The sequence below is a fragment of the Nomia melanderi genome, chromosome 3 (assembly GCF_051020985.1).
Source record: "Nomia melanderi isolate GNS246 chromosome 3, iyNomMela1, whole genome shotgun sequence".
NCBI classification, from domain to species: Eukaryota; Metazoa; Arthropoda; class Insecta; order Hymenoptera; family Halictidae; genus Nomia; species Nomia melanderi.
The window spans coordinates 15,134,320-16,096,878 of NC_135001.1; the positions used below are offsets into that span (position 1 = coordinate 15,134,320).

The following is a 962,559-nucleotide window of genomic DNA, read 5'->3' on the forward strand; positions in this document are numbered from 1 at the left end:
CTTGTACAATAACTATGTAGTGACTATCTTCCTCACCAAATTTCAATTTCTAAACATTCTTTACTTTCTCCTCTTTAGATATTCATTTTCTGCTCATCTTTATTATACATACCGTTTTATTTAAGAATTCTTGGTAAAGAAAAACAGTAAAACAATTTTTTCTATTATATTTCTATTATATAAATATTTTTTCCGATATATAAACGATTCTTTCTAAAAAAAAAACTGTATTTAAAACATTTAAATTTTATATCAATTCAATTAAAAGTTAGAGCACAATGTAACCGCGTCGAAAACTAGACCGCGTCCCTTTTGCAATACGCAATCGGTGGTGAAGTTCAGATAACCGTTTAAATTTGTATAAACGCATTATTCATCACAGAACCGTAGATGTTTATCCAAATTCAAATTTTTAAGAACATAATTGGAAAAACAGTATTATCATGAAAAATGGTTTTCCCTCGTTAACATTGTTAACAACACTACGTTTTGCACGACGTGTGCATTCTGTGCACTTTTGCACTTCCAGATTTCTTATAAATCCATAAAAATATGCTGTTTTATTACAAAGTTCGTCTATTCATCGTACATAACTTATGTAGTTTCTTTAATATACTTTCCACATTGATCAAGGGTCCATTGTATTACGTCTGAATACAATTTTTCAATTCGTTTACAGTGTTTTATAGTTTTTCTCCGTCATCTTACTATTCTATGAAATGATACGAATGTTTTCGGGTTGGAAGTCAGGAGTTGGAAACTAATTATAATGTCAGTTCCAGATAATAAAACTGGAATATAAGAAATTAATTACATGAAACAGTTATGGAGAACCGAAATAGAGTCGCATTTGTTATCAACGCCAGAACTACCAAGAATTCATTATGGTTGATATGTAATCGTTATAAAGATTATTAATTAGTGTTCAAGTGAAACTATTTATTTTCAAAATCATTTCGAATGTTCAATGCTTTTAAAATATCAGTAATTGCAAGATAAGAAGAGTATAACTCGTCATTTTAACAGATACGGTGGTTCTAGTGTTAATTATATCGGTTTCGGTCACGAAATTTGAATTGATCATTGAAATATTTTTCGAATGTGAAGAAAGTAGAACCAAAATGCAGAGCTGAAACCGATATATATCTCAGAACCGATACACTTAAGAAGAGTTACGACTTTATTTCCGTTCTCCAGAACTGTTTCAAGGACCGGAACGAATACATAACAGTTCCAAACAGTTATTTTCGGAATCTTTTCGATCGAATTTGAAAGATTTTAGTTGCCAATACTGCCGCAGAGCGGAGTAAGAGAAACGCTAAGCAAACACAGCACTGAAGCGAAGAATGCAAACAGGCCGCTAAAGAGAGGACACTTGCACCGTTGCATTCACGGATGCATCCTAGTGGCATGCTAGGGGAGACTCATCCGCGAATCTCTGTTCAGTCTAAAATGCAGGTGGGGGTGCAACGCTCATGATTTTCCGGCTATATAAAGGCAAATGCGCCGAGGATCCTTGGTATCGCGTATCGATCGCTATTTAAGGACGACAGGGTTCAAGAATCGTTCGCACGAAGAGTCCTCGCAATGAAGACGGTGGGTCTTTAGTTACGGTAGAAGAAAAAGCTCCGAGACAGGGAACCGAGCCGCTAATGCTCTATCGTAAAAATCGTCGGCCGATCGTTCGCGTGAATCCGTGCCGGGATGGGACCCGGTCGAAGATCGTTTTCGGCTACGCAACACGCAGACAACCGAAATTATTTATATAACAGTGAAAGTGAAGAGTACTGTGACATTTGTGCGTGCGCGATGTTACACGCATCCGATGATTAATCAGAAAAATTCGTCGGGCGATCATCGGCCCTCGGTTCCGCGTATTAACGGGGATCAGGCATAATTCTCGAAATTATCCCGTCGTGATCACGACGAGGGAGAAAATTCTAATAGATACGTTGTTAACTGCGATTAACAACTGGCGATAGGATAATAAATTAAAAATCATTTGATCTCCGGTATTTTGTAATGTTTTCGCTTTCCGTGAAGATATAATATAATGGGAATACAAATTTTTAGTTATTTTCATATTTGTATAAATTATTGTATTGAGTGACACTTTATAGTGATTAATATCACGCACGTTTATTTTTTTAAATTGTTTAATGAATGTTGACTGCTTCTATTGATGAAAAAGTCTTTATGCTTGCTTTAAAAAGAGACGACAAATTGAGAAATCAACACAAGAGATAATATTAAAATATAATCCATTTATCAATTTTCAAAAAGTAATATTTAAGATTCTGAATTGGTCGTATACTCTGTAATATCTATACTACTATTTAACTGCAAGTCTTCAAACGTTATTTTCATAACTATTTAAATTAATAGTATCTGTCCCGGTTTTCTACCGTATATTAAACATAAACTTTCAGTCATCTTAAAATTACGTATGTACTAACAAAATATTACATATCTTCGAGTTGTTTATTTTTAAATAAAATAAAAATTCAATAGTAAAACTATAAATAATATTTAACACGTCTTGTAGTTTGTAATATCGCTGAATAAAATGTATATCTGCATTATTCCTTTTAAAACCGATATTAGCAAGTCATAAAAAGTAATTTAAAGTCAATTAGACAAATGAGTATAATGACAATTGTTTATAATGTAATGTAACATACAAACACATATATATCCATTAAAAGGGAGAAATCTCAGTTGGACTATAATTTAACATTATTATATTCAGACATTTAAAAATTTGAGGAAAATTTTACAATTTTTGCTCGTAAATTTGAAGTAGGTAAATGTTTTCTATCTACCATGTTTCTTCCATGAACTCTAAAATCCATTGTAAATGCTTACTGTTATGTATATGTAATTACTATTTTTCACAGATCGTTATCTTCGTGGCAGCGATAATGGGGGCTCTTGCAGCACCTCAAGGTAATCCGAATGATATTACTATTGTAAAGCAGGAAGAATCGAACAACATCGGAGTGGGTGGATATCACTTTAGTTATGAACAAAGCGACGGACAAAAGAGGGAAGAAACCGCAGAATTGAAGAACGAGGGTACCGACGATGAAGCCCTCGACGTTACTGGCAGTTTCAGTTTCACGTCGCCAGATGGCCACACTTACAGGTAGAATACAGCCACATATTTTGTTGTATTTATTAGCTATATAATATAATATTTATTAACTGTTCTACTGTGAAATAATTAACCGTCAGTTCGCTTTGAGATATTTTAGTCAAGTGAATAATTATCGTTAACAACTATACATTCAATTTATAAAACTGATTTATAGAGTCGATAAGTATGTTTTTCATGAAAACCTCGGTAAAAAAGATTCTTCGGGCTCCGTTTGAATAAAGAAGGTTTCTTCTTTATAATGACTAGTCCGCCACAAGAATAATTTTATTCCATTTATTTTATTTATCTAAATATTTAACCTTTTGTACTCGACAATATTTTTCATTGCAAATATTCATTATTTCCTAATGAAATACCGATAATGTTACTTGCAATCAACGTACAGAAAAATCTAGCATAAATTAAAGAACTATTTTATTTCTATGTCGCATATGTCTATAACATATACAAATTTGAATACTGAATTTTGAATTTCATAATTCTGTTGTGTTGAAACAAATGGTGACTGAGAGGCACCTCTAGAGTATAAAGAGTTAAAATACAAATTTCAATCTGTTCAATAATATTCAATTCCATTTCTTTCAAAGAAATGTTTATTATTCAGAAATGTATTATTCTGGGTATTCTGTGAATGATTTTTAAAAATAATAATAATACATAATTACAACGATATTAAAATAAAATTGACTTTTTATAGGGTTGATTACACCGCTGACAAAGACGGATTTCACCCCACTATCAATCTCGTTTCGAAATAAACGAGCTTGAGAACTGAAGTCCTGCGCTACCAACGTTACCTAGGATTTTTCGACCATTGACACACGCCAATATTATAAGTAAATTAGTATACTCTATATAAGTATTTACATAAACTCACCTGGCACGTAAATCACCAATTGATAAATTAAATCGTTGAAAAATATATTGATCATCGGTTCAGGTTTCCTTCTATCTATGCAAGTAATAAACCCATTGTTTAAAATGAAATAACGGTGATCACTACCACATACATAAGTATCTATGTGTATCGCATTAAAAAAAAGCCCGCGAAGTGTATGTTTACTCGATATTAAGTATATAGAAAAAATATACGAAATATGGAAAAACAACACACTAAACAATAAACAGTAATTAATTATCAATAAAAGATGTGGATTACTATAATAATTTACATTGAATGTTATTTGTGAAACGCGTGCCAGTGTGCAGACATGATTTATGTAACACAATGCAGCGAAACTATTGATAAACATTTTGAACAAGAGGCGTTAGAAATTCCACTCATAATCTATATTTAGAGAAGCGACGACGAAGTATTTGCCAACATGTTTCACAATTAACGTGGAGACGAGTTATTTTTTTATACGTTTTCGTATGTATGTATGTATAACGAATCAATCGTGCAAATAAGAAGAAATATGTATGTATGAATACAAATAAAGTATATCTTTCAGATGTTAGACCTTTTTACTAAAATTCTATGTACGAAAGAGAAATATTTTCAAATTTTTATTTTTCACCTGATGTCATGGCCTGAATTTATAATTATTAATCGTCTCATTTTAATTTATTATTGTTTATATTTGTAAATAGATTTGGCAATGTGTACTGCAGAACTCGAATAACAAAGCCGATTTTCAAAAATTGACGTATACTGTGGAAATGTATATTTTAAACAATTTTTTTCGTGTTTCCAAGGTATTTGCGGAAAACTGTTGGTAACACTACATTGAATACATTGAATACGGGTTTCTCGTGAATACTGTCCTCTGTAAGAATAAGTCACGCCGCCATCGCTCGCCAGCATGGCTAATCAGGGCCGTGACTACGCGCTGTATAGATCTAGACCCCGGTTACTTCTTATACGTATTTATAATGTTCAATTGTTTTATAACTTTTCATAATAACTATGAAAAAGCTTTTCACGGTCATTCTGCTTTGAACAATATTCACATATTAAACACCAAATTATTTGAAACAGAACGATCGTGAAAAGCTTTTGGCGGTGTGGCGCCAAAGCTCTGTGCACGCGCTCTTGACGGAGATTTTCTTAACCTGCCTGAAAGGAAAACTGTTCTCACGCTTTCTGTGGGGGGTTCCTATTCAGAAATTTCCGCAGAATCCAATGCTGCATAGCAAATTCATGCTAACCAACGCACTTTTCGTAGAAATGTAACAGAAGTGCGTACAAATTACGCGCATTTAACCTTTTCAAACTTTGATCATCATTTACAAGCATTTAATGATAGACAATATTCAAAATTTTTATAGCTACATATTCGGGCAACTCCCCTCTATTTTTTACGATAAATTCGAACTAACTATCATTTTTAATTTTCACGTAACACTTGGTTCTCTGAAAAATTCGACCGTTTTTACAGAAACCCAGTTTTTTCGAAAACTGGACGTGACCCAGCAATTTGGTTTTCGGATTCGTATTCAAGGTAAGGAACTCTATAAGGATCACCTAGTGACTATTACAAAACCAAAATTCTATTGAACAATGTAATTAGTGTGTTGTTTGATTATTTTATTCGTGAAGGAAAACAAATCAATTGATGTATTTAATTTGCTGATATTTTATTATTAAGATTTTACACTTCAAGTGTAAAACAATATGTTAATATACAAAAGTAGAAAATATAAACATTTTGTGAGCACAAAATTTCGAAATTATACTATAATACTACCTCTAATAACAAATATATATAAAACAGATATTTATGTATGTGTATGTATGTTTATATATGCAAGGTGTCCTATTTTAATCTGTAAATATGATTATTTCCAAAGCTATTCGTTATTTAAAAAATGTCTCAAATGTATTTTGTTTATGTTTTGATGGGTTTTTAATAGTTAACTTAACACTTTTTTAAGGGAATAACTTATTATATCGATTGATACGAAAAAATTACATAATTATACTTGAAAAAAGTAGTAGTGATCTTTGCAACTCCTACACATGCCCACTTGGAGACAAACTAAGTGTATCAAATTAGTACCCTAACAAAATAGAAAAAGTTGCATCTGAAACATTTTTCAAGTAACGAATAGTTTTGAAGATAATTGTATTTATAAATTAAAATGAGATATCCTGTATATTAATCAATGTATTTGTTAGTAATTGATTTACTATTTACAATATAGCCTTTTATAATACACACTAAAAGGCACAAATTATATCTTATAAAAACCTTATAAAGGATACCTTGTAAAAAGGACCACAGATAAGCATAGTTAAGTTAATGTCGTAATTATAAAAATTCATTATAGTGCATTGACATAATGCATACATTTTTTTAATCATATAGTTTTAGTAATTCATTTTTCTCAACAATTGAGATTTTTTGCATTTAGAATTAATCATTTTTGTCTAAAGAGTACAATTCTATTCATTGCAATGTTAATGTTTACATAAGGAATTAAACATGACAGACATAACAAAATAGATGTTTTTTGAAATGCTTTTAGTATTTTTGTTATTAACTGTTTATAAGAGAAAGTCATAGAAAAGTAAAATTTCTGAATTTCTATTGAATTATTTTTTCGTACTAGAAATAAATGTATCTCTCTAAAAATTATTAAATGTGGTGAAAACTAAAATTAGAAGTCAAATTATACTTGTTATTTTTCCATTTTCAAGAGAAGAAGTGACTTATCCTTTTATACTTTTTAATCATTAATGATATTCTATTTTGCAATAAAATCTATCTTCCACAATTTATGGCATTTCATATTTACATTTTCATATTAGATGAGTCATAACGAATTAAATTTCTGTAGCATTATTTAGTATACACAACTTTACATTGCGTATAACAAATCTGTAAGTACATATATTAATACGTAAGCGTATCTAAGTACGCTATATTTGACGTTTCTACATACAAATTAAATTACGATAATGCTGACACTCCACCCCAAGCGTGTATTAAACTTAACGTTTTGTTAAGCTTTGAACACCATTCTAATCTATCTTCTTTTGTATCTGCTGATAGCAAATGCCTAAAAAATAATTTTCTTAGTTTTAATATTTATATTTACCAAGTAATTTTTTAATTTTCTATTCTTCACATATAAAATATAACAATTACCTTATTATTGTTGTATGTCCATTTCTAATCATGATCAAGCTCTCAGTGTCACTAGGTTCTGCACTTCTAGTTGTTTCGAGTAAGAAAGTATTAGGACGTGCACATATATCTCGAGAAACTAATCCGACATTAGTCGTGGAAATACCTATAAATGCAAAAAAAAATTAAAGTTTAATGGTAAGAAATATCCCAATAAATTAAACAGAGTTCTGATATTACCACCGAAAAGTTGAATTGTGTTTATTGTATCACTCGCGTGTGTCAAATATAGTATTTATGATCAACATTGTAATGCCACTCACGACAATATCACGAGTAAATATTACAAAAGTTCTTTCGAAGTTCAATATTCAACTAAAATGCAGTTTACTAAAGAGTATGACAGTAAAGCTTCTAAGTACAAATCGAAAAGAAATTAGCCACTGTTTCATATACGGACAATCAACCCATATTTAACACATCATTAGATAACAACATAGAAAAAGAACAAACCTGCTCTACAAATCTATTAACAATTTCTTCAACCTCGGAACTATCTTCAAATTCAACGGAAAACAGTAAGTGGCAATAACACAAATCAGAACTGAACACACTAAACTCTCACACTCATACAGCCTGAACAACGGCTGTCCAACTGTATGCGAAATATACAATATTCAATAACCGTAAATCACAACATCTTCAAACATTTAAAATATATCCGAACAAGAAAAAAATTAAACACTAAGAATAATATCATCGAAGCAACTACGTCGACTGCATAGCCTTGATAACTTACTGAAAACTCAATAGAATTCTTAACAAATTCTGAAGACATCGGTTTGACTACCCAGATAATATTTAAATCTACCATTAGTATACAGTAATCATCACTTAATGAAGAATTATACTAATCAGTTGAATAATTTATTATTAGTCGCTAATAACCTTATGCGACTATTCTTATTAAAAAAAATAAATAAATAATTTAACGTTCCGTATAGTTACCTTGCAAATCTATGCTACCAATGGGAGTCTTCTTTCTTTCATCGTCAGGATATTTCCAATACGATAGTGTTGATCCTTTAAGTAAACACCATCTGCGATGCCAAGCTCCAAATCCAGAAATATCTTCAAACATTGTAAGAAATCCTCTATGTTCCACTGACACTGACAGCTCGCACGAAACATGCATTTGTAATCGTCCTTCTAATGGAGACTGTGATGGTACCTGTAAATTATCGTGAAATCAGTAATGACTTTCACAATAATAAAAAAAATTACTATTTTATACAATTCTTTTACGGATATAAATGGTAACCTTATTTAATGTAAATTGTTGTCGGTGTATTTCCTTTAAACTAAAGATGACGTAGCCAGACAATTGGAATGCAGGAGATCTAACAGCAGATGGACCAGCCGGACTTTGAACCGTTGGCATTATTAATCGGCTTTCTTGTTTTAAGAACTTTTTAGGAGTTTTATTTACCAACTGTGAAGCATTTAAACATTTAGAGAAACATTATATAATTGTTTATCAACAAATAGCTTTTTAAACATATAAAAATGTAGTTACCTTTTTACTGCAGTTGTTATTACTATTATTTCCATTACCATGATTAATATGGTATTTAATTTCATGTGGTAAAATTTCAGGCTGTGTCTGAAGTGAATATATTTCGACGGTAATTTTAAAATCATTGTACAAATCATGTAATTTAAGTGTTGATGGAAATCGAAGGCACGAGTCGCCAGGCTCTGCAATGATCACTGGAGTAGCAACTATTTCCTCCAAATGTCGCATCAAGCAAACAAAATGGAGGCACGTATCTGCAATACAATTATCGAATTAACAAGTTTTTAAATATTTATAATATTACATAATATGTGTTATAATATTTACTTGTGCCGTTATTTCGAAAATACTCTCGCTTAAGAGGTAAAGTAATTGCAGAAACGGTTAAAGAACCACTTTCTTGCACTTCTGGAGATCCAGGGGTTACAGGTTTTAATGTGCCCTCTACTTTTAAACGTTGAACTTCGTTTAAAGCAGCTTGTCGTCTGTGAGCTATAACACAAAATTCATATATTTCATTTAAATAGTATGCAGTTAATAAGTAAGGCTTCAAATTATATTAACATATGAAATTTACTTGCAACTAATAATAATCTTTCTCCTTCAACTTGTTCCCTAGAATCATTGAATTCAACGGTAGAAGTACACAAGTTCAATGCTTGACTTGCTTGACCAATAATTGTCTGTTGTTTGCAGACTTCGTCTAACAATCGTTTCACTTTTTCTTGTACTAAAATAGCTTCGTTCTTACTATCTATTTGTCCTATATTGGACACAATTTCTGGAGATTCTTGTGTTCTCGATATTATACGCACTGGCGTTTTAGGTGTCTAAAATTAAATCATACAATGAAATTAAATACCATTCATAAGAACATAATTGAAATCTTTATTTAACATACTTGTGATTGTTGTCGCCGATAAAAACTAACACTATGCATTAATGGCATACAATTGTCACCATCTATGACATAAGTTTCACTCTTTTTAGGAGACATCGATGTAACCTTTTTTACAGGTGACCGATAATACGGTGATCTTTTAAATATAAAGGAATTATTTTTAATTCACATATTGAAATTTTATCTTATTTGTACGTATTTTATACCTTACCCTTGGGAATATTTAAAACTCGTTGATACATTTGGGGAATTTTTACCACCTCTGTTTACCTTGGGTGGAGTTGGTCCCTCTTCTGTATTGCCATTTATACCATGCACTTCTTGTAGCGCAAGACATTCGTCTAAATATTCATCCATTTCATCCAGTACTGAAATATCAGAAGTTGTACTATCTGGATCTGGATCAATTGATCTCTGTGAACCGTATTACCAAAATACTTTAATTAAAAAGTAACAAATATAGAGTACATGGGTATTCAATATATGTAAAATTTAAATGTGCACCTTTTTGTTTAAAAATGCTTGTTCATTCACTGCTCGTAATATACTTCTACCAAGACTAGTATTTACTTCTTCACATTCCTCTTGACTGTCGACCTCAGTTTCATCATCCTATTTAAAATTAAGTATATAGAATTAAAGACTATAAATCATATAAAATACAATATTATTTTCTTCAATTGAAATCTTATTCAATTATCTAACTTGTACATAATATTCGGCTTCTGTTGCAGTCTCAGTATCTGTTTTTTCATCTAGAGTAGCAGTTTCTGCTTCTGTGCTATTAACGGTATATTCTGTATCTGTTTCTGTTTCAGTTGTATTTTCAATATCAGAGAGATTAGGATAAAGATGTCCAGGTTTAGGCGGAGCAACACGAATACGTTTAATTTCAGACACTACTTTTACTTGTTGCGTTTTTGGTGGACTGCCTACAACTTTAAAATAAACAATTAAAAATGTAATCATTATATGAAAAAATACAAAATTTGTAATAAATACCTTGTCTTTTAACTGGTGAATTTTTGTTTTGATTTTGAATAAATTTTGAGTCAGAACCACGTAGTTGTGGAGGAGGAGGTGGTGGTGGAGGAATACCAGAATCCTATTATAAAAACAATATGTACATTTACATTTATTGCCTTTACTAAAACAAAAACCTGCAAATAAAATTAAAAATAACTCCTTACACTTACAGGTGCAGGTGTTGGCTTAACTGGACAAACTGGAGAATTTTTAGGAGAATTCGATTTTCCTTCACTACTTTCACTGGTTCTAATACAAGAGCCAGCAGCAGCTTGAGCCATTTCTTTATTTCTATTAAAACGTGTACGTAACATATCCAATTCACGCTGTCTCTCTAAATGAGCGTTACGTAAAATATTATTTTCCAATTCTTGAGTGCTTAAACCTTGTTCAAATTTTTCTCGTTGAGCATTAACAGCGTTACTAGGAATATCAGTTTTTGCCTTTGTTGCACCGAAATCTACGAATATATGATTCTATTATATACTTATTCTTAACACTAATTGTATTCTTTTATAATTAATTTACAACATTAAAGTACCTTCATTAGTCGAATGTCCTGATGTTGAATTAGCTTTCTCTTTCTCTTGCAATTTCTTCGGTGGCACGGACATAGTAAGAGGTGCTTTTGGTAATAAAGGTGCTTCTCCTTTGTTTTTCTCAAAAAGAGCCATTCTCTCGGAAAGTGACATTTGAGCTGGATCCTTTGCTTTCCCTTCTACATTTTTAGATTCAAACAGAGAAGCTTTACTCAATACAGAGCCTGAGCTTGACTGAGCTGGACTTTTTGGAGAGTTATTGAAACCAAATCTTGGTGAAGGTCGAGAACTACTTGTGCTGGGTATTACATTCTTCTCTGGGGTATTGGAATTTTTAAATAAATTTTCTTTAGTTTTTCGTTCATTTTTTTCTTCCTGGTGTGTAGTATCTTCTCGAATCTGCCGAAGTTGTTTAGATGCTGAACTCGTAGAACCTGCATCCTTTCCCTGAGAACAAGCCTTATAGTCATATACAAGGCGACTATTGCTTTTTGTACGACTAAAGCCTTGAGCCTCCTGTAAATAGTATTTTCATCCAACAAACATAATGGCATGTGATACATCCCTTCATCTATTACAGTGTACACTTTCTTCACAGAAAAAACTATTAAAGCTTTAGTCATATAAAAATAAAAACAAAAATGAGATTTATGTTTCAATAGAAGTAGTTACCAGTGATTCTAATACAGTTTTATCCCATTTCAATTGCTTTATCGAATATGGTTCATCTTTCTTAATGCTAGCGCCTTTGCTATTTCTAGTTCCAGTTTTATATCCACTTGTACTTGGCTGTGGTTCAGGCGCATGTTTAACTTGTTCATTAAATTTTGCTTGTATTCTATCTGCTTTGCTGTCTACTGGTTTCACCTTCAAAGAAATCACATCTCTTCAGTTTATTAAAATTATAATAAAATCTTCCAAAAATTGATAGTCAACTTACCAAAGTTGGATGAGAAAGATCATCTTCCCAATTGTTAATTGTAGAAGCAAGAGCTGCTAATCTATCAAGTCTAGCACCTCTTTTTGATGGCTTTTGTTCAGTAGCCTCTTCTTCCGCATTAAACCTTTCCTCTGTCCTGTGAATGGGCGAACTTAATTCCCGACTACTGTCATCTATAAAAGAAAAATTATTTAACATAGTAATTATTTGTATAACAAAATATGTTTTTTATATAATATTTTTAATATAACACACCCTAGGATAAAAAGACAGCATACTATATTTTCTTATATTGTGTATCATAAAGTAAACAGAATGCGTAGATTATTACATCAGTATTCTTGGGTATAGATGTACATGTAGTATGTTAAACGCTATTACTGATACATAATTTCCCAAAGAGATACAAACGAAAATATAAATATTGTGCTATTGTGAAGAGGACAGAATCATAGCACAAGTCGAATATTTACACTCCATTGTACAGAGGCTGTCAGAAGCGTAATATTCTTGTGAAATATAGTTAGTTAATTATGTATTAACACAATAAACAAATAAATTTGTAAAAATGAGTCGCGACAAATAATTAAACATCAATACACTTCTGCCAATGTGTTTCTTATGAATATATTCCTATTTTGAAAAAATCTGAATGTTTAGAATTAATAAATTCTAAAAACATCACTATAAACTATTGTTTCGGGTTTACCACGCAACTCTTCTTGCAAAGAAATATCATCAAAACGAAATTTTGCAAATCAACGTTGCACTGTTTTTTCATTCACAGTATTGTCTCTAAATGCTTTGTTTATAATTTGTGCAGTTTTTACAGCATTATTTTTAATTTGAATTCTTATAAACAATTATACGAATATTAGTGGTATGCATATTTTCAAAAAGTGATGCAAAAAATAGCTATTATTCACAATTTGGAAAAAACTCTTTTGCAAAAAGGTAACTCTGATAATTGACAATGAAACTGTTTAAGAAGTTGTATGAAAAACAAAGAAATAACAACAACAGGAGTACAAACATTTATCAGTAAACAAAATCCGACATTCCATATTACACAACCTAATACAAATTTTAAGTGTTGATCAGATAAAAATATAATATTGCTTTAGCTGTATTAATAAACATCAGTTAATGTGACTGAAATTGTTGATTAAGACTTCTTAATTCACTTTACATAATAATTTACTGAGTATATATTTATAGGATTAATACAATATTAATAATGGAAAATATATTGGAATAATATCTTTAGCAGGAAATTGTGTTCAGAAACCACACATGACTTACAATATAGAGAACATATATAGATATCACAGTGGGGTAGAGTAAAGAACCAGTTTGAAGCAATCTGTGTGGGTGTACTACAGTAGATAATGTGCACAATGTAACTTACCAGAATATAGTTTGCCAAGCCTTTGTAACTTCGATTTTACATTACATAATCCAATCTCTCCATTTTCTTTATTTACTTGCTTTTCTGGATCATTAATTGTATTTTTAGATACAGATTTCCTGGGAGATTTTATTGGAGATGAACTATCCGTTAATACTTTGGCAGGAGACTTTGTTGGGGTTCTACTTTTTGTAACTTAAAGTGAAAAAAAAATATATAAACACAAAAATATATTCTGTTTAATTGAAATTCTAAAAACAATATTTATTCATAAAACATTATTTTATTACAAATTCAATAATCAAAATTATTTTTTAAATGTAACATGAAAAATTATAAACATATATTATTACCTGTTGCCTGTGCTAATATAGCGTTTGCATCCTTTAACGGACTACGCCTTTTTTTAACATCATGTCCAGCATTTGATAGTTGAGTATCTAATTTTTCTCTTCTTGCCCTAGCACGTTCTAACATCCGCTATATATATAAACCAATTTATTATTCATTTGAAACATTAATTAATAGAGATTAGTAACACTTCAATTGATTAAATCATTCATATAACTCCATTATTATAATTTAATAAATAAGCTCAAAAATTACAGAAATTGTTTAAAAACAAAAATATTTGATATAACAAGAAAACAATTATAAAAATTTAATGATTTATGAATAGAAGAAAAATGAAATTTTTAAGCACCAAAACGTTCACTTTGGGTTACAATAATTCAAATGTTAATAAAATGTACATTGGAAAAATAATAAATGATTTGACGAAAAATTTTTGTCAAAACTATGACCATTAATCGCCGAACAGTTACAGTTATGTATTATAAATTAATAGAAGGTTGTTACCTGAGTGAAAGGGTCCATTGTACAATGTAAACGGTATTACCCTAATCCGAACTGACGCTCCTACCGACTATAAAATATCAACGACCACGTCCGTTCAAATTTAAACACTTTTCTGAAAAATATCGTTGCACGCAAATGATTAAATGAATTCAGATGATCCTCCAAATTTGATGTATAGAAAGTTATTCGCGACCGTTGAATTTAAACGCAACCGCCAGAGTAATCAAACGCGTGCCGTATATTGAAAGTGACAGTTTCTATTTATCGACCATTCCCCTAAATATTAATCATTAAAAAAGCATAGTAAATTTGCATGTAACACTGAACATTTACTGTTTAAACCACAATATTTTCACTAAAGAAATATGACGCAGTTTAAGAAAAAGCTTTTACATGATTCAAATATAATAGGAAGCGTCGAGAAAAGACCTACCGAAGCTCTTCGCAGGATTGGAGCAACTGCACAGCGAAAACGTCATTAAACCACTGCTGTGGGAGGGTAACGTACATTTGTATAGGGTCATTTGAAATAAAGCGATTTGATTGGTCGATGGAAGTAAAAATAAACATGAATGAGGTTGATTCAACAGTTCAGATAAAATTTGAAATTATTAATTTAAAATATATTTTATATGGCAAATAGCAATGTGAATATAAATAAAAAACATAGTTAATAATTTTATATTTTTATATAAGATGTAAAATTATACTTATTTTTTTGGAGTCCGCTATTTATGATAAAATTAAAAATTTTTTTTTAATTAATATCCTAGTATGACATTTAATTTATATTTTCAGTTTTGGAAGCAAACAAAATAAAAATTTCCATATTTTGATAATATGTTAATGTTACTAGCAGTTTCATTAGATGTTAATGAATATTAAAATCACGGAATATTTTTAACTTAATGTTGTAATAAATACATATAACAATTTATTAAAAAAATAATTTTATTATAAAATCAGTATTACATATTTCTTCGTCAATATGTTTGACATTCTTCATGTAGAATCATAAAAATTTAACTAGTATTTTCGCTCATAAATATTCTAATAATTGTTGTGTAGATAAAAGTTATCAAAACAGTTACAGAAATGCATCACATTTCCTGACTGTTTGTCTTTCAAACGTGGGATGACTCATCACCAGTATCAGCTGCCATAGCTTCACGATTTTCATAAGCCCAAAAGCCATGGAATTCTATTAAAATACTGACCATTGTATCGCCTTGCCCACTGTAAAGTATGAATCATTCAAAGTCAAAATTTTTTTCACAAAATATGATTTTCAAGTCTATATAGGAGTGTAATTGCATTTACCAAGATAGCAAGTCTTGCAATGTTATTTTGCAAGGATCTGCTGGTTTTACCATATCAAATATTTCATCTTTAACATCTTCAAAACTTACTGGTTCTTGACCATGCATTGTCATTTGTTCTTGTATAGCCTATAAAGCAAATTAAATTTACAATAAAATTATATAGTACACCTAATAATAGTATAACTATTATTCATATACATACACGAAAAAAATAATTAAGGCAAAATGTATCAAGATAACCACGATTATTAATATCTAGAATTCGAAATAAATAGTGTAAGCTTTGTGGTTCATGTCGATTTTCCAATGCTAAAACAAAATCTAAGTATGTCTTGTAATCCATTTCGCCCTCATATGTTAAACATTCTTGAAATACTCTTTCAAGAAACACACCAGTTAATGTTCCTGTACCATATCTATCAAATAATAATTTTGTAGAATTATTACATCAATATAATGTACAATATTTTTGTAAATTACTTTTACATTTTTATTGTATTCCAATTACCCAGCAAGTTCTTCTTTATTGAGCATTCCATTATGATCTCTATCAAGATTTAAATACTGCCCATAAACTTTAAGTGCAGATGGGGCCGAAAACCAATTAGCTTCTTGTAAATCTTTAGGTAAATCCTCGTCCCTTAATTCTAGGAGGTCATCAAGAAAACTACACGCCAAAATATCTTGTATTCTAACTCTACCAGTTCTGAGGGGATCAAGAAAAAATAAAAATTTTCTCACTGCTGTACAAACATAAAATGAATGAAAAGATTTCTCTAATCCTTCCAGCTGAGGTAGAGTTGGTATCAATTCTAATATATAGTTTTCTAAATCCTAAAAAGAATTATGATATGTTACAGTAATTATAATAATTTTATATTAGTGTGTAATAAAATAGGCAAACTTACAGATTCTCTTAGATATCCTTGACCAGTAACATCATATAAGGAAAGACCAATTCTTGTTTGATGTAACCATACTTTTCTCATAACATAATTAAATAATGCCATTATACTAATTCTACCATGAGGATCACCTTGTTGCAATTTAGCAAATACAACTGCAGTAAAATAAGGACTGCATTTCGCACCTGCTAATTTACCAACTTTCTTAAAATCTTCATAATTTATTAGTTGTTCATCACCTGATAACGGTGGACTATGATGTTTATCTAATAATACCCATAATGCCTTCAATTCATTATTATCTAATAATTGGCGGGAACGTCTTTGCAAAAATAGTGCTCTTGTTTCTTCTCGTAATTTTTGAGGTAAAATTTCATCTTCCTTTGGTAACTATAGTATAAAGAATAATACATTAATAGATAATAATTTTAAATGATTTCTAATATAGGTATACATTACCTTAAAATAAAATTTGGGAATCACTTTGTAAGTCAATTCTTTATCTTTAGCTTTGGCGCCTTTCCACTGTTCATATATTTTTTGAAAATACTTATCTTCTTCTTGCTCATTTTCTGTCAATTTTTCTACTGCTATGAAAATATCATGTTTTCCATAAAATAAAATTATTTAAGTATAATACTAAACATAAATATTAATTTACGTGATTTATTATTTAATGGTAATACTTACATTTATCTACAATACATTTCCGAAGTATTGTTTCTAACTCCATTTGTTTTTGTTTTGAGTGATTCTTAACTAAGGTTAGATATACTTATATGTTACTATGTACTTAAATATGTACTTATTTCTTATCAAGTTCCAGCTGATTTCTACTACTGGACATGCTATACTGTAATATGTATAGTATACATATAATACGTACATATAAAGCGAATGCATATAAGATCCGTTCATTCGCAAAACTTCGTAAAAAATTGATATGTTCAATCATGCATATGCATGGAAATTAATTATCAAAATAACTTCTTGAAGGTTACAATATCATAAAAGGTATCAATATAAAATAAATTAATTAAAAATTAGTTTTACTTAAATTTCTGCAGTTTCAAGATTCGTTAATTCAAAGTATTGAGCCATCATTTTATTTTTGTTCTCTTCGGTATATAAACGATTTCCTTCAAATGTTAATTCTACTAAATTTTCTAATGATAACAAATGTTGCATTTCAGTGTCATTCTAAGGAACAATATTATTACAATGTATACATTACAATACAATTATATATATATTTTTTTTTTACCAAATACTTACTGTTAAACAATTGTTTGCAATATAAAGTTTTTCCAATTGTGGTAGTTGTTTTATGAATTTCAATGATTTTATTTTATTATTCTCAAGAGACAGAAATTTTAAATTATTATTCTCAAGAAAATTTTCTAAAGTTACTGTATTAATATCATTATAGTCCAAAATTAAAGATTCTAAACTTGAGCAATGACTTACACCTATAAAGTGTATATATATATATTTATAATAACAGTAAATAATATGCAAAAATTTCAATATTATCTCAGTATGTAAAATATTACCATTAATGCTTTGAAGGTGATTATTATTTAGAAATAAGTGTTTAATTACTGGTAATTTTTCATTAATATTCATTAATGATTTGATACAATTGTGATCCAACAACAATGTACACAATTTTGGAAATATGCATTGTTTCTTTTCATAGCCATTACTGTCAAATGTATCAAGACAATTATAACTTAAGCATAATGTATGTAAATATTGAAAGGAATGAAGACCCCATAAATAAGTTATTTGATTGTTACTCAAATCCAAACTTTCTAATTGTGGTAATAAATTGCCAGATAAATTAATCTGAAATTATTTGATAGTTAATATGATTGAAGTTAATATTAGAAAATAGAAAATGGCATACCTTTGATAAAGAGCAATTAGTTATACTCAACTGTATAATAGTTGTTAATTGATCTGTTTTATAAATTGTATTTAAGATATATTTATCTAATCTATTGTCGAAAATGTATCTTGCTTCAGCTACATCAGAATATTGGATGCGTTCTCCAGAAATATACTGCCAAGAAATTATTTTTATAAAATATATAAATAATAAATCAAAAAGAAAGACATTGAATATGCGATACATGATTTTACTTACTTTAATGTTGTTTAAATGACATATAATAAATTTTTTATATAATGCTCTTTTGTGTATTGGATTATTGGAAAGATCTATAACATGCAACATTTGCCATGTTTTAATATTATCTATTTGTAGTAGATCTCCTATCTTGTTATTGCTACAATAAAATTCTTGTAAAGTACAAAACGAACCCATTGGTTCTAAAGTTGTTATTAAATTATTTGTTAAATCTAAATACTTTAACAATGGAAAATTTGTTTGCGTAAGTTCATTCAAAGTTGAAATGAGATTATTTCCGAGATTTAATTTAATTAGATGTTTTAAAGGCATTTTGATACATAATGTAGTCAATAAACAACAAGTAACACATAATTCCTGAATTTTCAAAGCCTTCTTTAAAATATGCATTAGTACAAATGATTCTTGCGATATGTGAATAGATTTTGCACATTTTATATTCTTTTCTGTCAGTAATAAATCTGCTTCTTCTTCACTTTTTATTATATTTTCTTCCAAATAAATTGAATTATTATGTTGTCTCAAATTATACATATTAAATGAACATGGAAAATAATTTTCAGGTAAATGAAGATTTGTACATAGGTTATCATTAATAAATTGCAGGCTCAGTATGTTCATGTGTAAAATATATTCTGTAAGTTCTGGATCAATATCTTCAAAGGGATTGTTACATATTTTTAATTTAAGCAGATTGGGTACATAAGTTTTAAGAATTTTAATATTTGTAAGGCAACTTGATATGCAATTCCATGATATGTCCAATTCTTCCAATTTAGATAAAGTTTCTTGAATATGTATCAATTGTATATTATTAGAACTAATATTTAATATTTTTATATTTTTCATGAACTTTGAATTTGGAAATTTTTCAAGACAATTGAATGAAATGTCACATTCTTTTAAGTTGGGTAAATCCAAATCTGTACTTATTGAATTTATATGTTGTCCTGAGAGACATATTTTTACAAGATCATGTACTCTTAAATTTTCATTAATGTCAATATATCTTGTTATATTTAAATTTGATAAATAAACCCACATAGTGTTGTTTAATGTACATGGAACAACATATTTTTTAGATTTGTTTTCCTACAAACAGATTTAAGAAACTTTTGTTATAAGTAATTCTTTCAATAACAAAAAACAGTTTTATTATATAATAAAAAATTATTACATTTTTTAATTCGTGTAATTTATACTCGTACTCAATTACAAACATGGGATTTCTAATATTTGTATTTCTCAGCACAAATTTTTGGCAAATTTTGTTCATATTATTCACATAACTTCCATGTTGTACGTGTAAGTAATCATTAGCATTATATGTCCTGAGTAAAAACAAGTTTTTAGATGGAAACTATTGAAACTGATAAAAATTATTACTATTACTTTTCAATGTAGCTGAAGACAGGTGTCTGTGTAAGTATACAAATACGTCGTTTTTCAAAATTATTAAGCAGATTCAACATATCACCATTTTTCTTGATTAATAACATTTTATTTAACCATTCAGAGTCTGCTACTGCCAAACAGTTTGTAACTATTAACTCTTTCTATAAATTAAAAGAAATTCCTAAATAAATATTAAATATACTAATATATTTTTCAGAAAGGCATATTGGTACATTAGAAAATAAACCAGTTTTAAAGAAATCAAAAGGCCATGCTTGAATATCTGTTACTCCAGGAGACGTTACAATTTTTAATATCATGTTGTATTCATTTAATTTTATGGTATCATTCCAGAGATTTAATTGATCCATTTCTTTATTGTTCACTTCTGTTACTTTATATAATGTCAAACCTGTGATGCCTATATCACTGTCAATCAAAAGTAATTATCAATTTTCCATTATTTGAATGTATTTTCTATAACATAACAATGTTTGCCTACTTTTTTATAATTGAACACAACGATTCCTCTAAAAATTGTTTACACAGTTGTGTAACTGCATTTTTAGGATTAGTATTATATTCAACAAAATTTATATTTCCCCAATAGTTTATATTATATATTAACTGCTGTTGTAAAATCTAGCAAGAAAATAATAATTTTTAATATTCAATTAATAATAGACTGCAATGTACAACATGAAATATCATATTAATAGTTTCTGTGTGTAAAAATGATTATGCTGTTGTTTTACTTTAGATTGTATCATTGCCATTTTTTTCTTTTCCATAAACTGTTGTTTATTTAATTCCATTTTCAGTGATATATTTAGTGATTCATCATGTGTTTTTTCTTTCAGATAGGTTTGTTTATGCTATGTAAAAAGTACATTTAAAAAATCGTTTTGCATATTATTTAAATAGTATACTTTTATTACCTTAGTTACATAAAGCTTATTTTTAAAATAAAGCATTATGTTCTTGTATTCTTTATAATTGTCTTTCACAGACTTCAGGTATTCACTTAATTGTTTATGAAACAATACATTATGCTGAAGTATTTGTTTTCTAAAAGCAAAATATTCTTTAATAAGAATACAAGGAAAATAATCAATATATAGTATATATTAGTATATTAATAAATAATAATATAATGACCTGAAAAATTGATTAATCCAATGTCTTTCTTTTTCATATATAGTATAATGATCTAATTTCTTAATGTTTGGAAGGTAATTTATAACATATGCACGATAATTGCAAAGAGCTACTATTGGGCAGTTTCCATATAATGGATCAGCAAATATTAAGGTTCTTAATTTTTGTAGATGTGATAAATTTCTTATATCCTTGTAATTAAAGGGGAGGATATTATTATTTTATAATTAGAGTAGAAGTGTAGTTTAATTATATTATTCTATACCTGTATAAAACACAATGGATTTCCTGCCAAGTTTAAGTAACATAACTCTGATTTATTTATAAAATATTTATCAATTTTTTTTAATTTATTATTAGCTAAGTTGAGGTCTTCTAACCGTGGTAATTTAGTTAGAGGCTATATAAGTAAAATGTAACAATATTATGAGGAGGTGCATTAGAATTTTTCAAATCTTTTTTGAAATGAAATTATATAATAAAACCATATATACCTGGAGATTGTCTATATTGTTTCCTGACAAATATAAAATTGCTAAACATGTGCAGAAATCCAAATTTGATATACAAGATATTTGATTGGAATATAAATAGAGCTTTCTCAATGGACAATTTTTTTTGAAGGGTGGTATATTCTAAATAAAATTAAATAATACACTAAAGAACTTACAGACTAAATAAGAACAACTGTATTACTTTGAGTCCACAGTCGACAATCCATAGTTCCTGTATTTGAGTCAATTCTGAAATAGCATAAAATGAGCTAATATTGCGTTGACAAATTATGACTAATGTTTGAATATTTCGTTTTGTAAAAATGATATTTTCAAAGGAAGTAATTGAAGAATTAAACAAATACAATTCACGCTTTCTATTATTTTTCACCCCTGCAAAGAAAATTATTTAGTGAAAATAGTTCAATCTTTTTTATTATATTCTTCTTGTTACCTCTATTATCTAAGAAAATATCCATTATCAAATTTATGGTTAACTTTCTTAATGGCAATTGTGTGAAATTTCCTTTTCAGTTGTTTTTTATTTTCATCTACTGACAAATTGCATATGAAATTGTAAAGAAAAATATCCAACTAGGATTGGTATGTCAAGTTCAATTTTCTAAGTATTGTAAGTTCTCATTTCATTTTTTATTCAATAGTCATATAATATAGTTATTACACAATTTTTGTAAATGTTAATATAGACAAAAATGATCATATGAATATTTACACAGAATATTTCCGAATGTTATGCGCTACGTAAATATTACAAAATGGGTTATTCTCTATTAATTACAATTCAACGATCATTTATTGAATAATATTCAATTACATAATGTAGGAACTAAAATTTAAATATAATACAAAAAACAATGCCAGTCCTCCTATTATTATGCAACGTACAGTTGTAAATGCAATGGAATTGTGATTATGGTGTAAAACTTGGGCATTCGAATGTAACAAGTTTTAAAAATATCAAAATTAAAGGGAAGGAATAAATAATGCAGTCGAAATGCCTAAGAATTACAATTCTCATACATATATGAGTATCTTATGTTTGATAAATAATCAACAATAGTACTTATGTACATTATTCTTGTAGTACTATAACATAACCCCTGAAAGCTATTGAGTCATAAACAATGTTTTCCTTAATATATGTAGAATAATGATAATTGATGATACGAATTTATAATTAAAATAAATTTGTACTATATTATGAATTTCTTAAACTCTGAAATTATTACAAAGTAAATGTTATATTTGTAATAGATATAGGTAATACAGGACAAAAACAAAATGGAAAGTTATTGTATGAATCAATAGTTCTGAGGTCTTCATTCTTAAAAAGAAAAGCATTTATTGAACAAAAGTTCCTATAATATATTTATATATCTCATATTATTGAATGTTGTATCTAAGCAGTATGAATGTATAAAAGAACGTGAGCTTCTGTAACTAAGCCTCCATTAATAGTCCTTTTATTAAGTATTTAAAAAAGTCCATTAATTACATTTACTTACCTCCTTATACAAAGTTTGGTCAAACGTTTGACTTGTGCAAAATTTTTTCTATATTATTACCTACACGTAGACTAAAAATTCATTACTGAGCACCTAGGTTTAAGTTAATGTCTCTCCATATTTGTGTGTAAAAATTACACAAATCATTAATGAATATATAAGCAAAGAAAACTTTTTTTTTTAAGTCTAATGTAATTAAGAAGTCAGTTTTCATATCTTTAGGCCCATAGGTGATCTATTCAATGTTTCATCAATTCAATCTAATCATTTTTATCATTATGCTAAATATGTTTAAATATGGTTTTGGAAATAATTAAAAAGTTTTATAAACAAAAGTCTAACTTATATAATGATACTTAAACTGTGTAGGTGCTTAACAATATTGCAATAATTTTAGAAGCCAAATCAATTTCTGCATTTCATAAATATTGCAAATATTAGATGAAAGGCTTGTTCATATACAAATAATGTTATTAATTTCGTGTTTTTGATAAAATTTATATGATGATACTATATAAGAATTTCAATTGCTGAACTGACAATTCTTTTGATTAAAAGTACTGCTTTGAAAATGCAAGTTTTAAATACTGTCCAAAGTCTAATATGATGTTGATTACATTTCACGCTAACACCCAGATATATGCCCATTGTAAATAACTCATGGTACTACAGTAATTTATTTGCGTTTCAATTGATAGCAGTTTCTAAGCCATTGTAAATTATGTATAAATGCTTTTTAATAAACTTATCGATTGACCCATCTCTTCACTGGTTCTGTCCAGTTAGATTCATTATCCTCTTCTTTTTCTCCATCTGCTTCTTCTCTTTCTCCTCTTTCTTGCTCTTGTTCACTGGATGGAGTAGCCGATGGTGTTTGTGTAGTATTAACGTTACGTGCACGCAATTCAGCCAAGAAATCATTTTCTTGCTGATAGCGACGTTGAAGTTCTTCTCTCCAAGAATTTCCACCACCACTACTATCATCTCCATCTTCACCAGCCTCAAAGTCTAACAGATGAACATAATGTACAAATTATATCTTTTAAAATACAAATGTGTTCATTATATATTAGTTTGTTTTATTTTAATATCTTATCTTCTGTGCTTTTCTGCATAAAGATATTCTAATTTTATGAAATTTTCACACAACTTATTTACACTTTAGGTCAACATAAATGTGTCTAAAAATTGATAATTAACTAGATAAGTAACTAGTTTAGAGAGAAACCATAAAAAATCTTACTATATGATTTAAATTATTATGGGGATATATCCAACAGTAACATTAAAGATTCAATATTAATTTTCTACATTTTGAAATAACAGACCACTTAATGCTCATTCATTGTAATAATTATACTAATGCAAAAAAAGCAAGTGATGTCATATTTTGCAAATGCTCGTGAAAATATGAAAAGTACAGTAATGTTCAGAATTTTAACAAACTCTTACCTAATGGCTTTCTGATGTTAAGACGGCCAGAGTTGTGAGAATGATCCTCCTGGTCTGAGTCTGCAAGCCACCAGGACACATTCACAGGGGGTGCATATCACACACATTCCACAACACGTCTAAAGTGTTATTTGTATAAGAACACCTATTTGTTATCCGAATTTCAATACAGAACAAATTCACAAGAACTTCGGATAACATTCCTGATTCTTGATAAATGATATGTTTAGTAATATACTTTTTATTATTAATATTAATGTTTAATAACGTGTTTAACGAGTATTTTGAATTTAACGAGTATTACGTGGTAATTACCAAAAATATAAAATTACTATCATTGCATGAGAAATTTTAAATAAATCTTCTTATATTTGTTTTGAAATTCATTTTATGTAAATCAGAAATTAGCTAATAATTACCAATTTAGCAATACAATATCCTAAAAAGAGAACTTGTTTTGCGTGTAGTGTAGTCTGTGCTATTGCTAGACTAAACTTCGCTAACTCTATTCTAAATGAAAGAAAATAATTACAACAGGCAAATGTGTAAATGAGGGTGTAAACTAAGTATTTACATCTGCGTAAGTTTCTTTTTAATAGCACACAAATCATAAATAGAATTAAAAAATTAATTTAAATTGTGACGAGATGCCTATTATAGTGGAACAGGAAATGATTCTACATGCAAAAATGAATTGAAAATGTAGAATAAAATTTTTTCGTATAAAACATTGTTGTTGAAAAAATTAAACATGAAAATTCATTGCACACACGTGCTTTCAAATATGCTTAATTAATATGTCTATCCATTACTTATTTAAACTTACAATGAATACAGACGAGATACGTTATTACATATTTTCAACTGATTTCATCGTTTCATAGTTAAAACTAATTATATGTTGCATACGAAAAATATTCTATAATTTTTATTTCTAATTGCATGTAGAAACATTTCCTATCTGTTTGTACCACTAATCTTGTGACAACTTTACAGCATATAATATTACCTGATGGGTAATACAATATGAAAGGTCGAAGTTTTGTGCGAAAAAATAAGTTGAAAATGTAAAATATTTTTTAATGTTATATTTTGTTTAAAAAATATTAATTTGGAAAATTTATCGGATACGTCTGTATACAACTTGCACTAGAATCCGTTAGTTATTCATTATTTATGAGACAATCCTTGTTTTATCGATTTCAGTATCTTTAGTTATCGCTTTATACGAAATTGTTATGGAATACTATTATGCTATTGATAATGTTTATAAACATTAACATGAATGAAAACAACCTGTAATGGACAGACGCGTGAATAGTGATATATTTGCAATATTAATTTAATTACAAATAAAGCAAATGTGATACAACTTTTACTGTATATTCTTGATTCATTTCTTTTATGCAGAATTATTTAATTTGAAGTTGCATTATTAGTTCAGTGATACCCTAAAATATCATTATTTTACAGTATTTTTGTTTAATAGCGTAATTTCTCAAGAATGATGACTGATACATTTAAACGAATTTATAAGTTTATTTTTTACCTTTTTTATGAGAATCTTATAATTTACATAAAAATAGTGTTAATATTATAATTTTAAGTTTTATGTTTTGTAAATTTGTTAAAACAAATACGAATAGTATTTTATTATTTGCAAATATACAACTATTTAATGATAGTTGATTCTTGATTAAGTAGAAATATTTTGAAAAGTTACGTTAAAAAAATAACTTTAATCTTGTTTATAAATTATTGAGTAAATAGAAATATGTATATAATTTACCTTGTATGAATGTCTTAGTTCCATAACAAACTAATAAGATCTTTTTTATTATGAATAGGAAGGGTGATGCTAATATTATTACATGCCATAAAAATCTAATGACATGATAGAATAAAAATACTCTGAAACATGCCTGTTTACACTAATATGGCTATATTATTAAAGACAGTAAATATAAAAAAGATAAATATTTCAGACTACTGTTACATTGATTTTACTGTTACTTTGATGAATTAGTTATTGAAAATATTATTAATATGAAATATGGACATATTTACATGATATTTATAGTGAGTTTTTAATATGTTTTAAACTACTTATAAATATTTTTATATTAAGCAATTAATATTATATTGTCTATTTTATCAAATATATAAATTTATGAAATGTCAATTGTTACCTCTTAAAGTTGTTTATAACAGTCTTAATTATAAGGAGAAAAATGTGAATCTTTTATATCTAATCCGAATATATAATTATTGGTGGCCTGTATTAAAGAAAATACCTAAGTACAAATTCTGGTGCCGTTTTAAACTACATAAATACTTTGCATTCATTTCTGATGCAAATTGTATATTAAAATTTATCATTGAACATACCTGAATTTAATTCCCTCACAAGAGTTGACATGGCATTAGTAACACTGTCGGCAGCTACCAATAAGTCATTGCGCAAAGACCGGCCCAAGCTATTATTCGCACTGCTGGAACCACTTCCTGGTAAGCTGTTTGTCCTGAACGCAGACCTGATATCGAAAATCTCTGTTTTCTTTGCACAAAGCCATTTTCAAATAAAATAAATTAGGAGTGTATCATGCCACACTTATTGTGTAAGCATCTATGATTAAACATTTGCCTCACCTATAAATATGTATTGTAATTAAGTAACAAATATGTAAACAAAAATTTCAAACTAGCAATATACTATCACACACATGCAGAATGGCATAAGATTGGTATAAGAAATTAAAAATATAATACCTCTTTTTATTACAGTAACTTATATATAACTACAATATTTTTAATATTTTTTCATGAAAATAGTACCAGAAACTCATATTTATGACAATCACTAAAACTCAAAATTTATTCTTTATAAACTTAAAAAGGTATTAAATATTAGTATATTTTATAGCATTTTAAATGTAATAAATGTATTACATAAATTTTTAAAAAGGTTACCGACTTTTACCATTGATTAAAGATAGAGTTTCTGCATTTAATGTACATATTTATTATACATATATATATACGCATATAGCGTCTATTAATTATATTTACCAAGAGAATAGCAGTCTTTATTATATCAGTGTATTATATACAAATGATGCTAATTCAATAGTTTTTTTTAGTTTTTTATATAAATGTTTTTAAAATATAGAAACATTAAATTATATAAGAGTAGATCATAATTAATACATACAAACTTAATTTAATAAAACTAAAAGAACGTGTGTGCAAGAACTATATAATTTTATGTAAAAGGAAACGAGTCAACATTTCTAAAGTGTACAATAAAATTTGTTAACATATTATGTAAAGTACATTAATATCATTTGCTTCATTTTATACAATATACATGCCTGTAGCAAATATTTACTCAATAACATAAAACTATAAAAATATAATAAAGCGTCATAAAATAGCAGAAAGCAACATTGTTTAAATAAAGTGCCTCTTTGTAACGAAAATTAAAAGTAAAATTCACAGCGTCATCAATGTAGGAATGTTTAAAATGAAAATTGTCTTATATTTACGTAATATAAAAATTATTTCTGTTACTAGTTAAAAAAAGTACATACTTTTTAACATTTGCATGCAACAATCAAATATATCATTACTATGCTAATCTTTCAACAGTGTGCAGCTACAGATTCATTATTACCAGCACTGTGAATATAGAAGAAATCAATTTTTCTATATTTTTGCATTTTAAATAAATGCAATTAGTAAGTGCGTTTTGTTATGTAATAAATATGGTCAGATAACTGCTTGTATTTTGTATTTGATTTCTTCTTAAAATTTAAATATAACTTCTTACAATTGAAATGATTCGACGATTAAATTACTTAAAAATTAAGTAATAGTGACTATAGCAAATATGGCATACAGTGCATAGTGTATGTAAAGTATACAAGAGGAAGATATCTTTTATTTTGGATTGTGTAAAAGCTGATAATGTTAACATTTGCGACATTATCACTTACTCAATTAAATACATTATAAATCTTTGTACAAATTATTTGTATATAATAAAATCATTTATACCCATGTATGTATATATATCGAAGATTGGTGTATTGGTATATATTCAAAGCTTATCGATATATTTTAGAACATGAGTTCTAATCGCAAGTATAATTTTTTATAAAACTGAAGTATCAATATATAAATATTTTCAATGACATCTTAATAACTGAGATAATTCATTTAACAACAATAAAACAATATTTTATACAAAGATTGTCATTTGTAATATGATTTGTTTTATATTTGTCTGTTTTGGACATTTTTAAAATTTATTTGTAGCATAGACTTTCTACATGCCTGCCTACCTTACATCACCTCCAACGCATGATAAGTTATCTGGAATAGGATTTTGTATCGTTCCAAGCATAGCGTTACTGGGTATGTTTGCCACTGATGTCGTTGGGACAGGATTTTGATAACTTTGAGACATCTGTTGTTGACTTTGTGATTGTTGCTGTTGTTGTTGTGGAGTTGTAGACAATGGACCACCTGGAGTCGGAGGTGCTGATCTACTACTTGGAACAGCACCTGGTGGTAAAGGTGGTGACTTTGTACTGCGTGGTGAACTATTTGGTGTTGATCTTGGAGATGCTTGATGATTCTATAATCATTGATTTCTTTAAGTGTTGTATTTTAATTACAAAATAGAAGTACCATGTGAAAATTTATAAATTATATTGTATATAATACCTTCAACATTTTCATTAAACCTTCTAATTGTACCATTAATTGTCTTCTAGAATCCTGTAAGGTGGCTAAATGAGTTTCTAACTCATCTTTCCTTTGTCTCAAAGCCCTCAATTCTGACATTAGTGCAGGATTTTCTAAACCAGCAGCTTCTATTTCTTGTTGCCTCCTATAGTTGGATTTGATATTCGTATGAGAAACATTAGATTATTTGAAAATAAGAAATAGAATATTCATTGAATCAAATATTCTATTTCATCGACTTTAAGCTGAAGCGAGAATGTATTATAAATGTAGTGTTTGTGTGTGAATCTAATGAATATATTAGTGGGAATCAATTTAAGTTTTAAAAATAATTTAACAATTAATACTTTAATAATTATGAAGATATGTTTTATTATAGGTATTGTTTAATGGTTCCATTTATTTCTTCCTCTAAAAACATTTTCTCCTATTCAACATACTTTGCACAATATTTATATAAATAGGTTAAAATTCGGTAATATGTATGTTATCTTTCAGAAGATAGAAGTTGTATCTGTTAGTTTTATTGTGATGTCTTCAGCTCTAATATGCACACTATGCAACCAAGGTAATAAAGCGAAACAGAATGTTTATAACATGCATGATCCTAGGATGGTTCGACAGGATGATCTTGAGGTTTAGGCTTGATATAAAGGAAATAAACGACACAGGTATACCTTAACCTTGCAATCTCGCGCATTATTTCCTTGTTCTTTGCTTCTAATTGCGATATAAGTTCGCGTTGTGCTCTCGAGGCATCTAACGACACCAAATTTGCGTCAGATGGTGCCCTACCCTGAAACAACAAATTTCGGGATCAAATTATATTTGTCTAAATAATGCTGGTATTTCATTTAAAATTTTGTATACTTACTGCTTGGTCAGCTTGTGACATTCTAGACGCGGCTCGAGGCTGTTAATATAATTATAATATTAAAGTTAATAGGATAACGTTTCAATTCATTAGGATGTATAATTTTATTGTTCTAACTTACTACCCACGTAGAGTTTCGCTTCATGTTTTATACATTACACTATTCAACACATGGCTTGTCACTATAACCAAAAGGTGATTTTTGTACATTTTCATGTACTGAATACGAATCTGAAAGCCGTTTCTCTTTATCCTATCTACAGAAATATAAAAAACTACATACCTCAATGCAATAACCAAGGTGGATGTTTGTTCACTAGTATGTATTTCTTACTATATTAATATAATTCAAAATTATGTTCGCGTAAGGCGATATCTTATCTATTCAAATGTTCTGACTCAAATTTCCTCTGGATTCGTTTTTAGGACGTTAATAACATTAACAAAGGGCACTGCATTTGGACATTTCTTGTAGTTCGTCTATCTTAGCTTTCATCGGTTTTTGAAGTATTATTGTCTATATTATAAAAGGTCCCATCATAGAATGAAGTTTAACAAAGAAATCATCACGACACCATTAATAAATTTCTACATACTGATTTTTAATAAGTTTAATGAAATATTCTGTTCATCATTTTATTTAGGATACTTTATAGAATTATTTTTTACAATAAATGCTTGCATAGTTTCTCTAAGTGAAATATAAACAATGTTCAAAATTAAAAATTTGATTCCTTTTTAAAATCAAATTTTTCATTGTAATACACTAAATGAGAGTGAGAGAAGAAAATAAGTTTTTAAATTAGCATTTAGCACACGAAAATTACAAAAATCACCTAATGTAAAATATATAATAAAAAAGTTAAAACATGTTAGATTGTGTTATCAAGAGGCTTTATGTAAATTCTGTGTATTTTGAATTTTTAGTACCATGAAATTAAAAAATATTTAGTTTAACACGATATTTCTACAATAAATATTTATTAAGCGTACAAAATTGAAAAAAAAAGAAGTTAGAATATTATATTGAAAAAGGTAAGTTGACATCTTACCATGGTTCTAGCTTCCTGAGCCAACTTTTGTGCGTATCGTGCTATTAATTTATGTTCGTCATCCAGTCTTGAACTATCCATACTGTGTAATACCCAAATAAAAAAAGAAAACATAAAATATGACTTCTTATATATGTTTTTAGCAAAATATACGAGTATGCAAATAAAATTAATATATGTTTGTGTAATATAATTAATGTTTACCTCCTCAATGTGGAACGACTATCCATTGATCCAGAATCAAAGGGAGCCATGAAGCCTGGGTCTGGGAAACCATTGTGAGATGGTAGAGGCGATGGTGGCCTGTAAGATAGTAAATTTATTTGAATGGAAAAATTAAATTGCTGAGGTAAGATGGGTTAATAATTAATTATTACAGTTCTAATACATACACTATATGAGACAAGTCTAACGTTTTCTCAGGTTGTTCAGGAAATCGTGGTAAACTACTTTTCCCCTTTTCAGGAACGCATCTAAAGCTTTTTCGTAGAGAATGTCCAATTTGTTTGCTTGGCGATTTCTGTGTAAAAAGATATAACGAATATTGCAATGTGAACGATTTAATGTTCATGAAAAGGTTTAAAACTGTAGTTTTTGAGAACGTACAAAACTACTATACTCCCTTGTTTCGTGATCGTTGTTATGTGTCCCAGAAACTTTGCCACGCCAAAAACAGTCTTGGCAAAGCTGATATGAGTGGCATTTCTGACACCTATACCGGAAGCCAGTAAAGTTTTCTTTGTGACAGACGTCGCACATAACGGGATGAGCCACTATAAAATATAAGAATTTTACAAATAAAAAATTTGATTTTATTCTTTTATTTTGAAATTATTACTATTATCAGTTGATTCATTAACAAAATACTGTTGGAACTAATTAAATAACTACGTTAAAATTATTGTTGAATTAGACATTTACGTGAAACAAGTTAATAATCAATTGAAATATTTGTGACATTGGACACAAAGGACTATTTATTAACTATTTTAATTAATTTTGAATTTGATGTCGAGTCTCTTGTTTACGCGATAAATTATAACACTATTTACGCGGTATTGTTTATACGCGATTTGGAAAGAATACTCTGCTAAAATGGAGTAACGGGTGTATTACTTGGTCCCTTAACAATTGGATTGGCTACCGCAGGTATAAGTATGCCGCAGTACTAATTACCGCTATAAGGGTCTTCAATTTTTACTGTTCGTATTGCCTTCGATCATCTTTACTCAAAATACGATTACAACCTTCAAAACTCATAGAATATTTAATTCCCAGAGAAGGTAATGAATATTTTGAGGAATTTGGTTAGCCGTTATACACATTATATATTATCGCAAGTGATGTAATTAGAGTAAGTACTAATAACGTTCTTTGTTCTTTTATTTCGTTAGAACTAAAAAACGACAGTTAATGTTATTATTTATGGCTTTCTTTATTTGATAAATATAGAATGTATGTTTATAAACTAAAAAATAAGAAACGAGAAATAAAATGGTAAAGGTAATTAATAAATAAAAAATTGCGAAAGTAAATATTCTATAAGAAGAAATATTGTTTTCTAAGATATATTTTCTGAAGTAAACATTCTCTTATATTCGTGTAAAAAGATTAAAACTTCTACAAACTCACCAGTTTCAACAGCAGCCATTCTATGATACAGTGGAAGCCAGATTAAACAATGTGGCCCTGGGTCGGACATGAGTGTATCCAGAAAATCGTTGACTGTTACTTTTAAGTTCTGAAATATAATGTAACAATGTTAATCATTTTCATAAAAAATACATCACATTACTATGAATGTTTACGTAAATACCGATTTTTAATAATTTACAGAAATTGAGAACAAGGAGAAATTTATATAACTTCATAAAACATGCTATACCAATTTCTGAATAAAATAAAGCAATGAAACATTTTACTGTATTAAAGTTTGGAAACTCATATATATTATAAATGTATGAAATCTGCTATTCACACGTTATATTACATTATAAATCATTCACAAGGGAACGTACTACACTTGTACACACCGATTTTTATAACACGTTTCAGAAACAAAAAATTGTGTTATCCAAATTTGTTAAATGTCCAGGGGGACAAATTGCGAAGTACAATTTGAAATAAAAAAAAAACTATATTTGGGAAACCAGATGGCGCAGAAAATATTTGTTTTATAATGGTGTACTTTTCAATTAAGAAAGCGAGCGACGATTCAATTGAATTCATTCTGACAAAAATCCAACGTATATAATAAAAAATGAATCATTAAATCGAACTTACTTGAGGAAATATTGAATTGGCGAGACCCTCGGTATAACCAAAAGATGGCGTCTCATAAACCGCAGCCGTTAGCGCTAAAACTTCTTTCAAATATTCGGCAAACCTCCAGTGAATCATGTGACCGTTACTGTCCGATATTTGTGAATATATATCTGCGCGACAGATTATTTAAATTAATGATCAAAACTTAAGAACAGGAAAAATGACTGAATACCGATTACCTGAATACTGTTAACTTACATCGGAACTTATCCATCAGTTTCCCAGCGCATAGTGTAGCTAAGGCAACTTTCACTGAGAACACGGATATTTTATTGTTTTCCCTGCGAAGCATTAGTATTTACTTTATTTACTTTTTCGAGAAACAAGCAACGGATACATCGTAGTCAGTAAGTTTCAGAACAATTTGGAAGTTCAATGAACATTGAATATTTGCAGATAGTAATTTTATAGACCAATTTGCTCTTTCATAGTCTGACGTTTTTATCAATTGGTTCTTTCAATTATACAATTTTATTTTAATGTATTAAATTAGTTCTATCATTCGGCATTTAAAACTTATTGATTTCTTTCTGTTTATAATTATATCAAGAATACACTGCTGTGAAGTTTTCTGATATATGCTGATTATATGCTGATTAGAAAAGCAAACGTAGTCGTCTTTTTAAATTAAATTTGCAATATCTTGATTAACTGTTAATTTAAACAAACAGCTATATTTAAACCAAAATTTGTATCAATATGTTGCTTAATTGTTAATTTGAAATCTCGAGTAGCACTGTTTTATTAATTACAAATTAAAATTATATGAATTGTCCGAAACGATTTTATGAAAATGTAATTGATTGTTAGCCGAGATTCAAAGATTTCTGAAATTAAATTCTACAATTAACAGGATAATATCGGTTCTGAAAAACCGGAACTGAAACCGATATACCGAATAACAGTTATGACTTATCTCGGTTCTTTGTAACTGTTTTAATCGGAACCGACATGTAACAGTTTGGAAACGTTATTTTCAGAATCTATTCAATCCCTGCTTGTATCTAATGGAGACTACTTTGAAGGAGATAACAAAATAATTGATGAATAAACAAATACTTTTTGATCACACCTCGTATAAACGGTGTAACTCGTATAACCCGGTTTCCCGTAACGCGGAACACGTTTTCTGCACCGCACGGGGGTCCACTGTACTTTATTCAGGCAACGAATCGAAACCAAGCATTTACAATGTGTTAAATACACGTAGAAATTACCGCATCGATGTTTCCTCTGACACTCGACAAAGCTAACTGAAACGCTGGCGAACGTCGGCTATCTGTGCTAAAAGGATACAGCTTGCACCCGGAAGCCTCAAACAGTATTAAGCGCAAAGAAGTCGGTTCGCGAAAGCCTCAAGGAAAATAGTATTATACGCGAAAGAATGTTTGACCTTCTTCCATTAGTTGACACCTATTCTTACACGAAAATTTAGCTGACCGTCAACGGCCCTTGGCGTGACAAACTATGAACTCGTAATATTTGTAAATTTTCTTTTCTACACAAAACTCTCTTAATTATTAATAAAGTCAGTGTACAAAGCATACGTAAATGTTTATTACATTTATGGCCTCTTGCATAATCAAATATATCAAATGAAACACTGTAAAATACAATTTATAATAATAGTTAATTTTCTAATATTAATTTATTAAAATTAGTATCGTGAATTTCTATTTTATTATGTAAGGGGTCCCAGGTGTGATGAATGTTTGCCAATGCTTTATCGAAAGTGATTTTGTTAGTAATAACCCTTTGTACTCGAGAGGCGACTCATTCACCATTTAGTTTGACATAGAGAAATTATAAAATTTGATATTCTATATCAAAGATGTAACTTGCCTTATAACAATGTGTCAGACTCGCGATGAAGGTTTTCAATAAAGTTTAACAAACATAATTTAGTTATCAATAAATATACTTTAGATCAGACACAGGCATAGATTATACCTAGAATTTTTCTCTTTTCCTCAATAAAATATTAATGGCAAAGTAAGCAAGTTGTATCGATCATAGTTGAAAAGTGAATCATAGAGCAAGAAGTTAATACAGTCAAAAATTTAATCAACGTTTCATTAGAAAATTATGAATATATATAGAGGAATAATTGTCGAGTGCAAAGGGTTAAAAATTAACGACACGTAACAAACTAGACATGAAAATCTTTATTGAGCAACGCTGCGAAGAGAATACTTAAAAGCACACCCGAACTAAGGGTCGTGGAAAGATAAAGACTGCTCTATTTATTCGGTGAATTATCGGCCATTTCAGCCTGTTTTTACAACTTAATTATATCTTAAAATATATTAGTAATAATAATAACTACGATTCAATGTTTTTCGTTCGTACCCCGTGGTGTAAGCAGCTAGAAGCCAATTCATCAGCAGGGCTGTGGTGGCGTCGACTTTGGCTTGTTGCGAAACAGGCACTCGTTTATTAAGGGCATGGAATAAGGAAGACAATAAAGTTTCGAGCCTCGATACGCCCAACGTGCTCGACGGTTCCAACGTGTTCAAACCATTTTCCCGGAACGCCTCGATCACATTCCATATGTCGACGTTGTGCACTGCGCAAAAAAGCGTGGAACATTCTTCGTGGTGGAAAGTGAAATGCTAATAAATTTATATTACGTACCCGGGTAGATGGCTGTGATTTTTCTATCAAAAAAATTCAACGATATTGAACTACCGTCGATAGGGTGGACCGAGGCAAATCGGATCATTTTCTGCTTGACAATGCAGAAGTAAAAATACTTGACCATTAAAAAGTTGAAATGAGAAAGAAATTTGAAGTCTTCCTTTCTCAAAGAAGGAAGGAAACGTGAGGAGGATCATTTCTGATACAACAAATGTAAATTGAATTCTTAACACTGAAACTACCGAGCGTTTAATACTAAACGTACCAGCACTTTGTATATACCTAGTCTTACGACGCTGACGTTAGCTTGAAAAATCGGTCAGCAGGGACTCGAAACCAAAAAAGAATTACTGAACAAGAACAAGCTGAATCGGATCAGCTACAGAAATATTGTGTTACAATTTCGAAAGTTTTTAAATAGGTAATTCGATGTAATTAGTTTTGTTATCAAAAAATCCGAATATCGCATCATACTTTAACAATTTAGATAGAAGGACTCTTTAATAAGTTTCTCAATAATTACGTTGCATTCAACAGGAACTTAATAATTTACCTTTAAAAAATACTTGTAAAAAATATTATTAATAGTGTATTTAGTAAACTATGAAAGGATATATAAAATAATCTGTTAATTATCAATTTTTAAAAAATAAGAAAATGCCAGTCGATAGGTGAAATGTTAAAATGAACGAATTGTAATACGATAAAATTATTATAAATGTGTGTAAGTACACATGTAAACATTTACATACTTTTTATCCTTGAATGAACAATGTCTATCATCTTATACTTACAGTGAACCTTCTTTTGAATGAATCTCAACTTGCATGCTGTTCGATACGATGCAAATCGAATGCTGTCAAAATTCTGCTGTCGCATTTCTTGCAGGAGCTGTAACCTGCTCGCTTCCCCCGTGCTTCCATTTCCTGATCCTCCTGCACCATCCTCCGCCATTTTATCTGCGCAAGACAACGAGACGCACGTGTTCACTATAAATTCTTAATCGCAACTGTGCAACCATCTAGTCGCTGAAATATGTTTTTCAACGAAATGATTCACAGTTTAGTTAGCTGTACACGGCGAGCATGAGGATCTAGCTAAGCTAGATCCTCAAGATCTCTGCGTCTGCATCATGAGCGTAAATCGTGCGCTAGCGACGAGTCACACGCGAAACGAAGGACGTATGGTGATTAACCACCGGCAGACTGCGGATTTTTATGCAAATTTACAGTTTTATGAGATAATCGTGAAAAACTGCAATTGAAAAACGATTCGTTAATTCTATTGGTGGTTTTATAAGGCTTCAAATAGAACTATCTGATTCAATTTGTTTAATTAAACTATTTGATGTGATACAGATTGGATGATTAATGTAGTATTATATAAAACTATAAAAACTTTGGATAAATGTAAGAATGTTACTGTTTTGTTTTCCATTTATGACAATTGTTATAGGACGCGATAAGTTTGTTTTCAACTCATTTATTTTTAACATGTTGAATGCCATGGATGTCACTGATGATCCAAATCAAATTATTATAATCCACTTAATTATATGATGATTATTTGAAAACATTTCTATATTATAAATAACGCTACCTAATACGGTAGCATTCAGCTATATCAACGTGCAATAATAATAATAATAATGCAATTCAATCAAAAAGTTAGTAAAATAAGAGAGGTATACTTTGAACATAACGTAAAAATTTATACTAATAAGTATAATATCGTAAAAAAGTAAAACAGTCATTACAGCTGACCTCTTTTCATATTTTTTACAGCACATAGTCTGCTTTGTAGCAAACTCGCGACTTTCTCCTTCAAGAGTTTTTAGGTTCTCTTTCAGTTCTCCTTCAAGAAAATTAGTGATTTTACCACTACTCGTCCAATAAATTAATTACATTTATTAAGATTAAGAACTTAAACCTTTAATTGAATCATTAATTTGAGTATGATAAACATTCAAATTTTCGAATTTCTGTTCAGCTTTACTAATTTCAAAAACATTCGGCCAAACACACAACACATTTCATTCTTTCAATTCAAATAATGGTCGATAAAAGAACACCTTTTTTCATCAAAATCGGTGAACGTCGTCTCATTATGTTCTTAGCAGTGTAAACGTAACTTCGATCGCTACAAAGCACAATAAACTATTACTCTTTAATTGAAATATCCTGTTTACTTCCTTGAAAGCAGTATTACGATTTTCTTACAATTAGTCGATTAAAACTTTCAGCGAACAAACTTTGCTCCGTACAATACCTGAATTATAGGAGCGTTCCGTGTTGTCGTGTTATAACGGGAAATGTCTGTCAACAGTCGATTCCAATTCATCAGTTCTGCGTTGAATAACAAAGAAGTCGTATGGACGAAGGCATCAACGAAAAGACAATTACATTTATCGGCGGCCACCGACGAAACGACAGGATCCCTCGTTGTTAAGTTAATGGAACGTGAAAACCACTTAGCGAAGAAGCAGCCCCTTCATAATTCATAGAACGCTTGAGAAAGATCGAGTCACAGAGACAGTCGTGAGAGGCTCGTGAATCGAAGCAATTAACGTTTCGGTGGCCTCAAGGGTGGATCGCGATCGAGCGACAAATAGAGAGTTACGATTTATTCAAACGGAGGGCAAACAAGGCGGAACGTAGAGGAACGTTTCGTTGACGCTTTGATATTCAAATGAAACGTGAATAATTCCTCAATTAAACATTTTTTCCGCATATTTCTATATGAAATTGGTTCTAACAGCAAACTATATTTATATTATATTTATATGTTTATATTTATTTATGTTTCTTTATTTATACGTACATTATAGTAAATAAAATTATTTTACAAAAACGTTCTTTGCGTTTCAATTTTGATTTCAAAACCCACACAAACTTTTTTCAGCATATACCTAATATACAGCCTGTGGCCCGCGATTATCAACGAGTTTCACCGCACGATACCTTCGAAAACGCGTTCTTAGCGCGGCGAAATGGGGAAATCGATAACAACCGTGCCTCATGTCGGCTGCTGTCTGACAAAATGGAACGGAGACAGGTGAATTTAGAATGAAAAATGCTGCGAGAAAGGGAAATCGGGCAAAGAAAGGGGGAGAAAAGGTTTTAGCATAGCTCGCGCTGTTGTGTCGAAGACTAATGCGCCCACTATGAAATACAAGTGCGTTTTCCAGGAATATTCCCCGGTGACGGCGATTGCATCGAAACGTACGCTTTCGAATGTACTGTAATAAATGTATGAGGTACACGAAGCATATCTGATGGTTTCCTTTTTAAAAAGCTTGAGCATGTTATTTCTTCCAGGTCTTATTTACCTGTACATTGTTCTCGGTTACTGTTTTCTTTTTTTACGAATTTGAAATTAAGGCTTCGATCGAAACTGCATTGCAGATTTTTGTTCCGACATTTAATATAATTCTACAATCGAATAAAATTTCTTGCGTTATAATAATTTATAAATGAAAAAAAAACATTATTAAACGAGACCTCGTTTCCATTTTGAAAATTCGATTATACAATGAACAATTTTAGTGGGACTACAAATAGTTTTTATAAATTTTTATTATATTTTGATTGTGCATTCATTCGTCAGAATATATATGTATATGCATAAGTATTTATATAGTAATGTATGTCTATATATTCTTCATAGAAAATCTCTAAAATAAAAACATACCAGCACATATTATAAATTTGATTTATAATTCTAGGTTTTAGACATCCAGGAAAACTTGCATTTTATTAGAAATCGGTGAAATATCACTATCTATTTATCAACGTTAAGAATAGCATGATGATAGCTTTCACAAGAAGTAATATAAATGAAAAATGACGTATGTCGTATAATAATTTTAACAAATGTTTAAATACAATTTTGCAAAAGACATTATAGGAAAAAATGTATATAATAATACATATTTAATGTACTCAATTCACACGTATTACTTTATAAACATTTTTATTTAACACTTTACGATTAGATTACTCAGAATGACAAACTCCAAATGTCTTGAATCACAATTATTAAAATTACGAAACTGCTTCCATGGCAAGTTATTAGATGAATTAATTAATTTATGAAGATACAGGACGATTAAGATTGAGGGAAATCTTAATAAACTCGTTCTTATAATATTTATAAAATATTGAAGTCTAATAATTTTAACTTGCAGAAATTTTCTGTGTCAAGACGTCATCCAAAATCTGTTGTACACCTTGCAACAATGTATTTACGCTTTACGTTAATACTTTATGAATTAAACTGGATTGAAATTATGATTCGATGTCCATATAGATGCGAATAAAGAAAAATTATAAGTATACGAAATAATTTATTTCATAATTAGCGCAATTCTGATTTAATCTACATTCTTGAGAATATTATGATATATTACAATATGATAATCTCTATAACACAAAATGAATATTAAATATAAATATAATATAGGTACTATATACTCTAACAGTATATAAGGGTTAACCGAAACGCAATCGGCAACTGTTTCTAAACCATCATAACTAGTAAAATTATGTCATCATGATGACCTGCTTCCTATTATTGCGAAACTCAGTTTCCCGTGTATTGTTCTTAGTTAACTGAAGACGTCGCGGTAAAGATCATCAACTGTGGCGATGAAAAATTACCTTGTACAGAGTGGAACGAAATGTTTGGATTTTGCTGTTATAGCGTGATTCTACACCTTCGGTTTAATGAGAATTCGGGTAAAGAAGCTAGTGCAACATTCCCACATCCCTTGAGAAAAAGTGTTAACATTTTTTATTGCATCATCGCATTATACTTATTGCGGAGGCAAATAGTCTCAAAGGAACTATGGGTAAAAATGAATAGTTTTTTTTTTGTAAATCGCTGTAAAGGAACGCGATATCGATTGTCCTTTTCTGGTACGCTACGTACTTTGAAAAAATACGATCGATATCGTTCATCGATTGGACCACTGTAGGGAATGTTATTAAAACCTCCATTTTACAATTATTTAAAAATTTGAATGTTACTGTAAATATATAAAGTTCAGGTTGGTATTTGTATTTTTTTTAGTAGTTATCGCAGTCATTAACGACATATTTATCCTGTCAATATTTTTATAGACCACATTCTTAAATTCGCGTTTTATAGACAATACTTTATCAAGATTGATAAAATTTCCTTCGGAATCTGGAAATTGTCAATTTGTTAAACCTAACCCGAATAAAAGCTTTCTTAACCTGTTAAGTGCGGAATTTAGTTTCAATAAAATGCGCGCGCAATAAGATCAAATAATGAAGTGCATACTCGTGAAATGCAGGCGAAATGCACTTATAATATATTCTAACAAGAAATTAAAGCGAAACGAAGAAACATTACATGATTGTTTACAAAAATGAATAGCCCATCGTTGAAAAAGTTAGCACCATTTAGAATTTTAAGATGACATGTATACATGGAATGAGCTACTCAGGAGTACATAATAGTTTCCAAGATAAAAGACACTAAGGATGCTTTTAAATACTAAAGCGATTTTGCACCTTATAAACGAAGAAATCTGCTTCATCGAGCCGCTAAGAGAGTCGTAATTGCTCTAAAGGGGGAAAAGAGGCATAAACCCATGTCTTACGACGCGATAACGCCGTAAGAAATACGCGACGAGCGTTGGGCCACCCCCGTGTTACAGGTTTCCCGGCCGTCGCTTTTAACACTAAGTTTACGGGACGCGTCAATTTGATGCGTATTGAATTTTATAAATATCAATTAGTAAATGTTTATGTGAATTTTGATTGATACAGTTGCACGAATGTAAACCTTAACCGCCTATTTTTAAATTTCTAATTTTTAAGATCCAAATGAATGAACATCAATTTTTCTAGGAATAACAGAATAAATTCTACAATAAATGTTCGTAAATCTAGTATTTGATAAAGCTACACGTTGTAATATGAATTATAAAACATTTAACAAACGTAAAATTAGAACAGAAGAATTACATATTCATCTGAAAAAATAAATAACTCATCGTTGAAGATAGCAGAAGATAGAAGAAGTACCATTTTACATTTTAAGATGTCATATGTACTCGTCGAACACAATTAACTGGTTACTGGACACATGCATTTTTTGTACAGATTAAATTCTTTGTTATACTGCGTAGAAAAGTGTACATCATCAATTAAATAACGTCACTCGTCAGGGAAGATAAGACTCTGTGTATGAAAAACGTTTACAAAGGCATTTTTTATGGCACGGGTCGTTACAACGGTCGTTCCAGCTATCGTTTGTAGAGCAGTGACGCAAAACGAAAACGAGCACTTCGAGAGGTCGTACTCGGAATTTTTTGATAGTTTCAGCTAAGCATTTTTTCTTTGTTCTTTTCACGTCGAACGATATCGAGGCCATCGATCACTTTAACCCTTTATGTCCAAAATCGCGGCGTTTAATATATTACTGGCACTTTTACTTTAAATCCTTTGATTCTTCAAACTACAATAGCGTTCAGACAATACCCATGCTGCGCATAATAATTACCAAAAAGTTAGAGCATAAATACATATAATGGATATTAAAACAAACTGCGTAAGCATATTTGGTTCACAGCAGTACTTTAATGAAAATGGCTCTTTAAAGTACTTAGAGAATGTAAACGTTTAAAGAAAGGATTGTAGTATTATACAAATTAATATAAAATGGATGTTGAAAGAAATTATTGCCAGAGTTACAAGAAAAGTAAGAAAAAATTTATGAATAAAATAAGAGTATTATAATATCTGTTGCTCTTGTATAATGGTAGAGAATGGAGTGGTAATGTGACCCCTAGTTTCATATTTTTTTCTAAAATTCAATTCATAACTTAAATTGCTTAAAATTTGTATCTTTTATCTGTGCTTTACTTTGACCTGGAAGATAATGGTAGGAGAAAAATAATTGAATTGAATTTAGTATGTATTACAAAAAAAAATACATAATACATTATTATATGTTATTAAGGTTTCATTTTTGAAGCACTTAAATAGCACTAAATTTTGGAACAGTCGCAGTATTCCTTTTCACACGATATGCTTGCACTATGTACTCATAATTAGGTTAAGTACTAAATGAATTTAATATTGAAAATTGTGAATAAAGTACATATGAGGCGATAAATGTATATTTTGCTATAGAGGTATATTATTTTTACTTAATTACTAAAAGTATGTTGATCTATCCATTTGATCTTTGATAAGATGAAGTGGATTTTTATGAAAAAACGCCTTTTAACAGACGAGTATGTTTATGATTTAAATTATCTTTGTTGTATTTAAACTTTCATAAAACATAAAAAAACTAATTATGAAATTATTATTAAACCTTTATATATTGCCTTTATTTTAATCCAATGACCATATTACAACTTTTTAGTTTTTGATATTAATATATGTAGTCCCTGTATTAAAATAAAGGCAATATATAGATATAAAAATAGCTTTAACATAATAATGGACTTTCCGGGGACCATATTACCCTATTTTATGGAGAACCATTAGCTTCACATCTAAAAATATCAATAATTAGATAATTGCACTTATATATATCGATTCTGTAAACCTTTTATGAAATATGTTCCAACACACAATTCTTTAACTTACACAATATAAAAATGAAACTATAATTATTTTAAGCTTAAAATGTTGGGTAATTTCAGCTTCTGAATTTTGTCAAGGCAGCAATAGATTAAAATATACACCAAGCCAAACAGATTTAATTTTCAGTTAATTATTGTATAATTTAATTATAAAATAGTTTTGATTCAGTTGTTTCTACATTACGCCAATCTGAAATTTTTGATCTACTACTAAATTGTAATTTCCGCCATGTTCACATTACGATTATTACGGACGTAACAGTTGCGTTGCTTTAGAGGTTCAGTGATCACATGCAAAATAGTGGTAGTACAATCGTAGTGCGGACAATCGCGGTTCAATCAAAGTACCTCCTCTATTGTGTTCCAAGCACACTACAGTCATGACCTGATCAAACATTGCACCTGCAGGATAAACATGTACAACAGTAGGTCATTCCGTATTCGAATTAATAAGAAGACCAAAGTGATGAGATAAAGAAATTTTTCAACGATGACAGAATCACCTTTTCCAACACTAAATTTCATTTATTCAAATAGAGATCTCGAACACTGGCACCTTGTACAAATGTTTACGGATTCCGGATATCTAAGAGAACACTGGATATCACGATACTTTACTCTCCCATGTGAACTTCAAAAGCAATTTCCAAGCAAACGAATCATTTTTAGTTAATGGTTTCTTTCAGACTAGTAAAGGATTATCAAAATGTTTAACCTCTTTTTTCCCAGGTTCAGAGCGACTTTTTCGGTCACTTCTCTTACATCCTTTTCCATCAAAACGAACCGATATCGCATAACTTTGGTTTGATACGTTTTCTTATGTGATAAATGGTTTACAAGTGAATTCAAATAACACGGTTGAATGATTCACTCTTTATAGGGTTTCATAGTTACTATGAATCATTATGTTCGAATTAGTTGTTGGTACAAAACAGTGATTGTGTTTAGAATTGTGTTCTTTTCATATATACCTCTTACTACTTCTCAGTTGTATATTTCTAATTGTTTGGGATTCTTATCGCGTGATTGTCCATACGAAGGAGTCTTGACCGCTATCGAAATCGTTGCGCCAGCTGTTAGTCATCCGTTTGCCTCGACTCAACAACAAAAACAAATGCCAACGATGAACTCTTTCGTTTGAATTGAACATTGAGGACACAGGTTTGAGTCAAAGGAACAATTAACCATTCAATCCCAACCAACCTAAAAGAATCAGTTAACACTAAAACTACCAGGCGGATCAAAGTGACCCGTTTCTGATTTCTTCTTTCTGTAATTATTAAATAGATAATAGATGGTTCTCTGAAAAATTATTATAAAAATTGATGTAGCAAACCGCAAATTGAATTGTAAATCAATTAAAGTCTCAATAGGTGCATTCTTGGTGTTTTTATACAAAAATATCAAAAAGTCAATTTAACGGCTCGGTAGTTTTAGTGTTAATATCCGCGATATATTGGTTTAGTAATTTGATTTACATACAGTCTTGAGAATTCATCCACATATTTTTCACTTAAAGAGAAACCAATTTAATAGTTCATCAAACTGACCAAGACGAACAAATCAAATATTATTGAGTTATGGTGTATTCGTTTAAAGCTACGTAAATATTGAATTCAATAATAGTTAAAAAATAAGAAAATAATAGGAACTATCCAAATAGTTGAATATCTTGCATTGAAAAAATGAGTGATCATTTTTTAATATTCCGAGGTTCAAAACTGCACTATATGTTTTTTCAGAAGTTCTCTTTTACATTAAAAGTAACTCGTGTAACTCGAAGACGTTTAACGATAGCATGACAGCATGATGCAAACTAGGTAGATACATCTAAGTGCTTAGTCATTTAACATAATTATCTCATACGAAAACTTCGCGTTCAGTTGTTAGGTTTCAATTTACAAGTTTTTATTACATTATCAGGATGGATGAAATTAGTTGACGTATAAATAAAATAAGTGTAAATTTTAAGAAGAAAATAAAAAAATCATATGCTACCATTTAAAAAATAAATAAACATTCAACCTTCGTCTGAGAAAATTCCATTTGATAGCCTCGTATTTACAGAAATTTTAATGAATTATTCCCCGCGGGTAACAACATACACTTAAATTAGGGTGATAAATAATATCACGAGACTCACCTCATAAACTCTATAAAAATTTTAATCGAGTATCCGTCCTCGAAATCTCTATATACGGATATCTACTGTAATATTTGGAAAATTTAGTCGTACACATATCTCGAGATATAAATCTAAAAATCCAAAGCGCTCAGTTTGTGGAAAACCAAGATTTCGATCAATCTAGATCGCAAAAAGTTATGATTCACATAACTGAAGTCTTACTATATTGCGAAAAGTACCAGTCCGAAATGTGAAAAGTTCTGGGAACCGCTGCCCTAGGAGGATAAACTAAACTGCGAAATGGTTAAAAGGTTGTTAGCGAAACGGCGCGAAGAGAAGATGTTCTGCTCGAAGAGCATCAATGGTTCGCATTGTTCGCCACTTCGCGCTTTAATTACACGACGCAATGAACTTCGCAACAGTTTCCCGAGGCCAGAGATCCGACACGATTACAGACCTCGATCTTCCGGAACACGGCCAGGCCTCTTTCCAATTTTCCGATTTTCAGTTAGTTACAATGAGGCCCCGAGTTACGATGTCTCTACGTAATGCGGTAGTCAATTGTTCTCAACCAATATTTCTCGCTCTACGTGGTCAGCTTTAACCGAATCAGTCTAAAATTTACTTGAGTAAAGAATTCGAGTGCGAAGGATTAATTTTATAACGTTTTTATGAATAACTGATTTGAGATTATACAGTTTATACACAGTTTAAGAACTTATAGAAATGTACTTGATCCACAGTGAAATCCGTCGAGCTGATACTAAGCATGTAAATCAAGTCCATGCGTATTTGACCAATTTTCAAACTTGTTTTCCACAAAAACAAAGCTTCATATAAAAACATTTTATTCTACATTTTCAATTCAGTTTTTCACGTAAAATTGTAAAACCAACAAATTTATTGTACAGCATGAATGTATTAAAACATACAAAATTGATGATAATGATGATACTATTATTAGTATTATTATTATTATTATTATTATTGTAAAAAATTTGATTCACTTTAATATATTCTAATTAATATTTTTATAATTAAACAATTAATGACAAAATTAAATAATTACATTACATTAATGTGTTTAACATGAAGTAAGTAATTGTTTCTAGATTATCAAAGTCATTTTATTACTTCACTGTTTTCTTGCAACCAAATTAACAATATAAACAAAACATTATTTTAAAGAATTTTCCGATTCAAATGATTGCAATTTCACGAGTGGAGACTGATTTTAGATTGTCTGTACACACAAATACTGATATGGATCTATATAAAAAAATACGTCCAAAATATATACGCATTAACATTTTTTCCACGCGGTAGTCATTCCAATATTTCAAAGATAATCGTGTTTGAAAATTTATCAAGCGTACATGATATTCATTGAGAATTGATTAACGTGTTTATTCATGTCAATGTGCGCGTGTCACAATAAATTCAATGATCTCGGGAATAAGGACTCTTAGAGAAAAATGTTATTTTATATTTTCGGTTCGTTCTTTGTTTCTGGTTGTACCACGATTTCGGAAACACCCTGTATACGTATGCTTCAATTCCCCGTTCCGCCCGATTGCGTATTGGATCGAGCCATAGCAACATTGCGATAATAATACCTCTGCGAGCTCTAAAAACCCGAAGGACATCGGTTTTCCAGCGCGGGAATTAAATGCAGAATGCAGGCGCGCGTAGGAAAAAAAAACGGGAGATCAGAAAACGAGAGTTGATATAGTTTGTAATTTCCTAGTGTTTGTAATTTTTGTTCACGTTAATTACTTATTTCAATATCCGATGAGATATATTTTAATTAATTTCTATTATAAAAGCGGAAATTTAATTAACCCTCCGCCGGAAATGTGGATCATTTATGGTCCTGTCGAAGATTTCATTGTTTAGTTTCTAAAAATAGGTGCTAAAAAATCTTGTACCTCTGGAGATTAGATACCTTAAGTGCCATTCTTCCTATTATTGCGGTTCGAATGCAGAACAAATGCACATAATATATATTAAAATAAAAAAACCAAGGCAAAATAAAACAGAATTACATGTTTACTTGAAAAAATGAACGCAATTAACTGTATTAAATTAAAATCATGTAAAAACAGTATTTACTACACACCGTAGACATCTTTATATCAATATTTGACATTGAAATTAAAAATTGAACAAAGTACAAGAATTCGTGAAAATTTTTCCGCGTGCTACATTAGTCGCCAATGGACGTCAAGGGACTGTCGCATGCGCTTTGCATTCAACTCTTCTGCGACGAAAGGGTTGAAAAGAGTAGTTATCAGTGCCATCTTCGACAGTAACATAAAAGAATAATTCATTTTGTTATAGAAACACAAGAATGTTTAATGCGTGCAAAAAATGATTCTTGAACCTTCCATCATCCAAGTTAATACTTTAAAAATTTCGTTCAATTTTGCACTAGTTAATTATATACCACTTAATTCAGTACATTTAAAGCATTATATTAAAAAAAAAAAGACTAAGCCAATAATTCGGTACAGTGTCAGCAGTTCAAGGGTTAATACTAGAAAATATAAAATATGTAAACATGAAAAAAACTGAAGATAAATACAAGAAAATAAGAAGCTTATATAGGTAGAATGTAATTAATGGGTTTGGCTTCTGAAAGGGGTATATGTACTTACATATGTAATTCAATTCGATTTAATCCGCACCCATTACGGATTAATGGGATTGAGTGCCTTAAGTACATTAAAGCGGGATATTGTTCGATGAACGAGGCAGAAGAAACGGAGCAAAACCTAATGCTAGAAATGGTCCTTTTGAAACCAAGGTACAATTGAGAGTAGAGAGAGTTGTTTGATATGATAAAATAAATCGAAATTGCAGAATTTTTAATTACAGTTTTTTTCATAGAATATTTCATCTCCTAAATAATCAGTTTTGAAAATTATGAATACTTTCCTTATAAATAAAATAATAATTCAGGTTTGTTAAGACATTGGATGTAGTAATTTTCGTATGTTTTGCTGAAGATATCGAACTTTCAGGAGGCGAAATATGCTTACACACATACAATCAGCAACCAAAATATTTAAACAGCGTAGTAAGAAATAAATTATCATTAATCTTTTGCCCTATGATTCATTTCGTAACTATGATCGATACAACTACTTTTTTATTAATAATTTATTAAGAAAAGGACAAATTTTAATTTCAGTTTAAAATTTTCGTGATGAGCCTGACACGATATATAGGTCAAAAAGTTAAAAAAAATTGTACACCGTGTATTACTATTTATTGAAACAAGTTACATTCATGATGTTGTATACATTCAATAAAATTTTTAAAATATCTTACAATATGCAAACAAAGTATGGAACATTTATTTATTGCGTTTAAATGTGCACGTCTGTCTAAACATAACGTTCGAACACTTTTGTTGTTGATTGTAATTCAAAAAATATAATATTAAATTGCTGAATTGAGTTGCATTATCGTCCTTCGCGTGTTTGCCTTATTGCATGTCACCGCTGTATATGACATTCATTATATACTTTAAAAAGTTTACGAACAATTATCGTTTAATTAAACGAATTGCAGCAATTTGATTGGTTGGGGGGTTATCAGTGACCCACACGGTATCGCCGAAAGTAAACATGTTCACACCTTCGCGACTGGCGTCACATATTTTTGACACTCAACATTCTTTTTTCGCGTAGAGAAAATTAAATTACTTTCACGTATATTTCTATATACAATCGTAACGCCTGGTATAACGCGGTACAAGTTAACAAGATCTTTTTCTTGACTTACGTTAATTGAAAATCCCATTGTTGCACCTATTGAGACCTTAATTGATTTACGATTCAGTTTGTGCATTACTACACCAATTTCTCTATTAATTTGTCACAGAAGCATCTGTTATCTTTTGTATGACTGTGTCCTTCATTTTGAAAATGGACGAAATCACTTCAAGCGTAAAAATTCATATTTCCTTATTAATAGAGAATAAAATTTAAGTTACACACAACATTAGACAGTTATAATAAATTCTTATTTTTCAACACTAAATACTTTCCGAAATATTTTGTTATATACTATAAAAATATTTTTTAATTTATTCAAATATTGAATTTTTAAATTATCTCGAAACTAAAAATACATGACTTAGTTCACTTTCAAAGTTAATGGCACAATTGTAAAAGAAGAAATAAGGAATAGGTCATTTTGATTCATCTGCTAGTGTTAACCCAATCCCATCATATTGTGATCTGTACTTGCATCAAGTTTTTTCAGTATATGTATCATGCTATAATACATAAATCAATATAGTCATGTATAAATCATATAATCGGACAAAAACGTTCACGGTTGATCTTACGTGACTGTTTAAAAATTTTATGAAGCTGCTAACTACACTACCCCACTAATAGGTTATTTAACACTAAAACTACCGTACCAGTCATGATGCCTGGTTTCGGTTTTCTTGTTTCGCAATTATTGATACCTTAAGAGCATTGAATATTCGAAATGATTTAAATTTATTATACTTGAATACTATAATAAATATCTGAGGAAACTGAAAATAATCTATTGTTACAATTTTTACAGGGATTAAATATCAATCACATTAAATGCTCAGTAGTTTTAGTGTTAAATCAGATTACACTGACACTTGCAAGGATATTTAAATATGATGCAAATGAGTTAAATCGGATAATCGACGTTCTACTGTATTTCTCCATGTGAATTCATTGCTTCAGTTTTACTAAGATTTTGAAAACACCCTGTATGTCGGATAGGAAACAAGCAAATTGCGTTATGACAACTCGTGTAGCCTCATAAACACTCGTTTCGCAAAACTTTGAACAAAAGCTGGTTTGTGTTGAGAATAAAACTTTCTCGCGTATCTGGTTAATATCACTGCGGTACCAGATCGCAATGAGGAATGCTCGGTAAATATAGAAGGGGCTGGCGATAAATGGAGGAAAAACTATATAGGTTTCTGTACTGGTGACTAATCGATATTTTACGATACCTGCGGTGGTGTACGAGCACACATTCGCGCCCGCGACGGACAAATTTTGTTTATCGGAAGATCTGTCAATTCTGATGAAGTAAATATCCTCTCTCGGGACTACGTTCCCGATACCAATCAATTGCTTCTTTTGCGTTATTAAAAACCATTAATAAACAATTGAGTTTAAAATACGCTTGTTGTTAACGGTTTATTCATTGGAATTTATTAACGAAATTCTCAATACCTGTACTTTATTGAAAAGAAATTTGATAATCCTGTAACTAATGATTAGATAGCGGATTTTAGGTGTTTGCATTATTTCCATTTAATTATCTGAAACAGAAGTCCAGAATTCCAAATAAAATTTTATCTACTAAAATTCTGAACTTATTGCAAGTGAACATTTTTAAAATATTTAAAACCAAAAATATTTCAAGTATTTAAAACTTTCATCGAAGAAAGCTGAATTGTGTATGACATTTATAAATACTAGAGAATAAGAAAATTGGATACTAATTGTTTGATGTTTGGGTAATTTATAAATAAATCCTTCAATCTTCTCTTGCAGATATAAAAGTTTTAAGCGGTAAATATAGCGACATATGTCCTTAAAGGGTTGTATCTAGTTTCTATGATATGGTTCATAAAAATCTATATGTGCATACACTGTGCATATTATAAGAGAGTCGCATTGTAATAGGGTTGGTGAAAGGGTCATTTACCTTACTTTCGCAAGAGAATTAGTGTCATAAGAGTCGCGGCAAATTTAAATTGAAATACTTTGATCTTCTGTTTAATGGTAAACTCTTCTATCGTATTATATTTTTTAATAGTTTCCTAACTAAGAGAATACATGATAATTTAATATCGATTGTCATCGAATTTAATATTAAAATTTTTCTTCAAACAATGAATTACATTTATTCAGAAAAAAATTTATTTCGGTACTTAAGTAATAACATTAATTATTTTGTTTACATTCATATTGGACATGTAATAATTTAATATAACAACGTTTACAGGGTTATTTACGTGGATTTATATTAATTTACATAAACTAATCATCAATAGAAATTTCTGCAGTTAATATTCTTTCCAATTAATGTTCTTCCATTAAGAATTAATAATTTCGCTTGTTTACTTATAATAAGAATTTAATTATTATTTATACTCATCCCATTGAAAAATTTCGATATTTTAATCGCCTATTTTATTCGATTAATTATTTAAATGTTTTAATAATGTGATTACAATTTATACGTTTTAAAACGTAATTACAATAAAGTAGTTACAGCTTGAAGAATAAACATAGTCGAGTCGTTTAATGAAATGGGAAGAGGGAACCGAAAGAATTCCAGGATGGAGATTCTCTCAGGTTTCGAGTCCTCGAGTTTATCGTCCTGCCATTTTCTTCAGTACATTTCGCCGACGAAATTGTCCTCTTTGTATCGCACGAATTGTCGAAAGGATCATTCAGGAAGGAATAAGAACAAAGATATCCTAGCGAGCGGAGAGTCGCAAGGGAATAAGGAACGTGTGGATGCCTAAGTTTGAATCAATACAATAAGTGGGCCAGGTGGGGGGTGTATAAGATCGCCCGAGGAGACAGAGGAACGGCCGGGAATGTGGGACAGTTTCGGTGCATACAGAGGAACGCGCGAAAAGGAGCGCCCGAAAGGCGCGGTCAATTTTGGATTCATCGTAATTCAACGTAAAAATTCTTTATTGCCTGAATCTCATACAAAAATCCGTAAAACGCGATGAAATTCCTTCGACAAAAGCTAATTAACTGTTCAAATTAATATCAATTTAATCAAACTTTTTCGTCGACAAAACAAATTTTTCTTTGAATATAACCTCCGTAAACCGATTTATCGAAATTGGTATTTGCGTAAACATCTAGTTTAGTCACAATCGAAATTCTCAATTGGTGTCGATTTAGAAAGCTGACTGCACATTGTGCGAGGCAGAATCCGACACATACAGATTGACAGTGATCTCGAGTAATCTATTGTTGAGCATAGTGCTGTTATAAATACATGAGAATATCAAATGATTGGGAAATGTTGTTTTTCAAGTGACTTTTAACTCAACCTTTCGGTCATGCGTCAACGTCAGGGATAAATGTCAATCACTGAAGACGTCAAGAGAACATGAATAATATTTAATCGGTTTATAGACTTTATCGACTTTAATGATTACGTTGCCATAAAAAGTATGCGGAGAATTCGGATGGCTTATACCGATGTCACTAGACCGCCGCGAATCAATCGAGAATAATGTTTTGGACCGGTGCCGAGTAGAGGAAGTAACGCGTGTCAGTGGAGCACCGTTTAACGGAGGGGAATAAACACTTCCTTTGCCAGGTAGGACGTATGTATACTCGTTCGGGCGGTATCCGTTATATTACATTAGACGCATATGAAGTTAATCTCATTTGCCGGGGCTTATCGTTGCCGTTATAATACACCATAACGGTAAATAAATAAGGGAACGACTGGCGAGCAATGAAAAGTTCAGCCACTAAAGTCCATGAAAGAGGTTAGCGTACCTACATTACCGATACACGAAACCGAAATAACAAAATTCAGATACGATCAAAATTTATGCTCTTTCTTTTTTATATTTTGAAATAATTCAGTATTCGTCCCTGATAGTTAAATAAAAATAATTTTACCATTCGTTTCAATCGTTCCAATACTTACACCTTAAAATGAAATTCCGGCGGCGGTAAACTGACTGAGCAGGTTTTATCAGCCACCGCCGGACCAACACGAGTACTCAGATTCCCCGTGGTTGAGACACTGATTGTGTATGACTATCTACCGATTTTCATCGTACTTAAAAGAAAAATATTTCAAAGTACAATTCGAATCGAAATCATCCGTAACGCCGTCACGAGACACGGCTATGCACCTAACCTGGTCTGCCGGTGTACATACCTCTCACTCGCTTTTGATGCGCGTGTCTTCAGGAAGGGTGAGAGAGAGAAAGAGAAAAAAGTGGCGACGGGTGTGGGGTTGCCGTCCCCGTGTCGACAAAGGCTCCTTTCGTATCGTTCTATCACATACGCGACGACATTAGGACCACCGACGCTCCGCGAAAGTCAGCCAAGTGGCGATAGCAACTACACTTCTCGCGGCACTCGACTAGCTACTGCTGCCTCCAAACACGGGACAGAACTGTCAAGAGGACCGACCGCGTCGTTTCTATGGCCTGTTCAAGCGAACGCGATTCATTCGAGCGAACTTTGTCACGTGAAAAGGTGTCCACGCTCGATCCTCTTTGGCCAGAAGCCGCAAAACACTCTCCGCCACGATATCGTTACGATAAACAAACTAAGCACAATCTCAATATAACGTGCATCGCGAACCTCGCGGCCATCACTGATTTCGACTGGTGCTAGACTGTCGGTGGCGCCACCACTTCTTTGGACGGGAGAACAAGGAATCGGACCAGTGCGCGCGCGATAGATGCCTGGTTTGCGGTTATGACATTTCGGGGTTATGAATGGTTCATCAGGTTAATACGTATTAAATATTGTCTTGTGTGTTAATGTAATGGATCTAATTTTAATCCCTTTTACAATTAACAAATAATTTCTTATTTGTGTATGTAGACATATATATTATTTAATAATAATACATTTTAAAAATATGATTTAGTTTTTTATGTATTGAAGTGCAACAGCGGTAAATGTAGTATTTTTAAAACTCTCTACTTCTATAATATATGGTAATAATATACAAATGTAGTAGCAGGTTATAAATTATGAATATGAATATGAGAAATGTTTTAAAAAATATTATTTTTATTGCGTCTGTATTTTCAAGCGTTTTATATCGTTTTTTAAATTTATTTATTAATTTGAAATGTTATGACATTGATACATTTAAGTTGTACTTCGGAAGATTATGCAATGTATTTGCCCTATTTGCATAAACACTATTATTTCCTTCAGAATTAAAAATTCAAAAAAATGTTCGATATAAAATTTATATAATTTCATTCGGGAAAATTTAATAAGATATTCAATTTTTCTTTGCATCTTTAATTAAAAAAATATTCAGAGAAGAATCATTGAATAACGCTACATCGATACACATGATATATTAAAAATTGTTGAAAATATCTTTTTAAAAAAAATAAAAACAAATTTAACAATAAATATGTAAAAAAGTAAAGCACACGTGGTAACAGCGATTTCTCGTAAATTTGCTTACAAACGTTTCACTGAAGTTGACGCGTGCTATTAAAATAGTCGATACATTATTGATTAAAAAACTGAATTTATCTTGGAAAAAATATAATAAATTAGCAATAATAAAACTGTATATCTTTATTTCTTTCAATCATATTGGCATTAAAATCTTTTTAAATAAAAATGTAAATACATCGAATACCTTATTTAGTTCCTCCCATGAAATTAAACAATATTTATGTGAAACATATGTTTTGTATTTTCAGTAGTTAAGGAAATAATAGTGTGTACAGGGATAAATTGAATATAACATTCCTTCCTTAAAAAATATTTATTCGAGACTGCATATACAAAGGTTTCGTACACTTTTAGTACATTAGTTAGGAGCGTTTTAAATAATAACTTGCATTGATTTATTCTTAAGGAAAAATATAATTACCGTACTTAAATACACGTTATTGGCAGACTATTGTCTTGATATGGCAGTGCCTTGAAAGGTTTTTAAAAATACGAGTATAAAAGTTCACCTTCACGATCTTGTCAATTGGCAATTGTACTTTGAATGTTTATAAAAATGCTGTTCCAGCTCAAGGTCCTTTTTCGTTGGTGCGAGTATACTGTAAGTAATTGGCGCCCGGATAATTACATAATTCGCAAAAGCCAGGTAATCCTTGTGGCCCAGGCGGACCTCTTATTCCAGGAAGACCTGTTGACAGAAGAAGTAAAGTAATTATTAATATCACGTTCCTATGCTTCACTTATTGGAAACCTATTAACGTATTCCGTAGCGACTGATTTTCGGTGCGGGAAGTCCTTTTTCTTTTGTTTTTTTTTATGCGCTTCTTATACATATTACATTATAACGTACCAAAGCTAGATAAAAAATGGTTTAAAATAATAACTTTCTTAATTATTTGTTTCGTTTTAAAGTATTTATTTAAAAACGAAATTTCCCTTTTCAGTACTACTAGGTAAATTATACCTACTTATATAAAAACGAAATTTCTTTTTAACGACACACAATCCGTTAATACACTATTCAATAACCATTCCATATTGAAAGCACATCCTTTTTAATTCTCTTAATTGTCTATTAATGCCTTTTTCGAATCTTTATAACTATTTCTGCTATTAAAAAATCTATGAAAATATTTGTACTTGTTAATCATTGATTTTTAAATAATTGCATGTCATGGATTTTTATGTTAATTATTTAAGATATTTTTTTAATTTTTATTAAATTACTAGTAGATAAAGTATTAATCCTTTGAGGATGAATGTCGTCATACCAATGACATCAGGTTTCCATATATAGAATCAAAAGTTGTAAACAAGTCATTTGAATATGTAAATAACGAAAGGTCAGCACATAGTTTTCTTCTTTCCTATTATTTAAGATTTCGACACATAATATAGCTTTCAACGAAAGCAATCTAGAAAATCTTCGTCCGCGAAGAGTTAAAATAATATTTATAAAATGTTTTTTTTTACCCGGTCTGCCTGGTTCCCCTCGTTCCCCTTGTCTTCCCGGCAATCCGATACCATCGTTGCCAGGTGGCCCTGTAAACAAATTCAAGATAATTGTAAATATAAGCAATTGACTACATAAAACAAGTCTTGGTACTACCAGGCAATCCTCTTGGCCCAATAGGCCCATCCATGCCAATGCCTTCCGGTCCTCTGTCACCTTTCTCACCGAGTTCACCAGCTGGGCCTTGAGGACCTATGGGACCTTGTGGTCCGGGTAAACCTACGAAGCCGCGTTCCCCTGGTAGACCTGGCGTACCGGGATCACCTAAATTCATTGCAAGGTACATAACACATTTGTAGAAATAATTTATCGATAATCTACTTTTATCGTTATTATTACAATCCACAATCTGACATCTATCGCATGCATTGTTAAAATATGTATTACCTCATTTTAACAAGAAAACTTTTCGACACCTCTCACTTATTACGAAAAATGTAACGTGAGTTCTACATGGCGTACCCAGTGTTAAGTAGAAAAAAGTTTGCAGGCTTAAAAATGAAATAATTTTCTCATTGAAAAATTAAAAAGATTCTACAGTCATTTATGTAATTGGACCTTTATGATACATATTGTGCAACATGAATGCTGTGGAATGAAAACATCATGCTCGCAAATCGAAGATTCTAATACAGAGTAATCTTACACAGGCAAAACTTTTGTCAGAACATTGAATAATCGTGTCCCTAAGTTGAATGAGCTTGAAATATAGAAGTTGTTATTACTTCTTTGCAGATAATATCTCCATTTATTATTTACACACCATTGAATAAGGGAAAAAAGAAATATTATACTGTAGCTATTCAAACAATCCAAAACATTCGTAAGCGTGGCAATATTTTCAAACGTATCAATTGTAGGAAACTGCAGTTTAAAAGAATACATAATTTTACGAACTCAATTTTATTTGAAAAAATACTTTGATCCGATTGATTACGTTACTAAACCCTTGCCTTAGAACAACGTGTCAGACTCGTGGTGAAGATTTTAAACAGAATTTATATATTATCTAATAATTTAATAATTTACATATTATTTTCTATTATCAATTATTGTTACGGCAAGGGGTTAAATGTTTTGAAACTATTTCGAATACAATTTCTGAACGCACGCGTGCTTAATACCGCAAAGCTCTGCGTAGGTGCAACTTTCGTACGCATACCCAATGGAAACTGTTTTCCAAAAAAAAAGAAAAAACGAAAACGCTTGAGTTTCACCTCTGTAAGAGTCCTCTATGATCTTGGCATGTGTTGCGCGTATAGGTACCTGGGATGCCTCGGGTTCCGGCTCGACCAGGACGGCCCTGTCGGGCCAGTCCAGGCAACCCGGGTGGCCCTTGAAGACCCTCTGTTAGTTCTTTCAGCCTCTCTGTGACACATGCAGGATTCCATCGTCTTTAAGGGCGCACGGCAACGTAACATGTTAAACTTCGATCGTTCGATCGATTGTTAATCGAGTGGACGCGCTTATCAGCGGGTATGTGAATCACGCTGACGATTGCCGGCTCTAACTAAGGATGAATATGGAATTTCAAGCGACTTGTGGTGGAACAATGATGACGATGACTGTTGAGATGTTTGCTATGAATACATTGGTAGCATTCATGATGGTTTTTGTAGGAAAGTCCATCGTTTGCTATGGATTTCCAAGGAATAGTAGAGTATTCCATATTACATAATAATAGTAAAACAATACCAGAAATCCATAGCACCACCATCTTTACCATTGTTTACGATTATTGTATTACTGTCTCGAACTAAATGCAGGAAAACGGAGTTGGTAACCCCTTTTTGTTGGTGGTGTACCTGGACGACCCTGTGGACCAGGTGATCCAGGACGACCTGGACGGCCTCGGACTGCTGGACCAGGTGGACCCTGCATCAGTGCTGCCATCTCAGTCATCTGCTCTGTATTTTTACGTGCCAATAAAACCACGAATTATCTTTGTATTCTTGATACAGAGAGACATCGCGACAGTCACCTTTTACAAGAGTGCTGTTCTACAGCTGACACCAAAACTGAAATTTTTGTCTAATTTACGCAATATTTGTGTATGCGTGACCGGACTCGTGGGTATAAAATTGTTCAATTACAAATAACGGGAGACGATATTATGTTGAAGTAAATATCCACCTCTTAGTACGCTTGCACATATATCCCGAATTTCCGTATCGGTGATACTGCGGCCTGCTGGTCCTTGAACACCTGGCATTCCCGTTTGACCTCTGATTCCTGGTGGTCCCTGGAGTCCTGGTGCTCCATCCTTCCCAGGCATTCCCACTGGTCCGATTGGACCCTCTGGGCCTCGTTCTCCAGGAGGTCCTCTTTCACCTGGCTGATTTATATGTAATAATAATGCATGCATATCTATATTTTAAGATACTACGAATAAAAAGACATTACGGTTTTTTAGTTTTACAAGTGAGAATACAGATCTACATCTTTCTGAATTAAGATATTAATATTACCATGTCATTTACACCTAAGTAATAGTTCAATCTTGCATTGCTTATTACCTTTTATTTTGTATTAGTAAGTATATACATGAGACATAATACTCACCAATCCTGGAGAACCTGGTACACCTCTAGGTCCACTAACTCCTGGACTACCAATGGTTCCCAAGATATTCTTTGAGCTTAGAATGTCTGCAGATGAACCAGAAGGTCCGGGTGGTCCTGCGGGACCAGGAGGACCTGGCTGACCAGGTCGTCCTTCTAATCCTGGGAATCCAGCAACTCCTGGTAAGCCTGGAGAACCCTGGAACGAAACACTTTGTTCCTTCTGTATATGAACTTATTGGGTTTAATAATTGACGCGAGTATACTCACAGTGCTTCCAGGTAAACCCCTTAATCCAATAGGTCCTTGATCTCCTGGCGGACCTCTTTCACCTTTCTCTCCGGGCTTTCCATTAAATCCTGGTGGTCCAGGTATTCCAACTAAACCGTCAGCTCCACGTTGTCCTGAGGGACCTGGATTTCCCGGTATACCAGGTGGTCCCTTAATATAGTAATAAAGTAAAAAAATGATATTCAAAATAAATAAAAATAAAATAAATAGATATACCAAATAAACAGATGATAGTACAACGAAGAGATTCAGAATCATTTAAATTTCCAAAAATTTAGTTTTCTACAAATCATATTTTACTATGTCATTAAAGTGAACGTACCGGCGCTCCTGGGAAACCTGCAGGTCCAATTTTCCCTTCCAGTCCTGGAAGACCCTGTGGACCTACAGGACCTTGTTCGCCTATTGTTCCTGGAAGACCGTCTTCACCAGGTGCGCCTGGAGGACCTTCTGGGCCTGGTGGTCCCGGTACTATAGTACCAATTACTGAACCAGGTGCACCTTAATAAAATCATTAAAGTGTAGTTAGGTTTTGAAACAATCTTTGGCTACACATCTGCTGCCTGTTATGATTCATGAAGACGGTGACGAGGATGATGATGATTACGATAATCACAGTACAGTTTGAGGTTTTCGCAGCCAGAAATATTGTGAGTGTTCAATATTTCCAAGTATAAGCCGTGTCCATTAGGAAATATTTCGTTAATATTGCAGCTGGTATTATCAGAAATCTGTGGACTCATTCAGTATCAGCGAGTCCATAGACCCCTGATGATGCCAGCTGCAAGTTTAGCGAAACGTTGGGAAATCTTTCCTAATGAACACGGTTCACACTCTGAAACTTTCGACGCTCATCACAATTACAGTAGTTATGCAAAATCGCGTAGTAGGAAGAAAAATTAACAAAAGTATATAGGGTGTTAACTTTAACTCGAGCACCTAAATTATCTTCGTTATTATTAAAATAAGAAAAAGTGGACTAAATAGGATGTATATGGTTTTAAGGTGTGCATCTGATGGCGATAAAAAAATCTTGTGAAGGTCATTGTAACGGTTTTTTCAAAGTCATTGTATTTTTTTGCACATTAATATGTATTTTTTATAATACGACATGGTAATCGGTGTCAAGATGAGTTCAAAATCAGTTTCAGTTTAAAGAATGTGAAAGTATTAACATGAAAAGGGTAGGTAATATCACCTTGTTTTATCAGATGTTCAAAATACTGGCTACCGAAGCAAGAGACGTCTGTACACAATAAGTGAGTGACTGAATGCTATTTCTTATGGAATTTCCGCGGTATCCCAAGAATTCGTAGCTATTTATAACATGTACCATGTCCCTAAACTTATATCACACAAGCTCTTTGTTTACTAGCTAGAAGGTTTCCAGTCTAGTACAATTCAAACAGTGTAATAACAGTTCTTTTTATTTTCATATAGTTTATTTCTATAGTTTTAAATAAAAATTTTATTTAGTTTTCTTTAGTGTTCCGGTAAGTCAAAAATCATATTATCATAATTATTTTTTATATTTCTATTCTACGTAAATATTACTCGTGGTCTAAATTAAGATATCGGTTTTCTAAATTTGACCATTCACGTTATTTTTTATGACAAAGATATTTTTTATAACTAATGACATAATGTTTCAATCAATATTTTTACATGTACTATCGACCATAATGGTAAGATTGTTACCCAATTTTTTCTACTCAAAAATAACAACGCGTTTTTGATTTATGAAAGCGTAAGTTTAAGTCGTCTACTATAGGAAATTCCCCTATCTGTGTAAAGGCGTCACCATAGAATATGATCATTTCAAAATATTAGCAAGAATGGAATGCTTTGACAAATACATTGCAACAAAAAAGATCATATGCCAAGAGATAAGCTAATAATATTAAATTATCATACGCAGAAAACATGCCATACTTCAAATATATTACACAGGTGTACTGCAAAATGAAGGATATAAAATCTACCGAAATATAATTATAACACGATAAGAACAAATAACGTACTTAATAGGCACTACTAGTATATAAACGAAACACAGAAGAAAGATCGGTAGAAAAATACCTACAGCTACAAACAAAATTAAAAAGAATATAAAATCACTCGAAGATCTATGCACAATAATAATGGTAATACATATAATACTACATAATAATTACAAATAAGTTAACTAATATATAAAACTGTAAAATATAATTGTATAAATATGCCAAGTCAATAATAAATATAAATGTAGCAGATAAATAATAAGGCAGTATAAACAAAAGATAATAGTTTGTACATATTATACAAAGTGAAATAGTTTTTTTTCAATTTACACACCATCACGTCCAGATTCTCCAGGTTCTCCTTTTTGACCTTGAATTCCAGGTGGTCCTGGCGTTCCGATTTCACCTTGAGGACCTTGTAGTCCTTGCAATCCGGGTAATCCTGATAACCCCGCCTCTCCTTTTAAACCGGGATATCCACGAATACCTGGATTCCCATCAACTCCAGGAGATCCGATTTGGCCTGTAGCACCTTTTTCCCCTTGTTCACCTTGCGCAGGTAATTACAATTTGGCTTGATACATCAATTGTTTATGATAAAGTTGTGTACATAGTTATTATTATTACAAAAAAGTTAGTAAGTAGATATATATTATAGAATAGTTAATAGACATTAATCAAAATTTTTTAAACCACAATCTAAATTATTTTCAAATATTTTGTATGGATAAAGTATTAAAGTTTCTTATCATATGATGTCGTATAAGTTTTACATAAATACACATTCAAATAAACATTTGATCCTAGAAAAATTAAGGATAGAATTTTCAAGACCAGCAGTTATAAAATATTAATAAAATACTATTCATTTCGACATTTTATTGTCATTTATGTTTTTGAAATTAATATTCACGAATTATTTATAATTTGTTAATGGTATAATCTAAATGATTATATGAGTATATGTATAATAATAAACGGTGCGTTAGTCTTTAAAACTGATTAGCTTTTCTATAATAGAATGTAATTATATAACATAGATATAAAATACTTGCATATATAATAAATATTGTAGAAAATATTATCCTAATAAATTGGTAACTGGAAAGGGATAATTCACAGTATTTTACGAATTGAATCACACTATACGTGTATTGGTTGTTCGTCCCTTATCGATCGTTTGAAATCGGCGCACATAATAACACAATATCTAGTGTCAACAATTAGATCCATGTTAAGAGTTGCTATTTGGTTCTATCACGAGAACGACATGCATTCAGTGATTAATAAAAGGAATGGGTTTACGGACATTACATCAGATTGCAATAAATTGATTTACAATCACTTTGAATGACTGTATTTAGGTCAACCTCGATTTATCTAACTGTGTATCATATTCGTGTCATCTAACAGTGAATATTAGAATTTAACTACTTTTTAAATATATTTGGAATATAAGAAACGAAAATTCAATGTGTATTTAATAGAAAATAATTATTAAAACATCTCTAAGTGCAACTGTCGAAATTTTAATATAAAAGAATAACACAATATTGTATACAAATTAAATAATAACAAATAATTTTTTATTAAAATTGTACATTCTTATTTTGATTTTTAAATTTAAAAGATAAAGTACCTATATAATTAAATAACAAAATGATTCAGGTACAAGTGTAGATATTTTAGTACGTATCCTCACTTGAAATACGTGTATTTAAGAGTAAGGCCCGATTACACGAGAAAAATATGTTACTTGACACAGCTTCCGAATGTATAAAGAATGCATGAACTAATTAATGATAATGTCTTATTATTTTGAGAGCTTCAGAAGTAGATATATCATGCTGTATAATTTTAAAATACTGCTGTTTAAAGGAACCTGATAAACATGAAATCTATTCATAAATTTCATACTATTTGAAGTACGAATCTGGATAAAGGAGCGTTAGGTCAAGTGGAAATACTTGGGCAGTTAAAGCCATTAAAACGATTGCGCTCGACCTTTAAATACATGAATGTTGACACACTTTATTAAAGAGAATTATTTCCTCTTACGTGTCAGTGACCTTTTCCAACATTGCAATTAGCGCATTAACGGGCTCGAAGGATAAGAGAATGATTTATCAGTTATTCGCAGACAGACTAGCAATGAAGACGTTTCATTCACACATACTACTCAATTTTCAATACGAAGATAAAGTGTCAATGATATAATGTTACGTTCAAAATTTGTCTATGTATAAAGAAAAATATCTTTCATAAAGAAATCAATATATTAGGGATTTTTGTGTAAATATAAATTTGTTTGAACTAATTTAAACAAATTTAGATTGAATAGAAATCTTTTTTTTTCATTATAAAACTAAAAACTAAAAGATAAGAGTAAATGATGACATTGTTGTACTCAGAAGTGAGGTATTGTTTATTGTAAAAATAGCTTTCATGATCATAATAATAACACGTAAGTGCTTTAAACTCTTTTAAATTATCTGTTATTTTAAAGAACCCGATAAGCACGCAAAATCCGCAGCTCAAAAAATCAATCCCAAACCCACAGAATTAAAAGATTTACACAGTTTTGCGGCAGGGAGCAAAGATTAAGCGCCTTACATTCACTGTTCGAACTATAATGCGTTTAACGATGAATCACCACGTGCACGTGGACATGTACCATTCCGCACGATTTCTAACAAGATTGAATTAGTTTGCGCAGCACTTCAAGGATTACTTATCGGATAAATCAACGTAATCGTATTTAATGGTAACATTTAGCATTTGTCACAGACGTACGAACCTGTCACTGAAAAAGTAAATACGGAACGAGTACTTACCTTTTTCACCTCGTTCTCCCTTGTCACCATGCTCGCCCTGCTCGCCCTTTGAACCTCTTTCGCCTGGGTAACCTTGAGGACCCGTTGATACAGGGAATCTCGATAAAATGTCACTAATATTCCCAGGTGGGCCTGGTAAGCCAGGATGGCCGGGAGGTCCCAGCAAACCCTGATCTCCTTTCAAGCCGGGAAATCCCATGTCCCCCTATTCGAAAATAATTGAACGTAAATGTATTTATTGATTGATTGTGCCGTTAATTTCGAAAATGGACTGTCATATATTTTTAGTTTCGAGATAATTTAAAGGTTTATGTTTGAACAGATAAAACAATATTTTTATACTAAACATGTAACAACATGTTTCAGAAAATATTTAGTTTTGAAAAATAAGAATTTTGTTATGACCGTGTAACGTTGTGTGTAACTTATAAGGAAATATGATTTTTAATGTTTGAAACGACTTAGATCATTTTCAAAAGTAACGGCATGATTTTTGATGAAGGGACTTATGAACAATGCAGTATTACACGTTCGCCACCATCGTCACATATTTGTAGCAGTCGCATCTCTATTTTTTCTACAAAGAAAATAGAATTAATTCTACAGATATTGTTATTTCGAGTTATAATATACGGCATTATATTTTCATGTTTTCCATACTTTGTTTAGAACACTCGTTCGATTGAATAAAATATTACAGTTGGGAAGATTGTCACCGTAACAAACGCTGGTAGCGAAGGTGTTAATTTTAATAATAGTAATGAACCACAGTGTAAATTCAGAAATATTATAAATTTGTATTTTATTGTACTGTACAAAGCTTCAAGTTATTATAATTAATTACTTATATTACCAACAGTTCTTTGTAAAAAGTGATTCTGTGAGTCTTCGAATAAAGTGATATACATTTTTGCAATAGTACCATCACGTAAACATGCTTAAAAAATTACTAATTGCATTCAAACATGTGTGGGGGTGATGATGATTATCCATTCCAACTACGTGTTCAATGAACAGAGCTTTATTTTCAACAGAAACTATATGTACAAATCATTAGCCGCTAATATAGCGGCACTGTTGGCCACTACATTACCCTTTGCCAGCGTAACGATAATTATCTCATGAGTTTGTAGTTACTCTGAGGCTAACGTAATCCTATTTAAACCTACTATTTGCATTCTTAAATTACTTACTAGCTAGAATTACTATCACCTGTAGGTATCAACCTGCGGGTAGTCCGGCAACCTTTTGTTTCTATCTGAATGCGTCCGCACAGGTACTATCCACAGACGATATCTTTCACGTCTCCGTCGAACTGAAGGGGCAAGTGCGGCAAGGGAACGCGGAGTACAGTTTGATAAAATTGTAGAATGAGTATAATGAGAAGAAGTGAAACAGACACAGTCCTCTTGAGCATCGAGGATCAAGGCGCGAAACTTCAAAGCGATGCCGCACGAGTCAAATATAAACATGTAATAAAGAAAATATCAATTTTATTAATTTCAATCTTACCTTCTCAAACGTAGTGCTAGTGGATCATTGAGACCGTTGTGATTAAAATGAGTCTAAACACGACGTAAATCGGACTAGTTTCACCGACTTAATGAATTAACAAAATTAACGGTTCATTTCCTTAAAATCGTTAAAACTAGTCCGATTTACATCGCGTTTGGGCTTATTTTAATCAGAACGATCTCAACAACTCACTGATACTACGTTTCAGAAAGTAAGATTGAAATTAATGAAATTGATATTCCCTTTATTGCATGTTTATATTTGACGCGTGCGGCATCACTTTGAAGTCTCGCGCCTCGACCCTCGATGCTCGGAACACTGTCTGTCTCACTTCTTCTCATCACACTCATTCTTCGACTTTATCCAACCGTGCTCGAAGAGTCCGATGCCTCCTTGCCGTTCTGGCCCCTTCAGTTCATTGGGGACGTGAAAAGATAACGTCTGTGAACGGTAGTCGTACCGTCTCCAGGCTTACCGCAATCTTTTTTCAGAATAGCGTACGCTCGGTTACTGAACGTCGTTTATGGCGTTTTCCTTAAATGTATAAGCTGGCTTAAGTCTATCTATTGCTACAGTTGTGTCTTTATTTCGAAATTCAACTATAAATTTCTTATTTATTCGCCACACAACAGGGAACGGATCTTCGTACGAATTTTGTAACGCGGTTTTTGCCGAATCGGTGCGCACGAAGACGTTGAAAGCGGACGCTAAATCTTTGAAAAGGATTACGTGTTTATTGCCATCTCGCGATCCGGGTACAGGGCGTATGTCGCGAAAATGTTTTTGGCGTTGCCTCATCAGACTCGCGGGATCTTCGTCAGAACTCTGGCCTGTGAAAAATTCGGCACGTAGAGGAACGTCTCACCATAGACCAGCTTAGCCGTCGATGCTTTCAGGTCCTCACGATACGCTGCCTTAACCTCTTAGGCACGGCTGAATTTTGCGCGAGGCTGTTTCTCTGTACGGCAGAGTTCTGTACGGACAATACTGTTTTCTACGCGAGTACATTGGAATGAAGTTTTTGATGATTAAATTATAATTTTTCTGAAAGATATGATACACATAATTTAACTTTAACAGTTTACTTTAATAATTAGTAATACAATTGGGTATGATCTATGATATATTGGTAGCGACGGAGCCACTGTAGTGGCGCGTCGTTCAGAAAGATGACATCCGCGAAAGCCACGATAGTGGCGCGTCGTGCCTAAGAGGTTAATACGTAGGAGTATTATTGGTAACGCATCGGTCCAATTCTGTCTACTGTGGCATTTTATCGCTGCTTTGAGCTGTCTGTGGGTACGCTCGACCATTCCGTTCCCTTTGGAGTGAACGTCGTAAAGAGTCGTGACTCGAACTGGCGACCTTGGTTTGTTGTGATTCTAACCGATGTACAAAACCTGGTCACCCAGCCCGAAACAAACGTTTTAGCTACTGTTCCGGCTTCGATGTTCGCGATGAGAAATACCTGAGGTCAACGCGTGTACCGGTTAACGCAGATCAGACAGCACTTGCAGTTGTCAAATACTGAAAGCGGGACCACGAGATCGATTTGTATATGTTCGTACTTGCAAATTGACAACTTAAACTCCAACGTTTCGCTATGTAGGTACATGTCAATTGATTTTCACGCGTTGACATTCGGCACAGCTATGAGCCCATTCACGACAATCATACTCGATGGATGGCCATACAAATCGTTTGACTTGCTTGACCGTACTGTCTATGCTGAAGATAGACGTAAGTACTTACTTAGATGCCCCAACGTCAAATATTCACTCACACTAACCGTTCAAGCGAAAACCTAACCGTGCATGCTATTTCGAGTACAGGTCTACGCAGAAAAATATCCATCTGAGAGATTAGGAGAAAGAGTAGAATCAATTTTATGTGGCTTACTTTGAAAATGTGTGTCTTTGAAGAAAATATACGTAAGTACCTCTGCGTCAAATATTCACTCACACTAAGGGTTCAGGCCTATTGACTCTCCGAAGGGCGGATGTGACTCTGTCTAATTAACTCTTCGAACTCCGTTCGTGCGATTTGAAATAGTTGTGAAGATGGATATCGCGTGTTATAAAACACAGGCGCTCCGGTGGCTATAACGATGTGGTCGACGGCGTCATGCTGTACATTACCAAGATCTGCTGTCCGTTGCGTGGTTTCGAGGAATCGTACAAGGAATCGGTGACTTGGGGAGCTTCTCACGATGGTCCTTGCAGATCCCATGTCATTGACAGCGATTCCCCCGTATGAAAACGGTGACGTCTCTGCTCCACCAGTCTCCTGTGTTTTAGATCCACCAGGATCCTGTAATGACTTAGGAAGTCCGCTCTGATGATAAGTTTTTCTACGTCGACGATCACGAACTTCCAGGGGAAGGCATGTTGTAAGCCGAAATTCAGGTTGAAGGCCCCTATATCATAAGTATTTATTATCGTACCATTCGCTGCTTACATTTCATATTTCGACTTCTCCGATCATCCTTTGATTCGTGTTCTGGAGTAAACATAGCTTCGAGCGAGTGTCGATAAGGTATTCCTCTTTCGTGAGTGTCTGTTATGAATCAGACTTGAGATCGTCACTACTTGCCACACTCAGTGTCAGGCTGGTTCGTTTCCTGACCCGGGATACGTGCATAGTGGCCGGCACTTCGTAGACCGTTCTTTAACCCCTTAACCCACATTTTTTTTTTTTAAAAACCGGCCAAAAAAAATCAATTTTGATATACTGCGCTTTTGTTCCATGGAAAAAGGCTATATTTTATTCTTGAATAAATAAGTATTATAGCTTACAATCCCATGTAAATGATAAATATCAATAAAACGATTTTTTTCCTTTGATTTCACATTGTTATTTTCACAGTTCGGTCTATTTAGTGCACTCGAATTAATTCGAGCGTGCAAGTTAAGGGGTTAAACACCCTGTGGTATCAGCAGTGTCCCTGGGTTGCGGAGAATGTTTCCTTCGGACGCTTATATGAACGATTACTTGAACGCGAGCTGGAACGCGAGCTGGAACGCGAGCTGGACCGGTAACTGGATCGTGAGTTGCTTCTACTCCAGCGATACGACTGGTTCAACTCTGCTATTTTCAATTCCAAATTCTCCAGTCTTCGGCCTAGTAGATCCGTCACTCGATCCGATGTAACGGCGGTTACTTGCGGTTGTCCGATTCCCTCTGCATGGATCTGATCAGCGTTTTCTGCTAGCGTATTAAGCGGCAGATCTGCTTGTGAAGAAACAATCGCCCGCGTCACATGCGACAGTCGTTCTACCCACAAGGTCCGCAGGAATTCATTCGAGACTGTGGTTCCCACCAAGCTTCGTATCTGCCTAAACAACTGCGGATCGCAATCTTCGGATCAGCTCCGCTTTTAATGCCTCGTACTTGTTGTGTTCCGGCGAGCTTTCCAAAAGGTCCTGCGCCTCTAGCGTATATCTTGGTTCGAGTTGGGACACTATACAATAAAATTTCGTATTGTCCGTCGCAATATCGCTTAATATAAATTGCGCTTCTATTTGGCTGAACCTAATCTGACTAAAATGGCGGAACGCGGATTGCGGCGCGGCTTACTTCTGCACCTCTGTCTGGGGCACTAGCACTCGCACCATTACTGATTTCTCCCACCGTTTTGGGTCTTTTTTCGCAGCACCCGCGAACCGAAAAGAAAAAAATTTTTGTTGGTTTAGAACTCTGTACGTTGAGTGTCTGTATGTTGTTTAATGCGCTTTCTAAAATATTGCTAATGCTGTGGAGTGACTTCCAGGTCCAGTCACTTTCTCAGAAATAACGTATTACACTGTGAATACCATAAACCTCGCTGAACATATGCTGAAAATTTCTTTTACCGCGCATTGTTAGCCGTTTCACATGCATTGTGCGCCAATTTTCTCTCATATTTTTTTATGTATTAAAGGACGGAATTCTATTTTTAATAGGATGCTAAATATCAAACATTTGATCGCAAATAAATCTAAAACTATGATTTAAACATTGAGAATGCGTTAATAAAGAGGTTAGTAAAATTTAGGACAGAAAATGGTATTATTTGTAGAATGATTTAATGTTAAACAATAAATTCATAAACACACTCGTTCACCACGTTCTCCCTTCAGTCCAGGGGGTCCAGTTAATCCAATTGGTCCTTTAGGACCAGGGAAACCTCGAGCACCAGTTAATCCTTGTGGGCCCTGGTTAAATCATAGTTATATAGTATTACAATTAGTAAAATACCGCAAATAATAAATAATAGATAGCTTATTTTATTTTGAATTGTGGATATCAAAAATAAAATATCTTATTTGTTTCAAATTGTTAAAGTAATATTTAACAATATTATTTTATTTCAAGGATATTGAAAATGACAGAATTTTATTTTGAAGTACTCCTATTTAATAATTAAACTCTAATTCGGCTGAATTAATTTTACATTCACGAAGCAGTAGTTCAATTAATGAAAGCTTTACCGTTGTATTCTTTACATGCGGTTATATAATCGAATTTAAAATAACAATAAAGGTACATTACCAAATATTATAGTTTCTCATGTAATAAAACCATTTATTGCGTATGCGCGTTGAATTATGAGCGAATGTGCGCGAAATAATAGTAGAGAGTGCATATGCATACATGTGTGAGTATAAAAATGGTATAATTTAAGAAGATAGCGAGGAAGAAAATCGCAGGCACGTATAATTGCCATGAACCAGGAAAGATGCATAATGTATACGAACTGTGGTTTTTAATTACTATTCCTTAATTACTTCATTTTTATTTTACTTATTTTTTAATTACTATTTCCTCGCCGAACTTTAATAAATATCCATTACACCTTCTTTTCCTCCTCAATTTTATTGTCAAAAAAATATTTCGGATACACAAATAAAATACGGGGTTAAAATATTTACTTTTGATTCTAGATTATTAAAATAAAAATATTTTATTTTGCTTGATATTTAAAATATTGCTTTACGTGAAGTATAGTGTCTAATACTTAAAAGTACTTTAATACATTTTTTTCTAAATTTTACTCGTTTCAGTGTGAAAATAATAATAAATATATTGTAGTATGTCATTCAATTAAAAATACGTACAATACTGCCTTTGTCCCCTGGTATTCCTTGTGGCCCCGGTCGTCCGGTTAAGCCAGATTGTCCAGGTGGTCCGGGTGGTCCAATTTGTCCTGGTAAACCAGCTAAACCCTGTTCGAGCAAAGACTTTCATCGTAAGGTGAGGTTTTGGGTTTAAAAGTGGAGAAACACTAAGTGTTAAACCTGTGCACTCCTACGTTGAATACGACTCGACATCAAATTTATTCAAAAGTGTACTTCTCTGCCAAGTAAATTGTATTATGTTATTACACTATTTTAATGAGCTACAAATGTATTTAATTGCTCACTCATCAAATTATATAATTATATATGCGTATTTTAAAATTTATTTTTATTTGTATTGTCTTGATTATCTACTCTCCTCATAAGAGCTCTATGCTGTATTTACATTCTTTCGAAACAAGGTGCTTTGACATGTTATTATACTATTTTCATATTAGTGAAAAGTGTTTTTCACACTGTCCCCTATCAACCAATTGTCTTCCGCAATACATTTTAAATAAAACATTTAAAATAATACAAAATTCTCGAGAAGAAAATGTAAAAGGAACTCGAAGTGGAAAGATTTAATAAATACTTATCAACGAGTCAGATCTACGGGAATGGAAAGGGAGACAATGTTTTTAGGATGTAAATGATTGTTTAACTGGATAGAAGTGTTTACCAATAACGGGAACTTGTGACTCACATCTGTGCCATTAATTCCTGGCGGCCCCTGTGGACAGATAATTTCGCAGGCGGGTCGCCTCTGAGGTAATAAAGGACTGCTAAGGCTCTTCTGCAATTACGTTAATTACAACCGCGGAGTCTTAATGGATTGCCAAGTTGTGGAAAATATATAGACGTACCGGCAGTTCCTCGCAGGTTTCTCGCGTCGGTCTCGTAGGGTCACAATTTAAGACCATCCACTGTATATCGATCTGAAGGAACATACAGAGGGTCGTAGTAATTGCGATGAAGTATCAAAGTTATAAACAGATACAATGTGTTGACGCATTTTTTGATTAGACGTATTTTCTACAAGTTATAATGGTTAAATTCAGAGTTACACAAGTTCATGGAATTATTAAACTCTATTTTATAATTGTTTTAATGTTAATGTAAATAATTTTATGCGATTTCTAATACATTATACATGTTATATGTATTGCATGTACAAAGTATCTGCAAGTATCACAAATATTAATGTAAATTTTTATATAGAGTGTTTTGAATTACAAAACAAAAGTATGAAAATATTTATTGAAGACGTTTTTGGCTATTTTGTAATCCTACTTCTCAGACCAATTGGCGAAAGCCTACGCAAATTAACTCAAATGTTTCAGACCGAAATTAAAGTGGCAGCTTCTCTAATCAGTTACTTAAAATGATGTTTTGTTAACGAGATAAAGTGTTCATAATAATTACACTAGTTTTAGTACTGTTCTGTTACTCTAGTAAGACCTTCAAATTCTTTATTACTCAAATCTTTTGAATACTAAAAACAGTACTTAACTTCCTTCCATTTCTTAATTCGAAAAAATTAATTCGAAGAATTTTAGTCAAAGCAATATGGTAATCACGTTCTTTAACACTTTTTGAGACATCAAACATACCAATGAATCATACATCCATAATTATTAAAAAGAAAATATTAGAAATAACTCAAAAGACAAATAAGGAATCATTGTCTTTAAAAAAAAAGTTAAATGAGAAACTACTGCTTTAATTTATGTTCGAAGATTCTTGAGACAAATCTCATGAAAATAACTGTAACTTAAAAAAGAAGTTAGTTAAAGAAATCCTAGTTTCAGAGATTAATTCCTATTGCAATACAATAGTTACAATAGAATAGGTCTTCGCGTCGTTATTCAAGAAAATGGGCTAATAATACCATCACTAACTTCTTGTATGTTTGTTACGGTTCTAGTCTACAAGTGTAGCACTAAATCTAGCTTGTCCCAGTTATGTCTTAGCCTTGTTCATTACATAAAGTGTTTATTAATTAAGTGCTTCTTAATTGCGGCATGCTATATATTTGTATCCCGGAGAATAGCAAGCATCCCCCGTCGATGCGTCACAGTCTTCACAAGTGCGTACGACTACTGCGTGTAAATACATGCTGCGATCATGCGAACCACGAGTTTCACAAAGTTTCATGAAATGGGATTCCCTGTACTCTCGAAAGTATCGTAAAACTTTACTGTGAAATTCATTGCAGTTGCATAACGAAAATTATGTGTTCTTTCATATCTACCTGTTTCTACTTGCAAGGTCACCTTGACGTTTTCGCTAACTCTGAGTATTTTTATATTCGATAGTTAAATGTTATTCTCTATAACAATTGGAATTTAGGAACCACTGAAGATATTTTGTTATCACAATTCAAAAGGAGCGTTCCATTTTAACCTACCCTCTCTACTTCAAAACCGACATACCTAATAACAGTTATGACTCTATTTCGGTTCTCTATAATTATTTCAAGAGCCGAAACCGATATCATAACTGTTCTCCACCTCTGCTAAGAAGAACTCTGTACTCTATTGAGTACTGAAAACATTATCGATCTTATCGCCCACCTCAGTAAATACTTGCATACTGTCTGTTAGAGGTAAGTTGGCAAACGGGACGATGTAGAAGCAAGACGGGTTGCTCGATATGTGCTTTGTTTATAGTTTTGATTAGTTACTTGTAATCGTATTGACGAATAGCAAATTAATATTCAGATGAGATGAGAAAATATGAAAATTGACCAGCGAAACGCGTATTTTAGGTTTTTGCCAACTTTCGTGCAACGGACGCTATATAATGCGCGAATTTTCGAGGTGCACGATCGAACTTACCGGTACAGTGAGTATGCTGTTGGACATCTTCGATATAGAGATTTTCCCATCCACTTTCATTGGCCCCTGAGGTTTCATCGGTAATACGCCAGTGTACTCGCAGTCGATGTGGACCACTAGTCTATCCTTGAACGCCCCGATACTAACTTTGTGCCAATTCTTGTTGAACAGCTGTTTCGATTAAATAGGAGTCACATTTGTTTTGCCAAACGTTGTCCAATGGGCAGTTTACAATGAAAAATAAGTAGGTATTTCATTTTGATAATAGAATTATGAAACGGATCAAAATGATTCATTTTAGATTGTTTCTTCCATAATTGAAGACTACAGTAGAAAATGTAAGTGGCAACATCCAATTTCTCAGGAGGAGGAAGAATGTTACTTAACATTACGTTGAACGTTGAATCGTGATGATGTCATTTTTCAATATAATCAGCATCATAGACGACTGCTGTTATTGATAACTACTTAGGAAAGGAATGTTGTATTTCAGTTGTATATTGCAGGATAAATTTAGAAAAAGAAAATTTTTTAGTTTTGTTGCTTATAGTGTTTTCTACAAGACAGCTCTTCAATTATCGAAAACATTAGGTGGTTTGCTGCAATATTAATTTCTTTGAACTTTTTTTATTATTTTGATGTGCTGAAGCTACCCCCAAAATATTGAGGTGATTAAAAAATTTCGACGTTTTTTATACGTCGTTAACAAAGTAATTTGTTTCCTCGAAATATATAACACCTGTGTTCAAACTATTATAACGTGTATAAAGGACACTTCTTTCTTCGTTTGAGTTGAGCTAGTAAACTAAATCTATGAAACGTCTACAATATACAATATACGTCTACAATACATTTATTCTGGAACACCCTAACTAATACAAGGAACTTGACTTTTCAACAAGTTATAATGGTTAAATTCAGAGTTACACAAGTTCATGGAATTATTAAACCCTATTTTATAATTGTTTTAACATTAATGTAAATAATTTTATGCGATTTCTAATAAATTATACATGTTATGTGTATTACATGTACAAAGTATCTGCAAGTATCACAAATATTAATGTAAATTTGATGACTGATACAAGGAACTTTTAAACAAAAATTTCTCGAATATTTATATGTACGATTTCAAGTGAGGTTCGCTATCTTTTATTGGTTGTTCGAATAAAATTCAGCCCAGTACTACCTCCGAAGTATTTCACGGATTATTTGCGCAATAGCTTGACATGATTTCCTCGTATCCTGATGCAGTTTATACTACACCCACGCTGTTCGCGATCAATGTTTGACAAAGGATCGGCTTGACAGAACAGGACTTCGTTTCGAAGCATAACAGAGATTCGCGGTTTCTCTCGGACCGTTTTAATCATCACGCGATCGTCGATGACGCTTTTAAAAGCTGCTCTCGCTTCGAATTGGGTCTCCGTTGACAGTGCACTCGAGATTAAGAGAGTTGCGCCTCGCTTCCGGACATTTAATCGTGTTATGCTGATATGCGTAGCTCGTTTACTTTGAAAATGGTTCGCGAATCAACGACACTCGAGTGCGTCACAAAATTCGAATACTTTATTATCAATTCTCGTTTAACGAAGTTCCTTCATCACTTCTATGAAAGAATAATTCTATTCGATTTTTTTATGTAGTTTATATTGCCACCGGTTTTGTATAATTGAAGCAAAAATTATTATTACGACACTTGTTCATACGAGCATTGTTAATAGGATAGATCGAGGCGAATCGGATCACAAAATCAATCAGATCGGAATCAAATTATATTTCGCATGTCCTGTTTCTCTTTTGCCAAAGATAGATTTAAAAATTCTTTTTCACGTTTAATTACTAACGATTAAGTAGTTCTATTCGTTTATTATCAAAGAGAAAAAGATCCGATTCGCCTCAGTCTGTCCTATTAAACAGATTTTCACAAAATGTAGTGGCTTATACATTGGCACATTTGATGAAGCAGAACTTATCTTTATTTTTGTTGAAAGAATAGTATTTCTTGTATTAACTTCGAATGGAATTATACAGAAAACATTTTTATTTTTTCTACATACACAACGATTAATATCCAGTATTAATATTTATAACGAGCATATTTATAAATACATATACCATTCCTGTTTTTATTATGTATTGAAAATAAATATTAATTATTAACATTAGAACTACCGCACCCGTATCGCTCGGTAATTCCAGTATCGACCGTATCAATTTAGTGCAACTTAATTTATTATAACCTTTCTTTGTTTTAAGCACTGCTGTTAAATAGCGAAAACATAGAAATGAAATAAACTTTCTCGTGATATTCTTTCTTAAATAATCGAAATCTGGTTCGAAGTTACGATTAATAGAAAACAGTAAAAACATTCTTTTATACTCATATGTCAGAGAAAATTATATGAAATAGATGAAACATAGAATATTACTTACACTTTCCCCCGAAAACGATAATGTCTGCAATTCTCTTTCCGTGTTTTTCATCGAAATGTCCAGGGTCAATGTTTCTGGGTTCATTGCTACTAAAAACTGGGGCTCGTTTTCCATGTCGATGATTCTGATAATATGCCAAGCATACTTTGGTAGTTTCCTGGCTCTGAACGTGCAGACTATGCTAAATTCGTCTGGCAAACCATTTGGAAGTATGCTCCTGGCGTGAACCGAGGAAAAAAATTTGTTGTTACGAATCGAACCTTGGTATCTATTGAATTGGTACATTAACTCTAAAAATTCTAAATGTATAACTTATTTATATAAATAACTATATATACTCAATGGTATATTTTTGAGAAGCAATATTTTTAATAAACTAAAAACCAAGAAAGTAAAATAAACAATTTATTTTTAATTTTTTAAAGGATAGAAGTAATCTCTTACATCTTTTATAATTAAACTGGCTCGAAGGTAATAATTATAGGAAGAAAAATATTTTTATAATTCGATTATGCTATATATAAAATAATGATATAAAGCTAATTTATACATTTTTATTACAAGAAACTGGAATTAAAAACAAAGGTTTCTTTTGAATGAAATTGAGCCGAACAGTGCACGGAAGGTACTACGTCATTATCTTAGTATAAAATATTGAAACGTACTTTATTGGTAAAGTAACATCAACATCTTTCCCCAATCTGTAGGCAGTTTGCATTCGATTGCTACCTCTAACTCGCGTTACACCAACGTAATGCATTTCTAGGCGATCCAGTTTCAATTTGCTGATAAAGTCGAACGTTTGAAGATCGTCCTCGGTACGATTGTGACCTTCGCATGGTCCTCGCGGTGAATCTAGCATCATTTCGTCTCCGATAGCATACTCTGAGACAGTTAACGATAATTCAGCTTATATAAAAAATAATGTGATATCGTTTACCAATAAGTGAGAAACAGATTTATAGAAAAATGTTGGTTTTTGTAATTAAGGATAGCAAAATGAAGATAGAACAGAATTTTGTTTCTCATATTTATAGTTACATCAGATTAAAAAAAACTATAAAAAGGAATGAAGTTTCATTAACACCTGTAACTTCCATATATACCATCCTTGTGTCTAAGGCAAGGATCTACCAGGAACTCTTACTGATGAGTCCGTTGGTAGATTGCGGACGAAACACTCTTCCCTATCGCTTTCCTTTTTATTATCATCAATCATTCAATGGCGGTACTGTTCCCGGAGTCAGCGACAGATACTAGCTATGACGAAGACCCGGCTCTACCTGGCATACTGACTGCCGAAGAATTTAAAAATACCGTTTCTACAGAATTCGCGTATCAAGTAAGAATTCTAACAATACAGATACATATATCGATCGATTGAATTTGACTGTCAACGCGAACGTTCTAAATATGGTCTCATTATTCCGCGTCAGAACACATTCGGAAAATGAAACTCGTTTGGATACCGACTCGTTCAAGAGGCCATCTGTTATTTTTACTTTGCGATGTGTACCTCACAGACGAACATTTTTTACTATAAGATAGAGAAATGCAGGTCGGACGGTCGATCCCAAGGTCAAAGTGCTCTGACGAATTCGGAAAAATGTAACGCATGCGGTATAACTACTCCCATGCGAATTAATGTATTGTATTTCATTGTTCTGGCGTATTTACCTCCACTATAACCGTAGCTTTAGCCTTAGCCTAAAGCTTGTCTAGAATAAAAAATGCTTTGCAAGCGGGGTAGGAAAATAATGTAGGAGTGCTAAATGCCAGAGAAGTGGCAAGCCTTGGTGACATCATTTGAAAGAAATGTCCTATTGTTGCACAACCCAATAAATTTTCGTTCGAGTCACTCTGATCAAACGGAGCTGATAGTTCCACTCTCACGATTGTATAAATTGAATGACAAAGTTCAAACACAACACAATAATTGTACGTTTTATTTTACGATAGTAAATCCTTTGTCACTAACCGTTATTATTACGTTCACTTTCGTGAGGGTCATACATGTCTACTACTTGGTATAAATTTAAAATTCATTAAACTTAAGTAGAAATGATGGGAAACTATTAAAAACAATCAGAAATAAACTGAAGGTAGTTAAAAATAAACGGAAATCATTGAAATCAGTAATTAATAGTAAGTTAAATAAAAATTCATTAAAATTCAAATGTTAAAAATTTCATAATATAATACTTTAATGAGAATTACAAATCTTAAATCAGACGATTGCGTAAAATACAAGGGCATTCGATGTAATTACTTTTCAGTTTATTATTTTCAGGAGAATAGGCTACAGCTTCTCGTAAAAACATTTAACACATGCTGGGAAATTCCGAACGCCGAACAAAGACCTTTTTACCTGCGGTCCTTTGTCACCAGGAACAGTGGAAAAATTCCGTTTCCAAAACCCACCAAGGACAAAATTACCCGACTTAAATCGACTGGCCCATTTCTCACACATCGAGTATTTCTGAAAGTCGCCCGAGACGCACAGGGGTTGAAAATAATTATGATATCAGTTTCGATTCTTAAAACGGTTGTGAATCGAAGCAGTCATAACTGTTATTGGATACATATACCGGTTCCAAGCTACAGTCGAGGGACAAAATTATATGAGTAAGAGGTAATACTATATGTCGATAAATTTTAAACAATTCGGAACTAATTTTATATGCGTAACTTTTATTTATTACATACTCTCATAATACACAAGTTATTTGTTGAAATAGTGAAATTCATATTTACATTTTTGTTTAAATGAACGATATGGAGCGTGAAATTCATCTATCTGTCAAGGGACAAAGATAAGTGGACACTTATATGCAACTGTAAAAAACAATATAAAAGGTGAAAAACTATATCAAAACTAAATAAAGCTGTAAGAGACAATATAAAAAGATAAAATACTATAAAAAACTGTATAAAACAATATAAAAAGGTGAAATACTTGCAGTTTCATTGTGAGCCGAAAAAAATGAACAAACACAGTGCACTCCTAACACTTGCAAAAATGAATCTCGCACAACCTTCTTAGCGTCGATTCTGTTTTCACAAAGTTAACATCGTTTGTTAAACAGTAGCAAAATGTCGAAAACTGGAGAAATTTCAAATCAAATTAGCGGGTTAGTTGTTTCGGATTATTGTAATAACATGAGCTATCGTACTGTTATTAGGAAGTACCGTATATCTAAACGCGTAGTAAAGAAAATTTATAAAAAATATTTAGTTCATAATACTGTCGAAAATTTCAAAGATCGTGGACAAAAGAGCTGCACTACTATATATAAGAAGACGGTCGTATTCTTGAAAAATATCCGAAAGATACAACAACTTCTGCTGGAAACATTGTAGAATCATTAGAAGGTCTATGAGGTAAATGATTGATAATAAAAGAAGATATTTGATAGATCGCTCGCACTTGATTCTCACTTATACTCTCTTCGCTTCGCTTTAAATCAACGGTGCTTGACCATTTCCTCGAATTAAATTATTTTCCATCGTAATTGGCTTTACCCAGACCACGAATGACCTTTACAGTAGGTCATTGCATTCGTCTTGAAATACTCTATCAGAATGTAAGTAAAAAAATATACCGTTCTATTTAAAAAAAACAGAGATGACCTTCGTATCTCCTTGACGCCTCCACCTATTAAAAAACTGGTAACATCGGATGATCAGCACCAAATAATTTTGGCCTGATGCATTTTTTCCTCTTACCAATAGCAGCCAAGTTATTCAGGTGGCCGGTTTTAAGTGCCTCACCCTGTATACTACTCTACCGCTCAACTCCCACGCACTTCTAATGTTCAGCCCTCCCCCCATCACTCTTTCTTTCTTTCTTCCACATGTATCGCTTCTCACTTGCACCCTGTCCCTTGCATCCATAGCTAGCATTCTCGAAATCACGTATATAGACGTTTATTTAAACGATGACAATTTCTATATATTTTTCGTTGTCAACACAAACTTCGTTTTTTTTCAATATCTTTTCTTTTTTTCGCGTTTATTCAAAACAACGCATACACGCACGCTACACCCATACATATGCACGCATATCCATGAAGTTTACATCAATATTAACCTACACGTCTACACGCATATACTTTCCAAATCACATGATTCTCACGGTCCAGTCGGTCGGTTCTAAAAATTCTTTCCTTGCACATCTTCGTCCACTCAAGAACCACCCTGTCTACAGTCACACTTTCCCCAAACACACCGTGCGTCACCCCGTCGCAACATGACACCAGCCACACGCCTAAACAGTTGTCCATTCATACCTTAAAAACTAAATAATAACCTTCCGTTTCGATCGATCGACAGACTCATGAATTGCGAGTGGTCGTTGCCTACGTCGCAGCGCGTTTTCCATTCTTACATACATCATTGTCATTTTGGAAGAATATAATATGGAACAACGAGAGTAAATTTGAACAGCGGCAGTTAAAAGAGAAGCATCAAGTATGAAACAAACGAAATGAAACGTACAAACAGCAATTTATTACATCACTGTGAAATTTTTCAGAGGAACATTGAAGGTGTGGGGGTGTTTTTCATGATACGATATACAGACATCAATTCAAATCGATGATATAATAACTGTAGACAAATACATTGATATATTAAATGAAAATTCGCAGCGAACCATTTTAAAAATGGAGATCCAGGAAGATTTTTATTTCAACGCGAAAATAATTCGAAACATACTGCGAAAAAAATCTAATTGATTTTTGAAGGATTCAAATATTTAATGGCTGGCACAGAGTCCCAACTTGAACCCCATTGAAAATTTATGGGTTTTATTAGATACTCTTTATTTGTAAAAAGTTTGAATAATTGGTATTTCAGTGTTATTATTATCAATAGCTACAAGAGTTTCAATGGATAAATGAAATAATAAAACAAATTTTTTCAGATGCTTACATTCAAAATTTGAAAATATCGGTAAAAAGTAAATCGAAAATTTAATAAATAGTATTCTACGACGTTTAGAAGCCATAATTCAAACAAAAGGGGATAATATAAAGTAGCAATTTTAGTACTTACTTAATTTATAAGAAATTTTATTATGTGTCCACGTATTTTGTCCATCGAAAAATAACTGACTTTTCTTCTTAATATTGTTTACTTGTACAAAAATGTAAATATCATTTTCAATTTTTCTAAATTGAATTTGTTTAAATTGTCGGTTATTGTCAATATATTATAGTGGATATTGGTCGGTTCTGTATCGGTTCTATAATTGTTATTTTTTGGTGCTGAGAGGTTCATGAAATTATTTATTAATCTCGTTGTCACCGTTTAAAAGCTCTTTTTACTTTTTTCGTCTCATCGACATACACACATGCATGCACTTACAAAAAGATACACATAAACAATTGTCCTACAGAATTTTTTCAAAAGCTTGGGGTAAGAAAAAGGAACAAGTTATAGACATTTGAATCTAGCATTAAAAATATTGTTAAGATCACTCATTAAACTTTTTGTAACAATATTTGTATTGGCTAATACAATTAACACTTTATCTACCTATATGTAGCAGTAAAACATCAGTGATTAAATAATAAACATTTAATAATTTATCAATAATTTAGTTGAGTTTGAATTATCCTGATAAAATTATTATTTGAAAAAATATTATTAAGCTCCTTTGTAATATAATATAGTCATTAAAAATCTATTAACATGCTTATGACAAGTAAAGTGTTAAAATTGATATATTATAAGATGGAGCCTTTCAACAGTAAATTTAGAATATATAATTAGGAAAAGGTAGCAAATGTGAATTAATTATATTACTTACGAGTCTTGAATGAAAGAGCACTTACGGATATGTTTGAATTGCGCGAGCACAAATATCCATATTGAGAAGAACATTCGCAGATGTGGAATATTCCTGTAGAAACGATTTTGAATTAATTTTATGTACAACAAAAGTATGTATAATGTATATTAGTGATCATGATATTGTAGTTATATATATATATCAAGTGTGTATATGGTAAGTAATGTGTATAAGAAGGTACGATGAAACAAATACATAAACGTATAATTCAAATTAAACATCCGCTATATTGTTATTATTATAGGTACTATAATAAAGACAGTACAATTCTGCTTAATAAATCCATTACTATAACACTAGCTATGATTAGCAGAACTACATAAAAAACTTTTTCGAAATGGTAATTCTTACGACTTTCTAAAGTTTAACAAATTCCTTATTTTATATTACCCTAAATGGATACTGCTAGAAACAGTGATAATATAAAGTAAATGGTTCTACTTGCTTAATGAAAAGACAATTTTCTATGCAAAAAAAATATATCGATCCTGCCAGGATTCGAACCTGGAATCTTCTGATCCGTAGTCAGACGCGTTATCCGTTGCGCCACAGGACCATCTTGTTAAAACGTTTTATTTTTATTTTCATATGCGGTAACATTTTATTTACATTCCACTTAATATATTATTTTTTTCCTTTTCAATAGAATGGAAACAAATGATCTTCCAGAAACACATTGTGTCAATTTCTTTATTTCATTGTTTTATACATAGACATAAATGTACAATATCGATCGATAATACTGTTGCCTCCACAGAAACTTGAGTTATCGCTGTAATTAATACATCTGCGTAATTATGTTATATACATATTGCGATATAACTATTTTTTAATATGCTACATATAAACAGATCTCTACATTTATGATAACTTTCAACCAGTTACTATATTACGCATCTGTATACGTAGTAACCGTTTATGGCGACATGTGTTTAGTCTCGTAGAAGCTACATATGTATTTCCATGATGAGTAAGGGCTGGTACGCAGTATCAGTCAGATTTCGATTCGCTCTCTGTCCACTCTCGTTCGATGAAATATTCTTTAGTTTTTCATGACAGAGATGTTTAACCCTTAGCACTCCAGGTGTTTTGTAATCTATCAGCAACTGCGACTAATTTTTATAGTATTCCTAGCGAAAATGAGAAATGCTATAACATTTCTTCGATCTTTTATTTTCCTTTTCAGTTCAAAATTTGGATGTGCGGAAGATCTAATAATTTTAGGGTAGTTTCTTCAAGATTCATTAAAATATTTAATATTATAACTGGTGCAATATTGGAGCCTACAGAGTTCAAAGGGTTAAGTTACTGCCCTCGTGCTAGTAACTCGGAAACAGCATTCCTCCAATACTTTTACTCAGGAAGTTAGCCGAGACTGTGTGTGTTAGTAGTTCTATGTAGTGTTTAGTACAAACAGATAAAAGTAAATATAGGGAGGGTAACTTTTCACGAGGGGAGTATCATCAGATTGCCCGCCGGCACTCAGTTAGACACCCTTAGTTTATTGCGCATGTATGTAACACTACGAATTTCGGTTTGACCTAACTCTATCTTTCTTCGTCGAAAATAATAGACAAGGAAATATTTTCAAGCTGGTGTGAACAGAGCGGAGCGGACCGATAGTATGCATCGGGCCTTATGTTCAGTATAGTCGTAAGTTGCGCAATCAGGCCTGGGAAACACGAACGTTTCAATGAAAAACGTTACAATGTATGGTAGGCCTACCAATTACATACCTAAGTACAAGCTAAAAGTGCAACAAGACTACGTGTGTCGTAGTATTATATTGTTCTATACAAGATCGGGCATACTAACCTACTAACATACTAACACATACATAAAATTTTACGTGGAATGCAACGTTCGTTAACGTTGTTTGACGTATTTGTGCTAGAACATACGTTGCTTGGAACAGTAACGCTAAAACTATAAAATTTGTCTAATTTTCTTCTATTGTTACTATTATTTATATCCTGATAATATTGAAAGATGGCATCATTGCGACATAACATTAATTCGTTCGTTGTTCGTTATTTCTGAAAATTTTAAATGTCAAATATGGTTACCCTAATATGGGATACACGTTCAGTATCTCTGCATTTTCTGTGCTAACTAATGTAAGGAAAACAACCGTGTGTTGTGATTATTTACGTCCTTGACCTTACACGCAATTTCTAACGAAGACTTTGTAAACTTTCCTAAATGTTATAATTAAAATTATAATAAGTTTCTGACTTAATTTTATCAATTGAATATACAGGAAAGTTAAAGTTTATTACACTGGATACAAAATGTGTGTAAGTATATAAATATGTATATAATACTAATAATAACGCTTGACAAAACAAACACATTGGTACACAAATTGCTACACAGTGACGAAAAAGCAAAATTTAAGAAATTTCAAACACCTGAACGTTCACTGTATTCTAGCAATTAAATAATACTTTATTACGCAATGTAACATGAGTGTAATATACATAAATCATATTAAATAATACTTCTACTGAATAAAACTATACGATTTTTTATTTCCACACGTACTAAACCATATATACATACATGTAACCGTCACAAATTTAAAAAAAAGAAAATGAATACTTATCTGTTGCTTTCGGTAGTTGTTGGCACATTGCACTAGAAGAAACTTTGTATTTACACGTTTTCACTAGAGGATAATTTGCAGAACATTATTACAACAATGTAATTAGCTAAGTGCTTACATTTCATATAAGAATCAATACCGATAACAACTCTACGTTGTATGGGTGTTACACGATAATACTAAGTCCAGGACTACTTACCTACCATGAGTGTTCAACACGTGGCGTATCCGGTTTTTTCCGCTGAAGAACTGCGCATTTTGAATACAACTAACCATAAGTTCACAAGTGTGGGGAACACGGAGTGACGCGCTCTCGGGCGCTCATATAGTTACATTGATACATACATATATACTTCACTGGAGAAAACGCAGTGCATAATACGCCACACGTAAAACACGCGTGTAGCCCTGGCCTAAGGATTAAAATATAGTTTAAAATACGCATGATATGCCGGCGAAACAACCATGTCACGTTTCAGTCTACTCTGCTAAGGAATAAGATAAGGCAGACTCCAGGGAAGTCGTTTTATATACGACTGAGAGAAAGGGGGCAGAGCGGTCGCGCGGATTGGCCAAGCTGTACACGGTCTCGCTGCTCATTGGCGGAAACTGTTGGGTCTTATCGGATCCGACGGTGCGTTGTGTTGCCATTGTGCGTTGTTGGGTCTACTATTCTACGTTTCAGTGCTACGTCGGAATTGGTTTAAAGGAGTTGGCTTGCCGCTCGTGGTCCTCGAATATCGGTAGTTATTACGAACTGGTTAGATCTTAAATCTCATCCGACACTACACAGTGTTGTATTCGCTATAGTGGGCATCAAATTCGTGCTTGGCAACACTGGACTTACGTCATTTGATGCAACATTGAGTTCTCACATTATCAACTCTGTTTTTGGCGCCATTTGCAGGCCCAAAGTTATGCTTTCAATCATTCTTCTCTCACATGAAGCTAAAGGATTATCAACTTCCGATGATTATAACAGATAAGGTATGTGGTACTTTATATTCTACTTGAATATTTTAGTTTAAAGTTAATCTCAAGTATTTTAGTGTAATAGCTTAGAATATAATTCCAATTATTCATTTAGTAAATGAAAATATAAGTTCTAAAGGTGAATTAATTAAAGGATTTAATTTTATTTACCATAACTGGACAAATAAATAAATTAACTTTTTTCGATAACTTCTTTCGGTCAAAGTGCAAAATAACTACTTCCTTTCCGATTTCAATAATTTTTTAAGAAGCTGTAAAAATTTATATTGTGGACAACTTTTTTTTCTACGTAAAAACAGGCCGCTCCCGCTGTAAAAGTGCCCTCGACTGTCAAATAACTGATGATAACGGATCAATATTTATAGGGTGTTCTACTTAAAATCAGTACCATTGTTGAGATACATTTTTAATTTTGCTTTCGAAAAAATATTGAATTTCATTTTACCTTATAATCGCCAAAAATCATTCCAATCTGATTTCATTAACACATTGACGTAAATGACGTCTATAGACGTCCATTGCGTGTGCTTGTAAATGAAAACGACGTTTATAGCAGTCCTATATTTTTAGTATTATAAAACAATTTAAAAAATGTATATTACTGTTGAATTTATTACCCTCTAAATCCTTTAGCCTTCTTTTAATAATTGTTGGAAAAAACCAGCTTTATGTTCAGAATGCTTTGAGCCTTATCATTTGCTTTATGCTACAAATGTTTCTTAAAATTAAATTTTATATCTCTAAACGAATTTTTGAATTTTTCATAGGGTAGTAGAAACTGTTGTTTTTGTATCTTTCAATTTTGTGTTACATTAAAAAAGAATGTAAATGAAAATCATGTGCAAAATAAAATTGTTTATAAAAATATACCTCTTTTATTTTTTCCTGAATTCTTTTTAAAAAATATCGTTAGATACCAAAACGTCGATAGCCGTCTTTTGCGTATCAGAGAAATCGAAGCTGTGAAAAACAAATGACGACTGTAGACGTTTATCTTTTTTTAGGAAAATTTATTAAAAAATACAATAATTTTAATCTGTGAGTATGAAATCTTGATCGAACTCCCCAAGAACCAATTAATTGACAAAAAGAAAAAGAAGTGTGTTTTTGGAAACACTCACCGATTTCAAAATGAGCGTCAACGTGTTAAATACGGGAATGGAATACAAAACATCCCTTAGAACTTAAAACTTAAGTTACAAGCAACCAAAGTTATAGTAATTGATTTTACGTACATACTCTACAAACAGTAAGACCGAAATCGTCGCCCTTCACGCATCGACTCACCGACAACAATTACTACAATGAGGATCTTCGTTTCGTCACATCTGTATAGTTGTTGAAAAAAAATTGTTCAAAATATTGATTTCTACAACATATTAAAAAAAGCTTGAAAACCAAAAAATAGTTTTTTTGTAACTTCACCCTTTTGTTATGTGTGAGTTATTATTAATATACATCATGTCATAGTTAATAATATGGATAATAAGATTAATTTTGCAAAAAATATTCAACATCAATATCAGAACAGTTACTTATAACTATCCATTTAACTATTTCAACTGAAACATTGTATGTTTATTATACAAATATTCTTGAGATAAAATATATAACTTTTTGAAATACATAGTATTTATAAAATTTTTCTTTAATATAATAATACTTTCACATTTTCAAAATATTTACATTTGTTTCCTTACGAAATAAATTATAAAGATTACAGAAGGAAATAGTAATTTAATAACAGTACTCTATTTTGTTGAAACTTCTATTGCTAACATTGTTTAACTATGTAATACAGATACAATTTTTCGTATAAGTTATTTCGCTATTTATACATAAAAAATCTTTAATGTAAATATTCTTTCTATAGAAAACAATAGATTCATAGAATCTAAATGTATTATCTATTTTCTGTTTGGCATCTCAATCTTAACATACATTCGTACCTCACAAATTACCATTGACATCATTACTCAGTCCGAAGTTGTTAAGAAGTTGACGCAAGAAATAGAATAAAAAGTTGAACGTGTTTCTTCCGACATACCAACGAAGAAGAAAAAAGAACATCAGTATTTACGATCGGCGTCTGATATTTGTTTGCAGGGGTTAATGACCGTTAAGAGATGGCGCCACTTATGCAGACAGGCTACCATAGCGCAGAAGAACCGAGCAGATACTCGCTGAGGGTTCTGAAACGCAGCGAGAAATCTGTTTCTCAAGCGGACCATGTGGACGCTTCGAAGATAAACAGAAAAGAAGATTTCCTTCGCTGTTTGGGGCTTCAAATGAAAACATTTCAGTGCGTGTACATCGCGTCAGACGGCGTGCATGACATTAAAGCCCGAAACAACACCAATGGGTTAAAGTTACGTAACTGTAGTGTTGTCATCCTGGGGGTAACGTGTCAAATATGTGGCAAGTGTTTTAAGTGCAAAACGGACGTGAACGTGCACATGGCACTGAAACACGGTAAATGTTCCGAAAAGAAGGAAACGCGATTCATACAAGGTAACAGTGAAGTGTGTCAAAAGTTTTCCGAGGTTTCACAATTTCAATCTGTCACTAAAAAAAATCCCAGGACAAGGCTTCGACTAATTCTAAGGATAGGCGATGAAGTCGTCACTGATATCAGCCTAAAACGTAAGCATTTGAAATCGAAAAAATCAATAAATACTGCTACGCAAACCGAACCGGATAATGTTACAAAATTAATCACGGAAAATAGTGTCGGCGAAAGTATCGATCACTCTGTATTCGATAATAGTCCTTGCCAGTGTTGCACAGCGACTATCCGTACAACCAGTACCAATCAATATGTAGCTGCTAACATTGTTGCAAGCGAGGAAAGCGCAGGACGAAATGACAGTTGCTGTATGGAAAGGTTAACGTCCATATCTGAAAAGGATAACGATACTACGCTAAATTCGGATTCGTTCACATCGGATTTAACAAATACGAAAGGAAGTAATCTCGTTCCACAATATGATAGGGAAGCAATGTGTTCTCGACAGGAAAATAACTGTAACGAGTCTTGTAAAAGAAAATCTGATTCTTTTAAATCAGTCACAGACGTTACGAAAACATTTGTTGATACTGTAACAGTAACATTCCAGTCACCGTCGACAGACATAAACGGAAACGAAAAAGTGAGGGATCGCAACGAAAAATTATCGAATTCATCGGACGTAATTAACACAGTAAAATTAATAATGCCGGTAATACTCCCTATAATCATGCCGAGTCAGGTATCCCCTAAGAGCCCCGAAGACCGTCCACTGGCATCTTCGCAAGCCCGCCTACCGAAGACCGGTTTCATCGACGAGCAAAATTCTGACGACGAAGTGCAGGAGGTTCTTCGAATCGTTCGTGGCCACGACAACATCGCCAGGGAAATTAATCATGAGTCACCGAATCGTTTGGAACAGGAGATTCTTGCACGAGACGCCATCAGAAACATGCTCAGACTAGAACAACAAGGTTGGCATCTATTAGAGAAGAGTGGGAATGAACTGACGAAAAAAAGAAAACGGACTGGCGGGAAATTTGACACCAAGAACGTCGTCGGGGACGAGACTGGGAAAAAGAAAACAAAAATCGTCGGTTCCGAGAATAATGTTGTTAAAACCATGAACGAGAGGAGCAGTTCGAAAGAGTCCTTCGCGAAGGCTCAAAAGCCGGGTCACGATAAAATGTCTATAGCAGAGAATGCGAAGGAGAATGTACTTATGTGTAATGGAAGCATTAATATTCCGACGGAAACGCTGCTGCATCATTATGGTATAAACTACTACAGCGACGTGTGCGAGATAAACAATAACAGGGAGACAACGGTTCAGGAACCTGTTAGCGGTCTTTTAGCTAATAGACCGACTGTAATAGATCTAGTCAATGACACTGAGGAATAGAAAACGATCGAAACAATAGACTAGGTGAACGGTACATGTAATGTTACAGGAACGTCGCTATCTTGTAAAGAGATTAGGTTTTTCAAGTTCAATTAACAAACTATAAATAGTTTTAAATAACAGGGAAGATCAGTGATCCAAATGTAGCTTTCGCGGCTAAAACTGATGCAATATGTAGGGGACAAGGGATATGCACAAATTCTAGGGTATGGCTGCAAGCGTTTAGCCATAGTTATGGAATGACTGAACATTATCTCTAGAAGAGTAAGGAGAATTATTCATTTATTCTGTAACTCTGACGGTTGGTCAATTATTCGTAAACTGAAAAGTCACAGGGGCAAGGGGACTCTTTGCTTACAATGTTTGGATTTGCCTAGGTGCCAATACCTGTTCGTTATTTGCCGCGTGGTAGTAGCAAAGGACGGAAACAAAACTGAATACTATATATCATCACTATGATACGAAGCGAATATTGACGTTGGATTTCGTTTCGAATTTTGTTCCCTACTATATTTTATGGAAGGACCGGATGTCGTGTATGGTCAATTTCCCTTGCTCTCATGTGACTTTTTTCACATCCGATATTAAAAAAAATTATATGTTTACTAAATTAAAAGCGATTCTTCAATAACTAATTTTGAAGATATAAACGACAATAAATAGTATGTTCTAGTAACATACAGGAGAAAAATAATATTCAATATTTTAAAAGCAGTAGATTCGAGAAGCCGTTTGCCTTCGCCCCTCTTAGTTTTGTTAAGAATAAATAAAGTAAAGTATCATTAGTTTAACCCTTTATATCCTGAAGGTACTTTAAACCACCATTTTCATTGTAGCGTTGTTAAAAACGAATGTTTCGAAGTACAATGAAGAAGTATAGTTTTGAAGTATAATCAACTGGTATAAACTGATTTGGTTTAAAGTATCTATCGTTATATGTATTTACGCGCAAATGATACTACAAATATTTATAAGATTCAGGACATAAAGGGTTAATTTCAGTACAAATTAAAATTAAAAAGTGGTTATTAACCGTTGTAATAGTTGAAGCGTTCAAGTGCCATTTTTTCCTTTTCTCTGTTTTCTAGTTATTTGCTGTTATGCTATATCAATTTTAAATGTGTCCAATTTTGAAAATTCTGATTTTCAATACTGAGTATTATATGAATGTTAAAATTAAAATATTCGTATTGAAAAATAATATTTTGCGGTTTGTACAACGTGAAAGTGAATAATTGCGCCCTGACATTTGTAGTGAGGGTAAAAAATTGTATTCAGTTTCGAAATATAATAATTATTTTGTTCAAACTGCATTGAGTGCACGTCTACGAAGACGCGTAACGGTAAAAGCTGCATGATATCAAAAAGGGTAACTACTTTTATACGAGGCTATCATAAATGCCAACTATTGTCTCTCTGAATTTGTTTCGGTGTTAAACAGCTGCTAAGATGTTACATTTGGTAACTTATTAGTTTTCATTATCGTCGTTACTATCAGCAATCTTATGTAATTTTATATTACACTATTTTAGTTACATTAATATAAAATTAATTTAATTTAAATTTACGAAAGTAGCTTCGTACGATTTAGCTATTGTGATTACACTGTATTATCATGTTATGTTATGTTACAATACTGTATTATATAGTTCGGTGATACATGTATTATTATTACTTACCAAATTTGTAGAATATTATTTATTTAATGTTAATTAATGAAATTCCGCCTTTGCAGATACTGCTTAGTGAAAACGATGTTAATATTGATTGATGTGTTGTGTTGTATGTGACGAATATGCGAGTATGTGTGGAACGTAATGTATAGTTTTCCACTTTTATACCCTTTTGTAATAAATGCTTATAAAATGAAAATATAACTGCGTTTCATTTTGGAAAGTGGAAACTTTTATAACCTCGATTCCGCTTTTCGAAACAATTTTATAAAATCGATATTTATTGCAATTAAACTATGAATTTCCGTTGTAAATGAAATTTCTTTGGTATAATTTATAAAAAATCAAGTTAAGTGAGAATTTAACACATTCACATTAAGGTAACACTAATATCAATTGTGTTTGATTGTATTTAATTGTATTTGATACAAATGCATAAATATTTATAAATATGTGTTATATTATATTTATAAATATAATGGTTATAAAAAAATCAAAGTTAATATTTAAATACATAAGTAAAAGGATCAAAATATAAATATATTTCCATCAAATAAGCAAGAAATCACAAAGTTTTATATGGAAAACGTGTTATTAAAAGACAAATTATGAAAATATACAATATTGCTTTCGTGTAATAGTAAAACGGAAATATTGAAAAATGATAATTCAACTCAGTTACAACAATCGAACTGAGGAACGAAAACTAGAACGCATATTTTATAAGATGCTTGCTCCCTTCTCGAAGGTGCTCTATTCCTTGTGCTTTCCGAAGAATTACGAAAACAAACTACGGGCATTACAACTTGAAGGTTTTATGAATATTTGCTAAAACATATGACACATGAGTGCTAAATACTATTGCTTGTATTTAATAGTTAACTTCATCATAATTAAATGTAAATTATAATAAAGTATCACGAGATGTATAGTGAAAATTTGAATGAAGAAAAATCAATTATAATTCAGAGTCGTATGTTAAAACAGATTACATAGTACATTATCATTTCAAAGTTCTAATTTTATTTTTGCAAATTTGTCTAAAACTATGAATTTACATTAACATCCATAATGTACATACGATATTACTGAAAAATTAAAAGTTAAATTATTAAAATTAACTCTCGAATGACGATTTTAAAGATTTACCTATTATAATTTAGCTTCTTACCTATCTACGCCTAATTTGCGTTCCAGTTGACTGTACATATCAGACTATGAACATAAGAAGATCAACTCATCTCGTTGGACTACGTTTGAGAAAATATCTCGAAAAATTAGTAAATAACGTTTCGAATAGTCCGAAACTTCGCTATTTACGAAATCATTGAAAACACCCGCCATTGAAGGGTTAATATGTATTAAATTTAAAATAGCATTTAGAAATACCTATATATACCGAAGTACCATTTACAAACATATACTAATAATACTGGAAGTTTAATTTGAAATTAACGCTGAATCTACTGTATGTTCATCTTTTACTATAATGAATATTTCAAAAAACCGAAAGAAATATATTGCTACAATTTTCATAACGATTCATAACGCTAATTAATCATATTAAACGCTCGATAGTTCTAGTATTAAATATTAATCGGGACTGTTCATTTGTCACCATATTCTTCTCCCGCAGCTTTCACCCTACACGACTTACCGGTTTTCGAAGGGGATGTAAGTGCTGCACCGGTTCCGGTAGTTCCTGCTGGATCAGCGGAAGTTTAACGGCCGACTCATATAGCCCGTGAAGGGGCGTATGTATGTCACGCGTGAAATTCAAGGCACAATTGAACTGCAAGACGAAGCAACGCATTGCACGGCTGCCCGGCACGAACTGATAAGACTGGAGAACCGCGTGGCTCTCCACCTCTCTTCAAGGAGATTCGATCTTCCTTTCCATCTTCCGTCATCGGAGAGAAGAGACAATTGCGCGCGGCCGCGGGGTTGGCCCTTCGTGCACGCGGAGAAAGGAGTTCGATCTGCATTTTATGCGGACGTTGTTCGAATCTAAGTGACTTCAAATCAAGTTTTCGCCGGAGAAAAATGTTTTTATGGAAGAAAATACGTGAAATATACCTGTTCTGTCTATGCGGTGGGTACGTTCTGCGTGGATCCGTTTTACGCGACTGACGATCGCGTAAATAGTCTGTCAGTGCAAAAGAAAACGAAATATTGGGGAGAGAAGGCGACGTAAGTTTTAGAAATATATATCCATTTTACGTAGCTTAATAAAAAGGTAATAACAATTGACATTCCAGAAAATAAAAGCTTATTTTATTAGGTGTCACTAAATAATTACCGCGTAAAATAGAGACTCGCGTAAAAAACTTCGCGATCATCGTCGCACGTTTGTGACGTTCAACATTTTGACAGGCAACTACAAACACGATTCGTTGTGTTTAACGATATATTGTAACTACATACGAAAATTGTCATTGAAACTATTTTTAAAAGCTATTGTTAAAAGTTACTGTGTTCGGTGTAACAAATGCCGTTAGGATGTGCGTTAACACGTTGATTGCCACGAGAGCGTTGCCTTTCGAGCGTTTCGTATCGTAATACTTATCGTTTCATGACAAAAGCAAATAGTATTAGAAATATTCTTAATAATTTAATTCTTAAAATTAAATTCTCAAAATTTAATTCTTAAAAATTCTTAATAATTTAGTATCACAATACATACTGCGCTATTATCAAGCTACTTATGTTACCAAGTACTTTTACTCACCATCAATATTCTTATTATAATTAATAAGATAAAATATAAGCAATTTAGGAGCTTCGGTTATCGGTGACCACCATGGCAGTTACCGTTTTAATGAAAATATTCGGACACTAAGGCCGCCCGTATTTGTCATCTTTTTATCACGTACTATACAGAAAATAAATGCGTGCTTCAATGTTTGCGTGACTCGCTGTACGTGTCACTTTTAGAGCTTATGCTCATGAGCGATGCGATCTCACTGCAGTGCCACAGCGATTATTTTGAAGCAACGGAGAAACAAAGTTCTTCTATCTGACAGAAAAAGGATAAGAGAACTTTGCGTCTCTGTTCTTCTAAAATCGCACAGCGTTAATGCTGCGGCACCGCGACGGGATCACGTCGCTCGTGTGTCTAGACTTTTATCGATGAATTTAAACGCTGTGGTTTCAATACCTCTTACAACAGACTGTGAAGGGTTAATTTCCCTGTCCACAAATGGCTGCATGTCTGCACCTGGAATTGGAAATCAACATACTGTAGAAACTATAGCCGACAACATGAATTTCTGGTTGCATTTAAATGTATTAAAGCATCATTTGCGTGCATCGAGTGGTGGTAAGACAGACGGTCATGGGGGCTGAGCAGGATGTACGCCCTTCAAAGTTTGCAATACTTCAAAGTTGTATAAAAAAATGCAGATACCCTCCGGCCTCGTTTTACACGAGAAATCATAGTCCTATATACCCGTAATTATTATTACACGATAATTATAACTGAGCCGTTTGTTTTGAAAGTGGTTTAAGTTTCCATTTTTCAAAAAACTCAAGTTAATCGTTATAATGGTAACAATTCTACATAATCTTTTTATTCTTTAATATATTTTTCATCTTTTTTAAGTGGATTTAAGTTACTTTCAAAATAAACGGTTTAATTATTGGACACACCGTCTTCTCCAAGCTCTTGCGGAGAAAAGTGTTACAATGATTTTGGTAAACAACGTTTCTTGTGAAAAATATCGAATTTCATGTTACATTAATAAATTTTACAATTTATGACACTATTTCCGCGGTATTGTTTATACGCCGTTTGAATTTAGTGAAATTAAAACATGAAAATGTATTTTTGTTTTTTGAAATGTCATTGTTAGATCGTGAGTGGAGTATATGTTTCGTTCAAGCTTTTTATTTTTTACAAGTATCTTTATTTATTAAACGTGTAAATATTTTAACCAGAATATAATAAATTTTTACGTTAAAGCGGAAATGAAAAAAATAAATAATAATAATATAAAAAAAATTTTAATGGAATGTTCATAGAGAAAATATTCTAGTTTCGATACTCTTCTTTCAAAATTCTATATGCTGCGTTTAAAATATTTCTCATACCATTCAAAATAAAAGACGTATTTAGTCTTAGATTGGACACCCTGTACAATTACCGATAGATGAATTAGATTTTTTTTGTAACATGAGTTATTCCAGTGGAGAAAGTAAATCTGCACTAAACCGCATAAACTTGAACACTTTCTTTGTTGCACAACCGTTCGCCGCATTCAAGTGCAATGGCGGTCGTTGTATCATTGCTCTTACAAAAAGCCGAATAATTAAACGTACCTAGTTCGTGTTTAAGGAGCTTCAATGCTTCAAACTGATATCGAGTTGCCCCCCGACATTTTTTTTTATTCAATTCACGATTTAATTAATTCTTTTAGTTTAAACGTTACACATTTAATTTAAAATCTTTACAGTAGAACGGTGATTATTCGAACCGATTGGGTGACAAATCCATCCGGATAAATGATGTTTCGGGTAATCGCCTTGAAAGAAACAAATTTGTGAACATAAATTAATTAGAAATTAAACAGTTTATAAATATAGTTTCACTATATTCGTATACACTCAATAATATTTTATTTATCCTCAAATTTTATCACTACTATATATTTTCCATTTAGCATTTATAATAAAAATGAAATCTAATCGTACACATTAATCTTTTAGCTGCGCTAATAGATACTTTTAATCTAAATGTATGATAAATCCATAAAAAATTAAAGGTTGATATTTTTAGTATTTTATGTTATTTATACTAATACATATGGCTATGTGTTATATAAATGGCATTATTTTTCTTCGAAATTTTGTTATATGATAAGAAATTTACTTTTAAATTTAAATTTAATACAAAAATATTGATTCAAATATATTCTAACGTCGTAGTAAAAACAAAAAAAAATCTCAGACAGAACACTAAAATGGGACACTCGAAGCGGGAAGAATACGTGTTTTAAAATCTGAACATTGGCGGGCACGTACTTTCATTCGCATAATCGAACATTTGCATAATTAGTGCTTGGATAAATGACGTTCCACTGTATATCAAATTAACTTCGTAGACTCGTGTGTAGTAGACATTCTACTTTTAGAATTTCGTGTTTGTAATCGAAACTGCGATCTTCCATACAAACTGACATCCCAAAGCCCAATTAATTATTTTATGGACAAAATATAATTATTGTTTATATAATAATTTTATATAAAATTACTAAACAAATTTTTCTATCGAGGAAAGTAATTACATAATGTAGTGGAAACTCTATAGAAGTAAAATATCCCAGATAATGATTAAATAATACAAATATCAATGGAAGTTTACCAGTATTCATCGATTTATTTCCTCGATTTTTAAAAATAAACTTGGTACAATAGTATGCCTTCATAATCAATTCAAAATGTAACAAACGATATTATTATTAATTTCACGTGTAACGTTTTTAGTATAGTATCTCACGAAACAATATGACAATAATTAGTATTATTATTTTATAATACTTGTCTGCGCTTTCCAAGCACAATTTCATCATTTCAATAAATCACCTATTAAAAGGAATAATAATAATAGAGACCTAAGCACGCATTACACAAATAAAATCATGTAGTATATTCATGTATGATCAAGAGCAATTGCGCGAAACGGTTAAAAAATGAAGCGACACTATTTATTTACAGAACACAGAGTGTATACTTGCGTGCTTCTATCGTATTTGTTTAAGCATGACCAGATATTAGCAGGTATGTATTCGTTAGCAGCCTGGTTCACAGTGACGAACGATTGGAAATTACAGATCAGTGAGTGAAGGGGTGCATTGCTCGTGGCGATGGTGTGTTCACGTGCAACGATATTTCCGCCTATTTGAAAAGTTATCATTAGATCTAATTGTAAGACATGCAAATGAGCAAAAGAGAAACAGATAAAAATATTTGTAAAACTAGGTTCCTTGAATGTACAGGCTAAAAGAATCCCTGATGGAGATATTAATTCTTTGTTTTCAACATAGTTGTCACCTTTTAATCTATAATATCGTTTCAGGCTCGTGAAAAAAGTTTCAACTGAATTCGATACATCTGAATGCCATAAAAATCTTTGTTTTAATATAAATTGAATATGAATTTTCTATCATCTGTAACATTATTAATTACGTTTCAACATAATCGTTAATCTTTGCAGTAAACGTTGACACAGGATAAGTATCAAATTCTTTTCTACTTTTAATGAAGTATTAACGATAAAGTAGTTTCATCAAGCACAGCTGTGAAAGAAATCATAGAACAAGGGGTCAGGCACCATTTTCGTGAAAGCAATACTATTTTTTCTATAAGTTCAATTTTATTTCTATTTTATTTCAAGTTTAACTTAATTTGAAATACCACTATACCAAGTTGTGCCTTAACCACTTACGGTGGCAACGAATTCAGTGACATAACAAAATCTCGCGCGAAAAATTTTGTCTTCACCTATCATATAGATACAGATATACACTAATTTTGTTTATTAATATTTTTGTACAAATTGGTAGATTTCAAAACAATTTGGAATATGTAATCCAATAAGACTATTGACGTGTGTAATATGTAAAATATGTAATATGTAAATATCTAACACAAGGTACAGTTCGGTTCTTTTGAGCTGAGCCTCGATCTTTGACTAAGTGGAAAACGCCCATTTTCTGGACAAAACTCAATAACTTAAAAAGTGTAAGCGATAGAAAAAAATGCTTCAGATAAAAGTTGTAAGGTACAGAGCTAAGCATATGGCAGTTTAATTGGTCGTTTATGTGATCGACTCGCCATACAGTACCTCCATAAAACTCTAATTACTTTGGGACATTTTCAATCCTCGGTGCGGTACAATTGATGATTAGTCATTATCCCCAATTACATTTCATCACTCGCTTTGCCCTGAAAGAAAGATTTCCCCAATATTACAAGTTAAGGAGGAGGTCTTAAAGATTTTTCTCTTTCAGGGTAACAAAGTAACAAATAACAAATAGTTCATGATTAACATTTTAATTTTGTCATTTAAGAGGCTTCATAATATCTCTGTAATGTAAAAATAATGTGTATAAATAACATTTATACACATTTTTTAAATATATTTATTAAACATTAATAATGAATACAAGGTAAAAATATAAATACGTGGGAATCCCGGAATGTCTATAGAGCGAACTTTGACCTCCTAAACAGTGGTTATTATTTATTGACTTCTAAAATAAAATCATTTTGTACAAGACGGACCATTTGGAAATTGGTAATCTTCAATTTTCATTATGCCAATGGTCGGATTTTTAGATTTTGTCCACAGACGACCGTACTATGTGCGCGTCAAAACGAAATCAGACGCTAATGTTCGTACACCCCACTTCGTCGCATTCCGTTTCGCTTGCGTTCTTTGTCGTGCGATTCGGCTAATAACAAAGCGTGCCGAAATGAAGTCGCCATAATAACCGGTCCGAGCACGACCAGTGAACATCTCCCGTTGACCTTCTACCCTTACCTACTTATGGCCGTAAGATCGAGAATCAACTCAAAACAGGTGAACTGTAACTATGTAATTATAGAATGTTATAATTTAGGGCATGAAGAGTTATTACGACTCTAAACTATTCTCCATTTTTGTAAACAGATAATTGACAATGTAAATTTCCATAAATAGCTACCATCTAGTCAGCATTCAGCTCTCCTCCTTCTTCACGTGCACTTTTGTTCTCTTTAATTCCTGAAATTGTTTGAGACATTCTTCCACTGCTGAATGTAGGCCATCCTCGGTTTTCTCGAAAACTAATTCCAGAGATGCGTAAAGAGTTTCCAAATCAAGACAGGACCAGGCTTCCGTTGCTGTGGTAATTTTCTGAAGCAACTCTTCCGATTGGGAATCGTTTAATTTCTCGTTACTCGATGCCGACAAACTTCCAGCGGAAGTGTTTCTTGAGCGTTTCGGTAACGGTCCTTCTCCAGAAGCGCTTGTCTTCCTCTTGATATTAATTTCTAACGATCGACATATTGTTATTAGGCTGTGACTTTTATACACACATATCAATTTTAATTAACTAATTCATAGAAGTTATAGTGAGAATAAAGAAATGATTTGATTGTATTGGAAGGTTTATCATACAGTAATAGTAACAAAAATAATTTATTTAACTTAAATTTTTCAAATAAATTATATATATATATAATATAAATAAAGGAAAATAAAAAATAAATAAATCCGATAAACATTAAAAGTTTAGTGGCATTAAGGGAGCATAATCGTTTGAAATCTCGAAAGAACGTTTCTCGAATCTTTTTTGTCCCAAGCACTTGATAAGTTTTCTAAGTTTCAAAAATTATTTGGCATATCGATTTACCAAATTCGATCTATAAAGCATATCTATATTTGTGTGCATTCAATTCTTTTTCGGCTGTCTTCTATTGCAAACACTACATGTGAATTCGTTTTAAAAGGACATTGTTAACATTGTTTCTTATCACTAGTTAAAATTTCATAAGAGAAGGTTGTCAAATTTCTTTATCAATAAAATAAAACACAATTTCTTATAGTTAATTTTCCATGATTAATGGAAATTATGTATTCATCAATTATTTTTTCTGTTAACTTTCCATGTGCTTTTTTCTGTTACGAAGGGGTTACAGAAGTATCCAATAATTTTACGAAGATATCCAGATTCTAAAAGAAAGCGGTGAAAATTTCTATATATTTGAATATGTCGAAAAAACAAGCACGTAAATTAATTTTTTCAACTAACTGATTCTAAAAAAATGGATATCTCATTAACGTTTTTTACGTACTGTACTGAGTATAAAACAAATAGAAAATGATAAAGAGTAAAATCCGGAAGTTAAGTAGAACATAAGATAAAGAATTGTCGTAACTTGTGAGTCTATGTTTCAATTTGTATATTTCAATTACTTGATTTCCTACTTGTTAATTGAGTGGACCGTACGGTGCAGAGTTTATTACGAGTTTTCATTCCAAGTTTCGGCCTCCGTGATAATGACGCATCTTCTATTGTTGTTGTGAAATAATAATATTACATATCGCCATTGCCTTCTAAATAAATTGAATAGGAAATCGCTGGATCGCTTACGTGTTGTTGAATTCTCCGAACAATTAGCTTGCAAGATCGATTTCCGCTTCTTTCCTCCCTCCTTGGCCTTCTTTGGATGCGTTTCAATTTGCCTATAATCTACTGTTCATATGGCAAGTTAATTAACCAAATTAGTCTAGGTACTGTCAACATTAATTTTTGGTAACCTTTCCGTTTATCAAAAAAGACTTTTCTTTGAAGCAACTTCATGTGTTTGTGAGTATTCAGAATATTAATAAATAATTCCTACATTAAACAGTTGTCCTAATTAAATTAATTTATCACACACAATAATTCAACATAAAATAGTTACAGATACCTATTTAGTAACAGACTGCAAATTTTCCTGCAAAATTTCGTCTGAGTAAATTATAATTTATAAAGAGGTAAATTCTATCAAACAATTGAAACATTAAAATTGTTTTCGTTTCCAATTTTCTATAGGTTTAGTATTCATAAAACGCGCTAAAAAGAATCTTAATACCATTGTATAAGTATATAGATTATGAAAATTGTTGTGAAAGAATCTGCAGTATAGTTATTCAGTTCTCTGCGATTGATCGCTGCCATACCTTGCGAAGATTGATTTGATTCAATATCGTCTGCCGAATGGATGAATAATTGTTTGAAGAATGATTCACGTTCCTGCTCTGCCGGTGGCACAATTTCGAACATTTCGCCTCGATGCTTGTCGAATAGAGAAGCGACCTAACAATGGAGTTCAAAAGATATCGTGCTGTAAGGAATCAATAACAGTTGTAATTACGTCAAATGGTACTCGATATAATGATCTTTTAAAAATTTCTACAAATTTTTTATTTCATTTTAGCGTTTTAATTTTTCCTGTATAATCTAATCCGACAATAGTTTCTTTTAGCATTTTCTTTTTTAGAATTATTGTATTTGAAAAGACATTATTAATTAATGACAAGAAAATACACATCAAAATAAGAAGCAAAAATATTAATATCCTTAAAATAAAAAGAGTTATAATTTCAGTAGTACTATTGCGTATTTCTATATATTATAAGCAAATATATAGTGTATATTTCGTATATCATATATTATAGATAAATATTCACGGAACATTATTCAGAAATAAAATATGTGTAATCCTCCATTTTGTATTTAAAATTAAATACGTTTTTAATCTTTGATAGTAACATCTCTTACGTCTTCTGGCAGTTCTTTCACTGAACAATTCGCTGTGGTCAAAATTAACATATACACCGATCGATCTAAACCCTGCATTAGAGATGTAAACACGACTCGAGCTGCTTCATCTACTAGCTCCCACCATGCTAAGATATCGGGAACGTAGAGCAAGGATGGTAAACTCCGTCGAGCCATCTTCATCTTCTAATTATTCAATCGATAACAGAATCTCATTTAATATAACAATTAGTCTTGAGAAAAGAAGGTTATAGATAAAAGTATACAAGTTATAGATAGTTATAGAAAACGGCATTAATAAATGAATGTTACTAGAATCTGTGTTGCGGACGAAAAGATTGAAAATTAAAATAAAATTAACATTCGAAATTTCGTATTTCGTCATATGGCAACGTGAACATAAATTAATATTCTTTTAATCGTAAAACATTGGAAGCTAATAGTATTAAGTTTATATCATGAATAACAAATAAAAATGATTAGGTACTTAAGTTCAAAATACAACTACATAGTGCAGATCGATTTATGTTTAACTATACGATCAAATGGATGCTAACTTGCTAGCAAAATTAAGAACTGCATGATTTTCAATTTCAGAAATATTTAGTTCATCGGGTCAAAAATCCATTGTATCTAGTTACTTGAATGATGGCTTCTTCTGCAGCTTTGCCAGTTTCCTCGAATAATGTCGTAACGTCTAACACATGACAAGGGAGGTGTTCCAAAGTATGAAGCAATGCTGGTCCCAGATGACGAGTGTGGGAGTCATCGTTGCCGCATAATAAAATTCTCGGGCAGCTGGTCGATCTGGATGGAGCTCTGCCAGTGCTGTTAAAAAATGCCTTGAAAACTTTTTAACTCTTTATAGTCACTGATTGTTCAAATGTCTATACAACCCTGTAAAGATCGAAACAAACTACATTTCTCGTGGATTCTCTTAAACAAATGTATAACAAGTCAAAGTAACTTCGTTACCGCGAGTAAACAGTTTCTTACATTTTAGAAATCTATTTCTTACGTGTATACAGGTTTTCCTATTGTAATCTATAAATGCAATTATTTCCAGAACTGTATAGTATATAATATATAATAATAATTTGTCTAATAAAAACATTATACTAAATATATATATATATTATATTTAATAAATATGTTATATATTACATTATAAAAAACTTTATAGTCCAAATAAATGTTTTTATAAAACAAAGAGGTATACTAAATCTGTACCGATTTTCATAAAAATTTCTAGTTTGCTCAACTTCATTCTGTAGCATTTGCTATAAATGATAAAGATTCGCAGTCCGTACAGAATCAATCTGTGAAAAGACATCTCTAAATCTTAGCATTGTTATCGTCGTCGTTACTTTTCATTATTCATTATTGACCACATCCCCAACCTACATTTTCAGAATTCATCAGAAATTGATTAGCAACGCGCAACTGGGAAACGTCAGCTTAGCGTTTGACATGATTTATCTAAGAGTAGTTCAAGTGGATTGTGACCTAATACTCACATGACGTCGCAGATTAACATTCCTGTTGGGCAAAGGATCTCGAGCTGTGACAGAATGCGTGACAAATTATCTTGTAGCAGAGGCTGTATCTTAAACGACAAAGATTTCACAGGCGCGACCGAAACGCGGTGGGACGCTGGTACGATGTTTTGTCTAGCCTTCAGAAAATCTTGTTTCTCGACCTATTATGAAAACGTTTGTGACAGAAATTCTGACGATTCAAGTGTAAATATTTATACAAAAATATAGATTCTTAAAAAGAACGAATTCTATATAGATTCTTTTACAAAGACAGAAACAACCAATAAAAATAAAAATATCATTACTCATTAACCACGCGTTTTATAATGCGCTTCACAAGACTACTTACACGAGAGTTATTTTATTAATCTCATACCCTATAATATTTCATATTATAAGAGTCACAATTCTTTCAAATCCAAATTAACACTAGATTTACGGAACCCGTCAATTTGACGGATATTGATTTTTTTAAACATTATTTAGTAACAGTTTCAGTTGATCTTGATTCGTGCAATTATGCGAATACGCATTGCAATACTCTAGTTCTGAAGTTACAATTTCCGCGATTTGTATATATGAACAAGTAATTTTCTAGAAACAATAGAATAAAATATAGAACAAATGTCCGTAAATCTAGTGTTAAATATTACTTTTCTATTATCAATGGTGATGCTTCAAAGTAAACGTAGACATAGAATGAGCGAGGAATTCTTTTCTTCTTCTAGTGAATTATTATGAAGGATAAAATAGTTCTGCCGAGCGCAATTGTAAAAGAAATCATAGTGCAAGGGGTTAAAAATAATTATTAAAAATAATTTTTTAGTAGGAAAAGAAGTTACTTATTGTTACGTCTATGATTACTTTAGAAGTTCAATATTCATAAGAGCAGAATAGCATTCGCATTCAATTGACGCGGACATACAAATATACATGTTTATTAAGTTCAATTTAGAGTCTGCGGACGTGTTGCATCGAATACTGTAAGACACGAAACAATTTTTCTACGTTGAGTTATCAACAATTTTTACTATAAATGCATAAAATATATTGTTCTATAAGAATAAAAAAACTGCATACTTGTCTGTCTAAGGGAAACAATTTCAGTGCATACGAAAGTTCGTATTATAAGATTTTTAATTAAAAAATAATTATTTGCAATCTTTAACCCAAAATAATAATATTCAATTTTTTAATTTTATCCTGGTAATTAAGGATTAGCTATAATTCTTGATTTTGAGATGTCGTAAATGTAAAATTTTCATTAAATCATTCCATTGGTAGTAAAAGGGTTAAGGTAAATTAACTTTAAATAATTCTTGTCATTCTTTTAATTACTTTAAGGTGCCGTTCGCTAATCTGGTATTTCGCTTTCGAAGTGTATATTTCCGGGTAATTCCTTCGAACACAGCACATGACAGCTTCAGCGCATAGTGCTTGCAAATCGCTGCCGCAAAAACCAACCGTCTTTGACGCTAGATAAGCCAGAAACTTCTGTGGTGGTTTGTGCTTCCAAGTTTTAATGTGCACCTAGTACCATGTATAATATCAATATTTCAGAAGACTGTTATCCTAAAAAAATAGTCGTAAATTTTAGTTATGTATAATACACTTCTTTAAAATGAATCTTCGTGTTATATATTTTGATGGGCATTATCGGTTTTTAACGTTATCTTTCCTTATGATCCATTGAAATTTATCTAGCAGTGACAGTATTTAAAGAAGCTCATTCCTATAGTTTGAAGATACTCAAAACAATTCAAATAGTACTTGAATCGATTGCAATAGATGAACGCAACACCGGCAGAATAAAGAATGCTGAAAGAATTGTTCAAAGAAAAGCTAATAACGTTTTTTAAATCATTTCTACGAGAAAAAAAACGTATTCGATATGACTCTAAAATACACTATTAACTGTGAATATCATATTTTGCTTTTACATGTGAAATCTATATAGTAAATGCCCGATGCAACATGTTAAAACTCAATCGTCCGATTTACTTGAAACTTTGCAAATATATTCATTGAGTGTCCCTTTACCGTTCAAACCAAAACTAAATCAATTTTCCCAAAATATGAATGTAATAATTTAAAGAATAAGTAGTAGCAATCTTTTCACAAAACTCGAAAATTTGTTTCCATTTTATTTCTTTTTTCATCGTGATCATAACGGCTATCATATCTGTCAGGAACAATTCTTTTCTCGAAGTCTTCTCACAGAAATGATATAAACATATTGTATACCTTTTATACAGTAGATATTAAGCAGAATTTTTTAAAAATGCTAATCTTCGTTTATGTATCTATGGCATTATATTTTAAAGTGTATCATATCCAAGAACACTTTTAATAAAGAACATATTTTCTTTATTTTTAATCATTTTTACTATCTTTTTTATTATTTTAGAAATTATTTTGCTAATGATACAGAATTTATTATAAGTATTAAATAGAAGCTATTTTGCCCACGTTTCTGGAGAGAAACAGCAGAAAATTGCTCGCGACTGGAAAGTTAATAACATACAATCTTCTTTAAAAACTATTACCAAAAATCAATTTACTTATTTACTGTCACAGTAGAAACTGTTTAAAGAACTATTTCCATTAAAAAATGTTCATTACTGTCAACCAAATAATGGCATGTTTAAATTTTGAGTAAATAAAATGAGATGAACTAAACTGAATCAAAATAAAATAAGTGTATAATGTACTCGTAGCATAGATTACGAATAGAGTGAAAACAGTATCAGACACCGTGCAGTTTACCACAATGATAACTACATGAATCTAAATTCGTCGGTTCTCTTTTAACCCCTTAACTTGTACGCTCGAGTTAATTCGAGCGCGCTAAACAGGCGAAACTGTGAAAATAACAATGTGAAAGCAAAGAAAAAAAATCGTTTTATTGATATTTATCATTTACATGGGATTGTAAGCTGTAACACTTATTTATTCGAGAATAAAATATAGCCTTTTTCCATGGAACAAAAGCGCAGTATATCAATATTGAGTTTTTTTGGCCGGTTTTTTAAAAAAAAAAACTGTGCGTTAAGGGGTTAAACCACCCAGTGTAGGTGTGTCGATAATAAAAAGTAATAATTCTATGGAACTAACGATACCAAAAGTATTTCCTTTCTCGCATTGTAGCATGGCAACGGAAAGTATAACTCTCTGTCAAACCGACCGGGCCTCCTTAACGCTGGATCTATAGCATCGATTCTGTTCGTTGCTCCAATTACTATGATCTCTGAATTGTTCTCCAAGCCGTCCATCAAGGCCAAGAGAGTGGAAACGATACTGGCATGCACAAAGTCTTGTCGGCTAGATCTTACGGGTGCCAACCCGTCGACTTCATCGAAAAAGATGATGCAAGGTTTTGATTGTTGAGCCTGGAAGATTTATTTCCAGGAAAAGTATTCCGTTATTAATTCATCGACTAATTCATGAGCTTTGAGACTAACATCAATTTGTGCAGCACCGCGGGAAACACTAAACGTATTGTATGTTTTCGCTATCGAACTGTTTCTACGATGTAACACTGTTTCCGTAGAGATTAACATATTTACTATAATTGTCACATAAATGTGTACATATTTGTGACAGTCGAGATTTCGTATTTTCTATGAAAAGGACTGTATCTTTAAAAAACATTAGAACATAGCATGTTTTACAGAAATTTTTCGTATTTCTATTCATTTGTTGTAGTTTCAATGCAATTAGATCCCATTGTACCATAATTGAAAAATTCGTATTAAAGATTTCATCATTTTCACATTGTCGTAGACCCCATTGATGAATTTGCGTCAGTCTCTCTTATGTAAGCCTTCGTGATTTCCCAAATAGGGGTAAAAGGACATAAAGAAGAAAAACAATTTAATATAACATTGAATATTCAAAAGACCCCAGCAGTTACTTTCCCGCCATTCTCTGATAAAATTTGAGTATCCAAGATGTTTCCAAATTGTGTGTATTTATTATCATAAGCCCCTTCGTAAAAAAAACTATTTCGAGTAATCGACAGTAAATAAAGTATTTTTAAGAGACATATCTATTTTAATTCGAGTTTGAAACATTTTCTGGCTAACATCATCAAGTTGATTATTTATTTCAGTTTATCTTATTTAAATAATAATTATTGAAATATATTTACCAATGAGAAAATTTTCTGAAGTTTCTTTTCGCTTTCACCAACCCATTTACTGAGACAGTCGGAACCCTTACGGGATATGAACGAAACTTTACGTTCCGAGTTGCTGCACTCTACAGCCAAGGCGCTGGCTACGAGAGTCTTCCCTGTGCCTGCGAGACAGAGATCGTCACTCGAAAATCACATTTTCTATTATACTGCGTGTATTTAACACGTTTGTGGACAACTATTGCATATGTAGCACTTTAGCTTTGTTCTGGTGGATCACCACTGTATATTCAGTACATTATCTTTTACTAATTTCTATAATCAGATAGAAAAACTTATGGTATTTGGATATTATATGGACCATCTTTATTTCCTAATTGAAGGTCACGCTGGTCAGTCATTCGGATTAGGTCTGGGTTATTTATTACTCTTATTTATTACACTTCGTGAGTTGTAGCTGATGCAAAATGTCAAATGAAAGCTTGCTAAAAAACTGAAACAAAACAGGCCAATTCCTCAGTGGATTAGAATGCGTACTGGCAACACAATCCGGTACAATGCTAAGAGGCGTCATTGGAGAAGAACTAAATTGAAGCTGTAAATTTCTTCTAATTTATGTTTGCTTCAATTTCCTTACTATATTTTAATTACTGATTCTTAAATAAATTTAAATTAAATAAAATTTGTTAATTAGTAATAATTTATATTAATAGTTTATTCATTATATATAACATATATATTTATTTCTTATAATTCTTAAATAGAACCCTCTGCTTTCTATTCCATATTTTTGAAACCCACATACAGAAGCTTTCAAATCATAGAAATGAAATTTTTCGAGTAACTCGTTATCAATATGTCAGCATCCAAATTTGCCGGTTTGCCGGTAGTGATTAAGAATTGTGACGCAACAGGACGTGTCAAGGTCACGTCACGGTCTAATATTTCCCGCCGTGATATATAGTATTTTATACCCTGTAATTTTTGTTTATCACCATATATATATGGTGCAGTAAAATCCATTTTAAAAAAGCATTCACCAAAGTGCATGAAAATCATTTTACAAAAATATTAACACTTAGACAACCGCTTAAAATAAACTATAACCTTTTTAATTAGCTTTAATTGAACTCACTTAACCGACTGTGTTAAAAACTTTGTTTTATAAAAGCAAGAAAGTTATTCGATGAACTGCAAATAACTCCAGTTCAAGACTTGTGAATCAACAAAAGGAAATAATCTCTTTCTCTGCTAATTCGTGCAATACTCAGGCGTATCTAAGCCAGAACATTTTCTGGTTCATTTTCCCCACTCTTTCCACAGTCACAATTTTTTCGCTAAGCTTCAGGTATGTTAGCGAATCCTAGTGTCCGGCGTTAGTAGAATTCCTCCAACTAGTAAATAACTGTTGTATACTGCGAGAATTAGGTGTCGGTCAATAGTAGAGGTACTTGGGTATGCATAATTTAGGGACAACTTCCAGAATATTCCTCGATATTCTCTTGTACACAATTCCTAAAATAAGCGAAGAAATAGGGACACGATTCGAAGAGTTTCAGCCTACCTAGAATTTTCAAAATTTCTATACATCCCAGTAGCTGCAGGGATGTCTCGATTGTTTCCAGGTAGAAATTTTTCATTTATGATTTCCAGGAGAATAGGCTAGGGCTTCTCGTAAAATCATTTAACACGTGTCAGAGGGTTTCATTACTGCACGAGAATCTGTTTACTGTCCAACTTTACTGTTCAATAGAAACATTTCTTTTCGAAAGTATAATACAACCCCGCAAATGTGCAAGTTGGGAATATTTCGGAAAGTCGCCGAAAACCCTCTCACCTTCTCTGGATGCGACTAACAATAAGTTAGAAAGTAAAAAAATTGTCAACAACTTGTTACGAAAGTAAGTTTCACTCATGATTAGAGCTTAACGGGTTAAAAAATACACAAAAAATGTAATTTTAATGGATGCGTAATTTCTTCCGTATTTACACAGTCGCTCAACATTTTGCTCATTGTTCCGGAGGCTGCAAGAATAGGAGGATGATTTGTTCTAACAGAAACGATCGAGAGATCTTGAATGCTCGAAAACATGTATTCAAAGGAGAATGCTAAAAATAGGCGATTTTTGGACGACCTCCGGAGTAAAAAAAATGTTGCTAACTAGGAAACTAAACTAACTGAACTAACTAACTGACTGAGGAACAAAAAATATAAGTTCCATTATTCCGGGAAACGTCGGGGAAGTCATAAAAAAAATACGAGTTACTAAGTGATTAACATACAAGTAAACTATTACAAATAGGAAACAAAAGAGTAAAGTTGTAATCAAATGAAACATAAACATAGTTATGTTGTTATTACCTCCAAATGGTTTTTTCATAACTTTCTCGACGTTTCCCGGAATAATGGAACTGACATGTTTCGTTCCTTAGAATGCGAAGAATCATGCTGTAACAAAATTTTTTGTTCCGGAGATCGCCCAAAAATCGTCTACTTTTCACACCCTCCTTCTCGAGCACTCCACCTTCATTGTACTTCTTTCAATTCAAGAGGAATTGAGCAGTCGAGTGCTCTAAAAGAATTCGAGCATTTCAATCCAGCCGTAGTTTCGAACGCTGCTCGACCTATCTTAACCCTTTGCACTCGAAAATTTTTCACTTGAAGTATTCTATACTTTCTAATTATATGTAGACAACATTCTTTAAAATGAATTTAACAAGAAATCATACATAAATTAGGTACCAACGTTATTTTCTTTCAATATTTCACGTATCGATGCAGTATACGAAGGTTAATGGTAAATGCCAAAGTTTATAATTTTTCTGTATCAAATCATCTGGCGACTGGAAGTCGCCTCTCGAGTGCAAAGGGTTAATCTTGAGTACCTAAAACTTTCGAGGTTTCGAGCATTCGTATGTAAGAAAATACCAGAAGAAACGCCGCACGACTTTGTCAGTCCATAACGAGGCACAGCTTTTCGACAGGTAGTGCTTAGTAAATCATCGATCGGTAGGGATTAATAAATAATCGAGTCGTTCGAGCTCGTTCAAATTGGCGGTTAGCTGTAAATGCTTCAGCTTCTCAGTGACCGTTCGAGCCTACTCGACTCAAGTTTCGGCTCGAGTAGGCTCGAATAGTTGAATACTATCTCTAACCGTTCACTTCCCGCAGTCCCCAAAACCGTAAAGCCGCTTTCAGACGATGGTACACGTACTGCCAATACGGTAGAATCTCATTTATCCGAAATAATAAATGCCGAACTTCTAATATACAAACTCCTAACTGTATTGAAAATATGTACGCGTTCGTATAACTGAAAGAAGGATTATATTTATGATGTAACAGTTCTTTGAAAAATGGCGGACCATATCTTCCCAACTTACCCTGGACGAGGTTTTATATATTAAAAACAAAACATGAATCCTTGGTGGAAAATATGAATCCTGGTTGACTTTGATTTGCAGAAGGCCGAATTTGGAATACCAAACTTGTAATACATTGTACGCAACTTGTGTCGCGAAAGCGTGAAGCGAGACTTTATGGAAAACAAATATCGCGTTTCGTCAAGCTTAACTCGCTAATAAAGTATATGTAAAAAAAGAACGTACACAGGAACTATGAACGATAGGATGAGATATGCTACGCATCGCTGTTAATTAGCGTCACGAGATAATGAAACAAATTTGGAACATAAAAATGAGACGATAACGAGTCGTTAAAAAACGGAGCCATGTGAAGAATACTGTACTTCGTCGTTACAAACCGCAAAATATTTTTACTTACCAGGAGGCCCATAAAAAAGCAAGCCTCTCGGTGGTTTCAGGTTGAACTTCGCATACACGTCGCCATACATCAGTGGGAACAGAACCGTTTCTTTAACCACTCTGATATGTTTCTCGAGACCTCCGATGCAAGAGAAATCCTTCGCCGAGGACATGTTTCGTGATAAAAAAGATCCGAGCTTTTCTTTCGCATACCCGACCAACGAATTCTCATTTAGATCATTCGATGTTGTACTTGTTGCTCTTCAAATTTCTAGTCAAACCGTAATTCGTTTCAGACACCAGCGACGACGTACACTTACATCGTGAAAGTTCTGTGGATTTTACTGGAATTTTTATTGCACAATGTTAAGAGTGATTCAAATCGATTCACAATATAATTTCATAATTTTTGACGTTCCGTCCATTCGAAACACGCGAAACAGACGAATCGTCGTTGAGGTACGATTAAAAGCAACGTTCGTATGACACTACAAAATTTGTTTATAGCCCATTATGTAAACTAACAGTTCTTAGGAACATTTATTTGTACAAAGATATGTTATATAAATACATATAATTTGCTACTTAAATTTTCCTTCCTTAAATATACAAAGTATATACTAAAATACAAAGTACAAATAGATTGGAATTTTAATGTTTTGTGTTGTGTAAACAAAATAAAAGTTACAGTTTACTCATATTTTATGGCAGATAAAATTCTCGGGGAAATATTAAAGAATCTTATATTTTGAATATCTCTGAATTTTTCAGCTTTGTCAATTCTTTGAGTTTTAGTTTAACATTTAGACAAAATGTGTTTAAAGTTTAGATCATTAAGAAAGAGAGAAGGAACCAGATAATTCAAATAAATATATAATTTGTGTATATAAAATTGAATACGAAGTAAGCAATATAATAGGATTTATTAAAATATAAGACAAATTATTACATTATGAAACTTCAATTTATTATGCTACAATGAATGACAATAAAATGTATTACCTATATGGTAAAATAAATAAGGCAGTGTATGCTCTTTTGCTTTGTTTTCTGAATCTTTTACACATCAGTTCCCTGTCCTTAAAACTGCTGTCTCACAAAAATAACATGAAACTACCACATACCTGTGCTTCATTAAACTGTTCAGTGTATTCTTTGTTGACAGCAGTATTAAAATTCTTCATTATTTGAATACTTTAGCGAAGTAATTATAGTAGTTAGTTAAAACGGCAGTGGTTATGAAAACCTTTCAATAATACAATTTACATATAATTACACTATGTAGTTGCAATATCCTTAGTAATACAGAGATGATAGCACTTCGGAAAATAGCACCAGAAATTATTCTTGGAGTACTTACATGATTTAGATTTTCATTATAAAGTGGAATGTAAAAAATATTAATGAAGGCAGGAAAGTCACAATAGTTCAATCAATATTTACATATTAATTGTAAATGTGATTTTTCTGTATCATTTACTATTTATTCAGATCAATATTTAAATTTTTATTACTGATACCTGTTACATAATTTCTTTGGCAAATATCAGCGATATTCATATTGAAATAGTTTCAAATTAAATAAAAATGATTTTTAGTTAATTGATATTGTGTTCTTGAATTAAGTAGAATTTATGAAACACCTGCAAATATGAGTCATAACATGAGTACACAAGTTCAATACAGTTTTTTGTATCGCTGAAATTTTTACTAATGTTTTAAAAACTAGAAGCAATAATACAGCCTGTTTTTAAACGTTAAACTTTCTTGCATAATACCAATAATAATAATGCAAGATAGCTATAACAAGTAATATGTATCATGCATACTGATACTTATATGTGGCACTAATTTGCACAATGTTGACTGTAATAATAAAAGACATATTCCTGAGTAGTGACAATGTAATATTCACCTGACAATTTCCTTGAATTTCATTAAACAAATTTTAACATTTTATTATATTAATGTGTTAAATATAAATATGAAATATGAATTAATGACTTTCACTTCTTCTCATTTTAATCTTTACCAAATTAATTTACATAATTTTCAAATAATTTCAATAAAATTAGCAATTCATACACTTCATTCACATATAAGAAATTTTTAAATACCGATTTTCAGGAAGTCTATATGTTTCATTAAATTAATATAATATATAACTAAACATAGAGTGTACAATATTAAATTGTGTACATATTACCAAATTTTTAAGATTACTATAATTAATTCATAAAGAAAAAGGTAATTATTCTTGTGCAACATATTAGTAGTACTAATTATCTTTCAAATTAATTATAACAATTTTGGTACAGCACTGTAAGCCATTGGGCATATACATAGATATCATAAGAAAAAGTTATGGGTATTATATTCATAAAATTACAAATATAAAATTACTTTATCTCAAATTTTGCTATTTACATTATCAAAAATTACACGAGAGAATAATCAAATTACTTTGCTAGTTCAATTCTAAACAGAAAATATAATGTACAAGAGAAATAAATACTACATAGTGAGCATTTCTAAAGTTCAGTCTTCTTCTTTTCTATCTTCTAATAAATTTTAAGTAATGATAAAAAAAGTAGCAACCATGTTTTTAATGTTTCATCAATTTAATTTACACATTTAAAATTTTTAATCAACTTGAAATGAATAAAATGCAAATCTAGTCAACATTACTCTTTGACTGCGTCCTATTATAGTTTTATACTATCAATGGCATATCATATTCCTAAGACAGGTATTTCTTATTAATCACACAGTATTCGTTTAAGAATTTCATAATCTTGTTTAAAACGACTTTGACTGTAAGAATGATTAATATATAATTACTTACAGCCCACGCAACCACTATATTCAAATTCACATAATGCTATTTGCATAGTTATGTAAATAATTGAAACTGAATGAAGAAATTGATTAACCTATACAATTTACGCATAAATGAACACTATGTACACAATCCATTATAATAGGAAGAACCACATTGTTTGCATTCTAGAATTGATCAGTTTTTCATCACGCATACATTATCTGGTAACTATATTTTCACAGTTACAGTATGAATCACAACCAGTATACGAATGTAGAATGTACGTTTTACATTAAATATATACTAATATTTATACAGATAAAGTTTCTTTTGCATATGTTTAAAATGTTTACCGAGGTATTTCACATTTATCATAAAGTTTTCAATTCTGTCCACTTTTCTTAATGATGGTACAATGAAAACTTATTTGTAATTATTTCGTTTATGGCTTACAACTTTGGTCAAAATAAATTGAAAAGCTTGTATTTTCGATCGTATCTTAATTACAAGTAAACTCAATTTATCACTTAAGTTAAATTTAATTGTTTGCTTTAATTATAATCAATTAAATGTATTAATGTAAACAACAATACTAATAGTAAATAACATTACAATGATTCATTCTATCAATGTATATAAAAATAGTACATTAGTATTATTTCTGAATAATTTTTATATACATTCACATAGAATCACTATATTAAATGTTATTTTAATCTGTAGGTACACTATATAAATCTAATACACTAAATAGTTCATTTTTTTTTATTTGTGAATATTTTTAGTACCTGCTATTTCATTTACGCATTTTAATTCCTAAAACTCTTCAAAATAATTAACAAATGATTCCTAATATTCAAACCTACAATAAATTATTTCTAACCATAAATTATGTACAAAGCCAAAATTCTTAATATGCAACATATATAACACTGTTTATAAGATTTGGAATGTATTTACATATCTTTTAGAGCCAATGTTTACGATTTTTATTTATTTAACGGAACATAAAGTAATGTTATTACTGAGAAACGAAAGTGTAATTTGCAATATGTGATATTCGAAAAGGAGTTACAGAATTATGTAAAATTGTTTTGCAAAAATTATATAGTAAGATTTTCTGAAACAGCAAAATTTCAAAAACCAGACATGTGTAATTTTATGTATGTGTATTTGAACCTATGCATCAGGATATGTCTATGTTTAACATATATGTCTATCTATGTTTATCTAAACAATTGTAATAATCCAAAGTAATAACTGGTGCATGCAATGAGACTTTAAAGCATTTCATGTATAGAGTGATTCATTGAATGCTACCATACGAATATACAACAAAATAATTTGATATAATGTACTGTAAAGTATGATATATAAAAACTATAATTAAGTACATATTGTATTAAATTACTATCATCTTTGTATAACCAGTGTTCGCAGCAATATTTTCTTGTTGTGAAATAGTATACCCCTTTAATGTGTAGTTCTTCATATTAACACAAATCGTTCACAAGTACTCTACTAAACCTCACTCCCATTAAAGTGAAAGTGTTTAATGTTTTACAGTACAAGAAACTCATTCGACTGCAATTTATATCAATTTCTACAGATAATTCAATTAAATAAACATACAAAAATTATCATTAGAACATGTCCACTTGATATGAACATCTTTGACTAAACAAAGTTTGAAATCAGCTATATATAGTGAAAGCCAATGAGGTTATAATAATTTATAATTTCATATTTAGAAGCTTAGACAAATGGTTCAATTTTTTAGCTTCACGTATAATGATCCTTTTTTTGTAAATTCAATGCACTGATACATTTTATCGTGTGCTTAAATATTGAAGTTTGAATATATCATAACATTGTTTCTTTTTACTTATAAATACGTATGTAGTAATGACAATTACTTTTTTCTATTAGCCATTAATAGCTATTAAAATCAAAAGAAAACTGAAATATACTATTTCAAGTTACCTTGTGTTTGAACAAGAATGATTGATATCCTTTGTTCGGTGTAAATATACAAAAAAGTTTCATTATAATGGTACTAAAGGTAGCAAAATGACTTATAGCATTTCTGTCTGATTAGCGACATGATGCCCTGTCTCGTATGTTGTCTTGAATTCTTCAAACCGTTTCACCTCCTTGAGCAAGTCCTATATATATTACAAATTACAAAATATTTTATACTGTTATATTATGCCCTCTATATTCTATAACAAATTGGATGAACTAGTAAAACAATATTAAAGTGAAAAAATTAATAAATTTCTAAAAAATGACATTATTCAAACTATACAATTAACAAACGATACAAAGTAAAACTGTAAAAAGTGAATTCAGTATAACATTAGTAAACAATAGTAACAACATATAATTTCTTCAATAATAAAATATAAAAAAATAACAATAAAAACTGGCTTAGAACAAAGTTATATAATTCATGAAACATTATATATAAATATTTCAATTATTCATTTATATAAAGTAAAATTAAAAAAAAACCAGTTATGTTAGACTTGCCAACTAAATGATTTGTTCAACAGAAAACATACAAACATTACAAAAAATATATATTTAAAAAAAGCCACTAATATATGTATAAACAATTAAATTGATATACGAAATTGAATTTAGTGAATTAAGTATATTTACCTTTGGCAGTGATTTTCTATCATAGTTCTGAGCATATTTTCCTACACACCGACTTAATTGCACATAGATGTCGCATAAAACTTCGACGGGAAAATCTTTTGTAACATCAACAGTGTGTTGCCATGCACTTTCCAACTCATTTTTATCTATAATAAGTTTTTCATTTTCTTCAAATTGGGCTGGACTAGAATCACTTTCAATAGCGAACGATAATTCGTCCATACTCTCTCGTCTAGACGAGGAATTAGATCCAACATTTTCCACATGTTTGTCATTTTTGTCATCTTCTACAAAACATATATCTATGCTTTCAAACTCATTCATAGGTTGTTCAGCGATGCAACTGTGTTGCGTTCCTTGGATATCTTTTGAATTTTCATTTTGTGAATCATTCTCTGTATCGGAATTGTCAAATAAAGGTACATGACCATTCAAAACACTATTTGCTTCAGTTTCAAATTCTTGAAATTTTTCTAAATCGATACTAGTGGTTTCATTAGTCAAACAGACCTTGCTATCGAAAGTAGTAACGCTTTCATCAAACGCAATTTTTTTCTTTTTGTGAACTTTTTTCACATAACCTCTAGCCCAGGCAGGTATTCTACGCTTTCTAGAATTACTATATCTCTTTCCGTTCACGACGAGAGTATGACTAGGACTTCCAGTATCTTTTTTATCTGTCCTTTCAATTGTAGACTCAGGTTGATCCGACTTTGACTGGTTTTTGTTTTCTGCACCTTTATTACTAACATTTTCAGTAATTCTGCGATTTTTCGAAATCTCACGACACTTATCTTCAAAATCAGAATCCAATTCTGCTTTTATTAACGCATATGCATTGTCACGAAGAGAACATGCACGATGTCTTATAAGTTTGTCAGCTGGATCTCTGTGAAAAACAAGATACATACATACACAAATAATAATGAAAATATCACTAGTGAAAAGCTGTATCAACTAGCAACAGTGGTCTTCAATGTTAAATATGTATACAGACTAAAACTGAACCCACAAATATTTTAAGAAAAGTTCATATAAATATATGTTCTAATACGTAAGTGAATATCAATTCTTAATAAATTCAAATAGAATACATGTTACATGAACTTTCCTCATTACTAAAATTTACCCTCAGTGTGTTCTGTATACAAAAAATTGAAGACTACTTAAACTACTGAGCAATGACAGTAACAGATAAACAGGAAAGTCTGAACTACCTCTTCAATATTCCAAGCGAAGGTCTATCACGTAAGCTGATAAGAAAACACAATATGAATGTCAGTATGAACTTTAACTCCATTATTTATATTTATATAGGTTATGAGGGTGATAATGAAGAAATAAATGCCAACATTAATAAATATAAATAATAGTATATAAAGTACTTACAAAACTATAGAAAGTTAATCGATTCTTAACTCCAAAATGAAAATAATTAGTGTAATAATACATAAAACAAACAAAATTTATATAAAGTCTATCTAAATAATCCTGTTCTCAATTACCCTTAAATAAATTTAAATAACAAATTTAATAACATAATTTCAGTGTATTAAATGTACAAACCTATCAGGGTTATATTCTAATGCATTTTTACAAATCAGATCGATATCATCAAGAAAATCCCTCGCGCAAAGATAGCAATGCATATCTATCTTTGTCATCATTGTTTCCAAGTCCATTGGCTGTTTTATAATCATATTATAATCTGGTACTTCTTCTGTGTCCACGGGTTTCGTGAACATAAAAAATCTATAAAAAAATGTTCATATTAATATAATTTGATAAAACATTAAAAAAAGCAACATATAATATAAATATAGTTACTGTCTATTCCTTGCAAGTTTCGCACATATTTCCCTTAAAAAGATTCTTAATTCTCTTAGTGAAACTTCTTCCTTTTCGTATAATACCTTTTTCTCTTCTTCTGTTAATTTCTTTGGTATGGGATCTGGTGCTAATGGAAGTTCTTCCAAAACTTCTACTTTGTCATCTTTTATTTTTGGCAACTTTAAGCTTTGAACCATGAAAATAGGTCGGAAAAATTTCGACCTTTGTTCTGCCGTTGGCGTTTTCATTGAATAAACTTCTCTACGAAGCTCACTAAAGAGACTTCGTAATTGGTTTGGGAGATCTTGGTATGTTGTATCGCTTGTAGCTAAAATTAAAATAGGCAATGAGGGATCGAGTGCTGCAATACGACACAAAAAAACCGCTTTCACAGTTTCAGGTACGAGTGGCCACCATTGATCAATTGACCGAATATAAATTATGGACGGTACATTTCTGGCAGCTTCATTAAATACCTACATTAGGAAAATATAAGTATATTTTAATTTTTATTACATTCAATTAATATCCAATCATTTCCAAAATTACTAATAACGAACCTGCACACAGGTTTCTTCTGGAGATCGTCCACTTTCTGCAAAAAGAGTGCTAACGTCTAATGTTTGAACGGGTAAATGTTCCATATGATACAATAATGCTTGCGCTAAATGTGGCCCTTGACCCTCAGACAAGTTTCCTCCAGAAATTAGTAACCTTGGGCGATGTATACCTTTAGTAATTTTTACTCTGAAAAAATATTTTTACTTGCATTAAATTCTAAATTATTCCATCGATAATTGAAGATTTAAAGAATGAAGGTATTGTGTAACATTTTTATGAAAACTGAATTATTGCAATAATAGAAAGTGATTCAAAGTATTTTTCATAAAAACGAAATAATAATTTTATTGTTTAATCACAGAATAAAGTAATGTAGAAAGAACAAAAGGCATATATTATAAAACAGCTTTCTCAATTTACTTAACACTCGATTTTTTTAACGTAACATCCTCATTCTTTGAACCACTCAATTATAAAATTTTATTACTTTGCCATAGCAGGGTTGATTCCTTGAGGAAATATTCCTTTGATGGAACTTATTAACTCTTCCAATGGAGCTCCTAGTAAAGATTCCATGAAAGGTTGTAATTTTCTTCGAGCACAAGGTGATACTCTTTGTGATGATGGAACAAGCATAGAGCTAGCTTGTAAGAAATCTCGCTTTTTTACCTATGAAAGTATACATAATCTAGTATCATATTAATTGATGATTCATTTATTATTCATAACAAAAAAAAAAACATACTTCAACGCGTTCAGGATCTAGAAGTAGTCGATTGCTTGTCATGTATATTTGAGGATATGTCCTTCTTAATGCCTGTAAAACAGCTTCAGTACATAAAGCCCTCAGATCTGAGCCACAATAACCCGTTGATTTTTCAGCTAATACTTCTAACAATTGATCTGTTGGAGAATTTTTCCATTTATTGACATGGATTTTTAATATCTCCTGTCTCTCTTTCATTGCAGGCAAAGGAAAAAATAATTCTCGATCAAAACGACCAGGTCTTCGTAAAGCTGGGTCAATAGCATCTATCCTATTTGTTGCTCCAATCACTATAACCTACCATTAAATAAATATCGAATGAACTATCGTTTCATATTTTGTATATTACAGTTAAAAATATTTTACCTCTCCTCTATCACTGAGGCCATCCATAAGAGCTAGAAGGGTAGACACAATACTGGCATGAATCTGATCCTGCTTCGTACTTCTAACAGGTGCAAGGCCATCGATTTCATCGAAAAATATTATGGACGGTTTCATTTGTTGAGCCTGCTCAAACAACAAACGTAATTGGCGTTCTGATTCTCCAACCCATTTGGACAAACAATCTGCGCCTTTCCTCATAAAGAATGCCATTTTCCTACTGCCTTGACTACATTCATTTGCCAGTGCTCTAGCTATTAAAGTCTTACCAGTTCCTAAGTATTTGATAGTAAATATTAACTTTAAAAATAAATGCTTTTATATGTTATGATAAATATTATAATTTACGTTAAATATATTTACTCGTATACTTATATAAACATCGAAAATAATACCTGGTGGACCATGAAATAGTACTCCTTTTGGCGGAGTAATGTGATAACGTTCAAATACGTCTGGATACATCATAGGAAAAACAACCATTTCTTTAAGGCAGTGAATATGTGATTCTAAACCTCCAACATCATTGAATCTAATATTAGTATCTAAGGTAATTGGGTTTATATCCGCTTTACGATGAGGTGGTCCACCTTGAGGTATTGCCGATTGCCTGTTATAAAATTAACAAAATCAAGAATCTATTGTGTAATAATGTTATTGAGTCATGTAATTGCATATTAAATTCAATGAATTTTTTACCGACATTTGAAAAACTATGTCTATATTACAGCTCACCTTGCTTTCTTGCTTTTTTTCTTATCATAACGCTGAGGTTCTGAATCACTGGAATCACTAGAGCTTGTACTTTTGCTTCTATGTTTACGTCTTCTCATGGAATTACTAAGAACACTTCTAAGTGCTTTTATAGATCGCCGAACTGGTTCTACATTAGCTTGAAATCTATCTACAGTTGGTTTCTTTTGACGTAAACTATATTTCCTAGGACCAGGTGAATCAGAAGATTCACTTAAATCACTATCTACCACTGTAAAATAATATATTATAACATTTATCAAAGGAAGCAGTTGCTCACATGTATGAAATAATTGAATTTGTAAGTTTCTTACCTCTTGGTAATTGTTGTTGAGCTGTTCTCCTAGTTCGTTTAATACGTGTGTACATATCTTCGTAACCCTACAAGCATTAAACATATAAATATGTTAATACAATTAGAACCAATAATTTTTATTCGCAAAAAATCATGTATAAAAACTAATAAACATGCATAAAATTACAATAAATACTTACATCTTCATTTTCAGAATTATCATTATTTTCTGCCTTTTCACTTTCTTGTGAACTATCTTCGTCAGCTTCATCTTGTTCTACTTTAGGCTTCTCATCTTTTTCAACTAAATTCCCTCCAAGTCTTGTCACAGGTCCTTCTCTAAGTCTACATGGACTATCAGATTTTCTTGTTCTACAAAGGAATTTTTACATAATGTAATTATGTTAAAATACATAAATGTGAATGTTTAAAATTTTTGTATTATACTAACAGATATTTACCTTCCATCTTTTTCCTCATTTGCTTTACTTCTGGTTCCCATTTTATCTTTATGTTCTCTATCTGTTCTTTCTCTTTCTTGTCTATCTTTCAGATCTCTAATATCTTTTTCTTGTTCTGTTTTTTCTCTGAGATCACGATCACTTCTATTTCTACGTTCCCTGCTATTTTGTCGATCATGTTCCGCTCTTTCTCTAATGTGCCTTGATGAATTCTTGTTAGGCGGATGATTCTCACGTGATCTGAGAGGCATACGCTCTTTAAGATCACGTTTTCGTTCAGGAACTTCATCCACCATCTCTTTATCAGATGAAGAACCATGTTGTTGAAACATAGGATAGCCTTTTAATGTTTGTGTTCCTAAAGTATATTACAAACAATTAAACAATGACCTTTATTTATTTAAAATTTCTTTAAAACTTTTTTCACCTAAAATCCAACTAGTATTAAGATTATCATAAGTTTGCATTCTGTTACGTGTACTACGACGTACACTTAAATTATTCATAGATATATGAGAATTAGAGTTCGAATGCGATCGCAGAGTACGCAAACTTTTAACCCTTCTGGCATTAGAGCCAAGGCTGCGGCTTCTGGGAATAAAAATATCTTCTTCTGTATCCATTGAGTCCAATGCAGCATCATCATCTGACATTATCTAAAATATATTTTGTATGTTAATAATTCATAAAACATATATAACAATATAAGTTCTATTTATAATTCTAACTGTAATTCTAATTGAATTATTACCAATAACATCAATGTTTATTATCACATAGATTTAACTTATAAGTAATACAATGGTATATTAAAAACTGGAAAAATATTAATTTTCTTAATTTTCATAGTACACAGTATTTATTATACTATGTTCTTATTCATTTAAAAATAAGCAATAACTATATTATTAATTATAAAACATTAAACATTAGATAAATTAGGATTGATATTAGCATAATTATATAATGATCAAGTTCAGCATCATTCTGTTTTTTTAAGTTAATATGTTCTTTCAATGTGAATCATATACCTTTAGTCTCCATATCAGCAAATAATATATTATATGCATTGAATTATTATGAAATAGTTAAATGATCATAAATTTGAATAATTTGACAGAAAAAATTTTTATTAATAAATTAATATTTGATATAATAATACGAATAATCAACTAATTAGTATTTATTTCATTACAAATACAATGTAATTCATTTATCACATATATTCTTGAAAAAATATTGCATATTTATTGTATATATACGATATTGCATGAATAAAATTCTATATAATTTAATATTTATAGTATGAAATTTTATTTTATAAAAATAACTTATAGCATTTGCTTTTATTGTTTGCAAATGCTATTTGATATTTATTATAAAAATCCATATTATTATTCCAAAAAATTAAAAAAGAACATTTTTCTAAAATAATAAATTTATAACAAAGAATGTTGATTTGAATATTTGTTAACCTAATGAGTCACTTCGTAAGTTCTTCGTATTTGATATTTTAAGGTTACTTCTATATCATATTACAGAATAACCATAAAAGTATTGAGAATAATTTTTTTTATTTAAATTGAAACATCTTTTCAAGTAATGAATTTGTTATAACAAAATCAGAAAATTCTTTTTTACTTAAATACACGTTATTATTAAAATATATACTGATTTATTAAAATACTTGACAAAATATGCATTTAAATTATACGAAATATTAAGAATTATTCAACAGATATTTTTATTCAATTGAGATAAAAAGTAATATTCAAGCATAAAATGTTTTGATAGTTAACAGGTGTCTTTTCTTAGCTTTTTTATTTTATAAATGGAAGCACCGCCCATTTAAATATTCTTTATAAAGTCAGAAGTTTTAAAAATGTGGGAAACATTTTTCAATAAACTGCAATAAAAAAACTAGTTACTTGTTACATAAAATATAAAATATTAAAAATTAATAAAACATTACTCATAATAATAATAAACAAAGCACCATGAAAGCAATTAGTGTCTTCTTAAAACAGACGAGTTTTAACCTCTACAATCGTTCGATTCTCAAGATCTTCCAAACGTCAAATGATTGATACATAACTACACAAATTACCTTCATCTGGCCAGTTCTTGCTGCCAAATTTTGTCTAAACTAAAAACGAAACTTGTAACGTCCGTCATATGCCTCAGGTAAAGTAACACCACTTTCTCGATTGAGTGCACGTAGCGCATGCACACTGAGCCTTCACAAAGGTCGTTTTACAATCGACTATCGCTTAAAATTATTATATACTAAAAAAACGTAACAAATTAAAGCTTGCATAATGAACATTATAATTAACAAGTCTGTCAAAGCGATACGAAGGTTTCCTTCGTGCCGGTATTAGAAAATTTGTATTGCAAACAATTTCTGCATAGGCAAACTCGTACTGAAATTAGCTCTAAATGTATTCGCACGTCTAACCTAACCTGTTTGCCACTTCTGATCTCTGATCACCTATAACTATACAAAAATGATTATTACAACTTTAATAACTTTTCAATTTTATTTAATGAATTATGAAGAAAATTGTAAATGATAGTTTTAGATTTCAATACGAAACAAATAATGCCGTCAAAGTGCAGAATTGATTCTGCAAATTTTATTCTAAAATAAAAACAATACTTTTTATTTTCCTAATGTTACAAAACAAGTCTATTTCTAATACAATTAGCCTCTATTAATATCTATCTTACAGGTAATAAATATCAATCGAATAAAATAATAATCTCATGATACATAATCTATTTCATTTAAGTAATAGACACATAGCGTTACATAAACGGTAATATAACGAAGTACTAAGAATTATTTAAAATGGATGTTTCATTTTATTTTAAATAGTACGAAATTTTATTTGTTGTCATATTTACATAATTATATTTAAAGTAAGTATAAATAATAAATTTTTTGGAAAAGAAACTAATTTCTGATATAACAATTTATTGTTTAGCAAAATTAACAATCATTTGTATGGGTGTGAAATTTATTATAAAATTCGGATGTAATAACAGAAACACAGAACATTTTATAGCGGCAAGCTTAGCCCATTTTCGAAAACCAATTTTTTTACTGTTCAACTTAAACTTAATGTAAATATGGTACAATAAAATAACGTGGTTTTTGAGAAACGTAGTGCAAAATTAGAGCATATATTAAAAAATGAAACTCTTCCAAATTTTTCATTGTAAACCCTTTTTAGTGTTTTTGCATAATAACTCGTTTATAAAAGAGGACTAGATTATACGTACTTTCAGCTGTGTAATTAGAACTTTAAATATTGAACGTGTAGTTCCTCTTATAAAAATGGAAAAATCATTAAAAGCTTTAATTTAGGCCCATTACAAGTATATACGAGTTTGCTGAATATAGAATGGACCAATAAGATTGTCCATCACGTGATGCAATGTCCGCCATTGTTGTATGGTATATTCTAATTTTAAGCTAATGTAATAATTTTATCATTATAAGTGAGAACATGAAGAAACTCACAATATTGATAATTAAATAGAAACAAAATTTAAAAACAAATTAACATCGCCGAAAATTTTCATGGAGGCAAACTTTGGTGTTTTCCCGAGAACTAATTTTCACTGCGTATGCGTACGTAAGTTGTGCTCCATGAACGTAGCTACACAACTCAAAAATATTAAATGCGCATGCACATACGTGATTTTTTCATAAACATACTAAGCTATAGAACTTAAAATTAAGAATGAAATTGACATACTTGTAAAATATTTTATAACATTTAAAAAATTTTATAAATGCATATATAATATACATTTGTCACGAAGTTTTCGAAAAGTTCCGGAGTTTCAACTCTACAATTATCCTCTGTGTCTATGGCGTAACTTTACACTAAATTTGTTTTATTTACGAACACAATGATATAAGTGACTTATTTTTGAACACAAACCGGTGATCTCTTGGGTCAAATTGCTGACGTTGTGAAGTACAGCGACGTGACGATGATTTTGGTTGGAATCTTTCAATGTGAAAATTGAACGACTGATTTACCAAATAAGAATTTCGTATATTCTAATTAATAGTAGTAAAACGTAATAATGCATACCTTTTTCACGCGCGGTAATGCTATTTTAGCGTATACATTGAGTGTTTTGGCGTGTGTAACATTTTGTTGTTTTCTTTCTACTGTATTTATCGATTATAGGGCAAATGCAACGTTAGAAACTGTAACAGTAGCTGTGTAAGTATAATCAATTAATTTTTATAAATATAAATTTGTATCTCTAAAAAAGTAAACTTTTAATTTAACATCTTTATTTACTGTTTATTATCATCCGCATTTCATTATTAACTATACGAATTTTCTACCAGATTTTTCTATTAATAATATTTTTCACTTAAATTATTAAGTATGTATATTATAATGTTTGCAGAATGTTTTATTTTATGTTTTATTTTGCAGAAAAAACGTGCCAGATTATAGTGCATCAAGGGAAAAGAATGATTTGGGTTATTTAACCTTTAACTTACAAACTGATATCCTTTTCTATTTTATAAATTTAAAGATTTTCAATACTTAAATGTTTATTTACGAAGTTTTTTATTTGCAGTGAGAACCAGTAAAAATTGTACATCAAGCGTTTCGTGTGATCGTTCTTAATAAAATATGAAACTTGTGATAAATAACTAAAACATATGGATAGATATGTAGTTTAATGCTTCTTTATTTGACATATAAAAAAATGACAAAACATTTACTAATATTTAATAGGTTACAGAAAATTTGTTGTAGCACACAAAACTCGAGTGTCAGCAAGAAATGTATATTGTTGGCAATGCTGTAAAACTAATGAATCTTCTATCTTTTTTTCTTTGAAAATGGTTAGACACGAAATATTGTTAAAACGGTTTAGTTTTATATGTTTAATAAATAGCTTTAGTAAAATAAAGGAAATAATTATTTAATAAACTACATTAAATTATAATTGTGGAACATGAATTAGAAATTCAACATTATAACAATAAAAAAATTATTGTAAAATAAGTAAAGTTGTTAATCAAAGCAAAAGTATGGTTACATCATCAAAAGATACCAAGAAGAAGACTGCATGTTAAGTTACATGAAAGAATCATCCAATAAAAAGCTGAACACCAGAGATGAAAGATGGATTATTTGAAAAGTTAAGGAAGATCTGAAAAATAGTGCACTTAAATTAGGAGAGTTGGGGATTGTACAAGTATCTATAAGTTCTGTAGACCCGTCCTCAATCTCCTGATACCAATGTAATAGAACATATATAAAATGAGTTGGATAATAAAAAAAAATTATACAATACTACGAGTAAGAAAAGTTTAAGAAAAGCTGTACAAAAGGAAGAACAAAAATAACACCAAAATTTTGTGAAAATTTAGTAATACCAATATTCTGATGGCTAAGATACATTGAAAGTGCATGTGGGTATCTGATAAAATCTTAATAAAAATAATCTATTGAGTATTATATTTGTATACATAAGAATATGTGTTATTTCTTTCGTATGATCTTCATTGATACCAAAGTTCTGTATGTACTAATAAATTTTCTTTAATTTGCTAAATGTTTTTAAAAGTTTGTTATTTTTTTATGTGCCAAATAAAGAAGCATTAAACTACATATTTATCCATGGATTTTAGTCATTTAACACAATTTTCATACTTTAGTAAAAGAAAAAAAAACACTTGAAATGTTTGATATATGATTTTCACTGACATTCATTTATAAATTTAAAATTATTAGTTTCCTTGTATATATGTATAAAATTTCTTTTGTATGTATACGATATACATTTTAATTTCAAGACTTTTATTAGTCTTTCATTCTTGGTTTTCAAGAACTGTTTAGTGAATGTAAAATATAATTTCTTTACATAGATATAAATCTCACTCCGTTGTTTAATTGGAATGTTAAACAATTATTTTTATACCTCACAGCTGAATATCAAACAGAAAACAATGATTTTAATCAGGTACAATTAGAAAATTAGAATGCTCATACTTTTTGTATTCATTAATTTATTGATAAATACAATAATACTACATTATTCAATTTAGGTAATATTATGGGATAAAATAGTACTTAGAGGAGATAAAGCTGCACTAGAGTTTAAAACTATGAATACAAAATATTACTTTTGGGATGACGGTAATGGTTTGAGGTAATGTTCATCATTAATAATAAAGATCCAATAAAGTAAAAATAAATGATACTAAACCTGAGTGAATGAATCAATTTGTTTTTTTATTTTTTCAGGGGAAATAAAAATGTAACGTTAACATTATCATGGAATATTATACCAAATGCAGGACTTCTACCAGGTGTTAATGCCTATGGTTCTCATACTTTTGCATTCCCATCTGCATATACCTCATTACGTGTGTAAGACACATTGATACATGTAATATTTCAATATTTATGTAAAGTAAATGTATAATGAATGTAATATTATTTTCATGTATCATTATTAAAAACTTGGTCATACATAATTTGATACATATTTTTATTACGTTTATTTCACACATATTTTTTTATAATATCAAAGTGTTTGTAACTTAATTTACAATGAATTTGTTAAGAACACACTTAAAAAGTATTTATACGTCACTGTGAATATCAATATTGAAAAAATACCATTACATAGCTTTCAGTATTTTGATAATAATAATTATATTCTTTAAGACAAAATATATTATTATTTTTATAAAGATAACAATTTAATATATTTATTTTTAACTTTACATTTAATGTGCTTTAAATTCTTGCTAAATTATTTTCATTGAAGTGTTAAGTCTGTAGTACTTTATTAGTGACATTTTCTTCAGTTTCACTTAATGACTCATCTTGTTCCTCTTCTTCGTCATCGTCGTCGTCGTCGTCATCGTCATCATCATCATCACCGTTATCTTCCTCATCTTCACCTTCGTCATCATCATCAATATTATAATTTTCAGAACTATAAGCCTGAGATTGATTTCCTACAACAGAAAAGAATATGTATGTACATAATGAATTGTCCGAACATAAAATGAATATTGAAATATAAACAATTTTTGTACCATAATAATTATATTCATTTTCTTCATCAGATTCGTAAATGTCACTTTGATTTTGTCTACCAAACTTATGACTTCTCGCTGAAATGAAATTAAAAATGTGATTATACAAATTATGACTTATAATTTATGCAGAATTTGTAATACTCTGGGTATACAAATATACCATTGATGAATTATTAAATGTTATCATAACATGCAGAAATGATATTTTTGAATTTTTTTCATGTGCAATAATGTAACTGTTACTTACTTGACATGCTAAGATCTTTTGTTTGAGATGTTTCAAAACTACACTTAGGACATGGTATAGGCTTATTTTTTTCATACTTAAATCCTTTTCTTCTAACGTGATCTTCGCAATAACATGTTTTACATCTTAAACATGAATACTGTCCCAAACGATTGCAAGATTGACCTGGAAGTATTAATCTTTTTATACTAAATTCAAAAATTTTTAAGAAAGTACCAATATAAATAAATCAACAAAGTTTGATAAGATACTTTTCAAGTATTCTTACATTTAAAACTTTCTGCTTCTAAAACTTGACACGATGCTTGATGCTCAAACTGATCGTCTTCGCAAAGAAAGCAATTGCAAAACGAGCACCGAAATATTCTACCACCATGATCCCATACTCCTCTTTCACATTCTTGACAAACTGCATCTGCCAATGGACACATGCATGCGTGGGTGGTAAGGCAGCGTCTTCCATGACAAACCCATGCCTCGCAATGATCACATATTGCACCCTATTTAATTTTTAATAAGTTTTATACATATAATTTACTTATAACTATATTTCATACTATAATATACTTATAACAATTATAATATTTCATTTATTAGATAAACTTACCACCATACCTAATCCAGTAGTAAATATACCAGGATGACGAACAACGCAATCTCCGGTTTTCAGCATACATTTCATCTTTCCACAATGAGCGCACAGAGGTAATCGTTGCAAGCTTTGACAAAAATAGCAAAATGCCCTACTCTTCTGTTTCTTGTTGCACTTATCACACTCCTTTGTATAAATGACAAAGAATTAGTTCAAATAAATTATAAAGCAAAGCTTCATGCATAGAAATAAATATTCTTTTGTAATGTTCTATAAAACTTTGTAACCCTGTTATTTATAATTTTTTATTTAATATGATAAATGATAAGATAATAATTCAGTTTTCCATTATAATGCTGAAGTTATTGCATATAAAGTTGCATATTAGCATTAGTTATAGAATTACTTACCATTACTGCATTGCAAGGAAATTTAGCTAAATCTACTTGATCTTTTGCAGTTCGAATTTCTTTTTGCCTCAACTTTTGCTTTTCTGCTTTTCTTCTCTGACCTGTCTTTTTTTTCGGCATATTGTTACCTTTTTTGTAGTTTATAGAACAAAATTAATGCAAACACATGTATTATTCCTAAAGTACAAGTAAACTCTTCACTAGTTATTCTACACGTATAGCATTTTATTTCGATTAATCGAATCGAAAAGACAAACAATCTCGATTAATCGAAAAATACTCGGAAAATTTAAAATTATTCTTACGAACATTTGTAGTAAGTACTGTATATTAATAATATATTAAAAAATTTAGGAATGACATTTATTTGAAATATTTTATAAATTACAATTTACAGCTCAAACTTAACAATTAGATAATTCTTTAATTCTGAAATTCAGTTTTACCTTTTGTAATTACCAGATCGATTTTTATAAGATACTACATATTTTCAATGTACTTATTATATTAGATGTAGTAAAAAGTTCTTTCCAATTTTTCTTGCTCTTGTGACTTTTTAGGTTGTGAATAGTCGATATAGACGGCGTGCAGACTTCAGTAAAAGACAACTTGTAGAATATTATGATAACAATGTAATTTCTTATATTTCATATAAGAATCAACTAATGGTGTTACTAACTCTATCTAATTACGTTACACGAATGTTACGCGATGATACTAAGGGCTAAAGAGTAACGAATATATATAAGTTTATATAGGTGTAATAGGTATTATTCTAACAATTATATTTTCTTAATAAATAACACATTCGGCAGATCAAAAATTTGTATTTATACAACACCATTTTGTTAAAAAAGTATAATTTTTTTTAACAAAAATACAATTTTCGTACACTTTTTAATATTCTTCATGTGTTAATCCGTACGTGTAAACATAGATATATTTTCCTTACATTTAAGATTGAATTTTTTCCTCAAGTAATTTTTCCAATTTACGAACATCTACTGCAAACTTGCGAATACCTTCGCTTAATTTATCGGTTGCCATTTGATCTTCATTAAGAAGCCACCTAAATTTAGCTTCATCTAAACTGATTTTTTGAAGATCAGATTTTTTAGCTGATTCCACTGAAAGTACTTTGCGAATCGGTTCATTACTTTTCTCTAATTCCTCTAACAATTTTGGGCTAATGGTTAAGAAGTCGCAGCCAGCCAGTTCTTTAATTTGACCTGAATATAAAAATTGTGTAACATTTATTATAGCTGTAATTAACGTTTTTGAGTTTTTGTATCGACAGATGCTTACCAACATTCCTAAATGATGCTCCCATAACAACAGTTTTATAATCAAATTTCTTGTAATAATTAAATATTTTTGTTACAGATATAACACCTGGATCTGCTTCAGCTTCATATGATTTTTTATCTGTGTTTGATACATACCTGAAAATGTATTTCACTGTGCATATTTATGGTTTTCAAAATTTATAATTTAATAATTTTATAACAAGAGTAATTCGCTAGCATTTAACGGTTTAATTTTTATAACATCTTACCAATCCAAGATTCTACCAACAAATGGTGATATAAGAGTTACACCTGCTTCTGCGCATGCAACAGCTTGTGCAAAGGAAAACAGAAGTGTTAAATTACAATGTATTCCATAGTTTTCTTCCAATTCTCTACAAAAATTGAAACATTTTATAAATTTATTATGAGAAATATTTAAAGTTACCTTTTCATATTCTATTAATTATAAAGTTTTTACTTACTTTGCTGCCTGAATACCTTCCCAAGTGGAAGCAAGCTTAATTAGTACACGATCTTTATCTATACCATATTCTTCGTATAAATTAATTAATACTTTTGCTTTTTCGACGCTGTATTCTTTATCAAAAGAATATCTAGCATCTACTTCTGTAGAAACTCTTCCAGGTATAATGTTTAAAATCTCTTTTCCAAAAAGAACGCATATGACATCTAAGGCTGCTGAAACTTGTTCTTCCAAGGTACTGAAATAAACAAATAAATCTGTAAGCTTACAATTTACCTATACATTTAAGGGCATAAAATTATTATAAAGGCTCTCTGTTACTACTATACAGTGTGACCACTTCAGTTTTTATAATTTAATTAATATTATCCAGTTCGTAATTTATTTAACTAAAGTACAATCTGTTTTACTTCGTAAATGTACTAATATTTAATATCAAAATAATTACTCTCTTTAATTTACAAGTATTTTTGTACATAAATAAATAATTGGGGAAAAACATGTGATAATACTGTAGAATTTGAGCGATAAAACTAATTTTTATAAAATTTACATATGTTGTAGAAATCGACGTTTTAAACTTTTTCCCTTGAGAAAAATGTTGCTTCTATTTAGTTTTCAAAATAATTGCGATAAACTGTCGATACCAAAACATTGAATTTGCTTATACAGACATGAGTAATTAACAATGATCTTTGTATAGGAATCGTTGTTACCGACTATGAGGTAGTTGCTGATACAACAGCGACATCAGTTTTAGTATTTATAGGGTTATTCCGTCTAAAATTAGTTTCTTGCAATATATAGAAATAGTATTGATGGGGTTGGTTTTTCCAGGATGGGAGTGTAAAGCACTTCCCTTTTCCATGCCTTTACTTTATAATTGCCAAAAAAACTGCCAATGTGAATTTGCGACATTAGGTGATTAAAAGCAAAATGTCAGATTTTTCTTGGGACATCCTATAGATAGTGATTCCAATATCGTTATTCAACACCTCGTCAACGATGTCTACCACAATAAGAATTGTTAATTATGCCTATGTAGGAAAAATTCAATGTATTATACCAAAAATTTTTCATTAATATCTCAGAAATTAAAAATACTCGAAACTAAAGTTTAATACTTAGGGTCCTCCTCCCTCCCACAACTCCTTAAAATTTTACGTCGATTACCGAGAGGTGCTTTTGAGAAGAATACCCATTTGCTTTAATAGAGAAAGGAAGTCAAATATTAAAAAAATAATTTATTGCCAATATTAAATTGGAACTTTCTTAATAGTAAGCTTATTCTATATTATTGACTTATCCTTGAAAGGTCAAATTGCATTGTAGGTATAGCATTGCAATATATATTATACTGAATAAAAACAATGAATATTTTACAATAAAATCTATTCGTCAGATATATTTTTCTAATATGTACAATATTATTTTACTAATATGTACAATATTATTTTTCTAATAGCTACAATATCTTACATCAATTTTTAATGTGTAATCAATTATATAAAAAATCTATCGACTACATAACGAAAATCATCTTGTTTTTCTATTTAAACATAATATTAATTAATAATAAATAAACATACTAATGTTTTCTTTTAATAATTTTTTAATCCCAGTACAGAATATTATTTCTGTTTTCAAGTACTTATCATATTAAAAGAAAATATTATAGTACCGTATTAACTGAAATTTAATAAAACATTTTAAATTCAACTATAAAACAATAGTATTTCTTCTGGAAATATAATGTGACTAACGTACAAAATATATAGACTTTCATGAAAATAATTATATATTATATCTGTTAAAATATTGAAATATACATTTAACAATTAAATACTATAATATGAAAAATACTTACGTTCCGTATTTTTTTCCAAAACTCACTGCTTTATCTATTAAATGAGCATATTTCTTTTGATTGGCAGCAGCAAGAATCAAAGATGGATTTGTAGTAGCATCTATTGGTTTAAATTGTTCCATTGCTGAAAAAAATTTACAATTTGAATTCATTATAAAATTTATGTTAATATACATCTATATAGAAATCCATTATGTTTAAATAAACTTTTATATAATGCAATATTTCCTGTTTATACCTTCAAGGTCATTTGAAACATTTATGAATAATACAAAATGATTATTTAATTATAGGTAATATCATTAAAATTGCAAATAAAATAAAATGAATTTTTGTATGGAGTCATTGTAGACATATAATTTAATAAAACATGAAACATTTTGAAAATACAAATAAAAGTTTTTAAATATTTTTAAATAAATAACAATAATATATAATTAATTTTCATCAATTTTGTGCATATTAAAATCAAAATAAAAAAGGTATATAGTAAAAGTATGTAATTCAGTCGTAATATCGGACGATTTTGTAATATTCCCCACCACTGGCTTTATAACGTAATCTGAAGTTAAACAAGTACTTTTCCATCGCTAGAATACGGATATTCTATAGCAATAAATATGTGTTTATAAAATAAACATAATATTTAAGCAGGAAACGTAAAATAAATATGTTCTTAACTTAATATATTTGTAATATTTTAGAACTAAATTAAAAACGTGACACAGTAGTGTTTCTACTATATTTTCTGATAATCATCTTCACCTTTGTCCACGCTAACATGTTAAATTTGAATTTATACTTTTATTCATTTACTCACCTTGAAAATCACCAGTATCGGCGACAATTGTTGTAAATTCCTTTAATTGTGACAAAGAGCTTGACATCTTGATTATTTTCGGTTGAGATTCGCTCATTATCGTCAATACTTTCAAATGCGACTGAAGAAATTTCTGCGTCTTAACTGGAGTGACTATCAAGCATGATTCTTTGCAGGCTTACCAACATTGTATCACTCGATTTCTTTTGATATTATTCGTTGAACTCATTATTTTAAATATATAAATACGTAATGTGTACGTATATTATATTTACTTACGCTTATAATATATATGTACACGCACATACACACATAAACAAAATCAATGAAACTAAAATATGATATATAAATTTTATAAACTTCAAACAACTTCAAGTATAAAAAAGAAAAAAATCGTATTCTCAGATGTACGTGTAGGTATACACGTATGAAACCCATTATTGGTTCAAAAAGTAAAATAAAATATATGAGAAATTGAAGTAAAATATATTTGTACATATTTGCAGAATTATATAATTATTGCTATATTGCTAATATAGCAGAATATGTAAACAAATTTGTAAAGAATATGCATATATGAAGAGACTTATATTTCGTTATGTGACCATTTGGCAATTTTGAGTGGAACTTTTGATTGTGACATGAAAGCGTTTTATTCTTTGAAATTACTAAAATTTTTCCAATAAATTTATTGTGAACTAACAAATTCATTACGTAATTTTTAGAATTTTACAATTAAGTGTAATTGAGTTTTATAAACCATTAATGTTTTTGTAGAGATTATTTGTAACAGTAATTTGAATCTCCAATACAAATCAGTATTTGTTACTTGATGTAAATATGTTTTATGTAAATTCAAAATAAGTTCTACATAAAATAACATAAATATGAATTCAATTGATACTATGTACTGTTCTCTTTTTATGAATTTTTTTAATGTGATGATTTTTTTAGCAATTTTTTGCTATATTACAACAAGAATAAATATTTATTTTAGCGAGCAATTGTAAATAATGATCGGTTATAATTAATATAATTTATTATCAAGATTGATTCCTTTATTTGCCGAGCTTTATAGTTTATATTTGGCGCGTTTAAAATATACAACGATTTATTATAAAAATAATGCATATTTCGCAGAGTCATTATTAGATATGCATAATACAAGCGTGGTATATGGATATTTTATTTGTGCTAATAATAATTAAAATTCGTAATTGATTGGTAAAGTCAAAGATGAAATTAAAATAATAATGTGTTATTTTCTCGAGGACTTTATAAAATGAAGCAAAGGAAATATATACTATATTATTTCCTTAACAAATTATAATATTTTTTTATAATTCAATACGTGTATAATAATTAAATATTAAATTAAAGATTATAAATTTTAAAAAAATTCTAACTTGTAATTATATTAAATATATTTCATTAATTGCTGTCTTATGATTGTATAATTATGGAATTATAATTATGAAACGTCATAATTATGGAATTTGCACATTATTCATTCATGCGGTACATATAATAACTGCTTGTCATTACAATATAAATAAATATATACCTAGTACTTACTTATTCTATTATCGTTTTGGCATTGGAATGTTTGATATGTATGGTTGCTACTGGCAACGCAAATGTATACAATCGTACAGTTCGAATCATACTCTTTATTGATACGGAAAACAAGAATGAAAGCTAGTTATTTAGAACAGTTTTGGAATTTATGTAATTTTAATATTTATTGAATGTGCACAGTACTAAAGTGATTTAAATATGAGCTCAATTTTCGGTGCTGGTGACGGTAATGATAATACGAATGTCATAATTTTTGACACTTCTAAATGTAAAAGAAAATTGAATGAAGAATTTAAAGTGTTGCAAAGAAAGTTAAAATCTAAATGGAAATTTGTTGAGTATGTTAAAGTATTTTAACTGTTTTTTTCAGATCATTTGTCATGGAACATTTTTATATATCACATTTATTTCAGAAATAATGAAGCATTAACAGAAGAAACATTATCAACAGGTAAAGTGTTAGTGTTACCAGAACCCCAAAATAAATTCACGGAATTAGAAATGAATTCCATTAGAACATTTTTAAATTCTAGTAGACATATTTTAGTTATGCTTGGAGAAGGCGGTGAAAATAAGTCAAATACAAATGTAAATTTCTTATTGGAAGAATTTGGTATAATGGTGAACAATGGTATAATATTTCAAAATATGATGATGTAAATAAAATTAACATTTAAGGGTAATTCTGATTATTATTTAATTTTCAGATAGTGTAATACGTATGAGCTATAGTCAAACAATGCATCCAAAAGAATGCGTAATTTCACAAGGAATATCAAATAAGTCAATATTTTCAAAAAATCATGATGAATACACGTAAATTAATAAAATATAAAATATGAATTGTTTATTGAAACAAAAATGATGTAAGTTATACATGGGTTCTTTAATATTCTATTTATCTCTTTTCAGAGATATAAATTTTTTGTATCCATATGGTGCAACTTTAAATGTAGCTCAACCGTCAGTAGTTGCACTATCTTCTGGATCAATTGCAGTTCCAATAAATAGACCTATCTGTGCATATCACTACAGTGAAGCCAGTGGTGGTAAATTGGTTGTTTTAGGTTCATCAAAAATGTTAACAGACATGTATATCGATAAAGAAAAAAATGATTTATTAAGGGAAATGATATTTGATTTTTTTGAATCAAAAGAAATTGTGGCTAAAGAATATCAAATGGATTATGTAGATGTAAGCTTCAAAATTGCAATGAACTTTTACATCAGAAGTAATATTATTCACGGTTACTAATAGTATTATTATTCACTCAGTTTTGGGAATATAATTTTGTGCCTGATATATCACAGCAATCAGACAGTCCAAAAGTATGCACGCAAGATATGGACATAATGGATAATTCTTATGATTATACTAAATTATTTAAACATCACTTATATTCAATAAACTTAAATATAGTACCAGCTTGCATAAAGGCTTATGAAATTTTAGGAGTGAAACATGAACGTCTTAGTTTAATTCCACCACATTTTGAAGCTCCATTACCACCCACACAGGCAGCAGTAAAAATTTTATTATTTGTATATTGAATATATTATTATTAAACTATTCTATTGATTAAATCTAAAGTAAAGATTTTGATCTTAGGTGTTTCCACCAAGTTTCCAAGAGTTACCGCCACCAGCTTTAGAATTATTTGATTTGGATGAAGCTTTTAGTTCCGATTTATTGAAACTTTCTCAATTAACAAATAAATATATGGCTACAAAAGATCTGACAAAAGATATTGAATTGGATCATTATATCAGAGAATTTGGAAGTTTAATAAGAATAAACAATTCCAGTATTCACACAGCAAAAGAAGTATTAAATTCTGTCTTTCAAAGTATTTGCAGTTATAAAGCCATGCATGAATAAGAAAGCAAGAAAAAAATAAAATTGTAAATATTGTATATCATATTTAAAATAAAATGAACATATAAACACGTAACATAAAAAGTTTGTTGTTATTATGTAACATATTTTTCATTGATTTACCTGTACTGTAATATATAACCTTTTTCAGAAGTAATTTAGCATTTTCAAATAGGATATTGTGCTTCTAAGACTTATACAGATTAGATATGACTGTCACAAATTAAAATATTTAAAATCTTCAAAATACATTCTAACCTTTTCCGTAGTAACAGTATATATAAATTTAAATAAGTCCATAAGAATTTTAAATAAATATGTGTGTATATAGTTATGAAACACATTTGTTATTGTAAAATGTGGATAAATTTATAGTTTCAAAATATAGTATCATCTGTATCCAGTAGTAAATTTCGATCCGTTGATATCCTCTTATTTGTATATTAACATATCTATACGCAGTAAATTATGCGTCTTTTTTAAAAGTTTTAAGATTCCGTAACATACATTTAGTGCTTTTAAAGATATTGCAGAGATTTTTGAAATTTTAGAGTTCTATATCTTACAATTATTACAGTACACGATTCGAAAGAAAAATGATTCTCATTAATTTATAGATTAATAGTATCTACTCTCGTAAGTTCAATGTCTTCTCGCGTTAGGTCATTAGTCCAACCACATTTACGCAACTACATATAATACGAAATCTTACAATTCGTATAAATACGAAAAGATTTATTTCCTGATATAACACGAATTCTAAGCATAGATGCTTGAAGTAATAAACAGATTGGTACAGTCTGGCTAGTTGAAATTAGGTGAATGTACTGAAATAGTTTTAAGTAAAAGAATTTTTAGTTTATTTCTTTATGAACTATATAATCGTAAATTCACAATGTTTTATAAATTACTTACTTACTTACTTCCTTACTTTTCCGAGCGTAATCTATACAGGGCGATACTTTTTTTATCGCAAAATAAAGAGAAGATTCTACTCATACAAAGACAGAAGTAGATTACAATTAAAAAAAAATAGTGTAACTGTTAAATGCTTGTGCATTATTGCTCGTATTAAACAGTGACCATGAATATATGCAGAGTGTTATATCAATCATTTTTGTTCTGTAACATTTTTTTGCACGAATCACCTTGTATATACACTGCCTCATAAAATTAAAGAACCACTATGTACTATTGTAATTAAAAAATTATCAATATTTAAATTCCTGCAACTTCATAATAAAAAGTCATGTTACATTATGTGTGGACTCATTTTAAAGCGTGACGCTTCTGCTTTCGCATTCCGTACATATTTAGTTATACAAGTTTTTCCTATGTTGTATTAGCTCGCGTAGCAGGTGGGAAAGTAAACATACTTTTTGGTTTCTAAAATTGTGCGAATTCAAACATGAAATATGCAATCATCAGCAGGTAAACAATATTTACGTTTTTCGTAGATGATGGAGAGAGTTATTTAACTTGTATACTCTTTAGTACTTTCACTATTCCCGTGTATAATTAAAATAAACACAAAATTGTTAGATGATATTTATTTACATTACGAAGTATGCACTTTGCAGATTAGCGACTAAAAATTTCATGAAAAATAATTTTCAAAATTTCTATGGGACAACAGTTCTGCCTTTCACAGATATAAAAATAAATTATTCGAAAAACAATAAGACTTCGTTGATTATATTATGCAAGTAAATCATGTACATTTTCAATAAAAATTCAGTATTCATATTGTATTGTACTTTGAAATTGTGAATTATGTTTAATATTCTGATAAATGTCTATAAAATATTATGAGTGTATAAAAAAATTTAATATTGAAGCAAAAAGATAAAAAAGAACATGTTTTTTATTTATATGTGATTCGAATCTTCTATTGCAAGGTATTTATTAGACAAATACACAAATTACAATTAATGGATAAAATCATGCTTCGAAAATATTCTGTATCACTTTGTAAGATCTCGTATTATTTGCCTAAGCTATCACTCTCGAACTGAACTCGCATCGTTTTTTCGCGCGTTCGTCGTTCTCACTTATTTATAATGCGACTCCCACGTTTATAGCAGCGACCATAGGTTTAAAAGTGCACAGGAGTAAGAATTGACCGCAGACTTCAGCTCAGCTCGCGGCTCGGCCAATAACAAGCACTTGCCGAAACCGAACTCCTATAACTAACAGGCCCAACGCCGTGACTGAACGTCTCCTTTTACCCCTGTGCACTTTCAAATCTTTGATCGCTGCTATAAATATGGGAGTTGCACTGTACTATTTAAAGCATAAATAATGTTCAGTAGAAATGGAACGGAGCAAGAGGAGTCTTTCCCTGTTGAGCGTCGCATCGGTAACGAAGGAACCCCGTCCGTTGTTTCATGCATTCTCGACTCTAACGTGCGATTGGTCGAAACGGTCACATACCCTAAGTTCATCGCGTTACACAAAACTGAAAAACTCCTCTTGCCCCGTTCTCTTGCCGCTGGACAATACTTACATGTTTCGTTTTATGTTCAAAAAACGCCTAACCACCGAATTTCGTATCGCGGCGCGACTTGCGAAGGTGAGGCGCCTGCTGTTCGTTACGCGGCATATTAGGGACCTCTCACACCGGCGTATGTCGATACTACATTTATTTATTTATTTGTTTAGTTATTTGTTTATTTGTATTTACTTATATTCTCTTAGTAACGTTGTAAATAACACAGAAATGGTAATGGAGTCATGTAACTTGTTGATCGTGGGACAAAAACTGACATTACATGTACAGTCTATCCTATATCTTGTTGGTGATTAGAACAATCACGAGTAAGTTGCTCCGTCGGATTTATACCTTCATAGTGTAGTGTAAATGGTTAGTGTGTGAACACAGTATATCATGGCACTTGATGATATTGCCACGGAAAGTGCATATTATTGCCATCTTTTCCGAACACGTTGAACTACAAAGCAAAATGAAATTAAGTATAGTGGTGGCAGCACATTTGCTGGTGCAAACAATAAATCTGTTGTGAATTCCAGTGATTGTGAATAAACTAAAACATTTGTAAGTTAATTGGTGTTAATTAAATGCTGCAAGATGGTATTTAGAGTTTAACAAATTTTGTTTTATATCGTTTCAAAATTAACTCATAAAAAATGTCGGTATTTTTTGTGAATGCGTAAGTAAGAATGTTTACTTTCCCACTGTTAGGTTATGTACGTTTTTTGAATTATTTATGGAGTTAATATATTAAAGGGATACATTATATATTAATTAAGAAAAATATAAGACAAGATAAACAAGTATTGTTTGACATTATTATAACAATGGTATTGCTTATTGTTATTATTTTGAACTATTCAGTAATCAAGATAGTGAAGTCGAGGGAGATTCCAATGGAGATCTACAAATTGCATCACCTGGTAGTTCAGAAGCTCAGCAAGCTCTGGCTCAGTTTTGGCCAAAGGTTACAGAAGAAATTAAAAAAATTACTACTGTAAGTATTATAAAAATATTTTGAATGTTTTATGATAAATATCATTGAAGTAATATGTTTATAGATGGACCTGAAAACACAGTCATTACCATTAGCAAGGATAAAGAAAATAATGAAATTGGATGGTGATGTGAAAATGATAAGTGCAGAGGCTCCTATGTTGTTTTCTAAAGCAGCAGAAATTTTTATACATGAATTGACATTGAGGGCATGGGTTCATACAGAAGATAATAAGAGACGTACACTTCAACGAAATGATATAGCAATGGCAATAACTAAGTACGATCAGTTTGATTTTCTTATTGATATAGTTCCTAGGGATGAATTGAAACAAAGTAAAGCACAAAGTGAAAGTACTGTACGTACATCTATGAATTCAGATCAAGTACATTACTACTTTCAATTAGCACAGCAACAAGTGTCTGCTAACCAAAATGTACAAAGTAGTAATACAACGACACAGCCTATACAAATTGTACAGCCTTCTACTGGACAAATTCAGACAATCAATATAGGTAGTCCAGTAGAACAGGTATGTTGTTTATTATTGTAATAAAAGCGTATTAATGATATATTAGATTATGTAATTATTTATATGATTTGTAGGAAAGCAATAGCTCAAGTACAACACAAACGGTAACAGTACAAAGTCCACAACAATCATCAGGTCAACAAGTTATACAATTACAAGCTCAACAAACACCTACCACACAAACTGGTGGTATACAAATAGTTCAACAAATTGTAACACCTAGTGGAGAAATACAACAAATACCTGTATGTACATTTATTATAACAATTAATGAAATAATTTCTTGTTGCTCACATTTATTTTCCTTCTTAGATACAATTGACACCTCAACAACTTCAAATGATTCGTATGCAAGTGCAGGGTGGAAGCAATCAACCTATCATAATCCAAGCTGCTCCTATACCAGCTCAACCTCAATTAATACAAGTCGCGCAAGGCGCTCAAGCACCTGTCTTTCTACAAACTAGCGGAACTGACAATGAGTAAATGTTAATTAATTTTAAGAAATATTTAATGTTTAGTAATATAATCTTAAACGCAAACACAGGATTAAAAAAACAGTACATGTAAGATTATACAGAAAGGAATACAATTTTTTAAAATTATTCCTACAAACAAAGCGTTTTCTGTACCTTTTACCCCTGTTATCTCAAAATATAGCGATAAAAGATGTACTATTGATGTAACAAACTATTTATTTTTTAAGATGAATAAATAAACTGAAAATTATTAGGGAAAATACGGTTTCTGATCGTTCAGAATTTTTTAGAACTCTCAAAGAACGGGTATGTATCGCGAGTCGGTTATAAGATGCCAATCGAAGGGTTGTCACTGAAGCGAAATGAAGTGAATTGAAGCGAGGTAAAGCGAAGAATAAAGATAAGCAGCAACGCAAGATGTAATCTGATTCGTACGTCGCGTTCCTTAGCCGCTAGCTGCTTCGCATGGCTGAGCTTAGGACTGGCTGGTGCAACTTGTATTATGTTTCACGTTGCTGCGGTTCTTGTCTGGCAAGTCTCGAGCGCAAAGCCTTCAACAGTCCCGAAATGTCACGTAATAATAAATATATTAATAATTATTGATTTTTTATAGCGTGATTAATTAGTATAATAAAACCCGAAGAATTATCCTACAAATTATATTCATAAATATTACAAAAGAAACCGTTGTCTTCCGATCACATTCAAACTTTCTAAAATAATTTTATAACGATTATTTTCCACAATTATTAAGCAACGTTATTCATGAATGTTTCTAGGCTACTCGTTGTCTTTGACAGTTCTTATAAATATAATCAATATTTTTAAAATATTTAAAAATGTTCAATATACATATAATATCGAGTATACAATTTTCATGCTGTATACAAGTTTCAAGCGGCAAAACAATAATGAAAAGAAGCATATATAAAGTTAATTAAATTACTGTAAAACATCACAAATATTTTCATAACAGAAAAAAGTAATGAAACGATGATCGCCCGAAGTAGGAAGGCTAAGAGATAAGGAAGAGGGTGTAGAAAGATGGTGGCACCTTTTGGAGTCCTTTTATTAGTACGGAACAAAGGTATGCTCCATTTAGTGACGTTACCACTATGGTCCTCATTGCCAAAGAAACCATGTGCACGCAATGTTGCAGTCTCGAACGTACTCGTAGAGAATTTTAATTCCTCCTTCGAAGAGGCTCCGACGGGTCCTTCCACCTCTCGATCTACGCCACTGCTTGAATACTCGGATTTCACGACATGTTTACAAAGATCCTAGAGATAAGTTGAGAATGGCCGCCGCAGCCCATGCCTCCTCCATGGGTGTAAGGTGACAGCTGCCTGCGCCTGCGTTACATACATACACGGTGTCCAAAAATTAGCTTGCCATTTAACTAATGATTTATGAATATCACGAAATAATCAAGATCAATCTACATAAAGTCGGGTGAAATTCATTTTTTAATTTTTTTTTCGCGGTGAACATCGTGAATAAAGTTAATCCTGTAAAATAAATTTATCTTTACATATAACCTCAGATGTTGTGGGAAGCGAAGAAAATTTTGTAAAACGAATTTTTATCGAAATATAAATGAAATAATGTAATTACTCAAGTTAGAAAGTGATTAATGGTTAAACGTTAAACTGTTTGGTTTTTTTGGAATTGGCAATAGCTTTATTGCTTGCTCTACGCTAGGAATTCTAAGTTGTATAATAATAAAAGTTTTGCCTTCATAACGGTGAGACTTCAAGGGTAATAAATTCAACCTACAGTAGGAATGACACTTTCAACTCGACACACCCCATATAAGGCAGCATGCGTTTACATATACCTACCCAGTGAATCTCTCTCGCTGTGTTGGTGTGTGATCCCTACCCCCACGACCACATATACAGAAAAGGGAGAGGGAGAGAGAAAGAACCATCTCGCTTACTTAGCTGGGGCTGAACTCACCCGCAGGATTTCTACACATATGTCCACTTACTTTAACAGGATCTTACCGTGAAAATGTACGGTTCGACAGGAAACAAAGGAACACCTTTTCCACGCTAAAAGAAAGTACGTACTTTCACTTTTTGCCAAAATTATTAAATATGGCTTGATCTGTCAATTTCGTTGTTTAACGATAAATTAAGAAATTTGTTTACGAATATAATCTACATATTTATAATTATATAATTATAGGTATTTATTTATATTTGTATACTTGTATTTCTCGACATATAAAAACTGTATTATATAACTATTTACTGAATTGCACAGAATAATTATATAATATTGTATACCACCCGACATCAGTAGACTAAAGTAATTCGATTTTGCATAATAATTATCGAAAGATTTTACTGAATAGATGTAATATATATAAATGCGTACTTTTTTACGAAACACAAAAGTAATGAGTGAAGCGGTTCGTACACTAGTAAAGTAATAAACCGTTATATACTTATTATATACTTGTCATGTATACTTATTATATAATGATTTATTATTAGATAAAATATAGATAAAACATGCGTTGTTGCTTAAGTATTTAATTGAAATGAAAAACTTTTGTATTCTGTATATCATTGTGTTATTAATATTATATCATGTATATAATTATACATTTTGCAACTTATAAATATGCAAATAACTTATCTAGTGATCGTCATTTTTATGACAGGTATCTAACTTAATTTCCATTTAAAGTTTCAAAAGTTGACTTTCGCATATCAATGCTATTATACTCAAAAGCGATTAATTTAAGATTAACATGTTGCCAACTTGTCACATTGTATTGCGAGTTAATATAATAAGAGGACGCTAATTTATATATTATTATATGTTACCTTAGTACTTTGCTATGAATTATATTTTTAAAATTATAAATTACTGTTCAGGTATTGAATGTTTCTTTACTTTATTTCGTAACAGTGATCACTGATCACTTTAGCAGTTAATGTACTATTTAAGAGATTCCAATGACCTGTGCTCTGTATTTTTAATATGAAAAATTCGTCGTTAAATTAAATGAATAAGGAAGGAATAAAAATGTAAATACGTATAGATAACTATTGTTCAACGAATGGAAAGCTTTAAAAAAAGGATTTTAAAGTATTTTAAATAGAAAGTATTTTACTTTCTTTTTATAAAAAACTTTGTGCTTGATTTTGTTACTATATAAACTAACTTTTTTTGAATGATCTTCCGCTCTTCGAGGGAAAAGTTAGTCGTTTAGACATTAAAAGCTGTATCTACATACCTGGGATACCACAAAGCAAATACAGTAGAGTTCCCCGTATCCCGAATACCTTAATAGCAGGATGTTCTATTGTACAATCCAGACGTTCTATTATCCAAAACTGTTTTAAATTATAAACATAATAATTTAATATCGTAATCAAATCATACTTATTTAAACAAACTATTGTCCATAATCGCTGTTAAATCCATTTTCGTCAAATATAAAAGAGTAAAAAATAAAATATTTTATATTCCAATATTTAATAATAGAAATTCCAATAGAAATAGTTACGTTACACCACATTATGTAGACGATGCTAACAAACATTTTGTCGTTTATTTTATCAAAAAATATAAGTAAACTATTCATGTTTACTTGTAATTAATATGTTTACTTATAACAATTACAGAACAAAACAATGTATACCTATAACACATTCTCTTATTAGAACATTTTTGTTCCCCCGATTCACATATCGGAGATTTTGCTATATACCCATCCCTCCATTCATACGGAGTATCCGTTCACGTGGATTCGTTTTATACGAATAAAAATCGCGTAAATAGAGTCTGCCATTACGAAAGAAAACAAAATATGAGGAAGAAAAGCTGGTACAAGTTTCAGAAATACATATCTATTTATCATAGCATATAAAAAAAAAGAAATAATAATGATGACACTTCAGAAGACAAAAGTAAAGTTTATTCGGTGTGACTAAATTCGGATCGCGTATAAATAATACCATGTATTGGGTTGATGCGAAAGTTTCGACATCACGAAGTGTCCTTCGTGCACGTTACAATAGTTTGGAAACAGATGTTATTTGTTTCGAAGAAAAAAAATTTGTCTGTCAACCACGTAAAAAAGAAAACGTCAAAATTTTTGCATCGATCCAATAAACATTGTCATAATTTACAGCGTAAAAAAATACCATGTAAATGGAGGAACGGGTGTACTTATATACAATACTCTGTCTCGTACCAATGCTCTTTTCCTAGAGTGCTCCGTACCGTTCTGTTTCGTGTATGTACCCTTGGGTGGTCTGCGCGTACGTAGCTAGGGAGGAACGCACCATTTGTACGTTAGAAAGATAGACCACAAGCCTCCCGCATACTTCCAGCTCGGGTACTAGCTCGCACGCGGTCGTATTTATCTGTATACAAGGGTTGTGTCTTAGTGAACGTATATAACTTCATGGCAAGCCTCCATGCCATTACATCATAAAGGTAGCAACCCCCTATTCCGCCTCCTCTTTCTCTCGATCAACGGCGAGAGTACGCTCCGCGACCAACCCATAGAATGTCGACGCCATTTCTGCTTCGTGCGCCTCTCTTTATTACCTTCGATATCTCCGTCGAACGACGGACTCTTGGGGAAACTCGACGACATTCATTTCACGTAACAGTTCGTGAAGTGCATTGTATTTTGTACCTAGGTACATACCTGTATGCCGTCGCTTAGAACTCTGAGAGTTCTCTGTTTCTTTTCGGGAAAAACGCTTTTCAAATATCAGAAGCTACTTATGCGATAATAATATTAACAAGTTAAGATATAAACTTATTAATGTTACGAATCTGTAAATACATCGTGTAATGGACCCTAGATGATCCAATGAGAAATACCTCTTCTTTCTTTCGACGTTAAGTTGCAGCAAAAAATATTATTCATATTTACTTTTAATCGTCGATGTATTGACCACTGATTTTTTTATGAATGTCATTCTTTGAATAATTCTTAAATAGTTTCTTGACGAAATGTTCGATGTTTGGAATTGCAAAACTCATTCGATGTCCATTTCAAGCGTTCGTTTGTATTGATCAGAAAAGATTGCTGTTTGCTTAAAGCTGTTCACTTTTGTTGTATAATGAACCAATGAACCGTGTTAACGAAAAATTTAATACAATATAGTTTTTTAATTAAATCTAGGAATTTTTATTTTCACTAACATAAAGGGAGTGTAATAACAAACAACTATTGGATGTTTTCTAACATTGTATACAAGTACAAGACTAACGTGAATAGCGAATAGCGAATAGTCATGGGGTTCGTGTTCAGGGGTTGTTTGAAACGAAACCAGTATCCCGAATTTTCGAGGTCTCGATAGGGAGCATGTCTCTATTTTGCTTCGAATTTCGAAAAAATTCCTGCTATCCCTTCTACCGTGAAACTACGGCCACGAACAGATTAGGCATACTTATCTGACCCTTGTGCTCTTATCCGTCATTATGTAAAAATGCTAATCCTCTTTGTCATACCTGGCGAGCTTTCGGTCTAATCGTGATCTCTTTGTATTCCAGTCGCTCCTGTTTATCGTTTGCAGGTACCGCGACGGCCGAAATACGTGGAAAATGTTTTCTTTCAGTGATCAATACCGCGCTCAGTACTGTGTATGCATTAACATTAGAAATTTTGTACAAGATATAGAAAAATATGTGAAAATATTTAACTCTTTGCACTCGAATATATTTTTCACTATAAATATTCAGCATTTTATATTGAAATATCGATTAGATGTAAATTCTTTACATCTAATATATAGAGAAATCGTACGTGAATTATACGACAGGAACGTTTTATGTATTATTATATTAAATAAAATTTAGCATTGAACGTTAAAATTTATAATTTTGCTAGATCGAACTAGACGTCGATTGAGAGTGGTCTCTCGAGTACCAAGGATTAATATTGAAATATTGAAAAAACGTTTAATTTATTCGATCGTAAGTTCACTTAACTCTCAAATACTTAACTGTTTTTTCATTTGGTAGTAATTCCTCAATTGTGTCAAGAGACCTTTAATAAGTATAATTACAAGCTGCGTTGAACTATGTAAAAAAGAGATTCAAATTATTTGAAAATGAAATTTGTTGTAATGCACGTAACATTTTGAAACATATGCGTGGAATACCCATTGAAGATTTATTTTTCGCATGAAAATTCTATAAAAGAATCGATTATGTAGTTAACAGATTCAAAGTTTTATAATTATTACTTGTAGATTGTAACTGTTTTTCACTTTTTTATTTACAACAATTTTTTGCGTGCATTACTGTGATTGAGAAGATTCTGATTTTTCGTTCTAAGTGGATTATGGAAATTTATGCAGGTACAAATTTTTACGGTTTAATATACAGAAATTGAAGTTAAATTCTATTTATATAGAAAATTTTTAAACTATTATTCCGAGTTTCAGAAAATTGTAACCGCTGTAAATACGTAAAATCCGCAGTCTAATTTTAAGTCTGGGATAAAAACAATTTACTAATTATTCTGCTGTTTCCGTGTCTTGTATTCACGCTTACACGAGACAAACAATTATTGTAATGTTATGCAAAGTTGGGGAGAAATTTGAGAATCCATCTAGGTGATATAAAATGCGCATCGGATGTAAGGGCGGATGGTGCGAAATTGGGTTGCTACCCTTGTCTAGTACGGCCTGATTATCATAGTGAGAAACATTAGCTTTCCTTCGCGGGTACACTTTCATTAGTCGGAACCTTACACTTTCTAAAAATATTCATAGCTTTGAAAGAAGTTGACAGGTACAGTATAAATGTAATAACATTAATTGCTAATGGTGATGGTAATATTTTAGGGTGGTAATACTAAGGAACAAATGTACTATTAAAATAAATAGTATTTAGTATCACTTTAATTGAATTATTAAATTTATAGAAGCAGAGTTTAATTTGAGTGGATTCAATTTAAATTTATAGATGAGGTATTTGATTAAAATTAATTTAAATACAATTTAATTTACTTGAAGAGGATTGATTGCCAATAATTTAATTGACTTTATTAATTTGAATAAGGTTGTACAGTATTTTAGGAAAAGGTTTATATGTGTGAACCAATAATTACATAATTTATTTCTAATAATATTTAAGGAGGAATTGTACTAGTAGAATAAATTATCTTTCGAGGCTGAGTAATTAATTTGAGCTTAAAGTAATGTATTTTTTATGCATTTTTGAAAAATAATACCTCTGTTAATAACTAATCTGTTTTTCAAACATTTCAAACGGCTAAAGTAACATATTTGTAATATTCTGTAAGCGATAGTGGTACCCTCTTTTAGCTTCCCTATGTTTAATTAACAAAAAGAAAAATATGATGGCTGAAATACCATTTCAATTAATAGGGTGGGCCGAGGTGAATCGTATCACAGGGTAAATCGGATCAAAGTAAGAATCGTGTCCACTATTTATCGTATTTTATAAACAAATTAGATTTTCCATTTTGTGTTTCTTATTTGCAAAAAAAAGCGATTCAACATTTGTTTTCAGGTTTTATTAGTAATGTTTCAGTATTTTTATCCTTTTATTGTCAAAGAGAAGACGGTCCGATTCTTATAATATGGAGTCAGACTCGTGACTCGTGATAAAGTAGTTTTATCGAGCAGAGTTGTGAAAGCAATCATAGGATAAGGGGTTAATGAAACATTATTTCTCATGAATAACATTTCAAACTTGAGTAAAGAATTTAACACTTGAACTACCAGACAGATCAATATCACCCATTCTTGATTTCTTCTTTTTGGGATTATTGAAAAGATAACAGGATTCTCCAAGATATCGTCAAGGAAATAGATTCTGCGATACGCAAACACAATTGTAAGGTAGTTTCGGTAGTTTTGGTGTTAAATACGATTCGCGAGTAATTATTAATTAGTATTGAAGCGAGCATTAGGGTAGTAGCTTTATATGCCAAATACCGTCGCTGTGATATTGGTAATTATTGTTCACGTTCATTCGCGTGCTCATTATTTCCTTGGGATCCCGCGTACACAATTATTTTGATTTAACACCTTTCTTTTAGGCTGGGACAGGTTTTCGAATATATGCGTCAGGAGATGTGACGCGACAACGATCGCGACCGTGATGCTCCTTTTACATCGCGATTCTGCATGGCACGTGTCTTGTTTTTCCCCTTTTTTTTCTGTCCTTTGTTTTATAATCGGAGATAGAGAATTCTTGACGGGAGGTCCAACGGTCCCACGTCATATTCGCCGGCTTCTCGGAAGGAGTCTGTATTCCTCCTCCTTCCTTTTTTGTCTGTTTATTGATTACGGCGTGATAAAAGTGGCGCAAAATATTTGTTCTGCCTGCTGCATCGCATTCAAAGAAAATTCTGTTCTTGAAGGGATCGATAACCCTTATATAAAACCCCAATAAAGAAGTCTGCCAATGGCACCTGTTAGTTGTGTAATTGCGAGTCTTTATGTGACTTGCTTTGTCCTAGCATTTCTTTGTTCAGTTCTAATTAAATTGTACGTGGTGCTGGGTAGCATTTATGGAAATATTATGTGAACGATTGGATATTGTACTTTTAGAGTACTTTTATTGTAATGTATAGTTTTAATAAATAAGATGTTTCCATTGTAATGATCTGAAGCCTAAAGTGTATTATTTTAATTTTATATACATTGAAATATGTATTTAACATATATTTCTGGACAAAAGAGACTAATGAAAAAGTGAAGGTTAGAAGGAGAATATTAAATTGAAAAAGGAAGAATATTTATAATCAAGCAATTTAAAAATTTGAAAGTTTGGTGCGTATTAGACACTAATGAATTTGTATTATACTTTTTAATCATCGTTTTAAGTACATTGTAAAATGAATATGTACGTAATAAAATTTTCCAATGATAATATTTCTTAACAATAAATGCAAATTGAGAATATAATAAAAAAAATTGTAAAAAAAGTAATAATTTATGCAATGAAACTAAACAAATATAATTCAAAATGAAGTTCATACGTCTTCAGACTTTTCTAAATAAAATACTACTTTTAACTACAATGTTCACTCTTTATGTTCTGAATATTCTTTATATCATTTTCAGTAATATGTTGCCACAAACTGCATATGGTTGGATACTTATTTTTAATTTAATCTAATCTAAAGTCCGACTACATGTATTTATCCTCTAATGACTGCAAAATATATTTATTGCCTAGTGTGTATTATATAAGGAATTCTAAAGTCAATTAACGTAAGTTATATTTTCTATTCGCCAAATTTAAAAGAGTTTTTAACGTTGAATCTTTGAGTTGATAAAGCAATCGGGACGCTATCGTAGAATTAAGTGTTCAGTACAAAGGCAGTACCGCGATCGTATTATCAACCGAAGGCTCTAATAACGGAAACACTGCATGTGTTTCACAATCTCGAAACCTGTCGAACAGAAATCTAGGATACCAGACATCTTGGACAAGAAGCGAGAAAACGTTTTGTAGCAACGAAGATACCTCATTCCCAAAGTGACACGCACGATTCCAAATAAAACTGGCCATTCATTAAACACCAACCGTCCCAAAGAACATTTTCCCCGAGACTGCACCATCGCGTGCAATTATTCCGGCGAGTGTTTCTTCCTGGTAGTACGAGGAAAAAGAAGAAACAACAATAAAACCATTCTATCCTGTCAGTTCCGTACGACTGCCAAAAAAAGACGAAGAGAAAAGGAAAAAGAAACGAATGGCGACAGGAGGTGACAATTATTCGAATAAGGGGGTAACACGGCTGTCTCGTTCCTCCTTCGGCATAACACACACCGTCCTTCGTGTTCCGTCGGTCTCTGTCAGGTACAGCTGAGTGGCCGAGCGAGTCGCTGTTGCCTCCTCTCGTTCTAATTAACGAGCGACCTGTGTGCGTCCGACGGACGAAGCGAGAGACGACCAGGGGGAGTTCCGCGAGCTGAACGAAGAGGGTCGGAAGAGCAGTGACGGGGAATCACGAGGGAAAGAGACACGCTGCGAGCCGGCCAACCACGTGACCACCGGACGGGGGTGGCAGGCGACATTTCGCATGCTCAGAACTCCACAGGCTGCTGTAGCGTATCGCACACCGAGCCGATACCCTTCGCAGGGAAACAATAGTGCTGCTGCTGCTGCTGCTGCTGGCTGCGTCCGTGAGAGAGAGAATCCGTCAGAAAGCCCTGAACGAACGCGAACCGCGCACCGAACTGAACGGATCGACCGAAAAGCTGTTTCTCGGTTCCCGAGACGGGTACATACGCGTTGTTCCTTAACCGGCTCCCACGGTTTCACCCTTTACGCGTCCCTCTACGGGCCAACACGCGCACCGAGGAAAATAGAGAAAATAAGGGACACGTTTTCCCGGAATTTTCGCCCATTCATCCATCCGCTTCCGTCGTCCCGCGGCCTTTCGCCTAGGCCTGACAAGTAGTTCCTCGGGCTTTCGTTGATCGATTTTCGTCCCCATTCATTTTGTCTTCTCGTTCGTCGGGTGTCGTTAGGGGCCAGGCTAGGTGACGGAGCGGTTAGTGTGTCCGTCGGTGGTCACGATGTTCTCGTGGTCGTGGAAAGTGCGAGAAAAGTGAGAGGCAGTGTGCTTTTAAACAGTTGACGTCAAGTGCCTACCGTGCACGCAGTCAATCACGGCCGAACGACGCGAGGAGGGATGACGATGGTACTATCAGGAGGGAACCAGCTGCAGCTTCCTTGATCCACGAATATTGTCATCGAAACATCCTCGTTTGGCCTAACACCGGATATCAGGTTCGAAGCGACATTTCTGTTTAACGTCGAGCCCGCTCGCGAACGAATCGGACGTGTTCTCGATGATCGGAAACTGTCTTGTACCTTTGCACTGATGTGTTACGTTCTGTACTAGCTTGTTTTTCCTTTGAAAGCATGTGAAAAATGAAAGTGCGATCGTTTTTAAATACATTTACCGTTTTAATAGATTTGTTTATTTATTTATCATTTTATGCGATTTTTATGGGGTACGTTATACCGTTATTGAAAATCAGATTTATTTAACCATTTATGCATGTGTATCTCTGAGTTGAAACATGCAATACGGGTCAAATTGGAGAAGGGTCAATAGTAACTCTCGCAACGTGGTCCTTTAACGAATTGTATTTCCCTTTGAAACGATCACTTGATTGTATTAAATGTTTGTTCTTGTATAATAAACCTGGGAATAACTGTAATAATAAAGAGTTCGGTATTATATTCTTTTTAATTCGAATTTGGATCTGTTGTTTGCTGTGTTTACTCGTTTTAGTAGTGCAATGCACAATTTTTTCATCTCCTGTGTAATTTCAACGTTTTCAATATAAATGGGAAATTGTTATTTATTATTTAGTTATTTAGCTATCAAAAGTGAAGAACTAAATAAACGAAGTCCACTAATCATTGGTTTTTCACTGATTTAAAGAATTTATCATCTTATAAATTTAAACTTCGTAATTTCTTTGTCTAGAACACAGAAGAAAACAACGCTATTTACAATCATATAAAAGTGCGCAAAACAATTCCTTGATCACTGAAGAATTAATTTATTCTCACAATGTTCTTCGACATTAATTATATTAACACTGAACCGCCTAAAACAAATAATAATCTGTTGCAACCGTTCGGTTAACTCTAGGTTTACGGGCATTTATTGTATAGTTTATTCTATTGTTCCTAGAAAAATCTATATTCGCTTATTTAGGTCTTGGAAATTAGATGTTTGATTGCATCAATCAAAGTTGATGTAAATATTTACCAAAATATGTTTATAAAATCCAATGTGCGTCAAATCGACGCGTTCTGCAAACCTAGTAGCAATAAAGAGAATCTTCCACCTCGAAGTGTCATATTTTCTTAAAAATATTAAAACATTAAGAAATAGTCAAAGTACCGGTAGGCAGCAGAAAAATAAAATTCAGATCGCGGAAACAAATGTTCCTTACTCGAAAAATTCGAAAACCGTTGTTGCCGAATAGCCACGGCATGGATAGAACGTGTAAACAAACCGTTTCGCGAGCAAACTGTTGCAGACATTTCCGCAGTTATTTTTATTCGTAATAAAAATAACCTGCCGGCAACAACACAATAAACAATTCGTATGTTGTCGTATGACAACCCCGTGAACTTGTGTGTTAAATTCGCGGTGTTCGTAAAACCGTCGGGGATGCGCGAAAAGAAACGGTCCCTGACAATTAAATCAAATTTGTCGACAGCCACCACGTGGGAAGCGTGATGTATCCTATGGTTTCGTTCGTGTGTCTGCGTGTTCCTTAAATTATTAGATAGTGCAGGAGTCACGCATACTATGAGGATGCTGTTCGGCGCGCGCACACACGTGTAAAAGTCATTATCACTTGAGCATGCGTAACTTATGCATCTCATTCGGCTCGTTGCCAGTAATGTATTTTAATTGGTCAACCGCTGTACAGCGCTAAGTAACATGTATATATGCTCCCGGTACGAACAAGTGACCGCGACGTAATAAGTAGACTGCGGATCTTCGCGCATTTATAGCGCTCTCAAGACCTTCGAAAAAGAATAAAATGGAAATTCGAATAGAATTAAACTTAGGCGGTTAACCGTAGGAAAACCAATGAGGAATTCCTCACCAGTTGTGGGTCTGATTTTGAAATAATCATGGTTGGAAATTAGTAGATTGATGAGTTTTACTAACTGAAAAGCTTGCATTGCAAAGTTTACGCTTATTTTCCATAACTTTCCCATCATCTTCTAGGTTTATTGTTATCCATCAATTATCCATTTCGGATTTCTTGAAGCATGTAGGATCATGTCTATGCTTTCCTCCGTAACTGCACTTGTTAGGACTAATTTATGATTCATAATAGTTTATTAGAAAAAGAAAGGAATTTTATTTTCATCCTGTGCTACTTATACTTTAACACTACAGGGACCGAGTGTTTAACACGATTAATATGTAATCCTTATAAAAAGTGTTACAATGGATTTTTTTCGGTTTCTTCGTATATTTATTATAGTATTGAAGTGATACTATTTATATATCAGTAATTCCGAAATAAGAGGATTGACACCCGTCATTTTGACGGATGCGATAGATAAGTGTTAAAAAAGAAAATGCTTGTTATTCGATTGGATAAAATTCAGTTCGGCCACAAAAATCGCATCAAAGTTTCTTACAAACATTTCTGTAAATGGAAATAAATAACTATTCTTTTACTATTCTTTTTTAGGCTCTAAATTAATTACCGTGGTAGTTACCGTAATTCTAGATGCCTATCTGTATCCTATCTTGAAGAATATATTTTCTCTCCATTCAGAGAGAAATCTCGAATCCGAATCGTCAAGTTCTTCTTGATCGTCATGGGAAAGGACTGTTTCTTTTTCTATAAATAGTTTTGGCAAAGAATATTTTTTTATTATTCAAATACGAGTCTGCTGATAATCGTTTGATCTATTAGTAGGACCGAAGACATTTTGTAGAGGTAAAAATATAAGTAACTTGTGAGAAATAAAAAATGAATTTGTCGATATCCTTGTCAATATTTTCAACCTCAGAGACAGTTACTGAAAAAAACATCAGCTAATTTTCACAATAATAAACTTGTTAATTCTGCCCCTTATTTGAATTGCTAACAATAAATTGCTGCACATAAAAATAGACCAGGATACATATTCAAGGCGAAACTTAGAAAAACGAACATGACATTACAAGTAGCGTTAGTAAAAGTAATTATATGTTATTATTTTACAAATTTATGAAGCTGGCGTATTGAATAAGAGTGAATAAGACTTTCATCGTCACACCCCTAGCCTTTCGAATTCTATTTCACTTTTCGTAACCATTGACACTAAATATAATTTATTATACTAACATTCGTTTCAGGCTGTTGTTGTTATTCCGATTAGATCCGTTTATCGTCATAGTGAACGGCACAAAGTCATTAACAAAAGAAATAAAGTACTGTAAAAATCCAGTCCTTGTAAATTACACGTAAAGAATTTTGTATTTTAAAAAGATCCCCAGTATAAAAATGCTAATATAAACATTTGTCTAAAAATGAATAGTCTAATGGTGAGAAGACTCTGCCACGGGAGCAGCAGAGGAATAAGACAAGGGACGATCGGTTGGGACAAAAATGATTGGGAAAGTCCCCGGGATGTGGCAAACAAAACGTTTTAAGGATAGAGCTCGCGATTTCCATGGCCGCGACGGATGGGAACGGTTAGGAAAGCCGGCAGAGCGTTCCGGGCGAGAACCTTTTGTCTTGACCCGCAGTGTAACCATCCCTCTTCTTATTTTTCTTTTTCCTCCTTTCAAATGTAAGCTGACCGACCGTGCTCCGTGAGACACGGAGTGTCGTGCCATGGGGACCACGTTATATACTAGCAACGCATTCCTCTCGTTTCGTTGCATTTCTTTGACGGCTGATGGATGGCCGGATAGCAGCAACCTAAGCAACTTGCCTGCGATAAACACTTCGCTGCACGTTTTGTTTAGATAAGCTGAGTGCCTTTCGTCTTCCTTCTTTACCGAGACCTCTATATTCTTTCGAGGAAAATAAATAATAACGTGCCCAGTATAATCACGGAATCGAGTTTAATGTGTACTCATTAACACTTTGAATGTCCCTCGAATTTGGGCGACCCAATTTATTCTAGGTGTAGATTTCAAAATTCATTTCCTGGGGTGACACATCGAACGAATTAAATTTTATTAGATGCACTTAGTGTAAGAGGATTAAAGAAATTTTGAATTTTCAGTTTTTATTTTATTGAAGTAATTTTTTCGACCGTATGGGAATTTGATGACTGCAGATTTGGCAATCGACGTGTTGATGTAAATTAATTGAAAAAGCCAACTTTCAATCTCGAAGATTTGGAACTTGCTTAGGCAAATTCTTGCTAACCTTACGACGTTTTTGCAATATACTAAATGCAAATGAGATTGTTTTAAAATTTAACCCCTTGTCCTATGATTTTTTTCATGATTGTGCTTGATAAAACTACGTTATGGTTTACTCTAAAGGTTAAAAATTGATAATAGACCAATAATATTTCATTTATATTAATCCTTTGCGCCCGAGAGGTAACTCAGTCTCCATTTAATTTGATATACCAAAATTATAAAGTCTTACACACAATATTAAGCTTCGTGTAACCCATAAATATGTGAAATATTAAAATAATAACAGTTTCTTAATTTACGTAAGGTTCTCTCATTAAGTACGTATCGAAGAACGTCGTCTATAATTCAATGAAAAATGTTGAATATTTCTAATGAATGATTTTCGAGTGCAAAGGTTAAAAATAAAGGGGTTAAAATGAATAATTGCAAAATTCAAAAATGTACTTGTAAGTAATCTGATGACTGCTCCAGCTCTGAGAGCTATTTTGTTGGAATCGAATGATATTAAACAGCGAATTCTTTTGGTCGAATTATCAAAAGTTTGGTGCGATTAAATTAAATATATTGGATCTACAAATACATAGAAATTTAGAATGATTAGGTTTGTATTACGTATGTGCTCTAATGTGTTTGTTTTTCAAAAATAATCGAAGTGTAAATATTTCTTTAGCAACGTAGTGATTACTTTCACATAATGTAGGAACAATGTCAGGTTGGAATTTTCAACTTCCTCAGTTCATGCTTATAATTACAATTATTTAGAGTATTAATGAGCTGTCATAGAACTTGTACAGTGTACTTACTCAGAGCTTTTCATGTTACGGATCACGCGTCTATGAAGAAATCAAAATATAGGAAGTGTGGAACAAATTTAAGTGAACATCTGAAAGAAATTTGAAAATTATGCATTTCATTAAAGGATTACTGCATTTAATAGTATATTTTTGTATTAAAAGAAAAACGGGAAAGGTTGTTTCTAAGGCAGATGTAGGTTAAAGCAAAAAATTGTATGTTCACTGCAATATATTAATTTATACATTTATTTTCAATCGTCGATGTATGGACCATTGTCTTTAATTCTTTGCACTCTACAGGGTTCATTATGGCAATAAAACTAGATACGACAAAGAGAACTTTAGAGACTACTAAAACTTACAATTGGGAAGTTGTAATATTTTTTAATCAACAAAAGAGTTGATAACAGTAAACACTTAAAACTATATAGCATTGATTGAATTATTTAATCGTCCAAGCAGTTTGTCGACAGAAAGAACTTGAAAAACTATCCACAGATCAAATGACTATAAACGCAATGGTCAATATCTAAACGAACGTTATATAAATTTAATGTTAAGAAGATTAAAGAGAAGTATAAATATTAGTGTATTGCTCTAGAAGTTAATGTCAGAAAACATTACTTATGAAATGACTTAAATGTTACATATATACTTTATCCCACTTCTAGAATCCAACAGCACGAAAGCAACGCGTACGCGTAATTTTCAGCAGAGGTGGACAAATTTATTATCTAGGTAGCGAGTTTCAAATAACGAATAAAAGATAACAACCTGGTTATTCAGTTTTCATTCATGAGAACCTCTATCAAGAAATGAAACAATGTTTGTTTGTCACTCTAGAATTATACCGTACGCACACCGATGATGTCGCGAAATTTTAATCATGACTATAGAAGTGTAAATCAACATTCAGGCACTGAGCTTTTGTTTACTTTTCTAATATGCGCTGTTTGTTATAAAATACCATAGAAAGAAAGGATTTGCAGCATACATTTATAAACACTAGAATAACCAAGCGTTTAACACGATCAACCCTTGCCTTATAATCAGGCTGGAGACTCGTGATGACGATTTTAAACAAAATTTAAACAAGATGAATATTACTAAATGCTTGTGAATTCGAATTAAATAATATTTTTCTGTTATCAGTTATTATACTTTAGAGCAAACATAGACATAGAATATACATAGAATTTCTTTCTTTTTCTTAATAAAGTATCGATCATAGTTAAGAAATAAATCGTAGGGTAGGGGGTTAATATGTAATCTTTATAAAAATTGTAACGATACATTTTTTTCGGTTCGTAAAAGAAAATCTTCGTAGAAGAATAGTAGTAGAAATTGGCCAATTTTAGATCCAACGATCAACGAAAGTTTTCTGCAGGACACTATCCTACATGGTTTAAGACATCCGAAATGAATAATTAATGGATAATTATTTACCTGAGTGATGATGGGAAAATGATAAAAAATAAGCGTAAATTTTGCAATGTTATCCTTACAATTAGTAAAACTCATCGATCGAAGTTATTTTCTTCGAACGATGATATATCGGTGAAAGAATGATTCTGGGCGTTGAGATGAATGAAACTGAAAGAGCCTTAATTGAATCAGAAGTTGATTCAATTAAACAAAATCAATAATTTGATTTTTACTTCGTGAATATACGACTGGAATTTAAAATAATAATTTAAGTTTTTCAATTTCTCGGAAGTAGAAGGAATGACGTAGCGTGTATATTTATTTCGGCCTCGTCAGCCTAGAAATAGAACATTGGCTTACAATTTTCCATAATTCCATACTTCGTTTTCTGCATTCACACCTCCTACCCGCTAATAGCTAACTAGCTTATCCTAATTATCCTACTATGACAACATCCTTAACACTACATAAGACACTCGAAAATATGGAACACTTAACTTAGATTTCTAAGCCTTCCTTTCATTTTATTCTGTAGTTTCTTTAACCATTTCATTGTCTCCTAGGGGAAATAACGTGCATTGAAAATCCGAAAAAACTGATATCCCTTTGTAAAGAATAAAAATGAAGCAACGATTAGTTTCGTTTAGCATAACGTACTATCATTGTTGCAATAAACAATTCACCGATGTATCTTTGCCAGACAAGTGTATCGATATCGAAAATAAAATGCCATCGGCTGCCTCTGTCGTTCCAACGTATTGCAGTGCTAATTGATTTCCCATCGTTGTATTCCAATAAACGACATAACTTTTTGTTAACGCGTCGCATTCGTCGTACGAAAAACAATCGGTTTCATGTTTACGTAGAACCGACGTGTATAACTGACAGAAAGGGTTATAAAGACTTTCTCGAAACGATTGTTCCTTGACAATGATTTATTCGAATCCAAACAACGCACGGGAAATATTTACCCCGCGCCAGTAAAATACACCGTTCCGATATAATTGACGAAAGAATGAACCCTTTTCAGTTGGGAAGCGAGCTTCAGTCGCCATTTGTTTCAATGCAAGAAAATTATAAAATTAGATATTCGATGTCAAGTATTATATAATGCATTAACATACGAAACGTTGAAATGGAACGATTCTGGTCTTTAATTTATATACGATTTTTCTGTATATTAGTTTTGGAAAACATCAGTGATGTTTCATTAGAAATGAAATATTTATGCAATATATATAATTTAAGTTGTCTACCATGCCATTTTGAAATTTTCATGATAATGTATAAAATAATGTATAAAATTCTCATGTATGAAGTCTCTTGTAACCATAATTAGTCAAATTCTTGAAATAATGATTAAAAAAACAACTTAAAGTTGTTGTTGTCACGATATACTGAAATTCAGTTTCTAATAATCAGACAAATAATAGTAAGTAATACAATTGAGTAATCAAATTTTGAAAGGTGTAAATACAGTATTATAAAATGTAAAATACGGATAAAATTCCGTATGAAGTTCACAATTGGCATTGCAATTAACCGACGACCTTGATAGGTGACGTGTCGCACGGTTACTGCAACGAGGAAAAATTTGAATTTAAGACAAGTTGCATGTATAGGCGTGTTAGTTTGTTAAAGCAAAAATTAAATGAATTTAGATTTTATTTAAAATTACAGTCGATTTACAGCGATAAGTATAGGTAATCTTCGTGTAACAAGACAAAATGGCCGTATTATAAGAATTTGTGTTACTATATAAAACTAACAACTACTGCAAACAACATCGTTAAGTTCGCGCTATCTTTTGCCCTCTTCATAATTACTGAACACAATTAAACCTTAAATGAATGATTTTTTAAAAAATATTAAAATACTTAAAAATAATCTGTTTACTTATCGTACAGCTATAAATCAGTAGCTCTATAATCGATTTCATTACATAGAATTCTTCTATTTGTAAAAGGATTTTTTTGACAAGTCACTACAATATGAATATAAGGTGTGCACAAATAATAAACGAAGTATAGTAAACACTTCTAAAGCAGTTATTATTATTATTTAAACATAACAAAGTTTCGATAATAATAGAAGAAATAATATGATATGCTATCAAATGACATTACATTTAGAGAACACGAGATTTTCTCGTCAACCCGGTAATATGACAACTTATTCATTCTACATGTAATCTGTCACAGCATCGTGCACAGCTGAATTATTCTGCTGGAACATATGTTTTCTGCCAGTAACTTTGCAAGCATAAGTTTCTATCTGTTCTTTAATTAAATTTAATATGATCTTCAGATAATTTTATTTTAGTTTTGCCTTTGAATAGAATGCTTAAAACTCTTTCTTACTTTTGTAAGTCGTGATAGTGCTACAATGGATTTTCATAGAATGCCGGGAGTATGCTCGCGGTATAGGATACCGCATTGTAAAAATTGTTTTTAATACATAAACAATAACTCAACTCATTTATGTAATATAAATACATTAATGGGTTCAACTTAACTTTTACGAATCAAGTTTTAAGTTTCAGATTTAGGAATTCATTGGTTTATAAGTTATATTACCTATTACCTTGAAATATGTAAATATATAAAATATATCCTATATTACCTTGAAATATATTGTCAAGGTTATCATTTTAAAGAATTTTTTAAAAACCTCCGAGAAAACCCGTGTTTCTTTTTTAATCTTCGACATACATAATCGCAATAAATTTCTACTTACTATGAAAATAATATGCATTTAATCTGACATAATTACAGACAGTAAACAGAAATTTAATTGGCATTTTCAGATTTTACAGAATAATCGTGATTATTTTCGCAAGAACATTCTACGGAGATATTGTCCTATTTAACTCTTGTTTATTTATAATACCATATAGGTTCGCATTTTTTTTAAGTCTCTTTCATTTGTGTTCAGTTATTATCTATACATTAATTCAATTATCTCAATAGCTAATATATTTCGAGTGAAAACTTAAAATTGCTACAAAATTCGTAATTCTTAGAAATTCCGTTATCCCTGTGTTAAGTTTGACATTATTCTTTAATCCTTCAAAGATGACGTTCATATAGTGTACCGAGCTACTAATCATTGTGTATAGCCAAGTTGAATTTTTAAATTAAGGTACAGTGCATATTTTGAATAAAAATGGTATCATAATAATATTTCAGTATGCTACATAATAATGTTCTTATCTTATATTGTTTCTAATATGAAACTATAAGCGAAATTTTATTTCGACATGTCGATTGCGTGTAAAGACGTACGAGATACTTCTGTACATAGTACGTCCTTCGGGTCGGAGAGGTTAATGCGTTTAAGTAACTCCATTCATGCGTATTTTCATCCATAAATGGTGTTTATTTACAAATCATGTTCCCTCGGCCTTACAATGAGTAACCAGGGGTGAATACAATATAACGCTTCTGTGGTGAGGGTGAATGAAATACACATAAATCGGAGTAACAAAAGAGAAATATAAAAGAAACAAATAGATTAGGAATAAATACATAAAATAACATAAGAAGAAATACAGTATAAGATATGAGAAAGATTAATATAGAGAAAAACAAAGATAAAAATGAAACGCAAGTACAGTGATTATGTTACACATAATAAGTGGATAAATAAACAGACGTAGGAAAAAAAAGAAATGAAACATAAGAAATAATTATAAAGAGAAAGGTAGAAAGAAAAGAAAATAAAATAATTTAGAGAAAAATAAAATGAACATATGTACAACGATAATTAAATTATAAATGCTAAATCAGATGCAAATAGCTAGATTTCGTTGGTCAATAAAAGAAACGCGTATCAAGAAATAAAAATCCATATTTAAATATTTTGTCGAAAATCTAATTCACATTTTTCGATTTACTTTTTTAATACTCAGTTGTACTGGGTTCTACTCAGCCATAATAATTGTTTCTTTTTAATAACCTTCTAATACTTCATTATTCAACGCTTACATCTTGCATTTAATGCTTCAGCTGGTCTTGATTTTATTTGACTCGATACATAATAACGATAATCGTTCAACAATGTATTGCATTCCACTTTTACATTCTTCGATAAAGTACCAAATTCTGTTCTCCAATACTATTAAACATAAGAAATCAAATATTTCATAAATTATTGTAAATATAATTCCTATTACGCAACTGTTATATATTAATCCATTTCGCCCCAAGGTTCCCATTTGGAACACTGTACTTTTCCACAAATAAATGACAAATTTTGTACAATAATAAAATCTTGCTTGGTAATACTATTTTTACATACTGCACACTACTTATTATTCCTGTTATCACGAACATCCCGATATCAATGTTTATTTCGCAATAAAAGGAAGTGGCTGTGTCACGTTTTAATCAATACGTTAAATTTTGGTTTATGTAAAAATTTGGTCCTTAATGAGTTAAAATATCTATATACGTAATACAAACCTAATCCATTATTCTCTGTATTTGTTACGCTTAACATTCGGTTGTCCTACTAAAATCGTTTCCATGTGTTTCTGTTTCCATCTGTTGGTTTAAATTTTGTTAATCTTCAATCATTAAATTCCTGTCCAATAGGTTTGATCGCAGATTATCGGGCACGCGAGTCTTTTCTTATAGCTGGTGTTATAGGGCTCGATTTTTTTTTATTATCGGTAAGTTTATTCTAAGTTTGAATGGCTTATGTAAGTAGACACAAAAAGATTCTTAGTACCAGCAGTATGTAATCGCCTATTGATAAAGAATATCAGAATATAGTTTTTTATAAATAGTTGTTACTCTGATGCAGATTTAAAATATAGTTTTATTGGGTACAGTTAATCAGTTATTATTGATTAGTATTATTATTAATTAAACAGTTGTATAATTCTCATATTACAAAATTACTCAGTCTCATATTACAAGAATTATATTTGTCTTTTGTATTTTTAATATAACGATATGAACGAGAATATGAAAATGATACAAAAATGTACCTCTAGAAGGGAAGACTAAAATTTGTTGTAATGTAAGACGAAATCTGGTGCAAAAGTATTACGTGACCACTGTTAAAGAGTTTTAAATACGAGAGTCAACAATTTGAATGACAAAACAGGATATTTTTATTAAACAAGCCACACGATGATCTTTATCACGTTTTATTATTAACGTTATAATTTTTCCATTGTGTCTAGTAGGTGTCTATTGTATTTATATATGTGTACATATATGTGTACATACAAACGTTAATACATAATAGAGGTTCTCAACCGTGTTACGATCCATTGGTATATTACGAGATCATTTTTGAAAAATGATAAATATTCAGTTCATTATAACTGTTTCACTTATCAAGTATAAATATATACATATACGTCACATTACCATTACTAATGCAATTAAATTAACTTAACTATAGTTAATCCTTTCTCCTATATGACTCGACATCAGATTTACTCAAACGTGTACTTCTCTGTCGAGACATTTTAAAATTGTATTATATTGTTATAATATTTTCAACAGTATTAGTAAGGAAAATTGTTTAGACCGTTTCAAACTAACTACCTATCGAAATACGTTTTAAGTAAAACGCTTAAAATAATACAAAATTATCGAGAAGTAAATATAAAAGAAACTTGGCGTGCGAGGGATTAATTGTTGCGAATTTTACGAGAATTGTTTAATTAACCTCTTGCGCTGGACATTAATTCAAAGATTTAACAAAGTCTTACGCGAAGAATTTTGTTTTCAAAATAAATTTCAAAACAATCCAGTATGTACAATTCATCAAGACGATCGATGTGTATAAGACATCATTGGCAATTTTGGAACGAAAACATCTCGACGCGCCTGGTACGTATTTTCAGCGTAAGAAGTTAAATGGTTCTATTTAAATAAGTAGTTCTCATAAAAATTTAAGAACCATTGTTGTATAGGGTACTTCCGGGTGAGATGGTCCGATCTCGTATAGATTGTCAAATATCTATATTTTCCATTGTTTTTAGTGATATACTGAATCCTGCACGGTAACTTACTTAACTATTCTTCTTATATGTTTGTGCCTTCATACATATACGTATTTCTGTTAGGTATTAATGATATTTCTTATGTAACTGTTCCTTCAAAAAAAGTGGGACATCTCTCCCCGACTCACCCTAATATCCGTAGAAAAACTTGACCAGACTCTTTTGCATCTCATCGTAATGCCCAGCAATATATGTACCGTAAGACCGTTCCAATTTCTTGTGTTTCTGATGAACAAATCGGAATCCGATCTGGCGAACGACACAGCGGTGTATCGTTACGCAGAACCGGTGTGAAAGCGCCCTTATGCAACAACTTCCTTTTTCGTTGCACTGGTGTAGTGGCGGAGGAGGCAAGCGAGTGTAGGAGTATGCGTGGATAAGGGCGGAGCACGGACAGATAGTGACTTGGCAACATAAAGAATACATAATGTAAAACATCGTGAAAGGAGGTTTCATTGGCTGTTCTCGAAGGTTCGTGGTGTACGCCTACCCATCCGGTCACTCCACCTCTTCGACGCGCAATTGGCAGACAATAATGAACCTGGCGCGAATGCGAACCCTTTTCTTCAACCGGAACCGGTCGACGCCGCTTTTTCTACTCCTTAGTTTTATTGGCGGTCAAACATGGAAATTATTAGTTATTATGATCTTTACTAGGACATTTAGTAGTAACATACTGCACTTTATCTATTTTTAATGTTATCTTTATCATTTTTGTCCTAGATGTTTTTCAAGATTGTTCTTATCCTTAAGTTTTCATGTTGCTAATATTCGGAATTTTTGCAAAACTCTTTCAATAGAATGCTCTGAAATCTCCATGCTAATAGAAAGCGAGAATCTAATAATCTAATGACAATAATAATCTATTTAATGTAATAATTAAAATAATATTAATTCATTTATAATCGATAATCGATAATGTATAATGTATAATTTATAATTTATAATTTATAATTTATAATTTGTAATTTATAATTTGTAATTTGTAATTTGTAATTTGTAATTTATAATTTATAATTTATAATTTATAATTTATAATCTAATATTGATTTAATAAAAAAAAGCAATAATTTTGAACACTTCATTCGAATACCTTAAAAATATTTATTGAATTTGACATAAATCTCAAGCAATTTTATTCCAGTAATTTTTAATAATAAATAAAGTAAACACTTTTACACGTTCGCGGGCAGCGTCACATATTTGTAAAGCTCAACATTTTGTATCCTGTGTAAAAAGAATATTAAATTATTTTCACTTGTGTTTGTATCTAAAATTATAACGCATGGTGTACAATGTAGGAAGGTGTTCTCTGAATTTTATTTGCATTTTACAAAGACAATTTGCAAGAAAATATTGTAACTGTGGAGCTTGCTACTTAAGCAAACGCTGGTCGCGAACGTGTTAACACTAGATTTACGGAATCCGTCAATTTGACGTATATTGAAATTTTTAAAGATTATTTAGTAAGAGTTTAAGTCGATTTTGATTCGTGCTATTATGTGAATACGCATTGCAATACTCTGGTTTTATCTGGAATAATAGAATAAAGTATAGAATAAACGGTCGTGAATCTAAAAATTTGTCATCGATTCAACGTAATTAAAGCTTTTATAGATATATATCTAAAATACATTTTTCGTTTCCTAAAATAGAATAGTATCTAGCTGTTCAATAAATTTTCATGATCCGCTTAAAGCTTAATGCATTAAGAAATGAACCAGACACTTCGATCGATCGATAAGTCTCAGGTTGACGCTCGTTTGTTTCAGGTAGAGTGATATGTTAACCGAAGACAATGACCCAACGAAACCAGCAGGGGTTTTAGACAATGCTGGCAACGTGTCTTCGTCGACAGAGGCCTCGGTACAACACCCTCGAATTGCAAACAATGGTAAATAAAGCTCTTACCTGTTATAAATAGAGCATATCGTAATAAAAATTATATACATGTTGAAGTTTGAATAATTGTTCGAATTTAACTGCAATTAATGACCTATAATTATCGAATGATACGTGAACAATATTACAATAATGCCAATTCAAAATATGCCAATCATCTAAAAATGAAATCTAATCTCATTTTGTACGGTATTTTTGTAGTAAATAAGTAAATTTGCAGAAATAATAATATGCACGATAAATTGGAATATGAATTGTGGAAAGAGAAGCCGGGATAAGTTTCAAAAATACATATTTTTCACATAGCTTAATAAAACAAAAAATAATAATGATGCTTCGGAAAACAAGGGTAAATTTTATTCGCTGTTATTAAATTCGGATCGCGTAAATTGATATCGCGAGTAAACAATACCGCGTGAATAGTGTTATAATTTACTGCGCGTACATAATACCACTTAAATATTGTTATAATTTACCGCATAAATAGAGGGACGATGTATAATTACAAATTAAACATTTCAGAAATTTCATGTGTAATTAGCACTAGCAAAACACTGAAGACTTTGTTGAATTATTTGAGGTTGCCCACCGAAATTCGAAGATATAATTCAATATTTTCATTGTAACCCGCTGTATATGTGGATACAGTTGAAGCCGAAGAACACTTTTATTTGTCCACTAGAACAGCAGACAAAAACCATCCTGTTGCAGAATCTTTCACCAAACATTGCACAACTCTCATTTTTGTAAGATAGCTCCGTTGTAATGGGAATAATAACTGAAACCAGAGCTCCCCAATAAAACAGTTTAAATTCAGTGCTTTGAAAGGTTTCCACCTATATTTTCCGCTTCTCTCCATGAGTCTACTAAATTAAACGAGAATCTGCCGGCCGTTGTTTATCTCTTCCAGAAAACGCTCGATAGAATAACCCACCCCTGGTAAGAGTAAGCTTATACAATAAACAGACTTATTGTTTTAAATATTAATTGCGTTTCGACATTTTGGATGAAATTAGACACTTTCGTACTTTTCAAAAAATTCACTGAAATGATGCACTTATGGAGACGCTAATCACCTTCTGAATTATAATAACAAATTTATCTTTTATATGTTGGCTGCTATGGTGCTCACTGATGACCGAACCTTCCAAATTGCTTGAGAACAATTACAATAAATCGAATAAAAATATTTAGTAACATAAGCACGTAGGTGGATAACAGTGTAATATGAGTACTGTGATACCAAATCATTGATAATTATTTCTATTAATATATCATTATTGTTACTATTAGATTGTAACAATTTTGATTTACATTTTTATTGACTAATTTAAACGAATATGCATCATCTGCGTATGCATACCAACTAAAACTTGAGTAGCTTACTTCAACGATTGTCGATAAGTGTGAAATTATTTTTAAAAAATGTTTATTCTTTTGAAATAGCAAGAATAAGTAATTAAAAATAAATATTCTTTTTCTTCTAAATATTCTTATATTATATATTATATTTACACAAATTTGGAGAAACCAAACGTTATAATTGGTAACTTGTACTGTGTCCATTATATTTACTCAACCTCGTAGTAGTTTCAATCAGTATTTTAAAAATTCGAAATTTTAAAAAGAAACAAACGAATTCGACAGTAGTGAATGTTTGAAATCACACTGGGATTTTCGAAATATCAAGCATTTTCTGAAGAGAAAACTTTAAAACTACCTGTCACATAACAGACGATGACAACTATTAAGCTTTTGCACTGGAGGAGCGACTCTTAATCGCCACTTGATTTGATATAGTTGAATTATAAAATTGAATACTGAATATTATATTTTAATAACGCAATATTATATAAAATATTGAAATCGAATAATCTTGTTCCATAATTTATGTACAATTTCTTGTTATGTTGATTTGAAAAAATATCATCTGCACCTCGTAAGAAAATATTGAATACTCGTAGTGAAAAACTTTCGAATACAAAGGATTAATATCCTGATAACGCAAAGAACGGCATTACTCGTGGAATGACAGTTTTGTTAGGACTGTTGAAAAATGGTACTTAGAAACGTATAAATGTGAAACGTTTTGATCATACTGGCAGAGACAGAGGTCAAGAACGAGGTACAGGACTGCCCTGAGAATGACAGCATCCCCCCCAGTGGAGAATTGTATATCGATGAGAATGCGGAGGAAAAGGAGCAAGAGTATCCGGATTCCATGGAGAAGGCGGACTACAGTTCATTGTACGGAGCCAATCAATATTATAACAGGTACTTATATGTATGTGGTCCCTCATCCCTCGAGACAGATTCCATTCTTCTTTTAAAACATTTTTTTCCACACTTAAAATATTAGATTTACCAAAAAGTCTTGTTTTACTTTTCAATATGGCGTATATATTATAATGCACCAGTAAATATTGAAAATAGGCAAACTGGCAATAGAAAGTTTTCGAATAAAATACAAAATGCATTGTTCAATAAAGTTTAAGTTAACGTATTGAAATATTTGTTTAAATTTTATTTGAAAATACGACGAGACCTTTCGGCCATCTTAATACATACGGGACGAGACAAATGACCAATTTATGATTTTATACAATTATTCAAATTATAACAGTGCTTTTATGATTAGTTATTAAATAAATCAATTAGTAGTAAGCAACTTATTCACAATTACGCCAACAGGAAAGGGAGACATTTCAATAAAGGTACCTTTGTAATAGTAACAAGAAATTTTTGAACAAGTTACTTTGACTTTTCAACAGCGTTAGTGTTTTAGCGTTAAAGAATTATTTTATTGTTATTCGAAACCACAATCTAATGTACTAATTCATAAAATTCGGAAAACTATCTTTATTCATTTCATTTTATACTCTGTCTATTAAACCCAGAAATATCCGGATTTAAAAGATATTGAAACCTCATAGATCCTAGATCAATTTTAATTCGTGACCTCTACATTTCAAGTAGTTGTTTCATCAAACAGCAAGAAAAGAAGTGGCAAGTTATTTTATTTGTTAGATATAAGTTTTCCCACGTCAAGCTTTTTTCGAAAAACAGAGTATAGTTATATAAACATAACCTTTTGTTTCTGTATTACTTAAGTGTTTTGTTTCTGTTGATAGCTTGTATAATTCGCCTCCCTATGGATCAGCGACGACCGGAAAGAACACCGCGGCTTTACAAAGCTCTTATTTGACCTCCTATACCACGCCAAGCTCTATGACTCAATACTCTTCTTACGCCACGTACAACAGTGGCACGGCGAATTTTTCAAACGTAGCCCAAAATATATCGTCGTCTTCTCAGGTATTTATAAATCGTTACATTTGTTGTTATTATTATTATCATAGCTTAACCGCAATTTCTGGCAATGGATAATCTCAGACAAATATTGGGTCAAAATGACCCATGGATAGAATTCCTATTCTACGTAGTTCATCGTTATTAAATATCGTACAGGAATCTTTAAGTATACTTTTAACAGCATATGTTACTTTTCTATAGAATTTCTTATACCTTATTGCTAAAAAATATTTCATCGGATGTAATATTGAAACTCCGAAGAGAAAATGAAGGTAAAAGGTAATGCAAATTACTGATTTATAATTTATGTTATTTTAAAGTTTAAGCATTTCGTTTGTAGTTTTTTCCAATAAAATGGTGAACATTGCTCGGCAAACAAATGATTAAATGCTTTTTAACGGTAGTGTCCTTACGTTAATTTGAAGATAATTGCTTAACATTTGTTTGAATAATCAATATTTATACTATTATATTAATTAATGTGTTTTGATTTTTATAGAAAAATTAAAGAATTAAATTAATGGAATATAATTTACCATCGCCATCATAGTTACCATTTTACATAATCTTCCTTTTTCAGAAGTTGGATTACAGCGCCTATAGCAGCAGTTTGTATGGCAATGACAGGGTACCACTACAGTATTCCGGATATTACCCCATGCACGGTTATCACACGACACCCGCTTCATTTAACATCGGAAATCTGAATTTTGCAGGTAATGCTTTTATTAGTCTATTTGTGTTTTTCATCTATTTGTGAATTTTTATCATATTTTTATAATAAAATCCATATGAATACATATGATTATACATTCGAAACTATAGCAAAATATTATAAATAATGAAGTATTCGGTTTTTCTAACTCACCCTATTTTTATAATTTTTTTGTTTAATTACACTTTTTAATGTAAATTTTGATCGCAATATTCACTAACAATAAGTGATTCTTATTGAGCTTTGCATCTTAAATATGAAGCCAAAAACGAAATTCATCCGTTATCTTAAGTTTTTGAGAATATAACGTTTAATTTGATAAAAAAAGGCAAATTTTCAACTCTAAAAATTATTTATGCGTCAACTATAAAAACTATATCAGATATGCTTGCGAAAAGTGGTTTTATACATTTTTACGAATAAAATGATGAAGATTCATAATACTCGCCGAGAGGAATAAAAAATGTTCAATTAACGTAGATTTTAACGATCCTTTCGAAAAATTAATTTTTATTATTCAAAGAAAGAAAACGTTATATTCATTTGAGAAAATAATATATTTCAACAAGAATGATGTTATCGCCTGCGACGCTTAATGCTAACGTTACTCTCAATAAATATTTATAATAAACTGTAAAGTATTCACGAGAAATGCTGCTCGCTTTAAAAATTATTCAAACCTGTCTAAATGTTTACAATGCCATGGTAATATATATTATTTTACTCGGAAAATAGTACCAACTTCTAAAAACAGTGATTCCACAGACTTCTTAGCTGACACATGTGCAATTTATAACGTTAAACATTGATTCTTTCAAAATTAAAGTGATTAACAAGTGAGAGTGACGAAAGAAAAAATTAAACTAATTTTCGTATTTGTACTAGACGCATGAAAATTTACAACAAACAAAAGTTAAATATTAGAAAACATAAAAGAATGTTTAATTATCATGATTTTAAAAATGTTGTACGAATTATCTTCTCGATAACTGCGATTTAATTACGATTTTAGTTTGTCTGATTATGATTTCCTTCTCTGCAAAAAGATTCGACCAAGTCTGCACTCACGTTAGACGCAACCACTCACGATGCCAGCGATCTTACCGCACGAGAAACCACAAACATCGAAGGTAACACGATTCGTACGTGTGACTTTACATCTCCACAATTTTTTCGTTGAATTGTTATTTATCTTAAACATACGACCATTCGCGGTGTTTCATAATGAAATTTTGATAAATAAAATACCGATCCACATCTTAGCAATCTAAATAAAGTAAAAATAAAATTAAATATTTCAATTTTGAATATACAATTGAGATATTTTTGGCAAAGAATCGTGATATTTGGCAAAGTAAATAAACTTTTAGTTTAACTACCTACGACTACTCACATGTAACAAAGTATATCAGAATACACCGAAGCAAAATAGAAGTTTTTAAAAATAATACTTAAATATTCTCAATATTCTTAAAATAAACTACTATTCTAAGTAGTTTCTGCAACAAATAACGTTTTACTTTCAATGTTATACGATGTAAAATACAATAGCTTATTTACCATTTACTAGTTAAAATAGTATTTTACTCAGGCCATCCCTAGAAAGTTTTATTAAGATGAATCTACACAAATGGAAAACAGTATATTCATGCAAATAGAACAGAAGAAAGTTCAAATCAAAATAGAAACTATTCAATTAAAAAATTAATGAAAACTTATATAAAACTACCCGAAAATGATTGAAAACCGTAACACGGTTGAAAGAAAATCTAACAAAATATTACTGATATATTTTATCATGCGTTTCTGTAAACTGAACGTAGAATACACTTCTATAAAATACAATTTTTAAAATTTAAATTTCAAAGCCTATTTATCATTTACCAGTTAAAACGGTATTTTACCCGGCACTAGCTTCGAACGAACAAATTTCAGGGGCGACGGCGAAACCTTGCAGGCGCGGAAGACGGCAAAGCGGAAGTGGAAACAGTATAGGTTCTGCGGACACGACGGAAGCCGGTCCTCATCGGATATTCATCTGGGACCTTGACGAAACCATAGTTGTGTTTCACTCGTTGCTCAATGGACAATTTGCACGAAAGCACCGTAAGGATCCCACCCTTTTGGCCCAAGTGGCGTACAGGATGGAGGAAATGATATTTAACTTGGCCGATACTCATTTCTTTTTCAATGACGTGGAGGTAAATGGTCGAATATTTTAAATATGTTTAACCCTCCGCCGACAATATGGTTTCTCAACAGCGCGGCTGGCAACATGAACCTTTTATGATCAGTCTTGGTTTTTCATTGTTGCGAGTTCTGTGAAAGTTTGAACAAATTTTCAAGGTATTAATTATAATCTCTAATTTTAGTTAAATTTTAATTTAGTTAAATTTTCACATGATTTCGCAATCAAAATTGAAAATCGTGATGAAATTATGAAGAGATGAGATTTTTGATAGTACTTCAATGGTTCGTATTGCCGACGGAGGGATAAGAATTGTTTTAAAGCTGTGTAGTTCACACGCCAATTATCCATTCAATTTCAATTATCATAACACGCACGCTTTCTACGGTTCCGTAAATTTACTAGCCTAGAATATCTTACTAGTCAGTACTGTGATGTCTAATGTTTAAATTAAGTCTAATTTTTTCTCATATCTGTAAAGTGTAAATGATAACCGTATGGTACTTTATTTAATAGATATACGAACATTCACGAAGATTAAGTAAAATAAATACATATTATAAATATAAATTTTTCTCTTAATTCTGACTAGACGAATACATTAACGCAATATACATTTAAAAAATTACAAAATCTAAAACAAAAATATTTAATTCAAATAAAATTTATAATATACTGTACTGTCATACTAAATCTGAACTGTTTGAGTGCCAAGCGGCGAGATAATGCTTTCCCGTTACACCGCTGAAAAGTGCAAGCCTAACGGTTCGTAGAATCAAATTGAGTTTACTTATTTTTTCCTTTTAATCATTTATTTTTATTTCTTTTATTACCTCCTTAGAAATAGAAAAATTGAGCGATCACACAGTTTAGATTTTTTTATATGTAAAAATAAAAAAATATAATTCAGTTTCTGAGCTTAAACGAAAGAAGCGCGATCACGCCGTCTAGCACTTTTCTACTAAATTATTGCAAAGATCTTTGGCACTCAAACGTTTAAGTACCCGAGCCGCAAATAATTGCAGAAATTACTGCTATAGCTTGTCCTTGCGTATCCCTGAAAATTTAGTTCGAAACAGAAATAAAGAAAAATGTATTTTACAGGATTGTGACCAAGTTCATATTGATGATGTATCGTCGGACGATAACGGGCAGGACCTGTCTTCTTATAACTTCGCTACTGATGGTTTTCGATGCGCATCCGCTAACAATGGTATATGTTTGGCTTCCGGCGTTAGAGGTGGTGTCGATTGGATGCGAAAACTAGCTTTCCGATATCGTAAAATAAAAGAAATCTACAGCAATTACCGGAATAACGTCGGTGGCCTATTAGGCGCAGCGAAACAGGAGCAGTGGTTGCAATTACGATCGGAGATAGAAGTGCTTACTGACAACTGGCTGACATCGGCCGTAAAATGTTTAAGTCTCATCAATAAGAGAAGTCACTGCATTAACGTCTTAGTCACCACCACGCAACTAGTTCCAGCCCTATCGAAAGTTCTACTTTTTGGAATCGGTGGAATATTTCCGATTGAAAATATTTATTCTGCCTCGAAAATCGGTAAGTTCCATGGAAACTAATGTTATATAGATAGTGTCATATGCAGTCAGCAACGAAAGTATTTGAACAGCATGGTAAGAAATAAGTTATCATTAAATAAATTGCACACCGTATATTCCTATTCATTGAAACAAGTTGCATTCATAGTATACAGGGTGTGTCACGCAACGTGACGATTCTAATTAACTCATAAAATATGTACTGTATGAAAAAATATTTCAGACAAAAATTGCACAGTTACGAAGAGGGTATTCAATAGTAATATGGGTTTTATGCTGTTTTACTGTTTTATCGAGATATGCAGGTCACGTTCATTTTTTTTAAATGGAATGCCTATATTTTTATACTATGTAGGATCTAAAACAAATAATTACCGAGGTATTCACAAAATAAGTATCCTGCATTACAAGGTATGCTCATTCAATGGGACTGTTATATTTGGAGGACAACTTTGTTTACGACGACAGGTAATATTGTTAAGTACGACACGAGGCATTGGACGTCGTCGATATGAAATATCAGCTAAGTTTAGTAATGATAAAAGTCATACAGAGAAGAGTACCACATTAAAGTTATTTAGAAACGTCACGTTGCGTGACATAACCTGTATACACGCAACAAAATTGAACAAATTATGGAACATTTATTGTGTCTAAGCATGCATAACGTTCAAATACTTTTGTTGCTGACTGTAGGTAAATATTACGCGTTCATAGAAAGAAGGCATCTCAAAGGCATACGGATCGAAGTGGTCAGAATAGAAGGAGACATGCCTCTTTTCACGTGTATTTTCGACACTAGTACGCTATTCGTCAATACAATTACACACCCAATACATTCGAGTACTCGCACACCCTTAATGTTTACCGTAAGGCCCTTATATGTAAGTTAGAGTAGGGGTGTAGAACTGGAAGCTCACGGGCTTTGTAGGGCGGGGGTGTCAACTGACTCCTCTCAAGCTAGTGACTCTGATCAGTGGTTCCCCTTTCACCTCTACTCTAGGAGCTGCCCGAGCATATGTATGCGAGCAGATCTATGCAGTGTTCAAATAGAAACAAGAGAAAGTTTTATGTCGAGAGTAACTATTTGTGAAAGACAGGACCTTAAAGAGCTCACAAGCTCCCAGTTCAGCATCTCTGATCTAGAGTCTAGAGTTCCAACGAATGTAATATTTGAATAGAAACTCACGCAACATTCGGTGCACCACATTGAACCCTTTAATATGCATTTTTAGGGAAAGAAAGCTGCTTTGGAAGAGTGATTGCAAGATTCGGCCGAAGTTGCACGTATGTGGTAATAGGGGATGAATCTGACGAAGAAACGGCAGCGCGTGCGCACAACTTTCCATTCTGGAGAATAAACAGCCACTCAGACACACAATCTCTTTATATCGCCTTAGAAATGGGATTCCTATAACCAGAATAATTCAGAAAAAAATATCCAATCGAAAGACACTTTAGTTATACAGAGTACATCTATTAGAATATTCTTTATGTTGTTGATGAAAGAGTGTAAGTAGGATGCTTTTATCGAACATTTTAATATTTCTACTATTTATCGATTATAATACTTGAATCGAGGATCAGTCATTCCTCTAAAATTACCGTATATGGTTACCAGGTAAGGCTATTGGTCGATCATTAAATTTGACCGATCAGAGCAGGGTCCACAAGTGTTATATAATCCAAAAAAAGAAAATCGAAAGAACGTGTTTGAGAATTAAAGATTTATACATAGTACGAATATCCCTTATCGATTCATGCACGTTTTCGATTATATGTTCGACCTAAACATTGATTCGTTCAAAACTATACGTATCTTTTATGTACTTAAACGCATTTTCTGCTTCCCAAAAATATAGAGAAATACAGAATTGGTCAGGAAAAATTATTTACAATTTACAAGCGAAATAATATTACACACATTTGCATTAGCTGTAATATTTGAACAGACCTATATATTTCTGAATTTTTTAAAAGAATTTGATATAAATATTGTGTACAGTTTGGTCCAATTATTTCATTACAATGTAATCCCAGTAAACATAATGAAATATAGTAAAAAAGGTACTTTCTGATCGGTAATTGGTAAAAGTAGTAGTTACATTTTTTCATTAGTTCTAATACACAAAGTTTTGACTGAAATATTGTGAATTTTTAACATTTATTTGTTTGTATCGTATATTAATAAGAATATTTAGCTACATATATTTTTTGAATCATTCATATCATAGTGGTTGGAAAATATCTCTGAAATTTCAACTGCTTTGAATTATATTAACAGAAGTAGTGAGTTAAAATAGGATGTGAGTGTCATTCAAATTTAAAATTCTATAAGAGCACTAGGGGTGCATAAATAATATTTTCAAAGTGTATGAGAGGAGGTTGTGTAATTAAAATTTTAATTGATAAAATGAAGAGATAAGAATAGTAAATGATAACCAAAGTTAACGTTGAATAACTGTAAAATCAATTTTATATAAGTTTTTTTAAATGTATCGTATATTCAGTTAGAAAATATTTGTGGAAAACAATCAAGTAAAATATATTCAAACTTTGTACATGTTATATATTAGAACAAAAGAATTCGTTCTCTTTTTCTTAGAATATGAAACTGTCTTTTGGTAGTTTACAGTGTTTTACATTTCTATATTTATTTATGTATTCATTTTATATTCACATTTCTTACTTTTTTATGCTTTCAAAATTATAGCACTGTAGCGCAGGTATATAATATCTGAGAATTATTGGTTAAATAAATTATAAGAACTACTGGAAAATCTTAAAAGCACAAAATCTGCACAAGTCTTTATATAATTATTATTAAAGATTACATACTGACTGTATAAATACAATTTTAACTATACAACAATACATTTTTAAACTATTTTGACTATTATTCAGAGATTTAGGCGAGTGAAATTACAGAAAAGGTCAAATTATGTTGTATAATAGAATTAAAATATTCAAATTAATTTTGAAAATATATATATTGATAATTAACATTTAATTTTCATATATATTTCACTTTTTCTTATATTTCATTCTTGTAGAAAATTTACTTTTCAAATATAAATATATATATCTTAAATTAATATTAAATCACAAAGGTCAGATGTGATATAATAAGTATTAAACTAGATAAAAACATTTTAAACAAAAGTTTGAATCATTATTGCAAGAACTGTAATTTTTTGTTTCAATTTAAGCACTTTTACTTGGGTTTATAAGCATTCCGTTGTTTATATATTAAATTTTACATTAAACGCACAGCAATGTGACTTTTATTTCAATGTGTGTATAATTTTAGTACAATCTAAGGAATTGTATTACGTAAACTGTGCCTATTGAAATTATATATTTTTATATATAACTGTTATTTTAATTCCATCATCAGGCTTTTAAGTACAATGACCAATATGGTATTGTACAACAATATAACAATGCAATTCTATAATAATATTATGTGCATATATGTTTATATCTGTTTATGCTTTCCAAATCGAGTAAATGACAATACTTTGCGGTGTGTAATTCATTTCCGTAGTTTATCGAAATTCTGTTAAAAAAAGTTCGTTATACATGTACATCCTTTGTTATACAAATGTTTTTACTAAATAGTGTCAAAAATAACTTATAATATGCTTTCAAATGCTACAAATTTTCAATAAAAATCATTTTGTTTGTTTACATGATACTGATTTTTTTATATTTTTTAAATTAAGTCTTATTTGATCAGCTTTACTCTAATTATACTTTAATTATACTTTAGTCTTCATATTATTTAAACAATTATTTTATTTGTAACTTTTCTTTGTTTACATTTTATTTTTGTATACAACCGTAAGTACTATATAAAACATAATTCTTTTTTACATATATCACTTCAACCTGTCAAAAGCCTCTTCTTGTTCATGTAGATATTATACAACATCAAATTAGAAAATTTCATTTATTTTTTTTACATAGTAACATATGTTGCAGCTGTCATTACTCCGCAATTATTATTTTCCTGAGACATAAGAATGTAGCCATCATTTCCCCAATAATTAGACCACGAATTCTTAATTAACCAATAATCTTTTCCATTTAGTTTGCCATAACCGACAGCCAAGACAGCATGGTCTAATGACTCCAGTGTATTGCCTATATAAAATACATGTATTGTTTGTACAATCGAAACCTATTTTTAATTTTTTTTAACATTAGAAGAAAATTGTAGTCACATATACATACCACAAGTTGAATCATAGTATACACCATGAGAATAGAATGCAAAAGTTTTATGAGAAGCGTCGATTGCTACTGAGATAGGACCATGTTTTGCAATAGCAAGTTTCAATGCACGAGGATCGTTTTGTGTAACATTTACAAAACCATTGATTTTGGCTGTCATTGTAACATTATTTATGTGACAATAACCATCCTAAGAAAGAAAATATTAAATTGTACTAATTTCTTATCTGTATCTTTTATTTATCTCGCAAGAGAGATCATAAAATTGATATGCATAAATTTTAATTGAATTTTACACAGAGAAAAAAATACAAAATAAAATTAACATATAGCTTCTTATGGTTATATATTAATTTTATCCAGTTGCATTGAATTATTTAGTATGAAAAAAAATACTGATTAAAATCTGTGCATATCAATTGTGTAAGATCCCTTGTTAATCATACTTTAAAAGTGTGATAATGTTCTAATTATCAGTTTTAATTTGTATAACTATACTTGTAACATGTCATTTATTTACCTGTCCAAGATAACCACCATAATCCTCTTCAGTTGGCAAACCCCCATGTTTCATAATCCATTGATACGATCTAAAATCTTCACCACCGTCACAACCATTGTTTCCAAAACCCCATGAACAATCAATAAGAGCCTATAATTTTACAATAATAGAATAAAATACAAAAAATAAAATTAAAGCATGATTAAAAAATAATTTTATTTTACAAGTGGATTTCACATGTTAAAACTAAGAACAATATTCTAATAAACATAAAGCAAGAAGAGCACAAAATCATGCATCTAACTTTATTCACTCATCTACTGTCTTAAATTAGTAATTAACTTTTATGAATAAAAATCATATATAACGGTGATGTATAATAAATAATTAATTTTTTGTATCGTTTTTTTTTAATTAAGATACAAAGATTGCTTTTAATTTCTTTAATTTTTTGGTGACTCATGATAAGCGACATAAATTTTAAATAACCCTATCCAAAATTACTAATTAGTGTTATTTACTTTGTAATTTAAAATAGTAGAATTTGAAAAACAAAAAGTTTGTAGACTCATATTTATTACAATATAATAATTATCCATAGGCTGAGTTTTCCTACCTGTTGAGACAGACGTACTAATTTACCGTACTTCATATAATATGCACCTTCAACGGCACCAGTTGTACCAAAACTCCAGCAGGAACCGCAAACAGATTGATCTACACAATGCAAAGAATTTCTCGCTTACTGGACATCACAATATCATTTTTACTTCATTAAAAAAATAAATTACAAACCCTTAACTGGAGTAACAGCACCATACAGTCTCCAATCTATAGAATCTGGAATATCTTCTTGTTCTCTTTCAACATTGTATGGGAAAGGCTGCCCTCCGTTATAGCCTTTAGTATACTGTTTACCGCGTAAAGCCTTCAATTCTAAATCAGTACGGTCTACCAAATAATTAATATCTAATTGGTAACCTTTATTTGCACGGTTCAATGAATGAATATATCTGTAAATTTTCGTGCATAACATTAATTTTAACACATTCGTGACCACAGGTCACATATGTGTGAAACAGCAATTTGTTTAGGGAGCCCAGCACCACATATGCGTGACAATGTTGATTATCATTGCAACAATCATATTTGTATTTGGCATATGGTATACACTACTGTCACTTTGGCTATATTAAAATATCACACATACATGACATTTATGTAAAATGCTTTGTTTGGTTTATTTACTACGTTTTAAATGTGTAAAAATTATATGAATAACATATTATATGAAACAATTGCAAAAAAGGCACAGTCCACAGTAAAGGTAAATATTTAAAATTCAATTAAACATGTACCTTAAATTTTGTCTGAATACTTCTTTACGCGTAGTATGTTCAACCTGATTTGCATATTCCTTCTTATGGACTTTTTTAAAATCTTCAAAAGCTTCATTTACATGAGCATCATGATTGTGAACAAATTCGCGCATAGGATTGAATGTATATATATGCTTATCTCCAGGTCCAGGAAAACTAACACATGTTAAATCTATACAAATATATTTTCTATAATTAATATATGAATAGAGAAAATTTATATTGATATTAAAAAGATTCTACTTACTTCCTGTAATTTCAAATACTTCAGAACTAGGCTTCTCAGAAGTATACCAATCATAATCCAGATAATAATGATCATAATGAGACCCCAAGAGACTATTAAATCCTCTCATTTCATATTTTACAGGAATTGGTTCTTTTAGCCCTGGTATACGTGGTGATTTCTATAATTAATTATAACATAAAAATATACATCGTTTATAAAGTAATAATATATATCTGTTTAAGTATTCTACATAAGAAGTTGCATGTTACAGTGATTACCTTATATCGTATCCAAAGTGTGTACTTGTTCTTTTTCTCTCCAATTTCTTGCACCAGCCTCCACTTTTCACATTCTACTCCATTCACCATCTCTGACCCAATACACTAAACAAAAATCAAAAAGAATTTATAAAAGGATTCAATTATGTGTACATAAACACAAAAGGAAAACATTTCTTCACCTCCATTCCGGTTGTATCAGGAATAATAGTTTGAGGTTGAATTTTAACTTCCATAGTGCCATTTATTTCAAGACACGTTTCCTCATTCATAGCTGTTTCTGTAGTAATCGGTGCAATTTTGATACTTTGTCCATATGATCCTTTACGTGATAATTGAAAAGTCTTGACCATTCCTAATTAATTCATTTATAAATATTAACACTTTCGTAATGAGAAACATACTTCTGCATCATTTCGAATTCTTTAATTGAATTTTATTAAAATTTTATTTAAAAAAAGGAATTTTTTCTACACATATTTATAATATTTAATTCTTTAAAACTTTGAACAACAAATAACTATAAGTATCATACTGAGATATAATATTTCTTATATTCGCATATCCTTGTTATACTCAACTACAGACTTTTGGAAATTATATGCTGCATTCAGCTAAACATTTTATCCAGCTATCATCTGTTCAAAAGTATTAATAAACATTTAAAGAAAGATATGAAATAATTTATAATACCTCCATAATAATCAATTCTACTAGATCCACTTGGGCCATCATACCATGCATAAAATGGTTCATTAATTTCAGCGTATGGAATATACAAAGTTCCTTTCACTGTATAAGTATTACTAAATGTTGGAGATTTTTCAGCTCCAATAAAAGAAATACCTAAAATATCATATTTTTATTTGAGTATCGTTTAGTCACTATGATCATCAAAAATAAATCTTACCTAAAATGAATACAATGAAGGTACTTGAACAAAGATACATCTTCATACTGCTGTAACAGAAACAATGAAATCATTATCCATTAGCACAGATATTTATAGTTAGTATGTTTGATAACATTACGACCTAAGTCAGGTTCCTTATTATCAATTAATAAATAATGGATAGTAAGTATAGCAGTACAATTTTGATAAGGCACATTCTATACAAATAATTTATGACATATTAAAAATTAGATTAGAATTCCTGTATAGAAATGTAAAGGAAATTCAACAAAAGAAAAATTTATTAATGAAGGAAAAGCAAAAATATTTATCCACTTTAAAATTTAATATATGTCTGAACATACAGGAACTATTTAAAGTTTGGAGAATTAAATTCTTCTAAAGAATATTTAGTCATAAGAATTCGATTAACAAAATGAAACTTAAATAAAGAGAAAATTTAATTACATTGTACTTATCCTAAGAAAACTGTACACAATTCTGTTAAATGTTCAAAACCACCGAAATACTCAGCAGTACAAGGATATTTCTAACTATGAAACGTTTTGTTTTTAAACAACTTTTTCATAATATTATGGTCACCCTAAAGGCGTCCGTTATATATACAAAAACACGAAACAAGGAGATCACAGCGAATGTAAATGCGATCCAACTAACGTATATATACAATCATGAACTGATAAGAATGTTTCACCAAGTGAGCTATACAGACTTAGATCTAATGTTTTCCATCTTGTCCAGGTTGTATATATTTCTATGAAAACGTAGTAATTACTAAATTCCCAAGGAATGTAATTTAATTTTTAGCGCTTTATTTAAACTGCACTTTCTTAAATCTATTACAATCATTTTATTCAATATACCTTCATATGATCATTTCTATAGTCATTTACATTTAGTTATTATTACTTAAAATTAACATTATTATTTGTAAAATTTTATGGCGCTAGTAACAATTGCTGTTGATCTTGTTAGTTACAATAAGTAATTATCGTATATGTCTAGAATTTGTTAAACTTGACATTAAAAGTCATTTTATAATGACGAAATAAAAATGTAAAAAAATAATATATCTTTTGTAACATTTACTTTCATTAATACAACAAAAAGATAAAATATTTTGAAACAAAAACAGAGTCCAATATTTTAAATTTCAAATTATGTATTTATAAAGTGAGTCATTCTATACACGATTAAATCAGTTCGTACGTTATCTATCGTAAATTGCAAATTTCCCATCTCGAGTTGATAAAAAAAATTAAAATTGATTTTGAAATTATGATAGCTGTAAGAGATAAAAAGAATTCCGAAAAAATCGGTTACTTCAAAATTATATAACTTTTAAATTCCTTTCAGAAAAAAATAAAATTTATATTTTCATGCAATTTTGTTTTACATTACAAATGTTTGGTATTGCATTATTGTAAAAAAGAGCTTAATACATAAAAGTAATCTTACATTTTTTACTGTGTCTAAATTATCTGCAACCAGTGAATCAAACCGGTTGTTAGAAGATTACTTCGCTATTTGAGATACTATAATACTACAATATAAGGTACACTGCAATAAACTTCAGGCATATTTTCCCACAAAGAAGTCCCGTAAAAAATAATGAGTCTCCCCTCAAATTTAAAACAATTTACCATGCAAAAGAGATTCTTTTTCCCATTTAAAAGTTTAAAAATATTGAATATACGCAATAAATCATTCTTTTTTACCACTAATGAATTTCTTTATTAATTTCAATAAACATTATATTTATTAATAAGCGGCCATCTAAAGAAATGTTTATAATAAAAAAGACTATAATATTCTACAAGAATGGAGGAATCCAATATCCATATTATTTATTAAAAGATAGTAGAAAATCTTATCAATCGTCGATGATATTTAATGTCTGTGATTAATTTTTAAAAGTATAAAGATCACACTTTCCTGTTCAAGATTAAACGATACATACTAAGATGGTAATCTTTTATTTTATGGGGCAGTATAAAGTGATTTCTGAGTTCTTAGTTTTTTATTTTTATCTCATCTGATTTTATATTTTTCCTTGATTAAGTTTAATGTGCTTAAAGCAAAATTTTGATACTGTTATTCAACGTATAATAAAATCTCTATTAAATGACTATTATTGAAATGAAAAAAATTGTTTTCCTAAAAATTTATTATTTATTCTTAAGGATATCAAATAGATATACTCATATTACATTATACTTAGGGGTATCGAATTGGTGGTTCGCAAGCCACCGAGGTCCTTTTCCCTCTCGATTTGCTCGGCAAAGATTACCGTCTCTATGGTACCTACTTACTTTTAGCATACATGAACACCACTTTGAACAAGCTAATCACCAACAAATACACAAATGTAGGTATAAGTCACCTACTCGTGTTGAACACTACATGAACTACTTTTATTGCACTAACATAAAAATAATAATGAAAATGGTTTTGTTATTTCATCATTTCAAATGATTTTTATACATTTTTAAAAGGTATTAAAACATAAATGACACATACAGTCATCAGACTGTAAAAGTTGATACATTTTTTTAGAATGAGACAGTTTTTGCTAAAATTAAACCTATTTTTGAAATGAAAGTATAAAAATTTGGAAAAGCTTTAATATTTAGAAGATTTTCTTCTTCTGCAGATAAAATGGTTTTTGTTACTTGCAAGAATATTATAACTTTAAAAAAAAATGAAAATTTTAAATATGAATATAAAAAATTATAAATGAATATCCAATTTTTATTTAAATTTTCGAGAAACTTGTCATTGAACAAAGAATTTTGAACATCTATTTACAAATAATGACACGGATTTACTTTAAATTATCTATATTCAGATTTTTGTATTTACCTAAAGTTATCCATCAGATTAAAAAAAGTTTATTCTTTGAAATGTATAAATGAAAACTATAAAATAAAAATAATTTTAAGAAAAATCTAATGAGATTTACGTTACGTTTATATTATGCAATTTGACATGGAATGGCTTGTATATGCTTATGTACAAAAAGTGTCAGTCAATTTCATTTGCTACATTTATTGGTCCTCAATACGGCAGCATTCCCACTATTCGCGTCTTCTCACCCGATATCATACTCAATATATTGAATATTGTAGTATGTGGTTCTTTTATTCACGTGTAGAAATTAGTATCCATATTGTCAAAGTAGTTGAATAGTGCTACTTGAAACATTTCTGCTTATTTACAATACTAACATTAAAATCTAAAAAATCTTGTTTTATTCGTTTTCGAATGTATTTCCAAAACAAGACTTATTTGTCAGCTGTTCAGCTTCTTTATATATCCTTTTTAACGTGCCTGGATCAACCAAAAATCGTTGCCACAGTAGATTTCTCTCTCGTTCGAAACCCATACTAGTTTTCTACAAGAACATAACGATATCATTACTTATTGTATCAGATATAATATTTTATATACAAATATCTGTATATTTACCATTTGCTCTTTCATTTGATTCCTTATTTTGGTTAAATCCGTTTGTATCCTTTGCAAATGATCAAAGACTTCTTTATAAGAAGTTTCAATTTCGTATGAAATTGGTTTAAAACTGTATGTTGGTCCTCTTTGAATTTCACTTGTATATATCACATTTATTTCTTTTTCCCTAAGCAATAAAAAAATGTATAATATTTACAATACCAAACGTATTATATTCCTATTTTTAAACTTATAATACTCACAACATTTCTAACTTATCAATTTTAGAATTTATATCTGTTTCCAATATGAATTGCTTTTTGTTCTTATTTTCGTTTATAAGTTCATTGTACTTATCTAAGGCAGAATTTAATTGATGTACATTGTCACTATTACACAACATAGAAACTAAAAGTTTGTTGAATAAGTTAAATGTATCTGGAGCAGATGATATAAGCATAGAATACTCTTCTTGTTGTTGTTCCATACTTTCCTATATTAAAAAAAAAAGAAATAGAATAACAAGTCACTTTTAAAAAATACTAGCTTTTAGGTGTAATTACTAACACATCTTGCATAATTCAACAAATACTCTGTAGTTAAATAGTGGTTAGTATCAGTCACAAATTCCAGGACATCTGTAAGACTGTGAAGCTGTATTTGCATTAATATATATAGCAAATTAATATCTGTATGTCCGCATTTCTGTGTAAGGAACTGCAAATTTTTTATCTTTTTTAATTTATCATTTCTATGTTCAAGCTTTAAACAAGCATCTTGTTCCAAGATTTTAGTTATTTGTAATTCTGCAAACTGTTGTATAATTTCTGACAATTGACCTTCTTGTAAAGATACACTTTCTTCTAAGAAATCTCTCTTTGTAGATAACATTAAAATTTCTGTCCTAATTTCAATGTAAAAACATTAAAAGATAAAAAGATATTATTTATGCATATTCAATATATTAAAACATTTTGTAGTATTTAAATGATAATTATAAATTAAATAGTAATTAAATTACCTCAATTCATTAAGTTTAGGTATTTTTAAATTTCCATTATTATACATACTTTGTACATACTCTAACATGGCAATGTTAGATTCTGCTTGTATTTTAGCTAAAATTTCTTCTATTTTTACATTAATTAAACTATAAAATAAAATATAATTTATATGCAGAGCAATATATATAATAAATATTTAATTTAATAATTATTATAAAAAAAATTACTTTGCTTTGCATAATGTTAATTCCTGTAATTTTTCATTGTCAATTTGTACCTCTTGACTATTACTAATCAAAGAAGCATAATTTGAATCTTTTTCCTGTTCTTGCTCAGAAACATTGTCAAACTGTTTCTTTACATAAACACCTAAATAATTATTATATAGTTTTACATTATTACAAAAAAGTTCCAAAGGCATTTGGGTCCATACCGATGGTATTCCTTTCTGTAAATAAAATACATTACATTATGATAAACCAAAAAGAAAAATTAATAATAGTAACATACATTTTCAGCTGCATCTGCATATAAATTTAAAAGGCATTCAACTTCATGAAAAAATTCATGATTATTCTCATCAAAATCGCCCAATATTGCAACACAATCTTCATATGCTTTGTCTGTTGCAATACGTTCTACGTTTAACCATTCAGATTCTTTTTTTATTTCCTCATCTACCTCCGCCACTAATTTTCTATAGAAATATTATAATTAAACATAATAATGACAATTAGGTTTAAATAAAAATATACATAGACATTAAATACATTACTTTAAGTTACCAATGCCACTTTGTAACACTAAAATATAATCATCGTCTACGATGTATGCATTTTTAACTATTTCAAATTCAGCAAATAGATCACTTATATCTGTATCATCAAAAGAAGCAATTTTTAATAAATCAGGACAACTTTTAGTTACTTTTTCCAATGCACAATCCAATTCTAAATTATCTAACCATTCGTTTGATTCTTGTAACTTGTTCTTTCTAAAATATTAGATAAGTGAAAAAGGTGTAATTAAAGATTTCCAATACACTAAGGGAGTAATAAACGAAATAAATAATAAATTTATTACATTTGAAGTTCTTCATTTGACAGAATATTTATGAAATTCACATTTTCGTTGAACCATTTTAAAAACGGCTGTGCCAGTGGATGCTGGCAATATTTATCCAATATCTCTGGTAAAACGCTACTTGAAAGTTCTGGATGTAAATCTTTGATTTTTTTATAAAATACTTTACTCGAAACACTCATATTTCAGTGATAATTTTCAAATACAAACGTTTATTACGCCATGTAAATTCAACCAATTGTAAGGAACATTCATCTATCAAAGGACAGAGAATTTACAGATGCGAAACTTTGGCATTTTTTGAAAACTAATTTCTAGTGTCCAGGTTATACCCCAGAAGTGCTGAGCTACTTTCTTCAAACTAGTGACTGTCGATCAACAGTTTCCCTAAGTTAAGGATGCTAAATCGGTGCGCGCGGTCACTCTAGTAACACTCCCCACGCGAGAAGTTACCCTCTCCATACCTATTTTTACCTGTACGACACTCTACATAGAACTGGCTATATACAGAGAGTCTCGGCGCAGACGAGGTATAAGATAGCATCGTAAGCTTATGGGACTAAGTGTCACATGTTCTGAATTACCAACTGTGTAAAAAATCAAAGGTTTTGTTCTGCCCTACGTTCACCAAAAGTCACTAATTTGAAAGGGGACAGTTTAACACCCTTGATATTTACGTTATACTCAAGTTTTGAAATAGAATACATCATGTTATATTCAGACTATTTCGTTTAAATCCTTATATATCATTTTCTCGAAACTATTTGTTATTTTAAAACATGTTTCAAAGTAGGATTTGTTTTATTTCAGTTAGTGTAAATTTTGTCTACTTATAGGTACTTAGATATGCTTCTGAAATTTTTAAGTGGACTGTTATCCTCTTTAAAAAATTAATTAACACTGTATGAAAAATTATTGTATATCACCGAAAAGTAATTAAATAACCTAACAAACAAACTGGAAGAGCTAATCAAACTGTTATTAATGAAAAAATTCATGAAAATTGGTAATTTTTACGACGTTCACAGAGAAGTAGCGTCTTAAGAGTAGTAAGTATGTATTTCTGATAAACTTCATTTTTCATAAAGCTCCTCCTAAAAAAGTCTAAATGTGTTAAATCTGGAAACCTTTATGGGGAAAACAGAAAAGTAAAGCAAGACACTCTTCCCCTATCAATAGAGATAATTACGTACGAAGATTCAAATGAATTACAGCATATACAAATTCTGGTTGTAAGATATAAACCATGCTTTATGAACTACAAGTAGTTAGTAATATAATTTGTACGAAAATATAATTACAATATTAATTAAGTAGTTCATAAAGTAAATAAAAATAATTTTGTTGATAAAATTAAATTTTTTAAATTGTATATTTTTTAAATATAGTTGCCTGTAACAATACATTTCAAATGTCGTTGCACTTTCAACTATTTTTGTTTCTTCATACGCAATCTTTACTTCTTTTACACAGTGGCTTAGAGAAAGAGTGTTGGAATCGACTATATACCAGCTATAACACGAACATCAAAGATACCAACAGAAGTTTTCGTCTATATATAAATATTTAGTGGTAAGAATGTCGGTATTTTAACCATTAAATACGTAAGTAGTCGAGGTACCTGATACATACTTATTCTGACAACACATTGGTGTTATAAAGGTCATGTAATTTTTTTCATAAGACCCACTATTAAAATGAATAAGCAATATAGTACATATCCCAAAAACAAAAGTATGCTTCATTTTGAGCATGTACACTGATGAGAATTGTTTAAATATGTATTTGACTAAATAATTTCAATTTTGTAGTTTTCACTGTTAGATGGCAGACGTTGATGTCAGCCATGTTGTCATTCTGAAATACACTTCTAGCAGAAAGCTCGCGCCTTGTGATTCGAGGTCTTCTGAGTATACTATTTACAGTATATTGGCTGGTATCGTCCAATAGATATTCTGTAATTCGAATTTTCGGACTTCTTTTTTAAAAAAGAATTTAATCTTCGGGTTTTTTTAGAGCTCCTGGTTACCGCAAAAGTTATAACATTTCTGACAAAACGCAAACTCCGTTAACCTACACTAGATTTTTCTCGAATCAGGAGTAGGAATGGTTGTTTGTTGATGTTTACTGGTGGTGATACAGATTTAGCTTATTTAAAATATCGATGTCCACAGTACATAAATTTCATCAAATACATGCAAACATTGGTCACACAATTATTCACTTTATTAATTAAACAAGAACCGGTGTATTCTAACGTAATATAGTCACCGGCTAAACGCAGTAATGGTAACCATACTTTTGTTTTGATTATTTTCGAAGCATGTTAGCTATTTACCTATTATTAATTGACGATTTTTTATTAAATTTGAGCTTCCTGGACTATTTATATACAACTTTATGCTATATTAATTTTGTTACACAATTTGTAACATACATTTGCATCAAGTAAATGTAAATATTTATTTTTAGAATATTAATTAGTATTCATTCAACATTATAATAATTACTATAATTAATAACTTTTTTTGCTTATACGAAAACAAAATTAAATGTGAAATTAAAATATTATTTTTCTATTTCAGTCTCATACAATATTGCTTATTCAACCAGGCAATAGACCTGAAACAAGAACATATTCTGACTACGAAAGTGTTAACGAATGTATGGAAGGTAATGATTTTTTATTATTTGTCTTTTTTTTTCAATTAATCTGTTTACATCAATCAGAACAATATTTTTTGAATTGCTTTATTTGTAGTATTAAATTTCAAATAATCTAGAACATATAATCTAAAAGTATAAATCTTCATAATAGATTTATTACAGTTTACATGAAATCATGGACATTAATTAGAATTATGTAATTGTCACATGCATTATACATGTATTTAAATTATTATTGAAAATTGATTATACGTTACAATAATAATGTCCATTTGAATGTATAAAATGACCATTTTTTAAAATTCTTATATTAATGTAAAAATAATTTATGGAATGATATTAATATAATCTAACTACAAAAATAATGTAACTATAATAATTTTATTTTTTTCAATGACAGGAGTATGTAAAATCTATGAGGAGCATTTAAAGAGGCGAAACCCAAATACTCCAACTATAACTTATGACATTAGTCAACTATTTGATTTTATTGATCAACTCACAGATTTGTCATGTCTTGTTTATCAAAAATCCTCAAATACATATGCTCCATATAACAAAGATTGGATTAAAGAAAAAATATATGTTTTATTACGCCGAGCTGCAGGACATAGCGAGTAATTAATAGACAAAGATAGACATATGTTTTATGTATAAGACAAACTAATTTTAAGTAAAGGTCTATATTGCCATTTGTAATAATAAATATATAATCGAAAGACATATTAAAATGTTATATTCTCATTAAAATTAAATGATTTCCTAACTATATTTCCTTTTCAATTAAATTTATAATTAATTTTACCCTGTTACCACATAGTCCCATTGTCGTATCCAAAAATACTCATTACACTACTTTTATGTCTTTAGTATTAACAGGAGTCACTTTAATGCTATTCTCATGCTATAAATCAATATCTCAAAAATAAATGATTTATATATCATTCAAAATTTTGATATATGAAAATAGATATGTAACTTATTACATAGAGTGTCTTTAAACAAAAATGTATTTTAATATTTGAATGTAGTAAGTATACATTTAAGAAATGTGTTGAAGCATATTACTATTTATAGTACTATAACAAATAACAAAGCACTTTTAATTGTTGTTTAATTTAATTTAATTTTAGCTTAAATCTGTTTTAAAACTTACAATAGGTACATTATAAAATATATTATCTTTTTCTTTGCAATTTATATCCAAATATAATTTTTAGGTACAAGAAATTAGATTCCATCTTTTTTTGTATTACTAATATAAAGAATTATAGGATTTAAGTATTTATATTATTATCTGAAAGAAATTATATTGTGTATTGTATGTATTTATGTGTACTAATTTTATGTTAAATGTTAATACAAATACATAAATGTACTCTAATATATAGATGTCAAATTATGTTATTTATAATAAAATTTAAATTCATGTTTGAAGGTATCAGTAAACTAATAGTTAGAAAAAATGTATCTTATAAGATATTTGGTGTTATACATTGTCAAAATGTGTAATTAATTAACAAAATGTCAGATTTGGTTCTACACTCAAAAAATTAATAAGAGTTCTACAACAAAACAAATGCTACACAAAAAATTTATAATTCATAAACTGTTAAGTCTAATAAATGGAATTGAACACTTTTCATTTACTGACAAATCACTGATACCTATTTGACAAAGATAGAGTAATAAGGCGATAAATAAATGAAAGGACGTGAAAACCCCATAATGTAATAGAAACAGTGATATGATTATAATAAATTCAATGAAGTGTAATTATAAGAAGAAATAATATATCATAAATTTGTGAGGGCTTGTTAAAAAGAAAAAAATATCAATTGAATGATTATAATTATGAAAATAGAAATTAATTGACCAAAATTTTTAAAATTTCATAACAATTGAAAGTTGTTGAACTGGTGATCAAATATCAATCTATTTCTATTGGTGAAACAAATTCTGCTCTGTACAAACTATTCAATGAGTATAGGAAATAAGAATCATAAAAAATAAATCAAACAATATTAATAATGAACCCATCAAATTAAAAAAATCACAAGACGGTGTCGATAACATATTTAACTACTATTGCAATATAAAAATTTCTTTATTTTTTATTATACTTTTATAAAGTTTTTGCTAACGAATTAGTAAAATATTTATAATATAATTAAGATTAAACATAATATTATTTGGATAACTTTCAATTATACTTATTTTAGTTACACATGTATTAAACAAATGTTCATAACCGACCCTTTTAGTAATCGATTAATACGTTGCGATTCAAAATATTTCGCCAAACGTGAACATTACAATTTTATACCTACACAATTTCCAGGAATGGAAACTTTATACATGGTTCATTCATTAAGTCATTCAATCTAACAGTACTTGATTATAGCATATAAAGGTATGGATTGCAAGAATTTCAAATACACTTGTTATGTAAAAGATGCCAAAAGTTTTTATTATAATTGAAAATTGTATACTACTTTGTAACGTGTAGCACCTAAATTAATACAAGAATTATTAATTATTAATTTTAGTGTTAGAGTGAAATTGGTGTGTAAAAATAAACTTGTAACGAGAGCACACAGCAATTAGATCATCAATTTCAACTAAATTTTTTGTGATGAATTTAAAAACAAGTAAATTAACATATGTTTATTTTAAAAATTTATTATTTTACATAATAATAATAATATTTTTGTCCTTTAAATAGCATTTTTTTCATTACCATTGGCTATAACAATTTATATAAATTCTTAATTTATTTTTTATTCATAGATGGATAATTTCACCTACAAAACCTATTTATATTTTCTCAATAAAACACATCTACTAAATTTACTGTTTATAAATTTGTAGAAAGATAGTTTTTACATTATATTTTATAAGAAACCAAACCCTGTAACATTATTATATAATAATTATGCTGTATTATTATTCTAGAAAATGCTATTTAAATGAAAAAGATTATTGCAGAAATGTACATTAACTTTAAAGATGAGTCATTGATATATCAAAATTTTAACAGTACATATTTTCTAAACAATACGTATGCACAAAAATGCTTATATATTTTCACTTATTTTTGTTTTAAATTCACTATAAAAAGCTTGGTCGAAGTAGATAATTATACTGCTATATTCTCTTTTTATCAGCATAACAGCACACAACAAGTTCATTCAATCTATCATTGCACTCCTTCAGATCAATAGCACACATTATTACAAGTGTAACTTAAAAGTATTCAAATGTAAATGTTAAAACAGTTGTCATTCAATGTTTATTTATCTTAATAGAAGCAGTTGAAAAGATTTAACGAAACTAAGATCAACATTACTTTGTTTTACAAAATAATATTTGTAAGACTCCCATACTGTGCGCTCCTTGTGTTTCAAACACTAAGAGTTCAGACACCATTTCAAATTCTTCTAATGTCAGAAAATTGTTTGAACTCAACGTATCAAAAGTGAAATTATCTTTAAGAAAATATTTCGAATACACCTATCTCCCGATTTAAGTACACGGTTTTCAAAATAATAAATTAAAAAAAAATGTTAGAAATAAACGTTTTACTGCACATATGTTTCTATAGTAAATTTCTAATTTCATTCGATTGGTAACACTGCCATTAAATCGAAAAAAAAGAATTTCCCTTTTTGTATACACACAAGAACCATTCATGTAAATTAGAGTAGTAAAGTTCAGTAAATCTTTAGTAGCAGAAAGGTGTGCATCGTTGTGCTTTTTCTAATCAAAATTTTTTAAAACGTCATATTTACTGGTTAGTAATAAACAATTATAGACTTTGTAGCATTTTTATAATTTATTTAAAATTGTGTGGGCTTGGTTTCTTGATTCAACTTTTGATTTCATTTTTATAGATTTTATATTTCTCGTTTTTATAAAAAGAATTATGTACTATTCGCTTTTTACGTAAGTGCTGTCGGCCTGAGGCTTAACCGTACACAGAGGCAAGGGGACGCTTCCACTCACAATGCTCAGTCGTCGACGCACGGCCATTATTAACGCGCGTCAAGGCCCAAGCGTCGTAAGTGGAAGTCCCCTTGCTCCTGTGTACTTTTAAACCACAGGCCAATGGCACTAACGTGAGAGGCGAATGGTACTTACAACTTTATATATTTGTCATTTCATAAATTAACTGATATTTTTGTTTTTCATGGTATTTTATTTTTATTTTATGTTGAAATAAATGAATTTAATTAAATATGTAACTGATTAAATTATCCACATTTTGGTTTGTTTTCAATTTACACGATATTTTGAGAAACTGATATTTCGTGTAAATCGAGAGCTAGGTGTATATTAATGCGATTTTTCTGATTATGTTAAGTTTCATTTCACATTAGATACTTAAAAAAGACATTGACATGATCTTAATTTTTCGTTATTAGTTCAAGATCAAAATAATAAAATTACTATTTTAAATTTTTAACTGAAAGTAGTTGTCCCACTCTTATACTTTATAATCATATGTAGTGTGGGTATTAATACTTATATAAATATATCTGATTTCTTTTAGAATTTAAAAGATATCAGTATATATGTAACAAAATGTTTAAAGTCATCCTGAAATATTCCCCCGGTCTTACAAAGACTGGTGGGGAATTACATTTCTATACTGTTTATGCAAGTAAAATATTTTGATAGTATCTGTACTGTTGAATATATAATAATAATATAATAAATTTGTGTTGTAATGTGAATTTTTAATTACTAAGTGATCATTACTAGAATATTTGTAGCATTTTTTATAGAACAATTGTAGCGAAAAGTTAATTCTTACATTTTAACACATAACAGAGACAAGAAATAACAAGTTTCCAATAATATAAAACATATTGTACAGAACAGCTCTTATGTTATAAATACATAACATGTTAATATATTAATTTTTTGTACATTAAAATAAACATTTTGCATAAAACATGTGTACCACATTTAACAAAAAATGTAAAGTACTAAATTAAGTCATGAATTAAGTAATTATTTTAATGTAACGAATGTGGATATCTTATTAAGTGTATGAAAGAACATATACGTTTTTATCGTAAATTTCGATTATATTAATTTTAAATTATATGAGCAATATAGCATGCTTAATTTAGATTAAATTTATAATATTATTGTATCGATTTTTCATTATCACAGATTGTTTTAGTAGGCCTACTGTCAAAGTTAGACCCTGAGGCCTACAATGGACTAGTAAATTTTAGTAAAATCTATTTGAATACCATACTAGATGTGCAGATAAACATCACGTTTCTAATGTTGGAAAAAGTCTTGTTAACACAAAATAGGCTACATCATAGTTACTCCAATATGTTGTATGTGCTGCTACCGTGTATAGATAATTTCGTCCCAAACTTGCTCGAAGTACATAATCTAACCGTTGTGATAATTCTAATAAGTATAAAAATATATTTCATTAATTTACTCTTTATGTAGTCATTAATATCATTTGAAAATATTTAATGTTATTAAATAGTATTAATTATCCATGTACCTTGACCTGGTTGAAGCGGAGTAGATGCATCTTCTTTAGCATTCCAACCAGCACGCACTAAACCCCATAGACTCCAACCTTTATCTGAAGTACGATTAGACATATCCGGACTTTCCTCTCTTTCGTCAGTTTCTATAACAGATTTTAAAATAATTTACTTGAGATTTTAATAAATATTATAAGTATATTTCATATTTTGAAGTATATTTCATATACCTGCAGGGGAAAAAGTTTGATCAGCACCACTTATTGATGGAGGAGATTGTTCCATCTGTTGACCATCAACTCCTCCGTAAGGTGGTATAAGAACTGGTTCTATTTTGCTATAACCTCTCTCCAAAAGTGGTTCCATTCTGTAAGCTACAGGATCAGACCAGTGAAATATATTGTAAAATCTTTTGCATAAACCTTGAGGCATCACATCAGTTTTATTTGAAGGAGAACGGGTACGTAATGCAAGGAATACAGATAATGGAGAACCCAAACAAAATAAATTTTCAATCTGCAATTATGAAAATAATTATAAACTACAATGTTTAAAATCCTACATTATAATTCTTTGTAAAAATGTTGTATCAAAACATATGAATGCAGTTATATTTACTGGAAATTGTAATCGTTGCAATAGAACTTCTTGCGTTTCTGGGGATGGGGGTCTTGTGTCTGGACCCATCCAACCTGTGACAATATCATAAACAATTACACATCCTAAAGAATGTGCTAAGATTGAAACTTTTCCTTTCCAACCTGGATGTCGACTTGCAAACATAAAATATAGTCTATTTAATTCTTTTTGTAATCCTGCTCTTACTTCTCCACCGTAAAGAGGACTTGTATAATAAAGTATATCCATCGCTGATGTATTTAATAAATGTCGTATACTTAGTACACTGTAAGGTGTAATGGCTTCTACAATATCTGAAAATTTATACAATAGAAAATCAAACTAAAATATAACAAATATAGTAAAAAATAGACAATAATTTTTTTACCTCCATCAAGTTTTAATGAAGATCGCCATTCAACAGGGAAAAATTCAACTCTATAATTGGAATTGGGAAAATATTTTTGTTTTAACCAATCCACACAATCTCTAAATCTGTTTAAATGTTTAGTATATTATATTAAGCACATAAAAATTTGTAAATAAGAATTATAATTATAAACATTTTACATACGATGTTGTATTACGAATAATTTTTCCTGTATCTCTTTTTTGACCAATTCCATGAACTACAAATACTATATGATCAATATCATGAGGCTTATCTTCCATTACTGCAGCAAATTTATAGCCTCTTCTTAACTGATAGCCTGTAGCTGAAATATTCAGTATAAATATGTAATTTAATTTCAATTATTTCATTTTATTTTTTTAATGCCAAGAAAGAAATAAAATACATACTTTTTGCAAATCCCAATTTTGATGTAACACTGCGCATTAGTTTACTGTGTCTATATTCACTGTGTAATACCACATCATTTATGCTATGCCAATCAACATGAAATTCAGGAAAGTGTTCTGTATGCAATACTGAAATTGGAAAAATTTTATTCACCAGTGTTCGATATAATTATTACATATTTAGAGTAAACAATAATATATAACATCTTTTAAGAATCTATACTTTTGTAAGGATGAGGCACGTCAGACACTGAAGTAGATTGACTTGGAAGTTGTTTTTGAAAAAGATTAAGATGAACTTCTTCTATGACTTTAGATTGTTCCAATTCTAAGGGTATCCAACTACCATCATAATACCAAGTGCCTCTCATTATTTCCCATTCTTCTCCTTTAGAAAATTAAAATTAAAAATTATACATAATAATTCTAACATACTGAGAAGGTAATACTTTAAACAACATTTTAAACAACATTTTTTACAACTTCGTATTTAAAACATGCAAAGTATGAATAAAAACAATATAATCTTTCTGTTAAACAATTCACTAAAAAAATATAATTGATGATATTAAATTAATACTTAAAAATAAATTACACTGAATTGTATAATATTTTAGTTCATGTGTTATGTAGGTGATAATATTAATCAATAAATATTTGATTAAGCTGATCATTGATAAACATATACAATTGTATAGAAATACAAAATATTTACCTGGACAATATATAGAAATACATTTCATTTTATCAATTTCAACATCGTACATTCCTCCTTTTACTACAATTTTTTCTATAGGAGGCAAATTATTCAAAGGGTCATTATTTTTACTAAGTAAATTTTGATAAGTTTGCCAAGCATTTTCAATTCTCAAACTGTCATATCCACAAAATTCTATCCATCTTTTGTCAACACCGTCTCTATAAAACCAGCGTACTTGCATTGGCGTTAAGGGTTCTGCATATGTTAAATTATTTGCTATATCATCTGTTTCTACCATTGAGGTTTGTTCTGTGATAACTTCCGTAGTTTCTTGAAACATTAAGAATTAATATTAACATTACATAAATTTCATGTGAAATTAAATGTATTATAACATTAGAAAATATGTATTTTAAAACCAATTATTCAACTATTGAACATTATGTAATATCATATTACAAGCTCACAACTCTTATCTTAAACTATTAGATTAGACAACTCTTATCTTAAACTACTAGACATTTTAAAAAGTATTTTAATTTTAAAATTACAAGAAGTAATCATAATTTTAAATATTCTCTACAATGTTTGGAAATCATTTTGAAATTCGCGCGCATTTAATTAAATATTATGACACACCAATTATAGATCACGAACATTATACTTATAGCAACTTTGCGTAATTTTTACGAGTTAATCGCAATTTACATGCCTATTGACTGAAATGTATATACATATGTATATGTACATATATATTATGAATATTTTAAACATATGGTATACTTCTTATTTAAAAAAGGAATTGTATAAAAGATGTCTGAGTTCATACGTAAATAACGCTTTGACGGATACTATAAAAATTTTTTATTGTCTTATAATTTTACCTTCAAACTGCTGAAGTTCTAAAGGTGTCTCGCTGAAAGGATCAACTTCGCTTCTGCTATTAGACATCCTGTCAACGTCTAATTTGTCAATAACTACCTTTTAATATATGTGATTACAAAATTACAATATCACGAACTACACAAACGTTAGACAATACACGGCAAAGATTTCGAATTATAATTTTTATAAAAATTAGTCTCAACCACTAAACATGCTTGTCATGAATAAAAATTTATAATTATTATGTAGCATCCATTTGTCAGTGTAAAATGTCACTTCTTATTTATAAATGGTGTTTTCAGCAATGTTGTTTTTGATTAAAATAATAAAAAGTCTGTGTATAATTCGATATAACCACGAGAGTGACTAATGAACAGAATCGTTTTCCTTCGTAGTTGGAACGTTATCTAAAAACTGATATAGAACTCTTCCTTCACAACGTACCGTTCACCTCGCACTATCTTAGGCAACTGATTCCTGTTTCTGTAAACAGCGAATTGCTGCATTCATCAATAAACAACAAATGTACAAATACAATGCGTAAAATAGTATGCGATATGGATAGTTTATGTATTATGCTTTCATATCACTATATGTAATTGCACGTATCTATATGTACATGCAATGCATACGTAGCGTATATATCGATAAGTAATTTGTACAATTACAAATGTGTACGCTTGCATCATGTAAGAGCAACTCGCAGATCATTTAATTTAGATGATGAATATTCATACCATTATATAAGTATATGTTGATCGCATAAGTATTTTTTTAGAGAATGTAAATAATTTTTAGAAAATTTACGTTAGTATAAATGTAACATTACATCAGTAGCATTTAATGCGTCTTATATATGTACAATTTTTACGAATTGATAGTGCTTATGATATTTGATTAATTTAAATATAAATTTCGCGTGAATTCGTAAAGTATTTCTGTTTAATTAATATTTAGAACGATGATTGTGAGGGAACAACATTTTTTTACAAATTAATTTAAATTCAATCCGAATACATTATTTTATTCGTGTTTTCAAAATAATAATATATTTCATATATTTTCTTTAATCAACAACATAATATTTAACAAATAATGAACATTCTGTACAGTTCAGTTGATTAATAAAATTTACATAAGTTGTTATTAATAGTATCTTTAATCTTTTCCAGAATAAATACTATTTATTATTCTGTATTTGTTGATAGAATAATAATATTATTGATATATTGTTCACATATTAGGTAACAAGAAAGTTCAATTCTATTATGAACAATTTTTTAATTTTATACTTTAAAATAATTTTAATTCCACACATTCTCAGATGAATATTACTTGGTTACAAAAGGAATATGACATTTTTACAATTACTTTTACATAACTTACAATTTTAGTAATAAAAAATATAAACAAAAAACTGAAAGAATAAAATATTTCTGACTAAAAAGTTTAATAACACTCAACAGTGTTTAATTTGGTACTTAAGATTCTTAATTGAGTAAACTTTTCGACTCCAATTTATTTATTCTAAAACGTTTTAAATTAAACAACATTTGCGTAGATATTTTTCATTTAAATTTTAAAATACATTTTACTATATGTATATATTTTAATTGGCGATATACATTATTCTGTAATAACAATACAGTAAGGTCGTAAATTCAGTAAAGTCATAAACAAGAATATTCTTCGTCCAGCAGAGGTCCTCAGCCTCAAAACCACAGAATACCATGGCACAGATGGGAATGCACTATCTCTCATAGTGTTTTTCTTGAGAAGAGAGTGGGGTGGAGAAATATTTTCTTCGGTAGTGTACCTAAGTATGTAATGTGCGGTGTGTTGTTCATAAAAGGATACATCATTTTGTTTAAAACACAAGGTTGAATGTCTTTTGGATATGTCGCATTTGGTGTGTACACAATTATTAATATAGTAGTTTTACAAATTTTCTTTCTTTACTGTAGTTGTTTCGTTTGATCATATTTACCAAAACTACCATCAAGTTTCCTTTAATGAATTCTTCAGAATTGTTTGTTTCTAATATGTGTTTACTATCGTATATATCTATTAATACTTAATAAGCCTTATATATGTATGAATGAATTAAAATCATTATCAAATAAATTCAAACAATTAATGACAAGTATGATCAATGTTATATATTTAAAAAAAATATTTATTTAAGCAAAAATATATAAAGAATTCCATTAGATCTTTTGTTTTCTTTCTGTATTGTTTATACTTAAAAAGAAATGATACCAATCTTATAAAATTTACTGATTATTATTGAAAATTAGTATTAACATTACTTTTAATAATAATATACATTATTGCTAATAAATTATGATAAATTTAAATAATAATATGAATTAATCTAATGAACATATTTCCATTAACGTTGATTATTTATTTTCTTCATTTTAGAGTAAAAAAGAATGGGTTGTGTCAATAGCCGGACAGATATTAATGATTTACACCCAAATATTTTTCAAGTGATGAATGTAGATGAATTAGGTAATTTAATTACCCCTGGACGCTTAGAAGTTACTGAAGCTGATATAGTGCTTTATCAACGCGGTAAACAGCCTATTAAATGGCCTTTGCGTTGTTTACGTCGGTACGGTTATGATGCTGAAATATTTAGTTTCGAATCTGGTAGACGATGTCCCACAGGACCAGGCATTTATGCCTTTAAATGTCATAGAGCTGCGCATTTATTTAATTTGGTACAAACAAATATTCAGGTTTGTACTTTTAGACATACAGAATTTGAAGTAATTTTATTTATTTTATTTTCTTTGAAACATATATTTATGATTGGTAATATTTATAATAATGTATAAATATATAATAATCTTCATTTAACTACATTAATGTTTATAAATAATTATTTTTTAAATAATAACATTTTAAAGTAAGTTAATGCTTAATATATATTATTATTTAGGTTTGTAATAACAGTGGGGATGATACAATGTCCAGAGAACTTCCAATCGCTTCTCATCCTGGTCCAACAGTAGCAAGAGTGACAATACCAGTTGAGCCTAATTATTTGGATCCAATATTAAATAGAACTAATAATCGTATAGGTCAGAGAATCGCTCACTGTCAACAAAATGGAATCGGAAGATTAGGTAGCGTGGGAAGTAGCACTGGTCTTATATCACCACAAGGAACCATAGGTTCTCCTTCTCCATCTCCTGTGCTGCCACCACCTCCACCACCGTTCCCTCAACCGCATCCGTCCTCGCTTTATGTCAATGAAGACGTCTTGTCACCGTTACCATTAGAAATGGAACATAATAATAACAAAAGCCCTAGAAGAGCAATACAGAGGTAAAGAAAATTCGTATTCTTTCTGTCATTAATATTATATGGAATTAGATAAATTTCTATTTTATTACAGATCCTGTACAGTAGGTAATTCAGTGTCCGATAACACCTCGGTAGCATTGGAATGTACATCTGCTCGTAAAACCTTAAAGGTCACTTCTCAAACTAAATCACCGCTTTCACCAGCAGCGGCTTATATGAATGTAGATATCAGTAATGATATTAGTTCACTGTCTCCAACTCATAGTGTTCCTGAAACAATACAATTTAAGGAAGATAAAAATGAAAATAATGAATCTGGGCATGCTTATATGAATATTAGTCCAGGCGAAGAATGTACAGAATTGTTTGTTGCTAGAGTACGACCTTCGCCTTTACCATCTATTCAATCTGATGTGGAAGAAGTACCAAGACATTGTTACGCTAATTTAGAAGCAAGTGAAATTGAAAGTTTAAGAAAAAGATTTTCTGGTGTGTCTGCAGCAGAGAAATCACCTTTGACTCCATCAACACCTACAGGTGGTCCAATTAGAGAAGTAAATTATGCTGTATTAGATCTGGATACAAAGGATGTATCGATCAATTCACCATTCGAAGGACCTTCAAATTCATCTGCATCTCCTCCAGAGTCACCAAATAAACCACAAAAAGGGTATGCTACAATAGATTTCAATAAGACAGTTGCTCTTTCACATTCAGTTAATCCAAATCTTGTAAATGATAACGAGGGTTCGAGAAAAACGCGTCACAATTCCACTATTAGTGACTTAACAGCACCTAGACGTAGTTCATCTGTAAGTGAATGATCCATTTTTTTACTTTATAACTGTGTCTACATAATGAATATTTATAGCATTTTATAGAATGATAATACGCTTTACAATTTTATTAAATTTAAATGCGTACTAATGCAGTACCAAAGACATTAAACTAGTTTTCAGATCTTTTGTATAATGTTGATTATCAAGCAAAAATGTGAAACAATGTATCTTTACTCAAAAATTTCATTTCTTGACTTATTTATCAAGAATTATTTTACAATTTATTTATCAAATTAGCAGTTAGCTTTTAAGTTTTGTAAGATATACAAATGTATATGGTGCATCACAGTATTTTTAAAGAGTAAGTTTTTTTTCTATGTGCTGTTGAAATGTGATACAGAGATAATTAAAATGAAAAGTCTTTTTTATAGAAAATTTAAAAATGAAAAGCTTCAAACTCTATCTTTAGAGAGGAAGTATATATAATATCCTTCAACTCTAATGTTAAATATTCTAATATTCGGAAATTACAGTGTATGTTTTATAGAAGAACCTTTTGAGCCACTAATTATTTTGTTTCAATTAGTTTTCAGATCAAATTTATTTATACATCTGTATCAAATTCTCTACTTGTAATAGAATTATAATTAGCACTAACCAATTATGTCACGATTTGATCACACTATGTAAAATTTGTATAAAAGCATTACAGTATATTTGCTACAGTTTGTATCCCACTATTAAGTCATTAAATCATTCCTACAACTGTATATTAGGAGAAATATTTCAAAATGAATCTGAAATTTATTTTTCATATAAGATATAATAGTTACTAAGTAAATAATGTGACCTCTAAGAGGCGACAGAACGATTATAAAACACACTATTAATAATTGTTTTCATATTCAAGCAATTACACATTACTTGATTTAAAGACGATACAGTAATGTTTTCTGTTTGTAAATGTTTGGTAGAAAAATTTATTCCTATTATTATAGAAAAAAAGCTCACAATCATAATTAGTGGGTCAGGAAGGATTAGATCATATGTATATATATCACATTTGCTACCTTTAAGATTGCTGTGGGTTCCTAACATGCATATTTTATTTGTAGCCTATTAGAATTTGAAAACAAATTCTATTCTATGCTCTATTTACATTCAGATTTAGATTTTACATGAAAATTTCCAATTCTCAAAACAATCAACTGTGATTGTAATATTACTTATGTTAATTTATTATTCTTTGTTTTTCTGGATCTATCGTTTACCTATTCAGAGTTAAATTTATGTGAAACCATCATCTTCTGCAATATTATGTAATAATATATGTTGTTAAAAATTGTAAAATACTGTTATATCAGTTGAAATTCTGCATAAAATACTAATGATTGTATACCAATAGCTCTTAAACTTGTCTCATTAGAATCATTTTATTCATTTGTATTTGGAAGTAAATGTGATTATTTTATTTGCTTGAAAAAAATTACTATCTGACAGGCAATACATGGTATTAAAATACTATCAGTGAAAAAGGACCACACAAAAATGATTCATTAGGCCATTTTAAATATCTGACTTAATCAAAAGTTAAATTATGCTTCTAGCAGAAGTATATGAATTTTAACTGCTTGTTGCAGTTCAGATTGTTCCAAAGAAAGTGTTATTTTATAGGTTTTATTATATGTAGATCTTAGATCCCTAGATATGTAAATAAATAGTTTGAGGGTAATAGTAACAGAGAATACTCACATTTGGTTAATATCTATAAAACAAATACCAAAATCATATTTCGTTTTTTCTCAAAGATTACATTTTTGTTTTGTTGTTTTACCTGAATTCTATCAAAATGATAATTAAATTTAAAATGAAATTATATTAAATCATTTATGTCATTTTCAGTATACTTCTTCATTTGCGCTAAATACATTAAATTATAGCCAATTTGAAAATCTTGTATCTTTCGATTTGATCAACTTTTTTTATACAGAGTTTCACTTCGTTATGTGATTTTTTCTTTTCTTTAATACCAAAGGAAACATAAAAAATAGTTGAACTTGAATTTAGTCTTCTTTAAAATTTCACTTCCTAATTATATTTTGAATTTTTTTCAAATTATATGTTGGAAGGAAGATTTGATAATACACAGATTACCAATTTAGCTTAAATTTATAAGTATATTGTTTAAAATTTTATGAGAAAAGAAAATTAAAAATTTTCTGTTATCTTATTTACCAGTATATACTCCAATATAAAAGAAATTTTTTAAATGTAAAAGAAGTACAGGATGGTAAAATATATTTATATGCTATCATCAGGATTTCAATCCCAACTTTTTCTCTCAATCTCTACTTCTTTTAAAAATCTATTTCTATATCACTGTGTAAGTAGAATTGGTACATAAAATTGTAAAGCATCTGAATATATAATTTTGCTTTTGACAGTGGCTTTAACATAAATATCTTTATTTAGTACTAATATTTAACATAAGTAACTTTTTCGCATAAAGAACCCTTATGCAATTTCATCTGATTTATGTCTTTATTTGTTCATGAATAATTACTAATATTTTGAAGAACAAATCAGCTTCTGATATGAAAATTAATGAGTTGTTACTCCCTTTGTTTTTAGAATTGTTTTTTTTAATATCATTCCATGTATTGCTTTTTCGTTATTCTCATATTGCTTCTTTCTAGACGTTTAGGGTCCTTTTTTTCTTTATTTAGTCTTACTTTATAAATTATTTTATATAAATGTGTTTATAAAATACAAAGTATCCTAACTTCTTTCCATATACTGGAAATTCACAAGACTCAAATATTCTAATTAAAATAAGGATATAAAAATTTATTGCATATTTCAAACTATAGAACATTTTAAAAGAACTTAAGTAAACCATAATGAAATTTTTATTATTATTTCTAACCCAATGCAATCTTAAATATGGGAAATAATTTTTTGTTCATTCTTCCTTATAATAAATTAGTATATAAATGTATAAATTTGCATAAAATTCTTCATCATATGTATGACACTATATACATAAAACAAGAAGTGATGACATTGTATACAATTTCAAATGATTACTTTTAAAGTAGTCACCTCAAAACTTATTACAATTACAATATTATACATTAATTTAGTGTGATATTGATATATAATAGCATAATACATAAAATTATGTAACTTTGTTGCTCTTTAAAAGAAATTTTATAATGCACAATTCTAAAACACTGTCGTATAATACAATAGATTTGGTATAATTTATAATTATTTAAAAAATAAGAACCTCTTGATAGTGATAAATGAAAACTGTAAGTAGCAACAGTAAAAATTTTGTCTTTTTCTTTTTTTATATATTTTAGTCGCTCTTTTGTTCATTCTTTTTACCAATGTGTTTTAAATAAAATGATTTTTTGCATGTTTTCTATTGTTCATTTTTTTTTAATCTTGCCCGTTACTTAAAATAAAATTGTTGGGTTCTGGGCCCAGATGCCCATTAAATTTAGGACAATATATAAACTGGGTAATAAAATTATCTTGGATATAACAAATTAAAGATATAACCTATCTATCAGGCATATTCCCTGAGGTGATTTCTATCTGTCTTGAATTATGGTATCAATAAATGGTATGACTACAATTGAAAAATTGACTCTCCGTGAAAAGTACAATACATAGAAATTTCTAATAAAAATTTATCTGCAACATGAAGAATTGTGGAAATATATCTAACTATATAATTAAAAGAACACAAGTTGATATGAGACAGTACATTAAAATGAATTCAAAAATAAATACTGCTGGTAGATCTGTTGAATGATGTATATCTTCAAGAGGCAGCCACTGCCAAAGATGTATGAATCAATTTAGAAAAAACTTTTGATAACTGTGGACTGATGAGAAAGGTAGAGTTGCTATCAGATTTTATTATAGTGAGTCTAGACAGTTGTAGTAGTCTTGAAAAACATGTAAATAAAGTTATAATAACTGCACATAAACTTAAAAATAATAAGTCACAACCAAAATTATACATTACATATAAAAATATGTTTCATATTCTAAAACAGTTCAGTGATGATATCATAAAAAAGAAAATTAAACTAAACCAGATATAAACATTATAAATACATCTATATTTACTATGTAGAAATATAAAAAACATGAATTTTTCTAAATATAAAATGAATATAAAAGATCACTATAATCCAGTCTGAAAAATGTCATAATTAAAATCATACAATTAAACAAACTTATTTTATTATTTGTTTAAATTAAAAATTAATACGTTGCAGGACACAGGTTCTAATGCCTGTAATCTTCTTGGCATTGATTTAACTAGCCTTTCGATAATCATTTTGATTTTTGTTTTCATTTATTATCATATATGTGTGTCTTCTAATATCTAATTTGTTTTGAACATATTTAATAATTTTTAAATCCAATGATTATGGAAGTGTGTCAATTATCTTTAATAATATTTAAAATTAATTTTATATAATATAAAAATTTTAAATTGTCTACACTGGTAGCTAACATACATTTCCAGATCATGACCGATCCACTTCATGTTTTATTGTGTTTATGTGTTAAATTTTGCACAATGAATTCTTTATTTGGTCATTGCTTTATTGTAACTTATCAATTCAAATAAAAAATATGAAATTTAATTTCATCAGTAAACATCATATATGTTAAAAAATTAGAAACTTTGTCTAAATATTGATGAGAGATCTATTTCGAATAATTTAGCCACAAAAACCATGTTTTCATCTTAATTCTTTCTATACATCATCTCTAAAATGTTTTATTATGTGAAATGTATTTTTGTATGATACTGTGGCTTACTGTAAACCTTGTAGTAGATGATGAATGGTTTAAAGTATTATTAAATACTTGCTGGATTTTGCAACACATACAAGATGTCTCACTTAATATGAACACCTTAAATGTTGTACTTTGATTTTTGATAACAGGAATATATGTTGAAGTAAAACATGATCGGGTTTGAAGAAAAATATACTAAATAATAAAAAGTTTTTCTCAAGGTCACATTTTTTAAGACTTTAAAATCATACATTTTTTATTTGTATTCATTTTTAATACTCACTGCTAAATAAAATTGATCATGGATATTACTGAATAGTATTAAAATTTTATAGTTTCATTTAAAAAATATTAATTACCAAGAAATATTGAAAAATGTTACCTTGAGAACAATTTTTTGCTATTTGCTGTATTTTTACCTTTAAACTTAATTATATTTTGCTCTGACATTTTTTCTTGTTATAAGAGATATATAAAATGGTTGAAATGCATTATGACGATTGAAAGTTTAGATGCGCAGATTTAGTTAAAACCAAAATACCACAAGATGTCAACATTTTTAATTCATCTGCTTCTGTACAAATTATCATAAAAATTATTGTAGATTGCATGAAGATACATATCAGAAACCATAAAGCAAAAACTCTCATTGTTTTAAGTAGCGATAAATACGGGCACATAAGTACAAAAAATTGCTCAAAAAAGGCAATGATCACAAGAATACCAAAAGAAAATAATTCTGATTTTCTAATTACATTCTCTGCTTCTCTCGTCACGTACATATAAGAACTGTTGATATATTGACTCTGGTACCACGATTCATATGATAGACTATTTAATATGGATGTATGATACCAGAACATCATTAGTATCAACTATTAAAGTTTCAGATAATAAATAACTATGTAAAAGGATCTAGTAATGTAAATATAGAAATAAGAGATATTAACAAGAGAAGGACCCCAATTGTCTGACTTCGATTTTGATAGGTTTTTCTAAGATGATGACATGTTCCTAACGATATGTGTAAAATATTAGGCGTATAACTACACCTAACATTTCACACATGTTATTAGGAACATGTGTGTTATCATCTCACAGAACTATCAAAATTGGAGTCCTTCCCTTGTAAGGGCACGACAGAAATAACACAGGTCAATGTATTATATGTACCTGAGTTGGTAACCAACTTATCGTCTATAAGTCAAATGATTCAAAACAAACAGCTGAAATTCGAAAAAGGTAGAGTGATTTTGACTGCAGTCACAGCAATATATACATGTACAAGAAAAACAAACCAGGGAGCCTGTCATACATAATAGAAGGAAAACCTTTAAATTCTTGAAACAAATCCACTCCCATGAATGTGGACTCATAAAGAATAAATTTCTTAGTGATTCCAAATATTTTGTTACTTTTATTAATGGCCTTTTTCATAAGATATTTTCACATTTTTTACAATTAAAAGTTAATGCTTAAAATAATTGAAAAACTTTTAAAATTTTATTGAAAATCAATTAAATGCAAAAGTATAAATAACAATAGACAAGTATAACAAGAACTGACAATAGTAAACAATATGTCAATGAATCGTTTAATATTTTTTTTTAATATGAAGAATTGAATGTAAAAAGCTCTAATATATTGCACCAAATTACGCATACATATCTGTATACCTAGATAGGATCATCTGGTAAAAAATACATTGGAAATATGTACTAAATGTATACATATTAATTCCAGCTTACTTAGACACTTGTGAGCAGAGACTGTGTCTGTTTTTTTCGTACATAATTAACAGGCATTGAAAAAATCACTGGGTTGCAAAATCCCTCAACAAAAATGACTTATGTGAAAGCAGATGCAAATAATATGAGAATATTTGATTATAAAACTATGGTGCATATACCTAAAGGAAGAAGATAAAAATATGACTGTGAAGAAATTTATATTTGTTGGTTACTATAATAGGACAAAGAGGTATAGACTGTACAATGAATCCAAAAGGTAAATTTTGAGAAGCAGAGATGTATTTTTAAAAAAACAGTGTAAAAAACAGGAATGATTTACAGAGGGAGAAGTCTTAGAATGACTGTAATAGTAATACAACCACTTCAAATACTGAAATAACAGAAATTAGCATATACATGGATACAGATAGTAAATCCTAGCCCTAATAATAATGAAGACTATGTACCAAACGAAGCCCACAGAACTCCTTATATTTAAAAAAATAACTTTAAGGCTTATAAAAAACAAAAAAAAACACAACTACCTACCTACAGTAGCATGGCTAAAAGTTTACCTTTTACACGAAATTATTAACAGAATTGACCGCAAGTTGTTTATTAAACAGATTGTCTTAAACTTAAATTAATATCTACTGCACATAGGAGACTATACAAAGAAATACAGTATTATCATGTTTTGTTTACATTTGGGAACTGAGGCTATGAAATTAAGAAGGCCAAACATATAATTATATTATATTAAAATAAGAAACTGAATGGAAAGATAATACTCATATTACATGTGTAGAATCAAGATAAAATAATTTATTGTCTTAAATTTATGACTACTACTGAATATCAAAATAAGCACAGAAACATAGTATTCGAAATAAATCCTGAAGGTGTGTAGTAAACTCTGACTAATAAGAATTCTCATATGTGGAATTTTAAAAATAAACAATACATTGATTCCATTTGATCTACCAGCAGACAAAAGTTTACAGTTGGCTATTTAAGGCAAAAGCAAATATTAACAACAGCATAACTAGATGCAAAGCTAGATCTGTAATCACGGATTATGAACATCAGTAATAAGTCATATTAAGATTATATAAATTAAAGTACTATAAAATAAAAAAGAATTAAACGAAATAAGATCAGACAGAATAGTATGAAGAAAAATCAGTTGGCCTGAATATCAAGGATTGAGCAATACAAACAGTATCAATTTTTAAAAATTTATTAGATTAATGCAAAAGATTTGACGTTTTTTTTTATAAGAAATAAAAAGAAGAGCTCTTACCTGTTCGCTAATTAAACGAAAACTAAGTAAAAACGAAGAAAGAAGTGTCCTTTATACACGTTATAATAGTTTGAAAACAGATGTTATTCGTTTTGAAGAACAACATTTTTTTTGTTAATCATGTACAAAAAACGTCGAAATTTTTGCATCAGCCTAATACTTTGTGTAATGGAATGGAATTACAATAGGTATAGGTGAACTTAGCTGAGGAGCAGTTACTTGAATAAGGAAATCTGCTATGAGCCCCTTAGAGGTTGATTGTTATTACAAGTCACCAACTGTTTAAAAAAAAGATGCTACTATCACGGGGAATGAAATAAATTATTTTGTTAATAATTAATAACATTTTAACAATTTTTTCTTGATAATCAATGAGGACAAGAGTTTTAAAATTTAAAGTGTGAGGATTAAAAAACACAGTGTTGGTTTACATATTTAGAAGCTCTTAAATTGCATATTGACTGGATTTGACTTCCTCCTTCAACTGTCAGATATTGGTTGACTCATATATTCAAAGAGAGTGCTTTGATAATTGCTTAGCTATTGATCTGCATTGTTGACTCGATTTTACTGTAATAGACTTTTTATTTTATAGTTTATTTATTAATTCTACGAGTTTTATAGTACATAATGGTTTTGTAAGTATGTCTGCTATTTATTGATTTATTGGACAATATTTTATTTTCACTAAACCTTCATTATAGCTTACTCAACTTTAACATAATTCTCTTCTCATAACACAAAGAATAGACGCATAGTGTTGAATAATTTGATTGCACATATGTAAATATGCTCAATTTACTCAGTTCATCACTCTATCCAATAGATAAGCCATCTAAGATGGATTTCAACCATTTTTAAAGAACTGGTTAATTTTCCTATTTTATTTTTTTTTCTTTGCTTCAGCATATTTTTTACCTCAGATATCTTCATTTCTTTTGTTTAAACTTAAAAGATCTCGAGGCAGATAGCTTAAATCTTTAACTGTTCTGTGTAGATTAATATCTGATACAATTTAATTATTTTTTTATTCATCATTCGTTGCTCTTTCTTTTTTTTTTGTTTCTTCAACAATACTTTTCCCTTCTTAGCATCATTCTCGATTTTATGTGAGTTTTCAGTTTTTAAATCACTGAATTGCTTTACTATCTCTTCCATATAATAAACACGCTAACAGTTGTGTGAGAACATTTAATTTTTTCTTGTTTGGCGAATTGATATATTCGCTATCTATGGTCTATGACCTTGTAAAATTTTTTCTTATTAGAAGCAATTTCTTTTATGATTTTCTCAAGATTCTACAAAATGCAGATCAGAACAAACTTATCTCAAGTACAAAATCACAGTTCTACCATATCTGGAGCGGAACTATTGAGAAATATTAACCTAAGCTTTCATAATCCGTTTTCCCTTATGAAATGAAATCTAATATCTATATATTGACTTCTATGATATAAAATTCCTTGGAAATAATATCAAGTGTCTTCTTTTGAAGTTTATTTGCAATCGGAATGACTGTTGTTTGTAATATATTTTTGATACTCAATAAGGGTAGAAGCTATAGAATTCAAAGCACCAAACATTGTAAAACGTGTTGTTTTATACAAAATACTAAATGAAGAATTACAACTTCTTTATCTTTATGTCTCCAGATATTTTTTAATAGTTGTTTTTACTATTAATTCTACGACATAGTGTACCTTCTAGGGGTCTCCATAAAGCATATTGACAATTGGTTTCTTTTCTTCAATTGAACTTATCATATGTATCGGGCGAGATGTATTAGTAATGAATCCAGTAAGATTATTGTAAAGACTATTTCCTTCTAAACAGTAACTTGTCTCCTCCAATTCACAATCAGATTTCTGAATGATGGGAAAATGATTTTGAATTTCATGGACATCTTTATTGACTTGATCCTTGAATAGAGAAAACGTATTTTGGCAGTATCACAAAATTTAAAATACGAAGGAAGTTATTGGGCCCTGCTTTTTTTATTTTATGAGGATAATTTCTTTTATATATTTTTTTTGCGTTTTTTTTTCATTTTTTTATCAATGTGTTCTATATAAAACTTCTTTTGCATATTCTTCACTGTTTGTTCTTTTAATCTTACCTGTTAGATAAAGTAAAGTCATTATCTATGCATGTTTATTATAGCAAAATATTCTAAAATCTTTTTGTTCACTCATTATTTGATATACATTTATATGTTTATATTTTATACAATCTATTCGATTGTTTGAAAAAATCTGTTGTTTACCAAATCTTATTGATTTAGGAAATTTCTTCTTCCAATAACTCCTGATATGTTTATAAAAATTTAAATCTACTTATGAGAGATAAAAATATAAAAATTTTCATTAGTGAAAAATATTCTTTATGAACAAAATCAGTTACAGAACTCACTTGTGCAATATTTTACATGATTAAATAATTTAATGATTAACAAACTTTTGAAATTGGAACTTTAGTACTTTTTTAAAGATTTTTCTATTATATTCATGTTATAGCATTTAATTAATGTATGATTTGATATACAATGATTATTACTATAATACTATATTTTACTATTTAAATTTTAATATTAAATTAATAAATAAATTCTATGAAATGTATTAACCCTTTGCACTCGAGAAGTGATTTTAAAAATTTTAAATTCAATATTAAATTTTATATATTGTATCAATAACATGGAGCATCAAAATAAAATAGTTCCGCCTCTCAATTATCCCGCAAGATATAACTGTATGTTAGTTGTAAAAATGATCATTGATACTTTATTGGAAAGTAATGAATATTTGTCGAGAAAAATATTCTTAGGTGCAAAAGGTTAATATCTACAGCTACATATGTAACTAGTTTAATTTTCAACCTTGCATTGCACCATATTTACTACACAATTTTGTTAGCCTTTTTCTACTAAACTAATTAATATCTAGAAGGGGCCAATCAAAATAGAGTAACAAATATGGTACATTGCCAAGTTTAAAATATTAAGAACATTTTCTTTTATATTATATATTATTAAAAGTATGATTATTAACATTTATTTTTTATAAGATTATGATAATGTTTAATACGGAGAAACACTTCTAATGTTCTTAGATGATAATATGTAAAAATTAACAGATTATTGAATATATAGTTATGTTTATTTTTAGAAGAAAAATATACGTATGAGTACAATTTGAAATACGTATTGTTGTAATTTGATGCTAGAGAAGTTATAGATAAAAATTGTGTGTTTTATATTTATATGTTACATATTCACTACCATAATTTGACATCTGCACAAAATGAAATAATCATTATAAGATATTGACAATATATATATATATACTATATTTATAATTATTAGTAATATTTTTCATTGCATCTTATAATATTTTATTATAAGTGAAAAACATCATTATAGTTGTACATTATTAATTTTTATTACTATTAATATATAATTTATAAGTTTAAAACCGTTTAACAATTGTTCAATGACAGACTCCAGTTGAATACATGATGGTGTTCATTCGCTAGGGTGAAGTTTATGTATTGCATCCTCCTATCAATGACCTCTATCTCACCAAAGCAGCTATTTATCATTATAAATATTTTGTGCTAAAGACAAATGGTAGTGAATAAATTAATATAATACATACTTTATTCTATTCTTAATATAATAAGTACTTTTATTGTTAATATAGGTACTTTATTTTATTCGATTATAGTTTTCATATGAAAATATTTGGCCTTATACATAGATCCTATATCATTGTTTAATATACATATATTTCAAATGCAGAATGTACTTGCAACTGTTTCGCAAGTTTATTTATATTTAGTATTTTGTATTGGAATTCTAATAATAATAAGTGCAAATTATTAGGCCTACATAAAAAAATTGAAGTTTTCATAGTACATAGTATCACATAGATATTAGAACCAATGTTAGTTATTAGTTGCACATTATACATATTCAACATGGATTTTAAGCATCCATATCTATAGAACCAAAGATTTTACTTTCAAATGCTAAATCTAAAATTTCAGTTATATATTTTTTGTATATGTAAAGGAGAAATAAATATTGTTCCTAAAAAGTATGAGAATGTTACTGCAAATAAGTATTAAAATTATGAATTACATGTAAATCAATCGAATAGTAAATATTGGTTCTAATGTTTAAGAAATTAAGAACGACAACATATTTTGAAAACTGTACTCTCTTAGAGTCAGCGCACATAAGCAAGTAATTACAAAATCATGTCACTGAACGAAATATGCAACTTTAAAGGCCTATTATGTTTTCTTACTTATTTTTTCAAATTGTAACAAATAAACAACAGCTATTTTTGTTGCATGCTGGCATTTTCTAACTAACTTCATAAAAGAAATTTAAAAATTGTATATTTATGTAATTAAAGCAATGATATTACATTATAAAAACAAAAATAAAATGACCATTGATGATTTATTCTCACATTGGTTTCATACTAATGATTATTTCATCGTGCAAAAACAGGCAAAAAACACGCTATATTAAGGGAAACAAAAATTTGTTCAAGGAATGGAAAAAGGTACAATTGTTGTGCTACAGAAATGTCATCTAAAAATCACTAAAGTGAAACCAATTTTAAAGGATAAAAAATTAAAAACAGACACATAACGGAAAGCAAAAAGTAAATTCAGCTTACATCTTTTAGATGTTTAGTAAGAAGTTTTATGTTCAGAATATTATGGAAAGAAATATAAGTTGTATAAAATGAAGATAAATTCAATCTAAGTATATGTAAATACAGTATATTCTACATAATAGTATTAAAAATTAATGCTGACATGAATATATTCAGTATAGATATATTTAAGTTTGAATTTATTCTTCGTCATACTTATGTAAAATTGTATGTTTAGAATAGCATATAGCATAGTGGCTTCAAAAGCTTAGAGATCATACGTTTGAATCTCTCTCATACTTATGTATTGACAACAGTCAATAGACAATGACAGTGTGATATTCATAAAAAGTAGAATTACCATACATTTTGTATTTCATTGCATAATTTATATTAAAGTTCTATAAAAATCTGAATTTCTAATATTTTTTCAATGCACATAAATATTATAAATTGTTAAAAAGAAGGTAATGTTGTTAACAGGAATATACGAATAGAATGTTTTTATATGTATGATAAATACAAAACATATTAGTTCTGAAAGAAAGAAGGAGTGCCAAAAGAAACTATTTGTTTAATTAATGAAAATTCTAAAATACATATAAATTCTAGTACGAAATATTAAAGGACTTTTGTATTTATAAAACTACATTACTTGAATCTTTAGGTATGAAAATACAAATATTATCATAATGTTATACATCGAATTGAACATAAGAGTAACATCGAAACGAATGTAAAAGTAATCTAATAAGCAAATGTTTTATTATGTATTACATAGATACTAATTTTGTATTATTACGAAGATATAAAAATTTATTCCATTTTTAAATATGGATACATTACACTGAACCAACATTTGTATTGTGTTAATTTTTAAGAAATTGCAGATATTATTAATGAGTGTAAAATTATAACCTTCAATTAATTTTTTCTGTTTTAATTTTACTTTAATAGATCTAAATATATGTTACAAAATATTATATCTTATAAGTGTTTTATAATTTGTGTATTATTGACATGTAAGTATACAGTACAAGACAAATTTTCTTAATTTCATGAAGATAAATTTGTTATAGATTTCAAGCAACGTTTCTCTCGTAAAAAAATTATTCTGCCGTGTACCGAAAGAAATTTATTTTTAAAGATAACAAATGATTAAATTAGAGGGTTGAAGTACGCAATACAAAGAAAAGAAAGGAAAGTTTTTATACGGTAACTTATGTAAACACGTAATACGTCAGTGGAAAAGAATATATAAATTTTTATTTATAAATAAGCGTTACATTCAATGACAGATTAGATGCAACAATATGTAATTTTAAATATGCTAGCTGTAAAGTGCCTAATTCTTCTATTATCATTGGTAGTAGTGTTATAAATTAAAAGAAATACGAAAATTATAACATTGAATTTAAAAAAGAACGCTGAGTAAATATATTTATCGAAATCAGCAGCATCAAACTAATTGTTATGGCAGATTTAAGAAATTGAGAATGTAAAATATTTTTCAAAAATATTATTCTATACCATTTTGTACGTAAATTGAGATAAAACAAGAAGCAATTTTTTTAGAAATAATTTTATTTAAATATACATCTGAAATAAAAAATCTGAAATTGAATTATTGTTGACTACTTGCTATATAACTTAAATTTGTAATAATAACGATTATGACAAATAATTAAATTATATAACTTAAAATAGGGGTGTCGAACTTGTGGTTGCAAACCACCGAGGCTCTTTGCTCTTTCGGTCTAATCGACAAGAATTACCCTCTCCACCCTACTTACGTTCAGTTATGTGTGAACACCACTACGAGCAGGTTAGTCACCACCACAAATACACATAGGTAATAGTGAGCCATTTAAAGAATAGATAGAGTTGCTTACGTACTTACCTATACATAATACTACATAGTCCTGAACTAAAGGCAGTTCGATACCGCTGACTTAAAAGAATAGAAAAAAATGAATCCTTAAAAATAGTCTCATCAATGCAGATGGACCTACTTATATAAAATACAATACTGACTTGTATTGTTACAATGTTGCGTATTTAATTATATAAAGAACTACGGTATTGCTATTGTAATTTCGCAGAACTAGAGAGGTTTAAGAAATATTAAAAAATTGTAAATGTTTTGTTTTGTTTTTGCCCTCATAACTTACTGGATGACACTATGAAAGAGTGGGAAGTTGACACTTAGAAAAAACGCGGGTTTAATTGGTCCGAGTTGGAAGAAGGCTCGTTTCTTTTTACATGTTATTTGTCACTATAATTACATAGTAATTAGCACATAATAAAAGACTTCTCTTACCCCTGTACCATCCGGAGTGATAAATTTCCAGCAACACAGAATATTAAATTTTCAACTCGAACCAAGATCTTGATTTCTCTACTTTTTTTAAATAACCTTTCTATATGTTACATTATTATTTATTATATTTTCATAAATTTTGTAAGTTAATTTACACCTGTTAATTATATATAATTAACAAAAATACACTATTATTTCATATTCTTTTTTACAGAGACTTATATATATATATTCTGCAAAATGTATAACAATGTTATTTCAATTGATATATGTATTTATTTGTCTTACAAAAATAATATAAAAGAATGAATTAAGCATAACATATATAAGCATATATAATAATGTAATACCTAAATCAATAGTATTCATTTATTCAAAATGTATATTTCAGTATTATACAGTCTTTAAAGTGCACTTTTATCCACAGCCAGAAATTATAGCAACATTTATGCAGTTTTAAACGATTTCTGTCAAGTTTCAAATGACTGAATACTAGACAGCATTGATCAACCATCAAATACTAGCATTTGTTAATGTAACAACAATAGAGTATAGCTCAATTAAATGGCAACATATTTATAGTAAAAACTTACACGTGAAAACTCAAATTTTTCAGATTTTGTAACATTTCAAAATTATTTAAGCATTTCAACAATTTTAATTAGTTTTAAAAATTGTATGTGAAAGTAAGTATGTTGATCACAATAACTTTCATTATCTAAAAAGAATTATACTATTTTGCTATACAACATACTTTAACATCTAAACTTAACGATGAAAGAAAACATTAAAAAATTAACAAATTCTGAGCTAATTTTTTCTAAATTACAGTGTTGTAACTATATAAATTTGTGAAATGCTCTTTACATAATTGAAAAGTATAGAGATTCAACACAATGAATTACATTAATTATTAATTAATTACGGCATAAACATTAACGTTTTTATACGTTAATTATTGTATTGATATCTGTAAAATTATTATCGGAATATAATATGATTTTTGAGAACTTGAAATTATATATGCTAATATTTAAAACAATATTTGTATTTTAATCTCTTTGAATTTGATTAATTCTAGCTAAAGGGATTTTATTTAGAGTATTTGATATAATGATTAATTATGCAGTTTTAAATCAAAGTTATGATACCAATATACAGTTAAAACATTAAATTCACATATATTTCTAAGATTTGTCTAATTTCCTTAATGAAGTTAACTGAATAACAAAATAAATTTCTTATCAGAGTTTTACTATGGAGAAAGATAGATGGTGATCAGTTTCACTAAACTCAAACGTTTCTCTTAATGAAACGATAAATAGAAATGATCAGGCAGCAAGTTGACGACGTCTACTTAACTCATGATCTATTAAGACAGAAATATCAGGATGACGATGAAGAGTAGTTGTGCAATAGTGTACTGTCTGACTTGGATCAGCACCTGCTTTTAGCAACAGTTTTACTGCATTGACGAAACCACTTTCTGCAGCTACTTGGAGAGCAGTCAAACCATCACTATTGAGTTTCTCTAACTGTGCGAGTGGAGATGTAACTAATAAAGAAACTATCTGATGAAAACCTCTTGCAGAAGCTAAATGTAATGGCGTGTTGCCACCAGCATCTTGTACACTAGGATCTTCTCCTTGTTCTAATAATTTTGCCACCATATCAGGATAGTTTTTTCTAGAGGCAATGTGCAATGGTGTTTCGCCATAACGTGACATGATTCCAGTCAATGTGTGTGGAACAAGTAAAAACGCTGTGTTTAATGCACCACACTCAAGGCATTCGTGTAAAGGTGTTTCTCCACGATCGTTCTTCAATGATGGATCAGCACCAGCAGCCAACAAAGTTTCAATTAATGACTCAATTTCAGTTCTGTGACTGTTATCTGTAAAAAAAACCATTATCTGTTATCTTCTACTTTATAACATAATTTATTAAAACAAAGAAGATGTGAACCATTTTATAGTTTTAATTGATGCAGTATATATAATACTAATGTACTCTGTTGATAACAAAAAATTACAATTTAACTAAAGTTTCTTTGATTTCAGTATAAAATGTCTTACTTAAATTTAATGCCTCTATAATTCGATGTTACAAAAATATAATTTTATGTTACAAAAATTATTTAATCCGTTTTTTAGATGTTAAGAAAAATAAAAATGTAACATTTAAAATGTTAAACGCGATGACGATCTTACCAAAGATTGTTGAAGAGGCTAATATGTGAAGTGCGCTTCGACCTTGATGATCTTTTGCGTTAATAGGACCAGCACGTGCTAATAAATCCAAAGTTTTTAGAGCGGCTTCAAAATTATGATGAAGATTTTTCGACCCTTGTGCGTGCGCTAATTGTCGCGTTAATATGTGTAACGCGGTTAATCCACCGCCAGCTTCTTTGACGCCTGATGGACAACCATATTTTAGGAGTTCTCCAACAAATTGTAATACATTTCCTGGACCTCCATTTAAAATCACTCTGTGAAGAGCAGTCTCACCACGAGGGGAACGAACAGCTGGATCGCATCCGTTCGCAAGTAGTAAACTACAAACCAATGATTATTCACAATAAACTATTGTTCGACTTTTTTTTCATTAAATTCAATATTTTTGTGAATAGAATTTTCTGTACGAAATTCATATTAAAATTTAGATTTAATTTAGAACTAAGTAAATAGCTAAATAAATAATGATTTTCCATTGCAACGATTTATCAGAGAAAGCAACAGTCATTATTTATAATCCGTTGCAAATTAACATATAAAATATTTTGTTATTCATATTTTATTCACGTGCTAATTTTTCTCCACGTGTAAACTTATAAACTCGAGATCCTGAGATTCTTTCGAGAATAGTATTTACGCCTTTGAACATCTGGTTACAATATGTTAAGAAAAGTATACTAAAGTGTACAAGCAAGGATAGTTTTCACAAATATTCATTTCAATGTAATATTTACTGCAAAAGATTTACGAATATTTTTTACATTCGACAATACTAACATTCGATTATTTCTCGCGTAAACATTAAAATAAAAATTGCAAATCTCTTATTGAAATTAAGCAATGAAAATTAAAATTCGGTAATTAAGCAAATTAAAATCCTATAATTTACCATACAATATCTCACTTTTTTAATTAGAAATAAATGATATTTTATAATTTTCAACAGAAAATAATGTGATATTTACACAATATTACATTCTATAGCTTTTCTGAGTTTAAGATAAATCTCATTTTTAAAATAACGCGTAACGATTTTCTAGAAAAATGTGCAATTGAAAATTATTTGCCTATTACTCTCTAGTTTCTTGACAGTATGTAATAGAAAATTATATATAAGACTAAAATGCTTGCGATTGTTTAAAAATCTGCTCGATTTAAAAAGACTCGTGAAACGCGCATGGTACGTTACATTTCAGAATACCTTCTACAATACGAAACAATATTAAGTCGTTATATATATAATTTAGAATAAAAAATTACATGTTGTAGTTGAAATTTCTTACCTGAGAACAGGCAAACAATGATTTGTTGCGGCTACTAATAAGGGCGGATCACCTGAAACATTCCAATCCGGTTCGTCCAGGTTTTGCACAGAATCTCTTGCAAGAAGCGCCGCAATACACTTAGCGTCCCCAGCACGAACAGCCTCATGGAAATTCAGTTCACTTTCTGGATCGTATACGTCTTCAGAAATATTTTGAAAATCTGCCCGTTCCGACGATCCATTCGAAATTTCATGACTACTCGAAACGTTCGTATCTTTTGTGACATTCTTAAGAGAATTTTGTAATTCTTGCATACTAAAATTATTCTTTGTGAGAGATTCATTTCCACGTGTTTCCGAGATTATATTTTCCGCGTCACTTTCGTTGAAATGTACGTCAAGCCTCGGTGATACATTCGCGTCGAAACTTGCCGATTTGCTGATGATCGGATCACCATCTACAGACACTTCAACATTTTGAATTTTAGTTGAGATTATAGTCACGTCTTCTTTGTTGGATATAGTTACAATATTTTCATTTTTCTCCAGGAACTCGACAATCTCGGAAGACCTCTTGCATTCCAAAATAGCTTCATCTCTTTGCTCGACAAAAATTAATGTATTAAGCGGCGGCCTTTCTTGATTAACGGGGATTTCCTTTTGATCCTGGCCACCTGTTACAAGCTTCATCTTTTCCACAGAATCGATTTCGGTATTTTCTTCACGTGTTATTTCCTCTTTCTTGTTGTACAATGTTTTATTAATTATCGTGCTCATTTTCTTCTCTGCCTGTTGTTCTTGGGTTATGGGATCGTTCGCGTAAGCGGCAGTCATTGTACAATTGTTGCTCGCCTTTTAATTGAACCTGATTCCCTGGTAATTGGCTCGATGTCTTTTAACAACCTCACACTAGTGATCTATCGTTTTTCTTTTTTTTTTTTAATACACCTGCTTGTTCATTCCTTTTTCGATGTCATGTCAATTGTCAGTTATATGAACGAGATATTAAGTTGATACGTATTGTAAATGTTGTGCGTGATTACGAACGTAGAAGCGACCCATAAACGAACTGTCGAATCAAGAATACGTGACTGAAAACCAAATGAGTCTGCTTACGAAGCGTCGCTGCAGATTTCTATGCTTCCCCTCTCCTTAACTTGTTCTTAAGTTCCCCACCCTTGCTCCTTACCCCACTTCTTTAAACCCTCCTGTAGTGCATCCAAGGAATTCATTGTATTTAGATCTGATAGTGTAGAAATGAAATTTGGCGTTTCTTATTTTAAGTAATCAATGAATGTAATTTAATCAAGTATAATAATTACTTTGAGTAATTCGCGCAACAGAACTTAATGTTATTAACATTTTGATTCTATAAATTTCTATAATAATCATTATTTGATGAAGCAAGTTATTTATAAATATTTTATTAATAAATACATTTATGTAAATCGCTAATTTTGTCTAAAAATAAAATGAGGCTTTTCACTAATAATATAAAAGAAACGAGCTTCCCTGGATGTTGCGATTAACCTGGTTTTCACAACATAATTTTATTTAACCAATTTATTTTTCATCATTTCTATGATTTTACATAAAAATTGATAATACTTTTTTTTAATAAATAACTGAAACGTTTTATTTTGTTATAAAGTAACAATACTTTTATTTAATATTTAAGTTACAACTATTTTTGTATTGTATTAGGAAATTGTACAAGGAAACGAAAAATTACGCTGGAATGGTAAATGGATATCAAGTTTTATATTTATTAACGTAATAATATATTCCACATCTGTTAATAAAAAGGAAAAAGAAAGTTTGTAGAAAAAAAAATCTAAAGATTATTTCTATTTATATGTATATCTTACACGTATTCATCGTAACACGTAATAAATATCAATCAACAATATATATAAAAAATAAATAACAAGAGAGTATTAACTACCGAAAGCAAATTTTCAAGCAACACAGGAAATGTATTTTCAGCCATTTACGAAATTCAAACTAATGCAAAAAATTATGCTTACAGGAAATTGCATATATCGCTATATATCTCTCCCTTCCAATACTAATTCTTTGGTCGTAACTCCTTACCCCACTTCTTAAACTTTTCTCCTTACCTCCCTCCAATCCACTCAAAGAGACATAGGTGACGGTTCTTAGGAATGTAAGCATTTCTTGCATACGTTGCATATGTTTAAACACGTAGTACGCATAAGTCGTATTAATTCCGGTATGCAATGTCGAAAACCATAATTAAAATACAACACAAGATTTTGAAGAAAACATGTAAATATTGTTTATCCTGTTTCAATTTCTTGTTCAATTAAAATTATCATTTTCTTTGTCCCGAATATTATTATAAAAAATTTTTAATGCGAGAAAAAGAATGTTCAAATAATACAATTTATAATATAATTTAATGTATAAACACTTGTGCTTACATTCTGGAAATCAAATATATACATGATTATCTGTAATTATCCACATCCCATTAAAGTTCACATTTCAACATTATTACATTATTTATTATATTAGGTCGTTAAGGTTTATAAAAGTTTTTCTAAGAATGAAATAAACTTATATGATTTATTTAGATGTCAATAAATTGTTTTTTGGTTCGACAAATGTTTATTTTTTAACAGCATTTATTATTTTCTAAGAAGAATATTAAGTTTGTCAGTAAATTTTATTTTTTCCATTCATTTTTTAATGACAAAATTGGGGTTTTTATATTAAAAGTGTTAATAAATTGTCAGAAAGATAAAGTATGTATAAAACAATACGCATTATGTACGAAATTATTGGAAAAATAAACAGGTCTTACAAAAAATCAAATTCAAAATTATAAATGAATCTTGATTCAAATATTGTATTCTTATTTTTTCCTAATAATTTCTAAATACAATTTCAAATAAACTGATTCTTAAAAATCGTTTGCCTATATTTGTATTATTGAACGTATTAGATTTTTCTTCTTACAAATTAATGTAATAAAAAAAGTACATGAGATTCTTTACAAGCTTATATATAAAATGATAAATTAATATGTAAATATGTAAAAAAATCCCTTATCTGTCATTTGAACTTGGAAACCGAAGTTGAGAAATTTCAAATAATCGTAAAATAGCGGTAAACAAATTTTAATAGATTAAAAAATAAAAATATTAATAAATCGATTATTGATAAAATGGCTACGTCAAGTCACTTGAAGCGATGCTGAGATTCGCGTTATAAGATTTTTCACAGATGCAATTGCCATTTATCGTAACACCCAGATCGAGCATAGAGTATTCATATAGAGGTGAAACTTCTGTTACAATCTTTCAAGTTTGTATCATCAAATTGGCTGATCTTCAGTATAACTGGTTAATAGATATTTAAATACTTAATACTTAATTACTTTTACTTATTACTTTTCACTGCATCCAAGATGATCTCTGTATATATGCGCTTTGTTTATAGGTTTGATTAGTTAATGAGTAATGTAATAATACAATTAAGTACTTGATGTTGAAAGTATATAACATTAGAGAAAGCTTTTGGTCTGTACTATAGGACATCAGAAAAATACATATCATTATTATCAATTTTATTTTTTATCAGTTTACTCGGATTACACCAAACCAACAGAAATAAAAATACAGGAACAAAAAAGGGATATAAGTAATATAATTTTGAAAATATAAACGACCATAGTATAAAATGGCTGCAATATCACGAATTTCGTTTTTAAGGTACATTTAAATAACATGGATATTTTTTATAGCAAGGTTAATCGATTGCAAGAGAAGTACATAGATATGTATATATTTGTTGCCAAAAATACACGCTAATAAATAATAACTTGATAAATTCAATTTGTATATTTAAATATTTACTCCAACATTTAAATTTTGGCATTCCATTTTCATTCTTAATTTCAAAATTGTGTAACTACCTTCTTAGGAAACCACTTGCAAACTAAACTTATATTCATAGAACACGACTTACATACGCATGCGCGCTAGAAATTGGTCTCGCAAAATACTGATTTCGCCTTTATAAGAATTCTCCGTGCTTGGATTATAAGAGTGGAATGGACAAGTAGTAAATATTGTGTTCAATAGTATACAAATCGCATTTAAAAGTGTAATGTAGATAATGTATATGTATTATATTAAATTTTACCAATACCTCTAATATTTTTAATTTTCTCGATTTCGATGACTTCTCACTACCCTTTACATTTTCATTAATATTCCATGTAAGTGTATTTCATCTTATTATATTTCATATTAATTTTATTTCTTTCGTGTTTTTTTTTAATGTTCTCGCAAGAGGCGCTGTAAAATGTCTGACTAAACCAAGGAGGATACCTATCTATAGTTGTTATGACTGTACATAAAAATATATATTTAAATATGTGCGCTTGAAAAGGCTTTTTTAGTAAAACATATGTATAATTTGTGGTGCAGATTTTATACAATTTTGTACTTTGAACCTTTAAAAAAATTGTTGAATCATTGAGGAAGTTAAATAATAAGATCGGGTCATACTTAACGATTCAAAGTGTATCACTTACAATGTGCCGGATGATATTTCTTTCTTGGTTGCCGGTACACGATGTGACTTATATCTCGAAGATTTAACCTTTTATTTTTCAATGAGAAGAGGAAACGTTATTTCTTATTCCTAAGTACAAAGAGAACACTTTTTAAGTGACATTAAACTCTGTTCTTATCTCATGAATTTTGTTAATATGTTTTTAATGCATAATAAATGTGAAAAATTAATACAATCTGTGACACAGCTTATAGAAAAATAAAGTAAACTACGGTATATTGATGAATTTGGTTTAATCATAGCTCTACAGTATTCCATTATTAATATGTATGTATCTTGCTTCTGTAATATAATGATAATTTTGTATTAAACATATTCTTATGTATAAATATTGCAGTATAAAAATTTTGTTTGTAGCACCATGAACCATCTACACAGTAATTTAATTGCTGCTGCTATTGGTGTAACTGTTGGTGTTTTGAGCGCTGCTAGTATATTTATTTATCATAAAATTTTAGAAAATCAGCAGCATACGACTGTAACCTCTAATTTAGATGCTGCGAATAAAAGAATTGCTGAATTGCAAGAAGAATTAGAAACATTAAGGTAATAGTACAGTTTTATTAAAAGCATATAATTACTTTAATTTTATTTATAAAATTATAAGAGTTATATAAAATTTTTTATTAAATATTTATATTATTTATTTCATTTAAGGTTACAACGCAGTCAGCAGAAGAAGAAACGAAAAGTGACACAAAGATTTGCTTCTAATGATACTACGTACACTGCAACGGATAATGAAACCGATATTGATGCTTTTTCCACAGCGGATACAGATATTGGAGATGATGAATTTTACGACTGTTCTGATAGTGAAAGTATTATTGCTGAAAATGACATAAGGTTAGTTGACAATGTAAAAACAATAATATAAATGTGTTATACTTTTATGAATAACACATATGAGAATTTGCAATTTATTTTAGTAAACATATGAGTCCATTTTCTCAAGAAACATCTTAAGAACATTCCACTTATGTCATTTCTTTTATGACTTAAGCAAAATTGTCTGTAGTTTATTTGGGAAATTAGAATTTAATCATTTGGGCAAGTAAAATTATTTTAAAAATGTAGAAGGAAGAGATTATATATTCAGTAATACAGGCTCTCAAAGGAACTGAACCAATTGGATTTAATACTTAAGGAGATTGACAAGGATGAAAATGGAGATTTTGATAGCCAAACATATTATAAATTACAAACTTTGGTAAAATCTCATCATGATAATGTAAATGTAGTATGGAGGTTTGCAAGAGCATCTTATTATTATGCAGAGGCTACAATTACTTCTGATAAAAGGAAAATGATAATTCTTGAAGGTATGCATAAAATAATAAATTATTATTAAACACAATAAATATAAATAATATTTTATTATTAAAGGAATTGCACATTGCGAGAAAATTATTGACATTCAAAACGCAGATTTGTATAAGTGGTATGCTATACTCATAGGGTTAAATGGTGATTATTTATCGACAGCAGACAAAATAAAGAATGGTGTCCATTTTAAAAATTATGTATTAATGGCATTAGAAATGCAGCCTGATGATAAACAATTACATTACCTCCTTGGCAGATTTAAGTTCGAGATAGCAAATTTAACTTGGATTGAAAAAAAGGTTTATTCGTGATTTAATATATTAAATAATTCCAATATAATAGTCAAACTTTTGTTTTTAAATTAAGAAATTTTCTTTAAACTTGTTTAGGTAGCAGCAACATTATTTTCTGAAATTCCAAGTGCTACACATGAAGAAGCTCTCGATTGTTTTGAAACAGCGGCAAGACTTGGCAATAATACTCTCGATATACAGTTATTTATCAGCAAGTGTAATATTGCTCTAAAGCAATACTCACGTGCGATTAATTATCTTGATGAAATATTAACGCAACCCGCATTGACAACCGCAGATGAAAAAATACTTGCAGAAGCAAGAACACTTCTCAATAAATATTCAGGATATCGTTCATAGCAAAAAATAATATATTTGTACATCTGATTCATATTTAATACATTTGCAAACATTAGGATATTTATATGTATAAATACGAATACATTATATATTTATACATATAATGCAAATAAAATATAAACATACATATAAATAAAAAGCTTAGGCTATAGATAATACAAACAGCTATGTTAAACGGTTTATAACGAATAATTATATAATATGAAATACAGGTACTAAAGAAACATTTTATGTAATGTAACAGGTATTGTGACTTTTTATCTTTAATTAATTAAGGTTTTATAGAAGAATGTATCTAGAAAAGATCTGTTTAGAAAGGTACTCCATAGTAGTAACATTCTGTGAATAAATAAGATTATATACTTTTTTTAATACATTTTGATATATATATGTACGTATGTATGTATATTAATCAAAGCTATTGTGTTTGAGTACTATGAAAAACGTATAGAATTAATTTTTTTCATCATCACCATTGATATTAATATTTTACAATTATTAAGTAACATGAATTATAGAATACCATTTTGTGCAATTAATTCCCAATGAATTTTAAAGTATAAATAACTTGGACTATAAATGTTTAACTTTTGTTAACATCCCCTTCATTTAATACATTTATTGAAGTTATATATGATTGGTATTTGTATAATATAAATGTATATTGAATGATGGTATATACAATACTTGTTAAAAAATAATCTACCAATTATTCAAGATCTGTAAACACAATTATACTTATAAAACTGCCAGTAATTATAATTTAAAGAATCTTTCCACTTATATTACTATGTACATTCCTTAAAGATATTATAATTATTGTATTTTTTCTACGTTTAAATGCTGCATTAAAAAAAAATAATACTTAATTATTATTTTGTTTTTTGACAACCTACTGCATCAACAATATCACACTAAACCTTTTTAAATAATAAAAGTTAATCGATGTTTTTATATAATAATTTATATTTTTCACGCAATATTTTACAAATGAATTATAGATTGATTGAAATTTTTTAAATAAAGTTGTAAAGAAAAACAAGTCTTGCAATTTTATAGATAATTATAAATTTCCTCCCTATTTTAACAGATCAATAATGGTCCAGACAGCATCCCAGAGCTCAGTATCTACTGGGTGGAAAATGGGGTAGAAGGGGTGAAGCACATAGAAGCCCTTCTAGTAAGACAGAAGGGAAGCCAGAGAAAACATTTCAGAAGAGGTAGTTAATACTGAGAGCTTGTAAAAAGTGGTTCAATCAGAACATATACATGATAAGGTAAACTCTATTATTTAAAATGTTATAAAATCTAGATTCTGATTTTTACTTCAATTTATATTATTACTACAGAAAATACATTTTTCTCTTCCTTGTTACTATAATGAATATAAATTGTTTAGAAAATTATTTATAACAAATAAAATACAAATTTCTGTTTGTAAATGTTGATATTGGAATGAAAAATATTGTATTATAAAATTTTACTATTATATTTATTTTTTGCATATATGTAATATAAGATGCATTCTGTTTTGTTATTGTATTACTAATTATCTTTTTAACAATTTGATAATCAAGAAGTTAAAGAGACACATTGCAGTAATTAAAAAATATATAATAAGATATGGATTTACAATCCCTATACATGTATATAATAAATATATATTTAACTGTTTCTTTTTTAGATATCTTAAACATACTTTGTAATGCGTGGACTTTTACGTGGTACTTTATATTGTGCACTGTGGTATGGCAGTGTAGTGGCTGGCTTTTTATTTATTGCCTGTCCTATGTTACCACTGTTATTGTTTAGCCCACTAAAATTTCGAAAATGTAATGATTTTTTATTTTCCTGTTGGGAACTTTATTCCACGGTAAGTTAAATTAATTTGATTTCTTTCCTCTTTCCTATGGCTTGTAGAAATATATATTTTTCATAAAACTAATTGTTTGTTTGAAACTATGATTAGTCTATTCTCTGAATATTTTAGGCTCTTTTAAAAGTATTTGGTGTGAAAATTTTTGTGTCTGGGGATCACATATCTCCAGAAGAATCTGCTATACTTGTAATGAATCACAGAACACGAGTAGATTGGAATTTTTTATGGGCAGCAATGTATCAAGCGTGCTTACCCAGTGTAGCAACTCATAGATTAAAGTTTGTTTTAAAGGATCCTATAAGACATATTCCAGGTCCAGGTAATATAACAGTATTATTAAAAAATATGAAAAATGAAAGCTCACTACCGAAAATATTAAAAATATTTTAATTTCAAATTATATTATAACAATAAGTAATGGCTTTGTGTAATATTTTTTATACAGAATTTTAAAAAAACAAGTTTTTTCAAATATATTTGACATTTTGCTAGGCAATACCATTACTAATTATTGAAGTTATTTTAAAATTTAATTTTGAAATAGAAACATTGAAATGTTTATTTTATATTCTGTAATAAAAAAACATTGAATCTACAAAATAATATTTTTAAGGAACTAGAGAATTTTAAAGAAGTATTGTATGACAGGATGGATAATGCAAATGAATGGCTTCCTTTATATAACACGACGGTGGGAAGAAGATCAAAGTCGATTGTCGCACACCCTTGATTATTTAGTATCATTGGATAGGCGTTCTCAATTATTAATATTTCCGGAAGGTACAGACTTAACAAAAAGTAGCAAAGAAAAGTCAGACAGATACGCTTCAAAATACAAGTTGCCACAGTATTCCTTTACTCTTCATCCACGGACAACAGGATTCACTTATTTAGTTCATCATCTTCAACAAGCTAACTATCTTGATGCTGTTTATGACTTAACAATTGCATATCCAGACTATGTTCCACAGTCAGAATTAGATTTAATCAAAGGCAAATTACCATATGAAGTACATTTTCATATTAAAAGGATACCATCAGCTGATATGCCAACAGATGATATAGCATTAAGACAATGGTTAGAAGAAAGGTGGTATAACAAAGAAGAAGTTTTAAAACAATTTTACAAAAGAAAAACTTTTTCTACTGAAATTTGGCCTTTGACAAATATATACCCTTTACAAGTTGCATTAGGTTTTTGGAGTATCTTAACAGGTGAGTTATTAATTTTTATTAATTTTTTATAAGATTTATATTAAAAAATCTTGTTAATTTCAGGTGCTGCAATACTGTTGCTTATTATTTCTCCGTTATTTCAATTGTGGACACTGATCCTTTCGCTTTTCTTTGTTGCTCTATCATTTTTTACTACTGGTTTTAATCAACTTGAAATGGCATGGTACTGGCGTTGGAGAGCTTACTTGTTACATCAAAAGCATAGTTAGTAAAGTTTAAAATTATACTCATCAAAGTAAGTAAATTTAAATATTAACTTTCAATATTTATTTATTTATTCGATACTATGAATGTATCATAAAATTGAAAAATATTGATGTAATTATGACATTGAACCATATATAATTTGTTTAGTTTAAAAACTATGAGCAAAGGTCCTCAATTTCAAAAACTTGATATATTTTGAAATATAGTCTGATTTTGTATTAAAAATTTTACGAGATTAATATAATTTAAATTAGATTAAAACACATTGGAACATTTATTCAATAAACTGTGTTAGTAAATGCAAGACATGATTTAATAGTAACATAAACTATAAAGTATCATTGTAAAATGAATTAACACAAAGAATTGTTTTTTAATATTGACTGAACTAAACTGTGAAACATTATAATGATAATATTATAAAACCTTTATTACTATACATGAAATGAAAGAAAAACAATGAGGTTATGAGGTTAGTAGAAATTAATTTTAATATTTTAATAAGAATTAACCTTGTACAGTTTACCTTTTTAAATACTGCAGTGATACAGATATTTGACACTTTTAAATGCGAGTTGTAATAAAAAATTACAAATATTTCTTTATCTCAATTATTTTATAATGTTTACACTTTACTACTACGATTTTCCTGACAATATAAATTCATAACATTATCTATTTTATATTTTTATTTAAAATTCATTAATTCTTTAAAATAAAATATTATTGTTAATTAAAATTCTATAAACTAGTATCATTTCAACACATTTGATATTATCATTTATACCCAATATTTTCACTCTATACGTACGCATAAACGTACATATTTAGATTTCATTCACAAAATTAAGCAAGAGCATCTTTATATAAAACTAGGTTGTACTGAATTATGAGATGTGATTTATAACTAAACCAATACAAATGACCTATAATCATAAAAAAAATATTTTAAAATTATGTATAGAATATAATTTTAATTTATAATACAACAAAGCAAAAAATTTACAAAAATCATTCACACCACATTAACGTACGGATATGTTGTATGAGTGTAACAAACTGTTTAATAGAAATATTAATTCCGAAAATATTCTATAACTTGGAAACATTTCGTATACAAAACTGTTATTTACAAAATTATATGTTATATTTTGAACAAAATATATAGTTTTATTAACAATTTAATTTTTTTACATTATGATAATACTTCTATTTGATTGTACTGCAATATTTTTTAGGGAAATAGTTCTTTTTTTTTATCTTGTTGATATTATGAAACGAAACTAAAAAAATTTTGATAACATAACTTCCAAATGCGGATGTTTATTATAACTAATTGTAACAAATAATATATTTTGAACAATATTCATTTATTGGACAATATAATATTATTACGTTACATAATTTCATAAGTGTACATAAATTGATTGTAACAATGTTTTCGTATGAAACATACACACACACTTTTTAATAAAATAATATTGTGAGTAGAAATATTTTTGAATAGTATAATAACTGTCTATCTTTTCACTTACAAATGTAATTGAAATTATATTGAATTGACTTTTTTAGATTTACATGAAAATCGTCATAGCTTGACACAGTGCCTCATTGTCCTATATTTCAAAGTACAAATGTATTTACATATATGTTACAATAAAATTATGAAGCTTTGAAAAAAGTGAAAATTTAAACAATCTGAAACATTACTTAATTACGTACTTAATGTTTTCTGAAAAATTATTATCAATTAATATATTCGTAATTAAACCAGAATGCAATTATCAGTCTTATCATGTCAATCAGCGATTAACGACAAATTTTACAATATTTTCCATGTAATAAATTATTATTCTAATGATAAAAATATAAAAATAAAAAAATAAAATGTGTAGTACAGAATACAAATTTTAGATATTTGGATTTTAACATGGTAGCAAAAATGCTATTTTTCTATAGCTATAGAGATGTTATAAATATAAGTAAAAGTGAATTCATGTGCCAAAGAAACATATGTGTGTTAGTGTATGATTATAAACTTCATTTTGAAGTATGTACTTATATAGTTCTAAGAAATTGTTTATCTAAAATGTTTCTATTTCTCAAGTAATATAATTACAGCATTATAATAAAACTATTAATTAACTGGTAGATTAACAAATATAAATACAAATATTATCATTAGATTTGGAAAATATAATTTTCAGTTATAATTCGAATTATTATATTATCATATTTTTACAAAACGATTTCACACATAGTAGTTTGTATTATTTAGGTAATTTGTGGATTTATAATTCAATTTTGTTATTTTACATAATGGATTACTTTTTGTTATAAATTGTGGGTGACTCCAATGTAGGTTCGAAAAAAATGTTACATTACATTTTATATGTGAGAAATTTGCTGATATAAATTTAATGAATATAGACATCTTTTCATTCTTATAGGATCATGTATTTTTACATTTGAATCTCAAATTATAATATTTTAAAAATAAAACCATATAAATACATCTATTATGTAAAATAAAGAATTGTATTGAATTTAATGATGAACAGATTAAATGAATATATACTTCATGATGTCTTTATGTAATGTAATAAACAGAAGTATTGGTGCAGCATATGATTTATTTCATGAACTTTTATAACTATTGTAAAAATTATACTTTTTTCTATTATTTTCATCGTGAAGTATTATTTCTTTGAGTTAATGGTTTTCTCATTTTTAAATATGAATGAATTATATAAATAAAATTAATTAGGTTTTTTTTATACTGGCTAAAATAAAATAGTTTTTTTTAAGTGATTGCAATTTTTTTAATCAACTCATGTGTTTATGATAATTTATTTTTATTGTCTGTTTATAATTTAACTGTTTATTTATTATGGATAATTTTATTTATATACATGAAAAACGTTTTGTGTTTTAAGATTTCAACTTTTTTTATAAAATATAAAGATTATGCGAATAAATGTGCGATGTAAACATTTATTTCACTTAAAACTTTTTTTCTATGTGTTCAACTGTACCAATAATTTTGTGACTTATTCTATAAATGTTACATGGTTATGTGTATAATTATGTAGGATAGAGTTATATGTGTTACATACAAAATGTAAATTGTCATGTGATGGTTAATTATATATATTATTGTGTACAAACTTCTTATCGAATTGTACATGAATATACTATGAATTGTGAAGTTAATTGGTCACTAATATTTCTATATTCTCCTAATTTTTCACAGAATTATAATTAATTATTTATAGTAAATGTAACTTTATCTGAATCATGTGAAAAAGCTAATATAAATTATAAATATTTTGAATTTGTTTCATATTTTTTGTTGTTAAAATTCTTAGAGTAGTAAATTCGATTAAAAAATTATCGTGTTAATATAAATTTAATTTTTTTACCCTCTACACCAGGATCCCCTCTTAACAGAAGAAATTATAATTATAAATTACATAAATGTAAATACAAAAATAGATTTTTTTATAAAGTAAAAAATAACATTTATTCGCAAACATGTGTTATTTATTTATTTCATTAACAAATAATTACATATTTCCGTCATTAAATTAAGGATTATTTCAACTAACACTTTTGCCTGTAAAATGGATTTATTGGACTTGGTATAGGACTTGCTTTCAATACTCCTACTAATGGCTTTTTGTTTGCATCAAATGGAATTGATGGACTTTTTTGAACTTGAAGTATGTATTCTGATGTATGTTGAGCCGTATTACGTTGAAGAGCTATTTTCACTCGCTTTTTCGAATTCGAAAAGTTATTTACTTTATTTTGCTCTGGTAATTTATGTACTATCTCCTGTAACAAAAATATAATAACTATTAAAAAAGAGAAAATAAATTTAAGGATGAAGAAAATAGAAATATGTGTTACAAGTGTACATTTTTTTCACTTTCCACCTTTTTCACTACGGGTAACATCCATGCGGATAATCCACTACGAGAGTTCCTTCTTTGAAGACTTACACCCGATTTTTTATTAGTCTTCAAACATGATTCTTTACTACTATTAATTAAGGTCGCAGGTGCAGATAAAATTATATTATCTGAAACATCCCATCTGTTACAAATTTTAAGTTTTCCTTTCTTTTTAATTGGAGAAACATTCGCAGTTACGATTTTATTTTTTTTGAGTTTTACATTTTCAAATTCACTATTATTCTTAGCTACGACAAATGATTTTTTCTTTACTTTATAATTATTATCTTTTATATCTACTTTACAATTATTGGAAAGTTTTTCCTTTGTTTCATTTTCTTTTTTTTGTGGCACATGAATAATCATATCCGATACTTGTAAATTAGTGTGTACTTCATTGCAAGTATCGGTTATTTCATGTTTCTTTCTCTTCTTTATATTTTCGATAGCATCTGCTTTCACTGTCCTATTTTCATCATTAATATCTTCTGATTTTTCTTCGCTAAATGTATCCCTTTCATTTTCTATAACTTGCTTATTTCTTTTTCTCTTACGGTTCTTTTGCGTTGAATCAGAATATAATACTTTTTCGAAATTTAAAAGACGTATTGCAGCCGATTTTGCATCTGTATCTTTTTTTCGCGTATTTGGAATATTTATTTCCTTAATACCAAGAGGCATTCTGCCTTCTGACAGTTCTGTAAACCTGTAAATGTAATTTATTAAGAAATACAATTCTTTTATGTGTCTCTAAAAGTTACCCAGTTTTAAACTGATTATTACTTACTCTTTAATTAAACGATGTAATTGTCTACGTGACTTTGTTGTTGACGAAGGATGATATTTATATTGAGTTAACAGTGCTACAATCTTCTTAGCATTGAAAGGTATTTGTGACAATTCAACGTCTACTTTTCCAGCTCTTGGATCTAATAATTTTTCTGTATTATGGTTTAATTGATTTTGAGAAATCTTATCAGTTTCAATAGTATCACTGTGTTCTTGTTCTTCATCGGATACTTCAATTTTTTCTATATCATCAATGGAACCACTGGGGAAGCCAGCCTACATGTAACACATCTTAAATTATTTAAGTACAGTACAAACCAGTCTGTATGTCATGTACAGTGTGCTATATAAGTGCCACAAAATTCTTGTTATTAATATTTCTGTGACTTACTTCAATTTAGGAAATTAGGGACGTATAGTGAAAGTTGAGGGAAGTGTAAATATTACACCTACAATAACAAATTATCGACGTATTATCGCATAAAAACAAAAGAACAATAATTATCTGAAATGTTTTACAGATTGTATAATGTCAGTATAATATTTCAACTCTAGCAAAAAATGAACATTCTATTATTATCAAATAATACATTAACAAATAATCATTTTAAAAATACAGAAATGTTTAAAAATATTATTAATAGTGTTTAAAGAAAGTATTTTAAAAATGTCTCTGTTAATCTGGACAGTACAGCATTTTGTTTTTATGTAATTGAATATGGAGTAAAATTCTTTTTTCACAGCTGTAAAATAATTTAAGTTTTAATACTTACAACTTTCCAAGCTTGAAATTTTTCCTGGTAATCCATTCCCACATCTGATTGGAAGATTAAATATCTAAAAATGTGTCTCATAACATGCCTGATTTGCCGTTCATCATCCATTATTATAAAGTATGTAATAAATGGTTTAACAAGTTCTGTGACTACATCTTCTGGTACATTTCCACTACTTATCTATGAAATGAAATATTTTATATTTAGTATTAACGTATACTACTGAAATAAAATTTAACTATACATGAATGTTAGGCACATTACATTATCATCAAATAACGCAAATTTAATTTGTCTTTAAATATTAATTTTAAACATTAATAGTACCTTGGATAATTCTTCTAAAAATACTTCTGTTATATGCATTTTAAAACCAATACATATTTTTGGATTTAGGAAAAGCTTCTCTAGTATTTCTGTGAAACCTTTAATCCATTTCATGTCCCATGATCTTTCTTTACATTTTACAAATGCTTGACGAATCATTCTTCTTAGAAGCTATAAATAAGTATATAGAAATTAACAATTTTAATATACGCGCACACAAATTAAATAATAAAAATAAATTTTCTAGCTTACCATAGAAAATTTGTCTAATCTATATTGATCTATACCAAACCATTCTGTACCTAATGTTTGTAAAGCACACATAGTATAGCATAACACTACATCTTTAATATCAAAACAATGTACGATTTTACTAAGAGATTCTGCTAATTCCTCTTGGACTAAAGGTTTATCTGACATCCACATGCAATAAAATAATCCTTTCCATAATCGTGTGAAATCTGCCTCTGTAAATGCTAATAACAAAATATATTTTATTATTTCTATACTTTTTATTTTCATGTTCTTCTTCTCCTTCTTTTTATTTTTATTATTATTATTATTGCATTGCAAATTTTATGATTTTATGTTATATACGAATATGTGTAACATATTCATATGAATTCATATAAAAAAAAAATCTTATTATATATCATTTTAATAATATTTTACTTCAATTATGTAAAAATAACGTAATTAACATCAATCCTTCTTACCAAATGAACTTCTTGCACGAACTGTCAACCATTTCCTTAAATTTTTTAGTATTTTATCACGAATTCTTTTATCGTTACTTGATAATAACCGAGCAAATTTTATTTCTTGAGCAATAATAATTGTTCTTTTATTTTTATTATTTTCTGCATTTTCCTCCTTTTGTTTTTTATTTTCTAGTATTTGTTGCGTATACTTTTTACGAGGTGCACGTGTGCACCGTTGTGTTTTTTTAACCGCCATTCGCAATAATAATAGACTTTCTTAAATATTTGATGCTCTTTTTCCTATTTTAACAATGAACTGTTCATTTCTAACTCAGATTTCTTTTGTTTATATATATGTTTGAATAATGCAAATATTTAAATTTCATTTCACTTTTTCAATAAAAATCAACAAAACAAATTTAAGTAATAACTTCAGTTCTTTTAATGTGTCTAATATGGAATGGAACCGGTATTACATCCATAGAATATTCTTATACAGAAACGAAACTCTTGCGTTTTTTAGAAAGCAATGTGGGTCTAAATGTTCGGCTTTCATCTCAAATGCTCATCTCATTTCAGATACTAATTTGCTATTTGTCAATACAGTTACACGTAACCAATCAAAACCATAAACAAAATCCCTAGCAACAGATTTCTCCTACTCTTGTCCCGTACATATCTCCTGACCAATCCATAGTAAGTACTATCTGTTACTCAGGAGATGGCGAGCGAAAGGAATGCGGGTCTGATTAGTCAATTTTCATCTATCCTCATCTCAGTTTTTATGCTAATTTGTTATCGCCGATACAAGTTATATGTAAACTAGGGACGTCAAACTGGAAGCTTGCGAGTTCCATAGTGACTTTCTCCTCACGGAGAATCACCCTCTCCATACCTACTTTTACCTGTATTTGAACACTACATAGAGCTAAGTACAGTGCGTTACTGATGTGAACCGAGCCAGCCACTGGCTCAAAAGTGAAGAGGGGCAAGGGGATTCGGCCACACGCTCCACCTCAGCCCACGGCTCGGCTAGTAACAAAGGCATGCCGAAATGAATTCCGACATTTCACTTTTAACACGTTGAGTGCGGTGCCGATTTTGCTATATTTTCCGCTCAGGCGGCAGCGCGTGAGCATTTGATGCCGAACGCTAAACTACACGGCGCGACAAACGCAACAGACGATTCCTTTTTTTCACTGTTTCTTTTGTCGTTTGCACTGTGACAATGGCGCAGGCAATGCACATGTATACAATGTATAAACATAAGATAATGGGGTGGGGAATGCCAGAGAGACAAAAGTGCGAACACCAAGAAACGATCAGTCTGAAAAAGCCACGGGAGTACACTAAATTTTAACATAAATTTTTTAATTGTCATTAATAATTTAACCCTTTAAAATGCTGGTCTCATGCACCGATGTCGACCAAACGAGAAGTTCGCTGTCAGTCCCTAGAATCCACGCCGCCCAGACGAAAAGTCTACTGTCAGTCCCCAGGGACTGACGCCGCTTGAGCGGAAAGTTCACTGTCAGTCCCTAGGGACTGACGCAGCACTCAACGTGTTAACCCCTTGCGGTACTTTAACGAGTTTGACTCATGATAACAATTTTGGATCGAATATAAGTATCACGAGTCTGACTTGAGGTGACGAGTCAGATATCGTTCGCCATGATCATGGCCCGGATGTTGCCCGGTTAACACGTTCGCTACCGGCGCTTATTTCGCATCCCATTCAGAAAGCGCCATTGCGCTGTTCGGCTTCCTTTCGACCGTGTTTGTTTAAAAACCTCTGGTACTCAAACGGTTAATTTCATTTTCATTATGTAAAATATAGGGTTACAGCCGTCGCAAATATGTGACGCTGGTAGCGAACGTGTTAAATGGTATTGTAAAGGGTTAAGCTATAAGCCGGCAGGGTTCACGTCAATGAATATCTATATACACATACCGAATAGGGAGACCGAATGCGATGAATGGAGACGTAACGACAGAAAACAATATTCTCTATAGTTCCATCTTACTTCGTTCATTCGGTTTCGCTCCCGTCCTTTGTTATTGCTTTGTTATTACTGCACAGTATACAATCTCGAGCTCTATATACTAGAGTAGAGGTATACTTAGGAGAACGCTGATCGAGACCATTGACATAAGGGAAGGTAGACCGATATCATGTGGATTTTATTTTTCTCCATTTACACGGTTTCCCATGTAAAACACCATGATTTTATTCCAAGATTCCGATCTTACGTACAAATCGGAGGAGTGTAAATAAGGCGGACCAACGCGAATCAGATCAATTCAGATTTAACAGCGAAAAACCAATAGTTAAAATTCGTAATGAGCATTTTTTATTATAAATTTGTGATCAATATCATTAAGCTTCAATATCAGTAAATAAAGATTTTAAAAACATGAAAGATCCTCACAAAAAATCGTCATGAAAAATTGTACACAAAATCAACTTACACGTTATCTACACTGTTACGTCAATTTTGTTCAATGTATTACTGAAGAATAAACAAATAAATGCATTAGTACAATCCGTAAAATGTACGACTATAGCCGCCATTTTCGGCAATGAATTAATAGAGTCGGTTTTGTTTTGTTTACATACATTGTTTCATTTTGAAAATGATTTCCATGCGGAATAAGTAATTTTGTGTTTATCTGCAAGCAAATGCAGTTAAGTTGGGTATACAAGATGATTATTATTTCCAACATAACGACCCGAAGCATATTGCTCAGATAGTTCATGAGTGGATACTTTATCATGTTTCTCATTTTTTATGTACACCAGCTCAGAGTCCGAATATAAATCTTATAAAAAATTTGTGGGCAGAAATAGATAAAAGACTACGCAAACATGAAATTTCCAATAAACACTAAAAGAAAAAATTCTGGAAGTTTGGAATAGTGTTAAACCAAGCACCACTGTAAAATTAATAGAAATACTAAAAAAATTACTTCAAAATAATAAAGTTATGGTAATATGCAGACTTTTTTTATAAGACGTACTCCGGTATGAATATTTTTGTGGGCTATTATTACGTACTAAGACGGATTTTATCTGAGATGGAACGGTTTTTGGATCGCAGGTAGGATAAGGAAGAATGCAGTCACGTTCTTGGAATTCGACCCTTCTGACCATCGTGCACAATAGGGGTTCGCACTTTTCCGTTAAGAGCTGCACGTGTCCTTCCATGGCGCAGATGCTTACGCAAGTAAATGATTTCTTTGCTCCCTCGTGAGATCGATTTTCTAGGGTTGTAATATGCAGGATGAAACTTTTTTGGAGCAGTTTATAAAGCTTATTTTTTGTGCCATTGATAATGACAAATCAACGTTCTTCTGAACGATAAAAAATCAATGAAATGATCGTCAAATGTATCGCCCGGCGACGTTTGTTCGGTGTGCATGAAATCTCGTCCAATAGGAAAGCGAAGGATACGTGTGACTAAATATGTATATATCGGTTGCAGGAAAGACGGCAGATGGAAGGAATGTGGGTCTGAATGGTCGGAGTGGAAAGTGGCCCGTCCGTTGTCTCACGCATTTGGGGTTCGAGCGTCTGATTTGCTGAAGCAGTCACACACACCAATTCCACCGCGTCACGCATAGCACATAGTGAAAGCCCCCTCTTGCTCTTGTGCCGTCTCACATGACGACTTCTCTACAGACGTAGTACCCCCCAATTGTAATGGGCGTTGAATTCATGCTATAAAAGCGAGAGAATCGTATCGTCTTAGACAGTATCGTGTTGAATTTCTATCTCTTGCGATCGTCGAACTTGTTGTCAGTTGATTCATCGTACATTGGTTTTCCCGCGATAGAGCTGTACTTTGCTGTAAGATTCCTCATCTGCCATGCCGCCGAAAACCGCGGGAAAAGCCATGAAGAAAGCCGGGAAGGCGCAGAAGAACATCAGTATGAACAAATCCGATTCGAGTAAGAAGAAGAAGAAGAGGAGGGAGAGTTACGCGATTTACATTTACAAGGTTCTGAAGCAAGTACACCCGGACACCGGCGTCTCGAGCCGTGCTATGAGCATCATGAACAGCTTCGTCAACGATATATTCGAACGTATCGCTGCCGAAGCGTCCCGATTATCGCACTATAATAAACGCAGCACTATTACCTCGAGGGAGGTACAAACCGCGGTAAGACTGCTGTTACCTGGCGAGCTAGCGAAACATGCGGTCAGTGAGGGCACCAAAGCGGTTACTAAATATACAAGTTCAAAATGAAACGTAATTCGACTCTGATGGATGCAGCTTGTTATTCGAGCCACTAGACAAACGGCCCTTTTTAGGGCCACCAAGTGTTTTTCTCGTAGGAACTTCTCGTTTCTGTTCATGTTTTTTTATGTTTGGTAAAGTTACTTTATTACCATTATCTCTTTGTTTAAAGTACTGCAATTTTACTCCATTATAGTACTAGAGTTATATTCGATTGGGATAGTATTAATGTTAACTTCTTGCTCTTATAACTTCTCTTACAACTATACTTACCAGAATCACTTTATTATTATTATCTATATTTGACGAGCAAGAAACTACTGTCACACTGTAAGTTTAATTTACTCGGAAACTATTTATTCTCAAGATCGTTTCCAATATTCAATGTTTTTAAGGTATCAATAATCGCGAAACAAAAAAATCGAAACCAGCCATGTTGACTGGTATAGTAGATCTAGTGTTAAAAGAGATTTTTTCGAAATTTTTTAATGCAATTATTAGGAAACTAAAAGTTTACATAGAATACGCTGTATATTCTATGATACAGATGGCCCAAGGACCACTTTTCTTTTGCTACGTTACTGAATGGCTTCTGTATACCCAATTAGGCTCTAACGATTGCAGTCGAATTCCTCCTCTTTTAATCAGCACGCATTCACATAGATAAGTTGTACTTGCATTTTGTCGTGAGTACGGCTACAGTACGACTACATTAAGTATGCAGGTATAGACGGTTGAGAAGTTGCCGCGGGACTCCAGTTCCCTATCTATGTTCTATAACCTCACTGACTTTGATAAAACCAAATTTAATATTTTTTAAACAATATATATATATATATTTTTTTTTTTAAATGTTACCGCCGAGAAAATGCTATTTTACTCAAAATGGTTCCAATTTAACTTATGAACATTATCAGAATAAATAAAATTGTACTTAATCTCATTTTTGCTTTCTATTTATGAATTTGGTTAAACATTGATTATAATGTGAAATACAACAGTAACGTATTTTGTATATAGGAGACTCTGAAAGTCGTTGTACGTTTAAATTATTTGATGGCCCTAAAAAGGGCTGATTGTGAAGATCTTTCTCCTTTCTGCTCACGTGTTCTAACCTCCAAAACCGTACAGGGTCCTGCCTTGTCGTTTCAAAGCATATACGACATCCATAGCTGTGACGGTTTTCCTCTTCGCATGTTCAGTGTAAGTAACAGCATCGCGAATAACATTCTCCAAGAATACTTTCAACACGCCACGCGTTTCTTCATAGATCAAGCCGCTGATTCGCTTGACACCACCTCTTCTTGCTAGTCTTCGAATAGCAGGCTTGGTGATGCCTTGGATGTTATCACGCAAGACTTTCCTATGTCTCTTCGCACCTCCCTTTCCCAAACCTTTCCCACCTTTTCCACGACCAGACATCTTCGATCAGAAACGTCTTACAGATTCGAAGCCGGAGCGAGTTGTGGTTTAAACATTTTCCGAGAGGGCACTTTTATGTAATCACGAGCCAACTACCCCCTCCATGTTCCAACGGTCGTTTTGAAGCATCTGTCGCAACATATGTCCGGGCACTGCCCCCCTTTGCCGAGCGCGGACCAATCAGACGTTCGCAGCTGGCGCCACGCAGGGCATAAAAGTAGCGTTTCTTGGGCCCGTATGCACATTATTGCTCGAAGTTTCGTCGGAAATACTTTGGTTCTTTGTCGATCCTTCCACAACCAAGATGGCTCGTACCAAGCAAACTGCCAGGAAGTCTACCGGTGGGAAAGCTCCTCGCAAGCAATTGGCGACAAAAGCAGCTCGTAAAAGTGCGCCTGCAACCGGAGGAGTAAAGAAGCCTCATCGTTATCGCCCAGGAACCGTCGCTCTCCGTGAAATCCGTAGATACCAGAAGAGCACCGAGCTTCTCATCAGAAAATTACCATTCCAACGACTTGTTCGTGAGATCGCTCAAGATTTCAAGACCGACCTTCGTTTCCAAAGTTCTGCTGTCATGGCTCTTCAAGAAGCCAGCGAGGCCTACCTTGTTGGTCTCTTCGAAGACACCAATCTGTGCGCCATACACGCTAAGAGAGTAACCATCATGCCTAAAGATATTCAACTGGCCCGCAGAATCCGTGGAGAGAGAGCTTAAGTTACTCTGTTCTTTTAACTCGTAAAAAAACCGGCCCTTTTCAGGGCCACCAATTTTTTTTATCGGAGAAACAAACCACAATTCGCTATTCTACTATTAAACTTCCCGACGTACCAAACTCGATTAACGATGGTTTATCAGAAAATGTTAAAATTCTCTAGTTTTTGTCATAAATTTGATTATTATATTTGATACATAGTTTTATGTACCGTAATAATGACAAAAATTAAGTTTTTAAAATTATATTCCACTCTTTAATTGAGGGAAACGTTTTTATTCTACAGTCGTGATCCATTTTATTTTTAATATTTTCCTGTTTATTAAACAATTTTTGAAATTTATTCCGTTGCGTTAGTATAGACCAGCGGTTTTCAACTATTCTGTTTGCGTATCATCGAACCAATATGTGTGACAAAGATACTCACCACTTGGTAGACATATTTTCAATTAAAAAATGTTCCGCAAATACAAAGTGTTATTCTCTTAACTTTGGAATGTGGGTAAAGAACAAGTACAATTAAAAAGGATTCGAATTTAATCCACTGCATTTATGAGAAAAACAGATTATCGAAAAAATTAAGTTACAAAGTACAATCAGAAAGTTATATCGACATTTTCGAAATAAATATATTGAGAGCCAATTAATTTTTTTTTAATTTCAACCGAAAATTAGACTCAAGATTTAATTTCGAAAATTTTACATATGCTCTTAATAATTTGAGAATATTCAACGTTACACATACGGTGCACGTTTTATGGACTGAGAACCGCTGTCACTCTGCACATTGTAGGCTGTATTCTATTATATTCTTGCGGCAAACTTTTTAACATATCAATTCTAATTATATTGTTATCTTATATGTTCGTAAATTTTCAACTAAAAAATTATCGTCTGTAACATTTACGTGTGTTTTTTGCCAACAAATGGTTAACATATAAAAAACATTGAAATGTGAGTAAAAATCAAAATATTTCTGCGTATGTAATGTTCCGGCATGTCAGAGATCTGAAAATGCGCAAAGTATTAGTAAAGAGCACTTCGATTTGTTATATCGCGCAACAATGCTGTTGTTTTACAATGTCCAATCAACGACGCTAAAACAACATGTCTACCACAACGTATGAGAGCAACGGTCTCGCGTGATTCATTCACTCGTGTCGGTATTTTTCAACAGTTTGTTCACATTCATTCGCTATTTGGAATATCTATTTACACCGTTATGTGTCACAATAATGGTAGAAAAATGATGTAGGAACAATATCAGCATCGACGAACCCCGACATTTTCGTGACCTGATATGGTCATCCATCTTTATGAATCTAGAATCAGACACCGCGATCGTCAGCGATGCAGACTCGACCAATATTTTACAATATCGCCAATTGGAAACCAGTTTCTTTAAATAATGCATATCTTGTACTTTAACATGATACGATCGCGAAGATTAATGCAACTTCTTAAACTAGAAATCGTACGACAGCAAATACATGTCGTAATCGGCTTGTCGATGTTCCTCCGCATTTCGCAAATTTAGATTTAATTCGAGAATTTTCATGCTGCCATCGAGACCATCACTTTAATCAGAACATATTATTATTTTTAAATATCACAGAGACATATTAATCGCCATACAAACAATATTAAATACCGCGGTTCGACGACAGGAGTGAGGTTATGACTTCCGTGGCTCCGGATTGATTCCATTTCGAATTATCAATCGCCCCTCTCTTTACAATATTAATTATTACCATACGCATGTGGTTATACTATGTTCCAACCAAAAACACAATGATATTTTTATTGTATAGAACCCCATTACAAAATATCGAAGCGTCATTGGTGTCCATTCCGTGGGTAGATAGAAATTCCGGCAGCACCAATTTTAATTTTCTCCTATTGTAGAAACCAGGAAACGATTATCAAAAAACTGTGTACAATATGAAGCAACGGTCCTATTGGAATCGTTTATGTTAGATAAACAGGAGCAAGTTGCGAATAAAACGACAATTTTTGTTATTTTTCCACAACGTGTCCCGATCCCGCCAAAAGACATTTGCCGGCATATCGTCGCGTCCACGCAACCCAATGGGTTTCATCGGTCGGCGAACCACTCGAAATAATACTAGATACACGTGGCCGTTCGACAACGGTAACATTTCGTCCTCATGTACGCCCAGCGAGAAGAAATTCTAGCTAAAATCGAATGATCATTTACCACTTCACCGTTTTTCAAGAAACTTGCCGCTCAACATATTCGTGAAGACTCTCTCCATGGTCCGCGCTTGCGACCATGTACCGTGGTTTCAGTCAGCGTGCTTATACTTCAAACTTACCACTGCAGAGGATCGGCGCAACGGTTATCCATTCGTTTGAAGTTATTTGCAAAACAACGCAAAAGAGTTGTGTTGCGCGTACGATTCGATTCGTAAAAGAAAAACCATTTTCACCAGGAGTTACTAGCAGTAGAGGGAAAATGGAGGATAAAGGAAATGCTGGAAACACTTCTGTGGAGTCTGGGAGCGGGAACACCAGCCCAGCAAAGAAGACGCCGAAATCGAAAACAGCGAAAGCATCGAAGAGCAAGTCCTCTCATCCACCAACGTCCGAGATGGTGATCGCTGCCATTAAGGAGTTGAAAGATCGCAAAGGATCCTCTCTTCAAGCGATCAAAAAGTATATCGCATCGACGTACCCAGTGAACGGAGAGAAGTTGGCGCCTTTCATCAAGCGATATTTGAAGTCCGCTGTCACATCTGGCGCTGTGGTGCAGACCAAGGGTAAAGGTGCCTCCGGTTCGTTTAAACTGTCCATGACGAAGGGTACCGAGTCGAAGAGCAAGGTACAGCGGACAGTGAAAGTGGCTGAAACTAAGAAGCCGAAGAAATCGGTTGAAAAGAAGACAACTGCAGTCCGAAAACCCGCAGCAGCAAAAAAGGCTACCACGAGTACAGCGAAGAAGGTCGAAACTGTGAAGAAATCAGCGGCCGCGAGAAAACCCTCGCTTACCAGAACCGTAAGGCCCGCCAAAACCGAGAAACCAAAGGCTTCGCCCGATGCTAAGACTGTGTCGAAGAGCAAGAAGATAGCGAAACCACCAGCTACCAAGACCAAAGCTCCGAAACCCAAGAAGGCTACTCCTTCGAAGTCTGTCAAGTCTTCGCCTAGAAAGTAATCGCGCTACACAAAATCTGCTAACAATATTGAAAAACAAATGGTCCTTTTCAGGGCCACCAATCGATTTACGACAAGGAACAATTTTCAGACGATCTATTAACAGTATTAACTGGAGATATTCTTAATTATAGGAAATATACTGTGATACATACGTAATATATAAGTCATACGTAATTTATGGAGCGTTTTTATATGGGTCAGATATATGGATAAAGATGTAAGTATATATAGGGTATGCCTAAATTATAGTTCGCAACTATCTGGGTGTAAAAATAGATATTCGATTTTATGAAAATTGATGTAAGAAAATTGACAAACACATGGTTCTGTTGTGATCCAACTACTTACCCGTTTGTAACGTTCAAGATGATATTGACTGTTAAACTACAAAACGTTTGAAAAGTAATGGCGTTTTCAGGTTTTAATGTAAGAGTCTTCGACTAAGTCACGAACGGCCCAAGTTCTGCCGTTAATTTCCATCGACTCGAAGATTTAGAGTTACGCCCTGATGACCACAATATATAATTTAAATGCACACTGTACATATGAATTGATCAAAACAGGTTTTATAGATAAAATAAATATTGCTTTTTTAAGAGTTTTCGTCCTTTATTTACAACCAAGCCTTTAGTCTGTAATATGGAAAGAACAAATGTCCTGAAAATAGATGATATTTTTGAAATATTGGAGATTTATCTAACCTTCACATGAAAATTGTCATCAGATGCTAAAGTAATTATGTATTTGATTTCTATAATTAAATTTTCAACACCATTCTTTTTCAATCATCAATTCTAGGAAAATGTTCCTTGTAATTAAGTAAAATTTTTCCACTACAATTTATTTTGTTACTTCCTTTTCAGATGAAAAAGATAATAGATTCAATTTATTTTTAAAGATCCCTCTCACCATTCACTGTCTCTACCTTAGTGCAACCTAATTTTCAGTCGTCGACAAAATAGAATGAACACAATGAGGTAAAGGAAACTTCAAAAGGGTGCCGCAAGCGTAAAAAGTAATTCCTCAATTTTTTTGACTCGACGTACAGTGTTTATCCCGTTTCTTTAATGAATGATTATTCTCTCACTTTTTAAAGTTGGGTTCGAATCAGTTCTTGGAAGAAAATCACGACTCTTTTCGCAAGAATTTAAATGCTTTTTATTTTAACTACTACCAAATGAATGTTAGGTAACTTCACACCATTTGGAGATAAGCGCGCGGAAGTCATTTAAAACCACTCGAAAGTATCAAATTCTACTGACGTATTTTAAATTCTTTCTCGTTTACTTTTTTTTAACATTTTGGAATAAAATTTTATCCAAAATAGTTAACATTTTATTAATTAAAATTTTCGATTATTGCAGACATTAGCTTAAATTACGTATTTTTATCATAACTCAAATTATGGTCATAAAAAAAGTATAAACCGAATAAAATTTAGTATGTAGGCGGTTCGCCCTTTTGCGTGTCAATACTTGGGGGCCCTGAGAGATAGTCTAGGCCCACTGACTAATTTATGACCAAGGAGATCATCAGGACAGCAGTTTTCCTTTTTAGAAAAGCAACTGAGGAAAAGCAGTTAGTCGCCGTTCCTCGTTAGAGCCACATCGTGTAATAAATGTATTTAACCTGACTACAGACTTAGTTTTTATTTTAGTAGCCCTACAAGAAAATATTTTCTAATTTGATATAATAATGCATATCACACTTTCTCGTTATGTAGTTTTATCTAAAGATGTGCCAAAATTTTTACGCCGGTACTTTCATAAACTATTTTCATCAAACTTGAGCATATTATGCAAATACTTCAAACATCAAATTGTGCAGAATTTATGGTAATACAGAGAAAGGGGATTTTATAGTGTAAATGAGGAATTTCCTACGTTTGAAATATTTGTGGCCCTTAAAAGGGCCGGTTTATAATAGTGATTGCATGTTCACTTGGAGCTGGTATACTTGGTGACAGCCTTAGTGCCTTCACTGACAGCGTGCTTGGCAAGTTCACCAGGTAACAGTAGACGAACAGCAGTCTGAATTTCCCGAGACGTGATAGTGGAACGTTTGTTGTAATGAGCCAGACGAGATGCTTCGGCCGCAATGCGTTCAAAGACGTCGTTGACGAAACTGTTCATGATGCTCATGGCTTTGCTGGAGATTCCAGTGTCAGGATGCACTTGCTTCAAGACTTTGTAAATGTAGATTGCGTAGCTCTCCTTCCTCCTGCGCTTCTTTTTCTTATCAGCCTTGCTGATATTTTTCTGAGCCTTCCCAGCTTTCTTCACCGCCTTTCCACTGGTTTTGGGCGGCATTGTTAAACAATAGTTTTTTCACACGATTCGTACAGGAACGAAAACGTTGCGTCGAGTGATGTGACATCGTTTTGATACACCTCTTTATGTAGAGATGGAGCAGCTTGCACGGACCAATCGCAGCGCGCAGCAACCCCTCTCCAGACCGCGAATGCTCCCATTGGTTGGCCAGTTCTTACCGGCCGGCAGTATATAAGGCTCTACAAGCGGACCACATTTAAAATTTCGAGAGGCTCTTCGTCGTTAACTCTTCTCGTATATCAAGTAAACACAATCAACATGTCTGGACGCGGAAAAGGCGGCAAAGTTAAGGGAAAGGCGAAGTCCCGTTCGAACAGAGCTGGACTTCAATTTCCGGTTGGTCGTATCCATCGACTTTTGAGGAAAGGGAATTATGCCGAACGCGTCGGCGCTGGTGCTCCAGTTTATTTGGCTGCAGTTATGGAGTATCTGGCTGCTGAAGTTTTAGAGTTGGCCGGTAACGCGGCTCGTGACAACAAGAAGACGAGAATTATTCCCCGTCATTTACAACTGGCAATCCGTAATGACGAAGAATTGAATAAGTTACTTTCCGGAGTAACGATTGCTCAAGGTGGCGTTTTGCCGAACATTCAGGCAGTTCTTTTGCCGAAAAAGACAGAAAAGAAAGCTTAATCGCAATTTGAAGAACCAAACGGCCCTTTTCAGGGCCACCAATTATCTTCGACATAGAAATGATGTTCTCAACTTAACACATCTTTATTTTTTATTTGTTGATTTTTAACCCATTGAACACTTCATCTCAGGCTACACGCAACCATATCATAAAATTAAATATTCTTAAAGTCTATTTGATGTAACTTTTACTGTACGCTATATACATATCATTATAGTACTATTGTTGAATATGGGTGATTCGAAGTATGTGCTTAAACGAAAAGGAAAAATGTTCTCTGAATTTAAAGGGTGAGGTCGTAGTGTACTTTTTACAGCATTCTGCTTTGCTCATGGTTTAACAGAGTAACATAAATGTTATGTCTACATATGATTAGGTTTAGGTTCTGTAACCACAATGCATGTTTTTCGTTTATACTTCCTACGGAAAAACAGATCTTAAAAGAAAATTCAATTTCTTGTTTTACTGCAAAGACTGAATAGAAGGAAAATGAAAGTTCTCATTCGTATTTTCTTTATTGATTCATGTGATGTCGGGTTTAAAGATCGGAGTAAACTTACAGACCCTTCTGTTGACAGAGTCAACTGTGGCAACGGTGTTCAGCATAAGAATTTACGACAGGGAGTGTTTGGAGTACAGACAAACGAGACATGGCAACGCTGCCTACTGCCATCGTGTATGATTTCTCGCCGATATGCGGAATTTTTATGAAATAGAGATATAAAAATCTGCAGTCTAAAAAGATTTATTGAAGAATTTTAGAATGATACCCATTTAATATTTACATTCATATATCTTGATTCAATGTCGCAACGTATTTCTTTCTATGAAACACATTTACTCCAAAAATACCAGAAAGTATATATGATGTTTTTTGGAACTATAACACAATAATAAACTAATAATATAATATCCTATGTACATAAGTATAAATCACAATATATTTAAATTTGTTTCTTCAAAATGAGTCGATTGGATTTTACGTATATGCACTATGTACAGCGTATCTCCCATTGAGCATTATTATATTAATCTAAATATATCGTCATCAATTCTGCACATTATTAAATATTAATGTAATTAAAAGATTATTAATCCACCAATCTCTGGAATTTGTCGTGATGGAAATGTCGCCGGGTTAAGGTTAGAAATGGTTTTCACGCTTTTGAAACAAGAATAGCTTTTGTTCGAAGGTTTGCACTTAAATTGAACAACAGTGTTTCCATGTTATATAATTGTGGCCCTGAAAAGGGCCGTTTTGATTGACGATCGCTGGGAATCGTACGTCGTTGATGATGATGATGATGATGCCTCGCTTAACCTCCAAAACCGTATAGAGTACGTCCTTGTCTCTTCAGAGCGTAGACAACGTCCATGGCCGTTACAGTCTTTCTTTTGGCGTGCTCGGTATACGTGACTGCGTCACGAATGACGTTTTCCAAAAAGACTTTTAGTACACCACGAGTTTCTTCGTAAATTAAACCCGATATACGTTTCACACCACCACGACGAGCCAGACGACGGATCGCAGGTTTCGTGATACCCTGGATGTTATCACGCAACACCTTCCTATGACGCTTCGCTCCTCCCTTTCCCAAACCCTTTCCTCCCTTTCCGCGACCGGTCATTTTCCAAGTTTTCTAAATACAACGTGAACGCTTCGAAGAACGAAACACTTCTGATAATGGCCGCCGCTTTTTGGAGCCTTATATACGGAACGGAACAATTCAATCCCCACCATTCGGCCAGCCAATGAGCAGCTGGAACGTGTAAATACCGAAGGCATAAATACAGGTGGCAGTGCAACATCTGCTGCAAACCGCATTGATCGTTTACGAGAAGTAATTGTGTAGTTGCTTCTTAAAATGTTGCGCATTAATTAGTATTTTGTAGTTAAAGAAAAGAATAAACAATCGGCAAAGATGAAAGCTCTCGAATTTTTCAGGTGATCATTACACGGGGAAACATTGTGGTGGCGTTATCCTGTGAAATTCATTATATCTGGCAGGCGTTTTGTTTAACCCCTTGGCATACTATTTACTTTCATATAATATGATAATAATATTGTATCAATATAATATATGGTAATAAATTGATGGTATATGGTACAACATCGATTGCCATTAAATTGTCTAGAAATCTTCATCACGAGTCTTCCTCGTCAATGTATGGCAAGTTTATTTATCGTGCACAAGTTCCGTTCATCTATGCGCCAGGTCCGAACGCATTCGTCGAATACAGACAGCATAACTTGTATAATTTTAGGGTCTTTGGGTATATACCTGCGTTTGCCCTGGGGTCTTTACCCCACTCTACCGCGTATCCGGTCATGCTTACGAACGCTTTCTTTGCCTCACTGAAACCGGGCAGCTGTATGGGTTGAATTTTTTCTGGAAGCAGGAGCGTCTGTTGAAGCCTCAGCAGAAAATCTAACGTTTCTTCGAACACATTGCGTGTTCTGTAAGCGGAGTATCGATGTTTATTCGTATAGTATGCATCTTGTTAATGTTACAACTACCGAACAGTCAGATTACCTATTTTACAGAAACTGTAAAAATTCTTGTACTGCTAGTTTGATTCACTTATACTTTAGTTTAACTGTCAAATTAATGTATTTAGTAATTTTCCTGGAAATCATCCGTACCTCTTCAGCAATGGTGCAAGAATGTAGTATTTCTATTTCGAAATCCTAGTATTAACGTACCACTGTTTATTCATTGTGTACACTTTATCAACGAATATAAATGCAACTCTAATCGTTACACGTCTTTGTTCGAAAAACAAGCTTTTGACTTTCGAGTACCATTGAAGGAAAATATTTCAGAGTCTGTTGCTTTTTGTATTCAACAGATTTTTTCGTACGATTATATGGTAGGTCATCTTTCACGGCATGATAATATTTCGGGTAGACAATAGCGTGCGTCGTGAGCATGGAAACGCAAGGACCGTTGTAACCATTGTATGCCATTCTCAACTTGACGGTAAAGCTGAGCAGAAACAGAAATTGTTCCTTGAAGGCGTAGTAACCACCGATTATCTTCTTATCTTCTCGGCTAATTCGAAAAGGATTTCAAGTGTAGGATTATGAATTATGTGTAAATAATACCGTAAAAGTAAGGCTACTGGAGAGAATGTGTATGGACAAGAGCCGCGGACTTAGAATTACTCTTAAAAACTACGTCGGGAACGTCTGTTCTACAAGGTGTGGAGCGTGCGTCTGCTTGATTCGGAATCACGGCTCATAATGACGTGACCCTTGACTCGTCTTCGGCTCAGGGCGGCGGCATCTTTGTCGCCTTCGAGAGCTGCGACGCACTTTTCGGATGACCGAAGTCGACCTCGTCCTTCGGCGTCAAATTTACATGCGGGTCGTTCAGCTCGGCTCGAGCGTCTCATTTCGTAACATTGTTACACAGGCCAAATTTTCTTACATTTGTGGGGTTATAGGAGATTAACAATGAGTTAATAACGAAAGTATATTAATTTTAACTTGTTCAGGTCATGAAAAATTGTACACAAAATCAACTTACACGTTATCTAGGCTGTTACGTCATTTTTGTTCAATGTATTACTGGAGAATAAATAAATAAATGCATTAGTACAATCCGTAAAATGGACGACTATAGCCGTCGTTTGCGGCAATGGATTAATAGAGTCGGTTTTGTTTTGTTTACATACATTGAATCATTTTGAAAATGATTTCCATGCGGAATCAGTGCGGAAGTAATTTTGTGTTTATCTGCAAGCAAGTGCAGTTAAGTTGGGTATACAAGATGATTATTATTTCCAACATAACGACCCGAAGCATATTGCTCAGATAGTTCGTGAGTGGATACTTTATCACGTTTCTCATTTTTTACGTACACCAGCTCAGAGTCCGAATATAAATCCTATAAAAAATTTGTGGGCAGAAATAGATAAAAGACTACGCAAACATGAAATTTCCAATAAACACTAAAAGAAAAAATTCTGGAAATTTGGAATAGTGTTAAACCAAGCACCACTGTAAAATTAACAGAAAGTATGCAAAATCGATTGAATGAAATTAATAGGCATCAGGGTGGATTGACGAAATACTAAAAAAATTACTTCAAAATAATAAAGTTATTGTAATATGCAGACTTTTTTTATAAGACGTACTCCGGTATGAATATTTTTGTGGGCTATTATTACGTACTAAGACGGATTTTATCTGAGATGGAACGGTTTTTGGATCGCAGGTAGGATAAGGAAGAATGCAGTCACGTTCTTGGAATTCGACCCTTCTGACCATCGTGCACAATAGGGGTTCGCACTTTTCCGTTAAGAGCTGCACGTGTCCTTCCATGGCGCAGATGCTTACGCAAGTAAATGATTTCTTTGCTCCCTCGTGAGATCGATTTTCTAGGGTTGTAATATGCAGGATGAAACTTTTTTGGAGCAGTTTATAAAGCTTATTTTTTGTGCCATTGATAATGACAAATCAACGTTCTTCTGAACGATAAAAAATCAATGAAATGATCGTCAAATGTATCGCCCGGCGACGTTTGTTCGGTGTGCATGAAATCTCGTCCAATAGGAAAGCGAAGGATACGTGTGACTAAATATGTATATATCGGTTGCAGGAAAGACGGCAGATGGAAGGAATGTGGGTCTGAATGGTCGGAGTGGAAAGTGGCCCGTCCGTTGTCTCACGCATTTGGGGTTCGAGCGTCTGATTTGCTGAAGCAGTCACACACACCAATTCCACCGCGTCACGCATAGCACATAGTGAAAGCCCCCTCTTGCTCTTGTGCCGTCTCACATGACGACTTCTCTACAGACGTAGTACCCCCCAATTGTAATGGGCGTTGAATTCATGCTATAAAAGCGAGAGAATCGTATCGTCTTAGACAGTATCGTGTTGAATTTCTATCTCTTGCGATCGTCGAACTTGTTGTCAGTTGATTCATCGTACATTGGTTTTCCCGCGATAGAGCTGTACTTTGCTGTAAGATTCCTCATCTGCCATGCCGCCGAAAACCGCGGGAAAAGCCATGAAGAAAGCCGGGAAGGCGCAGAAGAACATCAGTATGAACAAATCCGATTCGAGTAAGAAGAAGAAGAAGAGGAGGGAGAGTTACGCGATTTACATTTACAAGGTTCTGAAGCAAGTACACCCGGACACCGGCGTCTCGAGCCGTGCTATGAGCATCATGAACAGCTTCGTCAACGATATATTCGAACGTATCGCTGCCGAAGCGTCCCGATTATCGCACTATAATAAACGCAGCACTATTACCTCGAGGGAGGTACAAACCGCGGTAAGACTGCTGTTACCTGGCGAGCTAGCGAAACATGCGGTCAGTGAGGGCACCAAAGCGGTTACTAAATATACAAGTTCAAAATGAAACGTAATTCGACTCTGATGGATGCAGCTTGTTATTCGAGCCACTAGACAAACGGCCCTTTTTAGGGCCACCAAGTGTTTTTCTCGTAGGAACTTCTCGTTTCTGTTCATGTTTTTTTATGTTTGGTAAAGTTACTTTATTACCATTATCTCTTTGTTTAAAGTACTGCAATTTTACTCTATTATAGTACTAGAGTTATATTCGATTGGGATAGTATTAATGTTAACTTCTTGCTCTTATAACTTCTCTTACAACTATACTTACCAGAATCACTTTATTATTATTATCTATATTTGACGAGCAAGAAACTACTGTCATACTGTAAGTTTAATTTACTCCGAGTATTGAATTTTACTCGAACGATATCCGTGATAATTTAATTGAGTTATGTTGATTTTTCATTACACTTCCGTTCGGCGACGCATCGAACAATCAACTACCTTCCGGTTTTTGGTCCATGAGGCGGACGCGTGTTTTGTTTCAGTAGTCAATCCGAATAAAACAGTGACATGATGATTATTTCCTCACACCCTCTTTATCATCATGTTCGCTGTTCACACAAGTCTTATTTAAACTACGGAGACCTAATGACGCTATACATCTGTCGTGTTTATCCTTATATGCTTTCGTTAGTACATCCGCCAACATATTTTCGGTACTAATATACGTTACTCTAATTTGAGCATTTTCGTAGGCTTCTCTGCAAAAATGATGCCTTATGTCTATGTGCTTACTTCTATTATGAAACACGGGATCTTTACGTAATTGTATTGCACTTTGACTATCGCATAGGATTTGTGACGGATTTTTCGCTAAGTTCCCGAGATTAATGTAATTCAGAAGTCTTCTTAAATATATAATCTCTTTTGATACTTCGGTAAGCGCCATATATTCCGCTTTCATTGTGGAAAGCGCTACAGTTGGTTGCTTTTTAGCTTCCCAACTTATTGGTCCTCCTGTTAAAATTAATACATTACCAGAACATGATCTTCTGTCGTCAATGTCTCCTGCCCAATCAGAGTCTACGTAGGCCTTTAATTGTTCTCCCGTAGGTTCATAGTGTATACTATAGTTCTGAGTACCTTTTAGGTATCTTAATACTCTTTTTGCACATTTCCAGTGTTCCATAGTGTAATTTGAACAAAACCTACTTAGTGTACTTACAACAAATGATATGTCAGGGCGAGTGGCATTGGCTAAATATATTAATGCACTTTTTGTAATTTTAATTCAGGTTCCATGGGAGTTGCTATTGGTTTACAATTTTGTATTTCAAACTTTTCTAAGAAGTATAAAACATACCTTCTTTGGTTTAGTTTTATGTCTGCGGTATCACCACTACGGATAACATTGATTCCTAAGATACTGGTAACGGGACTTAAATCTATCATACCGAATTTTTGTTTTAATACATTTTTAATTTTAATTAACGCGTTTAAATCGTTTGATGTAATTAACAAATCGTGTACATAAGTAACAATAATTACTAGCTTATTATCTTTGGCTTTGACAAATACGCAAGGATCTAGATTAGATTTTACTATACTTAAATTAGATAAACAATTATTCAATTTTTCATACCACGCCCTTCCGAATTGCTTCAATCCATACAATGATTTTTGGAGAAGGCATATCCGGTTTTCATTGTTTGTTGAAAATAATTCTGGTTCCTCTATATAAATTGTTTCTTTTAAATCACCTTGTGCGTAAGCCGATACGACATCCATTTGATGAACGTACATTCTCTTCTCTACTGAAGCAACTAAAATAGCTCGCACTGTCTCGTACCTTGCTATGGGCGCAAATACTTCGTAATCTAAGCCGTATTTTTGTTGATGGCCTTTAGCTACTAATCTTGCCTTGTATTTACTGATAGATCCATCATGGTTCCTTTTTATTTTAAATAGCCATTTATTCGGTAAAACTTTTTCATTTTTATGCCTTGGAACCAATTTCCATGTTTTGTTCTGCATTAACGTTTTGTATTCTACATCCATAGCCTCGAGTCAGTATCGTCTATCAGTTCAATTTTTAATTTCACTTGAATTCATGGGCTTCATAACTTCAGCTTCTTGATATTGCTTCTTTGGCCTTCCAGGTTTACCTGTCCTAATTATTTGAGGTCTGTCAGGGCGTCTCTTGACTGATTCTTGATTACTTATTTGAGTATTTTCTTTTTCTTCTAAAAGTACATCTATTTCTTCTTCTTTTTCAGTAACAGTTTCGTTTCTATTTTCATTTGTCAATAAATCCATATATGGGAGCATACATTCACTTCTTAATGATTCAGAATTTTTACTATATTCTATGAAATGTACATCGCGTCTCTTTACAACTGTATTTGTACCACTTAACCATAATCTGTACACCTTGGATTCATTTGAATATCCAACCATTATGTTTGCTTTACCTTTTTGGTGAAATTTTCCAATTCCAGGCCCCTTTTCCACTGCTATTGCTTTACATTCAAACGTTTTCATAAATCCGATGTATCGTTTTCTCTAGCTGTATGCTTCGAGCGGAGTCATATTATTTAACGTGGATATTGGACATCTGTTCTTCATAAAACAAGCAGTATTTATAGCTTCTGCCCATAATGTCTCAGGTACTCCCAATTGTAATATCATGCATCTTGCCATTTCGGTAAGTGTCCTATTAGCTCTTTCGGCCATACCATTTTGTTCTGGTGTATACTCAACGCTTAATTGTCTACTGATTCCATGCTTCTCTAAAAATTGTGTGAATTCTCTCAAAACATACTCTTTAGCATTGTCAGATTTGATACTTTTTATTTGTTTTCCAATTTCCTTTTTAGCACGGCTTTTGTAATTTTTAAATGCATTCAATGCTTCGGACCTATTATTTAACATCATTACTTCTGTGTATCGTGTTGCATTGTCAATAAAAGTGTTGAAGTATTCTGCACCACCTAGTGAATTAACCTTCATGGGTCCACAAGTATCTGTGTGTATAAAACTCAAAACTTCAGTTCTTCTTTCTGTGGAAGGCTTGAATGGCAACTTGTGTATTTTTCCAACATAACATATCTCACATTCAAAGTTCTTGATTGAACCAAAAAATTTCAAACCTGTTACCATGTTTTCACTTTCCAGTTTTCTTAGGTCATTTTGGTTGAGGTGACCCATCCTTTCATGCCATCATTTAAAGTGGTTTTGACTTTTGTCTTCGGTATTCATAGCTTGATGATACCCTAATACTTTTACAACACATAATTCTCCTTTGCGAATTGCTTTAAATACTATATTATCATTTTTTTCTTTCACTACTGCAAACTGTATATTAAAGTTTATGGTATATCTATGTTTTTCAATTTGTGGAACTGAGAGCAAATTATGTCTTAAACTTGGTACATACATGACATCGCATAGTCTAATATTATCAATTATTTGTGGGATTTGTAATTTTTAATCTAACGTCACCAATGCCCTTGCATTGTACATACTGTTTAGCAGCTGTATATACATTTGTGTTTATGTTTTGGTTCATATTAATAAAATTATTGCTGTGCTTACACCTGTGCCATGTGGCACTATTGTTCAAACACCATTCATTAAAATCTCGAATTGTTGGGTTAGTACTCAATGTAATTGCATTCATTGCTTTTTGTTTAGTATGTTTACTATGCTGCATGTTTTGGAACCAGCATAAATCTGCTCTGTGACCATTCTTGCCACGTACAATGCACTTTATATCAATTTTGTGGAATTTATTATTTTTATTGTACTTGCTGTGTTTTCAGTCTTCATTCTCGATTTAGCTCTTATTAGGAGTGCGTCATTATTTTCTTCACTTTGATTGAGTGTACCTTTCTCTTAAAATCTTGCTTCCAATTCAATTAATTTTAGTTTTAGGATATTTATTGTTGGTAAATCATCCCTAGATTCTATCGCTGTACAGAAATTTTCATATTCTGCTGGAAGAGAATTTAACAATATTATTGTAAGTAGCTCACCAGGAATCCGTATACCTTCTTCCTCGAGTTTTTCTGCCACATTTACAAATTCGTTTACATATTCTCCCATTGGAACATTTGATTCTTTCTTCGTCTTGTATAAAGTTTTATATAGGATGGCTTTCCTCGATAGGCCTTTCGACTCGTATATATTTCTTAACGTATTCCACGCTATTTTAGAGGTTTGACATCTCTTAATATTATTTATTTGACTTATATTCTTCTATTCTTCTTTGTAATATTTCCGTTGATGTACGACCATAGTTCATTGCACAATAATATACATTTGGAACTTCCAGCTTTTATAATTATCTTCATTTAATTTTTCTATCTTGTGCGTTCCAAAATTTCCCGCCATATTTTGAGATTATATTAGCACGTGGTATCAAACAATGCACCTGGGCACATAACCTGTTGATTTTCTTATTACACTCACGTTCGCCGTTGCATCGAACAATCGAATACGTTACGGTTTTTGGTCGGCGAAGCGGTCGGATCTTTGGATCAGGAGTGCCAATCCGAATAAAACAGTGACATGATGATTATTTTCTCACAAGTTAGCAAGCTGTATCAAGTTATAATTACGAGTAACGGGGCGCAAATATAATCGAAATGAATAAAACAGTAATAATACATTAATTGTTAATCACTTATTAAACTTTTAATTATGACGAAATGCTAATGTTGAATATTGAGAAAAAAATCGAAACCAGTCATGTTGACTGACATGCTAGAACTAGTGTTAAAAGAAATTTTTTCGAAATTTTGTAATGCAATTATTAGTCAACTAAAAGCTTACATAGAATACTCTGTATATTTTATTACACAGATAGCCCACGAACCACTTTCCTTTTGCTACGTAACTGAATGGCTTCAGTATACCCACTTAGGCTCTAACGATTGCAGTCGAATTCCTCCTCTTTTAATCAGCACGCATTCACATAGATAAGTTGTACTTGCATTTTGTCGTGAGTATGGCTACAGTACGACTACATTAAGTATGCAGGTACAGACGGTTGAAAAGTTGACGCGGGACCCCAGTTCCCTATCTATGTCCTATACCCTCACTGACTTTGATAAAACCAAATTTAATATTATTTTTCAAATTTAATATTATTTTTTAAATAATATATATTTTTTTTATATTATTTTTAAAATAATATATATATATATATATATATATATATATATATATATATCTTTTTTTAGGTAGTGGTATGAATATTATTTAATTTATGTTAATTTTCTCTTCAGTATTCCATGTTTTGGTATTATATTGTAGAAATCAGAGGCATTCATGCATTTGTACGCATGGGCAACGGATTCGGAACCTACGTGCAGAACCACGCTCTCAACAGTGTTTGGCAACGAAAGCTGCTCTTTCCCGCCAGAAAGTTTGTTCAACATCTTTGCTACAGATCTTTACACGTTATACCTCTAAAAAATGTTACCATCGAGTAAAGGCTATTTTACTCAAAATGGTTCCAATTTAACTTATGATCATTATCAGAATAAATGAAATTGTACTTAATCTCATTTTTGCTTTCTATTTATGAATTTGATTAAACATTGACTATAATGTGAAATATAACAGTGTCGTATTTTGTATATAGGAGACTCTGAAAGTCGTTGTACGTTTAAATCATTTGATGGCCCTAAAAAGGGCCGATTATGTAGAATTTTTTCCTTATTATTCAGGTGTTTTAACCTCCAAAACCGTATAGGGTTCTGCCTTGTCGTTTCAAGGCATATACGACGTCCATAGCTGTGACGGTTTTCCTCTTCGCATGTTCAGTGTAAGTAACAGCATCGCGAATAACATTCTCCAAGAATACTTTCAACACGCCACGCGTTTCTTCATAGATCAAGCCGCTGATTCGCTTGACACCACCTCTTCTTGCTAGTCTTCGAATAGCAGGCTTGGTGATGCCTTGGATGTTATCACGCAAGACTTTCCTATGTCTCTTCGCACCTCCCTTTCCCAAACCTTTCCCACCTTTTCCACGACCAGACATCTTCGATCAGAAACGTCTTACAGATTCGAAGCCAGAGCGAGTTGTGGTTTAAACATTTTCCGAGGGGGCACTTTTATGTAATCACAAGCCAACTACCCCCTCCATGTTCCAACGGTCGTTTTGAAGCATCTGTCGTATCATCTGTCGGGTACTGCCCCCCTTTGCCGAGCGCGGACCAATCAGACGTTCGCAGCTGGCGCCACGCAGGGCATAAAAGTAGCGTTTCTTGGGCCCGTATGCACATTATTGCTCGAAGTTTCGTCGGAAATACTTTGGTTCTTTGTCGATCCTTCCACGACCAAGATGGCTCGTACCAAGCAAACTGCCAGGAAGTCTACCGGTGGGAAAGCTCCTCGCAAGCAATTGGCGACAAAAGCAGCTCGTAAAAGTGCGCCTGCAACCGGAGGAGTGAAGAAGCCTCATCGTTATCGCCCAGGAACCGTCGCTCTCCGTGAAATCCGTAGATACCAGAAGAGCACCGAGCTTCTCATCAGAAAATTACCATTCCAACGACTTGTTCGTGAGATCGCTCAAGATTTCAAGACCGACCTTCGTTTCCAAAGTTCTGCTGTCATGGCTCTTCAAGAAGCCAGCGAGGCCTACCTTGTTGGTCTCTTCGAAGACACCAATCTGTGCGCCATACACGCTAAGAGAGTAACCATCATGCCTAAAGATATTCAACTGGCCCGCAGAATCCGTGGAGAGAGAGCTTAAGTTACTCTGTTCTTTTAACTCGTAAAAAAACCGGCCCTTTTCAGGGCCACTAATTGTTTTTATCGGAGAAACAAACCACAATTCGCTATTCTACTATTAAACTTCCCGACGTACCAAACTCGATTAACGATGGTTTATCAGAAAATGTTAAAATTCTCTAGTTTTTGTCATAAATTTGATTATTATATTTGATACATAGTTTTATGTACCGTAATAATGACAAAAATTATGTTTTTAAAATTATATTCCACTCTTTAACTGAGGGAAACGTTTTTATTCTACAGTCGTGATCAATTTTATTTTTAATATTTTCTTGTTTATTAAACAATTTTTGAAATTTATTCCGTTACAGTGTATACGTTGGTATAGACCAGCGATTCTCAACTATTCTGTTTGCGTATCATCGAACCAATATGTGACAAAGATACTCACTACTTCGTAGACACATTTTCAGTTAAAAAATGTTTCACAAATACAACGTGTTATTCTCTTAACTTTGGAATGTGGGTAAAGAACAAGTACAAATAAAAAGGATTCTACATTTTCGAAATAAATATATTGAGAGCCGATTCATTTCTCTTTTTAATGTCAACCGAAAATTAGACTCAAGGTTTAGTTTCGAAAATTTTACATATACTCTTAATAATTTGAGAATATTCAACGTTCCACATACGGTGCACGTTCTATGGACTGAGAACCGCTGTCATTCTGCACATTGTAGGCTGTATTCCATTATATTCTTGCAGCAAAATTTTTAACATATCAATTCTAATCATATTGTTATATTATATGTTCGTAAATTTTCAACTAAAAAATTATCGTTTGTAATATTCACATGTATTTTTTCCAAAAAATCGTTAACATATTAAAGACACTGAATTGTAAGTAAAAATCAAAATATTTCTGCGTGTGTAATGTTCCGGCATGTCAGAGATCTGAAAATGCGCAAAGTATTAGTAAAGAGCACTTCGATTTGTTATATCGCGCAACAATGCTGTTTTACAATGTCCAATCAACGACGCTAAAACAACATGTCTACCACATCGTATGAGAGCAACGGTCTCGCGTGATTCATTCACTCGTTTCGATATCTTTCAACAGTTTGTTCACATTCATTCGCTATTTGGAATATCTATTTACACCGTTATGTGTCAAAATAATGGTAGGAAAATGATGTAGGAACAATATCAACATTGACGAACCCAGACATTTTCGTGACCTGATATGGTCATCCATCTTTATGAATCTAGAATCGAACACCGCGATCGTCAGCGATGCAGACTCGACCAATATTTTAAAATATCGCCAATTGGAAACCAGTTTCTTTAAATAATGCATATCTTGTACTTTAACATGATACGATCGCGAAGATTAATGCAACTTCTTAAACCAGAAATCGTACGACGACAAATACATGTCGTAATCGGCTTGTCGATGTTCTTCCGCATTTCGCAAATTTAGATTTATTTCGAGAATTTTCATGCTGCCATCGAGACCATCACTTTAATCAGAACATATTATTATTTTTAAATATCACAGAGACATATTAATCGCCATACAAACAATATTAAATACCGCGGTTCGACGACAGGAGTGAGGTTATGACTTCCGTGGCTCGGGATTGATTCCATTTCGAATTATCAATCACCCCTCTCTTTACAATATTAATTATTACCATACGCGTGTAGTTATACTATGTCCCAATCAAAAACACAACGTTATTTTTATTGTATAGAATCGCATTACAAAATATCGAAGAGTCATTGGTGTCCATTCCGTGGGTAGATAGAAATTCCGGCAGCACCAATTTTAATCTTCTCCTATTGTAGAAACCAAGAAACGATTATCAAAAAACTGTGTACAATATGAAGCGACGGTCCTATTGGAATCGTTTTTGTTAGATAAACAGGAGCAAGTTACGAATAAATCGACAATTTTTGTTATTTTTCCACAACGTGTCCCGATCCCGCCAAAAGACACTTGCCGGCATATCGTCGCGTCCACGCAACCCAATGGGTTTCATCGGTCGGCGAACCACTCGAAATAATACTAGATACACGTGGCCGTTCGACCACGGTGACGTTTCGTCCTCATGTACGCCCAGGGAGCAGAAATTCTAGCTAAAATCGAATGATCATTTACCACTTCACCGTTTTTCAAGAAACTTGCCGCTCAACATATTCGTGAAGACTCTCTCCATGGTCCGCGCTTGCGACCATGTACCGTGGTTTCAGTCAGCGTGCTTATATTTCAAACTTACCCCTGCAGAGGATCGGCGCAACGGTTATCCATTCGTTTGAAGTTATTTGCAAAACAACGCAAAAAAGTTGTGTTGTGCGTACGATTCGATTCGGAAGAGAAAAACCATTTTCACCAGGAGTTACTAGCAGTAGAGGGAAAATGGAGGATAAAGGAAATGCTGGAAACACCTCTGTGGAGTCTGGGAGCGGGAACGCCAGCCCAGCAAAGACGCGGAAATCGAAATCAGCGAAAGCATCGAGGAGCAAGTCCTCTCATCCACCAACGTCCGAGATGGTGATGGCTGCCATTAAGGAGTTGAAAGATCGCAAAGGATCCTCTCTTCAAGCGATCAAAAAGTATATCGCGTCGACGTACCCAGTGAACGGAGAGAAGTTGGCGCCTTTCATCAAGCGATATTTGAAGTCCGCTGTCACATCTGGCGCTGTGGTGCAGACCAAGGGTAAAGGTGCCTCCGGTTCGTTTAAACTGTCCATGACGAAGGGTACCGAGTCGAAGAGCAAGGTACAGCGGTCAGTGAAAGTGGCTGAAACTAAGAAGCCGAAGAAATCGGTTGAAAAGAAGACAACTGCAGTCCGAAAACCCGTAGCAGCAAAAAAGGCTACCACGAGTACAGCGAAGAAGGTCGAAACTGCGAAGAAATCAGCGGCTGCGAGAAAACCCTCGCTTGCCAGAACAGTAAAGCCCGCCAAAACCGAGAAACCAAAGGCTTCGCCCGATGCTAAGACTGTGTCGAAGAGCAAGAAGATAGCGAAACCACCAGCTACCAAGACCAAAGCTCCGAAACCCAAGAAGGCTACTCCTTCGAAGTCTGTCAAGTCTTCGCCTAGAAAGTAATCGCGCTACACAAAATCTGCTAACAATATTGAAAAACAAATGGCCCTTTTCAGGGCCACCAATCGATTTACGACAAGGAACAATTTTCAGACGACCTATTAACAGTATTAACTGGAGATATTCTTAATTATAGGAAATATACTGTGATACATACGTAATATATAAGTCATACGTAATTTATGGAGTGTTTTTATATGGGTCAGATATATGGATAAAGATGTAAGTATATATAGGGTATGCCTAAATTATAGTTCGCAACTATCTGGGTGTAAAAATAGATATTCGATTTTATGAAAATTGATGTAAGAAAATTGACAAACACATGGTTCTGTTGTGATCCAACTACTTACCCGTTTGTAACGTTCAAGATGATATTGACTGTTAAACTACAAAACGTTTGAAAAGTAATGGCGTTTTCAGGTTTTAATGTAAGAGTCTTCGACTAAGTCACGAACGGCCCAAGTTCTGCCGTTAATTTCCATCGACTCGAAGATTTAGAGTTACGCCCTGATGACCACAATATATAATTTAAATGCACACTGTACATATGAATTGATCAAAACAGGTTTTATAGATAAAATAAATATTGCTTTTTTAAGAGTTTTCGTCCTTTATTTACAACCAAGCCTTTAGTCTGTAATATGGAAAGAACAAATGTCCTGAAAATAGATGATATTTTTGAAATATTGGGGATTTATCTAACCTTCACATGAAAATTGTCATCAGATGCTAAAGTAATTATGTATTTGATTTCTATAATTAAATTTTCAACACCATTCTTTTTCAATCACCAATTCTAGGAAAATGTTCCTTGTAATTAAGTAAAATTTTTCCACTACAATTTATTTTGTTACTTCCTTTTCAGATGAAAAAGATAATAGATTCAATTTATTTTTAAAGATCCCTCTCACCATTCACTGTCTCTACCTTAGTGCAACCTAATTTTCAGTCGCCGACAAAATAGAATGAACACAATGAGGTAAAGGAAACTTCAAAAGGGTGCCGCAAGCGTAAAAAGTAATTCCTCAATTTTTTTGACTCGACGTACAGTGTTTATCCCGTTTCTTTAATGAATGATTATTCTCTCACTTTTTAAAGTTGGGTTCGAATCAGTTCTTGGAAGAAAATCACGACTCTTTTCGCAAGAATTTAAATGCTTTTTATTTTAAAAACTACCAAATGAATGTTAGGTAACTTCACACCATTTGGAGATAAGCGCGCGGAAGTCATTTAAATCCACTCGAAAGTATCAAATTCTACTTACGTATTATAAATTCTTTCTCGTTTACTTCTTTTTAACATTTTGGAATAAAATTTTATCCAAAATAGTTAACATTTTATTAATTAAAATTTTCGATTATTGCAGACATTAGCTTAAATTACGTATTTTTATCATAACTCAAATTATGGTCATAAAAAAAGTATAAACCGAATAAAATTTAGTATGTAGGCGGTTCGCCCTTTTGCGTGTCAATACTTGGGGGCCCTGAGAGATAGTCTAGGCCCACTGACTAATTTATGACCAAGGGGATCATCAGGACAGCAGTTTTCCTTTTTAGAAAAGCAACTGAGGAAAAGCAGTTAGTTGCCGTTCCTCGTTAGAGCCACATCGTGTAATAAATGTATTTAACCTGACTACAGACTTAGTTTTTATTTTAGTAGCCCTACAAGAAAATATTTTCTAATTTGATATAATAATGCATATCACACTTTCTCGTTATGTAGTTTTATCTAAAGATGTGCCAAAATTTTTACGCCGGTACTTTCATAAACTATTTTCATCAAACTTGAGCATATTATGCAAATACTTCAAACATCAAATTGTGCAGAATTTATGGTAATACAGAGAAAGGGGATTTTATAGTGTAAATGAGGAATTTCCTACGTTTGAAATATTTGTGGCCCTTAAAAGGGCCGGTTTATAATAGTGATTGCATGTTCACTTGGAGCTGGTATACTTGGTGACAGCCTTAGTGCCTTCACTGACAGCGTGCTTGGCAAGTTCACCAGGTAACAGTAGACGAACAGCAGTCTGAATTTCCCGAGACGTGATAGTGGAACGTTTGTTGTAATGAGCCAGACGAGATGCTTCGGCCGCAATGCGTTCAAAGACGTCGTTGACGAAACTGTTCATGATGCTCATGGCTTTGCTGGAGATTCCAGTGTCAGGATGCACTTGCTTCAAGACTTTGTAAATGTAGATTGCGTAGCTCTCCTTCCTCCTGCGCTTCTTTTTCTTATCAGCCTTGCTGATATTTTTCTGAGCCTTCCCAGCTTTCTTCACCGCCTTTCCACTGGTTTTGGGCGGCATTGTTAAACAATAGTTTTTTCACACGATTCGTACAGGAACGAAAACGTTGCGTCGAGTGATGTGACATCGTTTTGATACACCTCTTTATGTAGAGATGGAGCAGCTTGCACGGACCAATCGCAGCGCGCAGCAACCCCTCTCCAGACCGCGAATGCTCCCATTGGTTGGCCAGTTCTTACCGGCCGGCAGTATATAAGGCTCTACAAGCGGACCACATTTAAAATTTCGAGAGGCTCTTCGTCGTTAACTCTTCTCGTATATCAAGTAAACACAATCAACATGTCTGGACGCGGAAAAGGCGGCAAAGTTAAGGGAAAGGCGAAGTCCCGTTCGAACAGAGCTGGACTTCAATTTCCGGTTGGTCGTATCCATCGACTTTTGAGGAAAGGGAATTATGCCGAACGCGTCGGCGCTGGTGCTCCAGTTTATTTGGCTGCAGTTATGGAGTATCTGGCTGCTGAAGTTTTAGAGTTGGCCGGTAACGCGGCTCGTGACAACAAGAAGACGAGAATTATTCCCCGTCATTTACAACTGGCAATCCGTAATGACGAAGAATTGAATAAGTTACTTTCCGGAGTAACGATTGCTCAAGGTGGCGTTTTGCCGAACATTCAGGCAGTTCTTTTGCCGAAAAAGACAGAAAAGAAAGCTTAATCGCAATTTGAAGAACCAAACGGCCCTTTTCAGGGCCACCAATTATCTTCGACATAGAAATGATGTTCTCAACTTAACACATCTTTATTTTTTATTTGTTGATTTTTAACCCATTGAACACTTCATCTCAGGCTACACGCAACCATATCATAAAATTAAATATTCTTAAAGTCTATTTGATGTAACTTTTACTGTACGCTATATACATATCATTATAGTACTATTGTTGAATATGGGTGATTCGAAGTATGTGCTTAAACGAAAAGGAAAAATGTTCTCTGAATTTAAAGGGTGAGGTCGTAGTGTACTTTTTACAGCATTCTGCTTTGCTCATGGTTTAACAGAGTAACATAAATGTTATGTCTACATATGATTAGGTTTAGGTTCTGTAACCACAATGCATGTTTTTCGTTTATACTTCCTACGGAAAAACAGATCTTAAAAGAAAATTCAATTTCTTGTTTTACTGCAAAGACTGAATAGAAGGAAAATGAAAGTTCTCATTCGTATTTTCTTTATTGATTCATGTGATGTCGGGTTTAAAGATCGGAGTAAACTTACAGACCCTTCTGTTGACAGAGTCAACTGTGGCAACGGTGTTCAGCATAAGAATTTACGACAGGGAGTGTTTGGAGTACAGACAAACGAGACATGGCAACGCTGCCTACTGCCATCGTGTATGATTTCTCGCCGATATGCGGAATTTTTATGAAATACAGATATCAAAATCTTCAGCCTAAAAAGATTTATTGAAGAATTTTAGAATGATACCCATTTAATATTTACATTCATATATCTTGATTCAACGTCGCAACGTATTTCTTTCTATGAAACACATTTACTCCAAAAATACCAGAAAGTATTTATGATGTTTTTTGGAACTATAACACAATAATAAACTAATAATATAATAGCCTATCTACATAAGTATAAATCACAATATATTTGAACTTGTTTCTTCAAAATGAGTCGATTGGATCTTACGTATATGCACTATGTACAGCGTATCTCCCACTGAGCATTATTATATTAATCTAAATATATCGTCATCAATTCTGCACATTATTAAATATTAATGTAATTAAAAGATTATTAATCCACCAATCTCTGGAATTTGTCGTGATGGAAATGTCGCCGGGTTAAGGTTAGAAATGGTTTTCACGCTTTTAAAACAAGAATAGCTTTTGTTCGAAGGTTTGCACTTAAATTGAACAACAGTGTTTCCATGTTATATAATTGTGGCCCTGAAAAGGGCCGTTTTGATTGACGATCGCTGGGAATCGTACGTCGTTGATGATGATGATGATGCCTCGCTTAACCTCCAAAACCGTATAGAGTACGTCCTTGTCTCTTCAGAGCGTAGACAACGTCCATGGCCGTTACAGTCTTTCTTTTGGCGTGCTCGGTATACGTGACTGCGTCACGAATGACGTTTTCCAAAAAGACTTTTAGTACACCACGAGTTTCTTCGTAAATTAAACCCGATATACGTTTCACACCACCACGACGAGCCAGACGACGGATCGCAGGTTTCGTGATACCCTGGATGTTATCACGCAACACCTTCCTATGACGCTTCGCTCCTCCCTTTCCCAAACCCTTTCCTCCCTTTCCGCGACCGGTCATTTTCCAAGTTTTCTAAATACAACGTGGACGCTTCGAAGAACGAAACACTTCTGATAATGGCCGCCGCTTTTTGGAGCCTTATATACGGAACGGAACAATTCAATCCCCACCATTCGGCCAGCCAATGAGCAGCTGGAACGTGTAAATACCGAAGGCATAAATACAGGTGGCAGTGCAACATCTGCTGCAAACCGCATTGATCGTTTACGAGAAGTGATTGTGTAGTTGCTTCTTAAAACGTTGCGCATTAATTAGTATTTTGTAGTTAAAGAAAAGAATAAACAATCGGCAAAGATGAAAGCTCTCGAATTTTTCAGGTGATCATTACACGGGGAAACATTGTGGTGGCGTTATCCTGTGAAATTCATTATATCTGGCAGGCGTTTTGTTTAACCCCTTGGCATACTATTTACTTTCATATAATATGATAATAATATTGTATCAATATAATATATGGTAATAAATTGATGGTATATGGTACAACATCGATTGTCATTAAATTGTCTAGAAATCTTCATCACGAGTCTTCCTCGTCAATATATGGCAAGTTTATTTATCGTGCACAAGTTCCGTTCATCTATGCGCCAGGTCCGAACGCATTCGTCGAATACAGACAGCATAACTTGTATAATTTTAGGGTCTTTGGGTATATACTTGCGTTTGCCCTGGGGTCTTTACCCCACTCTACCGCGTATCCGGTCATGCTTACGAACGCTTTCTTTGCCTCACTGAAACCGGGCAGCTGTATGGGCTGAATTTTTTCTGGAAGCAGGAGCGTCTGTTGAAGCCTCAGCAGAAAATCTAACGTTTCTTCGAACACATTGCGTGTTCTGTAAGCGGAGTATCGATGTTTATTCGTATAGTATGCATCTTGTTAATGTTACAACTACCGAACAGTCAGATTACCTATTTTACAGAAACTGTAAAAATTCTTGTACTGCTAGTTTGATTCACTTATACTTTAGTTTAACTGTCAAATTAATGTATTTAGTAATTTTCCTGGAAATCATCCGTACCTCTTCAGCAATGGTGCAAGAATGTAGTATTTCTATTTCGAAATCCTAGTATTAACGTACCACTGTTTATTCATTGTGTACACTTTATCAACGAATATAAATGCAACTCTAATCGTTACACGTCTTTGTTCGAAAAACAAGCTTTTGACTTTCGAGTACCATTGAAGGAAAGTATTTCAGAGTCTGTTGCTTTTTGTATTCAACAGATTTTTTCGTACGATTATATGGTATGTCATCGTTCACGGCATGATAATATTTCGGGTAGACAATAGCGTGCGTCGTGAGCATGGAAACGCAAGGACCGTTGTAACCATTGTATTTCATTCTCAACTTGACGGTAACGCCGAGCACAAACAGAAATTGTTCCTTCAAGGCGTAGTAACCACCGGTTATCTTTTTATCCTCTCGGCTAATTCGGAAAGGAATTCAAGAGTGGCGTTATAGGACATTCGAGAGGGACTCTAAGTGTCAGATTTTATTTTTAGGTATTTAGTAGTTTTCCAGATATTGTAAAATTAATGTGAGATTAAACATTCGTTATATTCAGAAACTTTATTTGTCACTTCGCAAATAAATTACTGAAAAGACATTGTGCATAAATTGATGTAAGCCATATGAAATGTACTGTGTGTTACTATCTTGCTGTCGTCCCGACGGCTACAGAGCGAGTGTCTTATGAACAGCACTGTTTGGACTTAGGACCCATCTGCCTCCTTGCAGCGTGGCTGTTTCGTCGTGTGTTATGAGCACGCCATTCTGCTTCAGCATCTTGAGAATACGCTATACTCATAACATACAATGGAAGTTTGTTGTGTCTTGGTGGTCACTTGGTAAGGGGAATGGAGGGATATTGTTGTGGATGGATGTGAAGTATTCAGCAAGGGCATGTGCTTTTTCTTCGTCCGAGGTGTAAATTTGTCCTTTGTCATTTTGAAGGCTGGGGACTATTGGATTGCAGGGTTTGAACATTTTGTATGTTTTCCATAGTGAATTGTCTTGAGATTTCAGGTTTTTTTAGTCTTCTTTCCCACTCTCTGCTTCTGAGGAGCAGGAGTCTATTTCTAATTTGATGGGTTAAGATGTTTCCTAGGAGTTTATAGTAGGGGATGGTAGTTTTTTGGTATTTCTTTCTAGCCTTTTTTCTTTGTTTGATTAGTCTGTGGAGTTCTTGATCCGGGCAGAGACGGTGAGGATTGCTGGTTGTATCGGTGGCTTTGGCGTAGGCTCCGTTAATTTTGTTCCCTAGATTCTCAATTTCTATGTCTATATCCTGTTTGGAATTGAGTCTGGGAGTTAGTGAGTGTTTATTGCAGATTAGTCTGAATTTATCCCAGTCAGTAGCTGAGATGGCATATAGGATTTTGGGTTTTTTGGTGTCTATGGTTAGATGACGGGCTGGTGGCTGGAGGAGAGGTCGTTTATAGTGGTACATGTTAATTAGTACGGGAGGTTTGTTATAAAGAGGTCAATGAAGGAAGGGTGCTTTCTTGGGGGTTTGCGAGTAGGGGTTTGGAGTGCAACTAGATTTAGGTTGGAGGTGTCGAGGAACTTCTTGAGTTCCCTACCGCTTTGATTAAGGTTGTAATTTCTCCACCAGGTGTGTTTGGCGTTGAGATCGCCTCCTAGGAGGAGTAGATCATTTCTGTTAGTTAGATGAGTTACGACTGTGATGTCGGATTATGTCAGTTTTTGTTTTGGTGGACAGTAAGCAGCTATTCTTATTTTGGGGTAAGATTTGGTACGGTAAAAATGGTTTCTACATTGTTGGGTACTGGTTGGTCCGCGTCTTCATGGGGTATATATTTATGTATGAGTAACGCCACTCCACCTCCTGGGGAATTTATATCTTTTCTGTAAGTTGAATAGTTTTTAATGTTGAGGGATTCCCCTGGTTTGAGTCAGGTTTCTGAGATTAGGGCGATATCTATTGAGTTTTGGTGGAGGAAGTGTTGAAGTTCAGGGGCTTTATTGTTAACGCTGGTTGCGTTCCAGAGGAGTATGTTTTAAATTTTTCTAGGTCGTTAAATCGGATTTTTGTTTTGTTTCCGGAGACTTTCGCATGAAAGCTGTCTCCGAATTCTGTGTTTAATTCCGTTAGGAATTTCTGGTGATCTAGGGTATTATAGTGGATGTATAGTGGAGTTTAATGGGTTATAAATCTATGAATAGGCTATATTGATTATGGGTTGAGACGTTGAAGTTGGGGATAATGTTGGATTTCATTATGAGTATATTACCTGCGTCCCTGTTGCTCAGGGACAGCGACTTGAGTCGCTCCTTTTTCGTGGGGTAGGGCCTTCTCTCATCTCTGATTGATTGTCTTATTCTTAACTTGGATTTGTCATTCGCGGCGTAGGCGGTGGTTGGGCGCTTCAGGCTGGGGCTTGGAGGGCCCTGTATACAGTCTGGGGAGACTTGCGCGGTCCTTTGTGAGGCGCTCCTGAGGTGGTGGGTCCTGTGGGGCCCGATGATTCCTGTTGGCGTTTCTTTCAGCACTTATGGTGATTTCACTGAGTGTTGCGTGAATTTGTGCTCGGAGTAACTCCGGGAGCTCCTACGCGCGCGACGGTCGAGAGTCGAGTCTAATATGAGTGAATATCTAATATGATGAATTTCTCAAATGTGAGTGGTGATTTTGAGTGATGATTTTTGACATCCGAGAATGGTTTTGAGTAGGAGATCATGTGGTTTATGATTTTGATAATGTGGTCGATGATTTTCCATCCATGATGTGACATCGTTTTGATACAATTCTGTATGTAGAGATGGAGTAGCTTGCAAGGACCAATCGCAGCGCGGCTCATCCCTTCTCCTAACCGCGCGCGCTCCCATTGGTTGGCTAGTTCTTTCCAGCTGGCAGTATATAAGGCTCTACATGCGGACCACATTTTAAAATTTCGAGAGGTTCTTCGTCGTTAACTCTTCTCGTATATCAAATAAACACAATCAACATGTCTGGACGTGGCAAAGGCGGCAAAGTTAAGGGAAAGGCGAAGTCCCGTTCGAACAGAGCTGGTCTTCAATTTCCGGTCGGTCGTATCCATCGACTTTTGAGGAAAGGGAATTATGCTGAACGCGTCGGCGCTGGTGCTCCAGTTTATTTGGCTGCAGTAATGGAGTATTTGGGTGCTGAAGTTTTGGAGTTGGCCGGTAACGCAGCACGTGACAACAAGAAGACGAGAATTATTCCTCGTCATTTACAACTGGCCATCCGTAATGACGAAGAATTGAATAAGTTACTTTCCGGAGTAACGATTGCTCAAGGTGGCGTTTTGCCGAACATTCAGGCAGTTCTTTTGCCGAAAAAGACAGAAAAGAAAGCTTAATCGCAATTTGAAGAACCAAACGGCCCTTTTCAGGGCCACCAATTATCTTCGACATAGAAATGATGTTCTCAACTTAACACATCTTTATTTTTTATTTGTTGATTTTTAACCCATTGAACACTTCATCTCAGGTTATACGCAACCATATCATGAAATTAAACATTACTAAAGTCTAGTTGATATAATAACTTTTAACGGACATGATTATATATCATTATAGTACTTTTGTTGAGTAGGGATGATTCGAAGTTTGAGCTTAAACGAGAAGGAAAAGTGCTCTGTGAATTTAAAGGGCAGGATAGTTGTGTATCAGTTCTAATAGATCATATTCATATACTTTTTACAGCATCCTGCTTTGCTCATATTTTAACAGAGAACACAGAGTTTAACACAATAAATGTTATGTTTACATACCATTAGGTTTTTAGGTTCTGGGACCACAATGCATGTTTTTCGTTTATACTTCCTACCGTAAAACAGATCTTACAAGAAAATTCAATTTAATATTTTACTGCAAAGACTAAATCGAAAGAAAATGAAAGTTCTCATCCGTATTTTCTTTATTGATTCATGTGATGTTGGATTTAAAGATCGGAGCAGACTTACAGAGCCTTCTGTTGACAGGGTTAACTGTGACAACGGTGTTCAGCATAAGAATTTACGACAGGGAGTGTTTGGAGTACAGACAAACGAGACATGGCAACGCTGCCTACTGCCATCGTGTATGATTTCTCGCCGATATGCGGAATTTTTATGAAATAGAGATATAAAAATCTGCAGTCTAAAAAGATTTATTGAAGAATTTTAGAATGATACCCATTTAATATTTACATTCATATACCTTGATTCAACGTCGCAAAGTATTTCTTTCTATGAAACACATTTACTCCAAAAATACTACAAAGTATTTATAATGATTTTTGGAACTATAACACAATAATGAACTAAGAATATAATATCCTATGTACATAAGTATAAATCACAATATATTTAAATTTGTTTCTTCAAAATGAGTCGATTGGATCTTACGTATATGCACTATGTACAGCGTATCTCCCACTGAGCATTATTATATTAATCTAAATACATGGTCATCAATTCTGCACATTATTAAATATTAATGTAATTAAAAGATTATTAATCCACCAATCTCTGTAATTTGTCGTGATGGAAATGTCGCCGGGTTGAGGTTAGAAATGGTTTTCACGCTTTTGAAACAAGAATAGCTTTTCTTGGAAGGTTTGCACTTAAATTGAACAACAGTGTTTCCATGTTATATAATTGTGGCCCTGAAAAGGGCCGTTTTGATTGACGATCGCTGGGAATCGTACGTCGTTGATGATGATGATGATGCCTCGCTTAACCTCCAAAACCGTATAGAGTACGTCCTTGTCTCTTCAGAGCGTAGACAACGTCCATGGCCGTTACAGTCTTTCTTTTGGCGTGCTCGGTATACGTGACTGCGTCACGAATGACGTTTTCCAAAAAGACTTTTAGTACACCACGAGTTTCTTCGTAAATTAAACCCGATATACGTTTCACACCACCACGACGAGCCAGACGACGGATCGCAGGTTTCGTGATACCCTGGATGTTATCACGCAACACCTTCCTATGACGCTTCGCTCCTCCCTTTCCCAAACCCTTTCCTCCCTTTCCGCGACCAGTCATTTTCCAAGTTTTCTAAATACAACGTGAACGCTTCGAAGAACGAAACACTTCTGATAATGGCCGCCCGTTTTTGGAGCCTTATATATGGAATGGACAATTCTATCCCCACCATTCGGCCAGCCAATGAGCAGCTGGAACGTGTAAATACCGACGGCATAAATAAAGGCGGCAGTGTAACATCTGCTGCAAACCACATTGATCGTTGACGAGAATTGGTTGCTGTAGTTGGTTATTAAAATGACGCGCATTAATTATATATTGTAATTAAAGAAAATAAACAATCGGTAAAGATGAAAGCTCTCGAGGACATACGCCATTATCAAAAGAGTGCCAAGTTACTTATTTCTGGCAAATCTTTCGAATGGTTTGTAGGAGAACGGCGCAAAATATACGGAAGAATAAAAAATAAGACTCTCACTTTTCAAATTTCTTCCTTTTAAAGCATATAGTTTTCGTGTTTTTCTACCAATACTAGTCAACAAAGAAACTTAAAAAAAGGAAAGGGACACAAATGCTCTTATATTTATTATTATATTACATAATTATTACATTATGCACGAACTATTTAGAAATATAAATAAGGATCCCACTTCTACAACTTGAAAGAACTAGCCCCTTTAACTTTAGAACTACCGAGGATTTAATACGATTAATATGTATTCCCTATAAAAATTGTAGCAACAGAATATTTTCGGTTTTTTCTGATATTCTTTACAGTATTCAACGGAAACTATTTATTTTCAAGATCATTTCAAATATTCAATGCTTTTAAGATATCAATAATTGCGAAAGAAAACAATCGAAACCAGCCATTTTGACTGTTACGACGGTAGTTCTTGGGTTAATACCAATCTCTAGTATCGCTGTATATGAAACACATTTCTATATATTGTAAGAAACTAATTTTAGATTGAACACTTCGTAGAAAGTAAAGTGGGTGGCGCTACGTGTCATTGTCTACCTGATACTCGGCAAAAATGATTCCTACAGTAAAGATTGTTGCATTCTCATATCTGTATAAATAGGTACAGTTCAATATATTTAATGAAAGTTCCTCATTAATATCTCGAAAATTACCAAATACCCAAAGTTAAATTTTTATATTTGGTGTTTTCTCTTCTTCTTCTCTGTTTCTTTAAAATTTTACGTCAGTCGGCCAAATAGCACTAAATTCTTTATGATGGTTGTGAAATTAAAATATGTAGTCAAAACGTTAGGATTATAATATACAATATTACTTATTCTTTCATAAGAAAGGCAAATAGTATCAGAATGAGTTATTAACAATTTTATGTCATAGTTCTTAGGTTACACTATTAACTTATATTACTAAATATTTTGATTCGATATCAGCTTCATTTTTGTACTCCTTTTCAAGTAATTTGGAAGTTCCGGTCATCGGTGACTACCGTGGCAGTTAACATGTTAACTGAACATATGTAAAATATAAACAAAGCAAATATCAGAGACGTAGGAATTGCTAGTTTCTATACACACGACGGTTCGCAACAGCGACAGTATTCCGACTATCTGAGTCAAGGAAAATCGACTCAAGCTAAAACTCAAATAAGGACCGTTCCTTCCAAATTTTCTTTATGACCTGTAACGCCTTTACACTCCGTACAGCTCTCTAACTTATGGCCTGCCCTATATTGCACTGAACTGTCAACCTAGGTTGGCGAGCGATGATCGCTACACGTTCTCCTCAATTTATACAAAACTTCTACAGTGTTTAAATTAAATATTATTTTTCAACTTCTATGATTTAAAGTGAAGTAAACATGCATATGTGGGATGGCGGAGGTTTTGGCGAAAACAAGCCTACGTGTATTTGTATGTTTATTGCAATGGACTATAAGCAACTAGAATTAAATTAAACTATGTGTCTTAATCTATTCTACGCAATACTACGCTGATTTACTACTCTAGGCTGTCAAACTACACGTCTACGCTATCAACTTTGACCTGCTCCTCTCACACACGCCACTACACTGTGTCAACCATGCAACTACACTCTCCACGCTAGTCCACACTGACCCGCTCCTCTCAACTCGCAAAATTACTCTCTGTCGAAAAAGGTCTTATAATCATCTTAAATACTAGTTCCGTCAACACGGGGCATGATCCTGCTGGCCATCGTCGGCCACCTGCCAACCATTTGCGTCCAAGCGACCTGGTCGTAACGGTCCGAGTATACCTGCGGTATCCGGCCTTACGCGTCGGACCCCACACATATGTAGGGTTATTTTTATTTAAATCCCACGTGTTGCTGTGGTGAAGAATAAAAAGAAACGAAAGACTCACTAGATAATAATAACAAATACTTTATTATATTATAACTCGCTGTCTCGCTAAATGTTACTCGCTAAAAAGATCACGCTCCACAATGTCTCTCTATCCGTTATCACGCACAAGAATGTTCCCCTCCGCTGTCTCGCACAAAATGTCCCTCGTGCACGCATTCCCACTCGTTTTTAACACACACCCCCATTCGCTCTGTCTTTCTCACCCTCGCACCCTTCTCACTCGCATCTTTCGACCATAGTCAAAACTCACGCAGTCACGTACATGCTTTTCTCACGGTCCAATCGCTCAGTTCCAGACACTCTTCCTCGCATTCTTTCAGCCTCTCAAGATTTTCTAAACGCAGTCACACTATTTTCCAAACATCCCGGCGCCGGGCCGTCGCAATACGACCTGGTCGCCCTTACGCACGCACAACAAACCATTCATCCTACCCATATATAGGGAGTTTCACTGGATTTTGTCATCTGGTACTACACATTGAATTGCGTTTATACATGTGATATGTGTAACGCGAAAAATTACGATCATTTAATTCAATTTATGTCATTACTGTACTACAATGAGTTAGATAATTAAGTTGTGCAAATTGATAAAGTACAATAAATACTTTATTGAAAGAAATACGTTTGAGTTAATTTCTTTCATAATTAGCAAAGTTATGGGCGGTTAAAGTTAAGCATACCCCGTTAAGTGTCCGAATATTTTTATAATTCACTGTATATGTAATAAGACAGTAAATCGAGTAAATATAATTAGCTATCTAGTTAGATTGTAAACATTATATGCGCTACGATGTACTTTCACCGGTATAAACTTAAGAGGACCTTGAAATGTCCTGCGAAGGTTATGTTAATATTTTTAAATGCAACCTTGTTTGAAGTTTACATTTCCATTTTTTAACATCCTCCTCTGTTATATCACAGTTCAATTACATTTCACTGATATTCAATCTTACAATTTTTCTGTTTAATAACAGTCTCATAATTTCTGGTTAATACCCTTAAGCAGGCGGCTGAAATTTTGTAACGTTAGGGCTCGGATGGGTGTTCACGACACAAATAACATTGTGGAACCAATTTTGAACTTTTTTCGTGTCTTACAATAATCACTGGGTGATTTTTATAGAGTTCCTTACCCTAAATACGATTCCGTAAACCAAATTGCTGGGTCAGGTTCAGTTTTTGAAAAAACTGAATTTTTGTAAAATCGATCGAATTTTTCAGAGAACTAAGTGTTACGTAAGAACTAACACCGATAGGCAGTTAAAGTTTGTCATAAAAAACAGAGGACAATTGCCCGAATATGTAGCTATAAAATTTTTAAATATTGCGTATTATTAAAAGCTTGTAAACGATGATCAATATTTAAAAAAGGATAGATGCGCATACTTCGTACGCACTTCTGTCACATTTCTACGAAAAGTGGGTTGGCTAGCATGAATTTGCTATGCATCATTGGATTCTGCAGACATTTCTGAAGAGGAACCCCTCAGCAGAAAACGTGGGAACGGTTTTTCTTTCGGACAGGTTAAGAAAATCTCCGCGAAGAGTGCGTGCACACAGCTTTGGCGCCACACGGCCATCGCTAGTCGGCCATGACTAGTCAGGACCGTGACTACGCGTTGTATAGACTTGGACCTCGGTCACTTCTTACATATATATGTAATATTTAATTGTTTTATAAATTTTTATATAAACGTATAAATTTTAGCGGTAAAACTGTGTAAAACGAAGGATGCATTTTAAAGTGGTTGTGGCTTTTATAGGGATATTGGACAAAGCAGTATGAAGCGTGAGTGGAAATTAGTATAATGAATTACACTTGGAATTTACTGGAAGGTGAAGAATAAGCTTGGAGTCGACAAGTCATTAGGGACAGTAGCTTGGATTAACGGATTAGGTTAATGGCCGATGGCAAGAAGTAAACACATTAGATAAAGAAATGGCGAAATAACCACAAAAACAAAGATGGCGGCACAACAACAAACAGTTGGGTTTGGGAATTGGCTAATAGAAGCGAAGGAAAGAAATTTAACACTAGAACTACCCGATGGGTCAAAATGACTGGTTTCGGCTCCAGTTTGCAATTATTGATACTTTAAAAGCATTGATTATTCAAAATGATCTTGAAAATAAATAGCTTTACTTAAATGCTATAACGAATTTCTGATGAACCTGGAAATAATCTATTGGTACGATTTTTATAAGGATTATATATCAATCATATTAACTGCTTGGTAGTTCTAGTGTTAAGGCAGTATAAAAAGATAAGAAAAATGGGGACGCCTATAATAGGATTATCGCTTTTTTATCCTGAATACTTTGCAATACTCAGTAATTGATAATGTGTGACCTGGTGTTAACCCTTTGCTGTTCAACGTCGAGTCTGACACGACATAGCATTCCCTTACAGCCGGTTCAACGTTCATAGCTTTTAAAAATAATTATAATTAGTTTAATTATATCTGCACGCAACTTAATGAATTTATATGAAAAGCAATCAGTAAAGGTGTTTAATTGTTTTTCAGCTTATTTTATACTTCACCTTGCTTATAACTTTATCAAAGGTTAAAGTGTTAAGAAAATGAAAAGGGGATGCAGATGTGTCGACAGGAGGAAATTTGTAAATAGATATGCGGGCGTTACAGGTACGGAAACTCGAATGTTCCTCGACGACACACACTCCACTATTAAAGCATATTCGCGAGAGCGAATTTATAACTGGGTAGTTTAACACTAGACGTACCGGCACTTTGTATATACCTAGTCATACCGTAACCAGTGAAATAACTGGTTAGAAAAACAATGTCAACAAGTTAGGCAATACGTATTTCTTAATGAAAACAAAAACAAAAGGAAAACAGAAAAATTGAAAAACTGATTAATCACAGAATATAGGAATCGAGAGAAAATTGAATGAACGAAGGAAAACAGAATTTTAAATCGAATTTTAAAACTGGTCGCGATACGTTTAGTACTATTATTATTTAGGAAGGTACTGTGAGACATGTGGTCATTAATTCTACAATTCGTTTACTTACATACAATTTCTGTTTGGGCGGTAGTGACATCAACTCGGAGATATTAATTTTCAACGTTGTCAGCGGGTACGCGTTGGACCGCGTTTGGTGGCTGCGTACAGAAGCAAGAGTGAAAGACAGAGTAAGACCGAGATTCAAATTCCAAATGTAACGAGGGGACTCTCAGAGTCACGCGAGTAGCCGTACGATACGTGTCTAATACGCTTAAGGACTATTATACTTAAAACAGTATGCGTGGGGCGTTAGAAATATTACACTACTAAAGCGTTAAGACCTTTCATTGTTGCACTAAGAAACTCGGAATACGTGAGATTGCAAGCCACCTATGACAAAAATCATTAATCGAATAAAAAATTTCCTACCTTGTCAGAGAACTCACCTTTACAGACAGTGAAGTGTTCGTCATACATGAATAATGGAAAATGCAGAAATCGATCACCCTTATTATCCTTTCTCCGGGATATTCGCAGTCGTTCGTGCAACGAATTGATTATTTCTTTTCTTATGTGGAATCTGCATAATAACAGGCTTCGTTGAAGTATCACTTCGAAACATCGACAGATGAGCTCGAATACCTGTAACTAGAATACCTGTTATGCATCAAAGAATCAAGTCATTTGACTGAACGTTCGCAATGCAGATAACGGAGCAAACAGATATTTCAGTCCGACTATGTGCTTTGTTCATGAAGTTAGCTGGCATGTGGACGGCAGAAAATGATAGGGAACAGCGGATCAGAGACTACACGCTAATTTATTCTCAACTACTAAATGTGATTGCTCTGTGTATAAGTGTAAGGGACATGTATTTCCGCTGGAAGCTCCATGATGTGAGTACAACAAATATTAAAATTCGTGTTTTCACATTGTCCCAAAATTATTCCTTGACACTTTCCATATTTTCTATTTCACATTTCATTTGGCAAGAAATAACTTCGGCTCATTTCCCATTCGTCCCTTAAAGGAATAGATACATCTAGGAATCACATGAAAGATAGAGTTGTACTTTACAATTATTTTCATGTATTATATTATATTTCAGTGAGTAATTATTACTAGCATTTGAAATTGCATAGATTTAACAATAAATTCTGGGAATTTCAATGAGGAATTTGTAAAAGTGTTGAAGATATGGCGGAACACGCGAAACACTTTTCTCGACAGTGAGTAATAAAATAAAATGAAAATGTAATCAAATTAGATATTCAAAATTTTGCATGCTTGTTTCTGTATACTTTAAGAGCATGTAGGGAAACTTTTATATTTTTTTAAACACGATGAATAAAATTACCAGTTTCTGAAACCGATTTTAAATTATTTGAAATTGTTCAATGAGTTGAACTCGAAATCTTTAAGAAGATACCATGAATGAGTTGCTTGTGTAAAAGACATTTGTTTTCACTACATCTATATCTAAATTGCTAATGTTCATGCGAATTTGAAATTTTAATAGTTAGACTAGGGAAACTGTAGTTAGAATTTCGTTTTCTTGCTTAATGATATCACCCGAGTAAGAAAATTACGTTGCATGGAACTTTATGACAGTTTTTACTTCTTCTTTTTATTTTATAGACTTTTGCACTACACAAAAATGCATTTGTAAATTAAATTAAGGTTTTGCAGACTATTTACGAAGTATCTGATTAAGGTATTTAAACATTTCTTGTAGATGCTGATGTATTCATTTTGTAATTTCCTGAGTATCATAACGGTTACGATCAAAATATTTATTTTACCAATGTACAAAGTGCAACTTTTGGACTTGTTGGCATACACGCGGAAACATTTTTGGAACGGTAATTATGATGAGCGCGAGAAACAGATTATGGCTGATACCAGCAAATATAGTATTCTTTTTGTCTCATTCGTTATCCTCACAGCACATGGTACTATGGTTTGTTACGTTGTAGCACCGCTTATAGGTAAGTAATACAACTTCATAGTGCAGTATGCTATTTTGGTTTTATGGCTCTGAATATTGATTGTTCAGGTACAGAAGTTCAATCCCTGATCAAAAAATTAGTGCCACCATAGTTTTTAAGATTTTTCGCAATAATCATAGCGTGGGAACTCTCAAACGCAATTTAATAATAATTTCTTCGTTGTAATGTTGACCCTATGCATTCCAGAAGTTTTTCACTGGAAATACTCAACATTTTCTAATGAGATACAAACGACATTATCTGAAATTGATTTGATCAGAAATCGCACATAAACTGAGGAGCAAAATTATTTTTACTTCAATATTTTACATACTGATGCATTATACAAAGTTTAATATTAAATACAAGACTTTACACTCTTGCCGTGTCAAATCTGCTGGCGACTGAGAGAAGCCTCTGGAGAGCAAAGGTGTAAAAACAAAACTTAAGTAAAGAAATTCAGCCTGAATTATAGAAAATTAATATGAAAAAAAGAATCACTTTTCCTACAAGTCAATAACTTTTGTAAATTATTAAGTTGATTTGTTCGCTACTTGTTAAAAACTGGGAACATGACATCCACCTATGAAGTGTTAACGTTGAACGAACATATTTATATACCTACGTACTTGTCTGAAAGTATTGTATTTTCCTTATCTAAGCATTTACCTTGTCTTACAAAAATTGTATTGTAATAGTATTATAATTATAATCATCTCTATCATATATATTATTAAAGTTACGAACATATGAACGAGATATCGGGAGATTACTGATGAATTTTCCTGATTACACCTTTCACAAAAGCAATAAGCCTTTAAAGCCGAAAATTATTAAGTTATATGCGTCTGCATTTCAGAAAACATAGGAAAGAACGAAACTGAAAGAATGCTTCCATTCCATTTCTGGATACCGTATTTTCAAAAGTCCCCTATCTTCGAAATAACATTTGTCTTACAGGTACTATATTTTAAATAACTTCACATTTCTTTATAGGGAAATGATAAATCTCGTCACGTACAACACTGGTTCGTTTTCTTATTGAAATAATCGGGTTTGAATAATTAATTACCAATAATGTTTGCGTAAAAGAATGATATTCGTAACAAAAATTACAGGTAGCCCTCCTACAGCATGGCATCCTACAACGCGATTTCGCTCTAACACTTGCGGAAACCGTCGTATAATACTGTACACAGTTTCAAATAACACAGCATTTTTCAGAAGCCTGCTTATCTACTGTTTTATAGGGGGGTTACCTGTTAGGTACCTATACAGTTTAATTGGTTAACTATACAGGTAGTTATACAGTTTAATTGATTTGCATTTAATATTTACATATAGTATAAGAATTCACAAAAGAAACAAATAACTTCAATAACAAATACCCGAATAATGATTAATTTTTTATTTGTTATTATTATTCAAGTAAAGTTTTATTTGAATCCTATTCAAGATTGTTTTCACTCTACTACCATAATTGCGTTAATTTTATTTAGTTCTTCAAATTATCCAGTTCTCTCGGATCTTTACGGTGCTCTATTGTTAGTTAGAATTGCAAAAGCTGATACAATCAACTTATAGAAAGAAATCTATGACTTATTTTAGTACATTATTGTACATTTAATACAAATTTACTATATTATTATCATGCAATTACTATGAGTAAAAAATTTTAAATAAATATTATTGGTAATATATTTCGTTGGCGAATAAAAGTCAAAATGGGCTTAAGTACGGTAGGGATTTCACATTAGCGAAGCCTGTCTATGGCTGAAAAGTGAAGAGGGGCAATGGGAGATCACTACACATCTCTTTCGTATAGATTTAAAGGTTAACACGTTCAGTGCGGCGCCGATTTTGCTATACTTTCCGCTCAGGCGGCAGCGCGTGAGCATTTGATGCCGAACGCTAAACTAGATCGCGCGACACAGCGCAACAGACGATTCCTTTTTTTCACTGTTTCTTTTGTCGTTTACACTGTGACAAGGGTGCAATGTATACAAGTATACACGTATACAATGTATAAACATAAGATAATGGGGTGGGGAATGCCACAGAGACAAAAGTGCGAACACCAAGAAACGATCAGCCTGAAAAAGCCACGGGAGTACACTAAATTTTAACATAAATTTTTTAATTGTCATTAATAATTTAACCCTTTAAAATGCTGGTCTCATGCACCGACGTCGACCAAACGAGAAGTTCGCTGTCAGTCCCTAGAATTTACGCCGCCCAAACGAAAAATCTACTGTCAGTCCCCAGGGACTGACGCCGCTTGAACGGAAAGTTCACTGTCAGTCCCTAGGGACTGATGCAGCACTCAACGTGTTAAGGTAATTTCAAGGGATATTCCAACTGTATCTGTGTAGTATAGAAGGAATTCACTCGTTCCTAATTCTGTTATTTGCGGGAGGGTCGATATTATACGACAAACGAAATAATTCGCTTATCCCTATTAGAAGAATGAAAGTACATAAGACGGAAGGTTAGACTTTTAAGTGACAATTGCTTGATTCATTCTCTGGTGGGTCTTTTTATACATGAATTTTGGGTAGAAAGTGGGGATCGTGTCTTCTACTGTAAAATGGAGCATTGCGTCACTACTGAGAAAAGGGCATTGTATCTTATCTTGACGTCAAAGGGCATCACAATAGTAATGGCGGCTCGGTTTCGGCACGTCCTTGTTATTGGCCGAACCGCATGCCGTGGTGGAGCGTGCGGATGAATCCCTTTGCCCTACAACACTTTTGAACAAATGATCGGCTTAACTAACGCGCGATCCCGACAGAGCTGTGGCAAGATTGACTTTTTTTTATCTGATAGAAATACAACTTCCCTATATTAGCATAACATCGAAAGTACAATAATTTCTTTTATATGTGATTACATTAAATACGATAGTAAGGAAATTTTTATTTTATTAGGTATTTAACTTGTATCACACTGGTGTATGTTATTTTTGCTTCGACAACTTCTTGTGCATTATGAATATGCATGCGGCTGGTCAGTTTCGTATACTACAGTACAGACTTACAAAGCTATCCGACACAGGAAAGGAGACACCGAATCAACCTGCAAGTACAAATCTAACGGATTACGCCAAAAAATCTTACGCTCAATTAAAAAAGTGCGTGCAACATCATCAAGCGCTTATAAATTATTGCAACCAGTTGGAAAATTCTTTTACAATTGTACTACTCGGCCAAGTATTAATCTTCAGTGTACTAATATGCCTTTTTGGATACGAAGTATTCCTGGTTCGTATTCACCGTATGTTGATAAGTTGACAGTTTTTAGAATAATAATTTCATGATAATTTCATTTGCGATATTATAATTATTGACGAAGCATACATCTATAGTTTCGGTGATTCTTTATAAATAACAAAGTTTGCACTATAGAATGTAGGCTCATGTAGGGGTGTAATTTAATATGCAATTCAGGTTTGAGTTTTTCTCACTTTTATTCGGGATATTTACTTATGTAGTGGAAACATTATAATTAAAAATTTGAAAGAATAACATGCATATTCTCATGTGCTTCAGTGAAGAAGGTTTTAATTAAATTATTTAATCAATTCTAATTTGAAAATTTATTAATTTATTCTACTGGGAGAAAGTAATATTATTATGAGTTATCTGTGAATGTGTTAATAATAATTATTATTTCCTAATAATAATTATGGTTTACCACCAATAGTAATTTTTTCGAAAGTGGATAGTAATAGTAATAAGATAAACTGAAGTCGGACATAACAAATTACAATAAACCTTTAAATCGAAATATTACGCGTTCATTGTTTTTGAGTTTGCGTATTTCCAGTTTACATTAAATTGGATTCTTTCAAATATTTAATGTTCTATAATACAGTGTTCGATTGTCCTATAAATATTTTTACAGGCAAAAGATTTAAGTGTCACAAGACGTTATGTCTTTATATTTCTTATGGTGGGCAGTTCCTACCTGCTATTCATGTTTACGTACAGCTGTAACGGATTACTAGAACAAAGCCAAGGCATTCATTACGCAGCGTTTTCAGCACCTTGGAATCTCATACCCATGACCCAAACTGGAAAAACGCTTCGACGCACTTTGTTATTTGTTATATTACGATCTGAGAAAGTTTGTGCTTTAACGGCATGTGGATTTTTTCCTATATCGTTGGATACTTATAGGACGGTAATGAATGTGAATTCTGTAATTTCTTTCTTTCGGACAATTTTTATATTCACTATTCAAAATCCCTGTTTTTGGAAATAGTACACAGATAGATCTCAACTATTCTGAAATGTAAGAATTCATTTTAATATGGAAAAAATGTACAACGAATATTTTTAAACGTATCTTTTCAAACGTATTTTATTAATTTATTATAAAATAAAGATGTCTTTCGTTTTACAACGTATTTTAATTGTGGATTCCACTTTCTTCTGCTTCTTCGTATTTTCATACGTGTGATGACCACCCGGCAGTGCTGTGTTAAAGTCTTTGTTAATTTGCATGTTTACAAAAGACTGTATCGATGAAAGAAATTCTACGAATTTTGCATTAACTGAATTTTTCTTCGCATTAAATGCGTATATCCCATTGTTCGAGAATTACCTGTATAGGGTAATACTTTTTTGGACCAGTGAATATACGTTCAACATGTTTTTTTTTATTATATAAACATGTATGTAGACAATAAATTGATGCTCTCTTTCAATAAAATCAAATTATATTTTATCAAGAAGTTTTAATTACATATTCACTTGTTACAGATCATGAGTACCGCAGTATCATATTTCACTTTGCTCAAACAGAGTCTAGATGATTCAGATGATATCTGATTGGAGGTTTAGTTCATTTTATTTTTTTGTTACTGATTCAGTGATATATCTGGAATTTTATTAAAGGTAACTGGTAAGTATCAAATAATTATTGACTTTTGAACGTATCATCGTTTCTTTTTCAGGGAGCTGTTATACATCTTAACAAATGGTAGAACATCTTTAAATTCTGAATTATGAATCGCTATCTTTGTCATAAGCTGCATTCGAAAAAAAAAATAAGTTTGCACAATTCTCTTTTTGTATAACTGAAATGTTTGTTCATTAAGTTAACATACGATACGCATGTTGCACACATCGAGTAAATGTGTATGTGTAAAGATAAAAGGTTTTTTATTTTCTTATGAAAATTCTATAAGTCTTTCTTAACTGCCAAATAGACACTCATCAAAACCCCTATGCAGTGGAAACAGTTTGTTTGGTAAAACAGAAATTGAAACCTCAAAATTCTTCATAATCAGTGCTCTGTTATTCTTATATCTCATGTATCCGACAAAATTCGATTCATTCGATATGGCACCAAGAATATTTTTGCTTAAGTTTATGTAAAAAGTGGTGTCAGCTGAATTCGAGTGACGTAGCAGTTAAAGTGTTAAAGGTAAAACATGATAATTATTTACATTAAACGTTACCGCGGTGATAATCTTGACATTCACGTATGTAATCAAGGATATCATACTGAGTAACATTTCTCAATAACTTAATTGCTGATAAGCGTAGAAAAGTGAAGCTATGCAAAATTTCAACCCAATCAATTTATATTTGACGTACGATATGATGATTGAAATTGACGTATATTTGACGAAATTCCGGAAGTTTAGCTATTATATATGTCTATTCAGCACATTATTCAAAAAAGATATCCAGTAATTTACAATTGTGTTCTATGTTCCATCGGTAATGATGGGAGATACCTTAAAATGGTAAAAAGCGTTTTACTAAATTTTAGTGATTGATGTTTGAATCGTCAAAAATGTTGTTGGTAGATGCTGTTTTTTTACTTAATTCAAATCTATTTTCAAAATTATAACTAAATTGGAATGTCGACGTTTTCGAGAGTGTAACGTACTGTTTTATCAACATCGGGTACTTCACGTTCTGTAATTAGAGCAAAGAAAACTGTTTTACTAATACTAAATTAGCGTTTCAAATGAGTTTCTTAAATATCGAGAAGAATACACAAGGATATCTGCTTTCAAAATTCTGATGTGATAATATTTAATGTGTAATTGAAACCTACATTTTGTCATTTATTCTACAATTCGTTTACCTACATTCACTTTTCATTTGGGAGGTGGTGACATCTACTCTGAGATATTAATTTTCGATGTTGTCAGCGGGCAGGCGCTGGACCGCGTTTGGTGGCTGCGTACAGGAGCAAGAGTGAAAGACAGAGTAAGACCGAGATTCAAACTCCAAATCTAACGAGGGGACTCTCAGAGCCACGCGAGTGGCCGTACGATACGGCACGGGTGTTTGATAACTGTCGACAATAGTGCACCGTGCGCCATGTGTACTTCGACAAGTGTAACCTTTTCGTGTCTTTGTGTTATATTACTTTTCTCCGGATTTAATCTACCGTTCGGTAAGTACATACTTCGAATTTCTCAAATTTTCATTGTTTCGAAGGGCTGTCAATAATAAATATTCGCTGAACGATTGCCTCGTTAAAGCGTTTTTTATTGGAGCATCATCCATCACTGTTTCCAATCGTGTTTATTTATTTAGGTAAATGTAATGATTAAATCTTATATATAGAATTACGTAAAATTATTTTTTGTGAATGAAAATATAAATGGATGTACGGGAAGTTCGTTCCATGTGAGAAACATTCGGACAATTTAATTCTTGGGAAGTAATAGCCTAATGAAAAGAGTACTTGTGCAAATGAAATGAGAATTTCTTATAAAAAAATTCTTGTAAAATCAATTTATTTTTAGGCGTTGATTTCCGTTTTGAAATTTCCGTATAATTTCTTATGTTACTTTCTGTGTTTGGGATATTGGAGGCATTTTATTATTCTTTCATAACACGCACAGTTTACTTTACAACTAATTATTACATAGCTTTGTCTAACTTCCACATTTCGTTGATTAGTATTCTACCGTTCGTAATGACACATCAACATTTATTACGTTTTAAATATTTTCCTGAAATATAGTTAAGTGCTTTATTTTATTACCTCAATGTATTCACAAATGACACTATTTTTCTTTGTTAATATCTATGCAATTGATTCCTCCATTTCTGACGTTAAGCGGTTTGATTAAAGACTTTCTACAAGAGGTAGCCTCATTTAAAAACGTGTAGGATGCAACGAGGGTAGGATAAACAGAAACAAGCAACTCTTAAGCCTGTTGCTCTTAAAGACTAGAGTTTTGCTCTTATAATATAGTTTCGTGCATATCTGTATTTTATGCAGAAGATTCATTTTCACTTTGCTCTCATTTATTTATCATAAATTGTACCTGTGTTAATATTTTTAACAAACATACATTGTATACTTTATATTTATAATATCGTTCATAAAAATAGTGAAGGTGAATAAACTGATACTGTAAAATGATTATGCTGCTACCTTTGAGATACCTTTCAAAACGTAACAATAACAAAATTTAAAACGTTATAATAATGTAAAATCAGATTCGTAAATTAATAATAAAATATTCAGTTGAAATAAGAAGAATACTTACTACTCTTCGTATTCCTGATTTATCCAGAAACATTTTTGAAGGTATGGTTAGGCTACAACTGTAGATACTATTCCTTTCTAAGGATTCTGCAATTCTCCCTTTGAGACTGACGAGGTCCTCGAATTCCGTTATTCTTCAAATGTCCTTCGAATAATGGAATGACATCTTGTACAATTGTTGGAAATTTCGCAAATATTTCACTTATGATTTTCTTATTGCGTTTTACAACGATTATGTTTTAATAAAATTCGATACAGATTCCCGAGAATTTTCTCCTTAATACGGTATTCTCGTTCGAAGAGTTCGTTTTCCAGCGACTTTTAAATAACGATTAGATTAAAAAATAATAAAATTAGATATTCGGAACTTTGCGTTTAAATATCTTCGCAAGTGTCAGTGGAATCTGATTTAAATACCCTAGTAGTGGGGTAGTGTAATCAGCAGCAGCATATAATTTTTAAATAATCATGAAAATCAATTAGTAAACATTTTTATCCGATTATATGATTTATATATGACCATATATGTTATATATAGTGAAAAATCTTGATGTGAGTACAGCTCGTCATATGATACGATTGGGTTTAGAGGCTACCGGTAATAAATTATGGCAATTTTAAGATGCAGCTACATCGAAGTAAAACTATGACGCGCTCAGTGACCTACTAGCATTGGCTAAAAGTGATCGATATCTAAAAATTGCAATAATTTCTCGAAAAACATCATATAACATAGTTACAGATGTCTGAATTAAAATCATTTTTGGAGAAAAATATTTTTATTTTTTCGAGTGGTACATGATGTGTGTATAATACTTTTTTAAGAGCAGGCACTCGACAATGTTCTTTGTGCTTTAAATATAATATTTTAAAAAATCGATACCTTTTCATTGATTCTTCAAATACATGTGCTTTGGATTAGCAGTGTATTTACTTACACAGTGCACGCTGCGATAGTTCTAAAAAGATTATGCTTAATATATTATATGCGAGTAATTTGTTATATAAATATAGATTTCTATAAAACAAGTAAAAAAATTATATTAAGTACTTATTTTCCACGTTCTCAATGTTATTACAGCATTTATTTTATTTTTAGTTATTTTTAGTTTCCATAACTATTTTATTTCCAGTTATTTCTCCTTGGACTGTTATTGTTATTATTACGTACATATGTGTAATTAACATTACCGTCAATGTGTAATTATCACTGCTAACTAATGTTCTCAATTCGCAAGTGTAAATATGTAATCCCCGTACAGTAATTAGGTCAATTTGGCCGAAATTAAGCTCTACCACTTAATAATCTTTTGTATACTATACTACCTCATAATTACATAAATGTAACGAATACAGAGTGTTTTGTAATTCATTTAGTTGTGTTTGAAATTTGAGGATGTATTTGCTTCAAAAAATTTTTTTATGTAGTGTAGAGCAATGAAAAATGGTCATTAATTTTCACATTGTTATTTTGTAATCAAAAACGCAGTATTCGTTTCAACAAAGCACTGCCTTACTATTAAATTGCAAATGAAATAGCCATCAAAAAGTTCTTCGATGAGAATACGAAATTAAACTAAAAAGAAAGTGTGTATCATACGTAATCTATATTAACAAGAGAACCTTTTCAACCAGCACACGCCGATTTTGATGAAACTCATGTGAGACATGGTTCTCAAGAAAATATTTGACATGTATCCTTTCTTATCGGCCAACATTCACTTTAAAGGTACGAAAACATCCCCAAAATTGAGGGTTGGAAGTATATTTTTTACAATATCTCTGAAACTAAGGGGTGTAGAAAAGAAATGTTCTTTTTAAATTGTTCGTCTCAAAATGGACAATTTAGATTTCTTTTCTGCGCCCTCTAGTTTCAGGGATACTGTATAAAATATACTTCAAACCCTCAATTTTGAGGGTGTTTTTTGAGTACTATGTCTCACATAAATTTCATCAAAATCAACGTGTGCTGGTCGAAGGAGTTCCCTTGTAAGAAAAGAATCATATCTCCTGAAAGGTGCATATCAAATATTCAAAATATGTAGTAATATAAATTACGAGTATGTTGCAATTCGAATATTTCTCGGTACCTCCTGTGAACGTGCAGGGCATAGAAAAGCGATTGATGCAAAGAAACAAGACTTAAAGGTAAATTTGACTGTTGAAATGTCGCAAATTGTGTAGCAATCATCTTGTCAAGACGGTTCTATTCTTCGCGCTGGTCTAATATGAATGCCTTGGAGGTTCATATATACTTGGTTCTTGCCTGGGAGTGGCATAATATCAGATACAACAATGACTCTCTTTGGTATATTACGCACGTAATACGTACACGCTCTCGGATGAATGAAATTCCATGCAAAGTGTACCCTGGAGAATATTTTATCACCCTCTGGACGCCATGAAATACGGAAAACAGCTATTTCATGTAGTTTCAGCATACATCACTATTTCTCGCACCTAACCTTTTTTTCTTTGAGGAAAATATCGACTGAACTGGAATTTTCATGACACATAATCGAATGATCCTAGTATTAACTCTAAAATCTGAACGTACGATACGTAAACCCGATGTTCTGTGAACTGACTGAATGAATTTTTACTGTAAAAAATTAATTTTAGACTTGAACTTTATTCAATTACAAAATGTTTTGATACTGTTCTAATATTACTTTTTAAAAGTTAAAAACGGATGTAGGAAGCAAATTTTTACATTTCCTTCAACACTAGACATACCGGCACTTTGCAATACACACTTCTACTTATTTATTCCTATTGTAATTGCACAGTCGAATGGTCGGTTAAGAAACAAAGTTAAACAAGTTAAAAATAAATATTCCTCAGTTAAAAATTAACAAAACAAAATATTATTCTGCTGAAGTGTTAATATTATAGACTGCAGCGTAATTTTTATTAATTACATACTTGTTTTATAGGTGAACAATGATCTTAATTTTTTTAGTGGAAGAGACGCGAATTGACGATTGAATGTTTACATAATTAACCTAAATTGCAAGTAGGCAAATGTAATTGAATAATAATGGTAATAAATAATAAAAATTCTAGAAGAACATAAAATAAGTAAATGATCAAATTAATCAAACTTTAAATTTATAGATACATAAGTGAGATTAGTTTTTAGTGGTAAAATGGAAAGAATTTCTACCTATTATTTAAATAATAAGCAAATACTAAAGGATGACGTCAAAACGTTTGGTCGTTAATAAAGGAATATCAATTTGATATCCCTGGAACGTCTACGTTCGTTATCCCTTGTCTTATCAGTTCTCCGTGAGTCAGAAAAGAAATTACTCTTCAGAGGAGTAGGTACCTACGGAGGTCAAGATCAGATCGAACAGTTAGGCAACCCATCTAGGACTGCTGAACTGAAGTCGGTAGCTGATCGCAAATAAGATAATAAAATAGATCAAATCGAAGAAGCGGTGAATGGTAGGATTGGTTTCAGCGTTGTCTTTGATAATGGACATTAAAATCTTGAATAGTTTTCGTTGACATTCAAATGACAGACTCATTAGTTCTCTGATGCACGTGAAAATTTTATCTTATTAAATGAACATACATAACTTTATTTTACCAAATCATTATATATCATATATTTTTACGAAAAGAATATTACAGGTGTTAATATCGGGGTTGTCTTTGGAAACAATTTTTCCTTTTCTATGATTGATCAAAGGAATAATGTTAACGGTAATAATGGACAGTAATATTGTTTCTTGTCATAATGGATGTTGTTTAACGGACGATTTCCCTCCATGTAGGTGACACGTCTATACGTTTCGGTTCTCTGACAGTACCATTCGTCGAGTATACTTGACATATGTAGTTATACCTACAGAATCGTACAAACCAATTACTTACTTTATACGAACTACGAATTTGTTTGAAATCTGTTGCAACTGGTATCCTCAGGTGGTGACAGTTTGAAATTGTATTATGGTATACAAATTCTGGAGCAATCATCTGCACAATCCGCATAAGGATTGCAAGGAGATGGAACGAAATTAACAATTAACGAATACTTCGGTCGTACTAATTTTATGTGCAAATGAGATTTATAACTTGCTTTCCAATTTCAAACAGATTTATTACAATAACAAATCTTTATGTTACATAAATTATTTTAATAACAAGTATTTTTAGTCTTTCATTTCTATTATCACTCTACGACCGCTAAGGGTTAAAATAGTAAAATATGTATTTGTAAAATTGGACAGGTTATTATGAAGTTTTTTGCAATAACTGCATAAACTCTTGCAGAACCACGTGATACAAATGAAATACATATTTTGCATAGTTTTTTTAACAAAAATTTTACAGTTTCAAAAAAAGTATGTACAATTTAGCTATTGTCATTGCAGACATTTATTATAAGAGAAATGCAATATTATTTTGGTTTAATTGTAGTAAGAAATATTCTATTGTATCGCAAATTATAAGTGACTATGTTCGTATTATATCGATGTTCGTGTTATCTGAGATAATATTTCCAAAAGCAGTGGATGTTGTAGATATGCGGAGAGACAAATTAATAGGAAAAATTGTAAATTAGAAAGTATTTCATAATTTTATCAAAATGCTGCTTCGTCTACAAAAGGAAGTCTTGTTTTAGGCACAGTATTGACCGACTTTTGGTCTCCAGCCTCATATTACGGACCACTTCACACAAACTCTGTTAACTTTTGCAGTGCACTGTAAACCGACAAAATACAATTGTTTGTTTCGTGGTCTTCCTACACTATATGTAATTACTTTTACCGTTGCATACACCGGGTGATTCATGAATTAACATTCACTAACGTTTCATGTTATGACACTTTGATTAAAAACCCATAGAATTTACTGGTTACACTAAATGAATTTACTTTTACACTTAGTGTTACGTGACAGATAAGATTTCTGATTGGTAATATAAATATAAAATATAAATTTTGTACACGTAGAAACGGTGAAAATACCTAAGTAAAGAAACAGAATTTGTTCTTAGGAAATTTCATTAAAAAAATGAACATTAAAATTTGAAGTAACTTCACAAGGGACACTGTTGAGTGTGATAGGTTGATTTTTATGAAACTTACACGTGGAGAAATTATTGGAAGATATTTTACACGCACTTTTTGTAGCTGCTGATGAAAAAAATTATCCTTAAACATGAGAATAGAAAACATATTTTTCGAATATTTCACTAACTTCTTTTGTTACTCGATGAAAGAAGTTTTGTAATAATAATTGTTTTTTATGCGGTAACAACTAACGATTATGTACAAATGGTTTGTAACATCAAATTCAAACAGTTAAATAACTTATTAATTATTAATTTGACCGATTCTCAGTACGGTTAGTGTTAATCAATTATTGATATTCCAAAAGCATTGAATACTCGAATTGATCTTGAGAATAAATAGTTTCGCTTAAATACTATAATGTATGTCTAAAGAAACTGGAAATAATCTATTGTTACAATTTTTATAGGAATCACACATTAATCGTATTAAATGCTCGGCAGTTCTAGTGTTAAGTATGGATGTGCGGTCTTACAAACCTCTAAGTATATAAGCTATCGTGGATTTCGAAACCAGTGAAATTTTCGTTCTACAGTTTATAACATTGCTATGTAGAGATATTTAAATAAGTAAAAACAATCTCGATTTTTCCCGGTTAAATGATAGTACAAAGGGTTAAAATGTTGAAGAAACAATAATGACCAGCAGCTTTGGTCTTTACACATCTTATTGCGTACGAATCGATAAAGTGACAAGCTAACTTTTCCTCCCTATGGTTTCACCATCGATCGTTGACTCTCGTGAGTATTCCGGGGTACATCGACAATACCTTGCCGGTCATTCGATTATTCCGACTCTGTCGCCAATGAGAAATTCTTTTTTTTTCCCGTTTGCTGGAAATGAAATTTCTTCCCTTGTGACGCGCGACGATGCAATACCGTTGAAAATCGTAGCTCTTAACCATCACGATACGAAAGGCAAGACTTAATATGGTGTATGAAGGAGACTTTAGACCATCATGTCAGTGGAAAGCCTTGCTGATGAAAAAATTCCAGGAACATTATCTGGCTTCGGATCTTTACAGGAAAAAGATTAAATACAGTCTATGCAGTAAGAACGTGTGCAGTAAAATTTTTAGCTGGATCTAGTTATCGTAAACATTCTTGAGAAATTAGAAATTCTTAATGTTCTCCTGCAATAAATAAATATACATTGAATTTTGTTTTTACACGATAGATATGTAAATTCGTGTAAAAAATATACTTCACCTATAGAAAAATGTAGATTGGTTACAGACTTACGAAACCAGCAAAATAATACAATAAATGAAAATTAAATTAAAATTCTAACGTATGAAAATTGATGTTAGAATATGGGTAATTGCACGAAATAAAAACAAATTAAGTAAAAAGAAAATGAATTTTTGTTTTTAATTCGTGTTAAATTGAAGAAATTGTGTAAAAAGACAAATGATTCCTGTCAAAACAGGAATATTTGTAAAACATATTTTTCTCATGTATAATTGCTTGGTATCTTTTGGGAATACTGTCCATTAATTTGGCACCGAATTTTTTCTATAAATCACCACGTTGATCGAATTTGTTGAATTGTATTTAATTCTGCCGATTCCGTATATATAATAACGTATCAGACTCATGGTGAAAATTTCTGACAGAGTTTAACAAACGTAAATATTACTGAATTCTTTTGAATTCAAATGAAACATTATTCTTCTGTTATCAATTATTAATAACAATTTATTACACTATAGAGCAAACATATACATAGAATATGAATTTTTCTCTTTTTTTTCTATGTCTATATCTATGCTATGTCTGTTTCCTCTAAGGTATAATAATTGATAACAAATAAATAATATTTAATTTAAATTTTAAAAATAGAGTAATAAATTCGTAATGACAGAGTAGTTCTACCGATTATAGTTGAGAAATAAATCATGGGGCAAGGGGTAACTCAATATTATCATTGTAGAGTGTATCATTGTAAAGATCAGTTCACTATTACTGTATTATTCGCTATTTTTTACTTTATATAGAGCAATGAAAATAATGGTTACCGCACTCGGTAAATCATAGATAAATCTACACACCTCTGGAATGGTAAATGTTTGTATAGAAATTTCAAAAGTAAAACTGTCCATAACATTGAAAATTGTTGTTAAATGTCTTTTATATCAATTTATTTTACACGACAAGATGAAACATTTGGAAAGGTTGTTATAACACAAATAAATATGTAGATTGCGAGTTCTAACTTCCTAAAGTTTATAGTTCGTTCGTAGCGGGACGAGTTAGTGCGAATAAACAAAACTTCCGCGTGCTTCGCATGTTAACTATCCGAAGAACGTGAATTTGATTCTGTCGCGACGTAAGTGGTAGGTAGTCACGTGTCTTTGTTTACAGTTACTGATTCGACTCGTTGAATAGATTACAGCAACGATTTGATTGTGCAGAGTTGTATGAGCTGCTCATTGACCAAATCAATTACTTTCACTTTTTTCATTTTAGTCTTTATTATTAAAGATATTATTAGCTCATAACTTTTCATACTTAAAATAAATTTCCTTGTTATCGAGTATTGTACCATGAAACAACAAATATTCTGTTGACCATGCGAAACTCGCCGTAAATAAAATTACTTAGAAGTTATGTTCTTTTATACCTTTTACATATTCTTTAGACTAAAGCTATATCTGTAATAATGAAGTGAAATACGTTCTACAATGCATCACTTTTTTCTAGTTTTTGTTTTGTGGAGTTCTGGCTAATGAGTGACTCATATACAAGTAGAAGAGGGGGTACGAATAGGAAACAGGGTAAAAATATGAGACATCAAAGTTTTGACTTGTAGATGGTATTAACTTACTTCTCACCATGAATATATGTGAAATATATGGAAAATATGTATAATATGTATGGTATATAAAGATATGCACTATGCACAATTTATAAAACAAAAATTACACTTTTCGAATTGACTGTTCACAACATAAATTTCCGTCCAGGAGCTATTCTTCTAACTATTTTCTGAAAAAGTATACATTTGCATAAACATATGCAGTCTACTAATTACTCTGGCTTATCTCCGCATAATTTGTACAACGTATAGAGTAATATATAGGTATACCTTTTCTTCTTGAAACCTATTTGAAATTTTATTCTCCATCTAAAAATCATTTAACTCATATTATCTTCAGTTAGTGTCCAACTCTTGCGGCGGATGATTTGTAGCGGTAAAACTAATTAGAGTTTACAGTTTGTAAATATTTATCATTTACACTCGAGAGGCGACTCACAGTCGCCATTTGGTTTGGGCAAGATTATAAAGTTCGATATTCAATATCAAAGTTTATATAATATAATTATAAATGAAACATTCTATTCATTCATTCGTATTTTATTTATATAAATAATACATAAATATTTGTGTCATTTGTAAAAATTATCATTAATATCTCATTAGGAACTGACGAATATATCTAGCGAACAAATTTTCGAGTGCAAAGGGTTAAAGTTTAGACTGAACAAATTTTACTTAATACTTGTAACTTGGAAAGTAGAATTATTTTATTAGTTTACACTTGTATACAATTTGTATACAAAAGACATTCCCAAAAGTATAAACTAGTTAATTATTCAGAAGTTTATCGGAAATAAGTAGTTGTAGGTAACCATTTATATAAGTATTAACTTAAATACAATTTCATAATCTATTTCTTTGAAAAGTAACGCCACCTTATATTACCAGTCAAAATTATGCTATCCCACATTTTTCGCACATTTGGGAGAAGCAAAAAATCCAAATTTTTTTAAGGTTCACAAAATTTGTTTGTATAATACATTTTATATCGAATTGTTCACATTTTTTCATTCGATTTTTTACTTATAACTACATTAATATCCTCTGATACTAAAAAATCAGTAAAAGATATAATAAGTGCCCTATATTCATACCTTTTCCTTTACGTATATTGTACAATACAGTAACTTTATATTTTTTTGCGCGAAAGAAATTTTCTTCTCTACGTGTTATTTTTCAAATTCATGTTTATTTTAGCGTTACAATTGTCATCATAACGTAAAACTACAAGGAAATTAAAGCCTGCATCTCAATTCGTAGATCATTGGCACGTTTGGCAGTGCAACTATATATAGGAAGAGCGATACTGAGAAGCGAATAATTAAATCGATCGTGTGCTATTTGCGAAGTATTTTTAAATGCTTAAATGTAAGAAAAAATGATTATTTACTTGACGAAGTAATTAATGTTTTGAACGACGGAATTTACGTTGGATTTAATATCATTATTGCTCACATTCATTATTATTTACAGCGTCTTCCAGCTGGATATTTCACGATTAAAATTAAAAACAATATTAAATTATCAATGCATTAAATCGAAAAGTAAAATGCAATTAAAGCCAAAATTTTCTTATGAATCTAATTTAAGAACTAACAACATGGATTCCAGCTATAAATATTTTATTTAATCATCTTGTTATACTTTACACGTACATATCTACATAGATATACAAGATTTTACAAATATTTAGAATTTGAGGAGTAATGTATCGTATTAAACAAAAGTTTCATACGTAAAATTTCGAATTTTCAGCAAAATGTTTTCCACTTGTTAGTATAATAATAAAAATGATAACTTAACAACATAAAAAGAAATTATGTTTTCTAGGTTGACCGTTAGTTCTTTTATTTTATAATGCGAAATATTTACTGCATTGCAAACTAATTTCTCGCTGAAATTCAAATCGCTGTAAAACAGAATGAATTGAAATTTCTGAGTAATAATTTAAAATAATATGTTATAGAGCGCTTCGTCTTTAAAATTTGTGAAATATCTGAATACCCCACACATCGGCATCTAAAAAAAGCTGAAAGGGTAAATCACAAGGGAACACGTTAGCAAATCTCTATGCGGTTGCACGCTCGCTCGACAAATTTTCGAATGCAAACGTCTATAAAATTATGAGAAGATTCTATTCTATATTTTCGATCTATTTCTCTGTATAAAATCACTGTGCACAGCGGAAACTGATGTACCATTCATGGAAGGATATTTGAAAATGATTTCTCGACTTTAAAAGAAGACCTCGTCGATCTATGTTAAATTGCGATGCGAAAATAACGCAGATTGAAAAACTTTCCTCGTGCAGAAGGTATAACTTCCACTCTGTTTCATCTCCTGTCTCCTAGTGTTCTATTTCTAGTCGGAAATGTTATCTGCGATAGAAACAGCTAAAAGAGAAGCATGCAATTTCTCGACACGATTATTATACAGACTTTTTTTGTTAGCAATAAGAGAAAAATGATTAAATTGATTCCGTAATTTCTTTTTCTTCTTACACTTTGGTAATGGATTAGTTACACGTCCAGTAGGTTTATACATTTTACTCCTACCACATTGTTTGGTACACTCGAAATTTCTTTTTCTATAATCCATTTCCCATTTTGTTACAAAATGTTTATGTGGTTGGGAAAGTAAACATACTTTTTCATGTGGAAAATTCACCAAATTCAAACATCTCTATGGACGTTTAACATTGTTTTCATAGGTGATTCTATAAGTTCTTAAACTGTGTGGAAACTATACAATTTGAAATTATTTACCCATGAAAACGTTATAAACTTAATCTATTGCACGACGGATTCTTTGCTTAAGTAAGTTTCAGACTAATTCGGTTAAAACTAAACACGCAGAGCGAGAAATATTGATTAAAAACAATTAGCTACCGCGTTACGTGGAGACGACGTAATTACGAAAGGACCACGATTAAATACAACACGCAGCGCACAGTTTCTTGCCTCGGTGGCTAACGTACGACCTTATACAATTGATTGTCATGAAGGTCAACGCAGGACTCAACAACAAAACTCTTTTCGGCACTCACCACTTAAAAATCTTTCTATCCCCCGCAAGCATTCCTCTCACGTGCACTCTCAATAAACTCTCAAACACACTCCTTCAAAGCTGAACTGACAACCTTGGGTTGCGACATTCCGCAGGTCACTTTCCTTCGACCGTTGCAACTGTTCTTTTTTATTGCTCTTCCAATGTACCTTGGTCATAATCATCTTCCTATTTTTACTTCTTAAAAATAATGTTAATCGATTAAAACTGTAAATGAAAAACAGCCAGCGAAAAACCCCTTTTGTTCCTGTACTGCCCTAGTAGCATTCTCGTCAAAGACGCATAGCATCTATCTCTCGTCATAATTCCGTCAGCTGCAAACCATCCGCTGGTATGTCCGCCGGTGACGAAGGACACTCCATCCTAACAGTATCACTATTTGCGTAACTCGACCGACCACGCGTTCACTGGTCCTTGAGATACTGTCTTTGTGTGGGAACCTTTTGTGCATGTCTCTGTTGTTTTTTATATTTTATTAGTTCCAACAATTATTTTCGTTTTTATACACACCAAGCCGAAGTAAAAAAAATTCGTGGATATTTAAGAATTAATTAGCTACAGGTATCAGATATACATGGTGTTCCATGAAACTGAGCCTAGTTATATCTTCGTAAGGATTGGTGATAGAGAAAAATGGTGTAGGATAAAATTAAATTGTACTAAAACGCTGTATATTCATATGGAAGTTTTATGCTTTTAAAGTAAAACTCTAATTTCGAATGCATTAACCGATTCAGTCTTTCATCCTCTATAAAACATGTTAATAATGTTATGTTTGAAAATTGTTCGTTTCGGTGCTATTTCAATTTTAAGCATGTTGAATTATTTCAATGTATCGATTTGATGTTTGACTTTTAAATCAAGTTTAAATTACTTATAATTACTTACAACATAAATATAATAACAAAAATTACGTGACATCAACAACATTCGACTTGTGAAGAAATGTAGCTACTTTTCAAACAGTTTTAAAAGTAAGACGATTTACAGGCAAAAGAACTGTTACCAAAAACAAAAGAAAGTTTCTTCGAGTTGGTGCTTCATATCGCATACAGAGTGAAACTTGAAACATGGTAAATGAAACAGGGAAAATGAAAAAAGGACTTCCTTCTTGGAAAAGTGTAATATCAAAATTAATTTGGAAACGTGTAAATGAGCTCAACAGCTGAAACACAAAGAAACATTAATTGAAATTATAAATGTAGACATTGGCTTATTGAATAATTTGAAAATGATTTTACTAACTATCTTGTGTCAGTTTGCTATCATCATACCACCGATGATTATCAGCTAATTTATAACATTAAAATAAATCAACATTAATAAGTAAATTGTTTATTAACATTTACCCCCAATTAGCAACTGAAGTTAGAAAACTAGACTTGTAACAAAATGATGCAGTCCAACGTCATTTTTGTAAATATTATTCGACTTACGATCTATAGCTGAGCATGTAGAAATATGCCTCAACATGAATGTGTTAAACCTACAATACACTACATAAATTTTGGATACCACAGTAACATTTTTTGAAAAGTTTCATCATTATGTTCTCCCACGTAAGTACCAAATCTTATTTTCATCAGTTTCCAAGAAAATTTTGAATTTCGATCATTTTATCGAGATTGCTGGCCCACTGTGCACTGTGTGCGACATTTCTCTGTTAAATAGAGTATGTAACAGAAATATGTCACGCTACGATAATGGTGAAGCTTACACTGCAGTTATTGCAAAAAACTTCATAATAACCTGTCCAATTTTACAAATACATATTTTACTATTTTAACCCTTAGCGGTCGTAGAGTGATAATAGAAATGAAAGACTAACTACTATTGTTATTGTCCGAAGAGTTCATCGTGAATTCCAAGGGTATCGCGAACACGAGCCATCGGGAATCTAACCCAGACCTAATTCTATTTGGTAACATGACGGCATGGTAAAGCTTGTTGGGCATGGTGTACAGTTTTTTGCAATTATTGAAAAGAGAACGGATGCTTTTCTGAGAATTTAGTAAAGAAATTGATTTAGCAATACCCGAACTGAATTGTACATCGTTGAATTCTCAATAGATGCACTGTTGGAGTTTTTATAGAGAAACTTCAAAAAGTCAATTTGCCTGCTCGGTAGCTTTAGTGTTAACATAAAGCAATACGATCTGTGGATGAGAACGAGCAGATGAAATGGAGCAGATGAAAACAGTAATACACCTCTTTTATTGGACCGTTACAATCTCTTCAAGATGTTGGTGGCGATGATAAACACGTTTATAGAGCGTTGTGCAGGAATTAATCCCTAAAAGGAATACGAAAATTGGTTAGTTTTCATCTTTTCTTATCTCATTCTCGATACTAATTTGCTTTTCTTCAATATGGTTACACGTAATCTATTAAAATTATAAACTGTAATGAGAAATGCTATTTTTGCTCCTGCGTTGTTTCTGAAATCACCTCTTGTGCAACAAGGGTACACCCGTTTCTCCATTTATGTACTTGAAGTATCCGTTCCACATGGATTCGTTTTACGCGAATGAATATCACGTGAATATAGTCTGTCAGTACAACAGGAAACAACTTGAAATTACTTGAAGTGAATGAATGATGACGGAAGAATGTTCCAAAAAGTGAGCTAATCAGATAATGTATAATGAGTTTAATAAATATATGAAAATGGTGAAAATGATGTAAATTGAATACGAAAATAGTGAAGATGATATAAACTGATTCTCATATATTCTCAGAGTTCTGCAAATAATTTGTAAAAATCGTGTAGTTGAAAATATTATTTATACCCATAAATTCTCTTTCTCCTACACGCATAAACAATACTACGTAAATAGCGTTACAATTTACCGCATAAAATGGATACTCGCGTAAAATGAGTGTCGCGTAAATGGAGGGATGGGTATATTATCATTGAAGTGGTAAATACTTCTTTAGGAAAGCTCCAACAGTCACGAATCACCGTCTGCCATATGGTACAAAACCTCTCGAATTCTCAGCACGTCTATTTCCAGTTGGCGACAGAAAGATTGATTCTTGTCACGGCGGTTGAACGTTTTCATAAGTTCATCTCCGACTAAGAGATTCGCCAAATCAATCATAAGCCCTTTGTCGTGCTTCTTCTGACGAGAAATACTTGAGGTTTCTACATTATCATGGCAATTTGTCTATAGATCTAGGTTCTGAGACTTTCCGGAACCAACTTTCATACAGAACGTATCCATTAGAAAGAAATTTTAAGATGTTTGCAGACTGTTATACAGATGAACGATTAGGTTATTTAAATATTACTACTATCTAAATAAATAAAGAAATACGTAGTACTACATCGCGAGATAACTTTCTAATTGTACCCAAAATTCGTATAAAATTATTATGTGAAGACAAGAATGTACGGTCTAGATAAATTATTCGGTACTGATATCAATCGTTAAGGAAACACGGTTGCTTCGAAAAGAATGTTTTAGATAAGCATGGGTAATCTTGAGAAATCGTCCTTTTAAAGAGAAATGTGAACCCTTTAATTTACCACAAGCTGGTAAAGGAATAATAATCTTAGAAGGAAAATAAGTTATTGGAGGTGAATTTATTCTTTATTGGAATCATTCACCGACTTAAAAAAGCAAATTGATGACTAATATTTAAAAAAATATAATTATGTTACACATGTGACACATAATTAGTTATGATCTATCTGTAATAAATTGTTATAAATCATTTATCTTTAACCTTCTTATATACTAATAATATTTAATTATTATTAATATAAACCGATTAATTACGTGAATCCTAACAGTTATTTAAGTATTCATGTGTATTAGTTGTTTTTGTGATGGCTCACGTGTTTCTGTAACATATTCCTTCGTTAGAACCAACGTGGTCTCACATTTTTGTTATTTAAATTTGTATAACGAAATTTTCCCATTATTTCCTAATTTACAGAAATAATTTATAATTGTTAATATTTCGGTAATAGTTTAATCATTTTGCATTGAACTGTAACATAGATTTGTCGCGTAGTTTTTTTTAGTATTTTGTTGAAATTATCATCTTGGTTATTGTAGTGAAGATTTTATTCGGAGGTCATTGTTTATTAAAAGGTTGCTACATCAAAAGTAAGCCAAAGCTATTTTTGATGAAAAAAAGTTTTGTTTGTTTTAACTTTCAAAAATAAAAGAAATATAAAATACGTATTATTTACGGTATGACTCAATAATTATAAAGAAGAAATGATGTTCATGCGTGTACAACTATACCGGGTAAAGCTGTACAATCTAATTATACTTGATTAGACCCTGGACGTATATTTGAATTAGTTAAATTTCATTTCTCTCTAAAGGTGCTTGCGAGATGTCACGTAACTGTAAACGTAATTATAAATACGACGAGAGTCGCCTGCAGAAAAGTTTGATGCAATGTACAGAATATAAATGGATGGCACACGGAGACTACCTAGTGGGTGAAAACCACAAGTATTTGATTATTTTACATGTTATGAATATCTATGTATTGTTTTACATAGATTTACATAAAATGTAGCCAAGATACACTTTCTTAGGATTTATTTTACAATTTTTCGGTTCGTACAAGGTCAAAAGAATGGCTAAACATTTATAACCTTCGAAGATCTTCGAAAAAGACCAAAAACAGATCTGAATGGAATTTCATTTTTTCTTATAGGATTTCTACCTTATTCAAACTACGGTATCAAAGTGTACGGGAAAGAGTTCTGTTCTACTGACTCTTCGATGCTTGACTATAAAAATGTAAATTTGCTTCCAAATATCCGCATCTACTGACGGCGATCGCAAGAAAGGATATTGTAAACTGTTTCAAAAAATGAAACAAACACTGAAATATACGTGGAATTTTCGAAATAACGATAAATTCGAAATTGAGTGGAGTTGCATATGAAAAAATGGATAAAAAACATAAAATACGTTCTTTCGTATTGAACTTCATTTTCAAGATGACCGATTTCGAACATTTGCTTAACACTGGAACTAACAGACGGATCAAAATGAGGCATTTGGAAATTCCTGTTTCTCGATTATTAAAATTATGAAAACGATCTCGTGAGAAATTGAAAATAAACTTGTGTGTTTGTAAGGATGCAATAATAAGAAGTGTTTAAAATCTTAAGAAATATAATACTCTTTTAGTTTCTGGAAGAAATTCTACATAAGCCATTTTAATTGGTCGGTTGTTATAGTATTAATACGATATGTTTACAAAAATATGTTCTTCTAAGTTTTAGAAGAATATGTTTAACACGAAATGTTACAAGAATGCGTTTGACACGAAGTTTCTACAAGGATGTGTTTAATACGAAATGTTAGAAGAATGTGTTTTATATGAAATGTTACAAGAATGCGTTTAACACGAAGTGTTCACAAGAATGTATTTAACACGAAATGCCACTAGAATACGTTTGATGTAAAATGCGTACAAAAAGTATTAAGTGAAAGGACTGTTATTATATCCGTTGTGTTTTTTCAAGTAGAATCTGCTTCCCAGTTGCACCGTGCTTTCGGAAGTATTGTGTGCACGTAGAATCTCAAGATGGATGTCTTAACCAAGGGCTCATTGTTATGTGTTTACACGTTTCTTTCTTTTACGTGAGATAACAGGATTCTTTCCGTACAGTTTCAAATTTCATACATCTCACAGCGTCCGAGTCTTTCGCGTTAAAAGGAGCAGAAGAACTTTCGTTATTCGCACATTCACACAACTCCGCGCTGGCGCAACGTCTTAATTACCCGGTCAGGTAAGCCGTTGAAAAGAAGAAAAAGGAGAGAAGATGCGATAGAGGAACGAAAAGCCTTACCTCGGCATTTTCAGAAGCTTTAAGCGTCCTGAACCCGCTTCTAAGTAAAGTATGGAACTATACGTTTCTTTACGTAGTTCGCGGCCCTGGAAGTTAATCTACAATTTTAAGAGCAAATGAGAGAAAGGGAAAAGAGGATAGCACGGAAGAGCTGAAAAATATTCTCGGGGTTGCTCGCTGGCTCCGCGCAAATATTACGTCTTACTGAGTTCAGAAGGACCGTCGAAGGAACGAGTTGTAATTTTACCACTGTTCGACTGCCTTTGCATCGGAACTTTCTTCGGTAACTTCTTTCTTCCCGATGAGTTTGTAATTTACACTTAAATGTATGATTTCACCTGAAATACGAGGTAGTAGCAAAAATACGTTCGAGTCCAAGTATGAAAATGTTCTACTTTTAAGGATTTAATTATGACTTATCGCAAATCTGCGTAACTATGACGAACAAGAAGTAATTTCTGGTCAATTTAAATTTAGCATTATTACTCCATTGCTTCATGAAACTAATAATAAGAGAAAACAATGAATATATTTGAATATATTTATGACCCAATAATAAAATCTCCAGAATACGGTTCATCGTCAAATGTCTGCTGCATAAAGAGCATAAGTCAATTGCCGATAGCTATCGTAAACATTTCTGAAACAGTATTTATTCTTGTTGATGCATAACGGAATTTTAAAAACAACAATACAAACAATGGATATATTGCACAATGTTGACGTTATGCATTTATGTATTCGTGTACTGCCCACGAGCTGACCTCGTTGTGTATCACCTATCCTAATGCAGTAGAAAATTTATACAACAGAAAGTTTATTTTATATTTATGGATAAAAACTCACAATTAGTGTAATTTACATTCGAATTATTAATGCTTACAATTATCTTTATCTAAATAATGTAGGAACAAGAGAGTAGAAACGGTGGATATTTCCCTTGTTCGGAAAGGAATTTAATAATATTAATATTTAAACTGATTCATATTTCGAGAAATTTGAAATATACCCAATTCAGTAACGTTAATTTAAAAAAAACTTTACAATTAAACTATGGTACTCCTACATATATTTAATCTAACGCATAATAATCATACGTACGATTCATAGATCCAATTGCAAAGGATTCGAAAGCATCGGAATAATATCAGCGTACAAACAAATACGCCTGGTTTATTACATACGATGAGCATCACAATCGTTCTCTTTCACAAAATTGAAGAACATTCGTTTGGCTTTACACCAGTATTGTTCGCTTCCACGTTTTCCGATTTATCGTTTAAATATTTCAAAGCTTGGAAGTAAAAGCTTTGTACTGATCTCTTCAACCGATATTAATTTTGAAAAAAGGAAGTTTCATTTAATAAAAACTGTCGCAGTTGCAAATACTGAGTGATTTTAAAGTTATGTTATAATTAAGAAGAGGGTGAATACACAAACGTAGGATATACATACAAACATAGAGTAACATTTTTTCATAAAGTACTTCGTTTCTGATACCTCCATGTTAGTATTTACGATATAAATGATTTTCTTGTATATATCCTTTACAGTTCATACACAGAATGTCTTAATATCAATTGTAATTGAAAATGTTCAACGACAATTTAGGATTATGAATATACATATACAAGAAAATATAAAAATTTCATAAAAATTACATACATGTAAAAACATATATTAGTAATGGCGAAGCTCTTAACCTAATGCTTTCAATGAACTTTTGTTAGCCTTATAATTCACAGTAAATCGAATATCGTATTATTTGAATTCGTATTAATCAAGTAATACGCAAATAACATTAACAGAAGACTGGAAAGATAATATGCACAAGATCTATAAATTAATTAAGCTTATGCTTTTTATTTTCTGAAATACTTTTGGAGGGTTCAAAACTAATAATTAGAGGTTCATATCTACTTATGAGTTACGTCTATGACGGCAGTTTAAGCCTTTCCAGCTCCTGCTCAATGCTGATGATCTCTTAACACTTAATCTACCTCAAGCCTATTAATCGGCTTTTCGATTTCGAATGCCCAGTAATCGGTAACCTATTAAAGATACGTTGGTTTAAAACGAAAACAATCAGAACAACATTACGAGATTCCCTTACACTTTTGTTTTAATATTAGAAAGCTTTGCTATTGAAAACATACATTCCTATACGATCATGAAAACCATATTAGTACATATAGTTGTCTAGATAAGATGTATACAGCAACAGTGAGTTTATAAATTTATTGGGTTGATAGGTAAATAAGTATCGTTTTATTTAACAAATCAAAAGTTTTTATTAAATAAGTGACGTAAGACTTTTAAACAAGAATTCATTTACTATTATCAAGTATGACCTGCTCAATGTCAAACAATTGGTCATACTTACGTCACAAATTACTTACTATAGTTTCTCAGAAGCAATTACTGATTTGCTCATGACAAAATCTTTTCATATTTTAACCCATGCTATCATCTGTCTTTGACATAATATAATTCACACTATTCTTAAAGAGACCACCAAACTCTCAGTATTTTTTAATCGACATTTGAGCCACTTATTGGACAAATCGATTAACTCTACAAAACAAATACTAGAGAAAAGTGATGCGGTAGTTTCATATTGATTTTGAAAATTTTCTTGATTAACACAGGTACTTCAATCTAACAAATATGTGAAATACATAAAATAGTTTATTCTTAAAGTAACTTTTATTATTATTGCAATTTTTCCATGACCAAAAGACTTTTTATTATTTCGTAGTACCAAACCTAGTCATAATGAAATTTATATTAAATATAACACGATAAGAGCCAATGAATCATTTTAAAGATAAAATCTTGAAAAAATCAGAGAATGAATTTGTCGTTTGTCAGCGAAGCCTTAATACAGGATATTGCTATCCTCCCCCCCCCCCGGGTTCGTGGCTTGTAAATTATTTCTTCTGCGCAATAGAAAAGTAATTACATGTGAATTAAACGCGTAAGCGTTTCGTCCCGTGGTGGATTTACTGAACACAACGATTCAGGTCAGCGGTAGTAAAATATAAAACCGCGGTCTCGTTACGCGCATTGACCCAGAATCGTTTTAAACGTCGCTTTGTCAATGAAGGTTTTGTAGAAACCAGTGACCCCGTGGACGAATTTCTTGATGGGCTAAGACTCCAGATATGTTTTGTTTCTTTTCAGATACACACACATCGCGAACCACGGTTTCCGTTTAATATTTCAGAAGTACTGAAAGCGTACGTTCTTCGAGGAAGAAAATAACTCATTTTTGATAATACAGAATGGTTTCCGTGGTTGATTATTACGCTGTACGTTTTTTAATTAAAAGAAAATAATACGTTTTCAATAGATTTATTAATGTCTATTGAACAATATAATTTCCATCGTTACTAATGACCTTTTCCCAGCGTGATGGTAATTTGTGGATACCATTTCTGTATCCGACTCATCTTTGGAAACTTGAGATGATATTATCGGATAGAACTTTTCGGTTGACCTATGTTTCTTGAATCGCACAGTCAGCTTCATAACACTCACAATCGTCAATAACAAGTACAATCGTCTCGACGAAAAATCAGTCTGATGGACATTTGATCCATCAAGTCTATTTAAGCTGTACCTAGAAGAAGGCGGACAGGAACATTTATTGAATTACTGCAGAAAAATATGTACTTATTGTTAAACAAACCATTTATTATACAGTTATTTTTAAATATAATAATATATCTGGTAATTTATTATAATTATTAATGGTTGCTGCTACAGCATCCAGAAGGGTTTTACTTATATAATAAAATTTGGTATATGTGGGGCTGGTTTTTCTACTGGGAGAGGGTGCAGCCGTGCCTTTGCTTTATAGTTCTACACGGTGGAATTTTCGGTTTGATGGGAAAAAAAGGATTAAAATGTTGTATCGTATCATGGTATTCTACTAATGGCGGATCCAAATAGTCTGAAAGGAATCGTGAGTCAAAAATGAATAGTTTCCGTGTGAATCGCCGTTGAATTTCGCGTCGGAGATTATAGGAACGCGATATCGATTGTCCTCTTCCGGTATACGAATATCGATTCACCAAGGTAGGCAGTAGAATGATCGTTCTCAACTGGGCAACGGTGCTGCGGTGACACAATCAATAAACAATATCGATCTCGTTTTCCCAAAGAACGGACTGTTGTTGATCTCTATGTGTGTTTCTTTTCACATGCGCTTTTCGCTATGCGCGCTTTGTTCTTTTGTGGGTTCGTACATGTGTATATTTTTCGTGTGTGCTTTATCCTTTTTTCATGTAATCGGTTTAGACAATACTCGGAGCATTACGTACGAGGTCCGTTCAAACACTAACCGAACACTTGGAATTGCTAAAATAAAAAAAAAAAATCCAAAAGAAAATATACGTATAGTTAAATAAACATTTGGGTCATAATGTGGTATGATTTGCTGTCATATTTGTTAATTGTTAACGCCGCTACACAGCTTTAAAGAAGACAACCTCTATAAGATTAAAAACTAAAATGGCCAATTGGAATCTTACTGCTTTTACAATTTAAATAATTCAAAGTAGGATTACCGATTTCATGTAATTAACAGAATTAAAGGTTCATTTCCTTAAAAGCGATGAAACTGCTCCGATTTACATTGTGTTTGGATTTATTTTAATCGCAACGATATCAACAATTCACTGACACTACGTTTGAGAAAGTAAGATTGAAATGAATGAAATTGATATTTCCATTATTGCATCGCGGCATCGCTTTGAAGTCCCGAGTCTCGATCGTCGATGTCTCATCCTTATTTGTAGCTCACTTCGTCAAATCAGTCAATAACAAAAGCAGATAAAAACGAAGCGTCAACGTTCAGCGCGAGTGGACGTGTCCCCTTACCGCACTTGCCTCTTCAGTTTGACGGACAAGTTACTAAACGTCGTTGGAGAACAGTACTTCGAAGAAGACAAGGACCAACAAGTTGTATGTTGATTAATAAAACTAAAAAAAGGATAATTCGGTTACTTTTTTAACAGACCTCCTATATACGTAAAGTTTGTTCAAGAGAATCGCACGAACTACATGCTCTCGTTTCGATAAGTTTATTTTAGATACTCGTTACGATAAGACAAGTCTGCAGCGATCCGGCTGTAACGATCTACGAAAACTACGAAGTTCCTTCTTCCAGTATTCATGTGATACGCCCCACTCGCTTTATCATCCAAATCCAGTTGCCCAATATCAATTTGACGGGAAACATAGTCGCGGGACAATCGTGCTCCACGCCGAGTTTAAAACTTGGGATTTACAACCCCAAGAGGGTTAGAAAGATAACCATACGGTTATTCGTCACTCTGCGGACGCGTACAACGTCGATCGAACGCGCGTCTCGATACAATATTGATTTAACGTTAGAACTTTCGTATCAGTCAAAATGACTAGTTTTAGATTTATTACTTCGCAATTATTAATATTGTAAAAGTATTAAATATCTGCCGAAACTTTAAAAGTGAATCGTTTCACTTCAATACTATTATGAATACCCGAAGGAACTGAGAAAACGTATTTTTCCAAGTTCTATGAAGATTGCACAGAATGAGCATAATATATACAAATATATAAAATATCCAAAATGTTGTATTTTTTATACCATTCATTAGAAAAAAACTATTTTCCATCGTAATGCTATTTTCCTAATTATATCATTAAAATTTTGAGTTTGCATAAAAGTCCGCCGTCTAGTCATTATCCTTAAATGTTCGTTCTGTAACTTTCCTCTTAAAAATATTTGCATAATCTCCGTGTAATTACTTAACCGTTTTATGCAACAGGTGAATTCAAACTGATGAAAAAACAATTATTCGTAAGTACAATCATGGAAGGAGGTAGTTTATATAATTATGGCGACCAACACGTTTCGCAAAAGTAGATGGGTATTATAATGAATCCTTATATGTAATATATTGTGTAATATAATATGTAATATAATATGTAATATAATATATAATATAATATACAATATAATATATGTATAATATATAATATAAACAAATTTTCGAATTATATGATCAATACTATAACACTGTCTAACACGATTTTTGTCCTGCAATGTCCATTAGCTGATCCTTATAAAATTCCTTGCCGTAAACACGAATTCGGAAATCAAATTGCTAAATTACCCTCAGCTTTCGAAAAACATGGGTTTTTGTAAAAACGATTGATTTTTCGAAAGAAAGAAGTATTACGTGAAAACTAAAAACCATAGGCAGTTCAAATTTGTCGTAAAAAATAGAAGAGAGGTGCTCGAATATGTAGTTATAAAAATGTTAAACATTTCGTGTTATTAAATACTTGTAAATGATGATCAATTCATGAAACAACCTAATATAAACCCAATTCTATTTTTATAGGATTTTAATTTAACATAAATCAGTTTATTTTATTTACACGATGCCTTTGACTTAACACGAATTAGAAAACACTGATTTCCTATCTCCACGATTTGGTTACATCTAATCACCTAAATTCTAACATGAATTTTCACAATCTATTGCATCATTTTACTGATTTCTTGGGTCTAGAACCAATCTCTACTTTTCTATATACAATACTTAATATATTTTTTATACGGCACGTGTGAATTTTCTCACGGAATTTACTGTAATTTCAATTCCCCTAAATTAGTCTAAAGCAATGTACTTATAACATTGCGTTCGAAAAGGTGATATCGCGTAGAAGTCGAAAGCATGTTCCATCGAAGCACAGGACGCAAGTGTCGGTAGGTAAAACGACTATAGCGAGCGGTCTCTTTGTTTCCGGCGGTGCCTTTCACTTTAAAACCGTTCGCTCCCCTCCCGCCGCGATAAAAAGTTCAATATCGAGCTGAAAAGCTAGCTAGCGACCAGTAGCATTGCAAAAGAGGGCGGCATGCAAGTACTTTTCCCAGCAATGCAAAGTGGCGCGGGTGCTCCACTGACTTCCGGTCGAAGTCTGAGCAGAACCAAAGTGAACTTTCAAGATCCGGAATTGCGAGAACTTTCCTCTGGGTGCGGGCAAGTTTCCCTGAGCCCGGAAATGGGAACTGCCACGCTTCTGTTTCGCTATAGATAGACTTCGTTTCCACTTTTCGTGTTTTCTATTTCGTTCATTCGTTCCTTTTGTTGTGCTTCAGGCCTGCGGATGCTAACGATTTTTCGATTTTCTATTTTCAGGAAGCTGCCAAAACGCGGAACCGTTTGGCACTAAAAACGTCGCCAGAAAAATTAGTGCTCTGAGGGACGAACTGCAGGCTGACGATGCAGATCAGTCGTACGCGTGAGTACAGGGTTCAACTTTTTACTATGGAAACGTTTTTCGAAAGATCGGACTGCTGATGTTTGTGAATATTTGTATTAGTTTGATTAACACTAGGTTTATGGAACTCGTTAATTTGACGCATATTAAATTCGATTTTGGTTGATGCGGTTATGCGAATATGTACCCTAATTGTACAGTTTTGAACCTGTAATTCTTAACATCTAAATTAACAAACATCAATTTTTCTAGAAACTATAGAATAAACTGTACATTAAATTCCGTAAATCTGGTGTTAATTATAAAAATCAAAATTTTAGAGATACTTTGAAGCACTAGTTTTAGTGAAGTGTTATTATGAGTTATATAATGTATGTTTCGAAAGCGTGAAAGCATTGTCTCAGCCTCCTTCAGATGTATGAAACTCGTGTCTTAAAAGGGTATAATATGTAAGTTAATTCGTTAATAATTAAGATCGATATTCATGGACTTTGATATTAAAATGACATTGGTATATGAATCATATTAAACGTTTGAAGGTACAATTGTTATTACTTCCTCAATACTCTGTGTTATTGTATTAGTATAAAACGTTAATAAATATTTTATTTAAGATTGCACAAAATTACAGATTTATAAGAAAAACAGGTCGAGTTGTCGATCTGCTTAGTCCTCTTCGATTTTGATGACTTTCAAATATGTTATTAGGGACATGATTTTGAACAACTTTTTCCTTTATGGAAATCGCGATCGATACGTTCGCATTTAATCAAATTAACATTTTTCCAATTTACCATGTATTATATTTTATCAAATTCTCACTTTTAACATATATAGGAAAAGAACAGTAGGGTCGTTTAACAAAAAGAATAAATAGAGGTCAAAGGACACGTCGTTCACGCTCCTCGTTCCCCGTAACAACCTGTTCAGGCGACTTCACTGAACTTCGATCAGGCCGACGCTACATCGTCATTAAGCATAACTTGGACTTTGGATCGCCCACGGTTACCGAGGATCAAACGAACGAAGCCCAGAGTACTGGGAACCGATAATTACTCCTGGCATACGAAATAAGGGTTGGTCGTGTTGCATGTACAAACTTTTTAATTGACGTTGGTTCGCACAGCCTCGGGAGGATAAGTCAGGCGTTTAATGATTTGCATGTACTGCTCATATAAGTTTTTAAATTGCGGTAAAGTACAAAATTTCATTAGAATTTCATGCAGGGTGATTCAAGAGGTGAATTTACACGCGAAAATATTCGGCATATTCATCTCGTGCCTTAAGACATGCTGCCACGTACATGCTTTAGCATTAAGTTCCGTACTCACTTGAAAATACCAGGTATTCTTGGAATAGTTTCAAATTCATTTTGCACCCTTTCTCGTAGATCGAGAATTCGAGTTTTGACTCTCAGTTTAATGCTACGATTAGATTTCATTTATATGTTAAGTGCTAAAAAAGAGATAATAACGGTGAAATTTACAGATAAATTAAATATTATTAAACGAATATGAAATGGGTGAAAGCACATACATGTAGAGATGGAAAACGGGCTGCGATACAGGCAACGACCATCCATAGTTGAAAGAGTCTGTTGATGCGTCGCGACCTTGTACCTACATTGTAGTGTTTAGTTCTTAATCCCTTGCCATAGAATGACGAGTCAGACTCGTGATGAAGATTTCGGAATTAGTTTAATAAACATCAATGTTGTTCAATGCGCGAGGATCAAAGCACAATTATTCACAATGTGTGATTCTTTGCCAAGATATTTTTAAAATAGATTATATTATTACGTTATTTTCAATATTATTAGTAAGAAGAACCGTTTACATTGCTCCCTAAAATGCATTTCAAATAAAATATCGTAACAATAGAGTTATAGAGGAAAAAATGCAAACGGAATTCGGAGTGCAAAGAGTTGAAATGCGTGTGAGTTGAACGAAATGACAGCTTCTGATAGTCTCCTAATAGTCCAAGAGACTGTTACGCAAGAGTCTATTGCAAGCAATCTACCAGATTACATTCTCTTTACTAATCATTTAATTTTAATAAAGTATTTCCTATATTTGTTGAAACACGCGTGTTCGTGCACGCTGTCCAGGCAGTATTAGTGGACGTGGCGTAACACTTTCACACGCCGAATTAACATTGTGTGAAATAGATGTGATGAAAAAAGGCTTCTCCTTTTCTCGTTCGAAAGTGGACTCTATTTGTTTAATATTGAGTGAATGGAATGTGTGTGTGTGTGTATACAAAAGTTAAAGTGTGTGTGTTGTCCAATGAGCACAGCGTGATTAGTAATGAACTTGTGATTATGTCTGTCTGTCTGTCTGTCTCAATGCCTCTCTCTATATATATAAAAATACAGAGATAGGGCGGTGTCCTTAGTGACAAATTAGAAGGCTAAACTATCGGGGTGTTGCTAGTTACAGTTTTTTAACCTACAACCACATTACTTGTAGTGGGGGTAGGCGGTACGTCGTCCCTTCTGACCTGCAAAGGTACCGGTGGCTGTGCGCTCAGGGTTTAGGTGGTTGAGCTGCCGTTTTTTTATGATATGTGTCTTAACCAAATAAACCATGCCGGAACAACGCGAGTTGTTACAATTCCCCACACAGTCACATTCTACATATATTTGAAAACTGTTTAATTTCCGTTGAGCCGTTCATACGAACCGCGGCATTAAGCATGCGTTGAATAAACGAACATGATCTTAGACGCGTTCACTCCCGCGTCTTTTTCTTTTGTTTATACTTCACTTGTTCTCCACGCATTTCCTCTTGCTGTTGTGTACGTAGTCGCATGGTCGATCTAACGTGCATCGAGGTTTACCTCCTCATCAATTTCTGACATGTTTACGAATTTGTTCCTTTCAAATTGTCTTATCTATTATCTAAACGAATCTAATTCAGATTTTTTAAACCGAAGATATAGAATTACGCTATAACAGCAAAGTCCAAACATTTCGTTCCACCCTGTACAGACCGTAGTTCCAAAAGTGCAATAATGATTTTATTGAAAATTTGTATGGTTCACTTGCATCACTTGCAGTCTGTTTATTTCGATTACGTTACGGCACGAACCATAATTATCGTAGTGACGCGCCAAATATTTCGCGTGGAGAAAATACATTGGCCTCGGGCGATCGTTTCACGTCGGAACGTCGCCGCTACTAAAGGAACCTTTACGGTATTAGGCATTTGCGGTATTTTCGTTTACAACCGTCAAACTCTTGAACAATGGATGTAACATGCTGCCTGACCCGTCGCTCACTGTTGATATTGTGGGAATATCGGGACTCTCGGAATATGCTAATTTCAACGGAATTATCTCCTATAATTTAACTCAGAGACTTTCACTGTTAAACGATTGAAGATTTCATTTTAGATGCGTCTTGACTACGAAGCATTTCACAACAACAGATTAAAAAAAGTACACAGTTCCTGTAAAATAAGCAATGTGGTATTTAAATCATATTCTCTTGTGCATAGTCATAAGTGTAGAAATAGTGCAGTGTCCGCATATTAATATGAGTAATTGTATATAAATATATTACCCTGAGAAGGGCACCGTTTAGTCGGAGGAACCCCTTTGTCAACGTGGATCTCGCCCTGTTTATTGAACCCCAAGACTCGAGAACGATTTTCCTTAAGAAAGCTCGCATGGACGGAACGCAGACGACCAGCGTTAGACTTTCTCCTCATTTACATTTTCTTACAGATATATAATAACGTGAATTTTAACGGAATAGTTAAAGTCTTAATAAATACAATCTTATCATTTTTATAATGTACATCCTATCTAATCTGATCGTTCGGTAATTCTTATGTTAACGGTATCTTTCTGTATTCGGTTGTTCTGCCGAAAGAAATTTGAAGGAGACTTCCCTCAGGAGAGAATATTTAATACGGGAAAAAGGAATGAGCGAGTCGAGGGTAACTTAAAGAGGTACACGATGTTATACATGCTGAAGGGAGGTTGGGACTGCGGGCTGAAAGTATAGTCATCCCATTTTACGAAGAGAAAAAATGGTTGGCTATGTTGTCCATTAGCTGGGATGCGTCTCTCGGGGGTAAAAAAACGCTCGATGAGAACGTTGGCTCTTTCTCGTCCCGGAACGCGGCGGAGGTGCCAGAGACGGAAGCGGAAACAGCGCCTCGAGCTGACGAAAATAGGGACAAAGTTCTAGTCCCGCCGGAAGATACTTCGACCAACTCATCCCTTCGGTCAGGTTTGAATGTCAGTGAGTAAAAACGTTTTTACCTCAAATTGCATTAAAGAAAAGTTAAATCGTTCCGATAAAGTGTAAAATCATTCTTTCCCCTTATTTTTTTGTCTAGTTCTAAGGACAAACGTACACGTACTATTTTCAATTGGTGATGTATTTGTTAAATGGTGTCTCGGTAGATTTTTGTTCGGATTGTGAATACTGGCACTATGGCTTTATAAAGTTAAGTTTTTATGATTTCCTATGAAAGTCACCCTTTAGCCGCGGGCTAGATATATACATTTGGGGTTTCACATGAAAAGTCAAGAGGAAGGGTGAATAGGTTTCACATTCATATCTGTAAACTCTACGGATGAAATTTGAAATCTGTTAAATTGATCAACTTTGTGCAATACTTACAGAGCTAGAGAACACTTAGTGCACCCATACACTTGTATAAACTATGATTTTGTCATAATCCACGTTTCATTTTTTATAACTATCTGTTTTAATATCATTTTATTAGAAACATTAATTTTCAGCTTTAAAGCAAATACAGTATCATTCCTACTTTCGTGACATAGTCAATTAACACTAGAACTATCGGTACGGTCAAATCGATATGTTTCAGTTTTCTTATTTCCCAATTCTCGACATATTAGAAGTGTTAAATATTCGAAATGGTTTAAAAAATAAATAGTTTCAGTTAAATACTGTATTATAATAAATATATGAAAAAATCGAAGACAATCTATTGTTACAATTTTTATAAGGTTTACATATTGATCATACTTAATGCTAAGTAGTTCTAGCGTTAAAGTGTTAACGTGTTCAGTTTTAATGTAGTTTTTTTTTGCAAGAATACAAATATATAATCTGTCTAGTAAAAGTTTACAGTAAAATTGTTACTTGCATTTTTATTTTATAATCATTTTCGGAATATCACGCAGCTCGAATCCGTTTTAATGATGCATTTATGTCGGTTTGTCGTACTAACGTTAAATTTTTCTTAGCTTTTCATGTATTTACAGCGACTATGATCTGTATTTCTTCTCCTCTCGGGTCCGTGGACATGAACTCTGATCTGAAACGTGACATGTTTACAGCATTTGCATGTATTATGCAGCTTGAACAATTTATTAAAAATTTACTACGTAGACATTCCTGGAAAAATGAGACTATTTGATTTTTCTAGAAATTCTATGATATCGACAACTGGGTGAACTTTTTTCCGTAAAAGATTAAATTATCCTTTACAATTTATTCTTGCCTTTATACTGTAAAATTCTTTTATTCTTAATTTCATATGATCCTAACGGATCATTTTTTATGCTATATCATTATACTCGTCTTAATACACGCTCCTTTATGACATAAAGATACGTATCATTGTATTAAAATAGTTAAATAATACTTTCGTTTTCTGAAAAATATGGTACATACATACATGTGTAGACACATTTTTTCTTTTGTGTTCTTCAAATATTTTTCGAAATTATGAAATTTTTGTTGAATGTTTCATTTATTTTATAATATTTGTACAATCTTTTACGACACTCAGTGTAACACTTTTTAAGAAATTTCTTAATTTCGAGACTTCCTGTTTTTGTCCCAATGGATTAATAAGCGGGTTTGTACTGTATCGGGAAAAGTATGCAAATTATCTGTTTCAACTAAATAAATTCGTTCAAAGCGGAATTATAGAACTTTATATGTTCTGAATAAGGACTGTAACGTATTAGGTTGGTGAAAAAGTCTTATCCACATGGCGTTTATGTTATAATATACTAATAAATATTGCAAATAGCCAAACTAGAAGTCAACAGAAAGTTTTCAAATAATGTATACAGTGCATAATTTAGTTCAATGAAGTTCAATGTAACGTAGTAAAATAATTCTTTAAATTTGGTTTAAAAATGTGACGAGACATTTTGATTAACCTAATATCAGGTTGTCCCATAAGTTTATATATATATTTTCGGTCAAGAGTTTGAGACTAGTACATTGGTAAAAAGAAAAACTTCCATTTTTTGTAAACAACTTTTATTGGAGAATTTTTGTGTATGAAGGAACATGGACATATGTGTATTAGTTAAATAGAATAATATATAATTTTTATTATTTTATTTTATATATTTATAAGATATATAATTTCAAGGTTCATTTATCAAAAATTTGTAAGTAACACGTTTTACTGTTTGTATTATTTTTTTCTATCGAGGAGTGAATATTTTTCTTGAAATTGTCTTTTAATAAAAAAAGTTGCCTTTATTTTTAATGACAACTTGACGTATTCTGCGCATCCTGAATATTAGTTTTTCGAGTGTTTCTAATTTTTCTCTTTCCTATACGTAATGCTCAACAGTTATTACAGAACAAATGAATCACGGGTTCTGTATAAGTCGACAACGGAACATCTTTCCCGGTAGCAGGAAAGTCCATTCAGAATATTGCTTTAAACTGGGCGTATTACCTACATAAGAGCGTTATGGGTATAATAACTAGCTGAAATCTCTAAAACCATAATGCAGCGTGTTAATATCTTACGTAACAAAGTTAATCGGTATATTCGATTGTGACAGAAATCAGCAAGTGATTCCAATCTTTTGACCGGAAGTGTACGTCAGCACGAACTTATGGGACGATCTAATAGTTCTAGATAACTTAATATTCTATATAATCATGGTTCGCGACAAATTCTACGTTTTCAGCGACCACACCGATCGCCAGACGAAGGAGCAATGGCGGTGACAGGGCACGGAAGAAACGTCGTCGCGGTAAAGAGTCGAAATATTCGGACGTAGGTCGGCAGCGTAACGCCACAAGCGAGATCCGTGAGAACGAAGTCAGAGGGAAAAGGGAGGGTCAATTGAAAAAATCGAAAGATTCCCGGGCAAGATGGTACCGCGCCGAACGACGACGACGGAGGAAGAATCGAGAGCGGAAACGAGGACGGAAGAGAACTAGACAGAACACGGAAAAGGCTGACGGCCGAAGGAACTCGAAGTTTAAAAGACGAATGAACGATGCGCCGGCCGCATTGGTTCTTCGGAAGTTGTTTGACAGCCACGTGGTCGAAGATTCTGTTCCCAGTTCGTCCAATGTTACTTGGAAGGGTGACCAAGTGCTTCCAAGTAATTCTACTTCGAATACTTCGTACATCACGTCGCCATTCAATCTTCAAGATCAGTTAACTACTGAAATCAATAGACGATCGTCGCAGACCACTAAACGTTACAGGTAAAGTTGGAGTCAATCTCAGAATGAACGAATTGGATTCTTTAGACCTGATGGACATTATAATGTACGATACTCGATATAAAGATACATAAAATAGTGTACAGCCACCATTTTATTTGAAATGAATGCTATTACTGGTGGTGCATCCAGTGAGGTTCCTTTGTAATCAGGAAAATGAACATAATTTTGTAGAAAAATTAAGACTAAAGAGGTGGAAACAAAATCAATAAGTACGCCAATTCCAAACTTTATGATTATATTGACTATTGATTAAAAAATAATTACTTTGTCCGAAGTCCTAATGTCTTACTGTCTGTTTGAAACTTAGTAATTTGCGTGTGTAACGTGCTGAGCGTTCTTTATTAGTTCTAGTTTAAACAATTAAAAAACTACGAATGTAATAAAAAAATAGATGATTAGTTTATGAGGTATATTGCATTGCTAATACGAAGAATATCGCTTTAATGAAAGCACAATGAGGCTAAAATAGAGTTGCAATTGTAACAACTCAAAAATCAAATTATTTTATACATCTAACATTTCCTCCCGGTTCTGACTACAGAAATTATGAAGACACGGTTGAAAGGGAATTTTCAAAGCAGCTCGAGAAGGAGATCTTACGGACGCAAATGGAAGATCCAGCAAGCTTGGAGAACCGTATTCTAGGTAGTTCGTTGTCAAGACCGTCTCATAAAAACACTGAACAGAGAAGAGAGAAATGGAAAAGCAGAATAGACAACAAGTTCGGTAGTTCAAGATATGACGCAGAGAAGATGCTAGGTTATTCAAGGACGAAGGAGGACCTACCGATCTTGGATATGGAGAACGAAGTTCTGGCGAGGACACTGAAGGATTACAACGCTTACATGACGTCGAGTCTGAAACTGTCGATGTTACCGTGTTGTGATAACGTCGAACGACATAAAACTCAGCAGGAATCTCATTATCATGGCAAACCCATAATTGACGGTACCGAATTCGAAAGGTTAGCAGGAAAGAAGACCGAAGGAACGTCAACCACCACTATATCCTACGACGAAAATACCAAGGGGGATTTATCATGCATAAACGGGACCTTCGTGCCTGCTCCACTGGCACGGCATGCGCTGATCAAATATGTAAAGTAAGTAGTTTTTGGTATGAATTATTCAACTCATCCTGAACACGGCGTTGAATGAAATCAGTTGGACCACAATTTGCTTTATAAAACAGTGGAGATACTGCGAGGCTGCCTTTGCGAAACGTTCTTCGTACAGTGTGCACTCGCCTTGCATCTGAAGCTGCATCGCGACGAGCCAACAGCTGTCGGTTTTTTTTATGAGATCAAACGAATTTCGTAGTTCGTTATACTCTTTGTTTTGACGGTGAATCTTTTAAATTTGCTGCATCACGATAAAGCAAATGCTGCGGCAGCACTGATGTTACGTGGATATAGATGCTTTAATTCTCTTGTTGTTACTACTGGCTCATGTTGCTTTGCTTGTTTGCTTTGGGTATGTTACTTAAGATATGAAGCAATTCGCGAGGCTGCATCGCAGTGTCCGTATATATACAAGGCGTTGGAAAAATACGGTGCAATATTTAAAGGAAAATTCCCTATATTGCGCAGCTTAAGCAAATATTTCTATAAATCGGAAAAATTGATATTTTCAAGCAGAAACAATTCATACAAAGAAATACAAAGAATAGTAGTTACATTTAATTTTTTAGAGGAACAACATCTTCTGACTATTTCTAAACAAAATTATATTCGTTCTTTTCTGTTTGTTAAAGTTAACAACATGTTTTAGTTAGATAAAAATTTCTAAGTCGATTAATACGTATTACGATCCATCATTTTCTATATATCAGCTCTTTTGTATTTCACTCGTTAATGGGAAGATTTTATTATAAATTTGTTTAACTCTAGTTTTATTCACTTTAATGGATCGCTTTACGCTAGATATTAAAGTATCCAAACTTTTAAGGAGCCAGCCATCTGATACCGACGTAGAAAGATGATACTAAGGTTGATTGTGACCTGTACGAGAAGTTGTTCCAAGTTAATTAATCATTTAATATTTTGCAGTACTTAACATTCATTTTGAAAATTCGCTAAATATGATCATATAATAGTACACTTTAACATATAAAAACACGTAATGTGTGGTAATACAAATTTATTGGTTCTGCATTGAAAATGCAGAAACTGATAAAAGTTAACACGGTATTGGTTAACGAAGGATTAAATAACGAAGGTTATATTTTGTGATTTTAAATGAACGTTTTTAGGTAAGCAATGCTTAAAGACGCATTTGGAACGTGTATAACTATTATTCTCTTTGTACGTTTTGTTCAGAGCTTCGCCGGGTATATACCCGTGAGAGATTTCTTTGAAAGCTTCCCCGTTCATTTATTCTTTAATCGAACAGATTATTGCCCCTTGAAAATTCCTCTTTTGTTAGAAAACTGAATTATGGAGACAAGTTCATAGTAGAATTGTACGAGATCCAGAAAACTTTCACATCGGAAAGCTTAAAGTTTTCAGTGTTCTGACTTGCTGAAATTATCTCGATGTATTGTGAAATACAAAAAAAAGTAATGACGAGAGAACATTATATTTATGACCAATAAATCCACGGAACAAGTTATGCAGAACGTGAGAAAATTTTCAGTATAAAAGAAAGTGACTATACGTGTAGAAGTTAATATAAAAACGTAGAACAAAGGTTTTCTTTTAATCAGAAATTTAATGCTTTTTTTATAATAGTTGGGCGAGATATGCTTTGAAATCGTTAGGTACATACGTTCTAGGAGATAATTATTCGAATAAAGTAGATTGCGATAAATTAATTTACTGTCGTCGAATCGTTAAACGAGTAAGATATTATAGATATTATATGTATTGTATATTCTTTATTAATTGTGTTTCATTGCTTCATTGTTGTTTCCATCAGAAAAATTGGAATTTTACGTTCTGCAAGTTTTAAAAGTTGTATAACTTATCCATTAAGCTTCATAAATAAGAGTAACAAAATTATTTGTTATTTCGAATTTGAGAAATAACAAATAATTCTTTATTGATATTTAAAATTTCAATTGCTACTAGTACAAATAGCTACTACAATAGAGTCTCAGATGTCGTTTCTTTTTTATTTTCATCTTGTTCATTTCAAATGATATTTTATTTTCTTATACCACTTAGTACTACTTACTTTTAGTAAGTAAAGTTTAATGTTTGTTTTTACGTTATTATAATATATGATAGGTAAATGGCTTTTACAAAGAAAATTAAATAAGATTAAATTCCATTAAGTTGAATTAACTCAAATTAAATTAATTTAAATTTTATACATTATCGGTAAAAGGGTGTTTCCGAAAAGTTATTAGTATGTGCGTAAGAGTTTTAAAGGATTTTATGTTAAGAATAAACTCTGGAAATTGTATTTTTATTATTTAGTATTAGAGTTGGTAACTACATTTCATTGTCTTGTACGACTAATCTTTTCTTCAAGATCATCAGTACCTGGCCACGAATACCTAGAAGCTGATTACGAGTGTGCGCCAGGTTACATCATTGTGGGCAATTCAAGTAGGTTGCTTTGCAAAAATCGTCAATGGATAGGGCAATCGCCGAGGTGCAAGATCAAGCAGATTCCAGAAGGAGTGTGTATCGATGCTTCGTGTGATCAAATTTGCAAGCAAATCGATGGCAAACCAGTTTGCTCCTGTTACAAAGGTTTTCGTCTGGAAGACAACAAATGTGTTGGTAAGCTATTGTCATGAACTATACTGTTATTTCTTGTGCCTGCTTGTGGATAAACTGCGAATTTTTATGCAAGTACAAATTGTTATGGTGTAGTTCAATAAAATAGGAGTTGTATAAAGATCTTTCTTATTACAATATTTGTATGACAATTTTTTTTAATTTCTATGAAATCGTATATTTTATTGTATTTTATACACTTACGAAAACTATAAATCCATAAACTTCATAGTTTATTCATGGATATAACACTTGTTTAGTTGAAGACTGAAAATTGACAATCATTTTCGAAAACTTCCAATAGTACAATAATTACATTGGGTTTAACTATATCGAATCACATTGAAAATATCCATTTCTTTTTTAGTTGTCGATGTTAATGAAATATGACATTTTAAGTGATTGGTAATTTGTAAGTGGAAAAAACATATTCGAAGTTCTTTAATATAAAAAAACAAATTATCTACAATTATTTTAGTAACTTAATACTTATAGAAATTACAGTAATTGTCTAATTAGTGGAATACGGATGATTATTCAGATTTGTCTTTTTATATAATACGTAGAGTAAATGTTAGATAATTGTCCAAAAACCAAGACTCAAATAGGACACTTATTAAGTAAAAGTAGAATTGATTCTAATTACAGAATTAACTTCAGCTGAGCTTTCGAGTTCGTGAATATAGAAAAGAACAACGCTAGTAAAAGAAAAACAGGTCTGAGGGTCAAAATTATAAAAAGAAATATGTGGATGAAAGAATATAAACATTACGATAAACAATTTTAGAGTATTTTTCGTTTAAAATTAATATTTACTTGTTGAAGTAATAATATTTAAATAAATACATAAATATAATTCAAATTACAGTAATGCTCGCTTAAATTCCACAATTTCGAGTCCCAGTAGTGGAATTCAACCGAACAGGAAAACAGAATGAAGCTATTTGTTTCCACGAATTGACTCGAGCACAGTCTGACAAAGGCAGAAAATCAACATAGTGAGCGGAAGCGGGATAGACACCATCGTTCTGGCATCGGAGGTCGAGACGCAGAACTTCAAAGCGATGCCGCAGGCGCAGATATAAAAATACCATAAAGAGAATTTCAATTGCAGTCATTTTAACCTTACCTTTTCGAATGTAATGTCAGTGAATTTTTGAGATAGTGATTAAATTCAGTCCAAATATGGCGGAAATCGGACTAATTTTACGGACTTAATGTGTTGAACGAAATTAAAGATTCATTTCTTTCAAATTGGTAAAACTAGACCAATTTACGACGTGTTTGGACCCATTATAATCAGATGAATCTTAATATTCCACCGATTTTAGGATTGAGAAAGTAAGGTTAAAATTATTGCAATTGAAATTTTCTTCACTGTATATTTATACTTGACGTATGCGTCACTTCTTTGACCCTTACCTGTCTCTCTTCCCCTCATTGTATTCATTTTCTGTCCCTGTCTACCGGGATAACGTTACACTGAGCTCGAGACAGTGAGTAGTGGAGAAAGAGTTGTCATGTGCAGTGGAATTAAGCCGAGCAGATTTCTGTGGAATTTAAGCGAGCATTACTGTATATCGTGTTTGGTATTATTTAATCAGAAAAATTACAGAACTACACGAGTAAAAGTATAATTAATAAAGGGATAAAAATAAAAAAATTAAAATGTTTGATCATTGAATTAGTATTTGCATCATAAAATTGAATAGAATTGTCTCCATTCAAGTAGAAACTTTAGGTTACCTCGCTCTTGTTCTGTGTCAAAGGCTCCCTACCCTAAGTGGCGGTGATGACTAACGAATGCTTGTTCAGTGATCTTGTACCGGAAAGGTATTCGATGTTTACTGTATAACGGTACCGAACAGAAATGAAGTGTTGCTTTCTGTATGAACAGTATTATATAGTTCATTAAGAATAGTCTAAAACTGTATCAAATTTTAGAAATCTTGCTCTTTTTGAGATTTGTATATACTGTAAATTTATAAACATCCGTAATCTAACTATAATGTATCAATTTTAAATTTTGCACGATTTGGATGTTATTGATTACCGTATTATAATTATATAAGTATATGTTCTATACATAATTTGAATTGAAATTAAACATTGTAATTAAACAGGATTATAGATTGTTAAAAATGGTCAAATTTCAATAAAACATTGCCCAGTTTTGAACAAATCTCTTTCTATTTTAGATTTATTTCATATTGCTTCGAAAAACAGCGAATGTTTAATTACATTATTACGAATTATGTTCGTTATTCTGGATATTAATACATAATAGTACTAATATATAATATTCATTCGTAAATTTAATTACTCTGTTATACATTAATACTTGCAAAATTGTTTTATTTGAATTCCTTTATAGATGTATTAGAATTTTATTTAAGTGTAGACATTACATATAAAAAAAGAATATGCAATACAATTGTATGAATATTTGTTCATAGTGTGTCAGTATAAATATGCAGCCAGAGTTAATGAGAGTTAAATTACTTCGCACGTTCAACTTCTTCAAGATGTTGCCCAAGTCTTGCAATTAAGTATTTGCACTTAAAATTTTTGAAGCCTGCTATTTTCAAATCTATATGCTTTATTTGTTGTACACTTTGCAACTGCTGCATAAAATGTAACTTCAATCATGCTTAATAATATAGTCTAATTTTCAGTCATTAAAAATGTTAAACATTTTCTGTTAACATCGAATCGTAATGTAATTTCATGATTTTTAATAATTGAAAAGTTTTTCTAGAAAACACTATGAATGTCAAAATTGGAAATTTTATATTTTTATTATCCAGTATCATACAATATAAGCGCAATTTTCCTTCTTGTAAATCATCAATAATACTATCAATACTAAAAGATATCATTTTGACATAACGATACAATAAGCTCACCGTAACGTTAGATAATCCTTCTGTTCTTCCTGAAAGATTCGAATTATGCCACTTACTATATTTTCTGTAAATACTCCTGAATTTATTAACGCATTTGCTGTTCAACCATCCGAAATTTTGTATTCATCTTCTTTTTATCTCATGGCAAATTGTATAGTAGTAAAACACATGAACGAGACCATTTTTCCATGGAAAGTTACCTGTCATGTCGGTAGAAAAGAAGTTTCTTGAGATGAAATATTGACAGGATACTCATTGAAATATCGACGGCTTTCGGCGTCTGTGATCGACAAGTTCTTCCGGTTGATATTAAAGTATCATCCATTACGTGCGAAAAATCCTCTACTTCGCTTATATGCATATACAGGGTAAAAAAGGGTGATAAATATAGAATAAAATTTGTTGATATGAGGTTTTGCTTTCGAGAAAATCGTCTCTGAATATTGACCTGGTACGCGTGCATTTCACCATGTCTCATTATTGGATCTCGCTGTAGATCATTGTCTCGATTGAGGTTTATGTTGATGAAAACTTGCAACGTCACAAAATAATAATGTACAATAATGTGCAATATATAATATATACTTCATATAGTTATATAAAAAATTATATATTTATATATCATATATTACATGATGTAATATACAATAATGTAATATGACTGTTTAATTTATTAACTTTCTGTAAATTTTCTATACTAATGAGCAAAAAGGATCACAAAATTTCTCTTGGAAAATTACTGAAGTTCAAAGTGATACATTAGAAAAATTATTCTACATCTTTTATTCAACTTTTTCAAACTGTATATGCGTTGTTGTATAAATCGTATTTTCTTCCCTTTACGGTCTTTCAGTGCTTCTTCCACTTCTCTACGTTTCCATTTCACCACTGGCTCTATTTAGTTGCCTGTCGCCTCTTCTTTCTTTCATTAAGTACTTTGGTAACCAGACTCTTCTTTTATATTTACAATGTTCGTTTTATACTTGCACTGTTCTATTTCTCTGTACCGCACCTGCTGTTGAATCCCAATATCTTTTCTTCTCGATTTCTCTGTTATTTGCTTACTTTTCTTTCAACTTGTTTCACTCCTTTTTAATAATCTTGCTTTTCATTCGTACTTTTGACAAACTTTTTGTTTATTCCTTTTTTTGTATTATCCAACAATTTTCCATTTTATTCCCAAATTCATGCTCGAACTTTAAAACTTGTTGTCTTGATTTTACTTTTATTTTCGTTCCCTTCACCTCTTGCAGAGATACACTGATCCACGAAGATATTTAAAATCGATACATTTATAATGGAAGTGTTGCATATACCGGATAATAAATATTTTAAAATTTCCGTATGAACGATGCTCGGAGTATGTGTGAGAATAATGTATACAGCGAGTGAGATGCCTATTTCTATTATGAATGTATCGATGTTAAGTATTTCTGTGGACCAATGTATCTAATCTGGAGTACTTATGTCTATTTCAATGTTCCAATTAATTTATTTTAGCTATATATTGTTTTAACTATATAATTTTATTATCATTATGTTAAACCACTAGGTCCCGAATAAAAACTTTTAAGGAAGATACATTTATTTCCATAATATAGCAGTCATTTCAATTAAAAGACATTCAACTAACAAATATCAACGAAATAGTATGACAAGTATTAATTAATTATATGCAGAATAAATATACAGTGAAATTGGAATTCTTCTAACCCATCTAGATATATGTAACCCCTTAAATTGACCGTGTATTCAGTCAGAAGGTGTCGGGAACATTTTGCCGGGGGAAGTTGTCCGAATTCCATAAATCACACATATTCGTTGAAATTCAGATGTGAACGAATGCCACCATGACAATGGAGGTTGCGAGCATAAGTGCGTGAACACGCTGGGATCCTTTCATTGTGAGTGTCCGAAAGGAATGAAACTAGACGAAGACAGATTCTTGTGCAGGGGTGAGTGATTTACGAATACACATGCCCGGCCACGAAATCCCTCTGTTTTCCTTTCGAAAACTAATTAAAACTAACAAGTCCAAAAGTATGTAACTATGAATATTTATTATAATTAATATCTCATGTCTAGTGATAAAATATAACTAACAATGAAAATAATAAAAAAGACAAGTTCGAAGGCTAACGTTGTTAAACCAAAAGTAAATTAAATTTTATTCAAATGAATATGATTAATCTCCAACTATAAAGATTGACGAGTGTGGGGAGAACTTAGTTTTTATTTGTAATTAAAATTTGGGAAAGAAGTGAAATAGTTTCATTGCAACGTCAAATATATTTGGCAAACATTTAGCTTTTTATACATGCATGTATAAATATGTGAATGGAACGTTCTGCTTATGTCACGAGTATGTGTTTTGAACTTATATATGTATTTTGGTATATTCTTATTATATATTTCTTATATACAGCATCTTTCTTATGTTTGCACTTTTGTATATCTTTTATGTATTTATGTATTACAGATATTTCGTTCGTCTCATGTAATAATAGAAAATTCTGTTAAGTACTGATATTTCTCTGTTTGATAAAATTGAAGAGATAAACAATTGTAATAGAAATAATATGCATAAACGTATAAAAGGGAAATAATAAAAAAATGATTTCTGTCTGCTCCAGAAGTTTTTCCGTTTTCGTTCTATAGCTTCTGCCATATAGCTATAATAACAAAATTGATCCAATTCCTGATTTTGATGCCCTCAACATGTTTCGAGGTCATCAAAATTGAAGAGGTGCTCATGATTCCGCATAATTATCATAGTCCTGAGTAATTTCTTTATTATTATCTTCTTCATTATAATCTCGTATTTTGTAAAAGATAACGACTAATTTTAAGTAACAGTTTATTAACCATTTTACTACGACGTTCATTCGAATCGATATTTTTTACTTCGAAGATTAAAAGTAAATCTGTTAAAATATAATAAAGTGTAGAGAAAAAATAATGTCATTTATATAATATTCTGCCATATGTATTAATATAAAAGATATAAAATATGAAAAATATAAACTTTTAATTTTTCCTTGATTTATGACACCCCTAGAATAAAAACTTATAATCTATTAGCACAGTGAAAGTGTCGAAACATGTATTGCCTTTGTAATACTCCAAATCACTGTTATCTTTCATAATGTTCATTTATTTATAATATCTATTCATTCATCATACCGCGAACTATAGAAACTTTCCAGCCAATCTTATATTTTGTTACACTCCAAATTACTCCAAATTAAAATTATCTTTCATTATATTCATTTATTTAATAGTTACTCCAAATTATTCCACGATAACTGTAGTTTTTCATTGTACTCATTCATTTAACTTATTTATTCCTTTATCGCAATATAAACGTCAGACTAAAGAAACTTTCTAGCCAATCCTATAATATAAACACAAGACGAATACAATCGTATCTGATTATTGCTGTATTTATTATCTAGACATTAACGAGTGTCTGTTGAACAATGGACATGGGCCTTGCCAGGATACGTGCCGGAATACCATAGGGAGCTATCAATGTTCCTGCGATGGTTTACAAGACTCGGTCCTGTCGGCCGATAACCACACGTGTCAGGATGCAGGTCCGTGCAGCGTGAACAACGCCGGATGCTCACACACCTGTCTCTCCACGATGGGCCGGGTGTTTTGTCTCTGTCCTGACGGTTTTATCCTGGAGGACGATTGGAAGACTTGCCAAGGTAATCAAATTCTTTCCTCCCCTCCTTCTTTTTCTTCCCTTTGTTTTTTACCGTGAAATCACGAGGGAATTTCAATAACCCACTTCAAATGGGACGTGAAGAATATTGAATTTCTGGGTGACCATGCGAACGATGCGACATAAGTAACTCGATCGTGTGAACCTGCACTTCGAATAATGCAGAGTGCGCAAGATGTTCCGGAACTCGTAAGCCGAGAAGAGGGTGAATCTACATGAATAAATAAATCGAAAACATAGAATAAGATTGTTCCCCGGAAGGCTTTGCTTCCGGATAATCGACTTCGAATGTTTGTTTGATACGCGCGCATTAAGTGTTCGAGGGAAGTTGGAAGTGTAAGTCGCGAATAGACGCGTCGGTCTATTCTTTGTCTTTGAAACTCGCGCAGTCGACACTTCGGAAAGGAAGTGTTGAATGAAGAAATTTTGGTCGATATAGTATTTTAATTTATTATTATTCTCTCTTCTGTTATATTATAAATTCGACAATACTGTATGTATTTGGTCGTCACATAAATAATGCGGTTTTTCTATATTTCTATCGTCTTTAAAAATTAAGATAAACAAAACTTGTTTAAATCCAAAATATAAAAAAAACCGCATTATTTATGGGATGACTTAATACTATTGCAGTTTTGTACAAGTAAACATTAGATGTGTAATATCTGTTCCAGATGTGGACGAGTGTGTTCAACCAGATTTGCAAACGGAAATGTGTCGTTATGGTTGCATCAACACGCCGGGATCTTATCGATGCGCCGAGCCAATGGAGCTGAAAGATCAACCGATACTGGACAGTTTGTCGATCACCTGTCTGCCGGGTTACGAGGCGACCCCTGATGGAACTTGTATCGGTAAGTAGTTTAATCCTTCTAACCGATTTAGTAGGAAATCGGATTTCCGTAAAGCCCTTAGACGGATATTTTTCGTTACAGTAAATCAGTTTGCGGATTATATTCTGTGCATTTATAACTGAACTGCGGGTATCATATATTTTATGTATTTTACGTATTTATGGTAAACCCTATTAACTGCAATTCAACAATGAAATAATTTACTGAAGTTTCACGAGATTTTTAATTCATCTGGATCGAGATAAATTCCGTTATACATGGAATAAATAAATTTCTGTTTGATGCGACAATTAGTCCGTGGAAGTCTGCATTTACATAAGCATTTGTAGTTTATAATGAATATTGAAATAAATCGAGAATTCATTTAATGAATCTGCAATTGGCGACATTGTGAAAACAGCGTTATAAAACAGCGTAATATTTTGTTTATAACAGTACTATCTAATATTCCCTATTGTCTTACATTTCTATTTCCACTGAAAGAATTACGAGAAATGAAGCGCAGAAATAGATTATGGATTCTGATAGAAAATTCAATTTTAGTTGCCAGGATCTACGAATTTGAGGTTAAATAGAATTTTATTCCTTGCATAACACTTTATAAGCAATGAATGCAAAACAATTTTCAACAGTAATGGTTATATGAATATATAGTTATATGAATATTTACTGATGGTACTAATTATTTGATTATAATTAGTATTATTTATTGGTAAGTTGGAAACTTCTATAGAATCATAAACGGAGAATCAATGTGTTGACTAATGTCAGAAAGGTGATATCATGTTTATCTACAGTAATGGGAATGTTATTGATAAACCTATTTTTACGATTTTATTAAAACATTATGACATACTATTATCTCAAATTTGAAGAGATTTAAAATTTGAGAATTTTTCGAAAAGTTATATTTTCAAAAATTTTATTGGTCAAAGTAGGTGTTCATTTTTCATAACGAATGAAATCAAAGTGTTCGCGAATATACCCTGATCTACTAAAGTATTTAAAATATGGAGGAAATTATTAACCTAATAAAACCATTCTACCTCAGACATATATTGTTCAACTTCATTGAAATTTATGCGCATAATCCACACACTTATGGATTATACGTGCAAAAGTTTAAAAATATCTATCATCCTGGAGATTCTATTTTTATTATATATGATATTTTAATAATTTCGTGAATCAGACTATGTAGTGATTAGCAAGAGTTTAATTTTCAAACAGTTGTACTGCGGAAAATACAACAATAAATTATAATTTTATTTAGTTTAGAAAGGTTCATCAATTATAATTACGAGCGGAGTCTATCAAATGGAAGGTAATGTCTTATTTTCGTTTATATTGGTAACATGCAAAATACTTTTAAAGATAAATAGTGTAAAAAGTATTTAAAAAAATAATAGCTTGATGCAGTGTTTACAGTTCTGCACGTCTCGTTAGAAGTATAAAGAACAGATGATAATACGGGGAAAGAATAATGAACGCTTTTTATGCTGCGTGTAGAAAAAACGGTGCACGTTAAAACTCATTTCTAGAAAATAATTGTTGGTATTACTATTACACGTTTTATGAAAATGTTAGCAGGACTTTTATGTCGTGGTTGTAATTTCAAAGCATAAAAAGGGGAAAAAATAATTTTTTGCGTATTCAACTAACATTTGTTGTTTTTATGTATTCGTCAAATTCTAGAATGTGTGTAGCTTTTTATACACACAGTGTGAAAATGACAACTCCTTAATGATAGTTTGGCAAGAATCGTAATTTTGTTATAAAAAGTCACCATAATTTCTCTGTCTTCTATTTTTTGTTCAGTCTTTCTCAATCAATTGTTTAAGTTATAAAATCTGAAATGATGTCATTCAACGCAAGCAAGAACAAAATAATATTTTTGAATGCTGATGGATTGTTAATTAATTAAATTACATGTAAATGTAAAATGTGCCACAAAATAATAGCAAAGACAAAGAAAACATTTAATTATGCGCCAATTAAAAGAATAACCAAAGAATGAAATACTATGACATATTCGTTTGAAATGTTTAAATATGCAAACAATAGAACTAGTGAACAAACCAATCACGAGTTTTTTTAGAAGAATTGGCTTAAAGAAAAAATAAACAAAAAAGATTAAGATAAAGAGAAAAAGAAAAAGAAAAATATTAAACGGCGAGAAGAATTTGTTAATTCTTATATTGTTAGTAGGCACCTATAAGTGATTGTGAAAAGATGATATGATCGGATGAGATCAAAGTAGCTTGAATTGGATGGAAGGTTTCAGTATTGAACATCATCAAAACAAAACAACTATGACAGGGAGCTAGGATAGCTTCTTGCGCTGAAATTGTTTTTCACGCAAACATGTTGATTTTAGTGGAGCTTCAAAGATTCACACGTATGGAACAATATTCAAATATCTTGCAAAGTAATTTATATAAGTATCAGTAATAATGCAGCAGTGAAAATAAAGCATTAATATTAAACTAATAGAACATTTGTAATCAATCATTAACAGAAGGCTAAGTTAATATGAAAACCCTCCATCGAGTACACACTCGTGGATACGAACACAATAGGAATAGTATAACGTCGAGCTAAAAATTATATAAGGAAAAATCAAGAAAATATTAACCCTTTGTCATACGATTTTCATGATGACTATTCCTGTCAAATTCATTTGACCATTAATAGTCTGCGAAGACTCAAAGGAATATTTTATTCGCAGTAAATTCACATTTAGTTTGACGGTAAAACACTGATATTAATAAAATAAATTTATTCTTCGATTTATTAAATTGAGGTAAAAATTTTCATCACGTTCCCCACTCGCCATTATTCTGCAAAGGATTAATATAACATCTCTTCACGAATAGAATATTAAAATACAACATTTTAAAAACGATATCGGAATTTTATTTTTTAAAGTACTCTGAACATTGTTAGTGTAAACGAATATAAATCTCCATATTTTATTTACTAAAGTAACTTGTAAACGCAAGTATCAATTGTTATAAATTAATTTAAATGATTAATTCATATCGTGTTCTTCAAAAGATGTTTTTACACTTTTGCTCATCATTGTAAATTTCGGACCTTTGTATGTTGGTGTGTGAGGAAGTGATAAAAGAGAACGTTCTGTTTGCATCATGGTGCCTTTTGTGCTTCATTAATTGTTGTTGTAGCAATTAATTTCAGGAAATCCCATGCGGTGCCGAGATGAAGGGGATATTAAAAGTTTTTAATAACAGTCTATTAGGAAGGGGAAACACTTATAATGAATGTACAATTATATTGCTCACATATTCTCCGATGATATCACTCTCTCTTGCTTCCTCTCTCCCTATCCTCACTCTTCTCTCTTACACGTATGCACTTGCACTCCTATGCACGATGCATTCGAATAACTTTACAAATGAGTGGAAGGTGATTTTATATGAAAAAAATAAGAAACAAATATACGATAACGTCTTTTTGTCTGATAAAAATATGCAACCCCGAGAATTTTCATATTAACCCTTTGGCGACGGGTGCTGTGTATATACGGCAGTCACTTGGTGCCTCACAGCGGCTGACGCCGTGTATATACGGCAGCCACTTTTTGGTCCACAGAGGCTGACGCCGCTTATATACGGCAGTCATTTATTACTTTACAGCGGCTGACGCCGTCTAGATACGGCAGTCACTTATTGGTTTTTTTATATTATTATTTTATTTCAACAGCGAACTCAAAATAAAGCTATAAATACATTGGTGGCGAAGTATGGTTCACTTGCGCTTTCGCGAACGACGACAAAGTATGGTCAGTCGCGCCGTCGCGAAAAGTGGCAAAGTATGGTCAGTCGCACTGTTGCGAAAAGCAGCGAAGAATGGTACAGGTGCGCCGTCGCGAAAGGGTTAAATCGAGTACAGAGAAGTTTGTACAGCTCGCCTCTTCCGAATTAGAACCCGCTCCATCGGCTACGCAGGTTGCGGGATTAAGAGGGGATGCCCAAACCCGCCGCGCTCGGCCCGGTAGTTATAGCAACAGTGACGCTTCAACCACCGTACGTTCTCGGTATAGGCCGTCTGGATCCTTCGTTCCGCGGCTCAGCACATATACGGCTACAGTGCGTTACCGATGTGAAACCAGCCGGCCCCTGACATAAAGGTGAAGAGGGGCAAGAGGAGATGTCCAACTCGCGGTACTAGGCCCGGTAGTAATGGCGAAATTAGTTTCGGCACGTCTTGGTTACTGGCCGAGCCGCGAGCTGAGCTGGAGCTTGCGGCCGAATCTCTTCGCCCCTCTTCACTTTTGAGCCGCAGGCCAGGGATCATGTCAGTAACGCACTGTATACGGCTAGGCACATAACGGTTCAATTTTCCGAGTAATTGTATGTACTTTGATTTAACATTGAATTCCAAGAAGCATGCGAAAACTATTATGATTGATTTAACCTCTTTTGAAATGTTAATGTAATGTAAACTGAATTTAACATTCACTGAAATTGATAGTTTCTATTGCAAATTTTAATTTAACATGTCTGGTTTATGGTTTTGAAATAGATTTAAAGATTGAAATTTTCTCGTGACAATGATGCTTTAGAACTTAGAGTAAGTACGATTTTCCTTGTTTTACGAAACACTATTAATAGTGTGCTGCTGACAACAGAATAAATGTGAATACACTGAACACAAATGGAATGTACGAACTAAAGGCACACTAAATGTACACAATAGACACAGATCATTAATACATACGTGTTGTCTTGGGGTATTTTAATACCGGAAGCATACTATTCATTCATAGTCCAATGAAATGGTAAGAAATCTATAAAAATGGGAATTTGCGTAAACGTTCGCGATCCACGTAAAGTCTTCAAGAAAACGTATTACTTTCTTATATACGTATATTTTGAAAGTACAATAAAAATGTCCACCGAGGTCATAACAATTCTGTTCTTCTATCGGCGTGGTAATTGCATTTGTCGTTCATTTAGCAGCGCGAAATTTCAGAACAGCCAACTGATGGGTAGCACGATAACAATTCCCCATAGGGAGATGAGCGTCCTAACGAGATTCTGGCACCCAGTCCTAGTCGTGCCCCATAATACTGTTCTAGACGATCCGGGTAACGTAATCGAATTACCTTGCACATGGATCCACTCCGTAGGTCGGTAGCTTACGCTATTGCAATATTGGATCAAGATTTCGCATCAGCTATTGCCAGAGAACTACTTGATTTGATAGGGTCGTTGATGCTTTCTTCATTTCAATGTTCACACTATTTGAATCGTATCATGTGTTTGTTAGGTCCACAGGCTGTATCGCCTGTTTATTTTAAAGATAGGATATTATTGGTCTTGAACGACAGTCGAATTGAAAGAATTTCATATACGTTCAATTTTGTTTTTGCAGGATAGATAATTCGCGTGAAGAATATGTCGTACCTATGGAAAATATAGATTAGTTCCAGACCTAAAAAATCAGCAAGATAATATAATGAAACATATGTATAAAAATTCATGTTAGAATTCGGGTGATTATGTGAAGTCAAAACAAATCATGTAAAAGGGAAATAACATCTTTTTCTGATTTGTGTTAAATCAGACAAATCGTGTAAAAGGGGAAAATAATTAATGTATATATAATTAATAAATAATTCTGAACTATGTGATAATAATTAATAAACTGTGTGTGAAGAAGAAGCATTTTAAATCACAATGAATTACAATTTGAACAGGATTCATGGGGCGAAGATAGTCGATATAAACAAATATTATCAATGTAAAGGAATGCTTTGCACTTTGGCGCGCGTTTTGAATATTTTTGACAGTTTCCTTGTATACTCTTGAAATAAAATATTATTTATCTTTCTCTGAAACTAACATTTCAGTCTGACCATTTTCAAGCTTGTTCACTGGCAAATGGAAAATTTCATAAGAACAATATTAAACAACATTAAACATCGATTTATTTCGTGATGCTCGAACAACTTTATCTCCTCGCTTTCTGCCACTGTACAAACCGACTGCCACGGAACTATTAGTGTAATCGAATGAAGTTCACAACTTAACAAATGTTTGCCTTCCGCTAAATTTCACTAAGTCACGACTCTAGCTAATGGCGTTCACTCCACCGAAAGAACGTCGCTTCCACGGTAAATAATTCACTGCAAATTGTTCAACTCTGAGCTTTGTATCTTCTGAATGGATTTTCCGAATTTTGCGATTAAATCTTGGCAAGCAGTACTCAGTAATCTAGATGCTAATAACGTACTTAAAACTTGTTTAAAGCACACTTGGAAGTTACATTTCAACGATAATTGTATTAAAGCGATTCTAATCCTTAGAAACATTCTATTTGTTTTTGCAGTCTGGTTATATCTCCAACAAAATTAATAACTGTTTGTAAAATGTTCATAATATTTCTTGTAACAATTTGGTAACGAGCCTCTTCTTTAAAATAAAAGATTTAAAAGACGGTATGAATTTTTTTTATCATTTCTTTGTTACTCTTTGATATGTACAATTATTGAAAAGTTTTTGTTGTTTTCGCGAAAAATCATGCGTTACATATTTAATAACGAGAAATTAATCGATGCAACGTCATTGTGACTGTCAAAATACGGATAATTAATTTCTTGAAGAGCGTTTCTCGTCGGAAAACGTGTATTGTGAAAATAAATGTATTTTTTCTGAAAAATTTTGATTTGGGACTTAAGGGATTAATATACGTGTATTTTAGAATACGTACAAAATCGTAACTTCTATTGTTAAATTGACTGTCGGGCAAGATGTGCCGCGTGCGGAGCTCAGTGAAACAGGTTGATGTAGAAACCGACATACACGGATTTTGGATCTGCTTCGACTCCATGCACTAACTGCGATATTCCAATAGCGTTAACCCTTTACACTCGGTAGTTGAATCTCAGTCACCGTTCGATTTTATGCAGCAGAATTATAAGGTCTGAGATCCGATCTCGAATTTCGAATAATGTATTAATACACGAAATGAAATAGAATACTGCTGTTCCTTGATTTATAATTTTTCTTTACGTCAATTGCAAAGAAGTACCATCGGTATTTCATGAGAAAATCATGAATATTTATAGTAAAATATTTAAAACATTTTTTAATAAAGATTTTGTAAAACAGATTTTTGTCCGTTACTATTGTAGTATTTGTCATCTGATTATTTGCTTTAATACAGTTGTACCTCATAACTAGACTACGGATTTAAATGCAAATTCACGTTCTTAAGAATAATATGACAACAACTGGAACAAGTTCGAAACTATTAATCAAAAGAAACGCTCTCCAACTCTGTGAGGGGTTTTATTAAAATTTTGATTTCGCTGGATCTCATTTAGTTGCATTTGCTATTAGCGCATGAAGATCCGTAGTCTATTCATAACGGGCGAAGTGTGTCAATACTTGAAACTGCTCTAATGCTTATTCCGAATCCAAGGTCAACAGGAAACGTCGGAACTCGAGTAACTTGCTTCCCTTGTTTGCCGTATTCTCGATTTGCCGGTGTTACTTTGCATTCAAAGCGGATTCGCCCACAGGAACCGAGAGACCAGCCACCGAGAGAAAAGAGAATGATTTAAGGGGTTTCGTTTAAAGGCTCGCCCACATTCAGAATTCCGATAACAAGTTGACAATTTGTTTCAACCCCGTTGAGACAAGGCTCAGTTTCTACAGTACAGAAAAAGACGTAACTTCGTCCAGCTGCTCGCTATAATGCGCGAATGAATTTATAAACAGTTACTCGCCCTATACGGGGTGTTCTAGGCCCGATTTTTAATTTTCAGTGAAACTAAAAAATTGACTGTACATAAGAAATCATTTTTCGTCTACAGAATTTTAGTATATACGAAGTGATATAATTACTACCGATTATACATTACTGATTGATAATACTTTATCAGTCTGAATAAATCGTATGTTATTCTACTGATTTCGACATTCTGAATACGAATATCGTAGTCACTTTTGGCAGAAGTAGATTTTTTTTTAAACTCGTTTTCTTTATCAGTCAGTCCGTATAGAAATCATATAATCCAAAAAGCCATCTTCTGAACAAAGTTATGAAGACTAGGAGCTACATGACGTTCAACGACTTCGGCAACAATTTAGAAAAGAGATCCTTTCACCAATTTCCATGATTTTTGGATATGTTGTCGAGTATATGAATCTAAACAATTTTTCCCTAAATAAATGAATTTAAAAACCCCGTTCGGTCTTAGTTTTCAAAATAATTGCAAAAAACTTGCGTCCATGTAGACACAACTAAAACAATTCCCTGCGCAGACTGCATTATCTATTGGATGTACATTAAAAAATATGTAATATTAAAAATGGGCGTTAGTTGTAATAGCCAATATTTTGAACAACTTTCTCCCCTGAAAAAAATAATATAGATTGGTATTGGCGGAGTCAGTTTCTCTCAGGCGGGAATGCAGTTAGGGCACGCTAACACTTCGATTTTATAATTGCCAGAAATTCCTCCAGTCAGAACTCGACGTAAAACTCAGGCTTACTCATATCACTCTATCATTTGTGTCAGAATTTTGTTCAAAACATTTTTAGAAGATTCGATTCAACACAGAACTGTTTTAAGACATAATCAAATGCATTTAACGTGGGTTTCAATTATAGAGGTTCTTCCATTCCTGCGTTTTCCAGTTTTTTTCCATCTCACCAAAAACAACTATCATATTCGTCTTTAACACTAGGACTACTGTACAAATCAAAATGACTGGTTCCGGTTTTCTTGTTTCGCAATTATTGATATCTTCGAAACATTGAGTATTCGAAAGATTTTGAAAATAAATAGTTTCACTTGAATACTGTAAGGAATGTCTAACGAAACCAAGAATAATCTGTTTCTACAATTTTTATAGAGATTACATATTAATCGTATTAAATGCTCGGTAGTTCTAGTATTAATACATACAAATAAGTAAAACTATATACGACTTGTGTAAAAAGCTTGGGAGGAGGGCTGAATGTTATTCCTCCTACCGATTATATCTGGCATGAAGAATAATTGCTTTAACAAATTCCATCACGATAGAGATACAAACTTTATTGACTTTAAATGGTGTGCCATTATACTTGCCTTATCACTGGTTGTTATATTATGAACAGATATGGTAATGCAGGGATGACTGGGCAAAGGAATGTGGGTCTGCTTTGTGTCTCATAGCTTCACCACTCCTTAAACTTTAATAGTCCTACTTTCTATCGCGCTAATTTTTATTATTGGCTGAAATAGTGGTATCTGCTAATCAGATCACACGCGGAGAGTTACGAAAGACTATGAAAGTGTCAACTGTGCTGTCAGGCGGAGCGGACAGAGTACTTACTCATCTTGCCCTTGTGCTGTCCTTCTAGCTAACTTGTTACCTCTGTACTAAATAACAGCGTAGTTTTATTAGAAAAAGTTACAATCAAGTATACAGTGTCTCATTCTACTTAAAAAATTACTAGTTATTTAAAGAACGTTTCAAACAAAATTTCTTCCGTTTTAATGGCTTGTTGATACAGATAGATTAATACTTTTTTGTAGAGAATGACCTGCTACATGGATTGATATAAAAGTGTTACATGATTATTAGGTTACAAATTAAGCCTGCTAAATTACTGTCCTCTCAAAACAGAGAAAACTGCATTTGCGACATTTTTAAAATAACGAGTAATCAGTTTGAAATATTTTTCATCTAAACTGTCCCCAGTTCTGATCGTTTTATGTAGATCAACTGAACAGATATAAAATGAAAAAATCGTGACGAGTAATTTACCGTGGTACCTCTGAAAATTAAATCTGAATGAAATTAAATTCGTTCTCTATAAATCTTGGATGTCAGGCACATTAATTCTGTCTACCGAGAACATTATCATATTTCATTTTACAGTTGTTCATAATAAGCTGGAGGAAACTTTTTTGGCTTACATCCGGGAATTTGGCATGAAAAGTATTATCGAAATGTTTTAGTTTTATACAGGTGTAATCGATTTCAGTACAAACGAAACTACTCTAACGTAAAATTGCTTTTTGATTACTTTCATCTGTGCACTCGTTATATTGCGCAGCGTATCCATTTATTGTTACTATGTACATACTCTTTTCTATATACAGTACATTTGTCAGCAAGTTTTGAAAGTATCGTTATATTTCAAAACATCGTCACAACGGTAACATTGTGCGAAGTATTCTTTCCTCGTTTACGAAGAACAGTCATCATTTTTGCAACCTTATCATTATTGGTTATTTACCGCTTCACTAAAACTTGGAAAATGTTAAAATATAAAAAAGTATTTGTTATCGATAAACTCTATTCAGAAAACTAAAACTGATGATTTTCATATAATGATAACTTACATATTAAATCAACGAAGATATAATATAATCAAAGATTGATTTTTTCGGAATAATAGTTACTGGAATTGTGTTATTTTAGAATTTATGGCTTCAATTTCATTTAATGATAACGTTAACACGTTAGTTTATTTTAATGTTGTAAAGTAACTGTGTACCACCGGTGGTACATGCCGGCGTGAACGTGTTAAAAGTGTTAACGGTTATACGATTTTTTCTTCTATTGAAGTGGTATATGTATCGTTGTTGGCAAACGTGGCATACTATTTCCAAACATGATGCCCCGCATTGTATTTATAATCAGTGAAGCGAATGAATTGGGTGGTTAAACTGATCAAACATATCAATGTGCACGGACGACTAATTTCGGTATATGTACTTTGACATTTGGAAGCGTAATACATTATGCATACAGACACTATCGCTTACTCTGTTAGAGGGGTGGAATTTAAATTCATTTAGCTAGGAAGCCGCAAATAATTGGGGTAATATAATTGCCATTTCATAACTAATTGAAGGGTCTAACATATGATATCTATAATAAACAGACATGAGATCAATATTCTATGTGACATACGAATGATACGAAAAAAACAAAATGATATTTGTATTTATTTGAATTTAAATTATTTCACTGAGCAAAATTCAATAAACTAATAAATTATACTGAAATGTTCTTCGTATCATTTACAAAGACTGGAATCAAACGGGAAGATATTATCTCTGTTAATGATTTTGACATATTCGTTGAGTCCTGACAATAAACATCGATTTTAACGAGCAGCTGTGGAATACATCTCACAAACAGCAATTTGCATTATATACGTAAATAAAATACTGCGAGCTGATGATTAGTAAAGGTTGCTTATGTGTAACTACTTACTTCTAAGTTCCACTGTGTGATTCGACTCTTTATTGCGTGTTGTGCTAATATCTATCACCAATTTTGTAAATGAGAAAATAATATAACTATTAAAGGAGAATTTATGTTTTCAAATGTGAATTGTATTTTTGTGTTGTACAAGTAATAATGAAAAAGTGTACATTAACCCTTTGAGTGTCAGTGGAAATTTTCATACATATTCGAAAAATGTTAGACAATTTTAAATAAAGATGCATGATTATAAACAAAAATTTATATTTCGGTCAATTTTGATCTAAAGTTCATAAAATTTTTACACAATGCTAAAAACACGTTAGACTTCCTTTATTACTAATAAACTGGAAAAGAAATTTTTCGCAAGTGCATAAAGGAGCGATATATTGCTCTTTGACACTCAAAGGGTTAAATAATAATGAAGTTTATATTTCTGGTGCAAATCAATACTAAATATAGATAGGTATCACAGAAACTTATCGGATCTTGTAGAAATGGAAATTGACCTGCAGGATTATTGGGCCAAAATTGAACACACAGTCCACGAATCCATTTATCAGTGTGTCTCGTATGCAGGATTATGACCAGATTGCGGATCTCCATACAAATTAAAATTTTTAAGAATATAATTAGCAGAATGGAATTACGGCGGAAAATGGTTTTCTCTAACAAACCGTATAAAACGCACTACACTTTGGATATTTTATATATTTTTTCGTATCACGAGAGTTCTGTATCATTTTGCACTTTCAAACTTTGATGGATATTGAACTTTTTAAACATTATTCAATAACAGTTTAAGTCAATAATATTATTCAGAACAGTAGAATAAGGTGTACAATAAACGTCCGTAAATGTAGCGTTAATTATTTGATATCACAATTCTTACGTTACCGAACATTTGTATTCGACATCACTTATCTTACGAGCTATAATCATTTTCTCGTAATTCTGAAGCTCTGGTCACCGATGGCCACCGTGGCGCTATAGAACAAAGAACGTGCGGTCACAAACGACCACCGTGGCACTCAACGTGTTAATGCGGTGCAAACAAGATTCAAGAATAAAACCTTGCCAACTTTCTACATGATAAATAATTCGTTACTATTTTAAATAAAAATACACGTAAAAACAATTTATTTTTCTTCACACAGTGCGCAAAATGTTCATCGCAAACATATGATGCCGGTAGCTGACGTGTTAAAACATTTTGTGGTACAACCAATGAAGAGATGCTTTACATGTTCGTCGCGATTAACTCACTCTGTATAATTATGGAACTGATTTCGGGAACGGGCAGTGTCAACCATCAATAGCGTCTCGCAGAGGCCGTGGGGGTGACTAATGGCATTGAACCGATGTATGCGTTAATTAAGGTCCGGTGTAGACGAGCGGCTTGCAACAAATCGCCGCGGCGACGACTTGTCACCGTAGTTAGGTTCATTGTAGATCAACATTTTATTTTTGGTGCAATACGATGAGTTTTTCGAAACGTTAACCCGTACAGTCCACCTGCAATTAACGCCTGTTAAGCTATACAATACACCTAATTTCGTTTTTGTGCGATTCGTTCTAATTTCACGCAATCAACGGAATTCCAACATGAATGTTTATATGGTTCATTGTATTATTTTGCTGATTTCTTAAGTCTGGAACCCGACTTTATTCTTCTATAGGCAAAGTATATTTCTGTATACGAATTTCTTTGGTCTAGTAAAAAAGTTTGTGTTACATTATTTTTTAATAGTAAATTTCTAACAATTCTGAATGAGCGTATTGTTCACACGTACAATGAGGCCCTAGAAAATATATATTATACAAATATCCTACCTTTTTACCGGATGTTATCACCGGAGAACTAAGTTCTGTATTTTTTTAAAAACTATTTCCACCCACTGCAGATAAAAGAGTGAATCTTTGTGTCCTCGTTCTTTTGTGAATTAAAGTTAGTAAAATTTTCAACGTTGAAATTTTTTTCTTGCCCCGTAACGCTTTCAATGAAAATGTATTCAGCAGGAATATAAAAGTGAATAGGAGGGGGCGATAATCAAGTGACGTTTTATCCGTCGCAAAGGGAACTAGAGATCCGAAAGCTACACGAAAATGAACGTCCCTTCATTCTCTATTGTAGCCGAGTATTATACCGCGGTACTTACACGGCGTTGCGTAGCATGCCCAACTGTGTAGTACGTGTATACACAATCGTATCTGTCAGTTGTGAAAGCGACGGAAGTCGAGCCCCTTCGCGGTCATTGAAAGTACTCGAGGCAATCGCAATCTGGTCGACCCTTGTACCTCCATTTCGGTCAATTTAACGTCATCGCGTGGACAATTGATCTGTCGACCGGTGGCACTGCGCCAAAGAATGCGAGAATCGTTTAGGAAAAGTCGTTATTCGACCTATGAAAAAGACATAATCGATCCCTTTCAGCAAACACACAGTATACTGCCCGTGTGACTAGATTTTTTTCCATTCCGAAATGTTCCTGCAATTTCGTCCTGACGAACGTTCACAGGTTTTTATATTTTGGTTGAAGGTAACTTGTGCATGTGACTCCTATGAGAGCAGCATTATGAAAATATATCACTAACATGTATTTATATTTATATTTATATTATGCCATAAGTTTCTGTTAACTGTCCAATCATATAGCTGCATTAACTTGGTTTTTCAATTGTTCAATTATCGTTGTTGTATAAACTTGAATTTTTTAATTCCCCAATCATACCGTTGTTGTATAAACTTAGCTTCTTTAATTGGATAATTACACTGTTATATAAATTTGGATTTTTCAGTGAAAAGATTGATAAACTATATTGGACATTCGTTGTCACTAAACGGATATTACTTCCACTCATTACTAATTTTTTTACTCCACATGGGATACGTTAGCTGTTAAACCCTTGCGTTAAATAAAATTTTTATAAAAAACTTAGTCTATTTGGTTCATAACAGCATTTCGGAAATGGTACTTCACTAATAACAATGAGGATACAAAGAAAAGACAATTAATGTTAGCTTTTGTTTTATTAAAATTCTTTATACACTATTTCTCAAACTTACCAATTACATAATATACATTATTTTCTGTTCTTCATGGCCCCAATAAAAGAATTTTCATAGAATAAAGATATTTCTCAAAGAAGCATTGAAAATAAATGACCGTTTTCCAACTTAATTTTAAATAATTTTGTTTCACTTCCATACAACTTCGGTCGATATATCATATTAGATGTGGCGCGTTTCCAAAGAAAATAAATTTTAAACTTCGTTCTTTGCTGCCTGTAGGTCATCGTTAACTTTCCATTGAACAAACTCAGAATCCTTTCGATTATATTATTTCATACGTTTCTCCGAGTTTGATTATCAAACTTTAATCCTCATGAAAAATGACTGTTTTTCATTACATTTTTATTGTAAAAAATAAATGTTCGTAGGGATCCGTAAAGGATGTTACAATTAGAATGCATGTTATTAAATAGAAATTTAATATTGACTTGTATACAAAGTATACAAGTGTAAATGTGAATTTTGAATGTGAATGTGAATGTGAATGTGAATAGAAAACAGATATGATATTCATTAAAATTATGTGATTTTTAAATTTTTATCAATGAACATATTTGAAATTTTTAAAAAGCGCTTATCCAAATTTTTAAAAGTCTGACGGGACGTCATTAAATTTATTTAGCAAAATATTCTCATTCATAGCATGGATGCGAACGGCGCAATAATAAACGCATAATATTTCCCGCAATTCACATTGTGTCTGGTAGAATTATCGTCCATTAAGGTTTCTGCGATATTGGGAAAAGGATTTCCAGTGATATTAGGTACCGTCGCATTTCCATTATTCGCTCGTAACGAGCATTTTCTTCCATGACAGTACCGATCAAAGCCTTGCGCAGTTCAAGTTTCTTGTCAAGTTAACGGACAGAGGATCTGATCATTAGAGATGAAATCATAACAAATATAGGCAAATTAGATTTGTCATTAAAATAAATTTGATCATTTCCGATAAAATTATAGAAAATTATGGAAAATTCTTTTAAACTAATATATAAAATAAACGATCATTATATCTTTATTTTAAAGTCTGCAGAAAAGTAATCAGCAAGACGACATACAATCGAAATTTTAAGACATGTTTTGAACCATTAGCTTTGAGTGAAACTCTTTTTCGAAAACATTCATCGATAATATATATCTATTTAGAATCATATAATTTAACGAGACAATGAAAAATGGCAAGAAAACGCTACACTTTAGAAAAACGTTTCATATTTTCAGATAATTACTTAACACATCAGTTAAATCTATTTGTATTTAATTATCTGTTCATTATTTCAAAAATTCACTACAACAAACAACTCACATCATATCCAAGATTACACGTACCCACGATTCAAAATACCCTGTTCCATTCGCTGTTCAAAATGATATTTCACCGCGGGCCGACCTGTAATTTCATTACGGGACATTAGTAAATCGAGCACGAAGTTCGTGCGGTTCTGAAAATTTTATAAATCGCTGGGGAGGCCAAGACGTAGCAAGATAAATCGTGATTCCGTACGAGTGTTCAGCGAGCATATTTAAATTGTGGCGATGCGTTTCTCATGCATAAACGGAACTCGGTTTTCTGCTTGCAGATATCAACGAGTGCACGGTAGACAACGGGGGTTGCACGGAGGTCTGCGAGAACACGGACGGTAGCTTCTTTTGCGCCTGCGACGGTGACGAAAAAGCCTTGTCATCCGATGGGAAGTCCTGCGTGGGTAAGTTTTCCTTGCCATGAGACGGTTCTTCTTCTACCGTGTCTTGTCTCCGCCTCCATTTGACACCCGGAGGACCATACATCATTCGCGTGTCTGGGAAACGCAATATGCCTCGGTGCCGTGACGACGCGAGGGAAATTGCACGAGCACGTCGTTATAACGGTATCGGAGGATAAACCCTTGCACGAGCCGTTCTCGGGATAAACGACCACCTGTTCTCTCTTTTCTTTAACCTCGATTAATATGTAAACGCTTGAGTAATACGCTCCCTTTATTATGCTGTATCCCCTTCAAGGCTACAATAAATTCGTCCAGGTTTCTTGCGGCTAGATTAATACACCGCCGGGTTCACGCTCGGGTAACTTCACGGAGACGGATCTCTCGGTTTCTTGCTTCGTTCGTTTGTCGTTCCGTTCCTATATAACACGGCTACCTGTGTTATAGATTGGAGATTTATGTGGACGGTGGAACAATTGTCGAATGAAACGAGACATTTTCTGCGATACTGTTCGTATCAATTTGCATATAATTTGTGTATACGCTGAGTGGTGAAATGAATAATTTACTTTGAGCTTTGTTGGTTGTAATGGGAATAATTTGTTGGTTACTCGTGAGATTATAGAAAGGAGTAGGTGGAATAATGCGATCGCGTTTTGCAATTGCGCAGGTGCTCGCTCGTTGCTGCATCAATGCGACTCGTAATGGCTTGCGAGTATCCAAGCATTTATTATTGCCATTGTTAACGGTGGATTTTTATTAAAATCGCTTTTATACGGTATTTTGAACCTTCTATTTGAAAAGCGAATATTCGAATAAAATTTCATGTGTCTGGTGGAAGATTAGATTTTGAATTTTATAGAAGTAAAGTATGATTATGAATATAACTAACGAGTTCGAGAAATTTACGTGTTCTCTATTAAATGTAACTGGTGTCCGAAAAATTGTGCATCTTTGTGTAAATACTTCTTGAGAACATTTTCATTAATTCTTCATCTAAATTTGATTAAATCCCTCGCTTAAAATATCCACTGTACTGCTCAGAGTAACGACTTTAGCAACATATTAACACTTTCGCGATTGGCACATTTTCTGCCTTTGTAATACTCGTTGCCGGTGAAAATGAAGAAAATTTTAAGCTGATTGCCGCATATGTCTGACGCTAAAACAAGGACGAGAAGTAGAATATTTGTTTTGAAATATTGGTTTTATAAGCATCTGTTTAAAATGAAAAACTTTCCGTTAAAGAAGTCGCAGATGGAAAAGAACAGAAGAATAAAATGTTTTATAGGGATAGAATTTGAAAAGACGTAAACCCACGTCAGCGGTCGCAAATGTGTTAAAAGCTCATCGAAACCGAAAGTGACTCTCTCTTCGTAAACATTTACCGACTGTGGCACTACAAAATAAGTGAAACTTTGTAACATGTAACTTTGAAAACACACGTTGCATAATAAACATATTCGGTGTTCTAAAACACAATAACAACGGAACTGCGGTAACCCGAAAAATTCGGTTTGTTTTTGCAACTTTCGAAGTGTGCAGAGATCTCCAATAAAAATACGAAGTAATCGTTTTTGGTCTTTTTTGATTCTTCAGGGTGAAAATATCCTTTAAACGGAGACAAGTGTCACTTCATTTCTTTGTTTTCTTTTGAAAGTCCTGAAAAGGAGGAAGTTGGAAACATTAGGGAAGAACAGGTAAAAGGGAACATATTTCTTTTTTACTTGATTTTTACAGTTACATCAACCCGTCAGGGTTTTTAGCGACTAATAGGCGAAAAAGGCTGGAAAAGTAAATGTGAAAAGAATAGGATAGAACGTCGAGATTAGATAAAAATATAGGAAAAGTATAGAACCGTTCGAGTGTGTTATCCGGATGTGCGGATCGGCATTGACCAGTCTCGTACAGAACCTCGAGAGAAATTTATTGAGAGGAAGTAGAAAGTTGTGAAAGAAGGAACAAAGCCTATGTGCACTGTAGCAACGAAGCCGATACAGGATTATTTTCTGTTAGTTGTTTGTTGTTATAAACTGTGCATAAATATTTATTGTGGCGTATACGTGTCACTCCATTTACGCAGTACTTCTGCACGCCAGTCTTTTTTGTACGTGGAAAATTATATTATTTCCGTGATATTGTTTTGTCGGTTGATTAATTTATTAATGCGTTAATTACAGTGAAAATAAAGAGTTTCGCCATAACACTGGAAACGCTATATCCTAACGAACATTGTCCTTATAGTTAGCGCGAATTTCAACATTTTTATCCGCGATGTTAATTTACGTGACTCGGATTTAGTGACATAGAATAAAATTTACTTTTGTTTCCTGAAATGTTACTGTTATTATTTTTTTTTGTTAACACGTTGATTGTCACGGTGGTCAACGATGACCGCAGCTTCCAAATTGTTTAAACACAATTGCAATAAGAAAATTGATGTCGAATAAAAATATTTAGTAACATAAGTGTGTAGCTAGACAACACTGTAACATGAATACTGTGATATTAAATTATTAATAATTATTTTTGTAGGAGAAAGAGAATTTTATTAATGCAAACAATATTTTGATCACTTATTCATACGACGTATAATAACACAATGATCAAATATCTGTTCACACACGCAATAAATACGTTCGGATACATTCATCTCATTATCACATCTTCTAGAACATTCTTTCGTCACATGCGTTAACTTCAAGTGTATTTGGAAAATCAATAACTCAAAATATTCCAACGTATTGAACATTTATTCATATTACATACACACGCACGCTGACCCGTTGATATAAATATAGGGATCGAATTGACAGATTACCAGAAAAATAACATACGACATTCAAAATACAAAAACACACGCAAATCATTATATCGATTACATTAATTATTATTCGTCCTACACTCGTCAATACACCCATACCTACATTTCTAATATCATTTGGCTTTGTTATGAAAGAATAAGTATTATTATGCGAAACGTTTAAAATTCCCATGGCAGTCAACGTGTTAACCCTCCATAGGCTCGTGTGACTTTAAAGTCACTCATCCATATACTGGATTAAACTAATTTACTTAATTTTCCACCGCGATATGACGAATGAAATTAAATAATGAATCAACTTAACTTTTATACGCACAGTCGTAAACGTTCGACATCATCGTAACTTCACAGTTATAAAATATGTTCGTTTCAATAAAATGATCAAGACTATTGAATACATTGTTAATTTGTATTCATAGGGTGACATTTATTAATTTGATGCACATGTAATTCTTCTTCGTTTGGATGTAGTTTTTCGTTATAATATATTATAGGTACATTCTCACCGAGTTTGACGACTGTATACTTCATTGCTTGACTTTATTGCGCGCACGATGAGAGATTTTTCAAACTAAATTCCATAGTTCACAAGTTGAATGTGTAAGCTTTTCTTTCATGAAATGTTTCTACATTCCTCTTGTTTTTAGAAGAGGAAAAGTTGAGTAATACAAATTTTCCAAGCGGTATTGACTGATTCGAAATTCGTCTGTAGCATTGCGCCCCAAATACCTTCGGAGCGCAACTGTTCGCCGTATTATTTCCACTTTGTTTTCCTGTCCACTCGGAATTTTTGTCACGCGAGTTTACTTCCGTTTGCATAAACCTATTGGTCAATAAGAAAGAAGTTCCACCGTGAAATTTGCATGGTTCTGGAATAGCTGAGTAAAGCTAACGATTTACAAGTTTCTCGAAGGAATATGAAATTAAGCGACCCAGATTGCGATTGTTTGCACAGTTACTGCTGGATACAAAGAGGAACTGTACGTCTCCGCGACTCTCCAATAATTGCTGAATTCTATTCAATTATCAATCAGAGTAGTTCCCTGTATGAGTTTAAACGAACGAAGTGAAACACTTTGACGTTACTCTGTCTCATTGATCCTGTTGACGAAACCATAAAACATATTCTTCTCTTATGAATACTTTTATTTCTTGGTATGGGGAATGGAACGCGTTTAAGAAAAAGGCGAATAAGAACGTAGCATTTTAGGAATTGTTCTTTGACAGAATCTTTAATAAATTTAATTATGTTGTTGAAAAGTGTCTTTATATATTTTTCTTATCTCGTATATTATTTCTTTCTTACATATACTATACATATTTTTTACATTTTATATTTTTATTCATTTTAATACTATATATATTTTTATTCATTTTACATGTATTCGTCGTGATGGAAGTAATTGTCAAGTTACTTTGATAATTTTAATGTTTAAAATATTTTAATGTATTACGATGAAATTTTGACAGATTATACCTTGCAATGGAATGTTTATAATCAACTACTTGCATTTATATGTAACAAAGAAAATTTAGTTTATTATGTAAACAATTACATTTATTGGTATGTAACTAATACATAAAGTAGCTTAAGTAAGCTTAGCTTTCGAAGGACGAAGCCTTTCAAAATTACTAGAGTATTGTAAGAAATATTTGTTACCGCGTACGTTATTAAGACTGCTATTTAAGAATATGTTTAAATTTAACGAATACAATATTTCTCAAAACAGATATTGGAAATGAATTGCTCTACTGAATGTCTAAAAAGTGATAAGTATTGTATTAAAGTGATTCTTCATGCAAAAGTAGGTCAAAAGTATAGAATGACAATTATCGATACGATGCTTCATTTTTGTCGAAACGTGTTACCGACAGCGGTCGGTAAAATTATTTATACAGAATTATTATTTTCAAAAAGATAACAGTAACAGTTATTAACTAGAATAACAGAATATAATCGGAGACGGTTCACTCTTGTGTAAGCCATCAAAATGTGTGCGTGTTATAGCTAGTAATTGTTACGTTGAATTTTATTAAATATATTGTGTCCTGTTACTCTGTGTACTATGACTTTGAATAAAATTCTGAATAAATCTGAGAATTTAATTATCATCTAATTTGTTTATCTCTATTTTGTAGCCAGTTATTTGACTGGTAGGAAAAGTGCCGGTATGGTTAGTGTTAAAACGGGACATCCTGTATAGCAGCACACTACATATAGTACTTACATAGCTAAATCATTAATAGAAATTATCGCACGAACAGCAAGAGCGTGAATTTACATAAAAAAATAAGTCCAGAATATGCAATCTTCTCCCATAAAAATTAATTTCCGAATTATTCGATTTCGAATGCATAGGTACTAGTAAATACTTACAGGAACTAAAAATAAGAAAACATGATACCCGATTCCTATTAAGTAACACGCACGTTTAACAAATTTTCGTACGTGATTTCTTCGAAGTAACGTACTTCCATACGAATCATACGAAGAAATGTTATTTTATACTTTTATACATAATTGTTCACATCGAAAAAGCCTTTCTACTGTCGCATTACGATTTGGGAATTATCCCGTACACATAGATAAGTTGCTTAATCTCACGGCTTTGCCTTTCTGCCGTTAAAGCCAGAGAAGTTGTATCATCCTTTTCGGACAGATACGCGAGGTGAAGTGGTCCAGATTTCACGGTAATCTCGTAGTAAACTCCTGGAACGGTAGATTGTAGCAAGAGGCAACATAGCTGGCCAATGGGTCGCATCGATATGTACGGCGCTATGCAAACGCGTGGGTAGAAATAGGATGAACTATATATTCCTGGTGTGTTTGCATTTCACTGGTCAGTTTTAACCCTTCAAGCGCTTTATTTATTTTTAGAAGTGAACGCATAGGTGTGCTTCATTAACTTTAAGTGATGACGAGTGTAATCAACATAAATAACGTAAGCGTACTTGTTGAGGAAATAAACGATAGCGAAATAATGAACTTTCCTATTGAATTTTTTAGAAAATTTACAGTTTTATTGTTTAAAGATTCATTAATACCATTTATGGAATTTAACGTGCGATTAATTCATTACATACATATACAAATTTTAGTAGAAAGTATAGAATAAAACTTCTTTTTAGGAGATTTTACTCGTAGATAACAGATTTGGAATGTTTGACATGTATCCGGCTGAGTTGGCAGGACGTAGGAACGGTAAACTATGAACAGACATGTCACCCGATTCTTTTGTCAGCTAAATTTTCAAATGCAATTACCTTGGAAGCTTAATAATCTATGAGAAAATATTCTTTTGTATTTTCTTATTATTTTTTATTAAACAGACTTTTGAACAATTGAATGAGCAGAAACTAAATAATTTTTTGTAATTCAATCATTAATGTTCTCTCAAAATAATACGGCAATATTGGTGGACAAAATTTTGGCAGTTATAAATGAATCAGTAACATTCAATTGTTTTCTTAACCAAAAGGTTCTCCTTATTTTCGCGTTATTTTTAATTTGCAAATTATTAACGTTTCTAAGGAACGATATGATTTTCGTGTATAATGAAATATTAAAATATTCAGTGTGCATCAATGAACAACTTCTTTACACGGCATTACTACGAAAAAATTGGACTCCGTCGGTACACAGACATTTTTGAAAAGGATGAGATTATTAGAGGGGCAGGAAACTTGGAAGGAAATACGTTAAGAAAAATACGAAACAGGTAGGAACAACGTGTGAGAAATTCTGGAAAGTATAAGGAGTGGGTATCAAGAAAAGAACAGAGATAATCAAAGAAAAGGAATAGCGGATAAAAAGTTATCCGGAGAAATGAAAGCAGTGAAAAAGAAGAAGTTGGGCTGTACAGAGAAGAAGATAATAGACTGAAAAAAAAGAGAAAAAAAAGAAAGAAAAGCAAAGTCTTCCTTTTTCAACAGCGGGTGTCTGTAACGGAGAACAAGAAATAGATAAAGAATACACGAGAGAGTGTAAATTATGAAGAAATACGAAAAAAGTATGAGATAAAAGTTTTTCCTGCAATATTTCGATTTTGAATTCGTAACCATGTGTCACATTTGTATGTACGACGCAAAGATTCGTTTAGAGATTTTCTTGATTTTCAAATTTTGAAAAACAAATATGTATTATGAATAAAGATAAAATTCATTTCTGGCGCTTTATGCTTTATAAGTTCCAACTTGGGCATACCGGCATGGAAGTTCATAAAAATGTATGCTCTGTTTTTGGATCATCTAAAGTTGAAGTGCGTACGGTACAAAGTGGTTTTTATTCTTTTTTTATAATCACATGATAGGGTTGTCACCATACATAACCTTGTTAATAGATGGATAAAAGTTTTAGAAAACAATGACCTATATATCATTCATTAATTTTCCTTTTTAAATATATGTTTTATATATATATATAAAATTGAATTTTCCCTAAAAAACAACAAAACTTTCTTGCTAATCTAATATACACCTAAACACCAGTCAAATAAATGGTTATAAAATTGTAGGAGAAAGCCGCGCTCGTCAAATGACCAAAGTTACAGGTAACATGGTTTTACATGTACAAAATTTGTGAAGTTCCTAATTGAGAATAAATTGCCATGATTGTTACATAGTAGCACCTTGCCAGATTACTTTTAAAATATGATTATGAATGAATCGTAAAATAGAACACGTTGTTTTCTTTAATAAAAATAAAATGCTTCTGTCATGCACAATTTTTCATGATTAAATCGCACCGGAAAGGGTTAGACGAACGAAAGAAAACGCAGAATTTTAAATCAAATTTTAAAATCGGGTCATTCAACCGGTCACGGTACGTTTAGTGTTAATAACGATGGATGGATAACATTCCCTCTTAAACGCGTATCTCCATACGTGCCCACGAGAGCCTAGTCAGCTGTGATTGGATATAAACGATTTATGGTATAATATCAATGATTGATATATGCGAGTCGTATCGCTCGAAAAAAAATGGTGAAAGCTTGGGCATGTGATCGCTTGTACGTGCTTCAATCGTTGCCTCTTGGATTTTTGAATTTATGATATTATGACACTGTTGAATTTTGATTGTTTTCAACGTCGATATTAAGGAAATCTTTCTATGCAATATGCAAAATGTTTTATGCGATTGTCATCATAATTTTTCGAGCATTTCTTGTAATGTGATAAAAATAAATTATAATTAATCAATATTTGAAGAAATATTAATTAGCCCTCGGTCGACTACAAATTATAATATAGAGGATTTCAAAGACTGCTAATCTGGTTTCCACGTCAGTTTCAATAACATAAACTCAATAATACGTAGCGTCATTTGGAAGAGTTAAAAGAATTCAAAATTCTCAATTCAATTTTCTTTAACGACCAACTTTTTAGAATTCTTTTACACTAATCGTAGTCGACTAAGTGCTTTACATTCGTTTTACATCTCTCTTTACAAAGGAACCGTTTATTCAACACATTTCTTTGTCAGATTCCCGGCGGTGTCTATATCATTTTCATTCAATCATTGAAATCGTAAATAAAATGCATAAGTAAGTAAAATGATATTGTTCAGTTTTATTGATTATAAGACATGCAACTTTGCGCAGAATAAATAACGAACTCACGCTATTAGCGAATTGCACATTGGTTACCGTATCCCAGTTTTCTGTTTTTATTTCATATATGCCATTCTTTTAATCAATCAACCCTTTGCACCCGGAAGCTTTTCGCTAGAAACATTCGACACATTCCGATAAGACATAGACGACATTGTTTGAAACGAACTAATGAGAAAACACACGTAAATTAAGAGACAAAGCTATTTTATATAAATATTTCATGTACCGATGCATTATACAAAACTTAATATTATTTATAACAGTTTGTAATTTTATTGTATCAAATCAAATGGTGACTGAAAATCTCCTCTCGAGTGCAAAGGGTTAATGTATTTTTTTCTTTCATGATATCGACGTATGACAAACGAGGTGATTTATTTTTATTTATCTTCTCAGATGTAAATAACGTGTCCTGCCCGCTCCTAAATCCGGAGGGTCGAGGGTATTTAATGTGTTCTCGTTCGGCAACACCTAAGTCGTGGAGGGGTAGGCGAAGTGCAATCAACCGTCCGGGTACCAAGTGTTTCTTGAAGTGTCCCTATGGGTTTCGCCTTCACGGAGAATACGAATTAACTTGTCGGTCAAACGGCACATGGGACGGGCAGAAACACGGAGAATGTGTCAGTGAGTAAAATCATCGTGGAAGACTTTAAATTCGCTTCTGATCGCCGATGGATAGAGTTGAAGCTATTGGTGGAATTAATCAATTCAAATATCATTATCTAAATGAGAGTTGCCGAAATCGAACCATTTACATCGTACTTTAAAGCGTTTCGAGCTTTTGAGACTTTCCAGTAATATTCTTTATACTGTGAAAATATGTAAAATGACGAGGGAACTCTTCACTTTAACAATTTGATTGATTAAGCCCTGGGCAATTAAGTATCTATTTTATATACTTTCAAAGCTAGTATTTTGACTGAGAATAATAGGAGACATAATATGAAAATAAAACTATTTATTATCGTTCATGTTTACTTAATTGTTTATTTGTTAAAATGAAACTACTTATTAGTATTGACATCTATGTATTTATTTATTTGGAAACAAAACTATTTATTGGTATTTACGTCTATTTATTTTAGATTTTATTAAATTTCCTTTTGGTATAAACAGGTATGTACAAAAGCAGTAAAAGTAGTGTTAATAGATTGCGGATCTTTATGGAATTATGGGAAATTTGAAAGTGTAAATTTCAGCGGAAAAAGTACTGAAAATATCCAGTGTGTAGTACTTTTTATAATACTTGTTAGAAAAAGCTATTTTCTATTTTAAAATTCTACTGTCCCAATTATGTTCTCAAAGATTTGAATTTGCATAAAGGTCAGTAGTCTAGTTACTAATTATTAAATAATCGATAAACGTTGTATCAGATTTATCTTTTTTTCTTTAAGTGCCTCAATTATTTATTGAATACATTATTTTACTAATTCTTACTCTATGTTACTTTTGTTATTATTATATATTACATATTACCACCTGAAGTTGTTATATTCGATATGAAATAATTTTTATCGAATTTCAAATGAAAACGATTTAGGCAACTCTCTTTTAATAGCATATAATGATAGAACGTTATAAAAAATGATAATAATTTATAGACATATTTTTTTTTAATTATAGTCTTTTATTAGGTAACATTAGTACTTACATAAAGTATCAATATTACTGAGCAGTATATCTGATTATTTGATTTGAGGCGTTGAACCGCTTTTAACTTAACGCAACCACAAACTTAGATTAACTAGAACTTTATTTTCCGTATAAATAGTTTGAATAAGTTGAAGAGAATATTAAAAACAATGAAAGTTGTTACCTTATACTACTTTGCGGAGTTTTTTCGTTGTCTGCAGATAGTAATTGAAACTGTACTGTAATTTACTCAGTCTTAGATTTCCGAGATTGTGACGAGGCATGAAATCCCGAATTTACTTTTAAAACTTTAAACGTATAAAAATCCATCATTACGTTTCTCTCGGTAAGAATTATTAATAGAGATTTCTGTTTGCATGACAAATAATAATCTTTGTACTGTGAAATATTACTGATTAAGGATTATTGATATTAAATATTACCGATATGACTGATTCAAATGAAATTTATCTGTTATAAAATATTTATTTCTCTTGATATAATTTATTAAAATTAAGTAATTAGTTACTTATTAAAATTGAAATTAATTAATTAATTAATTACGTAAAAAGTTTATTGTTTTACGTAACTCCAATTTGTTAGTAATAGATTAATTATAAATTGTAGATGATAAATTGAAATGACATTTGACTAGAACTTTAACGTTTTTTTTGACGATTTTGATGCAAGTAAAGCTGCTTAAAAACTTAATGGACACTATGATTTAACATACACTAAAAATAATTTAATAAAAACTTTGGAATTAATATCACTATTAAAACATTACTTTTAAATATAAAAATTAATTGTTAAGCATTACGAGTTCTGGAAGATTTCATAGTGGTAAGCAGCCAAAAATACGTTTATCAATAAATATATTTGTATTTCATTAGAGAACTTAATCTTATTTCGACTGATAGACGTCGTTTAAAGTTTAATACAAGGTCAAGAGCATTCATGGATCAAATATTTCATGTGACGTTCATGGTGGGAAGGTTAAGTGAAGTTTCATTGACCCGGACATTGAAATTGATTTATTGTTCTGAATAATGCAATTCATAACATTAGCATATACATAATACACTTATATACTATTGTTTTAGTTTAAAACTTAGTTTCAAATTGCAGTAAACTGTTTTTAGTCGAAGAGACACTTGCATTTAAATCAAATGGTATCTAATTTTGAAATGCAGATGTTTCTTACTTACAGAATACAGAATATAAACACAAACAGCAGAGACCGACGGAAATAAATATTGAATTTCGTTTCGGCGATGAAAAATATTTTCGAAGGTGAAATTATTTTAGAAGTAAGGTATACGAAATAAAAAGTTGTTTCTAAATTTCGATATTACAAAGTTAATTTTTCGATATAAAGAAATTATTGTAATGGCTAAAATCTACCTCATTAAATGAAAGATTAATTCCAGTTAATTCTACCAAAAGTTTCCAACCCCTTTTTCTGAAATTTCACATGCACCATATCATATTTTATTTTAAAAACCTGTCTGATATTATCAGTGACAAAAAGTGATTGATTTGGCATGAAATAACTGAGTAATCATTTTTCCATATTAACAGGTAGTCGAAAATATTTATTATTATATTACTGTTAAATGCAACGGTATTTTATATACACTTCGCGACAAAAAAAGGCACATTCAATATATTTAGTGTTTCTACAGTTCCTTCCTTCCTGCGAAACTTTTCGAAAAAATTGTATAATCTTTCGTGTATACGTGTAGGAAGATAAATTTTAAATTCAAAAGAAATGTTTCAGTGTAAGACAAATATACATTCAGTTTACATTTCAACTTTTAAAGACAGTAACCTGTAGTTAACAAGCGATCCATGTAAACATTGGACTTTCCTGAACACTACCAATTTTTATACGCAGGTTTGCGAAATTTGATTTTCTTTTTATGAAATACACGTACCGAATACTTTTGTAGCATTTATTGGTAAAGTTTGTCTTTAAAGAATTTTTTTTAAGAAAGTAATAGTTTTGTTTTGCAAAGGGAACGGTACTGGTCGTACCCTTTTCAATGGTAATTGGCGTGTCGCAGGCCCACCTGCAGTGCAAAAGAAACCATACGTATATAATTTACGGGTCAGTGTCTTTGAATAACGAATCTTTATGCAATTTCCTGTGTAGACTGTGAGAGGAAGCGAAGTTACTGAGTTAGTAAGCGTTGCCTATTGACGATAATTTTGAACAATGCTGTTATATCGATCGAAAATAAGGAGGTTGACGCGAGGTGTAACAAATTTTCTCTGGTCTTATAACTTCCTGTTTACCACTAGAACTACCGTACCCCTTAGAATGACGGGTTTTATTTTTCTTATTATGCAATTATTCATGTTTCAAAGTATTCAATATTCGAAATGATTTTGAAAATAATACGAAGATCGTTTGCAATATCAAGAATGGATGAAATAACTAGTGATACTATCAACCACTTTCTCAAATTTAATTTCGCAGTTATATTTATTTGAATTATTGATCGTTAATAGTTATTAAAAAGACAGAAAATTCCATGATTTTCCTATGTCTTTTACTCTAATCTATACGAATTACTAACAAGAAAAATAATGTTCCATTTGAACACAAACGAATTGAATGGTATTGGTGTTTGTTAAAATATATTTGAAATCTTCGACACAAGTCTGACACGATATTACGAGGTAAGGGGTTAAAATAAAGAATAGAAAATGAAAGAACAACACTGCAAGATATTGAACAAACATCACTTTTATGATATGCACATATGAATTGCACGAACGATAAAGAACTGTAAAACGGACAGTGGAATGGCAACTTGAAGAAAAGAGAATGTGATGGATTTTCACAGCCGAAAATCAGTTTGTTAGGCGCTGATGCGAATCGATGTGCTGATATCTTGCTCCTACGTGATACATTTAAATGACAATTCAACTATGCCAGCTGAAGCCAAGCTGAGAATTGTACGTTACGGATTTCGATGAACGATACGACGACTGGTTTACGATAATGCGAGTTCTGATGTTCGATAGATACGATTTACGATACTGCAATGGATAGAGTGACAGCGTTCGTTACGAGTTTGTAGGTAGCCGCTTATCGCTGTTTTTTTCTTTTTTTTTTATCCGATGGGTGTGTAAGGGTGTATGTACACTAGCAAGTAACGTGGGAGATTTTTTCCAGTAGTGACTTGCAGAAGTGTTTCTCTTTACACTTTCATTTGATTTTACGTAGTTTATTTTAGCTTATTTTAGTTTATTTTAGTTTATTTTAGATTATTTCAGATTATTTTGGTGTATTTTAGTTTATTTTAGTTTATTTCATTTTGTTTAATTTTATTACCATCGCAACTTGCTACCAGCGATTGTCACATGCATTTATGTAAGTTACGAGAATCGCTATCACAAAAGAAGATGCAATCCTAAATGAAAAAAAGAGGTTACGTAAAATCAAAAGTCCCTTTTACACTCCGAAACAAATTATAAAAAACTTATTTATTTTAATTTTAAAACGAAGGGAGGATCCATGTATTAAGGAAAGAAGCAGGAAAATTTACAAAAAACCTGCTAGCCAAGAGATGTGAACGTAATTGCTTTTCGCTGGGATTTCACCGGATTTTTATACAGAGTTTGCGCGTTGGCGAGGATAGAAAATTTCGGAGTTTAGAGGAACACTTTAGAATTCGGAAACACTCCTCTGAAGACGATATCTGCTCCACCCTGGTACGAGCTGAATAATTAGCTAGTTTCCGAATTACTGACGACGCCCGCTTCAGAAACATCGAAGCAGCAGTGGATGTCTGCGTTTTACGACTGTGTTCGAACAATCTGAAAGAATCGTAAAGAAACGGGCTTGCCGTTCCGTGGAAGAGCATCAACAAAGTTTAATTTCGAGACGTACGTATCGTCGAGGAAGATTCTGTGTTGAAACAAGATAATGATAGTACCATCCGGATAGTAGAGAAATATTTGTTTAATTAAGAAAACCAAATCTCTCTTTGCATGTCAAAAGCCAGTTACAGTACAATACATTTAATCATAAAGAATATCGTCGATTACTTAGTACATATTGACAAAACGAAGTATGTTTTAAATGAAGTTTACTTAAATACCTCATACTTATAACTGGATGATATCAATTCAATAAATTAAGCTCAAAGAACAAAATATTTTAATCGGAACCGATTTCATTTTTAACAAGATTTAGATGGGTCGAGATAGGTCGACATAAAACAAGCAATATCGATTACAAACAAAGAATAAATGATTTGAACTTTGATGTTAATTTTGAATGTTTCTAACGGATACTTTACTTTTGAAAATGTTGTATTATTCGCATTAGTATTTGTCGTTAATGACCAGGCTATCGATGCAATTTTAAATCCTTATATAAAAAAGAACAGTCTGGGTTTTGCAATGACAGAGAAAATAATTGTCATTCCTTTGAAACATGTCATTACATTAAATATTCCTTTCATAAATTCTACTTAGGTCTACCTATTCGTAAATACTATTCAGATGATACGTTGACTAATCGTAAGCAGAAGAATACGGTGTTTTAAAATAAATTAAACAGTAACCGCGCATTTGTTATGCATGTCTGCATTTTAAATGGTGGGACAGGGATGTTGTTCGCAACAGTTTTAGATTGTTTTTTGTTTTTTTTCCATCCTATATTATATACTATGTATTATATACATAATCCTATATTATATATTATGATGGAAAAAGAAAACAAAAACAATCTAAAACTGTTGCGAGCGACATCCCTAACTGATCATTTAAAATGCAGACATACATAACAAATGCGCGGTTATTTTTTAATTATAAGTAATACATATATATTCATATATATTATGTTCTTCTATAGTTGTTACCAAAACGGTTCATTTCATTGAGTATTGAAAGGTTCTGTTTTTCCATAATATCCAACGTATAATATGGAACTATTTTTTTTATTGTACAATAAAAAATATACGACTCAATTAAAAAAAACGAACTTGTTCTTCACATGGCTTTTACAAGTTCTCTTATTCAAAGATTAATTACACGAAACTATAATCGTCTTAACACCCTTAAGCTTTTCTCTGAAACATTTTTCACTAAATTCGTTACTTGTGCAGTAATCGAAGAGGTTCCAATTAGGTGGCCCACCCTACATGTAACACACAGCTAGAAATACGATCTCTTACATACAGGTTCTCTACAATGATCTAACCAGAAGAAGAAAAAAAGAAGATGAAATAAAAGGGTGTTGATTAAATGCGCGCAGAGCATTTAAAACACCTCTTCTTTTTCCTTTGCTTCCTTTAATAAATGCAAGTAATTTTACACGAGTATCTGCTGTAACATTTCCTGAAGTTAACAAGATATATAGTCAGCAACGGAAGTATTTGAACAGCATGGTAGAAAATAAATTATCATTAACGAAATTGTACACCGTATATTTCTATTTATTGAAACAAATTGCAATTCATGGAATATACATGCAAGAAAATTAAAGAAATATTTAACACTATACATACAAATTACGGAACATTTATTGTGTCTAAGCATGCGTAACGTTTGAATATTTTTATTGCTGACTGTACGTAATAACCAATGTAGACATGAATGATTATTTGATTAACATATAGATATTGTTATTTAGTTTATAAGAAAAGTATTTAGTTTATAGTGAATAAAAAAGATCGTTTCTAATTCAACGGATCACAAAATCAGCTATTTTTCGATGACTTTTATCGTTTTCATACTAACGAATGACTAACTTATGTTCCTCTATCGTAGTTTGTTTTCGTCTTTGCTCCATCACAAATTATTTCAACTAAAATAATTTTATTAGGTTTGGGAGAATACTGTATAAGCATGTAAATGTTTCTTAATATATTTCCGATATTATTCTTTTTCGTATGGGTAGTACGTATACTTTACCATCATCTCCACCTTGGACAAATACGGAAGATTAACATCAACATTTTTATTTTCAAGTTCAACGAAGATTACCCTATTTTATATTTTATTTATCACGTTAAATCCTACGATTACTGTGTCCCATTTTGACTGTGAGTCACTGTATATATCAAGCAGAATACGTAATTACAATTGGACAAAAATCAACAAAGGAACAACCTAATCCTTATCTAAACGAAAACTGTACTAACACGTTCACGCCGGCGTGTAACACCGGTGGCTCACCCTTGGATGTCACATCAGACGGCGTTAAAATGGTTTGGTAAATAAAAAAGAATTGCCATATACTTGAAAATGAATTTACTGATTGATAATTCCAATATTTTCCAAAATTTTAAGAATTTCGCCGCCAGATGGGAAAAACGTGAATTACAGCGGCGGCGTGAACGTGTTAAGTCTAAAGGTACTATATAATCCAGTATAATTTATAGTCTCTTATGCTATGTGTAACTGTAACAATAAAACCATTGAAATTTTTTATTCGTATCTTTCCAGGGTACAGTAAGCCGCGGTTAGAATGTCCGAAAGATGTGATCGCGGAGTTACCACCGGGCAGGGACGAAGCCTTTGTGACGTTTGATCAACCGTCAACGGATCTTGATTGGTTCCGGTACGTCAGATCGAAGCCGTCATGGGGAACAAGGTTAGAAGCAAACCTGCCATCCGGGACCCACGAGATCATTTTCTTCGCCCGACACCCGGTATCGAAGAAGCAGGCAAGCTGCGTGCTTCGCATTATCGTCAAAGGTAATTAGTTAACGCACGTGCATGGAATCGATGCATGACATGTAAACTCAACCCGATCATAATCTGTATTGATCATCAAACATTGTTACCAATCAACAAGCAATCCAGTTCGCAAGTCCGGAGATATATCGAGGGACAAGATCGCGGTCGATTTATCTTGTTACTGACCGACTGTCAGTTCGGCTATACATTTGAAATGATCGATTAATCGATTGTTGTTGTTATTATTATCATCATTATTATTCGACGAAATACATGTTTCAATTGATCACTTTTATACAATACTTACAAGAATTATAAAAACGAGACGTTACAATGACAGAAAGAGCGTATATTATCAAGATAAGTGTTTAAACGTTATTCACTCCGATTAATATGATATACAATAGCGGTCAATAAAATTCCACGAATACCTTAATTTTTTAATTTACCCTTGTTTAATATGTACAACATTCATAAATTCGATAAATGTATATTTATTTCCACTTATTTTCCGATTCATTGCAATAAATTACGTTTTGTGTAATGCGAATCTAACCTTTAGTGCTGGGATATACAGACTTTTACCATGCAGACGAAAGCAATTGCTATTTAAATCATTGCTTATTTAAAAAATAATGATAAAAACGAAGGCTAACGAAAAGTAAGCGTGGATGTTATTATTTCGTACCGAAGAATAGCGTGGAAACATCTTCCGATGGATAGGGATGAAGACGAAGAGATGGGTTTTAAATGTTTCCTCCACTGGGCATTAATACTGACGTTAGAAGACACTTGAACAAGATGGCGCGTTGCCACCGTATTTACGAGTAGCGTCGCGTCGCAGTGCCAAGAAGACATCACCGCCAGGCAAAATACATTCTGCGAAGCAAGATAGACGCGGGTCTAACGTAATCGTCATATGCAAATTTCGCATTGCGGCTCAAAGAAGTTCCCCCTGTTCCCTGGAATTTCAGCCGACGGTTTAATTAAATGCGTTTCTAGGATAGGGTTCGCCACAATGCTATATAATCTACGGATCGCTGGTCCTTGCCCCGCCAATTAGATTATTTGATGAGTCCTACTGAATGCTTGACTAATTCTTGCCAGCCAGCATTCAACTCGTAACCCCTTTCGATTGAATCCTGATTGCTTGAAGCATAGCTGTTAGATACATCTTCTTTCATTGTTCCCACGGATCGATTCGCAGTGTTATTTTACTCAACTTCTTATTTTTCTATTTTTTCTCTATTTCTATCGTAACCAGTCAAATAACTGGTTGTAAAATAAAGGTGAACGGTTTAAGGGATACATTTTGTTTTAGTGAAACCGGAAACAAAAGGAATGGAAAAAATTGGAAAACTATTTAATCGGACGATGTAAGAATTGATATAACGGGCAGAGGAAAATGCAGAATGTTAAATCGATTTTTATAACCGTCCTCGCGACTTGAATTATATATTATTATTATATATCTTATCGTTAACGTTATACTAGACATTTAAAAATTGTTCAAATAACATTTACATTTACACATTTCTGTAGTGTAGTACCCGGGCAACAGAATTTTTAGTTAAAGTTTGTGACTTTAGGTGTACTTTGGGTCGCTAAAGCTAAAAATCATGGTCTTCTGTTGCAGAAACGAACGATTTTATAGGTGCAGCGCAAGAAATATTTCAAAAATTTAATAATCTACTAATTAAGAACGTGCCTGTAGCACGGCCACGAGTGTACCAGCACAACTTTAATTTTTCCGGGTTTCACGTACTCTTCTGTACAAAAGTTCTAAAATTTCAGCCAATCATGGTAGTTTGGAACGTTGTTTCCTACAGACAGAAACGAGTTTCACTCATGTCATATAATAAAAATTGGTATTATTGCGGTTGTATTTTACTAAGTAGTGTGCAGGCTTATACTCTATAATTGTAAACTTAGACTTGAACAAGCTAAAATACTATCGAAGTCACATATTTAGGCAAAAGAGTATTTTTTTTTATTATAAATTCTGTATATGTGCAATCTATCATACAATGATATTTAGCGATTATTTTGGGAATCCTTTACGTCGGACAATTACTAATACAAATATTCATTACATGTTGCATGTTCCGATTACGCATAAATATCTTTTACAATAATTTGAGGTTACATTTAAGAGCAAACTGTAAGTGTGTATAAAATTTTAAGTTAATCAGTATTGTATTTAACACTAACCATACCAAGAACTGGTCAAATGACCAGATTTAAAATTCTAGGTTTTTTTTCGTATACGTAATTTTAATATCAATTACTCTACTGTCTTTCCTTTTGTTTCTATTTTCACTACAAAACATTTGTCACCTAATTTGTTTATCTTTATTTTACAGCCAGTTATTTGATCAGTTACTGCAGGAAAAGTGTCGGTGCGATTAGTGTTAATGTTAGGTACAGAACAAAGAAAAACTACAAAATACACAGTGCTATATGCAATGCCAATTTTATAAAATAAAGTAATAAAATGATCATGTTACAATTATTAATTTGATTGATTAAACTTTTTCTGCAAAATCAATTTTGTACCAGGCTACCATCTATATTGATTTTTAATCAATCGTTCTACTTTTTGCCAATATTGTTTCTGTTCCTGTATTCAATATTTAGCCAATTTAGTTTTAATAACGGCTCCGATATGCGTTTGCATACTAAATTACAATTGTACAATATTCCGATAGAATGAAATAGTATTGTTTCTATTCCGATGGAGTGTCGTGTGTTCAATTGGTTTATTTAATTTTTTAGATATGTCCAGATGTTATTCGTTTTAAATTTCGACTTTTACCTTTAGAGAACCGGAATTTTTTTTCACGCAAATATTAATTTCTGTTTTGCACATATTTATTTATACATAATTTGTATAGGTACATATGTACTTAATTGTTGTACAGAGTTAAATGGTTTTTACGTTCGCTACCAGCATTTGTTTCGGTGACGATCTTCTCAATTGTAATATTTTATTCAATTCAACAAGTCTTGTAAACGAAATATTGAAAAACTCGAATTGAAACGAACCATTCAGTTCGTAAATATAATGCCATAGTTTATATCGTTAAATAACAATGTCTTCAGACTGAATTCCAGTTATATTATATAAAATATAGTCACAAATATATGACGCTGGCAGCGAACATGTTAATCATGAACCTGTGATTGGATTAAATATTTTGAACCTACATACCAGTTTTACGAACCCAAACCAATAAATGCGTGCAAAAACTTTGAGTTTGAACAGCTACCACGTCTCGTAAAAGAAATTTCTTCCTTAATCGTATCAGATGATAGCTGTATGAATGCAAAATAATATTACATAATAATTTTTCATTTCAGATAATACCAAGGTTAGGTAATATCACGTCAACCGTACAATAAGTAGCAACTTGATTTATGGGCCGTAGAAACTCTATTTCTGAATAAATCTAACAGCAAAAATTCAGGAATCATAATGAAAGTACAGTAAAAATATACGCAAATTTCAAGCAAAAGACATTCATACATTTTTCTACAAAGAATGCTAAAAAATCCATATTTTTTACCGAAAGAAATGAGATTCCCCTCTTAAACTGCTTTTTTTTTTCTATTGATCGTTGTTCCAGTTTATACACTTTACAGCAAAAACTAAAGGAGCTTTGGTCTTCTTTTCTGGACGAGCAATCCGTTTTTCCTTTTCAGTTAATACAAAATTGATTTCTTTAGTTCAATTTGTCTGTTTAAGTTTTTCAGTTTAAGTCAATTCGATGCATATTGAATTTTATCACTGTTACTTGGTAAACGTTTACGTCGATTTTGGTTAACGCGGTTACACCAATACGTATCGTAATTGTCGATTTTTAAACGTCTAATTTCCAAGATGTAAGTGATCGAATATCGATTTTTCCAAGAAGAATAGAATAAACTCTACAATAAATGTCCATAAATCTAGTGTTAATGCTTTTCAAGCTGTTCATTTACTGATTCTCATTACAATATTACCTTTTAATAGTTTCAGAGCCATTGATATTGTTGTATCTTACGAAGTGATGCACTTTTTCAAACTTCTTTCGTATTAAGAGGATAATTTCGGACGACCTCTTATAAACGCAACAACCTCACTATAATATCGTTTATCTCATTTTTTGTACTATTCTTGGTCAACTGCAAATCCTGCAATTTATATATTTTATTTGATCAAATAAAAAATAATATAATAAGTTTATTAGTATATACGGATGGGGTCTCAGATCTAAAAATTTATCGGCGAACGTTCTAGCTCGTTTCGTATTTGTGTGAAACGAAGAAATAAGTGTTTTCTTCCACACCCTAGACATCTCATTCAAAAGAATTAAATCATATTTGCAATACTGGAAGAATTAAATTGAAATAGGTTGATTAACTTCATGATCGATCTCACGAGAGTCATACCAACACGTTTAATCGATCAATTATCCTTTGAATAATATAAACGTTCTCGATATCCTTTCACTTAATCAAATTAACATCTTTATTTAAACTGCGTCAACCATTCACCTGCGATATTTAAACAACCGTGACGTATGTCCTAGCATGCTTATAACGAAGCAATTAATTCGAATGACAGTTAAAAACAATTAAAATGTAAAAACTGTATTTCATATGTTTCATTTCCAATATATTTCATCATGTTATTCATATCACAAAAGGAACGAAAGGAAAAGGAATAAAGAGTTTTATTTCGTTTGCGCCTCAATTAAGAATATTTCAAATGTTTTATTATTCCGTTTAACGCTTTGCATACGATGGTCAGTTGATTAAAAGGTTTCCCAAGTCGAATCGACAGTTCCCTTTGAACGACAATTAACCGCTCGCTCGTACCCTAATGTTATAAACTATTTTCGCCGATAGGTATTCCCAACATTACTTTGTACCTCGGCGCAAGTCTGGTTTGACGTAAATTGGACGTGAAATATAATTTACTCCCGCATTTAGCGTTGTGTTCGTCGTTGCGTTCCGGAATTCGCTATGTTCGTGTCAAATACAAGACTACAGTTTCATTTTACTAGGTTTATAACAAACAAGTAATTACGCGTGCACTCCAGTGTGCTTGGTTAACGGCAATCCATTGTTCCTTGGTCGGCCGCGTGAACTTTCTACAGAAAAGTGACAGAGACACGAGTTGCGTCCTATACGGAAATACTCTTCCCGTTTCGGGTAATGCTCGATAGTTGAATGCGCGATGATTTCTGCAGTCCGTCTGCTAAAACTAATTTCATGAAATGACCCAAATGTAATTAGATATTATTGGATTCTTCGCTATTGGTAGGAAGTCACCCTTTACAGGAAAGCTTTTTGACAGAGGAGTATCTTACACTTACGTACGTTTAATTTTTATAATTGCACGACAGAAAAATCCTGCCTTCCATAGCTTGCAATTAATAATTAAATCATGAACAGATTCCGATACAATGTATTTTTACTTGATCGAGTAAATTGACTTTTTTCCGAGTGTCTATCACGCTCATTTAAACTTGCACGCCATTCGAGAAACCGGAAACGTTCGACGAATAAAGCATTTATTTATAATTTCGAGGGAACATTTTTCGAGTGTTTGACAAGTCATTTATGGAGAATATACTGATGTTGGATTAAATTTCAACTTTATCGAAATGGAGCTTTCTCATTGGCAGAGCCGTTTGTTTGGTTTAAATTTGATGCGTATGATTAAAAGTCTGTATCCTGACCAGTTGTACGAATTTTAGTAACTAAGATAAAACATTAAATTGAATCGAGTTACTATAACAATTTATTGCCATAAAATAAAACAGAAAGAGGATCGATTTTATGAAGTTGACATCGTAAGGATGTGGACGAACAAAATTTATGTGATACCTTTGAAATGGTACCATTTTAATGGCTACTACTGTACAATTCTTTTGTTCTTATGAAAAATCTTTTTGTCAGATACATGTATATTTGATTAAAGGTGGTGAGGCTCCAAAAGTTAAGGACTGCCCGAACGACATAGAAGTTACGGGGAAAAATGGGTCAACGATAACGTGGAGCGAGCCAATATTCACGGATAATGTGAAGGTGACCCGTATTAGAAGTAACGAGGTCAGTATGAATTATATACTGTCTGTTTAATGCAAATATGGCAGCAGCAAAATAAATTTGCATGATATGCAGACGACTAACCGTATATAATTTCTATTTATAATATTCAATTTCTTAAACTTTCAGACTGCCTTACTCGATACTTCTGTGACACAGAAATATTATGTAATTCGATTAAATATCAAAACTGATTCGACTTTATTCGTGAACACATGTACATTTTAATATATTGATAAAGTAATTGATTATTAACACTCTACGTTTCTATACGATTAATTGTATGGCAACACATGACATTATTATCTTTAATGGACATACGAAATCTAATCAGTATGAAAACCACATATATAATAGTGATTATAAATTTTACATACTGTTTAAATACGGAAACTTTATTTGCAGATTTTACAAAACATTATCAAGTACTTGAACATTTGTTAAATATTCCAATGAACGGAATAACTGGCCATAATTAGAAGCAGTTCCAATTATTCTGTCTGAAAATACTCTTGAATAGAAAGTTTTATTATAAATTATTATAAATAATATTTTAATGATAGCTTTCTGAAAGTTCCCCTCCGTTCCCAAGGTTTTCTTAGATTCCCAAGTGTCGCTAATACAATATCTATGATTTTGCAAAATTACGATGAAGCATATAACGTATCTCTCATGAATATTGACATTCTACTTCTATGGGTATCAATTAATGTGCATGATGAAATGTTGGCTGACGAGATAGTGAAAAAGGGAGTAAAAGGCGTGTCTCATTCATTTCACCCATTTCTTCCTTTGACGCTTTCGGAGTGCGTCGTTGGTAATTTGGCCGATACTGAAAATACGTGAATAAAAGGGAGGCTATTATAATAGATTTTAATCAATGGTGCAGCCATGAGATACTAATTACACCCACATTTCTTTGTCTAGCCAATTCGTCATTAACGCACTGTATTATTATGTAACGCCAAAAACTGGAGAGTGGTAATTTGGTATCGGGGTTAGGTGACGGGAATTACGACTCCATTCGCCCATGTGCCGTTTTACTATACAACTTTTCAAATTATATTACGCTTGATCTTACTTTAACACATCGTTGACCGGCAGTTTTATGCAGAAGCTATCCTATGTCATCGGTTATTATTTAAATATGAAAGTGAAACAATCGAAATAAACTTCAATGTACTTTATTCATACACAATGAATTAAAATGAAACTTCTGACATCTGTTTTATATAACTTTGAATATTTTGCTTTCGCAATATTCTATATTGATCTGCGTTTCAAAAATTGAAATGTATAATGCAAGTTCAAACACAAGTTAATCCGTGACCGGTCAACAATGTGTTAACCTTTAAGTATGGACGTGTGCTCTATATAAAATATCGTGAATTTTGTTAGCAATAGTTGATACTAAATTAGATGAAATTACTAGGAGCTGATCAAGCTTGTCACACAGTTTTCTAAAATCAACGTATCGTATCATCGATGTCAATTTGATCCAGGTTTAGTAGAAATCGTTCGCGCAAGCTGCGGAAAATTTACAAGCTTTGCACAGGCAACGGTCTATGTTTCTATGCAAATATCGTACAACAATTTTGTTTACCAACTACTTCGCGATGGCGAGACACATTCTGTTGCACGTAACATCATGTATGGAATATTAAGTCGTTCTGCATTATAAATGCTGGACACCTTTTTACATTTCTGGTGAATTGTGAACCCTTCGTTAGATTATACTGATGTTTTAATCTAGTGGACAGTGAAATTGTCTTACAAAGATAAAACTTACGCCAAAATTTTTAATGTTTGCATCCATAAATTAAGTAACCTTGAAACAGCTACGAACCATTGCTGTTGCTTTTAAGGAAAGAAAATATTTAAATGAAAAAGTATTTAAATAATTAAAGATGTTTAAAAGTGTGACGATACCTGAAACGTAATATTATAAAGAATTCTATTTAAGAATCATAAACATTTCAGTTAGTTTATTAAAAGTATTAATGCAACGAGTGGATTCTCAAATGTCAAAATGTTAATTTCTATAAAAACTAATTAGTACTCGCGAGAGCATGCAGAACGTGCATCGAAATTTTCACGAATTCAGCTCCCAGAGGACACTTATAAATGTTACCTGAACTGTTTGTTTCGCGAAAAACAATTTTCAGTAAGCATATGTGCGGAAATTGCGTTCCATGAGTATAGCTCTTAAAAAATATTATTTGGTGCGTATATACCGGCCGATTCTTGCAATTGGGGCGGATTATATTGCAAGAACGGTAAAAGGTATAAAAAAATTGATTAGCATGAAAATACCTATTTTTCTGCAAACTAACATATTTTATGATCGTTTATTTTTTACTATAGATCGATTCTTCGTAACATTCTGCTTTAACCTTTAACTATGAGCGTGAATTTAATCTTTAAATATGGAAGTTTGAAAATGACCGATTAATATTAAACATTTTCGTTTGTTCAAACTAATAAAAAATTATTGTATTTATTTGTTTTCACTTATTTAAATATCGGCGCGTCTGGAGAAGGAAACGACCACATAGGTATCGGATCGCTGATTCATTGCTGATCGTCTCAAAGATGACATTAATGATTTTTTGATTAGCGACTGTACTCCAACCGTTATTGATTCTTCGAGCAGGTTCTGTTTCAATGTTTCAGAATCCAGGACGTCGTTTCAACGTCGGTGGTCATAGAATAGAATACGAGGCCAGCGACGACGCTGGCTGGTCGAGCAAGTGCGTGTTTACCGTGGTCCTTCGCCAGGAGTAAATCCCGGCAAGTCTGATCAACTGAGATCGAGTAGAAGAATGAAACGCCGAAGAGAAGAAAATCCAGGTAAATGGGTAGGGTAAGGGCAAAGGTAGCGAGATGGAAGGATAACGATAAGGTAATATAAATGGAAATGCTCCGGAGTCGTGTACAGCCACACTTCACCGCGCGCAATGGATTCTACTTTATCCGGAAGGTTAACCCCTTTTCCTATAATATCGAGTCAGACTCGCGATGAAAATTTTCAACCGAACTCAACAAATCCAACGGTTATTTATTTATTTGTCATATAAATGAAATATTACTTGTCTATTGTCGATCTTTAACCTTTAGAGCAGGCCTGTCCCACGGTTGCTTACGGGCTGAACTTTGGACAAAGCCAAGAGCATACGTTCCCGAAACGAGGGAAATACACTTGTGTGAGTGTCCACGCGGTAGGGCCTTAACCAGTTAACTGCGTTCGACGAGTACATGGGTCATCTTAAAACTTGAAATGATACCAATTTTTTCAACGACGAATGCTTAATTTTTTCCGATGAACATGTAATTCTCCTTTCTTTTGCTTTGGTTTTTTTTATTAAAATATACCCTAGACGCATTCGTTCTGCGTTTGACGAGTATACACTTCATTTTTTCATTTTGTTTTTAGGATTTTTAAAAATTTTCTAAATTTTTAGTTGTTTTAAATTAAATTCCACAGTTAACAGGTTAAGACAGGCGATCGTTACTACATATACACCAAGGGTGCCAAATCGGTGCGCACGGACACTCTAGTGACATACTCTTTACGAAAAGTTACCCCAATACCTACATTTACCTGTTTGTAATTTGCTATTCGCTAATACAGTTACACGTGACCAATTAAAACCATAAACAAAATCCCTGGCGAGAGATTTCATCTTGCGCCTGTGTCATCCTGTGTCTTTACTCATGAACAACGCTTACAAAGTAGTAAATACACAAAACAGCCATCTTTGCCTGCGGCGGCGTTATGGGCTGCCCGTACGTGCAAGTGGACGGATAAGCCTGTTTTATGGTCCCCATACAACCTACAAGTGATGAGTTTGAATCATCCAAAGTTTCATGATACATGTTGCTCTTAAACAAAAAGTGAAAAAGTCTCAAACCCGTCGCTTGTTGCGATGCTTGCATCGTCGCATATTTCAGCGTGTATGGGGCCCTTTGGAGTAACCGTGGACATAAAATAAGCATACAAAAATTTGTTGTCTTCCAACTAAATTATTATGGATAAAATTAGTTCTATCAAGCACAGTCGCGAAAGAAATCACAGGACAGGGGGTTAAACACGGACAAGACACAGATATCTTTCCATGATATTATACATACGTGTGTGTATGTTCATAGATATAAATATCGCATTTTAGTTACGGACGAGGTACGCAGAAATCGCCATCTTCCAAAATGTAAAGACGCGTCCCTTATTTTCCAAAGGGTCGAATATGATGAATCAATTTGAAATTAATTTTATTTGTTGAATGGCTAGAACGATAATACATTTACATAATCCATTATATTCCGATTGTCATTCTTATTTCTTATTGTTGTATTTATTTTTGATACTGAAACTGTTTTTAAATTACACACGTATTGGATATGAAGTATTTTTTACCATCATTAAGGTATAAATACATATTTTCAGTTTTTAAATTAATTTATGTATTTAAAGTATCTATGTAGATATCCTTGAGTCATATCAGAACTTGAATGAAAACGACATTTTACGAGAACTTTAGGATATACCGGTTTAACCCTTTTGTCCCAAATGATACACATAGGTACCACGAACAATTGAAATTGCAAAGTTAGAAAACGCCTTAAAGATAAAGGATAATTGTATCACGCGGGGTTCTCTATTTGTGGCTGATAGTTTAAGTGATAATTATTATTATTATTAGGGCTTGTCTCATTTCTTTGATTGAAAAGCTTCAATCTCACTTAACAGCAGCTATTCTTGGCTCTCTCTTAGAAGAAAAAATATATATTCAGGGACAAAAGGGTTAAATAGAATTTGTGTTGAACCGTTTAGAATATTTAAGAATCTTCGGTGTTTTCTCTTTTTTGAGGATTTGGGACGTATTAATTATTACTGGCAATGATATTTTTTAAAGTGGAAAATATCTACCGATTTATGTATCAAGTGTAATTATTTGTAATATATGTATCTATTATTATATGCTTCCTATTTTTCGTTAAGTGAGCAGATTGTAACAAACTAATAGTAACTTTAAAGAATTGCCTAACAAAGAGAATTTAACGTTCTTTAACGCTAGATTTACTAAACGAGTCAAATTGACTCACTCGAGTTTCTTGTGTCACCATTATTAAATAAATTGTTTTATTTATATAATTACTACAATAAAAGTTATTTGAAATCTCAGTAACTGTATTCTTGTGATTTCTATGTACAATACAAGTTAGTCACTGTTGACTGCCTTGTACACTGCGAAAATGACAAATTAGCTAGGTACAGGAATACGAGACTGATTAGTATATTATGGACTAATCATTGGTTAAAGTCTAATAGACTCATCTTCTTTCAGACGTATTTTCGATGTTTCGTAAAGGTTACGACGACGTCAAAGGTGGTGTGCAATTCTGCTAGACAGTTTGTCATCTCCGCAATATATTTCCGGCGTTAATTGTACAACCCAAATTCATTTCGGTTATTTAACCCCTTCAAGCCTGAATTTTCTTTAATTCAACTGAAAATATTGTATTATCATTTTTGTTTAATAACAATATTTTATTATCATATTTTGAAAATATTTTTTTATCAGATTTTTGTTATGCTCTCCTTGTAGCATACCAAGTGTGAAGGGGTTAAATGAAAATATAACTAAAAAAGATATGTGTACATTAAAATTAAGTTAATCCTAGATCACTAAACTATATTCCTTTGAGTAAAATTTTTTAATATCATATCAACGGAAGGAAGAGTAACTTTGCGATTTCTTTTTAAATAAATAATACAGAAAATATAAATAAATCAGATTACATAATAATATAATAAATTAAACCGCATAAATAATAGATAAGATTTTTATTTCGATGAAAAACTAATGATATAGGGTTTAAGTTGAAACGAAATAGGTATTTGAAGAATGTTTAAAAACGTAAAGATGGCGATATTCATGTTGTTCCGTTGTTTGCGACAAAATGCAGTTTCTGCGACAAGAATGCGACAAACGCATTACCTATCGTCAACAACACATACGCACATAATGTATCCTACACGAGTCCCAGAGATTCTGCAGTTTTCACTTCGCCTTTCTTTCCGATATAGGGGACACGTGGTATACCTTACTTGTGAAGGGAATACATCAAGTTGGGGAACCTTTCAACCAGCACACGCCGATTTTGTTAAAACTTATGCGAGACATATTTCTCAAGAAAATATTTGACACATATTTTTTCTTATCGGCCAACATCCACTTTGAAGGGATGAAAACACCCCTCAAAGTTGTGGGTTGAAAGTATATTTTTTACAATATCTGTAAAAGTAGGGTGTGTAGAATGAAAATTTTTTTTTAATACTAAAACTACCAGACGAGTCAAATTGACTCATTTCTAAATTCTTCTTTCCCAATTACTGACAATATAATAGATGCTTCTTCGAGAAATTATTAAAGAAATTGATTTAGTAATATGCAACTAAATCATGAGTCATTTTAAGTTTCAGTGGCTGCACTCTTAGAGTTCCTATAGGAAAACTTGAAAAAGACAATTTGACTGCTCGGTAGTTTTACTGTTAAATTAGTATGAACTATGTTTCACATAAGTTACATCAAAATCGGTTGTGTGCTGGTTGGAAAAGTTCCCTTGTCGGATTCAACACTGATTCGAGACAAACATAGATCTATGAAACGAAAAGTTTTAACGGTCTAAACCGATCTATGTGTTCATGTTGCCAAAGACGAGAGATGAAGAAGATTATCAATACCGGTTCGAACGCTGAACAATACATCACTTACGTAGAACTTCTGACTTTCTTCAGCAATCAGCTCGTTAATTGAAAGCAGAAGAATAAACGATTGTATAAATATTTTAATTGTAACTTCCTTGACGGATTTTTAACTTTCAAGGTATTGTACGAAGAGACAATTATTAAACGTAAATTGTATTAAATGAATTATGTAGGTAAAATAAAGTTCTTATGTAAAACAAAAAGACTCGCAGTCTAGTTATAATTTTCAAATAAAGACCACTATGTCATGTGTATGTTTCAGTCAGATTTTTAACCCCTTGTTCCACGATTTATTTCTCAACAATGATTGATACAACTACATTGTTATTAATAATTTATTGAAAAAAAGAGAAAAATTCTAGGCATGTTATATGTCTACGTATGAGGTCGAAATCGCGGAACGAAAGAAACCGAAGGTGTGGAGGCCAGGACAGAAATTGAACGTACTCAAAATTAAAATAAATCAATAACACGTAGAAGAAGAAAGAAACACATAGTGACGAAGTACATAGATTATTTGTGAAATAGTTGAAAAGAAGAACCTCTAATGAAAGAGATACAATATTATATATAATAATACATAAAGATTACATCCTCTTCCTTACGCGACATTTTTTAAACTGACAATATTTTCGCCACTAATATGCTATTTACCATTACGATCGTTAATTTAATACGGTACTATTAAACCTTTACGGTTTTAATCCTAAACCCTTGGCACCCCAAAGTTTTTCGAAGAAAAATATACATAAATTAAAGAACAAAGCTACTTTATTTCAATATTTCATATGTTGATGCATCATACAAAAGTTAATATTATATATAAGACTTTATAATTTTGCTATATTAAATCAAGTGGTGACTGATAGTCATTTCTTGAGTGCAAAGGGTTAAAAGATAAACCTAACAACGAAATGGGCCTCAAGCATCTCATCTATGTAAATGACAGGCAAAACTGACCGAAGAGATGTTACTTAGATCTCAAATACTTCTTCCAGGTATTATTTGTAAATAAAACAAACTAGATCATTGGAAAGGTGTATTTGCATGTTAGTACCTAGATTATTTTTATTGATTAATTTCTAGTGAATCGTGAAGAAGGTTTGACTCACAATGGAGTTCACGTGGTTGTGACGGTGCATCGATCGGTACTCGAAATTTTGGTCCAGGCGATGTTCGAGGGGTTAACGAGACTGCTCGCGATTAATTTCGAAATTGAATGGTTCACCGGGTTCGCTCTGCACGCGTTCCAGCTGTCAACCGGGACAACGATAGTTTTAATCCTGCCCGCGATCGTGTAAAGGGGTGGGTCCGGTGTTCGGGATCGAAACCGAATGGATTTATGGAAATTACAAAGTCCACAAGAACATCAAAGCGTACCTGAGCGAGCGAGTGTATCTATTTTGCGCTTCAACGAACAGGCTACAATTAACTACTTGCCTTATAGCGTCGAGTCGGACACGTGGCGAAGAATTTTAATTGAATTTGATCAATGGCAGGATTTTACAGTTCGAATCAACTGAATTACACTCCCAACGGTTTTCAACATTTTTCACGGTAATCGCGGAAGCAGACGGCCAAAACGTAATTTAATAATAACTTTTATTAGCTACTAAGGTATGTACAGATATATTAAGTAAATAAATATTAAAAGCTTGTATTTACTCCTTTTGCTTGTGTTATGGCATTCACCACTTTACGGCATACTGCGTATGCATTTGGTAATCATATCTTTGATTTTGGGATGATTTTGTTGAATTTTGACAATTTTTGTTGTTAAACCTGTTACTATAGTTGTAGGTGATGCGTATGCAAGAGAAAATAAATTCTGAATGCCGGAACATTATTTATAATAATATGGATATTATTACCATGGAAATATGTAATATGTATGTACATCCTCAAGTAGTTAATAAAAATGCATATGCTATTATGCGTCTATGAATATTGAAATTTTACAGTGAATCTAGTAATAAGCATATAATGTAACGGTATCTAACACTTATGGAACACTTGATTTGAAAAGCTTGCCAAAACGAATGATATGCATTTTTTTCAACGAAACCTTCATCAAAACACGAAGAAATTAATAAATGTTCATACACTGATTCATAATGATGGAATTTAAATGCCTTCAAACTAGGGTAAAAAATGTAAATAAAGTCAAAAACAGCAATTTGAAAAAATGGCTCTTAATATGGAACATTTAGGTAATTTGTAAATCAAACTCATTTTTATCACAAGAAAATCAATTTGGTCTAAAATATTCCAATGCTTTGAACATTTATGCAAAACGCGCGCACACACTCGTCGCGTCATTCATCTATTGCACGCACGTCCATTACTCATCAATATATCCATTCTCACACTCGAATACATCCATTCTCGCATATATAATATTACTAAAGAAAAACAAACATGTTCCATGATAAATCGTGTAAATATAAAATTTTTTCGTGTACCTATATTAAGAAATTTGACTAGTTGACTCGTGTTTCAGAAAATTTAACGTACCATCAAACGCAATAATGCTTCGCATTCAATGACAGGTTCTTAATTGATGTTATATATTAATATGATTGTTTTATATTATTAAAGAAGTCTTTCCCATGGTAACTGACACATCAAGCTACTTATTTCCGAAATATTGTGGTGTTCCATATTAGGCGTCGTTGGCTTACGTAGTGTGCCTCTTTAATCTACAAATGCAATTATTTTCTGAAATATTCGTCATTTAAATAATCTCAAATGCAGTTTCTTCGGTGTCATCTCTTTGAAATACAACATAGAGTCAGACTCATGAGGAATTTTTGAAACGGAAATTACAAGAATTAAACATCACTCAATTATCTTGATTTCAAATTGAATAGTATTTTTCTATTATTATTCTGTATATATAATTTTTTACTATTATTCATCATTATGTTCTGTAGTAATGGTATAATGGGAATTTTTCTTTGCTTTTTTTGGTAAATTAATAACGACAGTTATCTTAGCAAGCGCAGTTATAAAAAAATCATAGGGCAAGGGATTAATGGATTTTCCAAGAGGGATTTCAGAGAAAGTAGCTTGGACACTTTATTTGATAAATCCTGTTTCATTCCTCTTTCTATTGGAAAGTAATTAAGACAAATGATAATAAACTTAATAACTTTTGCAAGATTTGTCATGAAATAAATCATGATGCAAGGTGTTAATGTAGCTCGAGATTCTTTAATTGCCTCGCGATTTGCATTTTCGGTTAATTTATTGATACAGCCTCCGAGCTTCACTAATTACGTCTCCCCCGTACGAATCTTTAATTACCCGAACGATCTTTTTATTTGCAACCCTCTTAAATTCAAGCTGCTTCCAAATTTTCAGACATTTACATCTTCGGAATGGTACTTCTTCTTCACCCAAATGGTACAAATTGTAGAATCGTTGAGAACGATACTGAGAAACTTGTAAATTGTTTCTCATGTTTTGCATTTATCGACAATGATGTTAACTTCGAATTAATTTATTCTTCTATTGCTTCTTCATTGATTTTGCATGCTAACAATTCTTGTTTTCTTGTATTACAAATTTTCAAGGGAAATGTTTGAATTTTGTTCGACCTGTGCCTTTTGTTGAATCATTATTTTGATGTCACAACACATTCAGTGTCTTTTTAATGTGCACGTTAATGAAAATAATTTGTCATTTATTTACTGTCGATTGCAGTAATGATAATATTTTGTAAATTACTTTTATTATGTGATAGTGCTTTTAATTGTGTGATAGTGTTCTATATTTTTTTTTGTACTTTAAAAGATTGAAAACTGTAGGGAACGTTTTTCTTGTTATCATATGAGAACTAATGGTAACTTGATTTAGGGGTTCAATCGTCAATCAATGTAAAATTCAATGGAATTTCTATTAAACTACACATTGAAAATTAATTATCGAGAAATTATCGGTAAAGTGTATTAATAATGGTAGGGATAATACATTTGTTATGTAATTAGAAGTCACTATATAGTTTGTGATACCTTCGATTGTACCTATAAGCGTTGTGTACGTTCGAACCTGTAAGTTTTAAAGGAATATGAATAAAATTAGAAAGAAGATAATAAAAATATTTCTTTTGAATTCGTTATTAAAAGTATCGATGATTACAAAGATTTTTAAATAATATTTATTATTGGTAGATCTCAAATAATCAAGAAACAAAAAAGTTTATTTTCATACAGAAATGGTCAAGATTTTATTGAAATAAGCTATGACAATGAAGGATAATTCATAAAAATTTAGTGGTGTCTGTCCAATTGAGTAGTCATTTACTTTCTGTTTTTATCGAAGTAATTATTTACTCAAATAATCATTATTCCATTTGCGTTTTGAATTTATTGATATTGTGTTACGTGAATTGAATAATATATGTAAATACTTACATGAGTTCGCAAAAGATCAAATAACACGTTTTGTATAAAAATTAATACAAATTACATAATGTTATGAATATTTCGGAACTGTAATATGCAATTTGTATAATGTAGGTATACCTATAAATGAAGATATATAATATTTATATTATTAATTTTATTCAATTTTAAAAATAATTTTTTGTTCCTTTTCAACCCATATAAAGTTTTTTAAAGGCAAATGTCGAAAAATTAATTTCAGCTAGATAATTATTTTTTTACAAAATTGTTAACGTATTTGAAAAAGAATGATCATTTTAAAAAATTGTATTGTACCATGTAGTTTAGTATGTTTTGTAGAATAAAGTATGCAATAGTAGTATGAACATCGAACATATGATAATGTTCTTATACTATTGCCACATATACAGCAAAATCCAAGTTGAATTCCATCGAACATATACAGGCTGAGTTGTAATTAATTGCAACTTATCTTGAGATCTGAACTGTAAATCAATTTCTGTTGTGTAAAAAGAAGAACAATTGACAATAACTCAATTTATTTTCCTTTAATACTGAAAAGTGTAATTGTGTTTATGGGTTAAGTCTGGGTTAATACAATTTGATCGAAACGAAATAATCTTTCAAGCTAACATTTCTCTTGGTTAAAACGAAATTTCGGAAGCAAAAGTCATCGCAAGGTCATAATATAGTAGCACATTCTCCTTAAGTAGAATTCTCTTCAGTAGAATTCTCCTTAATAACTGGTTATGAAAGTTTGCGATCCAAAATATCTTATCATTAAAAAAAATCAAAGTCATCTTGAAATGTTCCTTAAAGAATAATTTTTAAACATTTCCCTTTATCAAAAGTTAAAACAAAAAATGATTACCTTTTGTTCAGAATGTTTTTGTTGTATAATAACCGTATTTGCCGAAAAACTCTTTGGAACCGATAAATTGTACACCCTGTATATTACAACTGTAATATATACAGAGTTTTCAAAATGTTTACTATCTAATGAAATTTGCGTCTGCTTTAATAATGGATGTGCTACTGTTCGAATACTTTCCTATTCCCATACAATGGTGAATAGACATTGTTCGGCGTTGCAACGTTTCTACACGATGTCCCACCATTATCTTCAGATTCCGCCTTCATCGAATAACATTGTTGCGAAGGTACTGAATACTTAATAAAGTTGAATGTTGGATAATGGGTTATTAAGCATGCGATGGTGTATAGTGAATCAAGAGGCTCTATTGTGTAAAATAATTATACTCTGTACATTCTTGTCACATCTTGCACAGTTTTGTTTTCCTGATGCAAGGACTCATTGTCGTTACAAGAGTTGTCAATATTACTCGAAACGAAAATATTCTCCATATTTACATTTCTCAAGTGGAGCATGTTATTTAAAATATAAAATATTCCCGTTCAATAACGTATGAAGCACTTTTAGTGCGACATGCACGATTCACGAAGTTTCAATTTTAGTTTGAAAAGTTTTTATAATTTATGATAGAATTTTTTAACAAAACCATTTTTAGTTTCGCAAAATCCGCGCGTATAAAAATATACTTTTTATTCCTGCTTACAAGGCACAGTAATAAATTTTAACTGGGAGCTTTTGGAGCACATAAAAATTATACTGCGTAAAATTACATAAATGCAGGTTTTTGTAGGCTGATCACTATAAACTCGAATTAAAAGAGAATTAGCAATTCCTGCGAGTTTGTTAGAAATCTTTAAAATGCGCGACAAAGTTCAAAGCATTTATTCTTTGTTTGTAATGATAATATTCTTTTGTTTATAGCGATCTCTTTTCAGTCTGTCTGAACTGGTGAAAAATGAAATTTGTTGTGTTTAAAATATTTCCTCCTTTGAGTGTAATTCATTAAATGTATATGTGAATATCATTCAGTTATAAGAATTAGTTATTTTAAAAAAGTTAATTTAAAACATACTTCGTTTTATCATAGTACTGCTACAGTTGGTAAAATAAAATAAAAAGCTGCCTAAAGCACATTACTTTTAGCTATACCGAATTTTAAAGAATTGTATACAGATATTTCAAAAGAATAAAATCATCAATTAAATAACCTACATTTTGGTTATTTAACCAATCACGTAAGACCTTTCTCCTTTGACGATTTCTTAACTATTACCTAACACAATTTGAGAAAATGACATGCTATTCTATACGATTATTTTTTGCAGATTTAGTAATGTGTTCCATATAAAAAGTACGTTGATTGATAATAAATGTGGTTTAATAGAGTCAACGTCCCCGAAGGTAATGATGACCAATTAATCTGTCAGCCACTCACGTTGGTATTCAATGCCTTGCTCCGGATCGACATTCGATAAAGGAATTCGGCTATGCAATCAGCATTATCCAGGAGCACTGTATTAATAATGTAGAAATAAATAATTTATGCAAGTAATGCAAATTCATAATTTTTTAATTGGAGCAACAATTTAAATGTCTTGAACTGTTCGAAATGTATTCATGCATATAGAAGTTCAATAAGTTTTTTAAAATACAAATCGTAAAGCTCTTGTTAGGTTATACGGTTCAAACAAGTAATCTTGAAAAGTTAATTATGAAATTTAAACTGTTAAATAATCGGCGAATAATGAAAACTTAATTTGAAAGTAATATGATATTAATAATTTATTAACACCGGAATACCATGTAATATGAGATACATATAGAGAAATGTTTTATTTATAAACGCATTGTAATGCACTTTAATTTATAAAATTAAAGGCAATGTTTTGTGTTTTGAGAGAGCAGTAATTTAGTACACCTATAATTAGTTAATTATTGGGTGGACACGTATAAGAGGTTGCTACTATTTTTTTAAGTATAACCATGTAATTTCGTTGCATTAATCGGTGCAGCAAATCATTCTGTATAAAAAAATATCAGTCGTTTTCGTATTTATACTTCACCTTTCTTCTAATATGTTAATGACTATAATAAATATACTTCTGCGAATATTGCCTTTCTTTATCTTATGTTACCTTATTTATTTATTTATTTTTTCAACCGTTTAAAATAAAATTTCATATGGAATATATTTTTAATTTGCGTAACTAAACTCGTAAAAAAATAAACACAAGTATTAAAGAATTAATTACACAGAGTAATGTTAGAAATTTTTAATGAGTCTATATTTTTCAAAACTATAAATGACGTTTTTGATGAGAAAATTATCAAGAAATCTGCTAAATGACTTCATGATTGACGATGCCGATGAAATGAGAATTATGGCAAGCTATTTAGATGTTATGTAGTTCTATTGATTAGGGAACGTAATTGATGAAAAATAAGTCACACATAGCGTAAGTGAAGTTTCGTTTATTATTTATTGATACCCCCTCACGTCACTCGCATATTATTGTTAAGAAGAAAAAGGAAACTAATGCTCGTTTACTATCGTACGACATTATAATAAATGTATAAAATTTATGTATGAAATACATGTATGTATATATGTGTATGTATATTACAAAAAGGAAGATACCCTATTAATTCCTATACTAATCTTTTGTCTCAATCTCGAAAGGCAATGTTGGATGGCAGTTTAACTTTCCAGCAGCTGTGCCTGGGTTTATTTTGACCCATGTTTTATTTCATTAATAGTTTGTTCGTGTTCTTTCGTATTTTATATTATATATTTCAAGCTTCAAATATTCATTTGATTTATAAATATCTAGATAAAATACCAATTTTTATGACCGTTACTTAAATGAATGAAAATTAATGATGAAAGTGATTGTACTATGATCGAGAAATTTGTTTATTGAACACTTTTATCGTACAATTGTTTTAAATGAAAAGAACAATAGATAAAAGGAAATTATGGGCTAATAATCCAGCCACCGCTGCTGATTGGCCGCTAGGAGCGCAGGTTGTCCGAAGATTAACATATGGCTGTTTTAAATCCTATGAATGTACAGTCAAATAATTATTACATCCTTCGCATAAACTATGAAAAATATTTCAGGGTTAGTGATCTTTGCTACTTGACTCACGGTAATTGGCAAGTTTGACAGATTTGGAGTCAGAATAATTTAATCGAATTAAACGTTGTTTCGTTTCCCTCCTCTCATCAGTCACCGAGCACATATTATCAATAAAGCTCCATTGTTTATAGATATTATTTAATGTCATGTAATGGAATGTATAACGTTTCACCTTCGTTTTAATTGAATATAGAAGAAATTATATCACATACATAATGTATATACGAGAAATATAAATAGTGTGTTGGCATACTGTTTTTTATTTTACTATCTTTGAAACGTTCTCAATTAAAATTGAAGAGACTTATGAGAGTGTGCTTTAGCAATATGATTATAATTTCCATGTGTGCTAAAAAGACATATTAAATAAACAGAGGTTAATAATATATTGAGGAATTCAGCAGATCCTAATAATACGAAGAAGAACTAATAACTTAGGTAATAAAAATAGTTTTCCCAGTATCTAAGAAATCATTTATCAGGAATTTAAAACTGTTTTTAAAATATTATATCATGAACATGATAATAGAAAAAAACGATCACAGCAAACTCTACCTCTTTTTTGATTTATTTATCTTTCTTTTGTAAAACAGCGAAGAGCTTGGACATTTTCGTGGTTAAAGAATACACCTCCCCCAAAATCTTTTTAATAATAAATTTCAGATCAACTGTTTTCAATATTTTACAGCACGTAAACTTTGTTTATATATAAAATTCGACAGAATAGATGTATAAAAAAACCATTATATTCTGAAATATCTATTTATATGATGAGATTTCGAAAAGTAGGGAAAGAACATTTCGTTGATATATTATTAAATTCATATACTGGAAAAGAAAGTATTGAGGCGTACAAATTGTAAAGTGCTAATGATTTTAAGATCTTTGGAAAAGTAGAAACAAGTTCCGATCACTGAGAGCTACAAATATAGAAATTAAGCTTCCCGGTTTTCTTAATTAAACCGTGAGTGTTTCACTTGGAGAAGTAGGCCAGGAATATAACTTTTAATAAGACAGAAGTACCTGCGTTGAGAATTTTTAAAGCAATTTCCTTTAAAGTTCCTTTTGATGCAATTAAACTTATGTAGCTTCGGTTTTGCTGAAACATTTTTCCCAGATAATTAATGAAAATAAATACCCGTAAAAAAATATGTAATGACACTGCGAATTTTTATGTATCCGTAACGAATAAAAGCTTTAAAGATGCGATAGAGAGTTTAATAGAATTTAATACGATCTTCTATTGCTTGTGATTTATCAATTTTTATGAAAGTAATTAACGTTTCTCGTAGAAATTCCTCGATATTTCACATATAACACTAGCATCAATAACACCATTCTCAATAATCCGTCTCATAAAGGATTTTTAATTAAATCTGTCAATTAAATTTTCAACAAAACGAAAACAATACGACCTCAAATGATAATAATTACTTTTATACAACTTCACGCACTAAAGAAATTCTCAAAATAACGTAACTTCCGTCGTTTCTAAAAGTCTGTAACTCCTTAATCCATTCGAGACCAGGGTTTCTTTAAAAGACAATCTCCATGGACCAAAACATTTTTTCAATTTACATTAAATTTATAAAAAGCTTCCGTTGTCTCATCAAAATCCGCTTTAAGGTCTCAGCTTGAAACCAATACAACTTTCAAGATGCAAACATCCAAATAATCTTGTCTCCACACCATAAAAAGCGACTGCATACAGGTGCATCCTGTCGAGGAAACATCTACATGATATATCCATACACATTGATAAGACAATTTACCGAACGTCTCGTCCATGCAAATTGTAAAGTGCATTGAAGATATTAAAAAACAAAGTCTTTAAACACCTTCGATTTCTATTTTATTCACGTGTGATTGGTCTTTTTATTGGCACACACCATTATCGCATACCTGCTGTATAATTGGTCTCGAATGGTTTAAAAGGCAAAGATCACTATCCATCAGCGGCATTCGTTCAATGGTAGAAGAAGCATATCGCAGGATCTTCGATTCCGTAAACCCGATCGATCAAGAAAAAACGATTCTTGTCCATCGTGTGAAATCGATCGGCTTTAATTAGACTTAATTAAAGCGAGGAACGAACTGGTAACGCCTTCGCCGCTCCCACCTCCGCTGCAGCCACCCCTATATGCGGGGAACCCTTGACATAATTTATGCGCGAGCCGCAGACCAACCTTTCTTCGACAGTTAAATTACTTTCGGTTATTGCGGCTTCGCTGGGAACAGTCGGGTCGATCCTTTACACGCAACATTTACGCCGTGGCAATATTCTAGTCAAGACATGGCCCCGATTGTAACGAGTTGTTGGCGTTGCTACACGATCAGTCTTCGTCGGGCGTTGCTGTTGCTGTTGTTGTTGCTGTTGTTGTTGTTGTTGCTGCTGCTGCTGCTGTTGCTGCAATTCGTACTGTCTTGGTGGCCGATCTGCGAACAGATGAATAAATTACTCGAAGCTACAGAATTAATGGTATGACTCTGAAAAAGATTTAAAACTCTAAAAGTGAGTCTACACGGAAAGATAAGTGAATAATGTTTATAGGAGAGCGACAGAAACATATGTGGTTTTAAACTTCTTGAACTAATCTCCCAAACTGTTCAATTTTCAATATTGATTTATTAAAAAACGAAACTTTACCCGGAAAAAGTGTCGCTGTACATGTTTAACTTAATTTTGTTTATCGACTTTACCGTTTCTCATTTTATGCTTGATTGTAGCAGTAGCTTAATCCTTTTACTAACAAAATGACTTGTATATTATTCATTTTGAACTAAGCTTCGATTTCAATTAATTATCGTTGGAGTTATTCAAATGATCTATTAATTAGAAAGAATCATCCAACATTCACGTTTTAACTTTTTATTTTGCTGGCAATGGAACTTGAAAATATGTGACCACGAATATTAAATTTGGCTTCTTTAGTAAAAAAGATAGGAACGCATTATTAAGCTTTTCTATAGTTAGGCTTAGTAAATATTTATAATTACATTACTGCTAATTCCTGCGTGCCCTTGTCGCCGTTAAATTGTAAATTTCGCAGGTAATTAATCACTTTTGAACCTTTGTTAACACAAGTGGAGGAACTTCATTATGCAGGAAATATAAATCCTTTGTTTACAACGATGACAAAACAAAGGTCTATAGTACATATAATACGTCCAAGTTTCAAGACCAAAGATGTATCCGGTTTCCCAATTGCAGAAGGGACAATGGACATTTTTATATATGATTTTGGTTATGCATGAACAACAATGAGTGGCATTCTGTATTGTTGTTAGTGGTCTCACGACATTACTAGGTATTATTTCTTCTCTACATATTATTAATTCATTTAAAAATATACATTTTTGATAAAAATAACAATTGCAAAACAATCTTGTATAAAATAAACAATCTTATTAATAAAATAATTGTACAGTGTGATCATTATTATATATTAATAATTCGTTATCTAGAAGACCAGGCAGGATCGATATATTTTAGCCATACTGCTGCAACCCCATATACCACATAATGGTTATTATACGTTAATAACAATCTAATGTTCCTTACCACAGATACATATACAACAGTATTGGTTTAGTAATTCAATACTATCGCGTAGTTACATGTGCACGATACACGAGTGTTATTTGGAAGAAACTCGTGGGAAAATTAATTTACATCTGTTTGAATCAGTTAAAGGCTACATTTATTATTATATTAAATATTTATACTTTTGTTATTAATACTACTACATTTATTACTAATACTAAGAAGACAGGTTTTCTGCAAATTCGAACGATTGTTTAATTTCAAGCTAATGATTGTAGTTTTGTTCGTATCACTTCATAGCAGAAATTGTCTATTACTCTTTAGTTTATTACTCTTTATTCTCCCTCCAGTGATCTGTTGATAGGAAGATCTATAGAAACCATGCACGATCCACGTACTTATCTACATATTCAGTAAGGACGTTGCACAAGGGTTTGCCAAAAACAAACTCATAAATCAGAGAGATATTGCTTAATTGTCGTCGAAAATGGGAGTGGACGACAGTGTTCCAACCAAATCTACATAACTTTGTTATGTAGATCTTTATATTGATAGATATCTTCAAAAGTATGTAATGCAATAAATAATCTTCCGCCAAAATGACATTGTTTAGATTAATCATGAAATAAGCCTACACATATGATCCTACCAGGTAATGTATAAAATATGTTTTTTAAAAAATTTCCAATACTTGGAGACCGTATACCAGATATCCGATTTAAGAAGGAAGGTCCGATACTTGGAGGTATTAACTCCTTGCCATACGATGAGTGAGACTTGTGATGGAGATTTCGAAAGTAAATAATGCGACAAGGGGTTAACGGTACCCATAAATAATGTCATTTCTTGAAATTAAAGTTTATTTAAATCTTTGAAATCGTATATGAAACACTCGATGAGATAGTCGCCGTAATTGTCTACGACATTTTGCCATCTACAAACCAGCTTTTGTGTGTCCCTTTTATAGAAATCTTTTCATTTTTCATTAAAATACTTTCGTATTCCGTTTTCGATTTCGTAATTGAAACATTTTTTACTATTTAAAAGTTGTTGCCGAGATGTAAATAAATGAAAATCGGATTGGACTAAGAGGAGAGTACGACCGATGTACCAAAGTTTCCCAGTCAAGTTCTTTGATTTTTTGCTACGTGACTTTTCCAGTGTGCTGCCTTGCATTGTCGTGCTGCAGTATCACAGCCTTTCTGTTAATCAAAGCAGAATGTTTTTCTGTAATTGCATTGCTTAGCACATGGTTATTATTCCGTAATTAAATATGGAAGTGAAACAATCGAAATAAACTTCAGTATACTGTATTTATACATCATGAATTGAAATGAAACTTTGGACACATCTTTTATATAACTTTGAATATTTTCCCTGTGCAATATTCAAAATCAACAACGTTTACTGTAAATATATTGCGTTTGTGTCAATGGACTACGTACAATCGAGGTACAGTACAACGCTGATTATGTGAACTAATTGGGAGACAAATTCGTCCCGATAAACGACTTTTCTGATAATCGGTTTGGAAGAACCAAAATGAACATATCGTAAATCAATGAGAAATGAAAAAAGTTTTAGATGTACTTTCACCCTTTTTGTATGTATTCGATAATATTTATGAATATAAATGAAATATAATTGCAGACATTAACCCTTTGAACTCTGTAGGCTTCAATATTGCACCAGTTATAATATCAAATATTTTAATGAATCTTAAAGAAACTAACTTAAAATTATTAGATTTTCCACACATCCGAATTTTGTACTAAGAAGGAAAATAAAAGATCGAAGAAATGTTATAGCATTTCTCATTTTCGCTAGGAATACTATAAAAATTAGTTGCAGTTGCCGATAGATTAGAAAACAACCTGGAGCGCTGAGGGTTAATCTTGATCAGGCCTTGGGGTCTTTTTCGATCCAACTCGAGATTAATTTTTACTCTGATTTTTATTAAGAGGCGGATAAACGTTAAATTCAAATAAGATACTAAAGTGGATCAAGTGAAGCAGAAAAGATGCTATGTGTTTTAGAATGTAAACATTGTGGCATATATTATTTAATTCGTCTAATTAGTCATTCGCGTAATGGAAACTCCGGTAATGTTTCACTGTATTGTAAAAAGTAACACCAACACACTGTTGACAATAAACAGATAATAAAAGTTGATTTTTTTAATGAAACAATTGCTTTTAAGATCCATGTTGATTAGAAATTTTCAACGCCCTGCAATGAGTATTACAGTAGAACCCCTTATAACGCAATTAAAATATTCTGTGTTACAGGGTTTCACGTTTACAAATTTCACAAGAAATTCCACTTGTGTATACTTGTATTAAATGGTCCAACCTGTATTACGTTGGCCTTTTGCTTGTTTCAGTTTCCGACGGAACGTCTCACCTTGATAGTTACTTTTCGACGATTTTTTAAATGAGATTACAGGAAGTCCAATCATATATTCCTTCTAAGTATCCAATTATTTTCTCCCAACAGCCTGTTAGTACAGCTTGAGTTCAGTATATTTTATAAAATTAACATAAGTAACAGATTTTTAATTTTATAAAATATACTGAACTCAAGCATCAAAAATTATTAACATAAGTGACAAATTTTTAATGATTTTTCAAAAATTATATGGAACACGTTAATAGCTAAAAGATAATGTTAAATTAAATGAAATTGAGGTGGCTCATATTGACGTATAGTTTATCTACCGGACAGTCAGGGATGGTCGAGTGGTTGCGGACAGTTGGGCAGAGATATGATGTGTACGACTGTAAGTATGTATTTATGTTGTATGTATATTGAGCTCTATCTGTTTATATGGTAGCGATAAACGATGATTATCATAACAGACGTCAGACTTCATTCAAATTAATTCGTAATGTGTAAGCTGTGGATTTTCATACACTTATGAGAAATATAAAAGTGCAAAATTGCATACAATGCACACTATACGAATACACGTAGAAAATATCCAAAGTGGATTACTTTTTATAATATTTTTTAAACAAAATAATTTCGTGTTTTATTAAGTGTATAAAAGAAAATTATTCCATTAACTATTTCAATGAATGAAATGGAAATGAAATTTATAAATAACATAAATGGTTTCCTGTTTTTCTATTCTCCCATTGTGCTGCATTCTTTATGTTACAGTTGGTTTTTAATAGTTTGTCCTGTTGTGTATGAATGCAGAAATAAATGTGCAATTTGAAACAAGCATTTATCTACGATATAAAAGTATAGGTTCCGTCGTTTCCTTTGTTATTTTGTTACGAACTACTATAGAAGTACTCTTATTTTGAAATATTAAAGAACCATTTGAAATATTTAAAATTGTGATAAGAAATAACAATTTTGTTCTAAAGAATGCGAAGAAAATCATTCACATATTTCCATAGTCAATACAACAAAAACAATTCTTAGTCATTCATAAGCTGAAAATATACAAGCGATTTGCAAGCGAAACAGATAACAATAATGTACTTTCAGATTAATAAAATAATTGATTTCCTTTGTATCAGTGTAGTAAAAACATTTTAAAATATCGAAAAATATAACCTAGTTGAAAGGCACTAATAAAAAAGAATCTGTTTACTTTGAAAATAATTATAGTATACAATCTTTTGTAAAGGTTTTCCTTTATTACAGTTTCTGTTAGAAATATTCAAAAAGCGCGCTAAACTTCAGAACATTCATTATTTATTTTATAAATGGGTAACATTTTAGTTTCGTTTAATATTAATTTTTTGTGTTGTTCCCTGAATTGGTTAAAATGAAATCTATCCGTTTCAAAATGTTTATTTCCTCTGATATCATTTATTAAATGATCTGATCCAGTTATAACAATGAAATAAAGTTTATTTAAGAAAGTATTTCATCGGTTCCATTTTAAGCGGTGAACAAACGAATTCACTAACCATCCGTCAGTTTATCATCAGATTGTCAAGTATTTATTGATGGTGATCGCAACGACGTGCGATTCGTAATGATTAATTGGTGCCGTTGGAAAGTGAATATTGGCTTATGAGGATCTATCGACAACTTGTAGTATTCGCTTAACTAAACTGCGCGGGCTGTCTGCTATATGTCATATGATTGGACACAAGTAGAACAGAATATTGTGTCTATCGTCATAGGCCAGGCCACTGGAACATTATCTAGGATGCTTTAATATGTGTCACATTGCATCGTCAACTGCATCATCCTTGACACACAGTTGAGATCAATCTGAATATGTAGCGAGAGTCGTCAATTTTCTAAGTGTTTCAAGAATCCGATGGAAGTTCCTGAAACGCTCAGTTAATTGGGAATAATTATCACTAGAACGAGGCGGCCTTATTTTTCAAGAATATTCAATGTTTCGAGATCGTCGAATATTGCTTGTTTAATTATTGAGAACATCATTGAATATTACAGATAGTACGTAACACATTATATAATTATACCATATATTACTGAAAATATAATATTTAGAGTATATTTTTCTTACGTAAATGTCAATAAAGGTAATCAATGAAGATTGAAAGTATTAGTAGTATAAAGAATTGAAAGAGATTTGTACGCTTCAATTTATTTTATTTAATGTAGAAAATTTCTATAAAATTATATATTATACGTATAGGGTAACTGCGCATGATATGTAACAGCTCCTAATATGGAGCACCACAGTATTTCGGAGAATAAGTAACTTGATGTGTCAGTTACCGTGGGAAACGCTTCGTTAGCAATAGAAAACAATGATATTAATAGGTAGACATCAATTAAGAATTTGTCATTGAATACGAAGCATTATTGTATTTGGCAGTACGTTCAATTTTTTGAAAGACGAGTTAAATAGTCAAATTTCTTAATATGGATTGGCCAAAAACATTAATTATATATGTTTTAAAACAATGTAATATATACGGGTAGCAACCCTTATTGTACGTTTTTAAAAGTTTTTGGAATGTAATACCTCTTTTTGTACATACTGGCTCTGAATGTCATATAACACGATTTCGCACAACATGGCATTTTCTAGGATCCTATCCATCGTGTTATAGAAGGACTACTTATGTATATATATATATTTATCAACCTTTCTGCAAACTGAATTACAGAATATAATTTATACCTACTCCAGAAATGTTCTTGATAACCTAGAAATTGATGCGCGTGTACACCTTTAGAAAACAAAGTGAATGCCTGTCGATATTGTTTCTAAGCCACATTAGAGGTAATCTGGGGTACCGGCGACATTGTTGACAGGCGATTGTAATAGCGGACCGCGAGACACGATTACTAAAATAGGGTACACTGGATCCTTAACCGCTCATTATAACGTTAAATTTAGGGGCTTCATTTTAAAACAGGAGTTGCTTTGTTTCAAGCTGAGGTTCAAGGAATACAGTGTCAGATTTTTCTTAATTTATGGAATATATTGTTGGATTATTTAAGTGGGGAATATACTTGGAGCAGAATTTTATTTAACACGTTGAATGCCACGGTGTCGCCAATAAACGGAGCTTCAAAACAAGTTCATACATCGAATTTCTAACACGTATGAAATAAGAATTCATTAATAATTTTCAGTATTAGTTTATAACTGATTTCTAAATTACAAAAGTATTGTTACTGTAGATCGAATGTTATAAATTCAAATGAAAAAGAAATCAACTCGCTTCGGCTCTTCCGAGATAGAAGTTCATGTAACAAACACAAATTAAAAAATGTTAAGATTTTTATTTTGTAAATAAATTTGAAACCAGCGAAATATTGACATGACCCTCTTTTTTCTACCTAAAATTTTACGTGTACTAGATCATACTTCATTTTGAACAAAACCGCGACATCGACGAGAAAAACCCGACAGGCAATAACTTGTTCTTAGTTTCTAAAGGAAATAAATAAAATAAATAAAAATATATTCGTATTAAAACGAATGTAATACACCGTAAAAAATCATGCACCTATTTCCAATATCGTGTAATTATTATATTAATACTTATTTCAAAAATAAAAGTTTAGATTTTAATGCCTGCAGATACGTTTTCAATATTAACCCTCGTAGTATCTTAGAGTATTTTTGTGTACTAATTAAAAATATCTTCAGTGGCATTGCTTTCTACAATGAAAACTAATTTTATAAGAATAAAATATCGTTACATGTGGTAAAGTCCTATTACATACGAAAAACCAAAATATCAACTGAAGGTATTTATACTTATTTGGCTTTTGGTGACTAAGAGGATTAATCTTTCACAATTTTGAATATTAAAAACAACTTTTTAAAATCAATTTCTATATACTTGTCCCTCCATTTACGCAGAGTATCCGTACCACGTGGATTCGTTTCGCGCGAATGAAAATCATTTAAATAGAGTCTGTCGGTATCAAAGAAAACAAAATATTAGGAAAACAAAAACATATCTATTTCACCTAGATTAACAAAAATAATAATAATAATGACACTTGAGAACAAAAAGTCAATTTTATTCAGTGTCAATAAATTCAGGTCGCGTCAATTGATCGTGTAAAAAGATTCTCGCGTAAAAGAAATTCCGCGTAAATGGAAGGACCGTTGTAACGTTCTTTTAACATGTATAGTTTCCTACATAACTTTGAACGTCGGAAATAGAATAAATTTAGTTTTACAAAGATTGATTTAATTTCTTCAAGACAACATATGCAATATAATTATTACAAAAACAAAAGTATACACTACAGAGAGAAATATTCATAATGCATTTTCTACGAGGGCAGGTACTTAGATCCTTCTACATCATCTCAGACTTCCTCTCCGCCATATTCAATACTGTTTGAACTTGTTGCACCTCAACGGAAGACAGTGTTGTCTCTATGTCAGGTAAAATAGCGTCCGTTAAGCTCAAAGAGGCTAGCTCGCCGATGCTATCGTTATTACGGTCAGACAGTACTCGTTTCAGTTTCTTTATATACTTCTTCAAACCAGCCTGCATAGCTAAACCAGCTTTCGAGTCGCGACAAGGCAATTTTAACTTTTCATTCATCTGAATTTTCAAACTACCATCTGTTTTCTCGGTCTTCACGGTTGCCAACATTTTCTTCGTCTTATAAGGTGATGTACTCGATCTATTTGACATTAACTTAGCGCTATCTTGCAAACGACTACTCACTTTCGAATTTTCTTTCTGTTCCAGATCCCTTGATCTCGTTGACAATTTGTTCTTAGTAGAGAGAGTACTTTTAGTTACCGCTGCACTTAACTGTATCTTTCTATTGGTATCATCGGACAATTTCCCAACAGGGTCTTTGGTTTCTTCTTTACATTTCAGTAAATCCGGAACGTGTCTTCTTTGGCTCAAATTCGATTTCACATTTGAGTTCCTTTTTAACTGCCGATGTTTCTGTAAATTCCTGTTATCCTTTCTGAATGTTGTTGCTCGTCCGTTCACCCAATCCTTTTCTTGATCGCTTTGGCTGACGTTAGAATTGATTGGCGAATTTTTATTAAGTTCCGAAAGTTCCTCTTTCGGATTGAACGCGGCCATTTTCGCAAGCGCAGAAGAGTTTCTAGTAAGAGTCTCCGATTTCTGAATTTTATTACGGTAACGTTTCGCAGATTTCGCCGGTTGGCTTCTTTCCGAAGTCAATTTTAAAGACTGCAAATTCGCGGCATCTTTATTCTTCATTTGCACCTTCTTTGGGTGAACTGACGCAAACTTTGCCTCTCCTGAGGGTTCTCCAGCAAAAGGAATCATCGGCTCCGATTCTTGAACTTTAGATGAACATTCAGATACAACTCCCGTGGAGATTTGATTTAAATGAGCTGAGAGATTATTATTTAATCTATTAATCGATGAATGACTCGTTGCGACGGACATCGTGTTTGCCTGCTCGGTTCCACTTTGAATGGGTTCTAACATTTTCATCCCACTGCTGTTCGAATTGCCTATTCCACTCAACGAAGTATGTTTCTGATCATTTTTGTTTTCTGTGACGCGATTTTTCGGTTGAATATATCGTTTCCTGGATTGCAGGCTGCTGATGGACCCTGAATTCTTTAGAGGACCGTTTTTAACTTTTTCTTGCGTTCTAAATGCGGGTTTCCTGTTCTCGTATTTTCTGGCAAAAGGAACGCGCGGATTACGTGACAATCGGGGCTGGCTATAGAGTCGCTCGGATGCGTCCGAAGCACGCCATTTTGAAGCTACCGAAGAGTCGCGGGAATGACACGACCGGTCATCGGGCTGCTTGCTGGATTCACTGCGAACGCTCTCGGAATCAATGGAACTGATCGTGGTGCAGTTGATCGATTCCCTTTCGGCCACGTCGATCGAGGACAATGTATCCTGTCTATTGTCCGGCCTTGGCGACTCGGAAAATGTATCTCGCTTTGAGCTAACTGAATCCGTATTCGAAGTATTCTTTGAAAATTTCATGCCGCTTTTTTCCACCGCGGGGCACGGATACTTTGACGTGTTTGAGGGATGGTCTCTGAACGTGCTGGACGATCTCGGCTTTGACGCTGTCGATACTTTTTTCGAAACAGAGTCTACAATATGCATCAGGTGTTACAGTTAGTTTAGAAGGCAGCTTCGCGGCTGGAAAGGTTTCATGGTAATTAATAGACTATGATTTTCTACTTAGATAAATTTCTTAGATAAATTAATATAATTTACTTATTAAATAAGTTTTTGATCATTTACTTAGTAAATTACTTAAATAAATCCTCTCACTTAGGGTTATAGGATTTATTTAAAAAAATCAAATATGTATGGATCCGAAATAGATACGTAGGTACCAGTAATATTTAAATAGTTTCATTATTTATTTCTCAGATTTAGCAGAAAATTGTTTTGACAGTGGTAACCTAGTTTCTTCAAAATATTTGTGGCGCAGAACGTATTTATAATGCAGTCACTTTTCACATTCCTCGGAATGTGACAATAATATATTATACCATTTACGTTAATTATTTTTTTTAGGATTCACTACGAAAACTGCAGAGTTCAATAATAAAGACAATCTTTTTCTAAGTTACAATATACAGAATGCCCCTACCATTTTCCGCATCGTGATTCTAACAAATTCTATGTACAAAAATAAGAAAAAAAGTGAAATAAATATGGACTGAGAAATTCTTTGTTACAAAATTATGACAAAAATACGAAGTAATAACGTATTCGTTTTCATTCGATGCAGCATAAGAACAAAATTGGCTGCATTTACCTATGTAATCTGTTTACACAAGCTGTGTTTGGCACTTCAGGTCGTTCTAGAGGGATAATGTGGTTCGTATTATCATCAATAATAATTAGTATGTGATACAATTTCGTGTCAACGTGCCGCAAATTTTCTTGGATACAGAACATGTCGCTACGTATAGATATATACTACCTATATTTCATTTAGGGTTTCACAAACAGAAATGCAACTGTTGTAAGGGAATATCGAGGAATTGATAGATGTCAGGCACGTATTTGTAAAAACAGACGATACTTTAAAATTAAACTAATGTAAGTAAATGTTGCTAAATGTTGCTTCCTATTTTAAATATAATTTTTTGGTGAAGCACTTTTATAATCTGTTTATGTATATGACATTTTCTGATCTAAAAATTAAATATTCCTTGAAAAATTACATCTTTAGTTTAAACGTCAATATACACAGGAAGATTTAGAAAAATATATAGTTCAAATGTCATGGTTTTTATGAAAAAATGTATAGATGATAAAGCAATAATGATAAAAATAAACAAATTTTATTTTAGATTGAAAAATAAAAATTGTATTCAGCACACTTAAATTATTATTTAACTTATTATTTAATTATTATTGATATATGATTATATATACATGTAAACTATAACTATTTTCCCATAAAATAATAAACAAAATTATAAAGAATGCCATTCAATTCAAAGATACAGGAATGATCACATTCTATAATAAACAAAATTTGAAAAATGATCATTTAACAAATTATGCGAAAGATCAGTTACAAAAATTATCGCAAATGCATAATGAAAATTGAAGAAGCAATGAAAAATTATTAATCATTTTCCTGATCAACGGAGCATGTGGAAGAGTGAACGGAACTGCATGACATAGAAATGACTGTCGCTACGTATGCAATCAATATCTCATCGGGAACTATAAACGATATACGTTCCGGTTCACAGCGAAAGTGTTTCAGGCACTGTGACTAGAATTTTGTAAAAGTCAGAATATATAAACTCAGTGGACTGGTTATCATCGAAATATTAAAAGATTAAATTGTTAAGAATGTATCGTCAATAATCGTTGTATGTAGTATTTTTCATCGATTGATTTTCACATATTAAACCTTAAATTTATTTAAGTATGCTAGTTAACATTTTACATGTATAAATTACTTTATATGAATGACATCTCTTATTTCTCGTAGCTTGTAAAATTGTGTAACAGAATTATTTTTTAAAACAATTATAAAATGTTTAAAAAAACTTTCAAAGTTCCTAAAACGGTAATTATTAAATTACTCTGAGATGAATTTTACTCCATTTTGGCAAATTTTGACGAGTGCTCTCGCCTTGACACTTTTCCCACTGAAAACCTATTAACAATGTATTTAATGTTAAAGTTAATTAAAAAATCCGCAGCAGTTAATAATTCCTTTCCTTAAAGAGCAGGTAAATTCAATACCAGAATTAAATGTATTAACTATACCGTTATAACGCAATGATTTTGAGGTAATTTCGCCCATTATTTTACAGTACCATTATCCTTTTATTTTACATGCTGTTACTTTCACCCTGCTTCGCTTTTTTGTAGTTTTGAAGTTTGCATGAGCAATGAACAATTATTATTATTTTCATTATTGTTGTTTTTATTGTTATTATTCATCTTTCAGCGTTAGATAAAATATTAATGGGTCTTTTGGTTTAAGGGATAAAAGAAATTGATTCTCCTATTTTACATCTCTTCAATCTGAATATTCTTAAACACACGTGCCTCCATTTATTCTAAAAGTATGAAATGAAATATACGTCAGTATATTTACATTTATAACACATAAAAGTCATATAGGACGATGTATATCTCTAAACAATTTCCAACAGCGAAGAGCTTTATGAACGCCGCAATAAACAACGACAAACAATACATACATACAACGTTCCAACAATATTTCCGTCACATTCAAGGACACGTAGGAACACATAAAAAAAACAGTTCCAGTCTTCAGGTCCGTTCACTTCTATAGAAAAAAAAAAACGCTTGCGAAGGTATTTCTAAAAAGACGCTTCTGGCCAGAAGACCCCTTAAGAATAGAATACTGCGAACAAAAAGATAAGTATTCTATCTACCTAACCCTCCTGTATGCTGCCTCCTTTTCACGCCCTCGCCGCCATAAAAAGAAATTCTCAACGATTTCCCATCCTGTCCACTCGACTCACGAGCTGCATCCATATCTCCAGTTTCCGTCTCCTTTTCCACAGTCTCAATTTTCTGCGGTCCCTTCACCAAAAAATGATCAAGGGGACGAATACACTCCGCGTTGGTTTTGCTGAGCCCTTTAGCGGTGTCGTAATACTCCTCGACGAAATCGAAAAAACTGTGGTGGTAACGATCGCTCAAACGAACAGCCACGGTGGAGTCATTAGTATTCAAGTGGATTGAATTCAACACTACGTCCCCGGGCGGCTGATAGTCGTCGTACTTCTTCCGCAACGCGGCTTCTATCAGCTTGTGCCGATAAGCGTCGTAATCGAACGCGGATATGTCAACGATAGGCAGCTCCGAATTGGTTTCGATGAACGAGGAAGACTGTTTCAGCGGCGGCTCGTTTCCCTTCATTGTCTTTCTTCTCATAGTCTTCGAATTCACTCTCGTCGGCGGGCTTCTGCGATTTTCAGGGGTTGGGAATGATTATTGTATCAGCTTCGGTTCACGCGTTGCGCACCGGGAATGGGAGATCTCGTTTTCGTGTAAATGCCTATCTTCGTAACTTAGCTAACTAGCACGTCGTTTAAAAAAATATTAAATTTCATTAGAACTGATTATTTGGTTGAAATGTATTGAACAACGAGCAGAAATTTGAATATTTCGCATATAGTGATATAAGTTGAAGTCATTGAAAATCCCCGACTTAACCTGAAGATTAATCGGTATGCAATGTGTTGACACTACATTTACGGACGTTTTATTGTACAGTTCTATCGCTTTCAGAAGAATTGATATCCCTTTATATAGACTTTGGAAATCAGAGTTTGAACAGTGGATAATTAGGATACGTACACTGTCGGTCAAAAGTTTCAGACCAATACATCGGTTAAAAGAAAAACTTCCATTTTTTGTAAACAACTTTTATTCGAGAATCGTTATGTATGGTAAAGGAGCATGAAAATGTGTATTAGTCAAATTTAAAGATACAAAATTATTGTTGTTTTATTTTGTATATTTATAAGACGCATCATTTTTAATTTGTGACGTAAAATATCAGGTAGATCCAAACTTTTAGCTGGCAGTGTATTTGAGTATCTGCATCGATCAAAGACCTAAACATTTACCAAACAATGTTTCGAAAAGTTAATATATGTCAAAAAGTCTTGTTCCAAAAACCTAGTGCCAACACGTTCGCAACCACGGTCAAATTTGAAATACTCTTATTGTGGACTGTACCGCTCTTGCAAGTGTTTCACGTGATGTGTAATTCATATAATTTTTACATATTTAAAAGATATTAAATAAACCAAACAAAACATTTTACGTGAATGTTATATATGTGTGATATTTTGGTATAGCCAAAGTGACGATAGGGATACCATGTGCCAAGTACATGTTAACACGTTGAATGCCGCACGATTTTAACACTAGAACTACCGTACAAGTTAAAATGACTGGTTTCGATTGTTTTATTCGGCAATTATTGATGTCTTAAAAGCATCGCATATTCGAAACGATCTTGAAAATTAGAGATTAAAATTAATAGAGATAAAATTAAATAGTTTCACTTGAATACTATAATGAATGTCTGAAGAAACCGAAGGCAATCTATTGTTACAGTTTTTATAGGGATTACATATTAATCGTATCAAATGCTCGATGGTTCTGGTATTAATATGCGAAATGAAAAAAATATAATATTAAATTATTTCATTGAATTGCGTTATTATTATCGCAGATTTGTCTTGTTGAATGTCGCCACATTATTTACAATGTAGGAATGTTTTCAAATAATCATCGTTTAATTGAGGCAATTACTGTAATTGAATTTGAGTAGGGTCACCGGTGACCCTCAAGGCGTTTAACGTGTTAATATCATCGTAGCAGAGGTAATCAATACTGTCACTCATTTGTAACGCTGAGCACTCTGAACGCTGTGTTATACAGGGTAATTCTTGAGTGACATACTGAAACTTGCACGGAAACTATTTAACTATTCTGCTTATATATGTATATTCATTTTCGTAAGTATATCTTAATTCTGTTAGGTATCAATAACATTTATCACCTAATAAATAAAAATGTAATAAAAATTCTCATGGATTGTCTTCATGACGGTAAAAGACAGCGAAAACAATTTTAAACAATACATACATTGTTCTTTCACGCCTATAAAATTGTAAAAAAAAATTTTCAAATCAATCATTTTCAAAACTAAAATTTTGAAAAATTCTACTTTGCAATTTTATAGACGTAAAGAACAATATATTTTTTCCCTTATCTCTTATCCTTCTCAAGATAATACACGGGAAAGAAAAATTTGCGTTTTTCCAAGGGTTGATTGCACCCTTTCAAAGTGAAGTGCGGGACAGAAAAAGAATTGCAATATATTAAGCTTGACTTACTCTACTTACACACAAAGTTTCATAATTTCTTGAATTTCCGGGTTCGATACCTGTCCCTGTTAGTAAACTCTAAAAGGCGTGCAATGTAACAATAACGAAAACGGACGCGTGAGGCTACCTAACATGACGATAAGGCCGAGAAGGCGGGCAGAACGAACACGGCGACCTAATATGACAGTTTCAAACAGTTATTTCGTAACCTTTCCAATCCCTGGCGATTTTGAACGTTGTCGCCGCTCGCTTGCAAGAAGGGCGTAGAAATTGTCCTGCGGATCGATCCGAGCTGCAGATCCGAATTGGAGCTGGAAACATTGTCAACGAACATCGTCGCAGGGTAGTGCATCACCACAGGATGACTTCGCACGGCACCGCGGTTCGCCCGGCAAGAAAGAGGGCTCTTCGAACCAAACTTGAACGAATCCTTCTGACACGAGAGCATTCGGTATTCCGACGATGTGTACAAATAGCTTTATTCGACGGAGTCGGTGCCGCGAGACGCGCGGACAACGACGACGGAATTTTATATCGGGAATGTTGCGCCGGGTACAGCTATGATATTTTATTCGGCGAACGGCAACCCCGGTTGATTGGGAAAATCATCCGAGCAACCGGTCCACCGGGTTGTTTGTTCGCCGGGACACTTGTGAAATGACTTCATTTCTAAATTGAATTCCCTGAGATGTTCGAGCTTTAACAGGTCCAGATTGAGACGTACTCGATCTTTTTGAGTGCACCGTTTATATTTCATCGACTGCCGGGGTTGTTGGCAGATAGACTCCGAGTCGATGAGATTGGAAAGATTCGCGATAGGAAAATAACAGTTGTATTGCAAGTTTGGAGCGAGTTTTCGTTTTGTATGAAGACTTTTTGCTACGCTGTCGCGCAATCAGCTGTGATATTGATCGAATAGTGACGATAGAAAATGGGAGATTTAAGAAATTCTGTTCGTAGGGGTGTTTATTTAGTTCTTCGAACGACACTGAGGCAGTTAGTTAATCGTGTATCTAGTTCAATTACTAGTGATATATAGATGGAAAATATTGGAAATATTGACAAATATGATAAATTTTGTGAATATAGATTTTGACAATGTAAACAGTTTATTCCTGTCGAATGTTTAACTCTGTACTTTAAATATTATTTATGGTTATTTGATTAATATAAGTAAATAATATATACACGTGCATTAATTCTATTGAAAATATTTAAAATCAATTAAATTTGTCATTATTGCTGAGGAATCTATAAAAAACATCATAAACACAAGTTATTATTGACACTTTAGGAATAAATGTATGAAATATTGGAACTATTTTTTGTTAAACGATATTTTTTATCTAGTAGGACTGTTATATTATTTTTCTATTAAATATTCTTTTCGACATCTCCTATATTGTCATAATTAAGCTAGAAATTTAAGTCGAATAAAAGGCATATTTACTAAAATATATAGTTAGCAGAGTGAATGAAAGATATAATTAAGGAAAACATTTTCTCAATTCTGTGAATCACTGTATTTATGTGAAATGTTCATATTTAAAATATCTGAGCAATATGTAAATGCCATATGTAAAATAATTTCATGAAAGTAGCACGCATATTTCTTAAACAGAAGAATTTTTATTTCAATAATATTAAATTTTCATGTAAAATTAAACATTTAATAACACGATCTTACACAGGAGAAAAAGATCTGTCGAAAATATGTTAAACTTAATAGCATAATGGCATTATAGCAAACTTTTGTTGCGAGGAGAAAGCTTTAAGAAGAAACTTACGATACAATTGAATATATAGAATGACCACAAAATATGGAACCATCCGAAACATGCACGTTTCTCATGCAAATTCAAGTTGGAAAGCCCTTTACCATTTAGTTATCACAAATTTCGTACCAGTGAAACAGAAATTAGAGTTAAATTTATACTATTGCATATATTTTCTGTATCATTTTATTTCTCAATTCTCCATTTCCTTGTGTTCTGATGTTTAACTGAAATAATTAAAGTTCGTTTCATTTGTGTAGAATTATTTTGTTCGTGAAATTCGAAATTACTGCAGGAAACCAATTATCACAATTGCTAGCAATTAAACTCAATTTACCGTAAAAATAACACAACCGACATAATGATAATAAATTTAGTGCACTGTAAAGAGTAATTTTTCAAAGTTATTATGAGTATGCTTTAACTTATTTTGTAATAAAATTCATTTATGCTTATGAGAATCGTGTCAGATGAATGAAACATTTTTACTAACAAGATGCACGATATTGTAGCTATGTTAACCCTTTGCGAACGAAGATTCTTTGAAATATACAAAACCTTCAGCAGATGAAGCTAAATTATACAACAATTGCTTAGATAAAACAGGAAACTGTTTGAGTAATTAAATCATTTTTTTGCGATTTAATCTTCGAAGCATGAAAATTTCATCTTGCCGAAATGTCGATATTCGCCCACAAAGGATTAGAAATGTGAGAAAATACTCAAAGATAAAATCAGCTAATCAGTGTGTTTCGCCTGTCTGTGCAAATATGTAAATACATACGTGTGACTAAGAAATAGGAGGAAAAGAAGTATAAAACATCCACATGGATGCAAGAAAGTGTAATGACAGAGGTATAAAAATTAATTAATCTTCGTCGGTGATAATGTAATTGTTTACAGGTTTGTATGCCAAAAAATGATTTACATAATTTTGCTAATTTTATTAAATATGCACTAAACTGATATACCGAATAACAGTTATAGCTTTATATAGGTTCTTCATAACTGTTGCAAGAATCAAAACCGACACCATAACTGTTTTCGACCCCTGTTACTCGGCGAGTACAACATTTGTACTATAAATACATCGATTTTAGAGTACTTCTATGGACTACTGTATATTAGTAGCTGACTGAAATATCGAATACTGTCACTCCGTAAATTGTAGTAGATTTAGGTATAGGTTATAGCATGCGAAAGAGTAAGTGGACATTTTATGACAAAGGAATGATGGTTGTTGAATGTGAAATGGATAACATAAGTTATCGTTTATCATAGTTATCACTACCATTTATTTCAGAGTAAAGTGTCAATGATGCGTGTTCGAGACCATGGTGGGAGAATTCCAGATGACTGTTTAGAATCAAATTTGGGTAACTGTGATTCGAAGGATGCACCTGCTGCAGGAGAACAATAGATGAACGTGTGCTTATGAGAGACGGCTTCAGTGTGTACTATGGATGTGATCTTATAGGGGAGTCACAGTATATGAGCTACTCCACGCCAAATCGATCACTTTTTACTGCCGATGTCAGGAATTTCGTTCAAAATGAAATATGAATCAGTCCACGTGAAATTGGGAGAGGACAAGTACGTTATTGTTTTATCGGTTTCGAATTTGTTTTATGAAATGTTGATTTGCAAATTTTAAAATTTTTACCTATTTCCGTGAAAACACTTTGTATTTGTCATTTTTTACCCTTGAATCTATTTGTCGGATAAACCTGAATTTTTCTTTATTTTCATCCGGAAGATTCAGTCTGTTAGAAAACGTTTTCTTAAGTGAAGAATGATATCTTCTAAGCAATTCTCAATTCACTTTCAGAATTTAATTAATTTTCATGATAATGAGTTCCATTTGCAAAAGATTTGTGTTTTCGAAACATATTCATCCCTTTCCTTCAGTTGTATACGAACTGCATCATACTTCATTTCAAATTAGTAAAACACTACTTATAATTAAGATATCAATTTCAGTTGCTTCAAAGTTGATCAGTTTATATTTTGTTCACTTTTTAATTAAGAATAAAAAAGAAATGTCTTATTATTTGATAAACCATCCAAACTATGCAGTGAAAAAATATAAAAAGCACCTTAATCAAATTCAAATTCCTTTCTCTAATATTGACATAAAAGGATGATAGGTTAAAAACAACATATGAAAATTCCTTGAAAGTCCTACAAAAATATTCCACGTACTGACACAGACGAAAAGTAAAGAAATGATATATATTTGAAATAAAATATGTATTCCTATTATTTACACAGGTGTTCTGTTTAATTAAATTAATTACTAGACAACGGATCATTATGCAAATTTGAATTTTGAAGAATATAATTAGAAAAATAGAACCACTGTGGCAAATTATTATTCTTGATAAATACTATAGAAAGCCCTACATTTTAGAAGTTTTATATAGATTTTTCTTTTGCCTGCGTCCCGTGCAATTTTGCATTACCAGATTTCCCATAAATGCATAAAAATCCGCAGTCTGTTAATTACACTGTAACGATTGTCTCGATTTTCTGAAAAGTGAGATTAGCGAACAGTCTCGAATCGTTTCCAGGGAATTCAATTTAGGGACTCCGTCGAGTGATATGCGATGTCTAGAAAGTGGCTTACTAAAAAATGTTGAATTTGAAGGATTAAAGGCACAGCTAGCAGTACAGCCAGAGTCAGCGCGAAAATGCTTTCGACGACGAATGGCGGTATCGATTGAAAGGTTAGAACAAGCTTTCCGGGCTCCACGACGTTCAGCATGACGTCGCCTTCCTCTCGAAGTCGGTGTTATTCCGAGAAGAATGGTTCAAACATTTCCGCGTCTCATGATCGAACCTCGGTTACCGGATGGAAAATAGCACGATTGATGTCATTGCAACTTCAGTATTGTTCATGGAAACGTCACCCATCATTGGGAATTCACCGATGACTCTGATCCCACTCGTATCCTTCTACCGATGTTTTCAATACACGATTCTGACTGATACAATTTTATGAATGAGTTTTCATTAACACTAACCGTACTGGTAGTTTATAATGATCTATTTTTATCAATCAAATAATTGGTTATAGAATAAAAATGAATAAGTCAGACGATACATTTTCCTTAGTGGAAACATAAACATAAGGAAATTCAAAAATTGAAAAGCCGATCGGATAATGTAAGGATTAATATAAGGTTAAATGGTCGATCCGTATTTTAAATCAAATTTTAATATCGGTCATTTGACCGGTCACGGTACGGTTAATATTAAAATAGAATTCTATAGGGAAATATTTTTTTTAACTTTAGAATTATTGATCATTTAATATGATTGATATACTATGTTTTTAATAAAAATTGTAACGATAGACTTGTTTCAATTTCTTCGGATATTTATTATAATGTTTAACTGAAACTATGCACTTTTAATATTATTTCAAGTATTTAATATTTTTAGGATCTCAATGATTGTGAAATAAGACAATTGAAGTCAGTAATTTTGATTGGTATGTAGTTCTAGTATTATTGATTAACGACTTAAGTGATAACTGTGATTAATGTTATAAAGAAGAATGAAAACAAGTGTAAATTTAAACTTGGTAAATTTCTAGTTCAAAATATTCTAATATTATTTTAAGTATATATTTTTAGAATTGTCACAATTGTCAATTTCTACAACAAACATTTTTACAATTACTGTTAAGCTAAGTAAAGACATTACTAATCAGACGGTTATATAAGTAATTGGCCGCTAACTTTTTACACAACGATTGAATATAACATTTCGTTTAATAAAATTGTAAATGAGATGCATTGGGATTGCGCCAATCTCAGTTCCGTTTAACTTGTTGATTTAATTTGAATAAAGAACAGAACAATTTCGTGATTAATAGTACCTATGTACATAATAACAAACAAGATATTTGTTTCTTAATTATACTTGATTATTGTATAGGATAGAAACACTATTTTATGAAAATTAATAAGTACATCAGTCGACAGCGTGATACGGATAAGAAATTTGTCATTGTGGACGTAATGAAAATTCCTAATTATACTTACCATACATTTTCTTATAATCCTAAATAATACATATACCACGATTAAATGAAGAATTTGTACATAATACATTACTCTTAATTCAACGTGATGTAATTGTAGAATTTTAAACGTCGAATACAAACAAAATGATTAAAATCAACTGCTAGTACTTAAATCATATTTAATTTTAACGTGCATTTTGAATATATTTTTTCGTTGGATTATAATGTTATTTATTGTGAGTTTCTCGAGTTCATTTCCGTTTAACGTCGTGTCGTGGGAAGGGGTGGGTTACTTTAGTAACATCTACTACATAGCTGGAAAAGATCTTTGTAGCTGATAAATAGAAAATATATTAAGACGTTTAGTTCGAGGTATTTGAAATCTGTGTCACCGGTTGGGTGCAGTTGAATCAAGTCATTACGCTTTTTCCAATAAATTAATATTCCGGCACAATATTAAAAGTCTCCCGTTTACTTCTGTAACAGCATTTGCGAGTAAATAGTGGAAGTAGTCGTAAATACGCTTGCAGAAATTACTTTGCATCGATTGCAATTCAACCGTCCATTTCATAAATGGAAATGCGGTTTTAACACTGTGGATACATATAGCACCATGAACCGTTTTCCCCAGGCCAAACAACATTTTTCAAATTATTTTCTACTCCAAGAGTTAAGATACACAAGAGTACTTCCTTTTTAATTTATTATGAATGACCAGATTAATAAGACGCTTAGAGCATTTATTTAAATTGTAAATTACATGTTACGGTTCCTGGTGACATCGTTTTAAAAAATATGAGGAACTGTGACATTTACACGACGAGCAATAAATTCTAATTTCAAGATGATAATTTTTATAAGTATACATCGAATAAATATATTTAATTCGTCAAGATAGAAAATTTGATAAAAATATTTGCATTTCATAAAAATGTTTAACGTGTGATAGATTCAGTTTAGATGCAACTATAATAAAAGACTTTATCACTATTTAATATGTAGTGAACAAAAATATATAAAATAAATAAAACCAATATATGTCCTTAAATATTTGCAATTTTACGGATATACGGGGTGAGTCGTTTAATTTTATACATTTAACGTATTCTATTTTATTTATTGTTCAGGAAACGCTTTTGTTATTCAGTTATATTCATATTTTCAATATTTGCGATGTATTGCAGTTTGTGTTGTTTGCATTTTGTGTATTTAATAAAAGTCTTATTATTTATTAGAAACCCAACAGGTTATAGGCCCAGATAGCCCAGATAATAACGTTTCAACTGTCTAGTAATTATAATAATTAAGAATCCAACACTTAATGCAAGTGTGTATGGAGGATATGCCTATTTGCAAAATTCTGCCAATTTGGTTTTATCTTATTTCCTTCTACTCGGTGAAATTCTGAGACACGAGTTCCTGGACTCAGCTTGTTAACTCACGTCGACACCTCGAAAACGAGCACAAATGATCTCAGCGAGCAGCAAATTTGCCGGCGCTATATCAAAGGAAAGTATTCATTCACATTTACTCGTTCGTAGCCTGAGCAATTGAATGTTCGTATATTTGAATATCTAGATAAATTGAAACTTCACTACTGAAATGCTTACAATGAATGTAGTTTAAAGTGATAAAACCACTTATGGGAAATGCGAGCAATTAGATTCATCAGTTGGAAAAGAAGTAAGGAGAACGAGCATGTTTAAAGCTTCGGTATTTATTCAGATTATTCTATTCCAATGTCCATTTTTATTTTTTATACAAAAATTTGATATTTTTAAGATTTCGGTTGATCTTAGCTAACCTTGTTAAATTTGTATCATTTCGGATTAAGTTCCTAATTCTCGTTTTAAAATAACACTAAAATATTTCTACATTTATGCAATATGCTTAACAATCTGTTAAAAAAAAATACGAAATCAACCAGATATTATTATGATAGTAACTTGCATTCGTACAGAAGTTTCATAGAAAAGGTTTAATTATCTTAGAAGAAGAGATTTTAAATACAATAATTTTGTTTATACCACAAAAATCAAGATTTCAATTAATGATAGTTATTTTGTCCTTGAACGTGTGGCTTTAGTAAATAAATATTAAAGAAAATTTACTAACGTTGTACTGGGAAAACGTTCGGAAATATACTATTTTTCAATTAATACTGAAACAGAGAGTTTTCTTTCGCGACATAGAATGCACTGTTGAATTTGAAAAATTGACTACATTACAGTGATCCTCGCTTAAATTTTAAAATGTCTGGCTCCAGCATTAAAAGTCTCGCGAGGAGGGAAGCCTTTCGCTCCCTTAATTGACTCGAGCACAACTTGACAAAGGCAGAGAATCGATATAGTGAGCGAAAGCGGAGTAGATACTTACAGTTCGTCGAGCATTGAGGATCGAGACGCGGGACTTCAAACTGTGAAATTCAGAGCGACGCCGCACGCGTCAAATATAAACGTACAACGAAGAAAACTTCAGTTGCAGCAATTTTAACCTTAGCTTCACAATTGTAGTACCGATGGGCTGTTGAAAGTTTTCTGATCAAAATGAGCCCAAACACGACGTAAATCGGACTAGTTTTACCGATTTAATATAATTAACGAAATGAAAGGTTCATTTCCCCAAAATCGATAAAACTAGACCGATTTACTTCGTGTTTGGACTCATTTTAATCAGAAAAATCTCAATAAACTGCCAGCACCATATTTGTGAAAAATGGAAAACCGGAAAAAATTTGTTTCATTGCATATTTATATTTGACGCGTGCGACATCTCTTTGACCTACTTATGCCTGTCGCTCTTCTCCTCATCGTATTCATTTTTTATCCCTGTCTACTGGGATCACGTTACACTAAGCTCGAGACAGTGAGTAGTGGGGGAGGAGTAGGGATGGTTCGTTAAAATTTAACCCTGGGGATTCCTTTAAAATTTAAGTGACGATCACTGTATTCCGGATTTCTATCTATTGAGCCCTTTCATATCGATTTGCACTGTGAAAATAAAAGTTTTACGTAAAAATGTTGTAATATTATAATTTAATTTTTATGGATTAAATTGACTTTCGCCTAACAATATGATACTTTTCCAAAATTCCATTAATTTTTGCACATACCAATATTTTAACAAAACCGATCTTTTTCTGCATATTTCTCTCATTTATAAAGAGCTTCTTCTTTGTCGTTCTGCACGTTCTAATTGTATTTTTCAATGTGCAAAGATTTCAGAAAAGGACAATGTGTCAATGCTTTTTGAATTGATAACATATATCGATGTATTTTAAAAATAACTTAAAGTTTGAAATGTTCGTAAAAACTTTATATTTTTATATAATTTATATATAATGCAAATATTTTAGTAAATATTCAGATTTGTTAGTCGGTTCATTTATAAAAGATCCTAAAAATACCTTCGAAACAGGTCGAGAAACGGGAATACGCGTTAACATTCAGCTCGTACATATACGAAGCGACTTTAAGGGTCTATGCACACGCGCGACGCAGCACCGCAGCGGTAACGCTATGCGATTTTGACAGAACAAAAACGTAAAGTTCTCTTATCCTTTTTTTTTTTTGTGAAACAGAAGGACTTTGTTCGGATCGCGTCGCTCGTGTGCATAAGCCCTGAAGCAGGTTTATCGACAGCTGTGTCGAAGAAGACTTGTACCGACGTTAATCTTGCAATTTCATTAAAGCCGTCCAATATGGAGGAACGAGAGCGTCAACGTTGCAAAACCTGCAACGAAATATATCCGTAACGAGGTTAAAGATTATCCAGCCGGCTTCGCCCATTTCTGGTTTATTCCCCCTTCATTTTGCATACGAGAATTTTCCTCCCCCTTCAGCGTTGCGTGCGGACGGATGAGAGCACACCTCACCTTCCATGTAAAGAAAATTCAATTTTCAAGGCTTTAACTACTCGTTCGTTTTTTAAATTCGTTGTGCCAGTCAGAACCGTATTCTTTGACAATACCTTTTGTTTTGGACCTTTTGTTTATTATTACACTAATGAGTTTTAATATAAATTTACATTTCTATAGGCAAATGTTGGGCAAGAATTGTATTTATATAATATAAATATTAGACAAGAATTATATTTATTAACAAATATTATTATATTTATAATAAATATTAGATAATTATCGAGCATTTCCATAGAATGAAGGTAGTATAGAATTTAGTATACACTGGTCTACAAAAGTATTTAAAATTTATATATTCATAATGGAAATGTATTTCTTGGATAGTAGAGATTTTGAAATTTGTGTATGTATGATGTTTGGGGTACATGTAAGAATAATGTGTATAGATTTCATTGTAATCGAATAACACGCATCTGAGGTGTCCGTTTCTATTACAAATATATCAATTTTAAATATTTTCATGGGTAAGCGTAGTTTCGGAAAAAAGTGATATATTTCATTTATTTAATATACACTGTTTGCACGGAGAGTTTCTGAAATTGACACATCGGGAAAGACAATAATTCTATATAAAAATAAAAGTTGATAAAAAAGAATAAAATTTGTCCCCAGGAAACTTCTTTTCTGAGATAAAAGTAGAAGCTACCAGTGATAATTTCTATTTAATGATTTATTTATTTATTTCATATTTCATATTTTCAACTCATTTCAGAGATCATGTTTCATCAATTGCATGATGTATAAATACCGTAAGAAAAATAAGTGAGACATTGTAACTACAGTGTTCATCATAAAGATACAATAATTTGAATCTGGACAATTTCACAGTGAGTCCAAGAGTAGGCAACACTGTTCTTTTCCATATAATCCTGTTTTCTGTACTAATTCTTACTTTCGTTTAATTCGGATAATTAAACAATTCTGGAAAATCCAGCCTAAACGTTGCAAATAAATAAAAAATATACTAAAACCGGCGCAATAAATGATAATAATGTGTATAATAAATTAAAGTAATATACTAATAAATATTTCCAAATAAGAGCCCTGTATTCTCGGTGTCCTCCAAGTGAAACAGTATTTAAAAGACCTTCCCTTCAAATATTACTTAATATTATTATTTGGAATAGGATTTTATCTGTCGCTGTATCTTGTACGTATCAGTATCCATCGTACTTAGGTAATGGAGAAATTACGAAATCCTATTTGCCGTGGTTTTGACGGGCCGCGGGCTACTTGGGAAATTGTTGTTCAAGTAACGTGTTCTCGGGACACCGGCAATTTCGGCAAAAGCTCGGCAAGTTAATTGAACGATGCGACGCGCGTTAATTCGTAATTACAGTTCAAATTACAGAGAGGGGACACCAGGCCGGTCGCCATTTCCGAGACACCGGAGTCTCTGCGTGATGCGAACGGATAAGATCCTTCGTTCCCCGCTAAACGTCGATTTGCATATTTCTCGTTTTTTACGGAATTTAATTTCTTATTCAATCCTAGGCCGCACTTGATCGTCTGATTGTATATTCATACTCTGCTACCTGAATCACGCCTTAGGCGCCGTGAGCGGCATCAGTAACAAGAATCGAGATATTATCTATAGCTCCGAGCTGAATCTCAAGCAGTGCCGAACAAAAGTAATTCGAAAAGAAATATTTCTTAGTAAAAACTTCAATTTCTCGACTTGAAATAATAATATGAAATAAGATAGGATTGATTGTCTGGTACATCGACTGACTTCGATTAACCAGTTAACTGTGTTTCACGAGTATCACGTCATCTTAAAACTCTTAATGGTGCTAACTTTTTCAACGATGGATTATTTATTTTTTCAGACAAACATGTAATTCTCCTTCGTTTCGCTTTAGTTTTTCGTTAGGGTATATTTTAAGTGCATTTGGCCTGCATTTAACGAGTATACACTTCGTTATTTGATTTTATTGCGCGCACAATGAGAGATTTTTCAAACTAACTTCCACGCTTAACTGGTTAGGATCACTCAGGTAAAGTTATTAACTTCGAATAATCTTTGGATATTGCACGACGCGTCGTTTATAGAATTCGAAGGACCACCCATTGGTGTGAAAAAGAAACAACTTTAATGGATGTTCAGAAGTATGCATATTGTGCTTATGTTGCTCTGATGAGTCTGTTGTGAACTGTCGTTTGTGAGGTTGGCTGTTACTAGCTGCTAATTATAAACTGTTTTTACCAGACTGCTGATTTTGAAATTCTCGGAATTCCTGGAGGAAAATGAACTCTCTCGCCCGAGTCTGTTTGTCTCTTGCGGAGAGAAGTTTCTATCAGCCAATTGGAATTGTTTGGGAGGTTCTTAAAAAACTGTTCTCTCCTAAAGGTGGCGATGACTTCTCTGCTGCTTGTCTAACAAACTGAAATATATTTTTAGGGACCGTCCCAAATGTTCTCCTTTGACGCTTGGCCTGCACGTGGATTTATGACACATCGTTGGTTTTGAGGTATCAGAAGACCCTCGAACTGTTTGTTTCTCAGTTACAGCCTTAAAGTCTTCCAGCGCTAAATAATGACGATTACTACAAAAGTGCAGGACTCTGCAGCATGCTTAACCTGTTAACCGTGGAATTTAGTTTTGAAGATCTCGTTTTGCGCGCAATAAAATCGAAAAATGAAGTGTGTAAATACTATATTGAAAGTACGAAACAACCGAAGAAATCTATCGTTACAATATTTATAAGGATTACTCATTAATCACATTGAACGCTCGTTGGTGCTGAAAAACCAAGACCGAACTCACCCTTCTGCATCATAGGGATGAAACTTCAGCGCGGCTACTTCGACTCCGTTGGCCCGGAAGACATTCAAAATTTTGTTTTCGATCACTTTACAGGCTCAGAAAAACGGTGTCCTGTATCGTTACACTGAATTATAAAGGTACACAGCGGACCGCTATTCTGAATTATAAAGTTGCGGGGCTTGTCTTGCGAAGTGTGTTTACCGCGTCATGCCTGAGGCTGCATCGCGGCAAGGCTGTCACACGGCGAACCAATGAACGTCGCTTTTTTGACGGGATTAAACGTGCTTCGCAGTTCGTTACTCGTTTCGTTTGGGTGCATATTAATAAAGGCAAACGATACAGCAGAAATAGCACTAGCTGTAGACGACGCGGCTGACTCGCAGTTCACTGCTGCTTCACTTTACCTTGCTTGCTTTCCTCGAATACTCCACTTTAACATTTTCAGTGGAAAGAGTATTGCGATGACGATTCAGTAATCCCTTAATTCTGTGCCGTACAGTATATTCGTTTCCCTTAAAAATAAGGTTTTCCTACTGTATTTACGGGACACCCTACGTGGTACGGGAAGTGGCGGTCCCAAAGTGCCCGAGCTAGGGTTTAAGCAACCCTTGGTGTGGACGAGACACCTTGATCTGGCAGGCATTGCTTATTCATGTATGTAAGAAGCCGAACAGGTCCCACCAATAGACCTGTGATGATTGGCACTATGGGGTCCGGGTGCCTGCGAGCAATGCAATGCGACCAGTCCGGACATTGACGTTGGCTTCGTAGTGACACTGGTTGAAAGCCCACATGTTGGGCGGGAGACTTTTCAAGGGAAACACCTAACATAACTGCCAAAAATCCGCTAGCTGTACCAAAGGATTCAAATATAAACAATAAACCAAAAAATAACCAAAGGAAACTAGAATTTAACTATTAAGATTAGACACCCTCAAGTCTTTACGGGCACATTTAGCTTTAAGACTACCAAATATATATAAGAACTGTTATATTTTTATGCGTTTTATGTAACATTAAAATATGTAATTGTTGGCTTGATGAATAAACGTATTTAAAAAAAAAAAAGACTTTTCGAGGGTCTCGGCGCGTGGGCAGCGTCCCGCCTGCTCCTGGACCAGATGGGAAATCTGGTAGAATTTTGGAAAGTGAGCTAGCGCTACCAACAGTCTACTTCTATGGGACTCGTGATCCTCGGGAACGCTGATAAGGCTACGGCCTCATTTGATTGAGTTTAATCTCAATCCCACACCCATGGGGGCTCTCCTTGGTAGGACTTCACAGCAGGAACTTGAAGGATAATCGGGATTCCCTGTGTATTTAGCGAACAGTCCCTGGTAAAACAACTAGAGCTACCGTCTTCAGCACATTTTCGTCTGCAGCTTTAAGTATTCCTTGTAATTTTGAACGCGAAATATTCAGTTTTTTGTGAGCTTCTACTGGAACTGAATGTCACCTTCGAAAAACCAACGATGAAAGCCTGGTATGTATGCTTGCTTAAAAAGTTGCTCTGCCTTTGTTCATTTTTTCTCTTGTATCGTAATTTTTGTTCACTTGTCAAGTTTGCAGACGTTACTTTTTACTTAATAATTTCGCACGAAACAAACAATTGTGAGTTTCCTACATGAATGAATTTTGTAAGAATTAAAGGTTTTAATAAAAAAGATTTATAAAAAAGAAATCTTTCTTTTAATAAAAAGATTTACAAAAAAGGAATCTTTATTTTAATAAAAAGATTTATAGAAAGAGTTTAATGAATAGATTAAAATATTTGTGAACGTAAAACATTTTCCATCGATCGATGGAAAATGAATGAATAATATTCAGATATATTAAATTCAATGTAAAATTTGCATCACAAATCAAATTCGATATAGGAGTTAAAGCGGCAATCCTTTCAAGCTGCGAAATCCAAACATATTAATCCTTTCAGATAATTCTGCGATCAAAAATACCAAGTAGAAAGTTGTGAAATTAAAATCAATTCTAATTATTTCCAGTACTGATTATATAATATTGAAATACAGGCTGATCAATATTCTTCTACACATAAACATATATCTATATTTCAGTTACCGAATAAACATTGTTTAATTCTTGTGAACACAATACTAAATGTATAAAAATTTGAACTGTAACAAACTTTTAAACAAAATGTACAGCAGAATTTAGTTCTTTTATTTAAATTTTAAATAGGTACTTCCCCTTAGAGCTTTCAATTTTGTACGCGTCGTAATTAATGGGCATCCGAAATTTTTCGGTGATCTTAAGAAAACCTTTTAACCTAGGTGATTAAGAGAGTGAACTTTTTAACGTTTTTTAGTTTTCATACTGATAAAAATGTATCTCAATACAACTGTATATAACTTGAAAATTTGTAAATGTTATAAAACTGTATAGAATTTAGTATCATTAACATAACATATATAGTATTTCCTTCTTTAATGGTAACTATCGATAATTAACATTTTTTAATTTATATTTTGGAATTAATATTTATTATTATGAAAGTTCTTTGCGTAGGCAATCCAACTTTGTATTAGTAAAGTCCTCCTTACGCTCAAAATAATCTAGTATTAATATGAAGTTACTGTAAATATTCTTGTATAAAATTTTTATATAAAAATATTTTCTAGAAGATCATGCTTTCAGACATTCAATCATAATCGGTACACGTACGGTGAAAATCTTGACAAGTTACAGCTTTATGTATAAAATAAACTACCGTTAAATGGCACATTGGAAATCATTAAACTAATTTGTCAAAAGTTTATGCCTGATGAATTGTTGAAATGATGTGCTGATACATTTATACAGAATAAAAATGAATTTTCAAATTGAATAATGCTGATTTTTTTCTAAAATATTCACATTGTGAAAAAAACAGTTAATAATATAACGTTTCAGTTACTATCAATTGTCGTTGAAGATTTTATTTCGCTAAAAAAAGGAATGCGAATAAAGATTTTCACAAGCATTAAAGCATTTACCAATCATAAGAACTATAAGTTTTTTAACTATTCCGAAAGCTGATGAAAAGAATACAAATTGCATCACAACTTACATTATGAGGAATCCCTTTTTTATAGCTCAAGCATAGATTAGGATCAGTGTCACAAAAATCTGATTATTTGTAATAATAAATTTGCCGCGTGTTTTACGCGGATTTTTACGTTTGTTGTCAGTAGCATTAGCGCTAAGCTGTAAAGGTTAGTCCAGACTGAAAGACTGTTGCCCGCGGGCAGTATACAGATAGTGAGAGACAAGAAACGTACAATTCTTGAAATAGTCGGTGGATATATCTTCGGTGTGCATTCTGTTTTACAAAGGAATGAAAAGAAAACAAAATAAATTGAAAACAATATTTTGAGACAAATTCTAAGAGAAACATACTGGCGAACATGTAGCTCAGTATGATCACAGTTTTAACCCTCACAGTACCGGCGATTCTAGCAACGGTACAGACGACCAACATCAGACTTTTTCATTTTGAGGTTAACATTTTCATTATTTTCTACATAATACGATAATAAACATATATCATTGTTCTAAAAAATCAGTCCTTGATTTTAAAAACTGTAAGAGATGTTTTTTTTGAGAAAGAAAGCATGAATTAGAATATTCATTATTCTGAAATACTTTTATGTATCACGAATGTAAGAAAAACATTGAGGTACTCAAGATAAATTAAATGTTTTGTATTGATTATTGATATATTGTGAACCTTGCCTCATAAACTAACACATACTTCACGTACTATTTTATATTCCTTTTAATTTTATATTAAATGGTACCTTTTTTACGTGAAGTAAAGAAATAGTGATGTGTAAGATAATCAAATGGTTCTGTTAATATTTATGTTTCGAAAAAATCATTATATTATTTCAAGAAAGAATCCTTTTGGTATCTTTAGATACCTTGAGTCGTTAGACAACAGTGACATGAACCCTCGCAACATTCCCTTGTTGGTCTTTACTGCCAGTTCCCAGAATCGAGTCCTTTGATTAGGTCGGAATAACCTCGTGAACAGTTTTCCTTGAAATGACGTCGCTTTCTGTATCCAGGAAAACGTAACATTAATAATGGAAGAATATTGAAATTGGTACACGTAAGTTTCCATAAAAGATGCAGATACTGCGACACGGGAAAATTTGGCGCAATCAGTTTCAAACGAACACTCGAAAAGAAGAAATCTGAATTAACCTCTTGAGAACTGAATTGTTTTTGAAAACAGGCAAAAATAATTTTCGTTTCCGTTTGGCGGTAGTTTACTTTGTCCAAATACTAAGGACCGGTCAATTAGTAGTCAATTAGTTCTGATACTAATTGACCAGTACGAACACGGACGTAGACAGTTATGAAAAGGATTCGAAGAGAAGCAAGTTTCTGTTTGATGGACTTTAATGTTAACTTAAATAGAATATAATACACTATAGAGATAAAATCTAACTATTTATAAAAAATTTTAATTAAAATGGTTTCAAATTTCTGTTCGTAATAAGTTGTACCGCTTTAAATTTTCAACAAGTTTTATATCAGATTCGTTTTACTTGCAAACGTGTCTCCGGAGGAAATACAGGTCAGAAAGTAATGGTTCTATTCGACTTTTAAATGAAGCATCGCTCCCTGCGTCGCGAAAATTTGACAATCCAACAACTTTAACATTTTTTAATAACAAAAATTCGTTTGATAAGGAATATACAGCTTCGATAATACGACATAGAAAATTCTTTTTTATTTTGTAATCCAGATTTATCATCGAAACATGTTGGTATTTTACGAAAACTTATTTTGCCTTGTTTTTACTGAATTCTCGGAGACTCAACGGCTTTACCTTCATTTCCCACCGCTACTTCTTTTCTTTGCTACCATCTTGGCCCAGTTTGTGAGTGAAAAATGCAAATGGTTCTATCTTTATTTCGAGACCGGATTCTTGCGCATGTATGCCTTATTTCACAAACCATCCCTCTTGATGCGCTTTATGTTTAGATTATGGATTTTTATGCATTTGCAACGAATAACATAAGGAATTCAAAACAATGCAGAAGCCAATTACATCACTATTTTAATTTCGATATCAATAGCTATATTAAAATCATTGTAAATGACATAAAATAACGGAAGATTTTTTCACTGCAACGTAAACCACGTTTCTGAGACCTAGATTTCAGGACCTAGTTCTTACATCTAACTTTATTTTTGTAATATTTAATATAGTTTCACTTACGCAATCGCACATTGATTGCAATCTGTTATAGTGAAATTATGAAGCTGATAATTGACTATGTAGTCATAACAATCCGGTGTACTAACTAATCTGCATTGGCTTCATCGAATATTAATTACTAATATTAATAATACTGATGACTAGTTTCTCCACGTGATGATTAATTTCGTAAATATAAGGATACCATGTGACACTATAACCAAATTACAGAATCTAAAATTGAATACCTTTCCTAAAACTATTGTTATTAACACTAAACCTACCGCGACCGGTCAAATGGAGTTAATTATTAGTTAAAGGGAGGTTGGGCACGATTGGAACGTACCGTTGTTCCTGTATTGGATCACTCTACAAACACACAAAGTTTTCTGCAAATCGGCAAATTCGGGTTCACGGTGTTGCCTTGTTAGAAGATATACAGTAAACATTGGATAATTGCAATATCCCCACCATACCTCCACCAAGTTCCTTTTAACACACCATAGTGTTCGACGACCGTCTGCGGTTGTATGGTGTAACGTGACTCGACGATAGTCAAACTCGACGATTTCAACGTCCCTTTCTTTTCTATTTTCACAGTCCTTCTCAAAAGTCACAAATGAAAAGTTTGATTGTTGAGTTAAAGGTCTCAAGATTATAACGAGCTTCTAGTGTTGCTGAACGCTTCGACTCTCAGTCTTTCCTCTTCCTTCACTGGCGTTGTTCTTTTCAACGTCCGCCATGCTAAAATCTTCGTTTCTTCGAGTGTATGTATGAGTGATTATGGTCTGTTTATGAAAGAAGAGCTCTTGAAGGTACATAAAACCGACGTTTTGATGAGGAGATAAACCTTGATGCTTGATTGGCCAATAAACGAATCATTTGATAATAGGACAAATTTATATTAACAAAACGAGATTACACATTACACGATCGACCACGCGACCACACGTCTACGAAAAGAACCCATACATAACAACTGAATAATGAAATAAAATATGCCGGAGTAGACACGTCGAAGATGCCGCTCGATGTCCAGCGCGTGCTTGTTGCCGCCGATTCTATGAATGACTCAACGCGTTTTACGGTGTTACCGCATATTCACGAATCGTCCATTAATCGACGACGATCTGCCTTCGTGAACTTAATCCCACTGCCCGTGTTTTGATAATTGCAATAATATTTTGATTCTACCTCTTGATAATTGCAATCTTTCAGTCCCATGGATCGTTGCAATTATCCAATGTTCATGAGGATGAAAGCAATCTTGATCAAAGATGACGGGCAGGCCACGTGGGTGGAAATTCCGCTAAACATTAAGTGCCGCGGGTGACGCAGCAAGAGCGAAAGCTATATGCAGGTAATACAAAGCAAACGCGAGCGAAGAACGATGGCAAGACGATATTTGATATAACACTTGTCGATCAATCTGAACGAGTTGAAGCAAGTGAAAAATTGCGGGATGGAGTACGCAATGTGGTTGAAGTTACTAGCGATTCATCAATTCACGGGGCCAGCAAGGAAAGCAACGCTCCGGAAAACTTGACGTTATACAAAATGGCGAACGTATATATGAATGAATATGTGAACAATGTTTTCGACACCTGCTGATAAATTGATAGATACGAATGTACACCGTCCGTCCATGTATGCGGCTCTTCTTTTATGCTAGTTTCTTATTTACGCGGTACCTTTTATACGCGATTTGAATTTAATACTGAATAGAATTTACATTTGTTTTCTGAAATGTCTGAAATGTATTTCTATAATTTACAGGCCTCGGCTAAAGACGGCTTTCTTTCATTGAACATTTCATTGCAATTTTAATTGATAATGTTAGAAATATTCGGAACATTCATTATTTGTTTTATGAATCAATAACATTTAATTTTTGTTTAATAACCTTTCTGTGTCTCTCCGAGTTAATTAAAATGAAATTGGTCTGCTTAAAAATATTTATTTCTCTTGATATAATTTATTAAATAATCATAAAGTTGTGTTATGTTGCCACAACACAGAAGAATACTCCCGAAAAAAAGACGGTGGGATCCTGCCCGAATCCAGAGGAAAACCAAAGTTACTTAGGTTTTATATTTTATTGAGTCACACGATGACGATTGCGAGCTGGAAAAACGTGCTGGAGGTTTTGACTTGTCGTTGACGATTGCGCGGTTGGGAAAATTTTGTTCTTCGTTTTGGTTAATGGAATTTAGGGAAACTCGGGAAAGGGAGAGTTTGCTAGTAGAGAGGGGAAAACATTTGGGTCTCGATGATTCACTTTGGGGGTAGGAGTGACTATTAAGAATCTGCACGTCGGACTGCTAGCTATGTTTAGAGTTCGTCAGATGTACAAGATGTTTACAAGTAAACTCAGTTAGAACGCTAACGGAGCATTTCGGTATGCATAATTGTTATTTTAAGACAGCGGTGATGATGAACACGTTTTCAGATGACGCAGACATGATATGATGTCATGATGGAAACGTTGAAGGTGGAATTAACAAGAGTGATGGGAATAGAAATAATCGTAATATCGATAATAATAGTAATAATAATAGTTATTACGAATATACAGAGTGTTCAGTGGGGTAGGATGTAACAAGTTGTAAGAATTAAATAAAGTTTATTAAAGAAAATACTTTGTTCCATCAGATAACATGCAACCATATTGACGAATAGCAAATTAACATTGGAAATGAGATGGACATAGACGAAGACTGACCAATCAGACTCGAGTTCGCCAATTTCGCCATCAAGAGATCTTCTAACTTTACTCTGCGTTGCATATGAAGAAAGTTCGGAGACGACGGAAAATGAGATAAGAAGAAATGAAAACTGACAAATTTACAAGATAATTTTAGTGAAGGGAAAGTTGAACGCTGGTCGTCTGCGTTTCGTCAATCAGTGTCCTTTTAATCTTTCGTGCTCTTATATCGAGCGTGACTCGACATCAGTTTTATTCATAGGTGTGCTTCTTTGCCAAGATATTTTTAAAATAATTACGATATTTCATTTGAAATGCATTTTAGAAAATAGATAGTTTGTAGAGAGCGATGTAAACGATTCTTCTTACTAATAATATTGAAAACGACATAATAATATAATCTGTTTTCAATATTATTAGTAAGAAGAATCGTTTACATTGCTCTCTACAAACTATCTATTTTCTAAAATGCATTTCAAATGAAATATCGTAATAATACAAAGTTATCGAGGAAAAAACACAAAAGAAATTCGGAGTATAAAGAGTTAAGGGAAAGCGTTCCGAGTCTTGAGGCGCAATAAACAGAACAACAGCTACGCTGATAGGAGAGAGTCTTCTGGCTAAACAGTGCCAGTGGCTCAAGCGAATAACATCAAATTAAAAGAAGTAATATTCAAATCCTGTTTATACCATCCCATTATTCAGCCCACAAAATTCTGTCTTACAAATTTAGACCTATATACCACCTATTATTTACACTTCTTCACGTGTACAGCGTAGAACAGTGCCCTTTTGAATACCACGATTGCACACACAAACGTCGATCGGCGCGATCCACTTGAATGGTTGGACGTGATTAAAAGCGACGCTTCAAATCAGTCTAAAAGCATCTACAGATTATGATACATGTTGCTAATACATGCAGCGACACCAGGTTTCATGAAACCTGCATTAAATTCAATGGCTGTGCACATTATGACACATATTGCTGATACATTGAAACTTTGTTTCATAAGGAATACACTCTGCGAATGCACAGAGGTATTTACATGCACCTGGAAAACATATATTCTATCATTCGAGCGTATTTTGTTTCGCGACGCGACGCATACTGGACATCATCATCTTTTCACTCCTGTATCAGTTACTAATTGCATTCATACTGCTTCACTAGTCCACACATTCGGTTGAAGCATGTATCAGAAACACGGATCATAATATGTAGAAGCTTTGGCGATATTTTATGAAATCCTACGAATCTTCTAAATAATATATATTTATTCTCATATCAAAAAATATTAAAATTATGTAGTATCCAGGATTTAGAGACCCCGAACAAAAAATTAGGGCCACCATTGAGTGAATTGATTTGAGAGAATCAGTAATGAATCAGCAATCTGGTTCCTGTCTAGTCGTTTCCTCGTATTAATTTCTTATAACCCAGGCTTAGTTTCTTTGCTTAACTCTTCGTCGTAATCTTTTGCATTCCAGAGGCGCCGCTCGGACGCCAATTGATTTGGCACACTAAAATTGTCAAGTTTGATATTTAATACTCCCTACGTTCGAAAATATGGTATACATTTTGATTTTTTTCTAGTCTGAAAATACTATTATGTTAATAAAAATATTATTATGAATAATATGACATTATTTTAGTAAAACATGGAATAATACAAAAAGTTTCCATTTAACGAGGACGTGGTTGACACCATATCTTCTATGGAACATGATAATATTGTTTGTAATCATCCTTCACGACAAAGTTTTGCCTTATCAATGTGCGGAATTTTTTACTCCAACAGTTTTTGGAGTAAACCATTACGCTGGTCAAATGACCAGTTTTAAAATTCTGAGTTTTCTTTTGTTCATTTAATTTTATATCAATTCCTATATTGTCTGATTAATTGGTTTTTCAATTTTCATCCTTCCTTTTATTTCTGTTTTCACTAACAACAATTTATCATCTAAGTTGATTATCTATATTTTATAACCAGTTATTTGACGAGTTACGGTAGAAAAAGCGCCGGTATGGTTAATGTTAAGTGTCAGTCGCTTTGATTTGGAACGTCTTCCCTGCAATTCAACACAATCACGTCGTTACCCGCTTCATTGGTGTTATTTCTTTTTATATTTTCGCATAACAGTGAAACTATAGAGAGTGTTAGAAATTTGACATATGAATTTATTTAATTAATGCGTATATGTTCAGTGTGGATTTCGTTTTGCTTATTATAATAAGTTATGAATTCCTGGATGGTTGTTATAATGGATGTTATAATACATTTATATGACGAAGCGATCTGGCAACTTGTTAATGACGTTTATAATTTGTTCCATTTAAAATACATTATTTGTTCCAGCTTGTATATACCTCAATTAAATAATCCGACATTGAGTTTCCAAATAAATCTCTTTTATATAAAATATGGGGTTGCCGTTGTCACGAATCGTTGGTAATGAATGTGTCAAGGGAGCTGATAATTTCAATTCTCGTTGCTATGAATGTAAACGGATAAACATACACAGTGAAGATTAAAAGTAAACTGTTAAACGCATTGGAAACATTTTCTTCTATACGTTTATGGATTTATTTGCCGTACTTCGAGATTTCCATTAAATTAATAGCTACGAACACGGAGTTCTGAGCTTTATCAATAAAGCATCAACCGTTTAAGTGTTTCATTTATTTTTAGAAGTGCGCAGATATGTGGTTATTTATTTTGAAGCCATGACTACTATAGTCGACAAAAACAGACTAAATGTTGAACAAATTAAAATAAATTATAACGAAACGAGAAACTTTTTATTGAATCTCTAAGAAAATTTATATTTTTATTGTTTTAACATTCATTAATATTATTTATAGAATTTAAAATGTGATTAATTCATAAACAAACAAATAATCAGTATTTCAAATTAAAAACATTTTTAAATAAAAAAACAGCGACAAACGCGAAGCGACATTTTCTAAACTGATAATATTTTCACCAGTATGTGCTATTCAATTACACAAGAATTAATCGATACCGAAAACAAAACAACGAAAGTCCTCCGTTGGCCCCGTACTGTTCGAGAAACCAAAATTTCGTCAAATTGTACGCCAAGCATATGCAATCGTTAATTTAATACACAACGATAACGCGACGCAACGAGCCGTATACTTAGTGCTAATGTGTATCAGGAGGCATAGAGAAAAAATGGGTCTTTCCTTGTGTGTTTATAGTTTTGATTGGTTACGTGTGACCGTATTGACGAACAGCAAATTGGCATTGAAATGAAGACAGATCAAAACTAATCAATCGAAATCGCATCCTCCAATCTAGCCATCAAGTGATCTCCCAACTTTAGTGAAGGAAGCATTTGCAGAATTATAGATAGCATCTACGTCAGCAGAAGCAAGTGCAAACTTGACCCAATTTTAGTGACACTAAAATCTTGGGTCCATTTGACTTTCTCGCTCTGATTTTCACATTAAAACGCTCACCAAATATACAAAAGTAAAATTTGTCACGCTGTCGCGACGACAACTCTAGTGCTCTAATGACAATTAGCTTCTCGACACCTAGATACTGGCGCTGCACTGTGCTATGGCTCACTAATTTATTCCTTCGCCCTACCCGTCCAATAGTCCCGTTGGTCTTTGGACGCCGCTATGTCGGAGGTTCTAAGCTCTGAAATTTTCTACATAACGATTCTGTTCTAAGAACCAGAGATATTCTACCTAAAGTATATGGCAGCTGTATGAGACATATTCCACGTAAGCTGGCAGCTTCGCCTCTGGTTGCGAAGTGTCCTTTCTTCCGAGGAAGACACAGACTAAGAGGTAGCATAAGTATAACTAATATGGAATAGCGCTTAATTTTCAATACTAGAATATTTTGTAAAATAAGTAATAAATATATTATATGTGTATCATATATTTAACTCAATATATCAATTTAATATGGTATGGAAAGATAATATACAATATAATGTAATTTAGTATATGTAATATATTTATATCATAGATTTAACTTACTACATCATTATAGGGGTTTACAAAACACCTAGGTATTACATATTTCGTACCTTTTCAACGTTTCTGAATTATTCGTTTCTGACTTTTCTTATATTTTTTACAATGATTTTGGGAGACTTAATTTTTCACGTTTTAACGTCGGTTTCATTGGAGAAATCATATATATCTTTATTCTTAGCAACCTTTTCAACTTAGGTGTTTCATATTAAATATTCTTACCCTACTTCTCTCGTTTAATGATATCGGGGACTTTTGACTTACCTTGCTCGCCCGAGAATCGTTATTAAATCCCGAGTAGCAGGATCTTTTACCGTAATTTCAAGCTATGTATTTATTCACTAAAAGCGATTCCTGTGCAGGAGTCGCAAATGTTGCGCGAAATTATTGTCCACTAACGATGCTTCATTATCAGCCTGTAATACGCATGAGATTCAACTTGATAGGTGAAAAACAAGATGCTATAGAATCTCGATTATCCGATGTAACTAGACGACTGACAGCTGAGGTGAATAAGGAAGAAATATTTCGAAGTATGTTTCTAACATTAAATCAATTAGCCCTTTGTCCTACTTTTTGTTTTACAGTTGCGCTCGGTAGGACTACTTTATCGTTAATAATTTAGTAGAAACAGACAAGAATTTGATACTTATTCTGTGTCTATGTTTATTCTGAAGGTTAAAAATTGATAATACACAAGCAATATTTTATCTGTATGAAAAACGAATAAATTAATGACACATATTACATTAATTTATTGTTACAAAAATATATAACGTTTATAAAAATTCTCGCATATATGCAGCATGTGAAGAGCAAAGAATGTAGAGATGTGGAGGTACTTACAGTCACTAGGAGGATATAGGCTAGGTAGCGGGAGATGTCCTTGGCTTCCATGAATTGGATGAACTTCGTGATAAGCCGCTCTCACGTCTTGGTACCCGTTCTGCCTCTGCCCCCGATAATTTTGAAGTGCGTACGCTCCGGAGAAGATCCTCGTGTATCTGAGATAGCATCCACTCGGTATCTGCAACTGAAAATCGGATTAGACCATACAGATGGTCCCTTCCGGTTCCTCTTCAATGTTTAAATGCAAAATGTTGCTCTTTGACAACATATCTTCTCTTATTTGTACTTAGACTATTATTATACGTATCCCCATAAAAATAACAACTGCTTAAAAAATAATTATATGCATATTTTGTCTTTTATCTACACGGTGCAGTTACATCGTGGTGATGGTGGAAAGAGATGGCCCAATTTAAAAAAAAAAAAAACTACGTAGGTTGCTGCAGACGTTTCGGGAATCTGTCGACTCGAGGGTTTATGTTACTTTCGTAAAGCTTTATGTTTTTAAGGTTAGAGAGTACCAATACGACACAATTGAGACCATTAGTTTAAATTTATTTCCGAATTTTCTCTTTGTTTTCCGAAACTTTTACAGCAGCTCGCGTATTAAATCATAAATGTTGTTGGTATATCTAACAAAACAAAATATATTTATGAAAATAAATTACACATATGCAGAATAATTGTATAGGCTTCTGTGCAGGATTAAGTATACCACTCAAAACAATTGAAAATATAGGTATTTGACAATTTAAATGAGCCTGGGCCATCCTACGTGGAATTATCGTTACCAGATTTGACAAAATAATTCTTTTTTAAATAAAAAAATTGTACAAAGTGATTAAAAATTTTCAACATTTGTTTTCTAATGTTTTTCAACGTGTTAGGTAAATATTTTCAATATTAGAAAGTATAATATTTTTTTTAATTCTGAATTTAGGGTTTAATTTGTGGTACAAGAAGCTGACTTACTGCGTAAACGGTGGATGGTATCGGCTGTGGTGGTCTACCGGGACACATCAGTATCCTTCTTCTGTAATATCGCGCCTAGATCATAAAACAAGATTAAGTGGGACTCTGATTAGATCTTGGAGATCGCAAACCTGGCTAGTTCCACTTGGATAATAACATTTGAACTGAGACACGGATAAATATAATTGATGCACAAATTGGTCGTTGTCGAGAAGACATTATTCAAAATTTATATGAAATTCAGAAGGCATAGGTTAAGAAGCTTCTCGATAGAAAAAACAAATTAAATCGAGACTCTTTAGATTACTATTCTACATAGTACATATTTTACATAATAGATAAATACAGAATAGGTATACATGGGATACGGAATTCAATCAGACCAAGTAACAATTTTCTATTTAATTTTTACATAATTGAGGGAATTTTAGAAACTTGTGTTAACGTAAATATAATCAGAAGAAAAATTGATTAAAAATCTGGTATCTCTCCCCCCAAATTTATAATTGAATTTGATTTAAAAACTTTGTCACTCACATTCGCATTTAGATAAATTCCTGGATAATGTTTTTAATAGTTTATCCGTATCCGTACGTGGACGAACATATTTAAATATTTAGATGCAATGAAAGAAATTGGATCAAATAAATCACTAATGGGGGGACAATCCGATTAAAATCTTGAACGTAAATATTTTTGGTAGATGATAGAAATAAGGAATTAAAATAATTCTATTATTACTGAAATATTAATTTTAATTTACTGTGATACGAATAAAGTCTGTCAATGTGACAATGCATCGAGCGGTGTATATCTATTAATTACTTGGAAATATGAATACTGATATCAATATTTTAAATGTTATTACTTTGTTATTCGTAATAATAAGCGAATGGTAAAAATTGTGCAATTACACACGTATTATATAAATTTTTAAAAGCAGTTGTTTCGAAACAAAACCTTTCTTTAGAAATATTAAATTTAATATAAAGGAATTGGAGTTAGTGTCTAAACTAGTCAGTAGAAATTAAATGTTGTTTCTACAATTCTTTAGTATTTTCATTACTTTTATTACTTTTGATGTTACTTTCGAGAATACTACAATAGAAATTGTGCAGGTGTAAAGGAGAGAACTCGTATGAACGTTAGTTAACGTGAACTGTGCCAAAAGCATCCACGTAATTGATTAATCCGATGATGCACCAATTACGCCCTACTAACGATTCGGCTATTGTGCATGCAGATAATCAAGTATTTAATTAATAGGCATTCGAACAGTCGCTGAGCGGTTAATTGATTTTCCATTGATAGCGATGCTGCTGCGTTAGTGAAACAATCTCGTAGTTTTCGATTGATTAAATTGCTAAACAGTCATTATCACATCTTATTTATATAGTCGGATTATCAACTGAATAGTTTCCAACTTACGCGTTTATAGACACATTTTAATACTTTATGTCTTGTATAGACATCCTCATCTTTTACTTCTATCTTCATTTAAGATATTTCTAAATTGTTTAAATAATACGTAGCTATGTTAAGTATAAATATGTTCCTTTTTCCAATTACTGAAATTTATATGAATTTAATGGCAATGTAAATTTAATTTAATTTAAATAAATAAAAAATAAAATTCTGAGAATATTTCAATCATAATAGTACTTTCAGATCTCGAAGAATAAAAAGACGAGAATTACATTTAACATTTCTACTTCGGAGAATTTCAGCTAAGTAAATATAATATGAAAATACAATATATTGGTATTTTGGAGAAAAAATGAGAATCCGTCATTTGGATGGATGTGGTAGTTTTAGTGTTAAATAATGAATAATAGAAGATAATACTTAATCTGATTTTAAAGGAATTGAGTTATATGTATGTTTGTTAAATTCTCTTTGAAATCTTCACCACGAGTCTGCTACGATATCATAAAGCAAGGAGTTGAAGGAGCAATATTACGGTAAGAGGTATATCAAGTGCTCGTTGTTATGGAGGATCATTGGCAGCACCTCCTGTTCCACGAAATTATTTTCTTTTCTCAATCAGAAATAAAGTTTGCGTTTTAATTTTCTTCGATGGTTTCTGTACGAACAAGGTACTGCTTTATAACATAAGACAATTAGGTTCTATCGCAGACTTCTACTTTTCAGAATAAATCAAAGAATGTTTGAAGAAATTAGCGTGCGAAAGTTCTCTCGCTAGCTTGGAAGATCGTTTAAGAATATTTAAATGTTTACAGTGTTATAAGACTATGTGTTGCCTGTATTATTTGAGAGATTATATAGGTTTGTTTTTGACAAAGAATTTAAAGAGCTTTATGCTTAATAATTCTTAACAAAGAATTTAAAAAATTTACATTGATTTTTTCTGTAGAATTTCTCAGAAAGAAAATATTTTTAATTTCTCCAGAAACGAGTATTTAAAATAGTAGATTTATAAGTGGCTTTCGGGTGAGAGCCCTGTCCAATAGGAATTTGTTTCCAACGTTTCACCATCATTGTAGATGGCTTTATTAGGGGCTGAAGACACTGATACTGGTGTGTGTCTAGGAAAACTGTATTTATATAGGTACCTGGTTCATGTTCCGGATCAGTAGTCACCAGTAGTTTTTAATTGTTCAGCTGACCATTTACCAAAAGACAGTCTTCTCAGACATACACCAGTATCAGCATGTCTTCAACCCCTGATGAAACCAGCTACAATGATGGCGAAGCGTTGGGGACAAATTCCTATTGGACACTATTGGATACATTATGAATGTAATAATAATAATATAATAATAATAGTAATAATAATAATATTCCAGACTCTGAAAGCATTAAAGCTTCTATTAGAATAGCAGACTTTACTCCTGAATTTTCAATTAAGTGTATAACCTATACAAGAATCACCAAATGATTACATATTAAGACAAAGAATCTTTTCTACTAACGATAAGAATCTATCAATGTACTCAATGATGATTACATCTATATTAATAGATAATATTATATCATATACGAAGAAACATTTTTCACATAGAAATGTTTACTGTACAAATCCTTATGCTCCTCACTACAAATTCGTGTAAAGCATTTTTAAAAATCGAGATCAACGATAAAAAGGTCTTTAAGCCAATAGAAAAGGATCTTTTCTCGCTTCTACAAGCCGGAGCAGTTACATCCATTACAAGAACGTTTCGTTTTTATCTATTTTCCTTTTCATTTTTAAATCGAAGCACAGCCATAAAGTTGTCTGTCAGCACGTGCTGCTACGGGAATCCTCACACATAAATCGCGTGATGAACTAAATAAGCGTGGGAAACGTTTCGAAAGTTTCTCGGCGAGCTTTCCAACATGCAACACCATTTCCGGAAGCTTTTAGAATTTTTCTCGCTGGATGCAGAAAGATAGAAAAGTGCAAAGATCTCGTGACATGTTAGGGATTTCCGAATCGCATGAAGGGCGCTTGTATCCGTCACTGTCGAATTATGCAGTGGCAAAGAATTTAGACACGCCATTTATGAAAACTCCCTTCACCTTTTCGAGAATAATTTTTCCATCAAACATATATGTCATGTTAAGTTGAGGTAACATGAATGGAGTAATGCTTTTCAATTTAATTTTCTGAGAGACGAAGCGTAAAATAATATTTTTTGAACTCGTGAAAAACAATGGTTCAACATATTTATATAATTATATGATACTAAATAAGTCATTTGTGTTCTGAATTATGCGATTCTTATTGTCGATTGTTATTTTTATTTTAAATATCTACTCCATTTTAAAGTTTAAATAGCACATTTAACAAATATAAATATTTTCTACAATTACTGAGGACAATCAATTTGTCTAATGGTACTTTAATATAAAATAAATTAAATTAAATTGAGTTAAATTAAATTAAATTCAATTAACATTTCTTAAATTAAATTTAGTTCAATTCAATTGAATAAAGTTTAGTTCAATTAAACATATTTAAGTATCTAACCATATTTGTTTCATAGCAGTGCTGTAATGAAAAATATTTCAGATACTTTAAAATGCTTTGGTGGCATACAGAGATTGAGGTAATTAATTATTCAACAGCGTAACAGTAACTCAGTAATATTTTCAGTCGCGGATGTATTGAAAAGAGAACAAAACTTGTAAGGTAGTTCTTGAAACAGCAAATTCAACGATAATTGGGATTCTATTACAACGACGTGCAGGACATAACATTGAATCTTCTTAGTGGTTGGTAAAAAAGAAATGGTGTCGAGGATACCGTGAAACGAATAGGACAAAATTATGTTTCCGAATGGAAGAGGAACCAGCCAGGATTTCATCTTTTTACAAAAGTAATTCCAACTGCCAGAAACTCGGCCAGCGACTTTTTTCAGCTCACCTCGGAATCCCGACGATGCTCGGATTCTGAAAATATACCGAACACCAGATAAGTTCAATTAATCATTTTCTATAGCATCCAATCGATGTTATCGAAACGACGTTCGGCCAGACTAAATGACAGAATAATCATTTTCTGTGCAATATGTTGCACGTTAATGAATTTTCTCAAATACGTGACCAAAATTAGAAAACGGAAGTTTTCAATTCCCCATAATGGTTAATTTCAATTAATTAAAAGTATCGGGCACTGTTCATGACTTATTTATATGGAGACGTATTTGGTGAGATTTAGTGTAACTTTTATTGTAACTCGCACACGAGCAATCGAATTTAATACTTTCGTACAAGAAATCTGTATAATATCGGCAATTGTAAAATATAAATTTGAAGTGAGTAATTATCACTGATTTGAAAAGGTTAATGTTACGTATCAAGGTGGTAAAAGATATAGAATTTTTTTTATTAGATCAATTATTATTGTTGTTGTTTCATAGGTTATTAGATATTTTGTGAATCTTTGAAAATTCATTGATTTTTATGTGAAAGAATAAAGTGGAATTAACATTGCAAATTATTGTTGCAATATATTCATACTGGATCTATAACAGATGGTGATGGTACGAAATAATAACATGTAGTTTGTATCATAGTTTAAACTTCTAACTAATTGTTTTTGATTTAGTTAAAATTGCCCGAAGGAAATCAAATTATAAACTTTCACTAGGAATCTGCAACTGTAATTGAAAAGTCATTAATGAATTTTATATTTCAAAATATCTTTCAAACGAAATCACAAGAAATTAATATATACATATTCATAAAGAACTTCTACTATTTTAAACACCAACTGCAACAAAAGTCAAATATTTCAATTGCTATACCTTTCTCATAAATTCTTTAAAACAAGGACGAACATTCGAAAAATTGTTTTGAACTATTAGTCTTATAACAATCGGTTGTCTGAAATGAAGAACTTTCCAGTAGAGAAGTCTCAAATGGAAAAGAGCAGAAAAATGAAATGCTTTGAAAGTTATCAGAAATAAAAAGACTTGACTTCACGTCAGTGATCACGAATATAATTATTGTATTAAGATATTGATATAAGTAGTTCATTAAGAAATGTTCAATATGTTTGAAATAATAGTTAAACCTGCCCTCTAGACGTCACTGTGTCGCGTCGTATTGAACGTTTAGCAATTTCCTCGGTAAGAATATTCGATGGACGTCGTTTCTCGATATCATCGATCACTGGACATACGACTTCAGGCCTCCCTCAGCATTACATAAATTTACCTCGCACGTGTATCGAGAAATGGCATTCGGCTCGATTTCCGGCTGCATCGGAAGCGATGTAGCGTACGTTGTGAATGCCGGGGTACATCAGTTGTCCGGGTTCCTGTGTGGAATACAGGCGAGTTAACTTTCGACAGCCGCGGAACTGAATCCTCCTTTGAGATTGAAATAGGAACGTTCCGCGTCCATGATAACACGGCGCACAGGATTATTATCTAAAGTGCGAGCACCGCGATGAGTTCCGTTCTCGTAACGGCAGACCGGCAGCTTATCGGTCGATAACTTTGCTTTCCTGACCACCCACAATTTCTCCAACTGAATTCCAAATTAACCGTCCGATTCTCCCGTTGGGTTGCGTCGATTAAATTCCCCTCGTTTTTTATCTCTTTCCGCCTTGCTTTTTCTACTCCCCTGCCTTATAATTTCAGAACTTTACGCCTGAATGCGGAAATTATACCGCCCTCGATCCAAAATGTCGGAGACGCTTTAATTGGAATAATCGAGCATCATTCAACGTGACGGATAAACAATTCTTTACCTATCGGAAGTGCGTTAATAACATTTTTTAGTCTGTGTTTGTGACGACTGTAATTATATTTTTTGGATGATAATCTTAAATGAAATTATCAAAAGTAGCAAAGTGGCAAATTATGAATTAATTTTGTTAGTCAACCAGACTGTTTCAGTTCTGATATTGAAAACTAAATATTATTTTAAAAAAGTATCCTACTCTACATCGTCAACGTTAAGAAATGTATTGATAATTTTTTTGGGTTACCTTCTAACAGATTTTGTTCTATAATAGTAATAATAATAAATTTTTGTATACAATGAAGCCTTTAGATTTCAATCAACAATTATGTCACATTATAAGGAAAATATAAGCCTATACATTTCCTACTTTACCCAATGTATTTAATCTAAAAAATATTTTATCAAATTGCACAATTACTAAAATACTTTATCACGTGTACAGCTACTAAAAATTTAAACACAAGAATTCGTTAGATGAATTTTTATACACGGAAAAATGTAATGGTCTACGATTAGAAATATCGTTCTTTAAAGTACCAATAAATACCTTTAACCGTAATTACTTCCTCTGTTAAACCTTGTTTCGCGTATGAAAAGCATTGAAAACAGAGTATTTCAATGAACAGTAAAAACTACAAAGTAAGTACGTAAATAATAACAACGTAATTAATAACAATATAACAATAATCGTAAACATAATAAGATAACCAAAACAGTATCCCGTTTATTTCATCCTCTTATTCGTTCATAATCTCAGTACCTTCAAAAAATGCAAATACGTAAGCCAACGATAAAAATAGGTTAAAATGTATCGATACATGAAACTAGAATTAAAAGAAAGAAAGTGAGAAAAACGTGTAATCCTCTCTCGTTGTCCTCTATTTTCAGGTACCCTCCACCGTCGGCCAGTTACCGGTTCCGTGCTCCGGACATGATACGATAATTAATGAAGGATATCTTGGCCAAAGATAACCGCGAGATTGCCAAGTTCGATCGTTAGTAGGGAACTTTTAATAAACCTCTTGCACGAAAAAAAAAGGAGAGCAAGAAGAAAGGAGACCGGCCGTTTTAAGAGGCGCTGCGGCGGCATAAACGGATGGAGCAGCGCTGGCGAGGGTAGTTCGACAGTGAAATAAAGGGGCGGTTGCGAAAACGTCATCTTCTCGAGATAAACAGTCGAAATTTCATGGGGAAACGGAGACACGATGGCACACACCAACCCCGACGAGGATTACACTCGCAAACTCGATGTCTACTCACCCTCGTTTTGTAGACCCGCTCGACGCCGACGTTGTCGGTGAACGTTGGCTCCTGCCAGAATATTAAGCGATTTCGTTCGCCGGGGCTTAGACGCACTTCAAAGGACGTCGGACACGTCGAAACTTTCGGATTCTCGGTGTCTGGAAATGATAATATAATCAACTGTGATAGCACGCCAAACAAATTGCACCGTTGTCGAGACAAGGTCAGCGGACATTGTACAGCAGCGCAGGTGTCACACGGTGACGGTGAAAATTTGGTTGCGAATAACGGGAAAGAAGATGGGAATCAGGAATAATGTAACCTTTTATTGGGTTAAAATCAAGAAATTTGTCATTTGTTGTTCGACTTTATTTGTATTGCCCCGTATGGATGTTTCTCGATACTTCCCTAAAGTGTTAACCTGTACATATGAATATGAACTTAACCTTTAGGTACGGAAGTTTGAATGTTACCGGTTAATGTTAAACATTCTAGTTTGTAACAACTGATAAACAAATTTATCGTATTTATTGGTTTTTACTTATTTAAATATTTCTAATCAAACATAGGAACATTATATCTTTTATTTATTTTTTATCGAGAAATAGTATAAACTAATAAATTTGTTCACTGTTTCAATATTAAATCAATTTAAGCTGGATAATATTGGATATTATGAATATTAGAATGGCGCACAAAAGTTAAATAAAATTTTATGAAAGTTGCCGCTGTGTCTAGCTTCGAGTTTTCAAATATAAATTTGCACAGGTATTTTAGATAATTTTTCCTATATAAATAACAATACTTCCTATATGGAGAGATAAAACTTCATAAAATTATTTTTTAAATAAGTTAAAAGTATTATTTCAACTATTACTAAAGCCAACAATTTTTCATTCACATGACACAATTCCCATCGAGAACTACTTCTTTCCACAATAACTGATCGACACTTGTTAGCTAAAATTATATCACTAGTTCAAGCACCTACATAAAAGCTCAGGCTCAAATGAAATCAATCGGTTTGTCGATAAAAAAAACCACCTACGTCGGTTCTCATGGCCAATGGAACAAATTGTAGATACTTGTTCCTAATCACGTTGCAGACAGTTTCAATTGCAATTACAAATACGATAGATCGTGACTATTGTACATTCACTACTGAGAAAAAAAACTTACAAAATCATCATTTTTAGTAAATCCATTTATAAAATAATATAGGATTCGAATTGTTATAACCATTAACACTAGAACTACCGTTCTAGTCAAAATGACTGGTTTCGATTTTTTGTTTCGCGATTATTGTTATCTTAAAAGCATTGAATATTTGAAATGATTTTAAAAATAAATAGTTTCACTTGAGTTCCACAACGAATGTCCGAGGAAAGTGAAAATAATCTATTGTTACGGTTTTTATATTAAATATTTTATATTATTAAATGCTCGGTAGTTTTAGTGTTAAGATGATTTTTGGAAAATGGAGTTAAGTTACTTTCAAAATGAATAATACCCCCTAACCACCCTTTTGTTTTGTGGAAATAATACACACATTTTTATTCCTGTTTTTCACGGTGCTGGCGTAGGATGACTATCAATGATTGCGAGTTTACACTTTAAACTTTCCGCAAACATTCCTGTTTATCTGTTTATAATTTCTCCTAGTCAGTTAACAGTTTATAGCAACGATAGACAAACATAAAATAAAAACATTAAATGTAATTATTATCCTCGTTCTTGCTGGTATTGATGTTATATTCTTCGTAGTCGCTGTTTTATTGTTGCCGTTCAACATTTCTCAAACCTAACAAAACTTATTATCGAAATATCTGTACACTCCGCTAATTAGGATCCGGTGTTACTTCAGTTCTGAACATTCGAACTAAAATTGCGTTCGGATATTAACTCAAAGCTCCGTTCCATTTACGAAACTATAACTCGGTTATCGAATTTCCAAAGAATGCCTCTAACATTATTTTCACCAAAGGCGTTAACAGATGCCTTTTAAAATTTTAACTTAAAATTATTTTTTAAGTTTAATCAGTTTTCATTGACTTTTCGACTTTTTCTATAACGATTGTAAAATTAATTTAGTAATATATGCTTTTATTGTATTACACTAAATTGATATTAGATTGTATTAGGTAATTTGATAGATTTTATTAAATTACTTCTTGGTATTAATAGGTATATATGAAAAATAAGTAAGAATAGTGTTAACTGAATATTTGTACATTCTAGACGAGAATGTCATTTTTAACACTAGATTTAAGGACATTTATTGTACAGTTAATTCTATTGTTCCTAGAAAGATTGATGCTCGTTCGCTTAGATTTAGAAAATTAGATGTTTAAAACTATATCATTAGGATACGTATTGGCGTAAGTGCATCAATAAAAATCGACCAAACACTCACCAAATAATGTTTATAAGATTCAATACGAGTCGAATCGGCTCCTTCCATAAGTCTAGTGTGAAAAAGTAATACGACGTTTCTAAACAATCTTTTTAGCGCTACAGGACACATACATAGAAGACTTCAAAGTACCTTATTATTATATTTTTGGTGAAATCATGTACTTAAAAGTTACTGAACACACCGGGATCTCTTGAAGAGTGACGAATAGCGTTTCGAAACGCCTGGGTTAAGGTGATGTCACACAATTAAAAGTTTCGGAAATCCGATTTCATAGTTCGACGATATCCTTGACACCTGCGCTTACGTCAGAGAAGTTGGGTCCGCTGCTGGACGCCGAACGAGCATTTATCAGAATGAATTAAATTCAAGTAGTTCCTTAATCACGATTCTTTTTTAATTAAATACTTGGGTACCATAGTATTATGGAACTTTTCATTACATACTCTCTACCAGGGATTAAGAAGAAATAATCATTAAATCGTTAACTGTGGAATTTAGTTTGAAAAATTTCTCATTCTGCGCGAATTCAAATTAAAAAATGAAATGTATACTCGTGCAGGGCGAATGCACCTAAGTTTTTAATCAGAAACAATTGAAACCATGAATTCCAAAACAACACAAGTCCAGTAACTAATATTCCAAAAAAATTAATGTTTTTTGTATATCTTCGATAATTTAATATTAATCTCGATTATTTTTGCTGTGAATATTGATTACATATATACTTCCCTTTGTACATATATTTTGAAAATTTGAAAATCATTAAAGAAAGTATTATATTACTAACCGTTTAGTAAAAATTTGCAATAAAATGGACAAATTACATATTGTAAATAGAAAGGTTCATTCGCTATCCCACATTTCTGCTGTGGCAATCGTCATTCTTAGTTACGGTTACGTAGATACGATCTCTCAAAACGAAAAAATAATTTATATTCCCCCAAGCTATCAATCCAGCTCCTAAATATCTCGCAAAACTTCCAATTGTCAAAAATTCTGTCTCTCGTATGGCGTTTTCTCGCCGACGGTTTTTTCAGTGCTAAAGTACGCCCACATGTTCAGCCGACAAACAACCCCCCGTAGGCTATGGAGTCGCTTTAATCGTCGTAATTAGTTCACTAAGAAACTCCCAGCGACAGTTAAATCGCTCTCCGAAGCAATTAAGAATTACCACGAGGCAACCTGGCCCGGTTGTATCAACAGAGGCCTGTTTCATGTAATTGCATATCGACTGCCTCGATCCATCCGCCGTTGCACTTCTACAACCTCGTCCGACCGCCTCTGTCCACCAGAAGGAACTTGCTTTAAAGGGAGTTTCGCGAACTGTCGGAATGAGTAATTAAGCGGGACGCGGCTAAGTGCACTTTACCAGCGGAACCAAAGTTCTTCGCAGTATCGAAACCCCCTTTCGTTACGAATGCGACCGGCCACGGTTTCGTTGCCTGAAAAAGTTTCCTTTTATTACGCATATCGATCGCCCGGCCTCCCCCCAACCCGTGTTTTACATGCCCGCCACCGATATATGAAAACATTTCGAACGGTAACTTCAATATTTGCCGGTTATCTCTTATTGTTTTCAGTTTCCGAAAATATTAAACGAACTGTTTCCTCGTCTCTCGCTTCGCAGGCTATTCTCGCACTCTAAACACGAATACGGACGGTTATCGCAAGGAACAAAAGCGCCGACTGTTTATTCCTACTTCTATCTATGCGTGAAGTTTTATGAGATTTTAAGTATATCAGTGGAGTAATGCCCACCGGTGATATTGCATCGAATGATACTTTGAATGGTGAATAATCTATAGAGAAAGGTTTCTTATATAAATCCCTTATCGTTAATAATTTAGTAGAAAGAAACAGAATGTTCTACTTATTCTGTGTCAATGTTTACTCTATTATGTAGTACTGAAAATATTAACAACAACCGATTATATCACTTCTCGTGAAAAAGGAAATAATTTTTGTATTTAAGATCTTTGTCTAGTTCTTTTATTGCATACGAGACCTACTCCACGAAACATGTTTTTCGTCTCCAACTGTATGGACTGTTCTCAACCCGTGAACATAAACATGGGCAGCCATAAAAAAATATGTGTGAAATATTGTTTGAGAGTGCACGTGTGTGCCAAATTTCATTTAAAATTCGAGCCTTCGTGTTAGTTGATGTCCTTTGTTAGGAGAGCAACGAGGATATACTGCACTAACAGCAACAGATTTTAATGAAACTTTGGTTCAAAGCAGTTCTTATAAAAATATTTACTACGCATTTCTTTATCGACCTCCGTACATATTCAAAGGGTGAGACCGACTCTCAAAGTATACTCTGAAAAGCATATTTGCTTGAATATCTTGGAAACTATTAAAAAGAATTTTATCCTATGTATTAAAGAATTGTATAGTTTTTAATGCCGAATATATTTGTACAGTCAAACTCTAGAGAATTCCGTTTGACTAAATAATACATTAAATTTTAATATCTTTTCATTCACTTTTATAGTTAAATTTCAATTCACTTTCCTGAACATTTATTTGTGAAAAATGTGTAGACACATAAACACAAAGTAGGAATAAAATTGTTTATTCTCGTATTATAAAGAAAGTTATTGTAGCTGAATTTTCCTCGTATTACCTGCAAGGACACGACGCCCTAAAGTTCGTGCAATCAAACAGGTTGTAAACTTTCAAGATGTTTGAAGTACATAATTATGTTACGGTACACAATTTGCTTTACTTTGTCGTACAACTTCTTCCCGATTAAGCTCGTTGGATTTATTGTACTATTAATGATTTACAGGAACGGAAAGAAATTTTCTGCCTGTTAGAAGTGCAAGTAAATTTCCTTTGACAGTAAAATAAACATGTAATAATATTCCCTACAAACTTCATTCGTTATTATACATCAAGGTATTGGAAGTAAATCCAGTTTAACCTTTTAACTGTATATTTTCCAAACGTAAATATGAAAAATTAATTAGTTGAATGGAGTCGAGAGCGAAGAACTACAGAGAAATTGAATTAAATTGGAACAACGAGTCAAGTCGTTATCGCCAATTAAAAAGTTAAAGAATATTTATATCCAATGTACTCCAAATCGGTAAAATTAAGTAGCTCTGCGGAGAGCTAATTTTGTCGCGGAGTCTTGGACCTCATATCAGTGCTGGAAAATATAATCTCAACCAATTATTAAATATACTTTTGATAATAGCGAAACGTGTTTGGAAAATAAATACAACACACGTGTTCCTGACAGAAAAATTTCACAGTCATTTTCTGAGTACAATATAGGTATATTTAGATTTATATGTAACCTCTTGATGGCTAGAGTTTTTTTTTCAATTTTACGCAATGGATATTGGAAATCATTATTCGTACTTTAAAATAAGTCAGAAAAATGGTAGATACAAATTTTCCTGGAAGATCTGATTTTTCTTTATATCATATATTTATAACAAGACTTTCGTAATATTCATGTAATATTTATTAATATTTCTTACATAATATATTTACGATACAAGCAGTTAGGAGGTTAAACGATTATCTGTACTGTGAATCTGACAATTATGTTTTACTGATTGCACGTTTATTAGTGTATTTCACTTTACACAAATAAATTTGTTTCAGATTTAATAAAATTACTGAATCCAATAAAGGAGACTATTCGAAAACCGTATCTTTTTTCTTCCACTTCAATTTTGTTAAAACTTTGCACATTCATAGACCCTTATGTGGGTCATCGATTTCTGGCGGAACTTTTTTATAGGTCCTAAGAAACTGGAGAGGGAAGTGATCAAAGCAGTTACGCATTTGGTAAAATGTTACGGAGGTTATAACTTTTGACTGAAGAAAAATATCGATTTGATTCTTGTGATAAAAATTTACAAAAAGTCAAGCCTTCGAACGGTACACGACTCTTTTTTTAAACTAATTTTTGAGCGTTTCTCTAATTTTCGTGCTGAAGAAAAATACAATGAAATTACAATCAAATTATAACAAAACACCCAGTATGAGAAGTTCATTATATGCTCTATAAACGGTATAAATTGCATCTTGAGGAAACTTTTCGTTTTAGAGTTGTAACACAAAATTCAACTCCATGTGGTACATTGATAATATTCGATGACTTGGTCTACATAAATGAAAAAAAGATAAGTATTGTTTCTGACGTATCATTTAAATATATAAATATGTATCAAACATTTTTGTAAGAGCTATTATTTAAAACTTTCATTCTAATATTAGGATATTGTACTTTATTGTACTGTTCTAACAAAATATCACTAAAATTTGGTGTTGTCACCTTTGTAATTTAAAAAAAAATTCACGCGGGTATAACTGTAAATATTTATCGACAAAAAACCTCCAAAAACCATATTCGCTTGTACAAGCAAAACTGGCTAATAACATGGTAAATAACATGAAACAAAATATACGTAACAGAAGAATAATACCAAATATGACGAGATTTCTGAGTAACTGAGAAATATGAAATAAATTGTAATCGAAAATTGCATATACGTACTTTTAATATTAGAACTGCAATTAGTAAACAAATGTAAAAAGTAAAAATGGTCACTAATAACTAGACAGCGGATCTTTATGAAAATTCAAAATTTTATAAATATAATTAGAAAAATAAAACCACTATGGGAAATGATTATTCTTAACAAGCATTATAGAAAGCACTCCACTTTCGATATTTTATAGATCTTTTCGTTTTTTGTGAATTCCGTGCAATTTTGCATTTCCAGATTTCCCATAAATGCATAAAAATCCGCAGTCTATTAATAACTACTCAGTGTACTCAATCAAATTATTTAAAAGTGAAAACATTGTGTTCACCGACACTCTGTCATATATAAAAAAAAGAGGTTTCACCCAAACAATATAACAACTAATTTTCACTAATTACATTATATTTTACTTAATTTCAACTGGTATTTACTTTAATCCTTTCCATCGAACTTTTGGCTGACAAAGTAAAACATGTAAATGTGGGAAAAATGTGTTCCTGTATGTAGAATAGTGGTGGATACATGCGAGGCTCGAAAATGTTGTATCGTGTCGTTCTCGAAAAAAGCCAAGGTAAATATTTTCCAACGGTATAACCCAATAATAAAAAGCAAAATAAAAATAATGAAAAATAAATAAATAACGTTTCTGGTGATTTGAAATTCCGACACAGCCGGTGTTGTGCTTCATTAGACCGAAAGTAATAAAAAAATATCACTTCCACCCACACCACAGAACAATGTATTTCAATACATTAATATACTTAATCCACGAAAATTCTTCAACGCTCGAACGGTTAAAATTAAGTTCTTTCTTTCCTTATCTGATCATGACTGAACCACGATTTCGTAATTAGTTCAATTGTTAGCTAATGTCCATAGATCAGGCTTTCGGTCTCCAAGCAAATGCTACTACTGTTAACTTGTATCGTGTACTTCTGGATACAGACTCGAAAGCGTGTCTTTCTGTGGAGAATTTTATCCTTCAGAGATTGCAAAGCGGATCAAGCGAAAGCGACAAAGGGAGATACACGGGAGATAGAAAAGAAGATACGGTTAACGAGACAGTCTATACGTTCCCTTCTTACGAACAGGATATTTTTTACATTACCGAAGTCTGACGAAGGTTGTCTGTGACCCGAAGCTTTTAAAAACAACAGTAGAACAATTTGGTCTAAGAAAGAAATGTTAATATAAGTACATATGAGTAAAATATGTATACATATAATTTATACATTAAAATTAAAATAGAACTAAAATAAAATAAAATTTATAATAGTTATTAAGAAATAATTATAATAGTTACATTATAAATATTTGTAAATATAATAGTTCGAGGAGTATACGTGTCATCTTAAAATCAAGAAGATACTAACTCTTTCAACGATAAATTATTTATCTTTCCAGATAAACATGTAATTCTTCGTTTTGCTTTAGCTTTTCGCTAGAATATATTACAGGTGCATTTGGCCTGCGTTCGACGAGTATACACTTCATTATATGATTTGATTTCAAGCACTATCAGAATTCTTTGAAATTAAACGCACAGTTAACAAGTCAAGAACAATTAGTATATAAAGTAGTTGTATATGTCATGTAATTATGACATGTAAATTTAGTACATATTTCTCTTCTTATATTATATACAAGTGGGTTAAAATGATTCTGTATCCGTCGTGCGAGGGTTAATAACCCTGTCACGTGTATTTTAGTGCTAATCAAAAACCGTGACCTCTGCCCAAGACCCTTCAAGAGACGTTCTATACATTGGGGAAAGTTTGAGGACACAGTGGCTGTGATCGTTAAGCCATGACCGGTCTAGTCGACAAATTTCAAGTGCACGAAAGTCCCCTGGCGTATGACCCTCCTTCCTTCTAGGATCCTACCTGTATTAATTAGATCGCGGATCTTTATGCAAATTGAAATTTTTTGAGTCCCTATTCCGATGACTGAAATTAAGGTTAATAACTCGGGAATTCTACCTGGCAACGAGTAAGATGAAAAAGTTCTGTGACCTCCGGCGAAGTTTGCATTCTATCGCGTTCGTTATGTTTCCTCGCACTTTGGCTGCATAAAATTTGCAATCTAGCAATTATACATTTACTTGTTTTATTTAAATCGCATCAAGTGCTGTTCAACCGTAATTCCTCAAATTGTTTTCCAGGTAATTTCGCTGGGGAAATGGCGACGTCTCTTTTCAGAAACGGCACTCGGACGGCAATCGCGAACGGTAAGCGAAAGTTTGCCGGTGACAGTGCGGGCAGGCAAAGATTCCGCTGTCGTCGGTTATTCGGATTTTCGCGAAGAAATGAACTTAGCAGCCAGAAATGCTGGCGTTCGCTGCGCACAATGGCACAATCGACTTTTGTGTGATCGAGAAAAGCAGCCGCAATTTACGAGCGACGCTCGAGTGCGGATTAAATGCTCTGAATTGAACATGGAAAACGTCACGCCGACGCTTATGGTTTTACTGTTATCCCTTTATTATTTTTACTGGCAAATTCGTATCATAGAAATTAATTCTAAAATTCTTCTTTCTGCTGCTTTCGTTTCGTTTCTTTCGTTGAACACTTTGATCTCACATGATGGTTTAGATATTACAAATGTACATATACAGGGTGACTCCATTTTTTTAAATGGATCGGTATGTTTTTGCTTCCGTATCATGATAGAGGATCTTAAAACGAATTCAACGACCTATTACATAAGGTCATTGAAGGTCATAGAAAGTAGAGAATGTTTGACATGCAATTTCGAATCACACTCGTGAGAATGTTGTCAAAGGGAAGTTATAAAAATTAAATGTTACTCGATTACTTCAAATTCAAATTAAATACTATTTTTCTATAATTGATTGTTAGGTTTTATAGTATAAGTGGATACAAGCGAATAAGGAATATTTCTTTGTTTTTTGGTAAATTATTAAAAACGAAGATATCCTAATGAACTTAATTATGAAAGAAATCATAGGGCAAGGAGTTAAGGTTTCATTTCACTTCATCTCATTTTATAAATTCAGTCTATTGTCGAAATCATGGTATTTACATACAGTGGACCGCATTAATATTTGGACACCATGGTGCTTAATAAATTTTTGCTGTATATTTTTGCTGCTTGTGGAATTAATAAATTTGTTGTTTTGTAATAAGTAAGAACACTTATTTTAGATGATACGAACACACTTTTTATTATATCATTTATATACTTAATTCTCAATTTAACCTTTTTTGGTTAGTAATTTATACTCTTTCCCTGTTAATAAATGTTAAATGAAATAATTCTTAATTTTGACGACGCAAAAATATTCAGAGGTTTCACGAATTATTACTTTCTTAATTAATAATATACATATTATTAATTGATTACATGTCTTTTCGTTTAATTACATGGCCCAATCGTTTAGACTCTCTACCTTTGTCAGGTTGTGCTCAAGTTAATTCCTAGAAGCAAACAGCTTCCTCCCGTTTTTTCCACTCGGCTAAATTCCACTACTGGCACCCGAAATAGTGGAATTTATGCGAGCATTACTGTACGTACGAGGTGACAGGAATTGCGATTCAGGAATCGTAGTGTGAAAGCAGCCTTGATGTTAACGTTACAATTGGGATCGATACTATATGGCCTAAAGCATCGCCCGTTTAAGAAATTCGATGAAACGATAAAATCTCGATTTACAAGCTGTTCATGGTGTCACAGCCGCAGAAAACCCGGGGCAAATTCCAGAAAGCAGATACGAATGATTTAGATGTTGGACCGAACAATCAGCACGTAGAATTATGAAATACATTTCTTGCGCTATGGGAGTGAGTTCGCAAGTTCCAGAAAAATTCAAAAACAATGGGATCAGGCGAGAAGGCTTGTTCCCGCGATGATATGTGACCGCATACACAAATTCTTTCCACGTAAAAGCGGCTTTGGGGCAACGAAGCTATTATCTGACGGTTAAGCAGCGCGATCGTAAATCACAGCATAAGCGAGATCAAATAATACCGCTAAATAACGTTTCTATTCGATTCGTGCCTGCGATCATTCATTGCCTTGCACATTACACGGTATTGTTCTTAACCAATTCTGGAATGCGTATTTCACTATTAAAATAGTACTGACCTATAATAACTATTCCATCTTCAACCTTTAAGTGTTTTATTTCATTTTGAAAGTGTACATTTGTGTGGTTAATTATTTTTTGACAATGGCGAGTTATATTAAAAAAAAATGATAACAAAATGACAAGATTTACACTTTGTTTGTTATGTATTGTATATATTATATTATATTATGGTAGGTCAAACTTTACTTCGGGACACTAAATTTTTGTTTAAACTCTTTCATTACATATCGATAATAATCGATGAATAAAGATTAAATTATGTTTCATGTATAGAAATTAATCGGTTTACAAGTTATGTATATATATATTGTAGTATCTAGAATATTTATTGTAGGATGAATGGTTGTGCGTGCGTAAGGGCGACCAGGTCGTATTGTGACGGACCGGCGCCGGGGTGTTTGGAAAATAGTGTGACTGCGTGTAGAAAATCTCGAGTGGCTGAAAGAATGCGAGGAAGAGTGTCTGGAACTGAGCGACTGGACCGTGAGGAAAGCGTGTACGTGACTGCGTGAATTTTGACTATGGACGAAAGATGCGAGTGAGAAGGGTGCAAGGGTGAGAAAGACAGAACGAATGGGGGTGTGTGTTAAAAACGAGTGGGAATGCGTGCGAGAAGGACATTTTGGTGAGAGACAGCGGAGAAGAACATTTTTGTGCGTGATAGAGAGTCCTGTGTTGGCCTTAATAAAAATGTGATTTATACAGGTGAAAAAGTATTTTTAAACATGAAAGTCTAATTAAACATGTTATGTAGTCTTCAACAGTAATGAATAGTTATAAATATGTGTTTTTCAAATGATCAAATATTGAATTAAATATTAGTTCTTAAAAGTTATTATTTTGTGTCCTTAAGATTGTATTGACACAACCTTTTACATAATATAAAAAGCTATGCAACACTCTAAGTTAAATCCTCATTTCGTCAAAAATATTGTAAACGGTAAAATTAATATAGTGTGTTATAATTATTATAGACAAATTAAAATATTCTCCTCTTCCAGTTTTTCTGTGTATTTATCGTTAAAGAAGAAAACGTTGGTTAGTAACTTCGTGATCACACTGTATATATCCCATGTGATTCGTATAACTGAATTTTCTATAATGCTGAGCGCATCCCCCATGCTGTGCGGGAATCGGCTGTGTATGCAAAATATATACCAGAAATATATAGAAAATAGGTATGCATGCCTTGGAAACATTAATCGTATTATTATCTTTCTGTTATAAATTACAATATACTCTAACAGTCATTTCTGTGTTATCGGTTGTAAATTATTGCCATTTATCTGTTGGAATTAACTTATATGCTGAAAAGTGTGTATTTTATGGTATACAAATTTATAAGCAACCTCACGATCCTTCAACATGCGTTTTAAATTATGACTGATTATTAATCATTTCGGAAACTATATTGAAATTGATATTACTTTCGTATCGTCAGTTTAGAATTTATCTTTATTCTGATATTCTGCGTTTATATTAGACATTAATTTCTATTATTTATAATAGATTGTTAATACAGTTGCAATATAAAATATGTACGAACTATTTAGCATTAAAAATATGCAAAATAAGAAATATAATTTTACGATTTTCTAATGACAAAACAAATTTCGGTCTAGGTCCCACTGCTTCTGTTGTTTTAAAAAAATAAGCGTAAATTACGTATCTTACATCTAATATTATTTTGCCAGAAAATGCAATTTCGTTCAAGTTTAGCCTCGAAAGAAATTTAAATCTCTTAATAGTAGAACCGTTAAATGGATTAAAGCGACCTATCTTATATTTCTTCTCGTGTTAATAAACCGATGCTTCTTATTTGGAACACACGACTCAGAAGTGAAACAATTCATCGTTTTAAAAAACTCCCTTAAAATCTCGAATTCTATGACCCTTCATTATTTACATTAAACAAAAGAGAAGATATATAGATTCAGAATATAGAAATATCTTCCGTAATTTCTAAGTTTTAAGTTAAGTACTTGTTTTTTAAACTCTTAAACGTGACTATCGTTATAACACACAATTAAGCCTATTCACATTCAAATCGATACAAGCCAGCACAGGTAGTACTGATTATCATTGTATGATAAATTACAAGTGTATAGATTAAAAAGAAGGAAATGATTTACTTTTGTCTGTGTTTGGAATTTAGCTTCCAAGATAATTGAATTGGAATGTCCCCTTAATGAGATTAAATGGTGGCTATGAAACTGAAATGAAGTGTAAACTAAAAGAAGTATTTATTCTGTAGAGATATTTATTTATAAATCTTGACTATCGAAGTAAGAAATAAAAATCCCGGTGCATTAAATTCATCGATGCTCCACTGTTCCACTATTCGTTTCCGCGAGTATGTGGCCGCGTCGGACCAGGGGCTGCAGGGTTCTCGGTAGCAATATCACATAAATATACGGTACTGTACCTTCGACTCTATTTTATTCGTTGCTTTCACAGCAAGACTATCGAACTAACGATTAAAAAAAGTTTTTCGTGGCATGGAAACATTATTTCATCGGTCCCACGGTTTTCACGATTGGTTGGCCAGTATTTCTCCTATAGCCTGTTACAATGAAAATATTCAACTTTAAGGCTTAATTAAATCTTTTTAATACGACAATATATTTTATCATTTGTGATACTTGTCACACAAGATTACCGATGTACATAAAACGTCGTTGGCAATTGTGGAATGAAAACTTCTTCACGTGCGTGGTACGTCTTTCCAGCGCAAGAGGCTAATAGTACTTGTACTAGATCTACACTGTGATTTACGATAAAAGTCGTGAATGTGAACTATTCGTAAAGTATGACCGTCAGCGATATTATGCAATGTGTAGCGAATTGGCCAACGAACAGCGTATAGTATTCACCCTGGAGCGGTACATCAAAGGAACTGTTCGCAAACCCTAACATGTTTGAACGCGTTGGTAACACGTTTTAACACTTTAAGTGTCCATCTTCGAGAAATTTGTCTCGTTTACATACCCGAATAAGCAGCATTTCTTGTTTCTACATTCGTTAAATGCAATAATGAAACTTCGTTCCTTAACCTTCACCTGCCCTTAAAAAAGTCACATAAAAAATTAATCTCGATTGTGGTCCAAAAAGACCCTTTTTTTCTTCCTGGACAACCTTTCCATAGGCATCCCCTGCTCGTTCAAGGAACAGGGGATATATTGGATTCTCACTCACTAAAGCTCCAAGAATGTTCCAACCTTTCTTTCTGAACATTTCTTTCTGAAGTTTTTTTTTCAAAAAGCCCAAAAAATGAGCAAATTTCCAAAGAACTTTTTTCCTAAATATGTCAACCCTTTTTCGATTTCTGTTTAGTACTATATTATATGAATGAATTATGTCACTTCGTTGCATTATTATTATCTTTAATTAATTATTTTCCTACTGTAATACATCTAACGTTACTATGTAGTAGGATATACGCGTTAATAGACGCAGTATCAACTAATTTGTAAACACTACTGTTCCTTTTGCAATGGCATTCGCTTATTACTATGTTCACAGCGGATTGGAAGTGACAGGGATCATTTTTCATGTAAGAACAACACGTTCTCAATTGAACCAGAATTTCGAAAACATCCTGTGTGACGTAAATTTTTTCAAGCAAAAAGTAAGACACTCTGTGGGTGAATGTCCGGATTGCAAATTTTAATGTTGCACAAAAATGCATGTAGATATTAGCATTTAATAGCTGAGGTATAACGGTAATAAGATAAAATTGGAATCGATTCATTTAATGCGAGTTTTGCGTGACACGGAGAATGAAAGGGGTTCGAATCGAAACGGCAATGCTATTTGCCGATTGCTCATACGTGAAATGGAGTTTAAATTGCGGGGCTCGCGGAATCTTAGTATTACATTATGCCCGTAAACGGCAATTTAAAAAATGTTCCATTAGACTAATACCGATTCAATCACAAAACATGATTTCATAACGTTCAGATTTCTCAATATATTTGCATTGAAAATTAAGGGTTTGCGCCTTGTATTATCTCCGCGCCAGTCAAATCTTAACGCAACACTTTTCGTGCACGAATCAATTGAAAAACGTACGTATGCGAAGAAATTACTTTCCGCACACTTTAAATTTACTACAGTATCAGCACATTCGCGACCGGCAAATTTGTCGCTTTTGTGATGCTCATTGTCGGTGAAAATGAAGAAAATATAACTAATTGCCCCATTTTTCTAGTCTCATCTAAATTTTACTGTAAGTAGCAAAACGGAATTCTTTTTTTACCGTAACGAGTGTACTCCTCATAAAACAAGAAATTTGCTAACTTTCCATGATGAATATACACGACGCAATCGTTTAAAAGGTGAAGTTTAAGAAAATCAGATCTGCGAGCAATAAAATGCAAATTCATCGTATCAGTGAATCACTATATAAAGGTATTACATGATACTATTAATTTATGCTGTATTCTGCAAAGGGTTCCGAACGTTTAACAAAATCTAAGATTAATTTAACATTGGCTTTTACCACTGATACGATTACGATTAAAATTGATAAATTTTTCTGCGTACTCACCTCGTACTCGTATCACAATCCGACACGTACTGGTGTAATTCGATACAGGTGACCAAGCTGTGAAGGTGACAATCGTTGTGCCCGCTGGCAAATCTGCTTGTAACTGTTTAGCCCAAGATGGCGATGCATCTACGTATCTGTAAACAAAAAGAAAGCAAAACGTATAAGCTATTTATTCATTACAGTTACAAACAAATTGAAAATGTAAGATCAAAAACAGCATACATTATCTTTCAGATTAAATAATTTAATTCATAACAAATTTTCATTAAATCAATTTCAATTAAATTTCTGAAAAAATTATGTATGTTGTTTCTGATATCGCTGAATTGTTGTAAACGTGATAGCTACAGTGGACAGAAAAGAAATATGTACATACAGGTGTATTAAACATGAAAAAAATTAAACATTAGGAAGTAGTATAAAATATACTTAAAAATATTTTTAACGATACGTTATCAAATGTTAGGTAAAAATTATAATATTAATGAGTGACATAACAAAGTATTAAACTTATACTTTTATTACTATAAACTGATTGTGGAGGTTTATTCGACGTTTTGTTTTTCAGGTTGAAAAACAATTGTATCGGTTTTGGCTTCTGAAACTAAATTATGTCTAACCGTTCCTTTTGATTCTAATTAATGTCAATTAATTAATGCTCGGTTCTGCTGTGCCATAACAGATATAGAATCGAAAATAACAGTTTTAAGAACGACATAATAAACAACATAATATATGTGGATTATAGTAATACTTACAACTGATCTATTAGAAATTACAGTACACTGTGTGCAAAATTTAGAGGTCGTTTAATTTTCGGTGAAAATTTGTCCATGTTTTAACTTTTATAACTCCCTGAAGAAAAGTATGCAACATTCTAGTTGGACTCGTTTTAAATAATAAAGCTTTCATTTCCGCAATGCCGTGTTTGTTTCGTTGTAAAATGTTTGTACCTCACCTAACGGGTGGGAAAATAAACATACCTATTCGTTTCCAAAATTCCACAAATCTGAGCGTCTCTACGGCCGTAAAAAAGATTTTCACTCGCGTATGTGAATTTAGTCAGAATATTGTTGAACAATTTTGTTTTACGAAGATACAATGATTCGAACATCGACAATTTTTCTTCAAGGACTTAGTAATCTCCTAACTTTGCACGCGAATGTTTTAGAAAGTATGAGTGTTATTAAAGTCACTATTTCTTCAAACTATAGTTTGTTGAATCTGTTAGTTCTGCTACAAGTGTTAAATATATACAATTATACGCGATGAAAGTGACAGTAAAGATTGCCATGGAGTCCTTGCTCAGATCAGTATTAACTTCTTTTATTCTGACAATGTATCTACAGAAACAAATACCTACTTATATTTCTATCAATGTTTTATTTAAACAAAGACTATCATTATCATTGTATTTCTTTCATTATTAAATAAAATATTTTCTATGTCTGTACCCATAATTGTCAAAACTAAACTATGCAGTTCACGATTCAAGCATGAAGTTACTTAGAGAAATTATAATTACACTGTTAAGTAATGTCCCAAATATTTTTGGAACCGATTTCAGAAACATTGATAAACTGTTTGAGTATGAAGCATGAATTTAAATTGTAAGCGTAAGTGTAAAGATTTTCTTCTTGCTCGCGTAGGATGATCATCTTTATAACTTGATCAATAAATACTTTTAGGAAAACACTTAAACGATCACACATACGCACAAAAATATTTTCGAAAAGTTTCGACCGGATGTACGTGATGCTTAAAAAATTAACATGTAAATCAGCAGCAAATTTGCAATCCACATTTCTAATGTGTCCGGAGTCGGGTATGATTTCTGTTTCAAGGTTCGCGTTAAAGCCAGCGCGAATAAATAGAGTCGGGTGCACAAATACCGGAGCAAAGACGCGCATACACTCTTAGAAGCAACCCCCTAAGCTCGTTTGGAATTCTCATTGTGCGACAGGCTTGCCAGGCTGTCCTGGTTGCGACGGAAGATAAACCATTCCATTGTGGCAACGTGTTGCTGGAGTGGGAGCCGCGAAAAGAAATTAATTTCGTCTCTTGAAATGTCGCGCAGGATTTTACTGTGAACGGTAAACGCGCATTGATAGCAAAATTAATGTCTTAATTAATTTCATCCGAACAAGCTGCCGCTGAAGTCGTTACCATGAAAGAGTGAAGACGAGCCGCCTGATTTTTCTTAGTTTAATCTCAATTGCTTTTGAGTTAGTTGATTACAACAACTGTTCCCCTTCTTTCCGACAGTTTTCTATTTCGAGTTATTTTGTATCGCGTGAACCTTAATTTCCTGCAGTTCCACTAGAGCACAGGTTTTACCGGTACTTTCAAAAATTTAATCTCGTCGCGATATACCGACCCATCTCAAATTCTTGAAAGAACTAACTTTGGAATATTTAATTTCTGATAGAAATTTCTTGAATATTCTTAATAACCTTCGTTGCTAATGCGGTTACAATTCGTAAATAAAGGAAGAAAATGATCGTTCTTGAAATAAGTGCAATGGTAAATTTATCATTATTTAAAAAACCTAATTTTCGTTTCTTTTTTATACCTTCTATACACTAACATACCTACTAAAACTCTATTTAGTATCTACTATTGTAGATAAGTTGCTTTACTTTCCTACCCTGTTCACAAGAATGAGAATTTGCTTAACCCCTTGACCTATGATTTCTTCCTCAACTCTGTTCGATACGGTTACTTTGTCATTAATAATTTACTGAGAAAAGAGAAAAATTTTAAGCATATGTTATGCCTATATTTCCTTTTAAGTATAATAGTTGATTACATAGGAATACTATTTACTTTGAATTCGAATGTACTGAGTAATACATATATTTGTTGAATCATGCTGGAAACCTTCACTACGAGTCTCACTCGTTGTTGTAGGGCAAGGGGTTAAAAATCCAAGCTTATCATAGCAATAGGAAACGGTGTTTCAATAAATACCTCCACCAGTTCATGTTGGACTTTGGTTGCGGAAATGAGACGCGTATCGTGTTTTGCCTGTCAGGTAGCTCCACATCTATGTCTCGGGGGCACCTCACGAACGGCCGCGGTGTGTCTGAAGCAACAGAGTCTATTATTAAACACGTGGTTTTCCCAGAAATGTCTGCTGGAATTATATAGCTTCAGAATTAATAGAGGACTGGACATATCGTAACATCGACGAAGTGTATCCTTATATCATACTGATATTATCACATTCCTCGCAACTGTCCCCATTCTAATAATCAAATTATCGACTACTCGCCAAATTGCTGCAGGGCTTAATTACTTTAGCGTTCCTTTTCGCTTCTACTCCGTAACTGTCCTTATATAGCTTATACAGATACCTTCTTATAATGGACATAATCGTTTACCAGCCCGCATAACTGTTTACCCCAGTTAAAGGGTTACATAACCTAGTTAGGAAGTAAAATAAATTTTGGGAAAACATGTTCTTTTCGAATATAAGAACTTCAAACTATCTTCATTTAAAAAATTTCTAAAAGAGATAACTTCATACACGTATAAAAATTAAATTATATTTAAATAGGTATAAACAGTATTCGAAAGTTTAAACGCGCTTTTTACCCTTCGACCTTCGTTATATAGGACTGTGTAAACATTTTAAAACCCGGAAACGCTAATTCCGTTTAGAAAATAATTTTCTTCAAAACACTAAATCATAAAGATTACTCTTTCTGCCGTAGATTTTAAGTTTGAAAATAGTTGTTTCATTTCCAGTATTCCATTGAAATTCGTATCATACAGGTGATCTTTCCATAGAGTAATTAATGTTCATTTTCTTTTACGCTTAATTTCTTACAATTAAAGTAGTAATTAAGAATCAAAACTTTGTAGAAGCGTTCTTTACATCACATTCTATCTTTTCTCCGAAAGAGACAATTGAAAAATTTTCAACGAAGGTCCTTCTTTCGGATACCCATTCGATTACACATTCAATAAAACATGGGTAAATACACTGTGCACGTAGAAAGAAGAACGTTCGAAATACAGAGTAAAAATGAAAATGTTCGCTGCGACTTGTTGTTCTTTCAAAAAAACCGGTGAACGTTGCGGCAAAGAAAAGTAGTGTATCGAGGGTAAAAAGTGATGCAATTGAAGACAGCGGGGAAGAACGAGGCAAGCCGAGAAATGAAATGTAAAAAACGAAAACGTACCCCTGCAAGCTCGTTAGGGGATGGCGTTAACGTATAGTGTCGTTAGCAACCGGCCTTTACGCTGGAACTTCCTGTTATTAAAAGCTGTTTAGAGTGGCCGCGTGACTAATTAAATGCGCCAGAGGATTTCCGTTGGTAAACAATTGTCCGCGGCTATCGTTCTTTTTTCCAATATTTCCAACAACCATCTGCTTACCTACTACTCGATTAACATGTATTCTGTATACTATGCCAAATGGAAGTCAGCTGTAATTTACTTCTGAACTGTGACGTCATCCTCGAACAAATGTTTGGAAAAGACTATCACGTTCATTTTGACGAATTGAGCAGAAAATCTTGTTGTGATTAAAAACAAGAAAGTTTATATTATAATCGAGATAGTCGTGTCATATAAATATAATTCATTCATAAATAATTCATTCAATTAAACGATGTGCAATTCAAGACGTTTCTATATTATAAATAATATTACCTACAGCAAAAACATTCGACAAGACAAACGTTCAATAACAATAATGCAATTCAATTCAATAATTCAATATTATATCTTTTGTCATTTCGTGCATTCTGCTCCGTGAAGTCGCGTGGCATTCAACGTGTTAAGAATAGAATTGGCAATGACAACCATCTATGGACTCGACTGAATAAAACGATGATCCATTAAAAAGAAAAACGGATCTCAATTTCCACGACAATATTTACAAAACAAGTTAATGTAGTGTCTCATTCCATCCGACCTATTGTACTGAAAAGACATTGTGTTTATTTATTGTCTTAGCTAAATAAAAAACTGATTCATTACTCCATTACAGAACCAATCAAATGACTGGTTACAAAAGAAAGGTAAGAAAGTTAGATAATAAATTTTTCTCAATGGAAACAAACAACAGAACGGACAAAAATTGAAAAAGTAATTAACAAGGTCGCGATCACGCGTCACATATCTGTGATATAGCTATATATCACTATTGTTTCTTGGGTTATATCAAAACATCATGCATATATGTAGGATTGGGACGTCGTAACAGGCTTTAATATCAACAAAAGTTTATAAAATTTACAGTACGTTTGCCGAAGATTCCTTTAACACTAGAACTACAAAACATTCAATACGATTAATATGTTATCCCTATAACAATTGTAACAATAGATTATTTTCAATGTCCTCAGACATTCATTATAGTATTCAAGTGAAACTATCTATTTTCAAGATCATTTCGAATATTCAATTCTTTTAAGATATCAATAATTACAAAACAAAAAATCGAAATTAGTCATTTTAACTGATACGGTAATTCTAGTGTTAAACTTCGTTATACTATTCTCGCTTATACTCCCTTCGCTTATTCTGCCTTACTGTCTTCTATCATGCTGGCCTGCCGCTCAACTCGCATACACTTTTAACAATCATCCCCAATCATTCTTTCCTTCTCTTGACAAACATCCCTTCTCACTTGCACCCTGTCTCTTGCTAGCGTTCTCCTAGTCACGTATGCTCTTTTCAAATCACAACTCAGCGTTTTCTTCCTGTTCGCTTTTTTCCTGGTTACCATATGACATTTATGTAGAGTGTCTTGTTTGAATTTTCCTCTACGTTTAAAACGTTCCAGAATTATACGAATAACATATTACGTGAAACAATTGCAAGAAAGACACGACCCACCGTAAGAGTATTTCGAATTTTACCTTGGTCGCGAACATGTTAACTAGACAATATAGAAATTGATGTACAGACAGGTCAAACTGACACACTTCAGAATTTTTATTTCGCAAGCATTTAAGTTATGAAGCCATTTTTGTGAATGACTGTAAGTTAAATTTGTGTATTTACACCGATACAAAACTAGCACACCCTTCGAATCTGAAGAAACGTATTGTTCTAATTTTAATAAAAAGTTGGAAATAAGTCATTCTAATTGCTGGGTAGGTTTAGTGTTAAAGCTTGGGCTTACCGGAATGATAATGGGAATCGGTTGCGATCGATTCTCGGATACAAGTAGGTTCCTTGCCGTTCCATCGGTTACCGGCCATGCAATACCTCGTGTGCGGTCCTTCCAACCTAAAACCCCTTCGGCATCGTATATGACATCTGGCTCCGACAGGATAATCCACTGCCCCAGAAGAATGACCGGGACATCTGATCTAGAATAAGAACAGTCTCAGATTTCAAGAATATTACAGTAATCTGTAATATATTCTTTTTCATTGTGTATTATTTCTCTTGACTGTGTCACTTACAGGAGAAGGTATCGGACTCGGGAATTCAAAAAATTATGAAACTCTGCGTGTAAGTAGAGTATGTTAAGCCTAATACATTGTAACTTTTTTTCGTGCCGAATTTTACTTTGAAGAGGTAAAACCAACCCTTGAAAAAAAATGCAAATTTCTTTTTCTCGTGGATTATGTTAAAACGGTAAGAAATGACGGGAAAGGTTCAAACGAAAAATACGTTGTTCTTTCGCGTCTATAAAATTGGAAAAGAAAATTTTTCGAAAAGTTCAAATTTACCAACATTTTGAATTTGAATTTTGAACAATGTATTTTTCGCTTATTTCTTTTACATATTTTGACTGTGAAAAATATATTATATAGGTCAAGTATTAGTAAATACAACTGTACAAAATCAACAATAAGTAGTGTCCAGATTTTCCGAAAGAAATTCTCAAAGTTCAAAAACTGTCGTTCCAAATGAAAATTTCCACTAAAGCGATAAAATAATGGGAAATAATGATAATGATTAGAAAAACAGAATTACGATAGTTTTAAAACAGCTTTTTCTAATGAACACTACAAAAAGCATTACGCTTCCGATGTTTCATGTATATTCTGAAATTTCGTGCGTTCTGTGCAATTGTGCACTTTCAAATTCCCCATAAATGTATACAGTTTGCGATTCACTTATAATCAGAGCGATCCATTGTCCGAAACTTCCTGTTCCGTGACAAATTTGGGTAAGTGTAGTTCTATTGTATATTTTGTGTAATAAATTGTTACGCACTTCAGCGTGGAGCGGCGGTTCCATAGCACGACATCTCAATTCCGGTGAAACGCAAGTTCTCTCGTCGGAAGCCAACACCAAGTCTTCGCTGCACGTACAGTAGTAACTTCCGACTGTGTTAATACATTCACCGTTGCAGTCCCCGTTACGGTTCAAGCACTCGTTTATATCCTGGCACTGGCTTCTGTTTCTGGAGAATAAAGGCCACGCATTTAAGATTTTCACGTTGATGTCTACGAACGTTTCAGTTATGAATTTATTTCATTTTCGTCGTGTTAATCTTTTTGCGAACCGTAAAATCAGATTTTTGTTAAATATAGACAAATAAAACCAGTACTTGTCATACTCAATATTAAAAATACTAACTTTTAAAGCAATCACAGTTATTTGACATTACAACAACCGCACCCGTCAAAGTAACCAGTTTCAGTTTCCTTGTTTCGCAATTATTGGTATCTTAAAAGCGTTAAATATTCAAAATAATTACAAAATTAGATAGTTTTACATACATACTACAATGAATATATGAAAACCGAAAGAAATTATATTCTTTCAATTTTCATAAGGATCACATATTAATCATGTTAAACATTTGGTAGTTCTAGTTGTTAAAATCAATTATTATCGGCATTTTCATAACATCAAATAAAAAGTATATCATTATAATAAAAAGTCATGAGATAGCCTTCGAATGGTATTGAATAATGGAAATAAAAAAATCTTTTTCTTTCTATGACATTAGACATATAAACATGACGATAAAAATCTTTGTAGATTTTTGCTGTATCAAATGGCTGTTATAACGCAACACCCTGTATAATACAAGGCCACATAGGTTAAACAAGATACTTTAATCATTATTAATAGGGCTTAGGAACTAATTTTCATCGCCAAGGCTGTTGTGTGTTAATAATTTTAATCAAACCCCTTACCTTTGACTCAACACGAATCCACTACGGCAAGCACACATGTAAGATCCCATTGTATTTATGCAATCCTGTTCGCATCTGCCGTTGCTCCACTCGCATTCATTTATATCTAGTTACATAAAAGATATTATTATTCTGCGTTTAATGATGTTACTCGTATACCATTTTGGAGGCCGCATAAATTGCTCTATTCATTTTCTTTGTCATACTATTCATCGTTAAATCTTAACAGAACTGAGAATTGTTACTAAGCTGTCAATGTTTAACCAGTTAAGTGTGGAATTTAGTTTGAAAAATCTCTCCTTGTGCGCGCAATAAAATCAAATAATGAAGTGTATACTCGTTAAATGCAGGCGAAATGCACTTAAAATATATCCTAACGAAAAACTAAAGCGAAACGAAGAAAAATTACATGTTTGTCTCAAAAAATAAATACTCCATCGTTGAAAAAGTTAACACCATTAAGAGTATTAAGATGACGTGTATACTTGTCAAGCACAGTTAACTGGTTAAAACACACCAAAAGAAAGTTAATATACATGGATCTTTCTTTTACATCATTCCCTTCCCTTTGCGTAATGCTGTACACTTAAAACAAATATATTTAAAAAATATATTTCGATCAAAAGTATAATAAACTCAGATGGGCCGTTCTAAAGTGAGCCATTCCACACGCGGAACATGTGTGATATTGTTGATTTACGTTACTATGATGATATTAACATATATTTGGCGCATGGTATAACGTATTGTCGCTTTGACTATATCAAAATATCACATATATGACATTTCTATAAAATGCTTTGCCTGGTTTAAATTATATGAATAACATCGCGTGATACTAATTGCAAGAAAGCATGGTCCACGGTAAGGGTATATTAAATTTGACCGTGATTGCGAACGTGTTAAGCGCCAAGCCTATTTTGTTTCGCTTTCCTATCTGATATCGTCGACATGTTGGCGTCCAAAGTTGTACGTAAGATAGCCATAAGATTACATGTGTATCTTCATATGTTTTCTTTGTATGCACTTTATCACAATCTGTTACATTAATATTCATTTAGTGTCAGCTATCGTGTCGGTGTCGGTCACCAGTAACTGACGTAACTCGCGTAAAGAAATGATTAAAGTAATTAATTTAGTAATACAACCTGAAATATAAGTCAATTGATATCTCAACCCTTCGCGCTTCTATGTCGTGCGTGACTAGACATCAATTTTATTCATAAGTGTGATTAAATGCATTTCAAATAAAATATCATAATAACAGAGTTATCGAGGAAAAAATGCGGAAGAAATTCAGAGTGCAGAGGGGTAATAAATGCACACATAGTTTCTATAACAAAATTAAAAAAATGTTAATTTAGTTAATGTTAAAAGTTAATTTTTTTGCTCGGTACCTGAGTGATAATTCTCTACTATTAACTGCCAAAGAAATTATAAATACTACTCCTCTATTAGACATAGACAGTGCCAACTGTCTTTATTAAACATTATCATGTTCGAGAACCTATCAGTTGCGACACAAATATATTTCAGACCTTGTTGAAGTTCATCGTTGGTCCCTCGTGATCTATATAAAAGATTCCTAACGAGGGAGGAAATTCCCTCAAGGAGGAAATTTGCGGTTTCATCGTATAGAATACTTATTATCAGTCGATCAAGATATGTACATATCGCACAACTGCGGAAGAATATTCTACTAGTGGAAATAAGAGAAAAACGTTATTTGAAGTCCGGTTGGAAACGTTTTATTGCAAATGGGTTAAAATAATTCATGAATACTGTGGGTTCTTTTACTAACTTTATTTTATTCTTTGCGCGGAAGAACATCGTATCGCATTGAAGGTCGTACTCTAAGTGAAGGAAAAACTTGTAATGCATGGCAGAAAGTCTGTTGCCTAACTAATGTCAACGATATCTCTTCAGATGCTTATAGAGCAGCGGTAACTAATATGGAATACCTGATGTGAAAAGCTTGCCAAAACGAGATATATGCATTTTCTCAATGAGACCTGCATTAAAACACGAAGAAATTAATAAACATTCATACACTGATCGATAAAATATTAATAATTTCTCACACTAAATGTTAAATGAGTTTTGTCTAAAATTGTGTGTAAAATGTATAAGCTAAAATAGTGGATACGAACGTTATAAATTTTTTATTTCTCACCTTTCAACAATAAATTATTAGTTACTTTGTTTTCTTTTACTTCACACGGGAACGTCATACACGGTGATGTATTTTAAGAGGTGCTGTCAGATTTCACAACGCTTTCCAAAATTAGTTTTTTCTACGTGGTCTGTTGCCGCGTCAACATCGGAAGAGATATTGCAAGTAAAATCTGATGCTGCCCTATATAGAGATACGTATAATCACTGACATAGCATACTATGAGAAGTGCCGGATCCGTTACACATATAGAGACAGCTGACATTTCTACTTTAGTTAGAGATTGAAAAAAGAATTGTAGAAAAAAGAGTCGAACGATATATTATGACGGTCTATTGTTCTATACCCTCTCTTTTTACTATCTCTTGTTTGATTTATAAATAAGAGATGTTTCAAATACATTTATACAGAGAATCATTACAAAAATCTTTTACTTATTAATTAAACAACAGACAGCAATTGACTCTTCTCCAAATTAAATTCCACATACTCTTTCCAGTAAATCAATTCTTCCAGGTGTTATCTTTTCATTTCCATCATCTCTTCAATGTGGACGGTAGCAGATAAAAAAGAGCACATGCAAAATGTTTTTCTAGGAACTATCTTTCGTGTAAATTTCATTCAACGTAGTCCGCCCTGTTCCTGTCATACGAGAATAAGTAGAATTTGATCGGAGAAATTATAATGATAGTAATAATTTATAACACAAGAAAAACAACGGCTACGATAATGACGATAATAACGACGATAGTAAGTTCGTGGTAAATTTAAATGCGTAAATGTACATTGACTATGCAGGTGGGTTAATATTAAAATATAATAACGCGTAATAACAGAGGGTGATTCATTTTAATCTATAAATGCAATTATTTTTGAAATTATTTCCTATTTAGACGCTATCTAAAAATGCAATTTTTTCTGTTTTAATGGGTTTTAGGTGTAGATAGGTTAACACATTTTTACAACGAATTATCCGCTGCATCGATTAACGCAAAGAAAATTACATGATTATGCAGTAAGGCAACACTTAACTCTGTCTCGGTATAACGTGGTTTTTTTCTTAATTCTATATTGTTCGTTGATTCACTTCAGCGTGGTTTTTCAAACCGTACTCATATAATACACGTTACAAAGGGAAATGTTAGAAATATTTAAAAGCGCGCGCCGAACCAGAACATCTGTTATTTGTTTTACGAATAGATAATATTTTCATTTCATTTGATATCGTTTTTTCGTCTCTCTAAATTCGTTAAAATTTAATTTACTTGTTCCCAAAATATTTATTTCTCTTGATATACTATATTAAATAACCATTCAGTTATAACAATAAATAAAATTTATTTATTGAAATCCTTCGTTTCATCGGAAAATAAACAAAATTGTATATTTTTTATACACTGTTCTATTTTACGTATCCCCATTATTTACGTGTTAAAATAACCTTATTTAACGCCATTTTATTTAACGCTCGTCTTTTCTAGAATATATCCTTCACGTTGAAAGGAATTTTACTGTATTCGATTAACATTAGAATTACCAAGTATTTAATACGTTTAATATGTAATACCTATAAAAATTGTAACACTAGATTATTTTCAGTTTCTTCAGATATTTATTATAGTATTCAAATGAAACTGTTTACTTTAAAGGTCATTTCAGGTATTGAATGCTTTTGAGATAACAATAATTGCGAAACAAACAAATCGAAACCAGTCATTTTCACTGGTACGGTAGCTCTAGTGTTACTAGTAACCTTCGTATCTCTCACACACGTCCACATAGAGGCCAACTAAGTGTATCAAACTGCAACCCTCTCAAAACAGAATGAACTGCATTTCAGACATTTTTTAAACAACGAGTAGTTCCAGAGATAATTGCATTTGTAGATTAAAATCGTACATCCTCTGTACTTGAAGATAAAAGTTTGCTGTACGAGTATAAAAATGAGACTGTGTCTAGTAAAAAGTATTCTGTGTTTGATATACTTTTTTTCAGCCTGAAAATTCATTTAAAAATAACAGTAGAGGAGTTTTCTTAAATAATTTTGAAATACTGTACGATACACTGCTATCCTCTGCATTTCCCTCAAGTCACGTTTGGCAAGTATGCATTGGCCTCAGCGATGCTCATAAACTTGTCAATATATGAACGTGCAATATACGCTTCAGTGTATCTGCCTATACAATCACCGGTATTGAATTTAAATCCTATAGAATGAATACATAGACACGAAACATGGCGGATTGATTCATCTAGTTTCTATTAGACCGCTTTTAGATGCATTCGTTGATATTTGATTAATAAAGTATGAACTTTTTGGAAAACTTGACCTCTTTTTGTTGACATTATTCGCTTATTGCATTTTATATCTTCGCTGTAAATTAGTATTCTAATGATCGAATTATACATTTTACGTTTGATAAGGGCATCTATACATTGCATAATATATATATAAATTTTCAGAAATTTGAAAATCAGAAATTTTAATAAAATGTAGTACTTAATAAAATTTTATCCGATTCATTTAGATTTAATTTCTTTAATATGATTGTCAAACATTTCGTGATCTGCATATGATAAACTCGAACATTTAAGCAATTACAATGAAAACATGAAATTACTTTTACAATAATTGTTCCATTTTATTTTTAATGTAATAACGCTTTTTAGTATGAAAAGTTAATATTCCTACGATTCTCATTTTTAAATGTTAAATAATATATACAGAATTAATTTACATTACAAATTTGAATTGTAATTTGAGTGTACGTCTGCTGATCAGTGACAGTTGGACCTGATAGAAACATGAATGATATAAGAAAGATATTTTGCACGAACCTACACAAATCTCTCCATCCAACCGGTATCCAGCTTCACAATCGCATCGATAGCTGCCGTAAGTATTAATGCATTTAGTCTCCTGGCAGGGGCTACTTGCGCATTCATTAATGTCTGAAAACGTATATCATTTCTACAAATTTATTTCTTCAAATTTTTTCTTTGTTGGGGGTCTTTTACGACTCATTTAATTTAATAGATTAGTATTAATTCGATAGATTTTACAGATAATATTATTTTTTCTTTTAGATTAGATCATTCCTTTAAAACACTGTTGAACACGCCTTTCAAAAAAAATTATTGCGACAATAATACATTGAAACATTATCCTTTATTTCTATCGTTACTTTCATTGTTTCTTTCAAAAACTGAGAAAAATTTTTGTTTGTGTAATAGCTCGGGTGATAAAAATTCTACAATTTTTTTCTTTTAAAAATAAAAAGAAGTATATTCTATGAATGGGAATTTTTATAAATTTATACTTTATTCCTAAAAATAATATTAAGAAATGAAATGCAAATATACAGAATTTTAAAAAATATCATTTCTTCTGAACATTACTTAGACGTTTCAAATCACATTCGAAATAATTTTTTTAAATTTTACCTAGTCATTCCTGATAAGCTCTATAATCTAGCTCCAACACACGAAAACTTACCTATGCACGTAGAATTCTGCATCTCGAATCCTTCCTTGCACCTGCACTCGAAGGAGCCAACAGTATTCACACAGTCCTGCTCACAGCCATGATGCCCAATGCATTCGTCGATATCTGCACACTTCTTAGGATCAGTATTATCAATCTGAAACCCTTCTCTACAGCTGCAAACTGTCAAATTACTCTCCACTTTGCAAACTTGCTCGCAGCCACCATTATTACCTTCACAGGGATCGACAATACGACAAGAACTATTCTCTAATCGATACCCAACAGGACACTCACACTTGTGCGATCCTTGCTCATTGACACAAACATGGGAACAACCGCCATTGTTCTCCTGACACTCGTCGATATCCAGACACGACTTTTTATCCTCCTTCAAGTGATATCCACCCGGACACTCACAGTGATAACTACCATCAACGTTAACACAAACATCTGAACAACCACCGTTTTCCATTTCACATTCATTGATGTCTTGACAAGTTTTGGAATCCACATTCAAATGAAACCCGTTCGTACAACGACAAACGAAACTGCCTTCTAAATTAACACAGATGTCCGAGCAGCCTCCATTTTCAGTTAAACACTCGTCTACATCGTTGCAAGTTTTCTCCGTCTCGTCCAAACGCAGCCCAACAGGACAACTACACTTAACACCACCTATCACGTTGAAACAGGCGTGCGAGCAGCCGCCATTGTTCGTTTGACACTCGTCTATGTCCACGCAGCTCTTGGAATCGTTAGCTACAACGTAACCCTCGGGACAAGTACATCTGAACGATCCTAAAACGTTAACGCATTCGTGGGAACACTCAGAGACACCGGTTTCACACTCATCTATATCGACGCAAGTCTTTTCGTCCTGCGATAGCTCGAATCCAGTAGGGCAGGAACAGAAGTGACCGCCAATAGTGTTGGTACACTGATGCGAGCAATCACCATTCTCTTCCAAACATTCATCGATGTCCAGGCAAGTGGACCTGTCGGAGTACAGGTAATGTCCTTCGTAGCAGGTGCACACATAACTTCCCAGTAGGTTCAAACAGTCGTGGCTGCAATTGTGCTGGGAGTTCAGACACTCGTTCAGATCGGTGCAGCTTTTTTTATCATCAGGCAAGAGGATGTAGCCTGCAGGACACTCGCAGTAGTAAGAACCATTAGTATTTTTACAAATGTGTGAACATCCTAGGTCCACATCATTTTCAAATTCCTCGCATTCATCAATGTCTTCGCACGTCTTTTGATCTTGTTTTAACCTGAACCCTAATGGACAGGAGCAATGAGTAGTGTCTTCTTCATAGCGACAGTGATGGGAACAGTTCCCATTGTTCTGTTTACAGCCATCAGTCAATTTACAAGTTTTATTATTGTTGCCAAGAACGTATCCTGATGGGCAAGAGCAACGGAATGATCCTAAAAGGTTCAAACAAGTGTGTGAACATCCTCCGTTATTATCTTCGCATTCGTCTACATCATCGCAGAACTCAGGCTCTAAAGGATTAATTTTGAATCCTTCGTTACATGCACACTGGAACCCGCCTGGAACATTTATACACTTGTGCGTACAGTTGTCTTTCACGCTTAAACATTCATCGATATCGACACACGTGGCATTATCAACGGATAACTGGAATCCTGAAGGGCACTCACAAGTGATAGAGCCATCATTAAAGACGCAAATGTCCGAGCAGCCACCATTGTTTACAAGACACTTATTCTCATAGATGCAATCTTTTCTATTATCTGATATTGTCATTCCTGATGGACACGAACAGAACGTTTTTCCCTCTTCGTAATTGCAGTGGTGAGAACATCCGCCATTGCCCAGAAGACATTCATTTTTCTCTACACAAGTGGTACCATTTTCGGATAAGTTCATTTCAGGTGGACAAGTGCAGGACACTTTCCCATTGTGGTACTCGCATAAATGGGAACAGCCACCATTTTCGATGTAACACTTATCTTCCTCAACACAGGTAACGTTATCTGCTTCGAGTAGCATACCCGGTGGGCAGAAACAAGATATAGTGTCATTTTCATAGTGGCACAAGTGGGAACAGCCACCATTTTCAACGTAACACTTGTTTTCTTCGATACAGGTGACATTATCGTCGTCGAGAAGCATATCTGGCGGACAGAAACACGATACAGTGCCGTTTTCGTAATGGCACAAGTGAGAGCACCCGCCATTGTCGATCAGACATTCGTCAATTTCTACGCAAGTTTTCCCATCGTCCTCTAATAATTTGTAATTATCAGGACAGGCACATTCGAAGCTGCCTTCTGTGTTAGCGCAAAGATGGGAACAGCCGCCATTGTCTTCGATGCACTCGTTGATGTCTTCACAGGTCCTGCGATCCTCGGCTAGTCGATGGCCAATAAAACATTCGCACTCGAAACTGCCAACCGTATTCTTACAAGAATGGGAGCAATTTGACTTACTTTCCATATCTTCGCATTCATTTCTGTCCTCGCAAGTTTTGTTATCCTTAAACAGAACATATCCCATTGGACATTCACACCGGAAACCTTCTAATTCACTAACACACTCGTGAGAGCAATTGTGTTTTCCCGTGCAAAAATCAATTTCTTCACATGTCTGACCATCAGAGTTTAATTTCATTCCTGCTGGACATTTACATTTGTATCCGCCAGGCATATCGATGCACAGATGACTGCAATTATTCCGTTGATCGCACAATTGTTTCTCAACACAAGTTTTATTGTCGTATTCAAGAATCAGATTCTCGGGACAGGAGCAACTATAACCCCCATGAAAATTTTCACATCGATGAGAACAATTGTGGGAACTGTCAGTACACTCGTTAATGTCTTGACAGGTTTCTCTGTCGTCGTTTAATTCGTACCCGGCTGGACACGTGCAGAAATAGCTGCCTTCGGTATTTACACAGCCTTCGGAACAGTTATTAATATCTTCCACACACTCGTCAATGTCTTCACAAGTTTTTTTATCTTCCTGTAATTCGAATCCTGAAGGACACTCGCACTGGTAAGATCCATTAATATTCACACAGAAATGGCTACAGAAGTTCAACTCTTCAGCACATTTGTCTATATACTCGCAAGTCCTTTCGTCTCTTCCTAGTTGGAATCCTTCGGGACACCCGCAACGGATATCTTCCTCATTCTGTTCATAAGTATGGGAACAATTCAACTCACTGAATATTCTACAGTTCCTCGAATCCTCGAGAAGATTCCATCCTACAGGACAACTGCAATTATAGCCACCTACGACGTTCACACATTCGTGAGAACAATTGTGTTTGCGTCGACCATCCTGACACTCGTCTATATCGACACATACCCGTTCTTCCTTAGAAAATACGTATCCAGAAGGGCAAGAGCAGTCGTAGCTTCCTTCGAGATTTGTACAATTGTGCAGACAATCGTGGCGTCCATCAGCGCATTCATCGATATCTTCGCAGCTTCGATTATCCTTCGCTAATTGATATCCTTCAGGGCATTCGCAAGAATAAGAACCTTCCACATTTTTGCATAGGAATTGACAATTATTCGAATGTTCCTGACACTCGTCAATGTCCTCGCAAGTTGAATTATCTTGACCTAATTTGTATCCAGAATAACACTCGCACTGATACCTGTCTGAGCCATTGGGGACACATAAGTGAAGACAGCTGGAGTTTACACAAGGATCAGGAGACTCTACGATCGTGCATGTAATTCCATCTCCAGCTAGAATCCAGTTCGAAGGACAAGAGCAACGATACGAGCCAAACTCGTTAATGCAAATGTGCGAGCAGTCGTGGTCACCTATCAGACATTCGTCGATATCCTGGCAGTTACCATCTTCATCTTGCCGAAGTCCTTTTGCACACGAAACATCGTTGCACGTCAAACCATCCTCGAAGAGTTTCAAACCCTCAGGGCAAACACACTTGTAGCTTCCTGGAGTGTTGACGCACTCATGGGAGCAATCGTGTTCATCTTCAGCGCACTCGTCGAAATCTTTGCAAGTTTTGCCATCATCTTGGAGGATATAGCCATCGGGACAACTGCACTTGTAAGTATCGTGTATCCTGTCACAAATATGGGAGCAATTGGCGAAATTGCAAAGGTCGATGGCAACGCATAGTTTCTCATCCGACAGAGACATTCCTGTGGGACAGGTGCAGGTGTAGGATCCTAGTAGGTTCACGCACTCATGGCTACATTGGTGAGTTCCCTCCAAACACTCGTTAATGTCCACGCACGCTTTCAAATCGTTTCCTAGAACGAAACCGGTGGGACACGCACACCTGTAGCCTCCTTCCTCGTTCACGCATTCGTGGGAACAATTGTGTTCGCTTTTAACACACTCGTCTATATCTTTACAAGTGTAACTGTCTCCCGAGTGCTGGTATCCTTCGGGGCACGAACAATTGTAGCTCCCAGGGGTATTCAAACAAGCGTGAGAACACTTGTGTTCGTTGTTCAAACACTCATCCACGTCGGAACACGTTTTCCCGTCATCGTGCAAGAAGAATCCATCTCGACAGTTGCATAGATAGCTACCATAGACGTTCGCGCACTCCTGTTCGCAATTGTGGGAATTTTCTGCGCATTCGTCGACATCCGAGCAAGTTACATTGTCGTCTTCGTAGATTTGGAGACCGCTTGGACAAAGGCATCGAAAGCTACCTTCTAAGTTGTCGCAAGAATGAGAGCACAACCCTAAAGCACACTCATCCACGTCTGAACAGGTAGTGCCATCCCCTAGGAGCTGATATCCCGGAGGACATATGCATCTAGGCCCTGTCTTTGACTCCTGACACTCGTGAGAGCAAGGTGTTATCAGTGTCTCGCATGTTCTCGTTTGAGCGCAACTGATGTTATCCGCTTTCAAACTGTGTCCCGGGGGACAGGTGCAGGCGTACGAACCTTCTGTGTTCGAGCAACCGTGAGAGCATGGCGGCGGTGTCTTCTTACACTCGTCAATGTCGTTGCAGGACACACCGTCCTCGTGAAGCTCGAACCCGGAATGACACGTGCAATAATAACCGCCGGGCTCGTTTATGCATTCGTGCTGGCAACCGTGAGGCTCGCCTTCGTCACCTTCGACACACTCGTCAATATCTAGAAAGTGCGACATAACAGGTTTCATGAATACACCTACTTGTTCAAAATTAACCCTCTGCACTCGAAAGCTTTTCACTGGAAATATTGAACGTTACTTGATAAGATGTAGATAATATTTTTTTAAACCGACTTAATGAGGAATCGCACATAAATTGAAGAGCGTAGACATTTTATTTCGATATTTCGTGTATTGATGCATTATACAAAATTTCATTTTCAATCGAAAGTTTAATTTTAAACATCAAACTTTATGATTTTGCTATATCACATCACATCTCGAGGGTAAAGGGTTAATATACTTATAATACCCTTGTTTAGAATCCTTTCAACCTCTTGTCATATGATCGCCAGTGAGACTCGAAGATTTATGAATTAATTTTTGAAAAGTCAGTGTTGTCCATTACGTATAGGTAAAATTAGAAAGTCTTATTATGGAAATGTAAGTAGACATTGAACGTTTTCTGGCAATGAACTTTATATTTTGTAACAACGAAAATATTTATGACAATGTGACGATAAATCATTCTTTTTTATTTTATATTTATTTTTTATTTTTACTTTATGTTAACTTTAAATTAAACTCTGTAGATAATTATATTTTTCTAGGGGTAAATTTTTATAGTATATTTTTCTTTGATTCTACGAATATGTTATAATTATTACAAAAGTTGCATCAATGTTTGATATTTATTATTGCTATATATGATTCACGTATATTACCAAAATATTAAGCATCCTTAATTTGTAAGAAGCATTAAAAGTAAAAATAATAATATATTAATTATTTTCATACCAATGCATTCGCCATTTTTGTCCTTCTTATAGCCCTCCTCGCACTTTCCTAATTCTGGTATTTCAGTGATGCCTCCCTCGTCGTAATCGTCATTGTCTTCGTCATCCTCAGCATCGTAATCTTCATCTTGAAGAACTTTCGTCATTTTCTGCGGCTTGCTGACACATTTATACGAGCCAATGGTATTCTCGCACTCGGTATTATTCGTACAAACCTTCGACGCGTTTTCACATTCATTCACATCTATCAAGGAAATAAATCAAAACCGTATTTAAGAGCAAACACTATGTATGTGTAACGAATAATATTTACTTTATTATAAACATGTTATAAAATAATTGCATCTAAAAATTAAAATATTTTTGTGAGTTTAGCCCGTTGTTCCCTGTTTATTTTTCACCCCTTGTCTTATGATTTCTTTCGCAACAGTGCTTGATAAAACATGAAAAGAATTTGATATTTATCTTATGTCTACGTTTACTTTAAAGGTTGAAGAGTGACGATAAACATGTAATATTTGATTTACATTAAAAGTAAAGAAATAACATTTAGATTCGTCGAATTTGTTTAAAATTTTCATCATAAGTCTGGCACGATATTATAGGAGGAGGTAACATCAAAAAGTCCAGATAAAAGTAAAATACTGTTTACTTAATGAAAAATTACCGAAACGCTGTAAACATAATCTTGTAATGAACTTCATTTCTCATGCAAAGTATCCAATTTATTGAGCAAACTTAATTTTAACTGTAATTTTTCAAAGGACGATAAATGAAGCAAGTGTATGTACCAGTACAAGAAAAAATTATAAAATAATGTTAAAGGCTCTGACACAGATGAATACTGTACAAAATTTCTGTTGTTTTATGTTTCAAGCAGTGTCAGACTTCCTGAATATTTTATAAATATTGTAACTCGAGAATACTAAATGAAATTACCTTTTACTATTTCTACTCATATGAAAGTTTTCTGTAAAACGTTCTGTGTATTTTTATATACGAAAGAACGTCACGTACATGTAATTACGTAATTTCTCTGCAGTAATCGACGCAAGTCATTCTATTAAAAAATGTCTTACTCTGTCTACACCGAAAACCCATCAAAACATAAAGAAAAGTAATTTTTTCATTTTCATCGATTTTCGTTGTAGATATGGTAATACTTTTTTGTAAAAATGGCCTGCTGCACCAATGGATAATTACAATTGAAAAACTAGTAGTAACTTTTATACTTCCTATACACGTGCATCTAGTAACAAGCTAAATGCATAAAATGATTGTACTCTCGAACCAGGAAAGTATGCAGTTAGGATATTTTCTAAACAACTGATGGTTCCAAAAATAATTGAATTTATAGATTAAAATTGGACCGGCTATGTATATTGTTTTTTCGACTGTTAACTTAACATACAGCATGCAATTATAAAACGAAGATGGATGTATGAATTCACTTAACACTCAGGCAACCGTCTGAAAAGGAACTATGTACAACTACAATCTTTTTCATTAACCTTAACTAAACTCATTCAACAGATTTGATTCAAAATTGCGTTTTACAGTAACAAGAAATGTATTTATTAAATTGCAAATACTCTCACTCCAAGACTTACTAAATAACAAAAAAAAAATAAACAATATAAGCGGCGATACGTTGCTAAGAGACAAATGAGTAATCTCCCCCTTCAATTGGCTAAGTGTTAATGTTGAAATGTGATGTAGCAATATACGTCCGTGTACATACAGCCTAAGACTTACCGTCACAGGTTTTCCAGTCATTTTTTAAATAAAAACCATCAGGGCAGAGGCAGAATGCACTCCCAAGCGTATTCAAACAAACATGAGAACATCCTCCGTTGTTCGTAGCACACTCGTCGATATCTTCGCAGGTGTGATTATCCACCGCCAATTTGTGACCGGGAATATCGGAACAGCTGCACTCGTAGCTTCCTTCGAGATTGATACAAGTGCCTTGGCACGGTCCGTGCCCATTATTCGAAAGGCACTCATTAATGTCTAAACGAAAACAACCAAGAAGTTGCAAATTGTTTCCGTGATTTGGTGCATTTATTCTTAAGTTATTTCTTCGAGCACCACCGATAGTATTAAATTATATTACATTGAATGTTTAAATCGTTGAATTGTACTGTTAAGAACGTGTATTTTCTGATAATTCTCTTTTAGCTCACGCACTATATAAAAAGAAAGGGAACGTTTCAATTCTTAGATGAACTTTCTTCTTACTTGCTATAAAGGCATAATCGAATACAAAAATCGACAAGTCCTTGTACCGCGATAAGCTTGATAGCGAACCGTTCGATAATTTACAGGGAAAATATTATATCTCAAGTTTCAACCCTTAACCCTTTGCACTCCAATTTCCTTTAGCAGTTTTTTTCGCAGTTTTATAGTTAGTTCGCAGAATGCAGTGTAAACAATCCTTTTTATTAATAATTTTGGAAACAGTATAATAATATATTGTATTTTAAAAATATCTTGACCAAAAATGAATGTACTTAATTTAATTTTATAAATTCTTATGACGTTTACTATCACTTTTTGTAACGTACAGTTTTATTGATTGATGATTCTTTTCACTTCAATTACTACCAAGTTGTAATAATAATAATAATTATGAACTAAACACTTTGAAATATTGTTCCTGCTACTTCTTTTTCTAATTATTAATAATGTTAAATATAAACAATTTAATTTTGCTTCGGAAGTTTTAAAATATTTTTGTCAGAATAACGTTCCAACATTCGAATAAAACTCGCGAACGCTGATAATTGAAGTCAGAAGATTTCGTATTCATAAAACAAAAACTAGTTCACTGAGTTTTCTATTTTGAATATAAAAATTGGTTTCCCATTGAAATTTTAGAAGAAAATTATAGAATGCAAATAAAGACAATAATTTGAATCTTTTGTTAGGCAACAGAAGTACAAATATACACTTACATAGATTATTGAATTTGCAATAAGGAGTTCCTTGTGAATTTGTATTGAACTAGTATACAGTTTTCGTCGCACTCGCGTAAGCAAATAATAAAGAGACTTTAAACAAATTCTCAATGTAGCTTTTAATTGCTTTAATTTAATGGTAACATTTTTATTTAACAAATTTAAATTGTACTTTTAAACATTAAGTTTTAGTACTCTGAATTTAGATAATGAAGGACCTAATTAAAATCAAAGATAACCATTCATTTAAAAACGTCATAATGAACGATAATTTAATGGAATAGATGTTACAATGAGCATGTTAGCATGATATTTTTTAAATAAATTTTTATATCATTTTTTCAACTTCTAAAATCATTAGCAACATTTAACATTTAAAAATTTATAGTTTTATGTATAATTTTGTGAAAGTTAGAAAATCAGTAAGTTTTTGTACGTTATTATTTGAATTTAGTACTGTGTCTACATTACTGCGTATCTTTGTAGTTTTCCTCTCTTAGTTGTATTTTTTACATTCCAATAAAATATGTTTGGTAGTCAATGGCAGTGATATATGTACTTTGTTATTAACAGGAGATAAAACAAACTCTTTTTACTCACCGTGACAAGATTTATTATCAGTTCCTAACTGAAAACCAGAATGACATTCACAGCGAAAGTTCCCAGGTTCGTTATGACAAATTTGAGAACAATCAGCTACACCTTCTGCACATTCATCAATATCTACGAAAGAAAAAACGATAATGATATTGTTAAAGTAATCATTAATATTTTAATAGTCCTGTATAGTAAATACCAGTATAAAAAATGAAATAAAATATAAAACACTGTTATTAACACATTGACTGCCACGAAAAACTTTTACATTTCACGTATCAGTTATTCCTTTGTCCGAAAATTTTTATTCGACATCGGTTATATCACAGATTATAATTCTTACCCAGTAATTATGAAGTTCCGGTCACCGGTGCTCACGATGGCAGTGAACGTGTTAATATACATTCTACAATACATGTATATACGTACAAGTCATACATAGATAATATATTCAAATTAATTCCAACAATGGTGGAGGATAAGAAGAAAAAGAAACATTCCATTTAATTCAAAAGTTTTAATGAAAACTTCTATATCAGCGTTTTATGTTTTCCATTGAAATTACTATATTATTATACTTAATACACGTTTGACATTTAAAAATTTTAATTTATTATCAACATCTAACACTGACTTAATATTACCAATATTATTCAGTAGGCCACATAACTATTGATACTATTGGGAAAATTGTAATTTTACATGAAAAACTAACTGTAACTCGAAAACAGAATGAATTATTTGTAAGGGGGGATTTACTTTTGGAATGGTCGTACTTGAAAGTTTTCCTCGCACACATACACTATCATTTACTAAAAATAAAAAGTATCGAAATATGAACAAATATGTTATCTGTTTCTCATTCAGTTTAACGTATACTCGACAAATATTCATATTCGATTATTTCGATTGTTTCAAGATATCATAAATAGAAAAGATTTCATTAATTTTACTTGTAGAATCGCCATCTCTCTTTCATACGTTAGTAGTTACGAGGCACCCTGTGGTATATAGGTATTTATATAGCACTATTATAAACGAAAAATATATTATAAAAACTAACAAATGAAATTTTATTGAATTTTGTGTCAGTACTTCGTCTTACCATCTTCAGACGCTACACGTCATCGTATACAATACGTATGGTATCCGTTACGAAAACACGCGATAATTACGTGGCAACATTTGCATCATCGGTCGTTGGGACTTTTACTCGGTAAGATTTCACGTAACCGCAACTAGGATATAAATTATAGGTTGTAAATTAGTGTCGCGACATGGATTCCAATGCAGAATTGAGAAAGCTTGCTCGCTTGCCGAGGGCGACGGTGGTTGCACTTGAAACACACTGCGATGCCAACATTGTAGTCGTTTTCACAGAGATCCCGATGCTGATTAGCATACAATTGAATAACATCTTATACTCTGTTCCGTCTATGCCTTTACCCGTGCTACGAACATCCAAATCACACGTTGCCAACTGCTAACTTGGCTAATAGAGCCGAAAACACAAGATGATTTCCGAAAGCAACAAACTATCTAACCTTTGCACTTCAAAAGTTTTTCATTAGAAATAATCGACACTTTATGATGAAGCGTGAATGACATTTTTTAAAATTCATTTAACGAGAAATTACACATAAATTAAGGAATAAGGTTATTTTATTTCAATTTTTCACATATTACTGTATTGTACAAAGCTCAATTCTCCGCGGGAAATATGCTCTATAAAAGGTCCTGTCGAAAATTCCATTCCGTAATTTCCCTAAAATGGAGAGAACAAATTATCCAAGTTTTCCACTTAAAAAAAACTTGTACCCATAGAGGCTAGACACTCCAAATACCGTTCACTGTGATCAGTTCAATTACAAGTTTTAAAAGGATAACAATCTCTGTTCAAAAGATTGTCCCTTTTACTATGTGAATTTTGTGAGGTATTCATAATTTATTTTTACACATCATTTACAATTTTATTTTCGAAATTAATGCTTCATTTTTCACTGATATAACCTACTCAACTTTTATTGCAAACTGATATGATTTGGCTAAAGTGTCATTTGTATATTAAATTAGAGACTACAGTAAGTATCCCAACATTTTTTTCAGATCTCTACTGAAATTACAACACTGAAAAATCAAGCCTGACCATAAATGGTCCATATTGCCAACTATATCGATGAAAAACCATATTGCCGGCGTAGGGTTAACATTACATTTCAGTCTTTGTAATTTATCTGTATCAAATCAAATAGCATCCGAGGGGCGGCTCTGAAGTGCAAAGGGTTAAATCAAATCCAAGAAACGTATTCTTTTTCCTTTATAAGAGTAGAAAGAAGTATACGTAGGATTTTTTAGAATGAAAGTTTGGTGGAAGCGGATGCAATAAATCAAAGTGGGTCTAGTTGTGTGCTTGGAAAATCTCGGGTGTGAATGAAGGGTGTTCGAGACAGAATGGACGGTTCTGAGTGCACGAACCGGGTGCATTGCCAAGAGTTTGCGCGGGATTTCGGGTGGCCGAGAGAAAGGGTATTTGTCGAAATTGAAAGAGGACATTCTGTGAGAGCTGGCGAACGAGTGAATACTATAAGATAGTGAGTCAGAATCAACGAGTCTTATTATAATAATTTTTACTCCATGTTTCTTAATAAATTCTTTTCTTGTCCAATCTTGCGAACTAGTTACACTTTACCATTACATCATGTGAGATTTCCCCAAAATCAATCTCTACGTATGCAGGACACATATACAGATACAGATTTAATATTTCACTTTTTATAGCTGTGTAAAATTATTTTATAGCATTCAGTTATTTACGAGACATATAGATCGTAAGGTGACCAGGATCATTTTTCATTTTTATTGGTTTTATAGGACGACTTCCTTTGATAAACGTCATCCACTCAGATGAATAGATAAATACTTTACCATACTATAACAGGTAGGAGATAATGTAGTAGAAAATTATAAGGACTCAATATCATAAATTAGTGAAGAAGAAGTTAACTGAGGGTAAATTTCCTATGGGTAATTAATTTCGGAATTTTATATAAGTTTAGAATGATATCGCATGGATATTAAAAAGAGATTTGATGTCTCAATTTTATATTGAATAAGATGGCATATTTGCATTTTATCTTGTGTGGGTTATATGATGCGTTTGGTATCTTATTCAAGGTACAAGTATAATATTCGTTCTCTTTATGATTTATGTGCTTTGCAATAATTTTTGTAATCATAGGTACCATGATATTGACTACAATAAAATATATGCAAATCCTTCTTGGAAGAACTGGATATAGTGTTTCAAATGTTTAAACTGGTGGCATGATTTATATACAAAAAATAATTTATCAATTTAAACAATTTTATGAGGAATAATTGTACAGAATATCGAAAGACTTATTCATATACCGGCATTGTATTCAATAAATTAATGAAACCATCTAACCATAGTGCGTGAACTATTTTATCCAATAGTCGAATAAGATGACCAATTTGTTCACAAATTAATCTTTTTATTTTCAACCAAAGGTAACAATAAAGTATTCTGTTGTATAAGAAAATAAGTTAGAAAGAAGTTATGCAATACATATTTTCGCTTAAAATTACCATCTTACCGTAACCTTTCTCTACTGTGAACAAACATGTAAAAATACATTTAAAAACTATTTACCTACAAATAAAAAACGAATTATTTTCAGTTTTTCACATTTTCTCAAATTAAAATATATATAAACATGTACACTATGTATGGAAACCGTATGTATGGTTTTTATTAGTATTACTAATCACAGTTATAACGTTATAAACATAAAAGTAATTATTTTTAATAAAAATAGAAGTTACCTATACAGGAATATCCTTTGACGCGAAATCCATCAAAACACGTGCATTTGACACCTGTGTCAGTGTTCTCGCAGATGTGCTGGCACCCTCCTTTCTCTTGACTGCAACGCTTCACATTATTGAGTGTCGATTCTGCAACAAACACGAATGATTCTTTCCATTTGGTGAATTCAGGTAACTTCCTATAAGAAAGAGATTAAAACCGATACATACTCCTACATACTGATTTCAACTCAACCTTCACATTATAACAATCTGCTGAAATCTGTTCCTGACATTTTTATCGCGGTCGATTTTACTTGTCAGAATTTCGATAGTGTTGGAACAATTATAATTCGGTAAATGTAAACGTTATTTATTTATTTCTCATACAAGTGAAATACTTTCCTATTATCGAGCTTCCACTTTTACAGTAAACGTAGACATAGAATAAGTATCAAATTCTTTTCTTTTTCTACGAAATCATTAACAATAAAGTAGATTCATCAACGGCAGTTGCGAAAGAAATCGTAGGATAAGGAGTTAAGAGTATGAACACGGACGAAGATAGTTACGAAAATCATACAAAAATAAAACAAGTGTCCGTTCGATAGACTTTAATGTTAAACTAAAATCAAATCTATACTATGTGCTAGTATCCTTAAAGAGGTTAAGGTATGTTGAAACAATCGTAGTAGAAAATTTCACCTAATTTTAGGAAAAGAAAATTTCTTAACACTAAAACTACCGAGTAATTAGAGTGACTTATTTTCAATTTTTTATAAAAACTTAGAATAATAAGTGTCTTGAGAATCGAAGGATCTTCTAGTATCTGTACAAGTACATAGGTTTAATTTAGAATCTCTCTCAGAAATGTCGTCGTAATTGAAATACTTGCAAAATAAACATTCGGAAGTGGGTCAATTTGACCTGTCTAGTAGTTTTAATGCTAAAAAGGTAACAAATTTTCGTCGAGTTAGATTATCTGTAGTTTGATCGGTAACGTGTTTCTGTAGGCATAACGTTTCTATCCGATAAGTACTTACCCCCTTCCTTTATGCAACGCGGAAGGACGCCCAACCAAGTGGCATCGCTGCAGAAGAGCCGATCCGCCATTGAGTCTTCGAAAATGAAATCCTCCGTACACTCGTATATTGCAACCAGATATCGATTGTATGGGGGGAGTACATTTTTCCTCCTACAAAAACAACATATAAAAATATACAATCGCTCCTCGAGAAACTAATACGTTCGCACTACCTGTCTAATTTTACCCAACTGCGGATGGAATGTTTGTCAATTTAATAAATGGCATGAAACATCTGGACTGTGCAAACAATTACTCAGAGTTGATAATAGCGTGTAGGTTTAATTTACATCTGGTTTCAGTAAAATTGAAATCGTTAAGATATTATCATTAAAGCTCGATACCTTTGCAGATGTTTCACTTTGATAATTCGAAAATAAAAGAACTTTGAAAATAAAATAGAGATACTGATTCTAATGTGACAAAATATTTGCTTATTTCTGAATATTCAAAATGAATGAGAAATATTGAATTTTCAATAATAGCATCTTACACATTTTTTGTGTCAAATAGTGCATGCAAACGATTTATGTAAAAGAATTTACCGAATTTTTCACTACTTTTTTCTTTGATCTGTCGTTTAATATTAAAACGGTGATACTACCTCCGGCTGGTGTTTGCCGGGAATTACTCCAAACCAGATCAATACCAATACTCCTCTTTGAAAAGAGCTAGTTATTTTTTTCGGTTTTTGTTTTAGGTTAAATGAATTCTCTGCCAGCCAAAGCTAGTCGGTAACGCTATCGCCTTGGTAACCGAACTAATGAAAAGTTGAGATTCCCCTTATCGTGTGCCAGTGTTTACGATTTGAAACGGAAGACACGTAGACACATCGCGACTGTTACGTACATATCGTCATGCCTGTGGATAAAGCTAACTCGTGTTGAAGTGAAAAATTTCGAAAAACTTTTATGTCTCGTGAAATAAGACGCAGGTATGACAAGTTGTTTAAAATTGTATTCGCGACAATACATTAAAAAATGATTGAAATTGGTAAAATATTATCTCTGTAATATATTTAACAGATACTTTTATAACTATCTCCGAAAGTAAAACAGAACGATAATTATAATATATAGGAAAAAATTTCTTAAAACAGTATATCCGAAAACATAGCCGAAATTCACAAGAATCTGAGAGGTCGTCCACTTTGTATGTAATTATCTGATTTTCGTTTAAACTTGATTTTGTTTGATACTGTGAAATTATTTGTTTTCGAAATTATTCATTACGAAGATATTGGTTTTAAGATAGTAAAACTGATGAGAAGTAGATAATGGTATACGACCGTCTCTGATCATAGTAAGTAGAAATAGCAAGTAGTGAATAGTTATATTGGTCAGCCGTATCCCAAAATTCATACTTCATTAAGGCTTACGAAACAGGGAAAGTTCTAAACTACACCATAATTGTTTTCGGAATAATGGAGTTATGAAAGTTATAACAATTATAAAAATATACAATACTACTTTATATTATAAAATTTCATACAATATAATGTGTATATTAGATTAAATAGTACAACACGAATTTGATTCATAGGAAACAGAATTTTTTAAATTACTAATCTGATTAGATTTTCTGTGTTTTTGAATCTCTGCCTTACCAATTGATAGTTAATAACAATTCTGCTATACTGAGCAATCCATACGTCAATAATTTTGTACTGACTATATATTACTGTTAAATACATTACACTATGAAAACTAACAATAAGCGGTTTATTTCTATTTGTGTACATATAAAGAGTCACTATTCAATAGTTAATAGAAGTGCGAATATATAAGTATTCAATGTTCATTTCTTTAAAACTTTCTGCATAAGTAAAATCAATGATCAGATATATTTTGTACAAACTATTTGAAGTGATATAAAAATTCTAAGAAATTTTACTGCGTTACACAAAGTCAGTTATAATAATGTTACAGAAACTTCCACAACAGAACAATCACAATTATATTTGGCACAAATGTTCTTTATAACATAAATTTACAAATTTCCACTGAAACACTAAGATAAAGCATAACTAATTTTTCTGTATTATTCATATAAATGTATATAACTTTAACTTTTATTGCAACACATGATTATATAATATTTTGAATGAATTTAAATAAATTATTCCTGAAAATCTAATCTTAAAACTATCTTTTAGTATATATATTTAAATGCTCCTTGTTGTGAGTTTATAACTTGTAACTAAAACAAAATTTAATGTGAATCAAATGTGAATTAAATGGAGAAATATGTTTCAAGTAATAACTTTTTATTGCAGATACTTTGCGCTTTCAGATTGAAAGACATGGAATACAAACCTAGCATATTTGGCAGGATATGCGTGCTCGATCTGAGGGGCTTTCGCAAATCCCTTCTTGCGAGCTTTCATGAAGCAGCTCAAATCCAACCGCGACATTATTGTTTCATTTAAGGCGACGAAAGCTGATGCTGCTGGGGGCGACTCGGACAAAGATTTCTCAGCAATTTGTTTTCGCCGTTTTTCCTTTGCTTTTCTGCGTTTCTTCAATTCGCCGATTCTTTTACGAGCCTTCAGCCGATCCTTCGCCACCTTTTCCGGCGACGGTGATGTCGAGATTGGGTCATCGCCTTGATAAAGGTCCTTCCGAGAGTATTGAAATCTATTGTCTAAAGGTAACAAACGGATAAAAATAAACTAAATTAATATCTGTTTTCAAAAGTTCATTTACTACAGTGATTAACTTCCCAAAATAAAAAGTATGTATAATTGATCAAATTATATAAAACTCTATATAGAATTCTGTAAAATCATATAAAATTGTATAAAATTATATAAAACTGTATAAAACTAAATAAAAGTATATAAAACTAAATAAAAGTATATAAAACCATATAAAAGTATATAAAACTATATAAAACTATATATTTATTTGTTTTATCCCCTTCTTAAATATAATATTCAAGCAAATATTTCAAATAATTAAAAAAATAAAATATTTCATTCCACACGTAGATTTTACGTTACAACACATTAACGATGAAACGTTCACTAGGAGAACTAGGTAATTTAATAAGCTGATATATGAAAACAGAAAAGAAATTACACTGTATATAAAATATTATATTATATATGAAATATTATCAGATTCGATCTAGAAAACACTTTGAATTATTGCAGAATCTATTATCATATACTGTTTAAGGAAGAATGTTAACCAAAAATCAATACAATGTTCCTGTCATCATAATTGTTAATACCGATATATTGATATTACAATAAGTGAATTTAATTAAGAATTAAAAGTTATTTCAAATTATTTCAAATTAATAAATCCGCATGCCACTAAAATGGTGCTCCGCATCTTCATTGAAATCATATTATATCTGCTATACACATTCAAATTACATTATCGCAACAATGTGTTTCAGAGTATGTAACCAATCACATTAATTCAATTTATACAGTGACCCCAGGATGCGATATTCTGCGCGTAGAAGAATCGTGCGTTCGATGACTGTCATTAGCAGGATACTCATGGTTTAGTATCACACATACTAACCGTGTCAGCAATTCTGAAATATTGTTGAACAAGAAAATTTTTAATTGATTTTCAAAGATATATAAATATTATGGCACTAAGCTTCTACTAATAACTTCTATAATTCTAATAAACATGATAATTTTAATTTTAATAACTTTCTTAATTAATAACTAATAACCTTTTCTCAGAGAATTCTTAAAGAAGCATAAAAAAGACCAGACCAGAATATCCCCTTAATGAAAGTAAAAGAACATATAAATTGAAACACAACATTTATTCATTGCACATAAGTAAAACTTATAAAATTTCATTAAATAAATACTGTATAATAGTTACACTGTTTACAATTATCTATGGATTACGCTTGTTAGTTGTATGATGAAACGGCGGGATACCTTAATTCTAATCGAAAGTAGGTAATATGCGTCAAAATATACCCAACTCCGTCATATGATAGAGTATGTTAATGATAAGCTACGCCTGTATATTGATCTTGATGAGATTCGCTATTAGCAACGAGCATGATCGCTTAAATTCAACCTGCATAGGGATTCCTAGATTCTAGATGCACGACGCGTGGGTATGCACATATTACCGTATTAATATTGTTTATCGCAAGGACCAAGATTGCTACTGAATCACGACAATACGTCGACGAAGTCGTGAGCCTCTTCGAACATGCACACCCCGTATACGTTCCCGACGTAGCAAGTAACTTTAACACCGGGATATTCGAGATTTGGCTAAGACGAGAACTTTGTTGCGAGTGAACGTATATGTTCATTCGAGCACTGAAACCTGCAGGTTACTACTGTTTCCTTAAGAAAGATCATGTAAGTAATAATAACACGAGACCATGACATTTGTCTTACAACTGCTTTGTTCAAAATTGAGTAGATCCTAGAAGAAAGAAAGTTTCTAATGAAACGAAGTATGTTGTTAAATGTACTTTTTTTAATAGTTACAACTGGATGATTATTTAATAAATTATACCAGGAGAAATAAATATTTAGAAACAGATAAATTTCATTTCAACCAGTTCAGAGAAACATAAAGATGATATAACAAGAAAATGTTATTGATTATAAAAACAAATAATGACTGTTCTGAAGTTTATACTGTTTACAAAAATTCGTTGTTATTTAATTCAGATTAAATATTGTCTTAACACATCGCGTATCGGAAACGAGAAATGTCGTTTTTATATAAATATGTGGGTCACTGCAGAAGTTTCAGGAATTCGACATTTCTAGCGCTGCCATTCAGTTGCTTAGGATTATTTTTGTAAAGCTTTCCATTTTTAAAGTCAGAACCCGTTAAAAAATACCATGAAAAATGTGTTAATGTCGAAGGGGAATATTTTAGAAAATAACAAAACCATTAGTTCTAACCTATTTATGACTATCGCATGCTTTCCCGAAACTTTTGCAGAAACTCAGGTACTTACCGACGTAACTCTACTAATTACCATATCATTTAAAAAATATGAAATTTGATCGGAACTGATTGTTTCATCTTTTTTTTTTAATATATCAATATAAGTTGACCTCATTAAAACTTGCCGCCTACACAGCTCAGTTTTCTGAAAATTAGCCGGTAATCAATGTCTTAATTGCGCAGCGAAATTTTTCAAAATAAAATAAATATACAAGATGATTCTTTTAAACGGCGACATCTAAATATTAAAAATATTTTCGAATTGTGATGAGACAAAGAATATTTGTTGCCTAACATGAATACTATCGAAGAGCCAATAACTTGTGAAAATGTTTCTTTTAACGTGATTTATTTGTATTTTCAAGGTCATTGATGTCTTCTTTACAAATATGCTTTGTAAAATATACTTCAAAGTACAAATTTTCAAACCGATGGACTGGTTGTAATGGAGTTATTGCATGGCCTCTATGTTCGCTGGACTTCACTCCAATAAATTTTTTTTCTGCCAAAAATTGAAACAAACAATTTGTAACGAACGCCCAACTGCACAAGAGTCTATGAAAAATCCAATAGTTAGAGCTTGTACTGCTATTGCTTCTGAAGCAATCGAAAGGTTATTGGAATCGCTTATCGATCGTTTCACGCAATTCATCATAGTAGAACAGCATTTTGAATATCTACTATAACGGTAATAACTTTAAAAAAGTAGGTACTGCCTTAAGCATTTTGTGATAAAATCTTTTGAAATGTTTGGGATAAAAATGATTTCTTCATATCCCCAAATTTATCAGACACCTCAGCAGAGGCCTACGATCTCGATAGAGATAAGTATATACGTAAAATTAAAATTTTTGGATATCAATGTCATTTCAAGCCATGCCACGTTCTTCGTATGTCTGAATGTATTTTTTATTAAGGTACACGATGCAGTAAAAATATACGTAGTTGTATAAAAAAGTATCAGTGACCTTAAAAACTCCTAATAAAATATCCTTAAAAAGATATTTTTATCAGTTATTAGACTTTCTCATTAAGGTATGAATGTGTATTTCATTTCTGTTCGTTCATTCGAAAAAGGAACAATTTTTTTTACATGCAATTTAATAAAAATTGCATAAATTTTAGATGAGGAAGACATTGCACTTGAATAAAACACATGACGGTTTTAAGTAAATCGAATGTTACATAGTCGTCGCACAGAAGGCGAATTTTTTACTTTGTACCCTCATTTTATTCTGATTCCCTTTCATATTTTCATTTTGTGCGAAGAGTCACATTTTCTGTGATTAAAATAATATAACATAATTCATTGTCTCCACACAATAAAATATTATATATTATTATAAATATTAATATAATATAAAATATAATTCACTATTATAGCAGAAATTCTATTAATTGTTCGTCACCCATGATCGTTTCTGATCGTTAGTAGCTCACAGTTGCCGTTCGGATCAAATCTGATCAAGAGTACCGCACATTTTGATCGCCGGCAAACCGAATCTACTATCAATTTTCGATTTAACTTGACCGTACCGCCAACTGTGAGTGCTTACCCTTAATTACATGTTATTATATTGGCAACGATCATAACCAGCTATGATTTGATTTGATCTGATCGTACTATTGATTGGCAATGTGAATCAGGCTTAATTATGTCTCTCACGATACTTTCCAGTGTCCTAGATTATTATTGAATACCCTCTTAAAGCTATTTTTATCGAAGGTATCAACAAATTTTTAACTGAAAATAATATATTAACAAATGATAATAGATTAATCGTTTTAACTTAAGGACAGTATAACAATCGTTATGGAGCATCTTGAATTTGTAGTTTCTGCTTTGAAAAAAACAAACGTTTCGACTGTATCGAAGCACTCATGAGTGTTTGTTCAGTGTTAACGTATTAAATACACAAACTAAACACATATACCAAATTGGTATATTAAGCACACATCAGATACACATTGCAGATACACATTAATCGACAATTCTGATCATACAACCCCTGTTCGTGTACCCTGCATTACCTAATCTTCAATTTCACCGTGGACTTACAAAATAAACGTTTAAGAGTCTAAAGAGACGCCTGAACGTGCAAAATATTCGAAACGAAAAAGCATGTTTACTTTCCCAACTGTTACACGATGCACAAACAGTTTTTTCATAGAAAAGAATCACGAAAAATTACAACAGTCTAGATTTAGCTTTGTAACTTTTCACGCGAGCGTAATTTCAGATCAATAAAATTATAATCTGAATGAAAAATTCCTTTACCTTGGTTTCAAAAATTAATATGTGTATAAATTACTGATGAAGCATCAATTCTGTATGAAGACACAATGTTTTACAATTGTATTCTCTGTAAAAAATCAAGATTTTACAATTAAGTGTAATGGAAAAATTCTCATTTGCTTGGTCCATCTGTCTTCTAAAATATTTCTAGTAAGGAATTCACGTTTCTTTATATGCATACATTTTTAAGCAAAAATTGTATACCTGGGTCAGCACGAATTATACATAGAAATAGTGGATTCTACTTATAAAAGGTTCTGTATAATGAAATTACATGTAACGGGTTTGTACACGTAATGAAACAGGAAGTGTTTACGCTAATATGTATTCTGAAATGTGTGTTCTTCGGTATTAATCAAAACACAAACATTACCTTAGTGCAACGGTAAATAAACAATCCGGAGGTAATGATTAAAATCACAAATAGATTGTTTAATCAATTGTCGCATGATCGCCGTACGGTTCAGTTTACCATACACATTCGGGTTCTAATAGATAACAAATACGCAGAAATATTCTTGGAAAACATTCCTAGCCTCAGAAATGATATATTATCTGTGATGTGTGTTTAAAAAATTAAAATGTAATAAGGACACAACCAATTTAATTGAACATATTAGTATGGAAAGTCATGATTGTTGCCCTTATAAACAATAATTAATATTATCAGTAATTATATTAGTAAATTTCCAATTATAATAGTTAACATTTTGCACTCGAAGTAGATATTTCACAAAAAAAACAACAAAGAATGATTTTTATTTGTGTGAACACGAATATTTAGAATGATCCCATTTTCTCAGAGCACCTAAATAGAATAAATAGAAATACATATATTTTAACAAAGAAAATTCTTAATTTATTTATTATTAAGTGTATTCACGCTGATGCAATTAAATAACCAATAAATTTCACGTTCAAGATTGTTCCCAAGGTTTCTAAATCACAGTCTATGCATTTGGCAATTTGACAAGAATTTAATTTCATGTGTTGGGTGGAAACCGCATTGAATTAACTTGTAATCGATACGTCGCTTGCGCAATGAACATCATGAGAAGCTGCTAAAGTAATTCGTAATTACGTGATTTTGGAAGTTCCTCCTTTTCAATGATAATCCAGCTATTATGTACCGGGGTCGTGAAAACCACGTTGACATCGACAACTATTAATCATAGCGGATCATGTCGCCCAAGATGACGCGCGAGTTTGTACATCGAAGACACTTTTCTTGATGGAATTATTGGAACATACAGAGTGTCTACTGAATGAATGGATGTTGCCGTACAACTAAACGGTATATTTTTTATTACTTTAAATTCGCAAATTATTCAATTTATTTGACAGTAAGTATTTTTTATTCTTGATAAAATTAATAAATATATTCACATATCGAGAAAAGTTGGAGTGCAGTTCTATAGTACCCATGCATGAATCGCCTGTAATAACAATATTAAAATATACTATGTACAATATAATATAATATGGTATATAAATGTACAGTGTTTTTATAAAGAAACTTATATTTATCTTGAACAAGTTATTAAATGGATGTAATAGAGGTTTATAATTCAATAATGCGTAATCATACATACAATGTCATAACAAACCAAGAAGTTATGACAATAATTACACAAGCGTCCGAGTTGATAAACTCTTAATAAGTAATATAATTTATATAAAGAGTTGGGGTTTGAACTACTCAATAACATTGAACAGATCTATTTACTTACAAATAAAAATATGTTTTCATATGATTATAATAATTATTACAAATGACAGTTTTATAACTATGACTGCTTTCATAATAATGGATTTCATTAGACTTTGTCTAATCTCTTTAATTAATAATAATAAATTTTATTGAAGTTAAGATTTACGTTATGTACTATACTAACAATAAGAAAATCTAAAGTAATTAAGAAATTATTATTAATTAAAATTTTATATGTATACGTTTTACTGTTTAACAATTTTTCTTATCATAAGGGTACATGTTCACGTCACGCATGTAATTATACTACATTCTTTGATTTATAAATCAGTTCACCATTGTACTAATGCAAAAGATAATGAATAACACTATTTCTTATATATCTTTCCAACTTGTTTTTTTTAGGAAAGAGAATCGTTAAATCCACTTTGTTTAAACTTATCCGGACAATTACAATTTCCTTCTGTGCGCAGAAATTGTCGTATTTTTAAAAAAGATATATTAAAACGCGTTATAATTTATTTAATTTCTTTATTATCTCAATAAATTCTTACGAGACATATTTTAATTATAATATTTACATACATATTATAATATACCGTTAGATATCTATCCGAATGAAACTTATATGTTAAAAAAATGTGGAGAAATGTATTAAAAATATCGTACAACAGATAACTTACATATTTCTTTTTCTTAACATTTTATAAATTTCTTTAATATTTTGTTCAATACAATATTCGTATTATTACTTATTTATCAAGTAAAATTTCATCTCCTTTTACACGTAACCTAAAATTTGCTGTTTTTATATTTCATAAGAGATTGTGAAATTCTCGTTTATTTATAAACGTGATATGTTTGAACCATACTTGAACTCAGAAGAGTTTCATTCAAATATAAGACAATAAGATGACAAAGTTTACTGGCTAATTAACTTCCTTATGTGTATAATCGCATGATCGTGATCGAGATCGAATCTCGACCACGCATAATGCAATCGTGCTTCCTGTTTTGGGTGCGGCACACAAGGGCTAGTGCATCTGGTTTGTATATACAGTACCATATTACAACACCCCTCTGCGGTTAGTGGATATTTTACACAACAACATTTTTTATTGTGGTTTAATTGATGAACACAATGAATTATGAGCTGTAACAAGCATTAAACATGTGAAATTCGAATAAAAAGAGATTTTAATTGCAGTTCATAGGGAAAGATTACTGCTAAATGAAACTGCGTAACCAAAGTGGAAATATCTATGAATATTTTAAGCAGATTTACGTATTTTAAAATAACACGAGTTCATTTCTCGCGGTTAACGGAGAACGAAAAAGAAGAAAACTTTCGTCAATTCTGTTTATTCGATCACCAATACATTTTTCTGTATTTTAAAATTTCATATTCTCATATTTCAAAGAACACAAAAGGGTAATACAATTTCAACGTAGTACATAAACTAACTGAAAAAATTATTTATTGTAATAATAATAATATATTACAGTATAATATAATATAAAATAGTTTGCAGTTTCTTCTCCGGCTATCGTTACATACTTTAATTACAAAACCAATAATTATTTGTTTTTTCAATTATTGATTAGTTCATTATTTTCAGGATAAATTTAATCGATATGTAATCTTATAAAATAATCCATATACATTTGTTTAATCATATATATATAATTACCCAAATATATAAGTAAGGAAAACTAGATAATTGAACAAAATTATTACATACCTGAGTTGGAATAAAAAATAGAAGTCATACAGAACAAAAATTGTAAACAAAATTCGATAAAAAATGTCAACGATTTATGAAATATTCAAAGCTACAGTGGTCGAGATATTATTCATTCCAAACAATATTTTCATGTTTCATCCAGTTTTTAAAAAAATATTCACGATATTTACAAATAAAGGTATCGCTGGCGACAGCAACGCAGTAGAATTTGTCTTCATTTTTGGCAATAAGCAGGTACGAAAGGCAAACGAAATGGAAAGTGATTTTCGCGTGGAATGCCGGCTATACCTAAGTCGGCCGCGAGAAATAAGCTTCTCGGGCTGAAAGGGAGATAAAGAAAAAGAACGGGAATGGCATTTCGCAGCTGAGGGAATGCGAATAAAAATTCCGTAATCGCGTCCCCAGCTGCATTTCTTCTGCTCGCTTCTCCCGGAAATTAATATCCCCGTTCTGAATACTAACCGATTTCGTTTTCCGTTCATCGTTCAGGCTAAAAAACTTCGTCTTCTTCTTCTTCTTCTTCTTCTCCTTCATCTCTTCCTTCTTCTTCATTCCCCTTTTCTTCGCCACGACCTGGTATGATATTGCTTTTGCTTTTATTTCGTTTCGCTCGAACTTGCACCGTACTCCAGAACTTCGACGCACACGTTGACCCTGGATAGACTGCTCGGATACAGTTCCACGGCTCTCTTTATCGAGCGTCATAAATTTTCTAATGTCGGATTTGATGGCTACTTGATTCTCAAGCATCCGCGGAACTACGTGAAAGTACTGACTCGCGCAGATTTTATAGTTGTAATTAATGGAGTGCTGCTGGTACAGCCGAGGTAAATGGATGACCAACTTTTCTGTTTGCAGTGCTTCGTTACTGTTGTGGTGTATTCAAATTATCATATCGTTATCATTGGATTATTATAATAAATAATGATTATGATAGTGATGATGGTGGCGATTATGATGACAATGATAATGCTGCTGGTAATGATGATGATGAGGATGAGGATGATGATGATGATGATGATGATTAATGTATAATATTAATAGAAATAATGTGATGAAAATGAGAAAAGTTCAATACGAGTGTTGTTAAATTCAACCTTAAATAAAGTGGCTAATTTTTCTTATTACTAAATTCTGCACCTACACATTTCATATCTTTAAAAATTAAAAAAATCTTATTTAAACAACATATCACATAACGTTTTATAAAAGAATGTTTCATTAACCATTAGAAAAATATTATTTTCGGCAGTTCAGCATTTTTACGCAATGTCAGTAAAAAGTATGAGTTACGTAAACAAATTAAGTTTTAACATAACACTCTAAACTCTCCAATCGTTTAATGACAATGATGCAACAAAGAATTAAAAAGAAAAGCAAATTACATATCATCGGATAATTTTCTAGTACTTTTGATTTCAAAACACGACATTTTCCGTTCTACAAATACGTTTGTCATCGTACTATAACAACTCTGTCAAGGGAAAGCACGCAGTCCTCGAATATTGATTCGCTGACAAATTGGTAAACGCTAAAAATTGTAATGTCATTTTAAAGGCCTCCTGCGCAGAAAATAGAGGCGCAATGCTGTTGGTCACGCAAAAACCCAATTAACCCAGGGATCCAAGCAAAATTAACAGCCAATCGCGTCGCCGGGACTCGCGGCGATTTTAATTCTCACAGTTTTGCTCGCGCGACCATTAAATCTCGGCGTTGAAGCTGCCACGGGTCCCGCGTGCATGCCTCGACCAGCAGCAGCCGCGAGATTGCGAATCGATATTATGGTAGCGAGCTAGCGGGCAAGCAATCAAGAAAGTCCCGCAATTTTCGTCGTTCCCGGTTCTTCGAGTTCGTGTCTAATTGAAAGTACAGCAACCCCTATTGCTCCTCGACTCCGTACAATATCTCGGAATCGATGACTCCATCAAATTCAACGGTTTCTTCAGTCTGAAAGGATGCGCGACAAAGATCGTACTGATTTCGCTCACCGTCATTAACGGAATTTCTTCCTAGAAATAGTAAATGGGTATCTGTATCACTGGCATCGCGTTCGGAAATGTTCAATTCTGACGTAATAGTATCTATTGAAGCTGAAAGTGAGCGTTGTTTAACACGTCCGCGACCAGCGTTTGTATCAGTAGCAATCTTCATCAGGGATTGAAAAGGTTCTGTTTCAAACTGTTACGTATCGGTTCCGACTGAAACAGTTATGGAAAACTGAAATAAGGTCATAACTGTTATTACATAGGTATATCGTTTTTCTAGCTATATCGATTTCGGTTCCAGTTCTTCAGAATCGATATTACATCGGTTCTACAATATAACTGTTATTTTTCACTTCTACATTTCTTTCTTTCATATTATATATATATATATATATATATATATATATATATATTACGATGTATTATTATGTATATTATATCATATAATATATGCTATATAAACATATAATTTTTTACATAATTATATAAAATTATATATAATATATTAATAAATGTATCGTTATTATGCCATATGATTGCATGTTATTGTATATTACATTGCCATATATTCTTGTAAAAAGTCGATAGATACCTATCTTTAATTTTGGTCGCCCAGATAAGGCAAACATCTCACTGTGCGTCGAGGCTAGAAATTGTACCTTAGTCGTTCGAATCGAATCCACTTTTAAATTTTCCATTGCGTTTTAATAAACACTGCCTCCGTTCCTCTTACTTTAGTTTCCTCACTTCGTTACCCAAATGTTTCATTAGTGTTATTTCTTTTATATTCCCGCATATATCACGTTTCTCTACTTTTTGTTTCATTGTATCAACCAATTTGACCAATGAATGGCTCATATGAGACTGTCCTTGTACCTTTTACACCGTATACGATATCCTTGAGCTTATTTCGATCGTGGCGAATTCAAGGTATGCCATGCAGCTGAAATTCGTGCCCCTGAAGCACGCTGAATAGAACAAGGGGCGACGCGTCCTGGAGGGCACGTTCCTTAACCACCACTCGACAAATTTGCAAACCACTCCAGGAACGTTCTCGAGTTCTCGACGGCCCTGAGCTATTTTGGGGGGATCGACGGACGAATCGATCAAAGTATTGATGGTGTCCGGAACAATTTCGACATTCAAGGCCATTCACTACCAGACAATGTGCACTTACCAACAATATGTTTTAACGAATGATCCTGACTATCAACGTCACAGATAATATACGGGGTGAAGCACTTAAAACCGGCCACCTGAATAACTTGGCTGCTATTGGTGATAGGGAAAAATGCATCAGGCCAAAATTATTTGGCATCGAGGGGCTCATCCGATGTTACCAGTTTTTTGATAGGTGGAGGCGTCAAGGAGATATGAAGGTCATCTCTGTTTTTTTAAATGGAACGGTATATTTTTTTACTTACATTCTGATAGAGTATTTCAAGACGAATACAACGACCTATTGGAAAGGTCATCCGTGGTCTGGGTTAAGCCAATTACGATGGAAAATAATTTAATTTGAGGAAATGGTCAAGCACCGTTGATTTATTTTTCATGACACCAATAGCAGCCAAATTATTCAGGTGGCCGGTTTTAACTGCCTCGCCCTGTATAGATCACAGCCCGCCGGTTTCTGTCTAATTTTATATAGAGTATATTATTATTATTTTTTAAATAGACAAATGGTATGTAGATTACAGCTTATTGGATTCTATTTAATTTTGTATACAGTCGAGTCTCGATAAGTCGAACCTCTATAACTCGTAAAGTTTATTTTCATTCCCTTGCACTGTAACTTAATACAAATTTTGTAACTTAAATTATTTCCCTCATGCTTAATATGTATTTTGTCTCTTGAACCTAAACTAAGGGAAAATCCAACCTTTACGAGTCAAAATTTACTTTTACATGTAGCTTTAAGTTTTATTACTGTTACTTCTACACATTTGTAATTTATAAGAGGCCGATTGTGTACAAGTTGCTTTCGAAATCGGGGTATCAACAGGAAATGAATTGTGGTATATAGAAAACTAAGTGAAAATATATAATAACAGAGCATTATCATAACACAAATTCCTTCTAAACTTCCTAAGCTTCTAAAAGTAATCGTATAGTTCTGCCATCTTAATTACTTCCACTACCCTTGTAACGAAGTTTTTCAAATATTACCATTAATATTATTATCAGTCACTAATCTGTTCGAAATCGTAATATAATCACGCCCATCGGAATTCGAAATAAGAAGCTGCCACGAGGATAACGCAGGTTAACGGCGTATCTTGCAAATAAATCGCAAAGCTTTTATACAAGTACATTTCCCAAGACTCTTTCGTGTGAACAGTCTTGCGAGAAGCCGCAGCACCATCGTTTCTCGCCCTTCCCCATTCGCGTCTCATATTTCCATAAAAGTATCACTTATTTAATTTACGACCGCCGATACGCCGTCGGTTCCGAAAATGTTCATCGTGGGACCCACGATCAGAGTGCTCGACGCGTTACGTCAATCGTTACGCAGCCTATCTAAAGTGGTGCGACATTTTGAGGACATTATCGTTCGTCGGAACACCCTCTGGCAAGTCGACCCAGCAAAAATCTCGGGTCCCCTCGAATCTGTACCAAGATCCGTACAGGCTATCGTTTCGCAGAAGTTGTGCCATAGAATGTGGAATTTCTTTCGTCTCTTACGATCGAAATGACTTTTTACGGAAAAGGTAATGGTATGAGTCAATAAGTGTTTAACACTTTGCCTTACGATATACTTCGACCCAGATATTCTTGCTTACGATACTTTTTGTTAAATGATTCGGTAGTACGATTACATAAAAATTCAACAACCTATGAAATATGCATTCGATTCTTATCCAGAAACTGAAATAAAACCTGTCCAAACAGTAAGGTCGATGGCAATGTGGGTCGAGTTCCCAAGCGCCACGTATAAAGTTCACTGCTAGAAAAACAATACAACGAAAGAACAACGTTAAACCTCCAGACCAATAGTTTCCAACAAAAGTGGTCGATGTTTTTCTACTACGGATGTTAAATAACAACTCGACTCAGACCATTATTAATACTTTCCATTCGTTTTATAGATTCATTTTATATGTCGTTTAACATGCATTTAAATGAAATAACAAATTGTTCAACGACGCATATCTAATAATTCCATTAAAAAGTGTCTCAAATACAACTGTTTCTGTTTTAACCACTTGCCTTGTGATTCCTTTCAGAACTATGCTTGATAAAGTAATTTGACGTTAATAATGTATTGAAAATAAAAATAATTTAGAAGTCACACTAATCGCTATATTTACTTTAGAGGTTAACGATTGATAATAGGAAAAGAAAGTTTCATTTATATTTAAGAAGAATAAATCACATTTAGATTTGTCAGATTTAGTTTCATATAAACACTTTTTTCAAGTATAATTGTGTGATTTTTTGCATCAATCGACGCAACAGGTCATTTTCTACAAAAAAGTATTAATCTCTCTACGTCAAAAACGCAGTAAAACAGAAACAAGTGCATTTGAGACATTTTTTAAATAACAAATAATTCCAGAAATAATTGAATTTATAAAGTAAAATGGGATACCCTATATATTGGTATCTGTCAATATTGAAATGACTAACGTAACATTGAGAAGCAAATATATATTACGAATCATTCATTAAAAGAATCGATTGTGTCAAAACTCATTAAAGGAAATCATTTCAAATTGAAATATGAAGTTTCTGTGTCCTTGATATGTTCATTATATCTCGATATTTCACAGGGAAAAAATGGAATAAGGGACTCAAAACAAAATAAAGTAGCATTTGAATATTCATTCTGTTAAAGAAATTTCTTTGAAGCTGTCACAAATGAATTGTTTATCAATCATTTACCTTAACACTTTTTTTATACTTTCATACTATAAATAGCTGGAGTATTTGATTTTAGCAAAAAGAAAATACATATTTCTGTCATCAAAGTAATAGAATTGTTAAATTCACATGCACACTTCATTACACTTACAGAAATATGTGTTTCTACAAGCGCAGTACTCTGTTAACCATTCAATTTTTTTCTAACATTTTTATTAAACCGCCCTGAGGAAAGAGCACTGACCTGTAACAGTTGCGTGAGCCATTCTATATTGCACACGGGTGTAAAACGATCTTTCGTTGAATGTTTGTTACAAGTGAAAATTTTCAAAATTAATAAAACGCTATACTTTACTTTATTGCACAGTTCCAATTGGATTTCTTAACGATTAACTTCTCAGTAATTAACATATCATCGGTAAATTGCCATTATTTTATCAATCAGTGTTTAAAACGTCAACGAACTCGGAAACAAAGAACATTTGCGACTATTTACTGGTTTTAGACACGTTGCATGAGTATTTAATTATAAACGGAAAACGAATTGCGATCAATCGAACATTCCGTTGACGAAAATCTATTTTTGAGCGTTTCATTCTTTTTAAACGCGAAATGTTCGAGATCCGCATTCACTTTTAAAATCCTATTTGGAACACGTCATTATTTCAATACGAGGTCCACCATTCCTCCCCGCACTCCTGCGCGAGGAATTTGTAGTCATATTCGGTAACAATGGCCACACTGTTAACCGAGTTTTCAGCGACGAGCAATTAAAGTGTGTCCTGAACATGTGTCCGTCGAAAGTTCGAATTAAAATAAAATCCTACGGGTTAAATCATGTGCACAATGCAAGCATGAGTTTCCATTTGAAAATTTTGTCCCGGTATCAGCAATTTTCCCTTACAAAGCTTTCGATTTTTTCATCGAATTGAGATTTCTAGTACGCACGTTTATTCTGTGAAAATGCAATCGCAACATAACACTTAACTCAGCTATGTTACAGTTGGATCATACATTTACAATAATCTTAAGTGAAAAGATAAATGACAAATTTCGTACGTATTACACCTGAACGCAATAATTTATAATTTGTAATTAATAGTTTTAGCGGATTGTCGGTATAACGTCGTTTGTAATATGACGAATGATATTTCTTAGGTCCGCAAGTGTTTATAAATAGAATCTATAATAATGAAACATGCAAGATACGCAAAATTCAAAACATCTCAGACAGTGTTCACTTTTTTGTCATTGTTTCTTAACATTTTTTAAATAATCTGGATGATTAATTGACCTATAGCGACCCAGGTACGTCGTTGCATTTATAAAAAGGATAAGCCTGTACTAAAGTATTGTCGTACCAATTAAGGGTGTACTTATCTATGAACGTCGTAAGAAATGATCAATTTTCATGAATTTTTTTATAATAGCAGATCCAATAATACTTTTAGTCTTCTGTAACTTATCTTGTACTTTTCGGTTATACATAACAATTTTTTATACAGCCTTAATTAATGTTTTCGCCGTGTTGCCACGTTCAGAATTAACACATGTCTTAAAAGTCGTACTAATCGAAATGAAAAGATCAGAAAAATTCTTAACTCTTAAGTGCTACTGTTAGTTTGTCGGAACATTCAAAATTTTTATTTATCTGTATTTTGTTTATTACACAACTTACAACGCCAAAACACCTTTAATTTACACTATAATATTCAAGCATTGAAACTGCGGATGGTTTATGTTTGCGTCTATGTTTCAGCATTAATTTATAATTTGACAGACTTTTAAAACTTAAGGGTTAATCAGTATGCTTGTCGTTAGTCAAACGAAGTTTGTTTTAATCGAATCACATTTACGCGCAAAAACAGACGTAACTATGTAAACGCGATAAAGTTACAGGTCGAAATATCAACAGTTTTATTATTTGGCGTGTTGAACGCTGCCAATAACTTGAAATAGCCACTGTAGGTACAACACGGTTTTGCGCTTTCATCAGCTTTTATGAATTATACGTTTATAAATCGAAGAAATCCTATAACTCAGGTATCGCGTGTTGTTCTATCAAAACTGACCAGAATCGGCGTCGCATGCAGAAAAATACTCGTCCATTTCTATCATGCGGGAATAAAATTCCATTAAGACAGACAGTTCAGTTTAATCGAGATCTCCTTTTGAAAGGGTATCGGATAAAAGCAAGCAAAAATTCGTTATTGCACGTTTCTGCACGATATAACTCGCGAATGTCGGTTGCTCATCGTTTAGATTACCCTTATCGTGTGTGTTAACCCTTCAACTATTAACCGAAACCGGCTAAATGACGAACCGATGCATGGCCATGTTTTACATACGCCAGAGTTTTAATTTTCGGTGCAAAAAGATATATGTTACATTCCACAAATTTTAACACTAAACGAACCACGAACAGTCACGTGACTTGTTTTAAAATTTAAATTAACTTTGTTTCAATTGCTATACTGTTCGATTAATCAGTTTCCCAATTTTTGTCTTTTTTCGGCGTTTGTTTCTATAAGAAAAATTGATCGTCCAACTTGTTTACCTTTATTTTATAATCAGTTATTTGACTGGTATAGTAGAAATAGATGTGTAAGTACTATCGGTGTGTTCAGTGTTAAAGGGAGGAGTAAAAACAAATTGCTGTTCACTGTAGCGAATGGAAATAATTGATTACCTGTCCCTTTTTCCCTCTTTGCTAATAGGCAATCAATTTTTGTACAAGATTGGTAAATTAGGTTCTGTTGTAGCTACTGAAATTTCTACTCTTCCAAACAGTTTTCAAATTAAAAAAAAGTGCAAGTGTATTCCACAGTCATTCCATACCTACGTTTACTCTGAAACACCGCGATTCAGAATAGAAAAGTAATATTTCATTCGGACTCGACAGAATTAAGTGACGTTTATATTTGTTAAATTCTATTTCAATTTTTCGCCACAAGTCTGACACGATATTGCAAGGCGCGGAGTTAAAATAAACTGATCTTCAGAGGAGACAGACATTTTCACTTATTAATTACCGTTTGGAAAATTCTAAAAAAGAATAAATCCTAGAGTATCCTGGTCTGCGATACAACGTCTTCCGTGTTCAAAGGACAACCAAAAGGCGAACGTTTCGTCATGAATCTTCGTTTCTCTATTCCTCTCTATAAGTCCGTGACTAGGAATCCTCGTATTTGGATTTTCTTGTGTCATCACTAGCCACATAGATCCTATCCAGTTAGCAAAACTAAAGTTCCCAGTTTAGGTCACCTGATTCTAGCAAACTCGAACTCTGTGAGTTGTGTGTCTATTCTCGGAGCTGTATTCAATTTAAATAATGTATGCAAGCAACTTTGTACAATAATTTGCGTATAAACATAAATCGTAGGATTATTTCGGTAAAAACGATATTTCCAGTATTTCACTACTTTTGGCTCGTATTTCAAATTTGTATCTAAAGCACGCATTGGCAGTAAAAATAAATTCAGGGGACAAGTGGTGTAATTGAAACGAAATAAATTCGGTTCTCGTTTAAACATGGGAATTCGCGAAATGGTAATGGTGTCCCTAATAACGTGAATATTTTTAATAGTTGTGCTTAACTACAAAGTCATATTTAATTCAGAACAAATTAATAATTGTACAGACTGTCGGTTATAAAATAAAGAACTCGTGGCCAATTGAAATGTAAATGGTTAAACAACTACACGAACAAACGTCCCATCCCGACGTTCCAACGTTGCCGCGAGTGAAAACAATTTTTGTCCTTTCTTTAGAACTTTTACAAGCGACAGAACCAAGTGCTTTTTCGCTCCAACGAAATCTAAAGATAAGGCGGACATATTTTCTGGTTTCGTGCAAGTATCTACGGTTTCGCGGTCGCGACAGGGGATCGCTCGTGGTCGGTCTTGTTGACAAACGAAAGAGGCACGCCGTTTCGCCGGTACATCGTGATATCTCGGTTCCTTTGATGACCAACCGCGCCGTTCTGGGGCTGTGCACGTGTATGCGCCTATACAGGGTGGATCAAATGAAGCGTCACAAGCTGCTTTTTTTCCAAGACTGCAGCGTGTGTCGATTTCACCTTTTATTTTTATTTTTTACCTTTACATAAGGATTTGAAGTTGCATCGACAGCTAGGTCGGTAGCGACTGAATATATAGGTTGCGGCAAAAATTTCGAAAATCTGCGATTTATTTTCTTTCTATTTGCGTTTATTTTAAGGTGGTCACAGTCACCGGTTAACTACGTTCGACGAGTACACGCATCATCTCAAACGCAAAATGGTACTAATTTTTTTAACGGTGAACTATTTACTTTTTCGGGAGAACACGTAATTCTTCCTCATTTTGTTTTAATCTATCGTCAGAATATATCATAAGCGCATTCGCCCTGCCTTTGACGAGTATACGCGTCTTATACGAGCAACAAACGCTACTAGTGTGGATATTAGTATGATTTTCGGAAGTAAAGGCCGAGGGGAAATGAATTCTATAACATCTTCTTTGCTGCTCATATTTAGTGTATTCATACAGAATGTTTGCTTCATTTTTGTTAACTCTTTTAGATATTTTATCTATGTTTTCTTGTCGTTTTTGAATTAAGAAAATAAATCAAAGAAACAATTCTTATGAACAATATCAATTTTTACATTTCTTCTGGTGTAGATTGTAGATTCGCCTTATGGGATTGAATTCTATTATATATTATGAAAAATCAAAAATTTTAAGAAGTCTAAAAATATATACAAAAAAATAGACTAGTATAAATAGAAAATACACGTGTAAGATTTTTCTGGATAAAATATCATAGAAGATACAAGATACGAAAGAATATTTGTATAGTCATCGTTATTCGACTTTAAGCTTAGAATAACATTTATTTAAACATTTACGTAAAACTAAACATAATTTACATTTGAATGTATAATACACAAGCGTCTCTGAAACGTTTCGTATATTTAAATATGCTTATACATATATACGTACATTCACTAGAGAATTGAAATAATAAAACAATCGGTTATAACTATTTGAAAACGTGTAATATTTGAGCAATTACATTTATAGAATTTTTTATTATAGAAAATATAATGAATAGGTATATAAAAAAAACATTAAAAGATGTAATTAACTTTTCTAACAGTCTTTACTATTTATACACGCGAAACAGTGGATATTTAAATTTACATAACGAAAGCGTAGAAGATAAAGTTGTTAAAGCTATCTATCGGCAAACCATGTTTCTCGTTTGTCGACTAATTTAAGCTCCTACATTTATTCAAAGAAGTATACGAAATATGTATATATTATGACTTGCACTGGTAACATATACCAAAATACACTTGAAACAATTGAGAAACCAAATTCGTAACTAAATAATTAAGAAAATTAATTTATAACTAAATAATTAAGAAAATGAGTTTATAATTAAATAAATAAAATATAATCAGAAGGGTGGTACTTCTTCACGCGACCTTTTTTTCAGCAATAATATACTTTCTGCTAAAACGGTTACTATATTACATAATTCAATCGCGTGTCAGTGAGAGTAAACAGAGCACACTCGAATGACCTGTCTGCCCTTTTGCCATTGCGAGTGTTAGCTTTTCATCAACGCACGGTAGGTTTAGAAACAAGCACGAACCCTGAATTATACTGACCCACAAAAATATTTAACACTAAAACTATCGTATCAGTCAAAATGACTTTTTTCATTCACTTCGATATGTCGGGTCATCGGAATAAAATAATCATTTCATTTAACACTATTATTACTACTCTTTTGTATATACCTATTTTTACCAAGAGATGATTTAATAAAATCTGTTAAATTACGTAATATAATCTAATAAATAATTTAATATAATCCAGTAAAAAGACATAACATTAAATTAATTGTATAGTATTATAGGAAAAGTCGAAAGGTTAATTAAGAAAAAATGATTACACTCAAAAAATAATCTACATAATGTACAACTCAGAAAATAATTTACATTAAGCATCTTTGGTAAAAATAGTGTTAAAACTACTAAGATGAAGATCATCTTTTCCACCGTAGTAATCATCCCATAAAAATTTATTATATACGGAATAATTAGTTATCTTATTCCATTAACACCAGAACTACCCAGCAACTAAAGTGATTTTTCCATAATGTCTTTAAAAAATGGAGAAAAAGCGCATTCCTCGAGATTCGAAGCGCCCTGTACTCATGTATTCATGCGAATACACAGATCTGCTTTATAATTGTTCACAAAAGCACCTTCACAATTTTGATCATGGTGAAATAATAATTTCCAGATGTGTTATTTCGACCGGTCTGGTAGTTTTATTAAATTACAAAGAAATGCAGTTGATATGTAGTGTGACTTTAAAAGAAACAATTCGTAACACTATATTTAGCCCACCCTGTACATGTGTGTATGAGTGTGTCGTGTGCTCCTCAACCGGAGTCGAGTACCCTGACCTCTCGACCTTCTTTAAGGAGCGTTTCGATGAGTGGGCACTTCGTACAAAGACTCGATCCGGAAGTATATCGGGAGCAGTCTACCGGTTGTAATGGCTTTTTGAAAATTCTGCACCTGGATCTGAGTGATAACGATCTATAAAGTTCGATATCGACGTTCACTTGCGTTTTATTTAGCAGTGTCACAAACCAAGCACCGTATTTTTGCATCCACAGCATTTTATATTCTTCGAAATTCTATTGAAACTCAAAATGAGAAATGAATAAACCGATTAAAGAAGATTAAAATTACTGTTTGTATTTGAAATTCGAATTGTTTAGAGCGTATTACATGTTTATGAATTTTCATAGAAATTATGTATGCAGGTACTCATATATTCTTTCACCTCGTAAACCTATAAAATGGTGCTCGAAGATTGTGACTTTAAACAATCCGTTTTCGCTGCTTCGCTGCAATAGCGGGTCAATCAATAATGCAGCTAATTACATCTCATTTTCATTGCAAAAACATTTCTTATCAAAATAAACGAGAATATGAGAGTAATTCTTCAAGCATCAAAAATGATAAATAATTTCCATCGTAGACGATAGAAATTTATTAAATCACAAGGACATAATAGTCACATAATTTCCGTTTTACGAATTTTTACTACTAATGAAAAATATATGATATATTCACTTCATATTAATTGTAAAATGCTTTATAATCGAATAATACATTATAGGAAACGAAAAATAGAAATGATTAAAATGTAAATCAATATTTCTGGTAAACATAAATATAACTGAAAATTCTTTGAACAATATCATGTTTTTATTTTCTTTCACGTGGGAACTGTATTTATATTCTAACTTCACAGAATTTATGATATATAGTCACTTATCTATTGTACGCTTTCGATTAAAGGTGAATAAAGCTAAATGAAAGAAAACGATAATTAATGAATGAGTGAAAGTTAACAGGAAAGTAAGAATGTTGCTTTTATTCGATTTGACGACGGAATAATGAACACCAGGATGCCTTTTGATAGGAGAACTGTTTTTCATACAATGCGTATTCCAGAACAATAAAAAAGTACACAATATTTGTATTCTGATTAATTATTTCTAACATGCGTAATGAAAATTTAATGAGTATGTATGAAATGTAATTCTCGTTAATTAAAATTCTTAATATTATAAATATATTTATATTGAATAAAATTCTTGAGAACTTTTAAAGTACAAAATTAATGGATACACAGTTGCCCTTTATTTTTCATTCATTAAATTCATCTACAAAGAGAAACTTCTTTTTATATCTAACAGAGTCAAATTTTCAAACTTTTAAACACTCGTTTATTTTCGTTAATTCAACACAAGTCCATTGTTATTAACATATAACCTTCAATATTTGGCGCATATCAATTCTGTTCTGAATATTGCATGAGGCATAATGTATACCATACCGTTGTTAATTTGAAATTGCTATTTACTCATACACATACGCATACTCTTTAATTTGCTTAAATTTGTTACTACAAAAAATATGCTAAACTTATTCCAATTATATAATAATAAGTACTCCACTATTCTATTTCCTTATACAATAAAAACATATAAACCTTTATATTTGTTTCTTGACATTTCACCTGATTTTCTAGGAAATCCTACAAGAAAAAATTTAGAAGCAGACATTTAAACGAAATTTGATTTTAATTTTAAATCTCCAATCTCAAATTCACCATTAACTCATTCAGCATATTTAATTAAAAGTTAAAACTTTTAGACTCATCAGCGACAATGCAATTTTATTTACGGATTTATGTTCGGGACGAGGAAGTTTTGAGAACTTTTTAAAAATTAGATGGATATTCCAAATTAGCAAGAGAGTTTACATTTCTGGGGCAGTAGAATCATGAATCTACTGAATTTGATATCAAAGGATCTCTCCAGCTTCAACGCTAAATCAAACGTCAACATCAACTTAAAGGCAACTTGAATCGATAGGAGGCATTACTAAATGTATGTAACAAAGTTCCGACTTAGAACTAATACGTCGATTCAAACTCATAATCCTCGTTCCTAGATACACGGAAGTTAGTGTTACTTCTGTAAAAATATACAATGTAAATACTCGGTCGTTCCTAAGGTACAATACCATTCTATAAATGGTAGACTCATAAGTCACAATTGCTGATCAAATTAAATGAAGTGAAATGTATAACTATATCTACAAATAAGCAGTTATAGAAATCCGAAGAAATCTAATTTTACTATTAACATAATTCATTTTGGTGAAATTGTGATATCTAATTGAATTTTCTTTAGGTTTAATGAATAAAATTTGATTAATTTTCATCGCAGATGCTTTAGTATAGTATAAATAAAGATAAATTAGCCACTTAGATCGTCTACTTAACATATCTTAATACTAAGGTGTATATATAAAAAATGTATGTCTTTATGTAAAATTTTGAAAATTCGAAACATGAACATTTTCAAGTAACATGGAAACTTCATTATTCATTCCATACGTTAGAGAAGCTTCCGCAACATTAAATTTTCGAACGAGTAACGGTAGCGGCGAATATTTTATTTAACTCTTTTTTAAAATTGTAATCGCGAGGTCAAAGTGGCCGATCTTGTACTATAGAAAAAGCAGAAACGCCACTGAATCAGTATCAAGCGAGTACAAGAGAGCATGCGATACCTTCTGCTTCCCAGAATCGTGATTCACAGCCACGAGATGGTAACACCCTTTAAAAATTCAGTGCTGAAGGAAGAAGATAATGATAAAAAATGAATATTATTAACGTTATGGTAAAGAAGTCTCTATAAGGAAGCTTTTATACACCTTTGACTTTAACAAAATATCTGCATACAGGAAAATTTTAAAGTAATTGCACATATTTACAAAGCCAAAGATCAGTAGTAATTAACTAAATAAAAGCTTACATACAATGTAAAAAGTTCATGTAGCTTAACAAAACGTACTTCGTTCATTTTGTTTTTTTTTTATAACTAACATTAATATAAACAATAATCAGACGATAGAACTCGTTTCAATATTCCATGAATAATTCCCTAAGCAAAAATTAGGGCCACCATTGATGCCATCTCTAAGAAGATCAACAATGAATTAAAGATCTGATTCTTTTCTGATCATTTCCCCTAAATACTAATTTTTTATAACTGAAGCTTAATTTCTTTGCTTAACTCTTGGCCTTAACACTATGACGAAAAAAATGATAATTATTATAAAGTGTCTCTTAAACTTTCAACACTTACCGCGAAAAATGTTGATAACTATGGTAACCCTAATCTTTTTATCAGGAACCGCATTAAATGGACTTTCATCTCGAATATATTGATCTTTATAATTTTACTGTATCAGACCAAATGGCAACTGTGAGTCGCATCTCGAGTGCAAAGTGTTAATAGACGTTACATAGGTATACACTGGTGACTACGAGTCAGACCACCTTGCACGAACGAAAATAATAAAACCATTCGATGCATCGTATTCAGAATTCCCGAGGTAAGAAATTTGCGAGTGTTCGCGGTACATGGCGTGGCGGCGGCGTGTCCGTCCAAACGGAAAGAAAGATGTCGTCTTGCCTCTCGAATGCAGCGTGAGAGGCCGCGGCAATAAATCAAAGCAAAATCCCGTTGCTTTCGATCCCGAACAGGTTCGCAAGGGAAAGGGTGGTTTTCAGGTCCACGGCCCCTGGGAGATGTCGCGCTACGAAAAAGCTATTCGTCATCGTAGCCCACCACCTCCTCTACTCTCGTCTTCCTTTCTTCGCAAATGCTTCAATGCCCGAACCGTCTTCGAAACCAGCCACCCCCATCTCAAGTGCTTCTCCCCCCCACTCGTCTTTCCGCTTTCATTTTATTCTCCGTGCATCGTTCGACGACTATATTGCGAGCAAATCTTTCAAGCGGACCCGAACCCCTTGCTAATGAGGTTAGAAGGATCTCCCCGCGTTTAATTGGTCTGTCGCGTAATTAGATAGAGAATGTTTGTTCGACTTCCAGTTTTTATTGACAAATTTCTGAATTTAAGCTTTGACTGCTTTGCATCATTAACCTATTTGCTATTGGTGTTTGTTTCAGTGGCAGTTTTCGGGTTTACGATGTTTTATTAGATAAAGCGTATCGGTTTTACGAGATACGGAAATATCGGTTTTAGGGAATTTATTTCTGTTGCAATTTTGTGGATAAAACAATCACAATGAAAGTTACAGTATTAAAGGTTCAGTTTTTGTTTATGGAAATAAGGAAAATGTTTTGATTATAATACGACAAATTTATAAAATAATTAACACTCAAAGGGTGAAGCGTATGCTTCGAACGGATTAATCGTAAATATTTACATAGGTTTAAATGTATGCTACAACGAATACACACTATAACGAACCAGATTCGAGAACCAATTACTTTCGTTGTGGCATACTTTACTGCATATGTTTCTATTCTACCTCATTAAAAATTTTGAAATGTAGACACAGTTCAGCACAAAAATATAGCAGATTTTGAAATTAACCTAATTTTCATTTACTTAACATAACAATTACTACAGAATGTCTTTATTAACATTTATAAATAAATAGACATTGATCTTCAATTACCTATTTAGTTTTATTAACAAAAGTAGTGGCGTCGATGAAATATGGATGGACAAAATGGTAGTACATTTAAATATATATATTCAAAATATAAATAAAATAATAAATATTTAATGTTTGGTATTTAGTCTGATCTCCTGTAATACGTTTTCGTTATAATTTCTCCCGTTAATCTTGAATACATGGTTCTAAATGATTAACGTTTTCAAATTGTTTACCATTTCCGTGTACAACTCTGGCAAATACTCCCCAATAATTTTCAGCATTTAAATCCGCTGATTTCGCTAACCAATTTTAAATACGAATTTTATTTTTTACAAAGTAGTCTTTTACTATTTTCGCAGTATGCACTGCAGCGTTATCATGTTGGAAAACAAATTTATTTCCAGCAGTTCTTGTAGCATATGTATTTATTCGCCGATCAATCATTTTCACATACACTTTGTTATTCATTCTTCCGCTAATAAATTTTATTTCCATTTTTCCGTGGTATCCAATACCAACCCATATCATTACGCTTCCAGCTCTCATTTGACAACTCAAATTGTGTTGTTCTTTTCTTAAGTCATGATAATAATAATTTAAACCGTCAAGTCTGTCTAGATTACATTTTGTTTGTCTGCGAATATCACATTTCGCCAGTTTTTCCTCAGACGTATATACTTTTCTGCAAATTATAAACGTTTTACTTTATGTTCCTCCTTTAACTGAGATTTCTTCAGTAACTTCCTTCGTACTGCGTGCTTGCATTTTTATAAAACACGTCTCATGTTCTTCACATTAGTGTTTACTCCAACACTTTTAACAACTTGCCTCGCAGTCATGTGAGAATTCGACGCTACTTTTAAAATTGCTCGTTCATTCCAGATGTTAGTCTTCGCCGACGGCCAGACTCTTTTTCTTTCCACAAGTTGTTGGATTTTTTTTATAAATTCATAATGAACTTCCGGCTTCTGTTCATAATTTTTACTGTTTGTGCCACTGAGTAACGTTCTGTTTGTAATTTTAATACAGTATGTATCTCATATTCCCTCAGTTTTTTTCCACGTTCTGTTTTTTTACTTCCACAGAATTTTATGAACACGATTATTGCGGACGATGTTTACTGTGTCACATATAAATACCTGTACAAATTATTCACGAAATAAAATATACATTTTTTTCAGTTTATGGTATGAAACATAGAAATATAAAAGATGTACTATCTTTTTCTTTCAGACAGTATAACTTAAATTTTCGACCAAGTTCCCTATTAGTCAACTATTTTACTAGTAATTCGCGTAAAAAACTACATGAATAAGATACTTATTAATATATAAATTTTTAATAAGTAAATGAAATTTACTTTAAATTCATTATAAAAATTACACTGTGCAACGAAATTTTACTTTTTATATTTTTCAGTATTCAATAAAAGATCCATGTAGATTTTTGTGTAGATACTATTGAATTTTTAGCTTTAACTAAATCATATGATCAATTTTTAAAACTTATGTGTATTGACTATAAACGTTAAACAGACTTTTTTGTAGAGAATGATTCTACAGGCTGCTCCGAATAAAATAATGTACAATATATTCTTATAGCACCAGGAACATTTAAATACGTTTACATAATATTTCAAGAGAGTAAAGCGGTTCTCAGGCATCTACTTCTTTGAATATTTTTCAGTTGATGTCGAATACTTAGGATTCGAGGCAAAATCAATGGTATGCAATAGAACAGGCTTTATTTGAACGCAAACCATCAAAGGGAGCTACTACAACAGACATTCTGCTTCCGATTGAGATGGTAAAATAGTTTCCCTGGATTCCAAATACCAGCAATGACTCGCGATGCTAGATACTTGATATTTTCCTTAAGGATGCAACGGTGCGCTGAGAACTATGTCAAGCACTCGCTGATGTTGTTGATCGTTGGTATGGAAACACGACTTGTATTGACATCCCCTTTCATTGAAGGAATACCCACGTAAACAAGAATTGTTGCTCTATTACACGATATAATTGGATTTCATTACAAATCTTTGATTTCCAAAAGTAGATTGAATAATATCCGAAAAACTGCATGAAAGTGTCTAATTAAATAATAGTTTGAACGTGATAAAATATTTTTACATTATAAAAACAAACATTACTTTATTATAGTACTGTAATTAAAATTAACAAATTTCGAAATTGAGAGTTTAACATTTTTTCAAAATATGGGAAATGAAATCTAAAGATTTCAACAAAATTAAAGCTGCATCGAATACTACATAAGAAAATGTATGATTCCATTAAAGCAAATGAAATTGATTTTGAAGTTCTTCCATCTACAAAAACTTTTACTGTCATAGTATAGTACTCTTTATATTGAGAAACTTTGGTTAACAAAGTTTTCACGCTTCCTCAAAAATTGCAACGATAATGGAGTGCTAACATTTACTGGTTCACCTTGTATAAATGTAGAGCGTGAGTTGGTTTTAAATCTTCTTAAGATTTAGATCTTAACAAAGGTACTCTGTATAGTACGTAAATATCAATAAATTTTCAAAACACTTTATGTCTGTTAATGACGTTAACCTCTTAACCCATTGCGTACCGGTAACGAGAAAAATCGTTTTTATATAAAGACACTTAGCTATGCAACTTCGCTAATTACCACCGCATTGAGAAAGATATTAAATTTAATTCGAATTGATTATCTATTTAAAACATATTACATAACAATATGATGTCTGAGTTTTGCTATGTATAGTGATATAAGTTGACCTCAGTGAAAATTGCCATCCGCGCAATTCAGTTTTCTGAAAATTAGCCGGTACACAATGTGTTAACTGTGGAATTTATTTTCAAAAATCTCTAGTTTCGCCCGCAATAAAATCAAAAAGCGAAATGCGTACTCGTCAAACGCAAGACGAATGCACCTAGGGTATATTCGAATGAAAGCGAAGCAAAGAAGAATTACATGTTTACGTGAAAAAATAAAGAATTCTAATGAAAAACTAAAGCAAAACAAAGAAGAATTACACGTTTACATGAAAAAATAAAGAATTCATCGTTGAAAGAATTAGTACTACTTAAAGCTTTAAGATGACGGGTATATTCGTCAAACGCAGTGAACTGTTTAATCCGAACGATTGTTTTTAATTATTCAAGATAGTTAGCGCGCTATCACGAGTATTTCATTAATTTCCAACTGCTCGTCGAACAATTCCGTTTCGTTTCGGTTTGTGCCAAGGTGTAAAATCAAGGAACAACTTAATGACTATGTTGTTCGTGCAGACTGGAGGAATATATCCGAGCTGCTGCGTTAAATTCCGCGCTCACCGGGACGTCGACGAAGACTCCCGCCGTGACGATGCTTCTGTCACGTAAAATGATAACATCGTAATACATCTTCCGTGTTTAATTTATGATCCCGCTTGATATAACGCCGCGAAAAAAAAACTGTAGTTATTCACTTTTAATTGGATTCTATTTTTGATACGCGCCATTGCCGCCCACCGCAGTGCGCGTAGCTTGTTAGAGAGCACACTTACTCGAGATAACGATTAATTTAAAATGGAAATTATGGAGGACGTATCTGATTCATTTCGTAATTGAGTTTAGCAATTCATTTGCGAATTTTATTCGCATTAGCTTGTCATGTTTGTTAAATCTGATTTTCCTGCGAATATATTTGTCACGCGTTTGCGCTAATCGTCGCCGGAAACATCTGCGTAATTGATCTATACAATCTCAATTAGGAGTTTATTACGCTTGCTATTAGGTTGCAAATTTTTATACGAATATGAATTAGTTTGAATAGGTTTCAACACTGGAACTGTCAAGCATTTGTTATGATTGATATACGATCCCCATAAAAATTGTTACGGTAGAGTATTCGAGTGAAACTATTTATTTTCAAAATTGTTTCGAATAATCAATGCTTTCAAGGTATCAATAACTGTGAAACAAAAAAGCCAGAACCAGTCATTTTGATCGGTACCGCGGTTCTAGTGTTAAATAAAATGAGATGAAATAGAAGCTTAGATTTTATTTATAAATATTTTATTAAGATTGAAATGTATCGAAATTCATAAAATTGTTTATTGTTAATGAGATCACTAATGAAAATTGAATACACAGTGCCTGCCAAAAGAAGAACTAAAATGACTTTCAGTAATGGAAGTACTAAATGGTATATTCTATATCAGCGAATTGCATGAGGGAAAAAGGTAGGTTGTTGAACAAATTCGGCAGAGAACTTGAAGTAACTCGGAAGCATGACCATTTAGTTTTACATGGGACTTCCAAACTAGAAAAGGAGAAAAGAGGGCAGCTCTAATTTTTGTCATCTATACGACTTTTAATTTTCCTTGTAGATATGTTTATAAAAGTTCAAGTAACGATTACTAAAATTCCAACTAACATAACAATGACATAAAATAAACATCTATATGAATAATACACGATAATATTATTTTGAATAATAAAAGTTACTTAAACAATAATTATTATCGATTTAAAATAATTATATACACAACATGAAAATAATTATTTTCAACTAAAATAAAAGCATTGTCAAATATTACGTTTTCCTGCATTACAATATTATTTCTATCCTGAATTTGTGTTTAATGTCAAAACATACATCAGGTAAATATTTTACATACAAGATTAAATACAAGATTAAAATATTTCATTTTATGGTTTAGATTATGAAAATAAACATTATTTTTCATCGGTATTTCGTTTCATATTATTCTGCTGCTATGCCAGAGGTAAGCCAAACATCCCAGGATTTTCACCGAGCGCATTTAAACTTCGAACTATTTTTTCCCTCCGACAATATTGTAATTTCGTGCTGTAAAATAGACGTGTCTATTCGTGCAAAAGTAGTGAAATATGTCCGTTGAATGGTACGCCGAACAAAATAAATCCCGAACAACACGTTTATTCCGGATTTCAAACGTTTGCTTTTTCTTACGCAAATAGGTGGTATCTACAAATATGCGAATATTCGTTTCTCTCGCTGGTTCGATGTTATTTGTTACCTTTTATTTTGATGCAACCTGCTGTTTCATCATACACGAAAGAATTGTTTTTTATATACATATTGAAATAAAATATAAGAATATATTTCTCTTCTGTCGAAGTATTTGCGTACGATGAAGGATAGAACTATCAGTCAAGCATAAGGGAAAAACCTCCATTGTTTAACCAAGAATTATATTATCAAATTCAGCAATTAACATTATTCTGCATGATACATATTATGTCATTGGACATTTTCATTACGTTTTATCCATAAGAGCCGTATTTGCAATTTTATCAAGAATTATTTATTGGTATCCAAACTTTACTGGGTTAACAGGTTTGAACGAACAATAAGTTTTCTAGAAATAGTAGAATATACCGAGCAATAAATATTCGCAAACCAAGTGTTGGAAACAATATTTACTTAAGAATTTTTATACATATAACGTATGATTGTAATTTAACGTGCATGTAACATATAATTGTAATAACGGAACATAAGCTTATCTATATGTATTAGTCAAATATACAGTTTGAAAAAAAAACTGAAAAATGCAACAGATAAATTTTAACAGGTGTTACCAAACATGCAAGTGGACCCAAATTTGGACAGCGCAAATACAACCAAAGTAACCGTATTTTACAAGTTACTTAATTATATTCAAAAATATTGTATGTAAGTATTGTACATACTTTGTCCTTATACAGGGTAATTCAAGCAAATGTTACAAGCTATATCTGTTTTTCTAATCAAAGTTAGAAAAAAATATTGCAGAATAGAATAAATAAATGATTTGAGGTCCTGTATATCTTTACGTCCACAGAATTCTAAGAGATGCAATGATGCAGATACATTCTATAATTACACTATTCCTTATAATTTAGAACCTGCGTCTTTCATTGTTTGCATCGAATCATTTCTTCATTGTTCGTAGAAAAGTGTTAGGGTAACATGGATAAAAAATGATTACAGTCGGACCAATTATAACGCGATTAAAAGATTCTGGGTTCTAAAGATCTTCAAAAAATTATATAACAAAATCTTACACGAAATTTCATTCTCTCCAACTTTTTGAAACTATAAGTATATAAACTAAAATTTTATTTTGCCTCAGTCTCGCAGTTCTTAACTTTAGTAATTGAATTTTGAAGAACAATCTACAGCCTAATTACAAGTTTGAATTTTATTATGGAAGAAGTCATAGGTCATTCTCCAAGTAACGTCGACGTTGATTTTATAAATATTAAAATCTGCTCATGGTGCTACATTCTTATGATAGAATTTTCGATAAACTTGATTAAATTAAACTCCCTCGTTAATTTCTGATACCTTATAAATATGACGTGAAAAGTAATATTTTGAACTTTTCCCTCTTACAAAAACATTGAACATTTTTAGATTCTTCATACTCATAAAAAGATTACTAGATTCAGTAGAAGATATTCTAGAACGACAGATTGTAAAGTGATACAAATTTTATATTTAACATTAAGACTACCGAGCATTTAATACGATTAATATGTAATCCCTATAAAAATTATAACAATAGATTATGTACAGTTTCTTCAAACATTCATTATAGTATTCAAGATTATTTCGAGTATTTAATGATTTTAATATATTGCGAAACAAGAAGCTGAATCCAGTCATTTTGATTGATACGGTAGTTTTACCGTTAATTAAATATTATTTTATATGGTAGAAAAATAAACAGCACGAACTTATAGGACGATCTGATGTGTAAAAACTATGAAAATCAGATAGAGAATAGGTAATCCAAAACTTGACCGAATTTTCGTGAAGTCCTGGGCTGGCCGTGCCATTTCTAGCTTGTTAAAGTCTCGGAGGCATGAAGCGTGTAAATTAAAGTGCATGTCTCTTACCATAAGGGACGCATTTCGGGATAGGATGATTCCAACCGTCGACGGTGCAAGTCAGTATTTTATGGCCCTTCAATCTACGGCTTGGTTCACACGAGTATACGGTCTGCAGAGTGCCATCTTTAAGGACCCTCTCTCTCACCGCGCCCCACTGAGGTGGCTGTACCAAGGGACAATTCCCGAGAACTCCTGGAAGTTGAACAAGAGACCTTTAATCATAGGGGTAGCTCCGGAAAGTAAAAGCGAAAAGATTATAAAATTAGAAAAAACATAAGAATACTCTGCCTCGTATGCCATTAAGATAGCAGTGATAGCAAGATTCCATTAAAGCACTGAAATTGGTCAATCAAACAATTTATTAATGACATAAAAGTAGAAACGGTTGTCATAGAGTATAAATAAAGCTTAATGTCGATGTGAATTAATAGAAATGTAAAATAACAGAAAAGATGCGGTAAATATTAGAGTAACTTACGTCGACATAAATATCCGTAATCTACTTGAATCGATTATTTCATTTTGAAGAAAAAAAGAAATGTATACCTAAAAGTGCAGACAGACTAGGAAGAAATTTGCTATATTTTTCTCTGATAGTCACTTGCAAAAGTGTTTCTACTTCAATTTCATTTTATCTAATTTTTTTACTGTCATATGTGAATTGAACTTGCTACCATTGATCTCAAATGCGTTCACACACGCCACAACGGTTGCTGTCTGAAAAAAATATCGAAAATTATTTCCTAGCGTATTAGCACCTTGATGATAGGTGTTTACACGTGAGACTACAATTTCCACAATCGACTCGTTCATTAATTATGAAAAACTTCGTTAATTCGGAAACTTTCATTTCTTCAAATATTGCAAGTGTGTAGAGAACCTTAAGAGAACCATCGACCAACTTTTTTGCCCCTTTTTAGGCTCTTCAGAGTGAATGTTACATGCATTTATTCCGCATATACTTTTCGACTTCAAAGAAAATTCGAAACTTTTCATAAAAAACGATAGTCGAGCATTTTATTTAAACAAAAAATATTTATTAATTCAGCGGCATCATTCCATAAATTAAAGAACAACCATTCGATCTTTTATTGAACCTATTTTTCATATTTGCTATAATTTTAAAAATAAACCGGAATACGGAGTAGTATATATATCTCCATTCAAGGGATGCTTTTGCCCTGAAGAACCGAAAGCGGTTAAAAAAGATTACTCTATATTTCTTTCAAGGCTCTTAAACCCCTGCGAAGTTTAAAAATTTTCAGAAGCGGATTGAAGTTTCCTTGTTAGCAAAAAATGTCAAATGCAACATAAAATATTTTGTCTTGTCCCAACAGATTATAAGCATAATAATCCACATATATCAAAATAAAATGTAGATTCCATACAACATGTGCTAAAACATATGGTCATAACTTCATTGGTTAAGTCAAGTGAGTAACGTCTTCCCATAATCCTTTTGACAAAGTGAATTCTCCATTTAACTATTTATAAATATAAACGTTTGGTATAACAAAAGTAACCTTGCCAGCTATTGTAGAAACACTTGTAATATCTCTGAGTCAGTTCAGTAAATTCATTTGTAATATCAGTATATTCGTCCCTCCATTTACGCGGAGTATCCGTTTCGCGTGGATTCGTTTTACGCCAATGAAAATCGCGAAAATAGAGTCCATCAGTCCAAAAGAAAACAAATATTGGAAAGAACATTTGGTAACAGTTTTAGAAATACATACTGATGAAATGAAGTATTTTCCTATATAAACTTTATTTAATTGTTATAACTGGATGGTTGTTTAATAAATTATATTCAGACAAATAAATATTTTGATACAAATTAATTTCATTTTAACCAATTCATAGAGACACAAAATCGATATTAAACAGAGAAGTGTATTATAAAAGCAAATAACGAACGTTCTGAAGTTTGACGCGCGTTTTAAATATTTCTAACACATACGCGTTTCACGCAAATCAACACGCTAAATGCCACGAAAATCTTTAGTGTTTCGCGTAACCCTTATTTTTTTGTAGCAAATATAAGTATGAACAATTATTAATTATTCAGCATCACAATCATGGCATTACACTATTACCAATTAGCTTTCGCTATTAAACATTTTTATGGAACATCAGTCATATTGAATATTATAATTGTTTTCAAGTGATTCGGAAATGGCGATCATCGATGACTGACATGACGTTTAAAGTATCAACAGAAAAATAATATAACGACATTTCAGAAAACAAAAGCAAATTTTAGTTGATGTCAGTAAATTCAGCTCTTGTATAAACAACACCGCCTAGATAATGTTATAATTTACCACGTAAAAAGGTACCTCATAAACAGAGTAACGAGCATACATATAGAAACTGTTGAACACAGATCTGTTATCACAGCAATGAACTACCGTTTACATTTAAATTAATCCTTTGCGGTCGAATACTGCCGCAATCGTGGCTCCAAGCTTTGATATCTAAAGTTGAAAATGACTAATGAATAATTTAAATATTTAAATTACGAGAGATTAGTATGTGGTTTTCTTCCTCTCTGGCATTTAAAGTCCGATGCATAATTTAATTTTTTCGGGAAAAGTTCTCAGCAGTTTAAAGAATTCTTTTCCGCAAAAAATTAACATTGGTGCTTACTTAAATTATACAAATCCAGAAACGGTTTACATTCCATTTAATGTAGGATCACGGTGAATGCGACGACAGTTTGGTAAAACGTTTGTACATAAACGGGTCTTTTTTACAAATGTTTACAAAATAGGAGGAAAGTTGGAAAAAATATCAAAAATTTTTAATTTGCCAGCTAATTTGCTAATTCTACCAGCTAAACGTTGATAGACCCAGATTTCCATAATTATGTGGCAAATTTTAAAAAGTGAATACCTTTACTCGTGCTACTTTCGAAGAGTGCAAAGGTTTCCTTTCAATAACTTTCTTCAGCTTGAAAACAGTCATTTTCCTTTTTTCGTTAATGAATTGAATTCAATCGTAAACTTCGAATCTAATGAAGTTTAATTGATGGAGATGCTTGAAGGCTTCAAGTCTTTGATTTGATTTATAACACAGAAGTAAATTACGGCAGCATATAATCGAAGATTGTCAATTAATTCGAACAGCACCTCGGAATTTTGAACGGGTGAAAAGATCAATGCTGAGATATCTTAAAGTTTGTATTCAAGCAAAAGGTAGTCAACCAAAACTTTCGTCTCGTATTCAGTCGAAAGTCCATCTGTCCTCACTTTAAGCAATTTCTGTGAAGCTGGGAAACAATTGGTATAATACAGACAGTTGTAACTCGGAAACAATGTCAGACAAAATGGATCTGTTTTCTTACTTTAATGTGACGAATTTCATTTCTTTTTTTTGCTTATTATTTCATTATCGATTGTATTATAATTTATTATTGTTGCTTTGTACACTCCTTACGCTTCATTTATATCTCTTTGTTTCCCGTACTAAAGGACATCTACCCGTCAAATAAATAAATAGATAAATTCATTAATTAAAATGATGCTTACATGTACTGTTAGATCAGTCCATGGCTAAACTAAGAAATTCTTATTAAAATGAGTTGAAACACGTCGTAAATCGATCTAGTTTTATCGATTTGAGGCAAATCAACCTTTAATTTCGTTAATTACATTAAGTCGGCAAGACTAGTCCGATTTCCATCGTGTTTCGACTCATTTTGATCAGAACAATATCAGAAATTCACTAGCAGTATATTTGAGAAGGTAAGATTAAAATTACTACAATTGAAATTTTCTTCGTTGCATATTTATGTTTGACACGTGCGGCATCGCTTTAAAGTCTCGCGTTTCGACCCTTGATCCTCAGAGGATTGTGTCTATCCCGCTTCCGCTCACTATATCGATTCTCTGACTTTGTCAGGCTGTGCTCGAATCAAGTCCTGGGAACAAATAGCATCATACTGTTTCTCTGCTCGGTTAAATTCCACTGCTGGAACTCGAATTTGTGGAATTTAAGCGAGCATCACTGTATTCGAAAGAAAAGCTGGTATAAGTTTTAGAAGTATATATTTATTTCACATAGATTGACAAAAAATAATAATAGTGACATACCAAAAAACAGAAGTAAATTTTTTCGTTATTATAAAAATGTATTATTTATTATTATTATAAACATTCAACCGTGTCTTCGTAGAAAACACTATGAACGTTCTTATTAGTGTGATTATTATTGTTTACAAATTCTAGAAAAATATATTTCTTGGACGTATGAATTCAGATCTCACAAATTGACATAGTATATAAACAACACATGACAACAGCACGAACAAAGATTCAAGTGTAATTCAGTTTGCATATCACTAAATCACTTTCTTCAATAACGTCTCAGAGAAGCATTTATTACCTTCTCAATGATTCTAAAAGGAGAACCCAGGAATGAGTGAATTTGACCCACCTAGTAGATTTAGTGCTAACTCTTTCTTCTGTTGTTCATTCCCCACCTACACTGTTTCCTTCGCCACTACAAATTTTTTATTTTGTACTTTTCAGTCTTTCCATTTTACTCTACCCTCCTGTCTACCTCTTAACTTCATCTATCCTACTTTCCTAATTCCTCCCGACAACTTTTCTATCTACTTTCTTTCTTCTTAGCCTACTTTTTCACGCCTTCCTTATTTCTTAAACTTCTAAAATGATTTTTCTACCTTATTTTTCTTCCGTACGTGTTTTCATGCAATTGTTTAGCTTATTTTATAATTCTGTCACACTCACAGATGTAGTAACCATTGAATAATTGCCCAACACCAAATATCTCAAGTGCACGGTAGTCATCCTCACCATTTGCATCAGGAGAAGCGTCTCTTTGAAACGCAACGAGACTCGCCTGCCGAGTAGTGTAACGTGACCCAGATTCAAATAATGAAGAAATAATACTCATTCAATGATAAAACTTTTTCTATTTTCGAGTACAGTAGGACTCCACATGTCGCGAACTAAAAATTGTACTGCTGGCCCTGTATAACACGATAAAAGAATTGCTGAATAACACTTATTTCTGATATGAAAACGTATGCTTCTTTGAATTCACCTAAAAATCAGTTTTATACTGAATCATGCGAGATAAAAAAAGCTTGCGTAAAGAATAGACTGTTGGACAGTAATTTCTATACATAATTAGTTGCGTTATTGTAAAAAGGAGCTTATTTCAATTATAGGAAATTAATTAATATATTATTTAAATAGAGCAATCTTTAAAAATGCTTAGCTATTCCTCTTAAATTTAAGCTCTTCTGACAACGATTGAATTTTAATTTTACCTACCTTTTTACTCTAAGTTATTCTGTATATAAAATGAAAAAATTAGAAAATGCATATTATTTTCTGTTTTATTACAAAAATATTTCCTTATGCAATTGTCCTACTGTATTTTAAATATAACATTCATTAATATATTCACTAATATACTTGTGAGATTTCGTAAATAAACTAAAACTCGTCACAATGTAATCTGAATTATATTTTCTTATTTATTAGGTGAAAAAGGTAAATAAGTCATTGTTATTTACTAAATGAGCTAATGTATTGCAAATTATATCGTGTTTAATCTCATTTTGATTTAAAAAAAACTAGCAATTGAATTAGTGTGTAAAGGTTTCATTCGATAAAAATAAGAAATAAAAAAATTTCGATTACAAGGTTGTTATTAAACTTGATGAAAGAAAGATACTCTTGACAGACTTTAATATTAAATATTTGTATACCCAAAATTTATTAGTATTTCTTTTACACACATCAAATTACGAGTAAGTACTTTTAGTCGATGACTAAAAGTTTGCAAAGCAAACTCTAATGATCAAAATTTGTGGAACACAGGATAGTTAATCTTGAACTCACGAAAATTGATGTGACTGCTGAATCGGGGAACCCGACAGTATCGATCATAGACTTATCGAATTTGGTGTTAACAAGCTAGAGTAACTTCGGAGTTGCGTGGATATCGGTAATCACTGAGGTCTCGAAATCCTTGGCCCATCTAGTACACTGAAACTTTAGCGTTACAGGGATTCTAGATGCCTCCAGTATTTCTTAGATTATCGACACCTTTGGTACTTTAATTACTCCCTAAATTTCTAACAATGCGGCCTGTGGATCTCATAACTGTTCTTTACGACGGTAAAACCAATACTTCATTCGGTACAATACTTGCCAAGGTTATAATTATAACAAGAAATTCTATGATAAGAGAAATTTCGAAACTTACATTTTTTATCGGATAGTAATACTTTTTTATACAGCAAAATTTATGACACATTTACAAAAGTTGTAATTGTACGCGCATAAACGGATCCTCAGGATTTTCATTAATTTAATTCTGGCCGATATTATATTATTAATTTTAATTATTATAATCGTTTCCTTATTTATTCCTGAATATGAGAATTCGAATTATGTTCAAAGTTTTCTAGAATTATTTTTTGTAACATGATAAGAAATTTCAACTAATTTCTCAATTAAATATTCCGTAATTAAGTATCCATAATCGCTCAAATAAAGTAATTTCAGGTGATTACTTATTGGTCACTGTTCAATTACCTGACGATACTGAATATTGTTAACGAACATAGAAAATCTTACTTGTTTTAACCGTTTAACAATTGTAACTATCGTTAAAACATGAGGAGGCTCCAAATACAATAACGTAAACAATATATATATATTGTCAAATAACAACACTATACATGTAAAGGTCAATTAGTATTAACATGACGTTACTCATTTCGAAAAATTATTTTATATAAATTGACACGTATACGATAGAGTTGAGTTGACTCTAACATATCCTCTGAATTTTGCGTTGAACTTTTCAGAAACTCAGAAATAGGCAAAACAGATATGACTCAGAAACATAGACAGCTCTGACAGTAACTCTCATGATACGCCATGATCATAAATAAGCGATACAAATTGCTTTTGCTCCTGTCCAATTTCAATGTTAGTATTTTATAATTGATAACGCCGTAACTTAATATATCAATGCCATCCTTATACTATCCTAGAAGATTAAAATGTCAGTGTCGTATGCTAATGCTCTGTGTCAGCTTGAGTTTCACACTCCAGTTACTCTCGGATAACAAGAACGTATCCTGTAAGTCTAATGGCAAGTCAATTTTAAATGTCAGATATATTAACACAATTTGTCATTAATAATGCCCGTATAATCGGTGTTATAATTAAATCCACTAATGTTTGCGAACTTATACGAAATAAATACGATAACAAGAGACAATAAAATATAAAATTAAATTTCATATTATCTTAACTTCAATGTAAACATATTAAAATCATTAACGGACAATTAATTTTATTTTGTGTAAAGATTTGCAGTATGTTTGTAATTCGGAAAATACAAAACACCTATTTGTAATTTCCTTAATTTTCAAAATTTTGATATATCAGCCTAAGTACACATTCCTCAAACATTAATGAAATGAAAAATGAAAAAAATTTATTTCTTGAAAGCTGTGGTCTAGAATTCCCCCGTAACGCGTTAATTGTCATTGAACTGCTTAAAAACAATTACAATATGTGAGGTGACTGATGTTGAAATAATCAATAATTATTTCTAATTATCTTTGCCATGAAAGAATAAGTGTTATATAAAACGGTCAAGATTCTAGTGGCAGTAAACGTGTTAAAGAATGATTGAATATTAATAAAAAAGTTAAGACCTACAATGTTGCATGCTATTTGTTAATATGTGGAAAATATTAATGTTAATCTATAAAATCATTTATAGAATACATATTATTATGTAAAATAAATTTCCATTTAAATATGACTTGCAACATACTAATTACAAAAATTCTATGTATCTATACTGTTTGCAAACGTATGAAACTCAATAAAATTAAAAATTTATCGACATTTAAAGTATTTCTTATTTAAGGACTATCGTGATACACATTGTAAAAAAAATATGCCTACATCAACTCTAGTTTTTCGAAATCAGATAATAATAACTTAAATTCATATTTTCTACAAGTTACGACAATCTCAAAAAAGAAGGTATGTAAACTATTGTTATAGGAAATACAATTTTAGTTTATCTCGGTTTCATAACTGTTAGTTATAGAAATGCACAGTGTACTAATAATACGATGTCATAATTTGTGAAACTTTACAGTTTTTGAACAGGAAAGCTTGTAATAAACTAACGAACCAAGGGTAATGAAGCCTATCACAGATTAATTAGAACTCTTTCCGAAAATCATAAACTTGACAATTATCCGCAAGCAATTAAACAGCGGTGCTTTCGAGCTCCGCGATATTCGCTACGTGGAATGAGTTCACGTTACTACTTAAGAAAGAAAAGTCGTTTCTTTGAGCAGCCCTATTCAGTACAAATTTCAAACATAATGTTTGAGATTTACGAAAACAGCATTAATAAAAAATAGTGTAGAAATCAGAATTGATATAATTTATAGTTCACTTATATCAGCTAACAATTAAATATATTCAGCTAGCAATTTTGATTTAGCAGAAATAAAGATTTTGTATTTTTATATGATTTTGCATGATTATTCCGTTTTCCCGTACCATTTTTGCGAAGAGGATATTTCAATACCTTTAAAAAATCGTATGTTCCTTTGTAATTAAATATTTTTATTAAAGAATCTTTTCAAACAGTATAAATTATTTCTAATAAGTAAAATACATTTATGACAGTAAATTACATATACGAAAAATAGTTAAGTAGTCATCTATGCGAGATTCAGTATACTATGAACCAGTTAACTGCGTTTGACGAGTACGGCCATCATCTTAAAGCTCGAAATGATACTATACAATTCCTTCAACAATAAATTATTTATTTGTTCACATAAACATGTAATTCGTTTTATTTGGTTCGTTTTGCTTTGGTTTTCCATGGAAATATACCCTAGGTGCATTCCTCCTGCGTCTAACGAGTACACAGCTCATTTTTTATTTTATTACGCGCTAATCGAGAGATTTTTCAAACAAAATTCCACAGTTGACAAATTGGAAACAATTGAAATTACAAATACTTAACAATCTAAATGATATCGGGCCGTCTCACCCAGAATTACCATATATTAAAATGAAACACCCTGCATAGTCCGTCCCAATTGCGTGAAAAGCCCTGTACAACAGTGAAATACCTATGGTCCAAGAAAATCTTAATGCGGTCCTACGTGGCACAAAAAGGAATTCCACGAAGAATAGCAGACGTATACTATGTACTGTCACAATATAATGTATTAGCCGTCGTGGCGTCTATTTCCTCCGAAACTAAACCTGTTAAAACTTTATCGCGCCGTCTGCCATCGAGGCAAATCGCGTTTCCCGTTTCGTCATGCTAAAACTGTTCTCCCACCCCTGCCCAACCCTCCCGTCAAACTGCCTTCCCTGGGTTTCGCCATCCGTTGCAGTCTATTTTCCGGAGACTACGCCGGTACTTCTCCCCCCGAAAGATGTGTTCAAACGATCTTTGACGATTTAGTCGCACTTCAAGAAATGGGGCGGCTGCGGGATGAACGATGGAGGGGTGGCGAGAGAGGCGAGCATGTTCTAAAACGTTTCTCTCCGGTTTCACTTTAACAAATCGTTGTATCGCGCGAAAGAATGGGCCGTGATGCACGGGATCGGGAATCGTGTCGAACAACAATGCGTGCTCCTCGCGCACGTGCATACACATCTTTTACGAATAGAATGCACGGTACACACACGCCGTTACCGTGAAATACGGCCACGCACAATTATGGACGGCACTGTAGCAGTAACTATTCACCTTCGAGACAGCTACCAGCTACCTTTTTAATCACCGTTCCTGATTTTTATTTATTCATGCTCGAAGATGATAATCACCGGTATTTATAGAGCACTAACATGCTTCTCTCGGAAACAGGTGCAATAATGTTTTTCACCCTTAGCACTCGAAGCTTTTTCTCACTGACATTACCGGCAACTCGAAGTAGTTTTAATAGAAAAAGCGTACGAACATATGAATACATGGTACGCACATGAATAGAATAGACGTATTTTACTGTTTCCTATCGATTATAGATATAGATGTTATAATATACTTCGTTACAGAATTATACAGTTTTTAATGAGAAATTTTAAACGGAGCTATTCCGGAGCTCTCGAATGTAAAGGGTTAATATTTGAAACAGAATATTTTGTTTTGTTTTTACTTATGGCTAGTGGACACATACACAGGTTAACACGTTGATTGCTACGAAAAACTTCAGCGTCTTATATATCACTTATTCTTTTAGAGTGTAAACATTTTCTTCTCTATTGGAGATTTATAAAACAGGAATTTATAGATACTACCATTTTCAGAGCAGAAAAGTAATCTTAGAACTGAGAAAATAATTCTCTGCAATGTTGACCGTTTTCGTCCAGAATAAAGAACAAGTGAACATCGCAAAGTAAATCGTTTCGCAAATAAGGAACGCTGAACAAAGTTTGAAATCTTAAAGCGTGAAGTATCGTCGGATAAACAAACAAGTTTGCTTTATCAGGCAACTCTGAGAAAGAAAGTTGCAGTTGCGTTTCAAAACAGAACAGGGCACAATGCTAAACTTTATTTCGTCGAAAATAGGTTCAGATAATCCAGTCACCTGAGAAAGGTTGAAAAGATGCGCCCGTTGTAACTTTGAAAGACTGCAATTAAAAAGTTCATTTCATAACGCTGAATATTTAATATTTATATGATCATTTACATATATCCTACTTTGTACGATCATTTTACATATAAAATCATTTTAAATTTAAAATATAAGAGAATTTAAAATTTTAAATATAACAGGATTTAAAATTTTAAATATAAAAGGATTTTACACATTCGCTATAAATGGGTAAAAATTCACAATCTACTAATTATAAGGTAACGATACAACTTTTCGTACTCGTTCACCATTGATAGGATTTTTAGTTCAGTCTTTATTAAATTACTAATTGTTTAATACTCATTTTGGAATTTTTATCCTTTATACCCGTAAAATTTCAGGAAATGGAAATTTTTCAAATCGCCAAAGTGTTTTTTGTGTATAAACAGAAGTATATCAAAATTTTCGTAAACCTTTCAATTGTTATATATTTTCTTACACATATACGGTATCGCATTTTAATCTATAAAGACAATTATCTCCAGATCGTTATTTTAAAAATGTTTCAAATCCAATTTTTTTGTTTTGAAAGACAGTAATTTGGAACACTTACAATTAGTTTGTCCCTAAGGGAACATGTATAGGATATACGCAAGTCACTACTATTTTTTCAATTATAATCATATAATTCTGCCGTATCAATCAATGCAACAGATCAATCTTTACAAAGAGATAAATTTATGTACATTAAGAACCCATCAAAATATAAAGAATACTTCCAGGACTGATTTACATCGCCATATAGGATAAAATAAGGCACCCTGCATATTGTTTCATTATCTTGTTTTTAAGAAATGTGATTCGTGGATATTTTAGAGAATTTCCATTTAACGACCTTATTTCCAAACACTTCTATTTATAATCTGTATTTATGAAATTATGATATATCCACATTTCATCATTTTTTCCTTCCCAATTCTAAAAAAATTGCTTAGTAATTCTATTTTCGTGAATACTAACAGTTTTATAAACCGCTGACAGTGCGCCCGGAGTGCCTCTTGGGTAAAACAATCCGACGTGCGACTACTCTGTGTATTGCTATTCAAGCCTGCATGGCAATCAATGGTTACAGCAGATGTTGAAAATGTCGGTATCAACAACGATGAAAGCTCACGAGGAGTCACAGAGAAAGGAAACATGTTCCACGCAGACTTTCAAGTAGGACGATCGCGAACGTTCCTATCGGACAACTGGCGGACTGCTACTCGACACGATCCTGCTTGTAAACACGGAAAGCAGAAATTTCTCGTGTAAACACACCCTCGACCTGCGACCGTAAGGTGCAGCACTCGATAAACCACATACAGGCTAAGGTACACAAACTGATATATACTGTTTTACATGCACTACCCTCTAGAAATGAATACATTTTTTTCAAATAAATATAAAAGAAGTTTCTCTTTCGAAATTGTTGTTTAGCCAGTTAACTGCGTTTGACGAGTATACACGCCATCTTAAAGCTCGAAATAATAATAATTGCTTCAACGACAGATTATTTATTTTTTCAGGTAAACATGTAATTCTCTTTAGTTTTACTTTGGTCACTCATTAATTTCGTCCTGCGTTTGACGAGTACACGCTTCATTTTTTAATTTTTTATTTATGTTTGAGTTTATTTTAAAGTGGTCACATTAATAGTGAAGTCATTAGCGACTACATTTGAACAAATTACTTATCACTTAATGGTACTTAATAAATAGTACAAGATTTTCGGAATACATTGCACGAGAGACTTTTGAAACTAAATTCCACAGTTAATAGGTTAACTTTTCAACTACCGAATTCTTTTTTTGTTTCGCGTGGAGACAAAATTCAGTTAAAATGAATAAACAGGCAGGAAAATTTTAACAAAACAATCAAATGATAAAGTTATCTCCGCCACTAAATCGAATTGATTTATTTCATAAAATAGACGGCTTGTTTGCCCAATTGAAATTTTTAATTACCTTCTTAGATATATTATCCCATTTATAGCCTAATTGTAAGGGTTAATACAATACTACATTTTTGGTGATGAAGTTATTCATTCATTGTTGTATAATACAAGAAATTCAGAAACTTTATAAACGTATTATGTGTGTATATCTTTTATTTTAACGGAATATATTTTATATCATATATTATTATATTATACATTATGTGTAATATCTATTAATATAAGAATGAATATCTTTCTATAAAAAGTACAGTAGGTATAGAAATTGGGAAACGCTTCACGGAATCGTTCAATCATCTTCAAACGTTAATAGGAAATTCTTCAACAACCCTTGTTGTCGTCTTCTTCGTTCGGAGAATAAAAAGTGTTCCAATACTTGCCCTGCCACCTAACAATTTTTCATAATTTTAACCTAAAGTTAGATACCATATTATTTTATAATTAATCAAAAAATTATTTTAACTATGTTCCTTTTTTTTACATCGTTAAATATTTTATTTTATTCCCCTAATGCGCATAGAATATTGTTTTCTGTTCATAATATCTAGACAAATAATTTCTTCAATGACCACGCTGAAGATTTTAATTACGCTCATTTCTGCAAGGAAAGTACTACATATCGAAGGTTTATTTATCATAGAATATATTATAGAAAATAAATATTCACGAATGACGATGACGTATTCACGATTCAAATAATTTACATAGATTATTTATCGTTTTCTTCGACGTCCAATCGAAAATTGATTGACTGGTTTAATTTGTCTTTTGCAGTAATATATTCTGAAACCCGATTACCTTTTTCCTGCCATTTCGCGTTTTTACAGAATCATGTGATTATACAGCTACTTGCCAATACAACATCAAAGCAGTAACGTTTGCAATATGTACACAGTGTCCCAAATATATGTATTTATATATTAAAAGTATATGCAACAGTTATAAAATCTCTTTTGACTGTCATACCTTGAATTTTGAAATTTGAAGCCTTAAAAATAAAAAAACGAAAACTTTAATAGTATACACAATAAATATATACATGTAGAATATCTACATACGCATAATCTTTAATTTAAGACTGGATGATACGCTTAACAATTTAAAACAGTGAAAACACTAATTTAACAAATATTAATATACCTATAACATGTACAACTTAATACCTATAACAATTTATATAAACAAAACTTCTGAGTCATCGTATAAAACACTTCTATGATTAAAGTGTGTAGAAGAAATCATAGAATAACCAACAAAAATTAGAAAATTAGGACAACACACATTTATTTTCGTTTATTTAGATCATCAATTTTAACCAATCAAAAATACTGTTTCACGAACGAAATATAACAAATAACAAATAAAACCGAAAAGGCATTTTAAAGTGGTTGACGGGGAAAGCATAGAGCGGGCCATTTGTGATCGTGCAGCGACCGGTTATCTATCGGAAAATGCAAATTTACAACGTCTGGGAACAGTATACATTTTTAAACCACCCTGTACATGCGGGGCGAGCAATCACGCTACTCATCCAACATTCATTATTCCTGGTCGTCGATTGATCCAGCCTGGTCCAACCTGCCATATCAGGACAGACACGGTTGTTGAGATTTAAAAGCTCCGACGTTCGTTTCGTCTGCTCTCTTCGACCGTGATGTTGGTAAACCTGCGTGTACTACGCCCTCCGAAACATGAGATCAAGTGTTTGTGCATACGTTTGCACAAGGCGGGAACGAGGTAAAGCTATGCCCACGAAACCCTCTCTGAGCGTTCCCTTCCTTCCCGTGGAGATCTTCCGATGTCCCATGCAATTTAACGCTTTTTGCTGTCACTTATGTATATGTATGTATATATATATATACATATATATATATATACATATTATATACATAAGTGATATATATTTTTTATCATATGTATATATATATACATATATATGATATACATATACGTATAATTGTAAATTACTAAACAAAGTATAAAGTATTTATTTATTTATTATATACTTTATATTTTGTTTAGTAATTTATAATTATATGTACAATTTTTATATATCTCTTAAAATATATAATATCTTTATACATCTTTTAAAATACATCATATTTTCCATAGATACATATTATACACTTTCCAAGCAGGGGAAAGTAAGGCAAAACCGAACGATCAGGTAAAACGGGACAATAATGTTTTTCATAAATTAAGTGCTCGTATCGAATTGATATCGCATGACATGGTTTTAATAAGTCCACGATTTAATTTGAGATCGACTACAGAACAGTGCGTAAGCTATTTTTCGATTAAAAGCATTAGAAAGATATTCAGTGAAACAGTTTTGATGTTACGTAGATGTTTGATGCATTCTTATCTACCTTTCGATTCCAAAAATTTAACAAGATGACTATAGTACTGGATTTTAATTTGCTTCAGCTGAATTTTTGACACATTGGTTATTTCTTTATCTCATGTCAAACTGTAAACTTTAAATGCTGTTCTAAATTATGATGCGTGGAGCAAAACGGGACATTTTAGCACAACAGGAGTCCTTTGCTATGTGCTTTATTTATAATTTTAATTGGTTACGTGTAATCGTATCGATGTATAGCAAATTATAATCGAACATTTACATCACGTTTTGTCTTTTCTCATTAAAAAAAAACAACTTTAAAAAATGTATCATAAGTACACTTGTTCTAAATACCCATTTATTTACTGTTTAAAATTTTGTGGAATTTTGTCTAATTTAGTAATGACCAATCATTTCTTTCAGGAAAGATTCACATGTATAATTTTTAAGTTATTATAAATCATCGTTTTTAAATCCTCTGCAATGTGCGTATACAGCTCTGGCCACGTTAATTGTCCAAACAATTTTTAATAATATTCAGATTGGAAGATCTTGCAAGACAACCTACAATATAAATTCTTTTGCTAGAGAAATAAATATATTATTTTCCTCGCATGCACTGCAAGATTATCTTGAAAAATAGTTATTTCCAGCAATTTTTGTGTCACGTGCGTTTATCGACTGATCCATCATTTCCGGACACCTGTTATTCATTTTCCCGATAACAGCTTCAGTTTCCATTTTTTTCGTGATAGCCAGTAACGGTTCGAATCATAACACTGCTACCTCTCATTTGACAGCAATTCAAAAAATTCTTTATTTAAATTGCGTTAATAACAATTAAATCTGTCAGATCCATTCAATTCAAATTTTAATCAAATGTGTGATAATTTCTTCAGATACGTCTTGTCCTGCATTTTCCTTCGTATAATGTGTTTGTACTTTTGCAAAGTATGTCTCATTCTATTCGTATCAGCATTGGCATCATCAACTTTAACAATTTGCCCTATATTTATCTAAACATTCGCTGCTGTTCTTGAAATTACTCGTCCATCTTGAATAATTATACTTCGTGGATGACAAAAACCCTTCTTATTTCCATAATTTTCTAGGTTTCTAAATAAATTTGTCATTACCTTCTAACTTCCATTCGTAGCTTTTGTTGTTTGTCATTAAGTACTGCTTTCCTTTTGATTTATTTGCTCTCACAGACCTCTACATAAAATATCTTGAATTTTGAAACCAGTGAAATTCTTGTTATATAGTTGATATTATTGCTATGTAGAGATATCTAAATAAGTGAAAACCAATAAACACAATAAATTTTTTTATTAGTTTAAGTTCACGTCCATACTTGAAGATTAACACTATTTCTACCGAAGATGTCGACAGACATTTTCTGAAATTTTAACTTAAAATTATTTTCCACGTTTAGTCGTATATTCTGCATTGACTTTTTGACCTTTCCAATAACGATTATAAAATGAAATATAGGAAATGTCGAAAATTCAATTAAAGAGAAATGATTAAACTGAGAAAATAATTTTTAGTTGAAATTTCAAAAGGTGTCTTTTGACACCTTCGGTAGGAATAGTGTTAAAGAATATTTAATAAGTGAGAAACATTAAACGAAACCGTCAAGAAAGATAGTATTAACTACCAAAAAGTTTAACGCGAGACATAGCCAACATTTGATGTATAACAGCAACAACAATAGAACTATAGACATACAGTATTACTTCTGATTACACTGCAACGAAACTTTACTACCCAAGGCATCGATTGTGTACATTGGAATTCGTGACGAATTCCAGGTGGAAAGCAGTAGCAAATCGGAAAACGTCCCGGACGGATTTGCATACAGTAGAAAATTCGGAGAAAAGTCGAGGAATTTCAAATGTCGCCACGGAACGGTTTAAAGTTTCGAAATTGGAAATTGGAAACGCACACCGCAGCTCCCGCTGTATGTAGGTCATTTAAGGCAAGCGCTTTCATTCGTCACTTCCTCGTATTCGCCACGATTCGTTGCGCCGTGCTTTCGAGTTTACGTGGAACTCTTTACGAACTTCTCCATCCAGCCTTCGGATCTATACACCTTCAAACTCAACCGTCAGATTTCCCCCCATTGTGCATCCGTCGAAAAAATTCGTCCGACGATTCGATTGCTGAATTTTAAATGAGTTTCCTATTTTTACTTTCCTAGACATACGAAGTATAGCAAAAACTTACAATTGATTCTTACCATAAAGATATTTTACCTTCTTCACTGGAAAGACGGCTTGTAATATTTAATTTTGTGTAATGCACCAACACACAAGTAAAATAATCCTGTCCGTTAATTAATGAAGATATTGCTGCATGTTACGTGCGACAAACGGTGAACAAATAATATGGTATAGGAAATTATAAACTAAAGAAAAAAAGGAAAACGAAATGAAAGAATAAGAAGGTGAGATAAAGATGGATAATAGAGTGAAATTATATCACAGAGTAATAACAAAACTGGTAGTCAGGCTTGGGGCTCACATTATACCTTCCCAACTCTTATAGTGCCGAAAAAAAACAAAAAGATGAACCTAAATGATCCCACCAGTATCTAAAATGTATGTAAACTTTTCAGACAAATAAACCTTCTAAATTCATTATAATTAAGATACATCTATTAAAAAATCTTGTATTATTACTCATACAACTAGTATAATATTAAACAATAAGGTATTGTATATCAAGTATTATTAAGTAGTCACTAATTAAAAATTATTAAATGGCCACTAATGATTTTATAGTTAACGTGACCACCTTAAAATAAATTCAAATATAAAAAAAGACGAAAGGGTAATTCCTGTGGGGATGGCTTTGCTTCTATTATCTATTATTCTATTATCTTCTACAAATAACTGATACACTTACACTTACAATTGATGTTTTCTATTTGTAATCTTAATTCTTGTCAAGTTTGGTGTTCTAATTCTTTTCGTTTTCATTGATATATATTTCGAACAAAATATGGCATATGATAAATGTCGGTAAATCTAGTGTTAATGTTGAAGGGGAATACTTTATAAATCAATAAAACCATTAATCCAAACTGATTTGCGACTTTTCTCATTTTTCCCCGAAACTTTTACATCGACGCACGTATTAAAATGATGTATTTCACTGTTTAACCCAGTTCTGGTCATTGTCCTCCTCTATTAATCAAAATCTTATACGCCAGTATGCCCATAATTAGAAATCCTCATACTTCGAACTGACGAAAACTCGCAGACTGGACAGAACCGGCCATAAATTAGACGTATGACGTGTACTGGGGGCACGGAATGGCTCCCAGGTGACACGCCGCTTCTAATACATCAACATTATAAGCTGTTTCTCTCAACAGTCGGCGAATTACCGTGACAGCCGTGTCTCGAAGCGCTTTTCCGGTTCATTGTCATGGAGATCTATTATTATGAGCCGGGAAACGACGGTACACCGGCAACTGTTACATCCCTCCTGCCGATAACAATCGATTCACGAGAAATATTAGAATTGATTCGGACGTCGATTTAGCTGACAACAATGGCCGGAACGTGCGGTACTGGTAGCACGGCTCGTTAGCCTTCCTCTTTGCACGCGGACACCAATGTACGAGCTGCCCGCCGAGTTCCAACATTATTGCACACATTTTATAATGAACCTGCCGCCGTGTCTGAATTTTTTCGTCCATTAATCAGCCTCACGACTGACGCGTCAGTTGTCGTCGACGGATATTGCAATTAACGCATTGCTTGCGGCCACCGTTTTCCGCATTTGTGAACATGTAATGATCAAATCCAGGCGTTCACTGTGAGGTTGCAGTCCTTCGTTTTTAACCTTTGTCTTATTTAGGACGGTGATTTCCGTTGACCGCCTGCGAAGCAACCCTTTGCACTCGAAAAATGCTTCGCTACATAGTCAGCAATGAAAATATTTGAACAGCATGTGTGAGAAATAAATTACCATTACAAACATTGTACACTTTATGGTAGTACTGCGTATGATGGTATTAATATGCGTATATTACTATAATAATATATATATTTACATAGTAAAGGTATAATATTTTCTTTTTAATTTCATTATACCGTATATATTGTAATAATATAGCATTTAAAAAATATTATCACTTGTTACGAAATTCCACGAGCACCTCACGTGAATACTTCCGTTTCAAAAATATACGAGTATACTGTCGATTTAACTGTTCTCAATTTTTTTCAACGTATTCTCATCTCTATACCTGTTTTAAAACTTCGTATAGGCCAATTCAATTTTATCTCTCATATTTGGCAGCCAGACCTATACGAACTCGCGAACCTTCAACCGCTAAACTAGGCAATAAGCTTATTACAAGAGAAACCCACGGAAAATACCCCACAGGCGAAAAAAGGAAAACGGCACATACTTCCATAATCTGCAGAATTGCTGTATGTTTGAAGCGTATTCGGTGGGCGTGTTCGGATTACGCAGTGTAAAAAAGAACTGATAAAAGCACTTATAAAAAGATTAAAAAAGTATTTGCATTTTCTGGAAAATTACACATATTTCATTGTATTCGTCAAATATTATAATCTATACCAAATCAGTTAAAAAATAGGCAATTCGTGTTTATTTTGTTCGTCTTCGAACATTGTCGGGAATGGTGCACTTCCGTCGTGAATTTAAATCCTTTATAAAATTTTGACTTGTTGCATGTAGATTATTTTGCAAGTTAATTTATCATTATTTCAATTGTACTAACCTTATATATTTTGTCGCTACTAAAGGTGCTTTAATATTCGATACAAAATAAAAGAACAAAATCAAAGTATATATAACATAAAGAATACTTCAAATGATTTTTTTCATTCAACTGTAATTATTTCATCTTTAATATGACTAAAAGAGAAAAATAATAAGAATAACAACACCCACTCCGAAACGATTTGAATAGAATATCTGAATATCTCAAATTTTTTGGAGAATATATAACTATTCACATTTATGCATATAGATCATATCAGCGAGTCCACAAACCCCTAATGATGCCAGCTGCAATGTCAGCAAAACAACGGGAAATCTTCCCTAACGAACACAACTCACATACGGAAACTTTGAACACTCATCATTTAAATAATAGTTTACTCATTCCTCGAAATAACTCGAATGATGAGTAGTAGAAAATTTTTTAATTCACATGAAATAACATAATTGATTTCGGTATTTTGAATGGCATTGTGATCTTAAATCGGAATATTTTTGCAAAATGTATAACACTTTGAACATTTTTGAATTGTTAACACTAGAACTACCGTACCAGTCAAAACGACTGGTTTCGATTGTTTGTTTCGCAATTATTGATACCTTTAAAGCATTAGATATCCAAAATGACTTAAAAAATGAATAGTTCGATTATAATGAATGTCTTAAGAAACCGAAAATAATCGATTGTTACAATATTTATAGAGATTAGATATCAATCGTATTAAATGCTCGGTAGTTCTAGTGTTAATACTTCTAATCTTAGTCTAAGAAGTACTTTAGAGTACTTTTAATGTGTCTTCACTGTAATACATACGAAATAAAAGTAATAAAATAATTTCTTGTGTTATTCATACGAGGAACCAGAAGTTGTGAAATTTATTCCAAATTCTATTCAAATATGGAGAAACTTAATGGATTCCCTTCTTCCATCAAAAAGGTATACTTTCTCACGGATAGAATTATTCAAAGAAAACGTAGGTGGATTTTGTGAGAAATGTTCGATTCCTTTCTCTGGAACTTCTTTGAGTTCTCTGATAAGGAAGACATTGCTTTATGAGAATAGAGATCAAATATTGGTAGGAGATTTCATTATTCTGCTCCTAAAGGGGATCAATATTGTCGTAGACTGATTCATAATATTTACATAATTTGTTACGTGTGTGTATTAAGAATGCACGAGTGAAAGTGCATTCAGAAGATAGGACAGTATCAAAACTTATTTAATACTAGAACTACCGCATTTAAGATGATTAATATGTAATCCCCGTAAAAATTTGGACAATCGGTTAATTTGAGATTCTTCAGACATTTATTATAGTGTTCTTCGAATAATCTTTTAAGGTATTAATAATTGCGAAACAAGAGAACCGAAACCAGTCATTTTGACTGGTACGGTAATTCTAGTGTTAAAAATATTCTATTATTAAATTACATATTAATCATATGAAACGCACGGTTGTTCTAGTGTTAAAGTAATATCGGAACAATGAAAAGAAACTTTGAATTGGACAAGATACATGGAGGAAGAAGGTCGTGAGCGAAGCCGTGAACCGTGAGGAAGCAAATCCATCTCGTATCCCTAAACGCGCGTACACGTTTCGCTGTCGGATGAAATGGGACTCGAACTCTCCATTCCGACGAAACGAGATTGACTGTAAAAGTCGACATTGTTGGCCGAAAGGAAGAAGAACGCGAGGCCTGACCCGGAAAAGGGTCACAGAGAGTGGCTGTATATACACGCGCAAAAGTACAATCGCCTCGGGAGAGACCTTATCGAGCGAAACAAGTCGAGTTGGCAAAATTGCTTTCCTGGCGCGGACGATTAACTCCCGAATACTCATCGTCGAATCAGCGAACTATGGTTCATTAACGTTCAGCCGCCGCCACCGAGCTCGAACGAAACGAACTTTGACCGTTAATCGTGTTTCACGAATTGGCCCGTAAGAAAGCCGACGGATTTCTTGATTCTTGATACCCCACGCGTTTTACCACCTTCGCTACTCGTTTCCGGAAACGGATCCTTGATTGCGGATTTGCTGATCTTAACGCGAACTAAAAACTTTTATGCGTACGTTGAGTTCTATTCACTATGAAATATTTTTTACAGATTAGCTGATGTTAACATGCAGTGAGAACTTTTATGCATATATAGATTTTTATTCACTATAAGATGTATATTAAAATTTTCAGTCAAAGTTTTTAACCCTTTTCGGTCGAGAATTTGTCAAACTTCTAAAAGCTCTTTCCAGGAAAAAACGAATTATGCATCGAAATATTAAATACTAGAAAAAAATCATATCGTAATCTCTTGTTCTTCGAATAATTGAAATGTTCATGTGCAGTTTTTGATTTTAGATATTAAAACTTCAAATTCGAGTGACATTCGGTCGCAAAGGGTTAATACTTTCAGTATTGAAAATTTTGTTCCTGAATACCTTTTTATATTCATTGTATTGATGTCTATATGCATGTTAAATAGGTTTGATTATAATTAGTATGTAATAAATATGGCGATTTTTATAATATTTCAGTAATCTTACTGTATTGCCTTCATTTCTTAGTGTAACAAACAAACTAAAATTTTTATTACCAATTATCAGTGAAATAGATTTCTAATATTCTTCCGTTAATTTTTAAATGGCGGATAATCTGAATTCCTCAGTTTCTTAAAACTAGGGAAAGTAATGTAATGTGAAATTCAATGTAGACCAAGTTTGAAAAGTTAATTCCAAATGAATTCATACAAGTACGCTTACTTGCAAAGGAAAATTTCGCAAAGTTTTCAATCTCATATATTTTTAACCTTTTCCCAAGAAAAGGGAAGTTTGAACTGATCGAAAGTCTAAGGGAGTTAAAAATTTTAAGAGCAAAATCTTCTCTTTTATAGATTTTTTAACTAAACAATGTAATTTTTCTCAGTTGATCAGTATGAGTTCCAGCCCTATACAATTAATTGTTGAATTAAATCAGAAATTTTTACCTACACTATATCTATTTTGCATCCATAACTCGAACCTGAAGGGAATAGAAAAAATGTTTGAGTTTTAGAGTAAAAAAATTTCAGCAAGCAAAAATCCGATTTATAGAAATTTTGTAAGAGTCTTCAACTTATGTAGATATAAAGAAAACCAAATTAAAATGTTAAAAGTTTGCAATAAATATAAATTTTAATTAATAAAAGTAATCTATAATTGTACTTCCTGTTCATGTTTTAGTGTAGGTCTATCAAATCTTTCGTGTATAGTACAACAATTTTAGTGTATAGTAAATGATTGATATGTGGAAGTAAGTTTCGACTTATAGAGATCAGAAGCTATTGGAATCCGAATTGTAAAGGTAAAATGCATCTGAACACAATTAATGAAAATAAAATACATATGAAAATAGAATAAAATAAAAACACATTGCAGGGGGGTTTATAGTGAAGCGGAAGGGAACGAAAAAAATTTTCGAGTTTCGACGTTCCACCGTAGTACACGAAAAAGTCTATCAATCACTGTAGGACTCATTGTGTAGGACATTCAAAAAACTTGTTGTACCAGCAAAATTTGGTCGAAGGCAGTCCACATTTCATGTGCACTAGCCCAATAATTTCATCTCATGGGTCAGCAGCTTCAACGTAACAAAGAACATTGTTGCCAACGTGTCCGTGTGTGCGAAAAGTATGCACACCGAGGAAACAAGAAGGTATCCTTTATGCTTCAAAAAATTTGCTGTTTCTGGCCTTTCTCTCCGCTTGACAAGAGAATTCGAGATGGAAGGCTGGATTGTATATATTCAACTTTAGAGTACTACTCCTGTGCCCCGTTGTAATTTGTGTTCTTCGACGGTGGAGATTTGTTCGCGATGAAAACGATGAAGAAACGACGATATCGGTGACACTTGACATACATTCAATTCCGTCGATCCGTTGCTAATTAAAATTTTCAAGTATATGTAAGTATAACGCCGAACAGAAATTGTTGATCACTTGTTTCGCAACGACTTTTGTTTTTTTCGTGAAAAACGTGCTGATGGTTGCTTGAACTTTTATACGTTCAACATTTATAAATAAATCTCAACAAAAATAGTAATGAAACATTATAAAATAATAGATTAGATGGTGTTATTTTTTACTTTTCCTTATACATTATGCGATATCTAAGTACTTTTTTTTAAATTAATGATTACCTCAGGTGATAAAATATTTTTAGACGATAGTAAAGTTGAACATTTTTTAATCAAATACGTATGTACATGTAAATATCCTTTCCAATATCATCAGATTCGAATTTTGATTTATATACCGTGTTGTTTTATTTGTTATTTTGGAAGTTTGGTATTTTTATTTATATAGTAAACGTCTAAGGGGACCTGTTAATATCAATGATTAGTAAAGCATATTTTTAATTCTTTTAAATTTTAAATTAAAATTTTTTAAATTTAAATCTAATCTACAGTACAGCAACTTTGAAAAGGAATCAATACTTCTTATGTGTGCTCTGTGTTCACATTTTAAAGAAATGATATTCAAATGCTAAAAAGGTACTCATATATGCATGTCATCGTTTGTAAATATTTAGCAACTTATCATTATTTTCATGTTAAATTTAAATATGTACTCCAAGAATTTTCGGATTTACTTTTCTTAATAAAAAACTACATGTGTACAATCAATGCCTTCCTGCATTTTCAATTGTTTCTCCTGAATTTCACATTATTTGTTATTTTTTCATGTACTTTAGATTGTTTTCAAACGCTAATTTAATTTCTCGGTTTTCCGGAGGACAATTACTCTTACTGTGTCAATTGAATACATTTTTCGTCTGGCAACCTATCCTTTCCCAGACTAATGGTTTGCATTAATCCCTGACCTCTACACCATAAGTCGAATCGTAGATAATTCTCGGTCTCGAGAAAGTTTCAGAGAAAGGTTTGAAAGAATGTTCGGTCTCCACTAATGCTGATTTTTTTATTCTTTCAACGCCTAATATATCAAAAGTCGATTTAAAGTTAAATTATAAAAAGTATTTCCTTAATGTATGTTCTAAATTATAATTATGAGAATAAGTCATTAAGACGCATTATCAAGAAACAATGTCAAAAATTTCGTAAACATCAATTTCGTATATTGACAGCAAATATCAATATAATAGAAAATAAAGTGCAGTGTAAGCATCTGAAAAATTTACGAAAGTGATATGTAACTTTGAATCTAATAAAATTCCTGATAAAGGATGTTAATACCTATTTGACTAACATTACTGTAAATTTATCTTTGAAAGTGTATTATATCTTATGGGCAACTTTCTTCAATAAACTTCGATAAACGAATATTTCAAGATTTAAGGCTGTTATAATTACTTTGCGACATTTATTGATCAAAAACAATTCACTTGTAGATTGTTAGGTAATGTAGAATGAATTTTTCAATTATTTTCTGTGGCTTACGTTAATCCATCGAAAAATAAATATATTGATAAATTTAAAAAACTGGTTTAATACTGCGATTTTATAGAAATAGTAAATAGGTATCTTATTATTATGATAGCTTCTTTAATAATTTTATTTTACTTTACGAGAAAATGCTTTTTACGAAAAAAAATTTTGAGACCCAAAAATGTGTGTGTGTGTAAATTATGAAAGGGAATTTAGCATTAATTTTGGAAATTTCGAAACATTCTGTTTTTCTCTCGGGACGAAGGTAACGATGCGTGCATCGAAAATCTATAAACATCCCTCTGGTCCAGTTCGCTAATCGACCGTTAAAAAGAGTTCGTAACGAGTACGTGAAATTTATAATATTCCGAATATTTTTTACATAATACATATTCTAGTTCAGTTACCCCTTTATGCTAATATATACGCGAAACTCTCTGTGATCTCTGTAATCGTATAAATTAATACAGAAAATTAAAATTTAAACTTCTTCATAATTATTACGCTAGTATTGTAACTTTGGTTCTACTGATATATTCACTAATTTAATGAGAAGTGAACCACAACATCAATTATATTGACGTAGTCATTCATAATCTTTTAAATTTCAAACACCTATGTATATGCATATATTGCGTTCATTATAATTTAATGAATATTGAATATTATTAAGCTAATCCATTGAAGACAATGACTTATCACTTTAATATTTAATCCTTGCTGAGTATTTGAGTCTACTTGATGTCAAATTAAAATTCATACAGGAATTCAATGCCGACTGTTTATATATTATGTTCCAAGTATAAATAATTTATTTCTTAATTTCTGTTTAAATTCAATTCATTATTATTTAATGCACGGTTTAAATACTGGAATAGCCTAAATAATACACGAGAATTAAAATGTATAAAAGTAACACTTCCATTAGGGACAAATATAATGAAATTAAATTGCTCTTTTTAATCAGTAATCATAAATACGTTCTTCACGAGTGCCCTTTAAAATTTTTGTATGTTAGGAAATGTCGGAATTTTTGTTAAACATGAACATAAAGTAAAAATAGAGAAGAAGGAATATGCAATCAAAAATACCTACATTAAAAATTTATTTTGTACTTTGTATAGACACGTGAATTTTTAAACGAAAGAAATGAAAGAAAACTGAAAAACATTAAGATCGAAAGCATTAAATATTATAAGAAACTTGTTACTTGTCTACGTGATCCTATTTTTGTAAATAACATTTCGAATACATAGATAAACTAAAAAGAGCAACAGGGTTAATCCCTTAATGAACAAATTTTCTCGGTGCGCAATGTTATGTACAAACTTCAAAATCATTACCCACGTTTCCACGTGATTATCAATATAAAATCTTGACCATACAATTTTTCTTAACAAAAACTTCTCGTTAACCCCTTAACTCGTACGCTCGAGTTAATTCCAGCACGCTAAACAGGCCAAACTGTGAAAATAACAATGTGAAAGCAAGGAAAAGAAATCGTTTTATTGATATTTATCATTTACATGGGATTGTAAGCTATAACACTTATTTATTCAAGAATAAAATATAACCTTTTTCCATGGAACAAAAGCGCAGTATATCAAAATTGATTTTTCTTGGCCGGTTTTTTTTAAAAAAAACTGTGCGTTAAGGGGTTAATATAGACGAACTAAATGTTAATATTGAATTGAAATACATTACTAAAGTTTAATACGCTCCTCCGTTAGTATCAGAATTACGCGAACAGTGTACAATAGTTAGAGCAACATTCAAGTGAAACGTCGGAAATTCTGACTCGAAACAACGGTAGGGCGGCAGGTAACTGGAGTATATGCATAAAATTTGATAGTTGTTCGGGAGCTAGCCCTCGAGCGACCACTTCCACCTTGACAGTGTCGATCCTCGGCTTTCGCGAGAACAACGCAGCCAACCGGAGCCCAGAGTCGTTCCAGTGGATAACCTTTCCGTAGAAAAGAGTGAAGGAATTACGATCTCGACCCCGGATTGCTGTAGCCCCGGCACGATCGTGATTTAATTACGGCCGATCATGGTTGGAGATGGGATGAAGTATATTGTAAGTAGGTTCGGACCCGGCTGGCCAGTTTCGTAGGCTTAAGTGTTTTAAATAACAAAAATAAAAAAGGAAATACCGGCAACGAGATTCGAATCTAGGCGAAAGAGTTTCGAATTGCTTACAAATATAATGGAAACGTAACCAAAATAGACTCGCACCTTTAACACTAAACCTACCAGACGGATCAAAATAACCGATTTCTGATTTCTTTTTTTCGCAATTATTGAAACAGGAACAGATGTTTCTGAGAAATTATGAAAGGAATTGATTTAGCAATACACAAACTGAATTGTAAATCAATTAAGGTCTCGATAGATGCACTCTTCAAGTTTCTACAGAGGAACTTCAAAAAGTCTGCTTAACCCCTTGGCGTATTATTTACTTTCGCTACTGAGCTCGTGTAGCATTTTACTGTAAACAATTTCAAAGAAATGTAACGAAATTTTCTCTTCTACTTTAAGTAGAAATTTCATTTGATGATAATAAATTGATAATAGCAAAATAGTTCTTTGCTTTTATTCGTGAGAAATGAACAACATTGAGTTTTGTTAAATTAATCTAGAAATCTTCATCACGAGTCTCACTCGTCGTTGTATGGCAAGGGACAAACAGTTATTAATGATTTACTATGACAATTCTTATGTTACCATAAGATAAAATAGAAATATAACATAATAATGTGTAACATTAAGAAAGAATATGTACCCAATATAGAACACCAACGTGTTACGTATAGGAAACCCACGTGTTCCGCTAGAAGAATAATAACTATTTTAAGAAGAAAATAAATTTGCAGAAAATTGTGTTTGAATAGTGAGAAAGAAACATGTTTCATGATAAATCATTAAAAATTAAAATTTCTTAGCCTGTCTATATTCAAAAATTGAACCAAAAATAATTTTCGGATGAAATAACCTTGCATGCAGGAATGTGGACAACACAATAAGGAATAAACATATTCGTAAGCAGATATATTTCAAGCTGAGAAAACATTAATTCGACGAATTTTATATATAAAAATTTTCAGTCTAAAAACGAGCATACAAATATACATGCATTATAAGGGCACGAAATTCCTAAAAAATTGTGAAAGATCGATAAGAACAAAAGGGAAAAATATAAATGCACACTGTTTAAGAGAATTGTCCATGTTTTGCTTAAGGAATAAAGCCAACACCGAATAGAAGGTTCTTTTGTTTACGTTAATCAGCGTCAGATTGAACAACGGATGTTATAAGAAAACCACGAAAAGTTTCGTATACCGTATACTTAATTTACGGACAAACTACGGTAACTTCCTCTGTATCTTGCTTTTACTTTTATGACGCGATTAAGACTCACGCTAACGCGGAACTTTCCTCGCGCTGCTGCAGTCTGAATTGTTCTTGCAATCTGTATAATCGAGGAATTTTGAGGGGAAAATCTTTCCAAGATGCATTTCTATATTTATTATATGTAGCATGACACATTTTTCCAAGGTAGTACGTGTATACATATTTTTGTATATTTGTGTATATTTTTCTATATTTCTACATTTCTACATTTTCTACATTTTCTACATTTTCTACATTTTCTACATTTCTACATTTCTACATTTCTACATTTCTACATTTCTACATTTCTACATTTCTACATTTTCTACATTTCTACATTTCTACATTTCTACATTTCTACATTTCTATATGTCTACATTTCTACATTTCTACATCTCTATAGTCCCATATTTTTTGTATTTATATTTCCATGTGTATACATGTACACATTGTGTAACCGTTCTGTTACGATTGAACAGAACCACAGCTTCCGAATAACCAGAATAACAAGCTTCCGAAGCCAATCGCGTTCTCTTTGATGATATTCAATCGTTGCATCGTTCACTGCACGCCTTCTTTTGTCTTCTTTGGCGACGCGAGGCAGAATCATACGCTCGCTTTCTGCCTTACATTCTGCACTTTATACGCTTGCACATATACTCTTTCTCATATTCCTATACAAATGGTTTAACACATTGTACTATGTTATTTAATTCATCAAGATTACTAATTGCAATTTTGTAGTTAATAATATACATAGATATAATTTGGCGACCAAAAAATTATCGAAAATTCTTTACAGTAATCACGTACAAATTGACTTTACTGTTAATGTGACCACTTTAAAATAAACCTACATATAAACAAAAATGGTATAACAACATATATGTTACAGAATTTGAAACAATAAACCACCAAGGAACATGCATTTATAATTATATTTCACATAGATACTATATAGTATAAACAGCATTTTTAGGATGTTCTTTCTATTAAAAATTATTTGTTAATGTTGTTGAACGACAAGGAAGAATTTTAATTAAGCTTTTATTAATCATGGTTAATCATATTTCAGTTAACTATTTCATTTCAGTATTTCCACTGAGGGATTACAAAATTGACATACCAGAGTTTGGACTTCTTTTACGAGCTACCGTAGTTTTTTTATAGAAACTCTGCACCGGGTCAAAGTATGATCGGGCGGATGTTATCGGCTCGTTTCACTTTATTGCACGAACATCCCTGACGTTAACAGTACCGTTTCTGCAGTGATTTCCTGGTCATTTCACCTTGAATGCTGAGATTGACAAACCACAGCGAATAAAGATAACAGTTCCTAATCATTATTCCACTGTGGTACAAATGTTCTCAATTGAAACACTCTTCCTAATTAAACATTATTCTTGAACAAATTCTTTGGAGGACCACTTCTCTATCTGTCATTATAAACACTGGTTCAAGGGCGGCTTAATTTTTTTCAAGGCAGGCATTTCATCATAGTCAACAATTTTATCTAGCTGGTCGTGTCTTAGATGTGTCAAGGTGACCTTGATTTTATTAAATGACACTATATGTTTTCATTTAGATAGATACATAGTCTATTCCGAAACAAATTGATTTGCCTAATACGAATGTCTATAAAGATCATTCAAAGTCATTTATTATCAGTCAAACGCCCTCGAAAGTTTTATAATTGATTTGTTGACAGCCATTTTAATTTGACCTTTCAAATTGTCAGTTATAGTAGTTTCTTCTTGATAAACTCGATCTTTTGCGTAGTTTGATAATAAAAAGTTCAAAGATTTCAACACTAGAAGAACCGAACTCATTAAAATTATATGAAGCTATTTCATTGATGCACTTTTATCTAAGTTTATGTTGACACTTATCAAACTAAAGAAATTACGTCAAAATAACGCAAATTAAAAATTACGTTGTTGCTTCCCTGTAAGACGATTAAAACGTTGTTGAAAAAACCATTATGATAATGAGGTTCTTCGTAAATAAATAATACAAGCAGACACATTAGGAAATGAGCAACACGCAAAATTCTAAAACAGCAAAACGAGAAACTTGTATAAAAATACGACATCGATGGAACTTAATTTTAAACGATTCTGAAAATTATTACATTTTAATTTCACTTGCCTTTCTGTTTTAAACTGTTCTGTTACAAAATGAAAACATCTTACACTCCACTTTAAAATACTTTCAAAGCACAAAATGTTACAAACGAAATGGATCGTTCACTATTAACTATTTGAGACATTACATAGATTAAATGAAATATTACAATATTTAGCCAACAAGTAATTATATCTAATGACCCCTTCAGACCCTACACACATTACAATATACACTGTTTTCCTACCTAAATATTGTCAGATTATTTATTCGAGGAATATACAATGTGAACAGAATATATTTCTTTAAATAGTAAAAGCAACGAACACGTTTAACAGAATACCAAGTCGTCCCGCCATAATTAGAACGTAATACGCTGAAAACTAATTCATTCGTTACATCAACCCTCGCACTGGATGAAACGTTCGTACATCGAATTTCTAACAAATACCAAACAAAATATTAAAACTGTTAGAAGCAACCGTATATGAATCCTTACTTTGAGCCTACGTTCTCAGATAAGTGAACAAAATCTCCTAGAAAAAGCAGATCTGAAGTCACGCACTATATTTCAGCGCAGCTTTTTCGGGAGGACAACTCTTGACGCTCGCATGGTGCCGGCAACCTCGACACCGCGTTTTGCTTGCTCGTTATCACTTGATTGGTGCCTTGGTTATCGATCAGTTCGGTCCTCATACGGGTATGTACTTCGGCATGTGTGCGCTCGCGTTGATATCGCATAAAACGGGCTTCCTCGTTCCGCGATGCGAATAGAGCCAGTCAACGATCACCGCCGATTGTAATGAACTCATTAGTGAGAGGTCGTGGTGAGGGATTTTTTGTTAGGAACAGTGGCTTTTTATCCGTCGACCCCCAACGAGATACGAGATACCGCTGAGCGAAACTGGGTTGTCGCGATCCGGAGAAAGAGCTTCCAGTTCGTCTAGCAATCGGTTCATTACGGTCCACGTGAGATAAAAACTCTCGACTAAGCTTAATCAACGGCGCACACGTACTGCAGTGTGCCCGCGATAAGAGCCGTTGATGATAAATCTTCCACTATTAACAATATAGGAAAGCGATAGAAACTGCCGCTCGAAAATATTACGCTGGCTCCGGTATTCAAGCCACTCGTTGGCCAAATCGGTTAACTCCGTAGAACGGGAAGCAGGGAAAAATGATGCAACGGGGTACTTCTGAAATTTCCCTTTATCACACCGCCGTTGTAATTCACATTTCTCCTATCCGACGGTGAAATTCTTCAAACTATTGAAAATATTCAAATTATCGGTAAGTAAATTAATGTTCAGCTATACGACGATTTTTTCTATTCACCGGTTACCGGCTTGGAACTACCGAGCGGATCAAAATAGCCTGATTTCTTTTTTTCTGCGATTATTAAAAAGATTATAGATTCTTCCCTGAGAAATTACCGAGGTAATTGATTTAGCAATACGCAAACTGAATTGTACATCAATTAAAATCTCAATAGATGTATTCTTGGAGTTTCTATAGTGGAATTTGAAGAAATGAATTTATCTGCTCGGTAGTTTTAACGTTAACGAACTTTAATTCTATGGTAGACACCGTCTAATGTGATATCCAAGTGTGAGCCATCGGTGTAAACGCGATAAATGGGAAATTAAATAAATATTATAAAATGCATTTTACTTTATTAACACTAGAACTGCCACACCCATCGAAATGACAGGCTTCAGTGTTCTTATTTCGCAGTTATTGATATTTCATATGTGTTAAATAGCTGAAATGATTTAAAAAATGAATAGTTTCAGTTGAATACTGTTATGGATATACGAAGAAACCAAAATTTCTGTTGTTAGAAGTTTTATAATGACTGTGTATTATTCATATTAAACGCTCGGTTGTTCTAGTGTTATAGAGATATAGATTTTATATAACGGCCGTGTGAAATGCGTAAAATAGTACGTGCTTCGAGTAATATTGATCGTTACTACAATTTTTATATGACCATAGATTTTTTTTTATTTCATGGTATTAAGCATGACGACAGGAAAATTTATTTTATATAAAAAAGGTTAAGAGTCACTCAAGCGATTTAACGGTAAAATTTGTAAAAATTCGAAAAGTGGAGCTAACCTATTTAACCAACGAATAATTCATTTACACTTTGGGGGGGGGGGGGGGGAGAGAAAAAAGACAACGCAAACTCATTCATAATTTAACAACGGATCCTCAAACAATACAGCATTTCTCGTGTAATTCACAAAAACTGAAATTAAATTGAAAATTGCTTCATCTATCAGTATGCTAACATCGTATATTAATATTGAACAAATAAAAACAATATGGAGTTACCGTATTTATATAAAAAAATATAATATTTTTCAATCTCTCGCTGTCGAGTAGCAACAAAAATGAGTGAAGTATGACAGAAATTAAAAAACTGTCAATCAAAGTGATGCCAATAGTTTATATACCACATAAAATTGAAATAATTCTATATGAAAAAGTATGCAAAAAATATGTAATAAACTTCTGATGTGTAATACTCTGATTCTGAACTAATTGCGTCGAAAAATTTGTCAGATGTATCATACTACTGTTTAGTAGAAAACTTCTGGCGTGTCTGATCATAGTTGGACACTTCCACTTCTCATAAATTTTAAAAGTTCTGATACATGTTTCACGTTGACTGTCAAAATCTTGAAAATGAAACCTCTTAGAAAAAAATTGGTATATATAAACTTTATACAATATAAAATTACAACAATATAAAATATAACATAAACAATATAAAATTCACGACCTAAATATTACCATGGATGCTCAAACTTTTATACTAAACGATGGTGGCTTTCGTGAAATGCTCTTAGAATAATTAAACATTAAACATACAATTACCAATATTAATAATCAACAATAATTTATATTATTATTAACATTGTAATAATAGTATCCAATTGATCTAGAAACATTTCACAAAATCTTTTTCTCGAGGATTCAGAAACAGAAGATATACTATTTCGAACCACTCAATATGAAATTCACGATCTAGATGTTGCTGTCGATGCTCGAACTGTTATACTGAACGATGATTCCAAGGGTCAACGTCAGAAAGAAAACATACGGCATATAATAAGGCGGAGGCGTATCTCGAGAGGACTGTCTGCAAGGTAATCCTTGCCGCGTAACGCGAATCTGCGAGCGTGTAGCGATTTAACGCGGCCTCTCGAGCATTCCACCTCTGTCCCGTGGTGTCAAGCGCTTTGACAACACGCCGCATTAGGAAACGGTTAGTCACGCGCGTCCATTAAGTCTCCTCATGATCGAAATCGCAAATTCGACGTATTTCCCAACTCTCCACTTCGACCATATATACAGTACCGTTCATAATTATTCGAGCGATAGAGACTTCATCAATCGTTCCAGTTACTCTAGTTATTTCAATTTTCATAGATGAGTATCCGATACTATTGTTGCCATCAGAGTAGTTCACGAAAATTTTATTCTAATATCTAATATCAGTTATATTCAACTTCTATGGCATGAGTTAAAAAGTAATAGGAACAAGTGAAGTCGTGAATTCGAAAACAGCACAAGTCCATTTTTTAACGTTGCCCATATCAGTTATTGATCTGATTTTATATTGAATATTTCCGGTAATATACTTTTGGAGTACAAAAGGTTAACACTGAGTGTAGCGTAAAAATGATAGCCTTAATTTTTTGGTTAGAAACTGTACATTCGAATACACATCTCAGAGACGTTAATAGAATTAGTTTGACGAATATTCGAAATTCTTTAACCTTTTAGGCTCCAAATAATCATTTTTAAGAAAAATACATTTATTTTCATAGTATACATTAACTAAGTGAGTATATGTAATAAAAATAAACATTTTTTATATGTATACTCTTGAAATGTAAATAATCATTGAAGCAAAATTCAAAATTTCTATGTATATTATCTCTTCATCTAAACTTAATTTAAGAGTTACCCAGAAACGACTTCTTCAAACGAGAATATTCCCCTGACACTAGGTTTAGAGGTATACGGGGGATATCTGATAACCGGGACAAACTATAACTTTATTCCTGTTGAAGTTAAAGAAAATCGTAAAAGGAATATTTATACTTTTTAACCAGATGAATCATAGTAAAATGCCAGTTTCTTCGTGAATGCAGAGGGTAATTGCACTTTTTTAACGAAACTCTACGCTTTTTTACCTACATAATTTCTTTGCATCGTTTTCCGTAATAAAGGCTCCAGATACTATTATTGAAAGCTGAATATTTCTCGAGATATCTTACTTTGAGTATTCAGTGTTATGCGAATATTTTTAGAATGCCTTCGTTCTCTAATAACTAACAGTTTTTGTCAGTTTTAAGTCTTGCAATTAGCTTAAAAATTGGTGCCCTCTCAAAAAACACACCAGTTTCTTTACATTCTTCCTCCATTTATCATTTGATAAACCACTATCCTTTCTTCACCTTGTTTTGTATTATTCTGTACAGATTTGAAAGAAATAAGTCGAGTCTTAGACCCACAATTAAAGATCCAGAAAATATATTTTAAATACTTGATAAAGTATAGATTTATATCCTAAAGGAACTAATAGAAAAATATATTTCAGAAATGGATTACAAAATGGAAGACTAAAGATGTTTATCTACTTTTTCAAATCTCGTAGCAAATATGTTTTAAAGAATTTAATCGAAGTTGAAATACCCACAACAAAGCCGTGAGAAACTTGTAATGTATACATGAGAAACAATTGAGGAGCTTTGAATTAAGATTTGTTATTATCGTTTCTAGGGTACCTTATTGTAAATATCATAAAAATCTATACGAATTTCAAAAATTTCCATATTCTCCTTGTGACATACCAAGTCTGGAATTAAATGAAAATCTAGTGGACAAAGATAAGTTTATATTAAGATTAGATTAGCTCTAGATCACTAAACTATAATCCTTTGAATAACATGTTTGAACATCGTATCAATATTTCGAGAGGAACATAAATTTTGCCATTTCTTTTCCAAATTAATGATACAAAAACAACGTAAACATTTATCAAATAATATTTTGGTAAATACAAAACATAATATAACCTAGCGTTAATGTCGTTCGAATCATTCTGAGTGGTACTGTATACGTGCGCCCAAGTGTCCACGGCGTCATGCTCCTTGAACACAATCGTCGAGGATGTTGCGCAGGAAAAAAATCCTTTATCGGTGTTCCGGTAGGACGTGCAAAGGATGAGCGTCGGTACGGCGATATGAATAGACCGTTAACAAGATGTATCGCGCGGATATCGACGTGGAGGAGGAGTGCTAGGGAGAGTTAGCCTTTTTTAAGCAACACTATTGAACTTAATGCTCCGATAAAGTATTATTTCAAATATCGTGCAGTAAATGGTTCGTTTTATTTTAAGTAGTTAATATAATTTCAAAAATCAAATATCTAACTTGTTGCAATATGTTCTTAAATCTCAGCGTACAGTAATGAGACTACTTATATTTCCATATTTAAAATAAATGTATATTATTTCATAGTTTCCATAATAAAAACAAATATACATTGGCACACCTTTCATCAATGAATAATTTATAATTACTTGTTATTTAGAATTTACTTAGCTATTCTATTCTTTTTTTCAAGTACTTATACTTATGCTTTCATTTTATTTTAAATTATTCTGGAAATAAAAAGTACAACTAAAATAACATTAAGACACGGTAATTGCGATAAAAACATGTTTATTTTAATACCAACAGTAATAGTCATTAATATGAAATAATTGTAAAACTCTATACCGAGTACACATTTGTGTTAATTCATAGGTTATTATGGTACGTTTTAATACGTAACATGTAGCTAATAAGTTTTGTTATAAATTCCCCCTATAATCATGATAAGAAAATCCCCGACGAGCAAAGGAGCATAAGAATTTACACGCATCATTTGCATGCATAAACGTCAAGCTTGATTGGCTCATAAACACAGTTGATTGAGGCGCCAATCAGATGATTATAAGACAGCAAAAAGATGACGTGAACATCGTGGATGAAATTCGTTTCACGATCGAATAGAAAAATATAAATGAATTGACTGGCACGTTATAAAGAAAAAAATTAATCATTTTTCAACGTAAAAGAAATATCATATGGGAATAAAATAAACTTCTTAGTTGGTTGGTATATAGATAAAAATGTATGTTCAAACATTTTTAACAAATATCTTAATTGGTACCCACAATGGCTTTAAAATATTCGACATATGTAATACTATTTACTACTCAACTAACTAATTACTCAACTAACATTTCATAACATATGAATTTGAGAAAATGTTGAATTTTGTATTATATTTAAATGTATGTAGATAGAAAATAATGCATTTTTAAATATATAAAAACGGAAATCAGAAACCTTAATAATGGTGGTTTAATCGTGAACACTGGTAATTTCCTTTTATTTATTTAATGGCAAATATTGTATGTTTTCGTACAGAAGTCAGGGAATATTTACCATCGTCAATATGAATACATAAACAGTAATTAACTGATGATTACTACATTATGAGAATAATTACAAATTATTGAAATAATATTTGAAATAGTCACTAACACTTTTATTAAATCATTTTATATAAATCCATATAAAATCTAATTTTTTAATATTGAATTTGAATTGAATTTTGATTACACACTTTCAGTATTAAAGTGACAGAACTTTTGTACTATACGACAATTCCACGTAAAATAATGCTAAAACACAATACCTAGATATTCAAACTCTCTCCAACGTATTAAAAGATTCTCCCAAATGTTCATATTTCTCGTCCCAGCGGAAATAAGAAAGACAGACATTAAAATCAGATAAAAACTTCCTATTAAAGTTAAGCTACGTAGTTATCTACGCAATTTGCAATTTTTATTCGCCATAAAATCTTTTAATTTGAAATTTCAATCTGCAAGGCGAAATAAATGCTTTAAACGAGACATCCTGACAACGGATCTTCTATATTCATGGAAAATTTCGAGGAATATTAATAAAATAACTTGAAGATGGAATATTACTTTATTCACTCTGTTCGCTTTGTTTTATCGATCTTAACTACAATATCTATTGTTAAGTGCATTAACAATGAATATTATGCACGTGAATTATTGGGAATAAACGTAGATAAACAAGGTGTTGTACAAAGAATAATATAAGTTGTCGTTGCTCGAATGCAACATATGTGATTTCACATACAGTAAGACCCTGTTTAACTCTTTGTGACATGTAACTTCTAAATCATGAAAATCTCTTAAAAAATATTTAAAAAACGTTTGGAATATTTTAATAAGACATAATGAATACGTATTTTTACAGATTGAATTGACTTTTTGCGTGAAAATAGTAACGGAACCGTCCTCGTATAACCAAAGCGTGTTTGCAGATTGAAACCACATTGAAAATATGCGAAATAATAGAAAAATCAGGTGTTTAAAAGCTACAAACATTTCGTCGCAAAGGATTAACGAGGTGGATACGTTTAAAAAAACCAAGCACTAACTGAAACAGTATTAAATAAGATGATTTTAACAGATAAATAATCGAGATAGATGAAATAGGACAGTGAGTAAAAAATATACCATTTGTTTGTTTTTTTTTGTAACGTGTATTACGCGCGTATGACGATTTGAAAATCCGTGCCAAAGTGAATCAATTAAAAATATAAAATTCGAGAGAAATTGCATTGCATACACCGAAACAGCATTAACCAATTAACTGTGTTCAACGAGTATACATGTCACCTTAAAATCTAAAATAACAATAACTTTTTTCAACAAAGAATTAATTAGTTTTCCAAATAAACACATAAATCTTGTTCACTTTGCTTTAGTATTTTATTTTAGTATATATTAGATGCATATGTTCTGCGTTCGACGTGTACACTAGTCATTGGCTGTTTTTATTGCACACCTCGCCGAGATTTTTGGAATTACCTGTGGTTTCAACTACAGTTAACTGATTAAACTGAGCTGCATTAAGTAAACTTCTACTGCATTTGAATGGCTCCGCGATAAGAGCATGGGAGAGTCGTGCTATACCGACCCCGCTAAATTTTTTGTTAAATCTTGTGTTGGAGATGACAAGAATTATAAGTTCAAAAAGGTATTTACAGTGTAAACGAATCTCAATAAAGGAGCAAAATTATTGTTCTCAAATTTATTAGTAATAATTGATAATTCGTAAAAGCAAAGGGGTCATAATTTGTAAAAAAAACAAACAGTGTTGTCCCGTACTTATTAAATTACACTTATTAAATTAATAGGTTTTTAAGTAAGACATCGTAAAAGAAGGAACCAATATTTTCTTGATTTCTACATTCAACGTGTGGCTAACCTTCGCATTCGATACAGTACACCCAATTTTCTCCAAATGACCCCAACTATCCGTTTCGCCCAATTTGCTTTTTCCGGCACCTTTTACAATTTTCTTTTCGCTTTTCATTTGTGCTTAAATTTTGTACTGGCCAGACGCTTGTACTATTATATAGTGTACCATACAAAAATACAATCTTGTTCAATATTTCTTTTATACGAATACAAATTTGAAAGCACTTTTTATTGACATTTTCATTTCAATTTCACGTTTGAACTAGATTGCTTAATTAAAACAGATCATTACACTTTCAATGTTTATCACCAACGTCCATCATTTTATTGCTTTCTTTTTTACACATTCCCCTTCCACTTGTTGTATATGAAAACGTGTACTAAGTACGCCAATATAAGTTTTTACAGCTGCCAACGCAATTATACCTATACAGGGTGTCCTATTTTGATTTACAAATGCAATTATCTCCAGAACTAATATTTAAAAAATTGCTGCAATAAAATTATTTCCGTTTTTCGAGAGCAATCATTTGGTACACTTACAATTAGCTTGTTTCTAGGTGAACGTGTATAGGACATATGAAGGTCACCACTATTTTTACAAGTATAATCATGTAATAGAGCACATAATTCTTTACCAAAAAATGTTAACCTATTAAAACAAGAAAATTAGTAAAATAGTACACATATACATACACATACTAGTGTGTGTAAAATGATAAATAAAAAATAAACTAGAAATTTTTGATAAACACCTATAATCTAGGAAGAAATGTATAACGAATGAAATAAGTTTAATGAAGAGCTGACTATTAATTTTCAAATTATTCTATTCTTCAAAAGTAGGGACCTGAAATATCTTGTACTTTGAACGTCTGAATCTCATTAGTTTAAAGTGACTGCGATCTAAAGTACGACAGAGCGAACAGCTATTATAACCAATACACATATAGCGTACATCAAGTCTCCTCTTCCAAAGTAGCACTATAGAGCAGTTTTGCAGCAGCAACATTGCTGTCGGAACCTTTGATGTTCGTGTCTCCCTAAATTAGATGACCTTGAAACGTAAATACGAGCCGCTGTTGCCGCTTCTTAACTGGATGCACCAATCCCCATTGCTTTCTGCGAGCAACCGAATGAGACAATAAAAGGGAGCTGTCCAAAGTATTAAAAACATCTAAACGCCTTTAGCTTAATTTCACGAATTATTACAAACGAAAGAGGAAAAAAAGAAACATTTGGAAATCTTCGACAATGTATGCAACGTATTGTTAGTGGCAGGAAGCTGTATTTAAAAGCATTCATAGTTTTGTGAATTTAATTTGGCTCAAAACATTATTTTAACCGTGTCACGTATACAATTGAACACTAAAATATTTTTATATTCCTATTTGCAAGAATATTAAGTAATTTATTCTGGAACTGTATCTATGAGTTCTAATTGTATCTAAAAATTAGATTTAAGTAAATATTTTTGTTTAATGTGACAGGAAATAATATACAATTTACTTTAAAAAATTGGAACGTGAAATGTAAATAACCGTAGGTTTAAATATGCTTTATTTATACGTGCATGACATCTATCATAGTAATGCCTCTTTACACAATACAGGTCCATCAAGAAACAGTAAAATTCTTTATAATGTTTATAATATTATATGAAAATACTTGAACGATTTACATCGTTCTCATACGTTCAGTAAATTTTCAACTTACTGGAACTAGCAGTTCACTTAACTACTTGAGTGCCACGGGGCTTTGCAAAAACAAGGTCGAAAATTGGCAAGCGGCGCGATCGCACTTCTTCCGTTTCAGCTCAGAAACTGAATTACACTGTTCTATTTTGACATAAAAAATTCTAAATAGTGCGATTCACGTTTCCATTTCTAAGCGGGTAATAGCAAAAATAAAAATAAATAATTAGTGTTATTTTTTAAATAAAGTACAACCATTTCGTTCCATTAATGGGAAACCATTTGTATTTGTTTACGACAATGGGTTTACAGAGATACATAATTACTACGACTTCGACAGCGTTTATTCGAATATAATTCTCAATTATAATGTTTTATTAAATCCAATCAATCTTCCAAACGAAATATTGACCAAATGAAATGAGTCATTGGGTTCCTAAATATATGTCGTTCATTTGTCTTAATGATGTCGCGATGGGGATGAAACGTTATACAGTGAAATACCCGAGTTACGTCCTAAGTAATTTCGAAGTGGGCGACATAAGTCGAAAAGGACACGTAAGTACCGTCAAGTGCTGGGAAGTTAGCACTCGTGACGTCATAGGACATCATTCCACGCTCTTTGTTGTACGATTCGATTAGTTACGCGTAAGCGTCTCAATGAATCGTGTAATTAGAACGGAATCTGTCGAATTAGACGAGAGTGTTAGCTTCCTAGCACTTGACGGTATACGTATATGCGAACATACATATTTGTGCATGTATTTATCATATTAGGAGATGTATTATTAAGTTTCTTAAATGACAATGGATATTTTGTGTTTCGATTCCAACGTTATATAAATAGAAAAACGGAATTTATTTGCATAACATTTTTATTTTTGAAATGAAAATCATTTTTTATAACAGGGACTACTTAGCATCACATTGGCAACCTTCAATTTTCGTTATATGGATAGTCAAAACATGGGGCGAGAAATATTGGTTAAAAACAATTCACTAGTGCGTTATGTAGAGGTGACGCGCAGTGGGCCAGAATCGTAAAAACGTGCGCAAAATTTATATTTCTATTATTTTTATATCAATAACTATGAAATAACTTTTTTTTAGGGTTTTGGGGGTTGCAGAATCTGATTCTGGTATTATTTTTAATAAGATAAAAAACTACCCTTATAAGGGTTGTAAGCATCCTAAGAAAATTAAACTTTACCAATCGATCCAGAATGTGATTTCAAGTAAAAAATGTTATATAAACATAGCCCCAAAACGTAATGATCAAAGAGTTATTGTTAATAAAACTTTAAATTCCAGCTGATTTAATAAAGTAAGGCGTTCATTTTCCTTCAACTCCAAATCTCTCTTAAATCGTTTCGAGTGACCTATGGCAATTTATTTTCACACCAATAATTACTCTGTACATTTAAGAATCAATATTCCAAATTCCATTCATTTCTAGGAAAGTTGAAAATTTCACTTTAGCACGCTTTTTCGCGATCCTGGTCCACTGTGCGATGTAACTGCGAAACGATGTAAATAGGGAGGACGTAACTCGTGGTCCCACTGTGTTCTAACAGTTAGAAAGAAAACGAAATAAACTTAATTTGACTCTACGAACCGATAGTCTGGCGCTTTTAAACAGTGCAGCGGTGCTTCCTATTCGAACGGTTGGTACACCGTAGTTGCACCCATAGAAGTGTGCATTTGAATCAAATATGATACATGGGTGTGCAAGTTTCTATGTTCAATGAATCACACATGATTCATGGACAGTGAATTTGTTAAAAATAATCGCGGTGTGGAAAAGATTCGCAGCTAGATAAGCAACGAAACTGTTCCATTACCCATGAGCTCGCGTCGCTTAATGAAACCGTAAAACGGCACCTCTCAGAGATTAGTCGTATCAAGTGAGAAGAGATCGTGCATTGAGCCCGGTCCGTTTCCTGTGCTATTTATTTCACATGCTTACGGCGCACACTGTAGCGCCATCCTGTAGCAGGTAGTTGATGGTCGACTGGATCCTCCACAACACGGACAACGGTTTCCCATTTGGCAACGCGAAACTGATCCAGCGTGGCTCCCGTTTCCTCCTGAATTTTTCACCCGATAAATCCGTCGCCTGTTGGCGCCCCGTTTCGCAACAGCGAATAAGTAACTGCATCCCAAACGAAAAGGACCCTGCCCCCTCCAGCAAACACAGATCACCATTCTGGATCTTCGAGCTTTGGGAAAATCGGAACATTAATCGTGTTAACGGTAACAAAAGAGCTTACGTCAGATTGCTTGTATACAATGGATTTTATGCGTTCGAAATGTCTTTGACTTTGTCCTCCTGAAATCCGATTTGAGAAGTTGTTTAAATAAATTTGGGAAATCTTTTACCATTTTTTAACGTGTGATAGATTACTTGTCTATACTCGTATACTTGTTCGTAAGTATTTTATCCTTATTTATAGGTATCTTTGTCTTTGCCTTCCTGAAATCCGATATGAGCAGTTGTTTAAATAAATTTGGGAAATCTTTTACCATGTTTTAATGTATGATAGATTATTTAAACAGTTTATCCTATCGCTTTTAGAGAAACTGATATTCATTCATTTAGATTTTCGAAATTTGAGGTTGAAAAGTAGACAATTAAGATACATATTGTCGTATCTGTGTCAATCAAAATCGTCCTGAACATTTACCAAGTAATGTTTAGAAAAGTCAATATGAGTCAAATTAGCTCGTTCCGTATATTTAGTGTTAAAGGATCTAATAACACATGATAATTAAGCACAACATTTTCTACAATAATGAGATTTCGAAATTATCACAGCTATGTTTTCAGACGTACCAAGGAAAAATGGATCGCTATATTATTTCGTTCCTTGTTGCCCTCCGCTTAACAATATGAACTTGCACTCCGCAATTCGCCCACCCTCACAATTCTCCTCTCTAATCTTCTTTCCTCGGTACTTTATTATAATCTCATACTTAGAACATAACGTCGTTTCTACATGACACGTACATTTGACGTTTTTATATAAAATCAGGAGTAAAACGGGCAAGCGTGCGTGCAATGCACAGCTCAAGTCAAAGAATAAAGCTTTGCACATTCATGTCGCTGGCATAGAGAAAACGATGTTACGTTAAAGTTTATTTTTTATTGTCATTAACTAAGCTTATTTGCGATGTCGATTTAATCTACAGACTCTCTGAGATATTTTTTTAATTTTACACGAGGAAGATGTTGAAAATTCATATTCTTAATTAGAATAGAAACATAATTTTAAAAATTTCTTGAAAAATCTAAATTTCCTTTGTCATATATTCATAATATGAATTATATCAAATGTATGTAATATTGTTAATATATATTACATAATATATTTATAACCCTGGCAGTAGAAATTTTAATATATGTGGGTATATATTACGAAAATTTGCATGACATTTACATTTAAAATTAGTCATTTCTATGTGAAATTGCATTTACACTGTGATCACCGTGTTATCCAAATTTGGGTGACATAACTCTTTATATTGATTAAACCATTAATTTCCTCGACAAGGTATGGATGGAACCAAATTTTATTGAACCTATAAGATGCAAGAAGGTTAAAAGAACAGTCGTTATGAAAAATATTATGTTTTAAGTTTTTGTTCCATTAGGAAAATTACTTTGGATTGTGCGAGTAACTCACTGAGTACCAATTTTTAGCAATCAACGTGTTAAGTCTATACCTGAATTCACGATTTAATCTAGAATATTGTAATTAAACTGATTCTTTCTGATTAAGAGCCTATACCGTTACAATGCATGTTGTGCAAATTCACAAACTTTAATCAAGACTATATTGGTTAAGACTTCATACAAATTTTATTCTAGAAGCTCATAGTTTAATACATTTTTAATTACATCATAGAAATTCAAAAGCAAAAATATCCACAATGTAAATAGGTAATTATTCCGATAATAATAATTATAGTGATTATTCTAATTAATATATCAAATATAAAATATCTGTCAGAAAGAAAGGAAACAGAATGTAAAAGTAAAAAATACTATATTTATGTATTTTTCGTATAACTTTTTAATACAGCCCTATGTGATCTATGTTTTTATAAAATTTTATTCTTATTTAGTGCCACAGAATATACTGACAAAGTTTGAACATTAAAGCACACTGTATAAATACATCGAAAATTAAAAATACGAATCCTTTATCCTCTTCGCTAACAGGCAATAAATTGTAAAAAAAAGTCGATAAATGATTAAATTCTGTTACGTCGGCTGTTCCTAACATTGGCCATTTCTCCATACAGTCACCAACGTTCACTTTCCGTTTATATTTGATTTCTAACATCTACAATAATAATTAAAGCACGAAAACGTGCAGAAACGTGCTTTGCATCGCACACTCTCCTTCCTTCACAAAAGGACGTCTTTCGAAAAATTTCGTGGAATGACCCTTCTTTCTACACTCCTATTTATTTCTCGTTCGTTGGATTGTGACTCGAAGCGTCAACGCCGAGGAGACTCGTTCCGGCATTCAATGTGACGAAGGTTTTCCAAGCCGCAGGAACTTTTGCCGAACGGTACCCTCATTGGCACAGTTCTATCGAATTACCATGACCGCGAAAGACTACTCAACCCACGCCTCACCGAAGAGCGACGAAGATCGACTGGTTTAGAAAACCCGGCTAGGTATTACATTCCACCGCTTATTATAACGGGTACTTGCGGCGAAGACGGTACCCTCTTCCTTTGTTTAACGCTTCGAGTCGACTTGCTACACTTTCAGAATGACAGTATTCGTAAGCTCCAAACAACTGATTATTTATTAACCCTTTGCGCTCCAGAGGCGCCTCTAAGTCACCAAATGATTTGAGACAGCAAAACTGTGAACTTTCATATTTAATATTATACCTCGTATAATGCATCAATGTACGAAATATTGAAAGAAAATAGTTCTCTTCCTGAATGCATGTGAGATTTCTTAATTCAATCTAAGAAAATGTCATCTGTATCTCATTAGAAAATATTGAATATTTCCAGTGAAAAACTTCTGGAGTGCAAAGGGTTAACATTAGAATGGACAGCAGAGATTGCTGAATCCTTGCAGTTCACTTATATGACGACATTAGTCACTAGAATTAATATACAAAGAATGTGTAAAACGTAAATTCAAAGTGCTCCTGAGCACGTGGTCTTATTATTGATTGGTTGCTGATTCTTAGAAAAACTCTCGTCGTTGATAAAAGGTAGAGGTGTCTTCGGCGACTTCCGAAAATCTTGAAACAGTAGTTTTCCCATCAGCAGTTTAACTACACGGATTTTTCATTGGTCGAAATAGGATAGGCGCGTGAATCATGCGTTTCCAAATAAATCACACACATCGTATGTATTTGTACTTATTATAGAATACGTACATATTTATATTACAGAGGGTGTTTTCTAAATCATGGATAGTACTCGAAAAAGTAAGTTAGAAATATAGAGTTAAATTTCGTCACTGAAGATTTCATTCTCGAGAGAACTGTAATATCGCGCTAATATCGTAATAATATCGAGCACATCGTATCACTCTAAGCACGTTAACTTAAACTGCTACTTTCAACAGGTGTGAAATTCTGAACAGGATTACACACTGTAGAACAAATCAAAATACGATAATTAGATTTGCTGATATTTCGTGGCATTATACTTAATAGATACATTTCATTGATATTTAATTAGAATGAACAAGTGTGGTAAAAAATTGAAGTTCTTCTAATGATAATGAACGTTTTCGCTCGTGTATCATGGATGGTCCTCCGGCACCATGAAATTTAGCTCAATATAATTAATAGGTTTGTAAATAGCCGCGTGTAACGTTTACGGCGAAACAACCCGTATATACAAAAGAGCTTCAGAGTTTAAAGCTGCGGTTGAAGTTCCCTTCTGCTCCTAAAACTTTGGACTAACACTGCCAGGGAATCATACCACTGAAACCGTGTGACAGCCACGGTGAGACCCAGACAAAGTTGCAGCTCCGCGTGAACTTCTCTAACGCGTCATACTTCTTGAACAATAACCCGAAAATTAAACGTTACGATTGTGAGCGGGATCTGTGGCCCAAACGCGACTTATGGCGAAGGTTCTAAATGCAAGTTGGATTGCGCATCGTTTTAACCAGTTCTCATTCTAATACGGTTAAATTGCTGCGTCTAAATCATGATTTCTTATGACAGCAAACTATAATTGGAGTTTCGCTTGAAGCGAACAAATATTTCAAATGTCGATTCAATCTTCGTACCTACGTCGTACATTACTATTCGATTGTTCGAGTTTAAATGCCTAATCGTTCTTCGCTAGCATGCGTTTCGGCAAATCGATAACCTTTTACTCAGCGATCGAATATTTTTGAATGCAAGTTGCGCATAATGCACGCCACGCTAAATATAAAAGGGCAGTTCGGCTAGCACGTCAGTTCATTTTGTGCGGGAAATGCGAGCAATTTTCTGTATAAATATGTATTTATGTAAAATAATTCAGAATAACATCAAATATGCAGTTTTTATTACGTGTTTCGCCATTGTGTCAATTCGACGCGCGGAGGACTATTTCAGTTGCCAAAATGAGAGACATGTGAGTATCAAGTGTAACTTTTACTAGCATAAATCTTAATCATTTTTATTGATAAAAACTACATTGTACACAATATCAAGCTAATCAAAGTAAACTATTAATTTTTATTGTTTTTCCAAGCAGCAAAAAATATACATTTTACTGCGCAAGTATTAGTATGCGTCCAAGAAAATTCTCTAACGCTCGAGTGAACCCTTTGTACTCAATGGGCGACTTTCAATCGTTATTTACTTCAGTATAGCAAAATTATAAAATTAAAAATTCAATCTTAAATATTGAATAAGTCATTAACGTATGAAATATAGAAATAAAGCAGTTTCGTCTCTCAGTTTAGGTAACACTCTTCTTCGTGTAAGTTGCAAATAGTTTTGTCAAAAGTTTCGTTAGAAAATAATGGATGCTTATAATGAAAAGTATTGTTGAGTGCAAACAGTTCATACAACCTTGCGAAGGCATTTAATCCGGTTACATCGGTAGTTAGGATGTCGGTGGAAGAAACGATCCCTCGCGGTCGCCCGACAGTGGCAGGCCTAAAAAGCCGGATTGGCAGTGTGTATTGGTACCAGCAACAGAGTTTATTTCTACTGGTTCATCTGTTCGGACTTTTTTTTCGGTACTCTTATTTTGCTCTCGGCCGTCGGACAAATTGTTCCACATTCACTTTCATTAGACATGAAAAAGTTGTCGAATGACTACCCTGCCACTTGATTTTAATGCGCGTCCGCATATTTTTTACGAAAATAGCCACGCTTAAGGTGTTTTGGAAACGTCGCAGAAGATTTCTTATGCGCGTCCTCGCATATGGTGACACGTGTTGAATATACATATTTCATCGACACCGCCGAATAGGTTGCATCTGTGACACTGCTGTTAGAAGAATTACACTTTTAAATACTGAATGTGTTCGGTCGGCTGAAAAATAATGCGGGTTTACGTGAATATTGTGGAAGAATTTTGATGAATACAATGTGCATAAATTAATGCAATATATCACGCATCACATTAACGGTTTTATACATCGAATTCGTGTAACAAAGTGGTAAAAGATAAAATACAATATTAAACAATTACTACTTAAAATATGATATAGAGTGTCGAATTATATGTATGATATTACGTAGTTTATTTATGTACTGAAACTCCTTTATCAGTTTCAACGCAGTCGCCTGTTTAAACTAATCGCCATGAGCGGAGAAAATTAACGATGTGCTTAATAATAAATGTCACGGTATTTTATATGAAAAAACGTTAATGTTATTATACATAATTTTCATCAGCTATTATGTGTGGGAGTAAAAACAATGGAAAATATTTAATTAAATATATTCTCATATAAATAAAATTATCTACATACGTAACTCCTTTTCGTAGTATAAACGTTTGGTTCAACATAAATTGACAAGAACCGGAATTACGGATATTTATGTATTTATATCAAATACGAATCTAAGAAATATAATAATGTACGGAGTAAGTTTAAATTCAATGATATATTTATAGTTTAAATAATGATGAACACAAAAGGTCAACATCCATTTAATTTCAGTTTGTTTAAATAACAGTAAACAAATTTGATTTTACTTCCTTTAATAATGGACGAGGAAAAGTGTAACGCTTAAATTTACGGTGAATTTAATGCAACGAAAAATCAGTAATATTGTAGTTGCTGCGCGAAAGAAATAAGGAGACTTGAAAGGATAACTGGAAATGTCTGAACAGTTAATTTACACGAATTAAAAGGCGTATTAATCATCGTGACACATTAATTATCGTTAATCATTGTTAATGTAATTTTAATGGCGCCCAGTTAAGTTGTAGACCACTAAAGAAGACGGTGGCAGACACTCCGCCGGAGGCGATTAGCAAAAAAGGTCTGTCACAAGCGGGAATGCTAACGATAATGTCCGCGACGATAGTGATAAACTCTAATGATAATTATGTATAATAATTAAACCGTAAACTTGATACATTTATTACGATCTGAATTGTGTGAATGACAATCTAATAAAACATTTAATATAGTTTAATAAAGTTTTCATTTCATTTCCCTCGCAAAACAAAATCATGAACAAAAAGATAAAACTTTTATTGGATTTCAGGTTTGGTTAATTAACTTGCGAACACCTGTATTTATTTAAGGTTCGTAATCTACTAACGTTAAATTTCCTCATCAAATGCAATTAAATTGTATACAATTAAATTCAAATTCATACTATACAATTAAATTCTTGAATTGAATGATACAAACTAACTGGTGTTCATTGTTAATCTGTGTATTTTTATACGAATATAGAAGTTTAATTATCTCAATTTACTTTAGAAAAATATTTTGCCTTTTAGTTTATATATAAAATAACGAAAATATTTTTAACACTATAATTGACGTGTTTATACATTTGCTTCACGTAAACTACTATACTTCCAACATTTTCCAAAAGTTGTCGAAGAAACTATGAAAAATTATTGTGAGAATCGTAAAGTTCCATGTAGTAACAATGATTACTCAATAAAATATGATTACGTTTTATTACACATGATCAAAAATCTGACATAACCTTATTTTTATTCTGGCCATAATATTATGTGCAACTCCTTAAAGTATAGAAACAGAGGAAAGAGTAAGTCAAGAACAGACACGTTAGCCACATTCCCATCGTATAGTACATGTTCCCGTAAATATTTAAATTCGACTATTTCGAACCGAGACATCGTCATTTTATATTTGCATTCTATATTTCAATATAAAATCATCTATTATTCTTTTGTAACACTTGCTTCATTATAGCACATATCACTTTCTAAAATTACATACACGTTAAAGTTTGACAAAGTGTAATAAATTATCAATTCTATTTTGACCTTGGTAAAATTTTTAATGTTAAATATAAAAGTGTTTCTTTTTTATTACAATTTTCCTAAATTACTATATAAAAATTTATATTCATATAACAATTAGCAGTCTACTTATAAGTAGGCAACAAGTTTTCAAATAAAACGGATTTCTTCTTAAACTCTATTAAATATTTTCAATATACTGAAATTAAATAATTTTATATGCCATAAATGCATAGAATTTCGTCCTCTTATGATGATCTTCAAGCAGGCATAAAATAAAGTGGCTCACAGAACCGCATACTTTTTTATATTACTACTAACCTCCTAAAACTATTTATAATGAAATAGATCGACGCGAAACGAAGTATTTTCTTAAATAAACTTTATTTAATTATTTCATTGTTATAACTGGATGATTATTTAGTGACTGATGTGAAAAGAAGGAAATATTTTAAACAAATAAATTTCATTTCAACTAATTCAGAGAGCAAGACACAAATCCATATTAAACAAAAAAAATGTTATCGATTAAAAAATAAATGAATGTTTTGAGGTTTGGTGCGAGTTTTAAATATTTCTAAAATAAATTCCAATTTACCGTAATTTTGCGATATCGGTTATAGAAATGTAATTGTATTGTACATTCTCGGCACAAAGTGATCACTCTAATTAAACACGATTATTATAACATTTAGAGATAAAGTAAATAATATTCAAATTCAATTACATTGCAGGAAATGTAAAATATTAGACAGCCAGATCAACCCTTTCATCACTCTTGAAATTAAAATAATTAAAGAATCAAATCGCACGCTGTATAAATTACTAAATTAAGGATTTTTATCTAATATAATTATAGTTTTTTTAATTATTTCTAATAATGTAGAGTGCAAAATAATAATAATTAATATTCCTTAAATTTACTTTTATTGATCATATTTATTGACATAATCAAATTAAAGTAATGAGATTACAGAAATGAAGATCACACAGACACCAATTTCGTTTAGTATACGCTATTATACGATATAACACGTTTACTGCCGGCATTTGTTTCGGTAATAATCTATATAGATTGAACATTTCATTAAACGCAACGTATCCACGTTATGGAATAATAAAGTTGTAATAAACGGGACTTATTAATATCCTGAATTTCGCGGCATGCTTTAAACGACAGTATCCATAAAATTCATTTCACTTGCTTCACGGAAAATGCAAAACCGAGATTGTTAAAGAAATTTAAAGCATCGTCCCTAATGGAGATTTTGTCCATTAAACCTCTCTTTTATTATAACTATAATATATATTAGTAATATCATGGTTCCGGATTGCATTATTCATAAATTCGACTGCAAAAACCTTCTAACATCTATAAACTATTGTTAGAAATATTTCAAAGTGCCGAACTTTAGAACATTTATTGTACGTTTTACGAATCAGTAACATTTTGCTTTTGTTTGATATCATTTTTGTGTCTCTGTGATTATGTTATGACAATTAAATCGAGGTTAGTTTAGAAAATACTTCGTTTCATCAACAATGAATAGAATAAGTGAATTATTATCATAAAATTATTCTCTTCTTAAAAACAAATATTAGGTCTTTGAAATTTTGCTAACAGTATAATGTTCTTGTACTTTACATACATTACAAGATACGTGTAAACTATATGAAACCATATGAAAAACATATTTCTTCTACTCGATTAGTATTGATTAACATTTAATACGTTATGTACATGTAATATTGTACGGGTACGTAAAATCTCAACTTGTTGTAAGCACCTCGTTATCAACAGATAATCAAAGACGATTGGAAACAGCGTTTATTATTTTAATGTTAATTAATCACAAACCGGACGATCTCATCGATTTCGATGATTTTCAGGTATGTTGTCGGATACAAAACTTCATGCTGCTTTAGTTCTCGAAGGATTCACAAAAATTTTTGAATACTTTTTACCTTGACGTGCTGCTGATTTCAATACGGTGACAGTATTATTAGTCACTTTTCATTAGTCAAAAATTTATCTAACGCAAACTAATACCGAAATCCTTTTTTAGAAAGAGCTGCTGAATTTTTGTTCTTTTTTGTTTGGTATGGATAAATTCTCGGTTGGCAAGAGCCGGTCGGTAACACTATCACGTCGGTTGTTAAACTAATTGGAACTTGAGATTCTCCTTTACAGAATTTGAAAAATAAAACGTTAATTGGTATACAAGTTACTTAGAATTGCATCCCTGACAAGGTATTCGCAAATAATTAAAATCGGTGAGGTTTTACCTTTGAAAAATGGGAAAATCATTTTTAAACATTCAAAAGAAAATCTATCTCTTAACGTGATAAACACATGCACAGATACGTATGTTCGCATACATGTATACATGTCCACCCTGTGTATTCAGACTTATGTCCTTTTCAGCTTACGTTGCCCATTTCGGAAGCAATTAGAACGTAAATCCGGGGCTCCATTACGCTTAAAAACGTCTTGTACAAACTTATTGCGAAATAAAACGTTCTTTAACCTATTACCCCTAACAATTTCTATTACGAATATTGAAGAATTCTTCAACCCACGTCAGCCACTATGTTGGCAGTATTGTGAAAGATGTAGAAACTTTTGTTAATTTCTCAGGTCGTCACATTTCTACTTTTTCGTCTCTCGTGATGTGACTTCGATTGCATATCAACACGTTACGCTGTGTATCTTATATGTATTTCAGTTTTCTCTTTATGTTATATTAAAATATATAATATATAAATATAATATAATAGTTTCTAGTTAGTTATTAAGTATAGTTTGTTTAGTTATGTCGTCACTTATCCTAAACCCTAACAAATCTATCGATTTCGAATACGGCTGTAGATAATGATCCACTATACACTGGTACAAATACCACGAATACCGAAAATGTTCAGCTTAGAAATTACTGATTCAATTAATGTACGATCCTGTGTCGGGCCACCTTTTCCACGCCCATTACTTTGCTTCGAACCTTCTTTCTGTTCTTTCTGCAACGCGGCCGGCTTCCGTTTAATTTCGGCCACTTCGGCGGACGCCAGCGAAAGAATTACGAGCCACCTCGGCACCGTTTGCCCTCGCCCTCATCGATCTTCCAATAAATTGACTGATTGATCTGTAGCCCTCGTCAATCGGAACGATAAAAATAAAATAATAGTGTCGCTAGGAGTTTCGCAACGCGCCGACCCTCGCACTAAATACATTTTCGGTCGAAGAATGGCGCAAATAAAACATGAAAGGTTTCTGTATTGATGTCCATGAACATTTTTTGTGCTTTTACGTTAACGGTTGGTGGAAATTCGAAATATGAATTTAATTGATTAATGTGTGTATGCTTGGTATAAGTTGGTTTTGTTTATTGCAATAAATTATTGATGTCTCGTTGTTTTATATTTTCAATGTGGCAAACGATCTGGCATTTAATTGACTGATTATGTTTGTAATCTGTGTCCTTTGAAATACAGAATTTGTTCAAGTTCGTTTATATATTGTATAGGTTACTGTTTTGTTATTATTGTCGATGCTGTCATTGCTATTATTGTTATACGAAACTCATTATCCGAATAAAGTGATTATCAATTTAAAGTAAATTTCCATAAATCGAACTGAATCATTGTTATTATCTGACTTCTTCCACTAACGTCAACATATTAATATTTATTTCCACCAGCGCAAATAAACGCTCTTTGTAATTAAAGGAAGCAACTATAAATTCCACTGTTTGCTATTCTGCTAATTCAGATGTGCCAATCCTTTGTATTAGCGAGACACGTACGACTCTTCATTAAGTCGTACCACAGATGCAGAAAATTCATCATGTGAACGTACAGTCAGATTCACAACTGAATACTAATGAAACTGCGACGTTAAATACGAGAACGCCGTAAGCAACAACTGTAAACTACCTGTGCGTGTCGTTCTATTCAAAAATTTGCCCAACTTAACCACTTTAAACTGGAAAGCGGAAAGAATACGTTATAAGGTGAATACATCGCAAAATTATTGTCATTATACTCAAACTAAAAAATTATTTAATTTCGATCTACTGCTCAAATGAATGAAAAGACAATAGCAGATAAAATTATTGAATATCAAATTATCAAGAACTTAAGCATTTTTTAATCAAAGTATTTTCAATGTTTTTTAAACGGTTATCATAGATAAGATTTAAGCATGGCAAATTTCATAGACTGATAAGCTCCACGATGCTCTCAGGAGTACAGAACATGACAGATTTTAATTTTTATTTCAGAAACTGTTGTTATCAATAACAAAATAAATATAAAAATATGGTACATGGTGGAAACGCAGATTTTTCCTTCGTATTTTGTTTACATTTTGATTACAAGCAAGATTATTACGATCATCATAAATGACATGTATTGAAAGAATTGAACTCTTGTTTTTTCATTATAGTTTCAAGAATATATAAGTTAGTAATTGTTATTCATTTATGACATTAAATGGTGTCCTCTGTCCAAAAAATCAGGAAAATAATATGTATTCCATTAAAATAGTTTAAACCGTTATCATTTGAACTTTCAAATACATAACTGTATGAACAATGTTCCCAATAACTATCAATATTTCTAGTTCAATATAAAAATAAAATTCAAACATGATATTAACATTAAAACCACCGCACCTATTAAACTCACGAGTGGCATTTTTCTGATTTCGCAATTATTGATACCATAAAAGTGTTAAATATCCGCAATGATTTAAAAAACAAATAGCTTCACTTAGATACTACAATGCAAATATAAAAAAATGTGTTGTTTCAACTTTTACAAGGATTGCGTATTAATCACATTAAACCTATAGTTCTAGTATTAAAAAATTGTTTTTATAATAATCAACCATCAGACTGCATTTCTAAAAACAAATGCCTTTACTTGAAGTATCGCTTCGAAAATTATTCGTAGACACTGTAGTTTCTTCTTTCCCGGAACGTTTAAATTCAATATCGATTCCGCCATCAAATGCGTAGAAAATTCAATCGACTTTTTTGAAAATTGGGTCAAAGTGAATATTCCATTGTGCTAGGACAGCAACGAACAAGTTACTCCAGGCCATGCCACGAGGTAGAAAAAGAAGGGGCAATGTTGGTTTAATCGTCGAGTTAAAAGCTCGATCGCGTTGAATTAGTCAGCCGAATTTAATTGATCGAATGATTCGTTCTCTGTCCCATTTCTCTTTCTCTCTGTCTTTTCTCCACAGCAACGACCTCGATTCATCGTCGCGTTCGATTGCTAACGTTTTATTACTTTTTCGCTCAACACAACGCGAAAAAGTCGAAGGTAACCGGACGCGTGAAGGCTAACGATCAAAATCAGACGGCCATTGGAAATTGATCTCGAGCATTCTTCTACCGCGAATCGAAAGTACCCGGCTGATAGCTATCCTTTATCAAAAACCTATCAATTAGTACTCTCTTAACGTGTTAACATCGAATTTCCTTTGCCAACTTTTTTCGGCCCAAAGCTGAAGCGCGAATTAAAAATAGAACGCTCGATGGGTCGTAAGTGGGTACCTCGGATCGAGATAAATTCATAAGTTTACAAATTTAACCAATTTTATGATGCAATCCTTTCTTTCAATTGCATTGTCCTTGTGTCATGTCGGATGAAACCTAGCAACAAAGTTACACGTAAGAATAATGAAATTATACAATGGAAATGTTCGTCCATTCGATCGAAGTAAAAATTAAGGAAGTTACGTACAATTAAACGGGGAACTCAGTAACGGAAATACGTTTTTCCTTTTATTTAGTTCTAAATCATTGTTTCCTCTCATCCTTGAATTAATCAACAAATGATATTCTGCTGTTTTAATTTAGCTAATTTAGTTTCAGTGGTCAAGACACTGTATATGATACAGAATGATGTAATAATTACTGTAAACGTAACGAGACAATTGTTTAGATCAATTGATTTAGTAACGAGACATTGATGAAATAACCGAGGCAACGACTGATGCGAAACTAACACGTGGAATTTCCTAAAATTCCGTGACCCGTTTAATTTCGTGTGAAATAAACATTAGGACCGTAACGCTGGCTAAATGCCTTTCAGTAAACAGACGAATAACCCCTTTACCGCCTGAAACCGTAATCACGTTTATGAGGGTATTAACGCTTAATTTTCAAACAAATTCGCTTTTCCGCTTTTTCATTCTCTTTTCCCATTCACGCAAATTAATTGCATTATTGACAGCCCGATCGAACTTTATTCAGCGCGTTATCCTCTTACGCTAAAAGTATTCACTGCACTTCTATTATCGAGCTCCACTTTAAATTCTGGTATAACAACAACGACATTGGGTGACTTTCATTGTTGCCAAATACTATTTATTCGTATTATAAAATATATTATACGGTAAACAATTCTTTAATAGCGTGTCATTAATATTTCTTAGGTTTGATCTATGACTGAAAATTTGCTTCTATGTAACATCATTGGTTTCTATATACAATACATTCCTGAGTTTTAATATGAATAGCTCACCTGCTAAATCGATTAACTCGATAAAACAAAAAGTGGGGAAAAGTGATATACAATGATTTTCAAAATCTCCCTTTAAATAGAAAATTAAATAATCATTAGAGAACTTATTTTACTTCATTATTACGAAGTAAATTTTATTATTACTGCAAGTTCTCCATAGGCAATAGAATTTTTGTTATTTTGTGGTATCAGATCTAGTAATAAGAAAATTTATTTTTAATGTGAAAAGTCAATAGCTAATGAAGCGTTTCAACGATAAAATTTTAAAAAATTTAAAAAGTGGGGTTAATCGACTCGGCAAATGAGCCATTCATATAATTCTATTGGATGTCTAACGTTTTTATATGTAGCTGTATAATAATATTATAATATCCTTCTATACGTCAGTTGAAGCTATTCAGTCTTCGTTTTGTAACTTTGAACAAATTCCAATGTAGTATGATCTTTCGTGAGTATGAATTTCTCTTTCGAAATATCTTCAACGTTTAGAAATTTTCATTAATTTACTTCTAATATATTAATATATAGCTAGACAAAGATGCAGCGTATAATAATAGTAATGCATAATAATAATCAAAATAAAGTGTAGATAATACTAATAAATATACAGACAATCTAAAAGTCATTACAATAATAAAAAATACAAATAATCAAAAGATCACGCTGCTATTAACGGTTGACAACTGCAACGACGCTTACGAAGCACATCCACGAATTTCACAAAAGAAGCCCCGGAAACATCCTCCTGAAAGAAGCGCGATAAAGTTCGCTGAATCATGGCACTCGATAACTCAGGACTTAGTAGCATGTACAAACGTTAGCTATGAACTCAAAGAACAGCGCGAGACAGTTACAATTCCGAAAGCTCACTCTTCTCCCCCGTTTCTGGTCTTCCCTTTGCTTTCCACCAATCGTTCCTACCACTCTCCTTTCACCGACAGATTTAATTTCACCCGACCCTTGCATTTCATCCTTTATTTCTGACTTGAACGATCAGACGATGGTACTTACTTAGAAACGTTTTCAATTTTCACGAATCGTCACCGAACAATCCAAAGCGCGTTCATCGCGCTAACGAAACTAGTTACTGTTGCGATTTATAATAAAAAAAATAAGCGTACTTCATTAGATTCTAGGAAATTACACATTCTGATAATTACTTATTTATTGTAGATATCCATTTATAGAGAATAATTCATTACTCATTTAGTCTTACACGATAGTTGGATATTTATGGAAAGTTATGTTCGCATGTAATAAATTGTGGATGTTTATTAAATACAAGTTTAGTTTTGTCGTTAAGGATTTTATTAAATTGATTACATGTTTTATTCAATTTAAAAAATATTATGACTAGACTGCCGATTTGTAGTAAAAAACAAATGCAAATTTTTAGAAACAAATTTGTAAAGCTCCAAGCCAAGTCGATGTTCTTTTTTCTTCATAAAGAATCGCATTGTGAAAGATTCTATGACAATTTTATTAAATTCTACAGCGATACTATTTCTATAGTGTTTTTGAATAATTACATGTGCTACAATTATATACATAAACATTCTCAAAAAGGAAACATAAAACGCAATAGAATTAAGCGGAAGTAAAGTAGAATAAAATGAAATTAATTTAAATGTAGATTAAACATGTATTAAAAACGTACTTGCTTAATCATTGTTAAAAAATCAATTTATTAATTTACGACGTGTGAAAACTTGACGTTTTATAAAAGATTTCTGTTTAAATTAATTTCTCCACCTTGTTTTGAAATATTCCTCTGATAGATACAATTTGATTCCGCGTGAATTGTAATTCTTCAATTTCTACGCCGCCACTACGCCTCCAGGATTTACAATTTGATGACAAATGGGGTCAGCCATCCTGGCAAGTAACCAAAATGCGTTATATACCAAACACAGGTGCTCGATTCATACAGGAATGCTGACAAATATCGATCGTAAAATTTAGTATTCTATGATTTTGTTAAGATACGATACTGATCAGGAGAACATTTATCATATGTTTACAGTAACAGATGTAAATACGATTTATTGTTTTTGCGTTAACCACTGTACGAAGCAAAAGTGTTCATGCATAATATGCAAATGTAAAATTTTTACACAAATACATAATAATGTAAATATATGTTAGAAATATTCAAAACGCCCGCCACACTTCAGAACATTCATTTTTTGTGTTTTTAAAGTTCATTTAAAGACATACTTCTTTTCATCAATATGAATAAATGTACGATAAGGATAATATAAGGTATATTAACATAAATATTTTTTTACAAATACAGTTATATTAATTTATATAAATTCTCTTCTTACATTATTTGTACAGTAATCTTTATCTCCTTAAGCGATTATGTCACACATAAGTATTTATTTACGTGTACGCCATGTCAAAGGTCAATCCACAAGGAGAATATGGAATATAATCGAATTATAAAAATTGTTGTATATGTCAATGTTTATGTCGAATATGCTGGCTTATAGGACTGTATTATATTAAAGCTTGATATTAAAATAATAAATGGAATGGATTAATTAAATCAAATATATATATAAAATATAATTATAATTTAGAATTAAATTATAAACTATAATTAGAATATAAAATAAATTAAAGTGAATATACTAAGTTAGATAAATAAATTAGAATAAAATATGAATCTTAATTCACAGATTAGATAAAGTATAATAAAGATAAATCAGATTCATTTCTGAAATAAGGATATTAATTAAGAGACTGCGCAACAGACCTTGTCTAGTTCCATATTTTAAGACGTACTTAAGTACCTACTACATAAAAAATATAAATATGATAAATTTACACTTTGTAAGATAACATAGGTAAATACTATTACAAAATAATGATTCTTCGAACTTCTGTAATTCTTTTAAAATAACAGCGTTTGAACTATTTTACTTTACATAATGATTTTTAAAATTTTAAAATTTTATATAATGATTATCACGTATAGGTAAATATGCTGGTGACGACAAGGTTGTCACACTGCGGCGTACACCTTAATAATGAACCATGTCACTTAATGGGATAAATATTCTAATAGCCTTATAATATAACTATGTAGTTTCGTTTAAAAGGAACAAAACAATTACTTTATCAACTATTCACCCTGTTCCTATTCCGCAATACTATTACGTCTTCCCGGTTTCCAGTAATGAAACAGATATTTTAAAATGTTATTTCTAAAGATAAGAAATAATGTAATCAACTTCAAATCGTTTAGAGGAGAAAGGTCCAAAATTATCTCGCAATATAAAAAGAATAAGGAATGAAATTTCTTTAAAACTGATACGTTCCGTGGACAAACAATAATTAAATGTTCAAACAGTTTGTCATGAATTTCTAAACACTAACTTCTTGTCTTCTATGTTATATTCACAACTGGATTTATTGACTCAACTAGAGAATGAATTTGGTGGTGTATGCATCTCATGTTTTTGTTCCTTTTTTTATATCTTATTTTGCTAGTGAATCATGGGGCTTTGCTTTTGTACTAAAGTTAGTGTATTCGTATAGTGTATTTAGACAATTTTTAAACTGACATATTCATTTTAATATAGCACATGTAATGTTTAAATTACAGACGAGTCTTCGTCCTTAACGGGATGACAATTTTGATCCGACATAATTTAGCCAATATCAATGTAAAAATTAGCCGAACGCCGTACTAGGATTAATTATCGATCATTCACTGTGTTATCGATAATTACTTACACCAATCACTTGAAGCGAAAAAAATGACTAATTGCCAATCATCCTACGCAGGGATTCAACTTTCCCGTAGCAATGCGAAGGCGTTCCTCTGGATTAACCTGGTTTCATGAACATGATAAAGATCTTTAATCGTTTCAGCTATTACCGATACACCTTGCAGAGGTAAACGGAACGGATCAGAAAGAACCACCTGAATCAAGGTATAGTGGGAGTGACTCTTGATGTGTGGCCCAGACTTCTAGATGTATCCGCAATTTCGCTTTAATCGAACCGAGCAAAGTACGCTATTGATAGTAAGTAGCTTTTCCTTCTTATTTCGTTGGTCTTTCATTCTTACGATTTTATTGGTGCTAACAGAAGTATGAATATACATAATTCTGTTTTTATGTTATAGGTACGTTCCGTGTAAAAAAGTTTGTGTAGGAAATATACTGCACCTATAGAAAAGTAGAGATCGATTGCAGATCTGAGAAACTAGCGAAATAATATAACAAACCATTTGAATTTGGGTGATTGTGTCAAATCGAATCAACTTGTGTAAGAAGAAAATAAATCTTTGTCTAATTCGTGTTAAATCAGAATCATGTAAAAACAGAGTTGAATGTATATCGAAATTCATCAGAAATTTACTAAATATATAATATTTTAAAAGGGTATTCTAACGTGAATGATTTAAAAAATCGTTCTTTTTCTTGTATTATCTTAACAAATATAATTTCAGTGATATATGTCAAAGCCCTATTTTATTACTACTATTATTATTATATGTATTATAAATATTGTAAATAAATATATAATAAAATAGGATTTATAGGAAAAATCAATAATCAAATTTTATCCATCACTTGAGTAATTATGTATTTTTAGGATAGTATAAATAAATGTACGGCATCGATGAAAAATTCAAAGTATATCTCTAGAACAGTAATTTCTTATAGAATTTAAAACGTAACTTAAATATTCACATTTTAGTAATACACACGGTATACTACTAATACAGAAAGAATCCTAACCTAGTCCTAATAACATTAAGCATTCCCAGCCTTTAATTCCTAAATTAAAAATGGAACTTCTTCGCAAAAAACAAATTATTATCACTAATAAGTCTCAACATTGATATTACATAAAATTTGAAAAAAAGAAAATAGAAATTAATCAAACGAAACGAGGATAAGTAATTTTTCTTAGCTCTTAATGAGAAAGAATTGTTTTCATATTAATTTACCCTATATTAATTAATGAAGTTTTCATAGTAACACTCTTCTTTCTAATTTGAAGAGTAAACGTAGTATGTACAAAATTCTAATAAAAAAATATTAATGAAAGAAATACATGATTATTGTTACACAACCTTCAAACCACAAATGAAAAGTGAAAGAGCTAAAGTTGAAATATTCCAAAATCTAATATTAACAACATTAGACATTCCACTGTATCAAGCATTTACATGGTCCGTAACAAATGTTATCAAACTTCCGATAGTGTTTGTACGTATTAGTGATTGCATCGATAAATTAACTCTTTGCACTCCGAGTTCCATTCACATTTAATTTTTCATAATTCTGTTATTACTTTAAGTGCTTCACTTAAAATGGATTTCGAAAGACAATTAGTTAATGGCGGCGTAAACAATTATTTTATCAATAATATTAAAAATAGTATAACAACATAATACAATTAAAAAATGTCTCGATAGAGAAGGATACTTTCGAATAAATCTACCGTCGAATCATATTCGACATAAGAGCGCAAAGGGTTAATGAAAAATGAACATTAATCAGACAGATATTTTATTTGAATCTTACAGCGAAACTTAGATTTGGTATACGCTTATCCAAACTTTACATAACAAATGTAGCTCAGCCATTCCTCTGATTCACTTCTCATCTTATCCTTTTCCCGTTCACCACTTCCTCGATCCTAAGTTTTCTATTTGTTTCTCTAGAATCCCTTATTAAATGTTCCAACGTGCCGAACCCATCTCCGCATAGATTGCATTTCCTTCTTTTCTACTCTCTTCTGTTTCCCGCTACCTATTCCACCTTCTTTACTCTTTCGTCCCCTTCCCCTTCCTCCCTCCCGCCCCCACCTACTTTTATTATTAGACGCTGGCTCTCGCCTCCATCTTCTCCCATTAAATACTCCGGTAACCTGACTGTTCATACGGTACGTGTATTTGTACCGTTCATTGTACCTGGACTATTCCTATTTTTCTGTATTTCGCATACTGTTATCTCTGTTATCTCCCTATTCGTATCTAAGCTCACTTCATTCGTGTTTAAGTAATCTTGTCCTTTATCCCTATTTCTAGGTAACTCGCTTCTGTTTTCTTCTTCAGCCCTCTGCAATTTAGAAGTCTTTCATTGGAAATACTCAACATTTTCTAATCAAATGCCAACGACATTCTTTCAAACTGACTTGGCGAGAAATCGCACATAAATTGAGGAACGAAACTGTTTTCTTTCAATATTTCATATATCGATGCATTGTACAAAGTTTAATATTAAATATCAAACTTCATAACGAGTAAACAACAGATTTTTTACAAATGTAGACCTTTGTAACTTAATTTATGAAAATTAGAATTGAATTGAAATTTGTTTTTAAAATGTGTTTAATTTCTATACGATTGTTTATTTTATTGGTTTTCATAGATATATAAATATATACCTATTACCTGTGGAGAAATTTATAATGAATGGAATAAGTTTAATGGAGAATTGACCATTCATTTTTAAGTTATTCTATTTTCCAAAAGTACAAACCTAAAATACCTTGTACTTTCGGGCATCCGAATCTCGTATACCTAACTTTCCTGAAGACGAAGGAAATCGTTGCTAACTTTTTGGCAAGATAATGAGTACGTAATTTTTGGGACTTTTCCTGATTGCGCTGACCGTGCTGACCAACAGTCCCGTTACAACACGCAGCTTGAGAGCGTTTACGACTGAGAACTCTGCCAAACCTGGCATGCACGTGCAAACTGATACAGCAATTTCGCCTTTCAACTTGCAAACAGTGTCGTAATAGTTATTCAAAATAATGAATTAATTTAATGTGACTGTTATTTGCGAATAACGAATAATTAATGTATTCGTTATTCACGCGTAATAAATGGACTGTATTTGATTGTCATTTTTTATTCGTTATTTTAAATAACTTTTGCTCAGCGTTACATGTAATAACGTAAGGGACGTATAATCTAATCTATATCTCTAATCTATAAAGATCGTAGCTACATCATAATATTGCCTACAATAACTAGTTTTCGTAACAAAGTATAAATTAGTTTTAAAATTCTAATGAAAAAGAAATAATTTGGAGCACGCTGGAGCCACTTACGAATTTTCAAAACATTTTCATTTCTTACCGTAACGGCAGATAACACTAAAATTTAATATTTTCTCTGTGTCGAATATAAAAAGGTAAGAGTGATAAACAACAGATATATTTTTACCTGTTAAATTCCGTTCGATATGCTTCACAATATACAAAATTGTTCTCAAACAATCACATGTTCCTTCTTCAGTTTTAATAAAAGAAATAAATGTATACATACAACTAAAATGGGTTTAAGGAAGCGTCACAGTATACGAATCTTTTTTAAAAAAATCTATGTTGTTTCATATCGCATTTCAATGTTCCCTAGAATGTTTCCATTACTGCGCAGTCAGTGATCCAATATTTTATTAAATTACTTTTAGTAATATAGTTATCTCTGTTGGTTTACGAAATTAATTGATATATTATACGACCCGCAGCATGAGGCGGTCCAAACGGAACCAATTCAATCGAGTTCCGATTCCACCAGAATACCAGGTGTTCAAAAAAGAGATACCATAGGAAAAGGAAAGTTGATTTTGCGGTGAACAATATTTATTTTATAACTGACAAGAATGGAAACGGACTGTTGACATGACTGACAAACTTATCGATCACGAGGAAAACACGCACAATAACAGAAAATCGAATCGCTCGCAATTTATACAGGCCCTGCTCAAAAAATTAGGGCCACCATTGATGTCATCTTTGTAAAGATCAGTAATGAATCAGCGATCTGATACTTGTCTGGTCGGTTCCTCATATTAATTTTTTATAGCTCAGGCTTAATTTCTTTGCTTATCCAGTTAGGGTAGACCGAGGCCAATCGGATCAGTTCAGATTTAACAGAAAAAAACTAACAATTAAAATTTAAATTCAATATTTGTTTTCATAAATTTTTCATCAATGAACATTCAGCTGCAATATCAGTAAAAAGAATTTTTTACATGTTTAATAGTCTTCGTTTTATAAGCAACAAATTGAAAAGTGAGGAACGTCCGAATCGCCCCGGAATTCGAGTATTTAATTAGTTTTGAAATTCATGACTTCAATTAACGGACGTAGGTATACAGGCGTTTTTTGAAAAAAGACATTTTCCTTTTATTGTGTGTGTAAAATCAGAGAATTTAATTTTATATATCAGCAGATCACCAGGCTATTATAGCAGTACAGTAGGATGTCATTTATTCGAACCTCAATTATGCGAATGACCAATTATACGAATTAAACTACATATAATGGTCTACAAAAGTCTACAAAAGTTTATAAAAGTCTATAAAAGTATTTCACGATAACTAGGTGTTCTTAATTCGGTCCTAACACACTTTTTTTAAGATAAAGTCTAGTTTAATCACGAACGCCGTTGAGATTTGAAACCATATTTACTGGGATCTTTTACTCGCGAACAATTTAGTAACTTCTATTCGTCATCTCATTTGTAGAAATGTTGTAAAGGAACAGATTATTGAATATGCGAATAATCAAAATTCTGGGCGATCTAAACGTCAGAAGATAATAATTCGGTTAATTCAAATCCTACTTCTCTTTCTCAAAATTGGGTATAGCAAAGGAATAATGTGGATAGAAATACGATGCTCGAAGATCATCAAAGTGCGACGTTTAGGAAGGAAAATTGTAGCTGCACTGTACGCATCTATCAATGTTTAAATTTTAAAACACTGTTTTAAATTAAATTAAATTGTTTCTGCCTCAAGTGTCGAATTTTAGTATCTTTCTGAGTTTAATATGTAAGGATAGATTTAATTTATATTCGTAAATATCATTGGACGTGTACAAAATGGGTGGAAATACATCTAGAAACTGTTTAAATTATGATATATTTTTGACACGTTCATTTTGATCCTTTCGAACTCGTTATCTGAAAAATCGTTTATCCGGACTGATTTGTCTGCCAATTAGTTGGTGTTCTACTGTAATTAGCTAGAAAAAACGAGGCATTAAATTGAAAAAAGTAATTTCAACGACTCGACAGATGTCTGTTCCTTTCGGAATAACATATTCAGCACCATTCATCTGTAATCGGATAAACGCATTCAAAAGCGCTGGATTTTCATGAGAAAAAGAATTGGATTGTAAAATCAACATTTAAAATTCAGTTATATAAATTGTTAAAACATATTTCCAATGGTTGTTTACATACATAAAAAAACTTAAAATATAATGATAATAATTTATATAAATAAATGTTCGTTTCAGTCTTCGTTACAATACTATTAACCCTTTGCGTTGAAGATATTTTCAAATATCGAAGACTTCTTCTCTAAGAAGCTAAATTATACGTGAGACTTTTAAATAATGCAAACCAAGATACCTACAGATTGTTTTGTTACAATTAACAATTAAATTACTTGTTTCTAACTTGCCAGTTTATACATCAAAGCCCGACGTCGCTGATATGAAAACATTCGTCCTCGAAGGGTTAATAATATTCATAAAATGAAGGAAACCTTTGATGGATAATAAAAGTTGATTCATTATCGGAACAATTGCTTGTAACACACATAGCGACTAAATCTCAGTGAGTATTATACGCTCTCCAAGTATCAAATCCTTTTTTTAATATTCTATGTAGAATAATACCAAGACGTAGAAATCCTATAGAAATCGAGAGTGTAGGGTCACAGTTAACGAGTTTAATAATGTTTAAACAAATTCCGGCGAACGGTCAATAATCAATATGTTAGCCGTATCGGGAAATTTCGGTAATCCTGTACCTGTTGACAAACGACCACTTTTCCTTTGCAAGCGGAGGACTATCAGCGACCGCAAAATCGCGCGCGCATCGCCGCCAATCGGATTTCGTGGAGGCCGCTTGTATTATTTGCATATCACTGCACCAACAGCACGAAACAACAAGCCGTCCCTATCGACAGGTTACACGTAACGAAAAGGGAAAAAGCAAAAAATGTAACCCACTGGGGATTACCTTGATGAATTTATGAAACGAATCCGCGTTTTGCGTAAAACTTTAGATGAACGTCAATTTTTACAGTATACATGCATGTATATATATACATACATGTATACGTTTTACCATGAAATGAAGCGGACATCACTTTTTTAATTATCGTTTATGGTTTAACCCATTGCCGTCTAATGACTCGCGGCAAAAGTTCGTAGTTCCATTTCATAAACATCGATGTTATTCATTGCGCATAAACCGAAATGAAAGACTATTTCGATAGCACCGATACTTTACCTTCGAAGTCAATTTATTGTTATAGCGAATGAAACATTTCTTTGCGTTTCTTGCAAATTATTGGTAACAAAATGGTAGTCGCATATTATGCGGACCGTCTTTGTTTTCTAACTGATGGTCGTGCTCGTCTGCTATTTGGATTAAGTCTAGGTTAGTATGTGTTTAATATTATAATACATTATTAATATTTTATTATCAGTCTATAATTAATACCATCGTATTAATACCTTATGTATCGTATAATACATAAGTACCAACAAAATCAGTTTAGGGGACATTGATCTCAGAATCAGTTACAAGTTGTTATTCAGATAAAATTTCGATGATTTGTATACTAACAGTACATCTCACAGTGAAATTAATTTTAAAAAATCAATTTTATAATGCATTTATCAAGAAAATATTTTTTTTCGAAAAATTCATACCCTGATTTGTTAAGTATTATTTAGGTATAGTATGTGCCAAGTTTTACTCTGAAATCTTCATTTTTAGCAGAGTTATAAGGTTTAAACAAATGTATTGAAAAATTAATATTTACATAATTAATTCCAACACGAAATATACTTTAAGTATACGAATTTTAAAAACAAACCCTCTTAAATCATTTTAGTCGCTAAAAAGATCGTATGGTATGAGGTTAATCTGCATAATTAATATTATCCATATAATAAATTATTAAAGAGTAATAAAAAAAGGCTTGATAAACGGTAGACATTTTTCCAAGTATTATAGTAAGTACTAATAAATCTAAACCGTGGTTCGCACATAAACGTTTCCCACGAGACTTTATAGTTGCAGTAAATCGATGCAGATTAATCACTACAACCTTAATACCTCACTTTTTTGTGTCGGGATTATTAACGATGCAAAGTGCGAATGCGGACATAATAGTCGAGATATAAATCATACAATATTGCATGTAACCTGTTAAACGTGCGGCGATCAAAGTTAATCCGATAATTGGCTAACTTAAGCTTTAATTATCCTTAAATGCAGAAACGTTAATTTCTCAATGCATTATTGATGCAATTATCTTCATTTCCGAATTCTTAAAGAATTAAGTATAAATTTAATAGTATTTTGATTTCTGACTTGGTATGAACCGACTGAAACAAGTTAAAGAAAAATTATTGAAGAAATGTAATTTTTATACTTTGTATTTAACAGAAAGGAATTTCAGTTGAGATTCTATATACTTAAATAACGAAGAAAAGATAATAAATTATTCTTTAAATAAGTAACCACGTATTCAGAACGTATTAAATATCTAATGAAATAATACAATAGGAGCATTGTTTAAGTTTAATTCTTTCCCGGTCGAGTCCCAGGATATTCTCAACACAATCATACGATGTTCATTTAATCGATGAAATGGCACACTGCTTATCTTATTTTATATATTATTTTATTTTTCTAGACAATAAGCGATTAAGCGTGCTCTCAAGGAAGTAATTTCTACTAATATGATTATCTCATGAACGGCTCGCTTGCCAAATCGATTAACTCCATAAAGCAAAAAGTGGAGAAAAGTGATGCAACAGCTATCCAATGATTTTCAAAATTTCCTTTTAAACAGAAAATTAAATAATTATTATAGAACGTATTTTATTTCATTGTTACAAATGTAGCTTTAATCTGAAGAATATGTAAAACGCATAAAACAGTATAACCCCGAAGTAATTTCTATTATTACTGCAAGTTTTCCATAAGCAATAGAATTTTTGTTATTTCGTGGTATCAGACCCAATGATAAGGAATTTTATTTTTAATATGAAAAGTCAAGAGCCTTCTATCGTTTTAACGATAAAATCTTAAATATTAACATTAGAAGTACCGTGTATTTAATACGATTAACATATAATCCCCATAAAAATTGTAATAATAGATTATTTTCAGTTCCTTCAGACATTCATTACAGTAGTCAAGTAAAACTATTGATTTTCAAGATAATTTTGTATATTCAATGCCCTTAAGACATCAATGATTGCGGAACAAACAAATCAAAGCCAGTCATTTTAACTGGCACGGTAGTTCTAGTGTTAATGACTGTACAATTCGCCAATGTCTATAATTGAATGCTGCAAGGACCTGCTATTCAAATGTGTACGAATATAAAAAATATATGATAGAACGATATTGTCAATACTTAGCTACAGATTTTGAATATAAATAAAATTAAATTAAAATTAAGTTAGGTGAAAATAGAATTAGGTGACTGGCATTCTAAAAAATGTCAAATGACATAGAACTGTGTTGCCAATATACGGATAAAAGAATTAAAAGTAATATAGGTTTACGTTACCGATACTTTCGTAAAAATAATTAAAAATTACGCAGAATTACGTTAGCGTTATTCATTTAAAGAATTGAAAATGCAGGGCAACATTACCGGTCTCGAATGTGTCAAATGCGATTGTTTCCACGACCATTGCCGTTTACGTAACTATACAGAAGCTTCGAAACTTCCGTCGGTGTCTTTGATGTTCGTGTCCCCTAAGTGGGTGACATTGAAAAGCATGTAGTATGAATCTGTGTTACCGCTTTCTCACAGACGACATCTCCATTGCTTTCTACAGGCTACTGATAAAACGAGAAAAGCATGTTATTGTATGAAAGAAATCTGCAATTTCTGAACGCATGCGTACTGGAAATTGATTTTTGATAGTCTACGAAAGTTTGGTTTTGCAACTATACGATTCCTACGCGAATACTTGTCTACGTTATAGGAAATGAACGACATGGAGTATTTATTTAAAACTGTATTTCTGGTAACGTAGCGTCTTAGAATTCTGCAATTTACTTATAATTAAAAATAAACTTAGTTATATAATATTATATGCTAATATATTATATAATATATAACAGTAGTAATTGTAGTATGTATTATCTATAATATGTAATATACAGTATATAAAATATAATTTTATATTATAAATTTATATTTATAAAAAAAATAACAAATAATTATAATATCAATTCTCAAAACAGCTGAAATAATAATAGATATTAAATAAGAAGAGATAACTAAAAATCAACGTGAAAATGAATAATGTCCGAAATCTAAGTTTTATCTTTAGAATCTACAAAGATTAGCCAACGGTAAGAGAAATTAAGCGATTTTCACCGTTTATAAAGTTAGTCGTGCACCTCAAGGTATGACTGCATAATTCATGCCCTTCTTTTCCATCGAAGAATGTTTCAGATTAAAGAGAGCCCAACCAACTTTCGAACTTCGTAGTAGCGAACTGATTATGTTCTCGCAATCGGCAGCGACAAATTACACCCTCATTATTCAAAATGAAATTATAACTTTGGACGACTCGAACGGATACCGTATTCAGAGAAACCAACGTCAAGTTGATTGCTGGCGATCGAAGGCAACCGGTCATTTGACAGTTTCCTTCCAGTAACTACGTTGCGATTAAATTACGAGAAAACGACAGATTTTTATGCAAATTTAGACCTCTGTAACCTAATTTACGAAAATTAGAATTATATTGAAACTTGTTCTTAAACTATGTTTCGTTTCTCTATAATTGCTTATTTTATTGGTTTTTATAGTATACATACGCAATTGCCTAAAATGATTGCTACATTAAACCAACGAAGAAAGTTTACTACGATTTTTATTTCATTGAAGAACTTCATCGATATATTTTAAAAGAATATTTAATTTCATTTCCACTCGAAACTCAATTGAAATTTCCATGAATCAGTCTCTAAAATCTTATAGTCGCATGATTTATGCAAATTGTACCATTTTCAAAAACAATTTTGCCACGATCCACGTTAAAGACAAACTTACTTCAACTACAAATAATCCCAATGAAAGCAAAATATAAATAAACAAAACAAATAGAAGAAATATTTAGTAACATTATCGTGACATTTATTTAATTATACAAAACACATTGATACAATCTATAAATGTCACAATAATGATCTACAGATTAAATGTCGAACATTGGGAATTTACATAGAAACCGACGATCTGCTTATGAGATGCCAATATTCGGTGAAAATAACGCCTCGTCACGACAGGAAGAAGTCACTTTACCACTCGCTGCTCGCCCGATACGGTCCTTTCCATTCCTCTGTTCAATCGGCCATTTCATTCTTCGAAAATCTAACCGATCGTCCACGTGAAAGTATCTCGGTGCTCGGTATCAAATCACTGGCATTTGATTAATGAGCGTAACGATGTACCAATATGTCTTTGCATGTGTAACTAGTGATTTCCACGTTAATCATTGAACGCTGATAGTAGGTGTAGATGTAACACAGGAAAGATTACGGTTGTGGGATCGTTACATACCCCATAAATGATAATGCAACCTGAACGATTTAACTCTAGGACACAAGCGTCGTACTGCTACACGGTGAATAAAAATTCATCGAAATAAAAACCGCTAGAAATTGTACGTTTCCATAATTAAACTGAAACATACATTTACCAACAAAAGGTACGGAACGAAACGATTTTAATGAGTGCGATGGCTAGACTGAAAATATTACGTACGGTGTAGCTACCGCGTTTAAACGACGACCACGGGTCTTTGTTTTTCGGAAATTTCTTTGAAAATGTTTAATAAAGGTTTGAAATATTGTAATAAGACATAACGAATATGTATTTTTTACCTTGTTTTCATGAAATTTCCATTTTTATGAAGTTGGCATTTTGAGGACATTTAAAATTAGTAAAGTTAACACATTGATATCGTAATTTACTGCAGTTGGTATGCATTACAACGTATTAAAAATAATGTAATCAGTAATTAAATAAAGCAAATACACTATTTCTCATTAGATTGAATATCTGGTATAACAATATAAACAGGAAACACTTCCTTTATGGTAGTTTGGATGGTTTTCGTTACTCACATCACTATGCAATAAGCTGGCGAACACAGATTTTTGTGTTCGAATCTTTTGAGAAAAATTCTTGTTAAACAGTTATTTACAAAAATATTCTGCAGCACTTCTTTCACCATTCTATTATTCATTATTCATCATTTTCAAAATATTCTATACGAATATTTGTGCTGCCATTTTAATCTATAAATATAACTATCTCCAAAAACAAGCGTTATTTAAAAATCAGAAAAAAATAAAGATTAAGAAAATCTAGAAAAGATAAATACAACACAGTGATGTAGATTACAAAATGGAAAATCAAAAACATTTTTGTCAATCGAATTAGTACGTTTAACCCTTTGAACTCTGTAGGCGAACCTACAGTTATAATATTAAATATTTTAATGAATCTTAAAGAAACTACCCTAAAATTATTAGATTTTCCGCACATCCAAATTCTGTACTAAGAAGGAAAATAAAAGATCGAAGAAATGTTACAGCATTTCTCATTTTCGCTGGGAATACTATAAAAATTAGTTGCAGTTGCTGATAGATTAGAAAACAACCTGGAGTGCTAAGGGTTAAATCAAAATAGTACATTTAATTTAATCAGCCATCCACAACTAAGGAATACATAATACAATCGCGTACATAGATAATCATCTATAATTTAACCCCTTGACCTATGATTTCTTTCTCAACTCTCATCGATACGGCTACTTTGTCACGAATAATTTATTGGAAAAAGAGAAAAATTCTAAGCATATGTTATTAATATATTTCCTTTTAAGTATAATAGTTGATTACCGAGGAATAATATTTATTTTGAATTCGAATTAACTAAGTAATATAGATATTTGTTGAATCATGTTGAAAATCTTCACCGCGGGCCTCACTCGTTGTTGTAGGACAAGGGGTTAAAGTAGTTGCCAGTGACCCAACAAGGCTGATGCAACTTAAAATATACAATAAAAAAGAAGAACAAAAACTAAGCAAATGTATCACATGAAACGCAACACGCTCGTTACCGTGTGGATCGTGTAGCGGCAGACCGTATGTACGTCGAACCCGATCCCAACCCTAATCCGTAGGTGAATCGCACGGACAGTCGCGCTTCATCGTTCAGTCAGACGTCGGCGACGAAATAAAAGCGAAATCAGCGTGAATCCGGCGAATCGAGACCGCTTGTCCAGACAGGTTCGATAATCGTCCGGCAATAAAGTTGTAAAGCGTCGCGCGCCACACAGGAATGTCGTTTCCGTAGGCCATGAACCGTGATCCGTCGGCTCGTAGACGGCTCGGTTATCGCTCGTGTGCATCTGGTATGTCCGTCGGGTTCCGTTGCCGTTCCCATGCGTTTCATTCACTGCGTTCCGCTTGTTTCGGGGAAAGAAAGCCTGCCCCCGCATAAAGAAGCAAAAAAGAAACGGGACCGACAGAGATTGGAGAACGAAACGATCGGCGGAGCACGGTTCAGCAAACATTGTGTAAAGCCGTGTGGCGATTCAATGATATGGTATTTTACGGAGACACCGTAATGTCACGTTTCGAATTGAACGATTTACTGTTCGACTCTTCGTTATACGAACACCTGTTATGCGATCGTTCTATCGTTTGAACGTTCTGTTTTGCGAACTAACTATTTCCTGCTACAACGCGTGCAATTACTCGATTTAACACTAGAACTACCGGATGGGTCGAAATGATCCATTCCTCATTTCTCCTTTCACAGTTATTGAAAGCGTACAAATGCTTGTTCGAGAATGTAATTTAAAATAGTTGATTTATTAATATACGAATTGAAATATAACTCAATTGATATCTTAATCGACGGACTGCTATGGTTTCTATAAAGAAATGTTTAAAAATCAATTCAAGTGCTCGGTAGTTTTAGTGTTAACATTAGCTTCACGGAGCGAGCCAATTTTACTGATATTGAATTTTATAAATATTATTTGGTAATAATATTAATAAAATTTTGGGCCGATATTCATTGAAATACTGGGCTGAAGTAAATATTTTGACGGTTTGTGGAGCAACCAAAAATATCACTCGATTTATTTTTTAATCAGAACATTTTTACAATGTTCAAATAAATAAACTTATAGAAAAATGGGGTGGTGAATAGCAACCAATACAAATTATGTAATAGATAAAGTCAATAAAAATATTTGAAGAACCCTTCTTTTTATTTTTTCCAAGAAACGTCAAATTCTTGCATCAATCCAACAGTCGCGAGATGTACATTACCGGGCAAAAGTTTGGAATCACTTGCCGATTTCCGTCATAATCGAATACACCAATTAACTTTAAAACGATCGTTTGTTATTACTCAGTTATTATTCAGCTAGTTCTTATGTCCATAACGCTCTTATATGGGTAATACGCCCAGTTTAAGGCAATGCTCGGAATGAACTTTCCTACTAGCGGAAAAGGTGTTCTGTTGTCGGCTTATACAGAAACCCGTGATTCTTTTGTTCTCTATCAGCATCACATATAGGAAATATATAAAATTAGAAACACTCGGGAAACTAATAACCAGGATGAGCAGAACATGTCACGTTGTCGTTAAAAGTAAAGACGGCTTTTTTGATGAAAAGACAATTTCAGGAAAAATATTCATTTCCCGATAAAAAAAATAATACAAACTGTAAAACACGTTACTTGCAAGTTTTTGATAAATAAACCTTCCTTAGTTACTCCAACAGCATTCATTTTTTCTTAAAAATATTCTGTTTCTCGAAATGTACGTAGTGATTCCAAACTTTTGGCCAGTAGTATATATACATATTCTGACTTAGGTTCTTTTTGTTATATTATTAACTTAAGAAAATTTTTTAGAAAGACCTATTCATATACTTGTTATTTTTAACTCGTTCGTGCATTGAAACGTAGGCTCAACCTACAAAATATAGACTCAACTTTCAGTGGTAATCGAAATGTTGCGTGTATTTACACATGTACGCGGAAAAGATAATAAAGCCTGTTTAAATAGGAAGTATAGATGATGAACTGAATCGAGTCTCCAAGAACCGCATATAAACTTTGTCAGCGGAAACAAATGCGAGAGAAGAATGTTAGACTCGCACGTCTATAGTCTCGAATGAGGAACGTGGCCAATTCTTTTCCCACTACTGACGCTAAATAAGGACTCGACCCGAACCGTCATCGATATTTCATATTCAGGCAGGTTTAGTGCCTTTCTCCGAGGAAAGAGCATAGTCGAGTAAGGTGGTCAACAATGCCCTTAAACCAAATTAAACCGACAATGAAGCATTCAATAGCTTATCAAGAGAGAACCTTTTGTATCAAGTTTCAACTCTCCATCTTTGTCGAATGGCAACAGGAAAAAGTCATACTGCCACTTATCTCTTCCACTCATTCTTTTTCTTATTTAAATGCATGCTGAAATTTAAGAAAATGGCAAATTGTAAATATCGAAGGACATTGGAAAATTTTTCGAAACTCTTTTAATTGCAGATGCTAGTTGTAAAATTGAAAAGGACTAACGCATTCTATTATTTCTGCTGGGGATCGTTGTGAAAAAAGAATAAAAATAAAAAATAAAACATACAAGATAAGTGAAAAATACAAATAAAAATAAAATACAAGTACGAAAGGAAAGGATAAAAATGCTAATCGCTCGTTGTTCGAAGTATTTGTATTATTTTTGTAATTGTATATTAACCCTTTGCACTCCAAGTTCCTTTCACATTTTCTTTTTGGTAACATCGTACTATTTTAAATGCTTTATTTAAAATGTATTTCTAAGGACAGTTAGTTGCTAGGAAACAGTGTAAACAATTCTTTCGACTAATACTACTGAAATCGATATAACAACATAATACAATTTAAAAATGTCTCAACAGAGAAGCACAAAGGGTTAACCCTTCGTACTCGTAAGTTTTTCGCTAGTAATATTCAGCATTTTCTGATGAGACATGGACGATATTCTTTGAAAATAACTAAAAAGAGAACATAATTAAATTAACAAACAAAGCTATTGGATATGAATACTTCACATATTGATGCACTGTACAGAACTCAATATTATATATGAAACTTCGTAATGTTGCTATATCAAATCTTGTGAATCTCAGAGAGTAAAGTGTTAATCCCTTGCCATATTATTTACTTTTGCTACTAAGCTCGTGCCAAATGTTTCTATCAGCAGTTTAGAAACGCAAGGAAATTGTCCATTCCACTTTAACCAGTAAACTGTGGAATTTAGTTGGGAAAACCTCTCGTTCTACGCGCAATAAAATCGGAAAATGGAGCGTGTACCCGTCGAACGCAGGACGAATGCACGTAGAGTATGTTTTAATGAAAGTTCAAAGCGTAACAAAGAAGAAATACATGTTTATGTGAAAAAATAAAGAAATCATCGCTGAAAGAATTAATATCATGTCAAGCTTTACGATGACGTGTATACTCGCCAAAAACAGTTAACAGGTTAAGTATAAATTTACTTTCAAGATAATATACATAGTAATAGCAAAATAATATTTTGCTTTGATCCATGCGCATTGAACAACAATGTTTATTAAACTAGCCCCGAAATCTTCATCGCGAGTCTCACTCGTTGTTGTAGGGCAAGGGGTTAACCCCTTGCCCTACAACGAGTGAGACTCGTGGTGAAGATTTTCAACACGATTCAACAAATATATGTATTACTCAGTGCATTCGAATTCAAAGTAAACATTATTCCTCTGTAATCAATTATTATACTTAAAAGGAAATACAGGCATAACATATGCTTAGAATTTTTCTCTTTTTCTAAGAAATTAATAACGACAAAGTGGCCGTATCGATCAGAGTTGAGAAAGAAATCATAGGTCAAGGGGTTAAAGAAGCAAAACAGCTAGGTAAATAATTGACAGTTAATTAGAAAGAATTAGAGTAGTGGCCAACTGCAATATTTGGTACGACCCCTAACTCCGCATCCATTGGCCGTGTCGGTCAAAAGTACATAAGTAAGTGTATAGCTGAGTCGGTCCTCGGTCTCTCCCGGTCTAACTACGTACATTGTTTTTACTGGGACGTCGTAGTAGCAGCTGCGAGCCAGAAGCTGCAGAATCTCCACCGCGTCGAGATATCACGATGTCCCCTTTGCACTCGTTTCGCCGGCGCTCCGACACTCGGTAGCCTTCTTTTGTCTTTTCTCGCCGTTCTAGTGGTTCGACCCGGACTAAATATAGAGGCGTCGCAAGGGTCTGTCCCGCTGACGGGTCAGAAGTAACTTGTTGCTATTAGCGGACGAGGTTCGAAAGCGCAGGAGGAGCTCACGAGAGCCAACCTTTAACTTATCCGGACGTCACTGAATAAGAGACTCGCGAAAAAAGGAGGAAAGACGCGGCCCGCGACAAGGAAGAAAGGCTTGCACCGCGTCGATGCGGTTCAATATCTATTCGGATTGATAGTGGCGTTTACTAAAGATACAATGGCAAACGTTGAAGATCGTTCGTTCATATCGGCTTCTTCTTTGCCTCGATTAACACTGGAACTAACAGTCCAAATGTCTGGTTCCGGTTTTCTTGTTTCGCAATAATCGGTACCTTGACCCCTTGGCCTATGATTTCTTTCGCAACTCTGATCTATACGGCTACTTTGTCATGAATAATTTATTGGAAAAATTCGAAGCATATGCTATGCCTATATTTCCTTTCAAGTATAATCGTTGATTACATAAGAATACTATTTACTTTGAATTCGAATGAACAGAGTAATATATATATTTGTTAAATCATGTTGAAAATCTTCACCGCACGTCTCACTCGTTGTTGTAGGGCAAGGGGTTAAGAGCACTGAATGTTCGAAATGATTTTAAAAATAAACTGGTTTACTTGAATACTGTAGCGAATGTCTGAAGAAACTGAAAATAATCTATTGTTACAATTTTTATATGGGTTACATATCAATCGTATCGAATGCTCGGTAGTACTAGTGTTAAATATATTATCACTAACCGTACCGACACTTTGTATATACTTATTCCTATCGTAACCAACCGAATAACTGGCTACAGAAGAAAGGTAGACGAATTGGAAGATAAATTTTTCTTAGTGAAAACAGAAACAAAAGGAAGGACGAAAATTGAAACACTGAATAATCGGACAATACAGGAATTTAGATTTATTAAAGTTTATAAAGAAATTTAGTTTAATTTAATTTAATTTGATTTCTTAATCAATTAAATTTATTTAAAAGTATGGTATAGTACAGTACTTTTGCGATATATCAAATGTGGCTCTCTAATGTTGTACAACAATGAATCCAACTTTAAGTTCCCTGATAGAAAAAAGGAATACAAACTATAAAACATGTTACTTGCAAGTTTTTGATAAATAAACCTTCCTCAGTTACTCTAACGGCATTAATGTTTTCTTAAAAATGTTCTGTTTCTCGAAATTTACGTAGTGATTCCAAACTTTTGGCCAATAGTATATCTACATGTCGAAAACTGTTTCGACAAAGATTGCAATCTTATACATATTTGTAACTGAATTGTTATATTAAAAGTTATTGTTCGTTAAATTGATAAGAAAATAATATGGACATGTACATACATGCATGTGGAATAAGAATTTCGTTTTTAGACGTTTAACCGTTTGATTTCCAACTGTCTTCTCTTTTATTCGTTCAAAAATATGTTTTTCTAAAACAGTCGGTTCTATAATTGACACTTTCAACCTTCAGAATCGTTCTTTATTCAAAGAACATAAATAACCAGCAAAAAAGGCCAAAGTCGGCGAAAGCTGTTGAAAACGCAGATTCGATTAGAACCAGTCATAAGTCTTTGACCGTTAAATAACTCAACCAAGATGTCTTTGGAACTTGCTAATTTCATTTATAGACGACATTTAAATAATACTGTCTTTATACGGTATGGTTAGCCGATCGTAAAGCAATTAACAGCTCCGTTCCCCGTTATTAATTGCGAAACAACTTTCGAAGTCAAATATTCCGTAGAAGATACTCGCTGAACTTTGGTTACATTTCTTTTCAGATTTTTGTGATCCAGCAGTTTCAGATGTGAATTGCAAAATAAGTGTAGGCACAATTGTTTGTGTACATACTTTCCATAGAGATTATCAAATGTGCGAAATATTCGACTGAAATTTTATTACCACAAAGATATATTAACACATTGCGTACCGGCTAATTTTCAGAAAACTGAATTGTTCGGATGGCAATTTTTACTGAGGTCAACTTATATCACTATACATAGAAAAACTCAGATATCATATTGTTATGTAATATATTTCAAATAGATAATCAATTCGAATCAAATTTTATATTTTTTTCAATGCTGTGGTAATTAGCGAAGTCGCATAGCTAAGTGTCTTTATGTAAAAACGAGATTTCTCGTTACCAGTACGCAACGTGTTAACATCACATACTTTGTATAAGTAACTATACAAGTTTGGACAATAATATAAGCAAATCTAAAATTTTAAAAAATAGAAAAGAATCTACATATTTTAAGAAGCACGAGGGAGTATTTTCGTTTTTCTAGGAATGTCATACAGCTCTCTTTTGATTCAACTGGAATATTACCTATTAAGTATTTTTTCTATTCTTTTCACTTAACCCCGTGTCCCATGATTTCTTTCAGATGACTAAAAGTCGAAGATTAATGTTCGAATAAAAATGTTCAATAGCGTAAATAAGTAGACAACGGTGTAACGTAAGAATTACGGTAGCAAATAATTAATAATTGTTCCCTTTCATCTCTGCTACAACGGAGTAAGTGATACGCGAAACGCTGACGTTTTCTGTGGCAGTCAACGTGTTAAGAAATCTTTCGTTTTGTGCGCAATAAAATGAAAAAATGAAACTGGTCAAACGCAGGTAGAATACGTCTAGGGTATATTATAATCAGAAGCCAAAGCAAAACAAAGAAGAATAATATATTTATCGGAAAAAATAAAGAATTCGTTGTTGAATCATTTCAAGATTTAAGATAACGTGTATACACGTTAAACGCGGGTAACTGGTTCAATGTACAAAATTCGACAGAAATCCTCACACTTACATGTTCTTGGCACGTTGACAACGACAGTAACCTTTGAATGCGCAATATTGCCATTTGGCAGCACAGTTATCGTTTATTACGTTTAATACGTTCCAAAGGAAGTACCAACTGTCTCAGAAACTTTCACCATTTTTAACTGGTTAAAAGAGAATAGACGACATTTGGATTTGTCAAATTCATTCTAAAATTTTCATTACGAGTTTGACCCAACAATATACCCAAAGCACGAGAATGGCGTTGTCAGAGATCTTTGTAGCTTCAGCAACGATTTGGAACATCCCTCCTCGCGCCCGTTCGTATTCGCTTGTTACTGTCATGTGTAGCCATCCCAGTGGTAGATTTCTTTCCCGATAACCGGCGTCAATCGAACTCCATTTTATAGATTCCCTTCTTACTATTCGATTCCACGCCGACACTTCGCTTCTCCTACCGTATGTTTCTCCACGTTCATATGCCGAAAGATTTCCCGCTCCCACAATCAGAATCGAGTGTTCTTATTTTGAATCTTTTTCTTTCCGTCCTCGTTGCTCTGCCTTCTCTCTTCTTTCTCGTCAGCTGCTACAGTTGGGTAAAATTGAAGAGAAGTATTTTTGAATGTTACATATTACACAGTTGAGGAAAGATAATACGTTTTTCATCTAATGCGAAATTTCGACGATACGAATTAATGATTCCCAGTTTAACCTCTCTAGACCTGGTGTACATCGTAATACTTTTGATATATTAAATAATACAAAAGTACAAACATTATCATTAATCCTTTATTTGTTGCTAGTTATTAAGACACAAAAGTACGAATCAGTTTAACGATAGTTTACTTAGCCAACCGAATGGAGGGATCTCCCACTTTTTCCTTAGCAACGCATTGCCATTTATTCTGTTTATTCTGTTTTGTTGTTTAATGAGCTTTGAACCGGGGATATTCGCAATTCATTAAGTACCTCTCTTGCTTTTATGAAGTACAATTTTTAATTGAGCCTGTTGAACGAGTTCAATTCAAGTTAATGAAAAAGATTGTAGTTACAGTTTCTTTTCAGAGGATTGCCTATGTGTTAATATATATTAACAGTTTCTATCTTTAATACATACTACGTATTAATATTCATTACGTCCTTTCTATGTCAATTTAAATTCAAACCATCAAACAATAAGAATAACAACAAAATATTTTTAATTCGATTGAATAGACTTTATTTAATAAAACATAGGTCTGGTATTATAGATAAGGTACAAAATAGGCTGATCACTATTTATTATTCGAAATAATATTGTACACATCGGTCATCGCTATGCCAAGCGACAGAACGAAGGAAAAAAGGAATAAAATGGATCGAATGAAAGGCGATTTCCCTTTGAGCACATCGTGAATCCTTGTACAGTATTTCTCCAGTGCCAATGTTCAAGGGCCCGGTCTTTTTTCTCGTCACTTTCGGTTTGAACGCGAGAACCAGGCCCTTTTTCTTAGCAGCAACTTTATTTACGACACCGGACCTGAAGAGAAATGGAAGGACCGCTCCCCAACGGACGCCAAACAACTTAATGACACCAATAACACGACTAATTTATGCTCTCGGTAAAAGTTAAGCTTGCTGCACTGCCACTGCACTGCTTCGGTATTATTTTAATCCTTTTCATGTTGAGTATATTAAGGATCGGAAGACCATGCGAACAGGGATATCATCCGGAACTTGGTAAATCTAATCGTTCTATTTATTATTACGCGCTCGTTGTTGGTCCAGTGTGCAACATCACATAAATTCAACGATTTAGCTGAATCTGAGATTAACCCTTTAACTGTTTAAACTTCTTATGACGTAAAATATAACACGAGAATCACCTTACGACAACATAATTTGTTACAATACGCGTCAGCAATAGGGGCATCGTGAGCATGATGAGATATGTTGTCGTCTTGTGGAAATAATTATTCAATTTGCAGCTACTAATATGGCCACAGGGAAATTAAATAATTAAGAAGTTACATAAAATTATACTTTCTTCTGTATGTATCATATCTTAATTATTCGGTTGCTATTCGAAGTCCTTAAACAAGATTTAAACAAAATCACCAATTTGAAAGAAGAGATTATCGGGAACAACGGATAACAAAAATTAGTATCATGAAATTGCTGTTCCAATTTCAGTTTGGAAACTTTCCATAAACTCTGTATAAATTTTACATGTACTTACTGTAAGTAACGTAAAGACAGTCAGGTTTGGGAAAAATGATATCTGATCCTTTAAGTGGGAACTCGACGCGTCTGTCAGTATAGCGATCGGGCGTGATAAAAGCCCGCGATGTGTTTTGCAGGCGCACCGAAACTAGGACTTCGCGGAAAACCAACCGAGAAAGAATGTGTTCCCCGAAACGACCAAGAGGGATGCGACTTGCGCAACTGCCGGGGGACAGATCTTTCTTCTTGCATTTGTTTCAGCCTCGTAACTTCAGCGAAACAGGAAACGAGGTAATGACTTATCGCGACATGCCCGATCATGAGGACGAAGCTGTCCAATCCAACAAACGGGAACTTTTCGGCAATTACAATTAGTTATGATGCCCCAGGAATTAACTCTGTTGTGTACAATACGTAAATAAATACATAAATACTAATACACGGTCAGATTTGAAATACTGTGGACCGCGGCTTTCTTGCAATTATTTCACGTGATATGTTATTCATTTTTTCATTTTCCAAAGGATTTTCTAAAGGTATTGAATGTCCGCTTCGCAGAAATTGTTGGGTAAAACGAAACACTCGTGTAAAGTCATATAAAAATACAAAATCTTCATTCCTATTATATCAAAATTGCTAGCTGAATATATTTCACTGTTGGCTGATATAAATGAACTATAAATATATATGATTTTATGAACAAAAATCACAAATAAATGTGACGTCTCCTTTTTCTGCACTGGTGCAATCTAATTGGTCAGTTTTATCTCATCTTCGATTCTAATTTCTTGTACATCAATATGATTATACGTAACCAATTATATTGATTAGTAAACATAATATTATGCGTAACCTTTTTATTTTTAACAGTTTTTTCTATTTTTTAACAGACAAGCCACTTTCAAAGTAAACGGCTCATATATTGAGTTATGAGAGGGAAAGGGCGAGGACTGCCAATCCTTAGAGACGAACCCTGATCGTTATGACTCAGGGTTCGGAGGTGGTTTTGCAGAAGATGCCTGAAAACCAGTGAGTCATTAGGTGCCACGCGGCGCGTTGCAAATAACGTGGATTGGTCATCCAACAAGTCCTTCAATCCTGATATTCAGCAGACCCCCCTATGACGCGGAAGATACGTTCCGAATTATAATGCTTTCGCGTTATACGAGATAAAAGACTTAAAAAATTAGGAATAAGTAAATACTTTCTTTTTAATGTTAGAACTGCCGTAACAATCAAAATGACTGGTTTCGATTTATTTTTTTCGCGATTGTTGATATCTTAAAAGCATTAAATATTCAAAATGATTTTGAAATTAAATACTCTCACTGGGATACTATAATGAATGCCTGAAGAAACTGAAAATAATTCGTTGTTACAATTTTTATAGGGATTACATATTAATCATATTAAATGCTCGGGAGTTCTAGTGTTAAGAAAACAGGAACGTACAACGTTGTTGTTTTATATACAGAATAACTTAAAGTAACAAGGTAGACAAAACCAGGATCTAATCAATGTCAAAATTGATTAAAATTAAATTTTATCTATATTGTACGTGGGTTGCTGGAAAAATTTCGAGAAATTATTCGAAAAGTCACACATAAATTTGAGCTAATGGTTTCGTTATTTTTCAAAATATTTTCCTTCGGCATTAATACAGTTTCTATTGCGTTGCATTAGCACTTTCTAAACTTAAAAGTGTGAAGCTTTACGAAAATAACAAACAACTGAATGGCAACGATGGAAATGGCAATTCCCAAAACTTTTGCAGCAACTATGTATACTGGTCTAAATTTTTGGTTGGTCGAATTTGTAGTAGTTTCAAAATTGTGTGGCTTATTTCTCAATGTGTCTGCATGTATTATTTTCTCATGAATAATCTCACTGTTATTATTATTTTTCAAAATTAGTTTAGTCGTATTATACTGAGAAAATATTGAGGAATACCGCGTTATAGGAGCATCAGTCTGTGTACACTAGTATTATCTATCGCTTTTGTTGCCCTGAACAAATTCAAAAGTTCAAATTACCCGTCTTGAATTCAAAATACAAAATTAGAAACCTGTTTTACGGACAGTTAGCATCAACAACTCCATCTTGTTTGTTTTTCCTACACACATTTCAATTCTGACCGCATATACAAACAAACAACTAATTCTGTTAATTATACGAGCTTTCTTAACGTGAATTATTTCCCTCTTTTTACACAATTTGTTCGATTTAATACAAATTAGACAAAAATTCATTTTCTTTTTACACAGATTCGTTTTGTTTAACACAATTACTCAAATTGTAACATAAATTTTCATATGATTTATTACATTATTTTGCTGATTTCTTAGACATAAAATCAATCTCTATTTTCCTGTACATACAATATATTGTTTTGTTTAGGACGTATCTGTTGTATAAAAACAAAATAGTACGTAACGGAAGTGAAAATAAAAACAATGTATTTCCAATTGAATTACATAACATTCAAATAAGGTCTAAAAGGATTAATGAGTACTCTTCGTCTCAGTTTATGTAGTAATATAGTTAAAATCTATTCGGTTTAGTACATTTCAGTTAATTACTTCAATTAGATATCTTACTAAATTTCAAAATAAAATAAAATGTGGAAGAAATTCAAAGTTTCAACATCAAGATATTTTATATTTCAATGCAAACATTGAAAGAAGAAATATTGAAATTTTATTCAAATATTTATTTTGTTCTTATCAGCGAATTTTTAGAGACTACGAATTCATGAATGTTCACAATCTAATTACATAGAAGAACTGAACGTAAATCGTTATTTTCGTATGCTCGAAAACTTACGGCACGCCCAATGATGTGAAATTCCGCTGTGAAAATTGACCGATCCCGTGTTCCATAGAGTTCCGCGAAATTGAGCAATAATCTACCGTTTTGCACATTGCCGTGAAATTTCATCATAATACATCGTAGTAATCATCAACGAAATCGCTCGCTACACGCCACTCTCTTTCATTTCCGAAATACATTTGCGTGGTACAGTTTTAGAAGATGTTACGAAGGTGGCTCCGATATAGCATGCATCAAAGAAAATCAACCATTTGAACACAGAAACAGGATTTGTCGTGCGGCGACTGAAACGAATATGGCGGTAATAGAAACAGAGAGCAGAAATGGGAGGGGAACGTTTCAACCAGGATCTGCTGGTAAACTCATCAATAAGGATGAGTACACGTACAGTGCATCGTTTAATATACAGAATGTGACATTTTATTTCCGAATTTCACACAAATAACTCCAAGTAACTTTATGAAAGTTTCAGTAATTGGTGTGAATACTCTACATACTTTTAATTGTACCTTATATTAAGTTGCTTCCTAAGTTCTGTCCACTTTGTTATTCGGATGAACAATCTGTCCGTCTTATTGCTTCTTCGAAGTCTTTAATGCAAATAGCGACGTTAGGGCCTAAAGGAGACTGATATAAGATAGTCCTGTTAATCTTTAAGTGGTCAGACAATGAAGAAGTTTTTAATAAGCGTTCAAAATGAATAGTAACGCGATGCTCATAAGATACTGCATGCTGTACAAGTTCCAACTCGATCACAGTGCATCGGATGCAACAAAAAATATTTGTTCTACACTTGGTGAAGGTGCTGTAAACATTTGTACTAGTCATTGATGGTTTGTGAAATTTCGTGACGGAAATTTCAATCTTGAAGACGGCGCACAAGAAACGTGTCTAGTGCGCAAGTGACTGAATTAGTGAAAATCCACAAGTCGTGAAATTGTATCTGAACTCGGAATTCACAAGGATCTCCATAAAAGCAGATACAGTTGAAAGAGTAACGTCCTGAAACCTTACGAACTCTCACTAAAAAGTTACGGGACTGCGTTTTGATCTGTGTTTCACGTCGGGTTGACAAATTCAAAATTCTATGCATCGCTTGATGATTACAGATGAAAAATCGGTAGTATATAATAATTTGACGAGAAAACGGTATTGGTCAAAACCCGGAAAACATTCTTTAGAAAAAAATCAGGAAGGTATAAAAATGAGGAAAGTAATGTTATGCGTTTTGTGGGTTATGCGGGGAATAGTTCATTACAAGTTACCCGATCCGAATGTTACCATCATCTCTGCTTTACACTGCCAACAATTGGAGAGAGTCGAACAGGAACTGCAAATTAACCCTTTGCACTCGAGAGGTGACTCGCAGACACCACTTGATTTGATGCAGTAAAATTGTAAAGTCTTGTATATAATACTAAACTTTGTATAATGCATCGATATGTGAAATATTGAAATAAAATAGCTATGTTCCTCAATTTGTGTATGTTTCCTCATTAGTTAGTTTCAAAGAATATCGTCTATGTTTCATCGGAAGATGAATATTTTTATTTAATGGAAAACTTTCGTGTGCAAAGCGTTAAGAGATCATTACGTGTAAATCGAAAAACCATTCTATATCTTCACGATAACGCAAGACCACACGTGGCAATGACAATGCAAAAAAATATTGGAACTAAAATGGGAAATTATTCCACACCCACCGTATTCCACAGATCTGACACCAGCAGATTTTCATCTATTTCAAAACAATTTTAATGGACGAAATTTCAAACATTTCCAAGAAATAAAAAATGCAATAGAATTATTTTTTAACAATAGATCTACTATAAGACTAAATATATAGTTTAAGGTAACACAAATATTTGCAAAAATTAGATTCTGTAGGCGAATCATTCAAACGGATAGAACTTACGCAGCAACCTAATATTTAAGGAAAATATTTCGATCGATAATTGTAATCAATAATTCTCTTACCATTAAAAACTCACAGTTCGCTTACTTGTAAATTCGTTCTATAAACAATTCGGGATGACAACTAAAGTCAATCCGAGATATGTTTATCTCCCTCTTACTATCCCGATAAAGTAGATTCCTTCTTTTACCTAACGATTTTCCATGCTTCTAGCTTTCAAAGTATTTACATTTGAGTAGTACACGTTCTCATAACTATTAATCAGTATTACTATTAACTATTTACAGAATTCATTTTTTGTTTATATTAATTTATACAATGCATAGAAATCAAAAAAATATTTTTACATGAAAATCATAAATGAATCATTGTCAATTTCAGCTGAAACTAATGAATTTTAAGACGTTCAACGAGAAGGTATACATTTTTCTATAGGCAATATTTAGAATTATTTTTAGCATACAACATTCTAAATCAATATATATTTAAGTACAAATTTTATATTCAAACAAAAAGTAAACGGTAATCGGAGCACTGTCAATGTATAAAATTATATAAAATTATCTTTCACTTTTACTGTTAATGCAAAGAAAAGACAATGATCGTAAATAAACAAATTAAATAAATATCACCAAAATGAAATTGAAAAACATTATCGTTTCAATACCAACTGAATAAGCTCTGAAAAAGGTGTAAATGAAAAGTTAAAAAAAATCGCAGAAAGTACAATCTTGGAAAACGATGATAACCATGAAATGAAATTTTTTCTATAACTATAATTGATTTTTCGAGAATCAACGCGTAATAATATTGATTTTTACTGTTCACTTGATTTTTCTTTTTATCAATGAACTTCCATTTTCAATAAGAATTTCTTACCGAAAGATAACATTTCTAGGAAAATTTTTGCTAATACGATTAAGAAAATATCCACGACGCGAACTTTTCTCAAATAAAAGTGGTAATACGAAAATGAAAAGAAAAAGGAGCTAGTATAATACTGCACGTCTTTCACACCGCGCTACCATATGTAATAAAGCTGGCACGGTTGTTGACAGAAAAATAAGGGCTTCTAGTATTCTTACCAGCTGTGCCCAAATATATCGCAATTCTTTCTCCATTATGTATTTATGCAAAAATACAGAACAAAATATTTCAAGTGTGCGAATGTGACCTCACAAAAACCTACATTAACAGTCAAAAACAGTGACTGAACTGTCAGTCCTTTCTACAGCATCTAATGATCAAGTAGTTGCCAATAAAGTTATATCACTGTACAATATTTATTGTAATAAATTATGTCTTCTGTAATTTAAATCGTACCTTTTATTCCCATAAACAAGAAACATTAATATTGTTGAAGTGATACAATATTTAGATATAACTGCAGTAACATAGTTAATTGAGCCATAGGTACGTAGATTCAATTGATTCCAATTTGCTTTATATTATGAGTATGTATATTAATAGGTAACATAAACAGGCCAATATATATTAAATAAATATAGACGAACATGCAAAATAGACGCATTTGATAATCGCGAGGTAAAATGTCAATTTACGAAATAAACAATTAATCGTGAAAATTTGTTTCATTTCAATGCATCGAAAAGTGCACTTTTACGCAAGATATATACAAAAGAATTTTAATATCTGTACAAAACCATGATTGTTCCAATATAAAATAACTTTCTATAAATAAGATTCTATTAATTTAAAAGAAGAATACAAATATTTTATAGACTATTGTTAATGACATGAACCCATATTTCACAATCAACTACTCATGACATCAATAAACAAAAAACAAAAACATGCACCCCTCGTACACATTAGAATATCGAATGACATTAAATAGATACGATAATAGATGAGAAGAGAAAGTAGGAATAATTTTATCATTAACAATAGACATAAAAAAAGTATGAAGGATAAAGTAACAATAATTTCGTTATTATTCAAAATTAGCATCAATAATTGTTTTTCGGTCCTTGAAATATATTGTTAAAATCGTAATTTTAAACAACTTTTTCTTATACATTCTATTTTCTTATGTTTTCACGGTCATGCATTTTTTAAAACTTGTTTTTAAGCTTAAAGCATATTTTGTACATTCACCTTAATAAAACTACTAATATAGTTATATGAAAAATTCGTGGATAATAATTATAGTATAATAAATCAACGGAAAGGTTTGTCAAATTGTACCAACAGAAAAAATAATCAATTGATAATAATAAGAAAAAGAGGAAGAAAAAGAAATAAGAAGAGAAAGAAGAAGAAGAAATAAAGGAAGAGAAGAAAAAGACATAAAGGAAGATAAGAAGAAGAATTACAATAATCCTGACAACAAATGATAGGAAAAAATAACACCAAGAAAAAGTTGTTCGGAATAATACACGAATCATCTTACCTGCCACGAGGGGGAGCAGCATCGATCCGATCAACAAAACAGCCATCCTTTTCTCTGAAAGATCGGTTCCTCTTCTTGAATGCCGAACAATCGATCCGGTCGCTCAACTTTCCTATTTCATCCTCGATGGATCACAGACAATCGTGCCGAACGAATAATCCCCGACAATATCTTCCCCCCTTTCACCTCTGTACGATATGCTTGTGACCAGAACTGGGTAAAATTTAGAAAAAAATATTTCAGATACCGTATAAATTATTCCTTGTTGTAAAATTCAAATAAAATTATATCTTAAATGGGAATTGAAATTCCAGTGAACGTAATATTCTTGTTTTAACAATCTAAAACTCATCTGAAATTTTCTTCGTCGATAAAAGCACATTCAAGAACAAAATAGTATTATAGCACAAAGAACAAACACATTTCACAAAAATCTATCGAAGTGGAAATTTTAGTTGAACCCTTGACCAAACCCGTGAATTTCAACCGGTGTTCTCAGGAATAAATAGAATTTTGAGAAAGTTCTAAGTACATTAACAAATGTAAATTGATCTTAAAAGGAAATTTCTGAATGAAAAAGTTTTAGATAGTACGTGACCAGTTAAAGATTAAGTACTCGCGCATAATAAAGTATATTTCCCAAAGTTTCTATCGTTTCATCTACACAATCGTGGACACAACATCCATCAAATAAAATATTACTTCAAAAACTTATTGCAACAAATAAATTTACTGTATAGTTCATTGTCTAAGTTACATACACGATTCAAGATGAAACTATCTCCTACTTCCTATTTCTCATTTCGTATTTCATATTTCCTCTTTCCTATTTTCCATTTCCTATTTCCTCTTTCCTATTTTTCGTTTCCTATTTCCTATTTCCTATTTCCTATTTCATATTTCATATTTTATATTTCCTATTTCATATTTCATATTTCATATTTCCCATTTCCTATTTACTATTTACTATTTACTATTTACTATTTGCTATTTACTATTTACTATTTACTATTTACTATTTGCTATTTGCTATTTACTATTTACTATTTACTATTTGCTATTTGCTATTTACTATTTACTATTTACTATTTACTATGTCCTGTTTATTATTTGAATTATTTGACCCAACACTGGTTGCAGGCCAAGAACAAAGTCCTCGAGGAAACGAATGCCAAGATCGCGACACACTGTCCGGTCGAAGTGGCCGAAGAAATCGAGCGCGGTACAAATATCGGTGAACAGTTCCTCGACTTCAGCGGAAGAGAACTCACGTGGAGTTCCACAGCACTGGTGAACGCGTCGAACGATCAGGAGAAGAAAAAGGTGGAGGAGGAAGAAGAAGAAGAAGAAGAAGAGGAGAAGGAGGAGGAAGAGGAGGAGGTGGAGACGGTGTCGAGCACCACGCGGTCTTGTTAACTAAGCTGCCGCTCTTCGCGGATCTGTGTGACACACTGCATAGAGCGCGGTACGAGGCCAGTTCGAAGACTGAGTACGAGTCCATGTCCCGGAGGCTGAGTTCTCTCAGCCCTACCAGGGTACGCCGTATAGTAATGCCCGTCCATTGCCCGCCTCTGGATAACGTTTCCTTCCACCATTAGGCAACATGCGATATACTTGCTCCGTGAGACACGCCGCGACTCCGGGTCTTCGCGGGACCAAGAATAGGGATGGGATCAACTTTGATCTGTACTCGCGAATCCGAATCAATTTCGGTAGCCAAGTTTCGTTACACATGCGACGAGTATTCACGGGAAATAACGGTTTAAAGGGATTCAAAAGCTTCTGAAAATAACTGCTTAAAATTGTTACAAATCGGTTCCGACTGAAATTCCCATCGAGAACTGAAATAAAGGTATATCGGTTTCAGTTTTGGTTGTATTATGTATATTATATTGCTTCTATGGCTGTTATTTTTTAGTTCTGTAGTTCCGTATTTCTTTCAGAACCGACAAATAATAGTTACAGAACCAATATTAAATCAATATAATATCGGTTTTGAAGAACCGGAACCGAAACCGATATACCGAATAACAGTTATAATTTTATTTCGGTTCTCCGTAACTGTTTCAAGAAACGAAACCGATATCATAACTGTTCTTAACCCCTAGTTTTTACCCTTCGTTCTTCGGGTCTTTTTCGGCCTAACTACCCTCTCATTTTTTTAGCACTTGAATACTTTAAATTTGAAAATAGTATAAGACAATGATTATTAGACTATATGTTTCTATTTTTTAAAATAATATTTCAAATGCATAGAAACATTGAGGACCCTATCATGGTTAGGGATCAGTCCCAGGAATTTTTGAGGAAATGTTTTGCAAAACATGAACTTAGTATGAAAATAGGTAAATCTATTACGTGTTGACACGTTGATTGCCACGGTGATCATCGATGACCGGAGCTTCATAATTAAATTGTGATCGTAATTAAAATGGATAAAAATGTTCAGTAGCCTAAATAACTAGATAATGGTGTAACGTAAAAATCGTTATAACAAATAATTAGCTGCTAAGAAATACATGAAACGCCGAAGTTTTTCGGAACAGTCAACGTATTAACGGTTCATTAATTACGTTTGCAACGTATGAGTGGGTCGGGATAGTAGTAGTCTAACTTTTGATTCTGTCTTCTCGAGAAAACAATGCTTTTGTGAAGTGTTTTCGGATTAATTAAGTACTGATATTATAATATTATTAATAATATTGAGTATTATTAATCGTTAATATTAGCGATTGAATATTATAATGTTATTATTAATACCGATTGTTAGTAAATATAAAATAATACTTGAACTATGACATTCAAGGATAACATACTACAAATATCTATTTTGTTAAACCTAAACTGTGATTATACTTGACTTTAACATTGTACACAGAAAACTATTGGTTTCTTTCCATTGAAAGTACTTGTAAAAGCTTCGAATCTATTTGGTCAAAATTCAATTATATTTGAAAGTTTCAATTAAATTTTTTAAAACATTTATAATAGTTCAAATTTGTTTAATCCTAAATTCCAGTACCTATATTTAAAAGAATTAAATATTCGTGAAGTACTCGAAACTAACCAGCCAGATTCGAACCTACTTACAATATATGTATGTACTTCGGCCCATCCTTACCCAAGAACCGTTGCAGAATTATCGAAGATCAAGTGTAAGTATCGAAGATCTTTCCGAACGTTCTCCGAAGAGCCAGAAGTAAAGCGATGAGATTATAACAGCTCGGCTATTCAGCATTTTCGAAATTGAATAATTGAATTGTTTATTTTGGAAGTGCCTTAAGTCCATTTCCCCCCAAAAAAATCAAGTTAATGGTTACAAAAAATCCACTTCTGTATTATCATTTTATTCCTTAACAGTTTTTTCTTTTCTTTTGAATGGACTTAAGTCACTTTCCAACTAAACAGCTCAATTCTCCTCCATTCAATTCATGGTCATGCGAACAAAAGTCCATCGCTCGAAATAATGATAGCACATTGAAATATTGATTTAATCGTCTACTCATTGAATTGTTCTTTTGGAGATTTTACCCTGAGAGGATTTAATCTTTAGGCTCATCTGCTTTTTTGCTAAAGACTCTATAAATCAGAATTTCTAAATTCAGGATAATAATCGAATCATTAGAATTTACAAGCAGTGAACCATTTAGTTTGCTAAAATGCCTTCTCATTCGTTTACACACGCTTTTTAATTTAAAATTGTACACTTATTAATATTGCTGTTATACGTTCGTTAGATCTCGCGGTAGCGACACGTTCTACTAGTTTACACATTGCATTTACTTTTCATAATAATGAAATTAATTTTTGTGAAAAAATAAATAAACAAACTCGGGATAAATTTAATGAAAACCAAATTAGGAAAATGAAATTCGAAATCATATCCGATGAAAAATTATTTATAAATAAATGTACGCTTTACTAACGTGTATTGAATTAATCGGTTGAACCGGTAGTCAAGTGTGTGAAACGTGAAATCTGTGAAATAAATATATTTCAACGTGTACTCTTCTTCCTCATTAATTCTTTTCTACTCTTAAGTACTACATTCTGCGGTAAGTGGAAACATTCAATCGACTTTAATGTTCAAAGATAGTTTTAATATGATAACGAAGCGCAGTTGCGAGTGTAAATTATGTTAACGAAGGGTTCAAATAATTAAAATATAATATAACTGTATAATATATTAGATTCTTACATTTTTTATTTCCACTATTATTTGCATATTTTTGCACTCTTTTATGGAAAATTGTAGTGTTTCTCGTATTTCAATTTTCCTTTATATATACCTAAATTACCTTTTAATAATTTTCTTATTATTTAACTCTATCCTTCGACAACGTCCCCTTATGCTTGAATATTAAACAATATATTATACAAGAGTTTCATTGAAATAGTACAGTTTTATTAGAACATAGAAATTTCAACAGAAATTAACTTTTCCAAAATAATATTAACACACGCATATAAATAATACAATATAAACTTAAATTATTAGAAATGGTACTTTATATATAAAATCAACTTATTCAGAACATTATACTAAAGAAAATTGAAATCTCTGAAACAACAAATCGTATGTTTCGTAATCAGTTAGATTTCTATTAATAACTTCAATTTGTAGAAGTAATCGAATAAATAAAATAAATTTTAATTTGAAGCGTTAAATATGATAACTTTAGTAGCCTGCTTTTTCCAATTTGAATTACATTCACGTTAATTACATAGAGGACGCGATTTAATCGAAAGTTTAATCTAACCTACAGAAGCGTTAATTGGATGGCTTATCGTCAAGTAAAGTACAGAAAAAAACGTACATTGCTGTAGTTTCAGCGCATGAACTACCGTCGAAATATAAAATCTCGTTATTAAAAAAAATGTGCGAAAAAATAAGACAAAATAATCACTCAGAAATTATAAAAAAAAATTGAGAATGACATCCCAAGTGGAAATTTTACATGAAACAAATTGTAAAAAAATAGAAAAGGTTTCTTTATGATTAAAACTATAATTTATTTTTAAATAATTTAATAATAAAGAAGATTCCAAATCGAATATTATATACGTTAATTAGTTTAAATGGCTTCTGAATTATTAAAATAATTTTATTAATAATTTAATAAAGAAAGCGTTTCAAATTTTCAGTTGAAATAGATATCTATTACTTAATCGCAAATGAGTCATACTAAATCTGGAATTTAATCGTAAATAAATCGTACCAAATTGGAAATAAATAAATGAATTGTGAATGAAATAAAATAAAAATTTCGTAAACACGTTTTAAGTGACGATAAATATTTGCATTTTCTTACAGAATTTTGGAAATAACAGTTTCCGTAACAGTTTCAAAGTGAATTAACCTTTTGGCCAAGAAAATACATGTCAGGCGATATACCTATCTTTATCGAGTGTACACAAGAGATTTTAAACATTTGATCGGCGATGTATATTGCCAGAGAGAAGATTACCATAATTATCAAATAAACGAAACACTGCAGAACTTCTTGAGCCATTGAGTAGGCTGCATAAAAGCTTGGACATTCCCATGAAACGAATATTTTAAATACAACCAAATTTAACGGTAATTCTAATAATTTCAACTGCGATATTAAACTACAGAGCAACGCTGGAACGCTCGGAAATTCGTTCACGTCTCGTCAGCGCGTGAAAATTTTAATCGAATTGCCGCGTGCATGCATCGGAGCAGCTGAAGTATAAATAATTGTAGACTGACCGTACGTCGGCAGTGCCACTGGCGATTACGCATCACCCTGTTTAATTTCGTTCAATTTGTATAAAATATAATGAGAAATTCAATTAGAAGCTTATCCTCGTTTATTTGTCGCGACTTTAGCCAAAGATTACCGTTTAAAAAGAAAAACTACTACAAAACCGTAAGAACATACGTTTTTAAACAATATTTCAAAAATATAATAAAGAAATTATTAATTGTAAATGTAGTAATTTATGAAGTTGGTGTTTCTTTAGGTTTTAGATTACAAACAGTAAACAGAGGGTATGAAAGAATCTCGACATTTTTTTTCCCTTTTTAACGACCTTTTATTAAATAACTATCACCAGCCATTTTAAATACTACAGTACCCATTTTCATATTAAATTCTTTTTATTATAATTATTTATTCTTTTTTATTCTGATTTGTGTTGATAACTAATCATAATTTTATACAGTTTACATTGCCATTAAAAATAATAAGTAATTTATTAGAATGTAGCATGCCCATCGTGTTTCAACTTTAACCGAAGGCAGTATAAATTTACTAAACCCAGAAAAATGAACGTTAAGCAGTAAACATAGATCGGTATTTTACAGATAACGTCATTTTGAAATAATTTGTTATATTTTGTATTATGAATTTTATAAAATAGAATAAATTCATAACATGAAATGCTTCAAATAAATGAAGTATAAGATGATAGCAAGTATGAAGTATAATAAATATTTTTAAAACATAATTGTATAGCAAAATATTGATTATGTATAAAGAACATATAAAATAAATAACTATAATGAATGTTTTAACTTATACTGGATATATAATATAATATACTTAATATATGTATTTATTACAAATATATAATACAGTATTAAAATCTGTTGAAACGTTCTATGCAAAATAACTTTCTTCTTGCGGTTCTGAAGTACCGACATCATCAAAAATACTATATTACACTAGCGAACTCTACTTGATTGAAACAGTCGGTACCGAACTACAGAAGACTGTTACATAAAAAGTGAGTGTCCAGCGAAGATAACTTTTACAATGTTATCGCGTTTCGAAAGTTTAAATTCATGTGTCCCCATCCAGTCTATCTAAAGGAGCCGCTAAAATCAAATAATAATTCGCTTTGAAATTAAATATTCGGAATTAAATATGACCACAGACGAGGTACAGAATACAAATTGCAAGCTTATGGGACTCGGTGTCACATGTTCTGAATTACCGACTGTGTAAAAAATCAGAGGTTTTGTTCTGCCCTCTACGCCTAGAGAACGATAAATAGGAAAATTACATCAAGCAAAATGATCGAAATTTACCAAGTCGTAAATATAATAAACCAGCACACAAATGTCACAGACTTAAAATATATATATATACTGTGCATACAATTTATTTTCCTGTCTACTGTTCTGAAATACCGACACCCTCAAACATGCCCCGATGCACTGGCGAACTCTATCCGAATCGAACGATTAACTATTGAACTATGTAATACTGCAAAATGTAAAGTGTGTTTGGGAGGCCAATTTTTACAATGTTGCTGACGCTAAACATTATATTATTGTAGAATCTGAAGAGTTAGATTTGTACGAAACTCATCAAAGCTGCCAACGAAAACGTTTGAGCGATACGATTCTTGAACTAGTCTGTCTCTTGAGGTCGTCAAAATTAGAAGTATCAAAAAAGTATCGATACCCATTCAGTGCCCCAAAGCAGGGATGCCCAGCAAATGGCACGTGAGGGCCAAATCTATGTTCGTGGGTTGAATCGTGTCCGTGAGCAACCGATTTGTCATGTAACTACCTAAATGAGAGTAGTGAATGCTTGAATACATATGCACATTCAAGAGTAAGACACGAACCTATCCCACCAACACAAGTCCAATTTTCCCACTCCGTAGATGCTGTCTGCGGCTTTGATTCCACCTCTGACCTCGGTCACATTGCGCTGATTTTGATCTGCGAGAAGGCCCGTTGAGCAATCCTTCAAGGCTCAAAGTATCGATACCTGTTTGATGCTTCTACAAAAGTATCAATACTTATTCGATATTTCTTTCATACCCGTGCGACGATGAGCTTACTGATACCTATTCATCATTTACTATGATGTCATTAAAATATTCATTCATTTGCGATGTTTATTTATTTTCCCGGAATGCTACATAAATGACGAAATAATAACGGACTATAAGTTCTATGACAATTAAAATACAACTGATACAAAAAACTGACTATTTTAAAGATCTATTTATTATTAGAAAACCCACTAATATAAAACGAATTAATAAGTAAAAAAAAATAAATTAGGAAATAATATTCCAAATGAAATATTACTTCTCAAAAATTCGTTTTGTTGAATTAGTTTCATTTTGATTATATTTAATAGTATTTTCACATATTTTTCTCTACTTTTCTGTACATTTTCCTTTCTGGACTCAGACACCGATTACCCCACAAACATCAAGCGCGGATTTACGATAAATCAATTATTGAAAGTTAAGCGTCAAGAAACTTCATTGCCACTTCTAGAAACTACATATGGCAAAAACGCTTGACAATGTATTGATTTCAAGAACGTTGATCTCTTATCTCAGACTTCCACTATAATATTCCTGGGCGTTTCCAAAAATTTTTATTCCTCTATACATCGTTAAGCAGTACCTGTCCAATACTGTACCATGACCTTATAAGTAATAACACAAAAGATAAGAAGAGTAAGGCAACATATTTTAAAGCATCATTTATTTTTACGTATGTAGCAGTAACACAAATATCACATTATCAGTCCCTAACCTGAATAAAAGTAAAAAAAAAAAATTATGACTATTTATGAAATATAAAATACATTCATAAAAGCGAGATCAAGTAACGGGAATCATATATTTCCTCCCCTCAGACGCAGAACTAAATGAAGAGTAGATTCTTTCTGAATGTTGTAATCGGACAACGTACGTCCATCTTCAAGCTGCTTTCCGGCAAAAATCAATCTCTGTTGGTCTGGAGGGATTCCTTCTTTATCCTGAATTTTCGCCTTTACATTTTCAATGGTGTCAGAAGCCTCTACTTCCAAAGTAATGGTCTTTCCTGTAAGAGTCTTAACAAAAATTTGCATTCCTCCACGAAGGCGGAGTACAAGGTGAAGAGTGGATTCCTTCTGAATGTTATAATCGGACAACGTACGTCCGTCTTCAAGTTGCTTTCCGGCAAAAATCAATCTCTGCTGGTCTGGAGGGATTCCTTCTTTATCCTGAATTTTCGCCTTCACATTTTCAATGGTGTCGGAGGCCTCTACTTCCAAAGTAATGGTCTTTCCTGTAAGAGTCTTAACAAAAATTTGCATTCCACCACGAAGGCGAAGCACAAGATGAAGAGTGGATTCCTTCTGAATATTATAGTCCGACAACGTACGTCCGTCTTCAAGCTGCTTTCCGGCAAAAATCAATCTTTGCTGATCTGGTGGGATTCCTTCTTTATCCTGAATTTTCGCCTTCACATTTTCAATGGTGTCAGAGGCCTCTACTTCCAAAGTAATGGTTTTTCCTGTCAGCGTCTTGACAAAAATTTGCATTCCTCCACGAAGGCGGAGTACAAGGTGAAGAGTCGATTCCTTCTGAATGTTGTAATCGGACAATGTACGTCCATCTTCAAGCTGCTTTCCGGCAAAAATCAATCTCTGCTGGTCTGGAGGGATTCCCTCTTTATCCTGAATTTTCGCCTTCACATTTTCAATGGTGTCAGAAGCCTCTACTTCCAAAGTAATGGTCTTTCCTGTAAGAGTCTTAACAAAAATTTGCATTCCACCACGAAGGCGAAGCACAAGATGAAGAGTGGATTCCTTCTGAATATTATAGTCCGACAACGTACGTCCGTCTTCAAGCTGCTTTCCGGCAAAAATCAATCTCTGCTGGTCTGGAGGGATTCCTTCTTTATCCTGAATTTTCGCCTTTACATTTTCAATGGTGTCAGAGGCCTCTACTTCCAAAGTAATGGTTTTTCCTGTCAGTGTCTTAACAAAAATTTGCATTCCTCCACGGAGGCGGAGTACAAGGTGAAGAGTGGATTCCTTCTGAATGTTATAATCGGACAATGTACGTCCATCTTCAAGCTGCTTTCCGGCAAAAATCAATCTCTGCTGGTCTGGGGGGATTCCTTCTTTATCCTGAATTTTCGCCTTCACATTTTCAATGGTGTCAGAGGCCTCTACTTCCAAAGTAATGGTCTTTCCTGTAAGAGTCTTAACAAAAATTTGCATTCCACCACGGAGGCGAAGCACAAGGTGAAGAGTGGATTCCTTCTGAATATTATAGTCCGACAGCGTACGTCCGTCTTCAAGCTGCTTTCCGGCAAAAATCAATCTTTGCTGATCTGGTGGGATTCCTTCTTTATCCTGAATTTTCGCCTTTACATTTTCTATGGTGTCAGAGGCCTCTACTTCCAAAGTAATAGTCTTTCCTGTAAGAGTCTTAACAAAAATTTGCATTCCTCCACGAAGGCGGAGTACAAGGTGAAGAGTGGATTCCTTCTGAATGTTATAATCGGACAACGTGCGTCCATCTTCAAGCTGCTTTCCGGCAAAAATCAGCCTCTGCTGGTCTGGAGGGATTCCTTCTTTATCCTGAATTTTCGCCTTCACATTTTCAATGGTGTCAGAAGCCTCTACTTCCAAAGTAATAGTCTTTCCTGTCAGCGTTTTGACAAAAATTTGCATTCCTCCACGAAGGCGAAGTACAAGGTGAAGAGTGGATTCCTTCTGAATGTTGTAATCGGACAATGTACGTCCATCTTCAAGCTGCTTTCCGGCAAAAATCAATCTCTGCTGGTCTGGAGGGATTCCCTCTTTATCCTGAATTTTCGCCTTCACATTTTCAATGGTGTCAGAAGCCTCTACTTCCAAAGTAATGGTCTTTCCTGTAAGAGTCTTAACAAAAATTTGCATTCCACCACGAAGGCGAAGCACAAGATGAAGAGTGGATTCCTTCTGAATATTATAGTCCGACAACGTACGTCCGTCTTCAAGCTGCTTTCCGGCAAAAATCAATCTCTGCTGGTCTGGAGGGATTCCTTCTTTATCCTGAATTTTCGCCTTTACATTTTCAATGGTGTCAGAGGCCTCTACTTCCAAAGTAATGGTTTTTCCTGTCAGTGTCTTAACAAAAATTTGCATTCCTCCACGGAGGCGGAGTACAAGGTGAAGAGTGGATTCCTTCTGAATGTTATAATCGGACAATGTACGTCCATCTTCAAGCTGCTTTCCGGCAAAAATCAATCTCTGCTGGTCTGGGGGGATTCCTTCTTTATCCTGAATTTTCGCCTTCACATTTTCAATGGTGTCAGAAGCCTCTACTTCCAAAGTAATAGTCTTTCCTGTCAGCGTTTTGACAAAAATTTGCATTCCTCCACGAAGGCGAAGCACAAGGTGAAGAGTGGATTCCTTCTGAATGTTGTAATCGGACAATGTACGTCCATCTTCAAGCTGCTTTCCAGCAAAAATCAATCTCTGCTGGTCTGGAGGGATTCCCTCTTTATCCTGAATTTTCGCCTTCACATTTTCAATGGTGTCAGAAGCCTCTACTTCCAAAGTAATGGTCTTTCCTGTCAGCGTCTTGACAAAAATTTGCATTCCTCCACGAAGGCGAAGCACAAGGTGAAGAGTGGATTCCTTCTGAATATTATAATCGGACAACGTACGTCCGTCTTCAAGCTGCTTTCCGGCAAAAATCAACCTCTGCTGGTCTGGTGGAATTCCTTCCTTATCTTGAATTTTCGCCTTTACATTTTCAATTGTATCTGATGCCTCAACCTCAAGGGTTATTGTTTTACCAGTCAATGTCTTAACGAAAATCTGCATGTTTATCTACGAAGAAATTATAAAAGTAATTAGTATAAGAATAATCTTCTCGGCGACATGATTTGCATAATATTAAAATGTTGGAATGTTGTGAATCTTTTCAACTAAATTGTCAATATTATTACGACTTTCATGGAAATAAGCATCTACGTATTTTATTCAACAATAGAAATCAGTATGGAGAGCTCAATATGCGAGTATGAAGTCATGACTATTTGATGAATCAATAACCGCCATCTTGTGTTCCGTTATGACGCAGCAGAATTGTAATTGATTTTTCGAAATTGTTCTAGGCTTTTGCAAAAAAAAACCTTTTTTCAACGGGATGGTTGTGATTACATTATTATACCTAAATTTACTTTAACTAGAAATTTATTTATGCTTTTAGATATCGACACCAAGATCAACCTTACATCTACGTTTGACACGATTAAAACCAAGCTAATTGTTTCAGACTGTATGTGCTGTTTCTTTTTGTACAATTTCATCCGTGAAAATATGTAAATTTTTTATAATTATAATTTATTACATATACAGAAGGTCAGGTAAAAATTATCCAATGTTTTGGTCACTACATTAATAAGCAATAGCTTTGATAGTAACAAAATAGTTATGTAAAAGCTCTTACCTTTTGTAGAAATACTTTGTAAAGTAGCAAAAATTTGCTTTAAACTTCAATAATTCTTTCTCCTTCGAAAACCGTTGAACTGACTCGTAGAACTGAACGGAAACCGAACGGACAATCCTTTTATGTGACGAACAAAATGTTGTACTGATCATGCGCAGGAGCGTCATAAGATTTCCACAAAGATGCTTATTGGACTATATTTTCTGCTGTCAGTGACCATATGACGTTATTACATCTGATTGGTTTTCAACACAAAGAATATACTAATCGTTCTTCATTTCACAAATTTCATTATATATCATTATTTATTAAAATTTCTTGTAATATATTGTCGATCTTAAAATATGATGTATTTTATCCAACAGAAAATTTTATTTTTGTTATTCGTTTTGCTGTACATGCCAAATTTTAATAGATATAGATGGCGCACACAAATCTTAAGTTATTGAACAAAAGAAAGCGATGATTCATTGTTTTTCGTAATGATATTCTTTCTAGAACGATAAATTTATGATTTCTATTTTCTTTACATTTAATATAAGAATTATTTAATACAATAATGACAAAATTTAAATTTTACATTGTTTTAACGTAATATAGGTTATGTCAAAGATAATAAATCAAAATGAAATCCTTATAAATTTAGATTTTCATTTAAATAGATGAAACAAAAGAAAACAAATAAACAACCTTTATGAAATTACTTTTCAATGACTAAGCTTTATAAAACTATATGAAAAAATATTTATTGAATACTAATTATAACTATATAACATCTTTAGTCATATTACATTACATTGTAATGTGACACTGATGTAATTATATGAAAACTGATGAAATTCTTTAAAAAAATAAATCTCTAATAAATTTATTAGCAATTTGTTCTATAAAAATGTAAACAGTTAAATATTCAAAGCTACTATGAGAATTTTATTTGGTAAGAGATACTGCAAACGATTTAGCAGAAAACAAATGTCTTTCTAGAATAATCTTCGAAAAATTACTTACATCACTTACCCATCACTTATAAATAAAGATGAACAATGTACCGCTGCTGCGTAAATATGTATATATTATTTTGTGCGAAACTTGATGTTTTGAAAGAAAATTAAAATAATTAGGTCAATTACAATTGTCAGCAATTAAATTCTTTTTATGTGATTACTTTTTATGAAATACATAGCAAGTTCGGAAACATGCATTCACTTATGATAATCTATGTACATTTTTAACCTTTAAATTTTCATTTTTAACATCGAAATAATCAACTTTAGTCAACTGCACAATTATATAATTTGTCAGTTTTCATAATGAATTGTTAGTATAAATGAAAATATAAAATGAAAACTCGCAGACTTCATAGACCATTTTTTGAAAATTTACTGTACTAAAACCTAGAAACTGAATTAACAGTTTTTGATCAAATTTAAAATCTTCAGTAACGCAAACAATTTCATTACATGTAACAAATTGGATGTTAGAAATAAGTAAAATGGCACGGAAATGTTATGTTGCACTTTTATGTGTGTGTGTGTATGTATATACATATGGGATCATTTTAACGGAATAATCAGCTTACTTTCACTATATGCTGTTCAGTTCTTAATACTGAGCAAATAATATATATATGATATTTAAATTGAAAATTCCTCAAGGCTCTACACACATTTATTTTTGCAGGTTACAAGGATTAAGCAAAGTAAGTTTGCGAATTTTCTTTGTAAAACACCTGCAAGCATACAGCATACTGTTACATTAACATTTGGTTGAAATGACAATAAATTAAGAATATAATATGTCATGTAGCTCAAGTATGTACAAATACATTTTCATTAATACTGTAAAATAGGAAACAAAAGGTGGCTACTGTTTTACTTTATATTGATTTTTAAGCGTGTATCAATTTAAAATAAAAAAAGAATTAAGATAATCGTACTCTCTCTAAGAAGTACAAGATTATGAGAAAAATGATAGGATTAAATCAGTAAACATTTGTATTAAACAGACTAGTTGCACCAAACAGAATCAGTTATGTCACATGATGTTGTGTTCATAGTTCAAATATAAATTAAATCTTGATTAATTCTGCGCACTATCTTCTAATATGTTTATTTAAAAATTAATACAATATCAGTCTCAGTTCTGCTCGGTGCCATCCAAAAATAAAGTAACTTCTTTTGTATGTTTAGTGTTCGTTATGTAAAAAATTACCTAATAACCATAATCATACAATCTGAGTGCTATTGTGTGTGTGGCCTTCATGCTATGAGGATTTCTCGTATTAGACCGATTTGTTGTAAAAAAAAGAGAGAAAAAAGAAAAATCGCTTATACTAGATACGTAAAGGAATATGGTAGTGAAAAAAATACTTATATTTATCGCATGCATGTTCGATTTATTCAAAGAGGATTTGCATGTGTACAACAGAAGATCCATACACTGTGTCAGAACTTTATTTTAATACCAACATTTTGAAGTATTATTTAACTTCCTGTGAGGTTTTTTTAAACAAAACTGCAGCAAATATTAGGAATTCTTGACACGTGCACTTAACCCTCATTGGACAGCAAAGCGTCTATTTCAATAATCGACTTGCAACTCTGCTTTCTTGGAATCTTCTGCATGAATTAATATTCGCGATGTGAACGTACGACTTATCTGGTGCAGAAATCGATCTGCACATTTTTACGACTACACACACAACATACACACGAATTCTCAATACAAACTAACCTACGCTTAACTTCAAAACTTATAAATGTTCTTCTTTTACCACCTTTTCTATTAAACTCCTTCATCATATATTGTGACTTTGAAATATAGCTAAATAAGTAATTCAAACTAATTAACGCATTCATCATTTTCTTTGACAAAATTCTAGTGCTGGAACTAATCGTACCAATTGCCTGTTTGGGAAAGGTCTTAAATCGTCATGAAAGAATCTTACACACTAACATAATTGCAAAAATGTTTTCCTTATAAATTCTAAAAACAACACATTCACGTGTTGTAGTTAACATTGAAATATTTTTTAAAATAAACCTGAAATGAATTAAGTTTGGAGAAACGATATATTCGAAACTCGTACATTAGACTTAAGATACTTGCAAAAATGCAAGCAATATATCATTTTCCTCCTTCAAATCTTGGACTTAACGCTAGTAGGAAGGTGATGAATTCATAACGTTATCGCACGTTTAAGATAAAATCAAGGTATTATAATGGTATAATTGGTTTAATCGTTCCTTTTGGCCATTAAAATTATGGGATTGTAAATTAAAACGATGCCATTAGTTGTCTAAAGAAATACCTACGTTCGAAAAAATTATCGAAATATAATAATAGGTCATTAGTTTTGATCTCAACCTTGACATCTTCCCAATATAGACAAATTTCATTGAACAAGCAATTGACACGAGGAAAATTTGTTTCTTATGCTATATAAGTTATGAGTAAATCAATAAAGCGAATATTTTGGTAGATCTATTTGGAGTCTGTCTCCATTTTGATCTCCTCTGCTTTTTTATCTTTTTTTGAAGCCTCACTGTCCGTTCCTTCTCCATTACTATTGTCGCGTCTTCGCTTTCTGGCAAATCGGCCTTTATATTTAGGTGGAGGAAGCTGTTCCATACCAAGAACCTTATGAATCTGACGGAACGCGACTAATCGCAAAGCATGTTGCGCTGAAGCAGTTATATCTTCTCTTTGTTGGGCTGTCATATTACCAATTGCATCGACTGGTTCCTTCTCACATGGATCAGATAATCCTATACAGACAAATACCGTAAATTAACGTTACATTTTTTATTAGCTATATACAATTTGTAATATATAAAGTAAAAAATCAGGTTGCCAGATCATCTACGTTGTATCGTGAAATATTACACAGTGAAAGAAAAATTGAAGTACTCAATTTTAAAATCAACAATGAAATTCACGATACACTCAGTCTCGTCATCTGTATCATCATTTTTGTTTCAGTATTTCGCTTTGAAGAAATTGAATCGTTTCATTAATTACCGTAATGCTATAGAAAAATACCTGGACTTCCTGGAAGCAATATTCCTCCAGCTACACATTCCAAAAGTCTTCGTAGAGCTTCCCCTGGACTAAGAGGACCTCCTGCAGTGCTAATCACTTTCTCAGTCAACAGTTCCAATGCCTAAATAGTATTAAACAATTATGAAATTCCAACCACGAATATTACATTACTGACTTCAAAGCAGAAAAAATAAAAGGTAATTTAATTTTATATAGAAAAGTTAGACTATACTATATTCAAAATAAAAGTAAAACGTCAAAGGCAAAGAAGTAAACACATTATCAAAGTTGTTTCATACTCACCCATGGGTTTAGTGGTCCCCAAGTGGGTACACGGTTACAAAGATCACGCATTATGCGAATGACCATAACACAGCTCTGCAGCGAAGTAGCTCTAGCCTGTTAAATATGATTAATATTTTAGTATTCACAATGTAATATATACATAAAAGTCTCTGAATCTTCTGAAGATGCGACGCCCTAAACTACTTTTAATTTGCTTTGTGTGGGCTTTAGCTATCCTCCCAGCCTCGTGCCTATAACCCCTAAAGTATTAGCCCATATCAAAATTATCGGGTGTTTATTAATTATTTCCTGAATAATTAATACCTAACATAATATTTAAAAAAAACGTACAACGTATTGGAAAAAAATGTACACTCGAGGAAGTGCCAAATAGAAATCTTGAACTTATAATTGGAAAAACACCCGATACACTTATGACACCACTGTGTGTTTGTGCTTGTCTGTCTTGTAACATTCAACAGTGCTTACAACGCACATTGTGTAGAAGGCGAATCGAATAAGGTACATATTTATAAAATACAAGAACGCTAATGTTAAGAACTTCTAAGACAGACCTAGAACAGACTCAGTCTAGGCTACAATGCATTAAGATTAAATCCAGAATAATCAATAAGCTTATTCACAAGCATCGCAAAGCAGTTCAGTGCATTATAAACAAAATAAACAAAACTACATTCTTTGAAGAGAAATTACATAGTTTGAAATGATTTTTCGTAAACGGTTTCCTATTATTCTGGATGTTGATGATTGGAAGTAAAGCGAATGTAAGTTTTCAGTGTGCATCAATATCTCAATTGCTACAGTTCACACTTACATACTGCTTAAACTTCTTGTCTGAGACTACCTGATAGCACGTTGAATGTTTCTGCTTCTCAAATCGTATCGCATATACATACATTTTTTTTTCTAAATTCAATTGCCAATAACCAAATATTGCCACTGTCACCCGTACATAGAGGAACACATGATAATAAACCATTGTATGTAACCTAATAATACATCTTTTCATAAAAAACAATCAGTGGACAAATTGGATTGGCAGATATGGAAAATGCAAACATCGAACGTGATCAAATAAATGTTTCAGACAAAATCATATCAACAAGAAGATCAGATAATAAAAATAAATCTGTCACAAGGCTGGAAGTTCTAAGACTGCTCTTTTTGGCGGACAGAGAGAGAGGACAACTTGCACGCGTTTCGCGTTATTTAGGAAAAAATAACATAAAACAATCGTTTGGTGCCAACAAAAAAGGCACCGACAATTTGAGATCTTGAACTGAGGAGTTGATTGATTCAAACCTGAAACCACTTGGCATGCCTGAGTGCAGCTAAAGCCTCCAAACACTTAGCCTTGGGAAGTACATCTGGTGGATCTGGTTTCGTCACAGCGGGCGCCGCGGGCGTTGTTTGCGGTTGAGCAGCTCCCTGTTGCTGCTGTCCAGCATTATCTGAGATTCCAACAAAGAAAGCACAACACGCTTAGACAACACTTAGAGTGTTTGATCATGCCCAATTTGGGTTCTTCCCTCTATAATTATATACTTCATCTTAAGCACATTAAGACTCGAGGGCTATAGCCTAAACATTCTCATCGAACCAAAAATAAACCTAATCGAATGTAGTACGCGACAATGGTGAGTTATTTCCATTTCTGTACATCCTTTTCAACATTGTACATGTTTGAATAGAACGACCGACAGTTCTCAGTCAAATTGACAACGTTACTCAAAATCGAATATGAAAAGTAACGTTATCAAAAGAATCGTCGGTTAGAATGTGGAATTTACTGCGCATTGTACAATATACATACAACATTCGATGATAGAGGGTTTTTTATTTTTAGTTTAATCAATGCATGATCAAAAAGTCCATAGTTTTAAGATTGCCTCAGCGTTGTTTCCTCATACCAAAAGCGTGTCCACGTTCATTGTTAGCATACTCTTCTTTACTGGAGACTCCAGCTCAGCTTATTCGTTAGGAAAACTTATAGAAATGTGTCATTACATAAACAGTAACTTAAACTGAAGAAAAACGTCTTAATCGTATCAAGTTTACGCTCTCTCTTTTCCGTTAAAATTTGAATACTTCTTACGATACTTTTATGTACGCTCTTACATGGTATACTATTTCTGTTATGTTTGGTATTTTATAAAAGTATTAAGTATAATCAATCGTGGACACACCAAATTGCAGCTGTATTAGAAAGGAAAGGAATTTTGTATGTTAGAGCGTATATACACTGGCAACCGTTGAAGTCCGTGGCTGCCCCTGCATCTTCCTGGCGCTTAAAAAATTTACAAAAAAGCTTTCGGGCCATGAAAAGAACAAACGAAATTCAGAAACCACGTGATCGAGAAAAGAGCATGAAAATAAAGGACGTTTTTTTCTGCAAAATTGCTAAACTTATTATAGTTATCCTTTTCTTGGCCACCGTGAAAATATAAAACGATCAAATTACCTGCAGCAACAGCTGGTTTGGGAGTTTCACGCATTAAAGGACTGGTGAGTGTTACGCTGACAGTCACGCTCCCTCCAGAAACGGTTAAAGCAGCTGATTCCGGATGCTTTCCAACATTGTAAGTATCATCTGGAGCTACAATCTTCAATTGAGCCGGAAGAATTTCAGCAACTTTAATCAATAACGTCCTATAAAGAAGGAAACGTAAATGAAGATATATGCATATACATAGATGATGATTTAATATGTTACTGTAACTAACCGTGTTGGTTTCTCTGCGCACAGAACTACAAGACAAACATGGTTATCACCAGACAAAAGGAGTCCCTTTGCCAAATTGCCGACACGCATAACACCCCGAAGTATTCTTGAATCTTCTTTTTCTTTTTGAAACGAAAATAAATTGCCATCACTCCCATCTTCTTTTTGAGGAGTTGTAGATTTTTTCTTATCTGACTCTTCCTTTATTTTTACTGTATCTGCATTTGGTTGTTGTTGTTGCTGTTGCTGAACGGGCGTAGTTGCAGTTGTTGGTGCAGCATTCGTGGCGACTGGAGTTGCAGTCTTTTTACCTGTAATTAACAACATTTTCAGCCAGTTTTCAATAGAAAAAACAATAAAATCAATTCAAAGGAATGCAAGTAATTACCGGCTTCTGCCAAAGTATCAGACACGAACTTTAATGCTTTCTCAGTGTCTGATACTATTTTCTGAACTGCCAGCAGTTCTTGTTCTTTCGGATAAATGTTTGTATGATGAGCTAACACATGTTTGTCGTCGGACGAATCTGGCCTTCTCTGAGGACCAGGGAACATCATCATTGGAGGTGGACCTGGGAAAGGACGTGGCATTGGAGGAGCTCCTGGTCCACGTCCATAACGTCGATACCATTCATAATACTCGCATTCTTCTTCATATCGTCGACGTTCCTCCCAATACATCATTTCTTCGTCCATCATTGGGCCCATTGGTCCCAACTGATTAATTTCCTCTCTGCGCCGCAAATATTCATCTCGCATTTGTTGTCTGCGCAATTTTTCTTCTAGTAGTTTCCTTTGCTTTAGACTTGGTTTCATATCGACAACTAGATCCGGATTAACCTTCTTCTTATAAGCAAATCTATGTCGTCTTCCCTTCATGTGCATGTCTTTGGCATTAGGATCATTAAATCTGCATTCACAAAGCTTGCAATTGAAACTTATAATCTTTCCATCTTCAGATTTATTCTCTTCTATATATTCTTGACCAACTGGTTGTATATCTTTCTCATCAACAGCTGTTTCCTCTACAGTCTCTTCTGCTGCAGCTTCTTCTGCTTTAATCTCTGTAGTTTGATTTTGATTTACAGTACCCAAATTTCCAGCTGTAAGAATGTATACCATTTTTATAAAAGTTATGTTAACGGGTTTAAGCATTTCACATAAATTTGAATGTTAAGTACATCCGAACATTACATTTTACATAAAAACGAAAAATACTTACAAGCAACGAAATTAATTTTGGGAGTAGCTGTTATTGTAGGCTTTTTAGTCCCAGCAGTTTTAGCAGTAGCTGCAGGTTTTGGATTCAAAACAGTTGGATCAGCGCTTGGTATTGGCTTTCCAAGTTTAGTGTGTAGTTTGACAACTTTTTGATGTTTGGCACCTCTGATATGAGCAGCGTACGCATCATTTCCAGTACAAGTGACATCGCAAAGCTCACATCGTAGACTGTTTCCTGCTCCACGCGCTGGTGGTTGTTGTGGTACCTTCAGAGAAGCCTCCTTCTTCTTATGTTTCTGTCCCTCCAAATGTTCACGATATGTCTGAGGTCCAGCACAGCTGATTTTACAGACATCGCAATAGTGAAGCTGTTGAGGTTTGGGGGGCTGCTTGGGCCGCATTGCCTTCATCCCTCCCCCTGCAGCGCCAAATCCTTTCCGCGTGTAGCCCTGCCAACCTCCAGTCTTCTGGTTAGTTGAATTGCTGTTTGCACTCTGTTGGGCTACATACATAGTCGCAGCGCTATATAGCGCTGCGTCGTAGCCGGAATACGTTGTACTCGCCGTTTCTAAGGGAAATGAAATTGAAACCTCAAACTTTGGAGGAGTCAATTCTTTGTATTCATGGAGCAATTCTAATAATTTATACTCATTGATGCAAGTACTTTATATTTTCATTGAAATATTTGGAAAGTATAGTATACACTATTCCGAAATCTCTACATAATATTAAATTTATGTTCACTTTTCAACTCGCAAACACATTTAACTCTGCTAAACTTCCAAACCAGATTACAATTTGGAATATTAGTAGAATTTTGTATAATGTTTGCGAATATAAATTTTAATAGCCAGAGGATCAATTTCATGTTATTAGTGCCTACATCACGGTTAACAGGACATTTACATAGGATTTTAAATTTTGGCGAAAAACATTAACATATAATAATTCAACCACATACAATGGAAACTTACTATTCGTTGCTGTTGATGGCGTAGCAGCAGGAGTAGCTGGAGCTGTGTATCCTGAAGAGTATGTTGCACTCTGTGTTGGATTAGACTGCTGATACGCAGTACTTGATGCTTGGTACGTTTTAGCTTGTCCCGTAGTAGTAGCTTGTCTCGCTGTGCCTGTGTAAGCACTGGTTGTACTATATGCAGGTTTTGCAGCCTGATAATGTGTCTCTGTTGTAGTATAAGTAGCAGCAGCTGCTGCCGGTTGCTGATAATATGTCTTAGTAGCGTCGTATGTAGCTGCAGGTGCAGCACGTCCGTAACCGTAATCGTATGTTTGAGCCACAGTACCAGGATTAGCAGCTGTAAAAACAGACAAAAACCAAATGCAATGCATCGAGTGAGTTCAAATAAGCTCTCACATAGAGACTTCAGTGAACTATGTTAATGCCCAAGAATACTTGAGGTGTAGGGAAAAGAAAAAGCATTTTACCAGCGTAAGTGGTCCCAGTAGCGGCTGCAGCGGCGGCCGCTTGATAAGTTTCGTAACCTGTAGCCGCGGCAGCAGCGGGTCGTTGAGTGTACGTGGCGGCGGTTGCCGCTGGAGTTACTGCGTATCCCGCTTGGCCAGTTTGATAAGCGGCTGCGCTGGTCGCTCTATTTGAAAGAATAAATAGATTTTGTTACGCACGAGATATAAAATGAGAAATGGAAACGGGCAAAACGAAAAAGACCTCTATCGGATCCGTGCCCGGGAGAGACGCTCGATGGACGCTCTAACTCTCAGCAAAAAATGGCGGCCAAGCCGGCTGGGCTCTCGCGTGCACCGATTTTAACGAACAGTTATTACTCCCGCCAACGTAGTTACCGTCGCGATTTTTTGATAAACTTAACACTAGCTACTTAATAATTATGGTATGCAATCGATTTCGTACCCATATTGCGTTCCGCCGTGAGTAAACCCAAAATAATTGTTCTGAGCCATCCTTCCTCGCAGAGAATCCCGGAAAGAAGGACAATGGAGGAAGTTGTAGGGCGTGCCACGAACTCGATAGAATGGCGGCGCTGCCGCGGCTCCTATTGGTTATTCTGTTGGAGCCGGGCGCAACAATTGCAAGAATGCCGCGCCCTCAGTGGCCGCTTCCACGAGAACCCTGCGTCGTCCTCCGACAAACTACCTCCGCGCAAATCAACGCGCTACCGTACTAGCCAGAGAACTACCGCGAGAAAGTATTCACGAAGCGGACAAGTGTATACGGTTAATTGGAACTTAACTTACTGCGTGTTTCTCGTTATCTCCACTTTCCGATGTAGTATGTAGTTTGCGAAATTTTCGCGGCTGGTGCGTGTTGTGAGGTACGTCCGGCGTGCGCAAGGAAGGGCTAGTTTGCCGGCGACGCGTGCGTTTAACGAATTTTTTCGACGCCCCCTAGCAGCAACTACTTCTATTATATCATTGGAATTGAAGCGCACTCTAGTAGGATTTACTACCGATTGTAATGGACTTCTTTTCGACTTGCACAACAGATTTCACTGTAACAATCTTCAGTAATACATTAGTATACAATTGCGGTATTATTTTATTATTTTGATTCAATAACACCATTCAGCATGCCACCACAATTAGCGACGAAGAAGCATGCTAAATATTTTCAAAGGTTACTGCAAATCGTGCCTAATCGTTTGGCAGATCAAGATTATTCTAGGCTTGTTATAGCTTTTTTTGCTATATCAGGGCTAGACATATTAAATTGCTTAAATGATCTTAGCGAAGAAACTAAATCCGAAGCAATTGAGTGGATCTACAGACTACAAGTTACTGGTGCTGGACCACGTTCTGGTTTCCAACCATCTACAACGATACCAAAGGATGTTCCAAAATATCAGTACGGTCATTTATTAATGACATACCTTGGATTGGTTACTCTTATAATTCTTGGAGATGATTTAAGCAGAGTGGACAAAAAGTCTATTATCGAAGGAGTAAGAGCTTGTCAGAATCCGAATGGATCTTTCGTAGCCTTCATAACGGAAAGTAAAAATGAGAATGAAAGTGATATGAGATTTCTTTATTGTGCTTGTTGTATATCTAGTATTTTAAAAGATTGGTCAGGAGTCGACAAAGAGAAAACTATTGACTACATTTTAAATAGTATTGTAAGTTTTTGCCTTTGTTTACTTTCAATTTGCTTATTAAGAGAATTAACAAAAACTGGCTTTGTTTACTTAATTTTATCATAGCACAATATCTCAACAATAATTATAGTCATATGATGGAGCTATGGGACAAGGACCTGGTCTTGAATCACATGGAGGATCTACATTCTGTGCTGTAGCTAGTCTAATTCTTATGAATGAACTTCATAATGTCCTGACAAACGATCAATTAAATAGACTGAGAAGATGGTGTCTTATGAAACAAGACAGTGGCTTTCATGGACGGCCTGGAAAACCATCCGATACCTGCTACAGTTTTTGGATTGGCGCAACCCTACAAATGCTTGATGTTAACAAGTTTTCAGATCCTGAAGAAAATAGAACATTTGTTCTAAGTACTCAAGATAACATCACTGGTGGATTAGCAAAATATACTGATAGTTATCCTGATCCCCTTCATACATATTTCGGTACCTAAACATTATAATTATTCTAAGATAAACTTCTTAAATAGGAAAACAAATATATATTTAATTTTTGTTCCTTAGGTATATGCAGTTTAAGCCTTCTGGGAGAAAGTGGTTTATGTATATTAAATGCTGCATTTAATATTTCTGATAGAGCATATAAACACTTATTAAAACTTCACGAAATATGGTAATGTTATTAACTTTTACATAAAGTACTTGCAACAATTAAATACCATATCAAGCGCACAGAATTAATACATGGGAAAAAAGCAACAGTTCTGCAGTTTGTCATGAATATTGTTTGTGTAGTTCTTAAAGATTCTCTGTGCTGAGAATCATTGTTGTAAAAGTATAAATTAAGAAAAATATTATGATTTTGTAATATGTAATTAATGTTATCATTTCAAACAAGATAGTTATTAAAAGTATATAAAGCACATGCAAGAAATGAAAAGACAAATAGCAGCATAATTGAAACACAGTCAAGTGTCATTATATACGAATTTTAAAAATTATAATAAAATTATGAAAAATATATTTTGAGTGTTTGTAATTATCATCCTTTTATAGAAGAATACATTATCTGTTTATGCTGTAATAAAATATAACAATCTTAGGGGTTAATATTTTTTAAGTTTTTTTTACAAATATTAGTTTCCTTATCGTTCTTCCTCTTTTACTCATTTATTAAGAATCCTATTTGTGATTCTAACGTAACAATGCTCAAGTGGAACGAAACATCAATAAATAGACTTAGGAAAAAGATTTTTATTTTTGATATTATGACACTGTAATATGAAAAAAATAATACATTCAGTGTGGAAAAAATCATATAAAAGAGTTAAGAAACTCAATTTTTTATTTATACTTTCACTTATTGCATGATTTTCTTTCGTACTAAGCTTATAAATATGTCACTTTGTATGATTTTGGCATTGCTAAACAATAGAATAAATTATATTCGTTAATCAGTATTAATGGGCCTGGTATAAAGGGAATGATAAAGATATATTAAACAAACGTAAGTTTTATTTGATAAGAATGTCCTTTTTATTTTGATCTTCTCTTAATTAAAAGTGCAAAAATCGAATGTCTGAAAAAAAAGGAATTTACTATCGTCGAAATGAAAAGTTGCATGACCACACCGAATTCCTTTGAGTCTACAAATTCAACAACCTCACAACCGAGCGAATGCATACTGTTAGCGAAGTGACACTGCGAAGTTGCTTGAGCGCAGCTGGCTCGTACTCCCCACCTCGCGGAACGATGATTCCATGGTAACCAGGGTGGGTTCGTAGCGACAACAGACGTCGTTTGTTCGTTCGAAGAGACTGTTAGAGTCTCCGGAGTCTGACTATCGTAACGTGTGCAATTTTCGTCTTTTTTCGTGTTTTCGTGAAATGTGTTTCGTTACATTCAGTTGGAGAAACCAGTCTGCTGTAACCTCATTCCTTTGGTAAAATTTGTCACGCATGTTGAGTGAAACGTAAACAAAACAATAGAGCAGTGCCTATCTTCTGATCGTCTGAAAAGAGAAACTTCATTGTTGAGTGTTGGGCTCGCATCCGCGACCCAGAACATCAGCAGAGGTTAGTGCGCGCTCAAAATTTAAATTAATCTGAATAAACCATATTTCACATTTTCAAATACGAAATCATTGAAATCTACCACAAGTTGAAATAAATAAATTTATTTTCATACAAATGCACATCGAAAAAGTCATACAATAAAAAATTTGTCGCGAAAGATTGTTTTCACTCAAATTTAATACAATTTACCCCGATACTTGCCAGAAAAGTGTTTAAAGATCTTTTATAAATAGTTGAAATGTTTAAACCTTTGAGTCGTGAAATTTGGCGGTACAATAATGTCGCGGTAAAATTATCTTCAGCAATAAACCTAACGTATAGGCTATATTCAGCAGAATACTGTTACAGAGGAGTATAAAAAATGGAATACGAAAACGCTTTCAATTGGAAGAAAAGTTAATTAAAACATCACGATGTCTGCGTTATAATAACGTTCATACACGAGTGCGGGTCTCGCCGAGAGGAAAGTGTGTAACTCGGGGAAACTCGAGTTTCGCAAAACCAAGCTTGGTTAATTGCGTCACTTAGTCATGGCCGAACGGATGCCTATATAACTTAATTTATTGCATGCAGCTCTGTCACGACGAAAATTACGGATATCAACAGAGGCTAATAGAATATTGCCGTACCGAGCGCGCGTATATTTAGAAATAACGGCCAAAGCCTTTTCCAAGGCATCGCGAATTAATCGATTATCGGTACAGCGTAACAATTTCTACGGTACATGATTTTTATCCACGCGGTCGACCGCGCATCGGAGAGAAGGAACAACAACGCCAATATAAACAGCTTTTTCGTCTAAACGTAATCGAGGCTTTTGCTCGTTTCTATGAACCATAATCTTCTCGTACGGTTAGGTCACGTTGGAAATCGTTGACTACCTAACATTTTTTAACCCTTTGCACTGGAGAGGCGACTCTCAGTTGCCACTGTTTTCATATAGCAGGATCATCAAGTTTGATACTTAACACTTACTGTTAGCCAATCGAATGTGGAGATCTCCCACTTCTTCCTTAACAACGTGTTGCCTTTTATTTCGTTTATTTTTTCTTTTGTTATTTAGTAAATCTTGAACTAGAGTTCTTTGTTATTTATCAAGTGCCTTTTTTGCGTTTATAAAACAAAGTTTCTAATAAAATCAATGTTAATGAAAAAGGCTATTGTTATATATTTTATTTTTTTATTTTTTTTAGGCAGTTGCCTAAGTGTTAACTTTGTACAAAGTTAAATCTAAAAATATTATCTACACTTCGTTAGAAGACGATGAATGTTTCTAGTGAAAAATTTCGAATACAAAGGGTTAATAGTGCAAGAGCGTCTCTACATTCGTGAATATGTTTGAATCGTATGTATTTAGTATGTTTTGTCGAGGTACTTAAACGAGTCAGCAAGAACCGAGAACGGTTTTCAGTGCGAGCCACCGAATACAATGTTAACAAGTAGCCGTATAATGAATGAAGCTGTTGTGTGGTGCGCGCTCATCGTCTGTTTCTAATTACCAGCAAAATCACCGCTGTCCAGTTCTTCGCGAATCTCTTTTTCCCTTCTCTGTGAATTTCTAATTTCGTTCACAGTACTTAACGAACCGATTCGAGTTACAACAACCAATTTATTTCCTGGAATTTGCATTTAATCATAATTTGCTTGCAATTACTTCGAGGACTAATATATCTAATTGAAATTATTATTAACCATCGTAATAATTAGAGTACTCTGTTTTGAATAAGTTGTTCCCTGTGACTCGTGTCACGGGTTACGTTACAATAACGCGAACTAGTAACAACTTAATTGCTTAACAACTTCAATTGTTAATCGTTTAACCTTCTATACACTAAATTATGAAATTTTTATCTTTTTTTATCGATATTTTCGTTCCAGACACTTACTTCATATCACATATAAAAATTTGTATAATTACAACTTTACAGAAAATTTTAAATATATTCGATTCGTTGTAACATTTTAATGAAAATGGTACTTAATAGTATATTCTTAATAGAATATGTTAAGTAACTAACTTAAAGTCTACAAGTATCAATGTACCAACGATATGAAGATCCATAAAAAATGAAACATTAAATTTATTCCAATATCAATAAACATTATGGTTAATTTTGTCACACGATTTTCGCAGTAATAAAATAAAATATCACTAGAAATGTAATAACAGGAAGAATTGTCTAGCGTGTTAAAAAATTTCATTCGTATCTCATAGAAACGGAATACGTCGCGATACGACGGGACAGGGCAAGACAGTTTGAAATTGAAAAGGTTTTCTATCGGAATCTCGCGAGTGCGGATCAATATCAAAAAAGAAGAAGGGCCGTATCAACTGTGAAAGTGGACCTTGCGAAAGTCGTATTTAATAAAGCAACGTGTGGCCCTTGTAGATCAAGCATTATCCGTCTGGCAAGTTAGTGTGACCACGTGCGCATTGCGTACCACAGCTACGGGCTATGGTGTACAGGCCCGTGTACGTGAAGTTCAACACGTTGTCGAGAGGCAGGTGGTGGGTATATTCTCAAACAAGATGCTCAGTTTAACAAGGAGGTTCGTAGCGGTTGCACAGCTGTCGGTGTAACAGCTGCATCTTTGAAAATCAAAAAAATACGTTAAAGAAGTCGAGGGACAAATGGAGACGACTCGTTTCTCTCAATGGGAAATAGCGTTTTTAAAATGATAACAATTATTAGCTCATTCATTCTATTCTTTTCAAATAAAAAGAGACAATTCTTTGTGAACGTGAGATCAACACGTTGCTTGCCAAGCTGAGATATAGAGCTTGTTTAATTTTCCGATTTCTGATTTTACGTACCTTGACCTATTCGCTACTAGCATTTGTTTCAATAGTAGCCCTCACGGTTACAATGTTTTACCAAATGAAACATATTTTTACAAAATGCAAGTAATATTCAAATAAGAAATCCTCTTGAATTCCTGCACATTATTCCATGCATTATAATATTAGATAAAAACACACGTAAATGTGATTTTTTCATATTTCCAAAGAATATGGAAAAATGATTGTTACAAATATGTGACAGTGGTAGCAAACATGTTGATTGAGTATCATATACTCAAACAATAATTATATATTATAATATATTATACTATAATAATATTATATTATAATTGTGTATACACGTGTGTGTATACATGTTGTGTAATATTATATTATAATTGTGTATACACGTGTGTGTATACATGTGTATGAATGTTGTTACCATTCAATACGTTAGTAACCTCGTAGAAGATAAAATGAAAATTTAGGTGTGCATGTAGAAAAATTGTTAAGTCATTACCAAAATAAATAAATTACAAGGAACTATAGAATACTTTAGTCCACGGTAATTATGTTAGAAAGGAAAAGAGGGGAAAAACGTCCCCATAAAGGGAGTATTGATTATTAATTATCATTATAATTAAATTCTAATTAAAAATACTTGTTCGTCCGAGACAGCTACAGTTTTGCGTTTAATCGCTTAAGAATATGTTTTTGAATTTACTTGTTCGATTTTATTCATGCAACGTTAAAGTTTTATTTAACCCCTTGGCGTATTATTTACCTTCGCTACTAAGCTCGTGTAATATTTTACTATCGACGATTTGGAAGAAATGCAACAAAATTGTTTAAGTGGAAATTTCGCTTGAAGATAATGCATTGATAATAACGAAATAGTTGTTACTTTGATCCGTGGGCAACGAATGACATTGATTTTTGTTAAATTAATCTAGAAATCTTCATCACGAGTTTTACTCGTTATTGTATGGCAAGAGGTTAAGTGGGTTGGCGAGGGCGTACATATGATTAGACCTACGTCTATATTAAAACTTACCTAGTCGATCGGCAGAAAATACCTGTTCATACTTTGTCGTAAATTGAAGTTATTTCTAAATTATTAATCCCTTGCCCTATGATTTACTTCTCAACTTTGATCGATATACCTACTTTGTCATTAATAATTCATTAAAAAATGAGAAAAATTCTAGGCGTAATCTATATCTATGTTTGTTCTAGTATATAATCATTGATAACAAGAAAAATATTTAATTTGAATTCTCAAGGATCGAATAATATTTATGCTTGTTAAAATCTATATAAAATCTTTGCCACAAGTCGGACACCTTATTACAAGGAAAGGAGTTAGTCATAACAATTATCAGTTTCCTTATAAATTTATACATTTTTTCTGGGAAGGATTATATGCTAGCAGAATTCGTAATTGACTTCCTCTTTCGAAAAAATGACGAGTTTTAGCACACTTCTGAAGAAGCTTATATATTTGATTCTATATTTTAATTTATATGTCCAACTTTCGAGAGAAACGCTATTTCCTATGTGATAAGAGCTGTCCATAAACTAGTTTATATGACGTTCCCGTGAATGGGATGATAACCCAGATTTTTCTAAAATGTTCCAGAGACGACAGTTTCAGAAACATTCAGCACTTTCGACCGTAACTAGCTAGTTTGTAAATAAAATTCGTTTTTCAATTAACTTCTGTAAGACAAAATTGTTGGAAGTACTATTTCATAAATTGGTGGAAGTTCAACATATTATCGCTTAACTCGAGATTTACGGAACGACCCAATTTGACTCATACTGAATATTATAAACATTATTTGATAAATATTTGGGTTGATTTTGTCTGATGCAATTACGCAAACACGTTTCCTAATAATACATTTTTAAACATCTAATTTCCTAGATCTAAACGAACGAACATCAATCTTTCTAGGAATAATAGAATAAATGTCCGTAAATTTAATGTTAAATGATCTCAGAACTTGAAACAAGCTTAAACAATACGAAAGAAATATTCTCTTAAAAATGTTAATATTCGTGACAATTTTCAGTAAGTTCCAAAAGTTGCAAGTATTTATCTCGCTGACAGAATGAGTTGCACATTGTGAATGCTTCAGTGGACATACGTATTGGGTTCTATGGAACTGACTCACCGATGCTTCACTCAGCAACTTCTGTTGCTCATTAAAACGACAAATCATAAACCACGCGTTTAACATTAACGACGAACAAACGAAGAAAGAGACGAATTTATTTCGCTCAGATAAGAATAGAAACTTTTGACCTGCTTTTTAAGTTTTACCGGAAGCTATAAATTTCACACAGCTACGAACACGTTTGCAGCATTCTACGCAATTGAATTTACCGAGATCCAGTAAATTCGTATAATTTCTCTAGCAACTGTACCATTCCGTTTAAAGTTCCAACGATAACCGTTAAGTATTTACGTTCGCTATTAAAACAATCCGAAAGATTAGATTTAACTTGAAAGATAATCTTGATTAAAAAGGAAGATTAGAAAGTGCAGAGTGTTTATTCTAGAATACTGATATAGATCGGCGATTAAAGATCGCGATGAGCAATAATTGAAATAATCGAATGTCGTAGGGAAAGTTGGCTAGAAAAGGCAATGCCTGTTTGGAACGAGCCGTCGCATTGTTCGTAGGGAGGCAAAAGGAAATTTCAAGCGAGAAAATTCGGTTTGTAGAACAGTCGTCTAATTGGCGCTCGTAACGAGTCGATCGATCGTGTACGTTGAGAAACGACTGAGGAAAGAGAGCGAAAGTCCTCCGATCGATCGGTTGTTTTCTCTCGCGAAACTCTCTGAGGTGGCCCGATACGGTGATATCATCAATTAAAATCTGAAACCTGTTCCAAGTGGAACTTCATTTCATTCTCACTAGGAATGCCACATTAGCAATGCCGGTCTCGTGCTTGCATAAGTGTAATGTATATGGATTAGCTGCATGTGGGTGACCTCTAATTACAACGGTATCGATTGATAAAGAGAACACACGTAACTACGTGAGTCATATTTCACGTACCAATAGTAATCAGATAAATACAATGAGTCATCTGCCATAAATAGGGTAATGCATAACGGATACACGTATAATACAGAGATGATTAACACTAGAATTACGAATCACTTAACCTGCTAACCTGTTAACTGTGGAGTTTACAGTAAAATGAAAAATGAAGCGTGTACTCGTCAAACGCAGGGCGAATGCACGTACGGTATATTTGAGAGAAACACCAAAGCAAAACGAAGAAGTATTACATGTTTATCTGAATAAATAAATAATTCATCGTTGAAAGAATTAGTATCGTTTCAAGCTTTAACATAACGTGTATACTCGTGAAACGCAGTTAACTGGTTAAGCGTGGAATCTAGTTACAAAAGTCAAACAATGAAGTGTATACTTATCAAATGCATGCCAAATGCACTTATAATATATTCTAACGAAAAATTAAAGCGGAACAAAGAAGGATTACATACTTATCGACAAAAATAAATAATCCATCGTTGAAAACGATATATTCGTCATTTTCTAATGAAACATTAATGGTACCTTTTATGACTAACATAAATATAAATAATACACGTAAACAACATTCTATTTCAATATTTCATTTATAATTACATTATATGAACTTTGATATTGAATATCAAACTTCATAATTTTGTTATGTCGAGCCAGATGGCGACTGTGAGTCGCCTTTCGAGTGCAAAGAATTAAGATGACATGTATACTCGTCAAACGCAGTGAACTGGTTAAACTGACTTTTCATATTTCTTCGTGGAAACTATAATCGTGCATTTATTAAGATTTTCATTGATTTGTATTGTAGTTTAGGTATTACTAAATCGACTTCTTTAACCCTTTGCACTCTATAAGCTCCACTACGCCATCATTCATAGTATATTTTAATAAACAAATTTGTAAAAACTATCCTAAGATTGTTGAAATTGCTAGATATGCAATTTTCGCCCTAGAAAGGAAACCAAACAATTTAGGAAACGTTATGATATAATTTTATAATTTTCACCAGGGGTTCTATACAAATTCCTTGGAGTTGTCGATAGATTGCAAAATCAACTGGAGCGCTAAGGGTTAATTATTAATCCTTTAAAAAATTATAAATTCCCAAAGCAGCAGTTACACCTTTTTAGCAATTGTAAAAGAAGAAATCAGGAATTGGTTGTTTTGACCCATTTGATAGTTCTAGTGTAAAAATCAGTTTACATTCTTTAATTATATCTCCTCGATTCATCTAGAAAAAGAAATCGCCTATTTTAGCTTCAATATTTTTACTCTATAACACATTTATGAAATAATGCTTTTATCATCGTTCTCCATGTAATTTTCACCTGATATTTTAAATAACAAAATGATCATTTTTAACGGAAAGCCCAATGTCTTTCTCATTTATATTGTAAAAATATATTTCCATAATTTTTGCATATAACAGTCTGTTTAGTGGTTTCGAATGATTTGATACTTTAAACGGTTTCACCGAATCGGAATATATACATACATATGTGTACGTTAAAGTATTTCGATAACTCAAGCCCGTTCAAGTGCGTTGGCTCGAGTGACGAGGTCGTCTAGATTCTCGAAACAAAATATGTCCTTTTGTGATGGTAGTATGCTCGTTCCTAATGTAAAATATTAAATGTACATAAATTATCATTTTAAAGACGGAAAGAAATAAAGTCACTTACCTTTAAAATATTAGGTACCTAGAAAAGTTCGTGCGATTTTCTTGCCGGGAATGAATTGAGGTCCGATTTCAATCAGTATTTCACTAGTTTAACCCTTTGCACTCGGAAGTTTTTCGGATATTGAATTTGAATTTTTTAAACGTTATTTAGTAACAATTTAACCACTTGCACTGGAAGTGAATTCAGAAATTTGGCAAAGTCTCTTGCGATGAATTTTGTTTTTACCTATTTTACTCTGATATGTACACTTACTTTGTTTGTTGATCATTCTGTATAGAGTGATACATTTTGAAGTAATCTAATAATGCAACAAGATTATCAATGTGTGAATGACATCATTGAGAATTTCGGGATAGAAACATCTCAACGTGCGTGGCACGTCTTCCCAGCGCAAGTGGTTAAATTGTTACTAAATAACGTTTAAAAAATTCAATATCCGCCAAACTGACAGGTTCCGTAAATCTAGTGTTAAGGATAAAGTAGTTTCATCGAGCACGGTTGTCAGAGAAATCATAGGGCATCGGGTTAAAATCGGAGTCATGGAATTCAAGTATTTTGTAAACAATATCCCGTGGCGTTTCCAATTTCCCCTATTACTTCGACGAATGAGAATGAGAATCTCTGGCTCGCCTTGACGCTCCTTACAAATCGATCCATCTGCCATACTGCTATGCCTCTTCGGTATACATACATATGTATATACGATTATACCTAGGGACAACAGACCACACAACGCACATTATGTTCCATTTCCAATGTATCGGGCTTGACCTCAGCTACCGAGAGTACTGACTCAAATTACACGACCGAGGGAGCATGTGTGCTTCAACCTATTTAATCCTTTGTGCGCGTCACAAACTTGCGATACTGTTTTATATGTATTCTTCTACCAAGATGAAGTAGAGCTTAACGCTGAAGCGTCGTATAAGGGCAATGTCCAGCCGAGACGCAACCTGTCTATTTTTAATTATACGTGCGTGTAATATGTTATACATAGTAGACACGTTGATCTATTTGTGACCGAATTTTCTTTCTTATTATTGTTACGTGTGATATAATATTCTATTTTTTAAATTACAAATGATTTTTAACACTAGAACTACCGTACCAGTCAAAATGACTGGTTTCGATTTTTTTGTTTAGCAATTATTGATACCTTCGAAGCATTGAATATTCGAAATGATTTTGAAAGTAAATAGTTTCATTTCAATACTATAATGAATGCCTGAAGAAACTGAAAATAATCTATTGTTACAATTTTTATAGGAATTGCATATTAATCGTATTAAATGCTCGGTAGTTCTAGTGTTAATTAAGGGTCATTCGAAGTTTTTAATTGTAATAGAAAGAAATATGCATCCCATGTGTTTCCCAATTATAATTTATACATGCAATTGCATTTATGAAATGATTTAAATATTTTTATTTAAAACAAAATGAATTTTGTGTTACATGGAATTATAAAGTATGAGAAGGAGGATTCGTCTTTTAAACTAAAAATGGAGCAATTTTTATGGTTCTTTTTCAGATACGAGAAATTTGATTTACAAGCTTACTTTTACACTTGTGCATGTTTAACTCTCTTGGTACCTTGCCATTTTTTTTTTTTTGACACCATGCAGAAGTACCTTAGGAAATATACATGTTCGGAGATGTTATTAAAATTAGTACGTCTTTGTTAAAAACAAAAATAACTCGATAAAACGTGCATACTTGTTCCTTTTTAGTAGTATTACTCTTTACAATGAAAATTCGTCTTATAGAAAGTAAGGACACAACACGTGGTCAAATTGTATTACATATGAGTAGGGTAACTCGAGGAGAGATGGATGGCCTACATTTTTAATAGAAGAACTACCAGTTGAGTCCAAATGACCCATTCCTGATTTCTCCCTTCATCATCATTAAAAACGCATAAATGCTTCTTTAACCCCTTGGCGTACTATTTACTTTCGTTACTAAGCTCGTGTAATATTTTACTATCGACAATTTGTAAGAAATACAACGAAATTTTCTATTGTACTACAGGTGGAAATTTCATTTGAAGATGATACATTGATAATAGCAAAATAGTTGTTTGCTTTGATCCGTGGGTAATGAACAACATTGATTCTTGTTAAATTAGTTTAGAAATCTTCATCACGAATCTCACTCGTCATTGTACGGCAAGGGGTTAAGAAATTAATATTGTTTGGAACGCCAAGCGGCGCGATCGTACTTCCTCCGTTACACTATCTAAAAGTACCAGCCTATCGGTTTGTAGGATTAAATGGAGTTTATTTATTTGTTTTCCTTTTAATCATTTATTTTGACCTGTTTTATTGCCTGCTTGGAAATAGAAAAATGGATCGGTCACGCCATTTAGAATATTTTCATGTGAAAGTAGACAATCTTAAACCTTAACACTCCTATGTCGAGCGTGACTCGACAGCAGTTCTATTCACAGGTGTGATTCTTTGTCAAGATATTTTTCAAATAGATTATATTATTATGTTATTCTCAGTATTGTTAGTAAGAAGAATCGTTTACACTGCTCTCTACAAATTAACTATTTTTTAAAAATGCATTTCCAATAAAATATGATAATACAGAGTTATCGGGGAAGAAATGCAAAAGAAAGAAATTCAATTTTTGACTGGATTTTTGTGAAAATGCGTGGCACTCAAGCGGTTAAAAAAGTTGATTTAGTAATATCCAAATTGAAACATGAATCGATTAAAATCTTAATACATTATAGCTTATGATTTCTATAAAGAAACTTTGAAAAGTTAGTTTCAGTGCTTGGTAGTTCCAGTGTTAGAGAAGTATATTTATGAAAGCAAAACTATATTTCGTGTGCACGAAAACTATATAAATTATAAATATTTGAAATGATTTCATCTTTATAAATAATTTTCAGTTGCTCATTTTAATCCAGCAAAGACGGACTTATCAATACAGCAGATGAAAAACTTTACTATGCTTCAGCTAACAGCTCTTTTTGATGTAATAACGTACAAATTAGTCTTAAGTGTATAAACACGTCTATAAATATATAGACAGAATTGCAGATTAAAGTTTATTATAATTAATCCTTTGCATTCGACAATATTTTTCATTAAAAATATTCATTACTTTCTGACTGAATATTAATGATATTTTTCGCAACTAACACAATTGATTATCTTCTATGAATTAAGAGACAGAACTATTCTACTTCGATGTTTTATGTGTTGATACATTACACAAGGTTTAATATTGAATTGAAAATTTTATAAATTTGTTGCGTCGAATCAGGTGGCGACTGCAAAGCGCCCTTCGAGTGCAAAGGGTTAAGAAACAAATGATTGATTCGTAGAAAAGGGTATATTTGTTAAATAATAATATTTTTTTCAGGTGGCGTGGGGTACTGCAGTGATGGAATTGCAGAGCTGGCTGCTCTATCATCTGGTAGCCGTAACCGACTGCAACCAAGGTATATACGGAGAATTCTCGCACCATATGCATTTCGATTAATTATCATAAACACAAAAACACCGAATATCATTTGAAATTGTTCACCTAATTTCAACGTGTTGCTTTATAGTTTACGCACACATTAACTCATCATTTTATGCCATTGGTTATTTTAGTTACTTTTGCCTGAGTTTCAACTGTACTCACAGAACGCTACCGCTTCTTTATTTCATTTACAATTCCGTTATCGCCTAGAGGAAACAGCGGTTCACCGATGTTCGATGGTAAGTTTCACAGTCCTTTGTATTTTATCGGAAAAATAATGCAGATATGAATCACCAGAGATAAGCGTTTCTCATGAATGCACTTTTTTTCGACGTTTATTAAGATCATTTGCAAAGCTAAAATGAAATGAATACTTCTTGTAATTCATTTAAATATATTCCATGAATATACAATAACTTTCGAAACCAACATTTCCTTTTACTTGCAAGTTGATGTCATGGATTATTTTTCTGTTCCATTAAATAAGTTGTCTCATTGTTGAAATTATATACGTGCATGTTTCATTGCAGTCAAAACAGAATGAATTGACTATGACATTAAAAATTCGATCTGAATTTGTTTTATTCGAAGAAATTTAAATGATAATGTAAACAAAATGATTATATAATTACAACACATTTATAGATTTAGATGTTACAGTGAATTCCTGTCTTCTCGTTGAATAATCATTTGGCGCATATCTCATCAAACAGCTGCATAGTGTGCCTAAATTTTTAGTGATGCAGTCGGCGACTACACTGAACGGCGGATCTTATCCCGCTGGTGGCACCGGAAGTCGTGCCCGCGATTTAGGGCTACGCGCTCAGAAGAAACTTTTGGGCAGGGTTGTATCTACAGGAGCAGGGAGATCGCTCTTGATAGACGATGCAACCACGTCGCTATTAGACAATCTTTACAAGCTCATGGAGAGAGCTGCAAAGACTAATCCTACTTTGGACAAAAAGCAACCAGAAAAAGTTTTGAAAAACATCGTTAAATTGTCTATTAAGGTACTTGTTAAACTGCAGATACACATGGACACTAAAATTTTCCGTGGAGAATATTCTGTATAAAACCATGATGCCTGCTACTACAAATACTTGTTCTCGATGTTGATGGTTGTCATAAGTATTTGAAAATTTTTCAGGTGGCATTGCTCCAACGCAATCAACAATTATACGCCACTGATGACGCGAAGCTCGCCGAAATAAGAATTGCTCTGAGAGCTGTAGCGATGTCCGTAGTTTCGTTTTACGAGCTAGAATTCAGTTTCGATAGAGCTTATTTAATCAAATCTCTGGAGCGTTGTAGAACAGCGATACAGTCTCTCATAAAGCCACATCTCACAGATAAATCTCAGGACCGCTGTGACCAAATGTTCGACTTTTTAACGCATTCCGATTTTTTGGACTCTGTGTTCAGACAGGACTCTGAGCACAGACCTATTTTAGGCATGCTAGTTAGCGATATAAATAAGGCCTTAGATGCTGGGCATCTTTGATTTTTTTTATTAACATAACCTCACGATCATACTGAAAAGAATGGATGGAAAATCCTAAACTTGCTGATGTATTATTATGATTATGAAAGGTTTAAAAGTGATCTTTCTCGAATACAACTTTAGAGGACGATATCACGGAACAGTTACTTATAATTGCCTGTAAAAAAAAATAACAATATGTTGTCGGTACGAGGAAACGGTTCAGACATAACATTCCTCGTGAGATCGGATCGATTACCACAGTAGTGCTCACTGATTTATGCAATAATTGTGAAATACTCTATTTATTTTCAGAATGTATATTGTATGATTAATGTATATTTATTTACGGTACTTGCGTGTTAGAATATACGGACTGTCAATCTATACCAAAAAGAAAAATGAGCTTATTTATGCCCGACAATGGGCTCATAGTGATGACGATAGAAACGCTCTCACTAATCCCCACGTAATGACCATGTGAAAGAAGCAATTTATCGCTGCGATCACACTAATAGAAATACACGCTCTGAAAAAAATCCATATTAAAGGCATTAATCTTTCACTCGTCAAGAACTACACTTTACAACATATCGACGAGTGCATTATAGGGGAAAATGACTGTCGTTTTTACCTATATTGCGCCTTGGGTACGTTTTGAACATAAACATATCTAATATAACCATGGCTAAGCATCAATAATCGAATTGAAAACATTTGCATTACATGTACTACAAGTATATCGCGATTTACGCGTGTTTTGTATACATTATACACACTTTACACGTTATTTGTGATGATTCTCAATGAAATAAATAAAATGTATGAATTTACCATTAATAAATTATTGATAAGAAGTACGACATCCTTTTACTTACTTTGCCCACGTAACTGAATTAAAATGATCAATATATAAATTTTCAATAAATGATTTGGTATATTTATTTACACAGACTACTTAACGGAATTACAATGTTATCAACATAGCTTTGTTTACCGTCCAAGTAGTATTATATGTAAAAGGTATATAAAGTCTGAAGTATCAAATTAAACTACAGCAAATCATTCGGTATTTCCTTTTCAAAATTAATTTTACTTAAATTTGATATATACTTTTCTACAACCAATTAACATAATACTCTGACGGAATATAACAAGCTAACATTGAATGACTGAGATTTACAAACATCTTTTGTACATATCTTAATTGCATTGTTTCTTAACAATCGAAATGTATTTCAAATTTTGAAATTAAAAAACAAATTACCTATATATCCCTTTATCTTTGTAGTAACAATTTGTTACTAATAAAATACGAACACAAACACGGAAACTAATTATAAAAGACTTAACCCTTTAGTTACTACATATCCCCAAAGTGATACCATTGCATCAAATTTCAAGACAAAAAATCAATACAGAAAATCTTTTCTGAATCTAATCTTTTACATAGAAATAAATGAAACAAAATATTATAACTTATTCGGCTGTTATTTTACCCTCATGTGTTTATACATTATATAATTTGCATTCCTTGACAGAGTTTTGCGTAACCAAAGGGTCAATTATATTTAAATGATAAAAAGGATATTCTTTATACATACAACACATCTCACAAAAAAAAGAAAAAATAAAGAATCATAAAATCTAAACATAAATATTTGGAAGTTGGTCTAAAATAATTTTTTATACATTGCCTAATATAAAATAACATTAAATAAAGTATTTAACGACAAAGTGATGCTGCTATTGTAATTGTACAAAATTGTTATATAACTTATACGTATATTTAAGTATAAAAATTATTTATTTATACTTTTCATATTGCATTAGTCCAGATAAAATGTATAACGCTTAGATTTTCTTGTTTAAATTGTACTAGCATGAAAGTTAGAACGTTTCAACATGAATATTATAATACAATGTGTATCAATGACAGTTTACTTAGTATTGTTTACAGTGTTTCGTATAAAAACAATGAATGAAACTCAATTGTTAAAAGGTATGTGTTTTCGAAAAATATCAAAAGTTCATAAAATTACTGTTAAACAAAACTCTTGATATTTTGCAGTATTTTTTTCTTTTTGCAGTGTTTATGCTAAAAGTACATGCGATAGTCGATATTGAAATATGTTCAATGTACTCATTCATTATGTACGATCACATACATATTTATACAGTCTATTCTCGAGTTTGTAGATACAACACGCATTTTTACTTATTATGTAATGTAATGATGTTATGAATATATGAGAACAAGTTATAATCCATTAATATATAAGTACACAGAATATACTTTGTTACCATATATTCATCGTAATGTTGATAATCCAGATACTTATTGTTTATATGCCAACAAGTTTTTAGTCCATTAAAATGCCCTATCCTAAATATTAAAAATGCACTTGCATTATTACTGCATCAACAAATTTAGTACATTAACATAGTTGCAAATATAATGGTCAATTTTATCTTTTAAGTGTACTAAAAATTCAAGCACAATTCATTTTCTGAACCAAATATAAATTTCATAGTTCAAACTTGAAAATAATTCCACATAATCTGCGTCATTATTTATGCATAGTATAATATCTCATTAGTTAAAGATAAATTTGTTAAAATGAATTTTCTCAATTACATTCAGCAAACGTATTTATACAATCACAGGTTTTGTATATCATTATCTCTTATCGCAAATGCGCACGACTTACATTCATTAATACTTCAACGTCTTAAAATTGTATAACACATGATGAATACGGAATCCAATCAATGTTAAACTGTTTCAATTTAAAATATCTGCATTGAACTTATGTGTTTCAAGTACTGACAGTTTAGAATTAATATATTCAATTCTTTGAAATTGATGACAATATTCAACAAAAAAATCTTGATAAGTAAATGAAATGAACTGTAATAAACTATATATTTTTAAATTTTTGATGTAACAAAATATTAACAATCATCACACATATTCAAAATGTTTGTTTGAACATCAATAAAAATTCCATATGCTTGATATTGTACCATGTAATACAGAAATAAATGGTAAAAGATGGTAATAGATCTCGAATGCCTAAAATATGTTGTCTAACAAATATTCATTGTATATTGTTCTTCTAAGGCCAGTATTAAAATTTTAACATTATAGATTGTATTTGATAAAACTTAATGTTCATTGCAGTGTTATTCGTTGATTACATTTTTTAAATTTTTAGACAAATGAAGATATAGAATACGGAATATCAAGGAGTTTTTACAAATCACACTATATGCAGGCGAGATAAAGATTGAAATAATTAATAATAATTAATAATAATAGTAATAATAATTTACGTTATCACTTCTTAAAAAGTCATTTTCGTTATAATCTAAAAGAGATCCTCATTCAATATTTTGGTAAATTTTACCTACAATAACTAGTGCGAGTGCAAAATTTTATGTTACATAATGATAGAAATTATTTTGTCATTTATCTAATGAACTGGTGATGTAAAATCATGATATCGTTTACCGAGTACATATTTTAAATACATGCAAATTCCATTTTCATTCACACTGATACATATACATGCTAATGATTGTTCATTAAAATGAAACTGAAATGAAATTTGTGTTCATCACTATATATGTATGATTTAAATGATAAAAATATAACAATTATTTCACTTCTTTCACTCCAGATGTCAAGTGTTGGAGGTATATACACCTTGAAAATTGATTTTCCTATGTTATCATCTTCTCTACTTGCTTATCTATTTATGAAATATAAAAATGTTTAAATATCGTATTAAATTTAAAAAATCTCGTTATTAGAAACTTATGATTTTAGATCTGTGTGCTACTACTTTTTTTTAGTTAAATTGTAATAGAGTGTCTAGCTTCTGACAATACAACTTACAAAGTGCCAATTCTATAAGAAAGAATAAATAGAAATGTGGAACGAAACATTTTTGGTATAGGTTTTGTTTTTGAAGAAATTCAATTTAAATATTAACTAATTACAAACAAAAACAAAATTAGTTATCAAAGAATAAATATTTTCATTTGTTTAATAATTAGGAATATCATGATTTTGTAAAATAGTCTGAACTATTTTTTCACACTTTGGTTATATTATCAGTCACAATATACTCTATAATTATATAACAAAAATAAAAGAAGATTTCCTGCAAACGTATTAAAGTTTAGAATAGTGAAGTGATTTTAAAGCAATATGAACAGGCATATATACCTCTTCAGACAAATTTCAGACAATTTAAATGTACAACTTATTATTTACGTAAAGATTGATGCTGTTCAATTCAGATGAAATTTTATTGCCATAATCCTGCGTAGTTACCATAAAGATTCATAGGAAGGGGTCCACCAGCTGCAAATAACCGTGTACCCGATCCGTCGTAGCAATGAGTATATATAGCAGGCGTGTATCTCACATTTTGGAATCCGTCGATATATTCTTCATCCGGAAACTAAAATATACATAATAAGTACATTATTTTTCTTTATAAAAATAACATCTTCAAATTTAAACTGAAAGAAGTGAAACATACCACATATCCTTTAGAAGCTTTGAGTATAACAGTTCTTATAGAATTAATTGAAGATTCCAGATATTTTTGAGCTCTGACATCATAAAACATCAGCATTCCTAAACCGGTCCCTATTGTTAAAACAGAACCTTGGAAACTGGCCGACCTAATTCCACAACCACTATATCTGTTAAATAAATAATATATATAAATAAATATATACACATTTAATTTATTCGATAAGTTGAACACATGTTAAGTACTGCGCTAATTTATGCCGCATAGGTTAGCGGTAGTACATATTACTGCTCTTATTATATATTCGTGTTTATACGATGTCTTATAATTTTTCTAGTATATAAGTAATTATTAAGAAGAAAAAGAAAAAGAAGAAAAAGGAATAACGTATAATACCATATGCGGCATAAAATGAAACGTACACTTCTATTAAAAAACATATAAGTAAATCGAAGTATAGCACATCTCCTTATAAGAATTGTCGAAATGGCTTGCGTAGAAAGTCTAGTACGGCTCACAGATAATTTACACAGTGCTCAATGTACTTGAATTGTAACAATAGAATATTTGAGTCACGTGTTACATACCGTGACGGTACTTTCTTAATAATTTGTAATGTTCTTGGGTCTAACAATAAAGTATGAGAACGACATCCCACTGCATAAACACCATTATCTTGCACTGCAAGACAAACATTCTCTTGACAAACTGGTAATTTTCTAGAAATTTTTTGTCTGAATGTTTCCGCAGACCAAATGTGTATAAAGCTATTCAAAGTGAGTGCAGCAATTTCTTTGTATGTCCTATGGAAAGCAAGAGCTCGTACTCTTTGAGCTGATCTGCATTCTTTCACACAAACTGGTTGAATTAACCTAATCAGATAAATAAGAAATTGATTAATATCAATTTTAACACATTCCGTGCCGTACCGTTTTTTTAAGACTTTCCGTTCAGGCCGTGTGAGGCGTATACGACCCACACTTTTACAATTAAATAAAATTAAATAAACGCAGTATACACGATATTAGAATGCCTATATTTGACTCTACAATAAATTTCTCAATGAGAATTCCAAGCGGCCTGAACGGAAAGTTCAGTGTGGGTCGTATACGCCCCACGCGATACGGAACGTATGAAATATATATTATTTATAATTTGTATTGCACTACCTGTGAGTAGGCACGTCTGCTTTGTCAGGGGCTTCTGCAAGATCATTATCAATACGCCACAAAGCCATTTTAGTGTCTCTAGAACCAGAAACTAAAAATTCGTCATCTAGCCAACACATATCAAAAACCCAATCTCTATGGGCACCTTCTCCTACACAAACCGGATCTAATGTTGGTAGCCTATATATTGCAATTTCATTACTATTTCTTGCTCCAGTTGATAAAAGTGTCCTGCAATGTACAATAAGAATTTTAAGCTCAAAAATCTAATAGTATTAATTCAAGTCATATAAATTTTATTGTATACAAACCTCGAAGGATTAATTTGAACAGAATGTATACCACATTGTTGTTCAGGAACAGCAGCACCTCCAGAATTAATTTGTCGTCCATGTAGGGATGGTATTTGATCTAATTTTTGTGTTGCTACATCGTAAACCATCAATTTGTTGCATTTTGTACCAAATACTACTTGTCTATCACTTAACCACTGAGAGCAAAACACTTTATTCATATTATTTAAACTAACTGAATATTCTTTAAATAATTCGTGAGTCAATATATGGCGAAATCCATATTCTTGATTAATTTTCCGCACTTCTCTTGTATTTGTTTCTCTAGCACGTACATAGTCCACAAAGTTAAAAGATGTCCTTAAAAATTGTTTTCCTTCATTTATGGATTCTGCTTCATCATCACTTGATTCATAACACACAAAGTCTTCTTGCTTATCTAACTTTCGATTCCTTTCTAAACTTAATGCTAATCTGCAATAAAAACTAAAAATCATTAGAATTATATTAAAATATAAAAATCAGTTGTATCCACATTTTATTAATTTACCTAGCACGGCGTTCTTCTAAACGATTTCCATTAGCACAGGGTGGATGTCTGCCATATACAGTCATTCTCTGTGTTTCAGCCATTTTGTTTAAATTTTATAATTGATAAATTATAGAGTTTGTTGCATGTAAAATTTATTCGGTAATTATTAAAATTACCTCTTGTCTACGTAACGATTGAGACTATTTTTTATTTACAGTCTCAAAAGTATTATGTCAAATATGTTTGATAATTGTTTTCGATTGAATTACTTTCTTTAAATGGAACACAAACAGGTGTTCCTGACATTATAACAAAAATTATCTTTCATTCATTTAACTTCCAAAAGGAATTAAATAATTCAAACGTGTTGTTTATATTCATGCGATAACACAGTCATTGTAATGATCGATATATCTATCTTGTGACATTGAAAAATTATAGTGCTTAAATAACTTTGTCAAAGGAAATTCCAGTTCCGTTTGATGAAATATTTATAAATTTGGTTGGTGTAAAATAAAATAAGAAGAAATTCTTCTTGGCAGCAATTCTGCTTTGACTGGAACAAAATCAAACTGTAAATTTTTATAGAATTAAAAAAAAATGAAATTAAAGCTTTTTCGAATATAATAATTTCAGAAAATATGCGTAAAAAGTTTCTTACTATTTAAAAAGATATAACAAACCTTACTAGAAGGACGGTAATTGCCAAATCTATCCAGCTACCTAAGCAAAGCTACCTTCGGACGAAATCCTTTGTCTATCACATGCAGAACTTCATAATTATGTAACTCGTATGCACTTACGGAGAATCATATAAACATCAAGGTTTTATATCAAAATTATACAACGAAATAGAAAAGAAAGCCACGAAATTCATAATAAGTGAGGAGACCTTCGAGACACCAAGCATCTAACCATCGCCATATTGAAACGAGCAGCAAAATTGCGTAAAATTTAAGAAAATCCACTGAAACTTTCTAACCATATTGTCCGGTTTCCTCATCAAATATTTTTATAAAGTTACTTTATTTGTTAATAACAATAAATCAAATGATTCTTGAATAATTATGAAAAACAAAGAGAGCAGCTTCTATCAATTGTCAACGGGAGAAGTTTACCCCCCCTACTGGGCTTTATTACAGCTGACATTTTTAAAGAAATGGCGTCCTTTAAGAAAATAAATACTAAAGTATTCGCAAGATCGGGAACCGAATTAACCCCGGATAACATATATTGGAAAAAATATACTGTAAGTATCTTTTAGTAGTAAAGATAATGTATTTGTTGATGATTATGGTATATTGATTAATTTGTAGTCCCCACGTGTATATAACTTAACCTAAAAGTTGCGTTTAGCTCTTTAGTTCCCGGTGGCATCGTTTTAAAACCACATATTTCAATAGCAGTTGCGAAGCCACCAGTATAGAGTTGATATAATAATCAGCCTTGTATTATTATTATTATTATCACTAGCATTTATAAAAATATTTATTTTTGTTAAAAATGATAAGTTAACATGTATTGTAAAAATAAAGGTATTTTTCCTAAAAGTTCTTATTTAGGACCTAAAGAGTTAAAAACAATAAAAGGGTTAAGAAGAATATGATTATATAATAAAGTAAATTACGTTTATTCAACAGGCACCCGTCTTAGTTAAAGAATTTGGACCTATTGATTATATAGACTTTTCACCTGTAGAACCACATTATTTTGCTGTTACTTGTTCAGTAAGAGTACAAGTATATAATCCAATTACAAAATTGGTCACAAAAAATCTTAGTAGATTCAAAGAAGCTGCTTATGGCGGCTCTTTTCGTAATGATGGAAAATTACTATGTGCTGGTGGCGAAGAATCAGTTATTAGACTTTTTGATGTTAGTACAAAAAATGTTCTGCGGCTTTTCTCCGGGCACAAAGCTGCTGTGCATAGGACATTTTTTACTGCAGACAATCTTCATATTGCTTCGTTTTCTGATGACAAAAGTGTCATTATTTGGGATATACCCAGTGAAAAGCAAATTATATCTTTTACTGAACATTCAGATTATATCAGAGCTGGTGCAGTAAGTCCTATTTCTAAGGATATAATATTGTCTGGTGGTTATGACAAACATATCTATATGTATGATGCAAGAACAAATAAACAAATTCTTAATGTAAGTCATGAAGCTCCTGTGGAAAGTTTATTATTTTTACCATCCGGTGGAATATTTTTGTCTGCAGGTAGAGTATTATAATTATTTCTTACTATGTGTTACCAATATATTTCAAATATCTAAAAAAGCTGTATTAAATATTTGCATAAAGGTGGGACAGAAATCAGAGTGTGGGATGCACTTGCTGGAGGAAGATTGCTTGCAAAAATTGTACAACATCATAAAACTGTAACATGTTTAAAAATGGCTTCGAATGGTCACAGAATTTTGTCTGGCTCATTGGATAGGCATGTGAAAATTTATGATTCTGGGACATATAAGACTGTACATTCCTTGGACTATCCAAACTCAGTTCTTAGTATAGGAATTAGTGTAAGAAAATATTTACGTTTTATATTATTCTGAATAGAAATTTCAATTTTTAAGTAAAACTTTATGAATTTTAGTCTAATGATGAAACTATAGTAGCTGGTATGGTTGATGGCTTAATTTCTGTTAAAAGAAGAGAAGAAGATGTTAAAAATGAAAAACCACTGCATAAAAAAGTATCGTATAGACATTCTGGTAAAAATTTGCACACACCTCAGATAGATATGGTTGTGAGTGAGGATATGAAAGAAATTATGTCTAAACATGATACTTATTTAAGAAAGTTTCAATACTCTAAAGCTTTGGACTGTGTAATGATGAGCTATGTTGTAAATAAAGCCCCGCACGTTACGGTTGCGCTTATGCAGGAACTTATCAGAAGGCAAGGTTTGGAACAGGCTCTTGCTGGTAGAAATGACAAATCTCTTGTAAACATTATCAAATTTTTAAACAAACATATAGGTAGTGTTCGATTTGGAAGAGTATTATTACATGCAGCTAATATTTTAATGGGTATGTATCATATACTTTCCTCAAAATAGTAGTTTTGTTATGATTTTAATGTCAAATGTAAATAACAGATATCTACGAAGATCGTTTGGACGAACTTGGAGCAGAACCACGAAAAATGTTTACTATCTTAGCGCACAAATTAGCAGAAGAAGAAAATCTAATATTAGCTTTATCAGAATTACAAGGAAAATTATATGTAATATTGTCTGCTGCAGAGACTGTACCTCCCACGGTAGTAAAAGACAGTCACATTTTGGAACCTTCAAGTGCCGCTCAAAAGAACCTAATTTTAAGTATAGCATGAATATAACACGTTATATTGTCTCACCGTGTATCATAGAAAAGTTTGTACATATTTTTCATATATATTTTAATAAAAATTAAAATATTTATCATTATACTTTCACTCGCTAGACTTTTTAAATTAAGATACTAAAATAAAATACTAAAAATTGAATATAAATATTAAATGGATAATATGTAGTAGACCAAAGAAGTTTTTTACATTTTTTGTGAATGTAAATTACATTACATGCATTTGTGTTCATATAATATAAATTATCAAGGCGTGTATCAAAGTGTAATTATATTCGTAAACTACAGTTTATTCATTTACTTCATGGTATTTCTTTTTTGAGACATTTTTGCCAGGCAGCAGAAGATGGTTTATTAGGTATTACCCATCCGATTGGAATTGATGATGCATTACTATCTGTACTTATATATCTGTCCCAAGCAGTTCTAAAAATAAAACAATTTTTAGTATAGAAGTATATTTAACAATAACTAGTCATAAATATAGCTGATTCATTTATAATATTATATTTACCTAATATTAATAAAATTAGATAAATCAGTATCGTATTGATCATTTGTTAATATTTTTTTTCCAAATAATACATTTTCCCATTCATCAAACAGATTTTTCTTTTGTTTCTCAATTCTTTCTTCATTATCAGTCTTCAACATTAATTTTAGACCTTGTTCTTCTATGGAATATTCTCTATCAAGTGCTGACCATAGTTCTGTTAACTTAGCTGCGTATAGAAAATATAATTATTAATATAAATTTTTATTTATTTTTCATAAATAAAACTAGAATAGTACCTATGATATTGTTAAATGCTTCATCCGCTGCTAAAGACAAATGTTCTCCTCTTGCTCTGGCAATATTGACTTTAACATTCCGTAGATTTTGTAATTCCTGTAACAATCCAAGATATTTTCTCGCATCGCTTCGCTTTCCTCTAATATCAGATAAAATTAAATCTGCATCTTTACGTAAATTTTCTTCTTGCTTTTCTTTTTCTATTACAGCTTGTTCTTCTACCATCAGTCTTGCTCTTCTTTCCATTTTCATTATCTTCTCATGTTTCCATTTTTCTCTTCTAATTTTCTCCCTTAATCTCTTTTTTTTGCGTCTTTCTAAATCTTTCTTCAACTGATTTAAGAAATTTGGATCTTTTATAGAATTTAACAATTTCATAATTTCACTCTTTGCTGTATCACAAATGTTCATTTTCTCTTGCCATTCTTCTTCCGATAAGTTTTGATTATTTTTAAGTTCTTCACAAAGGATTTTCAACTTTTCATTCAATTTATATGCTGCCGTTATGGTATCTTTAGCAAATGCAATTTTAGACTTTCTTTGAATCGTTCTCTGGTTATTTGTATTCTTTGTTTGATCGTTTTTCCCAAGAAAAATTTCGATATTTTTTTCATCGGCATGTCGTATTTCTGTTGTAATTGCTGTCACAGTATTCTTGGTAATATCATCAGAAATCGTAGCAATTGGATAAATATAATTTTGATGTACATTTGAACTATAATTAGCGTTGTAAATAGACTGATCTATTGGATAATACATATTGTAATCCTGAATTTTGTAATTTCTGGTAGAACCTTCTCAAAACTTTAATCACTAAACATAAATGCTCAAGGTTTACACTTAACTCGATAAGATATAAAATGTCTTAATGCTATCACTTTTATTTATATGTTAAATGATTATTTTAATTCGTTTATAAAGTGTTAAATGAAAATATAGTTCATTCATAACTTTTGGCAGTTTTTTAATATAATTAGTACACTTTACTTTCTAACACATTTCCATAATCCCTCCCTCCTTAGGAAGTTGAGCTTCTGCCTCTTGTAAGATTTTCTCAGCTTCGATGTAATCTTCGATTTCTTTCAAATCTTGTTCTGTCTCTAAGATTTTTTTAAGCTCTTCGAATGCTTTAACAAGACGTCGTTGACAATCTGGTACCATCATTAGGGATTCTTGAAGAACTTCTTCTTGTTTCCTTATATCATAACCATCTTTGTCTGTAAAATAATTATAAATAACATGAAAATTACAATTCTTAAAAGTTATTTGAATAAATGCGTAAATGCGACTACAAACGTTACGAGAGGCATATCAACTTTTTGATCAAGCAAATGATGTGACGTTGTAAGATAAAAAGAGGTGAAAAATGTACGGAAGCGTCACAACAGATAACACAGCTATTGAAAGGATCAAATTAATAGGAAAATAAGACATGCTTCCGATTGCATTTTTCATAATGTTCTCACCCTGTTCCTTTAATTTTTGTATCCTTTCACGTTGCTGTGCTGCTTCTTTTTCGTATGTGACTTTTTCTTTCGCGAGACGTTTCACTATTCCAGTTTTAATTTTTAGAGTTCTTATACGAGGATCAGACATTGTTTTAACTTAAATGATTTACCTCGTTAGTCGAAAATGAAGCGTTCACCGTTTAAACAAGATTTTCCTTATAAGGCAAGATGAGTAGCTACAAATAAATTCGAGAGAAACTTGGTGACGTATAGGTTATACCGATTTATAGTCGGAGCCTTGTACTCTATTAAGTTATACCCTTATGACATGACACTTATCGAAACTGTCGATCGTTTCGATCGATCGTTTGCTTATTTTTAATGCTTTCTTTAAATTTAAAATAAAATAATAATGTTATATTAAAAACAATTTACATTCATGCTAGACAAGTGCCAGATAAAATTTAATATTTTCGTAATAAGTGTTTTCATTCGTTTCAAATTCATTCAATTCTACAGAAAAACATTTTGACTGCAGTTATTTCTAGTTCCAGTGAGTACAATAGTAACGTTTGAAATAAATATATTTTTATTTCCAACATTTACAAGGAATTATAATAATAATACTATGGAACTCAAGTATATATTTATAGACGTACACATGAAAGAAATGAATGGTTGTAATTTTAAAGAAATTACATCCAAGCTGTTTTCACGTAGTTGCATTAACAGTTTACTTTCATTCATAAAATTATTAAACACGGGTCTTGTTCTTTATCAATATCTTCCTCCGTTAATAATTTCGCGCCATCTGATTTCGAACGTTCGAGACTCGCAGGAAACTTCAAACGGTATCGCAGTATATCCCCCCAACACTTCTGCAGAAAAACGCTACATCGTGTCTGCATTGAAAGGTGCAGCAAGAGAGAAACAGAAGGGTTAATCGTGTATCGGTTTATACTTGATTCTACGAGACATGTAACGAACAATAGTGGCAAGATTACAATGCAAGACGATATTTTCCCGGCAGCAGAGAAAATCCTTTCCGACATCGAAAATGTGGTGAAGAAGAATCCGTCACTGTGAGTGTTTTCGTAGATACATTACGAGGGCGGAGTCTTTAAAAATATCTGTGAAAATTGCCACTAAATTCTTCGATTAGATGCACCAACGTGTCCGTTACATCAATGAGTTAACATTACTGTTACTGTGCTTTCAATTTTCGGTCCAACAAATGTATAACACTGTCGTTTATGCGTTTTAATCAGACACGCGTACATACGACGCTTCGCAAAAGGTTTGCATAGTAAATACAGTATCAGTAATGTTGGTATCTGATATCTACGATATGAAACTGGCGCCATCACGATTATTAAATGTCATAACTATTATCCGTGTCGTTCGTTCGTACATGTTCATTCATGCAAGCCTCACAAGTCATAATTTATCGTCAAATACTGTATTACTAATTACCATTGGCGAAACATTAAATTATGATTATGAACGGTAAAAACGTGTAGACGATAGTGTACTTATACGCAACTCGGAATTATCGTTATTTTCACATCATTTTTTACACAGTTCATATGTTGTGTTATGTAATTCACATTTATGGATATACTATGTTCAAGTACTCTTAGTATATTTTGTATCATTTATTTTATTTGCTAATTATTGTATTATTTAATAAAGCAACGAGAACGATACTCGAAGCAGAATACATTATACGTTTGTCAATAATGTACATTTTATGATTTATTTTCAAATCGTTTGTCCGCCGAACATCAACTTGCAAATTGGGAACGGTTAACGTTTATAATTGACAAAAAGAAAGCTATTGTATCTGTTAAACTAGGGGAGAAAAAAACGAAGGAAAACATTGTTCATGTATAATTTCAGGAAAAGCTTCGAAATAATTCCCGCGGAAGATAATGAAAATAAATCACCAGTATTCCACCAAGAAGATTGTCTTGGATTGGCTTCGTGGTGCGTGCAACCGCTTTGTTGCTACGCTTATCGCCGACTCTTTGAACTTCGCCAGAATAAACACAGGCGCGAGGAGCCGAGTACAATAGCAAGATGGTTATTGGGCGCTTTGCTATTAAACCCGGACGTGACAACGTTTTGGAATATGCGACGGGAATTAGTGAGAAGTCAGAAGTTAGAGGTGTCGGAGGAGTTCGCGTTCTCACGGTTGGTGCTTTACCATAAGCCAAAATGCTTCGACGCGTTCGCCTACCGACGGTGGTTATTGTCGTACGTATTGAACGCCAAAGACAGCCGGTACGATTTCAATTCGGTGGACTCGCCCCTCTGCACGGAATTGAACCTGGTGACCACCTGCGCGGACAGGTACGCGAACAATTATGACGCGTGGAGCCACCGACGACATGTTATGGCGCTCCGAGAGTCACGGGGATTCGCTTATCCGATATTCGAGACCGAGTGGAAGAACACGCTTGCCTGGTGCCAGAGACACGTGTCGGATTACAGCGGGCTTTCCTATCGACAATTCTTATTGCAGAAGTACATGTTCGAGTTGAAGGAACTGCCGAGAGAGTCATTGATAAAGTGTCCGGCGGTCACGGAAAAATCTAAAGAGGAACTGTTCGCGTACATTAAGTCCAACATCAACGCGCATAAATTGCAGCGGCTACTCGATGCCATGGGGGCAGAATACAAAGCGAGTAGCACGAGCGCGGAACAACAAGCGTACTTCCGTACTTTATCCTACTGGGCGGAGGAATGTCGCGCGAACGAGATCGCCATTTGCATGTATCACAATTACGAGGCCCTCTGGTGTCATCGTAGGTTCCTGGCGTGTGTTCTCGTGCGTTTTATCGCGATGTATATAAAGCATTCCTGCCGCAGGGATCAGAGTGCCGAGAGATCGGTCGTCGCCCCGACGGATCTTCGGAACGAGTTGGTCACGATAGAGGACGACGTGACGTTGTGCCATGATTTTCTCGTGGAGACGTTCCACGCGCGGAACGAGAAACTCGGAGAGCTCGCGGCCGAACGAGACCAACGTGAAAAGATGCTGGTCGAAAGATTCTTCAAGTTTCTTCGAAATATCGGGTTCGAGATCAGGTGTTCATCCTGTTAGCCGTTGAAATTGTACTTTTAAATAAACGATGATGCGCGCGCATTCAGCTGTATAATCCTACTTGTATCGGGCATAGATCGAGTGCCGCAGGCAAGGTAGCAAGGTGTTACCTGCATTATCTAACTCGTACGCGTTGATTCAAACCGCAACGAAACTTTCCATGCGGCTCAGGCATCGAGGAATGTTCGACAATTTTTTCCTTTCATAGCGGACGTTCAACGTTTACATGCTTCTAGGATAAAAATAGCTTCCAAAGTTGGGAATCAACTGCTTTTCCTGCGTATATCTTGAAAACTAATAGTACAGGAGCTGGAGCAGAATGTTTAACACAATTGTCCTCTTTTTATAAGAAATACAATCACGCAAGGAATCATTAGAAAAGGTTTATAGGTGATCCGGGTTAGTCTAAGTCAACTTTGGAGGCTATTTTTCCTTGGTAAACACAAAAACGAACAGCTACGAAGGAATACTTTGTCCTCGAATACTCGTCGATTTGCACTGCAACGTTTTACATTACAATGTTTTGAGCATGCATAGTTTTACGATGCCATTAGAATCCGCGCGTACGTCAGCGAGTTGGCTGATGACCCTTGCAAGTAAGAATCACGCAATAACTCTTACTCTGTACTCCACACAGATGTTATTCCTAGATAGGTGTATTCTACCCATATGAATTTTATCTCAATAGTGCTCTCTCGTTCGAACCGTTCGGCGCAGCGAATCTTCTGCGCATTAATAAACTATAACGCCGTTTTTATTGAATAAGATTTAACGTACGACAATGTAGATGAAATGGAATGAGTACCGATACTTATTTTTGAAACGTTTACCGTGTATCGTTTGAAGGATGTTTGACGCGGTGTCGCGTAAATGACCGTTGGAAATGTCGATCGGTTTAGTGTTTCCGATATTCGAAATGCTGGCCGAGTACGACTTTTACAAGAGTACTAGTACAATTGCGTAATATAAAGGAAAAAGTGTCTTTTGAGGCTATAGGGAAGTATTATTACAAGACAGACTTGTATAGCCGGACATTGATAAAAACGAAAGAAGTAAAAGAAAAGAAAAGAAAAGATGTTAGTTTTGTAATCGTTTTTTTAGTCATCTTAGTGCAGCGGAATCCGTTCGAATGGACCGTATATAATATACATACATATGTAGTTCGGTCAGGCCAATCGTTTTGACGCAATTGGCTACGTTTATTCCCCTTTGGCGCGACAATCTGACCAAAAATAAACCTTTCGACTTTTGACTGGATTATCTCAGTCTACCGGGAACGGCCGTTAAAGCATGTGTGATCGTTCGATTTCTCATACACCGACTCCTACTAATTTCCGGTTTCATTGTTACATGTTAATAAAGTTCAGTGAACCCTGTCGCAAATTTTTTGCATAACACTCCGATCCACACACGCCGGGTCACACATCGTCGGATACGCACAGTCTTAATTCGATTTCTCTCTTTGTCTTGACCTTAATCTCTTCCAACAGCATTGGACACGCGGAATTAGCACTGACGATATATTCTCAGCGGCACGGTGACAAACGTGAAAGTTACGCTCATTGCCAGACGATAATAGAGAATACACGCAAACATTACACGTACACCCTGTCGTCGTTGTCTCGGGCCCGTGATCCGATACACCGATCGAATTGTATCGTGATCATTGACCGAAAAATCAGAAAGTACACACACAGAGAGTCACACGAATTTTCAGCAACACCGTAAGGTACGTTTGGTTGCTCTTTTACTCTTAATGCTCTGCGTTTATTGCGGAGTGCACGAACACGAAATTGTTCCTTTCAGTATGAACGCATACGTGTGTAATAAGAGTACACGAAAGAAGATTTTTATAGCGCGATTCTTCGGGTACAATCTGATTTAATCTTTCAGAATGTGTAATTAATCATTTCAATAACTACTAATTATTCAATAATTTTAATCATTTTATTCAATAATAATTTCAGCAATTTCTTTCAATAATAATTTCAATAATTCTTAATTATTAATTAGGAATTATTCAAATATAGTTATACGAGCGACACGCACTGTCGAATCACAATAGACAACTCACTGAAAGGAACAATCAAACGATTCGACAAAGACGTGCCCCGTTCTCCGAATATCTTTTCGGCTCGTTGTACGCATTCTAAACGTGTACATGTATCTGAATGAAAAATCATAACTCGTAGCGTATAGGCAGGTCACAGACTTAATTGAAACGTCGTTCCTCGATTCAGCATAGACGTCCGGTGAAAGTAACGTCATTCCCTGCTTGTCCCTGTATCTATTGTTGATCCGTGAGCAACGGGTTCCGGCCGGTCGATAAGTAAATTTCATTCACCGCGTGCGTTGTTTAACGCGAAACGGTTAGGGGAACGTAAACAAGCCAAACATCTCTACGGACGCGGCATTCGCCGCAGATTACACTTAATATTATATATTGTCGAAAGACGCACGTGACTATTCTCTATTACTTTCATTGGTCGATCGGTTCGATTGTGCCTCGGGGCACAACGAGGCGGTCGATAGGCATCCTCAGAAATTCCACCGGTACGGCACGGTCGAGGAAGCGCCATTGAGGTGTGCAGTGGCGGGTCGGACTGTCTTTGTTCATTCCATTACCGGAAACTGAAACTGTCGGAAGTTGAATTTATGTCGTCCGAAACCGAGCTCGCTCTTGAAAGTGAAATCGAAAGTCCCGCGGAATTGGACGAGATGCAGCTGTTTCAAAAAAAAGGTAAGAGTATCTTTTGCTTCCTAAATGTTGCATCATTGGTATGTGTATTTGTGTATTTTGTTTTCTCATACCGTAGCTTCTTTCATTTCTTTCATTTCTTTCATTTCTTTTACCTTTTTTTTTTTCTTTCAAGTTTCTTTCGTGCACACTTCAGTTCCCTGACGATTTGCCGACCACTGTTCTTATATGTAACGAAAGGCTACCACGAATTAAATGATTATTTTATAACGCGTGTCCACCTGTTTCTCGGATTTATTACCGAGCAGAGAAGAAACCGATAATCGATTTCCAGCAGTTTTCGTTTCGCTCGCGTGCACTGTTCTAGTGCAAATTTTCTGCAGAATCGCATCATCGATTTGCTTACATTATTTTTGAATTGCGAAGAGCTTTCTTACTTGATTAAATGTCAAGTTCGTATTTTAGTTTACCTTTGTAAGAACATGTTATCGTAGCGATTATCATACAAGTACTATACCATTACCTGAATAGTACGCGAGGATCGATCGATAGTTTTTTTAGAGACAGGAAACTTGTTTAGATGAATGTTATACATTACTTTAAGGAATGTCGGGAACCGTCCCGATTATCGCAGTATAAAATATCGGAAGATGACAAATTATTATTCTCCATTGACGTGTATTATGTAGATCTCGAGTTTATTTATAGTCAGCAATGCAAACACGTTTTGATCATAAGTATGCGACGGAGATTGATTTCTCCGTTAGGTAAAGTTTCTATCGGGAATATTAATGTAAGGAATATTAATATATTATTATATTAACATTCATATCAGAATATATTAGCTTTATCTCGTTTCTTTTTCTGATTTCCGATGTGAAATATTTTGTACGAGTCGATACGATTTATTATCGGATCAGATAAATATTATTTCTTGTATGTTGAAGCTTATTCAATTATGGATCTTATATTTTAAAGTGTTCACGAAACTTGTATTAGACATTACTTATAGTATTTTGAAATGTTGAATACGAGTATAGTGAAGAAACCATTGTTGTGTCTTCGTACAAGGTTTCGTAAGCAAGAGGCTTGTCGTAATTGTAGAAACAGCATGCGAATGACGATTCTCGTTTTAACTAAAATGAAATCGGTGCTTTTTCTTTTATTCTGGATGAAAACTGATCTATGCGTAGTGATCTGTAAGAGTATTCTATTTTTGTAATTTTAATTATAAGTATAGATACTGAATATTCTCGTATTGTCATAGATTACTACAGCAAATGTATTTAACCGAAGTAAAGCCTTGAAAATCTTAGAAAGTTATTTGAAAATATTTTAATGCTCGCAAGAAAAATAACTAATTTGGAGTTCCTAAGTTTTCAATTCGTATGGGACACGTAATAATTGGAAGAAATTGCAAAAATAATTGTCTGCCGTGTATGTTAATGATCGTGATTTGCGATCCTTCAGTAAGGATAATTTATGAAAATGGAAAATCAGTTGACCTCGATCAATGTTCGCATAGTAGGTTCACAAATTAGTGTTAAAAATATATAATGTATTAGAACAAAAAATAAATGATTGCGGCTTCAATTGACTTTTCAATTAGCCTTTTAAGTTGTTATGCTTTACAAACTGCACTTTGTTTTAGATGACGTTATTTGAAAAGAATACCATTATTATGCGAATTGGTTTCCATAAGCGTCTACAAAATATGGAGCATTCTACATATGCACTGTAATATTAGCGAAATAAAAATATAATAAAAATCATTTTTAGCATACAATGCATCAGAGCAAAGAATACATTTTTGAGTCATATCTGACCTAGATATCTTTTAGCTATCTAAACCTTGAGGACCATCGCAATACTAAAAAAATCAGATTACGGGAAAAGAAATTATCTCATATCTTGAAATAGTGTATTTACATAAAAATGAAATGTATTCAAACAAAGGTAAATTAACGATGTCTTAATTTGCTTTCTTCTGGTTGCCATTTTAACTTTAATCCTTTCTGTGTAAGATGCGTTATAATTTCAGGAAAATAAAATGTAATTTTAAAACAACAATCAGACACGAGGGTAGAAAATTCTTGAACCTTGACCTATCGTTTAATTAGTCACATACAAGTAGGTTTACTCTCCCCCTTCATTCTTTATTCACAGTCTTCTATGTGCAGGTTCGTATATTTATTTAGGTAATGTACGTCAACATGTAAGAGAAGCTGCGTATCGTTCTTGCTGATATAACTTTTATGTTTATTTTATGGAAGAATAACTAAACGAGACGAGGATCACCATATTTCGTTAAAGTGACGAAAAAACCGTTAAGACGATTGATATCTGAATCGTTGATTTGTCAAATCGATTAAATTCACAGAATAAAAACTAGAGAAATCTGTGAAGGAAATCGTATGTGTTTGTTGCAGTCAATTATTTTGTTACATAAATAGTGATCAATAATACAACACAATCGATGGAAACGACAAAGTACTGTTTGCTCAAGCTTAACTTGTGCTCATCGTGTTAAAATATGTACGTTAATCGTTTAGATATCAGAAAAAAGATTGATATCACTACGTGTTCAAAAAAGCTTCGGTCATTTTGTGATATTAAAACAATTATTATCCTCTTAACTGGGGATGACGAGCTAATACGTCATCGAAGTTTAGTTTCATTTCTTAATAGCTCTTTGTTTTCGTATTCATTTGTTAAATAATTGTGCTGCATCAAACCGCAATGATCGTACTAATACGAACCACGCAATACTGAAATGTATCGTTACTCAGTATTCGCTATATTAATTGAATTCGTTTCGAGTCGTTTGGAAAATGTTTAGTTAAAAAGTTAAGGGAATTTATTTCAGACACAAACAGTTAAACAGCAATCAATTAATGCTTTGCCACTGAAATCTAAAAAAGTTCAGAATGTGGACAATCGGTTGGGCTTGTGAGTGGCTCATCCTTTGAACTTTGTTCGCAAAATTCGCAATGGAATGTTTTCTTTTAAATTTGTGCGTCTACTATGGTAAACGTAATTTACTAAATACACATGCTTTTACATAATGTATTTTGATTATACATGCAAATTTAGTAAACAGCTGTATGTAAGCAACGAAGTTAAAATTCGTATTTGTATAAAGACATATTTATATACTTGATTTAACAAAAGTATGCACATCGAAAAATACATTGAAATGCATAGATACATTTTCAGGCAGAAGTATATTCCAATTACGTATACAGGTCAAAAGTTCGCGAAATTAAAAAAAAAGTAACAAGAAATAGATAAATACATGTGTGCAAAAAAGAAATCTCTATGTAAGTCAGAAGCAATTATTCAAAACATAGGCGATCGATTTCAAGGACTTTGAAATATGTTCTCGAGGTATAATTCTAATCAACTGTTCTAATCTGTTTGATAATATTTTTATTTCGATATATTCAATAAGTAAACTGTGGAAAAGTCGAAGGGTTATTGACTTCAATGATTCTTAACGCTGGAGCTGTTGTATCCGTCAAAATGGCGGGTTTCAGTTTTCTTATTTCGCGAGTATTGATATCTTAAAAGTGTTGAACATCCAAAATGATATTAAAAATAAATAGGTTTCACTTCAATACTATAATCAGTATATAAAGAAATCGAAAAAAATCTATTGTTACAATTTTTATAAGGATTACGTATTAATCATGTTAAACGCTGGATAGTTCTAGTGTTAAATGTATTGTAGAAATCGATATTTTGAACAATATTTTCTTCTTACATGAATGTTAAACTTTGTCAGTTTTCAAGAGATTCATTCAAAAAACAGCCGTCAAATTCAAACTGATAGAAATGTTGGCAAGTATGACGTAAAGATGTGGTTGGAGCCTCTCGTGTTGCAGTCCCACTCTTGAGAAACCAGCTCCACTATAGTCCTCTCTGTTATCTACGTGAAACTCATTTTTTAAACTTTCAGAAACGATAGTACGAAATCACTCTTTTGATAAGTTTACCATTAAGTGACACATGGCTTTTTGGAGCTTTAGTTAAATTTAAACTAAATTAGAATTTTACATTTTTGTTGCACCTGTTATAATTTATGGTTCCACAGGACAGTTTGCTGCTAATAAAAAAATCGATCACCTGTCAGTAATTATTAGACATACCTAAGAGTTCGTGTAATTTCATGTTTAATGTAACGTATGCTAACGTGGCTACGCCGGTACAAATGAGTTTGATCCCAACATGTCGCAGAATATGCATTCGTACGTACAATTTGTAAACATAAGTAGATAAAACATGGTAATTCAACGTATAATCATTGTAATTATTCTTAACCTATCCTAATTCACACCTGACTAAGCTTGGCAGTGTCATGAAAGTAATTCATTAAATTCACTCACCTTGCGAAAGTAATTCACAAAATTAAGTATCTTAATAAAGGAAATTGTCGAAAAGAATATTATGTTATTTACTGAATAGTTTACCGACTTTTGTCACTTTTGCGAATATGAATTCGGCACCACACTTTTAACGTATCGCGAAACTGCAAATGTTACTTTTTTACTTTCTAATTAAAAACTAATACATCTGTTAAGTTATGTTACTTTATGTAAAATAAGTCTGCAATTTATAGTCTATGATTTGAATGTTTAGTTACAGAGCAACGCTGATTTAAGTTTAGTTATTTATAGTTAAGAAGAATGACAAATATTTTTTTATATGTTTTGGAAATTAAAAGCATGTGGAGATAACATGTATAGGGCAAAGTTGTTCAGAATTATGTCTTGATTAACATATTTCTAGATAATCAAAATCGGTGAGTCGACCGCGATTCCGAATAATTACTGAGAATAATATACAGCAAATATCGCGTGATAATTATTAAGAGAAAACATTTGTACTTTTTAGAATGCAGATACAGATATTTTTATATTTTATATTGCTCCTTATGTAATATAATCTACTGATAAAACTATATCTATATGCGCCGCTCATTCGCCAAATCGATTAAATCCACAAAGCAGAAACATAAAGTAAACAAACAGACATTGTGAAATGTGTTATAATAACTTCAAAATTTTAATGTATGTAAAAATATTTGAAAAATTTCTTAGTTTCATATACTTACGAATAGTTACATATTTCATAAACATAATGTTTAATATGAATGCAATTATTTATATACTCTTTTCATAAACCTAATCCAAACCTAAACAAGACATAAAATCAAATTAATATAAGAAATTTCGAAAATATTTTTATGAATATCTTCAAAAATTAAAATCAAATTTTCTGATATGAGGATTATACATGCAAGTATAGCGAGAACTTGTTCAAAATGTTGATTTCTACAATATGCCCAAAAACCATCGAAATCAGTATACATACTTTTTTATCTATATTATGATTAACACATTCACGTCACGACGTGTTTCAATATGTTTAAACATAGATCGTAATAACAGTAATGCTTGCAAAAATAATTTTGAAGCGCATTCTTTTGTTACGTCTCTAATTTTCTGACTCTTGCTAATTGTTATTAATTATAGATAAATGTAACTGAATAATTTGGTAAATAAATTACTTATTAACGTTGATTTATTTTAATGCTATAAATTAGCGTTGTGCCACCGGTAGTACACGCCGGTGTGAAAGTGTTAATCACATTGTCCCTTAACAATCAATTGGGGAATCCTTTACGTAGTCTCTGCTCTTCGTTATGAAGTAGATACGAACTTGTGACCTTCCTTGTATAAGAAACAAGCGCGTATGTATGTGGCCACTTAATATTAATTGAGGCCAAAATAATGAGCATGCGGATAACTGCGACCTAAACGCTCTATCGGTCAAATGCCAGCGATATTACGCGTATCGTATGTTTTTTATGATTCGATAACTTCCATCATGCTAATACAAATTCGTTTACACACAATGTTTAAAGATCACAGTTTTTATTGCCGCAGAGGATCACGGAATAAAAGTTGAAGACTTATAATGAACAGTAAGTTACATAAAGTTATTTATAAATTAAAATTTTTATGAAAATTCGTATTTTCACATTGAAGTATTGAAAGTCCAAAATATAACAGAATTTTCTTGTCTCAGATTTTTAATTTATTCTTTTTCGAAGATTAAGAAGAACTGCACAAAGACATAATACATATTTACCGTTCAAGATTATTGCTTTCTTCTTTAAGTTATTAGCAAGCTATCTGATTTCCAATTTATTATAAACTATCATTTTTAGAACCTTGTTATACTGTATACTAAAAATGAAAGTGGCAAAAAATTATTCAAATGATAATGGCAAATAATATTAGTAGACAATGATCTGTGAAAACAGGTATCAAAAAATATCGAATGTAGTCAACAATTGTTTATTGTTCGAGTAATGATTTTGTTACTGTGATATATTTATATTTTACATGTTTGTAGTGTCTTGCGGTTTGTGTCATATGCTCTTTGCGTATTTAAAAAAAGTATTATTATTTATCAAAAATCCAACAACATTGACGTTCACATGTACATATTGTTAAAGACAAGTTTCTGAATAACTTTTCCTAAGAATTTAATCAACAGTCTCGTACAGTTTTTGAGATATCCATGAAAAAAGTTTAGTAATTATTTTTAAAGATGTACATCTTGGCGGTTCCAATGACTTTAAAATATGTTACAAAAATATTTTTAACTTTATGTATTGAATGTTATGCATTTTATGAGGTATAGATTAAAAAGTCAAATTGGGGTTAAGTTTGAATTATATTTAGATTTGTTAATAAATCAGGATATGTGCAAGTCATAATTATGAAATTAATTAGTAACGATTTACTGGTCACCTTACTGCGACCGGATGAAATTCAGTGACACACATAAACCAAATTCGGCCTACAGAGTACGATGTGTAAGTAATATTGCATGTATTTGTACTGAAACTTTTTATATTTTATTGAAACTAATTCTGAGCCACGATTATGTGCACAACGAATATAGAAGTTGTTCAATATGATGTCCTTGACACATATTTAAAGATAATTGAGGTCGGTGAGGTGTACCTTTTAGTGGATAATTACATACCAATTTAGCCTAAACAAGAGCGACATCACGTCTAAGTTAAAAAAAAAATGTCGACTTTTTTGTTACGCATATTTTAAAAACTATAAGAGACCGCCAATTAAATTATTTGAAAAAGTTGCTCATTCTTAAAATTATCTGCTCAACCTCTTGTCATATGATTTCTGTCACAACTGCGCTCGATTAAAATTATTTTATTGTTTATAATCCACTGGAAGAAGAAAAGCATTTAATGTTAATTCTATGTGTACGTTTACTTCAAAGCACTACAATCGATAGTAGAAAAATATCATTTAATTTGAATTCGAAAGAATTAAGTAACACTTATTTATTAAATCCTATTCAGAATTTTTACCACGAGTCTGACACGATATCGCAGGGTAAGGAATTAACGACATAAATGTACTGTGATATCCTTTCAGATAAATTAATTACCAAAATTAAAAAACTAAACTGAAAGCAATCATTCGAAACCGATGATGATCGTTTTTAGAAATTTGTGACGTTAGAATACAAATTCTACGCAAATATTTGAATGTCAAATAAAATAATATAAAAGTAATTTGTTAGTAAAGGATATTGTTACTAAAAACTAATACCATTCCAAGACCCAACCAAGACGAATCGTCAGAGTGTATGAGAGATAACAGCAGAATGTTATTTGTAGATACTGCAGTTTCTACTGCGGCAAGTGTTGAGAAAAAATGGTTTCTCACGTACAACTATAAATTTCGATTGTTATTTCACCTTCGAATTCTCTAAACATTCGGACGGCCGGAAATAATTCTGAATCAGGTGAGACTCGTGAAGATGCTATGTACGTGTCGCAAATATTCAGCGAAAACGTTGTATTCCCGGCAAGGATGCGCGGCCTTCTGCCAAAAACGTGACTGCCCTTGTACTTGGGGGCCGCCCAACTTTTTAGTCTTTAGGCAGAGGTCCACGAGGTCGTTTCTTTCACACATTAACGCCTTTTATTTATTGCTTATTTGAAACGATAGAGAAAGTATTAATGTTTCGTTCTGATTTTCGATTGGTCATAAGTATATCACCGAATGTGTTGCGTGAAGTTCGGAATTGGGCGATAATATTCCGTTTCCTATGAAATCACCTGGCGACCTCTGCTTCGATTTAATTTACTCAAACCGGTCGTAGAATTTTATGTTCGATAATATGGCATTACGACTTCATCAGATACGAGGTGAGCTATCTTGATATATAGAAATCTACGGTCGAATACATTTAGCTTCGTGAAAAGTAATTGAACAGTGATTGTTTAATGGAACAGTAAATTCCCGTGAAGCAGGTGCTCTTGTAAGCATTTGTAAAACGCTTATTCACGCTAATTTCAGCTTGTCTAATATTTTAACTTTTTCTTCGTGCAATATTCGTTTGCTTTAGCATCGTTAGACGTTTTCTTTGATTTCAATACTGAACACTAAACATAAAATAATCATATAATTCAATAATTTGCCGAAGTCCTGTCTCATATTTGCTTAAAGTCTAAGTTTTAACACTAGATTTACGGACGTTTATTCTACACTTTATTCTATGGTTCCTAGAAAACTACGTGTTCGTCTATATAAGTCGCGAAAATTGTAACTTCAAAACCAGAGTATTGCAATGCGTATTCGCATAATTGCACGAATCAAAATCGACTTAAACTGTTACTAAATAATGTTTAAAAAATTCAATAAATCTAGTGTTAAAGAAACTTAATATGTAAAATTATTTTCAATAATATCTCAATATTATGGTTTCAAAGCTGTAAGAACTAGATTTCTTAGAAGTTTATTGCTCATACTTACGTCTGAAGTATTGCAAGACTCAATATGTTAAGACCAACAGTTAAGTAAAGAAATTAAGCTTGAGTTATAATAAATTAATTTGATGAAACGACCAGACAAGAATCAGATTGCTGATTCATCATTGATTTTCTATTACGATTAATACAACTTAATTAATTTAAAAACATTCCAAGGGTATCTTTGCATGACACAGAGTATTGTACAGTGTTTGTGATATCGTAAATGATCTATCGAATATTGTTCATAAATACTTGATCGAAGAATTCAACTTATCGAAAGAAATGTGGGAAGACAACAACTCGGCTGTATGCTACATCTCGAAAATAAAGGTCATATCAACATATAAATGGTTTATTTTGAAAGCAGCTTAACACTAAACGTAACGCGAACCATCAAATAACCGGTTTTAAAATTTGATCTAAAATTCTGCGTTTTATTTTGTTCATTTAAATTTATATCAATTCCTAAATGGTCCGACTAATCCATTTCTCAATTTTTGGCTTTCCTTTCGTTTTTCTTTCCGTTAAGAAAAATGTATCGCTTTGTAATAAAGTATATATAAGTTTTTGTATCACATTCCTGTTGATAAGAACTTTGAACATTACATTGTGAACAAATATCAATCGTTTAAATTCGGCACGAATACTCTTGTGACTCATTGTATATACAAACTGTTGGTACATTTAGTGTTAAGTCCATTTTCAAAAAAAATCAAGTTAACACGTGGTCACCGACGACCGCAGCGTCTAAATTACTTGAAAAGAATTACAAGAAGAAAACTGACGTCGTATCGAAATATTTAGTTACGTAGGTAGCTAAATAATAATGTAACTTAAGACCTATAACACCAAATCATTGCTAATTCTAATATCATTTACGTTTGTATGATACGGTAAGTAATGTCATACATTGATAATTGATTATAATACATTGATAATAGCAAAATAGTTTTTTGCTTTGATTCATGAGCGATGAACAACATAAGCGAATCTCCTTCGTCATTGTATGCCAAAGAGTTAATAGTTTTTGCGTTTTTTTTAAATTACTGTTCCTACTAAGTAAATACACCAGCGAAGTTGCACGAATATCATCTGTAACATTCTATTATGCCTTAGTAAACCTCGTATAACACAGCATCCCTATAACATTGTGCGAGAATTGGGAAGTAATATATAATACTTTCGATCAATTGTTGTTTTAACCCTTTGCGCTTAAATGTCGCCAATGCGATGATCATTTAACTTGCGATGATCATATTAACTGGCACTTTGAAATTATTCGTTAATTTCTTTTCTTTTATACTATAAGGTAATCACATGAAACACATAAACAAAAACACGGAATATTTTATTTATTAATCTCTATAAAATTCCACAGCAGCACAATGACTTTTATTTCAATTTCTGTTGCAAAACTTGCTCCGAGTTGCTGTTAGGTATTGCTAAAAAAGCTTCCTATTGCAAAGGATTAATAACCATATTTCTCTTAGTTATCAAATGAATATATATATATATAGTTATATACACAGTGAATGTGTATATATAATGTTTTCAATTTTTAAAAACTGGCTCTGCCTCTAAACTAATTGTTTCGTATAACACGACTGTTTTTAAGAACCTAACGACCGTGTTACATAAAGGTAATCCCCACCGTTTTCGGAACATTAGTATCTTGGAATAATTCTTTTTCATAGAAAACTTTGAATTTAACGCGGTGTAACTTCATTGATTTGATTACAGACCATGTTTTTTAATACTATCACGTAACTCTCGAGATACTGAAGACATAGTGGTCTAATGCTAAGGTTGACGTGATGCAAGAAGGTTTTAAGCGAATTAAAGTTCCGTCGCCAAGAATAGGTTACAGTCGCGCCTACCTTAACATTACCTAACCCACACCTGTTTCTTAAACATCAGTCGCTCAACATTCATTCAACAAACTCTCCGTTCGCGTTAACTCTCTCTCGTGTGCCGACCGCCCGGGGCTGTTTGTCACATTTGTCGCCCATTAGCATTGAGGGAGAAAACAACTCGTTCGGAGTCATGTCGGAACGCGGGCATTACTCAGGTAACGAGACATTAAAATTATTTGAATATCCAGCTATAAAGTAAACCACCAGTATTAACACTAGAACTACCGTACCTGTCAGAATGACTGGTTCTGGTTTCTTTGTTTCGCAATTATTGATATCTTAGAAGCATTGAATGTTCGAAATGATTTTGAAAATAAATAGTTTCACTTGAATACTGTAATGAAAGCCTGAAGGAACTGAAAATAATCTATTGTTACAATTTTTATAAAATTTACATGTCAATCGTATTAAAGGCTCGGTAGATCTAGTGTTAATCTGTGAACCAGGTATGACAAAATAATTCGTCATGCCAGGAAGACAACTCCAATGGGCATGACGACTTTTTTGGTCATGGAATTTTTAGAAAGTATATATCTTTGTGCATTGGACATATTTCATCTATATATTTTCTAAATATGTCGTAAAATATTTTGTCGAAATAAATCGTTAGCATTACATTTCATGTAATCTCGCTGTAACGATAACTCGTGACCATAGATCGTACTCATTATAATTATTAATAACAATCGTAATGCTGATGATAATAATGATAATACTAGTATACAATAACAGAGTTTAACGTATTTAATTTAGTTTATGGGAGTAATGTATAAATGTGTTACGGACGAAACATGACACGCAAATTTTGTGAAATATAGAATACTTAATTTGAATTGCTTCTAACGATAATGATTATTTGCGAAGTGGAAATGAATAAAAAATGATGCATATGTAGTTTTCAGAGGAACAGATTATTTCTCAATTAGTGATTTAAAATACGCCAGTAACATGTGTATCGCTTCATAACTAATCATATTGTATTTTTAAAAATATGCATTATATATTTCCATTAAAAAAGTAATGTAATTAACGAATAAGCTATTCGTTCATCGTTGTACTTGCAATAAATATACGATTCTAAATATTCAGTTGCTCTTTGAATATTAACTTCTTATCTATAACATTTTTCTGTATCTGGTTACTATGACAATAGGGAGAAGAACTATGGTATTTAACAATTGAATAATTCACTCTTCGTACTCAATGTATCTATGCCTCTACGAATATCTGTCATGAATTTGTTAATCATTTTTAATCAATTGAATTTCAAACAGATGGTAGTACATAAATAAATCTTTCTGATTGTTGTTGGTTCTTTGGCAGAGAATTTGGTTTCTGGCTGTTCGTAATGAGACAATACGTAATATGTAAAATAAACATTTTGTATTAAAAATTTCATCTCTGTAAATAAACAGCTACAGTATACACTTGCTTCAAGGTTAATCAACAGTTTCTTGGCAATAGACGTGAATAAGGTTGCTTTCTCATTGGAATTTCTGCACACAAAATTCCTATGCGTCATTCGTGATGAAGTCTTAGGATTCCCTCCTTTTTAATTCACGGAAACAGCCTGTATTTTGCAATGATTGTCATGCTTTTATAGGCGTGCTTTATAAAATATACACGTTATAACATATTTATTAATTTTATATTTAAACATTCGACTTGTTTATGCAATCCTAATGATTAAGGCTTTAGGTATGCATAGCAGTTATCCCTGGTTTGGTGTTTAGTATTTTGCATCTAGTTTTTGCCTCTTCCTTTTTTATCTGTGCAGCTGGCTGAAGTTCAAAATTTTAATACATTCTTAGATGTTTTGCCTTGGTTATCATGTGATAATTGCATTATTCCAATGTATTTCTGTTTGATGAAAAATTAATAACTTATGAATCAGTTTAACGCATAAGGTATATATTTATGCGTTCAAGTTATTTTAAAAATTTATCTTATTTAATTGATTAATGTGACTGTTCAAGGGTAGTTTAACAATTTAATATAATAGCTATTCAGTAGTGTAGAGTAATTGTAATATTCAAGGATTGATCCATTTACATCCGCAAACGTAATAATCCGCAATGACAGAGTGCTCTGTATCGTCGAACGCGGAATAATCCGCAGGCTGCGATTTCTATTAATCTGAATTTAATAAATATGTAGCATACTTCTGAGTTCTATAATTATCGAGTAGCAAAGGAGAATAATAAATATTCCAACCAGAATAAATTATAAATCATTCGGAATATTACGTATCTACGAATCTGTAATCGGTCATGCATGTTCCGATCTTGGTAATACGGGACTAGTCGGATAATTAAAGGGTCAGATGCAAGAAGGAGACAGCTCCACTGTTTACACAATTTTTATTAAACATGTAATTACTGCCTCCTGTCATAACCAGTCAAATATACTGGCTATAAAATAAAGATGAACAAGTTAGGTGATAAATGTTTTGTAGTAAAAACAGAAACAAAAGGAAAGGCAAGAACTGAAAAATTGAGTAATCAGACAATATAAGAATTGATATTAAAAGTACCTATAATAAAAAGAACCTAGGATTTTAAATTCGGTCAGTTGACCAGTTCTCTCGGTACAGTTAGTGTTAAAAATGTAATATTTCATGTGGTATGCAAAAAATTAGCTTCAGACTCAGAATTTAATATTATTAATACACTATATACATTAATATTACATTTATATTATATAATTATATGGTTTATATTTATTATTATTATTTATTTATTTTTATTCCATTTTTTGCAAATGATTTCACGCTATAAATTAAATTAAAACATTGTAATTCGTAACGTTACAATAAACTTCATTTTAACATTAAATTTTAACGTTAGAATACACTATACTCTCATTTTAAATTTCGTTTGTTCAGGTAATATAACATTTACTATATTTCTCCTACTTCGAGGCAAAAAAGAAGCAACTCCGATATTGAAATTCTATTTATCGGGACAGCAAGAAACACGTGTATCCCTTGTTCACAATAAAACTTTGTTAACAGAAATATTAGTCGATCATAAAGTTTCGACAAATTTGAAGCAGTACTAATTGATTTCTCTTGGTTTACTAAAATAACCTGAAACCGAAGCTATCTCTCTCGCAGCAAATCATTCAATCATAGCTCGGATGCAAGTGGGTTAATCAATGTAACCACAGAATGACTGTTTATTATTCACTTTCAGACAGCGAATTGGGCACGCAGATCCGTCGCAGCGGGTCTTTAAGGATCCCTAAGTCTTCCACCGTTGATCGTAATCGATTGCATGTATCCTCGTACGATGGGAAATTATCCAGCAACTTGCATTGGACACCAGATAATTCCAATGACACGCCGGTCCGGCCCGCCAGGCACTCCGCACCTGCGATTGACGCACCTGCGCCGGAACACCTCGCCAGGAATCTCCTGCAACTCGGCTGCCCGGCCGTGTCGATGCCCACGTAAGTCCTTCTGATCTGTCGTGGTGTGCTCCGAAACGAATCCCGGATTCCTCAGGATGTATCTCTACACGAATATCGATTTCCACCGCGAAGTATCGTCGTCAACGGTTTCCCAGTGAATCAGAATATCGCGCATACTGTTTCGAAACAAGACTGGGCGGTGCGGTTTATCATGACCGAGAGGTGTGTTAACTGTTAGTCATAAGATACACGGGATGGACGAATTCTTTCCCGTGCTGTGAATTTCACGAGATAGTGATTAATGTCGACATATGTATAACGTGTACTTTGTATACGATGCATCGTGATTTTTGTTACGCTCGTGTCGTGTCGTGTCGTGTCGTTTAATGTCATATCAGTTCCCACACGTTCTTCGCTGTTGTTTCTATTCCAGTGAATGTTGTTTTATCATTATGGGGATCAAATCTGGAACGATTTTTGAACTTTTGCTTCGTGATAAAAAATTCACCATTCAAACTGTGGCTGGATTTTATAATCTTTTATAGTGAGACTATCTTTATTCTGGTAGAAACTTGGTTGTCAAGGAAATTGATTTTTCTTAAATATAGTAATGTGTCATTAGTGTAAAAAGGATATAACTGGAACATTTATTCTTTTATGTTATTTTTAGCTTTTTACTGATATATTTATTATCTATTAGAGTCTAAGACTGTTCGAATACAAATTAATTATGAACGTGTTTTACAATTATCAATGTGTAATAGTACCTTCAGTACTTAAGGAATTGCAATATTGACTTTAAAGAGTTATATTAGTAACTAACACGTCAATGAAAACATTCAAAACATTATAATTCTCTAAAAGTTACTTATGTACTTATAGTTAGTTAAAAAAATTGTTTGAATCACTCAGCTGCGGAGAGAATCGATCTGATAAATAATTTTTTAATAGCTAAATTGGAAAATGTGATTTCGAAAAACGGTTCTAAAGTTCTTGATGTACTGACAGTTCGTAAATTTACAGTCATGTAAAATAAATCTACTTCTAGATCTAGATCTAGATCTTCTTCAAATGAGCGAATTTATGTCTTTGCTTCCTCTAGAAACAGTTTCGAAGTTATTTTTTTTTTTCTTTGTTAGCGATTTTGGTTTTATTTCAGACATTCAAGCTTGCTCGAAAGAAATTTCTCTGTATATAATTGTGTCTTTATTTTGCATGAACATTTTTGTCTGTTTTTTATCAAAGCAGATACGAGCGTACGTTTTCCATGCAAACCTGCCTCACTTCTATTGCTTCTTTTTGTTTTGCACTTTTGAATTTTAAATTTTTACTCGCTCGGATATTATTTATTTTATTTGAAGTTCAGATGCGTAACATTTTTTTCAATAATTATAGTTAAACATTCTGATATAATAATCATCATACAATAATAACAGACGACATTATGGTAACGGTTAGCGGAAGAAAAAATTTTTTTTTTAATGAGTGAGTCGTATTTACGGCTGGATTTTAGGATGAAAAAGAAGTGAAAAGTAATGTCTGTAAATAGGTGTATTAGTATAATGTATGTGAACTTGACCTGTGTGTACTGTGACTAACGAAATCAGTGCGTATGTGTGCGAATGTTTATTTTCGACTGTTTACTTTGACTGCGTAACATCTTAGTATACATACTCAAATATTACATTTAGATGACGACATGATTAACAAAAAAGAATGTGTGTTCCAAAATTCCGGACAGTCACTTTTACAAATCTATGGTTTTCATCTGTGGTATAGTGTACGGATGAAAAATGTGCTACTAAGTAACACAGTTTACAGATTGCCTAGGAATATAAACATTTAACGGATCCATTGGCTATTGTGTCACATCAATTGGTAGTAAGTTGGCACGCGACGTTCTAGTAGTGCACATGTTTACTAAGAAAATAGTATATAACATATTCAACATAAAATAATTTCTTAATTTAAAACGGTTGAACTTCTAGGGCCTTAGCTTCAATGAAAATTTAAAGGTATCTGAAAGTACATCCAAAAACTAGCGAGTTCCAGTTGTTTCTATCATAAGTCGCTTCAATATTTCATATCATAAACATCTACGTATAAATCATACACGAATTTTTCAACAAAACGGAAGAAATAATTTTGCCAAAATCTTTGAATCCAAATGAAAAAATATCATTCAAAAATTCTTCCTGAAAACTTCTATTAACACTAGAACTACCGTACCAGTCAAAATGACTGGTTTCGATTTTTTTGTTTAGCAATTATTGATATCTTCGAAGCATTGAATATTCGAAATGATTTTGAAAATAAATAGTTTCATTTCAGTACTATAATGAGTGCCCGAAGAAACTGAAAATAATCTATTGTTACAATTTTTATAGGAATTACATATTAATGGTATTAAATGCTCGGTAGTTCTAGTGTTAACATTTCATCTTTTCCTTTCTCAAGCGAATGTTCCGAATATTTCTGTTTCCAAACGCAAAGGGAGAACTGATATAGGGACAGGTGACTGATTCGATTAGGTACGCCACTGTCGGTCGGTATATACCGGTAGTCTCCTAATGAGGAAGTTATTTTCATTTCGCTATCCTATGGGGCAATTAAACGTCCACTGTACAAACATATATCGGCGCGAGACTGCGCACGTGTATTGCTCTGTTTTACCAATCTCGTTCTACTGAGAACGAGTGAAAGAGAAAGAGCGACAGAGAAGGTGGGTGGGGGTGATTTGGGCTAGTCCCGGGAACAACATTCGCGATCAGCTGACCGGCACCTCTGGTCCCTCTGTCGGTCGAGTTTCGTAGACTGCTGGGGTGCAGCGGTGCAATCTCATGAACATTGGTATGTGTTCGTACGTTCTTGTGTAATGTACGTGCGTCTTCTCGCGCTCTCAGGTTCCGCCACCTATATAGGGTGAGTCCTGAGAAGCGGAATACCTAAATGTGTCTGTTGGGGTTCAAGATGGGAGAAAAAATTGAAGGAGGAAGTTGTATTTCTCAAAGGAACAAGTAGAATGTTATTTTCAATGGTTTGTACAGGTCATGGATGGTCTTTTTAAATGACAGTATTTATCTTTCACTCGGTTGAGTAGTACCTTATGATAAGGCAGCTTCAGAGATACAACACACTATTGGTTTTAAAATGGTCTTCACAGATAGTACGAGTGAAGCAGGCATGGTCCGCCATTCGAACGTTTCAGTTAATTCGAATAAAATGACTGCACATTTTAGAGTTGTCATTGTTTCGAGTAATTTTTGAATATTTTGGTTTAAGGTAATTTCAAGGTCACAGTATCCCATGTTAAACTCATCATTATCTGTTATAATATGAAGTTGAAAATATGTAATACCTTATGAAAAAATTTGTCTAACCAGATAACCTTTGGAGAACCTTGATGATAATGTTAATCAGACCTGTCGGAATCATCGTACTCATTCCCTTAAACGGTGCAACTATCCTCTTTGACATTTTCTCTTATCCCGATCCTGACAGGAACATGTATTTAGGTGTTCCGTTCCTCGTGTCTCACACTGTATAGCTAACGGCGTGGTATTCGGTCAATAGCTGGCAGGACTGGCGCAGACGCGGCTGAACAGCTGAGTGTGCGTTCGCCGTACATCTAACGGTGTTGTACCATTGGTGTACATCCGCGGAAGTGTCGTCGGTAGCGAGGAGTTTGCACGAGCGCGGACTGCACCGCGTTCCACCACGCACCGCATTGCCGTATTTTCGATGCAAACGTCTCTGTGGGACACTCCGTTCACGTTCTCCGTTCCTCCTCGTACGCGTCACATTTGACCCGAGAAATCTCTCTTGGCCACCTGTGATATATTTGATCCGCGTTTCAAATAGAGAAATCGGTGTTACGTGGTGGAAGACTCGCGCGGAAATCCTGAATAGTGCACGCAATATTATCGGCAATTGTTCTTCTCGCGTGGCTATTACCGCGAGGATTCGTTGCAAAGATAAGCACTCGAGTGTTTGCCAGTTGAAAATTTCATTGATCTTCCCGAGCAGCTTCCGAGAGGAACGATGCTGCGATTCTATTGACCGTGCCAGTTTCCGGGCTGTCCTAATTTGCCGAGAGAAAGTTATCGGGAAGTCTCTGTGGTGTTTGCATTGTAGAATGAGAATCGGAAAGAGGATATAGGAACTCTAGTAATAATTGAAGTTTCCGTTCGTGGGAGAAGACCCGATTCCCGAGTCGGTTTTTGCATGCGACTGTGAATCTGTAACGTGGGACAGTGGCGCCCCTCTACTGGACTGCTAGCTACGATAACACTCATCGCAGGTGTGACTTTTTCAAACTCGTTTTTAACCCCTGTACGATTAGTTCCCGCTTCAGTAGAATTCACGAATTTTTACGAAATTCTCATTATGTTTTATCAGATTGCATGCCTCAGTCGTACATGTTAGCGCATATTTCGCTAATATAACCGATAATTATGACCGAGTGTATGATTCTTGGGATTCGTTCTTCAGAGGTTAAGCTGCGGTTTTTAAGCTGTATACAGTCGTCTACCGATTCTGAGTTCCTCGTAGAAATTATGCTGTTTGGTAATGTTCCACATGCTCGTCTGTTATTTCGTAGAAGTATGGTCGACCTCCCGTCTTGTGAACGAAAATGGAACTGTCTATTTCCGTTACTATTTTATTCTGTTATGCCTTCGTTAGTGTCTTGACATCTTTCATGGTATTCTGGAAGCGACGTGTTCTTGAAGTATAAAATCTTATGTAAGTGGAAGTTTGCATGAGTTACGAACATATTTATATTGTCCCCCTTGTTTAAAATTACGTACTGATTTCATGTCGTTTTCGTTGTTTCTCTTATAAATAGGAGTCGAATTAGCCATAATAAATGTGCAGGCAGAAATGAAAGACTGTAGCGTCTGTATTACGACATCTGTGGAATGCTTTTGGAGGTTTCATAGATTGCGTAAGACACAGGAAATTCAATGATATTCGAAATACACAATGGGAATAAGTTTTATGTGATATTCTATCAGTAACGAATTTACATTGCGAGTCACAGTGAAATTCGTATTAATACTTAGTTTAGGATATTATCGACGTATTGAATTCACGTGTTTAATTACATCTCTTTGTCCGATGAAGCACGGTTAATGAGACGTAGGAAATTACGTATGTAGAACGCTATATAAAAAGTCACCCCGTTTAATTAGCATATCCGGTGCTGTCACTTATTTCTATAATACTCTAATAATTATTATTTTATTAAATGCAACGTATTCTCTGTATATACTGTTTGAAAAAATAATGAGGAAGGGCTATATAATTGATTAAATACATTATATTGTGCGTTATAACTTTAACCTTTACATTAACAACACATTTTATACGAAGAAATTATAAGCGTTTCTGCTTGGGTAAATTAAATATAACACCAGCGATTTTCCTTCTATAGTTTTTCTGTTAATTGTGTTTTGACCATATTACAGCATAAGTATTGTTCTAAGAGATTCGAATAAAGATAACTGGTAACGACGTTAGAATTGCAAAAAATCGATGTAACTAAATAAATGAACAAATTTTAATGAAGTAATTTTTGTGTGCTGTTTACTGAACCAAAATTTTTGTTATATTCGGGTACTCGAGTATCTTCGATGTATTAAAACTGATACCTACAAATTGTAAATGCATATTTATATACACGTATGTATTAAAGTACATAGATTCACACATATAAATTAAAGTAGTATTGTTTAAAGCAATTTCACGGTTTTTTAAAAGAAACATAAATGAGTCTTTCGTAGTCGTGGGTTAAATATATACAATATAACCTGGTGCACGGTTATTGGCATCAAATTAATCCGATTTTCTTCACGGAAAATATAAGATGCATGTATACGATGATGGTAGCAAATAAGTTAACGAATCGAAAGAGAATTTCGAGAATGAATTGTTACTACTGATTTGATGTAACACGTCGGAGGTTTGGTTGTTTCAGACCTCGTGGCGGTGTAGGATCTGAACCTCCGCACAGTAGCGACAGCGATGAATACTCGTCGACTCACGGCCATCATCAGCAACCGGGTCATGGTCATGGTCAAGGACAGGTGGATGTCTACCACGTGCCTAAAGTCCACGTGTCGGGACCACCTAACAATAATGAATCCTCTTCCATCGTCAATGGGTGAGTCGAATACTTTCTCTTCTGTTCCTAACGATGATCATTCAACCATTTGTTATCTTGTTCCTCAAACGATAGTGCCCGAGTCCATTTTGATCTAGATTTTTGGAAGCTTCAATCGATTTTCTATAGATTCACTTAAGTTAATCATTGTTTGTGTTAACCCCTTGCCCTATGATTTATTTCTCAACTATGATGGATGCAAATGCTTTGTTATTGATGATTCATTGGAAATGAGAAAAATTCTAGGCATTGTCTATGCCCATGTCTGCTCCAAAGTATAATAATTTATAATAGAAGAATAATATTTAATTTGAATTAAAAAAAATCGAGTAATATTTGTTAAATTCTGTTTAAAACCCTCACCATGAGACTGACACGTTATTATAAGGCAAGGAATTAAGTCTATAGGGGAATTGATATGACTCTGAAGAATACCTTTGGAAATGCGTTTAAGTAATTATATACGAAGACTGATCTGAATGGACCTAGGCATCGCCGTTTATGCAGATGTGAAAAACGTTCGCTTTTCAGAGGTTACTCATCGTTGTACTGCAGAGTTTATGCATTCTAAATACATTAAGGTTTATTCCAGTTTCTAATTTACAACTAGATAAAATGTATAATAAAAAATATAACTTTTAAATTTGTTGTGGTTATTAATAATTAATTTCGAAAGAATTACTGTTGAAGGATTATCTGCAGTCTAATCATTGTTATGCCAGATATGTGGAGCTCTGCATCGTAATATTACTGATTGAATAAAAACAATTAAAAATTAATAAGATTTTCTAGCATTGAAAGATATTATAATGAGGACAAGTTGTTGATAGAAATTTAAATGTAAGAAAATATTTGTTTACAGTTGGTTACTACTCGATCAAGTGTTAGCGTTAGTTAGTATAAATGTAAATTAACAATGGTTTGCCATATGAATATATTTGCTTCTTAGTTAAAAATTTTTTAACAGAATGTTGACATATTTACCTCAAATTTTAGACAATTACATTTTCATATGTTTGTTATAGATCTTACTATTTTAAACGTATTTTGTTTAAATTAATGATTTTTCAAGTGAAGTAAAACTCACGCAGTTTTCGGTCATTATAGGTAATTATGAATGCATAAATCTCTAAACTTAAAACTTCGTTTCTGTAATAGAGTTAAGAAATAACCCAATGAAATAAGTTGAAGAGGTAAATGAATACTTAATGTACAACGTTTGAATTTGATGAAAACTAATTTTGTACATTTTTGGAAACGCATTTTATATGCAGAATGTGATGTCAAGCATAAAATTCCTCAATTTCACATAAAACACCTGAAAATTTATTAAGTAAGAATCATTTCAGTTCACTCGGGAGGGTTAGCAAGTTGCTCAGGAGTATGAAAGCTGCAGTATGTATTTCGTTTTCGCTTTCATTGTTTGTTGATTCGTTAGTATCTTGTTGGAAACAAAGGGAGATAATATCTAGCGAATGAGATGATGCGACATAAGCACGAACATTGATGTTCTACGCTACACTAACGAATTCGCGCTTCCCTTTCTCGCTTCCTCCCTTTCTCTTTCTTTCTCGCGTTCTCTCTGTCTTTCCCTTTCTCTCTTTCTCTTTCTTTCCACCCTTCTCTCATTCTCTATTGCACACATACTCGGTTCATGGTCTATCATAGACTAAACGCTACACATTCTCTCTAAGGTCTCGCTACGCAACTTATGCACCATCACATGTTAGTGTTTAATACGATACTGTTTAAGATCACGCGTACCATATGCGACATATAATTGAGACTTGACATTTGCGATGTCTCTATAAACAATGTGATTAATGCTAATTAATGACCAATTCACGTTATCTGCAACGCGCCGCGTTGTCCCCATAATTCAGTATTTTCGTGCATCTTCAACAGAGCCACCTCCGAAACCTGGGTCACGACGGTCAGGGTTCATCTCTAAGGCTTGGTCATCCTCGCCCTTCCTCTTCCATATTTTAGTGTATAAGTAGCCCAATTGCAAACAGCTTAACGCATTCGAATCCTAGACTTAGTACCGAAATTCTGTCGGACTTGATACTCAGCAAACCTTGTATGTACTTACGTGATCTTCGTTATTAACACTAAAACTACCAGACGGGTCAAAATTCCTGATCTCCTCTTTTTGCGATTATTAAAAAGATAACAGATGTTTCTCTAAGAAATTATTAAAGAAATTGATTTAGCAATAAGCGAACTCAACTGTAAAACAGTTAAAGTTCTAATAGATGCACTTCTGGAGTTTCTATAAAGGAATCTCAAAAAGTCGATTTAACTGCTCGGTAGTTTTAGTGTTAATAATATACTGTATTACCTGTGCGACTTCAGCACCGAAATATATTTATATAATAGTATATTTTGACTCTTCGTCATTTTCACACGGTATATAACACTGGTTTGACTTGTAAGCTGAACACGTACAGTAGAAGGGAGAGGGTATGAACACTCAAACAATAGAGACGAGTTTTACTGCATCACCACTGTGCACTGGACAGTCGCTTGTTCCTTATTAGATCGTATATAGGGTGTCTCATCTGAATGGAAACACCTTAATATCTCCGTTCTAAACTACATGAGGTCCCATGTAACCCCTTCACTTATAATATCAAGGCAGACTCGTGATGAACATTTTCCACCTAATTCGACAAATCTAAAGGTTACTTATTTATTTTTCGTATAAATGAAATATTAGTGGCCTATTATCAATTTTTCATGTTTAAAGTGAACGTAAACACAGAATGAAACTTTTTTCTTTTGCCACTAAATTACTAACGGTAAAGTAGTTCTATCAGGTACCGATGACCTTAAAATTTTGTAAACCTCACTTTGAAAAACACATTTTCTCCTTCATATAAAATTTGCCCACTCAACTAATGTGCTTTGATGTTTTTAAATTTATTACTGAATCGAAAAACGACGGAGATATTGCAATGTTCCCATTTAGGTGAGACACCCTGTATATTTATGGTCCCGACCTATATGGATGCACGAGTCGAAGCGAAACCAAGATAACGATAGAATGATTCCACGCGTGACGTCACAAAATAATCCAAAATGGTGGATTCTGTTTGAAGCACTTGCTACCGTGTTGGTCATTGGCAACAAATATTTCCATTTTAATCAATATTTCGAAATTGTAATTTCCAAAATTGTAAATATACATTTTGCATTATTCAAAGTTATAAATGTAAAATAAAAATATCCCAGAAGTAACCTAGGCTAATAAAATAAAATATAAATGTATTTCGTTTGCAAAATGATCTTTTTGTTAGTTATTTGTGTGTACTGCATTGTCCGATAAGATTGTTCGCAATTTTCCTTAAAACCTTCTTCTTGCAGCTGTCAAAGTGAATTTTCACCATTATTTTTGCCACATGTGACGTCACGTAAGTACATGATGTTACCTTGGCTTCAAGGCAGTTGTCTGAAGCGTAATCTACAAGCATATATGGTCTAGGTTTGTTCTGTCTTCTTCACTGATGATTATACATCTTTCTCGAAAACCTGCCTGCTGTTGACTAACGTCACGAGACGGTGGGGGGATGGAAACGAGATGTTAATGAGGTCGCCAAAGATGGGTGGGGGTTACACTGTACTTTTACATGTCGCATGTTCTTCACACTAGAACTACCTAGCAATTTAAGTGACACATTTATAATTTATTATAAAAATGAGAAAATACATTTCTTGAAGTTTGAAGCGTTTCTTATTATTCTACCTGTACAAATACAAGAATTTATTTAAATATTTCTTACAAAAGCATCTTCATAATTCCTACAATTGCGAAGAAAAATTTGGAAGTGAGTTATTTTCAACCCACTGGTAATTCTAATGTTAAAAGCAGAGTTTCTAAAAAGTGCAATATTCTATAGAATTACATTATGTATATATATAATTATTAGATGTGCAACAAAGTAACATCCATTTTATTTCATTGCTTTACTTATTTCAGTTGTTCTACTTTAAGTTGTATTTTACAGTATATTTTTTTGTTAGCGTAAATCCTAGACAACATATTGGTATCTTATTAACAAATTCAACCCTTTGCTATACAATATCGAGTCAGACTCGTGAAGAGGTTCTCAAACGGAAATTACAAAAATTAAATGTCACCCAATTATTTTGGGTTCAAATTAAATACTATTTTTCTATTATTAATTGTTGTATTCTGAAGCAAACGTGGATATAGATGAATTGGTAATTTCTCTTTGTTCTTTTTTTTTGCTAAATTATTAATGACAAAATTATCCTAGCGTTCTCAGTAATGGAACGAATCATAATATAAGAGGTTCATATACTGATTGTGAACATTCAAAGGAATTCATATTTTTGTAATATAAATTATATAATAGTATGACGATAGTGATAAGAAAATAATAATCATGTATGAAATTTCATTACAATCTTCGAATTTTTAATTTCGAAGAATTTCGTAAGTTATAAATGCGCGAGACTGTGATTACATATAATACACTAAACTTTGATACATGCGATTATTCAGATTTAAAATTTATGTTTACATTTACATGTAGTTCGAGCTACAGATAAACTTCAATAAATTTTGTATGTGTTATGCGACAAGATCGCATCAGAATTTTTTATTGGCGTTGATACGTGAGCTGCGAGACATCTTATCGCGACTATAAACACTGATTCTTTTAATCTGCATTGTGCGATGCGCCCTTTTCGCAACGGTAGTATGTATATTTGATGCTATGCTAAAAATATCTTACACAACAAGGAAATGCGAGTAGGTTCTTCGTGTTATATAGCTATGTAAACAGACGTGAGTAGTGATCTATAAATGTAATCGAACGATCGTGGTGTAATCATTTATTTGATAATTTTCCCGGGATCGACAGATATAACCGCGAAAGTATTCGATATGGAATCAATTGCGTCGGAAAATTTCTCGGGCATCTAATAAGTACGTGCACATTACAGACACGAGGATAATAATCATACTAATATATAAATTTATTACACGTTTTAGACGTATAAGATGGAATAAAAGATAAGGAAACGGATCACCGTGTAAATTGCGTAAATTATCGCAGTTATCGATAATCCTCTTAAATATCATGAAATTTGTATTGTATATTAATGCTTTATCATACTGCATTGCGTTGTAAATAATATTTCGTTTTTTAAGTTTGTTTGATTAAAAAGATATTTCAATAACTGTTCATCCAGTTTAAATGTAATTTTCATTCATTCCAATTTCATTTTTCATCAATTCCCATATTTTTAACATTATTCCAAATTCATTACTAAATACTTATTTATTTTTAATATTTTCAGTGATAATTATTTACCATTACACTACAGATTTGTATAGACTTATGGTACGCCTGAATTTCTTAAACACAAGAAAATGTTTGCTTTAACAAAAATATCTGTATTTTCTGCTTTGTTTTTATGTGGAAGTTTTTAGTTGATAGAATACATATACTCTTGTTTAACGTTTTAAGAAATAGTTTCATGAAAATAGAACTTTGTGTAAAGAATTTAAAGTATATGTACATGTATATCGTTACTGGACAGAATGCATCTTTTGCAGAATTTGTTTTTACAATTTAATACATACGCATGTCTATAGTTAGTATCTAAAGTTATATAGTATTTTATAAAATACAGAGATATGTACACATTCTTCATGGATTGAAAGTTGCAAATGTTTTCATTATTTTCTCAATACCATTTTCAGAAAAGCGTTTACAGTGCGCAAGAATTCCTCTTTCTTTTTAATCGACAATAACAAATTGTCGAAAACGAAAGAGCAATTCAGCTGGTTTAACTCTGTTTGAAACGAAGAAACATTGCTACTTTGTTTCTTTTAAGCGGTACTTATGTGTACGTACAGCGTTACACGTCATCGAACCGATTTTCCATTAGTAAATAAGCTTTTGGGATTGGTCCTGTATTTTTAGCTCAACTTTTATACACTCAAGGTTGTAGCGTCTGTTAATCTATAAATACGTCGTTCGGAAACTCCTTTTTATACAATATATTGATTTCTCTTACGAGCTTTCGATTCACCGCGTGTAGATGTGTTAAATGTGGTGCGTGTTTACATTGTTCCATAAAAATGCAAACGAAAACGTATCACGAGGAAATCCGACGCATATAATTATTATAATGATTCTAATAGTCTTCGATCTACATTCGAAATCGAGGGTTCCAAAACAGCGCATGTCCATATTTCAACGTTATCCATATGAGTTATTGATATAACCGTCTTCAACTGACTCAAATCTATTTAATAATATTAAAAATGTACACTTAATGAAGATGCATGTGTAGCCAATGCTTGCAACAAGAATCAACAAAATAGATAAGAAACGAATGAACGAAGATAAAAAGAAAGATTGATTTTCTCGAAGTGATTGGTTCACTAGTGCTGTTTTGAAATTCATGGCTTCAATTCAATTAAGATAGCTTAAACTTTTATCTATTTCAAAAACGAACAACTTCTCCCTGAAAACATTCTTTGCTGTGCCAAGTTATTTTCAAGAAACTTTTTTCACCCAAAAAGCTCTGTTTACACCCCTGCAACGTGGAGAGTTGTTAAAGAGAAGGATACATATTTACTTATAAATGAAATATTTTGCAGAATCTGTTCCTTACCGAAGTTTCATTTTTACGCATCTTTAAAATCGTTTCCTTGGTGAGCTAACAATGAATAGTGCTTCAAAAGATTACAGATCAAACATACATTTTAATCTGCGTGCTCGTGTTTGCGATGTCTTTCGCTTTGAATTATGGCAATGACATGCGTCCATATTTGTGTTGCGATATATCAAACTTTATTTTTCAAAGCCGTTGAAATAATAAATTTATGAACATTACAGTGATATCTATAGTTTCACCTTCGGTTAATAGATGGCGGTCGATGGAGTCGCAAGTTCACTCTTTGATCAAAGCAGCATTTTCAGCCGTTTAGACCCTGAAAACGAAGTCCAACCGTAATTTTGACGTGTAAATTCTATGTATACATGTATTATACAATCTTTGAATTATCTAAATAATAGATACTATATTAAACGATAGTACAATCCTAATATTACCTGATTTTCTAATCAACTACTGCAGTAGATACATGTCGATTCATTGTCTTTACAATATTTTTGTTGACACGATTATCTAAAACTTTAGACATTTGTATTTTCGTATATTTATTATGAACCTTGTCATTTTAAACGAATCTTTTTTTAAATTCACGACTCTTTAAGGGCAGTGAAATTCATTCGGTTTTCAGACATTCTAGGTAATTGTGAACGCATAAATCTTGAAAATTACAACTGCATTTCTGTAACAGAGTTAAGAAATAAGTCAGTGAAAGTAAAGGGGAAAATTAATATTTATCGTGAAACGTTTGAATTTCATGAAAATGAATTTTATATTTACATTTTTGGACACGCAGGTCATAAATATGATGTAGTGTCAAGTATAAAATACTGCAATTCCGTATGATACACAGCTGAGAATTGATTAGGTAACAATCATGTCGGTTCGTTGTGTTTACCGAAATCTTTGAAACAGTAGATATAGATTATGTAAACTGGGACAAGCATCATTACATTTGTATCATCCGTCGCCTCTTACCACGTAGAATTACACTGTACGGTTTCTTAATGTAAGCTTTTGATATTAAGGTTAATCTTTCTGATCCAGTTTTAGCCGGTCTACTAGTTATTGCAGTTTTAGATGATATACTCGCCCATCAATATCGCCTTCGTTCTCAAGATTACAGTATGTCCTTTGGAAAAAACGCTCAATGTCATATTTCAGGCAGATTTAATTATTTATGAATTCACTAAAACAGAACATTACAATTTTACTGTACCTTTAAACAAATAAATACTTAACAATATAAATTTTTGCTACATACTTAACAATAAGTATGCATAGTATGACATGCATACTTAATTAGTAATATTTTAATGTTTAATAATTGTTTTAGATATATTTCAGAATGTATGAGTATCTATAGTGGATATAGAACAATACGGTGATTTTATTATAGAAAACCGCGTTATACGGTGTGTCTGTGCTTAATCATTTCAACAGTTAAAGAATTTCCATAGATGTATGCTAAAAATGTTAAATATAATGTTGTTTAGTAAATTAATAAACACATTAATAATTTACATTAATTACGTATATACTGCATAAAAACTAACTTTTACCAATACAAATAAGTGTTACTAATAAAAATCATTTTCACAATTGATACACACACAATCACACACATTGACTAGAAAAATAATACTAACAAATGTCATACTTTGTACGTTTGACACAACAGAGGAGAAGCGTGATTGCACTGCTTCGCAGTCAAACGGTCAAGATAACGAATATCTCTTAAAGCATCGAAGTTGCGAAAACAAAGTTTAATGAAAGTTAAATACCTTCATTTAAAGTTGTGCCATTTATTTACTATTACGTTTACAGGGCGTTCCATTTGAATTAATGAAAGCTTTTATGTTTCACTGGAGATATAATTCAGTACAATTAATTTCACTATTTAAAATTAAAGTATCTATGTAGGTAATTAATAATTTTTCGATATAAGTGGATTTATATAATATAAAGAGAATATCGAAATGTATAGAATAATATATACGAAATTATATAATTTCATTTAAAAAATGAAGTTGACATCCGTGCTTGATACGTAAAATTGCGAACAAAGTAATTGTACCGGATTATTTCCCTCTCGAAATAAAATAAATGCCGCATGAAAGATCTGTTTAAATAATAAGTAGATTCTGAAATAAAACTTGGAACATTTATTCAAAGAGTCGATTCTTGAATTATTTCGTTTGGTTTTCATATAAATGAAAATTGCTTGGTCAAGAAATTTTCGTGCAGAAATGTTAAAATATTTGGAATAATTTCTTGCTTGAAATTCTGTTGCTCATTTTATATTTTACTTATGTAGAAAATCTGATACAATAATGTTCATTGTTATTTGCAAGTATTTATTGTAAATACCAAACTCATGCAATTTTGGTACCGTTTTTGGGCCAGTGTTCACTAGAAATCTACTGCGTTCTAACTCGTATGTCACGGAATGATAAGGTTCGTGATATCGCTGTATTGCAAACAACACTGTTTTTCCTGTGATATCGGTACCGCATCTTCTTCGATGCTCTTCTCAAGGCGAAGTAACATGGCGCTTGTGTATCTCATATGTGCACACTTTACCTGCCATGCTTTTTTCTCTTTACATAGCATGTGATGGATTTCAGAGAATACAAAAGTTTTATAAGCGTAGTTTCATGTTTGTATTCTGATTAGAGACAAATACACTTTACGCAATAGAAATTGATTGTGGGTAGCTTGGACAGTTATATTCAATATTACACGCGTAGATAAATAAACAAATGCTTATCTTATCTTTTTTACACTGTTTTGTACGTCCATCTGTATTCTACCATCTCTCCAATGTACCAGTAGTTTTAATTTAATTTTATTATTTCATACAACAGTCCATTATGAATCTTTGGATCGTCGGCTAAAAACAATATAATGAGCCGATATGGTTATTTTTAATTCATTTGAAAATTTTCATTATGTAAGTAATATAAATTAATTTTCGTTAACTATGACGTAGCATCTAATAATGCTTATAATATAGATAAACACTAATTTTATTTAGATAATAGAGTTTGAGATTGTTCAGGTAGATTAGGTAGGTTAGGTAGGTAGATTAGGTAGATTAGGTAGGTTAAGTAAAAACATACGCTCTTACGCCTTAACGAAAACTATATTGTTAACACTGATTCCCGCGAAAATTTTGAATGTTTCGTGTAATATTACGTTCTCTTTCATCACAACGACAAATGGCATTAGAATTAATTACTAAATATTTTAATGAATTTTAAGAAAACTACCTTAAGATTATTAGATTTTCCAAATATACAAAGTTTGTATTGAGAAGGGAATTAAGTTCCGTAGGACTACCATCAAAATTGGTAGGAGTTGCTGACATATCACAAAACTGTGTGGAGTGCTAAGGGTGAATAGTGTGGTATCATTTTTCATAATTATTTAATTACTTATAGAACCCTATTATTTGCGTACAGTAGTCTATAGAATAACGACAAATGAATAAGAAAATTTGGTCTATTCAAGCCGCTTAGTGGTTCAATTGCGTGAGAAACGCGTGCGTGGAAACACGTGTACGACAAGTTGGCGAACACGTGTTTTACGTGTTAATGACTTTCTGATATCACCTTCGAACCATAAACAATCAACGTTTCACGGAAACTTGACAGATATTAACAGATAACAGTTTAGCAATATTAAACATATGGTATTATAATATACCCGTTTTGTGTTTGTTCAATATTTTTCTTCTGCACTTATCTTGGATTACGTTGTTGTACAAAAATATGTTATATTACTTATTGAACGCGTTCCATAATATCGGCAACTACGTTACACGAATTACGTAAATTATATATGGACTATGAATGTAGTCTGTCTATGCAGATTTAATATAAGTCGATGGTACTTATCATATTTATAGTATTCAGACTGTTAGCTAAGTTGTTTTGAAATATAAATGTTCTCTATAGATTTCTCTAGAGTTTATTTAATATCACTCTTCGGTGACGCAACACATCGAAGGAAGCAGATTTTGTTGAATCTATAAGATGCAAAAAGGTTGAAAAAGCAATTGCAAAAAGTTTCGACTTTTATGTTTCTGTTTCGTTAGGAAAATTATTTCGTCTGTATGAAAAATCTGACTGTCCATTTGTCGATGAACGTATTAAAGAGGTTCTTCTGTATGATAATGACCACTGAATATTTGCAATGTCGAGTCTGCAATGCGAACCTTGTCTGGATAAGGGTGGAAAGGTGGGGATAATTTACTGAAAAATGCAGGCTATCATTTGCTTGAATTCGTTTCCTTCTTTAGTGGATCCTAAATAATAATAATAAAATACATGTCGAACATTGAAAATGAAATTTAGAAAAAAACTCAACAGTTGTTTCATACGTTATATCATGGAAAAATTGGTTTAAAGTCAGTTAAGAATAATGTTGTTCAATTATACGTTAAAATTATAATGGATTATTCGAATAAAATGTAGTGTCACTTCTCTTATATTTTATTGCACTATTCGTATTTTATTATTATCCTTACTGTTATTGTTATTATATAATAAAATTACTTATAGTTATAGTATATCTCTATCACTTTGTGCACATATATTCCTGATTAATACTACTCTTTGTTGCCTGCATTCTTATAGTTACGGTAGTATTAAATTCTTCATTCCACATTTTTCACTTCATCGTACGTCTGCGTAATACATATTCATTTAAATAAAGGCACGTCGAATTTTATTGTCATAGAATAGATACTAGTCACTTGAATAAAATAATCCTATATTTAAATGATAGAAAATATTAAACTTTTACTTTCCTTCTTTTAACGTGTTCACTACTACAAGAATTTCGAGGGTTTTATATAGTAATACTTATTCTTTTATAACAGAGGCCAAATATTACACTATCATCTAGCTACTTATGCTATTAAATATTTTTATTAGACTTCAATTTTCTTATTGTAATTGTTCTCAAGCAATTTGGAAGCTCCGTTTATTGGCGACACCGTGGCATTCAACGTGTTAATGATTCATTCGTAGCTGATAGATCTTTATCCTAACTCTGAGATAACGCGAACTCCATTCCGAGGATGCAGTTCCAAGAAACGTCGAAGATGACTGCGGACAGTAAACACTCAGGAAAACGGACATTATAATTCAGCACGATTGTACGATATATTGCTAATAGCTGCTGACAGTAATAATTTATGTCGCGAGGCAGAAAATTATTCTTGCACAATTACATAGAGACAAAAAGTATTGGAAATACTCCAGTTTCTAAAACTACAGTAACATTTGTAATTTAAGAGACAATTCTTATCTAAGTGCAACAAATTTCTACTATTTTCTTCATCTCATCGAGCATTGCCTTCTTTGATAAGCACGTTACGAACAATCATTCTTTTATCTGACAATGTTAATTCTTTGACGAGATAAATGTTGAAAAAATGCTAAATAACTCAAAAAATGCATTTATACTTTTACATCGGTTCAACTTAAAACGAATGAAGACGAAAAGTATGTAGTAAACATGTTTAAGTATTTACTAGAGTTAGAATGATCATTGAGTTTTATTAATTTTTTATGGGTGTTTAGGTACCGATACAAATCAAATAGAAATGCTCATAGGAAAATGTCACAAAATTTATAAATTCAGTCTAGTGTGCAGTATGACATTCGCTACTGACCGTACTAGTGCTACTTTATAAGACAAGGATCCGGTCGAGAATAAAAAACAGCAAGGCTAGGAATAACAGTCGGAAGGCCCGCAATTAATCCGACGGGCAGCGACAACTCACGGAAGCCTCGTATGACAACCGACATGGATTTGCGTCACATAGAATTGGCTTCCTATCATATTTCTATCGATCGAATCTATGAAATACATCGACGATGAAGGAACTTGTGAGCGGAAACTCCGATATCATTCATATTATTTCTCAAATACTACTCGTGTCATTAAAATCAATACAACAGTTTTTCGACGTAAATCCTGTATTTCGATTTTTCAAATATTTGTCATTAAAATCAACATGACAGTTTTTCGGCGTATATTACGAAATCTTATATATTGATTTGATATATAATGTATATACATATTTCATTAAGGTTCAAGTTCATTAAGGATTAAATAATGCACTCTGATACAATAAAGTTAAACGAGTTATTAGTTTTGTACTGTATATTTAATGTCTCGAGTAATTTGAGCTCTGGAATCTTTTCAAGGTAGCAAAAGCAATATACATTGCAATGTATTTACACCTAGCTCTGGATAGGTTAAGTGAAACATTATATCGCTGCATTTCAACGTACTGGTTCACGACAATATTTTTAACAAACAATAACATTTATCATAACAATTTCTTTATAAATATATATAATATTGCAATCTTTGTGGGTATAGTTTTTCTTACGCCCGTTCTCGACCACAGGTTCTCAAAGACTTCTTTGTCCTTTGTTTAATCAATCATCCCTTAACGACCACTATGTTTAAACTATCTTCAGGTCGTAAGGGTTAATTTATTCTTGTATAACATTGCAGGACAACTTTCCAGATATGGCAAAAATATTTTTATTTCAATCCCAGTATCTGTCCTTATAAAATTATTAAATTGTGATATTCGTACATGAAAATAAATCCCACTTCTCTTAACCCTGGAAGTAGCTGTAACGTGATTATTAACCCCTTGAGTGAAAATGACGAGTCTTGCTCATGTGTTGTATCGTAACTAAAATAATATTCCTAATTTCATAAGTAAATTCCATTGAAGCTGTAATATTTCAATTTTCTTTATAATAATCGTGTCTATAGGGTGGCGAGAAAATTAAACAGCGTAAACAGGAATGTTAGTCAAAATAAATCGCAAGGCAAAGTGCTAACATCATTTTTATATAAACGCATACGTATTTACCGGCCTCGTCTGACTTTGTTGAAAAAGATAACGACGACTGGTAATGTTGAGAACGCTTTCTCTTAATAGTTCAAAGATGTTTTCTCTTTTCATTCGGATTGATATTTACAAGACATTCGACCGTCCGTGCTTGCACAACGAATCCAATAATATTTAATTTTAAAGAATTTTTATATTTATTTTATTACTTCCTTGAACAAATAATATTCTTCTATATAGCTCCTATCTTCTGAAGTTCCGTCCTAAAAAAACTATCATTTCGTAGCTACCATATTCAAATCCACATTCCTCCTCTCATAGCCTTACTAAAGTTAATGTTCACAGAGAACTATCCTTAAAAACCACAATTTATCGAAAAACCCAGACGCACGTCACGATACAATTTTCGCGACGAACATTCTGAAATTCCGCAGGATTTTCATCCGAAAGCTTTAATTTCCCAAAAACGAAAATCTCGTATTAAAGATATTCCATGAAACGAACCGATAACGTTACGCTTCTGTTTACGCGTCTGTTTACATGGCTCTCGATCTCTCGCGTTGTCTTTCCCTAACGAGCTCGAGGCGGCCAAAGTAGTCTGCCTCCAACCTAACCCTAACCCTTCACGGGCAACGGAAGCGAGCGAAGAAGACGATTGTGGCGCGTGAACAACCGGGACGGGGTGGGGGGAGGTGAAGAGTCGAAGGAGGGAGTTAGGATGAAGATAGTATAGCCGGGAGGAGGCAGGACATATCGAGCGAGCGTACGAACACGACACTGTGTAGGCGCTGCCGGCATAGAAAGAGGAACGGCGCGTAGTCGGCCGTGCCAGTGGCGGACAGAGACACGATTTGCTCGTGTCGTCTCCTTTCGTGCGGTCCGCGGCTGTGTCATCCTCCGTTCACGGTAGACAGTTCGTTGGGTAAAGGTTAGAAACGCGTGTGCGGATCGCACGATGCCGAGCCATGCCGTACCCGCCACTTCCGTACCGCCATCTTGACCGTTGGAACACTTGGAACCAGTGCGTCGTTCCAGTACTCGTCCGAACATCTTTGAAATCCGTCAATTTTCCGCGTACGATACATCATAGCCGGTGAACGATCTCCCCAGTTCTTCCGTCCACTGGTCCTCCCCCCGGCACCCCTCCCATCCTCCTGTTTCTCAGCGTCAACCCCCTCCCTCATCTCCGCTCATCTCGTGTTCTTCAGCGGGAAAGTCTCTTTCGATTGTTGTACCACGCTCCGCACTGTTTTCGACCCGTGAAACGAGATGTGACGCGTGTGTGCTGTCGATACGATTGTATGAGTGACCGGTACCGGCTCAATCTTCGTCATAGTTTGGTAAAATTTTCTCTAGGAAATATTTCGAATATCAGACGGTGTACGGTTCAGATAAAATAATATTTTATATCCGTAATGAACCTAAAATGAAATATCATTGGTTATTTATCCGCAATATCCTTCGAATCGACTATAATTTTCGGATATAATTTTGAAATTTTTTTAATTATTACAATAAATGTGATATTTGTTTTTGAAATTTTTACGTGTATATTTGAAATAAAATAGACTGTTTACTATTTGCTAGTTATTTTAGTATTTATTATAATACTTCGTTTTGCACTGATTCCGTGGTGAACGACACGTTCTCTGAAGTAGCGGTTTCTAAATCTTATTTGGCTGATCCAGTGTAAAAAATATAATGTAATTCGGCACATGTGTGATAAATTAGTGATATAATCTTTGCGCGAATTATTGTGCTCATTTAATCTGTTATTAGCCGAAGGCTTTATATCTGTTGTTTTGAACCATGCGTATTTAATCGCATAATAAGTATATTAATTTTATTGAAATAAGAGCAAAGTAAAAGGAAACAGATTAATAAATAAATCACAATCAATGTTCTTTAAACAAAAAAGTGTTTTTCTTATTTCTTTTGTCGTTCCTTTCTATTGTTTAATTTGTAAATCGCTACTTTGGAAAACCCTGCTCTAGAGAAATTGGAACTGTGATGAGCTCGATGGGAATCATTCTTCTTTTGTTTACGTGAGAAGTGAAACGCGAGGAAAGACACCGGTGTCGTTCATTCCTCGCACAGCGCTCCGCCGGTAAAAAAACATTTATCTATTAATCACAGCGTTTCGATGGTACTTGATGGTTTGTCGTGTATTCGATCGAAATCAGTGAATTTGCGGAGAATCGAGGACATTTACCTTTATCGCGATCGTCCAGGTGCAAAATCATTTCGTCGATCGATTTATCTTCCTCGAGAAAAGTGTTTACCAGTTTCGTATTTGTTCACCGCGTATAACTGACTCGAATATTTTGAATAGGTTAACGGTGGAAACAGAACGGACGCGTGTAATATTCTGTAATACCGCGGTTGATAAATGGATAAGAAAATTCACGGAAAATTAACAAATTGTTGGCTGTCGTATATTTGTGACTGTAGTGCAGGAAGCTTAATGGCGGGACTGTTTTCTTGATGTTGTAGTCGTTGGCTTGGCAACCGTACAGCGATACCCTTAAGGGCCGTATCGCAACCCTTGACAACCATGCACGACAAAGTGTCACGAACCCTGTGTTTTTCACGCGACTGTCGAAGCAGTCGTTCGGACACGTGAAGAGCCGGCGAACGTGGCTTTCGATACATCGAGATCAACGATGATAATCGTTCTGAACACTCGATCGAAAATGAGATCGCGTTAAAATCGTGATTGCCCGGAACACGCATAACGAATACTTAATTAGTGCCTTCGATGACGTGCCATGGATACTAAGGTTAAGTGTAGTGAAGGATAACATTTCTCTTTGTTTCGTGGCCTTAATTTTCGAACGAACAAACGTTCGAGGAATTTCTTGGGGAAATATTACGTACATATCTAAAGTGCATGGGGGAAGTCGGTGCTTCTCTGAAGAGACCTATAATGCTATGCTTCGTACAAGGATTTTACTCGCGGGAGGATTCAAAGCTGCGTCGCTCCAAGAGGTAAAGAAATGACTATACTTTTTTTTTATCGTTCCTTTTTACATTTATTTAATGTGCAGTGTGTTTGATATATTCGCCGTAATACAAAATATAATGTGTTAAATATTAAGTGCTAGTGCAAGTATACGAATTGTTTGCGAAAAATATTTCGATCCTTGCAATTTATACAAATGTACAGGTGTTCTATAAATAATTAAATTATCAGTGAATGCCTTTCTGTAACTTTTTGTCTGTTCCACGATGTAAATGTCTTTTTTGAACTCTTTGATAATTGGCAATTTGTATTCAGTATGAAAATAAATTAAAAAGAGAAAGTTTTGCAAATTTTAATTCATGATTTCTAATTTAAAAGTGACGTAGAAACTTTTATAATGAATATTTAATGTTCATTGTTTTTTATAAAATACATATTAGACGAAGTAAATGGGAAATATATTTTCTTTTGTTCAACAAATGTCGAACAATTTTTAAATTATTAATTAAAGACCGTTAGGTAAATATTTATTTTAGGGACACCACGTCGATGACCTTAACGTTGATATATATATATTAAGGACTTGATTTTAATTGTAAGTACCTTTTCTTAATAACTGGATCGGCGGTTTCATACAGGTTTTGAAATATTCGTGTAAATTTGCAAAAATATGTTAATGTTATGTCATACATTTGTTGAGGTATGGGTTAAATTTATGTTACATTGGGATCAGGTTCAGTAATAAATAAGGATAACTGCGATTGGTAATTATCAAATGTACTAGTAATAGGTTGCCGGCTGCTGGGCAACTGGATTAGCACTAAATTTACGGAGGTTTATTCTACACTTTATTCTATCGTTCCTAGAAAATTACGCGTCCGTCTGTATAAATTGCGAAAATTATAGCTTTAACAGCAAAGTATTGTAATGCGTATTCGCATAATTGCACGAATCAAAATCGACTTAAACTGTTACGAAATAACGTTTAGAAAATTCGATATCCGTCAAAGTGACGAGTTCCGTAAATGTAGTGTTAAGTAAATTAATCCAGACCGAACACAAACATGATCTACACAGCACGTTAGTATGTAATATTGAATATATTTCTACGTATAATTTTCAAACTAAAGCCAAACAATAATTATCTGCACAAAGGTAAGTTGTACAGAATAATGTCCTTGACAATATATTTCAAGGTCATTGAAATTGTTGGGTGTATCTCTATATTATCTCTATATTCTTTACGAATATCTCAATAACTATAAAAGGTCCTTAACCCCTTACCAAACAATGACGAGTGAGACTTGTGATGAATATTTCGGGATTAGTTTAATAAACATCAATAAACATAATTGTTCAATGAGCATAGATCAAAGTAAAAAATTACTTTGCTGTTACCAATATATTATTTTGAAAGTAAATTTGTGCTTAAAATGGAGGGGACAATTTCTTTGCGTTTCTCCTAAACTATCGATAGAAACATTTTGCACGAGCTTAATAGCAAAAGTAAATAATACGGCAAGGTGTTAACTAAGTTTTTAGGAAGAATTACTCAGAATCGTGTCCTTAACAACGTACGCGAAGGTCATTGCCGTTGGCGTGGTGTTCTTTTAAAATAAATAACTACCGATCATTAAATTAAAACTACTGAATTAAGAAAACCATTCAATTTTTATTCGTATTTTCACATACATTAAGATTTTCGAGATAGATAGAAAAATGTTGGCAAAGAATTAACGAAAAACTGCTTGATATTTCGTAGGTATGCAAAAACTTTGAAAAGTTAGAATTCTAATAATGTCAAGGAGTTCTTTTTAGTTACATATACATGCAGAGTGTTCTGTGGCACGTGGCAAGTAGAGCAGGGGCGAATCCAGCATACTAAAATAAGCAGAAAAGTTCATATAAATAAATACCCTGCGAATCTTTGTTTTCGAGTTACAGTTTGTTTTATGTTGTCATGGTTCCTCGTCTATCTTCAAAAAAATTGTTCAAACTTCGCCGGATTTTCTGGGAAATGGTTAGGTAATTCCTGATTCCTTTTCCTTGCCAGCTCCTTAGATATTGAATCCATTAGATCAGTACTCACACTAGTATTTAAAATCTAATGTTCACAAAAACCAAGTAATCAACGTGTCGAACAAGATTGGTTAACAAGCCTGGGCAACACTCAGCATATTCGAACGTGTTTGATGATCTATGGTGAGTTAACGTTTGTAATGAAGTTGGAGCCTGAACGTTTGAACAGTTTTTTTTGCAAGTAGATAAGGAACCATGGTAACTAATAATAAAATACATGATAGACACCATTACTAATTGTAAGTCTTAATTGTTCCGTTTTCCTTACAAATATTGATTTCATGAAAAAAATGTTTCCGGGAGAAAATGATGAAATTCCAAATATTTCAAATACGTAATTAAGAACAAACAGAATATTTTAATCTAGGCAATGGAAAACGAAAGGTTACAGTCACTTTAGTTAATAAGTTGTTCTTACTTAATAACATTGTACGTATATCTTCTCGTGTTCCATTATCACGATGACTCGGTTATTCAAATTCGTGTGAAATCAATTTTACATTTTATATAACGTATTTATGTAACATTTTATACGTAATAGAAACACTTTGAAATATGAAGGTTCCATCGCGTTCGTTTATCAACCTCCGAATGTCCTGTTCATATAATCGTTGCATTCGTATACATTCCAAAATATAATAATTTTTATAAATTATGATTACTTATATTATGATATATAAATATTACATGAGTTGTAGGGTAATTGCGAGAGAGATGTCCTGTTCAATTATTTTCCATAAAAAATGATTCAATCACAATCACAATTACAATTGATGTTTTTTTATTCGTAATTTTTATTTTTGTTGATTACTTTATACAAAAGTAATTAAAGTTTATTTAGAAATTAAATCTGATATTCTAATTCTTTTAGTTTTCATTTAAATGGTTTTCAAGGAAAACACAGCCATCTTCCTCGGAATTACCCTATATAAAAAGTTCTACGAGATAGAACAAAATCATAAAGAACTTATAATACCAATTTATAATTAGATTGACTTGGACAGTCTAATTGGTTTCAATTATGAGTAGTAAATATTCCATTAATTATTAAAAAGTTAATACCAGACATTTTCTTTAGTTAATACTGAGGAAGACTTAAAGTTCCCTCAATATATCGCTCAGTAATTATTAGACTTAATATAATATTATGTTACCGTTGTTTACATAATATAAATCAGAGGGAGGGAAGTATTTTTCAAGCTGAAATTTCATTCAATAACGCCAGTAATTATTCCATTCTTTCGACAATAATATCATTCTACTTTCAGGGTATAATACAGTGTTTCGTTGCACTTTATCGAACTTTTTAGCGTCCCGATAATAATTTCAGTTGTACCGTCACGTAGCTCTGCTTAACGATGAGCAGACTTTCGAAAAAGAGAAGCGAATAGCACCGAGCGAGAAAGACACGAAATAAAAGTAAACGAGTCCTTGCACGCGGCAGTCCACATGGACGTGTGGCGTAACGTATCTCGCTCCTTCTATTACATCCCTTGCATTGACAACGAATTCAGAAACTCGACAGAATCTCACGCGAAGAATTTTGTCTTTATGTATTTTACATAGATATATATGCCAATTTCATTCATCAACACTTTATCTACCGAAAGCCTATTAACCAGTTAACTGCGTTCGGCGAATATACACGCCATTTTAAAATCAAGATGATACTAATTCTTTCAACGATAAATTATTTATGTTCTTAGATAAACATGTAATTCTTCTTCGTTCTGCTTTAGACCTTCGTTAGAATATATTATGGTGCATTTGGCTTGCGTTAGACGAGTATATACTTCATTATTTGATTCCCTTGCGAGCATTATCAGAGATTTCTGAAATTAAATTCCACAGTTAGTAGGTTAATGAGCTTTCCAATTACAAATGCTTAACAGTGGATAATCCGTTGAAATTACTCTGCTGTGAAACGAAAGAACGACATAACGAAATTACCTTACACTTTGATTTTGAAGTTACAGAGCTTTGTAAATAAAATCATACACTTCTATGTCTTAACGAAAATCATATTGTTAATTAGTAAGTGGTTGCCTCGATTAGAAGCGGTAGCGAAAGTGTTAATACATTGACTCCCACGAGAATTTTGAATGTTCCGTATAATATTACGTTCTCTTTCATAGCAAGGACAAATGGCATTAGAACTAATTATTAATAGTATGGTATCAGTTTTCATAATTATTTAGTTTATGGTACTAAATATTTTGATTCGACATCAGTTGTCTTATTGTAATTGTTTCAAAGCAATTTGAAAGCTCCGATCTTTATTTTACTGTGTCTAATCTTAAGTGAAATATTGTATAAATGCATAAAATGCGTGTTCTAGTAGTAGATTTCTATATTACGGTCTATTTTTGTTGCTTCGAACGAAAGGACGAGCAAAGTCAATACGGTACGAACATACATGTATAATTTATGTTTATAATCGGATCGATAAGCAGTTATATCTGTAGATAATTATCATAAATAGATAAGCGAGGAAACATATTACCAAATTGTTCTGCAGTGTCGAAACAAGTTGGTTCGGCAAAGAGTGTGGGTCTGATTGGCGCTTGGTAGCCCCACCACTGGTTCAGGTTTAATGGTCCTATCTTCTGTGACACGAATTTTCGTTATTGGTCGAAACAGTTCCATCTACACATCGGATTGCATGGCGGAGTGCTACAGGGAGTTACGAAAGCGTCAAAGGTGGAGTTAGGAGTTGAGAACGGAGAACCCTCCTTGCTCCTCTTGCCTCTTTTGCCTCTCTTGCTCCGATGTTGTCTCTGTCCGGTTAGCCAACTTATCATTTTTGCAATGTATGGTTGCCTCTATCTGAAATTATTCCACGGAAAACTCGAGATCATTTCTTCACATAGGATACATAGAACGTTCCATTTCAATCTACGAATACAATTATTTTCGGAACTATTCGTTACTTAACTACTCCTCCTCCTATAACACCGTGCCAGATTCGCGATGAAAATTTTAACCCGAATTCGACAAATCTAAATGTAATTAGCACTAGAATAACCGAGCGTTTAACACGATTAATATATAATCCTTACAAAAGTCATGACAATAGATCTTTTTTCGGTTTCTTCATATATGGATTATAATATTGAAGTGAAACTATTTATTTTTCAAATCATTTCGGATATTCAAAGCTTTTAAGATATCAATAATTGCGAAATATGAAAACTGAAACCCGTCATTCCGACGGGTGCGGTTGTTCTGTGTTAAAAATGGTGAACATTTCTCAGACAGTTGTTACTTTTGAAACATACCGAAATTCCTAAAACGACGTAATAAACGATAACTGTGCTGCCAAGTGGCAACATTGTGCCTGTAAAGGTTACTATTGTTGTTAACGTGCCAAGAACATGTAAGTATGAAGATTTGTCTCGAATTGTTCGACAAGTATACACGTCATCTTAAAGCTTGATCTTATTTATCAGATAAACATGTAATTCTTCTTCGTTTTATTCTGGTTTTTCATTCAAATATACCCTAGGTGCATTCGTCCTGCGACAACAATTTAAATAAAAGCTGGAAAATAGAAGTCTTACCGATGTATACAATTTTTACTTTGATTCTAGTTCTTTGAAATTATCATTTGAAACCTATGTCATTTACGTCATCCGTGTGATTTATGTTATCTATGTTATCCATATCATTTATTTCATTTGTGTCATTTATATTTGCGTGAATATGTATTTGTTATTAGTCACAGTTAGCTCGTATATTTATCACTACAAGTTACTTCGATTGTCAGTTTCGTTGACTTTGCGTCACACTTAGTATTCGATAGTTGATAAATGATTCTGAACGACCTCCAGACGACAAAGTTTATCACACGTCCCGCTTCAACGAAAACTTAGGAATTCAAAAAGTATTCTAAACGCAGAGAAACTGCAAACAGATAAGATAGACAAGTTGTTTGTTGTTGGTTCCGATTTCCGTCATTTTTGAACTACAGTTTTCCATGCGATAAGCTACGATTTGCGACATTTGATTCATACACTTCATCCTTTATCAACACTACATTCTCCCATTAAACGAAAAACAAGGAAATACTTATCAGGTCGTGCCATATTGCTATCATTCATTGACACTAACTTTCAGTGTAAAATATTTACATTTCTTTTTATTAATCAATGGTTTATCGATCGTTATTTTTCATGATTGTTTCCCATATAATAGATAATTCTTTATTTGCTGTTTTAGCAGTTAAAAAATTGTGTTTTGTTCCCAGCTTTTAAGTTTTGACAAAATTGCGCTCAATCGTCATTGAATCACTGAAAAATTCTCTATGTTAGAGGCAGATACGTCATAGATACCTGCAGGTAGAATTATTAAAAACTCGTACCAGTTCAACTATTAATTCGATGGTTGCAACATATCTCAGTTGATAATATATTTGATGTAAAGAAAATCTTTCAAATAGACATTGAGTGATTCTTTTGGTTTAATATATAATAAGACTGACGGAAAGAGAATTAAAAACTAACATGTTAGTTGAAAAACGATCATAGAGATCAATGTTCATCGGCTGTTAAAGGTGAATGTTAATAATAATACTCTACACTAAAAGTTGACATCAGATAGTAAACGTTAGTTGTGGAATGATTTGATACTTTTTTATATGCGCAAGTTTTTTCATTTTGCTTCACATGAATGCTTGCTTTCTGGCGTAGAAAACAAGTAATCATACACGTGCACGCTCACAAGTTGTAGGATAGTTATCACATTTGTATTCAAATCTGGGAAAAGATGAAATATAATCATTGTTAAAAGATTCAACCAGTTAACTGTGGAATTTATTTTGAAGAATCTTTCATTGTAAGCGCGATATAATTAAATAATAAAAATACTTGTCAAACGCAGGGCAAATGCATCTGTAATATATTCTAATGAAAAACTGCAGCGAAACGAAGAAAAATTACTTGTTTATTTAAAAAAATAAAGAATTGATCGTGGAAAAAATGAGTACCATTTTGCGTTTCAAGATGACGTGTATACGCGTCGAACGCAGTTAACTGGTTAAACGAATTTTTCCTTATATCAAAATATTTGTTATTATATTATACTATACTATTATTATACATACTATTGTATATAAACATATCTTACTAAAAAGTAGACAAATATTTCTATTTTCTTCTCATCGAGGAATCCGCCGCGTTTCTCTATTACTCTCCGTACTATAATTAGCATACGCGCGAGTAATTTTCATACATTCCGCCGTTGGATTGTTCCATTCTCGTTCCAAAATATTTTCCGAATCTGTTTTCGACACAGGACAAAGTTTTCGAACCTGTCTACATATCCAGTTCGTTTCACAATTTTTGTTGTCTTTTCTTGAATTGTCTCCTCATATGACAACCATCTTGATGAATTTTTATGAGCGTATAATATGGAGACTATCGCTGTTAAGGACTTGATATTAGAATATACCAAAACTATGCGTTTTTCTACATTTTTTGAGTATTTTTCTGAAAACTAACCGAATGCCTTTTGCTACAATCATAACGTTAATTTTATCTTTTTTTAGCAAGCTTAGAAACTACATAAGCAAACTTGTTTGCGTGCATAACCCTTTATTTTTTAACGTTTCTTTAGAAAAATAATATTTCCATTAAAACAAAAGTTATTCTTTAATATCAATTTTGAAGACATAAGCAATTATAAATCATTTTTTTGAAATATTGTACAGGATAGAAATGATACATGTTTAATATTTGTGAGCTGGAGAAACCGTTTATTAGTCTTTCCTGAATTAATAAGGCGAAAAAATGTCTTCTGACTTTTCATTCCACAGAAATAATTTGGGTGAATTTCAATCTACATAAGTACTCGTTATTTACAATGACAATTAGCGTATAACGTTGACACGTTACTAATTAGATGGATTTCAAAGAGAACCGTTTCAAACAATACCATGACCTCTTTAGAAATTGCTTCCTCAGAGTACGTTGTATACAGGGAGTATCTAGTAACTGGTGCAGACTATAACTTTGTTCCTGGTAAAGTTAATAAAAAATCATAAAGGGATACTTTTTACTATTTGACAGGCGCTATCACCCTGTCGTGCTGTTTTCTTCATAGTGCACTGAGCCAGTTAAAAAGCATTTTTTAAAATGAAATTCTGTTTTTATTACATAAATTGTGTCTTCGTATCGTTTTACATAAGAAATCTTTATCATTGAAAGCACAATATCCTTTAAGATATTTTACTTTGGAAATCCATTGTCAGCGCGCTGTTAATAAATAAAATAGCAAATAGTTAATAAGGAAAATAATTAGTGCTTCCAATGTAACAAGGTATTTGCATAACACTGAATTTTAAAAGTGAAATATGTCGGAAAATATTGAATTTCGATCAGAATATTTCAGACTGTTGTCAAATTAAATTACTCGAAAACACGATTTATCTAAAAGAAGCATAGACTATAATGTAATAAAATGTGCGATTGCACTTTCTTTGAAACTGTATCAATGCATTTATAAAAAGAACCGTCACTGCAGTATGATAGAGCCTGTCAAATAATGCAAAAACTTTTTTTATGATTTTTCTCGAACTTCACCAGAAAGTAAGTTATAGCCTGTCCCAGTTACCGCATACACCCTGTAAGCAGAGGCAGCTATAATATATACGGGTCATGATTTCGCTTGATTGGATACAATTACGCATTTAATCGTTGATCTATGACCCCAGCTGATCGTCAATTTTAACTAGCGATTATGTTCGATTTTCGATCTCGTTTCTATTCTTATTTAATCTTTTATATTAGCTTATAGCACAGGACGCATTGTTCCGTTTAAATTTATTAACCGGGGGACACAAGGTTCACGTGAAATCTATTTTCGACTGTATCGTTCCACCATTTTACATTTCTTTTCTTATATCAATGTTACTGACGGTTTCAAATGGAACCTACTTTTACAGATACACGATTTCTATGAACTAGATTATTTAGTCACGCTTTTAAAATTTCGACGAAGGATTCATTAATAACAGGCTAAATTGTCACTTTTTGAACGATGCTTGGGCTAGTAAATAACAAAATCATGTTTGCTGCTTTCCAATTTATTGAAAGAGAGAATATTTTTGCTTCTTAGAATTGTATTACTGTAACATTTTATCATTTTCTACGTTATTGCTTCTAAATTTTTTAAAAATATTCCTTAAGTATCACAAATTAAAAATTTAAACAGCAGCTTAATATTTTAATATTTAAATTGTTTAAATATTTAAAAAAAACATTTAAATTTTTACAGGTGAAAGTTAAAATTCATTCATTAGGACGTATGGTTTTCATGAGTCGGCTAAAGTTGTTTGTGTAACTTTCAATTTCGAGAAAGAATTTCCAATACCTGATATCAGTTAGACAATTCCGTTGTTTAACACCTTCGCGATCATCATCAAGTATTTGTGACGATCAACATTTTGTATCTCACGCAAAGAAAATGAAATTGCTTTCTTGCATGTGTTTATCTGAAATCGTAACGCATGATGTAGCGTGTGGGAAGTTGGCGAGATTTTATCTTGAATTTCATTTGCATTTTACAAAGGCGATTTGTTGCATTTAATGAAATACTACAACTACGAAAATTGTCACTGAAACAAACGTTGGTCGCGGACGTGTTAAAAAGCATTTCAATCTATTCGAAATGATATTTAAATTCTAAGAAACTTGATCGTAACGTAGATTTTATTATCTTGAAGGGTGAAATAAATGTGATCGTAAATAGAAATGAATATTTTTTAGTTCATTGTCCTCCCGTGCACAGCAAGTAATTGAAACTAACGACACAAAATAAAAAGTCGGTAAACCATTGTAGTTATTGCCACGGGCAATTAAATGCTTTAAGTCGACAGTGTTCATGCACGTGTTCATGGGCGGCAGTAATTCAATCATTTTTCCTCTCCCTGTTAGTCATTCAATCGTGCTTTCATAGAATTTCACTTCACGATTCTTATTCAAGATAATCGAAAGGTTGTTGATACCACACCATGAACATTTCCGTCCAATATATTTTTTAACTGTAGACATGACATGGTGTCTCCAGACACACGTCATTCTTTGTTTTATTGTTTCGGTCAATTTTGCCCTTTATTTATTAAGCACCTTAATGACAACGCTTAAAATGAACGAAAATTGTGATTTACAGGAATCGAAAATTGAAGTTTTAATTTCCAGTTTTTAAAAATAAATTTCTGATGATCCATGTCGAATAACAACGGATTATCTTTACAATAAATTTTCCATATACTCGATGTTATATAAACATTGTAAAAATTTAAATATCTTTATTTTGTTGCAAACACATAAATGTCTGCAGTCTGCTAATAAGACTACTCGTTGATGCTAATTGAAGCTTCTAAGTAAATGAAAACAGCCTTCTTAGCCATTAATTAACGTTTTATTGAGCGAGGACGTCTTGTCCTGATGAATACATCTTTTGTTTCTGAACCTTATCGACCGGAAATGTATTTAAATGTTTTCAGTGAGCCATACGATTAAAACCATATCATCTGTATACCATTATGCGGTCTATCACATTTTCAAACAGATATTAGAACTCGCCAATAAAACGTGTGCAACGTTTCAATGAAAAACGTTGTAAGTCAAAGAAGTTAGTAATATTCATTCACACAAGGCTATTAGAATACTGACGTGCACGAAAAATCGCAAGCCACAAGCGTTCGTTTAGAAACAAATCCATTCATTAAAAGAACGTTAGCAAGAAAAAGAATTATCATTTATGTTTCAAGAAGTATTGTATATCCTATAAAGAAGCAATTTGGCATGATTTGTGCTACTCACACTGCAGAATCGTACGAATCGACGAAATTAAAGGTTCATTTGCTCTAAACCGGTAAAACCAGACCGATTTATATCGCGTTTGTGCTCATTTCAATCAGAACGATCTCAGAAATTCACTGGTACTATGATTAGGAAGCTAAGGTTAAAATTATTGCAATTGATGCACCACGAACTACGTTTATCCCGTTTCTGTCAATTGTATTCACTTTCCGTCCTTGCCTGCTGGAATCACGTTGCACTGAGCTCGAGACAGTGAGTAGTGTGGGGGGGGGGGGGGGGGGGGTACTGTGGAATTTAGCCGAGCAGATCTCTGTGGAATTTAAGCGAGCCTCACTGTACTGAATGACCAACTAAAGCTCAAGAATGATCTAATTCTAGAAAAGTAGCGATTCGGTAAGAATTGAATCGGTTCACTGTATCAGTGACGAGGAATGTTGGCGCAGCGTGGTTTTGACATAGCAGAAGCGTTGTCGTGGAAAGTCAAACCGTCGGTAGTATCTCACTGTCGGTGGCACGTGCTTTAACAAGGCGCTGCTCGAAGAAAAGTACCGCTAAACTTGCTGGTATAGATTGCCTGGTAGAACGACGACCTCGCGGACGAGTTGTGGTCGTGGTCGTGGTCGCGGTCGTGGCAGTCGGCAGCTGCCACTGCCGGCTCGTTTTCATAGCGTGCTCGCATGCACGCTGTTATTTAGTACGGTTTATACTGTAATCGACGTAACTCTTTCGGTATCTTTCTTTTCCCGGTACCGCTAAACGAGCCGCCCGATTCTCAAAGCGATTATCCCCGCGAAGCGAACGGCGGAGAAAGTTTTACATAAATCGTATGCACGCTGGCCCACAAAAGTATTTCAAATCGATGTACAGTAGGGCCCCGAGTTACGTCCTCCGGATTTACGCTGTTTCACAGTTACGTTGTCTCGGCGCAGTGCGGTAGTCAATTGTTTTTAACCAATATCTGTTGTTCTACGTGTTTTGTTTTAACTGAATGCCGCACGGCTTCATAAAGCGAAGTACACGAAATGGAAAAAGTATAAGATTTAGTCATTTGATTGAATTGCATTATTATTATTCCATGTTTATCTAGCCGAATTGATTTATCTAATCTAAGAAATATACATATCTACAGATATGTATGTTCGCATACATGTCTGCGTTCTGTGTCGACTTTTGAACCAAATAAGACATAAGTAAGTCCGGGGCCTCACTGTAAAATAGAAATAGACATTGCAGACGTGTGCTATTTGATGTTAATGAAACGTATACATATCATACATATGGAGATTTCAAAATATCTATTATCTGGAGAAAACATTCTGATTATAAATGTATCAATTTTACTATAACTATCTTACCGATCAAAATGATTGATTTTAGTTTTCTTATTGCCCAGTTAACGATATCCTAAAAGTGTTACACATGTGAAATGATATTAAAAATAAATAGCTTCACTCGAATGCTATAATGAATACATGAAGAAACTAAAAACGTTTATTATTACAACTTCTATAAGGATTACATATTGATCATATTAAATGCTTGGTAGTTTTAGTATTAAATGCTTCTATGCACTAGTGTATGTGTACACTGTATACATGCGTGTATAAAGTTGCTAACTGAACGTGCATCGTAAGTTCTATGGGTAACTTTCCGTAACTTCTTATTGTACTTTTCCTCTCCTCTTTTGTCATAGTTCTATCGCAGTGTTGAATACAACAAAGCTTGGTAAACATTTCTGAGAATCAGTGGTATACATTCTAACAATTCCTTTACGATCTTTTACGGTGAAACTGAACTTTGCATCTTTATTAAACTTATATTATACCTTGCAAGCTGTTGCATTTAAATTGCGTCTTTGTAACATATAATTTCTTGATTGCGGTATTCAGTTAAACAGGTCGACATTTTGATGATTCCATTCCGAACGCTCGATGTTACTTTACGATTATGTTCTCAAACAAGAACGTTGTGACACTTTCTCTAAACTTATCTGTCACTTAAGTTCTTGTAAATAGGAACGTTGGCAGCGATTCCATTATCCAATAATCGTGGTTTACACGCAGAACCATTTAAAATTCCAGTGGTTTCCGTGATTTTTGTCACGTACTACATCAGGACTACTTCGTACATTTCCAGAGAGTAGAGGTATCTTGGCGATTCAACGATTTGATTTTTATATATTTTCAATGTAATAGAATCATGTAACTATAAGCAGAATATAAGGACACTGCTAATATTTTTGTATTAGATACCGGAAAAGGTCCATGCGATTTTCTTGTTAGAAATGAAATGAGATTCAATTTCAATTAGTATTTCACTAATTTCATGAATGAAATTGGTATTAGCGACAAGTTATGTTTATGCTGTTCGTATCAAATGAAATAAAGTTATTGTACAAAAACGTCCTCTGTTTTTAAATTTTGATTTAAGATCCACACGAACTTTTCCCGATACCTAATAACTCCTTTGTTTTGTTCAATTTAACCAAACCGCTTACTGTTTACATATTTCTGAAAAGTAATACATTAAAGTATAAAAAGGGACTTCTATTGCAAAGTTACAAAACCAAATATTCTCGTATTTACAAAGAAATTATTGCTGTGCACTTGGCGGGGTATGAAATTCGTAACTTATTGCGAGTTGTTCAAACTAGTCGAAACATTCAGGTTTGAGCCTTATTAAAATTAGCGGACGCGTTTGACCTATTAACTGTGGAGTTTAATTTCAGAAATCTCTGATAATGCTCGCAGGAAAATTAAATATTGAAGTGTATACTCGGCTAACGCAGGTCAAATGCATTTGTAATATATTCCAATGAAAAGCTAAAGCAAAACGAAGAACAATTACACGTTTATCTGAAAAAAAAAAATAATTTACCATTTTAAAAAGTAGTATTATTTTAAGTTAATTGGTTAATCCTTAGACTATTAACGGATTAGTAGGTCTCAAAGCGTAATTAAAAATTTCAATTCGGCAAACAAGCCGCTTGAATTGCATCGTTGTCTTTCCCAATAGTATTTGGGGTCTATTTTATGAAATAATTATCTGATAATCTGATAATATCTGATTTAAAGGTGGGGATTATTCTATCGTTTTATCGTTTTGTTACAGTATACAACCGGTTATTATTCATTTTAATTTATTTTTCTAATATAATCAAAGAAAAAAAGGTCCAATAGTTTAAGGTTTAAAGATCTAAATCTAGTAGAAAAGATCGGCACTGAAACTGGCAAGTGATTCTGCAATATAACAATGCACAGTCTCATAAAACGAGAGCAACGATCGAACTTATTCATTTTATGAGTTGGAAAGTTCTGCCGCATGCGCTTACTCTTCACTATTGCCTTTTTCCGCCGTTTCCACTCGCTTCAGCACTATCTAACTGATTCATGCTTTAAAAATTTGAACAAGTCGAAGAATGTGTTGGCAACTTCGCTATATCCGGACGGAGTGGATAATTATTTGATGGATGTAATAAATACATAGGAAATGTGGATAATTATCGAAATTAAAATGGATTTGTTTCTTTTTGTTTATAATTAAATGTTTAATTTTTGTAAAAAGGGTATCGAATTTTCAGATCTAATTTATTTTTCTTATCGACAGAAATTCAGCGAGCTTATTATTAATCATAATTGAGAATGTTCAAGTCTCAAATAAAAACTTATGGGAACCTTATGGGATCTATTGACGTAAAATACATTAACTTATCATTTTTAACAAAAATAAATATTTTTATAACAAATGCTATTCCAACTTTCAAAAAAACAGGTCACCTTTTACTGGTGACTTCGAAACTAGTCCACCGGAAGCTAAAGGGTTAAAGGATGAATAATGTTCTTGTATCAATGTCTCGAAGAAAAGATCTATACATTTTTTTATTCATGCATCTGTAAGATCGTTATAAACAGACTGTGCGTGGATCTTATGAATTTATAATGGGATTATTTTTTCATACAATTCTTGACAGAGACTCGTAATAGAGAAACCACATTTTTATTTGTTTTCAGTGTATGTAAATTAATCTGTAAAAATCTCTGTTTGCAAAATCATTCACAGTTCACTTGCTGTGTTCTGGTTCTGAAGGAATACAAATTATTTTCACGAATCACTTCTACTTTATTGGTAAAACCATACGAGAAATCAATAGAAATATTTCTAGTTCCTTATTGAACCTAATAAGAACTACTTTCGAGAATCTGTTCTAATTGATTATTAGTTCTAATTGATTATTGTTATTCTGATCTCGTTGGTATCTTTATCATATGCAAGATTATCCAGTATGTAACCTTGCCTGCCCACTGACCCCTTTACTTAATCAACCGCAAGGGTTTCGCAGGCTTTCGTTACATCCATTTCACTCGATCGCGATCAGCGTGTTTATTTCCCTCTGCCAGGTTTCTGCCATGTTGCCTCACGTTGTGGCTTTCTGGATTTACGATCGCTGAATTTTTTCGTTCTATCCGGTCAGAGGACCTCGTTCTCGAAATGTGATAAGATTAGCGCAAGGACCAGTTGTAGTATCCGCTTAATTGCCGTGATTTCTTACGTATATACGAATTGATTTGCAAAGAAGTTGTATTAGGCTATCTTAAAAATTTCTTTTGTCGTATGAATACATAATGGATGCACAATATTTGATGCTTTACCTGATGTTATTGAATTATGTACCAAAATTTCTACCAGATTAAACGGTGCGGAGCGATCGCGAAAGAAACTTATGGTACAACCTGTAATACATTTGTTATAGAAACAAGAATAAAATTGAAATTCTTTCTTTCCAGTAAAAAGTATTCGATGTAATAAATTATATAACTGGAGAAAGACTACGATTCGAGTTATGTGAAAGTTTTGGGGAGGTGGGTCCGTTCAGCTCGTCTGAGTTTATTATATTTTTGATCGAAAGATATCTTCCAAATATAAATACTTCAATAGAATAGAATCGTCTACATTCATTAGAGTTATAAATACATTCTACATATAACGATGCTTGAATGAATTGAAAATTTAAGCATCTTCGATTCACAACAGTGCTTCACTGAAAACGATATTTTAACTTACTTCGATGTGCTTTCTCGGGCATCGATTCAAGTCCTAGCGAAAACACAATTCTGCAATGATAGATAAGCGCCTAAATAATTCACACCTTAATGTACGTACATGCAATCTACTATACGAGACAAGAGATATTCATAAAGTACTATCAGATCAAAGAATTTTACGGCGAGTAATTAAGGAAACGGGGAAAGCTCCCAGCCTGATGGTGTTATCCTATATTAGCGCATAGACGGCTTGTAGAGAAAATACCAGTTTATCGAACAGGCGATTTATCTTTGTCGTTAGACCGGAAACACGCGACATCAATTACTTCGACGATATTCGATACTCGTGTGTACACAGCCATTCCTTGCTACGCAGATAAATTGCTTTGAAACCGCGTTTCCGTGACCACGTTCGTCATTCATGGGCCCAAACTGGTCGCATTTTTTTTATATCACGTAAATTAACGTGAAATTTCATATCGCTTCCATTAAGAGACGTATGACGGTCTGGGTTCATTTGATCGTTGTCTGTATAAAAAATAGGTGAAGTTTTAAATGTTAGGCTCGTTTGACGTCATAAACTCTGTTGAATGATCTGACCAGAGTGGTTGGATGAGCACTTTTAGTTCCACGTAGAATTACGTTTGCTGATGATAAAGGTTAACCTCATTAAAAATTTTATAGGAAAGAACTCGAGAAATACAAGTGGCAAGCTAACGCCGATAATAAGACTTGAATGACATTTTTCCTTATTACTTCCGCCTTCTATCTATCTAGTGGTTTTCTTAACTGTCTTACTGTTACTAATATGTACTTTTATCTATTTATATATAGAGCGATTCACGCCATTGTGTCGAACGATATCTTTCTTCTAGTTGAACTTAGGAAACAATGTTACAACGTAAACATGAATGGTGTAACATTTTGCGTATACTTATGGTTGTAGATTTTTCGTACGACAATAACATTATCTTTTCTAATGGAACCTACCTCTTTTTTTAGACGAGTCGAATTCTCTCTTCATTCTTTCCCTTCTCTTCTATCGTGTTTGGCGTCGTTTTAATTAGAAAAACACAAGAAACACGATGGTGAAAATTTCATTCATCCAAAAATTAAAAATAAACAAGCTTGATTTTTGTGTTGAAGGTTGAAGCTTTTGTTGTCGAACGCTTCAACTCTCAGTTTTTCGTTCTCCTTCACTCGAGTTGTCCTTTTCTACGTTCACCATGCTAAAATCTTGGTGTCTTCGGGTTGATTCGATTCTAAATACCTCTTCATAATTATAACCTTCCGGTTCCGTTGAGTGTTGCATTGATCCAGTGTTCACTGTATTGATTTTATCGTACTTATTACCATGGGATGCCTATAGTATCTACTTATAATACTTATTTGCAGTTACCTGCTTCTTTTGTGGCTTGTATATTCTTCTACTAGGTGTCTCTGATTATACACCCTTGTGTTGTTTATGTCCATACACCCACGAATGTATTTATTTCGAAATTTAGCATGGACTTTTAAACCTTTTCCAGTATAATTAGACAGTTATATATAGAGTGTTATGTTTAAACGTGAAAGGTTTAATATTTCGCCAGACATTGAAACTATGGTAAAAATATTGACATGGAAGTTGTTTAGCACGAAGGGAAACATGATACGATATTAATCTTTACGTAGATTTATTAGTGGAGGAGATTTTAAGGTCGAGTTAATTTTTATACAAGTTAAGTTAGATATTCCACGTTACGTTGTTCCATGTGGTAATGTCATAAGTAAATGGAGTTCAGTTCTCGACGGCGCATATTGAATGGTGTCGGTTAGCGAAACGTTTCGTGACTTTACTATCTACTATTTCCTCGTACCATATTGATTTAGTCATTAGATAAATAGGTTTTGTTTGAAAACAAGTGTTAATGCCGTAACAAACATAAAGAGCTGAGTATTACTTCGGTGAACAAAAATTATAATTGCCTACGAACAAATGAGCCGTTCATTTTGAAAATGACTTAAGTCTATTTAAATAAGAAGAAAAAACTCTTAAAACATAAAAAAAATAATATTGAATTAGCACTGTTACAACCATTGAGTAAATCTTTTTGCAAAATCACAGAATTACAGAATCACACAGAAATCGAAGGAAACTTGCTTATTTTTGCTTGTAAAGTGATTGACAGTATAAAAGCGAAAGTATTTTTTATACAGGAGCCCGTGAACGGTTCTGGACAATTTGATTGTTGATTTGATCATGACTCATGATCACGGAAGCCTGATTGCTTCTATCCAAGTTGAATTGAACTGACCATCCAGGAGAATTTGATTGCTTCTCGAGTAAACTGTAATGATTCTGTGACTGAAATATACACTATTCCAAAAGCTCATTTCTGTCAAGAGTTCTGTTTCTCATCGAACAAGGGAAAATCTTCAAAAAATTATCGATAAATTGTTATATGTACATATTATCGAAAATTCAAGAAATGATGAATCTTTGGGAGTATGTAGATCACGTATAAACATGTATCAGGCATTTTGGTTTGTGGACCAAATTCAAACTAAAGGGGTAAATTTAATCTCTGAATATTTAGCTATTTTTCGATTGTATTCTATTCTTCGCGAATAATAAACAATTATAAAAAAGATATATATAATAAGATTTGAGAGAAATTGCGAATAAAAATACTGATAATATCTTCTAAAATACATTGTTTCAGCTAAATTCTTCAGTGGTTAATTTTATCTCCTTGGTGGGAATTTGGATGACAAAAAACACTTGTGTAATACATAGTAATATATGTTTCACATATTCCCAAATTTCATAATTTCTGAAATGTTCAAGATGTGGATTTTCTCATGCAAATTTCAACTAACCCGGACTAACTTTTCCGTCAGATTTTGTTCGGAGGACGAACAATTGCATTGATTTGAGGCGACCTTTAGAAAAACAGTATGCACCACCGCTGGAGTGTTTTACGTGGGGTAGCAACTAAGGGTGCGATGACCCTTAGTCTGCTACTTCCAGGAATCGCCCCGACGGCGACGTCCGGTAATTTCACTCGTAGCGTGCACGTGGGGTTTATGATACCAGCAATTTTGTATTACGTTGTTAATACTCGGAGAAATTCGAGATTCAAGATGTCAATTTGAAAACTCGGCGAAACGAAGAACATTGCACGTCGGTGGTATAAATTCATGCACATTGTCGAAGCATTAACCGAAGAATATTGCAGCTGAAAAATATCAAAAATTCAATATTTTCATAAAACCGTGTTTCCGGTTTATTCACGTTTTCTTCTAAACAAATATTCGAATCATCCACCGTTTCTTTTTTAATTTATCTAACTCTATCCAACCAATGAAGGAGCAAATATTCATGAAGTGTCAACAATTTTTGTTCTGCTCTTCAGCCATTTAAAATTTGATAAACGCATATAGATCTTTGCTGTAGACTATAGATATGTATATACTTATTCGAGTTAGGTAAGGTTAGGAGATAACTAGCTGGCTAGACTAAGGAATGCGGGTCTAAATGGTTGGAGTAGAAGGAGGCACGTCCATTGTCTTACGCATTTTCGGCTCTAGCATGCGATTCGCCGAAACAGTCATATATACTAAGGCCTGATTCACACTGGCGTTCAACGGTACGGTCAAATCACGATCAGTCACGATCAAAGATTTGAACGATCAGACACTATCAAATCCTGTCGATATATTTTTCATTCTTGTTCATTTACTCGAAAAAGGAACAGCGTTTTTCAGTATCGTTTAATAAATGTGTTAATTTTGGATAAGGAAGAGATTGGATTACGATAAAAAAGACAATGGTTCTAGATAAGCCGGATGTTTAATAATTATCGCAAAGAAGGGACATTTTTTATTTTGTCTCCTTATTTACGAGGGAACCTTTTCAACTAGCACACGTCGATCTTGATGAAATTCATGTGAAACAAAGTTCTCAAGGAAATATTTCAGACACTTTTTGACTCTTGCAATAAAACACTTATAACGAAATAAACATTACTTCTTACCAAGTTTCGATTTCCATTAGTGTTTTCGTTTTATACGATGAGTTGCAACATTTGGGCAACTAAAATCCTATATTTCACTACATTCTCAAAAAAATTCTATTAATTGCTTGTCACCAATGATCCTTTTTGACCGTCAGTCGTTCACAGTTGTCGATCGGATCAAATCCGATCAAGAGTGCCTTAGTCTTTGAGCGCTCTCAAACCAATTCGACGATCAATAGATTTCGATTTGACTTGATTGTATCATCGACTGTGAATACTTTCGTTGAATTATGTGTCATTATATTGGCAACGATCATGACCGGCTATGATTTCACTTGATCTGACCATATCGTTGGCCGCTAGCGACTATCAGGTTTAATTCCGTCGCGTGACACAAAGAACACGGGAAAAGACCACTCCCGCCCCTGCGGTGTCCGGCTAGCCATCAAGTCATCTCCCTAGTATACTTGAAACGTCACGATATGTCATTACTTATTATTCTTTTGGGGTAATTAACTGTAAGTATTATGTGCCTCAGACTATAATCAGTCCACACAACGTCCGATTTCATAAAAGATCGGGACAAGTCACAGCTTCTAAACTAACGTATATTCGACTTAAGACTCATAATACTTTAGAAGATATGGAGATCTATCGATTGGTGGGAAAAGTGCAATTTCATTAAAAGAGTTAAAGTAACGTCATCTTTTTATTAACATTACCAGCAATTCGAAGTAATTTAACATCCGTTGCCAATTTTTCTTGCTGCAATTTGATGGCATACTATCATTTCGTTTGGCATATTTTTTTATCAATTATAAATCAAAATTATTAGTAATATCGTAAACCGTATTCGGTTATTAACATCTTAAGACAAAACATGTATAGATTTTGCACTCCGAATTTTCAACTGAGTGTTTCGTTTATAATATTGATTGGTTACGTGTAACCGTATTGAGGAATAGCACATGAGCATCGAAAATAACATCAGAACAGATGGAAATTTACTAATTACACCTGCATTTCTTCAGATAGCATTCGCGTCTAAGAGTACCTAAATACTTCAAGCAGAAAGAAAGAAGGAAACGGGAAGAAAGTGGAAAAAAACGAACGAAATGCTTGGTGAAACGATAAGGCCACATAAATAGATTTTTCCCGTGAATCGCGCTTTATGTAACTATAGCGATAAAAGCCACTGGGGAGGGGGCGTGTGTGAATGTGGGGAGCAGAAGATAACTGTTTGTTTGGATCGTCGCGTTGCCGGGATCGAAAGCGAGCGCGTGCAAGGCGTTAAATCTTTTAATCTAACAGGATGTATGCTAACTGATCCAAACGCGGGTGGCAGACGCGTCGGTGGCGTTGAACGCTATTCAGAGATCATTGACCAACCGCGGGGAAAGCGTTTCGCGCGTTGCCTCTGATAAAAATATCGGCTATCTATTGGCAGTGTGACTTTATTCTGTTTTCGTTACTATATAGTCCGGTAAATTGGATAAATGCTTCTCTTCAACGTTTCTCAATCAGTCGATTGTAAGTTGAACTATACACTCGTTTTCCAATCATTAACCTTTTAATTATCTTTATACTCTTCCCACGATGTTCTAATAATGGTGTTATGGTGGTGGTGGTAATAATAATAATCGCGGTATTAAGACTAAACAAAATGAAACGGATATGGGATGCATGATAAAGTTACAGTAGCGCCATTCATAGTCTAAAGGACTAACATCTGCTGACCCTAACGTTACGTACACATTTATAGACGATCACGCAAGACTCGAAAATAGTAGCAGAATTCTTGCAACAACTACATTAGCAAGCATTTGGCAGAATTCGGCATTGTCCGGTGGTATTGGAGTAAATCAAAGGAAAATCCATTGCGTTAGACGTTGAACGTATAGTATTGCCATTTGCCAGTACGCTTACTGTTTGTTTTATTGTTTTTAGTGTCTCGCTACAGCCTGTCGAATTTTCACGATAGTTACGGTTTCCTTTTATACGTATCGTATTCATATTTGACAATAAATCTCGTTTTGGATAAGGAAGGTTTAAACATTATACGAATGCTTTACATTGTTTAAGTCTGTTTCGTTGATAATTCACACGTTAATCTATCGTTATATGATAGTTTGTTATTTTTGAAAGCATTTGAAGGTAAAAAATTCCGAATAACATTAAGAGTGTAATATACAATTCATTTTTATTACGTGTACAGTCATTGAAACCATAAACGAGAAAGCGAAAAGTGTTTAATGAAGTTCACTTTGATGAAGTTCTTATCATTTCTTGAATGTAATTGAGCTCACTATAGATTAAAGGAATTATTTTATGATTTCAGCTTTGACAAATCAGTTCACTGTTACGTACGTTTGCATAAACATCCGCAGTCTACTTATAAACTATCGCGTGAGATAACGGTTCTAGAGTATCGCGTCGAATTTGATTGTGCGAATTCTGTTTGTTTCAACCTGATAAACAGTTGCGACAGTGATTATGTAATAGGTATCAAATATAGACTGGCTGTGATTAATGATACTGCGGGTAGCTCGATATTTGCAGTACCGAAAAGAACATTGATTGGCTCTGGCGCACATTTCCTAATAAAGTTAACATTTTCTTAACCTTGACAGTATAGATTGTTTAGTTCGGCGAGCTGGAATAATGATCAATATATACAGGGTGTTCCTTGTAATTGTCGCCGCAGTTTTTGAAGCAATTTCTCTCGACGAAAAAATGTTTCAAACAACAGTTAACCAGCCCTAAGTGGAATACAAATTGCAATACAGCAGGTTCCAAAACTGTGTTTCTGTCATTAAAAAATCAATGTCATCTTGGATTATTCATTTGCTTTGCACATTTTTCAGATCGTATTCTCGTAGTGAATGCCGAGACTAATTTAACGACCTGTTAAACTATGGTCATAATTATTTTCTTGTTGGACACCCTTCTGTTTCTAACGAAAGGTGACAGTCTATTTATTCTTATCTTTATAAATTAATAGGAAACATAAATATATCGTGTTCACGGGAATATCGTATTCAGTGTTTGCGTCATTCTGTTCCATGCGACTATTTATAAAGTTTCTAGAATAAATGAATTATTCGAGCATTATCATACCTATAATTTATCGTAATTGCTTATATCAACAGTTACAACGGCTGTCTTTGTTCTAATTTTTCACTTGTTAGACGGAAAATTATAATGTCGTGCATTGTGATGCGTTCTTATCTAGACCCAGCTCAGTTGAGGGGTTAAATATGTAGGGTGCCTGAACAGAAAACAAGTCAGCCAAAAATATTTCCATCGGTTGGCATGTTATCAAAACCTTTAATATGCAATTCGAATGTTGTCGAAGGATGCATGCAACGTAAAGAATATTTTTCTTTTAAGATTACTTTTCTTTGAGCGGTTAAGATTATCGATGATTCTTTCGCGCATACGTTGAAATTAAAAAGATATTTAGCACTTAAAAAGCGATAATTGAAAATCCTACAGTAACTTATTTTTATTCTTTATGCAGTAGCATTTTCTGCTTGAATTATATCTGTACTTAAGTGCTTATACTAGTGTAACGGCTCGGTTTTGCATAAATCCAGCGTCAGCATATTCTACGAGTAGAAACACGAAAAGGAGGTCACAAACGCTAGCATCTGAAATGCTCGATTAAAAAGTTATAACAATAAATACAAAATAAACAACAAATTAGGCTGTTGTTCGATGAAACGCGAAAACTGACGATATTTATGCTGTCACATTTATTGATGAAATGCAGTATTTTCTTAAAGAAGCTTTATTTAATTGTTATAACTGGATGATCATTTAATAAATTATATCAAGAGAAATAAGTATTTTGAAACAGATAAATTACATTGTAACCAATTCAGAGAGACACAAAAGTGATATTAAACAAAACAAAAATATTATTGATTTATCAAACAGACAATGAATGTTCTAAAGTTCGACGCGCACCTTTGAGTATTTGTAACATTCATTAATGTAACGATTTATTAATATAATAACGTATTTATAGGATTGGAAAGAGAGTCGTTTAAAATAACCATGAAATTTATTTAACGATAGTGTATAAGGGATAGGAACAAAAAACTATGAAAGATATCATGCAAAACAGACGAGGCAAGATGAATTTTTAGAAGGCAGGCGGTAGAACGGTAGCCGTCGAAATTTCAAGATGAAATATTGAACGGTTTATAGGGGTCGAGTGTAGGCACGTGTTAGATACAGTTTGATATATACAGCTGTACAGAAATAAAGGATAACCTAGGCACAAGTCACTTTCTGGGATATTGCACGCTTTATTGGAAATACGTAGCGTAACTATGGCAGCCATCGGAATCGACGCCGTGGCGTACCGGTTCGTTTTCAGCCGTTCTGTATATTATGTTAACTCGATAATCCACTTCTACAATACATGAGCTATTTAATTGCCATAGCAATTATCTTCATAAAAATATAAGCAAAATATGATAAGTCGTATGAACTGAAGTAACTATAAAACTCACATTTTAAAACTCACTTAACTCCTTCAGACCTAATTTTTCTACAAAAGTGTGTTCACTTATCTAACAATAGATCTTAATTAAACCTAGTAATAATAATAATAATAATAGTAAATCTATATTTTCTGATAGAAACAGGCTGGAAGCATAGGTGTAAGTATGTATATACAGCTGTCTGTCACAGTTCTAATATTTCGTCAAATATTAAAGTATCAAAATAGTGTATATTATAATGTACGTCAGGTCTGAAAGGGTTAAGTAAAGTCAAGTAAAATTAGTGGACAGTTTGATCTGTAAATGGCTTCATTCGTCGATGTTATGATCTCATCCATTGACTTTGATGATTCACTGAATCTAAATTTGCCTTTGAAGTACAGAATGAAGTGCTCATGGGTCATGCGAACTGTTCTTATCAGCCCTCGATTTTATCGGTTGCAAAATATCGATTACCTGAAAACAGTGATAGAATGTGTCATCCTTTAAGATATTCGAACTTCCGGTAAAGTCAGAGTAAACTTTGGATTTTTTTGTCGATTTCAATTTTTGTGCGCTAACTTCGAAAGATAAGAATGAAATGCGCGTGGTGTTCTTCGATAGGAAACTTCATTAAACTGCAAATGCAATTTATTGATGCCTTGTTAATTTTTTTGTGTAGACGTATGTGTATTGTAAACATTTCCATGGATTATGCAAATGTATAAAATATTGTATCATTTTTATAATAATACTAAAACAGTAAATTGCCTTTTTGTAGAACACGCCGGAAATAGATATCCGTTCAAATTTGCAGAACATTATTCTGTAACACCTATATAATGTAGTCAGCGTAATGCATACATCAGTGTCTGCATTTGTTTTATTCCGAATAAATTGTCACGCCAATATTACCTTAGATTGAAGACAGTGGTACCGTAAGTCGTTATTTTAAGAATATAAATATTAGAACTTCAAAGCTTCAACAAAGAATTTTCATTGTTTTAAATTGTTTAACCGGTGTAAGTCTATAACTAACCTCTGGCAGAATTACAGAATTGAAACTTTGAATACAGTGTTCGTGTATATGCTATCGAACTGTTCATCATAGATATAATATAGTTCAAGGGCACATTTTAACCTCTCGTATGACTATACCCTTTTATGGAATTTTCATTTGATTTTTAAGCGAATAAAACCTTTCACAATGGAAGTAAGTTTCTGTTTTACTTGTATGTTTGTGGATTATTATAACATTCCTGACAGTGTGTTTAAATAAAAATCTGTACTACATCAATCAGTCGCTCGAGTTTTTCTTGTACTACGTTTTGAAAGGGACGACCAGAAAAATACAGTCGAGCCTCGACAAGTCGAATTTCAAAGGGAGGCAAAAGAACTTCGAGTGTTCGAGGTTTAGTAGAAGTTTTCAAGTTATAGAACTTTGAGTTATAAAGGCTTTCGGTTTATAGAAGTTCGAGTTATAGAAGTGTTCAAGCTACAGAGGTTCGAGTTATGGAAGTTTTCAAGTTTCAGAGGTTTGAGTTATAGAGGTTCAAGATCTCGAGGTTCGACTGTAGAAGAAAAGCAATTCAATGCTCGACCATCGATCCTTATCCACATCAGAAACGAAAACAAAAAAATCGGATATTCAGAGGTAGATAAGCCGATTCCGCTTTAGGCAGAATAATGTGTTGCCCAATATAAACTTGCATAATCGACTCGTTTGGGAAACTTTCCTTGAATCGATAGACCGATCTGTGTGGAATGAATCTTGTTTCTCGGCGACGGCGGCGCTGGCAATTGATTCCTTGACCCCTGAATACAAATTAACCATTCGGTAAGAGTATCATGTGAATGTGTACTTTGTCACGGTGCGTTGACAATCATAAGATTTGTTATTCACCGGTCAAAGTTTCCTGGTGTATAAAACGGTGAGTTGTTTAATAATTGAGCAGAAGTAACTTTTTCCATGCTAGAAACGCAACGACGTAGTTTGAACGATATTATCACACCTGTGCAACTATCACTGAGAAAGAGGTAACTTTATTTGAAGTCAAATAAAAATTGTAGATCCGATGTATTACACGTGAAAATTTACATTATAAAATAATATAATGTTTATTGTTCATCTAAATCTTTATTGTTCACTGATGTAGATACCAGTACATATATATATGCACCTATATTGGTAACATCGAAGGATTCAACTCAGTTCTAATAATCGTAGAAATTCTCGATTTGTAACTTTTAAGCGAAGAATTTAATTTATCAGTAAAAGAGGGAATATTTTTGTTGGTGTGATTTAAAACTTATAGGCAAAAAAAAACAGAGAAAGCGTACGTATTTAACACTGGAAAGTGGTCGATTAATCTCATAAGAATTAGTTTCTAATTAACAGGACTTAATACAAAATAATCTCTACTCTGTATATTTTTTAAGTTTTACCCTAAATAAAGTTCAACTAATCTGAACTAATTTATAATGATTAGAAACAAATGGAAATGTTGACATTCTGTGAATAAAGTAAAAAGTTTAGTGAAATTTACTCAGTGTTTAATCCTGTTAAATATTAGAAACATATGTATCTAACAGAATATTATGCAACACAAATACACTGGATCATTATTTTAAAAGTATTCGTATTGAAACTGAATCAACAAAATTTCCATTTTATAATTTCCTTTGAAAAACGTATACAATTTAAACGTACTAAGTGCAATCGTAGACTTTGTAAAAAGTAGTCTCATCGTCAAAATAACGAATAGAGCGACGGCTTTTCTTTTCATTTTTATTTTCACTGCGGCGGAGGTACTTATAGGATAATTTCAATAAGCCAGTATACAATTTTAATCCATGATTTCTTTTTCCTTCTTTTTTTTGTTTAAACGCTGTACGCTTCATTCATGCGCACGATAACCCTGCAGCTGCTCGAAAGTTAATTATGCCCGATGAAAGCACGGCTCCCCCGTGTATGTCCGTTTAAACGGGTGCGAAGCACCGTGAAAACCGTAGCGACCCATTGAAAGAGAGATGACGCCTTCGGTGTTTACGCAGACGAGCTTGTTATCTTCCAAGAGAATAATTAATCGTCGGAGGGCTCGCGGTTTAATACTTTCTATCACTGTGCTTTAAACATGGCCTTCCGATCGTTTGAACTTCAATGTATGACGGGATAAAAACTTGTATAAAAGGCTGTTGAATATTCAGACATTTAAATTAATTTGGAAATTTATTAAAATTTTATGTACGGATCTTTGTATCTTCGTCGTGTGAAGAGTTAAGTAATACGAAGACTATGAATGTTGTATTAATACCGCTATCTACAAAAAAATAATACGGCATAATATGGCATAATAAGAAATAATACTAATAATAATTAATAATAATGATAAAATTCATAAAATTCCATAATAATCCAACGTGGCATATTTTAATTTGTAATGTATTTGGTTAAATCAATTACTTTCTTTAGAATAATTATATAATCTTTAATAGTTTGATACTTTTTAGTACTTTCTCTATTGATTGTTGATTAGTTTTTTAAAATTTTTGAATAGTTTTTTAAAATTTAGTGACTGGCAACTAAGAATTTCTCAAAAAGCTTTTCTAGTAGTGATCTGAACAGAGTATACAAATTCTTTTTCGATTTAAGTTTGTATAAGTTAGCCTATTTGCTAGTAAATTGTTCGCTTTTTTATGCGTGTATAGATCTCGACCAGTCGGTACTTTTGTTTATAGATATATGTTGCTAGTAGGTTTGTTACTAGTAAACCATAAGACTTCTCGCGAAATTGAACAAAAATCAATGAAAGTTTTATTCATCGCGTTATTGGTTTCAGAAAATTTAAATTAAACAGCAACTAGATTCGATTTCTTTGAAAGATATGTTTTACATTTTCAACGATTTCCGTTTGCTATAAATGCATAATGCACTGCGACTGTTTTCATATTGGCGTTTACCTACTTACATACATGTATATGAAGTAAATATCTACATATGTATCGTCGTGTTTTATTCAAACAGATCTGCGACGAATATTTATCGTGTGCCTCAATGCTGTTCGAAAACCATTAGCATTTATTGATTTTTCGGATGGGTTGAAACACTCGTATGTGCATTACGATTAGGCGTTGTGCGTAGGCTTGTACTAACGTAACAATGTTCATGAATGATGCAAATCGACAGAGAGATGATCAAAACTTCCATCGCAGTGTTATAAATGGTCTTACAATAGCCGTTAAACAACTTTTTTTGTTAAGACGGATCTTTAGTACAGAATCATTTAAATCTTCTCTATCGTTACTGATGCTCGACATAATTTTTTCGGAAACTTATAATTCCTTGACTTCCTTTATTCGCATGTTCCGTATTTTTATTAATTCTTTTAAAGAAATTACAGTTTCTATTTTGGTAAAGATGCAGTAAAAAAAGCAACTTTCTAAGAAAATTTTACACATAAATAAGATATCGCAAAATCCTTTATACATGTTTGTATAGTTATCTACATTTACATATACCGGATGAAATTATCCCTTAAAGTTGAGGATGAAAGAATTGTTTCATGGATACCTTGAATATTAATGAAAAATAAATAGAGATTTGTACATGGCGATAATGGAGTACAAATTAATTCTTTGTTTCAATATAAATTTTTAAAACTATTTGATATTTCCTGTTACAAAGTTCATTAAGTGCAATCACAGCATGATTAAACCTCATATTTTACCATTTTCACAGACAATTGAAGACATATCGTTCGTCAAATAACTTTATGTAAACTGACGTTCTGCAATTATGAATATTTATAGAGATACGTACAATCAAAGTAATGTACACACGCACATATATAGTCACGTTGTTCTTCCTGAAATAACTAACCAAAGGAAATGAAAGCTTTCATTTAAAGTCAACAAGAATATCATTTCTTTTCAGCGCGTGATTCGTTTCAATTTAGATAACGGACTCATGCGCCCGATTTCATCCCCTACAAACCGTACCATTCGCACGCTACGTTTAACATACACATCCCTACGGGATCGTGATAGGCAATTGCAGTACGCAAGGTATAACAGCAGCGGGCATACACTTGTGAATAAAGAATTAGTCATATTCTCAAAACTTGCTGATAAAAACTGTATAATAATGAATAATTCTCGTTAAGTGCTTAGAAAACGTAATTTATATAGTTCTTGTATAACTCTTTTCTCTAAGATGAACACGATTTCGTATACAACGTAACGTGAGCTGCCACAACGCGAATTCCTATAACGTGTCGAAGATTTTGCGATTAATTGTTTTCATACAACGCGATATGTAAAAATACACAAGAACTTCTCAAATTTCAAAACGAGGTATGATTTAGTCGAGCATTACATATTGTTCCCTTCGTTGTTACCGATTTCTTCTGTTCCCTGATCCTTTTTTTACAACCTAATTTTTTATTATTCGTGCTACACAAGAAAAATCTCGTACAGCACGATTTCCTATAACCCGAATTCATACAACACGTAACGTATTGATCGCGTTATATGGAAATTTACTATAACAAAATTTATTTCCTTCGGCTTCCATGCTTCAGGAGACCAGTTCGTCTCGTACGCCTATACTGACTACAAGCTAAGCTTTTCTTTAACAAATAAATGATTATTTGTTGAATTCTTGCTTTTATAAATTACTGTAGACAAATCTGTATTTGCACAAAAATCCAATGGCTGTTATTGTATAACAGTTATTATTAGATGCGTATTTAATTCGAGGGTAAAGCGCATGTAGGGAACTGCGTGTTGTTACTTTCGAATTACCCACGCATTTACCCTTGTCCAACCATATTTGCAGGCAACAATGTTAGAACTGTAGCTTTGAAACGTCTAATTTTGAAAATTATCGACGATACATTGTCCACTCGCGATCCGGCCTCCTGCTATTTACGGTTGCAATGTTCCGTGTATAGTGGACTTTTGTGGACGTTGAACTCACGCGAATGAATATCACGCAATCGTATAATCGAATGTCCATCTGTTCTGCGACGAAAATATGTAGACACGAAGGAAATGCACACGGGGGACCTACATTTGCATAATTGCATGGATGCGTTCCGACTGAATCTGATTATTTTGAAAATTAGGTCCTCGAATCGACATTTTTGTCTTTGTATTTTCCCCATTAATAGATTCAATGATTTATTTATTTATTTTAGTTGTTTTCCATTATATTACGTCTTCGCGTTTTAATATTTCGTGCCTAACATATAACTTCCGAAACACGAAGTTCTATCATTTTTTTGTTTTAGTTGACAAATTGATTGGCCACTTTCTGTTTTCGAAAGTATTTTCTGTAGGAGATAATGGCCTGAGTGTGCTATTGTTACCAGTGCCCACTCGTAGTGTCACTCCTCGCTTCTTTGCACTTTGACCTTACCAAGTTATTGGTATATTATGCCCGTCAATGAATTATAACGAGTTGATAATGTGTTTCACGTATATTACGAGTGACGATAATAAAAGAGCTTGCTTGGTGCTGAAGCATTTTCATTTGCAGTCCTTCCATTTAGTTTCAAAATTTGAATTATTATTCGAGGACTCAACATTGGAACTTTTCGAATAAGTGGATGAAAGAAGTTCTATATTACTTTTAATTATAATGTAAAACAACAGTAGTGTACAGATGAAATTATACGAATTTTTGGGGAATTATTATTAATCGTAATTAATATTTACGTCGTAACTCGGATAATCAAAGTGTATTAATTCTTCTTCCGGGTACTATTCATTTGCCCACTTAATGGATGATTTTTACTTTTTATGATAATACATACTCCATGATAACAGAGCATTCAGAGAAATCAATTCATGTATCAAATCGAAAATATGTTTTTGTATTTACAAAAAAAGGAAAAGTACAAATTTGATACGCCAAAAATTATCAAATGTACAGATGCTTTCTAGCGTGAAAGTATCTACGTGGTATATTCGTAATGACCCGTTAAAAGAATTTACCACATGTCCTTATAGAACAGATTATAAAGCTTGTAGGAGTTAAAAAAATGTACATTGTTGTTTTCCTAAGAAAAAGTAAAGTTGTAGGATTGAATCGTCGTACACTATTCAACTTTTTTTTCTACAACTTATTTTTATCTCCAAACAAATCCGAAATGTAATCTGATCTGACTCATCCTGTTTGTAAAAATAGTGGCGCGGAAATGGTTAGAAATGGCCTACTTACAAAGCGAGGATCACGTGTATGCTAAGAACAGTACCTTAATCAAACTAAATGCTCCAACTCTAAAGGAAGTGTCGGGAACAGTTCGGCACGTAACACATAATTAAACTTGACTCTCTTAATAGGTAGATACATTCCTGTTTCCTTGTGTGATCAAATGCAAAATGCATGTTCTATTCTTACAGTCGTTCACATAATTTTCCCGTTGGCGATCGTTCTACATGTCATTGTCACGATGTGTGTGCGTGTTCGATTTAAATTTCTTTCTCATTGTTTACAGTTCGTTCATTAGATCGTTCATTCAGTTCCGATCAGCTGATTGATTGTTTCCAGCCAATACGAAAGAGGGAGATTAAACTTCGAATATCCAGTGCGAGACACATGAATGAGAAAGCTTAAATAACTTTGTTGTTCACAGACACGTAAAAACGCTACTAAGCGAAGATAAAATATTTTGATAAGCCAAGAAGGCGACGAAACATGAAAGGTGTCTCGGTAGTTCATCTTCGAATATTTTAACTTTGACAAATTTTTTTCGGAGATCTTCGATCGTTAAACTGGAAATTATGATGTATTCAGTATTTATTATAAAAACTTATGAAGGTCTAAAAATGAAATATAATATAAATTAATTGAAATTTAATCTTTTTATGAAGTAAACTATTGAACGCTTATCGGCACGAATCTTTGAGCTTTTTAAAAGAGTTACTACGCATTATTAATATTTAAATGCTCCTGTGTTCGTGAAATATCTTTGCTAAATCTTGTTAGCGTTTATATTTTATTGTAACTAATACACTTGTCGATGTAACAAATGCATAAAGTTTACAGTCTGTTTACTATGTTCATAATAAGTGCGTTTTTACTTATATTTGTATCGATATTTTACATTGTTCATCGAACAACTGCTGTTACCTTATTTATGTGACGTCTTACTAGCATTCGTGGCCTTCGGAAAACATTCGCAACGATGCACACCTGCTGCATTTTAATAATGAACGAGATACGTCACGGTACAGAAGATTATTTTATTGACATTGTAAAGATCCATTTGTACTTCTGCAACACATACGCATGACCTCCACGTTGGGCAAGTTAACCACTGAACCGATGTTTGCTGCGTTTTTCTGATATTACCTAATACCAAGATTTGCATTAAAATGCAGATGTGACTTGCACGTAGTGTAAGTGTAAGTAAGTAAACAAAATACAAGAAAACATGAATTCCATGGAACACATTGAAAAGATCTTCACACATTCATAACCGTGTTTTTATAGCTGCATCGGAAATGGGGTTGCATAATTATATACTGTATACAAAGAAATCCTTTTATTTGCATCTTCACTTCAATTAGCATTTGTATTTTTATTTGTCTATATATGGTAGGCCGAAACAAATCGGATCATGAGGCGAATCCGATAAAAATAAGGGTATTAGCCATGTTTGTTACATTGTTATAGGAATGAGCACGTTCACCGTCCACGTTACCTCATGCATTTTCCCTACACTTAATCCAATACGTCTTCAATTGTTTCAAACCAATGTTTGCCACCGGCACGTGTTAGAATCGAAGCGAACGCGCGCGAACGTAACGAGTTCGTGGCTAATCTACAATGCGTAGTTGGAATTTCACATTTAAAGTGGCAAGTTAAGCTTGAAAATTCAAATGTGTTTATTATTATTAGTCTCTAAGATGTCTAAACTCAGTATTTAATGTACTTTAGATTATTATATTGTACTTTGTTCATTTATTCACTTTGAAATCCTTAGAAACGAGGCTATTCGGATGAAATCGCGTAGAGTGATTCGGATCTGTGTTTGCCCCTATTTTAATATGTCTATGATTATGAATATCATAATTATTTACATAATTATTAGATGACGCGTACCTATAAAAAACGAAAAGACACAATAACAAGAGACAATCATCAGTCAAATGAGAATAGGAAAAATGAGAAATATTTGCCCCTTGGATTTGAGGCGAATCGGATGTTCCTCATTTTTCAGTTTCTCGATTGTAAAACGAGGATTTTTAAATTTTCCAAACTTTTTTTACTGATATTCAAGCTGAATGTGTATTAATAACGAATTTATTTATATATCAGATTCGCCGTCTAGCTTAGGTACTTACATTACGCCGTAGAAAATACACTTCCACTCGAATTGGTGCGATCGGAAATTGCATTAATTATTTCTCATTAATTTTCCATAAACAAGAGAATGCCAGTCCTGAATAAAAACTTGTCTAACGTTGTGTCTCATTTCACTGGCTAAATTTTTCTCGACCTTTCGCACCGCAAAGATCCAGATCGAACGATCTCATTGTCCCTTTCACGCTAATTGCAAGTTGCAGGGTTGCGGTTCATTAAATCATTGATATTGCTCTCACGTTTATGGAAAATTGGGTATGCCCTATGCATATGTGTTCGGTCAATTGGCAGGAGCGATGCGCATACTTGTACACAAACACATACACACACACACACACACACACACACACACACATATGCATACACTAGCATTTCTGCTGCCTTCTTTATCATCTGTCGCTTTTAGGCGATTGTGCCCGCTAGGCCCGTAGGAAAACGGCCGTGACGCAGAATTCTCATCTTCTCTGAATGCAGCTTCGCCCATTATTGATGCACGGCACGAGAGAACAGCCGACCTCTTGGCCCCGTGCCAGACTATCCAATTCGGCGTACCGTATACGCCGTGTGCCCGTAGTTCCCGTAAAATGGCCAACTGGTTAATACGAAAGCACTCGCTGCTTTCGCAGCGGAACGATGCGGAGTTTATTGTGTAATTGTATAATTTACTTAGCCGTAAGGTTCCTTGATAAGAGCGAAAACTATATACCGGCCGTTTTTTATTTGACCGTAACCCTTTCGTCCTGAATGGTACACATAGATATCACGATCATTTTAAATTCGCGGAAAGCTAGGAAACGCCTAGATAAAGGAAAATTGTACCACATGAGGATTCCATTAGGAAGTGTAGAAAAAAAATCTAAATTGTTCATTTTGAGGCGAACAATTTAAAACAAAATTTCTCTCCTACACCTCCTAGTTTCAAAGATGTTGTAGAAAATATACTTTCGATTCTCAAGTTTGAAGGGTGTTTTCATTCCTTTAGAGTAGGTGCCGGTCGATAAGGAATAATACGTGTCAGATATTTTCTTGAGGACTATGTCTCACATAAGTTTCATTAACATCGCAGTGTGCTGGTGGAAAAGGTTTCCTTGTTAGTATGACATTCGATAATCAAAGAGAAACTTTTTGCAATCGCAATACTTAAATCGGAATCCAATTCGGATAAGTGTAAGAGTAATTGAAAACATTAAAGTAATTAGGACAGAAATACCTGCCTTTTAAATGTATATTTGACACTAGGTTTACGGACGTTTATTGCACAGTTTATTCTGTTATTCCTAGCCAAGTGGATATCCGTTCATTTAGATCTTGGAAATTACGGGTTGTAAAACTAGATGATTAAGATACATATTGATGCAATTGCGTCAATTAAAATTAACGTAAAAATTTACCAAATAGTGTTTATAAAATTGAATGTGCATCAAATGAACGTGTTCCGTAAACCTAGTATTAATATGAAATTGAATATATAGGTACACTTCCATAAAATTAATCAATTTTATTTGTTACCTAAATCACATTATGAAACAAACACTAGTAAGTTATCGAAAATTAAATATTAGTCTATTAACACTAGAACAACCGTATCCGTAAAAATCACGAGTTTCAGTCGTTTTATTTCTCAATTACTGATATCTCAGAAACGTTAAATATTTGAAATAATTAGAAAAATAAATAGTTTCATTCCAATATTACAATTAATATACGAAGAAACCGAAAAAAATCTATTGTTACAATTCTCAGGAGGATTACACATTAATCATGTTAAACGCTCGGTTGTTCTAGCATTTAAGACTAGAATTCTTTACAAACAATCTGGCATCTGATCCTAATGCATTCGAGAACCACAGGTTCATAATAGAATCTGACTAGGAGTTTTTGTTAAATAAGTACATACGAACAGTAAATAGTGTTGTCATTTTCGTAATATTCTTGCGTATAACAATGCTTTTATACATCGTATTGATAAAAGTACTTACAACGTTCTTTGTAGAAGAAAAACTGAAAACACGGTCTGATCAGGAATTTTTATTGGCCACTGTATCCTATTATACTACATTATGCTGTACACTGTATGCAATGCGCATATCCGTATCAAATACATATTGCATTATTTTCGATTTTGTATTTTTATTGAACGGTATCCGTGTAACCTCTTCAAGGATACTGGCGCATGTACTGTGCAGTTCTCCCGTCCTGAGTCAAACCTAGAAGCTAAAAATGCATAGGGGAAAGGGGAAATGTCCACTCAGGATGCTCGCGTCAATAGCTATAGAACAACAGTTGATGTTATTGGCCGAGCCGCGTGACGAAGAAAGCAGACGTGCGGTATCCGAGGGAGTGGGATGTAACGAACATTGACGTCAAATTTCGTTTCTACGCAGCGGCGGCTTTTTATCTTTACTGAATCCCGGGGATACCGAGGCCAGACACTGCATTGCTTGGAAGGCCGAGGTGGACCGTGCGGCCGATTTCCCTTGCCCCTGTGACTTTTTAGCTTTTAGGATTGTCTCAGAACACGAGAGCTGCACAGTATGGACACTTGATTTTAGTTCAACCTTAACACGGGGGTCACCGGTGACCCCCAACCAAATCGAATTACCATAGTTCACTCGATTAAACCATGATTATTTGAAAACACTTCTATGTTATAAATAATGCTAACTAATGTGGTCACATTCAGCTAGATGAACCTGCAAGAATAACAATGCAATCCAATAAAATGATTTAATATTATATTTTTTCCATTTCAAGTATTCTGTACCATGAAATCGTGCGACATTCAACGTGTTTATTTTTCCATGTTTTTTTTATTCAAATTAATACGACTTGAGCAATATAAGTTGCAATCAAGCGGAAGCTGAACTCATTACTGTCCTTTTCAAACAAAAATTCAGTCGTGAAGAGTTAACAACATAAGTCATTGTTAGTAGTCGTTGTATAAAATCGAATCTATAGTTTTTCTACATTGAACAGTTTGATAATAATAGTAACTGTGATAATATACCTTTACTTCGAGCAAGTCTCCGGCTTCCGAGCACCGCAGCATAGTTTCTACGGGTTAATCGAAGTGAAACGCGTTCCCCGCACCATTCGGTCGGAGACTATAGATAAATGCGCGAAGTCGCAATGCGTTTATTAATTATTCAAAAGGTCGAAAGGGCATCGGATTCGCTCCATGTCCGTTTCGAATAGGTTATCGCCAGTCTTGTTCCCCGGCTGGTCCGTGGAGGACTCGCGTAGCGTTGTCAACACGTTGCTCTTCAATTCTTCTTCGACCTCAGCCATCCGCTAATCATCGTGTCTGCTTATTTCTATCAACGAATTGAACGTATCGGACGACTTGAACGATCAGTCCTCAGGTCCCAAGTCTGTCGTTGTTCAAACGACAATCACCGACGCAAGCATCTTTGATCGAATCCAATTTCGGCGTCGTTCGAACGACAATCATCGACGCAAGCATCTTCGATCAGGTTTCATCCGAAATGAGTATCTTCTTCTTAGCCCGCTTGGCTTTAGGTTCATTCGGAGCTAAGCTACGGTCTGCTACTCGAATCGTACTCAGAAAGCACCGATACCAGCGCGGCTTCTACTGATTCATCTTGATTCGACGATTTATCGCAGAAGGAAATACGTCCGACATATAATATTTCGTTAAAGCTTACTATTATCATTCGTTACATCAGTTTCGTGTTTTCTTCGAGTTTTCTTGGCTCTTACCGAACGATTCTCGGGAAACATCGATACCAGTACGGTCTCTACTAATTGAGCCCCCTTCGACGATACACTGCAAAGGAAACTGTCTTTGATAATTCATAAAAATCACTTTGTATTCTCGCTGGACGACGATACATCAGCTGACTTCGAAGAATTTTCAATCTGTGCAATAATACTTCACCACACTTTTCCTTGAGTTTCTTCGGCCCTTGACGCCTCTTACAATAGCTGCGTTAATTAGTTGATTTCCTCTGGAATAGGTAAAGATTCTCGGCAATAGGTGTAACACGATCTTGCTGCGCGGTGTTAAATGTGACACCCGTTTATTATTCTAGTGCGGTGTATACTTATTACTCGGCTTCGCAGCAGTGGTCAACTTTTCTTTTCGCAAGGATATACTTTCCGTTGAGTTTATTAGTTTTCAAACCGTTGTAGAGTTTTTTCAGTATTTCACAAAGAGTGAAGGGCAACTGGCTTAGTCTTAGAAATCGTTAATTACTTTTTGATTTTACTTGAATCTCTCGTGGACTTTTGCTGTTTTTCGAACGCAAAACGCAGCACAGGTACTGTATCCAGCTTTCTCGACTCTCTTTCCTTTTTTTTCTCTCTTGTTGGGAAACAGTATCACATCTGATCAACAATCTTCGTTTGTTCGGTAAACGTAGGTGAACCTCAGTTCGCTTCGATTTTTGGAAGACTTGAAAATCGACGTTGATACTGGATCTCTAATATGATTTAAGGGAGTCGTTACTTAATCACTGCTTGTTTATACTCTGTGTTAGTCGGGACAACCGACAGATAGAATCATGGAGTTCGAAACACGAGGACTCATCGACTTTTGCTTCGCTTCGAGCCAGCTTCCTAGAGCTAGGTATGATTTTAGAAATGTTTGCGTCACAGATTTATAAACGCCGATATTTTACTGTTCTATACACGTTAATATCTCATTAAGTTAGTATAAACCTGTACTGAGTTCTAAATGTTATGGTATTGTTATCTTTTTACTTTTATCTTCGATATTTCATTCAGCTTAAAACACGTATGTGCTAGATAAATCTTTTAAAATTATTACAGCCCAAATGTGTGTAACTGTACTGTAAATTAAGTTGTATTAAATTTACAGGAAGCCTAAGTATGTTTGATTCGCAGTAGTATTCTACTAAAAATTATATTTTAACAAAGGGCTTAAATTCCTCGCTTTTTATTCACCTGAAATAGCCGTTGAAAAGTGTAAATTTTCATAATATTTGCAACTCAATAATGCATTTTCATATAAGACCACTATGTACCTTATGCTTATGAATACATATTTTTAACACAGGTACACAGCTTTGTTGTCGTGTCAAGTACTTACATATCTGTTACACTCTGTTTTTTTCGTATTTACTGTGAACGTTAACTGTGGTGTGGTTTTATTGATTTTCTATCAATATTCCTACCTAATCAAAGTACTATTTAAATACCCGGCGAATAAAGTGTATGAAGTGTAGTAACTACCATATCGAGTCCTTTCGTAAAAATGGTTTTTTATTGATTAAGTTTTGTAAAACAAACTTTTATAATTATTCAATGATTCGTTGAAGGAAAATCGATTTGAATGGTATAAAAACTTTTATAAGTAGCAGTTAATAACACCTCATTTCGTTATTTACACATGTCTGTGTACGTCATGTACGTTGTATGGGTTATACACATTATATTCAATGTTTATACATGTTAAAAATTGCACATTGATAAAGCAATAAGTGACCAGCTTTAACTGTTGGTTCGTCGGAAAACAAAATTTTGTGTGACAAGACTTTATCTCGTATTTTCAACTCACTCGTAAAGTTTATAACATCTACTTCAACATTCAACGTAATGCGTTATTTCTAAAAATCTTGAAACCTTTTATTTATTATTAACATTTCACATATTTACATTGAATTTATACAAAGAAAAAAAGGTATATATATATTATACTATTTATAATAATTGTTTATTACAGGACTATAGATATGTTTGATGGAAATCGTGAGATGAAAACCTGTGAGCTTCTTGTAACATTTGATCTTATTTACGATCTTTTATGAAATTTATCCATGCATTTTTATCTATTGATCTTATTGTGAACAGTGCACGTGTGTTTCTTTCCTTTAACCCTCACGACCAAATATTTGTATTAATTCTGTCATCGTTGTTTTAATATAGACAGTATTAATAAAACGGGTTTCTATTTCTTTTGAGCACATTAAGTATCTCAGGTCTGACTATCACCATTTCTGTTGATAACAAAAGATATTAGCGAACAGTATAATTTGATTTGAAGGTGAAGAAAGAAGGAAAGTATTATGTTGAGCAAACAATTTCTCTCAAGGCCAAAAAGAAAATAACTAAAGTGTTCAAAGTAATCAATACTATTTAAATGGAAGTATAGAATTATTAATGTATCAATCGATACTGCCTGCCACACGCTCTATAAGAAAGTGATGAATTATTTGTGCTAAAAAGGTGGTAGCGTAGATCATATTTCATTTATTTCATTAGTATATGTTGATAAAAAACAGATTTTTTCAACAAAAATTCAGCGTCCGACGATTTATGAACGTAAGGGTACAATTCGCTTTAAAAGTAATTTGAATATGTTGTAAAGATTTCAATATATTTATTACGGCAGATATTAGAAGAGATATAAAAAAACGATTATAAATAAGAAAATAATCTACTTTTCCCTTTATCTTCTATTTTTCTCGAAACTACGAACGTTATAACTGATCAAATATTTTTGGATTATTATGGATACTTCGGTCAAAAATAATTTTCTTCGAGTTGCGTATAACCTCTTAACACGTTCAGTGCCATGTGTACCACATATGGTGCACGCGAATTTTTGTAAGAAAATATTTTTAAGGGACACATGGTCAAGAATAACGGTATACGTTGCAAAGCAATGAAAACATAAAGAAACAATATCAAAATATATGAAAATTACCAAAAACTTGAATATAATTTAATATTTTATTTAGAACATCAATACAGTTCATAAGCAAAATATGACCGAAATTTCCATGGTACAGAACGTGTTGAATAATGAATGAATATTGATTGCATTACAAAGCATGTAAATATAATACTGAAGTTATATTAAATATGAATAAAGAATCTCTACTAAACAGATTTTAGTTGTGAAATGTTATTAATATAATTAATGTAAATGAAAAGAAAGTATAAAGTGTGATTTATTGTTAGTGTTATGTTTCATTGTTAGATTACAAGGATTAGTAACGATTGAGTAAAAGGTTTAAGGTCGACATCCAGACATCTTAGTTTTAATCCGAGTTTAACACACTCATTTCACTGTCAACTGGAACCTCATAAAATTCATGTTAGTGTCAGCTAGATCACCCGAGGGTTAAAAATATCTTGAATGGCTTAAAAAAAAAGAAGAGGACATCGATGACCCAGATAACCTTGTGAAATATCAGTACAGAAGACAATCCTTTTTATATATCACCCTGCCTTTGCACTTATGCCACTTGTATTCTGAACATCTTACTATTTTCAAATTCTAAACAAAGTTGTTCTTATGTCCTGTTTTCAGTGGTCGATAAATTAAATATAACTAAATTTTTATAAATTTTATGCACCAACAGCAACTGCAAACAGTACTGCTATTATAATTATGAAACCCACGACAAAAAACACTGACTGTTAAACCTCACTTTTCCCAAATGAATTCACGAACATTTGTATTTACACTAAATTGTATAAATTGTATAAATTTACCGAGATTTCAAATGTTTCGAGTTTCTCTTTCTCATTCAATTAGTCAACCATTTTTAAATATAAATTGTAAAGTGAGAACTGTTTACCTGTGGTACATTGAAGATTAATTTATGTCTGTATTAGTCGAGTACACGTGTAAAAATAATTTTGACATTAGACAAGTTAATCTCCAATTGTACATACTTTGTTAACAAAGCAAACTGTTTTTTACTCCACTAAAATATCCATCGTTTTGTTATGTCATACAACTCTTTTTTCAACCCTTAAAATCTGCAATGAATGAACGGTGGAAGTATAATTTGCTGCTTCAATACTTAAAGTACTCATAGTGTCTTTTGCATAATATTTAATGAACAAATTTTCGATTATTACGCGCTCACCCCTCCTCTCTCTCAAGTTTTGTCAATTTTTTTACGGGCATATAAATAACTACGTACTGTTGAACATTAAAATATATTGTGTCATAATTTACTAATATACTAATCGCACAATGTCGATGTGCGCGTATTCCCGTTTCCTGTATCAACACGGTGACCGCCAAATCGCCACTCGCCAAATTATTCATACAATCAAAGCAATTTTCCTAACGAAACGAAAACTAAAAAATAAGATTCTCCACGGCGATTGCTTTCTTCGCCTCCTCGCATCTTATAGATTCCGACAAATTCGGTTTGTTCGATGTGTTATGGAGAAAATGAGCTTCCAAAGCCATAGACAAGTATTGTGACACTGGACTTAGGGTGACACAGCGGTCAAAATGTTGATCGATGAACGTTACTTTGATTTGACCTTGTACAGCACTTCAAGACGCACAATCCCAGCGATTAAAATTGTACAATAGCATACAGTTTGTCGGGATGGTGTTGACTATACGAATTTCTGGTTGTTCCAGGTCTGCGGGGTCCATAGGAGCACGATCGGCGCCCAGCACGCCTCTTCAAGTAGCCCCTGGTGGGCAACAAGCTGGCCAGCAGTCAATTAGCGGCTCTCAGCTCACCGCAGCTGCTGCGAACACTTCTCAGCCACCGAGGAGTCCGAGCCACGCGGCCTTGAGATGTAACGACAGGTAAGGATCTGGTCAAGTTCGCAGCCAGGAAAAAGCGGACAGGAAAAGAGCGCGCGCAAAAGATGCACACAGAAAAATTGGCACACGTACGAAAGCGCACGAGCGAAAAACTTAGAGAATAGAACAAATTTTAAAATCTGATAGAGAAGAAGAACAAAGTCAAGAAAGGAAAAATACTGGATGAGGTAAGATAAGCTGGCGTTTTGATAACACGTTTCTCTGAAGAGCTCTTTACGCACCGGCGTCATGTACGTATTAGCGTAATTAATAATTGCAGTGTATTTATGGATACTATTAATCCTCTGTCGGTAATATGGTTTTTCATTAACGTGACCAGTAATATGGACCTTTTATGGATAGGTTTGATTTTTTATTGTTCCGAGTTTTCTAAAAGTCTAATAAGATTCTGAGACATTTATTATAGTTCCTAATTTAATGCACAAGATGACACATTTAGCAAATTTTCATATTATTTTTTAATCAACGTGGAAAACCATGGCGAAGCAATGAGGAAATAGAATTTCCGACAGGCCTTTAATGGTGCGTATTGTTGGCGTTAAAATACGTAGGGAACAAAAGCAGCAGATTTTAACGGAAACAATTGACATGTAGTAACACACGACCATCAAATCTGTGGTCTGAAATCAGTTTATATCTCATTTGAAAGCAACGGTGCAAAATCACATTTTACGTGACAGCGACCAAAGTGTTAACAAGGCGCGTTAGATCTAGAAGTGCTGCTAGATTGCTTGTTGGGGAGGCTCAGGCTTTTTGATTAGTTTTCGTTCTTTCTCAGCTAATTTTCTGTCGGTTTTATTTCCTAATTCCGGGTATTTGCGATCATTAATTTGCTATTCATCAATACGGTTGCACGTAGTGAATTAAAACTGTAGAACTGTAAATTAGAAAAACACCTCTTGCTCCTGTGTCGTTCTGCTAGACATCAAGTCATCCCCCAACTGTGCATATGTCAATAAAGGAGTAAAGAAAAGAATGATGTAGCTTGAGTTAAGATAATCGTGAGTTTATAATAGAGAAAGAATAAAAAAAGATGTCGGGGGAAGTGGTAAAGAAACTGTGGAAAGGTGAGGATATGCTACAGAAACGGAGGAAACGCGTAGTCGTCTGTATAATTGCATTAAAGAAGAGATAAAATGGTTATAGGTATATACCTTGGAGAACTGAAAGCAGTGCAGGCTAAAGATATTAAATAATGCGTAGGTTTGACTACATAGGCGTATCTTGAGTTATACAGCGTTGGAGGAGACAGAAAAGGAAAGGTTAAGGACAGTGTTGGGCGAAAGTTATTTGAAGTAACCAATCAAGAATGACGAATAAATTCAATCTGATTATTACTTTCGAGTAAAGAATAATTAAAAATGTTCGTAAATTGAATTTACTTGTTACTTTTTATTCATTATTTTACATAGATAAATGATGATTTTAATAAAACTTTATTTGAATAATATTAAACATTCATTATGAAGGTATCAAATGATGTATGAACTTGAGTAGGTGTATCCCAAGTTATATGTCGTTAAAGAAGATAAAAAGGGAAAGGTTAAGAATAAGTGCGAGGTAGGAGTATGAAAGTATGAGGAAAATATTAAGAAAAGGGTAGAGTGCATCCCTTCAAGGAAAGTATGAAGGGAAATGAAGAAAGTTAATAGTAGATAGAAACGTGAGAGAAATATTGAAGAATTTAAATAGGAATGACTAAAGTGAGACAAATATTAAAATATTGAAATTGACATAAGTTACTTTAGGTTATAAAGAACACAGACGTTGAGCAGCAATTACAAGTGTCATATAATACGAATATTAATAGAAACAGGCACGAAAAATGACCAGGAGCTGATAGCTAGGGCTAGATACGGTAATCTAATTAAAAATAATAGATAAAAATAATTATTGGTCGAGGAAAGAAAATAAAAATTTCTGTGAAGTTGTAGACGGGTCAAAATGACCCATTCTTGATGTCTCCTTTTGTAATTACTGAAAAATAACAAACGTTCCTCAGAGAAATAATTAAAGAAATTAATTTAGCGATACGCAAACTGAATTGTAAATCAATTAAAGTCTCGATAGATGCACTCTTAGAGTTTCTATAGAGAAATTTCGAAAAGTCAATTTAACTGCTCGGTAGTTTCAGTGTTAATTCTGCTCCTAATGACTGGATGAGTCCTCGACCTTCCTCGAATCGGCCTCTCTTGGGTTCGAGATTTGAAATGCCTGGACTGATCGTTACCTCATTGGGCAGCCTTGACGGCCATAAGCCGTTCAACTGGCTTAGATATCTGTTCGCTCCAGTGACCCCGAAACACAGATGCTATCCCTAATCCGATTTGAATTGGTCCACTGAAATAGGTCTGAAACTGTCTTTGAATACCAGTGAATTTCAATTACAGTAGAATATTCCGTATGCTGCTGCTCGAAATTATTTAATCTTCCTACCCCTGTGTTTACAATTCTTTTTCTAAAAAATGAATTGTATTCAACGTTTTTAAGTTATTAACTAAAAGAATAAATGTGTTCACTTGGATCAGATAATACTATGATTCATCGTTCATCGATAATCAGACAACTTGATTTCACTTAGTGATATGTTAGTCAATATGTTGACGTATACTACTTAAAATTTTAAAGAGTTAATGTCAATACACATTACTAGACTGTAGGGCTCTGTGCATTTATAGAGCAAAGGAAAAGATGGTAATGTGGCCCTCCAGTTTTATATTTTTTTGTAAAATATGATTCGTAATTTGAATTGTTTCAAATTTTTGCGTAAAATGTAGATAAAGTAGTAAGGCTACCTGTGGCAAAAGGTGAAGGTAACAGGGAAAAAGTGTAAGTGAACTTAATATGTATTAAGCAAAGAAATCATTTTTAATATGACTTCTTAACAAAAATCATGATAAATGATTTTGTATAGTATTTTAAGATTAAAAGTAAACGAATACAGCAAATTTCTCTTATATATAAAAATTTCAAATTTCTTATATATGATATTCTTTTTACACAATGTGGACTCACTATGTGCTGATAATTAGGTTAATACATATAATGTTAGTTTAGCGAATACCAATTACCATAAAATACAATAATGAATCCTTTTTAGTAATTATATTCGAAACTATCAATAATTCAGTAATTTCACTTATAAATATCAATTCTACAAATCTTCTATAAAATATATTCCAATAAACGATTGTGTAATTTACTAACAGTAATTTATTAACAGAAATAATAAATTGTGAAGTGTAAAGTTATATATATAATTCTAAGTAGATAGATTTTTCATCACCGTACAGTACAGTGTTAACTTCCAAGAATATTCTGTAAAAAAATTTATTAAATTGATAGTCCTGCTGATATGGTATCAAAAGCTCTTGTAACACCTGTTCACTGATCAGTTCATTCTTTGATATTGCTATTCCGCCATCACACCTGCGCGATAAAAATTAATCAGTTTTGTTTGTATGAGACTTCCTGTTACATCCACCACGTTTTAAAATTTGAGTTTTCATTCGATTTGAAGGATAATAAGAAAAGGTAATTTCAAGCATCAGTTTTCTATGGAATTATTTATAAAATACGATGTTAACTCCTTGCCTCGCAGGTTGTTTTAATTACACAACAAAAATTTTAGAGCTAAATATGCATATACAATATGCCGTCAAGTTATACGCGATTTCGACTAACAATTAGACAAATCGACTACCGTTCGCTTCAACACCAACTCTCAACTACGAATCTCGTGTCTGGATTCGACTCTACTTTGTAATCCACACCGCTCATCCCTTGCATATCGAAAAAAATCTCCACCTTGTGCATACCTTCGATAAACCTTACCAAGTATGGTAATTCTTTAAAATTATCTTTCTGCCACGCTGTACATCTTACATAACTTATAAGATACTGCAATATAAACAAACTCATGTTGGTAAGTTTAATAATTGCAAAGATAAGTTTCTTTTTAAAGCTAGCTTTCGTAAAAGTCAGTGAAACTTACCAGATGTAAGGGACCATTTGTTAAACAATTTTGTAATCGACAAAGTAATGGCCTTAAATCCAATTTTATCGAAACATCAAACATTGTGTATAAAACAGTGATCGATTGATTGTGCAAAGGTTCATACATCATTGCTAATATTCTCTTTTGATTAAACACGAGTATCAACTTTAGAGCGATTTGATAATCTTACCGTACTTTCACCTACGTAACAATGGAGATTAAGACGGTCTGCATGAAGATATGCAGAATGTTGATATACACCTGATCATAGATTTACGCGGCACTTTCTTACGCGAGTCTCTCTTTTACGCGGTAGTTTTCACTACTTCTTAATTTAATCTTAATTTAATAACACCGAATAAAATGTACTTTTGTTTTCCGAAATGTCGTTATTGTCAACTATTGTCCAGCACCGATCAATGTACTGTAATTTCATAATTAGTCAGTACCATTTGATAATTTTTCTCTCTATAAATTACAATTTTTATACTTTAGCAAATTATCAATTCTTATTATGAAATATTTCTAAACTAATTTCTCTTCCTTCATTAAGTTTCATTTTCACTGCAAATACGTTTTTGGAATGATCGTTTTTGCCGAATCTGCCATAAGATGTAATAAAGATTGTTGTTGATTTTTATCTCTTTTAAAAGTTACAAGAAAAAAACTGTCTAAGTTAATTGAGAGAATTCTATGTTGAAGGAGTTAACAAAATGTCCGTTTCTAACATGAACTAACTTTCCTTGTTGAATTCTGATCAAGAATCTTATCAGTGTTTGCCATATACTCGGCGATTATTTGTCACAACCAATCGTCCTATCGGAACAGCTTTACTTAATTTTTCAAATTGGCGAATACCTATAGAAGAATGTTAAGATATTTTGTCAGGTGTTTTATCAGCAGATGTTCACCATTATCATCAAGATATTTTCTGCGATCGACAGTCAATCGTGACACGTTGACCGATACATATAGAAAATAGTCGATACTCAACTTGCGATTTCCGTTGGTATCGTCACGCGACGTCCGTTGTTACTCGGAACTTTATAAACTAGTAACAGAAATAATTATTGTTTCGTGATATTCTCTCATTCGCCTATAACTTGGAGCCACCAAAACCAATTAGATAAGAAGAAGAAAAACGAACAGTGTTAATGCATTAGTTTACATTGTGATAAAACAATTGATCAATTTACATTGAAAATGTAAAGCGAAACAATTCCACCGGTGAAATGTCTTAGTGATTCTGACGGTGCTCTTATAGTAGTCATTTAATAAATAACGTGATATAATAAACAAGTAATCGGTGAACGTAACAAAGATCTACGGTGAATTTCCATGACCTGTTGTCAAATTTCACAGGATTTACGTGACTTTTTTAGTATACTGCGTTGATCAGCCCTGCTATCTTCTAAGTAAATTTACACTATTTAGTCAAGTACTGAGATATTTTAATCTCGCATTAATCTTATTTGTGTAAGATTAAAAGCCAAACAAAAAGACTTCTTGGTGAACCCATTGTTATCGTTCAGATGACAAAGAACACCGGCTTTCCTAATTAACATAGTTAACGCTTCTAACGAACGGCTTAATTTCGTATCTAAAAGTTCAGTTATAAATGTTAAAAATTACCCGAGGAATGGAAAACGATCATTGAACACACTAACCTATGTGAATTGCGTATAATGCATACATACTTACTGTTCGACGGTAGTCCTCTGATACAGTATACAGAAGATGTAATAAAAAAAAACATTAACGTTCAGGATGTAGATATTATCGGATTGCCCAACAGTTAATGATATCACGCTTGCCTAATTATAGACATTAGTTTCTAATGTTCAACGCACCGTTATTCCCAATAAGAGAATTTCCAAAGTAAGTTTACCGCATTCTTGAATTCTTAAAGAATTTCGCGTGCTCCGAGCGTGTGTCCATAGGTGGGAAATGATCTAATAATCTCAAAGTTCCGTTAACATTGCGGCTAGTTTGCACAACAAGTTTACATTTAACCTGAATGTTCACGTTTCCGACCTCGATGTCCGCCAATCGAACGTTTGAATCGTTCGGCAAGAAAAATGAAAAGAAAATAACCGAATCGCGTAACCTGGCGTGCTATTAAATATAAACTCTATTGACAATCGCGAGTAAAAAGACAGTCCGTGTAACATTGTCGCGAAGCGTCGATCAATGGGAAGACATTGACGCGCTCGATGTTTTCCAGCGGATCCAATTACTCGCGCCGCATCCTCGTCCGTCTTCGATCGACCTTAATTTATATTAAGTCGACTGAGTTGTACGCGGACTGCAATTAGCGATCGAAATAATTTCCTGGTGCTTGTCGGCGTATCAATGCTCCAGTGCGTCAAAAGGTGGCCAGCGATTCGTTTCGTCGAGCTTCGTTGTGCTGCTTCTTTCATGATTTTAGAAAGAAGTAACAGCTTCGAGATTGACTTGACAATCTGTGGAGTCTTAGCCGAAGTCTAAGATCTGCTCGATCCATCAGATTTATCTTGTCGTCTGTGTCGATGGTTGCACACGCCATGGAATACGATGTCTGGAGCAACGACATATGGAGTCCGAAGATTCGGAAGAAGAGCGCAAGGTGCGGGGTAGAGCTTTTGTGTAATCGTTCGAAATAACATGACGGTAATATAGTGACGCGGTCTCTATGAGTAATATGAAAATCAATGAAGACGTGGTCGTAACTCATACACTGAACGTTATTTAATCGCTTATAATAATCGCATTCAACAGGAACGAATGAAGGAATGAAGGAACGTTAAACGACACTGTAATTTGTCAACATTCGTTACTTTCCTTTTGTATTCATTCATGTATGTGCCAGAGTCACTTGTTATTTGTTTATATTCATTGCTTTAAAGCAGGTGCCTTTTAATAGATACTTATAATATAGTCTATAATTTGTACCTATATCATTATATATCATTTCTGTTGTTTAGTTAAATTTCTGTTTTATTCTTCTCTATTTCTTTATTTGCTTATAATTAGCTGGAAAGAATACTATGCAACTGTTGTAACTAAATTTTTATGCAAATTGAAATGTTTCGAAACTATTTTTACAGAAGGGAAGTACCATAAAAATTCTTATTAATAGTTTAGAGATACAATAATGAAAATGAACTGAAAGTTTCCGTTTCATTGGAGTTTGTACTAATTTAACTAACTTAATATATTGAATTTATATATTAATGAATAATCGCAAAAAATAGATATTGTGCTCGCTAGTTACATATAATAGATTATTATCGTGGTCCGACAAAAATCTTTGAGTAAAAAGTGTTACTTACTCAACAAGTGCTGAAAAAACTGTTTTCTTATGGAACACACGGTACTCGGAAAACGGTGTGTATCTTTTGAAGACATCAGTGATTGATCTATAATCTTTTAAAAATAAGACAACAGTTTAAATATAGTATATATCTTTCCTTTTTTTTGTAATTATTGAACATCAGCGTGCAATGTTGAAGGAGAACAAGGAATATTGTTAAGACAACACAGAGTTTGTATGTTCTTAGTAATGAATATTAATTTTGATAGGAAATAATCACTCGTACAATAAGTTGTTAAGTTTTCAAAGACACCGAGTAACTGTGTTGCACGGAAAGTTCTTGCGAATTTTTCATCATTTGAAACAAGACGTCCTCTTCTTTAAATGTTCTACATTCCAGTAAACATGAAAATCTCAATCAGTTTTGAAAAATATTTTACATTTTCGAAAACGAAAAACCGTAAGACGTATTGACTAATCTATTTATAGACTCACAGTGAAGAATCACGAATGTAAGCTTGATTTGATTCACAGTTTATTTTCTTATATGTTACAGTCATCTTTCTAAGCCGCTCAGTAGAAGCACACCATCCATGGCAGCTGGTGGTGTTGTACCAGTCGCTCCAGGAAAGGTTAGCAGATCTTCGTCCACGTCCTCACCAACGACTACCAGCAGTGCTAGACAGAAGAAATTCCACAGGCATTTCTCTCAGGTAATTGAAAGAAAGTTTCCCTCGCGCGTTTTCATGCAACACTTTCACAACATCATCATAAACTAGATTGCTCGCCAATTCTTTCACTAAAATTCACTGTGTCACGTAAGACTTTCCTGGTCTGGAAGCACCTCGTCTAAATTCACTTTTGAAGCTTTGTTTCTGACACAAAAGAAAACGGAATTGCCGTCGGAAATGTGTTGGAGACTTGTTCAATATTTTCTGATACTTCCTTTTGCAATAATTAAGTATTTACGGCAATTTAATATGCTATTTTAGAATATGTTCCTTTTTATAGGCAAAATGAAAAGAAAAGATTATATTGATTCTAACGTTTTACCCGAAAGAAGCCCTTAATGTTAATCTTCAATCTTAAGATTTAAAACACATCGAAAGAAAAATGTTGACATAGTTTAACAAAGTTTTGGTATTATAAAATTTCACAGGCTATCTGAGTTTTACAGATCAATTTATAGAAATTAAAATTAAGAGAATTACTTTATTAATGGTCTTATTATACTCCAAACAAAGTAGAGCTTTGATTCAAGAAAGGTTTTTCTATGCTCAGTTTTAAAGCTTCACAGCTAGTATAAATGCATAAAGTTGTAATCTGATTCTAAATTTTTCCAAGCACACTCAACCTGCTTTATATTTAACGTTAAACCTGTATCGATTAATAATTTATTTAAATCAATGGACAATATACTACTTAATTTTCAGTCCAAAATGTTTACGACTCGCAATTTGAAAACAGCCTGCTTTAAGAGCATTTTAAAATGATAAAGTTATTCTCCCTTTCCCTTTTCCAAGTTTGCTTTAATATCTGCTATTTAATTAAAAATGACTATTAATATCACTATTAATACATAATATCTGAACTCTTTGATCACCAGGTTGCTGCGGACGAACGAGTACTAAATTATTACAGCTGCGCGCTGGTAGGCGACATCTTACTACAAGGTTACTTATACATCACGCCGAACTACTTTGCATTCTACAGCAACGTGTTCGGATACGTAACGAAACTATTGATACCTACGGTCTCGGTGTTGAAGATCAGCAAAGAGAAGACCGCGCGAATCATTCCAAATGCCGTGGCGATCGCTACCGAAGAGGAAAGACATGTTTTCGGTTCCCTTCTGTCGAGGGACTCGACCTTCAAGCTGATGAAGCAAGTTTGGGACGCTGCTATGGAACCGCAGCCGTCGCCCAAAATTCTACCACTAACAAATGAACAAAAGCTCCTTGCACCAGACACACCGGTGGTCGACGACTCCGAGGTTAACCCCGAAGAGGATGACTCCAGCATGTCGGAAAGCGGGACGGATTTGAATTCCAGACCGCCGACCGTTTGTACCGATACTGACGGTGTTTCACCGCCACCAGTCACCAGGCCCACTTTGCCACCGCCCGTCATGTAAATAAAGTTTTGTCTGTTTTTCTAAACTTGTTAACCACTTGGATGTTTACGGCTCACAACAAAGTGAACACTATTTACTGCACACAGTGCGTAAATGTACAAATGTGAATTTAGTTTCTAAACTTATACAGTTTGACTAATGGGAGTGGAAATTTTTATAAGTCAAATATTAAAATTTAGATGTTTTCAAATGATATGCTCAATTTAAATGTGGAAATCTATAAGAAATTTAGTTATATTCGTACGGATTGTCAATGTCGTTTAATTGTTAGTTGGTTAGAAAGTAATGTAAAACTTTTGTCACACTTTGCAAATTAATTATTCTTTTTCTATATATTTTCAGAATCGAGCCACAATCGGTACCAATTCTCCCAACCATATCCAGCAGATCCAATGTTCTTTTATCCTTATTCACAGGTGGACTGAAAACTAGTACCGTGATAACTATTCTCATAGCCCTCTTAGCAGCTCTCTATGTGTCGGCAGCGCTAATGATGATTCGCATTGACAAACTACACACAGCTTATCTCAACCATCCCCTCGTTTCACCAGAACGTTTCACACAGGATCGGCTTTTGCATTACTTGAACACAAACCTTGATCAAATAATAAAGGTAATATATTACTAAAATTCCTTAATCTTTAACGAACAATTTGGTTTCACATACACTTTTTTTGTACACAATAAAATTCTATTAGAATTCCTTCGAAAACAAGCATTCGAGTTAATTTGATACATTAAAATAAGTAGAATTACTTTTCATTTCCACTAAATATAGCATTCTAGTATTCTGTTTATGACAAGTATTTTATTGAAATTGCTACGTCAGAATACTTTTAGAACACAGAAGATTAAGGCTAATCATTTTTATACTAATATAGACATAAACTAATTTTTTTATTTAAAATGAAAAATAAAAAACGTTGTTTATTCTTATATTGTTTCAGGTGAGGCAGAGTTTGCAAACGTTGTCACAGCAGTTCGTGTCAATGAGCCAAAGTAGTGAAACGAACCCAGCCGTGTCTGCCGGCGCGATAGAACCGGAGGACGCTCCGAGTTAGCCTCCGACAAGGCTGAATAATTTAATGCAACCAAATAATACGAGTCCCCGTCGCCTCGCTAGCGTATGAAGCGTCTCGTATTAGTACATCGTTGTCTTCGTCATCTCCGTGTCGATTTATTTGACGCGTGCATAATACGGGCTGACTGACTGATTGACAGAGTCGCTTCGACGGTTCTCAAAAAAAATAGGCATTATCATTGTTAGTGTAATCTAGACTTCCGGGGCTCTGAGAATAGGAACGAAGTTACACGAAACGTCGAAATGAAATGAAATGAAGTGAAATGAAATAAAATGAAATGAAATGAAGTGAAATGAAATGAAATGAAATGAAATGAAATGAAATGAAATGAAATGAAATTAAAAAGAATGTCTAAGTAAACTAAGAAAAGCAGACAGGGAACTTTGTAAAAGATTTTCCTAGATCGCGCATGCGTAACTCGATTCGACTTTCAGTCACGCTTACAAGTATTAATTAAAAGAAAAAGTACGCGAATAAAAAACGTAAAAAAGAAAAAAACAACTGATGCTTGAATACGACAAGAGATACGACGTGCAAACATATTTATTTATATGCACGTGAACACGAATATCATGCGCGTGTAAAACCGTTGTACGTTGTGTATTTGATGTTAATAATTCGGTGAGTGCAAAATTACTCGAGCGTGTAGGGACTTTCGTCTGTTTTTTTTTATTTGAACTAGTCACGTATATATATTATACTATATACATATAAATATATATATGCCCCTACATACGACAAGGGTGTATTGAACACAGTGGTATATATATATAAATATAAATAATATAAATGGAAGCTATATATATATATATACACACAAACACACATACACATACATAGAATAATGCATATTTCGCGATTATTTGTTGATTATTATGTATTCAGACTAGTTGGGGCACTACCTTTTTAACCAATGTAGCTGTTTTACAGCATAGAAAATAAGTGACGGTTAATTTTGTGCAGGGGTTGGAAATGGTTATAATACTGATTTCGATTATTGAAAAAATTGCAAGTATACTGCAAAACTTTATGCATTCTTAGTATTAAAAAATCTTCAACAGATCGTAAAGTGCAATACTTATTAGAGTTCAATATACTTTCATTTTATTTTTAATTTAGTGACTGTATTGATAAAGAACAGATAAATTGCTTGCAATTAGTTTCTTTAAATTTGCGCTTTTGCAATGTAGTTGTTTGCAAATATCATAAATGCAGTTCAGTGATAATAGTTTCGTAGAAATATAACTGGAAGTAATAGAAACCAAAACTTGTTTCATTTTGATTCTTCATAAGTGTTTTAGTCAGAACTTATGCATAATAGTTATAAAACAATTCTTTTCCAAACCGTTTCAACTCCTGCTTTCGCGTCCTATCGAACAGAAATTCTATGTTAATTACACGTGGAGAGTAATAAAATGCGAAATGGAAAGCTTACGGGTTTGCGCGGTGTTTCGATCGTTTCATACACTAAATTTTGTCTCTTGAACATCGAATACCGCACCTTTTCGGACGAAGGTTGCATTTTTCGCGCACACTGGTGTTCCTACAAAATTTTGCCATCGTTGTGAAATATGACGCAATGATGGAATTATTTTCTTGGTTATTTAAAGAACAATTTTCTTTTCTTCGAGTCGAGGCGACGAAGATGCGCGAAAGTGTTAACGATATACAGTGTTTATAACGATTTGGGCCATTTAAACCATATGTTTAATGAGTTCATCGGGTAAACAAAATTTCTACTGAATTACGTCTGCAAATACCATAATAAAGTCAATTTTGTTAAGTTTTGAAAAAATCAATGAATGTTCTTATAATATTATGTTTCATAATTTTTTTGTATTTGTATTAGAATTTTTTATAGAATTACATTAACTTATTTTCGAATGTTAATCATTCTTTGATACAGAATAGACGTATTGTCATACGAACTTTGATTTGACCACTTTCAATTTATAAACCATACTATTTATATAATTATTGGAATATGTTATTGATCAAAATAATATGACTTTATTTCTGATGAAAGAAACAAATAACATGAAATCGAAGCGAGTTCTGTTATTAACAGTCAATAATTATATTAATAATGGCAATTGATGCTTATAATATCATACGAATTTTTGTCAGTTATTTGACTACTTTAACCCCTACAACCCGAGATCGGTATAGCGTACCGAGCCACTAGTCATCGTATGCGACTGAACCTTCTTTTTTATATCAACTTATAGTATATATTTTGAATAAAAATTATCCTATACAATGATTCTTTTTATTTCATTTTTTAAATATGAAATTGTAAAAGAAAAATTTCTTTTGACATGTCAGTCGTATGTGAAGACGTACGGCATATGTTCGTGTGGTCGAAGGGGTTAATATATAACTTGGCGCCAACTTGTTGGACACTTTGTATATCTCATTGCACTAACATATTTCGATACGATTGCACGTATGTTCTTATATGTAATGCAAGACATATTTGGAGCGAAGTGTTAATTATATTTGCAGTGAAAATGTGGAATTACAAAGAACGGGAGACTTGACTGTGATAGTAGGATCGAGGACGCATTTTGTTAAAACACGGCCGTGTTTATCGAATTGTTGTTGTTACATCGTGAAAAAGTAGCAAAGAAAGAGGGTTGCTTCGATCCGGATTAAGTAGACATTCATTGTATAAATACGGCCGTATTTTTCAGATCACATGGGATCTAAGAGATGTGCTGTTACATTCTTTAGCTATATTTATAACGAAAAATGTATATGTACATCAAGCAAAATTCACTTAAATGTTTATTTCGATATATTATCAATTATTGCAATTAAATATATCACTCTACCGCGTTTATTATTAATTTAGAATTATTTTAATGATACCCTAAAATATTATATTTTTTATTGCCGATGGTTGTGGAACGTATTTTATATTGTACACCATGGATTGAAAAAATTCTGAACAAAATAGTATTTGCAATGCAAAAAGTAAATGGTTTATTTTTTACTATGTGTTAATGATAATTGATATTCTATAACAATTTACTTCTATGTTAAATTAGATTTGACTCTTCAAGTCCATAATGGATGTCGTTGCTGTAATAATGTAAGTTGAACTACCTTAAATATTATATTCAATAGGAACTTCTCATAATTTTCATTTTACATTTCTTCCATAGAATATGTTATTAGAATAAATGTTTCTAGTAATGTTAGATTTAACACCCTAATGAGATATACATTTTTAAATACTATTTTGTATTAGCAAGATTATTTAAGCGATTTTTTGGAAAAAGAAAATTACATTTTCTTGATAGATGAGAAATCCATGGTGTTAAACATACATTGAGAAAATCATAAAGTGGGAATTACTTTATATATTGGTTGTCGATTCAGTAATTTAATTTATTTTGTAAATTTTATGAATTTGCAGTATATAAACATTTGCACAGTTTAAAGTGTTTTATGTATTTTATGTATGTTGATTGATTTTATAAAATTTTTAATTGGTATGCCTTTTATTGTATAGATGAGTTTGGAGTCGAAGAGAAACTTGTGCCTGGCATGTGTGCCATAGAAAAGGAAAATTGATTGCATTCTAAAAAGAAACAATGGAGGAAAATGTATGGTCCTTAATGATGAAACAAATTATTGAGATTTGTTTGTTGCATATGTTTGTCAAAACTTCTTTTATAATAACTGTATAAGAATCAAAATTTTTTAAATTTAAAGAAAAAATATTTGAACGAAGCAATTGGATGATAATTGCCACTGAAGAAAACAAAATTAGAAAAGGCAAGTGTGATAGTTAATGCTTGTGCCAAATTTTTTAATCATTGGACTTCCTATTTAAAAGATCAGAAAACACACGTTTTATATTTGTGGCAAATAAATTAGTAGGCTAAACAAAATTTATCTTTAAATTTCGGTAATGAAAATGCGTTCAGTAAGGCGATGTTTATCCAGTTAATCCAGCTTGAGACTGTTCCATGGAAATGAAATAAGAGGAAGAGAATTTAAGTCGTCCGGAGGTGATGATTTTTCCTTTCTGTTTCTATGTAATATTTTTTGTCTTACTGTAACAATTCTAGACGATTTAGATGAATGCTCAACTTATGATCCATTTTCCTTAGAACGTACAATAACTATGAGTAACAGCTTCTGATTTATACTTGCTGTGGAAACAACAATTGAACTTTTAGCTATACATTTCAGAATCTGATGTCAAGTTCAATTATATAAAATGAATTTACATATATTGAGTGGATAATAATAATGGACAAAGTTGAGTTAATTTTCTCGCATATATTAATTTTTCCACAAAGTATACCTTCAGAGTTTCAAATAGTTGTAACTAGCTAAAACTGAACTTTGTCCAGGAAAATCGATTGTATAAAATTCTTAACCCATTAAGCCACACATGAAATAAAATTTTATCTCAAGCTTTGTATCTAGACGGCGGAAGTTTATGCAAATTCATATTTTTATAGACAGATTTGACGAAAATGAAATTAAATACGATTTCCCGTATCGATGGTTTTAGTAGGTTAAAAAGAGAATAAAAAAAAGTAACATTATATTAAAATTTCGATTTTGTTTTGTTTTGAAAATTATTTTAAGCTATAAATGCATAAAAGTCTGCAGTCTATAAGAAATCATACATTTTTTACTATAATTTGAAAGATATATTACAACAAAGTTATAAAAAAAAAAAAAAGAAAATTTGGATTGACATTTTGGTAAATGACATGGGCCTGAAAGTTAGGAGAACAATGAAGCAAATATATTTGTTACAAAGTAACATGTGAATTACTACGATGCGTTGTAAATTTTGAGAAGCACGTTTTATATATTTGTACCTCCTGGTACTTTTTACTATTACATACGAGGTTCGGATTAACGTTATATTCGAATACTTTATTTCAAATTGCAAATATTGTATATTTGCATAAATTTCTTTTGAAAGATGTAAATGGCATTCTCTTCACATACCATACAAGAGTATTCGCATACTCTTCACATAAGTACGGTGTGTTCAGCTAGAAGTGGCAAAGATCATTAAAGTATCGTCTATTATACAGTTCATTTGTTAATTGTTTCATTTTGTTACGCTATTGTTAATATGTGTTCGAAAACAAATTGAAATTTCTGTTGCAGAGTGATAAATAGACTGCGGAACTTTATACATTTATAGCGCGTAAAAATCTTCGAAAAATTAGAAAATACAATATTTAACAAAATTTGATACAGTTACGTTTTATTTTTAATTTACTGAAACAAGGAAAATATGTTTACTTTCAATTTTTTTTTCAATTTATTTCAACTCGTATAAAACTGTAACTTTGCATAAACTTCCGTAGTCTAACGATAATATATAATAATATTTACTGATACTTGAGAGCCTTAACGCGTGCCATCTTACAATTAGGTGCATATTTGTATTACATTTTGTTACATATGACTTAATTTCATTTTAATTCCGTTAAATTGATCAGCTTTGAAAATGTACAACTTTGTTGACGACTGTGTCTGTATCAGATGAATTTGTTACTTCGAAAAAGACGTCATTAGAATGCATTTATTCGCGCAGTGAAGTTTAAATAATTTCGCGCGCGAGAAGAAACTGTGAAGAGGAGCAGGAGAAATGGTTAAGGGGAACTGTGAGGTTTGAAAATCACTGACAGACCAATAATTTACAATATGATTTGTGTAGTCCGATAACACGGAACGCAAATAAATTTGTGAAAAATTAAAAGCTTGTTTATTACCATTTGTTTATTTGTATAATTATGTTATCCAATACACATGAAAGGAATCATACACTCATTTTCGGCACTAATTATAATACAATTATAAGGTAACCAATCAATATCGTAAACCACGCACATCGAAAGAGTCTTCTTCAAGGTGCTAATTTTACATCAACGTATGGCAAATATCTTATATTGCAATAACCAGTGAACACAAATATGTAAACCGTTTTTTATAGACGCCATTTGTTATAATTAATTTTGTCAGATATTTATGATGGAGGATAGATCGAGGCGAATCGAATTATTTTCTGTTTGATAGTAAAGAAATCAAACTACTTGAACATTAATAAGAATCAACGAAAAAGAATTTTTTAATCCTCCTTTTGTAAATAAGAAGAAGATAATATTCTCAAATATTTTCTAAAATGAGAATACTCCTTTACTGTTATTCGTTTAGTGCTTTAATTAAAATGATTATATTTTTAATAATTTATTGAAACTCGTTAAGTTGATACGAGTATTTTGTTCACATTCTAACTGCACCTTTTTATACCTTCTATGCTTTGATCTAACGATATCAATCGTGCGGATAACCGCAACATCCACTTTCCTACTACGACTTCACTAACGATAAGTTAATTAGTGATGCATACTAAACCGATAAGATAATTTTTCTTCTGTATTTCCTTCGCACTAAGCTAAGGAAATTAAAATAGACCCTTATTTCTAACGTTCTCGTTTATATTGTCTGAGAATCTAATGTATCTTACATATTCATATTTCAGTGAACAATACTTCGAAAGAGGAAATATTATTTAAATTCTGAAAAAATTTGATCAAACCAGTTTTTCAGTTCCTACCATTAGTATTCTACAAACTTAATTAGATATTGTGTTTATACAAATTATTCATATCATTCAGTACATGTTCTATATTCCAATGTTATGTAAATTTTCGTGCGCTCAACACAAATCTTACGATTAGAACCTTCTTCTCCATCACCATCAGTATTTCAGATATTTCATTTAGAAAATACAATCATCTTTTCGAATCTAAATATTATTTACATTAACTATAAATGCTACACATTTAACATTTTTAGAGCAAGCATGATACCCGAGGTGAACAAATTTTGGTAAATGTTCTGTAGTTACTTTTGAAAACTGAGGTTACGCGATAAAATCTATGCACACAAGGAAGGTTAAGATTTTATTTTTAAATGAGAAAATAAAATAACTTCGCTATACACGAGGTACTGATAACGAATTTCAATGCTAACGATCGCTTGAAATTTCCCCTGGTACAATGTAGAATATATTTGCAGTTCCTTACAGGTTACATTTGCTGTTCACAAATTATTTACAATAGAAAACAAATTTATTTCTTTAGAAATGTTTTTTGTCGACTGACGTTTCTAAAATGCATTTACATATAATGGCGGACATGTATGTACTTATGAATATGTGATTATTATGCTTTCATTGTCTCTAATATGATATTATCATTATTTACAACTTAGTTCATGATATTTCTTTTATGTTTCAGATGTTTTCCACTATTCCGTTTTGTATCACTCGAATAACTTTGATATTATAGATTGTAGATCTTTACTTTTAACTGTGACATTGCTGCGGATACACACTTATGAACACTAATAACATTCAATTGCTTCAAATATTAGACGGTTTCGACTTCATAATTAGTTCCCGTTGTTTCATCTGGATGTTTAGGCAGGTGCATACACCGGAACCAAACGTGTTGATCGTGAGTAAGAGGACAAATATAACGCCTGAGCAACAACGACAAATGCAGCTTCTTAAAAACCAAGACGTACTATGACGTATCGGAGTATTTCCCTACAATTGGGTATATCTATTGGAGACGATCATAACACCATACAACATATTAACCCTTTGCACTCGCCATTTGATTTAACCCAGCGAAATTATAAAATTTAAAATTCAATATTAAATTTTCTATAATCTACCAACACATGGAACATTGAAATAAAATAGTTTCGTCGCTTAATTTATGCAAGGTATTGTTTTATATTAATTGTAAAAAATACCACTGATATTTCATCAGAACATAAGAAATATTTGTTGGGAAAAATATTCTCGAGTGCAAAGGGTGAATACTCATCAAACGTTAGAAAATATTCCCCGTGAACTGAAACCTCTTAAAACTGACAGTCGAACAGATTGATTCATCGGTTCTCTGAAGACAGCTGTTTTAACTCCTTGGCGTATTATTTACTTTCGCTACTAAGCTCGTATAACACTTTACCATTGCCCTTTTTGTGGAAATGCAACAGAATTTTTCATTCTACTTCACGTGGGAATTTCATTTGAAGATAATAAATTGATAATAGCAAAATAATTTTTTCCTTTGATCCGTGGGTAATGAACAACATTGAGTTTCGTCAAATTAAGGTACTTTAAAAAAAGTTTTGTTCATCTTTATTTCTAAAAATAAGAGAAATATAAAAGACCACAAATACACACAAATAAAATCTCATTATTATAGTTTTTAAGTAAAAAAAAATATTCTGTAAATTAGATTGTCTACGATTTTGTTTCAAACCCTTAGTTTGAAAATATACTGAAAGATATTAGGAAAAATTGGTTCACTTCAATTCACATAAATATTTTTTTAAATTGATTTAAACTTACATCGACACAATTTTGTATTCGAGAATTCATCAAATAAGTCTATGCAAGAAAACAACTACATAACTGTCATTGTTAAAGCACAAAATATTTTTCAAGTTGAAGATTTACCTTTCTTTAAACCTGATTTCTGAAAAAATTGAGGTTCATAGAGAAAGACAATTTTCAGATTCACGTTCAGCTTACTGAGAATTTAACGTTAAGCTGCATAAAAGAATGAAAATTTGTTGAACGATGTCTGTAGTGGGATGGTCAGTTTGAAGGAAGCTGACGCCTATATAAAAAGCCGGAGAGGCACTGTGAATACCAGTATAGCGATGAAAGTGTAACTTGACAGTTAATCGGTGCTACTTTATTAGCCGTCGTTTCGTAAATCAAAATACTATCTCCAGTTTTCAGTGAACTCTTCAGTTTTGATAAATGTGATTTTTATTTATTCAATAATATGTGACGAGTGATTCAAATATTTCAGGATATTTACCAAAAATAACGACTATTCAGTTTCAAACCTTAATTCCGATGGAATACATTTTTTACTGACAAAAGGAAATTTAATTAAAATCTTCAAATGATTTTTAGAAATTATTTATTTTTAAAAAGCGCAAATTACTATTAGTTTCTAAGATTTGTATTTATGTATTATTTATCAATTTTTTAGCACATAACTGTTTGACATTAGTTCGGTGATGGATAATACTTTGTTTTTCAATCACATATATTAAAGTTACCAATTATTTTGTGTGATTTCTTTAACCGAACTAGATTATCAATATTTTACTCTGTCAGTTAAAAGATAAATGATTTATATACTTAAATATGTATAAAATTGTTCGTAGTCGAGCACACAAATACATGTTCCGTTATTGTTTACAACTTTACAGATACACCTTAAATTACTCAGCATCAAACAGAAACTAATAACCTAACCGGTAAGTAGATTCTACCTTTCTTAAATTAACTAACTTACATATTATTTATTGTTATAAGCTAGAAATAACACGACAATTTTTTCAAAGTTGTATATGAAAGAACACTGTGATTGAGTATGAAAAGAAGGAAATCTAGTAAATCTATTCTGGTATGCAATCTTACGAAACTAACACTTATGCAAATTAGACTCTCGCTTACGGATTCTATCTTTATCGGAGATGATGGTATCAGCTCGTAACATCGAAGACATATATTCCAGATATTTCATAAAAAAAACGTTATGTTGTAATCCCCTTTAATCGATGTATTTGTACTACATATACGTGCGGTTAATTTTGAAAGTGGACTCGGTCATATACTTTTTACTTTTTATTTTATCTGTGTTTGAATACGTTAACAAGTATTTGTATAGAATGTAACAAAATATTTCAGAAAATATTTAGTTATGAAAAATGAGAATTTATTATGACTGTGTAATGTTGCGTGTAACTTATAAGGAAATATGACTTTTGATCTTCGAAACGACTTGGATCATTTTCAGAATTAAGGACGCATATGAAAATTGAAAAGAAAGATGTGTTATGAAATTATTTAAACGTTAAGGAAACTTATTTAACTACAATAGATATATTCACGTTAATAGCACAGTTATTTTGTAAGAAATGGTGGTAATAAAATAATCTGCTCATATCGATCAATTACAATTATTTGGAATTTTAATAATATTTACAGAACTGTTTTATATTTTAAGAAAATATATTGCACGTTTATATACGATCATCATAGTTTTACATTATTAGTATAATATTATTCTACGTATACTATTAACCTTTTCTCACTTTTTAACAATGGATTTTTTTATTCCGTTGACAATTGTGACACAAATTTTCTGTTTCAAGAAGGTAGATCGACCTTTAACATTGTTTATAGCAAGATTTGTTTTCGTCGAATTGCGTCTCTATTATAATTTTCTTTTCCTTTCAAATCATTCAATTCTACGGTATTTTATAAATGTGCGTCTGTTATATAGCTTGAGCCATTGAATTATTAAATTATTTCTTAACAATATCTATAAAGGTAAACATATGTTGCAGATAATAAAATTATTAAATTAATAGATACATTTTCCGCGCCTCTTTCAAAGAATGCAGCTACAAAAAAATTGGAAAAAGGAATCTCTTCCTTGATCGTTTTATTTTCACAAAATGAAAATTTACGTTTGTACAGGAGATACCAAATGTTTGAATTTTAATATGAATTTTATTTAAAGCGTTGTAAGGATTCATTGAATTATTGTCAAGACTGATTAAATATAATCGGAAATTTGATTCGGAGGACTGCAGATGACGAACAATACGATTGACCACTAGTAGCTTAGTGCAGAAATTGAGTAAGACTTTTAGGAGCTAGGCATTTCGTTGAAGAAATCGGTGAATCACATTTCTGAGAGTCATCGATGTCAGGTCGATTCCATTCAAGGGTGAAAACGCACTATTACGAGGCTAATCACGTTCTGGTACATATCCCGGATATTTACGCAACGTTTCGATGAATCAAAGACAAATTCCGAACAGCCATGTGTGGCTGGGGAGACGCATGGAATTTGGATGCAACTTGGTCACCATGATAATTGCATACTCGAAATTCTTGTTACAACATATACTCGTTCCGAGAAAGTTGAGGTGTCGTTCACTTTCAACGTGTGTATATACGTATGCCGATACAGTTACTTACAACTATAGCTGTCAGTTTAAGCGATAATGTCTGTTGACATATAGTTGTACAGATTGTTTATATTTTTACGATAATACATTGTGAATATACGGTATTAGTAGTATTAATTACATTGTTTTGGTAATATTTGACAAATTACTTAGATGAATTTCAATACTTTTTCAGGCATAATAATTTACCATTGTTGTTAAATATGAAACATAGCAGTGAAGTTGATGTGTTGTATTTGTAAAGTGCACTTGAAATAAAACTGTACAGTTTTGTAGCAATTTTTCAGAAATTTATAGTTACTGAGTATAGTGTGACAGTTCACATACTTTTAGACTTTTAGGTAGAAATATATAATTACATAAATTTAGCGCAGGAATTCGTTATTATTGAATAATAGTCATACGGATCGTTTACCTTCGAAGTCCATTTTATTTTGTTTCGAGGTACTGAAGTGTTTGCGATTCTACCGGCTGAGAAATCCTGTCAGGTTTACTTCGTTCATTTGCGATTCTATGCATTTAAGTAGATGTAAATTCATCGCAGAAACTGCTTTTTGAGAATCAGCTAAATTTATACCACTGAACAAATTTATAACACTTTCAAAATGAATGATTACATAATTCCATTTAGGAATAATATTTCGATTAACGAAAATAAACGAATCTTTTCAGATTTCAATTATAACTTGATTATGCATAAAACGTTCACATTAAAATATATGTTAATTTTTTGTTTACTCATTTTTGTCAACAAATGGACTCACACCAGTTTCAGAATAAACGGCCTATGTATAAAAACATTACATTCAAATTTTAATGTGCTGAGTATACTTTTACGATTTTGAAGTCGATGACTCATATGTGTCATTACTTCCTCCTTTATATACGATCACTGATGCGTAAGATTTCAAGGAATCTATCGGAGAGTAACTTGTATTCATTTACACTTCAATGAGCTTAACATTTCATTACGGATGAGAGTTTCTCATAAATCGAGGATATACAGGATGTTATAACTGTTTTTGGATGAAAAACTGATGCTCCGTTGTAAATGATTCATTTAAGTCATACCATCGTTACATCGGATTTATGACAATTAAATGAACCTGTGAATATGTCAGAAGATACTATCGTCTTTACATAAAATTTTAATCTTTCTGAATAGCACTATAAAAGTCAGGATTATTATCCTTAAACTACTTAATAAATACACATTATTATTAATAATATTAGTCTGATATACATAATCCAATTTTTCGCAGAATGTTATATTTTACTTAATTTTAAAGAACCTTTATTAATGAAAATATAGAATTATTTTCTTTTTTCAAAGAAATGTTTTTCCTCTTCACTCCTGCAAATTTGAGTTTTACGTAATCTAACTACAAAGATTTCATTCTTATTTTTGTCATTTTGTAGTTAAAATTAAATCTCTTTTGAAAGAGTTAGTGATAACAGCTCGAACTTATCTGTTTCCTTTACAGTACAGCAAACAGTTTCACATTTGTCAGTTCAGGATATCGAATAATTTAAGCTCTTGAATTTTTTGAAAGAAACAGGGGTAACGTATGAGTACGAATAAATGAAAATATTTAACAATTTCCCGTAAAGAATTTTCATAATTTCATTTCATGTTTTATGTTTAACAACTATGTACCCGAACTGTCTATTTTCCACCTCCGATTTCGAAGATCTAAATAAACGAACGTTAACGTTTCGAAGAACGATAAAAGAAATTACACGATAAATGTTCGTAAACGTAGCGTTAAGTTTCCTGAAAACCAATGATTGTCGCTTTGTTAGCGTATATTGCAGATCTAAATTCCTGTTAAATACTGTAAATAATTTCATTTCCATTGAAAAGACGCCTTCATCGTTCGAAATGTCTTCGGAGGAGCCGCTTGTCGTCGAGTCAGTTTACCTATACGAGAAAGAAAATGCAACAGCTCATCACACGATCAATTACGAGTTGGTACATTTGGAGGAACCAACTCTTGTCTTGAGAAGAGGTCAGACTTTCAATGTCGCTCTCAGATTTAATCGTGACTACGTGGACGAGACGGACATCGTCAGACTGTTGTTCAGCTTCGGTCCAAACCCTAATGTTCTCCGAGGCACAAGAGGGGTGAACACCGTTACCAATAGAGACAGTTACTTGACCGATTTGGAAGCATGGGGTGTGCGTATGGTCGGTATCAACGGCGTGGATCTGTCCGTAGAGGTCAGAAGTCCTATCGACAGCCCTGTTGGTGTTTGGCAGTTGAATGTTGAAACTACCACCGTAGGCAGCAAGAAAGCCCCGAATACGTACAACTACGAGAGGGATATTTATTTGTTGTTCAACCCATGGATGAAAGGTGAGGCAACTTGACTTATAAATGATCGAACAATGCGTTAGGATGAGAGTATCAAATTTCGAAGCTGAATAAAATATAAATGTAATTTGTAGTTTCTGCTTATTCGACGATTAGTGTATAATAATATCGTGGGAATTTAATATAACAAATTTTTGCGTTTCAAATAAAATATCGCAATCGATTGAAATTCTTTTACGACTGCGATATAACAGGTGAAAGTACCTTTATTTTTATTCCAATGGATTGCAGTTGCAGTTATTAAATGTTCTGTAATTAGCTTTAAATTTTCAATGAAATAATTGACATGTGTCTATAGAACTAAATTTTATATCCTATGTCGAATGAGCCATGTACATACAAATAGATGGTAATTATTTACATAAGTATATAAGGTCAAGGTTATTACAGTAGCCCTCCTAATATAAATGATTACCTAACAAGTACCACTTAAACAAGAAAACTGTTTTGAGTTCGACTGAAAACAAGAGTCTATAAAGATACCAAATGACGACAAGAATACATGCAAATGTATTATTAATTATGTTATTATATCATATAATATTACAAATGCAATATCGTTAAATCAAAATTAAACTCAAAGATAGTAGAACATCATTCCATTGTAATAATTGAAATGTAAGTGGATAAAAATTGTACATTTCAATGCGTTTATGTTTGCAGAGGATCTCGTATTCATGGAGGACGAGCAGTTATTGGATGAGTACGTGTTAAACGACGTGGGAAAGGTATGGGTTGGTCCGTGGGGTAGTTCTCGCGGCAGAGAATGGGTCTTCGGTCAATTCGATGCTTGCGTGTTACCGGCTTGTCAATTGTTGTTAGAACGATCTGGCATTAAGGCCGTATCTCGGGGAGATCCTGTTAAGATGTGTCGTGCCATTTCGAGAATTGTAAGTTAACGTAATATTTAAATTGATGAAATTAGATACTCTACAAACGAATCAATAAAACTTAAAGCAATTAAAAATTGTCATAAACTACGCATTTTGTTGTTATTTTTCTTATACTGTGATTAAATTGGCAATGTCAAGTTTAAACAATAAACGTTGTCATTTTAATGAAGTTCAATTAAAACATTGTAAACGAAGAGCCATAGCTCAAGCAATTACTTTCTTCCACCTGAACGAACAGCAGAAGAAAATCGGCTCCACGTTCGACATGTTTAAATGTCTGATAATCTGAATCATTGAATCTTTTAAGCGAATGGAGTATATATACATTAACGCTAGAACTACCGATTTAATACGATTCACATCTAATCCTTATGAAAATGGTAACCATAGATTTTTCTCGGTTTCTTCAGATATTCATTACAGTATTCGAGTGAAACTATTTATTTTCCAAATTATTTAGGATATTTAATATTTCTCAGATACCAATAATCGTGAAATAAGAAAACTGAAACCAGTCATTCTGACTGGCACGGTAGTTCTAGTGTAAAGTGTATAGTAGTACGATTAACTAGTTAATCTTCCCGTTTCATTTTTCAACAAGTCCCAAAACAGTGGACGTGTTCGCTATTCCCACAAATTTTATAAATATTTAACAATGAAGTCCTCCGAAATGCTTCCTAAGCATTGCTGACCTCAAAAGGGTGAATGCCTTTTAAACGTAATTCAACTTTCAGATAAATTCCAACGATGACAAGGGCGTGATCACTGGACGGTGGGACGGTGACTACGAGGATGGCACAGCGCCTGCCGCATGGACCGGAAGCGTGCCGATTCTGGAGCAATTCTTAGAAACCGGTGAATCAGTGAAATACGGACAATGCTGGGTCTTCGCCGGAGCAGTAACTACCGTGTGCCGAGCTCTTGGAATACCATCCAGGGTGGTCTCGAACTTAGTTTCAGCTCACGATGCGAACGCATCCCTTTCGGTCGATCGTTACTACGACAAAGACAACGAGGAACTCGAATACGATCCTAATAACCTCGAGGGCGAAGACTCTATCTGGAATTATCACGTTTGGAACGATGTGTGGATGGCCAGGCCGGATTTGCCTAAAGGGTACGGCGGCTGGCAAGCGATCGACTCAACCCCGCAGGAAACCTCCGAAGGTTTTTACCAGTGCGGTCCAGCTTCCGTTGAGGCTATCAGGCAGGGGGCTGTCGGGTACAACTTTGACGTGACCTTCATGGTGGCTTCGGTGAACGCTGATCTTATGAGATGGAAAGAAGACCCTGAGAGCGAGCTCGGTTACTCGAAAATCGACTGTAACAAATATCAGTGAGTATCAGTGTCACTGTGTTTAACACTAGGTTTACTGTCATTTACTGTACAGTTTATTCTATTGTACCTGGACAAGTTGATGTGCGTTTATTTAGGTATCGGAGATAAGGTGTTTGATAATATAATATAATCGATGATTAGGATACGCCTTTGTGCGATTGCATCAATCGAAATCTGAGTAAACATTTGCAAAATAATATTTATAAAATTTAATATAGCATCAATTGGGCAAGGTGATATTTCAATAGTGATAATGAAAGCACTATTCTTACTAGTGATAATGAAAGCATACTGGCGTAGTATTGGAGACTTTTTTAAAAATATAAACACCTTTTGTTTATGATCAATATTGTAGGAACGTTTGGAAATGATTTAAAGAAATTGTGCTAAATATTTACTTTGGGAGATATTTACTTTTACAGTCATCGAGATGAGAATTTAAATTTAAGTTAAATTGGAATCAGGTTTATCTTGTATTTAGATTCAGAATTAGATACGTAGTAAATAAGAGTAGCTGCAATTGATAATTATTAAATTTATTAGTAATATTGAATACGCTTTTACGTACTGTATTTCGGAATTGAAGGCCGAACGACAGTTATAAATGTGCATAAAGGAAAGTTGTTCAACATGATGTCCTTGACAACATATTTCAAGGCATTGAAATCGACGGAGCGTAGCTGTTTGTAAATATCTACCAAAATGTTAAAACCTCTTTTGCAAGTAACATTTGAATGCCTATTTTCATGTCATCTTGTATAGAAAACTCCGCTGTTTTCGCGCACACTTTCATTTTTCTTACTAAGCATTGCTAAAGTAAGGAAGAACAAAATTTCTTTCCACTGTTACATCCAGTAAGTTATTTTTATTTCACTTTCACTGGTTGAAGAAATTCAGGAGCTAAAATTATAATACTTTGTATCATTAACTTAAAATACAAAATTAGAATCCTTTTTCACGTTTATCAATAGTATTCATCTTCAATTCCATTTTATATATTCCCTTTATACGAATTTCAATTGGAACTACAAAATGACAATAGAATGCAGTTTTATCGAAGTCTCTGATATTGTATAAACCTCATCTGACGTGTTGAATTATTGAGAGAAGAGGAATACTTCTGTTCAATGTCGATTTAAGTGAATCACGCCCACGGGATTTTATGTTAATGGAAATCCGCAATTTAGTCATTACTATGAACGTAAAATCTGTCAATTGCAAATTGAGCGTCGCATCCACAGTCTCGTTGTTTTTTTCCTGAGTCATCTACTCCTTCTAAATTCATTGCCGCCTTAGTAATCGTGACCTTGGAGCGATCACGAGGAATGTCACGCACAGTTCATTTGCATAATCTTATACATAGCATGTAACAACAAAATATTTATGCAAATACTTTTTAGTACTTTACAACCATCTTCGCATAACCTGGTAACGTATTGTTCGTTAAATTGACGCATCGTTTTCTTCTTCTCTAAGGAAAATGAAAAAATGTTATTCTCTTTGTTTAACAGTATTGGCCGCATGATACTGACAAAAGCACCTTGGATTTTCGATCCCAATGGCGATAGAGACAGAGAGGATATAACGTCGTTGTATAAGGCGAGGGAAGGTAAATGTCCATAAACACTAGAACTATCATACCAGTTAAAGTAACTGGTTTAAAAGCATTGAATACTCGAATTAATCTTGAGAATAAATAGTTTCGCTTAAATACTATAATGAATGTCTTAAGAAACTGAAAGTAATCTATTGTTATAATTTTTATTGGTGTTATGCATTAATCGTATTACATGCTCGGTAATTCTGGTGTTAACCATTTTAAACATTAAAATATATGCTGAACTTCTAAATTAATCTTTAGTATCACAACTTCTTTATTACGCCTAGGAGAATTCCTTAAAAATAAGTGAAAAGTTCTGACGTAACAATTGTTTATATAAATCGAAATTTTGAATATGAGCCATTAAATTATAGTGTTAAGACATTACAGATTTTTGAACAACTTTAAAAGAGAAATAGAAGTGTACGTTGAATTGTCGCGAACGTTCAGTGAACTGATCAACGATATAAGCGTTGTGAATCGACGCTGTCTCAGCTTCTGTCGCAGCTTTGCTATAAACATATGCTAAGTAGTTGTGGTCGGTACCCTGATTTAATCGTTTCTATTTTTGATGCGGTATAATAGCAACGCACGACATCCTTGTTTATTGCATCAGCTCATTTCATGCTTTATCTAGGTTTTCCTGCCTCGATGGCCAACGGTCTTAACGCTAGAACTACCAGTCAAGATGACTGGTTTCGATTATTTTGTTGCAAAATTATTGCTATCTTAAAAGCATCGAATATTTGAAATGATTTTGAAAATAAATAATTCCACTTGAATACTATAATGAATGTCTGAAGAAACTGAAAATATCTATTGTTATAATTTTTATAGGAATTATATATGGATCATATTAAACGCTCAGTGGTTCTAGTGTTAACATTGAAGCATCATTAGCAATTGCAGTTAGTAATTGTTGGATTTTACTCTGATCCAAAGTGTTTCTGCCATTTTGGGTAACATCCCTTTAGCAGCTTGCACGCTACTATAGCCGACAATAGCTCCATGTGTTCCTTGACGATTTACTGTTATTTATGTTTTATTTATGTTCAAAGGGTTAACATCGTCCGTTTTTTATCTTACCTCCAGCTATTACTCCAGTTTCTGCTGCTATTTACCTCGCAGATTATGTATGGACAATGTGTATCTATTATTTAATATCTATTATTATTTTCTTTACATTCAGGAACCGAGGCAGAACGTTTGACGTTGTACAGAGCTGTGCGTAGCACTGAGGTCGCTAAAAGATTTTATTCGTTGCCCTCTCCTGGTAAAGAAGACGTTCAGTTCGATCTCGTGGATCTTGAGCGTGTGAACATCGGCCAACCGTTCGCCGTTACGGTACGCATGAAGAATAAATCGAACCAACCAAGAACCATTCAAGCCATTTTATCTGCTGGTAGTGTGTATTATACTGGGGTTAAGGCGAATTTAGTGAAGAGAGCGTCCGGCGATTTTGTGCTTCAACCCAATGCCAGTAAGTTGAAACTTATTCATTTTGCATCCTAACATCTTACATTGATTTAATGTTGATATTTTGAGATAGTTTTCTTTGGTCAATATGTTGATCTGTCTAATATCAAATTTGTTAACATTGTACGCCGGCTAAATTTCAGCTACTGGAATCTATTTTTAAACATCAATCAAACCAAAATTTGCAACTTACGAAAAAGAACAAGGAATACGATTTTGTAATTTTACTTCGGATTTGTGTTATACGTATCTAAAGTGCTACATTAATGTATGCAATTCAACGATAGGCTGAAAATCCTGCAATTACGTGTACCGGTGTACAATGTGTTAATATTGTGTTTGATGCGATAACTTAATGATACATATGTACGTACATACACCTGTCCCTCCACTTACACAGAGTATCCGTTCCATGTAGATTCGTTGTACACGAATGAAAATCGCGTAAATAGAGTCCGTCAGTACAAAAGAAAACAAAGTATTGCAAAGAAAATCTGGTATAAGTATCAGAAATACATATTTATTTCATATAGCTTAACAAAAATACAAGAAGACATTTCAGAAAACAAAAGTAAATTTTAAATCGCGTATAAATAATACCGCGTTAATAGTTTTATAATTTACCGTGTAACAAGAGACCAGTGCAAAAAAGTATCGTGGAAATGGAGGGGCGGGTGTATAATGTTTGATACTGCTTTTTATATTCCTCTTACTGTATTCCTTGTTTCTTCCACCTACATTATATTTACTTTATACTGTTTGTCTAAAATTTGATATATCGACATGTTCTATTTAACAAGGTGAAGAGTTGAGACTCGCGGTCACGGTGGACGATTATTTAGATAAATTGGTGGAATACTGCATTATGAAACTATACTGTATTGCCACGGTTAAGGAAACCAGGCAAACATGGGCTGACGAGGATGATTTCCAGGTCTTGAAACCCAGTATTACAGTTAAGGTAAAGCAATTAGTGTCCAAAAATAGTATCCATTTCAACTTTGCATAAACTTTTATCCATTAACTGTTAAGTGTATGATCTTCTTAAACAGTAATGAAATATTTAAAAAAAATAGCCAATTTATGTGTTAAACTGTAACAGAAAAATAATGTTTAAAATCCGTGTTTCTTTTTCATTTTTTTCACTTGAATAAAAGCTATTGTTATTTTGGCTGATCTACAATAAGAATAAAACAGACAATTGTGTTTCTAAATGGCAGTGAGTCAGAATAAAGTAGTATTTCTAATCTTGTAGTTAAATAATATTTTTACTATACTTCTTAAGTAATAACACAGTTAGCTGTGAAATTAAAATAAATTTTATTTTAATGTTGGTTCTTATTATATTTAAACCCTGCTGCAATAATATTTTCGCAAAGTGGAAGAAGTGACATTGTTGAAGCTGGACATTAACGTAAAACAATGTTATTCGAGAAGTAATATCAATAGTATAATTGAATTTGTAAATTTTCTTAGAGAATAATCTACTGATATAATATTCCTTCTATAAAATAGGAAAATAATATTGTTTAACGTAAATGTACATCCATAAAAAACGACGAACTTGTAATACAAATTCAACGCAACGCGAAGGATAAAGGAAAAAAATATTTTTTAGATTGACGGCGATCCTACTGTAGGAAAACCATCAACGATCAGTCTCAGGTTCAAAAACCCGTTGAGGAGGGTGCTGACAGAGTGCAAATTTAACTATGCCGGACCGGGACTCTCGAAAAACAAAACATTGGTATTCCGAGACGTTGAACCGGAAGAGGACGTTTATGTAGAGCACCAATTGATCCCACAGAAATCTGGACCACAGAAGATCATCGCGACCTTTACCTCGAAGGAGCTCCTAGACATCACAGGATCAGCTGCTATTGATGTTCTCGACGAAGACGAATAAATGTATTCCATTGAATTTTACTGTTGCTCGTAATCATGAATTTTTAACCCTTTGCACTCGAGGGCTTCGGAGCAGAGCCATTTAAAATTTGTCATCACAAACTGTAAAATTTTGTCATTAAGTATATTATAACATTCATATCTACAATCGATAAAAAACAGTGAAATACATCTATGACTTTTCTTTTCATGCGCGTATCATTTATTTATATGTTAATATACTTTTCCTATTAAAATTACTTCGAGTTGTTGGTAATGTCAGTAAGAAAAAGATTCGAGTGTAAAGGATTAATATATGTTATATGTTCTCCTACACATTTTGAATTTTTTTTTCGTTTTTGTTCGTTTAAAAAAGAATTGTATCAAATTCCGAATTTAATGTGTACCATACCTGTGACTACTAGAGATACATTTGTAACACATGATGTATAGTAAATTTAAAGCTTTCATGACCTGGGCGATCAAAGTTGTTTGAGGTTTTTGGATAAGAGCTGTGTCCTAAGAAATTTATCCCAACATTTCAGCTACGAACAATTACAAAAACTACCTGATTACTAACCACTGTGACTTGAACATGAGTATTATACAGGGTGGACTACGAAACGTGATTAACTTAGATTATTCTGCTGCTAGCGGTTCGATCGGAAATTTTATTAGCTAAAATAACACGGTTCAAGGAGAGCTTCAAGATGTTTGGATTAGGTTTGACTTGAATTTAAAATGGATTTTATTTAGATAGCAGAGATATTTTTCTTTTTTCGAACTTGTTTAGCTTTGGGGTGAGTTAGGTCAGGGTTGGGTTCAGGAAAAATTCATTTCCGCCAAAAACGAATACAATTTTTATATTTAAGATATTATTAATAGTTGAATGTTGTATATGTGTTTAACATTTAGAGAGAGGTGGAGTAGTAGTAGTAAATTTTATTAATTTTTCAATTATTACTATTCTATGCCACACGCTATTGTATTTAACGTAATTGTTTCTTTCGTGTATTTTTACATAGTTAATATTTGTTAATAATATAATATTTATAATATTTATTAAGAATAATCATTTTCCACAATGGTTCTATTTTTCCAATTATATTTCTGAAATTTTGAATTTGCACAGAGATCCACTGTCTAGTGATAGGAATCAGAATAAAAAATATTGAACACAGACTTGAAATACATATAGACTATGCACATAATGTATTTTGCTGTCTACTGTTCTGAAATACCGACACCGTAAAAAATGCCCAGATACATTAAAACTTTCATGACCGGTGACACCCAAGTGGTGCCATTGGCAAGCCGGTCGTTATTTGCCGGTGACACCAACGTGGTACCATTTGCATCCCGTTTATTATTTGCGGTGACCTCAACGTGGTGCTATTGGAAATTACACGTATTACACGTATTTACACGTATCATTTAATAAAAATCAGCTAAGTTTATTATGTTGTAATGAATTTTACATTTGTACATTTTAATGAACAACTTTGCAAAAAGTTCCGGCGACAGAGAAGAAAATTTTTGTGAACTGTGCGGACGTGAAAGTGTTATTGGACTCCACTTCAATTTATGGAAGCGCAAGGACTAACCAATACGACACCTAGGTCAACCAGCTCGAAATACGTCACTAACTTCATAGATCCAAGACTGCCAATAGCTTTTTTATTTTCATTTTTACTTAGAAATTACGTGTAATAATAAAAACAGAAGACAGTAGTCTACATTTGTACAGTAAATAAGTTTAATAGTAGTTATTAGACTTTATTATTATTATAATAATCTTTAAAATGATCAATGCATAGTGAAAAGAAAACTGCGCGAATGCAAATGGTTAAATAACTGAATAAATCACTAGAATAAGTTAATAAGTTAAGTTACCAAATAAAGACTGGTTCATGAGACAGTAACTAGTAAGGCACCGACGGAAGAAAAAGTCTTACGTGAAAATATAAAATACAAACCTAGAAAAACTAGAACGCGTCGTTTGTGTTACTCCGTGATTCCTCAGTACTACGAGTCTTGTCGTTCTCCTACAAATCCAATGGTCAACTATTGAACTATACAAGCTTGCAACATGAAAAGTTTGTGCCTGGTAAGTTATGTTTTTATATAAATTTTACAGCTGTAATTTATGTAGTAAATCTATTTATAAAAATACTTGCGCTTGTGGATTAATAAAAACTGCATTGTCATGACGTTCTATTGAATAAACAACAATAAATAAAACTGAAGTAGCTTCGCGCGTTGGGAGTTTGAAAAAATGGCAACATTGTGACGGATACGTTTCTATAATGGTTTACCATGTTTACTATTTGGTCGACTTCGATCATTTTGCTTGATGTAGTTTTCCTATTGACCGTTCTTTAGGCGTAGAGGGCAGAGCAGAACCTTTGATTTTTTATACAGTCGGTAATTCAGAGCACGTGGCACCGAGTACCATATACTTGCAGTATCTATCCTATACTTCGGACTGTAATGCATCTAATCCGATTTCTGCTTACAAGCCCAAAATTTTCTATTATCGGTAACGTCGAACGCGACACAAAAATGGTTAGGGGTTCCTAGGAACCCCGGTAGCGTGTGACAAAATTTTACATTGCATGTTACGTCTATGACAGTTTATCGTATACCTCGTGTGTGCTGAAGTAAACAAATTGATTTAATACGCTGTAGACGTTACATCTTGGTAATGTAATTTAATACCTCTCGATAGTACTAGTTGAAGAAAGTTAATACAATTTAATTGATACTATATTATGTTATAATAATGTATGTTGCATTTTTTTCGTATTTCGCAGTGCAAAACATATAACCTAAATAGTGATACAGTTGTTTAATGACATCAATGTAACTATTGCAATAATTACAATTAATTCATGTTTTCTAAATGTTAAACTCTGTCAAATGAGGGTGAGTAGTAGGAAGTTGTATATTGAAACAATAAAAACTTAGTCACAAGTTCATGTTTGAGAACAAATATAAAAACAACTTTGCTATGAAAATGCATGCAATTCGTGACATATTTGTATTGTTTCAAATAGTGAATTCATTTTGAGTAGCTACTCATAAACTAATGTTTTTATAAATTCTGTACATAGAAAGAAGGGCAAAATTGAGCTGGAAATAACAATGGCGGATGTTGTACTGAAGTATTTGAAAATACAAAACAGACCTTATAGTATTAATGATATAGTGTCTAATCTACACAATGAATATGGTAAAACGGCAGTTCAAAAAATTGTAGATAAACTGAAGGCTGAAGGATATATATTTGAAAAAGTAAGATAATTATTGTCAAATATCTAGTACTATATGATAAATAATATAATCAAAAACAAAATTGTTTAATGCGAATAAGTTGAAGTTGTGAAATAAACTGTTCACACATGAGATTCTGAAATTATAAATTTGATTTCAAATATTTGAGATTAAATGTATGTTCATCAATAATTGTTTCTATCTTGTTAACACATTTGCAGTTATTACATAGATATAATGATTAATTATTGTTAATGAAATATAAACATGTCTTTTTAATGGCTATAATTAATCGACGGTCATAAACATGTTATTTTAAAATGAATTTTGTAATTAATATGCTCTTTTTAATCATAGCAGCATGTGATAACTAAATTTAATCTTTTCAAGTGATTTTTAATTATATAGGAATAATTAGCTGCAAAAGTGTTAATATTTGTAAATAATGAAAGTACGATTCTAAAATAATATAATAATATCGATAGAAAATAAGTGCTCCAATTAATTATTTTAAAAATGAATTATATAAAAAAATGCTATTTTATATTTTCAACATATATTTACATATGTTATTACAAAACATTTTATAGATATAAAGTAATATAAATATGTAAATTTTGCATCAGGTCTATGGAAAACAAAAGATTTATTGTGCAGTTCAGGATTCAAATTTAGATGTAGAGGAATTAATGAGGATAGATAAAGAATTACAGGCACATGCCAATGAAGTTGAGAGCAAATATCAGGAATTGGAAAAAGAGATTAAAGTACAGGAAGCTTTATTAATGTCCATTAAATCTAGTATCACAATTGAAGAAGCAAAAGAACAAAAGGAGGTGCTCAAAGAAAGTATTAAGATATTAACAAATAAGTTAGATGCATTGATGGAAGCAAGTGGTACCGAAGATTTGACTGAATCGAAAAGAAAAGCAGAGAAAGCACTGAATGAATATTCTCGCGAATATGGAAAACGAAAACGTTTATGTACTGAAATCATAGATTGTATATTGGAAAATTATCCTCATAGTAAAACTGAATTATATGAGGAGATAGGTATAGAAGCAAAAATTGTTTAATAATAGTATTTTTCTGTCTGTATTTCATCGTTTGAGTGCCAAGCGGCGCGATCGCGCTTTTCCGTTACACTGCCTAAAAGTGCCAGTCTATCGGTTCATAGAATCAGATGAAACTTCTTTATTTCTTCTCCTTCTAATTATCCATTTTTATATTTATTATTATTCACTTAGAACTGAAAGAACGTAACGATCGGTCTATTTTAAATTTGTGTCTGTAAAAATAGAAAAGCGTAATTCAGTTTCTAAATTGGAACGAAAGAAGCGCAATCGCGCTGCTTGGTAGTTTTTGACCGGGTTTTTGCAAAAACCCGTGGCACTCAAGTGGTTAATGTAATGTTATCTTATTCATTATATTTATATACAAATTTATATTTTTATACTTAAAGTAAGTAGTTGTGTAAGTTAACTATTAATATTCTGTTCGTATATTCAAATATTTTTAAATAAATAACATTCATAAATTATACAATTTTATAAGTTAACAAACATAAATTTATTTTATCTTCGCTGTATACCTTTTTCATGTTTAACTTCCGTTCCTTCCAATACACATTGTCCATCAAGACATATCTATTAAAGGAAGAGTAGAGCAGTAAAGTATATTTTAAGCTTTGAACTATTCAAATTATATTGACGTATAAAATTATTGAATGGGATTTATAAATATCATAAACTTACGAGATTTGTACCACAAGAAGAACCTTCTGCTGCTGCTGCAACCGCTGCACATACACCATTGCTGTCGGGAACTTCGCATTCTAATCGATAGCAGACTTCAGACTCGTTTTCCTAGAAAGTTCTAGAATATTAGCATATAATTTATCAGTGTAGTTCTTAATACTTACTTTACATGCTATGCCACCGTAGACTTTTTTACACTGACTGTCAAGAGACATAAGTTTTCCAGGCATGAGACGTCTTATTGCTGTAGCTTTCGGTGGCTCGTCATAAAGGCATTTTGCTGTATCTTCGCTAAAATAGTTGCAGAACATTTTTATAAATACTTTTTTTAAATTTTTCCATCTTTGAGGAGCTAAAGAATCAAGAGCTCAACAATAGTTTTTGACATTCATTCCTTTTAATTTGCAATTGACCTTTATCAAATTCTTTAGCAAGTTGAACGAATAAGGATTCTAAGGAACAGAAAAAGATGTACAAAGAAATTGCAAAATATAATTTTTATTTATATTTTATTGTGTTTTATTTGGAATATCTCACTTACAAACATTATCAACGAATAACTAAATTATTTCCGCTCGTAATAATGAAAGCGATATATTGAAAACGTATTTTTTAAAATCATTTGGCGTTGTAAGAAGTCAATTTTAAGCAGATTTTAATGATTTTCATACAATATTTTACTATTTAAAATTACTTTGATGCTAAAGTATTGTAAATTGATGAATTCATTTTTTTTCATTATATTTTTTTCATGAGAAAGAAATGACAAAGAGAAATTTTTACAGTTCTACATTATCCTTACAATAATATTGAACATTTTATTATGATTATATTTTACTTGATTATTTATTATTTAACAAGTAATATAAGAATCTTACCTGAGGAATTTCTGGAGTGCCCTTATACTGCAAATAGACCACTTGAATTGATTTTCGCTTAACTGGAGTGTACCTGTCATCATGTAACCATCACTTGCAGGACACTTTTTAGTATCGTTTGTAGTGCCGTCATGGTGAGCCCCTAATCTGGAAATATATGTTTGAAATTACTTTCATTTTAGAAATATTTCTGTCTCGATTTGTTTAAACGATTAAACTTTATTTTTGGGCACCATTTTTAAAAACTTCTTTTATATACATCGATAATACTCGACGAATAAAGACTAAATTTTAAGCTTCAGGTTTAGGAATTCATTGGTTTAGAAGTTGTGTTGTGTTTAATTAATTAATAACTGTTGCGTTTCTTTCAAATTGTACGTAGTAACATGCAAATAATATGCCAAGGGGTTAACCCCTTGCTGTACGATGATGAGTGAAACTCTCGATGAAGATTTCTAGACGGATCGAAGCAAACAACTATTTTGCTATTATCAATGTATTAACTTCAAATGAAATTTTCACTTGAAGCAGAATGGAAAATTTTGTTGCATTTCTTCTAAATTGTCTATAGTAAAATATTACACGAGCGTAGTATGCGAAAGTAAATAATACGCCAAGGGGTTAAAAAAAAATAGAGACTTACAAATGCCCTAACTCGTGGGCTACTGGTATAATACCACTGAAACCACCATTGTCTTCTGCTATTCCGACAGCTTCTGAAGTTTTTGTTGTACTGTTTCTATTGCATGCACCACGTACAAAAGCGTAACCTGTTAATGTTCATTTTCTGCGTTATACATATCCGTATATGGAAAGAATATTTGCATCGAATGTGCATGGTAATTAAAAGTAATAATTCAATAATAATTAATTCATAATAATTAAAGTATCTTCTAAAATTGAGATAGTATGGTATTAGTATGATAAAGGTATAATAAAACTTGTTCTTTGTTAGAATGGAAGTATGAGCTTTAAAAAACTAACTAAAAATATTAAGGAAACGGCATTATTACTGTTCAAAACAGATGATATAGGAAATAAATATGTAAACTTTAAAATAAATTTTATTAATCGAAATAAATTCAATATATTGTAGATATTTATCAAGAAATGTTTTTCTTAGCACTGACTAAATATGTATTTACCTATTACCATAATATGTTTAGTAGTATTTTGATTTGTTTGTTTATCATTCTTTACTTATTTGTATTTAAGTGGAAATTAAAGGTTTATAATTGATTAAAAAATGAAGCGATAATTTTACTTACCTAATGTTTCAGGGTCGCATAAATATTCATCTAGTTTGTTGCATAAATTTAAACTGTAAAAGCCAAATTGTTTTACAGTGTAACTTACAGGATGAATACAGTGTAAATTATTTTGAACTTTATTTTATCAGTAAAGTTTGTTCAATTACCGATCTTAAGTGCGTATATTATTAATTCATTGATCTAATATAGTTATTCATTTGTTGATATTGTGATTTTGATAAATTCTGCTTTATTTAATTAGATTCAAATAATTTCTGATGACTCACTGCGTTGTCGCCATTGCTATATCGTACATTTTCCATGGGAACCTTTTTTCTCTGTAAAAGTAAGTTGACATCCCAGTTAAAGCTTGATCAGCATCTACCAAGTTCGATTTAAGACGACTATTTTCAATGTATGGAACTGCTTTCATATCCTATAACAAAATTGATAAAAAATCAATTGTTTAATTATATTTTCTTAATGCGATATAAAAATGTAGAAATATTTCTATACGAAGGTAATTCTACGAATGCTTTTTCTAAAATTACAAGAAGTGTTAAATATTGAATATATGTTTGAGCACGTTTGAATTCATGGCAAGTTCATAGTGCTCAAATACATATTTCCATCCGTTTTTAACATAACGAAAATTTTGTTATTTATATTTAACGTGTGAAACGTCTGAAAAAGTAAATCAGAAATTAAATGAACACATACCGTAGCTATAATGATACCGGCGATATTTAGTCGTATTTTTGGCTTCGTTAATGCACGGTACCGTAAGTCAACTCCATTCCAGAATGCAACAATATACCGTTTAGCTTGGTCAATGTTTCCGCCTAGAGATCTAAATTAAAAGTAGCATTCAAAGTAAAGAGGAGGATGCGTTTATAATACCGAAGTAAAAAGAAAACGGAAAGATAAGATGGATTAAATGGAGAGATACATTTTTCCATTTTTCCAAACATCGTGCCATTATAAAAGATGAAACAGCTCTCATCATTTTCTTGTACGTTAAGCATTAAATGAGTCGTTCATTTGTCAAATTGATGAAGTCCACAAAACAAAAATTAAAGAAATCGGTGAAGAAAATCGTACGTCTTTGTTGCAGGCTCTAACTCGAATCGTTGGATAAATTACAGCATAATAATAAATAATAATATTGTTGTATCTAGGATTTCAGCGTAGTTAAGGAGAAATTATTTAAAATAATACTTACGCGTACAAAGCGTAATCAACGACTATTAAGATTTCTGGATAGACCACGTCCGGAATCGGGTACATTTTATTCAATGGGTTTGTTATCTCTAAAAAAGTATAATAAAAATCAGATTTACATAAAAATAATTCCACAGAAATTGAATAATAATTTATAGTATCTGATTATTTATAAGAATAATATAAAAACAAGTAATAATAATATCATAATATAAAACGAATATTATAAACATAGGTAATTGAAAATACACAATGAATATACTTTTATACTTAATTATTTTATAACTGTGAAATAAATTTACTTACGAAAACGTTCGTAATTCTTTTCCCGAATTTTTTCATAAACAATATGATGATAGGTGTACATTAAATTTTCCATTTCAGCCTCTTCATCAAAATGAAACTCAAAGAATCTTTCCTTTCCATATAAAAGATCAATAACACGTTGTGGTAAGGAACGAATGACAAAATTTGATGAGAGAAATCCATCCTAAAACAGTATCATACGAAACAAGAAGTAAATTATTGTTATACATTATCATGCGAACGTACCATACGTAAAAATGTCTATTATGAGAAAAATTGCTATTTCATTTGCTAAAATATGTAAACTTCTTTAGGTAAGCTAACATTAAGTGTCACACTTTTCTTTGCACATAAGTTTTTGTTTTAAAATTATGGAAGTTTCGAAAAGTGACGTCAGCAAAACTTACAAAAGTGGGATATTTGTTTTTTGACGCAACTAAAACCGCCGCTTCTGATTTTTCGTCTTGCATTGGAGTTCCTATGTCCTGTAGTGCCTAAAATAATTGTTTTTTTACATTTACTACTCGTTCTACAAAATCTTCAGTTGTGGTGAAATCTTAATTATTTCTTTCATATTTTTGCGTGTATTTTGAAAACTAAGGGTCTGAGATAAAATCTAAGTGTATAATGTAACCAAAAAGCGTTTGTTAAAGAAGCTTACTTTTGGTATGAGAGTGTAATGCAGTCCTTCTGGTGCTTGTTGATCTCCAGATCTAACAGTCCATAAAGGAGTATCTATGCTAGCAAGATATCCCTCAGTAGGATTTAAAGTGAGTTCAATATTGCGATTGAAGGTTTTCACGCGCATTTTTCTGGTACCATTTTTATGTATAGCATTTGAAGAATATAGTATCGGTACAACTTCATAATTTGGTACTGAAAGTAAAAATTTTTAAATAAAAAAATGTCTTAAAGACAGCTCAATAGTCTTCAACAATAGTGATAATTTTATTTTTAGTGACAAAACGGGTAAAAACAATTTTTAAATATTATTTATTTGGTGAAATTTGTGTACTCGTAAAAATGTACATAGTCAGACATCATTCGTTTATAGCATATATTCAATCTTAATTAATTATTAATCATATATAAGTGAATTTAAAAAGCAGCAACATGTTACGATTGTAAGTTATATCTACATCTCTTTCTTCATATTTACGTTTAAAAAGAATAGATTGTAATAACTGTAGTATGGTAATAATTCAATGATGTATAGCTTCAATGTTTACTTTTAACTTTTTTATTTTATACGTATTTTATATGTATGTTTCTGATTGTGTTTATGTAATAATTCTATTTGTATATTAAACATACCAGAATCATGTGTAGTATGGAATATTCCCATCACTTCATCTGCAGTCATCAATTCATGAAGCTGGAAAACACAATACAAAATATTCCACAGAATACTTTCTGTTACTATTTTTGCCTTCGAGGTTTAACAAAAATATTTTGTTCAGTGTTTTTCAAACAATTTTATAACTACATGCAAACTTGTTATGAATATTGAAAAATATACTTTACCCTATAGGAATGAATAAACGGAAAAACAGCCAAACAAAATGTGATAAACACATTCATTGTTGTAACAGTTCTGAAAATATTACAAGACGACATTCATTTGAACTATTATAGTAAAATAATTTTGCGATATTGAATTACAAAAATGATTAAAACTAATTTAGTCTCTTAAGTTGTATGTAGTATAATATTTTACTTAACTTTAGTTATTATATTTTTAATAATGTTTATTAAATATTTTTACAAATGTTTATTAAACTGTTTAAACCTCTGGTTGTTGCTATAAACGTGGAAACTGCAATGTATTACTACAGCGATTTATGAAATGGAAAATATACTGAAGATTAACGATCGATTATAACCAAAGGACTTACTCAGTTCGTTTTTTTAAATGGACATTAAATAAAACTTTAATGAATAAAAGCTAAGGAAAAATTTATATTTTGTTTCGTTATATAAAAGCTAAAATATGTAATACATACCTACCTTAGACGGAAATATAAAAATTTTACTTGCCCAAAGAATAAAGTTGAATCGAATACGATAGAATTTAAGTTGAACTAAATATAACAGTGGGAGGTGATACACTTGTACACACATTGCATGGTTTTTGATGCACACGATCGTAAAAGGAATAAGATTTACATACATAAATCAATCTACTGATACGTATTATATAATTAATAATACATTTGTCTTGATATTCAATGTAGAGTAGCTTTCTACGTACACCTATCATGTTAATCAGTGGTTTACTGGATTAATGAAAATCGAGTGAAATAATGTTATAATTTGTTATATACTTAGTACTAAATATTGGAAGTAAATTCATTTAACGGAAATTAGGTAGGAAAAATTATTTTCAATTTGAGAATTGAAAACAAAATTATTTTCAGTTTGAAGAAACGGAAATATTACCAAAAGTTCAATTATGTTGGAAAACAATTGATAAAGCAGATAATGTAATGTCAACCACAAAATTAATCTTTAAAATTATGAGATCAGTTGATGAAATCCTTTTGGTAAAAGAATGAAGACGAAGTTAAAAACTTAAGAAAAAAATGACGAGCAGATTAAGAAATTGTTAAACTATCAAAAATTATTCGTTGCCTAAAGAAAATATTATAAAATTGATCATTACATACTTTTAAAAATAGATTTCACCAAACTATCTCTATAATAGCACCATACGAAGATGCATACAAAATATCAGGAAGACTTTCTAATCATGTCTCTTTAATTAAAATTAATGAATATATAAAATTGTAGAAAATATGGAACAATTACCCATTTTATACTGAAATTTTTGCCAAAGATCAATACGAAGTCTTCCAATGTTTAATCGTAAACAACAGAAAAAGGTTTTTCGATTTATTTCGCAACACGTAGAAAAATATATTTTACTGTAGAGAATAATGTATTTTACTCGGAGAATAAATGTAGCGGATATTAGGTTCCTTCTTTATCGATTGCCTACAGCACTGTACAGTGATGCTCTCTTACGTAAGTTACTGCATTATTTTATTATTAAAACGTCACGACGTGACGTTCAAATGAATATATAAGGAAGTGTTGACATTGGCAACATTGTACTGATTGTCATTTAAAATTTTAATCACTTTGATTCTGATTCCTATCACTTATAGCGCTGCCATGCAAAACCAGTCTTAGTCGATATGACAGCGCGTGACATGAAAATGGTAAGGAAGATTAGTTCCAATTAAGTCCAGGAATATTCAGCAATGCATGAGAATTTTAGTGATTGCCTAGGAGACGAAATAGGAGAAAGCTCTTTCGCAAACGGCCACACACGGTGAAGTAATAGTGAAATTTTGGAATCTTTATCGCTGTTTCCCATTTTTCGTTCCTTATCGGCGATATTCGATGATTTTCGATCTTACGCGCTTGCGGTTCCCACTATTATTACTTTTGGATATTTAATTATTGGAAAAATGTAATGAATTTTACGAGTTTTTGCAGCTGCGAAATGGATTATTTTTTTAATTCTATTGAGAAGGATTTTTCAGACGACCTACGGTACCTGCGCGTCCGTAATAAAAGTCGCGGCTGCTGAGTTTATCAAATTCATTATTTTTATCGAATTGACCGACAATGGATTGCGGTCAATGCGAAAACATTCTATTTTCTATTGTATTCAATTAAAACATTTTTGATTGAATTAACACTAGAACTACCATGTATTTAATGCAATTAATATGTAATCCCTATAAAAATTGTAACAATACATTATTTTCAGTTTCTTCAGACATTCGTTATACAATAGTATTCAAATTGAACTATTTGTTTTTAAGATCATTTCCTAATATTCAATGCTTTTAAGATGTTAATAATTGCGAAACAAACAAATCGAAACATCATTTGACTGGTACGGTAGTTCTAGTGTTAAATAAGATAGAAATCTGGAAGAATTGAAATCAATTTTGAAGGAAGACATTAATGTATCTCAGATTTTGCTTTTCTAAAGATTATTGTGATTATTGAACTTGAGGTGATAGAATTCGACGTATGATATTGATGACGATTTGTTTTACCACTGTTTTTATTCTTTATATTGATAGTTGAAAACAAATTATAGTTGTGTACATTTTATTTATGGTGAGATAAACGCTATGTGAATTTAAAATTGTTGAAAGATGTATATTTTTGTGTACGTAGAAAAGATATCCTACTGCGAAAATTAAACAAGGAAGTTCTTCGGTAGTCTCAGACGTCTTTAATAGATATTGAACTTCCCGTGTCGATAAAATGTAATCAAGAACCACAGAACATTTGATAATTTATGAAACTGTTTTACAAATGTCATGTTTCTTTTCTTAAAATGCTTTCTTTACAGTTTCCAATTTTTTTCTTCCACTTTAATTTCAGTGTTAGCTTAAACATATTATTTAAATATCATCAATTAAATATGTGAATAGAAAATGCATCTAAATTTGATTAATTTTCGAAGCTCCATATTTTTCTTTTGTAAAAAATGTAGTTTTAATAGATTGTATGTATCGCGAGAAATTGAATGCAACCGAAGTTACACAGATCATTCTCGAATGGTCGAAGTATCTATATCAATGGCCTGTATAAGCGTCTTTGAATGATACTGAGACTTTCAGACCTTATTACTACAAAACATAGACACATTTAACATGATGTATCATAAAAATTTCATTTCTTACTTATGCTCTTTCCACCATCTATTTACAATTTCTTACCGATTAGTTTTCAATTTAATAAATAACTTGTGGTTTCGAAGGAAATAATAACTTAAAATTTGTCCACTAACTTTATTAAACTATTTAGAACAATATAAAAGCATACAAAAAGGAATGTGTGAAAATCAACCGAGTAATCAGAATTGGATTATTGTTTACGTAGATATAATATTTAACCGCGAATATTTATACAAGCGTAGATTTTTAGAAACTAAATTACTCAAATTCGGATCAAATGAAAATTCGATCGAGAACTGTACTACGATGCAAGTGAGATATAAAAACCATTATGGCACCACTCATCGGTATACGGTGGTAGGACACTGTTCGATACAGTGTATTTCTAATCATACGTCAATGCGATGATTGAATTGCGAAAAGTGGAGCATGCGAAAACTTTAACATTCCCTGGTGAATGTGGACGTTCACTCTATTTTCTCCGATAAAACTGACATCGTCTGTCGCCGCATCACTTGTTGCATTGTCCTGGAAATAATGAGAATGTACTGTATAAACTACTAGCAATGTATATGGTTGCGACACACATATCTTATGCATGTATACGATCACGGTGTCTTTGTTCGGATGCATATAGCACGCCGTTTGAAACTAGGGTAGTCCGTTCATTGACGTCCGTGACCGAAACAAATTTTTGGTAAATATTGTACACCATCGCCATCAAATAATCCAGATCATTTGACATCACGCTTCGTTATTACCGGAAGTGTCTGCCTATCTATTTACGTAATGCATTTTACATATTTAACGAACGTTAAATTCGGAGTTGCCAAATATAACATATATTGTTAAAAATCTTAATCCATATCCATTTTTGGAATACGTTTCAGTTTATACAAGTTAGAATACATTTAACTAAGAAACTGTGTACAGTTTTATAAACAGTCAGTACTTGATAAAATATATAAATGAATTATGCAGGATATTTAGGAATGAATGACAGACTTCAACAGAGTTATTTTTCTGCAAAAATATCTTAAGAACACGAGCAAATTTCTCTCGTTTGAAGCCTTGTGTTCGAGAAAATCGAATATGAAAATCTACGAAGAACGCGTTAGTATTAATACGAAGTAGAATTTATAAGTCATGATCAGACAGGTAGGTTAACGTATTCTTACTGAGTACTACGCGATTTCAGAGTTTCGAATTTGGTTTTTTCAAAGGAATAAGTTTTGTTAAGAAGTCATATTGCTTTTTATTCTTCTGACAGTTATACTTAATATGCGAATAAATATTGTAAATAAATAAATTTGCAGATGGTTGAAATTTGTCAAACATGGACAACGTAGCTTAACGATGTCTAATTTACTGCTGCGTTTGTCTTAAAAATTTCTTAAAAGGATACAGGACTTTTTGGCCAACCTAATATTACACAAGTATGTGAAATTAACGATTGACGTGGAAAGATAACTGTGAATTTCTTAGAGTTTTTTTAGGGAATTCATAAGTTTAGACATCGAATTTATTAAGGGAAACTTAGAGAATTTATAAGTTCAGACAACTAGAGGAGGAAGAAAAGTTGCGGAATATTATAGAGTTTGATAGCTCGGGTTAAATATGAGATATTAAGGACACCAAAGAATTCCAGGTTAGTCATGAATCACTGGGTGGTATCAAGAATGATTTAACGAGTAAATTGTAATCAAAGTTATTCTTTTTATTCAACATGTTTTACAAAAGTGTGATGATCTAACAACAAGTAAATTATAAACAAAGTTTTTTCTGAAAGAAGAGCATGAGCTTTTTATTTACATACTATAGAATGTACACATGCATGAAAAAAGTAATAGACAACTATGTTTGTGCAAAGGTATTTAATTTGAACGGACCTGATAATCCTCATTATTATCTGTTAAAGCAGAAATAGAATTCATTGCAGGTCGAATGAATAATGATATAATGCTTTGAAATGATTGATGAATAAATAAATAGTGTATTTTGAAATTGTAATCAACTTACAATGACTTTGAACAATTGGAGTAAAGATGAATAAACATAAAGGAAATGTGGCAAAGTATTAAACATTCAATACTATCGAGTGATTTATTTATTAAGACGTTTCCGACTTATGTACCACACTATATAGTCCCAGGACTCGAAAGATAAAAATATTTTTAAGATTGCTTAAACATACTTAATTATTTACAATGTACATTATTTAATTGAAGATAATATCATTTTATTTAGTGAAGTGTATTTAATCACTTTCTGCAAGAAACATTTGTGTTGCTCCTAAAGTAAACCAACAATTTTGAAAACAGAAGTACATTAAAAATGTTCAAACATTTAGGATAGCATTTGTATTACTATATAAATACTTGATCAAACACAATGGTATTCCCACAAAAACTTCCAGTATACATTAACCAAGCGACTACACGAACATAACTCAAAGTTCAAACTCCAGCGAACAGAAATCAAGCAACTCTCAACACCTTAATCACCTAATTACTCCTACAATCAAAGCAATTTCCCTAACGCAACACAAGTTCAGAAGCCAAAGCTTCCCAAAGCGATTATTCTCTGAACCTTTCTACATCCGACAGGTGCAGCCAAAGTTCTCTCAGCTCGACATGTCGCCACGAAAAGAAGCCCAATTTTCTATCTCCACAAAAGGTCAGGTCGCCAGAATTCGGTTGACACGGCGATCAAAATGTTAAACCGTGCCATCGGTTGGTACCACGGTGTATCGGATAGGCTCGCGACGAAAGCAACACCCGAAAGCTATCGAATACCGCAATATTCCTGGATCACAGTTCCACGTAGGGAAAAGGTGACCGCACTGGAGGGCAGGAAAGGAAGAGGGAGGTCGCCGGAGGCAGCGATGCCGGGCGGATAGGCTGCGCGGGTGGAAGGGTGGAGGAGAGAGAAGCTTGCGATAGTCGGGTAGCGGCGCGGGGTCGTTATGGGAAGGGGTAGGGCAGAACGCATCCCTGCCAGACCGGCCACCTGCCTACCAACCCTGTCTGCTCCACGACGCTTCCCAGTATTCGAGCGATCGCTAGTACTCGCGCACGCAAATCCCTCGGCCGCCGGGGATGTGCGTTGATCGCGCCATCGCGTCGACTCCGATCGTACTACAGAAACGTACGGTTTAGTGTGTACTACCCAGCCGTTTTCCACACGACGCGTCGTGTTGTTGTGCACTAACCGTGTCGATTCCGTCTTGTGCCACGAAAGTGTGTGCCCCACACTAACCGTCTCTCTCTGAATCTCTCGATATCTCCGTCTCTCTCCCGCTCTCCCTGTTCCTTCGATGCACGTGTGCACGCTACACGCAACCCCGTGAAGCGCAGCGTCATCGCCGCGGACGTACGAGCCGAGGGAGCATCATTGCCATCCTCTGTCTGTCCGTAACGCCACCGTTGTCTGAACTATAGATCCGCCGGTCACCAGCGTCCTGGCATCCCACGAGTGTCCCTGAACACCGAGAACGTCTTTGCCACCGTTTGCCACGTCGTATATTCGCGTGGAAAGAGCTGGACGGTCGCAGGGCTGAATCACAGATCCCGTCGCGCCCCATCGGCACACGTTGGCACGCTCGTTTTTCAATTGATTGATCGTACTTCTGGTCGAAGAGGAGATGCACGAGAAACTCTCGACGGTTTAGGGGAGCAGGGACTCGAACGGGAACTCCGATATCGAAGGCTTTCGCAGTTCGAGGGTTGAGAATTGAAGATCTTCCGACAATTGCTCGCTCGATTATGCGGCAACGGTATGCACCCGTATTTATGCGACGCGTTTATGACTGTCCGCACGAAAGGCACTGTCGTACTATGTCGACGTGAACGGACCAGGGGATGATGCATTTTCCAGCTGCGGATTTAACGGGACACTGAGTAATCATTAACGTTATCCCAGTGTACCCTGTGATGGCATCGTGCTTTGTCATAGAAACGCGAACGACGCGAATTCTCAAAGTTTCTCCACGTTCCGTTTGTCGGAAAATTTATGGCATTTAACGGGAATACGTTTCACCGGCAGACGCGATCGAGCGGCGAAATCTGAATGAACACAAGCGATTTTCGGTCGGGTTACGAGTCAAACAACTTACGGATCGCGTCGAGCTGATGTTTACTCCGACTAGAGAGAGAGAGAGAAAGAGAGAGAAAGAGAGAGAGAGAGAGAGAGAGAGAGAGAGAGAGAGAGAGAGAGAGAGAGAGTTATTTCGATCGGAATCAAGCCTACCGCGAAACAATAAGAACCCGCGTCGGCGTTGATTCGTTTTCCATTGTCTTACCGTGGCATCGAAAATATTCCGCTTAGCTTTCTTTCCCCGCGTTTTCGAACGGTCGCTCGACCCGCGGACTTGTGCACGGAGAAACACGGGCTACTCATTAGAGAAATTCGTATGGTACTGTTAGGGACAGTAGTGGAGTGGTAGCTTCCCTCGACCTTCGCCCCTTAACTTCTTTTCGAGTTCCGAAAAAACATACTTGACGCAAACAACCGCCGGTGTGCCAGAGCGAACAGCCGCCTGACATGGCTACCTGTTTCGACCAACCTTTGTTTCACGCTTCACAAAAGAACGAGGTCATTAGGTACGCGGGAAACCAGGAAGGGTCGAGGGAAGTTGGCCGCGGACAAGCAAGTCGACGCACCGCTCTCGCGGGGGGGCCTTTCTTTTATCGCGAGAACACGTCACCACGGTCAATCTCTCGTAGTTCAATAATCCATTCCGGTGGTCGTCGTTAACCGTTGGATCCGTCGAATCCCGCGAGTCACTTGTCGTTACCCGGGAAATATTATTGAAAGATTTTCGCAAGTGGCTTCGTTGCCGCATAAATGGCCACTAGGACTTTCCCGTAGGAGTCAATGGCTCTCGAGTGTCAAGAGAACCGGCGCTTTGATACCGAGTGCGGTCTAACGACCGGGATACATCGTGCGCATCCGAAATTTCGTCGATCGTTGCCGAGTACACGGCCGCAACGGTACTAATTCGCGTTCAATCAACCGGAAGGAAACGCCGATCGGGGGAACGAATTTCACGGGTTATTCGTTTCGAACGACGGAAGCATCCAAGCCGCGGAGCGATTTTTGTGGAACGTTCCAATCGAGTATATTTGTTTCGCGCACGCCGAATGGTTGATTAGCCGCCGCGAAAAGTGAAAGCGCGCAGAAGTTATCGACGATGGAGACGGGAGCCGAGCGGAATCCTCGGAAACGTGTCCGTGAAATGGAACTTGATCCGGTCGAGTCGATCTGCACGAACGTTTTGATAACTGTTGTTAGATAATGTGAATTATCGAGCAGAGGGTATAACTCTATTGAAGTCATTTCGAAGAAACCTTCGACGCAAAATTAGCTTACCAAGTGAATCGGCTTTGCTTCGGGTTTACAAAGAATAACAGACGAAGCGAATGGATGGAAATAAAACGTCCCGCTTCTTTTTTTTCAACGAAATGTACCGCTGATCTTGTTCTCGCGACGCAGAGTGATGAATTCTTGAGTCCAGCAGACATGGAAATACCGAGGAGATCTTTCGACGCAAATCATCTTAACCCGAGGAAGGAAGCAAAAGATTTTTAAGGAGAATTGAATCGATGAAGAAATTTCTAGCGACAGGTTTTGTAATTACAAGAGAAACACTTTATCGAAGTCACTTCCGTGAAAATACGTAAGGAAGGAGAAGGATGATGCTCGAGGGAAAAGTTGAATCTAAGAAAACGAAAATTATCGGAGAAGGGTGGAAGATTGCCTAAAGAGTAAGGGTGTCTACGAAGAAGCGTCAGCGAAACGATGTTTCCGAAGGATAAATGAAAAAAGCGAATCCGAAGCTGTTATAGTCAGCTTTATGCTGTCCAGATTTATCCGCGAGCTAGCAGTGGATAATATCGCGGCAGGGAGAGACGAGAAAACCGGCGGTTTGAACTGTAACGCGACGGTTTTGTGACCGTTCGGTTCGCGGGCGTTGCGAGTGGCCCGCGACTTTCATCGCGACAAAGAGGTCACCATCGATGGTGGTGAACGTAATGTTCTAACTAGAGGTGAAGAGATGACGGTGACTCCGTCTACTTCCGATGTCGCTGACAAGGCAGTCTCGACGGATGATGGTGGCAGCGGAATGGAGGTGGCACGTCTCGAAGCCGTCCTTGCTGCTCTGGTGGAAACAAAGGTGGAGGCAATCAAAGCCTCTTCAACTTTAAGCAAACGTTCCGGTAGTGCGCCAGCTAGTCCACGTCGGCTTAGACTAACTTCCACCTCGACCGCATCCTCCTCGCTGAACCACCATCACCACCACCATCACCATCATCACCATCAGTACCGACGGAAGAGCCATCACCATCATCACCATCATCATCACCAGCAGCATCATCATCATCACCACCACCGCAAGAGGTACGATTCAGCGCCCTGCGACGAATTCATTGAAGACGAGCACCATCAACGTAGTTCACATCATGGTGAGTAACGTTTTCCTTTGGGAAAGTGTTCGCGAGATATGCTTCGAAAATATGCCATAGTTCTCGAATGCTTTGACCCTTTACGGGAAATAGTTCGCCTTTGCATTCCGTTAATGCGTACTGCCGAGGAAGCGAGTAAGAAAAAATTGATTGCAATGAATTTTTATATCCGGTTTCAGGTGCCTCTGATTGCACTTTATACTTGTGTATTCTTTGATTTGCATAACTATATACTTCTGATTGTATGTATTTATGAGTTGAATAATTATGAAACTGCGTAATGTGGAAGACGTGAAAGTAATATGGTAATTTCGGCTTTTAAACATTGATTCTTGTGGTTTTCGGAAATATAAATATCGTTCTGTATTATTTTTGGTAGTTCCTTGGTTTTGGAATAATTTTATATTGTTTTATTTTATTGTTTAGCTATGTTCGGTGGTATTAATTGTTATTTTTAGTTTCATAGTTTTAGAATGAGTTTATGCTGTTGTGTCTTGTCGTTAGTCGTACCTAATTACGTTGTCGATCGTTTATCGTAATTTGGTGCGAGAATGTTTCGCGGAAAATAAATATTATTTGTGAAACTTTGGTTCAAGTTTTCCGTGTACAACGTAGAAGTTATAGATACATGGTAAAGAAACTTAATCGGTCAAAGGTGCAAATCCACATTTCCCCACAAAACACTCCAGCTATGGTAAAGGAAATGTGTAGGGCGTTCTAATCCTCTTAGTTTCTAAAGAACTTTTTATTCAGCACAGACTATTAACAGTATTAAAGGGGAGTGTAGGATAAATACTTTGATAATTACTTTTAATCGCATCATTATAAATTGTTAACACTGTTTTTACCGGTCTTTTGTGTATACTTATTTCTACCAAGTCGTGTCAAATGATATTTTTCCATTTAAATGCAGTAACAGTGGAAATAATAAATAAAAAAAATTTTCTTTGTCTTTGTTTGATAATTATAAAAGACAGTAAAGAATTTTAAAATTTTGTAAGATGTCTTTTGACAGCTTTGATAAAAATATGGCCAAAGTGACAGAAATTACTAACACCAAAACTGACAAACTCATATGAAGCAGTAAGATTTAATAATTAATAGAAAAATTATAGATACAAATTGGGAGTAGGTAATTATCTCCTTATAAAGTATATGAAATTATATCTATTATTTCAATGTCGTATATTTTCATTGCGATCATTTTAATGACGATTAAATTTATTTAATGTGGAAAAGAAATTTAACTTACAGTTGGATAGACCAGGTGGATTTAATATTTAACAGCATGATTTAAGAAAGAAAGAAAGATAAGTTCATTCCAAAATGAATTATTACGAAATATGTTTGTACGAAGTACATTTTGGTGAAGAATTTATAATGTGGATCTACTGCCCAGACAATATAAATTTGTGAATTTTATTTCTTCAGAGTTAACTGAAAAGTATGGATTCTACTATATTCTTGAACACAGCACATTATTAATCTTTTGGACCAAAATTAACTAGAAAAAAATGTATGTCTATAAAAAATAATACCTAGCTTCATGTTAGTATGTGAAGTCATTGATAAATTTAAAAAAAAAATACAAAAGTTGTAAACTATACACTTCCTTGATCAATGATCTGTTTTAACACTAAATATTTCAACACTTTATATATATATATATTTATTCCTACCGTAACCAAATTACAATAATAAACAAATTAGAGGTAAACAAATTATAATATAAATAATTCTTAATGGAAGCAGAAATAAAAGGAAACAAAAACTGGAAAATCGACTAATTGGACAGTATAGAAATTGATACAAAGTTAGATGAATGAAAGAGAATGCAGAATTTTTTATCAAATTTAAAAACCGGTGATCGGTCGCGGTACGTTTAATGTTAAAGTATTCCAAGTATTTGAAAAAAGATTGAAAATAATAGTTTTCCAAATTATATAATATTTATAATGATATTCATGAAGATACACTATAAAACCTCATTAGAAATAGGAAAGCTGAAATTTTTACCGTTATTTGAAATATGCCAAGTGTTATGAGTTTCATTTGAGATCGGCGTATTTATGACTTGCTATTCAAATTTTCAATAAAATGTATCATTCTTGTTAAGTAATCTTAACTATCTTTACGAATTTATTTATCTACCATCAAAATATACTGCAAATTAAATTATGCCAGAAAAGTTCTTTAGTGGAAGTTCTTATAATTGAATAAAGTATTTGTATATTTTTTAAATGTATTGTAAGAATTTCTTGGATAAAGTTTTGAAGATATTCGCAAAAATTGTCCATTCATATGAATTTATATTATATAAAGTTAGAAAGTATAAAAATATATATAAAACTAGGAGATATTAAAATAAATACTAGGAGATATATAAAATATTAGTTGATATACTTATGATATGTTCAATGAAATATGCTGAGCTTTTTTATCAGCGCTGAACACCAGTAAACGAAATTTTAATATTGCAAAATATTCATCTTAAGCTTCTGTTCGCATCGTGTTTGTTTCTAAAGAACTAAAGAAATAATTACGAAATATAAATCGTCTCTGCTTTACAATGTTCTCTTTTTAATTTATACTTCTTGCAATAAAAATGCTGTGCTGTAATGGTGGTTGTATTTCTTGCAAATTTAATTTCATATTTCCTAGATCGACAATAAAGTTTAGGTTACTTTACCTACCGACGGTTATTAGATGATCTTTTTACCCTTTGCGACCTGAATTGTCGTCTGAATTTGTTTGTACGTCGTCTGAATTCTAAATATTTCTTAATAATACATATGTTGTATATAAATAATGTTTAAAATGTAAAAACTAAAAATTAAAATGAGGCTATAAATGCACATAGTGGTTAAATTAAATAAAATTTGATAAGAAGTCTAAGAATACTTGAAAATGTATTTCAAATTACTTAAAAGAATTATTTTAAGGAATTCATAAAATATATAAAATTATAACTGAACAATTAACAACTACAGATTTGCCAGTCAATTTTTTCTACGTTGAATAAGAATTATAGTCATGAAACAATATGTTATTTTAAACAATGGAACAAATTCTTCCAGAATTGTTATCTAAGAAAATTATTGAGCATCTTTTGTATCGCACACATTCAGAACCCCATCAATAAGTTTTCGGTAGATAAAATATTAAGGTATTGCCCAAGGCAGGAATTTCAGAAAACAATTCCTCTACTTTTTTCATATTCTCTGCAAATGAATCCTCGTGACCGCTTTACTGTCGAGCATGGATCTTTGTGCGCATACTGCGAAAGTTTATGCATTTATATCGTCTCGTCGTCTGCAAAGCTCACTAGAATACAGATTTGAATAAAGTTAAACGGTTTATAAATGTTTCGTTAGAAAATGAAATTTCTTATCTTTTTCATACGATTTTCATTAATGTTTTTTGATTTTTAAATTGGTATCTAAAATTGTATTCACGTAAACGTCTGAAAAATACTAATAAAAATTTTTCTTCGGTCACAAAAATTTGTTTGATTTTATTGCGAGTTCAATGATTATAACATATAAAAGGGATGGTCATCTTGAAAAGTCAAAGATTTTATAATAGGGTTCAAAGTATATTGTTATTAATGACAAATTTTTATTATCAATAGATGTGCATCTTTCAAGTTATACCTTTGTACCTTTACTGTAATATATAATGTTAATTATAAATATGATGTATTTAACACTAGAGATACTAAACAGTGCAAGTGAGTTGTTCTGAATTTTTCATAAATTTAGGGAAGTTCATTTGTTAAGTTTCGTTTTATTTTGATATTTGAATATGAAAACATGCAAACTTTTAAATTTCATAATATCCTGCAGAATTATTTAACTATGTATTGTAATTGTTATCAGGAAAATGGGAAATTTTGGCTTAACGCAAACGTAATTCATTTTTTAAGAAAATTATTCGCGCAATTTTTATATATTATTTATATTAATACGAATAAATTTCTTAAATATGCTATTCTGTTCATAACAGAAAACAATATCTCTGCGTTCGTTTTTATATAATAATTCAACATAATGCTCTTAACTCTGTTCGACTCCAACATGGTTAATCCACGGGCGTATTTGTACCCAATACAAATTCATAATTTTATAGATATATGAGAGATATTGATTACACGATAATTTGTTTATTAGCTATATTACAATTTTTTAATTTTCATCCTTCCAACTGAATTTATTGCCTGACGTACAATCAACAGATTAATAAATAAACAACGTAATTAAGAGATAGGGCAAACATTCTTTTATTGAAAACAAAAGCATAAAATTTCTGTACAATTCGCGCACGAGATTACTTGTATGATAACAAACAATTAGACTGCAGTTTTGTTACATGCTCATGGTATATACAAGAAACATAAAGTCCAAGAAAACATTTCTAGTAACAAAACATAATAGTATTTTCATTTCATCTTTGACTTAATTTTCCAGTCAACTAGAAGTAAGATAACTTATTAATTAAAATAATTTATAAAGATAGAAATCTACATAAAGATTATAATTCATAAATAATAAAACAATAATGTGCAGGATATACCGTTTTTCTAGACTGAGCTTTTCGTAATACCGTAATCTTTATAAACAAAGTATTTGCAAGTTGACGGTGAAATAGTTTAGTGTGTGTATTGTTGCAGGTAAAGCAAGACGAAGAGCGTCAGAAAGTCCACGACGTCCGAGAAAGAAGCGCAAACATTCGAGAGACGTTCAAACTGGTCTTAATTCACGGTTTGAGCTCTTCGGAGTAGACGGCGATCAAAATCTCGCATTGATCAATTTCGAAAGGACTCGAGAGACTTTCAGCGATTCCTGCGAATATCCGCAGTTGCACCGAAGTGCCTGCTGCTTATCCGAAAGTACAGCTCAATTGTAAGTAATGCCAACCATTCGATTGCGGAATTTCACACACTTATGGCACATAAATATACAAAACGATCCATTACTTTCACGATATTTTTCAATGCTCTGCGAAATTATGCAGCAGCATGATTTTTCCTCTACTAGAACTTTCTATATTCAAAAAGTGGTATCATTATCTTTTTTCAACATAGGTACAGTAAAATTACTGATAAAACGGGACCTATTTTAGATGTTTCTTTTCCTTTTATGTTTTTTATTATAAATAAATGGTTCTGTAATATATTAGATTGTAATACATTAGATCGAAAATATAATTTTCTTCTTCTTTCAGGATAATTTTCCATATAACGTCCTAGTTTTCAAATCCACTTTTTGAATGAAATTACATTAAAACAATTATAAGAGATAATGAAGATTTCTGTTGAGACTAAATGTAATGGATCTCTTTCTGGTCTACCTAATATATTATAGTACATTTGATACAATTGTACATATTTATATATTTCATATAATATGTACAAGGTGACTCGTTACGAAGAAATGTGCTGATGCTGATTGCTTTCCCTTATATGTACTTATATAATAAGCATTTATGATAGAAAATGTATCAGAGATTTATTAATCTATAAATCAGAGATTAACAATTATTTCGAAGAATTAAATAATGATTATATAACATTAAATATACCGTGGCCAGTCAAATTTAAAATCCTGCGTTTTCTTCCGTTGATTTAACTTTATATCAATTTTTATATTGTCCAATTAACCAGTTCTTCAGTTTTCATCTTTCCTTTTGTTTTTATTTCCACTAAGAAAAATTTATCGACTAATTTGTTTACCTTACTTTGTAACCAATTATTCGACTGGTTACAATAGGAATAGGTATACACAGAACCGATATGTTTAGCGTACACATAAGGTGTTCAATTTATTAGTGGGTTATACTACTTAAATGAGATTTTCAAACATAATGGAACATTATGTGACCTTCTGAGTTGCATCGATGTTCTTCATGAGGTTTTTACATGTAATACTTCTAAAATTGATTGCTATTTTTTATTTTATTAATGAATATTGTCAACTTAATGCGTTTTTCCCTTCCTTAACCCTTTACGTTCTGAATTATGTGACTCATTATTGCTACATTTGTTCTAGATACCTGAAGAATATTCAAATATCATGTATGATGAGGATGAATTTTTCTTATAATCATTTTAGTAAAAACTTAATTCAATAAATTAAATTTAATTTGATTAATACGGGTTACTTATGTTTCTGTTTTGTACTACTTTTTTCTGCTTTAACTTGATGCAAACAAAAATGATTCCTTTCCTGTACTTGTTTTAAAATAAATAAATAATATTATATGTAATATTAGTAGTACATAATATATTGTATGGTATACAAATGTTTAATAATAAAATAAATGAGTGAAATAATTCAGTTATTTTTATAAATCAGAAATACAAATTTTATAGTATATACTATAGAATATTTAAACTTGTGAGTTGAAATCTGTCCACGTCGTTATCGATATGTATGTGTATAGTTTTCTTATTTTATTGTCGCTTAAAAATGTATCACTTTTAAATGCGGCGTGACCTATATTATGCACACGTTAGCTAGATGTTTTACCGATCCACTTTATCTGACACACTTTTATATAAGGTCGTTGCAAAGTGCAATTTACTTGTAAGTAGGAATTTTATTTAATATTAATAAATCCATAAACATGATTATTTCCTTTACCTGTTACATAGAAACTATACACTGTACAACACAAACGTATTATGACCCACAAATTTAATCTTCCTATAATTTTTATGAAACAAACATTGGTACTTTAAAAATTTGAAATAATTCTATTATGCAGTGTGATTCACTATAAGTATGAAATTGAAAAGAAAAGTTCAATGTTTATATACGTACATAAGAATTGAAAATCGCTCTAACAGAACATAACATACGGCTAGAAAATTAGTGTACATGTATATGAAATTTTTGTATGTAAATATAAAAAAAATTAAGTTACTACATTCAGTCTGTAAAATGCCTCACAACTAAAATCGCACGGTATACATTTCGTTGGTATTCCTGTCAAGAAATTCCCGAGAACAATTGAATAAATTTAAATAAAAGAATGTTACATTGTTACAGCCTGCCGGTAAACGTCGCGTATTGTTACAATCAGAAAATATAGCGCAAGAGTAGTAGAAATGAAGTAAACAGCGTTAGAAAAGCGACAGATTGTTTTCAAGTGTTCCGAAAGTGGTAAAAGCTACTGAGAAGTTTCTAAAACAGCTGGCAGAAGTGGAAGTTCCGAATGTATTTGCTGAATATTCGATCACTTCGAACACTAATGTGAAATAAGTAATAGTTTTCTGTATATGAACATATAATATAGGTTATTTACTTAAACATATGAAACATACGATTTTGAAATAGAAGTTTTACCCACTATAAAAAATCAATTTTACTTTTCTGATGATATCAACTAATAAATGTCTGAGTTCCGAGTGAAATAGTAGATACTGAACTAATTTACTTTTCTAATATATTACTGGTTAAGTAGCATTAACTAAATAAGCTTAAAAATAAGTAATACAATTTAATAAATGATATATTTTTTATTCACATAAATAAATTCTTTAAATGACCGAGAAGAATGTAGATATAATTTTACACTGTACCATAATAACAACAGTTCACTTTTATTCAGACATAAAGCCAAATACAAAAGGATACGCAGAATGTTTAAAGGGTAAATAACGAATGTGTGTTTATCAACCCCTTTTCATAAATGCATTTATTGGAAATATCTCCTGCCGAAGAAATATACGTTTCCATCTAAAAATAATATAATCCTTAAATGTAAGGCACTTAAAAAAGAACACTTAAATATAACTGTGGCATTGTTTAGTTAGAAAAACAACTTTTCAAGCCAAAGTTGCAGTATTTAAAGGAGAAAATGTGATATTGATAATGAATGTTTCCTTTCAAGGACAATTTTTCGAAATTTCAAGGTTATCGTTGCTTTTTTTAAACGAAACGCCACATTGTTTGTTGCACATTCTTATAAAAATTAAAGAACCCAATTTCATGACTTTAACAACCATATAGTTTCAAGCATGCAATTTCGAGAAATTTACAATAATATGTCCAAATGTTATCGTAAATTAACATTATTTGTACAGGCATGTGAATGTACACTGAGACGTATGTTTATCTTATAATATGCATTACAGACAACTTGAGGGTACATTTCAATAGAGATCTATGAATTAGCAATGCAACAATATTAGCGGTTATTATTGTAAGTTTCGCAAAATCGCATCATGGTAACAGTACCAGGTTGTTAAAGTTATTAAATTGCGTTTTTAACTCTTATAAGAATATGGAACAAACAATACGGGGTTGTACATACAGAACTAACGATGACCTTGAAATTTCAAAAAACAACCTTGAAAAAATATATTCAGTTCAAATATTTTATTACTATGTCTAATATATCCTCCCAAATTGTCTTACTAAAATTTTCTAGGAGAAAATTCTGTTGCTTTATTTTAATCATTTCATACAGATCAGGACATATTGGATTAACACCGGAACTACCGCACCCCTCAAAATGAGTTTGTTTCCTCATTTTCCAATTATTGATATCTGAAAGATATTAAATATCCGAACTGATTTTAAAGATAAATAGTTCCACTCGAACACTACAATGAATATATGAAGAAACAGAAAAAACTTATCGTTACAATTTTTATAAGGATTACATATGAATCACATTAAACGCTCGGTAGTTCTAGCGTTAAGTATTAAATAAGTACATGGTAACTGGTTTTAGTGATAACAAAACAGAGAATAACTTAATCAGAATGAGTTTGCAAATAAAAGTTTATTTTTTCATTTGCGCAGAAAGATCCACTACAACGATGAAAACTACGTGGCGTTGAACGTAGCGGACAAGTTAGAAGAAGAAAGAATTTTGAGCGGCATCGAGAAAAACGGGAAGGCTCGGGGGAAGTACCATCATCCACGGAAGAAGCGAAAACGGAAACGGCGTAAGATTAACACTACAGTTCCCCGAGAAGAATTCGTCGACCCCGAAGAACTTCCCCCGCGCGCACGTTGGACGATCGTCGCGACCGCTTGCCTCCTTCTTGCCATGTCCTTGCTATTGGTTGGCGTCACGTTGAGGATGGCACCAATTATAGACGACATGGGTAAGTCAGAGAAATGTAATTGAATTCTTTGTTGTAACTTCCAGAAAGTCCGACACGTAAGTTGCAATTTTCGAAATTGGAGTAGCCGGGATCGTCATCTTCATTATCAGGGTGTTCCGTATATTATAGTACAAATTGGGTCAGAATTGTTCTGTGACATTAAACAAGGTAATTGCTTTAAATTATGGCTCGACCTAAATGATTCTAACAGAAAGTGAATATTAGATTGCAAGGATAACTCTCATCTTCGTAGTGTTCCAACGTTCGCGCTTATGTTTTTTACTTGTGTGCAACGCGACGGTATAATAGAACATAACCTATATTCAACATAGAATACTCAACTCTCTGTATTTCGTTCTATATTCATAAAAAATCAATATAACGTTTATCAATTTGTTTTAAAATTTGTTTTCTAGAACTTTCTTCAGGCGAATACTAGTTGAATGTCTAGAATTGAGTGTTTAGGAAAGGGCTTGTGCTACATTTCATACGTTTTTTAAGATGGCGGAAAAATACGTTACTGCTTATTATTATAAGCAGTGTGTACTAGAAGCACCTAATAAAATTTCATCATTCTCTTGATTATTGCGTTATTTTAAGCCACAGAATCACTACGATCTAATAGTATCATAATATCCAATAGATCCATTTGTACCATGACTTACGTATGTAAATTACTGTATGCTTTAAACAGAATACTCGGGATTTACGAAAACTGAATCAACAGAAAATTTTAGGAACACTTAATTTCAAAACGATGATATTTTCTTTTTGCAGACACGACAGTTGCGAGTAGAAATTTTTGAAAATAGAGATAGACTGATTAAACAGTAATTCCTGAAGTCAGAAGTAATGGTAAATTAAAGTGTCTATAAATTAAAACAAAGTATATAATCACATTTTTTATACAAAAGCCATATTTAACATATGGCTGTCGGAAACGGGAATACTTCGAGCTTACGAGAACCTAAGTGTGATCGTTGCTATAACTTAGGGAGGGCAAAACTTTTTAAGTAAGGAGGGGAAAAACTTCCAAACTTCTTAAACAAATTCACCTGTTACGTATTTCCATTGAAACATTGATCTTCTGCGAAATGGTATTCTTGTGTACATTGGACTCACTAGAAAAAATTACAAATATTATTTGGTTTCATTTGTGTACATCCAGTTTATTTGCCTTGCACTGCATAGTCTGTGTTACTATATCTATGGCATAATATAAATTTTACATGTATTAAATAATACATTACATTTGTCGATTAAAACTTCTATTTATTTATACTTGATCTTACTTGCTTTATGTGTGTAGATAATACGTTATATGGTCTGTAAATATTCTTCTATATCACGCAACGAAATATAATATTAAAACTTGTATTTTGAATATTTCTTTTATGTTAGAAGTGAAGTAGACTTTCAGATAGTTGAATTTTGCTAAGACAAAGACGAAATCTTTATTTCGAAACAAGTCATCAATACAGCTGAGAATTGTTTATCGTCAGTTTTTTTGAAATTTTTCTACGAGAAATTTATATACATATGTAAATATACATTTACATAAATGTCTACTGTTAATTAATTACAGTCCAAGGGGATAACAAATTTCATGATATGAAATTCGAAGAAGAATCTCATGAATTTCGTCTGAAATATTAGTACGTGTGATGTTTGATTTGTGCATTGCAGTATTATCAGAGAGATGTACGTCTAAGCTATTTAGGGTAGGTCTCGAGAGAAAGCAGTTCTCTATAGTGACGATGAAATATGCAACCAGTCCCAGGTGATTCTATCTCGTATCTCATGTCGGTACGTTAATGCTTCATTGCATCAATGATTTGTGTTTTATCCGAAGAGCCAAAATAACTTTGTTTCTGCACTTTATAAGTGAATTATATTCGTCATGATACAAAAATATATTTCCTTTACTTAAATTTAACTATTACAATAATACAAATGAATAAAAGTATCTCCGGTTAAAAATTATTACTGGTAAAATACAAAACGAGCAAGACAAGCAAGATAATTTTAATCATTAAAATTATATTAATGTTCAATCTATTAAGTACTGAAATGAAACTTTTTCCTACAAAACGATTCTTAATGCAACTTTCAATGAGATTGGTTTGTAACATTCATTGAAATTGAAGTTTTTTTCTGACAGCATTGATCTGGCATTTTGCAGTTCATTTTATATTTGATTATCATGTAGGTATTATTCCAGAAAATTTTATATGAATATTTTGTCTTATTGTATTAACGTTTCATATTCTGAATTGTGGCATGTTTTATTACACGTCGCTATATTTATTGTACATTTCAGCATTTCAGTGATATGTTAAAGTACTTCTGGTCACAAAGGATTGAATTAATGTACGCGCATGCTTTCATAGTATAAAATATAGTCGAGAGTTGTACAATACCGACTGCTTTTATTAAAAATTTCTTTATTATATTTCGAATAAAAGTCAATAAAAATTACAACTTTGAAAACGCATTCGTAGTGTCAATGGAACTTAATAAAAGGGTCAAATTATTATTGTGAAATTTACTAATAATTGACAATCTACAGAAGTAAGAAATTTTTCATTTATGGGAAACAAAAAATTCTCATACCGACAAATTATTGAATATCTATTATATAGGATTAAATAATTTTGAATAGAAGATTCTTGTTGAAATCTTATTTGTATAGATTACACGAAAAAATTCAATATTCTTCAGATCTATGCATTTCGCATAAGTTCAAATTATACGTTCTTATACTAGATGATTTCTTTATTAATAGTAGAACCATCGAGTATTCGATATGATTGATATATAATTATTAGGAAAATTATAAGAATACATTTCAAATGTCTACTGATATTAATTACAATATCTAAATAAATCCATTATTTGTAAAATAATTTCAATATTTAATTTTTTTTACCATTGTTGTGACACTAACAACTGTAGAATAAGAAAATAAAAAAAGTGTCGTTTTGACAGATACAGTAGTTCAAGTGTTAAAGTCTACCGTCCTTTCAGCTGTCAACAAATAGAACGTACAAATAATAAAAATGCTATCTCTACTAGTCGACAGTCTACTGGTCAATATTGAACGACAGTTGCATGATCGATACCGCGCGTAACATGTGAAACCGTTTTGGTCCATGAAATATTATGTACGAAAATGTACTGGAATTACTTTAGTGTACTTAATTGATTAAAAGTCGTGCACGTAATAGAACAAACAATTTCTTGTCTACTTATCGCAGAATCGAAACATCAACTTTAAAAAATAAAAAATAAATCTTAAAACGCAAAATGCTACTCATTTTTTCAATGATGAATAATTTATTTCTTCAGACGAACATGTAATTCTTCTTCGTTTTGTTTTAGCTCATTGTTAGAATATATTATAGATGCTTTTACTCTGCTTTTGACGGGTATACATTTTATTGTTCGATTTTATTGCGAGCAATGAGAGATTTTTGAAACTAAATTCTACAGTTAACAGGTTAAATATTAACATACACGTTTGACGTCTCAGAACATCGAACAGAATAAAATAAATAATGTGGCCGTGGAATATGTTACACAGAATTATGATATTTATTTATTAATACAAATAAAGTGCCATTATTATTGGTGGATGAATTGAAAGTAGCTGTAGTCGATACCGTACGCTGATCGATACTACACAGTTCTCACCTAATAAGAGATGGATGTTTATTTCTAGATCAAATTCATGCGACCGGTATATAAGGATTAAGCTTCATATTCGATACATTCAATTTTCCTGGTATGTGATGAATGATTTACGAGTAGTAAATTATTTGGCGAGTTATATTTCTTGTAATATACAATTTCTTTATTGAAGTATTCGTAAGAATGAAGAGACTCAACCTTTTAATACAGAATCAAGTTATGTTGATAAGTTTGAAAGTAGATATGCAAATACAAAAAATCAGATTGAAATAAATTTGAATTGAATTGTGTCTCTCTGATACCTGAAAGTTTTGTGCTTTGTGTTAATTCTTGAATAGCCGTGGATGACGTGGGAAATTTCCATTGCAGATGCATACTTTTAATATTAAATCTTCATTGAAATAACATTTTGAACAGATGTAAATATTTTGTAAACATAATGTTTCTGTTTCTCTATTTACACGTTACCATATAAAATATTTTGTTTTATTCTCTTTTTACCAAATGTCAAATTGATTTTGAAACAAAGTTGAACGTTATGAGATTTAACATTTTCAAAAATAAAGTAACCATCATTTCCTGGAAAAGATTCAATATCAACCACAAAAATGGCGTCAGTTTTTATAAGAATTAACACTGAAAATGAACATAAATAAGTTTCTTTTTTAATGTTTTTGATTGTTTTTCAAATTCGTTTTTTTCAATGTTATATACATAAGTATTTATTATCGATGAAGAAGAAACAAGAAACATCGATATGAAATCTAATGCCAAGAATTTAATGCTTTTATTAACATTTTTCGAAGTTACTTTATTATTAGAACGAAGCCGAAAACTTTCTTCATCTGATTCAACAAATTTGTACAGTAATACCGACTGTCTTAACAGTATACATATCTATCCGACAAGTATAACAATTTAACTCAATAATTCATTAATTAACAAATGTAATACATCGATAAAATTTACTATCAAGATTACTGAACTGCGTTATCATTTATACCACTATTAACGTAATTATCTCACCGAAAACTGTTACGTCAGGAGCCGTTCGAGTGCACGTGTACCGGGCAGACTTTGAACATCGACTTTCTCGAAAACGAAGCAACATACAACGAAAGTGTTATTACACATTTTCAACTCATTTCTGTAGCATCATTTCTTGCGTTGCTATACATATGCCTTAAGACACCCTATATATTACTTTTTCTGATTCTGAGAAAATTTAATATATCGTAGTCTTCTGACACCATGTCTGTTTTTTCAGCTTCGTATGAATGATCTTGGAAGCGTGCCTACACTTTCTACAAGTCTGAATATTAATTTCAATATTAAAATCTCAACATATTTTATAAATCAATTGGTTATCTATGTAGATTAACTTGTACGAGATTAATTCAGCCCTTACTTATTATTAACACTAGAACTACCAGTCAAAATTTCGATTTTTTGTTTCGCAATTATTGATATCTTAAAGGAATTCAATATTTAAATTGATCTTGAAAATAAATACTTTCATTTGAATACTATAATGGATGTCTGAAGAAACTGAAAATAATCTATTGTTAGAATTTTTATAGGGATTATACATTAATCGTATTATATGCTCGATAGTTCTAGTGTTAATTGTGTATACCTTTGCTATTAGTTTCTGTACAATTTTCTCGGTTGAAACAATAAATTTATTTAACATACTCGTGTTCAAAAAATGTTTATAAATATAAAGTAATAGGAAACTGAATTATCAACAAATAATCCTTGCAAAAGATCATTTATGTATAGATAAATCACGCGAGAATCAGTAACTTTTGGTGGAATAAATAGTCCTTCATCATAATGAAGAAGAAGTCGATAATGTTGACCCGATTGACAAACCGTGTTCGTTGAGACGAAAATCAGATAACCACACCGACCGTAATGAGTTCTGCGACGATTTAATTGAAAAGTTACAGATATTATAAAAAGAAAGTTATTTATATCCATACTCAGTGTTCCTTATAACGAACTTGACGTCGTTTTTCTGACCGGCGCTAACCAAATTATCCCGGCAAATGATATTTATTCGATATCTCAGCAAGTTGGTCTTAGAAATTTCAAATACAATTACTTCAAACCCAGTTTATCATTTGTAAAACTTTGTTTGTTATACGTTTTACTTCACTTTCGTTTAAACTAAAGATATAGGGCAGAAGTGAACTGGTTTGAGCAAGTGTTAACACATTATGGTCAGAAAACAAACATATGAATTTTCTCGATATACAATTTTATAGTTGATATTTTAAGCTATGAACATTCTTGTAAAGTGATGAACTACAGATGACAATCTCGCAAATAGCCTGCAGTACTGCAATGTGTTAACACTTTGATTATCATGTCGCCTGATTTCGTGAGAAACGAATTTCTTGATAACGTATCAAGCAAATCGAATTTCGATGGATCTACAAGATGCAAGAAGGTTGGAGGTGTAGTCGTTGGGAAACCCATGAACTTTTCGATTTCTCTTTCTTTAAGATAACTGTTTCGACTGTATGGGATTTTTATAAACGCTGAGTTGACAGTCAGTTTGTTAATACATTATATGTGGTCTACCTTGCGTATTGCAGTCTAATAATAAATATGTGGTAGGGGTAAGTTTTAGCGATTTGACGTCTTCAGAAGGGGATGTTAAGAAATCATTACTTCTATATTGTGAATATTCATTTCTTAATAAATAACGAAATAATTTTATTCTGAAATCAATTTTTGGTACTCAGAGCAAGACGTTTTTAATATCCCTGGCAGCAAATGGGTCACTACTAGATTTACGAAACGAGCCAATTTGAGTCTTATTGAATTTCATGAACATTATCTGTTAAATATTTGAGTCTACTTTGGTTAATGCAGTTACGCAAGTATGTATCCCAATTATCTACTTTTAAACCTCTAATTTCCAAATTCTAAATGTACAAATATCAATTTTCATACGAACGATATAACAAACTGTACGGTAAATGTCCGTAAATGTTAACCGGCTAACTGCGTTTGATGAGTACACATGTCACCTTAAAACTCGAAACAATACTGATTTCTTTCACGATGAATTATTCTGTCATCTTTATTAGATTCCACAGTTAACAGGTTAACACTAAACGTACTGACACTTTATTTGACGTTATTTTTTAATCAATCATTTGACTAGTCATGGTAGTAATAGATACAAAGGAATCGGACGAAATATTTTTCTTAGTAGAAACGGAAACAGAAGAAAGGGTAGAAGTAGCAAAACTGATTAATCGAGCAATATAAGAATCGATATAAAGTTAAACGCGCGGTAAGAGATGCAGAATTTTAAATGAAACTTTAAAACCGATCATTTGTCCGGTACGTTTAGTGTTAAGAGAGTCAGATCTATATTGTCGAAGAAGGGATGCCTTCCGGGGGCGGTAGGTCAGAACATTTCAAGGCTCGTCAGTTCTCCGAACGTGCCAGATTTGTTCGTAAAACCAGTGGACACAGTGTTCGGCCAATTAACCGGTGGGACAGTGTCGACCATCGTTGATAGCACTTGTTGTAACGGTGTTCAGCACGAAAAACACACTTCTCCTTCCGGATTTGTGTACCGGGAATGCATGCGCGACCGCACACAAATATGCCGGGGAGGGACGCGCACATGCAGCGTGCCGAGCCCAAAGACGTTCCGCGCCTTTAAATTAAAGGCGCACGTCTGTGAATTCTCCAGTCAGCCGTCGGATTTCCGTAGCAGAACCACGCCGAAGATTTCATCCCGCAATTTAACGGTTGCTCGGCTTTTCCTTCTCTCACCTCGGAAAGTTCGCGATAAGCTGCGGAACGTGCAGCCCGGTGAATTGACGTTAGATTGTGTTACTTGGGTCGGTTAGTGTTCTCCTGTAACAAGTGAAACGAGTGCCAAACGAGTACCCTTCTTTTCAAACAAACTGCTTCGACTCGTGCCGATATTCTATTTTCGATCGAGGAACTTCGCCACGATCACGTGTACTTTGTTGCATCCTGTATGCAAAGCCCGCCATATAGGGGCCGTTGAATGGTAATGGGATTATTTCTTCCATGGTATTCACGGGATTGGATCTTTTTTTCAAGAGAGCTTAGAAAATAACGAAACAATTCGTGATAAACCATGAGAAATTGTTGAGAAACGTGTTGACAGGTAAATGAATATGGTGATAATAGGATCTCGATAGGTGTTACTGATCACCGCGTGCACGGTGAATGATTTTACGATCCGGCAGCGTATATTCGAGGTAATATAACGATTGAATGGATTTTATAGTTTTTTAATGCCCTCGTTAGTAGCAGATTTAATTTTCTAGTAATTAGATTAAATGTATGGGACTACGATGGGACCCTGAAAGTTTCAATTAACGTTAAACCATATCGAGGTTTTCTATTCTCGGTGTGGACTCGAAGTGTGTAACTATTAATTAAATGTATCGTTACGCATTAAAATGACGGTATTAAGAAAAATTGAAACGTACATAATTTGTCGTCGTGTAGAAAAGTCTGTGACGATGTTGAATGGTCTTGTCGAATGAATTCTCAAATAATGTTAATAAGAAATTTTTATCTTGGCAAAGGGATTATGAAGGCAGAACCATTTAGGTTCGTAAATGTTGAAATAATATGTTACAATGTTTAAGTAATAACTGAGATTTTAAATAAATACGTCGAAATTAAAGATTCAATTCCTAATAAAAAATCATACAAATTTTTAAAACTCTCAAGACCGATATAATGTAATTCTTTATGTGAAAGTAAGCGTTAATACTTTCTTCTACCACTCGATGAAGGAGAAGGTAATATTTTCTTCATCGTTGTGGAATTTAATATAATAATAAGTTATCCAACTTTCGCAATTAAAACAAATAATTCGATCATACATTTTTAATGAATTTTACTTGTTAATTAAGTGATGCATTATTAGGAAAATGTGTTTTTACCGGGGTAGAATTTTGTGTGTGACGGAATATTCGATAATATTTTATGTAAATAAAAATATCAGAAGTTGAATAAATGAGGAACATTTTTCTATTTCTCTTCAACATATTCGCGTTAATTAAAAAAAAAAAATAGATTAGATTAACCGTGCACATTCGCTTCTCTCTTTTTATAACCCGCTTCTGAATTCAAACGTCAGAATGTCATTGATTGAATCTTTTTTAATCAATAGGTAGGCGATTGCACTTTTCCTTTTTTAAGCAAAAAAAAAAGAATATTAAAGCTTTTACACACTATTCATCTTAAAATAAGCAATAATCTTAACAATTCTTTTATTTTGTTCGAGGGAATACAGATACACATTTACAGTTACTTGTTACTTTTTTCACTATCTTACTAATATCTAATTTTTGATATTCTCTGTCGACAACCAACATACTCGTCTGACAGTTATAATATTATCTTGAAAAAGTGCTGTGTCAAACTTTCTGTGTATAAAGCTTCGGGAGACAAAGGAATATATTATTCGTGTATGATCAACAAAGTTCATTAGACTTGTAAACTGCACACTGCTGAATTGAAGCTTTAAAAAACAAGTAAAAGTTTTTTATTAAACCAGTTTTTAATCATACTCTGTTTTTTATTTCATTTACTTATCCTCATTTTCAACGTTCGTTTTAATTCTAAATTTTATAAAGGATATTAAAAGCTAAGTTCATTAAAGCTACAGAAACTTTACGTAAGTATTCAGCTCTATAATGTAACTAAATAAAAAAATATTTATAACCTTCCCAGTTCTTTATTAACCTGCGAATTATTATTAATGTACATTGCAAATTATAACGTTAAAGTAATTTGTAAAAGACAGAGTGTTTCATAATGTACGGAATATTTTGACAGAATAAATGCTAAATGACGTTTCACATTAAAACCGTGAAATATGCTTTGTTTAAATCACGACCAATAAAATTGAATTTTTGGGTCGCAAAATCCTTTTATATCACGAAAAATATACCAAAACCACTTGTAGAAGAACAACAACTTAACAGCAGGGTACATTGCTTGGCCTACTACCCTACTCTGACCTACTGCCCCACTACAATTTTACCATACACGTATACATAGACAGAAACTCTCAGCTGACACACCAAAATGATTTAAAGAATTTACCCCTGATGTAAAAGTATTTGTTTCATCTATATTATTTTTTTATTTAAACAGAATTAATGGAGATAACTTACTTGCAAAATATACAATTATGATATTTTTATTATGCATATCTGCATTACATATTAATTTATCAAACTTTTTTATTAGTTAGACTGTGAAATCGATCTTCTAAAGATGAATATATTGTAAAACGCAGTGAACGATTTTCCAATACTCCTGTAAAGCAGTATCAAAACTGAGAAGTTTGCAACCTTAATAAATTCTTTTTGTTTTAAATAAATATAAGCTTGCTTTGTCATTTAAAGAGATTTCAATATAATATTTTATTTAGATATTTTTTATAAATACTCACACTAAGCGTCGTTAGATTTTTTCATGTCCTATGAGTGACCAAACAATTGAATGTCGTCTGAATATTTATCAGTGATTCCGATTGATTAAATAAATTTCTGTTCTTCTTTTTAAAATCCAATATTATCAGGTATGGTGAGTGGATTTGTGTAACTCTTTTTAAATGTATTTCAATATAAATTAGAGCAAATGAATACAAAAACTGAATTGTTCACGACATAATGATCATATTAAGGAAATTGACAATCATTTTTAAGTATCATAGATTTTACTTTTACTTGTATTTTCTGTGGAAATATATGAACATAACATCAGTATCGGAGATTCTAAATTTTTTGACTGGATACGCCAGGTAGAGTGCTTATACATAAGTACTTAAGTGAGCTCTCAGGTATATATTGCATCGTCAATCATCTTTAGACTGCAGATGTTCACATTGTATATGTAAAGAATATTTCATTCTACGAAACACGATCAAATATATAGCGCGATAACATTTTTGACAGCTTTATACGACATGAAATTGCATTAAAATTCTTTAGGAAAAATATACATTTATATTCACTGTCGAAAATATATTTTTCAGATTCAGGGACGACACAGACATTAATCGCTTAACCCCTTGCCTTATATTATTTTATTTAATATCTTATTTCAAATAGAATTTAACAAACATAAATATTACTCGCTCAGTTCTTTTGAATTCTAATTAAATATTATTCTTCCGTTATTGATTGTTATACTTTAGAACAAGCATGAACATAGGACATGCTTAGAACTTTTCTCTTTCTTCTAATAAATTATTAATGGCAAAGTAGTTGCATCTATCATAGTTGAGAAAGAAACCATAAGGTAAAGGGTTAATCATCGCAAAGGTCTGCCATATCTTATGTGTAGAAAACGAAGGATTCGTAAACTTTATTAATAATACCAAAAAATATAAAAGTTTGAATTTCGAAAATATTCAATTTTCTAAGAGAAAGTTACATATATGTTTGTTACATTTATATACATTTAAAAATTCGCAATGAAAATTTATAAATCTCGATGTATTAGAAGGAAATGAATATTATTAATTGCATATTACACGTATTTTTACATTTCGAAGGATTTGTCCAGTTAACGTCAACGTATAAATCGATGATTAATCGTGTGTTCTGTTCGATTTAGTTCTCTATAATGGGTTTTACATAACGTACGATTCCTTGAAAAATGTTTTATAGGGTCGCCAAAGCAGCCTACTGAAAAATGAGGATCTGTCGATGCTCAGGCTTTTGTATCCTCTTCAGCTATTGTCGAAGGATCGCTTTTATATAGATAGCGCGCAAAAGATCACTGAAATCCGTGCTGAACGTTTACAAAGAAGACATTAATCGCGAATGTTTTTTTTTACCACAATGAAATTCCGAATTTGTCATGTCATATTAAAGAAATAGTTTTCAACGAATATCTTGACGTAGTTAATTTGTTTAGGTTATACTCATTTCCAATAATACATATATAATTGTATATTTCTTATAACAATAGTGAGAATATAAAAATTAATATTTTAGAAATTTAGAAGTTAAATAATAAAGTGTTAGTAGGATGAAGTTAGGAAGTAGGTAGATTTTTGAGTTTTATAGTGAATTATATCTTTTGGAGATTAATTATACGAAATATTGATCCTGAATAGATCACATACGGTAGAATAGTTTATTTTATGTACTACAGAAGATAACTAAATATTATTCAAAACAAAAGTAATAACCAAGTTATATATTTATGTAAAATAAAATTAAATATTTAGCAGATTAAGTATTTAGATCAAATGTTTAACTTGTATTTAGTTTGCACTGACAGATTTAAATGGATCAGTTTCATGATTTTTAGGATTCGAAGAGAAAGATGAAGTATTGATTGAATAATTCCATGTAAGTGTCCATCCAGAACGCGTCAACAGGTAGTCGTAATGAAATTATATCCTGATTTACCTATACACAGAATCACTCGTTAATAAATTTAATTATATACCTCGATATTATATCGAGAACGTTTCAATCGATTTGAAAGCAAAAACGTTTCAATATAAATTAAAGAGAAAAAGGAAACAAGATTGCATACGTATTGCTACAAATACTAAAGATAAAACAATTTTTAGCTAACTAATCATTAAAAATACTAAGTTGCAGCATTTCAAAAAATAATATTGAAGTAAGTAATCATTAAAATTTGTAAGATACAGCTTCTGAGAAAATAACATTTAGTTAACTAACTCTTAAACATATTATACATTAAAAATATAACTATAACGAAGTAATTTTTTCTTTATGCTCAGACGTACAAAATTAATTTTAAAAAATCGTCTTCACAAAACATAAGGTATCGTTAAGAATTTTATCCGTTAAACTAGATGTTATACAGCAAAATAGTTAATCCTGTGAAGAATATTGTGTTATTTCATATATGGCAGAGAAATGCCATACAAAATGGCAAAATTATAAAGAAAATATTCAATTTCTATTACCCAATTGTTTGAATTTTTAAAAGTCTTTAAACTTCAAATTACTTAAAATATAGATTTAATTTTATCACATGATGTTTAAGGCTTGAATGATTAATAACTTGTTGCATTAATCTAAGCCTGAGATACTATGAAATTTAATTTAGAAAAACAGACAATTCTCATTATTGTATAATAAAATATGTACTAAAATTCAAATCCACATAATTTAAAAATATAGAGAAAATTTAATATAAAAATATAATAACTAAATTACACCATCTAACGGAATTCAATTTTCTTAATGTACCCAACATTTCAATGTAGACGATTCTTGTGAGTTCTCGTGCATTGAATCGTAAGATCTATTTTTTCTATTAACTTCCTGTTCGAGGAAAGTAATGTTGAAAAAAAAAATGAAATTTTCAATTTTAAGAAGCGTTTATACGTTACCCTTAGAAATTATACAAATGTGTCTAGCAGGTGATGATTTTATAATTTTACCCTCTCCTTTCATTTCAGTTTTTTTTTTAATCAAGAATCTAATTGTAATATCAAATAAAATTGTACCATATGACACAAAGACACTGTACATACGAAAACATCAAAGAAAGCAACAATATTTCATTTTCTGTCAGTAACACGATCGCTTCATAAATGCAATTACATGGTATAGATTGCTTTACTTCTATATTAATTTATTATAAAGTTTTCAAAACATGTTTGCAAAATTTGATTGTACATACCCCGAGGAATAAGGATTCAAATGATTAAGTTTATGGATGACCAAAACTCTGAATCATCTAGATTGTGAAAAACAGTGATGCGGTTAATCAAGACCCTACTGTAATCCAAATTTTATTCACACGTGCTACAGTTTATTTCTGAGAAAAGTATTAATACAATAATAAGGCTTTACTTATTATTGTTTTTTGTATGAAGACAATATTATTATATTCTCAAATCATGAACATTTCTCTTGGTATAAGTAATTTGTTAGACAATAAATGAAACACGGATGCAACTTTATAATTCTATATGCGAAACAGTTGTGTTCCACTACGCGAAATGTCGAGCAGATGTTGGCACTTCACATGTCATAGAAATTTTTTATTTCTTTTAATCAAAAACAAAATTTGTGTTAGCTTCCTATCATAGTGTCCGTGTAAAAAGATCTGCTCCATGACGCTACCCAATTGGATTTTATTTTAAAGTTTTATTTTTCGAAATAAATTGAACAATATCCAAAGTAATTGATATCTAACAAGTGTTTCCCTGGCTGTAAAGATTTTTTAAACGTGATTACATATGTGTATTGTATTACGAATACTCTATATCGTTTACATAGTGTTAAAAATTAACTAGCAAATCGTTTTTAAATCTGAAAATGTTCTTCTCATCGAAAGGAAAAGACTTCGACAAAATTTCTCTTTAAAATCAAATTAGTTGAAAACTGACGAAGATACAGCAGTTTGACTTTCGTATTTATGTTTAAAATGAAACTTGACAAAAACCACCCAATGAATATTACAAATAAAAACTGCTTGACTATTCAAATAAACATTTAAATGTTAGAATTCGTTACAAACTGACGAAGAAACAGCAATATGATTTTCGGATTTCTGTTTGGAATAAAACTTGACGAAAACCACTCAATGGACATTACAAATCAAAACTGTTTGGCTATTTAAATATTCAGTCTGAAAGAAGGAAATGGTATGGATGTGTGCAGCAACGAATAAAGCTGAACAAATATAAAATGCAATATGCTCGCTCATTCGATCGATAGAGACGTAAAGCTCTGACACCTGCAATATTACATTTGCGACACATTCCACACGTTGGGTTCGTCACTTTCTTTTTTCCACGTGCGTTTACATCATTACAGCTCTTGTGGAAGCAGGTCAAGCTTGCAGCTGACTGATTCTTCGCTGTTCGATTTTAATGTGCGTCATTTCGATCGAATATAACTTGATCGTTTTCGCCAAGCTGTTGGCAGAAGCCGCTGCATCGGTACCAGTTGGACCGCGTATGTTCGGCCAACTCTTCAGTTTCCCAAACTTCCCGACATTGCATCCATTGACGCACATTGCACGCCAGAAATGTGTATCGCGTCCAGAGTTTACAACCAATGTCCGATAAAACATCATTTCACACAGTAAATAGTCCATTTTGTTTGACATAACTTCAAGTAAAATGCCTTTATTAGTTGTAACCAATTTGCAGCTTCTCGTGTCCTGAATTACTGGTTTCAATGATTTCCATTCATTATTCGAGATATTTCGAAACTATTTAAATAATAAATAGTAAATAAATAATAAATATTTTTTAAATTGTTAGTGTCTGATTAGACATATGATTATTACAACAAAATGATTACAACATGATTATGTTCTGTTACACTTTAAGTTAAATGAAATGAGACTATAAATAAAAATTTAGGTATATTTGATTTACAATATTATTTTAACACAATTTTTGTATTATATTATTCTTTGACTAAGATGATTAAAATAATTAAAAAGTAATAAAATAAATTCTCTAAGGTCATATAAGGTCGAAATGATGTTTAAAGTAAGCATTTCATTTGAAGATACTTAAGAACTGTGAGACTTTATTCTGAAATATTTCTGTGTAGATTCGTTAGATTGATTTTATATCCGTGAATATGTAACCTAAACGATGACAATTTTCAGCGATATACTTTGTTATATATGAATAGTCGTGCTTCCACTAAAAATAAATTCGCTTTGTTAAATATTTCAATTTCTCACGTTACAATACTATTTTTCCTGTATTTTTATTACGAAGAAATATTTCACATTTGCAATGCAAGATTGAAATGTTTCATTTCACGATTCAAAGAATTGCTCTTAAACTATTGTTTTATCTAAATTGTATAACATCTAACAGTTTCTCGAAATTTTATCTAACCTTATTTGTGATTTCCACGAAAGTGTAATATCGTCTTGGACAGACTTTTGGGAACAGATCGGAGTTCTGACATATTTATAGTTGCTATCACTCTTCCTGTTCGCAGAATGATTTCGTATTTACAGAGAAGCGGTCATGAATTTTTTCCGTATTGTATTTGCAAAAACAAACGGTTTGCTTTGTATATGCAAAATACACGAGTTACGTAAAAGTCACATACATAAAATGTAGGTAAATAATTCTACTACTATGATGTAAATAACAAAAGTTTAACGGTTTTAACGATGCGTACCCGTGAAACGAATTGTGCGTTTGTACATTTCGAATCTGTGATAAATTGTTATAAAGTGACCAATTGAAAAATGAAAGTCAGTATAAATTATCAGTAGTTAAAAATTAGTTTATATGACTTTTATCTATGTGTAATACATTTTAGCTTGGAATAACTCGTTCTTTTGAATAGAACAAAACTGGGATATAGAGTTTCATTACCCTATTAAATGCATCTATACCCATAATAAATTTATCACAGGAGCGATTCAGCTTTGCGTATGGAACTTTACGTAGGCACAGTTCTTACAGTCATAATTCATAGACGACGACAAGGAATTACGATGAAAGTAATAATAATGAAATTCATAAATCGATATTTAGACACAGATTTAATATTATGTAAATTTATATTTTTATCAGCAATCGCCTAGAAAGTGATTTTTCAATTAACGTAATTTTCAAAATACAATTTTATGTCAAGATTATAATAGATCACCCTATATAATTTAGATGGTATACATACTTGTCTCTTAAGAATAAATATATCTATTGATGACTCTCTTTAATACGTTGCATATATTTATTGAAGATTAATAAATTATTTTTTAATAAACTTTCTATAGTTCTTTAGTTTTTAAACAAAATGATACCTAAAAATGAATTATTATGTCTTATTCGTGAAACAAAAGTTTATGTACTGATAAATATTTAAAGAACTATATTCCTTTAATTGATTCCTTTTCACTTTATTGATAAATACGAAAACGCTATGCACTTCGTGCAACTTGATTTATTGATTGTGAAATTGTAATTCATGTAACATATTTAATCATCCCTTTTTTCCACTGTACAACACTAATACATAACCAATTCCTTGGTCCGCATTTTATCTTTGAAAAGTAGCACCCATTGCAAAGTATAGTCTGATTAATTCAGCGGTCGTTTATCTCAGATTATTCGCAGTTCATCGCGTACGCATTAAGTATTCAATATAGCTCACTGCGCCTAAATAGAAACCTCGTCAATACTACCTCGAAGTTCGAAGCTTAAGAACTGCGAAGAGAAAAATGGTGCAGGAAATACTGGGTCTTTATAAATGTCTTAACGACCATTACACTATTTTATACCTTGCACGATGCTAGATGAAAATTTTCACTGTGCTCCAAGAAACATAAATTTACCTGTTACGTTTTAATCCTTGCGCTCGTCGATTAAATTTCATTCTCAGTTATTTCTTATTTTCTAAGGATTGCATGCTGCGATCATTTCCCGAGAACACCATCATCCTTGATTTAATAAAAGAAAATAGACTTCAACGTGATCGATTTTACTGTTATTAAAGTGAAGAGCGATAATATCCATTTTTACTATTATTACATATTTCTTAATATAAACGTATATGTAGCATAGAAAGGCCTCAACATTGTATAATAATTAATTTCATTTCTGCAAGCGATGCACGTTCCATTATTGAAAAGGTTCCATCTGACTATTTATGTGAACTACCTCTTGAACTGCCAAATTTGAACGATTGATATTTGTTTACAACGCAAGTTTCAAAGTTCTTATCAACAGGAACGTATGTTAGAGTTACGAAGCTTTCAAACTTGTATATACATTATTGCAAAGCAACATGCCAATAAAACAAAAATGTAATTTTACGTACACAGGAAGAAAATTGGTCTCATAAGCCTGATGATTTACATCGTCTCAAACATATTACAAAATGCACAAGAAGTCAAACCAAATTAGTTATTAATACATTAACTGTATTTTTAGTATAACTGGTATGGGTACGAATACTCTTGTGAGACCAATTTTCTTTCGGTTTACGTTACGTTTTATTACAGAACAACGACATATTATTTTACAATAAAATTTATATAAGTTTGAAAGCTTCATAATTCCAACATATATTCTTGTTGATAGGAACTTTGGAACTTGCATTGTAAACACGTACCAATCGATTAAATTCGACAGTTCAGGAGGTACGAGTACTCTTGTGACTGATTGTATGTAAATCGTGGAATTATAATCTGTTTAATAATATTATATACTCACTGTTAGAAACATTATACATTACACAATATGATTGTAAAATAACTTTATCACTTTAACACTTTGTCTTAAATATATCGTGATAATCTGTAATAATTTTATGCTTCACTGTATATAAATCTGCCGTATTTTTAGTGTATACTTGAAAGAGTTAAACAGTTCTCAGTATCTATCGTCCGTTGTACAAGATCTATGTTCCATTCGATGATAGAATAGTATAGCTATTGCGTTTCCGGTCGCATTTCATGCGGTTATGCGACCCGCCATGATTGTTACCCGCCTGTCCCTGTTTCTCGAATACCATTGACACTATTATGCGAATGTCCTTACAGCGACGAGAGCTGGTATACGCTAATATTGGTAACGAGTACACAAGTACTATTGATTATCAATATCTGTCGCTATACAGTGAGAGGAATCACCAACTGGTATACTAATTCGGCAACAATTTTTGATCATCTTTTGTCGTTCTTAATTTTTGAAAATCAAGGATTACCTTCGTTTCTGCGAGACTGTTGCACATATGATAAATTTACGTACTCTATTGACGTAGGCATTTACTTACAAAGAAATGTCAACTGGTAATTGTACGAACATTTCCTACATGACGTATCGGTTAACTGCTATTTTTTAAATGCACCATTAGAAAGTTTCATTCGAGCATTAAAAGATAAAAAATAGAAAGATTGAAATGCTAGAAGATCTAAATATATACTACTGACCAAAAGTATTCGATCATTTTCTTACGACTGATGAGATTTTTGCTTTCCTATACAATTAAAAATGTTACACGAAATTGGTAGCGGCGAACAATCGTAGAAGATTGGATGAATCTCGGCAATGAAAGTGGTAAACAAGCATAGAAAAATATATACCACAAAATTTCTTCTTTTCTTATTTTAATTGGAAGTTCATTGGAAATTCCAGAAGCAAACGAGGCGAATAGAACGATCGTTGCATTAGAGATTCCTAAACCTGGAGGATGGATCAGTTAAATCCAGTTACTTCATTTAAACAGCAATCTCCTACGACTAATGCACTAGCCAATCCTTGTGTGGAAATTTCAATTCTGTCCATTTCGATAATATTTGAATTAAATACGTCGTCAACTAGCGAATCCCTCTTTTAATCCAATGCAATGCTTTTCCTTTTTATTTATATAGTTCAATTAATTTATTTATGATTATTGGTAGTCTTGAATTGAAATAAGATAGCTATGAGAGTATTTATAAATTACATATTAAAGGATTAGAAAAGGGCAAAAACAGATTTCAAAAAACTATTTAAGGACTTCATGGAAAAATAAGTAAAAGTATCGATTCTGTGTAAGTACAAAGAAAATCGTTATGTTTAAGTATAAACTGCACTCAAAACATTGAAGGAGCTCTTTTTGAATCGGTGCTTTCAAAATTGATATTAAAAAATTCTCGGGAATTGATAAGCCGATTTACCTGAAGCTTTCTTTCATGGCTCTTTAAAAATCAAAAGTATTTACAATAAATATTAATTTAATTCGTTTGCTTTGTTCTTTTAGTAAGTATCAAAAATTGAGGAAGTTATTTTCAACAGTTATTATTTGTAAAATGATAGCAATAACGATCATTTAAGAGAATCTAACTTTATACGTGAAAAATATTCTTAAATATAATTTTCCTTTTAACCTCTTAACATTGTTTCTTCGCAACATGCGCGTAACATGTATTTCAAGCTGGGAAGAAGGAATATTCGAAAGCAAAAATAATCAAAATTTTATTTAGGGTTTTCTTTCTTAGGAAAAACGAATTTATGCTTCGTTGAACGGTACTCAGATTGCAGTAATAATCATGAATAACATCTAAAAGAAGGTAGATTTATACGGGCACATGTACTTCATTTGTCTATCCATAAGGTCTGGCTACGCGAAATGTTAAGTCAATCTTATGCATTCAGGCTGCTCACTTAATCAATTCGTATTACTTTGTAAACGAGAACGACTGTTTCTAAATCTCCTGAAAAGAATGTTTATTTCTAAAGAATAGTAATCCAATCGAATTAACGTTTATCATCAGGCTACAAAATTTTGAAAAATAAAACATCTTAGACATAATTCCCAATGACTGACATTAAACAAAACTTAAAATAAAAATTTAAATTCAAATTATACTTCAATAAAAAGATAGTAATAGTTAAACAATATGAACTGAAAAAAAGATAAACTTCTATTCTGGTAAACCCAGTATTTGAAAATTTCTCGAAGAGTCTTAATAATTAATTCCTAATGATTGTGATTTCTAAATATCTGCGATCTAATCGCGAGGTAAACGGACGAGAAAAATGGACAAAAACGGTTGGTCAACTTTGAAAAATGTCACCGCGCGATGAAGGCACATTCGACGGCCACCCACGATGATAAAATAACGGATTAATCTTTTCACATTTGACATTCCTTTATCGCGCGAATATTTAAATAACTTGCACTTGGGCGGCAGGCGTCTATTTTCTAAATATTTGGTCGAGTATGTTTATCGACATGTTCGTAGTACCCACGTACGTAGGTATGAGCGCGTTAACCGGCACAGGCGCATCACAGACACAAGTCGGGCTGTATGCATCACGGGGGTTGAGGGGAGGAATGAGACATGAAAAGCGGATAGGTGGCCTGCTAGATCCGTCGCTAAAAATACACGTCGCAATAAACTCAAGGGTGACGTCCACTATATAGATAGGACATATTTACCTGCCCTTAGTTATATTTTCACTCTCCTTCTTTCAAGTTGCCGTTTAAAAAAGATCTTTCCTCACTGGACTAAATCTTTTCTATTTGAACGTTTCAAAAGTGATCTTCGAATTCACCTGATCGAAGAGTCCTTTTTTATATTTGAGTTTAGTTTAAGGTGGCCACGTTAACAATGAAGCCATTAGTAACCACTAACATTTGGATACATTAGTTATTGCTTAACACTAGAACTGGTCAAAGTGACTGGTTTCGGTTTCCTTGTTTCACAATTATTGATGCCTTAAAGGCATTGAGTATTCGAAATGATTTCGAAAATAAATAGTTCCACTTGAATGTTATTATGAATGTCTGAAGAAACTGAAAATAATCTATTGTTACAATTTTATCGTATTAGATCGTATTAAATTCTCGATAGTCCTAGTATTAATAGTGCTTGATACATAATACAAGATTTTCGGATCAGACATAACTTAATTATAATGAACTCAGGAAGTTAGTTGATCTGAAAAACTTAAGCACATTGTGGATACTGGTGAGATCGCTCATATTTACGAGACAAAAGGATATTTATCGATGTACACGTATATCTGAACAGTTCGATACCTTCAGACCTGAATTTCATTTCACTTGGATCATATTCAAACATATTTTGTTGTTATTTTTAATAATAGTTGTAATAGTCGTTTATTATTTTTTAGTTTAATTAATAAAACTATTAAAGGGATACTAGGGGGTTTAAAAGACGTACAAGTAAACGGAAAAAAGTAGGAAATATATAATACAAAGAAGAGTACATAAATATAAAGGACAATAGATGAGCACAAGAAAAAATAGAATAGAATTTTAATTAAAATGAGGCAGAAAAATTGATTAACACGCCTTTGTTTTGTTATGCTTGAAATGTAAACCTATGTAGAGAAAATATAGAATATGAAATTGTCAGTGCTAACTGTAGGTAAAGCAGGTTCCTTATTTTGTAATTCAAGTTCAAGAAGATGGATTTTTTAACTCCTGTGTTTCTTGAAGTTAATGAAAGTGTGTAATTATAATGCGCCGTAAGTTCGAAGGTGTTAGGAAGCAGTATTCTGACAAAAGTAAAAAATAGGAAATGAAGATTTTAGTAAATTTTGTTCACATTTAAATAAATAAATATTTAAATAATGACGATGGAGTGTATAGTACAAAACACGATAAAAGTTACTGTTAGTACTATAAGAGTATAATGAAATACTAATTTTATTCAGATTTGAAATAAAGTATTACTAGAGAAACTAAATACTTATTTAATTTCATTTTCTATAAATAAATCTCTAAAAGTATTATTATATGCGTAATATGTAAATAAAATTATTATTTTCCAAATGTATTTACGTTTTTCTATAAGAATCTGTTTCATTTTTATTTACATACATTTATTAAATTTATTATTTATTTATATGTAATTAATCTAGTTGATTGCTAATAATCGTATATTTAAACACAAAGTATTTGTTATTCCTTTGAAGTGTCCAATAGAGTATGATTGCATGATATGGATACTATAGGTACTTTTTATTGTCCATATTTATCGTTGATACATATTTTTAAAATACAGAATTACTACGACTTACTACTAGGGCAAATGTTGCAGCAATGAGACATTTTAAATTCCTTCAATTTAGGAACTTACAATTACCAACGCGCATTGACTTGTTATTAGACTTTTTATTGCTACAATCATTAACCAAAAATAGCTATATATAGTTATATCGTTAATATTTACAGTTAATCGTTATTAGTAACTAGAAAATAATAATAGGGAATTAATGTAAATAATAATACTGTGAATAATAGGGAATGTTATGTGGCAGTTAACCTGTTGAAAAAGTATGCTGCGATAAGTTTTTTTAATCTCTTTAATGTATAAAAAGCAGCACGGCCGAGTAATCTTTTCTCGGAGAATAAATACTCTAAAAGGAGCTCGTCACACCATCAAGGAACACGTTTTCTTTACTGTAGAACGCCGTGTGAATCTACTTTTGTAAAATAAATGACATTTTGTGGACCTATTAGCGACACCAGACCCGACTAATCAGAGAAAGACTAGGCAACGAATTACACAGGAGATCCTGAACGTTTTACTTGTTGCGACCTGCGGTAGACACAATTGCACTACAAATCTTCTTCCCTGAACTCGCAACGGTAATTCCCGGCAAGGAGTCCATTACTAAATTTGTACTTACTACCGACCGCCTATATGAAACCACTCTCTGTGCCAAATCAGTTCTTTTACTCTCCAGAAGATACTTACTTTGTAAGACATAGATTCTATCTAGATTCTATCGTTATTATTAGGTACCGGAAAAAGTTTGTGTAGGTTCTTAAACAAAAGATTTAAGCACAGAAAGTGTTTTAGGTAAAATAGTTTTACTTCATTAGATACCAACGGCGTAAACGTAACTTGCTGCTAATACATCCATTCATTAAACTAGTGAAATACTAATTGACATTTATCATGACGACATCACAGACATCAATACTAGTCACAAAATAAAGCATTTCTACGAAACCATTAAAACGTTCGAGAAATGTATCTATTTTTTGAAAATTCAAGCGGTTATGCTTCTTTATCTTTTAAGTATGGACGTGAATTTAATCTTTAAATATGAAAGTCTAAAAATGATCGATTAATGTTAAATATTTTAACATCAACGACCAAATGTATTGTGTTTGTTTGTTTTTACTTATTTAAATAACGAAAATTTCACTGGTTTCAGAATTCACGATATTTTGTATATAAATCTATCAGACCTTTATAATTAGACACAAAGACGGAAAATAACCAACAAAAATGTTTGAAGTATTAAAGTATTGTAATGTAATTTACGTCCATACTTAAAGATTAATGTAATAGAGGTACAAAGTTATTACTAATCTGTAAAAAGGAAATATGTTCCCATTTTCCGAGGTTGAAAACGGTTATTCCGTGTCCAAGCATGGAGATGTAAATTTTTCATGAAAATCCGCAGCTTAACGATAATTGCATAGTAAGGGATGATTTTCTTGAGGCAAGAGCAAGGCCGCAAGAAGCTCAGCTGTTGTATCACTCCGGTGAGTGGTTCTCGTTGTAATGTCGCTCGTATTTCCTCGAGGTTCACTTCCTCATCCCGTATTGTTTTGGAGTAATGACGTGGCGGCCTAGATAACGGATTTCCGAGCAGCATAGGTAGCATTTTTCTTATCTCATCTATAAGTCATAGGGACAGTAACAAAATGACTAAATCGCCCGGAAATGATGATAACGGCGCGGTTTGCAATATCCTTTCAAAGGTAGCCAGAACGTTCTTGAAAGCGAATGGCGTCTTTTAAAGTGGATCACTCTGAAAGAAGCAACAAATGCGATATTGCCTCGATCCTCGTCATTTAATCAGAATCTCCCACTATCCGGATCGAAGGTCCAACAGTAAATTCTTCTCTGGCAGCCAGTAATGGGAGCAGATTCGAATCTTTCCATCTATTCTATTGCGGCGAGAGTTTTCCAAGGTGATTTATACTCAGAGCTGTGTAAAATAAGAGAAAAATGATTTCGAAGATTATTTGAAACATGAAATGATGTCTAGTTCTCATAAAATTGTATTTTTCGCATTAAGTAAGAAACGAGTAAAATAAACTGATAATATAACGCAAAAACTAAAATATTTGAAAGTCTCAGTATTTTGAATATTCTTTAGACAAAGCATTAATCTTGATGACAATTTTGAGAGTTCATTGTGGAAGAGGTGTTTTATTTTCGAAGTTACATGCACGATTTAAAATAAAATAGACTGCTTACTACTGTCTGTAACATTTTCATAGTTTTCCGTTAAATTGACAAAAGTCATTATACGCTCTTAATCAACTTTTTAATAAGTTTCAATTGGTAAACTTATTCTTTGTCTGTTCCTTCAAGTTATGTTGCATATTTTTCCAAGCATTAGTATAAGACATAGAAATGAAGGTTAACTTATAAATCATTGTAAAGGAGGTTAGAAGAGTCAGCATGATTTTCCAAACAAAATGTGCAGTGACATGGTAATATTCAGTTTTCATTGAACGACGACCATGTTGGTCTCATGGTGTCCGATAACTGACTTAGACTAACCGCGCGATCGAACAGCGCTTCCAATTTATAAACCTTCACGCTCATCTCTTGCGTTTAACTTTAACACTAAAACAACCCAGCAGTCAAATTGACTTCCCTTTATTTTTTCTGAAGACATTATAAGATTGTATTTATTGAGATTTTCATTGGATTATATTTTAGTTGCTACATTACCAAATCAGCATACTTTGTCATTTCCGTAAGAAATGCTTGTGTAATCTCAATAATTGCAGAAGAAGGTCAATAATAGGTCATTTTGATCTGTCTGGTAGTTTTGGTGTCAAAAAGAACGTATCCTGTCGGCCCCTGACAGGCGAGTACGTCGCGATGATTTCAAGAATCAGTTCTTACACTGTTTAATTAAATGAAACTTAATACAGTGGAAACTCCCGTATCCGAATACCCTAATATTCGATGTTTACATACATGATACCATGTATTTAGACGTAATAAATACTTTCCTGTGTTCGGCCGGTTAAATGTAATCATATCAATTCAGTCTGAAGAAGGGAACGGTATTTTCGAGTGTGCCGTCTCATGTCGAAGCATTTGAATCATTTGAAAAAAGACTTCGATGGTTTCAGGCACAATGCGAATGTAATTATACGCGGCTGCTTATAATAAAAAGGTATGGGACCTTTGGATGTTGAAAGAAACTATCGATTTTGTTCATTTCTACTTGAATAAATGAAATTCACTGCAAAAGAAAGTATTTGTTTCATTATCCGAAAGTTCCGCTATCTAGCCACTTTGTGTTCCTATTAGTTCGAATACGGGAGTCTCTACTGTATTTAGTTAAATATTGCTCAAAGTTCTTCAAGAACGTCTAATAAATTATCTCGTCGAAGTTCGTGTCACAAGTTTATCTTACTTTCACATGGAGAATTGACGACCTTTCGAACGTACTGCAATTTCCAACCAGTTATATTGGTAGTGCACACGTATTATTGTATCCCCATAAATATTTAAACCTTCTGTTCAATTCGATATATAAGCATATTTGAATTAAGTGATTTAATAAATATCACCTACATATTACTTTTGCCTAAGACTGACATGTAGTATAACACAAATATCTAATAAGTTTGAATAATCACAAATGTTCGAGATTCGAAATTAGTACACTTAGATCCCAAGTGTCAGAATACGATAACCAGAACAAAGCGGACAGGGAAAAGCGCGCACATGTTCATGTAATTTCATTTAATCAAAATCAACGTAAACATTTACCACATAAATGTTTCCAGACTCCAATATACCTAAAACTGACGCGTTCCATAAACCTGCTATAAATGAATAACCAGGCGTAAATAGTAAAAAAAAAAACGCTCAAATAATGGGGTAATTGTAACCACTGAATCAAACAATCGATTTATCTCATAAAACAGACCCCAAACTACCATTAGCATGGACAGCGGCGCAGACCAAGCGGCTTACTTGTCCAACTGAAATTTTCAAGTACACTCTGGGACTAATCCTGTTGGTAGTCCAAGGTTTGAAGAAGGGAAATTAATTGTTTAACGTACGAAATTAGTAGACAATGTCGAAGCAAAAGAGGGATTCGAATCGTCGGTTGTCTCGGTCATCATCCGAACGAAGGATCTTCTACATGGACGACGCGTCGCTGGAACAATCTTGCAATCCTTCTACAGACGTCTGCCAACCGCTGTACCATCGTGATACATCATATCCCCCGGAAGATCGTTCGTCTGTCTGCCCTCCGAGTGCGGACGCGGTCGGGTTCCAGTTGAACGAAAATTTGGCTCTTCATTTCCCGAGCTCCGATGATGAACGACGGCACAGCGTTTCCGCGAGGTCAAAAGTCGCTGGTCAGAAACCGGGAAGGAAATATTCGGATCACGATCAACGGTCGAGTCGCCGTTCCAGCGTGCAGTCGAACCGTTCGAGGATAAACAGCTGCAGCAGGCCAACGCCGTTAGGTAGGAAACAATTGGGTCATCAGACTTTTCGATCGATGAGAAACGCGCGTAGTTTCTGCACGCGTTTACTGACGCAACAACGATTCCGCGCTCGCTAATTGCGTTATCTAGTTGATCGGTTCGATTTATCTCGCAGAAAACAGCTCCGAGGAATAACAGTTTGATTGATGCGTCGAGGTGATCTGCTGTACGGTATACCGTTTCCTCGTCCACTCGTCGGTTTTATGTCTGGAGAAATACATTTGGACCGTTGTCGATATCGCTGATTAAAAGTTGGCGGATTTAGGATTTATCAGCGGGAATGAGATTCTATGAGCGAGACGTGGAAGGAAAGCTAGGCTCTTGACGTGTAAACGGGGTTCAACGTTTTTATCGTCGAATGGCGGTACATTAAAATTTAATGAGAGGTGGATGTCGGTCATTTCCAACCTATGATAAAGATTATTTGTGCGCTAGACACTGATCCACCCCACGATGCTGCATGTTCATACATCAGTCTTCATTTTTGCAAAATACTCTGTTTATAAGGACGTAATATAATTTTGTTTGTGTAAAAAGTTACATTAAATTAAAGACTAATAAATTACTTCAATTTACGTTTCCCTAGTTATTAGGAAGTCAATAGATTTGGTAATAGTATAGAAGTAATAGGAAACTTAATATTATCGAACTATCAATCAATCTCCTTTTTATTAATGGAACATTCATTAGCGTGCATTCTTTACGAAAAAGTTGTTTAAACGAAAATCAATCAAATTATTCTGTGATCATTACTATTTATAGTATTATATAATTAAATTTTATTACTATTATTGTCATTATTAATGCCAATAATCTTTTGTTTACTAGATGTATTCAACGGGTGTAAAATCTCCTCTACGATATTTTTCATAATATGTCTCATCTCTTGCTACAGTCCTACGACTAGAACATCACAATAGCTGGTCTACTTTTCTGAAACCCGTGGATTCCTTGCTATCGATCTTTTAATATTAAGAACAGTGAAAATTTTATTTTTCTTTAAATTGTATTGCGTTTTATCAACACTGTCCATTTAAAATGCATTATTGTAATAACTTAATTTGGAATATGGATTTAATCGTATTAGATTTCTAAACAATCAATTTTTAAAAACTTGATATTATTTTAATTATACTTTATTTACATTTAAATGGTACACGAGGTTTCTCCATTTACTGTTGTAGTTGACAAGGAAACTTATTCTAAATGTAGAACGTTTAATATGGAACAATCAAACACTCAATTTCAAATTCTACAGGCAACTGATGAATATTTCAAAACATTCTACATCCAATTTGATTTACAATTTTCATGCTTACGTAGATACTACTTCTAGCTCTGCACGCAAGCTTATTATCAGACAACGATAATTAGCTTAGGCATGCAACGATGACGTAAATATGGCAGCGATATACGGCAATAATAATAATAATAAGCCGTACACATTTTAATGCATATTGATAACAATCCGTCCAGCTGTTCTGAGTGGTAATTAGTGGCTGTTAATTACCGAAAGGCTTAATCCGCTTAAAGAGAATGAAGACGAGAAACAGGAAAGCCGCTTCTACGGTATTCGATGATAGAGAATTACATTCAATATTATACCATTTCTAATCTTCGTATAAAGTTTAAACTTTCTAGACTTAAACTAAATTTCATCGGTTCAGAAATATTTTAACGTTATTTTTGGGTTTGAGTTTAAGTTTACGTAAAGAAGACGTACAAAATAGAATCGTTGATATGATCTATGTATGTGCAAAGCAGGTTTCTAATTTTGTATTTTCAATTCAAGAAGCATGGTAGCGAGGCAACCGATTTTAACCTTAGCAACACTGAGCTTCGAGAGTAAGCAAGCTATTTACGTACATAACTCTTCGTTTGCAACGTGCTGTCTGAGAACTAATATTAAAATCTTCGCTTAAGCGAAACAGTACCGAATATTAAATAATCGCTTAAAAATATTTTATACGCGAAAAGTAACATATATTTTGTAGTTGAACGTACTTAAGATCTTTTAAATTTTTCGTTCAAAATTGTTACATACTTTATTTGGTGACATTTACAATGAACATATAAAAATCTGCAAAATATTCAGACCTTTATTTTAATATCGATTTTTACTGATTAATTTAGAAAAACTGTAATCGAAGAATGATTAGACTCTTCACTTCATTAAAGATTTCATTGGACTGATAATAAAATAAAAACTGTAGGAAACTAAATATGTGATACTTTCTAGGATATCACATTTTAGAAAATCATGTTGTAGTCCTCTCGACAGTGCAGTTGCTTCGCCCCTAATAGCGTTTCTCGCTCTTCCTCTGATTGGCTGCGGTACGTGACAATACGTATCGGCCAATTACGCTCGATTACCACCCTCTATACGGTTTGCGCTTCCCCGACTCTCTCCTTCGAGGTCCACTCCGACCGCCAACCGGATATTCGTTCACTGTTTCGTTCTTCCTTCCGATACACAGGCGATCAGTACTACTGGGATCAACTTCGATATCCACTCGCAAACCCAGCAATAAGCCAATTTCGAAATCTAGATTTGACCTTAATAGATTCGAATACGATTTGTACAAAATATTAGGTACTTACTATCTTATCACATTGCGTACTGGCTAATTTTGCAATTTATATCACTATACATAGAAAAACTCAGATATCATATTGTTATGTAATATATTTTAAATAGATAATCAATTCGAATTAAATTTTATATTTTTTCAATACTGTGGTAATTAGCGAAGTTGCATAGCTAAGTGTCTTTGTATAAAAACGAGATTTCTCGTTACCGGTACACAATGTGTTATGAGGAATGAATTCAGTGGAAATGAGTCCGTTTTAAATACTGGAGGTTCGAATATCATTTTTAAACTCTCGAAAGTCGAATTCGAAGCTTTGTGAAGTTCGGACAGTTTCGAAACTTAAAATGTTGATCTTTTGTTGGTAAGGTGAATATCTTGTTTTGAAAACTTTCAGTCAGCTGCCAGCATTTTTGTATAGATCGTTATTCATGGTAAGAAAATGCAAACAAAAATATGACAGTATAAAAGAATACTGAATTTAGATTCTTGTTTAAGAACACTAATATTTAAATCCTTTTTCAATTTAATGTACTTATTTTTTTATATCTTTATCAATCTTTTTTATTACACTGTATTCTATCTATTACGAAGAAATCGATCATTTTTTTTAAAAAAAAGATGTTAAAATTTAATAACTTCTCCAAATTACTATATGTAATTTGATTATTAAAGAATATTCTGCTGTTATGTGACAAATAAATATCGTAGATTCATCATTACGTATCCTTACGTTCCTTTAATTTATTCTGTTCTTTCTTCTTGCTTGTTATTTACCTAATCCATTCGTATCGTGAGAAAGAACATTCCGTAAGCAGTGTTTAGTCCATATCGCCAAACGCGGAATAATCCACAGGCTGCGACTATAAACATCCTAGTACTGGGATATTGTGGTTGTAAAGAACAGGTCATAAAACTACGGCCACAGTGATATGGCTAAGTAGTAAAACTTGGAACAATGATAAACACTGTTCACAGAACATTGGGCTTCGTAATACAAATGAATTACATAGGAAGGAAGGAAAGAGAAGAAAGAAAAGAACCTTTTATTCGATCCCTAATTTTCGAGAAAATCAATTCTGTAAATTAATTATGTGCACATACAGTTACGATTAACACTAAAACTACCGAGCAGTTAAATTGAGTTTTTGAAATTTCTCTATAATAACTCCAAGAGTGCATTTGTTGAGAATTTAATTGATTTAGATTTTAGTTTGCGTGGTGCTGAATGAATTTGTTTAGTAATTTCTCAGAGAAACATTTGTTATCTTTTTAATAATTGCACAAAGACGTTAGGAATGGATCATTTTGACCCGTCTGGTAGTTGTAATGTTAAGATACGTACGAATTTTTGTGCGATATATGTCTACTTTGTTTGTAAACAATATCTACATGGCATTTAAGAATCACTAAATTCAAGATAGAATAGGAAAATACTTTATCAATAATATTTTTGATAAATTGATCGTTTGAATAAGTAGATAGAAAGCTTTATCATAATCAGCATATTTCTAATCGGAGTAGAAACAAATACAAAATGTCTTTTGAAATGCATTTTCGTGAATGTTAATAAAATATTATTATAAACTATCTTAAAATAAATTAGCTTTGTGCTTCTTCAATGTAGTAACTGAAAACAATCATTTATAATTTTGGTAATCTTGCTACAACTTTTTATCAAATCATTTACGATTCCATATTCACATAACATTTTCCTCATATTTTTAATCATAGAGTCATGTTGACTCCATTCGAATCAACACGAAACATTCTGTATAATGAAACAAAATACAATGAAATGCGAAATGCTCTGTACGTAAGTGTTCCTTCGAAATTAATATAAATATTTCCTTAACGACCCAGAGAATATTCTCTATTTATAGGTTTGCAAGCTGTACACAGGAATATCTGGCTAACATTATTAGCTTCCACAGAGTGTGTTTACAACTGAAACTAGATTATTAATTAAATGTCGTATAGCTGACGTACAATGTAGTTTACCGCAAATATTCGAATACTAAGGAATAGTAAATATACAGGAACGTTCTCAAGTTTGACAGAATTATTTGAAACATCAAACTCTTGCTACATGCAACTCGTGTACCAAGGACATGAAGTTTGATAAGTATATAACTAATTTAACACGTTGAATAGTGTGGGAGTCACCGGCAACCTATTCTCGAATTTTCGATGGTGCTTTGGGGATCATCGGTGACCCCTATCAAATCAATTGTTGCAGTTCACTTAACTAAATGATCTTGTCAATTGATGATTATTTTTAAATTATCCCACATTATCAACGATGCAACGTAAAGTGCAGATATTCAGCAAGACAAGTACACAAAAATTGATGTTGCAATTAAATGAAATAATTGTTAAGCATGCGGTTAATTAAATAATTTTGTATTACATTTTACGTCGTGGACAGAACATTGTTCAACCGCAAGAAAATCATTCGATATTTACCGTATTAATTAATACTAGTACTGCCGTACTAGACGAAACGATTGGTTTTAGTTCATAATTATTCGGAATCATCACCACACTGGTCTCAGTGACCTTAAAATATGTTGTTAATGATAACTGTCATTCTGAACAACTTTTCTTCATATGTGTATAATCTCCACAGGATTCTAGATATTCACAAAAAACTTTGATAATTATTTAGTAGTATTGTCTCCTCATAGACTTAAATAACTTTAAAATATATTGTCGATGACAGAATTTTCAGCAGTTTCTGTTTATACGCGTAATCACTGCTCAGGTTAATTGTTAATTTCCTAGATATACATACAAAAATATGTATATTTAGTATTATATACTATACCATACACTATATTTCGGTTATATTGAGGCTGAGTGATTTATCCCAACAGCCTTAAAAATTTTGTTCATTATCACACCTGAATATAAGCTAAAATTTAGTTTTATTGTACATAAAGAAATAAATAAATAAATTTACTGATTCCCAACTCAACTAATATTTCTCAACTCAACTTATATACTATAAAAACTAGTTGCAGTTGCTGATAGATTACAAAACCATCTGGAGTGCTAAGGGTTAATACATTGCAATTTTTTTTTGCTGAATTTCATTTTGAAGGGAGATCTACCTTCTGAACAAAATGCAGATTTTTCTTTCCCGTGGATTATCTTGAAAACAATACGAGATCATTTCGAAAATGATTGATATTACACAATCAAATGTGTATAAGTATGTAAAAAAGGAGAAGGCGTGTTACTTTTGTTTTCGTTTTCCCCTATACTTTTGTAAGTAATTGTATAATCCATCAAGATCCGATTCCCTTCAGTATTTCTCGATTTTTGAAGTTCTCGTTGAAGAACCCGAGCATTATCTATATAACCTTAATACGATTTGGGGTGTACTCGATCGCATCTGCAGTGACGAGTGAGTGGTTGTTCTTCTTTCGGCACGTTTCGCGAGGAAAGCCTGCCATAGACACATATTGCGTTCTATCTACTTTCGTGTGGTTCTTCTGTCGTAGAAAAAGCGACTTCCGTGCAGCAGAGTGCAGCCTTCCTGCTGCACAATGCTTCGTATCGAAGAGTTTGGAGACATTGTGGTGTGACCTTTGAACTTAGAGCCTTTGCCATAAATTTTGAGTAAAATGCAGCGGTGCAGTATAGTGCATCAAAAATGCACTAAATAGTATACGAAGTTAATTGTTTCTCAATAATATATTATGTACTATTTCATTTACTTATTTTATGATACCCATTTTTATTTTCTTCAATTAAGCAAGAAAGCGATAAAACGAATACATAATTTCTCTGTCTACTAGAAAATGATTAACACTAGAACTACCAGATGGGTTAGAATGACCCACTCCTGACTTCTTCTTTTACAATTATTGAAAAGGTACAGATATTTCTCTGAGAAATCGTTTAAAAAGCGGATTCAGTAATATCTATACTGAAAAATCTGAATAAATACATAGTTATAATTTTTATAAAGAAATTTAGAAAAATCAGTTCAAATGCTTGGCAGTTTTAGTGTTAAGCATAGAATAATCCTCGCGTTTATATTAACGAAATGAGTTATATGCCGCGTGGTTAATTATAATTAAATAATTATTTATACACTTTTCTTGGTCAAACTTAATTTTTGTTAGCAAAAATGTGTAAGATCCCATTCAACGTAACAAGATGTATATCAATTTTCAGTTGATATGTATCGTTAAGTATACTCATAGCTCGTTTAAATATAAAACGAACCTTCAAGAGTTAGCTAAATCTTCGTATTTTATAATCTCCGTATCTTCACACGACTGAATCTTCTCTTTCACTTCTCGATGCCACTTTAGTATTATTCAACTTTTATTTCCCGCGAATTTCCGTCGGAAAAAACAGGGCCGATGATTTCGATGTAATTGACATTCGCCACGCCACGCCATGCAAACACGTTTTATTACCTTGCGTGCACGCGTGTTTTTGCTTTCACATGTTCGTGCGTTTGTGTACTTATTTATAACACTTGCCATTTCGCTCAAGAAGTTCCGGCAGAGGCTCATTGTCAGTACAAGAAACGGCAAAATGTGATATCCGGTTCTTTTGTTTCGTTAAATCGGTGTATCCGTTGTTGACGCTGCGTATTTATCAAATGAGATCTGTTAAATAGTTTCTGTACGGCAGATGTTTCCGCGAGACGAAATTCGAGTGTTCGCCGATACCCATCACGCCTAAATTTATCTGGCAGAGTTTGCATTAAATTTTGCACCACAAACGAAATTAACCGTTCTAGAATTATTTAAATGTTGCAGGAAGCTTTCGGAAATGAGTGTTTGCGATGAACGCGAGTGCTTGAGTCGTGCAAACTGTTTGCGGATGGCTGAGAAAAGCACACGAAAGTTGATCAGAATTCAAGATTCAAACAATTAACGTTTTCAATACCACTATTCGCTTCGACAACAGTAGTTCAATTGTTACGAGATCCTGTTTAAATAAAATAACAAATGCGTTGCATTAACAATAACGATTACATTCATGCTGAGTACTCTTTTACGAAGATAAATGGTAAAATAAGAACGAAAGTATATTAAATAAGTAAATAAAAGATAAGATATTAAAGAATACAGCAATGAAGAATCGTAGTTACGCGTTAATGTCGATTAATGTTAATTAATATTAATGTATAACCTCGTGAGTTAGACTATGGACTTTTATATAAATTTACATGCTTGTGGTTAGAGTTAATGAAACTTAAGTGTGAATAATTTTATTGTCTGTATTAATATTTTTATTTAAATGAAGAAGCTAACGCATTTATTGCATAGGGCTTAGAAACTAACACAACGTTCGTTATTTCGATTCTGAATTATAATAGTTGTTTCGTTCTATTAATAAGGATTTTATTTATAAGGCTTTTATCTTCATGTTTTTATTTAGTTTTAGTTTTTCAGAGAACTGTAAAGTTTTGTCTGTACAAATAGATAACAATAGCAATTAACACAAAATAAATAATATGGAAGATAGGGGTTAATTCTGTCAAAAAATAAGTCGAAAACATGAAATAAAATTTTTCATATTTGTTTCAGCTTTGTTTTCGAAAAAATCGACTTTGAATATTCACCGGGTACGCGTGCATTTGACCATGTCTCGTTATTGGAGCTCACTGCACATCATTGTCTCGATTGAAGTTTACGTTAGTAAAGACTACCAACGTCACAACATTCAAGTATTATATTTGTTTGCTGAACTATCCTGCGACTTCTCCATATTTTTTAAATTAAAACTTTCACGGAGGTAATAATGGAATTATAACTTCTTTACAACTCAACTATCAACACTCTTTCCCTAACTTATTTTACCTAAAGCTTTCGGAACATTTTACTTTGATTTCGCATTCCAACGCCATTTCTCACTTCCTTATTCTCACCTATTACACTTTCATCGCACGCTTCTGTGTCCAAATATGGCCATACACACCCTTGTCACGCACCTTTTATTTCGCGTTTATCGGGGAAAATTCTGATACTTTGCTGGACCTCTCCAGATATCGAACTCCATAAGACTGCGTGACCTTTTTAAAATTTCTCAAAGCCTAAGATTCATACTAGAATTAAATATATTATTCTTCTTATTTTTGTTTAATTAACGTCTACCACTTTGATAATTATTTATATAAAGATTTTTATAAATTTTCTTGGTATTATTCACTATTCTTGGTAAATTATTGCCTTTCAACACTTTTATTGAATTAATTTATCTTCTATGCTTACATACATTATAATAAAAATAAAATTAAAAAATATACGATTTCATTAGAAAAGTTAAGGAGACTTTGAAATCTCCAAAGCTCTTACACTTACAAAAAATTGTTAGTATTGTTTACTATAGTTTATGTTAAAAAAATATATATATAAATTACATTAAAAGTATAAATATATATATATATATATATATATTTCTTATATTATATTTTTTCATTTTTTCAATCAGTTTAACCCCAAGCACTACGATTTCTTTCATAAGTGAGCTTGACAGAATTATTTTTAGATTCATGATTCATTAAAAAACAACAAAATTCCACGCTGATTTTACGTCTATTTTCACTCTGAAACACTATAATCAGATAATTAATATATAAATATTTAATTTGGATTTGAAAGAATTAAGTGACATTTGTATTTGTTGAATTCCACTTCCATTAGGATTAACAATAATGCCTTTGGAGGTATTTAACAGCACGTATGAAAATCTGTTAATACATTGCGTAATAAGTTGAAGTGATCTTCGAAAATGTACTGCGATACACGTATTTTATTGGATGGAATGCTTAAGTTGGCATAGATTTCTAGAATGACAATAGCGGACAGTCTATCACTTATCTTCTTTATTCTAATTTTGTATTTTCTATTCTATACTTAGAAGATAATATTAAACGATTATGGATTCTGGTAAAAAGTGCAGAAACGAATGAAACGACGTGACTTTCGGTTGGTACGTATATGCATATAGCCATATCATGTATAAAAAAATGATGTATATCTAAAGAATTGAGTTTTATTAGGCACAGCAGATATTTTTACTTTATCTCTGTTAAAGTATTCAGTTCATCTACACATTTGAAATACTAACACAATACATATCTGACGGGCTGATGAAAATTCGTCGTTTCACAGACAATCGCCAACGGCCGAATGAAAATTCCAATATCGGTGCGAGAGACGCCTGCCGGATATATGTTAATGAAGAACCACATACACGCGCAACAGTAATGATTTACTTCTACTTGAGGACACGAAAAAATAGGAACACGTCCGAACCGAGGAAAATTAACCTAATATAGTAGTGTTACTATAGTATAGATAATGAAAAAGTGGATCTTGAGTAATCGAGAGCTAGGAATAAATATATGTATTTAATAAAATATGGAAGCAACACGGACAACACGTAAAAACTACAACTCAACTCTCTTACAGGCATTCTCTCCCAAAAATCATTCTCTGGAAATCTGGCCCTGCAATCTTGGGTCCGCGACGTTGTGCAGGCTATTTTCCCTCGACCGTTTTACAACCTTCACTCACACTCATTCTTACATTCACTCTTCTTAAAAATACCTTAACCTACGCGAAAGATTCTAGATACTACACTAATGTATTGGGTCTGTAGCGAGGCAATTTATTTTGTACATTTCGGAGTACGCTTTCTCGCGTTCCGCCAAGACCTGTGCGAGTCTGGCTACGGTCAGTTCACGCATCTGGCAGCCAGATTCGCACGAGCCAGGGTTTTTCGGCCAGCGGACACTTTTTCCGGGAGATTCGCGCCCTTTTCACGCGCGTTTTTCCTCCTGCGTTTTTGGTGTTAGCGTGCCTTGCTTCTTGTCCTTGTCTAAGGACAGGAGGATATAACCTGGAAGACAACCTTCAAAACAAAAGTCCGACTGCCAAAACACATTAACTCATAAACCCCCAAACCACTGTTCTAGCTCATTCAAGATTGTAGGTTTCTTGAAAATTTTCCTATGCAGATAACAGAGGGCGCACATTACAGACTTAAAACATCAAGCTACCATACTAATCTAAACTCCTCAAATAATATTGCAGGTATAAGGACACCGTCCAAAAGGCAATGCTATACACCACTCAAGGGAAACCAAAAAAGAAAAAAGGGACGAGAGTCAGTCCTCAGCTCTCAGTTATCGAGAAACCGCGAATCCCCGTTGATTAGTATATCGCGCTCTCCCACATAACCACCTAAGGTCATCCCAGTTTTTTATATTTCTTATATTTTTAAATATAAATATAAACAAAATTTGTTTTAAGAGAATTATAATGTATAGATAGACAATTTATAGGTAACGAAGGAGAATATGTTTTGGATTAAGAACAGATTTGTGTTTATTCTTATTTTTAAAAATGAAAGAAATTAAAAACCGCATTATTTATGGGGTGACCCAATAATTGTGTCAATAAAGTGACAACTGATTGTTCCGAAAGGGACACAGAGAATGCAGTGTAATTAATCTGATAAATCAACTACGAAAACATGATCTACAAGGAAATTTGTATGTTCATATGACTTGTGGTTACTGCTGTTTGCGTAAACACTTATAAACTTATACTATTCTGAAGAATTCTGAAGAACAATAGTGTCGAGCTTGCCATTTACGCTTGACTCATAGAATCTCATTCGCGTGACAATTTGAACAATTTTATTTCAGAAAAACAACACATTTGTAAAGAAGTATCAATGAATTTAAATTGTGCGTGCTATATTCAAATTTTTGTGTGGCGTACTAGACAAATATCGATGTTTTAGCAATTATAGTTTGCATTATTTTAATCTCGTCGAAGATATTAGATTATAAGCAGAAAAAATCGTATCCAACTGTATTAAACTTGTTAATATTTTGTTACAGTCAGCCTATTTATTAACGTTCTTATAAATAAAATGAAGCGACGTAACAACTCTTAAATTTTACATTTATCCCATATTAAGTTTTGGAAATATGATTATTTCAGTTTTATACGAGTACATTTAAATAAAACTATAAACATTCTCATGAAGAAGAAACTCTATTGTTTCTCTTCAAAATAATGTTTATGGGGGGATAAAGCGAACTATAAACTAAAAGATAAAAAACTGATAATCCTCAGGCGACGGTAGAAGGAATAGCGCGGTCAGAGCAACAAAGTCACGAAGAGCAAGCAATGCTCGTAGAAAGGATTCCGTTCGACCTGTAAAGGACGAAATAAAAGAAGTACGAGAGATTATGGAGGATGCTCAGAATTTGGAGCAGGCAATGCGACATCGAAGAATCACTATGATCATCCTGGGAACGTTTCTTTTCCTTCTGGCTGCGTCGGTTCTTGCGGTGGTGGTTACTTTAACCCAAAGTACTTTCCTGAGACCTGCTATAGGTTCTAAGGAACTTGCTGAACATCGAGCGCCACGTAATTAACGATTTTAAAATAATAGTGCTAATCAAACGACTGTAAATATACGTTAAAAATGAATTTAAACAAATTTTATATTTTGAATAACTTTTATTTAAATTCATTTTTAATTCTCAACTTTAAGTGGGTGTAAATAGTAATTTCTTCAATTATTCTATCCAAATGAGTTGTTTACAAGAATATCATTGAAGTTTACTTTTTATACATGTTTCAAATGAATTTAGCTGAAGATATAAATTATGGCAATGTTGTCCATGGTGAAGGGTGTTGGAGATTATTGGGTTAGTGGAAAAATGCAGTTTTGGGGATACATAAACAAGTGAATTTAGTATATTTCAATTACCTTTAATTCAATATATTCAAATGTTAACTTTTATCAATGATTAATTAAAAATAATCTTGTCTTTCTATAATTAAAAGTCATCCTCATTTTTCTAACAAGTAATTAAAATAAATTGAAGCTTGTGTCATAGTTCTGTACATCTAAAGATCATGAACTTTTCTGGTAATCTGATACATATTTTTTATATACCTTCTTCCTATCATTTCTTTAACAACAAGTTCATGAATTCCTTATAATATGAAATTTTTATTGTCTCATTAAGTTTTGCAAAAGATGTTGAGCTTTACGAAAAAGAGGCAAAGAATTTTATGGAGGAAAGTTTAGTTTTAATTACTTAATTGAGTGTAAAATATCTTCATAAACATATGTACATAAACATGTGTATATAGTTCATTTAATAAATTTGTTATTATAGTTATAATCATTTTCAGATATAAAAAAATGGTGGTCTGATCTCAGACATCAGAACAATCAGTATCATATCTTTATCAGAATTTTCCGGTAATTATATCAGCAACTTATCCGAACTTATGAACTTACAGTCCATGTTTAAAGATTATTCGACCTAATAATCGAGTTAAGGATACCACAAACGATAGCAAATGGAATATTGGTAAAACTAGAGAGAAACAAATCTACATGTAAAATTTCTGTTCACTTATAGAACTTCATTTTTAATAAAACTGAATTTGACATAAATGATTAAGTACAAATTGCTTATCGTATTAATTTAGGCATCACTGTTTTTGTTCACGTTGTCAAAAACTGACGATGTCGGAGTTTAACAAAATAATTTAAACGTGAAAGACGTTCAAATAAAATATGTATGAAGTATAAGCATTGTTTATAATTATTTTATCATAAATACATACAGTAGGGATTTAAATCAAATTACAAAAACTCTACACATATTTGATTGACAGTAGTATTTTAATAAAAATGATACTACAAAGGAGAAGTAAGATTTATACGTGATACTGTGGTATCTGTTATGATGATACTATCAATGTTCGCTGCAAGTAGAAATGGTCAGCAACAGATACACATGGTAGTTAATTATATTTCGATATTCGATGAATTTTTTAACTTGTTAGTTTTTCGAATATAAACTTTCTCACAGTTATATTTACTAACATTTTATTTTACATTTTATAATTCGTCTTTTCGTGAAGAATTAAAACCATATTGTTGTTCTTTAAAATTGCAACACAATTTTGTAATTGTTTCTCGCCGATGCGCATAAAATATCCTATAACTCACACTGTTCTTTTAAACGAACTACAACACTTTTAAAGGGTTAAAATATATTTATTATATTACATATATTAAAACATTTCATTATATTTCATTATATTTCATTATAATTGAACAATTTTATACATTCATTATATATAAATAATTCAATTAATTATTTAAATCATTCAAATTATTCACATTTGACTTCATGTTTCCCATAAAGAGAAACACATTCGAAATTTATAAACATTTCACTGTAATTAACAGCCATTAACATATATTTATTCTTTCAGTGCGCAAGGAAAACGAGGAACTGTTGAATTCTCTCAACAGAGACTTCTCATCCGAGAACACAACGGTACCTTCATAAGGAAGGCGTCCCGAGGCAAAAAAATAGCATCTTTTGCATTTAGATGAAAGTTTATCCGAAGAAGGAAGAAGAAAGGAGGTGAAGTCGGAGAAGAATGACAAACAGAAAAGGATCACGACGAGGACAACTTCGTTCCGGAGTGTCGGAACTGACGATCGTTTTGCAAAAGCGGCGTCGAAGTACGGCAGTAGTTGCGTTTCAGACATTTTAGATACAACCACGGAGATAGCAAGTTTAATTTGTTCGTGTTAGTGCTACGTACACGGTCAATTTGTCGCTTCCGCCATTACACAAACTTCTAATTAGAGTCTGCAACAAGATAGAATCAGTACTGCGACATTTTTTAATCCCCAATATTCACGAAAAACGTGTAAGTTCATTTTCTTCATTGGATCAGTTCGAGGAACATGTTCGCAAGGAAAAGGGGAACGTTAAAAGAATAAAAGTTGCACGTGTAAAGTTACACGCGACAATTACACGTCGCTTCGAGTCAGCTCGTTGTCGATGTTACAGCAACGAGGCAAAGATTATATGAAATTTGTTACGACGATGTAGTAGGAAATAATATTATATTGTATCGTGTACTGAGTTGATACGCGATTAGGTACGCAATTGAATTTTTTCACAGAACGTACTCCACGAGTCAACCGAAAGGAGATATCCGAAAAGGTGCGCGTGGAATTCTACGCGAATACTTGTTGGAAGGAAGATCGAAATGTTGATATTTTTGCAATAAAGTGATTCCGATTTCATTCCACGGGAATACAAATAATCGTTACGAAAATTATTCCATTGACGTGCTTGAGCTACTGGAAAAGACAATTTCAAGCAAAAGTAGTGTATCGAGGTTTATCAAATTTTTCTAATTAGACCCGAAAATCAGGTAAAAATATATTTTCACTCTCAATGCCAATGTTATTGATCATTTGATTAAAGTTTTGACTGTGACAACTGGTACGCATAACGCGGATATAATTTATTTCACGGAAGTCTTCCAGTTTAAGAGACAATTCATGTGAACGATTGTTGCTAACGGAATACATTATTTTGTTATTTTTTTTTTATTTGTAAGGAGATGTTTATATGATTTCAGTTATTGTTACACGACCACACATGGAATCCTGTAAACGAACTATGTATTTAGCATCGAGCATTGACCGTTAGAGAAATAGTCATTATAATTGCTGTTGTTGGTTGTTTGTAAAATATAAAGTGTCAGAAGTTGAATGAAGAGGCGTCGGTTGTAAAGTTATGTTATTCTAGTGTCGAACTAGAGAGACGCGCATATACATACACATATGTAAGATTTTGTACATTAAGATGAGTAGCATCGCGATTGAAACATTTTCTTCGGTTATATAGTATGTTTCAAAAATATACCAACCCACTGAATATTGAATATTATAGAATTCTAATGAGAAATTTTACTACAATTTTATTTTTTTGGAATTCTCGTAGGAGATAAGTAAATTTGTGTAATTAGTTGTAATAGTTTAACGAGAACAAAGTTGAAAGAATAATATATGAATAGTGTTTCATAAGTATATCAATTTATAATCATACTTGAATTGTTCTATCATTTTAAAGGGTTCCACAATTTCGAATGATCTGCGAAATTCTTTTCTGCTTGTAATAAGAAAATTTAGTATATTTTCATGCGTACGATCCCACGTTCAAATACTTAATAAGATTCAGATCTGAAGAATGTACGATCAGCCTAATGGTTATACTATTTCTTTACAAATTACTGACAGTTTTGTATTATTTTACCTAAATATGATATTCACTCATAAATTTCAGTTAAAAAAAAATAACAAATAAAGTTTAGGAATATATGTACAATAAATGTATTTTTATTTTTCGTTATTTGAGAAACAAGTTGAAATTATTACCAAACCTTTGTCAAAAATTTTCGAAAAAAACCAATTTTCTGCTTATTTCAATCTATACTAATTATAATCAACTCGTTTATTTATTATTCAATGTGTTGTCGGGATCTTTAATTGCAAATAAAAATCGTTTCAATTTTTATATTTACTTCCAATATAAAGTGTTAATGAAATAAATAATACTTATTTACTAATACTCAATGGTACACGAAAAATGTACAATATTAGTACGTTTCCCACATACAGTGTGTTAATTAAGTAAGTCATATATTAATAAGATCTAAAATCTTATTTTCTTTATGAAAATGAAAAATGTGTTAAATGCAGAAGTAAAAAGATTTGTGACGTACAAATAAAACAGTTTTTTACATTTTAGTGTGACATACTTATATAGTTCTCCCTACAAATTTATCTGCTTCAGTGCCAGCAACAATTTCGATCGTTTATAAATGGTACCTTTTCAACTATTTGTTTTACGCCTTACTTTAACAGTGCTTGTAAACTTTACTGGATTAGAGATTATTCATATCAATTTATGTTCCTTCTTTGTTCATCCTGCATGCTTTTTTTTCATTATATTATTATTCTTTTTTATGATATTTGATAATAACACCTCTCGACCGATGAAATTTCTTCGCGTGTACCCTTAGATTCCACTTTCCACGTGGAATATTTCGATCACAATTTTCTCTCCTTCATATCATTGTTCTGCACCTGACACTTTTATATTAACCCTTTGACTGCAGTTGCTCTACTGAAGAACCATTAACGTTGTGCTGAAACGTATCGTTATATTCCTTCGTAGAGATTGATTACATTGTTAAAAATAAAAAGATCTTGAGACGGTAGTTTGATGAATTGCAACATGTAAGAATATATCACTGTCATAAATATTTTGGAATATTACGCTTTTTATATACGTTAATAAACGTAACAAAATAATGAAATAAACCTATTCTGATATTAAAAGTTTAACAAGAATGATCGAACTTGGTACACTTATGAATCACTTGAAAATCAAATTCTCAAAGTCGTTCAAACGAAGGTAAAATTGAAACGTAAGAAATTATAGCTTCCTCCAGCTGGAATATTTAGTATACAATGTATAATATGTACAATGACTTTTGATTGGTCAAAGCATTTAAATGTTAGGGAATTGGTATATTTTTAAAATGTACTGTACTGTAGTATGTATCTTCCAACAACTAAATTAATACGGAAACAATAGTGTTCTTTTTAATTAGAGTTTATTTTAATTTCGATAAAATAGAATTTTGTTTTACTATGAAATGTAATTAATCCTTTGATCATCCTTTCTGCCCCATAGGAGTAACATTCATAAATAAAAGAGTCGACTTGTTTCAAGGAGTGTTGTTTCATGTGCTGTTTGAAGAATATGGAGTAGGACTTCCATTATCTGACTATAATACTTCTTTCTACTAAACTGTGAATCCTTATTTGTATGAGAGACGAATGAATGTTTCATTATTTTGAAACGTACATATGTGTCCTCAAGAAAAATGCTCGGATGATTTGTAGCATGAATTAATATACATGTATTTATAACTTGTATTCTAGAAGGAAAGATTTTGTTTCAATTGGCCTAAGATATTTAAATATTTTTAAATCCTGACATGATGCTCCAAATGTTTTATTGCTTTCTCGGTATTATATATAATTCGGTCGGCGAACGTTCTATGTTATATTTAGTCATAAACCACCCCAAATTACTCAAAATTTCTTATTACAATGACTGGGCTGCCGATTTTTATGCAATCATAAGTTTTTCTGAATTAGTTTACAAAGTTAGTATTAAATGGATATTAAAGTGTTTTTAAATTTTAATAAAATCGTTTATTTTGTTGTGTTTTAAACATTGTAAATATTGTGAATGCATAAAGTCCACAGTCGCTTATTAAATTGATTTATTAATCAGTCAATTAGTAATAATTACTAGTTTCTTAATATTTAAATTGAACATTATAATGTTGTAATTAAAATACTCCTTCAATGTTATAATCATTTTTTTCCGTAGTTCATATTAGTTTTAAAGTTTCAAAATAATCATTATGAAATATGTACCATAAACTATAAATACAAAACCCAATTATTATTTATAGTGTTTACCTTTGCGTTCAACGCTTGCCTACAATTAATCAGTCAAATTAATTTATTTTGGCTAATTGAATCTGGCTTGACCAACTAAATCGAAAATATAGTATATTTTCTATACCTGTAAGAACATATGTACGCACACGATAATTGAAATTACCGTTCGATAAGCAATTTTCATGATTTCTTTAACACTGTAGCATACACTTGTATTATGTCAACAAAAATTTATTTGATTGCAGATGTATTTCTCATTTAAAAAACGCCACTAAGTAATTGAAAAACAACAATTGAAGATTATTCGAAATTTGTATTTTTAGTAGCTGGAATATAATACATTAGTTTTCCATTACTATGTTATAAAACTTTAAGTAGTAAGTTCTTAACATAATGTGTTTGGTATGAAAATATTAATTGAAAATTACTTGGATATTTTCTAAAAACTATTCAGAATACTACACGACTATTTGTTTTTGAACAAAGATTCGTCGATTCTAATTGTTTTCATAAAAGTCCATTTGTTAAAAAAATATATGTATTTTAATTCTTTACGTCATACTTTTGCCATGCAAACGGATCTTTTTGAAGACTATTCTGACCGATGAATCTAAAAGCACATGGTCCTGCAACTTCACTTTTTTTATCCAGCTGCAATAGGTCTTAAGATCTTCAATCAAATAAGTTTTTCCGCTACGTAATTTAAAAGACGCTTTTGGCCCTTCGTTATGGACGATACGTGTCTAATAATTTTCAGTGCTCTACCTCTGTGCGAAGTTGCGATTGTAAGTCGATGGTTGTTACTTATTAGTGACGGTCCCTTGTAAGTAGTTTTAGCATGAGTGAATAATTTTCGACAGACGAAACGATTGAACAATTATTGTATCGTTGAATGAAAGGAAATCGTTGGAGAATGCTTGACCTAAAACAATAAAATAACTTTTGCCTTAGGTTGATAAAAATCTATCTTTTTTAGAATTAATATACTTAATAATAAAGATTAAAGGTTCGCTCAATTCCAAAATGTTAAAGTATTCATCATTATTTCGGAATACGTAAGAATGATTCGTTTTGCTTGTATACAGAGCAAATCAAATAATTTCTTTGTAATAAACTATTCATTGATGAGAATTCAAACGATATTAATAAAGAGGATAATGTTATAATACGTATGCAATTTAATGTATAAGATGAACGAGGTAAAGGTATTATAAGAAAATATGAGCGAATAATAATGAATAATATTTGTTAGAGTAAAATTGCTATAAACTTTGTAATATTCGAAGAAATTCTGAACACGCATCACTCGGCGTTAATAATGTATAATTTATCAGTATTAGTCATGGTACGTAGTCATCGCAGTATGATGAATAAATCATTTTATCCATCGACGCTCAACCAATTTCTATCTCGTCAATTCTTGTCTTTTGCGCCGAATTATCGATTACGCTGATACTCTATTCCTCTTATTACTCTGAAGATGGCCGTCCTTTAGAGATATTACCTTTCGTTTCATACAATTGAAGAAAACGAAACCATAACCTTCTGTCGCGAGGTTTTTTCAAACTAAAGAAAGTTCTTAACACGTTCACGCCGGTGTGATTGAACTCCTTTCAATGAAACTATTAACAATTCCAATATTATTATGTATTATACATAGTTTCTTAAGAAAAAATTGCTTTCCCTTTGTTTTGACGATATCACATTAGACGGCCTGTACTATTGATGGCTCACATTTCCATGACACATCAGCGTGTACCATCAAATATGGAGTTCGTCAAACTGGTTTGGTAAATAGAAAAAATTCAATATTTCCAAGAATTCTAAGAATTTCGCTGTCAGATGGGAAAGAACGTAAATTGCAACGCCGGCGTGAAGGTGTTAATACGATAATCTGCGAATCAATCAGTTTTTAAGGAGTTTCTTCTTTCCTTGAAAATATGTACCTTATTCACTTTTCACGTGAAATTCATATTTCTATTAGACACAATCAATAAAACAGAAACACGTAAATGTTATCTAAAATCATATACTTTAATATTTGGTAAAATATTTTGGACACTGATCAAATTTTTAGTCGTTAAAATTTATGCGGATTAGGAAAATTTTAATAATTCAGAAAATACTTGACCCCTTTATGTTTACTGTTTTAGTTAAATATTTCATTATTTTCCTATATTGTTATCAGAACAAAAAAAAATAAAAATGACGCTAACTACTAAGTCAACAAAGTGCTAAAGCAATTTACCGAATGTTTCGTGAACAAAACAAACTGTAAATTATATGGGAGATAACGAGAAAAAAAATTAAGTATCGAAGAATGCGAATTATGTAGTATTTCACCATTATAAAAAAGTGACAGAAGTCATTGAGAAATAGCTACAATGGTGTACAGAAACAACAACAGTACAATGCAGTAATACATTATTAAACAATACGCAGAGTGTCGTGGCGTGACAAATAAAATTAAAACAAATTAAAAGAAAATTAAATTTGATGTTGAACCAGAAAAATATTTTGAATAAAGGACTTGGCGATTCAAGTGTCAAAAGGTTACTGAAAAGAAACAATAATCGTTGACAATAAGTCCGAAACAAAGCGCGTATTAATAAACAAAGTTAACGGAAGCAAATCGGGAAAGGTGAATTTCGTAACATTTGAAATTAGGAGATTAGACCTTAATTTCATTGATTTCGAATTTGTTTTTAAAATATGGACCTTTAAATTTCACACTATCAGCTTGTTTTCATAAAAACATTCTGTACTTGTAAATTTTTATCCTGAAAACTAGTTAATAAAGTTAAGTTTGTAATATTTAAAAGTTTAAATAAATTCTTCTTCTGTAAGTTTACTTTTAAAGTCGAATGTATTTAAATTAAAAGAAAGGGACAACTATGTTCTTTGAAATTTGATTTTCAAATGAATTCTCTTCAGGATGAAGTCTTTAAAACGAACGTCGTAATGAGTTGTTAGAGATCCACTGCGCTCCATTTCAGGTAAACGAACCGTGCGCTCCACTATTATGGCCGGTTGACCTCTAATGCAATCTAAAAACAATATCGACAGGTATTGTTCCCCTCTCAATGGTTTCATTTACACCTGCAGAAAATTGTTTTCAATTTGCTTCTTATGAATGTAGATACGGTTTACATCCAGATTACTGTGTACTGTAAAATGATGCTTTGATTCAGATTTTTTGCTTGAAATCTTTAAAATATTAGTTTAATGAACATCTTGGTGAAACTCCGTTAATTTTTAAGTCATTTTCCTTCGTCAGTATTATTTTCAAATATTAAACATTTATGTGACGTTTGGTTTCTGCGACATTTTGATATTGTTTTTGTTATAATAATGTGATCAAATTTATGTACGTATATTCTTTCGTTTAATTCTTTCCAGTCCAAATTGAATGTTATTTTTCTGTTATTAATTGTGATACTTTTGAGTAAACGTGGACATGGAATAAGTGCAAGATTTTCCTATTTTTCTTCATGAATTATGTACAAGAAAATGTCTTTGTTAAGCGAAATTGGGAAAGAAATAATAGGGTAAGGAGCTAAAGCAGCAAGTGTAGTTAAAAATAAAGAAATCATTTCTAATCTTTCAGCAAAGGGGTTCGTTGTAACATTTATCGAGAGAAATTCAATTAGAGAACATTATTGAACAAACTGAAACCTTATCAGCTGATTATTTTATATCTAATTGCGTATTAGTAATGACAATTCAGACAACAACGTGACAGCGCATCAACATCAATGGATCCTGCTGTTACGGTGAGTTTCAAAAATGTTTTTGAATTCATTTTATACGAACATTCAATTTAACAGATGTGCACAGTAGTAGAAGTAGTGCTGCAGACATTAGTTAAATAGTAGTGTAAAAATAAAAAAAGAAGATTCATTTTGAATTGGCATCTTGGAATGATGTTAACGTAATTATTATATGAATTACTATTATTACCTTAATGATCTATTAATTTGGGTTACGGACGAGAGAAGAAACGTTATTTCTCTTGTTCTTAAAAGATGAACCTAGAGCAAATCTTCAGAAACAGTTAATATTGGATAATCTTACAGAAATACTTCTGTTGGTATAAATGAAACCATTGAGACGGGTACGGTACCTGTCGATATTGATTTTAGACCACACTGGAGGTAATATGGGGTACGAGTGGAATAGACAGCCGACTTCAGCAGTGCAGAGCGTAGCTCGTTTATCTGAAATGGGGCACATCAAATCATTAACAGCTCTTTACGACGTTAACTTTAAAGACTCTGTCCTAATACAAGGCTTATTTTGTACGTGAAATTTCAAGAAATCTAATCATATTCTTTCAAACAAATACAAAATCATCGAACTTTCACGGCAAAATTTACAAAACAATCATTCGTCGATAATTTTCGATATCGGAAAACCAGTTGTTTAAATTAATGGAAAAAATATTAAAGTCGAACGTTCTAAATTGAAATGGGAAGATAATCAACTTAATTCAACAAATATTTGTCTTTTTTAAACTGCATAATTAAAAAGGATCTGTAAGCAAAGTATTAAGTAATTAAGGTGTACAGTTTTAAGCACCTAAAATTAGACTGTGGATGTTTCGGTAAATTCCACGTCTTAATGATAAAATTTCGAAGATCTGTATCGAATAAAAGTTTATTTTGTAGCATGTAAGAAATATAAAAAATATTCCCAGTCTCTTGATAATACCATACAATTTTTAATTGCATACGACTGTTAATATAAATCAATGAATAGGAAATTGTATTTTTCATTCTTATAATGAAATTGAAAATTCGCATTTCTTAATACGGTCTCTGAATGTAAACTTTCTCTATCTGTCTTTTACTACGAACAATTCTGTTGAATAGAGAACATGTACAATTTACGCAGCCTTCTTTGAATAGTAACGCAAGCCGTGTAAACACAATGGCCAACTCACGAGGAATTAGTGAAGCTTTTGTAACGTATTTGCGTCGCACAATCCACCGTCGGTCCTTGCACGACGACTTACCTTAAACTATCCTGTAAGGTTAAATTTACATCTCGAAACTGCAGAAATTCATTAGCCTGATAAAAGAAAGGTTTAATCTACTCGATCTCTATTGAAAACTCGAAGAACCTGTTGCACTTTATTAGAAAGACGGTAACTATTATATGGATAGTAATAACAATCGTTGATATATACGTGATTTAATAAAAAACATCCGAACTTCGAAATGAGAAACATATTTTTTCAAATTTATGGTAAAATAGTGTCCATTAACTGTTCTTCAATGTAAACTTTATACAATCTGAGTGAACATTCAAATTTCAATGTTTCGCAACAGCTCACAAAAGTATTAAGATAAAAAAGTTATTTGTTGCTCCATATTTCCTTACAGTTCATTCCGAAGAAAGTAAAATCAATATACTTTCATATTAATTATATTGTCTCACATCATTTTCGAATTAACATGTTCCAATTTAAGCGTTAGTTTCACTTTTCTTGATTTAACATTATGAAATCATCGTTCGTGTTACAATCCTCATTGTGTTAAGAAATAAAAAATACAGGGGACCATACTTGGGGAAAGTTATTATAAATTAACACTAGAACTACCGATAATTTATTGGGTTTGATATGTAATCCTTATAAAGATGCTAACAATACATTCTTTTCGATTTCTTCAGATATTCGTCACAAAATGTAAATGAAACTATTTATTTTCAAAATCATTTCGGATATTGAATACCTTTGAAATATCAACAATTACAAAGAAAACTAAAATCCGTCATTTTGGCCGGTATCGTAGTTCTAGTAATACTAGACAGTAAAAGTAACGACCGTTACTCGATTATTTCGGGCTTTCAAATGCAGTATTAAAGAACGTGATTCTTACGTAACAAGTTGGACATAATTGTTCTAAATATACCAGCTACCCGATTGATAAGTGTGACGTTTGTCAAATATTTACCTACGATGTAGACCTATCATTCAGCACATGCGTTGCTGTTAAGATGTATTTGATTATTCATTTGATGAGCAGTGATTTGCTCTTTTTATCAAGATGATAGGAGCTCATGTTTCACGCATTGTTGACCGGTTACAAGTTAACTCGTATTTCACGCCCAAACGTTGTTGACCGATCACGAGTTAACTCGTGTGTGCACTTGCATTAGCCATTTCAATTTTTGAAACGCAGGGCAATATAGAATACTGCAATGACGAAATATTCAAAGTTATCTAAAAGATATGTCCAAAAATTCATTCCAATTCATTATGTATAAATAAAGTATATTAAAATTTATTTAGATTGTCTTCTATTCAAATTTAATTACGGAATGGTAATCGATAATAATGAGATAGTTTTTGTATAAAATTTCCGGTCAACAATATGTTAAATTGTTATAAGTTAACACGCTCGCGACCACGATCAAATTTGAAATATCCTTACTGTGGACCGTGGGTTCTTTGTAATCGTTTCACATGATGTCAATCATATAATTTTGACACATTTAAAACATAATAAATAAACCTAACACAGCATTTTACACGTATGACGCATGGTCGCGAACGTGTTAAAATGAAATTAACCATTATAAAATAAATGAACAGCTATAAAATAATATAAGTACCGCAGTACTTTATTTTTCTTTTAATTACGATTAGTATAAGTAACCAAATATTTTCTAATAGCAGCGTACATGCAGGAAACACAAGTGATATAATCTAAAGCAGCAGAGTTTGAAAATGTGACATATTTCAATCTCGTGTTACAGGTTCTGATATTTTTTATAAAATCACGTATACCTACTTATAGCTACGTACAAAGTATGACCATAATTATATACAGTTTGTTAATACTTTTAGACAAATTACACTAAACTTATCGTTAGTCATTGAGACACCATAGCTCTTTGTATACTTTCTATAAAATCTAAATTTTCTTTTTCTATTGTAGTGTTGGAATTACACTATGGAATGGATAATGAGATCATTTTCCTATTAGAACAAAATTCCATTCTGAACAAAAATATTTAATATATTACTTGTTGAAAATGTCTTAGAAAACTACTAGAAACAAGTAATATAAAATCTAACAATTAAATTAAATTAAGTTAAATTAAATTAAATTAAAGAGATTCAATTGAAGGACCAATTTACTTTACATTTTTCATCAGACATTTACAATACATAATTTCATAATATTATTTATCGTATTTAATATATGTACTGTTTGATCTAATTTCATAATATGATATTTCATAATTTTATTATATACAATTGTATAGATCGAATAAATGTTTAGTTTCTAATCAAACAATCATTAATATTTATACATACAATATAGTAATTGTAAATTCAATGTTGACGTAGGAATTTCTTTTTTATTCCTTAATTACGTTCGATATAGATTTATTTTCCTGATTTATCCAATTCTGTCGAATATGTATAAACTATAATATATGATTCTCATAATATACTGTGTTAAGTACACATCAAATTTCTTATACGTCTAATCCATTTTACAAATATACTGCTACAAACAATATCTTCAACACGTTTCGTGTTATCTGAACATACATTACATGTCAAAGTAAAGTTGTTTGATTATACGTAAGACGGGCTAATTTGGGCAACATTAATATCATTTACAATTAAAAGACGACGAGAAGGACAAAATTATTCTCGCTTGATTAATAAATTCCAAAAATTTACATTAATTATTAAATGGTTATAATTTTCATTAAGGACTCTATCCAACTACAAAAAAGATGAACAATTTATTAGACCTTTATTAAAATTTGTAATTTGTTTTGTTCAATATATTTATCTATGTTATAATTATATGAAATTCATAAAATTGATATGCAAATATAAATGATTATACATTAATTTACACAAATTGAAAATAAATAGTAAACTTATTGTTTTGTTAAGAGTCGTGTTTGTCTTGAACTGAAATAAACAAATTCTTTGAACTATGTCAAGTGTATTAATCTTCAAATTGTTAACCGAATTAGCTAAAAATATTCAGAATGTAGAACAGACAATGATATGTCTAACATTGATAAATGAACTTTTTTGCATTTGTACATAATACGTTTATAAAATATTATTCGATTTTATCGCATGTTGGTTTGACATGTAACTTAGAATCAAGTAAATCAGATGTAAAATTCATATCGCAATAATAATGGTAGAATGTTATAACTTCACCTTTGAAGAATTCAGATGATTGTGGGAATATTCACTGAAAAAATTCAGCATTTGTCAAAAGAATGATGTCAAACTTGATTAGAAACTACTGCGTAAAAAGAAATAATTTTCTTTGTGTTTAGTCTACCACAAGAGTCATTATAGTCGGAGTTATTTTCTTGCCGCTTCGAAGAACTTGTTTTCTCAATCGGGTCAACATTATCGACTTCTTCTTCACCACGGTTAAAGACTTTCTTTCATCGAAAATTACTGATTCTTATATTGTTGAAGCTGATGCATGATCTATGAGTTTGTAAATTCTCGTTACGAAACCAGTTCCTTTGTTATTCTGCTCTCTATTAATGTAATTTTATATTTATAAATAGTTTTTACACATGAAATTGTTGATTATGAACTGATTTACTGTTAAACCCAATGACGTTTTATATACGAACTTACTACTTTATTTAGATATTAACCCTTTGCACTCAAGAATATTTTTTCAATAAATATTCGTTATTTTTTTATGAAATATTAATGACATTTTTTGTTATTAACATACAGAAATGTCTCGCATAATGTATGTACCAAAAACATACAAAGTCTACAATATTGTAAAAGCGAAGCTATTTATATAAATTTTCAAAAGTACTTACATCAAACTTAGAAGCTATTTTCTCGATTTTGAGTTTTATAACTTCCAAAGAATATTATTTAAAAACTAATATAACTAATAATACACTAATAAACTGAGGAAGCTAATAATCTCTGGCACAATTCTTTCGATATTTCACAGATTTTTGAATGCATTCAATACAAGGGTGTAAAATAATTCGAAATTATTTGGACAAGGGTTAATATACTGTTTCTGAGTCTAAATATATTAAAAATACAATAAATGTATACACATAGACACATTTCTAGAAAGAAATTTAACACCTTCGTGACTAGCGTCACATATCTGTGACACTTAACATTTCTATCTTGCACGAAAGGAATTAAGTTACTTTCACGTGCGTTTTTATTTACACCGTAACTCATAGTGCAACCTGCAAAATGTTGACAAGATCTTGATTTTGAATTTTATTTTCATTTTACAAAAACGATACGTGGCATTTAATAAAATATTGTGACTGCGAAGATTGCTACTTAAACAAAGGCTGGCCGTGAACGTGTTAAAATTTAGGTAACACGAAACATGTTACTCGGATGTTGTCAGCAGCTTTCCCACTTGGAAGGAGAACTTTTACTTCATATTCCATGCAGTGCCGCTTAATACGAGCGGTGTGCATATACGATACGAATGTACTTAACAAGTAGGTACACGAATCCTCTTAAAGCACTCTTAACGTTCTCGTTCGAAGAGAATCGTGGAGGCGCAGAAAAATTCTTTGGCCTAACGCGAGAAATCTCTACTGCTAGAGTTTTCTTCCGGTGAGCGAATTCCCGTACAAAGGAAGAGATAATACGCCTCTGATTCAGCATGTGTTCCCAAAGCTACTATATGGATTAACATGTGTTCAATACAGTGACGTAGGAACTCTATTCGCGAGCAGCACATCCATTTTTCAATTGAATTCTTGTACACTTAAACTGCATTCATTCTATTGAAACAAAGCTTTACAGTACACGTATGCACGAGTCGCAATTGCAAACGTGTCTGTGAAATGAATACATTATTGCTCGATTGGGAAGATCAATTTTACTCTAGAATTAAGGTACACTAACGAATGATTGGAAGAGATATAAAATGTTATTCGTGTATTGTTAGTGGAACAAATGTAGTGAATTTGGAATGTTACGGAATAACATATTTATTAATTATAGCTTGATAGGCAACAGATCATATTTTAGTACAGAAGAATATTTATTTTTCAGCTACGTGCAATTAATGTAGTTATTGTTTAATAAGTTACTTCAATGGCTGACAAAGGAAGACTACATTTGTTTCACAAGCAATATATGTAAGTACGTTTGTTGTACACACAGTCAGTCATAGAACTGTAGATAGGTATACTGTATACTGCTGAAAATTGATTTATTAACAAGTAAAAGACAGGCATTATTATCAGTCATGTATTTAGAAATATTTTAAGTGAACCCTAATATTTGTTAAACTTTATTCCAGGAAAATATTTTGGTATTCGATTAATTATTGTATTAGTATTTTTCTGGCCTTTATAATAATCCAAGTTATTGTTTGAAAGTGATATTTCTTGAAGTGCTAAGTTATTGTTTATTGGTTAATGTTGTGTGAATACATCGTTATATTAGTATCGTTATCTTGCTGTTTTAATTTTCAAAATAAAATATAATATCTCGAAAAATATTGAGTTTTCAATGATTGTTTCTTAAATCTTTTTTACGTAAAATAACGTAAAGAAACTATTTATGTAAATAAAAAATATAGAATTTCATTTTTAAAAATGTGCAATTGCACTTTGAAACTGTATCAATGCAGTTATAATGAAAAAAGTACTTTAGTATAGTAAAGCTTGCCAAATAGTGCAAAGTCTTCTTTTACGATTTTTTCTAACTTCATCAAGAACGAAATTGAAGCCTGTCCCAGTTACTAGATACACCCTGTAGGTACTTATATGGTTGAATGACTGACTGTACTCCATTTCATATTAAAATGTTTAAATATTCGGGTTACTCCGTATATACAACTGTATAAGGTGTCTCAGAATATCGTAACTATTAGTTAGTTAGTATTAATTCGTTTAGCGGAACATTTGAAAAATATATTATTCAAAAAATGTTTATGATTTATATTTAATGCGAATATTTTCTAACAATACTGGCAAGAAACAGAATAATTTCTTCATCTTTCTAAAAAGAATTATCTGAAAAGAATTTTAAATATTTTATTCGGTGAATTGCAATGAAACTATTATTGAATGAAAGCCAAAATAATTATTGCAGAGATAGAAAGCAGCAAAAGTTACAGTGAACTTTCATGACCTGTTCCTACGTTACCAAGAAATCTATGAGAAAATAGAACCACAAATCTTTATAATAGTATGAGAATTAACGATTATAATTAGATTGCGGATTTCTGTGCATTGAAAGCAAATGCCCAGTAAAATACAGATATAAATGAAGCTGAGCAAGAATTTAAGCTTCATTTTTATCGAAACGATTATTGAGACAATAAGATAGAAGTCGTTATTAGTTCCTTTATAGAAACCTAAATTCACCGAAATGTGTTTAGGTAAATATATAGCTTCATTGGCCAATTTACAACAATTCGTATTAAAGATAACTTATTTAATTCCTTAATAGTTGAATCGGACCCAAAATTAAATGAATATTTCATTACATTTTTTAGGAAATTATATTGTATTGCTTTTTGCACGTGGATATTGGTTATAAAGGCATAAATATCCGCAGTCTACTTATAAACTTTCGATTGATTAGCGACAGATATAAGAAGACAGTGTATGCGTGTATGTGCGTGCATGTGTGCCAAAATGAAGAATAAAATTGTGGTTGTACCAAAATAAAATGTACAGAGTATCATTTTCTTCTTCGACAATCAAAGTATGATGTGACTTGAAGTGCATAGATATATGTTTTTTGCGCAATGAAAAGAGGTGAACGTAGATACCTACTACATATGTATTCGCTTAGAATGCGTTGTGAGTGATAAGTTACAGAAGAGATGAATTTAATGAAAAGAACGATAAGGTTAGGAACAATTATAATATTATAATATTCTTAATTGCAACGTGATTCATTTTCACACTGCTTCTCATCTCCCTAACGTCTTCCTTTCTAAATAGAGAGTTTTCAAAACGATTTTATGTAAAAAGCAAATAATTTCATTATTGTTTGTTAGCAAATATTGAGAATATATCTAGAGCCTCTTTATTTGTGTAAATTCTTTTATGTCGCGATAGAATGCGTTTCTCTGTTAAGACGGTTGAGATACAATTAACATACTTAGGAAGTAATTAAGCATCGTCAAATTATGAAGATTATGATAACCTCGCAATTATTTTTTTTGTTAGAGTTAAATGAAACGTGGAACGATAATTATTGTACATTTGCGCAACACATTACACATTCTCTAATGAAACCTATCAATCGGAAAATGGGTTCAAAGACTTAGTGATGATTAAATGAATTCATGAATAAATTCGTACATAACACATACATATGTGTATTACATATTGACCATTGTTTTTAAAGGGGCATATACACTCAAGAGTTAATAAAAAACAATCCAATCGCAAATCTTAAAATATACAAACACTGTTCTTGATAAATGCATATTATATTTCAAGAAATTGCTATCCACTTCGGAGAAGTTAAAGATTACTTTTTCTGGGAAAGGAATAGAAATTCGATAAAATATTCGCTATGTCAACAAATTCATAGTATTAAGTTAAATTGCTATGTAAAGCTCGAAGTAGGCAACTAGAGTAATTTCTAATACATAAATATTAAACTTCTCCCAAGTGGATAGCAATTTCTTGAAATAGAATATGTGTTTATTAAGAACAGTGTTTGTATATTTTAAAAAATGTTTGTAATAGAAAAAATACGTGTCCACAGACGACTCAAAATATCACGAGTTAAAATATTAGATATAACGATAGGAAATGAATATGGGCGTCAACTTCTTATTTGAATTTCACTTTGTCATGTTCTGTTTCATTTGCGATCTTCGTTTACGCGAATCAGCCAATAACAAAAGCGGTCGAAATCGAGGTATCAACGTTCGTCGCGAGTGGACGTGTCCCCTTACCACATTTGCCCCTTCAGAACGTAGGACATGTGAAGAAACGTCGTTTGTGGAAATGTATTATAAAATTAAAGGAAAAATAAATATATTGTTACGTATAGTTTGAAAACAAAACTTTAGAGTAGGTAAGGTTTTATGTTCTTCTGAGTGTGTACACCCCTATGGATATGTAACACGACTATTTGATTAAAGAAAATTTTTATTGATTAAGGAACTCAACCCCAAGTGTAATGAAGTACTTAATGTAAGGCGTGAATACAGGATTTTACCACCAAGAATCATAATAATTATTTGAAGTATGAAATATGTATCGTACAATGTTGCCAGATGTTAATGAATGAGATATTAAGATTTATGTTTATATATTGTAATAACATTTATGTATAATGGGTACTATAATGCAAAAAATATACATGCTAGTTGGCCATATTTGCATTCTTATTTCATTGAATTTTATAGTTTCCTAATAGTTTCCTAATTCAATCGCGAATTTCAGTGTATGATTTCCACGCGAATTGGCTATGGCTTCTCGTAAAGTAATCATTCCGCGCCAAAGAAATAAAGCGAAGTTAGAAAAAGTATCCACTGTATTCAAGACTTATTTCTACCCACTTCGAATAGTATATATAATAGAACCACAGGAAAATACAAATAAATTACCATTTTAGAAAAGTACACGCGAAGAGTAATGGATCAGGTGAAAGTTATTAGAAACAAGATGAATTTTCGTAATCATACTTTATTGCTCTTTCATTTATACAATAAGTTTTATTAACATCATAAATTGCAAACTTCTACATGGTAGAAATCTGAACGATGTACATCTCGATAGTCTTACACCCTGCCTAAAAGGGAATTGTAGAGAGTCGTGCAATTGCGTGAACTTAATAATCCAGTTAAAACGCATTATATCGTAAATACAATATTCCCTTTTTATAATCGCGCATTGACTATCCTACCATAGGTACCTAATCGCATCACGGCCCTATCTCGTCGAGTCACATTAATTCCATCAGTAACATAGTCAGTCAGTTTCGGATAAAAGAGACGCCAAAAACGAATCCGCAATTCCCTGCTATCGCGTTAACCCGTTAACTGTGGAATTTAATTTAAAAAATCACTGATAATGCTCGCAATGAAATCAAATAACGATGTGTATACTCGTCAAACGCAAGCCAAATGCATCTGTAATACATATATTCTAACGAACAGCTAAAGCAAAACGGAAAAGAATTACATGTCTATCTGAAAAAATAAATAATTTGATTATTTATTTAATAATTATTTAACAATAACTATTGAAAATAAATAATTTGATCGTTGAAGGAATTAGTACCATTTTAATTTTAGGATGACGTGTATACTCGTCGAACGCAGTTAACTGGTTAATTGAACCGAACGGACGCGATTATACGAGAGGAATACTGTATGCAACTACAATCTAAAAAAAAAACATCAGTTCTTGTACAAAGGAGATATTCAAATCGGCTCATTCCAATGTAACTCAAACTAAATGTCATTACATCCTTAGTAGTTCTATATCAGTAATAGTCCGTAGCACGATATGCAAAACGTTTTAAAGTAATCGATGAAAAGCTTCGTTTTCAAAACATTTCTAATATTTGTGATAATAACAATGATAATGGTGTACTTCGTTATAATTGCACCTATTTGTGTAATAATATGTTTCACCACGTTAGAAATGTATATATGCATACGGTTAATCATGCTACGGTGCTCACCGTAATCCTTTTTGCAACAGGGCCATTAGTGCGCACAACTTTGCACACTCGCGATAATGCACGGCGCGCTTTGCTAACGTTTAATCGTAATCGCGTTATTAAAATTCTGTCTCTTGCACCCTGCCTCAAAGGGATAATAGATGTTCCTAATCGCCAAACTAGTTACACGGGGAGCATGTATCCACTAAGAACTTTGATATTTAATCCGTGTACCACCCTTTGTTGTTTTATGTCACATTCACTTACTTTTGACAAATGTTTCTGTCACGTCAACTTATTGTTTCTGGAATTTAACCCTTTGAACTCGAGGGCTCCGGAGCAGAGGCATTTAAAATTTGTCACTACAAACTGTAAAATTTTGTTATTGAATATATTATGACATTTATTCAGACAATTGAATATATTAAGACAATTTCTTTTTCATGCACGTATCATTTATTTATACATTAACACTAAAACTGCCGGACAAATTGATCCACTTGAGAATTTTTATTTGGCAAGTATTTAAATTGTGAAGGCGTTTTTGCGAAAGATTTTCAATTAAATTTGTGTATCAGTACAGATACAAAACTAGGAGACCCTTCGAATTTCAAGGTATAATGGGTATTGTTCGAATTTTTGTACAAAAGTAAAATAAATCACTCTAATTGCTGGGTAGTTTTAGTGTTAATATTCTCTTTCTATTAAAACTGCTCCGAGTTGCTGGTAATATTAGTGAGAAAAAGCTTCGAGTGCGAAGGGTTAATAATGTACCATCTTCAAGTATTAATCTTATGGTAATCCACGGATTGAATAATTTTGTTTCGTTCCCACGAGTTACAGATTCATGAATTTTCCTTCTATTACGTTAATTCAGTACTATTCTTGGTACCATGTAACGTCATTTGGCAGTAAATAAATATATAACTTACGATTAATTTAATATCTATCAGTCTCAACGTTTAACCCTGCCTGAAAGGGAAAGAAGATGGTCATGCGAGTTTGCTCTTTCCTGTAGAAATCCTGACTAGCGCACACATACTATCGCATGATTTCTGAAAATTTCTCCGTCCTCGGATTAATTTCAAGAAAACACAGACAAAATCGCACTATTCTCGGTTAAAATTGCTTCGGTTATTACTAACAACATCAATGCGCATCTTGTTACGTTTCTCCGGCAACTTATTCGAGAAACGCAGACGCGTCACACCGTATGCGTATTATTGAACATACGAATTCGTGTATCGGTTGCAGGTGTTAATGTCGTAAAGAAAGTATACAAACTATGGCTCACGTAGTGTTTGCACCGAGCCATATTTTTCTCTGGTGTTTTTAGTATGACGCACGAAGCGCTCGCCGTACCGTTATAAATTTACTGTTTAGTTTTCCTTTCAGAAATTTCTTGAAACTCATCATTACATGTCACACTCATGAATGTTTACATATAATTTTGTCATCTTAACCGAAGCAAGTTTTTTTTTTAAATGAGATACGGGCCCTCGTTTAAAAAGTAGAATATCTTAGACTCTAAGCTAGAAGAAAAACAAGCTTAAAGGGTGAACATATTTAAAATTAATTAAAGTTGAAAAATATTAAGTATATAAACACGTACATAGATTGCGTAAAAGCGATTGTTTAAAATCGGCTATCCTTTGAATTCAAGAAGATGGTCGTCTGTCACTTTTGATAACTACGTTCTGCGACATGAATAAAATAAAAGAATTCGACAAATTTCGTTAGCACGCTACATTGTGCAACTTTTCTCATGTCACAGAACAGCAAGAATGATTTTTGTTATTTTTGTTTGTTATTGCATCAAATCATTCTATCTTTAACAATCGAATTTATTTTTACAGATAAATAATAAGAATTTAAACACCATTACCACTCATTAATGTTAAAAAATTCCGTTTCTTGAATATAGAATATTTTGTCGTATCATATTTCGTTATCTCTTAATTCATACTTCAAAATCCAGACCAGACCAGACTTCTCTCTCATTCGGAAAATATAATTTTTCTCAAATCTAAGCAAGAGTACTTACAGAGATTTCATGCTTTTTTGTTCCCCCTTTTGGTTGTTTTTTCTTCTTACAATTTAGATCCTCTTGTATTTCTAATAACGATTTTCCTTTGGTTTCTGGCACCATAAAGAAGATAAAAACAATCCCAACAAAACAACTAACAGCAAACCAACCAAACGACGTGTAGACCCCGCAAGAGTCGGAGATCACTTGATACATTTTCGAGACGAAAAACGCCAACAGAGATGCCCATACGTTTGCCAAAGAAACAGCGGCCCCTTTCACGTTAGTTGGGAACAGTTCTCCAAGCATCATGTAGGACAATGGATTCAAACCTAACGCGACAATGAGCTCATAAAATATTACAGAGGCATGAAGAATCCAGCCAGCGTTAGATGTGTCCACGGACATCTGAAGCTTTAAAAAATAAAATGCTCCAGTTACGGCTAAAGACAAACCACCGAGCAAAGTTGTAACCAGAAGCAAAGGTCTCCGGCCTAGATTGTCTACTAAAGCTGCAGCTGCCACTCCAGCGATAAGCTGCAAAACGCTTAAAATGATCACTGCTATACCAGCGGACAAATCTGTATCAGCTTCTTCGAGAATCTCTTGAGTGTACGATTCTATCGCAGCTAAACCGCTAAACTGGAGTACCATCTGGAGACCAAAACTGATTAGCACAGCTTTCCTATTGCCAGGAGTGTTGAAGAGGTCCCAGCAGTGTCCTTTATCGGTAAGATCGCGGATCACAGTTTTCTGCATTTGCTCCATGTCTTCTTCCAATTGGTCTTGCGTAGCATATCTTTTCAGTGATTTCAAACTTTTCATCGCTTTATCCTCGCGATTTTTCATTAACAAATAATACGGGGATTCGGGCATCCAGGTAAATGATAGGAAAAAGATTACAGGGATTATAGCGCAACTGTAAATCAAACAGTTGTAAGAAACGAAGGGACCAACTGCGTGGGCGTATAGCTCACCAAAAGTTACCATTAGTTTAATGAAGGATCCCAAGGATCCTCGGATTTCCTTGTCGGCGATCTCGCCGATATACATGGGGCAAACAACGTATGCTACGCCAAGACCGAATCCAGCGATGAACCGCGCGATATATAAGACGTAAGGTCTCCAAGCTAAGATGATCAGAATCCAACTAACTAGAAGTGGTACTCCCGCTATCAAAAGGCAGATTTTTCGACCGAGCCAATCTACTATGAAAGCTGAACAAATGTTGCCAGGTATCGAGCCAAGTAGAACAAACGAGGCGATCCACGATGCATCATCCGAAGTAAGGAAAATGTGAGAATCTGGTGACTTTAGGTTCGGAAGCGTTGGTGATGTCCAGCCTATGTGAGAACCCGATGCTGCCATAGATAAGGTGGCTAAATTTGGAAAAAAGTAATCGAACATGGAAATGTTTCTAAGTTAATTTAAATTCAAAGTGTAAAATGTATTAATTACTGAACATAGATCTACAGTTAAGATCTTAAGTAGATTTAATTTTTATCTCTTAAAAGAAGAAATTCCTTTCAAAATATTCTATTATTGTAGTATATTAATAAACGTAATATACTCTAATTTAAATAAAAATGTATTTTATGTTTGTAATAAACAAACATGTAGAAGATAATCTTAAAATTTTAGAAAATATTAAGTCTAGCATTGACTATAATATGCTTAGAGTAATTTTCTATTTCATTAGCAAAAAAGATGTATACTAATAAGGAACGTTTACTAAGTAAATGATAAATCGATTTTCAAATTATATTTGAAAGTTATGATACACAACTTTTAAAAAATGAAGTAAGTGTTAAAAAATTTAAGTTACAGTACTTAAAAGTATATGGCAATAAAGTTATTGATACAATTTGCTGACACTTCAATTACATTATCGCCGACATGACTAAAATCATCGTAGACACTTGATTATGACTGTGACAAATATAGTCTTTATCAGGCTAATATCATCAAACTTGTTTACCATAACAAAAAACAATTTCCTTTATCAGAAGTTTCTATTATATGAATCACAAATGGTCCTTGCATAATTACAACTTTGAAAACTGAAAAATTGAAATTTTGAAAAAATCAATTGCAATTTATTGCAATTCATGAATAATCTTATCATTACTAGTTAATAATAACATAATGCGATTACATTCGAAAACTTATGAAAAGAAAGTTATTTATATCTATCTTGAAATTTCATTATCAAAATTCAACCTTAGTCATTTTTATAATTGAATTTTCTGAGTACGTACTTCATTCCTTAAGAGGTATTCTAATCTTACTTTAATTATTGTTCGAAATCTGATATAATATCAGGCGAAATATCTTTATAAGATTTAATAGTATATTTAATAGCAGACAAAAACATGTGGTATAACAGGCATGAAAAATGATAAAGATCATAAAACCAAATATACGTAGAATGTTCAGGAAATTCCCGGGAAATATAAATAAGAAGATAGCAAATTAAATTAATACACGTGTTCGTATGTTCGTATTCAACATATATTTCATTTTAGTTAAATACGAATACCTGATAGAACAAATCTCAACAATTTTACACTTACATCAATTAAATATAAGTAAATATAGCATTCTGTTTACAAATAATAACCACTTTCCGGGAACATTTTGTTACAATAATAATAATTATTTTCTTGCAGTTATTAAACATTTTTTAAATAATATATACTTTACATATTTATCGTTAGAATAAACAATTATGTATTATTTGTACTATATTGCAAAATATTTTCCTACCGACTGTTCGTTCTTAATATTTGTGCTATTTCATTTATTTACTATCTAACTGAATAAGTATTTATTTTCTTACTTGAAGAAGTGTGTCATAAAATTTTAGAAATATCTATTGCAATTTGTTGTAATGTGTGTGTGCATTCTTATTTTATTGTGATCTTTTTTAATGAAACGTCGAAAACCAGACAAAAATACTCCTTGATAAAAAAAATTAGGGTGACTTTTTCCTTTGGAGAATTAATTTAATTTTTTTTATTTTACATTAATTATTTGTTGCACTGTTTAAGTTGAAACGTCGACATTTTTCCCGACTTGTCGATGGAATTGGATGTCATCTTTGAGAAGATCAGAAGTGAAAATCTTTTGCTTATCTGATTTGTCTGAACTCTTTCTCAGATTAATTTTGTACAACTCAGGCTTAATATCTTTGTTTAACTTTCAGTTTTAACTCTCCGACGATTCACGCACGTCTGAACGGCTTTAATTTGGTTGAGTACATATGTCTTGTTACTGATATTTTAGTCTACATAAATATTTATACAGAGAAATTCTGTCACTCGAACAATAAACTCGCAATAATGTGTGAAACATTATATATAATTAAAAGTACATATATGTACACACGAAATTATATATATATACACGAAGCTTGCGAAAAAATATTGAATACTAAGGGTGGTCCTAATTTTTTTATCAAGGATTATAGAACTGTAGATATAATTTATCTAATTGATCATATTTAGGAGAATCAAACTTATTATCAGAACGTTTTTATTGCGACCGACAATGAGTAATTGAATTGTTAATAATTGTTGCAAGAAATAAGATTTTGAAATCACCTGTAATCGCTGCTAAATATTGCGGCCACCACTTAATGCGCGATTCATCCATATTTCTTATTTCTTCTTTTATTGGACTGAAATAGATTAAAAATTCTTTACTGAACTAAATTTAAGTACTAAATAATGTTACTGTTAATAAGAATCTTATAGCAAACTATAACTCATAAAATATTGAAACAAAGACGGAAAGTTCATATTTGGCATCTTATATTTAAATCGAAGACATTACATTTTATAAAGAAGCTAAACAGTTATATGTGTTTGTATAATATATTATAGAATTCAGCCCGTGACAGTAAAATCAGAGCAACTACGAACTATGGAAAATTTACACGAAACTACGATTAACACCGTATAATTCTTGTTAATGCAATGCTTACAGAGATAGCGATGGAACGTGACGATGCCACCAAAAAGTACAACAGCAACGCGTTGGCGTTCTTCGTGCCTCCCCTTTAACACATTATAACTACAATGGAAGTTTAATCACGACGTACTAGATTTTATATGTCAGTTTATCAGCAGGCTTGTTATCGTCATCAAATTTCATGTGATCCCCACCTCCTTGTTCGTAGAAGAAACAGTTAAAATTTTATCACAGTGAAATGATCGTAAGAAGCAAAAGGACGAAAGGAAGAGTATTTACTTTTTTACTTCATTTTTGTATTCAGTGAATACCAAATACAATTTGAATGTATATTTATAATTGAAGACAATTATCCAATTAAAAGAAATATACATATGCCTACAATTATGTCCGGACAAAAGTATCCTATTTTTTTATACAAAGTATTGATCTTTTTTTATACAAATTAAGCGACAGATGGAGATATCGTGTTATTCATGATTTGCGATAAGGATAAGAAACAAATTTATGAAGAATCAGAAATTGTACACTTAATGCGGGAAACACAAACCTACTTCTTATCTCGTACGCTTAATTTGCACTTTGCATCAAAAAAAAGTAATCTTGGCTCCTGTTATCGTGAAACATTTATGACGCCAAGATTTATTTCGCAGCAATCTCTAAACATGTTTTGGAAGAACAAAGAACATTCTGTGCTGAGTCTTGTTAGAGTTTAAGAATTGACAAATTCAATTATCATATTAGTATTAATGTCGTAGAATTGACTTAAGTGCAACTTCAATTTGAAATATTATTTATAAGAATTATTTACTATTGTCAAGACTAGAATAATAATTATTAGAAATGAATTACTTTAAATAAAAATTATAATATTATACAGCACTACAAATTTGTTTAATCTTTTAAAAAATTATGGCTAACCAGAAATTATAACTTCAGTCTCTGTAACAATTGTTGTTACAAAATGAAACACATATTTTCTTTCTAAATTACAAGCAAATATATTTATATATTGATATTAAAATTACACGTTTACAAATTTAAGTAATTACAATTATGAAAGCTTTGTGTCATAAATGTACGAACATGTACGAGGTGAAATTATAAGTACAATATTTATTTCGCGCGGGTGGAACAAAATCTCGAGAAATCGAAATCGAATGCAATCGAAGTGTTGCAGTGCGAGCAGTCGTAAACTGTCTGCCATCAGGGTTGACTAGTTTAACGCGTATGCATCTTCCTTGTTCATTCGAAGTATTAATAATAAAGTGTGCGAATTCTCCGAATACCATAAGTCAACGAATTGACGAACTCTTGTTGGTGAATACGTCGAAGAGAACAAAGCTCATATACAAAGATGTGTGGTGGCTTCACCTGTTCCAAAAATGCATTGACGGCACTAAATATCCTTTATATCGTAAGCAGTATTTCTGAGCATATACTTGTCTGTACTATATGAAATTAACAAAATACCTGTGTGACTTTAATCATATATTACTATAATATCTCATATATTCTATAAGAGTTTGTTATACACATGAGATAAATCGAAAAATATCTTGGTTTTTTTATTTTCTGTGATTAAGAACTACTTTCTTTGTACTTGTCATTACGTGAACATTTTTTTCGTCATTATTTGAAATATTTTATCACTAATTTATCAATTAATATAAATGATTTTTTCCAAGATTATTGATTTGAAACATGTTTTGTAATTTATCTATCAGTAATATTACGTATATGAGAAAAATATAAATTTATAAAAATTATTAATTTTTTTTAGTATATTTTCGAGGATAGAAGTTGCTAATAAATTACTTTTAAATCATTGATATTATAGGTGGTTGCATTTATTCTCATTGGTGTTGCTGTTTATGGAAGAGCATCTGCATTAGTTACAAATCTCCCCATAATTGGAGGTATTTTAGCATGTGGGGTGATTCTGATTCTAATTTCAATACTTGGACTCATTGGTGCTGTTAAACATCACCAAGTTTTATTATTCTTTGTATCCTTTTGAATATTGATATATAATGCTATTTACAGCGCTCATTTAAAAAGATATATCTAATTCATCTTAAATATCTTTTCACTCCTATGATATAGTCAATAATGAAAAGAATATTTCCATTACTTCAAAAATATATTTGAACTCCAAAAAAATGTTTTATCTAATCCTTAATAATATTTGTATAGTATATGTTTATTCTATTTTTGCTGTTCTTGATTCAGTTTAGTATTGCTTGTGCTTGTCTTGCTGTTAATACCAAACAACAAGAACAGTTAGCAGAACAGGTAATCTTAATATTTTATATGGATAGAAATTTGTATCTACGAAAGCAACTGCGATTGATATTACTTTTAGGGTTGGAGGCGTGTTGGAGACGATTTAAAAGCAAAGGTTCAGACTACTTTTACTTGTTGTAGCTTTAATAATACTAACATAATTTCAGAAGATAATCATCCACTGTCTTGCAACAAAGTTAATGTAAGTATATATAAATTAAATAAATATGTATGTTGTGCGAACATAAAATAATTTATTACAATATCTTTCCATTTTCTCAGAAAATTTGTTGCCCTTATCCTTCCGACACTGATTGTATGTGCCCATCATGTATGCTGAAATTACAATCTACGATTGATTACGCATTTAAATTATGTGGAAGCATAGGATTGTTCTTTAGTTTTACAGAGGTAACATTCTATGAATAATAATGTTTTGTACAAGATAACTTTTCTATTAGTAGACAATTTTCATTTATAAAATATAGTGTGCAAATTTTATATAATGCTTAAACAGTACATTACATTTGTGAAGTGTTTCTTTTTGTTAAAATAAGAAATGTTATGATGTCGATATTAACTTGTCTACCCATTGCAGTTTATTGGTGTATGGTTGACCGTGCGATACAGGAACCAGAAAGATCCAAGAGCTAATCCTAGTGCTTTTCTCTAGTCTAACACCATCGCTATGTCCTCTGTCACCTCATATGATCGTCCTAATAGATGGTGGGTGGTTTCATTTGTGATCTTTAAATATCATATCAATATATAAAGGCATATTATTTATATCATTTACATATTTTATGTACAATCAATATATAGAAGCATATTATTTATATCATTTACATAGTTTATGTACAACGTAACGTCATTAAAGCTTTTGCACTTGAATAATACCTGTGAGATGACATTAGACGTAACCATATAATTCAGTATCTCACAGGTACTAAAATTCTTACCCTATTAAATTTATCTATATACAAAGAATTGTTAAAAATTTAGATCAATTTTATGAGCACATACACATAATGCATCTAATTTCAATCTTCCTTACTTGTGGATTATTTTTAATTAGATGTATCAAGTTAAAATGATTCTGACTTGTAAGAGTTTATATTTAAAATTTTATACAGAGACATTACATTTTGATTTTCATTAATCTTTTTAAATATGTACTGTAATAAATTGAGAACATTTTTTAATTAAAGTAATAAATAATATTACTATTACAAGACTAATAAATACACAAGAACTATTACCCTTTTTTTTAATTATTAAAGAAACATTGTATTCGTAAGATGTGTTTTAGGTTACATTCTAAAGTGAATGTATATACTACATTGTAATATTATCGTAAATAGTATTAATATTACTAACCATGTATAAACAATATCCAGATTATAATAGTTACTTTATGAATTATTCTATGTAGAATAAATTACCATTATAGTCTTCAGCTTTAATATCATGATTATATCTCTTTATATGTATAATTCACTAGTCTTAACATATTTCAAAATAGTAAATTCATTATCAATATAAAATGTCAATATTATTGAGGAATGTCAATAGTATATAATTATCATTTCAGGTGATTGCAGCTTTCTTGACAAGACGTTACAGAAATCAATTAAATCCACATCAAAATGATGTTTCTTTTTCGGCATAATAATTTTTATTATAAAATGGCTTATATAATTTAACACCTTAACAATGGATGACTCAGTATTGCGACAAGTGAATCTTAATATAAAATATGAAATATAAATTAAATTTTTTATTGGAAATAAAAAAAAGGTGCTCAATAAATTAAAAATAATTTCAAACATTTTTTATGAACAAAAAGTAAATGATTGATATATTCAATAGAAAATATAAATTTTCAGCATAACAGTCCCGTCGTTAAGGTGTTTATTTACAACACTTTTTTAGACCAAACTAGTATGTGTATTGAGTTACTATATTTTTTCTTAGTAATTCTTTATACTATTAAGTAAACCAGTGTTAATCGTTACGGTACGGTATCTAGAATTATTTAATTATTTGAGAACCAAAGATTTGTTTTTTATCTTATATTATCTTGCATATCATATAATTTAGAAGGAACTGTTTGTCTTTCACTGCAGTTTATAATGCTCAACAGGAAATATACCTTTGAGGGGTGAATAATTATACAACTTAGCACGAAATAAATGACCGACAGTCGAAATGTGTGCTCTAGTCATCCATTTAGAACAATTGTACTAAGCCTCAATGCGCCTTGTAGTGTAATAATTAGATACTTTTCTGCCGACGCATTTCCACAAAACTTGCTTACATTACTTCTACAAAATATTTTACAAACATGGTTCATTACTTACCATTATTAATAACATGATCTCTTATCAAGGACCCAGAATTTTGTTATAAGTTTAAAAGTTTACATATTACAGTAAAATTGTTTTTTAATGATCTAATGCTTTCTAAACAATTGTGTTTTAAGTTTGTTATGACGAGTGACTAATTTAAAATGTTTACAACTTTTTCCAAATACTCAACAGCATATACATTTGATAACAATATATTCTTTCATTAGTATGTACTTTGAATTTGCTTTAAATTATTTACTAATGATATCGCGCTAATGAATCAAACATTTTAATCCTATAATGGAAAGTACAACATAACGCGATAAAAATATTAAACACATAAATCTTTCATCGTGGTATATTATCATATTACTGCCGCACATATTATAATAATATCATAATCAATATATTACAAGTTTTTAATTCGTATTAATTCCTTTCAAGTTTTCATATTTACTTTACATCTCTGAAAAATCTGTTATATTATATTATACGTTTATTTATTGGTAACATACATTTAAAGCAAATGTTATAATTGATTATTCTGCAATTTTGTTATATATCATGATTTGACTGCAGATATTTATAAAGATATATACTTTTATGAATTAATATAAGGAAATTATTTAATTTCCAAATTTATTTTGTTTCTTATCAATTTAGTTTGATGTTTTTAATATATTTAGTCACAACATGTGATGTGTTAAGTAGACATGTTGTGCAGTCTATATTAATTATCAGAATAATTAATCTATAATCATAATAATAAACGTACTTCCAAAATGTATTACTGTAATAATTTATGATATAATTTACTTTCGTGTAAATCATATAAATTACTTTCATCTTGCAGATAATTGAAATTTAACACGAACAAATGATATATATATATATATATTTATCACGCTTAGAACATGTATACCTATGTATGATAGAATAATCTTTAAGGGATACGCGAAGATTAAGTGTGCAAACCTTGCACATTATTTTAACATTTGTTTTATTGGATTATAATATTTTTGACCTCATAAAAAATTCGTAGCTATGAATTTAGTTTATGTTAAAATTAGAATTTGAAAAAACTTTATATTTTAATTACAAGATAGAAATACAGCCTCAAACTAAGTTATGAATTATATGTAACGCGTTGTATTAGAAAATTTGCTTTCCGTCTTCAAATCGTATAGATTATATTAATCCTTTATTACATGAATTATGAAACTTTATGAAAAACTTTAAAAGTCCAGATATGACATATAAAATTAATGTATCAACATGGCAAATGTCAAAAACAAAATTAAAGATAAATTTTATTCAAATTAAATATTTTTTATTTTATCTAAGAAATAATAAATTTAAACATGATATTTTAGACATATGATTAAATATATTACATAAACATATATGTAACATGTAATAAAGGGTTAGTATTGAAATATTCTAATTTTTATATGTTACTATTTTTATCAAAAGCATGTCTTATAACTCCACAAAATAGACGTCATGAGTTATATCTAAATTTGCAATTACTTGTGCATAATAAAAATGTATCACATTCCATTAATAAAATTATAAATAATTATAGTTTATTATATTATAATCTTAAATGATGAACATGATAACAAATTTAGTAGTATAATTTTACCAACAAAAATGTGAAGAATTTATTTATTAAAATAATGCAGTAACACAAGATGATTTTGTAATTTACAAAAAGATATGAAGTAATAGTTTATAATATTTAGGTAGCAAAATGTTTAAGTATTTTTAAAATGTATGAAATCAGAAAATTGATTATATCAATGGAAATGAAATACAATTTTTAGATTTATAGATTCTTTTAGAGTTTAGTTGTAATACGGAATATGTATTGTATGCATAATATGATTAATGAATATTTGCATTTTATTAAAGAATTGTATTTAAATTTATTAATTACTAACAAAGAGTACTTCCTTCAATTTGATTAAAGTTACATTTATATTCTGTAAACTTGATGATTCGTTTATAATTCAAATAATCAACTATTTCATGAATTTGAACCAATAAATATATTTATAATGCTTAAACAATTTTATAGAATAATTATTTTATGTTACAGGATTACTTAAAATTAATATAACATTTGTTATATTACATATATTAAAAGTATTTGTAGTTGAAAAAAATGTTTATGAAGTTTGTAATAGTGCTTTAAAAGTATTGATATTTGATGCATGATTTATTATTCTTAATGTTTTAGCTTTTTTGCTATAACATGCATTTAAATCATGCATTAATCATATAATTTTTAGTCAAGTAATTAATTGAACATTAATGTGTGAATTACATATCTTTTAAATAAATACATATCACAAGCAAATTAATATTAATATCCATTTATTTTTCCTAATGGTACAAATTTTGTTACTGAATAATGAATATTTTAGAAAACTATTATATTACATTGTACATTTTATATATATATATTATTACATACAATCATTTTTGTTGATATCATATGTTATTTTTAATAATGAATTTGTTATTAACTTATAAATATTTTAACATTACCTATTTAAGTATATATTGATCCAAGTTTTCAAGAATGGTAAATATGGGGTTAAACGAACTCAACTCCGACTACGCTGATTTTAAAATATGTTGTTAGGGGTATAATTAATTTTTTACTTATATATATTACCGTTGTTTGGCCACAATTTTCGAGACATATGCAAAAATATTTTTAACATTGTGTAGTTAATATTTTGCATTTTTTAAACCAGTTGCCTTACAGCGGGCAAATTAAGTCATCAGGTCCAAATCTAATCCAAATGCGATGCATAAAGTACGATACATAATATTAAGTACATTTTTGCTAATATTTCTAAAATTAAACCCGAGCAGCAATTATATGTACAAAGGAAAGCTAATAAAAATAATTTCTTTAACAATATATGTATTTGAAGTTCATTTATCAGTAAGCAGGTGGAACTTCTAAACATTTAATTGTCAGTTTTTGTAAATATCACAGAAACTGATATAGCTAGGTATACTATATAAAGCCGATATTACGTATTTCAAGGTCAACATGATCAACACTAAGTCTGCTAAACCTTATAGTATTTACTTATCTTAAGAATCTCTAAAATTGAACTCCTAATCTATTATTTAAAGTAAAAGTTATTTATTTTAGCAACAATAAAGCAGCCAAACTATTTCGAAAATAATTTAATTTTTTATGACAATTTCTATATTGTGTTACGGAAAAAGTGTACTTGTTTGCATCAAATTTAATAATTTCTAAAGGTTTATGATTTATAAATTTTGAACGTCCAATATTGAATGTTAAATAGGTTATTATATATAAATTATAGGAAATAAATACTATGATACAAAATATCTATATTTTAGGTTCTTTATTCTAAAAAAGGTGTTCCAAATAGTTCAGAAAGAAATACAAGATGTATTGATGTATTATTTAGGGACGTATCTTCATTTTTTCAACCCCTATTACTATTTATCATTTTTTCAGAATAATATCTACATATATACATTATTTTATTGAGATAAAGTTTGGTGTTTAATCTTTCGACTATTTTCCTTGTAGATATTTCACAAAATAAGCGTTTATTTTTGATTTTGTTGAAAGTAAATTGTAGTTGTAATTGTTTAACAAAAATAATAATGAAAATATAATTTGATAAATGTTTTTAATCAGAATGTACGAATCTACGAATTCTATATCAGTAATAATCTGATCGTTTATTGTCGAATTTATTTTCTTATTATTTTAATCTTCTAATAAGATCTATTGTTCGAGTCTATCGATTTCTCGAACCGAAATTCTAAGCTTTTCTTAACAAAAATGGCGGCAATGGGGAACGCATGTCAAGTGATTTTGCGGTGTTGATAAACAAAGAATTTTAATTAAATAGCACCATAAAAGTGTTAACTAATGAGCAATATTTTTTGTAGATGTTCTATAAATATATAATTTCAAATAATATCAGAACAGTGATAAAAACTGGCAACTAAAACGGAGTGTCAAAATAGTACCGACAACGTCGAACGTGGCGTTGAGGTTATGGACAACTTCGTTAAGATCGAAAAAATAGGGGAAGGGACCTATGGAGTGGTTTATAAAGCGAAAGATAAGGTGACTGGGAAGCTGGTGGCACTTAAGAAAATTCGACTCGAGACGTATGTCACTTAGAATTTTTATCTACAAGATCTCTATCTTTTCATAAATACTTACGTCGAATTATGAGAGATTCTATATTAGCTACAAAATGAACATATAATTCTTTTGTTAATAATTTAAAGGTATTCTTACTTTTTTTACTCTTAATTTTACTATGTTAACTTCAGTATATTTAAGGGTACATCTCATAAATATATGAAAATGTTATTTTTAATATTTCTACGTAAATACTGTACATTATTCTTAATAAGTGTCCATGTATATCTTTCATATGCCTAGATACATGGCATAGAAAATAGTATGAATTTTCAAAACAATATGTTATTGCTATATATATTAATACAATTTTTATTGTTTTTAATCATTAAAATGAATTTTTTATTTACATACTTTTACAAGCATGTGCATCTTATACTATTGGATATAACTACTCCTTGCATATTTTAACTTATCACAATTTGTTTTCATTAATAAAAATGCAGTTGTTTTAAATATTAAATATCTCACAAAGTTCCAATAAATTAGTTACCTTTTTAACTTGTTATACGTTTTAAAAATAAGTAACTGTTCATTTTGTAAATAACAAAATAATCATTTATGTTTATTTATTGTCGTCCTTCATAATACAAATAACATTAAAGGGAAATTGATTAATTATATCAGCCAAGCTTTTGCTTACATGCATTGCTAACATATCTGCTAATTAGCACATTGGGGTCAGCTGAATCTGCAGGGGCCACGTTATACTATATTTTCGTAGCACCACATTATTCAGCTTGTCCCATTGTGTCATGCTCGCCTGGTTTTAGTTTTATAGCTTTTAATTAATTCATTGCAACTATTAATGCTATCAATAAAATCTCCCTCTATAAATGTACCTTATATTATTCGTTTTACTAAATCAAAAATATAACATCAATTTAATGTTTATCATTTAAGATTATTGAAAGTCAGTTAAAATTTGAATTTTAATATGAATTATGTAGTAGATCATCCCAAATTTTAATTTTTGTTGTTTCAAAAATTTTGCATATTTTGAATGGAATAAACAATGATTTAATAATATTAAGTAAGTATGGTGGATGAAATGTGATTTCTTAATTATGTTGTTTAATGTTTTATAGTATTTTATTTCTTATACCTGCTCTTTGTATTTTATAATTATTTTTCTATTGAAATTATATGTAATTTATTTAACTGTTCAGTGTAAATTGTAGCCATACATGTTCATGCAGGTTCATGTCATTAAAAATGTATGAATTTGTTTCACAATATTATGTATTTAATGTATCTTTATCTTCTTTACTATGTGCATTGAGTAACTTTTTATTAAAAGATAACAATTTTATCAAAATCAAATTTTGAGGATTACAATCTTAAGTTTCTTTAAAATATTCAGCTCTGTGGATTTACCTGATTCATTACCAACTGTATTGATTCATAATAAGATTAATAAGTTTTAAGCATTCCATCCTGATTGCACTTATTTATTCTTATGTTATAATGCTGTTACCTGCTGTTAGCATCACAATTAGATACAATTTTAATACTGTGTTTGTGTTTCTGGTTTTCTTGAGATTCTAGTTTTTCCAATCTGAATTAAAATTAACTATTCTATTACTGACTACTAATATGTGTATATATAAAATAACATTAATTTCTATCAGGGAAAGTGAAGGTGTTCCATCCACTGCTATTCGAGAAATATCATTATTAAGGAAACTTACTCATCCAAATATTGTTCAGTTGTTTGATGTGGTAGATGGTGATAAACACCTTTATCTTGTTTTTGAATTCTTACAACAAGATTTAAAAAAATTACTCGACTCGCTTAAAGGAGGATTAGATCAGGCACTTGTAAAGGTACTACTTTCGAAAGCAATCAGAATTAAAAATAGGTGTATGCATGCTTCAATGACAAGTCTGTTATTTTTACAGAGTTATCTGTTTCAATTATTGAAAGCAATTTCCTTCTGCCATCTTCGTTGTATTTTACACAGAGATTTAAAACCACAGAATTTGTTAATAGATCGGGAGGGTCATATAAAATTAGCAGATTTTGGATTAGCAAGGACATTTGGTGTTCCAGTTCGTACATATACACATGAAATAATAACCCTGTGGTACAGGGCACCAGAGATACTTTTAGGAACTAAATTGTATTCCAATGCAGTGGATGTTTGGAGTCTTGGTTGTATATTCGCAGAAATGGTATTATAATTTCAATATGAATAACATATTTATTCAAAATACAGATTGATAATATACAAAAATTAGTACGTATAATTATAAGTTTAACTTCACAAAATATTAATGTCAATCTCATAGGCAACCAGGAGAGCATTGTTTCCAGGAGATTCAGAAATAGATCAGCTTTTCAGGATATTTCGTACATTAGGTACACCTGATGAAAGTATTTGGCCTGGAGTATCACAGCTACCTGATTATACGTCAATGTTTCCAAGATGGGAACCAAGATGTTTAGATGAAGTTGTACCATCGTTTGATTCTGATGCCAAAGATTTGCTTTTGGTGAGAATTATATTTGTAATTGTAAACCTTTATGTTTAAATGTAAATAACTAAAAATTTATATGTAATATATTTGCATTTCTATTAGTCTCAGTATTTTTTGTTTTAATAGAAACTCTTGACTTATGATCCAAATCAGAGGATAACAGCGAAAAAAGGATTAAATCACCCTTACTTTACTGGAGTTACATTAGTACCACCACCACTGCCAAAGAAAAATTAATCTAGATGTATTGTCATAATTTACTGTATTTCATAGGTTTTCTTTCGACAAGAAACACTGCCAATAATATAATTATTGAAATCAAATATCTGTAGAATTGTTTTCCGAACATACTTTGAATTCATCATACTGAAAATGCTTATGTAAGGAAGATATATTTTGCTATGTACATTAAAACTCACATATACATATTTATATTAGATGATATTGCTTTAGAATGTCTTCTGTTCTTATGAATTAATATTTTCCTTTTCTTATTAATAACAAATAATTATACATTTCAGTTTTTCTATTTGTATAAAAATATTTATACTTGCTTTTGAAGGTTTGAATTAAAAACATTTTTCAACATTCTTTTGTATTAAAAACAATACATCTGTATTTTGTAATATTATGTATATTAAATATTTCTAGTGCATAGAAATATATTTTATTATGTATTTCTGTATATATCTATATGTATATATGCATATATGTGTGTGTGAATGCGAATGCATGTTAAATGTTTATATGATTGGATATATCCATCTTCAGTACTCTTAGGATTAAAAACAGATCCAATCTCCAAAAATTAAAACTTTATGTATTTCTAGGTAAGCATACAACGTTAATAACATTCTATCTTTTTGTTACATTTATCCCTTTAATGTAATATTTATTTTACCGTATTTTACAGTATTTTACGAAATAAATAAAATAAAATACTTTAATCTTGTATTTTAAATATGTATGCACTTAAAATATTTTTTCATTATAAGAGTAAATTCAGGGAAAAAATCGCATTATAATGGAAGAAAACACAATATTTGGTAAAGTAAATTTATTTTTAGATTAAGTACGTCTATTTGCATATAATAAAGTAATACATTGTTTAAAATTTTCTTCGCTTGGACTACTCCTTCGTAGGTATAATCAATCCAGCGAAATTGAACAGAAGTATGTTAAATAAAGCTCTACTATTTTATTATCTTTCACTAAAAATACTATTTTTAAACTTTATTTTAGAAACTTACTACCACAAATAAGTTATTTTATTTTCAAACTTAATTTAAAATAAATTATAGATTATTTACATTGACTCTTCCAAATAATATTTTACTTAGCACTGTGAGTGATACGGCAATGAAAACACTGTTCAATAAATTAAATCTTTTTTTCTGATCTACAAGATCTATTAGATGATTTTTGTGGAGTTTTTCGTCCCAAACACGGATTTCGCAATGGAATTGATGTACATATCTTCGAATTTTGCCAAAGAGGCATTATATTGGGCAAAAATGAGATACCATATTGTAGGTAATATTTCATAAATAAATAATTGTATTTTTTTCTTAATATCGTATTAACAGAGCATATATAATTATGTGACTCGAAATTGTTAAAAACAGGGAGTTCTCTATGTGTAACTATGTGTGTTATATTTCTTTTCGCAAGAATATCGTAGAGTAGAATATACTTTCTCAATTTTTCATGATCTTTTATAAATACTTAAATGTTCAACAATACTTTCTCTATTTTTTAAGTTTAAATTGAATCTTCCAGCACTTATAATTTCCATACAATACTTCATTTTCTTAAAATCACATATTTTACGAAAGCTTTTCTTTTTCAAAACTCGAGTCTTAGAGAAGTTCTGCTTCCGGTTTTGTGTTAGTGAAAGAAGCTTTATAAAAATCATCTGATGGACATTAAACCTTAACATTTATGTTCTATAGTGTAATTAGTTGATCTAAAAAATCAGGCGACAAAAATACGTTGGATGTCAAATTTATTCTTACATCGTTCCTGCGGGACTAGCACGAAATTCATTCAGTGTGTTACACTGTTTAATTGCGCGGAATGCTCTATCAACTTCGGTAGACTGATTTTAGAATGAGTTTCAGAAACTGGGACGGCTTCTGGTGGTACAGGCGACGGTGCTAATTTAGGAAATCGTATATTTTTGGGGGATGTTTTTCTAGGTGTACGAAGGGATGATTTGTTTGGGCTTTTTAAATTACTGCATTCCGTAGAAGTAGGAGATTTTGGAGTTCTGTCTTCCGTGGCCGTTTTGCCGTTCTCTAAATTCAGATTTTTCTTCGATTCACTCACCGCCTTCGCGGTATCTTTGGACAACGAATTCTTTTTCGATTCGGTTGCTTCCGATGATTTGGCGAAACTATTTCTGACTGCTTTAGATGTCACCATAGAGGATGGCGATGGTAGTTTTCGTGTTTTTGTCGGTGTGGTAGGCGGCGGTTGAGGTAAATTTTCCTTTGACGGTTCAGTGGAAAGGGAATTGACCTCTTCAGTGTTTTCAATCTGGAAAATATGTGTTCAAAATTGAGTCCGGGACTCTACTAGATACTTCTCAGTTTTCTACACTTACGTAATACGTAGTATTGATAATTAGGACTTTTTTTTTATTAGGAAGCCAAAGTTAATTCCTAAAAGGAAATAATTATACATTTATACAAAAATGTTTTGTAGATTGCGAATGTTCATACATTTACAGCATATTAACTTTTAAAACATTTAAGTGTCAGAATGAAATTTCTTATAATTTTTACACTAAAAATATATTAAGGTTTTACATTTTCCCAAATGTATTTTCAAACAAATTGAATGCACACTGCATCAACATCCCCAATCTAATTATCATCTTTACTTATGATTCATCATAAATATCTTTCGTTATTTTCTTGAAATTTTTTTTCTGTAAGATACTTCAAAGATACTAATTTCTTAACTAGTAATTTGGTATGCAATAATCATCGTTCAATTTGAATAATGCTATTATTGCTATTATTTAATTATTGAGCATAGTTTGACTATTAGCAGAAGTTATTTACGATTTAATCTGATTTAGAATCGTTTATATTAAGTATATTCTGGTACACTGTAGAACAAATAAAATAGTATTATACAAAGTGTTCTGCAATTTGAAGGGGTGTGATTATACAGAAAAGTATAAATTAGAAACAAAATAAAATCTTTTCATTAGAGGTATTCTCAATAGAAAAATCAAACATGAATATCTAAATCAATCGTGCTCAATAAATTTTCAAATTATTCTGATTTTTTATTTTTTGTATACAGTAACTTTCTGCCAATCGAAGCAGACACGTGCACGTATACTGCATACAAGTTTTCAATGATTTTCTTGGAAAGAGCATTACTGAAAATAATTTTATTTTACGTTTTATTATGCACCCCGAAAATTTAATAAATATTCCAATATTCACTTATTAATTACGTGTTACTCATTCTTAACGATTTCTAAAGATTGCAGAGACTGTGCAGACTAACCTTGGTTTACAGAGGCGGTGAAAAGTAGCAATTATTCTGTGTCCACCATGAGTAGTATGTGATGGTGAGGTACACTCTGTGCGTGTTAATCGACGCAATTCAAGTGAACTTACTAAATATATTAAACATTTAGGAAAAAAAAGTGTTAAGAAGGACTCGTTCTTATTTAAAAACCTTTGGCACTAGTTTGTAAAATTAAATCTAATATTTAAAATGTGTGCTGTCGAGTCATACTTTGTGTGCTGCAAGTAATACTATTTATTATTGACTGAAACAAATTGTGCAACAGAATAGCGTCAATCGAAATAATACATAGAAAAAAAATAGAATAAAATGAACAAAAAACTTGTAAGTTGTATTCTAAATCGTTTTAATGAATAAAATTATTAAGATCAGTCACCTTAATTTATTTATAAATTAAAAGAAAAACGTAATATAACGATTTCTTTTTTAATTCGTTGATAGGTATGCGGGATGATCGTTGTACAATTGTGTTCTATGAAGTGATTACTCGTGATAATTGCAACGATTTAATATTATTTAATGTTTTGTCGAAATCGAATTATTAGTTGAGTCAGAGTGTATAATAATGTGGAAGCGATAAACTATAATACATATTACATACTTTTTTCTAGGTTGTATGAATTATTTGAAAGTGACATACAGTCGAGATTTTTCTGAAACGTTTACTCAATTTTTGTTATTTAATATATTCATTCATCTTTTCCATACATTCTTAATTATCTTATGCTATCCATCTTATTGTAAACCAGCAACGAGATTCCATCGTTTATTTCACTGTGTGTGTGCAATAAATAAAGGTAATATATGTATCTACAATATTGTTTACCATTTTTATCATATTCTATCACTCAAATACAATACGAAACGTGTTTTGTCGCGTGGTTTGCTTTCTTTCACAAGATGCATCGAATATGATTGCACGTTGCGTTTCTAGGTGTGTTTTTTTTTCTCTTCTGACAATGAGGTTTAATTAGGATCTCTAGTGATCCAAGTTCATGTAAATAATCCACATGACAAAATAAATTCATCGTGAATCGGCGCTTTTGAAATAAGTCAACAATGCGTGTCGCGTATGAATTATTTCTCAGAAACATTCTCGCTGTTATATCCGGGTAACATCTGTTTAATTGCGTCGAGAGTTTACATACACCTATACAGACGAAATCAATCAATGTTTCAAAAATATATTTATGTAAATCTGTCATTTTGGAAGCATCCTCCTTAAAAATTTTATTGAAATGTTTGTAAGAATAACGATTGCATATAGGCATAAAGAAAATCATTGGATATATTTAAAAGTAAACATTATTTGATATTTTAAATGTTTCATCTGTATCTGTCGTAGGATACTATTAAAAATTATTCTATAAATAATAATAATAATTATTATATTTATGGTTCATTGCAAAAGTCAATTTTAAAATCTTATTTCATATAAATCACTTCGTTCCTACTATTTCCAAAAACTTTCCAACGATATTCTCAAAAATTACTATTAAAATTATAAAATTTCTACTTGTAATAATAATTGCTCAATAAAATCTAACTTTATACTTGTAAATCATTCTGAAATATAACATTATATTTGTAACTAGGTATATGTAATCTCTTAAAGCTTATGTTAACAATGCTCCATTTATTAAATTTTAATTATGGAAAACGACTGACAAATTGGAATACATGTGTTGTAACATATGAAATAGCCGTTGAAATAAGCACAGTTTTGTTCTTAGTAATAGTAATCCATTTTAATTCTATTAGCGTTTCTTTACTACAGATTGCGCATTATATTTTATCCAATATAATTCTTTTAATTAAACTTAAAAACCCTTTCGCTGGGAATGACAAGGTAACTTGTCATTCAAATTCCATTTCATTTCTCAATAGTTCTTCGTTTTCGTGTTTATTCGACAAATAATTCTTGTATTTTATCGAATCAATGTCTGTACTAATATAAACCATGCAATGTCGAAGTGTATCATCGTACAATGTTCACTATATTACTTTAATTCACTCCGAATTGCGCTTCTATAAATCTTCGCGTTTCGGATACACGCAGTTAAAAAATTTTAACAACGAGTAGGAAAAGTAATTTATTAATTTCAAGTTTGTTGAATTATCTCAAATGACTAGAAATTATTATAGCATTTCTGGTGACCTTTCTTCTGTTTTGTATATATTTATCTGTTTTATTTTCAAATTGTGTTACGAAGTATAAGTATGACAAATTATCTGTGAATTTTACATTCACTGAACTATTATTTTTTTAATTAGTAAACTACGGATCTTTATGCAAATTTATAAAAATTAGAATAAGGAAATAATTTCTGCTGATTTTTGTTAATATACACGTTTTATTGTATTTTACAAATTTGCTCATGCTATAAATTCATAAAGACCTGTTTACTGATTATTAGGCTACAAGTGTTTACGTATTTATAGCTTACAAAAATTAAGAAAAAAAAACAATAAAATAAAAGTTTGAATAAAATTGTAGTTCTTTTTATGTTGTTATTAATCTAATCAATGTATTAATATATCAGAAATAATATTCCATTTTATTTTATATTTTCGGTACTTAGTTGTAAAAGTGCAATTTTGTATAAACTTCCGCAGTCTACGAATTAGTGTGTTAGAACACCAAAAGATTCAGCTCAGTCCCGATAATTCCAAACACATTTAATATTTAATTTCTAAATTTAATTTCGTAATGAAAAAGGAACAATTTATTTTTGTTAGTTACCTTAGATATTAATGGAATTGATAGCTTGAACAAACAGAAATGTATAGATAAAAATGGTCAATTAACGTTCCTTACAAGGGAAGTTATCGAACCTAGAAATCCAAAAACTTATGGAACTTTGTCTGTATGTAGAGTGGGTCAAGGTTTATATATTGTGAGATTTTTTTCGTGCCGAATTTTACTTTGAAGGGGTAAAACCGTCTCTTAAAAAAAAAGTAAATTTTTCTTTTATGATGAAAAGTTTAAACGAATAATACACTGTTCCTTCGCGTATATAAAATTGCAAAATTGAAACGTGAAAGTTAACTCCTTCAAAGTGAAATATGTATAAGCCTTGACTTACTCTACTTACATACAAAGTTTCGTAAGTTTCTGAATTGCCGGGTTATCGAACTTTCCTTGTTAGTTGTTAATTAACAATGTAAACTAACCCTATCAAGGGTTAAACTTGTAAAATGGCTGAAATATTTCTTAATACTTTCTTAGGTTGAATCTTGAAAGTAACGAAATATTAATCGACATTAAACTTAATATTAATAATTGCATCACCTCCAAAGAATGTTTTTATGCATACATTGTGCAAAGAATATGGAACATTAAAACAGATAATTGCATATGTTACAACTCTTTTAATCAACATCGTCCCTACAGGGAACTTTTTGTATTCATTTATCATTAGACTTGATTATAGATTATCGTATTTGCCATTAGGTGAGTATACCCTTACTATTAATTCTCAGAGTATTATAATAATTATGAACAGTTACATATTTCATTTTAAAATCGGTACTAGTAATTATAAGTCTACACAACATATTGGACTTTCAAATTTTCAATATCAAGTGAGTATCACAAATAATAATCACTATGAATGATAATCACAGATAAAAAATAAATTCAATTTTGCCTTTGATAGTCTGAGAATTAAAGCAAGCTATTTAAACAAATATAATGAATAGACTGCGGATGTTTATGGAAATTTATACATAGATATATAGATAACCATAGGTAAACTAAAACCTAATATCTTCAATAATTTGAAAGTCACTTGGACTATAATTAATCCATTTCACAAAAATGTATTATGTTTTCGTAATAATCTTTACGAGTTATAAGTGCATAAAAATCCGCAGATGAATATGTAGATTACGGATTTTTATATAAAATTCTATTATAGTCAATATTAATTATTGTAACCATTACACTTGCGTCAGTAATTGTAATATTCAAATAAAATAGGATTATATTTTCATAGATTAAAAATCATGTAAGAAAATGAAACATAGTTACAGGTTTCTGTTTTACTTCTTTTTCTTTTTAAGGATCTTCGTAAGTTGTAAATGCATAAAAATCCGCAGTCGGAAATGACAAGTAACAAGGAATGTAAGAATCGTCCAAGCGTATTGTATCATGTACGGAGCGTACATAAGAACAGCGTTTCTTCCTCGAGAAAATATTTAGAAGATAAAACATAGTTTTATTGGAAACTCCTTCTCGAATATACAATCACAATCGTTACGTTTTTATCCACTACACACCTTGAACTTAATCGTACAGTTTGCTCTATTATCGTATACTCCGCACATGCTTTTGATTAACAGTGATGCACAATAATAATCATTTTGTTTCGTTTTAAACGACAACGCGCGTTTTGTAATTCGGCTGCGAATTTTCTGCGTTTACGACAAACGGAAGCGTGTGAAATGTAAAACAGTAAAAACTTCAAAAATGAGAATTCTAAGTAGAAATTAATTTCCCTCTAACTTCTGTTTCTTGAAATTTCGTCGGAAAACTGTGATTCTGCACAAAAGTCCGCAGTCTGTTCATAATCTATCATTTTCCGATAGAATAATATCATCGTCATTCGCAATTGTTAATTCATACTTCTTTATATGCTCATTTGTGTGACTAAAGTCACAATATACTTACAATTAGCAGGGCAAGAGCAGCACTTGCACAATTATAGCCGAAAAATGTATGCATCACCATATACAATGTGTCCTCTACAATCTCAACTATTCTAAACACGAAGTATCTGGCTTTAACCCGGAAGTAGGCGAGTAGGTGAGTGATCATTAGACTGCGGATATTTATGCAAATATAGATTCTTATGAACTAAACTACAAAAATCTTTCGACTCAGTGATGCTTTGATGGGGATGTAAATAAAATCTTTTTTAAATAAATAAAATGAAAGTTGTTCCACATAAAATTTCCACGAAATCTTAGATCACTGGGTATACTATAAATGCATAAAATCCATTGTGCTACAATGCATAATCTAGTGATCATTGCACATACAGTGTTTAAATTCTCCGCAATTTTCTAGTCGTTCAAACGTAATATCCATAACTCATCCTTCAAGTTTAGTATAAATTGTCTTTAAACCACTCAGTTAATATCATCTTTCTTATTTGCGACAGTAAATCTAGAACATTTGTCGCGCAAATTAGTAGACAAGAGATATAGCGAATCCATAAAATTTATTCACGTCTCACAATGAACTTTCTTATAAAAATTTGAACTCGGAAGATCTCGGAGCTGAATTCTTGAAACGTGGTTTAACATTCAAAAATCAGTATCTATAACCCTGTATACCCTGAAGGTACATTGCAGTACCATTTTCATTGAAATGCAGCTTTGATCTACACAGGAATCAATTTAATTAAAAGAAAAAAAGAAACAAAAAAAGCAAAATCTTTCGTAATTTAAATAATAAAAATAAATAAATAAATTCTTTGTAATTCAATATAATTGAATTTATAATATTATCATATGTATTTATGGCTCAATGATTGTAAAAAATATTTACATTTGCCATACGTGCTATCTGAATAATTTTAAAGTGTCTAGAATAAAGATAACAGTGTGAAATAAAATCACTTTAAGACGGATGATTTTAGGAGTTCGCTATATATTGAGCACTCGCTACCTTGCACGTTCAATTAGAACTACAAGACTGTTTACTCAGACGACAAAATGTTATATTTATTATACCGTAAATAACTGGTACCGTGCTACAGATTATTCTGTCCCTCATTCGTTCATTAAGAGTAAAGTATATCGTCATTTAAATAAAGTACATTCTTTACGTGTTACGTGCACGCTAAAAGTGTGTGCGAATGTGTCATAAAAAAGCGGAAATTTAATGTAATTGTCGTTATATTAGACTGCGGATTTTTAAATATATTTTCATTTCTCTAGTCCAGAACGAGTACCCTTTAGACGACCTTTATACCGTTATAAACACATAAAAATCTGCAGTCTGGTTAATACGCAAATAGTCGCATCGTTCTCTATTGCTTTCAAAGTTGTTCGTTATTTAGCATTATATTTTGGTTTTATTGTTACAGCACACACAAAGCTTTGTATTATTGGCATGTCGGAAATAGCATCGAAATTTCTTTCTATTATTACATAATATTAACAAAAATACACCTACCCTCGGGCTATGAGTCACGTTACTAATCGTTTTGAACATTGAGTTCGTGTTGTTATGCGATTCGCAAGTTACGTTACGTGTCTTATGTTTGTCTTGTAGGGACGCGATCGTTTCCAGACCATCATGAGAAATAAGAATTTGCTTTTCCCTAATATCTAAGCGTATCACGTTATCGCGTTTCCTTTTCAGATCGGAAAAATGTCATTGGAAAGAATGGGCCTTGTAAATGCAATGTTCATGTCGCGTTACATTAAACTGTAAGTAAAGGTGTCGTGACCTTATTATAAATATTTTCCTGTTGTCAAGGTACGTAGTTTTATAACAAAGTGAAAGCTTTATAAAAATTTATAGAACCACGTGTGTAATTAGTTAACTGCGGATGTTTATGCAAATTTACATTTTTATAGAGAAACTTTGGGGAATTCGAAATGAAATGAAATGTCACCTCTCAAGTTAATTCTTTCGGTATATTAAGTTAATCGAAATAATAGTTTGAATGTTAAAAGCATTACTGATTTTTTTCGGTTTTCATCGGTTTCAAAATGCATAAAGATCCGCAGTGGCTTAGTAATTAGTGATTTGCAGTCTTGAGTGCAACAACTGTGTCAAGTTCTCTACAATGAGATGAATAGTATTGCTCGTTTGTACGAAAAGTTATCATTTTTGCAATCTGAAAAGCATCGCAAGCTGTCCCCTCTCATTCCAACAACGTTCAATTAACCCTCATCCATCTTTCATTTTTCCTACTTAATTTACCCTTCGCTGACCAATTAACGCAACGGTAAAAAATCAATACACGGAAAGATAAAGTGAAATTGAGAAGTCCGTTCTCCCAATTCTATTATTAAAAATAAATAAGCAATAAAATTGACAAATTCTCTCATTGAAAATAAATAAATAGCGAAATTGATAAATTCCTTTATTCAAAATCGAAAAAATTGAAATTTCTGTGCATTCGGTTATAAATGAATCAATGTGCAGCGGTCTTTTATATCGTATACACCGCACAGTGTCAAATTAGTACAAGGGGCGGACGAGGGTTAATGTTTTAGATTTCCTTTCCTAAAACGTTCACTTCGTTCTTTGGCGAACGGCCAACACAATGTGTGTCGAGAAACGAATGATTGCAAATCAACGATGCAATGACGAATACTTAGTGAATAAATGCGTCAGATATTTTCGTGTGACGAAGAAACGACTGGTTGTCACGTATGTACGTATATAGATGGTTGCCGTATCACGCTAGTCACGTACCACACGTGTACATCGTACGTACACGTTTATCGATCGGAAGGGCGCGCACGTACGAGGAAGAAGACACCCCTTCCGCCCCTCACAGCGCTTTTCTCTGTCGATTAAAATCACAACATCATGTAGAAAAGTTTCTCTCTCTCTCTCTCTCTCTTCTTCTCTCTTTTTTTTTCGTTATGGCACGGAAAAATTGTTGCAGTCGTGATTCTTTCGAAACAGCGGCGGTGTTTAAGGATCATAAACTTGCTCGCATTGTACCTAACTTTTAGCAGCGGTACAATGTTTGTTTCGCGATGTTGGATTGAAGAAATTAACTCGATCGCTTGTTCGTCCTCATACGTATATCGTTTCGACCCTTCGAACGCGGGACGAACGCAGCCCTTTGATCCAACCATCGGGGTAGAAAAATATGGGTGATTAATTAGACGCAAATGACACGAGAAGCGAGTTTAGCGGTCGTGTGTGTGTGTTTTTTATTTTCGTGATCTAGCATTCTTGATTGAGGTTCTCGTCCGAAGTAGGCAGATTGTTCTTGACGGCGGTGATCGTGCCAGGGGGCACGGGGCTCTGCGGGCATAACACAGTTATCAGGATTAAGGTGGCCCGCAAGGCCGTACTAACAGAGCTGGGTAAAATTCGAAGAGAACAATAGAAACATTAAAACTACCGAGCAATTAGAGTGACTTATTTCCAGTTTTTTTTATAAAAATTAAAACAATACGTTTCTTAAGATTCGAAGGATGTCCTAGTGCATAATTTAAATACTTGCAAAATGTAAATTTTGAAGTGGGTCAATTTGATTTGTCCTGTAGTTTTAGTGTTAATATGATTTGTTTTAGGTTTTCACGACCAGGTATACTATGATAAGCGTTTAAAGATTCTGTGTTCATTAGGAATAATTTCCCGACGTTTCGCTAGCATTGCAGCTGGCATTATCAGAGGACTGATGACTCATTCATGCTGGTTAGCCAGGTGTACACCAGATAGTCACGGGACACAAAATCCTATTTGATAAAACTAAAATAATAGCAAGAACTACAGGATTATATCAGAGGAAACACCAGAAAACAGTGGAAATCTTGAAACATCCCAACAACTACAATACAGATTCTGGTTACCAGCTCAGCCCCATTTGGAGCACCCTTATCCTATTTTTTAATTGATTAGCTAATCAATTAAAACACAGAATTGATCATCCATCTGTAACGCCGACCAAGGCATATGTTTAAATAGGAAGCACTGATTCTAGCTAACCAGTATCAGTGAGTCATCATACTCATGATAATGCCAGTTGCAATGCTAGCGAAACGTTGGGACACTATTCCTAATTGACACGGCTCACACCCAGAAATTTTCAACACTTATCACAATTTTAACACACTGACTGTCACAATGGTCACAGACGACCGGAGCTTTCAAATTACTTAGAAACAATCGTAATTTGTCAGATAACTGATGTTGAATGGAAACATTCAATAGTGTAAATAACTAGGTAACAGTGTAACGTAAAAATTGTGGTACCAAATAATTGATAATTCTTCCTTTTTATCTTCGCTACCGAAAATATGTGATACGTAAAACGCTGATGTTTTTCGTGGCAGTCAATCTGTTAAAAAACATATATTAAACGCTGTATAATTCAGATGAAATTATATTTGAAGTAAAGAATCAATTTTGGCGGATAAAATCCTTTTGTTTTAATAGTCTTTAATTTAAAATGCAATATTTTACCCTTTATGTCTTGAATTGCTTCTAAATACTTCAGTTTGTTTAAATAAGACATATATTGAATATATAAATATATACACAGTGTTAGCCCGAAGATATTAGACATTGCAGTGGTGCATGAGTCAGGTCTCCGTTTTAGTTTCATACGTTACTGTCTGCGCTGATACTGATCTACTTCACTCGCGTTACTATCGATGAATCATTACAGTCCAGAGAAATATTCATTTCTTAAAAACTTTTGAAAGGGAAAACAAAACTGTAATTTTCTCATTTGTAATTCTTGTCTCAAATTTTCATACAGAATCACCTTGTATATTTTCTTTTACCCGTACTGCATACTCTGTACAGCAAAGTTCCTCAACCTATGGGTCGTGACCCAATTAAATTTTTAATTAATCGCGACACGAAGGCTGCTGCCTGTGACATGCCGAGAAATTAATGGAATAATTTTAGGTGTATTCGAGAACTATTTTCTTATAGAATTAAATTTCATATTGTAAACACGTAGGTCGCGGTCCTATTATAAAGAAATACGTTGTTTTGTGACTACGGAAAAAAGTTGAGAAACGTTGTCGCATAGTAATACTTTAAATTAACTTATATAGTTTGCTTGAGTTATAGAAATCTTTTAATAAAAATGGAATTTTAAAGTACTTTCAAAACATAAGGAGTTATATGAACCATAATATTTAACAAATTAAATTGTTTTTTAGTTGCGTATGACTATTTATGTGTAACAAGATACATGATTTAAACCTTGAGAAAGAACAATATAGGAAAACTAAATAGAAATATTTCAACATATAGAATAAAATATTGCAGAGACCTCCAAATAAAATACTATTTTTATATGAACGGTTCTATGTATAATAAACAATTTACTATTTAAAAAAATATTTTACCCAGCACTGCATATTAGATTGGGTCACATTAACCCTTTGAAGCATCGAAGTTCGTTCTTTTTCTATGATACATTACATTTGTTCATCGTTGACGTGTACAGTTGATTTAATTGTTAGTGTCAATTTAACGTTTTCTTTCTATCGCGTAGAGTTTACTAGAAATGCGGAGAAATGTTGTAACGTCGAAAATTTAAAAAAATTGCAACAATGGAAATACACAGGTTGCATCATGTAAATTTAACGAAAAAATTTATTCTTCGTTTATAAGTGTTCAGTGAATATTTTATTTATTGATAAATATTTATTAAATATGTTTACAACCAGAATTAAAAATATCCGTATTCATAAATGAAATACGGAGAGAGATCTGTTAAATTCTTTTCCTTTTTTTCATCTTTGTTAGAATCGTGTTAAAATATTGTATAAATGGACACTTTGAAGAATTCCTTAAATTAAAATTAATTAAAATCTGTAGGAAATAATAAATTATTTTTATGAAACAACCCAAAAATTGGTTTATGATTAGTTTAAAAAGCTGTAATTAATCATTTTATAAGACCTTTTTCATGTTTTATATAACTGGAAGCGATGAAGAAGGACTTTTCTATAAAAAGGGAATCATGTGGGTGGTGATATATGACGTGAGTATTACATATTCTGCGAGTTAAAATTTATACCATTTTCAGGTATATCTGAAGGTCATCAGATGCATCAATATGACAACGTTCAGTGAATCATATACTACTAACAGAAAAATATTACTCAGACACTTTTACTTCTCATAATGCATCCTGTGTATCATTTGCATATTATAATACCTAGTAGTATTTTTACACATTAATTTGACACTTTCATTAAAATTCACGGTTATATTATTTATGTTACATTTATACAATAATGATAATTTCGTTCTTACAGCTACATATAATTACGTTAATCAATTCCATGTAATTAATTTTTACAAAGAGAAAAGTACAAATAACTATGTTCGTCTAATTTTTTTAATCTTCATCCATTTTTTAAAAACGCAGAATATATTTATATTAGTTTTTATTATTCCAACTTTTCTGATAGAGCAAACATAAATTTTGCTAGGATGTTCTATCGCTATTATCTTTAAGTCGCAACTTCCTATGTGCGCCTAGAAATTCTTTTCCAAAATATATTAGTTACGTAAGAAAATATAAAAGCAATTGAAAAACGTGCCTCAAAGGGTTAAGCAACTATGTAAAGCAAAACTTAAGCTTCATTAATCTATTCGCATATTTCTATTTCTATCTTATATTTTAATTCAAGTTATATTCTTTAGAAAAATAGTTTAATCCTTTTATTTTAAAATAACTATAAATTGTGATTATCAAACGGGCAATTTTTATTATATTAATCGTGCTTTAAAATCGTAAGCAATTTAAAGTATGTATATCACAATTTATAAAGAAATGTATGCAATTTTATTGTTTATATTCTGTGTTGCACAAGAAAACTTCAACACTGTAAGAAAGCGTACAATGCGTGCCTTCAAGCCTTTTCAGCAAAAAATATACGTATGTATATAAAATGTGTCACAATAGGCAAATTATCTAGTTTAATAAGTAAAGCATATAATTGATTATAAATTATAATTTATAATAATTGGAAAGAGTGAAATTAAATTTTCGTCGTATAGAAACTTTCAGACAATAAAGCATTTTGGAAATAAAGCAAATGAACCTTACACAATGAATTTTATTTATTTCATTTTTCTAAGTTTGAAGGTCATTTGAAGGTCATATTGTGTTACATGGTTGAACTCGTTTAGATGTCGGCTAAAATATATAAGGGGGGAAAAGTATGCAGTTCCGTTTAAAACGAAAAGTTGGTGACCTTGAAAATACCGAAAAAAATGGTATAAAAAAATAATATTATGACGCCGATGTGCATTCTTTGATACCATTATAATTTTTATGTACCGATATTTCATATCTTTAAATCCAACAAAGATATTCAGCTGCGTCTCGTGACTGACCCTGTATTGTATAAAGCCATACTCTATTTCGTTTGTATACTGTTGAAATAGTTTTTTAATATTATACGACAATTGTTTTTAATGCAAAATTTATTTTGCGGTTTATCATATATCTAATATCTAATATGAATCAAATACATTCGATAAATCGACTTGTTCGAAAAGAACGTTATTTTTGTTCTTTAAAATGGAATTATTGCCATATTGGATGCATTGTATGTTGCATATTGCATTGCCTAATGTGAATATGTTATATACATCGTAAATAATTGCAAGAAAGTGGGTGCAGTTTAAAAGTGTTTAATTGGATAAACAAAGTTGTTGAATAATTTGAATATTCAGTCGATGTGTGACTTGAATCGAAAATTTTCGACTATAATTGCATTAGATTAGATCGTGATACGTCTTTTCTTAATTACACAAGGCTTACCTGTGATCCACTGGCGCAGAGGCTTTCCACGTTCGAGCCACTTTGTCGAAGATAATCCCTGTCGTTGAAAATCTTTTTATCGCCGCCGCCTGGTCTATGTTTCACGTTGTCCATAGATCCAATTTTGCTCTCAGCCTTGATATCAATTTTTTGTGTTTGAATCTGGAAAGGGTAACGAATCACTCATTAATCATCATCATTTACAAGAAAATTGAAGTTTGTTGGCTATTCGGAAAAATATTTATAATTAAGTTCTGTGATCCATTGGTAATACATAGAAAGTTTATCAGTAGATCTGTCGTCATAATTTATGAGTTTATCTTTCGGTTCTTTTACGTGCTTTCTAAACTAAACTTGAGGTTGGCATACAATTAAAAGTTACTGCTCGATGTATGAAGATATTTACACTAAGTTGGAACATGCAGAAGCATGCTTCTATTTCTCTGAACCGATTTTTCACATACTTACTTATTATCTAATCAATTTATGTATCATTAAGAATGTATTCTTTATGTTGTAAATGACAAGAAATAAGTTCTTGCAGCGAATTGTAAATATAAGCGTAAAGTAAAAATGTTTTAGTGCAATGAAGATTTTTCTCATTATTTTACACACATTTCGATTTTTCGTTAAAGGATTTAGTAAATATCCATTTAAACTGATAGAAAACTATTATAACAGTTTCTAATTGTACCTTACATTAATTACTTCCCTCACGATTTTGTAAAGCATGATCTGATTTTTGAAAGTGACCAGATGATGTCGTGTGACCAAATGTGTTTTACGAAGAGGTAACTATTGTAGGTCAGTGTTTCATGATATTGCTTGACATACTTACGTCATTGCTTGTATCCTGTGGCGTCTTAGGAGGCGTTGCCGATGACTGAACACCAACAAACAATAATGACTTGTTAATTATGATAGGTGACAACACATGCATACAGGGGTCAACCTTTTGCTAACGATGGGGTGATACTTTTGTTGTTGATCAGAAAGTCCTGAGTTTTTTCATCATAGTGATAACTAGACTGTAGATGTTGATGCATTTACTATATATTGTATATGTATACTAGAAATGAATGTGAGACTCGCAATGAAAGATAAAGTATTCTATATATAATTAAATTCAATATTGTTTACTTACTTCAATATTAAAGTATTAAAATCATTAATAGATGTAATATTTCATCCCTTAAAAAGGAACGTTTAATTTCAGTTTTTTAAAATTATACCTACGAAATTTAATGCTGCATAAAGATCCACCGTCCAGTGATAACCAGTGATAACTCGACTACGAATTTTTATACAAATTTCCATTTTTATAATCGAAAAAAAATGAGGGACTCTACAGATTTTTATTTTCTACATTAAGGTGATATTCTACTTATGTGGCTTCATAAAATTCAATTCGATATATTTTTTAATAATTAAATCTCAGAAATAAGTATTTTCTTAAAAGATTGTATCCAAATTTAGAGTTTCATGATGAATATAATCTTTCTAAAATGATTAGAGATATCTATCTAAAATTTGTATAATAGATACATAAAATGACTCTATTGCTTGAATTAGAATAACATACAAGTATATGCAATAATTATTTAGAAAAAGGGCTGACTCGCCGATTTCAACGATCTTAGAGTGTATTTTCAAGGTCATCAATTCGAACAACTTTGAGTGATTGAGGTGTCACTTATTGAAATGTACACTCTCGAATATATCATTAAAAATTCAGAAATAATTGAGATCGGTGAGGTTCATCTTTTAATTTTAAACAATCCAATAGTGTTCGTCGGACACGTTTTCAAATCGCTTTTCGTATAGAAACAAAACTGTTTAGGTTTTTTTATTGCTATTATAATTTTTTCTTACAGTTTCGTTACAGTACAAAAACTATATTTATACTCGAGAAATAAGCCCGAGCAGCGATAACATGTATAAAAAAGTTGTTCAGAATATTCCATGGTTATTGAAATTGACGAAGGAGACCACTTTTTTAAATAATTGCCGTATATTATTTTTAATTTAACAATAAAGTAGAATTTATTTTAGTAGGTAACCATATCTATTATTTTTTAGAGTTTCAGTTCATTCTAATTTAAACGGTAGCTTTACTTATCTAAAATAAAAAGAACACTTGTAGTTCATGTTTTAAATTTTGCAGAAATGTGTCCTTTGTTCACAAATGGTTTTTTTCGCTTTGTATCGCCAACGAATTTTGCAAGAAGAACTAATAAAATTAAATAAAAAATATATTACAGTCTTCTCGGCTTATTATTAAATGCATGTACAATACAAAATTCGAATTAGTTATGTTTTCCGTGTCCATAAACAAAATTTGGAAAGACATTTTCTAGCCTATTAAAGTGGAATACCCTCTTAATGGTTTCACTGGACTAAAAATAATCAAATTGCGTGTAATCGTATTTTCTCGAAAGCTTTCGCGGTTACAAATGCATTGAAATCCGTAGTCCAGTTATCACGTTTATTCGCATTAAGAGAAATGAACATTAAATTATATGAAGCAACAAGTACAAGTATAGGAAGTGTATTGGCAATGAATCATTATTTCACGTTATGAAATTTATTTTATTAGTTACAGAACCGAGCGAGAAAGTTTCTTACAAAAATTCAGAAACATTCTGCTTAGTCAATGGAATAATCAATTTTGAATTGTAGAGCAGTTTATATGTCTTCAATGGTAAGTAACCTCTGAATTTTATTTATTGAAATTTACTTGACATGTTTATAAACTTGAAAATACTATTTCGTAATGCTTTTCTGGAATAAAATTTTGTCACTCGTGTGTCAATGGTAACGATGAAGTTACTAGTTTGTGAAATGGGTTTGATGAAAAAGAGAAAACGAACAGATTTTGCTGACTTTAAGAACAAAAGACATATAGATGCGCATATGTATGTAAGTATAAGTACATATCATTTCTCTTTATGTCTGAATCCTGTTTTTGTGTAAATTCCGAAGATTCTAATCAATCAAACTTTAGGATACAGAATCTACATTAACATTCTACATGCAATAATGCAATTAACTTTGAAGAAACTCGTTTCCTAGTTCACCAAACTGTCGAACATTCTCGTGACATATGAACGAGGCGAGCACTATTTAACTACAACCAACGGACAATGTATTCAAAAACGAAAGGCAAGCATTTCATTATGGAAATGATTTATCGCCACAACAACAAACATTATGGATTTAGGTAGTCTCAAGCGAAAACACAGCAACCTTACAATAAACAAGTTAATCATTTCGAAAAGCACATTTAAAAACGTGGATTCGCTAAGTTCGGAATTGTAAATGTTTCTTCCGATGCTCAAAAGGTTCATGACGTTCGTTCCTATTAATTTTCGAAAATGAGTTCGTAAAAACCAAATGCGACATGTAACGGAAATATTCAAGCAGCAATATGTTTAAATATTCATTACGAAAGGACTACATGACGCAGCAGAACCTCGATTATCACTATCGATTGCAATTTAGGAATCCGGATTATCGAGTTCCTAGATGGCTAAGACTCGGTTGATTGAGGTCTTACTGTATATTTCACGTGTAACTATGTAATTATAGTAAACTTATATAATTAGAATATAAGTTTAAGTAACTATGTTCCACTTATGTGGGTAATTATATTATCAGTTTAATTAATTTATTTTCACAACAAAATTTTATTATTTACTTTAGAACACTGTTAATCTCCAAAATAAACTGTCACAGTAAATTTCAAGCATTCGTTTAAAAATAAATTTCAAATGCTAACGTTATCTATGATTTAAGAGATATCGAAAAATAGGGAAAAGATGGTTAGAAATATGTCATTGGAAATTCTTACTTTGATGTTACCGCCTCCAGGCACGTGTTTAGCGTTATCTTTGGAACCAACTTTTGACTTCGCTTTGTCCTTAAAGTCGAGCTTCACTGTTTCTATTTTCTTATCGCCACCGCCAGGTTTGTGTGTTGCGTTCTCCAATGATCCGACTTTTGATTTTGCATTCCATTGGAGTTTGACTTGAGAGATCTGTATTACATTTGTAAAAAATATAACAATATTAATCATTGGATATTATTACTATAACAAGAATCTTCCTATTTTTTGTTTAGTATTACCTGCCATACTTTCATTATAATTACTATAATCTTATTATATAAAAAGAAAAAGTATCGATCTTATGATGTAATTTCCTGGCCCTGATTGTTATTATATGCTTTTTAATTACATAACTTTTTTATTCACTGTCCAATTAATAACGTAATTTGATCAAACATATGTATAATAGTATTCAAACAACATTTTTGTTGCTTTTCTCGATCCCTTTTCTCAAATTTAGATTTTCAAATATTTCTATTTCACAACATATAAGTTAGATAACATAGATTACAAGCAATTTAAAATAATGAGAATATAAAGTAAACCTTCTTATCGCCTCCGCTAGGTGTGTATTTCTCGTTTTTCGCGGCGATCTTCGGTTGTGCCTTGCTGAAATCGAGCTTTCTATTTTCTATTTTCACGTTACCACCACCTGGCTTGTAGCTAGTATTCTCCAACGAGCCGATTTTCGATCGTACTGTCTTCAAATTCGGAGATGGTGCTGCGCCCACTTGAACTTTGTTCATGGGCACTTCTATGCAATGTGGAAAATGTTAGAAATATGCACATTTAACTTGTAACATGTTATAAAATCTTATTCCGTTTATTTAATAAAATTATAACAATATAGAAATCATGTGATCAATTTTTACATTTTCCACGATACTTGAAGAAACTTTAACAGGTTTAACTGTTTGAAATCTCGGAAGACAAATGTGTAGTTCTGTACTACATCTTTTGGGTATTTCTGTAGCACGACAGATTAATAACACTTTTGTTATTTTTTACTATTTATAATTTAATAGGATATTATGAAGTATTCAAATTACGCTTAAAAGGCTTTTCAATGACAATGAAAGGTAACATAGATTAAATGCCAAATTAGAAAATCAAAAATAAACAATTCCAACATGTTAAATGAAACATTACGTTTCCTTTTTCAGACTAAATTTAGTTTCTTTCTTTTAAAAAATAGTTTAAGAAACACACGTTTCAATGCTTGGAAGATTTTGATTTGTATTAAAAAATATAAGATCATTTAAGTTATCTAAAAATACCATATACGGTAAGCTAATTGCAGGTGAAATTGTTTTTACCAACTCTTTAAAATTACTAATAATTATATGTAGTATATGTGTAGGTATACGGTAGTTGTCATAAAAATTGAACTATTATAAAAATATAAATATCTTTGTTTTAATTTAACAAATTTTATGTATGCTAGGAAAAATAGAATGTATTACAATGAATCATCAAATAGATCAAAATAAATTTACTTTTGTTAAGTTTGTAAATGATGTACATTGTGCAGAGATCTATTATAGATATAGGTTTATTTATTGACCACTGCGGTATCTTTAAATTAATGCATATATAATATTATTAATTCATGAATGTAGAAAACCGTAATTATGTTAATTAGATTTAATAATGACATGTATACGAAATAGAAAAAAAATTAAATAATTTTTTTATTATCTACGTGTCATATATTTAAGCACTTACTCTTTTTCTCCTGACCAGCTGTCGATGATGGTGTTTCTGGCGTCCGTGGTAATGATTTAATCGATTTATTCGGTGACTTTACGGGCGACCCAGCTGTCGATCTTTTATCCGCATCCTTGGATTTGGAGGGTGACTTTTTCGTTGGCGAATCTTCCACTCCATTTGTTGCTGGTATCTGAAAAAATATGCCACTGAGTTATTAACGTATGGAATCATTGCCATTATGAAATACATCGATGCATACAGAATCTATGATATTTACCGCATTAGGTTGCGACGAGTCTTCCATTGCATTGCCATTTTCAATACCTGCGAAAATAAAGACAGTATTGAACTTTCTCTTCAACACTCAACGACGTATTAAAAAAAATATTTTATCTTACATTTTTGAAGCAAAATCTTGGTAATTTGATCCAAATATTATTAAATAATAGTTTAGAAATGATGGAGATCGAATCAACTGCAGAAAATGAAAAAAGTATTTACAACAAAACCGTCATTGAACCAAGCAATATTTGCACTGTAAAACTGTATTTAGATACAGTTAAATTCAATGTATATGATAATATTATAATTGGATGCTACGATATAAAGCTATAATAGTCGTTGTTTAAATTAGATTTCATTTTTACCATGCCCTTCTACATTTACATGTCCTGGCTTTCAATTAATCAACACTTTTCTGTGTTTCCCGTAAATATAGATAAAAACCTGTCGCTGCTGTTACAGTCTTCTTTCCCGATTTCTCATCTACGTGAGCAGGCGTGGGTGCTCGTTGAATTCTCGGCGTGGACGGTTTCGATCGGGTCTTTTTCTCGTCGTTTACTTCTTTCTCATCCGAACTTTCAACGAAAGTAGCTTTTTTCTTTTCGTGCACCACGGATTTCTCACTGATGGTTGGTGACTTAGGGGAAAGCGGCGACTGAGGACTGGACAACGCCGGTGATTTCGGCGATAACGATCTTCTTTGACCGTTGTCGAATCCTTTAACGCTATCTTCAGGCGATTTCGGGGTGGACAAGATCGATTCTGTTGCCAACAATTTTCCTTGGCTCTCGGACGGCGTCGGAGACGTTTTCGCTTCTTTCGTAGAAGCGGAACTTGGACTTGCTTCTCTTATAGAAGTGGCACTTGCACTCGGACTTGCTGCTTCCACGGAAGCAGGACTTGCACTGGGGCTTGTTTCTTTTGCAGGAGAGGAACTTGCACTGGGGCTAATTGTTTTCGGTTCTAAACTATCTTGTACCGGTTTCCTAACGCTTTCTTTCTCACTTTCTTCTGTTGTTTTGCTGGACTCTTCGGAAGCACCCACCGCAGAATCTCTCGATTGTTTTTCATTTAAATGTTCCTCTGACTTTTCAGACATTTGCATGGAAGCTTTAGGTTCTTCTTCCCGTTGAGACTTTTCTTCCAATGCGTGTTCCACTTTTTTATCTACACTTTCATCCATTGTCTTCGGTTCTTGCGCTTTTTTATCGTCGCTCGCTTCTGCTGGTTTACTCTCGTTTGATTTGGATTCAGAGGCGCCTTTAACTTCATTGGCTTCCGCTGGTGTGGAAGCCTGGGACTTAACCGGTGTTTTATTCAATTCTTTCGATTCCTCTTCGTTTTCGCTTGGTTTCACATCGGCCGGTGTACTCGCGCGCGATTTCTCTGGGGATTTCGAAGGTGTCTTCAACTGTCCCACCTGATTGTTGTTCATTGGCGTAGTCGAGCGAGAAGTGTCCGCCGACTTAGATGGTGTCTTTAATTCATCTTTCTGTTTCTCGGTCGATTCGGTCGGCGTACTAGATCGAGATTTGTCTGGAGACTTGGAGGGTGTCTTCAGCTGTTGCTCTTTCTGATTCTGGTTCGCATCAATTGGCGTAGGCGCTACGGATTTATCTGGGGATTTTGTATCTAATTCCTGCTCGTTCTGTTTGTCTTCGTTCGAGGACTTCGCAGCTGACTCGCTTGCTTTAACGTCTTTAACCTCAGGCATTGGAGAAGCTATTCTTTTTTCCTCTTCCGATCGAAGTTCTTTTCCCGCATCCACCTTCTTGTTAATATTTTCATTTTCGATCGTTTTATGTGCCGATTCCTTCTGCTCCCCTTTGTCTTCCGCTTTGTGTTGCTTATCAGAACTCTCTGCGCGTGGTTCAAGCTTCGGAGAAGACAAACCGTTTTTAATTCCAGCGGAGTTTTTCGCAGATTCGATTTTACACGTCCCATTTTCCAACACGTCAGGTTTAGCACTTGCAGCAATATTGTTTATATGTTTATCGCTTAATTCTTCTGCAGTCTTGTCTTTCATTTTTGTGTCCACTTTATCGTTAATTTCCTCTGTAATCTTATCTTTGGGCTTGGAATCCATTTTATCGTTCATTTTTTCTATGACATTATCCATGATTTTTGCGTCCGTTTTGCCACGAAGTTCTTCTACATCCTCGATTTTGGGTTTCACGTCCATTTTCCCATTTATCGTAGCAGTTTCCGGTCTCCTCGGCGATTGTGTAGTCTCTTTGTTCCCCGCCCTGGATTCCACCGATTCATTCGAAGAGTCTGGACGAGGCGACTTCTTGCCGTCCACAACGACGTCGTCGTCATCATCGTTCTCCGTGGTTTCGCGGATCTTTTCCTTCGGGACGGAATTCTCGATCTGCTGCAGCTTCCTGGCGTTATCGACATCGGCCATCCTTTCGACCACTATTCGCGGAACCGGGGGTTTTCGGTTTTCTTTCTGGGTCAACGGACTTGGCGGGAAGCTCAACAACGATTCATTTCGTTGCAGTTGCCTCTGCGCGATTTCTTGCGGTCGAGCAAGAATGTCCGGGTTCCGTGTCTGCGGCGGCGGCGGCGGCGAATGCTCGAAACCCGGGTGCAGGGGTTGCTGCGCGTTTCTTTGATATTGTTGACCTTGAAAATTGCCAGGTTGCGGCAATCTAGGTCTTTGTTGCGGACCGGTCCTATTATTGATCGGAGACGGGGCGAAACGTGGATTCAACACGATAGGCGGATTTTGAGCCTGCTGAGGTAGTTTTTGAGACAATTGGTTCCCCGGCGGCCTTGGCTGTCCGTATGGTCTCAGTTGTATTATTTGACCGGGGCCGGAAGGTCTGAGTGGAGCACGACTGTCGAAACGGATGTGCGGCGGCGGCTGTCCTCCTGGCCGTGGTTGTCCTATAGGGCCATTATTTAGGGGGTTTCTTGGTGATCCAGGTGGACCTTGCGGTCGCGCCCGAAAGCCGGGTGGTAATGTTGCGTTTGACTTTACCTACGGAACAATAAATCGTGAAAATTCACGGCGGATTGCAAACGGGACTGAATCGAGAAAAAGGCTCGAATTTAATCCATTTTGTTTTTGTATGTGTTCGATTTATTTTTTTGGTCATTGTCGCCAGCTTATGTGCGTATACGTCAATATTATCGTTATATTATGACTTATATTAGGTTATTATTATGATTGTTGTTACTATTATTTTTATTGTTGTTGTTTTTTATAATTGTGTTACCATATATCAGGAGTTCTCAGGTTTTCCATTACTTGTTACTTATTTGTGTAGAATGTACTCTTATAACAGTAAAATATATTCATCATAATATTCATTTTTTTAAAATGTACCTTTATACTGGTAAAATGCTAGTCATTCGTTCGTTTGTTATTTAAAATTTATATGTTGTAATTGCAAATAGGTACAGTACAATTTATGATAAGTTGTATTTATTATTTTTAGTTTATAATTGTAGAAAGTTAAAGAATTAAATGTACTGGAATAATAAGATGTATAAAAAGTAAATGCATATTTATACGTACAAATTACATGATAAAATGATCTCAAGTTGATGGAGTTAATTAATCAATACAAAAAGATTATTCTTAATACGTCTTTAAATAGTACTTAATAATAGCTTCTTCTTTCTTCCATTATATAATTATTTCATGTAAATGCAGAATCGTATTAACACAACACAAATAATTATACAACAGTATAATCTAGTCCTAGGCAAATTTAACTTTTTGTTTAGTTGTCCAATTATTAGTTTCGGTCATTTCAGTTCGTTAATAATGCTTAGTACTATCAATAAAATTCAATTTATTAAAACTTTCACTTTTTTTTCTATAAAAACAAAAATAATGTTTAATTTTACGTTTAAAATTTTGTTTAAAATTAAGCATTATTCAATTTTAAATAAACTTCATCATCTCTTCAGCAAAACGCGATAAGTGTTAAAGCTCAGATAGCTTACCTGATTTAACCGCACAGATGTGACTTATAGATTACATTCATACATTCATTACTCAGTTACTGGTCAACATATTTCTCATCGATGATAAACGCGCGGGAAAATAATAAATAGTGTTTCAAAATTCAACTGTTGCAAATATTCATTTGCAAATTCTCATTTAACTGTCTAATTATTTACTAACATCGAATACAATTTTATTTGTTATTCTTATCTTTCATCCGTTATCCGAAGAAAATTTTGTTTAACATTGGTAAATACGTCGATGTGATTGTGGCATGTGTTTTAAGTACTTATTGTAGTACGTTCAACGAGACGAGTCAGTAAGAGGTAGTGGCTATTTTAGAGAGACCATTTAGGTGGAATAGAATCGCAATAATCGGGCAGAGTGAGTAGCTGGATTTGGTACTAGTGATTGAATCGATACCACCAGTGACACTCAAACGATTCGATACCAAAGTACTGTGTAAATAATATTGAAAAATATAGAAAAAGGTAAGTACTTGGTATTAATTTTTGAATCAATACTTGTTTGATACATCTGAAAGCTATTAATATTTATTTGATGCCTAGTAAAATTCTCGATCCATATTTGATGCTTCACAAAATTGTTGACACTTTGATATTTCATCTTCAAGGGTTATACTTGGATTATTATTATTCGTTGCACAATATACATTATAACGTGAACTAAAAATTGCGTTTAACATAATTAAAAAAATGTTGAAAAATAATGTTACAAGTGGGATTCTTCATAAAAAAGTAATACAGGCGGACACATTAGGAAATAAGAAATAAAAAGGTTCTAAATTAGCAGAAAATTCGGCTGACGAAAAATTTAAGCCAGTTTCCAAGAAACGATGTCGATGGAACTTAATTTGAAGAGATTCTGAGAGTAATTAAATTTTAGTTTTTCCTGTGGTTTTGCTTTAAGTTATTCTATTTAGAAAACAAAAACATTTTACGTTTTTGTTGTTTTAAACTCAGTTGCATATTATTTCTTCTCATATTAAAAAAAGTATTTATTTGATTCTAACCTTTGGGGATCTTTGTTCTATAACGCTCAACGTGTCTGCCTGAATTATAAGAGATCTTACTGTATATTATTAGGTTAATCGTTCGTTGTGATAACCAAGTGCATAAATGCATTTTTCACAGTTGAGCCTTTCGATTCTTCTTATCTAAATTCTACAAAAGCTGCACGCGGAAGGTAAATTTCTTTCCTTGCATATATTCACAATCTTACTATTGACCATTATACTCCCAAGGTACTTTCTAAAACGCGAAGTACCCGAGTTCACTGTGAAACATGCACTCACTTAGAAATTACAGGATACAGGTTACACAATAAAGCGTACGCTGAAAAAATCGTATTAACCCTTAAGTAGGAAGGAAAAATTTGTTAACGTAAGTATTTTCTCGGGCACACGTACTAAGGTAAAAGCACCAGTAGTTGACCGGTTGTAAGATAATCTTAGTAAAGGGAAAGTCGAACGCTGGTCGTCTGCGTTTCGTCAATCGGTGCCTATCAGGGAATTCTTCCCCGTAACTCCCAAGCGAGGAACATCAAATTAAAAGAAGTAATATTCAAACCAAGTTTGTACCATTTTATTATTTAGCCCCCAAAGTCCTGCCATACACAGTAGAAACACCCTACCCGACCACTTAAAGGTTAATCAATAATTATTTTGTCATATTTTCACACGGATTGATTAGTAAAAAAGATACAGAGCATATGATGATTAAATTGTCACAACAAACGGTCGTGAAAGGGGGATATAACAACGTTGCAAGGAGTTATTCATCTTTTATTGATAGATAAACCAACAAATCTAATGTATGAATATATCGAGGACAGAGACTTATGTTCTAAAACCCATAAAAGAGGTTACTAAACGTGATATTATGAAATACGAAATCAGCACTTAATATTATGCATGATAAATCATCTTAATACATTTACTTAAAAATCGTGAGCGATTTGGTAGTGTAGCTCAAGCCTTTGATATCAATATTTTGAAGTATCAAAGGTGTATCAACTGTGTCATCTGTCATATCAAACAAGTATCGACGTTTTCGCAGAAGTAGGCACTAGATGAATTTCCATACATTCTGATATCCACATACATGTCGGATGATATTTGATCCATCATAATTTGCGAAGTGGAATCGATACAATTGATTCAGTATTATTTTTATCACTAACTGCCACATCTGTATTAGGTGGATTGTACTTCGCACGCGCCGATTAAACAATACGATATCTAAGCAATAATTCAGGCATTTATTTCTGTTATTATTCATATTTTATAATTTTACTAATTTTGCTCTCGATTTTTACAGTTTCAACTAAGAAATATAGCATTTTTCATTTTTGCTAGGGATACTATATATATTAGTTACAGTTGCTAATAATTCTCTGGTAATTATTTACAATACCGATTTGGACGACCTTGAAATATGTTATCAAGGTTATCATTCCGAACAACTTTTTCCTAAACATGTTACCGCCGCTCAACCTTAGTTTTTCAGATATTCGCGAAAATATATCGGGGAATGGGGAGCTTTCGTACTTATTTATAAAAAGAGTGACGGCGGTAACATGTATAAGTAAAAGTTCTTCAGAATGATGACCTTGACAACGTATTTCAAGGTCGTCGAAATCCGTAACGAAGCAGTGTTGTAAATAATTAACAATTTCATGAATTCTGTCTAAATTTTATGTTATGTCTTTGATACAAAAGATAATAGCACGCTCGTGTTTTGTTTGTGAGTATTGATTCAGTTCCTTGAATAAACTGAAGACTTCGCATGAAAACTGTAACTGTATCTCCCTTACTCTCTGCGAGTGAATGGGGGAAAATTGTAATTTCATATGTTGTTCCCGATTCTTATCGAGACTCTCCGTAGTTAAGGCGCTGTCCCACGCTGCATGCTAGACTACGTACAATTCATGCGCCGCAATAGAATGCATCGTGAGAATGGTCGGTTTATGTTCGCGTAAAAACTGTCAGTTGAAATTATGAATTCATATTTGCATACGGAATAGTCTTTTCTTTAATTGATTCGCAAAAAAATGCACACTACGTAACTGTAATTTTCAGCCTATTATAACTCCAGACACGATTAAAAAATACTACTGAAAATTTCGACTACGCTAACAAGTAGACTCTGAACGGAGTAATTTTCACAAATATCAATTTAGAGAATGGTAAATCATTGTAACAGCAGGAACAATGATTTTGTTTTGAATTCTTCCATTATAAAATCTGTAAATTGATCGATTAGAATAATGTTAAACTAATAAGGAAGCTCCGGTCACTTCTATTATTGACAGAATTGCGTTTTTCCATTTTTACTTCTGTTTTCAGATCATTTTACTTATCCTTGATTTAGAGAACTGTTTGCTTCTGAATACCCATAAAACTGTTCATTAAAACTTTTTGCCTGGACTGTAAGCATGTTCCGAATCCCATGAATACTTCAATATTCAACACGGCTTTCTCTTTTGTTCAGAAATGAAGATTCATATCTTCGAAACTTAAGTTCCCAGTTTAGTCTTGCTTTTATCGATTCTAAAATTTTCATTTCAATGTTCAGGCCACAGAAATTGTACTCAAAACGGGTGAAAGACAAGGCACCACTGGTGGTTGATATTGGCCCTGAGCCCATCGATCATCCGATAATGGAAACCAGTGATGTCTCGAAGATCCGTACACCGTACCTGCCACCGATCGACTTTTCACTCGTTATGGGATTAAGCCACGAATGATTACAGTATACCATCAACATATATCGCGATCACGAGTCATTTCAAACTAGCGTGACCTACGGCAGTAGGTTCTCTTTACGGTGCACGACTGTTTCCTTTCGTTTCACCACGAAATTCATCAGCGAAATCGTTCCAAGAGCTTGATCAAATTCGATGCACGAGTGTGCTACAGAAATTAGGTCTTTAAAATAGTGCGAAGTTCAGAACGCGGTGTAAATCGATCGTGTGAGCTAATTAAACGGCACGACATTCGATAATCGACTTTTCGCTATGTAGTCAATTAAAGAACCATGCTATTTTCATATCAGAAGCAACATAGGTTCTATGGTATTTTTGTACAGCGTTAACCATTTTGATGTTTATGTCGAGTATACTCGTCATGAAAATATGAAAGTTCTTGCTTAATGACGAGCATATTGGTCACGAATAACTCTTCATTGTTTTGCTGTAATGGACCAGATATCTCGGTTTTACGATATCGAAGAACCGATGCTATGGACGAGATATATCGTCAGCACAGTTTTAAAGAGTTATACTTGTTGATTTATAAAATAAAATAAAATCGAATTTTTTCACCAGTCACGCTGGAACAATCCCTTAAGATGTTAGGAAGTTTTTTTCCTTTTTAGTCGATTTATGTGCAGCCATTCCAAACGTTTCAATTTTTGAAAGTATCACGAGAAAGATTTTTTTTATAGAATAATTTGGAATTTTTATAGTTCAGATATTTAGTTCGGTGGTTTCTATTTTCTCTAAGCTGAGTATTTTTGAATGAGAAGAATGTTCGTTCTGTGTCAAACAATACGTATATTAAAGGAAATACCATAACTATTACATTTACATGTGTTCTTTATAAAACAGAAATTTATAATTGCATTTGATAGAATTTTTGGATGATTTAATGTATACACTAATAACTTCCTTACTTTTAACAATCTTTTAACCCCTTGCTCCACGATATCGTGTCAGACTCGTGATGAAAATCTTCAATTGAATTTGATAAATCTAAATGTCATTTATTTTTCAAAAATATAAACTGCACTTTTCTATTATCAATTATTAACCTCTGGTGTAAACGTGGACATAGAATAAGCATCAAGCTCTATTCTTTTTCTAAGAAATTATTAACGATAACGTACGTTTATCAAGCACAGTTGTGAAAGAAATCACAGGGCAAGGGGTTAATCATTTTTATACAGTACTTAAAAAAGTCCATATTCTTTCTCTGTTAACGCAGAAATATCAAAAATAGCGATTGTGATTAATTCTTTATAGTTTTATTTGACAGTGTGCATCGTTTATGAAGTATTAATAATAAAATATTATTAAAACGACTTTTTTTAACCGGATGAATCTTAAAATTTCAAGGTTTCTCGTTCGATATCGATTACATTCTGGCGATGTCTAATTAAAGAACGAAACTTATAGCTTACCATATTTTCTTTGCGGTCCGTGGCAGACTCGGCCGCGGTGTTAGCAGTTTCTTGCGAGGCCATTTTAAGTTCGTTCGTTACACAATTAAAGTTTACGCCGTTTAGATTCGAGAATGTCCTCACGCCTGGTGAAACATTTCTCCATATACCTGTTGCGTATCAACGATAATCATTGCACCGTAGATATTACACGATTCTACTACACAGGTGGTTGAGCGTGTATCAAACGAGTCTATACTGTGATCGATGAATCGTACTGAATGGAAACGTACCGTATATCTTTGATGCGTGAATTACCATATTTGAATGTGAACGACAATCTAAAAAGCATATGATGCCGCTGTGATTATCGTTGTCAATTACATTTGCTAATTGTCGATCCTTTGTTTTCAGCTTCCAACGTGGAAAGTGCTAACAAAATACTACCGCAAAGTTACAGTATATTTGTGCATAACATTGTAAAATACAAGTATTCATTATTATTATAATATTAGTGTATACATACAACGTCAAATATTAGTTGTATTATTATTATCAATTGTATTTGTGTTCCTGAATATTTACAGTGAGTCACGAGAGTATTCGTATCTCCTGAACTGCCGAATTTAAACGATCGATATGTGTTTACAATGCAAGCTTCAAAGTTTTTATCAACAAGTACGTATGTTGAAATCACGAAGTTTTCAAATTTGTATATACTTTATTGCAAAATGATATGTCTTTATAGTAAAAATGTAACTTTACGTAAACAGAAACAAAATTGGTCTCACAAGCCTAGTAATTTAGATCGTCTGAAAATTATTAAAAAATGCAAAGGTGCAAATTACTTACATTTTTAGTATAGCTTGTATAGGTACGAATACTCTTGTGAGACCAATTTTATTCCGGTTTACATAAAATTATACTTTTGTTATATTAACATGTTGTTTTGTAATTAATTTTATATAAGTTTCAAAGCTTCGTAATTCCAACATGTGTTTCTGTTGATGAGAACTTTGAAATTTGCATTGCAAACACATATCAATCGATTAAATTCGACAGTTCAGAAGGTACGAACACTCTCGTGACTCACTGTATGTATAACGTGGAATTATAATTTTTTTTAATAATGCTATATAGTCACTATTAGATACCCTATGCATTACACAATTTACTATATACAATTTTCTTTACATTGTTATAATTGTAAAATAACGAGTGATCACTTTAACAATTCATCTTAATTGTATCATAATAATCTGTAATTAAAAGATCCATGAGTTCAGTATCATTAATTTCGTGCTACCCGTGGAACGTTCAGATCCAATTAAACGTCAATTTATTTTGAAACGAAGTTTACACGTGTTTATTTTTAGTTGTATTGGATGTAGCTTATTTACAGGAATCGTGGACTAACTTCGAAAGATTCCTGTATATTTCAAATACTTGAACGGAACTGTTTAAGGTAACAAGCTATAAGATGATTGCCATGTTGCCTGCTCCGGTAAATACCTACAGTGCGTGAAACAACGAACATTTGCTATTACGAATTAATAATACATGTTATACGTGCCTGAGAATACGGATACGTGCTAACGTGATATCAGCAATTACACGACATTGCTTCACGTACAGTGTACTTTCTTGGTGCGATTACTACTATTGGCCAATTCGAACATGCCACCACAGAATGCGTCTACTTTTACAACAGCTTACTTAAAACGTTTCAATGTTAAGTATAAATTGGACAAAACGACATTTTTTATTAGTTTTCTGTTAATGTAGATTTAATATCAATCTTTCTTTTTAAATTGGATTAAAATTAACGGTAAGCTAATACGTTTGCTAAAACTATTTAAATATTCAAATTTAACTTTGAAGAAATTTTTTAATACGGAAAATTAACTGAAATTTTATTATTAGTTTCATTTTTATTTAATTTTTCATTTCGAGGAATTGTTATTTAGAATTAAACCTAAATAGAAATATATATTTAACTCTTTTAAATCTGGTTTTTGCACAAAACTATGTTCACATATCTAACAACAATGGATCTTTATTCAATGCACCATCAGTAACATTATTTCGAATAAAATAGTGGTAGTGTATTACTTTTGTCATAGAAACAGGCTCAAAGTAAAAGTGTGTATGTATGTGGTTGCCTATCACAGTTTTAATGTTTTGTCAGATATTGAAATAGTAAAATTGTTTATATTATAACATACGCTTGGTTTGAGGAGGTTAAAATGAAAGTATAAAACCAGAAGAACTAACGATAAACCTCATTGATTTGTCGAAAATGATTAATTTTTAAGTTAAAAAATCGTGATTATCACGAATATGTGAAGTTAATACTAGGTTTATCGATATTTTTGTATACGTATCTCTATCAACACGGGTCAATTTGACCCATGAATAGAATCACACATTTTCTTTAAAAGACAACTTTGGTCTGAGATGTATGAGTGAAAGTCAGTACAAGTGGCTGAACAAAATGTAAACAGTTTCTATAGTTCTTCTCACAAAGTTCGAAATTGTTAACCCTTAGCAGTCCTATGTCGGGTCAGACTCGACATTCTATTTTATTGCAACCTCTACCTGTTTTAACAATTTTTTCTATATTCATTTGTAGTATCACAATTGTACCATTTAAAGGTATCATTTCAATGACTCCCAAATATTCTTGAATAAACAAATAGAGCGTCATATTAAGTTGTAATTGAATGAACTAACGTCGACGTGAACCTCAAAGTGAGAAACCAAGAACATTTCGGACCGCAAAGGGTTAAAGTTCCAATGTAAAAGTTCCAATCGTTTCTTTGGATTAAATAAATTCAATGAAGTTATTATTAATTACTGATTAAATGAACTGCTTATTGTTTTACTTATAGAATTCTAAATATGAAATATATATAGCTTTTTTAATTTTGACATAATTTTTTAAGAAATTCTACTGACCATGAGAAACAATGCAATTTGTTTATTGCTTGATGTAAGTTAGTTAATGGTAAAATGTAATCAAGTGTTGAAGGTGTGAATGGCTCCCCAGAGGTTAAAGTAAACAAACAAAATAAATGGAAGGTAAAAAAGTTTTAAGGGTTGAGAGGGAAAAGTTAGATGAAGAAACGCACGCGATCACCCCAACAATGGCGGTTCAGAAGGATTATATTTCTATGTGTAATGGTAGTGATGGCTAACCTTGGTAAATACATTCGCGTGGTATTACGAAACCACTGTGGCTTCGTGCAAAAGACTACTAATTGAAGTAACGCACCCTTAATACAACAATTACCTCAGTGGAATGCCTAATCACCATACTTGATGCATCGGAACGATTAACTTTTTCAGACAGTATGAAAATACAAGTATTTTTTCCTTAAATTTTGTAAATAGAGGATATAAAAATAGTGATACATAGATGAATCATAGAAAAACCCAACAATCCTAATATTTATAATATTTGTATTATTAGAATAATATTCATTTAACGAAGTAAATTTTTAAATACACGATTTTTATACATTGATCACAAGAAAGAGATGACGTTACTAATACAATTTTTGAGATTTAAATTCAGTCTCTGATGAATATTTCAATTGTTTTTAAAGGGAGGGAAATAATTTTATTCTCTTACAGTATTCGTTAAGAGTATATAGCATATGTACATATTTTGTTTATGCAGTAATTTATACATCAGGTTAATGTTCATATGCAAAATAGGCTTATCGAAAATTTAAGAAATTTTTAATGGTTTTTACTTAACAGAGAAGTATATAATCTCGTAACTTCATGTCTTAACATTCACAATGTAACATAAGTGGAATAATAAATGACTACAACGTGTACTATATATTTATACGTAGAACATTATTAAGCATATAATATCTTTATGTTTTTATATTCATAATTATTATGTACACATACATTATTATTAGACGTATTGCAAATATTTAAAACATAGATCTATGAAATTCTATATTTACATAATTTGTAAAAATCTTTATAAATTTATTTTTTAAACTAAATATTTATAGACAATCCAACATAATTTAAATTACACAAAAGCACAAAACTGTAAACACAGTAGGCACTTCTCAGCGAGACAGATTAATTTCATGATTGATGGATACAACTGCCACATTCTTTATCAACAACTCACGCTATCGGGTGGTTGTAAAAAAGAAGAGTAAAAGTGAAATGGCTTAAGATTTCCGACTTAACTTCACAGAAACGCTACGATAAAGGTTTAGTTTTTAGGATAACATAAAGTTTCTCTGTACACCACTAACACAACGTGTAACCTTCTAGTAACCTCTAGACGCTTTTTCAGCTACCGTTGCTAGATTCTTTTTAATTACTTCTTTAGCATATTCACGAAACTGATCGAGAAGATCGCCAGCGATTCCCTTTCCACTTTGTTCTACCGACACGACTTCTCTCTCACGATCTAAATCCACAGATACGCGAGGATTTCGTGTGAACTCTGTTCAATGAACAAGTGATTAGGATATCTGATGGTCAAAAATAACTGTTCCCTTCGAAAACAGCTCATTTAACTGTATCGCAATTACTGGCTCATTTTCCAACCTTTTCTCCTATAGTTAAATGATACTTCGAGGAAAAGAAAATAGAAATACTATCACGTCCCGCTAGATCTTCCGACTTCAATATTATCGAGAATTGTTGGGGCATACGCGAAATGTCGACAGTTCAGCAGCATTGAAGAAAACAAGAGGATAAAAAAGAAATAATTCTCTACTCAAAAGAATGTTAGAGGCTGTAAAAACAAAGGTGCTAGCACAGATTATTAATAAAAGGTAATAACGAAATTTATATTTCGTTTTGCCATTAGAAAAACAGCCTGTCTTATAGTTTCGTCGCGGGTCATCCGATCGTCGGAGAACTGTAAGCCTAATACTTCGTAGAACATGTTCTAAGGTAAATATTAACAATCCACTAGCACGAGAAACAAATTCCTTCGTACAATACCAATACGTACGGTGGGGTGTCTTATAGTTTTGTCGCAGAGTTTAACTAACGTGTATTTACTTTAATCGTATTACGTTCTCTGGGTCTCCTCTGACCTGTACACGATGTTCTTCTTTCAGCAAGATTTTTGTGTGTTTAAAATTTACTAGTTTATTTAGATTTTCATTGTATGGCTTTTAAATTTGAGAATAATATTCAAAATAGTTACTGTCCTAGTTTTTTAACAGTATTTCAAATGTATAGAACAATTGAGGACCACTGCAGGCTAACCCTTACACCAGCAACCGATTATCAATTTTAATTATTCGCAATCTACATTTTTCTATCATTTACGTCGGCTTGTACTTTGAAAATGAAGAAATTTATATAAAAATATTATAATACTAATATCGGAACAATTACAAAGATTTTAATTGCTAACATAAGAGATAAACCACTTAGATACCACCAGATACGTATTAAACGTAGATATTGACACGTCTACTGCCACAAGAAACATAAATGTTTTATGTGTCACTTGTTTTTCCTGCAGCGAACATAAAGAATTATTAATTATTTGGTATCACGATTCTTAAGTTACACCATTACCTAGTTAACGCTACTAAACATTCTTATTCGACATCACTTCTCTTACAAGTTACAATTATTTTCTTGTAACATGGAACTCACGATCATTGGTGACTGCCATGTCAAATTTAAACTCTAGAATAAAGAAATTTACACAATTTGTATGTATCGTTGATGCTCGAACGAATGCAAAGATTTTAGTTGCTAATATAAAGGTTGAACGCTTGAAGCAAACAACACTTGAGCAGACACTTATTAAGCGTAAATATTAAAATGAAAATCGTTAGCTTAATTCTGGAAAGATGATCGGCGAAGACTCTCAAGTGATGACCACGAGCATGTCAAAGACTTCCGTTCTCGTTTTCTAGAGAGAGCCAGAAACGGGTCGTGTGTATAGCGTGTCTGTACGACTCGGCAAGTGCCCATTCCTGAAGTTATTGATCCGACCCGGTGAGCGTGTTCGACTCACAGGCGTTTTTATGCACGTGGATTCGCGTCGTGTAATACGGTTATGTTAACTCATTAATGAGTACACGTGTCATAAACGGTTATGACATTTTCATGACACAGTCCATGTGGACCATTAGTGGCCCCTTGTTTGTTCACCGCGGTAGGAATTATTTGGAGGAGCTCTAGAGTCTAGACCCTCAAGTTTCTTCTACGTCGTCACTCTCTATCAATACCACGCATCTCCCAATTTTCCCCTCTTTCAAATGCGCTGCCGAATCCTTTATCACGTAGTTCCTTGTGGCTTCGCGATCCCCTTTGTTTCCCTTTTATCTGTCATCTTATTAACTCTTAATTATTAACTCTTATTAGACAGGCTGGCTAACATGATGTCTTACGTATTATCCTCTGCGAAGTAACAACGGGTGCAGACTTAGTTTTTTTTTAATTGGTCGAGAAACGCCAGGTCATTTGGTGTGTGACAATTTTTGTACAACTAATCTTTTTTAATGGAATCATGTAGTAATTCTTTTTCTACTTTGGTCGTTCTCATGGAACATAACAATATTTATGTGAAATATTCTTTTTTTAGTTGGTACTGTTATGAAGTTAATAATGTAGTATTGTTGAAATATATAAAATATTCTAAGCTATTTCGAATTTATTTATGAGCATGTTCTGTCTGGGTTTGGGAAGATGATTTGCAAAATGTTCAGTTGTATTTGGGAAAGAAAATGTGGTTCGAATGTAATATAACTTAAGGCGTTGACATTAATATTGCAAAGAAAATTTGAAAATATATGTATCGGATATGGATCTTTTGTTTTTTTACCATTCGAATGACCTCTGTTTCCCTTCAATTTTCTTGCATCTTTTCTTTAACAAAGACGAATATGATGATAAGAATACGTATTGCTTGTGGATCGATTATATTAATAATACACTGACGGACATAATTAGAAACCTACTCGATTCTTTTATATTTCTGTAATTTGTATTTGAAATCCGTTATTCCTGTATGGTAGAGGTACAAAATATTTACACTGAATTATTTGACAAATAATTCCTTGAAATTATTTATTTTCATTATTTGCTACTTTGTAGTATTAAAAAACGAATTTTTCAAGTATTAAATCACAATGGCACAGCAACGGATTATTAAACATTTTTATTGTCGCAATTAAACTTTAAATAAACGATTTTTTATAACTGAATTTATAGTTTTGTCCGATCGTGATTTTCAAATAATTTTAGTAATTCATTCTTTACATACGCAATGCAAAAGATAATGTCGGGTCATCAGGTTTGTCATGTATTTCAGTATATATAATAGCCACACCCTCTTACGCAATGTTATTCAAAACAGTGCAAGAATTATGCGCACTAAAAATGATATAGTAATAATAATTATTATTAATCTCAATTAACTAAGAGGCACCACAATTAACAAATTGAAAATTTCATGCTTTTAGTATAATCTTTAATAATATTCAGTGCAGTAAAATTCTTGGCAGAAGAAATAAATTGCTGTATGTGAATCACAGTCTAAAAATGTACATTTGCAGGAATAAACGCACTTTCATAATCAGCCCCTCTGTATCAATAGATAAATGGCAACAGTAAAAATTACTGTATACCACTATCACGAATACTAAATTGAACATGAACAAATTTTTAGAGACTTACTAGTACCTTTAGAAATTTTTATGTAGAACGTTTTAGATTATATAAAATTTATGTAAAACTATTTAATCTCTTCATCTACTTATATACATATCCATAGTGTTACAATATCACTATTTTTACTATAAAATTCTAACATAACATGTCAGTTATTGTATCTTTTCTTCTTCTGTAAACCTGACACACAAGAAATAAGAAATCTATTAAGAATTTTCTCTGTAAAAATTTAAAAAAAATTTCTAGCAAATCTTTATGTACTTGAAAAGAAGTCTTACTCCTGGTTATACATATATTTTCGCAAAAAACTACAAGTTTAAACAATACATGCTCAAAAGTTATTGTTAATGTTTGTTACAATGTAAGAAAATTAAATGATTTATCTGTATACATATTCTACCGCCTATACCACATGTTACAAAATGATCTAAATTATAATAAACCAACGTACATATAAGAAAGTAATGAAATATTGTCATTGGTAATAAGTTTTGTTCCACGAACCAAAGAGATAGTGACGGTACTAAAGTTACTTTATAGTCGTTTATTTTCTGTATAGTAGGTACACATTCGTTACGTGCAATTTGGATATTTACGATTTTGTTACGGGTAAAACGACAAGACGGATCGGGGGCAACGTCTGATACCGGTATGGTGGCAGCGTATGAACAGGCAATGTTACTTTATCTTACAGTAACATCGTCGAATCACCTGCAGTGGTCATTTGCAATTGTCACGTGGGTATAGTTATCAGGAACTCATCAGCTCTTCCTGGATATTAACCCATTTACCGGCGTCGCCGGTGTTATGCCAATAAAATTTGCGATTAATACAATTGAAATATTCGTTGAAACCATGGAATGTAACGGGTCACATATTTTCTTCTATTTCAGATGCATACACTTGCACTTATTTTACAAACAGCGCCACCTGATTTTCAATTTTAGAAATGATATGTAATTTAACTTGTATTTACTAAAATTGTATTATAAATATAATGATAATACATAATTTATAAAAAAAATATATCATAATTTTATAATTCAAGGAAATAATAAAAAGTACTTGCACTTTTCTCCAATATGGCCTTTTTAAATGTTTATAATATATGGAAACATTATATATAAATAATTACACAAAGAAGATAACGAAAGTTATAGAATCGAATGGAAAAAATATATTTTAATAAATTTTGATCAAATGAGATGAAACCCATTTTCAAGGTTCCTTCAGAATATAAGAAAACTTTTTGGCCAATCTTATATTCTCTGTGTAATATAAGTTAATATTATATTATTTTTAAGAATTTAAACATCAATAAACAGATCTTATTTTGTATGTTGAAAATTCATCTTTTGAATTACAATTAGTTTCGAAGAAAATGTTTTCTAATTAGGTATTTCGTATCAAGTGGAACAGTTTTCGTTAAAATCGTTCTGTTTGAACAAATTTAATGCTTTAAAACATTGAATGTTTTGAAATTATTCATAAAATGATAGACATTAAAATACTAAATAAATATAAACTAATATCTAATGCAATAAAATTTAAGTAATAAGAATTAAAATCTATTGCTGTACACTTCAAACTATTAATGTACAGTTTACGAAGGAGTGATATTTACTATAAATTTATTTTCGTCACTTTTTTATCATTCTCTTGTATTCATAAAAAACTATATACATAATTTAAATCTATCTAAAAAGTAAACAATTCTATACTGTATCTGTTCTTTCCAATTTACGTTCAAATACCCACAGGAATGTCACATGAATTAATGAAGATCGGTCCTTTTCAGATCAATAATTTTTACATGTCCATAACAACAGCAATTATAAGTGACAGCATCTGGAAGCCTTTAATATTTTAATAAATCAATAGAAGCACCCGGTCTATGATTGCTTCCAAATATTAGTGGACTTCTAATGTAATGTATAAAGCTCAGTTTGTATTTTTAACTCATTACGTCTTGAAAGATGTCATTCTTAATTTGTATAGTTTTTCTTAATTTACATACTTCATTCTATTTAAATAATCCATGTAGTGGCTGTGAAGACGTGAATATTAGAACTTAAATACCTATAGGAATATGAATCGCAAACCCAAGCAGTTTTGGTTTATTTTAGTGTTTGAGTAAAAGTATTAAGTATAAAATTATAAAAGTTCAACGTAGTGTTCCTTTGCGACATGAACTGTTACGCTTGTCTCGCGTACTCGTTTACTGAGAAAATGGAGGCACTCGTATTTAAAAGATTCCCCGATTAACAATTTAAGACGTTTATTCGCGGCGCCAATAAAAATATGTACGAATTTTCAATGTCACGTAGGGTCGATGATAATAATAGTGATTTAAGTGCCAACAAAATGGATGGTACAGCCGATAATCAATGACACTCGACGTTTTGAATACTATAGTTACTCAGAGTCATTTCTCTTACGAGCATGAAGAATAGAACATTTTTTACAACCTCGATCGATGTAAATGTAGCTGTGTGTAATGTCATTTAGCGTGTACGCTGTTGGATAACCAATATTATAGCAACTTAAAGGAAACTTATCAATCTGTCGCAACGTTTGTACTACGCCCTGCGAATGATTCATCCTTATGCAATGACAACATTGATTTACATGGAGGTAATTGTTCTACATCTCTACATATTTTCGGGGGGATTTCAGCGTTTGAAGACACTATATAGTTGAAGGTGTCGAACGGAAATTGTGCGTCATTAGAAAAAAGGAAGACGATCGCAATAATAGTATAACGGTAAAAGAAAGTAGAAAAATGATGTTTTAAAACAATAGTTTAACAATCGTGAAACATTGCCCGCAAAATTATATTTTTTAATTACTTTAAAAAATGATTTTGAAATATTCAAGATATTTTAATTGACAGACAATTTAAATTTGAAATATTTAAGACACTTAAAATAATGTGTCTAGAATATTGTTTCTTGCGTTTTAAATATTTTAAATATATTTTATATATATTTCATTTATAGTTTTAATATAATAGGAAACATTGTCCTAAAAAGAAATAACACGAGTTACACTTTAAAACCGTAACAGCGATAACTGCACTTGTTTCGTATTAACAATATACTGAGCAAATTTCAATATTACAGTAGTGTGGTTAGTAAGCTGGGTGGAGAGTGCACTTATAAAAATTCTATTACGTCTAGACGATTGTTTCTACGATAATTTCTGTCGCGGAAGGGTGTAACAGCGATTCGAATCTACATATTGAAACCATTTAACAATTAATTACGAGATTACTGTTCCTTATTATTGCAGATGCAGTGCTGTTTGGTGGTGCAATAGCTAGGCATCCTACAAAATTCCGCATGACAGACTTCCCATTTCACAGAAACCGATAAATAATAATTGGAAACATTACATTCACCACTTTTCGTAAGCTTGGGAACCGTGAAAAACGATGTTACGCGGATAACATCCCTTATTGCGTAAAAGAGTCTCGAGACACGAGAAATAACAGAAACGTAAGACTTTTAACAATCACACATTGCATTTAAATGAAAAATTCAATGAAAACTACGTATTCACGGAATTTCCAGTGTTCACATACAAATCGAAACCAGTCGACGTTCAATAAGAATTTACACTTCCGACGAAGAATTCCAATGAATTTCGAATAACATGAATTTCCTGTGAAATTTTAACATTTCTTTCATTGTATTTCACATGGAACAATATCCGTAGTCCAATTGAGGTTGACAGCTGACAGAAAAGAAAATCGAACGTTCCTGTCATCGTCTGATGCAAATACAGGTCAAAGAATCCAGGATCTTCCGCGAGGCGAAGGATAACGGTATTGCCACCGCTCAATACAGAACCGATGACAGCAAAATCTACCGTTGTCTATTCAAAGATTGTGAGAAAATCGATTGTGAAAAATCTACAATTTTCCGAACACCTTCGATTTTCCGGTGGTATTGACGTCATGGGAACGGGGTCTCGATTTGCTGGGAATCGGGACTCCTCCTGAATCGAGCGAGGATGCTGGACGAAAGATTCTCTTACCTGGAGTAAAAATTCGGTTTGTAGTCCTCGTCGACGATAAACTTTTTAAACACAATCCCAACTCGTTGTCCGTCAAACAGTGTCTCGCGAGGAACTGGCTTTTACAAAGACCAGGGGAGTCCTTTCTCAGTAAGGTACGTTCGTCCGTCGGGCCACGTCCGTCCGTTTGTCCTGGCATGCTCTGCTCCGGCGCCTCGACGCCCAACCACCCGTCGAGCCAACCTAACCCGGCTCACTCGATAACCCACCCATACACGTACAGCTTTGTCGAGCTTTTACGAAACAATCTATCGATAAATTATGTAGGAACAGTGCTCTTTTTGTCCACACGCAATGCCGACCGAAGCTCCCTTCTTGTGCAAACTGAATTATAATAATGTTAATAACAAACATGATGGTAAATCGTCTTCGTTCAACCACGCTGACGTTGATATTGTCACAGAGAATCGGAGGAGAGAGTTTATAAACTATTGTATTGTCGTTCGATTGATGCTCTTGCGATCAGTTTGTTGTACATGCGAATAGAGAGATTTGGAAGATTGTAAACGACTGGATGTTCTGTTAATGACAACGGGGAGGTATATAGTTTATAATATGATATAGCTTGAGAAGTGATACACTTTACGTGTGCTATTTATGCAAATGAATGAATAAACAGTGAATATTTATGTAGATGTAGATTTGTAAAAATTGAAGGACACAAACTGGAATTAAATGAAAATTTGATTTCATTAGTAAGGATTAGATAAAATAAAAACTTTATTGTATTGTATTCAATTTTGTATTACACTGAATTTAAGAAAATTGTGCTTTCTACGGGGTACTCTATTTATTAATTAATAGAGCAAACTACGCTGCCAAGTGAGAATATACTGTTAGAGATGAACCGTAAAAACAATCTTGCATAAATATGAAGAATAATAGTCTTGTTTTAGATGATTTTAATTTGATGTGGAGATATTTAGCAAATAAATATTCTATTTTGAATGATTGTTATTGCGTAGTATTAAATATTTAGTCTAATTAAATTCTTAAATAATTTACAGTAAATATACTCAGCTTATTTGTTGTGTATTTTCTCAATAAAATTTTCTCATTGCGTATTCTATCAACTATAAGTAATTTACGAAAGTGTTCTATTTTAACAATTGAAAAAAAATCGATTTTTTACTGCGTTGTTTTCAATTTTGCTACAAATATAATATAGAATTTGAAAAATTGCAAATGTTATAGAACCATTTTAAAGTTTGTTAATATTTAAATTTTCCTCGTCTCTATTTTAAACTTCATGGTTGGATATTTTAAATTCTCCACGTAAGCAGTTTAATTTTATTTGTCAAAAGTCTATATGAAATCAGCTTTCTCTCGTCTCTTATACAAAATAGTTGAATACTTGTCGAAACTTATCAACTAGATTTTGAAAATTGAAAAAGAAACGTAGATCGGAAAGACTGCAAAGCAGAGCAAACCCATACAATGAAATCTATGAAACTAACGTTCAAGGATAATCGGTATGCAGTGGAAACTGATAGTACATAGTTTTAGTAGCACGTAACCAAAGAAACTGAGAATAACGGCTAATGAAATTCTTATAACGAAACAGCACAGTTATAGTATTCTCAGGGTTTTTATTCTTTTCATGAAATGGTAATCTACTGAAATAGCAGATTATGATAAATCCTTTAAATACAAAATTGTTTGTCTTCTAACCTTTTGCAAAGTTTCAATCGCGATTTCTAAAAATTCAAGTTTCCATTTTAAACCTATACATTTTTCAGACACGGTTGCCATTAAATGTTTATCTTTTAAACGCATACTGCAATATTTGTAACTATGGCTGAAATTAGGATTATCTAGCAATGTAACAAAAGTTTCTATTCTTTCGAGTGGTTAAAGCAAAAAGGGGTAGTCAAAATTGCACCAATAGTCTTTTAATACTTATAATTCCAATGAATTCTCTTTTTTAATAGATAGTTCTACTTTCAATAATGGTCATTCTTCTAACGAATAAAATGAATATCGATTCATTGATTTCTGAAGAACAGATGAGTCGCAAAATGTAGGACAACTTTCCAATACATTTCTGATGCTGAAAGACTCTGTGGCTATCACAATAAGCAACGATGAAAAATATTAGCATTTTAAGGATATGTAATATTAAAGATTTATAAAATCAGAACATTCAATTCCTTAAGAAAAATATCAACACTTTAGAAAGATCCAAAAAGTCTCTTTTTAAAACGTAAACCATTTTTTATTTTAATGGCGTAATCATTTTAAGATGTATATACATATATCTTCTACACTTTTTTATCTATTAAATTTGGTAGATGAACGAAAGGTCGTATTTGAAGGTTTTCGATTTTTTACATAAGAATATATGTTCTTACGAAAACTTTTTTTTTATCGAAAATTTTGATAATTATTTTTATTCAGTATTGGCACGCTTTCTTATTGGAAGAGGCGAACAATACTCTGTTACTAATTTTATAGTAAAGTAGTATTGTATAAAGATAAATAATAGATATATAAATAAAATATATTAGTAACCTTATTATTAAAGTGGCAAACTTCCACATGATTTACTTTTATACATTGTTTTCTAAAAACATAAGTTTGGATATTATTACTGAAATTGTATTTATAATTCTTTAAGTTGAAAATTACATTTTGAAGGTATTTTTATTGTCTACATCTCCATTGAAAGACGTATTGTTAAATACTTGTTTTTTGCAAAAAGTTATATAGATTTTTATAAAAGTCAGTTTTTTACTTAGTATTTCGCAAATTCTGTAGCGTAACAACATTTTAGACACATAAATATTTAGTTTACTTTTTGCTTTAATGCATACCCAGATTCCCAATCTTTGCATATTTTTCAGTCGTTTTACGTTTCTAAAATTAAAATTCCTGTGAAATCCGTAAATGTCAATGCTTCATTCTCCACGCAAGAAATTAATTCACCTTAAAAATATACTACACCGTTTTGGTTTCAGAGAAGTAAAGGTTATAAATAATAATATAAATATTGTGCTATAATACTCAATTATCAGTCTTTATTAATAATTTGTAATAATAAAAATGTAGTTATGTACCTATATCAATTAGTAAGTTCAAATATTCGACGAGCAATGACTTCAAAGTATGTAATATATTTATATACAATACTGGCAAATAAAGTTGCATCATTACGTGTAAATACTTATAATTTGTATCTATCAGAATTGTACATGATTTGCATATTTAGAAACGGTACATTTACCTTACATTATGTAGTAATTCATTGTAATAATCAGTTCTTCTCTAATAAAAATCAATTACTGTTTACTAGATTACTGTTTATATGTTATATAAGCAGTTTGTTTATATTAATTTCTACCCTTAATGTTTTAACAACAATTCGGGAATACAATATTTTAATTTTCTATTTAAAAACATTTAACAACATAATATTATATTTTCATTCTCCGGGATGTACAGTGTTATTCATTTCGCGAAAATGCTTTCACGTGAATAAACTATTTCCTCGGTCTGTTAATAGTCGCAAGCCACGAATAATTGATAAAACCACAGAGCAGAAAAAAGAGGTATTCCTGATAACGCCAAGTAATAAATAAATATGTCAGGTAATAAAATTTTATCCTCACATTTATAATGCAAGAGTAGTCTCTAAATATTGCATTAACTCGATGGAAAGATATTTGCTTCTTGATAAGGATTATACGTACGATGAAACTTGACTACTGACATTTCTGAATTTGTCATTGATACTTCCAAGCTGTTTCGCGTATCATTCGCCTGCCATTAACTGCATAAAGATGGTACCACATTTCTTGTGCACCGAAACAGTCGTTTCATTCAATACTGTTTGCAGCCTCGCGTGTCATCTTCTTCGCGGCGATTTTATCGACAGAGAAATTAATGCGTGTATGTAGTCACGTCTCGCTCTCGTCATATCTTCCCACAGGGAACACAGAAAAAACGGAATCAATGAATGGAATTTTAACACTTCCTTTCTCTCGCGGAAACTTCATAAGAGAAATTCTTTACCAGATTCCACTCGGCGAAGATTTTGCTTCAAGTTAGCAGGATATCTTACAGCCTAGCTTGGATTACCTGAAATCATAGAAAGTTTGCCAAACATTAATCATGCGTTCGAATGTTTCCGAATTAAAAATATTTTCTTGTTTTAATGAAAATTTCTGTGTTCAAGAGAGTATTCTTCTTTGTTGGTTTAAAAGGAAATCTTATTATTGTACGTTTCAGATCGATTTCCCTAATTGTTTTGAAGGAATCATGTTCTCCATTTTAAAATTCAGTTTCAGAACAAGCGGTTATACAGTTTTTAATAAATCTTCAGATTTCAGAATTATTTCATTCGTTAAGCATGCATATTTAAAAATTTCATACTTAACTATGGGAGAGAATTTTAATGTACTCGAATACTAATAAACATTATTAGCGTATATTAAAATTAGTATTCAAGTTTTATTCGTGTTAAATGTAACCATATTCAAAAGGTTCATTCTGTTCTTAGATTCAATTTTAGCAATTGAAGCATACAATTTTAAAGTGTTTAAGGAGGTGACCTTCCAGGAAGGATTTCAAATATAATATTAATAAAAAGTGGAAGATTCAGCACTTACGGTAATGGGACTCATTTGAAAAAGGAAGTATCATATGAAAAAGGAAGGCTTCTATAAATGTGATGCTGAAAATCAATAATCCACATGGGAAAGGGTTGCAAGAATTGTGTAACATTTCTCGCAACCTCATAAATACTAAGAAAAAGCTTACTCATTGTGTTAGAACGTGTCGACACAGTGACACATTAGAGTTCCCCTGAACATCATTTTTGTCGAACACTTAAATTCAGCCGTAAAAAACTTTAGTGTCCTGAAATCGCTTCAGACGTACTCTACTTTCACGGTTCATAACATTCATATTTCGCTTTCCATTGTGTGTTTTGTATTTAGAATTTTAGTGACTATAAAAATATAACTATACCATATACATCTGTGAACTATATATCATAGATCTCCTTTCAGACAAAAATTATATGTTATATAATAGATGACAACCAGACAAAAGCGCACACGAAGAATACGTACAGAAGAATGCGCACATGTGCGAACACGCACAGGAAAAAAGTTCACATAGAAAAACATAGAGTTCACGTATAAGACATAGAAAATATTTATTGAATTATTCCAAAAAAGTATCTACTTATCGTTAAACGAATTATTTATTGTTTTCCAATTCTTTTTAAGTACAACAGTTCTCTGGTGATTTATTGTAAGTATTAACAGCTGCTGCTACTTTGCATCTAGGAGAGATTTATTTATACAATATAATACTTTACAATCGTACAATTTATATATATACGGATCATAAACTGTGCGTATTTTACATTGTGCGTTTTCGTGCATGTACGCATTTTTCTGTCCGTATTTTTCGTGTGCGTTTTTTCCTGTCCGCTCTTTTTCAATTACTTTTAGCATATGAGAAGAACTGCATATATTTATGTAATTGCAGTATCTTTTCATGGACCTGATATAAAATAATATCTCCAGCAACGGTTACCAACATTTTTAATTTCCTGCATTTTGTACCTTTAAATGTCTTATAAACAGACAAGGACAATAATTTATTTATAACAAATACGAAGACAGTGTAAAATTTACTGAAGATATATTACTTAAAAATGATTTAAAAACCTAATATTTTAGAACGGTGTGTATTATTGTATTAATGCATTTTTTTAAGTTAATTTTAGGTAGTAAGAATTACAAGAGACACTGCAAACATTTAATGTTGTTTTGCTTTTGCTTATTTATTATCAATAATGTTGTAATTTTATGCTTTTTATAAGTGAATGATGATAATACTTATCGCAACGTATAACTTTTATGACAAAATATGTATCACATACGAATTATTTATAATAGTGCATAAAAATATTGATATACCATCGGTTGATTTCGATAGAAGTCACTTATCGATTGTTACGCAGGCGCTGAGTGACTGTAACCGTCTTCTGATAAGAAATGTTTATTAACGGAGGTGACTTGTATGGTAACTTCTTTGGTTATTTAAATACCTCGTATACCGACGGAGGTAAACCATCAACGAAATACCGATTGCCGGTTAACGTTTTTCCAAATTACTTTCTCATTATTCATTCCAGAAATCTTCTTTATATCAATTTATAATTTTGAAAGTATTACTTTCACTTCAAGTATCGGTCATTTATTTTCGCGTAATATATATTAAAAAAAATATTAACTATTTATGGCAGAATATCTATTATAAAATATGTTTGTCGGAATTAATATTCCGCAAATATGTTACATAACACTGTCAAAAACCTATTAATAAGGTTCTCAATTACTGCGTTACATTTAAAAGAAACCTCACAAAAGTTACAATTAATTTACAATTAGAATTTAAATACTATTGCTATTGAAACATTGATTAAAGAATTCACATTTAACTGTTAATCCATTGATTCTTAAGATACTATTAATTCGCCGGTTGATAAAGTGATAAGATATGAATAAATCTGTTGATAATATTTATTTTCTTCCTCTAATTTTTGTATTTCGTTGAAAGGCAATTTGTAATTAATACAATCTACTACGAATTTCAAAGCAATTAATCTTTGCAATAGTCACGTAATAACAAGCAGTAACTAACAAAGGATTATTAATACATCTTATGTAAACGTAGATTTTACAAATCAATTTCTAAAAGCTAGAAGTAAATAAATGTTTTGTTTCTGTATTGAAATCACAGTTTAAGTAAAATAAAAGATTCATGTTATATTAAACTTTTGCGGTGAGAAAATTTAAATTATCATATTTACGACGAATCCGTGGAATTCGAAATTTAATTATTATTAAATTCGACTATGTGAACAGGAATTGAAAAGTGGCTTTTGCATTGTAGAAAAGTGTACTGCCCCTGGCAGTTGTGTCTAGTCGAAGATTACTAATCCACAACGATGGAAACCTTGCAAGGTCCCCTTGGAATCAAGCCATAAAGCGAAGTTTCAAGAATCGATAGACGCTAAAAATTGATACTGTAGTTTATCCTCTTCCCCTTGTATGGCTCGTTGATATTCATTATTTACGATGAATAATCCATGAAAGAAACATTATAAAATTCCTGTTCGAACTGTGTATTTGTGCAGATATAAGATTCTTTGCCAACCGAAGCTCGGTATAGTAAAATATTAAAATAGTTCAACAAGAGCTGTATCTATTTTAGAGTATAGCTTTATTTATTTCAATCTGTGAAAACCAATCCGTAACAATTTATTAATATCTAATCACTTCAATTTCTTTTTACGAAACGTACAAATAAAATTTTATCTGCTTAGATTAAGTCATCGCAATATAAAGCTAACATATCTGATTATATCAGATTAATAGAAGTCAGTAGATCGTACGATTACAACCCTGCAAAACTGAAATAAAGTTCAATTCTTCTTTATTCCAAAATGATGTTCCGAGTATCTATAAATTGTATCTACCATCAAAGTGTAATGAAATATGTTATATACATTATGTTTTAATGGCAGTTATGGCTAATTTGAATGTAACATTGCGGGAATGATATACACATATCATTTACAGATATTCTTAAAAATCTTAGACATAAGAATCTAAATATCAAATTGTTATTATGCATATGTCTGTGTTAAATTAATATTTACATAACAAAACATCTATTGTAATTTGCCAATAATTAAAATGAATGTCTTCATGTGCAAATATTATGTATATACGCATAATATAATAAGAATATGGAATATAATAGAAAATGATTGTTACTTGTCTGTTATTACATCTACAAATAAAAGAAACTTTGTACTGGATGTAAAAACTATCGCATAGGAAATAATGAAATCCAAGGAGTAAATTTGTTTCTACACGTGCACTTAAACACTATTTATTTTGCTCGTGTGTTTGAGTGATACTATTTATTTTTCTTTGCAATAATATGATATTATTTACCACCAATGATACTTTCATATAAATATTTAGTCACGAAATGGAATACCAGTTAGATTAAAGTGATGAACAATAGACACACTGTATTCAAAAGTAAACATATATAGGGTGCTTCATTTTGTGACTTCGTCTTTGAGATAATCGATTTCGAAAGTTTGCTGACACGCACGGAGTGCATAGGATCCACAAGGAGTAGAATGGATGAGTCACGAACAGACATGTTAGCAGACTCTTATTAATAAAGTGTGTACTCAACGTGATTATCTCTCAAATAAAATATCGCGCGAAAAGAATTTTTTTTGTCATTTTAACTTATTTTTACATTCACACGAATGTTCTATAGTGTCACCAAAAATCTGTTTCTCCGAGTTACGTTTGAAGATGTTAAAGACACTCATCGTATTTTACATAATCTTCTCAAGGATGATGATGTTAACGACAGAGATTCCACGTTACCTGATGCGCTCATCAGTAGGTTATGAATTTCCATGTAACTTAAAATTGTAAAAATTCATTTCGTAAGTAATTAGAAATAATTAATAATTTGTGCTGTTGATTAAGAATTTCATATGTTCACAGGTAACATGGAAAACTTGATGAACCTCCGTAAAAGTTGAAGTTTCATAAATTACATTTATATTTATGTGAATGTAGATTTCTCCGGGCTGAATTATAGAAATTGAAAGACAATAAAAACTTGCTAATTCTGTCAAAAGTTCTGTCATATTTCAAATGAAATAAAAGTCTGAGTGCACTACGATATTCCTGTATATCTTGAAGGCACTCTAAAGTAGCATTTTAATTAGAATGATGTTACGAATCAAATACGTTCAAAGTTAGTTTTTGTAATTTCATTTAAAGTATCACAATAAACATTTAGATTGTAATAACTACAAAACGATTTATAACGAAAACAGTTGCACAATTTATTTCAAAATTTTATTACATTCTTAATGATTCAGTAATTTATAATTGATACAAGAAAACTTTAAAACTTTATTTAAGGGGTTTATTTTAAACCTTTACGAAAAACCGATTAACCATTTGTCTTATAATTTTCTTCGCAACTCTGTTTGATAAAACTGTTATCGTTAATAATTTATTAGAAAAAGAAAGGAACCCGATACTCATTCTACATCTACATTTGTTTTAAAGGTTAACGATTCATAACAGTAAAACAATAGTTCATTCATCGATCTTCTAATTTATTAATTTTTTATAATTTATCGATTTACCGATCTTCTACCACTTTATGACTGGTCCAATGAACGCAGATTAATACCATTTAAATAAAACTGAATAGACAAGCGAATTTAATTGACAACAAAACAAAGATTGAAATAAATGGTAATCGAATGGTAGACAATGAGGACTGCGCACGAGATGAATGAGGTCTTTATTGCCAGGCTACATTAATTTTTGCTGAACTGCCAAAGATGTAGAGTCTGATATTATTACAGTTGAAAACAATTCTTTTTTCTATTGACCTTCGATTGATTGACTTTTTTATATTGACTTTCCACGATTGTTTGCTTCAAACGTATTAATTGTGATCAATACGTATTACGAGCAACAACTTTTTATTTGCAGGAAGTAATTAACAATAAAGCACTAATTTCTAATCCCATCAGACACACAAACCTGATACATGACACACAAACCTCCTTTGCATGATACCCAGCCATTACTGTCTTTTGTAAGATTTTCTTTTATTATGACGATCATTTCCGGTAACATTATTACACATTATTAATTCTTCATCGATATACCAAGTTACCGCACAGTATGAAAATAGTCGAGTTTCCATGTGTTTCACAATTTGACCCAATAACTTTTTCTGTGTGCAGTTGAATGTCCAGGTTCACAGCGATCTGCCGAAAATAACTGTGCTTATTCTCCTCGTAGTGTTTTGGACAATACGATCTGTGTCAACCTCAGTAGGACGACAAAGCACAAAGAGATGCATAAGTGTACAAATTTCGAGATTTAAAGCGACGGAAGCAGTACCTATTGGCAGTTGACATCGATCGAGCGTCTTAGCCGTACACGCGAGACATTTTGTCGCAAGCTTGCGTACCGTTCTTGCTTTTCTTGGAGCAATCTAGCGAAATGTGTCACAGGGGTTTCATATAATCACCGGTGTTAATACAAGAATAACTTCGCATTTGTTGAACGAACTTCTTTTGATGAACACACTTTTTATTAAAACATCATATTGTTAGATGAATGGTCAATCACATAGTTGACCGATCACGAGTTAACTCGAGTTTCTACTTGCATTAGCTATTTTAATGTTTTAAACGCAGGACAATATATAACATTGCAAAAGCAAAATATTCTAAGTTATATACAAGATGCGCTCAGTTTCATTTCAATTAATTATGTATAAACAAAATATATTGAAGCTTATTTAAATTTTCTCACTTTCATATTTAATTACAGAACCAAAACCATCGAGCAATTAAACTAACTTTTCGAAATTCTTCTATAATAACTCTAAGAATGCAACTATCGAGACTTTAATTGCTTTAAAATTCACTTTGCGTATTGTTAAATCAAATTCTTTAATAATTTTTCGAAGAAACATCTACCATCTTTTTCATAATTGTAAAACGAAGAAATCAAAAATGGGTCATTTTGACCCATCTAATGGTTCCAACGTAAACTACATAAAATAATGTTAAACTGTCCTTAACGAAAATCAATTTTTATTCTTTCTTCAAATATTACCAAAAAAATGAAAGTCAAAGTGTATGCTTTTTATATCCAGCTTAAATTACTCGCAGAGTTTTCGCATCATTTCCCCTGTAACATCTAATCTTGTGATTTATACTATTCCCAACGAAAATGAGAAACGCTATAACATTTCTTCGATCTTTTATTTTCCTTCTCAATGCAATATTTGGATGCGTGGAAGATCTAATAATTTTAGGGTAGTTTCTTTAAGATTCATTAAAATATTTAATATTATAACCGGTGCAATATTGGAGCCTACAGAGTTCAAAGAGTTAAAATCACTATGAGTTGCTGGTGTACAATGTCCCTGAGGAAAAGCTTCGAGTGCGAAGGGTTAAGTATTTCACCCTTACAAGTGTATTAACACCAGAACCGGCGAGCAAAAATTGTAACAATAGATTATTTTCAGTTTCTTTGGATGTTCATCATAGTACTCGAGTGAAACTGTTTATTTCCAAAATCATTTCAAATATTCAATGCTTTTAAGGTATTAATAACTACGAAACAAACAACCCGAAACCAGTCATTTTGACTGGTACGGTAGTTCTAGTGTTAAGACCCGTAATCCAGTCATCACTGGTCGAAGACAGGTTTGTTTCAGCGGTAATTAACGTTGCCGTTAAAGAGGATACAACGCGTCGGTGTGTTCGCACGGCATCTAAGAGAATTGGAAGAAAAGGTAAAGGTGACACGCCGCTATTCTTGGATCGTAGACTGTGGTCCGGTGCTTGTTTCAAGTGGTTGGATTTGACGATGTCACAAACACGCCTACAAACGAACGCGGATACTCCCGACGTCACGCATCCTCTTTTGTTCCCCTCGCACCTCCTGCACGGCGGACCCCCCACCGCTGTACTTTGATTATCTACATTTAGATACTTCGCGTCACTCGATTCACGACACTTACGAGTTCTCCTCGCTAATTGCGCAGGTAACCTAAATTCCAATAGCGCGTTGTATTTCGAATCATCCGAGCGAACGAATGTTGCGATCCACGGATTTTACCCCCGTTTTTCCTGGAATTTTAGAATATCTTTTTGGGGCGAATTTCGGTGCAATTCTGCAGGCTTTGGGGTAATTGATACGCGGGATGCACGTAATATGAGAAAATGTACATTATAGTCGTATTCTATACTTTATTTTTCTTCTGTTCACCGGTGAATCATTATGTTATCTTTCTACGTCAATCTGTTTATTTTATCATTATACTAAATATATGTATAAGAGAATAAACCATGAGATATACTACTCGCTTCTTCAATTTTTGAACAAGAAACTAATCGTCATCTTACCGATACGATGTATAAAATATTCAGAGAGTATTCAGTTTGTTAGGAAGGACCCAAAGAGAAATTTTGTATTGTAATGCCACTTTTTCAAGTGTACTTCCGAAAAATTTAATTTCCATGAAGATTTGCTGTCTGCTGATCTGTTTTGACGCGTTAAAACTGATTTTAACACTTTGACTGTCAAATAAACGTTTGTCAAAACTACTGTGCAGTCGAAACAGTTTTCTTGATAAAGCGGGAACTGAACAGTCAAGATTCTTCGTAAATATTGCTCTACTATCTTTCTTATCTCGCCATGAAGAAAATTAACGTTTAAGTTAATGTAAAAAAATGGTGTTACCCGAATTCGGGTGACGTGGTAATCGAGGTGTTAAGTATAACAAATTATTATTTATTATCGAAAAGTAACTAAACGATCTACAACAAAAAGTAAAAGTATTTACTAGATTTTCTGTCTATAATTTATAAGGCAATTATTCTAATTGTTTTGGGAACCTTTTATAAGGTAGTTATGCCAATTTTATTGAGTATTAAGTTTGAGTCAATGCAAATCACAATAGATTAACTTAACGATTTCCTTAACAGTGCAGAATGGTTGAACGTCTCAGCAACTTTCCAATTGCCAACTAAATGAATTAATCACGAAAAAACGCTGAACGGTACAATTAAATCAATTGGGAGATAATTGTATCGATCAAGAACTGTTATTATATCTCCTGTTTCGTCGTTGTTAATGATGTAACCATCGTTTTTGTCACCGAACGACTGACAATTCTATGTCTGGGACGCCGATCTGCCCCATTAGCCGCGCGTCGTAAAATTACCGGTAAGACGATATGGTGCAGTGGCGATCCTACGCTCCCAATCAGTTACGCCTCGAGATCGAAAACTACAATGACAATTGACAAGGTGTGCCCGGCAATCGTGCGGACCACTGTAAGAGGATCCGTCACGGTACCAAAATCTCAAAGACGTCGACGATCACAATAATCTGTTAATTACAAGGATACACATATCGTATCTAACTGACAAGGGAACCTTTTCAACCGGCACACGCCGACTTTAACACTGGAACTACCGTACCAGTCGAAATGACTGGTTTCCGGTTTTCTGTTTCCCAATTATCGCTATCTTCAACGCATTGAGTATTCGAAATGATTTTGAAAATAAACAATTTCACTTGAATACTATATTAAATATCTGAAGAAATTGAAAATAATTTATTGTTACAATTTTTATAAGGATTACACATCAATCGTATTAAATGCTTGGTAGTTCTAATGAATCTACGTGAGACATAACGTCCAAGAAAATATCTGACACGTATTTCTTCTTATTGGCCAGCGTCCACTTTGAACGAGTGGAAACGCCCCTCAAAGTGAGGGCTGAAAATATATTTTTTAAAATATCTCTAAAACTAGGGGGTGCAGAAAAGAAATCTAAATTGTTCATTTCGAGGCGAAGAATTTCAAAAGAAAATTTCTTTTGCACCAGCGGCTTGCAAATAATTCTAAGATTATTCATTGTCGTATTAAGTGTAATAGCAATCCAAATATGCAACATTTTTCGCACTATCTCGAATTGGAAATAATTGAAGATCATAAGAAATGTGTATATACCGATCAACGATAAAATCGCTATGAACACTTCGAAACATTGTGTCCCGTGACATAGTTGCAGGACGTCGTTTACACGAACGTTTTGTTCGCAGCAAGGTTACACGATAAAATTGCGATAACTAGATGTGCTAATAATATACCATTTTTCGCCTGCAAGCCTTGCCTGCGTCCGTGATTCTGTTACTGGGTTCCGTCCACATGAACGGCCCTGTTCGCATGCACATTCGTACATTGCCTCCATTGTTCACATCAGCAGCTGTGCTACTCGTTAGTACTTATTACTGTCTTTTATTCTCCTTCCTTTTCGGCTAGTAACGCAATATTTTCTGCATCCACTACTCAATTCGTCTTTAACGCACTCCACTTAATTATATATCCTTTCTTTTACATAAAGAATTGCTAAAACATAACGTGATATATCATCTAGAAATAATTTTAAATATAGTGTGTTTCAATTTCTGTTAATAATTGTTGAAGCAAAACGTAATGCCCGGTTTAGAGTTACTGAAACACGTTTCACAAAATTGACGGAGATAATTTCCAGATGCTTAGAATTATAAATTTTAGTTTACCTTCAACCCTTTGTACTCCAAAAATATTTCACTAGAAATATTCAACATTTTCTGACGAGATACAGGTGATACTTTTGGAAAGCAATTTAACGAGAAATCATATACAGATTAAGGAGCAAAGTTTATGTTATTTCAATATGTTACATATTGATGCATTATATATAACTTACTATTAAAAATTAAATTTTATAATTTTGTATGTATCAACCCTTTGCGCTTCTATGTCGAGTACGATTCGTATGACTCTTCTTTGCATGACAGAGTCTTTCTATAAGAGTCAAGCAAAAAATTTATCCGTAAGATGACAAAAAATCATAAATCATGAAGGTAAATAAGTATTTAGATAATTAGTACTTTCGTAAGTAGACGCTCGACGCAGATCTATAGGGTAAGTCACTCAACCTTCGCATGGCGGATGCTGGGTCATTTGTAGTAGTACAATTTACATACTTTCTTATTTATTGATGTATTCCGATGATTATATACGCAAATAATCGTAAACATTATGCATAAAATTGAAGATAGAATATCTCTCTGAAATCTGCTAACAAAATTAAAATGTTCCCAAACTAGTAGTTTTTTAATAGGAATAATATAATATTGTTTTTCCGGGAATAATGAGCTGCGGTTAATACACTGAAAATTATATGGTTATGCGTAAAAGATATTTGTGTTATCATAATTTATACAATTACAATAAAATACATCAATGATTACGCTATTAATTACATAAGTTATTGTAATGGGATTAATTTACTTCCTTACGTCGAAAAACACCAGAAGTATGTTTTAAAAATTTCATTTATGTTCTAAAAACTGTCTCGATAATATAACTTCTTTCTCGAACTTTTTAACTCTTTGTCGTACAATATCGCGTCAGATTCGTGGCCAATATTTCAGACAGAATTAAATAAATATAAATATCACTAGATTATCTCCAATTAAGTCCAAATGAAATATTATTTTTGTATTATTAATTGTATTACTTTAGAGTAAACGTGAGCATGGAATCTTTATTTTTTTAAAAAAACTGTAGACACTAAAATAGTTCTGTCGAGCATAGTTATGAAAGAAATCATAGTATAAGAGTACTAATCTTTTATTATAAGTAAGTATCATAGTATAAGATACTTAATCTTTAAGTATAGTCGTAAATTTATCTTTTAAGTATAGAAGTCTGAATATTCGAAAATTTTACCGATTAATGTTAAATATTCTTGTTCGTAGTAGTTAATCAAAAAATGTATCGTATTTATTTGTTTTTACTTAGTTAATACTTTTCAACTGCCACGTCAGGCGAACTCGAATGACACTATTTTTCACATGAATTTAAACATTAATTTTCTCGGCGACGCAACGAACAAACCGAATTTTGTTGAGTGCATGAAATATAAGTAAGATAGTAGAGCAATCGTTACGAAGAATCTCGACTTTATAGTTTTTGCTTGATTAAGAAAACTGTTTCCACTGCATAACGGTTCCAACCCCTTGCCCTATGATTTACCTTTCACCTATGATTGACACAACTACTTTGCCATTAATAATTCATTAAAAAAAGAGACAAATTTTAGGTATATTCTATGCCTATGTTCGCTCTGTAGTATAATAATCGATAACAGACGAATAACATTTCATCTGAATTCACAAACATCCAGTGATACTTATGTTTCCTAAATCCTGTTTAAAATCCTCACCACGAGTCTCACGTGTTATTATAAGACAAGGGGTTAATTTAACTGACAGTCAAAGTGTTAAATACCGCTTACACAGCAGTAGTATCAACTATATAACGAACAATTCACTGGTTTAAGGATTCACGATATTCGTGAATTTATTGAATTAACCATACTTAAAGGTTACAGAAAAATTACCGTACAAAAGTCTGCATACTGTTTATGAAATATCACAAGCATTATTACTGTAAAATCGACGAAATCGGAAACGTTTATGAAAACGCAGCCTCCCCGGTGGAGCTCGGCTGCTGCGCGTCGCCGCGTCGCTTTATTATCGATTCTCCTGCCTGGTGCTTGTGCAAACCCTCTCTTCTGGTTCTCTTCCTCCTCTCGCCACAACCCCTCATCCTTTACTCGGCCTTTGTGCGCGCAGCCCCTTCCTGGTTTACGCGAAACACGTTAAGCGCACGTTCCTACTAATGTGTTCCTTTCTCTCGGCTCGAAAATATATCTATAACCGGTTTTCTTCAATTCCTTTTGTGTTTCCGCGCTGCGAGTTACATACACAGTGTTTCCGATTCTGCAGAATGGCCTAGTTGCGTGGGGCACCACCCTGCATTTTCATTTACCCCGGCAAAAGGGAAATAACTTACAATGGGTTTACAGTAATGTTACCATAGATGCAGGATGATAATTAGAATTGAACTGTTAAGTGGATAGTTAACCCTTCGCTAGCAATTTGTACGATTAGAGACTGCGCCACGATTTTGAACAGTAAAACTACCGAGCAGTTAAATTGATTTTTTTTTAAATTCCTCTGTAGAAACTCGAAAAAAGCATCTACTGAGACTTTGATTTACAATTCAGTTTGAGTATTGATAAATAAATATCTTTAATCGTTCCTGTGCGGAATATTTGTTACCGTTTTAGTAATTGCAAAAAGGAGAATTCAGGTTGTTTTGACTCGTTTAGTAGTTTTAGTGTTAACTTCTATTGCAAGATGATATGGAGGTTTAATTAAATTCTCGTTTGTATGTTAAATTAGGGACTATAATACATATCTTAGGATTTTTCAGATTTTTACGGTCATTGTGACAGATCAAGCCATAAAAGATCCATATATTGGTGCGTTGATAAAAAACCATATTGCTTGCGAGAGGTTAAGATTATTTTTACACTTAATGATTGTTTTCGAACAAATTTACTATGATATGTGAAAGAATTCTCATTACTAAACTGTGTTGTAACTTTTGTATCATCATCATAGAAAATTTATTACCTAAGGAGAAGACAAGCTATGTACATATTAAAGACTTCATGATGCAATAAAGTAATTTCAAATGGAAACTAACGCGATTGAAGTTGCTCAAGATACACGAAAGAAAGAAGAAAATAGTAAAGCATTCCTAGTCACTGAAATGAAAGTGAGACGAAACAGTACATTATAAACAAACCTCAACTAAACGTATCAAAGACAACAGATAGAAAACTATGTACCTATATAGCGGATATACTACTGTTTACTTTCTTCCATGAACTGTGAATATCATGTCATCAAACACGAAGGTATTAACCTGTTAGCTGTGGAATTTAGTTTGAGAATCTCCCGTTTTGCGCGAAATAAAATAAACAAAAATGAACTGTGTACTCGTCAATCGCAGTTAACACGTTGAATGCTACGGAGGACATCGGTGATTAATTAATTACACGATGATTATTTGAAAGCATTTCTATAGTATAAGTAACGCTACCTAATGCGGTGACATTCAGCTAGATGAACGTGCAACGATAATAATGCAACTCGATCAAACGACTTAACATCACATGTTTTTCACTTTGTGTATTTTGCTCTATGAAATCATGCGGCGTTCAAAGTGCTAACTGGTTAATGTTATCGTGATAATCGAGCAACCGTATTTTTGCGTTCGGTTAATCGGCGAGCACGATGTAAGTAGGCGATTACGCTGCGCGATACAATTTTAAAAGTGACGTAATCAGCGTCACGGTATGTCGAGATCTAGGCGTTATCGGCATGCGGTTGTTGCACAGGTGGTAGACGACATGTCAAAAGTACGTCCGTGTATCTTGGAACGAGCGTCTCCCATTCGTTAAGGCCTCCATACACGTTGAAACCTGCGGCGATGCAGGCATCGCTGCAAGCGATGGGTTTGAGTCTTCCAAAGGTTCATGATACATGTTGCACTCGAACAAAAAGTGAAAAAGGCTTAAACACATCACTTGTATCAGTGCGTTTGAGTTTTCCCAAGTTTCATGATACATGATACAGTCAAACAAAAAGTGAAAAAGACTCAAGCCCATTACTTGTAGCAATGTCTGCATCGCTGCAGGTTTCAATGTGTACGGGGGCCTTTATGGACCCGAACGAACCCGGCTAGGTTGTTTACGGCTCAGAGCTTTAACCGGCGAGGGAAAGCTGAACAAATCAGTGAAGGGCTGCTTAATCCAAATCGGGCTCAGTACGTGACAAATTGATACCAAATACGCGGCTCGACGTGTTCGTTTAAGGGAAACCGTGCTCGATTGCATCGCATAAGTTATGTAGAGTAACATGCATTGCATGGCGTACGACGAGTTAGATTTCTGCCCATTACGTGCCGCACTCGTAGACAAGTGTTACGATATGTTCGAAAGTGAAGTCGAACGTTCCCTGAATTATTTTCAATGAACATTCATCTGAGATAATTCGCTGCAACGATTCTTGTTACTCGAAGCTTTTATCCGAAGACGAACACTGTTCTGCAAAATATAACCTTCTTTTTGTTATAGAAGTTTTAATGAGCGATCTCAATAGTATTTCTCATGGTGAATTCGAATATCCAATCCGTTTTTCTTCATCGCCGACGGTTTTTGAGATCAATTTTGAAAAACAAACTCGATTTTCCAATTTTGAACATTCGCCGTGTCTTAATGACGAAAACTTTTCAAACGTTTCTTACACAGTATTGTTCTATGGACTTTCCTGAACACAAGGATGTAAATTTTAATAACATTATAACAATAATGCTTATAAAAACAGCATCTATTTTCTCTAGTACAGTAGATTTTTTATCTACAACTTATAAGACAATTATTCTAATTTTTTGGGGAATCCAGATTTTTAATCTAATACATGTAGAAAAGTATGATTTGAAATTCGATGTATAAAATATATTTTACATTTTACAAAGAAAATATCAAATTTATTTCGACCTCCACCGATTATTTTAATCTTCCTATAGACTGTAAAATTGAGTTCTTATGAAGAGGAGAATAGTACTGATTCGTTTGGTCGCAATACATTTTTATCTTGCAAAATTTTTTAGCTGTATGGATATGAAACTGGTTTACTACAATGTACCATGAATTTTCATTCATGACACGAAAGCTGTATGATTACGTAATGACGAGTCATGAAGTTAAATGCCTTCTTTCCCCGGTACGACCTTCTAACTATGTTAATTATGACGGAACGGTACCAATGCATGTTTACATATATGATACACGTTTCTAAACGCTGCGCATACTATATGTCAGTAGAAATATGCCGAGTTTTAAAAAACACATAACTTAAATACTGAAACTTTAAATGCTGTTGAACATTTACTGCACTTTTGTCAATATTTGGAAATTATTCTATTCAAATTCGACATTGATGTTCAGAATTATAATTTTTCTTGAATAAATGTTACTCAATGAAGAAATCATCGAAAGTTCTAATACTATCGTGCCTTGAATTGTATAACAGTAAAAACATATCTAAAATATCTTTAATAAATTAAGATTCATTAATTAATACAGATTGAAAAATGCAATTGACGTTGTTATGTGTAAGAATATATTAAATTATGCGAATGAAAGAAATAAGAATAGTGGTATCTTAAAAGTTATAAATTATTGTAAAATTTAGAATCGTTTTAATTTTATAATTTGCAATCACATATCTATGAAAATGTATGCTTTCAAATATCTTTCTTTGATTTATGTGCTCTGTGATTGTTGAACACTATTTTAACATTTGAAAAATAAAATGTATTGCCAAGTTTATCGCAGTTGAAAATTGTTATGTCACACTATTTTTCTGATGTCTAGTATTTTTATCAGCGTATAGAAAAGTGTTACATGAATTTTGAACAGTTCATGAGTATTGAACCTGTTTCTTTAGCACCCTATACGTTGAAGCAAATTATTACGTAAACGTGAATTGTCGGAACGACTAGATCTAAAAATAGGTATGATTCTAAAGTTGCACTAGAATTTCCTACTGAATTTGTTTTCATTGCAAATAAAAATTTCAATATTAGAACATGGTATGAATGGTATGCTTGCTATCTCTTAACAATTTGGAGCAGTTACGATCTAAAAAGATAAAGTGTTCTTTAAACAAGTAAATAAATATTTTACTGGTCATACTATTCTCATAATAATCTGATAATAATATAATACTTTAATATAAATATATATGACATTCTAAGAATTTGCATAGATATTCTATAATATCGATTTCTTTGTTTATATACAACTTCTGCGCCATAAAACAGATTATGAAGCAGTTTTGCAGTATTAGAAGAAAGTTTAAAAACGATATATTCGATTGGTAGATTTGCAAAAAATTATGAAGTTAGAAATGAAAAAATATTAATTAAAGATTAAATGCACATAAAAAATTACAGTATTCTATGTAGGAAGAAGGAAATTTTTAATTGTTCGTTAAAAGTAAATTTATTAATGACACGATACAAAGATAGAATACTCCAGAAAAGTTGATGACTAAAAGAAGACGTCTTTAAAAAATATAACGTCTCATTACTCCGATTTAAACCTATCAGATTAGAACACACTGTTCGTTAATATATCTAATTATTTATTTTTATTAAACACGTTTTTAAAATATATATAGAAATAAATATTATAAAATCGAAGGTAAGTAACGATGCAATAAGAAGTAGAGTACTTAAGTTTTATTAAAATACTTATTACTTCTAGTGAGATAAAAATTTGATCGTTCATCTCGATGTAAAAATTTGAAACTCAAAATTTAGTGAATATATTTACACGTGCTATTTTCCATATTTATTCAATATGCACATCTGTCCATTTGTATTTTTAACTCATCCCTTAGGTATTTTCGACAAATCCTTTGAAATTTGTTGAATATACTCATTCATAAATCGTTCAAACGAAATTTTATTAATGCTCGATATTCATTAACTTTCGAAACTACCCTGCCTCCATTTTCAATGCATCCCTCGTGTATTTTCAACAAGTTCCCCAACATTCACCAAACACGCTTGTTTATAAATCGTTCAAATAAAATGTCATCAATGCTCGTTAATCATTAACCTCCGAGACTATTGTGCCAAAAGAGCCGACAGATTTAATATCTAGCCGAATCACCGGTGCATGCCTCATTAGAGTTCGCGACTGTCTGCCGGCAACCTATACGACCCCTCATAGGAAGGAAGCTCCTCTAAAGCTTTGGAAGTGGGTAGATAATCACGGATGCTGTGTAGGTGCGTCTTGAACTAGACGGGGTCGAGTGTTTCTTCCATTTTTCCGCGTATTAGCCGACCAGTAGATTCAAAGAACTTGCCGGTCGGTGAACTCTCACTCCTTCAGACTCTTTCATAGATTTTCAATAAATCTAAGCGCTCGGGCGCGGAGAGAAATTGGCCTCCCGGTAATAAACTAAACGCGATTAATCACGCGCCGACGCGATGCAAATTCAGGAAGTTGCAGGTAGTTACGTTGTTCCAACGGCAGTTTGGTCAATATTCTATGCGAAGCACAATATGCCAGTTCGTCTAATATTTATATCATGGAAAATTTAGTAATACTCCATACTTTTTGCATCTATACGAATTCTGGAGAAAATAAAGAACAAATACAACTGGTATTTGTTGAACAGTAAAATACGAACTTGCATTTAGAGTACCGGTTTTATGCATTTATAGCGTGCGCAAATGCAATATTTAAATTACAGTAAAATTGTCTATTTTATTTTATTTTAAATAGTTCCCCTATTGTTATCGTAATAATTAGATGGATAATAAAGGAAATAAATTTCTGGTTGACTCCGAATTTTGTGAATTTGTTTATAAAAACGTCAATTTGGATGAAAGTCGTCGTTCTACTTGAAATACTGCAATATTCATTTTACTATGTACATGATTCTTTGAATTTTTATATTTGCAGTTATCTATGAATATCCAATTAAATAAAAATTGAAAAAAAAGACAGACTATGTTACTTCGACTAATTACGCGTAAAAAAACAAGCATGAAATATTTAACACATAGAAATTTGTATTTCTACACTTTTTGGTATTTCAATTAAATAATATTACAAACATTATTTTTGTTTAAGTTCAAAACACATATTCTTTGTTTTATAATCGATAACATTGTTTGTTTAATATCGGTTACAACAATGAGACAATTAAATGCAGTGTATTTAAAAGCATACATTGCTTTATCGTACTTAAACTTTCAGAGAATATTAAATATTATACCGACACACTGTGAAATACACTTTTCGCTACTAATACATGTATAAAGGTAGGCATACGATATTTTGATTCCAATATTATCGTTTAATGTTACATCAAATTACGGAGTTTTATTTTCGCTTCCACTCCGCTGTAAATTTGATATTACAGCTTCTGTATGTAATCGAAACCTCTTTTGATGTATGGTGTTACAATGTTATTTAACGACCCGTTGGTCGAGATTAATAAAGTGTAAACTCAGTTGTTTGCTCACACGGTTGGCTCGTTGAGAGTTGAACGCAGGAAAAAATACACTTGTTAGACGACTGCGTGCGAACAAATGGTATCAGATACTTATCCAACATCAACGCGCTGAAGGAGACGGAACTAGGTGTTACAGTGGAACGGACGCGAAAACTCTGCGAGTAATTTAACTTGGTTGTAAAAGAGATACTCCTTTCACTTTGACTTTTAGTTACTGACAATATTTGAAAGAAGAATAAAAAATTATGTCTTCGTTAATAACAATTTATGATGATGATTTTCAAAGAGATCAAGTTATATCACTATATGAAAAATAGGAAAATCTTATTACCATTTGATAAATTTAAAAATAATTTAAAAATAATCAGTTCTAATAAAATTTAATATTTTCTTAAATGATATGATAGGTTTCAAAGCTACCTTTTCTTTAACGATCGTCAACGATTTTCTCTTTTTACGATCATTAAAAAGATATCAAATGGTCCTCTGGGAAATTATTGAAGACACTGGAAATATAATAGACGTCAGAGATTGGAAAATTGATTAATACGCAAGCTTAATTGTAAATTAACAGAAATCTCGATAGTTGCAGTCTTGGAGTTTCTATAAGAAAATTTGTATGTTTATGTTGTTAGTTTATGTTGTTAGATCTATCGCACAGGAGGAGTTAGGTTTGTTTTGCTTGGTAACTATTAAGGGACAGAAATTAGATTTAAGGAGAGGTCGAATATTCCAGGGGCTCATTAATTAAAGTGACGTTAACTGACGCTGCCGGAGACAGTTGAGCTGCATGAACATTCGGTGATCACGAGAGGACGATGCAAATCGTTCAAATAATCACGAGGTACGATAAAGCTTAAAGAGGAACATGGGTAACGAGGCGGACCTTGGCCCCTTACTCCTATAACGATAAGCATTCGCGTAACGATAGGTACTCACGTATTAGACGTGACATTAACGTTAACAAACCAATGGTTAACAAACCATTCAAGAGTCAATTCTTGGACAATCTATTCAATGGAAATATTAGCAACCACCGTGGTCTTGGTTAAGTCTTGGTTAGAAAGTTATTTTAGATCTACTGTTTTGAAAACAGTGACTAAAGATTCTGAAATTCTATTAATTAAGTTGTATGAACCACATAAACATTTCGGAACTAATAACCTTCTGAAAATTATATTGTACCCTATTGTACCCTATTGGGTGAATGAAATATAAATTACTATTATAAATGAAAATGTGTAAATTTCAATCCTCCAACAAATTTTCTGTCATTAATTCACTATAAACTTTTACAAGATGTTTTTTATATAAACAATCATCACTTTTCTTATTCACTGTATCTTATTTAATTTCATATTTCAAAAGACGTATTTTAATAAAACTATTTATTTAATTATGTGTATGTCATTACTTTTTTTTATTGGAACTTGTTAAAGGATATGTGTTAAATTTAAATGAAATAAATAGTATAGCAATGATAATGATAATAATGAAATTTGTTAAACGTTTCAGTTTTTGGATTGTTACCATGAAATATTATTTTTATACGATGAAATATTTGTGATAACGTTTCTGTTGAATTTGAGACTCTGTAAATGCTTCGAAGTTTTGCGAAAGCGTCGAGCAAATTGCGGATACTAGTTCGGCTGGAGAGTTTCATCATTTGAGAGCCAAGAGTGGGTCATCCGATTAAGGTCTTGGACTCATCATCGAAGGTGAGCTCGGTCAATTTTACAATGACACACGCCCACGAAACGCTGTTATCTCTTTGACGCTTGTTAATTTGTTCATTGGCATATGATACGGTCTCTTTTCATTTTCCTACCTCGTTTGGCTGGCAAGAGGATTAATGGAGTCTATTTAAAGTTTGCGAGCCAGTTAACCAGCTACTAAGAAGATATTTTTGCATCTTATGCTACTTAGAAGTTGTTGAATGATAATCGAAATGGAACGATCATTGACGTCGCCATAAATTCGTGTTAGAAGTAGAACATGTTTACAATGGAAATATATTTGTCACGTCATTTAACGTTTCTGTAAATCTGATTAGTAATATTCTATTAAAAATAGATGTTATGATTCGAAGATATCCTTCACTTTTGTAAAGTTAAGAATTTTTATGATAAATAATTTCATTGCTGCAATATGAGAAAATTAGAGATGTGCAAGATCTCGAAAATATTGGTTCCGGCTGAAAATTCTTTTTTTGGGATCGAGTTTGGTTCCTGAAATTTTTGAAATTATAAAGAATGGAGTCTGGAGTATAAATAATCAAATATTTTATTATATTTTATTTCATTTATTTTTGTTTTTTTACTTAAACTTATAAACAAACTTACTTTTATTTAACACTAGAACTACTAAACATTTAATACAATCCATGTGTAATTTTCGTACAAATTATAACAATAGGTTTTTCTCGGTTTCTTTAGATATTCTTTACGTTATTCAAGTAAAACTGTATAGTTTGAAAATCGTTTCGGATATTTACTACTTTTAAGATATTAATAAGTGCGAAATGAGAAAATTGAAACTAATCATTTTGACTGGTAAGGTGGTTCTAATGTTAAGTTCAATTCTTTCAGGAACCTAATCCGCTTCGACTCGACCCGATCATCGAGTTCTCGTTCACCTTTAGAGAGAATGTAACAAAATACCTTCATCTTGCAGTTATTAGAAAATTATGTCACTCTTATATGAGATTAAGTTCAGTACGCATATTATCATATTATATGAAGCTTACACTACAATTAGAGATGAAATGAAATGTATTATGATCACGTTCAAATTTGACTCGCTAATTTCAGAGAATACTTTCAATTGGAAAAACGATGACTTTAAGTATTATTATTTAGTCTGTTGAGGTATATACTTGATATTTTTAGATGTACCGTAAATTTAAAATAGATTTAAACTCATCTTCATGGGTTTTATAATGAATATTTTAGTTACAGTCATAATGGTTGTTTGAAACTGTAATCACGATGAAAGTATGATACAAGTTACATAATTCTTTGTCGAGACTTAAGAATTTAATTTCATGCTAATACAGGATACAGATATAGATATTTTATAGAGATTTATGTGATGCTAAAAGGTTAAGGTAATAATCCATCCAATAAATCATGCTTCTTCAGCTTACGTTTCATGGAATAAATTGTTTTGATTTTATAAGGTTTTTCTAAATTATAACACGGTAGTCTTGTAATTAATAGCTTTTAGAATCGAAAAATTAACAACTAGTACTTTTTTCATAAATTTTTCAATATTAACCGAAATTACAATAAGTTAACAATTTATGGTGAGTAATATAACGTAAAAATATTCTTTGGAATTATTATTACTAAAACAGAAATTGTTTCTGATTATTATATCTTCTGATTAATATATTCTTGATTATCATATCAAGTCAGTCCATATATTGTCTCGTATTTTCCTCACAGTAATGAATCATCGATTCTCTTTTTGTAAAACAATACAGTCGCGAACAAGTTGTCATTTGTTTAGAACGCGCACTCAAATAATTAGTATATCGCCAGCTTTCATATAGTTCATATGCAAATAAGAGCACATAGAGATGGATATTGATAATCAATACAAACGACATGTTTCATATTTTTTATTTTTAACTGGTGGAAATGCCAGATCGGAGTCGGATAAAATAAACAGTGTTCATAATGAGATAATTTTAAGTGTAAGGATTGCTGAAGGGTGGTTCAAAAAAATCGAGAATGAAAAAAGAAAGTGTTGATGAACCCTGATCTAGTCGTTCTGTTGGCTTTGATAACGACATTTTAAAGCCTTGTAGATACAGAGCCACATCTAACAGCAGATGAGATTAGCGAAATGCTTAATTCTTCTCATGGAATAGTATTTCGTCACTGAAAAGAAATAGGAAAAATATCTAAGCTAGGGAAGTGGGTATTACGCGAACTATCGGAAAATAATTGCCCACAACGAGTAAGCATCTGTACTTCTTTACTAACACGATTTGAATGCGACGCATTTTTGGATCGTATTGTGACGGAGGACGAAAATGGATGCTGTACCACAATATGAAAAGAAAAAGACAATGAATTGATGAAACATCCAAATTATTATTCGAGTTAATTCGGTATAATAATTTTTAGTGCAACAAAGTTCCGAGTATACTCGGGCTAAAGAGGCAAGTAGTTAGTACTTATATGTTATTCTATCATAATACACCATAACAATAAAGGGTTACCATCAAATAAATAAATATTATTAATATTATATAGCTCAAATATTAAGAAGCTTAAACCCTAGAACGATTAGAAGCTAGAGCTTCTCAAGCTTAACGCTTACAAAATGTTAAAAATATACTTTTATGATAAACATACTACATTTTCAAATTTTACCGCCACTTGTACCTTTACCTTGAACAATAAAGAATGCATTTTAATTTAGAATTAATAATGATATTATTTTCCAAAAATTATGAAAATATATAGTTACCTACGTTAATCATTTTCGACAGCCTCTAAGGGTAGCTTTCCTAAGAATAATAAGCCAGTTGCTTTTCCCTCATGTATTAATAAAACATTCAAATCTATCCCTCAAATCCCTCCCACAGCGAATTAGTAAAATAAAAACCATCAAAAATCAAATTTTCTTTCAACCAACCGATAGGAACATCAATAAAACCATGTTACTCACGCCGAAACAACTTCCATCCCCTGTTTACACCCCTGAAAAATAACTCATGCAGTTTCTAATCTGTCCAATTCAATTATACTTCATCCCATTCCCAATTACAATGCGAAAATGCATCCAGCAGCTACGACTGCCGTTACACATAATATTCACCGATCCTCAGTACATGAAACATAAAATTCCACGGAAACCCGTCTGAAATCGTTGCAATGATGATGGAAAAGCATCCCGAATTCATGACAGCGTATTCGCCAAGATGGCGAGGCGCGTGTTCCGCCTGATGCGGTCGCTGGTGGTACTCGTGGCTTCCGTTCCGGCTCGCTCGGGGAAGGCAAGCGAATCTGTCCGGTCAAGAATCGTGCGCGTAACAAACACCAACCTGTTCGCTGCGTGACGTCGTCGTCGTCGTTCTGCTGCAATCTGGTGCCGGCGTCGTCCTTGCCCGGATTCACCTGCACATCCGTCATTTTCTCCACGGTCGACGACTCTGCGTGTCGCTGCCTCTTTCGTTGTGACACGGGAGGATCCTCTCGTTTTCGTTCGGTGATCTACGCACTCCTCGTACCCGGCGAGCGCGTCTTCGCGCTAGTAAGTCCCAACGTCTCGCCGCGAAACCGTTCGCCACGAAACGGGAAACGGTGATCCGCTAGGTCTCAGTGTCGCTGTTTTCCCTCCTCCCTTATTTTCCCTGCCTTCGTTTTTCTGTCTCTACGGCGCGTTTTCTCGTTAGCCGACGGGACGATAACGCACCGCGAAATGAGAAGACGAAACGCGCGACACTTGCGACGCGTTTGAACTGACTGGCTCGACCGCCGGCTTTCCGGGATCACCCGAAGGCTCCACGCCTCACCATCGGAAATCGCCGAGCGTTTACGAACCGCCTGCACTATACGTGCGTTTCTCACAGGTAAATACACCGAGAGACGCGCGCGGAGAGTCGCGTCCCGTAGACGGGGTGATTGCGATCTGCGCATCGTACGTTCACCCTCTTCGCAGACGGGCCGCTACCCTTGATGTTTAAGGGGTAGTCTCTTGGTAGAAGCGCCTCTTTATTGTTTCGGATTTTCTTTTCACCCTTGCTCGCCGAATGCTGGGGCGTTGCGCGTGAGTTTATATGTTTTCCTATTTGTTAACCCTTTGCACCCCTATAAGTTGCCATACGATTTGATGCAGGATGATAAAGTTTAATATTTTGCCAAGAATAGGCGGCAAACAGATTTTATTTGCCCTAAAGCATAGAATAATTTATTCCGTTTCTGTTATTTGAAATATTTTCCTTGAAAGCAACATTCTTTAATCCTCGAATCATCACGATGCGGATGACAGGCTCGTGTTTTAGTTACTCATCAATGAAAAAGCTTCAGCCTTTCACCAGTGCATCCGTTTATGAACCTGTCGAGCCATTCATAGACATTGCTTTATAGCAGCATCTATATTTTTCCGATATTACACTACAACTCTTGGATAGATTTCAGCCTTTGATACATAACAATTGGATCGCAGTTCACTGTTCTCCTTTGGAGCACTCTAGTGGATATATTTACACGATAGAACCTCGATTAACCAAGTCACTATTTTTCACGATCCAAATCTTTTGAAGCATTGGTTACTCATAAACTCAATATCTCGGATTCTTAGGTTATACCTCAACATATATACGATCGAATTTTGCAAAGATCCTGTGAAAAACTTTTTCTCGAGTTACCACGTATCTGGACTCTTAATTGTCCAATTAAATCAGATAATCAAGGTTCTATTGTACTCTGAAACCAAATATTACAAGTATACTATTAAGTTGAAACATATACAAATTGTAAAAAGAAATTTGAAATTTGAAACACGCAAATTGCAAAAAATTCTAATTGTTCTCAATTAAAGAGTGACTGATACTCTTATATTTAATTCATTATGGATTAGAAAGAAATTATTTGTGATAATTTTTTTTAGAACTATTGAAAATTAATTTTTTTTACTGCGGAAGCATAAGATATCCGGAAGTCAGAATTTTGAAAAACTGCAGGAACTTAATATTGTTTGTCTCAGAAAATATTAATTTATATATCTATGAACTTCTGAAGTTGTATTCATAAGTGCATTTATTATTTGTTGAATGTATGCAAGTTTTGGAAACTCCTTGGTAAACTTTTCTTAACGAGATTGCATTCGTACAGTTCTTTTAGTGAAAATCAAAATATAACCTTTTTTACTTCCTATATATAAAATAAACATATATGGATAAAATATGTTTTTTATTAATTCTTTTATTCAGTACAAATTATGAGTATATAGAGTGTTGTAGGATGTAACTTCTATACTTAATCATATGAAATCAATTGTGATTGTGATTCTACCACTCATGTAAAAATTACATTTAAAATTGTATTCCACTATCCTTTAATAAAATAGAATACGTTTGGAATAATCAGATTTTACAATTTAAAATGTAAACGAGTAAAATTTTAAATTATAATCTTTTATAAGTTTTAGTAATGAAATGCAATAATGTAAATTGAAAAAATAAAAATTATGCTCTTCTACACTTGTATAATGTCCTCAACAATAAAACCATTTAATATTATTCTTTTTTTTTATTTGATAAAAGCTGATAATAAAGAACTTGTGAGAGTAATATAGGATTGATAGCCCTCTAGTAGTGACTGTTGGAACTAGTGTCACTTTTGGTTCTATCGGCAATAATTACCCTTCATGCGCATTCATACGTTCTTATCGTTAAATATTCTTTTGTATTAATTACAATCGAAACTCTTTTAAACATTTATAATACTTCTCATAATCCTAATATTCGAAGATTATTATCTCACGAATATTTAAGGTAGCATCTACTGCAAATCCTATTCTGTTAATATTAACATAGTAAAATTATTTATTTCAGATAAAAATATATTGTTAGAATATTATTTACATTATAGTTATAGTATTATTTTAATATTCTTTAAACTTTTGCACATTAGGTATATAACTATCAAAATAGATAATGAATAAATTACCAACCCACGAATAAACAAATATAAGAATCATAGCAGAAAATCCTTGACAACGTTAACTTTTGGCACTCCTCGTTACTCGAGGGGTGTAGTTTATTTAATTAACGTTAAGATGTAAAATAACATAGATCCTTTCGTTCGGTTCTGTACAACATTAATACATAGTCACGTATATTATATGAAGGTATTCATTTATTTATTTATTAATTTATTTTACATTATTCTCATTAAAAATATATTTAGCCTTACAACAGTACAGTACGCACCAAACAGAAGAACATTGGTTCTCCGTGTGTTCTTTGAACAGTTCACATAAATTGTTTTTACATACACAGGATTCGGTTTGGTCTTGAAATTTGAAATTTTACATATCTCTGTCGAAGGACTCGATGATGATGATAACGTTGTCGATTCAGAATGTTCCATTATTTTCTTTTTTGGTTTTTGTTTACGCGTCAAGGTGAAACGTATTTATGCTGAGGCGCGTTTGATGACTTTAAACAGGGGATGAATGGTGTGATGAATATTACGAACAGACATGTTCCTCGTTGACGTGGAGTTTGCCGATGGATGAATGCCAGCGCGGCAATCGCGATGTCACTTCATTCTTCTGATCTGTTGCACAGTCTACGAAGGAACGCTAGAAATAAACCGGATCAATATTATTTTCAATTCACGGAGAAAGAATGGCACAAGTTGATTGACAATCTGAGCAGTGACAAAAATATGTACAATTGTCGTAAGACGCGGTCTCGTGAACCGGTGCAGTCAATCAAACTTCGTGCCGGATACACAGATGTAAGCAAGACTGAACATGATAAGCAGTAAAACGTGTGGACTTGCAATATCCCCGTATTATACATTTGAATCATCTTAAAAGTCTGCAGATTTTCAAGTAAATATGCTCTGTGAACTAACTGATAAAAATTACGATCGATATGATTTAATTTTCTAATATTGCGATATAAACAGTAGCATGAAAGTATTATATCATATTAGAGAATTTGATATCATGGAAAAACTAAATGATCTTAATTAGAATCTTTACCATAAGTGTATAAAATCCGCAGTTTACATATTAGTCATAATATAATCACATTCAGTTCCAGAAATTCGGAAGAGCTAGAGAAATCCGAATTTTATATTAAGACGTAGACATTTACGACATGAATGCCATTCAGCAAGTAATTAGAAGAATTAATATCTTCAATGTTTGTTGTTCTCTGAATGCAAACATAAACGTATTCTTGAAGAGGTATAGCCGGCTATGTTTCGAAACTGTGAAATTTGTAATTTTATCCGATGTTTCAATGAACAGTTAGTTAATGACACTCATTTTAAGAGAAATGATGCCTGGAGACACAAAACACTGCGATGAATCATTTCAACGTAGAGAAAGAAATTCCGCAAGTAAATGATAGTGTGCGACATCTGAAAATGGCGAGGGTGACAACCGTTTTCGCCCTTTTTAGTCTGCGAATGTCTTTAAGCCTTTGAACGTGTTGCCGTGTGAGAAGCAGGTTATCGATTTCAGCATCCCAGCCACGTCGATTCGTTGCGTCCTATAAATTGCGAGACGTGCGTAACGGAGACAGAGAAACGAAATCATGTTAGTTTAAGCAGAGAAAAAGGTTTTGGAGAACGCCAGGAGAAAAGAGACAGAAGATTTATGGAGCCATAGTGTCTACAGGGTGTACTTACGAACGGCGTGTTTTGTGACATTGAGACCCGGTTTGCTTACAATAGCACCATCATCTTCTTCAAGAATGCTGTAGAACACAAAATACGTGGAAACATCAAATGAGGGGGTTTGGGGGGCCCGAATTCGATCGTTCCCGTGACTCGCCTGGATATTTCCGATTATTAGCTGCTGAAAAATCTCTAAGGGCTTTCTACGCTACGAATTTACACTGGGCAAAACACTAGGAAAATGGAGGTTGGGGATCTTTTATTTTAGAGTTTCTACTGCAAAATCAAAACGCCTACTGACAAGACGAACGCTCGAGCCGACAATTTTCTAGATTAATGTAAATCGTTAATACACTTGGCTAATATTGGTTTCTTGTGTTTGTTCATTTCACGGGATGCATGTGTGGTTTTCGTGTGTGCGATTTGATACTTACGGGCATAGGGGATGAAACCATCGTCGTCCTCTGGGTCCATACAGTCCTTTAGTACGGTCTCTACTTCCGGGTCGGACAGTTTCTCACCTGTCATGATACATGAAATATTGTTTGGTGATGCAATACATATTTATGCTGTGTTTCGAAATTGCATTTCAAATAAATCTTTTGGAAATATTTTTATGTAATATTGTTGTATTACATAATGGTGATTATGTTGTTATATTAATATCATTATTAATAACCTATTCACTGCCAACTACGAGATATCTCGTAGTTTAGGTTTAACTCAAAAGTTAATTTTGAGATTTCTCAAAATTTGCTTGGCAGTGAATGTGTTAAAACATATTTGTATAGTTCGACGATATATATTCCGAAATACTATCTAAGAATGTAAATTATTGTATTTCAATTTAACACCTTCACGACTAGCGTCACGTATTTATAACGCTCAACAGTTTACATCTTGTATAAAGAAAATTAAATTGTTTTCACGTGTATTTTTATTTAATGTCATAACGTATAGTGTAACGCGGAGGAAGTTGACACGATTCTTTCCTTGAATGTTATTTCGATTTTATAAGATCGATTTGTTGCATTTAGTAAAATATTGTAACCATACAGATTTCTGCTCAAGCAACCACTGATCGCGAACGTGTTTAGACACTAGACAATCTAGATCAATGTTCCTCAACCTTTTTAGACCTGCGGTCCGACGAAAATGGGAAAAATATTTTATTCATTATCTCTAAAGTTATAAAAAAGGCATATATTTGTTAAAGAATGATCTATTCTTTATTACTGAACAAAAATTATATGGTATTATCTGCAACTGTGGTTGGTGCAGCAATTTTTATGTATACCAAGTAGAATTTTCAATAAGTACCATAATTGCAGCTAATATCGGCCAATTTTTGTTCTATATTAACGAATAGGCTTTGCTATTTTCAATAATACCAAAAACAACACCGAATTCTGCTAAATAAGCCTTATACAAACGATTTCATTAGAAAAATATTCTTTTCTCCGTTTGGGAGGGAAATGTCCCGTAGTGCGTCGGTCCGCGGACCATCGGTTGAAGATCACTGTTCTAGATCACGGAGAATTGTGACTCGGACATCGAAGTCCCACTCTATGTAAACACTTAAATGGAAGGTTGAATAATATGTTTTAATGAATCATAATATTATATATAAAAAATTAACGTACCGAGTGTGAGCAGTGTGTGCGAAAGTTCCGCAGCCAACATGGTGCCATTCTCCTGTTTATCATAAAGTTTCAAACACTCGAGGAAATCTTCGTAGCATCCCTGTTCCTTGTCCTTCTTGCATTGGCTGTAAATCGGCAAGAATTCATCGAGTTTCATTATTTTCTCGCCTTTCTTCTTCGTTCCGCCAAGCTTTTCAATGGTAGCGTTTGTGGGGTTTAAGTTGAGGGCTCGAAGGACATTTCCAAGGTCGGTGGCATCGATGACGTTGGTGCCATCAGCATCGTAAATCGAAAAGGCGAATTCAGCCTCTATTTAGACAAAAACATGAATATGGTATTTATTGTCCATTTTCAAAGTTAATAAATTTAAGACTATCGAAATTTATCTATTGAAATAAGAAAGAAACTTAACAGGGTTTGAGAACAATTTAGTTTATCTCTTTTATATACGGTGATTTGATTTATGGAGTTTTTACCAGATGTTGCTTATAAAATATCTGTTAGATTAACACTGAGACTACCGAAGGTTTAATATGATTAATATGCAATCCTTATAAAAATTGCAACAATATATTTTTTTCCGGGTTTTCCATACATTCAGTATAGTATTCAAGTGAATCTATTTATTTTTAAAATCATTTCGGATATTTTACGCTCTTGAGATATCAATAATTGTGGAATAAGGAAACTAAAATCCGTTATTTTGACGGGTGAAGTAGTTCTAGCATTGAAAAATATAAAGGGGGACAAGGTAAAATTGGAAATAAAAGGAAAGAAGAAGAGAGAATAATGAAAGAATTTAAATGAAGAATATTAGCTCTAAGAATAGACACGAGATGTTGAAATCTCAATAAATATATTAAATAGGAAGAAGACATTATTGTAAGATTTAATAATATTTGGAAAATTTTTTAAATTAAGTTACGTTTATTTAATGTATTTAATTATGAAGTCGACATATCCAGACAGATATTTAATACTAATTATTCAAAAAATGTTGTATCATAGTTAAGATAGAATACTATTAGATCTCATATTTCACCAATTGAAATGTCAGGAAAAGCAGAACACACTAATAACAAGGAATTGGAAATTTTACGGATACCCGATATTTCGGGTATAGCCTGATTTGTTAGCTGATTCTTTCAAATTTTAAGGATACAAAGTGTTAACCAAGATCTCTTCCGTATTATATTAATTCCATCGTATCCTTCAATATTATTCCGAAGACTGCGAGAAAGGTGGAGAAGTAATCAAGAAGAATAACCAGAAGAGACTGGAGATATTTTTGCATTTCAAATATGTATTAATTAAAAAATTATTGTATTAATTAATGTACAATTAAGTATTTAAATATATTTTCATTAATCAACTTAATGCTATAAGTAACGCAATGTCGTTTAAGTAGTAAAAGACACTTCAATTTCATTAAACAGAAACAAATATTTCTTTATCTTCATTGGTTCAAAAGTAATGGATTTTCTATCACTGAAACACTAATTATTCCCATTGTGCAACGGAAGTCTTCTGATTATATTTAAATATGTATTGACAAATTCCAAAATTTTCCACACCAGACAAACGATGGATACATTCTAACAAGAAATGTAACGGACAAAGACATTATTTCAATATGAAATCAACTCACTAAATCTTTTGTTTCCGTTAAATTGTGAAGTTAAGTAAGTACACATAATTACCATATTTGTATTCAGTACGGAAACGAATATAATTACAAGCTTATATTTTTATTTTCCAATTTTTGCAGTACCTAATATTGAATAAATCACTACATAGATTTTACAAGAATATGTGTAATCTACTTACTTATACAGATTGCACACTATTTTAGTGGAAAGAATATTTTCTTGATTAGTGAAAAAGTCTCCGAAATTCAAGTAAATGAAACATTTCACTTCCTGTGGTCTGTGCAAGTAATTTTATTGTTACTTGATGACAAACATTTCCGTTTGTAATCATTTTTACTATTTTCTAACGAGATATAACTAACAGATATATTCAATAAATTAAGTTATTGCTGCAAAGGTAAAGCAGTTTATTATACTCGTTAAGAATTAATGTCATCAAATTTTAATTGAATAATACACGCCGTCCACTTATTTAGAAATCATATAACGTCTAATCACATCTGCTATCATAATATTCCATTTCGCATTCAACGATACTACATGATAATTTAACTTTTAGCGATAATTATTTAATTACACAGATTTTAGAAATCAATGTCCACCAGTTAAGAATTTCTTAATTAATTTTTTAACAGCGTGTATCACGGTCTAATAGTTTCTTAGAATCATCACTCAAAAGAAAATTATTAACTTCTTCCTCATATAGTCATAGAGAAACCTAAACTTCCGGTATATAGCTGAAGTGTCGTCATTCGGAAACAGAGAGACTCCAAAATGCAAGCTATTAACGAATAACATTATTAGGTGAACGGTGAAAAATGAGAATTCATCGATAATTTGAAATAAAGAATTTACGATGCAAAATCCGGGTTAATATCAGCTGAAGCGTGGCTCTTCACGCGTACCTGGTTCAAAAATATTGTTCTATTTTAAGACGTCAGCGACTTCCACCCGGCAACCAATTCAAGAACTCGCCGGTGGAAGTAGTGGGTCATATTACCCCCGCCGAGCCATATAAGAACAGAGCACTATTTTTGAAATGGTGCTACGCATTCGGGGTGGTTACATCTCTGCTTTACCGGTTACTGCCAATTACGTAATGTGTGATTGCCACGTGACATTCAAAGGCTATGCGCCCCATATAAGATGCAATGAAATGCATTAACATATGGTAAAACGCAATTGAAAATTCTGCATTCAGTATCTACTTCTTCCCTTACAATCGAACTCGTGAAAGTTACTTCACATAAAATTTAGTTTAACGATGTTTAGTTAACTAAATGCAAATTTTATTTAATCTTTTCAGTTCTCAATCAACCCTAGAATGGCAGCGTGATTTTTTCATGCATATAGAAGTATCGTATACGACTCCAATAAATTAATTAGCATTAGTTAAAGATTTTAAGAAATATGTCAGATTATATTTCACAGTTTAAGCTGTATTTATTTAATGTTACATTGCCACTGCCTAAGCGATATTCGATCCAGTGTTTCAGTTACTTCTGCTTATTTGAAAGATACAGTGAGTTGCAAGCCGTTTCAAGTGAAATAACCGACGATATTATTGGCGTCACCACGCTACTGTTCTAAGGCTCAATATTAGTTTTCAGTTATCAATTTACTTTATATTAAATTATACTTCATAGTAAATAGTTCAGTGTAAACCTGGTGATACAATGGAATTGTTTCTTTTTCGATTAAATTAAAAATTCAATTCTACCTAATGCAGTTATAAAAGAAATCATAGGGTAAAAGGTTACATATCGCGAGAAGTTTGAACTTTAGAAATACTAAACTTTCGGACTAAACAATGTATCTGTTTCCGCAATCATTTATTTTTGACTTCGTAACCATTCCTCTAAAGCAATAATATCTCGAATCGAAATAAAATTAATGCTTTCTTATGAATCTTAAAGGCTTAGACGACAATAAATGTTAAAATGAAATATAAATTCGTCATCTCAAGAAGTGGTCTCAAGAAGTGTTCGTTCTAAATTTTTTTAGGATTGAATTCTGAAGCAGCTTCATTTGGTAATGTTGCTGGTACAACCCTCGAACATCGTTCAGGTAATACGATCCAAAAGCAGAACTTCTTTTCTTATACCTTTTGTTTACGGAAATATATAATATCGCCAGTTAATTGAACATATGTAATTTAATATTATCAGTTTCCATTTCTTTCCTGTATCGATATCCCTTCAATTCAACTCAATTCAGCTCAATTCACAAAAATATTAATGTGATAATTATCTGAACAGCAAACACGGATTAATTGTGTTGCGGATTTCGCAGTTGAATTTCTAACGGAACTTCTTTTATTCTTTTATCGGGTACTTTAAAGTTACTCCTCTCGCAGCATTGAAATCTCAATTTTCCCCACTTTCGTTTAAATGGTGTCACACAATTTCGGAGCGCGTATTAGATTATACCGCGAAATTCACTCCATACATCACCATTACTCCAAAAACTGATGTTTCGTAACGTCCCTTATTCCCTACTTCCGTTGCACAAGCAAGATCAAACACGTACACACAAATCAAATATTCCTCGTATATTTTTACTCACTTTCGACGTCTTTGCTGCTCAGGTCTGCCTGCAATGCAAAAGAAACACCATTAAACAATTGCGATCATAGATCCTTCAAAATTTTCCAACGGAAATGGACGAGGAATTTCAAATTTTCAAAAATTCTATCGTGGAAGTCTGAATCGAAGAGATGAATCAAGAATAAAGTAATAAGAGGAGTGGAATAATTAACATAAAATTAATAGGATAAATGAGATGGAAACGCAGTGGAACGGATAAACGAATAAATAAAAAGAAAAGACCGGTAAACGAGTTCCACGAAGGAAACTTGAACTCACCATTGTTTTCTATCTAGCGTACTTTGGATGTTAACCGAACGGATCGCGGGCCAGGAGTGCTACCGGGTGTTACCAAATTTATTCATTTTATTTCTGTAGATGGCGCAGCGGTCAGGACACACGAGAATTACAAGGCGGTACAGCTCGGAAGATTCGGTTCGGATGGACGGAGTAGCGGCAACGCTGCGATCCAAAAACAGTTCGAGAGGTAATCGCGGGTTAAGCTATGCTTCCTACTACGATAAATGGTTTTCGACGATAGCATTCGTTATATCGGGGCTGCCGGACCTGCATATGAGCCATTCACAGGCTAATGTAATCAACTCAAAAATTACCGTGCCAAAACATTTAATTGACACTTTAATCATCTAATTTTAACAATACCCGCAGCTTTCGTGCCGTGGACTTAATCACTTTGGCAAATGAATGGCTCACGTGTTGTAGGCGCCATGCAAAAATATACTTAGTGCACCCTTTGACGCAAGCTACCGTCATGGCCTTACAAGGGAACCTTTTCAACCAGCACACGCCGATTTTGATGAAACTTATGCGCGGCATAGTTCTCAAGAAAATATTTCACACGTATTTTTTCTTGTCGACCAACATCCACTTTGAACGAGTGGAAATGCCCTTCAAAATTAAGGGTTGAAGATATCTTTGAAACTAGGGGACGCAGAAAAGAAATCTGAAGTGTTCATTTTGAGGCGAACAATTTCGACGGAAAATTTCTTTCCTACACCCCTCAGTTTCGGAGATATTGAAAAACATATACTTTCAATCCTCAAATTTGAGGGGTGTTTTTAGACTTACAACGTGTATGTAGGCCGACAAGAAAAAATACGTGGCAAATATTTCCTTGAGAACTATGTCTCGCATAAGTTTCATCAAAATCGACGTGTGCTGGTTGAAAAGGTTTTGTTAGTATCACTTACCACCACACACGAAAAATATTCGTTCGGATGAACGATACTTTGCAATAGTTGTTTTCAGTAATGGTGAAGACAAATGTAGTACTAGCACTATCGAGTACTTAAAGTGACTTTTTCAAGTTCCTTTATAGAAACTATGAGTAAGCTTTTATTAAGATTTCAGTTGAATTACATTTCAGTTTAGGTATCATTGAATCAGCTTTATTAACCTTTTCTCACAAAAGTGTCTGTACGTTTTCTGTAATTGTAAAAGAGGAATTAGGAATGAGTAATTTTGACCCATCTGGTGGTTCTACTGTTAATATTAAAGGTTGACATGTATAAATAAACTGTTAACATAAAAGTGAATATGTTTTTTCATTATTGTACCACCAAGAAGTGAATTAGAAAATCATTTTAAGATGTTGGACAAGGTTTTGCAGAAATTTTTGTTTATTTATTAGTTCGAGCTTTTTAATATCAATGATTTTTAGTCCATTTTGTAAGAGGTCACAAATCATTGTTTGTAATTAATGTAACTAAATTCCAGTAATATTGTTTCTTTCAGAAAATATTCAATTTTTTACAACCAGTATATATCATTGAATACTACATCATTTCATACTTGGAATAACAAAGGATAGCTGTTTTTACATCGAAACTTCTATTATCTGCAATCTTATGTTCTCCTTTTTGCACACGGTGTTATATTTCATTTATAAATGATCTAAAACTAATTTCTTCACTGATTCCGTTAACGATTTAATTCAACGCGTTCTGCTAGGTGCAGTAATTTTGGCTCGTACCTTAACCCTGCTACGTTCTTCTACGATTGATTAGTCTTTTTTCGGTCTATTAGCGGTATCGATTCGTCAAAGATGCTTTTATCTCATTCTTTAACAAAGTATATAAAACCTGATGCCAATATACATGTTTTTCTTTTTCCAACATTACTTTAAATGTGTCATTGAACTGACCACCATAGTAAAGTTAACCTTCATAGAACCAATGGTAGGGGTGACAACTTCAATAGACATGTTCGATACGTATTTTGTGTTCGAATAACTCTGGTATACAAAATTTAATTTTTTTGTTGTCACAGAAGGTTTAATGAGTGATCTTAACAATATTTCTTATGCTGAATTCGAATATTTATGTTGCTTTTTTCCATTACCCAGTTTTTCAACTTTGAACATTTGTTGTGGCTCAATTATGAAAATTTTTCAAACTTTTCTTGCATACTATCATTCTTTGGATCTTCTTGAACACAATTATGTAAATTTTAATGGCATTATAAACGTTTAAACATGTTTAAACAATGCCGAAAAGCAAAACGGCACATGAACCGCACCGATTTTTGCGGACATTTTTCAAGTTTTCTTAAAAACTAAGCATCTAGGAGACAATCTAGTTTCGACATACGATATGACAGACGTTTATTTTGTGAACTTCGTTGCAAAAAGATCGAACGATCGAATTTAATCAAAGGCATTAATATGTAAGATTCATTTCTATTTAGTATAATTTTGTTTCATCAACATATAATGTATGTATAGTGTAATAATGTGTAGCATAATATAAAGTGTAATAGTATAAGATGTACAGTGTAATGATCAAATAATACCAGTATT

The 962,559-nt window shown here is 32.2% G+C and overlaps 63 protein-coding genes, 8 long non-coding RNA genes and 1 other non-coding gene across 176 annotated transcripts; 34 read left to right on the forward strand and 38 right to left on the reverse strand.

Annotated features, from left to right (window-relative positions):
• Positions 1–1,440: 1,440 nt before the first annotated feature.
• On the forward strand, positions 1,441–4,612 carry CPR28 (cuticular protein 28). Its single transcript, XM_031987552.2, has 3 exons — positions 1,441–1,596; positions 2,898–3,145; positions 3,855–4,612. The coding sequence occupies exons 1-3, from the start codon at positions 1,588–1,590 to the stop codon at positions 3,913–3,915; spliced, it is 318 nt and encodes a 105-aa protein (XP_031843412.1). The 5' UTR covers positions 1,441–1,587; the 3' UTR covers positions 3,916–4,612.
• A 1,108-nt stretch (positions 4,613–5,720) lies between these two features.
• On the reverse strand, positions 5,721–14,956 carry LOC116431723 (anillin). Of its 5 annotated transcripts, none has more exons than XM_031987540.1 (20): positions 14,912–14,956; positions 14,479–14,590; positions 13,974–14,100; positions 13,621–13,815; positions 12,213–12,385; positions 11,945–12,139; positions 11,275–11,719; positions 10,904–11,193; positions 10,710–10,812; positions 10,413–10,645; positions 10,212–10,319; positions 9,919–10,121; positions 9,708–9,843; positions 9,384–9,636; positions 9,134–9,298; positions 8,807–9,060; positions 8,552–8,722; positions 8,239–8,461; positions 7,252–7,396; positions 5,721–7,162 (listed from the first exon to the last, which is right to left on the reverse strand). In XM_031987540.1, exons 2-20 carry the CDS (start codon positions 14,494–14,496, stop codon positions 7,054–7,056), a joined length of 3,546 nt encoding a protein of 1,181 aa, XP_031843400.1. In that variant the 5' UTR covers positions 14,497–14,590; positions 14,912–14,956; the 3' UTR covers positions 5,721–7,053. The 5 variants fall into 5 exon arrangements, with proteins under 5 accessions (XP_031843400.1, XP_076221745.1, XP_076221746.1 ...); XM_076365630.1 differs by having other exon boundaries at positions 10,413–10,639; positions 11,275–11,788; XM_076365631.1 differs by having other exon boundaries at positions 10,419–10,645; positions 11,275–11,788.
• A 461-nt stretch (positions 14,957–15,417) lies between these two features.
• LOC116431727 (serine/threonine-protein phosphatase 2A regulatory subunit B'' subunit gamma-like) lies at positions 15,418–20,022 on the reverse strand. Of its 11 annotated transcripts, none has more exons than XM_076366316.1 (8): positions 17,564–17,723; positions 17,396–17,526; positions 17,165–17,295; positions 16,709–17,095; positions 16,309–16,634; positions 16,003–16,216; positions 15,799–15,926; positions 15,418–15,714 (listed from the first exon to the last, which is right to left on the reverse strand). In XM_076366316.1, exons 2-8 carry the CDS (start codon positions 17,436–17,438, stop codon positions 15,603–15,605), a joined length of 1,341 nt encoding a protein of 446 aa, XP_076222431.1. In that variant the 5' UTR covers positions 17,439–17,526; positions 17,564–17,723; the 3' UTR covers positions 15,418–15,602. The 11 variants fall into 11 exon arrangements, 9 of the variants coding, with proteins under 9 accessions (XP_076222431.1, XP_076222434.1, XP_076222432.1 ...); XM_076366319.1 differs by having other exon boundaries at positions 17,165–17,292; positions 17,396–17,464; positions 17,592–17,715; XM_076366317.1 differs by having other exon boundaries at positions 17,396–17,464; positions 17,592–17,707.
• On the forward strand, positions 17,581–21,664 carry LOC143174401 (uncharacterized). Its single transcript, XR_012998287.1, has 2 exons — positions 17,581–17,719; positions 19,421–21,664. It is a non-coding gene; the product is annotated as an uncharacterized LOC143174401 (long non-coding RNA).
• On the reverse strand, positions 20,414–22,492 carry LOC116431726 (uncharacterized). The gene is made up of 6 exons (XM_076366337.1): positions 22,359–22,492; positions 22,081–22,297; positions 21,191–21,320; positions 21,008–21,127; positions 20,755–20,894; positions 20,414–20,681 (listed from the first exon to the last, which is right to left on the reverse strand). The coding sequence occupies exons 1-6, from the start codon at positions 22,381–22,383 to the stop codon at positions 20,414–20,416; spliced, it is 900 nt and encodes a 299-aa protein (XP_076222452.1). The 5' UTR covers positions 22,384–22,492.
• On the reverse strand, positions 22,081–54,356 carry LOC116431724 (dystrobrevin beta). 9 transcript variants are annotated; one of them, XR_004235992.2, is made up of 18 exons: positions 54,207–54,356; positions 37,314–37,478; positions 36,232–36,448; positions 34,081–34,163; positions 33,841–33,992; positions 33,190–33,298; positions 32,164–32,330; positions 31,950–32,077; positions 31,762–31,860; positions 31,558–31,639; positions 30,506–30,544; positions 30,309–30,427; positions 29,611–29,776; positions 29,226–29,521; positions 27,271–27,416; positions 27,072–27,158; positions 24,883–24,942; positions 24,362–24,438 (listed from the first exon to the last, which is right to left on the reverse strand). XR_004235992.2 is itself a non-coding variant. In XM_031987547.2 (17 exons), the coding sequence occupies exons 2-17, from the start codon at positions 37,471–37,473 to the stop codon at positions 24,176–24,178; spliced, it is 2,280 nt and encodes a 759-aa protein (XP_031843407.1). In that variant the 5' UTR covers positions 37,474–37,478; positions 54,207–54,356; the 3' UTR covers positions 22,081–24,175. The 9 variants fall into 9 exon arrangements, 7 of the variants coding, with proteins under 7 accessions (XP_031843407.1, XP_031843406.1, XP_031843408.1 ...); XM_031987547.2 differs by lacking the exon at positions 27,072–27,158 and having other exon boundaries at positions 22,081–24,438; positions 30,315–30,427; XM_031987546.2 differs by lacking the exon at positions 27,072–27,158 and having other exon boundaries at positions 22,081–24,438.
• A 1,665-nt stretch (positions 54,357–56,021) lies between these two features.
• Positions 56,022–85,332, reverse strand: LOC116431730 (uncharacterized). 4 transcript variants are annotated; one of them, XM_076366307.1, is made up of 19 exons: positions 85,231–85,332; positions 82,410–82,477; positions 77,238–77,457; positions 76,573–76,789; positions 74,137–74,307; positions 72,163–72,234; positions 72,003–72,092; positions 71,297–71,404; positions 70,295–70,393; positions 64,686–64,890; positions 62,186–62,401; positions 60,171–60,349; positions 59,828–59,998; positions 59,559–59,756; positions 59,130–59,331; positions 58,263–58,364; positions 57,093–57,260; positions 56,957–57,025; positions 56,022–56,171 (listed from the first exon to the last, which is right to left on the reverse strand). In XM_076366307.1, the coding sequence occupies exons 1-19, from the start codon at positions 85,305–85,307 to the stop codon at positions 56,053–56,055; spliced, it is 2,751 nt and encodes a 916-aa protein (XP_076222422.1). In that variant the 5' UTR covers positions 85,308–85,332; the 3' UTR covers positions 56,022–56,052. The 4 variants fall into 4 exon arrangements, with proteins under 4 accessions (XP_076222422.1, XP_031843417.1, XP_076222423.1 ...); XM_031987557.2 differs by lacking the exon at positions 58,263–58,364 and adding an exon at positions 58,802–58,903; XM_076366308.1 differs by lacking the exon at positions 58,263–58,364 and adding an exon at positions 58,802–58,903 and having other exon boundaries at positions 85,235–85,286.
• TRNAR-ACG (transfer RNA arginine (anticodon ACG)) lies at positions 82,910–82,982 on the reverse strand. Its single transcript has one exon. It is a non-coding gene; the product is annotated as a tRNA-Arg (tRNA).
• A 361-nt stretch (positions 85,333–85,693) lies between the features above and the next one.
• LOC116431732 (uncharacterized) lies at positions 85,694–93,386 on the forward strand. 3 transcript variants are annotated; one of them, XM_031987567.2, is made up of 3 exons: positions 85,694–85,774; positions 85,939–86,018; positions 88,131–91,795. In XM_031987567.2, exon 3 carries the CDS (start codon positions 88,151–88,153, stop codon positions 89,930–89,932), a length of 1,782 nt encoding a protein of 593 aa, XP_031843427.2. In that variant the 5' UTR covers positions 85,694–85,774; positions 85,939–86,018; positions 88,131–88,150; the 3' UTR covers positions 89,933–91,795. The 3 variants fall into 3 exon arrangements, 1 of the variants encoding a protein (XP_031843427.2); XR_004235994.2 differs by lacking the exons at positions 85,694–85,774; positions 88,131–91,795 and adding an exon at positions 86,324–86,620 and having other exon boundaries at positions 85,871–86,018; XR_004235993.2 differs by lacking the exons at positions 85,694–85,774; positions 88,131–91,795 and adding an exon at positions 93,242–93,386 and having other exon boundaries at positions 85,882–86,018.
• A 3,378-nt stretch (positions 93,387–96,764) lies between these two features.
• Positions 96,765–116,234, reverse strand: LOC116431719 (ATPase family AAA domain-containing protein 2-like). 3 transcript variants are annotated; one of them, XR_012998285.1, is made up of 13 exons: positions 116,155–116,234; positions 111,370–111,694; positions 107,601–107,749; positions 106,570–106,839; positions 104,789–104,980; positions 103,430–103,611; positions 102,554–102,740; positions 101,312–101,447; positions 100,740–100,841; positions 100,562–100,657; positions 99,309–99,636; positions 98,447–99,195; positions 96,765–97,185 (listed from the first exon to the last, which is right to left on the reverse strand). XR_012998285.1 is itself a non-coding variant. In XM_076366326.1 (12 exons), exons 2-11 carry the CDS (start codon positions 111,521–111,523, stop codon positions 99,323–99,325), a joined length of 1,782 nt encoding a protein of 593 aa, XP_076222441.1. In that variant the 5' UTR covers positions 111,524–111,694; positions 116,155–116,234; the 3' UTR covers positions 96,765–97,497; positions 99,309–99,322. The 3 variants fall into 3 exon arrangements, 2 of the variants coding, with proteins under 2 accessions (XP_076222441.1, XP_076222440.1); XM_076366326.1 differs by lacking the exon at positions 98,447–99,195 and having other exon boundaries at positions 96,765–97,497; XM_076366325.1 differs by lacking the exon at positions 96,765–97,185 and having other exon boundaries at positions 97,968–99,195.
• On the reverse strand, positions 112,293–125,628 carry LOC116431743 (ATPase family AAA domain-containing protein 2-like). 4 transcript variants are annotated; one of them, XM_076366304.1, is made up of 17 exons: positions 125,171–125,626; positions 123,993–124,171; positions 122,313–122,541; positions 121,886–122,243; positions 121,625–121,796; positions 121,444–121,510; positions 121,112–121,361; positions 120,772–120,986; positions 120,359–120,651; positions 119,972–120,289; positions 119,714–119,895; positions 119,226–119,412; positions 118,663–119,141; positions 118,402–118,587; positions 118,053–118,088; positions 116,836–117,724; positions 112,293–116,336 (listed from the first exon to the last, which is right to left on the reverse strand). In XM_076366304.1, exons 2-17 carry the CDS (start codon positions 123,996–123,998, stop codon positions 116,247–116,249), a joined length of 3,957 nt encoding a protein of 1,318 aa, XP_076222419.1. In that variant the 5' UTR covers positions 123,999–124,171; positions 125,171–125,626; the 3' UTR covers positions 112,293–116,246. The 4 variants fall into 4 exon arrangements, with proteins under 4 accessions (XP_076222419.1, XP_076222420.1, XP_076222418.1 ...); XM_076366305.1 differs by lacking the exon at positions 123,993–124,171 and having other exon boundaries at positions 125,171–125,628; XM_076366303.1 differs by lacking the exon at positions 125,171–125,626 and having other exon boundaries at positions 123,993–124,547.
• On the forward strand, positions 117,640–118,569 carry LOC116431746 (uncharacterized). The gene is made up of 3 exons (XR_004235996.2): positions 117,640–117,889; positions 117,971–118,083; positions 118,153–118,569. It is a non-coding gene; the product is annotated as an uncharacterized LOC116431746 (long non-coding RNA).
• A 172-nt stretch (positions 125,629–125,800) lies between the features above and the next one.
• Positions 125,801–128,411, forward strand: Spase22-23 (Signal peptidase complex subunit Spase22-23). Its single transcript, XM_031987588.2, has 5 exons — positions 125,801–126,129; positions 126,352–126,425; positions 127,806–127,894; positions 127,980–128,083; positions 128,179–128,411. Exons 1-5 carry the CDS (start codon positions 125,987–125,989, stop codon positions 128,306–128,308), a joined length of 540 nt encoding a protein of 179 aa, XP_031843448.1. The 5' UTR covers positions 125,801–125,986; the 3' UTR covers positions 128,309–128,411.
• Positions 128,412–128,536: 125 nt separating this feature from the next.
• On the reverse strand, positions 128,537–130,475 carry Noa36 (zinc finger protein 330 homolog Noa36). The gene is made up of 6 exons (XM_031987587.2): positions 130,234–130,475; positions 129,839–130,009; positions 129,500–129,731; positions 129,232–129,396; positions 128,982–129,059; positions 128,537–128,900 (listed from the first exon to the last, which is right to left on the reverse strand). The coding sequence occupies exons 1-6, from the start codon at positions 130,351–130,353 to the stop codon at positions 128,710–128,712; spliced, it is 957 nt and encodes a 318-aa protein (XP_031843447.1). The 5' UTR covers positions 130,354–130,475; the 3' UTR covers positions 128,537–128,709.
• Positions 130,476–131,044: 569 nt separating this feature from the next.
• On the reverse strand, positions 131,045–134,874 carry Taldo (transaldolase). Its single transcript, XM_031987583.2, has 6 exons — positions 134,694–134,874; positions 133,874–133,997; positions 132,005–132,244; positions 131,789–131,914; positions 131,539–131,675; positions 131,045–131,462 (listed from the first exon to the last, which is right to left on the reverse strand). The coding sequence occupies exons 1-6, from the start codon at positions 134,788–134,790 to the stop codon at positions 131,188–131,190; spliced, it is 999 nt and encodes a 332-aa protein (XP_031843443.1). The 5' UTR covers positions 134,791–134,874; the 3' UTR covers positions 131,045–131,187.
• A 684-nt stretch (positions 134,875–135,558) lies between these two features.
• Positions 135,559–138,239, forward strand: IFT52 (intraflagellar transport 52). The gene is made up of 6 exons (XM_031987581.2): positions 135,559–136,609; positions 136,685–136,902; positions 136,979–137,087; positions 137,184–137,466; positions 137,547–137,795; positions 137,881–138,239. Exons 1-6 carry the CDS (start codon positions 136,470–136,472, stop codon positions 138,148–138,150), a joined length of 1,269 nt encoding a protein of 422 aa, XP_031843441.1. The 5' UTR covers positions 135,559–136,469; the 3' UTR covers positions 138,151–138,239.
• Positions 138,240–141,030: 2,791 nt separating this feature from the next.
• Nf-YC (nuclear factor Y-box C) lies at positions 141,031–142,898 on the forward strand. Of its 2 annotated transcripts, none has more exons than XM_031987585.2 (5): positions 141,031–141,202; positions 141,503–141,635; positions 141,700–142,167; positions 142,242–142,412; positions 142,480–142,898. In XM_031987585.2, exons 3-5 carry the CDS (start codon positions 141,700–141,702, stop codon positions 142,651–142,653), a joined length of 813 nt encoding a protein of 270 aa, XP_031843445.1. In that variant the 5' UTR covers positions 141,031–141,202; positions 141,503–141,635; the 3' UTR covers positions 142,654–142,898. The 2 variants fall into 2 exon arrangements, with proteins under 2 accessions (XP_031843445.1, XP_031843444.1); XM_031987584.2 differs by having other exon boundaries at positions 141,045–141,317; positions 142,480–142,891.
• Positions 142,899–152,629: 9,731 nt separating this feature from the next.
• eya (eya transcriptional coactivator and phosphatase 2) lies at positions 152,630–179,140 on the forward strand. 9 transcript variants are annotated; one of them, XM_076366329.1, is made up of 10 exons: positions 152,630–153,404; positions 167,548–167,665; positions 169,779–169,947; positions 170,805–170,988; positions 171,566–171,701; positions 172,747–172,842; positions 173,636–173,901; positions 174,993–175,449; positions 176,145–176,332; positions 176,684–176,858. In XM_076366329.1, the coding sequence occupies exons 2-10, from the start codon at positions 167,554–167,556 to the stop codon at positions 176,708–176,710; spliced, it is 1,635 nt and encodes a 544-aa protein (XP_076222444.1). In that variant the 5' UTR covers positions 152,630–153,404; positions 167,548–167,553; the 3' UTR covers positions 176,711–176,858. The 9 variants fall into 9 exon arrangements, with proteins under 9 accessions (XP_076222444.1, XP_076222443.1, XP_076222446.1 ...); XM_076366328.1 differs by having other exon boundaries at positions 152,646–153,404; positions 167,544–167,665; XM_076366331.1 differs by having other exon boundaries at positions 152,648–153,404; positions 167,544–167,665; positions 176,145–176,317.
• Positions 179,141–179,228: 88 nt separating this feature from the next.
• On the reverse strand, positions 179,229–185,481 carry 26-29-p (C1 family peptidase 26-29-p). Of its 6 annotated transcripts, none has more exons than XM_031987574.2 (12): positions 185,298–185,481; positions 182,983–183,032; positions 182,766–182,918; positions 182,255–182,427; positions 182,073–182,177; positions 181,813–181,972; positions 181,545–181,737; positions 180,982–181,199; positions 180,803–180,903; positions 180,205–180,336; positions 179,685–179,874; positions 179,229–179,594 (listed from the first exon to the last, which is right to left on the reverse strand). In XM_031987574.2, exons 2-12 carry the CDS (start codon positions 183,026–183,028, stop codon positions 179,410–179,412), a joined length of 1,656 nt encoding a protein of 551 aa, XP_031843434.1. In that variant the 5' UTR covers positions 183,029–183,032; positions 185,298–185,481; the 3' UTR covers positions 179,229–179,409. The 6 variants fall into 6 exon arrangements, with proteins under 6 accessions (XP_031843434.1, XP_076222442.1, XP_031843430.1 ...); XM_076366327.1 differs by lacking the exon at positions 185,298–185,481 and adding an exon at positions 183,698–183,755; XM_031987570.1 differs by lacking the exon at positions 185,298–185,481 and adding an exon at positions 183,698–183,732 and having other exon boundaries at positions 182,983–183,029.
• Positions 185,482–185,808: 327 nt separating this feature from the next.
• LOC116431744 (uncharacterized) lies at positions 185,809–189,002 on the reverse strand. The gene is made up of 9 exons (XM_076366322.1): positions 188,523–189,002; positions 188,215–188,433; positions 187,950–188,136; positions 187,667–187,887; positions 187,457–187,585; positions 187,003–187,339; positions 186,699–186,928; positions 186,454–186,622; positions 185,809–186,379 (listed from the first exon to the last, which is right to left on the reverse strand). Exons 1-9 carry the CDS (start codon positions 188,702–188,704, stop codon positions 186,236–186,238), a joined length of 1,818 nt encoding a protein of 605 aa, XP_076222437.1. The 5' UTR covers positions 188,705–189,002; the 3' UTR covers positions 185,809–186,235.
• Positions 189,003–190,139: 1,137 nt separating this feature from the next.
• Positions 190,140–191,956, forward strand: e(r) (enhancer of rudimentary). Of its 2 annotated transcripts, none has more exons than XM_031987589.2 (5): positions 190,140–190,256; positions 190,334–190,458; positions 190,539–190,811; positions 191,108–191,195; positions 191,590–191,956. In XM_031987589.2, exons 3-5 carry the CDS (start codon positions 190,809–190,811, stop codon positions 191,808–191,810), a joined length of 312 nt encoding a protein of 103 aa, XP_031843449.1. In that variant the 5' UTR covers positions 190,140–190,256; positions 190,334–190,458; positions 190,539–190,808; the 3' UTR covers positions 191,811–191,956. The 2 variants fall into 2 exon arrangements, with proteins under 2 accessions (XP_031843449.1, XP_031843450.1); XM_031987590.2 differs by having other exon boundaries at positions 190,334–190,423.
• LOC116431731 (phospholipase DDHD1) lies at positions 191,659–200,305 on the reverse strand. Of its 5 annotated transcripts, none has more exons than XM_031987563.2 (11): positions 200,160–200,305; positions 199,715–199,811; positions 198,846–199,160; positions 198,354–198,518; positions 198,131–198,259; positions 197,904–198,045; positions 197,718–197,824; positions 197,330–197,643; positions 196,942–197,227; positions 196,726–196,857; positions 191,659–196,622 (listed from the first exon to the last, which is right to left on the reverse strand). In XM_031987563.2, the coding sequence occupies exons 2-11, from the start codon at positions 199,779–199,781 to the stop codon at positions 196,477–196,479; spliced, it is 1,803 nt and encodes a 600-aa protein (XP_031843423.1). In that variant the 5' UTR covers positions 199,782–199,811; positions 200,160–200,305; the 3' UTR covers positions 191,659–196,476. The 5 variants fall into 5 exon arrangements, with proteins under 5 accessions (XP_031843423.1, XP_031843424.1, XP_031843426.1 ...); XM_031987564.2 differs by having other exon boundaries at positions 199,715–199,792; positions 200,160–200,303; XM_031987566.2 differs by having other exon boundaries at positions 197,330–197,403; positions 197,473–197,643; positions 199,715–200,303.
• Positions 200,306–200,406: 101 nt separating this feature from the next.
• On the forward strand, positions 200,407–219,979 carry LOC116431736 (uncharacterized). Of its 3 annotated transcripts, none has more exons than XM_076366335.1 (6): positions 200,407–200,522; positions 201,416–201,624; positions 202,140–202,459; positions 202,663–203,051; positions 203,122–203,700; positions 219,905–219,979. In XM_076366335.1, exons 3-6 carry the CDS (start codon positions 202,151–202,153, stop codon positions 219,945–219,947), a joined length of 1,320 nt encoding a protein of 439 aa, XP_076222450.1. In that variant the 5' UTR covers positions 200,407–200,522; positions 201,416–201,624; positions 202,140–202,150; the 3' UTR covers positions 219,948–219,979. The 3 variants fall into 3 exon arrangements, with proteins under 3 accessions (XP_076222450.1, XP_076222451.1, XP_031843440.1); XM_076366336.1 differs by lacking the exon at positions 219,905–219,979 and adding an exon at positions 217,416–218,181; XM_031987580.2 differs by lacking the exon at positions 219,905–219,979 and having other exon boundaries at positions 203,122–207,681.
• Positions 218,569–224,693, reverse strand: LOC116431733 (uncharacterized). Its single transcript, XM_031987569.2, has 3 exons — positions 222,174–224,693; positions 220,867–221,210; positions 218,569–220,550 (listed from the first exon to the last, which is right to left on the reverse strand). The coding sequence occupies exons 1-3, from the start codon at positions 222,986–222,988 to the stop codon at positions 219,988–219,990; spliced, it is 1,722 nt and encodes a 573-aa protein (XP_031843429.2). The 5' UTR covers positions 222,989–224,693; the 3' UTR covers positions 218,569–219,987.
• Positions 224,694–226,170: 1,477 nt separating this feature from the next.
• Positions 226,171–229,607, forward strand: LOC116431718 (regulator of microtubule dynamics protein 1). Of its 2 annotated transcripts, none has more exons than XM_031987535.2 (6): positions 226,171–226,400; positions 227,117–227,305; positions 227,417–227,605; positions 227,867–228,081; positions 228,146–228,384; positions 228,475–229,607. In XM_031987535.2, the coding sequence occupies exons 2-6, from the start codon at positions 227,121–227,123 to the stop codon at positions 228,736–228,738; spliced, it is 1,092 nt and encodes a 363-aa protein (XP_031843395.1). In that variant the 5' UTR covers positions 226,171–226,400; positions 227,117–227,120; the 3' UTR covers positions 228,739–229,607. The 2 variants fall into 2 exon arrangements, with proteins under 2 accessions (XP_031843395.1, XP_031843394.1); XM_031987534.2 differs by lacking the exon at positions 226,171–226,400 and adding an exon at positions 226,486–227,026.
• A 188-nt stretch (positions 229,608–229,795) lies between these two features.
• Positions 229,796–235,962, forward strand: LOC116431712 (lysocardiolipin acyltransferase 1). 2 transcript variants are annotated; one of them, XR_012998286.1, is made up of 6 exons: positions 229,796–230,015; positions 230,423–230,611; positions 230,729–230,936; positions 231,266–231,832; positions 231,896–233,543; positions 233,633–235,962. XR_012998286.1 is itself a non-coding variant. In XM_031987520.2 (5 exons), exons 2-5 carry the CDS (start codon positions 230,444–230,446, stop codon positions 232,060–232,062), a joined length of 1,110 nt encoding a protein of 369 aa, XP_031843380.1. In that variant the 5' UTR covers positions 229,796–230,015; positions 230,423–230,443; the 3' UTR covers positions 232,063–235,962. The 2 variants fall into 2 exon arrangements, 1 of the variants encoding a protein (XP_031843380.1); XM_031987520.2 differs by having other exon boundaries at positions 231,896–235,962.
• Positions 235,582–239,110, reverse strand: Nnp-1 (Ribosomal RNA processing protein 1 homolog Nnp-1). 4 transcript variants are annotated; one of them, XM_031987528.2, is made up of 7 exons: positions 238,625–239,110; positions 238,161–238,384; positions 237,909–238,079; positions 237,579–237,761; positions 236,804–237,081; positions 235,999–236,722; positions 235,582–235,897 (listed from the first exon to the last, which is right to left on the reverse strand). In XM_031987528.2, exons 1-7 carry the CDS (start codon positions 238,863–238,865, stop codon positions 235,664–235,666), a joined length of 2,055 nt encoding a protein of 684 aa, XP_031843388.2. In that variant the 5' UTR covers positions 238,866–239,110; the 3' UTR covers positions 235,582–235,663. The 4 variants fall into 4 exon arrangements, with proteins under 4 accessions (XP_031843388.2, XP_031843387.2, XP_076222426.1 ...); XM_031987527.2 differs by having other exon boundaries at positions 235,981–236,722; XM_076366311.1 differs by having other exon boundaries at positions 235,763–235,897; positions 235,973–236,722.
• Positions 239,111–241,817: 2,707 nt separating this feature from the next.
• LOC143174295 (histone H2B-like) lies at positions 241,818–243,075 on the forward strand. Its single transcript, XM_076365308.1, has 2 exons — positions 241,818–241,833; positions 242,092–243,075. The coding sequence occupies exon 2, from the start codon at positions 242,476–242,478 to the stop codon at positions 242,854–242,856; it is 381 nt and encodes a 126-aa protein (XP_076221423.1). The 5' UTR covers positions 241,818–241,833; positions 242,092–242,475; the 3' UTR covers positions 242,857–243,075.
• Positions 243,076–243,792: 717 nt separating this feature from the next.
• Positions 243,793–244,351, reverse strand: LOC143174296 (histone H4). Its single transcript, XM_076365309.1, has one exon. The coding sequence runs from the start codon at positions 244,267–244,269 to the stop codon at positions 243,958–243,960; it is 312 nt and encodes a 103-aa protein (XP_076221424.1). The 5' UTR covers positions 244,270–244,351; the 3' UTR covers positions 243,793–243,957.
• A 174-nt stretch (positions 244,352–244,525) lies between these two features.
• Positions 244,526–247,084, forward strand: LOC143174324 (histone H3). The gene has a single exon (XM_076365594.1). The coding sequence runs from the start codon at positions 244,574–244,576 to the stop codon at positions 244,982–244,984; it is 411 nt and encodes a 136-aa protein (XP_076221709.1). The 5' UTR covers positions 244,526–244,573; the 3' UTR covers positions 244,985–247,084.
• Positions 247,085–247,319: 235 nt separating this feature from the next.
• LOC116434205 (uncharacterized) lies at positions 247,320–248,755 on the forward strand. 3 transcript variants are annotated; one of them, XR_012998304.1, is made up of 3 exons: positions 247,320–248,153; positions 248,211–248,376; positions 248,578–248,755. XR_012998304.1 is itself a non-coding variant. In XM_076366412.1 (2 exons), the coding sequence occupies exons 1-2, from the start codon at positions 247,459–247,461 to the stop codon at positions 248,257–248,259; spliced, it is 744 nt and encodes a 247-aa protein (XP_076222527.1). In that variant the 5' UTR covers positions 247,320–247,458; the 3' UTR covers positions 248,260–248,755. The 3 variants fall into 3 exon arrangements, 2 of the variants coding, with proteins under 2 accessions (XP_076222527.1, XP_076222528.1); XM_076366412.1 differs by having other exon boundaries at positions 248,211–248,755; XM_076366413.1 differs by lacking the exon at positions 248,211–248,376.
• A 100-nt stretch (positions 248,756–248,855) lies between these two features.
• On the reverse strand, positions 248,856–250,542 carry LOC116434646 (histone H2B). Its single transcript, XM_031993198.2, has one exon. It carries the CDS (start codon positions 250,466–250,468, stop codon positions 250,097–250,099), a length of 372 nt encoding a protein of 123 aa, XP_031849058.2. The 5' UTR covers positions 250,469–250,542; the 3' UTR covers positions 248,856–250,096.
• Positions 250,543–250,672: 130 nt separating this feature from the next.
• LOC143174325 (histone H2A) lies at positions 250,673–251,154 on the forward strand. The gene has a single exon (XM_076365595.1). The coding sequence runs from the start codon at positions 250,748–250,750 to the stop codon at positions 251,120–251,122; it is 375 nt and encodes a 124-aa protein (XP_076221710.1). The 5' UTR covers positions 250,673–250,747; the 3' UTR covers positions 251,123–251,154.
• A 902-nt stretch (positions 251,155–252,056) lies between these two features.
• LOC143174326 (histone H4) lies at positions 252,057–252,804 on the reverse strand. The gene has a single exon (XM_076365596.1). The coding sequence runs from the start codon at positions 252,749–252,751 to the stop codon at positions 252,440–252,442; it is 312 nt and encodes a 103-aa protein (XP_076221711.1). The 5' UTR covers positions 252,752–252,804; the 3' UTR covers positions 252,057–252,439.
• Positions 252,805–255,744: 2,940 nt separating this feature from the next.
• On the forward strand, positions 255,745–256,543 carry LOC143174355 (histone H2B-like). The gene has a single exon (XM_076365782.1). The coding sequence runs from the start codon at positions 256,112–256,114 to the stop codon at positions 256,490–256,492; it is 381 nt and encodes a 126-aa protein (XP_076221897.1). The 5' UTR covers positions 255,745–256,111; the 3' UTR covers positions 256,493–256,543.
• Positions 256,544–262,156: 5,613 nt separating this feature from the next.
• LOC143174298 (histone H4) lies at positions 262,157–262,507 on the reverse strand. Its single transcript, XM_076365327.1, has one exon. The coding sequence runs from the start codon at positions 262,478–262,480 to the stop codon at positions 262,169–262,171; it is 312 nt and encodes a 103-aa protein (XP_076221442.1). The 5' UTR covers positions 262,481–262,507; the 3' UTR covers positions 262,157–262,168.
• A 227-nt stretch (positions 262,508–262,734) lies between these two features.
• Positions 262,735–263,763, forward strand: LOC143174316 (histone H3). Its single transcript, XM_076365583.1, has one exon. It carries the CDS (start codon positions 262,784–262,786, stop codon positions 263,192–263,194), a length of 411 nt encoding a protein of 136 aa, XP_076221698.1. The 5' UTR covers positions 262,735–262,783; the 3' UTR covers positions 263,195–263,763.
• Positions 263,764–265,430: 1,667 nt separating this feature from the next.
• Positions 265,431–266,858, forward strand: LOC116434206 (uncharacterized). Its single transcript, XM_076365582.1, has 2 exons — positions 265,431–266,509; positions 266,711–266,858. Exon 1 carries the CDS (start codon positions 265,595–265,597, stop codon positions 266,288–266,290), a length of 696 nt encoding a protein of 231 aa, XP_076221697.1. The 5' UTR covers positions 265,431–265,594; the 3' UTR covers positions 266,291–266,509; positions 266,711–266,858.
• A 59-nt stretch (positions 266,859–266,917) lies between these two features.
• LOC143174318 (histone H2B) lies at positions 266,918–268,675 on the reverse strand. The gene has a single exon (XM_076365585.1). It carries the CDS (start codon positions 268,599–268,601, stop codon positions 268,230–268,232), a length of 372 nt encoding a protein of 123 aa, XP_076221700.1. The 5' UTR covers positions 268,602–268,675; the 3' UTR covers positions 266,918–268,229.
• A 130-nt stretch (positions 268,676–268,805) lies between these two features.
• LOC143174317 (histone H2A) lies at positions 268,806–269,287 on the forward strand. Its single transcript, XM_076365584.1, has one exon. The coding sequence runs from the start codon at positions 268,881–268,883 to the stop codon at positions 269,253–269,255; it is 375 nt and encodes a 124-aa protein (XP_076221699.1). The 5' UTR covers positions 268,806–268,880; the 3' UTR covers positions 269,256–269,287.
• Positions 269,288–269,985: 698 nt separating this feature from the next.
• On the reverse strand, positions 269,986–270,928 carry LOC143174319 (histone H4). Its single transcript, XM_076365587.1, has one exon. It carries the CDS (start codon positions 270,879–270,881, stop codon positions 270,570–270,572), a length of 312 nt encoding a protein of 103 aa, XP_076221702.1. The 5' UTR covers positions 270,882–270,928; the 3' UTR covers positions 269,986–270,569.
• Positions 270,929–274,806: 3,878 nt separating this feature from the next.
• LOC116429430 (histone H2A-like) lies at positions 274,807–275,233 on the forward strand. Its single transcript, XM_031982374.2, has one exon. It carries the CDS (start codon positions 274,849–274,851, stop codon positions 275,221–275,223), a length of 375 nt encoding a protein of 124 aa, XP_031838234.1. The 5' UTR covers positions 274,807–274,848; the 3' UTR covers positions 275,224–275,233.
• A 765-nt stretch (positions 275,234–275,998) lies between these two features.
• Positions 275,999–276,948, reverse strand: LOC143174407 (histone H4). Its single transcript, XM_076366383.1, has one exon. The coding sequence runs from the start codon at positions 276,892–276,894 to the stop codon at positions 276,583–276,585; it is 312 nt and encodes a 103-aa protein (XP_076222498.1). The 5' UTR covers positions 276,895–276,948; the 3' UTR covers positions 275,999–276,582.
• Positions 276,949–277,094: 146 nt separating this feature from the next.
• On the forward strand, positions 277,095–289,272 carry LOC116429426 (odorant receptor Or2-like). Of its 8 annotated transcripts, none has more exons than XR_012998129.1 (8): positions 277,095–277,258; positions 282,266–283,070; positions 283,910–284,162; positions 285,022–285,122; positions 287,090–287,422; positions 288,066–288,344; positions 288,926–289,060; positions 289,120–289,272. XR_012998129.1 is itself a non-coding variant. In XM_076365333.1 (8 exons), exons 2-7 carry the CDS (start codon positions 282,876–282,878, stop codon positions 288,992–288,994), a joined length of 1,230 nt encoding a protein of 409 aa, XP_076221448.1. In that variant the 5' UTR covers positions 277,095–277,258; positions 282,266–282,875; the 3' UTR covers positions 288,995–289,000; positions 289,120–289,272. The 8 variants fall into 8 exon arrangements, 7 of the variants coding, with proteins under 7 accessions (XP_076221448.1, XP_076221447.1, XP_031838228.2 ...); XM_076365333.1 differs by having other exon boundaries at positions 288,926–289,000; XM_076365332.1 differs by having other exon boundaries at positions 288,926–289,272.
• Positions 289,273–290,359: 1,087 nt separating this feature from the next.
• Positions 290,360–380,350, forward strand: LOC116429422 (uncharacterized). Of its 3 annotated transcripts, XM_031982358.2 has the most exons (14): positions 290,360–290,579; positions 315,680–315,782; positions 319,820–320,010; positions 322,686–323,214; positions 323,777–324,337; positions 326,709–326,962; positions 331,698–331,820; positions 333,321–333,578; positions 334,270–334,449; positions 350,342–350,467; positions 359,297–359,524; positions 366,998–367,249; positions 373,200–373,330; positions 376,001–380,350. In XM_031982358.2, exons 1-14 carry the CDS (start codon positions 290,504–290,506, stop codon positions 376,109–376,111), a joined length of 3,123 nt encoding a protein of 1,040 aa, XP_031838218.1. In that variant the 5' UTR covers positions 290,360–290,503; the 3' UTR covers positions 376,112–380,350. The 3 variants fall into 3 exon arrangements, with proteins under 3 accessions (XP_031838218.1, XP_031838219.1, XP_031838221.1); XM_031982359.2 differs by lacking the exon at positions 331,698–331,820; XM_031982361.2 differs by lacking the exon at positions 359,297–359,524 and having other exon boundaries at positions 290,361–290,579.
• A 9,578-nt stretch (positions 380,351–389,928) lies between these two features.
• On the reverse strand, positions 389,929–607,056 carry LOC116429435 (uncharacterized). Its single transcript, XM_076365293.1, has 22 exons — positions 606,970–607,056; positions 517,776–517,961; positions 485,576–485,903; positions 483,220–483,371; positions 482,195–482,326; positions 478,352–478,474; positions 476,547–476,804; positions 474,793–475,035; positions 470,977–473,996; positions 468,897–470,868; positions 468,239–468,352; positions 463,228–463,333; positions 462,296–462,485; positions 461,250–461,439; positions 458,081–458,195; positions 455,108–455,244; positions 439,542–439,681; positions 437,748–437,850; positions 436,453–436,478; positions 432,087–432,161; positions 431,112–431,298; positions 389,929–390,952 (listed from the first exon to the last, which is right to left on the reverse strand). Exons 1-22 carry the CDS (start codon positions 607,013–607,015, stop codon positions 390,768–390,770), a joined length of 8,028 nt encoding a protein of 2,675 aa, XP_076221408.1. The 5' UTR covers positions 607,016–607,056; the 3' UTR covers positions 389,929–390,767.
• Positions 607,057–615,434: 8,378 nt separating this feature from the next.
• Ubi-p63E (Polyubiquitin-63E) lies at positions 615,435–619,354 on the reverse strand. The gene is made up of 2 exons (XM_031982379.2): positions 619,186–619,354; positions 615,435–618,563 (listed from the first exon to the last, which is right to left on the reverse strand). The coding sequence occupies exon 2, from the start codon at positions 618,555–618,557 to the stop codon at positions 615,585–615,587; it is 2,973 nt and encodes a 990-aa protein (XP_031838239.2). The 5' UTR covers positions 618,558–618,563; positions 619,186–619,354; the 3' UTR covers positions 615,435–615,584.
• Positions 619,355–621,622: 2,268 nt separating this feature from the next.
• On the reverse strand, positions 621,623–629,821 carry Zn72D (Zinc-finger protein 72D). 2 transcript variants are annotated; one of them, XM_031982381.2, is made up of 12 exons: positions 629,707–629,821; positions 629,363–629,601; positions 628,921–629,084; positions 628,449–628,790; positions 627,476–628,042; positions 626,643–627,356; positions 626,256–626,565; positions 625,994–626,181; positions 624,835–624,983; positions 623,530–623,625; positions 623,227–623,347; positions 621,623–622,952 (listed from the first exon to the last, which is right to left on the reverse strand). In XM_031982381.2, exons 2-12 carry the CDS (start codon positions 629,410–629,412, stop codon positions 622,669–622,671), a joined length of 2,985 nt encoding a protein of 994 aa, XP_031838241.1. In that variant the 5' UTR covers positions 629,413–629,601; positions 629,707–629,821; the 3' UTR covers positions 621,623–622,668. The 2 variants fall into 2 exon arrangements, with proteins under 2 accessions (XP_031838241.1, XP_031838243.1); XM_031982383.2 differs by lacking the exon at positions 629,707–629,821 and having other exon boundaries at positions 627,476–627,931; positions 629,363–629,592.
• betaggt-I (geranylgeranyl transferase type-1 subunit beta) lies at positions 629,676–631,628 on the forward strand. Its single transcript, XM_031982407.2, has 3 exons — positions 629,676–630,584; positions 630,694–631,054; positions 631,133–631,628. The coding sequence occupies exons 1-3, from the start codon at positions 630,039–630,041 to the stop codon at positions 631,243–631,245; spliced, it is 1,020 nt and encodes a 339-aa protein (XP_031838267.1). The 5' UTR covers positions 629,676–630,038; the 3' UTR covers positions 631,246–631,628.
• An 865-nt stretch (positions 631,629–632,493) lies between these two features.
• On the forward strand, positions 632,494–645,377 carry sigmar (Tumor necrosis factor alpha-induced protein 8-like protein sigmar). Of its 4 annotated transcripts, none has more exons than XM_031982408.2 (5): positions 632,573–632,643; positions 643,551–643,629; positions 643,787–643,894; positions 644,301–644,665; positions 644,803–645,377. In XM_031982408.2, the coding sequence occupies exons 4-5, from the start codon at positions 644,396–644,398 to the stop codon at positions 645,154–645,156; spliced, it is 624 nt and encodes a 207-aa protein (XP_031838268.2). In that variant the 5' UTR covers positions 632,573–632,643; positions 643,551–643,629; positions 643,787–643,894; positions 644,301–644,395; the 3' UTR covers positions 645,157–645,377. The 4 variants fall into 4 exon arrangements, with proteins under 4 accessions (XP_031838269.1, XP_031838268.2, XP_031838270.1 ...); XM_031982410.2 differs by having other exon boundaries at positions 644,394–644,665; XM_076366380.1 differs by lacking the exon at positions 632,573–632,643 and adding an exon at positions 635,132–635,152 and having other exon boundaries at positions 644,394–644,665.
• LOC116429447 (uncharacterized) lies at positions 638,839–641,010 on the reverse strand. 3 transcript variants are annotated; one of them, XR_004235499.2, is made up of 4 exons: positions 640,428–641,010; positions 640,176–640,345; positions 639,989–640,109; positions 638,839–639,724 (listed from the first exon to the last, which is right to left on the reverse strand). It is a non-coding gene; the product is annotated as an uncharacterized LOC116429447 (long non-coding RNA). The 3 variants fall into 3 exon arrangements; XR_004235498.2 differs by having other exon boundaries at positions 640,176–641,010; XR_004235500.2 differs by having other exon boundaries at positions 639,822–640,109; positions 640,176–641,010.
• A 155-nt stretch (positions 645,378–645,532) lies between the features above and the next one.
• Positions 645,533–652,819, reverse strand: DCAF12 (DDB1 and CUL4 associated factor 12-like protein). Of its 10 annotated transcripts, none has more exons than XM_031982396.2 (8): positions 652,662–652,819; positions 651,698–652,235; positions 651,166–651,633; positions 650,855–651,085; positions 650,273–650,557; positions 649,689–649,854; positions 649,478–649,607; positions 645,533–648,890 (listed from the first exon to the last, which is right to left on the reverse strand). In XM_031982396.2, exons 2-8 carry the CDS (start codon positions 651,778–651,780, stop codon positions 648,862–648,864), a joined length of 1,392 nt encoding a protein of 463 aa, XP_031838256.1. In that variant the 5' UTR covers positions 651,781–652,235; positions 652,662–652,819; the 3' UTR covers positions 645,533–648,861. The 10 variants fall into 10 exon arrangements, with proteins under 10 accessions (XP_031838256.1, XP_031838257.1, XP_031838255.1 ...); XM_031982397.2 differs by having other exon boundaries at positions 651,698–652,251; XM_031982395.2 differs by lacking the exon at positions 652,662–652,819 and adding an exon at positions 652,483–652,623.
• Positions 652,726–655,115, forward strand: LOC116429439 (U3 small nucleolar RNA-associated protein 15 homolog). The gene is made up of 5 exons (XM_031982391.2): positions 652,726–652,928; positions 653,320–653,902; positions 653,987–654,207; positions 654,282–654,717; positions 654,786–655,115. Exons 1-5 carry the CDS (start codon positions 652,839–652,841, stop codon positions 655,019–655,021), a joined length of 1,566 nt encoding a protein of 521 aa, XP_031838251.1. The 5' UTR covers positions 652,726–652,838; the 3' UTR covers positions 655,022–655,115.
• Positions 655,116–655,190: 75 nt separating this feature from the next.
• Positions 655,191–656,608, reverse strand: LOC116429442 (uncharacterized). The gene is made up of 3 exons (XM_031982404.2): positions 655,825–656,608; positions 655,547–655,754; positions 655,191–655,458 (listed from the first exon to the last, which is right to left on the reverse strand). The coding sequence occupies exons 1-3, from the start codon at positions 656,582–656,584 to the stop codon at positions 655,335–655,337; spliced, it is 1,092 nt and encodes a 363-aa protein (XP_031838264.2). The 5' UTR covers positions 656,585–656,608; the 3' UTR covers positions 655,191–655,334.
• Positions 656,609–656,768: 160 nt separating this feature from the next.
• LOC116429446 (Tubulin binding cofactor A) lies at positions 656,769–657,615 on the reverse strand. Its single transcript, XM_031982411.2, has 2 exons — positions 657,292–657,615; positions 656,769–657,042 (listed from the first exon to the last, which is right to left on the reverse strand). Exons 1-2 carry the CDS (start codon positions 657,419–657,421, stop codon positions 656,816–656,818), a joined length of 357 nt encoding a protein of 118 aa, XP_031838271.1. The 5' UTR covers positions 657,422–657,615; the 3' UTR covers positions 656,769–656,815.
• Positions 657,616–658,121: 506 nt separating this feature from the next.
• temp (protein prenyltransferase alpha subunit repeat-containing protein tempura) lies at positions 658,122–660,352 on the forward strand. Its single transcript, XM_031982406.2, has 3 exons — positions 658,122–658,355; positions 659,173–660,080; positions 660,145–660,352. Exons 1-3 carry the CDS (start codon positions 658,279–658,281, stop codon positions 660,207–660,209), a joined length of 1,050 nt encoding a protein of 349 aa, XP_031838266.1. The 5' UTR covers positions 658,122–658,278; the 3' UTR covers positions 660,210–660,352.
• Positions 660,353–660,384: 32 nt separating this feature from the next.
• On the forward strand, positions 660,385–758,547 carry LOC116429438 (uncharacterized). Of its 6 annotated transcripts, XM_031982385.2 has the most exons (9): positions 660,385–662,108; positions 662,922–663,119; positions 677,048–677,303; positions 683,242–683,427; positions 742,108–742,281; positions 750,145–750,301; positions 751,195–751,718; positions 752,065–752,335; positions 752,670–758,547. In XM_031982385.2, exons 2-9 carry the CDS (start codon positions 663,035–663,037, stop codon positions 752,781–752,783), a joined length of 1,767 nt encoding a protein of 588 aa, XP_031838245.1. In that variant the 5' UTR covers positions 660,385–662,108; positions 662,922–663,034; the 3' UTR covers positions 752,784–758,547. The 6 variants fall into 6 exon arrangements, with proteins under 6 accessions (XP_031838245.1, XP_031838244.1, XP_031838246.1 ...); XM_031982384.2 differs by having other exon boundaries at positions 660,385–663,119; XM_031982386.2 differs by lacking the exons at positions 660,385–662,108; positions 662,922–663,119 and adding an exon at positions 671,064–671,334.
• Positions 690,718–691,207, reverse strand: LOC116429448 (uncharacterized). The gene is made up of 3 exons (XR_004235501.2): positions 691,060–691,207; positions 690,862–690,985; positions 690,718–690,763 (listed from the first exon to the last, which is right to left on the reverse strand). It is a non-coding gene; the product is annotated as an uncharacterized LOC116429448 (long non-coding RNA).
• Positions 701,241–711,068, reverse strand: LOC143174406 (uncharacterized). Its single transcript, XR_012998297.1, has 3 exons — positions 710,831–711,068; positions 704,512–704,834; positions 701,241–701,810 (listed from the first exon to the last, which is right to left on the reverse strand). It is a non-coding gene; the product is annotated as an uncharacterized LOC143174406 (long non-coding RNA).
• LOC143174405 (uncharacterized) lies at positions 732,906–735,970 on the reverse strand. Its single transcript, XR_012998296.1, has 4 exons — positions 735,713–735,970; positions 734,098–734,803; positions 733,715–733,995; positions 732,906–733,472 (listed from the first exon to the last, which is right to left on the reverse strand). It is a non-coding gene; the product is annotated as an uncharacterized LOC143174405 (long non-coding RNA).
• LOC143174404 (uncharacterized) lies at positions 745,653–746,436 on the reverse strand. Of its 2 annotated transcripts, XM_076366382.1 has the most exons (3): positions 746,294–746,436; positions 745,984–746,199; positions 745,653–745,854 (listed from the first exon to the last, which is right to left on the reverse strand). In XM_076366382.1, the coding sequence occupies exons 1-2, from the start codon at positions 746,423–746,425 to the stop codon at positions 746,011–746,013; spliced, it is 321 nt and encodes a 106-aa protein (XP_076222497.1). In that variant the 5' UTR covers positions 746,426–746,436; the 3' UTR covers positions 745,653–745,854; positions 745,984–746,010. The 2 variants fall into 2 exon arrangements, with proteins under 2 accessions (XP_076222497.1, XP_076222496.1); XM_076366381.1 differs by having other exon boundaries at positions 745,653–746,199.
• Positions 758,548–761,480: 2,933 nt separating the features above from the next.
• On the forward strand, positions 761,481–774,493 carry LOC116429452 (hemocyte protein-glutamine gamma-glutamyltransferase). The gene is made up of 9 exons (XM_031982417.2): positions 761,481–761,636; positions 762,096–762,143; positions 765,733–766,225; positions 766,907–767,133; positions 767,871–768,472; positions 769,987–770,084; positions 771,265–771,555; positions 772,352–772,512; positions 773,170–774,493. The coding sequence occupies exons 3-9, from the start codon at positions 765,751–765,753 to the stop codon at positions 773,455–773,457; spliced, it is 2,142 nt and encodes a 713-aa protein (XP_031838277.1). The 5' UTR covers positions 761,481–761,636; positions 762,096–762,143; positions 765,733–765,750; the 3' UTR covers positions 773,458–774,493.
• Positions 774,494–775,851: 1,358 nt separating this feature from the next.
• On the forward strand, positions 775,852–780,364 carry LOC116429455 (homologous-pairing protein 2 homolog). The gene is made up of 4 exons (XM_031982421.2): positions 775,852–776,136; positions 776,249–776,360; positions 776,549–776,729; positions 777,335–780,364. Exons 3-4 carry the CDS (start codon positions 776,580–776,582, stop codon positions 777,782–777,784), a joined length of 600 nt encoding a protein of 199 aa, XP_031838281.1. The 5' UTR covers positions 775,852–776,136; positions 776,249–776,360; positions 776,549–776,579; the 3' UTR covers positions 777,785–780,364.
• LOC116429433 (A disintegrin and metalloproteinase with thrombospondin motifs like) lies at positions 778,212–783,483 on the reverse strand. Its single transcript, XM_031982378.2, has 13 exons — positions 783,435–783,483; positions 782,782–782,996; positions 782,528–782,614; positions 782,121–782,304; positions 781,816–781,903; positions 781,314–781,443; positions 780,881–781,029; positions 780,612–780,664; positions 779,987–780,113; positions 779,344–779,490; positions 778,630–778,756; positions 778,463–778,573; positions 778,212–778,354 (listed from the first exon to the last, which is right to left on the reverse strand). The coding sequence occupies exons 1-13, from the start codon at positions 783,481–783,483 to the stop codon at positions 778,283–778,285; spliced, it is 1,539 nt and encodes a 512-aa protein (XP_031838238.2). The 3' UTR covers positions 778,212–778,282.
• Positions 783,484–789,871: 6,388 nt separating this feature from the next.
• Positions 789,872–860,419, forward strand: LOC116429454 (uncharacterized). Of its 6 annotated transcripts, none has more exons than XM_031982418.2 (5): positions 789,872–789,970; positions 791,844–793,287; positions 797,957–798,188; positions 802,098–802,405; positions 842,993–860,419. In XM_031982418.2, exons 2-5 carry the CDS (start codon positions 792,879–792,881, stop codon positions 843,067–843,069), a joined length of 1,026 nt encoding a protein of 341 aa, XP_031838278.1. In that variant the 5' UTR covers positions 789,872–789,970; positions 791,844–792,878; the 3' UTR covers positions 843,070–860,419. The 6 variants fall into 6 exon arrangements, with proteins under 6 accessions (XP_031838278.1, XP_031838279.1, XP_076222490.1 ...); XM_031982419.2 differs by having other exon boundaries at positions 789,883–789,970; positions 791,639–793,287; XM_076366375.1 differs by having other exon boundaries at positions 789,885–791,814; positions 791,899–793,287.
• Positions 860,420–860,730: 311 nt separating this feature from the next.
• Positions 860,731–867,863, reverse strand: LOC116429427 (trehalose transporter 1-like protein). The gene is made up of 3 exons (XM_031982372.2): positions 867,732–867,863; positions 867,349–867,425; positions 860,731–865,125 (listed from the first exon to the last, which is right to left on the reverse strand). The coding sequence occupies exons 2-3, from the start codon at positions 867,398–867,400 to the stop codon at positions 863,747–863,749; spliced, it is 1,431 nt and encodes a 476-aa protein (XP_031838232.1). The 5' UTR covers positions 867,401–867,425; positions 867,732–867,863; the 3' UTR covers positions 860,731–863,746.
• Positions 867,864–868,412: 549 nt separating this feature from the next.
• Tsp97E (Tetraspanin 97E) lies at positions 868,413–874,714 on the forward strand. Of its 3 annotated transcripts, XR_004235497.2 has the most exons (7): positions 868,664–869,135; positions 869,559–869,726; positions 869,915–870,013; positions 870,084–870,206; positions 870,287–870,415; positions 870,603–870,730; positions 871,596–874,714. XR_004235497.2 is itself a non-coding variant. In XM_031982373.2 (6 exons), exons 1-6 carry the CDS (start codon positions 869,076–869,078, stop codon positions 871,671–871,673), a joined length of 657 nt encoding a protein of 218 aa, XP_031838233.1. In that variant the 5' UTR covers positions 868,413–869,075; the 3' UTR covers positions 871,674–874,714. The 3 variants fall into 3 exon arrangements, 2 of the variants coding, with proteins under 2 accessions (XP_031838233.1, XP_076221737.1); XM_031982373.2 differs by lacking the exon at positions 870,603–870,730 and having other exon boundaries at positions 868,413–869,135; XM_076365622.1 differs by lacking the exon at positions 871,596–874,714 and having other exon boundaries at positions 868,415–869,135; positions 870,603–871,548.
• Positions 874,715–876,083: 1,369 nt separating this feature from the next.
• Positions 876,084–879,375, forward strand: LOC116429423 (cyclin-dependent kinase 2). Of its 3 annotated transcripts, none has more exons than XM_031982363.2 (6): positions 876,084–876,237; positions 876,310–876,534; positions 878,203–878,398; positions 878,474–878,746; positions 878,864–879,067; positions 879,179–879,375. In XM_031982363.2, exons 2-6 carry the CDS (start codon positions 876,419–876,421, stop codon positions 879,287–879,289), a joined length of 900 nt encoding a protein of 299 aa, XP_031838223.1. In that variant the 5' UTR covers positions 876,084–876,237; positions 876,310–876,418; the 3' UTR covers positions 879,290–879,375. The 3 variants fall into 3 exon arrangements, with proteins under 3 accessions (XP_031838223.1, XP_031838222.1, XP_031838224.1); XM_031982364.2 differs by having other exon boundaries at positions 876,182–876,226; XM_031982362.2 differs by having other exon boundaries at positions 876,175–876,534.
• A 719-nt stretch (positions 879,376–880,094) lies between these two features.
• Positions 880,095–922,054, reverse strand: tau (microtubule-associated protein tau). 5 transcript variants are annotated; one of them, XM_031982414.2, is made up of 10 exons: positions 921,842–922,054; positions 910,142–910,290; positions 901,424–903,965; positions 900,975–901,021; positions 900,713–900,887; positions 899,533–899,738; positions 898,952–899,137; positions 895,940–895,984; positions 895,102–895,263; positions 880,095–881,590 (listed from the first exon to the last, which is right to left on the reverse strand). In XM_031982414.2, the coding sequence occupies exons 1-10, from the start codon at positions 922,017–922,019 to the stop codon at positions 881,099–881,101; spliced, it is 4,182 nt and encodes a 1,393-aa protein (XP_031838274.2). In that variant the 5' UTR covers positions 922,020–922,054; the 3' UTR covers positions 880,095–881,098. The 5 variants fall into 5 exon arrangements, with proteins under 5 accessions (XP_031838274.2, XP_031838273.2, XP_031838275.2 ...); XM_031982413.2 differs by having other exon boundaries at positions 899,533–899,741; positions 921,842–922,053; XM_076366236.1 differs by lacking the exon at positions 880,095–881,590 and adding an exon at positions 883,411–890,603 and having other exon boundaries at positions 921,842–922,053.
• Positions 922,055–924,854: 2,800 nt separating this feature from the next.
• LOC116429451 (uncharacterized) lies at positions 924,855–950,060 on the reverse strand. The gene is made up of 3 exons (XR_004235502.2): positions 949,550–950,060; positions 925,892–925,957; positions 924,855–925,798 (listed from the first exon to the last, which is right to left on the reverse strand). It is a non-coding gene; the product is annotated as an uncharacterized LOC116429451 (long non-coding RNA).
• A 2,287-nt stretch (positions 950,061–952,347) lies between these two features.
• On the reverse strand, positions 952,348–960,160 carry Mlc1 (Myosin light chain alkali). 2 transcript variants are annotated; one of them, XM_031982376.1, is made up of 6 exons: positions 960,021–960,160; positions 959,722–959,749; positions 955,508–955,816; positions 954,299–954,385; positions 953,877–953,944; positions 952,348–952,815 (listed from the first exon to the last, which is right to left on the reverse strand). In XM_031982376.1, the coding sequence occupies exons 1-5, from the start codon at positions 960,021–960,023 to the stop codon at positions 953,913–953,915; spliced, it is 459 nt and encodes a 152-aa protein (XP_031838236.1). In that variant the 5' UTR covers positions 960,024–960,160; the 3' UTR covers positions 952,348–952,815; positions 953,877–953,912. The 2 variants fall into 2 exon arrangements, with proteins under 2 accessions (XP_031838236.1, XP_031838235.1); XM_031982375.1 differs by lacking the exon at positions 953,877–953,944.
• LOC143174395 (uncharacterized) lies at positions 958,210–960,232 on the forward strand. The gene is made up of 3 exons (XR_012998275.1): positions 958,210–958,678; positions 959,161–959,223; positions 960,120–960,232. It is a non-coding gene; the product is annotated as an uncharacterized LOC143174395 (long non-coding RNA).
• The last annotated feature ends 2,327 nt before the right edge of the window (positions 960,233–962,559 follow it).

Bases quoted from the DNA above. Each gene is read 5' to 3' on its own strand.
- CPR28 (XM_031987552.2), top strand. The intron at 3,146-3,854 runs GTAGAATACAGC...GACTTTTTATAG, and splicing joins CCAGATGGCCACACTTACAG to GGTTGATTACACCGCTGACA.
- LOC116431723 (XM_076365628.1), bottom strand. The intron at 9,061-9,133 runs GTAAATATTATA...ATTGTATTGCAG, and splicing joins TTTTCGAAATAACGGCACAA to ATACGTGCCTCCATTTTGTT. The intron at 7,397-8,238 runs GTAACTATACGG...TTGCATTTATAG, and splicing joins TGGTAGCATAGATTTGCAAG to GTATTTCCACGACTAATGTC.
- LOC116431727 (XM_076366313.1), bottom strand. From the start codon at position 19,901: ATGTGGGTTTATTTATCAAATTTAAATATAACAAGATATATTGACATT. The intron at 18,554-18,614 runs GTATGCCATTTT...AAATAATTTCAG, and splicing joins CTAATTGCTCTTTATCAAAG to ATTAATTTATCTGGCAATTT. The intron at 17,906-17,980 runs GTAAGTATTTGG...ATTGTTCCTTAG, and splicing joins TTGCAAACAATTGTTTAACA to AATGACACTGAAATGCAACA.
- LOC116431726 (XM_076366337.1), bottom strand. From the start codon at position 22,383: ATGGATATTTTCTTAGATAATAGAG. The intron at 21,321-22,080 runs GTAAGTTCTTTA...TTTTGCTTTTAG, and splicing joins CAGTTGTTCTTATTTAGTCT to AAAACAAATACTTCAGCATA. The intron at 20,895-21,007 runs GTAAAACAACAG...TTTTCTTGCTAG, and splicing joins TGGCAATGATACAATCTAAA to ATTTTACAACAGCAGTTAAT.
- LOC116431724 (XM_031987546.2), bottom strand. From the start codon at position 37,473: ATGGCGGAGGATGGTGCAGGAGGATCAGGAAATGGAAGCACGGGGGAA. The intron at 30,545-31,557 runs GTAAGATGTCAA...TTATATTAACAG, and splicing joins CTCAGGAAGCTAGAACCATG to CCTCGAGCCGCGTCTAGAAT. The intron at 30,428-30,505 runs GTAAGTATACAA...TTGTTGTTTCAG, and splicing joins TGTCACAAGCTGACCAAGCA to GGTAGGGCACCATCTGACGC.
- LOC116431730 (XM_076366307.1), bottom strand. From the start codon at position 85,307: ATGGTTAGTTGTATTCAAAATGCGCAGTTCTTCAGCGGAAAAAACCGG. The intron at 71,405-72,002 runs GTGAGTCACAAG...TTGCTCGAACAG, and splicing joins CAGGAATTAATGGCACAGAT to GGTTTAGCTGGTTTACCAGG. The intron at 58,365-59,129 runs GTGGATATTTAC...CATGTGTCACAG, and splicing joins ATGTGCAAGCGTACTAAGAG to AGAGGCTGAAAGAACTAACA.
- LOC116431732 (XM_031987567.2), top strand. From the start codon at position 88,151: ATGGCGCCACTTATGCAGACAGGCTACCATAGCGCAGAAGAACCGAGC.
- LOC116431719 (XM_076366326.1), bottom strand. From the start codon at position 111,523: ATGTCCTCGGCGAAGGATTTCTCTTGCATCGGAGGTCTCGAGAAACAT. The intron at 107,750-111,369 runs GTAAGTAAAAAT...TCTGTCTCGCAG, and splicing joins GCTTTTTTATGGGCCTCCTG to GCACAGGGAAGACTCTCGTA. The intron at 106,840-107,600 runs GTAAATATATTT...TAAATCTTCCAG, and splicing joins TTCAGAAAATTTTCTCATTG to GCTCAACAATCAAAACCTTG.
- LOC116431743 (XM_076366304.1), bottom strand. The intron at 120,987-121,111 runs GTGAGCTGTAAT...ATTTTATAACAG, and splicing joins AAAAAAAGCAAGAAAGCAAG to GCAATCGGCAATACCTCAAG. The intron at 117,725-118,052 runs GTAGTTCAGACT...TGTTTTTCACAG, and splicing joins TCGCTTGGAATATTGAAGAG to AGATCCAGCTGACAAACTTA.
- Spase22-23 (XM_031987588.2), top strand. From the start codon at position 125,987: ATGCATACCTTTTTCACGCGCGGTAATGCTATTTTAGCGTATACATTG. The intron at 126,426-127,805 runs ATATCCTTTTCT...ACATAGATATAA, and splicing joins AACCTTTAACTTACAAACTG to ATCTCACTCCGTTGTTTAAT. The intron at 128,084-128,178 runs GTAATGTTCATC...TTATTTTTTCAG, and splicing joins GATGACGGTAATGGTTTGAG to GGGAAATAAAAATGTAACGT.
- Noa36 (XM_031987587.2), bottom strand. From the start codon at position 130,353: ATGCCGAAAAAAAAGACAGGTCAGAGAAGAAAAGCAGAAAAGCAAAAG. The intron at 129,732-129,838 runs GTAAGTTTATCT...AAAATTAAATAG, and splicing joins CTACTGGATTAGGTATGGTG to GGTGCAATATGTGATCATTG. The intron at 128,901-128,981 runs GTACAAAAATTG...TTTCTGTTGTAG, and splicing joins AAATGAATATAATTATTATG to GAAATCAATCTCAGGCTTAT.
- Taldo (XM_031987583.2), bottom strand. From the start codon at position 134,790: ATGAGCGAATCTCAACCGAAAATAATCAAGATGTCAAGCTCTTTGTCA. The intron at 132,245-133,873 runs GTAAGTATTTTT...TGTTTATTTCAG, and splicing joins TTTGGAAAAAAATACGGAAC to TACCTTGGAAGAACAAGTTT. The intron at 131,676-131,788 runs GTAAGATGTTAT...ATACATTTTCAG, and splicing joins GTTGGTAGAATCTTGGATTG to GTATGTATCAAACACAGATA.
- IFT52 (XM_031987581.2), top strand. From the start codon at position 136,470: ATGAGCTCAATTTTCGGTGCTGGTGACGGTAATGATAATACGAATGTC. The intron at 137,467-137,546 runs GTAAGCTTCAAA...TTATTCACTCAG, and splicing joins ATCAAATGGATTATGTAGAT to TTTTGGGAATATAATTTTGT. The intron at 137,796-137,880 runs GTAAAAATTTTA...TTTTGATCTTAG, and splicing joins TACCACCCACACAGGCAGCA to GTGTTTCCACCAAGTTTCCA.
- Nf-YC (XM_031987584.2), top strand. From the start codon at position 141,295: ATGTCGGTATTTTTTGTGAATGC. The intron at 141,636-141,699 runs GTAAGTATTATA...ATATGTTTATAG, and splicing joins AAATTAAAAAAATTACTACT to ATGGACCTGAAAACACAGTC. The intron at 142,168-142,241 runs GTATGTTGTTTA...TATGATTTGTAG, and splicing joins TAGGTAGTCCAGTAGAACAG to GAAAGCAATAGCTCAAGTAC.
- eya (XM_076366329.1), top strand. From the start codon at position 167,554: ATGTTAACCGAAGACAATGACCCAACGAAACCAGCAGGGGTTTTAGAC. The intron at 167,666-169,778 runs GTAAATAAAGCT...TCATACTGGCAG, and splicing joins CCCTCGAATTGCAAACAATG to AGACAGAGGTCAAGAACGAG. The intron at 170,989-171,565 runs GTATTTATAAAT...TTCCTTTTTCAG, and splicing joins ATATATCGTCGTCTTCTCAG to AAGTTGGATTACAGCGCCTA.
- 26-29-p (XM_076366327.1), bottom strand. From the start codon at position 183,717: ATGGAAAACATTAGATCTAA. The intron at 182,178-182,254 runs GTGAAGAAATGT...ATTTTTGTTTAG, and splicing joins CTGATACAACCGGAATGGAG to TGTATTGGGTCAGAGATGGT. The intron at 179,595-179,684 runs GTATGTATATGT...TATTTTATATAG, and splicing joins ATACTATGATTCAACTTGTG to GCAATACACTGGAGTCATTA.
- LOC116431744 (XM_076366322.1), bottom strand. From the start codon at position 188,704: ATGAGTGTTTCGAGTAAAGTATTTTATAAAAAAATCAAAGATTTACAT. The intron at 188,434-188,522 runs GTAATAAATTTA...CTAATATTTTAG, and splicing joins TCAAATGAAGAACTTCAAAT to AAAGAACAAGTTACAAGAAT. The intron at 186,380-186,453 runs GTAAATATACAG...ATGTTCTTGTAG, and splicing joins ATCAAATGAAAGAGCAAATG to AAAACTAGTATGGGTTTCGA.
- LOC116431731 (XM_031987563.2), bottom strand. From the start codon at position 199,781: ATGTCTAATAGCAGAAGCGAAGTTGATCCTTTCAGCGAGACACCTTTA. The intron at 198,046-198,130 runs GTATGTATTTTA...TGAATATTTCAG, and splicing joins AAAATTGGGATTTGCAAAAA to CTACAGGCTATCAGTTAAGA. The intron at 196,858-196,941 runs GTATATGAAATA...AATCTGTTATAG, and splicing joins TCAAACTTTTTCCCCTGCAG to AAACTGACGAAAGAGAGGAA.
- LOC116431736 (XM_031987580.2), top strand. From the start codon at position 202,151: ATGGGTTGTGTCAATAGCCGGACAGATATTAATGATTTACACCCAAAT. The intron at 202,460-202,662 runs GTTTGTACTTTT...ATTATTATTTAG, and splicing joins TGGTACAAACAAATATTCAG to GTTTGTAATAACAGTGGGGA. The intron at 203,052-203,121 runs GTAAAGAAAATT...ATTTTATTACAG, and splicing joins CCTAGAAGAGCAATACAGAG to ATCCTGTACAGTAGGTAATT.
- LOC116431733 (XM_031987569.2), bottom strand. From the start codon at position 222,988: ATGACTGCCGCTTACGCGAACGATCCCATAACCCAAGAACAACAGGCA. The intron at 221,211-222,173 runs GTAAGAAATTTC...ATTGGTTTGTAG, and splicing joins CATTGTTTGCCTGTTCTCAG to TTTACTACTTGCGAACGGAT. The intron at 220,551-220,866 runs GTAAGATCGTCA...TTTTTTTTACAG, and splicing joins AGCCTCTTCAACAATCTTTG to ATAACAGTCACAGAACTGAA.
- LOC116431718 (XM_031987535.2), top strand. From the start codon at position 227,121: ATGAACCATCTACACAGTAATTTAATTGCTGCTGCTATTGGTGTAACT. The intron at 227,306-227,416 runs GTAATAGTACAG...ATTTCATTTAAG, and splicing joins GAAGAATTAGAAACATTAAG to GTTACAACGCAGTCAGCAGA. The intron at 227,606-227,866 runs GTTAGTTGACAA...TCAGTAATACAG, and splicing joins ATTGCTGAAAATGACATAAG to GCTCTCAAAGGAACTGAACC.
- LOC116431712 (XM_031987520.2), top strand. From the start codon at position 230,444: ATGCGTGGACTTTTACGTGGTACTTTATATTGTGCACTGTGGTATGGC. The intron at 230,612-230,728 runs GTAAGTTAAATT...TGAATATTTTAG, and splicing joins GTTGGGAACTTTATTCCACG to GCTCTTTTAAAAGTATTTGG. The intron at 230,937-231,265 runs GTAATATAACAG...ATTGTATGACAG, and splicing joins AAGACATATTCCAGGTCCAG to GATGGATAATGCAAATGAAT.
- Nnp-1 (XM_031987527.2), bottom strand. From the start codon at position 238,865: ATGGCGGTTAAAAAAACACAACGGTGCACACGTGCACCTCGTAAAAAG. The intron at 238,080-238,160 runs GTAAGCTAGAAA...ACTTATTTATAG, and splicing joins GATTAGACAAATTTTCTATG to CTTCTAAGAAGAATGATTCG. The intron at 235,898-235,980 runs GTACACTTGTAA...TTTTTGTTACAG, and splicing joins AGGTGGAAAGTGAAAAAAAT to GAGATAGTACATAAATTACC.
- LOC143174295 (XM_076365308.1), top strand. From the start codon at position 242,476: ATGCCGCCGAAAACCGCGGGAAAAGCCATGAAGAAAGCCGGGAAGGCG.
- LOC143174296 (XM_076365309.1), bottom strand. From the start codon at position 244,269: ATGTCTGGTCGTGGAAAAGGTGGGAAAGGTTTGGGAAAGGGAGGTGCG.
- LOC143174324 (XM_076365594.1), top strand. From the start codon at position 244,574: ATGGCTCGTACCAAGCAAACTGCCAGGAAGTCTACCGGTGGGAAAGCT.
- LOC116434205 (XM_076366412.1), top strand. From the start codon at position 247,459: ATGGAGGATAAAGGAAATGCTGGAAACACTTCTGTGGAGTCTGGGAGC. The intron at 248,154-248,210 runs GTAATCGCGCTA...GGTCCTTTTCAG, and splicing joins GTCAAGTCTTCGCCTAGAAA to GGCCACCAATCGATTTACGA.
- LOC116434646 (XM_031993198.2), bottom strand. From the start codon at position 250,468: ATGCCGCCCAAAACCAGTGGAAAGGCGGTGAAGAAAGCTGGGAAGGCT.
- LOC143174325 (XM_076365595.1), top strand. From the start codon at position 250,748: ATGTCTGGACGCGGAAAAGGCGGCAAAGTTAAGGGAAAGGCGAAGTCC.
- LOC143174326 (XM_076365596.1), bottom strand. From the start codon at position 252,751: ATGACCGGTCGCGGAAAGGGAGGAAAGGGTTTGGGAAAGGGAGGAGCG.
- LOC143174355 (XM_076365782.1), top strand. From the start codon at position 256,112: ATGCCGCCGAAAACCGCGGGAAAAGCCATGAAGAAAGCCGGGAAGGCG.
- LOC143174298 (XM_076365327.1), bottom strand. From the start codon at position 262,480: ATGTCTGGTCGTGGAAAAGGTGGGAAAGGTTTGGGAAAGGGAGGTGCG.
- LOC143174316 (XM_076365583.1), top strand. From the start codon at position 262,784: ATGGCTCGTACCAAGCAAACTGCCAGGAAGTCTACCGGTGGGAAAGCT.
- LOC116434206 (XM_076365582.1), top strand. From the start codon at position 265,595: ATGGAGGATAAAGGAAATGCTGGAAACACCTCTGTGGAGTCTGGGAGC.
- LOC143174318 (XM_076365585.1), bottom strand. From the start codon at position 268,601: ATGCCGCCCAAAACCAGTGGAAAGGCGGTGAAGAAAGCTGGGAAGGCT.
- LOC143174317 (XM_076365584.1), top strand. From the start codon at position 268,881: ATGTCTGGACGCGGAAAAGGCGGCAAAGTTAAGGGAAAGGCGAAGTCC.
- LOC143174319 (XM_076365587.1), bottom strand. From the start codon at position 270,881: ATGACCGGTCGCGGAAAGGGAGGAAAGGGTTTGGGAAAGGGAGGAGCG.
- LOC116429430 (XM_031982374.2), top strand. From the start codon at position 274,849: ATGTCTGGACGTGGCAAAGGCGGCAAAGTTAAGGGAAAGGCGAAGTCC.
- LOC143174407 (XM_076366383.1), bottom strand. From the start codon at position 276,894: ATGACTGGTCGCGGAAAGGGAGGAAAGGGTTTGGGAAAGGGAGGAGCG.
- LOC116429426 (XM_076365331.1), top strand. From the start codon at position 282,876: ATGCAGATAACGGAGCAAACAGATATTTCAGTCCGACTATGTGCTTTG. The intron at 284,163-285,021 runs GTAAGTAATACA...TCTGCATTTCAG, and splicing joins CGTTGTAGCACCGCTTATAG to AAAACATAGGAAAGAACGAA. The intron at 287,423-288,065 runs GTTCGTATTCAC...ATATTTTTACAG, and splicing joins TTGGATACGAAGTATTCCTG to GCAAAAGATTTAAGTGTCAC.
- LOC116429422 (XM_031982358.2), top strand. From the start codon at position 290,504: ATGTGTACTTCGACAAGTGTAACCTTTTCGTGTCTTTGTGTTATATTA. The intron at 320,011-322,685 runs GTGAGTAAAAAC...CTACGTTTTCAG, and splicing joins TCGGTCAGGTTTGAATGTCA to CGACCACACCGATCGCCAGA. The intron at 324,338-326,708 runs GTAAGTAGTTTT...CTTTTCTTCAAG, and splicing joins GCGCTGATCAAATATGTAAA to ATCATCAGTACCTGGCCACG.
- LOC116429435 (XM_076365293.1), bottom strand. From the start codon at position 607,015: ATGGCTGTTTTGTTGATCGGATCGATGCTGCTCCCCCTCGTGGCAG. The intron at 462,486-463,227 runs GTAAGGGGTTTG...TTTATTCTCCAG, and splicing joins GGATTCGTGTTGAGTCAAAG to AAACAGAAGCCAGTGCCAGG. The intron at 390,953-431,111 runs GTAAGTACCTCC...ATCTGTTCGCAG, and splicing joins CCTATATCCTCCTAGTGACT to ATCGGCCACCAAGACAGTAC.
- Ubi-p63E (XM_031982379.2), bottom strand. From the start codon at position 618,557: ATGCAGATTTTCGTTAAGACATTGACTGGTAAAACAATAACCCTTGAG.
- Zn72D (XM_031982381.2), bottom strand. From the start codon at position 629,412: ATGGCTCAGAACAATTATTTTGGGTTTACTCACGGCGGAACGCAATAT. The intron at 626,566-626,642 runs GTAATTACTTGC...TGTTAATTACAG, and splicing joins TGATACTTTGGCAGAAGCCG to GTAAAAAGACTGCAACTCCA. The intron at 623,348-623,529 runs GTGAGTATGAAA...AATACTATTTAG, and splicing joins GGGGACCACTAAACCCATGG to GCATTGGAACTGTTGACTGA.
- betaggt-I (XM_031982407.2), top strand. From the start codon at position 630,039: ATGCCACCACAATTAGCGACGAAGAAGCATGCTAAATATTTTCAAAGG. The intron at 630,585-630,693 runs GTAAGTTTTTGC...CAATAATTATAG, and splicing joins ACTACATTTTAAATAGTATT to TCATATGATGGAGCTATGGG. The intron at 631,055-631,132 runs GTACCTAAACAT...TTTGTTCCTTAG, and splicing joins TCCCCTTCATACATATTTCG to GTATATGCAGTTTAAGCCTT.
- sigmar (XM_031982409.2), top strand. From the start codon at position 643,572: ATGGAATTGCAGAGCTGGCTGCTCTATCATCTGGTAGCCGTAACCGAC. The intron at 643,630-644,393 runs GTATATACGGAG...CTAAATTTTTAG, and splicing joins CGTAACCGACTGCAACCAAG to TGATGCAGTCGGCGACTACA. The intron at 644,666-644,802 runs GTACTTGTTAAA...AAAATTTTTCAG, and splicing joins TCGTTAAATTGTCTATTAAG to GTGGCATTGCTCCAACGCAA.
- DCAF12 (XM_031982396.2), bottom strand. From the start codon at position 651,780: ATGGCTGAAACACAGAGAATGACTGTATATGGCAGACATCCACCCTGT. The intron at 650,558-650,854 runs GTAGTGCAATAC...TTATCTGATTAG, and splicing joins GCAGACGTGCCTACTCACAG to GTTAATTCAACCAGTTTGTG. The intron at 649,855-650,272 runs GTATGTAACACG...TTTATTTAACAG, and splicing joins ATTAAGAAAGTACCGTCACG to ATATAGTGGTTGTGGAATTA.
- LOC116429439 (XM_031982391.2), top strand. From the start codon at position 652,839: ATGGCGTCCTTTAAGAAAATAAATACTAAAGTATTCGCAAGATCGGGA. The intron at 652,929-653,319 runs GTAAGTATCTTT...TTTATTCAACAG, and splicing joins TATATTGGAAAAAATATACT to GCACCCGTCTTAGTTAAAGA. The intron at 653,903-653,986 runs GTAGAGTATTAT...ATTTGCATAAAG, and splicing joins TGGAATATTTTTGTCTGCAG to GTGGGACAGAAATCAGAGTG.
- LOC116429442 (XM_031982404.2), bottom strand. From the start codon at position 656,584: ATGTATTATCCAATAGATCAGTCTATTTACAACGCTAATTATAGTTCA. The intron at 655,755-655,824 runs GTACTATTCTAG...TTCTATACGCAG, and splicing joins AGCATTTAACAATATCATAG to CTAAGTTAACAGAACTATGG. The intron at 655,459-655,546 runs GTAAATATAATA...TTTTATTTTTAG, and splicing joins TCTAATTTTATTAATATTAG to AACTGCTTGGGACAGATATA.
- LOC116429446 (XM_031982411.2), bottom strand. From the start codon at position 657,421: ATGTCTGATCCTCGTATAAGAACTCTAAAAATTAAAACTGGAATAGTG. The intron at 657,043-657,291 runs GTGAGAACATTA...ATTATTTTACAG, and splicing joins ACAAAAATTAAAGGAACAGG to ACAAAGATGGTTATGATATA.
- temp (XM_031982406.2), top strand. From the start codon at position 658,279: ATGCAAGACGATATTTTCCCGGCAGCAGAGAAAATCCTTTCCGACATC. The intron at 658,356-659,172 runs GTGAGTGTTTTC...GTATAATTTCAG, and splicing joins GTGAAGAAGAATCCGTCACT to GAAAAGCTTCGAAATAATTC. The intron at 660,081-660,144 runs GTAGGTTCCTGG...TTCCTGCCGCAG, and splicing joins CGAGGCCCTCTGGTGTCATC to GGATCAGAGTGCCGAGAGAT.
- LOC116429438 (XM_031982384.2), top strand. From the start codon at position 663,035: ATGTCGTCCGAAACCGAGCTCGCTCTTGAAAGTGAAATCGAAAGTCCC. The intron at 663,120-677,047 runs GTAAGAGTATCT...ATTCACTTTCAG, and splicing joins GCAGCTGTTTCAAAAAAAAG to ACAGCGAATTGGGCACGCAG. The intron at 683,428-742,107 runs GTGAGTCGAATA...TGGTTGTTCCAG, and splicing joins TCCTCTTCCATCGTCAATGG to GTCTGCGGGGTCCATAGGAG.
- LOC143174404 (XM_076366382.1), bottom strand. From the start codon at position 746,425: ATGATGTATGAACCTTTGCACAATCAATCGATCACTGTTTTATACACA. The intron at 746,200-746,293 runs GTAAGTTTCACT...TTTATATTGCAG, and splicing joins CAAATGGTCCCTTACATCTG to TATCTTATAAGTTATGTAAG.
- LOC116429452 (XM_031982417.2), top strand. From the start codon at position 765,751: ATGTCTTCGGAGGAGCCGCTTGTCGTCGAGTCAGTTTACCTATACGAG. The intron at 767,134-767,870 runs GTAAGTTAACGT...TTCAACTTTCAG, and splicing joins GTCGTGCCATTTCGAGAATT to ATAAATTCCAACGATGACAA. The intron at 768,473-769,986 runs GTGAGTATCAGT...TTTGTTTAACAG, and splicing joins ATCGACTGTAACAAATATCA to TATTGGCCGCATGATACTGA.
- LOC116429455 (XM_031982421.2), top strand. From the start codon at position 776,580: ATGGCGGATGTTGTACTGAAGTATTTGAAAATACAAAACAGACCTTAT. The intron at 776,730-777,334 runs GTAAGATAATTA...ATTTTGCATCAG, and splicing joins AAGGATATATATTTGAAAAA to GTCTATGGAAAACAAAAGAT.
- LOC116429433 (XM_031982378.2), bottom strand. From the start codon at position 783,483: ATGACTGCAGATGAAGTGATGGGAATATTCCATACTACACATGATTCT. The intron at 782,997-783,434 runs GTATGTTTAATA...TTTTACTTTCAG, and splicing joins CCATACTACACATGATTCTG to TACCAAATTATGAAGTTGTA. The intron at 781,444-781,815 runs GTAAGTATTATT...CTTTTAATTTAG, and splicing joins GTTGATTACGCTTTGTACGC to ATCTCTAGGCGGAAACATTG.
- LOC116429454 (XM_031982418.2), top strand. From the start codon at position 792,879: ATGACGGTGACTCCGTCTACTTCCGATGTCGCTGACAAGGCAGTCTCG. The intron at 793,288-797,956 runs GTGAGTAACGTT...GTATTGTTGCAG, and splicing joins TCAACGTAGTTCACATCATG to GTAAAGCAAGACGAAGAGCG. The intron at 798,189-802,097 runs GTAAGTAATGCC...TCATTTGCGCAG, and splicing joins TCCGAAAGTACAGCTCAATT to AAAGATCCACTACAACGATG.
- LOC116429427 (XM_031982372.2), bottom strand. From the start codon at position 867,400: ATGGATGAATCGCGCATTAAGTGGTGGCCGCAATATTTAGCAGCGATT. The intron at 865,126-867,348 runs GTGATTTCAAAA...TTCCAAATTTAG, and splicing joins ATATTTAGCAGCGATTACAG to CCACCTTATCTATGGCAGCA.
- Tsp97E (XM_031982373.2), top strand. From the start codon at position 869,076: ATGTGTGGTGGCTTCACCTGTTCCAAAAATGCATTGACGGCACTAAAT. The intron at 870,014-870,083 runs GTAATCTTAATA...TATTACTTTTAG, and splicing joins AAGAACAGTTAGCAGAACAG to GGTTGGAGGCGTGTTGGAGA. The intron at 870,207-870,286 runs GTAAGTATATAT...CCATTTTCTCAG, and splicing joins TGTCTTGCAACAAAGTTAAT to AAAATTTGTTGCCCTTATCC.
- LOC116429423 (XM_031982363.2), top strand. From the start codon at position 876,419: ATGGACAACTTCGTTAAGATCGAAAAAATAGGGGAAGGGACCTATGGA. The intron at 876,535-878,202 runs GTATGTCACTTA...AATTTCTATCAG, and splicing joins AAGAAAATTCGACTCGAGAC to GGAAAGTGAAGGTGTTCCAT. The intron at 878,399-878,473 runs GTACTACTTTCG...TTATTTTTACAG, and splicing joins TAGATCAGGCACTTGTAAAG to AGTTATCTGTTTCAATTATT.
- tau (XM_031982413.2), bottom strand. From the start codon at position 922,019: ATGCCAGGACAAACGGACGGACGTGGCCCGACGGACGAACGTACCTTA. The intron at 910,291-921,841 runs GTAAGAGAATCT...GATACGCAACAG, and splicing joins AAACCGAATTTTTACTCCAG to GTATATGGAGAAATGTTTCA. The intron at 895,264-895,939 runs GTAAGTATGTCA...TACCCTTTCCAG, and splicing joins CACAGGATACAAGCAATGAC to ATTCAAACACAAAAAATTGA.
- Mlc1 (XM_031982375.1), bottom strand. The intron at 955,817-959,721 runs GTGAGTAAAAAT...TTGTCTAAATAG, and splicing joins GAGCAGCAAAGACGTCGAAA to AGGCTGAATTCGCCTTTTCG. The intron at 954,386-955,507 runs GTACGTTAATTT...GTATCATGACAG, and splicing joins GCACACACTGCTCACACTCG to GTGAGAAACTGTCCGACCCG.